The sequence below is a fragment of the Pelophylax lessonae genome (genome assembly GCF_965119305.1).
Source record: "Pelophylax lessonae genome assembly, chromosome: 7".
NCBI classification, from domain to species: Eukaryota; Metazoa; Chordata; class Amphibia; order Anura; family Ranidae; genus Pelophylax; species Pelophylax lessonae.
Genome location: NC_138774.1, coordinates 145,299,732 through 146,453,164, shown reverse-complemented (window position 1 = coordinate 146,453,164; position 1,153,433 = coordinate 145,299,732). Strand labels below are relative to the sequence as shown.

The window sequence follows — 1,153,433 nt, the reverse complement described above, 5'->3', positions numbered from 1 at the left end:
TGAAAAACAATGGCATGAATTTTAAGGGGTATCCCACTCCAAAATGTAAAAAAAACAGCATGGAGCTCCCCAAAATCCATACCAGACCCATAGGTCTGGTATAGATTTTGAGGGAAACCTCCACACCAAAATTTAAAAAAATAAATATGCTTGGGGCCCCCCCCAAAAATCCACACAGACCCTTACCTGAGCATGCAAGAGGAAGGATGAGTAAGCGCCCCCCCTCCTGAACTATACCAGGCCTCATGCCCTCAACAAGGGGGGTTGCTTTGGGCAGGGGGGCTCTGCCCCCCAACCCTAATAGCACCTTGTCCCCATGTTGACAAGGACAAGGACCTCTTCCCCATAACCCTGGTGGTGGTTGTGGGGGACTGCAAGAAGGGGGCTTAGTGGAATCTGGAAAATAAAGTACTGCATTATGTTCCAAAGACCTTTGATCTTTCACTCCTTAATCAGTGTTTTTTCAGGGTGTGGCACACATCTCTCTTCTATGCACTCTTCTGTGTGCCATTTGGGACCTTAATCTGATTCTCTCAGCTCTGCAGAAGGCCTCTTTGAACCTTTTAGGGATATTCTCTGTCTGACCCTACTTGCAAAATTAATCTCTGTGTTGGGAGCCTTGTTCTGTAAGGAGCCATTCAAAGGCCAGCCATACACGGAGCAAAATTTGCTCAATTCCCCCATCAACACGGTGTTGATGTGGAAATCCCTCATGCCAGGGGCCACTGCCTTCTTCTGGTGGAGGGTTGGCAGGGGAAGCAGTCCCTGCCAGGAGAATGCCCCAGCATTGTCAGGCATGCATACAAGCAAGTGGGGGCCATACAAACTACTGAGTACCAATTTGAGTTGCAATGAAATTTCAGCAAAATGGACTAGCCTGCAGCATTATTTTTTCACTTTGATTTTTGGGGTGTCTTTGATTTCAGCCCTCTGTAGGTTGATTATTTTCATTTCCATCAAATGGTGAGGCATACTTTCATTCCTAACACATTACCCAGTCCATATTGTATTGATATCTAGCATGATATTTTTCCTTATTGAGATCTGATGTGTTTTCAAAGTGTTCCTTTAATTTTTTTGAACAGTGTAAAAAATATATACTGTATATACCCAAGCTAATTTGGTTTCCCCTTTTAAAAAAATCAGCTATATTCATTTTAGCTATATAACAGATATGATTGCGACAAGATGCTTCATTTTTTATTTTTTTTCCCCAGTGATGCCTAATATTTTTCACTGACTTCGGCCCCGTTCACACTTGTGCGACCTAAAAGTCACCCGATTTTGCTGTGATATTTTGCCGCGATTTTGACTGGGCTTGAAGCAATGCTTGTGTAATATTGAGGTCTATGGACCTCAAAACGCATCAAAGTTGGACCAAAGTAGTGCAGGGTCTACTTTGAAGTCGTTGCGACTTAAAGTCACACAGATATAAACGGTACTCATTGGAAATCATGGAGTATGACTTATCATGTGACTTTGAAGTCCCAAGTCACAGGACAAGTCACACAAGTGTGAAAGGGGCCTAAGGATAAGCAAGTTGAAACACCTGTATTACCAGAATATATCTGGTATGTAATATACCAGGGCTTTTTTTCAGCGGGAACGCAGGGGAGTGCAGTTCCTCCAACTCCTGCACTAAATGTTTGTAATAGCAAGGGATGTGCCAGCTAGTCTTCTGATGCTGGCTGCTGGGGGATCTATTGTTACTGATAGGGATTTGTTTTTGTGTCAGGGTCTATTGTTGCTGGTGGGTGATTTATTGTTGTTGAGGGAGGGGGTATTATGTTGCTGGTAGTGATCTACTATTGAGGGAAAGGTCTATTGTTGCTATATTCTTGAAAGTCTATGGATGCTGGCTGCCGAGAGATCTCTTGTTTCTTCTGGGGGGTCTTTTGTTGCTGGGGTGGATCGTGTGTTGCTGGGGGTGGTATTTTGTTGTGGAGTGTGCATTGTTGCTGTGTAGGAGGTCTATTGTTGTGTGGGGGATCTGTTGTTGCATGGGGGACCTATTATTGTTGGGGTAGGGTCCATTGTTGCTGGGGGAGTCTATTGTTGTGTGAGGGATCTATTGTTGCTGGGGGATATATTGTTGCTGGCTCCAGGGGATCTATTTTACTGCTTTTCTTGTTATTAGGCAAGAACAAATTCCATGAAAATCATTTAGCACCAATAAATGATACTTAGGGCAGTACTGGGAGGTAGGTAGGGGGTGGAACCAAGGGACGGTGCTTAGAGGTGGGTAGGGCGCAGAGACAAGAAGGGGGGGGGGGTTCCTGCACCTATTCTCTGAGAAAAAAAGCCCTGTAATATACCATATGTGTATTTTGTGTATTTATCAGAATTCCCCATGCATGGCCATGATTGTTTATGAGATAGAATATGTCTGTGTACCTCAAAAGCCAATTAGAAAGGGTACCTACAGCTCTTCAGTACTTCCAAACAATTGACACAAGGAGCCGAGTTATGCCTTCCAAAAAAAAAGAAATATATCTCCTGTCAAAAGAGAGAAATGGTTTCACATTAAAATGATTAATGTTCTCAGAGTATGGGAACAGCAGGAGATAAATTGATGATGTATAGCACATCTGAATTTATACAAGACTGAATGGTTCCCCAATAGTATAAGAAAAGGGCTGTTGGTGGGGTTTGGGCGATTATATGTAATTACAATCTTAATTAAAGTAGCAATTACTTTTTTCCTTCGTCAAAAAGTATTAGCTTTCCAGTGTTCTAAAACAGTCAATTAGAATTGACTAGAAAATACTGTATGTTTTTGTGGAAAGAATTAACACAATGTGATGTCTATTTTTAAAAGCAGAAGCATTCAATGAATGAGAAATGCCATACAGCAAGCAATATTTGTTTTTTTCACTAATATTTATCACTAATGAAGGTATCTTTTTATGGTCGAGTTATCATAAGCACATGTTCTGGCACTACATAAACCATTACTGATTCTTACTGGCTGTGAGCACTTTCTGGTCAAATCTGCTTTTAATCACAGTAGGATAGCTGGCATGGGGGACAAAAGGTTAAATGTTCTTTTGGGTCTCTTTTATTTTTAGTAATCTCTTAGCCTACAGCATTTTTTTGATATATACCTTTAATTTCCTCTTTAGCTAGAAAAATATCCAGAAAAATAAATGTTAATGCTAATAAACATTCTGATATTTTTTCTAGTTCTATTTCCATACGAAAATCGTAAGCAAACATTTTCCAGCATTTTATATTTCCCAGTGTATTACTTCTCAGCTCAATTTATCACATATTTGTGAACTCAATTCCTTACTGTGCCATCAGACTGTGCAGCGTCATCATAAAGTGTTGCAAACTCTTGATAAATACAGCTCCCTTCTCTACATAAATTATGACATGAGGAACATCATAAAGCCCAGGAAGAACTCTCACAAGATTCACATAAAATGTGCTATATTCAGTTTACATAAAACTTATGATGTAGAGATGTTTTATATGCAATAACACGATCAGAAAGTTCCTTTGTATGACACATGACAGATCGAAGTTTTGGAGTTTACCTTTTGTTGTCTTCCAATTGACCAACATTGTATTAAACTCTTGGGCCCCTTTCAGATGGGTATTCCAATCAGGTCCACTTTTCAGTTTTTTCAGGCAGACCTAAATGGAAAGTCCATTAATCCCTTGTGTCTGTTTACACCCGCATACCTCCAGGTCTGATCACGCCCACTAAAAAAATAAAAACAGGAGAGGACACTATCATCTTCCATTTAGAAGCAAATTAGCCAGGTGTAAATGGACAGCGGAGTCCGTTTACTTCCAGATGCAGAGCTTTGCCCGTGTCCGCTCTCCAGATACCGAGCGAACATGGATGTGTCATCCGATCACTCTGTGCCTCTCAGTAGGGGATCAGCTCACAGATCCCCTGCTAATCTCAACGGAATCCACTCCGTGTGAAAGGGGCTTTATAATCCTAAGGAACTAAACAAAAATGGTTTTGTTGTGTAGAGGTATTGGCCAAATGATCTGACGAACAGTAATGTTCAACTTGAAAGTTATTGTATGAATGCAAAATGAACGCCAAAAATTCTAAAGTCTCTCACCAGGACTGGAAGTAAAGGAAAATACAAAAGCATGAGTTTTCGCTGGAAAAAGAATAGAATAGAAATCTTCCAGCAGATATAGGAAGATGTATCTTACTTGGAGAGATTTTCTGTGACTTTCTAGTTGTCTCTGGGACAGGAAGAAGGCAATTCTGCACAATAGGGAATAGATGACAATAAAAACTTAAAAAAAAATCATAGATAATGTTACAAAGTTTTTGTATAGTTCAAGAGACAAATATGCCATTATTACATGCTGTAACCATAAAGTCATGCATTGCATCACCTGTATACAAGGCACACTTCAACTGGGCCATTCACAGGCTGACCATGGTGTGAGTGGGGGCCCATGTTCCTGGACAAAGGTCAGGCTTTCCCAACACTGACATGAATTGCTTTGAATACAAGAAAAAAACAGGGTGATGAATTTTGATTTTCTAAGGGTTACTGAAATTCTCACTGGGTACACTAGCTCAATTTCAGTAGAACTCCACAAAACATAGACCACTTTTGGGAAAAAGGAAAAAGTGCCCAGAGTTGAGAATCTACAAGCATACAATACAATGTGTTCAAATAAATAATTGTGCACGTGGAATTTTCCAGTATGGCCACAGTGGCAACTGGGTGTTTTTGCGCATCCACAGCTGCAAAATTTAGAAATCCTGGGCCTGGGGACATCCCCTTGTATATAATGAGTGGGGTACAATGAGGAGGGTTGCTGTAGGCACTGACAGTGTAACATAGAGGAGAATATGGATGCTTCCGTGGGGCAGAGACCTAGGTCCATTTGATGGTTTTAGTCAGCATGCACTTCTGCTGCCAGAACTCTAACACCTTGCTGGATGCTTGTATGAAAGTAATTGCATTTTATCACATTGAACCATTCTATGGGAATTTACCGGTGCAGGGGGCTTGGTGTTTATTGTTGTAGTCAGCATTGGATATCATTGTTTCCCTGTCTTGCTCCCTTGCAGCTGTATGACCCCAGTATTGACTGTGGTTTTGGGTCCTCTCCTTGTTTCTCTGTGTACTACCTGAGTTGGCCCGAGGGAAGATGGATCTGCAGGTTTAGTCTTATTTTTTTGCCTTTTTCCTAGATTCTTTGTGTACTATTGCATGTAATAACTCTACTGATACTGTGGGGCTACACTATCCATTTATATACTAATTCAGTTATCATCTATATGATCTTTTAATAGGTAATTATAAATATATGTTATGGCCTTTCACTGGACAGGGATATTTATTGGCCTTTCCCTGGATATGGGTATTTATTTGCCTTCCCCTTTTGCAGCTTAGTTGACTTGAGTGCCCCCATGCCTGAAACCCCCCCCCCCCCCCCCCGCCTCCTGCTTTTGGACCCTCTGAGCGGATGGTTGGTGAGCTAAATTGTCTCTTAGGCCGTAATCATGGAACAGTTGTTATTTCGGTATCTTTATGACATTATTAAATGTGCTTTGTATTGTTTACAGTATTCAAGGTTCTTCCCCATTCCTCCTGAAGAGGAGGGGTGATCCCATTGAACTCATCAAGGTCAATTTTTTTTTCTATTTGGATAACCCCAATGCATTATCTTATCTCTAAATCTGGATACACACTTTGCAACTTTTGTTGTTTGATTTCCTTTAGATTTACCTTCAACTATGTAGTGCAAGGGCCTGCCTGATTGCATACAAATTAAAAGTGTTTAGGTCTGACCTCATATTATATCATTTTGGTAAATCTAAAGGAAAAAATCTAAAGAAACTTGTATAGTGTGTATCCAGCTTTAGTCAGCATATGGTTAAGCAGCTGCCATTTTGGTATACACCTATACTGTATATGTTGTACTTAATTGGATTGGGATACTCTAGTAGACATAACAAGTGGGAGGAATGTCAAATATCTCTTCACCTGGCAGGTTGTTTATTATTATTTTAATTGCATTTATGTTTTTATTCTTGTAATACTTTTGTAATAAACCATTACCTTTCAGACTGTTGTGTTATGCCTGAGTACCTTGAAAATCCATTTCTAGAAAATTTTCCATACTCACAATCCAATGTGAGCACCAAACAAACATCCACGTTTTCAAGGCAATTGAACAATAAAATTGATTTGTAACAGTATAAAACCAACACGTTTTACATTCCCCAAAATGCATTGGCTTTAAATTTGTAATAAATATTTTTTATCATTAAATTACCTTTTACTTTTGGATGTTTGTTTAGTGCTCTCATTGGATTGTATGTATATGAATAGCTTTGAATTACTCCTTTTGCTAGTTAACTTTAATGCCAAAAAGTCCACAAGCAATCTCCCCTGCAAACATATATAGGACAGATTTATTGATCAGTGCACAGGGGGAAGGAGCACGATGGTTATTATATAGTGTTGAGCGAACACGGACTGTATTATTCGTGTTCGTACCGAATAATTGGATTTTTTGTACCCGAACACGGACACGGACACTTTACTGTATGTTCGGGTAAAAATCCGTGTTCGGTCGTTTTTTTTTTCCGGGTTTTGCATGCTTTGGCGCTCTTTTCATGGCGGGCTTTCAACAGCCAATCAACAATCGTTTAACTGGTGTGCCTTAAGCCATCCCAGCCATGCCTGCAAATGTCTCAGTAGCTGTGATTGGCCGTCTGAAGCATGTGACCAAGTCTTTATAAGTTCCAGGCAGCCGCAGCGTCTTCATTCTGCTGCTTAGATCAGGGACAGAGCACACATCAATGTGCTGGCTGCTGATTAGGGAAAGACAGGCAGGAAAAAACCATTTGTGTCCGGATAGAATTGAGGGACAGGTCGGAGTGTTTAGGCAGGGCGAGTTGTAGGCATTTTAGGGATAGAGTCTGCTGAATTATAGGGTCAGTGTGTTCTACAAACTACAATCGATATTGCTGTGTGGGGGGTGGGGTGACTCTGCACTCAATCCTGATCTACGATCTCTTCTCAATCCTGTTAGAGAGAGGCTGCTGCTGCTGAATTTTAGGGAAACTGTGTTCTACAAACTACAATCGATATTGCTGTGTGGTGTGGGATAGGAGATAGGCAGGTGTCAGTGATCCACATCCATTTTTCTGTGTGTGAGCTGCAGTGAACACAATCTTTTTGGGCTGCAGTGAACACAATCTTTTTGGGGTGCAGTGAACAACGTCCTTTCTCTAGCGCTCATCGACAGACGTAGTCCTCGGTGATACACCACCTTCGGGTTATGTTACCTCCGCAGGAGCAGGACTAGACAGGAAATTAAAAAGCTCTGGCCACACCCTAGGGGCAGTCCCAGAGGGTATATCCTCTCTCTCTCTGCCTCAGCAAATCAGTTATTTTCTGTCTAGTTAGGAGTAAGGACCTAGATACCTTGCTGGGATCTTAGGTCCTGGCAAGAATTTTTTTCTAAAAGGATTTTTGGACAGCTTTTTTTCTCCAGTGTTCCTGTGAGATCTTCAAGCAAGAAAGCTGAACTGGGCGACGGGCTGGATGTTGAGATCCGGTGGTCACCCCAGTTCAGCCTACGAGCGCGTGCAGGCCATAGCTCCGCGCTGGGTCGGCCGCGACAAAGTCCCATTAAAAGGACTGAACCCGCGAGTTAAACGTCTCGCTGAAACGCCAAAGACCATGAGTCACGGCGTCCGTATCGGTCGACAGCCCTCCCGCCCCGGTGGAGAGGGGTACTGTCAGGAGTTGGTGCCCGCCTGGTTCCGGTATGGTGAGTAGTATGTTCCCCCTTTTTCCCTGACGGGTTTTGTGGTGAACGCGGGCCCCTCTCTGTATGGTAAGAAAGAGTTTCTTTCTATCCTATAACATGTCACAAATCCTCCTACTTTGAGTGTGATTTTATGTGTACAAAAAGCCAGGAGGCTTGGTTTGGGAGCTAACAATCTATTGTATACATGTTTTTTAAAAATGTAATCTGTGGCATTCTGGGAATCTTATGGGTTAAGTATAAGCTACCTACCAGTCAGAAGCCATGGACATGTAGACTGCCTTCCAAGTCAGATCTCCAGCTAATAGCAGGCCTCCCGAATGGCCATGCGGTCCGCCAGGGCCGGTACCGCCAACCACGCCATATCCCCATGCAGAGAGAGTGTTGTGTGCCTGCAGCACACCGCTAGTCAGCACAGGCCGCCGCCATTTTTTTTTGCTGGATCGCACGAGCCGCCATTTTGGCGTAGCCTCGTGTCTCCAGCATGGGGGCGGCCATGTTTTAGGTGATTCTACACCTCGTGGAGCTTGGGGGAGGCGCCGGAAGGCGTGCAGAGGGGCGGAGCCGCCTCCTTTCTTCCTGGGCAGCCAGCCAAAAGACTTCCTGTTTGTCTAAGACAGCGCTGTAAGCTGTTGCAGTTCAACTCTGAACATCAAGTGGTGAGCCTGGGGGTCTATCTCTCTCTCTCTCGATCGATAGGGATCCCTAGCAGGTAACACTAAGGGGTTTTTTTTTGTGGCGCTGAGGGTCAAAAAAAAAAAAAAAAAAAGTTTTTTCTTTACTTTGAATTATATCATCCAGGAAGTAACTGGAGTTATTATGGACCCTGCCACACATATTCCCCCACCTGTTTCCCTCGAGGGGGCCTCGGGACCCGCCGGTGTACAGAGTATAGAGTCATTTACAGCAATGTTGGAGTCTATGGTGGCTCGGGTGGAGGCGGCCTGTCAGGGACGGGGGTCAAGGAAGCGACCCCCGCCTACCCCTATACTATCTGACACCTCTGACTCTGATTCAGAGATGGTCACTGCAGTTGCAGGTTCCTCTGCAAGGGCTGTTATCCCAGGTAAAGCCCCCTCAGACAGTGAGGAGGACGCTTCTTCTCCTGCTATAATTCAGGAAGAAGCATTGGTGGACGCACTAGTTGTGGCAGTGCAAGAAACCTTAAAACTTGAGGCTTTACCGGCAGAGGCAACTGAAACAGAGAGGCCTTTTGGGACTAATAAGCCCATCAAGACGGCGAAGGCTTTTCCTGTACCTAAATGTTTTGGAAATCAGATTAAAGGAGAATGGGAACATTCTAAACGTACCTTTACTATTTCCAAGCGTATTGCTAGACGCTATCCGTTTGAGGAATCCATCATTAAGAAATGGACGGTACCACCAGTCGTGGATCCGCCTATTTCCAGGCTGAATAAAGCCACGGTTATTCCAGTGGAGGACACTTCGTCCTTTAAGGATCCGGTGGATCGAAAGATAGAAGCGGAGTCCCGCACTATCTTTTCTCTGATAGGGTCAGCATTTAGACCAGTAATTGTTATTGGTCTAGTTTCCCAGACACTTACAGAATGGGCGAAAATGGTACGCCAAGATCTTAGGGGAAAAGATATTCCCCAGGAGACATCTGATTTGATAGAACAGATCATACAAGGGCTACGGTTTATCTGTGACGCAGCCTTGGACACTTCTCCCTTGTTAGGGCATGCATCTAAGTTAGCAGTGATCCTCAGACGTGTGCTGTGGTTAAAATGCTGGTCAGCTGACCTAGGTTCCAAAAAGACTTTGACCAATCTCCCTTTCCAGGGGAATCGTCTATTTGGAGCCAACCTAGATGAAATCATTAAGGATGCCACCGGGGGCAAGAGTACTTTTTTGCCACAGGCTGCAAAAGCTAAGGAACCTCGCAACAAGCGAGGACCTTTCTTTACCGCCCATAAAGGGCGCCCGGCTGGTACTTCCGGGAAAGGCAAGACTCCTCCAGGAGGGTTCAAGAAGGGCTGGTCGGACAAGCAGAGGACCAACCCAGCCAAACCCGAAGTAAAGGAGTACACAGCCTGAAGGTGCGCCCCCACCCAATTTCAGGGTGGGGGGACGTTTTCACCGGTATTCAGGACATTAGATCGAGCATCAACCACTACTACCGGTGCGATTCTTCCCTTCCAACATTTAAGTACAGGAAGCGGTAGTTACCGTTCCCTGTATAGATCTTTTCCTTTACCTTTTCCTAAGATTAGTCCCGATACCTCACAGGAATCGGATCTGATTGACCAGATAGGCCAAGTAGCCTCTAGTCGGGTGACTTCGGTCCCTGAGGTTCAACCAGAAAAGATCACCTTTCCTGATAACTATCAGGTATCTGATAAATGTGTGGGAACAGAAAACGACCAGACTTTCTCGGATGGTCGGGGCCAGATAGCTCTAGGGACGCCTGGTTCAGATCCAATCAGCGCCAGTGGTCCTAGAAATTCTAGGCTGGCCTCTTCAAGCCGGCCTGGCCGACTTGGACATGTTAGTCGCAGACGTTCCGTGGGAACTTCGTCTCAGGGAGTGTCTGTAGTCTCAAGGACCTATTTACCTTCGTGCTTTACAGTCGCTGGTTTTAATGGCCTGGCCATTGAGACCCAAGTACTGAAGGACAGAGGTTTGTCTACTTCAGTCATTCCTACCCTTATTAAAGCAAGGAAAGCGACTTCCAGCAAAGTCTATTATCACACATGGAAGACTTATATTGCGTGGTGCGAATCTTTAGGATTTCCTCCACGTACCTATTCGGTGTCTCGAATATTGGCCTTTTTGCAACAAGGGGTTGAGCAGAAGCTAGCCTTGAGCACCATCAAGGGTCAAGTTTCAGCATTAGCAATCTTCTTTCAGAAACCTTTAGCTACCAAATCCTTGGTGCGGAATTTCATCCAGGGGGTGCGGCACCTGGCTCCTCCAGTCCGCGCGCCCTTACCGCCCTGGGATCTTAATTTGGTTTTGTCGGTTCTACAGAAACCTCCCTTTGAAAACATCAGGGAGATTCCCTTGCTTACTTTATCCCAGAAGGTGGTCTTCTTGGTGGCTATTACTTCTGCTCGCAGGGTGTCAGAACTGGCTGCATTATCATGCCAGTCCCCATACCTAGTGATTCATAGGGATAAGGTAGTACTTCATCCTAAGCCATCTTTTCTTCCTAAGGTGGTTTCAGATTTTCATCTGAATGAAGATATTGTACTACCTTCCTTGTGTCCTCAGCCCAAGCATCATCGGGAACATGCGTTGCATTCCTTGGATGTGGTTCGGGCAATCAGGGTATACCTGAAAGCTACGGAATCATTCCGTAAGACGGATTCACTTTTTGTGATCACGGATGGCCCCAGAAAGGGTTTGCCTGCATCTGCCGCGACCATTGCCAAATGGATTAGACAAACGGTGGTACAGGCTTATTCTATTAAGGGTCAGAGTCCTCCGTTCCCTGTTAGGGCGCACTCCACTCGAGCGCTCAGTACTTCCTGGGCCTTTCGCCATCAGGCGTCAGTGGTCCAGGTATGTAAGGCGGCCACTTGGTCGTCGGTACATACCTTTACTAAATTCTATAAAATTGATGTGACGGCATCGGCGGATGCCTCATTTGGCCGCAAGGTTTTGCAGGCCGCAATTTGAGGAGACCGGTGGTCTACCTCGAGGGTTTTTTTCTGTTTGAAAATTTTTTTGTTGAGTCTCATCATTAAGGATGAGCATTGTAAACTTCTAGTTGGCACCGGTTGGGCCTTCTAGATTGGGATTTGATTTCCATTTTCCCACCCCTCAGTTGTGATACTGCTCTGGGACGTCCCGAAGGTGGTGTATCACCGAGGACTACGTCTGTCGATGAGCGCTAGAGAAAAATGGATTTTTGTAAAATCTTACCGTAAAATCCTTTTCTCTTAGCTCATCGACAGACGTAGTCCCCGCCCCTCTGTTTTGGAGTTGGGTTGGGTTAAATTCTCTAAGCACTGCTTTTTCACATAACTGATTTGCTGAGGCAGAGAGAGAGAGGATATACCCTCTGGGACTGCCCCTAGGGTGTGGCCAGAGCTTTTTAATTTCCTGTCTAGTCCTGCTCCTGCGGAGGTAACATAACCCGAAGGTGGTGTATCACCGAGGACTACGTCTGTCGATGAGCTAAGAGAAAAGGATTTTACGGTAAGATTTTACAAAAATCCATTTTTTTGGGGTGCAGTGAACAAAATCTTTTTGGGGTGCAGTGAACAAAATCCTTTTTGGGGTGCAGTGAACAACATCCTTTTTGGGGTGCAGTGAACACAATCTTTTTGGGGTGCTGTGAACAAAATCCTTTGTGGGGTGCAGTGAACACAATCTTTGTGGGGTGCAGTGAACACAATCTTTTTGGGGTGCAGTGAACAAAATCATTTTGGGGTGCAGTGAACAACATCATTTTTGGGGTGCAGTGAACAAAATCCTTTTTGGGGTGCAGTGAACACAATCTTTTTGGGGTGCAGTGAACAAAATCCTTTGTGGGGTGCAGTGAACACAATCTTTGTGGGGTACAGTGAACAGAATCTTTGTGGGGTGCAGTGAACACAATCTTTGGGGGGTACAGTGAACACAATCTTTTTGGGGTGCAGTGAACAAAATCCTTTGTGGGGTGCAGTGAACACAATCTTTGGGGGTACAGTGAACACAATCTTTTTGGGGTGCAGTGAACAAAATCCTTTGTGGGGTGCAGTGAACACAATCTTTGTGGGGTGCAGTGAACACAATCTTTTTGGGGTGCAGTGAACAACATCCTTTTTGGGGTGCAGTGAACAACATCCTTTTTGGGGTGCAGTGAACAAAATCCTTTTTGGGTGCAGTGAACACAATCTTTTTGGGGTGCAGTGAACAACATCCTTTTTGGGGTGCAGTGAACAAAATCCTTTTTGGGGTGCAGTGAACACAATCTTTTTGGGGTGCAGTGAACAAAATCCTTTGTGGGGTGCAGTGAACACAATCTTTGTGGGGTACAGTGAACAGAATCTTTGTGGGGTGCAGTGAACACAATCTTTGGGGGGTACAGTGAACACAATCTTTTTGGGGTGCAGTGAACAAAATCCTTTGTGGGGTGCAGTGAACACAATCTTTGGGGGGTACAGTGAACACAATCTTTTTGGGGTGCAGTGAACAAAATCCTTTGTGGGGTGCAGTGAACACAATCTTTGTGGGGTGCAGTGAACACAATCGTTTTGGGGTGCAGTGAACAAAATCCTTTTTGGGGTGCAGTGAACAACATCCTTTTCGGGGTGCAGTGAACACAATCTTTTTGGGGTGCAGTGAACAAAATCCTTTGTGGGGTGCAGTGAACACAATCTTTGTGGGGTACAGGGAACAGAATCTTTGTGGGGTGCAGTGAACACAATCTTTGGGGGGTACAGTGAACACAATCTTTTTGGGGTGCAGTGAAGAAAATCCTTTTAGGGTGCAGTGAACACAATCTTTGTGGGGTGCAGTGAACAAAATCCTTTTTGAGGTGCAGTGAACACAATCTTTGTGGGGTGCAGTGAACACAATCTTTGTGGGGTACAGTGAACACAATCTCATACTTCTGAAGATTTGAGGGTGCTGCCTGTTCCATACTCCTCCTCCTACTGCTCAACCATCCTTTTAGGGGTACAAACAATAGTAATTGGGGCCTAGTGTGGTGGTGTACGTGTGAGATACATACACTTTCTTTTTGATCATATTTTCTATTCCGCTATTCAATTAAATCCTTTGGGGATCAATTAAATTGCGTGATAGTCTGTGTCGGTACGTGTGAGATCCACCTTTCCAAGTTTTTGGGGTTCATCTCATACTTCTGAAGATTTGAGGGTGCTGCCTGTTCCATACTCCTCCTCCTACTGCTCAACCATCCTTTTAGGGGTACAAACAATAGTAATTGGGGCCTAGTATGGTGGTGTACGTGTGAGATACATTCACTTTCTTTTTGATCATATTTTCTATTCCGCTATTCAATTAAATCCTTTGGGGATCAATTAAATTGCGTGATAGTCTGTGTCGGTACGTGTGAGATCCACCTTTCCAAGTTTTTGGGGTTCATCTCATACTTCTGAAGATTTGAGGGTGCTGCCTGTTCCATACTCCTCCTCCTACTGCTCAACCATCCTTTTAGGGGTACAAACAATAGTAATTGGGGCCTAGTGTGGTGGTGTACGTGTGAGATACATACACTTTCTTTTTGATCATATTTTCTATTCCGCTATTCAATTAAAACCTTTGGGGATCAATTAAATTGCGTGATAGTCTGTGTCGGTACGTGTGAGATCCACCTTTCCAAGTTTTTGGGGTTCATCTCATACTTCTGAAGATTTGAGGGTGCTGCCTGTTCCATACTCCTCCTCCTACTGCTCAACCATCCTTTTAGGGGTACAAACAATAGTAATTGGGGCCTAGTGTGGTGGTGTACGTGTGAGATACATACACTTTCTTTTTGATCATATTTTCTATTCCGCTATTCAATTAAAACCTTTGGGGATCAATTAAATTGCGTGATAGTCTGTGTCGGTACGTGTGAGATCCACCTTTCCAAGTTTTTGGGGTTCATCTCATACTTCTGAAGATTTGAGGGTGCTGCCTGTTCCATACTCCTCCTCCTACTGCTCAACCATCCTTTTAGGGGTACAAACAATAGTAATTGGGGCCTAGTGTGGTGGTGTACGTGTGAGATACATACACTTTCTTTTTGATCATATTTTCTATTCCGCTATTCAATTAAAACCTTTGGGGATCAATTAAATTGCGTGATAGTCTGTGTCGGTACGTGTGAGATCCACCTTTCCAAGTTTTTGGGGTTCATCTCATACTTCTGAAGATTTGAGGGTGCTGCCTGTTCCATACTCCTCCTCCTACTGCTCAACCATCCTTTTAGGGGTAGAAACAATAGTAATTGGGGCCTAGTGTGGTTTTGTATGTGCGAGATACATACACTTTTTTGGATCATATTTCCTATTCTGCTATTCAATAAAAACCTTTCTAGGGCAAGATCTTAAATTACAGAAATATGAGGAGACCGTCAAATAAGGGCCGTGGCCTGGGTCGTGGTGCTGCTGGTAGAGCTCCTGTTGCAAGGAGAGGACGTGGTCGATCTGTGACAGCTACACGCACAAGTGAAACACCTTCCTCAAGTGTGAGTAGGCGACAGAACCTGCATCAGTATTTGGTAGGGCATCATACGCCCCTAGAAGTGATGAGGCCAGAACAAGTGGAGGCGATAGTAGATTGGTTTGCTGCTGACAGTGCCTCCAGTTCCTTCACATTGTCTCCCACCCAGTCTACTGCAGAAAGGTCACAGTTGGCACCTGCAGCCGATGTCCAACCGTCTTTCACCTCACCCCCTTGCAAATCAGGCAAGCAGTCTGAGCCCCAAGCCATACAGCAGTCTCTTCTTCTTTTTGATGACTCTGTCAGCAGGGTTTCCCAGGGCCATCCACCTAGCCCTGCCCCAGAAGTGGAAGAGATTGAGTGCAGCGATGCCCAACCACTTATTTCTCAAGATGAGTACATGCAAGGATCATCGCAGCACGTCTCCGATGATGACGAAACGCAGGTGCCAACTGCTGCGGCGTTCAGCATTGTGGAGACCGACAAGGAGGGCAGGGGTGAAGACTGGGTGGAAGATGATGTGGAGGACGATGAGGTCCTCGACCCCACATGGAATGAACTTCATGCAGGTGACCTGAGTAGTTTGGAGGAAGAGGCGGTGGTCGCACAGAGCCACCAGCACAGCAGAAGAGGGAGCAGGGTGCAGAAGCGGAGCGGCCGTGCCCTAGACACTACGCCCGCTACTGCCCAACGCAGCAAGGGAACAAGCGCACCAAAGTCAGCTCAAAGGAGTTCTCTAGCGTGGAAGTTCTTTAGAAAATGTGCTGATGACAGGACACGAGTGGTTTGCACCCTGTGCAATCAGAGCTTGAAGCGAGGCATAAACCTTCTCAACCTGAGCACAACCTGCATGATCAGGCATCTAAGTGCAAAGCACGAGCTGCAGTGGAGTACACACCTTCAAAACCAAGAAATGTCTCTGGCTCATCCTGCTTCCTCTTCTGCTGCAGTCTCGGCCGCTCCAGCCACATCTGTAGTGATACCGGCACCTGCCACCCCGCAAACAGACGATCTGTCAGCAACACCACCACCTGGGTCACCAACAACCATCTCCACAATGTCCCGTGGAAGCGTTCAGCTTTCCATCTCCCAAACACTTGAGAGGAAGAGGAAGTACCCCCCCTACCCACCCGCGATCCCTGGCCCTGAATGCCAGCATTTCAAAATTATTGGCCTTTGAAATGCTGTCATTCCGTCTGGTGGAGACGCACAGTTTTAAAAACCTTATGTCGGTGGCTGTCCCACAGTACGTCGTGCCCAGCCGCCACTACTTTTCCAGGCAAGCCATCCCTTCCCTGCACAACCAAGTGGGGGAAAAAATCAGGTGTGCACTGCGCAACTCCATCTGTGCCAAGGTCCACCTAACTACCGATACGTGGACCAGTAAGCACGGTCAGGGGCGTTATATCTCCCTAACGGCACACTGGGTAAATGCAGTGGCGGATGGGCCTGAGCCGGATAGCAATTTGGCGCATGTCCTTCCACCACCGAGGATTGCAGGGCGCTTCAGTTTGCCTCCTGTTCCTAACTCCTCCTACTCCGCTTCCTCATCCTCTACCACCTCCTCACCCGGACAGCGTAACACCTTCACCTCCAACTTCAGCACGGCCAGGGGTAAACGACAGCAGGCAGTTTTACAACTTGCCTGTTTGGGGGACAAACCACACACCGCGCAGGAGTTGTGGAGGAGCATGGAACAGCAGACAAATGAGTGGTTGCTGCCAGCGAGCCTCAAGCCCGGCCTGGGCGAAATCTCATAGCAGCTCTGGGCCTAGCCGGTTTGACGCACATCCCTTGCCTGGCGCATGTGCTGAATTTGGTGGTGCAGAGGTTCCTTAAAAACTACCCCGATATGTCAGAGCTGCTGCAGAAAGTGCGGGCCGTTTGTGCGCACTTTCGGCGTTCTCACCCTGCTGCTGCTCGCCTGGCAGCGCTGCAGCGTAACTTCGGCCTTCCCGCTCACCGCCTCATATGTGACGTGCCCACAAGGTGAAACTCCACCTTGCACATGCTGGAAAGACTGTGCGAGCAGCAGCAGGCCATAGTGGAGTTTCAGCTGCAGCACGCACGCGTGAGTCGCTCTGCGGAACAGCACCACTTCACCACCAATAACTGGGCCTCCATGCGAGACCTGTGTGCCTTGTTGCGCTGTTTTGAGTACTCCACCAACATGGCCAGTGGCAATGACGCCGTTCTCAGCTTAACTATCCCACTTCTATGCCTCCTTGAAAAAACAATTCGGGCGATGATGGAAGAGGATGTGGCACAGGATGAGGAGGAGGAGGAGGAGGATGAAGAGGTAACATTTCCAAGGCTTTCAGGGCAGTCATTCGCAAGGGGCTCAGAGGGTGGGTTCCTGCACACACAAACGCCAGGGACACAATTGTCCAGCAGGGGCACAGTTCTGGAGGATGAGGAGGATGAGGAGCTGGAGGAGGAGATGGAACCATGTTCACAGCAGGGTGGCACCCAGGCCAGCTCATGGCCATCACTGGTGTGTGGCTGGGGGGATACAGAGGACACGGACGATACACCTCCCACAGAGGACAGCCTTTCGTTGCCTCTGGGCAGCCTGGCACACATGAGCGATTACATGCTGCAGTGTCTCCACAACGACCGCCGAGTTGCCCACATTCTAACTTGTGCTGATTACTGGGTGGCCACGCTGCTGGATCCCCGTTACAAGGACAACGTACCGTCCTTAATTCACTCACTGGAGCGCGATTGCAAGATGCGCGAGTACAAGCGCACGCTGGTAGACGCCATGCTGCTGGCATTCCCATCTGACAGCGGGGCCGCAGTGGAAGCACAAGGCAGAGGAGGAGGAGGTCGCCAACGCAACCAGGGCACCGCCAGCACCTCAGAAGGCAGGGTTAGCATGGCCGAAATGTGGAAAAGCTTTGTCAGCACGCCACAACAAACAGCAGCACCAGCAGCTCAGATGGAACGTCTTAGCAGGAGGCAGCATTTTACCAACATGGTGGAGCAGTATGTGTGCACACGCCTACATGTAGTGAATGAGGGGTCTGCCCCCTTCAACTTCTGGGTCTCCAAATTGGGCACATGGCCTGAGCTTGCCCTTTACACCTTGGAGGTGCTGGCATGCCCTGCAGCCAGTGTATTATCTGAACGGGTATTTAGCACGGCTGGGGGCGTTATAACAGACAAGCGCAGCCGCCTGTCCAGAGACAATGTGGACAAGCTCACGTTCATTAAAATGAACCAGGCATGGATCCCACGGGACTTTTCCGTACCTTATGCAGAATAGCAATGGATACCGACCTTACCCACCCATTGTTCCATTTTTGCTCTTTCTCACTCTTTTGGGGTGTACCCTCATTTAAAATTTGTGAAAAGAAGCAGTGTTGGCTACCTCGTCCTCCTCCTCAGGGCCAGATTAACGTAGGGGCTATTGGAGCTGCAGCTCCAGGCCCCTACCTTTTATATAGGCCCCGGGTTGGCCATATTCACTGTTACCGCTCTTCTGTCACTTGTAAACACAGAAGTCTGGCTTCTATGCTCGCTTCCCCAGGCAGCACCCTCAGAACCTCCCCACACAGCGCGAAGGCCGGACAAGGAGGGACAGTTGCCGATGCATGGATGTGTTTATGGGCTTCAGAGACAGCATCCCATGTTGAATTAGGCATGCATGGCTGCACCCTTCCTCCTCTGGGTGCATGGCAAGGCACGGCCCTTAAGGCCCTTCAAAATCCTCAGCACCAAGCCCATGATGCTCTTAATCCGGCCCTGGTCCTCCTCCACCGCCGCTTCCACCTACACCGCCCATAGGTGTGCGCAGCCTATTGCATTAAGGTGTGCACCCCAAAGTTGAAATACACATGCATGTGTTTGCCAGCAGGGAGAGTAATGTATCGGGGCCATGTACCTGTAGGCAAAGAGAAATAGAGCAGAGCAGGTCCGAGGGAGATCTTTCCCATCTCCTCACTGGCAATGCTATGTGCCCTAGGTGATTAGGGTGTGCCCAGGCACACCCGGCACACCCTGTGCGCATGCCTATGTCACGGCCACATCCACCACCACCTCAACCTCCCTCCTACTCCATATGGGCCTCGTCCTTCAGAGATGAAGAAGAACATTGTTTTATTTTTCTGTTTTTTTTTGTTTTTTTAAGTTATTTCCCTATCCACATTTGTTTGCAGAGCACTTGCCATGCTCTTAATTACGTTTTGCTGCCATTTGCAGCACTCTAGCCCTTTCCTTTGGTGTTTTAGAGCCATTTTAGTGCCTTAAAGTTCGGGTCCCCATTGACTTCAATGGGGTTCGGTGTCCGGGAAAAGTTCGGTAAAAGTCCGGGACACGGACCCGGACTTTTTTTTAAAGTTCGGCCGAACCCGTCGAACACGGACATCTAGGTGTCCGCTCAACCCTATTATTATATGATCAGTTAGATACATCATTCTACACTTTGATATGAGAAGGCCACCTCATCAAGTTTGTAGATCATTTTACAGGCTGAAAAGTGGTTAAATCAGGATGCAAAGTTTTGACTGTGTTTGTATAAAATAGGATTGTGTTTAAATGACTGACAACCATTTTCTCATATGCACAGTTCCTTGTTTACGGAATAGCCATTTTTTAATCATGGAAATCCCCAAAGCAAAATTTTAATTGCTATGTTGATCTTATTTTAAAGGAAAAAGCGTAAAATTAATACTGCTATCGAAGAGATCATGTTCATTAAATTCTGATTTACTGTGCGCCCACCCAAAAATAGAACTGTAGTCAAAACACCTAAAATCTATGTTTTTCTGTTTTTCTGCCTTGCTCTGTTTCACACCCTATTTGGCAATTCACTTGCAGCTTTGGCACATTTTTAATATGAATACTCTGATGCGCCACTCACCATCTGTCTGTAAAAGAGCAGAAAAAAAGTCTTTGTTGTCATAATTATCAATATGAATTATACATGCAGCAGGCAAGATTCTGTACCACTCCGGCAATGAAGCATCTCAGCCGAGTCTGCAGTTCAAACTAATGCTTACTGATCATCTTAATGTGCTGGGTTCATGAGCACAAACTACCATGTAAAATATGTGAATGAGGCCCTGTAATCACCCATTAATGTAAAATAACTCACAGAAGTGAATTGTAGAAGTCTTTTGTCAAAAGTGTTATCTGCATTGTTTGTCCCCCCATCCCATAATTCAGGCGAGAGCTTGACTGTCATAGCATTTTACCTGAATATGAATCTATTGTTCACAATTAAACAAGAGTTTCACTCAACATTTTATGTGGGGGGGGGGGGGGGCTGGTGAGATCATTCCTCTGGGGGTCTGTTATCTGGTGTCCTGTATGGTGTTGCCCCTACCTCTTTTGCCTGAATTGCCCAATTTTCTTCCCAGGCATGAATTCTGCAAATACTACTAAAAGAAAACACATAGGCTGGGTACAAACATTTGCAGTATATTACATCACAGGTTAGCACATGTTATGTAGTATGGTAATGTGTGTGTTGATAAGGCAGCTCTTTTTTTTTTTTTTTTAAACAGATTTTGTTTTTTGATATTTTTATAACAGATTTAAAAAATTAAGAAAGACAAACATAAAATAACATTAAAGAAGAACTGCAGTCTACTCACATAATTTGTAATAAAAACATATATATAAGCTTCCCTCCAACCACTTTGCATATTATTTTATATGTACTGTGATTCTGTACTTGCCACGTATGCTGCAGAAATCTCCGTCCACTAAGTCTGCCTGCAGCCATTTTAACTGTGGGCAGCTGAAGCTGCTGCCAGTTTGCTTCCTGGATTTACATAGACACACATGCACACAGACACCCACACCACTTCTTGCCTGTGTATTTCTCCTTTCTTAAAGAATACTTATGGATCTCTGCAGTCTCCTGTTATCCTTGTCCCTAGAACGCCTGAAGGTGCTCCTTGAATGACTAAGAACTTACGTCCAGTCTGTTTTTACAGTATTGTACATGTCTTTTCAATAAAGAAATGCTATTTTTTGTATGTTATCCTGAGTGTCAACCATCCCTTCTCTGGTACGCTGAAGGTGTCTGCAGCCTCGAAGTCTGAACAGTGGGCCGAGCTGTTATGTGGGAAGGTTGTAGCGCCTAAACACCTGTCGCTCCTTGGATTTTGGATCCCTTTATGTGGCTAGGCTGTGAAAAAGTCCCATGCACGTGGTATCGCCATACTCTGTAAGAGTAGCAAAATGTGTTATGGGGTGTGATTCTAAGTATACTTATGATGTCTATTAAAAGTATCTTATTAATCAATACTTTTGTTTAAAAAAAAAAAAAGAATAATTACATTTTAATTTTCTTAACTACATTTTCCAAAAAACATGTGGTAAAAAATGACATTTTCAAATGTCTCACTATGCCTTGAGTGTTTGCTTTCCAAAATGGGGTTATTTTGTGAAATATTATAAGTAGTCAGAAAATTAGATGAACAGTTTATGCTCCTTGAATTGTGGGCCCTTCTATGTCTCCCAGCTGTGAAAAAGCCGCATTTGTGATTTCCTCATACTTGGCAGGCATAGCAAAATGTGTTTTGGGGTGTAACTGTAGGTATGCCTATGCTGTATGTGAGAAATAACCTAATAAAATTACATCTTTGTGAAAAAAAAAACACATTTTATTTAATTTCTTTATTTTCTTCAAATTTTATTAAGAAACATTTTTTTATTTGCAAAACTTCGTAACAGAAACTAAGAAAAACATTTTTTTTTCCACATTTTCAGTCCCTTTTTATTTATATAGCAAAAAATAAACACAGTGGTGATAAATACCACCAAAAAAAAGCTCTACCTGTCTCTACCTGTGATTTGAGCCATACAAATACATGGCTCAAATCGCACCCCAGAGACACCATGTAATTCGCACGGTATTGTGCTGTGTGAATTACATGCGGTGTCCCGCACCACATTAGTGTGAACCCAGGCTAATTATCATTCAAAGTGTGAAGGAGCTAGAATCTGAAAAATGGCCTGTACAGGAAGAAAGTGAAACAGACCTGCCCCAAAGTGGCTAATACATAACTTCTTTAAGGTTGTCTCATTGGTCTCTTGGTCTCTGTTCTATGAGCTAAAAACTATTTTTTTGGCTTGGATAGCATGGTGATGGGCTAAAAACCTGTCAGTTTAGGTGCAGAAGGTGGAAGGATGCAAAGCCAAGCTAGTCTGCAAATATCAAAATTTTGCCCTGGATTTTTGTAGCTTTAAAGGTTTAATTAGTTTAGAAGTTTACTTCTAGGGAAAAAAAAGCACCAAGGTCTTACTTTCTATGTTAAGCACACCATCTGCAATGGCAACTAAAGAAAGTAGATAGCATTAGTAGGGAAATTTTAAGTGGATATTCTCCGTGACACCTTTTATTGGATGTTAGATTTTTACAACACCTGCTATCTGTTAGGAGGGCAAGCTTAGTTATCACAGAGGAGCCTTTGTTATTACAATTTGAGGGAACTCAATAAGATGGCTATTTGGAGCTGTTTTATACATAACATGTTCTGTCCCAACAATGTGTTGTTTTCAGTTGCTGTATTTTACTGTGTCAGGTTATGATTTTTCTGATGTATGCTGACATTTGGTTGTGGTTTAGGCCCATAACAACTTGTTTACTTTTGTGATTTGGTGTCCCTCTCTGTCCTTCCCTCCTGTTTAGTACTAATTAGTTCTATCCTAGCTAGACCCCCTCTGTTCCGTTAGTCAGTGCTTGTTTTTTGCAGAAACAGGGCTTTGGGAAAGTCATTGTCTTCTTACACTGGAAAAACATTCTCTTAACTGCAGTTAGTTAAAGAAAATTGTGTCAGATTTAACTTCCATTTCTTCCTGAGGAGTTAAGCTGCTTGTAGATGGTGCAAAGTAAGCAGGTGGCCATACTGTTCAGTCAGACTGCGCCTATGTAGGTATGTCCACGCAAGCAGTATTAAACACAATGGCATTTTTGGAAGATGGCCCATGACGCTGGATTTTGTTTAAGAGAAAGTGTGACCATGTTACCCCTCTCTGATTCTCCCTATAATTTTTCTATGATGAAAGTGAGAGAGAAATAAGCTAAATGGTCGCTATATATTTGAAGGATTGCACTTAGATGCTTGTGATATAACAGATCCTATTTTCCCTACCTATGGTTCACACTAGCCCACCTAAGATTGTAATTTAACCAGTTGCCAGCTGCCCGCCGCAGTTATACTGCGGCAGGCAGCTGCTCCTGCACAAACCAACATAGGTATACATTGGTCGCGCGCCTGCAGCTAGGGGGCGAGTGCCCCCCGCCGGCAGCACGCTCCCGCCCTCGCTCGACAGTGGGGACGCCGATGCACGGGGCAGGCGGCTCCAATTGCTGCCTGACACCCACGATCACTCCCCGCTGAGAGAGAAGAACGATCAGCTGTTGTAAACACAGCTGACTGTTCTTCTTCCTGGAATGATCACAGAGCTCCTGTGACCCTTCTATATAGGAAGACAGGTCTCTGTGATCATTTCACAAGCCACGCCCCTCTCACAGTTAGAAACATGCCCCTAGGTACACATTTAACCCCTTGATCACCCACAGTTTTAACCCCTTCCCTGCCAGTGTAATTATTACAGTAACAGTGCATATTTTTAGCAATGAGTACTGTAGTAATGTCACTGGTCCCCCCAAAAGTGTCAAAAAATGTCAGTCAGGGGTCCGATCTGTCTGCCGCAATGTCACAGTCCCGCAAAAAAAATCGCAGATCGCTGCCATTGTTAGTAAAAAAAAAAACAATAAAAAGGACATAAATCTTTCCTGTAGTTAGTAGACGCGATAACTTTTGCGCAAACCAATCAAAATCGCTTATTGAGATTTTTTTTACCAAAAATATGTAGCAGAAAACAAATTGGCCTAAAATGTTAAAAAATGTTGATTTTTAAGTTTTTTTTTTTTTTTGGGAATGTTATATAGCAGAATGTAAAATATATTGTTTTTTTTTTTTTTTTCAGAATTGTATCTCTTTTTTTATTTATAGCACAAAAAATAAAAATCACATGGGTGATCAAATACCACCAAAAGAAATCTCTATTTGTGGGAAAAAAAGGACATAAATTTTATTTAGGTACAGCGTGGCACGACCACACAATTGTCCGTTAAATAACGCAGTGCCGAATCGTAAAATATTGCCTGGTCATTAAGGGGGCAAATCCTTCCGGTCCAGAAGTGGTTAAAAGGTGACATTTCTTGGGTTGCGTAGAGAATGGCTAATTTCTGAAATATTGAGCAAAAGTGATATTGCAATTAAAAAAAAAGAAAAAACTTTTCAACTTCATCCAAAACTATTTCAGAAAATAAAACAAGAAATTTTGGTTGATGTAGGCATTGGCACACCTTTTCTTTAGTTTTCATACATTAACCTCATCACAAAATGTTTTTAATAAAACATGGTAAAATTCAATGGCTGCGTGCAATATGATACTCCATATCAACTAATGAGATTTTAGTTTACTGAAGTCAAATGAGCAAAATGATGAGTCCTAGCGACTTCTACAGCCTTGGTAAATAAACCTGTATGCCTCCGATGATATGTTCACTTACCTTACCTGTTAAAATAACCTTTGAAACAATAAAATATTGGGTATTTATAAATTTAGCATATATATTTGCATATTAAGACTGCACAGCAGGTGTATACCATAACAAGATTCACCTGTTAGCGCCAACCAGCAGTGATTCATTATTTAATCCGCTTTCTTCTGTTGTAACCAGTGTTCCTTATGCACGATTAGCAACACAACAAAAGCGCCACCGCCGAAGCTTAACATAGACAGCAGGTCAGTATTTTTATTACAGTTGCGTGGGGTTTAATTGATGTGATGACTGTAATAAGTCACTGAGTCAATGAGGACTAATACACCACTATTTGTTATAATTTATTATTATAAATTGTATTTACAGAATAGAATTAGGCCTAGGCTCAGTAATATTATCAGCAATTGTTCTTCAGAAAGTGCTCCAAACTTATTTTTAATTTCATTGCTAATTTAGAATATTACTTTCATGACCTTGTCATAATTAACAGTGGCTATTTCAAGCTAATGAGCTATTACCTGCAAATGTGTGTAATTCTTCTGTCAGTCTGGCACCTTGACTAATTAACATCTCCAATCAGTTGGAAAGACCTTTATCTCTAACCCCGGGTAGCTGTGCACTTAATTTGTACATGTGCAGTGAGCCCATTTACTTTTAGCTTCAAGAGTCATGCTATGTTTTGAAAGCATAACAAAATATAGACCGAAAGCACAAATATATCACAAATTGTAATTTTTGAGCATAGGAAAAAAATAGCACTAAGGGGCTGTGAAGGCAAACAAGGCTGTACACTTTGCAAGTGAATTTCCCCTTAGCTTAGGGAACTAGGTGAAGCTTTGCTGAAATCTATCATCCAATCATATGCATTTAAAAAATACTTTTTTTTTTTTTTTTAATTCCTTGCACGTAATGGGATATTCTTTAAAATGTGAATTTCAACCAAATTCAAAAAGCAAATGGAGATTTCCTTTAAAAAATGAAAATAGACTTTCAAAGTGAACAGCCAATTTGCTGCAGTAAATCGACCACTAAATGTCAGGAATGTAGCTAGATTCTCCTTGACTGTGATACAATACAGGAATATGGATCACCCTACATTTCTTAGTTAAAAAGACTGCTTTATACTGTACAGGGCCACCTCATACTACATTACAAACTTGGTGAAAAAAAGGTTTCTTTAGCGAATGAATGCACATGGTTATAGCTTTAATTAGTACAATAGAAAAAGAAGGTGAAGTCTTTTTGAATTAGAGGGCACAGAAGGACCCCCTCCTTCCAAAGCCATCTAGCTATGCATTCTATTTGTTTTAGGAATTCACACAATATGTTTCAGGATCAAACCCTTTTTTAAGGTAGCATTGTAGAAGGCAATAAATAAATATGTAGAACATTCTCTTCTTAACCGCTTCTGGACTGAAAGGTTTTACCCCCCTTAATGACCAGGCCATTTCTTGCGATCCCGCACTGCATTACTTTAACTGACAATTGCGCACTCGTGCGACGCTGTACACAAATACAATTGATGTCCTTTTTTTCCCACAAAAAGAGCTTTCTGTTGGTGGTATTTAATCACCTCTGCGAATTTTTTTTTTTTTTTGCGCTATAAACAAAAAAAGAGCGACAAATTAAAAAAAAAACGAAATATTTTACTTTCTGCTATCTAACATTCCGAATAAAAAAAAAAAATGAAAATCAGATTTTTTCACCCTTTTAGGCCAATTTGTATTCTGCTACATATTTTTGGTAAAAAAAAATCCCAATAAGCGTATTTTGATTGGTTTGCACAAAAGTTATCTCATCTATAAACTAGGGTAAAGATTTGTCATTTTTATTTATTTGTTTTTTTTTTTTACAAGTAATGGCAGCGATCTGCGATTTTTAGCAGGACTATGACATTGCGGTGGACAGATCGGACACCTAACTGACATTTTTGACACTTTTAGGGGGACCAGTGACATTACTACAGTAATCAGTGCTGATAATATGCACTGTTACTGTACTAATGACACTGGCAGGGAAGGGGTTAACACCAGGGGCGATTAAAGGGTTAAAAGTGTCCCTAGGGGGTGCTTTATAACTGTGGGGGGGGCCTGCTGTATGAACACAGAGACCTGTATTCCTAAATAAGAGGATCACAGGATCCCTGTCTTCACAACTGACAGAACAGCGGTCTGCCATGGTTATAATGGCAGACTGCCGTTCTGTCTCCGCGGGGACCGATCGTGGGTACACCAGCGTCAATCACCACCGCTGGACACACTGATTGGCTCCCCCTGTGACCAACGGTGCCCCTACTAGCGGTCCCGCTAAGGGACGTACGTGTACGTCGTTTCACGGGACAGAGCCGATCTGCCGCAAAAAATCTACGGCGGCTGGTGGGCAAGTTGTTAAATACCACCAACAGTTGAATTACATAACCAATATTATGCTATAAGGGTGATGTCACATGGGCAATTTTGTGCCAGCAATAACTGTATTTTTTTTTCTTTAATTCCTTTATTATCAAGCACATTAAAGTATCACCTGTGAGGTAGCACCTGTCAAACTCTGAACCCCGAGTTAAATATGCTCTGGCTGCAGCATCTTTACAGCTCCTTCCAGCTGTATGGGAACAGATTGGGGGGGGGAGGGGGGAGTGGATTAACCCTATAGTACTACATTTCCCAGCTGTCAGTGGGCCTGCCGATATTACTGTGCTGTGCCACATTGTTATTCAGTGCTCATTCTATTCCTTGTCCCCCTGTCAGTCTAAAGTCCGTGGGCATCAAGTTTATCAGTGGGCGTCAATTTTTATCAGTGGGAGTTAATAGTGCTATTATGTGCCAGCACTGAATGTATTGGAATGTATTATGGTAGTCTGTTTTGGGAGTGAGCGGAGGAGGGTTTAACAGAGTCGAACCATGAAAGTGCCATTTAATGCTGCCATTAGATGGTAGACAGATAGCTACTAAATATGATTTTTTTGTACTTGGGTTTACTGCCACTTCTAATTTATTGCTGTGTCTCCAGGACAGGAAGTTTGGAAAATATTCCCAATGAGCTCATAAGGGTTTTAATCCTTCCCTACTCTAGAAAAACTAAAAAAAAATGTGGCTATATATATCACATTCATAATCACAGCCTTATCCATAATTTTTTATCCATCTTAAGGCTGGGTTCACACTGATGTGAATTGGATGTGGATTTCCATAAGTCCAATTCACATGACAAGAGACTCGGACCGGCTCTCAATGGAGCCGGCTCACACATCTCCAGAGTGACCACGGAGAGCATTGCACAAGGGCCCTGTGCCTCTTTAGCTCAGTTTCAGTTCCAAATTTAGGCAAAAATATGGGCCTGATTCCTCCCTGAAATGGAGAACAGGGGCGCATTAGACCCCTGCTGTGAGCAGTGTCCACATACAGTGTGTGAACCCAGCCTGAATGTAATATTTTGTGATCAGTCTATCATAAATGTCTTACGCCAATATGTTTCATAAGCTTTATACTCTAGATCAGAGGTATGCAAACTGTCGCCCTCCAGATGTTGCAGAACTACAAGTTCCATGAGGCACAGCAAGTCTCTGACAGCCACAAGCATGACACCCAGAGGCTGAGATTGTAGATTGCAACAGCTGGAGGGCCACAGTTTGCATATCCCTGCTCTAGATCAAATACACCATCCAACATGCTTATTTTTTTTCAATTCTTAACTGAGCATTTAATAGGGTTTCTACCACTTACATTAACACAATTAAAATGAAAAAGTTTACAAAGATTTTTTAGCTATATGATCAACTTAATGCTTCTATACCGGCCATATGCTTCATGGCTGTGTCAAGAGAAGCTGTGGGTATTAGATCTTTAGCCAAAGAATCATATTTTGTATTACATTTCAAGGATACAGCGATGATGTTGGGTGCATGCAGTAGACAGGGATACTGTGAGGATCTCTGATGCCTGGTAGACAATAACAGGTGGTGTACTGAAATGATGGCACACTTTGGCATAAGAATGAAAATATTTTCACTGATGCAACCCCTGTCCCTATGCAAAAGAATCTGAATATTTGATTGTGAAAGAATTCTGAATCTTGGGTGGATATGTTTAGAGGAATAATCTTTTAAAATGCAGAAATGAAAGTCCCATATTTCACAATGAAGATATCTGAAAGCAGGTGCTTTTCAGTTATAGAAAGAATCTGTTTTAGGTATTAGAATGACTCATTAGCAATCACCAAAAATATTGCACATATTCTAATACACAATTAAAATGGCTGCGCTAATTTGAATTTATTTTAGTAAGCAACAGGAAGAAAGAAAGCTGGAGAAACACCTGGGACTGTGTGAGTTCTCGGCAGACATCCCTTTAGCACTGTGGTCTATCTCAGGTTGAAAATCTATAGCTGAACACGTAGCAGCTGTCAGACTGCAGATTTAGCAGCAGGGAGTTTGTATCTCCACAGGAACCAGTCTGTCTTCAGCCATTTAGGATCACAATATTGTGAATGGTATACAGATTTCCTTTAATGCATATAATGGCATTTAATACCTGAATTTAATGGCGGTGAAGATAAATACAACAGGGCTAAAGACCTCACCTTTTCAGAATGAATTGTTATCCCATAGATGAGCTATAATATCTAATTGGTAGGTGAGCCAATGGCAGATAATGTAGATTAAATTGAGTTTTTAATACTTCAGGGAAACAGCGTGATAAATGCTCCATTCAGTACAGATGTTCAGTAGTTACTGGTGCACTTCTAGAATAAATAGAACAGTAGTGTTTCGACAGAATAAACAACCAAGTGAAAGATGTCTTTAACATTTGTATCAAGCAGTACTGTGTTTAATGAAGAAAGCTGTATGTCCTTGGTGTTGACTTTATACTGCCTCCATTTTGTTGCAGTTTAGAGAAATGTATTCCACATGAAAGAAACATGAGACAGAAATTGCCCTTTTTGATGACTGCATGGATTGGTAACACTGAAAGGGGCTAATAACAGAAATAGACTAGATGGAGTGCAAACATTACGTTAAATGTTGTGAACAGCCATCGTTCAATGGGATTTTACCTTGGGCCCAAAAGTACTAAGCAAGAGTTTCCTCTCGGATTCCTTCTTCTTGTATACATTGTGGTGTTGAGCATTTGTGAAAAGCCAGCCAGAGTGTTAAATTCAAATACAACATTAATGTTTCTTCCAGTATAGACCCTAGATTGTTTACTCCTTGTACTTCAACCTCCACTTTACTGGTGTCCAGGTTACCTTACATCTTGCCACCCAAAGGAGTTTGACTAGTCATACTGGGGTTGATTTACTAAAGTTGGAGAGTGCAAAATCTGGTGCATGGTAGCCAATTAGCTTCAGCTTGCTCAATAAAGCTTTAAAAAAAAAAAAAAAGCTGATTGGTTTCTATGCACAGCTGCACCAGATTTTGGACTCTTCAGTTTTAGTAAATCGACCCCCTATACAGTATGTCCAAACCTTTTTAAGGTGGCTCTTTGATACTTTGTACTGGCACTACTTTCAGGTTCTATAAGATGGTCTGATTTTGATTCTAATCTATTTCCTCCTGTGATATAATTTACAGTATTTCCACTGCTTGAATTTAACTGCAGGGCAATATCCATGATTGACAGCCAATCTTTTCTTGGAGTGCATGCCAGGGTAAAATTAAAAATAAAAAAAACTTATGCAGTAGATCTCTGCAAACATGCACATATTTTCCTGTTTTATACTGTGTCTTTAAAAACCCTGCAAATACAAAAAGATCCCTGTTAATATGCTAGAAATGCACCCAGCTCCTATTTTTTTTGCTGTGGGCTGTAAACCTGAGACAAATCTCAAGGAATGGTGTCAGTCCTGACAAATTGTCTTTTGCCAAACGACACAACACCTCCCCCTCCCCTTATCTCCACAACATAGTAATTAATTGCTAAGTTGTAGTTCAAGATAAGAACTGGAACTGCTTGAGAGAAACACAGGAAGTGTGCTCAGGACAGCTCTGGATTTGTGATAAGACCAATGGGTATTTCTTCATGCAGTACAGGACACAGGATCTATTCATCAATACAGTACAGGACACAGGATCTATTCATCAATACAGTACAGGACACAGGATCTATTCATCAATACAGTACAGGACACAGGATCTATTCATCAATACAGTACAGGACACAGGATCTTTAGTCATCTTTAGCTATAAGCATTAGGTTATATGCAGCTACCTTCAAGTGATTAGACACTAGCAAAAAGAGAAAGCTGCAGGGACATCCTAGTTAATCTAGCTATCCTCAAGTGTTTGCTAGTTAGGTGATGGACCTCTTCTCCCTACTGAGAGAAGATTACTTTCCTATAGAGATTTATTTCTTAAGGATAATTCTCACATCAAGAATTTTGTCTGCCCTGTAGCCACTGCAACTTCTGATTCAGTTAATTTCTAAGCTAAGGCAAGGAGAAACCGGACCCCTTGGATAAAGATGCAGGGCTGGCTTGTTATGTTTCTTTGATTACTGGATTCTGCATGGACACTCATCTTGGAATGTGGTGCATTATGCTGAGTTAGCCACAGGGTGCTGTACAAGTAAAGGAATGTGGTCTGACTGCAGCAGAGTCCTATCTCTGAATCCACATATGGGGTATGGCCATCATGGAAGGCAAAGTCACAATGAGGTCTTATGTCTGTATCATGTTAAGAGGAAGAAGACATCTGCCAAAGTGAGTATATGGATTTAAATCAGACCCTCAGTGCTGGCATGTTGGTACATTGGTGTGAATGGAGCTTAAACTGCAACTCTTTAAACAGTGTTAAAATCCTAAAGCATTTAAAAAGTACAATATTGATAATAAAACACTGCACACACTGAAGAATAATCACCCAATTTACTGAAATGAATAAATATGCAGCGGCTGCCACATTTAAATGATACATGTACCAATCAACAAAGAATAGAAAATACAAATAAAGAGATAAATACATTTTTACAACAGGTGGCACAACAATCATGCCCCCCTCAGAATACAATTATAACTGCATATTCGACAAATGCAACATCAACCTTGTGTAAAACAAATGTTTGAAAAGAAAGTCCCCATAATATTAGAAGTCCACAAATTAGTGTCTCCCAATGTCCATGAGTCTTCAGGAATAGTTCACAATATCCCATGAAACTTCCAATAATCACACCATGTGCACCACCCCCCACAGCTCACAGACTCACCAGAATAGTTTGCTTGTCTTCCCTACTGTTCATCAGAAAAGCAGTTTTAGAGGTATCCCTTTTGTTGTTTCCCAGATGTACCACCACTTCAATACTTCTTCCCTAGTAATCCTTCCCTATCAGGGTTTCATTAGGAATAAAAACTAGAAAGAACTCCAATAGCGTGATATTGTATAATCACTTAAAAAAAAAAAAAAAATAAACAAAATAAAAAAATAAAGAAAAATGACACTCACAAAAGCAAGTTAAAATCCAAGCCTATCAAAAAGCTCATATACCCTCGACCATCAGAATCGTCAGTACCAGTATAGACCCATGGAATCAGCGTCTTACACAGTCTTCGATTGTGTCACTTCCGGATTGGCGCCTGATGTCACTTCTGATTGTCGTGCAGCCACAACCGAATGTGTTTTGTCCTTCCGACTTCATCAAAAGAGATGGCTGCATGGCAACCCACAATTTAAGTCCATTTATGTCCGCTCATTGGAAAGATTTAACCCCCCCCCCCTTAATTTCGGTTGCCGTGTCGACACGCCGCTGATGCATTTCATCTTTCTGACATCATGAAAGGGGATGACAGAACAACGCACCCCTCCTTTGCTGGCAGCAATGTTCTTATTTTTAACTGCCATACATAGACCATAGACAAATACTGGGGTATTTTTCTACTTTGGGTTGGTGGTGAACAGCGGCAGTGAAGGTAGAAAATTAGATGCTCATATATTAACAATATAACCAATATCTATCCCAATCTACTTCCTTCAAAAATTCTATATTACAGTAAATAAGTTCAAAATCGATTTCCATTCTTCCCAAAAGGACACAAAACAGGTTTAACCATCAAGGATTAGGGACCCCTCCAGGAGGACTAAATAGATTTATATGTTGGACACGTTGACTCCAAAGGGATTCAATTGACATTAACAATTTTATTAGCGATTACTAGGTTCATGATGGTTTATAGTATAATTGGTGTGCATTTTTATGATTAGCCCTGTTTTGTGTCCCTTTGTGAAGAATGGAAAACAGTTTTGAGCTTATTTACTATGTATATTTACTTTTTAATAAAGTGGTTATACAGTATCATGCTATTGGAGTGCTTTTAATTTTTGATTCCCCAGACACAGAGGAGGAGAAGTCAAGATCATCTGCAGGGGACCCCAGAAGAGCTGGTTTTGGGTCACTCTGTGCAATTCAGTTACATATAGCAGGTAAGTATAACATGTTATGTTACAAAAATCGACTTTACAACCTCTTTAACTTGTTTTTACATTTTCAAACGTTCTGCGTGGAATCAATCAGGTAACTTATTGCCTCCTTCCAGGGGATTATCTGGCTTCAGTCGAGATCTGGAATGCTCTGGACATTTTCTTTTTTGCCCCCTCAGCAATACTATCTGTGTTTTGCACTAAGCTATCAGCATTGCGAATTTGTCCTGTCCATGGCCTCCTGGGGTTTGACCAAGGTTCTTGCCCCATTTTTGGCTCTGTTCCCAGGGAATACCTGTTGCATGTTACCTGAACAATCTCCTGTTATAGAATCAGTCTTCTCTATCTGCTTAGGCTGGATCCTCAATCTGCAGAAGTCGTCACTGTAACTGACTCACTCTTTAGAGTACCTGGGCCTGACATTGGATATGGCCTTGTCCAGGATTTTCCTGCTCAGGGAAAAACTCCTGCCCCTTGATTTTTCTGCCCGAGGACTTTCACACCCAGGTCCTTTCCTCAGTTTCTGCCCACTAACTAGAAATCTTAAACGCCATTTCTGTGAAGGGGACTTGGTCATTGAAAGGAGACTGACTTCCTATCAACATCATGGAACTTGGCGTGATTCCGTTTTCCCATCACCTGACAAAAATCTAGGGAAACAATGCCACAGCCAAGGCCTTCATCAACCATCAAGATGGAACCAGAAGTCGTGAAAGGGAAGTGAACTTGATCTTCTCTTGGGCAGAACTTCATGCTGTTACTCTATCTGCTGTCTGCATCCAAGGTGAGGAAATATGGCAGGCAGATTAAGGTGGATTTGACTCCCCATTTGGAGGTGCTCCAAACCTTATGCCATAGAAGGGGGGCTCTGGACATGGATCTTCTGGTGTCAAGATTCCAAAACAAACTGGAAATGTTTGTCATCAGCTTCAAGGACTCTCTGGACTCTATGGTTTGACCTGATATGTGCATTTCCATCCCTCCACCTTCTCCCTCATCTGCACTACAAGATCAAAATGAGAAATTTTAGTGATTGAACTTTGACATAAATGAAAACATATTTCCACTTTTGCAGTCAAAATTGAGAAAACCTCACTATGTGTATGTTATATGTTTCCAATCACATGGCATGTTAGAGTGAGCCTGTTCCAAGTCTGTGCTTATTAACATACAATGCAAGAAGCCAACCTTCTACACATTGAACCCTTTGTTAGGACAGACAGTGTTCAAATCTAGTTACAATTGAAAATGGAGATCAGCCTGTACATTACAGACATGGTTAATTATGGCAAACAGCTGCCCAGCCCCCTCATAAGCAAATGCAAGTAATAGGTCTGCAATAGAGCACTTAAAAAGGTAGGCTGCAATTTTTAAATATTTTTTAAGCTATGCTGTGTGAATGGGGATGTGTAGCAAATAGATAGCAGTAGATGTTATACCACTTTGGCTGCAAACTAGAAAATGCACCTCAACTCCCCTCTACAAAACATCACAATGAATGGGCTAATAATTGTCCTATAGTTAAATTCAAAATCTGCTCAACAAATATTTATAAGTAAAGAAAACAGTTTTAAAACACATCTAGCAATCTAGAGCTAGAATTGTACTCTCTGAGACTCGCATTTTTTCAATTTATGTTATCCATCAGATAATATCCTTACAATTGTAGAACATGCCATATGTTTTAAAGACCTGGTACATCTAGGTCAAACCTTTATCTGATGAATGTAGGATTTTTATAATCATCTTCACTATGAGCATAAACTCTCTGTAATAAAATATACATTCTTCATTTATTTTGCATGCCAATGCATTTGTAAATTAATTCCGTCTAAATGCAGATGATTTGCATGTGGATTTCAGCTAGCTACTGGCCATGGAAATTGGAGAATTGAAGAATTATGATTACTCAAGCTGAACCATAGTCCGTAAACAAACTGACACTTGCCCAAGGAAACGGAAGGAGAATATTGCTTTGAAAAGGTGAATATTTTTATTCAGAAACCCATGCTTTTGAACACGCTCTTGAGAGTTGATCTTTCTTTTATGCCTTTAATTTTACTAAACACATGCAGATCAACAGCTACTCTGAATTGTTTGTAGCTCTCAAAGCAAAAGTGTTGCTTTCATGCATTTTTATATAATTCTAGACTGTGCTATTAGTTCATTTTTTAATTTAATTTTTTACCAGAATGCAGTGTATACAGGCCTTTAATGTATTTCTGAGTGTAGTTATGAAGAAACATTTTAGGGATTATAGAGATGTCAATGTTCAGTCTATAAAACAAGATTAGATTCTAGTCAAAGGCAGTGCCTTGTAGGAGAAACATAAAATGAGATTCTCACTTCATTTCTTGCCCCCCAGCAGCAAATGTCCTTGTGGATCCTAAAAAAAAAAGTGCAAAATTGCTGATGCTGTATCACCACATACTTTTTAGTTTCTACACAGTCAGATAAAGCAAAGACTAAAATGGGCAAGACTGAGGGTGAGGAATGGATGACATTTAAAAATTGCAGTCATCTTTCTTATCTTCTTGAAGTAAAGTGAACATTTTATTTACATGCTATTGAGGCTGCCATGTTTTGCACTGCATCAGTATTTATCCTGTGAATTTTCCAGGAATAAAGTCAGTCATCTTGTAATGGTATACTCACCTTTGTAGTCCCTCTATGACAATTTTTCAGTATTAAGTTATCCTGACAATATTCCAGATTGCCAATTGTATTTGGTATTGTGAATTATTATTTACACTGACATGCCTATCTATATGTTAAGAGCACTGTTTCCCTACTCTAGTGCTCAAGAACCACCAATGGGGTTGACCATATTTCTGTGAAGAGATCTGGACAACATAACTTGCTAGTGATCACTGATGTCTGCTTTGGCAAATACCTTGTGAGTAGGGATGAGCTTTGGACCAAAGCTGCATTGTTTTGCACTTTGTCTGTTTGGAATTCGGTGAACGAAATAAGGTAGTCTGTCTTTGATATGAACCTAACTCCAACAAGAAAGGTGATATTTAACAGCAGTATTTCCATTGCCATATTTGATCAATTATATCAGCCACCATATCCATCTCTTTATTAACAATTCAGATGCATGTTGTCAGCTAGCATTAAAGCAGTCAACAGGTGGCAGTGTGAGTTTAAATGTGGTAAACCAACAGGGCAGGTGCAGCATATGGATCTAGAATGGTGCTCCCCAGGGATGAAGTGCGCTGTTCAGTTACCTCGCGCCTGAAAGATGTCTTGGCTTTTCTACGTGTAGAGAATAGAAGCAGTAACTATTTGTCTATCCTGAAAAGTTATTTTTTTGTGAGATAACTCCAGTATACTTTTTCAACCCGGAAGTCAAATGAATGGACTATACTCCAGATACAAAAACCTTTTTGATCAGCAGCCTTGCACTCAAGGGAGGGGCTCAAGGGGCTCCTTCAGAAAAAAAAAGTGTATTCCCGCACCTCGTCTTGAGTAGGGCTCCTGGGCCTACTTTATAAACTGGAGCCTTCATCATAGAAGAGACCACCATGTAGGTGGGACTAAGGGTCCATATTTTGGAATGGGCAAAAAACCTGCAACTCAGTTTATAGTCTATTGTAAAGTAAAAAATGCACTACCAGAAGCGGTTCACTGGGTGCATAGAGTCTATATAAATGTGCCATATCCTAATATCTAAACTGGAAATTGGATAAAGAAACACACGGACTTTGTAGGCACAAAATATCATAAAAATATATATGTTTATTTGTTATACATTAAAATAAAAGGAACCTGGATCACAACTATAAATCCATGATATGCAAGATGTTATATAATATGTAGAATACACAACAAGGGCATAGTATGTAATACATAGATAAATACACAGCTAGAAATAGATAGAAATAGCTATAACTATCTAGCTCTAGCTGTGTGTTTACATCTATGTATTACATACTATGCCCTTGTTGTGTATTCTACCTATTCCATAACCTCTGGCATCTCATGGATTTGCAGTTGTGATCTATGTTCCCTTTCTTTTAATGTATAACAAATAAACATACATATTTTTATGATATTTTTGTGCCTACAAAATCCATGTGGTTCTTCAATCCAATTTTCAGTTGATCCAATTTTCAGTTTATAGTCTGGCATACAATATACAGAACAAAGAGAATCTTCTCTGTCCTATGCTGGAACAGACAGGAAAAGTACTGGGCATGTAAGGGATTGGTAGGACTTTTTCTCTGAGGTTTCTGATCCTTTCAGTTGAGGGATCAGTCCTGTGGTTGATTGTCTTAGAGGAGAAGTGGGGAAATTACTTTATTATTGGCCCAGGTAAACAAAATGAGAATTTTTAGGGGCACAGGGAACTTGGTTGAGTATAATGCTAAATAAGCTGTGAATACCTTTATATGGCATTGCAATGAATGAGTTACTATGAGCTAGGGATCAACCAATTATTGGCAAAGCCGATATATCGAGGGCCGATATGCACTTTCCCCGATATATCCAAGGTAGCCGATATTACCGATGTTTTAGAAAGTGTTTGTACCGGAGTAATGCCTGCAGCTAGAGACATCACCACGGTACCAGCGTCCATAGCCGATGGTTGGCTGTCTTGTAATGACAACCGATGCGGCTGAGAAGACGTCCCTCCTCCCGCTGCCTTCAGCGGCTCGCCCCCCGGGTCTCCCCTCCCACCTGCATGGCTGCCGAAGACCCTATCAAAGCCGCATTCGGCTCTGATCGGGTCTCCATGCAAAAACCCGGAAGTGATGTCATGACATTACTTCCGGGTACTGCCGCCAGATTCAAAGAAATGACAGCATTCAAAACAGCAAAACTTGGCGTTTTGAATGCTTTTAAGTGCAGAGGAGGGGTTTGGGGTCTTTTATACCCCCAGATCCCTCCACAAGAGTACCTGTCAAGTAAAAAAATTTAAATGTACGAAAATATCGGTATCAGCAATGAAAAAACTATATCGGTCAATCCCTACTATGAGCAACACAATAGCAAGTAGTACACTAAATATGACTATTTTACTTCGTGATGCAAGCTGGGAACCCTGAAGAGTCGCTTTTGCAGAGTTCACCCAAAATTTTTTCAATGACAGAGATCCCTTTTACTTTTCAGCTTGAGGCTGGGGAGCAAACAAAGGGTAAATATTTTTGACATTATTTCAGGAGCCCAACCTAGTGCAGCATTTTACCCATTGGGATGATTTGATCTCAATCTTTGTCTTAAAGTGGAGCTAAACCTTTACAGCCAAGGAAGCTGCCATCAGTTTGATTTGCAGTTTTCATGGTGCTGCACATGTGATCAGTTATGCCACCAGCTGTTTGATGACTTTACAATTTGGTTGAGAGCACGAGTAACTGTTACAGTTATCGTTCATTGCATGCCATGTATGTAACTGTTTTAGGAAACCCAATGAGTTTAGTTTCGATTTAAAATCATAATAAGCCCTACATTTTTTTTTTTGGGCAACTTCAGCTGCTGATCTAAACACTTAGTATGCATCTTCTTTCTGTGTTAAGGGATAAGTTCACCTTTGGGAACATGTTACATGCTCCACCTCTTTTTAGGGGGGGACATGTAATATGTTCCTACTCCTGCAGATACTCCCCAATCCACTTTTGGCTTCTAGCGACAGTCTCCTGGGGACCTTCTTCCCAAACTCACTGTCACAATTTAAGAAAAAAAAAAACACTGGCTGCCTCATTCATTCACAGAAGTCTGTAAATGGGAACTATATGGGCACTATAACTTCTCAATAAACTACAAGGGCACTGTTGAGCCCTCTAGGCATGGTCTCTGCCTGTCAGAGTGTAACTGCTAAGGTTGGGCAAATAGTTCAGCCGAGCATGAGTTTGGGCCGAACATTGGCTGTTCGCCCCGTTCGTGGAACACCCGAATTTGCAGGGTCTTCAGTGGGTGGTCACTTCTCCGAACCCCCTACAATGCACTGCGCACTGCACCCTAATAGGGCAAGGCTTTGCCCAATCAGGGAGCAGTAAAAGCTGGTTGTTATTTAGTGGGGCCAAGTAGCCGGCTGCGGCATCCTTTGCAACCAATGAGTCATCAGTTGTCAACTGGCTTCACCGCCGAATAAAAAAAAAAAAACCTTTGCTGGTAAAAGGTCTGGTATGGACTTTAAGGGTAACCCTCGCCAAAATAAAAAATACACCCTCAACAATTAGGGGTGGGACCCGCCGCAAAGCCTCTTGCCCCCCTTGGTTGTGGGGTCCTGCAGGCAGAAGGCTTATTGAAATCTGAAAGCCCCCTTTAGGAAGGGGGCCCCCCAGATCCCAGCCCCCCCATATTCCAGCCCCTCCCCTTTATGAATGAGTATGGGGTACATGGTACCCCTACCCTATCACCAAAAAAGTGTCAAAAGTAAAAAAAAACAGACAGTTGTAGACAATTCCTTTATTAGAAAAGAAAAAAAAGTGTAATTCGATGTAAATCCATCATTAATGACACCCGCGCACTGCTGAAACACGGAAAAAAAATGCTCTGCATTCATTGATGGCTGCCTCCTCCACCATTTGACAGTTCTTATATAGGTAAGGGCAAGGCCACTTGGCAACGTCACCTGGTGGCACCGCACCCTCATGACTTTACTAATCTAGCATGCACCAGTCCATAACGTCACAAGGGGCGGGCGGTGCCACCCGGTGAAGTCGCCAGGTGGCCCCACCCTTACCTATATAAGAATTGTCATACAGTGGAGGAGGCATTCAGCGATCAGCTGTCAATAAGAGCGGAGCGTTTTTTTTTTTTTTTTGGGCTCCAGCGATGCGGGGCTTCCTCGTTTACAATGGATTTACATCAGGGGACAGTTTTTTTTTTTATAAAGGAATTGTCAAAAACTGTCTCTGTGTTATTATTACTTTTTGAAATTTTTTGGTGAATGGGTAGGGGTACTATGTACCCCATTACTCATTCACATGAGGGGGCAGGATCTGGTGCCCCCTTTCTTAAAGGCGGCATCCAGATTCTGATAAGTCCCCTGCCCACCGATCCCCCACAACGATTTTGTGATGAGGTTTTTTTTTTCTTTAGAAATTTAATTTTTGCTGAAGCATGTTCTATACATGCTACAGATGTACCACTTTACATGCAGACTAAGGGGACCCCCCCAGGCACTATATTTAGAGGAATGTTTTATTTTTTTTGTTGCACTTCAAGAATCATTAAAATCACTGCTCTTTCAAAAACTATCTTTAAAAAAAAAAAAAGAAAAGTCCATTGATACATGTTCCCCAGGGCAGTGCCCGGACCTTCATACCCCTTTTATGGACAATTACTTGCAGATAAGCCTTCAAAATGGGCACTTTTGATTTCTCATGTTCGGCTCCTATAGACTTCAATAGAGTTTTCAGTGTGGGGCAGAACCCCCAAACAGGGGGGTGTTTGGCCCATCTTTATTAACTGCCTGCTTGTATGAGGTACAAGCAGACACCTTACACAGACGAAATGAAAATATAGGAACCCAATTGGTTCTAAACCCACGCAAATCAATAACCAAAAAACAAATAAACTACAATAAAGAGCTGTATGTTGTAAAGTTTAAAGAAAACACATAAGAAAAAGAAAAAAAACAAAGGAACTACGCTCTTACATCATAAAATACATATCATCATAGTGAATAAACAATAGTCAAATGATTAAATGCATCTTCATTTAAAAGATTGAAAATACATAAAAATACAAAAAAAGCCCATATATAATCCCACACGTGAATAACGTCCTCAGTGAGTATAGGAAAGGTTCCTCTCCACCAACATGCAGACGCACTATACACTCACTATGTCTGACGTCCCCTGAGGACGTCAGACATAGACTGACAAAACGGCATTGGGTGGTGCTTGAGATAAGTCAATTCCAGTCAGCTGGAATGCAGGTGAAGTGCAAACCAGCGATTCCTGTACAATACATACTGATCCCTGTCTTCTTTGACGTAAGTGCAGTAAAACCTTCTTTTCTAAATAAATGATTTGAAATACTGCTATTTATATACATATTGAATGGTTGACAGCAGCAGTTTGAATTCATTCCTCTGACCTCATGTATTTCATCTTGGATTTTCCCATATGTGCAATTTGACTCCCTGTAATAGGGGTCAATTAAGTCTGGTGAGTGTATAGTGCGTCTGCATACTTGTGGAGAGGAACTTTTCCTATACCCACTGAGGACGTTATTCATGTGTGGGATTATATATAGACTTTACAATTTATATTAATTTTCTATCATTTAAATGAAGATGTATTTTTTTATTTGTCTATTCACTATTGTTTATTCACTACGGTGATATGTATTTTATGATGTAAGAGCGTGGTTCCTTTGTTTCTTTTCACCTTACACAGACTGTCTGCAGGAGCCCTGCATGGCAACCCTGATCTGCTGATCGTGGGTACAATGCTTTCTGTGCTCTTAGAAAAAAAAATCCTTTTTTTTTTCTTTTAACTTGCAAAAAGATGTGCATTTATTTATTTTTTTTATATTTTTTTCACAAAGGTGAACTTTTTACTTTAAGCCTCGCTTTTCCTCTAGTTTCATTCGATCACACTTTTCAGTTTTAGTGTGGCTCAGTACCCTTCTATCGTCCTATGGGCTACACTATTGCAAGTGTTTCCGTTATTGGAACCATATGTCAACATGGACGAAAAAGAGGAACTGCAGTCTGCTCACATAATTTGTAATAAAAACATCTTTGCCATTCTAAAGCTTCCCTCCAATCACTTTGCATATTGCTTTATATATACTGTGATCCTGTACTTGCCAAATATGCTGCAGAAATCTCCCTCCACTAAGTCTGGATGCAGCCATTTTACCTGTGGGCAGCTGTAGCTGCTGCCTGTTCACTTCCTGGATTTACACAGACACACACACATATACAGACAGACCGACACACTCACGCCACTGCTTGCCTGCACATTCCTCTTCTATGGATGAATACACATGGATCTCTGCAGTCTCCTGTTATCTCCACCCTTATCCAGCCCCCTCCAGCTCTGCGTTGGCTTTCCTATGACTCACCCCTCCTTCCTTGCTAGCAAACTCTCACGAGAGTTAGAGAGAGCTGTGCATGCTGACATTAGTCTAGGTTTTTACCAGACAAGAAAGAGGAATTGAGCTGTATAAGGTATTTACTGGCAGAAAAAAAAAAAATTTACTATCCAAAGTTAAAACAACAAGGGCAGAAGATTTAATAGATGCAAACATGAAAAAATGACTGAAGAGCCGCTTTAATGAAGGGGTGCACAATGAATGATGTAACATGTTATGTCAGAAGGTTCTTTCTAATTACATGTAGAGAGTGCACTCCCTGACCACAAGTAAATGTAAGCTACAAAGAGGAAGATGGAGAATCTAGCTGTGAACAAATATCAATGTGAGTCTTTCTGCTCTTTTTGGGAAGGAATGCTTTATTGCCCTTTGCTACATTAATCTATAGCAATGTGTTCTAGTTGAAAATTATGAAGCTTTTAAAATAAAGTGAGGGACAATCCAAATTGTTATCATTATCACCAGAACAGAAGCAGAGAGGATATCTTACAATGGGGATATTTGTTCCCATCTGTTCCAGTGACAGCTGTCAGAGGTGGGATTTCATTTCATTTGCCCCTTACTTTTTGTCTCCAAGGAAAGGATGTAAGGGGAAATCACCCTGTTGGGGACATTCTAATGTCTCCAACACTACCTAAAACTTGAAAAAAAAAAAAGTTTTCTGCTGAGGTTACACTTTATACGAAAATGATAACTTTACAGGAGAGCCTGTACAGTGACAATAGTACTGTGCATAAGACACTGCTACTTTTTATTTGTGTATGTTCACCTAAAATGAATGATATGTTTGAAAGCAAAATTACTTATTTTTTATACATTTCTTTTTTTGCATGCAACAGCTTTATTTACAGATTTTTAGTGATACAAACAATAGCCTATGAGCCACTGCACATGTTTTCACCTTGTATCTTGTTGCAGAATCATTAATTTTTTAAGCTAATTTAACAAATGGCTATTTAAAGTGTTGAGTACTTAATGGGATTATTGTCTGGACGAACTTATACTGCAGTCTATTTTTAATGTGCTGTCATCAAAGTAATAGACATCGGGTTGACAGCAGTCTCTCAGCTGTACTATTTCTTGTAATCGTGACAGTTATTAGTTTGCATGATGTCAGAATTATTAACATGTCAAGATAAAGTAGTTGGAATGTGCTGTGCATATCAGCCTTTTTTTTTATAAAAAGTAAAATAATGGCTGGGAACTATGATTAAACAATTATCAAGGAGTCACCTCATTAGGTGCTTACTCTTAAAGAAAGTTAACTGTTCTCACAAAAAGGAGTCAGTCCCTTTTGCAGAATTTTTTGCTTGCTTTATTTCCCAGGTGCTAATTATTCCGTCTGCTCCTTTCTTAAGTGTAATTACCCCGTGGGGCCACTTTAATTTCAGAACACATTGCTTGCCTAAAACATTTCATAAATGGAGACACAGATATACAAAATGGAAGCAGGCTGACTGTGCTACTTTGTCAGGCGTTGCTCAGCTACGGAACAGTGGTGCCCCGGAAATGTATCCAAAGCTGCCAGTTTCAGAGCATAATGTTCAGGGCAATTAGAAGGCAGATGTTGCCAGACTCCCTAAATGACAGAATTTTATGCCAGGGAACTAAAGATGTGCTATTTTGTTGATGTACTGATATTGTTCTGAATGCATCATGCAAGCAGAAAATGTGTGGACTCTGAAGCAGACTTATCTGCTCTATAAGCATCTTTCCAGCTCTGTTCGCTAACTGTCGAAACTTTTTTCTTTGTATTACAAATGTTTTGTCAGACTATGGAATGTAAAAAAAAACTAGAAAATAATGCTAAATAATGATAAAATTTGATTTTTTTTTTTCGATTTTGGGCAGAATTTTAGTGTATCAAACAGAGCAGATTTTACTTCAACCCTTAATGCCTGGAAGATGTTGCAATGGCTTTAAAGACTGTTCTCCTTATATCCCAGTAATTGAGCTGGTGCCCTCAGTTTGGTGGGGTTTGAGGCTAGAATCAATGTTTATTTTTAGCTCAGAAATGCAATCTGGTATTACAGAGAGTTCTACAACACAGTGGTAAAATGTCACTTAAGTATTTTTTTAGATTCTTCTAAGCTCTGGCAGACATCTTGGAAATTGGCAATACTCATGCTTCATTGTGAATAGTGCCCCCACACTTTGTACACTACAACATACTGCAGTGCACATACCGATGATGTGAAAATAAATAAATAATAATTATGTGAAGTAAGATTCAAAACATACAGATCAATATGTGCAAATGAAGCAAAAATTGTGCAAACATAAAGTGACATAAACCATAATAATGATCATAAAAGTGCATATAAGTATTAAATAATGATTGAATGCATATAGTCCATCCAGTTTAAAGGGGTGAATATATACAATGTTGTCTGCAGGAAAGGCCACCAAAAGTGCAAGGTGCAGAATCCCCTTTGAATAAAATATAATGTTCTCTGGTGGTGAACATGGTGGTGGCAGCATCATGGTTTGGTTTGGGCCTGCTTTTCTTCAGCAGGGACAGGGAAGATGGTTAAAATTGATGGGAAGATGGATGGAGCCAAATACAGGACCATTCTGAAAGAAAACCTGATGGAGTCTGCAAAAGACCTGAGACTGGGACGGAGATTTGTCTTCCAACAAGACAATGATCCAAAACATAAAGCAAAATCTACAATGGAATGGTTCACAAATAAACATATCCAGGTGTTAGAATGGCCAAGTCAAAGTCCAGACCTGAATCCAATCGAAAATCTGTGGAAGGAACTGAAAACTGCTGTTCACAAACTCTCTCCATCCAACCTCACTGAGCTCGAGCTGTTTTGCAAAGAGGAATGGGCAAAAATTTCAGGCTCTCGATGTGCAAAACTGATAGAGACATACCCCAAGTGACTTACAGCTGTAATCGCAGCAAAAGGTGGCGCTACAAAGTATTAACCACTTTAATACAGGGCACTTACCTCTCTTCCCGCCCAGGCCAATTTTCCCCTTTTAGCGCTGTTGCATTTTGAATGACAATTGCGCGGTCATGCAACACTGTACTTACACCAAATTTATATCATTTTCCCCCCACAAATAGAGCTTTCTTTTGGTGGTATTTGATCACCTGTGCGATTTTTACTTTTTGCTAAACAAATAAAAAAAGATAGAAAAGTTTGAAAAAAAAAAAAAAAGTTTTTTTGTTTAGGTTATACAATTTTGTAAATAAATAAGTTTTTTCCTGCACTGATGAGCACTGATGAGACTGCACTGACAGGCACTGATGAGGAGGCAATGATGGGGTGGCACTGATGGGGTGGCACTGATGGGGTGGCACTGATAGGCGGCACTGATAGACGGCACTGATAGGCGGCACTGATAGGCACTGATATGTGGCACTGATAGGTAGCACTGATATGCAGCATTGGTGGGCACTGATAGGCGGCACTGATAGGCAGCATTGATGGGCACTGATAGGCGGCACTGATGGGCACTGATAGGTGGCACTAATGGGCACTGATAGGCAGCACTGGTGGGCACTGATGGGCACTGATGGGCAGCACTGATCGCCACTGACGGGCGGCACTGATGGGCACTAATGGGCACTGATAGGCGGCACTGGTGGGCAATAATGGGCACTGGTGGGCGACACTAAAGGATGGCAATGATGGGCACTTGTGGGCAGCACTGATAGGGAGGACACTGGTGGACATCACTGATGGGGAGGGCAATGGGGGGCTCCCTGAGCCCTGATTGCCATCCCTGGTGGCCATAGTGGGCATCCCTGGGGTCATAGTGGGCATCCCTGGGGTCATAGTGGGCATCCCTGGTGGTTCTAGTGGCACCCCCCCCCCCGAGGGTCTGCACTGGTAATCAATGATCTGATTACCAGTGACGACCCCCCCCCCCCCTGTCAGGGGAGCCGCCGATCGGCGCTCCTTTACTCGTGCCTGTCAGGCACGAACTAAGGAAAGCCGATCAACGGCTGTTCCTGTTTTACTATGTGACCAGCCGTGATTTGACACAGCTGATCACATGGTAAAGAGCCTCCGTCAGAGGCTCTTTACCGAGATCGGAGGTGCAGGGTGTCAGACTGACACCTCGCATCACCGATTGCCGCTCTGCGCGCCCCGGGGGGGCACCCAGAGCGGTGTTATCCTGCCGCCGTCATATGACGTCCGGTCAGGATAACTCAACCACATTCCCGCCGTCATTTTGTAATAGGGCGGGCGGGAAGTGGTTAACTTAAGGGGGCTGAATAATTTTGCACGCCCAATTTTTCCGTTTTTTATTTGTTAAAAAAGTTTGAAATATCCAATACATTTCGTTCCACTTCATGATTGTGTCCCACTTGTTGTTGATTCTTCACAAAAAAATACAGTTTTATATCTTTATGTTTGAAGCCTGAAATGTGGCAGAAGGTCGCAAAGTTCAAGGGGGCCAAATATTTTCGCAAGGCACTGTACACACAGCTGAGCTGAATTCTGAGGCCATGTGGGTGTCTAATTATGGGGACCCCCCTTGAAAGTTATTTATTGCAGCAACACCGTAGCATGACACCCCAGATGATATCTTGTGAGATGGAATGCGTTGTATCAGCTACAGGTGTTGCGTCCACTACTTACAAGCGCTTTTTTTCTCATCGATACTGTAAGTGTTCCTACTTTTAAAAAAAAAGGTTCCTTCCTTTATTGGTACACACTATGTGAGCTTTCTATTTTATTGAGCTCTTGTGGAGGATATCTTGGCCATGGTCTTAAGCAGTTACCCAGTGATCTTTCCATATGGATGTTGTGAGGCTTTTGGAGGTAATCCCTGAGTACTGAAGGCATTCCAGCATCAGCAATACAGTGACAACTATTTCTCCTCAAATGCATGAGTGACCTAAAGAGTGTATACTCTATTGGGTCCTATCCATCTGGTAAGCCCCCTACTTACCTCGTTTACCAGTGGTGGTCACATATACCAGAGATCATTATATTTTATTCAAAGGAGATTCTGCACCTTGCACTTTTGGTGGACTTTCCTACAGACAACATTGTATATGTAGCACTACTCCCATGGGAGCTGCTGGTTATGGATTCCCCTGGGTTACCCATAGCAGCAACTTGACAATATAGCATATTCTAAGTGCTTGGCTCAGTCAGAAAACAGTCCAGGGGTTTGGGTTTTTGTTGATTTATTTGAGAACTGGGATATGGGATGATTCATCCCTTCATTTATCTTTTCATGGTATACATAGTAGGCATCAGAGAAAAAAGATAATATGCTATAGAGGATCTTCTGTAAAATAATGACTTACCCATAGTTTAAACATAAAGAATACAATAACAATATTCTAATTCTTCCCTATAAGAGTGCCCCTATATATAATATACAATGATTAACTCAGTTGCTCATTTCTAAATAATAGATAAAGGTGTAATTGGTGTTACTTTTTAATTGCACTGAGAAGGGAAAAATGTATTAATTAGTAGAGCATTTTATTAAGTCTGCCAATCTGAAATATCAGCACAGAAAACTTCCAGAGAAAAAAAATTATTGTCAGTTGAAAAATAATTAGCATTCTTTATCAGAGCCTGTCCCTACTACTGTCTCCAGACCAGCACTATGCATGTGCTGGGGATTATGCTGGATGTGCAATGCCATATTCAATCAGTTATTACCACTACATTTTCAATTCAAGTTTTAGTTGGAGATTAGTGCTAGTTTTATGTAAAGTAATAAAACACCATAGGAAGCTAAGAACAGTGTTCCCAGGATGCTCGCTTCCTGCAGTGCTGACAATCCCTTCTTTTGTTGCTGCAAAATGCATTCTGATTACTTCTGACAAGCAATGGGGTTAGAGTTTTGCATAAATAAAATAAAATACATATCATTTTATATATTATTTATTTTTATTTTTTATTTTGTGGGGGTTAGCTTATGTGGGGATCGCTTTCACTGGGAAAAGGCAGTCCAAAGGATAGGTATTTTCTCAAAAAGTCTGACTTGTAGCCACTTGTATTTAAAGGTTGCATAGAAACAAACAAAACAGAAAGTAAATCTTTGCCATCCAGGCACCAACTAAACATTGCAGGTTCCTACCTCACAGGAGAAGGACTTCTCCCAGTCACCAACAAAACAAACATTATGCAATTTTTTTTTTCCTTTCTCTTGAAAAGCAATCTCCATATTCACAGCCATCAGGTTTTGGCTTCCATGAGCAAACTCTTGCTCCAGTTCTTCTATATTTATACAACCTGCTGCTGGTCACAGGTGGAAAGAAAAATCAGGGTCGAAACTCACACAGCCAAGGTGGCCTGGAAAACCTGGACTGGATTCTACCTTAGTTTCCCACATATGAAAGTATGCGAGGTGATCCCCTTGCCTTTCATAATGTTACATATCCCTCCCCAATATGTCAACAAGCTCGTCCACCCGAGGCATCAGGTAAGCATAGGATTTGGACACAGTGTTTAATTTTCTGAAATCATTACAAAATCTTATGGTTCCATCTGGCTTTGGGACCAACACTATTAGATGTGACCAATCACTGTGGGACTCTATCACTCCTACCTCTAATGTGTTCTTTATTTTGTTTGCAACTTTTCAGTACAGGTAGGTGAGACAAATTCTCTATTCTTTCTCACAAACTCTTTAACGTCATTCTGTTGGGCTACTGACAAGGTTTCAGTTATAGACACCTCAGGTGTCATGGGAGCTGGTACTGCAAGCAAAGTCTCTCTCCTTTCAAGGTTTTAAGAGATTAACATGATAGACTTGCTCTGGTTTCCTTCTCCATGATTGATGGACTTTATAGTTTACTTCCCCTACTCTTTCTATAATTTCAAAGGGACCTTGCCACTTTGCTAGGAGCTTACTCTCAACTGCGGGTAATAGTACCAGCACTCTATCTCCAGGGTTTAAGGTTTCAATTTTGGCACCCCAATTATAAACCCTTTTCTGGGCCTCCTGGGCTTGCTCCATATGTTGCCGTAGAAGCGGCATGACAGCCACGACCCTATCATTCATCTGCAGGACATGCTCAATGACACTTCTAGGGCTTGGTCTCTCCCTCCCACTTTTCTTTTGCGACATCTAGCAATCCCCCTGGGATATCCACCGTAGAGTAGTTTGAAACGTGAATACCAGGCAAACAATATTTTTTCCACATAGGGACATGAGTCACTGTGCCCACCCAATTTTGATACTCGCTATCCGAACAGCCACTAAGTTTGAGCCCAATGAAACTATCATTGTGCATCTAGAAGCAGCTCTACTCAGCCGAGGCAGCCCTGTATGATCACATCAGGGTATACTGCCCTGAATTGCCATTATTCACCACCTGCTTTCCACATGATCTATCTAGTCTGTTGGTGTTATCAGCGTGTGCATGGGGCCCATGGGGACTGTGTGTAGTGTGACAACGTTGTCCGCTTGTTTTTATTGAGGATACTGGGGGGTTTATATCATAATTTTGTATCTCTGATTGGTAGCAAATTTTCATTAAAGATATTTGTATTAGATTCCATTGTTGGTCCTCCGTTTACAACTACTTTCTCAGGGTGAGCTTGTCCCCCTGAGTTTTCTTCTTCCTGTCTAGGTGTTTACCAGTTGTTGAGTTACCCCCTCCATTTTGGATGAATCGGTGCTATTACTTTTTCCATTACCTTCCTCACAGTCTCATTGTGGGTTTAGGCCGCAGTGGTTTTATCCATTTTTTTTAAGTAACCTTTATTTGCCTAGAGTATCTCTCTTATAGCAAACATGGCAAGTTTTGAGCGTCTTGTTAAATCTCTTCACAAGACCATCAGTTTAAAAGTGGTAGACAGAGGTATGGAGATGGGATGTTTTGAACCACTTACACAATTCTTTAGTGACTCTGGACATAAATCGTGTGCCCTGATCTGTTAATAGTCCTTTATGCTCATGCAACTAATTACCTGGACAAGCTCTTTGGCAATTGGCAATAGCCTTAGCCGAATTATTACGCACGTGAATGGCTTCAGGATACTGTGTGGCATAGTTCAATATCACCAGTATGTGCTGGTAACCCCAGGCAGACTTTACCACTGGTCCCACCAGATCCATGCCTGTTCTTTCAAAGGGCACTTTAATTATTGGTAAAGGTATCAGTGGACTATGAAAATGGGGTTATGGTTCACAATACTGACACCCTGGGCATGACTCACAATTTTCTTTGACATCTGCATGTAAACCAGGCCAAACAGAATCTCTAGGTTATTCTCTCCTTAGTTTCCTTTATACCCAGGCGTCCACCCATTATATGACCATGGGCTAAATCTAAAGCCATCAGGTGATATGGTTTGGGGACCACTAGCTGTTCCATCACCTCCTCCCTTTGCTTTACTACTTGATACAGTAAGTTATTTTTAGGGAAAGGACATCAGGTTTAACAGTTCCCCTATTAATTAATTTAGTGTTTTCTCTAGCTCTCTCTATTAAGTGTGGAGTCTCTCAGTTGTTCCGTACAAAAATTCTCTTTTCCTGATTTCTAAGTCAGGCACCACATTCTGTCCACTCATTATTAGAGTCAGAGATAATTTCTTGTTCAGTATTCCCAAGTTCCGAGAATACTCATTACAGAGAAAGGAAAGGATCTAATCCTTCCTTGGACACAGCAACAGTTTTCCCTTCAACTTTGCAATCAAAATGGTCAGGACTGAGTTCAGGTGTTTTCCCATCATGGGAAGCTCTGTCCTACTCACTCCTTTTATTTTCCCACAAAACGCCAAAAATGTGTAAAATCTCACCCTACTATAGCTTCATGAAGCAGTAAATGTACCACTCCCACTGAATGTGTCACACAACCCCAAATAGTGCTAGGGTGTAACTTTGCAGGGTTAAAAAAATTCCCTTTGACTAATGTCACACCACCACCAGAGTCTAGTAGAGTAGTGATTGGCTTTCCATCAACTTAAACCACACATATGTTTTTCCATGCATTCCTGACATGATGCAGTACATGCCGCCAGTGTAAAAAGACCAGAGTGATGGGAAGAGAAGAGTATGGAGAAGGAAAGGAACTGCTCATGATCCAATGCATACCACCTCATCAGTGAAGCATGGTGGTGGTAGTGTCATTGTGTGGGTATGTATGGCTGCCAATGGAACTGGTTCTTTTGTATTTATTGATGATGTGACTGCTGACAAAAGCAGCAGGATGAATTATGAAGTGTTTCGGGTAATATTATCTGCTCCTATTCAGCCAAATGCTTCAGAACTCATTGGATGGCGCTTCACAGTGCAGATGGACAATGACCCGAAGCATACTGCGAAAACTACCAAAGAGTTTTTTAAGGGAAAGAAGTGGAATGTTATGCAATGACCAAGTCAATCACCTGACCTGAATCCGATTGAGCATGCATTTCACTTGCTGAAGACAAAACTGAAGGGAAAATGCCCCAAGAACAAGCAGGAACTGAAGAGTAGAGGCCTGGCAGAGCATCACCAGGGATGAAACCCAACGTCTGGTGATGTCTTTGCATTCCAGACTTCAGGCTGCAATTGATTGCAAAGGATTTGCAACCAAGTATTAAAAAGTGAAAGTTTGATTTATGATTGTTAATCTGTCCCATTACTTTTGGTCCCTTAAAAAGTGGGAGGCACATATACAAACTGTTGTAATTCCTACACCGTTCACCTTATTTGGATGTAAATACCCTCAAATTAAAGGAGAAAGTCTGCAGTTAAAGCACATCTTGTTTGTTTAATTTCAAATCCATTGTGGTGGTGTACAGAGCCAAAAAGATTAGAATTATGTCGATGTCCCAATATTTATGGACCTGACTGTACCGCTTGAACTCTGACTGTAATACTCCCAGGAAGTTGCTACATCAGTAGCTAGGAGTTCAGCATTTGAGAGGTCACTACTGTGACCTCTCACTTAACAATGTCCTGGCAACATTCCAGTCAGGCTTCATGAGGTAAGTAAATGACCGACATCTATAGCAAGGGAAATATTCAACTCCAGTCAGAGCTGCACAGTTTGTTTTTATGTACAATGCCACTTTCACTTTGTAAAGGTGAACTAAGGCTGGCCATAGACGATTCGAACCGTGTATAGGCAAGCTAAATGTAAGCTTAGCTACTACCAAGTTGAGTACAACCAGCCTGCTGGATTTACTTGTGATTATCGCCAGTGACTGCTATAGCCGCTAGCTATAATCACTATTTTCTCCTCCCCCCCCCCCTCCGCCCAGGAGAACACAATGTCTCGGCAGGAGGGATTCCCCATGTGTGTTTATGGGGGAACCGTGAAAATTTCCTGCGGTTGCAGGAAATAAATTTGCACAGTTCCAGGCTTGCCTAAACCTTTAGGGCCCTTTCACACGGGCTTTCCGATCAGGATCGGATCGGATCGGATGAAAACGGACAGGCAGTCCCATTGAAGAGAGCGGGGATCTGATGGGTCTGTCTCTGCAAAGTAAGCAGAGATGGACCTGTCTTTCGCCTGCTCAGCGGGAATCAGCGGATCAATCCCCGCTGAGCAAAACGGAGTCCGCTGGGCAGAAAGCCAGTGTGAAAGGCCCCCTAAGCAGCAACTACTTCATATCCATTTACATTTAAAACTAGATCACTTTAGAACTGGAAAATCTATTTATTTGTAGTGTACCACTCTGTAAATAAATGTTGCAGCTTTCACTATTTGAGAAAAAAACAATCTGCATTCCGATTGGTTGAATTCAGCAATACAGACATTGTAGTTCCCTTGCACTATACTAATTAAGGTTTAATATTTATGGGTCTACTTACACTTGCATGGTCTTGTAAACAGAAAATCAGTTAAACAATTGCATATTTAGTTGAGTCTCCAGTTCCTAGGTCATGTCTATGAGAAGGTAAAAAAGTTTCAGTGAAAGTGGTAAATATCCAGACAGCATGCTGCCCCAGCAATATGTGAATTGTTTTATGTTTTCCAGCAACACAAAAATATGCAGGCCAGCCTACGATGTGATTTATATCCACCAGAGCACTAAACAGATTCATAGAAACCTGGAACTAATCCATACCTATCACTTTTTATGTCTTCATGGGCCAAGAACAGGTGAATTACTTTTATTAAGTTTCATGAAATATATGAAATATAGTAAATAACTAGCGTCTGGCCACTGCTATATTCGGAGTGATGTTACATTTGTGTCAATCATTTTTACTGGGTGCTTTGGACTGTTAACTGTTTCTCGGTGTACACGCAAGCTGAAAGCTGACATATGTAATGTGCATCCCCATTCTGCATAGTAAAATATAAGACCATTTCTCACCCCTGAATCAACCCCATTATACAAACATTTCCTGTGTCCAAATGGCTTCACCAACAGCCTGAGCTGTACAATGTACTAGAAAATAGCAGCGAGAAGTGCTTGTATATTTATTTATTTGAAATACTTTGTAGAATTTATGAGCACTAGTAAAAATACGTGGGTTACTTTTTCATCTTATTAAAAAAAGGGAGTGTGTTGTTTGAAGTGAAGAGAATTTAAAGTAAACCTGTTATTAGAGAAATATGGGGTCTGATGTTGCCAACCGCCTTCTCAAAATGCTAGTAGTCTGGCTGTTACCCTAATACAGTAGTCTTAAAGAAAAAGTTCACCTTCTAACAAAAGATAATAAGTGCACATTTTTTTGCAGGTAAGAAAAATGTGCATTTTCTATTTTTCGATTTAGGAACCTGGAAAGCATTGCAGCAGCGATCAGCAAATCGCTGATGCCATGCAGGTCTCCTACAGACTGTCAGTGTAAGCTGCCTGCCCATACATCGCACGGGCAGGCAGTTTTACACTGACAGAAAGAATCAATGAACTACCGAGCCATGGTAGTTCATTGAGAGCCAACTACAACTACAAGCCAACAGAAGCAGAGGCTGTCGGTAGTTGTAATCCATTCATTGATGGGACTCCGCACGGCCAAATTTTCTTTTGATTATGGCAGCGAGCAAGGGGAAAAGATCGGGGGGGAGGCGGGGGCGGATGGTTGTTACATTTGTAACATTCGTGTAATAAAGAATCTCTTTTAATCCATGTCTGTGTACTGGTAATCATTCTGTGAGGAGGTTCAATAAACTTTTAGGGTGCTTATAAATTGGATAAAAAATCCCTCTACATGTATGTAGCGTGATGAGGGAATGAACAGACGTAACAATGCAGTTTTTCCAATAGATAGTGAGCAGAAGTTCACCACATGTGACAAATCCAGAAGATTACTGGGTGAAAAGGGTATCTCTGGACTCAAACCAGCCGTTATCCCTTTCAGAAGAACACAAGCACACCAAAGGTGTGTGTCCTAATCCCTCTGAATTCAACACTCATCATCACTCAGAGAAAACAGCGTATCCTCATATAGTGTCTCCCCTCGCTCAATCATTGGATCAGTTCTCCGTTAAAGCGGAGTTCCACCCTAGTTATACATTTTTTTATAAAAATACCCCCGGGACAGTCAGGGCTAGCACATTCCACAATGGATAGCCTCTGATCTGTCCCGGGTTGCACTTACCTTTCAGGAGAAATACTTACCTTGAAATTGTCTTCTCCAGCGCTGCCATCTCGGGTGTGGGCAGCTTGAAGCCAGCTCGATCCTCTTCCGCGTCCTCTTCGGTCCTCTTCCTCCTTCTTCGGTCCCACGATGCACTGCACCGGCCCCGACGTCACTTCCGGGTCGCGCGCGTCATCCCTCCACAGCTTCTGGGCATGCCCAGAAGCTGTTTAGAAGGGAATGACGCGCGCGCCCCGGAACTGACGTCGGGGCCGGTGCAGGCGCAATGATTCCTGGGAGCGATGACGTTCAGCTCCCAGGAATCATTGCAAAAGCCAGGAAGTGACGAATCGCCGTGGCCGCCGAGGGGAGGAAGAAGGAAGTAAGGTAAGTATATTTTCTCTAAAAGGTAAGTGAAAAAAAAAAATAAATTGCGATTATCCATTTGTTTTTCAGGTGACCGGGAGCGAGAAGATGGAGGTAAGTATAAATTTCGGGTGGAACTCCGCTTTAAGGAAATGACAGCTCTTTTGGTACTGCGGTCAAAATAAAGCACAATACCATAGTGTACTACTGTATAGCATTTATTCAACCAATTTGTGCCCCGTTTCCGCGTAAAAAAAAAAAAATGTTCCAGCTAGTGAAATTAGTGGTGAATTATATTTCCATTTTGCTTGTCTATAAATCATATCCCAAACTTTAAAAAATGTTCTGATCATTCGCTGTGTATTTTCATCAAACAGTCTATATTTTTGTGGTATGCAAATATTCTTATCTAATTGTATTCCGCCTAATGTGTTTTCTATCCTCACCCAATTTTTATCACTCTTCATATTAGACCATTCTATTATTCGTGTTAAAACTATAGCATTATAGTATATTTTTATATCTGGTGCTGATAATCCACCCTGTGCTTTCCCTTTATTCAACACCGAGAACTGTATTCTTAGCTTCCTATTTTGCCAGATATACTTGGATAACATTATCTTTATTATTTAAAAAAAAATTGTGGTAAAGCAATTGGTAACATCTGAAACGTGTACAGTATTTTTGGGAGTATTACCATCTTTATAATATTTATACGTCCCACCCACGACAGTGGTCTTGTTGCTATTTTTTTAATTTCTATTTTTATTCCATTTAACAATGGTATGTAATTTACATGGTATAGATTCTCAAGGTTTGATGGTAATTTTATGCCAAGGTATTTTAGTTCTTTTCCTCCCCGTGTAAAGGAGAATTCCCCCTGTTACGTTAGCTCTCCCTCTTTACTAATGTTCAAGATTACTGATTATACGGGGTTGATCTTTAAGTTTGACAGTTCTCCGTATTTTTTTTTCTTTTATTAGGTTTGGGAGCATGATTCTGGGGTTAGATATGTAAAACAAGAGGTTGTCTGTGTATGCCGTAACGTTATGTTCTTTATCCCCTATCATCACCCCTCCTATGTCCATGCTATTTCATATGGCGGCCAAAAAAGGTTCCAGCGACAATACGTATAATAACGGTGACAATGGACATCCCTGCCTTGTTCAGTTGAACATTTCGAAGGGTGATAATAGATTCCTGTTTTTACCTTCACTGATGCTGTGGGGTGGTGATAAAAGGATTTAATCCACTGGGCCATTATGGGACCTATTCCCACTTCTTCAACTGTGTCCATCATACATTGCTAATCGACTCTGTCAAAAGCCTTTTTGGCATCAATTGACTGGAATATAGTTGGGGATCCAGTGCCTTTTATCCTATGTAATAATTGTACTGTTCTTATGCCATTGTCCTTGCCTTCCCTGCCTAACTTTTTTTCCCAGCCCAACTTTTTAGTCTTGTGGCAAGTACTTTTGCATATAATTTTGTTTCAGCATTTAATAGAGCGGTTGCGTCCTTCCCTTTTTTAGGTATGATTGTATTATGTGCCTGCAGTGATTCTTTCCTCATCTCCTCCCCCTCTCCTAGTTTTGTTCATATTCGTACAGATTTTTGATATTCCCTGTTCCCCAAATTTTTTATAATATCGAATCTTGAATCCATCTGGTCCTGGACTCTTCCCTGCTGCTGTACTCTTTATTGCTTCCCTTATCTCTTCTTGTGTTATTGGCTCCTCAAACTCATGCAGTTTTACTGCTGCTATTTTAGGTAATTTCGCCTCCCTTAGATATTCATGAATTTTTTGTTTCCTTTTTAATTCTGTCTTGTCATTCCTTTTGCCTCACTGAGTATAGAGTGCTATGGTAACTATGGAAAACTCCAGCGATATCTGATGTTGTGTATACTATTTCCCCTTTACAATTTTTCATTTTCTCTATATAATTTGTTGATTTTTTTTTATTTTTCTGTAAACTTGAAATATAGTGGATTAAACATTTTTCACATTTTTCCTATTAGGTCCTCTCCATGCGTCGATTCTGGTAGGCCACGTAGTCTCAGATTTTTCCTTCTGTTCCGATTTTCTTGATCTTCCAGTTTATATGCCAAGTTCCTTTGTTCATTTTTAAGAGTTTCCATTTCTCTCTTAAATTCATTTATTGTTTGCGATTGGCCATCTAATCTCTTTTTTGTTTCTTCTATTCTTGACAAAATGTGCCCTAAATCATTATGTATTGTTGCCATCTTCGTTTTTAACAAGTTTTCTAATGCTGCAAACATAACCGCCATTTCTAACTTTCTTGGCAGTTGGGCCTTCATATTTTGATCTTCCGTCTGTCCCATCTCAGAGTCACTTTCCAAATCCTGCTCCATTCTTGACTGACAAAGCGAGCTTATACTTGTTGTTGTTCTGTTTTGTTTATCCTTTGCCTCTGCCAATTTCTTGCAGTTTCCTTCTTGTTTTTCTACTGTCTGTTTCTCTGTACCTCCTTCTTGGGACATATACTTTTTGGTTGTTCCTGGACTTGAACTTATTTTAGGTGACTTTGCGACCGCCCCTCCTCTTGCTGCTTTCCCCTTCATAATGATGCTTTTCTCCTTCTATTCTTTAAGGATTTGCACTTTTTCCTTGTTTACAGCCCCTTGTAGAATTTCCCCTTACATCACTGCACTTGTACTATGTACACCTAGTGCCCGACTGGCCTGCTCTTGGATGTCTTTATCCACAGCCATATGCAAGGTATTCGTAGCAAAGGGCTGTCTGTCTCTGGTATTTAGGTAGCTCAAAAAAAAAATAAAAAAACACTGCTTCCAGATTAACAATTGTTAGTATATGTGAGGTCTGCCACAAAACATCTGCACAGTCCTAGCCCAGAATATGCCTATGCACCATTTTGTGCCAAATTATCACAGCAGGCAACAGTAACAGAGCCACAAAATTATCAATAAGTAGTTCAAATCACCACTTCAGGCCTGGGGATTACTGCTGCTCCATGTGGGATCTGCTACAATACTTCTGGATGAGCGGGGGCTGCCGCTGTTTTTATTCAGGCGGACTTCAGATGGGCATCAGGAGTGTTCTTATATTCTTCTTTTAGATGTGGATTTATTTTCCTTATTTTTGTTCTTCCTGTCTATTTGCTATATTTCATTTGTCATGTCTGGCTTCTCAGCATTTCCGCCAAGTCCCAGCCTGACTGCCCGTGTCAGGCTCAGGCTTCTGACCAGTCTCTGTATCTCCAGCATCCCTCTCTCCCGAGATTGATTGAGCCCTGTCGCATGTTTCCAGTCTCCCTTGGGATTTTCCGTGTCCCAGCCAAATCCTGCAAGCCTTCTGGTCCCGTCCACCACCACTCCTCTCATCCAACAGGTCTCCGCAGCTCCCCACTCTGGGACCCCACATGAGGCGTCCTCTCCAGCCGCAGCTTGTCAACAGAAGGCGAAATGATGAGGGGATGGGGGTGTATGGGGGAAGTTTTGCGGAGTTTTACAACTTCACAAGGGCACACTCGGGGCACACAGAGGGTGAGACTGGTATCATTAAGATAAAGGGACGTGAGCCCGAGCGTGTCCAGTGCAGCGTCCCAGAGAGACGCACTCTGACATGTCGAAAGGGAGCAACAAATGTAGCGTTGAGCGGAAGGATAGACAACCTCCCAAGGGGGAGGCAGAATAAATTGGGTTTTAAATTTAAATTTGAATAGAAAAGGAAAGTAATATGGGCTGCTGAAATTGTAATTACTAATACAAGATGTCAATCTGCATTTTATTGTTGCGAATCAAATTAATAATGCTTATGAATTAATGTTTAATGTGTACAAAAGAAAGTTTCTGTATGATGATTGTCCTCGGATGGAATAGTGCAGACTTTATCTATGTAATATAGGCGATGAAACTGCGGTGCAGATCGTGGAGGTCTGTCTACCCATTAAGTTTAGCCATGACTTTCTCAGAAGATAAGGGGTTAAGGTGAATAGAGGGTGTTCTGTGAAAATACAAGTACGCCGCGCTGGGTGGCCCCACGTTCAGATGAAGTGGTAATGACGAAACGCATCAGGGCGGGACCACACGGCAAACAGTAATGTCGGTACGCCTCTCGGAGCTAGCTGAGAGAGTGGAACCCAGCCGGGAACGTTTGAAACGGGACGGCACGGTGAGCCAGTGATCCATCCAGGGGCAATCTGACAGTTTTGTGACACCTATATGCTATTTTTTATTGGATAACTGTGAGTGTGATTTTAGGGGGGGTTAGTTGGATAAATAAATGCTATACAGTGGTACACTATGGTATTGTGCTTTATTTTGACTGGAGTACTGTAAGACCTGTCATTTCCTTAACGGAGCACTGATCCAACGTGTGAGCGAGGGGAGACACTATATGAGGATGCGTTGTTTTCTATGCGTGACAGTGAGTGTTCAGAGGTGGTGGGACACACACCTGTGGTGTGCTTGTGCTCTTCTGGAGTGGATCATGGCTGGTTTGAGCCCAGGGATACTCTTTTCACCCAGTAATCTTCTGGATTTGTCACATGTGGTGGACTTTTGCTCACTAGCTATTGGAAAGATTTTTTATGCATTGCTGCGTCTGATCATTCCCTCATCTGGCTACATACATGTAGAGGAGTTTTTTATCCAATTTATGAATATTTTAGTAACCTGTCAATAAGAGCGCTGCTTGTGTGCGTATGTACTTGATTGTATATTATCTCATTACCTTTGAGTTGAGTATAGCAGCAGCCACTTCAGCTTTCGAGCTGAATATTCATTCATATATAATTTTTAATTGTACAGTTATCCAGTAGCGCTTTGTAGGGCGGGGAATTTTTTTGTGTTTATTTAGACTTTTCAAGTCCTAGCTGTCTTTTCTTTTGTATTTGTTCTCACCTTGGACGTGGTGTTGACTTTTTCAGCTGAGACTTTGCTTCCCTTCTTTCCTTACATTTGTAACATGTTACACCCTGTAAACCTTACAAATAGGCAACTGGCATTTTCAAAAGGAGAGACCAGCAGTTTGCTAGTGAAGTAATTCCCCATATATTACTTTATGTGCTGTCATTATAGATGCAACCATATACAAATGTACTGTCTAAGGCAACGTTTCTTATCTCCAGTCCTCAAGTAGGGATGGGCTCTGTGTTGGAGTCGAACATCAGCTGTTCGTGTTTATGCTGAGCACACTATCAAATGGGGTGCTCGGCAAGAAGTTCGCCCGCTGATGAGCACCCCATAATGCACTGCGATGTTGCAGTGCATTGATTGCTGATGATTGGCCAAAGCATGCACCTGACCTGTATGCTTTGGTCAATCACAGCACAATGTACTGTGAGAGCCATGATTGGCCAAAGGCAGAGTGCTTTTGGCCAATCATGGCTCAGGGGCTAAGTCCATGCCCCACGCCTGCCTACATGGCAGCTGTGTATAGTGTGTGACAATAATAATTAGGCAGGTAGTTAGTGGATAGTGAGTTCAGTATGTTTAGTACAGTCAGTGTAGTGTACATGCATAATCCACTCGGTGCACCCCAAATGTTGTGTCCCTGTCACTTACAGTTCGGGAGCAGTGCCATGTCAAGCTAACCAATATTTCCCATAGACACCAATGTTATAGACAGGGAGTCGTGCCATGTCACATGTATGCCAATAAGCACTGAAAGCTGAAAATTGGTCTGGGCAGGAAGGGGGTGAAAGTGCCCTGTATTTAAGTGGTTAAGGGAAAACCTATGACCGAATTTAAAAAAAAAAAAACATTGTGGGGTCCCCCTCTGAAAGCTATACCATGCCCTTTGGGTCTGGTATAGATTTTAAGGGGAACTTAATGCCAAAATTTAAAAAACAAAATGGCATGCCCCCCGTAAATCAATATCCATATTTTTTTTCTATTTAATAAAGGACTTGCCAAAAATAGTTTGCTGTGGTTTTTACCTTTTTACACTTTTTGGCTGAATGGGTAGGGGGTATGATGTATCCGATAACCATTCACATGGGGGGGGCGGGATCCAGATTCCAATAAGCCCCCCACCCACAGACCCCGACAACCACAGCCCACGGTTGCCGGGAAGAGGCTCTTATTCCTATCAACATGGGGACAAGGTGCTCTGGGGTGGGGGGGCATTGCCCCAAAGCACCCACCCCCTCATGTTGAGTGCATGTGGCCTGGTATGGTTCAAGAGGGGGGTGCTCACTTCCCACCCTCTCCTGACCTACCAAGCTGCATGCTCAGATAAGGGACCGATATGGATTCTGGTGGGGGGGCATACCGTTTTTTTTTTTTTTTTACATTTTGCCATGGGGTTCTCTCTTAAAGACAATACCAGACCCAAAGGACAATACGCCAGTTTTTTATTTTTTTTATTCGTATTGCCGGGAGCCGACAATACATTACAGCCACGAGCAAGTTTAAATTACATTTTTTCTTTTAGAAATGTTAGTATTGCTGCAGCAGGCTCCATACATTGTACAGATGCACCACTTTACAGGCACATTAAGGGGACCCCCAGGAATTTTTCATTTTTATTGTTTCACTTTAAGCATCATTAAAATCACTGCTCCTTTGAAAGTGATTGTTTTAAAAAACATCTTTTGCATGGATACATGTCTCCCAGGGCAGTACCCAGGTCCCTATACACTCTTAATGAGTATAACTTGCAAAGAAGCCTTTAAATTGAGGGCTTTTGATGTTTCATGTTCAAGTCCTATAGACTTTAAGTTCACATGTTTGCTAGAACTTTTTCCCTGTTTGAGATGTTCTGGTGCAAACCGAACAGGGGGGTGTTCGGCCCATCCCTATCCTCAAGTATCCCCAACAGGTCATGTTTTCAGGCTTTCCATTATTTTTGCACAGGTGATTTGATCAGTTTCACTGCCTTAGTAATTACCACAGTTGTTTCAGGAAATCCTGAAAATATGACCTGTTGGGGGTACTTGAGAAACATTGGTCTAAGGCACAGTATACATATTTATAGTGAACACTTGGGATTAATGGCAGACAGACTTGGTGAACTTGATTGAAACTCAGGGCAAATGTCTCAAGTGTTAGTTTCCCAACTGAGAATTAACACCATTTGTGATATTATGAGACTGAATGTGCAGGTATACTGTGGTGGTGACATTACAAACAGCATATGTTGTACTTTCTTTTTAGAAAAATAATCACAGGAGAAGAGAGTTGATTAGGTTTGCTCAATAACAGTTTAGCAGTTGTAATGCTCCAATTTGCAATTGCATTGGAATGTGTGGAATGCAGCAAAAGCCACTGGCATAGTGTAAAATTACATAATATAATTACAGATCTGGCACTATGTTCCTCTATCGTCAATGGTATTGATTCCCCTTGAATGTTGGCTGGCAAGCCAGAGCTCTCTCAGCAGCTGCACTGCTTATGTGCCAATGATGGTAACTTAGAAAAGTGACATCTGGATTTCTGGTGTGTTCAGTATTTGCAGAGCTGGCAGAAAATACAATCTTTATTTTGCAAGGGAGCAAAACAGACATTTTTTGAAAGTTATTGACTTGCCATTGTTTGAGAATGAAATTACAGTAGAATCATTAAAGATTGCGGTTGGAGCCAATTCCTTCATAGAAAGGTTTTCATGTTGTCTCTTGCTAGAATGTACAATAAAAACGCAAAGATATACAATATGTACCTTTGCTTCGTTTACCCAGGGGCTGAGGTTGTAAGGTGCTGTGTGTGTGGATGTTATAACTAACTGGGTTTGGTACTATAGAGGGTGTGTGTATGTATGTGTTTTTAACCACTTTACCACCGGAGGATTTTGCTGTCTTACGTCCAGGCCACTTTTTGCATTTCGGCGCTGTGCGACTTTAACTGACAATTGCGCGGTCGTGCGACGCTGTACCCAAACAAAATTTACGTCCTTTTTTTCCCACAAACAGAGCTTTCTTTTGGTGGTATTTGATCACCTGTGTGATTTTGACTTTTTGCGCTATAAACAAAAAAAGAGCGTTTATTTTGAAAAAATAACTATTTTTAACATTTTATATGAAATTCCCCCCCAAAAAAATGTAAAAATCAAAATTTTTTTTAAATTTTTGTCCAATTTGTTTTCTGCTACCTATGTTTGGTAAAAAAATTCACAATAAGCGTATTTTGATTGGTTTGCGCAAAAGTTATTGCGTTTACTAACTAAGGGAAAGATTTCTGTCATTTTTGGTGTTTTTTTTTTAACGCGTAATGGCAGCGATCTGCGATTTTTTTTGCGGGACTGCGACATTGCGGCGGACAGATCGGACCCTTGACTGACATTTTTGACACTTTTGGGGGTACCAGTGACATTTCTATAGTAATCAGTGCTATAAATATGCACTGTTACTGTAAAAATTACACTGGCAGGGAAGGGGTTAATTTTATTCGAGAGGGAGGGGTTAATGTATGCCTGGTGCTTACTGACGTGTGGGGGGAGGTGACTGAGTGACACAAGGACAGATCGCATGTTCAGCTATGCTGAACACTGCAATCTGTCACTCCTTGTCACTTAGGAGATCCGCCCGCTCTGTTTACACAAGCGAGCGGATCTCCAAACTCGATTCCCCGATGATCGGGGAAGAGCAGCGGCGATCGCCGCCGCTCCTCCCCTGGCCCGACTCCCGCTGTGACTGAGCGAGCGCCGCCTACAGGGGGAGGAGTCCAGCGACGTAGGTCTACGTCGCTGGATGGAATCAAGCCACTTTGCCGCAGTATGGTCAACGTGACCGGTCGGCAAGTGAATAGCCAAATTAGATTTTGTTGGTAATGTAATTGAAGCATGCAAGGTAAAGTCAAATCCATTTAAAAATGTAAACCTTTAAAAATATTCAGGGAGAACACCAAAACTGGTTCACTTTTAATTTGCTCTAGATATTAGGGAATCTAGTACTAACAAATAACTATTTGTTTTTATAAGTAATTTATTAATATGCTTGTGATGCAAAAGAACTATTCCTAATCATACCCACTGCAGTAGCCTTGTGTTCTTTTACATACAGAATATTTATGTAAGGAAAAAAAGATCAATGCTAAAATGAAGATACATGCCTGTCATCAAGTGAGTCTTATGAGCACAGGGACCACCAAAGCTTTTCCTGGACAGCCAAGTCTGCCAAAACAGGAGCACCCTGAGCCTATGATCTGCTGTGGAAATTTATTTCTGAGAGAAAATATTAGTTTTTTTAATTTCTATATATGTTTTGGTCTTGGCCTTTATGGCTACTTCTTTTTAGCCTAACATGAAAACTGATCATTTGGCAATTTTGGCGAGCCAGCTTTGAGTCATGAATGATGTTTCACAACCTAACAAAATTATAAAAGAAAACTGTTATCATTTTGCAATCTCTAAGTTGCATGAACAACATATAAGATCAGCCTAAAGTCAGAATATACTAAGCTTTCTCTATTTGATTCAGCGGATGCCTTCAACAAAGACGTATTTCCCACACGTTAAATACATCGATTACTTTGAGGAATTTAATGGAAGAAACTTGTGTTATTTTAGATAGTCTAAAATCATAAAATATTAGTTTGGTATAATTATCTTTAATTGTCCTTTCATAGTACCTTTTAGTACTCCTCAAACATAAATAAATGATACTATTCAAAATGATTTCAGTATGATAAAAGTGGAAGAATGTAGCTTTCTGTAGGTTATAACTGATCATGGTGTAAGATCTGTGTCCCAGATATTAAAGGCTAAGGCAGCCCATAGATTTATATATTTTTTTCAACTAGCGTGCTGAACCCAACAAAAATCTGACTTGAGTCCCCCTTCACACACTTAATGTGAATAGAAGAATCCTCCCCACTGAGTCTTTTTATTCTCACAGTGGACAGACTTCCCCGCTGTCAGAATACACTGAATAATTTTGCAGGCTATAGCCTGCAGTGCTGATCAAGTGGGGAAAATCCAAAAAGGTGGTTGTACAGAAGTGAAGCAGCTGAATTTTGATCCATGCATGGCCGGCTTTAATATACCTTTCTCACCCATAGTTAGTGTGGAACATGAAACATTGTCACAGTCTGCAGCCCCCCAACTTACTGAATTGGGGGCTTTATTCCTGAAGACTCCTGTAATATGTTTTATTTAGGATAGCTCCTCAAGCACAGCTGCATTCATAGAGCTTGGTGAACCGAGAGACTACAGGTCTCATCTGCCATAGCTGCAGAGGGACTTGTAGAGCTCAGTGGAGTACAACATCACACTTGTAGTTCATTGATACTTCCTCTAGCACCATAACTAAAGGTCTGTACCTCTGTACAGACTTGCAACTGGAGGAATAGTCTGCAGGATCCTATGTCACCAATCATGGTTGCAGTGCTTTGAAGGTTCTAATGCAAGAAACCAATAAATGAACATATTGTTTTAGTCATTGCGAGTGCACTTATTCATTGTTTGTATAAGGGGAACTATGGCTTATTCCCGGCTAATTCCACTTTGTGAAAAAAAAAAAAAATATATAGCATGTACAATTACTACACAAGCCATATTGTAATTTACTGCTATTAAAAAAAGTTCCTTTTTAATCAGTTCTGGATCGGAAGGATTTGCCCCCTTAATGACCAGGCCATTTTTTGAGATTCAGCACTGGGTTACTTTAATGGAAAATTGCGCGGTCATGTGACACTGTATCAAAATAAAATTGATGTCCTTTTTATCCCACAAATAGAGCTTATAGAGCTTTCTTTTGGTGGTATTTGATCACCTGTGTGTTTTTTTTTTTTGTGCTATAAATAAAAAAAGATCGAAAATTCTGAAAAAAAAAAAAACTATATTTTTCACATTCTGCTATATAACATTCCTAAATAAAATAAATGTAAAAATCTAATTTTTTCATCTTTTTAGGCCAATTTGTATTCTGCTTCATATTTTTGGTAAACAAAATTGCAATAAGCGTATTTTGATTGGTTTCCGCAAAAGTTACTGCGTCTACAAACTAGGGGCAAAGATTTATGTCATTTTTATTATTTTTATTTTTTACTAGTAATGGCAGTGATCTGCAATTTTTAGCAGGACTGCGACATTGCGACAGACAGATCAGACCCCTAACTGACATTTTTTAAACTTTTGGGGGGACCAGTGACATTACTAAAGTAATCAGTGCTAAGAATATGCACTATTACTGTAAAAATTACACTGGCAGGGAAGGGGGTAACCTAGTGGGTGATCAAAGGGTTAAATGTAAGCCTAGGGGAGTGCTTACTAACTGTAAGAGGGGGCTTAGACCATAGACACCTGTGATCCTATATAGAAGGATCACAGGTGCTCTGTGATCATTTCAGAGAGAAGAATGGTCGGCTGTGTTTACAACAGCTGACCGTTCTTCTCTCACCAGCCCCGTGCATCGGCATCACTGCTGCCTAGTGGGGGCGGGAGCGCACTGCCGGTGGCGCGCGCTCGCCCCCTCCTAGCACTATGCGCACGACCGACGTAGTACTACGTTGGTTCACGCAGCTGAGCCAGCCTGCCCCAGTATAACTATGGCAGGTGGTTGGCAAGTGGTTAATCTCTAGCACTGTAATTTCTTTAAAATTAAATATAATATGGCAACATGGATGCATTCTGTACAGTGCTATGCAGTGGTATAGAAGGCTCCCAGAAATGTAATTTCCTACTTTGTGTGATTGGGTCATTTTGGGCCAGTTATTTCCCAAAAGTTAAAAGCTTCCAAAGGGATGCACACATGGCAGCTTTTCTCATTAGAACAGGAGAGTGCATCAGCTGTATACAACAAGTTATTTAGGTAAGGCCTCATGCACACTGGACGTTATCAAAGAGTCAGTAGAAAGCTGTAGCTATAGAAGTTTTTCAGCTTTTTTGCAGTAGCGTTTTTTAGCTGTAGCAATTTTTAGCAAAACTTTACTCCCACTAAAGCTTATGGCTCAAAAAACATTGATAAACGCAGAATAGCCGAGTTTTTCTGTATTTTTCAGCGTTTTATGCTTTTATCAGAGTTAGAGGGGTTTTACAGCTGAAAAAAAACACCTCTTAAACCCCACTAGTTCTGGGGGGTTTTTCCAGCCAGAAAATGTCTCTGCCAAAAACTGCTGATAACAGCCTATGAGTGCATGGAAACATACGATAGCATGTTGGGGAGTTTACTGGCTGCTGAAAAAAAACGTCTGATGCCAAAAACAGCAGCTGTAAAGCGTCCAGTGTGCACAAGGCCTAAAAGTAAGATGTTCTATATTTAGCTAGATGATGCTTTTTTTTTTTAAACACATCAAAGAATAATTTTCATTTGGCCTCCATTTATACCGTTGCAGCTTTGAAATTGCACTATTTTAGGGGGATTTCAAAGCTGCTCATCAGTGCGATTTGCACTGCGGTGTATATGAATAGTTTCATTGTCATGGCGATATGAATGGTTCTATTGCCGGCAATGGGGTGCGACTTGTCATGCGATTTGGAACTGTCAAATTGCATGGCAAGCAGCACTGGTTTGAATGGGGGCTTAGAGCTGTTACTTACTAGATATGTACATAAAAAAAACTGTTTTATTTTTATTCATGAGTCCAATTAATAATGACAAATATATCCATGTATTTTGATGTACAGATTATATAAACCAAGGCTAGCAATAAAACAGAAGGTATGAATCTGTGTTTGCACCATCTACTCTAGTCCTCTGTGACACTCCAGTGCAGCTAACACTACCTACAGATTAGCACATTCTCTGTGAGACATATGCTGTTTATATTCAGAGATTCTCTCAGTATGGCGAATGCAACATGTTGCATTATTACTTGCAAACATTTTTATATAAATGTTTTTAACTGTTTATTTTGTGCATTTTAGCCAATATATTTATACCATTGTTTAGGCTTGATCCACTCGCTGGCTAGTATACAGTTTTTGGGCATTTGGCCAAGGCACCCCATGAAGAAACCTGGAGGCTTCCTGGTTGAAAAAGGCTGTTTTAGTGAACCAAACTGGTCTAAACTAACTATTTCCTTCACTAATACATGCAGTGCCTGTCAGCGATGTGTACATTTTATGTAGCCCTAGCTACAGTGCTGTGTTCTGGTAATGGGATTGGGGCTTACTGTATCATTCCCTAAACAAAATCAAATCAGACTGAGAGCTGATCAGCCATTCATAGGAGACTTTTCTGAAAAAAATAAAAAGGCTTCCTCTTATTGACTGAAGAGGTGCATGTGACGTCATACACCCGCCTCTCCACTAACAGCAGCCTGTTTTTTCACTTTGTATATGAGAGTACCCATTTTGCTGCTGGAATTATTATTAAACTTTTAGCAAAACGATATCACACTATCGAGCTCTCTTTTTCCATGATCCTTCCATCCATACACCCCTGATTGGCCATATCCGATCTACCCACGAGGCTCCGGATACTACAACATTAACACAGGACCCCACTACCGGACCCCACTTAGGAGACTCCGGACCCCATATCACATCTCCCCCAAGAAGGGAACTACTACACAGAGCCAGGATTAAACAAGACACCTCTTCAGTACCCGCTCTATACCCCTGTGTGGGGTGGGTACATCTGGTGAGTAGGTCTTTCTACCAGGGGCCACCTTACCACTCGCCAGTCACCCACCTTGGGGGTCACCGTAAGATATCCTGTTCACCTAACTTTTTGGTTATTACCACTACTTTATGGACTCATCTTCATTATATGGACTGATTTAATATCACTTTTTTTGCACGTTGCACAAATAGTTTTCCCGCACCTTTTTATCCGCCCGTCAATTTATTAACTTTTTGGCACATTCATTCATCCACCTTGATAGATTCATTGATTTGATATCACCTTTTGTCGCACTTTATACCAATTGTTCTTTTGCACACCCATCCTGTGCATAAAAGTTTCTCGCACATTTATCTCTTTCCTTGCACATTTTTCACTATTTATTTATTATTTAATTTATCCATCACTATTTATATTATCACTTGTGGATCTAACATTTTTTAGAAGTTTTACCTACTCATTTGGTATTGTCATATATTTATATTTATTATTGGTATATATATAAGCAGATTTACTGTTGTATTTTGCAATTTTATTACGCCCTCTGGTGGTTGTTTCTCTTACATACCTTTAAAACATTTTCGGATTATTTTACATCCCTTACATTACCATACGTTTGATCTTTTTACTCAGGTATTGATTTTTATTTCCTCAATCATATTTATGTTTTAACACTTTATATTCAAACATCTTATATTCATCTGCACTTTACAAATTAAGCAGCGCCATCACCTTCCATTTTATTGACCAGGCATACATTAACCCCTCCCTCTCCAATAAAATTAACCCCTTCCCTGCCAGTGTCATTTTTACAGTAACAGTGCATATTTATAGCACTGATTACTGTAGTAATGTCACTGGTACCCCCAAAAGTGTCAAAAATGTCAGTCAAGGGTCCGATCTGTCCGCCGCAATGTCGCAGTCCCGCAAAAAAAGTTGCAGATCGCCGCCATTACTCGTTAAAAAAAAAAACACCAAAAATGACAGAAATCTTTCCCTTAGTTAGTAAACGTAATAACTTTTGCGCAAACCAATCAAAATACGCTTATTGTGATTTTTTTTACCAAACATAGGTAGCAGAAAACAAATTGGCCAACAATTTAAAAAAATTTTGATTTTTACATTTTTTATGTGGGAATTTCATATAAAAAAAATGTGAAAAATATTATTTTTTCAAAATGTACGCTCTTTTTTTGCTTATAGTGCAAAAAGTAAAAATCGCACAGGTGATCAAATACCACCAAAAGAAAGCTCTGTTTGTGGGAAAAAAGGACGTAAATTTCGTTTGGGTACGGTGTCGCACGACCACGCAATTGTCCGTTAAAGTCGCACAGTGCCGAATCGCAAAAAGTGGCCTGGACATAAGACAGCAAAATCCTCCGGTGGTAAAGTGGTTAGTGAATCCCAGGTGCACATGCTTCTGCAAACTCTTCCACTAGCTCTATGGCCTGTTTCACACAGGCTTAAGCTTGCATGAGAGTAGTGTGAACAAAGTGTGACAAAGCATTTGGAGCGCTTTCAGCAAGCTTTATTGAAGCATTTAACCACTTGCATACTGGGCACTTTTACCCACTTCCTGCCCAGCCCAATTTTCAGCTTTCAGCGCTGTCACACTTCGAATGACAATTGCGTGGTCATGCAACACTGTACTCATATGAAATTGTTTTAATTTTTTTCACACAAACTGAGCTTTCTTTTAGTGGTATTAAGCCACTTAAGGACCACCCGCCCCAGATATACTGCGGCAGGCAGCCCCTCCTGCACGAACCGACGTAGCCCGTCGGTCGCGTGTCTGCTGCTAGGGGGCAAGTGTGCCGGCGGCGGCATGCTCCTGCCCTCACTCGGCAGCGGGTACTCCGATGCACGGGCCCGGCGGCTTCGATTGCGCTGGCCACTCGTGATCGCTCCCCACTGAGAGAGAAGGATGGTCAGCTGTTGTAAACACAGCTGATCATTCTTCTCTCTGTAATGATCACAGAGCTCATGTGATCCTTCTATAGGTTTCTGTGATCATTTCAAAAGCCCATTCCCCCCACAGTTAGAAACACTACCCTAAGCTTCCATTTAACCCCTTGATCACCCACTGTGTTAACTTCTTTCCTGCCAGTGTCATTAGTACAGTAACAGTGCATATTTTTAGCACTGATTACTGTAGTAATGTCACTGGTCCCCCCAAAAGTTTCAAAAATGTCAGTTAGGGGTCTGATCTGTTCACAACAAAGTCGCAGACCCGCTAAAAATCGCAGATTGCCGCCATTACTAGTAAAAAAAAAAAAATGACATAAATCTTTCCCCTAGTTTGTAGACGCAATAACTTTTGTGCAAACCAATCAAAATACGCTTATTGCGATTTTTTTTTTTTTTTTTTTTACCAAAAATATGTAGCAGAAAACAAATTGGCCTAAAATAGGAATGTTATATAGCAGAATGTGAAAAAATATTGTTTTTTTTTTTTTTCAGAATTGTCGCTCTTTTTTTGTTTATAGCGCAAAAAATAAAAACCGCAGATGTGATCAAATACCACCAAAAGAAATCTCTATTTGTGGGAAAAAAAAGGACATCAATTTTATTTGTGCACAGCGTCGCACGACTGCGCAATTTTCCCTTAAATTAACGCAGTGCCGAATCTCAAAAATGGCCTGGTCATTAAGGGGGCAAATCCTTCCGGTCCAGAACTGGTTAGTCACCACTGGGTTTTTTTAGTTTTTGCTAAATAAATGAAAAAAGACCAAACATTTTGGAAAAAAAAACCTTTTCATAGTTTAAGATGTTGCAAACAGGTTTTCTCCTTCGCTGATGTGCGCTGATAGGCACTGATAGGCTGCACCAGTGGGCACTGATGAGGCTGCACTGATAGGTGGTACTGATGAGCACTGTTGGGACTGAAATAAAAAGGGACTGGGGGAAAGGGCCCCAAAAGAGAAAGCGGGTATAAAATAGGACCACAAGATTAAACTCAATGAAAAAATATATACCTTATTGGGATTACAACATTTGAAAATAGTAAGCATAAGCAAAATAAACACCTTCACCCACTACTAAAAGAAACGTTAAAACAAATTATAAAGTCTGGACTCAGCCAAGATAATGGGGCACTTGAGCTTCCAATCCACCAGCAACATCCCATAGCTCCACAATGGAGCATATAAGGAATAAACAATGACCATGAAATCAAGGAGCGCTAATCAGTGGAGAATGATCTGTGTTCAACATTTACAAACTGGAGTTGAATAGTACTTTAAAGGTTATAACAAAGCTTGCTGAAAGCTATGCAAATGATTGGTCAAAACTTGCTATGTACACTGCTCTTATACAGTCTGAGTTCCATGTGAAACAAGCCTAAAGCTGAATACACACTATCCAACTTTTGTTGGTAGATTTCCTTCAGATTTACCTTTTCTATGTAGTGCAAGGGCCTGCCAGATTGCATACAAATTAAAAGTGTTTAGGTTTGACCTCATATTATATGGTTTTGGTAAGTCTAAAGGAAAAAGTCTTCAGAAAATCTTATAGTGTGTATGGCCCATAAGTCTTTACTGAGGTAGAGCTTTCAGTAACTGAGCTGGAAGTAGTGCCAATGGACTAAGAGCGTGGCAATCCCTGCACATGAGTTCCAGTGCCATGCAAAATTCAAAAGTGACAGGTGTTGTGGGAGAGAAGAACCCTTGCATGCTGTGACCATACCCGTTTTGGGATTTGGAGGGTTTGATTGGCACCATGTTACATACTAAATATGGGTTTCACATGTAACATGTGCTAAAAGGTTGAGGTAGCCTTTACAGCTATTCCTTGAGATTGGAGTTTGACGGATGAGGAATGGGACATTGTTCAATATAGACATGGCGAGCCAGTCACCTTCACTGTATAATCACCACTAGTTTTTTTGGAAGTTAAGGCTACAGTCCAGATAAATGCAATGGACCATAAAGTATTACCTCCTTTATAACTTTACATTGGTTTATCGTTGAAGAGAGATTATCTTTTTAAAAAGTAAGATTATTTTTAATTGTATTTAGATCTTCAAAATTTCAGTGCACTTCACGTTGTTCATATTTATTATAATGGCCACAAACTCTGCACATTCCCGAGAGTCACCAGAATGACTTTACTTTCAAGCAGCATATGCAGCCCCCTTAATCAGTGAAAGGTTAAGATCAAACAATCAAATGGCATGATGTTTTCTACTAAGCTCATCAGCAGATGCAAAAGATCCACTAGTTGCATCTCATGAATGTCTAGCAGCTGCAAGTATCTTCTAATTTGTTTGATTTTCTATACTTAATGTGCAATAAAGAATATTAACCCTGATATTGCTTAGTTTGGAGGTCACATTGATTTAATTAAAAAAGTCATTATAAAATATTATTTTCACACATTTACAAACTAATTTCTGTAAATTACTTCAGGTAGTTTTCTTTTCTAAATTACTTTAAAGCACTGTTACAAATGTGATCTGATAAGGATGGACAAAAAGGAAAAATGTGTGAAATGTAGACACCTGGATTGTCGCAGGCAGGGGAGGGCTGGCAGCCTTAGGCCTGGGGGGCAAGTCCAGTCAAGTGGCCCATTGAACCACCAAATCAGCTCACCATCCATGTCCGCCTGGTTTTAAAATGGATATTGATTTTATATAGTAAGACAATTATGATACAATGTGGTAACATAATTTAATTTTAATAGCAACAAAGGTGGTTTAAGTCCCCATTCACACTAGCGCGACTTGTCAGGCGACTTGGTCACCTGACAAGTCGTGGTGGGTCGTCTGCCATAGATTAGCACAGGACCCGTTCTAATAGGAGCGACACTAGTCGCTCCGACTTAGAAAAAGGGTCCTGTACTACTTTGGGGCGACCTGGAGGCGACTTGCATTGACTTCAATTATATGAAGTCCGTGCATGTCGTGCCGAGTTCACAGGTCGCCCCGGCAAGTCGTGTCGCCCCTGTGTGAATGGGCTCTTACAAAAAATAAAATCTACAGTTTTAACAAATGAAAGTAATGTATGTACACAATACATTTAAAGAATATGTGATACATTTAGGAATAATCGATAAACCTTCACACTTAACTTTTTCAGAAAATAGAAAAGCCTTTTGGTGGCATTTGATTACCTCTGCGGTTTTTATGTTTTGCGTTATAAACAAAAAAAGACCGACAATTTTGAAAACAAAAATTAATATTTTTTACTTTCTGCTATAAAATATTCCCAATAAAAAAATGTAAAAAATAAAAAAACGTTGATCAATTTTGGCCAATATGTATTCTACTACATATTTTTGGTAAAAAAATCCTAATAATTGTATATTGATTGATTTGTGCAAAATGTATCACGTCTACAAACTTTGGGATACATTTATTTATATACTTTTTTAAATTGTTATTACTAGTAATGGCGGCGATCAGTGATTTTTAGCGGGACTGAGACATTGCGGCAGACAAATCTGACACTAAGTGGCACTTTTTAGGGACCAGTGACACCATCACAGTGATCAGTGCTAAAACAAATGTACTGTTACTGTATAAATGGCACTGGCAGAGAAGGGGTTAACACCAGGGGTGATCAAGGGGTTAAGTGTGCTCCTAGGGAATGCCTTCTAACTGTATGGGGAGTGGATGTACTAGAAGAAAAGAGAAATCTATGTTTCAGCTTAGCTGAAACACAAGATCTCCATCTTCTTTTGTGACAGAACAGCCGTCTGCCTTGTTTAGAAAAGCAGACCGCCGTTTTGTCATTCTCCTGCATGATCGCAGGTGGCCAGCGGCCATCGGACCTGCTGATTGGCTCCCGCAGTGTCTAATCATAGGGGGAGCGGCGCCCCAGCGGCACGCGTGTGCCCCCAAGAACCCATGCACAAAATCACCTACCAGTACGTGATTTTGCGCAGCTGGGCCCCCCGGCTACAGTATATATGCGGTGGGTGGTCTGAAAGTGGTTCATTTGGGAGAGTGGGACCTGTAGTCCTTCACTAGTTGGGAGATCAGGCGTGTGTGACACATGCTGTTCTCTGAGAGGCTCATGCTGGGACCTGTAGTCCTTCACTTTTGGGGGGTTACATCCCCAAAAGCAAAGGACTACAAGTCCTAGCTTGAACCCTGGCTGAGATCTAATCATGTGACCTCCTCCTCTGCTGCCAGCTCATGATCCCATGACACAAGGGGGAGCCCTATAGGACCTCAGGGACCCAATAACTTTAACTGGACTGTATACACTCTGTATATTGATGTCTAGTTGCTCCTGGCACTATATACCTGTCTAGTGCCAAGAGCAGCTAGACATCAATATACAGGTATGGGACAGGTATATAGAGCCAGGAGCAGCTAGACATCAATATACAGGTATGGGACAGGTATATAGTGCCAGGAGCAGCTAGACATCAATATACAGGTATGGGACAGGTATATAGTGCCAAGGGGTAGCTAAGTGCAGGGAAATATTGCAATGCTCCACATGACACATTTGTTGTCACTCACTGTTCTGCTCCCGACCACCTCACCTCAGGCAGCAGGTTGACTCTGGAGAGCAGTGCCAGGACAAGGTCATCCAATGCCCAGGGAAAAAATGGGAAACTGCACCCCCCGTCTATCACCCCCCACCAGCCCCTGCTCCCTGTTGGATGGAGAAGTGGGTGGGGCCGATATGGTGCCATGCACCAAAATGTTTGTATTGTTTGTGACATGCAACTAAATAGTACCAATATTTGAGGCACACTACTGCAAACCAAAACGTTTAAAATTGATGCACCAGTATGGGACTAATATTGACAAATTGTCCCTGGGTTGGTGGGTCACTAAGACCCCGTTCACACTGGGGCGACGCTACTTGCCGGGGCGACCTCACAGGTTCGGCCGGCCCGGACTTCATAACATTGAAGTCAATGCAGGTCGCTCCAGGTCGCCCCAATGAAGCTCCGGACCCTTTTTCTAAGTCGGAGCGACTTGTGTCGCTCCTATTAGAACGGGTCCGCAGCTTCCCTATGGGAGGCGACCTATGGCGACCTGACAGGTCACCCCAGTGTGAACGGGCTCTAAAAGGAAAAAAAGTTGTATGCATTAGCGGTGTCACTGAAATTAAAAAAATGTACCCCAGTCGGTGGTGTGACCGGAATGAAAAAATGTCAGTGGTGAACACCACCACAAAGCTCTACCCCCCTATCCCCCAGTATAAAGCTTTTCACTTAACCCCTCAAACCCCCCTCCCCATACCCAGTCCTCTGTATAGGAGGCACACTGTCACTTGCAAACACAGAAACCGGCAGAGGAAATCTGATTCTTTTTTTAGAATAAATGACTGCAGTGAGAACAGTGGCAGTGCTGGAGGTGGTGGTATTGTGTACCACCCCGCTGCAGACAAAAAAACAAAACCCTGTTGACAGGAGTGACACTGCAGTCACTCTTTTAAATTGTTATGTATACAGAGATTCTGTATATAGATCACCTCACTAATATAAGGGATCTGTGAGGTATCAGTGTGGGAACTAAGTGTATGTTCCCACAGAAACAAAATCCTGAATTCATGTATAAACAGGTTTCTTTTGGTGGGCAGTGCTGCCACTGAATGCAAATAATGTAGATTAATGTGGCCAACCTATAACTGCCCTGCGTGTGACTGTTACATGGTAGTACGTAACTATCGGGTTAAACAGCTCTGAAAAGCAATTGAAGCATGGTTCACTTTTCAGAGGAGTAACAGTCACTTCCACACATGTGAATGAGCCCTTTAAAGTAAAATATCCCATTTGGTCTTTATGATTGAAAAATGCCATGGTGTCTAGGTGAGGACTGGAATGTTTAGGAGAGGACCTTCTCTCTTTTCATTGAAAGTCTTCATAGTGTATGCATTACTTCAGTCCATCAGTCAAGTCCACATAAGAAGGCCAATCAAAAGATCACCAAACAGACTAAGTCCTTAGCATTTAAAAAGTATTGCAAGAATAAGGTACCTAAGTAAAAGCCAAATTATTAAATGGTAGGTGCTTATTATGAACAAAAGCATGGAGCACCAGCCCAGGTTTTAGGAGGTGATCCTTCTCCTCCAACTTGCATTAACAGAAGCCAACCAAACAAATGCAGGGAAGTAAAGGTTTAAGCTCCCCATCTGATAACAGAACCTTTACTGCACACTCAGACTCAGCCTTATTTATTGCCAGGGAACAATATAACTCAGCAACTGGAGATAAGTTAAAGAAGCAGTGCAGGGACAGCTCAAGATAGCAGAGCTCCTCCGTCTGCCTGTAACATCGGAGATCGAGATATCTGTGTCAGCCTGGCAGTAAGCAAGACGGAGCCTAATGTACAGTGAGCTTATCATGTGAGGCAATTTAATCCTTTACTTCCCTGCATTTGTTTGTGGCTACACGGCTGGTGTAGAAGAGCTGCTCCAGCTCCAAGTGCGACCCTGCATCAACACAGAGCCCCCCCCCCCCCCCGCCCAGAACGGGTGATCCTTCAGCCCATACCTTGTACCTGCCATGCTGGAGAAGTGCTTTTGATGTTGGATCTGCTGTTTCACTTGTGGATTCCTACAGGCAAAAATTTTGACAGTTCCTCTTCTCTTCTGCAGTGGCCTGCACAGTGGGAGACGGAGGGAGGAAGTGGGTGGAGCCAGTAATAGGCACGGGGATCCTTCTCCGCTCTGCATGCTGGGTCCCTTCTCGGCCTCGTTTTCCTCCTCGGGACCGTGACGTCACTGGTTGCTAGACGCCAAGCGGCTGGCTATTCTAGCAACCAGTCTAGCTCAGACTATAGCGGCCGGGCAGAGGAACAAATGGGTCTCGGGGGCCGGCGCCGGCCAGTCACCATGTAAGTGACACTTACTAAATAAACTGAGCTGATGCTGCAGTGGCCTTTTCTGGGGGGATCAGACCGGCCTGGGGGGAAATTGCCCCCCCTCCCCCCGGCCCAGTCCGCCCCTGGTCGCAGGTATTGTTGAGGAATTAACACTAACAAGCTGTGGCAAGTTCAATCAAATAACTTTGTGTATTACCAGTGGACATCTATTTGTCTTGGGGATTTAGGGCAAGCACTGGAGCAGCACACAGTGGCTGGTAATAGAATCCAAACAGGGCTTGGATGCAGGATCAGTTTTATTACATTTATCAAGAATACTTACCTTTATCCTCTCCACAAGCAGGTGGTACCCACTCCAGCCCCACAAACTGGGTGGGTCCTCAATGTGCTCACGTACAATGCTGGACCGCTGATCCTGCATTGTAAGTGAAAATTTCAACAAAGGGACAGGCTTGTAAGTGGTAAAGAGGAGCAGCTTGACAGGTCTAGTCATTTGGATGAGGTAAAGCATGCAGAATGATAGCCAGGAGTCTGCAATTGTAACCCCGAGTCATTTTAAATGTGATTTGACTCATTTTTTTTTTTTCTTTAGAAATGTCCCTTTTGCTGTAGCATCCCTAATGCATGCTACAGATGTGCCATTTTACAGGCAGACTCAGGGAACCCCCCCCCCCCCCCAGGCACTTTATTTAAAGGGGATTTTCTCTTTTTTTTTTTTCAGCTGTCAGCGGGGAAACCCATTGACAGCTGATGACTCATTGGTTAAGGATGCCACGGCCAGCTTTCCGGCCCCACTCCTTAACAACCAGCTTATACTGTGTCCTGATTGGGCAAAGCTTTGCCCAATCAGGTCGCAGCATTGCAGGGTGTTCGTTGGGGCAAATTCAGGTGTTTGCCGAACAGGCAAAAATTCGGCCAAACTCATGCTTGGGCTGAACCGTTCGCCCATCCGTACTTAACTAGGGAATAGTTGGTTGTTATGGAGCCAGCACCCGTCAGGGAAGTCTACAGTACTTACAGTGTAACTGGATGCTATTTCAGTTCTGTATAACTCTGCCATCCAGGAAAGCTGGGCAGCCAGAAATATCAGTTGTCAGAACTACAGTGCATGTTTATCTACCTGCCCTGAAACAAAGGAAAAATCCCCTCTTTGCTGTTACCTCCTGAGCCCCTCTGCTGAACTGATGAGGCCCAGGGAAGTTTACCTTACTTGCTGCTTGCAATACTGGGAGCTGCAGCCGCTAGAATTAAAGCTGCCTTCATCCAAGTCCCCTGTTTTGCCTAGGCCCCCTGTTGGACAGATGGGGCTCTGTGTACAAAGGCCGGTTGTATCCCCTTGTTGGTGGCCCTGCAAACACCTATTATATTTTCCAGCAAAGTACATACAACAGTAAATAACTGTACAACAGTAAATAAATATATGTGTGGCATTTTTTCCTTTAAAACATCACAGTATAATCTGCAAAAGAACAGATTAACTCTTTTTAAAACCAAAATGGTTGTTATTATATGTAGGAATATTCAATTCATAGGTTCAAATTGAAACGGTAGTCTTTTTTTTGCACATTCATGCAATTAGTTATTATTGTGTCTAGAGAAAAGTGACCAGATAAAGCATTCAATAATGATCCATATGTTCCAGCGATAGCAACTGTGACCGGCAATGCCAGGAAGTCTGCAACTAATGAGACTTTTATCAGCTAAATGCAATCAAGGAGGATTGCTGCAACATGGAATCTCTTCACTAATATGTTTAAAGCAATTAGGTTATTGACTACAGTAAATAGCATCTGGCAAAAGATGAGCTGCTGGGTCATGTCTAGCAAGGTGGTTTTCACGACTAATAGATGAGTAAATAAATTATAAATGTATTTCTGTAGAAGATTTGTACATAACTGATAACACTAAGATATTAAATTAGAGAACAACAAAGTATGTAAACATAGGCTGCATGTTATGGTTGGAATGTATGTGAATCAGGCCTAAGGCTTTGTCCAGTTTTAAAAACTCCCAATAACAATGAAGCGGTAAATTTTATCTTACTGTAACTGGGCCCATGACTTAACAACTTTTTTTCCAAAAAGGAAAAAAAAAAAAGGAAAAAGGGTGAGTGTAATTAACTAGTGGCTTACTCTATTCCTGGAAAATTTTAAAACAACATCCTAAGGTACTGTATATGTGCAGCTATTGCATAACAATTTGTATTATATAAATGATAGGTTAAAAGGGTAAAACAAATCAGGAGAGACTGAAGGAAATTATATACAGTCCTAAAGTGATTATAAAATCTCATTAAAAAAACAAAAAACAAACATGCTATACTTACCTCCTCTGTGCAGTGGTTTTGCATAGAGCAGCCTGGATCCCCCTCTTCTCGGGTCCCTCGCTCCTGCTCCTGGCCCATCCCTCCTATCAAGTGCCCCCATAGAAAGCAGCTTACCAGGGGGCACCTTTGCTGAGCTGCAGCTCCATGTATCTATTCAGACACAGAGCTGCCATTCGAGCCCCCCCCCCTTTCCTGATTGGCTCACTGACTTTGATTGACAGCTGCGGGAGCCAGTGGCGCTGCAACTCTATCTCAGCCAATCAGGAGAGAGAGTCCCAGGCCGAGGGATTTATGGATATCGCTGGACAGAGAGGGGGCACAGGAATTATTTGGGGGTGCTGGGGAGGCTGCTACACCCAGAAGGCTTTTTATTCTAATGCATACAATACATTAAGATTAAAAAAACCTTCCTGACTTTACAACTCCGTTAAGGAAAATGAGAATGGGGGAAAATATGAAGCTAAGGTCAAGAACACAGGGAAAGTACCGCAAACTAGCAGGAGAAAAGTTTAAAACTAGCCTTAGAAAGTTGATCCCTTATACATGTCACACAAAAGAATAAGTGTTATTGTATGCATATACAGGCAGTCCCCCAGGTTACAAACAAAAAAGGGTCTGTAGTAGAGATGGGCTCAGTGTGTTCGAGTTTGCACCTGTCCGATCCCACCAGGAAGTCGACACTGCACTTGGCTAATCACAGGCAGTAAGACATTTCCTAGTCTGCAACTGTACAGATCAGGAAATATCTCACTGCCTGTAATTAGTGGACTACAGTGTGGGCCTCTTGGCAGGATCAGGCACATGCAAACTCGAACACCCTTGAGCCCATCTTTAGTCTGTAGGTTTGTTCTTAACTTGAATTTGTTTGTAAGTCAGAATAGGTACATTTTTTTAAGTGTAGCTCCAGCCCAAAAAATATTTTTTACATTTTTTAGATAGCATAGGGAAGGGTTAACACCACTGTATCATTTTTTTTTGCTGTCTGTACCCCTGTTCAGAAGATTTCCCCTCCACTTTCTGTCCCTATGACAATTGGATTTTGAAAATTTGGGGTTTTTGAGGAAGCAAAGACCTTTTTACCATGATAACGCTTACAGGCGTAAATTTCCATTCCTAGGGGTAGATTACCTCCCATTTCCTGTTGTCTTCCTCTGGGTTCTGAGTAACAGGAGCAACACTATCAATGGTGCAGCAGTTCTTGGTTATATTATTTTTAACATTTACATAGAAGCACATTAGTACTTTACACTATAACCTTAGAAAGTATTATCTTACAGAAAGAGTAGCTGATGCTTGAAACCAACTTCCAGTCAAAGTAGAGAGTCAGTCAACAGTAAGTAAGCTTGAACATTCTCGGGACTAACATAGATACTATATATTCTCAGACAAAAGGGTTAAATAATGGGGGAAAACTCGATGGTCTTTTTCTGCTGTCAATCTTCTTTTCTAGAAAAATATTTTCCATAGTTGGTTAGAAGTAGCTTCTGCTTTTTTTTTTTTTTTTTTTGGATCATTTATTAATAGTTGTAACTGTTTTGAAAAATGTGGCTTTGAAATAACAACTTTTAAGTCCTCAGACTAATGTGGGTTTGTTGCCTTAGAAACCATGAACCACAGTGTTGGTAATATGTTAAAATTAGATTTGCAGATGCGAGTCTAAACTTCCTCGTCTCAGAGTTCCAGATGGTGGCTGCCCAGGGATGGTGCAGTCCATGAGAAGCTGGTGTGAACACATGTTCTTTTTTTTCCTAATGATAGGACAATAATTTATAGTGCTAATATGAATCACAAATATTGCAAATAATTTATAATATTCTAGGAATAATATATTTTACTCATAATGATCTCTAGATTAGCTGAAATGCAATAAGGGCCAAAGTCAAGACTGTTTGAGGTACCACAGCTTTTTCCTGGCAGTATGCATTGGGGCTGGCTATAAATGTGGGAACCCCATAACCAAATTATTTTAGGAGTTCCCAATATTTCTTATTGGGCACATTCCAGCCACTGATCCTTAGGCCATTCTAAAGCAAACACCATTGCAATATAATGTTTATAGCAAATTGCTCAACGTTTATTTTTCCTTTTATTTTTTTATTTAATTAGTTTTAGAGCCCATTCACATTAGCGCGACTTGTCAGGCGACTTGTCAGCCTGACAAGTCGCGCTCGGTCGCGGTCCATTGATTAGCACAGGACCCGTTCTAATAGGAGCGACACAAGTCACTCCGACTTAGAAAAAGGGTCCTGTACTACTTTGGGGCGACCACGGAGCGACTTGCATAGACTTCCATTATGTGAAGTCTCTGCAAGTCGCGCCGAAGTCACGGTGCACAGCAGTGCACGCGACTTCACAGGTCGCCCCCCAAAGTCATGTCGCTCTAGTCTGAATAGGCTCTTAGAGAACGTCACTGCTGCCTCAACAAATCCTAATGCAGCAAGACTGTAATGGGCCTCCTATTCTGAAGGCTTTGCTTAAAAAGCACTAGGTGAGTTGAGAATGAGGCTGCAAAGATCAAAGCTAAACAATCAGTGTAGTAAACACCCCACTATGTAGCAAAAGGGATGCAGCTATCTGATGCGTCCTAACTACCACCCTAACAAACAATTGGCCAGTGGGCAAATCTGAATAATAAAGTCTGCTGGCAGTGGGGCATTCCCACTGTAATGGTGGAACGCTGAACCTACCAAGGAAGGTATTGTTATCAGTTATCCACAGAGCAAAGGTATTCTCAAATAAAGATCCACCAGCAGCTGTAGTGGCCCTGCAAGTTCAGACAATCTTCATGATATACAAGGATAGCCAAAGGCAACTCCCTAATCTTATGTCTAGCAGATGTCCTCTTTGGATAGTTACTCCTGAAGAGGTGATGGAGGCAGATAATAAAAGACATCTCCCCAGGATGTATGGAGCACAGTCAGTGGAGGCATACAGCAAGGTGTTTCTGCTCAGGAACCACGTGGGAAACCTCTCCTCTGACTCTACAGGCTGCCTCCTCTCGCTGGTGGTCTCTTGATCCAACTGCCCACCTCACCAATGCTCTTGTTCACAGGAATGTTCTCTCTTGTTCTCCCTGCTTCCCTTTAGCCTGCCCTGCCCTTCTCTCTTTGCCCACAGGCTTCCATCAGCACAAATCCCCTCCGTAGTTCTCTTTACCTAAGCCAATGCCCCTGGCTATCTTTCTGAGCTGCCTTGCTGCCCAGTCTGCCTGTCGCTCTTCTTGGGTGGGTAGAGCTAAACGTTATTCCTCTCTCTCTTCTATTATGATGTCAATGAAAGTGTGGAGAGGCAAATTATGGCAGTGAGAATGCCTGGGCTGTGCAGCTCTTGCTATTTACAGGGGCCATCAACTAGGGCTACAGTTGCATGTGATAAACTTCCTTTATTTACATTTAAGCATTTGTTATTCCATTTTCCCTTTGCATATATTTAAATAACTGAGTAACTGTATTTAAAAGGGTTCTCTTGGCTGTGGGTCTTGCTGGCAGACTTAGAAAAATTATTAGTTGTCATTTGGCACTAACCCATCCAGCAGCCATATATTGGTCAATGAGGCCACCTATTGGGTATAAGATATGATGTATAATGGGTCATGGGGGTGAGTAAAACTACAGCCTCCTGGCTTAAGATTCTCTTATTTCTTAAAGTTTTTTTTTATGGCAGCCCTGGGTGGTAGTTGTGCTGCAGGTGCTAGAAATTAGTACTGAGGTGTAAAATCTTCTGAAACTGTATGTACCATCAGGATTAGATCTATATAACAACATACACATATCCATCAGATCTTATTTCTATTAAAATCAGACATGCAAATATGATAATGTGAAGTTTAGGTGATATGTATAGGTGTCATTGAGCATATTTTAATATTTTTGGATATTTGTGTTATTTTAATGAAATGTAAACCACAGACACCTCTTTTTGGAAATATTTTCATAACATTGTCAACAGGTGCATATTAATACATCTGGTAACAGCAATTACTTGAAATGCGGTTGTTTGATGACTCTTTTTAAAGCACTTGTCATTTTCACTTGAAAGTTGTACCAGTGACCTCTAATGTATGAATAGTTATATGGCAGCATAATGTGAACTAAAATACTTAAAGTGGCACTTCTCTGATAAATGGCTGATCTGATGCATATTTCTATCTCTAAAAAGAGATGGATGTTTCAAAGAAGCAGAATATTGTTTTGTTATGTTTTAGCTACTAACAAAGATTATCAAAACTTGATTATCTGCAGCTAGGGAAAAGGCATATTACACAGGGCAATCGTTCTATTACAATTCACAAATCATTCTTTATGGCTTCCTTTCCTTGACTAATCTGCAGAAAGATGCACTCACTCCTACTTGTAACATCAAACTAATTTCACATTCTGTCAGACCAGCGGATTCTGTTAAAGCTGCATTTCATATACACTTGCCTATTTGAAAATGTACAAGGAACTGTAAAGAACATTGGAACATCTAACTACACAATTTTTCACCAATATACACTGCTCAAAAAAGTGAAAGGAGCACTTTTTAATCAAAGTATAGCACCGAGCCAATTAAACTCCTGGGATATTGATCTGATCAGTTAAGTAGCAGAGGGGGTTGTTAATCAGTTTCAGCTGCTTTGGTGTTAATGAAATTAGGAACAGATGCACTAGATTGGCAACAATGAGAGGACCTCCAAAACAGAATGGTTTTACAGGTGAAGGCCACTGACTTTTTTCCCTACTCATCCTTACTGATTGTTTTTCACTAGTTTTGCATTTGGCTAGGGTTATTGTCACTACTGGTAACATGAAGCGATACCTGGATCCTATATAGGTTGCATAGGCATTCCAACTCCTCCAGGATGGTATATCAATACGTGCTATTGCCAGAATGTTTGTTGTGTCTCCCAGCACAGTCTCAAGAGTATGGAGGAGATTCCAGGAGACAGGCAGTTACTTTAGGAGAACTGGACAGGGTCAAAGAAGGTATTTAACCCATCAGCAGGACCGGTATCTGCTCCTTTGTGCAAGGAGAAACAGGATGAGCACTGCCAGAGCCCTACAAAATGACCTCCAGCAGGTCACTGACCAAACAATCAATAACAGACTTAATGAGGGTGGCCTGAGGGCCCAACATCCTCTAGTGGGCCCTGTGTTCAGTGCCTAGCACTGTGGGGCTTGATTGGCATGTGCCATTGAACACCAGAATTGGCAGGTCCATCACTGGCACCCTGTGCTTTTCACAGAGATGAGAGTAGGTTCACCCTGAGCCCATGTGACAGATGTGAAAGGGTCTGGAGAAGCCGTGGAGAACCATTATGCTGCCTGTAATATTGCTCAGCATGACCAGCTTGGTGGTGGGTCAGTAATTGTCTGGGGAGGCATATCTATGGAGGGACGCACAGACCTCTACAGGCTGGACAATGGCACCCTGACTGCCATTAGGTATTGGGATGAAATCTTTTGACCCATGTTCAGTCCCTATGCTGCTGCAGTGGGTCCTGGGTTCCTTCTGGTGCACGACAATGCCCGGTCTCATGTGGGGAGAGTATGCAGCCAGTTTCTGGAGGATGAAGGAATTGATAACATTGAATGGCTCCCACACTCGCCTGACCTAAATCCAATAGAAAACCTCTGGGACATTGTGTTTTGGTGCATCTGACACCACCAAGTTGCACCTCAGTCTGTTCAGGAGCTCAGTGATGCCCTGATCTAGATCTGGGAGGAAATACCCCAGGACACCATCTATCATCTCAAAAGGAGCATGCACCGATGTTGTCAGGCATGCATACAAGCATGTGGGGGCCATACTAAGTACCATACAAACTACTAAGTACCATTTTGAGTTGCTGTAATTACATTTCAGCAAAATTAACTAGCCTGTTGCATAATTTTTTCACTTTGATTTTCAGGGTGTCTTTAAATTCAGCACTCTGTTGGGTGATAATGTTTATTTGCATCAAACAATGTGGCATCCTTTCGTTCCTAACACATTACCCAATCCATATCAGTATAGATATCCAGCATGATATTTTTCCCCATTGAGAACTGATGTGTTTTCAAAATGTTCCTTTAATTTTTTCGAGCAGTGTATTTCTTTCTGTAAGGAATGAGAAAATCAAAAATGCTGACTCCTGCTAAAAAATGTTTGATTGCACCATTCATTTTTTACTTCCCTTAACCTGTATTTTATCTGGTTTGAAGGCAGGCATTAATAATATCATTTGATGTACAAATTGAGCCACCAGAGTCCTAAAGTGGCATCCCAGCATAGGTCATTCTTATCCTTGAGGTAACAAATTAACACATCTTTAGAGAACCAGACAAGGTTAAAACGAGGTGGTTCAAACATGCACCCAAAGCATAGCTCCCATCTGTCCCGGATTTTTAGGGATTGTCCCTGATTTGGAACAAAGTCCCTCTTGCCTCCTCATTGGTCCCTCATTTGGGTCTGATCTATATATTTGTCTATAAAATGCCCAATTTATCTTTCAAAAACTGTACCTAACCTTTCATCCAATTTCTAAATTGCTGCATTTGTAAATTTCAAAAGCCAGTATAAAGGAACAGTAGTGGTAAAAAAAAATAAAAACACTTGTGGGATTAATTAATAATTTATTTTGTATAACTTTCCTTTTAAGGGGGTGTGACGCACGTTATATCCTATGCCTACATACTTTTGCTAATAGGTGTCCCTTGTTCCCATCTCAAAAAGTTTGGGGATATGCTTAAAGTCTTACAAGTAAACCAGCATACCCTAGTTCAGCAAAAAAGGTGACATATTAAACCGCCAGCATGTTTTTAGGTTCTATTAGGCCCCTTTCACACATACGGTCCGTTCAGTTCAGTCACGTCAAAATGTATCAGTTTTTCATCCATTTTTCATCCGTTTTTCATCCGTTTTTCATCAGTTGTCATCCGTTTTTTGTCAGTTGTTATCCGTTTTTCATCTGTTTTTCATCAGTTGTTATCTGTTTTTCATCAGTTGTTATCTGTTTTTCATCCTTTGTCATCCGTTTTTCATCCGTTGCCATCTGTTTTTCATCCGTTGTCATCTGTTTTTCGTCCGATCCGTTTTTTTGACGGATGAAAAATAGGGCATTCATACGTTCAAAAAAACAGACATTGAAGGAAGCGGATGAAAACAGATGTTAACTGATGATCATCCGTTTTTACATAGAGATACATTGATGTCCATTTTTCATCCGTCAACGGATGGATGAAAAACGGACAAACGGAAAGCATGTGTGAAAGGGGCCTTTACGAATTTGGAACAAGTAACAAAACTCCCTGCAGCCTTGTCTAAGCTGTTTTATTGTTCTCAGCTAATGAAGGCCTAAGATTCTGTGCAGTGTTCTCACATAGCAAACACAATGATGTAATCTCACTGGGGCCCTCAGTAGATTTTATACATCTCCTAATATACTGTAGCTTCACAGATGAATATGTACTGGAAAACATCAATGACAGCAAAATAGATTTTAATATTAGCTCAAATAACATATAGTGTACATCCTCTAGGAAAGATTGACTCTATAGTGCTCACATGAACTGTACATGTGGGAGATGCATCTCTTCTTCCCATATGTAGTGGGATGATTCCTAAATAACCGGTGTAATAATTATACAGTTAAAAGTATAAATGTTTATTTGTAGTCACTAAAATGTTGTTTGATCCTTTTAATATATGTATTTAACTCCAGCTACTTTGCATTATATCAGAATCAAAGTGTCCTTTGAGAATTAATCCGTTGTTGTGTAATTCATCTGTCAAACATTCAAAATAAGATTTAGGCATCAAAAGTCATTGCCATAGTCAGCAGTTGTGATCTTATCAGTTGGGATTTCACAAGAAATGGCACTGACTGACAGAGCAAAGGAACGGCTTGTAAGAAAAGGGACTTATGTGTCTGGAACTTGCGGCTTTAGGCAGGCAAGGTGACCCCATCTAAAGTCATTTTGTTATCAAATGCTTTAACTGTTATGTTGCCAGAACAGTTTTTTTTTTTTTTTTTTTTTGTGAATAGGCTTTGAATGCTTTCATTCATTTCTATAAAGTTTTGGTCACCAGTTGGAACAAAGCACACACGTGCACTTTGAGGCTGCTCTTAGCATTGGACTATGTTTCACTCTTTAGCTCTGCTGCTGGAATATTGCTAAAGCATTTAAAGGTGAACCGATAAAGCAATAATAATAATAAAAAAATGTTCCCATTGTGTTTTAAGGCCTCCTCTTCCTTTGTTTACCCTGCTGCCCTAGACATTAGATGACAAGTGCCTTATAGTAAATATAAACCAAGTCCTTGCCTATTATATGTAAAACCATAGGTCTCCTAGTTTTTCAAATACCAAAAGTTAAACATTTAAAGTAAAAAACTACAATAAAAAAATCTTTGCTGGTCACTTAAAGTGGAGCTAAACCCTCCTATCCTTTTCAGCCAAGGAAGCTGCCATTTTAGCTCCTGTTTTCTCTGCAACTGCCATAGTGGTGAAGATGTGGTCAGTTATAAGATCAGCCATTTTATTGTTTGACGGTTTGTGAGTGCACAAGCATATATGACAGTTGGCAATCCAAGCGTTATCGGGAATGTAACTTTTTTTTTTATATATATATTAAATCGATGGGTTTAGTTCGGTTTTAAATGAAACCTGTTGGGAGGATGTTTGGTTGCTGACCGAACATTTTAGAAATACTACTTCTCTGGTTGTCATGCAAACAGGTAATCAGGGGCTCTCACTTTTCAGATCGGCATACTTGTTCCAAGTTAGTGTCTCAAGGTATTTAGGAAGTAGAGCCAGGCAGCTAGCTTTTTAGGTTGAAGATCAGCAATTGAAGCACACATTTCTACAAGTACAGGTTTCCTGGAAACCTAAACGTGTAGGCAAATTAATAAGAGATTACATCAGCAGCAATAAGTACCAGCATAAGTCCTTGTCCCATAGCTGGTGAAGAAGAAAAACACACCTCAGAACTCAGAGCCTTCTGCAGTTTCCAGACTGATGGGGAAAATGTGATATGCTAACGTTCCTCCCTTCCATGCATTGTCATTTGTGGGGCTATTCACCAAGGGTGCCACTTTCTAGGATAAAAATACAGCCCTTATGATCCTTTATTATTAATGACATTGGCCTAAAGTCATATTTTAATGTGTCAGGCTGATCAGCCAGGCAGCAACCAACCATTCATATGCAAACATAAACCTTAAAGTGCAATTTTGTTTCGATGTCAGGGGCTCTGAAGGTAAGCAGGAGAAACTATCTGGCAAGATAATTTATTCGAACATACTCGTTGCTGCCGAGTTTCTTTTTAGTTTATTTAGCCACAGTTTTACTTTAAAGTGAACCAGCCAATCTGTTCAGTAATCAGCAAGAGAAAATGGAGTTGTAGAATACATAGGGCTTTGGTCTCCATGTCTGAGCACTGATTGGCCCCTCATTATTTCATGGAGTTATATGCTCCCTCATATCCTTAAACTGAACAGAGAAACAGGAATGGAAAAACTGGCTGAATTTTGGTCAGCCTCTGACCGGCTTAAAGCGGAGTTCCACCCTGAAAATTTTTTTTTTATAAAAATACTCCCGGGACAGTCAAGGCTAGAGCATTTAAGCAACGATAGCCTCTGAACTGTCCCCTGTTTCACTTACCTTTTAGAAGAAATACTTACCTTGAAAATGTCTTGTCCAGCGCTGCCATCTCAGGTGTGGGCAGCTGAAGCCAGAGCGTCCTCTTCGGTGACGTCGGAGTCCCAGAATGCCCTGCACCGGCCCTGTTTGTCACTTCCGGTGAAGGCGCGTCACCCCTGCACAGCTTCTGGGCACAGAAGGCAGATTCTGCCGCAGAGGATTCTGGGAGTGGGTATAAGTTTGAAAGGAGCGCATGACACAGCGTCTTTGGCAGGAAGCAGAGTCCCAGGAGGGAGAGTACGACTGTCTCTCCTCCTGTCAGAAGGATCGGGTGTCTCGGGTGGTTTGCCTGAGAATCCAGAGAGAGAGAGAGAGAGCTGAGCCGAGCTGCAGAGAGGATCCGGTAAGCCGAGGAACAGCGGAGAAAGAGGGGTTCAGTTCCAGGAAAACATTCCAAGTTTATGAGTACTGTGAACTACCCCTGGGGGTCTGCCCAGATTAAAGGGGACCACTCCGGTGAAGGTCCCTGGGATCCAGGAGCTAGCTAGCGGTAGAGGGGGTGCCTAGTGAGAGGACCCTGAAGTGTCAGAGGGGGTGCCTAGTGAAAGGACCCTGAAGTGTCAGAGGGGGTAACAATGGCAGACCCATATCAGGCTCAATGCCTGGAACTATTGCTACATATACTTACCCGTCTGGCAGATAATGTGTTTGCGAATTTCTAGATTACCCTGCTGAGCACTGTGGTTTCTCCTACCAGCTGCTGTGTCACTACAGAATAAAGTAGTGCCATTGTGGCCAGAAGAAGGCATCATAAAACCTAGCTGGGGACATGTTATTCAACACATCTGGAAGTGTCGAACAGCAGCAGTGCTTGGAGAAAGATATAGCACAGCACCTCTTTTACAGGGTGCTTCTGTTTTACTTTTTTGTTGGTGACAGAATAATTTTAATGCTTAGCTCACTATGGAGCATGCATATGTGCATCCAATACAAATTTGCTACATCTAATGCAATTCTGTGGGTGCCATAATAAAGCTCCCAAATGTTATTTGTTTTTGACTCAAATCTATCTGTCCTCTTTCCATTGCTATTGCCCCTTTTTTTGGATTTGTTGCATAGAAATGCTTTGTAAAGACTTGTATACTGCCAAATGTATTATATAGTTCTTGATTTTAGAGACCACCCTGACGATTTTTGTGTTGCATATATTCAAACACAAGTAATGAAGTTGCCCATACAGACAATAGAATTTGGTCAGTTTGGCTGTTAGGAAATAACAATAAAGCCTTTTGTTTAAAAATGTTGGTGCTAGAAAATGTCTCTCTTTTTATTACTTTTTGAGCAGCGCTCAGAGGCTTAGAAAACGAAGCCGAAACAGACTGCACTGTGCAGCACCAACTAATAACGCACTGAATATGACAGATATCCTATAAGATAGTTCTGTAATGTTCGAATACCATAATTAATGTAGATATATTAAACGACCACATTAATTCCTCACGGTTGCTTTCTTAATAAAGGCATGTTATCAAAAGGTGCTAATCATTCAGCAGCTACTACGCGTGTAATGTCAAGTTTGTAAACTGTTAAGGACGTAAAATGTGTTGTAAAAATATCAAATCACTGTGTATGTATATTTAATTATCAATCTAAATTAGTGGTATTAACGATGGTGATCTCTCCTGTGCCTTCTCTCTGGGGTCCTTGCCTCCAAAGTACGACAGCAGTCATAATTGTTTAGACATATGCTGGAGAGCTCTAATTAGAAACACAAGAAAAATGGAGGCTTGATAAACGTTCTGGTTGCCAGTGGCATTTATCATATTTCTTCCTCCTTCCTCCATTTAATTCCTGAGTACTGACACGTGCAAGACAAGTCATATCAGCGAGCACCCTGTAGTGTACTTTGCTGCTAATGAAAATGATGAATAGATTTTGAGATTATTGTGGCCGGGAGATGTGTTTGCTGCCGCTCACAGCTACACAAATGCACATCAATCTGACCTCAATCACCTCTGTAATTTTAGGCAATTTGCAGCAAAATGGTGCTGCTAAAAATAAACATGCGAATTGGGTATTTATGCCGCTTAAGTGTTTAATGCTGATCTCTTTCCTTGCTTGAGAGCGGTTCCATGTTACAGCTCTGATTCTTGGATTTCTTTACTGTACCAATTTGCAGTTAATTGGATACATGGAGGCTCTGTGCAGTATCTGATTTTGCAGAGGATTTCTTCACTGTTTTAGCACTATGCATTGCAGGCGTATAGATCATTGCGGGCATAAATGACTTGAAAGATCATACAGCCTCAACACAATTATTGGTCAGTGATCTCAAACATGGGGGAGGAAAAGGTTAATTCAAAAGGGTATATAGAATACTTCCAAAAAAAAAAAAAGGGTTTAGCAAACTATATTTTATTTTTTGCTTGCTTCTATCAGGTTGATATTTCAATTGAAATCTTTCAGGTTAGGTGCTACATTGGGAGGTTCTTCCCATTGCAGTCAGATTAACAGTTCTGCTGTTGATTAGAAATATTGTGTCTGTAGCATCCCTTTAGATGTGCTAGTATGTCACTCAGGCTACAAAGCTTAATGCAGTAAATAGACTAAAGTTTCCAGGGATATTATACATCATACAGCCGCGAGGTTCTGGCAGACCTCTGGGAGGGGCAGCAAGCCAAAAATGTGAGCAGAAGGATAAAGATTACAGGGAATGCGGTCTATAAAATTAAATATCATTGCCATGGTTTCATAAAATATGGAGTTATACATTAGTGAATAAGATTGCTATAAATTAGCACAGCAGTGCTCTTAACCATATGTCTGTCTGGGATCTGTGTAAAACCGGAGAAATACAAAGCTCTTATAGAATTTTACAAGGATGAGGTCTCTGCACCTGAACAGAGCACTGGTTCCAAAAATGTACAGTCTATTAAACTTGACTCCACATTACAAAGCAGGTAACACTGCTGAAGCTGAACTCCTGAAAAAGTAAACATTCTTTCCTGTAGTGGTGCTTCTCCTGCACTGCAAAGGCAAATGTTCATTTACAATCTATAGGACAGGGTAAATCAGTTTTACTTACACGATTCTCCACTTCTGCAGGCTCCTCTGTTCTGACTGTCAGACGCCCCTGAGGTCAATAAGACCCATGCAGGAACCACAGCCCTGCATTGGATGTGTGGACAACAATGAACAGTCAATTGCCAGAGCATAGGGGAGCAGAGGATTGGGTGTGTGAGTACTGCTTTTCCCACCATCCTAGACCTAATAATCCATTTAATCCTTTTTATATATGGGAGGATTGTTGCTTTACATTGAGTTGGGCTTTAACACATCAGGGCTTAATATCACAGGGTAACGTTAATGCCCAGGTGTGGCTATACAAACAAGATCACACAGTCTAATGGATCAACTATGCAAATATATGCACATAATATCAATTCAATGTGCAGAACAGCAAAACTTGTAAAGTGGGTGTAGATTTCATCAGAGCTAGGGGACTGCGGGAATTTCTACCTGCAATTAACCATTGCCAAAAATGTAGTCACTGCAATGTCTTATTTACACCTTCAGGCTCTCTGCATTGTTCCATGAGGCTTAGTCTTCAGAGCTAAGGAGTAAAGCCACTGGTATTCCACAATAATGTCTAGCATGATATTTGTAGTGCATATTGTTGATCCTCTGGGGATTGTATCCCCTCAACAAAGCTAGTGTACGTTAGGGCAAATGATGCAGATTGAAATGTGTGCTTCTGCTGGACAAAGAATATATCTATAGGAGATTCTTCACCCATGACTGTTAAAGTATAAGACTGGTACTGTTGTTTACAATATATGCTAATGTTCACATAGTTCGGTGACATTATCATCATTTTCTTGTGACCAGAAATAATCCAGGACTGTACTTGAAAAGGATCAGTCACTGACATTACAAATTAGATGTAACAAGCTATTTATTTCTGAGTAGTCTTCTAAGAAACTGCTGTGTATCTTGCTGCTCAAAGAACGCCCAGGACAGACCGGAAAATCTGACCGTTGTCCCACTTTAGAGCTCAAGCTAGGCTGGCGCCATGTTGGCTTTCTGGACACACAGAAAAAAAGTGTCACTAAAAACTTTTTTGAAATGTTGGAAACTATGCCTACTATAGGTTTTGAGAAGACTCTGTGCCTGTATCCATTCATTGCCACTTGGCCACATTACTTTTACAATCCATATATGTAGTGATATCAGCAGTGCTTTACACCATTACGTGTAAAACATGCATGCTATCTATGTATGCTTGTTATTTCTATTTTTATTGTTTACTGTACTATGGAATGTCTGCACTGAAGCAGCAAATCAGTTAGTAGCAGATAATTTAGGCTTTCTTTGAAGGTATTTTCTTTGAAGGTATTTTGTGTTTTAGAAAGGGTCAATTTGCTATTGCTATGGATAATGTTTAGTTTAATCCTGGAGCATACAGAAGCAGGGATGAGTTGCAGGCAACATCTGTCATTGCTATAAGCTCAAAACTTGATGAAATGTTATCAACTCTAACATAGGCTGGATTCATATGGGTGCTTAAGGCTTCTTTCACACGGTCCGCCTCCGCAGGCGGATCCGTGTTGCTCAGCGGGGATCGATCCGCGATCCCCGCTGAGCCGGGCGGATGACAGCTCCGTCTCCGCTTGCAGAGCGGAGAGGGAGGTGTCTCAGCACCCGCTGCCCTCTATGGGGGATCGGAGGAGAGCGGACCGCTTGTCTGCTCTCATCAGATCCGCTCCGCTCCGATTACTGAACGGATGGAAAAATAGGGTTTCCATCCGTCCAGATTTCAGCACAGGATCGGATGCGGATGGCAGCGGGTGTCAGCGGAGGTGACCTCCGCTGACACCCGCTGCCCCATAGAGCTGCATGGAGGATCCGATCAGATCCGCCTACAAAACTGACAGGCGGATCTGATCGGACCACCTGTGTGAAAGAGCCCTAAAGCATAAAAGCAAGTGTGGGGACCCTGCCCCATGCTGAAGTGTCCCCAATTAAATGTATGTTTCTGTTGAACCAGCTTAGATTCAAACCGTGTATGGACGGCCTTACCCATGCTGCTCTTGAAGGTCCTACTCAGGGCCATCTTACCGAATGGGCAGGCCAGGCTCTTGCCCGGGGGCCCCGCTTGCCTGGGGGGCCCCACCTGCCCAGCCTCAGCCAAGCATTAGTCCTGATTCCCGTGTGCATCCCGCTGCCAAACTTAACAGGTGGTAAGCACCTGTCCGCACTGTGCTGCTGTCAGGCCCCTTGGGCCGTGGAGGGGGAGCCCACAACTGCAGGAATGCCTGTCTGCCTCCACAGGAACAGGCACACACAGGACAGTCGAGTCCGACTCCTGTCTGGTTGTGTTTTCATCGGACCCAGCTGTCGAACTTGGAAGCTGTCATTAGCCTGGCACTGTTGTACCAATAAATATTGCCTTATCGATAATTAGCATTTTTATTCTCATGGGCGATTGTGTAGGTAGGGCCTCAGTGCACTGCATTGCCCGGGGGACTATAATACTCTTAAGATGCCACTGGTCCTACTACTACCAGAAAATATATCCTACTTTTGTACTTTTTGGGTACCTCTATCCCTTCTTTCCTAGAACTGAGTTTAGCATTAAACTATACAAATTCTGGACTGGAGCCCAACTTTTCTTCCCACAATACATCAAGAGTAAGATCCTGAAATGGAAAGTTTAGCCTGACACGCTACTTCTCCATCCCAAGATGAGGAAGTAGTGGTGTGAGTAATACACTGCTGTGGATTGACCATGGATATTTTTTTGATTTAATAAACTGCATCAGCCTAGACATTTGGGAGGTGATCATTAGAAGTCAAATCCTCCTGTCAAGTGTGTCCTGTAGCCATTAATGTAAATGAAACATAAATGATAAAAAACATGAGTGCAGCATTGTATGATATATGTCAATTAAGCTGACTGAAAATTAATTCATAAAAGGTCTAATTGCATGCTTACGTTTATTTACTACATTTGTTATTCTCTCTCATATCCTCATAATTTACAATAAATGTTTGCATACGGTAATGATTAAAAATGAATACATTTTTGTCATAATATAAACTAAATTAACAGGTATTTTTTGCACTTAATGACAAATATAAGAAAACACTTTCAATTGTATATTTAGCAGACCAAAGGGGGAAAAAAAGGGATATATTGAATTCTAAAGACAACAGTACTGCTAGAAAAGAAAAATATTAAACCCAAGATGGCTATGAATGTGGCCCAACAGAAAATCGATAACTTACTTAAAATGTTGATTTTGTGAGCAAGTATTTTTAAGGTTAAAGCACACGAAGGGTGAAATTAAATCCAAAATATCTGATGAGTACCTTGAGTATTCTATGAGAATTTCTTCTACATCCATCTAACTAGATATTGATGCATTTGACAAAAACCTTGTCAAATATTGCACTAGTTTTCTATTGGCCTTTTATTTTTAGAAAAAAAATTACTACAAAAAAAAAAAACAAAGTTTAATTACTCGGATAGTTACATTATTACATTATTATTATTAGACTTTTTCTGCTCATCAGCTATTCTTATTGTTAGTGTATATTATGTGTGACCCAAAACAATTCCTCCTCTTTTAATGTGGCCAACAAAGGTCAAAACGTTGGACACCCCTGTCCTAAAAAAAAAGTCTTTACTACTTTTTTGTTCCGTAAATGTCTTGGTGGGATTTCTTTTTACTTCTCTAACCTTTAATTTCCTGACTTCTCAAGAAATCCACATTTTAAAATCATACCCTTTCTTTCAATCACATGTTGATTTTATTATGTGCTGCTACAACCTCATTCTGTAAAAATAAACCTTTTTTTAATGTCGTACTTGTTAACAAACCAAATATTGCCCCAAGGAGTCTCCATAGATTTACTGTTTAGTATACTCGATTGTGCACTTGTGCTGTCTGAAGCTATGCTGACAGAATTATACTGCATTTATTGCAATGTGAGTCACTAGATCTTAAGGGAAGATACATTAGACTTTCAAAGCAGCAATTTAGCTAAAAATCAATGGTTGTTAACGTGACTGTGCTATTGTAGTTTAATGAATTTCCCTTTTGGGTGAGCGTGGATGGATGTGACGCTGTGATGCTGAATTTTGTTAGGATTTGCGTTTGCATTTGGTCCTCGGTTATTTCATTTCTTTGCTGGTTTTCCTTTTCATAAAAAGTTCTGTCAGTTGCATTTATAGAAAGAGTATGCTTTGCAAAACCAGGTAAATTTCCTTTACAAAATGCTCTGTGTTAAAAATGTATCCAAGATTTGTCTTTCTGAGAGTTGCCTTAGTGAACTAGAAAAAGCTAGACTAGGAACTGAGGCTCACACAAGCCTGAATTTTTACCTGGTTGGGTATATCCAGAAAATAGGTATGCTAGTAGGCAAGGCTTTTTTGTGCAAGTCAACCAGATGTAACCAATGAATTCTGGTATGAAAATTAAATCTCATTTTTTTTTTTCATAGAATGGTCACAATATATTTAGCATACAGGAAGAATGGGTCTCAAGTAGAGTTGAGCGGACACCTGGATGTCCGTGTTCGGCGGGTTCGGCCGAACTTGAAAAAAAAGTCCGGATCCGTGTCCCGGACTTTTTTCAAACTTTACCCGGACACCGAACCCCATTGAAGTCAATGGGAACCCGAACTTTCAGGCACTAAAATGGCTCTAAAAAAACAATGGAAAAGGCTAGAATGCTGCAAATGGCAGCAAAATGTAGTTAAGAGCATGGCAATTGCTCTTAAAAAAAAAAATTCCCCTTTAACTTTGTAATTTTTAAATAGCACATTAGAACAGCAATCTGTAGTAAAATATAGCTGAACGCTGCACACAACAGACTGATAAAAATATATTTTTTTCTCCCTCCTCCTCCTCCTCCTCAGTGGGCTCAAGTGAGGGCAAAAAGATTGTTCACTGCACTACCCCCCACACAGCAAAATCGATGTAGATCGCTAACGGACAATTGTTCTGTCCTGTGTCTCCTAATCTCTCCCTGCCTAATCTCTCCAGCCTGTCCCAAAAATGCTCAAATATCTTTCCCTGCCTACACTCCGACCTGTCCCTGCATTCTTTTCAGCACAATGTTGTTTTACCCTGTCTGTCCCTAATCAGCAGCAGCCAGCATCGTTCTGTGTGTTCTCTCCCTACACTACAGCAGACTTAAGGCCCGTACACACGTACCGATCGTCGGCATACAAACGTCGGTGGACGAAGGATCTGCCGATTGTACGCGTGTTAGTATGGTGCCTCCGACAGATGTCTGCGCACAATCCGCGGACAAAAGTCTTTCGTGCAAACATGAAAATATTTGTATGCCGACACCAGAACGGACGATTGTTCGCCTGTCAGTACACAATTCGGCCGACAGACCGCAGATTTGCAAGACTGGGCATGCTCAGAAAATAGAAAACACAGGGAAAGTTAACCATTACATGACATCACTTCTGCAGTCGGCGGACAAAATTCTTGTGCTGTCCTTGTGCTGTCTTTGCACTTTTCAGCAGACACCGACATCCCGGGGAGAAAAGAGGAACATTTGTAAGCCGACCATCGGTACGTGTGTACGGGGCTTTACGCACCGCACTGTGTCTCTCGAGCTTATAAAGACCTGGGTCACATGCTTCAGCTGGCCAATCACAGCTACTAATACATTAGTAGGCATGACTGTGATGGCGCACACCAGTTAAACGCTTGTTGATTGGCTGTTGAAAGCCCGCCATTAAAAGCGCGCCATTAAATACAAAACAGGAAATAAAATTACCGAACACGGATTTTAAACCCGAACATACAGTAAAGTTTTCGGGTCCGTGTCCGAATAATACAGTCCTTGTTCGCTCCCCACTAGTCTCAAGTGTCATAATTAGGAACTGTATTTATCTACTGCAACCAATGAGATAATCAATGGGTAAGGGGAAACAAATACACTTCTTACCATCTTGCTGTGATAAACGTGCTGGCATTGGTAAGTTTTTGCTAGTACTGTCCTGGGGAATTTGCAGAGTAGCTGGCCTTACTCCTCTAAGCCTGAAGTCCAAAATATTTAATAACATTTCCCTGTCCATTGTTCAGTAAATGATTGAAACAAATTAAAGGCACTAAGAAGGCAACATTGAGCAGCAACAGTCCCTCAGAGAGAGGACTGAAAGCACTTAACTCCAGAGTTGGACGAATGAGAGCTGCTGTCACTTTATCAGAAACTTACCTCATTAGTGATTGGCAAATACACAGAGATGGGGATAATATTCTTTAACATTGCTCTATGTTTTCTTAATTACAGGGGGTTAAATTATTAGTGTCTTTACAGCTTCACCATTGCTTTATTTATTACTAAAATGTATTTATCTTTATGGATGGCATTGGGTCAGCTCTTTGTGTCAGCACTGTTGTGAACATGAGGTCCCTACATCAGTGAATTCTAGAAGTTATAGTTCAACGATATTTAATGCCAACCCCCAGTGTGGAGTTTCATTTCAATTTTCTCCTGGCTAACCACATCAAATAACATTCTCAACAAAACCAGTTTTCTGTAAAACAGAGTACATATTTCAATGTCTACCCAGTCCTGATGATGGATTCTTTATTATTGTTAAAGAAATTGTTGTCAGGCCTCTTTGTATAAGGATTATAAATAAGATGCTGCGTGGCTGAAATGTAAAATGGTAACCAGAGATTGACGGAGTCAGGCAAAGCAAAGGCCAGATGAAAAATTGCTTGGGGGACAACACACAAGCCCCTCTAGGAAATTCTTTGCTTACCGCGCTTGTACAAGAAATCACTATTACTTTCTGAACCTTTTAATTGAGGTCAAGAGTATTGCTGACAATTGAAGAGTAGATATTTCCATTAACTGACATTTATTAGCTGACTTTTAATATATCATTCTGCTTACAAAGAACTGTGTACTACTTATATGGTTGCTTCACCCATTATGCTTTTCTCATATATGTTTGTGAAACAAAATATTTTTGATGTAAAAAAAAAAAAATCAGACCTGTCAGAATAAACACATGCGCATTCACCCATTATGCTTTTCTCATATGTGTTTGTGAAACAAAATATTTTTGAAGTAAAAAAAAAAAATCAGACCTGTCAGAATAAACACATGCGCACTGTTCCTGGTTTCCTGACAGCACTGCAAACAGGTGTACAATTTCAATATGTATGATCTGACAAAACATACACACATGGACAGAACATCAGACCAACACATGAGAGTCCAATTTAATTTATTGGTATTGTGCTAAAAGGCAGCCAATGTGTTTTGGGGGTCAAAAGGAACTCCCCTTTCATCAGGGCTTCAGTTAAAAGTAAGAACCTTGGCTGCTAAGCCACCATCTGGACTCCCTAGCACCGACATCTTATCCCAGGGACCCCACCCACTATGACGAGGAAAAGGAAAGGGGACCAGAGGCCGCAGAAACGAATTACTTTCTTCACACACGCACCTAGACAAGATGGCGCTGGCTCCTCTGCATCCACAAATTCCAGCACCCCTCAGCAGAGGCTCCATAACCCCAATTCATCCAAAATATATATTTTACCCAAAAGCCAGCACTTTCCACCTCACACTCCTACTTCTGAGAATCTGAAGAAGGCGCGATTTAGAATGGATGGATTGGATCCAGGAAATGAGGTGAGCCTGGGCCTAGACCTAGGGATTACACTAGGGAGCTCCCTGATTCAATTGATCTTTTTCCCACCACCAGCCAGTACTGGACACAACTTTAAAAGACATGTTAGTCTCTGAGGAATTCATTACATGCTGACATGCTGTCCTGTGTACATACATTTGGAGTAGAGCTTCAAGCAGTAACCTCAAGGGTGGATCATATTGAAACAAAGATGGGGGAGTTTGCTACCACTATTAACAATTTGATAGGAAATCAGAGGATGAGATGGAGGCAGTTAAAGCCAAGATTGCAGCTATTGAGGACCACTCTAGGAGGAACAATTTTAAAATCAGAAGAGTTCCTGAGTCAGTCCAGCAATCAGATCTACGTAAATATACTACCCAATTATTTATCTCCATTTTACCTGACCTCACAGAATTGGATATCATGGTGGACAGAATCCATCGTTTGTCTAAACCCTCATAACTTCCTGACAATGTGCCTAGGGACATTATATTAAGCCTGCATTTCTTTCATGTGAAGGAGCGTCTAATGTCTGCATCACGTAACATAGACCTCTTTTCTACATAATATAAAGATCTGCAATTCTTCGCTGATCTATCCCAATTCACCCTCAAAAGTGCAGGTAACTTAACACCATCTCTAAAGTGTTAAGGAACCACAAGATCTCCTACAAATGAGGGTTCCCGACCAAACCAATTATCACCAAGGAAGGTAAAGACCAAGATTCTCTTGCTAAAGGCCTAACCCTGCTTAAGTCATGGCACATAGTGCCAGAAGAACCACCACAGGCCTCCAAAACACGCAGTCCTGAGCACATTGAGGGGGACTGGAACCTGGTCACCTCCAAAAATGTTCGTAAGCATAAATTATCCAGCTAGCAGTCATACCTTTATGTTTAAGTTCAGTCCCTGCATTGGAGAAATTCCGCCAAGCTGAACTTTTTTTTCCTGAGTGGCATTGTACTACACCCAGGTCATAATGACCTATACCTGTTTTATATGGTGTTTTCTATACATTTTCTTTTCTTCTTTGTTTTGCAGTTTAACTAATGTTTGTTCTCACAGTCAGATCCACATCCACCTTTTTAACCAGATGAAACCTTCCCTGGACAACCTCGCCTACCCACGTCTGATTCTGGGACTCTATCTTCTCTGGAACGATACTGGCAAAATCACTGTTATATGTAAGTGCTACTCACACAAGCTACACACAGCAATTTTCCATTATCCTACATAAAGACAATAACCTTCCTGACTATTAACGCCAAGGGACTCAACCGTCCTGTGCAGGTCCCTGTGGCAAGAGGCAACACAAAATAATTGTTTTGAGAGTGCGTTTTGAACGCAGAGGAGGTCACAAAGCCATGCTTCAACCCTAAATTCCCACATATCTTCTTAGCCAACGCGAATGCCAAAAAGATAGGAGTAATGCCAGCCATAAGGGACACGGCTGCTTTTACATTACACAAAGAACTGGTAGATCCTCAAGGCCAATATCACATTTTTTTATGTGACATCAATTCTACCACCTACACAGTGGCCAATCTTTATGCGCCTAATGAGCACCAGTCCCGCTTTCTACAAAAAAATCAAACAGGTCCAGCAGGGCTATATATCACTATGTGGGGACATCAGTCTCCCTCCTGATCCTAAGATGGGCCCTATACTCTCTAGCAGACATCAACGATCACTACAACCCCGGCTACTCGTTTAGGATACTTGGAGATGCCTCAATGCCACGGAAAGAGACTACTCCTCCTTTTCCACGAGCCAGAAAATCAATACAAGACTTGATCTTTTACTCACAGATTGGTGGTTGTTACCCAAAATGAAATCCTCAATGATCAATACGATCATTTGGTCGGCTAATGCCTCAGTATCGCTTTTGGTAGATTACTCACCCAATGTCAATCCCACATATGTTTGGAGATCCAACCCTCAGCTATTCCAGGCAGATCCCTCCAAGTCTATGCTTACAAAAGAGTTGCTTGAATTTTTTGACCACAATGCAAATTCTGTCACTGACCCGTTTGTGACTTGGAACACTCATTAGGCGTTTACAGCTGTTTAATACAATATCTTACTACAAGGTGAATGAGACCAAAGTCGTATATTTTAGGATTGGGAATATCTAGCGAAACAAACAGGATATCCGTTGCAGATTCCCATACACTTGGAAAGGAAAAGGGTATCTCATATCTGGGCATTATCCTTACTAGAAAAATATCAGAACAAGTCAAGGAAAACTATACTCCTTTGCTGCAATCCTTCCACTCCAAACTGGACAACCTAGGAAAATGTGAGTTATCTTGGTTAGGTAGGCTGGCAGCCTAAAAGATGCAAGTACTTCTGCAGCTATTATACCTGTTTAGGACACTGCCGATCCCAGTACCCAAATCCTTTTTTACATATGTGCAATCCAATCTAAATAGTTTTTTTATGGCTGGGAAAGAAGGCACGCTGTGCTTTTAGCAGACTTGTCAAGCTAAGGAAAGCAGGAGGTATAGAGCACACTCACTTACGAGACTACCATACTGCCTCAATATTAGCACAGCTAAAGGAGTGGTTTGCTCCAAGCCCTAATACACTCTGGGCTGAATTTTGAACGACACCAGGTTAAGAGAGGCAACCTATAAACGTATAATCTTATCACCAGCCCTCTTCTCCCATATGCACATTCTAACATAGCTCCCACAATACAAGCATCTATAAAGGCATGGCGCAGCCACCGTAAAGCTTCACCCTCTGAACGTGCTTCAACTCCTTTGAAATTCCCAATTATAGCTATCTCACTCTTATTCCCAGATATCTCTCTTACTAATTGGTGATAGAACAGAGCTGTCATGTTAGAGGATCTACTTGTAGGCCCTGCACTTAAAAAATTTAGAATGCTCCAGTTTGAATATTCTATTCCTCATGGAGAATATTATAAGTACATCCAAATTTTCCATCTGTTAAAGCACTCTAACAATTTGAGTACCCACCTACCCTGGCAAATTATTATCTATCTTAAAATACGAAGACCAAAGGTACTTCATTAATATATAAATACCTACAGAATAAACAGGAATTCAGCAAATAAGCCCATATAAAGGCCTGAGAGAGGGACCTTGAACGAGAATACTCAGAGGAACAATGGCAAAAAGCTTTAAGCACAACGTACGCATCTACCAAGAGTGCCAATTTATGGGAGCTGTCTCAAAAGATTATGTTACGCTGGTATCTCACCCCATATCGCCTACCTAAATTTGCTTCTTGGGTATCCCCTGAATTTTGGAGGAATTGTGGAGGTCCAGGAAATTGATGCACCTTATGTGGCCCTGTGGGAATATTACCAAATATTGGTCTCTTATCTTCAATCTTATTGAGCAAGTTTTAGGGATTCATATCATACAATCTCCTGGTATGGCATTGTTATCACTAGACATAGACACTATATCTCCAGCTCTGAGGACAGTGACCTCCCATATCTTACTAGCAGCCCTACTTAGCTGGGTCCAGCACTGGAAAGATAAAGCAACCCCTGAATTGAAAGAAACCCTACAAATAATAAACACACACAATACATATGAGATACTTTTCACATATAGTACAGGAAGCCATCCGAATGTTAAGAATTTTCATCTTTGGCAGAGGTGGTATTCACAATTCCCCAACCCTTAACCTACAGTATCTCACAAAAGTGAGTACACCCCTAACATTTTTGTACACTACCACTGAAAAGTTTGGGGTCACCCAGACAATTTAATGTTTTCCATGAAAACTCAAACTTTTATTAGTCAAATGAGTTGTAAAATGAATAGAAAATATAGGAAAGACATTGACGAGGTTAGAAATAATGATTTTTATTTGAAATAATAATTCTGTCCTTCAAACTTTGCTTTCATCAATGAATTCTCTGTTTGCAGCATCTACAGCCTTGCAGACCTTTGGCATTCTAGCTGTCAATTTGCTGAGGTAATCTGAAGAAATTTCACCCCACGCTTCCTGATGCACCTCCCACAAGGTGGATTGGCTTGATGGGCACTTCTTACATACCATACGGTTAAGCTGCTCCCACAACAGCTCAAAAGGGTTGAGATCTGTTGACCACGCTGGCCACTCCATTACAGACAGAATACCAGCTGACTGCTTCTTCCCTAAATAGTTCTTGCATAGTTTGGAGGTGTGCTTTGGGTCATTGTCCTGTTGTAGGAGGAAATTGGCTCGAATCAAGCGCTGTCCACAGGGTATTGCAAAATGGAGTGATAGCTTTCCTTATTTAAAATCCCTTTGACCTTGTACAAATCTCCCACTTCACCAGCACCAAAGCAGCCCCAGACCATCACATTACCTCCACCATGCTTGACAGATGGCGTCAGGCACTCCTCAAGCATCCATCACTTGTTCTGTGTCTCACAAATGTGTGATCCAAACACCTCAAACTTAGATTCGTCTGCCCATAACACTTTTTTCCAATCTTCTTCTGTCCAATGTCTGTGTTCTTTTGCCCAACTTAATCTTTTGCTTTTCTTGGCCAGTCTCAGATATGGCTTTTTCTTTGCCACTCTGCCTAGAAGGCCAGCATCCCGAAGTCGCCTCTTCACTGTGGATGTTAAAACTGGCGTTTTGCGGGTACTATTTAATGAAACTGCCATTTGAAGACCTGTGAGGCGTCTATTTCTCTAACTAGAGACTCTAATGTACGTGTCCTTTTGCCTAGTTGTGCACTGGGGCCTCCCACATCTCTTTCAATTCTGGTTAGAGCCCGTTTGTGCTGTTCTCTGAAGGGAGTAGTACACACCGTTGTAGGAAATCTTCAGTGTCTTGGCAATTTCTCGCATCGAATAACCTTCATTTTTCAGAAAAAGAATAGACTGTCGAGTTTCAGAAGAAAGTTCTCTTTTTCTGTCCATTTTGAGAGTATAATCGAACCCACAAATGCTGATGCTCCAGATACTCAACTAGTGCAAAGGAAGGCCAGCTTCTCTAATCAGCACAACAGTTTTCAGCTGGGCTAACATAATTTCACAAGGGTTTTGTAATCATCAATTAGCCTTTTGACACGATTAGCTAACACAATGTACAGTTAGAACACAGAAGTGATGGTTGCTGGAAATGGGCCTCTGTACTCCTATGTAGTTATTCCATTAAAAATCAGCCGTTTCCAGCTACAATAGTCATTTACCACATTAACAATGTCTAGACTGTATTTCTGATGATTTTAATGTTCTCTTCATTGAAAAAAACAGTGCTTTTCCTTTAAAAATAAGGACATTTCCAAGTGACCCCAAACTTTTTAATGGTAGTGTAAATATTTTTATATATCTTTTCATGTGACAACACTGAAGAAATTACACTTTGCTACAATGTACAGTAATGAGTGTACAGCTTGAATCACAGTGTAAATTTGCTGTCCCCTCAAAATAACTCAACACAGCCATTAATGTCTAAACCGCTGGCAACAAAAGTGATTACAACCCTATATGAAAATGTCCAAATTGGCCTATCTAGCCATTTTCTCTCCCCGGTGTCATGTGACTTGTTAGTGTTACAAGGTCTCAGGTGTGAATGGAGAGCAGGTGTGTTAAATTTGTTCTTATCGCTCTCACTCTCTCATACTGGTCACTGGAAGTTCAACATTGCACCTCATGGCAAAGAACTCTCTGAGGATCTGAAAAAAAGAAGTGTTGCTCTACATAAAGATGGCCTAGGCTATAGGAAGATTGCCAAGACCCTGAAACTGAGCTTCAGCATGGTGGCCAAGACCATACAGCGGTTTAACAGGACAGGTTCCATTCAGAAAAGGCCTCACATTGGTCAACCAAAGAAGTTGAGTGAACGTGCCCAGCGTCATATCCATTGTCTTTTGGAAATAGACGTATGAGTGCTGCCAGCATTGCAAAAGAGGTTTAAGAGGTGGGGGGTCACTCTGTCATTGCTCAGACCATATGCCGCACACTGCATCAAATTGGTTTGCATAGCTGTTGTCCTAGAAGGAAGCCTCTTCTAAAGATGATGCACAAGAAAGCCTGCAAGCAGTTTGCTGAAGACAAGCAGACTAAGGACATGGATTATTGGAACCATGACCTGTGGTCTGATGAGACCAAGATGAACATATTTGGTTCAGATGGTGTCAAGCTAGGGTGACGGCAACCAAGTGAGGAGTACAAAGACAAGTGTGTCTTGCCCACAGTCAAGCATGGTGGTGGGAGTGTCATGGTCTGGGGCTGCATGAGTGCTACCGGCACCAGGGAGCTACAGTTCATTGAGGGAACCATGAATGCCAACATGTACTGTGACATACTGAAGCAGAACATGATTCCCTCCCTTTGGATACTGGGCCGCAGGGCAGTATTCCAACATAACAACCGCAAACACACCTCCAAGATGACCACTGCTTTGCGAAAGAAGCTGAGGGTAAAGGTGATGGATTGGCCATGCATGTCTCCAGACCTAAACCATTCTGTGGGGCATCCTCAAACAGAAGGGGGAGGAGCGCAAGGTCTCTAACATCCACCAGCTCTGTGATGTCATCATGGAGGAGTGAAAGAGGACTCCAGTGGCAACCTGTGAAGCTCTGGTGAACTCCATGCCCAAGAGGGTTAAGGCAGTGCTGGAAAATATTGGTGGCCACGCACAATATCGACACGTTGGGCTTTTCCACTTAGGGGTGTACTCACTTTTGTTGCCAGCATTTTAGACATTATTGGCTGTGTTTAGTAATTTTGAAGGGGACAGCTAATTTACACTGTTATACAAGCTGCGCACCCTCTGCTTTACATTGTAGCAAAGTGTAATTTCTTTAGTGTTGTCACATGAAAAGATAGAATAAAATATTTACAAAAATGTGAGGGGTGTATGAGGGGTGTATGATTTCCATTTTGGTAGATGCAAGTTATCATCATGCCATGGTTACAGAGGTGATATCCCCATGGCCACCCACCCAGTGAAACCATTACAAAGAGAGATGACCCTTTAAAACCAGAGAAAATAATTATATGCGCAGCCCATTGGAGTCAGCTTCTAGCTGTAGAGTGTCTGTGCTGGTCCCAGGAGTTAGCTGGACTACTGCAAAATATATGATGAAAAAAGGATGTTACTGACTGCCAAGAGCAACACACACTTGCAGACTTTTTAAAAAATATATAGAACTAAGAACTCAACCCGAAGTGGATTTCTATTAGTATGTATAATACTAAATATTTAGCTACTGTTTAGGTTCAGGGCCCTCTACCCCCAGCAGTGCTGTGCTGCTGATAAAGCACAATGAACCTACAATGAACCTACAAGCAGCAGATGATAGCCTTGAACAGTTTGATCAAGTGCCACTTTGTAACTTTCAACAAGCGTGGCATTATTAACTTTGCATACATGACTTCATTCATGCCATTACATCAGCCACTGTTTATGGCGACCGTAAGGCCTCATGCACACTGCTGCTGTTAAACTCATGCTTTTGTAAGTTTGGGTGTTTTTTTTCTTAACAGCCCTTAAACTCCACTGTATGTTATCCTGTGTGTATATGCACACATGGATGTTTTCAGCAGTTTATCAGCAGGGGCGTTTATGGGCTGTTGTATGAACGCCCTAAAACCACATTCAAGAGCAGTTTTGCCCACAAAAAAACGCAAATCTCTCAAACTCTAGACACAATTGGCACCCTTGTGTTTACTTATTTCAATTGCCAAAATAATTTAAAATTCTGGCCAATGAAAAACTCCCAAACTTTAATAAACTCTGATAAACTCACCTAGACTGTTTTGAAAAAAATGCAGCTTAGGTAAATTTATAAGCTGATTTTCAACTGTCAGGGTAAACAGCAAGAAACCAGTGTGCATGAAGCCTTAAATTATGTTTCTGATACAAAACATGACATAGTTGATAACAAAGGAATGAGGTTTTCTAAATGTTTATTTTTATTAATGCAATGCTACAAAAAGTATTAAACATAATTAAAAACAGAATAGGTTTACTAATGATTGGAAAGTATTAAAAAAAAAATATAAAAAAGAGCACATTTAACTAAATAAAAGGTTTCCCTAAGTGTGAAGTTGCTTTAGGCCCCTTTCACACTTGTGTGACATAAAAGCCACGCGATTTTATCGTTATTTTTCCCCGATTTTGACTGGACTTGAAGCAATGCCTATGTCTTTGGACATCAAAATGCATTAAAATCGACCCAAAGTAGTGCAGGGACTACCTTGAAGTCATACAGATATGAATGGTACTTATTGGAAATCATGGAGTATGACTTGTCATGCGACTTTGCAGTCCCAAATCCCAGGTCGAGTCGCACAATTGTGAAAGAGGCCTAAATTAGTATTTTGTGAAGATCAATAGGGCATTTCTGCACATAAACAGACTAGTCTAAATACACTGTAAAAATGACATTGTTACAATATAAGCTTGCAAACACTGCCTGCCTGCCTCATTTAGGGCTCTTTCACACGGTCCGCCTCCATAGGCAGATCCGTGCTGCTCAGCGGGGATAGATCCGCGATCCCCGCTGAGCCGGCGGATGACAGCTCCGTCCCCGCTTGCAGTGCAGAGAGGGAGGTGTCAGAGCCCCTGCTGCTCTTTATGGGGAATCGGATGAGAGCGGACCGCCTGTCCGCTCTCATCCGATCCCATCCCCAGGAAGGATGGAAAATAGGGTTTCCATCCGTCCGGATTTCACGGACAGGATCGGATGCGGATGGCAGCGGGTGTCAGCAGACATGTAACCGCTGACATCCGCTGCTCCATAGGGCTGAATGGGGCATCCGATCAGATCCGCCTAAAAAACTGACAGGTGGATCTGATCGGACTGCCCGTGTGAAAGAGCCCTTACACAGAAAATGCTATCTGAGCTGCTTATCACATAGTGTGACCTGGCTGTCAAACTGACAGCTGGTCCCAGTGATTTTACCAGAGCATCTGCATTGAGGCAGGAAGACTTGGGCAACAGTGGAATGGATAGGCAATGTCTGCCATAGTTATAACAAATCAGTAAAATTATGGAAGGCAAGCTATCGATATATAAAAGCCAGACTACTAACATCTTCCAGTGAAAGTGGCCAATTGTAGCGTAAATGTTTTTTTTTTCCAACAATTGGTTTTATTTAAAAGAAAACTATCCCAACAAAAAAATTGCATTTCACCCCACACTTATAAAAGAGTCATCGTCACTAGCAAAACTACCCATCCTATAGATCTATAGCTTTATAAAATATACTATATTAGCACCATAAATTTCCTAACTTGAGGTGGACAAGGATGTTAGGAATTATCATTCTTCTGCTGAACAAAAGGGCAGCATATTTTGGTTTTACACTCGGTTACAAACCTCTTTTAATCTTCCTAAGCTCCTGACTTTTCTAAATGGGAACAGGAGCTCAACTAAACATTTTAGATCTCAGGTTGGTTGTCTGCCATTAAATAATTTTATAGAACTACCCATTGTCTATCCCACAAGGAAAATGCTTTACAAATCTTATATAGGTGGCACCTTAACCTTTATAAATTGTCAAACATCTAACCTCATCTCTGGCAACTTGCTGGCAGAATTGCAGACAGGTTGGCAATTTGCTCCATATTTTATGTAAATTTAAATCACTCACCAGCTTTCGAAATTCTGTGTTTTCCCTAATATCCCGAGTTATGGGAATCCTTACTTCCCCCCCTCTTTCCAACTGGCATTATTGGGCATAGCTATAGATAAATTCCCTGTTCAGTACCATACTGTAATCTCACATATCCTAATAACAGCACCGTTTATGATCACTAGTAAATGGAGAGAAACGTTAGCTCCCACCTTATCAGAGATAATTCATAGTGTTCATCTACAGTGTTCTTATAATTGTTTCTTATCCTTTTCTCAAAATGGTAGTCCTCATTTCTGATTGGAATGGAAACCCTGGTTGCAACTATTTATACTTGAAAATGTACATTAGGCTTGAGCATTGTTTTAACCTAAATGTTTTGAAGATTATTTCACTTACTGGCTGAACTTTATGTTGACTGGGGAAGTGTGACATAAATAGTTTAGTGGTGATATACATGTGTTTTCTCTTTTGCTTTTGTCGTATATGCTTTCGTTTCATACTAGTGTATTTCATACCTAAATTAACTAGGGATCTATACTACAACCTTGTTGATCCCATTTGCTGAATGTATACTTGTGAAATTTCCTTATTACATTGGTTTCTTTTTGTCAACATACTACAATTTATAAGATCTCATTTTGACCATGGTGTATAGTATTTGATGGTAAGTAGCTGTAACAATGCATTGGTATTTTATTTCTTCTTTCCTTTGTAAAATTTGCATTTATTTCAATAAAAATAGTTGAATGGAAATAATATGCTATATTAGATTTGATTTGCCTCTAGTCTCAGCAAGTAAATGGGATGTTTTCTTTAAAGCTGACCTCTTAGTTAGGCTCCATTCACACTTGTGCAACTTTTAAATTGGTGAGATTTCAATTGCGACTTTGCCGTGCAACTTGACAGGATTTTGATGCGACTTTAGAAGAGTGTGACTTGTGCAAATATGAAAAAATGTGTTTTATTTAATTTTCTAATGAATTCCAAATTTTCAGAACGATCGGAATTTGAATTGGTTGAAATTTTGTATGAATTATAGCTGGTTGTTAAGGAGCAGGCCGGGAAGCCAGCCGCCGCATCCTTAACAACCGATAACTCCTCCAGTGAGTTTCCTTACTGACAGCTGAATGTAAAAGAAAAAAGAATGCCGGCAATTTCAAAAAATGAAAAAAAAAAAAAAAATGGCGCCGAAAGGAAAAAAGAAAAAACAGCGTGGTGTCCCCCCCCCCAAAATCCATACCAGACCCTTATCCAGACATGCAGCTCCGCAGGTCAGGAAAGGGAGGGACAAGCGAGTGCCCCCCCCCCTCCTGAACCATACCAGGCCACATGCCTTCAACATAGGGGGCACTTCGGGACCCACCCCAAAGCGCCTTGTCCCCATGTTGATGGGGACAAGGGCCTCTTCCCCATAACCCTGAGCGGTGGTTGTGGGGGTCAGCCGGCTTATCAGAATATGTCAGATGGCAGAGCAGGCAGTCTGTGGGAGCGATTGTCAGGTCCAGAGGTTTTTTTTTTTCAGTGCGGCGGGTGGCATGATTGATCTACTTTAGGGGATATTGTTTTTTGTATTTTGTAATGAAGGAATTGGCACAGTCTTTATTAACTTTTTACACATTTTTGGTGAATGGGTAGGGTTACTATGTAGAGCCCCCGCTGCCCTAAAACACCCCTCCATGTTAAGGGCATGCAGCCTAGTATGGTTCAAGAGGGGGGGTGCTTGCCCCCCCTTTCCTGGCCTGCCAGTCGGAGTGCCCGGATAAGGGTCTGGTATGGATTTTTTTTAGTGGGGGGCACGCCGGTTTTATTTTTTAAATTTTGGCACAGGGTTCCCCTTAAAATCCATACCAGACCCAAAGGGCCTGATATGCATTGGATGGGACCCTACGCCTTTTGTTTTTTCCATATTCTTATTGCCAGGATTTTTTTTTTTTTTACATTTAGAGTTCAGTGGGGAAACTCACTAACAGCTGATGAGTAATCGGTTGTTAAGGAGACGGCAGCTGGCTTCCCGGCCCACTCCTTAACAACCAGCTTTTTATTACACAGAATTCAAATCGGTTGATCAATTTTCAACTGATTCGAATTCTGATCGTTCTGAAAATGTGGCATTCATTAGATACTAAAAAACCTACCTTCATGCAACTATTGAGGTCTTTGGACCTCAAGCCACATGAAAGTCAGACCAAAGTAGTGCAGGAAATACTTTATAGTTGCTGCAATTTGAAGTTGCACAGATATGAATAGTACTCATAGGGAAACATGGGGTGCGACTTGTCATGCAACTTTGGGGTCCAAAGGTGTATGACAAGTTGCACAAGTGTGAATACAGCCTTAGTTGCAAAAACATGGTTAACATTTTCTTACTTGTCCAGAGATGTATCTTTCAGTACACAGACACCTCTGAGAGACAGCATAGCCAGGTCAGAAGCCTCGGCCTTCTCTATGCACACCAAGGAAGTCATTATCACACCAGGGAGGTCATCCGTTTTCTCCCTCAGTTTTTGACTCATGTTCGTGAACCCCCATTTTGTTAAATTGTGCATGCTGAAGAATACAGCAGGGCTTGATTGTCTCACTTCCGTATCTCCCTCTTTAATCTGAGCATTGCAATGCACAGTATTACATTAAGCTAAATAAATGATTGATATAGGTACTAGTATTGAAAAATACAAAATAATTTCTATATGCCAGCAGAGGTGAGGTGGTAAACAGCATAGAAAATTAGATTCTTTGGAGCACATTAGCTAGGATCTGCCTAATGAGCCAAACATATACTAGGAAAGTGCAGAGTTGGAGCATCATGTAAGTGCTGCATAGGGGCATATCTATCTATCTATCTATCTATCTATCTATCTATCTATCTATCTATCTATCTATCTATCTATCTATCTATCTATCTATCTATCTATCTATCTATCTATCTATCTATCTATCTATCTACACACTATATGTGTACAGTATATATATGTAGCAGGTTTTTCAGGCATTGGGCCTGATGTGGGTCTGTCATGGTTACCGGTGACACCTTCAGCCCATTTAAGCAGAATACCCAAGTGTGAGATTCGAGACAATGACCATTCTGGCATCTTTGGTTTGTTTTGTTTATTTAATATTGGGGATGCGAGAAGGGAATGAGTGGGATACTGCTCTGGCTCAACTAGGTACAAATGGGACACTTTGTGGAAAAATGCCTTTCAGCGCTGTCTTGACGCCGGCTGGATGCCGACCAATGCTTGCTGGCGCTTGAAAAACACTGACTTGCTGAACTGTACTTGAACTTGACTTCTGACACTCTGATCAGCTCAGAAGTCCTGGACTGTACTTTAGGCTTGACTTTTGACACTCTGGGTAGCTCAAAAGTCCTGCATACAGCTCCCTCCAGTCCTTCCTGACTGAGGTAGCTCCTGTAACTGCTTGTGCTGCTGCAACTCTCAACACTGTACACTGCACGCTGTACACTTTTATGCTTCAGGGCCCAACCGCTGGTGCCCCCTTTGCACTTCAGGGTCCTCTCACTAGGCACCCCCTCTACACTTCAGGGTCCTCTTACTAGGCACCCTCTCTGCACTTCAGGGTCCACACACTGGCACCCTCTCTGCACTTCAGGGTCCACACACTGGCACCCTCTCTGCTTCTCTTCAGGGTCAACACTGGCATCCCCTTTACTTTTACTCCTGCACCGGATAGCTAGCTCCTGGATCCCCACGAACTTCTCCGGAGTGGTCCCCTCTCTCTAGGCAGACCCCGAGGGGGCAGTTTGCAGTACTCACGAACTGGGAATGCTTTCCTGAAACTGGACCCCTCTCAACTCGGCTGGTCCTCGATAAAAGCCTAGGTGCACCATTGGCTGGGTTTCCTCCACTGCCCAATGAGAACCCTCACAGTGGGGAGACTCCCCAGTCTCAACGGCTACACCTGGGAGACATGACAGCCCAGCTGAAAATCATGGCCCTGCTGTTAAGCAGCCAGGGCCCACTATACTTTACCTAGCACCTACTTTGTAGGGTGCTACATATACAATATAACGGAAAATTCCTATCATACTTACCGTAATTTTCCTTTCCTGGTGGTCTCCATGGCAGCCTACGTGTGGGTTAACCCCGCCTCCTCTCCAATGGTATAGGACCCCCCTCTATAAATTTCAGCTTGCAGGCACAGCCAGTGTTCCATATCTTAGCCGAATCCAAGACCAGAGGGTGGGACCTCCGGCTGCCATGGAGACCACCAGGAAAGGAAAATTACGGTAAGTATGATAGGAATTTTTCGTTTTCCTGGCAGTCTCCATGGCAGCCTATGTGTGGGAAATAACTAGCCCAAACCACACAGGTGGGAATGTTTCAAATCAAATTTTACTTCAAATTATTAGCAGACAAAACAGTCAAGCCAAAACTAACTGAAGATAAGGAGGCTGGCTCCACACAATAATGTGTCATAAACGTATTTACAGAAGACCAGGAAGCTGCTCTGCAGACTACTTCTGGTGCAACATGATGTGAAGCCGCCCAGGACGTTGAGATGCTTCTCGTTGAGTGGGCTGTCACCGCCTCCGGAGGAGCCAAACCCTCTACACAGTAAGCTCGCTGAATGGCAGACACAATCCAGGCTGCAATGGACCTTGACAAGGCCCGTTTTCCTCTGTTTTTGCGTGAGAAAAGGACGAAGAGATTATCCGATTGTCTAAAAGAAGACGTTGACTGAAGATATTCCATAAGAGTCTTCCCTACATCCAAGGGATGAGGTTCATTATCCTCTGAAGATCGAAAGGTAGGAAGCACAATCTCCTGGTTTTCATGAAAAACCGATGATACCTTCGGATTAGAATTGAGCATCGGGATTAGGACTACTCGGTCCGGAAAGAACGTGAGGAAAGGTTCTTTATGACCAAGGGAACTCATCTCAGAAACTCTTTTAGCTGAAGTGATTGCCACTAGAAAGGCTGTTTTAATGGTAAGTTCTCTAATGGAGTCCGAAAAGCTAGTTCTTGAAAGGACGTTAAGAACAAGAGGAAGGTCCCATTTCGGGAACCTTGGCTTCCTCTGAGGTCTGAGTCTGACCGCACCTTTGAAGAATTGTTGTATGAGTATATGCTTGGCCCAGGAGAACCCTGAGAATACCGATAAGGCTGATATTTGCACCCTGAGAGTCCCAACTGATAGAGATTTATCCAGACCTGCTTGAAGGAACTTCAGGACTTCTTGAACTCCGAAATTCAAGGAAGGGTTTCCCTCCGGGTATGTGAATTCCAAGAATCTAGACCAGACTCTGCAGTAAACTCTGTTTGTGCTGGGTCTTCTGGAGTTCATTAAGGTAGGGATTGCCCCAGGAGGGCATCCAAGTGACTCCAACCTCTCCCTCTCAAGAACCAGACCATTAACCTGAGCAAAGCGGGGCAGGGGTGTAATGTTGTTCTCTGCGAGAGAAGGTCTGGTTTGAGGGGCAGGGGAATCGGGCTCCGATAACTGAGTTGTAGGAGAAGTGGGAACCAGGGCCTGTTTGGCCAATGAGGGGCTACCATGACAATCTCCACATCTTCTGCTTGGAGTCTCTGAAGAAATCTGAGGATGATGGGAAATGGGGGAAAGGCATATGCCCTGCTGAATTCCCAACTGTCGGTAAGAGCATCCGTTCCGCAGGCTTGGTGACACTTGCTGCGTGTGAAGTACCGGTCCAGCTTGTGATTGCATGGAGATGCAAACAGGTCTACTTTGGGTGAGACGCCTAGAGACAGAATCCACTTGAATGAGTCGATGTGGAGAGACCACTCGTTGTGATTCAACTGGACTCTGGAAAGGAAATCTGCCTGGACATTCTGTGGCCCCGGAATGTAGGCCGCCGAGATGTTGGACAGATGGGCTTGGGCCCATGTCATGATTGGGTCTACCTCCTGAAGAAGGGAGAGACTCCTGGTACCGCCCTGTCTTTTTACATAAGCCACTGCCGTGGTGTTGTCCATTCGAAGAAGTACGGATTTGCCTTCTATTAGATGGTGGAAAGCTTGAAGAGCTAGAAAAGCCGCACGAAGCTCCAGGACGTTGGAAACCAGGGAGTGGGCTTGTGAAGGCCATTTCCCTTGAGCCACCTCTGCCATGCAATGGGCTCCCCAGCCAGAGTTGCTGGCGTCGGTTGTAATGATGACCCAAGTGATGGAACTAGAGAATGGCAATTGAGCAGGTTCTTGCGTTGGAGCCACCATAATAAGCTGCTCCTCATGCTGTGGGAAATAAAGATACGCTGCTCGCGTTCTTTCGGATTCCACTGCCGAAGGAAGCCCCTTTGGAAGGGCCACATTCGCCACAGTGCCCACTTGACCATAGGGGCCGTCGAAACCATAGTGCCGATGATCTTGAGACACTGGGATGCCGTCAGAAAAGAGGAGGAGAGGGCTGGAAAGATCCTCTCCCGAACCACCGGAATTTTCTCTAGCGGCAGAGAAAGTGTATTCTGAACGGTGTTGAATTGAGCCCCTAGATAGACCAGATGTTGAGAGGGCTCCAGATGACTTTTTTGAAGATTCAACAACCATCCGAACTCCATGAGAGTTGTAGTGACCAGGTCCCTGTGGGACAAAAGTTGATCCCTGTCTTGTGACAACAGTAGAAGATCGTCTAGGTAGTGATGTAGATGTACACCCTTTGCTCTGATTAGAGCTACCACAGCTAGAAGGACCTTGGAAAACACCCTTGGGGATGTGGACAGGCCAAAAGGAAGGCAGATGAACTGGAAGTGTCGATGTTCTACCGCGAAACGGAGGTACTTGTGGAAGTTTACTGCTATAGGCACATGGAAATACGCGTCTTTGAGATCTATTGACACTAGCCAATCTCCTGGAAGCACTGCTTTCTGGATGGTAGATAAGGTCTCCATTTTGAACTTTTCGTTCTTGATGAACCTGTTGAGATAGGTGAGATCTATCACAGGGCGCCAAGATCCATTCTTCTTCTGTACTAGAAAGAGGGGCGAATATACGCCTTGGAATCTTTCTTGCACGGGCACCGGAACTATTGCGCCCTGAGCTACCAAAGTGCTTACATAGTCGAGCAAAACACTTCTTTTCTCGTCCTGAGAAGGCAAGCGAGTGGGAATAAATCTGGACACGGGATCTGTTGAGAAAGTCCATGTGTGTCCTGTGAACACTGTCCTGATGGTCCAGAAGTCTGAGATTGAGGCCGCCCAGACACGCTGAAAGCGGAGCAGGCGTGCCCCCACCTGGCATGTCTGAACGGGCCCAATCTCAAAAGGACTTTGAGGTTTCTTGTCCGGAAGGTGCCGAGCCTCTGACCGGCTTACGAGAGGATGCTTGGCTGCTTTTCCAATTTCTCCTGTAATCTCGCCCAGGCCTATATGAGCGGGCATCCTTTGAACGCTCTGCAAACTGCTTTCTTGGTTGCTGCTTCTTAGGGCCAAAGAGGCGCCTATCTTGGGGAAGGAGACCTGACTTTCCACCCGTCACTTTAGTAATTGCATTATCCAATTTGTTCCCAAATAAAGAGGATCCTTCAAAAGGGATTTTGCACCAAGCCTGTTTAGAGGCTGGGTCTGCCAGCCAGGGACGCAACCACAGGGCCCGTTTGGCTGTGACAGAAGCCAACATGGATCTGGATAAGAGACGTAACACATCAATGGAAGCTTCTCCAAGAAACACAGAAGCTAACTTAAATTCCTGAACAGGAGAATTTTCTACTGTATCTTCAGACACACTCCTTAATTTTAGTTCAACATCAGAAACCCAGGTTTCCATGGCCTTAGACATGGCTGCTAGGGCTAGCACAGGTTTACAAGCCGCACCGGCTGTGATATAAATCCTTTTTAAATCCAGGTCCATTTTCCTATCCAGAGGGTCTTTAAAGGACACCGCATCATCCAGCGGGAGTGTAACATGTTTCGCCAATCTGGAAACTGCAGCATCAACTAGAGGAGCTGATTCCAGGTGACCGACCTCTTCTGGTTTAAAGGGATACAATTTTGACAACTTGGAGGATAAGGAGGTCTTGCTATCCCCTTTACTCCACTCTTCTAAGATGACATCCTTCAATTCTGAAAGGAGCGGAAAGTTCAGCCGCTCTTTCCCCAAGTGTTTGAAAAACCTTCTCTGTTTCACTTGTGGGATACTGGGATCTTCCCATTTCAGAGCCTCTTTGACTGCTCTTATGAGAGGTGCAACAAGGGCAAAATCAAAACCCCCAACTGCACCTTCCTCTTCTTCCGAATCGCTCTCTGAGGATTTCCCGGAAGTGAAGCTTGGCTGAGAGGGACCTTGCTCTTCAGGAGCATCAGCAGGAGAGCTGGGAGTAGTAGGCCCAAGTGTGGGACTAGCATTCCACTCTTTCATGGATTGCTGGACAAGCCGTTTCACCAGGGATTCCAATCTCTGATCTTCAGCCTCTCTTTCACCAGATGCACGAGCGAAACAAGGCTCGCAAAGGGACTTGTCCTCCGGGACATGCGCTCCACAACCCCAACAGGCTCTCTGGGCCGTTTGGCTACTGTGGCGGTGTGTGCAGTGTCTGGAGGAGGAATTTGAGCGTCTCCTTTCATGCCTGCTCCCTGATGGAGACTCATGGCGTCTTGACCTTGAAGATGATTCTCTTTGTGGCCTGACAGGGTCTCTTTCTTGACCAGACCTGGAGGAGCTGGGAGAAAGAGAAATCCAGGGAGACACAGGATTTAGCCATGAATCATGAGCCAGCATCCCTCCCTTCAAATCCCTCTAAAATGTACCAGCACTCACCTGTTGTGAGAGGGCTGGCCACAAGAGGGCGGTGAAGCAGGATCCATGTTTCAGGCAAAACCACAAACTCACTAGGAAGTAGAGCATACAGCAGATAACTACAAGGAAATAAGGAACATTCAGGTGTATCCTAATATGCATCCAACCGCTCCCCCCCCCCCTGCACACCGCCAAAAGGTAGGCAGCGTCCGGTCCCCACATACCTGGTATTCACACGGACAAGGTACCGGGAAGACGTCGCTATGCCCACAGTGCATTTCCAATTGCCCTGGAGCTGACAGGCGTTTAAATTTTCGCGCCAGGATGACGTCAGTGACGGCCGGCCGCGATCGCAAGTGCGCATGCGCGGACCAGGCCTCGCTTCCGATCGCGGCGAAGTGCGCATGCGCAGGCAGCGAGCGGAGCTCCATTACCACACAGCGCATGCGTCCGCCGGACTGAGCGGAGGGGAGCAGGAAGGAGATGGCTGGAACGCAGGGAGCGTTCCAGCCGCCATTGGGCCACCAGGGATAGCAAAGAAAGGTAGTTTGAGACAAACAAACATCACAAAAACACTGCCATGGAGAAGACAATCTTCAGACCCTGTCAGGATATCCGTCGGCCATCCGAAGCACCGCACAGTTATCAGCCAAAGGGGATTTTTGAAATGTCACTCACCCGCCCATGGCTGGGCCCTGGACATAGACACCGACTTTTCATTCTGAGGTAAGCCGACCAAATTCCAACAGGAAATAATCCAAATAGTTGGTCCTTGGAGGAGGACAAAAAAGGAACACTGGCTGTGCCTGCAAGCTGAAATTTATAGAGGGGGGTCCTATACCATTGGAGAGGAGGCGGGGTTAACCCACACGTAGGCTGCCATGGAGACTGCCAGGAAATATATATATATATATATATATATATATATATATATATGCACTTTTCTCTTTTGTAAAGCCCTAATCCTCCTCTATTTTCATATTTTCACATTTTATTTTCTAACCTAGATTATTTTGCTTTAATTCACAGTGGGCAAAGACTTTCTATGGACAGCTCATGCACAGTGTGCATAACGCTGGTAATTGGGTTATGCTCCTTTTAATCTCAGCAAATCTATATTTGTTTATGTGAAAATATTCCCATGTCAAAACTGCACAAAACAAAGACCCCATTCAGACAGACTACTTTGTTTGCTCAGCTGTGATAATTAAGTATTCTGTTTGAACAAACAATTCACATTTCAGGATGAATGCTTTACATATTTTCTGATCTACAAAAATAGATATTAAGTTTTCTTTGTATATAGTTTATCTCCTAAATGTGCATGAATCCATATGGCAGTACTTTAGTGACTGCCACAATAAGAATTGGCTAAATATTTGAAATCATATAGTGGAAGTAAATCTGTGGCTGCAAGACATGTAAGCTAATGTACAAGTGCAAGACCAAGTATTTGACTGTTTTATACTCTTTACATAGTTCAGCAATATACCCAGGTTCGTTTTCTGTCCTTTTCTAGGTGCAGTTTAATGACTTCATTTAGATCCTGCCTTAGGTAAATGGAGTAAACTACATTATTAAAATGAACCTAGGTGTGCTGTTAAAACCTAACTCAGGCCAAATCATTATTACATGTAGCACTACTCCGCAGGGAGCTGCTGAGTGTGGGTCCCCCTGGTTTACCTCTAGCAACAGTAGTACCTTTAAGCATATTTCAAAGTGTGTTTACCTCAGACAAAGACCAGTCCAGTTTCTTTGATTTTTAGGTTTTGATTAAGAACTTGGGTAGGAGAAGGAATGAGTGGGATACTCCAACCAAACTGAACTATGCACAATATGCAGGGACGATGCAAAAAGTGCTGTCTGGTTAACGCTGATTGAGCTGGTCACGGCTAGGCTGCTTACTTTACTTTGCCTTTTGACTGTGAAATAGGATGATAAGCTTCCTTAGGAAATCTGTTTCCTGAGGCAAGCTGTATCCTGCCATGCTGAACACTTCAGGGCCCTTCCTGGTGCCCCTTTTACTCCCTAATCTTCAGGGCTTGAACACTGGCACCCCCTTTACTGTATCAGTCTGGGGAAACTGGCTACTTGATCCCCTTGACCTCTCTGGAGTGGCCCCCTCTCTTAGGCAGACCCCTGGGCAGATCTTGAGTACTCACGATACTGTTTTTCCAGAAGAACTCTGCCCAGCAACTCGGTCAGCACGCAGACTGAATTCTCTGCAGCCCAGCTCAAACCCTGGTCCCTAGGCCGACTGCCTGGACCACCTTCCTCAGCAACAGGAGGAGAGGCAGCCATCAACCTCCTCTTGGGACCTGGCTTCCCGCCAAAGGCACTCTGCCTCAGGTGCTCTCCACTTTTATTTCCAATCCCATCGTGAACCTCTCCAGGTGCCAACCCACTGGGACAGTTACAACAACCTGTGTATCATTGGCCAGGTTTCCCCACTGTCCAACAGGCCTCCCTATTGGACGCAGTGGGGACACTCCCTCAGACCAGATGAATACACACTGAGCAGATCTAACTAAAGATCAAAAGAGGGGGGTTTGGTGCAAACCAAAAACCGCGCAAGTGGTTCAACCGTGTATATATGTATAAATGTAAATATATTATCAATAAATACAAATTATATGTGAATATAAATATTAATAATTAATAAATATTAATTATTTACAGGAATTGCTTCCTTGTAGTGAGCGGCAACAAAAAAGCAAGGTGCTGAACAATTGTTTAAAAGAATGGGTAGTGTCGCGCTCAAACATAAAGTGCTTGTGCATGAAGGGACAGTACATGCGCATAAGACGCAACTGTAAGAAAGAAGAAGACTACTTGACCCAATCAAATCTGTTAACATCTAGGTTTGTTGAAAAAGGGTACAAATTGGAAGAAGTTTTGAAAACAAGAGAACTTGTGCGACAAATGCCGAGGAAAGATCTGCTGAAAACGAAAAAGAAGAATAAGAACAGCAATGGAGAAACAGCGTTCCTAACCAACTTTAATAGGGATTATAAAAAAGTTGAAGCCATTATGAGAAAACATTGGCCAATTTTGAAAAAAGATAAGACCCTGAACAAAATATTACCGGAAAAACCAATTTTCATTTATCGAAAAGCCCCTAATCTTAGACACAGCATTGCTCCAAATATACCAGACCCGCCCACCAATAAACCAACTTTCTTAGATGTAAATGGTTTTTTTCGTTGTGGGAGGTGCAATGCGTGCAAGAAAACAAAGAAAAATCCAAGGAAAACCACCACCTTCCAATCTAATGTTACCGGTCAGCAATTCAATATCAAAAAATTCATTTCATGTAGGTCCACCCACGTTACATACCTGATAACTTGTCCTTGTGGCCTCCAGTATATTGGAAGGACCACAAGACAATTATCGGTGCGTATTAACGAACACGTTAAAAACGTGAGGAAGGGATTTCCAAAACATAGCCTCTCCAATCATTTCCGCTTGTACCACAATAAGGATCCTTCAAAAATGACTTTTTGTGGTATTGATAGAGTAATAAACCATTGGAGAGGAGGAAACATGACTCAAAAAATATCCATTAATGAAACCCAATGGATATATAAAATGAACACATTGCAACCTTTAGGTATGAACATTGAGATAGATTTGAATTGCTTTATATCCAACTTTTAATAATAATTTTAATCTTTAATTTTTATAAAATTTTAATCTTTTTAACCAAAATTAAAATTAATTTTAACTTGTCTCTAATAATAACAAAATTGAGGTAGTATATGAAAATTTATGATATAAACTCAATTAATTTGCAAAATGTTGTTTAATTTATTTAGTACTGAAATGGTTAATGAATTCACTAGGTTATGCATTTGTATCAATACCGCTATTGATGGAATTTCAATAATGTAACGTGAGGCATTCCACCACAAACCCAGTAAGCACAGTTGCGGTCCAAGGTTTTAAACTAAGCAATTTTGCTTTGGGTATATATTAAAAAGAAATAAATTGCGGCGTCATTGCTGTAATACTATGATATTATCCTTTTTGTTCTAAACAGGCTCCCTTAATGATTCTGATCCGAGTCATGCGGGCGGGGTTACAAATTAAGGAGTTTCTGATTGGATGCCAAGCGGTGTATTCTCAATAAATATGAGAAGTAAACATACGGTCACATGATCCCCTGATGACGTCAGGTCGTACTGACGAAACGTACGTCGGGAAGGGAAACGTGAGACCGTAGCCATTTCCGGGTTAGAGGAGCGCTGTGCGATCGGCAGTGCTCACAACCCTCGCTGGATGTTTTTATGAGAAAGGCGATTGTTTTATGGTGATTCGAGTAAGTGCAATACTTTTTAAATAAAGCGATATGTTTAGATGTACTGCACCATGAGAGTCTCCTTTTTGTCCCACCCATGTTTTCCACCTGATCCGAGCTACACTATAAGGGCTTGATGCTGGATTACCCACTGTGTAACAGAGGAGCTGAGGATCGTGTGTACTGAGTGGAGATATTGCCTATGTGACCCCCTATAATTAAGGGGTCATATATTTCCGGTAAGGAGTACCTTACTAGATCACTGGGTGAAGTGTGGAGGTGAAGGTTAATCTGCACTAACATCAAGTCTCTGCTAATTTGTGTGACACCAAAGAGATGTGGACTGTTTGATGCTGCATATGGACTGTTTGCACTTTACAATATTGAGCACAGATTGATTGATTTTTTAGATTGTCACCTATCATGTATTTTTAATTTTTGAATTAAGGTTTAAATATCTGCACAAGCACTTTATGTTTGAGCGCGACACTACCCATTCTTTTAAACAACTAAAGATCAAGCTCCTCTGATAAGCAGATGAAGCAATTATGTTTTTTCCTGCTGCTTCCCTGTTAAGCAGAAAATGCCAAACTATATCTTCTATCTAGCACCTGACTCGGAGGGTGCTACATACATTTTTTGTAATATTTTTTGAAAAATGGGGATGATAGTGTTTGTGACAATTTTATTTCTGCCTGTGACACCATTGGGGAGAGATTCCCTCACCTTCTGGTCCAGGTTCCTGGGGCACCAGTAGAAGAGGGAAAGGCACGGTCATCAATTAGAACATTGTCAGATGTTTTTACTAGGGCTGCACAGATTGAGTTTTTTAAAATATCTGTATATATATATATAGTAATGATTTTTGGCTACTCCTGTATTTGTTTGAACAGCATGCTGTGCTTCCTAATTAATTCCATCACTACCTTTATTCTTGGTCACATAATTATTCTGGTTGAAAAAATTCCATCCACTTCAAACAAAAAAAAAACACACGAAAACCTCCATATACATTATCCTATACCCAAAGTTGACCAGAAACTACCCTAACTATGGCAGGCATCTGCTGAAACATTTTTCACTGCCAGCAGTTAAAGCAGAGTTCCACCCTAAAATGAAAGTTCCGTCCATCTTCTTGCTCCGGGTCACCTGAAAAACAAATGGATAATCGCAATTTTTTTTTTTTTACTTACCTTGTTTAGAAGATAATATACTTACCTTACTTCCTCTTCCTCCCCTCGGCGGCCGCGGCGAGTCATCACTTCCTGGCTTGCAATGATTCCTGGGAGCTGAACGTCATCGCTCCCAGGAATCAATGCGCCTGCACCGGCCCCGACATCAGTTCGGGTGCAGGCGCCGTCATACCTTGCTAAACAGCTTCTGGGCATGCCCAGAAGCTGTGCAGGGATGACGCTGCAGCCCCGGAAGTGACGGCGGGGCCGGCGCAGTGCATCGTGGGACCGAAGAGGACGCAGAAGAGGATCACGCTGGCTTCAAGCTGCCCACACCTGAGATGGCAGTGCTGGAGAAGACATTTTCAAGGTAAGTATTTCTTCTAAAAGGTAAGTGCAACCCAGGACAGTTCAGAGGCTATCCATTGTGGAATGCACTAGCCCTGACTGTCCCGGGGGTATTTTTATGTATTTTTTTTGGTTTTAGGTGGAACTCCGCTTTAAGCTTTGTTTTTTGTGATCCCCCTGTATGAAGCAGCCACATTGACTCTGTGTGTGCAAACGGCCTGCCCGTGTCCGGTCAACTGTTGATGTAATTGGCTGCTAAGGACCATTCGGGCGCAAGCATAGCTTTCTGGCTTGCCTCTCTGGTGCTTTCTGGGACACACTGCTTGCCTGTTTCGTTCTGTGTAGTCATGGAAGCCACATGCGTGTGTGTGAGAGAAGAGAGAGGGAGAAGGCTGGTCAGCAGGCTGCGCATGAGCTCCTGGGAGCTCTCAAGGTACAAAACTATGTTTATTTGTGATGGCAGTAATTTACTACAATTGCAAATTAATATTACTAATTTTAGGCATGGTGTTTTTACCACAGTTTGGACTTTATATTTGAATTGATTAATAATGTAGCAGGATTCCCAGCCGTTTTGCTGGATATGGGTCCGCCAGGGTTACCGCTAGCAACACTAGCACAATTAGGCATATTCTCCAAGTGTGAGCACTGAGACAAAAATCAGTCCAGTATCTTTGGGTTTTTTGGTTTATTGAGAACTTGGATGGGAGAAGGGATGAGTGGGATACTCTTCTGGCTCAACTATGCACAATATTAGGGCGACAACTGAAAAAATGCCTTCTGACGCTGACTTGATGCTGTCTGAATGCCAGTCAATGCCGGTTGGCGCTAATGAACACTGACTTGCGGTCTGTTAGCACTGAACTGACTCCTGTCACTTTCCTGTGGCACACAGTGCTTGTAGAAGCTTCCTTAACACTTTCCTTTGAGGTAGCTGCTTGTACATCTGCTGCAACGCTTAACACTTCAGGGCAGTTTACAGTACTCACGACACTGCTTTCCTGGAAACTCCTGCCCCAGCAGCTCCACTCGGTCCACTGCACACTGGCTCCCTCTCTGCAGATCAGCTCAGCCTTCTGTCCTCTAGGCCGACTGCCAAGGACACTTTTCCTGATGCTGACAGGAGGAGAGAAAGCCATCACCCTCCTCCTGGGACTCTGCTTCCCGCCAAAGACACCCTTTCATGTGCTCCCCTCAGACTTATATCCCTTCCCAGGATGCACTGTGGCAGATTCTGCCCTCTGGGGGAGATACAAGGCCTGGTGTGCTATTGGCCAGGTTTCCTCCACTGTCCAATAGGAGCCCTCATTGGATACAGTGGGGATACTCCCCAAGCTCAACAGTCACACCTAGAAACACATGACAGCCTAGCCTTATGGTTTTCCTAGGACCTACCTAGGAGGGTGCTACATCAATAATAAATTGAATGCATATATAGATTTTCATAAATGGTTTGTATTACTTTATAAATGCTGTTTCACATTATTATACATGTGGTATTGTTGGCTCTGTGAGTACTATAGCACTGCACTTCCGTTCACTTTGTATACCTCATTCACATTTCCCCCGCTGTGGTACCCACAGTTATCATGTGGGTTACCCGCAGTTTCAATTATGTCCTGCATTTTTGGTGTGTTTTCTGAAAACGCGAAAAAAGTGGGACGTAATAGAACTCTGTGTGTGTGCGCGTGTGCATGTATATACTGTATGTGTATATGATGTACTATATATATATATATATATATACACACATACATACACTATACTGTCAAAAGTATTATAATCTCCCAAAGGTGTTCTATCGGTTGAGGTGAGGACTCGGTGTAGGCCAGTCCTGATAGTGCCACCCTGGAAGACTTGGATTGCCTGTGCAACCTCTTTAGGGTCGAGGTATTGCCTAATGCTACCAGTAGTGACACTGACCCTAGCCAAATGCAAAACTAGTGTAAATTAGTCAGGAAAGAGGAGTAGGGAAAAAAAAAATGTCAGTGGCCTCCACCTGTAATACATTCCTGTTTTGGAGGTCATCTCATTGTTGCTCATCGAGTGCAGCTGTTGTTAGTTTCATTAGCACCAAAGCATCTGAAACTGATTAACCCCCCTTAACCACTTTAAGACCGGAAAAAGATTTTGCTGCTTAATGGCCCTATTTTGCGATTCGGCACTGCGTTACTTTAACGGACAATTGCACGGTCGTGCACCGCTGACCCAAACAAAATTGACGTCCTTTTTTTCCCACAAATAGAGCTTTCTTTTGGTGGTATTTGATCACATGTGCGATTTTTATTTTTTGCGCTATAAACAAAAAAAGAGCGACAATTTTGAAAAAAAAAAAACACAATATTTTTCACATTCTTTTATATAAAAATTCTCAAAAAAAAAAAGTGAAGATCCAATTTTTAAAAATTTTAGGCCAATTTGTTTTCTGCTACATATTTTTGGTAAAAATCACAATAAGCATATTTTGATTGGTTTGCGCAAAAGTTATCGTGTTTACTAAGGGAAAGATTTATGTAATTTTTATTGTTTTCTTTTTTTTTTTTTAATAGTAATGGGGCGATCTGCGATTTTTTGCAGCGGACAGATCGCACCCCTAACTGACATTTTTGACACTTTTGGGGGTACCAGTGACATTACTATAATAATCAGTGCTAAAAATATGCACTGTTACTGTAAAAATGACACTGGCAGGGAAGGGGTTAACATTATTGGTGATCAAGGGGTTAAATGAGACCCTATGGGCGTGATTCTAACTGTCTGGGGGGCGTGGCTTGTGAAGTCATCACAGAGACATGGGATCCTATATAGCAGGATCACCTGACATGTGTGATCACTTCAGGGAGAAGGACGGACGGCTGTGTTTACATCAGCCTTCCGTCCTTCTCTGTCAGCAGCGGGAGATCGCGAGTGGCCGGCGGCCATCGGAGCCGCCTTGCACCCGCACTGGCTTCCCTGCTGACGAGCGGGGGCGGGAGCGCGCCGCCGGCTGCACGCGCTCACCCCCTTGCGCCTCCTAGGAAGGGAGAGCCGACCTGCCGCAGTACATCTACGGCGGCTGGTCGGCAAGTGGTTAACTGACCATATCAATATCCCAGGAGTTTAATTAATTTGTAGAATAAAAAGTGTTCCTTTAATTTTATTGAGCAGCGTATGTATCTACATACTGCACCTACTCTGTTTTTTAGGGCTCCTTAAGGATAGTGTCGAGGACTAAGTCCTTTGAGAAGCAATCCATGATCAGATCACTTTTTAGAGGCATTTGACAGGCAGTGCAGTTCCTCCAAACGTAAATCGCCCCTTTGTCCTCTGTGATGATTTTAACCACTTCTGGACCAGAAGATTTCCCCCCTTAATGACCAGGCCATATTTTGCGATTCTGCACTGCGTTACTTTAAGGGACAATTACGCGGTCATGCGACATTGTACCAAAAAAAAATTGATGTCCTTTTTTTCCCACAAATAGAGCTTTCTTTTGGTGGTATTTGATCGCCTGTGCAATTTTTATTTTTGCGCTATAAACAAAGAAAGAGCAACAATTCTGAAAAAAAAAAACAATGCTTTTCACTTTCTGCTATATAACAGTCTTAAAAAAAAAAAAAAACATTTAATATCAAAATGTTTTAACATTTTAGGCCAATTTGTTTTCTGCTACATATTTTTGGTAAAAAAAAATCACAATAAGCGTATTTTGATTGGCTTGTGGAAAAGTTATTCTGTCTACTAACTACTGAAAGAATTATGTCATTTTTATTGTTTTTTTTTTCTCTACTAGTAATGGCGGCGATCTGAGATTTTTAGCAGGACTGTGACATTGCGGCAGACAGATCAGACCCCTGACATTTTTTTACACTTTTGGAGGGACCAATGACATTACTACAGTAATCAGTGCTAAAAATATGCATTGTTACTGTAATAATGACACTGGCAGGGAAGGGGTTAACATTGTGGGTGATCAAGGGGTTAAATGTGAGCCTAGGGGAGTGATTCTAACTGTGGGGGGGGCGTGGCTTGTGAAATGATCATAGAGACCTGTGATCCTATAAATGCAGCCTCCTAAAAAAAAAAAAACTTACATTAGGTGTAGTGTGTCTGTCATAATTCACTGTCCTTTTATTTCTGGTAAAAAAATGTCTAGTCTTTCCACGATGTGCACCATATCTTTGACATATTTCACTAGAATTTTTATTTCTGGATCAAAAATATTTAATGCAGCCCACTAAATGGCCTTCATGAGGTGCAGTGTGTCTGCAATATTTTGTGTCCACTGTAATCTTTATTTTCGTTTTTTTTTAAACCTGCCCTGACTCTCCCTGTTATATTACTGCCCAATCATACTGCTTACATTCTATACTCTCTAGCCATTGTGCTATATGTTAAATTGTCTGTAAATAGGGCTCTGTAATTGTTATTTCTTTGTGACAATTATCTGTGGAATGTGGGGTTGTGGTTTTCATGAACATGTAGCTGCTACATGTGATACACCTAGATGACATCACTGCCACATAAAGAATATTTCCCAAGTGCATCTCACAACCAGCTGATTCTGGATTCAAATTTTCTCACCTTGAACTGAGGAATTGGCAATTTAAAGCCATTTGTGTTATTTGGTGAAATAAGAGATTTGATGTTTTATTAACGCAGACGACTCATGCCTATCCTTTGAACAACCCCATCGAGCGCCTCTGCCAAGCAAACTACCTACGGGCCCTTTTTTGTGCTGACTCTTTCTACTACTCCGTTCACCAATCAAATCCCCTATCTGAAAACCCCCTAAGAGCACCCAGAAGGCATAGAGAGCGACCATACTGACCCTGCCTGGAAAAAGGTTTTCTCCACCCGCGCACTAAAAAACGGTGGGTGTTCCCCCATAGTTGAGTGACCGCAGCCTCAACAGTTATACAGTAAGTCCAATTTGACCTTTATTCCTTTTTTTTGTGGAAGCACTGCTATTTTTTTTTTAAATTAATCTACTACACTATAAGGGCTCTCCTGGCACCCTCTCTTTTCTTTTATTGGTGGAAAATCTAAGCTTTACCAGAAACCCCTGGCCAGCTTCTCAGGATCCATTGGACCACACTCCAGACCTTACATACTGCGATGTAAGTGGATTTTGTGGTTATATCTATTAAAACAATATTTTATTGCTGACTCCTTTCTGCACTCGGTTTCATTACATGTGCTAGTTAGATCATCTGCCAGGTTTCTCACCATGATGCGAATGTGATGTGATGCATGTGCTCTCACTTGCAACATCCCTTCATTCATTGTTCATTGTTCATTCTATGTTTCTGGCGATTCAGTGAGGACGTTGTGCTCTTTTTGGACTTGTATATATGCATACTTTTTTTTTTTACTTTTTTTAAGTTTTTAGTCTACCTATATGTATTTATACAGTTTTTTTTTTTTTTTTTTTTTAATATTACCAATATTTTTTTGCACATGACATTATCACTCTAATGGTCCTGATTATATGAGCTTATAAGAATGTATCCTTTCTAGCGATACAGTACAGTTTATATACTGGTTCTTTGTTTTGTTTTTTTGTTTTTTTAAACTAAAAAGAGATATCTTACCAAGTCAATGAATAGGGGTGCTGATGCTTTTTGTATGCAGAAATATAATGTACTAAACATACAAAAATTGCATTATGCCAGAATATGCTATAGTTGATACTGTCCCCGAAAAATCACACTGTTCTGTAACCTTGCATTTACCTTAAAGGGATCTCTGAGGCACATTATTTGAAGAATTTATGTTTTTCCAGGTTCCCCTTGAAGTTGTATAAAATGGAGGGCTCTCTCTGCTGAACAATATTTAATAATGTATTTTTTTGTATTGGAATATATCCCCCCTCCTCTCTGTGAGAAGCTCTCCCCATGCCCTTTGTTTGTCATTGGCTTAAATATGAGCCTCAAAAAAAAAAAAAAAAAAATATATATATATATATATATATATATATATATATACATATATATATATAAAACTTTCAAGATACTCTTCCAATTGATTTTGATGGGATTCACATTAAAGAGTAACTACACTTTCGTAGAAAAAATGATCAGAAACAAAAACAATTATATAGCATATACATATAGCCATGTTAAAAATTATCTTTCCTTTTCAATCTGCAACTACTTTATTTTTCTGCACAATTCAATGAAACATGGCAACCTGGAGAAATTGTGTACACTGCTGGTATACAAAACAGGCACAGAAATGTAATTTGCTGCCTGTGTGATTTGGCTCACTATTTTTTCTAGAAATCTACACTAACGTACAGTACATGTCAAAATTTTGGAACTCCCTGCAATATGAATTTCAGCTTTGGCGAGATCATCCAAGGATTTTAAATACATGTAAAAGAGATGAAGACCCTACAGTTTTACTTCATTAGAAGACAGCGTGCACCAGCTGAATAAAATTGAACCAGTCCACCAAATACAATATCACCAAAAGTCTTTGGGACTTTAAATATGCCTTCAATAATGAAAAACTGAACTATCCCAATAACCAATTAAAATCTATACAGTTTTATTACAAAAAGATTTTTTTATCAAAATTGCATTGTCTATATACATACAAAAAACAGAAGTATGCAACAATTACATTAAAGGTTGCAATCTACTTGTTTTGTGATATACCCCGCTTCTTCTAGACTGTTCAGGCCTCAGAAACATATCTATTTTTTTTGTAAACAGACTGAAAAACAAATAAAAAATGTAATGCTACAAGGATCAACTGTATATTGTCAAACCATATACAATAACATTTTGCTACATATTTAATATTGTACATGAATTTAACTTGACACCACCTAAGAGGAAAAAAAACATATATATAAAACATAAAAAATAATTAACACAATCCCACATTCTTACCACTCCCTGGATGTGGATGTACTCCAAAAAAGGGGATGGGCACATCCAATAAATCTCCCTGACCCGTAGGATGATCCAAAAGGGCACTACACAAACCAAGAAAGCAAGGACCAAATTAGCATGCAAATAATTATAAATGGAAGTCTGCTTAACGCAAGAGGCAAGACTGCAAGAGGCAACAAACTCCAAACAGGAAAATTGACAACCAGCTGTAGAAAAAACAAAAACTTTATCATTTACCCCAGTGGTTCACTCCAAATCTCCACAGGGACATGCAAATATTTCAAAAGCATTTCTCGAAATGCCTAGGAAGAAACCAATGAACCAGTCTCTCCCATTCAGAATCAGTATCTAAAGGACATAATTAAACAAACACAGAGCACACTTCAGAATCAGAGGCAAGTTCATGTATCACTAATGGGAAGTAGTAGGACAGCAGCTCCTTGGTTTCTTTACTATTTCTGTTTGGCTTAGTGAATTAAAAATGGATTTAGAAGAAATTTCTAAAACGTGTTTTTCTTCTTGTGAAATTTACCCTATTAAAGCATAGTGAATATAATTCCTGTTAATGTTCCTGAAATAAATGAAAATAATAATAGTTTCCATGTATTTCTATTCAGCAAGCAAGACATAACTCTTACATCTCAGTTGGCCAGAACAAAACAGAAAAAACATGCAATAAATTAGTCACACAACATATACAAGAACAAGTAAAAGTGATGCTCCCCGTGTGGCACTAATGTGGATCAATAATTGCATGGCCCAGTGTAGATGTAGTATGAAAGGACCTCATGGAAAATTGCCTGTCCCTTCGCTTGCACTTGGCCAGACAGAGATCAATTGAACAGTGTGTGTAGTTCTTTTATTGTGACCCCTTTACTTTTAGCCTGCTGCTGCCTTAGGGAACAGTAGGTCTTATAGATGTTATTCATGTTCTTTCTGCTTCACTTTTCAACAGAGGAACATTAACGCTCACAAAGGTTATCTTTCCTCCACTCGATGCCCAGCGTGATGTGTTAAGTAAAGGGATGATGCTGTCATTGCTGATAGCCTGCATTTACAATATTCCTTTTACATATCAGTATAAATTGTCCACTTTCATTATAGTCAACTGTGATGCATACGCCCACAAAGTGTTGGATCACACAGTGACAGGACGCTTGGAGCTTTTTAATGCGTTTTTTTTTTTATTTTCTATGAAGGTTATTGATCTTATATAATCAATCATTGAAGCATTCAGCAAATAAAAAATATATTAGGACACAGTAAATGTAACTTCATTCCTTGAGACTATTTTGCAAAGATTTGTTTCAATTTCCTCATTTAGTGTAAATTTGAAATGCTTGCCAATATAATTGCTTTTTATTACTACAATTAAGTGCAAATGTATTTATTGATTTTTTTTTACCTATACCTAGGTTATTGATGGATATTATTTTGCTTTATGGAATGGTTTGTCTATCTTTGGCATTGATATATAAATATTTGACTTCCAGCTTGCTTACTAGTGCAGTTTTGTGTGTGTCATTGAAATTAAGGGCCTTACTTTTCTGCCACAGTAGTCTTTTTTTTTTTTTTTTTTAAACAAAAATTTACATGCATCTACTGAATTTCCTAGTGGGGCACATTAGAAAAGCCAATCACATTGTTTCCTTTCTTAGCAAATAAAAGGATAAAATTCTTTTGGGGAGTCATACAGGAGTCACCACTCCAAGCTTCCAAAGCTGCAAAACCGAGCAAGCCCCAGTCTTATGAGCCCATCCACACTGTGGAGGTGCGGTGACAGGAAAGGAGAGACCGCACATTGATGATGTCACTAAGCTCAGTAGATTTAATTTATCCAACACAGTACATTCTGCCTGTGGACTGTCCCTCTCTGACATGTTTTACCCTTGCAGACTTTGTCATAGAGCTGGGGAAAGTCTGAGGATAGAGTGCCTAAATGTCATGATCAATTCAATATTAAGGCGAGATAATCAGGCAAGCTAAACCAAATGTCTAGCTACATTTGTATTTTTGTTTGTATGTTGGAAAGGAAAGATGGCCTTGGACTCAATTACACAATGTTCTTGTTGTCCTACATACATACTGTTTCCTGCATGATATACTGCACATACAGTGGGTACGGAAAGTATTCAGACCCCCTTAAATTTTTCACTCTTTGTTATATTGCAGCCATTTGCTAAAATCATTTAAGTTCATTCTTCTTCCTCATGAATGTACACATAGCACCCCATACTGACAGAAAAACACAGAATTGTTGACATTGTTGCAGATTTATTAAAAAAGAAAAACTGAAATATCACATGGTCCTAAGTATTCAGACCCTTTGCTCAGTATTTAGTAGAAGCCCCCTTTTGATCTAATACAGCCAGGAGTCTTTTTGGGAAAGATGCAACAAGTCTTTCACACCTGGATTTGGGGATCCTCTGCCATTCCTCCTTGCAGATCCTCTCCAGTTCTGTCAGGTTGGATGGTAAATGTTGATGGACAGCCATTTTTAGGTCTCTCCAGAGATGCTCAATTGGGTTTAAGTCAGGGCTCTGGCTGGGCCATTCAAGAACAGTCACGGAGTTGTTGTGAAGCCTCTCCTTCGTTATTTTAGCTGTGTGCTTAGGGTCATTGTCTTGTTGGAAGGTAAACCTTCGGCCCAGTCTGAGGTCCAGAGCACTCTGGAGAAGGTTTTTGTCCAGGATATCCCTGTATTTGGCCGCATTCATCTTTCCCTCGATTGCAACCAGTCGTCCTGTCCCTGCAGCTGAAAAACACCCCCACAGCATGATGCTGCCACCACCATGCTTCACTGTTGGGACTGTATTGGACAGGTGATGAGCAGTGTCTGGTTTTCTCCACACATACCGCTTAGAATTAAGGCCAAAAAGTTCTATTTTGGTCTCATCAGACCAGAGAATCTTATTTCTCACCATCTTGGAGTCCTTCAGGTGTTTTTTAGCAAACTCCATGCGGGCTTTCATGTGTCTTACACTGAGGAGAGGCTTCCGTCGGGCCACTCTGCCATAAAGCCCGACTGGTGGAGGGCTGCAGTGATGGTTGACTTTCTACAACTTTCTCCCATCTCCTGACTGCATCTCTGGAGCTCAGCCACAGTGATCTTTGGGTTCTTCTTTACCTCTCTCACCAAGGCTCTTCTCCCCCGATAGCTCAGTTTGGCCAGACGGCCAGCTCTAGGAAGGGTTCTGCTCATCCCAAATGTCTTCCATTTGAGGATTATGGAGGCCACTGTGCTCTTAGGAACCTTAAGTGCAGCAGAAATCTTTTTGTAACCTTGGCCAGATCTGTGCCTTGCCACAATTCTGTCTCTGAGCTCTTCAGGCAGTTCCTTTGACCTCATGATTCTCATTTGCTCTGACATGTATTGTGATCTGGAAGGTCTTATATAGACAGGTGTGTGGCTTTCCTAATCAAGTCCAATCAGTATAATCAAACACAGCTGGACTCAAATGAAGGTGTAGAACCATCTCAAGGATGATCAGAAGAAAAGGAATGCACCTGAGTTAATTATATGAGTGTCACAGAAAAGGGTCTGAATACTTAGGACCATGTGATATTTCAGTTTTTCTTTTTTAATAAATCTGCAACAATGTCAACAATTCTGTGTTTTTCTGTCAGTATGGGGTGCTATGTGTACATTCATGAGGAAGAAGAATGAACCTAAATGATTTTAGAAAATGGCTGCAATATAACAAAGAGTGAAAAATTTAAGGGGGTCTGAATACTTTCCGTACCCACTGTATATACTGTAACATTTAGTTTGACAGTTCAACTATCTAATTCCAAAGGAATTATCAAAGTACATGATCTCTTGCAAATCACCTAAGAATATGCAAATGGAACATTTATATACAGTGGGTACGGAAAGTATTCAGACCCCCTTAAATTTTTCACTCTTTGTTATATTGCAGCCATTTGCTAAAATCATTTAGGTTCATTCTTCTTCCTCATGAATGTACACATAGCACCCCATACTGACAGAAAAACACTGAATTGTTGACATTGTTGCAGATTTATTAAAAAAGAAAAACTGAAATATCACATGGTCCTAAGTATTCAGACCCTTTGCTCAGTATTTAGTAGAAGCCCCCTTTTGATCTAATACAGTCAGGAGTCTTTTTGGGAAAGATGCAACAAGTCTTTCACACCTGGATTTGGGGATCCTCTGCAATTCCTCCTTGCAGATCCTCTCGAGTTCTGTCAGGTTGGATGGTAAACGTTGGTGGACAGCCATTTTTAGGTCTCTCCAGAGATGCTCAATTGGGTTTAAGTCAGGGCTCTGGCTGGGCCATTCAAGAACAGTCACAGAGTTGTTGTGAAGCCACTCCTTCGTTATTTTTGCTGTGTGCTTAGGGTCATTGTCTTGTTGGAAGGTAAACCTTCGGCCCAGTCTGAGGTCCAGAGCACTCTGGAGAAGGTTTTTGTCCAGGATATCCCTGTACTTGGCCGCATTCATCTTTCCCTCAATTGCAACCAGTCGTCCTGTCCCTGCAGCTGAAAAACACCCCCACAGCATGATGCTGCCACCACCATGCTTCACTGTTGGGACTGTATTGGACAGGTGATGAGCAGTGCCTGGTTTTCTCCACACATACCGCTTAGAATTAAGGCCAAAAAGTTCTATTTTGGTCTCATCAGACCAGAGAATCTTATTTCTCACCATCTTGGAGTCCTTCAGGTGTTTTTTAGCAAACTCCATGCGGGCTTTCATGTGTCTTACACTGAGGAGAGGCTTCCGTCGGGCCACTCTGCCATAAAGCCCCGACTGGTGGAGGGCTGCAGTGATCATTGACTTTCTACAACTTTCTCCCATCTCCTGACTGCATCTCTGGAGCTCAGCCACAGTGATCTTTGGGTTCTTCTTTACCTCTCTCACCAAGGCTCTTCTCCCCCGATAGCTCAGTTTGGCCGGACAGCCAGCTCTAGGAAGGGTTCGGGTCGTCCCAAACGTCTTCCATTTGAGGATTATGGAGGCCACTGTGCTCTTAGGAACCTTAAGTGCAGCAGAAATCTTTTTGTAACCTTGGCCAGATCTGTGCCTTGCCACAATTCTGTCTCTGAGCTCTTCAGGCAGTTCCTTTGACCTCATGATTCTCATTTGCTCTGACATGCATTGTGATCTGGAAGGTCTTATATAGACAGGTGTGTGGCTTTCCTAATCAAGTCCAATCAGTATAATCAAACACAGCTGGACTCAAATGAAGGTGTAGAACCATCTCAAGGATGATCAGAAGAAATGGAAAGCACCTGAGTTAAATATATGAGTGTCACAGCAAAGGGTCTGAATACTTAGGACCATGTGATATTTCAGTTTTTCTTTTTTAATAAATCTGCAACAATGTCAACAATTCTGTGTTTTTCCGTCAATATGGGGAGCTGTGTGTACATTCATGAGGAAGAAGAATGAACCTAAATGATTTTAGCAAATGGCTGCAATATAACAAAGAGTGAAAAATTTAAGGGGGTCTGAATACTTTCCGTACCCACTGTAGACCACATCTGAACATCCACAGTGTATGCAACCAGATCTGTTTCTTTGTAAACAAACTTAGGGACAAGATGCTGCCCTTGATCAAAGTCTATACCTCATATCCGTATCTCCATGCAGAATCGGCAGCTACCTGACCGCAATCTGTTTGGTATTAAACTTCAGACCACAACAAGTGGGCCTATGTTTTTTTAGGGGAGCATCTCTGACCATTATTCTTAGCTCTCCTCACGACATAGTGGTCAAAACTTCTGTCCCATCCCCTAGATTGATCTAGTATGGAGTAATAAAACCTCATTCTGATTAATTGTCTTTTAGGTATTGTCTTGATTACATGATGGCAGTTGTGTTTCTGGAGGTTGGCTTGCAATAAGCCTGTATCCTAATATTCCCATTACTTTTGGAACTGCATAGGGTTATACCCAAATAAATATTGCAGGTGTTAACTTTGTTAGATGTAAATCTAAGAGTATAGCCTCTGCGTTGCATGAATGGCTTAATTAAAATATACTGAGCCAGGTGACGTCGTCAGTGTATGAATTCTCTTTTCCTGTCAATGTCAATCCAGTTGATGACCCTATCATCAACATTTCCAATAGATGGTAACCTTTATACTTACAGTTTTTTTCAAGTAATCTTGGTTTTAATTTAGTATTTAAAAACTTTTGTTTATTATTTGGGCAACGTGATCTTGATTTTTAGATCTTTTTGAGGGGAAGTGATACTCTGAGTGCCGGATCACACTTGTGTGATGCGGGAACGCTGCAAATATGCAGCGTGTTCCCGCATCGCATCCACACATCTGGCAGTTCACACTGCCATATGCGATACGCAGGGGGTGTCAATTAAAAGTTAATGACACCCCCAGTTGCGATCACATATCGCAGTGCGATCTGCAAGTTCGCACAGAATCAGATCGCACAAGTGTGAACCACTGTGCGATCCGATTCTGATGCGGCTCAAAAAAAGCCTCATGTGCGAGTTTGCTGCGGATGCGCTGCGAATTCAGCCATACAAAGCGCTCCGAATTACATGCGATCTCGCAAACCGCACAAGTGTGAACCGGCACTGACTGTGTCTTTTTAAGAGGGACCATATTGCACTGAAATGTGGTTCACTTGGTGATCACACTCAGGTACATGACAGTCACACAAAATGTTTCAGGTGAGGAAATAAGGACATTTTTGATCTCTTTCAGATAACTATAGTTTTTTTACTTTTATGTTGGCTCTCTGGCTTTAATGCCAGTATAAATCATGGCCATATGTATCCAGAGCAAAAATGTCAGACTAAAGAATAAGTACATTCCTGTAGAAAGTTCACTTTACCGCCGCCAAGCTCTTTCGAATAGGGACGAGTAAATCTGCCTGTGTTCGATTCACGGAGGGTTCATTGAATCCTGCTTGAAATCTTCAAATTTCCCTTGCAGTCTACAGTCACAAATCTTAAAGCTAAGTTCTGGCCATTTTTCAAGGCTAATAGGCAATTTATTGTCAAAAAATGTGATGGCTCTGTCATAGGGCTCAAAAATTTACAAAAAAAAAAAACAGTAAAAATGTAAAAATTACTGAAGAGCAAGGAAAGGGACTTTTTTTAAAATTTGACTTTAACCATTTCAATACTGGGAGCTTTTACCCCCTTCCTGCACAAGTCCGATTTCAGCTTTTAGCCATGTAGCTCTGTACACATATAACATTTTTACTTTTTTTTTTTTTCAAATAAATAGAGCTTTGTTTTGGTGGTATTTAATCACCACTGGGCTTTTTATTTTTTGCTAAAAAAACAAAAAATACGACAAATTTTGAAAAGAAAAAGCCCAAAAACCATTTTTTTTTAAATTTCTGTTATAAAATAAAGTAATTTTTCTCTCTCACTGATGTTCGCTGATGAGGCTGCACTCAGAAGGGTGGCACTAATAATCAGGGAACCAATGATCAGGCCCCAAATATCTGTGTGCTTGTCCCCTGTCATACTTGCTGGTTACCAGCTCTCCTTTCCTCATGCTGTGACAGCATGTGATGAAAGTACTGCTGATAACCGGTGTTCCGTGAGAATTACCTACCCGTGAGAAAAACCTACCCTCGTCACTTCCGGTTGCACGGCACTGTATGTCATTCGGCGTTTACATTAAAACAGCTGTGCTGCAATACGAGTGATCTCCTCTGCTATCCCTGTCACTTCCCTCATCTCGGCTAGTAAATATAAAAGCAGCGGCGGGTGTATGAGAACATAAATCACGGAGCCGAGACCCGCTTTTATATTTACTAGCCAAGATCAGGGGAGTGACAGGGACAGGAGCGGAGATGACTTATATTGCAGCACACTTGTTTTAATGTAAGCGTGGCGTGGGTAGGTTTTTTTCACGGACACCGTGATAATTTCCTACTAGTGCGCATGCGCACTAGTCAGGTCCTCAGCTCTTTCATTAGGTATCCGGGGCTGTGAGCATGCGCACTACTGCGCTGCTCAGCTGTTCCTGGCCGGAAGTGACGAGGGTAGGTTTTTCTCACGGGGTAGGTAATTCTCACGTTACACCGGCAAGTCTGTTTATATTGTGATTAGCTGTGATTGGACACAGCTGATCACATAGTAAAGGGCTGCTGTGATTGACTGTTTACCGCAAACACAGAGGGTAATGGATGCGCACCCCGGGGGGGGGGGCGCCGTTACAGGAGGACATCTATGGACACCCTCCCCAGAACAACAGAGCTGCGCTGAAGCCATATTTCAGCTATAGCGCGGTAACAAAGTCGTTAAGTGCAGCATGGGTAAAAAATTTTGATAGACGTTTTAAAGCTGCATTGGATGTACAATATGATTTTTAAGACTGCTGTCAGTGACATCATTTTGTGGCATCACATATATTGGATTGGATTTTTACCCAGCAGTAATACGCCTGAATTGTCAGGTGAACTAGTTTTACAAAAGATCTAAAGGTGATAAGAAAGTACTTTTAAAAAAGTACATATTGGCCAGTGGCAAAGCAGTTTAGTAGTATAGTTTGTGAGCTTTTGTTTTCACAGTACCACAAAGCAATACCTTAACCACTTAAGCCCTGGAGGATTTGGCTGTTAAAGACCAGGGGTTTTTTTGCGATTTTTTACTGCGTGACTTTAACGGACAATTGCGCGGTTGTGCGACGCTGTACCAAAACGAATTTGACGTCCTTTTTTTCCCACAAACAGAGCTTTCTTTTGGTGGTATTTGATCACCTGTGCGATTTTTTGATCATGCGCTATAAACAAAAAAAGAGCATCAATTTTGCAAAAATAACAATATTTCTCTGTCGCTCATTGACAGACGTAGTCCTCCTTGATTAATATCAACTCGGGTTATACTGCCCTCTACAGGAGTAGGACTAGACAGGAAAGATAACGTTCTGGCCACACCCTAGGGGCAGTCCCAGAGGGTATATCCTCTCACTTCCAGCTACAGCAAATCAGTTTTTTTCTGTCTAGTTAGGAGTAAGGACCTTGCTAGGATCTTCGGTCCTGGCAGGATTTTTTTAGAAATACTTTTTTTAGACAGCTTTTTTTCTCCAGTGTTCTTGTGAGATCTTCAAGCAAGTACGCTGAAACTGGGCGACGGGCTGGATGTTGAGATCCAGTGGTCACCCCAGTTCAGCCTACGAGCGCGTGCAGGCCATAGCTCCGCGCTGGGTCGGCCGCGACATAGTCCCACTGGACGGGGACTGACCCTGCGAGTTAAACGTCTCGCCTGGACGCCAATGACCAACAGAGTCACGGCGTCCGTATTGGGCGACAGCCCCCCCACCCCGGTGGAGAGGGGTTCTGTCAGGAGTTGGCGCCCGCCTGGTTCCGGTATGGTGAGTAGAATGTTCCCCCTCTCCCCCTGTCGGGTTTGTTGGTGGACGCGGGCCCCTCTCTGGGATGGTCGGACACTCAGTTTCTGGGTCTCCCCTCTATCCTATACAGGTCACAGATCCCCCAATTTGAGTGTGATTTTTGTGAATAGAAACCAGGAGGCTTGGTTTGGGAGCTGACTATCTAAAGTCACTATATGACTGTAAGGGTGACTGAAGTCAGTGGCAGACTACTATTGAGGTATAGAGGTATCCTACCTGTCTAGTGTGTACACAGGCCGATGCCTATGCCTGAGTTACTGCATCCGCAGGTCGCCATCCCTCCAGAGAGCCGGTCACTTCCACAGGCCGCACAGCCTCCCGCAGGCCGAGGACACCTCCCGCAGGCCGAGGCACTTCCGCAGGCCGCACAGGCCGAATGCACACATCCCGCAGGCCGCTGCTAACTTGCAAGCCGCCGCTATCCTACACAGGCCGCCGCCATTTTCCTGCAGATCGCACGAGGCCGCCATATTGGCGTAGCCTCGTGTCTCCAGCATGGGGGCGGCCATGTTTGAGGTGACCAAACACCTCGTGGAGTAATTGGGAGGCGCCGGAAGGCGTGTAAAGGGGCGGAGCCGCCTCCTTGGCCCAGGGAAAGCAAGCCAAAGACTTCCTGTCTGTAACAGACAGTGCTGGAAGCAGGTTGATAAGAAACTTCTGTGCATCAGGTGAGCCTTGGGGTCTCTCTCTCTCTCTCTCTTTCTGAGGGGTTCAAGCAGGTAGACTGAGGGGCGCTACTGCGCTGGGGGACTAAGTTAAAAAAAAAAAAGATGTTTTTTTCTTGCAATTAATTTTTTTGTGTTTGCTGGAAAGTGTCTTGTTACATGAACCCTGCCACACATGTATCCCCACCTGATCCCCTCAGGGTGGCCGCAGGACCCTCCAGTACCCCACTTGTGATGATGCATTATCAGCAGTTTTGGAGTCTTTGGTATCCCGGGTTGAGGTAGCCTGTCAGGGACGGGGGTCAAGAAGAGCGACTCCCGCCTACCCCTATGTCATCTGATACCTCAGATACAGATTCTGAGCTGGTCATTGCAGTCCCTTTTCTGGGGTTGTTGTCTCAGGTACGATCTCCTCAGACAGTAAGGAGGACGCTTCTGCCTCCGCCATAGCACAAGAAGCGTTGGTGGAAGCACTAGTTGTGTCTGTCCGGGAAACCCTAAATCTTGAGGTTACACCGGTAGAGGTAGCTGAGACTCATATTCCTTTTTTGGTACTAGCAAGCCTACCAAAATGGTGAAGGGTTTCCCTTGCCCAAATAGGGTCGTCTGTAAATGAGCCCTGCTATTTCCAAACGCATGGCTAGGCGCTATCATTTTGAGGAATCCCTCATTATAAAGATGGAGGGTACCACCAATAGTGGACTCACCGATTTCCAGACTAAATAAAGCCACTGTTATCCCGTTGGATTGACAGAATGGGCCCCACCCATCTCTAGGGTGGGGGGACGTCTTCACCGGTTTCCGGATCCAGGGCTTTCCAGAATCCCGGATAAAGGGGTTCGCAAGGTCATATGGTCGGGATACAAGATCGAGTTTCGATCACTTCCACCGGGGTCGCTTAAAAGCTTTGCGGGGGACAGCTTGATACAACAAGCAGTGGTAGTTCCCATTCCTTGGAGGAGCTCTAGTCGAACTTGTTCACAATGCCCAGGAAAAAGGGCTAGGTGCGTCCAATTCTGGTCTTGGAAGAGATGGAGTCCATCCATACAGTGGTGGCCTCCCTGCATCAGGGGGATTTCCTGGCGTCCATAGACATTTAGGATGCCTATCCTTATATCCCCATCTTCGCAGGACATCAGCGTTTTCGTTGCTTTTCCCAAAGATCATCCCTGGTTCCCACCAGGAGACTGAACTATCTGGGCCTAATTTTGGATACATCCTTGGCAAGAGTGTTTCTCCATGCGGAGAAACTCCAGAAGATTCAGTCAATGATTCGGATGTTGCTGTCCGTCAACTGGCTGGGATTGATGGTCGCCTCCTTAGAGGCAGTACCGTTTGCCCAGTCTCATACCCGAATTCTCCAAAGAGGAGATTCTTCTCATATGGAATCGGAATCCCGATTCCCTGGACAATCGGATCCGATTGAGTGAGCAGACCAGGGAGGCTCTGGTCTGGTGGCTTCGGTCTCCGATGCTCAGCCAGGGGAAGTCATTTCTTCTGATAAATTCCAGGTTACCAATAAATGTGTTGGAACTGAGAGCGATCAGTCTTTGTCTGATTTACTGGACCGAGCAGCTCCAGGGCAGCCCAGTTCGGATCCAAACGGACCTATTCGGACTTAGGTCGATCACCAAGGGGCACCAAGAGTGCCCTGGCGGCCATAGAAGTGGCCAACATTCTTATTGGGGGAACAGTTGTTGCAGTTCTCTCCGCGATATTTATCACGGGGGTGGACAGGCAGATTATTTCAGCCGTCAAGATTCTGGATCAAGAGGAATAGTCTCTTCATCCAGAGGTATTTCACCAGCTGTCCCTTCATTGGGGCACCCCGGATATGGATCTGTTGGTAGGTTGGCTCAACAGGGCTCGCACCCGCCATCCTCTAGCGGACGCAGCAGACGCGCTGAACGGCTTGTAAAGGCAGTATCAGCTACTATATGTCTTCCCCCCTCTCAAATTGCTGCTGAGATTTCTCCGCAGGATAGAGGTGGAGGGAACTCCAGTTATCCTGGAAATTCCGAGCTGGCCTCGTCAAGCCGGGTACGTCGACTTGGACAGGCTAGTCGCAGACGCTCCTTGGAGACTTCCTCTCAGGGAGGATCTGCGGTCTCAAGGACCGATCTTCCATCGTGCTTTACAGTCGCTGGTTTTAATGGCCTGGCTATTGAGACCCAGGTACTGAAGGACAGAGGGTTGTCAGCTTCAGTTATTCCTACTCTAATTAAAGCAAGGAAAGCGACTTCCAGCAAAGTCTATTATCGCACATGGAAGACTTATATCGCGTGGTGTGAATCTTTGGAATTTCCCCCACGTACCTATTCGGTGACCCGAATCTTGGCTTTTCTGCAAAAGGGGGTTGAGCAGAAACTATCCTTGAGCACTATCAAGGGTCAGGTTTCAGCATTAGCAATCTTCTTTCAGAAGCCTTGGGCTACTCATTCCTTGGTGTCCAGGGGGTGCGGCACTTGGCTCCGCCAGTGCGCGCGCCCTTACCGCCCTGGGATCTTAATTTGGTGTTTGACGGTTCTTCAGAAACCTCCCTTTGAAAATATCAGGGAGATTCCCTTGCTTACATTATCCCAGAAGGTGGCCTTCTTGGTGGCTATCACTTCTGCACGCAGGGTGTCAGAACTGGCTGCATTATCATGCCATTCCCCATATCTAGTGGTTCATAGGGATAAGGTAGTTCTTCATCCGAAGCCATCCTTTCTTCCTAAGGTGGTTTCAGATTTTCATCTGAATGAAGATATTGTGCTACCTTCCTTGTGTCCTAAGCCCAATCATCCTCAGGAATATGCGCTGCATTCCTTGGATGTGGTTCGGGCAATCAGGGTATACCTGAAGACTACAGAATCGTTCCGTAAGACGGATTAACTTTTTGTGATCACGGATGGCCCCAGAAAGGGGTTGCCTGCATCTGCCGCGACTATCTCCAAATGGATTAGACAGGCGGTGGTACAGGCTTATTCTATTAAGGGTCGGAATCCTCCGTTCCCTGTTAAGGCGCACTCCACTCGAGCGCTCAGTACTTCCTGGGCCTACCGCCATCAGGCGTCAGTGGTCCAGGTGTGCAAGGCGACTACCTGGTCATCGGTTCATACCTTTACAAAATTTTATAAAGTTGATGTGATGGCATCGGCGGATGCCTCATTTGGTCGCAAGGTTTTGCAGGCCGCAATTTGAGGAGACCGGTGGTCTACCTCGAGGGTTTTTTTCCGTTGGAATTTCAGTTGAGTCTCATTGTGTGATTGATGAGCCTTTAAAACTTCTAGTTGGCACCGGTTGGGCCTTCTAGATTGGAGTTTGATTTCCAATTTCCCACCCCTCATTTGTGGCACTGCTTTGGGACGTCCCGAGTTGATATTAATCAAGGAGGACTACGTCTGTCAATGAGCGACAGAGAAAAATGGATTTTTGTAAAATCTTACCGTAAAATCCTTTTCTCTTAAGCTCATTGACAGACGTAGTCCCCGCCCCTCTGTTTTTGAGTTGGGTTGGGTTAAATTCTCTAAACACTGCTTTGTGACATAACTGATTTGCTGTAGCAGGAAGTGAGAGGATATACCCTCTGGGACTGCCCCTAGGGTGTGGCCAGAACGTTTTCTTTCCTGTCTAGTCCTACTCCTGTAGAGGGCAGTATAACCCGAGTTGATATTAATCAAGGAGGACTACGTCTGTCAATGAGCTTAAGAGAAAAGCATTTTACGGTAAGATTTTGCAAAAATCCATTTTTTTCACATTTTTTATATGAAATTCCCCCCCAAAAAAATGTAAAAATCAAAATTTTTTAACATTTTCGGCCAATTTGTTTTATGCTACATATGTTTGGTAAAAAAAATTGCAAAAAGCGTATTTTGATTGGTTTGCGCAAAAGTTATCGCGTTTACTAACAAAGGGAAAGATTTTTGTCATTTTTGGTGTTTTTTTTTAACGCGTAATGGCGGCGATCTGCGATTTTTTTTTTTGGTACTGCGACATTGCGGCGGACAGATCGGACCCTTGACTGACATTTTTGACACTTTTGGGGTTACCAGTGACATTACTGCAGTAATCAGTGCTATACATATGCACTGTTACTGCAAAAATGACACTGGCAGGGAAGGGGTTAACTGTATTGGAGAGGGAGGGGTTAAGTGTGTCCTAGGGGCATGATTCTAACTGTATAGGGACATGGCTATTGGTGTAAAAACAAAGATCAACGGTCCTACATAGTAGAACCATCTGATCTTCATTTTTACACCAGGGAGAATGACGGGCGGCTTGTTTACATAAGCCGCTCCGCCTTTCTCCCTTCACCGGAGCGATCGTAGTGTGACATCGGGTCCGCCGGTCACACGCACTGACTTGTCAGTGAACTATTCCATTGTAGATTTTGCTTTATGTTTTGGATCATTGTCTTGTTGGAAGACAAATCTCCGTCCCAGTCTCAGGTCTTTTGCAGACTCCATCAGGTTTTCTTCCAGAATGGTCCTGTATTTGGCTCCATCCATCTTCCTATCAATTTTAACCATCTTCCCTGTCCCTGCTGAAGAAAAGCAGGCCCAAACCATGATGCTGCCCCCACCATGTTTGACAGTGGGGATGGTGTGTTCAGGGTGATGAGCTGTGTTACTTTTACGCCAAACATAACGTTTTGCATTGTTGCCAAAAACTTTGATTTTGGTTTCATCTGACCAGAGCACCTTCTTCCACATGTTTGTTGTGTCTCCCAGGTGGCTTGTGGCAAAATTGAAATGACACTTTTTATGGATATCTTTAAGAAATGGCTTTCTTCTTGCCACTCTTCCATAAAGGCAAGATTTGTGCAGTATACGACTGATTGTTGTCCTATGGACAGAGTCTCCCACCTCAGCTGTAGATCTCTGCAGTTCATCCAGAGTGATCATGGGCCTCTTGGCTGCATCTCTGATCAGTCTTCTCCTTCCATCTCCTTCCATTTCAATATTATCACTTGCACAACGCTCCTTGGGATGTTTAAAGCTTGGGAAATCTTTCTGTATCCAAATCCAGCTTTAAACTTCTCCACAACAGTATCTCAGACCTGCCTGGTGTGTTCCTTGTTCTTCATGATGCTCTCTGCGCTTTAAACGGACCTCTGAGACTATCACAGTGCAGGTGCATTTATACGGAGACTTGATTGCACACAGGTGGATTCTATTTATCGTCATTTAGGTCAACATTGGATCATTCAGAGATCCTCACTGAACTTCTGGAGAGAGTTTGCTGCACTGAAAGTAAAGGGGTTGAATAATTTTGCACGCCCAATTTTTCAGTTTTTTATTTGTTAACATTAGTTTGAAATATCCAATAAATTTCGTTCCACTTCATGATTGTGTCCTACTTGTTGTTGATTCTTCACAAAAAATTACAGTTTTATATCTTTATGTTTGAAGCCTGAAATGTGGCAAAAGGTCAAAAAGTTCAAGGGGGCCGAGTACTTTCGCAAGGCACTGTATGAAGGAGTTGGACTGCCTGTCAGTGGTGGCTGGTGCTCAAAATTTTGGGGGGGGGGGGCGTGACCAGTGGTTTTGCACAGACCAGTCCCGATCCTCCTCTTCTTGGGTCCTCCACCAGCGCTCCTCGCCCCTCCCTCCTGCCGAGTGCCCCTCAGAGCAAGCCACTGCTGTGTATGTCCATTCAGACATGAAGCCATGGCTCGACCCCTACCATCCTCATTGGCTCACTGCCTTTGACAGCAACTCGAGCCAATGGCGCCCCCTGTGTGTCTCAGCCAATCAGGAGGGAGAGTCCCAGACAGCCAAGTCTCTCAAGCAACATGGTTGGATCAAGACAGTGCTTAGGTAAGTATTAGGGGGCTGAGGGGGGCTGCTGCTCACAGAAGGTTTTTTATCGTAATGCGTAGAATGCATTAACTACTTAAGCCCCGGAAGATTTTACCCCCTTCCTGACCAGGGCCTATTTTGCGATTCGGCACTGTGTGAATTTAACGGAAAATTGCGCGGTCGTTCGATGCTGTACCCAAATGAAATTGACGTCCTTTTTTTCCCACAAACAGAGCTTTCTTTTGGTGTTATTTGATCACCTGTGCGATTTTTTGATCATGCGCTATAAACAAAAAAAGAGCGACAATTTTGCAAAAATAACAATATTTTTCATATTTTTTCACATGAAATTCCCCTCCAAAAAAAATTTTAGGCCAATTTGTTTTCTGCTACATATGTTTGGTAAAAAAAATCAATAAGCGTAATTTTATTGGTTTGCGCAAAAGTTATTGCATTTACTAACTAAGGGAAAGATTTTTGTCATTTTTATTTTTTATTTTTAACGAGTAATGGCGGCGATCTACGATTTTTTTTGCGGGACTGTGACATTGCAGCGCACAGATCGGACCCTTGACTGACATTTTTGACACTTTTGGGGGTTCCAGTGACATTACTACAGTAATCAGTGCTATACATATGCACTGTTACTGTAAAAATTACACTGGCAGGGAAGGGGTTAACTTTATTGGAGAAGGAGGGGTTAAGTGTGTCCCTAGGGGCATGCTTCTAACTGTAAAGGGGCATGGCTTTTCATGTAACAGCAGAGATCTATGGTCCTAAATATCAGGACTGTATGATCTGTGCTGTTACATAAGGCAGAATGACAGACGGCTTTGTTTACATTAGCCGCCTGCCTTTCTCCCTCTGTAACCGATGATCGCGAGTGACCATCGGACATCGGGTCTGCCGGTCACACGCGCGGGTATCCCAGTGAGCGAGCAGGGGCGCGCTCGCCCCCTGTTGGCTCGGAAGCGAGTCACGTACCGGTACGTCACTTTGCCTGCACGGGGCTGACCGATGCAGTATATGTACTTGCGGCAGTCGGCAAACGGTTAAGATAAAAAAAACCTTCTGCCTTATAACCACTTTAAGGGTGCAGAGCAATTACATCTCTACAAGTGCTACTAATGTACACTTTTCTTCCTGCTCTTCTGAAACTCCTGCCATAGCCCAGACAACTGACTATGAAGAGTCAGCCATATCTGGAGCAGAAAAAAAAATGGTGGGTTGGAGTCGGACCACAGCTATGGGCAAGGGCAGGCTGCAGCAAAAAGTAGAATCCTATGGTCATAGGTTGCCTACCCTTCCTAAAATCTTCCTTCAGCCCTGATTCACACCAGTGCAGCTTTGAAATCCCGTTACTTCAACGTGATTTCAAAGCCACAGATCAGTGCAATTGGTACTTCTGATTTCACTGTGGCTTGCGACTCCATTTAACAAAAGTCAATGCAAGTTGCAATGAAATCAGAAAAAGTACTGCAGGAACCTTTTCCAGAGTCGCAGCGATTTGAATGGTTGCATTGCCGGCAACGGAGTGCAACTTGTCATGTGATTTTGAACTGTCAAATCGCATGACAAATCGCACCATTTTGAGCCAGGGCTTAGTGGGCAAACAGTCGAGGCAGTCTGAAGGTTATACCATGCACAACCTTTTTTTTCTTTACACATTGAATACATATGTGCTAGATTTTAATACCTGTTTCTGTTGTCAAAGGATGCAGTGAAATGCTGCAAACAAGGCAGCTTTGAAGAGACCGTCTGCAACAACTTCCTGATGTACTCTGATCACCAAAAGTCAGAATATAAAATTATAAAGGGAAAATAACCTATTTAATAGAAAAAGAGTAGCTAAGATGTGGAACTACCTATCAATCAGTTGGTGTGAACAGATAATGGTAATTAAAGTTATCTATATCTATTCACACTGGTAGGGCAAATTAAAAAATTGACACCAACACTGCAATTTAACCACTTAAGCCCCGGAGTATTTGGCTGCTCAAACACCAGGGCCTGTTTTGCGATTCAGCACTGCGTGACTTTAACAGACAATTGCGCGGTCGTGCGGCACTGTACCCAAATGAAATTGACGTCCTTTTTTTCCCACAAACAGAGCTTTCTTTTGGTGATATTTGATCACCTGTGCGATTTTTACTTTTTGCGCTATAAACAAAAAAAGAGCGACAATTTTGAAAAAATAATAATATTTTTCAAATTTTTTTTATATGAAATTCCCCCCCAAAAAAATGTAAAAATCAAAATTTTTCTGTTTCAAGTATTTTATTGAATAAAAATCAAAATTTTTTAACATTTTAGGCCAATTTGTTTTCTGCTACAAATGTTTGGTAAATAAAAATCGCAATAAGCGTATTTTGATTGGGTTGCGCAAAAGTTATTGCGTTTACTAAGGGAAAGATTTATGTCATTTTTATTTTTTTTTTTTTAACTAGTAATGGCGGCGATCTGCGATTTTTTTGTGGGACTGCGACATTGCGGCAGACAGATCGGACCCCTGACTAACATTTTTGACACTTTTGGGGGTACCAGTGACATTACTACAGTAATCAGTGCTATACATATGCACTGTTACTGTAAAAATGACACTTGCAGGGAAGGGGTTAACTTTATTAGTGATCAAGGGGTTAAATGTGTCCCTAGGGGCGTGATTCTAACTGTAAAGGGGCGTGGCTCTGTAACCACAGAGACATACGAACCTACATAGCAGGATCGTGTAGTCTCTGCAGTTAGATCAGGGATAATGACAGACGGCTTTGTTTACATTAGCCACCTGCCTTTCTCCCTCTCCACGAGGAGATCGCGGGTGACCGGCAGACATCAGAGCCGCCGGTCACTCGTGCGGACATGTCAGGGAACGAGCGAGGGCGGGAGCGCGCCTCCGGCGGCGCGTGCTCGCCCCCTAGAGGCTCGTAGGCGAGCGACGTAGCCCTACGTCGCTTTGCCTGTACGGGGCTGACTGCTGCAGTAAATGGTCGTGCGGTGGTCGGCAAGCGGTTAGCAAACTGCACATAGGGGTTGATTTACTAAAACAGGAGTGTGCAAAATCTGGTAAGTTGCACATGGTAGCTATTCAGTTTCAAAAGCCTGGTACACATGATTAGATTATCAGACAGATAATCATTCGTTTATTTTTGCCTGCTAGTCTCATATCAAAAATTAGGGCGATACTCAACTTATAAAAATTCTTATGGGACATAATGCAACTTCGGAAGTGATGTAATGTGTTGAATCGCTTTGTAATGTATTCGTTCGTTTTTGCAAAATTACATGGAAATCGGACTTTGTGTTCACTGGTAAAAATGTTCAAGCCTGCACCTTCAGATTTTGTCATCTGAAAAGTTGTAATCTGCTGTCCAGAGCTGACTAACGATCAGATAATCGATCGATTGTTTGTGGTACAAAATGTTGTTTCTGACCTTGGCGTGTGTATGGGCCTTAACTTCAGCTTGTTCAATTGGGCTTTGACAAAAAACATGGAAGCTGATTGGTTTCTGTGGAGAGCTGCACCAGCTTTTGCACTCAACTGTTTTTGTAAATCAACCCCATAGTTTGTTGTGGTAGATTTAAAGCCAACCACTAAAATCTTATAATTTCATGAAAATAACAACTGGTGATACAGATTTAATGGGCTTTGTTTGCGTAATGGAGTCATAAAGTTCCTCCCCTTGTCTCCCACAAAATCTCTTGCCTATAAATCAACCTGTTGTATGTACTCCCAAAGAAAACTATAGGCTGTTGCACATTGCCCAGGCATATTCCACTGTGGTCACCACTTAAAGAAAAAAAGGCCTGTGAAAAAACGATAAGGCCTGTGAAAAAACAATAGCAACCAGCAACAATTAGGAAATATGCCCTATGAAAAAATACATGTCAGCATGGCTGCTAGGATTTCCTCTGGAGGAGATAAAGAGGGAAAATAGGGAAAAAGTGCCATGTTAATCCCTGAAAGGGAAGGCTTGTTTTGACCACTATAATTTTCAAGTCACACACCAAAAGGTGAGAACGCAAACCTGCATGAAGAGTGTACACAGGGTTGAGGAAGAAATGCTTGTGCCATGGTTCACCATGTTTTTGCAATATTGCATTGAATTTTGGATCTCAAGAACATTTATTTTCCAGGATTGTGGACAATATTTATATTTATAATAGTTTTAATCTATTGGTGGAGGAAACACATGAGGAGATTTATGAAGAAAATTGGATATTTAAAGAGTGGCACATTGGGTGTGGATTATATGTATCAGCACACATTTAAAAGACAGATGATATTGATTTATTAGTGATCGGCAAGTAGCACTGCAATGGTTTATAGGATGAGTGTGGGAAGTACATTATACACTGTGTTTGCTGGCTACTTCAATAAATTAGGATTGGAGGTGTTTGCAGTGCATGAGATTTATACATATTTTTTCACTAACAGCATATAAACACAGTAATGGCTTAGTGCAGACTGCCACTATCATATCTGGCTGTGTGCTTCTGTGGTGTGTAGTGTAATGCAACCCCCGTAAGAGCTGCTGTAAATTCTCCTGTTTTTTTTTTCTGAAATCGGTGCAGAGGCAGCCAAGCACACAGTGAAAATCTATTAATTTTAGCTCAATCAGTCTACGGAAGGGCACTTAACTCCTTTAAATCTCTTTAGGCAGTCTCCATGCAGGAACAAGTGTAACAGTGAGAACTGGGTTCCTTCGTTTTAGATGCTATCCCAGACAAATATCCTACTGGCTACTCCTTCCAAAAGATACAGGGTTCATATCAGTACTCACAATGTCACAGGATCACTGGAAGCCTCCTTCCAGTATTCAACGGACAATTTCAGTGAGCTCTCCAGACCAGATGAGGGTTCTCTTGACTAGTTTCAAAAGTGGATTATTGGTAAAAGGCCCCCCAGGTGTGCCTCAGCTGGGAACTCAATGTAAAATAGCTGGACTCAGCATACTGCTGCAGGTGGGGGTAGTCATCTCCACCTACCAGCACCCTCTGCTCTAAATCTTAGACTATTTATTTGCCTCTCCAGCCACCTTCTGGGCACACCTCCCCAGAGATTGGCTGGAGTAAAATATATATTCAGGCTGCTTATTTGCCTTGCTCAACCCTCTGTGTTCCAGAAGTCTCTGGAAGGCCTGAGAGAGCACTCAAACCTACAGCCTGTGAGGTCCCAAATAGCCAAAAGCAATTAACCTAGCATCCTAACCAGGAGGGTGCTACAGTAGCATACAGCATAGGTATTTAGGAATGTATGGGCGATCGCATATCACAATACAAGCCTCTGTGTCCCCCATGATTGATTTCCTTTGTGCTAACTACAATGGATAGGGCTTCAGTTAGCATGCCGAGTGCATTTATCATGTCGAGTCTTCATCAATATATTCTTCCACTTAGGGCTTTAGCACTAAAGTAGGCCATAAATTATGCAATTTTATTTCCTTCCATCATGAGTAGAAGGAAAGAAAATTGCTTGATTCCCCCAAAAACTCAGTCAGTGTTGATGGGGGAATCTCTCCCGCAGTGCTGTTGTGTTCTGCCAGCAGGGAGCCTTCCCTGCAGGCAGAACATAATGATTATTGTTGCTGGTTTATAGCTGTGGCAAACTGGCAATAATCGTTTGGGAAATACCCATCAGAATGGTTGCACACATGTCAGATAATGGATCAACTTGTGTACAACCAGTGTGCCCATGCATGTATTAAAATTTATCAAGTCCCTGATGAACTGGACACATTTCAATCCATTTATTGCTAGCTTAAGACATCTTGCAGACAGTATGGCTTACTGCCTTCTGAAAAGCACTTTGCAGTAGATTGCTTTTCATAGAGGTATAGCATCCACTGACAGGCATTCAGGAGGTGCTACTGCTGTGTCCTGAATGCCTGCTTTTTTTTTTTTTTTAGATTGTTAAATGACAATTTTACAATGCGGGACTACGCTGCAACTTCGCAGTTGTAGTTTGACCCCATTGAACACAATGGGTGAGTTTGGCAGGAGGTGTCGCCTGTAAAACTCTGCAACTGCAGGTAAAAATACTGCATTTGTCTATTATAGCCACCTAGAATAGAATATATGTAAGAGATTACCTATGCCTTCCTTTACCTCTCATAGTAGACAAGGATTTAATTTTAGGTTCTGAAAATCACACTCAATAAAATTACTTGTTAATTGCATTCCTGCCCAATCAACTAAAGCATTGTAATATTACTTCGTCGTGAAGCCTGTATCCACCCAAAGGGGTAAATGAGTATCTGAGACCCAGCCATAGGAGTCCAGTTATATTTACAATATAGCATATTTAGGTAAATGGGGATTATCATCCCTGCTGCTGTTCTATGATGCCACAAAAAAACCGACCCCCCCCCCCAAAAAAAAAATCCACAAAAATATATTATTAAAGTAAATATATGCACAGATAAATCACAGTTGCAGTTTTGTTTCCTTGAAACCTGAATTATGCATGGGGTTGGGTCCTAATTTGGACCATATCTAAGCCTTTCTAAATTTTTCAACACACAGGAACCTTTGAAATAGTTTTCTGGTCTCAGAAAACCCTTGCTAAAATTTACTATATCTACAACTCATGATACATTAGTGTAATGGGCAGTGAGAAGAATGCTCTTTACAATTGTGGGCATTGGAAAGAATTACCTTACAGATATCTATAAATAACATTGGTGTCAGTGGAAACTTACCTGAGAGGCAGAAATTGCTCAGTACTCAAAGAACCTATATCAACCTCTAAATCCTGGTTGAGAAACCCTGCCATATCTTGTCAAATTTATTTGTACATCCCTTGGATTTATAGGAGGCTTTTTAGAGATGCACAGATTATTTTAATAAAATTAAGAAAAAACAGTTGGCAGATCTTATGTCTAACATTTGCCTTATGCATTTTGTAATGTAAACCCAAACCCTAATGTTAAAATCTGTAAACTTCTGTTAAAAATAATTAGCACATTTCTTGTAGTCTAAAGTCAATAACCTTCTTGAATGTGACTTTTGTATTTTAAGTTCAAAAACTATAAAAAGGTGACAGCCAAGCTGTCTTCTAATCTAAGGATTCAACAAAACTGCAAGTTTTTCACTCCAGTGTGTTCATGGGTGTCCTGTTCAGAGGCCTAACATATGGCATGCTTTTGCATCATTTATGTTATATCTTGCCTGAGCCTGTATCGCTCTTATCCTTGCTTAAGTTCCTGCTTGTTTAGGTCAAAGCTTTAAGAGGACTTTCATGTCATTTTTCAGTGAGTGCTCCCTCTACTCCGTTTTGACCTATTTCATACCAAGGCAGATGTCATTGACATTTTACCTTCTGAATTTCACAGTAGACACAGATGTTACTTTGGTTATGTGTCACAAGGCAGCGCATACACATAGATATTAACTCATTACTTGAAAGTAAAGAGAAGACACCAGCACTCTGCTCTGCGCTTGCTAGATCCAGGGGAAAGATCTCATACGATCCTTATTGAATGGAGTATGCTGGATTAATATGGACTTTAAATCAGCAGCTCATGAACCAAAAAAATATGTATATACAAATGAAAAAAAAAACATCATAAATTAATCAGTTATGTATACAATGCATATATATATATATATATATATATATATATGTGTATATATATATATATATATATATATATATATATATATATATATATATATATATATACACAATGATAGTGGTATCAATACTAGTAAATGAGTCTACTGCCAACACAGCTGGCTGGGGAGAGGCTGCCTCAGGCTGATGAAGGAGGCGAGGTTTGGCCCCCGAAACGCGTTCTGATTGGCGAACGCTTCCTGACCGTGGCTTGCTTGGACTCCTGCCCCTGCTTCACTGTGCTTCTGTCAGTGGCACTGGTGTGGACTGGAATTGGAATGGATGACTTTTTCATGGAGCTTGTTTTAATGCTTAATACCAATGATGTATTTGAGTGCATAGGCTTTGTATTTTAACTTTTTCTACTAAAAAAAAAACCTGCTACACTATTGGCACCTCTCTCCCTATCCCTTTTCTTTATTACTCTAAAGTCAGTATTTACTGACATGCTTTTTATAGGCTTTATACAACTCTGTTTTATGTAAGTGGTATTAGTTTGATTTGCATGAGATCCATTGGCATCACAGCATGGAGGCTTCACTTGGTGCTTTGTTTTTGCTTAATCAGTTTATTTGGGTCTTCTATACAGGTATAATGACCCACTCTTTTATCAGCTTGAATGGATCAATATGTATAATAGTGAAATGTGAGAGTAGTGAAAGTAAAACATTTTCACACTTGCCTGTTCCACACTCCAGTGTCAGGTCTTCTCCTTTGTATGAGGCTGTTGATGTACAGCTATCAGCAACCACTGGTACCTACACCAATGCAGAACCTGGCTCTGTCTTAAAGGCATGGGGCATGTGTTGCTCTGCATTCTAGCAATGCATCTCCATGCTGGCTGCTGAGCCTCCCATGTTTACTAGTAACTAGTGTGTCTCTAGTGATTCCTTGTGACCTCTGTGTTCAGTGTCCCCAGTGTAACAGCAATCCTCTCCCGACTCCATGGAAATTGTATCCAAGCACCTGCGTGGTTCCCTGTTGCATCAGTCAGCAAGCTGTTACCAATATGTGTGTGCTTCTCTGGGCACTGCAGCCTGTATTCAGTTTCTCTTCACATGTACACTATATTACGAAAACTATTGGAACACCTGCCTTTACACGCACATGAACTTTAATGGCATCCTAGTCTTAGTACGTAGGATTCAATATTGAGTTGGCCCACCCTTTGCAGCTATAACAGCTTCAACTCTTCTGGGAAGGCTGTCCACAAGGTTTAGGTGTTTGTCTATGGGAATGTTTGACCATTCTTTCAGCAGCGCTTTTGTGAGGTCAGGCACTGATGTTGGACAGGAAGGCCTGGCTCGCAGTCTCCACTCTAATTCATCCCAAAGGTGTTCTATTGGGATGAAGTCAGGACTCTGTGCAGGCCAGTCAAATTCCTCCACCCCAAACTCGCTCATCCATGTTGTTCTGTCTCAGCATCGATTGTACCTGTGACCTCCTTGTAGACCCCCAGTCTGTAAGTGTGTGCAGCAGGTTGAATGATGGCTTTAACAGATAGTTTACTCAATGAATAAAGACTCCAGAGGTGTTCTCCAATGCTTCTTTATGCTTCAAGTTAGCAAAGGCATAAACATAGAGGCTTTTCCATAGTTACATTTCCAATGAAGCTACACAGCTTCCACACTCTGCAGTCTCCTCATAACAACTAAACAAAATGGCAGTTACAGCAGGAAGATGGAGGATGGGAGAAACCATCTAGCCAGAAACAGCAGGGGTGCAAGGAAGATACCAATAACATAGCATAACATAACATGTAATAACAACTGCTAGACAGTTAAAGCTGCGTGGCAGCACACATGTCTTTATGGACCTTGTTTGTGCACTGGTGTGCAGTCATGTTGGAACAGGAAGGAGCATGAAATTGTCCAAAATGTCTTGATATACTGAAGCCTTAAGATTTCTCTTCACTGGAATCAAGGGGCCAATCCCAACCCCTGAAAAACAATCCCACTCCATAATCCCCCCTCCACCGAATGATTTGGATCAGTGTACAAAGCAAGATCAAAAGGAGAAAAAAAAATTACAACACCCCATCCCTTCGTGCTCAGGAGGCGTTGCCACGAACATTTGAATGAAAGCAGCAATTCTAGTGCTAGACTTCCACCATAACTCTAAACAGGAAATCTATATAAAAAAAATTGTAAAGCGTCACCTATGGAGATTTTAGGTATCGTAGTTTGTCGCCATTCCACAAGCATGTACAATTTTAAAGATTGATGTGTTAGCTATCTATTTACTTGGTGTAACGTCTTTGTTTATATGCTACCAAAAAATTGGGTTATATATTGTGTTTTTTTGCTTTACAATTCATTAAAGTGTATTTTTTTTTTTGTTTTTAAATTGTGTTTGAAAAACTGCTGCGCAAATACCATGTGACATAAAAAGTTGCAATGATCGACATTTATTCTGTGGCAGAAAAGGCTTGGTCCTTTAGTGGTTAAGCTAAGGGCAACCCCTTAAAGTATAAAAAAATGGAAATACTGTTTTTATATATTTTGATAGAGTGGTAAGGAGGTAAAATAACTGTAAGGTTTTTTTTCTTGTCTGTGTCCCCATTAGGAACATTTTCTCTATTTGTCCTGATCGCCAGTGTCACTGGGAATAAAAGTGAGGGTAAATTCAAAATTTGGAGTTATCACCAAAACAGGAATAAATAGAAAATCTTTCAATAAAAACACTTGTTCCAGTGAATACTGTCAGAGAGCATTTTCCTCACAATGAAAAGATATATTTTCACTTCTTGTTGGGACTACAAGACAGGAAGTGAAGGAAAATATTCCTAATAACTGAGAAACACATGATTTTCGATTTACCTCTTCCCTTAAAGCGGAGTTCCGGGCACAGAAACCATTTTTCAATAAACATACCCCCGGGACAGTCAGGGCTAGCACATTCCACAATGGCTAGCCTCTGATCTGTCCCGGTTCGCACTTACCTGCAAGAAGAAATACTTACTTATAAAATTTCTTCCACAGCGTTTCCATCTCTCTTGTGGGCAGCTGAAGCCGGCGCGATCCTCTTCCGCGTCTTCTTCCGCGTCCTCTTCTCCCAGAATGCACCTGCACCGGCCCCTCTCGTCACTTCCGGTGCGGCGCCGCATTCCTCCACAGCTTCTGGGCATGCCCAGAAGCTGTTTAGCAGGGAATGCGGCGTCGCCCCGGAAGTGACGAGCGGGGCCGGTGCCGTCGCATTGATTCCTGGGAGCGATGACGTTCAGCTCCCAGGAATCATTGCAAGCCCGGAAGTGACGGCGGAGCCACGGCACAGAGGGAGGAAGTGAAGAATAGGTGAGTATCTTCGATCTTCAATTACAAGGTGAGTACAAAAAAAAAAAAAACCTAACTATCCAATTCTGTTTCAGGTGAAGGTGAACAAGCGGACGGGCACAAAAAAAAAAGATCAATTTTGTGCCCGGAACTCCGCTTTAATGAAATAAAGTTTTGGATTTAAATATACAGTACTTTAAAGTTAAAGATTCCTTGTAGAATAAGTAATTTGTAGCATATCATTCTGATGAGCTAGGAAAGGTGTACATTCATGCACTGGCTGAAGTAATATGCCAACATAAGTGACTACAAACATCAATGCAATATAGCACTCTGTGAGACACGCTAGCAGTTCCTGTTTATGGAGAGGATTCTCTAGTTATTGGATGTTGCACAACATTTAGGAAAATTAAGCAGACCACCATAATTCATATTTGGCAGGGGGGGTTATGCCAGGGCCAGATTACATAACAATGCACAACACAATTAAAGGTATATATTAGTCACTGCTGCTCTTGCATGTTCCTAGTTATGCCCTCTGATAACGTCACCTTTATGATATGATATTGTAAGAGAAGGCAGCATCCAAATTTTAAATAGCATTTATTTGTTACTAAGGATTTGTTACTAAGGTTTATTAAAGTGATTGTAAAAGAAAATATTATATTTAAAAAATAACAAACATGTTATACTTACCTGCTCTGTGCAATGGTTTTGCACAGAGCAGCCCCAATCCTTCTTTCTCAGTTCCCCCACCAGTGCTCTGGGCCCCTCCCTCTTGTCAAGTGCCTGCATAGCAAGCTGCTCGCTGTGGCGGCACTCGTGCATGCTCGCTCCATAAGACACAGCGCGTGGCTCAGCCCCTTCCCCCACTCCAACCTCTCCGGCTGTGGTTGACAGCAATGGGAGCCAATGGCTCCTGCTGCTGCTGCATTACAACCAATCAGGAGGGAGAGACCCGGTAGAGCCTCAGGTCTCGTGCACATTACTGGATGGAGATCAGGCTTAGGTAAGTATTAGACCTTCAGCCTTTACAACCACTTTAAGACTGTGCAAGCCTAAGGTATCCTTTGTATCAAAGTAGTAAATGTTTATATTTATTTTGCCGCTGTGTCTGCAACAATAACTCAAGAACAAAAAGTGTTAGATTTTATATTGCGTGAATCAGATTTTTCAAAAAAACAAAACAAATTATTCTCTATGATTATCCAGTAGTGATCTATCTATAGATAATATCATTAGTGAAAAACAACTTGTAAAATGGGTTGTTTTACTGTCTTTCACAGTACTAAATGATCAGAAACCTACACTTAACTTTTAATACAAATGATAATGAAGAGTTTGGTATCAGCAGTCATTCTGACTATCTTTCTGGAATTTTTCAAGCCCTGTTTTTGCTGTATTTATATTATGGAACTTCCAAATAGTTCTCATTTCACTCTCTTGTTGTGAGCTACCAAATGTTGCATTATTTTTAGGATTAACATATTTATAATTTGTTTGTAATATTCTATCATTGCAAAGGCTGTAAATCGTAAAGATATGCATGGTCTCATACAGGGGCTGCTAAGTGTACAAAATTAATTATAAAAATAAGTTTATATGATACTAGGTTTATCAGACTACATTTTATTTTTTATCAAGGTCTCTAAGAAAAACACAAATCATTGTCAGGCCTCCTCACCACATTTCAAATGCTCTCTGAAGAGCAATCCAAATGCTGACTGCTCTTAGAGCAAAGCACATTTAAACGAGTCCTTAATTTTTTTCAGAGAATTTCCTAGAATTTAAATGACATATATTCATCAGTTTCTTTCTCTGCAACCTCAGCTGCACTGGACAGTGAATGAATGGGAGGTGCTTGGAGGCTTTCTGTTCATTCACAAACAGGAGCATAGTAAACACAGTTTGCTCCTGTGTCCATTAATCACGGAAACATAGTAATTGGTACTAATCGCTCACTGTGTTCATTCAGGGAAGGAAGGGGCAGGTCAATAGGACATACAAACCCCCACAACACCCCCCCCCCTCACCAGCACCACTGCCACCACCCGCTCTCCATCCTGAAGCTTTACTTTTACATTCATACGGCCCAGTACAATGTTAGTGCCCCAAGAAAATCCTGAAGAAGTCCTGACTTCCTAATGTACAGAAAACAGGAACATCCTCTTATTCGATCTTGGTACCTTACCAGCCTATTTCTTTAACTACGAGTTACTATGCAGGGGGTAAGGGTCCCAATGCCCATGCATATGTGGACATTCAGACATGCAGTATTGAATAGGTATTTTATAGGACTGCAGTGGGGCTTTGCTTTCTATTAATAGAGAAGAAAAAAAGTATATGATCTTGTTTATATTCTTTAACCAGACCACAGGATTGCTTTACATTAAAATGTACCTCCCTCCTTCAGGTTTAAATATGTAGCAAGTCTTTCAAATTTTTACAGATTTAAATATGTAGCAAGTCTTTCAAAGTTTTACATTTATCTAAACTTATGGCACAGCACAATGTCTATCTTTGTGCATAGCATCTTCTAATAAGGTCATCTGCCTTTAGCAAATACCTTTCCCCTCTCCGGGGTAAATGTGTGCCTAGCTAAGATCATTTACTTGACCCCTGATAATGCCATTCCCACATTAGAGCATATCTCTACCCTTTACCATTTATCCTCTACATAAATCGTTTTACTGCTGCATAAAATAAATGGAGAAACAGCATGTGATGGGGAAAACTGATATCAGGCACTTTCCAAAGTGTCAAATGCTGAAGAGTCTTATGCTCTGAAATAAAGAAAAGTTGGTAGAAAGCATGGGCTATTAGAGAGGTGAGTATATTGCCTCTTCTATTGCAGGGGAGTGCTACTAGGATTTTGTGGAGACTATCTAGGTCTTTTAACCCTCACGATCCAAAGCAAACTTTCTGTGCCTTTGTGTGTCTAGGAGTAAATTTCAGTTCTTTTCCCTAACACCACACATCGTTTTAAAGAATCCTAATTCTGTTGTCAGCATGACATGGGGACAGTGATACTTTACACATTGTCTTTATTATCTCCTTAGGCAGCCCACTCAGCGTATTCTGTAGAGCTTTCTTTGGATTTAGTGGAGAGTCTGGCCCCATGATCTACTGGATGAGGGGAGAGAAATTTATCGAGGAACTGGAGAATCACATCAAAGAAGGTGTAATCAGGTACTTCAGTGAAATGTTCTACCAAGAAATGCTAATTTGTCCGAATGTCTGTCTTTAGTGCTAAGACAAAGATGTATTTATCAATGACTCACTTTTCAATGTGCACATGAATAGTAAATAAATGTTCATCCAAGCGAGAGTTAGTGTGATTTGCCCTAAATTCCAGCCAAATTGACGCTAGGTACAATACGATTATTGTGCACCAGGCAAATGCAGATGCTGACAGCCAGCTATTGAATCTCATTTATACAGTATTGGGAAGAATCTGATTTTGCCTGCATCAAAATATGCTGGCAATCTCCATGGTGTCTACAAGAGCCATTTTTTTCTGTTTTTTCACATGTTAAAATGCACATTTTAGACCTGAAGATTAATTACCCCACCTTCCCGTCCCAAAACGTCACATCTTTTCTGAAAGCAAAGACTCTGGAGAATACAATGATGTTGCAATTTTTTATGCCACACAATATTGGTGCACAGGTTTATCAAGCACTAATTTTCATGAATAAATATATTGTTATTTCAATGCACATAAATGCAATATTACACACTTTTTTGTCAAATTTAAAAGATGAGGAAGTACAGGTAAATAGATGCCTAAGATGCCCTGCCTTAAAATTGTGTACGACAATTGTGAAACTGCAACACATGTTGGTACCCAAAACTGTCCATAAGCTTCACTTTAAGGCCATGTTCACACTAACTTTGGCCGTGGGTCCGGTGCATCCCTGTTCTCTATTTCAGACACGAGTTAGGCCCAAATTTACGCCTGAATTCTTACCTGAAACGGACCAGAAGATGCACAGGACCCTTTACTAATGCAGACTGTGGCCGCCCTGGAGGTGTGTGAACAGGCTCAATTGATAGTCGGTTATACTCTCCTGTAATGCGAATTGGATGCAGGGAAACCTGCATCCAATTCCCATAAGTGTGAATACAGCCTAAAAGTCTTTACAGGTTATCAGTTTAGAGTTAACCATTAAGCCCTAGAATTATTGCTCTCACTCCGATAGCCACAGAAATATTTACATGTATTGCAATCTTCATTTTACAGTACACCCACCACTTGCACTTATGTTATTATGTGCATGTACATGAGACAGAGAACATAAGATTTCTTTCTGTGGTTTTTTTTTTCTCTTTTAGGTTAAAAAATAAATAAACTTTAAAAATAAAGTAACAGTTACAATTATTGCAATCACATGTGGGGACAATAGCCCCCTATCTGATAACATACTTTACTGAGACATCAGGGGTTTATGTGCTCCATTAGCTTCTTCCCTGGTCACAGCATCTGGGGAAAGTTACAGCCAAATCTGGAAGTGACTTTATACATTAGACTTCTGTGTTCATTCACTACAGGAGAGAACAGATGTTCCACCTACCGACACCTGCCATGCTGGTCCTGGGTTCAAAGGTTGGATAGTGAGCTGAGAATGCATGGCAGGGGCAGTTGGGCAGGGGAGCGGTATTTTCAGTAGGCAGTGAAAGTGATCAGGCAGCCTCCCTTTCTGATTCCATGTGAAGGTTTATTACCTGCTGAGGAAATTTAAACATAGTACTGACTGTTAGCTGGGAATGTGTTTAAAATCCCTATCTACCATTCATCATTTATAAATAGCACTGGTAGACAAAGTGGTTAAACTGTGGTTTTACATCAGAAGGCTTACATTTCTGCAACTTTGTTTAGGGCTGACCAGCCCAACAAAATCAACCCCAGAAGGGACATTCTGATGCTAAAAGAAGTCTCCAAGAACCCTATAATTTAATTGTGAGGTGTTCAGGTAACTTGTGTAACAGTTGGGATGCATGCATTTACAATCAGAAAGAGATTACACAAATTGAACCTGCATGATAGGGGTGTTAAGAAAAAAGCATTTGCGGTCTAAAAAGATTATAGCAAGATTACAATTTGCTACATTTAGGCAAAGCACAGCCCTTGTAGAACAATGTTCTGACTGATCAATCAAAGATGGAGTTGTTTGAGAACAGTAACAGTAGACCTGTTCTCCTGAAATACTGTTTTCAGTTTGCAGAAAAGAACTTCATAGCAATTGTAAGCATAGTGGTGGGAATGTTATGATTTGGGGCTGCTTTAGCACATGGGCAGCTCATAGTCATTGAGTCTGCACCTTGTGTAAGTGTACTTGATCATGTATTTGAGACACACTTTACCACAATCACGAATAGATTGAGTATGTACATTGGTGACAGATTGTTTGAACCTGTAAAGAGTTTGGGCCATTAAGACCATTGCAGTGTATTACTGTGCTTGCAATAATGAGTTAAAATAGACCATATTTGGAATGAGCAGCCATTACAAAAAAAAGACCCTTTTTTCATTCCATTTCATTTACAGTTTTTTGCATATACAATATACAGAGTACACTGTGCACTCAGATGAAGGAGAAAAATGGTCCACTGGACCACTAGTTCTCGACTACTAACAAAAGTAATTTGTTGAGTCCACTACGTTCCCCCTTAAAAAAAAAAAAAAAAAATTGCAGTGAGCTGCTATAGTGTTTCCGTTAGACGTGAAGAAAGGGTGGCAACTCTAATAGGAGTATACTTTTATAATGATTTGAATATACATAAAGTCAGAGGACAGAAATAGATTCACACATCGATGGAAATGTGACTTTGGAAATGTCACTGGTGAAACATTTCCGCTCTTCTTATAATGATCAAAGGAATAATGATTATTGTTTGAATTAGTTATTGGGGTTATACAGGAAACTTGTGAACCTTCCGTGAACAGATAGTTATTTAATAGAACTATTTCTTCACCTGCATGCTTTGATATCTCATCATTGCAATGTTTCTGGACTGTGCTTCAATGATCCTGCAAATAGTAATAATATACTCTGCATCTTTCCAATTAATTGAGAACTACGTGTACTGAAAATTGTATTTACACTAGAACATTACAAATGTAATATGCAAGTTAAATGAGAAATAAAGGTGATACATGTAAAATACAGCGAGGCTCATTTACAAAACATGGGAAAAACTGGAGCACTCTCCCATAGCAATCAATTTATTTATTCAGTTTAAGGGTGAAAATTATCAGTTGCTATACAATAGAAACATGTTATATAAAATAGACCCCTATCTATTAGGTCTTTGAAAACCTGGGACAGCAAGATAGATGAAAATGGTTTTGTAAAGGATCCCTTCACATCTGCCCATTACATTGTGGTGTGTTACTGCACAGGTTAACATGATTTGCGTTAAGGCAGCCTATTTATTTAGAATAGGCTGCTAATGCAGGGCAAAAAAAAAAAAAAAGATTTACACTTTTTTTTTTTTTATGCAGTGAACTGCAACACATGGTCAGGTAAATTCATAAAGGGTGAAGAATTCCATCAGGGCACAGCACCAAAGGGGTCAGTGGTTGGGCTCATGTACCCGTCATCAACATTTTTTTATTTTTTCAATCTGTCCGTGTGCGCAGTGAGGGAAGAATATCACTGCGCCAATCACGGGTGCATGGCCAAGGAGTTTTGTACTGCGGTGGGTGGAGCCTGATGGTGAACTGACAGACTAGTTTCCCATACAGTCTACTTTACTTTTGTATGACAGTGCATGGCGGGGGGTGGATCCATAGGCGCTATTCAGTCCAATATTATTATACAGGATTTATAGCGCCAGTACTTTGTGCAGCACTTTTACAATGTGGGGGGGAGGTGCAGTACAATTCTAATACAGTTCAATACAGAAGGGATAAGGTATTTGGGTAATGACATCACTTGTATCCCCATTTGCATTTAGGGTTCAGCCCAGGAATCTCCTGGCTGACAGCGAAATAGGCAGGGGATATGCACATTGTGCTGCACCGCAGTGAGGACGCTCAGGTAAAAAGGGCATTTTACCACTCTTAGATGTGTAAAGTGGGGGGGGGGGGGGCAAATGCAACTAAAAGACAGGAGGGGCATATTGAAGCACTTGGCTGCTCTTCTGTGGAACTGCTTTTGATGCATTCCCATTGATGTGGAAGGTACTTTTTTGGTACGCTTTTGAAAAACTGCACCAAAAAAGACACCTTCAATTGTAAGTCAATGAAGTATGCATGACTTTTCAAAGCTCAGCACACTTGCATTGTGAACAGTTACATAGTATTTAATGGGGAATAGTATTCATGTGCTTTTGTCACTCTGAAAAAGTGCTGTGGGCCTTAATGTTAAAAACAAGTATCTTTTCCAAATTACATTGAGAAAAGTTTTCATTTTTGTTTAAGCCTCCGTTTACACCAGTGTGACTTGTTATGCGATTTGACAGTTCCAAATCACATGACAAGTCACACCCTATTATCGGCAATGCTCTGTTCAAATAGGTGTAATTCTGACTTTGCAGTGCTGCGCTGATTTGAAAAAAGGTTCCTGGACAATTTTCTGCGACTTCAGGTGCGTCTTGCATAGACATCTGTGAATGAAGTCGCAAGCATGTCCCACTTGAAATCACACTGACCTGTGGCTTTGACAGGTCGCCTGGCATAGAGAAGCTGTGGACCCGTTCTAATAGGAGCGACACAAGTCGCTCCGACTTAGAAAAAGGGTCCGGAGCTTCTTTGGGGCGATCTGGAGCGACCTGCATTGACTTCAATGTTATGAAGTCCGTGCCGGCCGCTCCGAGGTCGCGGTGCGAGCAGCGCGCCGCGACCTGTGAGGTCGCCCCGGGAAGTCTGATCGCCCCAGTGTGAATGGGGCCTAAATACTACTAAAAGAAGGCTCTATTTTTTAAAAAAAAATTATAAAAATGTCAGTAGAGGAACAGTGTTGGATGACCGCGTAATTGTCATTCAAATTGTGACAGTGCTGAAAGCTGAAAATTGGCCTGAGCAGGAAGGGGGTAAAAGTGCCCAGTAGGCAAGTGGCTAAAAAAAACACGATGATCTCTTAGTGACTATTATAGTTCCTGTAGCTGTTTTTGGACTCGGGTGTCCCTCTGAAGCTTGTTTACATTATGTTTGTGCCTTATTTATCTCAACTGGATTTTGTGTCATGCTGCTGTATTTAGGGAGCACTGTATTTGCACTCTGCACATTCTCTTGGAAATTTGCAATAAAAAGTTATTAAACAAAAAAATATAAAAATATTTTTAATTATTCTCAATGGAAATAAAATCACAGGCATATCATTCTATCCAAACGTGGGGTCTTTTAATCTAAATATTATCCAAACTTGGAGACTGGATGTTCATTAAAAAACCTTATTAGCAAATGCAGCAGGATGCAGTATTTGCAAGTCTTCTAACACATTGAGGGAAAGCGCTCTTCCTCTTCACTTGCCCTTAACCTATACTCTCAGTTAGGAAGGGAGGTGACCAAAGGTCTATGAAGTTAGGGGGTGGTACTTTCAAATGAACACCACCAAAACAAAAGACAAATAAAAAGTAATTGATCACAGCATAACCAAATGAGAAACTGCAAATACAAACGGCATGCTTGTAAAAGAAAAATAACAACTTGAACCATTTATGACCAGAGCAATTGTGGGCTAGTCTTATGGATAAAGTGTGGCTGCTAGTCATCCATTAGTTCTAATACAAGGATGGTGTTGGTGTTTGGAAGTTCTCTTCTGGTTATGTTGTTTTCAACTAACCTTTTATAATTAAAATAATAATAAAGCTCCGCCCCATAATTTGTATGGAGAAATAAATATTTAGTCTCCACGGTTTCTAATTGAAGATATTTAAAGGCAAACATTCATGTGAGCAGGATCAATTCTGAGGAACAGGGCTTGTCCCTCAAAACATTTTAGCAGATTTGTACTTCATCCTGCTTCAGGGGCTGAAGGTCTTTTAAGGTCAAACATACAGTCTCTAGAAATGGGAAGAGATCCTGAGTTTGGATAAAATGATATTTCTGTGATTTTATTCCTTTTGTGAGTTTTATAATACAATTGTAATATTAAAAATTGGTGCCTGAAGATGTTGCACTAGCCAAATGTTCTCTCTCTTTTTTGTGATTTTTTTTTTTTTGTTCTGCTGTGTAAAATTGTCAGTTCTATAGAAATAACTGTAATAACAATGCCTGTAATAATAAATAACAATTGCTATTATGCTGTAGCTAGAAAATTATTATATATTTCAGGTTCATGTTATTTCTTCCAACTGTAACTCCATCAGCACTTGAAGAGGGCCTCTGGTTAAACTGCAGTCTTGTCATTCAGTACTTTCTAACTTATTTCTGCATTTAATACTTTCCTAAAGACTAGGTATGAGTGAAATTGGTAGATGTTGCTTTGTCATCATTTCTGACATTTTGCAAAAATGCATTATAGTTCATAGTAAGGCAAAAGGTGGAACTATACTCCTCTTCACTCCAGCACCACAGTGTCCCAGAGCTCCTTACCAGCCACTGACCGTTTTAGCTGGTCTGCTTCTGGGTGCTGATCTTCGGCAAGATGATGTCACTTCCACGCAAGTGCAAGAGTTAATTTATCTCAGCATTACTTGGTAATGATTAAGCACACAGTTGGTGTGTGAAAAGCGTCTACCTTGTCACGATTGTCACATTTGGATGTCCAGTCAATAAAACTGGATTTTGACCTCACCTGGAGTGCTGCCAATTTCTTTTTCTTTTATCAAGTTACCACGGAGGCGAGCCGGGGCAGGCACCAGTGTGTGTCATCAGGCAATTACACCACCTTGAGCAGTGAGTTCTTGTTTTTTGAATGCATTGAGTGGGTGGACAGGCAGGTAAAAAAACAAATGCTTTAGACAAACATAGTATTTGTCTTCTGCATTAAAAATCCTGCCTGTTTGGCACTTTTTCTTTGTTTCTAAGTTCCACTTTAAGGTGGTGTGCAAGGCTGCAATAGGCTTTAAATGCTTCCTGCAAGTTTGACTTTGTGTGATATATGTCAAATGAAAAGGAAAAAAAAAATCAGAATTAGTTGAAAAGTGCAAAAAACTTTCACTTTGAAGAGTTTTTGTTTACTTATTGTATGTATTATAATAATCCTGTTGTATCTCTGGGACAATACACATTCTTTTTCCCACACCTTTTTTTTTTTTTTTTGACCTAATGTGGAAAACAAGTCAAAAAACAAAATAAACCAAAACATGCAAAAAAAAAACCTCAAAGTAAAGGACATTGAATCCACGACTCTTAACTTTGTTTTCGATTATTTTTTTAATCACATTCTGTGTGAACATATGATTTGAAACAACTTACTGAATATTCACTTACCTCAAAGTGGACCTTCTATTAGAACTAAAAATACTCAGCAATACGAAAATTAGATTTTTACCTTACATGTAAAATTCATTTAGAGTACATTAGGGACATAGGATAGTAATTCAGGAACATAGGACTTTGATGCTGTTTTCAGGAGATTGAACACTGGCAACACAAAGCTACAAAGCTGTAAGGAAAGCCTAGTATAATCCCTTCCACTTCCATCAGGCAGTAGTTGAAGTGGATCATAAGAACAGAGGGGAGGGACCCATGTCAATTAATGTACTCCAAGAAAAGGGTTTTACAGTAAGTCAATCCTATTTTCTTAATTGTACATTGAAGAGACACAAGATGACATTTCAGGTACAGTGATGTCTAAAAACAGCCCATTTCAGGGGTGGGCCACAGAACAAACAACATGTTAACAGGCCCACAAGTAACAATAAGTTACTAAAAGTGGTGTTTAGCAGAGCTGCATGAAGAATCATATTCATGGCCAAAAATGTTGGCATCCCTTCCTTTCTGTCAGATAATGCTCCACTTTGCCCAGAAAATTGTTGTAATTACAACGGTTTAGGCATTCTCATGTTTATTTCTTTTGTTTGATTTGGTACGACACAAAAAAGTGGAGGAACAAAAAGCCAAATCTGACACATTCCACGGAAAACTCCAAAATTGGACTGCACAAACTTATTGGCACCATCTCAAAATTTTAAGAAATAAATGCATTCCAAGTTAGTGATGTTCCTGTAATTTGTAATTAAACTCACCTTTATCAAATAAAAGTCGCTGACAATATAGAAGTCACACCAGCAACCAGTTAAAATGGTGAAAAATGTACTTACATTTCTGTTGTGCGAAGCAAAGAGAAGGGAAAGAGCAGAAAAGAAGTGTCTGAGAATTTAAAAAAAAAGTTTTTGAAAAGCAGAGACAATGTCAAGCTTACAAGTCTATCTCCAGAGATCCTAATGTTCCTGTTTCCACCATGTGAAACATTGTCAAGAAGTTTACAGCCCATGGCACTTTATCAAATCTCCCTGGACATAGACTAAAGCGAAAAATTGATCAAAGAGTTTGCCAAAACATACCAGAGGAAGCCAAAATCCTTTTGAGAGAGTGTGCTATAGACAGATGAAACAAAATCCAATAATACGAAAAAGTAGACCACTCACCAACATGAAGATCAAAGGTAACTGTTATGATTAAGCAAATTTAATTTGTGAAACGCGTTAACTGTTCCTGTTAGTTCGTTCTTGATGCTTGTCATGTTTGGATTTGAACTTCACCAATAAAATCCATTGATCTTCATGTTGGAGTGCATTCTACTTTTTTGGATTTTTGGACATTGCTTGGGTTGCGGACCAGATGTGCACCCGATGTTTGAGGATTTCATTGCTCACACCTGAGCAGCTACAGCTCTTTATGTTCCCGTCTGTCTCCTTTAGATGAAACAAAATAACAGCTTTTTTGTAAAGCCCTTTATTTTACTGTTTTCAGAAAATGAAATGAGGCCTTTAAAAAAAAAAAAAAAAGAATACAGTCCCTACAGTCAAACAAGGTGGAGGTTCACGGTTGTTTTGGGGTTGCTTTGCTGCTTCAGGCACTGGGTGTCTTGACTTTGTTCATGTCATTATGAAATCTGAAAACTATCAAAGAATTCTGGGGTGCAATGTAAAGCCCAGTTTCATAAAGTTGGGTCTCCATCAGAGGTCGTGGGTCTTACAGCAGGACAATGACCCAAAGCACACGTCAAAAAGCACCCAAAAATGGTTTAAGACAAAGCGTAGGAGAGTACTGAACTGTCCAGCAAGGAGTCCAGATCTAAATCCCATAGAGCACCTGTGGAGAAATCTCAAAACAGCAGTTGGGAAAAAGGAACTCATCCAATCTGAGAGACCTGAAGCAGTAGAGATGTGTAAGAAACCCACTGACGGTTAAAGGAAGTGATTGATGTCAGTTATTTTTTCCAAGGGGTGTGCTACCAAATAATAAATTGAGGGTGCCAATAACTTTGTCCAGTCCATTTTTTGGAGTTTTGTGTGGAATGTGTCAGATTTGGCTTTTTGTTTCTTCACATTTTTGTGTCATACGAATACAAACAAAATAAACATGAGGATGCCTAAACATTTGTAATTGCAACAATTTTCTGGGTGAAGTGGTGTATTATCTGACAGAAATGCTGGGGTGCCAATATTTTTTCCCATGACTGTATGTCTAAAGCTGGCATCAAACAAAGCCTAAACATCCACTTGTTAAACCGTGTGAACAGAAGACCAGGTGTAGGACTTGCAGATGTGTAAAAAAAAAAAGATGCCTGATGCTGAAAAGTTCAAGAAGCATTAACTTACCTAGTAGAGTGCCCCCTGAAAGAAAAAGGTGAAACATTACCCTTTAATTTAAGTGGTTGAATGACAAGCAATGATGAGCAGTCCAATTAATCTGAAGTTAAAAGTAGGCAGTCCCCTTACAGGGACCCTTAGGAATGACAAAAGGGTGTCAGTCTGTCTAAAGAAAGCTGTAGCTGGGAGATGAACTTGAACAGCACACACTATGTCCAGACAGTGGAGGGAAATCTCCCTGTGATGTTGCAGAGTATGACGTAGAGATGAAGGTTAAGGTGGATGGAAGAAACCAACTTGAAAAGGGGTCTTGGCCTTCAAAACAGCCTTGCCTCTGAGAATCACATGAAATAATTATTTTCACAATAAGTTCACCATCACAGAAACTTGCCTCGTTGAAGTTATGGCAACCAGTAGAGAGGTCAGACTGAAGAAAAGACAGAAGTCGTTGTCCCATTGAGTACTTTCTGGGATGGAAATTCCGGTCATCACATCTTGAGAAAATGCTTTCCAGGTACAATAGTAGACTCTGTAAGAAGTCGACTTGCTGGCTTCCAGGAGCATAGGGATAATGCCCCATGAGATAGGCCAATATCCCTCAGGACCTGGACTTCTACAGCCAGGCCTGTAAAGCCTGTGACAAAGAAAAAGGGTAGTAAACTAAAGGGTCAATGGGATAGAGAATCCAGCTGAATTTAAAGATCATGTGTAGAGTCTGCCAAGGTCTGAGAACCAGGTCTGGCTGGCCCAGCTTAGTGCAATATCAATTAAGAAAAGGTATGAATTTTAGAGGAGGAAAGGAATAGAACAGGTTAAACTGATCACAAGGAGTCACCAGAGGATAGGGGACCCAGGACCTGGAGAAAAACTTGCTTAGTTTGTTGTTGATTCTGGATATCAGTAGATCTGTGTCTTGGGATATGCACAGCGGACAGGACTGAAACATGAAATTCCACGTAGGCCAGAATCTTGTTGCAATTGCTTAAGTTCTAAGACTGTTAGTTCTTCCCTGGTAGATATATAAGCCATTGACATGGCATTGTCCAAATAAATACTTGTTGGATGACCTTTCATTCGAGAGGAACAAGCGAATCTCTCTGACTTCCAGAATGTTAACTGAGAAATTAGCCATCTCCGCCAACCTAAACCCTTACACAGAGAAGATGTGCAGGACTCCTCCCCAGCCCAATAGGCTGGCATCCATCCATAAAACCTTCCAGTCCAGCTAGAGGAATGATTTACCCCACTCAAGGGCAGGACTTGCAAGCCACCTGGCCAGAGCAAGCCTGTTTTGGACATCAGGCATATACCATGGTCCAGAGACTGGGCCACCTTGTCCTATGCAGCCATAATGTTGAGTTTCAATAGTCTGGACTAAAATTTGACATAGGGAACTGCTTAGAAAGGGGCCATCATTAAGCCCAGAAGAAGGTGGCCTAGGTACTCCAGGTGATCAGTTCTAGCATTCTGCAGAATTTGAACACCTGGTGGAACATTGACTGATGGTATCTGTGCTGACTGCTCTCTCAGGGGATCATACAGGTATCCTAACATGGCAATGCCCCAAGAGCAAAGCAGAGCAAGTACAGGTGCTAGCACTTTGGTGAAAACCCAATAAACAGACCAAAGGAGAGGGCCACAAAATATTAATGTTGTGAGTCCACTGCAAAAAATAGGAAGCATTGATGTTCTGGAAGGATGGGAACATGCAAATAGGCATCTTTAAAGTTCATAAAGACCAGCACATCCCCCTGGACAGAGGGAAGCAATGCAGGATTTCTGTATCCTAAAGCAAGGTGTTAAGAACCCTCAGGTCCAAAATAAGATGAAGTCTTCCTTTCACTAAGGGAACTTTAAAAAGGTTTTAGTAGAAACCCTTGAACATTGACTTTGACCCCTTGAGAGAGGAGCTGCCCCAGAGCAGCATGGAGGTCCACTAATTGTTCAGAGGACGTTGGCAGGTTTGACATTATTTGGTGGTGCAGAGTTAGTGATTAAAATTTTACCTGGATCCCACATTCTGGACCCTAGCATCTGAAATGTCCTGTGGATCAGATGGCCACAAAGGCCAACAGACATCCCTCCATAAGTGGGATTGTCCTCTCATTGCAAGGATCAAGGATTTGGGGGTTCAGAATTGACAGCGGAATGGAGTCATGGAAGCCTAGGGGAAACCAAAAGTTCTCTTTCTAGCCTCAGAAGTAGAGGGTTTCCCCAAATGAGGCTCAGCAATTATTTGCTGGGAAAAAGGGGGATCTTTCCCCCCAATGACATATTTTATAACGTTTTTTAGGCATTCGCCAAAAAGGCATTCCTCATTAATGGGCATAAGCAAAAGGTGTTTTTTCCACTTATGTTCTGAAGACCAACACTTGAGCCAAACGGCCCTCCACCAGTGTTGGATTCATAAGGGGGAAAAGTGGCAACTGCCATGGGCCCCCAAACAAGAGGGGCCCCTCTCTATGAAAAAAAATGGTACATTGTATCAAATTTATTTTGCCAGCTCAAGCAAACCACACATTTAACACTGGCTGTGTGAGTGTGTGTTGTGTACACGCATGACCTCAGAAGGACACTGTCATGCATTTTAAAAATGTGTGACTGTCATTGAGAATGTAAACCAACTCTGTGTGTGAGGGGCCCCCAGAACCTGATGTGCCTTGGGCCCCCTAAGGTCTAAATCTGGGCCTACACTTAACGTGTACTGAAACTTGACTAATTCAGGATTTTAGGCCAATAATATCTGCCAAACCATCAGTACCGTGGTACAGTGATTGTGCCTCATCAGGAGCTCCAGTTGTTGGAAAACAGAGGAATCCTTGAGGATAGATGCAGAATCCCAAGATATATTGTATCCTTGGACCAGACAACTAGAGTCTGGCAAATGAACGTGACAGCAGTCCTCTACATGGACAGTCAAAGCCTTAATAAAATTAAAATGGCCAGATCCACTATGGGGATGGTCCCCTTTTTAAGGAACTCTTTCGCAATAAGATTAGGCCAATTGCTTTACAGAACTGGTTGCAAAAGTATAGAAATTTCACAAGAAAGGTTTTAACAGGGTGGAAACGTTTAAGATTATTCAGTCTGGTAACCTAAGGTATGGCCATCACAGGTTGATCCATGTCAAGGTAAAAATTGCATCCTTAAAAGTTTAGTTCACCTTTCATAACCCATTCCCATATTCAGGCTGTAACATGTTATGAAAGGACTGGCCCTAGCTCTCCCCGGTCCCCTGCTCTGACAACTAATGAAGATCTTCTCCCCCCGCTAGCTGTCAAATGTTTTTTAAAACTGCTGTCATCAACCAAAATGGTTGCAACCAGCTCTCCTGTTATAACCCCTTAGGTGGCTTGAGGAGCAGTTTTGGCACACCTTTGCAGTCTCTCCACATAAATAGAAAATATAAGGCACGTTCCAAGAGAAAATAAACTTTGCCCTCCTGGTGGGCATACAACCTAAGGAATCTTCAGGGACAGGTGTACTGCAGCCCTGGTCCTGTAAAGTACTCCGTGACTAACTCACACTTTACACCATAAGGCATCTTCAGGAGAGTCCAGTGCTCTAAGAATACATTACAGGCCACCCCTGTTACCTCCTCACAGCACAGCCTATGTACAATACATAGTCACCAAAATGTAAAAAAAAAGAAATAAATTAGGAACTTTTTTTTTGCTGTGCGTCTAGCAAGCCCTTATGGGCAGAGAATGTATACAGAACAAAATTATAAAACGTAACACTTGTTTTTGCCTCCATTTTTCATGAGCTGAACTCAAAGATCTAAGAAAACCGGGATTCATCCGTGAAGAGAACACCTCTCCAAAGTGCCAGACGCCATCAAATGTGAGCCTTTGCCCACTCAGGTCGGTTACGATGACAAACTGCAGTGAGGTCGAGACCCCGATGAGGACGACGAGCATGCAGATGAGCTTCCCTGAGATGGTTTCTGAAAGTTTGTGCAGAAAATCTTTATTTATGCAAACCGATTGTTGCAGCAGCTATCCGAGAGTCTGGTCTCAGATGATCTTGGAGGTGAAGATGCTAGATGTGACGGTCCTGGGCTGGTGTGATTCCACGTGGTCTGCGGTTGTGAGGTCGGTTGGATGTACTGCCAATTTCTCTGAAATGCCTTTGGAGACGGCTTATGGTAGAGAAATGAACATTTAATTTGTGCCAATTGCACGCTCCCTCAAAACTTGCAACATCTGTGGCATTGTGCTATGTGATAAAGCTGCACATTTTAGAGTGGCCTTTTATTGTGGCCAGCCTAAGGCACACCTGTGCAATAATCATGCTGTCCAATCAGCATCTTGATATGCCACACCTGTGAGGTGAATGGATTATCTCGGCAAAGGAGAAGTGCTCACTAACACAGATTTAGACAGATTTGTGAACAATATTTGAGAGAAATAGACCTTTTGTGTACTTAGAAAAAGTCTTAGATCTTTGAGTTCAGCTCATGAAAAATGGGGGGAAAAAAACAAAAATGTTGTGTTTATCATTTTGTTCAATGTACTTTAATCATGGACAGGGCATAGATTTAAAATGGAAGCGGTTCTACAGTAGTCATAGCATTACCCGTTCTCACACATTTGTGAACCATAAAGTCAGATTCTGGGCTATCACTAACTAATCTCAAAACTGCTCCCACCCTTCTTATAACACCTATACTAACTATCCTGTGGAAAAAAGATTTATATACTTACCTATTTACAGGTCACTCTGGTCTGGTCATGTGATCCTCTGTCAATGGTCAATGAGCAGTGACTGCAGGGGAGAGGAGAGAATGCTCTGACAATGGCTGGGAAAGCCAGGGAGCAGGTATGTCACCCATTGGCTCACATGTCCCATCTATTGTCAGTGCTCCCTCCTCTCCCCTGAAGCATCGCTGGCTGACACAGGGAACCATATCACAGGACTGGACCAGATTGGCCTGAAAATAGGTAAGTGCATTTCATATATAGCTTACTTCCACACGGTAGTTATTATAGGTGTTAGGAGGGAAGTAGGAGCAGTTTTAATGATTAGTTATGTATACTCCAGAATTCTACTTTAAGCTGGTTTCTAACAGTTGATAAGCACCAGGCCCACCCTCTAATAAGAAGTCTGAGCAAAGGAGCAAAAAAGGAAGGCTAATAGCAACAAAAATACACTTTTTCGGTTTGTGAATATATACTTGAACTTTTTTTTTTTTAAAGCAGAGTTTGTGCCATTTAAAGCATTTTCAAAGAAAATGTTCTAGTTATATGCCCAGGTCTCCTTTCTTTCATATGGCAGTCTTAGTAGATGCTATAATATTGTTACTGACAAGTGGGCCAATGCAGCCTCATAGCAAGTAGGCTGCCGCAGTAAAACACATATCCATTCAGAGTGCTGTATTATTGGAGAATAATCCATGCTAAGCTTTGTGAATGCACCCAGCAGCCAATGCTAGAGCTGTCACTCTCCTTGTAGTAGAACACACATACCTTCTTGTCACCACTCCAGTGTGAGTAGCTAGTTTGTAAAAAAGCCTCCTGGAGAGGCGGGGGTTAAGCACTCAAGGTGGGGCTAGCTTCCTACCGATGAGAACAGGAAGAAGGCGGGCCCAGCGTGATCTCTGAGTCCAGCCACACCCCCTCCCGCCTACTTAAACTGCAGGGCAAACCAAGGAGAATGCAGGTTCTGCCTCTATGATGTTCAACCAGTAGGTCTTCAATGAGAGCACCTGAAGCTGCAGGGGGAGGAGATTCATCCCCAATCTGTTCTCTTCATGTGTGCAGCACCCAGCCCCAGAGCATCACTGTGTTAAACAAATCATGCCTCTACCCAATGTGACAGAAATGTCATGTTGTGTGGGCACCTGCCGCACAATTCCTCCAAATGTGTGCAGAGTTCAGTTGTGCAGCCACAGGAAATGACAAACTGTCTGACCTGGCTGTCCTTGTGCAGCTCTGGTTTCTGAGAAGCAGCCAGGGAGATAGACATGTCGGGACAGCGTCTGAATTATCGTGACTGTTCTACCAAATTCGTGACATTTGACTATGTTGAGGAGCAGCCAATCCAGAAAGCGGCGAAATGATCCCCAGTGGCTCTGAAGCAGATTCTTGCTAGAATTGTTAAAAGGCAAATAAAAAAGTAAGGAGTAGTTTGTTTCTCTCAGAGGAGGTAAGACATACATTCTACTAGGACACTATCAAAAGACTATAGCATGATGGGAGTGGTTGGGGTTATACTGTGCGGTCCGTACTGCCTCGTTTGCCAGTGTCTAACCTCATCAAGGCAGCAGCGGAACTTTGTACCTGAATTACCATACTGTGTCACTTAATGTTTGATTAGGAAAATTAGAAATATACCTACGCTAAATAACCCAATTAATCAGCAATAAATTCTAAGTGTTTTTACACTTGACACAATCAGCTCAATAAAAATTGAAATATTCCCAAGTAAAGTACTTGTTAATATATTACTTGTAGTTAAGTTATTAGTTTCAACTGTCTTAGTGTTCTCTCTCCAAACTTATCAGGGAGTGCATATATAGAGAGGTAATAAGGAACAACACTGTCTTCAGAAGGGAAGAGCAGGGGAGTGTGCCTTGTTGTCTGAGGTTTTGGGGCCATGTATCTGTATATCACGGTTCCGTGTACATTGATCCAGTTGCAGGTTTTACCTTCTGTTCGAACTGCTCAGGTTCCCGCCAATCCACCCTGAACCTAGGTATTTTTAAACCTGGGCACCTGTGGCTTAGTATTTCGAACGTGTCTCCACACTGAAGCTGCACCCTCCTGTTTCTCTGGCATTTGTAGTTTCTGATCTGATTTGATCCTGTTTTCGTTCTCAGTCTTTCCCTCTGGCTGTGCAGTTATTTTCTCTTTGGTATCTGTCCATGGGTTCCTTCGTTTCCTGTTGCTGTGTCTCTCAGTATAGTGTCTGTGTGTATCAGTGTCCTTCCAGCGTGCATTTTGATTGCAATGCGCCTGCAAAGATGTGCTAGAGAGCCACAACCTTGGGGCTGCCACGCAGCACAACATCCACACCTCCAGTGGTGTGGTGAAGACCCGGTGGCTCCTTAAGCCTTGTACACACACACCGATTGTTGGGCGTGAGTTTTCAGCCAACGTCCGATCGGCTGATTGTCGGCTTGTTAGTATGATGCTTCTGTCAACCGACTGCGACTTTTCGGCCGAACAAAATCTGGTGTGCATGCTATAAAATTTTTGTTGGCCGTCAACAGAACGGCCGATTGTTCGTCAGTCAGTACAGATTTCGGCAGACAAAAATCAGATGAGCAAGACTGGGCATGCTCAGAGAAGAAAAAAACACACGGAAAGTAAACCAGCACATGACATCACTTCTGAAGTTGGTTGTTGTTGGCCGAAAAAATTTGTGTGCAGTCTAGAGCACATTTCAACCAACACAACAACACTGGACAAAAGACGGCCGATCGGTTGGCCAACAATCGTTGCGTGTGTACGAGGCATTAGACCCTACGACTCAGGGACACTGCTCCCGCAGCTGTGGGATCCGTTCCTAGGTACATCTGGTTAGTTGTACATTGATCCACTAGATCTTGAGTTACAGTCCCAGGTGGTCTTACCCTCTGATCGTGACACTGTATAGATATACACAAAGCAGGTAGACTTTTTCCCCAGTGTCCATTCTGTAGCTCTGAATGCCCAACCGTTGATGATGTATTTCTTTTAGCCCACTTTTTACCCTACCTAGTTAAGTGAAAGAGAAAAGTAGCTGCAGAAGCAAAAGTAAATGTTTAATGTACTGTATATGCTATTAGACCACTTTACAATATGGTATAAGCTGGCAATTCTTTTAAAAAAAAAAAAGACAAAAGCATCTTAGCAGGCTTGTGTGCCAACATCCTAAAATCCTGGCAAAGCAACTTTGTATGTTACAGTTTACAGTATGTACAAGCACCAGCAACATGAAAAGTGACTTCTCTACCCTCTCTTGATTCAGGTTACTCAGAGAGCATCTTGGCGAGAAAGAGGTAGAACTGGCACTAACATTTGATGCAGTACAAGAAGCAGATCTGGGTAATTACACTTGTCATGTAGAAAATCGAAATGGTCGCAGACATGCCAGCATCATCCTGAGGAAGAAAGGTAAATTCATAAAACGCATGTTGACTTTTGTTAGAAAAAATGTCCACATACTATGTGAATAGTTAGTTATGCATATGTTTAAGAAGGCAACAAGCAGAATATGTTATGTAGAAAATAGGGAGTCAACATCAGGCAGAAAAAAAAAAAAAAAAACCAATTTTGCTTTGACAACATTTTTTATCGTTTTTTTTCAGGGTTGAGCAATATGTTGTTAGTAAGTCTATATAAAACCTTTATTAGTCTTTCCATATAGAATAAAGCCAGAGAAAACCCGTCCAGGAATAAATTATGTGGTTAAAATGAACACATTTTGGTATAATGTAATCTCTATCTTCCAACAGATGAACAGCACTGTTGCCTAAAACAGTTCAATCATAGAATTCAGGAATGGTAATATCCAGGGACTGGGCAGATACAACAAATACACATTTGATAATTTAACAGACATATGGCAGGACATTCATTGTAGCATTGAAAGATTTACATTTACAAATTCTCCTAACGAGATTCCCTAGGATTCTGTTTTCCATGGAACATATAATTGGAAAACAGATAATATAGGCAGGATAAATCTTGCAATTGGTTTTTGAAAGATCTGCTTCAGGTCAACCCCCTAATCTATTGTGGACTTTGCAGTTTGCTTGAGGGATTATCTATTAAAAATGTCCTTTTCCAAAAACACTTTTCTGATTTATATATGGGCATTTCCCACTTGCCCTCCCTAGTTTTCAGGAGAAGGAGATTAAAATGATCCTGCACATGCAGGGCAAAGCAACAGGCCTACATTGTTGGCAGTCCCCTTTCCTGCTTATGCTAACACATACCCTTCCCTCTTATTTGATTTGACTGCCAGGAGTGAGCAAAAATTGGATTTTATATTCACTGTAAAATCCTTTTCGACTGAGGGCAACATAGTTGATGATAATTAAAGAATAATAATTACCAAAATGTTAAAACAGAACTCCAGGTAGAAACGTATTTGGGACTTTTGGTTGGAAAAAAGTTACCTATAATGCTGTTTATGCCACATCCGATGAAGTGTAACATGCTTCATTCACATAGAAGTCAGCTGGAAAATTTAATTAGCATTGTACCGTGTGCTAAAAGTGTATGGGCATAGATATGGAGGAGCTTTGGCACAACAATGTAGCCACTGCCTTTTCTCTCTGTAGAGTGTTCCTTTTATTAGTTAAAATAGCTTGAATATAGACTACATTATTTTTAAACATGATGAATAATGGAATGGTGTCTGCCCCTCTGTATACATGGGGATTTGTGTTAGATGTGAGTGGATCAGGGCTGAACTCACAATATATACGGGAGCTTTAAGCTATGTTTGTTTAGACTCCACTCTTATTTATTCTATATGCTGCTGGCTGTCTGTCGAGGGCAATGATGGCGAGCCTTGGCACCCCAGATGTTTTGGAACTACATTTCCCATGATGCTCATGCACTCTACAGTGTAGTTGAGCATCATGGGAAATGTAGTTCACAAACATCTGGGGTGCCAAGGTTCACCTGGCCTAGGGCATTCCAAACACCAGGCAAATAGGATGCCGGTTTTCTTCTATAGAGCACAGTGGAAACGCAGTGACACATCCATGGGCTGACTTTTTCTGCTCAGTGCTAAAGTGATACAAGTCAAATTTGGTTCCAGTAGGTCTACAGTAAAGTGATCCTTCCTAAAAGAATTAAGTCCATGATTGAAATATAGTGTAGGTAGACCCACTTCTGGTCCCAGGCTCCTACCTCTGACAGCAACACAAGGAAGCACTTGCCAGATAGTAGATTGTTGAAAAGATGCAGTGGCAGAGGTAAACTCTGACACACCTGACCACATCCAGTATTTTTGGGTTAAAAGGAGATCCCAAGTCAGTTTTGTATGATAACGGGACTCTTTACAGGACAATACTGATAACTCTGAATCCCTTTTGGCTAAATGATGGCCATAACAAGAATGTTGTCTTACAGTAAAGAAAATGAAATGGTTCAAACAGTGGTCTTTGTGATGCTGACAATTCTAGATTTAAATCCCATGGTTGGAGCAGGGCCAAACAGCAACAACTGCAACCCTTTGAATGAAAGAACAAATCATTAAATGAGAAGCAAGAGGATGTTGAAAAACTGGCTGGGTTTTAACAGCCAGGCATCAGTATGTAGAGTTCTGACTTTCCTCCGACTTTATAAGCGCCATGCTTTTTTTTTTCTGGTGACTGGTCTGGTGACATTTGCAAGTACAAAGGCCAGATGGAGCTTGGCATCTAGCTTTTCAGAGATTCTCAACAACAGCGGTCTTCCATCTTTCTCTCTGTACAGTCCCAGCAAAAAGAATAAAAAAATCTGTAGTGGTTTTTACTCACTTAACCCTTTATTGCCAAGTGTTGGCAGTGTATTCTAAAATAACATGTGCATTGCGTTAAGGCAACTCATTAACCACTTTACCACCGGAGGATTTTCCTGCTAAAAGACCAGGGGGTTTTTTGCGATTTTTTTACTGCGTGACTTTAACGGACAATTGCGCGGTCGTGCGACGCTGTACCTAAACGAATTTCACGTCCTTTTTTTCCCACAAACAGAGCTTTCTTTTGGTGGTATTTGATCACCTGTGCGATTTTTTGATCACGCGCTATAAACAAAAAAAGAGCGTAATTTTTGCAAAAACAACAATATTTTTCACTTTTTTTATATGAAATTCCCCCCCAAAAAAATGTAAAAATCAAAATTTTTTAACATTTTCGGCCAATTTTTTACGCTACCTATGTTTGGTAAAAAAAAATCGCAAAAAGCGTATTTTGATTGGTTTGCGCAAAAGTTATCGCGTTTACTAACAAAGGGAAAGATTTTTGTCATTTTTGGTGTTTTTTTTTAACGAGTAATGGCGGCGATCTGCGATTTTTTTTGCGGTACTGCGACATTGCGGCGGACAGATCGGACCCTTGACTGACATTTTTGACACTTTTGGGGGTACCAGTGACATTACTGCAGTAATCAGTGCTATATATATGCACTGTTACTGCAAAAATGACACTGGCAGGGAAGGGGTTAACAGTATTGGACAGGGAGGGGTTAAGTGTGTCCTAGGGGCGTGATTCTAACTGTGCAGGGACAGGTCTACTAGTGTAAAAACAAAGATCAACAGTTCTACATAGTAGAACTGTCTGATCTTCACTTTTACACAGGGAGAACTGACAGGCGGCTTGTTTACATAAGCCGCTCTGTCTTTCTCCCGCTGTACCGGCGATCGTATTGTGACCGGCGGACATCGGGTCCGCTAGTTACACTCCCGCACTCCTCCGTGAACGAGCCAAGGCGGGCGCGCGCCTCAGCGGGCGCGCGCCCGCCCGCTATTGGCTCTAGAAGGAGTGACAGGCGAGCGACGTAGACCTACGTCACTCTGCCTGGCCGGGGCCGACTGCCGCAGTAAATATACTGTGCGCAGTCGGCAACCGGTTAACAAATGCAGTAACACAACTCACTAGACCAGAAAAAGTGAACTGGCCCTAGCGTTGTTTGTATATTCCTTAATTTTTTATGTATAGAACCAGCTCACATCATAAAAGTTTAACTTTGTACAATAGAAGAGATCCATGCTGCACAAGAGTTACCATACAATATTTTACAAATCACGGTGTAGTTAATATGTTTATAAATATACACACTATATCAACCATTTAGGACAAACCTGTCATTCTACTAGTACAGCTTAATGAACTAAAGCTTAAAGTATATGTAGAGCTACAACTTTGCTTTAGTTTTGGATGGAATGTGGAAGAATAAGGAGACACCTGTTGCGTCATTATATGGCACAGGATACCCTATTGCTTTGAAGAGATCCGCTCTACCTTGCATCTGTGTTTGTACCTTTTGGTTGTACATACACACATTAAAGCGTAACTCCACTTTTGTTGAGAAAAAAAAAACATTCCCCTCTGGGTGATCTATGTACTAATATTACAAGGATTTTAACAAACTTTGTTGCAGATTTCTACCTTTTGTTATTTTGAAGAAATTGTTTGTTACACTGTGCTGAGTGGGTCAAATGGGAGTGTGGCAGCTGCAGGGCTCTAATGAGGAAATCTGCTGGGCCTACATCCCTTTAGACGTGTTCCTATTGGGAGTATGTCACCAAAAATTTAATTTTTATTGAAGGGAATGACAGAAATCTGACTTGTATCTTAAGCAGACTTCTGGGAAAATTGGTGAGCCAATCACATAAGCAGGAAATTAGGTTTCTGGGGTGTGGTCAGTACACATTCTGTGTACAGAACAGCTCCAGGTAGCCATATTGCATTGCAATTTTCAGAAAATTACAACAGCTGCAGATTGAAAAGGAAAGATACATTTTAATAACATTCAATTACAACATTTTTTATTTATTTATTTCAGGTTCTTATATAGTGCTGTCAATTTACACAGCACTTTACATATACATTGCACATTCACATCACTCCCTGCCCTCAAGGAGCTTACAATCTAAGGTCCCTAACTCACATTCATACATGCATAGTAGAGCCAATTTTATACAGGATCCAATTAACCTACCAGCATGTCTTTTGGAGTGTGGGAGGAAACCAGAGTACCCGGAGGAAACCCACGCAGGCACAGGGAGAACATGCAAACTCCAGGCAGGTAGTGTCGTGGTTGGGATTCGAACCAGCGACCCTCTTGCTGCTAGGTGAGAGGGGCTAACCACTAGAACCACCTTTTTCTAGTATACAATTTGGGATGTGCAGCCTCTCCAGCTTCAGTGTTGTTCTCCAATTTTTGAAAGTGCTAACCACTACACCACTGTGCTGCCCAATATAATTGTATACGCTATATTTTTCCCCCACAAGAGTGGAGTTACCCTTTAAAGCTAATTGGTCAGTGTGTAAAAACAGCAGTTTTCCCTTTTCAAGTTTCCTTTGAACCAGGAAGACCGCAAGTCATATTTACGTATTTTCATCCTAGTATTATCTCTCTAATAGCCAGATATGGGTATCTTACAGTATGTGCACAGGCACTAAAAAAATCCAATTTCATGTTTAACCACTTTACCGCTGATCACTGGAGCTCTACTGCGGCAAAGTGGCTTGATAACGTCTGGCGACGTAGGCCTACGTCGCCAGACATTCCCCTCTCTCGGCGGCGTGCCCGTGCCGCCGGAGGCTCGCTCCTGCTGTATTCAGTCACAGCGGGAGTCAGGCCAGGGGAGGAGCGGCGGTGATCACTGCCGCTCTTCCCCGATCGTCGGGGAATCGAGTGTGGAGATCCGCCCGCTTGTGTAAACAAAGCGTGCGGATCTCCTATGTGACAGGCAGGGTCAGATTGCAGGGTTCAGCATAGCTGAACCTGCGATCTGTCCCTGTGTCACTCAGTCCCCTCCCCCCACACACGTTAGTAAGCACCAGGCATACATTAACTCCTTGATCACCAATAAAAATTAACCCCTTCCCTGCCAGTGTCATTTTTACAGTAACAGTGCATATTTATAGCACTGATTACTGTAGTAATGTCACTGGTACCCCCAAAAGTGTCAAAAATGTCAGTCAAGGGTCCGATCTGTCTGCCGCAATGTCGCAGTCCCGCAAAAAAAAAAAAAAATCGCAGATCGCCGCCATTACTCGTTAAAAAAAAAAAACACCAAAAACTACAGAAATCTTTCCCTTAGTTAGTAAACGCAATAACTTTTGCGCAAACCAATCAAAATACGCTTATTGCGATTTTTTTTTTTACCAAAAATATGTAGCAGAAAACAAATTGGCCTCAAATGATAACAAAAATTTTGATTTTTACATTTTCTGGGGGGAATTTCATATAAAAAAATGTGAAAAATATTATTTTTTCAAAATTATCGCTCTTTTTTTGTTTATAGCGCAAAAAGTAAAAATCGCACTGGTGATCAAATACCACCAAAAGAAAGCTCTGTGGGAAAAAAAAGGACGTGAATTCCTTTTGGTATGCATGACCGCGCAATTGTCAGTTAAAGTCGCACAGTGCCGAATCACAAAAAGTGGCCAAGATGTAAGACAGCAAAATCCTCCGGGGGTAAAGTGGTTAAAAATGTAAAAAAAATACATTCATGCAGATGTATGTGGAGCATATTATTTAGCACCATGAACAACATTTACCCAGTTTAAAACAAACAGGGAAATGTATAACAAAGCTCCATGAATTATATAGCTACATAGCCAAAGTATACTATTTGTGAGCTCATTAAGTTCAAGTTATATATAGGTCTGCCCAGAGAGATACCCTGGTGTTCTCACCGCGTTACATAAAATCCAGAAGATCGTGCACAAAAAGAATGCTTCAACAAATAAAGCTGTCAGAATTCAAGGCACGTCATTTCCAAATGGCTTGTCAGATTAGATGTAATAACACCCTTGTTCTTGATTCAAAACATAATTAGCGACAGAGGCCGAAAAAAGAAAAGTACATTTACATGTACACCTGGCAAACAGCGACAAGCAGACAGCCCAGTAAGTATGTCTCCGAGACATTGCTGCTCGACAGCCAATATGATCAGAGAGAGATGCAAATTACTTCTTCCACCCTGTGTATTTGTAAGACATGTTTATGTAAGCACTGATTGGTACTTATGTTTCACTTAGTATAATATAGTTGACATAATGCAAATCGCATAATCATAGAATATAAAAATGTGAAAAACAGACTGACTGTCCTATTGCCAGGGAAATATAGGATATTTTATCTGTCAAACTGCCAAATGTATGTGTGGAATTATTAATAATCACAGCTCAGAAGTATTTAATAAAATGCAAAATTGGTGTTTGAACAAGCAGACAAAGACTTCGGACATGTCACCATCTCAGTGTACCCAAGACACCAGCAGAAACACAATCGCATACATAAAGTGGTTCAACTGAAAAAGGAAATGAATGATAAAATGGGCATGCAAATAAAACTAATAAATTATATATGGGAGAAATAGCGACACCTGCTGGCTACTATAATTACATTCAGATAAATACAACTTCAAAACTTCTCTTAAGACCCAGTTTGCTTTAATATTCTCATTTAAACCGGAAAGGAGAATCACAAAACTTACAGCCTAATGAGAAAGCAATGGTTTGAAGTACAAGGACTTTCATTGCTACATTTTAGATCAAAAATAAAATGTTAACTAGTGTTATTAGATATTAGTTATAAATAAAGATATCGGTGCTGAACAAAAACCTGCTGTAATAAGTTCATGGCTGTATGCCATACCTACACAAGTATGATTGTGCTTGGAGGTGGAAGGGTTAATGTGAGAAACAAGGAAAACAAATGGGTTCAAAGTAGGGATCCAGTTTGATTAGTGCAGTGATCTAAAAATAGATTTAGCTTAGTTTGTTCTCCAAACTCATCTCTAACCCAAACTCTTACTTTTCTTGTACTCCAAAGAGCTCATGAGCTGCAGTGCTAGGGAATGACTTAGCCCGCAGCTCATTGGAGAAACAAAATGCATGAGTTTGGGTTTGCGATGAGTTTGGAAGATGTCCAAGGTCATCTTGAGAAATTACATCTAATAAAGCCTTATCTGAAATTATATTGTGACTAAAGTGGTTCTAAAGGCAGAAGGTAAACATTCTTCTGGGTGTAGCTACCCCCCCACCACCACCATTATACTTATCTGAGCCTCATCATGATCCAGCAATGTACATGAAAGTAGCTCTCCTGGGTCTCTCTCTCCTCATTGGCTCACTGTTAATAGCGGGCAAGCTGCATTCCACATGTGAATGGACGATGTCCATTCATTTTATTATACAGGATTTATATAGCGCCAACAGTTTGCGCAGCACTTAAAATTAAGGCAGACGTTACAGTTGTAATACAACTTGGTACAAAAGGAATAAGAGGGCCCTGCTCGTTAGAGCTTACAATCTAAAAGGGAGGGTCAATTGCAACAAAAGGTAGTAACTGTGGAAGATGAGCTGATGGAGAATGTGAAACAATGTATTAGTTAGTATAAGCCGGATAGGCTTCTTTAAAGAATAGGCTTTTCAGGGATCATCTAAAGATGGATCGATAAGGGGACAGTCAGACAGATTGGGATGAGAGAGCTTGGTGGTGTCATTGGTTAAAAAGAGGCATATTCTAGAGATGTTGTGGAGGTTTAGGTGGCATGATTAGGATAGGGATTGGATGTGGGCCTGAAAGGACAGTGCAGTGTCCAGGGTGACCCCTAGCACCCTGGCATGTGTGGAAGGACTGATAGTAGTTCCATTGATATTGACAGAGAATTCAGGGGAAGGAAAACGTGGGGGAGGAAATATGAGCTCGGTTTTAGATAGATTCAGTTTCAGGAAGTGGTGTGACATCCAGGCAGATATGTCTGTTAGTAAATCAGTGATGCAGGAGGAGACTGATGGGGTGAGCTGAGGGGTAGAGAGGTAGATTTGGGTGTTATCGGCATAGAAAATGTAGTGGAAGCCATGGGAGGCTATTAGCTGACCCAGGGAGGAGGTGTAGATTGAGAATAGTAGGGGTCCAGGGATAGAACCTTAGGGGACCCCAACGATAAGAGGAGTTTCAGAGGAGTAAGTGGAGTTGTAAGTGACATTGAAGGTGCGGTGAGATAGGTAAGATTCGAACAGAGAGCGCAGTCATGGCAACCAAGCATATGGAGTTTTTTGAGAAGGAGGGGGTGGTCAACTGTATCAAAGGCAGCAGAGAGGTTCAAGAGTAAGAGTACGGAGAAGTGACTGTTGGTCTTAGCTGTTGATAAGCCATTTGTGAGTTTTAGGAGAAATGTTTCTGTCGAGTGCTGCTGGCGAAATCCAGACTGAAGGGAATCAAGAAGGTTATTCTCAATGAGGTGCTTGCTCAGTTGGTTGTAGACTAGACGTTCAAGGAGTTTAGAGGCAAAAGGGAGTAAGGAGATGGGTCTTAGGTTGTTAAGATTGGTGGGGTCTAGTGAGGCTTTCTTCGGTATGGGTGTGAATAGTGCATGTTTTAGAGGGTTGGGGAAGATAGCAGTGGAGAGGGAGACGTTGAAGATATGAGTTAAAGATTGTAGGATCGATCTAGAGGGGGACCATAATATTTGAGAAGGAACAGTGTCCTGGGGGAGGGGGGGAGTTAGGTGGGCGATAGAAAAAAAAATTAGAGACTTCCTCTATAGTAGTTTGGTTAAACAAGGGAAGTATTGATTGTGCAGGAGGACAGGGAGTGTAAGGTGATGGAGATATCTGTAGAGTAGCGATCTCGTCAAGAATTGTATAAATTTTAAAATGATTGGCAATCTCCTGGGCAGTGAGTAAGTTAGTGGGTGGAGGTAATGGAGGACAAAGTAGAGCGTTGAAGGTAGAAAAGAGTTGATGGGGACTGTGTGAGAGGGTGTTAATGAGAGTGATAAAATAGGTCTGTTTGGCAGTGTAAAGGCAGGAATTGTGTTTTTCAAGGGCAGCTTTATATTGGCTGAAATCTTGCTGTGACTTAGTCTTACGCCACAGACGCTCGAGACTATGCTTTTTAAAGGCTTCTGGTATTGTCTGTCTGCCGGGGTTGCAGCCGTCGGGGCCTGATTCTGTATGTAGTGAGGAGGGCCAAGGTATCCAGGGCAGATGACAGTGAACTGTTGTAGACAGAAGTGGCCAGGTTGGCGCAGGACAGGGATGAAACTGTGTTGAAGAGACAGTCTGTAGCAGAAAAAAGAAGGGAAGGGTTAAGATGGCAAAGGTTTCTATGGGTAACTTATGGGAGCATGGCTCAGGAGTGAGCCTGCTCGAGTGCCTCCATAGCAAGAGGCTTGCTATTGGGGGCACGTGACGGGGGAGGGGCCAGGATCGCCGGCGGGGTAACCAAAAATAAGAGGATTGTGTCCGATCTGTGCAAAACGATTGCACAAAGCTGGTAAGTATAATATAATGTAAATAAAAAAATTAAAAAAACACAACATGAGCCTTTAGCATTACTTTAATCTCATGTACTATATTGGAAAATCCCCTAACCACAGGTTGTTTCATTGATTCTTCAAATCATTTTATGGGAAAGGACAAAAACATGTGTCCAGTTTATTCTCAGCATAGAACTCACCAAATACTTTCACTTAGAGAAGCACAAGACTGGTATAAACACATTAGCTAAATGATATTTCTGTGAATTCATTTTTTTTTTTCTTTTTTAGAGTTAAGATACAACATCGAGCTTGCTGGAGGATTGGGTGCTATTTTTATCGTAATTGTTTTGCTGGTCATAATCTATAAATGCTACAATGTAGAATTAATGCTCTTCTACAGACAAAACTTTGGAAGTGATGAAGCTGCTGAAGGTAAGTGCTTTCCTTATATTTTGGCTATTTCTTTATAAACCACAACAAAGAGCTAAAATATAGAGAATGAAAGGAGAGTGTGCTTTTTTTTTTGTTGGACACAAAGTCTACTGCTGCTGCTGTATTGTTTGAATTAATTTTGCTGTATTCAAAAAGCACATTGATAATATCCATTTCTTAGTGCTGCAGTAGTGGGCTGGCTACTTTGGGCCAGAGTGATATTAGAGATGTAATCCCACTGTTGTGGAGTGATAAGGGTGATTGGCCTATTGGGATTTTGCCAGATATTACATATTCTAGGATGAGAATATATGTTGCATAATGTCCTCTATTGTAAAAGACTTCTACGATGGACAAACAGGAATAGTGAATAGATGTAATTGTAGCACAATTCCCAGCCGTTTTGCTGGATATGGGTCCCCCTGGGTCACCAGGTGCAACAAAAGTACCTTTGTGTATGTTTCTCCAAGTGTGAGCACTGAGACAATGACCAGTCCTGTATCTTTCAGTTTTTGTATTTATTTTGTAACTTGGATAGGAGAAGGGATGAGTGGGATACTCCTTTGGCTCAACTATGTACAACTTGGCGGAGACACTTGAAAAATGCTGATTGGCGCTGACTTGACGCTGGCAGGATGCCAGTTAATGCTGGTTAACTCTGGCCTGATGCCTGTTAATGCCGAACTGACTTGTGACTGCTTTACTGAATAAAGAAGTCCTCTCTAAGCTCCCCTAAGCACTCCTTGCTGAGGTAGCTATTTACATACACTGCTGCACTGCTGAACACTTCAGGGCCCACACCAGCACCTCCTTTTCTCTCACTTCTCTTCAGGGTTTAGACCCAGGCACCCCCTTTCTCTAAACCTCTCTACTGGTAGGTAGAGATGGCCTTGCGGTTCGCCCGGCAGTCGGTTCGTGGCAAACTTTTCTCGTTCGCTGTCCCCCGATCATGCGAACATATGGCGATGATCGCGGCCGCCATATTCTTTTACATTGTGAAGAACTTTGACCCATAACACATCCATCAGGTGGTACAGGACAGCCGAATGAGACATTTCAGCACATGGACATAACCCCTACCTTATAAATAGACCTGATCTGGCTGCCATTTTACATTCTGCCTTTTGTCAGTGTAGGGAGAGGTTTGCTGTGCGGAGCAGGGACAGATTGTCAGTGACACAAATCGCTTGGTAATAGGTCCACAAAAGTCCTTTTAATGACTGGTATAGGTGTACTGTCTAAGTGTCTATATTCTGTCTTTTGTCAGTGTAGGGAGAGGTTTGCTGTGGGGAGCAGGGACAGACTGTCAGTGCCGGTTCACACTGATGATGCGAATATATCTGCGTGTTCCTGCATCGCATCCGCAGCACAGGCAGTTCACACTGCCATATGCGATACGCTGGGGGTGTCAATTCATAGTTAAGGACCTCCCTAGCTCAGATCGCATATCGCAGTGCGATCTGACAGTTCACACAGAATCGGATCGCACTGGTGTGAACCACCATGCGATCTGATTCTGCTGCGGACCAAAAAAATGGTTCTGTGCATGTTCAATGTGATAGCGGTGCGAATTCAGCCATACAAACTGTATGGCTGAATTTGCACCGCACAGACATTGCATGTCATTTTAGGAGCAATGTGCTCCGAATTACATGTGATCTCTGTGATCGCATCGCATCAGTGTGAACCGGCGCACTGCTCCTAAATATACAAGTGATGTCTGTGCGGTGGAAATTCAGCCATACAGTTTGCATGGCTGAATTCGCACCGCAATCGCAGTTAACATGCACAGGACCCTTTTTTTGGTCCGCAGCAGAATCGGATTGCATGGTGGTTCACACCAGTGCGATCCGATTCTGTGCGAACTGCCAGATCGCACTGCGATATGCGATCTGAGTTGGGGGTTTTGTTAACTTTGAATGGACACCCCCAGCATATCGCATATGGCAGTGTGAACTGCCTGTGCTGGGGAAGCAATGCGGGAACACGCAGATATATCCGCAGTGTTCCCGCATCGCATCAGTGTGAACCAGCACTGAGTGACACAAATCGCTCGGTAATAGGTCCACAAAAGTCCTTTAAAGGACTGGTATAGGTGAACTATTGTTTGGTCTGCAGTATATAGGAGTGTAATACACTTATAATATACTTTCTAATATAGAAAGCATATTATAGTGTATTTGGGTGCTGCAGAAATGTTGCCTCTTTCGCTGCATTAACTCTGCTACACACAGTGACAAAAGTTACTAGAAAATATTTTTCATAACTGGTGATAAACCAGTGGCCCCCCAAAATGACAGATTGAAGCGGGGTGTTATATAACAATATACTTTCATAATAGTGTATTTGGGTACTGCAAAAATGTTGCCTCTTTTGCTGCGTTAACTCTGCTACACACAGTGACAAAAGTTACTGGGAAATTTTTTTTATAACTGGTGTGATAGACCAGTGGCCCCCCAAAATGACAGATTGAAGCTGGGTGTTATATACCTTCTTCCACATATACTGCGCTTCTCTAGAGACTTTTGTCACAGGGTCATTTAAAAAATGACAGGCAGAGGAAGAGGCCAGGCCCTTCCGCAGGGGTGGTAGTGGTAGGGCAGGACCACCAGGGAAGTTGCAGAAGGTGCGTTCGATTATGTCAAAGAATGCACCAGACTTGGTTGAGTGGCTCACTCAGCCTTCCTCTTCTGCACCCTCCTCATCCTCTCTATCTGCACCCTCTTCACTCTCTGATGTGTGCACCCCCAAAGACACCACCACCAACACCACCATATACCCTCCGCTTGAGTCACAGGAATTATTTTCCGATCCATCACAAGACATTTACGATGCGCAGCCATTCTTGGCATCGGATCTGGAAGAGGAGGTAGCAACAGCCACCACTCAGCACTCTGACGACAGTACCCAGGTCAGCCGAAGGAGGTTGGTCCCTGCTGTTGCTGCCTTCTCCAAGATCTCTAATGTTAGTGGTGGTGAAGGTGATGTCGATGATGCAGAGGCAAAATTTCTGAAGTACCCAAATACACTGTTTGTCATTCTTTGTAGTTGTAGTATCGCTGCAGAACCGCTCACCAGTCACAATGCTGCACAACACAAATCCACTATAATATGCTTTCTATATTCATCCAGCATTGCGACTTCCTCATCTTCCTGCTCCTCAACGGCTTGATCAATGACATGACGCAATGCACGCTCCAGAAATAAGGCGTAAGGTACGATGTCACTGATGGCGCCCTGACTACAACTGACCAGTTTGGTGATCTCATCAAATGGCCGCAGAAGTCTGCATGCGTCGCGCATGGGCAACCACTGGTGCGGTGAAAAAAACCCAAGCTCCCCAGAACCTGTCCTGCCGCAGAGTTCGTATAGGTAGTCATTAACTGCACGTTTCTGCTGGAGCAGCCTATCAAGCATATACAAGGTTGAGTTCCATTGCGTCGGGCAGTCACAAATAAGACGTCTGACAGGCAGGTTGTGCCTCCGCTGAATGTCAGCAAGGCGAGCCATGGCTGTGTAAGATCTTCTGAAATGGGCCGAGATTTTCCTGGGCTGCCGCAAGACGTCCTGGATCCCAGGGTATTTGACAACTAATCGCTGCATGACCAAGTTCAGGACGTGTGCCATGCATGGCACGTGGGTAATTTTGCCCTGTTTCAGCGCACTCAGCAGATTGGCACCGTTGTCGCACACCACTTTACCAACTGTCAAATTGAGCGGTGTTAGCCACTGATCTGCCTGTGAATGCAAAGCTGAAAGGAGTGCAGGACCAGTGTGGCTTTTGGCTTCCAGGCACAACAGACGCAGCACAGCATGGCAACGTCTCACCTGGCATGCCGAATAGGTTCTGGGGATCTTGGGCGGCGCAGCGGAAGAGACGGTAGCAGCGGAAACGGAGGAGTCAGCCAAGGAGGAGAGGGTGCGGATGGAGTAGGAGGAGGAGAAGAAGAGGCAGGCCTGCATGCAATCCGTGGCGGTAAAACCAAATCTACACAGGTGCCACGGGTTACATGCTTTACGGCCATCAGAAGGTTCACCCAGTGGGCAGTAAAAGTGATATACCTTACCTGCCCGTGTTTGCTAGACCACGTGTCTGTGATCAGATGTATCTTGGCACCGACACTGTGTGCCAGAGATACATTTACTTGCCACTGAACATGGCCATATAGCCCTGGGATGCTCTTCTGCGAGAAATATTTCCTTCCTGGGACCTTCCATAGTGGTGTTCCAATGGCCACAAATCTTCAAAAGGCTTCTGAGTCCACTAGTTTATATGGCAATAGTTGGCGGGCTATCAGTTCCGACAAGCCATCGGTCAACCGTTGGGCTGGAGGGTTATCCGGCGTCATCATTTTTTTACGCTCGAACATATGGGCCACAGAAGCCTGCCTTTTTTTAGAAAACCGTGAGGATGGAAGGTGGAGTGGAGGACAATTGTGAGGAGAGAGGAGAAGGAGAAGAGGATGGACAGTGAGAGCCTGGAGTGTTGCTTTGTGGGTTCTGACAGCGTTACTCCCACTGGGCTCGGTGATGGGAGTCCAGGTGCCTTCTTGCATGTCAGAAAGGACGTTCAGCGCAGCAGGGGGGGATCACGACTGATAAGCTCAATCGCCTAGCTCACGACAGTGTTGACTACCTCACATTTCGAAAAATGAATGAGGCATGGATCTCGGAGGAATTCAACACATGTGACCAGTAGACCATGTTTGATTCAAATTCCTCATGACAGGCCACAAATATCCACCACCACCCATAACAATTCATGGTCCCTGTCTTAGGTAAATACAGCGGCATAAAAGGCCTTTTATGTCCGTTGAAGGCCTAATTGCTAGTCTGTCCCAGCTCCACACAGCAACCTCTCCCTACACTGACAAAAGACTTCTGTGGACCTATTAGCTAGCGACTTGTGTCACTATACAGTCTGTCCCTGCTCCACACAGCAACCTCCAGCTACAGAATACAACGCCTGTGGGCTAATTTTTGGGGCCTATACTGGCCGACACTTACTTCTGTATCCTGTGAATGCCTAATGTACCTCCAGCCAAAAATACAAAGTTCTTTGCTGTCAGGTGAACGCCTGTTAGCTAATTTTTGGGGCCAATACTGGCCGACACTTCTTTATACAGTGAATTTCCCGGCATTGAAAATCAATGGGTCTGTAAACGTTCCGCTAAATTGTGGAACGGATGCGGACCCATTTTACAGACGTGGGAATGGACCCTATATGTATTTGACAGGGGTTAAAGTGATAGGGGTCCGCAGCGAACTTGCGGTTCGCGAACATTTGAGAAAGTTTGCGGGTCGCGTTCGCGAACCGCCCCATCCGATGTTCGTCCATTACTACTGGTTAGCTGGTTCCCAGATCCCTTTGACCTTCTGAAGTGGTCCCTAATGTGGTAACACAAAAAAATCTGGTGTGCAGGTTATAAAATTTTTGTTGGCCGTCAACATAACGGCCAATTTTCCGTCAGTCAGTACAGATTTCGGCAGACAAAAATCTGATGAGCAAGATTGGGCATGCTCAGAGAAGAAAAAACACACGGAAAGCAAACCAGCACATGACATCACTTCTGAAGTTGGTTTTTGTTGGCCGAGAAAATTTGTGCGCAGTCTAGAGCACATTTCAACCAACACAACAACACTGGACAAAAGACGGCCGATCGGTCGGCCGATAATCGTTGCGTGTGTACGAGGCATAACTTATGCCTAGATCTAAACATTTCATACCATACAGTGTTTGTTTAGCTCCCAGCCTTGGTTTTACCTTTATTCCCAACATAACCTCACCTCTACATAAAAACCTGTGTGGATTATGTTACAGAGGATAAGCACATCAGGGTTTCCTCAAATCAGAAAGCTGGGATGAATAAGGAAGAACAGGGTCTCCTTAGGAAGCAGAATAGTGCTTTCTGGAATTGGACAAGGCAGTGTACAGTATCGCAAGTGCTAAATTTGAGGAGATACATGAAGGTTGGAGAATTAGCCTATAAAAGTAAAATTGAAGAATAGAGAAATGGAAAACGGTGGCTGGAGGGGGCATACAGGACATTACAAACTATAGAGGGAACATTCAGATGGAAATACTCTAGTGCAGTGGTTCTCAACTCGGTGCCTTCGGAACCCACTAACAGGCCTGGTTTGCAAGATAACTGAAATACATCACAGGTGATATATTTTGGTGCTCTGTGAATCTGGCCTGTTAGTTGGTTCTGAGGACCAGAGTTGAGAAACACTGCTCTAGTGTTTCACTGGCTGAGGAACAGAATATGTTTTTCATGCTCTTTGGTGTTCTATTACCTCAGCATGATACTAAGAATCTGCTAGTTCCAGATAACTTCATACTCCAGGTACATTAATTTGAGGGGAGACAGGTACTTAATGCTATCAATATGAGGAAATCGGTGGGTCTGCATAGAGTCCTGGAGAGGGTTAAGGCCTGCGCAGATCAACTAGTAGGAGCTTTTACTAAGATCTTTATTCAATCATTTTTAACGACTGTTGTTCCATCCTGCAAAAAATCTGCAGTTAATATTCCAATCCCCAAAAAGTACATCACAGGCAGTTTGAAAGATTACTGGTCAATGGTGCTCACTGCAATGATAATTTAGTGCCTTGAGAAATTTGTCCTAAAATACATTAAAACAAGTTTATCAGGCAGTTCTAATCGCTATCAGTTTGCATATAAAATGAATAGGAGCACAGAAGATGATACACCATACTCCCCCTCCACCAAATAATTTGGACCAGAGCACAGAGCAAGGTCCATAAATACATGGATGAGCTGCCATGTTGACCCTCTTGTTTCAATATTTTGTGTATCTGGAAGTGGCAGAATCACAATAAAATGGTGGGAAAACACATAAAGTTTGGGTGCCATTCATTCTTGATGGCACCCCAAATGTGGTGCTATTTTGCCACTATTATTGCATAACAAAAATGAATAGAAATTGCAGCAAAATACACGCAAAAAAAGTTTTAAGCTTTCCATGCAGAAAGGTACAGGAACTTTTTTCTTATGCATAGGGGCAGCCTATTTATGTGACTAGACTGCCCTATGCTTGGCCCATGCAAACGTGGCAAAACTGCTGAAGAAAAAAAAAAAGCGTGTGGGAACGCACACACCCACTACATGAAGTGTGAATGGGCCTTAGAGTCACTGACCCCAGTACAAGTAAGCAGGTAAGGATTTCTGACCTTCTTGACATGCATACTCTTTCCAAGTTAGCCACTCAAAGAATTAAAGTAAGTGGATCAGTATAACTAGCCAGCCAAATATCTTTATTAGGAAGGAGGTCACCAGTGGCAGTCCATGTTGTTCTCACAGGTGCGTTTAAGAAATGCAAAGCTTGAATAATTCATTTGAATTGTTCTTTAATGAAGCAATGCAATACCCAAACACAAACATAATTCACCTTACTGATAGAAGAATGAAAACCTGATTGATGGTGAGTTGCTGCAAGTAACTACACTATAAACAATGCTGTTTGCCTTAGTAAATAATCCAGAATGTTTTTTTTTGATGTTTTCCACACTTCCTTGCCTTTCCTTGTCAGGGATTCTGTGTATGACTACTTATGTCAACATAGTTAACAATAAATATATCAGTCTATTTTTCCTTTAGCTAAAATCCTGCTGTGCAAGTCACAGATACTGCAGATGTTGATAAAGCAGTGTACCAATTATTCATGTCTGAAAATTGTCCTATTTGTCAAAACATTAGTATAGTCACTTGTGGGATGTCACTTTATAATTGGAAACCTGACAAGAAAAAACAACCATTGATGATATAAACAATGTCTAATTATTCCTGTACTTTTTAGTTTCATTTACTTCCCTACCATTTGTAGAAGTAATCTGTAGCTTAACTGTACTGGAACTGTGAGTATCAGTATAGTAGACATTAAAGCCCAACTCTAGACAAAATTTTTAATTTTGGACAAAGCAAAAATAAATTATATACTCTTATTGTTGCATGTGCTCCAAGGAGAGAGATTTCTCTTTACTAGCTGACATAACAGAAAGAAATAGGAATCCTGTCAATGTGGTTACAAACAACAGGAAAAAATGTTGTTAATCTGTGTAGCTGGGTGCGGCCACTGGCTCTGTGGGTTTTCACCCGACTGTCTCTCCCTCCCACCAAGTATCATAGCAGAGGTGTGTGCTGTGACAAGAGAAAGATGCAGCTACAGTCTCTGCATGAAATCCCCCCCCCCCACCCTTCTTCCCCCTATCAGCAGCAGGGGGACCCATTGGAAAGTATGTGGACTGGAGTGCAACTTCTTCTCCCCTCCCTCTGATGATGCAAGCAGGCAAAGAGAAATTGTATTTTTGCTCACCATAAAATCTATTCCTCCGAGTTCATCGATGGACACAGTGCCCCATAAATCATAACTACTGGGTTATATCGCCTCCTCCAGGAGTAGGACCAGGCAGAACAAAAACAACTTGGCTATGCCCATGGGACGTCCGCAGCTGGTTTATAAACCCTCTTTCTGCTCTAGGTATTCAGTTTAGTATCAAGCAGTATTAGAAGTATTAAACTCCTTAGAGGGGTGGGTGCTGTGTCCGTCCAACTCAGAGAAATGTATTTTACGGGAGTAAAAAAATAAATTTTCTCTTTCTTTCATCGATGGACACAGCGATCCATAAGACATAACTACTGGGACGTCCAAAAGCAGCGCCAAAGGGAAAATGAGGGGTGGGGAGAATAACCCAAGGCTAAACACAAGAGCCCTAACCAGGACACAGAAGTCCCATCTGAAAAATACCCCTCAAGAGGGAACAGCCCCTCTTAAACAGCAGCCTACAAAACCTTGCTGCCATAAGAAGCATTCGCAGTATCTACTTTATCAAATTTGGTGAAAGTATGTACCCATGACCAAATGGCCGCCTTACAAACTGGAGATATTGACGCTTGATGACGGAAGGCCCAGGAAGTACTAAGCGCCCAAGTAGAATGCGCCGTGACAGGAAAAGGAGGAACCTGACCTTTAATAGAATAGGGCTGAGCCACCATCTGATCCCTCTGGAGATGGTAGCCGAAGAAGCAGCCAGCCCTTTTCTTGGTCCTTGTGTAAACACAAAGAGTCTGACCTTTGAAAGGACTCTGTAGCTGCCAGATACACCCAAATCGCTCGAACCACATCCAAGGTATGCAAAGCAAATTCCTTGGGATGAGCCGGTTTGGGACACAATGCCCTCATTCAAATGGAAGTCAGAGACCACTTTGGGCAGGAATGACAGACAGGGACGAAGAAACACTATCTCTATGAAGCTCTAAATAGGAAGTACGACAGGATAATGTAGTTAACTTCAATACCCTATGGGCCAGGTAAAAGCCACCAAGAATGCCACCTTCTGGACAACGTAGGCAAGGGAATCTCCCAAATAGTCTCAAATGGAGGTTTCTGAAGAACCGAGAGTACTACGTTTAAATCCCATGTTGGCAAAACAGGTGGAGCCACATGTCGAACCCCCTGAATGAGGGTACGAACTAAACAGTGCGTGGCTATGGGTCGCTGAAGATTGCCAAAGCAGATACCTTGCCCTTGATAGTACTCAAGGCGAACTTCTGCTGAACGCTCCATTGAAGAAAGGCTAAGATCTGAGCCACAGAAAAGGAATCAGGGTGAGCGCCAGTCAACTCACACCAAGAAATGTACCCTTTCCACATACAATAGCTAAGCCATTAAAACCAGTGACTGTAAAGCAGGATGGTAGATCAGCCTTTGGGTGAGAGCAGACCTTCATGCTGAAGGGGTCTTGTCGGTGGGTTTGGAGAGGCTAGCTCTAGGCTTACCAGACCAAGGTGGTTGCTTGTAACCTCCTGGGGGAGACTTGAAAGATCTATTTCCCCTGTCTGCAGCCCCAGAAGCACAAAATAATTTTCTATGGGCTGAAAAGGAGGGCCCACATTTGTGACAAGGCTCCTTCGCTTTCCTAGACCATGGCGGGAAGATATCCCCCCCCCCGTAAGACCCTAAATTATGTCATCCAGAGTAGCCCCAAACACACATGCACCTTGAAAGGGCAGATCAATGAGAGCTTTATTAGAGGCTTGGTTTGCAGACCAATACTTAAGCCACAGCTACAATAGGGAGATGGGGTTCTGAGGGAACTGTCACCTCCATGAGGAGGGTCAGTGGGGGAGATGTGACCCTGAGATTCCATCAGGATAAAGGGAGATCCTGCAGCCACTTTAAAACGCCATGTAATTCATATATCTCCAGTAGAGGAAGAGGAGAATAAGAAGGAAGAGGAGTAGCCCCGGCATCTTTATGTGGCTCTGGCCATCTATGGCATCCCACCGTACTAAGGGAAAATGCCGCCGCGATGTTACAGACTACACAAACATGGCTGCCGGCCGGAGGCCAAACCGAGGGAAAGGATCGCCATGACATCATCAGGATTTTTAATCATGGCCACCGGCCGCTCTGGACGTCTAGTATTCGGTTGCAAGGATCCTTCCTGCGTCCACTGCTTCCTCTGCAAAAGGATCCCCTCAGGTACTGTCCCTTACCCTGCACCAGGCAGGGTATATAGTAAGGGGACCATACACTGGGACCCCCATCTGCACTATACCTCACATTGCATACAGCAGGACATGCACCTAGATGTCTCCGCTGCACCCTCTGCACTGGGACCCCTCCAGACTAAGGTTACTGCACCCCACACTAAAAAAAAAAATAATAAATCACTGTGCTTGATCAAAAAGAGTCGCTAGGTTGTAGTATATATTAGCAGCCAGCACATAAAGTTGTTGAACCCCAACTAAGCAAAAATGTAAACAATATTATTAAAGGGAAAAGGGAGGAAAACATGGGGTGGGGGGAAAGGGAAGGGAAGAAGGGAAGGGGGGAGGGAAGGGAAAAATGAAGGACAAAGGAAAGGTATTAGAGGATTGGTGGGACTTTGAATGAGACTCCTGCCTTGGGTCTCCATCCCTATGTCTACTATTACATGTAGAGCACATAGTGCTCAAAAAATGTTTGGGACTTTGTATGAGATGTGGCCACTGGGCACATGGTGTTATATATGATATTGCATATACCTGGGCTGGTAAGCACAAAACAAGTATAGAATCAATTAACATCATGTGTTTTTAATATTGTATAAATGGCAGTTGATAATAATATAAAAATACAGTACAATGAGGGTAAAAGGGGTATGTATATATAAGGTTTGGTAAAAAACTGTAACAACATAAATAAACATTCAAGGAGGTACTACAAAACATTCGTGTATGCCAGGTGAAACTTGTGGGTATATTGTTTGCCTCATAGGCTCGACGCGTTTCGTGAATTACATTTTTCACTTCCTCAGGAGCAGGCATGGTAATGGCATCTAAAAAGGTATATATATATACATATAAATGTGATATTACATTAAATAAAGGAATGTTTTGTAAAATTAGCGCAAGAAACTGAAGCTTACACATGAGTATGGAATGTCAGTCAGGTGATGAAATCGCCCGGAATTGAGTCCCCAAAGGGAACTGAGAAAGCGGCCTCCACAAACACAGCCAAGGCGCAAGATCCATGGTGTGGTAAAGGAATCAGGAAGAGGTATTGAAGGGCTCGATTTGGTAATAGCATGACACTGTACAAAGGGATATAAATATGCATATATGCATAAATCAAACCAGTGATCCATACATAAAATACATAAGCATAGAATGGTAAAGAAGGATGAGCCCAAACCATATGAAAAAAGAATCCAAGTCAGTATACCAAAGTGTGAGGTAGAAGTATGTGACTATATGGACATACCAAAGCAGAGAGAAAAAAAGGGGTGAGACATGCATGAAAAGTGTTTGAACTATAAAGACCAGTGACATCCCTAAAACATCAAAGAAAACAGTGCTAAAAAATGAAAAATAAAGTGAGAATCACAATTATTAGGGAAGGAGAGTCCCAAGGGTGAGGATATTGAAAAAATGTGACGAAAAGGAGGATGATAGTGAGGCTGGGACAATTAAATAAAGTGAGTCATGGAACCTACGCTGGGACCGGGCGGGAGGCAGCTCTCAGCGTCACAAAGCTGTTCAGTACGGAGGGAGTCCATCGGGCAAGCCGGTGTTGCCCAAGACGGTCTCCCTCAAATGAACGCTGATGGAGTCACGTGCAGGGACGCCAACAAGCGTGTGACGTAATACCCTGCACGGAGAGGTGTGACGCCGATGCGTCGCGGCCACGGCCGAAGATCCCGCCCCCACCTCGGTATCTGGCCGAAGGGGGGAGAGAAGGACGGACGCGGACGGGGCGCATCGCAGTTCCCAAAAGGGACCACACGGGAGACACACAACCCAATGACATGGGTGAAAAAAGTAAAACAATGAGAACCAGTATTAAATAAACATACAAAATCAATATACAATACCCAATGCATATGTAATTCGTATATATGGTGCCAATTTGGGATAATACATCATTATATTACAATGATAAAACCACTGGTTTCACATCTCCATCCCTGGATCAATATTATTAAAGGGAAAAGGGAGGAAAACATGGGGTGGGGGGAAAGGGAAGGGAAGAAGGGAAGGGGGGAGGGAAGGGAAAAATGAAGGACAAAGGAAAGGTATTAGAGGATTGGTGGGACTTTGAATGAGACTCCTGCCTTGGGTCTCCATCCCTATGTCTACTATTACATGTAGAGCACATAGTGCTCAAAAAATGTTTGGGACTTTGTATGAGATGTGGCCACTGGGCACATGGTGTTATATATGATATTGCATATACCTGGGCTGGTAAGCACAAAACAAGTATAGAATCAATTAACATCATGTGTTTTTAATATTGTATAAATGGCAGTTGATAATAATATAAAAATACAGTACAATGAGGGTAAAAGGGGTATGTATATATAAGGTTTGGTAAAAAACTGTAACAACATAAATAAACATTCAAGGAGGTACTACAAAACATTCGTGTATGCCAGGTGAAACTTGTGGGTATATTGTTTGCCTCATAGGCTCGACGCGTTTCGTGAATTACATTTTTCACTTCCTCAGGAGCAGGCATGGTAATGGCATCTAAAAAGGTATATATATATACATATAAATGTGATATTACATTAAATAAAGGAATGTTTTGTAAAATTAGCGCAAGAAACTGAAGCTTACACATGAGTATGGAATGTCAGTCAGGTGATGAAATCGCCCGGAATTGAGTCCCCAAAGGGAACTGAGAAAGCGGCCTCCACAAACACAGCCAAGGCGCAAGATCCATGGTGTGGTAAAGGAATCAGGAAGAGGTATTGAAGGGCTCGATTTGGTAATAGCATGACACTGTACAAAGGGATATAAATATGCATATATGCATAAATCAAACCAGTGATCCATACATAAAATACATAAGCATAGAATGGTAAAGAAGGATGAGCCCAAACCATATGAAAAAAGAATCCAAGTCAGTATACCAAAGTGTGAGGTAGAAGTATGTGACTATATGGACATACCAATGCAGAGAGAAAAAAAGGGGTGAGACATGCATGAAAAGTGTTTGAACTATAAAGACCAGTGACATCCCTAAAACATCAAAGAAAACAGTGCTAAAAAATGAAAAATAAAGTGAGAATCACAATTATTAGGGAAGGAGAGTCCCAAGGGTGAGGATATTGAAAAAATGTGACGAAAAGGAGGATGATAGTGAGGCTGGGACAATTAAATAAAGTGAGTCATGGAACCTACGCTGGGACCGGGCGGGAGGCAGCTCTCAGCGTCACAAAGCTGTTCAGTACGGAGGGAGTCCATCGGGCAAGCCGGTGTTGCCCAAGACGGTCTCCCTCAAATGAACGCTGATGGAGTCACGTGCAGGGACGCCAACAAGCGTGTGACGTAATACCCTGCACGGAGAGGTGTGACGCCGATGCGTCGCGGCCACGGCCGAAGATCCCGCCCCCACCTCGGTATCTGGCCGAAGGGGGGAGAAAAGGACGGACGCGGACGGGGCGCATCGCAGTTCCCAAAAGGGACCACACGGGAGACACACAACCCAATGACATGGGTGAAAAAAGTAAAACAATGAGAACCAGTATTAAATAAACATACAAAATCAATATACAATACCCAATGCATATGTAATTCGTATATATGGTGCCAATTTGGGATAATACATCATTATATTACAATGATAAAACCACTGGTTTCACATCTCCATCCCTGGATCAATATTATTAAAGGGAAAAGGGAGGAAAACATGGGGTGGGGGGAAAGGGAAGGGAAGAAGGGAAGGGGGGAGGGAAGGGAAAAATGAAGGACAAAGGAAAGGTATTAGAGGATTGGTGGGACTTTGAATGAGACTCCTGCCTTGGGTCTCCATCCCTATGTCTACTATTACATGTAGAGCACATAGTGCTCAAAAAATGTTTGGGACTTTGTATGAGATGTGGCCACTGGGCACATGGTGTTATATATGATATTGCATATACCTGGGCTGGTAAGCACAAAACAAGTATAGAATCAATTAACATCATGTGTTTTTAATATTGTATAAATGGCAGTTGATAATAATATAAAAATACAGTACAATGAGGGTAAAAGGGGTATGTATATATAAGGTTTGGTAAAAAACTGTAACAACATAAATAAACATTCAAGGAGGTACTACAAAACATTCGTGTATGCCAGGTGAAACTTGTGGGTATATTGTTTGCCTCATAGGCTCGACGCGTTTCGTGAATTACATTTTTCACTTCCTCAGGAGCAGGCATGGTAATGGCATCTAAAAAGGTATATATATATACATATAAATGTGATATTACATTAAATAAAGGAATGTTTTGTAAAATTAGCGCAAGAAACTGAAGCTTACACATGAGTATGGAATGTCAGTCAGGTGATGAAATCGCCCGGAATTGAGTCCCCAAAGGGAACTGAGAAAGCGGCCTCCACAAACACAGCCAAGGCGCAAGATCCATGGTGTGGTAAAGGAATCAGGAAGAGGTATTGAAGGGCTCGATTTGGTAATAGCATGACACTGTACAAAGGGATATAAATATGCATATATGCATAAATCAAACCAGTGATCCATACATAAAATACATAAGCATAGAATGGTAAAGAAGGATGAGCCCAAACCATATGAAAAAAGAATCCAAGTCAGTATACCAAAGTGTGAGGTAGAAGTATGTGACTATATGGACATACCAAAGCAGAGAGAAAAAAAGGGGTGAGACATGCATGAAAAGTGTTTGAACTATAAAGACCAGTGACATCCCTAAAACATCAAAGAAAACAGTGCTAAAAAATGAAAAATAAAGTGAGAATCACAATTATTAGGGAAGGAGAGTCCCAAGGGTGAGGATATTGAAAAAATGTGACGAAAAGGAGGATGATAGTGAGGCTGGGACAATTAAATAAAGTGAGTCATGGAACCTACGCTGGGACCGGGCGGGAGGCAGCTCTCAGCGTCACAAAGCTGTTCAGTACGGAGGGAGTCCATCGGGCAAGCCGGTGTTGCCCAAGACGGTCTCCCTCAAATGAACGCTGATGGAGTCACGTGCAGGGACGCCAACAAGCGTGTGACGTAATACCCTGCACGGAGAGGTGTGACGCCGATGCGTCGCGGCCACGGCCGAAGATCCCGCCCCCACCTCGGTATCTGGCCGAAGGGGGGAGAGAAGGACGGACGCGGACGGGGCGCATCGCAGTTCCCAAAAGGGACCACACGGGAGACACACAACCCAATGACATGGGTGAAAAAAGTAAAACAATGAGAACCAGTATTAAATAAACATACAAAATCAATATACAATACCCAATGCATATGTAATTCGTATATATGGTGCCAATTTGGGATAATACATCATTATATTACAATGATAAAACCACTGGTTTCACATCTCCATCCCTGGATCAATATTATTAAAGGGAAAAGGGAGGAAAACATGGGGTGGGGGGAAAGGGAAGGGAAGAAGGGAAGGGGGGAGGGAAGGGAAAAATGAAGGACAAAGGAAAGGTATTAGAGGATTGGTGGGACTTTGAATGAGACTCCTGCCTTGGGTCTCCATCCCTATGTCTACTATTGCATGTAGAGCACATAGTGCTCAAAAAATGTTTGGGACTTTGTATGAGATGTGGCCACTGGGCACATGGTGTTATATATGATATTGCATATACCTGGGCTGGTAAGCACAAAACAAGTATAGAATCAATTAACATCATGTGTTTTTAATATTGTATAAATGGCAGTTGATAATAATATAAAAATACAGTACAATGAGGGTAAAAGGGGTATGTATATATAAGGTTTGGTAAAAAACTGTAACAACATAAATAAACATTCAAGGAGGTACTACAAAACATTCGTGTATGCCAGGTGAAACTTGTGGGTATATTGTTTGCCTCATAGGCTCGACGCGTTTCGTGAATTACATTTTTCACTTCCTCAGGAGCAGGCATGGTAATGGCATCTAAAAAGGTATATATATATACATATAAATGTGATATTACATTAAATAAACATTCCTTTATTTTTTACCAAACCCTATATATACATACCCCTTTTACCCTCATTGTACTGTATTTTTATAATATTATCAACTGCCATTTATACAATATTAAAAACACATGATGTTAATTGATTCTATACTTGTTTTGTGCTTACCAGCCCAGGTATATGCAATATCATATATAACACCATGTGCCCAGTGGCCACATCTCATACAAAGTCCCAAACATTTTTTGAGCACTATGTGCTCTACATGTAATAGTAGACATAGGGATGGAGACCCAAGGCAGGAGTCTCATTCAAAGTCCCACCAATCCTCTAATACCTTTCCTTTGTCCTTCATTTTTCCCTTCCCTCCCCACTTCCCTTCTTCCCTTCCCTTTCCCCCCACCCCATGTTTTCCTCCCTTTTCCCTTTAATAATATTGATCCAGGGATGGAGATGTGAAACCAGTGGTTTTATCATTGTAATATAATGATGTATTATCCCAAATTGGCACCATATATACGAATTACATATGCATTGGGTATTGTATATTGATTTTGTATGTTTATTTAATACTGGTTCTCATTGTTTTACTTTTTTCACCCATGTCATTGGGTTGTGTGTCTCCCGTGTGGTCCCTTTTGGGAACTGCGATGCGCCCCGTCCGCGTCCGTCCTTCTCTCCCCCCTTCGGCCAGATACCGAGGTGGGGGCGGGATCTTCGGCCGTGGCCGCGACGCATCGGCGTCACACCTCTCCGTGCAGGGTATTACGTCACACGCTTGTTGGCGTCCCTGCACGTGACTCCATCAGCGTTCATTTGAGGGAGACCGTCTTGGGCAACACCGGCTTGCCCGATGGACTCCCTCCGTACTGAACAGCTTTGTGACGCTGAGAGCTGCCTCCCGCCCGGTCCCAGCGTAGGTTCCATGACTCACTTTATTTAATTGTCCCAGCCTCACTATCATCCTCCTTTTCGTCACATTTTTTCAATATCCTCACCCTTGGGACTCTCCTTCCCTAATAATTGTGATTCTCACTTTATTTTTCATTTTTTAGCACTGTTTTCTTTGATGTTTTAGGGATGTCACTGGTCTTTATAGTTCAAACACTTTTCATGCATGTCTCACCCCTTTTTTTCTCTCTGCCTTGGTATGTCCATATAGTCACATACTTCTACCTCACACTTTGGTATACTGACTTGGATTCTTTTTTCATATGGTTTGGGCTCATCCTTCTTTACCGTTCTATGCTTATGTATTTTATGTATGGATCACTGGTTTGATTTATGCATATATGCATATTTATATCCCTTTGTACAGTGTCATGCTATTACCAAATCGAGCCCTTCAATACCTCTTCCTGATTCCTTTACCACACCATGGATCTTGCGCCTTGGCTGTGTTTGTGGAGGCCGCTTTCTCAGTTCCCTTTGGGGACTCAATTCCGGGCGATTTCATCACCTGACTGACATTCCATACTCATGTGTAAGCTTCAGTTTCTTGCGCTAATTTTACAAAACATTCCTTTATTTAATGCAATATCACATTTATATGTATATATATATACCTTTTTAGATGCCATTACCATGCCTGCTCCTGAGGAAGTGAAAAATGTAATTCACGAAACGCGTCGAGCCTATGAGGCAAACAATATACCCACAAGTTTCACCTGGCATACACGAATGTTTTGTAGTACCTCCTTGAATGTTTATTTATGTTGTTACAGTTTTTTACCAAACCTTATATATACATACCCCTTTTACCCTCATTGTACTGTATTTTTATATTATTATCAACTGCCATTTATACAATATTAAAAACACATGATGTTAATTGATTCTATACTTGTTTTGTGCTTACCAGCCCAGGTATATGCAATATCATATATAACACCATGTGCCCAGTGGCCACATCTCATACAAAGTCCCAAACATTTTTTGAGCACTATGTGCTCTACATGTAATAGTAGACATAGGGATGGAGACCCAAGGCAGGAGTCTCATTCAAAGTCCCACCAATCCTCTAATACCTTTCCTTTGTCCTTCATTTTTCCCTTCCCTCCCCCCTTCCCTTCTTCCCTTCCCTTTCCCCCCACCCCATGTTTTCCTCCCTTTTCCCTTTAATAATATTGATCCAGGGATGGAGATGTGAAACCAGTGGTTTTATCATTGTAATATAATGATGTATTATCCCAAATTGGCACCATATATACGAATTACATATGCATTGGGTATTGTATATTGATTTTGTATGTTTATTTAATACTGGTTCTCATTGTTTTACTTTTTTCACCCATGTCATTGGGTTGTGTGTCTCCCGTGTGGTCCCTTTTGGGAACTGCGATGCGCCCCGTCCGCGTCCGTCCTTCTCTCCCCCCTTCGGCCAGATACCGAGGTGGGGGCGGGATCTTCGGCCGTTGCCGCGACGCATCGGCGTCACACCTCTCCGTGCAGGGTATTACGTCACACGCTTGTTGGCGTCCCTGCACGTGACTCCATCAGCGTTCATTTGAGGGAGACCGTCTTGGGCAACACCGGCTTGCCCGATGGACTCCCTCCGTACTGAACAGCTTTGTGACGCTGAGAGCTGCCTCCCGCCCGGTCCCAGCGTAGGTTCCATGACTCACTTTATTTAATTGTCCCAGCCTCACTATCATCCTCCTTTTCGTCACATTTTTTCAATATCCTCACCCTTGGGACTCTCCTTCCCTAATAATTGTGATTCTCACTTTATTTTTCATTTTTTAGCACTGTTTTCTTTGATGTTTTAGGGATGTCACTGGTCTTTATAGTTCAAACACTTTTCATGCATGTCTCACCCCTTTTTTTCTCTCTGCTTTGGTATGTCCATATAGTCACATACTTCTACCTCACACTTTGGTATACTGACTTGGATTCTTTTTTCATATGGTTTGGGCTCATCCTTCTTTACCATTCTATGCTTATGTATTTTATGTATGGATCACTGGTTTGATTTATGCATATATGCATATTTACATCCCTTTGTACAGTGTCATGCTATTACCAAATCGAGCCCTTCAATACCTCTTCCTGATTCCTTTACCACACCATGGATCTTGCGCCTTGGCTGTGTTTGTGGAGGCCGCTTTCTCAGTTCCCTTTGGGGACTCAATTCCGGGCGATTTCATCACCTGACTGACATTCCATACTCATGTGTAAGCTTCAGTTTCTTGCGCTAATTTTACAAAACATTCCTTTATTTAATGCAATATCACATTTATATGTATATATATATACCTTTTTAGATGCCATTACCATGCCTGCTCCTGAGGAAGTGAAAAATGTAATTCACGAAACGCGTCGAGCCTATGAGGCAAACAATATACCCACAAGTTTCACCTGGCATACACGAATGTTTTGTAGTACCTCCTTGAATGTTTATTTATGTTGTTACAGTTTTTTACCAAACCTTATATATACATACCCCTTTTACCCTCATTGTACTGTATTTTTATATTATTATCAACTGCCATTTATACAATATTAAAAACACATGATGTTAATTGATTCTATACTTGTTTTGTGCTTACCAGCCCAGGTATATGCAATATCATATATAACACCATGTGCCCAGTGGCCACATCTCATACAAAGTCCCAAACATTTTTTGAGCACTATGTGCTCTACATGTAATAGTAGACATAGGGATGGAGACCCAAGGCAGGAGTCTCATTCAAAGTCCCACCAATCCTCTAATACCTTTCCTTTGTCCTTCATTTTTCCCTTCCCTCCCCCCTTCCCTTCTTCCCTTCCCTTTCCCCCCACCCCATGTTTTCCTCCCTTTTCCCTTTAATAATATTGATCCAGGGATGGAGATGTGAAACCAGTGGTTTTATCATTGTAATATAATGATGTATTATCCCAAATTGGCACCATATATACGAATTACATATGCATTGGGTATTGTATATTGATTTTGTATGTTTATTTAATACTGGTTCTCATTGTTTTACTTTTTTCACCCATGTCATTGGGTTGTGTGTCTCCCGTGTGGTCCCTTTTGGGAACTGCGATGCGCCCCGTCCGCGTCCGTCCTTCTCTCCCCCCTTCGGCCAGATACCGAGGTGGGGGCGGGATCTTCGGCCGTTGCCGCGACGCATCGGCGTCACACCTCTCCGTGCAGGGTATTACGTCACACGCTTGTTGGCGTCCCTGCACGTGACTCCATCAGCGTTCATTTGAGGGAGACCGTCTTGGGCAACACCGGCTTGCCCGATGGACTCCCTCCGTACTGAACAGCTTTGTGACGCTGAGAGCTGCCTCCCGCCCGGTCCCAGCGTAGGTTCCATGACTCACTTTATTTAATTGTCCCAGCCTCACTATCATCCTCCTTTTCGTCACATTTTTTCAATATCCTCACCCTTGGGACTCTCCTTCCCTAATAATTGTGATTCTCACTTTATTTTTCATTTTTTAGCACTGTTTTCTTTGATGTTTTAGGGATGTCACTGGTCTTTATAGTTCAAACACTTTTCATGCATGTCTCACCCCTTTTTTTCTCTCTGCTTTGGTATGTCCATATAGTCACATACTTCTACCTCACACTTTGGTATACTGACTTGGATTCTTTTTTCATATGGTTTGGGCTCATCCTTCTTTACCATTCTATGCTTATGTATTTTATGTATGGATCACTGGTTTGATTTATGCATATATGCATATTTACATCCCTTTGTACAGTGTCATGCTATTACCAAATCGAGCCCTTCAATACCTCTTCCTGATTCCTTTACCACACCATGGATCTTGCGCCTTGGCTGTGTTTGTGGAGGCCGCTTTCTCAGTTCCCTTTGGGGACTCAATTCCGGGCGATTTCATCACCTGACTGACATTCCATACTCATGTGTAAGCTTCAGTTTCTTGCGCTAATTTTACAAAACATTCCTTTATTTAATGTAATATCACATTTATATGTATATATATATACCTTTTTAGATGCCATTACCATGCCTGCTCCTGAGGAAGTGAAAAATGTAATTCACGAAACGCGTCGAGCCTATGAGGCAAACAATATACCCACAAGTTTCACCTGGCATACACGAATGTTTTGTAGTACCTCCTTGAATGTTTATTTATGTTGTTACAGTTTTTTACCAAACCTTATATATACATACCCCTTTTACCCTCATTGTACTGTATTTTTATATTATTATCAACTGCCATTTATACAATATTAAAAACACATGATGTTAATTGATTCTATACTTGTTTTGTGCTTACCAGCCCAGGTATATGCAATATCATATATAACACCATGTGCCCAGTGGCCACATCTCATACAAAGTCCCAAACATTTTTTGAGCACTATGTGCTCTACATGTAATAGTAGACATAGGGATGGAGACCCAAGGCAGGAGTCTCATTCAAAGTCCCACCAATCCTCTAATACCTTTCCTTTGTCCTTCATTTTTCCCTTCCCTCCCCCCTTCCCTTCTTCCCTTCCCTTTCCCCCCACCCCATGTTTTCCTCCCTTTTCCCTTTAATAATATTGATCCAGGGATGGAGATGTGAAACCAGTGGTTTTATCATTGTAATATAATGATGTATTATCCCAAATTGGCACCATATATACGAATTACATATGCATTGGGTATTGTATATTGATTTTGTATGTTTATTTAATACTGGTTCTCATTGTTTTACTTTTTTCACCCATGTCATTGGGTTGTGTGTCTCCCGTGTGGTCCCTTTTGGGAACTGCGATGCGCCCCGTCCGCGTCCGTCCTTCTCTCCCCCCTTCGGCCAGATACCGAGGTGGGGGCGGGATCTTCGGCCGTGGCCGCGACGCATCGGCGTCACACCTCTCCGTGCAGGGTATTACGTCACACGCTTGTTGGCGTCCCTGCACGTGACTCCATCAGCGTTCATTTGAGGGAGACCGTCTTGGGCAACACCGGCTTGCCCGATGGACTCCCTCCGTACTGAACAGCTTTGTGACGCTGAGAGCTGCCTCCCGCCCGGTCCCAGCGTAGGTTCCATGACTCACTTTATTTAATTGTCCCAGCCTCACTATCATCCTCCTTTTCGTCACATTTTTTCAATATCCTCACCCTTGGGACTCTCCTTCCCTAATAATTGTGATTCTCACTTTATTTTTCATTTTTTAGCACTGTTTTCTTTGATGTTTTAGGGATGTCACTGGTCTTTATAGTTCAAACACTTTTCATGCATGTCTCACCCCTTTTTTTCTCTCTGCTTTGGTATGTCCATATAGTCACATACTTCTACCTCACACTTTGGTATACTGACTTGGATTCTTTTTTCATATGGTTTGGGCTCATCCTTCTTTACCATTCTATGCTTATGTATTTTATGTATGGATCACTGGTTTGATTTATGCATATATGCATATTTATATCCCTTTGTACAGTGTCATGCTATTACCAAATCGAGCCCTTCAATACCTCTTCCTGATTCCTTTACCACACCATGGATCTTGCGCCTTGGCTGTGTTTGTGGAGGCCGCTTTCTCAGTTCCCTTTGGGGACTCAATTCCGGGCGATTTCATCACCTGACTGACATTCCATACTCATGTGTAAGCTTCAGTTTCTTGCGCTAATTTTACAAAACATTCCTTTATTTAATGTAATATCACATTTATATGTATATATATATACCTTTTTAGATGCCATTACCATGCCTGCTCCTGAGGAAGTGAAAAATGTAATTCACGAAACGCGTCGAGCCTATGAGGCAAACAATATACCCACAAGTTTCACCTGGCATACACGAATGTTTTGTAGTACCTCCTTGAATGTTTATTTATGTTGTTACAGTTTTTTACCAAACCTTATATATACATACCCCTTTTACCCTCATTGTACTGTATTTTTATATTATTATCAACTGCCATTTATACAATATTAAAAACACATGATGTTAATTGATTCTATACTTGTTTTGTGCTTACCAGCCCAGGTATATGCAATATCATATATAACACCATGTGCCCAGTGGCCACATCTCATACAAAGTCCCAAACATTTTTTGAGCACTATGTGCTCTACATGAAATAGTAGACATAGGGATGGAGACCCAAGGCAGGAGTCTCATTCAAAGTCCCACCAATCCTCTAATACCTTTCCTTTGTCCTTCATTTTTCCCTTCCCTCCCCCCTTCCCTTCTTCCCTTCCCTTTCCCCCCACCCCATGTTTTCCTCCCTTTTCCCTTTAATAATATTGATCCAGGGATGGAGATGTGAAACCAGTGGTTTTATCATTGTAATATAATGATGTATTATCCCAAATTGGCACCATATATACGAATTACATATGCATTGGGTATTGTATATTGATTTTGTATGTTTATTTAATACTGGTTCTCATTGTTTTACTTTTTTCACCCATGTCATTGGGTTGTGTGTCTCCCGTGTGGTCCCTTTTGGGAACTGCGATGCGCCCCGTCCGCGTCCGTCCTTCTCTCCCCCCTTCGGCCAGATACCGAGGTGGGGGCGGGATCTTCGGCCGTGGCCGCGACGCATCGGCGTCACACCTCTCCGTGCAGGGTATTACGTCACACGCTTGTTGGCGTCCCTGCACGTGACTCCATCAGCGTTCATTTGAGGGAGACCGTCTTGGGCAACACCGGCTTGCCCGATGGACTCCCTCCGTACTGAACAGCTTTGTGACGCTGAGAGCTGCCTCCCGCCCGGTCCCAGCGTAGGTTCCATGACTCACTTTATTTAATTGTCCCAGCCTCACTATCATCCTCCTTTTCGTCACATTTTTTCAATATCCTCACCCTTGGGACTCTCCTTCCCTAATAATTGTGATTCTCACTTTATTTTTCATTTTTTAGCACTGTTTTCTTTGATGTTTTAGGGATGTCACTGGTCTTTATAGTTCAAACACTTTTCATGCATGTCTCACCCCTTTTTTTCTCTCTGCTTTGGTATGTCCATATAGTCACATACTTCTACCTCACACTTTGGTATACTGACTTGGATTCTTTTTTCATATGGTTTGGGCTCATCCTTCTTTACCATTCTATGCTTATGTATTTTATGTATGGATCACTGGTTTGATTTATGCATATATGCATATTTATATCCCTTTGTACAGTGTCATGCTATTACCAAATCGAGCCCTTCAATACCTCTTCCTGATTCCTTTACCACACCATGGATCTTGCGCCTTGGCTGTGTTTGTGGAGGCCGCTTTCTCAGTTCCCTTTGGGGACTCAATTCCGGGCGATTTCATCACCTGACTGACATTCCATACTCATGTGTAAGCTTCAGTTTCTTGCGCTAATTTTACAAAACATTCCTTTATTTAATGTAATATCACATTTATATGTATATATATATACCTTTTTAGATGCCATTACCATGCCTGCTCCTGAGGAAGTGAAAAATGTAATTCACGAAACGCGTCGAGCCTATGAGGCAAACAATATACCCACAAGTTTCACCTGGCATACACGAATGTTTTGTAGTACCTCCTTGAATGTTTATTTATGTTGTTACAGTTTTTTACCAAACCTTATATATACATACCCCTTTTACCCTCATTGTACTGTATTTTTATATTATTATCAACTGCCATTTATACAATATTAAAAACACATGATGTTAATTGATTCTATACTTGTTTTGTGCTTACCAGCCCAGGTATATGCAATATCATATATAACACCATGTGCCCAGTGGCCACATCTCATACAAAGTCCCAAACATTTTTTGAGCACTATGTGCTCTACATGTAAAAATGTAAACAAGGTGTGCAGCGCTTAATATCGACCTAACAAAAGATGTGTCAATGAGACCCCAAAGACCTTTAAAATAATAAACACAAGATGAAATGAACACCATTTAAAACATATAGTTAATTATATTAAGAAAGTCCATAAAAAGTCCATATACATCGATGAACCACTCAGGAGAAAAATCCCGTTCACCGTGTGCTGGTTGTAGCAACAAAGAAAGAAGAGAAATAGCTGCGCTTGGTCACTAGGAGGCAGCCAGTACATAGGTAAATCAGACCAAATACTAAAATAAAAAAATTGTGTACAGCGCCAAAACAATGTTTAAAACATGTAAATGGAAACTTAATAGAAAACAAAGTCCATAAAGTCCATAGATGAGTGCATGAAAGCCAGTTATTAGTGGAAAAAAGGAAGGAAATCCAGCACCAAAGAACTTCCTAACTAATAATTCTTGCAGAAACCACGTGCTCTAGTGGAGGTGTCTCCTTCCTGGAACTCTTGACCCCCAATTAACAGAGGTCAAACAGGCATAGACCAAACTGGAAGCTCAGGTTAGAACGATATCTCCAATGGTAACTGGCACCAGGTCAGACGCACTCGTTCCCAAGATAATGATGTATCCAAATAATTCCACTCCTTCTGAGTTCCTCCGCAAGGATAGTTGAGGATATACCTCTAAAAAACAAATGGAACTCGGATGGTGTAGTATGTTCAATTTATTAAAATCAACAATACATGATAAAAAACTCACATGTTGGTAGATGACCCAAACATTTTTTTTTGTTCTGCTAGTCCTACTCATGGAAGAGGCAATGTAACCCAGTAGTTATGATTTATGGGGCACTGTGCCCATCTATGAAAGAAAGAGAAACTAGGACATGTAGTTCTCTCATGTAAGCTACTCTTTGGAGTTAGTTTAGTGTGAGAGATAGTGAGAGGACTATACTGTGGTACCATCCCAGAGAGTGAGACAGAGTGAGAGAGACTGAGCTACTGGAAAGACAATGTTGAGGGATGGAACTACTGCCAGGATACAGACTTTGCCATACAGACCAGAGGCTCCTAGGCAAACCAAAGTGAGCTGACACCTAACCAGAGGGACCCACTACTACTGTGTAGGCGGGTTTGGTAAGTGGGAGGTGCAGCCATGACTTGTTGCTACCATTAGAGACTAAGTCCTTAGAAACTGGCTACACAGCTACTTTATAGCTCTATTGCTGCCTGCAGACCTTATTGACTGTCCTCAAGCGCACCAACAGTGTCATTGGGCCCAATATCTGCCAGCTGAAGTCAGGACTAAAGACTGCCTTTACAGTTGCTACCCATAGACCCTTGCCCCTTTTTTCAGTTAAGAGGTACCTCACAGTGGACGCTATACCATACCCTAGCCATTCTAAGATTGCATTCTAACCCAGTTGTAGGGTTAATATTCACATTGCAGTTAACATGTTTTACGCACTGTGCATTGCTGAATTTGCTGATTCAGGCGTTGGAGTCAGGCTCTATACCGATAAATGGAAATCAAGTTAATTTGGTAAAGCTATTACTCTGTCTAGCAGACTGTCCAAATGTACCTGTGTGTTCTGATTTACTGTATTTATTACCTGTCAGTTACTCTGACTCGCATCAATAAAGGTATCTATACTTGTGTCCTACACATGCTTGCAATGACTCATTCAACCAAGTGTGCCAGTGAGGATGAGGTTGTTCTTGGATTTGAGGCACAGAACAGAGAGCCCAAAATTACCAAGGGGCTCCTTTGTGGGTAGCACAACATGTGTATATTGTCAAAAGTATTGGGACCCTTGCCTTTACACGCACGTGAACTTAAAAAGTGTTTACTATTGATTTAGCCTACACCTTGCAGCTATAACAGCTTCAATGCTTCTATTAAGGCTGTCTACAGGGTTTAGGAGTGTGTCTATTGACATTTTTGACCATTCTTGCATTTGTGAGGTCAGGCATTGATGTTGGATGAGAAGGCCTGGATCACAGTCTCCACTCTGATTCATCCCAAAGGTGTTCTATCGGGTTAAGGTGATGGCCAGTCAAGTTCCTCTGCCCAAAAACCTTTAGGACCATAATTGTTTTATTTAATAAAATTAATTTATTTACAGCATTGCATGACCAAGTAATTGTCAAAGTGTTCACAGCACTGGACACTGAAAAATAGCTTGGTAATGAAGGGGCAGGCTGGCACTAAAATGGTTAAAAATCACCACAAGTGGGTGGCACAAAGCTAAAGGCTGCAATATACAGTTATCTTAGGATCGCCTTCAATAGTTCTACTTCCCTTAGTTAAACAGTTCTTTTTTTGTAAATAAAAATTGTATTTTCTCTGAAGTTTAGACAACTATACATTTTCCTACATCTTGAAACCCAATAAACACTAGATTAGAAACAAAATATGCTTGGTAGTACCCCAAGAGGCACCTCCCTATTGTACATACAAATGCAGTTTACCCATTGGGACTTTAGATGAAGTGCCACACAGCCAGTAATAAAAACATAGTATAGATTTATTAAGTATATGCCAGCAATTGAACTGGGAAAATGTGTCATAATGCCAAACAGTTGGCCCAAATATACAAACCCATTACATGGTTATATACATTAATCAAATAGTCCATGGTAAATGTGTCATATCATCTATGGTGACCCAATGCGTTTGATGAGTTCAGTTTTAATCTTCAGAGTTGATGCATAGACATAATCTATAAAATAAAATGGTTAAAAAATCTAACATAGTAACAAACATGGAAATGTATCAGGTACTGTAGATTGAAATGTGGGAATCAGACAGAGGGATCCATACTCACAAAGATGTAGAATGCTGCCTGCCAAAGTCAGTCAGTCTCCCGTGGCTGCCGGTGGGACTTTGGCATGCAGCATCCTGCATCTTTGTGAGTATGGATCCTTCAGTCTGATTCCCACATTTGTTGTAGAAGCATTTAATGTGTCACCTATTAAAAATGGGTTTATTTGATAAACAGTTGCACAAATGTTGCGCAACATAAAAAAAAATTGCAGCCACAAATTTTTATGCTACAGGACCTTTGCATTCATAAAACATTTAGTGTTCTGTGAGTTTTAAGCAATGTTATAGTTAAAAATTTAGATTTTAACATGTATGTGAAAAATTAAAAATTTGCTCCACAGGGGAAATGGTTAAGTATATAAAGCCCCGTGAGGAGTAACATCTTAAATAAAATTAAAAGCCTTTAAATATGATGAGAAGAAATTACAATAACGTATAATAACACAACATACAGTAGTTAAAATGATTTCTTATTTATATGTAAATCCCTTATGTATATTATTCTAATGACCTGTTATTTTTTTTTCATCCCATATTTTATTTCAAAGACAACAAAGAATATGATGCATATCTTTCATATACCAAAGTGGATCCAGACTCTTTAGATCATGAGAGCAAAGAGGAAGAACAGTTTGCACTAGAGATACTTCCAGATATCCTGGAAAAGCACTACGGATACAAAATCTTTGTTCCAGACAGAGATATGATCCCCAGTGGCAGTAAGTACAATTTAAACTACATAGGAGTTTGGGGATGATAAATGAACATATCTTAAATCAGTTGTATTTAGAGCTGTTATTTTTTATGCTGATCATGACCTGTGAACAGATCACTGTGTATAACTTAATGGGGTGCAGTCGTTCCTGCAACTGGGATTGGAAAAACAAACATACAAGAGAATCCTCTTACCTAACAGCAATGCATTCACATTATGTTCTGAATAGAGTAATGCAGCCTTTCTATTTCATTACATCCCTTTTGATTCTGTATTCTGCTGTTTAGGTCTCTAGTGGGCTTATTAGTATCACTAAGAAAGAAGAGGTTATTGACGCTAAACCAAGTGCTTCCCAAAAAAAAAAAAATACTTTTTATGCTTTAGTTAGCTCTCTTAACCATCTTATCCTGTAACCTCCAACCCCCCTTTATAATTTATGATTAAGCATATCAGATAGCACCAACAGCAGGTGGGGCTAACATCAGTAGATTTTATCCTGTCCTACGCAAACATATTACCAATTTTGTCCTCAATCACATACCAAAAAGTCTGGTTAAATACTCCAGTAAATTGCTTTTCCCCTACATGCCTCTATTGAGTATACTCAACAACCCTTCTTTCCCCCACACTATGATGACCCCAGTTGACTTTTATTGTAAACCAATGCAGGCTTTTGGAGATGTAAGATATAACCACCTTGAATTGTGCACTTCATTTCTGTTTTCTGCAATATTCTCACCATGTCCTTTTCTTTATGCATTATTGTTACATCCAAATCCGAAACTACAGTGAAACTTTGGTTTGCGAATAATGTGGCATACGAGCAACATTTGACAGCAAAAAATTGTAACTTGATATACTAGGGCGGTTTTTATAAACGAGCAGTAGAAGGATCACAGTTTTATTGTAAAAAAAAAAAAAATTGGAATGACACAATGTTAAAAATAATATCCCGCATTAAGAAATCTGGTGTATACAGAATGTAGCCAGAAGTCCAGGGGTGCTGGTGGCTCCCAGCACTTCCTGGAGAACTCTGAGACACTCCTAGCGGGGTGAGGCAGGCGTAATATGTTTTTGGAGTGACGTCAACAGTTCCCCAGTGTCTCCAGGTTCTCCAGGAAGTGCTGAGAGCCACCAGCGCACACAGACCTCGGGCCACATACTGTATACACCAGCGGATTTACACAGATGAGCACTGGACTCCTTAACACAGGATATTTTTTTTAACATTGTGAGTGTCATTCAAATTTTTTTACATTAAAACTGTGATCCTTCTACACTTAGAGGCACAAAAAACAAAAAGAGCAATGCCATCTAATTGTAGCAATATGCAGTGTTGGGGTAGTTACTCAAAAAATGTAACTAGTTACTAGTTACTTCTGTAAATTGTAATGAGATTACTTTACTAGTTACTGCATTTGAAAAGTAACTTCACTACTTATTACTTTTCAAGGAGGAGAGGAGAGATTGGCGCAATCAGATGATCAGAACTGTAAACAGTTTCTATGCATATAGCTAGGTATGGCAAGGTGGGCTTCAGTGTACAAAGTCCGGTGTGGCTTGCTGAACACTTCGATGGCTGCCTCCAGTAAAGGGTGAAGTAACCCTGTATGACCCAAAACAAGAAGAGAAAAGACCGGGCGCCGATCTAAGTGTAGCAATAAAAACTTTTAATAGCAATAGCAAGAGTACTACTCACAGGAGTATGTTAAAAACAGGCATCTCAATAGTGGGTGTGCAGAGTTCGTCCGGGGGGTCCTCCAAAAGTCCTGTTGGAACTGGTGCTGCGAGGGATATGCAGCGGCTTCCTGGTGCGGGACGCGCTGATCTCTCTGTGTTGATCCGGCAGCGTGGGTCCGTAGGATGGAGGGCCGTGGTGTCACTTCCTGGTCGACTCTGCGTGCTTGAACGGCGACGCGTTTGCGGAGCATGCGCTCCTTCTTCAGGCCGTGCAGGGGCCATATTGGATGTGGGCTTTTATGCCAGTAGTGTGGGGAGCTCGGGTACGGTGGCTCAATATGGCAAAAAGGTACTAGCACTGCAGGGGAGCGCCTCGGGGATGTGTGACAGGCAGGGAACAGTGTGGAGAAATCAGGATGAAGAAAAGTGTATGTAGCTTAAAACTTTGATTGGCAACATATGTTATGAAGTGTCCCGATAGTGTGTGGCATAAGTGTCGGTCTGTATTAGATTTGGGAAAGGGGATGCCAATTGCCGATGGGACTGGGGGTGATGGTGATGGTCAGGAATGCTTGTGGAAGTTAGAAATTTGGACTAAAAATAAATATAAATAATTAAAGGTTGGAACTTAAAAGATGAAGATAAATGGAAAATGAGATATAAAATGTTACAGGTGTGAGAGAATGTACGGACCTGTAAAGCCACATACACATGCACTAGCTGCATATATATGCGCATATATATGCGCATGCTCACATGTTTACGCGTAAAAGATGTATGTATGGAAAATGTATATATAAAAAAATGAGTATATAAAAAAAGAGTATATAAAAAAATCTCTACATATAAAAAAACTGTATATATAAAAAAATCTGTATATATAAAAAAATTCTGTATATATAAAAAAATCTGTATTTATAAAAAAATCCTGTATGTACTGAAAATTCCTATGTGGAATGTACATAAGGATATGAAAATGGTGTAAATGAAGAGTATGTATAAGAAATATATATATATATATATACATATATATATATATATATATATATACATACACACACATGTTTACAAAAATGGTGTAACATATACACATACATATCATATATTCTATAAGTAAATATGCGAGGTGTAAAGAGAGGGGGGGGGGGGTTTTGGGGGGGGGGGGGGGTTTATGAGAAGTGTGAGAAAGTGTTATGAGATTGTAATGCATTGGATGTGGGACGAAAAGGTGGTGACCATAGTTGTCGGGTGTGGTGGCAATTATTGTCGGGAACCATGACAGTAATTGAGGATATTGGCGAATTACCATGGTGAAGCATAGACAGCAAGGAGTTGGATGTTAAGGTATGGGAAGTGGTCACGTTCGAGCGGTAAACACTTGGGACGTCTCAGGTGGTATACATACATATATATATATGTGTACATGTATGTACACACATACATATACATATACATACAACCATATATATATATATATATATATATATATATATGTGTGTGTGTATTCTTAGCTCTAAAGACCTATATATGGGTACTTACTTTGGACGTTGCACTGGGAAGGGAGTTGTAGTCGGTGGAGATGGTTGGATGATGGGATGAGAGAAACCGCTGGAAGAAGAGATGATGAACCTGGGCAGAAAATATTCACATTAATATGAGAAGACCAATTGGGGGTAAATGCACTGTAGGGGGAGGGAGATGGGCTACTTATTACTTTACTTTCCTCTTTCTTAATTGACCGTGTAGAAGAAGATACATGACACTCTTTCTGCATAGAGTTTATTGTATAAACACAGGCTTTGGGAAACATGAGAACAAAACCTGAAAAAAACAGAATAAAACATAAAGTACAGCAAAAAGTCATAAACTTCATCCCTCTCTATTCTTCGAAATAACGATTGTATCGCACGGCTTGGGTAACGCAGGAAAGCGCATTCCTATAGCCTAGTAAAGTAGTGAAGTTACTTCCTATAGCCTAGTAAAGTAGTGAAGTTACCAATATTAGTATTGTAACTAGTTACTTTACTTAGTTACTAAAAAAAGTAATGTAGTTACTGTAATTAGTTACTTTGTAACTAGTGTTGAGCGAACACGGACTGTATTATTCGTGTTCGTACCGAATAATTGGATTTTTTGTACCCGAACACGGACACGGACACTTTACTGTATGTTCGGGTAAAAATCCGTGTTCGGTCGTTTTATTTCCGGGTTTTGCATGCTTTGGCGCTCTTTTCATGGCGGGCTTTCAACAGCCAATCAACAATCGTTTAACTGGTGTGCCTTAAGCCATCCCAGCCATGTCTGCAAATGTCTCAGTAGCTGTGATTGGCCGTCTGAAGCATGTGACCAAGTCTTTATAAGTTCGAGGCAGCCGCAGCGGCGTCATTATGCTGCTTAGATTCAGGGACAGAGCACACATCAACGTGCTGGCTGCTGATTAGGGAAAGATAGGCAGGAAAAAACCATTTGTGTCCGGATAGAATTGAGGGACAGGTCGGAGTGTTTAGGCAGGGCGAGTTGTAGGCATTTTAGGGATAGAGTCTGCTGAATTATAGGGTCAGTGTCTTCTACAAACTACAATCGATATTGCTGTGTGGGGGGTGGGGTCTGCACTCAATCCTGATCTACGATCTCTTCTCAATCCTGTTAGGGACAGAGTCTGCTGAATTTTAGGGAAACTGTGTTCTACAAACTACAATCGATATTGCTGTGTGGTGTGGGATTGGAGATAGGCAGGTGTCAGTGATCCACATCCATTTTTCTGTGTGTGAGCTGCAGTGAACACAATCTTTTTGGGCTGCAGTGAACACAATCTTTTTGGGCTGCAGTGAACACAATCTTTTTGGGCTGCAGTGAACACAATCTTTTTGGGCTGCAGTGAACACAATCTTTTTGGGCTGCAGTGAACACAATCTTTTTGGGGTGCAGTGAACAAAATCTTTTTGGGGTGCAGTGAACACAATCCTTTTTGGTGTGCAGTGAACACAATCTTTGTGGGGTGCAGTGAACAAAATCCTTTGTGGGGTGCAGTGAACACAATCTTTTTGGGGTGCAGTGAACAAAATCCTTTTTGGGGTGCAGTGAACAACATCCTTTTTGGGGTGCAGTGAACACAATCTTTTTGGGGTGCAGTGAACAAAATCCTTTGTGGGGTGCAGTGAACACAATCTTTTTGGGGTGCAGTGAACACAATCTTTTTGGGGTGGAGTGAACAACATCCTTTTTGGGGTGCAGTGAACAAAATCCTTTTTGGGGTGCAGTGAACAAAATCATTTTTGGGGTGCAGTGAACACAATCTTTTTGGGGTGCAGTGAACACAATCTTTGTGGGGTGCAGTGAACACAATCTTTTTGGGGTGCAGTGAACAACATCCTTTTTGGGGTGCAGTGAACAACATCCTTTTTGGGGTGCAGTGAACACAATCTTTTTGGGGTGCAGTGAACACAATCTTTGTGGGGTACAGTGAACAGAATCTTTGTGGGGTGCAGTGAACACAATCTTTGGGGGGTACAGTGAACACAATCTTTGTGAGGTGCAGTGAACACAATCTTTGTGGGGTGCAGTGAACACAATCATTGTGGGGTGCAGTGAACTCAATCTTTGTGGGGTACAGTGAACACAATCTCATACTTCTGAAGGTTTGAGGGTGCTGCCTGTTCCATACTCCCCCTACTCCTCATCTAGCCTTTTAGGGGTACAAACAATAGTAATTGGGGCCTAGTGTGGTTGTGTACGTGTGATATACATACACTTTTTTGGGATCATATTTTCTATTCCGCTATTTAATCAAAAACCTTTGGGGATCAGTTAAATTGGGGGATAGTCTGTGTTGGTACGTGTGAGAGAGATCCACCTTTCCAAGTTGTTGGGGTTCATCTCATACTTCTGAAGGTTTGAGGGTGCTGCCTGTTCCATACTCCCCCTACTCCTAGCCTTTTAGGGGTACAAACAATAGTAATTGGGGCCTAGTGTGGTTGTGTACGTGTGATATACATACACTTTTTTGGGATCATATTTTCTATTCCGCTATTTAATCAAAAACCTTTGGGGATCAGTTAAATTGGGGGATAGTCTGTGTTGGTACGTGTGAGAGAGATCCACCTTTCCAAGTTGTTGGGGTTCATCTCATACTTCTGAAGGTTTGAGGGTGCTGCCTGTTCCATACTCCCCCTACTCCTAGCCTTTTAGGGGTACAAACAATAGTAATTGGGGCCTAGTGTGGTTGTGTACGTGTGATATACATACACTTTTTTGGGATCATATTTTCTATTCCGCTATTTAATCAAAAACCTTTGGGGATCAGTTAAATTGGGGGATAGTCTGTGTTGGTACGTGTGAGAGAGATCCACCTTTCCAAGTTGTTGGGGTTCATCTCATACTTCTGAAGGTTTGAGGGTGCTGCCTGTTCCATACTCCCCCTACTCCTAGCCTTTTAGGGGTACAAACAATAGTAATTGGGGCCTAGTGTGGTTGTGTACGTGTGATATACATACACTTTTTTGGGATCATATTTTCTATTCCGCTATTTAATCAAAAACCTTTGGGGATCAGTTAAATTGGGGGATAGTCTGTGTTGGTACGTGTGAGAGAGATCCACCTTTCCAAGTTGTTGGGGTTCATCTCATACTTCTGAAGGTTTGAGGGTGCTGCCTGTTCCATACTCCCCCTACTCCTAGCCTTTTAGGGGTACAAACAATAGTAATTGGGGCCTAGTGTGGTTGTGTACGTGTGATATACATACACTTTTTTGGGATCATATTTTCTATTCCGCTATTTAATCAAAAACCTTTGGGGATCAGTTAAATTGGGGGATAGTCTGTGTTGGTACGTGTGAGAGAGATCCACCTTTCCAAGTTGTTGGGGTTCATCTCATACTTCTGAAGGTTTGAGGGTGCTGCCTGTTCCATACTCCCCCTACTCCTAGCCTTTTAGGGGTACAAACAATAGTAATTGGGGCCTAGTGTGGTTGTGTACGTGTGATATACATACACTTTTTTGGGATCATATTTTCTATTCCGCTATTTAATCAAAAACCTTTGGGGATCAGTTAAATTGGGGGATAGTCTGTGTTGGTACGTGTGAGAGAGATCCACCTTTCCAAGTTGTTGGGGTTCATCTCATACTTCTGAAGGTTTGAGGGTGCTGCCTGTTCCATACTCCCCCTACTCCTAGCCTTTTAGGGGTACAAACAATAGTAATTGGGGCCTAGTGTGGTTGTGTACGTGTGATATACATACACTTTTTTGGGATCATATTTTATATTCCGCTATTTAATCAAAAACCTTTGGGGATCAGTTAAATTGGGGGATAGTCTGTGTTGGTACGTGTGAGAGAGATCCACCTTTCCAAGTTGTTGGGGTTCATCTCATACTTCTGAAGGTTTGAGGGTGCTGCCTGTTCCATACTCCCCCTACTCCTAGCCTTTTAGGGGTACAAACAATAGTAATTGGGGCCTAGTGTGGTTGTGTACGTGTGATATACATACACTTTTTTGGGATCATATTTTCTATTCCGCTATTTAATCAAAAACCTTTGGGGATCAGTTAAATTGGGGGATAGTCTGTGTTGGTACGTGTGAGAGAGATCCACCTTTCCAAGTTGTTGGGGTTCATCTCATACTTCTGAAGGTTTGAGGGTGCTGCCTGTTCCATACTCCCCCTACTCCTCATCTAGCCTTTTAGGGGTACAAACAATAGTAATTGGGGCCTAGTGTGGTTGTGTACGTGCGAGATACATACACTTTTTTTGATCATATTTCCTATTCCGCTATTCAATAAAAACCTTTGAGGATCAATTGAATTGCGGGATAGTCTGTGTCGGTACGTGTGAGAGAGATCCACCTTTCCAAGTTGTTGGGGTTCATCTCATACTTCTGAAGATTTGAGGGTGCTGCATGTTCCATACTCCTCTTCCTCATCCTCCCTTTAGGGTAGGAAAAAATTTAATCGGGCCTAGTCTGTGTTTGTACGTGTGAGATACACAGTTTTTTATCCTATTCCGCTATTCAATACACACCCTTTTGGTGTAAAAAACATTAAATTGCGGCATAGTTTGCATATTTGACATTTGCATATATTGTGCCTTGTTGCGCTGTTTTGGGTACTCCACCAACATGGCCAGTGGCAATGACGCCATTCTCAGCTTAACTATCCCACTTCTATGCCTCCTTGAAAAAACAATTTGGGCGATGATGGAAGAGGATGTGGCACAGGATGAGGAGGAGGAGGAGGAGGAGGATGAAGAGGTAACATTTCAAAGGCTTTCAGGGCAGTCATTCGCAAGGGGCTCCGAGGGTGGGTTCCTGCACACACAAACGCCAGGGACACAATTGTCCAGCAGGGGCACAGTTCTGGAGGATGAGGAGGATGAGGAGGAGGAGGAGCTGGAGGAGGAGCTGGAGGAGGAGATGGAACCATGTTCACAGCAGGGTGGCACCCAGGCCAGCTCATGGCCATCACTGGTGCGTGGCTGGGGGGATACAGAGGACACGGACGATACACCTCCCACAGAGGACAGCCTTTCGTCGCCTCTGGGCAGCCTGGCACACATGAGCGATTACATGCTGCAGTGTCTCCACAACGACCGCCGAGTTGCCCACATTCTAACTTGTGCTGATTACTGGGTGGCCACGCTGCTGGATCCCCGTTACAAGGACAACGTACCGTCCTTAATTCACTCACTGGAGCGCGATCGCAAGATGCGCGAGTACAAGCGCACGCTGGTAGACGCCATGCTGCTGGCATTCCCATCTGACAGCGGGGCCACAGTGGAAGCACAAGGCAGAGGAGGAGGAGGAGGAGGTCGCCAACGCAACCAGGGCACCGCCAGCACCTCAGAAGGCAGGGTTAGCATGGCCGAAATGTGGAAAAGCTTTGTCAGCACGCCACAACAAACAGCAGCACCAGCAGCTCAGATGGAACGTCTTAGCAGGAGGCAGCATTTTACCAACATGGTGGAGCAGTATGTGTGCACACGCCTACATGTAGTGAATGACGGGTCTGCCCCCTTCAACTTCTGGGTCTCCAAATTGGGCACATGGCCTGAGCTTGCCCTTTACGCCTTGGAGGTGCTGGCGTGCCCTGCAGCCAGTGTATTATCTGAACGGGTATTTAGCACGGCTGGGGGCGTTATAACAGACAAGCGCAGCCGCCTGTCCAGAGACAATGTGGACAAGCTCACGTTCATTAAAATGAACCAGGCATGGATCCCACGGGACTTTTCCGTACCTTATGCAGAATAGCAATGGATACCGACCTTACCCACCCATTGTTCCATTTTTGCTCTTTCTCACTCTTTTGGGGTGTACCCTCATTTAAAATTTTTGAAAAGAAGCAGTGTTGGCTACCTCGTCCTCCTCCTCAGGGCCAGATTAATGTAGGGGCTATTGGAGCTGCAGCTCCAGGCCCCTACCTTTTATATAGGCCCCGGGTTGGCCATATTCACTGTTACCGCTCTTCTGTCACTTGTAAACACAGAAGTCTGGCTTCTATGCTCGCTTCCCCAGGCAGCACCCTCAGAACCTCCCCACACAGCGTGAAGGCCGGACAAGGAGGGACAGTTGGCGATGCATGGATGTGTTTATGGGCTTCAGAGACAGCATCCCATGTTGAATTAGGCATGCATGGCTGCACCCTTCCTCCTCTGGGTGCATGGCAAGGCACGGCCCTTAAGGCCCTTCAAAATCCTCAGCACCAAGCCCATGATGCTGTTAATCCGGCCCTGGTCCTCCTCCACCGCCGCTTCCACCTACACCGCCCATAGGTGTGCGCAGCCTATTGCATTAAGGTGTGCACCCCAAAGTTGAAATACACATGCATGTGTTTGCCAGCAGGGAGAGTAATGTATCGGGGCCATGTACCTGTAGGCAAGGAGAAATAGAGCAGAGCAGGTCCCAGGGAGATCTTTCCCATCTCCTCACTGGCAATGCTATGTGCCCTAGGTGATTAGGGTGTGCCCAGGCACACCCAGCACACCCTGTGCGCACGCCTATGTCACCGCCACATCCACCACCACCTCAACCTCCCTCCTACTCCATATGGGCCTCGTCCTTCAGAGATGAAGAAGAACATTGTTTTATTTTTCTGTTTTTTTTTTGTTGTTTTAAGTTATTTCCCTATCCACATTTGTTTGCAGAGCACTTGCCATGCTCTTAATTACGTTTTGCTGCCATTTGCAGCACTCTAGCCCTTTCCTTTGGTGTTTTAGAGCCATTTTAGTGCCTTAAAGTTCGGGTCCCCATTGACTTCAATGGGGTTCGGTGTCCGGGAAAAGTTCGGTAAAAGTCCGGGACACGGACCCGGACTTTTTTTTAAAGTTCGGCCGAACCCGTCGAACACGGACATCTAGGTGTTCGCTCAACCCTATTTGTAACTAGTTACCCCCAACACTGGCAATATGATTACACTTTATACTTTATTTTGTATTGCTGTAATCATTTTTGTATCAATAAATGGTTATGGAACGATTCATCTGAGTTTCCTCTATTTCTTATGGGGAAATTCGCTTTGATATACGAGTGCTTTGGATTACAAGCATGATTCTGGAAAACATTATGCTCACAATCCAAGGTTTTACTGTATGTGTAATTCAGCTTGAAACACAGATTTTCCTTTAACCTTCACCCCTTTTAAACACATATGCCTTTGCAATCCCTTGTCCAAAGGAGTCATTTCTTCAATTGGTAGTTCCACCTAGGAGGAATGCCAATCCTATATGATCTGGATGGCTACCGAATCACATCAATTGTCTCAGATCTGGAACACAATGGCACATGGATCACTAAACCTTTTTTTTTAATGAAGCTTACCACAAGATGTTACTTAGATGGTACATGCTCCATCAACATCCAGCTAAATTCAGGTGCTTTGGACCTTTCAGCGGGACAGTAAGATGGGGGAGACAGGGGGACACTAACACTGATCTAGTGGGACTGCCCATCAAACGATTCTGGACCAGAGTCTATTAACTGGTATACACTGTCCTGGGTAACAACATTCCCAAAAATGCACATGAAGCTCACCTTAATCCCCAACCAGTGGGCTGCACTGCCAATTTAGGCTTATTGCTTTTTCAAAATTGCCAAACTCTTGCATGCTGGTAGTAACCCCACAGTAGTGCAGGGCAAAAAAAAAATGACATGTTTTTTAGTCAGTGAAAAACTGCTTGCCTTTCTCCATGATAACATTACGAATTCCAGAAAGGCTTCAACTCCCTAGATAACACATTGGTTCCCTAGAAGCTTTCTACATTTCCCTATAGACTATCCAACCTCAAGCTAAACATAGGAATGTGTTTTTTATTTATTTTTTAGCATGGGGCAGCCATATGGGCCCATATCAATTTCCCTTCAACCCCTACCCTGTCCTTCTCCCTCTATAGACTCTCCTGTATTGACCTTTTATGCTCTATCAATATTTATTTTTTAGACTCTCTATTTTCCTTGATTTAACTCCTTGTTCTGACCCCTGCTGAGGCACAACCACATAACTACATCCCGGGCCTAGCTGGTCTTGCCTAGGGCACAAAATAGTCTATCAGCGGCCCTGACTACATCATCATAACCTTAAAAGCACCGTACAGTGTACTATGCATCCATCTTGACAATAAATGAGCCAGTGGATTGATTTTGATGCCTTTGCATGGTAATGCTTTCATGTGTCATACTATTTAATAAGAATCAGTGTCTTTGATTTTCTTTTTTTTTATTTTGTATAAAATTTAATAAAAAATACAATAAAAGGGTATTAGAGTCAGAAAAGATAACAAGCTGTGCAGGTCTGAGCTAGGTAATTATAGCAGAGGGTCAGAGCTGACTTTAGGAAATGAATGGTGGCTCTTGGTAGTCTGGGCATGTGAATGGTCACTTTATGGAGACATCAGGGGTCTATTAGACCCCCGATGTCTCTTCTGTCCTCCACTGCAGCTAAATTAAGCACAGATCAGGCACTACAGTGCTTCTCACTATGGTAAAAGTGATCAAGCAGCTAAAGAGCTGCTCAGATCACTTTTACTAAACAGCCAGCTTTAAAAACTTATAGCAATCTCATTAGCTTGTTTTAACCACTTCAAGTCCTGGACATTTTAAAATGTCTTAAAGACATGAAATAGTTGAAGGTTTTTTGACACTGCCAAATAAAAGATGGTACGCCAGTCCCTTATTACCTCCTCTCCATCTGTCAGTTTTATGAGCAAATCAGTACGTAACGCTAATACAGATGGGCAAGACAAGAGTCCCTCAAACCTCAAGAAAATGTTTACAGTAAGTACAAAAATTGTATTTTCTTTGTCATCAGTTGAGGGACACAGGAGCTATTCAATGTATGTGGAAATTGTAGTAGAAAATATTTTATTGAATGAATTCCTGAACAAGCCTAAATGAAAAAAGTAGAAACAAATATGTAATTTGCCACTAACAAGGTAAAGCACTAAGAATCTGGTGTTTCAGAGCAGGGTAGGTAGCACCACTAGGGGGAATATTGCTATCTGAAAAAATTATGAACCTCAAAAAGAATGTGAAGGACAACCAATCAACCACCGCAAAAAGCAGGTGGAACAAACTTAGACAATAGCTAAATTTGTCCAAAAACAAGAGTGTTTGGCAACAAAATTAGAAGCCTAGGATACCTAACCCTTTACCTCAGAGAAAAGAAGGTTGGACAAACAATGTATTTCTAGGCCAAAGACCAACTGACGGACAGCTAAAGAATACCAATAAACCTTGACTTCAGGGAATGAGAAATTCATAATATACAGTAACAGCCCTTGCAGCAGCAATATGGAGGGAAAGACCTTCCAATTCACACCTATAGATGTTACAGCGGTGTTATAGTCCTGGTATAAGTTGGCTGATTAATCATATATAGATATATATATATATATATATATATATATATATATATATACAATTAGTCTGATAAAGTGAAGACAGTGCATCTTCTAGTAAATAAGTTCCAAAAGGTGTAAATGGGATAGAATCCGCTGTACTCAAAATCAAAGACATTACCAATTTTCAGAGATGTTCTATTATTTTTTCAACAATGGGAAAGCTGTGAAGTTAAGGCACACTAGTGTGGTGGGCATATTAGTCATTGCTGTAACAGATTCTTGAAATTTACTTAAAGCTCAGTATGACCAGTTCCATATCAACCTAAAGGCTCTGGCGATGCTAATGACTCCTTCTTGCTTCCTGATTGGATACAGAACGAACATGATACAGGAATATATAAACTATGATACAGAAAATCCCAAAAATTTTGAAAAAACAAATGAGACAGATACCTAGATGCAGGGTATAAAGTAGAAGCTACAGGTTGAAGCCTAAGAATTCATACTGACACAAAGAAATTTCCAAGAGATCCACCAGAATGAGGAAACCACCTGCTGGTAAAAGTGGGGCTATATTTTAAATAGAAGTTTTATGGCTTTGAGATATGCGTTTCACATGAGAAGATAACATTCATTGCCTACAAGCTACTACAGCTGTACTGCCTGAAGATTGGGGTTCTTTTTCCTCATCAACATTGAAGCACATGCACAGTGTGACAACCAGTGGATCAGAAATGCCACCATCAAGTGCATGACAGAAGAGATGCCTTCCCTCAAAGGGTAAGTTTATAAGCCACCCTTTGAATGTATCCTTTGCATCTCAGGCACAAAGTACTATACACATATGAACACACCATTACTGCCATGCAAGAGGCAAACTTACATGCCTCTAAGAAGGCATTTCAACAGAAGCATAGTGGCTCAGACATTTGATCCACCTGTTCCAGAACACAAAGGTTTTGCTGTGTTGGAGGGGTCCTTATTAAAAAATATACTCCTTTGTGACACAGTTTCACAAATCAAAGTCACTGCCAACAGCGGACTGAAAGTAGTTCCAGACTAGGTAAACAGAGACATCAATAGGGAGTCAAACTGTATTAGTCAAATCCTAAAAGGAAACAAATAGTTCAAGTTTTCCTCAGCAGAGCCAGGGAATAAGCATCTAACCCCATTTAATACAAGGAAATAACTGAGGCATAACGGTTGGAGGCAGAGTTATATTGAGTATCTGGCTTAACAACTTGTTTTTTTTTGTGTCTCAACTTCCTGAAGGCAGCAGTATTGCCCATATGTTGACAAATTACTATTTCCCTGTGTCCCTCAATGGACAATAAAACGTTTTTTGTCCCTTCCTTTCCCAGCATCTCAGCAGCTGTAAATGAAACTCAATGCAAAAACACCCAATATTTTGTAAGCAAAGTTATACAGCACTAAAACAAATTAAATAAATACATAAAAGGCTGTTTATGTCAAAATTTTAAAAAATATGGAATTAACGGACCATTAGGGATGGCCTGAACACCCCCCTGTTCGGTTTGCACCAGAACATCTCAAACAGGGAAAAAGTTCTAGCGAACATGCGAACTCTATTAAAGTTTATGGGACTCGAACATGGAAAATAAAAAGTTTCTAATTTTAAAGGCTTATATGCAAGTTTTCCCATAAAAAGTGTGTAGGGACCCGGGTACAGACCTGACGGACATGTATCAATGCAACATTTTTTTTTTTAAAGGAGCAATGATTTTAAAGATGCTTAAAGTGAAACAATAAAAAAAGAAAAATTATTTGAACTATCATGCCTGTGGGGTCCCCTTATTGTGCCTGTAAAGTGGCGATGTATGGATCCTGCTGCAGCAATACTGACATTTCTAAAGGAAAAAATTTAATCCAAACTTGCTCGCGGCTGCAATGTATTGTTGGCTCCCGGGCAATACAGATTTAAAAAAATGAAAAAAAAAATGAAAAAAAAAAATTACAAAAGGCTTTACCTCTTAAGAGGCTACCCACCATATGCCCGATCTTCAGCTTTGACAGCTCTTATTTAGGCCATGGGCAAGCCCACCCACTTACGTCACCCGGAGGCACCGCCCCCTACTAACGTCACCGGGTGATATAGCCGAGTGGCCCCACCCCGTTGCCTATAAAAGAACTGTCAAAGCTGAAGATCGGACATACGGCAGGTAGCCTCTTAAGAGGCAAAGTGTTTTGTAATTTTTTACTATTTTTCATGTCCAGCAGGCATTGTGATTGACGATGGATTTACATCGTGGGACACTTTTTTTTTTTTTTTTAAGGTTCTTAAAGGTCAAAAACTGTGTTCTCTGGTTTTTACACTTTTCTGGTGAATGGGTACTATGTACTTGATAGCCATTCACATGGGGGGGGGCCCCTTGTTAAAGGGGGCTTCCAGATCCTGGCTAAGCCCCCACCCACAGACCCTCACAACTGCAGCCCAGGGTTGTTGGGAAGAGGTCCTTGTCCCCATCAACATGTTATGGTATGGTACAGGAGGGGACGCTCACTCATTCCCCCCTTTTCTTGCCTACCAGGCTGCATAGATTTTGGGGGGGGGGAACCCACGCCATTTTTTATTTTTTTATTCTGTCATAGGCTTTCCCTTAACCACTTAAATACAGGGCACTTTCACCCCTTCCTCCCCAGACCAATTTTCAGCTTTCAGTGCTCATTGGCATCTCTAGGAAATATTGGTCAGCTTGACATGGCACCTGCTCCCTGTTTTTAACATTGGCATCTATAGGAAATCTTGGTCTGCTTGACATGGCACTGCTCCCGAACCATAAGTGACAGGGACACAAAACATGGTGAACACTGAGAGGGGACCCAGGACTACAACATATCCATACATTTTAAAAGTGGAGTATGCCTGTACACAACACTGTCTGATCACACTATCCACTAACTACCTGCCAAATCTCCATTGTCACACACTATACATGGCTGCCGTGTAAGCAGCAGCCTTCAATATTGTGGGGCGTGGACTAAGCCCCTGAGCCAATCATGGCTCTGACAGTACATTGTGCTGTGATTGGCCAAAGCATACAGGTCAGGTGCATGCTTTGGCCAATCATCAGCAACCAATGCACTGCAACAGTGCAGTGCATTATGAGGCGCTCATCAGCAGGTGAACTTCCCGCCAAGCGCCCCATTTGTTTGTGTGTTCAGCGAATACACGAACAGCTGATGTTCTTGTGTTCAGCGAATACACAAACAGCTGATGTTCGACTCAAACACATAGCCCATCCCTAATGACAATCTTCACAAACTTTACAGAGTGAATTGTGCAAACAAAATATAGAGTGGAATTGACAAAAAAAAAGTGCACAATGCAAAGTCCAAAATACAAAATCCTATACTTCTCATCCAATGTATCCCAGCATTTGGTATAGCTTTATTTCAGTAGTTTTAGTGCCAATAAACTTTATTTACAATTATTGTGTTTTGTTAAAATAGGAGGAGAATAGCAGAGTAAACCACTGCCAAAAGTTTTCCTGGACTAAATAGGACATTGGTGCTAGTGACCTTTGTTCTCTTTAGCACTAGCCATTGTAACTCCTTGCTGTATTGTATTTAAAATTGCTACAAAAAATGGTAATTCAGATCACTTTGAAGTACAGGATATGAAGGGAAATTTCCCCAGCAGGAGACACAGCAAAAAGTAACTTGATAGAAATCCTCACATACACCATCTGAAACTAAACAAATTTGTATTTACATACACTAACTATATGCATGAACCAGCCTTCCTCAGGGATCATAACTGGGCAGCACTATAACAAATTTCAAAACTTGGAATGTCCCTTTAAAGACCGGGTAAAAGGAAATTGGTGCTTTATAATGTAAGAGATTAATCTCATTCATAACAGATTTTCTGAACTACTCAATTAGTTGTTCCCCCCGGAAACAGTATACTGATGGTCATGCACAGGAATCAGTCCTGTAGATGTGAAAAATCATATCCATTAGCTACTTTACATTACTCAAATTTTGATATTTTTCGCACAGTGTTACTTTAGGTTAGGCATTGAAAAAAAGTGTCCAAATAGAAAGCAATAACTATGATGGTAAAATTCTAGAGGGATATTTCTGCGCTAAAAAAGTGATAAAGATTAAAATAATGATATAAAATAAATGTAAAAGCAGCTAGCACAAAATCAACTAACAGTGATCCATAAACATAATAATCTTAAAAGCGCAGCGCTATAGGTGAATTGATCATTTTAAACTCTGAAAAACTTGTGAAAAGACAAATGAATAATCCACAAAGTAATATGAGGGTAGTGTCCAAGGTAAATGATAAATAAAGTCCCAAAAAAGATGGTGCAAGTATAAATAAATCCAAATGCAAGATATTGTGAATAACGCTCCTTCCAGAGACACCCAGGGAAAAGTGCAAGATGGGGACGCCTCCGTGCACAAGTATTATAAGCAGCTTACCAGAGCTCCATGGCTACTCAAATGAATGAGAAAGCCTCTCCCAGCAAGAAGATATATATCAATATATTCGGTGGATGTCAAACAAAGTAGATGGCACTTCTTAATCTCTCTTGATTACTCCGCTATGAGCAATAGATATATGGGGAAAAATGAAGACGGAGGAATATAGCGTAATCCCGTAAAACATGTATATCATATTTATTAAAAAAAACTACTCACAATATGAAGGCATAAGCAGGCATATGAAATAGACCGCTGTAGATCCAGTCGCGGCGTCCCGCGTGTATCCAAAACAGCATGGAACAGTAAAAAACAAGCCGGCTCCGTAAGGGGGCGTATGGACGTTACGTCTGGAGTCGCCAACGACGTCTTTTGATGTTGAAACATTGGCTACTCCAGATGTAACGTCCACACTCCCCCTTACGGAGCCGGCTTGTTTTTTACTGTTCCATGCTGTTTTGGATACACGCGGGACGCCGCGACTGGATCTACAGGGGTCTATTTCATATGCCTGCTTATGCTTTCATATTGTGAGTAGTTTTTTTTTAATAAATATGATATACATGTTTTACGGGATTACGCTATGGTCCTCTGTCTTCATTTTTCCCCATATATCTATTGCTCATAACTATGATGGTAGGCAACATTCGTTTGACCAATTGGAAAATGAAAGTGATTCCAAAGTCCAAATAGTTTTTTTTTTACCTTAATGCATTATTTCCATTAAAGTAAAAAACTCCCCACTACCTACCACCCTACCTTCCCATCCCTATAGACTTGCCTGACTCCTCTCACTGATCCAGCGCTGTTCCAGCTGCAGCACCACTCTCCTCTCTTTCTGGATTCATAGGAAACATAGGCGACTGCTGCTGCTGCTGCTTTCAGTCAAAACTTGTGAAAAGGTAGCAGGGGCGTGGCTTACTAGCACTGTCTGTCTGTGGATGCACACAGCCAGGATGAGGAGCATGCAAGCATGGGTGCTCCGATAGCACCCGGCTTGCCAAGGGGGAAATTGGAAGGAGGAGGAGCAGATGGCACTTGCAGGGGACCACCAAAGAACAGGTAAGGGACCACTCTGTGCAATCTTACTATACAGAACAGGTAAGTATAACTTCTTTTTTTTATATATTTTAAGACAAAAAAAATGCATTTTAGAATACTTTAAGTCTGTGAGGAGGAGGACACATATTAATTAATTCTTGTCCAATTCAGCCAAGTACATTGATGTGGTTTTTGTTTATGTGAGACTAATGTATTACTAAATGTTTCCCGGTATGCACTTTTATACAACAAAGGAAAAAATACATGATAAAGACGTTTCACCTCCATCTCTGCATATTCAGCAGAACAGTAACAGTGTTGTATTAAGTGGTATAATAATAGGCTGCCCTGGGCTCATGGCAAGAAGTGTGTTGTCTCAAATGTTAAGAACAATTCTATTGTGATAAAAATACTCTGAAAGAACACAGAATCCTTTTTATGCATCTTTAGAGACTATGAATATCTAATCAAATCTTTCCATCTCGTACAATGATGCCTTGGCGTACTGCTCTTGATTTCAAGCACTGAGTGAGATGTATCCATGTGGCAAATTGTCCTAGATATTTATAAATCTAAAATCTCTGTCAAGTACTACCTTTTGACATTTAGTTCTTCTATGCCTAGAGCACATTTTTGGAGCTTTAAAATTGTAAGGGGTTTATACACTACTACGTCAACTTGCAACAAAGATATAGTTCTGAGGGTTATAACTATTGAGAATAAGTGCACATTTGCACTAACCCACAACAATCAGGTAAACTGCTCAAGTCAAAAAATACTGGCAGCTGCAGGTTCAGTGGTGAGCGAGGCCAAGATAGATTCTCAGATAAACATTGCCATTAGCAACCATTCAGATGTATGCTTTGAATTTGAAACCTGTAGTAAAAAAAAGTACGGGATCTGACACATCCAGGTCTGAGGTACATGTGCCACCAGCACCTGTGGTGATCACACACTGCAGGAGCCCAGTGGTGGGTATCGATGTCCGCCGACACCCGCCCAATACACTGTATCTAGGCAGAACGGCAGTACACAGGCAGAAGGGAAGGTATCGATCCCGTGTTCTTACAAAGCAGGAACACTCATCTTTGCCTTCCCCTAGTCAAATCAGCTCCTACACAGTGAGTAAGCACAGGCTAGGCACACAGTTAACCCTTTGATCACCCCAAATGTAAACCCCTTCTCAGCCAGTGTCATTAGTACAGTGACAGTTCATATTTTTTAACACTGATTACTGTATTAGTGTCACTGGTCCCCAAAAAGTGTCAACAATATAAGTTAGGTGTCTAATTTGTCCGCCGCAATATCGTAGTCCCACTATAGGTCGCTGATAGCCGCCATTACTAGTAAAAAAAAAAAGTATTATAAAATGAAAATCTCAGTTTGTGAACTCTATAACTTTTGCACAAACTAATCAATATACACTTATTGTGATTTTTTTTTTAAACAAAAATATGTAGCAGAATACATATTGGCCTAAATTGATGAAAGAAATTTGATTTTTGTTTTACATTTTTTTTTTATTGGGAATGTTTTATAGTCGAAAGTAAACATTTTTTTTTTCAGAATTGTCAGTCTTTTTTTGTTTATATAGCAAAAAATAAAATCAAATACCACCAAAAAAAGCTCTATTTGTAAGGAATTTTTTTTGGGTGCAGTGTCGCACGACCATGCAATTGTCAGTTAAAGTAATGTAGTGCTGTATAAAAATGGTCTGGTCATAAAGGTGGTAAAGGGGGCGTGGCTTGGACATGGCCGTGTGAGGACCCATGTTGCATGGGCTCCTGGCTATCCCCTACTGGACCCAGATGACTTAGGTTTACTGCACCGGCATGCTATCAGCAAAAAGGCACAAGACATGCTCGTCCACCCAAACACCCAGGGGGAAATAAACCACTTTTTTCCTCATCTGCATCCTGGGTCCCCCAGCTCCAAGATGGCAGCTCCATGAGACCCTATTCAGATGGCCCAGAGTACTGGGAACCTGCCTATTTCTCCCAGCCCCTCCACCATGGCCGACAATATCCCGGAGACCCAAAACACCTTTCTTTATGGACTACACAGACGCCCCACAGAACTCTGGGACCGCTACCCTGGACTCGTGTTACATACATACATGTGCTGTGCTCCTACGGGCCCTCCCTACCAGGATGGAAATCGAGTCACTCATTCTTCAGCTGAAGGAGGTACACCATCCAGGCGGTGCGCACAGATGTTCAGTCTCTCTCAGATAGAGTGACCTCTGGTGAATCGTCCCTCTTAGCCTTAGAGCATCATGTATCAGCCCTTGAGAACTCTATGAACTCCTATATGGACACAGTCATCACCTTACAACTCCACATTGAGGACCAGAGTCGACACAATAATCTCGGACTCCAGGAATTGCCAGAAGCAACGAGAGGGGAACACCTTCAAGATAGTAAGAGATATTTTTTTAAAAAGTTATGGACTCACCCACTACCGCTCCCTTGGAAATGGACAGGGTGCATAGATCCCTAGGTCACCTTTCGCAAGAACACAGCTTCCTACACCCTGTGCACACTTGCAGACCTACCGGCTCTCTTTAGTTTTCTGGGGACAGATCCGATACAGATCCAAAACTGGCTCCTCAATCTCCCCCACCCATCAAGACACTCTGAAATGGGAAAAAAATGGGGCAACTGGTCAGCTCGTCCGCAGCAGTCCAGGAGGAGATCATGGACACCATCCGCGTCCCAATGTGCTATATATAGAATTCCTGGTGACTGTCCTTGGGCACATTACCTCCTATGCTTATTACTCATGCTCTGACAGGGCCTTCCTGTCATATGGATAATGTCTTTGAGAGGTCTTAGCGCCTCAATGTTTATTACCATGTGTATTTTGCTAGGCATATGCTCAAGTTGTCTGTTTAGATGTTCAGATGTTCATGTTGGGATTTCTTTTTTTCACTTTTTTCGCCCTTCTGGTGATTGATGGGTTGCCCTCATGCTGGCCTGTGTGCCAGGCTAGTGGCTTCTTCTACCCCCCCCATGGTGGGATTTGTCTGTCCTCTGTTTTTGCCCGATGGTGGGTTTCGGGGGGGGGGGCGCTGCGAATGGGGTGCATGGTACGGGCATGGGCGCATAGTCTGGGTGGCGTTGGTTGCGGGGGGGGGTGGCTAGCAGAGTGGGGCGTCTCCGCCTTTGCCTACTCTGGGGGTGGTGTCCACCCCGATTGTCGTCTGTGCCATCCCACTCCGGTGACATCCGGGCACTGCAGAAATTACGCTCCCATTTTGGAGTTATGGTGTAAAGTTGATGTTTCCTCTTCTGTTCAGAATTATTTGCTACCTACTGATTTTGTTATTGTATTCCCCAAGTTTGTTCAGAGCTAATTTTCTCTTCCCCATTCTAGAGCAAAATTTAAAAAAAAAAAAAAAAAAAAAAAAACTTTTTTTTTTTTAGTTTATACTATACTATAAAATGTTGCCAATAAGTAATGTTTCGTCATTAATTTGGGCCGACACTTTTTTACTGCTACATATCTTTGGTAAAAATAGAACAAATTAGTGTATATTATTTAGTCTGTGTAAGCTATGGTACCAATCATTGAAAATTGATCACACCTAATGTCACTTGATGTACTGACTACCTATTTAATTTCCTGAGGCCCTGAAATGTCAGGACAGTACAAATACACAACAAATTATCCTTTTTTTGGAAAGTAGACAAACCAAGGTATTTAGTAAGAGGCATGGTGAGTTTTTTAAGTTGTAATTTTTTTCCACAATTCTTGGGAAGAATTTTATATATTTTCTTTTATTACACAAAATTGTCATATTAAAAGGTTATTTCTCACACACAGCATATGCATACTTGCAATTACACCCCAAAATACAATCTGCTTCTCCTCCTGAGTATATCGATACCACATGTGTGAGACTTTTACACAGCCTGGCCACATACAGAGGCCCAACATCCAAGTAACACCTCTAGGCGTTATAGGAGCATCAATTACACATTGACCTCATTTTGGAAAGCAAACACCCCAACATATATTCTATGAGGCATTATGAGTCTTTTAAACATGTCATTTTTTTTTCCACAAGTTTTTGGAAAACGTGGAAAGAAATTTGTTTTACACAAAGTTGTCAATTTATACAATGTTTCTAACACATAGCATGTAAATAGCAGAAATGATACCCCAAAATACATTCTGCAACTCCTTCTGAGCATGGCGATATCAGGTGTGTGAGATTTTACACATCCTGGCCACATACAGAGGCCCAACATCCAAGTAGCACCTCCAGGCGTTCTAGAAGCATGAAATACACATCCAATTTCCTGACAACCTATTGCATTTTAGAAGGCCCTTCATATTTCTAATAAATAAACAAGTATTCCGCGCTGCTAACTTTGTCACAAATTCACAAATAAATAAATATATGCCACAAATGTGCAAATTATCACATGTGCAAATGAATAAATAGCAATAATCGCATACACAGCAATATATGTGAACAAAATTCAAAAAAAGTCCTTGTGCTGTAGTGAATTAAATGAATCTAGAATATATAATCAATAAATATATATATAAAGGTGTCCTTGAGTGCAAATAACAAAGATGCTGCTGTGCTCCACTTCCTTGAATAAAGTGCTGGTGCTCCCCCTTGTGGTTCCCTACTTACCACAAGTAGAAGAAAAACAGGCGGTTAATTATCATTATTCTGTGTGTCCAGTAATCCTTGTGGATGCAGTCTTTTAAATAGCATGTATTTGGTGAGATCCTTATAATGGGTGCCAATGTTTCCAGAGTGACCTCATAGAGACAAGATACCATCCATAGTGAAGTAATGAATTGAAAAAATATTCAATATATATTACCAAGGCAGGAAATTACTATAATGAGTGTAAATATAGATAGGAGGATAAACCAACACCCCAGTAAATTAAAATTTTGTGTCATAGATAAAGTTGAAAAACACTGGAGAGGCACCAATATGAAGAGATCCATCTCACAAAATGAAACTAGGTGGATACATAGACTTGGTAGTATGACACCCAGAGGATTAAACGTGGAGCTAGATATCAACTGTTTTATTAATGATTTTTAATATTTTATATTACACTTATTTATATATTTTAATATTTTTAATGAGTAATTTTTATAAGTTACATTGTACAATAATAATTTGCCTAGAGGTGCTGCCCATATTGAAGATTTATATATTTTTATCCTGCTATCTATATTTACACTCATTGTAGTAATTTCCTGTCTTGGTAATATATATTGAATATTTTTTGATTATATTTTTTGATTGAATTTTTGATTGTATGTCAATAGATGCAAGCCATTCCTCCCAAAATGAATATCACATGTTTCCATTAGAGTTCACTGTGCTTTGTCACACAGTGTACCATATTTACATTCAAGTTGTATTTTAAATTACAATAAATGTTATTAATTTTATATTCAGATATTCACAATGTCCGCATATATATGTGGGATAAAAGAAAAGGAATTGGCAGCACTCCAGGGTGAGACCTTGTCACGATTGTCATATTTGGATGTCCAGTCAATAAATCTGGATTTTGACTCAACCTGGAGTGCTGCCAATTCCTTTTCTTTTATCAAGTTTTCATGGAGACGAGCCGGGGCATGCACCTGTGTGAGTCATCAGGCAATTACACCACCTTGAGCAGTGAGTCCTTGTCTGTTCAATTGCAATACATATATATGTGGGATATTTGGTTTTAGATTTATCAGTAAAGAGCGGTGATTGCTGAGCAGTCCCGGCGTTGCATACAATACTATCAGGATGAGTGGGAGGAGTGCCCTGCACACATAAATAACCCATGGACGCTCAATACGCCAGCTACAGATGATGCCCAAGGAGGAGGGCGAAACGCATCTAGCGACTGGCTGAGCGTACCACGTCACGCATTACATAATTTCCGGCCGGTGGAGCGCATGCAGCGAGAGCAGCAAACCACCGGGCCGAGCACTGCTGTTACTTGATATATGTTTGTAAGTAGTTTTCTCTTCTTTCAAAAAACTGATTGTTTTAACGTATTTCACTATGGATGGTATCTTGTCTCTATGAGGGCACTCTGGAAACATTGGCACCCCTTATAAGGATTAGTGATGTCGCAAACCTAAAATTCGCTATTCGCGATCGGCGAACGCGAACATCGGCAAATGTTCGCGAACCGGGCGAACCGCCATAGAGTTCAATAGGCAGGCGAATTTTAAAACACACAGGGACTCTTTCTGGCCACAATAGTGATGAAAAAGTTGTTTCAAGGGGACTAACACCTGGACTGTGGCATGCCGGAGGGGGATCCATGGCAAAACTCCCATGGAAAATTACGTAGTTGACGCAGAGTCGGGTTTTGATCCATAAAGGGCATAAATCACCTAACATTCCTAAATTGTTTGGAATAACGTGCTTTAAAACATCCAGTGTGTGAATACGATCAGGTATGATGTTTTATCGGTCAAGTAGTGTAAGGGTTACGCCCGCTTCACAGTGACAGACCAAACTCTGACAGACCAAACTCCCCGTTTAACAGTCAGTCAGTCCATTTGCACAACCGCAAACTCCCCATTTGCACAAGGTTGGATACCAAGCTAGCCATGTCCCGTTCCTTGAAGGTCTCTTCCTCCACCCAGCCACGTACAACACCAAGGGTCCCCGAAAGGTGAGAACAAGCCCCCTGGGACGCCTGCTGTGGCTGGTATTCCACCTCCTCAAAGCCACCTTCCTCCTCTGACTTCTCTTCTTCAGACTCCTCTCTCTGCGTTGCCACAGGTCCAGCAATTGACAACGACAAGGCTGCTTCTGGTGGTGATGGGGACCACAACTCTTCCTCTTCATGCTCATCTACAGCCTGATCCAGTACTCTTCGCAGGGCACGCTCCAGAAAAAACGCATATGGGATGAGGTCGATGATGTTGCCTTGGGTTCGACTGACCACCAGGGTTGTCACCTCCGCAAAAGGACGCATGAGCCTACAGCCATTGTTCATGAGCATTCAGTAACGCGGCCAAAAAATACCCAGCTCCGCAGAAAGAATGAAAGAAAATGAATGTTTTTTCTATGAAAAATTATCCTGCGGATCGCTTTTGGTCTGTTCACAATGAAGCAACGACCTTATCATCTGGGGTGTGCCAACACACTCCTAGAGGTGATCGCTTCATTGTGATGCGCAAGCCCCTTCACCACGACAAGGTAACGATCACGAAGGGGAATTGACACATGTATGTGCCTTTTTTTTTGTTTTTTTGCAGCCACAGTGTAGCACCAGAGGCCAGAAAAATTAGGCATGTACACATGCATGTAAAAGTTGGTATTGTTGCAGCCGCTGCTGTAGCAGCGGCCTGAAAAATTGAGGTTTTCAAGGCAGAAAGTGCACTAAAACATTGCGGCTTGAACCGTAGTTGGTGGCGGAGACGTCACGTAAGTCATCCGGCATGCAGAGAATGATTAAATACAGCAGCGTGTGGACCATTTTTAGCCCAAGGCATCTCAGTCATCACCAGGCCTTTTTTAGTCAAATGCATCCCCCACTGTCAGTCCCTTCGGGATCCATGCCTCATTCATCTTAATAAACGTGAGGTAATCAAGACTTTTTTGACCTAGGCGACTTCTCTTCTCAGTGACAATACCTCCTGCTGCGCTGAAGGTCCTTTCTGACAGCACACTTGAAGCGGGGCAGGCCAGAAGTTCAATGGCAAATTGGGATAGCTCAGGCCACAGGTCAAGCCTGCACACCCAGGGGTTCATCGCTCCTCAGAGTGTCGATATCTGCAGTTAAGGAAAGGTAGTCTGCTACCTGTCGGTCGAGTCGTTCTCTGAGGGTGGACCCCGAAGGGCTGTGGCGATGCATAGGACTAAAAAAGCTCCGCATGTCCTCCATCAACAAGACGTCTGTAAAGCGTCCTGTCCTTGCCGGCGTGGTTGTGGTGGTAGGAGGAGGATTACTTTCACCTCTTCCCCTGTTGGATTCCCGTTGTGCTGTGACATCACCCTTATATGCTGTGCAAAGCATACTTTTCAACTTATTTTGTAGCTGCTGCATCCTTTGCGACTGCCGGTAATTGGGTAACATATCAGAGACTTTCTGCTTATACCGGGGGTCTAGTAGCGTGGCCACCCAGTACAGGTCGTTCTCCTTCAGCCTTTTTATACGAGGGTCCCTCAACAGGCATGACCGCATGAAAGACCCCATTTGCACAAGGTTGGATGCCGAGCTACTCATGTCCAATTCCTCGTCCTCACTGATGTCATTGAAGGTGTGTTCTTCCCCCCAGCCACGTACAACACCACGGGTACCAGATAGGTGACAACGAGCACCCTGGGATTCCTGCTGTGGTTGGTGTTCCTCCACCTCAAAGCCACATTCCTCCTCTGACTCCTCTTCCTCACACTCCTCTTCCAGTGTTGCCGCAGGTCCAGCAAGCGATGGTAAGGCTGTTTCTGGTGGTGGTGATGGTGACCACAACTCTTCCTCTTCCTCTTCACGCTCATCTATGGCCTGATCCAGCACTCTTCGCAGGGCACGCTCCAGGAAAAAAACATATGGGATGATGTCGCTGATGGTGCCTTCGGTGCGACTCACTAGGTTTGTCACCTCCTCAAAAGGACGCATGAGCCTACAGGCATTGCGCATAAGCGTCCAGTAACGTGGCAAAAAAATACCCAGCTCCGCAGAGGCTGTCCTAGCACCCCGGTCATACAAATACTCGTTGACCGCTTTTTCTTGTTGGAGCAGGCGGTCGAACATTAGCAGTGTTGAATTCCAACGTGTCGGGCTGTCGCAAATCAAGCGCCTCACTGGCATGTTGTTTTGCCGCTTAATATCTGCAAAGTGCGCCATGGCCGTGTAGGAACGCCTGAAATGGCCACACACCTCCCTGGCCTGCTTGAGGACGTCCTGTAAGCCTGGGTACTTCTGCACAAAGCGTTGCACAATCAGATTCAACACATGTGCCATGCACGGCACATGTGTCAACTTGCCCAAATTCAATGCCGCCAACAAATTGCTTCCGTTGTCACACACCACTTTGCCGATCTCCAGTTGGTGCGGGGTCAGCCACTGATCCACCTGTGCGTTCAGGGCGGACAGTAGTGCTGGTCCGGTGTGACTCTCTGCTTTCAGGCAAGTCAACCCCAAGACAGCGTGACACTGTCGTATCCGGCATGTGGAATAGCCCCTGGGGAGCTGGGGGGGTGCAGTTGGTGTGGAGCAAGACGCAACAGCAGAAGAGGACTCAGCCGAGGAGGTTAGCAAAGAGGATGGAGTAGGAGGAGTAGAGAAGATGGCAGCAGGCCTGCCTGCAAGTCGTGGCGGTGTCACCAACTCCTCTGCAGCAGAGCCACGCATTCCATGCTTGGCAGCCGCCAGCAGGTTTACCCAATGCGCAGTGTAAGTTATATACCTGCCCTGACCGTGCTTTGCAGACCAGCTATCAGTGGTCAGATGGACCCTTGCCCCAACACTGTGTGCCAGACGTGACATGATTTCCTTTTCCACAATAGAGTACAGGTTGGGGATTGCCTTTTGTGAAAAATAATTTCAGCTGGGTACCTTCCACTGCGGTGTCCCAATAGCGAAACAAATTTTTTGAAGGCCTCAGACTCCACCAGCTTGTATGGTAAAAGCTGGCGGGCTAAGAGTTCCGACAAGCCAGCTGTCAGACGCCGGGCAAGGGGGTGACTCTGTGAGATTGGCTTCTTACGCTCAAACATTTCCTTGACAGACACCTGACTGTGGGCAGGTGAGCAGGAACTGCTGAAGGTGAGAGGCGGAGGGGCGGGTTGTTGATAGGGGGCATGGAGGACAGCAGTGGTTGACGTGGCTGAAGATGCTGGACCAGGAGGAGAATGGTGGCTTTCAGTTTGTGTGCTGCTTTTACTCATGTGTTGATCCCATAGGCGTTTGTGATGTGAGATCATGTGCCTTCGCAAAGCAGTTGTACCTAGGTGGGTGTTGGACTTCCCACCACTCAGTTTCTTTTGGCACAGGTTACAAATGGCATCGCTGATATCAGAGGCAGACACACAAAAAAAATGCCACACTGCTGAGCTTTGCAAGGACGGCATTCTGGTGGTGGCAACAGCTTGCGTTGATTGGCGTGCTGTCTGGTTGACCCCGGGTGCCGAATCTACATGCTGTCTGACTGCGCCACTAGCTCCTTGCGATGACCTCCTCCCCCTGCTTCCAACTCGTCTCCTCCTCCTCTCTGTCTCCCCATCTGAAATTTCCCCCTCTTCTTCTGCTCTTCGAGCAGGCACCCAGGTGACATCCACAGACACATCGTCATCATCAGCCGCTTCACTTGACAACTCAGCAAAGGCAGCAGCAGCAGGTACAACATCATCATCATCATCATCACAATGTACGTCCATGTGTATAATGCTGCCTGACTGAGACATATCCCCGTTATCTACATCCTCTGGCACTAATAGTTGCGCATCACTTATTTCTTCCAACTGATGTGAAAATAACTCCTCTGACGGATCAAGTAAAGCGGCTGTGGGGCTAGTGTTGGTGGTGGTGCCGGCGGGCTGGCGAGTGGTAAATTGAGAGGTGCCCGAAGCTGAGCTGGAGGAGGATGGTGCATTAAGGTTCAGAGCGGAAGCTGTAGACGATTTGGTGTCCTGTGTAAGCCAGTCAACTATGTCCTCAGAATTTTTTGAGTTCAGGGTCTGTGGTGGCCTCTGAACACTGGGCATTATTCTAGGGCCTAAGGAAATCACAGCACCACGACCACGATGGCCCTTGCGGGGTGGCCTGCCTCTGCCTGTCATTTTTTTTTTTAATGTGTGTGTTGTACTAAGAGTGCAAGGTGCTGTGCCACCCTATAGGAGTGTTGGGCAGTGGGTACAGTACACTCTGTGGACCTGACAGTCACTGGCACCCAGGCAACTGCAATTATAAAAAAAATATATATTGTCTGCTTTCGGGTTATGCCCTTTGCTTTTGTAGTCTTATTAATTGCTCAAGCTGCTTTCCACTCATTATAAGACAGTATTATTTTGCTTAGGCTCCTTGGTTACCTGTTGAATAATTTGCGCTGTGGGGCTTCTTCCAGTTCCCTTGGTAACAGCTTCTGATCCCATTGGGGTTGCCTCGGGACTGGGCGAATCTCCCCCGAAGTTTTGGTTCTTTATCTAGGCCGGTTGCCTCCTCTTCCTTGGAGCCTTGGTACCTGTATTGCCTTGTTTTACTGAAGATGTAATTTTACCATGTAATGCTTTGTTAAGCGGTGCACAAAGTTTGTTACCCCCTTTACAAAAAGCGAAATGTTTCGTTTTGCAGTTGTTACTTGTATTGATATCTCTTAATAAAAATCTTTGAAAGAAAAAAAAAAATATATATATATATTTTTTTACTTTGCAAGCTGCTGTGCCACCTTATATATCAGTGGGTGGGTGGGCAGTGGCACAGTACACTCAGTACACTCTCTGTGGACCTGACAGTCACTCTGGCACCCAGGCAACTGCAATTATAAAAAAAATATTTATTTTTTTACTTTGCAAGCTGCTGTGCCACCTTATATATCAGTGGGTGGGTGGGCAGTGGCACAGTACACTCTCTGTGGACCTGACAGTCACTCTGGCACCCAGGCAACTGCAATTATAAAAAAAATATTTTTTTTTTTTTACTTTGCAAGCTGCTGTGCCACCTTATATATCAGTGGGTGGGTGGGCAGTGGCACAGTACACTCTCTGTGGATCTGACAGTCACTCTGGCACCCAGGCAACTGCAATTATAAAATAAATATTATTTTTTTTACTTTGCAAGCTGCTGTGCCACCTTATATATCAGTGGGTGGGTGGGCAGTGGCACAGTACACTCTCTGTGGACCTGACAGTCACTCTGGCAACCAGGCAACTGCAATTATAAAAAAAATATTTATTTTTTTACTTTGCAAGCTGCTGTGCCACCTTATATATCAGTGGGTGGGTGGGCAGTGGCACAGTACACTCTCTGTGGACCTGACAGTCACTCTGGCACCCAGGCAACTGCAATTATAAAAAAAATATTATTTTTTTTACTTTGCAAGCTGCTGTGCCACCTTATATATCAGTGGGTGGGTGGGCAGTGGCACAGTACACTCTCTGTGGACCTGACAGTCACTCTGGCACCCAGGCAACTGCAATTATAAAAAAAATATTTATTTTTTTACTTTGCAAGCTGCTGTGCCACCTTATATATCAGTGGTGGGTGGGCAGTGGCACAGTACACTCTCTGTGGACCTGACAGTCACTCTGGCACCCAGGCAACTGCAATTATAAAAAAAATATATTTTTTTTTACTTTGCAAGCTGCTGTGCCACCTTATATATCAGTGGTGGGTGGGCACACAGTGGCACTGCAGTGGGCACAGTACACTCTGTGGACCTGACAGTCACTGGCAGCCCAGGCAACTGCAATAATAAAAAATATTTTTTTTTTTCAATTTGCAACAAGATGCTGTGCCACCGTATATATATCAGTGGTGGGCAGTGCACTGCAGTGGGTACAGTGCACTCTGTGGACCTGACACAGCACTCACTGCAAGTATGACAGAGGAAAAAAAAAAATTTTTAAAATGCAAGGTACTGTGCCTGTGCCACCCAAAATGAGTGTGGTGTGCACACAGTACAGTCTGTGGTAGTAGGTCTGTGGCCTCTCACACACAGCGGGCAGGCAACTGCAGTGTACAATAGATATATATATATATATATATATATATATATGTGAAGAAAAAACTCAATTACCAGCCCTTAAAAGGGCTTTTGGGGACACTAGATGTATATATATATATATATATATATATATATATATAAAAAAATTACACAAATACCAGAGCTTTTTGGGGTGCTGTCAGGATGCTGTCCTTACAGCAGTAGTGGACCAAGAACACTGCAAGAGCAGAAAGACCAGGAACACTGACTAACTGTCCCTAGCTTAACAGCAGCAGCAGCAGCAGCTCTCCCTACTCTCACTAACACACACTGCTTCAGAATGATCTAAGATGGATGCTGCCCTTGCTTATTTATAGGAGGTGGGAGGGTGTGGGAGGGAGGTATGCTGATTGGCTGGAAATGTGCCTGCTGACTGTAAAGTTCAGGGTCAAAGTTTGCCTCAATGATGTATTATGGGGGGGTGGACCGAACATCGCATATGTTCGCCCGCAGCGGCGAACGCGAACATGCTAAGTTCGCCGGGAACTGTCCGCCGGCGAACAGTTCTGTACATCTCTAATAAGGATCTCTCCAAATACATGCTATTTAAAAGACTGCATCCACAAGGATTACTGGACACACTAAGATTGATAATCAACCGCCTGTTTTTCTTCTACTTGTGGTAAGTAGGGAACCACAAGGGGGAGCACCAGCACTTTATTCAAGGAAGTGGAGCACAGCAGCACCTTTGTTATTTGCACTCAAGGACACCTTTATATATTTATATATATATTTATTGATTATATATTCTAGATTCATTTAATTCACTACAGCACAAGGACTTTTTTTGAATTTTGTTCACATATATTGCTGTGTATGCGATTAATGCTATTTATTCATTTGCACGTGTGATAATTTGCACATTTGTGGGATATATTAATTTATTTGTGAATTTGTGACACAGTTAGCAGCGCTGAATACTTGTTTATTTATCACATTAAAGGCACTAGCACTTTATTTTTCGGCGGCAGCTACAATCTAATATAATATTATTGATTATTATTTATTCACCACAAGCGTGAGGACATTTACCCCTTTTATACCTTCATATTTCTAATGCACAGCATGCACATGCCAATTACCCCTAAAATACATTCTGCTGAGCAAATAGTAAACAAAAGAATACCTGTGGTTTTAGTAGTGCAGTCATCCACAGAAGAGAACATCCAGGTAGCAGGCAGGGATGTGGTCATTGACCGCAAAAGCAATCTCTCGGGCAGCAGGCAGTAATACTGTCCATAGGCAGCAGGCAGAGATACTGTCAGCACAGCCAAAGCATTGGTCCAGGTAGCAAGCAGAGATGTGGTCCATAAAGTCCTGGGTCATTACAGGCAGCAATATGGTCAGCACAGCCAAATTCCAGGCAGCAGGAAGGACCATCAAGCTTAGGGCCTCTGTTAGGAAAGAATGGGGACAGGGGTAGAGGCTACTCCCATCCAAATCTCTTTGAAGCCCCCCAGACTCCAGATCCTGTTCTGGGAACACAGAAAAGCAAAAAATGGTTTTCTCTTCTCAGAACACTATTCTGAAGCCCCTCACATATGCGAGACCCCTGTGTACTACAGTAGAAGGCCAAAAGATCAGTCCAAGTGGCAGGCAAAAAGCGTGGCTGATTAACAGGCCGAGGTCCGTGCACATGGAAGTCAGAAACTTGGTTTAAAACGTCAGGCAAAGGCATCATCGGTAAACAGGCTGAGGTCGGTGTACATGGAAGTCAGAAATGTGGTTTAAAACAGCAGGCAAATGCATCTTCGGTAAACAGGTCAGGATCAGTTAACATGGAAGGTAGAAACGTGGTAGCAGGCAAATGATCCGCACAGGTATTTGAAACTGGGAAATGACAGTCTGTTAAAAATAAGAAGAACTAATATCTTACAGATGTGTGATAAATTCTGAAGAATTCTCTGATGCATAGGCCAGGTTGGGAGGGACATTGGGGACAATGATAACTAGTGTTTGTTCTAACTCCTCCTCTGCTGCACACACATTTCTTTTGGCGTCTTCTTCCTGATTCTGTTGGGGGAATGTTATAGGAAAAATGTTGCTCCTGAAGTCGACTCAAACTATCTTAGCGAATGCTTCCTGGAGCGGGTCCCTTCTGGTAAATCAGGGCAGTGACAATATCTTCAATATATTTGAGGTAGGTGATGGGTTGGCTTTCTATTGACTTCTGATAGCAGACATATGAATTATACATGGCCATTTGAAAGAGATGAAATGCAACTTTTCTATACCCGTAATGGGACTTTTGGGTTGATAAATATGGTTGTAGCATTGTAGCATTGGTCATTTAAATCCACCCCCCATTAACTGATTATAATCGTTGTAAGATTCAGGCTTTACAATGGGGCCACATCTTCTGTGAATCTTTCTTGTCCCTCCACTTCCCGGCGAACACTTCCTCATTTTTGTAATAGTTGTCCACATATACTGTATATATATATTTTTTTTTTTTTTGAACAGGGGTCCCAGACAAATTTCCCACTGGTTCTGATATATGTTGGGCACTTAGGGGGGCTGGAGCTGGGAGTCTTTGCCTTCTTACACACAGATGGCATGCTCATATCCAGTGGCTCAAAGTTTGTTTAGTTTTATTCGTACCTGGCTCTTCTACTGGAAATAATGGGATTTTTGTACTTATAGTAAAATCCAATTCTCTGAGTTCATCGACGGACACAGCGCTCCATAATTCATAACTACTGGGTTATATTGCCGCCTCCAGGAGTAGGACTAAGCAGAACAAAAAACACCTGGCTACGTCCATGGGCTGTCCTTAGCTTGGTATATAACCCCTCTCTGCTCTAGGTAATTAGTTTAGTAGAAAGCAGTGTTAGAAGTTTCAGAATTCCATAGAGGATGGGTGCTGTGTCCGTCAAACTTGAGTTTACAGTAAGTACAAAAATCCCATTTTCTCTTTCGTTCATGGACTGACACTGTGCTCCATAAATCAAAACTACTGGGATGTCCAAAACCAGTGCCAAAATAAAAATGGGGGGTGGGAAAAATAACCCAAGGCTAAACATAAGTGCCCTTAACCAGGACACAGGAGCCCATCTGAAAAAATAAAAGATGAAAAAAAACACCCCTCAAGAGGGAACAGCCCCTCTTAAACAGCAGCCTGCAAAACTTTGCAGCCAAAAGAAGCATCTACAGATGCCAAAGTATCTACCTTATAGAATTTTGTGAAGGTATGCACCGACGACCAAATGGCTGCTTTGCAAACTTGCGATATTGATGCCTGATGACGGAAGGCCCAAAATGCACTCTGCATCTGAGTAGCATGTGCCGTGACAGAGAAAGGTGGAACCTGACCTTTAATGGAATAGGCCTGAGTCACTATCTGTCTGATCCAACTGGAGATGGTAGCCGAAGAAGCAGCCAGCCCTTTTCTTTATCCACCCGTAACCACATAAAGTGAGTCTGACCTCCGAATGGACTCAGTAGCTGCCAGATACATCCAAACCACTTCCAAGGTATGCAAAGCAAATTCCTTGGGATGAGCCGGCTTGGGACACAAGGAAGGCAACACAATGACCTCATTCAAATGGAGGTCAGACAACTTTGGGCAGGAATGATGGACAGGGACAAAGAACCACTTTATCTCTATGGACCACCAAATAGGGAAATTTCTGATAAGCTGTGGGCCGAGGTAATAGCCACCAAGAATGTCACCTTCTGGGATAATATAATATATTCTCTGAATATTCTCAAATGGAGGTTTCTGGAAAACCTAAAGCACTAAAATTTAAATTCTATGGCGGCAAAAGAGACAGTACAGGTGGAGCCACATGTCAAACCCCCTGAATGAGGGTACAAACTAAAGAGTGCGTGGCTAGGGGTCGCTGAAAGAAGATTGCAAAGGCAGACACCTGGCACTTGATGGTACTCAAGGCCAACTTCTCATCCATGCCCCGTTGAAGAAAGGTTAAGATCCAAGCCACAGAAAAAGATTGAGGATGAGCGCCAATCGACTCACACCAAGAAATGTACGCTTTCAGCGTACAATGATATATCTGGCTGGAAGACAACTTCCTCATATTCACCATAGTAAGGATTACTGATCCAGACAAACCTCTATCCCTCAGTACCTGGCTTTCAATAACTAAGCCATTAAAACCAGTGACTCTAAAGCAGGATGGTAGATTAGCCCTTGGGACAACTGGTCTTCTCTGAAAGGAAGCCCCCAAGGGACGTTTACGGCCACCAGGATGATTGGAAGATCCTCGCTCTTGATTCCTCCCAGGAACTGTGGAAGAAGCCTGAGCTGAGGATGATACTGGCCTTACTGTGGCCCTTGGAGGCCTGTGTCATCATCCAGAGGAACCTGTGATCTCGCCACGAACTTCGGTATCTTCCTGTGGAGCCAAACCTGCTAAAGGAGCTGCATGAAGGAATGTGCAAACAGAACTGTCTTGAAGGTGGACACCACCAGACTCAGAACGTCTATGCAAATCGGGAGGGAGAACTATCTGTGTGACCATGACTAGTAAATCAAAGCCTGTGGTTCCTGAAATTTTCACCCTGGTCAGAATTAAAATCAGACCAAGGTAATTCAATTCCCTAGACAGGGATAGTGGGGACCAGTGTTGGGGTAGTTACTCAAAAAAATTTAACGAGATTACTTTACTAGTTACTAGTTACTGCATTTGAAAAGTGACTTCACTACTTATTACTTTACATTCCTCTTTCTTAATTGACCGTGTAAAAGAAGATACATGACACTCTTTCTGCATAGAGTTTATTGTATAAACAAAGGCTTTGGGAAACATGAGAACAAAACCTGAAAAAACAGAATAAAACAAAGTGCAACAAAAACTTCATCTCTCTCTATTCTTCAAAATAACGATTGTATCACACGGCTTGGGTAACGCAGGAAAGCACGTACCTATAGCCTAGTAAAGTAGTGTAGTTACTTCCTATAGCCTAGTAAAGTAGTGTAGTTACCAATATTAGTATTGTAACTAGTTACATTACTTTGTTACCAAAAAAAGTAACGTAGTTACTATAATCAGTTACTTTGTAACTAGTTACCCCCAACACTGGTGGGGACCTTAGGTGTAGTTCGGACATTACCTGAACCTCTGCAGGAATTAAATCTGCACAAGGAGACTGAGGACCGAAAAAAACCTGAAAAGAGCACTTTGGCCCTTTCTGGCTACCCCCTATAAAAACATTTTGCAGATCTCCTTGACACTCACAAAAGAAGTCCAGGGTGCCAGGAACCAGCGAAGATGTCCTCCCACCCCAATAATGGGTGAGGGCAGACCTTCATGCTGAAGGGGTCTTGCCTGCTGGTCCAGAGAAGCTAGCTCTAGGTTTACCAGAATAAGGTTGCTTGGAACCTCCCAGGGAAGATTCAAAAGATCTATTTTCCTCATTCTCCATCCCAGAAGCACAAAATAATTTTCTATGGGCTGAGAAGGAGGGTCCCTGTCTGCGATGAGGGCAGATCAATGAGAGCTTTCTTAGAGGCTTGGTCTGTGGACCAGTTCTTAAGCCAAGGCACGCACCTAATCACCACTGCAGACAGAAAGTTTGGACAGCACAGGAGCTGTATCAAAAAGCTGCATCACAACTAAACTGCAGCCCATGGGCAAACTGATATGCTAAATAAACATAATCAGCGGGGACCTGCTCACTCCCCAGGCCCTGGCACAAAAGCTTGACCCATTCAGTTAAGGTCTGAGACACCAGGGCTGAGGCAAAGACTGACCGCGATGGTGAACCAGCTATAGTAAACATGCTGTGTGCCACAGCCTCTACTTTCCTGTCAGCTGGGTCCTTAAAGGACGGGGATTCTTCTACTGGGATCATGGTTGCTTTATTCAACCTGAAAACAGAAGGGTCCAAGACTGGTGAACTAGTCCACTTTTTTAAAAGCGACTGCTCAAAAGGGTAACGTACAGCAAAACGTTTGGGGGCCACAAAAGGTAACGACCGGAGGAGCCCCGAGAATTCAAACCCAGTATCATCATGGACACCATCCCTGTTCATATGTCCTGGGCACAGGAAGAGGAAACTGAGGGAAGAGGCGGAGCTGAGGAAGAGGAGGGGCTTCGGCATCCCCACAAGGCTTCAGTCGTCTCCATCGTCTTCCGGACTAAGGGAAAATGGCCCCCGTAACATCATGGGCTACACAAACATGGCCGTTAACCGGAGACCAGCCAAACTAAGGGTAAATGGCCACCATCAGCTACAGATGCTAAAGTATTCTGCCAGGATCTTCCCTGTGCCCTCTGAAATGGGATCCCCCCTGAAAGTAGGACACACGTTTATGGGAGACTTCACTGCACACTTTGCGCCAGTCTCTACACTGGGACCCCCCTGCACTATACCCACAGTGCAAACAGTAGGGCATGCACCTAGGGGTCTCCTACACTGGGACCCCTCCAGACTACCAGGGCAGGAGGCACACTATCCTAGAACCCTTACAGAGTGGGGATAGCGGGGGAGACCCCAGGGGTCTTCTCTGCTTGCTCTGACCTGGGAGCCCCACCAGTTTAAGTATGGGAGGAGGGAACTTGCAGGCAAGTCAGACCGTCCGTGTGGGTTACCCGCTTCCACCCTAAAAATATACCCAAAGGGGAGAGGGGTGGACTGTACTTACCCTTCCATGATGCGGTTAATGCTCAAGACAGAATCCTCACCGCTGAAGTAGGGGAGCTGTCCGTTAAGGGACCGCTGTCACTTAGACCCAAGCCGGGTCACATGTGACCCTGCGAGATGTTTAACTTGTGGGCCAGCCTTTGTCCGTGAGGCTACGTAGCGGCTGACCTAGTGCATCGCTTGCTGGGCTGGGGGGACCACTGAATCTAGATTATCCACCCCGTTGTCCAGCCCAGAAGTTGACTGTAGATCTCCTGAGAGAAAAAACAAAAAAGATGTAAGGAAGGAGAAAAAATTGCTAGGGCCAGAGATCCCAGCTGGGAGCCTAGGTCCTAACTCCTGACAAGACAGATTAAAACTGATTACCTAGAGCAGAGAGAGGGGTTATATTCCAAGCTGAGGACGGTCCATGGGCATAGCCAGGTGTTTTTTGTTCTGCCTAGTCCTACTCCTGAAGGAGGCAATATAACCCAGTAGTTATGATTTATGGAGCATTGTGTCCGTCGATGAATGAAAGAGAAACATGTAAGCTACTCTTTGGAGGCTATGTAGTCAGTTTAGTGTGAGCAGAGATAGTGAGAGGACTATACTGTGGTAACATCCCAGAAAGTGAGAGAGACTGAGCTACTGGAAAGACAATGTTGTTTGGGGAAACTAGAGAGTTCAGAGCTGGGACCTGAGGGATGGAACTACTGCCAGGATACAGACTTTGCCAGCTGGCCAGTAAAGTGGATAAGGGATTCATCCACACAAATGTTTTGGTCTGGGACATACTCTTTAGCTAATCGTTTGGAAAAAGAATTGTTTAAGGGGCGTATTTTATACAATTTATCGTGGTTGGGATTATTTCAGGGAGGGCACTGCGAGTTCTCATTAAAATGTAGGAAGTTCATAATCATGTCATAGCATGTCATGGATATGACAGCGGAATAAATCAGCATGTGGTGGATGGGGTGGGTAAACCAGTAGGCAAGCACTTAATTTTTCATTGTATGCCCCATATTAAATGTAAGGCCCAAAAACCATTTGAATTTGTCTAGTGTGAGACGACACCACTGGAACATATGGGCGTAGGACGAATTTGGGTTGGAGGCAATAAATTGCTCAGCAAAGAGGTTTGTTTGGTCCACCATATACTGCGGCAAATCTTGTGGGAAAAACAAATAAAAAGAATCTAATTGTGAAAAGTTTGTAGTGTTGGGCTGCACACCTGGCTGGGCTGGGGGGATTATAGCTTACCCTGAACTGGCAGGGCAACCATAAGGGGTTTGCCAAGGCATCGGGAAGGTAGCTTTGGGCCCGAATTCTTCTGGTTTGATGTGTTATTCCAGTGCTGGTACTGGGCTCCTCCTGGGGTCTAGCCCTGTTTGTGTTGGTGCCATTGGGGTGTATGGCGCTGCTGGTGGTAGGCAGGTTTTCTGATCTTTTTCTTCTTATCCTTTTAGGAGGGACTGTTTCCTTCTCAGTCCCCAATTCACTACTCTCTACTGGCTTGAATTTCAGACAAGAATCTGATGATGAGAGCTCCTCGCTGCTCTCATCATCTGACATATTAACCACTTCAGCCCCAGAAGATTTTACCCCCTTCCTGATCAGGCCACTTTTTTCAACTTGGAACTGCGTGACTTTAACTGACAATTGCGCAGTCATGCAATGCTGTAGCCAAATGAAGTTTATGTCCCACAAACAGAGCTTTCTTTTGGTGGTATTTGATCACCTGTGCGATTTTAATTTTTTGCGATATTAATAAAAAAAGCGCGAAAGTTTTGAGAAAACATGACATTTTCTACTTGTCTTTAAAAAAAAAAAAAAAATCTAATATATACAATGTTTGTCATATATTTAGGCCAAGATGTATTTGGCTACATGTCTTTGACATAAAAAATCTCAATAAGTGTATTTTTATTGATTTGTGTAAAAGTTATAACGTCTACAAACTATGGTGTAAATACTGGAATTTACGCAGCTTTTACTTTCTGACTGCCTATCTCATTTCTTGAAGTGCTAAAATGACAGGGCAGTCCAAAAGCCCCTTAAATTACCACTTTTTGTAAAGTAGGCATCCTAAGGAATGTCCTGAGAGGCATGTTGAGCTAATTGAATATTTAATTTTTTTTGTCAACAGTGTTTGAAAAATGACTAAACAAAAAATATATACATATATATTTTTTTTTTTTTTTACAAAAAGTTGTCATTGAAATGATATATTGCTCATGCATGCCATTGGTATAAGTGTAATCACACCCCAAAATACATTCTGCTGCTTCTCCTGAGTACAGGGTTACCACATGTGTGAGATTTGTTGGGATTCTAGCTGAGTACGGGACCCCGAAAACCAATCACCACCTTCAGAATTTCAAAGGGCGTAAATTGCTCATTGCACTTTCTCACTACCTATCATGGTTTCGGAGGCTCTGAAATTTCAAGATAGCACAAAACCCCCCCAAATGACCCCATTTTGCAAAGTAGACACTCCAAGCTATTTGCTGGGAGGCATGGTGAGTCCATGGAATATTTTACATTTTGCCACAAGTTTTGGGAAAATTACACTTTTTCTTTTTTTAAACACAAAGTTGTCACTAAAAGATAAATTGCTCACACATGTCATGGGTATATGTGGAATGACACCCCAAAATACATTCTGCTGCTTCTTCTGAGTACAGGGATACCACATGTGAGACTTTTAGGGAGCCTAGCTGTGTATGAGACCCCGAAAACCAATCACCGCCTTCAAGCTTTCTAAGCTTCCTAAATTGCACATTTTACTTCCTCACTGCCTATCACAGTTTTGGAGGCCCTGAAATTTCAAGATAGCACAACCCCCCCCCCCCCAAATGACCCCATTTTGAAAAGTAGACACTCCAAGCTATTTGCTGAGAGGCATGATGAGTCCATGGAATATTTTATATTTTGCAACAAGTTTTGGGTAAATTATTATTTTTTTAACACAAAGTTGTCACTAAATGATAAATTGCCCACACATGCCATGGTTATATGTGAAATGACACCCCAACATACATTCTGCTGCTTCTCCAGAGTATGGGGATACCCCATGTGTGAGACTTTTTGGCAGTCTAGCCGCGTACAGGACCCCAAAATACAATCACCGCCTTCAGGCTTTCCAAGGGCATAAATTGTTGATTTCACTCCTACCTACTTATCACAGTTTCGGAGGCCATGAAATGCCAAGACAGCACAAACCCCCCCCCCCTCCCAAATGACCCTTTTTCGGAAAGCAGACACCCTAATCTATTTGCGGAGAGGCATGTTGAATGTTTGTGCATCACACTTTTAGTCACATTTTGAAAAGAGGAAAAAAATGCATTTTCCTTTTTTTCTTAATTTTTCAAAATAATTGAGAGCTGCCAAAATACTCACCATGCATCTTAGCAAATACCCTGGGGTGTCTACTTTTTGAAAAGGGGTAACTTGGGGGGGGGGGGGTTGTGCTATCTTGGCATTTCATGGCCTTCAAAACTGATAGGTCGTGAGGAGTGAAATCAACAATTTACACCCTTAGAAAGCCTGAAGGCGGTGATTGGTTTTTGGGGTCCTGTATGTGGCTAGACTGCCAAAAAGTCTCACACATGGGATATCCCCATACTCAGGAGAAGCAGCAGAATGTATACTGGGTGTCATTTCAAATATATTAATGGCATGTGTGAGCAATATATCACTTAGCGACAACTTTGTGTAAAAAAATAAAAATAAAATAAATAATTTTCCCGAAACTTGTGGCAAAATATAAAATATTCCATGGACTCATCACTGCCTCTCAGCAAATAGCCTGGAGTGTCTACTTTGCAAAATTGGGTCATTTGGGGGGGGGGGGGGGGTTGTGTTTTCCTGAAATTTCAGAGCCTCTGAAACTGTGACAGGTAGTGAGGAAGTAAAATAAGCAATTTACGCCATTAGAAAACCTGAAGGTGGTGATTGGTTTCTAGGGTCCCGTACACAGCTAGGCTCCCAAAAAGTCTCACACATGGGGTATCCCAGTAATCAGGAGAATCAGAAGAATGTATTTTGGGGTGTCATTTCACATATACCCATGGCATGCATGAGCAATATATCATTTAATGACAACTTTGTGTAAAAAAAAAAATTGTCATCTTCCCAAAACTTAGGGCAAAATATAACATACTCCATGGACTCAGTATGCCTCTCAGCAAATAGCTTTAGGTTTCTACTTTCCAAAAAGGGGTCATTTGGGGGGTGTTTGAACTGTCCTGGCATTTTATGCTCAATGTTAGCCACACATCACCCACTCTTCTAACCACTTGAAAACCAAGCCTTTTCTGTGATTTTTTGTTTACATGAAAAAACATTTTTTTTTTTTACTAGAAAATTACTTCGATTGATGTGGATGAAGAAATTTCCGCCAGAAAATGTGTGGAATGCCCATCATTAGACCGCCCAAAACATCCACCCACTTCTCTAATGATGGGCATACATGATAAAAGCCATGTATTCCGGTTTTTCTTTTTCTTAACTGCGGTGGTGAAATCCCCTCCTACAGTGCTGCCATCATAGATTTCCATATATGCTGAGCACAAACGCTGTTTGTGTCAGTATATATATATATATATATATATATAAATCAGTGTGGCAGCTGATGGGTGTACCTGCAAGGCAAACTGGTTAATAGATGCAGAGACCAGGTTAGTCAGGAGAGGAGAGAAAATAAGTACAGGTGTCACATCTAAATCCATGCTTCCTACAGACACATCTTCTTTGGGGTGCTCTTTTGGTAGGGGTACTCGGTAGGACATGCGGAAAATGCCTCTCATGCAGCTGGCTCACTGCATCTGGTAGAGGAAGTTGGGCAGGAACACCTCCTGGATACAGGTAGGCACTGATGATCTCTTCCTGTAATTGTAGGAAGGATCCACTTTGTCCTAACGCTTTGTATAGCACAAAAGCGTTCAGCAAAGCCAATTGAAATAAACAGACACTTTTTTGTACCAGCGTCTGGCCTTATGGGCAACTAAGTACGGTGACAAAAGCTGGTCATTCAGGTCCACCCCTCCCATATTAAGGTTGTAGTCATGGACACAGAGGAGCTTCTCCAAAACACCAGTTGCTGTAGGAATTTGGATCGAAAACATTCCGTGTATCCCTCAACTTCACTGCAAGCAATTTGTCATTTTTCAAGCAGGCTCTCTCCCCCCGACTAAGTTGGAAATCTACAAGCCATTGGGGGAAGCCCCGGCGATTAGGTCGCACGGTGCCACATGCGCCAAATTGAAATTTGAGCAGGTGACTAAAAAGTGGCACGCTTGAATAAAAATTGTCCACGTACAAATGGTACCCCTTTCTGAATAAGGGTGACACCAAGTCCCACACAATTTTTCTGCTGCTCCCTATGTAGTCTGGGCAGTTGGGGGGCTCCACAGTGCTATCTTTACCCTCGTAAACACGAAAACAAACTGTATAGCCTATGGCCCTGTCACAGAGCTTATACAGCTTGACCCCGTATCTGGCACGCTTGCTGGGGATAAACTACTTGATAGCAAGGCGGCCAGAAAACAATCAGGGACTCATCAATGCAGACAACTTGTTGGGGGGCTGCAAACTGCTGATTGAAGTGGTTTACAAGGGGCCGAATTTTGTGGAGCCGGTCATATCCCGTGGATGACAGAGTTCATTGTCACTGAAGTGCATGAACCGCAGAATTTCTCATATCTCTCCCTGGCCATGGAAGCAGAGAACACGCGCATATGGTGAATTGGGTTAGTGGACCAATATAACCGCAACTCACTCTTTTTAGTTATGCCCATGTTGACGGCTAGGCCCAGAAAAGTTTCAACTCAGAAAACGTTATAGGTTTACAGCCAAATGGTCTGGCAAGGGACGAATTTGGATGTGTGGCGATGAATTGACCAGAATTTAAATTGCTTTGGTCCACAACAGATCTGTAAAGATCTTCCGTGAAAAACAGCTCGTAAAAATCAAGGGGAGTAAAATTGTCTGTTTCCACCTGAATTCCAAGTTGGGCAGTGAATAGGGGGGGGGAAGTACGGGCGCTGCAGAATCTGTGGGCTGCCAATCAGGATTTGCCAGCGCATCAGGGAGGACACTATGGGCTCTACTGGCCTGTCTTCGAATTCTCGGTGGCTGCGGGCCACTACTTGTGCTAGCCACCGCACCAGCTTGAACTGCACTTATGGGACTCGCCACATCACAAAGTGTTACTGCAGTGCTGGTTTGACTATAACCAGGGTGTACTAGGCTGCTGGTGCTTGCCAGTTCACCATAAGTTTGAGTGGCACTAATACCAACACTCTGCTCCATACGAGCACCCTGCGATCTCTGCACCTCAGCAACTCCAGAACGGGGTCAGGTACGCCTGCCCTTAGCAGGGACCCCTCCGTCATCTGAGCTATCTGTCAGGGAGCCACTGCTCTCTATAGGTTCATATACTGACCCTGATTCTGCCAGTGAGACGTTCCCATCACTCTCATCTGACATGGTCAGTATCCTGTAGGCCTCTTCACTAGTGTACCTACATTTGGACATTTTAGCCTCTAAATTTACAGGTACCTAGTGCGACTCACAGGTTAAAAAAAAGCACCTGGTTGTCGAGGACGATTTCAACAGCTACAAAAAAAAAACTGCTAGTGCTAGCAGAGATCCGGCCTGACTCTGGCTAAAGCTGCGGTTTTGTGTGTTGTGTTTTTGGAAGTGACAGTAATCTATTGATTACTGCACTTGCCTGGGTGGGGTGGGCTGGGTTGGTCAGAAGAGCTAAACGCAGGTGCTGGCAGGTGTCGTGACCGATCCTGCTAACGCTGCTTTTTGGAAACCCTAAACTATTGGGAACGCTAGTATATTTCTGATCTAATCAAAGATATTGATCCGTTCAGATACTATACTAGTAATGGAGTTGTTTGGTGTGTGTATGTGTGTGTTACTGGCAATCAAAGGGTTAACTAATATTTCTAACTATGCGGCGGGGATCTGCCCTGTCCTAGGTTGACGCTAAGTAATGTCACCTGTGACACTTATAGTGTACAGATCTTTTTTCTGATCACTATATTAAAGTGACACTGTCACAGGGCAATGAAGGGGTTAACTGGGGGTGATTAGGTGGTTAAATCTTTATTGGGGGGGTGGCGGGTACCCTAAACCTATTTGGGACAGAAACAAACTATTGCTAGCGCTAAATGAAGTCACAAGGCACACTATTACAGAAATCAGCAAAACCGATATATACTGTATATAGTGTGCAATGTGACAGTGGATGAAAGGGTTAACTGGGGGGTGATCGGGGGGGTTAAATGTGCCTAGCTAGGTGTTTGGAAGTGTGCTGTTGGGTGTACTTACAGTTGATGCTCTTTTCTCTCTGTAACGCTCCTGCGTTTTTGTTATAGGCTGGATTTACAGCTGCAAAATCTCCACTCAGTAGTCATGTGTTGAATACCAGATCCAACTCTCCAGGACTCATCACCGTGGGCCTGTCAGCTTCAACATACAGATATATACACACTCAATGAGATGTTCCTGGAGTGATAGGATGTATATGATAGTATGAAGGTGATGTGCTGAAGGGACAGGTGTGAACAGTGACAAGGATAGTAAGCACTTGATAGGTTTGTACAGGAGAGTTCAAGATGGTATTTAGGAATGCAGATAGGTTAGTATCGAGTATGCTAACAGGTGGTGAGGACAGCAGATGACAAATACAGGATAGACTAACCCAGTGCAAGGATAGATAGTAGTAGACAGGAGAGCTAGCAATCTATGCAGCAGTGCAGATGATAGATGGTAGTAGTCTCAAGAGCTAGCAATCTATGTAACAGTGCAGATGATAGGATAGTATGGATAGGTAGTAACAGTCCTTAATGCAATAGTTGTAGTGTAAGTTATGAAGGTTTCCCCTGCGGGGTACTTATCACTATAGTATAGTAGTAGAAGGGTCCGGTGATGAGGAAGTGATCCAGTAGCGAGATACAGGGATCAGTAGCGAGGTTCGGGTCTGAGGAAGTGATCCTGGTAGCGAGATACAGGGATCTGTAGCGAGGTTCCACAGCGAGACACGCTTGTAAGCATAGATGCAAGGCAGGTTGAACGAACATGTGAGTGAGAACGCCGGCGGTTGAAATAGCCGCTCTGCGGCGCTCAGTGATGACAGCATCGGTCTTAAAGGTGTATGCGCACCTACCAGAAGAGAATGGTGGGACGCATATACGGAATGGAAAGTGGAATAAGGGTACCAGAACATTACACTCTCATGCTGGAACCGAAAAGGACTCCAGGAGGAAAGAGAGCACCTTTTCCTGTGCCTGTGTTTACAAAACACAGGCACAGGTCGGTCTAGCACTGGTCAGAACCGATCACCAGGTCCAGGCCAAAAAGCCAAAAATCACTGATGATGATCGGTTATGAAACGAATCAGACTATTGTGGGGACTGGGGGTGCGCGAGAGCGAGCGCCGTACAGTTACGGGGATTGGCCTGTGAGCAGCTGCCTGCCGCAGTACATCTGCAGCGGGCGGTCGTCAACAGGTTAAGGATTGTATGTGCCTCCTTTTGGACATGGTGGTTGGTATTGATGGCCTATGTGACAGATCATTTATGGTGGTACTGATGGCCTTTGTGAAAGGTCACTGTTGGCAGTACTGATGGCCTTGGTGACAGGTCACTGATGGCAGTACTGATGGTCTGTGTGACAGGAAATGGATTGCGGTACTGATGGCCTGTGTGACAGGTTACTGATGTGAGACTGATGGCTGTACTGATGGCCTGTGTGAAAGGTCACTGCTGGGCTGTGTGACAGGTTCTCTTTATTGGGGGGGGGGCCGTGTGGTGTACGGTAACATATCAATAGATAAAATAGCTCACTCACTTATCCCTGCTCTCCTCCTCACACAATCGGTGTGTGAGGAGAAGCTGGGATCTTCTACTAAAGGCTCTTGTGTTGACACTTGTGACTGGCTGTGATTGGGTGGTAAACAGCCAATTTCATGACTGTTTACCATGATCTGGGATGGGCTGTGTCAGAGAGACAAACATCATCCCCGATTGCAGCGATGCGTGCCCCCGGGAGGGGGCGCTTTAGTGGCGCATCCTGCTGAACGTCATATGATGCCCAGTCAGGATAATTTAACCACTTTGCGGCCGTCATTTTGCTATATGATGGGTGTGAAGTGGTAAAAAAAAAAAAAAAACACACACATTCCCCTCTGGGTGATCTATGTATACTGTAGGGACTTTAACACATCTTGTTGTAGATTCCTAATGTTTGATATTCTGAAGAAATAGCTGTCTGTTTGTCTGTGCCCATGTGCATAGTGATTGCAAATTGGAGTGACTTTTTAATTATTGATTGCTTCTGCAATGTTCCATTGAGGAAAGTGTCAGGGTCTGAATCCCTTTAGTCGTGATTTCCCTTTGGGATTATCCCACCAAAAATGATTTTTTTGTTGCAGAGGATGCCCAAAATCTGACTTGTATCTTAGTGCAGACTTCTGGGAACATCAGTAAGCCAATCAAACAAACAGGAAATGTCAATTGTGGGGATGTTCCTTACACTGTGTACAGAACAGCTCCAGGTTGCCATATTACTTTGCATTTTACAGAAAGTGACAGAGCTGCAGATTGAAAATGAAACCTAATTTTTAATAACATTTAATTACAATAGGACTTGTGTAGCAATAGTACAGTAATATTCATTTTTTTAATTTACTATTTTTTCCCACTAAAGTGGAATTACCCTTTAAATAAAAAGAAAAACATGCATTTTTTATAAGAAAGCACGTGCAGTTATAAAACTTTAATGAGCCTGCACCCGGACTACACATAAAGTATTTACATTCTGAACAAGCAACAAAATCTCTTTTTTACAAGTCCTCATTTACCTCTGTAATTATAAACATTGTAGGGAATTTAAAGTAAAACTAAAGGCAAAACTTTTTGTCACCATAACTAGTGTATCAATTGAAAGATTTCCCCTCTACCACTGCTCTGGAGACAGCCCAAAATTTGACATTTTCATTTATTTTCACTTTTGATGATAAACAGCAAACAGGACAAATATAGAGGATAAATCTCCCTAATGGGTACACAAACAAAACCTGACAGGGTTTCTAATCTCCCTAAAGTGAAACCATAAAAATTAGAAAACAATAACAATGAAAAATTCCTTTAAATATAGTGCCTGGGGGTTCCCCTTAGTCTGCAAGTAAGGTGGCGCATCTGTACCCTGTATAGAACTTACTGCAGTAATATTGACATTTACAAAGCCAAAAAAATTACATTTCTATTCAAGATTTCTTTATTTTAAAAAACAACAGCTTGGGGAGCCAGCCTTTATGATGGATAAATTCTGGGTGTCTCTTTTGCAGACTTTGGATAGGAGTAACAGGTGTGGAAAATTTGGGCTTTGGGTTTTGGTGGTGCCTTCACACCATAATGCTATAGAGGTAGAGGTACTCTTGATGAAAGCAATATTGGCCTTGCTGTCAAAAATTGAAATCATAAGGCTCTTTACTGGTGTCCTCTGGTGGTGAACCCAGATCCTTCCCTCTTACCCACCCCATCCCTCCCCAAGCCCTTCTTTTATTTTTTTTTTCTTCTCGTTCCTTTTCCCCTCTGATTCAGCACAATGTTGAAAGTTTTATAGAATGATAGCTTTCAGGAGAGCTTTTCTTTTAGCATGAATTTGGTTTTGAATGGGCTCATCACAAGCTGGCGGCCTGGACCCCGGAGTGAGGGGGCGGGTAGTGGCAGCCCGCTTTCTCAAGTATGCGACGCTGGGGACTACCTGTTCACAGTATGTTCCCATTGGGGGGGACAGGTACTCCTCTTTTCACCTTCCCACTCCGTCTGGGTTCTAGGTCCGCTCTCGCCCAAGGTTTATTGAGATGCTGTTCTTACTGGTGTGCCTAGAATACTATTATGGTTGGGGGTTCCCTATGTCGGGGGCTCTCAACGTTCCTTTTTGCTCATTGTCAATTTGTCTGTATTTGCACGTTTGAAGCTGTTGTTTATGCTTCTGTTTATGTAACCACAACCTTAACCAATACTTTGTTATTACTGTATTATCTGAAAAACTTTCAATAAAAAATTTAAGTTAAAAAAAAAAATGGAAATCATATGCACCTGTCAAGCAGGTGCAGAAAAATTGGTCTTTGGGTGTTGGTGGTGGACAAGGAGGCAGAATAGGCCACTCTGGCATCTGCAGTGGACTGCACACTAGTCTCTGCTTTGATGATGGAGGATGAGGATGGTTTAGTAAGCCAGTCCACTACCTCCTCTTCATGTAGTGTCTGGATAGCATGGGCAACATCACTAAACCGAGGAACTGATTCCCTGCCTGAGGATGGACCACGTGCACCTTTGCCTGTGGACAGAGACACTGCTGGCCCCCTTCACAGTACGATGGGCACATCTGCCTCTCCTTGTTGGCCTCCCAGACATGATGAGGGGGGGCTTATCAAAAATGTAAGAAAGATGGGGAAATGTGTCTGTGGATTCACTTTAATCAATGGAAAGTGGTGTTTTGGTGCACTTTAACTTGAGTGCTTACTACAAAGACACACTCCACTGATGCACTACAGTATACTGCAGTAAAACTGCACTGACGCACTGCAATATACTGCAGCAAATGTGCACTAATGCACTGAAATACTGTATACTGTGGTAAACCTGCAATAATGCATTGAAATATACTGCAGGAAACCTGCTCTGACAGAATAAAATGAAACTAAAGTAAAAATAAATGGTCGCACTACACTATCACTCGATTCACTCTAAACTGATATTCTACACTCATAATAGAATCACATTAGTACATTATAGCACAATAAATCGCTAGTAGCACTGAACAGAGCCCTGTTCTATCTCTCTCAATGCCAATATCACACTGAAAATGGCCGCTATAGGAAAAATGGATTTTTGTAAAATCTTACCGTAAAATCCTTTTCTCTTAGCTCATTGACAGACGTAGTCCTCGGTGATACAGCACCTTCGGGTTATGTTGCCTCCACAGGAGCAGGACTAGACCGGAAATTAAAATGCTCTGGCCACACCCAAGGGGCAGTCCCAGAGGGTATATCCTCTCTCTCTCTGCCTCAGCAAATCAGTTATGTCAAAAAGCAGTCTTTAGAGATTTTAACCCAACCCAACTCCAAAACAGAGGGGCGGGGACTACGTCTGTCAATGAGCTAAGAGAAAAGGATTTTACGGTAAGATTTTACAAAAATCCATTTTTCTCTATCGCACATTGACAGACGTAGTCCTCGGTGATACAGCACCTTCGGGACGTCCCAGAGCAGTATCACAAATGAGGGGTGGGAAAATGGAAATCAAATCCCCATCTAGAAGGCCCAACCGGTGCCAACTAGAAGTTTACAATGCTCATCCTTAATGATGAGACTCAACAAAAAAGAAATTTTTCAAACAGAAAAAAACTCTCGAGGTAGACCACCGGTCTCCTCAAATTGCGGCCTGCAAAACCTTGCGGCCAAATGAGGCATCCGCCGATGCCGTCACATCAATTTTATAGAATTTTGTAAAGGTATGTACCGACGACCAGGTGGCCGCCTTACATACCTGGACCACTGACGCCTGATGGCGAAAGGCCCAGGAAGTACTGAGCGCTCGAGTGGAGTGCGCCCTAACAGGGAACGGAGGACTCTGACCCTTAATAGAATAAGCCTGTACCACCGTCTGCCTAATCCATTTGGCAATGGTCGCGGCAGATGCAGGCAAACCCTTTCTGGGGCCATCCGTGATCACAAAAAGTGAATCCGTCTTACGGAATGATTCCGTAGCTTTCAGGTATACTCTGATTGCCCGAACCACATCCAAGGAATGCAACGCATGTTCCCGATGATGCTTGGGCTGAGGACACAAGGAAGGTAGTACAATATCTTCATTCAGATGAAAATCTGAAACCACCTTAGGAAGAAAGGATGGCTTAGGATGAAGTACTACCTTATCCCTATGAATCACTAGGTATGGGGACTGGCATGATAATGCAGCCAGTTCTGACACCCTGCGAGCAGAAGTGATAGCCACCAAGAAGGCCACCTTCTGGGATAAAGTAAACAAGGGAATCTCCCTGATGTTTTCAAAGGGAGGTTTCTGTAGAACCGACAAAACTAAATTAAAATCCCAGGGCGGTAAGGGCGCGCGGACTGGTGGAGCCAGGTGCCGCACCCCCTGGATGAAATTCCGCACCAAGGACTTGGTAGCTAAAGGTTTCTGAAAGAAGATTGCTAATGCTGAAACTTGACCCTTGATGGTGCTCAAGGCTAGCTTCTGCTCAACCCCTTGTTGCAAAAAAGCCAATATTCGAGTCACCGAATAGGTACGTGGAGGAAATCCTAAAGATTCGCACCACGCAATATAAGTCTTCCAAGTGTGATAATAGACCTTGCTGGAAGTCGCTTTCCTTGCTTTAATAAGGGTAGGAATGACTGAAGCTGACAAACCTCTGTCCTTCAGTACTTGGGTCTCAATGGCCAGGCCATTAAAACCAGCGACTGTAAAGCACGATGGTAAATTGGTCCTTGAGACCACAGACACTCCCTGAGACGAAGTTCCCACGGAACGTCTGCGACTAGCCTGTCCAAGTCGGCCAGGCCGGCTTGACGAGGCCAGCCTAGAATTTCTAGGACCACTGGTGCTGACTGGATCTGAACCAGGCATCCCTAGAGCTATCTGGCCCCGACCATCCGAGAAAGTCTGGTCGTTTTCTGTTCCCACACATTTATCAGATACCTGATTGCTATCAGGAAGGGTGATCTTTTCTGGTTGAACCTCAGGGACCGAAGTCACCCGGCTAGAGGCTTCTTGGCCTGTCTGGTCAACCAGATCCGATTCCTGTGGGGAATTGAGACTAATCTTAGGAAAAGGTAAAGGAAAAGATCTATTCAGGGAACGGTGACTACCGCTCCCTGTAGTACTTAAATGTTGGAAGGGAAGAATCGCACCGGTAGTAGTAGTTGATGCTCGATCTAATGTCCTGAATACCGGTGAAAACGTCCCCCCACCCTCAAACCGGGTGGGGGCGCACCTTCAGGCTGTGTACTCCTTTGCTTCGGGTTTGGCTGAGTTGTTCCTCTGTTTGTCCGACCAGCCTTTCTTGAACCCTCCTGGAGGAGTCTTGCCTTTCCCGCTTGTTCCAGCAGGGCGTGCGAACCCTTTATGGGCGGTAAAGAAAGGTCCTCGCTTGTTGCGAGGTCCCTTAGCTTTAGCAGCCTGTGGCAAAAAAGTGCTCTTGCCCCCAGTGGCATCCTTAATGATTTCATCTAGGGTGGCCCCAAATAGACGATTCCCCTGAAAGGGGAGATTCGTCAAGGTCTTTTTGGAACCTAGGTCAGCTGACCAGCATTTTAACCACAGCACACGTCTGAGGATTACCGCTGACATAGATGCATGCCCTAATAGGGGAGTAGTGTCCAAGGCTGCGTCACAGATAAACTGTAGCCCTTGTATAATCTGTTCCATCAAATCAGATGTTTCCTGGGGAATATCTTTTCCCCTAAGGTCTTGGCGTACCAATCTCGCCCATTCCGTAAGTGTCTGGGAAACTAGACCAATAACAATTACTGGTCTAAATGCTGACCCTATCAGAGAGAAGATGGTGCGGGACTCTGCTTCCATCTTTCGATCCACCGGATCCTTAAAGGACGAAGTGTCCTCCACTGGGATAACCGTGGCTTTATTCAGCCTGGAAATAGGTGGATCCACCACTGGTGGTACCGTCCATTTCTTAATGATGGATTCCTCAAACGGATAGCGTCTAGCAATACGCTTGGAAATAGTAAAGGTACGTTTAGAATGCTCCCATTCTCCTTTAATCTTATTACCAAAACACTTGGGTACAGGAAAAACCTTCACCGTTTTGATGGGCTTGTTAGTACCAAAAGGAATCTCTGTATCAGTTGCTTCTGCCGGTAAAACCTCAAGTTTTAAGGTTTCCTGCACTGCCACAACTAGTGCGTCCACCAATGCTTCTTCCTGAATTATAGCGGGAGAAGAAACGTCCTCCTCACTGTCTGAGGGAGCTTTACCTGAGATAACAGCCCTTGCAGAGGGACCTGCAACTGCAGTGACCATCTCTGAATCTGAGTCAGAGGTGTCAGATAATATAGGGGTAGGCGGGGGTCGCTTCCTTGACCCTCGTCCCTGACAGGCCGCCTCCACCCGAGCCACCATAGACTCCAAAATTGCTGTAAATGCCTCTACACTCTGTGCACCGGAGGGTCCCGTGGCCCCCTTTGAGGGAAACAGGTGGGGGAATTTGTGTGGCAGGGTCCATGATTATTCCAGTAACTTCCCGGATAATATAATTCAAAAATAAAAAACTTTTTTTTTTTTTTTTTTTCACAGACCCCCAGCGCCACAAAAGCCCCTTAGTGTTACCTGCTAGCGATCCCTATCGATCGAGAGAGAGAGAGAGATAGACCCCCAGGCTCACCACTTGATGCTCAGAGTTTAACTGCAACAGGTTACAGCGCTGTCTTGACAAACAGGAAGTCTTTTGGCTGGCTGCCCAGGAAGAAAGGAGGAGGCTCCGCCCCTCTGCACGCCTTCCGGCGCCTCCCCTAGCTCCACGAGGTGTTTGGATCACCTCAAACATGGCCGCCCCCATGCTGGAGACACGAGGCTACGCCAAAATGGCGGCTCGTGCAATCCAGCAAAAAAAATGGCGGCGGCCTGTACCGAATAGCGGTGTGCTGCAGGGCACACAACACTATCTCTGCATGGGGATTTTTGGCGTGGTTGGCGGTACCGGCCCTGGCGGACCTCATGGCCGTTCGAAAGGCCTGCTATAGCTGGAGATTTGACTAGGAAGGCAGTCTACATGTCCGTGGCTTCTGACAGGTAGGTACCTTATTCTTATCACAGTAAGATTCCCAGACTGCCACTGATTACAATCTTTTAAACATGTATACAATTAGATTGTTAGCTCCCAAACCAAGCCTCCTGGCTTTTTGCACATAAAATCACACTCAAAGTAGGGGGATCTGTGCCATGTTATAGGATAGAGGGGGACTCTATCTTACCATACAGAGAGGGGCCCGCGTTCACCACAAGACCCATCAGGGGGAAAAGGGGGAACATACTACTCACCATACCGGAACCAGGTGGGCACCAACTCCTGACAGTACCCCTCTCCACCGGGGCGGGAGGGCTGTCGACCAATACGGACGCCGTGACTCATGGTCTTTGGCGTTTCAGCGAGACGTTTAACTCGCGGGGTCAGTCCCTTAATGGGACTTTGTCGCGGCCGACCCAGCGCGGAGCTATGGCCTGCACGCGCTCGTAGGCTGAACTGGGGTGACCACCGGATCTCAACATCCAGCCCGTCGCCCAGTTCAGCTTTCTTGCTTGAAGATCTCACAGGAACACTGGAGAAAAAAGCTGTCTAAAAAATCTTTTTAAGAAAAAAATCTTGCCAGGACCGAAGATCCCAGCAAGGTATCTAGGTCCTTACTCCTAACTAGACAGAAAATAACTGATTTGCTGAGGCAGAGAGAGAGAGGATATACCCTCTGGGACTGCCCCTAGGGTGTGGCCAGAGCATTTTAATTTCCTGTCTAGTCCTGCTCCTGTGGAGGCAACATAACCCGAAGGTGCTGTATCACCGAGGACTACGTCTGTCAATGAGCGATAGAGAAACATATTTTTATAGTGTGGGGTGGGACTAAGAGCAATGAACCATGATTGGATAGAGTCATCATCACAGTGTCCAATCATGGCTCTGACAGTGCTATGTGCCCTTATTGACTAAAGCTTTCATTGCTTCAGCCAATCAGGGCTTCCAATACACTGTGCGGTGCCCTGATAATTCGGATGCTTCATCTAACCGGCAAACAGGCAATGTTTGGCCCAAACTCAAGTTCAGGCCGAACCGTTCACCCAACTCTACTTTAGGTATACTTTAATTTTTCAAAATTCATCACAAAATGCATCACAGAGGGAGATATCTTAGCTATAGAAGACTAGAGGTTGACAGTCTGCCAGCCTGCTAAATTAAACACATAGCAGCTGTTTGTAAGCTGTTAGACACCCACTGAAACTAACTTTAGTCTTTGTTGTGATCTTTGAAAATGAAGTACTTCACAGTACAAGCAGGTAGAGAGTCACATTAGGGTGTCTGTAAAAAAGCTATTTTACTGCTTGTTAAAAAAGCAAAGCTAGGCCATGTTATAGCATCTTATATTTGCGAGTCCCAGCCCAATGCACTCTGAGTTTAGTAGTAGAGCATTTATTCTACATCTTTTCCCATTCCAAAAATATAGCAATTTAATTGATTAAGAATCAGAAGGTTTTTTGCATAGGGGATCTCCCAGTCTTTCCTACTATGTATGAAGAAAAATGGATATGTGGGGATGTTGAGGGGGTTCTCCTTTCTTTATAGATTTACTAAAGGCATGGAATATTCTGTGGAAAGCTCAAGAAAGTAAATTGAAAAGCTCATTATCTGCCTGTAACAGGGGGAACACAGGGTTCATACCGGGAATAAATCTATAAAAGATGGGATAAGATAGAACTTTATTTATTAACCAATTTCCTGAATGAAAAGGGTAAACCTATTTTAATTTGATACTCTTAAAGAACATTGGGAAATTACAAATGCTTTTGTTTTACTTATAGTGGACTATATAGGTACCGTTAAGGAGAAGCATTTCAACAGTCAGGCTATACTAGATTTTTGGCAGTAGAATTTTCCAGGGCAGTGGGAATTTGTTCTGGGAAAAAAATACATTTTTATTGACGATGGGCCAAAATATAGGCATAAATTTAGTGGTTCTGTTTTTTGGGCTAGGGTACTATGTTTACCCTGATAGAAGGTAATTGTACAAGTGTCATAATTATCGAATATACAGTACATTGTACTTCTATGTAAATTATATTGTATGAGTATTGAATGTGTGTTGATTTGACACAGTCTTAAAAAAAAAAAAAAAATATGCAAATAGTTTAATGTTTCTTGGACTGGGCACAAGGGTACTTTTCACATTTTGTCATAAAGTTAAAGTGGTAACCATTTACATAAAAGCTATACTGTTTAGGCTTATTGCTTAGCTTTTTATACTCAATTTGGCACTGGATGCTGTTATCTCCAGGACCACAGAAGGGAATTTTATACAGTATGATCACATATGCTGACTGGTGCGGCTGTTGCAAGTAGACTGGAGCTAAACTGGTAATACTGTACATTGATGTATTACTGAAAGTTATATTTGCTTGTTGGTAGTTACCTCATGTGTAACACATTGAAACTAATAGGACGCCAATGAGAACTGTAAGCAAACAGTCTTTTAAGGACCATTCACACTAGAATGTCGCACAGGAAACCCGTTGTTACCTTACCCACACTGCATTCAAATCGCACTGCTCTTGTGATCTGCAGTGGGTGTCAGTGCAACTTTAATGATACCCCAAATGCAGTGCATTTTCCCTCACTAAGTTGCATGATACAAATGTACCATGCAATCCAATTGCAGTGCGTTTCCAAAAGTAGTGCATGCTCTACTTTTGGTGCAATTCAGCAAAGTGAAATTTCAGCTCAGTCAAAATGAATGGGCTAAAATTGCCCGGCAAAGAATTGCATGTGAATCACACAGGAACACACAGCGGAATCCCGTGCGATGCACATGCAGCTCCTAGTGTGAATGGGACCTCAGTAGCAAAGTTCTATTCATCATCAGTGTTAAATGTTTATGTTACCCACAGTGACAGCTAACTAATGAAACATTAAGGGGTTTGAGAAAGGGTTTTTGAATATGTACACAATAAAATTCAACAGATAAGCTATTAAATGGTCAAAATACAGAATTGAGCATCATATTTGGTTACCTCTATTTTTATTAAATGTAGTTAGAGACATTTTAAAAAATTAAGTCTCGATCAAGTCTCGATCAATGTCAACAATAGGATACACGATACGTCAGCAGTAGGAGTTTCTTAAAATTGAAACACTAATGAAAGGTTATGGTTCATTTCCACATTAAAATATACTGTTTATAAAAAAATATATATCCTTTTTTAGAAGGCACTTAATAAATATCCCTTGGCTTGATCCATACCCATGTTACAAACACCTGTAATTTCTATCAAGATCAGAAAATTGATGTTTATGTTATAGAGCTCACATAGTGAGTTTCCTTTGAACATATTAATTTAAGGTATCTGTAGTGGTTGATTACATCAGCACATAGTAATTTAAAGTCTCTTTAGGGTTTGATTGGACAGTCCTTTCAAAGTTAAGTTCATGACTGTGTAATTGTAGGTTACAGCCACACAAGGGTGTGTGTTATTGTTCTGCTGCTGTAATTGGAGCCTCGATCAAGCACAGCATCACTTATACCTTTGTTACTTGGCACCAAACATGACAGCTTCGCTTAGCTGGCAGCGGAGGGAAAATATGCACGTCACAATATATCATTCATACCTTCTCCCAAGCCAAACTCATTAACATGAACACCACTCCAGGAGAATCTATTGCATGTAATTAGCAGAATTATCAAAACGCTACAATTGCGGGATCCAAACAGTGTGCCAAAAAACTTTGCAGTCTTCTGGAATGTCTGTGCTCATTTTACAAGCACAGAAAAAGGAAAAAATACAGTTTTTTTTCATCCACTCTACTGTCAGCTTGCTATGTATTGGGGTAAATATTAATGGCAATGACATACTTATCTATATGCCACCTTTAAACATTTAATTCTCTTTCTGGAGAGTAGTTATAAGAACAAATACAACATTTTTTAAATTGCAATAAAGAAGTCAGATAATATTGGCAGTACAGACACACAGGATGGGGAACCAAATGTTTTTTTTTTCAATTGCTTTAAAATCTTTGTTCCAATAGTTTATTGGAGGACATAGCATCGTACCTCTGGGTATACACTCTCCCTCTAGGAGGTTGGAAACTAGGCAACTCAAAAGGTACAGCTCCTGCTAGTGGCTAGACCACTGCACTCTGACAAAGTTCAAGAGCAGCAAGTGACCAAATGTAATATGGAAAACAAACTAAAGACTCATCTTACCTGCGGTAAGTATTGAGCAGTATCCCTCAATGAACTATTGGAGAAAAGGATTTTGCAGTAAGTCCAAAGATCAAATTTAGTCAAAGCATTCACTGGGGGAAAGAGCATAAGATCTCTGGAACTAAATAACTGCTGCCTGTAAAACCCATACATCTAAAATATAATCAGTATTGTATCAACCCCAGTAAAACCTTGGGAACCATTCCTGGACTACATGCTGTGGGTACTGCCTGTAATGTTCATGGAGGGCGCTATATCCTGCAGGGGGGCTCTCCCTTGCACTTGGTGCAATACGTTGAGTCAGCTGCAGGGTGCTTTATAGGTCCAAGGCCCTGGTCCATCCTTATGAAACCCAGTTCCTGAAGACCCCTTCAGGGGTATGCCCACCGTTACAGACAGAGCCTGAACTTTTGTTTGCAGTCCAGTGTCAAGGACAGGTAAGAAATTGTCACCCTGTATCTCTTGCCATTACTGTTAAAATAGGGCTATGTTTGGAATGTACTGTAATAACTTCACAGTGCAAACTTTTAAAACTTAAATATTTTTTCCACTTAGATTGCAGTCTCAGGGGGATAAACTAGTTTTACATCACACCATTAATCACACACGTTAACACCGTTTTCACCCTTGAGTCATTTTGAGGTACTCAGGTGCTTCTGCCTGCCTTTTCACCATAAGGATTAATTACAGGACAGTCTACACCTGAATAACTGCATACTCCTTTCGGACATGCTTACCCTATTTCACACCCCAGGGGAATAAATGGTGGAGGCAAGGTGAAATGGAGCCAATTCAAAATCATAGGTGAACATTTGCTTTTTCAAAGGCTAGCACAACACTCAACCTTATAGTAATGATGCATCCCTTGCATCGGAGCAGGACAGGGGTTTAATATTGATGTCTGCATCCAATTCTACCCCTATTTTAGGCACACAATGTTTCCTACTACAAAAAAAATCCCAGAATCATCTGTATATATGGCACAATTCCTTCGACAGATTACAGACTTAATACAGCCATCTGTGTCTGGGGTTCAGAAACTCCCCGCTTTTTCTCCTACTCCCTTTTCTCATCCTGAGTCAGATTCTGATAAGCCCGACAAAAAACAGATTGAAGAGGATATTGAGGCAATAATGTAGGAAACTGTGGAAGATTTCTCTTCACCAGACTGTTAAGTTGAAGAAGGAGCTTCATGCAACATACTTCGCAACAATTAAAAGCCATGCACCTTTGGGTACAAAGAAACTCACTAAATCTTGGGAAATATTCCCTGTTCATGAATAGATAAAATGTGCAGTCTATGATGATTGAAACCCTGCAGGTTTTTCACCCCCCCCCCCCCCCCCCGAAAGTCATTACAGATCTCTATTCAGTGGAAAAAGAATTTGCAAAGAAGCCATGAAACCAGCTCTACCTGCCATTTTAGTATGTCAAACTGCAGCTAGTTGGACTAAGACAATGAACAATCAGCATGACTGGATGTTTTTTAGGAACACACTGTTACAGAGCAATTACAGCAATTGCCTTTTTGTGTGGGTAACCTAGAACATGTTGTTATGAGCCAAATTTACAGAATGGTTCTAATATCTATTCACATGAGCAGAATGTTATGGCCTAAAGCTTGGACAGCTAAAGGGGCCTGCAAAAGGCACCTCACACATATATGCCCTTCCAAGGAATATGCCTGTCTAGTGAGGCACTTGGCCAATTTATTAGAGAGGTCAGAGATAGGAAAGAGGTTTTACTACCGCAAAGAAAGAGCCCTTAGCTCCTCAGAATGCAGAACACCATCCGTTCTACCCAGGCTTCAGTTTTAAAGCCCACGTTTTGCCCTTCCCTTGGCACAAAGCTTGGCCTACAAAAGCCACAAGCCCTTCCCTGAAAGTCCTCTTCATAAGAGTGGTGGGGGGGGGGGTGACTGTTACAGTTTTCCTCTCTGTGGGTTACAGACATCCGAGACTGTTGGGTTCAAATCAGTGGTTTCTAGAGGGTATAGTATAAAGTTCAAAATTCTGTCCCCCTCACTGCTTTCTTCTTTCAAATCAACCAAAGACTGCCCAAGGACAGTTAGATTTGGAACCAGGAAGTCATTGCCCCAGTACCTCCACATGACAGGTTCAAAGGTTTCTACTCAAGATTGTTCCTGGTACCAAGGCTCAAAATTTATTTGCCATATTTTGAACCTAAAACCTCTCAACAGATTCCTTCAGATTCCAAAATTGTGCATGGTATCTGCAAGGTCAGTACTTGCATCTATGAGACGGGAAATTTCTAGCATCAATGAATGTCCAAGATGTCGAATTGCCCACTTCGTGAGCGATTTCTGCAATTTACAGTGGAAGAAAATAACTTCCAGTTTGTTGCACTACTTGCATCTACCAGCCTTTCCTCTGCTCCTAGAGTGTTCACAAGGGTCTTAACACCTCTGCTGACCATAATCAGAACCCAGCAACCTCTATTCCTTCCTGCTGCTCAATCACTGGTTTTGACAGCATGGCTGTTAAAACACAAGTCCTAAAGGAAAGAGGGATTTCTGAGTCGGATTCCCATCTAGCTGAAAGCAAGAAAAGCCACTTTCAGGAAGAACATGATACCTGGAAACCTTATTTTATTTGGTGTGAATGTAGTGGATTCAGTCCCAGAGATTACTCTCTCTCACATTCTGGCCTTCCTGCAGTCCTAACTACATTGCGTTTGAAATACTGCAAGAGCACACCTTGGTCATCATGTTAGATACTGTATGCTCATTCATCGTTTTTATGATTGATCTGGAAATATAAGTTGTCTACTTCTCTGTTTTAAATCTATGTGAATACAAACTGGATGTATTACAACTATCATTTGGCCTTTTATGTATGTTCTATGTAAAATTAAATGTAAGCAAAGCTATGTGTGAGAGGTATATACGATTAATGGACATGGGTTGCATGGGGTCAAGCTTTATAAAAAGTGGTGATAAAGCAGGCAGTCCACAAACATTTACCCAGATACAACCCGTTTCCTCTCACTTCTGCTTTATATTGACTACAGGATATGGAGTATGGGTGGGTATTTTTAAACTTGTTTTCAAAGTGGGTATAGCATCTCAGACAATAAACTGTGTTATATTGTTTTGAAGTCTTCCTATCCTAGATGTCACAATCTCTTTAAACAACAGTTGCTCAGATCATATGGTATTAAAGCAAAAATATGGATTAAAAAAAAAAAACAAACAGCCAGTAATGAAATAACACTGTCCAATTGTTTTCTTGCAGCATATATGGAAGATCTGGCCCGATGTGTGGAACAGAGTAGAAGGTTAATTATCGTGCTAACGCCAGATTATGTCATCAGAAGAGGCTGGAGTATTTTTGTGCTGGACAGCAGACTCCATAACATGCTAACCAGTGGTGAAATCAAAGTAATAATAATAGAATGCACCAACCTGAGAGGAAAAGTGAACTATCAAGAGGTGGAATCCCTAAAACATGCCATCAAACATCAGTCGCTCATTAAGTGGGATGGTCCAAAATGCAGCAAACTCAATTCAAAATTTTGGAAGCGCTTAGTCTATGAAATGCCCACAAAAAAGAAAGAAGTGCTATCTAGGCAGCATGTCATGGATAGTGGGGAGCAAAGTCTTTTTGGAGACCTGCAAACTGTACCCTCCATTGCCATAACAGGGACATCAAGCACGCTGGCACCATCTCAAGAAATTACAGGTTACCATCATGCAGAGGCCATGCAAATGAGACATTTTTGTAGGGCTTATGAGAAACCAGCTCTGCCTTTGTCTGTAGCGCCTCTAGGCAATCACCATACATATTGCAACATACCATTAACGCTGCTCAATGGACAGATGAGCCACAACAGCATGGGCAAAGACCAGCTGGAGTACCACGGCAACAATACTCTGATACCAATCACTTCAAGAGAGCTTGGTATTTCCAGTGATATCTGGTAGTACAACATAAAACATAAACCAGTTTTTTTTTTTTTTTGCTGCTGTTCAAGCTCTCCGAAGTTTTAAAGAACCTTAAATTCATGCCACAGGAGTGCCAAAACATGCTTTTAAGCAGTGGCACATTTACTCAGTTTTCTACTGGAACAATTTGTTTACAACAACAAATATTGATATATCTACTTTTTCTTTTTTAGTTTCAACATAGTTATAAGAACTACAGTGTAAATGTTTTCTTGCTGTGTCGGGCAAAACAAAAACACATTATAAATATTTTAGATTAGACGTCACGATCTGACGGACTTAAATATAATATTCGAAGACATGAGTATTTCTATATATTTCAAAGAAAATTTCAGTACATTTGAAACAAATAAAAAAAAAAAAACTTAAATATAGTTACTTTTTAGACTTCTAATTATGCAATTCTCATAGCACATCCTGAAAGCATTTCTTATTTGTAAAAAAGGAATTGTGGTAAGGGTTGGTGGGCCCTATCTGAACCTGTCACATGACCATGATTTTCAGCCAATAAAAATGCACAACAAATTCTACATATTGGTGAAATCTTTCAGTGCTAGAGAAAAATATAGTGGTAAGTCTCTGGCAGTGAGAGGGATATTTTTGCACACCAGGCTGTTTTATGTCATTTAAGCACAACATTGTCATCATTGTATACATACTGGAAGCATGATTTTTTTTTTAAACTGTTTATTAACCAGTATGAATCACTGCTGAAAATAAACACATTTAGGAGGTGAAATTTAATAAGATTTCCTGGGCAAGAATTATAAATGGAACTACTATATATGTTGCTGGCTGATGCATCACTCAGATTTTTTATGCAAACTAAATTCAAAGCTAGAAATTCAGTTTGGAACTAAGTTAAAGCCCATCTCTAGCTCTTTTTAACCTAGGTTAGTGTGGGGATGGGTTCTGGCTTCTGTCAGGTAATATTACCATGGTGTATCCATGCAGGGGAGATATCCTCTTACTTCCTGTACTACTGACTCTGTTATATCCTGATACACAGGGTGTTACTAGGACAAGAAGTAATCACAAACATACTTGTGGGACAAAGACTGTGGTAAAAACCTAAAAAAGGTACTAACCAATATTTCACCATATAGCCTGTATCAGTGACAGAGAGACAATGTCTTCCACAGGGACTTACTGTATCAAATACTTAAAAAAAAAAAAAAAACTGGCTGTAGTGTTTCAGAAGGTACACTACGCTCAACTTTGCAATCTTGGTGCAAGTGATACCAATGATAGTGTGGCTATACAAAGGATAAGGCAATTTTACATCTTTATTTTACTGAACTTCACTGTGTTATTTATGAAAACATCACTTTCCCTGCCTGCAATAAATTGGGAGAGAAGAACAGTCTGCATTGTCCTTCAGCAAACTATAATATTCCTCCATTTTCCCTTCTCAATTTCCAGTGTAAATTTCAAAATGATTGTGTGTTGCCACATAGCAACTGCACAGATCCTCCATCAGACGTCTTAATAAATAAGGCCTGGTACACTGTAGAATGATTTTCCAATTTAAAAAAAAAAATAAAAATTAGCATCAGGCAAGACTATGTGCTATCATCCATACTCTCTCCTGCTGACTATTCAGCACAGTTTTCTCACATAAGTCCAATAAAAATTCACAATTCTAGACAATGATTTACTAGTGCAGATTTTTGCAATGCTATATTGATGCATGATGGACCATGAAATTATAGACATTAGCTGATGTACTGTATTTTCCAGATATGCATTTTGCTATAGCAGAGAAAAACAATATGAATTTACCTAATGTAAAGCTTTTATCTGAACTCCAGCTTTACATAGTTACATAGTTACACAGTTGTACAGGTGCCTTTGTCATACTGGAAGCTTATTAACTTCTCACAGTGTGCATTGGAAGTTACTACAAGTCAGAAAGTCAGTTGTTCCTTTTTTTCCAGCTGGAGGACATGCAGCATTATCTAGCCCTTACCCTCCCAGTCCAAACTGCCCTTCACCCTTGGTTTCATTTATTGTATTTAAGTTCTTGCAATCATGGAGGCTCAGCATCACATGTGGGCATTACCAGAGCTTCCTGTTTTCAGGAAGCTATGTATAGCACCCTACTGGCCCCTCGAACTAGAACGGTAATTTGTCTGCGCTGCACATGTATTGTAAACAGAAGGGTCTCATGCAGTAATATCATTAGAACTTTGATAAAGGGGGGAAAGAGGAACGAGGGAAGACAAAATTTAAACAGATTCAACTTTAGCTTCAACTTTGCTCATCTGCACAAGTCACACAAAAACATATGCAACATGGTAGCTACCATTTTTCAGAAGGAAGGCAGCAATGATATAACATGTATTTCTCTCTCTCTCTCTGATAGGTGTGTACCTAATGATATGAGTTTTCTAGTTTTTAACTTTACTAAATTATGGCATGACTTCAGAAGCACGCATGACAGTTCACTACAGGGCATGGACAATTGTGGAAAGATCAACCAGACCTTTCAATGTCTAACTCCGGACAAAGTTTTATTTTCTATTTTAGTTTTGGACATAGTGAGGAGTATTAGAATGTCTTTCATGTCATCATTGCTGTGTGAGGTCTTGTTGAGAGCAGTTTCCCTCACTTGCTATAACTGAATACAGCATTGTCACCAAAACAGAACGTTTGGGGAATATCTCCAGTTGCGGATTGTCACTTGCCACCACATGTGGATTTTCACAGCAGTGGGGCAGGCGGTGAGAGAGGTCATCTCTCTGCTCACCTGCTGTACCTCCCACAATGTAGTGTTAGGAGCCCAGGAGTGAGGGCGGAATAGCAGTGATGCGGGGTGGGTGGTGCAGTGCCCAGCTGCAAACGGTCTGCTGCCCAGGGGTTGGGGACCCCTGCTTTAGAGTACTAAGAGTCAAATGCTGGTCTAGAACCAGACTGGAAAAAGGTCAGGATTTGAGGGATAGAATACTCAAAAGTGTTGACGTGCCTGCTTTCCTAGAAGCCATAATAGGTCTTTCAAGTGTGATGGTAGATCAGTAGATAAATAGGGTACAAAGAATTGACCGCAAATGCCTTGGGGTCCCTGGATCTGATCACAAACCTGTTTCGTTTCATGTTAAATTTCGTAGGCACAATGTCTACATCTGGTGTGCCCTGGACCATATCTAAAATCAGTCCCAGGTACTCTAAGCTGGAAAAACTGGAGGACAGACTTCTTGAAGGTGGAAGACATAACTGTGGCTGAGGAGTCCTTTAGCAGCAGTTCATCTAGGTATCCCATGACATAAATGCCCTGAGATTTTACTAGGACTAAAAGTGAAAAGGACTCTTGGTGCAGAAGGAGCCTGAAAGAAAATGCAACAATCTGAAAGTGTTGGTTTCCCGCAGCAAGGCGTAGAAAGTGTTGGTGTGTGGGAATGTAAAAGCATCTAGGATGTCCACTAATGCCAAAAATTCCCCTGATCTGAGAGAAACATTCACATATCTTGCAGACTGAATGCACAATTTTGATCTGTTTAGGGATTTGAGGTCCAAAATGGGACAAATGCCTCCGTTTGGTTTTTGGACCGTGAATAGATTTGGAGTCAAACCTTTTGAAGTTTTCTTATGTAGGAATTAGGACTACCACTCCTTGTGCCTAAAATAGGTTTAGTGCAGACCACAAGTCTGCCTATTTTGAGATGAAGCTAGCAGATTGGAGAGTAGGTATTGTGGAGCAGGAAGGGACAGAAATCCTCTTTAGTAGCCCCTGGATATTACATATTGGAACCATGGGTTTAAGATAAAAAATGCGGGACCAGATAAGCCAGAACCCACCTAACTGAACTTTAAGGCTCAGCAATGGGAGAAAAGGGTATATTAAAAAGTATGAATTTTATTGTATGACATTTCTAAAAGCACAAACATAGTCTAAAATAGATTAATTGATAATTGTTTACATAGACTCTACTCAAGTACCGGAAGACCATAAAAAAAATGTCAAAAGGCATAACATCTTGTAAGGTTGCTTGCTTCCGGTAACCCAATCTGCCAAGTCAACTTTTGGTCAGTAATACAGCTTTTTCAGGACCCAATAGTGCAGAGTAGAGCAACAAATGTTGCAGTGGATCATGCAAGTACAGTCTGGGGGCGAGCACAGGGGCCCCAAGGCAAACGGAGGTGGCGGGGACTAGTCACAGGCAAAGAGACGAGACTTTATACTTAGATTATTGAGGGATGATCGCCAGACTTGGCTAAAGATGAAGAACTCACTGGATAGTATGCAAAGCGATGAGATCACATAAGGCCCTGTTCATCAGCTAAGGCATTCTAACAGTCAGATGTTAAGGGTCATATGTTCAATAACAGCAGTCCAAGATGATGGGCACATAAGGTATACATAAGCCCTCCTGTCAACTACAGCCACAAAATGCCACCTACCAGACTGTCCTTTCCTATTATCTTGCTGATGTGACTTTAGCCAAAACCCTGTTTCTTACAAGGGTTTTAAGATGTCTCTGTTCAAGACTGGTGCAAAGACCAACAGACATTCCCCCCACTCCAGAGTGATGGTGCCCATTCATTGTGAAGAGGGCTCCTGAGTAGGCTTTTAGAGTTTTAGTGTCCAAGGCTTGTGATAAAATGATGAATTTAAAGGGGGATGCCTGGAAGAAGCGAAATGACTCCTTTCAGTGTGAGTAGTAGGTTTGGGTTGTTTTTTTTGGGGGGGGGGGGGTAGAAGTACTTTTCGCCAGTAACTTTCTTGATAAATTTATCATGGGCTTCGCCAAACAGGCATTCACTATTGAAAGGCATGTGTAAAGGGTGCCTTTTATAAGCAGGCTCATCATACTAAACCTTTAACCACAACATTATGTGCATCTGCACAGAGAGCAGTGTCAACTTCAAGACCTGGGAAATTACATTCTCCTGGCATTAGCACAACATAGCAGTTCTGAAGACGTGAGCTGACATTGTTCTAGATTAGAGCATGGACTACCAATGTAAAATCATGTTAACTTTTATTTGTTCGGTCTATTTAGCTACAGTCTAGCAAATGTACATGGCTGTAATAGTCAGTTGCAAGGCAGGATCCACAAAAGCCAAGGTTGGTTTCTATAAGGTTTTAATGTGCCTGTCAACTGAAAACCTCAAAAGGAGGAAACATATTCAACAGGAACAGTAAAATGCTTGTTGAAAATTAGGATGGCAGGATTTGCTACTAGAATAGACTACTTTTTGATAAATTAATTTTCCATAGCATATAACTCAGCAAAGAGTTTTGGAGGGCTATAATACTGTGTGAGGATTTGGCCAATTCGTATGCAAAGCACAGTTGCATGTACACGTGTAGAGGAAAGGAATTTTTAGATTTCCCCAGATCTTTAGTGCCCACAAGAGTTTGTTTAGGCTGAGGAGATTCCAGTGCTGTTAGATAAAGGCTAGTACTCAAGAATACGAGCTTGCTGTAAAAAGAATGTGGTCTGAAGTCATAGCTTGTGTCCCATAATACACAGGTGTTTAAAATTCCTCTGCAGGATCCTCTTTTGCATTCACCTCACCCTCATCAATATCTTCCTCAAAGAAGTTAGGAGAATCAGAGGTCAAACTCCTGAATAGAGAGGCAGAAGAGCTTTTTTGGGCCTTAAAGTCCAAAGGGCACAAATAAACCAGTTAAAGTTGCAGTGAAATCTGCCTTAGTCAAATAGGCTGTGTGTTGCACACCTGCAAGGGATTTAGAATGGTGGGAAGAGATCTGTGTTAATATGGGACCTTGCTCAAGAGCAAGGGACCAGTTATGCTTTAAATGATTTTCTGGTTTTCCATCTACATAGCCCGAGTTCTATTGGGCCCTTTTTTCTCAGCTCCTCTGCACCTTGTCTTGATTGTCTTTGTGTGTCCAGGAAGGTAGCCCCTTTAACCCACACACTGACCGACATCCTGTGTCTCTGAGAAGCAGGTCGCGCAGACAGACACACTTTTGCCTGCTATTTCTGCTGAGATTGCAAGAAGCATGTCAGCCAGAAGACATTTGTAACTATGTCACTATCTAAGCATCAATGTTGCATTTGGAAACCCACCATATTCATAAAGATAAACATTCACTTCCACCAGTGTGGTAGAGACATTTACATATTAGAATAATACACCCCAAATGTAAACTAGGGCTCAGTCTATATTTACAGGAAAAGCTGGTTTTACTTTATCTAGCTGTGGATTCCCAAAGGGGACCAAGCTTCACCTGTCATAGTGAGCATACCCCTGAAGGAGCCTTCAGGGTCTGGGTGCATGGTCTGGCCACACAGTAAGTTTACTTGAAAATAATCCTTTCATATTTTGAGTGCTGCCTGCCTTCTGACCATTTCTTTACACAACTTCCTGGATTCCCTGCATGCTTCTCTGCTGTTTTCTTTCAATTTCTAAAGGACTATATATCCCATGACACTTTGCTATCTGCAAGCAGTGATCTTATACAAACTGCACATTCTGTAACTGCTCCTCTCAGCACCCCTGTAGTTCAGAAACAGGCTCTGTAAAATGTGTGACACAGCAGTGCCTACTCACAGGGCATAGTGATTATTTGTCACATAATTAAAGGAAGTGAATGTTTTGGGTTTTTCACAAAGTAAATTCACAAACTTCAGGATCATTCAGATTATTAGGAGTAGGCTAAAAATAATTTAAATACAATGTGTAAATGAATATATGAATTTAAACGTTGGCTATAGATACTTTTAAATAGTTTTGGGAAAGAATCATTTTCAGTTTATTTTACAAAAAACTTAGGATTTTATGAACAGGAACTTGCAGTACCCATAAATGTTCCCCGATGCCTGGATTGCAGCAGTGGCCAATATCTATGAATATACAGTGAATATAAATCTCTCTCTTTGGGCTTATCCTCAAGGTAAAAAGTATCAAAACCCTGGCCCATATCTGAGAATTGTGAACTTTGCTTGCATGCATACTTAGGAATCTTCCAGTACAACAGTGGAGCTAGGATTTGGATTGCTTAGTTCAGGTATAATTATAAAGCGGTTTCTGACCACTCCATGTAATAGCAAGAAAGGTTCCTGCCTTATGTGCTTACTTAACCTACTTAAATAGTATTGTGAGCAGCTATAGAAGATATCACCTTTACTGCAATATGCAGGTGATACCTGCTAGGCTAACCATGTTACAATTTAATTGTATGATCTCTGTTAGATTTACCAGCAACTATGTAGTACAAGGGTCTGGCTGATTGTTTACAGATTGATTGGATTGTTTAGGTAGGTCCTTGTATTACATAGTTTTGGATAATATATAGTTAATTGTACAGGGATTGTGTAGTGAGACTAACATGTGTGGTGAACCTTAAGGGGACATCACTGTAGGGTAATATGATGATGGATGTCATGCACTCTTCCTATAATGCCTTAACATCATACAGCAGAAGTTACAAAGTCAACACAGTTTAACTTTTGATACAAAAGCGTTATATCCCTATTCAGCACGGTTTATAGTGATCTGGGTATACTGTAGTCTCTTGTCATGTGATTTTCTAAGAACTACAAAGTTCTACTACTGGGAACATACCAGGCTGCATTTTTCATGCATTTGATTCAAGGCCATTCAGAAGAGGAGAGTTCCACCAACTAGGCTACTAAAGCTTGCAAAGAATCAAACTGCCCACAATTTGTGCCTTCAAGCGGCAATACACTTGCGGTCTGACTTCTACTTCCTCTTCATAATGTTATCATGCTTCTGAATGATGCATCTGCCAGCAGAAGTATAATAGTATCCCCTTTTTGAATAAGAGGACAAATCCTGCTCTTTTATATTTCTCCAAAAAATTATTATTCTGGAGTTGTTGGTGTTTAAAGTAAAACATATTACAACATACTATGGAAAATGCCAGCAATATGATTGGCAACAAAAGCAATAGCTGAGTCTTCAGGTGTGTTAATTTGAAAGTTTTACAATTGCATTGATAATCAAGCAGGGAGTGTCTCCATCCCTCTGCAGTTCAGGTAAAAGTTTATAGTATTTTGTTGAAGTGGGAATATGTGTGTATAGGTGATATACATATTATTCAATGTAAACTTGTACTTTTCATTATTTGCTGTCACATTGATGCCTGAGCTGAAACAAGAGTGACCCAAGAAATCAGTTTGCTAATAAAGGTGTCATATGAACTGAACAATCTTCAGGTTTTCACTTTGTGGAGGTTGACTACCTTGGGTGTGAATGCATTGGATGCAGCAAGATTAAGGTCCGTCATACACAAGTTGGGTAGATGATCACCCAGACATAAATCATAACACTTTGTACACGTGCACAAATTCAGGAATTTTAGTGGATTAGAGTCAGGTGTATGATTGAAAAAACAATGAGGGTGACCGCACCCAGATGGTAAGTAATAATAATCTAGTACTGCTGCTATCCTTTTGAGAAAATCTCAATCGAAAATTGATGCTATAAAGAGTGACAGCACTGTACACAAATATTCACACAATCTCTGCTTAAATTAACTTAGTGTCTATAAAACTGTTAAAAAAACTGTGAAATCCTTAAAAGAGATGTACAGCCAAAGCTTGTTTGACTGTACATCCCCTATGGATCACAGGAGTGCAGTTTGTTCTGCACTCCTGTTACCCGTTTTCAGCAGAGAGTCGCCTTAAGTCTGCTGATGTCACATAAGTCGGACCAGGCACGGCGTCATCATGACCACAAAGTCGGGAATCCACCAGGTACCTGGACCGACACCCGGCTCAGCCCCTCAGCGAGCCACTGATAGCCTGAGTCGGCAGCTCCCCACCCCTCCACAGCCCAGTGCTCCAGTGAGCAAGGAGGAGGAAGAGCAGAGAGCTGCTGTGAGAACCAAATGATCTGCAGCATTTGATCGCTCGGTTCTCAGTGTAGAGGCACCGGGGGGCAGATGCAGCATTGAACAAATACTGCATCCGCCTAGGTAAGTGGAATGGGGAAATTAACTGAATCCCATACATCTCTTTTAAAGTGCTAATGTTGTGAAAAAAACATAACCGTATTACAATAAAGTGCTAGTGATAAGAAAAATATAATTTGTTTCATAAAAACAATTGTGATCCAACAGATATACTATGTAACAACATCTTTCATAAAGGTGCTTCAGTGCTCAAAAATATTCCCAAATTCACTTTTGTGCAATACAGTAAATGTAAACCGTTCGTATTTACAGTCCAATATGTCATTTGTCAAAAAAAATTTCATATAAATCCAACTCCAATATGTGATCCAGATAAACAGCATGCAATAAAATTAAATTCCTCTTATCTTCATGTACTTTCACCACACCAAGTGAGTTGTCCACCACCACTTATGATCCAAATCACTCACCAGATATAATGGCTGGAACTATTATAAATCAGCAAACAAGCGCATGGGCATCCACAGAACTTTGTTCGGAGAGGGGGCATCATTTTAAGGTCAGTCATGCCCCACCCCTTTTCGATAATGTCATGACGGCAATGTCAGTCATCATGCGAGCCGCGGCTGGTGAGTATTTATTTTTAAAGGGGAAACGGCAGAAGAACTACTCTACACTTAATTTTTGTTTATTTTCTATATTAAAACCACGTACATACCTATCTCTATATCTTATATTTACTATCTTAAATGTATTCATAAATATCCATATCCATTCATATCCTTAAATGCAGTTGGTCATCTAAACCAAAAGGCATTCAGTTTAATCAGCGATATAACAAATATATGTATATAAATTAAAAAAAAAAACCTACCCTAATAAGGTGTAAAAATAAATTCTATAAAACGCCTCTACTCCAAGAGGATCTTGCATCTAAAAATTGTGATAAAACAATTAAGGTCTATATCTATGTTCATTCCACTAGGTTGTAAGCTCCCCATCTCATAAATCCATTTAGTTTCTTTGAGAGACTTCTTTCTGTATATCTGTAGCTCTCCAATGGGGGATAATTTTCTCAATATGCCACAACATTTACAAATATTTTGGATCCCTATTGTGTTTAGGTTTAAAATGTCTGGAAACACTATGAGTGTCCAGACCTTTCTTATGTCTGGAATCACTATGAGTGTCCAGACCTTTCTTATTATTTATATGCTCTCCTAGCCTGATACTAAAATGTTCTAGTTGTTCTCTTCATATACAGTATTGTCTGTGACATGGTTATTCCAAAAGGTACACAACATCAATGGAGTCACACGTGATACATGGTTTGATGTCCTATTTTTTTTTGGTGACTGTAGACTGAAAATTATCATTTTTTTCTCTTTTTTAGTAGTTTTACAAGCTTTACATCCATTACAACTATGGAATCCCTTCAACTCAAAAAACATTTTGGGGTTTGGGAGGGCTCACCACATTATGCACAATCTTATTTCTAAAAGATTTATTCTTTCCATAGATTAAACTCGATCGATCTGGCAGAATATTTTTGAGTAACACATATTTTATTAAAATAGGCCAGTATTTCTTTATTATTTTTTTGATTTGTTTAGACTCAATACTGTAATTAGTGATGAACCCACAAGATGCATCTTTCATTTATTATTCTCTAGCAGGGACAATCTTCCTTTTTCAAAAACATTTTCCTCTCTTTCTGCAAAAAGGATCTCTCATTAGCCTTTTGCAGAAACCTATTGATTAACATGTCTGTTTGGCCTTTAAAGTCAGAATCTCTCTCACAATTTCTCCTTATTCTCGTAAATTGACTCCTAGGTGTATTATATATCCATCTAGAATGATGACAGCTAGATGTAGGACTGTAGCTATTACAGTCGGTCTCTTTACCAGTTCTGGACCAGAAGGATTTGCCCCCTTAATGACCAGGCAATTTTTTGGGATTCGGCACTGCGTTAATTTAACCGAAAATTGCACGGTTGTGCTCGACAAATCAAGCTTTCTTTTGGTGGTATTTGATCACCTCTGCGATTTTTTATTTTTTGGGCTATAAACAAAAAAAGAGCGACAATTCTGAAAACAAAAAACAAAAAAAAAAAAACAATATTTTTCACATTCTGCTATAGAACATTTAAAAAAAAAACAAATAAAAAAATCTAATTTCTCCATCATTTTAGGCCAATTTGTATTCTGCTACATATTTTTGGTAATAAGTGTTTTTTGATTGGTTTGCGCAAAAATTATTGCGTCTACAAGCTAGGGGAAGATTTATGTCATTTTTATTATTATTATTTATTTTTTTCACTAGTAATGGCGGTGATCTGCGATTTTTAGTGGGACTGCAACATTGCGGCAGACAGATCCGACCCCTAACTGACATTTTTGACACTTTTGGGGGGAACAGTGACATTACTACAGTAATCAGTGCTAAAAATATTCACTGTTACTGTAATAATGACATTGGCAGGGAAGGGGTTAACACAGTGGGTGATCAAGGGGTTAAATGTGAGCCTAAGGGAGTGATTACTAACTGTAGGGGGTTGGGCTCTTGAAATGACCATAGAGACTGTTGCTTAAAATAAAGATGAGACACAGAATTTAGTGCGTCCGTCTGGACTTTTCTCATTTATGCACCTGGAACTATGTTGCAGCAAATAAAGTGAATGCAGAATATCAGTTCCCTAAACCAATTTCTAACAAAGAAAGTTTACATGGTGGGGCAATTGCTAGCACTCACAGGGTAAGAAGTCTGTTAAAATGGTCTTGTGAACTAGCTACAATAGAGGGGGGCAAAGTGGGACTTTGACAGTGCAGAATGATGGAGAAAAATCTGAATTCTCAAAAATTGTACATTGTATTACATATAGGAGGTGAGGACAAGACAGTACATCAATATAAAAAGATAAAATCAAAAAAATGCACTCGAAAATATCAACTCGATATATGTATATGTAATAAATTGTACAATTTTTGAGAATTCAGATTTTTCTCCATCATTCTGCACCGTCAAAGTCCCACTTTGCCCCCCTCTATTGTAGCTACTTTAAACAAAGGGATGCAGTGCTTTCTACTTCATCTCTAGCAATATTTCTTTAAAATGGTCTTGTGAACTACTACTGAAAAGAGCCAAGTATACCATTGGACTTCCTCTATCTGTTAATACTGCCAATGACCTACTCCTTCCACCCCTCCCTTTTTACAAAGCTGTTAGCCATTCAGTTTTTGAGGGCTACCATGAATCACTATAATGTCACAGAGAAACATGGCAGCCAAGGACCTGGCAGCGGTTGCTGAGAAGAGGATATCAGCAGGACTATGCTGGATCTGCTTCATGCCTGGGTATCTGAAATGTGCACAGCCAAGCATCAGGTTAAGCTGGACACACACTATACAATTTTCTAAATATTTTTTCCTTTAGCTTTACCAAAACCAAATAATAAAAGGTCAAACCTAAACACTTTAAATTTGTATGCAATCAGGCAGGCCCTTCCACTACATAGTTGAAGGTAAATCTAAAGGAAATCAAATACCAAAAATTGTATAGTGTTTATCCAGCTTAAGTGAGAACAAAAGCGAAACAAAAAAAAAAAAAAAAAGAGAGAGAGGGAAATCAGTCTTGTAAAACACCTTAACTTCAAAATCAAGATCATAAAAGCTCTAATTTATTAATATATATATATATATACAAATATATTATATATATATATACACAGTGCCTTGCGAAAGTATTCGGCCTCCTTGAACTTTGCGACCTTTTGCCACATTTCAGGCTTCAAACATAAAAATATAAAATTGTAATTTTTTGTGAAGAATCAACAACAAGTGGAACACAATCATGAAGTGGAACGAAATTTATTGAATATTTCAAACTTTCTTAACAAATAAAAAACTGAAAAATTATTCAGCCCCTTTACTTTCAGTGCAGCAAACTCTCTCCAGAAGTTCAGTGAGGATCTCTGAATGATCCAATGTTGACCTAAATGACTAATGATGATAAATAGAATCCACCTGTGTGTAATCAAGTCTCTGTATAAATGCACCTGCACTGTGATAGTCTCAGAGGTCCATTTAAAGCGCAGAGAGCATCATGAAGAACAAGGAACACACCAGGCAGGTCCGAGATAACTGTTGTGGAGAAGTTTAAAGCCGGATTTGGATACAAAAAGATTTCCCAAGCTTTAAACATCTCAAGGAGCACTGTGCAAGCGATAATATTGAAATGGAAGGAGTATCAGACCACTGCAAATCTACGAAGACCTGGCCGTCCCTCTAAACATTCAGCTCATACAAGGAGAAGACTGATCAGAGATGCAGCCAAGAGGCCCATGATCACTCTGGATGAACTGCAGAGATCTACAGCTGAGGTGGGAGACTCTGTCCATAGGACAACAATCAGTCATATACTGCACAAATCTGACCTTTATGGAAGAGTGGCAAGAAGAAAGCCATTTCTTAAAGATATCCATAAAAAGTGTAGCTTAAAGTTTGCCACAAGCCACCTGGGAGACACACCAAACATGTGGAAGAAGGTGCTCTGGTCAGATGAAACCAAAATCAAACTTTTTGGCAACAATGCAAAACGTTATGTTTGGCGTAAAAGCAACACAGCTCATTACCCTGAACACACCATCCCCACTGTCAAACATGGTGGTGGCAGCATCATGGTTTGGGCCTGCTTTTCTTCTGCAGGGACAGGGAAGATGGTTAAAATTGATGGGAAGATGGATGGAGCCAAATACAGAACGATTCTGGAAGAAAACTTGATGGAGTCTGCAAAAGACCTGAGACTGGGACGGAGATTTGTCTTCCAACAAGACAATGATCCAAAACATAAAGCAAAATCTACAATGGAATGGTTCACAAATAAACATATCCAGGTGTTAGAATGGCCAAGTCAAAGTCCAGACCTGAATCCAATCGAGAATCTGTGAAAAGAACTGAAAACTGCTGTTCACAAACGCTCTCCATCCAACCTCACTGAGCTCGAGCTGTTTTGCAAGGAGAAATGGGCAAAAAATTCCAGTTTCTCGATGTGCAAAACTGATAGAGACATACCCCAAGCGACTTACAGCTGTAATCGCAGCAAAAGGTGGCACTACAAAGTATTAACTTAACCACTTGCCGACCGCTGCAAGTACATATACTGCGGCGGTCAGCCCCTCACAGGCAAAGTGACGTACCGGTACGTCACTAGCCTGTGAGGCTCTGGGGAGCGAGCGCGCGCCGCCGGAGGCACGCTCCCGCGCGTCCACGGACCCCCCCGCGCGCATGTGAGCGGCGGACCCGATGTCCGCCGCTCACTCACGATCGTCCGTGACAGCGGGAGAAAGGCAGGCGGCTAGTGTAAACAAGCCGCCTGTCATTCTCCCCTGTGTAGGAACAGTGATCATTCTATGTAGGACCGTTGATCATTGTTCCTACACCTCAAGCCACAGTTAGAATCACACCTCTAGGGACACACACAGCCCCTCCCTCTCAAAAAAAAGTTAACCCCTTCACTACCAGTGTCATTTTACAGTAAAAGTGCATATGTATAGCACTGATTACTGTAGTAATGTCACTGGTAACCCCAAAAGTGTCAAAAATGTCAGTCAAGAGTCCAATCTGTCTGCCCCAATGTCGCAGTCCCGCAAAAAAAAAATCGCAGATCGCCGCCATTATGCGTTAAAAAAAAACAAAAATGACAAAAATCTTTCCCTTTGTTAGTAAACGCGATAACTTTTGCGCAAACCAATCAAAATACGCTTTTTGGGATTTTTTTTACCAAACATAGGTAGCATAAAACAAATTGGCCGAAAATGTTAAAAAATTTTGATTTTTACATTTTTTTTTTGGGAATTTCATATAAAAAAATGTGAAAAATATTGTTGTTTTTGCAAAATTGACGCTCTTTTTTTGTTTATAGCGCATGATCAAAAAATCGCACAGGTGATCAAATACCACCAAAAGAAAGCTCTGTTTGTGGGAAAAAAAGGACCTCAAATTCGTTTAGGTACAGCGTCGCACAACCGTGCAATTGTCCGTTAAAGTCACGCAGTGCCGGATAGCAAAATACCCCCTGGTCAGGAAGGGGGTAAAATCTTCCGGGGCTTAAGGGGGGCTGAATAATTTTGCACGCCCAATTTTTTAGTTTTTTATTTGTTAAAAAAGTTTGAAATATCCAATAAATTTCGTTCCACTTCATGATTGTGTCACGCTTGTTGTTGATTCTTCACAAAAAATTACATTTTATATCTTTATGTTTGAAGCGTGTAGCAAAAGGTTGCAAAGTTCAAGGGGGCCGAATACTTTCGCAAGGCACTATATATATATAGATCTCTCTCTCTCTATATATATATATATATATATATATATAGAGAGAGAGAGAGAAAGATACACAAAGTAAATATCAGTACCACTCCATACTTCTGTTCCACTGAGAAAAGTTATTTCATTTCATTGATGGCACCCTGTAAATTGGGGGGAGAATCCTGTGACTGATCAGACTAGTGAAGGTGGCAACATAATTTAACATTCCTGAATTCTTCTTGTGTCCTGTAATGTACTTCAAGGAAAGGATTTTACAGGCAAGAATTTTCTGCAACCAAAAAAACTTATATTGCAATTGAGGTGTGCAGTTTTTTGGCCATGTAACTTTCTGAATCTAAGTGAAACAACAGCAACTTACAGGATTAACTTCTCTAGCAGAGAGCCATGCAATTTCAGCTGGCACTAAGGAATAATCACAGCTACAGATGCTATGTCTTTTATCCCATAGGTCACCGCTTTAAATATATTGAATGACAAGACCAAATTTTAAAAAACCAACTAAATTTCAAGTACAGAATGTAGGGTTATTAATTTTCATAAACACATTTCCAATTTCTAAAGTGGCTCTAAAGGGGGGGGGGGGTGACATTCATAAGTCCTATGAGAAGGTATTTATGTACAGAACAATGAGGAACATTAAAAAATAGAATTGTATTTTAATGGAGACTGCACCAGTGTTCTAGTACCTTTGCAAATGCTTTGAAATGTCCAGGCACACCATTCTAAAATAAAAAAATGAAATGAATAGTTTTACATAACACAGCAGCATCCACACAGATACTGTAGGACACTCAACATTAGAAGTGATTTATTTTTAAAATGCAAATATGCCTTTGCTCACTGAAATGACTAGTATTCCAGCTTTTTTCTTCCTCAGTTTCTCTCCCTCACATAGCTAATATGACCCCCCTGCTGACAGTGAGGGGCTGGGGAAGGGGCAAATAAGGATGGTGTGCTGGTACCCAATCTCGTTATTAATCAAAATCATATAATATTATTGGTTGTTAGGGCGCTGATGGCTGGCCTACATGGCACCCAAGGTTGTAACGCTGCAAAAAAACATGTTTCCAAGTGTTTTCACTTCAGACAAGGACCAGTCCAGTCTCTTTGGTTTTTAGGTTTTACTAGGAACTTGGAAAGGAGAAGGGATGAGTGGGATACTCCAATTAAACTGAACTATGCACACAATATGCTGGGACGATATGGAAAATGCTGATTGACGCTGGTTAACGCCGACTGACGCTGGTCACGGCTAGGCCACTTACTTTGCTTTTGACTGTGTAAGAGTCCTTTTAGCTTCCTAAGGCACTCCTTTCCTGAGGTAACTGTCCTATAGAAGACTACACTGCTGAGCAACTTCAGGGCCCTTCCTGGTGCCCCCTTTACCCTCTAATCTTCAGGGCTTAACAACTTGGCACCCGCTTTACTGTATCACTCTGGGTTAGCTGACTTCTGGATCCCCTTGACCCCTCTGGAGTGGTTCCCCTCTCTTAGGCAGACCCCTGGGCAGATGCTTAAGTACTCACAATACTGTTTTTCCAGAAGTATTCTGCCCAGCAGCTCCACTTGGTCAGCACACACTGGATCCCTCTGCAGCACAGCTCAACCCCTGGTCCCTAGGCCAACTGCCTGGACCACCTTCCTCAGCAACAGGAGACGATACAGCCATCACCCTCCTCCTGAGACCTGGCTTCCCGCCCAAAGACACCCTGTCACATGCTCCCTCCGGATTTATTCCCAATCCCAGGATGCATTGCAGCAATGCCCACCCACTGGAACAGTACTAAACCCTGGTGTGCTATTGGCTATTTTTCCTCCACTGTCCAACAAGGTCCCTCATTGGATACAGTGGGGAGACTCCCCAGACTCAACAGGTCACACCTGGAAGCATGTGACAGGCTAACAGATCAGATAAGCAGAACAGGGTCACCTATATGCTTTGCCTAGCACCTACCTAGGAGGGTGCTACATGTGTAATAAGAAATAAGGAAGGCTTTAACCACCCACCAGCTTGCTGACAATTTTTGGCCAATTTAGTTAAATTTTCAGGCATTTTGCCAAGGCACCCCTGAAAAGTTTAGACGGCACCCTGGATGAAAAAGGCTGGTATATACTGTCAGGATAGCTCACAGGAAAGCAGGGGAGTAACATTTTTCATTACCATAGAATGAAAATGATACGGTAGACAACAAAGGGTCAATAATGTGTAGCGCACCCTGCAGAAGGATCCTCCACTCCTGCCCAACCAAGCACACCAAATCTTCACAAACACCCAGAGTCAGGGTGTTTTTGTTATTTATTAGAGGGTTAATAACTTGGATAGGAATGGGAGATTATGGGATGCCCACTTGACTTCAACAACTTCAGGGAGAACTTCCTATATACATCTATATAAAGTCTCTTCTCCTCCTTGCTCCTGTACACACCTGGTTACAGCACAGCTCTGCTGGTACACTCCTGGGGGAACTTGACAGTCACCTTGTCAGTAGGGATGATCGAACTTTTCAAAAGTTCAGTTCGACCAGAACTCCCGAACTTCCCGAAAGTTCGGCCCGGATTTTAGAGCCCCATTGAAATCAATGGGACCCGAACTTCGGTAATCAAAAAACACCATTTTGAAGCCCTAAAACCCAATAAATGCCCCTAAAAAGTGCCTAGGGCTCTGGGTCATGCCCCAGGGACTATTAATCACACAAAAAAAGTTCTTAAAAATTTTTGATAGAGAGCCAATTATTGAAAAAATTATTGAAAAAAAAAAAAGATTTCTTCTGATTAATGTCTGGGGGGTCTAAAAAGTGTACCTGTGAAGTTTCAGCTCTGTAGCATGTCCAGAACCAGCAAAAAAAAGTTTGTTTGTATTAGAATTGCAATAGAACAGAATAGTGGCTCCGCTATTTTCACACCTTGCCGGTTTTTTTGCAGGCGTTTTTTTGGGCATTTTTTGGGGGTCTTTGGAGGCAGGCATAACTTCTGTGTAGGGGTATATATACACACAAACATGTATATATATACATGTATATATATACATGAAGTACAGATGTTTTACAGATGTTTTGCCTGCCTCCAAAGACCCCCAAAAAATGCTCAAAAAAAACGCCTGCTGCAAAAACACACCTGGGCATTTTTGTAGCTGGCATTTTTTGGGCGTCTTTGGAGGCAGGCAAAACATCTGTACTTCTGTGTAGGGGTATATACACACACACACACATGTATGTATATATACACATATATAGGTGTGAAAGTAGCAGAAACCTATGCTTGCGCTAATGAAATAATTAACAGGCATATGTCTCCGCTCCTATCACACCTATATATGTGTATGTGTATAAATACATATAAGTGTGTGTGTATATATACCCCTATACAGAATTTCAGATGTTTTGCCTGCCTCCAAAGACCCCCAAAAAATGCCCAAAAAAAACGCCTGCTGCAAAAACACACCTGGGCATTTTTGTAGCTGGCATTTTTTGGGCGTCTTTGGAGGCAGGCAAAACATCTGTACTTCTGTGTAGGGGTATATATACACACACACACACACACATGTATGTATATATACACATACACATATATAGGTGTGAAAGTAGCAGAAACCTATGCTTGCGCTAATGAAATAATTAACAGGCATATTAACAGGCATATGTCTCCGCTCCTATCACACCTATATATGTGTATGTGTATAAATACATATAAGTGTGTGTGTATATATACCCCTATACAGAATTTCAGATGTTTTGCCTGCCTCCAAAGACCCCCAAAAAATGCTCAAAAAAAACGCCTGCTGCAAAAACACACCTGGGCATTTTTGTAGCTGGCATTTTTTGGGCGTCTTTGGAGGCAGGCAAAACATCTGTACTTCTGTGTAGGGGTATATATACACACACACACATGTATGTATATATACACATACACATATATAGGTGTGAAAGTAGCAGAAACCTATGCTTGCGCTAATGAAATAATTAACAGGCATATTAACAGGCATATGTCTCCGCTCCTATCACACCTATATATGTGTATGTGTATAAATACATATAAGTGTGTGTGTATATATACCCCTATACAGAATTTCAGATGTTTTGCCTGCCTCCAAAGACCCCCAAAAAATGCCCAAAAAAATGCCCGCGCCAAAAAAAAAACACCCAGGTGTGTTGTTGCAGGCGTTTTCTTTGGGCATTTTTTGGGGGTCTTTGGAGGCAGGCATAACAGCTGAACTTCTGTATAGGGGTATATTTACACACACACTTATATGTATTTATACACATACACATATATAGGTGTTATAGCAGAGAAGCCATATGGGTGTTAATTATTTCATAAGCTCAAGCATAGGTTTCTGCTACTTTCACACCTATATATGTGTATGTGTATATATACATACATACATACATACATGTGTGTGTGTGTGTATATATACCCCTACACAGAAGTACAGATGTTATGCCTGCCTCCAAAGATGCCCAAAAAATGCCCAAAAAAACGCCAGCTACAAAAACGCCCAGGTGTGTTTTTGCAGCAGGCGTTTTTTTTGGGCATTTTTTGGGGGTCTTTGGAGGCAGGCAAAACATCTGAAATTCTGTATAGGGGTATATATACACACACACTTATATGTATTTATACACATACACACATATAGGTGTTATAGGAGCGGAGACATATGCCTGTTAATTATTTCATTAGCGCAAGCATAGGTTTCTGCTCCTTTCACACCAATATATGTGTATGTGTATATATACATACATGTGTGTGTGTATATATACCCCTACAAAGAAGTTCAGATGTCATGCTTGACTCCAAACATGTCCTCAAAAAAGCCCTATAAACGCCTGCAACAAAAAGCTGGGTGACAGGGGAGAAGCCACTATCCGGTTCTATAAGTGTTCTAAGAGAAACGATCTTTTCTCTATGGCGGTCACCCTGACATGGAAGGGTTTTGTCACCCTGCCATAGAAGTCAGAGTCAGTTAACTCTACACTACACTACGGTCACCCTTACACTTAACACTTTCCCTACAGAAACTAGATTATTAAATCTAACTATAGTGGAAAATAGTACCCTAACTACACTAGATATCCCTTTCCTCACACTAATAATTGCTAAATGACACTTTGAAGCAGAAGTAATAGAACTGCTTCCACTCTCTTCCATAGCCCTGTATTAAAATGGTAGAGATTTGGCGGGGCTATCTTATATACTGGGGGGCGTATTCACTAATGATTGGCCTCTGGACCCCCTAGTCACTCCAATCACATTCCTAGCATTCTCCTGCCCCCTCAATTGGCTTTTACTGATGGTTCTGGTCCAATCATGGGCTTTCAAAGCCCAGTTCCTGTCCCATTGCATTTTGGTCGGTTCTGGTTGCCGAATTCCAAACTTTTTCAGCAAAAAGTTCGGAATTCGGCCGAACCTCGAACAGTCAATGTTTGGGGTCGAACTGACAGTCAACCCGAACCGTTCGATCATCCCTACTTGTCAGTTCAGGAATGGTCCATTAAAGGCAGAAACTCACAGTCCCTTAACAGTTGCACAAATGGAGTGACAGATTGCAACTTTCTCCTCCACTTCCTGTGTGGTCACTGATCCCAGCATGACCTCTTCAGGCCCTGCCAGCCCACCTGGCTGCAGCTGCCCTTTCACCAGCCCTCCTGGCTGCCTCTTTACACCAGTCTACCTGACTGACTCTTCACCAGCCCAAATGGCTGACTCTCAGTAAAGGACTGAAGACCTAAGCACACTGCTGTCTTTAACCTCCCTGGTGGTATTCCCAACTGTGGCTCGGGGTTAATATACAGTACCAAAAGGGGTAACCCCGAGCCACACTCGGGATTACCCCACAATCAAACTTACCTTCCACTGTGATCCCCTGCCATCCTCCCGCTGTGTGATCCGGCCAATGCTGGCACCTTCTTCCGGTTTCCTTCCCTGCGAGCGCAGCGCCATGATGCAGGAGGGGGGAACCGGCGGGAAATTTAAAAAAAAACAACATGATACAGTGTAATCTGTTAGGATTACAACTCTGTATCATGACAATTTACCACAGGTTTTCACTTAGTGTCTTTTCCAGTGCCCTGCCTGTACTTTGTGCCTGGAAAATTAAGAATGTCCATGGCTTCCAAAAATCGCTCTTTTAGTTCAAAAGTGCTTTTAGATGAACTGGAAAACAGCGACAATGAATCAGAATTGTTTTAAGAACTGAGCGATAGTGATTCATGGGAAAAGTCGTCCTCAGGTACTGAAAGTGATGACAGCGACGATTCTGCGACTGAGCTCAGCGATGTGAGAACTTGGTGCTCTATTGACTGCGGTACGGATCAGGCAGTGCCCCCAAGATTCTCATTTACTGGAGAACCTGGTATGAAAGTTGACGTTGACCATGACAATCCCCTGGCATACCTACAATTTTCTATGACCGATGAGGTTATTGAAAAAATAGTTACCGAGACAAACTGGTACAAAGAGCAACAATTGGCTGCGCATCTGAAGTTTGAAAGATGCAGAAAGTGGGAACCAGTGACCAAAGAGGACATTTGGAAATTTCTGGGCCTAATAATTCTTAAGGGAGTGGTGGGGAAAGCCCTGCAGAAGTGGTATTGGACAACCAATACATTACTTGCCACTCCATTCTTTGGCACGGTCATGTCAGAGTACAGATTCTCCCTCATAATGAAATATCTCCACTTCAAAAACAATGAAGAATTTGATGAAACTACTCATCCTGCACCAAAACTGAAGAAAATTTGGGAAGTATATCAAATGTTTCTACAGAATTCTCTTTCAAAAATACAGCAATTATGGAATGGCAATTGACGCCTATGGAACCATAAGGGCTAACCGGCGCAACATGCCGCCAATGTTTGGCAAAAAAAGAAGCTCAAGACCAGATAAATGTTTGCCTGGCAGAAAGGCAAAATGGTGGCACCGTGATAGTGGGACAAGAAAGATGTGTGCCTAATGAGTACAGTTCATAATACCTCCACTGTTATGGTACGCACGAAAGGTGGGAAAGATGTCATGAAGCCACAAGAAGTGATAGACTACAACAACACCATGGGAGGTGTCAACAGAGTCGACCAAGCAATGACATTCTACCCAGCAATGAGGAAACAGCAGAAGTACTATAAGAAGATCTTCAGTGACAAGCCTGTGATTCAGTCAGACTTAATTTGGAAAGTTGCAACGTATCTTTCTAAATCACCAAACACCATCAATGGCTAGGAATATATCTGGATGTCCTGCTCTTGGGGTTGTCAACCCAGAACGCCTGACTGGCTACATCCCACCAACTGAGAAAAAGTCAGCACCTACAAGGATGTGCCTGGTTTGTTGCTCGAAGAGAGATGACAGTGGAAGGAAAAAAAGAAAGGAAACCAGATTCTATTGTCCCGACTGTGACTTCAGACTTTGTGCAGTCCCATGTTTCAAAATCTTTTATACCCAAAATGTTTACTGAACCATTATTACAGTGACTAGTGATATCGCATTCCTTGTTTGTACACATTTCAGTGTTTTTGGTTTGAATATATTATTGAAAAAAGTTTTTTTCTTATTAGAATTTATGATTTTATGTTTCAAACTTTATCATACCCGGGATATCTTCTAGACTCTTGCTTGGATAGATTTAAGTGAATTACAGGCCTAAAATATAAAACAACAGATTTCCATGAAAAACAATGTACTGCTTTTAGATCAAAAATTCTGACATATTCAGACCGCCAGGGAGGTTAAGGGAGACTTGCTACATGTGGCAGTCTCCTTCATTTGTAGGCCCCCACAGTGTTGCACTATCTACTCTGTCCTCTCTTGCTCCCTTGCCTCCTCCCATTTTACTGGGGATTGGCAGAGGCCTCATAAATATGTATGGAAGCTCCTCTTAACCCCCACCCCCTAGTTCTAGAAGATTCTTCAACCTTCTAGACCAGGGAGAGGCACCAGAGAGCTACCATGGTGAGTCATCCAGCCCTGAACTTTAATGAACCCGGACTCAGTTTTCATGGCTCAGGCTTAGCCCTGAGCCAAACTATATTTTTCCTACACTAATTTCTAGCACACACTAGAGGGTGCTCTAGTATTCAGGCAGTATGGTAAAGAGCTCTTCAGGAAGGTGAGGAATCACATATTGCATACATAGCTAATCTCCTGACAGTTCTTGTGTGTGAAAAGCTCCATAAGTGTAATAAGGCACCATAAGGTTCCAAATAAGTATGTCAATAAACATATGTGTGCTTATTCATGCTATGACAGAACCACAGAGATGCATAGACTCATTTATGTAGCATATGTAGCCTGGTGTTTTACTGGCAGGAAAGGATAAGTTGCAGCCTCACTGTGCTGTTGTTGCTTTATGTGTGTATCCACAAAAGACTTCTACACAGAAACAGCCAGTGTTGTTTATGCCTCCACCATGGACAGATTGCTCCATTAATCCAGACTATATGGTTGTATCACTTTCTGTAGGAGTAGGACGTCCTCAGCAAGTATACAACCCCTCTCTCTGCTATAGGTATTTAGTTTAGTAGCAAGCAGTATTAGTAGTATCAAACTTCATAGAGGGGTGGGTGCTGTGTGTGTCACTGAACTCAGAGAAATGGATTTTACATTAATTACAAAAATCCTATTTTCTCTTTAGTTCATCAACAGACACAGCACTCTATTAATCCTGACTATAAGGACATCCAAAAGCAGTGCCGAAGCAAAATAAGCACTAAACACAAGAGCCCTAACCGGGTCACAGGAGCGCCATCTGAAATAAAAATTTATAGCGATACACCCCTCAAGAGGGAACAACCCCTCTTTTTTTTTTGAATCAATACATTTTTATTAGCATATAAAGGCAAATATACACAAAGTGTGAAACATCAGATAACAAATACAGTACAAATTACATTGATAGGAAAGCAAACAATAGTGATAGTCGGTGGACTTAATGGCTGGACTTGCCTGGGAGGGGGGGCCTCTCCTGCTTGCCCAAATACTTCATGCCTTACAAAAGGCCTTATACTTCATAACATTCATCACCAACATGCGTTCAAAGGCATAGTTATGCTTTACTATTTTTTCCACATCTGAAAGGTTTTGAGCTGGGGGGGGGGGGGGGGGGATTTCTAATTTCAGAGGACCAGTAAGCGGGCTGCAATTAGTATGTGAGATATGTTACAAGAATATAAATGTGTGTAATTCTCGCGCTGTCAGGTATAGGTATCTAAAAACCTCTAATGCCGCAGGTACTATTATTGTGAACCACACAATTCTGATAAATAAGGGGGGGAGGAGTACCGCGCTTTAAAGGTGCATCTGTGCTCTTGTAAATAAATATATAAAAATCATAAAAATATTTTGCTAATTTATGTAGAAAGTGTCTCATAATTAATATATAAATAAATAGATATGTGCTTATTATAAACAATTCATGTGTATCATACCTTCCTTGTGATAATGTGTAAAATCATAAACATATATATTCAATAAAACCAAATCTTATAAAATTCATACAAAAATTCATACAATAAGTGTTTAGTGCTAATAATATTCCAACTGTTCCTTTAAATCTCTGTATAAGTCCCCAAATGGTTCAATCCAATTTATATATATATATATATATATATATATATATATATATATATATATATATATATATATATATATATATATATATATATATAAAGTGCTCAAGTGTCCCAAAACAGTGTCGATAGTGCTCAAGAACAACTTTCTTCTAAATATGCATGCAGGTGCTCTTCAGTGCTGTGACCACTAGGTGTCCTATGCGCTCACCTCCATTTCTTTAATTTTAGGCCTTATATCTCAAATGTGTGTTTACTGCTCCTCTACGCCTCCAAGGTACATTAGATCAGTTAGATGTCTCCTTCTCCTTATAAATGGGATGGATGTAGCCAGATCTCTGAAAGGACCTCTTGATCTCCAAAAAATAGAACGGGCTCAAATGGTGAAGTACCGCCAGGTTTTTTATTAAAATAATAGAGTAACACTTACATGAAACTTTCTTTGTTAAAAGCATATAACAAATGCGGGTCCAAATGCCACTACGTCACTTCCGGTGCTTGATCCTACGCGTTACGCTGCGTCCTCACGCAGCTTCTTCCAGGGATCCCTGGAACTGCACTGCAGTTTCTTCATTAGGCGATTCCCATGGACTTCTTGGATAGAGGATGCCGATATCCCAGTAGCCCATGGGAATCGCCTTATGATGACATCTATGCCACATACACAGATCAAAATAAGGTATTTAGACAACCAGTTCTGGACCAGAAGGTTTTGCCCCCTTAATGACCAGGCCATTTTTTGCGATTTGGCACAGCGTTACTTTACCGGACAATTGCAGTCGTGCAATGCTGTACCTAAATAAAATTGATGTCCTTTTTTCCCCATTAATATAGCTTTCTTTTGGTGGTATTTGATCACCTGTGCGATTTTTTTTTTTTTTGCGCTATAAACTAATAAAAAAAAGTGACAATTCTGAAAAAAATATATATTTTCACTTTCTGCTATATAACATTACCAAAAAAATGTAAAAATCAATTTTTTTTCATCCTTGTAGGCCAATTTGTATTCTGCTACATATTTTTGGTAAAAAAAAATCCCAATAAGTGTATTTTGATTGGTTTGTGCAAAAGTTATTGCGTCTACAAACTAGGGGAGAGATTTATGTCAATTTTATTTATTTTTTACTAGTAATGGTGGCAATCTGCGAATTTAACAGGACTGCAACATTGCCATGGTGTAATGTTCTGGTACCTTTGGTACCCTAAATTACACTTTCCACAAGTGTATGCGCCCCACCATTTACTTTTGGAAAGGTGCGCATACACCTTTAAGACTGGAGCTGTCATCACCCAGCGCCAGACTAGATGGCTATTTAAAGCGCCGGTTCTCACTCACATGTGTTCGTTCAAACACCCTTACCTGGATGCTAACCTTGCTTGAAGCTTCCATGCTTGCAAGCTTACCTCGCTGACGGAACCTCGCCGCGCTGATCCCTGTATCCCGCTACTGGATCATCCACCTCTCCTGAACCACCCTTCGGCTGTATCGCTAATAGTGCTAAGTACCCCGCAGGGGAATTCTCTATAAACTTATACTAAGCTTACACTATCTAGCTCTGCATAGTAAAGACTGTTTATCACATCTGCATAACTAGATTGCTAGCTCTTGAGACTACTGCTACTTTTCTGCACTGGGTTGATCTCTTTTGTATGTCCACCTGCTATTCTGTCATCTGCTATCATACAACATTGCTAAACCTTCCTGCATCCATCTGCTACTGTCTCACCTTCAAGTGTCTATCACCTACCACCTCCACTCAACCTATCCCTCAACCTTCATCATTGTGTTACCACATACATAAAGTCATTCTAGGAACCAGCTTGCTAATTGTGTGTATTTACTGGCTGAAATAAGACCTTCCACACATGATGAGTCATAGAGGTTGGGAATGGTATCTCAGCATATCTCTTACATGACTGCTGACGTGGAACTATTTCTGCAGCTGAAAATCCACACCATATAAGAAACGCAGGAGCGTTACACATGGACAGATCGGACCCCTGACATTTTTGGAGGGACCAGTGACATTGCTACAGTAATCGGTTCTAAAAATATGCACTGTTACTGTAATAATGACATTGACAGGGAAGGGTTTAACATAGGGGTGATCAAAGGGTTATTTGTGAACCTAGGGGAGTGTTTACTAACTGTGGGGGGGGGGGGGCGGGGCATTTGTGAAATGATCACAGAGACCTGTGTTCCTATATAGGAGGATCACAGGCGCTCTGATAATTTCAGAGAGAATGGTCTGCTGTGTTTACAACAGCTGACTGGTGTTCTCTCCCAGCGGGGAGCGATCATGTGTGACCGGCGGCAATCAGAGCCTAGTGGGGGCGGGAACCCCCAGGAGCGACCCTCGGATCGCCATACATAGTGTATATGTGGCAGGCGGTCGGCAAGCGTTTTAAACAAAAAAAATATATATATATATATATATATATATATATATATATATATGTAGCACCCTCCTAGGTAGGTGCTAGGAAAAGCATATATGTGGCCCTGTCTGCTTATCAGGGGGGCCTGATTCAGTTATTGAGGCTGTCATGTGGTTTCCAGGCATGGTCCGTTGAGTCTGGGGAGTCTCCCCACTGTGTCCAATGAGGGCTCTTATTGGGCAGTGGAAGAAACCTGGCCAATAGCGCACCAGGGCTTATAGCTGTCTCAGTGGGCGGAGTTTACCGCAATGCACCCTGGGATCGGATTTAAGCCTGAGCAGAGCATGTAACAGGGGGTCTTTGGTGGGAAGCAGAGTCCCAGGAGGAGGCTGACGGCTGTCTCTCCTGTCAGAGCAGGAGAGGGTTTCCTGGGCAGTCAGCCTAGAGGACCGGAGGTTGAGGTGGGCTGCAGGAAGAGGATCCAGAGTGTTGCTGACCGAGTGGAACTGCTGGGCAGAAGTTTCCAGGAAAAACAGTGTTGTGAGTACTTGAAGCTGCCCAGGGGTCTGCCTAGGAGAGGGGGCCACTCCAGAAGGTCAAAGGGATCTGGGCGCCAGCTAACCAGTAGAGGAGGCTTAGAAAAAGGGGTGCCAGTGTCCTGAAGATAATTGAGACAAAGGGGGCGCCGGTGTGGGCCCTGAGGTGTTCAGCAGTGCAGCAGTATACAAGCAGCCTCAGCAAGAGTGCTTAAGGGAGCTCAAAGAGGACTTCTTTAGTTAGAAAGCAGTCACAAGTCAGTTCAGCGTTAACAGGCATCCGGCCAGTGTTAACCAGCATCAAGCCAGCATTGATAGGCATTCAGCCAGCGGCAAGTCAGCGCCAAATAGCACTTTTCAAGTGTCCCCGCCAAATTGTGCATAGTTCAGTTCAAGGAGTATCCCACTCATCCCTTCTCCTATCCAAGTTACAAAATAAATACAAAAACGCAAAGATACTGGACTGGTCATTGTCTCAGTGCTCACACTTGGAGAAACATGCTTAAATGTGCTGTTGTTGCTATCAGTAACCCAGGGGGACCCATATCCAGCAAAACAGCTGGGAATTGTGCTACATATACTGTATATATATGTATATATATATATATATATAAAAAATCTGTTTAGAAATGCACTGCAGGTGGCCATTTGGATAAAAGTACATATAAAAAATGGGTGGAACTCTGCTTTAATGTATTGCCACTGGTCACTGATGCATTAGTGACCAGCCAGTGGCAGTAAATAAACCCTTGTGTGCTGCATTAGTGGCGCCAGTGTCAACACTGGCACTGGTGCCACTAATGCAGCACAAAGGGGCTAATTAACTGTCACTGGTTGATCACTAATGCATCAGTGACCAGTGGTAATACATTAACTCCCTCATGCTGCATATTACAAATACCATTGGAAATTAACCTCCCCTCAGCCCCCCCCCCCCCCCCCATCCAAAGAGTTCATTTTTCCATCTGAAGATGGCAATCTGCTTACCTGTGCAATACACACTTGGTTCCTCCTCAGCTCCTCTAGGTTGCAGCCCTGGCAGCAGCACAATCTGCTCCTCTGAGACCTTTGCCATGCTGCCTCACATTGATGTCACGCCAAGCTGGCACTGCGAGGAGCCTGTCAGGGGGACTATCTCTGCTGACAGGGAAGTGAAGGGCTTGGCTGTTCTAGGCTTGTGCCGAATGCAGGAGCGTACTCAGCACATTTTTTGCAGCTATATAGCGGATGGAGTGTACAGTCACACACGCACACATGCAGTGTACTTTACCGACACTTCACCTGCACCCCCCCTTCCTCCAGTAAATGGTACCGCCGAGGGCATCTGCCCCTTTCCACCCACCCCTTGTACCGGCCCTGTAATATACTGCCAAATTGCTTCAAAATTTGGAAGGCTGGTGGTACGGAGGATTCTGGCTTAGTTAGGAAAAGTATGTAATCCATAAGTTTATTTTATGCACGGATCCTTGGAATGTAAACCCTGTAATGGTTGGGTGGGAGTGAATATTCTCTGCCAGTGGCTCTATCATTAAATTTAAAATGATGGGCGATAGCAGGCATCCCTGTCGAGTACTGTTGGTGATTACAAATGGTCTGGATAACAGGCCAGAGGAATTGACCCGGAGTCGATGGGGTAGTGTGCAGAGTGAGAATGGCAGATAAAATAGCACCCTGGAAACCAAATTTCTGTAAGACCATAAACATATACAACCAATTTACGCTATCGAACGCCTTCTCTGCATCAATGGACAACAGCAGAGAAGGCATTTGCATTATTCCTGCATGGTGTATAATGTTGCTGGTCGCTCCTGATGCCTGCCTTCTGGATACAAAACTTGTTTGCTCTTTCTTGATTAGAGAAGGGAGGACACACATCAAATGCTTAGCCAGTAGTTTTGCATATGATTTGATATCAGAATTTAAAAGCGATATTGGCGAAAGTTGGTAGGCATAACAGGGTCTTTAAAAGCCTTGGGTAAGGTGACCCCCTGGGCACTCAGCATCTCCAAAGAAAAGGAAGATTTCTGAATTGTGATTAGTGAAGACAGTGGAGAGATGATGTATGAGACTAGGGCCAAAGATCTTATAGTATTCGTTGGGGGGTCCATCAGAGACTAGGGATTTACCATTAGGTAAGTAACCAATTATTTTGGCTATTTCCAGGCCGTTTAGATCACGGAGCTGTTCCACCGAAAGTGAGGGTAGCTGAAGCGTGGCCAAAAAATACTGTATGTCGGAGGAAGTTGGCTGGGGTTGCTGGAATCCCTTACGAAGGTTGTATAACGCACTATAGTACTTGGCAAACTTGTCTGCTATCTCCTGTGGGTTAGTCATTTTGTGTTTAAGGGTAGGATGAATAAGGTGGGAGATTCTGGATTTCCTTGGGTAGTTCTCAAATCTGTTTGCCAGATATTTACCAGCTGTTCAGCATGACACATTTTAAGTGTTTGTTATATTGCTCGTTAAGAAGGAACCTCAATTCCCCTCTAAGCTTCAGAAGGAAGTTAGATATAGGTAGGGACAGGTTCGTTTTGTTGCTCGATTCTAAATTGTGGATCTCTGACAACAAGCCATTTAGTTTCACATTGTATTGTTTCTTTGCCACGGCCCCTTGCTGAATAGATATACCCCTAATAAAAGCCTTATGGGCATTCCATAAAATAAAAGGGTCAGACACTGGATTTACATTCTTGGCAAAAAATTCTCGCGGATGCTGAGAGATCGCCCCAGAGGTGGTATCCTCCTGTAGTATTTTGACGTTGCAACGCTAGAGCTGGGATCTACCGTGCCGTTCCTGCTGCTCAAAAAAAACTATTTCTACTATTATACACAGCCAATAAAAAAATGTAAAGAAAAATCAATGTTTTTAATCAATTTAGGCCAATATATATTCTGCTACATGTTTAAACAAAATCCCAATAAGTGTATATTGATTGGTTTACGCAAAAGTTATAGTGTCTACAAATGATGCAATATTTTTATGGAATTTTTTTTTTTTTTACTAGTAATGGTGGCTATCAGCAATTTTTAGTGGGACTGTGGCATTGTGGCAGAAAAATCGGACATCTGACACTTTTGACACTTTTTGGGGTGACATACAATACAGTGATCAGTCACTGCACTAATGACACTGGCAGGGAAGGGATTAACATCCAGAACGATCAAAGGGTTAAGTGTGACCCTATGGGGTGCTTACTAACTGTGGGAGTGCACTGATTGGGGGGGCAGAGATCCAAGTCCCTGCTTAGCAGGAACAGAAGATCTCCGTATTGTCCCCTTGCAGAACAGCGATCTGCCTGGTCAGCAGACATCGGGTCTGCCAGCCCCATTGATTGACATCCAATAGCGGCGCCACCTAGTGGCTATTGAACGAAACAATGTACAGATAAGTTGTTTCGCACAATAGCACCACATTGCCACAGTAAATACACGGCGGCTGGTCACCAATTGGTTACCTTTGGAAATTTGCTTAAAATTTCTCCATAGAAAACATAATTTAAGGGAATTAGGGACATAAACAGAGATCAAGGTGTATAGATTAGAATTAATACCACCTGTGAGAATGATGTAGCCTCTGTCTTCATCTGTCCTCATCCAGGAGTGGAGATTTGCCAATGGCGATGAGGACTCCCTTTTTCTTTTCCGAAACACTGGCCAGAAAGATGTGAGGGTAATCCCTGTGTGTGCATTTGTAGGTCGATTCCCTATGGAAATGCATTTCCTAAATGCAGACAATGTCGGCCTTGGCTCTGGAAGCTTCCTTCCATAGTGAGAAGTGCTTTGCAGGGTGGTTAAGGTCCTTAACGTTAAGGGAAACACATTTCAACAGGGGACATCTTGAAGAACCATTAATTGAGATATATTTGGGGAATTCAACTCCAAAAGGGGTGAAGGCAGACATGTCTGTTGTGTTAGGCATGAGTTGGCGATTGCCCCATTTTACAAGTCAGAGTGATCACATTTGTACTGTAGAACCAGAAAACAGAGGACAGCAACAAAGCTGTAAAACTTATTAAAACGGTCAAACAAACTTAACTTAAAGGGACCCGCAAGTGGGGTCGTATGCAGAGGATCTGTGCCAGCTGTAAAGAGGAGAACTTAAAGAAAGAAGAACAGAAGCATCTCTTCGGCCGGGGGGGCTTAGGGTACTGATTGAGCTGAATAAGGTCGAGAGCCTCTGGAGGTTGATTTCTTGGGAGAAGGTTTGTGCGAGATCACTTTCCATTCTGTTTCAAGAGGTTCAGGGTGTGTCTGGTGGGATCCTATCTGTGGAGAATCGAGAAGCACCCTTTATTGTCATAGGAGATGTAGGCCTTCATCTAGGTTGGTGACCGCTGACACCCCATTGTGTGTAATGGAGAGGGTGGCTGGGTACTTCCATTTGTGCAAGATCTTATAGTTATGCAACACTTTTTTGACTCTCGCCAGGTTCTTGCATTGCTGCAGAGTATGGTGGGAGAGGTCTGGGAGTAGGTGTATGGTGGAGTACCGCTCCAGAAGGTGTTCAGATTGGCGGAAGGCAGACAATTTTCTCTTTCGCTTAATAAAAATGTACCCTCAGCAGGACATTCCTGGGCACTTCTGCTGGGAGAAATGATGGCTTTGGCAGCCTGTGGATTCTGCCAATTGTGAGGTCAGGCCCTGACAGTGATGGAGCCAGCGTGGAGAAGAGATCCTGAGCATATTGTTGAAGTGGATCAGTGTTTACAGATTCAGGGACACCTCTGTTCTTAATGTTATTTCTCCTGGATCGGTCCATCAAATCTGCTACTTTAGCCTTCAACCATGCTATTTCTTCAGAGTGAGCGGCATGGGCATCGACCATAGTGTTAAAGGATGAAGTGTACTATCCCAGTGAGGATTCCACTCCACACAACCCTGTCTCCCATATCCTAAAAATCAGCTTTATGTTGATGGACACAGGATAGTATGTCAGACTGCAAAGAGGAGTGCAGGGACAGGAGCATCTCCTTTAGTGGGGTGTCTGAGACAGGTTGCCCTTGTGTAGGAAAAGGTTGCTCTAGGGTCTGTGCCTGAAGTGGGAGCTGAGGCTTGTGGTGGGTGTACAGCACTCATGTCCATGATGGCCCCCAGGATGGGCCTTTGTGGTCATTCCCTGTGTGGTTTGGACTTTACAGGGCTACAGGTAGATGGAGAGGAGCACCCTAAGGAACCCCTACTGCCTGGGAGATTCATCTGCTGAGGTTGCTGGGTGCTACCAGGTCCCTTTACAGGGATGGATGCAATTAACATGCTGTGGCTACGGCTCCTGCCCGCCACCATTTTGCTGTAGCCCGTGGTATAAGGGCTGAAAGAATCTGGCCAGTTTGCGGGGCATCGGCGGCTCTTTTCATCGGCGAGTCATCCTGCTTCTCTCCTGCTGCTGGATGTGTTGGTGGTCTCTGGGACTTAAGAAGGCTCTGATGTCAATGGATTATCCAGCAGCGTAGTGGAGCCTCTTCAAAGTGCGGCTATCAGCGATCGCGGTCGCCATGCCCCCTGGGACAACCCCTCTTAAACAGCAGCATGCAAAACCTTGCGGCCAAAAGAAGCAGATGCCAAAATATCTACTTTGTAGAATTTGGTGAAAGTATGCACTGACGACCAAGTGGTCACCTTGCAGACCTGAGATATGGACGCTTGATGACGGAAGGCCTGGGAAGTATTAAGCACCCGAGTAGAATGCACGTGACAGGGAAAAGAGGAACCCAACCTTTAATAGAATAGGACTGAGTCCCAATCTGTCTGATCCATCTAGAGATGATAGCCAAAGAAGCAGCCAGCCCTTTCCTAGGTCCTTGTGTAATCACAAAAAGCAAGTCTGACCCTTGAAAGGACTCCATGGCTGCCAGATACACCCGAATCCCTCAAACTACATCCGAGGTATGCAGAGAAAATTCCTCGGGATGAGCTGGCTTGGGACACAAAGAAGGCAACACAATGTCCTTATTAAAATGGAAGGAACAACCTTAGGTAGGAACGATGGACAGGGGTGAAGAACCACCTTATCTCTATGGACCACCAAATAAGAACTACGACAGGATAATGTCGACAACTCCAACACCTGGGCCCACTATGGTCTGATGTAATAGCCACCAAGAATGCCCCCTACTGAGACAACGTAGGCAAGAGAATATGATGAATATTCTCAAATAGAGAGAGAGCAGTTTCTCTGATCATCCTTTGGTCACTAGAAAACAAACCAGCATAAAACGCAGGTGGAAATGACATCACCAGATGGAAGAGACAGTCAGACAGGCAAGCAGGCTACACACTCAGAGCTACGGCTCCTTCTACGAGCCTACTTAAAGGCCAATAGAAGGAGCAGTACCTCTGAACGCATCGCCTGCCTGCCTGTCCGACTGTCTCTTCCTTCCGGTGACGTAATTTCCGCCTGCATTCCATGCTGGTTTGTTTCCTGGTAGCCATAGGACAATTAGAGGAGCTGCATCTGAGCACCGCAGCCCCATGGACAGTGTGATACTCCAGGGACAGATCAAAATGGCCTTCTACCCTCTCCCCACTTTGATGAGCCTGTTTCATGTTTACATACTGTAAGCGCATTTTAACCTGTGTGCAATAAATGCTTTTAACCTCTACACTTAGGTGGCACTTCCCTGTTCATTCCCTTCTTGACTTTTGTGTGCACCAACTCCTAAAGGAACGCTACCTAGAGTGCTCCAAAGCAAGGTTTTGGGCCCTAACAAGCTGGCGAGCAGAAGGTTTAGTACATATGGACTACTGACTGCTGACTGTTACTGCAATAACCACAGAGAGGTCCTTTACACCCCCTTAACCTTTACCTTGTGTAGGTTAAAGAAAGAGGTGGACTATTAGGTGTTCATTGTTTGCAACTTGCTAATCATTCCAGTTAATCACTACAATATCACCACAATATTAATGTTTAACGTTTGATCTTAAACTGCTGTGATATAATCTATGACGGTGAGCCCATTTCTGTATAGTCATTCTTTCCTGATATATACACCCTGGTATAATTTCTCCTTGCTCACCTGAATTACAATATACACTGTGTGCACAATTAGCCAAGTGAATATTTTGACTAAATCATTTTTATGCATATTGTCCAACACCAAGCTGTATAAACTTGAATGCTTATTGGATTTAAGCAAATCAAGTGATTTGTATTTGTGGAATGAAGGATATGGTAGCCTAAGGAGATCAACACCCTATATCAAGGTGTGCATAATTATTATGCAGCTTCTTTTACTTCGGCAAAATGGGCCAAAAAAAAAAAATAATTAACTGACTCTGAAAAGTCAAAAATTGTAAAAAGTCTTTCAGAAAGATGCAGCACTCATGAAATTGCTAAGATATTGGGGAGTGATCCCAGAACCATCAAATGTTTTGCTGCAAATAGTCAACAGGGTTGCAAGAAATGCACTGAAAAAGAAAACACAAATTAACTTCTCAAAAAAAGATTTGAGAAGAATCAAACGTGGAGCTACCAGGAACCCATTATCCTCTAGTGCAGTCATATTCCAGAACTGCAACCTACCTGGAGTGCCTAGAAGTACAAGGTGTTCAGTGTTCAGAGATATAGCCAAGGTAAGGAAGGCTGAAACCTGACCACCACTGAATAAGACAAGTCGAAATGTCAAGACTAGGCCAAGAAATACCGGATTTTTCAAAGGTTTTATGAACTGATGAGAGTGAATATTGATAGACCAGATGGATGGGCATGTGGCTGGATCAGTAATGGACACAGAGCTCCACTTCGACTCAGATGCCAGCAAGGTGCAGGTGGGGTACTGGTACGGGCTGGTATCATTAAAGATGAGCTAGTTGGACCTTTTCGGGTTGAAGATGAACTCAAAATCAACTCCAAAACCTACTGCCAGTTTTAGACACTTTCTTCAAGCAGTGGTACAGGAAAAAGTCTGCATCTTTCAAGAACACCATGATATTTATGCAGGACAATGCTCCATCGCAAACATTGAGGTACTCCACTGTGTGGCTGGCCAGCAAAGGCCTTAAAGATGAAAGAATGTCATAGCCCCATTCCTCACCTGACCTAAGCAGATTGTGAACTTGTGAGCCCTTCTTAAAACGGGAGATTTACAGTGAAAACAGTACACCTCTCTGAACAGTGTCTAGGAGGCTAAGGTTGCTGCTGCACAAAAAGTTGATCGTCAACAGATCAAGAAACTGACAGACTCCATGAATGGAAGGCTTATGACCGTTATTGAAATGAAGGGTGGCTATATTGGTCACTGATTTATTTTATTTTTTAATCCTAGAAATGTTTATTTGTAAATTTTGAGTTGTTTGTTAATTATTTTCACTAGAACATATGAAAATAGACAAGTGAGATGAGAAATTTTCATTTTTTATTTAGTTGAATATTAATTTTGCACACAAATAGTTGCCCAATTATTGTGCACACATAGATATTCTCTTAGGAAATCTCACATTTACTTTATTAAATATTCAGGTTTAAGGGATATATTAACATTTTAGATTGACCAAGAGTACTGTAGTTCAATAATTAAATTAATCCTCAAAAAGACAATTTGCCTAATAATTGTGCACAGTGTACTTGACAGAATTTTAAACGGGTCTGTGTCATTTTTTAGTGTTCATAATTTGTGGAACTGCTTTCCTCCCTCAGACCTCCTTGACAGCAAAGTTAAGCAACCTGATCTGTACATAAACAATGAGCTTAAAGTAATTGGAAAGGCACAGCTTTTATGTTTTTTAAAATAACAAACATGCCATACTTACGTGATCTGTGCAATGGTTTTGCACAGAGCAACCCCAATCCTTTTCTCAGGTCCCCGACTGGTGCTCCTGGTCCCTTCTACTTGCCAAGTGCCCCTATAGCAAGCCGCTTGCTCCTCCTGAGCCAGCACTGTGTGTCCATAAGAAACTGTTAGAAATTTGGGGAGCAGTTAGACTTCCATGGCAGCATGGTTCATATGGTGCTCAATATAAAGAATCTGCCAGAGCAGAACCAAAGCACTTTATTCCTGGCCAGGACATACAGTGCCTTGCGAAAGTATTAGGCCCCCTTGAACTTTTCGACCTTTTGCCACATTTCAGGCTTCAAACATAAAGATATAAAACTGTAATTTTTTGTGAAGAATCAACAACAAGTGGGACAGTATACGACTAGTTCAAGGGGGCTGAATACTTTTGCAAGGCACTGTAAATGTTTCAGGCAAATAGGCTGCTGCCAAACGCTTTGTTTTTCTGTCCATTTAGTTCTGAGAATTACACAGTATTTTAACACAAAGCAGCCTTGTCTGATAAGGGAAGGGACACCATTTTTGTTGGAATTCATTTTCAGTTATCCACCCCACCTGCACTCTGTGGATAGACCTTAAAAAAAAAAAAGAAGTAAAACACTGATAAGCTCATCTCTGTAACTCTGCTTTCTACTTTCATTAGCATGTTTTTTGCACTTCAGCAAAATTGATTGGCTACTAGTGCTGCTTCTCCCTTCACCAGACTAAATTCTGCAGTGGCTGCAAAAGGCAGATACCAAGTAAAAAGGTATGTACCTACACTACCTGCATGTAAAAAAAAAATGCATCATCATTATAGAACTTTATTAATTTCATTTCAATTTCATGTTTTTTGTTTCCACATGGTCTTTAGCTTTAATCGTAAAAATTAGTATTCGGTTTTTAAATGTAAAGGAAGCTTATTTAGGATTAGGAACAGGTTAAATGCTTGGATTTGGGAGGGTACATGCTAATGGCTTATATTAGGGTTTAGGATACATGTAAGGTATATATGGTAAGCAAGGCAAGCCATAGATGAATCGATTTTCTTTCCTTCCACCACAGGTGGAAGGATAGAAAATCACTTGATTCCTCCAGCAATACAGTCAGTAGGATGAGGGAATGCCTCTTGCATTGGTATTGTACTCTGTTGGTGGGGGAGGGGTCTTCCCGGCTGGCAGAATGCAATGAATACTGATAGCGGCGATTGCCACTGGCAGTAATCACATGTAGAAAAATCCAACAGGCTGGTTCTCCCCAAGTCAATGGATGTATGACAATCAGCCTGCCCATACATAAATCGAAATTCAGCCAGCCCCTGCTGAAATGGCTGGTTTTTGATCCATGTATGGCCGGCTTAAGTATTAGAGTGGTTCTTTTGTCTTGGGCTCTGGTGCCCCACCTATAGTAAAAGCTGCATGCAGCCCTTACATAATTGTTGTGGGGCCCTTGGAACCTAACAGTCATTAGCAGCATAAGTATTGATTTGTAAAGGAGTTGTAATGGCAGTGACAGTAGTGTAACTAGAACCTTCAGGGCTCCCAGTGCAAGAAACCACGAGGGGACCCCCTGACCCCTCCCTCTGATGTTTCACCTTTGACACAGAGAAAGGATATTGAGGACACAGCCCTCAATCTTCTTCTCTGTAGCCTCAGCTGCACTAAATATATGGACAGGAATAGCTTTTTACAGAGCTTCCCATTCGTTCACAAACTGAAGCACAGTAAACACATGTTTGTTATAAATGGACAGTCAATGATCGGCAAGGATCACTGACTTTGCCTTCAGAAAAGGAAGGGGCCTGCAAATTACACGTTTATTGGCCCCTTCTGGGCTCTCTATCCCAACAGATCTCTTGCAGCAGCTGCAAGCAGAGGGAGGGAGGGAACCAGGCAGAGCTGTGCACACTTGTATAAAGTACTCGAAACCCATACTTGAGTAAAAGTACAAGTGCTCGATCAAAAAGTGACTTGAGTAGAAGTGGAAGTGCTCTATCAAAAAGTGACTTGAGTAGAAGTACTAAAGTATTCAACATTTTTTGTACTTAAGTATTGCAAGTAGTTTTTTTTAAAATTTTGCTACTCAAGTACTGAAAGTAAAAGTACCAGTAGTTTTAAAAAAAAAAAATGCTACTCAAGTACTGAAAGTAAAAGTACAAGTACTGTGTTATGTAGTTATTAAAGAAAGAAGTCAAAAGTTTGAACATCATATTGTTTTTTATTATTTCAAATGATTAACCTCAAGGACAATCACAATTCCTTTGGCTGTAACTTTTTGTAAACAAAAACAGATAAAGTAGGTCCCTCCCTTCCCCCTTTAAACCATGCCTCCTTCTCTTCCCTGCATGTTTTTTTTTTTTACTCCACAGCTTATTCGTGTGCACAATCATATACAAACCAATGTGATATACAACAATATATTCCAATAATGAAATAAAGGAAGAGTGTATGAAATCAAAGTCAATAAAAAGTCCATATATATAATGCCATAATGCCAAAATACCATATATATGTGACAAAACAAGATGAATATATTTTCAAAGGTGCAGGAATCAAACAGGTGCTATTCCAAATAGGTGCAGACTCCCACCACCTTGTGGATTTCCCCCTTACCCGGCGGATGAAGGTAAGTGCAAAATAATATCCAAATAGAATCTTCCAGTGAGACAAAACTGCAAAACCTGTGCTCTCAACTTTCAGTGAAAAAAGCAAAATCAGCCTCTTACCAGAAAAAAAGGTCTATGCACGCTTGTGACTCTCCTTGGTTGGGGGAGGTTCTCTTTCCCCTTAACAGCAGATATGTAGACCATTTTATTTATACATACAGTAGCATTTATTTTCGTATGCGCTGATTTACACATGACATTATACACATTTTTTTGAACTTCATGAAACCTGCCATCTACTGTTCTGGCAGTAGTAATTTTTATAATTGTAACGAGTAACTATGCAGCACAAAAAAATATATAGGAGTAGAAGTATTGAAATCATCAAAAAAATGTAGTGAAGTAAAAGTGGAAGTAGGAGAAAAAAATTCTACTCCAGGAAAGTACAGATACCGCCTTTCAGTACTTAAGTACAGTAGTGAAGTAGTTCTACTTAGTTACTATACATCTCTGGAGCTGTGGGGGGCTGGGAAAATGTACAGGGATGCTGGAGAGCACACGGGGCATCAGAAAGAAGCTGGATAGGGGGGGAGCATCGGGGACGGCTGCATATAGTGAAACCAATCTCTGCCGCTTCACCCCCTCTCCCTCCCCCAGGCATTCAGCAGCTGCAGGAGGACAGTGGATAGATTAGTTTGTTTCTCTATATGCAGTCACACCCACCACTCCTATCCAAGTGTACAGGGGGGCCACACGGGCCTCCTGCAGCATAAGGTCGGGTCACAATTGCTACCCCTGCGACTCCTGTAGGTATGCCCCTGAGCAGTGAGCTTTAGCAGTTTTGTGTGACACATCCCCAGCCTTTGATAGTCTCCCTCAATGCGTCTCTAACCACATCTGTAGCATGTCCACAGCCTGAACACCTTCTGTAGGGTGTTAAGCGCCTGATACTCTTCTGATATAGGACATGTACTGTATGGTATATAAGGTCCCTTAGTAATCTCAGAGGCCACAATTGAGGCCCCCTGTACCCAGTAAATTGATCAGAGCTGGTCTAGGGTATTTTTTTTTCAACTTTAGGAAAGCAGAAACTTCATAGTTCTCAGTGATGAAAGTCTCAAACTAAAAATAACATTGCCGGCCTTCCATCACTGAGAACAATTGCATCAGTCTAGAACAAATGATTGGTTTCTGCAAGCTGCATGGTAGACATTCTTATCTTTCTTAAGCTATTTGGTGAGTCATTGCCAAATATGTTCCTATCAGGTGACAGAGCAACTGATACATGTTAGATTGTTCCACAGTAACAAAAAAAAGATAACAGGTAAGAAACATGCACCTTCAAACATAAATATTTCTCTCAAGTGTACGTTTAGACAACATTTTTTTCCTATTTGGATGTAGAAGGGGATAGAGTGGTAGAGGGCTATAACTTGACAGGTTTTCACTTAGTCCGTTGGAGAGGTTTCTCTTCACTTACTGTTATGTTGACCATGTTTAATACTTTTCTTTTTTAAGGTAGGAAAAGGCTAGAACCCTGAGGTTTAAAAAAATGTCTGCGTCTGTTCGGATTCTCCTTCACTTCCTGTCTGGTGTTTTAGGACAAGAAAAGAGTGAAAATCTTTTAGCCTGCATTCACAACTGAGCGGAGTATATTCTTGATTGTTAAGCTTTTGTTCAGCCATTTTTCAAGCGTTTTTGCATGTGTATCAAGATTCAGGTGTTTTGTTTCCTAGCCTGGGCATAGGGAGAAGAGCAGTTTTAGAGTAAAAGAGGAGTTCTTCAGCAACAAAAACATATGCAAAAACACACAAACACACGTGCTGTGCTTTTAAAGGCTCCCCCGTTGAAGTCTATGGGATCACAAATGACTCAATACACTTAAAAAAAGTTAATGTGCTTTGTGGAGCATATGGCATATAGAGCATAGGGTAACTGAACAACAAATGTGAACAAGGACTGTGACGGTATTCACCGTCACTGGAGGTGAGGAGCAGATACTTAATGGTTTGAATTGCTTCAGATGGGACAGTAATATTTGGCAACCATATCTTCATATAGAAATATGAAGATTTAATACCACCTTACACAGTGTATTCCATGTGCTTGTCTGTGAGAGAGGCACACAGACTGTCATTGGCAGACTTCCCTATTGTTTGTGAATTAGGAGGGAATGTGGATTGTGCCTGTCTCATTGTTAAATGTTAATGACCTCACATTGTTCTGTCTGCCTTAAGATAAGCTTATTATGGGATGCATATGTGTATGTGGATTGGCTGCAAAGGGGGAGGAGGGAATTGCCCCACAGTCTATATCTGTGTGTACACTGTATGAGAGTGTAAAAATCTTTTTTTATTGGATTGTGAATGTCAGGGCCTGTTTTCAACAAGGTCCACCTGGGCGGTAACCTTGTGGGGGAAAACTGTAAAAAAGTCTGTTTCTTGTTCAATAAAGTTGAGTTCTATTTCACCCTAAATCTAGAGTCCTGTCTCTCATTGGGGAAGCTGCTGCAGGGGATTGCTATGCTCTTCATACTCCCTTGGATAATCACTAAGCTCTTGTAAGAGCTTTTGTGTAAGAGCTTGTTCCTGCTTCACTCTCTGGGGAAAGAGAGGGTCATCCACGGGAACCTGGAGCCTTGTCGTAGGTCCAGGGTGGGTATGAGATGGTGAGACCCCAACCAAGCTGCGGCAGTTCGTAGGGTCTTACGTGGTTATGGTGTCTGGTGGAGTGCTTAGAGTCCTCGGGAAGCACTAGGAGAATCTGTCAACGGAGGTGCCCGGTTGGGGTGCCGGTTGATCTGTTACATTGGTGGCAAGTGATGGGATGGCATCCTAGTGTGATGAGAAGCAGCTCGGAGACAATGGTAATGTTATTGAGCGAGCTAACACCCGTGCCGCGTCGCCATGGAAGAGGAATTTGTAAGAAGGTTGCGAGAGATGCAGATACAGCACAGGGGACCAGTGTCATACCAGGTCCTGCTAGGATGGCATGATTCTGTGCGCTTGGATCTCTGGAAGAAAACGCTAGCCCATGAGCAGCGCCACCATGGAAAAATCCTCCCCTCCATCCAGAAAAGGTACTGGTCGCAGTATGGATTGCAGGAGCTATTTTTGGGAGATAAACCGCACAAGGAGAAGACAGCTGAGTTAAGCAGGCTGGTCTGGGCAGAGATGCGGTTGAAGAGAGCTATAGAGCCCTCCGGTGGCATGTATCCCAAACATGCTCTTGGATAGCAGATGACAGCCCAACGGAAGGCTTTGGCTACGTCGGCCAGGGACTGTTGTACGAGAAGCTGTCAGGGGACCCTCACTGGTAGTTAGAGGAAATTATGGATTACAGAGAAAGAATTCTGAACATCTCGGAAGTGCTCTGGGCACTCGAAGATGTGGAGTTTCTGGCTGTTCAGGAATGGGAGCTGGAGATTGCCTACAGACGGGCTGCTGGACTCTGCTCAGTGCCAGGGCTGGGCTTCCCTTGCCTGGGAATATCCAGAAGAACCAGCTTACAGTCCAGAAATCCTGACTGAAGAATTGACAATATGGCACAGCAGTAGTGTGCTTTGCTCACCTGCACCCACAGTCTTGGATGTGGATGTCTTATGGTGGATGCAGCAAGTGTTGACTCACCTGGACGAACCATTTTCTGCACGGGACGAGCTTGAATGGAGGAATGCATCAGTCCAGCCACTGGATAAAGGTATGGGAGAACATGAAGCCATCTTCATTCTACAACCACAGGGAGGCAGCAGCCCTGACCCCAACGGTGCAGATGGGACCACGGTCTCTGCACTAGACCTACAGGGATGCTGGATGGCTGGTCCAGATCCCCAACCTACCACGCAGGAATACCAGGAGGAGGAGGTAGGCGATCCCTCCTCTCTACAGCAGACCCCCAACCAGGTCCTGGGGGTAGTATTCACCAACCCCATACCAGCAGAAGAGCTGGCAACAGGGCAAAATGCTACCAACCTCTGCCCAGCACCCGCAAAAGCTACAGAATTCCAGGAAGCTGAGGAAATTGGCCCCTTGCTCTAGCAAGAGCTGATGAAATAAAGCTTCTACACTCAGCTGAAGCGCTGGCAGCCCGACAGAGTCAACAACCTCTGCCCCACACCTGTGGCAGTTCTGGAGGCCCAGGGTGAGAAGGGAGAGGAGGTTGCTGTCCTCTCTCCCCAACAGTCAGTTAGAGCGGAGGAAACTGTCTTCCCTCCCCAGCCAGGATCTGTGCATCTGGGAGAAAGGAACGGAGAAAGGTTGTCCCTACCGCTAGATGGGTGTAAGGAAGATGGAACAGCTGGCTCCCCTTTCCAGCAGCAGTTGGTGCCCCAGAATGATGACACCAACCCAGCAGAAGAGCTGGCAACAGAGCAGAGTGTGGTTGGCCTCTGCCCTCAACATACAAAAGATGGAGTTCCTGTGGTAGTGGATGGGACTTCAGTCTTCACGTTTATATCCCAGGGATGCTGGACAGTCCACCCAGATCCCCAACAGCCTGAGAAAGTGAGTGAATGTCAGGGCCTGTTTTCAACAAGGTCCACCTGGGCGGTAACCTTGTGGGGGAAAACTGTAAAAAAGTCTGTTTCTTGTTCAATAAAGTTGAGTTCTATTCCACCCTCAATCTAGAGTCCTGTCTCTCATTGGGGGAAGCTGCTACAAGGGATTGCTATGCTCTTTATACTCCCTTGGGTAATCACTAAGCTCTTGTAAGAGCTTGTGTAAAAGCTTGCTCCTGCTTCACTCTCTGGGGAAAGAGAGGGTCACCCACAGAAACCTGGAGCCTTGTCGTAGGTCCAGGGTGGGTAGGAGACAGCGAGACCCCAACCAAGCTGCGGTGGTTTGTGGGGTCTGACGTGGTTATGGTGTCTGGTGGAGTGCTTGGAGCCCTCGGGAAGCACTAGGAGCATCTGTCAATGGAGGTACCCAGTCCAGGGAGCCGGTTGATCGGTTACAAGGACAAATAAAAAGAATGGTATACTGCATGCTGAGTGTAGTTGGGTAAAGAGAAACAAGCTGAAAAAAGTGTGAATGGGGGCTAATATAGCCCCAGATAGCCGTAGAAAACAAAAGTTGAAATCCAAAACTAGAAAAATAAAATCTTAGGCTTGACATAGAAATGCAAGTTATTTCTTTTTGAACCCTGGTACTAATTTATATGGAATTATGTGTTTTACTACGGTTGGTGTTTATGGAAAAATATTCCCATGCAATTTTTTTATGAATTTTAAGAACATGACAAAATTATGACTGTAGAAATTTGTTTACATAATACATGAACATGCATAAGGTGGCCCTTTAAGAAAAAATACCCATTTCAAATTTTTCCCAGTACACACACTTACACAGTTGCTATTAAGAGGTTATGCTCTAGTCGCAAAATAAATAATGCTCTAAAACAAAGCACGTTAGGAATCAATGTAGCGTAGAATGAGGTGAAAACAGTGTAGACAGAATGAGAGACTTAGATGAGACTTGTTACATCTATACCAAGGCACAAAAAAAAAAAAGACTGCAAATGAGCAATATAGTTCCTCTTCAGACTCAAAATGCAAGTTTTCAATAGAGAAGCTAAAGAAAAAAAAAAAAAAATTTAATAAATTCTCTGACAAATAAAATATTAATTCTTTCCATTTCCATGCTGTCAGAGGGGATTGTAATACTGTGCCAAGTTATATATATGTCAGCATTGAAATGTTATCCATTCCCTCTGACAGTGGCAGCTTGTTCATGTTCAGTGTTTTCACAGGGGAGAAGGGATGGTGGGAAAAACTAGGTACTCTAAATCTACAGCATTCCTTTGAATAGATAACAAGTAATTATCAGTTTTGGTCTGCAGAGGGTGCTTTGTGGTTTGTGTTGCTGAACGTATTATGTGCCGACTAACTCTGTGCAAGAGACGCAAGTCAGTATATTTTGGCATACTTTATATAGGTAAAAAAGTTTACCTTTTACAGCAGCTTTTAAGATGTAAAATGTTAATAGTGCTCTACATCATGTGTATGTGGAGATGCATGCCCACTTCGTGTTTCATGTGTCCATTAAAAAGAAATAAAACCTCAGGCAACTGCTGTGCTTTGTTAGGAAAAAATCATTTAAAAATAAAAAAAAATGGTTAATTACTAGTCTAGTCATCAGTGGAAAATGACTACAACCAGAAAATAAATAAATGTATTTAAAACAAATTTCTTCAAGTAGAGTTTGCTAGACTAAAAAAATTAATTTAGTTTTGGATAGAGTAGAGCTGGAATAAAACCCCTCCCCTTTTTGCTGTCCTACCTGTGATGATTTAACTAAAGCACAACTGAAAGTAAGTGAAAATCTCCCTAAAGAGGTGAACTTGAAATTCCCCCTGAGTGTTTTTACCAGAAAAGGTGTCTCCACTTAAATAGTTCCCTTACCTTTTTGTTCTAGTGACAATTATATAACTCTATAATTCTATAATATAATACAATTCTGTATTACCTTTCATTTTCGGTTGTGGTGACAAAGGTAACAGCAATAAAAAAACAACAGGTTCTAACTCTTCCAAGCTCATATTCAAACTTATGTTAAAAAAAAAAAAAAAAAAGCTTAAACTGAAAAGAATTCAGTTTAGTGCAGCACCAAAATCCACATATGAACAATATATAATGTAAGTGTCCAACAATTAAAAATAATGGTTTCCAATTATTTCCAAGTAAATATCTGTGAAAAAAAAATAGGATTTTTGTACTCACCGTAAAATCCACTTCTCTGAGTTCATTGACAGACACAGCGCTCCATTAATTATGACTATAAACTTAGCTACCCCATGGGCCATCTTCAGCTGGTATATAACCCCCACTCTGCTATAGGTATTTAGTTTAGTAGCAAGCAGTATTAGAAGTATCAAAACTCCATAGAGGGATGGGTGCCATGTTTGTGGATTTACAGTGAGTACAAAAAATCCTATTTTCTCTTTTGTACATCGACGGACACAGCGCTCCATTAACAAGGACTATAGGTCCCCATAGATTTTGTTAATGGAGTGCTGGGTCTGTCGATGAACGAAAGAGAAAATAGGATTTTGGTTTAAAAGGAGTGCCAAAAGAAAAATGAGGGGTGGGGAAAGTAACCCAAGAGCCCTAACCGGGTCACAGGAGCTCAACCAGGACACAGGAGCACCATCTGAAAAACATTTAAAAGAAAAACACCCCTCAAGTGGGAACAGCAGCCCGCAAAACCTTAAGGCCAAAAGAAGCACCCGCAGATGCCAAAATATCTACTTTGTAGAATTTGTTGAAAGTATGCATCGACGACCAAGTGGTCACCTTTCAAACCTGATATTGACGCTTGATGAAGGAAGGCCCAGGAAGTACTAAGCACTGGAGTAAAATGCGCGTGACAGGGAAAGAATGAACCCGACCTTTAATAGAATAGAAAAAAACATTGATTTACTATTTACTATAATGCGAAAAAGTATGTATCAAATAAATGTGCATAAATGAAATAACCATAAATACTTAGTCAATAAATAAGTGCATGCATACATATATGCATGAATATAATAATCGATATTCAATAAAGTCCAATAATTAAAGTATATATCAAATAAATAAATAATAAATATCAAATAAATGTGCATATATGACCATAAACATAGTCAATAATTAAGTGCATATTAAATAGATAAATATAATAAATGATAATCAGTGAAGTCCAATAGATCCCAGATCCATGAAGAAAAGCAAAATGCTGGAGTAAATATCACCACACCGTGCTGTATACACCACCTATGAGATATTCTCCTTAGCAGAGGAATGGTAAAATTGAGCCTGTATTATCCAAGTCAGATGAACAGCCAAGGGACAGCCAGAAACAGATCTCCTCTCCACAAATGCTGAATACAGGGACTGATGTTATCCAAATAAACTTTGGGGACACCCAGGAGCCTGCCCTCAGTGACATATATACATTGCCACAATAAAAAGGAAATAAAAGAGCTCCATAGTTTATTTGGATAACATCAATGACATTCCCCTAACCTACTAAGAGAGCAGAATAAAAAATAAAAATAAGTATCAATTGGAGTGAAAAGGTTAGTAATAGTCTATTTAAAGTTGACCTCATTGGAAATGCCTAACCCATCTAGTGTGTAGCCAAATGTACAACAAGAAAACAGAACGTAAAACCACAGGTGAGAAAGTACTCAAAAAGAAAAAAAAAAAAACTCATAAGTGATTGTGCATAATGTGTAATTAGATCAAAAAAATGGCAAAACCCTAGAACTCACCACCAATGAACCCACATGGGATGAGCTGCCTTGGGACACAAGGAAGCCAACACAATGTCCTCATTCAAATAGAAGCTCGAGGCAACCTTAGGTAGGAACGATGGACAGGGACAAGGAACCACCTTTTTCCTATGGACCACCAAATAGGGACTACAACAGAATAATGCCGCCAGCTCTGACACCCTACGGGCCAATGTAATAACCACCAAAAATGCCACCTTCTGGGACAATGTAGGCAAAGGGAATCTCCTGAATATTCTCAAATGGCGGTTTCTGGAGAACCGAGAGCACTACGTTTAAATCCCACGGTGGCAAATAAAGACCATGCAGGCAGAACCACATGTCAAACTCCCTAAATGAAGGTGTGAACTAAAGAGCGCGTGGATAGGGGTCGCTGAAAGAAGATTGCTAAGGCAGACACCTGGCCCTTGATGGTACTCAAGGCCAACGAGGGCTTGGCAAGGAGGAGCGCCAATCGACTCACACCAAGAAATGTACACTTTCCACAAACAATGGTATATCTTGCTAGAAGTCCCCTACCTCACCTTCAACATAGTCAGGATCACTGATCCAGACAAACTCTATCCCTCAGTACCTGGCTTTCAACAGCTAAGCCCTCAAAACAAGCGACTGTAAAGCAGGATGGAAGCTCAGCCTTGGGATAACTGGTCCTCTTTGAGAGATAACCCCCGAGGGACCTTTATGGCCCTCCAAATGACCAGAAGACCTTTGATTCTTTGCAGGAACTACGGAAGAAGCTCGAGAAGAGGAAGGATTGGGCCCACAGGGGCACTAGGACGACTGCAGAGTCTACTAGAGGAACTTATGACCCTGCCACGAACCTCAGGATCTTGCTGTTGGACCGACCCTGCTGAAGGAACCGCATACAGGCCTGTTTGAATAGAAATGCCTTGAAGGTGGACATCACCTGGCCCAGAACCTGTATGCAAGTCAGGGGAGAAGACTGTCTGCGTGACAGCAGCCGGCGAATCACAGCCTGTAGATCGGGAAGTTTGACCAGAAGAAGGACCACCCTGGTCAACATTAAATCCAGATTCAGATCCAGGTGATTCAATTTCCTGTATGGGCATAGAGGGGACCTTGGGTCCTTTGCAGGAATTATATCTGCACAAGGAGAATCAGGACCTAAAAACCCAGAAACTGACAAACTCTGCCCACCTTTTTTGGTACCTCAAAAGGCTGGAAACAAGCGAAGATCTCCCCTTCAAGCTGAAGGGGTGTTGTCTGTGGGTCCAAAGAAGCCAGCTCTAGGCTTACTAGACCAAGGTTGAGTGGAACCTCCTGAGGAAGACTTGAAAGATCTTTTTCCCTTATCTGCAGTCCCAGAAGCACAAAATATTTTTTTATCGGCTGAGGGGGGCTCATGTTTGCAAGAAGGCTCCTTCCCTGTCTTAGACTGTAGCAGGAAGGTACTCTACCCCCCCCCCTCCCCATGAGACCCTTAATGATGTCATCCAGAGTAGCCCCAAACAGGTGAGGCCAGGACCAGTTGCAATGTCGAACCTGCCATAGTAAACATACTGCTTTGGTCAGGAACACTCAGCAACCAGACAGTCGCGCAGACGCGATCCTGGAGCTACCCAGCAGATTGTGCATAGGAGCATAGATGTGCACATGCGCAGGAATGTTCGCCAGAGATGCGCGCATGCATTAAGTGTTCTTGGTGCCATTTGCCACATAAAAGGATGACAGCTGCAATAGGGCAGCGCCGTCTGATCTGCAGCTTTTCACTGTATCCTGTTCCTGTCCTTGATCTCATTTTGACCCAGCTTTCTGACCATACTGATTCTCCCCAATCCTGACCTCGGCTTGCCTTTTGACTTTGATTTATGTGCATGTACCTGATTCTCTGTTGCCAAACCTATGCCTAAACTTTGATCATCCTTTTCTCGCTGTCTCTGATGTTTCAGATCTCCTGTGTATGACCTGGCTTGTTTGACATTGCACCCATCTCCACGGGTTCCAGCATCTTCAGTATACCTGCATCCCCAATGTGTCTCCATCCGCAGCAGACCAGCACCCTCTACCACTGCTGCCATCTGCTTCTCTTGTCTGCTGAAAAACAAAAAAGTTCGCAGGCACTCCTACCCCCCTGTGCTTGCGCACCTGCTGTTGCAAACCTCAGTGGTCCTTGAACCAGGGCGGTAGGAGAGGCCTTCCTCTGCTCATCAGGCTCTACCAGAAGGTACGTAACAGTATCAGACAACCATGACTGAGCCTGCCAGAGGACCCTCTCCCATGAATGAGATTTGTCAACTCCTCTGAGCCCTTACACAACCTGTCAAGTCCCTACAAGAAGGCTATATACAACTGGAGGAATGTGTGCAGTCCTTAGCTACCTCAACCAGTCCTTCAACAGCTCTGACTACAGTCCAGGCTGCTCCTCCACCTACAGTGATGTTGCCAGAAGAACCTTGGGTTCCCACAACCGAACGATCCTCAGAGGTTTGACGCAAGTCCAAGGCATTTCGTAATGCGGGCAAGTTATACTTTTTCCTCCAGCCACTGACCTTTTCTCTGGAATCCACCAAGGTGGGGTTCATTATCGCTCTTCTGCAGGGGTAACCCCAGCCCTGGCCCAACCAACTACTGGAGGAGAATAACACACAAATTAAGGAAATGTCATATTTCTTTGATGCAATGGAAGAACTGTACGATGACCCGTGGAGGGCTGATATGTGGCCGAGGACTTTGTAACAGACTTCAGACGCAGGAGTGTGGAAAAAGCACTGCGACATCAGTTCCGCCTTGGTCTTTTTGAAAGTCTCAAGGATGAACTCGACTGAGTTGGAGTACCCAGCACCTTGGAGGCTTTGATTACACTGGCAATTCAGATTGACGGCTCTGTGAGTGCAGGACAGAAAGGTCCATTCAATTGAACCGCCCTGTCTGGAAGATGCAGAGAGCCCCAATTCCGGCTTACCATACACCATCTTGTGCTGCCCCGACAAGTAAAAGCTTCGCCAACCTGGTATCCAACGAGGCCGAATCCATGCAGATCAGGCTAATACATCCTGCATTATCCCCTGAAGAACGCCTGCGCCGCAGGTAAACCTATGTGTATATATTACAGATAGCCTGGCATTGCGTGCATTCCTGTCTGGCAAAACTTCATAAGTGCCCAAGTATGCCTCCGACCCATTTGTCATCCTTGTCTGCTCAAGCGACTCATCTAGATCTTCTACTCTTATTTTAGCTTCCAAAAGGAACTGTGCTGGTCAACACCATTATTGATTCAGGAGCATGCAGTGCCTTTATAGACCTAACGTTTGCCACCCAGCAACACTTCCTGCCATGAGCAAATAGACACAAGGTCTGTCTGTATACTTGACCAATGGTTCCTGTATCAAATCAGGACTAGTCACTCTGGAGACATCACCCATACCCATACCTACTCCAACTCCGCATAAGGAACTCCTCAGCCTGAATGACATTTATTCTCCATTGTTCTCTGTCATCCTCAGCCTACCTTGGCTCCAAGCCCATAACCCCCAGATCGATTGGATTGCTGGAGAGATCAAGTTCCAGTCACAATACTGCCAAGAACACCATTTCCCTGAACCTGAGGAGTATACAATTTGGCAGCATTTGAGAAGGGGACGAGCGGAAGACAGCTTTTTGGCCACTACGAATGCCTGGTCATGCACTCGGTCTCTGCAATTCTCCAGCCACCTTCCAGCACTTTATCAATGATGTCTTTTGAGACTTTCTAGACATTTTTGTCATAGTATATCTGGATGACATTCTAATTTTTTCTGTGTCCCTTGACTTGCACCGTGGACATGTCAAGAGAACTGGAGAAATGCGAATTTGAGTGCTAAGTAGTGAATGGAGTACCCCTACTCATTCTCCAAAAAAGTGTAAAAAATAAATTAAAAAAAACACACGCAGCATGACAATTCCTTATTAAAAATTTGAAAACAACGTCCCCTGATAGTAGATCCATTGTCAATCACGACGCCCCCCAGACCCAAAAAAAAAATAAATAAATAAGCCGTCCGCAGCAAATTCTGCCCGCCGACTGCCGTGCCGTCTGACAAATGTTAAATAGGTAAGGGGCGGAGCTGTGTTGGTGATGTCACAGGGGGGCGGTGTCACCAGGTGACGTAGCCAGGTGGCTCCATCCCTTACCTTGTAAGAACTGTCAGACAGTGGAGCCGACAGACGGCAGGGAGCCTTCTTCACGGGCGGAGCTTTTTCTTTTTTTTTTGGGTCCATCGTAATTAATGATGCATCGATATCAGGGGACGTTATTTTTTATTTTTAATATAGGAATTGTCAAAAAATGTGTGTTTATTTCTTTTTGACACTTTATTATGGTGAATGAGTTGGGATATGGGCCTGGCATGAACTGGGGGGGGGCCCACCACGCCGTTTTTTTTGTATTGCCAGCAATTTTTTTTCAGCTGTTAGTGGGCTTCCTGATGACTTACCCATTGTTAAGGATGCTGCAGCCGACTTCTCGGCCTTCTCCTTGACAACCAGCTACTTACTGTCCCCTGATTGGGCAAAGCCTTGCACCTGAACTGCAGTCAGGTGCATTGCTTCAGCCAATCAGGGCTTAGAATGCAGTGCATTGTGGGGCTCTTGGCTGGCTAACATCCTGCCGAGCACCCTGCAAATTAGGGTGTTTGCTGAACACGCGAACGGGTAATGTTTGGTCTGAACTGCACACCCAACACTAGTATTTGGTACAGACTTTCCACACTGTGTTATTGTGTGAACAGGCACTCAGGTTTTTATTGCTGTGTGCCTCTAATAAATCATCCCTGGGACAGCACCCAGACAGAAGAGGAGGTTTAAATACCTTAAAATGTATAAACCTTGACATTCTTAAGGAACATATGGTGGGTAGGAAAGTGCGCTGATTCAATATAGGGTGTGCTGCTACCTTAGAGTGTATGTTGTAGAATATGTAAAGAAATCAGGTGCGCTGCCCTAGTGCATATGTGCAACATACAAAATGATGCAAACAAATAAACCAAAAATGCAATAATAATGCAAAAAAATGAAAACGTATGCAATTCGTGTAAAACAAAAAATGTCCAGAAGGTGACTAGTGATACACCAATGTGCAATAAACGTCCATGTTATAAGTCCATAAATAAAGTGCAAAAAATGGTGACATAAGCTTCCAGCTTGGGGAAAGGTGAACTGTGATTGGAAGGTGCAAAGTCCCACCACCAGCTTGGCCTCTTACCAGAAGTTAAACGTTAAGGGCATATATGAATATGACCGCTCCAAAGGTCATGCAGCCAGGTAGAAAAGTTCCCAGAAATACAGAAGGCACTCTGACACACTCGTGCTCCCTAGACTCTTACCGGACAAAAGCCAAACAAGAAGCCTGGTTCTATGGTGATGAGTGGTCCTGCCGGGGGTTACTGGACTCTAGGATGGCTGATGTAGTCCTTGTGTCCAAGAGGAACAGACCCAGTCAGAAAGCCTGACGAAAGAAGATCCTGCCAAAGGTGACTAGACTCTGATTGGCTGCTGTAACTCCTTAGTCTGGTTGACCTCAATAATAGGGGACACAACAGAGGGGACCGCAATAGTGCATTACCAACAGTAGATATTTATTAAAAACAAATGGTTGCACTTACAGTTGTGAAGACAATAATAGCGAGTTCCCTCACGGAGGAGCTGTATGGCGGGGTCCGCCTGCAGTGCGGACCGCTGCCTGGTCTAGATGTGATGACGCGGCGCCTCCTCTCTGACGCGTTTCTCCCGATAGGGCATCCACTTAGATAGGAGGTAGAGCCAGCGCCATCACTACCGCCATTATATATGCCCTGTAGCAAGTACTTCCGGGGTTCGGGACCCTCCCCTTCTTACCTGTAGACTGGCCACTTATCATACTCTTTAATAGCAATGTCCAAATCAACCAAAAGGGGATAAGGGGACTCTTGGGCATCGCCAAATATTGTTATGATGTGTGGTTACAGTCTGGAAGGTCGGGATGTCCACCGGAAGTACTTGCTTTGTTTACTTCCTGTCGTCTCATATCTATGATGCTGCTTCCTGTGCTGATGACAAGGGCATTTCCTGTGTAAACAGGAAATGATGCTGCTTCCTGTGCTGATGATAAGGGCATTTCCTGTGTAAACAGGAAATGATGCTGCTTCCTGTGCTGATGACAAGGGCATTTCCTGTGTAAGCAGAGTATGTATTCCTCTCCCCCACAGGCATAACAGCCAATAGGAAGAGGACGATCTCCACCTACTACTTAATATACAGAATATTGTTATGCCGCATATCCTCTCAAACATTCATAACATTGCAGCAAAATAGATAGGAGCCTTGAGGAACATTGAAAAACATTAAAACATACAAACTTTTAATTCCATTGAATTGACCGGGCTACTTAACCCTTTCTAGTGTATGATGGTGTATAATGCTTTTATAAAAAATCATAAAAAAGCTGTGGGGTAACTACTAAGCTTCCCACCAGCTTAGGTGTATTAAAACACGGAATTCTGAAAGAAAAATGGATAAAAATTCCTACCAAAAATGGAATTGGAATTAAAATAGTATACTCAAAAATAAATTAAAATTAAAAAGGAGGAAAAAGTTTTTTGATTTGAATTTCTTCAAAACTAGCTATTAGAATGTGGAAGAAGATCCTAGTCACAAATATTGTAGCTCCATGCAGAGACCCACACACTTCTAACTAATAGAGGAAACATGAAGGAAATGGGTCAAATTTCCAGTAAAGGGAGCATGGGACATAAATGTCAGCTGTTATTAATAAACGCATTTATGTCCCATTCAATGTTGTGTCCTAGGGGCTTGTAACTTCTGAGTTCATAGATCCAGAAGGTTTCCCTTCTGGAAATTGCTCTTTTCATATTACTACCCCGCCAGTGGGGTTGATACTTCTCGATTACAATAATCTTCAGTTTGTCCGGGCAAACTGAAGATTATTGTAATCGAGAAGTATCAACCCCACTGGCGGGGTAGTAATATGAAAAGAGCAATTTCCAGAAGGGAAACCTTCTGGATCTATGAACTCAGAAGTTACAAGCCCCTAGGACACAACATTGAATGGGACATAAATGCGTTTATTAATAACAGCTGACATTTATGTCCCATGCTCCCTTTACTGGAAATTTGACCCATTTCCTTCATGTTTCCTCTATTAGTTAGAAGTGTGTGGGTCTCTGCATGGAGCTACAATATTTGTGACTAGGATCTTCTTCCACATTCTAATAGCTAGTTTTGAAGAAATTCAAATCAAAAAACTTTTTCCTCCTTTTTAATTTTAATTTATTTTTGAGTATACTATTTTAATTCCAATTCCATTTTTGGTAGGAATTTTTATCCATTTTTCTTTCAGAATTCCGTGTTTTAATACACCTAAGCTGGTGGGAAGCTTAGTAGTTACCCCACAGCTTTTTTATGATTTTTTATAAAAGCATTATACACCATCATACACTAGAAAGGGTTAAGTAGCCCGGTCAATTCAATGGAATTAAAAGTTTGTATGTTTTAATGTTTTTCAATGTTCCTCAAGGCTCCTATCTATTTTGCTGCAATGTTATGAATGTTTGAGAGGATATGCGGCATAACAATATTCTGTATATTAAGTAGTAGGTGGAGATCGTCCTCTTCCTATTGGCTGTTATGCCTGTGGGGGAGAGGAATACATACTCTGCTTACACAGGAAATGCCCTTGTCATCAGCACAGGAAGCAGCATCATTTCCTGTTTACACAGGAAATGCCCTTATCATCAGCACAGGAAGCAGCATCATTTCCTGTTTACACAGGAAATGCCCTTGTCATCAGCACAGGAAGCAGCATCATAGATATGAGACGACAGGAAGTAAACAAAGCAAGTACTTCCGGTGGACATCCCGACCTTCCAGACTGTAACCACACATCATAACAATATTTGGCGATGCCCAAGAGTCCCCTTATCCCCTTTTGGTTGATTTGGACATTGCTATTAAAGAGTATGATAAGTGGCCAGTCTACAGGTAAGAAGGGGAGGGTCCCGAACCCCGGAAGTACTTGCTACAGGGCATATATAATGGCGGTAGTGATGGCGCTGGCTCTACCTCCTATCTAAGTGGATGCCCTATCGGGAGAAACGCGTCAGAGAGGAGGCGCCGCGTCATCACATCTAGACCAGGCAGCGGTCCGCACTGCAGGCGGACCCCGCCATACAGCTCCTCCGTGAGGGAACTCGCTATTATTGTCTTCACAACTGTAAGTGCAACCATTTGTTTTTAATAAATATCTACTGTTGGTAATGCACTATTGCGGTCCCCTCTGTTGTGTCCCCTATTATTGAGGTCAACCAGACTAAGGAGTTACAGCAGCCAATCAGAGTCTAGTCACCTTTGGCAGGATCTTCTTTCGTCAGGCTTTCTGACTGGGTCTGTTCCTCTTGGACACAAGGACTACATCAGCCATCCTAGAGTCCAGTAACCCCCGGCAGGACCACTCATCACCATAGAACCAGGCTTCTTGTTTGGCTTTTGTCCGGTAAGAGTCTAGGGAGCACGAGTGTGTCAGAGTGCCTTCTGTATTTCTGGGAACTTTTCTACCTGGCTGCATGACCTTTGGAGCGGTCATATTCATATATGCCCTTAACGTTTAACTTCTGGTAAGAGGCCAAGCTGGTGGTGGGACTTTGCACCTTCCAATCACAGTTCACCTTTCCCCAAGCTGGAAGCTTATGTCACCATTTTTTGCACTTTATTTATGGACTTATAACATGGACGTTTATTGCACATTGGTGTATCACTAGTCACCTTCTGGACATTTTTTGTTTTACACGAATTGCATACGTTTTCATTTTTTTGCATTATTATTGCATTTTTGGTTTATTTGTTTGCATCATTTTGTATGTTGCACATATGCACTAGGGCAGCGCACCTGATTTCTTTACATATTCTTAAGGAACATGTTTTGGTTACAATTGGAGGTTAAAACTGGTAAATGCACCTGGACACCCAGCTGAGAAATCAGTATCATGTAGAATGAGCAAAATAGAAAGAGTTGGCCACGCAACACTATTGTAGAGATGCTCAATCCTTTAATCCATATGTCTAACAGAGACAGCACAAGAAACACAGAATGTGCTGTAGCTATTGTTAATGTGTTTCACACATTAGTGCTTATTCACAACACCCTCATCTGACAACCTATTCTTGGGTTGGGTTGGTGAGAGTGGTCTTGCATCTATGGTGGTGAGGACCCCTTTTGACCATATATCAGAGTTTATTTAGAATTTATCTGTAATCTGTTATTGGTCATGAAGGACCAATAATATTCCTTGTGTACCTTAATCAGAACAACAGGAACCTATATTTTACCAGTTATGCGAGCAACTAAGATCTGTTTTTTGGATGCTAACCTGATGAGAGTGAACAGAGAGGTCAGTACTAATTTATATAGGAAGCCCCTTTCAGGTAACTCGCTGCTTCAGGCTCAGTTAGGCCACCCAAGATAAACAATTAAAGGAATTCCGATGGACCATTTCCTGCGAGTTAGGTGTATACTGTATGTAGCAGTGATCAACAAATTGAACAGGAAGCGTCTACACTGTATGGGTGTTTTTTGAATAGGGGTTATCCTAAATGGATGTTGGATACGGCCCTCCTTATTGCTAGAAGAAAACACCTTTTAAAGGGAAACAAGCAACATGATGATTTAAGTAGAGCATGTCTAATCCTGTCAATGCTACATAATGTAGAATTCAGTAAAGTATCATAAATAGATATTTGCCCATTCTGTGTAGTGATAACACTTGTGCATAAATGCTAAAAGGTAATATAGTACCCTTATAAGCACCTACTTTGGGCAGTAGTCTCTCTTAGGTAGAGGTTCGACTCAAGCATAATTTCAGGCCAAACATTTGCCTGTTCGGCCGCTCGCCGATCACCCGAATTTGCAGGGTGTTCATCCCAATGAATACCCTGCAATGTACTAAGCGCTGCACAGTGCATAATGTACCCTGACTGGGCAAAGCTTTTCCCAATTGGGGCACAGTGTAAGCTGGTTGTTAAGGAGCAGGGCCGGGAAGCTGGCCGCAGCGTTCTTAACAACCAATGAGTCATCAGCTAACAACGGGTTTCCCCACTGACAGCTGAATAAAAAAGTGCCGGTAAAAAAAAAAAAATAAATAAAGAAAGAAAAAACAGGCCAGTTCATACCACTCCCCCGCCCCAAAGCATCTTGTCCCCTTGTTGATAGGGACAAGGGCCTCTTCCCAACAACCCTGGGCTGTGGTTGTCAATGTCTGTGAGCTTATCAGAATCTGGAAGCCCCCTTTAGCAAAGGGGCCCCCAGATCCCCGCCCCCCCAAATGGTAACCCGATCCCTGCCCCCTTCTGAAATCATGTGACCTCAGAGGGGGGCAGTGCCACCGGGTGATGTAGCTAGGTGGCCCTGCCCCTTACCTATATAAGAAACATCAAGATGCAGAGCAGGCATATGGCGGGAGGCCTCCCAGGAGGCAGGAGCATTCTTTTTTCTATTTTCTGGGTCTGGAGGGTGGCATGACTGACAATGGATTTATATGGAGAGACACTATTTTATTATTTTTTTAAAAAAAGATTTGTCAAAAACTGTCTCTTGTGTTTATTACTTTTGTAAACTTTTTGGTGAATGGGTAGGGGTAAGATGTACCCAATACCCCTTCACACTCGGGGGGGGGGGGATCTGGGGGCCCCCTTTAAGGTGGCTTCCAGATTCCGATAAGCCCTCTGCTCACAGACCCGGACAACCACAGCCCAGGGTTGTCGGGAAGAGGCCCTTGTTCCCACCAACAGTGGGGGAGCGGAGGTGGGGGGGGAGAACCCCCTACCCCAAAGCACCCACCCCCATGTTAAGGGCCTGTGGCCTAGTATGGTTCAGGGGGGGCGCTCACTCGTCCCCACCTTAAGGCATCTATGAGATTATCTGTAATTTGACCAGGCACCTGTGACACTACACAGTCAGCTGACTTAGCGCAGGAGTGTATTGTACTTTTCTGTTGATATTAAAGTGACTGTAATCATAGGAGACCCATGAAGTCATCACACAGCAAGCCCTACAGAGACAGTGCTACACCAGCTTCAAACCCGCATTCCTAATGGCCTTAATTTTAAATGGGATGTTAGTCATTTCTACGAATGAACTGCAGGAGTTCTCCCTTTTTCATGAACTGGTGTTATATTCTATCTCAAGGGTTAATAATGGTAAAAGGTATAAAATCCATTGATCTATGAGATGAATTTAGTAATCCTAACTGAAAAACTATTTTGTTTTTTAATTGTATTGTGTAGCTTGTTATCGGATTTCTCCTAATTGATGTGCAATATCATTGTCAAGAGGGGATTGATGGTGTGTTCTCAGGTTAATCACCGAGCAGGTGCATAGTTTAGGTATTACACTTGCAATTTCTTGCTCATTCTGAAACAGGACTAACATCTCTCCCTCCACCTTTTCTTTTTAAAATATAGTAAGTTCCTTATTACAGGCTACTCTTGGAATTTTCAGATGTTGGCTCTCCTATTCCTCCACACCCTTAGCCCACTATTTGTTTGGGGCAAATTGAAGAGTGGGGAGTAGATTGAGATAGCCGTTTGATCTTCTTACGAGATTTAGAGACCTACAGTGCCTTGCGAAAGTATTCACCCCCCTTGAACCTTGTGACCTTTTGCCACATTTCAGGCTTCAAACAAAAAGATATAAAACTGTCATTTTTTGTGAAGAATCAACAACAAGTGGGACACAAACATGAAGTGGAACAAAATTTACTGGATATTTCAAACTTTGTTAACAAATAAAAAACTGAAAAATTGGGTGTGCAAAATTATTCAGCCCCTTTACTTTCAGTGCAGCAAACTCTCTCCAGAATTTCAGTGAGGATCTCTGAATGATCCAATGCTGACCTAAATGACTAATGATGATAAATAGAATCCACCTGTGTGTAATCAAGTCTCCGTATAAATGCACCTGCACTGTGATAGTCTCAGAGGTCCGTTTAAAGCGCAGAGAGCATCATGAAGAACAAGGAACACACCAGGCAGGTCCAAGATACAGGTCCAAGATACTATTGTGGAGAAGTTTAAAGCCTGATTTGGATTCAAAAAGATTTCCCAAGCTTTAAACATCCCAAGGAGCACTGTACAAGCGATAATATTGAAATGGAAGGAGTATCAGACCACTGCAAATCTACAAAGACCTGACCGTTCCTCTAAACTTTCAGCTCATACAAGGAGAAGACTGATCAGAGATGCAGCCAAGAGGCCCATGATCACTCTGGATGAACTGCAGAGATCTACAGCTGAGGTGGGAGACTCTGTCCATGGTACAACAATCAATCATATACTGCACAAATCTGGCCTTTGTGGAAGAGTGGCAGGAAGAAAGCCATTTCTTAAAGATATCCATAAATAGTGTTGTTTAAAGTTTGCCACAAGCCACCTGGGAGACACACCAAACATGTGGAAGAAGGTGCTCTGGTCAGATGAAACCAAAATCAAACTTTTTGGCAACAATACAAAATGTTATGTTTGGCGTAAAAGCAACACAGCTCATCACCCTGAACACACCATCCCCACTGTCAAACATGGTGGTGGCAGCATCATGGTTTGGGCCTGCTTTTCTTCAGCAGGGACAGGGAAGATGGTTAAAATTGATGGGAAGATGGATGGAGCCAAATACAGGACCATTCCGTAGGAAAACCTGATGGAGTCTGCAAAAGACCTGAGACTGGGACAGAGATTTGTCTTCCAACAAGACAATGATCCAAAACATAAAGCAAAATCTACAATGAAATGGTTCACAAATAAACATATCCAGGTGTTAGAATGGCCAAGTCAAAGTCCAGACCTGAATCCAATCGAGAATCTGTGGAAAGAACTGAAAACTGCTGTTCACAAACGCTCTCCATCCAACCTCACTGAGCTCGAGCTGTTTTGCAAGGAGGAATGGGCAAAAATTTCAGTCTCTCGATGTGCAAAACTGATAGAGACATACCCCAAGTGACTTACAGCTGTAATCGCAGCAAAAGGTGGCGCTATAAAGTATTAACTAAGGGGGCTGAATAATTTTGCACGCCCAATTTTTCAGTTTTTTATTTGTTAAAAAAGTTTGAAATATCCAATAAATTTCATTCCACTTCATGATTGTGTCCCACTAGTTGTTGATTCTTCACAAAAAATTACAGTTTTATATCTTTATGTTTGAAGCCTGAAATGTGGCAAAAGGTCGCAAAGTTCAAGGGGGCTGAATACTTTCGCAAGGCACTGTAAATATCAGCCCCTTCATACACGGCCCCTGTGACTTCCATATTTACCTGTCGGAGATTAGAATTTTTTTTTTTAGGATCTATTTACAATTTATATGTAATTACTAGAAGTAAACCTTTGCGTTGTTCTCATTCTTTTATGGTGACTATGTTTAACCACCCCCCTTCTTTATAGGAATTGTTGATGTTACAACATGTAGTCCTTTTTCTTCTTTTGAATGTGTACTGTACTTAGAACTTTCCCATTTTGCTTCCTTGATTTTTTAATAAAACGTTTATGCAACAAAAAAAGATATATGTGAAACGCATTGACAATAGTTGCCGCATACTCTAGGTTTCTTGTGCTGTCTCCATTTGACATATGGAATAAAGGATTAAACTGTTCTACAATAGTTGTGTGCGGCCAGTTCTTTCTAATTTGCTGTGGGACAAGCCAGGGTGAGCACCCACTAAGGAGATCGCAGGATGTGGGCAGTGGTCTCACCTGGAGTGGTGTAATTTCTTCTTTGGTCATGAAGAATGAGGAAGGGGGAGCTAGTTCTGCACTGTTGCAACTCTAACCTGCAGGACAGCATAGTTCCCCCCCACCAAAAACACACAAAGTGAAACACTTAAATCGAAGAAGAAAAAAACTCAGTTACCAATTCCACTTTAACTACTTGACCGCCGGAAGATTTACCCCAATTCATGACCAGGCCATATTTTGCTATGTAGCACTGCATTGTTTTAACTGACAATTGAGTGGTCATGCAGCGTTGTACCCAAAAAACAGTGTGTCCTTTTTTCCACTAAAAGATCTTTCTTTTGGTGGTATTTGATCACCACTGCTTTTTTACTATTTTTTGCGCTACAAACAAAAAAGACAGATAATTTTGAAAAAAAAAAACAAAAAACAAAAAAAAAAACAATAGGTTTAACTTTCTGCTGTAAAACATAGCCAATAAAAAAAAAAGGGAAAATTTTATTTCTTCATAAATTTAGGCCAATATGGGTTCTGCTACATATTTTTGGTATAAAATAAATCCCAATAAGCCAATAAAAAGTTATAGCATCTACAAACAATGGTTCACTTCTCGGCAGTTCTCAGGAAAATTATCTCCTCTAGCACCCTGTTTATGAAGCGGAGAACTTCACTTCTCACAGGGAGAACGGAGAAGTGTTTCCTCTCAAAATGGCCGAGATCTGTGTAAAAGTGAATGGGTTGCCTGTAATCTCGTGAGACTTAGCGAGATTATAGTATGAGAAAATCACTGGCGCCCATTTATTAAGCAGTGATAAATTATCACTGCTGAATACACATGCATTCTCAGAGGAGACCCCCACCTCATGTTAAAAAAATATTTAGTCCCCCTACACTATTTTATATATATATATATATATATATATATATATATATATATATATATATATATATATACACACACACACACTATATACAGTATCTCAAAAAAGTGAGTACACCCCTCACATTTTTGTAAATATATTATATCTTTTCCTGTGACAACACTGAAGAAATAAAACTTTGATACAATGTAAAGTAGTAAGTGTGCAGCTTGTATAAAAGTGTAAATTTGCTGTTCCCCTTAAAAATAACACAACACGCAGCCATTAATGTCTAAACAGCTGGCAAAAAAAGTGAGTACACCCCTAAGTGAAAATGTCCAAATTGAGCCCAATTAGCCATTTTCCCTCCCCAATGTCATGTGACTCGTTAGTGTTACAAGTTCTCAGTTGTGAATGGGGAGCAGGTGTATTAAATTTGGTGTTATCAGTCTCACTTTCTCATACTGGTCACCGGAAGTTCAACATGGGACCTCATGGCAAAGAACTCTCTGAGGATCTAAAAAAAAAAAAAAAAAAAAAAAAAAAGAATTGTTGCTCTACATAAAGATGGCCCTAGGCTATAAGAAGATTGCCAAGACCCTGAAACTGAGCTGTAGCGTGATGGCCAAGACCATACAGCGGGTTAACTGGACAGGTTCCGCTCAGAACAGACCTCACAATGATCGACCAAAGAAGTTGAGTACAAGTGCTCAGCGTCCTATGCAGAGGTTGTCCTTGGGAAAAGGACGTATGAGTGCTGCCAGCATTGCTGCAGAGGTTGAAGGGGAGGAGGGTCAGCCTGTCTGTGCTCAGACCATACGCCACACACTGTATCAAATTTGTCTGCATGTCTGTCATCCCTAAAGATGATGCACAAGAAAGCCCGCAAATAGTTTGCTGAACACAAGCAGACTAAGGACATGGATTACTGGAATCATGTCCTGTGGTCTGATGAGACCAAGATAAACTTATTTGGTTCAGATGGTGTCAAGCGTGTGTGGTGGCAACCAAGTGACAAAGACAAGTGTGTCTTGCCTACAGTCAAGCATGGTGGTGGGAGTGTCATGGTCTGGGGCTGCATGAGTGCTGCCGACACTTGGGAGCTGCAGTTCATTGAGGGAACCATGAATGCCAACATGTACTGTGACATACTGAAGCAGAGCATGATCCCCTCCCTTCGGAGACTAGGCCAACATGATAACGATGCAAAACCTACCTCCAAGACGACCACTGCCTTGCTAAAGAAGCTGAGGGTAAAAGTGATGGTCTGGCAAAGCATGTCTCCAGACAAACCCTATTGAGCATCTGTGGGGCATCCTCAAACGGAAGGCGGAGGAGCGCAAGGCCTCTAACATTCCCCAGCTCTGTGATGTCGTCATGGAGGAGTGGAAGAGGACTCCAGTGGCAACCTGTGAAGCTCTGGTGAACTCCATGCCCAGGAGGGTTAAAGCAGTGCTGGAAAATAATGGTGGCCACACAAAATTTTGACACTTTGGGCCCAATTTGTTCACTTAGGGGTGTAATCATTTTTGTTGCCAGTGGGCACAGTTAATGGCTGTGTGTTGAGGTATTTTGATGGGACAGCAAATTTATACTGTTATACAAGCTGTACACTCACTATTTTACATTGTAGCAAAGTGTAATTTCTTCAGTGTTGTCACATGAAAAGATATAATAAAATATTTACAAAAATGTGAGGGGTGTACTGGGCTGGTGAATCTGGGAGTTTGAATTCTGGCACAGATCACCAGTGAAGTGCAGAGATCACAGCTTCATAAACTGGCTATTTCTGTGTGAGTCAATGACAGATACTCCGTGTGGGGAGATGATTAGTGGAGAACATCGTCTCCCCCGATCATCTCTGTTTCATAAACCAATACTGATCCGAGATGAGCTGCGAACATCAGGATCGCTGCTCATTTCAGTTTTATAAATGGACACCATATACTGGAATTTTATTTATTTATTTTTATGCTAGTAATGGCGGCGATCAGCGGCTTATATCGGGACTATGATATTGCATGGGACAATTGGACACTGACATTTGACACTAATACAGTGATCAATGCTAAAAATATGCACCATCACTGTACTAATAGCACTGGCTAGAGAAGGGGTTAAACATGTTAGGGGTGATCAAAAGGTTAACTGTGCCTAGCTAGTGTTTTTGTGTACTGTGTTAGGTGCTTTAACTAAGGGAAGTGATGAATTTTATTCCCTGCTTTGCAGGGACACAAAATCATCACTTCCCCTCTGTCAAAATAAACTCTACCTTGCTTTCATACTGGGCACTTTCACCCCATTCCTGCCCAGGCCAATTTTCAGATTTCAGTGCTGTCGCGCTTTAAATGATGATTGCGTGGTCATGCAACACTACCTAAATGAAATTTTTATAACTTTTTCACACAAATAGAGCTTTCTTTTGGTGGTATTTAATCACCACTGGGTTTTTTATTTTCTGCGCTACAAATTAAAAAAGACTGTAAATTTGGAGAAAAAAAAAAGTGTTTCTTAGTTTGGTTATAACATTTAGCCAATAAGTAATTTTTCTTCATAAAATGTTGACCAAAATGTATACTGCTACATTTCTTTGGTAACAATAACCCAAATTAGTGTATATTATTTGGTCTGTGTGAAAGTTAGAGTCTACAAGCTATAGTACAATCATTGAAAATTGATCACACCTGATGTACTCAAGGCCTATCTCATTTCTTGTGTCAGGACAGTACAAATATTTCCCAAATGACCCCTTTTTGGAAAGTAGACAGTTCAAGGTATTTTTTAAGAGGCATGGCAAGTTTTGTGAAGTTGTAGTTTTTTTTCCCACAATTCTCTGGAAAATGAAATTATTTTTTTCCCACAAAAATGTCATATCATTTATTATTCTTATTTCTTACATATGACATAGGCAAACTTGCAACTACACCCCATAATTCATTCTGCTACTCGTTCTGAGTATGGCGATAACACTTGTGTGAGACTTTTTCACAGCCTAGCCCCGTAGAGAGGCCCGACATGCAGGGAGCACCGTCAGGCATTATCCATTTTAAGACCAGTCCTCTTTTTATGCTTTTTGTTTACAAGTAAAAATCTGTATGGGTACGTTGGCTCAGAGCAATGAAGCTCCCACCCTACTATTTATGTATTGTGGGCAGATGGGAAGAGATTAGTGGTTATGCTGTGTGTGTGTGTGTTTTTTCTCGCCGAGATTGCCCTACTTAACATCTTGCCAGAACTTTGTGTATCAGTCTTGGACCGAGAAAAATGGAACACCCTGAAACGGTGTCCTGAAATTTAAGTGTAAGTACTGTACAAATAATAAAAAAGTATTACAGATAGCACTAAGTTGCTTTTGTTGCAAGTGCATTAACACAAGTACAATTACTTCAAGCTTTCCTTTAGTGCTCATTAACACCAGATGTAGTTTAATGCATTTTAAGATGCAGAAGGAATGCATATGAAAGAAAAAATTCATGTTTTTTAATGATCCTAGTTTATGCTTCCATGTGCTTTCAAAAAAGTAGAGCGTGCTTCATTTTTTTGCATGTAATGCACATGAACATGTGAATGCAACTTTAAAAAAATCCTTAACAATGCCTAAAGAATGCACAGCAAAGGCAGCAAAAAGCACCACTAACATACTTTAAATGCATGTAAAACTGCACATGCAGAACTGAACACTGAGCCCTGGGATTGCAGTGTAAAGGAGTCCTAATATTTCCTTAATGGTGGCAGTATCATTCAGTCTCCATCCAATTTTCTGTACTTTTCTAGTTGCTTTGTCAGGAGTCACTGCACAATATTTGAAAAGAAGGTTTGGAAATAAAACAAAGAGTGAGATAAACTAAATAAATAAATAACAAACAAATGTACTTTCTACATCTTCATCCCACTGACTATAATGTAAGATGCAAGCAGGAAAAGGTTTTATTTTTACTTTTCAATTATGTAATTGTACAGGAAAATAAAAGGGGAGCTCCATGTTGCTGCAGTTTACTTTTTCTTTTTAGAAGGAAAATTAAAAATGGATCGACTACATTAGCCACCATTCTAAGCAAAAAGTATGTCTGATTTAATATTTTCATACGACCTTTAAGGGCTTATCTACAGATATTAATATTTTTCTTTTTCATATAAACCAACATGTCTTATAGAAATAAGACTGTTCCAGAGTAAAATAAAAGAAGGAGCAACATATCCACCAGCTGTCACTGCCTTCTAGATGTTGGCATTTATTAGGGAGGGATATGGCAAGTATTGCCTAATGCCGGACTGCTTATCCATCACAATTTTCAGTCTATCAATTCTGGTGTGCTTAATCAAATTGATTTTGGATTGTGTTCTGCTCACTGTGGCTTACCTGTTGCCAGCAAAGTAAGTTTTTTTTCTATGCAGCTTGGTGGTACGTTTCTCTGACTAAATAATATTGGCATAGTAGTCTGGGTGTGGCAGTTTTAAAAAAAAAAACTTCTCACCCTTGAATAAATATATTACACCAAAATTAAAAAAAACAAAAAAACAAAAAAACACTAAATGATCGCACCTGAAAACATAACCCTTAAAGGGATTGTAAAGGCAGAAGTTTTTTTAGTTTTTTTTAATCTGAATACATTGCATGCATTAGGATAAACCTTCTGTGTGCAGCAGCCCCCCTAACTGAGCCCATCTTTTTCCAGTGATGTTGCAGGAGTGTCTAAGCTGCCTGGGACTCCCCTCCTCATTGGCTGGAACAGCAGAGTAGCTCGATTGGCTCCTGCTGCTGTCACTCAGAGTCTGTCTGAATGGCCCCAGGAGCTGTGACTCGGCTTGGGTGCCCCCATAGCAAGCTGATTGCTGTGGGGGCACTCAACAGATGGGAGGGGCCAGAAGCACAGAAGAGGGATCCGAGAAGAGGAGGATCCGGGCCACTCTGTGCAAAACCAACTGCACAGAGTAGGTAAGAATAACATGTTTGTTATTTTAAAATAAAAAAAAAGACAAGACTTTACAATCACTTTAACCTAAAGGTGTCCCTAAACATTTAACCCTAAACTTTATCCAATTCTCTAAGCTTAGCTAGAGGAAAGGGGAAGGTTACCTTTGGGTTAAAAAAAAAAAAAAACCCTGTAAGGTCTTTAAATGAATAAAAAGGACAGTCCCCTTTAAAAAAAAAGATGCTACTCTCACATCTACAGTGGCCCTTGCTTACACCTCCCCTTAGTTACAGCCTCTGTCAAATATTTTGGCATTTTGTGGTGGTGCAAATGTACCCTAGCTGTGATTATATGAAACTTTTCCGCAATTCACTGCGAGCAGCAGCCCCATTGAAAGCAATGAGAGGCTGCCAGCTAAAACAGCTAATCGCAACCACTTACGTGTAATTGCTCAAGCTGCGATGAATGCGAGTGATCGACAGTCCAGGGTCGATCAACAGGTCGCATGTGATCGAAACATTAACAATTACACGCAAGTGGGCCTGATTAGCTTGAGATCTGGCAGCCTCCAATTGCTTTCAATTTGGCTGCTGGTCGAAGCTAATCATAGGAACCCCCCGTTGGAGTTCTCACATATGACCACAGTCAGGATGCATTCGCAAGTGTGAATGCATTCCTAAAGCTGAACTCCAGCCGAAAAATTACAGGAGAAAACAGTTAACCCATTTAAAGGAAAGATTCCATTTTAATCCAGATAGTACTTTTTTTCTGACTCTAGAAATGTGGACAGCATAAGGACCACAGCCAGGGTGCATTCGCAAGTGTGAATGCATTCCTAAAGCTGAACTCCAGCCAAAAAATTACAGGATAAAACAGTTAACTCATTTAAAGAAAAGATTCCATTTTAATCCAGATAGTACTTTTTTTCTGACTCTAGAAATGTGGACAGCATAAGGACCACAATAGGCAGCCCCGGTAGTAGTAAAATTAATTTTGTTATGCCTTTTTTCCACCATATTTATTCCTCTGATTTATCCCAAATAATTTTTATTTACCATCTCCATATATCATTATTGGGTTTCCCAACTCCTTGGGTCTATCCCATATCCCCTTTTAAATTTTACTACTACCGGGGCTGCCTATTGTGGTCCTTATGCTGTCCACTTGGGAACTGCGATGCGCTCCGGCCCCTCCCATTCACAATCCCTCCCCTGCCTCGACCTTGTGTGCGGGGGTTTCGGTGGCGACCGCAGCGCATCAGCGCCATGTCATTCCGTTCGTGTTCTCGACACGTGACATTCCATCGCATTCATTAGAGGGAGACCGTCCCGGCCAGCGGATGTCAGCCTGTACGGTCCCCCTTTCTTCGAATTAGCACCGTGACGCTGGGAGCCTCCTCTCCTAAGGCGTTGCTGAGATCACCTATGTAGGTCACTTTCTTTGTACTTATATACTCTCTATGCTCGGTATTTTAATAATTTTCTATGGTCATAGCACTTTACATGCTTCTTCTTTGTCACTATCTATTGGGGGTTGTTATTTCATTGACTTGATTTTTTTATGCACAGGCACATGACCACTATTGACAGTCCTGCCATGTCACTTGGGGGCGTTGTTTTATATTGATTTATTTTGTCTATTTTCTTTACAATTTCTCTACATTTCCCCCTACCTGGTCTACTCATGTACATGTACACATATGTTTGTTCCATTTCCCTACACCTTGGTCCTGGGTCCTATCTTATTCTTTTATATCACATATGGTTATTTTTTTAGATATCACCTCTGATATATATTACCTATATATCCTTATAGAATTTTACCTGCCCATCAACTGAACTTCTCAGACCCTTATGAAGACCTCTTAACCCCTACATGGTCCTCATGCTCTGGCCTCGGCATGGGTTTTGCCCCCTCAGTTCCCATCTGGACATACTGCTGGACAACTCTGCAGCCTCACTGACAGTCAACATTTTATTTTCAGTGTAAGTTCCCCTCTCTAGTTACCTTTTACCCCTTTTATTCGGATACAGTAATACTTATATACATATATCTTTCTTAGACATTGTGACCAAGCCTGCTCTTGATAAAGTGAATGTATTTCACAAAACGCGTTGAGCTTAAGAAGGCAATCTACAACTACAAGCTCTAACATATATTCCATCATCTGTTTCCAAACATTATGTACATCAATACGTATATATATATATATATATATATATATTATCAATTATGTCATTGTATCAATTAATATTTTTATGTACTAGAGTATTATTTTAATATTCTGATTATCATGTATTGTCTTATATACAATTTACCAATTTTTTATATGTGTTCTCTACTCAGATATACTGTTGTTACCCGCTACAGATCTGATAATAAATGCTTTTTACCATCATTATTATTGTTATATACTGGGCACACCTCATACAAAGTCCCAACTCTTTTGAACACCATGTGTTCTTATTAAAACATGTGACCAGTAAACCATGTTTCATTGAAATTCCTCATGACAGGCCACAAATATTTGCCAGACCGCCATCCACCCACAACAATTCCTGGTCCTTGTCTTCGCTAAATACAGCTGCATAAAAGGCATTTCATGTCCGTTGAATGGCTAATTTTTGGGGCCTATACAGGCCGACACGTACTTCTGTATCCAGTGAATGTCTAATGTACCTCCAGCCATCAAATACTACGTTCTTAGCTGTCAGTTAAACCCATGTGGGCTAATTTTTGGGGCCTATACAGGCCGACACTTACTTCTGTATCCTGTGAATGCCTAATGTACCTCTAGCCATCAAATACACTACTTTCTTTGCTGTCAGTTAAACCCATGTGAGCTAATTTTTGGGGCCTATACAGGCTGACACTTACTTCTGTTTACTGTGAATGCCTAATGTACCTCCAGCCATCAAATACTACGTTCTTTGCTGTCAGTTAAACCCATGTGGGCTAATTTTTGGGGCCTATAAAGACCGACACTTACTTCTGTATAATTGTGTGAATGCCTGATGTACCTCTAGCCATCAAATACTACGTTCTTTGCTGTCAGTTAAACCCATGTGAGCTAATTTTTGGTGCCTATACAGGCCGACACTTACTTCTGTATCCTGTGAATGCCTAACGTACCTCTAGCCATCAAATACTACGTTCTTTGCTGTCAGTTAAACCCATGTGAGCTAATTTTTGGGGCCTATACAGGACGACACTTACTTCTGTATCCTGTGAATGCCTAATGTACCTTCAGCCACAGAATACTATGTTCTTAGCTGTCAGTTAACCCATGTGGGCTAATTTTTGGGGCCTTTTATGGCCGACACTTACTTCTGTATCCTGTGAATGCCTAATGTACCTTCAGTCACAGAATACTATGTTCTTAGCTGTCAGTTAAATGCATGTGGGCTAATTTTTGGGGCCTATACTGGCCGACACTTATTTCTGTATCCTGTGGATGCCTAATGTACCTTCAGCCACAGAATACTACGAACTTAGCTGTCAGGTAAACCCATGTGGGCTAATTTTTGGGGCCTGGAATGGCCGACACTTACTTCTTTATCCTGTGAATGCCTCATTTTTCAGACTGGAATTGAAAATCAATGGGTCTGTAAAGGTTCCGCCAAATTGTGGAATGGATGCAGACCCATTTTACAGATGTGTGAATGGACCCTATATGTATTAGACATGTATTTACCGGCTGCTGTCAGTTCTGGCTGATTCATGAAAAAAATATATATATTTTTTGCTGTAAAAAAAAAAATAAAAACATTTAGGGCAACTTTTTTAATTGCAATACTTCTGTTATGACATTGTCCATGTGCTGAGACTATTTGTGCACAGCTAGTACATCTTTTGTGGGTGCAAATATGACCTAAAGGTTTTTAAAGTTCACCTCCCAATAAAGTCAATGGGGCCAGCCGCGAACTTGCGGTTTGCGGACTTTTGAGAAAATTTGCGGCTGATGTTCGCAAACCGCCCCGGCCGATGTTCATCCATCTCTATTAACAGGCAGTAGGCCAGCGTTAACAGGCGTTGACCGGCATCAAGTCAGCGCCAACAGGCATTTTTCAGTTGTCCCCAGCAAATTGTGCATAGTTGAGCCACAGGAGTATCCCACTCATCCCTTCTCCCATCCAAGTTCTCAATAAATATAAAAACCCAAAGATACTGAACTGGTCATTGTCTCAGTGCTCACACTTGGAGAACATGCTTAAATGTGCTGTTGCTGTTAGCGGTAACCCAGGTGGACCCACATCCAGCACAATGGCTGGGAAATCTGCTGCACTAGCTAAAGATTCTGGATACCTCAACTTCTAGTGTCCCCCCCCCCCCTACAAAGGAATCAGCCCACAACCTCTGTTTACCTTAAAGGGGAACACTCACTTAGGTTATACATTTTGTTCTTTCTTTACACCTGTGGCATCAGGGCTTAGAGGGAGCTAACTGACAAAAATTATTTTCTTCCCCCTCTTGTACCTGGGGTCATAGGCCTCCCTTGAGGTCTGTTTGGCTCTTATCGCCAGGTTCACTGTTATTGCCATTTCCTTATAGATCTCTCTAGTTCTGTTTCTTCTAAAGTTTCAATTTGGGGAAAACCCACATTCTACATTTTCTTACCTTGTTAACCCAATAATATCCAGTAAAGTAGTATCCATTTGCAATTTGTCATATTTCTTTGGTGTCTTTTGCATTGCATTCTCTCTTTGAATAATGTCAGAACCTAGAGTGTCAGAGGTGTCAGAAGGCTTGTAAGGTCAGGGCAACCTCTGGGGACAGTCATCTTCCAGCGGCCCCTAGGGGGGTGGTGCTTCACAGATATAGAGTCTGTCATTGCTAACTAGTTGTTTGGCAATCTGAAATACTAAGATTCACAGAACTGGAAGAAGAATGTAGCAAATTAATTCACAGGAAAGTCAGAAGTCCCTATCTGTATACAATTTCCAGGTCACAATAAATCACTGTTAGGTTTTACTTGCGTTCCTTGAACCTGCATCTACTCTCCTACGCCTAACCTATACCATAAACCTATTGCAGAGTCACACAAAGCAAAACATACCCTCATACACATTGCAGGGACCAGTGGCGGCTCCACTGGGGGGGCTTGGGGTGCAGTGCTCTGCGCCCCGAGCCCACCCTTTTTTTAAGTCTATTAGAGCCTCTGGCTCAAATCATGTGCTTAAAAAAAAAACCCATCGGAATCCATGCGTCCAGCACCCGGCATGTAGATTATGTAGATTAGGGAGCCGGACACTTGGATGGGGGGCGGTGCACCAGCTGCCACTGGCAGGGACCCTCTAGTTCCAAATATGATTTCCAGGTGCTCTCTGATCTACTGTTGCATCTTTTAGTGACCCTATGCAAATACTGACTTGGGAAAATGATATAAATATGGCTAGGACATTCAGGCTTTCTATGCTATGTACTATCCATGCTATTGCTCATCACCAGGGACGGCCTTTGGGGTGTGCGAGCTGTGTGGCCGCACAGGGCGCCATGGACAACAGGGGCATCGTCAGGGCCGGCGCTACCTATAGACAAGATAGGCACTCTAGTGGCGCTTGCTCTCCCTCTATGCATCCCTCTCTCCCCTCCAGCGTCCATCACTTGTGTAGTAGCATACCTTGAGTCCCAACAGTCCCAAGCCAGCGGGGCATACAGCCGCAATGAGAAAGTGTGTGAGTCCATGAGTGGAGCTGTCAAATTGAAACCCTGATGTTGGGAAGAGCGGGGCCGATATGTGAGGCTCCGCACCTTTGCTCCATGCATAGAGAAAATAGCCAGCATTTACACATTGGTGGGCGGGGAAGAAGGTGGCAGGGAGAGGGACCAATAGAGCAGTTAATCCTCATAGGTACCACCCCCCTACTCTGGCTCCAGCTTCCTGTCTCCATGCGGCTTCTACACTCCAAGGTAAGAAGGAACCTTGATTGTCGGCATAGTCTGAAACTGTCAGTGTCAGGAGAAGAGACACAGTCTGCCGCTGGTGCAGAGGAGAGAAACACAGAGCCAGTCCTCCTCCATCCCCCCCCCCTCCATCCCCCCAAACTCAGTGACAGATGCCCTTAATTTCTCTCTCTCAAAATTGGTTACAATGGAACTACACATCCCAGCATTTTATGCATCTGTCTTATTATACAGGAACTACAAGTCCCAGCATTTTATGTAACTGTCTTATTATACAGGAACAAGTCCAAGCATTCTAGTGTATCTGTCTTGTATACATAAAAGTACAAGTCCCAGCATTCTATGTATCACCTTATATACACGGAACTACATGTCCCAGCATTCTAGGCATCTGTCTTTTCATACAGGAACTGCAAGTCCCAGAATTCTAGTGTATCTGTCTCATAAAACATAAAAGTCTCAGCATTCTATGTATCACCTTGTATACACGGAACTACAAGTCCCAACATTCTATGCAAATCTAGGAATGCAGCCCCTGCTGCTCTTGCACCATGCTCGCAGCCCCTGCATCTCCTGCACCATGCCCGCAGTCCCTGCATCTCCTGTATCATGCCTGCAGCCCTTGCATCTCCTGTACCATGTTCGCAGCCCCTGCATCTCCTGTATCTCTCTCCTATTTGTTACAAATATTTTTTTCCTCTTCGTGTATGTTTAAGTGGCGAGGAGCAAGGGGTGAGGATGGGGGGGGAGGGTGCCGCAAGATTAGCTGGCACAGGGTGCCTGAACACCTAAGGCCAGCCCTACTTATTGTTTACATTAGTATGGATAGTTTCCACGAGAAGCAGTAATATTTTTCACAAGATTGAAAAAATGAGCTGAATGATTGCAAAAAAGACAATGCTAAACTTTTGTACTAAATACGTTTAAATGACCTTAATGAGCGGACTTACATAAAATGCTTGAATTCGTTTTTTACAACATAATGACATTCTAATGAATCAAATAAGTAAAAACATAGAAGTAAAAAAACTTTTTAAGCTGTTGAAACATTTTAAAGCCATTTTTGTACAAGTGCACAGCCATTTGAAAGACCTACTTTTGTGCTGAATGACTGCTGGGTGCTACAGTATTTCTACATCTGTATGTCATCTTGTAAGGATGAATACACTTTAATCCATCTTACTCAGAGATGCTTTCATTATTTTATTAAATCTTCAAATATGCTTCAGCGGCCTTCAGCGAACCAAAATTGTATACGGAAAGCAAACTTTTCCAGTTCGCACAAATACCAAGAGACACATTAAATTACTCATGCAAACAAAGCAAAGAAAAATTATCTGGCTGAACAGACATACATATTTCAAGCAAAGAACAATCAGTCTCTGCTGGATAAATCTCAGTGAAAAGAAGATAAAATAGTGCACAGTTGAATGTATCTGTGACTCATTATGTAAGGAAAGGGGAAAAAAGATGAATTCTGCATTTAGATTACTTTGGAGAGCCCCAAACAAATCTGTTAGACAGTTTTTTTATAAGGTTGTATATCATGCATGTGTAATGATATGAGGGATGTCCACTTCAAACATATTAAGAAGAAGCAAAATACAGTGATAAATAGTTTTAGCTTAATTACTAAAAGGTCTTTAAAGGGAGACCTAGACAGAAGTTTCCTTTTAGCATAGAGCATACAAAGAAAAGACAGGACATTTTAGCAGATTGCCAGTGAGAGTCAAGGGGGATAGAGAAATTGAATTAAGACTCAGTCTGTTTAGCTGTTCTTGCAGTAATCATTTATGACAATACAACGTATGAGTGTACTTTCCAGTGATTGCCAAAATCATTTTCACAACATGCCTTTTATGAATTGAGTTAACTTAGGGAGGAGCTATTGTTTTTAAACACTTGCACTTTATGTGAATGAAATATGGTCTTAAGTATATAGAGGCACACCGACATAGAAACAATGCAAGCTTTATACAAAAAAAAAAATAATAATAGTACATACATTCAATGTACAAATAGTTATTATCAGCAAAGGGCCAAGTGAGAGTCCTGGTGCACGTGTGTATGGTGTACAGGACGCCAAGGTTGGGTCCTGGACAGTCGCTATATACCTCCTATATTTGGGTTATGGTCCCTTTAAGGGAAGTTTGTAAATGTTCAGGGGGTCACCCAGGACGGTTGAGAAATTCCTGGGAATAGTAAAAATGAGGAGGACTGACTCGCAGTTCTCTCTGTATTGTAAAAAGAGATATTTGGGACCCGGTATTTGGGGGGCTCTGTAGTGATATTCGGGTGGGAAAGAGCCCCCACCCCTGACTAAAAGGGATTCCAGCGCACACAGGGTAAAGACCCATGAGAAGCAGACCTTAAGAGACAGGAAGCAGCAATAGGTGAGTGGTGAGGAGAAGTAGTTGGCGGTTGCACCTGTTTGGGAGAGCTGTAAGTTTGCTGGAGTCTGCCAAAAGCTACTTAGAGGTCTGTAAAGGACTGGTTCAAACCTTGGGGCGAAGACCCATCTACAAAACTGTATGTGCCTTTTCCTTACTTTGTTCCTTTGTGCTGAAGATAAGCAGACTTTATTTTGTGTTTGATTTGTGCGCTGCTGGAAGCCATGTTTGCTGAAATAAAGCCTTTTTGTTTAAAACGGTTGTGCACTCAATCCGGTAGAGCTAGAACCCCCAAACTTTACAATGGGTATATATCTTTACCTTCAGATCAATGTTGAAAGAAGGTTCAGTTGCAGGGGCCCCAAGGATAATCACAATGCGGCATCAGCCTTTGTTACAGAGACCTGAAGACAAGATCAGTGGTGACGGGGAGATCCTCCAACCAGTCTGCATTGCAGATTCTCACCAACAGAAACCCACGTGTGGCACTGGAACTCAGAGTCCGCCTATGTACTCTGTGCATTAGTCAATAGTCGTTTATAACCTGTCCTGAAACCAAACCTCTGAAGTGGCCGTCGGATGTCTGGCTCTAGCGCATGCTGTTGTTTGAGCCCTGAGCTAAACTAAGTACAGAATGTCAGACTGGAAGGGACAAGGTTAACTAAAATACCAGATGTCAAATATAAATGGCAATGTACATGTGAGATAATAATAATGGTTTAGCGATAAGTCTGTTACAAGGATTTCAATACACACTCAAGAAGCTAAGGGCAGCTGCAGTTAAAGGATAAGTTCACCTTAAATAACATGTTAAATGTTAAATCCATATTCAGGATGTAACATGTTATGAAGCGACCCTCAAGAAGAGCAAGTCTCAAAATGTGTCATCCATGTGGACATGATACAATTACTGTAAAAAATAATGCATGTCTCTTTGATCTGGGACTATTTAGAGTTTATTGTTGTATTATGCAGTTTTGCATGGATCTTTGATCCTATTTGGGATATGAGCTATACAAAATAATTATTGGCCTCCATTTCGGTTTTAACTACTTAAGCCCCGTAAGATTTTATCCCCTTCCTGACCAGGGCCTATTTTGCGATTTGGCACTGCGTGATTTTAACGGACAATTGTGCGGTCGTGCGACGCTGTACCTAAACGAAATTGACGTCCCTTTTTTCCCACAAACAGAGCTTTCTTTTGGTGGTATTTGATCACCTGTGCGATTTTTAATTTTTGCGCTATAAACAAAAAAAGAGCGTAAATTTTGAAAAAATAATATTTTTCACATTTTTTTATGTGAAATTCCCCAAAAAAAAAAAAGTAAAAATTAAAATTTTCTTACATTTTAGGCCAATTCGTTTTCTGCTTCATATGTTTGGTAAAAAAAAAATCGCAATAAGCGTATTTTGATTGGTTTGCACAAAAGTTATTGCGTTTACTAACTAAGGGAAAGATTTGTCATTTTTGGTGTTTTTTTTTAACGAGTAATGGCGGCGATCTGCGATTCTTTTTGCGGGACTGTGACATTGCAGCGGGCAGATCGGATCCTTGACTGACATTTTTGACACTTTTGGGGGTACCAGTGACATTACTACAGTAATCAGTGCTATACATATGCACTGTTACTGAAAAAATGACACTGGCAGGGAAGGGGTTAACTTTATTGGAGATGCAGGGGTTAAGTGTGTCCCTAGGGGCGTGCTTCTTACTGTAAAGGGGTGTGGCTTTTCACGTAACCACAGAGATACACGATCCTGCATTGCAGGACCGTATGATCTCTGCAGTTACACAAGGGAGAATGACAGACGGCTTTGTTTACATTAGCCGCCTGCCTTTCTCCCTCTGCAGCGGGAGATCGTGAGTGACCGGCGGACATCGGAGCCTCCGGTCACCCGCACAGACATGTTAGGGAACGAGCCGGGGCGCGCGCTCGCCCCCTAGAGGCTCTCAGGCGAGTGACGTAGTCCTACGTCACTTTGCCTGTACGGGGCTGACCGCCGCAGTAAATAGTCGTGCGGCGGTCGGCAAGTGGTTTATAATAAAATTTTGTATTCATTTTTTAACACCTTGCCACCCGGCCAATAGAAGCTTGATGGCCGGGCCAGCCTTTCGTCCTCCTGACTGGAGGTTATATGACATCCTCTCAGAAAGAGCCATGCAGCAGCGTGATCTGTCAGCGGCTGCATCCACTGGGATTTTTTTTTTCTAAATGTTCAGTCTTTTTTCATATAGCAAAAACTGAAAAGGCAATTGGTAAATAAATACCACAAAAAGAAAGTTCTATTGTGTGAACAAAATGATAAAAATTTAGTTTAGATACAGCATTGCATGACCACACAATTGTCAAAGTGTAACAGCGTGTTTTGGTGCCCTAAAAATCCCTGCCTCCCTCTAGATTCTTTTTTGTCTATTTGGGGATAGCATTTGGGGATGAGCACAGATATAGTCCCAAATCACACCTTGCCCTAGTTCGGACAGCAAAACGTGTTTTTTTCCAAACCAAAACACATCTCCAGACAGAGGCTACGCTAGACAATTTAATGGGGAGTGCTGATGCTGGAAGTACAAGGAGAGGTCCTAATACAGTAGGCTGCCTATGTGTGGGTGTTTCTTCATGGACCGTGGTTTACAGTGTCTGTGTGCCCCTGTATACTGGTGGCCAGTACCCTTTTTTACCAGGGGGCAGGATTCCTGTATACTGGAAGTTGGAATCCTAGCATACTGTTGGTTTGTGCCTCTTCAAACTAGTGATAATTTATTTCTTCAGCGATATTGCACGAATTTCATCAGTTTATGGTAAAACACATTTTTTTTGCATAAATTATTTCAACTAGTGCATGGTTGATCATTGATCACATGCATATAGTTTTATGTGTAACCACTTGTCATTTAGCACTGTGCACTTTTTTAAATTTATATATTTACTATATATTGTACACATGTATAATTCGTTTTGCACTTGTCACTTTAGGACACTTATTTATTTGTACAGTTGCGCTGATTTATATATCTTGGTTTAACTTTTGTTGGGGAAAAAAAACATTCCCCTCTGGGTGATCTCTGTACATTGCAAGGATTTTAACAAACTTTGTTGCAGATTCCTACCTTTTGTCATTCTGAAGAAATAACTGTTTGTTCCTCTGTGTTGAGTGGGTCTAATGGGAGTGGTTTCATAATTATCATTCAGCTGTGACAGCTGCAGGGCACTAATGAGGAAAGCTGCTGGGCCTGCATTCCTTTAGACGTGTTCCTATTGGGAGTATCTCACCAAAAATGACATTTTTGTTCCAGGAAATGTAAGAAATCAGTGCAGGGTTCAGGGGTATGCTACATACAGAGTTCAGGGGTATGCCACTTACATAGTTCAGGGTCCAGGGGAGAGTTACATATCTATAGGCCACCATAAACCAAAAATGACTCCCCCCTTAAAATCTCCCCCCTCTCCTAGTACAGAATTTTCCCACCCCCAAATCCCCATCCTTGACAGGACTGACAGGACAATCTTAATCCCCTGCAATCATGCCCCCCCCACCCCCTTCACCAGTACAAATGCCATCGTATAATTTTTTAATTCCCTCCTAAATGTCACCTCTCAACACAGACCTCGGATACAGTGGGGGTTGATGTGAGCGGAAGATGTTATTCCTGTCAGCCTCCTTGTGATTGTTGCAAAACCAAGGAGGAACCTAGAGGAAGCTTCCTCGGATCTGCCCCGCTTTACTTTTTTTGATGGTGGAGTCAGGTGAGCTTCTGCTGACAGGGCTCAGCATGGAGAAGGACAAGCTCCCTATCCACTACAGGAGCTGGCAGAGATTTTGGACGGCATGGGAGAAGGAGGAGAAGAAAGGAGTTGCAGTGCCCCTCTCAATGCACGCACCGGGCAGATGACCCCCCTGCTGCACACCCCCCCCCCCCCCAGTTTCAGCCCTGATTGCTGCAGCAGGTTCAGTAAATGGTAAAGATTTTCCACTTTACAGGCAGACTAGGGGGACCCCCCAGACACTATATTTAAAGGATTTTTTTTATTTTAATTTTTTATTTTGATGGTATCACTTTAAGCATCAGTAAATAACTGCTCATTTAGAAATTATGTTTTTTTTACAAACTTTTTTTTCATGAATACATGTCCCCTAGGGCAGTAACTGGACTCCCACAACCATTGTATGTTTAATTACTTGCACATAAGCCTTCAAAATGGGCACTTTTGATTTTTCCTGTTCGAATCCCAGAGACTTTAATGGGGTTTGTTATTTGGTTCTGAACTTTTGTGATGTTCGAAAATTCTCTTGCAAAACCAAACCAGGGGTCGATCGGCCTATGTCTACTCAGGAGAATTGTGTCCAATTAGCATCCCTAAGATAGCCACCAGGAATTCATTGCAGAGGAGAAGTCATTCATAGGATCGCTGTGTTTACTTCTGGCAGGTAATATGGGAGTGAGCTATCTGCATGTCGCCACCACACTCCCTGCTCTTCCACATGCTTGAATGATAATTCTGCTCATTAGGTGCAGCAGTAGTTGCTAGGGCACCACCCCCTTACAGGTGGATTTCTGTATCCACAGGCCAGGGCATATCTGCCTTTCTCCTCTGGCAGTGGGAACACAATGCAACCAGAGAATGCAGAGAAGGTGGTGAAGTAGATAAACAAGCCATCATCATGCTCCTTCCCCTTCCAGGTGCAGAGTAGTGCAATGTTATAAGCAGGTGCAAATGTGCCCTGTTCCTCCTTCTCACTCACAACTAATCCTTTTATTGATCTGCAAACTGGCATGGAGGTGTCACTGATGCTGCCCCAGAGAAACATAATGCTCTGTATTACCACATATAGCCTTATAGGCATCTCCAAAGCATGGTATTTAAATTATTTGTGTATTTTCAATGTTACCCACAGAATTTCATATTTTCATTTTATTTTTGCATTGATACATGTTCTCCCTGAAGGCCCAGTGCCCTATGCCTTTTGTTTGACAATTCCTTGTCTAGTTAGCTTTGAATTTGGCCAAAATATATTTTAAATGTTTAGCTCTCATTGGCTTCAGTAGGGTTCAGATTTACATTTAAACCTTGGAGCAGTTTGTCGTACTTCAAGCAAATCTAACTCAGGTACATTTGGTTTATCACTATTCAGGGGAAGAAATCTCATACATTCTGTAAAGCATGGTGGTGAAAATGTGTGAAGCATAGTGGTTTGGGGTTGCATCAGACCCTAAGAAGCTTGCAGTCATTGAGTGAACAGCCCATTTTTTTTTTTTTTTAACAATCATGGTCAAAGCACACACCAGCAAATCCACCAAGAAGTGGCTAAAAAAAGCAGAAATATGGCATTATATAATGGTCTAGTTAAAGCCAAATAAAATGTTGTGGTGGTATTTGAAAAGGCAGTTCAAAGAAGGAAACAAACATACTGAAAGAATCTTGCATTAATGAGTAGTCACTGATTTCTTTTGTTGAATAAATGATTGAAACTGCAAATTGTTCTTGTTTTTCAAGTATTTGGACTTTATCTTTTATACAGTATGTTTACCTTTTTAAATATGTTGAAAAAGTTAACAATTTCCATAGGGTGTACCTAATTTTTCACATGAGTATAGGTGCAGTATTGTCACTGTTTGGAAGCTGGTCCAGAGTAATGTAGCTGACAAAGAATGGAGAAACGTGGACAAGAAGTGGCCAAAAGAGGCGGGAGGAGCACTTGCTATGAAACCACCACAATTCCTTCACAAAAAAACACAATGCTCATGTAAAACACATATTATTTAATAAATGAAACAATATAAAAAAAAAAACACCCTAACTTTCTAAAAAGAATAATTAAAAGTCTCATAGCTCATACAGGAGCCCTCTGAAATGTAGATAGTTGTTGACATTGATGTATAAATCAAAAAGTGCATGCAAACAACATTTTTTCACAGTTGTAATGCAATAAATTAATTGAAATGAAAAAAAAAAACTCAAAATGGGTTTTGCAAGGGCAACTACTGTATCTTGAGAAAACCGTAGTTCTATATATTTAACACAAATGTATATAGAAGTAACACCAACAGTATTTGCAAGGATAAACAAACTGAAATGTTGATAATGTGTGCACTGATCAGCTATATACCAAATACAACTTTGAACATCCTAATCCTAACCAATATTGTATGTGACGGGAGTAACTTTGGGCAGGGGGCCTGTGGAACCTAGCCTACCTTAGAGAGGTCAGGAAACCCCTGTTTCAGCTCCCCAGGCCCCTCTTATGTCTAAGTCACCCTTCTTTTCATAGGGGCACAGGGTGACCAAGAAAGTGATGGACAATTACTTATTGAATGCTGAGATCGTGGTTTGGATTTTTTTTGTTTAATACGTTTTTATTGAAAAGATTTTTAAGGCATAACATGAAAAACACATTCCAGAAACATAACAAAGAGCAACCCCGTAAGAAGGGGCAGATGTGTAACACTGCAGAAAATATTAAAGACAAAAGGTGTGCAAACAATGATGGTGGGTAAAAAAGGACGACCAATGAGCAATAACACAAAGGTAGAAAACCCAAGTCAGACTTCTAATTCCCATAGCGACTTGCGCCCTAAAGGGGGATTGAATATAAAAGGAGCAAACAAGCCATGGTAAACCAATAAGCACATATTTCCCAGGTGTTACCAATAAAGAAGGAAATCAGAAAGAAAAGAGGGGAAGAAGCGAAGGGGAGGAATAAGCGAAGATGCAGGTTGAGGAAGAAAAAGAAGAGTTGAGAATGTGGGAGCAAGGGGGGAGGGGAAAAAAGTCCCATAGCGCAGCATCTGGGACAAGAACAGTACCTTTTCAAGAGCCATTAGATAAATAATCAGCTTAAGTCTGAGAATGGCTAAAGGACAGCCACCAGCTTGGGAAGACCGTCCCCTGTAGTCAAGGGTCATATCCTCTAGATGATATGTGCGATCAGTGGCTTAAAGCCACTGCACAATAGATGGGGCAGAAGTTTGTTTCCACAGTTTAGGTATCAATGCCTTAGCGGCATTAAGGAGATGTGGAGTCATTGACCTGCGATACCGGCCTGCTGGCTCCCTCGTGTCATGAAATAAAACCGTCCAAGGATCATCATTAATCGGATATCCCTGAATGGTTTCTATGTCCAATTCTCGTGCCAGAATGGACGAATAACTGGGCAGGTCCACCCAATGTGAGCATGTGTAGCTACAGCACCACAACCCCGCCAGCATGAAGTAGGCGACAAGGGAAACATCCGATGAAGTTTAGCAGGTGAGAGATGCCACCGGGTCAGGAGCTTATAATTTACTTCGGCAGTCTTGGAAGAGATGGCTGATAAGTGGGTAAGGGACAGTATTTTCTTCTTATGTTGATCTGTTAGAGGGGATTGTAAGTCCAATTCCCATTGCTGCAAAAAAGGAGGTAAGGTTGCAGAGTCCATGCAGAGGAGAGCTTTATAAAATTGAGACAATGAGCCCTTTGGCTGAGACGCAGAGGCAAGGACTTGTTCAACAGGATGCAGGTCAGCCATGAAACGAACAGGTTGAGGTAGCGAATGGATAAAACGTTTAAATTGGTTATATCTCCAAAGGTCCATGAAAGATGTGGTAGAAGATCGGGTAAAGGTAGCGAGAGGTAAGATTCCTTGTGCTCCAGACACATGGTGTAGTAAGGTGCCTGGTTGAGGCAGCCATGCATGAAGTGAGGTGTCTTGAAGGCCCGGGGGAAAATAGTCATGACCCATAAGTGGCATTAGAGGCAAGTTATAATGAAGATGGTGGGTTTTAAGAAATGCATCCCAGGAATTGTAGGACGGAATGCGTCAAGGGGGAGGTAGATGCAGCAAGGCGCCTGTATTTTGGCGGAATCCATAGTTGCGTATACAGGGACGTTTTTGCAAGGGAGTACTCCAATTGGACCCATAGTTTTGAGTATAAATGATGTTCCCAGTCCAGCATCCTAGAGAAAATAGAAGCCCGAAGATATTTTCCAAAGTCAGGGATAGATAATCCTCCATTTGTTTTGAGCCAAGAAAGGATGGACCGCGCTAACCTGGGTTTAGAGCGATTCCAAAAATACTTAGATATCAGAGAAGAGAGAACAGCAACAATTTTTTTTAGGAACATTAAATGGGATAATCTGGAACATAAATAAAGCCCTGGGCAGCACATTCATTTAAGCACATTTATTCTGCCTAACCAGGAGGTGGCCAGGTGAGTCCACCTATGTAGATCATGTCTAATGGAATTCAGAAGAGGGATATAATAGTACGGGGGAGGTCTGCCAAGTCAGCTGTGAGCAGGACGCCCAGGTATTTGATTGAATGGGGTTGCCAGGCGAACGGGAAAGCTGATCACAACTGCACCGCCAATGTAGGGGGAACTGAGACATTTAAAATTTCAGACTTAGATAAATTAATTTTGAACTTAGACAAGTCGCCATATTATTGAAACTTCCGCCAGGAGATTCGGAAGGGATACTGTAAGTGGCTGTTGGACATAAAACAGGACATCATCAGCATAAGCAGCATATTTGTGTTCAGTTGCCCCAACAGATATCCCGTGAATTGAGGGATTGGCTCGAATATGTGCTAAGAAAGGTTCTAGGGAGATTGCAAATAAGATGGGCGAGAGCAGGCATCCTTGTTGGGTGCCATTATACAAGGTAAAGAGGTCACTGAGGATCCCGTTAACTCAAATCTGTGCCGTGGGTGCTTGGTATAGAGCACCGATCATATTGAGCAATTTTGGGCCTAGACCTAAGATAAGGAGGGTGGACATCAGAAACTCCCAGTCCACCATATCATACGCTTTCTCAGAATCTGTAGACAAAATCAGGGTGGACTGGGAGGTCTTCCGTACATGGACTAACAAGGAGATGGTTGGGGTCACATTATCCCTAGCTTTCCCAGGCAGGGATAAATCATGTTTGGCTATTGTCAATGCAGGCCAAAAGAAAGGGCAATAATCTAGAGGCAAGTGGTCTTTCCCTTCTTTAGAGAGGATGGTGACATGAGTGTGAAGTGTCTCCGTGCGGAGCGTGCCCCCGTCAGAGAGGGTAGTCCCATATGCAGCAAGATGGGGGAGGAGGATGTCTGCATAGTGTTTATAGTAAGAAACCAAGAGACCCTCAGGTCCCGGTGCCTTGCCAGAGGCCATGGACTGCAGGGCACTTCGAAGCTCATCCACCGAAACATCAGATTTTAAGTCTTGCCGAGCCGCTTGAGGGAGCGGGGGCAGACGGGCCTGGTCCAGATATTCGGAAATGAGGGAGCGCCGGCGTTCAGGGTCTGTAACCAATTTAGGGGTTTTATAAAGAGTCTGGTAAAATGATTGGAATTCTGAAGTTATGGCCGATGAATCATGGGCTAGGTCACCAGAAGGTTGTTTAATTTTAGATATGAAGGAAGCATATTTTTGTTGTTTAAGGGAGCGAGCTAGTTGTCTATTTTACGGTAGGTGGCCTTGTGTTGGGCGTGGAGCAGGGCTTTGAGATCTTCCCTTTTCTGGGTTAACTGGAGATATGTGGACAGGGACAGTGAGGTTTTATGTTGCAGTTCAAGCTTCTGAATATCCAACACGAGCACGGATTGGAGACGGATTCTCTCCTTTTTCTTGTGGGATCCAAGTTCAATGAGCTTACCACGCACACAAGCTTTGTGAGCTTCCCAGCGAGTGGCGGGAGAAATACAGTCAGCAGTTTTGTCTGCTAAATAAGAGGAGAGCCACCAATCTGTTCCCTGTCTAGAACATCCGTAAGCAAGGAATCAGTAAGTTTCCAGTTGGATCGCTTTAGAGGGAGGGAAGGGATATGTAATGAGAGGCACACCGGGGAGTGATCCGAAAAAGAGGAGGGCTCAATGGAGGAATGTTCTAGAAGTTCCAAATGAAGGTGGTCTACAAGGATGAGGTCAAGCCTAGAATATATGTGATGGGTTTTGGAAAAGTAGGAAAAATCCTTCACAGATGGGTGCTGAATGCGCCAGGTGTCTATTAACTGCGTGTCATGAAGGCACTTTGTGCAGGTGTGTAAGGTGTTTGTGGGAGATGAAGGACTTGCCCGTGGAGATGTCAATATTAGGTTCCAGAGCTACATTAAAATTGCCTGCCAAAATTGCGAGGCCTGATGCGAATTCTTGGAATTTGGAGACGGTGCAGGAAAGGAAACCCACCTGGTTCTGGTTAGGAGCATAAACAGTTGCAAGGGAATAGAATGTGCTGCCCGAGGTGCCCTTTAAAAACAAAAAACGGAGTGCGCATGCGCGGCTGCTCCAACATGGCAGCTTAGCCAGGAGCTCCGCGCTTCTCCGGTCTCCAGGGGGCCCCGGCACGGGCATTAGAGCGCACCGCACCCCGCACCCGGCAGCATCAGCATCAGCTCACACCAGCGGCCCTCCTTCGGATGTCGGCGGGTCACCGGAGAGAGGTCTCCCGCCGTCTGCACTTCTCCTCCCCAGAGCAGGACACAGACAAAATGGCGACCGCGCCTTCCCTTCCCTCAGAGGAGCGCTGTACAAGGGAGGTAGGAGACACTCTACCTAGCCTTATGGACATTCCATCGGCCTCCCCAGACCCCTGGTCCTCCCCAGCAACCCCCGCTTACCTCCCTCAGCCCCCACTTGCCTCTCCAGCTTCCACTGCATCTCTCCTCAGCAGATCCATGGAGCAGGCCCCAGGGATCCAGGGGTTGCAATCACCTGAGGCCCTGGCTTCACACCACCTACTGGGCCTGCACTCTCCAGGACACTTCCCTGACCTATCAATTTTAATGGCCAAATTTTCAGAAATGCTAGCCACTGGGCTAGCCCATAATGCCTCACAGATTACAGGCTCCATTAAAGCGGAACTCCAGAACATTGGCACCCGGATTGAGGCGATCGAAAATACTATTGATCATACGGTTGCTAGAACCAATCAAAATACTGCTTGCATACAGACTTTACAGGATCAACTAGAAACAGCACTGAGTAAACTGGATGATCTTGAAAATCGAAGAAGACGCCTGAATTTTAGGATCAGGGGGATCCCTGAGACCATCACAGACATCCCAGACACAGTCAAAGCCTTTATTAAGGATCTTCTCCCGGACATCTCTGACCACCGCTTGGAATTAGATCGGGCACACAGAGCCCTCCAACCGCCCCGCAAAGATGGCCTCCCAAGGGACGTTATCGTCAAGACACATTTTTTTGGGGTTAAGGAGGAGCTCATGAAAAAGAGTAGGGGTAGAGAGGATCTCTCCATTCAGGGCCACAAGATCCAAATCTTTGCTGACCTCTCCCCCTTCACTATACAGCGCCGCAGAGCTTTGAAACCACTTACGCTGGCGTTACCGGGTAGAGCGCTGAAATATTGGTGGTCCTTCCCCTTCCGCTTGAATTTTCAATTCCAGAACAGGACTTATGGCTTCTCCAACTTCCAGGAGGGTGAGGGAATGCTCCTGCAACTTGGTATCGTAACCAGGGACCCCTCCCCTGTTCCGTCCACCTCCAGAAGGGATGCTTCCAAGCGACCTCCACCGATCAGCCCAGTACCCTCAGTCGGGAACAAGCAACAGACGAAATGCCACTGTGATGTCAAGCCTCCATGATGTTTTGGTTGATCCCTGGGAACCTTCTCTTATTTGCCATTGAAGTTCAACCTTCTTCGCCTGCAAGGGGTCTGCATGGATCCCCGCCTCCGTTTTTGGCAGCTTTCTGAACTGTTTCCCCCCCCCCCCCTTTTTTTCCTTTTTTTTTTTTTTTTCTGTTGTAGCTATTTTTCACTGGACATTTCCTTTTACACTTTTTTCAATGCTGACCATGTTTTTGAATTTACACTGGTCAGGTCTTCATTTAAATGCTGGGACTATAGAGCATTGTTAATTGTTTATTTAGTTGCTGTATGGTCTGAGGCTGCTTCCCCCCTCCCAGTTCATCCCCGTTTTGCCTATTTCATCCCTGCCTTCTTTCCTCCCTCCCCATCCCCACCCTTCCCCCCTACCCCTTAACCTGCCCCCTCTTCCCCTTCCCTTTTGTGCTCCCCCCCTTTTCCTTACCCCCTTTAGCGCCCATTGGTCGCTATTTTTCACTGGACATTTCCTTTTACACTTTTTTCAATGCTGTCCATGTTTTTGATTTTACACTGGTCAGGTCTTCATTTAAATGCTGGGACTATTGAGTATTGTTAACTGTTTATTTAGTTGCTGTATGGTCTGAGGCTGCTTCCCTCCTCCCGGTGCATCCCCGTCTTGCCTATTTCATCCCTGCCTTCTTTCCTCCCCCCCATCCCCCCCCCTCCCCCTTAACCTGCCCCCACTTCCCCTTCCCTTTTGTGCTCTTCCCTCCCCTTTTCCTAACCCCCCTAGCGCCCATTGGTCAGCTACCCACCACGTACGTCTAGGGGTGTACCTAGTCATTTACTTCAGTTTTTTTTTCAGGAATGCCGGGCTGGGGCCCTATGGCCGGAGAGGCCTTAATGCGCCTCCTCCTGTCGGACGTAAGATGATTTCATCTTGCATCCCTCAGGAATGCGCCCTGACTGGTTCAGGACGCGTTTGTTCACCAGATGGGGAACCGGGGGTTACGCCCACGGTCTCCCCATCATCCTGCAAGACCATGCTCTTGCAGTTCTCTCCTTTCTTTACTATCCTCTACTCCCTCTTTTTCTTCTTTTACTTGCCTTTTTTTCTTCTCTCCAGGTTCCTGCGATCCAACTGGTTCACTACTGTTTTTGCTCCGCCTGTTGACACTGTGACTAGACGCCCCCTGGGGAACCCCCGGGCCACCGACTTGCCGCTTGCACCAGCGTACTTCCTTCCCAAGCGACATGCAGCCTAATGTAAGTACGGTCTCCTCTCTACAGGTGGCATCACACAACACACAGGGCTTAAATTCTCCTGTTAAACGTAGAAAGGCATTTCAGCACTACCACTCACAAGGACTGGGGGTCCTCCTGCTTCAGGAGACTCACTTTCCGGCGTCCTATCAACCGACATATGTCCACCATAAATACCCCATGTTTTTTCTTGCCAATGCCCCCTCTAAACAGAAAGGGGTGGCCATATTTTTTGCAAAATCCCTCCCCTTCTTGCATCTACACACTGTTAGGGATCCCCAAGGTCGCTACATTCTGGTCAAAGGCCATCTACACGGGGTGTTGTACACGTTTATCTCCTATTATGCACCTAACAAAGGGCAGGCGAAATTCCTCTCTGAGATGCTTCTCCTCCTTTCTCCCCACTTCGAGGGTCGTGTTGTCATAGGGGGGGACTCTAACCTTGCCTTCGATTGCTCCCTAGACAAATCTGTATCCTTTTGCGGTAAGCTCCGTCGGCCCTCTAAACAGAGCCTTAGCGTAGCCAGATCGCTTCATGCCCTAGGCCTGATAGATATTTGGCGCGAATTGAACCCTTCTACCCGAGATTACACACATTTTTCGGCCCCCCATAATTCGCTGGCACGAATTGACCATATTTTCATCCCCACTACTGACGTTCCCTCTGCCCAGAAGTCTAAAATCAGAGACGTCCCTTGGTCGGACCATTCTATGGTCACTTTGCAGCTCTCCTGCTCCTTTCAGCACAGGGGCCCTGCCCCTTGGAGAATAAATGATTCCATTCTGAGCGATCCTGCTAGTTGCTCCATGATAGAATCTGCACTTCGTGACTACTTTGCTCTGAATGATCTCCCTGATACCTCTCCCTCCACCCTCTGGGGGGCCCACAAGGCAGTCCTGCGGGGCTACCTCATTCAACTGGGGGCAAAAGTTAAACGGGAAAGGCAAATTGACATTGCTCGCTTAGAGGATGAGTATACGCGCCTTCGTAGAGCTCACAAGCGCTTCCCCTCTTCTTCCTCCCTCGCGGAATTAGATGCAGTTAAACTTTCGCTTAACCTGGCCCTTACCTCCAGAGCCGAAAAAAGCCTGCGCTGGCAAGAGGCGCGTTCTTATGCATTCAGGGATAAACTGGGCACGAAATTAGCATCAAAACTCTCCCCAAAGTTTAGGGCGATCTCCCTGCCCAAAATCAAATCCCCCACTGGAGTTCTCACTAGCAATCCCAATTCCATCATGGAATCTTTTCACGCTTTCTATTCACAGCTTTATGCTGCACCTACGCCCCACACAAGGGATACCCCAGACTCTTTCCTGAACGACGTACCGCTCCCCCGTCTCACACCTTCGCACAGATCTCTTATGGAATCCCCTATAGGCGAACAGGAGGTGCTTGATGTCATCAAGTCTCTCCGCCCCAACTCCGCTCCGGGCCCCGACGGTTTTTCTAATACTTATTATAAAGCATGTCGATTTGTGGTGCCTCAGGTCAGGTATGGGATTTTAAGGGCAGGAGTAAAACGAGTAAACAGTAGTAGTACAATTTGTATAAAATTTATTCGCATGTATAATTATATACAGAGATTTGAGTGAATTAATGGGTAAAGTCCCATTGTGATAGTGAAGAGAAAAGAGTAGTAGGTGTGGTTACACGTGAAAATAGTGACTTTAGACAAGAAAGGTAAATGGTCCTGCTCTGCTGTTCCTCATATCAAAGAATGGGAAGATGGTTGCAGAGAGGGGCCTGATCGGTATTCCAACATGTTTCGGCCTAGTAGCGGCCTTTATCAAGGATGTTACCGATTCTAGGAATAAGTACAATGAATTGTCAGAAATAGTAGCATATATTTGCTCAAGTTTAAGTTATATATGAAGAAGTAGATAAACATACATATTTTTTGTCCACTTTCTGGAGTATTGCTTTCCCAGACTTTTTCCAGGAGCTGCAGGAACAATGCTGTATTGGGTGAGAAAAGTGCGGTATAGTTGTAGTTGGAGCCACAAGTAAAACAACCTGAAGAGTCGTTGGTGAAAAGTAGTATAAAAATATAATAATAATTACTTCTTGGGCCACGTGTTTTCTGGTCCAATGTAGTTCAATGTGGCTATAGTGTATACCTTTCCACATTGATGGAGATCATCTGTGGTGTTTGCACATTGATGGGAGTCATCTGAGGTGCAAGGTATATAAGAAAGATGCATAGTAAAGTAAAGGATGGTTTGAGGTAAAATTAAATAAACATCCTTGAATGCAGTACTGTAACCTTCAGTGCCCATGTTTTGAGTTGTAATTGTAACACTGACTGCTTTTTTTTTCCATCCTTATGGGCTCCTGTATTGCGGGCTGCCTTGTACTCCGCAGGCCCACTCCACTGGACCATAATATTCTATGTTTTCCGACCTTTCTTTGTTTTGGGGTCGTCTTTATTGCTGTATCATTTCTGATGTTGCATGTTTTTTGTTATTCTTTAATAAAAATTATTGAGAAATAAAAACAAAAAACGGCGATTAATATCAGAGTCTAGTTTAAAAGGGGATCCCTTGCGGAACCCTATGGCGACCCCTTTGGAGTGCCAAACAACCGAGAGGCTGTAATTCCACTCAAGGTATTTAAGAGAAAACAGCTTGAGGCGGTATGTGAGGGTGATGTGCGTCTCCTGTAAGAAGACCACATCACCATGAAGCCTGTCCAGATCCCTGTACAAGCAGTGACGTTTTGCAGGTGTATGGAGGCCGCGAACATTATAGGAGATACATTTTATAGTCGCCATATAGTCCGCAAGGGAGAGAAGATTATACAAAAATAGCTATTGCTGCGCCAGTGGTCAGGGGGAGGGGGAGGAGGAGGAGGGGGAGGAAGGGGAAACTGAAAGAGAAGAGAGGGAAGCAGAACAGACAAGAAGAGAAAAAAGACAGAGAACAAGTGAAGGTGTTGAACATGAGTAAGCAATACTGCACCGAATACGATACCACCCATGTACGGGGAGACGACCCCCCCTCCCGGGTGGCCCACCCGGCAAAACAAGCCCCCAGAACGGGCATCCAACCGGGGAGAGAGGTGGTCCCTGCCTGCAATAGGCGGGGAGGCTTCCAGCAAGGAAAATCTAATTTCCATGTAACCAAAGGGTAGGAGTGAAACCCCCCCGTGTAACCCAACATATAACAACATTGAACATTACCAGCACAGCAAAATAAACATAGAGGTTCTAGGTAAAAACCCCAAACATGAGTTAACTGTGAAGACATAGCTCAGTAGAAGTAGTAGAAAAACTTCACACGTGTAGAAGCATCGAGGAGACTGTCCAGAGTGCTTGACAGGAGCAAAGATAGGCACAACATTTCTGAAAACTGATCAGAAGTGGAGCTGACAAGATCCAGACGGAGGAGCAACAAAAATTTGAGAGTAAAAAAGAAAAGAGCAAAAACAGTAGGACTGCTAAAAAAAAAAAAAAAAAACTGAACGAACCGCTCACACGGGGAAAAGTGATCTTAGCGTGTTTCCAACGCAGACAGGGAAGAAACAGCCCCCAAAGCGATGCATCCAGGGATTCAGCTATTCTTGTGTGAAGAAGAGGGAGCGGGCGAGCAGGCCTTCTTGGAAGACTTCTGCCAGGGGGCTTCAACAGGGATGGACGGAGGAGCAATAGCATCTTCCTGCCAACCCGGTAGTTCAGGCTGCGAGATATTGAGATCCTCCGGGAAACGTAGAGTAGCTGTGCGGCCATCCCTGGAAGCAATCAAACATGCAGGGAAGCCCCAGCGGTAGGGGATAGAAGCTGATCGCAACTTTTCAGTGAGAGGCTTCAGGGCTCTGCATCTTTCCAAGGTTTCTCTGGCCAGGTCAGGGTATAACGAGAGAGTAGCACCATCGAAGTCCAAAGAAGCCGCCTCTCTTGCTCTGAGCATTATCAGCTCCTTCTCCGGGTAATGATGGACCCGACAAAAAAAAATACCTAGGCGAATCCACTGTAAGGTTGCGTGGGCAAAGGGCCCTGTGGACCCTATCAATCTTCAGGGGGTTATCAATGGGGTTCCCCAGGAGTTTATTAAATATACCATGTACCATTGGTAGCAAGTCGGAGTCCTTCGTGGCCTACTGGAGGCCGCGAATCTGGATATTGTTGCGCCTATTCCGGTTTTCCTGATCCTCGATCTGGTATAATTCCATCCTGTGAGCAAGGGCAAGCCTTTTAGTATGTTGTTGCAGTTCACGGATGGCGCTGGCGTGGGTGTCAAGCCGATGTTCGGAGTCTTCAACCCGGGTTAAAACGTGAGAGAGATCCGCTCGTACAGAAGATACTTCTTTTTTAATAGCCTTTTCCAGGCTATTAAGCATGGAGGAGAGTTTGGTCTTGGTGGGTAGGCCGCTCACCAGGGCTGTGGCCATAGATCTGCTGGGTAAGCCTTCGTCGGAGCCGCACGAGGAGGCCGGGGATCTGTGGCGCGCTGGAGAGCCAACGCTGGCCGGAGAGCGGCCTAGGCCGCCGGTATCAAGGGACTCTTCGGGCTCCACCAACAGAAAGCGCTTGATTGAGCCCAAGGAGGGTGGCTTTTGAGGTAGGGAATGCCCGGTACGTTTCCCCATGGTTAGCGAGTCGGTTCGGTGAAAGTAGAAGGGTGCTGGTAGGCGAATAATAGGGGATGACGGACGAGCTCCAGAAGAACACATCTTCACAGCAGCATGCAGAAACCACGCCATACAGCGTGGTTTGGATTACTTCAAATGGGACAGAAATATTAATGATCAATGTCCCATAACACATGGTTTTATGAAAGTGCTACTCTTTGGGAGGTGGTCTCCTGCTAAAATCTGTTTATTAAGGTGTTACCGTATGTGTTATTCTGTTAGGTATGCCTCTCCCATTGTTAATTGTGTTAATTAAGACCTATTGTCTGTGTGGCCACTATTTTGGAATGTACTTTGTTGTGACCTTGAGGCCAGGAAGTCTGACCTGGAGATGCAAAAAGAAACCTCCTAAAACTATAATAAAAGGACTTTAATGGTACTTTAAAAAGAAGCACACAAGGTGCAATATTTATTGTACAAAAATCAATTAAAATCCTAGTATGACAAACATGTATAGACAAAATATTGGATGTAATTCATCCCAGAAACATGTGAAAGACACCTAACCACTCTGCTGCAGACAGGTGGAGGTAATGGGAATCGCTGTGAAGTCGGCTTCAACGCAGTTGCATTTCTTGGGGCAAAAGACCGCTTCTTCAGAAAGACAGTAGACAGCAAAATAATATTGTTCTCCAAAGAGACATAACAAACATTTAGTATTATATACCAGGTTCTTCATACATTGTCTGTTGCTTACTGCCACTTACACCAGGATGAGGTCCCAAGCCCAACAAACCTTGGTAGTCCCCTAATACTGAGTAAAGTGTAAAAGTGTATCCAAGTGACAAAAGTGCATCAATCGTATAGGGGGTCAAACTAGGGAGAGAAGAGTCCACAAAAATGGCTAGCAGACTTCCAAAAAGCAACTCACAATAAACAGTTCCAGTTCTCATACAAGCTCTTTCCAGCTAGTCTTGAATGCTGCAGCTATAACATCTGGTTCCTATGTCCAGACTAGAGGAAACTACACTGACGGAAGCACTTAAGCGGGGTGCTGGATAGTTCCATCACACTGTACAATTGTTGTTACTCACTATACACCAAATATAACTGGGAACATATTTAGCCAATATAGCGCAAGCCTATAAAAACACAAAAGCAATACATGCTGACATTGCAAAAAAAAAAAAAATAATAGGAGTTCATACCCATATACAGTTCTGTAATATTATAGTAGGTTATTGACGGCATCCACAGAATGGCTTCATGTATATTATGGTATGAAACCACTTCATCAGAAGCAAATTTGCTAATGGCATTAAATGTTTTATAACTGTGGTGTGCAATTATGTGCATGTCAAAAGGATAAAAAATAGTTCCCAAAAACTGAGCTCAAAACAGGAAATGATCTCAGAACTAGAAATGACCTCAGAACAGAAAGTTTTTATGATACCCACACTGAAACAAAAAATGAAGGGAGCAAAACAGGAAGTGAGCTCAAGACAGCAAGAAAGGACATGATTATTCAAACACAAGAAAGGCAGAAATCAACATCTGAACTTGACTTAAAAACATGTCCACGTGCATCTTGTCCACAAGCAGAAAGGTCAGTATTTCAAAAGGATAGTTCTCTCCAACATATCATTTTAGTAACTCTGTTTTTGAAATGTGTTCACAATTTACATTCGATTTTTAAAAAAGAAAAACAAAAATTGCCCACTGGATACTTTACACATTAATACGGAGAATTATTTATTTAAAAGACCAATTTGAAAATAATGAAGGGGGTAAACAAGATAGACAAATTTAGCAATTTTTCCAAGATACTCCCCTTTCAAATTTATCCTGGGGCTAACATTTTCTATGAGCTGGTAAAGGAGGATATCACTTATATAAAATGCAGACCAAATATTATGGCAATATGACAAAGGTAGAAAAAGAGGCTCTAGATTCATTATCACAGGACAGTAGTGTAATTATCAATGAAGTGGATTAGGAAGGAAATATTTTGTGGCCAGTGGAAATGTATTGAAAGAAGCTTTACGGCAGTTGCAAATTACATAGCCTTACAAAATCCAGTCTTCGGATTCTTCCCAAATCTTAAAAAAATGTTTGGAAGATTTATTGATAGACATCAAAATGAATGAAATTATTGCAAAAAAAAAAAAAATAATTGAAGATGGTGTCTCCCACTCCATAGTGCTACTGCTGTTTTTTTTACATCTTACTCATGATTTGTAAAAATATCATGTTTGACCTAGAATTTGACAATTGCCATAGATGCATTCTCAGATAGTTTCATTATATTATGGGCAGGCACATAAGTAGTGTAGCACTGTCCCAGTAGGGCTTGCTGTGCAATGACCTGTTGGGCCTCCTCTGATTACCAGCACACAGTCACTTAGGGTACATTTCACACATTCAAACTTACTCCCAATGGCTCGTTGCTCAATAAATAGTCCAGGGGTGTTTAGTATTTATTGTGAAACTTGGATGGAAGAAGGGAATAGTGGGATACTCCAAGTGGACCTATGTAAATTGGATAAGGACAACTCTCACTTGGCCTCACCAAGTTGCTTGTGAAAGCAGTCACACTGCTTAAACCATACTGCCACATGTATGGAAAGGGTTAAGTCTCCTAGCTCTCTCTCTCTCTCTTTCTCTCTCCAGCAATAGACTTTGTGATCTACATTCTCTTCAGGGTACTCACTAGAATCCCCTTTACGGACACCGGCCCACTGACTCTTCTAGCTCCCGGGGTGGCCCCCCTCAGGTCAGGCCCCTTGACACTGATCTGTACTCACTGTATTGCATAATGAGATTCTTCAGTGTCTCCCCTCTCTGTCAGCTTCACAAGACCTCTGGGTTCAGTTCCACTGTAGCTCTCTAGGCCCTCAGGTTTACTACCTGAGACTGCACGGTACCTCTACAGAGGAGGCCGCCGTCACCTCCATCCGGGACTCTGCTATCCAGACGAAAGACCCGAGCACATGTGCTCCTGGCATTTATACAGTATCCCAGCATGCAACGAGGCACTTTTCTCGTTGCCAAATCACCAGGGCTGTATTAGATGCTTGTGCACTCATTTGTCAGGTTTTCTCCCACTGTCCAATAAGCCTTTAAACTGGACCAGTGTGAAACACTCTGCAGAAAGACTGAGTTGCACCTGAGCACATTGAGCAGACCTTACTAGCAGATCCTGCTCTCTTGTAAGCAGAGAACAATAGAGATTTTGCTGCAATCCCTTTGGTAAGCAGACAGGATTCAAAAACTATACTCGCTCTCTAGCACCTACTTAGGAGGGTGCAACAGTAGTGTTGGGCGAGCGGTTCGGACCAAGCATAAGTTCGGCCCGAACATCGCCGATTTAGCGATGACCCAAATTTGCGGGGCGTTTAGCAGAATGTTCACCAGCTGAGGAACCCACGTCGCACTGCGCGCTGCACAGTGCATTCTAATCCCTGAATGGGTAAAGCTTTGCCCAATCAGGACACAGTAAATACCTGGTTGTTAAGGAGCAGGCCGAGAAGCCAGACGCCGCATCCTTAACAATGAATGAGTCATCAGCTGTTTCTTCTGTCCTTTGTTACCCCCTGTTCCATTCTGTTCCAAGAGAAGCCAAGCTCATCCATTCAGTCATCTGTCAGATATGTGACAGAGGAACAGGATACTGGATACTAGGTGCAGGGTACTTGAATCAGGTCACAGGAAACCAGGCACAGGATCAGGCAGGGACATGGCTCACAGGTAGAACACTGAAGAACTGAGGAGGGGATTAAATTCCTTCCCATCAGCCAGTATCAGGTGGAGCCTAATTACAGGGATAAGCTGGCTGCTAAGAAACACCCGCTGGTGTCCACCAGAACTGCACCCTTCAGAAAAAGTGTGCCAGCAGGTGACCCAGGTCCTGACAGTTCCCTCACCTTGAGCAACAGCCTCTAGATGCTCCACCTTGACTTGCCCCTGGAAGTCCATGTGAGTGCAAGATAAGTTCAAAAAGGTTTCCCCACATTGGTGTCTGGGGACTCTCTTGATCTCTTCAGGCTAAAGTCTTTCAACCCGTTAGATGGCATGCCCCCTTTCCTGGGGTCTGGAAGCTGGTTGGGTTCCCCACCAGTCAGATCCCTGAAGAGCAGCAGCATTTGGAGCTTACAATCCCCTAACACAGCACATGCCCTAATGGTAGGATGCCAAAGGCCATCTGAAGATTCAACAATGGAATTCCTGGTCCATACATACATGCACCCTAATGCAAAGCTATCCCATCGCAGCTGGACCTTTCATATTTGGGTTGCCGGAAACTGCTTCACACTAGTAGCCACACAGGTCTACCCAAGCCATCAGTCACCCAATCTGGGTCCCCAAATGCACCTGGGATTGCAGAGGTCAGAGCAAGGCTCAGATTAAACTGTGTCATTCTTCAGATTACCTCTACTATTGTGGTTGAACTGGCAAACGCAAAGGATTAGTGAAGACATGCAGAGGATCAATGGAGTCAAACTGGATGTTAAGCAACGGATCAATAGCATCAAACTGGATATGTGTAGCAGGTCAAAGCTCAATAGAGTCAGACTGGGAGGTTGGAGCATGGGCTTGATGCATAGTGGTTTTAAGAAATGGTCGAGGACCCCACTTGGTTGACTAATACAGTCTGCCCCAAGGATAAGTAAAACGTCTTACACAGACTTGGGCAGATGTAATTGCAATAGGGGGGAGGCCAGATTAGTGAGAGTCCCAGATATTAAGGGGCAAATGGCGAGGCTGGGGATAAGTCAGGAGTAGACTGGCCCATAGTTGAGGCAGTGGGAGGCAAATCTAGAGCAGAAAGCTTGGTTGACATGGGGCAGACCGGAGTAACAAGCATGGTGGAAGGCTAGACTGGAACAACTGTGTGGAGGCAGACTGGACCAGATCAGCTGGCATGGTGGAGATAGACTGGACCTCATCAGCAGACGTGGAGATAGACTGTTCCTCATCTGCAGGCATAGAGGTGGACTGGACCCCATCAGCAGGTATGGAGGCAGGAATTAGCACAGGATGTGACTGAATGATGACTGACAGGAGTGGATAGTTGTAGAATTGTATGGGTTTAGAAAAACGATTATTGAAAAAATTATTGAAATAAAAATCTTTGGATTTAGTGTCTGGGGGGTCTAAAAAGTGTACCTGTGAAGTTTCAGCTCTGTAGCATGTCCAGAACCAGAAAAATAAATATAATTTTTCTAAGAATTTCAGTAGCGCAGGGATGGTTACCCTCCTTTCACACCTGGGCGTTTTTGCTTCAGGCAGTTATTGGGCGTTTTTTGGCCGTCTTTGGAGGCAGGCATGACATCTGAACTTCTGTATAGGGGTATATATATATATATATATATATATATATATATATATATATACACATACATATACAGACACTAAATCCAAAGAAATCTCATTTTTTTTAATAATTTTTTCAATAATTGGCTCTCTATCAAAAACGACAATTTTTAAGAACTTTTTTTTGTGCGATTAATAGTCCCTGGGGCATGACCCAGAACCCTAGGGACTTTTTAGGGGCATTTATTGGGTTTTAGGGCTTCAAAATGGTGTTTTTTGATTCTATATATATATATATATACACATATATTTATATTTATATATATATATATATATATATATATATATATATATATATATATCTCTATCAAAAACGACAATTTTTAAGAACTTTTTTTTTGTGTGATTAATAGTCCCTGGGGCATGATCCGGAACCCTAGGCACTTTTTAGGGGCATTTATTGGGTTTTAGGGCTTCAAAATGGTGTTTTTTGATTCCATATATATATATATATATATATATATATATATACACATATATTTATATATATATATATATATCTCTATCAAAAACGACAATTTTTAAGAACTTTTTTTTGTGTGATTAATAGTCCCTGGGGCATGACCCAGAACCCTAGGCACTTTTTAGGGGCATTTATTGGGTTCTAGGTCTTCAAAATGGTGTTTTTTGATTCTATATATATATATACATATACACACACACACACATATATATATATATATTTATATATATATATACCCCTATACAGAAGTTCAGATGTCATGCCTGCCTCCAAAGACGCCCAAAAAACGCCCAATAAATGCCTGAAACAAAAACGCCCAAATTCTGAGAAAAATTATCTTTTTTTTTCTGGTTCTGGACATGCTACAGAGCTGAAACTTCACAGGTACACTTTTAAGACCCCCAGACACTAAATCCAAAGAAATCTCTTTTTTTTTTTTCAATATTTTTTTTCAATAATTGGCTTTCTATCAAAAACGACAATTTTTAAGAACTTTTTTTTGTGTGATTAATAGTCCCTGGGGCATGACCTAGGCACCTTTTAGGGGCATTTATTGGGTTTTAGGGCTTCAAAATTGTGTTTTTTGATTCCAGAAGTTCGGGTCCCATTGATTTCAATAGGGTTCTGGAATCCAAACCGAACTTTCGGGAAATTCGGGTGTTCTGGTCGAACCAAACTTTTCAAAAGTTCGATCATCCCTATTTCGGCAAACATTATCTAAAGTCGGATCAGGGGCATCACTAGGCTTGTAAAAGAATTGGGGCACCTTTGGGCATCCCAAGCAGAAAAATAATGTGACACATACAGTGTGCCGTTGTAAACAGTGGGTGTTGCCAAATTGCATTAACAGTGGGAGGGGCTTAAAGGGGCATGGTTAATTGCTTCCGAACTACCCCACGTACATGCACTGCGGCAGGGCGGTCCTTCAGCGCAAAATCACATACCTGTATGTCCTCTTTATTTCCAGGTCTAGGGGCGCGCATGCCGGCAGACCCAATATTAACCGGCACCTGGCAATCATTCCAGAGAGAACCAGAATGGCGGTCTGCCTATGTAAACAAGGCAAATTGCCATTCAGTGAGAGAGGAAGATAGAGATCCTGAGTTTCTGCTAAGCAGGAACACAGATTTCTGTCTTCCCCCAGTCAAAGCACTCCCCACACAGTTAGCAAGCACTCCCAGGGAACACATTTAACACTTTGATCGCCCCTGATGTTAACTCCTTCCCTGCCAGTGTAATTAGTAATATGACAGTGCATGTTTTTTAGCACTGATCCCTGTATTAGTGTCACTGGTCCCCAAACATAGTGTCAAAAGTGTCACTTAGTCTCTGAGCTGTCCGCAATGTCACAGTGCCGCTATAAGTCGCTAAACAAAAATAAAAATTCCATAAAATATCCCATAGTTTGTAGACGCTATAACTTTTGGCTAACCAATCAATATACACTTATTGTTTTTTGTTTTTTTTAACCAAAAACATGTAACAGAATACATATTGGCCTAAATTGATGAAGAAATTTGATTTCTTACATTTTTTTATTGGATAAGTTTTAAAGCAGAATGTAAAAAAAAAATGTTTTTTTCTTCTAAATTGTCGCCCTTTTTTTGTTTATAGCGCAAAAAATAAAAACCGCAGAGGTGATCCAACACCGCCAAAAGAAAGCTCTATTTGTTCGGGGAAAAAAACACATTCATTTTAATTTTATTTGGCTACAGTGTTGTACGACCACGCAATAGAAAGTTAAAGTAACTGTATTGCAAAAAATGGCATGCTACCTTTCGTAGCTGAAGTGGTTAAATAAAACAAAAGCCTTCTTGTACCCATATAATATGCTTTGACTTCTGGGCCACAAGCAAGCAAAAGACTCACAGCAAAAGTTATCATATGTAATGGAAGAGTTTCAATTTTTAAAAATGAGTGTGCTGGGGCTTATACATGTCTAACACCTTGTCTGAGTATACCTTAAATAAGTGCTTTATTACAATAGTCAGGAACTGCTTAGTGGCCAGCAATAGTGTTGAGCGAACACGGACTGTATTATTCGTGTTCGTACCGAATAATTGGATTTTTTTTACCCGAACACGGACACGGACACTTTACTGTATGTTCGGGTAAAAATCCGTGTTCGGTCGTTTTATTTCCGGGTTTTGCATGCTTTGGCGCTCTTTTCATGGCGGGCTTTCAACAGCCAATCAACAATCGTTTAACTGGTGTGCCTTAAGCCATCCCAGCCATGCCTGCAAATGTCTTAGTAGCTGTGATTGGCCGTCTGAAGCATGTGACCAAGTCTTTATAAGTTCGAGGCAGCCGCCGCAGCAGCGTCATTCTGCTGCTTAGCTAAGGGACAGAGCACACATCAATGTGCTGGCTGCTGATTAGGGAAAGATAGGCAGGAAAAAACCATTTGTGTCCGGATAGAATTGAGGGACAGGTCGGAGTGTTTAGGCAGGGCGAGTTGTAGGCATTTTAGGGATAGAGTCTGCTGAATTATAGGGTCAGTGTCTTCTACAAACTACAATCGATATTGCTGTGTGGGGGGTGGGGTGAATCTGCACTCAATCCTGATCTACGATCTCTTCTCAATCCTGTTAGGGACAGAGTCTGCTGAATTTTAGGGAAACTGTGTTCTACAAACTACAATCGATATTGCTGTGTGGTGTGGGATTGGAGATAGGCAGGTGTCAGTGATCCACATCCATTTTTCTGTGTGTGAGCTGCAGTGAACACAATCTTTTTGGGCTGCAGTGAACACAATCTTTTTGGGCTGCAGTGAACACAATCTTTTTGGGCTGCAGTGAACACAATCTTTTTGGGCTGCAGTGAACACAATCTTTTTGGGCTGCAGTGAACACAATCTTTTTGGGGTGCAGTGAACAAAATCTTTTTGGGGTGCAGTGAACACAATCCTTTTTGGTGTGCAGTGAACACAATCTTTGTGGGGTGCAGTGAACAAAATCCTTTGTGGGGTGCAGTGAACACAATCTTTTTGGGGTGCAGTGAACAAAATCCTTTTTGGGGTGCAGTGAACAACATCCTTTTTGGGGTGCAGTGAACACAATCTTTTTGGGGTGCAGTGAACAAAATCCTTTGTGGGGTGCAGTGAACACAATCTTTTTGGGGTGCAGTGAACACAATCTTTTTGGGGTGGAGTGAACAACATCCTTTTTGGGGTGCAGTGAACAAAATCCTTTTTGGGGTGCAGTGAACAAAATCATTTTTGGGGTGCAGTGAACACAATCTTTTTGGGGTGCAGTGAACACAATCTTTGTGGGGTGCAGTGAACACAATCTTTTTGGGGTGGAGTGAACAACATCCTTTTTGGGGTGCAGTGAACAACATCCTTTTTGGGGTGCAGTGAACACAATCTTTTTGGGGTGCAGTGAACACAATCTTTGTGGGGTACAGTGAACAGAATCTTTGTGGGGTGCAGTGAACACAATCTTTGGGGGGTACAGTGAACACAATCTTTTTGGGGTGCAGTGAACACAATCTTTGTGGGGTGCAGTGAACACAATCTTTTTGGGGTGGAGTGAACAAAATCATTTTTGGGGTGCAGTGAACAACATCCTTTTTGGGGTGCAGTGATCAAAATCCTTTTTGGGGTGCAGTGAACACAATCTTTTTGGGGTGCAGTGAACAAAATCCTTTGTGGGGTGCAGTGAACAGAATCTTTGTGGGGTGCAGTGAACACAATCTTTGGGGGGGTACAGTGAACACAATCTTTTTGGGGTGCAGTGAACACAATCTTTGTGGGGTACAGTGAACAGAATCTTTGTGGGGTGCAGTGAACACAATCTTTGGGGGGTACAGTGAACACAATCTTTTTGGGGTGCAGTGAACACAATCTTTGGGGGGTACAGTGAACGCAATCTTTTTGGGGTGCAGTGAACACAATCTTTGTGGGGTGCAGTGAACACAATCTTTGGGGGGGTACAGTGAACACAATCTTTTTGGGGTGCAGTGAACAACATCCTTTTAGGGTGCAGTGAACACAATCTTTGTGGGGTGCAGTGAACAACATCCTTTTAGGGTGCAGTGAACACAATCTTTGTGGGGTACAGTGAACAGAATCTTTGTGGGGTGCAGTGAACACAATCTTTGGGGGGTACAGTGAACACAATCTTTGTGAGGTGCAGTGAACACAATCTTTGTGGGGTGCAGTGAACACAATCATTGTGGGGTGCAGTGAACTCAATCTTTGTGGGGTACAGTGAACACAATCTCATACTTCTGAAGATTTGAGGGTGCTGCCTGTTCCATACTCCCCCTACTCCTCATCTAGCCTTTTAGGGGTACAAACAATAGTAATTGGGGCCTAGTGTGGTTGTGTACGTGTGATATACATACACTTTTTTTGGATCATATTTTCTATTCCGCTATTTAATCAAAAACCTTTGGGGATCAGTTAAATTGGGGGATAGTCTGTGTTGGTACGTGTGAGAGAGATCCACCTTTCCAAGTTGTTGGGGTTCATCTCATACTTCTGAAGGTTTGAGGGTGCTGCCTGTTCCATACTCCCCCTACTCCTAGCCTTTTAGGGGTACAAACAATAGTAATTGGGGCCTAGTGTGGTTGTGTACGTGTGATATACATACACTTTTTTTGGATCATATTTTCTATTCCGCTATTTAATCAAAAACCTTTGGGGATCAGTTAAATTGGGGGATAGTCTGTGTTGGTACGTGTGAGAGAGATCCACCTTTCCAAGTTGTTGGGGTTCATCTCATACTTCTGAAGGTTTGAGGGTGCTGCCTGTTCCATACCCCCCCTACTCCTCATCTAGCCTTTTAGGGGTACAAACAATAGTAATTGGGGCCTAGTGTGGTTGTGTACGTGTGATATACATACACTTTTTTTGGATCATATTTTCTATTCCGCTATTTAATCAAAAACCTTTGGGGATCAGTTAAATTGGGGGATAGTCTGTGTTGGTACGTGTGAGAGAGATCCACCTTTCCAAGTTGTTGGGGTTCATCTCATACTTCTGAAGGTTTGAGGGTGCTGCCTGTTCCATACCCCCCCTACTCCTCATCTAGCCTTTTAGGGGTACAAACAATAGTAATTGGGGCCTAGTGTGGTTGTGTACGTGTGATATACATACACTTTTTTTGGATCATATTTTCTATTCCGCTATTTAATCAAAAACCTTTGGGGATCAGTTAAATTGGGGGATAGTCTGTGTTGGTACGTGTGAGAGAGATCCACCTTTCCAAGTTTTTGGGGTTCATCTCATACTTCTGAAGATTTGAGGGTGCTGCCTGTTCCATACCCCCCCTACTCCTCATCTAGCCTTTTAGGGGTACAAACAATAGTAATTGGGGCCTAGTGTGGTTGTGTACGTGTGATATACATACACTTTTTTTGGATCATATTTTCTATTCCGCTATTTAATCAAAAACCTTTGGGGATCAGTTAAATTGGGGGATAGTCTGTGTTGGTACATGTGAGAGAGATCCACCTTTCCAAGTTGTTGGGGTTCATCTCATACTTCTGAAGGTTTGAGGGTGCTGCCTGTTCCATACTCCCCCTACTCCTAGCCTTTTAGGGGTACAAACAATAGTAATTGGGGCCTAGTGTGGTTGTGTACGTGTGATATACATACACTTTTTTTGGATCATATTTTCTATTCCGCTATTTAATCAAAAACCTTTGGGGATCAGTTAAATTGGGGGATAGTCTGTGTTGGTACGTGTGAGAGAGATCCACCTTTCCAAGTTGTTGGGGTTCATCTCATACTTCTGAAGGTTTGAGGGTGCTGCCTGTTCCATACTCCCCCTACTCCTCATCTAGCCTTTTAGGGGTACAAACAATAGTAATTGGGGCCTAGTGTGGTTGTGTACGTGTGATATACATACACTTTTTTTGGATCATATTTTCTATTCCGCTATTTAATCAAAAACCTTTGGGGATCAGTTAAATTGGGGGATAGTCTGTGTTGGTACGTGTGAGAGAGATCCACCTTTCCAAGTTTTTGGGGTTCATCTCATACTTCTGAAGATTTGAGGGTGCTGCCTGTTCCATACCCCCCCTACTCCTCATCTAGCCTTTTAGGGGTACAAACAATAGTAATTGGGGCCTAGTGTGGTTGTGTACGTGTGATATACATACACTTTTTTTGGATCATATTTTCTATTCCGCTATTTAATCAAAAACCTTTGGGGATCAGTTAAATTGGGGGATAGTCTGTGTTGGTACGTGTGAGAGAGATCCACCTTTCCAAGTTGTTGGGGTTCATCTCATACTTCTGAAGGTTTGAGGGTGCTGCCTGTTCCATACTCCCCCTACTCCTCATCTAGCCTTTTAGGGGTACAAACAATAGTAATTGGGGCCTAGTGTGGTTGTGTACGTGTGATATACATACACTTTTTTTGGATCATATTTTCTATTCCGCTATTTAATCAAAAACCTTTGGGGATCAGTTAAATTGGGGGATAGTCTGTGTTGGTACGTGTGAGAGAGATCCACCTTTCCAAGTTGTTGGGGTTCATCTCATACTTCTGAAGGTTTGAGGGTGCTGCCTGTTCCATACTCCCCCTACTCCTAGCCTTTTAGGGGTACAAACAATAGTAATTGGGGCCTAGTGTGGTTGTGTACGTGTGATATACATACACTTTTTTTGGATCATATTTTCTATTCCGCTATTTAATCAAAAACCTTTGGGGATCAGTTAAATTGGGGGATAGTCTGTGTTGGTACGTGTGAGAGAGATCCACCTTTCCAAGTTGTTGGGGTTCATCTCATACTTCTGAAGGTTTGAGGGTGCTGCCTGTTCCATACTCCCCCTACTCCTCATCTAGCCTTTTAGGGGTACAAACAATAGTAATTGGGGCCTAGTGTGGTTGTGTACGTGTGATATACATACACTTTTTTTGGATCATATTTTCTATTCCGCTATTTAATCAAAAACCTTTGGGGATCAGTTAAATTGGGGGATAGTCTGTGTTGGTACGTGTGAGAGAGATCCACCTTTCCAAGTTGTTGGGGTTCATCTCATACTTCTGAAGGTTTGAGGGTGCTGCCTGTTCCATACTCCCCCTACTCCTAGCCTTTTAGGGGTACAAACAATAGTAATTGGGGCCTAGTGTGGTTGTGTACGTGTGATATACATACACTTTTTTTGGATCATATTTTCTATTCCGCTATTTAATCAAAAACCTTTGGGGATCAGTTAAATTGGGGGATAGTCTGTGTTGGTATGTGTGAGAGAGATCCACCTTTCCAAGTTGTTGGGGTTCATCTCATACTTCTGAAGGTTTGAGGGTGCTGCCTGTTCCATACCCCCCCTACTCCTCATCTAGCCTTTTAGGGGTACAAACAATAGTAATTGGGGCCTAGTGTGGTTGTGTACGTGTGATATACATACACTTTTTTTGGATCATATTTTCTATTCCGCTATTTAATCAAAAACCTTTGGGGATCAGTTAAATTGGGGGATAGTCTGTGTTGGTACGTGTGAGAGAGATCCACCTTTCCAAGTTGTTGGGGTTCATCTCATACTTCTGAAGGTTTGAGGGTGCTGCCTGTTCCATACTCCCCCTACTCCTCATCTAGCCTTTTAGGGGTACAAACAATAGTAATTGGGGCCTAGTGTGGTTGTGTACGTGTGATATACATACACTTTTTTTGGATCATATTTTCTATTCCGCTATTTAATCAAAAACCTTTGGGGATCAGTTAAATTGGGGGATAGTCTGTGTTGGTACGTGTGAGAGAGATCCACCTTTCCAAGTTGTTGGGGTTCATCTCATACTTCTGAAGGTTTGAGGGTGCTGCCTGTTCCATACTCCCCCTACTCCTAGCCTTTTAGGGGTACAAACAATAGTAATTGGGGCCTAGTGTGGTTGTGTACGTGTGATATACATACACTTTTTTTGGATCATATTTTCTATTCCGCTATTTAATCAAAAACCTTTGGGGATCAGTTAAATTGGGGGATAGTCTGTGTTGGTACGTGTGAGAGAGATCCACCTTTCCAAGTTGTTGGGGTTCATCTCATACTTCTGAAGGTTTGAGGGTGCTGCCTGTTCCATACTCCCCCTACTCCTCATCTAGCCTTTTAGGGGTACAAACAATAGTAATTGGGGCCTAGTGTGGTTGTGTACGTGTGATATACATACACTTTTTTTGGATCATATTTTCTATTCCGCTATTTAATCAAAAACCTTTGGGGATCAGTTAAATTGGGGGATAGTCTGTGTTGGTACGTGTGAGAGAGATCCACCTTTCCAAGTTGTTGGGGTTCATCTCATACTTCTGAAGGTTTGAGGGTGCTGCCTGTTCCATACTCCCCCTACTCCTAGCCTTTTAGGGGTACAAACAATAGTAATTGGGGCCTAGTGTGGTTGTGTACGTGTGATATACATACACTTTTTTTGGATCATATTTTCTATTCCGCTATTTAATCAAAAACCTTTGGGGATCAGTTAAATTGGGGGATAGTCTGTGTTGGTACGTGTGAGAGAGATCCACCTTTCCAAGTTGTTGGGGTTCATCTCATACTTCTGAAGGTTTGAGGGTGCTGCCTGTTCCATACCCCCCCTACTCCTCATCTAGCCTTTTAGGGGTACAAACAATAGTAATTGGGGCCTAGTGTGGTTGTGTACGTGTGATATACATACACTTTTTTTGGATCATATTTTCTATTCCGCTATTTAATCAAAAACCTTTGGGGATCAGTTAAATTGGGGGATAGTCTGTGTTGGTACGTGTGAGAGAGATCCACCTTTCCAAGTTGTTGGGGTTCATCTCATACTTCTGAAGGTTTGAGGGTGCTGCCTGTTCCATACTCCCCCTACTCCTCATCTAGCCTTTTAGGGGTACAAACAATAGTAATTGGGGCCCAGTGTGGTTGTGTACGTGTGATATACATACACTTTTTTTGGATCATATTTTCTATTCCGCTATTTAATCAAAAACCTTTGGGGATCAGTTAAATTGGGGGATAGTCTGTGTTGGTACGTGTGAGAGAGATCCACCTTTCCAAGTTGTTGGGGTTCATCTCATACTTCTGAAGGTTTGAGGGTGCTGCCTGTTCCATACTCCCCCTACTCCTCATCTAGCCTTTTAGGGGTACAAACAATAGTAATTGGGGCCTAGTGTGGTTGTGTACGTGTGATATACATACACTTTTTTTGGATCATATTTTCTATTCCGCTATTTAATCAAAAACCTTTGGGGATCAGTTAAATTGGGGGATAGTCTGTGTTGGTACGTGTGAGAGAGATCCACCTTTCCAAGTTGTTGGGGTTCATCTCATACTTCTGAAGGTTTGAGGGTGCTGCCTGTTCCATACTCCCCCTACTCCTAGCCTTTTAGGGGTACAAACAATAGTAATTGGGGCCTAGTGTGGTTGTGTACGTGTGATATACATACACTTTTTTTGGATCATATTTTCTATTCCGCTATTTAATCAAAAACCTTTGGGGATCAGTTAAATTGGGGGATAGTCTGTGTTGGTACGTGTGAGAGAGATCCACCTTTCCAAGTTTTTGGGGTTCATCTCATACTTCTGAAGATTTGAGGGTGCTGCATGTTCCATACTCCTCTTCCTCATCCTCCCTTTAGGGTAGGAAAAAATTTAATCGGGCCTAGTCTGTGTTTGTACGTGTGAGATACACAGTTTTTTATCCTATTCCGCTATTCAATACACACCCTTTTGGTGTAAAAAACATTAAATTGCGGCATAGTTTGCATATTTGACATTTGCATATATTGTGCCTTGTTGCGCTGTTTTGGGTACTCCACCAACATGGCCAGTGGCAATGACGCCATTCTCAGCTTAACTATCCCACTTCTATGCCTCCTTGAAAAAACAATTTGGGCGATGATGGAAGAGGATGTGGCACAGGATGAGGAGGAGGAGGAGGAGGAGGATGAAGAGGTAACATTTCAAAGGCTTTCAGGGCAGTCATTCGCAAGGGGCTCCGAGGGTGGGTTCCTGCACACACAAACGCCAGGGACACAATTGTCCAGCAGGGGCACAGTTCTGGAGGATGAGGAGGATGAGGAGGAGGAGGAGCTGGAGGAGGAGCTGGAGGAGGAGATGGAACCATGTTCACAGCAGGGTGGCACCCAGGCCAGCTCATGGCCATCACTGGTGCGTGGCTGGGGGGATACAGAGGACACGGACGATACACCTCCCACAGAGGACAGCCTTTCGTTGCCTCTGGGCAGCCTGGCACACATGAGCGATTACATGCTGCAGTGTCTCCACAACGACCGCCGAGTTGCCCACATTCTAACTTGTGCTGATTACTGGGTGGCCACGCTGCTGGATCCCCGTTACAAGGACAACGTACCGTCCTTAATTCACTCACTGGAGCGCGATCGCAAGATGCGCGAGTACAAGCGCACGCTGGTAGACGCCATGCTGCTGGCATTCCCATCTGACAGCGGGGCCACAGTGGAAGCACAAGGCAGAGGAGGAGGAGGAGGAGGTCGCCAACGCAACCAGGGCACCGCCAGCACCTCAGAAGGCAGGGTTAGCATGGCCGAAATGTGGAAAAGCTTTGTCAGCACGCCACAACAAACAGCAGCACCAGCAGCTCAGATGGAACGTCTTAGCAGGAGGCAGCATTTTACCAACATGGTGGAGCAGTATGTGTGCACACGCCTACATGTAGTGAATGACGGGTCTGCCCCCTTCAACTTCTGGGTCTCCAAATTGGGCACATGGCCTGAGCTTGCCCTTTACGCCTTGGAGGTGCTGGCGTGCCCTGCAGCCAGTGTATTATCTGAACGGGTATTTAGCACGGCTGGGGGCGTTATAACAGACAAGCGCAGCCGCCTGTCCAGAGACAATGTGGACAAGCTCACGTTCATTAAAATGAACCAGGCATGGATCCCACGGGACTTTTCCGTACCTTATGCAGAATAGCAATGGATACCGACCTTACCCACCCATTGTTCCATTTTTGCTCTTTCTCACTCTTTTGGGGTGTACCCTCATTTAAAATTTTTGAAAAGAAGCAGTGTTGGCTACCTCGTCCTCCTCCTCAGGGCCAGATTAATGTAGGGGCTATTGGAGCTGCAGCTCCAGGCCCCTACCTTTTATATAGGCCCCGGGTTGGCCATATTCACTGTTACCGCTCTTCTGTCACTTGTAAACACAGAAGTCTGGCTTCTATGCTCGCTTCCCCAGGCAGCACCCTCAGAACCTCCCCACACAGCGTGAAGGCCGGACAAGGAGGGACAGTTGGCGATGCATGGATGTGTTTATGGGCTTCAGAGACAGCATCCCATGTTGAATTAGGCATGCATGGCTGCACCCTTCCTCCTCTGGGTGCATGGCAAGGCACGGCCCTTAAGGCCCTTCAAAATCCTCAGCACCAAGCCCATGATGCTGTTAATCCGGCCCTGGTCCTCCTCCACCGCCGCTTCCACCTACACCGCCCATAGGTGTGCGCAGCCTATTGCATTAAGGTGTGCACCCCAAAGTTGAAATACACATGCATGTGTTTGCCAGCAGGGAGAGTAATGTATCGGGGCCATGTACCTGTAGGCAAGGAGAAATAGAGCAGAGCAGGTCCCAGGGAGATCTTTCCCATCTCCTCACTGGCAATGCTATGTGCCCTAGGTGATTAGGGTGTGCCCAGGCACACCCAGCACACCCTGTGCGCACGCCTATGTCACCGCCACATCCACCACCACCTCAACCTCCCTCCTACTCCATATGGGCCTCGTCCTTCAGAGATGAAGAAGAACATTGTTTTATTTTTCTGTTTTTTTTGTTGTTTTAAGTTATTTCCCTATCCACATTTGTTTGCAGAGCACTTGCCATGCTCTTAATTACGTTTTGCTGCCATTTGCAGCACTCTAGCCCTTTCCTTTGGTGTTTTAGAGCCATTTTAGTGCCTTAAAGTTCGGGTCCCCATTGACTTCAATGGGGTTCGGTGTCCGGGAAAAGTTCGGTAAAAGTCCGGGACACGGACCCGGACTTTTTTTTAAAGTTCGGCCGAACCCGTCGAACACGGACATCTAGGTGTCCGCTCAACCCTAGCCAGCAACTTTTGAGACATAAAAACACTTTGTAGTGAAGTTTGTGCAGCAGTCTGTTAAGCATGGTCCGATAATACATGATTCCTCTATCCACACAAACAAGGCAAATGGAGGAATGCTTCCACCAGAAACATTCGATTTTAAAAGTGGCATAGATACTATCAGAATACACTCATTAGCAGCTGCAGCCACTAATTAATTAAGCATTTTGCAATATATCAATCAAATCGTTGACTTCTGTATGATTAAGATGGCCATACACCAATTGAATTTTAGCTGGTCCATGCTGAACTGACTAAATTTCAATCAGGATTTGGGGTCAGGAATGCGTAACAGAGTGTGCAGGGGTCAGGAGTACTTAATGCACAAAATGCTTGGATCAGGTGACTATACTGTATAAATACTGTATAAAATGAAGGGTTCAGGAGTACATTCCTAGCATAAATCCCCCCCCCCCTTCCAAAATCCACCTCTTAGTACAAATCCCCCCAATCTCCCCTCCCAGCACTAATCCCCTATCCTGCAACACTACTAAGGGCTCTTTCACACGGGCGTTCCTTTTTTTTTGCCCGATCAGGTCCTTTTTTTTTTTTTTGTAACGGACACGGATGACACTTGTGTCATCCGGTCCGTATGTCCGTTTTTCATCCCATCCGTTTGCGGATGAAAAACTGACATAATGCATGTCTATGTAAATACGGATGTCTGCGGATGACACCACTGACATCCGTTTTTGCTTCAGTTCCGTTTTTTGAAAGGAAGAAAAAATAGGGTTCTCCTCCGTTCAAAAAAACTGAACTGAACTGAACTGAACTGAACTGACAAAAAACGGATGTCAGAGGATGATCATCCGATGACATCCGTATTTACATAGAGATACATTATGTCCGTTTTTCATCCGCAAACGGATGGGATGAAAAACGGACATACGGAACGCCCGTGTGAAAGAGCCCTAACTCCACACTAATGCCCTCAAATTCCCACTGATAGCACAAATCCTTTCCCCCGAAATCCCACCTTCCCAGCACAAAAAGTCTCCCCGCTCAAATATCACTTTCTAGCCCAAATAAGTTTTCCTTCAAAGCTCCTCTCTCCTAACAAAGATCCCTGCTCCCCTAATACTAAGCCTTTACCCCCAAATCCCCTCTCCTAGCACTATTCCTCACCCTAGCCCTCCCCAGCACAAAATATCTATTCCCAACACAAATCCTCTCCATCCCCAAATCCCACCTAGCACAAACTCTATCAAACTCCAAACATTTCTCCCAGCACAAATAGTTTCCCCAGCACAAATCCTTTACTGGTTTAATAGTTTTCATTAGAGGCAATTTGAGAGGGAGATTGCAGGCAGATTCCATTTGTTAATTTAAACAATGGAGGAAAATGTTTTGAGGCATTATCTGCACATATTTAAAAGTACCGTACGTTTTGTATGTCAGATTTTCAGAGGTGAGACCAGAAAGCACTGTTAGGCCACGTTACTTTAACCGGTTGACGACCAGCCACCGCAGATGTACTGTGGCAGGCTGGCTCGTACAGGCAAATTGCCGTACATGTACGACACTCGCTCTGTGGAGTCTAGGAGGTGAGCGTGCGCCGACGGGGGGCGTTCCCGCCCCGCTCGTCAGAGGGGAAGCCGGCGCATGTGTCAGGCAGCTCCGATTGCCGCCTGACACTAGAGGTGTCCCGAAAAGTTCCCGGCGAACTTCGCATGTTCGCGTTCGCCTCTGTGGGCGAACATATGCGATGTTTGGTCCGCCTCCTATACATCATCATTGAGGCAAACTTTGACCCTGAACCTCACAGTCAGCAGACACATTCCAACCAATCAGCATACCTCCCTCCCACACCCTCCCACCTCCTATAAATAAGCAAGGGCAGCATCCATCTTAGATCATTTCTGAAGCAGTGTGTTAGTGAGAGCAGGGAAAGTGCTGCTGCTGCTGTTAATAGCTAGGGACAGTTGTTAGTCAGTGCTCCCGGTCTTGTTAGTCAGTGTTCTAGATACACTTCTGCTGTAAGGACAGCACCCCAAAAAGCCCTTCTTAGGGCTGGTATTTGAGGTTTTTTTTTTTGGATATATATATATATATATATATATATATATACAGTATATCTAGTGTCCCCAAAAAGCCCTTTTTAGGGCTGGTATTTGTGTAATGTTTTTGATATATATATATATATATATATATATATATATATATATATATATATATATATATATATATATATCTATATATATATCTCTATTGTCCCCAAAAGCCCTTTTTAGGGCTGGTATTTGAGTATTTTTTTTCTATATATTTATAAGGCATTTTTGGAGGCAGGCATGACTTTTTTGGAATTAGTGTCAGGGGGGGGGGGGTCTAAAAAGTGTACCTGTGAAGTTTCAGCTCTGTAGCATGCCCAGAACCAGAAAAAAAAAGATCATATAGGTGTAAAAGGAGGGTTCCCACCATCCCTGCTCTACTGAAAAATTATCTTTTTTTCTGGTTCTGGACATGCTACAGAGCTGAAACTTCACAGGTACACTTTTTAGACACCCAGACACTAAATCACACAAAAAAAGTTCTTAAAAATTGTCATTTTGGATAGAGAGCCAATTATTGGAAAAATTCAAAAATTATTTGGATTTGTTGTCTGGGGGGGTCTAAAAAGTGTACCTGTGAGGTTTCAGCTCTGTAGCATGTCCAGAACCAGAAAAAAAAATTAGAATTAGGGTTAGGGCTAGGGTTAGGGTTAGGGCTAGGGTTATTTTTAGTGCTTAGGGTTAGAGAGTTAGGGTTAGAGGCGTAGGGGTAGGGTTACTAACTCTAACCCTAAGTATCTCACCATTACCCCCTAACCCTATCCCCTAACACTAAACCTAACCCTTAAAGACCAGTTCCTGTCCCATTTTGATGGGTTGTGGTCTGTTTGCGGATGTTTGCGGTGCGTTAAACGGGGAGTTTGGTCTGTCACTGTGAAGCGGGCGTAACCCTTACACTACCTGATCGATACAACATCATACCTGATCGTATACACACACGGGATGTTTTAAAGCACGTTATTCCAAACAATTTAGGAATGTTAGGTGATTTATGCCCTTTATGGATTAAAACCCGACTCTGCGTCAACTACGTAATTTTCCATGGCAGTTTTTCCATGGATCCCCCTCTGGCATGCCACAGTCCAGGCATTAGTCAACTTGAAAAAACTTTTTCATCACTATTGTGGCCAGAAAGAGTCCCTGTGGGTTTTAAAATTCGCCTGCCTATTGAAGTCTATGGCGGTTCGCAATGTTCGCCGGTTCGCGAACATTTGCCGATGTTCGCGTTCGCTGTTCGCGAACATTACATTTTATGTTCGCGACATCACTACCTGACACCCTCGATCTCTCCCCGCTGAGAGAAAAGGACGGTCGGCTGATGTAAACACAGCCGTCCGTCCTTCTCCCTACAATGACCATGTGATCCTGCTATATAAGATCGCATGTCTCTGTGATCATTTCACAAGCCCAACCCCCCCACAGTTAGAATCACTCCCCTAGGCTTACATTTAACCCCTTGATAACCAACAGTATTAACCCCTTCCCTGCCAATGGCATTATTACAGTAACAGTGCATATTTTTAGCACTGATTACTGTAGTAATGTCACCCCCAAAAGTGTCAAAAATGTCAGTTAGGGGTCCGATCTGTCCGTCGCAAAAATCGGAGATCGCCGCCATTAGTGGTAAAAAAAAAAACAATAGAAATTATATAAATCTTTCCCATAGTTAGTAAACGCAATAACTTTTGTGCAAACCAATCAAAATACGCTTATTGTGATTTTTTTTACCAAAAATATGTAGCAAAAAAAAACAAAATTGGCCTAAAATGTTAAAAAATTTTGATTTAAATTTTTTTTTTGAGAATGTCATGTCAATGAAAAATCTTTTTTTTTTTTCAAAGTTGTCGCTTTGTTTTTGTTTATAGCGCAAAAAATAAAAATCGCACAGGTGATCAAATTCCACCAAAAGAAAGCTCTGTTTGTGGGGAAAAATGTTGTTTGGGTACAGCATCGCACTACCGTGCAATTGTCCGTTAAAGTAACGCAGTGCCGAATCGCAAAATAGGGCCTGGTCAGGAAGGGGGTAAAATCTTCCGGGACTGAAGTGGTTAAAGAGTTTGTGTTGTAAATTTCACAACTGAGGAGTAACATGAGGAAATAAGTGTTGTCCGTTTTTAATGATGATGCACTACAATTTAACCAAAATAATCATGCTGTATTAAGCTTTATTTACTAAGCCCCCCTCCCAAAAAAAATAAACAATTGTTACCCTATAAATGAAGTGTGGGGTTCTGCTGCCCTCTACTGTCTGTATTTGTAAATGCCTGTAAACATATTTCATATTAACTTCCTGTCCCTGGGTTGTTTGGTTAAAAAAAACCCAGAAGGAGAAAGTGGAGAGAGAGAGAGGGAGTAAGTATCAGATACACATCCTGTCCAGAAGAGTTGCTGTAGTTGCATTTTCACCTAAGCCAGAAGGAACTATTATGCAAATGTTTCTATGCTCTTATAGTCTAACTGCAGCTGTGGTGTGTGTATCTTCATTAGGGCCAATCCTAGGGTAACAGACGCCTGGGTGGAGAAATATTTATGGCGTCCTCGCGTGGGCACGGTCATCTTACTAACTCCTCCCCTTTTCATAATGGGACCTGGAGGGGGGTCTCTCCAAGGAACACAGAGAGGGCCTCTGTTAGAGAGTCTGTTAGAAAGAGCCCCCACCAGGCCCCATTAGAGACTACAATGGGGTCGTATCTTGGGACCTGGAGGGGGAATCTCTCGAACAGAGGTCATCTCTGTGTAAATTTTAAAGTCTATGTTAGAAAGACCCCCCACCAGGCCCCATTAGAGACTACAACGGAATCTAATGGGACCTGGAGGGGGGTTTATCTTACAGAGGCCCGCTCTGTGCCTATTGGAGAGTCTCTGATAGAAAGAGTCCCCTCCAGCCCCCATGAGAGACTACATTAGAGTGTCACTGAACAATAGAAAAATAAACCATATTATATTAATAGCACTTTGATGCCCAGGCCCAAGACTAGAAGACTTCACTTACCTTAAAAAATGGGTACTGGGGCTGGCTGCTGGTCCTGGGGCCTGGCTTCTGGGGCTTTGCTGCTGGTCCTAAGGTCTGGCTGCTGGGGGTGGCCTGCTGGTCCTGGGGTCTGGCTGCTGGTCCTGATTCCCGGCTGATGGTCCTGGTTTTTGGGGCTGGGCCGCTGGTCCTGTATTCTGGCTGGCTCTGTGGTGCCGGGCTCTGTGGTACCGGTTTCTGTGGTGCTGGTTTCTGTGGTACTGGCTCTGTGGTGCCAGACTCTGTGGTGCTGGGCTCTGTGGTGCTGGCTCTGTGGGGCTGTCAATGTGAGAATGGCGCTTCTATTTCCTCTTTAGTCCCGGCTCACAGGCAGAGTGATATCAAATGCACTCCGCCTGTGAGAGGAGGAGCTGTCAGAGAAAGCAGGCGGCTGCAGTAGAGAGCAAAGCCACTGCTTCCTCTGTATGGCTCCTCCTCTCACAGGCGGAGTGCATTTAAAATCACTCCGCCTGTGAGCCGGGACTACAAAGGATGTAGCGTGGGATAGTGGGAAATGCTGTCAGTAATACTGGTGTCAGTGTGGGTATATAATTATATGCTAATCTCTGTGGTGCCGGTCTCTGTGATATGCTGGCTTCAATGGTATGCTGGTCTCTGTGGTGAGCCGGTCTCTGTGGTGCTGGGCTCTGTGGTGCTGGGCTCTGTGGTGCCGGTGGTGCTGGCTCTGTGGTGCTTGCTCTGTGGTGCTGGGCTCTTGTGTGATATCCTGGGGGGCTGCTTCTGTCCCTGTATGAACGGCGCATTTATTTGCTCTATAGTCCCGGCTCACAGGCGGAGTGATATCAAATGCACTCTGCCTGTGAGAGGAGGAGCCGTACATAGAAAGCAGGTGGCTGCAAGAGAGAGCAGAGCCGCTTCTTCCTCTGTACGGCTCCTCCTTTCCCAGGCAGAGTGCATTTGATATCACTCCGCCTGTGAGCCGGAACTACAAAGGATGTAGCAGCTCCATTCTCTCACTGCAGCCTCGCTGTGTGAGAGACTCCAGCGACTTGCGGGAGATCATTCAGCATAATGTGCGCCCCTCCCCCCCTCATGCGGCGCACCCCGCGCACCCACCCAGGATCGGCCCTGATCTTCATCCATGTGAAAGTATATTTCTGTTCTATTGTTATCTCACATGCACACATTTTGAGTCCTAAGCTACTAGAAAGGCCTTAAGAATTACTTGCCACAAGTTGCCCCACCAAACCCTTACCCTATCATTACTGCTTTAAGTAAATATAAAAAAAAAAATACAACCTATGAATGACACTTTCACCGATTTAGGATGTAGAGAGACTTCGAGCACAGCACTGGACAGGGGGAGTAGTCCGAGCAACCAATCACCAGCTTGTTAATAGAAAAAGTAAACTTTGGCAGCTCTCGCCCCGCCCCCACGTCATCTAGTCCTTTACAGATTCCAGCTGTATGCCTGGCCCTGCTAAAAGAATGGGTAGGAGAATCGGCTCCTGTTCAATCCTACCTGCACCCCCCCCCCCCCCATGTGGCTCAATACTCGCCCTTAGCTTATTTCTACTCGCCTAATGCGAGCAAGCAAGTGGAAATTTTGAGGGCTGCTGTTGTTGGTGTTACTTTTATATACATTTGGTTAAACATACAGAACCTGGGTTCTCCCCAGATACTTGCCCTTGCAGAATTCCCTTCGGGGATTACAAGCACAGTCAATTTATAATGGTATTAGAACTGTGAAAAAATACTCCTTTTTGTATGCACTTGTTGGTTTATATGCCAATTTCAATAGGTATTTACATTTCCGAGGGCTCCTAAACAAGTTACATGTTATTTTTAAGTGTTTTAGGGGTTAGGGTTTTTCATATTCTTGCGTTGATTAAATGATAAATGTTTTTACATGAACAGTGCAGCTGATTTTTTCTATGAGGGGATTGTGATGGTTTTATATTGTCTTTCCCTAGCCAGCATGCAAGATGGTGCGGTTCTAGTTTGGGTTAACTTTAAAGTGGGTGTAAACTCCCATACATGATATAATAGGGCTTACCTATAGATACTGTAAATATCTCCTAAGCGTGCACCGTTTAGGAGATATTTACTGTACATGCAGCCAGTGACATCACCGGCGCATGCACTCTGAAGGAATGGCCACTAAGGCAGTTCCTTCAGAGTCCTGTGCCATAAGCATTGGCTCCCAAGCTCATGTGCGGGAGTGATGTCTTCCCGGCTCTGGCTACTCACACAGCCCGAATCCGTAAACCTGGAAGGAAGACGGGTGAAGATGGAAGCCCTGTCAGCAGTGGCAGCTTGCCGCTGAAAGGGCTTTGTTCTAGGGTAAGTTTCACATTATGTACTATGCATGCTAGCACATTATAACTTTGCCTTGCTGGTTAAAAGAAATTGCCAGTGGTTTACTACCGCTTCAAGTTTGGATCTGCTACTATCAATAACCAGTGAACATATCTACCCATTTTCCTTCCAACTAGCAAGTCAGCACTACGCAGCTCAAGACCTTGAACCCTTGAAGAATATGGAAAGTTCCTGCTGTATCATGGGGGTTTTGATTTCCTAGATCAAACTTCTAGCTATGATATTGATAGCATGGTATAGAAGTAAGTAAATGAAAAATGTTTTGCATGCATACTGTAATGGTATTTCATGTAATTTTGGCAATATAAAATACAGAATCCCCCACAACACTTTCTGAGAACTACCTTTGTCCTTTGTAATAATGTTCATTATAAGATGAACTATAAATGGTGATGGGCACCAGTGTGAGCTTACCCTCATGGTTACTGCAAAGAGAAAGCAATGGCCATCATCCAATAAAGAGGCACCAAAGGTCTAAGACAATATTTAAATGTTCTGCTTCCTTGTATATCTATTCTTGACATACCACATGACAAGTGATACCATTTACTTGAGCCTCACTGATTTTCTCAAGATTTATAAGGTCATCAAAAGAAGAATTGAATATTCACTCTTCTGTGACAAACTGGGAGCCAGGAGGAGATACTAAAGAGTGGCACTACCTCTACTGCAAGTGAACATAAATTAGCAAGAAGCAGACACTATACTGTCATAAATATTCAGACAGGGACATCTCGGAGAGTAAACTAATTACTGCAGTGTGCTGGGAGCCACCTGACCAAGAAAACAACTGAACTGTGGAAGCATTAAGCAAATAAAAAAAGCATGTAAAAGCACTAGAGTGGTAGTAATGAGAAATTTTAATAACACATACACTGGAGCTGGAAACATTAAGTGACGAATATGTTTCTGGGTGAAGGACTGTTTTTCAACTCAACAAGAATGGGAACGCAGAATATTTGTCCTATAGATGCTCCTTTGTTTAGCAGAAGACAAAACGGTAAGAAAGGGAGAGAGGGTGAGAAAAAACACAGTGATCTGAATATTGTATTGTTTGTTAACCTGTTCACCACCAAGTCAAAAAAAGTAGAGACATTTAGTACAAAGACTTGACTGATTTATTTTAAAAACAGTTAAAATAGAATTTAAATTAGTGCACCCCTGAAATTCAGAACAATGTGCCTCTTTTTATATCAACTGTGTATAACTCTAATTGGGTAAAAAATGTATTCTAAAAATGTATACAGAAAGAAAAGCAGCAGTTGTAGTAAATCTGGTTGTCGCGTTTTACATCATTCATAGGTTATTGCTTTTTTTTTTTTTTTTACTACATTCATTTTTGGCAGTGTTCCTGGATTATTCAAACACTTGCAGCCCTATTCCATATGCTTTACCTGTTCTCAGTGACACTGAACTAAAATGCCTAAAATCAGAATGGTGACCAACACCAAAATATTGTGCCATTAACAATATGGCTTTCCCCATTATAAACAGATTCTTTCTTCCATTCCCCAAATAACAAATTAAATTTGACTGGTTAGTGCTCCTAATTCTCACTTTTTAGAGAATGCCTCTTATGTCAAGAAAAGACAACCTAGAAAAATGTAAGGGGGTCCTTCCAGCAACCAACAGTTTGGCCTAAAATGAACGCTTACTTGCAGTTAGCTGGTAATCAGAGTGAACAGTAAGATGTCCCACATTAAGCTAAAGGACATGTGTTGAAACACTGGAATGTTTTCTCTAAGAAACAGAAAATGTGCCCTCATCTGCTAAGTTGAATAACATTTTTTATCTATGGCACATATGTGACAAATTGTGCCCTAACCAGTCTTGTGCTGGAGTGCCCACACCAAAGACCGTTTAGACTTTATCTTGCCATATTCTCAATATTCTTGAATTAGTTTGCCCACTCTGTATTTTGGGATAACATTAGTAAAAATGGCTGCTAGAATGCACAGTTGGAACCAGCATTGGGTCTGCTTTATATTCAGAACTTTTTAACTAAAAATACCAGCAAACAGAAGACATGAGAGACATTTCATGTTTGTTGAGTACCAAAGGGCCTGTTGACTCTTTTGATCATATTTTTATCATGCATCTATTCCCTCTATAGTTCTCATGCTGTACTTGGCCATATACAGTATGTCTAGCAGTAGACAGACCATGGAAATAAAATTAGCAAAGTTGATGGCTTGCTACTGCCTCCAACACTACTGCCCTAAGCACTATGCCCACCCATGTCTTATGGTGAATACAGCACTGACCACACAGCATCAGATTTAGTAGATGTCAGAAAAAAAAAAAAAACAGACAATTGTTGAATGAAGGAAATTCAACTTCCTTGGTGGCAGGTATTCCAAATTTTGTTTACATAAATTATATTTTAGAATACATTAGTTCAAACCTTTGCTCAACTACAGGAACTTGTATGATATAATACCATGGTAATTATAAAATACTCCGTTTTTGTACCCCAAAGATATTCTTCAAATAAGAAATCTGAAATTGCTGCAGAATATGGTCTTTAGAAGACAATACAAGAGACATTTTGTTACTTCTTATCAAACTTAACAGTACTATAATATTCTTCCAAATGTTCAACTAATTGTCAAGAAGAATCCATTGTGAGTATATTCTTCAATAATAGCGTATTTATAGCCCTGTTTAAAAGGTTCCAAAAAAATAATGGCTTTTTTCCACTAAATACCTCCAGTAATTTACTGCAAATTACTGCTCATTTTTACTATTTAGAAAGGGGTTAAACTGCATGCAGTAACAATAAATTTAATTGTATAGGATGTGGAAAAAATGGTTTTCACCAGATGTAATCCAACATTTGTAATGAGTTTAGGCTAAGTAAAGTTTGGTACCATTCTTAAAATTTCAATGGTGCAAATTTTTAAATGTAAAAACACACATACACAGATCAGAAAGGATTATTACAAAGCACAGCCACATACATCATCCAATATTACAAGGAAAACGAGGAGATTGTCCACTTGTCTTTCCAAAAATGGCCTATTACTTTAGGCCACAGAAAAACGGCCACCGTTTGCCATATTAGGCTGCTATTATGGCTGCTGTAACACAATCAAATAGGAGACTACTAGAAAATGGCTGCCACAAAGTAATTACAATTACCCCGTATAAAGGACAAACTGTATGCCGCTCGCTATCCTCTGATGAAATCACGTGTGCGTGATGCAAAGCATAGGGCATGAGCTGAGCAGAGCGGAGGCATATCGGAAGTGATGCAATCATTTAAACCAACTGCTCGTGGAGTATATGCACAGTATACATTGTATAAAAGTGAGTAAAAAAGCGTTTTTTTTAACATATTCAACTTTTTAAAAAGATACTATACTATAAGTAGTCTCTTTTACATTCCCAACTAAAACAGACCACATCAGAAGGGCCGCCCAGGAGCACCAGATAGAAAATACCATTTACTATAGAGACCCACGAGCCTGGTAGATCATAGGAGGACCCCTAGAAGCAGAAGACATACCAAGAACCAGGAAAAGATACCAACACATGCTGTTACCTTACAGTAGTAAGGTAAGATGCTTAGATCCCTTTCACACTTGTGCGACTTGTCTTTGGGACTGCAAAGTCACATGACAAGTCGTACTCCATGATTTCCAATGAGTACTGTTCATATCTGTGCGACTTCAAAGTAGTCCCTGCACTACTTTGGTCCGACTTTGATGTGTTTTGAGGTCCATAGATCTCAAGGTTACACAGGCATTCCCTTAAGTCACATTGAAGTTGTGTCCAAGTCGCGCGACTTTCAGGTTGCACAAGTGTGAAAGGGGCCTAAGTGTGATGTTCTTAAATAAAAGTGCATCCCCTCACCATTAAAATATGTCTCTTCTTTCAAATGTTGGGACACCTATGTGCTCTTAAGGCCCGTTTCAAATTAGTGCTACCTAAAAGTTGTGCGATTTTGCCAATGGACCTCTATTCGCATCAAAATCAGACCAAAGTAGTGCAGGGACTACTTTGAAGTCACACAGATATGAACGGTATCCTTTGGAGAACTTGGAGTATGACTTGTGATGTGACTTTGCAGTCCCAAGTCGCGGGACAAGTCGCACAAGTGGGAAAGGGGCCTAAGTTGCATGGAGTTTAAAATGGGCTGATTACTATCATTTTTGTGACATTTTTTTTACGTGACTTATATATCAATTATTGTACACCGATAGAAGAATGACTGAGTGGCACTTTTTGAATTTTGTTAGCACTGATCAAACCATTTATTTAGATTTGTGGATTTACGTATAAGTAGCTATTTCATGTATTGGCACTAATTTTATGTATTGATCACATTGGTCTTATTCTTGCACCCTCCTAGGTAGGTACTAGAGAGAAAGTATAGTTTGAGCTCTGTCTGCTTACCAGAGGAGCTGCAGGTAAATCTATATTGTTCTTTGCCTACCAGAGAGCAGGATCTGTTAGGGAGGTCTGCTCATTGTGCTCACAGTGCAACTCATTCTGTCTAGAGAGTGTTTGACACTGGTCCAATAGGGAGGCATGTTGGACATTGGGAGGAAACCTGACGAATGGGTGCATGGGCTTTTGATACAGTCCTGATGATTGGCAGAAGGAAAGTTGCCTCCGTACATGTTGGGATACTGTATAAAAGCCAGGGGCACATGTGCTTGAGGTAGTTTGTTGGGGAGCGGAGTCCTGGAGGGAGGGGGTGGCTGCCTCCTCCTCTGTAGAGGTGCCATGCGGCCTCAGGGGGTCGTCCTGAGGCCCGGAAGAGTAGCGAAGAGGAGCTGAACCTAGAATTCCAGGGAAGCTGACAGAGGGGAGACACTGGAGGATCTGTCTCTGCAGTACAGTGAGTACAGAAACTCGTGTCAAGGGGCCCGACCTGAGGGGGGCCACCCCTGCTCCTAGGATAGTCAGTGGATGGGTGTCAGCTGAGAGGGGATGCTAAGTGAGAGTGTCCTGATAAGATATCAATCACCAAGTCATCTTGTCAGAGAGTAAAGAGAGCGAGAGACTTAACCCCATCTATACTTGTTGCAGTGTGGATTAATGGCCTGCCTGTTTCTGATCACTAAAGAAGTTCTGAACATTGAAGTCCTCATCTGTGTGAATAGTTCAGTTGGAGTATCCCATTATTTCCTTCTCCTATCCCATTTACAAAATAAATAACAAAAAAACCAACACTCCTAGACTGTTTATTTCTGTGAGGAGCCAAAAGGAGCAAGGAGGGATTCAGGAACTCTAATCTACTTATAGTCGTGGGTTGATAACCAGGGGAGCCCTCAGAGTTCATATCCAGCAGTCCCTGCGGGGGCAGTGCTACATTTATATTAACAGTGCAGCACCAACACTGTCCTATATAGATCCTCTTCTGTCTCCCACTCCAGCGCTGCCAGCTCCGCCTCTCCCTCCCTCTGGCCTGCACTGCAAGGGGAATGGTTCTAGCACATGTGCAAATAGTATAAAGTAAATGTCAGTGCTCTAAAAATAAAGAAAAAAAAAGTTATCTATACGTTGGAAGACAACGCTCACGAGTGATAAACACTTTAGGACTTTTGCACTGGGACACTATCTGTTTTTGGGGGAGAAAGAAGTTGGAAACGGCGCTCCCTAGAATATGTACAGCGAGTACAAAAGGTGAATGTATTGAGGAAAAAAGTGCCCAGTGCATAATAAATAAGATAGACTTAGTGCAGATAAAATGTGTATGAATGTTATTCCAGTGACAGAATATAAATAATTAATAGTAGATTAAAAAACAATGGGCGAGATATGAATAAATATTTAGAAGGTGGCAAGGTATGGTGTGATATCCCAATAAAAATATGAATGATCAATAAATAGTGGTAAAAAATGGTGAAGATAAAAAATGTGGCAAGGTATGGTGTGATATCCCAATAAATATGTGATATATGAATAATAATAAATAGTAGTAAAAATGGTGAAGATAATAGTGGGGCGGAACCTAACGTCAACGTCACTTCTGGTCCGCAGCTCGCCGAGTGTGGAACGCGGAAGCTTCTCCGGCGCTGTCTGCCTTGTCTGACACGATCTGCTGCACTCGCTGTTTTCAAGTGTGAGTTACTACTAACCTTTGAAACTCCTGTATTATATGCCACACTAAGAGTTTTTTTTCTCCCTCACACTTAGATGGGATCCATCGGTCCGTAAGGACTTTTTGGGGACAGGTCTGAGAGTTTTTATTACCCTATACAATATATGAACAGTATCTTGATGCGGGGTAAGTGCGACCTCTAGTGGTCATATTGGAGTTTTCCTATACATAAGGTACCCACTATTATCTTCACCATTTTTACTACTATTTATTATTATTCATATATCACATATTTATTGGGATATCACACCATACCTTGCCACATTTTTTATCTTCACCATTTTTTACCACTATTTATTGATCATTCATATATTTATTGAGATATCACACCATACCTTGCCACATTCTAAATATTTATTCATATCTCGCCCATTGTTTTTTAATCTACTATTAATTATTTATATCCTGTCACTGGAATAACATTCATACACATTTTATCTGCACTAAGTCTATCTTATTTATTTTGCACTGGGCACTTTTTCCTCAATACATTCACCTTTTGTACTCGCTGTACATATTCTAGGGAGCGCCGTTTCCAACTTCTTTCTCCCGCATATTACATTTAATCCCTAATTTATTAGGGGTTGGTTGGTGGCTGCAACCCAATTATTTTTATTTTTAGAGGCTCAGAAGTTCTTATCCATAGCGCTGGTCCCTCCCTTTCTTCACTACTATCTGTTTTTGTTATTTCAATTCTATTGTACATTTTGATTATGCTGCCATTATTTGATCACTGAGCGCTGCAATTGTTCTTTATTTCTAGCACATGTGCCCCTTACTTCTGCTGTCTGGGCCGCTGTGTGCCGCTTTCCCCCACAGCGATGGCGGCTTCCCTCCTCTCCCACCAGCAGCTGCTGCGGGCACACAGGGGGATGTCATTTACTCAAACCTTCCTTTCCTGAATAAACATAGTGAGTGATCAGTTCCAATCACTCCTGTGTCTATTTATCACTAAAGCATAATAAACGGTTTACTATGCTTCAGTATGTGAATGAGCAGGAAGGCTCAGAGCACTTCCTGTTCATTCATCTGTGCATCTGAGGCTGTAGAGAAAGAGACTGATAAATCTATGTCATCAGTCACTTTCGGCCAGGGGAGGGGGGCGCCCTGTCAGGTAGGCTTTATGGGGCCTCGTGATTGGTAGCAGTAGCCCTGAACACAGACCCTTCATGGATCAAGATGTCGCTCCAAACTGGATAAGAGAGCCAGGAGAAAACTGGTCAGAGAGGCTACCAAGAGGCCTACAGAAACTCTGAAGTTGCAGGAATTTATGACAGTTGTCTTTGTGTGCATGCGATAGTAATATCACAATTCTCCACAAATGTGGCTTGTATGTAAGGGTTGCAAGAAAAAAAAAAAAAGACACTTCTCAAGAAAGGCCACATGTAGTCACAACTGAGCTGTGCCAAAATGCACCTTGAGGATTCTGAGGCCACATGGAAAAAGATGTTATGGTCAGATGAGACTAAAATTTAATTATTTGGCCTCAACACCAAATGATATGTCTGGTGGAAATCCAATACAGTTCACTATCCAAATAACACCATTCCTACAGTAAAGGAAATTGAGGTGTTTCTCCACAGCAGGTACTGGAGCCTTATCAGGATAGAAGGAAAAATGAATGGGGCAAAATACCATCATTTTCTTGTGGAAAATCTTCTGTCCTCTGCCAGAAAGTTGTCAATGGAAGGACTGTTTGCCTTCAAACATGACAATAACCCAAAGTATACAGCAAAAATGACCACACAGTGGTTGAAGGAGAAAAAGGTGAATGTCCTTGCATGGCCTAGTCAGAGCCCAGACCTAAAACCCATTGAAAATCTGTGAAATGATTTGAAGACTGCAGTCCACCAATGGTCATCAGCAAATTTAACTGAACTTGAGCAGTTATGCAAATATTGCAAAGTCTAGATGTGCAAAGTTAGTAGAGATATATCTCAACAGACTTAAGGCTGTAATAAAAGCAAAAAGGTGCTGCAACAAAATACTGAGACAAGGAGGTGATTATATATATACAGTATATACAGTATATATACACACACACACACATACTGTATTTACATACACACTATATATACACAGTATCTCACAAAAGTGAGTACACCCCTCACATTTTTTTAAATATTTTATTATATCTTTTCATGTGACAACACTGAAGAAGTGACACTTTGCTACAATGTCAAGTAGTGAGTGTACAGCTTGTATAACAGTGTGAATTTGCTGTCCCCTCAAAATAACTCTACACAGCCATTAATGTCTAAACTGCTGGCAACAAAAGTAAGTACACTCCTAAGTGAAAATGTCCAAATTTGGCCTAATTAGCCATTTTCCTTCCCCGGTGTCATGTGACTCGTTAGTGTTACAAGGTCTCAGGTGTGAATGGGGATTAGGTGTGTTAAATTTGGTGTCATCACTCACTCTCTCATACTGGTCACTGGAAGTTCAACATGGCATCTCATGGCTAGAGATGGCCTTGAGGTTCGCCCGGCAGTCGGTTTGCGGCAAATTTTGCTTGTTCGCTACCCGCCAAATTTGCGAACACATGGCGTAGTTCGTGGCGGCCATATTAGTTTACATTGGGGAGAACTTTGACCCATGACACAGCCGTCAGGTGGAACGGGACAGCCAATTGAAACATTCCAGCACATGGACAGTCCCCCTACCCTATAAATAGACCTGACCTGGCGGCCATTTCACATTCCGCTTTCTGCCAGTGTAGGGAGAGGTCTGCTGTGCTCATGAGGGAGAGTTTGATAGACACATATAGCGCTGTGAAGATCCACAAAAGTCCTTTTCAGGGCTGGTACTTAGGTATAGGCCTTCTACAGTCTCTTTTCAGGTTAGGGAGAGGTATCCAGTCGGTGCTTTAGGGGCAGTTAGAGATCGGCTGCAGTCACACAAATCGCTATGTTAATGTCCACAAAAGTCCTTTTCAGGGCTGGTATATCGGTATAGTTCCAGTCTCTCTTCAGTATAGGGACAGGTTATTCAGTCTGTGCTGTAGGGGCAGTTAAGAGATCGTCATCTGCAGTGACACAAATCACTCTGTTAATGTCCACAAAAGTCATTTAAAGTGCTCCAATGTCGTTATAGGCTCTATTACAGTCTCTTTAGTATAGGGAGAGGTATCCAGTGGTTGCTGTAGGGGCAGTTAGAGATCGTCAGCAGTGACACAAATCGCTCTGTTAATGTCCACAAAAGTCATTTAAAGGGCTGCAAATTTTTTGGTATTGCTGTGCAGTGCACTAAAAAGGGGCGGGGGGGGGGGGGGTGGGGGGGTAATCCACGGTATAATATACTTTGTAGAAAACATATTATAGTGGATTAGTAGTATTAGTGTGCATTGTGACAGGTGTGGTAGCGAGACTGAGCGTTTCTGCAGCAACACTACACACAGTGACAAAAGCACTTATAATGTATTATAACTGGTGTGATAGACCTATTGTCCCCCTAATACCACATATTGAAGTGGGGTGTTATCTGAGTAAACTTTTTCAAGTGTATTTGTGTCATGCAACAATATTGCCTCGTTCGCTGAGTGAAGTCTGGTGCACACAGCGCCAAACTCACTGGCCAATTTTTTTGAACTGGTGTGATACACCAATTACCCTCCAATACCACATATTGAAGTGGGGTGTTATTTAACAGTATATTTTTCTAAGAGTGCAAAAATTTGGCCTCTTGCTGTGTAAACAGTGCTACACACAGTGACAACAGTTACTGGCCAATTATTTGTAGAACTGGTGGACTGACGGACCGGCAGATAGGGAGGAGAGGCAGGCAGAACTTGCATTGCACAAGAGGTACAAAGCAGACTGCAAATGTATCAGGAGTGAGCCATCAACCATGTGCAGTCACATCTGGCACTCCCAGGATGCCGACACATGGCTCCACAGTGTGGGCTTTTTTTAATGTGTCCGTTGCTGACACCAGTGTTGCCATCTGCAGCCTTTGCAGTCAACGCATAAGTCGCGGTAACTCCAACACTCACCTAGGGACAACCGCCTTAAGAAGGCACCTGAAATCCGCCATCACCAAGCCCAGTGGGAGCAACACCGTCAGAACCCACAAAGCCACACTCCATGCTCTCACCATCCAGCCTCTTCTCCTTCTCCGGTCTCCTCACAGTTGTCCAACACTCCACCTTCCACGATGCTGTCGTCACGTTGTTCTGGAAAAAGGCAGGATTCTGTGGCTCAAATGTTGGAGTGTAAAAAAAGGTGTCCCGACAGGTGTCCGACTACATCGGGTTAACGGCTGATGTGGATGCTCTGAGGAGTGATGAATCCCTGGACTACTGGGTGGGGCAGGCTTGACCTCTGGCCAGAGCTTGCACAATTTGCAATAGAACTGTTGGCTTGCCCCCCGTCCAGTGTCCTGTCCGAAAGGACGTTCAGCGCAGCAGGGGGGATCGTGACCGATAAGCGCACTCGCCTAGCTCATGACAGGGTAGACTACCTCATATTTATAAACATGAATGAGGCATGGATCTCTGAGGAACAACACATGTGACCACCAGTAGACCATGTTTCATTCAATTCCTCATCACAGGCCACAAATATCTGCCAGACCGCCATCAACCCAAAACAATTCCTGGTCCTTGTCTTCGCTAAATACAGCGGCATAAAAGGCATTTCATGTCCATTGAATGGTTAATTTGTGGGGCCTATACAGGCCGACACTTACTGTTCTGTGTACTGTGAATGCCTACTGTACCTCTAGCCATCATATACTACGTTCTTTGCTGTCAGTTCAAACCATGGGAGCTAATTTTTGCCGCCTACACAGGCCGACACTTACTGTTTTGTGTACTGTGAATGCCTACGGTACCTCTAGCCATCATATACTACGTTCTTTGCTGTCAGTTCAACCCATGTGAGCTAATTTTTGCAGCCTATACAGGCTGACACTTACTGTTCTGTGTACTGTGAATGCCTACTGTACCTCTAGCCATCATATACTACGTTCTTTGCTGTCAGTTCAACCCCATGTGAGCTAATTTTTGCAGCCTATACAGACCGCCACTTACTTCTGTATACTGTGAACGCCTACTGTACCTCTAGCCATCAAAAACGAAGTTCTTTGCTGTTAGTTCAAACCATGTGAGCTAATTTCTGGAGCCTATACAGGCTGACACTTACTTACAGTCAGGTCCATAAATATTGGGACATTGACACAATTCTAATCTTTTTGGCTCTATACACCACCACAATGGATTTGAAATGAAACAAACAAGATGTGCTTTAACTGCAGATTTTCAGCTTTAATTTGAGGGTATTTACACCCAAATCAGGTGAACGGTGTAGGAATTACAACAGTTTGTATATGTGCACTTTTTAAGGGACCAAAAGTAATGGGACAGATTAACCATCATAAATCAAGCTTTCACTTTTTAATACTTGGTTGCAAATCCTTTTCAGTCAATTACAGCCTGAAGTCTGGAAAGCATAGACATCACCAGACGCTGGGTTTCATCCCTGGTGATGCTCTGCCAGGCCTCTACTGCAACTGTCTTCAGTTCCTGCTTGTTCATGGGGCATTTTCCCTTCAGTTTTGTCTTCAGCAAGTGAAATGCATGCTCAATTGGATTCAGGTCAGGTGATTGACTTGGCCATTGCATAACATTCCACTTTTTTCCCTTAAAAAACTCTTTGGTTGCTTTCATAGTATGCTTCGGGTCATTGTCCATCTGCACTGTGAAGCACCATCCAATGAGTTCTGAAGAATTTGGCCTTCCTGTTTTTGAGGCTCACCAATAGTTTACATCTTGTGGTGAAACCTCTGTATTCACTCTGGTGAAGTCTTCTCTTGATTGTTGACTTTGACACACATACACCTACCTCCTGGAGAGTGTTCTTGATCTGGCTAACTGTTGTGAAGGGTGTTTTCTTCAACAGGGAAATAATTCTTCGGTCATCTACCACAGTTGTTTTCCGTGGTCTTCCGGGTCTTTTGGTGTTGCTGAGCTCACCGGTGCATTCTTTCTTTTTAAGGCTGTTCCAAACAGTTTATTTGGCCACACCTAATGTTTTTGCTATCTCTCTGATGGGTTTGTTTTGTTTTTTCAGCCTAATGATGGCTTGCTTCACTGATAGTGACAGCTCTTTGGATCTCATACTGAGAGTTGACAGCAACAGATTCCAAATGCAACTAGCACACTTGAAATGAACTCTGGACCTTTTCTCTGCTCCTTGTAAATGGGATAATGAGAGAATAACACACACCTGGCCATGGAACAGCTGAGCAGCCAATTGTCCCATTACTTTTGGTCCCTTTAAAAAGTGGGAGGCACATATACAAACTGTTGTAATTCCTACACCTTTCACCTGATTTGGATGTAAATACCCTCAAATTAAAGCTAAAAGTCTGCAGTTAAAGCACATGTTGTTTGTTTCATTTCAAATCCATTGTGGTGGTGTATAGAGTCAAAAAGATGAGAATTGTGTTGATGTCCCAATATTTATGAACCTGACGAAGTTCTTTGCTGTCAGTTCAAACCCTGTGAGCTATTTTTTGGAGCCTATACAGGCCGACACTTACTTATGTATCCTGTGAACGCCTGCTGTACCTGTAGCCATCAAAAACAAAGTTCTTACTTTTGTATCATGTGAATGCCTAATGTTCCTTCAGCCACAGAATACTACGTTCTTAGCTGTCAGGTAAACGCATGTGGGCTAATTTTTTGGGCCTGGAATGGCCGACACTTACTTCTTTATCCTGTGAATGCCTAATTTTTCAGACTGGAAATGAAAAACAATGGGTCTGTAAAGGTTCCGCCAAATTGTGGAATGGATGCGGACTCATTTTACAGATGTGTGAACGGACCCTATATGTATCAGACAATGTATTTACCGGCTGCTGTCAGTTCTGGCTGATTTATGGAAAAATATATATATATTTTTTGCTGTAAAAAAAAAATAAAAATTTAGGGCAACTTTTTCAATTGCAATACTTCTGTTATGACATTGTCCGTGTGCTGGGACTATTTGTGCACAGCTAGTACGTCTTTTGTGGCTGCAAATATGACCTAAAGGTTTTTAAAGTTCGCCTCCCATTAAAGTCAATGGGGCCCACTGCAAACTTGCGGTTCGCAGACTTTTGAGAAACTTTGCGGCTGGCGTTCGCGAACTGCCCGGCCGAAGTTCGTCCATCCCTACTCATAGCAAAGAACTCTGAGGGTCTGAAAAAAAGGAATTGTTGCTCTACATAAAGATGGCCTAGGCTATAAGAAAACTGCCAAGACCCTGAAACTGAGCTGCAGCACGGTGGCCAAGACCATACAGCTGTTTAACAGGACTGGTTCCACTCAGAACAGGCCGCCCCATGGTCGACCAAAGAAGTTGAGTGCACGTGGTCAGCGTCATATCCAGAGGTTGTCTTTGGCAAATAGACATATGAGTGCTGCCAGCATTGCTGCAAAGGTTGAAGGGGTGGGGGTGCAGCCTGTCAGTGCTAAGACCAAACGCTGCACATTGCATCAAATTGGTTTGCATGGCTGTCGTCCCAGAAGGAAGCCTCTTCTAAAGATGATGCATAAGAAAGCCTACAAACAGTTTGCTAAAGACAAGCAGACTAAGGACATGGATTATCAGAACCATGTATTGTGGTCTGATGAGACCAAGATAAACTTGTTTGGTTCAGATGGTGTCAAGCGTTTGTGGCAACAACCAGGTGAGGAGTACAAACACGTGTCTTGCCTACAGTCAAGCATGGTGGTGAGAGTGTCATGGTCTAGGGCTGCACGAGTGCTGCCAGCACTGGGGTGCTACAGTTCATTGAGGGAACCATGAATGTCAACATGTACTGTGACTTACTGAAGCAGAGCATGACCCCCCTTCCTTCGGAGACTTCGGAGACTTGGCCACAGGGCAGTATTTCAACATGTTAACGACCCCAAACACACCTCCAAGATGACCATTGCCTTGCTAAAGAAGCTAAGGGTAAAGGTGACGGACTGGCCAAGCATGTCTCCAGACCTAAACCCTGGGGCATTCTCATATGGAAGACTTTTAGTGGGACTGCGCCATTGTGGCGGACAGATCGGACACCTGACATTTTTGACACTTTTGGTGGGGCACCAGTGATATTACTACAGTAATCAGTGCTAAAAATATGCACTGTTACTTTACTAATGACACTGGCAGGGAAGGGGTTAACACCAGGGGCGATGAAAGAGTTAAATGTGTCCCTAGGGGGTGCTTTCTGTGTGGGGGATGGGCTTGCTGCATGAACACAGAGAGCTGTGTTCCTAAATAAGAGGAACACAGAATCCCTGTGCTCATAACTGAAAGAACAGCGGTCTGGCGTGTTTACAATGGCAGATCGTCGTTTTGTCTCCACGGGGAGCAATTACGGCTGCCGGACCCACTGATTGGCTCCCCTTGCAGCCAACCAGGCGTGTGTGCATGCCCCCCACTAACGATGTACAGACAGAGCTGACCTGCCGCAGTATATATAAATACTGCTGGCAGTCAGTAAGTGGTTAATGCTTCAAAAAAAACTATCGCTGAAGCATTGCCGAAGCATCACAGAAGCATCAAAAACATATCAAAAGAGCATGTTGAAGCCGGAGGCACGTTAATGTGTGTACAGTCGAAGCAAGTATAAATGAGCCCTAAGGGTTAATCACTTCTAAAGAAAAGCAGACCCAACAACTTCCTCATTAGAACACTTCAAGTGCATCAGCTGATTAAAAATGAAAAAGTCACTCCCATTCAGAATTACTCTGCACATTGACCTTATCAAACAGCTTTTTTTCTGAGCTGAAACAGGTAGGAATCTGCAACAAAGTTTTGCAAAATATTTGCATAGTATATAGATTGCCCAGAGGGGATTGTTTTTTTAAACAAAAAGTGGGATTACTCTAACTTTCATTTTTTTTAAGTGGCCCAAAAAATAAAAGAAACATTACTAACTGCACTTTGCAAATTGCTCTCTTCAGAATGTCAATTGCTTTGACAAGTCAGATGTGCTTCTAAAATAAAAAATAAAAAAAATAACTTTATACAGGCTCTTACTGTATACTTATGACCATTGTTATGACACATACTTTACAATATACTCTATTTATTAAATTGACAAATTAACCATATAAAAGGCATGCATTTAAATTAATGCCAAGGATGGAGATAGCAAAAAATAAATCAATAAAAAGGTATTCATACATTTTGCTTTTACTGTTCCAGAATTCAACAGCGTCATTTCCTTTCCTGACTTTCCCCAGCAAATAGCTCTGCATTACTGTTTTCTTAAAGAAAAACAGATTTGTTTCCTCAGTGTGTGTTTTCCGGGTTGTGCTGAATGTGAAGTTTCCTGTGTTTGTCATGAAGACTCACACTTCCAGCTTTGCAATGGGCTGACACACACTGACAAGCCTCCGACATGCCACCACAGTGCTTTCCCTGCTACAAAAGTTAAAGGGATAAAACTTTTTTGCCCTGTGAAGAGCAGAAGAGAGATGGCAAGAATGCTGACAACCAAGAGCCTGGACTATATTGACTTGGCCTCTTTAAGAGTAAGTTGATGATTGTTGCTATTTTTAGTTGGGCAGCCTTGCTGCATGGTCTAAGACTGCCAATTAAAGGACAGTTAATTTGGGGATGCACAAGATGCTAAAACATTTTGCAGAAACAGGGACGCACAAGGCATTCAGAGATTATCTACAAGGAAAGGGGTTAAACAGAAACTGATGCCTGTGGGAACTTTGAGTGTCACTAACTAGCTTGTGAAGTTCTTATCGCATTTGGGCAATAAAGAAAAGATTTCAGGCTTTTGCTTTTAAGATTGTTTTTAAGTGTTTCCTCTGTATGCATATGTCAAGCAGATTTTGGACTGGAATTTTAGTGTGAAGGCAGACAGCATGCTGAAAAAAATAGTGGCTAAATAACATGTCATTGCGGGAAACTGTATCCTGTACTTATAAGCTTGTTTAGTAACATTATCCAAAAAAAAAAAAAAAAAAAAAAAAAAATTGTCTTGTGTTGCAGTCCAATTTTATCCATCTTTTTAGCAAGATAAAGACAGGATGTCAGCCAAATGATATGTGCAGCACAGACTGTGATTATTTCTAGGATTATCATTAAGGCTGTGTAAAGCAGGGATACTAATCAGCAAGTATACACAGGGTCATTACACTCATGTATTTATTTTTTTATATCTTATTCTGTATGTCATCACTATCATACTATGTTTTCTCAGTTTTATAAAGAAATAGTGCCCTTGCAGATGGGAAAACAGCAGCATAAACTTATTTTGATGTTATTTGCATTACTAAAAACACAGAGCAGAAAAACACACACCCACACAAAGTCTTGGACCGCATTAGATGTGGTTTCGAGCACATCTCATGTCATTTAAAATAAACATTTGCTTAAAAATCATTGTGTAAATATGCAACAGTAATGAAAAGTAGGCACTCTGTGATGCCTCTGCATACCTCCCAAAGCCTTTGCGTACCTTGCACATTTTGATATGCAAATATGGACTTTAGGAAGCTCCCCATCCCCTCCTTATTCACACCTATCACTCTTAACTATTGGTACTTAAACCTCACGGTTTGTAACCAATAGTTGTGAACATGTGCCGCACTGGATTGAGGCTGTGGTCAAAATTCTTGTGTTTTAAGGGAAGTAGTTTATTAGTGCCAGGAACTCTAAAGAATAATTTTCTAAATAGGGGGTTATGTGTTTGCAGAACAGCCATCTCATAAAACAGAAAATGCTGCCATATTCTAACACTCATGTAGTTGGCAACAACAATTAAAAGTAGCAATACCGCAATACACCTCATAACAAACTAACAACACACAATTAATTGTGGCAATACATGGACACCCAGTAGAAATATACACAGGCATTTATGGCAATACACCAACAGTCAAATGTGGAAGAAAGACGTCTTGATGGCCGCACTCCAATGTATTCACCTTTTATCAATCCATGCAATGAAAGAAAACGGTAACCATACAGCAAAGAATGGTGAACCAACAGTAACAGCTAATGCATTTTACACCTGAGCTGGTGCCTAATCATAGCTGAAATACTGGACATGCACATAGATATGGATATATATATATATATATATATATATATATATATATATATATATATAGATATATATATATATATATATATATACATATACACACACAAACCTAAATAGAGGCTTGATCGCAATTAACCTAAAGATTAGAAACTCCCATGTGTAGTCAAAGCATGAACGGATGATCAGTCACCCAGTTGGGAGTTGTGATCACCTGTTCAGTTCCAAAAGGTGGAACCCTTCTAAATATGATAATCAATACATTTAAAAAAAAAAAAAAAAAATATTTGGTGACACTAATTGTAAATATGCAAACATATGTATCAAAAATGTTGTTGCACAAATTGCAAGCATGTGCAAGAATATATGCATATTTACAAAGATTTCAGTGGTTAACCCATGTCCACAGGTATAGACATAATGATGGTCAATCTATAGCCACAAAATAAAGATAAAAAATAAAAATAATAATAATGGAGATAAAAAATGGAAAAACCTCCAACCGAAAACCTTTGTGGTGTAAAATATATTGTGCTTGAACATTCATAAGTCCCACTTTAACTAAAGTGTAACCAAAAAAAAAAAACTTGAAACCTTGCCAATCAAAAAAGAAAAAGGAAAGGAAAGAAAAGAGGCAAGGAATTCAAGATATACATCAACCCCTACAGCACTAAATATGGGAACGTGTAAAATGCATATTATATGTAATCTCCACATCAAAGCACAAAAACGTGCATACATGAACCAAAAACGACATAATAAGTATGCCAATGTACATGTCCCTTTCTCATAAAAGTGGGAAACATCCCACTCAAAGTTGAGGCCCGCAAGTTCTCTTGAATTCTGGTCAAACATTCTACCACTGCTTCAGGGCACAGAGGGAAAAAGTCAGCACACCAAGGGGTAAAGCACCTTTTTTTTCCCTCCAACCATACATGTCACGCACCAGACTATGTAATCTTTACAGTTACTATACATATACATGATTGGGGATTGATAATATGATATTTGTTAACGTTTACCTTGCTTTAGACCTGAGAAGTATGTAGTAGTTTGTAATTACAATGTGTGTGTTTTGCTAGAATTGAACCACATCAGTTTGAGCATTTATATATTGCATCCTCCTAGATAGGTGCTAGAAGAAAGAATAGTTTTTGGATCTTTCTGTTACCAGGAAGAATGCCAGGTAAATTTATAGTGCGCTCTGCCTACCAGGGAGCAGGATCTATTGGTGGGGTCTGCTCATAGTGCTCAGGTGCACCTCAGCTTGTTTGAATGTTTCACACTGGTCCAATAGTGAGGCATATTGGACAGTGGAAGGGAACCGTTCCAAGTGAGGGCACAGGCATTGTTACAGCCCTGGGGATTGGCAGAGGAAAGTGCCTCGTTACATCCTGGGTGACTGTATAAATGCCAGGGGCACATGGGCTTGGGGTCTTTGGCTGGAGAGCACGGTCCCGGAGGAAGGGGCAGCTGCCCCTCCTCTATAGAAGCTACCATGTGGACTTGGATAGTCAACCTGAGGGTCTGAAAGGCAGATAGGAGCTGAATCCAGATGTCCTGCAGAGCTGACTTGAAGCGAGACACTGGAAAGGATCTGATTTTGCCTACAATAAATACAAATTTGTGTCATGGGGCCAATTCTGTGAGGGCCATGCCTTCAGCTAGAAGAGTCAGTGGGCAGGTGTCAGTCGAGGGGATGCTAGAGAGTGTCCTGAAGATAAATTAGTTGCAACGAGTCTGCTGCTAGAGAGAACAAGAGGACTTAATACTTCCATACCATTGGCAGTATGGTCAAAAACAGCGTGTCTGCTTCCACAAATAACCTGGTGAGGCCAAGTGAGAGTTGTCCTTAACTACTGTGAATAATTCAGTTGTAGTATCTCACTATTCCCTTCCCCTTTCCAAGTTCCACAATAAATGCAAAAACCAAATACCCTAGACTGTTTATTGAGTAATGAGTAGTGTTGAGCGAACACGGACTGTATTATTCGTGTTCGTACCGAATAATTGGATTTTTTTTACCCGAACACGGACACGGACACTTTACTGTATGTTCGGGTAAAAATCCGTGTTCGGTCGTTTTATTTCCGGGTTTTGCATGCTTTGGCGCTCTTTTCATGGCGGGCTTTCAACAGCCAATCAACAATCGTTTAACTGGTGTGCCTTAAGCCATCCCAGCCATGCCTGCAAATGTCTTAGTAGCTGTGATTGGCCGTCTGAAGCATGTGACCAAGTCTTTATAAGTTCGAGGCAGCCGCCGCAGCAGCGTCATTCTGCTGCTTAGCTAAGGGACAGAGCACACATCAATGTGCTGGCTGCTGATTAGGGAAAGATAGGCAGGAAAAAACCATTTGTGTCCGGATAGAATTGAGGGACAGGTCGGAGTGTTTAGGCAGGGCGAGTTGTAGGCATTTTAGGGATAGAGTCTGCTGAATTATAGGGTCAGTGTCTTCTACAAACTACAATCGATATTGCTGTGTGGGGGGTGGGGTGAATCTGCACTCAATCCTGATCTACGATCTCTTCTCAATCCTGTTAGGGACAGAGTCTGCTGAATTTTAGGGAAACTGTGTTCTACAAACTACAATCGATATTGCTGTGTGGTGTGGGATTGGAGATAGGCAGGTGTCAGTGATCCACATCCATTTTTCTGTGTGTGAGCTGCAGTGAACACAATCTTTTTGGGCTGCAGTGAACACAATCTTTTTGGGGTGCAGTGAACACAATCCTTTTTGGTGTGCAGTGAACACAATCTTTGTGGGGTGCAGTGAACAAAATCCTTTGTGGGGTGCAGTGAACACAATCTTTTTGGGGTGCAGTGAACAAAATCCTTTTTGGGGTGCAGTGAACAACATCCTTTTTGGGGTGCAGTGAACACAATCTTTTTGGGGTGCAGTGAACAAAATCCTTTGTGGGGTGCAGTGAACACAATCTTTTTGGGGTGCAGTGAACACAATCTTTTTGGGGTGGAGTGAACAACATCCTTTTTGGGGTGCAGTGAACAAAATCCTTTTTGGGGTGCAGTGAACAAAATCATTTTTGGGGTGCAGTGAACACAATCTTTTTGGGGTGCAGTGAACACAATCTTTGTGGGGTGCAGTGAACACAATCTTTTTGGGGTGGAGTGAACAACATCCTTTTTGGGGTGCAGTGAACAACATCCTTTTTGGGGTGCAGTGAACACAATCTTTTTGGGGTGCAGTGAACACAATCTTTGTGGGGTACAGTGAACAGAATCTTTGTGGGGTGCAGTGAACACAATCTTTGGGGGGTACAGTGAACACAATCTTTTTGGGGTGCAGTGAACACAATCTTTGTGGGGTGCAGTGAACACAATCTTTTTGGGGTGGAGTGAACAAAATCATTTTTGGGGTGCAGTGAACAACATCCTTTTTGGGGTGCAGTGATCAAAATCCTTTTTGGGGTGCAGTGAACACAATCTTTTTGGGGTGCAGTGAACAAAATCCTTTGTGGGGTGCAGTGAACAGAATCTTTGTGGGGTGCAGTGAACACAATCTTTGGGGGGGGTACAGTGAACACAATCTTTTTGGGGTGCAGTGAACACAATCTTTGTGGGGTACAGTGAACAGAATCTTTGTGGGGTGCAGTGAACACAATCTTTGGGGGGTACAGTGAACACAATCTTTTTGGGGTGCAGTGAACACAATCTTTGGGGGGTACAGTGAACACAATCTTTTTGGGGTGCAGTGAACACAATCTTTGTGGGGTGCAGTGAACACAATCTTTGGGGGGGTACAGTGAACACAATCTTTTTGGGGTGCAGTGAACAACATCCTTTTAGGGTGCAGTGAACACAATCTTTGTGGGGTGCAGTGAACAACATCCTTTTAGGGTGCAGTGAACACAATCTTTGTGGGGTACAGTGAACAGAATCTTTGTGGGGTGCAGTGAACACAATCTTTGGGGGGTACAGTGAACACAATCTTTGTGAGGTGCAGTGAACACAATCTTTGTGGGGTGCAGTGAACACAATCATTGTGGGGTGCAGTGAACTCAATCTTTGTGGGGTACAGTGAACACAATCTCATACTTCTGAAGATTTGAGGGTGCTGCCTGTTCCATACTCCCCCTACTCCTCATCTAGCCTTTTAGGGGTACAAACAATAGTAATTGGGGCCTAGTGTGGTTGTGTACGTGTGATATACATACACTTTTTTTGGATCATATTTTCTATTCCGCTATTTAATCAAAAACCTTTGGGGATCAGTTAAATTGGGGGATAGTCTGTGTTGGTACGTGTGAGAGAGATCCACCTTTCCAAGTTGTTGGGGTTCATCTCATACTTCTGAAGGTTTGAGGGTGCTGCCTGTTCCATACTCCCCCTACTCCTAGCCTTTTAGGGGTACAAACAATAGTAATTGGGGCCTAGTGTGGTTGTGTACGTGTGATATACATACACTTTTTTTGGATCATATTTTCTATTCCGCTATTTAATCAAAAACCTTTGGGGATCAGTTAAATTGGGGGATAGTCTGTGTTGGTACGTGTGAGAGAGATCCACCTTTCCAAGTTGTTGGGGTTCATCTCATACTTCTGAAGGTTTGAGGGTGCTGCCTGTTCCATACCCCCCCTACTCCTCATCTAGCCTTTTAGGGGTACAAACAATAGTAATTGGGGCCTAGTGTGGTTGTGTACGTGTGATATACATACACTTTTTTTGGATCATATTTTCTATTCCGCTATTTAATCAAAAACCTTTGGGGATCAGTTAAATTGGGGGATAGTCTGTGTTGGTACGTGTGAGAGAGATCCACCTTTCCAAGTTGTTGGGGTTCATCTCATACTTCTGAAGGTTTGAGGGTGCTGCCTGTTCCATACCCCCCCTACTCCTCATCTAGCCTTTTAGGGGTACAAACAATAGTAATTGGGGCCTAGTGTGGTTGTGTACGTGTGATATACATACACTTTTTTTGGATCATATTTTCTATTCCGCTATTTAATCAAAAACCTTTGGGGATCAGTTAAATTGGGGGATAGTCTGTGTTGGTACGTGTGAGAGAGATCCACCTTTCCAAGTTGTTGGGGTTCATCTCATACTTCTGAAGGTTTGAGGGTGCTGCCTGTTCCATACCCCCCCTACTCCTCATCTAGCCTTTTAGGGGTACAAACAATAGTAATTGGGGCCTAGTGTGGTTGTGTACGTGTGATATACATACACTTTTTTTGGATCATATTTTCTATTCCGCTATTTAATCAAAAACCTTTGGGGATCAGTTAAATTGGGGGATAGTCTGTGTTGGTACGTGTGAGAGAGATCCACCTTTCCAAGTTGTTGGGGTTCATCTCATACTTCTGAAGGTTTGAGGGTGCTGCCTGTTCCATACTCCCCCTACTCCTAGCCTTTTAGGGGTACAAACAATAGTAATTGGGGCCTAGTGTGGTTGTGTACGTGTGATATACATACACTTTTTTTGGATCATATTTTCTATTCCGCTATTTAATCAAAAACCTTTGGGGATCAGTTAAATTGGGGGATAGTCTGTGTTGGTACGTGTGAGAGAGATCCACCTTTCCAAGTTGTTGGGGTTCATCTCATACTTCTGAAGGTTTGAGGGTGCTGCCTGTTCCATACTCCCCCTACTCCTAGCCTTTTAGGGGTACAAACAATAGTAATTGGGGCCTAGTGTGGTTGTGTACGTGTGATATACATACACTTTTTTTGGATCATATTTTCTATTCCGCTATTTAATCAAAAACCTTTGGGGATCAGTTAAATTGGGGGATAGTCTGTGTTGGTACGTGTGAGAGAGATCCACCTTTCCAAGTTGTTGGGGTTCATCTCATACTTCTGAAGGTTTGAGGGTGCTGCCTGTTCCATACTCCCCCTACTCCTAGCCTTTTAGGGGTACAAACAATAGTAATTGGGGCCTAGTGTGGTTGTGTACGTGTGATATACATACACTTTTTTTGGATCATATTTTCTATTCCGCTATTTAATCAAAAACCTTTGGGGATCAGTTAAATTGGGGGATAGTCTGTGTTGGTACGTGTGAGAGAGATCCACCTTTCCAAGTTGTTGGGGTTCATCTCATACTTCTGAAGGTTTGAGGGTGCTGCCTGTTCCATACCCCCCCTACTCCTCATCTAGCCTTTTAGGGGTACAAACAATAGTAATTGGGGCCTAGTGTGGTTGTGTACGTGTGATATACATACACTTTTTTTGGATCATATTTTCTATTCCGCTATTTAATCAAAAACCTTTGGGGATCAGTTAAATTGGGGGATAGTCTGTGTTGGTACGTGTGAGAGAGATCCACCTTTCCAAGTTGTTGGGGTTCATCTCATACTTCTGAAGGTTTGAGGGTGCTGCCTGTTCCATACCCCCCCTACTCCTCATCTAGCCTTTTAGGGGTACAAACAATAGTAATTGGGGCCTAGTGTGGTTGTGTACGTGTGATATACATACACTTTTTTTGGATCATATTTTCTATTCCGCTATTTAATCAAAAACCTTTGGGGATCAGTTAAATTGGGGGATAGTCTGTGTTGGTACGTGTGAGAGAGATCCACCTTTCCAAGTTGTTGGGGTTCATCTCATACTTCTGAAGGTTTGAGGGTGCTGCCTGTTCCATACCCCCCCTACTCCTCATCTAGCCTTTTAGGGGTACAAACAATAGTAATTGGGGCCTAGTGTGGTTGTGTACGTGTGATATACATACACTTTTTTTGGATCATATTTTCTATTCCGCTATTTAATCAAAAACCTTTGGGGATCAGTTAAATTGGGGGATAGTCTGTGTTGGTACGTGTGAGAGAGATCCACCTTTCCAAGTTGTTGGGGTTCATCTCATACTTCTGAAGGTTTGAGGGTGCTGCCTGTTCCATACTCCCCCTACTCCTCATCTAGCCTTTTAGGGGTACAAACAATAGTAATTGGGGCCCAGTGTGGTTGTGTACGTGTGATATACATACACTTTTTTTGGATCATATTTTCTATTCCGCTATTTAATCAAAAACCTTTGGGGATCAGTTAAATTGGGGGATAGTCTGTGTTGGTACGTGTGAGAGAGATCCACCTTTCCAAGTTGTTGGGGTTCATCTCATACTTCTGAAGGTTTGAGGGTGCTGCCTGTTCCATACCCCCCCTACTCCTCATCTAGCCTTTTAGGGGTACAAACAATAGTAATTGGGGCCTAGTGTGGTTGTGTACGTGTGATATACATACACTTTTTTTGGATCATATTTTCTATTCCGCTATTTAATCAAAAACCTTTGGGGATCAGTTAAATTGGGGGATAGTCTGTGTTGGTACGTGTGAGAGAGATCCACCTTTCCAAGTTGTTGGGGTTCATCTCATACTTCTGAAGGTTTGAGGGTGCTGCCTGTTCCATACTCCCCCTACTCCTAGCCTTTTAGGGGTACAAACAATAGTAATTGGGGCCTAGTGTGGTTGTGTACGTGTGATATACATACACTTTTTTTGGATCATATTTTCTATTCCGCTATTTAATCAAAAACCTTTGGGGATCAGTTAAATTGGGGGATAGTCTGTGTTGGTACGTGTGAGAGAGATCCACCTTTCCAAGTTGTTGGGGTTCATCTCATACTTCTGAAGGTTTGAGGGTGCTGCCTGTTCCATACCCCCCCTACTCCTCATCTAGCCTTTTAGGGGTACAAACAATAGTAATTGGGGCCTAGTGTGGTTGTGTACGTGTGATATACATACACTTTTTTTGGATCATATTTTCTATTCCGCTATTTAATCAAAAACCTTTGGGGATCAGTTAAATTGGGGGATAGTCTGTGTTGGTACGTGTGAGAGAGATCCACCTTTCCAAGTTGTTGGGGTTCATCTCATACTTCTGAAGGTTTGAGGGTGCTGCCTGTTCCATACTCCCCCTACTCCTCATCTAGCCTTTTAGGGGTACAAACAATAGTAATTGGGGCCCAGTGTGGTTGTGTACGTGTGATATACATACACTTTTTTTGGATCATATTTTCTATTCCGCTATTTAATTTAACTGGGCCTCCATGCGAGACCTGTGTGCCTTGTTGCGCTGTTTTGAGTACTCCACCAACATGGCCAGTGGCAATGACGCCGTTCTCAGCTTAACTATCCCACTTCTATGCCTCCTTGAAAAAACAATTCGGGCGATGATGGAAGAGGATGTGGCACAGGATGAGGAGGAGGAGGAGGATGAAGAGGTAACATTTCCAAGGCTTTCAGGGCAGTCATTCGCAAGGGGCTCCGAGGGTGGGTTCCTGCACACGCAAACGCCAGGGACGCAATTGTCCAGCAGGGGCACAGTTCTGGAGGATGAGGAGGATGAGGAGGAGGAGGAGCTGGAGGAGGAGATGGAACCATGTTCACAGCAGGGTGGCACCCAGGCCAGCTCATGGCCATCACTGGTGCGTGGCTGGGGGGATACAGAGGACACGGACGATACACCTCCCACAGAGGACAGCCTTTCGTTGCCTCTGGGCAGCCTGGCACACATGAGCGATTACATGCTGCAGTGTCTCCACAACGACCGCCGAGTTGCCCACATTCTAACTTGTGCTGATTACTGGGTGGCCACGCTGCTGGATCCCCGTTACAAGGACAACGTACCGTCCTTAATTCACTCACTGGAGCGCGATCGCAAGATGCGCGAGTACAAGCGCACGCTGGTAGACGCCATGCTGCTGGCATTCCCATCTGACAGCGGGGCCACAGTGGAAGCACAAGGCAGAGGAGGAGGAGGAGGAGGTCGCCAACGCAACCAGGGCACCGCCAGCACCTCAGAAGGCAGGGTTAGCATGGCCGAAATGTGGAAAAGCTTTGTCAGCACGCCACAACAAACAGCAGCACCAGCAGCTCAGATGGAACGTCTTAGCAGGAGGCAGCATTTTACCAACATGGTGGAGCAGTATGTGTGCACACGCCTACATGTAGTGAATGACGGGTCTGCCCCCTTCAACTTCTGGGTCTCCAAATTGGGCACATGGCCTGAGCTTGCCCTTTACGCCTTGGAGGTGCTGGCGTGCCCTGCAGCCAGTGTATTATCTGAACGGGTATTTAGCACGGCTGGGGGCGTTATAACAGACAAGCGCAGCCGCCTGTCCAGAGACAATGTGGACAAGCTCACGTTCATTAAAATGAACCAGGCATGGATCCCACGGGACTTTTCCGTACCTTATGCAGAATAGCAATGGATACCGACCTTACCCACCCATTGTTCCATTTTTGCTCTTTCTCACTCTTTTGGGGTGTACCCTCATTTAAAATTTTTGAAAAGAAGCAGTGTTGGCTACCTCGTCCTCCTCCTCAGGGCCAGATTAATGTAGGGGCTATTGGAGCTGCAGCTCCAGGCCCCTACCTTTTATATAGGCCCCGGGTTGGCCATATTCACTGTTACCGCTCTTCTGTCACTTGTAAACACAGAAGTCTGGCTTCTATGCTCGCTTCCCCAGGCAGCACCCTCAGAACCTCCCCACACAGCGTGAAGGCCGGACAAGGAGGGACAGTTGGCGATGCATGGATGTGTTTATGGGCTTCAGAGACAGCATCCCATGTTGAATTAGGCATGCATGGCTGCACCCTTCCTCCTCTGGGTGCATGGCAAGGCACGGCCCTTAAGGCCCTTCAAAATCCTCAGCACCAAGCCCATGATGCTGTTAATCCGGCCCTGGTCCTCCTCCACCGCCGCTTCCACCTACACCGCCCATAGGTGTGCGCAGCCTATTGCATTAAGGTGTGCACCCCAAAGTTGAAATACACATGCATGTGTTTGCCAGCAGGGAGAGTAATGTATCGGGGCCATGTACCTGTAGGCAAGGAGAAATAGAGCAGAGCAGGTCCCAGGGAGATCTTTCCCATCTCCTCACTGGCAATGCTATGTGCCCTAGGTGATTAGGGTGTGCCCAGGCACACCCAGCACACCCTGTGCGCACGCCTATGTCACCGCCACATCCACCACCACCTCAACCTCCCTCCTACTCCATATGGGCCTCGTCCTTCAGAGATGAAGAAGAACATTGTTTTATTTTTCTGTTTTTTTTTTGTTGTTTTAAGTTATTTCCCTATCCACATTTGTTTGCAGAGCACTTGCCATGCTCTTAATTACGTTTTGCTGCCATTTGCAGCACTCTAGCCCTTTCCTTTGGTGTTTTAGAGCCATTTTAGTGCCTTAAAGTTCGGGTCCCCATTGACTTCAATGGGGTTCGGTGTCCGGGAAAAGTTCGGTAAAAGTCCGGGACACGGACCCGGACTTTTTTTTAAAGTTCGGCCGAACCCGTCGAACACGGACATCTAGGTGTCCGCTCAACCCTAGTAATGAGCAAAATGGGAGTAAGGAGGGATATGTGAATAATCCCCCAGCAACTGTCTGCAGGTAATCAGAGGGAGGCCTAAGATGTCAACACACAGCGAGCCCTATGGGGACAGTGGTACACATATATTACTTTGCCAATGAGAATTATAAATATTTGACATTCAAATAGTGTTTTCAGTCAGTTTCCGAATTGTAATTTTTGAATTTAGTAGGATGCTCAAGGCTAACCTTGATACACAAAAAAGGTAATATTTGTTGACCAATTGCAAAGAAATTAAATCATACCTGTGGATTTGATTAACCACTTGCCGACCGCCGCACGACTATCTACGGCGGCGGTCAGCCCCTCACAGGCAAAGTGACGTAGGGCTACGTCACTAGCTTGTGAGGGTCTAGGGAGCGAGCGTGCGCCGCCGGAGGCGCGCTCCCGCTCCCGCGTGGTCACGGACCCCCCCGCGCGTGTGACCGGCGGACCCGATGTCCGCCGGCCACTCTGCGATCGGCGGGGGAGAGGGAGAAAACAAGTGTAAACAAGTGTGTAAAACAAGCTGCCTGTCATTCTCCCCTCTGTATGAGAGATGATCATATGGATCTACTATGTAGATCCGTTGATCACTCTGCATACAGCTGAAGCCACAGCCAATCACAGTTAGAATCACGCCCCTAGGGACACACACAGCCCCTCCCTCTCAAATAAAGTTAACCCCTTCACTACCAGTGTATTTTTACAGTAACAGTGCATATATATAGCACTGATTACTGTAGAAATGTCACTGGTAACCCCAAAAGTGTCAAAAATGTCAGTCAAGGGTCCGATCTGTCCGCCGCAATGTCGCAGTACCACAAAAAAAAATCGCAGATCGCCGCCATTACGCGTTAAAAAAAAACAACAAAAATGACAAAAATCTTTCCCTTAGTTAGTAAACGCAATAACTTTTGCGCAAACCAATCAAAATACGCTTTTTGCGATTTTTTTTTTACCAAACATAGGTAGCATAAAACAAATTGGCCGAAAATTTTAAAAAATTTTGATTTTTACATTTTTTTGGGGGGGAATTTCATATAAAAAAAAGGGAAAATATTGCTATTTTTGCAAAATTTACGCTCTTTTTTTGTTTATAGCGCGCGATCAAAAAATCGCACAGGTGATCAAATACCGCCAAAAGAAAGTTCTGTTTGTGGGAAAAAAAGGACACCAAATTCGTTTAGGTACAGCGTCGCACGACCACGCAATTGTCCATTAAAGTCACGCAGTGCCGAATCGCAAAATACTCCCTGGTCAGGAAGGGGGTAAAATCTTCCGGGGCTTAAGTGGTTAAAAACGGTATACTATTTGTGTGGGGATATAATATTTGCATTCACCAGAACATGATTAGTTTACTTTTTTCTAGCACCCCTGTACTAGCCCCCTACCCCTGTAAAACCTATTGTCTTCTAAAATATAAATAGCCACTGGACTAAATGCTTGTGCTTTGGCCTACCCTTACCTGCTACCCTTCTTTACCTTAATGGCCAGTGGACACATTCATTATACTTTGTTGCCAACAAGTTGGCAAGTAGACCAAGAAAGGGTAAGCCACAATGAAACCATACAGGACTGATAACTTTTTACATTGTAAAGTGTCTGAAATCTTAATGATACAGGGATGTTCTAGAAATAAATACAATTATGGCCCTGCAGCTGGATTATTCTCTCCATCAGGCCTACTAAAGAGAGCACTTCTGGTATCTCAACTTCCCCAGCATCCTGGATTTAAGTAGGACAGAAGGCTGTACAATCTAAAACAAACAAGAATGGCTTTGGTTAACTTTCAGATGGATTATCTGGCGATAAGTTTACCATGTGGATTGAGTTTCTTAAATGATCAGTCAAATCACTTCAAGTGTGCTTTGTTTTCAAGGGAATTACTGTGGTCTGCCAAACAAACAATGTGACTCACTTGTGTATGTGAGCAATGCATACTGTACATCAGCTTTGCTTTTGAAATAACGCTATATAAAAAAAAAAAAAACATATCAGGGCAGGATATTGCAATACAAAATGGTGTCATCTATAGAAAAACAGACACATGCCTTTGACTATGAAAGCAGAATTCCCATCTAGTTATAGAGCCATATAATATTTTATAGATGGAAATAGTTGAACCAACTCATATTAGTTGTCACTCTTTCCTCCTTTACTTGCAGCTGCAAAGCTCTGTGCCCCCTTACTTTTGTAAAATGTGGCAATGTGTGTTAAATGTACAATAATATGTGTTACCACAATGCACCTGCTCTATGTGCGGTGCCATTCATTGTGAAAGGTGCCCTAATGTATTGTGCAGTAAAGCCCAATGAACCGCAGCCCACCACAACGCATATACTATACTATACCATCCTGGCAGACCCTGCAACTATTAGCAGTCATTCGCATGTAACTGTTCTTGCAGCTATTACCTGCAGATAATTGTTCCTTGATGCAGACAGTCTACGTCCAGGGCCAATCATGCACAGGTAATCACTGCATGAGCAGTTACATGCAAACGACCATGAATAGCTGAAGGCACTGCCAGGCCCCCATTGATTTCAATGGGCTTCCTGCCCACAATTAATCGAAGAGAACCCTGCTGAATCTCCTGCATGTAATTGCAAACAGCTCAATTTGCAAGTTAGAACTGGGCCTTATTGGAAAACCTTCTCTTTCTGAGAAATGCCAAGTCTGCAATTAATCATCCTTCTCATACTGACTTAAAGTATCAAACTCCGGGATCCACATGACCGCTAAGATGAGCATGAGAAAGAGGCAGCAAAGGCAACCTGGATATTTCTCTGATGACAAGTTTTATTTAGAGGAAATCTGTACGGAGTGAATTATGGAGGTTGTCACTGATGACATCCTCTTAAGAATACTATCTGCCACTAGTTTCAGTGTGTTGGTTTTTTTTTTTAACTTTTTTTCTTGTAGACATTTTAAAAGTTATATGGCAAAAGGGGAAAGAAGAAGAATAAATGTCACTGATAAAAGAAAGAAGGCACGTGGTAAAATAAACAATGTTGGGTATTCAGTTTCAAATGTTAAATACTAACGTGTGTAAATGCACATATTCACAAAAACATAGTATAGGAAGGTAGATTGCAATCTCAAACATACATGTAACAATATGGTGGGCAAGTGTGTTGAAAGTCTGGGAGCACATTTGTTTAGAGGGATTTAATGGCGTGTAGGATGTTTGAGCAACCGTACTACAGGGGAGTCACTGGAGATTGGGATAATGACAGTGTCTTTCAAAGGCAAAATAGGGTAGTCCCATGCATTGGAGGGGCTGAAGTGACAATCTAAGAGATGTCAGTCATGAGATGTAATTAGGGGTAAAGAGAGAAGAAAAAAATGAGGCAGAGGAGGACAGAGAAGGATGCGCTGGGTGGGAAGGCAGACAAGAGAAAGGGAAATACATTCTTCAACAAAGGCTGTAAGCCTGGTGTGGGGAAACCATGCTGTTCCAGTAGGGAACTGGCAGAAGGTGCAGGGCAGGATCTGCTTAGGTAGACAGCAGTTGTTTAAAGTCATCCATTCATGTATATTTTATGGAGTAATACCACGTATATCAGAATTGTGTGTGGGTGTTTTTCAATGAGCTGGTAAGACTCTCCATCATTCTAATATCCTCCACCAGTCTTAAACACTGTTGAATTGTTGGTGGTTGAGAGGTTTTCCACAAAGCCAGTATGAGCATGCTGTGTTGACCAGGTGGTGAATTAATGATTTTTTGTAGACAGCTGTCAGAATAGAGTTATGACGCAGGAGAATTTGGTGTTTTTTGGAATGGACGATCTGTTTGGGTGGTTTTGTGAATCCACATCCAGAAAGTATTAAGGAGCGGACTTGACCATATAATTTGTAACATACCACCTCTACCTTGTTCACACCTCTAGCATGTGGCTAGGTGGGCTGGATAAATGGAATGCAACAGGAGCTCAGTGCCAACGGTTCAAAATCTTATATCTAGATTCCTTGTAATTGTTACATAAAGAGAATCTGGATGACAACCCCTAGCACCTGTTCCCAGTGTGAGTATGGGTCTCCGAATCCACACTGTCTGTGTTTGGAGACCACCCTCACATCGATGTCAAATTGGGAGTAGTGGCTCTGTCCATGGAGCCACTGCATCCCAAGTGACATGAATGGGACTGCCTGCACGGGGAAGTATGCAACCCTTTTGCAGCCCATGCCCGTATGGGTAAGCACAGCCCCCACATGGGTGTATGCTTATGTATGCCCATGTGAACAAGACCTAACAGTAATGTACAGACATACATACATATAAACACATACACACGCAAACATACGTACATAAATATACGTATGCCAACGCATACATACACATATTGTATATACATATGTATGTACATACACACGCACACTAATACATAAAAAACTAACATACACACAAACACAAATACATTACATAAACACTCACATACATACAAACATAGACATTTGAAAAAACACAGCTTACTGTACCTGGATGTCCAAGGTTTGGTACTTGCACCACCGAGTAGGATGCTTGTTTACACAGCGCTGCATGGAAGCTATGCAGGGCAGGTCAGGACTCACAAAGCAGCTTTACCTATGTACAGCTCTGCCCATTACTTCTGGCTCCAGCTCTGCTGTCCAGTATTTAAAGACAGTTAGCTTTTGAGGCTCTACTAGAATACTACAAAAAATAGCGGCTGCCTTCCCCTGCCTGGCCGCACTTTTTAAGACTAGGCGGCGCTGCTGTGCTTCACCTTCTCCCTGCTGAAAGGAGTGGTGAGTGACGCTGCTGTCACATCTCCTGTCAGCCTATAGTGGCAGAGCCTAATGCAAGATCATGAGGTCCCTATGCATCTTAGGCCCATGGGCAGTGCCCAGGCGAGCCCATGTATTAAGACAGCTCTGACATTTAAAAACTGGGTTACCTGACACATAGGGTGCAATGTAGATATATATTCATTTTTATTTTTATTTACTGGTGCACTCTTACTACTACAAGGCAAAATACACACTACTCTACAAAAAGATGACATTAGTCTGCATTTCACATGACCTTACTGGCATCAGTTTTTATTGTGGTTTGAAAACTGGGCTGAAAAATCTCTGATGTCAGATTGAAAGTGAGAGCAATTGCAGAGTAAGATACTGAAAAGAGAATGCTCAGAGAAATTGTTAGAATGTAAAAGTGAAGTCTGATACACATGTAAAGTTTTTTGTTCGTTCAACCCAGTGAGCTGAATTAAAAAAACCTGACGGATCGCCATACTAACACACATGATATGAATGCGGCGATCTTCCTCACTGTGTCTTTGTGTTCTGACAGGGGGACTGCTTCCTCCCATCCCCATCAGAACACACTGATCACTGCTTGCAGCCATTTGCTGCGAATGCTAATCAGTTGTTGGTTTTCCAGCATGTCCCTTCAACAAAAGCCAGTGGTTAGACCAGCTTCTGACCGACATTTGGCCTGCGTGTACCTAGCCTTACTGAAGAGGATCACAGTAAAGTCTTATTTTACTTTCTCATGAAAGAGAAAGCAAAAAGTCTGTTTAAATATTAATAATTTCGAGACCATGTTTACTGTACTTTACATTGCAGATTATAAGATGTAATTTTATGTATCTGTCAATACTTAAATTTGTTTTATATGAATATACTGTATGTGCATGAATGACTGTGGAAGTATCTTTTCCTAACTTTACGTTTTCTATTTTAATTTTGAGGCTTATTTTTGTATACAGAATAATGCATAATAGGGAGAGACGTTTAGATGACCGACTTGCTCCATGCACTTACTTTGGCCTAATTATTTGCCACCCTACTGAAACTAGCCTTAGAGGGACCAGGGAAACCTTTGATTAAAAAGTTATAGTTGAAGCCCAAAGTCAGGACACTTTTTCCCAAAGTCTTTCAAGTTGCTGTGAATAAGTTGAAATTTCTACAAGTAGATGGTGAGCTTCCATTGGGGCCTGAAATTTAAATTGTTGTGCTTACACAAGAACAAGGACAGCTGAATATCTTCACCCACTCCCTCCTATGTTCTTGCATAAAGTTGGCCATGCACTATCCAACATAGCAGAAGGTAGATCAAAAGGAGATTGCACAGATTGTACAGTGTATGGCCACCATATAGGAAGCAGTAGGAAAGTAGGTGGAAATAAAAAAGGTGCTCAAGTAATGAGGGAGGTGTGGTCTAGAGAGGTAAAACATGCCTTATTCTGTGATTTAATAAGACAGTGTATCATGGGATATGAAGCTTCCTGGATGGTCACATGATGCTACAAGAAAGTAATAAATGCCATGGACAAGGTAAGTGAGAGATAAGCACATTGGGATGGCTTTGGCAGACAAGTGAAATTCTGCCTGAAAAGGTGAATTTAAGCATCCCATAGATTATGCAATTTGCTTTCCATCCACCACAGGCGAAAAGGAAGGAAAATTGCTTGATTCCCCCATCAACACAGTCAGTGTTGTTGGGGGAATTGCTCCCACAGCGCTATTGTGTTCTACAAATGGGGAGCCCTCCTGTTCGGCAGAACACAATGATTACTGCTAGCAGCTATAGCTGTTGGCAGTAATCAAATGTAAAAAATCTGGCCGGCTGTTTGCACCCAAGCCATACCTCCCAACTTTTTGAGATCAGAACAAGGGGCACCAATTGGCCAAAAGTATGTAGGCATAGGACAAACCCCCCTACCATGCCCCTCTAAAAAAAAGTTTAAACCCACAAGTGCTTTTTTTTTTTTTACCACTACTATTCCTTTATACTGACTTTTGAAATTTACAAATACAGCAATTTAGCATATGATGAAAGGTTGAGCACTGGTAAACACTTTTTGAAAGATTAAAAAGGGTATTTTATATACATGCAATATATAGATCATACCGAAATGATGGACAAATGAAAAGGGAGGCAGGAGGACCAAATCAGGGATAGTCCTTCGAAATCAGGGGCAGTTGAGAGCTATGCCAAATTCAATTGATGGACCAATTTAGGTACAACCAGCCTGCCCATAGATGGATCGAACTTAGGCTAGTCCCTGTTGAACTGGCCAGGATTTGATCCATCTATGGCCGGGTTAAGCCTTCAAGAAAAGACATGTCAGGACTTGTTTTGTACTGCCTCCGTATCCACAAAACTAAATAATACAGAAGCTGCCAGTAGCCAGGAACTTTTAATGTAGCAACAAAGATGTTGTTTCCACCAGTTTATTATTTGTTAATTTTGGAAACAGCACCACACACACAATTATTAATTATTGTGTAATAGTGTGTATCCAGGTGGATCTTAAATTGACCAGCTGTGCCTCCTTCAGTGCCATTAAAAAAATAAAATAAATATATGTATACACACACACATATATATATATATATATATATACATATATATATATATATATATACACATACACACACACACACAAACAGTTGTAAAAAGTATTAGGGTGCCTGCCTTTACACACACATGAACTTTAATGGCATCCCAGTCTTAGTCCATAGGTTCAATATTGAGTTTGCCCATTCTTTGCAGCTACAACAGGTTTAACTCTTCTGGGAAGGCCATCCACAAGGTTTAGGAGTGTGTCTATGGGAATGTTTGACCATTCTTCCAGAAGTGCATTTGTGAGGTCAGGCACTAATGTTGGAAGAGAAGGCCGGACTAGCAGTATCTGCTTTAATTCATTCCAAAGGTGTTCTATCAGGTTGAGGTGCAGGCCAGTCAAGTTCCTCCACCCCAGACTTGCTCATTCATGTCTTTATGGACCTTACTTTGTGCACTGGTGCGCAGTCATGATGGAACAGGAAGGGGCCAACCCCAACCTGTTCCCAAAAGTTGGGAGCATGAAATTGTCCAAAATGTCTTGGTATGCTGACGCCTTAAAGGTTTCCTTCACTGGAACTAAGAGACCAAGCCCAACCCCTGAAAACAACCCTACACCATAACCCCCGCCTCCAAATGGTTTGGAACAATGCATCCACAATATAGTGGATAAACAGTGCCTTGCAAAATATTCACCTCCCTTGGCATTTTTTGTGTTTTGTTGCCTCACAACCTGGAATTAACATTTAATTTACAGAACATGCCCACAACTTTGAAGATTTTTTCTTTTTATTGTGAAGCAAACAACAAATAGGACAAAATAACAGAAAAAGCCAGTGTGCATAACTATTCACCCCCTAAAGTCAATACTTTGTAGAGCCACCTTTTGCGGCAATCACAGCTCCAAATCACTTTGGATAAGTCTCTATGAGCTTGCCACAACTTACCACTGGGATTTTTTGCCCATTCCTCGTTGCAAAACTGCTCCAGCTCCTTCAAGTTGGATGGTTTGCGCTTGTGAACAGCAATCTTTAAGTCTGACCACAGATTTTCGATTGGATTGAGTTCTGGGCTTTGACTGAGCCATTCAACACATTTACATGTTTCCCCTTAAACCACTCAAGTGTTGCTTTAGCAGTGTGTTTGGGGTCATTGTCCTGCTGGAAGGTGAACCTCCATCCTAACCTCAAATCACGCACAGAGTGGTACAGGTTTTGCTCAAGAATATCCCTGTATTTAGCACCATCCATCTTTCCCTCAACTCTGACCAGTTTCCCAGTCCTGGCTGCCAGTGGCGGCTGGTGCTCAAAAATTTTTGGGGGGGGCGCAAACAGAAAAATGTAATAGGCATTGCTTTGCGGCAAAAAATGCTGTAAAAAATTGCGTGACTTTGAGGTCACAAAAGTGTGAAAGGGGCCTTCAGTAATTAAGGTATAGTGTGCCCCCTTTCAATGCAGAGAGACCAGCGTGCCCCCTTTCAATGCAGAGAGACCAGCATGCCCCCTTTCAATGCAGAGTGACCAGCGTGCCCCCTTTCAAAGCAGAGAGACCAGCGTGCCCCCTTTCAAAGCAGAGAGACCAGCGTGCCCCCTTTCAAAGCAGAGAGACCAGCGTACCCCCTTTCAAAGCAAAGAGACCAGCGTGCCCCCGTTCAAAGCAAAGAGACCAGCGTGCCCCCTTTCAATGCAGAGACCAGCGTGCCCCCTTTCAGTGCAGAGACCAGTGTGCCCCCTTTCAATGCACAGTGACCAGCGTGCCCCCTTTCAATGCACAGTGACCAGCGTGCCCCCTTCAAAACACTGACCAGCGTGCCCCCTTCAATGCAGAGACCAGCATACATGCCCCCTTCAGTGCAGAGACCAGCGTACATGCCCCCTTCAATGCAGTGACCAGCGTACATGCCTCCTTCAATGCAGAGACCAGCGCACATGCCCCCTTCAATGCAGTGACCAGCGTACATGCCCCCTTCAATGTAGTGACCAGCGTACATGCCCCCTTCAATGTAGTGACCAGCGTACATGCCCCCTTCAATGTAGTGGCCAGCGTACATGCCCCCTTCAATGTAGCGGCCAGCGTACAAGCCCCCTTCAATGTAGTGACCAGCATACAAGCCCCCTTCAATGTAGTGACCAGCATACATGCCCCCTTCAATGCAGAGACCAGCTTGCATGCCCCCTTCAATCCAGTGCACTTACCTGGATCATCATCAGCAGCAGCAGCAGCGGCGGCGGCGCGGCTTCTCCTCAGTCCCCTGGCACGTCTCCTCGGGTCCTCCCGCCTCCTCCTCAGCCAATGGCATGGGGCTTGCCTTGCGGCCAATCAGGAATCAGGTATTAGACCCGCTCCCTGATTGGCCGGGAGGAGGATCCGTGTGACAATAGTGAAATGTCATATTGTCTCACAATGGGTGGAGTCGGATCCACCCTTTGCATCGCCCTATTAGAGCCTCTGGCTCTAATCAGGTGATACAAAAAAAAACAAAAAGCCCCATTGAACTCCATGCGTCCGGTGCCCCCAACACACCGGCCGCCACTGCTGACTGCTGAAAAATGATGGTGTTCTTTGGGTGATGTGATGTGTTGGGTTTGCGACAGACATAGCATTTTCTTTGATGGCCAAAAAGTTAAATTTTAGTCTCATCAGACCAGAGCACCTTCCTCCATACATTTTTGGAGTCTCCCACATGCCCTTTCGCAAACTCAAAACATGCCGTTTTGTTTTTTGCTGAAAGTAATGGCTTTCTTCTGGCCACTCTGCCATAAAGCCCAACTCTATGGAGCGTACAGCTTATTTTCGTCCTATGTACAGATACTCCAGTCTCTGCTGTGGGACTCTGCCGCTCCTCCAGGGTTACCTTTTGGTCTCTGTGCTGCCTCTCTGAATAATGCCCTCCTTGCCCGGTCCGTGAGTTTTGGTGGGCGGCCGTCTCTTGGCAGGTTTGCTGTTGTGCCATGTTCTTTCCATTTGGTTATGATAGATTTTAAGGTGTTCCTGTGGATCATCAAATATTTGGATATTTTTTTATAACCTAACCCTGACTAGTACTTCTCAACAACATTGTCCCTTACTTGTTTGGAGAGTTCCTTGGCCTTTATGGCAGTGTTTGGTTAGTGGTGCATCTTGCTTAGGTGTTGCAGCCTCTGGGGCCTTTCAAAAAAGATGTGTATATGTAATGACACATCATGTGACACTTAAGACTACACACAGGTGGACATCATTTCACTAATTATGTGACTTCTGAAGGTAATTGGTTGCACCAGAGCTTTTTATGGGCTTCATAACAAAGGGGGTGAATACATACGCACATGCCAATTTTCTGTTTTTTATTTCTAAAAAATAGTTTTATGTATATATTTTTCTCATTTCACTTCACCAACTTAGACTATTGTGCTCTGATCCATCACCTAAAAAGTTTTTGGGTTTAGTATACCTTTACAGTAGAACTAAAGACAGCTTTTTTTCATATTGAATAGAGTGGGAGGATTATAACCTCTGTTTTTTTTTTTTTTTTGCGGATTTTGAGATTTACCCTCACTTCCTGTCCAATAACCAAAACAGGAAGTGAAAGCAACCCATCCAAACTAAGAGAATCCCTGATTGTCGCCAGGACTAGTGTACCATTGGAGCATTTCCCCTTTATTACTGTTTCTAGGGACAGCCCAAAATGTATGATTTTCCTTTACGCCCACTTGAGAACAGTAAATATGACAAATAGTGTGGGTGATACTCCCAAACAGGGGGCACAGACAGCATTAAAAAAACTGACAGATGTTCTAATCTCTCCACTCTATCCAAAACGTTTTACTTTTTTCACAAATTTTGATTAAAGAGTTTTGATGTTTGATACACACATGTGCAAAATTGCTAATGAATATTTGGGGCCTGTGGCTTCACCCTACTTCTGTCCCCACTCAAAGGATGAGCATAGACGGGCATTTTCCACCTAGTAGGAGTGTATGCATGTGAGGTTAAGGACCTTCAATGGTAAGCTCCTTCAGAGTAGTGATTGATGCAAATGTACACTATGCTGTGTATGTATTATGCCGTGTTGACATCACTATATACCTATAATAAATAAGTGCACAAACAACAAATCAAATATACAAAATATGAAAAAACACAAATACATAGAGCACTGAATAAACCAAACTATCAAAAATGTACCCTAATAAACATACACTCCCTAAAGTGTGTGCAATTGAAATTGAAAATTTTTTGCCAAATTTAATTAGGCCATGACCACTTCACTCATTCCAAAGAGTGTCAAATGTAGGCAGATTCTGGAGTCTATGTATATTGTGAAGTGACTCAATAAAATGCTGATACGATTGTTGGAGTTTTCAGTGCAGCAGAGGCAGCTCACTACAGGCAGTTATGAACTCACTGGGTTTCTGGCAGGATTGACGTATTTTTTCCACTTATTCGACAAACAAAACTTTTAATTGTATATTTAACAGGCCAAAAGGGTAAAAATCAGAGTTCTCTGTCAGAGCAAACAGGTCCTTTGTCCATTAAGTGTTTTACAAACAATTATGAACATTGTGCAAGAAAAAGGGGAGTACGATGGGAACTCGGAGTGGTGCCCATCAAAAGGGGCTCTATTAAGAACAAGTAGCGGTATATCTTAAGAAGTAACTTTATTAAAATATGGATTTAAAACAATATGTAAAAAATCACCACACCTTCACTGCAAATCAATAAAACAAGTATGACAAATACTTAAAACAAATGCCCAGGCTCACATGCACACTTCCTTTCACACCTTGTACTGGGCAGCAGGGGATGGTAGGGAACCATGGAGGTGATGAAAGACCCCCCTTCATCAGTAGCTATTACAGTTCAGTTTATGAAGCTGGTATACAGATGAGAGTACTGAAAACACTGGTAATCCACAGCTCAATGAGGCATGAAGTGTTCTCTCCACAGTAGTGGTGGGTATCCACAGCAGTGGTGTGGCGAGCATTTGTCATTTGTCCAGACTATAGTGGGATGTGAATATGTTTGAATATGTTAAAGAATATACAAGCTTCTGCAAAGAAATGTCTCTTTATTTCTACAGGACCCAGCAGGAATCTTTGAGTTAGTTGAAGTTGTTGGAAATGGAACATATGGACAAGTCTATAAGGTATGATTATTTTTGCTTTTTTTTCAGTTATAATAAACCATACAACTCATTTTCAATATAAGTGCAGCTGAAGAGCCAACACACAAATGTCATATTGGTTAGCACCGAGTGTGGTTCTTACTGGGAAGGGGAAGGAAATGCGCCAAACCCCCCTTAGTAAAGAATGACTTTCCATAAGACCAACGCTCTTTAGATATTACAGCACTAAAAATGACAGGTTACATCTTCAATCTATTGGAAAATGAAGGATATAAGTGATTAGGAAACCGGTGAGGATAAAAATGGAAGCTGCCACTGCCAACATGATTTTAAAGGTGCAGGCTTAGGGGATCTCATTTTGATCCTGGCTACTAAGTCATTAACTAGTGAGTTGTTTTGTGTTGGTTGTTTTGGGGTAGCCTTGGGGTTGATTTGGGGTATAAAATAGAGAGGATAAGGTGAGAAGTATGTTCGGATTAGTTGGATAATGAATAGATCAGTGTAAGAATATACTGGAATATGAAATGTCATGATAGATTTTGTGGATTTGATTTGCTTTGTTTACTGAATTATACTGTCTCACCTGAAAACTTTAATAAAAATGATTATTATTATATCAGTTGTCAGGCAAAGATGAGGAGGAATTCCCTGAAACAAGTCAAAAGTGGCACAACCCATATTTATATCCAAATGGGATACATCACTTGATGGGCACAAGTGAATGAGGATAGCTGTAGCTGCACGCAAAAGGGATGCGGGTGCTGGTTTTGTGTTACTAAATCATAAATTACAGAATTGTACTATTTCCTCTTAAAAAGTTGTAGTTTATAATGCAACTTTACTATGGTGTGCTGCACAGTACTGTAATTAGGTCAAGCTACATTTAGAAATCAACACTACAGGCAGCTTTAAGGGGCCCCCCACACGCAAGGCATTTAATTAAACGATTTGTGTATTTTCAAAGTTGTCCTGGACGACGCTTGAAAAAATAAAAAAAACTAACTTTTCATTGCATTGCTACATGTTTTCCATAGCAGTGTCCAGCGACCTATAACCTTTTTGAGACAATGCCTTGGGACCAACTTTCCAAGACTCTCTCACTAGCTGACTACACCCTCCAAATGTGTCCCTAAATAGTATAGAGGGCAGAGGCTCTCAGCACAGACTAGAAGAAAAAGGGGTGAAAGAAACCCTAAAAAGGGACTAACACCCCATTACACACAAAATTATACAAAATTATACAAAATTATACCAAGCAGCAGAGTAATAGCTTTTATGCATTTAAATAGTCTGACTGACCGATTACAAAATTAAAGACATGTGTAAAACTAATAGAGAAAACAATTAGCTATAAATATCAATATGAGCAATTTATAATATTCTCTAGGGGTATGTACCAACAAATCTGTCCAGGCTTTTTTTAAAATACCATTGTAGAATAAGGATTAATTCATCTCTATGACATAAAAAAGGCATGCAGGCATACGTGAGACAGGCTTTTAACAGATTTACTTTTCAGAAGGAATAAAGCATTGTTTCAATGAGCTATAAGGGTACTAACAAATTTGTTCATAGATGTATTACTTTCAGGACTTTTGGTCATCTGGCCAGCTCTATACTTTTACCCTGTATGCCTAGCAGTCTTTCTAAGGCTAAAAAAAAAAAATTGCAGCATTTCTTCTAAGCTAAAATATATTTTGAGGTTTGTAATTCTACAAATAAAGCTGTTTAAAGTTTAAATGCATGCTATAGAGCAGGGGTGTCAAACTCAATTTCATTGTAGGCTGCATCGGCAGTATGGTTGCCCTCAATGGATCGGTTGTATCTGTAAGACTATGTATCTACTTTTATTATTCAGGAGTGTGTTATGTACAAAGTGCAGAGTTCAGGAGTATGCTGCGTGCAGAGCTCAGGAGTATGTTGCGTGCAGAGCTCAGGAGTATGCTACGTGCCAGAGCTCAGGAGTATGCTACGTGCCAGAGCTCAGTAGTATGCTACGTGCCAGAGCTCAGTAGTATGCTACGTGCCAGAGTTCAGGAGTATGCTACGTGCCAGAGCTCCGGAGTATGGTACGTGCCAGAGCTCCGGAGTATGCTACGTGCCAGAGCTCAGGAGTATGCTACGTGCCAGAGCTCAGGAGTATGCTACGTGCCAGAGCTCAGGAGTATGCTACGTGCCAGAGCTCAGGAGTATGCTACGTGCCAGAGCTCAGGAGTATGCTACGTGCCAGATGGCCTTGCGGTTCGCCCGGCGGTCAGTTCGCTACCCGCCAAATTTTTGGACACATGGCGTTGTTCACGGCGGCCATATTTGTTTACGTTGGGGAGAACTTTGACCCATGACACATCCATCAGGTGGAACGGGACAGCCAATTGAAACATTCCAGCACATGGACAGTCCCCCTACCCTATAAATGGACCTGACCTGGCAGCCATTTCACATTCCGTTTTCTGCCAGTGTAGGGAGAGGTCTGCTGTGCTCGTCAGGGAGAGTTTGCTAGACACATATAACGCTGTGAAGATCCACAAAAGTCCTTTCCAGGGCTGGTATTTAGGTATAGGCCTTCTACAGTCTCTTTTCAGGTTAGGGACAGGTATCCTGTAGTTGCTTTAGGGGCAGTTAGAAATCGGCTGCAGTCAAAAATCGCTCTGTCAATGTCCACAAAAGTCCTTCTCAGGGCTGGTATTTCGGTATAGGTCTAACATCTTTTGAGCTTAGGGAGAGGTATCCTGTGGTTGCTGTAGGGGCAGTTAGAGATCGGCTGCAGTCACACAGAAATCGCTTTGTCAATGCCCACAAAAGTAATTTAAAATGCTCCAATGTCGTTTTAGGGTCTATTACAGTCTCTTTAACATTAGGGCCAGGTATCCTGTGGTTGCTTTAGGGGCAGTTAGAGATCGGCTGCAGTCGCACAGAAATCACTTTGTCAATGTCCACAAAAGTCATTTAAAATGCTCCAATGTCGTTTTAGGGTCTATTACAGTCTCTTTAAACATGAGGGTCAGGTATCCTGTGGTTGCTTTAGGGGCAGTTAGATATCGGCTGCAGTCGCACAGAAATCGTGTTGTCAATGTCCACAAAAGTCATGTATTATAACTGGTGTGATAGACCAATCCCCCCCCCCCCCCCCAATGCCACATATTGAAGTGGGGTGTTATCTGAGTATACTTTTACAAGTGTATTTGTGTCCTGCAACAATAGCCTCTTCTGCTGAGTTAAGTCTGATACACACAGTGCCAAACTCACTGGCCAATTTTTTGAACAACTGGTGTGATAAACCAGTGGCCCCCCAATAGCACATATTGAAGCGGGTGTTATTTAACAGTATACTTTTCTAAGATTGTATTTTAGTCCTGCAAAAATGTGGCCTCTTTTGCAGTGTTAACTGTGCTACACACATTGACAACAGATACTGACCAATTATTTGTAGAACTGGTGTGATAAACCTGTGGCCCCCAATACCACAGATTGAAGCGGGGTGTTATCTACACAGACACATGGTCTAGCAAACACGGGCAGGGAAGTTAAATCACTTTTACTGCCCACTGGGTGAACCTTCTGACGGCCGTTAAGCATGCAACCCGTGGCACCAATGTAGATTTAGTTGTACCGCCACGGATTGCAAGCAGGTCTGCCTCTTCTTCTCCTCATCCTCCATCCTCCCTCTCCTCCTCGGCTGACTCCTCCTCTTCCACTGCTACTGTCTCTTCTCCTGCACCGCCCAAGATCCCCAGAACCTATTCCATATGCCAGGTGAGACGTTGCTTGCCATGCTGTGCTGTGTCTGTTGTGCCTGGAAGCCAAGAGCCACACTGGTCCTGCACTCCTTTCAGCTTTGCGTTCACAGGCATATCAGTGGCTGACACCGCTGAATTTGTCAGTTGGTAAAGTGGTGTGCCACAACCGTGCCAATCTGCTGAGCGCACTGAAACAGGGCAAAATAACACACGTCCTGCACTTGGTGGTGCATCGATTCTTTGCCAAATACCCTGGGGTCCAGGACGTCTTGCGGCAGGCCAGGAAAATCTCGGGCCATCTCTGAAGATCTTACACAGCCATGGCTCGCCTTGCTGAGATTCAGCGGCGACACAACCTGCCCCTCAGGCATCTTATTTGTGACTGCCCGACGCGATGGAACTCACGTTTCATATGCTCGATAGGCCAGCAGAAACATGCAGTTAATGACAACCTGTTCGAACTCGAAGGCAGGACAGGTTCTGGGGAGCTTGGGTTTTTTTCACCTCGCCAGTGGCTGCTCATGCGGGACGCATGCAGACTTCTGCGGCCATTCGATGAGATCACCAAACTGGTCGGTCATGGCCTGTGCGCCATAAGTGACATCATACCTTACGCCTTCTTTCTGGAGCGTGCATTGCGTTGTGTCATTGATCAAGCCATCGAGGAGCAGGAAGATCAGGAAGTCGCAATGTTGAATGAATTCCCAGGGGGTGCTACTCCATCTGAGACAAATCAACAGCAGGAGTCTGAAGAGGAGTCAGAGGAGGAGGATGGTGCTGGGGAGGATGAGGAGGAGCAAGAAGAGCATGCTTTAAACCTTTCTAGAATCCCTTGTGTTATCCGTGGATGGGGGAGGAGAACGAGGACGACATTATCCTGGATGATTAGCTGGAAGCAGGCCACTATACCGCTTCCAGTTTAGTGGGAATGGAGGCCTACATGCTGCAGTGTTTTAAGGGGGACCCCTGTATAAAACGCATAAAGGCCAAGGACCAGTAGTGAGTGGCAATGTACTTAGACCCCCCAGTACAAACACAAAATGCCGGAAATGTTACCACAATCACAGAGGGCGGTCAGAATGCAGCACTTCCAGGCCTTGCTGCGGGAAAAGCTGCATTTTGCTTTTCCGTGCGCTGGCACAGGAATTTCCAGTCACAGAGAGAATGTTGCAGGTAGCAATCCAACAGGGCCTGCAAGAAGAGGGTGGTTGGAAGATGTCTTGGTCACTTCAGATATGAGATCCTTCTTTCAGCCGAACCATCGACAGCTGTACTCCGGATCCAGCATGAGGGAACGCCTAGACCGACAGATGTCCGACTACATCGGGTTAACGGCCGATGTGGACACTCTGAGGAGTGATGATCCCCTGGACTACTGGGTGGGCACGCTTGACCTCTGGCCAGAGCTTGCACAATTTGCAATGGAAATGTTGGCTTGCCCCCCATCCAGTGTCCTGTCCGAAAGGACGTTCAGCGCAGCAGGGGGGATCGTGACCGATAAGCGCACTCGCCTAGCTCATGACAGTGCAGACAACCTCACATTTATAAAAATGAATGAGGCATGGATCTCTGAGGAATTCAACACATGTGACCAGTAGACCAGGTTTCATCAAAATTCCTCCACCCACAATAATTCCTGGTCCTTGGCTTCGCTACATACAGCTGCATAAAAGGCATTTCATGTCCATTGAATGGCAAATTTTTAGGGCCTTTCAGGGCCGACAATTATTTTTTCTGTGAATGCCTAATGTACCTCCAGCCACCAAATACTAAGTTCTTTGCTGTCAGTTCAAACCATGTGAGCTAAATTTTGGAGCCTATACAGGCCGACACTTACGGTTCTGTGTACTGTGAATGCCTACCATACCTCTAGCCATCAAAAACTGTTTTTTGCTGTCAGTTCAAACCATGTGAGCTAATTTTTGGAGCCTGGCCGACACTTACTTCTGTATACTGTGTGAATGCCTAATGTACCTTCAGCCACAGAATACTATGTAGTTAGCTGTCAGGTAAACCCATGTGGGCTAATGTTTGGGGCCTGGAATGGGCGACACTTACTTCTGTATCCTGTGAATGCCTAATGTACCTTCAGCCACAGAATACTATGTACTTAGCTGTCAGGTAAACCCATGTGGGCTATTTTTTGGTGCCTATTATGGCCGACACTTACTTCTGTTACCTGTGAATGCCTAATGTACATTCAGCCACAGAATACTACGTTCTTAGCTGTCAGGTAAACGCATGTGGGTTAATTTTTGGGGCCTGGAATGGCCGACACTTACTTCTTTATCTTGTTAATGCCTAATTTTTCAGACTGGAAATGAAAAACAATGGGTCTGTAAAGGTTCCGCCAAATTGTGGAATGGATGCGGACCCATTTTACAGATGTGTGAATGGACCCTATATGTATTAGACAATGTATTTACCGGCTGCTGTCAGTTCTGGCTGATTTATGAAAAAAAATATATATTTTTTGCTGTAGAAAAAAAAATAAAAAAATTTAGGGCAACTTTTTCAATTGCAATACTTCTGTTATGACATTGTCCATGTGCTGGGGCTATTTGTGCACAGCTAGTATGTCTTTTGTGGCTGAAAATATGACCTAAAGGTTTTTAAAATTCGCCTCCCATTAAATTCAAAGGGGCCCCCTGCGAACTCGCGGTTCGTGGACGTTTGAGAAAATTTGCGGCTGGCGTTCGCGAACCGCCCCGGCCGATGTTCGTCCATCACTGTTCAGGAGTATGCTACGTGCCAGAGTTCAGGAGTATGCTACGAACAGGGTGCGGAATTTAAGGATGCACTATGTACATCTGTACATCTGGAAGCCACTGAAAGCAAAACTGTCCCTTGTAACACAAAAGGCTTCTGTGTTTACAAGTGACAGTGGTGAGTAGGAGTGCTAAACCTGGATGGGACCAGATTCGGCCTATGGGCCTTGTGTTTGACATCTATGCTATAGAGTAATTGTGCATAGGAGCACTAACAATTGTGTGTTTGTGTGTGTATAACACATCAAGAACCAAGTGCTGGGGAGGTGGACTTAGAATTTACTCTACAGTCCTATAATCTTATACTCCAATAAAAGATCAGTTGATGATAAAAAAAATGCTCCTAAACTACTAAATTCAAACTTTGATTGCTCTTCTCTGGCTATTTCCAACAGGTCTGGTCCCTAGTAGTGTCCGGTCTATGGTTGCTTCCTGTTCTTGGTTTAGGAAAACTTAATGTTAAAGTGTATATCAAGCCAAAAACATATTAAAGCAGGTTTAGAATTCCTGTCAAGTTTTTTTTTCTGCTATCTGGGGCTCCATTACAGATCATTCCCCTCACTTCCTGTCCTGCTGACAACACTTTGACAAACATGAAGTCAGGGAAAATCTGCAAGAGGGACACAGATGTAAATACTAATCTGACAAGGGTTATATTCTCCCCTACTTTACTAAAGTAAAATTGTTTTTATTTCTGTCCATGTTGTTGGAGAGTTCCCCTCACTTCATTTCTAGAATGAAACCATGGAAAGCAGCTAAACGAGACAGGAATTTGAAATCTTTCCCCACTACATCCTTAACATTTTGTCTGGACTTACACTTTAAGCCCCAGTTCATGCCTAAGCAAGCAGCTTGTTATACATTTTCAGAAGCATGGCTGTACTCGACAATAAGATTTCCATTTTATTTTATGGGGGCCATTCTCCTCAGAATGATGTGCTGTCATCTGTCTCACCAAAGAAGTACAGGTGCTTTTTTAGATGGGTGCAGAGGCACGCTCAGTATAAAGGTTCATCACACCTGCAGTTGTATTAGAAAATGTACAGCATTGAAGCACTTAGTTTACAGGTAGTAAGTAAAAGGTATCATGTTTTGGGCTAGGAAAAAATTAAAAGCAACTGATAAGTATATCAGGCATACAGTGTACACTAAAAAGTAAGGCCTCTTTCACACTGCCGCTCCGTATGTCCGCAAATCATCCTATTTTTTTTGCGGATGATTTACGGATATAATGTAAGTCTATGGCATTGCGGATGTCAGCGGAATACCATTGTAATGTTCTGGTACCTTTGGTACCCTAATTCCACTTTTCCTAAGTGTATGCGCCCCACCATTCTCTTTTGGTAAGGTGTGCATACACCTTTAAGACCGATGCTGTCATCACTGAGCGCCGCTGGAGCGGCTATTTCAACCTCCGGCGGTCTCACTCAGATGTTCGTTCCACGCCGCATAATCTGCCTTGAAGCTCTCATGCTTGCAAGCATACCTCGCTATCGGAACCACGCTGCTGATCCCTGTATCCAGTTATAGGATCATCCGCTCTTGCCGAACCTCTCCTCTACTACATTGCTACTAGTGATAAGTACCCCACAGGGGAAACCTCTATAACCTTCATACTAAAGCTTACACTATCTAGCTCTGCATACTAAGGACTATTACTACATCTGCATTAACTAAGATTGCTAGCTCTTGAGCCTAATACCATCTGCTCTTGCACTGGGTTGGTCTATCCTGTATGTTCACCAGCTACTCTATCATCTGCTACCATACATGATTGCTAAACCTATCTGCATCCCATCTGCTACTATCTTACTTTCAAGAACATTCCTTTCAAGTGTCTGTCATCTACCATCTCTACCCAACCTGTCTCTTCAGCCTATCATCACTATATTACTATACATATAAGTCACTCTAGGAACATCTTATTGAGTGTGTGTATTTACTTGCTGAATTGAGACTATCCACACATGATGAGTCTTGGGAGTTGGGATTGGTGTCTCAGCGTTTCTCTACATGACTACTAAAGTGGAATATTTCTGCAGCTGTAAATCCACATTATACATAAAACGCAGGAGCGTTACAGATTGAACGAACCTCAAATGGATTCAGCAGAAATAACCACTCAGGTGACACAATTAAAACAGCAAGTAACTGCGTTAATACACGCACTTGCTGAATTAAGAGAAGAAAATCAGGCTCTGACGCAGCAGGTAACCAGACTGACACAACTTACCACTGCTCAGTCCCCTGAACCCAAAATAAATCCTCCTTTGGTATTTACAGGCGATCGCAAAAAATTTCGCAAATTTAAAAACGCATGTGAGTTACTTTTCTTGCTAAAACCCCGTACCTACCTTACTGATCACATTAAGGTTTGTACTATTATTTCTTACCTAACAGGCGATCCTCGGGCCTGGGCAGACTCTCTTTTTGAGAAAAACGATCAGCTTCTCAAATCCTATGCCTTATTTCTAGCAGAACTTACTAGCCTATATGATGATCCCAATAGGCAGAGTACTGCCGATCTTCAATTAAGGTCCTTGAAACAAGGTAGGAGACCTGTGGAAGACTTTGTCGCAGAATTCAAGAGATGGACCCTTGATTCAGAATGGAATGATGCATCTCTGAAAACTCAATTTAGGCTTGGCCTATCAGAGGCTGTTAAAGACGAGCTCGCCCGAGCGGATCTGCCAAAAACCATGGATGCATTGATACAACTCAGTATCACCATAGATAGAAGACTACGAGAAAGAAAGGCTGAAAAAATGGCAATGCCATTATCCAGTTCTTCTCGGATTTCGGCCGATGACCCCACTCCTATGGAGGTAGGAACCATACGCCCACCTCTATCAACTATGGAAAGAGCCAGAAGACGATCTGGTAATCTCTGCTTGTACTGTGCATCCCCGGATCACAAGATAAACGTCTGTCCCCTAGTCTACAAAAAGAAGGGTGAGTGTTCACATGTCCTCCTAGGGGGATTGACAACTTCAATTACTAACCCTTACCTTTTTGTTTGCCTAACATTACAGTGGGACCAGAACAGGATTACTACCAAGGCCATGATTGACACAGGATCTTGTGGAAATTATATTGACATACGTTTTGCTGCTTTAAATAAAGTCCCTATTATTTCTAAACCTAAACCTGTCTCAGTGAGTCTTATTAACGGTGTTCCTTTATCCTCTGGTCCGATCACTGATCAGACACAGGCACTCCTAGTCACTACTAACGGGTCTCATATGGAGACCACTACCGTCGATCTAATACCTTCACCCCACTTTCCCATTGTTTTGGGACTTCCCTGGTTACACACACATCAACCAACCATAGATTGGAAGGAACGGACCCTGGCCTTCCTCTCTTGCTATTGCGAGGGTACGTGTAACCTCCCGTCTTCCAGGAAGATCCTGTCGGTGGTGACAGATGAGATTGCACCACTATGTTATCAGGATCTCTCTGAGGTCTTTCTTGAGAAAAATGCTCAAGCACTGCCTCCCCATCGAGACTATGATTGTAGTATTGATCTACTCCCAAATAGCAAATTGCCGTTCGGTCATGTTTATCCTCTTTCACAGGATGAACTTTCCCATCTCAAAGAATATTTGGATGAGAATTTGAAAAAAGGTTTTATTAGACCTTCCACTTCTTCCACAGCAGCAGGACTCTTTTTTGTCCGCAATAAGGACTCAAGTCTCAGGCCTATCATCGACTATAGGCAATTGAATGCTATTACAATAAAAGATCGCTATCCTCTACCGCTTATCCCTGAGCTCATTGAGCAGGTGCGTGGAGCTACCTATTTTTCAAAATTGGACCTGAAAGGGGCATACAATCTCATTCGAATCCGTGATGGACACGAGTGGAAGACTGCATTCAGAACCAGATACGGATTGTTCGAATATCTTGTAATGCCATTCGGGCTATGCAACGCCCCTGCAGCCTTTCAACGATTTATAAACGATATTTTCAGAGACTTACTAGATGTCTGTGTTGTGGTATATCTGGACGATATACTTATATATTCACGATCCTTGTCTGAACACATAAGACATGTAAGACTAGTATTATCGAGATTGCTTGCACACAACCTATACGTGAAACTGAAAAAATGCTTGTTTCATAAAGAAGAGGTACTGTTTCTAGGCTACATCATATCCAAAACAGGAATCAAGATGGACATGAGTAAGATATCCTGCATTCAGGATTGGCCTACACTAACCACCCGCAAGGCGCTACAGCGATTCCTTGGATTTTCTAACTTCTACGGGAAATTCATCAGGAACTTCTCTGCCATTGTGAGACCCCTCCCACAGCTCACTAGCATTAAGAGACCATTCAAATGGTCAGATGAAGCAAATAAAGCTTTTCACCTGTTAAAGACAAGGTTTACTTCTGCTCCCATACTACGCCATCCAGACCCATCCCTCCAATACATTCTGGAAGTAGATGCGTCAAACATGGCAGTAGGAGCAATACTCTCCCAACGACCAACTAACACTTCACCACTCCATCCAGTCGCCTTCTTTTCTAAATCCTTAAGCAGTCCAGAGGTAAATTACCCCGTGGGTGAAAAGGAACTGCTTGCTATAAAATTGGCTCTGGAGAATTGGCGACATCTACTCGAAGGCACCCGATTACCAATACTTATATACACGGACCATAAAAATCTTCAATATCTTCAGACTAACAAAACTCTCTCTCACCGACTGGTACGATGGGCACTATTCTTTCTAAGGTTTAACTTCCTAGTGACCTACACACCTGCAGATAAGAACAAAAAGGCGGATGCACTATCACGACTAACTGAAGAAAACTACTTTAAAATCCCTTCCGTTCCTATAATACCTCACAAGCGTATTATTGGAGTTGTCCGTTCTTTGAAGGAAGAGGTTTTGCATGGTATAAGTTTGGATTCACCCCCACCACAACTAAATACCGATGCAGAAGGCTTCCTCTACTACAACGACAAACTTTACATACCACCTACCATGCGCACCAAGATCTTGGAATTATCGCATGATGTGCCTATGGCAGGACATATGGGTATGACAAAGACTCTTAATCTGATTACCAGACAATTCTGGTGGCCTGACATGAAAACATCTATACAAAAATTCGTCTCTTCATGCAATGTCTGTGCCAGGTCCAAAATTGACACTACGGGACCATCCGGTCTACTATGCAGTCTACCAATACCCCAAACTCCATGGGAAGTTGTGTCCTTGGACTTTATAGTAGAACTACCTCCTTCCAAAGGATTTAATACCATCTTGGTGTCAGTGGACCATCTGACAAAGATGGCACATTTCATTGCTATTCGCAGACTACCTTCGTCCAAACAAACGGCAGAACTCCTGATGAAACATGTCTTTAAGTTACATGGTATCCCAAAAACTCTTCTGTCTGACCGTGGATCACAATTTATTTCCAAGTTCTGGCAAGAACTATGTCACATACTACGAATTGAGCGGAAGCTCACTTCTCCTTACCATCCGCAGACCAACGGACAGACTGAAAGAGTCAACCAATGCATCGAGCAATATTTACGTTGTTACACTTCTTACCAACAGGATGATTGGGTGGATCTTCTCCCTCTGGCAGAATTTGCCTACAACAATGCAACCCACAGTACGACCAAGCAGAGTCCGTTCTACTTGAACTGTGGGTTTCATCCCTCTATTCTTCCACCACGCATCCTTCCTTCAAATAACCCAGTAGCCTCAGACTATCTTACCCAAATAAAGGACTCTCTGGGTTTGCTTAATACTACCATTGCACACGCTCATAGTCAACAAAAGAAGTACTATGATCTTCGCAGAAGACCTTCTCCTCAGTATGCTATTGGGGACCTCGTTTGGCTCTCAACAAAAAATTTAAGACTGAAAATCCCTAGCAAAAAGCTTGGACCTCTCTTCTTGGGACCTTTCCCAATCAAGAAACTTATTGGAAAAGCTGCAGTACAGCTTACATTGCCAATAGACCTCAAAATACATCCCATTTTCCATGTGTCGCTATTGAAGCCCCATGTTCCTGACCAAGGAATAAGGCCTACTATCCCACTTCCTCCTCCTGTACAAGTTGAAGGTGGAGAAGAATATGAGATAAAAGAGATTCTGGATTCTCGTATCCACAGAAGAAAACTTCAATACTTAGTTCGATGGAAGAACTATGGGCCCCAAGACGACACCTGGCTAAACACCTCTGACATACATGCCCCTAGATTAATCCGCAACTTTCATGCGAAGTACCCAGACAAACCAGCTCCAGAGGCCTTCAGGAGCCGGCCTTAAGGGGGGGGGGTACTGTAATGTTCTGGTACCTTTGGTACCCTAATTCCACTTTTCCTAAGTGTATGCGCCCCGCCATTCTCTTTTGGTAAGGTGCGCATACACCTTTAAGACCGATGCTGTCATCACTGAGCGCCGCTGGAGCGGCTATTTCAACCTCCGGCGGTCTCACTCACATGTTCGTTCAACGCCGCATAATCTGCCTTGAAGCTCTCATGCTTGCAAGCATACCTCGCTATCGGAACCACGCTGCTGATCCCTGTATCCCGTTATCGGATCATCCGCTCTTGCCGAACCTCTCCTCTACTACATTGCTACTAGTGATAAGTACCCCACAGGGGAAACCTCTATAACCTTCATACTAAAGCTTACACTATCTAGCTCTGCATACTAAGGACTATTACTACATCTGCATTAACTAAGATTGCTAGCTCTTGAGCCTAATACCATCTGCTCTTGCACTGGGTTGGTCTATCCTGTATGTTCACCTGCTACTCTGTAAGTTTGTAAATATATAGGACAGTACAATATCATAAATATACAGGCAAATACTGGCGAACACAAGTGTACAGAAGGACACAAATACTCATAGGTTCTTGAAATTTGGTAACATCAACAATTGCAATAAATATATATAAAAATCTAAAGAAATAAGTAATCAAATTGCATAGTAAATACAGTAGAGCATAATATAAAAAAAGTACAAAATAAAGCGTAAAAAATATTGATAAAAATGAAAAATAGAGTATGAAGTAATATGCAATACTGACCTGTGATGGTGGATGCGTTTGGAAACAGACCTGGAACCATAAATCTGCTGCAAGTCTGATCCTTCAGTACTGTGGGTGATAAATAAGAGATTGGTGGGTAAAGGGGCAAAGATAGTTTTAGAGACAGTTTTAAGAATGGGGGTGGGAGGCAGGAGGTGAACCAGGACTATGTGTTTGAGTAGTGGGGTGATTTTTGAGGATTGAAAGGGTGTTTTAAGGGTTAACCATAATAGAGAGAGAGAGAGAGAGAGAGAGAGAGTGTTGGGCAGGTGTGTGGCACTATGATGAGGATGTAGGTTACTGGGGCACAAGAAGTGATGGGAGGGTGTTGCGAGAATGGAGCAACCTTGAGGAGTTGCTGGTTTGAAGGTGCAGCTGGAAGAGTGTGAGCTGCTGTATCTTAGTTGTTAAGTTATATTAAGGGTACCTAGGTAATGGAGAAGAGATGGTCAAGCCATGCATCAGTTGGAGGTGTGGTAGCAGTGTCTGGAGGGAGGAGGAAAACTTGAAAGGTGTAGATGAAAGAGTGCCTTGGATGTCTAAAGGGAGATGCTGGAGAAGAGAGGGTTGCTTTTTGGGACAGGATAATTCTTCTAAAACTCCTAAAGAAGCTAACACTCAAGTGTGAACCTAACCTAAATATTACATTATTGTCCAAAATGACACTGTTAAATGCCATACAGAAAGGCACCCAGGGAATATGATCAATATATGAACTTATGAAACCCAATTGATTGTAGTTATTCCATTGATTTAGGTGAAATTCACAAATGTAGTAAATAGCAAAACAAGTGCCATCACTCAAAAAAATTGGAAGTGTTAGCAGTGATTTTTGCGCCCTCCCCACAGCCTGCGCCCCCAGGCAGCATGCGGCTCCAATCCCAGAGCCCTGTGTCCATTCCAGGCGGAGTCAGTGCGGAGCTCTGTCTTTGTCCACACATGAGGCCAGTCAGTGGTCACATGACCGTGACATCATCAATCGGCTCCAGCGGCGGCAGGCTGGGGATGAGGATTACACTGAGGCTGTCAGAGGAGCCCATACCGCTGACCAGCACCTTCAACCTCCTTTCCACTCCCAGGACAAGCTGACCAGGGGACACCTCTCTCTCTCTCCCTGTCACCCCTCTCTCTCTCTCTCTCTCTCCCTGTCACCCCCTCTCTCCCTGTCACCCCCTCTCTCTATCTTTCCCTGTCACCCCCACTCTCATTCTCTCCCTGTCACCCCTCTCTCTCTCCCTGTCACCCCCCTCTTTCTCTCTCCCTGTCACCCCCCTCTTTCTCTCTCCCTGTCACCCCTCTCTCCCTGTAACCTCTCTCTTTCCCTGTCACCCCCCCTCTCTCTCTCTCTCCCTGCCACCCCCTCTCTCTCTCTCTCTCTCCCTGGTTCCCCCTCTCTCTCTCCCTGCCACACCCTCTCTCTCTCTCTTCCTGACACACCCTCTCTCTTTCTCTCCATGTCACCCCCTCTCTCTCTCTCTGTCACCCCCTCTCTCTCCCTCTGTCACCCCCCTCTCTCCCCGTGACCCCCCTCTCTCTCCCTGTCACCCCCTCTCTCTCCCTGTCACCCCCCCTCTGTCTCTCTGTCACTCTGTCTCTGACATCCCCTCTCTGTCACCCCTTCACCCTGTCTCTGTCACCCCCCCACTCTCTCTCTCCCCGTCACCCCCCTCTTTCTCTCTCCCTGTCACTTTCTCTCTGTCTGACACCCCCCTCTCTGTCTCTCAGTCAACCCCCCCTCTCTCTCTCCCTGCCACCCCCTCTCTTTTTCTCTCTCTCCATTTCACCCCCTCTCTCTCCCTGTCACCCCCTATCTCTCTCCCTGCCACCCCCTCTCTGTCTCTGTCATCCCCCTCTCTGTCACCCCCTCTGTCTCTTTGTCACCCCCCTCTCTGTCTCTCTGTCACCCCTCTGTCTCTCTCTGTCACCCCCCTCTCTGTCACCCCCTTCTCTGTCTCTGTCACCCCCTCTGTCTCCCTGTCACCCCCCTCTTTCTCTGTCACCCCCTCTCTCTTTCTCTCTCTGTCAACCCCTCCCTCTCTCGGTCTGTCACCTCCCCTCTCTTTCTTTGTCACCCCCTCTCTCTCTGTCACCCCCTCTCTCTCTCTCTGTCTGTCACCTCTCCTCTCTCTTTGTCACCCCCCCCCCTCTCTGTCTGTCACCCCCTCTCTCTCTGTCTGTGACCTCTCCTCTCTCTTTGTCACCCCCCTCTCTCTCTGTCTGCCACCCTCCTCTCTCTGTCTGTCACCCCCCTTCTCTCTCTCTGTCTCCCCCCCCTCTCTCTCTCTCTGTCAAACCCTCTCTCGGGGGGGGGGGCGGGTGATACAGCTCCTCGCCAAGGGCGCTGGAGACCCTAGGTACGCCTCTGACATTCTATAAATGTAGATGCTATGTAAAATTATTTTGTGTGCTTAACTGTGTAGTGAATGTATTCCACTCTCAGTTTTAAATAGGCCCCTAAGCAGAGGAAGCTACAAAGTCATTGCTGCTTACATCACAGAAATAAGTGTTGCATATCAATAACAATGAACCCACATAAGGGTTTTGAAAAATAGTTTGGGAATTTATTTTATAAGTACATTTTATGTGTGTGCAATCTGATCAATAGAAATTACATTGGAGAGATAGCAATATTACAAAGTGGTGTTTACAGTCTTTCTTGAAATTGTTATTATTGGTTTTAAACGTGAAACAAAGCAAACTACATTTTAGCAAATAGACCAGGTATGAGATATTTATATAAATATAACAACATCAAAGTAAATATCAAAACTTGCTAATAGGAAAGTTACAAAGCTACACCGATTTAAAAAAGACAGTAGGCAAAATACAAATTGCAATTATAAATGCGTACACAGACTACCAATATGCCAAAGTCTGCTTTTTCATTTTTGGATGTATCACTTGAAAAATAAAAAGCATTTGCATAATATTAAAGTAATTGTAAAGTCTCGTTTTAAAAAAAATAAAAATAAATAACAAACATGTTATGTTATACTTACCTCCTCTGTGCAGTTGATTTTGCACAGATCCTGTGCAAAACCAACTGCAGATCCTCCTCTTCTTGGGTCCCTCTTCTGTGCTCCTGGCCCCTCCCTCCTATTGAGTGCCCCCACAGCACACAGCTTGCTATGGGGGCACCGGAGCCGAGTCACAGGTCTATGTGTCCATACAGTCAGAGCCACACCCCAGCCCGCCCATTGGCTGACTGACTTTGACAGCAGCGGGAGCCAATCGCACTGCACTGCTGTCTCAGCAAATGAGGAGGGGAGGAGGAGTTCTGGGCAGCTAGGACACTCCTGCAACATCGCTGGATAAAGATGGGCTCAGGTAAGTTTTAAAGGGGCTGAGGGTGCTCCTGTACACAGAAGGTTTTTTTTTTATCTCAATAGATTGCATTAAGATAAAAAAACCTTTTGCCTTTACAATCCCTTTAAGGCCACTAACAAGAAATTAAGCCGCCTTCATGGTGTTTTAGGCAACAAAAATAGGATTTTTGACTTACCGTAAAATCCATTTCTCTGATGTTCATTGACGGACACAGCTCCTTATCTTCTTGAAAATTGGATTATACTTCCCCCTACAGGAGTATGACACTAGGCAGATGAAAACTTGGCTACGCCTATGGGGCAGTCCCAGGAAGTATACTCCCACTCTCTGCTATATGATTTTCCCTGACAAAGTTCCAGGGAACGAAGCCACCAAATCATGGACCCCCACGTACTCCAGCTCAACAAGATCACATTGTCTAGAGCAGTGTTTCCCAACTCCGGTCCTCAGGGCACACTAACAGGCCAGATTTTAAGTATTACCTTGGGGAGATGCAGACTAGTATACTGCAATCACTGAGCAGCAAATGATATCACCTGGGATGTATTTCAGTTTTCTTGCAAACCTGGCCTGTTAGTGTGCCCTGAGGACCAGAGTTGAAAAACACTGGTCTAGAGAATGAGGATTCTTGCTCCATTTCACCAGAATATTCTTTTGCAGAGATCTCATGTGGAACTGTGCAAATGGACCCGCCTCAAAAAGGTAGACACTATCAGGACCAGCATTGGCAGGCAAGTCTGAAGAGATGACCGTCTGCTGGACAGCAGAAGCTGAATTGCCTCCTGCAATTTCTGAAGGCTTTCCTGAGGAAGAAACACTGCGGCTGAGGCAGAGTCCAGCGTCAGACTAAGATAGTTCAGACTTGTAGAGGAAACCAGAGCAGACTTCTGAATATTCAGAATCCAACCAAAACTTCTTCAGAGTTTACAGAGTAATCTCCATGTTGTCCAACAGAGCACTCGAGGACTCAGCTCGCAAATGCAGATCGTCTAGATAACCCAGTACCACTGATGCAGCGATGCTGCTTTAGTTGCATCCTCCATCTTTAATGTTTCCCGCACTAATGCAATCAGCGCATCTACTAGCACCTTTTAATGTACGGTTAGAGGAGCAAAGGAATCATCCTCACTATCTGACCTGCGTGAACGCAGACCCCGAAGGATAACTCGTATCCGCAGATTCTGGATCTGATGAGACAGAGGAAATTTGTGAAGGGGGACGCTTTTTGCTATCCCGTTTGCCCAGGACCAAATCTACCTTGGACACCCAGGGCTCCAGGACCGCCGTCAGTGCAGTCAGTTGTTGGGACCCGGAGGGCCCAACAGCCTCTGAGAGGGGATCAGGTGGTGAAATATGCTCAAGGGACTCCATGAGTGGAGAGGGGAACCCACACAAAAAAGGTGTAGAACACTAAGGACACCCCACCGTGCTGTGGCACCACAAGGCCCAGCACAGAGCACTACCGCTGCAATAGAAGAGGGAGCGAAAACCCCACAAAAGGACTCACCACCATGGTCTGGTAATCACAGCACCAGACTAACTGCACACCCTGGGACGATCAGGAAGAGGAATGTCCAGGGATCAGCACTAGAGGCTGAGGCATCCATCACCGAATCAACGCCCATCCAGCTCCAAAAACATGGCCGCAGCTTCTTTCAATGGGAAGCCACAAGAAAATGACCACCAAGGCTACACAAACATGGCCACCAATCTGTAGCATAAAAAGATACAAGAAAATGGGGGCCACGTGAGGCACAACGCAGCCCCAGGGGGGACCCCAGAAGCCCAAAAAACGATTCCAAAAGCAAGGGGGGCCCGGCAAGTGCTCCCACCAGGCTCATCCCCCTCCTGTGAAACGATTGTTCAGTCACTGGCGGCATGCTCCCCCCCCATCCCCATCACCAGTGCAACACCCCAGGCTGACCTAAAAATGTATGTCCACCCCAAGGGGGGGGTGGGCAGATGGGGGGTAAAGGCCTGCAATATACCACCGAGATGGGGGGAATGCTGACTGGGAGGGAGGGGAGCCTGGGGGTCCGACCTCCTAAGGGAGGGGCCCACATCCAAAACCCTCCAGGGGTAGAGGGGGGACAGCTACTTACCACACCAGGAACAGGGAGGGCACCGCTGCAGACCATGGCTCCATTGTAATGTGGGTGCTGTCAGCCAGGAGGAAACACTGCGACTCAAGCCAAAGCCACTTTGTATGCGTCCTAGATGTTTAACTCACAGGCCAGCCCCTGTCCAGTGGGGCTATGTCACAGCCAACCTAGTGCAGAGCTGCACACGCTCACTGGTTGGACTGGGGGGACCCTAAGGATCTAGATTATCCAGATCGTAGCCCAGCCCAACACTTGATTGTAGATGTGTAGATTGTAGAACAAAATAATAAAAGAGGAAAACAATTCCATTTAAAAAGAAAAAATTGCCAGGACAAGAGATCCCAGCAAGGAACTAGGTCCTTACTCCTGAACAGCCAGAAAAAAATGGAATACCTATAGCAAAGAGTGGGAGTATACTCCTTGGTACTGCCCCATAGGCGTAGTCAAGTTTTTTGTCTGCCTAGTGGTCCTATTCATGTAGGGGGCAGTATAACCCAATGGTCAAGATGATAAGGAGCTGTGTCCATCAATGAATGAAAGAGAAATAAGCTGTACATATTATGCAGTTGTCTGTAGCAGTAAACCATGCACCATCAACAGGCTTGGCTTCTTTCCAGAGAAGCATTTTATTCTGAGCGAGGCTCTAGGTTGAAGCATGCATTTTGAATGCATTTATATACCAGGTCTAATCTTAAAGACGGTATAAATAGTAAATATAAATGCACTGTTCCATTATATACATACTGTATACACTATCCCTTTAAATTATATAGTACTCAATATTGTACATACAATGACACCATGCAGTGATATAAGTGCCCAAAATAAATATTGCAGTGAATATTTTGCATAAATCAAATCAATCCCAACATTTTCTATTGTGCAGCGTCCTGTATTTTTTTTATTATTTTATTTCACTCACTTATCACTATTTTTGTATCACATTTGTATTTGATTGATGTACACTGAGCGCAAGGTGTTTAGTTTGTATTTACCTATATAGTAAATATAACTACTAGGTTTACTGTATTATATGGACTTCCTATGTAACCTTCCTGGGACCTCCTCTCCCATCCCAGCCTTTAAAAAATTAACGAATATCTGTTGACCTTAAAAGTTAGCAGCAGACTGAATAACTCTAAGAATATTGCCAATATAATTATATATAATAGCTGTTCTTGTTTTATTTTTAATCAGCTAAGTAAAATGCACCTTGATGTAAAAGATGTGCTATTCATTACTTTGTACGAGCTATCAATGGCAATGAAAAGGAAAAGGTTTCACATGAAAGAAAAAATATTCAATAAAGAAATAAACAAAATAAAGAATCTTTCACCTATGATATGATAAAGTGTACTTTCTAGATATCAAAACTAATCAGATCAAAGGAGTTGTTTAGCTTCCTTTACAAGGCCAACCATGACAGAAGAAAACGACCTGGTAAAATGGATTGAGAAAAAAAAATGATAGAAGATACTTAAGTTAGACAAATGGAACTGTTAAGCTCCTCTGGGCATGAATGTAAGAAAAATGCATGTCAGATACCATTTTGTGCTGCTCCATAACCTCACTATAGTGACCAAAATTAGCTTTAAAAGGCAAATGCACTCTGCCTGTGGTTAAAGATCATTAATTACTGAGGGCGTATCTGACTTACGGCAGTCTTTCTTCGGAGCTCCAGACTGCACTGAAATTCTACATTATCCTGAATAGCCTAAAGGCTTGCTTATCCTGCCTGAAACTACAACGATCAGTGGATACAGACACCAGGAGGATGATCATGGTAAAGATAGGTCCCGGTCTTCACCAGACAACAGCTGAGAAGCTCTCTCGCTTTGCCCATTAGGCTGGCTAAAATGGCACCTGAACACACAGGAACCGCCACGCTCTCCTAGTGCAGACACTCAGCACTGTGCTGAAGGGGAGTCAGACTGGCTGGAGGCGACAGACCCAGCTGTTCCAGCAGCTTCCTCCTCTTGAGAACTGTTGACAGAAACCTCTTGAGTACAGGTAGGAGAACCAACCCTATCACAAATGATGGCGGTCATTAAGACCTGCCAGGCCTCGCTCACCACACAAATAGACATTTTGAGGGTGGACTTTGCTATCCTGAAAGATGATGTTCACAAAGTTCGTCACCACATAGCCAACGCAGAACAGCGCATTAGAGGTAGAGGATGATTTAAACCCACTTATGGGGACTGTTAGAGATGTGGCGGAGGCTAAGCTGGAAGATATTGAGGATCGACCCCATCAAAACAATCTCCCATTCTTGGGCTTTCCATAGGGTTCTGAGGACCAAAATCCTGAATAATTTCTAATGGGATGGCTGAAACAAACCTTTGGGGAAGATTCCTTTTCCCATTTGTTTGTAATGGAAAGAGCTCATCGAGTCCCACTAAGGGCCCCCCCCCCCTCGAGGACAACCATTGCTGGCTCGCTTCCTGTACTTCAGGGATAAAGAAATATTCCTTCAACAAGCTAGGAATATGCCAGAGTTGCTCTATAACAACTGGATTACTATCTTTCCTGATCTCTCAGCAGCAACACAGAAACAACGTGCATCATTTCAAAGTGTCAAACAACTGTCACAAGTTAGCCTGTAGATTTGTTTGTATATTCTTACCTCCTTTCTGCAGTGCTTCAACCTGTGGTGTTTGGCTTCTCTGTTCACCTTTGGGCGCTGGCTGCTCCACTGTGGGTTTATATCCTTTTCCTTTCTATTACTTCCTGGGTTACCTCCCAGTTTGCTTCCCTATATATACACACATGTTCAGTGGAGTGCTCCTTGCCTGAGCAACTTCACTGTTCTCTGAGCTCTTATCTGTATACCCCTAGGCTATTATATCTGATTTCCTGTGTACCGACCCCAGCTTTTTTTCTCCGTCTATGTTTGTTTGCTGCCTGTCCTGACCTTGGCTTGTCTCTTGGATATCCTTAAAGTCTGCCTTAAAGTCTGCTGCTTACTCTGCACACACCAGCGGTCTGGTTGCAGCCTGCTGCAAGTTCAGCCCCACCATCAGGGGCCCTGGTGAAGAAGCAGGGGCTTAGACTCCGCGCCCTAGGGAATTCTGAGCTGGGGATCTATAAGGGCTCACTATCTGATCTCTTAAATTGTAAAAAGTACAAATCTCTCTCCCTGCCTAACTGACTACAACATCTGAACAACGCAATCTACCATACAGTAGGATGTATTCTGCAAGGCTCAGAGTGGTGTATAAGGGCAAAGCACAGTTCTTCACTTTACCTAAAGAAGCTAAGATGGCTGGAATCTTTGGGATCACCTGATCACTGATTGACCTTTCCTATTCCCCATTACATTATCTAAGGGCAGTGGGCCCCTCTTCAGTTTTTATTGTTTACTGTTATAAGGAAATATTACCGTCATTATCAATTGAAATAGAACACATTGCCCAGCTGGCACATAAGGACATGAACTCTGTTGCGGTCCATTGCCTGTTCTGCAGCTCCTTGCACTTACACCCCACAAGGGTGGCATTGTTACATTGTTGTTTGGGGTGGAAGCCTGTAGTATGTTTGGGACCGAGGGCCGAGTGGGGGGTTTGGGGACATGTTTCTACGTTTTGGAACATTTCGTATTTGGTTATCTAATTTTGTTGTTTTAGTTTTGTTCTTCTTTTCTAGTCCACATCGAAAAGGTTTCCATGCTTTACAGAATGCTTTACAGAATGTTCATGCTTTCCACCGACATCACCACATACTGAGGACCGGGACATTGTTCTTTGTGCTTTCTGCAAGCCCTTTGCCATCATGGTCAATACTATTATTTCATTACTCAGTTTTATGGCACCCAAAATCCAAACCCTTAACCTTAACATACTCTCATGGAATGTGAGAGGTCTTAATTCTAAGATTAAAATGTGCCCTAGTTTTTAATTACATCCAAAAAAGCAAACCCCATATAATCTTCCTACAAGAAACCCACTTGGTTGGTTCTAAAAGTCTAGCCCTTAAATGGGCATTGATAAGTCAGGCTCTTTCACTCTATGTACTCTAATTATGCTTGAGAGGTCTCTGTTCTGGTGACCAAGTCCCTACACATGTGGTAGGTTCGTAGTGGTGGTTCTAATAATTGAAAACATGCCCCATACTGTTTTAGCAGTTTATATTTACCTTTTACAGTGGCTGTATGAGAGGTGCTGATGGCAAAGGTGCTTCAAGTAGCAGAGGGACCAATTATTTTGGCAGGGGACTTGAATGCAGTGTTTTCTCCTGATATAGACAGACTAAATGCTGCTTCTACGTCTAACACTCCTTTAGAGACATGTAGGACACATTATATCTTAGTTGAGGCCTGGAGATGGAAACACCCAGAAATCTGAGCAAATTCCTGTTTTTCCTCCACCTAAAATACTCTCTAGATACAGTATGTGTGTGTCTAATACTCTCCCTCATTTAGATACAGTATGTGCTTGGCTAGAGATGCTTGCCCCGGGTGGTGGAGGTTCAGTATCTCCCAAGGGCTATTTCGGACCACTCCCCTCTGTTACTAACTATGGCCTTGGGCCATAAAAAAAAAAACTGATCTTTAATTTCTGAAAAGGTACACTAAAATCAGCTTTAAATGCTATTCTCTGCTGCTTATAATAAGCCAGGAAGCAAAGACTCTTCCTTCTTACCCAGATTTTAAGTAATAGTAATTTTTTTGTGAAATTAAAGAAGGGATTATTTTCAGCACCAGGAGTCAGAAAAACCCTGCCTTTGGCCAATCATGGCTCTGACAGGACATTGTGCTGTGATTGGTCAAAGCATACAGGTCAGGTGCATGCTTTGGTCAATCTTTAGCAATCAATGCACTGCAACAGCACAGTGCATTATGGGGCGTTCTTCGGCGGGCGAACTTCCTGCTGAGCGCCCCATTTGTTTGTATATTCAGCAAACACATGAACATAGAGCCCATCCCTACTGTTCACCCCACATTGATACAACCATTCAATATGTGGAAAGTGTTCCTTTGAGAACTTAGGTGCATCAATCTATGTATTAGACTTTTGGAAAAGTATTTATGCTGCATTGTATCTAGGTTATAAGGAGTTGCCTTTTAGAGGAAGGTGATCAAATATTAGACAGTGATATAGTAGATTTTATTTTTTCGGCCCAGATCATTTTAATGTCTTTGCAGTGTTTATGATATAGTCAAATCTCAGCTCAGGCTATTCATAGAAGAGCCATGCACTGTTGAAAAGGTGTGAAAATAATTCACAGCACGAACAGAAGATGAATAACCAACAAGGATTGTGGGACTGGAAAATAGGAATAGCTATATGCGTAAACACAAGCACATGGTGTAATATTCGAAAAGGTCAGGCATACAGAACTATTGGAAAGTATTGCAATTTTCAAGCCTACTGCACACAATAAAAAAAGTTTCAATAAAGATGAGAGCACATTACAACTTATCTTATAATTCAGAGTCTGTTATTCTGTTTCACACTTGTCTTATAATTCAGTCAGATTTTGTTTCACACTTCACAGTGAGTGATATTAAGACTGAATTTATCAGTGGATAACACATGCTGTTAAATTATCTAGACCAAAAACATATATTTTCTTCTAATAACTGTAATAGTCTGTCAGCTTTCTAGTCTTCCATATTAAATGCTTTATGAGCTAGCAAAAAAGAGCTCAGCACCCGATGTCACAAAAAATGCTTGACTTAGTTCAGCAAATGGAATCTAGTCTAAGAAATTGGCCTGGTAACGATTGTACATAGAAGACTGTACATAGAAGGAAACCTAAACTATAACACTTTTTTGTGCTTTAGGTTGTGCTTAAAATACAAATCAGAAAACCGTGTCAGGTATGCAATACAGATTTGGGGGTTCCAATTGCATTGATTACCAGTTAGGACCATGGGTCCCAAAATCTGGAACCAGCAGACTTTTTGGATCTTTTCTTTGGTACTTGGCAGGAATTGTGATATGTGTGCACTATATTAGGTTGTGCCAATACAGATAGCTCTTTATACTGGAGGCCAAAGGCATAAGCACACCCTAATCACTCTGTGCGGTGGTGATTCCCCCTACTGCCCGGGCTTTCCCTTGTGTTGCACTCCCCTCCCCTCCACCACCACAGTGCTGCTTGCTTCCCTCCTTTCCTCTTCTCTCCCCCTGGCTGTTGCAGGGGATGTTTCAGGATGCAGAGTGGGGGAAGGAGCTAATCAATATGTAATTTACCAGCCCCTTCCTTTTCTAAATGAACACACTCACTGTGTTCATTCATAACTGAAGCAAAATAAACAATAAACTATGCTCACTATGCCCAAGTTTGTGAATGAACAGGAAGCCGCTTAGCACAGTGCATTCATTCACCGTCCAGGGCAGCTGAGGCTGCAGAGAAAGGCCCATTTAGTAGCCACCCCACGTACATTTACTAGGTACGTGATCTACTTCCGTGTCTCGGGTGCGCACTGCTGGTGACCCACTCCCACTGTGATTGGACACAGCGGGAGCCAATCAGCGGGTCTGGGGGACTCGATGTCCACTGGCACCTGCCAATTGTTTGAGAAAGAAGCAGAACAACAGTCTGCCTATGTATACAAGGCAGACTGCTGAACTGTCAGAGGGAAAGGTACTGATCCTTTGTTTCTGGATGCAGGAACAGTGATCTTTGCCTTCCTATAGTCAAAGCGCCTCCCCCACAATTAGTAAACACAACTTAGGCATACATTTAATTCTTCCATTGCCCATTCATTGTCAGTGAGGTTGGATGGAGAGCGTTTGTGAACAGTAGTTTTCAGTTCTTTCCACAGATTCTCGATTGGATTCAGGTCTGGACTTTATTTGGCCATTCTAACACCTGGATATGTTTATTTGTGAACCATTCCATTGTAGATTTTGCTTTATGTTTTGGATCATTGTCTTGTTGGAAGACAAATCTCCGTCCCAGTCTCAGGTCTTTTGCAGACTCCATCAGGTTTTCTTCCAGAATGGTCCTGTATTTGGCTCCATCCATCTTCCCATCAATTTTAACCATCTTCCCTTCCCTGCTGAAGAAAAGCAGGCCCAAACCATGATGCCGCCACCACCATGTTTGACAGTGGGGATGGTGTGTTCAGGGTGATGAGCTGTGTTGCTTTTATGCCAAACATAACGTTTTGCATTGTTGCCAAAAAGTTTGATTTTGGTTTCATCTGACCAGAGCACATTCTAACACATGTTTGGTGTGTCTCCCAGGTGGCTTGTGGCAAACTTTAAACAACACTTTTTATGGAGATCTTTAAGAAATGGCTTTCTTCTTGCCACTCTTCCATAAAGGCCAGATTTGTGCAGTATACGACTGATTGTTGTCCTATGGACAGAGTCTCCCACCTCAGCTGTAGATCTCTGCAGTTCATCCAGAGTGATCATGGGCCTCTTGGTTGCATCTCTGATCAGTCTTCTCCTTGTATGAGCTGAAAGTTTAAAGGGACGGCCAGGTCTTCGTAGAATTGCAGTGGTCTGATACTCCTTCCATTTCAATATTATCGCTTGCACAGTGCTCCTTGGGATGTTTAAAGCTTGGGAAATCTTTTTGTATCCAAATCCAGCTTTAAACTTCTCCACAACAGTATCTCGGACCTGCCTGGTGTGTTCCTTGTTCTTCATGATGCTCTCTGCGCTTTAAACGGACCACAGTGCAGGTGCATTTATACGGAGACTTGATTACACACAGGTGGATTCTATTTATCATCATTAGTCATTTAGGTCAACATTGGATCATTCAGAGATCCTCACTGAACTTCTGGAGAGAGTTTGCTGCACTGAAATGAAAGGGGCTGTATAATTTTGCACGCCCAATTTTTCAGTTTTTTATTTGTTAACAAAGTTTGAAATATCCAATAAATTTTGTTCCATTTCATGATTGTGTCCCACTTGTTGTTGATTCTTCACAAAAAATTACAGTTTTATATCTTTATGTTTAAGCCTGAAATGTGGCAAAAGATCGCAAAGTTCAAGGGGGGTGAATACTTTCGCAAGGCACTGTATGTAGCAGAATATATATTGGCCTAAATTTATGAAGAATTTTTTTTTTAACTTTTTTTTATTGAGTATTTTATAGCAGTAAGTAAAAAAATATATTTTTTGTTTTTCAAAATTGTCAGTCTTTTTTTGTTTATAGCACCAACAAATTAAAACAGCAGAGGTGATCAAATACTACCAAAAGAAAGCTATTTATTGTAAAAAAAGGAAAAAATATTTGGGTACAGTGCAATTTTCAGTGAAAGTAAAGGAGTGCTGTATCGCAAAAAAAATGGCCTGGTTTTGAAGGGGGGTAAACCTTCTGATACTGAAGTTGTGAGTGAATAAAGATCTACATTAATTTGTCTCATATCTGTCTGGAGTTCAACTTTAAGGAACAGCCAAACAACTTGAATTCTAAAAATGAAGTTATCAATGTCAGACACAGTGACAGGTTTATTTCTAGCCCACTTGCATAAAGAATTATTAATCCAAATAGCCATATGTCTTCACCTCTTCTCTTGGCTCCTCTCCTCTCCTAACATTCATTGCATGATAATATCTGCCTTTGCACAGATGTAACAGGCATGGAAAAAAAAATATTTATAGAAGCTTTCTTTATAGAATAATCAAATAATGAGGTCATTAAACAGAACTCTCATAGAACCGGACATCTAAATCTCCTCATCCAGAGTATTGAATTTTTTTCATGACCTCAATGGACTAAGGGCTCTGAATGGAATGGTAGGGTGGGAATAAAACGGAGTGTGATTTCTGAAATGTATGGGAAGAGACATCAAAGGAAAAACACAAGGTGCCTTAAATACTATTATCTGAAAATGCATTTGTGTGGATAGGTACACTACCCTTAATATTCCCTAACTTTTGACAGTGTGTGTTGCAGTTACAGGGAAAATCAGCAACCCTTGAAAAGCAAGTTGGGCTTTGTCAACTTACTTTTAAATATTTAATAGCCCCAACCACAGTAGAATATTAAGTTACCCAAGTTAACCTGTAATCACAAAAATAAGCAGGCTGGCATTGCTGACAGCTTTCTAATCACACCTATATCCTGGCTGTTTGCTGACCCTCTGGCTTTGTTACTTTGAATCACTGACCTGAAATAAGCAAACCATTCCTAAAAATTTGAATAAAATCCTAAAACCTTGCATACAATTTACAGGTAAACAGCTCAAACAACAAACAGGGGGGCAAGTATGTCAGTCAGGCATTTTCAGAGGTACAAATTGGTAGCCTTCATATTCCCTTTATTCTATTGACTAACTAACCTAATCTGCTAAAGCCAGCAATTTTAGATTCTCCACTGATGAAAATTGATGATAAAGTTATTCACAGATCTGAAAAAAATTGAATTTTTGTACTTAGCATACAATCCTATTCATGGAGTCTGTTAAGGTACACAGGAATTCGGGAACCCTCAGACTGTCTTGTTGTAACCCCACGTAAAACCATCATGCCTCAGTGAAAGTAGTTACAGAGCATGATGAAAAAAGAGAAGGGAGTGACCTGTGTTCCTCAAAGGACAAAAGGATTTGAAAGCAAGTACAAAAACCCTATGTTCTATATCACCCACTGAGGGGCACGGGAATGCTAGAATTTGTAGACTGCCGAGGTGTGCAAAAGCAGTCCAACAGAGGAATGGGCAGCATAGCTTCAAGGCTAACAGGCCCAATAAAGACAACAGAAAATTTGCTGCTTGCACCCCAAACAGCCTGACAGACCTAACATTTATAGCTGAAATCAGATGAGACATGAATACTCCAGATAAAACTTAAAAAAAAAGATAAATAAATAAAAAACAACAACCGGTATTAGCCTTGTAAGCTAGGACACATTGCAAGTTGCCAAAAAGAGAAAGATCTAGTAATGTGCTCCTCAACAGTAAAGGGTAGAACCCAATTCTTAAGACTATATGTTTTATGGTCTGCCTGAGATAGCTTGTGATGGTAGAAAGAAAAGCTGTGGTAACCATTTATCTTTCTGTAAAAGCACACGATTAGAAAAATACTCAGACCCACAGTCTGAACTTCTTCCAGAAAATGGAGAGACAGTTCCTTTAGGTGACAGAGCTGGACAGAGGGAGAGGAAAACAATGTCCTGGCTGAGGTTAAATACAGAAACCAACTTGAGAAAGAAGGAAATTGTGGACTTCATCCCAACTTGTCTTTATGCAAAGCCAGAAAAATGTCTTGCTGGATAAGGCAGTAGGTCCAAATGCTTGTCTCGTAGCAAAAGTTTACCTTGTGGGTGAGAAAACACCCAAAACATCACCTTGTGGGTGAGAAAACACCCAAAACATCACCTTGTGGGTGAGAAAACACCCAAAACATCACCTTGTGGATGAGACTAGAGTGTTCACATGGCGATTATGAATTATATTCAGATCACACTGAGTCACAGGGGAATGAACTGGAGATGTTAGATATGAGACTTCCTGTACAAAGTCTAATTAACCACTTGCCTACTGGGCATCCTTCCTATCCAGGCCAATTTTCAGCTTTCAGTTCTCTCACGCTTTGAATGACAATTGCGCGGTCATGCTACACTGTACCCATATGAAATTTTTATCATTTTTTTCACACAAATAGAGCTTTCTTTTGGTGGTATTTAATCACCTCTGGCTTTTTTATTTCTTACAAAAAAAAGAAAAAAAAGACAGAAAATTTTGAAAAAAAAAAAAAAAGTTTTTCTTATTTTCTGAGTAAATTTTGAAAATAAATAAAGGTTTCTCCTTCACTGATGTGCGCTGATGAGGCGGCACTGATGGGCACTGATAGGCTGCACTGATGGGCACTGATAAGGTGGTACTTATGGGCACTGATGAGGTGGCACTGATGAGGAGGTACTAATATGCCGCACTGATGAGCACTGATAGGTGGCACTGATGCGCACTGATAGGCGGCACTGATGAGAACTGATAGGTGGCACTGCTGGGCACTGAGAGGTGGCACTGAGAGGTGGCACTGCTGGGCACTGAGAGGTGGCACTGCTGGGCACTGAGAGGTGGCACTGCTGGGCACTGAGAGATGGCACTGATGGGCACTGATGGGTGACACTGATGGGTGGCACTGATGGATACTGACGGGTGGCACTGATCAGCACTGATGGGTAGCACCATCAGTGCCCACACTCAGTGCCCATAGTGCTACTAGTCAGTGCCCAGATGAGCAGGCACTGATGGGCACTGACTGTGGGCACTGATGGCGGGCACTGTGGGCAGTTGTGGCATTATTTCCCTTCTTCAGTAATCAGGGCACTGGTGATCAGTGCCCTGATTACATTGCTGTGTGTTCCCTTACCGGTGATCGGGCTCTGCTCCTTCCTCACACGCAGTCTCTGTGTGAGGAATAGAGCTGGCGATGAGAGATGATCTCATATGTTTATAGAGCGAGCAGAAACCTGGCCCTTGAAAGTGTCCAGAGCCAAACACCATTCCAGACCCAGCTGCAGCGAGGAGAGAATTCATCCCATGACACAGTTCATAGTTTACCAAGCACCTGCTCCCCCATGTCCAGCTACAAAGTGGCTACGCCAGGACAGAAGAGTGGCAACAGGAATTTTAGACCAGGACACAAGTTAAACTACCTTTCTATCCATGACCCCCCCTCCCCGTGTGCCCCCTTTCACTGTGCCACCCCCCTCACCCAGAGCACTGCAGGCTTCCCTGTCCTGTAAAACAATAACTAAAAAAAAAAAAATTATAATTAAACATTGTAATAAATAATATATAAATATATATATATATATATATATATATATATATATATATATATATATATATATATATATATTATCATTATTATACAGGATTTATATAGCGCCAACAGTTTGCGCAGCGCTTTACAATTTGAGGGAAGACAATACAGTTACAATACAATTCAAAACAGGAGGAACTAGAGGGCCTACATTCTACAAGAGCTTACAATCTAGAAGGGAGGGTCAAGTGAAACAAAAGGCAATAACCGTGGGGGGTGGGCTGATGGAGAAAATGGAGGTATATGTATATATATATATATATATATATATTTTTTTTTTTTAATGGAAAAAACAAAAAGGGCTAATTCACACGAGTTCTCTGTTATGTTTGTGTCCGCTAATAATGATCTTAGTGAGAATATTGTCTTGATATATTTGGGGGGGGGCAGGTAGGTTGTACAGGGCCCCGTGATTTCTAACAGCAGCCATGAAGGTGATATCTGGGCTTGCATAGACATTTGCTGTACACAGAGTGGATTTAGATAATTTATGTCTACTGAATAACATATTTAAAAGAACGTTTTTGGCCAAAGTTCAGCTTTATCGTGTGTACATGCCTTGATGTGTGTTAACATGCTTGTGTTAAAACACATACGTTTGAGTAATTTGTGCTGCATAAATGACCATTAGCAGTTTTAAGTCTCAAAGAATGATTGCCACATCCACAATGTTCTCTCATCATATTTAAATGTATATTTGTCCATACTATGTACTCGTATTTACTCAGAACCATCCCATTAAAAGTCAGAAGGCCTTTTATCTAGATTCCCCAATAAACCAATAATAACTCTCTCCTTTCTCCTCCAAGTGTCAGTTTCATTGCTCACAACACTAAAGATTTTTAGAAGCCCATGTCTCAACAATTGTTTATGTTATTTATTTTCATTAGTCCTCTTGGATTTTATAGTGGTGTTAAAGATTTCATGCTACTCTCAGAACATTTACCATGTAAGGGGTCATGTTCTAAATCACATTAGAAATCACAAGGCTAGATTAAACACTCTCTGCTCACAGTCTGCGGCGGAGCTCTGAAAGCTGTAATTGACTACAGCGCCTCAGGTTATTGTCTGATAGCTAAATTTAAAAACATTACTAAAAGCCTCAGTGAGATTGTAAAAAAAAAAAAAAATTGTGGCAGCGTGAAAAGCATTAGTTATAGTCAAAGTTTCGTTAAAAAGGGCTGCTCTGTTTTAGACTTGATAAAATGCAGTTACATAATAGCATTTTGTTAACCATTAAATTTAGAAAGGAAGTGCAGGAAAAAAGGAAATACACAAGGTTTTGGAATCAAAGTAACCCTTTTAAGATATTAGTGCAAATAAAGAACCCCTTTATGCACACAAAATTGGCCAGCAGGCAGGCATTTTGTTGCAGAGAAGACATACCATGTCTCTTCTGCCATAAAACACTTTTACCTGCCTGCTCATTTAAGCCTAGTACACACGCAACGATTATCGGCCGACCGATCGTCCGTCTTTTGTCCAGAGTTGTGTTTTGTTGGTTGGAATGTGCCTAGACTGCACACAAATTTTCGCCCCCGACAAAATTCTACTTCAGAAGTGATGTCATGTGTTGGTTTGCTTTCTTTGTGTTCTTTCTTCTCTGAGCATGCCTAGTCTTGCTCATTAGATTTTTCCCTGTCGAAATCTGTACTGACTGCATGAAAATCGGCCATGTTTTGATCGCGGACAAAAATTTTATAGCCTGCACACCAGATTTTTTTCGGCCGAAAAGTCGGAGTCGGTTGTCGGAAGCATCATACTAACAAGCCGAAAATCGGCAGATCGGTCGTCGGACGAAAATTCCCTGCCAATTTTCGACGCGTGTGTACGAGGCTTAAGAGTTTTAGAATATATAAAATTCTTAGCATGCCAAGGTGCCAAGTTGAAATAATCCTGTGGACATGCATGAGAGTTCGGTCATCTCAGCATGGTCAATCAAGATGACCAGGTGAAGTTGTTAGCGCCAGTGATGGAGTTTGTGGACATTTCATGGCTTGAGGAGAGGGATGTATTTGCTGCTTTAGGCTGGTTTCACACTTATGTAAATTAGTTGCAGGTTTCCCCACATCCAATTGGCCTGACAAGAGATTGCAAGAGCCAGTTCACACTTCTCCAGGGCGGCCACAGAAAGCATTGCACAGGGGTTCTGTGTGCCTTTGGCTCAGTTTCAGGTCCGAATTCAGGCAAAAAAATCGGACTGGATTCATCCCTGAAATGGAGAACAGGGATGCATCGGACCTTTGCTGTGAGCCCCATCTATATTAGATCTGAACCCAGCCTTAAATGCTGCACTACAACATGCCATTCTAAAAGTTTGATATGGTAGTAGAATCATTGTGTTGGCTTTATCTATTTGTATATTATGGGGTTGATTTACTAAAACTGGAAAGTGCAACATCTGGTGCAGCTCCGCAGAGAAACCAATCAGCTTCTAGGTTTTATTGTCAAAGCTTAATTGAACAAGCTGAAGTTAGAAACTGATTGGCTACCATGCAGAACTGCACCAGATTTTACACCCAACAGTTTTAGTAAATCAACTCCTCTGTTTTATCTGCCTTTATTAAAATGTATGTCCAGCCAATTTTTTTTGTTTTTGTAAGTTTTGCATTGAACTCCATTAGAAAGATTTCCCCTTACTTTACATCCTGTTGACAATGACAATCCAGACAGAAGAAAATTATTTTCTTACTGTCTGTGTCCTGTTGCAAATATTTCCCCACTTCACCTTTAGGCCTCATGTACACTAGACATTTAAAAAACCTCTTCTGGACGCTGAAACTTGACAGCTAGTGAATGAAGTTAAAAAACGTCTGTTTGACCACTTTTACATGCCATGATTCTTGACATTGATCAGCATTTTTGTTTAGAAACTTTTTTTATCGCTCTCCCTCTCTCTCTCACTGAAAATGGTCAGCAATGTTTTTCTATTACAAATGCCTATAAACATTTCTACCGCATTTACACATGCTTGCAAGCGGCTAGCAGAATTTGGCGTTTCAAATGCCTATAAACTTCCATCCTGAACGCATTTTTTAGCTTTCAAGAAAATGCCTCTAAACACAACTGCCTCTAATGGACTGTAAAAAACTCATGGACAAATAAGATAACATGGAGGAGAGTTCAGGAGCTGCTGAAAAAAAACGCCCAACTGCTCCTAAATGTCTGCTTATCAGCAGCAGTGTACATAAGCTCCATTCACACCCGAGCGTATCGGTTTTTTTTTTTGGGTGTTTTTTGCAGGTGTTTGGAGGCAGGCATTGGCATCTAAAAAAAATGCGTGCAATCTGCCAAAAAGAAGCTCATGTACTTTTTGAGCTTTAGGCGTTTTGCTTCAGGCAACAAAACGCTCAGATGGGAATATGAGCCATTGAAATGAAGAGGATTTTGCTTGTTGGGCATTTTGAGACTTCAGAGATGAGCGTTTTATGAACTGAAAAATGCTCAGGTGTAAACAGAGCCTAAGGCCCCTTTCACACATGCTGACCATTCAGATCCGCCTGTCAGTTTTTCAGGCGGATCTGAACAGATGCCCCATGCATCTCTATGGGGCAGCGGATATCAGCGAAGACACGTCCGCTGACATCCGATCCGATCCTGCCCGTCAAATCTGGATAGATGGAAACCCTATTTTCCATCCGTCTGGCGGATCGGATTGGGTGAGAAAGAACAGGCTGTCCGTTCTCATCCGATTCCCCCATACAGAACAACAGGGATCTGACACCTCCGTCTAAGCACCCAGAGCAGAGACGGAGCTGTCATCCGCCTGCTCAGTGGGGATCGACGGATCGATCCCCTGCTGAGCAGAACGGAATCCGCCAATGGAGCGGACAGGTATAAAAGGGGCCTAAGAGAAGCCGTAGTAAGAACAGAAAGTGAAAAAATCTCTAAAGGAGTTACGACTAGCAGTAAAATCTGACAGGAGTTCTAATTCATCCCCTCCACTTTATCCAAAACTGAAAAATAGTTCTGCCTGCACAGAACACCTGCCTGGTGTTAAAGTGGAATTACACTGCATCTGAGCACCACAAATAAAAAACACTATTTGATTAATTTTTTTATTATTCCAAGAAAACTCCCCAATCCATCAGTTTCTCCATAGTTTTGTTGAGAAAACCACTTTGAAAAACACCCTCTAGCATTTCTGACTGTGGCCATCTTGAGTAAAGGCAGATGATTCCTGTAGCATGTACGTCCTGGAATACATCTGCCCTAAGTTCAGACACACAGGCAGGAGGGTGTGCTTTTCTAGGGGAAACCCATCCTCCCCCCCCCCCCCCCCCGAAGACTCTTTGGATTAATGACATAATTTGCCTTGGCCAAAAAACAGGAAGTAACTGAAGCTATGTAAAAAAATATAGCACAAGTAAATATGATATACTTTCCTATATATTTACTAATGCTAGCAGCATAAGGATTAAAAATAGTCAATATTGATTGGGATTTCCATATTAACGTGCATCTATGGTCATTTCACACATTTACTTCTTGAATTCTGTTACACGTTTTCACTATGCCTTGTGAGTAGGCAATGTTGTATCACAGAATTCAAAGTCTGCCTTCTGAACTACTCAGGAGGATCTCTAGGTGGCAGTACTGGAACCACTGTTTGCAGGCAACAAGTTACCATGGGATTTGTAGTCCTTAGATATTGAAGTAAGCAGCCAAGTAGAGACTAAAAACATGCATGAAATCCAGGAAGTTGTGTAACAGGCAGGCAGAATTCATGAAAGGTGATTTTTCAAGTAAACTTTTACTGGATTGTCAAATAGAACTATTGTTTGTATTGCTGTTACAATGCTGATGTTAAAAATGAAAGTGGTACCACACCTGCATAGAATCCATTCACACCTATGCAGGTGCGACAGTGCGCATAGGTTTATGCACAATTTCACGTTTAGGGTTGATCAGTTCAATAGGCTACCATATATGTGAAAAGATTGCACAAAAAAACTCACCACACTGAAACTTGTTACCATGCGTTTTAAAATGCACACTTTTGCATAGCTACATGCTTTCATATTTAGTAAAAGGCAGGAAAAGGTCCACTTTAAAGTTACCATGTGCTTGTATTAAAATGTATTCTGTTCTCTTTGCATTGCTTCCTTGTAAAATAGCGGTTGTTCCTGCCAGTCCCCCTGCTTTCCTATTTCAAGTTGACCATGCCAGGGAATGGAAGCACATCTATCTCACTGCAAAAAACATATAGGGGGGCGCAACCACCTTGTGCATTACCATAGATAATTTTTAATCTTTCACATAGACAAATGGATACTCACATGCAAGTAAAAAAGATCAAGCAACATAGATCTGCTCCAGCTGGAACACAATGCAGTACGTCCTAAGAAAAATGGGTTGACATCTAATGCGTTTTGGAGGTCATGCTCCTTCCCCAGAGCCACCAAAATGTGTCACCTGTCAAACCCTTTGTTCCTAGGACGTACTGCATTGTGTTCCAACTGGAGCAGATCTGTGTTGATTGAGTTTTTTTTTTTTTTTTTACTTGCATGTGAGTATCTATTTGTCAATGTGAAAGAATAAAAATAATCTATGGTAATGCACGAGGTGGTTGTGCCCTCCTATATGATTTTTTGCAGTTTGGTTCTAAGGATTTCCTGGTTTTAGGAGGGCTGCACCCTTGATGGGCATTTTGGAAAGAAGTGAGATGGAATAAGATCCCTGGGTTTAGCGCTACAGTGTTTTTGGATGAACATCTACTTTATCTAACATCTATCTAGTGTAATCAGTTTATTCTTTGCATTCTACTTGGGAGCACAGCCTGCCTATAATCCAATATTCCTATAATCGTGCCTATAATCCAATGCTTAGATTTCTGCTGACATGCCCCCTGCACAGATCTTCAAAGTTAAGATCAGTATACTGCTGCTTCACTGCCCCCTGCCAGGGCCGGTTTTAGACAAAGTGTGGCCCTGGGCAAACCTAAAAGTGGGGCCCCAAATTTTTTTATATTCTTCCAAAAATATTGGCGCATTTAATCAATTTAGCCAAATAAAACATACAACTACATAAAAATATGCTTTAATTAAATAACATTAAATTAATTATAATCATAATCATTATAATCACATCAATTATAATATTCTATTATGTTTACTGCTCCTCACCCAGATCTATTATAAGTAGGCCTGGGTGAGGAGCAGCAGAGCCATATAAAGAACATACACAGCTCTGCACATAGCGCTACTCATTTACACTAAATAGAAAGCCCCAGGGCAACAAATATAGAATAAAAACTCTAATACTATCACCAATGACGGATTTTACTGTAAAAAAATTGCGTGACTTAACAAACAATCATTAGGTTGGTTCAAAAATGACCAGCATGTTCCCCATCAATGCACAGTGACCAGCATGTTCCCCATCAATGCACAGTGACCAGCATGTCCCCCATCAATGCACAGTGACCAGCATGTTCCCCATCAATGCACAGTGACCAGCATGTCCCCCATCAATGCACAGTGACCAGCATGTCCCCCATCAATGCACAGTGACCAGCATGTCCCCCATCAATGCACAGTGACCAGCATGTCCCCCATCAATGCACAGTGACCAGCATGTCCCCCATCAATGCACAGTGTCCAGAATTCCCCCATTCAATGCACAGTGTCCAGCATGTCCCCCATCAATGCACAGTGTCCAGCATGTCCCCCATCAATGTACAGTGACCAGCATGTCCCCCATCAATGCACAGTGACCAGCATGTCCCCCATCAATGCACAGTGACCAGCATGTCCCCATTCAATGCACAGTGACCAGCATGTCCCCCATCAATGCACAGTGACCAGCATGTCCCCCATCAATGCACAGTGACCAGCATGTCCCCCATCAATGCATAGTGACCAGCATGTCCCCCATCAATGCATAGTGACCAGCATGTCCCCCATCAATGCACAGTGACCAGCATGTCCCCCATCAATGCACAGTGACCAGCATGTCCCCCATCAATGCACAGTGTCCAGCATGTCCCCCATAAATGCACAGTGACCAGCATGTCCCCCATTAATGCACAGTGACCAGCATGTCCCCCATCAATGCACAGTGTCCAGCATGTCCCCCATCAATGCACAGTGACCAGCATGTCCCCCATCAATGCACAGTGTCCAGCATGTCCCCCATCAATGCACAGTGACCAGCATGTCCCCCATCAATGCACAGTGACCAGCATGTCCCCCATCAATGCACAGTGACCAGCATGTCCCCCATCAATGCACAGTGTCCAGCATGTCCCCCATCAATGCACAGTGACCAGCATGTCCCCCATCAATGCACAGTGACCAGCATGTCCCCCATCAATGCACAGTGACCAGCATGTCCCCCATCAATGCACAGTGTCCAGCATGTCCCCCATCAATGCACAGTGACCAGCATGTCCCCCATTCAATGCACAGTGACCAGCATGTCCCCCATCAATGCACAGTGACCAGCATGTCCCCCATCAATGCACAGTGACCAGCATGTCCCCCACCAATGCACAGTGTCCAGAATTCCCCCATTCAATGCACAGTGTCCAGCATGTCCCCCATCAATGCACAGTGTCCAGCATGTCCCCCATCAATGCACAGTGACCAGCATGTCCCCCATCAATGCACAGTGTCCAGAATGCCCCCATTCAATGCACAGTGTCCAGAATTCCCCCATTCAATACACAGTGTCCAGCATGTCCCCCATTAATGCACAGTGTCCAGAATGCCCCCATTCAATGCACAGTGTCCAGCATGTCCCCCATCAATGCACAGTGACCAGCATGTCCCCCACCAATGCACAGTGTCCAGAATGCCCCCATTCAATGCACAGTGACCAGCATGTCCCCCATCAATGCACAGTGACCAGCATGTCCCCCACCAATGCACAGTGTCCAGAATGCCCCCATCAATGCACAGTGACCAGCATGTCCCCCACCAATGCACAGTGTCCAGAATGCCCCCATTCAATGCACAGTGTCCAGCATGTCCCCCATCAATGCACAGTGACCAGCATGTCCCCCACCAATGCACAGTGTCCAGAATGCCCCCATCAATGCACAGTGACCAGCATGTCCCCCACCAATGCACAGTGTCCAGAATGCCCCCATTCAATGCACAGTGTCCAGCATGCCCCCCATCAATGCACAGTGACCAGCATGTCCCCCATCAATGCACAGTGTCCACCATGTCCCCCATCAATGCACAGTGACCTGACCAGCATGTTCCCATTCAATGCAAAGTGACCAGCACAGCATGTCCCCCATCAATGCACAGTGACCTGACCAGCATGTCCCGACTCCCTGGTGACCATGCTGCTCGGGAGTCGACTTCTTCCTCCTCCATGGCGTCGCGACTCGGTCGGACCGGTGTCCTCCGACCGGACACTGGACTATTCTTCCTCCATGCGCGCCGCCCACTGCCTCTTCTCTGATGGTGGGTGGGAAGGTGACGTCGGGACGGGGGGGGGGGGGGATAGGTAGTAGTGAATGATCAGGTCTGAAGGGGATCGCATATTGGGATGGGGGGATCACAGTGTTGTGTTGAATTTGGGGGAGATCATATATTGGTGGGGGGGCAGTGCTGAATCGTCAGCCCCGAGTGTCAGTGGTGAATTGTGTGTTGGGGAATGATAGCAGTATTGAATTTGGGGAAGATCACATTTTGTGGGGTGTAAGGGGGGGGGGGGTGACACAGCAGTGGTGAATTTGGTGGGGGATCACATATTAGGGTGGGGGTGTCAGTGGTGAATTGTGTGGTTTTGGGGGGGCTACACCACCATTGTATCATACCCCCCCGCACACAATTCACCACCGCTGATCTCCTCACAAAATTCACCACTGCTTTGTCATTCCCTCCGAATGACAAAGCAGTGGTGAATTTGGTGAGGAGATCAGCGGTGAATTGTGTGTGGGGGGTATGATACAATGGTGGTGATCGGTGAATTTGGTGGGGAGATCACATGTTGGGGTGAGGGGGGTGTCAGTGGTGAAAGGTGTGGGGTATGACACAGCAGTGGTGAATTTGGTGGGATTACATACTGGTGGGGGTGTCAGTGGTGGTAAGGGGGGGGGATGACACAGCAGTGGTGAATTTTGTGGGGAAATCACATATTGGTAGGGGGTTTGTGCCACAGACCCCTACCAATATGTGATTTCACCACTGCTGTGTCATCCCCCCTTACCACCACTGACACCCCCCCCCCAATATGTGATCTCCCCACCAAAGTCAGCACTGCTGTGTCACGCCCCCACCCCCGACACCACACAATTCACCACAGAGTCTAAAAACAGTCACAGAGTCTAAAAAAAAAAGCAATTCCAGAGAGAGAGAGGTTGGAATTGCTTTGACAAAATTTGTTTCCCACCATATAAAGGGCTGCTTCCAAAGCCTATAAATGTAGCACACTGACACCCCCTCCCCCCTCCCCTTGCTACTGTGCTTCAGAATCGGAACTTACACAGATAAGCACAGTAGCAGAGCAGTAGACTCTTATCTCCATTCTCCTGCACGAACTTCACAGAAGCACAGTAGCAGCCAGCAGAGCAGACTGTAAATCTCCACCTACCTGTCACAACCTGTGGGTGGCTGACGGCTGGGCTGGCTGAGAGATGACTTCCGCTCTCTTCTCTCTCTGCACTCTGGCTGCCCCCCGCGGCGGGAACGTGTGGCCCCGCCCCTCAGCTGAGCAAGAGTGTGTAGGCACCTCCAGGGACAGACTGCTGTGGGGCCCCCCCCTCAACCACGGGGCCTCGGGCAGTGCCGCCCGACTGCCCAATGATCAGTCTTCCCCTTGCCCGCCTGCATATAGTGTCACGCTGCCTCCGCTCCGCTGACAGGGGGCGGCTGGGGGCCCCTGGACACTCGGGGCCCTGGGCAGTTGCCCAGTTTGCCCCCCCCTAACGCCGGCCCTGCCCCCTGCTGATACACCCTCAAACTATAATACACTCATCCTAGCACCTACCTGGGAGGGTGCTACAAAACTAATTATCAATAAAGCCAATAAAAATATTTCACCCCAAGTCCCCACAACCCAAGCTGCTGTATTTATAACATTGCAAATATCTGAATTATATGTAAAAAAAACATTATATGCAACATATAGCACTGCTCAAAAATAAATATATGAAGAACAAATTCATACTAGAACAAAATCTATACAAATAAAAAGTGAATTAAATCAATACATTAGCTCATTAATAAATATATGAAAGAAATAAAATAATTATTGACAAAAAATACTGTGCAAATCAATACATCAATAGTCCATCCAACAAGCAATGCAATGAAAAAAACTATATACATTGTGCAGAATCAGTCCAAATGTATATAACAAATTATAGGTCATTATACTATGTAGTATTTAAAAAAACATCTTCCACAAGGTGAGAAATGTGATAGAAAAAAAAATCAGTGTAGTAATTTGCCTGTGTTTCGCTTCCCTCTTGATGCACTCTGGTGGTTTAACTCACTCACCAGATTTGTTGGTCAAACAGACAGGGTAACGTTGCTGAAAAACAAAGGAATCTCTTGGTTGCCAAGATCTTCATAACACTCATAAAAGAAGGTTCCATTCAACAAAAGGAAAGAAAACTCATATCATGAAACAACTGAAAGGTACTCAAAGGGCTGAGCACCTTTGGTTAATAAAGAATAAAGGAGTTGTTGCACCTCTATTGATTTGCCCAACTTTTTTCATAAACTATTTTAATTGTTGATATACTTTTTGAGTAGAGCTGTATGTTGCATATAAAGCTACCAATAAAGCAACCAATCACTAATAATGTGCTTCCTGGTCTTTGAACTGTGGTCTGGTAGCTTAGAAATGCCAATAATGGGGGCGTGGCCTGGCGCAGCATGTGAGAGGACGTGTGTGAGAGGAGCTCCGCCGGACCGATATCCTTTACCGCTAATCCTGCAGCCCTCCGGGCACGATAATCCTCCCTTCACCTTCCGCACACCCGCGGCACTGACCTCCGCATGTCTCCGCCGAAGAAAGGCTCTGAAGCTGCGGCAAAACTAGCTGCATTCCGGAGGCTGGAGAAGGAGGCCCCGATCCAAGATGGCGCCGGCCCGTCGCTTGTGGTGGAGGAGCCTGAGAGCCCTGCTACATCCAAGGTTTTGGAAGCGATTGCCACTTGCCAGACCATGCTGACAACTAAAATCGAGGAGGTGAAGGTAGATATATCTTTGATGCGTCAGGATATGCAGAAGCTAAGGGACAGAGTTGGTGAGGCTGAACACAGAATTAGCGAGGTGGAAGACTCCCTCCCCCCATTGCAAAGCTCCTCAGACAGGCTGCAGCAACAAGTACACCTTATCCTCCAAAAACAAGATGACATGGAGAATAGGCTGCGCCGCTGTAACCTGCGGTTCATTGGCCTCCCGGAGGGCTCTGAAGGTGCGGACCCCTCATCCTATTTGGAACAATTGCTCACTCAGACATATGGCAGAGAATCCTTTTCACCCACTTTTGTTGTGGAACGTGCACATCGCCTCTCGGGGCGTCCCCCCCCTCAGGGTGCATCCCCCCGCACATTCATCGCTAAATTCCTGAACTATCGGGACAGAGATGCCATATTACGCCTGGCCAGAGTTAAGGGGAACATTCCATTTGGAAATCACAAAATAGCGATTTTCCCCGACTTCTCTGCTGAGGTCCAGAGGCGCCGCAAGAGCTTTTTGGAGGTCAAACGCAGGCTGCGTATCAAGAATATCAAATACTCTATGTTGTATCCGGCCCGTCTTAGAGTGGAGGGTGAGGATCGAGCCCACTTCTTTGAGGATCCGGAAGCCGCCATCTCCTGGTTAGAAGGACTGGAAGCTAGAGCCTGACCACCTTGCCCTGGCGACCTCATGATACCTTCTCCCTGATTGCCTATGCCTTACGCTGCTGCAGAGGTGGAGGGGGTTTTGTAGATCCTGCGGAACTCAAGACTTTGCATCCCCCTTCCCCCCCCCTCCCCCCTCATTTCCCTGCACTACTGCTCCTGTGTTTGACCGGCGGAGCGCCCTAGCTCCACAGATGGAACTGATTTTTCTGTTCTCTTCCTATGGATTTCCACCTGCCCATAGGCTTTGCTACCCAGCGATACACCTGTTGGTTTTCGCCCCCTACACCCGCTAAGGCGTGTGTTTGTGCCCAACTCCCCTGTTGCCCCCTGCGACTTCTGTTGGACCTGGGCCCCCGGGCCCCCTTGCTTGTCCTAGTTGTATTTTGCTGTATTTTTGCTGACTATCCTGGGGGTCCCTGGCCTCCTGATCTTGCTCTTTACCAGTCGCATGTGGGCCTGTTCTGGTTGAGGCACTTGTTTGGGAACATGCCCGCACAAGTTGGGGTTGGTGCAGGGCAGGGAGGGGGGATTGGGGTATTACCATTGTTTACAGTTTATATTTGGTACAATCTCTATACTGTTTCTGTTCTATGCACATTGACCTCAAGTAATAACTATCTGCTCTTTTGCTGCCGTTTATTACTGCTAGTGTATGACCGTGGACTTGTTAGTTCTGTGGCCTTATTGCCTGAGATCCTGGGAGCCTCCGCTCCACGCTCCGTATTACCCCTGCCATGGCCGCATTGAAATTGTTGACGTGGAATGTCAGGGGTATGCGCGATAAGATTAAACGGACGGCTGTCTTTAATGTTTTACGCCGTGTACGGGCTGACATTATAGTACTGGTGGAGACACATTTGGAGGGCCGCGTACAACAGTCTCTCAAACGGCCCTGGGTTGGCTGGGTGCAGCACTCTGCATATAGCTCGCACTCCAGGGGTGTGGCGCTTCTGGTGGCCAAATCGGTACATTTCCAGCTCCTAGGATCTCAGGTTGACCCAGTGGGTAGATATGTCTTTCTCAAAACGTCAGTCTATGGGGAATTGATGCTGCTGATGGCTTTCTATGTGCCCCCCCCCTTACTCTGCTGTAATTATTATGGAGGGATTGGCGTTTATGGCACAATGCCCGGGGGCCCCGGTGATCTGGCTGGGCGACTTTAACAATGTGATGGACTCGGGTCTGGATAGATCCGGTGGCGCCTCCCAGGCGCCGCCGGGGTCGTCCCCGACCAGGTTCTCCCGATTGTTGGAGAGCTTTGGTTTGGCCGACTCTTGGCGCAGCAAATACCCCGTTCAGCGTGCGTACTCCTGTTTCTCGGCTGCACACCATTCTATGTCACGCATTGATCTGATATTGTTGTCTCGAACCCTGCTCCCCAGGTTACTGGCGGCAGGCTTCGCCCCACGGACTCTGTCTGATCACTGCCCTTATTGGATACTGTTGTCCTTGCCCTGCAATAGACCTCCCCCGGCCTGGCGCCTGAATCCCGCCTGGCTCCCCTTGGTGTCTGATGGGAACGACATTGAGGGGACCTGGACACAATTCTTTTCTGATAATGAGGGCACTGCCTCCCCGGCTGCAGTGTGGGAGGCATTTAAACTGTTCGCCAGATCCACTATGATTTCCAAAATCAAAGCTGTTAGAGCGCGGGCTGCTGAGGAGATCTCCAGGGCAACGACAAATCTAATTGAAGCTGAACAGGCCTTTATGGCGGACCCGACTCCGACACATGAATCCCAGTATAAATTGACCTCTAAAGTCCTTTCCCAACTTGAATATGAGAAGGCGAAATCTAAGATGTTTTTTCAGAAGCAGAATCTGTTTGCACATGGAGAGCGGGCGGGGAAACTCCTCGCATATTTAGTCCATTGTGAGGATAGGCCCCCGGTAGTTATTACTTTAAAGGATGACCTGGGTAATGAGATCACTGATCCTGCTGCGGTGACACGGTGTTTCCGATCATTTTTTAGTACACTTTACACCTCTAGGGTCCCCGCTGACTGCACTGACATGCATGACTTTCTGGACTCTATTGACTTTCCCACTTTGACACCCGACCAGTTGGCGACCCTCGAGGCACCCATTTCTGTGGAGGAGATTGCAGCAGCCGTGTCCAAGTTCCCTAGATCTAAGGCCCCCGGCCTAGACGGCCTCCCGATTGAATTCTTCTCCCAATACTCGGAACTCCTTTCTCCTAAATTATTGGCTTTGTTTCAATCTCTATTCAAAGATGCAGCCCTACCCCCTTCTATGCGGGAGGCGCTAATTGTGCTCATCCCCAAGCCGGGCAAGGACTTACACGCCCCAGAGTCTTACCGTCCCATCTCTTTGCTCCCAGTAGACACTAAAATCCTTGCGAAAATTTTATCCCTCCGTCTTAACAAGGTGATCCTTTCACTCATACACTCGGACCAGGCCGGGTTCATGCCTGGGAGGAACACCTCATTTAACCTTTGCCGGTTATTCATGAATCTCCAGGCACAACACGACGGAATGGGTGGCAGGGTGGTGGTCTCCTTGGACACGGCTAAAGCATTCGACTCGGTAGAGTGGCCATTTCTATGGACCTGCCTGGACCGATACGGCTTTGGACCTAATTTTATTAAGTGGGTCAAACTTCTATATAGCGCCCCGGTAGCTAGGGTCCTGGCAAACGGCTGGCAGTCGACCGCCTTCCCTTTATCCCGTGGCACTCGACAGGGGTGCCCCCTCTCCCCCCTGCTGTATGCCCTGGCCGCGGAACCCCTGGCGATGGCCATTAGAGCACATCCCGGGATTCGTGGCCTACGTAAGGGACCGCTGGAGGAGAAAATCAGCATGTATGCGGATGACACTTTGTTATATTTGGAAGACTCTCGAGAATCCCTGCTCACAGCCCTTTCTTTAATTGAACGGTACGGACGATTCTCCGGTTTTCAGATAAACTGGGATAAGTCACAAATTCTCCCGCTTGACGAGAGCCCGCAGGCGATCGCCCCCGCAAACCCGGCCCTACAATGTGTATCCCGCATTAAATACTTAGGGATTCAAGTGACAGCTAGCTCAGCAGATTATGTCCCGGATAACGTTCAACCCTTGTTCCCTCTGCTTAAGGCTAAAATTCAAGTATGGTCCAAATTACCTCTGGGAGTGATGGGTAGAGTCAATTTAATTAAAATGATTCTCCTTCCCAAAATTCTCTATGTTGTATGGCACTCTCCTATTTACCTGCCACTCAGGCTGTTTAAGCAGATGGAATCACTCCTCAAGACCTTTGTTTGGGGTGCTAACCGGCACAAGATCTCCTGGCGCAAACTCAAGAATCCTACAAATCTAGGGGGGTTGGCCCTGCCGGATTTTAATCTGTACTATCTGGCAGCTCAGTTGTCCCAGTTCTTTCACATAGATAAAACGGATAGAGAACGCTTCTTGACCCTGCTCTGCCCTGGGTGGGCTCATCCCCTCGGGGACCCCCTCCTAGTTATCCTTAGGGGCGTCAGGGGCTCGCCGGAGCCCCTGTGCCCCAGATCTCTTCTATACCACTATTGTCGGATCTGGGAGGTGGTAGCGTCCAGGCTTCGGTGCCCTCCATTCCACACATTCACCCCTCTGTGGCATAATAGTACATTGCGTGAGTTCCTCTCCATCCCTGACCTGTCGGTATGAAGTGGGAGGGGTATTCTTCTCCTTAGCCATATCTCCACGACCACTGGTCTACGGTCTTACGAGACCTTGCGAGACCAGTTTGCGCTCCAGGGCCCCATGCACTACAGATACTTACAGCTCTCCCATGCCTATAGATCTCAATTCCCTGACGGCCCTCCTGAGATAGAATCGGTTACCACCCTTGAGATTGTTAAAAGTACAGAACCCAGTCACCTCATTTCCATGTTCTACTCTGAACTTCACACACCTTCCTCGACCACTTTAGCTTTTGCACTTAAGACCCGTTGGGAGCGCAGTGTGGGGGCCATGGAGGATGAGGAATGGGAGGATGCCCTGGAGACGTGCCGCAGAGTGTCGCCAAAACTGTCGGATCGCCTAACCCAGACCTTTATAATACACCAGGCTTATCTCACCCCACTTAGACTGTCCAAATATCACCCTGACTTGGTCCCCTCTTGTCCTATGTGCGAAGACCCTGATGCTTCCTTCTTTCATCTATTGTGGAGCTGTCCCCAATTACAGACTCTATGGCAACAAGTAGTCATGTTTCTGCATGACAAGATGGGGTCTCCTCTACAACTCTCCCCTAAGGAGTGTCTCCTGGGGGTCTATCCGGATGGAGAGATGCCCAAATCCACTGTCATATTTCTTCAGGAAACTTTGTTTATAGCACGTAAATTGATAGCCAGGCGGTGGATGAGACCTACTCCTCCTACTCTAGGATTGTGGATTAAGGAAATTAATAGTGTCATCCCATTTCATAAGCTTTTATATAAACATAGGGGGTGCCCTCAGAAGTTCAACAAGATTTGGGACAAATGGGTGCAGTGCCCTGATACGGTTCAGTAGTGCAGTGGGTAACTACTTTATGCTGACCGCCCCTGTTAAACCAATATTGTCTGCTTGAGTGTTGGGCCGACAGAAAGTAACTGACTACTGCCTTATTTTTACTATGTCTGTTCTGTTTCTAAGTGTTAATCACTGTGTATATTTGTATTTTTGTACCCCTGTGTGTTATGAATCTGATCGCAGTTTCAATGCACGGTTTATTTTTGTATTGTACCAAAAGTTTAAATAAACCTCACTGTTTTTAAAAAAAAGAAATGCCAATAATGAAGGTTCTCCTATGTGCCAGACCCCCCCCCCCCCCCCATAAAATTCAGGGTTCCCAGCAGCCTTTTGCCAACGTGTGTAGAGACTTGGAGCAGATAGGGTCAGCTGATTGTGTATTTCTAGGAGAAGATAGGGTCAGCTGATTGTGTATTTCCAGGAAGAGAGAGTTGCCACGGTACATTGCTATGCAGTGCTATATACAGTACTGTACTACATTACCATGAATTGCAGTGTAGTGGGCTATATAGTGTGTAACCCTTCCCCCTTCACTGTGCTGTATTGTATTACATTACTGTGAATTGCATGTTGGTAAGGGATGAGCCTAAGGTTTGGTCTGGACACAAGAGTATTGGCTTGTCAGAAGTGGAAAGTCATGTATAACAGCAATATTACTACCACTATTAGACAAGACAGCTTGCCACCGTAAATGGTTATGGACTTGCCGGCAGGTACAGGAGCCACAAAGTCCTCTACAACCAGTGAGACCACCCGACCCATTCACTTACATGACAGGTAATGCCCTGTCTCGTAAGCAAAGAGGCCGGGATATTGTAAAAAAAAAAATAGTGTGGGGATTCTCCCCATAATTTATACACTGAGAAAAAATCTACACCAAACTGTAGATAGGAAGGTGGGAATCTGGAAGCCCTTCATGTGAATTAGTAATGGGTGTAGACTACCCCCTAACCATTCAGAAAAAGAAAAAGAAAAAAATCTACTGCCAATCAGGTTGTCCAGCAAAACTGATCCATGTCAGTCACAATGCTTGATGCTCACCAACCGGGCCAAAAGAAAAAACCTGCAGACACACATCTGGCCAATTGCTTCACTCCAGCCGAATGACAGGTCCAGCGGATGACATTAGTTATAAAACATTGGGAGGGGGTCTCCTAGGTGACATGGACCATGTATGGTCAATGATGTCACTGGGATCCTGTGATGTCATTTACCAAATATGGTCTTTTTTGTGTTCTATGTACCACTTACTTATTCATATAGGGCAGATGGTATCTGAGTGCACCTTCAAGGGGGCTTTCAGATTCCTTTAAAACCTCTACGACCACCAGGCCAGGGTTTGGGGGATGAGGCCCTTGTCCTTATTGGCAAGGAGAAAAGATGCTTTGCCAGGGGCGTTCCCCCTGACAAGGTATCCTCCACATGTTGAGGGCACTTGGCATGGGAAAGATCTTTAGTAATGTTTGTTGAACCTGCCCTCTACCGAACCCAGGTATGTTCAGATCATTACTAATTGTAGTGGTTCACAGTGCAAAGATCAAATAGTGTGTTCTCAAACTAACTGTTTTATAGGTGTCTGCAACAATTCCAGTTGCGTTTTTTTTTTTTTTTCCTTTTAATTAGGTTAAAAAAAAAAAAAAAGTAGAAGTTTAATGTTTTGGGCTGGAAATTGGGACTTAGGGTTTAGTGTATGAGGATTGTGCTTTTAGTGTTTTAGGTTTATAATGTTATATAATTTCGCTGTTTTTTTTTTTTTTTTTTTTAATCTTGGTGTCAGTACTGAGATCTTGTTCTTGATACAGGCAAAGCACCTTACTGCATACTAGTGCAGAACAATTTTGTGCACCAAATCACCACAAGATGATAGGTAGATGTCCTTCACACACAGCTGCAGGGAACAAGCAGGTTATGCATTAGCAGAATAAAGTTGAGTAGCTGGGCATGTCTGCCTTTTCTTTCTGACAGTGTGCATGTTATACAGCCATAGCATATAAGCCTTTCTCCTTCTCTCAGGTACAAAGAAGCAAATTTTCCCCAGCCCTCTTCTTCCTCCTCCTATACATAGCTAATTCTACTATTGCCCTGCAAACTGGCATAGAGGAGTCTGCTGAATTATTTGAAAACAGCACCAGTAAGCTGGCTGCAGGATGACGCATACATTTTATCTGATGTTGAGAACAGAGCACCAGGAACATAGTCGGAGGGATCTACAGGCTGGGAGCCGAAATTGCTATTGATGTTAATGCATTTCAAGCCTAACTGTTGTGATCAGTCACAACCAGCAGCTTGACTATATGATTTTAGATTACCTAGGGTCCAGAGCAAACAAACATTTGAACTGAGAGGCCCAGGAACTACTTGGTGTCCAGGCTAAACCACTGGTTGGAGGTAGCATTGTTTGCAATGGAGATGTTGGCTTGCCCTATGGGCATTGTGTTGTCAGAGAGCTCAATCCATGCAGCAGGTGGTTTTGTGACTTAGGGACAAATCTTCCTGTCCCCTGATACAGTTGACTGGCTTTCTTTCTTCACTTAAAGTGATTGTAAAATCTATTTGAAAAAACAAAAAACAAAAAAAACAAACATGTTATACTTACCTGCTCTGTGCAGTTGGTTTTGCACAGAGCAGCCCGGATCCTCCTCTTCCCGAATCCCTCTTCTGTGCTCCTGGCTCCTCCCTCCTGTTGAATGCCCCCACAGCAAGCAGCTTGCTCTGGAGGCACCAGAGCCAAGTCACAGCCCCCTGTGTCCATTCAGACTGGAAGCCATGACCGGCCCCACCCCCTCTCTCCTGATTGGCTGACTGACTTTGATTGACAGCAGCAGCAGCCAATCATGCCGCGTTGCTGTCTCAGTCAATGAGGAGGGGATTCCTGGGCAGCTGGGAAACTCCTTCAACATCGCTGGATGAAGTTGGGCTCAGGTAAGTATTAGGGGGGGCTACTGCACACAGAAGGTTGTTTTGATCTTCATGCATAGACTGCAATAAGATTAAAAAAAAAAAAACATTCTGCCTTTACAATCTCTTTAACCACTTGCCGACCGCCGCACAACTATATACTGCGGCGGTCAGCCCCGGCCAGGCAGAGTGACGTATCGGTACGTCACTAGCCTTCGCCGCTCTGGTGCGCGCGCGCGCGCACCCGCGGTCCCGCCGATGACTCGATTGGGTTCAGAACCGATCAGTCTTCAGGTCCAGGCCAATCATTTTTGGTCTGGACCTGTTGATCGGTCCTGCCCAATCAAATGTCACTCTAAGCCTGTGAAATGTAAACACAGGCTTAGAGGAGATGTGCCCTCCCCTCCCAACGGTCTTTTTGGATCCAGCGTGAGAGGAGAGCACATCTTACTGTGAGTATTGCCCCAAGCACACCCACACACAGGTAGATAGGCACATTTCACCCCCGATCGCCCCCCCGATTAAACCCTACAGTCCCTGACACAACACACACTGTATACAGCATATAGCATTTTCCTATATACCTGTATACGTGGGATTTGTGGTCAGGTGTAGCGCTTGCGACCCCCCCTTTTCCACTTAAATTACCCCCCACCCCCCCCTAATAAAGATTTAACCCACTGATCCCCCCTGCCCCCCCCCCTGATCACCGCTAGTTAACCCCTACACCCTCTGTCACATCAGCACTAATACAAACGCAATATACAGTGTTTTTGTATTTTTGTATTGGTGTCATTGTGATCAGAATTAGCGCAGGCGACTAAGTTTCTGTCCCAAGAAGGTTTAGGGTCCCCGCCACCCGCCCAATAAAGATTTAACCCCCTGATCACCCCTACACCCCCTGCCATAACACACACCGTATACAGTATATAGCATTTTGCTATATACCCGTATAAGTGTGATTTGTGGTCAGGTGTAGCGCTTGCGACCCCCCCTTTTCAACTTGAATTACCCGCCACCCCCCCTAATAAAGATTTAAGCCCCTGATCCCCCCCTGATCACCGCTATTTAACCCCTACACCCTCTGTCACATCAGCACTAATACAAACGTAATATACAGTGTTTTTGTATTTTTGTATTAGTGTGATTGTGATCAGAATTAGCGCAGGCGACTAAATTTCTGTCCCAAGGAGGTTTAGGGTCCCCGCCACCCGCCCAATAAAGATTTAACCCCCTGATCCTCCCCCCTGATCACTCCTACACCCCCTGCCACAACGCACACTGTATACAGTATATAGCATTTTCTATATACCCGTATAAGTGTGACTTGTGACCAGGTTTAGCGCTTGCCACCGTTCCTTTTATCCTTAGGATACCCGCCAGCCCCTTCCAATAAAGATTTAACCCCCTGATCCCCCCTGATCACATCCAGTTAACCCCTACACCCTCTGTCACATTAGCACTAATACACACATAATATACTGTTTTTACTGTATTTTGTATTAGTGTCATTGTGACTTGAGGTTGCGCTAGCGAGCTAGTTTCTTTCCCAAAGGAGGTTTAGGATCCCCGCCACCCCCCCCCCCCCAGATCCCCGGCGCATAGTTTAGAAATAACGCCTTGATTGCCACACACACACACACACGCAAGCAACGCACGCACATACACTTCCATTTCTACTATAGTGTTTGAACAGATCAATATCTGATCTGATCAGAGTTATACTAGCGCCCACATAGTTTAGGGTTCCCAAAATGCGGTGTTTTCACGGTCAGCACTGATTCCTGCCAGCACCTGCGTTTAACCCTTTCATCCAGGTAAGTGTAGTAATCAACAGATTACTGTCACTTACAAAAAAACACAAGACACAAAACCGCTGTGTTAGCAGAGTCAGGCCTGATCCCTGCTAGCATTAGCAGTTTTTTTGGTAGCGCTTAAAATAGTCTTCGACAACCAGGTGCTTTTATTACCTGTGAGTCGCATCACTGTACAGGTAAATTTAGTTACCAAAATGTCTAAACGTTCGTACAGTGATGAAGCTATTTATAGTATAATGACCATGTCAGGTGAGAGCGATGGGGAAGCCTCACCGGCAGAATCAGGGTCAGTATACGAACCAGATGACGGCAGCGGCTCCCTGACAGATAGCTCCGACGACAGATGGGTCCCTGTTAGATCCAGGCGTACCCGACCCCATTCTGGAGTTTTTGAGATGCAGGAATCGCAGGGTGCTCGTATGGAGCAGAGTGTGGTTACTAGTGCCGCTCATTTTTCTGGCGACCTGGCAAGCGCCAGCGGCCTAGTATACCCTGGACCTAGTACAACCAGCGCTGCAGTAACACCTGGTGACGTGGCGAGTCCCCTAAGTGCAGTTGAAGCTGGTGCGGTGGCTAGCACAAGTAGTGGCCCGCAGCCACCGCGTATTCGTAGACAGGCCCGTAGAGCCCATAGTGCCCTCCCTGATGCGCTGGCATTTCCTAATTGGCAACCCACTGATTCTACAGCGCCAGTACTTCCCCCATTCACCGCCCAACCTGGAATCCACGTGGAGACAGCTGGTTTTACGCCCCTGAACTTTTTTGAGCTGTTCTTCACGGAAGATCTTTTCAGATCTATTGTGGATCAATCAAATTTATATGCACAACAATTTAATCGCCGCCAACCCAAATTCGCCCCTTGCCAGACCATTCGGCTGGAATCCTATAACGGTTTCCGATTTTAAAATCTTTCTGGGCCTTTCCCTCCACATGGGCATAACTAAACAAAGTGAATTGCGGCTATATTGGTCCACTAGCCCAGCTCACCATATGCGCATGTACTCTGCCTCCATGTCCAGGGGGAGATACGAGCAAATTCTGCGATTTATGCATTTCAGCGACAATGAAATCTGTCGTCCTCGGGGAGACCCTGCATATGATCGGCTCCACAAAATTCGGCCCCTCATAGACCACTTCAATCGGTTTGCAGCCGTGTTTACCCCCGAACAAGTTGTCTGCGTTGACGAGTCCCTGATTAAATTTACTGGCCGTCTTGCTATGAAACAGTACCTCCCCAGCAAGCATGCCAAGTACGGGGTCAAGCTGTACAAGCTCTGTGACAGGGCCACAGGCTATACAGTTAGTTTCCGGGTCTATGAGGGAAAACATAGCTGTGTGGAGCCCCCGAACTGCCCAGACTACATAGTGAGCAGCGGTAAGATCGTTTGGGACTTGGTGTCACCCTTATCTGGAAAGGGGTACCATTTGTACGTGGACAACTTTTATACAAGCGTGCCACTATTTAGTCACCTGCTTGAATTACAAATTGGCGCATGTGGCACCGTGCGACCTAATCGCCGGGGCTTCCCCCAACGGCTTGTAAATTCCCGTCTTAGTTGGGGGGCGAGAGCCTGCTTGAAAACGGACAAATTGCTTGCGGTGAAGTGGAAGGATACACGGGATGTTTATGTTCTGTCCTCCCTTCACGCAGACACGACAGTCCAAATCCCTACGGCAACTGGCGTTATGGAGAAACCCCTCTGTGTCCACGAATATAACCTTAATATGGGAGGGGTGGACCTTAACGACCAGCTTTTGGCGCCGTATTTAGTTGCCCGTAAAGCCAGACGCTGGTACAAAAAAGTGTCTGTTTACCTTTTCCAATTGGCTATGCTGAACGCCTTTGTCCTATACAGGGCATCAGGACGAACTGGACCCTTCCGGGAATTCCAGGAAGCGGTCATCCTTGCCTACCTGTACCCAGGAGGCATGCCTGCCCAACTTCCCCTTCCAGATGCAGTGAGCCGGCTGCATGAGAGGGCGCGGATTTAGGCGTGACACCCGCTATTATTGTCCCAAATGTCCTGGCCAACCTGGTCTCTGCATCGGTGGAATGTTTTTAGCGTTACCATACACTAGTGGAGTATTAGTGTAGGGTACAGCACGACATAGTGTAGGGCACACAAACACAGGGTCTCGAAGGATGTTGGATGTCCATTGACATTTTGAGAGACCCAAGCTGGAAGAGAAGATCGCAGAAGATCGCAGTCCCAAATCAAGGAACAACAGTTAGAAAGAAAAATAAAAGGATCCAAAAACTGTTGTTGTGTCAGTAATTTTATATGTCCTTCTACTCCTTCCGACTGTACTTTTTTCAATGTCCTTTGTTTGTTTTTTCATTCTTTTGTGACCTGTTTCTCTTGCAGGTACTCGTCGTATAATCCTATTTTGGTATACGTGGATAGTGCCGTGTATACCCATCATTAAATTCAGTGGGTGGTTGTTTGGGCAGTTAATGATGAGAATCCAAAAACTGTTGTCAGTCATTTTATATGTCCTTCTACTCTTCCTAATGTGCTTTTTTTAATGTACTTTGTTTATTTTTTCATTCTTTTGTGACCTGTTTCTCTTGCAGGTACTCGTCGGCTACCATGCATTGATTTTATATATTCTGACACAAACAGTGTTTGCACTCAGCATATATGGATACCTTTGCTGATAGCAGCTGTGGTGATTTTCTGATTTCAGCACTGCAGTTAAATCCTATTTTGGTATACGTGGATAGTGCCGTGTATACCCATCATTAAATTCAGTGGGTGGTTGTTTGGCCGGTTAATGATGAGTAATACTACGCATTATTCCTGTGCTGATTTCTGATAGGTTCTCTTTTTTTCCATTCAGCCCACAGGCTGCATGAAAAAAAAAAAAACCTATATGCCAAACAAGGACCAGCAATGTACTGGTACGTTGCTGGACTTTGAGTGGTTATACCAGGATGATTCCTGCAGATTTAGGCATCATCTTGGTATCGTTTTTTACAGCCAGCGGTCGGCTTACATGTAAAAGCAATCCTAGCAGGTAATTGGCCGCTAGACTGCTTTTACATGCAGTGGGAGGGGCCTCCCCCCCCACCGCCGCCTTCCGCAGCCTTCTGTGGTTTTTCTCGGGCTCTCCTGTCCCACCGGTTAACCCGAGAGTGCAGCCGGTGGTTCAATTATCTAACCATAGAGCTAATTGGAGATGAGAATGGCTCCAATCATCTCTATGGCCTAAGATGCCGGAGGCTACGAGCATTTTATGACTTCTGTTTCGCCAGAAATAAACAGGGCCATTGGGAAATTGGGAAAGTATTTTATCACACCAATTTTGGCGTGGTCAGATGCGTTAAGGTCAGAGGAGAGATCTAGAGTATAAAAGACCCCAATTTTTTTAAAAAAGAGTACCTGTCACTACAGATTGCTATCATAGGGGATATTTAAATTCACTGTGATAACAATAAAAATGATTTAAAAAAAAAAAAATTAAAAGGAAAGGTGTCAAAATAACATAAAAAAGCAAAAGAAAAAAAAAAAATTGACCCCCCCCCCCCCCTTCCCCCCGTGCTTGCGCGCAATGGCGCACGCAAGCGTTGGTCTAGTGTCATATGTAAACCGCAATTGCAGCATGCATGTGAGGTATCGCCGCGATCGCTAGATCGAGTGCAGTAATTCTTGCAGTAGACCTCCTCTGTAAGTCTAAAGTGGTAACCTATAGAGACTTTTAAAGGTTTTTAAAAATGTACGTATGTTTTTGCCGCTGCGCAGGCATGTGCAATTTTTAAAGCATGTCATGTTAGGCGTCTATGAACTCGGCATAAGATCATCTTTTAAATTTTACCAAAAAAATTGGAATTATATAGTGTATTTGTGCAATAAATTAAAAAAAATGTATTTTTTCGCAAAAATTGCGTTTGGAAAATCTGTGCGCAAATACCGTGTGACAAAAAAATTTGCAACATCCACCATTTTATTCTATAGGGCCTCTGCTTTAAAGAAATATATAATGTTTGGGGGTTCAAAGTAATTTTCTAGTAAAAAAAAAAAATATTTTTTCATGTAAACAAAAAGGCACAGAAAAGGCTTGGTTTTCAAGTGGTTAGAAGATTGGGTGATGTGTGGCTAAGATTGAGCATAAAATGCCGGGACAGTTCAAACACCCCCCAAATGACCCCTTTTTGAAAAGTAGACACCCAAAGCTTTTTTCTGAGAGGCATGGTGAGTCCATGGAGTATTTTATATTTTGCCACAAGTTTCGGGAAAATTATTTATTTATTTTTTTTGGTTGTTTTTTTACAGAAAGTTGTCACTAAATGATATATTGCTCATGCATGCCATGGGAATATGTGAAATGACACCCCAAAATACATTCTTTTGCTTCTCCTGAGTACAGGGATACCACATGTGTGAGACTTTTTGGGAGCCTAGCTGTGTACGTGACCCCGACAACCAGTCCACATCTTCAGGTTTTCTAATGGCGTAAATTGCTGATTTTACCCCTGACTACCTGTTTCAGAGGCCCTGAAATTTCAAGATAGCACAAAACCCCCCCAAATGACCCCATTTTGCAAAGTAAACACTCCAAGCTACTCGCTGAGAAGCAGGGGGAGTCCATGGAATAGTTTATATTTTGCCACAAGTTTCGGGAAAAAACATTTATTTTATTTTTTTTTATTTTTTTACACAAAGTTGTCAGTAAATGATATATTGCTCACACAGGCCATGGGTATATGTGAAATGACACCCCAAAATACATTCTGCTGCTTCTCCTGAGTACAATGATACCCCATGTATGAGACTTTTTGCCAGTCTAGCCGCGTACAGGACCCGGAAAACCAATGCGCACCTTTTGGCTTTCTAAGGGCGTAAATTGTTGATCTCACTCCTTACTACCTATCACACTTTTGAAGTCCATAAAAAGCCAAGATGGCACAAAACCCCCCCAAATGACCCCATATTGCAAAGTAGACACTCCAATCTATTTGCTGAGAGGCATGGTGAGTATTTTGCAGCTCTCATTTTTTTTGGAAAATGAAGTAAAAACAGGAAAATGCATTCTTTTTCCTCTTTTTTCAATTTCCAAAACTTTGTGACAAAAAGTGAGATCTGCAAAACACTCAACATGCCTCTCTGCAAATAGCTCAGGGTGTCTACTTTCCGAAAAGGGGTGATTTGGGGGGGGGGGGGGGGGGGTTGTGCTGTCTTGGCATTTCATGGCCTCCAAAACTGTGATAGGTAGTCAGGAGTGAAATCAACAATTTACGCCCTTGGAAAGCCTGAAGGCGATGATTGGTTTTCGGGGTCCTGTACTCGGCTAGACTGCAAAAAAGTCTCACACATGGGGTATCCCTGTACTCAGGAGAAGCAGCAGAATGTATTTTGGGGTGTCAGTAGTTCACATATACCCATGGCATGTGTGAGCAATATATCATTTACTGACAACTTTGTGTAAAAAAAAAAAAAAAATATATATATTTCCCGGAACTTGTGGCAAAATATAAAATATTCCATGGACTCACCATGCCTCTCAACAAATAGCTCGGGGGGGCTACTTTCCAAAATGGGGTCATTTGGGGGGGTTTTGTGCTATCTTGGAATTTTAGGGCCTCCGAAACTGTGATAGGTAGTCAGGAGTGAAATCAACAATTTACGCTCTTGGAAAGCCTGAAAGCGGGGACTGGTTTTCGGGGACCTGTACTCGGCTAGACTGCAAAAAAGTCTCACACATGGGGTATCCCTGTACTCAGGAGAAGCAGCAGAATGTATTTTGGGGTGTCACTTCACATATACCCATGGCATGTATGAGCAATATATCATTTACTGACAACTTTGTGTAAAAAAAACAAAAAAAAAATAATAATAATATATTTCCTGGAACTTGTGGCAAAATATAAAATATTCCATGGACTCACCATGCCTCTCAGCAAATAGCTTGGGGTGTCTACTTTCCAAAATGGGGTCATTTGGGGGGTTTTGTGCTATCTTGGAATTTTAGGGCCTCCGAAACTGTGATAGGTAGTCAGGAGTGAAATCAACAATTTACGCCCTTGGAAAGCCTGAAAGCGGGGACTGGTTTTGGGGGACCTGTACTCGGCTAGACTGCAAAAAAGTCTCACACATGGGGTATCCCTGTACTCAGGAGAAGCAGCAGAATGTATTTTGGGGTGTCATAATACATATACCCATGGCATGTGTGAGCAATATTTCATTTTCTGACAACTTTGTGAAAAAAAAAAATATATATATATATATATATATATATATATATATATATATATATATTTCCCGAAACTTGTGGCAAAATATAAAATATTCCATGGACTCACCATGCCTCTCAGCAAATAGCTTGTGGTGTCTACTTTCCAAAATGGGGTCATTTATTTGGGGGGGGGGGGTTGTGCTGTCTTGGAATTTTAGGGCCTCTGAAACTGTGACAGGTAGTGCAGAGGTGACATGCACAATTTACGCCATTAGAAAACCTGAGAGTGTTGATTGGTTTTCGCGGTCCTGTACACAGCTAGGCTCCCAAAAAGTCTCACACATGGGGCATCCCCATACTCAGGAGAAGTGGCAGAATGTATTTTGGGGTGTCATTCCACATATACCCATGTCATGTGTGAGAAATTTATCTTTTAGTGACAACGTTGTGTAAAAAAATAAAATAAAAAAAAAATAGTAATTTTCCCAAAACTTGTGGTAAAATATAAAATATTCCATGGACTCACCATGCCTCTCAGAAAACAGCTTGGGGTGTCTACTTTCCAAAATGGGGTCATTTGGGGGGCTTTTCTGGTATCTTGACATTTCAGGGCCCCCTAAACCGTTATAGGTAGTGAGAAAATGCAATGAAAAATGTACGCCCTTTGAAATTCTGATGGTGGTGATTTGTTTTTGGGGACCCGTACACAGCTAGGCTCCCAAAAAGTCTCACATATGTGGTATCCCTGTACTCAGGAGAAGCAGCAGAATATATTTTGGGGTGTAATTACACATATACCCATGGCATGTGTGAGCAATATATCATTTCAATGACAACTTTGTGTAAGAAAAAAAAATATATTTTTTTTAGTCATTTTTCAAACACCTGTGACAAAAAAATGAAATATTCAATGAGCTCAACATGCCTCTCAGAACATTCCTTAGGATGTCTACTTTCCAAAAAGTGGTAGTTTGGGGGGGTTTTGTACTGCCCTGCCATTTTAGCACTTCATGAAATGAGATAGGCAGTCAGAAATTAAAGCTGCGTAAATTTCAGTATTTACACCATAGTTTGTAGACGCTATAACTTTTGCGCAAACCAATAAAAATACGCTCATTGAATTTTTTTTTGTCAAAGACATGTAGCTAAATATATTTTGGCCAAAAAAAAAAATACATAAATTGAGTATATTGGATATTTTTTAAAAGACAAAGTTGAAAATGTCATTTTTTTGCAAAATTTTCGCTCTTTTTTTATTAATATCGCAAAAAATAAAAAGCGCAGAGGTGATCAAATACCACCAAAAGAAAGCTCTGTTTATGGGAAAAAAAGGACGTAAATTTCGTTTGGGTACCACATTGCATGACCGCACAATTGTCAGTTAAATTCACGAAGTGCAGAGTCTTAAAATACCCCCTGGTCAGGAAGGGGGTAAAATCTTCCGGGGCTTAAGTGGTTAAGTTCCTGTTGGTCTGCTAACATAACCATCTCCTGCCACTTTTTAGGGGCTGCCACCATTACCAACTTATGTTGCCTCTACTGTCCTATTCCATGCTCCGGCACTGTAACTGTGCCTTGCATAATATCATAATTATCTGCAGCTGGACCTCAGCTACATATTGGTGATTTATTTTACAGGATTAATCCTGCATTACACCTCAAAGTTGTTGGCCTATTCCAGTGAGCATGTCATGCAATGTTTGCACAGCTGCAAAATTTGTAGCATTTGCTGCAGGGTAAATCAGGTTCGCTGACTCCAAGTTTGAGGACTATTACACTGGTCTGGAAATCCAAAATATTCATGATCTTCTCTGCCATAGCACACTGTTGATGTTCTAATCAAAACATGCCTGTACTCTCCATTTGAAACTGTGGCTTAGTAATACTGTTTACGTACTGCGCACAAAGTATATGCAATATCTATTGGCTTTTTTTCTGTGAAAGAGACTATTTTGATTTTTGGAAGCGGTCTCTCCAGTTGAAAATGTGGCCCAATAAAAGTTCCTAAAGGAGTATAGCCACAGTAAATGCTTTCGCTTTATAACCTCGTAATTGCAATAGCAATACAAACAATAGTTATTTTTGTTAAATCAGTATAAGTTTACTTGAAAGATCTCCTTTCTTATTGTGAGTGCCACCTATCTGCTGACCATCTCAATTCACAAATTCCTGGATTCTCTGCCAGCTCTACAGCTTCTCCTCTGTTTACTTTCTATTTCTATGCTCTACATATCCAATGGTATTTTGTGGCCTGCAATCAATGATTCCTGTACTGACTGTGCTCCTAAACCTCCTCCTCTCAGCACCTCTGCAGTTCAGAAGTCAAACTGAAATATGTGTCACAGCAGTGCCTTCTCACAGGGCATAGTGAATCCCTGTCACAAAATTCAAGGTGGTAAAGGTGTGGAGATCTAACAAACCTCATGATCATTCAGATTAATAAGAGTAGTCCAATAAAATAGAGCAGCGCAAAAAAACAATTTGGTGCTGGAATCTTCCAACAAGGAATCCTCAATAGGAAAGGAGCAAAGTTCAAATAATAAAAGTATGGATAAGAAACCCAATTGGTGTAATTCTGTGCAACAGATAACAGCCAGGTGTCAGATTCCGTGTATTACCTCCACTAGAGACTCTAATGGCCGCTCACCTTATGTATTTGACCCCTGAATGAACAGGATGGTCAGATCACACACTCCCCTATAGGGGTATAGAAACCATCATGCAGCTGATACAGGTCTGGAGTGATGATTCCTCCGTGGTAATATACAAAAGCAAAGGGAGATACATAGTGCTCTCTGCCAATAGCTTCATTATTTAAAATAGGTAAAAACCCTTACAAATCTGACACTTCACATAAGTTCATATGCAGAGCGCTCAATCAATACCGATAATTGTAGAAGATAGCCACGGGTGACAGCCAGGACATCATCAGTGGGGTGTGTGTGTATATATATATATATATATATATATATATATATATATATATATATATACACACACATACATAGACAGTATATAGGTTATTCTATATATGTATACACATATACATACTGTACACACACATACTATGTGGGCCAACTCAATATTAATCCCTATTGAATAAGACTAGGATGCTATTAAAGTTCATGTGTGTGTAAAGGCAGGCATCCCAATACCAATACTTTTGACAATAGAGTGAGTGTGTGTGTGTATACACACATATATATATATATACATACACACACACATATATACATATATACACAGTATCTCACGAGTACACCCCTCACATTTTTGTAAATATTTTATTATATCTTTTCTTGTGACAACACTGAAGAAAATACACTTTGCTACAATGTAAAGTAGTGAGTGTACAGCTTGTATAACAGTGTAAATTTGCTGTCCCCTCAAAATAACACACAGCCAATAATGTCTAAACCGCTGGCAACAAAAGTGAGTACACACCTAAGTGAAATATGTCCAAATTGGGCCCAAAGTGTCAAAATTTTGTGTGGCCACCATTCTTTTCCAGCATTGCCTTAGCCCTCTTGGGCATGGAGTTCACCAGAGCTTTACAGGTTGCCACTGAAATCCCCTTCCATTCCTCCATGATGACATTACGGAGCTGGTGGATGTTAGAGATCTTGCGCTCCTCCACCTTTCATTTGAGGATGCCCCTCAGATGCTCAACAAGGTTTAGGTATGGAGACATGCTTGGCCAGTCCATCACCCTTACCCTCATTTTCTTTAGCAAAGCATTGATCGTCTTGGAGGTGTGTTCGGGGTCATTATCATGTTGAAATATTGATCTGCAGTCCAGTCTCCTAGGGGAAGGGATATCATGCTCTGCTTCAGTATGTCACAGTACATGTTGGCATTCATAGTTCCTTCAATTAACTGTGGCTCCCCAGTGCCGGTAACACTCATGCAGCCCCAGAACATGACACTCCCACCCCAATACTTGACTGTAGGCAAGACACACTTGCCTTTGTACTCCTCACCTGGTTGCCGCCACAAACGCTTGACATCATCTGAACCGAATAAGTTTATCTTGGTCTCATCAGACCACAGGACATCTTTTCAGTAACCCATGTCCTTAGTTTGCTTGTCTTCAGCAAACTGTTTGAGGGCTTTCTTGTGCATCATCTTTAGAAGAGGCTTCCTTCTGGGATGACAGCAATGCAGACCAATAAAATGCAGTGTGCGGCGTATCGTCTGAGCACTGACAGGCTAACCCCCACCCCTTCAACCTCTGTAGCAATGCTGGCAGCACTCATATGTCTATTTCCCAAAGACAACCTCTGGATATGACGCTGAGTACGTGCACTCAACCTCTTTGGTCGACCATGGGGAGGCCTGTTCGGAGTTGAACCTGTCCTGTTAAACCGCTCTATGGTCTTGGCCATCATCCTGCAGCTCAGTTTCAGGGTCTTGCCATTCTTCTTATAGCTTAGGCCAGGGATTCCCAAACTACGGCCCTGCAGCTGTTGCAGAACTACGCATCATATAAGGCATTGTAAAACTAACATTCACATACATGACTAGGCATGATGGGAATTCCTGAACAACTGGAGGGCCATAGTTTGGAAATCTCTGGCCTAGGCCATCTTTATGTAGAGCAACAATTCTTTTTTTCAGATCCTCAGAGAGTTCTTTGCCATGAGGTGCCATGTTGAACTTCCAGCGACCAGCATGAGAGAGAGAGCGATAACACCAAATTTAACCTGCTCCCCATTCACAGCTGAGACCTAGTAACACTAATGAGTCACATGACACCAGGGAGGGAAAATGGATAATTGGGCCCAATTTAGGGGTGTACTCACTTTTGTTGCCAGCGATTTAGACATTAATGGCTGTGTGTTGAGTTATTTTGAGGGGACAGAACATTTACACTGGTATACAAGCTGTACACTCACTACTTTGTAGCAAAGTGTAATTTCTTCAGTGTTGTCACATGAAAAGATATAATAAAACATTTACAAAAATGTGAGGGGTGTACTCACTTTTGTGGGATACTGTATATATATATATATATATATATATATATATTTATGTAATTTTTTTTGATAGATAGATACACTAAATACTGTGCACGTTCCTTTTTCTGTGAAATGCATGCACTGTAATGATAATTTGTTAATGGAAAGCTGTGGACTGTCCTTTTCAAAATGTGGCCTACTTCAAGGGCTTTAAAATTTGTACAATATCTTTTCATCTTTTAAATACTTATGGGCATATAACACACACTTTTTTCCCTTGAAAATAGAGTGCAAACAATGCGTGCGTGATTGATGGCGATATTTTTTTTTTACCATCCGGGGGGGTGCAGGGATCAGGCAGTCCGCCCCGGGTTTTACACATTGGGGGGGGGGGGGGGGGTGTCAGGCTGACCGCCATGCATCTCCTGGCCCTGGAACAGCCTTGCCAGTGTACTCTAAAGTTAAGAAAAAATCGCTGCCAGCCCATTTTTATAGATCCTTACTACATTGTGTCAATGTCATTGAAAAATGGTGCCTGTCAATACCCTATTAGTGCCATTATTTCTGGCGGCTCTCCTCCTCCTCGGAGTGTAACTTTAGATTGGAGGAGGAGGAGGAGAGCAGTCACGTGACCAGCCATGAAAGAACGGAGCTAATGAGGTATTTTAAGGCATTCATTTTCAATGACATTACCACAATGTAGGAAGGATCAAAAGAGGCTTCCAGTGATTTTTTTTTTTAAGCTTTAGAGTATGCTGCCAGGGCTGTCCCAGGAGATTGGGGGTTTCATTAGGAAGTGCAGGTGGGCTGTGCAATGTATAGGGGGCTGTGTAATGTAAAGGGGGCTGTGCACTGTGCCGGGTGGAGGGGGCTGTACACTGCGCAGGGAGAGGGGCTATGTAATGTAAAGGGGGCTGTGTACAGTGCAGGGGGGCTGTGCAATGTATAGGGGGGCTGCGAAATGTGCAGGGAGTCTACGTAATGTGCAGGGGGGGCTGTGGAATGTGCAGGGGGGGGGCTGTGGAATGTGCAAGGGGGGCTGTGGGATTGGCTTTAATATTACAATATTTACCTTTTTCAGTGATATAAATATTAATCAAAAAAAAAAGTTCTGAGCTACCCTTATTTTGCTTCAAAGTTCCTTATTTAAAATTTAAGTTTTTTTCCTGAAATTTCCCTCTTACGATTAAGGTGCATGTTAAACGTCGATAAATAGGGTACATACAGTGTAATGTGGGATTTTTGGATGAAAGGCTTTATGCTGTGTAAAAATGTGGCCTACTCCTTGTGATTCTATGAAGTCTGTACAATATTTTCACTTTTTTTGTGAATCGCTCTGCTCCATAATCCAACTTACACCTTAAAGGCTTCTACAAACATGTATTTGAAAGGATTTTTTTGTTCTTTCATGTCGCCCTTAAAGTCGCATAAAAAGGAGGGCAATATTCTCACTATACAATATTATTGTTTTTTGCAATGCACATCCCATATGAGAGTGCCCAGCTCCCAATGCCCTTTGTTTTACAATCCCTTGCTTATTAGCTTTCAAAATTAGCCTTTTATTGGTTGAGCCAGATGGACTTGTGTCTTTTTTTTCAACCTGGCTAACTATGTAATTATGTAACTATGTAAAATGGCCAGAACAGTTTTTAAAGATTTGTCTCCCATAGATATCAATTGGGCATGGATTAATGTTTGCAATTTTCAAATGCATTTGACCAATGACCAACAAACCAAAACCAGGCCAATTCAATAAATCATAGTTATTGCATGTAGATATTAATCCTCAGTCTCCCGCCCAAACTGTGTGATTAACTCCGCGCTCTAGGTAGCACCAGCAGACTGCTGGTAAAAAAACTCTAAAACTAAAGCTGCCACTTAAACAAATATAAATACTTGATAACAATAAAAAAGGAATAATAGTAGCGCTAGAACAATCTAAAAAAGTTCCCGGAAGAGTTCCTACTATCACCCGTGGATGATCATCAAATTAACAGTGCGGTTGATAAACAGTCCTCACAGTCTTTTAGTTTTTTTTTTTTTTTTCATAGTTATTGCATGTTTTTTTTTTTTTTTTGTACAAAAGATCTGCCAACTCATGTTGTCAGTGTCTTATACAAAAAGAGGCACCGTGACAGCTGAAGTCTATTTTTTTTTTTTTTACATTGATCAGTTTCCAAATGGATAAAGTCCATGTTCCTAGGTGCCCTGTAAAACTTTGACGTTGGAAAGGTGAGAAGGGCATAATCACCCCACCCTCATAGTGTGCAGTCTCGTAGCACCGCAGCTAGCAAGAAGATGGCTATTTTGATGGCAAGTTCTTGGCACCAGCTTCCAGCACTTGCCCAAAGCAAGCACCAACAAGAGGAAAGCAGAGGGAGGTGAGGCTATCTCCCAACTTGCTCTGCAGGTGGGATGCCAGGCCCTAGGGGGGGGGAGACACAGCAAGTGTTACAGGGCATTTATGAAGATGGGACAAGTATTGCATATTGCATATACTTTATCCCATTTGTAGCAACCTCCCAGATATGCTGTTAGATTTGGTGAGGCAAATTTGGTTCGGTGACTTTCCTGTAATCAGCAGAGCAGCATGTGATTGCTTTGGACTGCTCTGGATTCTTCAGGCTGCAAGTTTAATTGCTTCCCCCTGTTTTCTGGAGATTTCCAGAACATAGAAGGTGCGAGTCAAATAGGCAGCCTGAATACTTATCCACCTCCGGCCAATCCATAGGAGGTGTGCCCAGGTGGTGGTTGGGAAGTGTATAAATAGTTTGGAGCCCCAGAGAGCAGGGTTATTTTCCCAGGAGAAGTTCGCAGTAAGGGCAGTCATCCTTTCCTGACTGGTCTGCTTTGGATTCTGCGTATCCCATTAAGGTCCCAGCTGTGCTTGGCTGTGGAGCCTATCCTGCTAAAAGTCCTTTGGGAGCCAAAAGAAGGTGCCACTGAGGATCTCATCTGGGAAGTTTACAAAAGAGTCTGCCTGCCTGTGTCCGAGGGAGACATCAAAGCCCTGGGATGGACAGATAGAGGACAGGGAGAAGGATCTCAGCGACTGAGGCTATTGTTAACCCCTACTACACTGTCTATTTTCTGTCCTACTGCTGAGGGGACTGTTCTGAGAAGCTGCTACCCAGGGGAGAGAGAGTGTCCTCACATTGCTGTTTTATTGTTCTGGAATATCCCACAGCTCCCTGAATCCCATCTAAGGTAGTATCTAATAAACTTTAAAAAAGGCAAACTCTAGAACCCCTAGAATGTTTTTTTGTAACCAGTGCAGTGAAATTTACTGTTTGCCAGGCTCCTGATTTACAATGGGAAAAGGCCTGGGACACAAATCAGAGGCTCTTGCATGGGTTACCGCTAGACATTGGGAACTGAATGTAAACAATTTTTTTTTTTTTTTATTGAATTGTCTATTTGTCAGGTATTTATTTAAATGTATACAAATCAAGACCCTAATATAGTATGTCCTTACCCATCACAGTACTGGACACTTTCACGCCCTTCCTGCCCAGGCCATTTTTAAGTTTTCAGCACGGTCACATTTTGACTGACAATTACTCATGCAACACTTTACCCAACTGAAATGATTAACATTATTTTGAGACAAAAAGAGCTTTCTTTGGTGGTATTTAATCACTACAAGGTTTTTTATTTTATGCTATATAAAAAAAAAATTAACAAAAATTTGCAAATAAATAATTTCTTCATAAATTTAGGCTAAATGTTTTCTGCTACACTCTATTGGCATAAAAACTCTCACACAGACTAAATAATATACTCTGGTTTGAGTTAGAGTCTCCAATCTATTATTCTCGATTTAGCAAGGCACTGTATATATACAGTGCAAACCAAAAGTTTGGACACACCTTCTCATTCAAAGAGTTTTCTTTATTTTCATGACTATGAAAATTGTAGAGTCACACTTAAAGAGGTAGTCACCTGAAATGGTTTTCATTTCACAGGTGTGCCCTGTCAGGTTTAATAAGTGTGATTTCTTGCCTTATAAATGGGTTTGGGACCATCACTTGTGTTGTGCAGAAGTCAGGTGGATACACAGCTGATAGCCCTACTGAATAGACTGTTAGAATTTGTATTATGGCAAGAAAAAACAACTAAGTACAGGAAAACGAGTGGCCATCATTACTTTAAGAAATAAAGGTCAGTCAGTGCGAAAAATTGGGAAAACTTTGAAAGTGTCCCCAAGTGCAGTCACAAAAACCATCAAGTGCTACAAAGAAACTGGCTCACAGTCACGTCTGCTGCGGAGGATAAGTTCATCCGAGTCACCAGCCTCAGAAATCGCAAGTTAACAGCAGCTCAGATTAGAGACAAGATCAATAGTAGGGATGATAGAACGGTTCGGGTCGGCTATTCTGTAGAGAGCTACACAATGGCACATTGATCCTTCCTTTAATTTCTGCTATATAAGTCCCAAATTATGCCTGCAAACAGTGCAGGTGCATCCTAAGAACAGCACTACTAAAGGGAAATATGCCAGTATGAGTGTGTTTTGGCCAGTCCCCGCAGGGAGGTTCATGGCAGCTACTGATTCCATACTGAAACCATAAACTAACACTAACATTTCTAGAATCTTAATCTTTCAGAGATTTCCCCCTTCTTTTTACTTTTGCTTCTTTAACTGACATCTGATTTTGTATTGTGTATTGACTGTACTGCCTGTTTGGATTGACATTTAATGTATGCAGAGTACTTTTTACAGTATATGCTTCAACTATTCATACATCAGTAACATACACTGTAATCTGAACTCTGAACGGACTGGTTACCTTGCAAATTATTTTGAGGGGATGTTAAGGGACCACATACAAGACTTTAGTAATGAAAACGGTATTATAAGCACCAGCGAGGGACCCTAGAAAAGGAGGATGGGGACTGCTCTGTGCAAAACCATTGCACAGAGCAGATAAGTATAACATGTTTGTTCTTTTAACAAAAGATACAGCAGCGAGAGCCATTGGCTCCTGCTGCTGTCAATCAATCACAGCAGTGTCAAGGGATTAGGGCAGAAGGGGAGCAAGCACGCACGATGCTTGCTATGGGGGTACTCGGCCGGGAGGGGGAGCACCAGCGGGGGACCCTAGGAAAGGAGGATGGGGACTGCCCTGTGCAAAACCATTGTACAGAGCAGATAAAGGAACAAACATGTTATACTTAACAAAAAAAAAACCTTAATATAATTTTAAGAAGCACAGTAACCACTGGGTCAACTTAAAAACTGGGGAACCAGAATTTTGATTAGAACCGCAATCATAGTCCACATCTTTCCTGAAAGGTTTCAATAGCATGAGAATTCCCTGAAAACACAACCTTCATGAACACATATGTTACGGGAAAATGACAATTTACCAGTAAGTTTTGGAAGAAAAAATACTGTTATGTAACATTTTGTACTTCTAGCAGGACATGGCTGACAGTGTTCTTTTTGGGCTGGTTCCAGACAATATAGAAGCAATTATTGTCAGTGCAGATCAATCCAACAGTATCTGCTCCCCCGCCCATTTCTTTTGTAACATTAAGTTTTTTACTTTTGTGAGAGGGATTTTGCAAAATGCATTGCAGGTAATTGCCAGGTAACTTTTATTCTGCCTAGAGAATTTCTTTAACATTTGTGCACACATGTTAATTTTTTGCTCTGACTTGCTGATATTCTGAAATAATTTGAAAGGTTTTGGTATTTAGGGGTTTAGAACTGAGCCTTATGAAGCAGTTTTCACTTACATTTACTGCTGCATTTGCTTTGCATTTCAGTAAACTCATATCCTACTCTGTCGTATCTAAAGTGCTTTTCTTCCCCCCACATATGCCAGTGTGATTGCAAGTCCGAAGCATCTCAACACACGCACATCAAATACTCTCCAATATCCCAAATTGATCCAAACTGTAAGACATTTTTTACCCAAAAGGCTCACTCATACCATGCCATACATGTTGTAATGCATTTTGCAAATGTTTAGTCATAAGAATTTTATTCCATCATTCATAACTGCACAATTCATAAGAAATCCATTCCAGTTTGCATTGCAGTTTGTTACATAGTTAGTCAGGTTGAAAAAAGACAAGTCCATCCGGTTCAACCATAAAAAAAAAAAAAAAAAACAGTATTGAAAACCCTACCATACAATCCAATATACACAATCCTATACCCGCTGTTAGAAAAAGGTCTTGCATGCTGTATCTCAGACCTATAGTTTGAAACTCAAGTCAATTTAAATGATCTTTTATAGACGTAATATCTGAAACTCCTGAAGACCTACGTCAATGCAATGCATGCATTCCCTGAATTCTCTGGAAAAACTGCAGAGTACCCTGATCCCAAATTCCATTTTGAATATATGTTTCTCTAAAACTTCCCATAGCCACTAAATGGTCTTTTTTTTTCTTCTAATAATTATTGCATAGACTGTGCATCTACAACGAGTAAGCATGTCTATACACTTACCAGGGTACTTCTGCCACTAGCACCATGTTGAGAGAAAATACAACACATATTGGCTGGGAAAGTGTATCAAGACCACTAGGCTAAGTGCAACTGCTTTTGTAGACTACTTGATATTAAAATACTTAACATCATAGTTTTCACCTAATCCTTTTGAGAGCAGAACAGGCCATGATACAGATGCCAATATGCAAAACACAAGTTACAACATGAATTTTCAATGCAGTCTTTTCTCTATCAAACTGAACATGTCTACAAGACTAGAGATTCAATCAAAACAAATGCTGAAAGTCAAAACTACCAATCAGAGGATTAATCCAAAATAATCAGAGGGAAGCTGATTGAAGTGCCGTTCTCATAATCATATGATTAAAGTGTAATTATTCTACAACAGAGATCTTTTTGCATGGTTACATCAGGACTACTTCTAAAGCAAGGGACATGTTTTTTGAAACTACAATATTATTCAAAATGATTAAAAACAAACCAAGAGGTGAACATGTGACAATGGGCATCCAAAATGTGTTAGGATACAATTATACAATGTTCTGCGGTTAGAATTCCAAGAGTTAAATTCCAAGAGTGTATTTTTTTTAACAGACTGGAGAATAAATGTTACATAGTTACATAGATTGTGAGGTTGAAAAATACATCAGTCCATCCAGTTCAACCTATGATGTGTGTGCGTGTGTGTTTGCTGTTAACTGTACTTTGTATAGCCCTTTATGTTTTGGTCTTTAAGGTGCCAATCCAATCGTTTTTTGAAACTATTGATGCTCCCTGCTGATACCACTGCCTGTGGAAATGAATTCCACATCCTTACTGCTCTGACAGTAAAGAACCCCTTACGTATTTTAAGGTTAAACCGTTTTTCCTCTAGTTTTAGTGAGTGGCTACGTGTCTTATTGTATTCCCTTTCTCTGAAATGTTTGTTCCTTATTATGGTCATTACCGATACAGTATTTGTACATTGATACCATATCCCCTCTCAAGCATCTCTTCTCCAGAGAGAACAAGTTCAATGCTTGTAGTCTTTCCTCATAGCGGAGATCCACCATTCCCCTAATTACTCTCTCCAGTTCCAGCACATCCTTTCTGAGGACCAGTGCCCAGAACTGGACGGCATACTCCAGGTGTGGCCGGACAAGAGTCTTGTAAAGTGGGAGAATAATCTCTTTTATTTCTGGAGAGAATCCCCTTTTTTTATACATGCCAGTATTCTGTTAGCTTTGCTTGCAGCAACTTGGCATTGCATGCCACTGCCAAGCCTGTTGTCCACTAGTACCCCCAGGTCCTTTTCCATCTTGGATTCACCCAGCGGTTCCCCCCCTAGCAAGTAGCTTTGGGTTCGTGTTTCTGATGCCCAAGTCACACATTTTTTCAACATTAAACCTCATCTGCCATGTAGTTGCCCACCCCATTATTTTGTCCAGGTCTGCTTATAAGGTTTCCGCATCCTGCATAGAAGATATTGGCCTGCTTAGTTTAGTATCATCATCCGCAAATACTGAGATTGTGCTAGATATCCCGTCCTCTAGATCGTTTATGAATAAATTAAACAGGATTGGTCCCAGGGCAGATCCTTGGGGGACCCCACTTTCCACACCCGCCCAATCCGAGTACTCCCCATTTATGTACCATCCTCTGGACTCTCCCCTGGAGCCAGTTCTCTATCCAGGTATGCACCCTATGGCCCATACCTACAGTATGCACCTTAGTTTGTATAGTAAGCGTTTGTGGAGAACTGTGTCAAATGCCTTTGCAAAGTCCAGGTACACCACATCCACAGGCCTTCCTTTATCTAGATGGCAACTCACTTCATCGTAGAAGGTTAATAGATTGGTCTGGCAAGAATTATTTTTCATGAATCCATGCTGATTACTACTACCAATACCGGTTTCATTACTAAAGCCTTGCATATAGTCCCTTAACATCCCCTCCAAAATTTTGCTTCCCTTTATTGTCCACTCACATTCTGGTGGCAGAGATGGTGACCTAGCTGTATTGCACAAGGGAAGAGTCAGGTCATCAACCTGGTAATGCTGTAATTTAGAACTCCAGTTTATATTTTTATGGGTAGAAAGGGAATTTCTTTGTTACTTCTGTAATACTTAAAAAAAAAAAAAAAAAAGTACATTCTCTCTTTACATTTGTTTGATTCTTACAAGTGCCAAATCCAAAAACCCAGACCAGATAAACCTGCATGGAACCCCCAAACAGCTCATTTATTTTATGAAACATACATTTGAAGTTACAACAGAGTAGGAGGTTTCTTACCCAACATTTGTTTGAATCTTAAAAGATTCCAAGTCCAAGGATCAAGACCTGATAGTAGATGTTTAAAAAGCCAAATAACACCTCACAGCTGGGTCCTATCCTTTGTTAAATACTGTAGACACTTTTGTGGTTCTAAAAATATTAGATTAAACATATAAATATAAAGATTACCCGTGACCCCCGCTATCAGTCTAAAATCGGCTCATCAGAAACTTCTTATGTGTAGGCACGACCAGGTCATGTGGAGTAGCGTGCCCACTTGATTGCCACATCTCCAGCATAGGCTGGTAGAGCTGCTAGAAAATTTAGCTATCAGATAAGGTTTGAAATACCACCTCTGGTGAAGTTTTTGGGCAGTTTCCCAGTAGTTTGCCCACCTGGTGTATTTTAAGTTGTTATGAATGGCTTTCACACTGATCTGCTGTGATTTTTATGTTTAAATCTCTCTCCCATTTATGCATTTGAGGAGGTTTAACGAAGTTTGTTTTCATCTGCAGTTGGTTATAAAAGACTAAGATACCTTTCGTGGTGTGGTGAGCCCTATTCCAGAAGTCCCATGCCATAGTTGACCCGGAGATCTGGGTAACATCTGTGGAGCGCAGTATATGTTGTACCCACATGTATGTAAACACCTTTGTTTGTGGCAGCTGGAATTTGGCCGAGAGAGCTCTGAAGGGGGCTAAACCCTTATGTGTGGTTATATCTGCTATTGTGGAGATGCCCCTCGCTGTCCACTCCCAAAGATTTACATCTTGAGTGAGAAACCTTAAAGATTCTAAAGGGACCTGGAGGACTATACAAGCAGCGGGGTCAAGAGGGTCAAGAGGTTTCGAAAGTAGGGTTTTCCAAGCCTCAATTGATGGGAATATGGTCAGGTGGGATAGAACGATGTGTTCCTTTAGATAGGGACAAATGAAGAGTAGATTCTTCAAAGTATTCAGGGAAATCTGAGAGAGTTCAAGGTCCGACCAATGTTTGGTGTGTGCCGGATGAAACCAGTATCTTAATTGGTCTAGAAGAGATGCCATGTAGTAGTCCTTGAGAATGGGCAGACCCATGCCTCCTACCTGTTTGGATTTCATTAAAAGTTTGCTATTTATCCTAGCTATTATCAAAGCTATTGATAAGGGATTGTAATTTTCAGAAGTAGGAGTTAGGAATGTGGATAGGTAAGGTTCTAAAAAAGTATAACATTTTTGGAAGCAGTAACATTTTTACAGCTGCTAGTCTGCCCGTCCATGAAATAATAAACCTCCGTAGTCTGGCAGTTTATAGTTGTATATCTTTCAGTAGGGGCCAGAAGTTGGTATTGAAAGTGTTAGAAATGTCTGGGGGGAGCTGAATGCCTAGATAGGTAATAGAGTCAGAGGCCCAAGTAAATGGGAAATTTTTGGTCAAGAGACATTTAGTGTCATCGTCAATCCCAATTCCCAGGATTTGGGATTTTAAAGCGTTTACTTTATAGTAGGATATAGCGTTAAATTTCTGTAGAACAGCTTGTGCAGCTGAGAGTGAGCAGATGGGATCAGTCATGGTAAGTATTACATTGTCTGCAAATATGTTATTTTATGATGTGTTCCTGAAGATGTGATTCCTTGTATGTTAGGATCTGATCTTACTTTGGCTGCTAATGGTTCCATAAGGAAATCAAAAATTAGGGGTGACAGTGGGCATCCCTGGCGTGTGCCATTTGTAATTTTAAAATGGGAAGAAAACATGCCCTCGCACAACACATGGGCAGAGGGAGAGGAGTAGAGAGCCAGTATGGCCGAGTGGATGGGGCCCTAAAAACCAAACTTCTGCAGCATGTGGTCATGTACACCCAATGCACCCTGTCAAAGGCCTTCTCTGCATCCAAAGTGAGAAGCAGAGCAGGCCTTCGCCGGGTCTTAGATAAGTGGATATGGTTGAGCATGCGTCTGGTAGCATCGGGAGCCTGACGACCCGATACAAAGCCCACCTGATCAGGATGGATCAAGGTGGGCAAAATCATGGATAGACTATTAGCTATCAGCTTAGCGTATAACTTAACATCAATGTTCAGTAGTGAGATGGGGCGAAAGTTTTGAGGTGAAGTGGGAGGTTTCCCTGGTTTGGGAAGAGTGCTTATGGTGGCTGTCAGCATTTCTTGGGGAAAGCTGCACCCTCGGTGGCTTCAGTAAAAACTGACAGTAGATGTGGGCCTAAGAGGAGGTGAAAGGTCTTATAATACTCTGCTGACTAGCAATCCAGTCCTGGGGCTTTGCCTTTAGGTAAGGACTTTATGAGTTTAATCAATTACAAAAATGTGAAAGCAATCAATTCCAATAATGTGAAGAATTCAGGAGGTCTACATTTTGGGAGCTCAGTTTAAGAAGGGACAGTGCATCAAGAAACTCATTCATTTTTGTTGGGATCCGGTTGGACTGTGGTCGAGTCGGACTTTAAGTTATATAGGGAGCTATAATATTTGCAAAAAGTTTTGGCGATGTCTCTGGGGTTGTAAACCTTATCACCAGTGACAGGGTCTACTATATGCGTGAGTCTTTGTTTAGCTAATTTTTCATTAAGTTGATTCGCAAGCAGTTTGCCAGCCTTATTACCATATCTGTAGGAATGAGCTTTTAGGGATCTGAGGTGGCGTTTGTGGTTCTCTATTAGTAACAGACGTAGATCATATCTGGCCTTTAATAACTCGTCCCTAAGCGAATTAGAGGGGGAGTGTTGGTGTTGACTTTCTAAATGCTGGATCTCAGCAAGGAGGTTGTTCATGCGTTGTGTTCTGTTTTCTCACCCTATTGCTGACCTGAATTAAAACGCCTCTGATGACCGCCTTGTGAGAATTCCAAAGAACAAAGGGATCCGACACTGAGGGGCATGGAGTGTGAAATATTCAGAGAAAACGAGGGTTCGAGAGTATTGAGATATTGTTATGCCATCTATTTGCCTGTGTTTCAGTGCGGATCTCTCCTACATGTAGGAAGATAGGGGCGTGTCAGACCATGTAATGTTATGTACTGTGGATTGAATTACCTTTTGAAGTAGGAACTTGTCCACTAAGAACAAGTCTAACCTTGAATAAGTCTGATGGACATGTGAGTAATGAGTAAAATCCCTCTCAGAGGCATGTTGGCATCTCCATACGTCAAGTAGGTTTTAGTCTGATAGGAATTTTTTGATAGTGGGTCTACGCTTCTTAGCTTTACAGGTAGCAGTACTATCTAACTCTAAATCATGGATCACATTAAAATCACTGCACATGACTGTATAGCCTTGACGCATGGAGATAACCTTTATCCATATCCCTTTCAGATAAGTGAGTTGGCGGACATTAGGTAAATAAACATTGATGAGGCTATACATGTTGTTGTGAGTTCACAAACCAGAACACCGCATCTACCCCCAGGGTCACAATATACGTCTATCTGCCAAAAGCATAACGATTCTCTTATAGCTATAGCCACTCCTCCCTTTTTTTTTAAAAGGGAATTTGCTATTCGTGAATGAAGGGGGGCTTTGAGAGCGAAAGTGTGTTTTAAATGTTTAGATTCATGCCAAACCATACTTCGTTTGGCCGGGCTGTTTAGGCCCTTCACATTCAAAGAAGAAATCATAAGGCCATGGTCTCTTATAGCAAAATATCGGAGTTCCCTGAGTAAGATCACTGTTTAGAAGTGGTAGTACCTTACAAAATGCAAAACAAGTTTTAAGGTGCAAAGCACCAGTTCCCTGCGCTCAGAGAGGTGTAGCTTCTAGTCCACCTCATTAAGGTCTTTCCACTGTTTCTGGAGCTGTGGATGCGACAACCCAGGAAAAAATGCTGCGGCCTTGCTGCCCTTTACACGACCAGGGAAGTCTGGAAATACTGTAAACAACAAACAAACACAGGGGCGCACAGGCCTAGTGCATTATCCTTTGGTTGGTTTATTAAAAATAAGAAGATTAAAAATACTCACAAACGAGTTTCTTGGTTAAAAGCATATCATGTAAGGAACGCAGTCCTCAGTAGTATGATCCGAGGGTCTGAGGAAGAGGCTAACCCTCGAAACGCGTTAGCCACTGCTAACTCAAGGGATAACTTACCCTCGGATCATACTACTGAGGACTGCGTTCCTTACATGATATGCTTTTAACCAAGAAACTCGTTTGTGAGTATTTTTAATCTTCTTATTTTTAATAAACCAACCAAAGGATAATGCACTAGGCCTGTGCGCCCCTGTGTTTGTTTGTTGTTTACAGTACCTTACAAAATGGATAGTCTTTTCCCTGTGGAAAAATCGTATGACAGTTCTTTATCAACCGGTTGGATAATGTAGAGGAGTTCAGGTACACTAGAGCAAGGAAGTTAGAAAAATTGTAACAGCAAAAACAGTCATCAACTTGAAATTTGTCACTGGATTAACAACGTGACAGAAAGTAAAAAATAAACAGGCGGACTTATGCCGCTCGGAAATGGGGGGTTTAGACAACAAAAGCATGGAGTCAGACTCAGAGGAAGGGCGGTTAGGTGGTTGTGGTTCCAAGAGTTTCCAGTCTCTTCGGTATTTCAGGCCCTCCTTCAAAGACGTTATGACATATGTGGAGTTATCCTTCGTGACTAGAAGTTTGGCTGGGTAAAGCCATCTGTAGAAAATGTGGTGATTATAGAGTGGTTTTGTGATGGACGCAAGTTGGCGTTTTTGGTGCATAGTAATGCAGATAGATCTGCATAGAAGGATAGTTCCAACATACTTTCCTGAGGAAAATCCTTGTTCCTGGCTACTGCCAGTAACTTTTCCTTGACATGGAAGAAATGTCTTCTGGCAATAGTGTCCCTGGGTACGTTCTCTGGGATATGTTGCGGTTTAGGTAGTCTGAGTATGCGGTCAATCGTTAATTCTTCTAACGGAGCTTCGGAAAGGGCTTCTTTCCAGATATTCACAAAGTATGGCTTTATATCCTGCTGTTTAACAGAATCCGGGATCCCTCTGATTTTTACATTATTTTGTCTGGATCTATCCTCAAGATCAGCCAATTTTGATTTGATCCAGTGGATTTCTTCATCTCTGTTGTTGTGAGAGTCCACCATTTTATTGAATGTGGACGCAAATTCCTCCATGTTGTCCTCTCTATGTGTGACCCTTTGAGATGCTTCAGCAATGTCAGATTTAAATTGGCGGGCCAAGGAGAGGATATCTGCATGTATTGTAGTTTGGAGGGACACTAACATGTCCTTCAGGGTGGTGTCAAGCACTGGTTGGTTTTGTGTAGGGAATTCCATTATGGAGTCTTGCAGCTCTCTTGTCAATTCAAGAGAAGTTGTGGTATCATCAGTGACCTTTGTAGTATCATCGTGCTGCAATTTTGGTTTAGATTTAGCAGGGCTCGAAGTCACTGAGGAGGAACTAGACTTATTGCCAGCAACAGTAGATGGTGACTGGTGATCTTGAGAGGAGCGGGATGAGGGAGAATGCCATGGTTGTGGAGAGCTATGAGAGGGGTTGTCTGAAGCACCCCCAGAATTTTGGTAGTTAAAATGCCGTGGGGTAGGAAAAAAGTCTTGTCAACTTTCCCGGTTTGTGGGATCCTTTTCTTTTTTCGGAAGCCATACGTTACAAGAAAAGTACACGAAAAAGGGAGGAAAAGAGGAATACTCTGATCCTGTGTGAGATATATAGATCCGGTGAGCTTTTCTGTAGTGGGGCTACATTACAGCATAGTAAATGCAAACTTCACACTAAAGAATCATATACACACAAAAAGACGTATATAAGTAGCGAAAGCTCAGTAGGTTTTTAGCATGGAATATCTCAAAACTCGTGGGTGTAGAAAAGTATGCTGCTGAGAGCAAAGTAGAAATGTTTAGGAAGGCTGGGTGCAATACTCTGAAGCCAATGTAAAAGTCAAGTTAAGGCTGTTGTTAATTGTCAACTATCAGAGGAGAACAGAGAGTCTGATAGCGATGTCCCGAACTATTCGCCGGCGAACAGTTTCCGGCGAACATCGCTTGTTCGCGTTAGCCTCGGCGGGCGAACATATGCGATGTTCGGTCCGCCCCCTATACATCATTATTGAGCAAACTTTGACCCTGTACCTCAGTCAGCAGACACATTCCAGTCAATCAGCATACCCTCGCTCCCAGACCCTCCCACATTCTATAAAAAAGCAAGGACATCATCCATCTTAGATTCATTCTGAAGCTGCAGAGTTAGTTAGAGCAGGGAGAGTGCTGCTGCTGACTTAATAGGGAAATCATTAGCTAGGCCAGTGTTCTGTGTCCACTCCTGCTGTAAGGACAGCATCCTGACAGCACCCCAAAAAGCCCTTTTTAGGGCTGGTATATCAGTCTTCATAAAATCATAAATACATAAAAGCATGAAATCACTCACATCAATAGGAGTCCATAAAGTCCATAGGTATAAAGTGCATAGAGCAATGAAAGTGCAAACATGAAGGATCACAGGTGCGACTTATGGGGACCACCCTTGCTTGCCACTACCACACAGTGCCGGGAGAAGTATCTGAAATTCAGACTCACTATAAATTTACCAGGAAATCTTCCAGAGGAGTCTTTGCAGCACAAATCAGAGATCTGGAGGAAACCTGATTTTACAATATGCTGTTGTTGGCTAGTCCATGAGAGTGGTTAGGCATAGGCATCTGGTGAGTCTGAATTTCAGATACTTCTCCCAGCACTGTGTGGTGGTGGCAAACAAGGGTGGTCCCCATAAGTTGCACCTGTGATCCGTCATGTTTGCACTTTCATTGCTCTATGCACTTTATACCAATGGACTTTATGGACTCCTATTGATGTGATTTCATGCTTTTATGTATTTATGATTTTATGCTTATATTTATCACATCTGATTCAAATATTTTGGTATATGTTATCATCCTATTTATTTGGTAAGAGGTTATCACCATCCCTTCGCTACTGAAATTTGAATGATAAAGCCAGTTCCTGTTTTTTCTGGATGAATTTTATTTTTTATTATATTTACTCATTTAAGTAGCAGCAATTTGTGTTATTTGTGTTATTCTGTCAGGTTTGTGTTACCTGTATTTCCTAAAGCCCAGTGGATTACAACATTGTCTATTAATTTAGTACAAGTAGTGATATTTATACATTAAATTTTTCCTCTAATATAATTGCAGTTGCCTGCCAGTGAGTGTCAGGCCCACAGACTGTACTGTGCCCACTGCAAATGGACTGTTTGCGGTTGTTTGCGGTGCGTTAAACTGGGAGTTTGGTCTGTCAGAGTTTGGTCTGTCACTGTGAAGCGGGCGTAACCCTTACACTACCTGATCAATACAACATCATACCTGATCGTATTTACACACTGGATGTTTTAAAGCACATTATTCCAAACAATTTAGGAATGTTAGGTGATTTATGCCCTTTATGGATTAAAACCCGACTCTGCGTCAACTACGTAATTTTCCATGGGAGTTTTGCCATGGATCCCCCTCCGGCACGCCACAGTCCAGATGTTAGTCCTTGAAACAACTTTTCCATCACTATTGTGGCCAGAAAGAGTCCCTGTGGGTTTTAAAATTCGCCTGCCTATTGAAGTCTATGGCGGTTCGCCCGTTCGCGAACATTTGCGGAAGTTAGCGTCGCTGTTCGCGAACATAAAATTTTATGTTCGCGACATCTCTTGATTCTGACCACAGTGGTTGTGGGAATTATGTGTGATTGCCACAAAAATGGTTGTATTTGAGTGTAAATGCAGTCCTCACATTGGAAGCAGTATGCCATAGGTAGTGATATGGCGCCTGAGTTGCAGGTAGGCCGTGGGTCTTGTGTGATGCCTTCCGGGTGTTAGGGATCAGGAGTATAGCAGCAGGGGGTGACCCTTCCAATACCCCGACTAGTGTGAAGTCGTTGGGGGTGGTCCTAATCCCAGGAGCAAAGTTTAGGGAGGTATGGAGCCGTGGATGCAGTACCAGGTGAGGGCAAGATAGCGGCCGGCGGCGGGGAGGAAGGAGGCTAGAACAATCTGCGGGCCCCGGTGTTGGTTCGTCTTATAAGGATAACAGGTGAGAGGACAGCGGGGAGTTCAATGATATGCACACTGTGGGTGCCTACCTTCCTCCCAGGGTCGAATGCACTGGGCCGCGGTAGATGCGAAGGCGGCGGGGGCCTGAGTAGGCCGCATGGTCTGCAGGCGGGCAATCCGGCTCTGTTGACAAAAAATATGAACTGATACTGCAGCCTTGTGATTTGCTCTCTCTGTCGGTGTGAATGTTACCGGTGTCTCGTCTTAGATTGCACAGATACAAGGAGATTTTCCTGCGGTGGCACCGGAGCTCTCGCTCTCTAAGCGTCCAGCGTGGCTGACCCCCGGACATGCCCCCCTTTTAAGTGTTTTTTATAGTTTATATTTCAGCCACCACGATTGGATTTCGTCAGACTAAGTAATACAAATAAAAGAGTAAGACAAAATTTAGTCTATGCTGTACATACAGAACGTGGCCCATATTTGCACAGCCACAAAAAAAGGGCAAGGCTATGAATCCTTGGTCACAATTAAACAAGCCACATAATATAATATCACCCAGTGAGGAATATTACATCACCTAGTGTTGGTGTCATGGTCTTACCTTCTTGCTGTTCTCCTTCGTTTGACATGTGCTGGCGGCCATCTTGGTTTCTGGGTTTCTTGTAGCCTCCCACCCTGCGGCTCCTCCTTCCCACTGGGAGGAGCTGGATGCCTAGCTCATATATATATATAGGAGGTCTGTGGCTTCAGTTCCTTGCTTGGTCCTCCTGTGTTCACATGCTTCTAAGACTGCTGCTGCTTCTGGTTCCTGATCCTGGCTTCGTCTGACTACCCTGCTGGTTCCTGATCCTGGCTTCGTCTGACTACCCTGCTGGTTCCTGATTCCGGCTTCGTCTGACTACCCTCCTGGTTCCTGACCTCTGGCTTCGCAAGGACTCTGCCTCGGTTTCGCCATCCGTTTGGACTTTTGCTTTACAGCTTGATTTTCAATAAAGCCTTCTTATTTTCACTTATCTGTTGTTGTACGTCTGGTTCATGGTTCCGTGACAGTTGGTTCATTATATCATCTAGCACTACATCATCACTTGGCTGCAAAGAATTACATCAGAGCACCATCAGCAACACCTTATATCAACCAGCAGTAGCACATTATAACACTTGGAAGGGTTATACAGTTGTGTTCAAAATTATTCAACCCCCACTGAAATTTATTGTTTTGGCAAGTTTGACATTGATTTTGATCATTCAGTCATCCTGCTTACAATTAAATCAAAAAGGCACGTGTAGGTCAGACAAATATAACATAACATTTATAATAAAATAACCACAAATGTCTTTTCTGTGCTCATATCATTATCAGTTTTATTCAACCCCCAAGTGACATTCAAACTTAGTACTTAGTACAACATCCTTTTACAGTTATAACAGCTTTTAAACGTGAAGCATAGCTTGACACAAGTGTCTTGCAGCGATCTACGGGTATCTTCGCCCATTCGTCATGGGCAAAAGCCTCCAGTTCAGTCAGATTCTTAGGCTTGTGCACTGCAACTGCTTTCTTTAAGTCCCACCAGAGGTTCTCAATCGGATTTAAGTCTGGTGACTGTGATGGCCACTCCAAAATGTTCCAGCCTTTAATCTGCAACCATGCTCTAGTGGACTTGGAGGTATGCTTGGGATCATTCTCCCGTTGAAAGGTCCAACGTCTCCCAAGCCTCAGGTTTGTGACGGACTGCATCACATTGTCATCCAATATCTCCTGGTACTGAAGAGAATTCATGGTACCTTGCACATGCTGAAGCTTCCCTGTACCTGCAGAAGCAAAACAGCCCCAAAGCATGATTGACCCCCCGCCATGCTTCACAGTAGGCAAGGTGTTCTTTTCTTCATAGGCCTTGTTCTTCCTCCTCCAAACATAGCGTTGATCCATGGGCCCAAACAGTTCTAATTTTGTTTCATCAGTCCACAGAACACTATCCCAAAACTTCTGTGCTTTGTCCACATGATTTTTGGCATACTGCAGTCGACTCTTCTTATTCTTTGGAGACAGCAAGGGGGTGCGCCTGGGAGTTCTGGCTTGGAGGCCTTCATTACGCAGTGTGCGCCGTATTGTCTGAGCAGAAACTTCAGTACCCACATCTGATAAATCTTTTCTCAGTTCCTCAGCAGTCACACGGGGACTTTTCTCCACTCTACGCTTCAGGTAGTGCACAGCGGTCGAAGTCAGCATCTTCTTTCTGCCACAACCAGGTAGCATTTCAACAGTGCCCTTTGGCTTGAATTTGCGAATGATGATTCCTATCCTATGGTGTCTCTTGGTATGTTTAACATCTTTGCAATCTTCTTATAGCCATTGCCCTTCCTGTGAAGAGTAATCAACCCTTCTCTTGTCTTCCTGGACCATTCTCTTGACTTCACCATGTTTGTAATCACACCAGTAAATGTCTAGAAGGAGCTGAGTATCACAGTCATTTTAAAGCTGCCTAATTGGTGCTTATTAGGCTTTATTGCTGCTCCCTGACATCCACAGGTGTTTTCAATACCTGATTGAAAACACTTCAATGAACCTCTGTTCTTCAGAGTGGTAGTCTTTAAGGGGTTCAATAATTGTGTCAATGAAGAATTCACAAAAGAAACATTTACTACTGTATTACAAAACCAAATGATGTCATTTTAGTTGCATATGGTTCTTTAAGAAGTCCTTGTAGGATTTCATTCTGAATACAATTACAAATGTACACTAAATTCCCTAAAACCCTTTACAGCATTGGGAGTTGAATAATTTTGGACACAACTGTATAACCCAGATTTGGCACATTAAATCCTCTTTTTGGCAAATAGTGCTTCAATCCACAGCAGGATGTAGTACTTTTTTTCCACGTTTAAGGCAAACCTGGTGGTCAAGAAGAACATACAGGCAGATATCGATAAAGTAGAACTCAGATGCTCATTCATACTAAATATTCTACCACTTATCCTGTCTGAGCTTTCCATGTTTACTTACAGTATAGGTTCTGACTTGCAATTGTGGATTTCTTCTACAAGTACTTTTTTCATACATTTCATGTATGTTATACTTCTACATTACAACAAAGACCAGGCTGTTTGATCAAACTCATATTACTGATGGGCCTTTCTTCTAAAAATGACATTTCCCTAGATGTCATAGCACCTTTTAGAGAGACCCATATGCATCAGTTGGCTAGACAAATTCATGTTCTTGATTTAAAGAGGAAGTAAAGTCCCCCAAATAAAAAAGAAAAATAGAAAAAAAAAGCCCTGTAAAGAGAAAGGCATAATGAGCTAGTATGCATTGCATACTAGCTCATTATGTAGTACTTACCTTAAAACGAAGCCCCCGCCGTGCCGCCACCTCAGCGACAGGACGGCGACATGTCCGGCCGTCCTGCTTCCGGGTTCGCGTCCTCCGGCCATCTGATTGGCCGGAGGCGCGATTACATCACTCCCGCGCCTGCGCGCGGGAGCCGCCGTTCACGGCACTGAGCTCTGAAGGAACGGCACGGGTGGCCGTTCCTTCAGAGCGACTGCGCCGATGACGTCATCGGCAGTATGCACTCTAAATATCTCCTAAACGGTGCAAGTTTGGGAGATATTTATAGCACCTATAGGTAAGCCTTAATATAGGCTTACCTATAGGTAAAAGTTTGTGAGGTGGGTTTACAACCTCTTTAAATGTAAATATTTTATTGATATATTTATTCATACTAAGAGATTCATCAAGGGAATGTTTCAATGGTGTTTTCTGCCGTGTTTAAAAAAATAAAACATTCCCCAGAGTATTTTAAACAAGTTCTTTAAACAGCGCTTTGCATCTGTGGATAATATCTGTGTATAATTGTGACTTGAGGGATATCATGAGAGCTTTTCTGACACTTTTATAGGTTGTAGAAAGAAGGATCTTCACTTATACATATTGTTGCAAAGACTGTGGTTGTGTAAAGGAATGATATCTCTGTATTGAAGGTTGCTCTGGCTGCCTCCACTTCTCATTTTTTCAGAAAAATATTGGCAAATTGAAATCTTTTCCTAAAATGTTGGGGGCCAATTCATATGACTTATATATAAATAATATAAAAAACTGGTTTAAAGTTATATGAAAGGGTTTTTGTTGATCTCCTTCTGAGGGCCTTTTCATGCGATTGTAAAAATATGTAAGCCTACAGGGAATTGCCCAGAGACATTCTGAAAACCATATCTGACTAGCAGATGACCACTTTGCCTCCTTTTATCTACGCTGATTTTGCTTTTCTGTCTGTTCCGCTTATTATGCAGTGTCTTCCCTTTGACTTCTTTTAGCAATAGCTTTAAAGAAAAATGAATATGAATCAGAAGTACGGGAAGGCTTTGAAGACCTACAAGGAGAGCTTTTGATTTTTTACTGAAAAACAATGACATTAAAATTAGAACACCAGCCAAATAGCAAAATACAGTTAAAATGCATATGAGCAGCCTTTTACCTGCCCAGAAAGGTGTAACTTTTTGTTCAACCTGCTTTGTGATTCACTCCCCCAGCACACTGTATATCCATAGGGCTGGCACCACAATTTGCTTTTAATGTGTCAGCTATCCATACCTAACCTTATTAGCTTATTGGACTATTAATGATCATGACCACACTGGTAAAGCTCTCTGTGTTCGCCTTTCATGTAAGCTGCATAAATGGCTCCCTTTCAACCCTAAGTTCCCCAATTATTGTTAAAGTACTGCATTGTGTCATGCAACTTGAGTCATTTCCAGTGCTGAACCTGATTTACTTTTTGCTGTACAGGGAATTATGTAAGACATTTAGTGATCTGGTTAATTATCTCTCCATATTTAAATTACATTAAGTGATTCCTGGATAATTTAGTAGGTGGACTCAAGGTTGTATTTTTGCATTTACTATTGGTTTTTGGCTGGAGATTCACTGTAATAATACCTTATGAGTCCCAATCTAGACATTGATTTAATGAAGGAACTGAGCAAATTCACTTTGCAAAGTGAAGTTTCACCACAGTCACTAAGCAAAGTCAAAATGTATTTTGCAAAGTGACCATGCTCAATTCCTATAGTAAACTAGGTTAATGGTGCCCATTATCTAACAAATATTAAAACATAAACCCCTTCATGACAGAGTGTAAAACAAATCCTAATGCCTGAAAAGAGTCTTGCAACTCCTGACTTTTTATAAAACTATTATCAAAGGAAAATCAGCACAATATAGTAAAAAAAAAAAAAAAAAACATTTTTAAAATGTAGCTTTAAATGTATTGCTTTTACCATAACCTACCACCAAAGAGTGACCCAATATATATTCTCCTGCTTCTGACAATTGCAGCAATGCCATATATGTGTATCATTTTTGTTGTTTGTACCCATTGTAGGCCCAAAAACAATAGTGCGTGTTTTGCTTTTCTTATTCTACCTAAAAAAAAAAAAAAAAACACACAAATTCTAAAATTTAAAAATGCCTTTTTAGCCATGACCTTTGACCCTAACTTTAAATCTGATACTTACCTAGATCAAATCCTTCTCTAGCTATTTTATTGTATTTGTTTATTTATCTTACACACACACTGCTTTGATTACAATTTCTCCTGTAAAGCCCCTTACACACAGGGCGGATCCATTTTTGACAGACTCCACTTGCTCAGCGGGGATTTCTCCGCTGATCCCTGGTGAGCAGGCTGATGACAGGTCCGTCTCCACTCACTGTGCAGAGATGGACCTGTCAGAGTCCCGCTCCCCTCTATGGGGAGATCGGATGAAAACAGACAGCCTGTCCATTTTCATCCGATCCCACCCACTAGACGGATGGCTAACATATCGCCATACGTCTGTTTTCAGCAGATCTTGTCAGATTGGATGCAAGGTGGGTGTCAGTGGACACATGTCTGCTGACATCCACCTCCCCATAGAGGAGAATAAATGGCCCGATCAGGTCCACCTGAAAAATCGGTCCGATCGTGTGAAAGGGGCCTAAAAAGGAGAAAAAGATACAAATGTATCTTTTTCTCTATTTTAGGGGGGAGAAAAAGAAACCGGGTACAGTAAATGATCACTATGATAGCCAATCAGAGGCTATAACAGCAAACAGGTAATTGTGAACCAGGCCCACTAGTTCCTTAATCATTAGTAGGTGACTTGGAGCTCTCTGTGAAAGCTCAGTCTCTGTGCTGGGCAACAATGCAGCACACTCTCAACACAAACAGTGGTGCATATATGTGGCTCCATGGAAGAAGACCCACTTTTGTGAGGCTGCATATATGGGTACACAGAGCAGGAAGAGGTTATGAACTACCACTTTACAAAGTAAATAAGATATAATTTTCTAACCTATGGGGCATACAGATTCTTAAATCAGTGAATATGAGATTCATTAAACATTCATTGAATTCTACTATGTACTAGGAAGATTCACCTGCAGTAAAATGTTTAGTGAATATCACACTTGGTGCTTATAGGCTTTCTATGCAAATCACAATTGACCAGAATATGGCAAACACAATTAGGTAAATTGATATTTTGGGGGAACTAGAGAAACATTTCCCTGAGAAGTATAACATTTTCCCAGTAGTCAGTGCTAGTAACAGCACAAGGTTGACACTCCGCAAACTTACCACATCAGCTAAGCTCAGCAAAAGGTAAGCGACAAGGTGGAGAGAGTACAGTATATGTGAAAAAATGTTATTATATGTGCAAAGAACAATCATGTAATACCAAGCAACAAAAAAGATAAGAGTCACAATGAGAAGACTCAAAGTAGGAGGAGGAGGAATTGGGGATATGGAGATTACATTTCAGTGTAAGAGCCCCTCTATCAAGTCAAATCCTACTTCTGAGGAACTTAAGGGATTTGTTTGGTGTGCTGCTATATATACACATTGTGACAGGAAGTCAGGTAAATCTGTGGGTGTTGTCACAGACGGTAGATACATTTCTGCCTTGTTTAGACAATTCACCAATTACTATCAGGTGTCGGCTGCAGAGGTAGCCAGAAAGGTTTAGGACGTTGGAAAGCTTCAGCTATTCAGAATGAGGCAATTAAGGCCTCTATAAGTTATCCAGAGGATGACTACTGATTGCTGCCTCCTGAGGCTTTTTGCGTTAAGGTGAGCTGAGAGAGACTTCTGAAGGTGAGGTGGTGTTGACTTTTTCTGTGTGAAAGGAAAACAAATGGACTATTGGTTTTCTGCTGTATGACCAGCAGTGTCTGCCCAGCAGTAGGTTGGGACAGACTCCACAGGTAGGTTCCTGTGTTGTGAAGGTAGACGCCCCAAGTGGCCAGGGTTTATTTTATGTTTGTTTGATTTATGCTGTTTGGATGCTTGCACTTGTTTCCAGCAAATTGGAAGAATAAACCATAGACCGTTGTTTTCAACCACTCCTCGGCTGTCTCTCTGTGTAGCGAACCCACCCAAGGGGTCACCCACACCCGATACCAAGCTAACAACATATATATAGAGAGAGAGAGAGAGAAAGATACACACACAGTGTATACACTATATTTTCAAAAGTATTGGGACTCCTGCCTTTGCACGCTCATTCATTTTAATGGCATCCCAGTCTTAGTCTATAAAGTTCAATATTGAGTTGGTCCACCCTTTGCAGCTGTAACAGCTTCACCTCTTCTGGGAAGGCTGTCCGCAAGGTTTAGGAGTGTATCTATGGGAATGTTTTACCATTCTTCCAGAAGAGCATTTGTGAGGTCAGGCACTGATATTCTTCGAGAAGGCCTGATTCGCAGTTTCTGCTCTAATTCATCCCAAAGGTGTTCTATCGGGTTGAGGTCAGGATTGTGCAGGCCAGTCAAGTTTATCCACCCCAAATTCACTCATCCATGTCTTTATGGAACTTGCTTTGTGCACAGGTCCAAATCATTTGGTAAAGGGGGGATTGTAGTGTGGGGTGTTTTTCAGGGGTTGGGGTTGGGCTTGGCCCCTTAGTTCCAGTGAAGGGAAAAGTTGTCAGCATACCAAGACATTTTGGACAATTTCACGCTCCCAACGTTGTGGTAACAGTCTGGGGATGGCCCCTTCCTGTTCCAACATGACTGTGCACCAGTGCAGAAAGCGAGGTCCATAAAGACATGGATGAGAGAGTTAAGGGTGGAGGAACTTGACTGGCCTGCACAGAGTCCTAACCTCAACCTGATAGAACACCTTTGGTATGAATAAGAGTAAAGCCTGCGGGCCAGGCCGTCTCATCCAACATCAGTGCCTGACATCACAAATGAACTTCTGGAAGAATGGTCAAACATTCCCAAAGACCTACTCCTAGACCTTGTGGACAGCTTTCCGAGAGGAGTTGAAGCGGTTATAGCTGCAAAGGGTGGGCCAACTCAGCATTGAACCGTACAGACTAAGACTGGGATGCCAACGTTCATGCGTGTGTAAAGGCAGGCATCCCAATACTTTCCAACACTTTGGACAATATAGTGCACATATATATATATATATATATATATATATATATATATATATATATATATATATATACTGTATATATACACACACACATACACACACACACACACACTGCTCAAAAAAAATGAAGGAACACATTGATAACATCAGATCTCAATAAGGAAAAATATCATGCTGGATATCATCCCTCCTTGTATCAACCTACAGAGGGCTGAATTTAAAGACACCCGAAAATCAAAGTGAAAAAATGATGCAGCAGGCTAGTCAATTTTGCCGAAATTTTGATGCAGCAAATGAAAATGGTTATTGGTAGATTGTTTGGCCCCCATATGCTTGTATGCATGCCTGACAATGTCAGGGCATGCTCCTAATGAAAAGTATGGTGTCCTCCCAGATCTGGACAAGGACATCACTGAGCTCCTGAACAGACTGAGGTGCAACCTGGCGGTGCAGGATTGACCGACACATAATGTCCCAGAGGTGTTCTATTGCATTTAGGTCAGGCAAACCTGAGGGCCATTCAATGGTATCAATTCCCTCATCCTATGGCTGCATACTCTCGCCACATGAGGCCAGGCATTATTGTGCGCCAGGAGGAACCCAGGACCCACTGCATCAGCATAAAGTCTGACAATGGATTTAAGGATTTCACCTCGATACCTAATAGCAGTCAGGGGGCCATTGTCTAGCCTGTAGAGGTTTGTGCGTCCCTTCATTGATATGCCTCCCCGGACCATCAATGGCCCACAGCAAAACCGGTCGTGCTTAACGATGCTTCAGGCAGCATAATGTTCTCCACGGCTTCTCCAGACCTTTCCTTGGTGCCGAGCAGTGAGCACAGGGCCCACTAGAGGTTGTCTGCCTTCAGGCCACCCTCATAAAGTCTGTTTCTGATTGTTTGGTCAGATATTCATACCAGTGGCCTGCTGGAGGTTATTTTGTAGGGCTCTGGCAGTGCTCACCCTGTTCCTCCTTGCACAAAGGAGAAGATACCGGTGCCGTTGATGAGTTAAGGGCCTTATATGAGCTCTCCTAGAGTAACTGACTGTCTCCTGGAATCTCCTCCATGTTCTTGAGACCATGCTGGGAGACACAGCAAACCTTCTGGCAATGGCACATATTGAAGTGCCATTCTGGAGGAGTTGGAATGCCTTTGTAACCTCTATAGGGTCTAGGTATCACCTCATGCAACAAGTAGTGACACTGACCCTAGCCAAATGCAAAACTAGTGAAAGACAGTAAGAAAAGAAAAGTAGGGGAAAATGTCAGTGGCCTTCACCTGTAAAACTATTTCTGTTTTGGAGGTTGTCTCATTGTTGCTCATCTAGTGCACCTGTTAATTTGATTAACACCAAAGTAGCTGAAACAGATTAACCACTTTACCACCGGAGGATTTTGCTGTCTTCCGTCCAGGCCACTTTTTGCGATTCGGCGCTGTGCGACTTCAACTGACAATTGCCCGGTCGTGCGACGCCGTACCCAAACGAAATTTACGTCCTTTTTTTCCCACAAACAGAGCTTTCTTTTGGTGGTATTTGATCACCTATGCGATTTTTACTTTTTGCGCTATAAACAAAAAAAGAGCGTTTATTTTGAAAAAATAACAATATTTTTAACATTTTTTTATATGAAATTCCCCCCAAAAAAGATGTAAAAAACAATTTTTTAAAAAAATTTTGGCCAATTTGTTTTCTGCTACCTATGTTTGGTAAAAAAAAAATCGCAATAAGCGTATTTTGATTGGTTTGCGCAAAAGTTATTGCGTTTACTAACAAAGGGAAAGATTTCTGTCATTTTTGGTGTTTTTTTTTTAACGCGTAATGGCGGCGATCTGCGATTTTTTTGTGGGACTGCAACATTGCGGCGGACAGATCGGACCCTTGACTGACATTTTTGACACTTTTGGGGGTACCAGTGACATTACTGCAGTAATCAGTGCTATATATATGCACTGTTACTGTAAAAATGACACTGGCAGGGAAGGGGTTCATTTTATTGGAGAGGGAGGGGTTAATGTATGCCTGGTGCTTACTGACGTGTAGGGGGGGAGGTGACTGAGTGAGTCATGGACAGATCGGATGTCCAGCTATGCTGAACAGTCCGATCTGTCACTATGGATATCCGCCCGCTTGTGTTTACACAGGCGGGCGGATCTCCACACTAGATCCCCGGCGATCGGGGCAGAGCCGCTGCTCCTCCCCTGGCCCGACTCCCGCTGTGAATGAAAACAGCGGGAGCGAGCCTCCGGTGGCGCGCAAGCGCCGCCCAGAAGGGGGAGTGTCTGTCGACGTTAATACTACGTCGTCAGACGATAACGAACCACTTTGCCGCAGTAGTATTACCGTACTCAGACGGCAAGTGGTTAACAACCCCCTCTGCTACTTACCTGACCTGATCAATATCCCAGGAGTTTAATTGACTTGATGCTATTCTCTGAATAAAAAGTGTTCCTTTAATTTTTTGGAGCAGTGTATATAGATATAGTCGGATCGTTTGTTGAGGAAACCACATTTCATGGCCACAGAATGCATTTATTTCATGATTTAATTTTCTCCAGGTATCTATCTGCTTGCATATAGCTTTGCTTAAATGGGTGTGCATATCGTTTTAAATATATTTACATATACGCTTCTTAGCTTCTTCTCACCAATAATCACTGCATAGCTGCTTACAGCTCTATTGCACTTTTGTCTTTTGGCATGAGCAACTTCTTAGTGCTTATTTTCAAATGTTAACTGTGCTTTTATTCTTTTACCCTTTAACATCTAAAGGAAAGAAAAGCACATGAAACCAAGGTATGCAGCACTACTGATCAAACATACTGTAGCTAATCTCACATTTGCAAACACCTGGTATATGCTGCCTGTTAAAATGAGGGAATGCAATGCTTGCTTTTATATACGTACTACTTCCCTGGCCTTTGATGTAAAATCTTAAAACTCCTCCAGTCAAACAAGAAAATTCTGTTCAGCTGATCTATTTGCAGTCTTATGGACAGCTCATGTGAGTACCAGTCTTGATATCAGCTGATGTAATCCATTGAACATCAGACTTTAGATTGTGAGAGGAAAGGCCTGCACTTGAGTCAGTAGGAGCTCTTTTGTTTTGCAGTGTGGTAAGTCACGCTAACAGGAAATACAGTAAAACCTTGGATTGCGAGCATAATTCGTTCCGGAAGCATGCTTGTAATCCAAAGCACTCTTATATCAAAGCGAATTTCCCCATAAGAAATAATGGAAACTCAGATGATTCGTTCCACAACCATTTATTCATAAATCCTTCAATTTATAGTCCATAAAAAAAGATTATAGCATTGCGATAGGTTATATAACCATAAAATGTCCATCCACAAATAGCCGCTTCCACAAGGGGATTGGAAGCAAAATCAAGCAGGAGATACAGGGTATCAAAGAGAAGAGAGGCGCCTCTAAGTGTAGCAATATGGTTCCATTTAATGAAGGTATGTATGTGTACAGGAGGCGAGATCACATATACCTAACCATGATTCTTTAGCTCCTTCCTAGTTCAGTTACCAGTGGGAACATGTTCAAAAGCATCTTGTATTGCTTTACTTAAGTGCAGTGTCAGAAAGTACACAAGTGGGGATTGCTGTTTGGCAAGGGTGTCTTCATGACAAGATTGGCCAAACAAGTACATATTTTTGCATAATGGGTATTCCTGTTCTTCCTATTGTACTCTCTTAATTTAAAACTAAAACTTAAAAAGGCAGTACAGGACATCTTCACAGGTGTTTAGACGTAGAAGACCCATATATGATTTACTTTTGCAGTACCTGCCAGGAACTGAAATATCAGTTTGTAAAGTGTAGAAAATTATCATTTATCAGATTGCCACATGTTGAGTTTCAAAATTCTCTATTATTAGACTCAAAAAGATTTGTTTGGCCAGGACTGTCCTTTTCCAGAATTGCTCATTGTGTACTTTTCTCCCAGTGTTGCTCAGTGAAATGTAAAGGGTTTTCTTTCTTGCTTACAATAGCAGAATATAAGGTACAGGCAGAACTATAGAATAGGAAGACCCAGATAGAATCACATTGATAAACCCATCAAGACTCACCCTGTATCCTACAGGGGGAAACCTGGTAATTAACTGCCAAGAGATGATGGATTTTCTGACACTGCTGTCACCACTGAGGTATAAATCATTCTTTATGGTCTCCAGTAGCGCAATCCCACAGAAGGTGATCATTACTCCAATTCAACATTCAGTTTTAGCACATTAGGCGCTTCTTGGTATTCAGTAAGAAATGTGGTTTTATTCTATAAAACAACATTTTTGGGGCATTTCAGTTAATAGGTCTTCAGATTTACACCAGTAACAGTGGTGACAAAACTTAGAGTGAACTGTCTATACAGCAGCAAAATTGGTAGTGAGGTACTAACCCAGCAGTAACAATATGAAAGTTAAATTTACAACAGGTTTTCTTCCTTACCCGTTTACATTTAAATAAAAAATAAGAATCAAGCAAGATATACTAAAAGAAAAATATGCAACAAATCAAAAGTGGACCCAGCAATCTTTCAGACAGTTGATATAATACATAACATTCTCTCTACTAGACAGAGTTCACAGTAATTATTATGGAATTCTATGCATACACACAATGTATTGTTGGATGGATAAAAAGCATAAATCCAGCTATACCCACTAACAATGTGCTTGAAGCTAACATATGACAGAATAGCAAATTCATTGCAAAAAAGAAGTTTGTTTGCTAAATAGAATGTGGTAATGGTCAAGGCAAGCGTCACATTATTTTTAAAAAAAAAAAGTGTTCTGAAGGATGCTAGTAAATACACAGTGCTGCAAAAATTAGTTACCATGCAAACTTCAAATATATAGGTAATCCCTACAGGTGTAAGTAAAGTAATAGGCCATCATCCTGCTTGTTCCTAGTATTTGTCTTAAAGCCCAACTCCAGCCCTTTTATTAAACACAGATGGGAAATGTTAGAACTTGTGTTTATTTATTGCCACCTTTGTCTCCATTGGAGAGATTTCCCCTCATTATGACAGTCACAGGGACAGAAGGGGATTGAAAATATCTCCAATTTGAACACAAAGAGAAACAAACATGTCATAATAGGGCAGCTGATCAAAGGCTGCAAGAATAACCTTACCTTTTTGGCTTTCATTGAAAGAGACAGTGCTACCGGCATGATCCACAGCTAGTTTCTTGAAAGCTGCACCAAGTTGACAGATACAAAAGGGGCTCTCTCTTTCGTTCATTGACGGACACAGCGACATATCTTTATTAGTCGATTGGGTTATGCTGTGCTTCCTAGGAGTAGGACACTAGGCGGAAATGGGTTTTTAAAGTTAACAGAACTTTTAGTTACGCCCATGGGGCAGTCCTGGGTGGTATACTCCCACTTTCTGCTCTAGAATTCAGTTTTTTTTCTGCCTAGTCAGGAGTAAGGACCTAGCTCCTTGCTGGGATCTCTGGTCCTGGCAGTTTTTCCTTTTAAACTGAATTTTGTATTTTATTTTCTGTTCCTGTAAGAACTAGAATCCATGTGGTTCCTTTGAGAACTACAATCAACTGCCAGACTGGGCTTTGGACTGGATATTCTAGATCCTTAAGTCCCCAGTTGTGGCCAGCGAGAGTGCTCAGGCCTCTGCTCCGCACCAGGTCAGCCGTGATATAGTCCCCCCGGATGGGGAATGGCCTGTGAGTGAAACACCTTGTGAGGATGCACACAATAGTCACAGCCTGAGTCGCGGCGTACCTCTAGCCTGCATCGCCCCCCAATCCAAGATGGGGAGGTGGTTTGCCCGGAGTGGTGCCCACCCAGTTCTATGGTGTGGTAGGAGCCCCCCCTCTCCCTTTGTGGTCCCTCGGAGTGGACATGGGCCCCTTCTTGGGATGGTCGGACCCCCATGTTCCCTTCCATTCCCCCCAGTCCCTCTAAAAGTCACGGTGGTCTTTTGGCCCCAACCTACTCCCACGCCCCCCCCTGGGTGAGGTAGGAGTTGGCATTGCCACTTGCTCCAGTAGGGGGGGCGGATGTGGTTGTTTCTGACCGGGCTGTACCGATTGCACACGGAAAATTTTGAGCAAATTCTCGGCCCCCTGGGGGTTAGTGACTGGGGCAGGGATGTTCATGGGGCTCCCTGCAGTTGTTATAGGCTGGGGGGGAGTGGATGTCTTATCATCTGCAGGTCTGCGCCTCACGTGGCTGGATTGGGCCGAAAATTTAGTCTGCCTGGGTACCTGATCAAGCTGACTGAGGCCTGACCAAGCTGAGCGGACGGTGCTGCCAACAGGCACTTCACGCAGCTAGATTGGGCCAAAAATTGAGGCTGCAGCTTTTGGGCCTACTCGCTGCTGATGGTGCTGACTGTCTGAGTAACTGACCAAGCTGTCTGAGCTTCTAACCGAGCTGTTCGAGGTGTGGATCAATCTAACAGAGCTGCCAGGGGACTCACGTCCAGATCGAGCCCTAAATTTAAGCTGCGGCTTTGCGGTCTACTAGTGGCTGTCTGTCCGAGCTGTTGGCCAAGTTGACCAAGCTGTTTACAGGCTGTTCGAGCTGCTGACCAGGGTGATAGAGCAACGGACAGGCGTCTGCCTCCACCATCCCCTCAGGGGGGTGGACATTTGGATTGCCTAGTGCCCCCTTGATGCGCGGGGGCGTCATGGGGGCTGCATGTTTTTGAGAAAAGTGAGGCAGCCATTGTGTAGGGGTTCTCTGCCTGCATGTCTGGGTCACAGTGGGCCAGCCTTCCCCTTTCTAGGGGGCTATGTTCTTTTATGTCCTTTATGGTGGGTGACCCTTAGGTCTAATAGGTGGTCCTGTTGTGGACCTTTAGCTGGCGTCTCCTTGCGGGACTGTGGTCGGTGACCTCCCCTGCTTGTTATGTTCTCAGAGTGAGCTTGGCATATAGTGACTCTACTGGGTCTGCGTCCATGCACTTCGGGTGCTCTATGGTGAGGACGATTCCTCTTTTTTACTGCAGCTGCCTTCTGCAGATTAATGGGGGTGCCATTAATTCCTAATAGTTCCCCGACACAGCTGACAAACACGCATGTGTTTACAGCCGGCAAAATGCAGGGTACCACAGTACCGTGTGGTTTGGTGCAGCGAGATTTTAGAAATTGTGTCTGCACTGTTTTTGCATGCACATGCAAGGGCGCTGTTGGATGGACTTATTGTATTGGTGCAGGAAACTTTAAACATGGGGGATGCAGCTGCTGCTGCGTCAGAGGCGCCAGTCCCCTCGGTGCCCGCAGATCTCCTAAAGCGGCAAAGGTATCCCCATTTCCCTCCTACTGTGACAAAATTGTCACGAGTCAGTGAAGTTGTTCTAAACGCAATATGGCGGTGTCTGAGCGTTTCGATAGACATTATCCCTTGAAGAGTATCTGTTGAGTACGTGGGCAGTCCCACCTGTGGTGGACTTTCAGGTTTCCAGGCTGAATAATTCTGTCCTATTTCCAGTGGAGGAGTCTCCGGTTTAAAAGATCCTTTCGACGGGAGAGCCAAGACTTTGTTCCATCACGTCTTCTGTGGCCGCTTTGGTCCTTCCGCCGGTGTTTAACAGTGCATGGTGTCCCGGATTTTCCCGAGCGGGCAACCTTTTGCACCAGGATCTGTAGGAGAAACAGATTCCTCCTGCTTTTGCGGAGCTGGTGGACTAGTTGGTTCAGGGGTTGCAGTTAGTCCGCGATGCCTCTCTGGATGTAGCTCCCTTAATTGCTTGGCTGTCTGTGACAGCAATGATCCTTGGTGCACTATATGGCTAAAATGCTGGTCTGCGGACCAGACTTTCCAGATGGCCTTATGTGATCTTCCCTTGGTGGGGAATCGCCTGTTCGGAGCCTCCCTGGAAGGATCTTCCCTGGAGGTTCCATGAGGGCCTGGTCTGGAATGCCGGCAGGGCCTTCCAGACCTGCAGACAAACACCCCTTCGCCCTGAAGGGGCTTTCCCATATCTGGGGTAGGGGAGGACATCTTCGCCTTTTCCTGGACCTGTGGATCTCCCTGATTCAAGACAAGTAGGTCCACAAGCTATTTCGGTCTGGCTACAAGATTGAGTTTTCGGTCTCCTCCTTCAGAAAGGTTCTTTCCTTCCAATCAGCCATTTTTACCAGACCGCCTGTGAGGTCTTTTCGTGACGTTGCAAGCCTTGCTACTACGAAGGGTGATTGTTCCGGTCTCAGTCTCAGAGGCTAAGCAGGGTCGGGACTGGTTAGTACTTGGATGGGAGACCGCCTGGGAATACCAGGTGCTGTAGACCTAAATAAAAGCGAGGTACGTCTAAATTTAGACCTCAAGCATTGAACCACCTTGTGCGGGTATAGATGTTTCAAATGGAGCCTATTCGTGTGATAGTGGCATCCCTACATCAGAAGGATCTTCTGGCCTCTATCGCTATTAATTCAAAAATAGAAAGGGTTTGGGACTTTATATGAGAGACATGACATTTAAAGTCCCGCCCTCCCCCCCTCTTTCTATCGCTATTAAGGACGCTTACCATCATATTCCGAGATATGTCAGTCTTCCGTGTTTCCTCCACTTGCCATGGGCGAGGAGCATTATCAAGAGGTCTCACCTCAACCCCTCGGGATTTTGGCTAGTGTTGGCCCTGGTGTTGGCATTGTTGTGCCAGCAGGGGATTGTGATACTTGAGTATCTGGATGATCTTCTTCTGCGAGCAGTCTCCGACTGCTCTGGAGAACCAGGTGATTACTGTGGGGACTCTGCAAGAGTTTGGTTGGAAATTAAATTTCCAGGTATTGGCTCCTGTTCTGTCCACCTAGTTGGACTATCTGGGTCTGCTCTGGAATCAGCCTCAGCCAGGGTGTACCTCCCATGGGACGAGTTCCAAACTCTGTCCACACGAGACATCTGCAAGGGAGATTGTCATATGGGGCAAGAATCCAAAGTGTCTAGATCCTGTTGAGCCGGGGTACGAGAGGGTCCCTGACATGGTGGCTTCGTTCTCCAGTGCTTCGACAGATCTTCCATCCCTTGTACGGGATGGTGGTCACCGCAGATGCCAGCCTGTGGGGTGGCATTTTTTTGGCACAGTTTGCGCTCAGGATGTCTGGACTCGGGAAGAATGCAGACTACTGATTGATATAGTGGTCACTTCTTCCAGAGGTGTTTCATCAGTTGTGTCTTTGGTGGGGTACTCCTGAGGTGGTCCTGTCGGTCTCTCGTTTTCAACAGGAAGGTGCTTGGGTTTGTGGCACAGTCTTGGGACCCCCTGGCCGACGTCACAGATGCACTGGTGGCTCTTTTGGGACCAGTATCGTCTGATATACATCTTTCCTCTTCTAGAACTTCTGCCAAAGACTCCTGTGTAGACTTGAGGCAGAAGGGACTACGGCCATCCTGGTGGCTCCAGACTGGCCTGGCCAGTTTTGGTACGCAGATCTGATACGGTTGGTCGCCGATGCTCCCTGGAGATTTCCTTTTACAAGAGATCTGTTGGCTCAAGGGCCAATCTTCCATCTTGCCCTTACGGTTACTAGCGCTTACAGCTTGGTTATCGGAAGCCAGGTGTTGAAGGCTAGAGGGTGGTCTGAATCTGTGATTCCCACGCTGCTGTAAGCTAGTAAATCTATATCTAGGTAGATTTACCATCGCATTTGAAGAGCGTACTTCACGGATGTGAATCTCTTGGGGTTCACCCCGGCTTCTTTTCAGTGACTCGGATTTTGGCCTTCCCCCAAAACGGTGTGGAGCAGTGTCTGGCCTTGGGTACCACTGAGGGCCAGGTTCTGCCTTGGCGGTTTATTTCATCATCCTTTGGCTACGTTTTTCTGTGGTTCGCGCCTTTGTTCAAGGGGTTCTCCACGTGGCTTCCCCAGTGTGTTTCCATTGCCCTCGTGTGATCTCTTGGTGCTGGTGGTTGTTCAGTAACTGCTGTTGGAAAATATTTACGAGATTCCTCTGCTTACATGTCCCAGATGGTGGTCTGCTGGGTGGATTTTTCTTCTGCACATAGGTTGTCAGGGCTGGCAACTTGTTTTGTCGTTCACCTTACTTGGTAGTTCACGGAAATAAAGTGGTGGCCCAGCCCTGCGAGTCGTTCCTTACAAAAGTTGTCTCTGGTTTTCATTTAAATAAGGCATGTGTTATCTTCCTTGTGTCCTAGTCTAAGCACTCTAAAGAGCTTGTCTTACACTCTTTAGATGTGGTTCGGGCAATCAGGGTGTACCTGGCGATGACCAAATCAGATGTTATGCAATGGCCAAGTCAATCACCGGAACTGAATCCGATTGAGCTTGCATTTCACTTGCTGAAGACAAAACTGAAGGGAAAATGCCCCAAGAACAAGCAGGAACTGAAGACAGTTGCAGTAGAGGCCTGGCAGAGCATCACCAAGGATGAAACCCAGCGTCTGGTGATGTCTATGCGTTCCAGACTTCAGGCTGTAATTGACTGCAAAGGATTTGCAACCAAGTATTAAAAAGTGAAAGTTTACTTTATGATTGTTAATCTGTGCCATTACTTTTGGTCCCTTAGAAAGTGGGAGGCACATATACAAACTGTTGTAATTCCTACACCATTCACCTGATTTGGATGTAAATACCCTCAAATTAAAGCTGAAAGTCTGCAGTTAAAGCATTGTTTCATTTCAGATCCATTGTGGTGGTGTATAGAGCCAAAAAGATTTGAATTGTGTCGATGTCCCAATATTTATGGACCTGACTGTATTAACAAGTGTGGGCAGTACAGGCAATGTAATGCACAACATGTTCAAATGACGAGTACATTTTGTTTTATAGTTAAATACAGCTATCACAGTAAATAGCAGAGAGCTTGTCTGTGCAAGCTTGAGGGATAATAAGTCAAATAGATAGTAGCTAAGGAAAACAAGTAAGTGTGAGCTGTATACGTGGTGACAGTGTATGTTGCTTTGTCAGATGAAGAAATGAATTACTAGCTCATTGACAATATATCGAATTTTGCTCAGTTTATACTGTAAACTTTAAAATACATGAGGTTTAAGAGTGCATTTAAGGATTTCAAGGGTTCAAAGTGTTCAACAGTATGTAAAAGGAATTATAGAGAATAGGAAAGACTCATGAAAAGAACCTGATGCCTGAGTGTGAGGGAGCAAGTAGCTTGAAGGGTTGAAGGTGGGCTTGTGTAAATGAAAGGATACATTTGGGAAGGCATCTATAAATTCATAAAGAAATGTATAGAAGCATCACACTGTAGAGGGGCTTGAGGGTTAGAATTCTAAATGTTGAAATGGGGTCAGTGGTGGAATAAACTAGGTGGAGTAGCACTTGAGGATTGAGAAGGGAGGTCTAGCAATTTTTTGAGTACATTGGTGTGGCACTAGTCTTTTTTTGTAGACCACAGACAAAAAAGTTACAATAGTCAAGTCAGGACATACACTGGTGTTTTGGTTGTTTCATGTGTAGGGAGGATAGAGCAGTAGAAGCTCCTGTCATGAGTTGCACTTAAGGAGGCAGCGTCAAGGTCAGAAGTCTAGGCTGGGGTTGATACCATAGAGGAGCAGCAGACATACCAGGTAATGACAATTAGAAGAGACGTGTCAGACAGAGCTGGGTCTGTAACAAGATCAGCAGCTTTCCAGGAACACAGAACACAGAAATCAGAGCTGTAAGTTGTGAATGCTAACAAAAAGGTCAGCACTATCCATTTAAAGGATAGGCTGTACTGCCAAACTAGGTGTTTAGCAAATAGTCCACTGTAGGAAGGAGAAAGAGGAGCAGAATAGCACAGTACAAAAGCAATCTGGTCACATATATTCTTATGTATACTATTTATTCCGGTACGAGAGATCACTGTTTCTGCACAGAAGTAAACAAGGTATAACAAGCAGAAAAGGGTCAGGGTCATATTTGCATGCCTCTGGTTGACCCTTGACCCTCAATATGAAGACAAATATACTTAATATATGGGAGGCTACACAATTAAAACTTAAATGGCATAGCCAAAACTTTGTGTTAGTTTTAATTGCAATAGGGAAGGATTGAGGCTCTACTCACAATTCACAGGTGTGATGCACTTTTTTTTTTTTTTTGCATTTTCCATTCCTAGCATGTAGGGCAAATCAAAAATTGCAATAGACTGCCTATAGAGAAACACACAAAAGAAGTACCCAACCTGTTTTAATAATTGCGCCGCACCAAAACACACATGCGTTAGCAAGATGCATGGGAGATACTTTGAGAATGAATGGCACTATTGCACATCTGCTAAAGAGCAGGGCATTTGTAGGCATTGCAAGAAAGTGTACGATTTTGCAAATGTTTCTGCAATGCATAGATGTAAACGAAGTCTAAAAACTCTGGTTTTTCTTTGCTGTCTGTAAACTATTTGGGAGCTTTCCCTCCACTACTTGTTCGGTACACACAAAGGGAAGATAAAAGAAATCTCCCTAAGTTGCTAAAACTTTAGGTTTTCCTTCATGTTGTCTCAGTGACATGGTCATAAAGAAGGGTTCATTTCTTCAACAGGGACAAAAATTGTTTTGCCTTTATATACATTAAAACTAAAGATTCTTGCATAAATATGGATTTTTTTTCTTTAAAGAAAATCTCTCCTCCTATAAACTAGTCTAAAAAGTCAGGAATGTAAGTAAAAGCAGCCGAGTATGTTCAGTCTGAATACCCAGAAAGCTATGTGGTCTTCATAAGAGGATTCTGAGCACTGACCCTAATGTGAGCATTGTAAACTGTGCTTACAGGTTCCAACCATGACACTGTCCTTTGAGCAGCACTTGCAACTGCAGCTCAAAGGAGATTCACATATGCTGAGTACTTCCCCTATCCTATGAAGGGCATGGCCTTAGTTCCACACTAGTGCCAGTGAGTGAGCGGGACAGGCTTTTCCTCACCTGTCCCTACAAATTATTCCAAATTAAAAAATTATAAAGCCTAGTTAAACCAAGTTATAGTATAGAGTTTAAGGACCTGAGGTCTGAGGGGCACAGGTGTTTATTGAGTGCAAACCTATGGCTAGCAGTGATGCTGATCCCATGCAACTGCTCACGCAAGTGGTTATATGTAATTGTTGTCAATGACTGAGCCTGGACACAGATGGTTTGCATCTAGGAGTACCAGCTCTGGCCACATACATGCTGGATGCTGCTAAGAGCCTAGTGTGTATGTATGCACTCATAGCATAGAATGACATAGCATAGCAGAGTACCATTTAGAAATGTCCCTAATTTTCAGAGCTGCATTTCCATTTGTAGCAAGTCCCTTTAATTGATCTACCAACAGGCAACGTACTTTAAGGTTTTTTTATGAAGTAGGTCACATCATTTTTTAATCAGTATTGCTTAATTAAATGTTGAATTATATTTCTAGTGCTCTTTGTTCTATAGATCTGGTGTTGTGAGTTTCATAACTGCATTTAGCAATGTAAAACATTCTTTGTCCATCTGCTAGTGTTTATATTCAGTTTGTGGTCAACAATTAAGCTGCTATGTATAAAAGTTCTCATGACTTGCCTTTAACCTCAGACCAGTATCAGTGAATATAAACAAGTGGTTGTTAGCTCTTTTATTGTGCAACAGGGAAACAGAGTTAATTGCCCCCCATACAATCTGCTGGAAAAGATTATACCCTTTCCCATTACTGTGGATCAGCTGAAAGAATATTTGAAATATATTTTAATATATTTAAAAAAAGAAAATGTAGTCATTAATACTTTTTGATACATGTGATCGAGATCAGCTTGATGTAAATAACCATATCAAAGTGTTTTAACATGTATTTTATAATGCTAAAATGCATTTTTGATTATATCTTTCATATGTGTGCCAACACATTTTTAAAAGCAGATCAACTGGAGTTTCTATGAAAAAAAAAAAGGGGGGGGATGCACGGCGACCATTGACAAGTATGGTCGCATCTTTATGAGGCTCCACTAGACAGCCGGGGACTCCAAAACTATCGGGCTCACCTGCCTTTCCACCAGCCATTCCACCTACACCCGACGTTCCTCCAGCTACCTGGCAATGACCCGCCACAGCTGATTAAACTGCCCCAATTTCTTCTATCACAAGGCCGCGGGCTCCAGCAAAATGGCGGCCACGCTGGCCAGCAGCAGAGGGGCGGAGGCCTGCATCCGAATCCATCCATAGATTCCATAGCCAGCTCCCACACAGATACAAGCAGCGGAAGGTCCTCAGGTGCCTCATCTCCCTCCACACACAGCTCAGCTAAAACTAAGCCCGGCAGGGACTCTCCAGCCAGAGGAACTACAGGTCCCAGCATGGAGGTAAGCCCAGCTCAGGCCTCTAATGCTACCCCCACACCTGAACCTTTCAATGCCTTTCCTACCACGGGGCAACCTGTTTTCGATGCAGTGCTGAAAGAAATGTTGCTTTCTCTGTGCTCATCCCTCAATGCAGACATGCTAGCTTGTGTGAACAGCTTTAAAGGGGAAGTGCAGCACACGGGGGAACGGGTGGACAGAGTGCAACACTCTACAAATTAAGTTACTGTCTCATTCAACAACAGGGTGGATGAACATACAGCCCACTCGGATGACATCAACGGTTTAAAAGATAAAGTGGCAGATCTGGAAGACAGGTCAAGGAGGAACAACATTAGGATTAGAGGGGTTTCAGAGTCTGTAGCATCTGACCAATTACTATTATACGTTTGCTCTTCATCACTCTTGTTCCATCCCTTGCACCCTCAGATCTCATCATTGACAGGATCCACAGGCTGACAAAACCTTCCTTTCTACCACCGGAAACACAGAGATGTCCTTCTCACAATTCACCCTCTCCATGTAAAGGAACAGATCCTATCTGCATCCCACCAAACTGGCTCTCTCCCTGCTGCATACTCCATGGTACACCTAATCCCAGACCTCTCACAGCATACACTTCAACGTCGCACAAAACCTAGCCACAATAACCAAGGCTCTCCGCAACCACAAGATCTCTCACAAATGGAGGTATCCTGTAACCCTCTAATACCCATAATGGGGTAAGCTCCCGGATCACTACAATGGAGTTAGGCATAAGGGCTCTCCGTCAATGGGATATCCTTCTGGACCCACCTCCATCAGATCATCACCTCGCAGCACCCAGCACTCTACAACCAGAAAAAGATCAACCACAAAAATTCCTCAATAAAGAGATTCTTCAGGAGGCTCTTGCGCCACATCGCTTACATCAGTTCAACATTCCCCAGCCCTAGACCGGCCCTCGTATTCCCTCTCTCATGGCCCCTCTGATCATTACCAGTTATGCAGTATGTTACTTCTGCACACAGTCCCTGTTGCGGGCCCCTTTTTAGGTTTTTTATTTTTTTTATTTCTTACTTTTTTCGTTAAGTCCATACCGATTCCCTGGCTCCACAGTACAGATCCAACTTCTCAAACACCTGCCCTAATGTCCGAGGTCTCTTCAGCATACCCACAACCTCCTGATTCATTCCCATCATGTCACTGAACTGGTCATCACTCAACGCCAAGGACCTAAACCACCCTGCCAAGAGGTTCTCCTTATGGAAAGAAGCTTTAAAAGCCAAAGCTGACATACTCTACGACCAAGAGACTCACTTAAAAAAAGATGCCACCCCAAGATGTCTACATATTGACTATCCAATCATTTACACCGCCAACACTCCAGAGAAGAAGAGGGGAGTACTCCTGGCAACTGGGAAATCCATGTCCTTCCTACCCAAAGAGCTGTTCCCGGACGACGATGGGCACTATATCATTCTCACTGGTGAGCTTAACTCAAGACAGTGCACAATTGTTTCTATCTATGCCCCCAATTACCCATTATTGCACTGTATTCTATGCCTTCAGTACAGGTTAATGCATCTGGCCTTCTCTCCAAACCCTTTACAATATTGAACGGGACTAGTCAGGAATGGCCACTGTCCCTGTCCATTTTCAATCTAACGATTGAAGCCCTGGCAGAAGTGATCCGCTCCCATCCAGGCATCACAGGATTCCAATTTCATAAAATAAGTCCACAAGGTAAAATGGGAATTTTGTACTTACCGTAAAATCCATTTCTCTGAGTGCATCGACAGACACAGCGCTCCATAAATAATAGCTACTGGGTTATATTGCCTCCTCCAGGAGTAAATGACTGGGCAGAACAAAAGACACCTGGCTACGCCCATGGGCTGTCCTCCGCTAGGTATATAGCCCCCCTCTCACGTCTCTAGGTAATCAGTTTAGTAGCAAGCAGTATTAGAAGTATCAGAACTCCATAGAGGGTGCTGTGTAAAACTCAGATAAATGGATTTTTTCCGGTGAGTACAAAAATCCCATTTTCTCTATCATTCATCTACACACACAGCGCTCCATAAATCATAACTATCGGGATGTCCACAAGCAGTGCCAAAACAGAAAATAAGGAGTGGGGAAAAAAACCCAAGGCTAAACATAAGAGCCCTTAACCAGGACACAGGAGCCTTAACCTGGTCACAGGTGCCCCGTATAAAAAATAAAAGTTTAAAGAAATACACCCCTGAAGAAGGAACAGCCCTCTTAAGCAGCCTGCAAAACTATGCAGCCAAAAGAAGCATCCGGAGATGCCAAAGTATCTACCTTATAGAATTTTGTGAAGGTATGCACGACAACCAAGTGGCCACCTTGCAAACTTGCGGTATTGATGCCTTATTACGGAAGGCCCAAAAAGCACTCTGAGCCCTGGTAGAATGCGCCATGACAGGGAAAGGTGGAACCTGACCTTTAATGGCATAGGCCTGATCCACCTGAAGCTGGTAGCCGAAAAAGCAGCCAGCCATTTGCTTGGTCCGTCCGTAACCAAAAAAAGCGAGTCTGACCTCCGAAAGGACTCAGTAGCTGTTCGATACACTTGAATCGCACGAACCACATCCAAGGTATGAAAGCAAATTCCTGGGGATTAGCCAGCTTGGGACACAAGAAAGGCAGCACAATGTCCTCATTCAAATGGAAGTCAGAGACAACTTTGGGCAGGAATGATGGACAGGGACGAAGAGCCACTTTATCCCTATGGACCACTAAATAGGGAATACAACAGGATAATGCCACCAATTCCGATACCCTGCGGGCCGAGGTAATAGCCACCAAGAACCAAGATTGTCACCTTCTGGGATAAGGTAGACAGGGTGATCTCCTGAATATTCTCAAATGGAGGTTTCTGGAGAACTAAAAGTACTAAATTGAAATCCCATGGCGGCAAATAAGACCGTACAGGTGGAGCCACATGTCGAACCCCCTCAATGAAGGTACGAAGTAAAGAGTGTGTGGCTAGGGGTCCTGAAAGAAGATTGCCAGGGCAGACACCTGGCCCTTGATGGTACTCAAGACCAACTTCTGATCAATGCCCTGCTGAAGAAAGGTTAACATTCGAGCCACAGAAAAGGATCGAGGATGAACGCCAATCGACTTACACCAAAAAATGTATGCTTTCCACGTACAATGGTATATCTTGCTGGAAAATTATTTCCTCTTCTTCACCATAGTAAGGATAACTGATCCAGACAGACCTCTATCCCTCCTGGCTTTCAATAGCTAAGCAATTAAAACCAGTGACTGTAAAGTGGGATGGTAGATCAGCCCTTGGGACAACTGGTCCGCTCTGAGAGCAAGCCCCCAAGGGACGTTTATGGCCACCAGACTGATTGGAAGATCCACGCCCTTGATTCCTTGCAGGAATTAAGGAAGCAGTCTGAGCTGAGGAGGATACTGTCCTTACTGTGGCCCTTGGATGCCTGCAGCGTCTGCCAGAGGAACCCGTGATCTCGCCAGGAACCTCTGTATCCTCCTGTGGAGCTTAACCTGCTAAAAGAGCTGCGTGTAGGACTGTGCAAACAGAACCCGTATGCAAATAGAGAGAACTATCTGTGTGACAGCAACTGGTGAATCACGGCCTGTTGTTCCTGAAATTTGTACAGAGGAAGGACCACCCTGGTCAAAATTGGAATCAGACCTAGGTATATCAATTCCCTGGATAGGAAAAGGGGGGACCTTAGGGAATTCGGACATCACCTGAATCTTTGCAGGAAATAAATCCGCACAAGGAGACTCAGGACCTAAAAAACCTAAAAAAGGATAAGCTTTGTCCCCCCTTTCTGGGTACCCCCAAAATAAACATTTTGTGGATCTCCTTAACGCTCATGAAGGAGGTCCACGAGGCCAGAAACCAGTGAATACGTCCCCCTCCCCAATAATGGGTGAGGGGAGACATTCATACTAAAGGGGTCTTGTTTTTGGGTCCGGAGAGACCAGCTCTAGGCTTACCAGATGAAGGATGCTTCAAACCTCCTGGGGAAGATGTGAAAGATCTATTTCCCTTATTCGTCTGCCCCAAAAGCACAAAACAATTTTCTATGTGCTGAGAGGGAGAGCCCCTGTCTACGATGAGGCGCCTTCCCTTTCCTAGACTATGGCAGGAAGGTACTCTTCCCCCCATGATTTACATAGTTAGTCAGGTTGAAAAAAGACACAAGTCCATCCGGTTCAACCCAAAAAAAATCAGTATTGAAAACTCAACCATACAATCCCATATACACAATCCTATACCTGCTGTTGATGCAGAGGAAGGTGAAAATAAACCCCAGCAAAGCATGATCCAATTTGCTACAGCAGGGGTAAAAATTCCTTCCTGATCCCCCAAGAGGCAATCGGATATTCCCTGGATCAACTTTACCTAAAAAAAAATGTTAGTACCCATTTAAATATATTATGTACACCTAGGAAAGAATCCAGGCCTTTTTTAAAGCAATTTAGTGAGCTAGCCAGAACCACCTCTGGAGGGAGTCTATTCCACATGTTCACAGCTCTTACGGTGAAGAAACCTTTCCGTATTTGGAGACGAAATCTGTTTTCCTCTAGACCTAAAGAGTGCCCACTTGTCCTCTGTGTTGACCTTAAAGTGAACAACTCAACACCAAGTTCACTATATGGACCCCTTATGTATTTATACATGTTGATCATATCCCCCCTTAATCTCCTCTTCTCAAGAGAGAATAAATTTAGTTCCTCTAATCTTTTCTCATAGCTGAGCTCCTTCATGCCTCTTATCAGTTTGGTTGCCCTTCTCTGCACTTTCTCCAATTCCCCAATATCCTTTTTAAGAACTGGTGCCCAAAACTGAACTGCATATTCCAGATGAGGTCTTACTAAAGATTTGTACAGGGGCAAAATTATATCTCTCTCTCTGGAGTCCATGCCTCTGTTAATACAAGAAAGGACTTTGCTTGCTTTGGATCGGGATGGATCTGGGGGTGTGATATTAAGCACCCCTAGATGGGCCGCATCCATGGCGGCATCAGGCTCAGAATCAGATGAGACAGACTGAGCAGGGAAAGGCGGGGGACGCTTCCTCCTGGGCCTTTGCCCACACGTCACTTCCACCTGGGACACTAAGGACTGGGAAGCTGGGGTGCGGAGGGACCTGCCACCTCCATGAGAGGGTCAGCGGGGGAGATGTGACTCTCTAGGCTCCATAAGGAAAGGAAGACTTTTCAGTACAAAAATGATCTTTTCCCACCACTGAAGGATCCCTCCAAGGCTCAGGGTACCTATCCAGAGAGAGAGAGATACCAGGGACCCCCAAGGACTCACCCTACTGATCGTAGGAGCACCCAGAATTCGGACCCAGCATCACCATGTACGCCATCCCTATTCATATTCCCAAGCACAGGATGAGGAAACTGAGGAGGAAGAGGAAGAGCTTTGGCATCCACACGAGGCTTTGGTCGTCTCCAGTGTCTTTCGGACTAAGGGAAAAAGGCCCCTGTGACATCATCGGGCTACACAAACATGGCCGCCAACTGGAGACCAGCCAGACTAAGGGAAAATAGCCCCCATGACATAATCAGGCTACACAAACCTGTTCGCCAACCAGAGACCAGCCAGACTAAGGTAAAATGGCCACAATCAGATGCAGCATGCTGCCAGGATCTTCCCTGTGCTCTCTGCAATGCTGCACCCTCTGCAAGGGGACCCCCTTCTCAAGGTAGGAGACACGTTAGGGGAGACTCCACTGCGCACTCTGCACCAGTCTCTGCACTGGGACCCCCCTGCACTATAGTCACACTGCATGCAGTGGGGCATGCAGCTAGAGGTCTCCTACACTGGGACCCCTCCAGACTACCAGGGCAGGATAGGCTATCCCAGGACCCTTACAGAGTGGGGATATCGGGGGGACCCCAGGGGTCTCTGCCCCATCCTCTGCCTTGGGACCCCCACCAGACTCCAGGTCCAGACAGGGGGGGAGGGAGTGGGGGAAGCCCAGCTCACTCAGGGATTTTTAAGAATGGGAGGAGAGAACCTGCAGACAGGTCCAATTGTCCCTGGAGGTTACCTGCGTCCACCCCAAAAAAATGCCAAAAGAGGAGAGGGGGGGGGGGTCTGTACTTAACTCTCCCATGGTGCGGGTAATGCTCAAGACATAATCCTCACCACCAAAGTAAGGGAGCTGTCGGCCAAGGAACCACTGACACCCAAGCCCGGTGGTATGGGACCCTGCAAGATTTTTAACTCGCGGGCCAGCCTCTGTCTGTGAGGCTATGTCGCGGCCAACCTAGCCCGTAGCTGGGGTCTGCACGCGATCACTGGCTGGGCTGGGGGACCACTGAATTTAGATTATCCAGCCCGTCGCCCAGCCCGGTAGTTGATTATAGATCTTCCAAGAGAAAAAAAACAAAAAAGATGTAAGGAAGGAGAAAAAAATTGCCAGGACCAGAGATCCAAGCTGGGAGCCTAGGTCCTTACGCCTTACTAGACAGATTAAAATCTGATTACCTAGAGCAGGGGGGGGGGGGGGTTATATACGAAGCCAAGGATGGCCAATGGGCATAGCCAGGTGTTTTTTTGTTCTGCCTAGTCCTACTCCTGGAGGCAATATAACATAGTAGTTATGATTTATGGAGGGCTTTGTCCGTTGATGAACAAAAGAGCAAAATTCTAAATGGGTTAAAGCCACCCTCTACTCTACTCTACTAAACAAAAGCATTTGTGTTTTTCATTGTTGCTGTTCCTTTCACTTCCTGTCTGGTAAAACGTTGGCAGTAGGATAGGAAGTGGGAGTAAATTTCTCTTAGCAAGGGATAGTGGTAAAAACCTGACAGGAGTTCTATTCCTTACCCACTCTATTTAAAGTTAGGAAAACAAGTTTTGGCTGGACATACATTTTTTAGAGAATCCTAGAATCCTATCTAATCTTAAAACAATTAAATCCCATGAAAGGCAGACAAAATCACACTTTCTTCCATTATAAAACCCCTCAATTCCCCAGATTCAAGTATACATTTTTAACAGAACCATGAAGGGGTTAACTAAAGAGGATTAACTAACGCTTCTGTTATTGATGGAGTGACTCTCTGACATGTTGGAAAATCTCTGTAGTCGATAGTCAATTATATCCACTTATCTATAGAAAGGGAATCATGGGAATTATTGATCAGTCTGTCTTCTTCAAATGTCTCACCTCTGGAACTTGCGGATTCTTGTTACAATGTGGCTTATGGAATGCCACAATTTTGTGTTTGAATCCCAACAGTATATAGATATGTGATAAGACTGAGAGTTGCTGCATGTCTGAAATGCTATGGGCTTTTACATGCTTCATATGCTTGTCATTGAAAACAAAGGTTATTGGTTATTATACATTACAATGTATGTTCAAGCTGGCAAAATGTGTCAAAGCAATCCCTATTTGCCCATCTGACCCTCACCTCACAATAGAAAAATGACAATTGCTTACATGTATAAATATTACCACTAACGTAAAAAGATAGATTCAAGGGGACTGCCCTGCACTATGCAACTTCAACTTCTGTGTTCAGATCCATAAAGCATATACAAAATAGGCACTGGAGCAATGAGGCTACATACAGCAATATTTAGATGGTATGTAAAGCCAAAAGTTTATTTTTTGGATGTAGTAGGAAATCGTTAAAACCTATGAGGTGTTTAATGCCATGTGTGTATGGCTAGGAAAAAAAATGCTGTATGCCCCATGGATACAGTAGAAAGCTAGAAAAAAATATCTACAAAATAAGTTGACAGTTTTCAGTATAACAAGTGTCACCATCAGAAGATTTCCACTTTATTCCAGTTCTGGTGACAACTTAAAATTTGAATTATTCCTAACTATCAAGCCTTATGACAATGGTCACCAGGACAAAGGAGGATTCTCCCCAGTAAGAACATAAACAATAAAAAGCTGTAAGGAGTTCTAAAGCCTAAAACATATTTTCATAAAAATGTTTGCTACAAAAAAACTTTGGAAATTGTAGGTTTTTTTTTGTGTGTTAAAGTTCACTAATGGCTCATCTAAACTAATAGATGGTCTCAACTGAACATGTAGCAATATATGAAAAACATGTGTTTACATCCATGAAGGAGTATACAGTGAGTATAGAAAAGAATCTTCCCCATTTAAAATAATCACATGTTGTTGCTTAAAGCCTGAAATGAAGGCAGACACAGATTTTGTTTTATTCAGCTGTATTTACTACAGTAGTGCAACTTACAACATCCAAGTAAAAGATAGGACACCAACATATCAGAAAAAAAAAATAAAATAAAAAATAGAATCACTGAGTGGGAAAAAGGATCACCTCCCTCCCTTATGTCAGTATTTTGTTGAGCCACCTTTTGCTTTACGTACAGCCTTTAGTCTGTTGGGATATGTCTCTATTAACTTTGCACATCTAGACTTTGCAATATTTCCCCACTCTTCTTTGCAAAACTGTTCAAGTTCAGCTAAATTTGATGGTGACCGTTTGTGCACTGCAGTCTTCAAGTCATTCCGCAATGGGGTTTAAGCCTTGAATGGGCCATGCAAAGACATTTAATTTTTCTTCTTCTACCGCTGTGTGGTCATTTTTGCTGTGTGCTTTCGGTCATTGTATTGTTGGAAGGTAAACCTTCTTCCCTTTGACAACTTTCTGGCAGAGGGCAGCAGATGTTCCGCAAGAATTTGATAATATTTTGCCCATCCATTTTCATTCTTTACTGAAAAGTGCTCAAGTACAATTTTAGTCCCCTCTAACCATAACCCGTTTTTCCATGTGGCCTTAGAATCTTCAGGGTGAGTTTAAGGTGGTCAGATGAGACTAAAATTGAATTATTTGGCCTCAACACCAAACAATATGTCTGGCAAAAATCCAATTAGTAACAGGAGGAAGTGTCAATGGAATACAAGTGTCGTGATCACCACAATCATGTTCCATTGAGAACTATGGGTTCATCTGCCACAGTGCCAGACAGGACTTACAGTTCATTCCTTTACAGACCTCTGAAAACATTTCAAAAGAAACAGCTGCTGAACCCCTGCATGCTGTCACATTAGTGGGGGGGGCAGTTTTGGGGGGTCCCAATTGCACCATGTTACACCCAAAATACGTGTGTAACATTTAACAAGGTACAAACGGTGGAGTTATCTTTTAAAACACAAACATGCTGATTTTATGTTAAGATGACATTTGTAATTTTGGGGTGTTTTATGGTACTACCAGTTCTTGTAGTTCTGGTGAAGTTTGGACACATAGCAGAACAGTCCTCCTATATAGGATCACAGGTCTCTGTGTTCATTTCACAAGTCCCTCCCCATACAGTTAGAAAACACTCCTCTAGGCTTGCACTTAACCCTTTGATCGCCACTGGGTTAAGCCCTTCCCTGCCAGTGTCATTATTAAAGTAATTGTTCATATTTTTAGCACTGATTACTGTAGTAATGTCACTGGTCCCCCCAAAAGTGTAAAAAATGTCAGTTAGGGGTCCAATCTGTCCGCATATTGTCACAGTCCCGCTAAAAATCGCAAATCGCCACCATTACTAGTAAAAAAATAAATAAAAATTACAAATCTTTCCCCTAGTTTGTAGACGCAATAACATTTGCGCAAACAAATCAAAATATGCTTATTGGGACTTTTTTTACCAAAAACATGTAGCAGAATACAAATTGGCCTAAAAGGATGAAAAATTTTGATTTTTTAATTTTTTTTTCTTTTGGGATTGTTATATGGCAGAAAGTGAAAAATATTGTTTATTTGCAGAATTGTCGCTTTTTTTTGTTTATCGGGCAAAAATAAAAGAAATCGCACAGGTGATCAAATACCCCCAAAAGAAAGCTCTATTTGTGGGAAAAAAAGGACAATTTTATTTAGGTGCGCAATTGTTCGTTAAATAACAGTGCCAAATCTCATAAATGGCCTAGTCATAAGAAGGAAAATTCTTCTGGTCCAGAAGTGGTTAATATGACATTTTTGTGAAAAAAATTATAATATATATATATTTTTTTTAATGTCTTCATTTTCCAAAGAATTGTGGAAAAAAATTATAACTTGAAAAAAGCCTCTTACTAAATATCTTGGACGGTCTACTTTCCAAAAAGAGGTCATTTGTACTGTGGTGGGTTGTTAGGGCCACATAAAATGAGATAGGCTGTCAGTACAATAGGAGTGATCAATTTTTAATGATTGGCACCATAGCTTGTAGATTAACTTTTACACAGACCACATAATATACACTAATTTGGATTATTTTTACCAAATTACTTATTTGCAAAATTTTATAACAAACAAAAGTGCATTTTCTTTCAAATTTTAAATTTCTTTTTTGTTTGGAACGCTAAAAATAAAAAACCCAGTGGTGATTAATACCACTAAAATGAATCTCTATTTGTGTAAAAAAATGATAAACATGTCATATGGGTACAGTGTTGCATGACTGAGTAATCACTCAAAGTGCAACAGCACTGAAAGCTGAAATTTGGACTGGGCAGGAAGGGGATGAAAGTGCCCAGTATTGAGGTAGTTTAAAAGCTAATGATTGTATCAACGCACATAATGTAAAACACAGGAAGGCTCAATAATAAAACCCCCATGGAATGATATATAAATATTTGAATTTTTAATGCATTTGAACATGCTTGGAAACGCAATGCATCTCCTCCCCAGTGATATTACTATGCTGAGGGTGCGCTAAACCGAGCTTTCCAGCCCTCGACCCCGGTGACAAACGGTCTTGGCCGACTCCAAATCTGACAGTGCTGTACATTGGGACTCCTCCAGCGTCCCCCCGCCATGCAGTGGTGACCATTGAATGGGGTTTTATCAGTGATGAGCCCTCCTGTATTTTACATTACATTTTACATTATTACCGTCTGCACTTACAGGCGATACTCTTTTTCCCCTTTTGTCTTCACATTTACAGTATAGATTTTGAAGTTGTTTTTTTTTGTTTTGTTTTTTTAAGGGGGGGGGGGTATGAGCATGTAGCTTCTTGCCTAGGGTACACAATAGTCAGTGGTGGGATTCAAAAATTTTAGTAACCAGTTCCGACTTTCCCAGCAGAATGACCAGCGTGCCCCCTTTCAAACCACAGTGACCAGCGTGCCCCCTTTCAATGCACAGTGACCAGCGTGCCCCCTTTCAATGCACAGTGACCACAGCATTGCCCCCAATCATTGCAGAGTGCCACAGCATTGCCCCCAATCATTGCAGAGTGCCAGCCACAGCATTGCCCCCAAACATTGCAGAGTGCCACAGCATTGCCCCCAAACATTGCAGAGTTCCACAGCATTGCCCCCAATCATTGCAGAGTGCCGGCCACAGCATTGCCTCCAATCATTGCAGAGTGCCGGCCACAGCATTGCCCCCAATGATTGCAGAGTGCCAGCCACAGCATTGCCCCCAATGATTGCAGAGTGCCAGCCACAGCATTGCCCCCAATGATTGCAGAGTGCCAGCCACACCATTGCCCCCAATGATTGCAGAGTGCCAGCCACACCATTGCCCCCAATGATTGCAGAGTGCCAGCCACAGCATTGCCCCCAATGATTGCAGAGTGCCAGCCACACCATTGCCCCCAATTATTGCAGAGTGCCAGCCACACATTGCCCCCAATGATTGCAGAGTGCCAGCCACACATTGCCCCCAATGATTGCAGAGTGCTAGCCACAGCATTGCCCCCAATGATTGCAGAGTGCCAGCCACAGCATTGCCCCCAATGATTGCAGAGTGCCAGCCACAGCATTAACCCCAATGATTGCAGAGTGCCAGCCACAGCATTGCCCCCAATGATTGCAGAGTGCCAGCCACACATTGCCCTCAATGATTGCAGAGTGCCAGCCACAGCATTGCCCTCAATGATTGCAGAGTGCCAGCCACACCATTGCCCCCAATGCCCAATGATTGCAGAGTGCCAGCCACACATTGCCCCCAATGATTGCAGAGTGCCAGCCACACATTGCCCCCAATGATTGCAGAGTGCCAGCCACACATTGCTCCCAATGATTGCAGAGTGCCAGCCACAACATTGCCCCCAATGATCGCAGAGTGCCAGCCACACATTGCCCCCAATGATTGCAGAGTGCCAGCCACAACATTGCCCCCAATGATCGCAGAGTGCCAGCCACACATTGCCCCCAATGATTGCAGATTGCCAGCCACACATTGCCCCCAATGATTGCAGAGTGCCAGCCACACATTGCTCCCAATGATTGCAGAGTGCCAGCCACACATTGCCCCCAATGATCGCAGAGTGCCAGCCACACATTGCCCCCAATGATTGCAGAGTGCCAGCCACAACATTGCCCCAAATGATCGCAGAGTGCCAGCCACACATTGCCCCCAATGATTGCAGAGTGCCAGCCACACATTGCCCCCAATGATTGCAGAGTGCCAGCCACACATTGCCCCCAATGATTGCAGAGTGCCAGCCACACATTGCCCCCAATGATTGCAGAGTGCCAGCCACACATTGACCCCAATGATTGCAGAGTGCCAGCCACACATTGCCCCCAATGATTTCAGAGTGCCAGCCACACATTGCCCCCAATGATTGCAGAGTGCCAGCCACACATTGACCCCAATGATTGCAGAGTGCCAGCCACACATTCCCCCCAATGATTGCAGAGTGCCAGCCACACATTGCCCTCAATGATTGCAGAGTGCCAGCGATCCCCCCGCACTTACCTCACGCAGCTTCTCTTCAGTCCCCGGCTCCCCGCGTCTCCGAGTCTTCAGTCCTCCCGCGGCGCCTCCTCCTCGTCCAATGGCACGGTGTTTGCCTTTCGGCCAATCAGGAAGCGGGAGGACCCGCTCCCTGATTGGCCAGGAGGAGGATCCGTGTGACAATAGCGAATTCTCATTCGCTATTGTCACAGAATGGGCGGGTCGGGGCGCGCTGCTCCCTCCCTGGCCGCCACGTCTGCGGCTGCGCGGTCCCTTTTCCCCCTGGATCCTGATATATATATATATATTTTTTTTTTTATTGGGTTTCATATCACACATTTATATACACTTTTTCTTTGTGTCATATTTTATTTTATGATATATTCGTATATACACTTTTTACTTCACTTACATTCATCTTTTTTCACAACGGTTGTTCATATATTTTTCACCAATTTTTTGACAGCCCATACACCAGTTCACTTCCATGATCGTTAACATGCAATATATATTTATATATATTTTTTCACATTATTGTTTTACAAACACATTTTTTCCAATATGCTTTCATCATCTCCCTTAGCACTACATATATATTTTTCCTCCTTTTTCACATTCATTTGTGTCTGAGATTATATATTTATGTTTTTTGGGAGATGTCACTATATATATTTTTACACAATTGTCATGGTTGTTTATTTTATTTGTGATTAAGAAATTTTTTTGGCACTGATTTAGAGTGTGTTTTGATGTGTTGTTCAATTTTGTCTTTGCTTAATTGGTTTGAGGCGAGAGATCTACAGGTGTAACATATTCACGTTAAGTCTTGGGTGTGTCCATCACCGAGACCCGTGTCTATTGACTTTTTCTGTTCATCTATAAGATCTTCTCACCAATCTCCAATTATTGGTTATGAGTAAGCGACCTACAGAGTTGTGAAACATGTCAACCGTGTCCATGTCTGTTCGATGCACCGTTGTCTTTTATGAATGGGAATAAACACTTCAAGTTCATTCATCTCTGAGTGCGGTCACTTTTTCTCTTTGGAAGTTTGATCACTGGACGGCGGATCCGACCAGCACCTGGATATCTGTGCCTCACCTGAGCGGCTTTCCCTGTGTTGCTTAGATGGCCCCTCTCCACAGTGACAAGCTGATGTAGTGTAGCTCCTACTCCCAGCTGAAGAGCTGGCAACAGGACAGAGCGCCAGTGGCCTCTCTCTAGCACCTACAGTGTCTCTACGACTTCAGGGAGCCACGGCAGCTGGCCTCTCTCCCCAACAGCAGACCGAGCCCACCCAGCTGGAGCACTGACAGCCAAACAGAGGGTTCATGACCTCTGTCCCACACCTACTGATAACAACCCTTCCCTGCGGCCAAGAATGGAAATCAGGTTGACCACCTATGTGGGTTTACTCTGCCTAACGTACACACCAGGTGGGAGGTATAGGACCTTGTTAGTCTACTTTTGATGGGGAAGAAATATGAGAGGCTTTTGGAGGGGACAAGGGGCATGCCTCCTACCCACTGACTATGGGCCCTGGATTTCAGAGGAACACTACTCTTTGTGGGGGGGGGGTGTGCTTAGGGGAATCCAGGACTGGTCTTGCTTCAGATTCCAGTCCACGTTTCCTCAAAACACACAGACTCTGGGAACTAGAGGACCTATATATATATATATTTGGGCCCAAACCAGCAATGACTGCTTCAGACAGAGACTCAGAGCAGATGGTATTATAATCAGCTCAAGCAACCTGGTCCTGGGGTCGCTCCTGCTATAGTCTGTTTATTAAGGTGTTATGTGTTTATTAAGTGTGTGTCTTCCATTGTGTGCTTCCCAAGTGTGCAGTTAATAGAGGCACCTATTGTTTCTGTCTGCTAGTATTGTTTCCACTTCACCTTGGTAACAAATTATTGTGGGATTTTATAGGTTTGTTGATTAACTTACTACTTAGATTACCTTTTAATTAGGATCACTGTCAATTGTTAGCTGTTAATTGGATTGGTGTTTGGTTTGCATTATCATGCTAATATACTCAAAAGGGGAGTGTCCTCCTATGGGGTACAAAATACGTGTGAGTTTCAATAAACAGTCATTTCCTTGGTTCTACCCCAACATCTTGTCTGTTTACGATGTTTGGGGTAAAAATGGCTGGTATTGGCTCTCAGTCTGCTTGGAACGGTTTTATAGGGCAGGAGGCATTGTTTGGCCAAAAGAAGAACCCAAGCAGGGTACCAAAGCGGGTCCATCACAGTTATCAATGCCTAATTTCCCTTTTGCCATAAATGCATAGTGATCAAAACCCAAGACATAAGCAAAAGAAGGCAAAGAGACCAAATTGGTACTCTTTCAGTTTTGGTTCAACAAAGGCCACATGAATGTTTTGAAAATCCAATGGGTAGGGCATTTACTTACAGGTTTACCATGTAAAACATTGCATTTGTCAAAGGTCCTATTTCCTTTTGGAGTGAGTATGTTTAGGGTAAAATGTAAAACTGTAAAAGCACACACACACACACACAAGGGGACAAACGCCTATCGCATTACCACCATAACCATTTATTAAAAATGCAACAAGATCATACTCACAAATGCAGATAAAATCAGGCTTATCAAAAACACAGCTAAAGCAAGCTGAAAGGGTATCTTTTTCCAATGCCAGACGGTGGAGAAGCTTACGTGTTTCGAGGGACAGGCCTCCTTCCCCAGAGCTAACTTAACCATGCAGTAAGCCACTATTTAGGTGTTCGCACATCCAAAACACACCCTACTAAACGAGCACTAGGGTGGGGTTACCCCTGAAAAGTGATAGCCCCCTTAATGGCCAATATTAAAAACAAACAAAAAAATGCAATGCACAATAATACAAAAAAGCAAAAAAGAAAGCCTTTCTGCCGATCCATCACTGCACTGACAAACCCATATGTATGTATACAATGCATGATCCTCTTATCACATCAATATATGTGGACATATGCACCAGCCCAAACCATTAGTACAAAAGCGGATATGTTACCAAACACTAAACACTGGCATCCCACAGACCGCATAATCCAGAAGCCAAAAATCCAGTTCCACAGTCTGGCATGAGCTGCTGGAACGCACACCCCACACTGTGGAACGCAAAGGCAGAAATGTGGCCTTTGGTCCTGCAGTCCTCTGGGACATGTGATGTGTCCCAGAAGGCTGTAGGCAAAGAGGTGTGAACTTCTGTTCGGATTGCCACAGTGATCCAGATAGACGTGGGAGTGTCAAAACCAGATGCCGCTCCCCCCCCCCCTAAGAAAACAAAAGGACCAATTAGAAAAAAGGAGGGTGGAGGCAAACAAGCAAAATTTCTCCTTTTGGGTGAAGTTCCACTTCCAAACCTTCAGTTATTGTAATTATAGGTCAATCAGACAATGTAGGCAGAGCATACTCAATAGCCAAAGTTGTAGTTGTATATCAATTTCTTGTTCATGCTATCACATCTCTGCCATAGTAGGAAGAAATTGGAAATGAATGATGAAAAATAAAGAGTAAGAGTTGATTTATAACTGATAATGTAGGCACGATTCAGAACATGCTCAAGTAGCAAAGTTGTAGTTCTACAGCAATTTTCCTTGATTATGCCATTGCATGGATTGTGGCAAGGAACCTGAAGCAAAGTTGACCATTTATGTGACTGGTTGGCTGCTGCACAACGAAAGAGTGCCTAATGTTTAGCCAAACCTTCAACAAGATTTTGAAAGCCTCCTCATTTAGGTGAAACTGTAAGCAGGCTCATTTGAAGTAACACTTGGAAATGTTTTTTTGAACCAGCAGACACAGGAAAGAGTTTCCAAAATGTATTTTTATATTCTAGCGCTGGTTTCCGCACTTGTAGGATGTACACTAACCAATTATATCCGGACCTTTCCTACTGAACTTTAGTTACAGTACTGCACTCGTCAAGCACGTATTAAATGGGGCACATGACATGTGATCTGTTGAGAGTATGTTATAATAAAATCACTTGTGGGGATGTCAAGTATTCAATATGATTTATGCTGCAGTGACATAATGACTATCAAGGTACAATTTCTGCATACTTTGAAGCTCTAAAAGATAAAAAATAATCTCGACACATAAAGAGACAACATCTGGCTCCCCTTGAGAGGAGATCTACACAATGTGCAACAGACCTAAAATGTTTAATAGTTCAGAATATTTTCGCTGTTTCCTTTTCGTTTGCTAGCATCAAACCATATTTGTATTCCGCCTTTTCCTTCCTGAGAGATTTTGTCCCACTTTGTTCTTTCTTAAAGAGTTATTATTCATAATAATACATTTTACAGTGTTTACCAGAGGCGTCATTCTTATTATTTGCTTCTCTGAAAAGTAAAAAAGTGTGTTGTTCAAAGGATTGATACCATTGTCAAGGAAGCACTTGGGAAATGTGAGCAGCTAGTGTTTGCATACATATAAAATGAACATAAAAAAAAATCTTTTTTTACAAAGCATGGTGCAAAGAGCAAACTTTGAACATTAAAGTAAAATCCAATTAGCTCCTATTAACTACACCATTCCTTACTAACTGCCCTGCATTTGTGAGGTTAGTCCCACAATATCTCAAGAATGGGGCTTAGCAAAAAAATATTGTTTACCAAGTCATAAAACAATTTGTTAAACAATGTGTGGTAAGATTAAATTATACGTTATTTTTACACTATTATGGGATGCAACATTACTGCTTTTTGTACTATACTATAAAAAAAAAAAGTATTTGATTTAAAAAATGATAATTGTTCAAAATACACAGTGATGTGGTAAGCTAAATTCTATTCAGTTAGATTTGAAATCTACCCTAACTTTCAGTACAAACCTGAATTTCATATAATACTGTTCATGTGGGGAAGTGACCTCCATGATTATGCCCAATCCAAGTAAAATGCATCAGAGGTGCATGGCTAATGTGCAGAGTCTGAGCAAAATGTAGAACCTCTGTACAAGATCACTACGGACATTACCAGAATGTGGCCTGAGCTTGGTATAGTGATGTCTTTGAGGAAGTGGATATATATGATATATATATTTTTACACACACATATACACGCACACACACAGTATCTCACAAAAGTGAGTACACCCTTCACATTGTTGTAAATATTTTTTTATATGTTTTCATGTGACAACACTGAAGAAATTACTCTGCTACAATGTAAAGTAGTGTACAGCTTGCATAACAGTGTAAATTTGCTGTTCCTTCAAAATAACTCACACAGCCATTAATGTCTAAACCGCTGGCAACAAAAATGCCGATTCCAAAAGACATCGATTGCATTTGTGGCTGAAATGACAGGTCAGAGTCCAGGATTACACCTAGCACCCTGGCATGAGGAAAGGGACTAATGGTTGTACTATTGATCTTGATGGAGAAGTCAGGGGAAGGGGTCACAAGCTGGAGGAATTATGAGCTCAGTTTTAGATTGAGTGTGAGGCAGGGATTTGATATCCATGCTGATATGTCAGTTAGTAATGCAGGAGGAGACTGAAGGAGTGAGGTGAGGAGTAGAAAGATAGATTTGTGTATCATGGTCATAGAAATGGAACTGGAAGCCATGGAAGTTTATCAAGTGATTAAGGGAGGAGGTGTAGATGGAGAAAAGAAGGGGTCCAAAGGACAGAACCTTGGGGGACCCCTACAGAAAGAGGAATTGGAGAGGAGGAGACAGTTATAGGGAACACTGAAGGATCACTGTGATAGGTAGGAGAAGATTAGGAGAGAGCAGAGTCTTGAGGGCCAAGAGAGGGGAGTTTTTATGAAAGTCAGATTGTAAGGGGTCAAGAAGGTTGTCAGTGATGTGGGAGCTCAGACGATTGTAGACAAAGCATTCTAAAATTTTTGATGCAAATGGGAGATGGGTCTTATGTTGTTCAGGCTGGTGGGATCGGTGATCAGCACGTGTTTTGGACGCGTGTTTTGGAGGGGAGGGGAGGGGAAGGTGCCAGTAGAGAGGGAGAGCTTTAAGATGTGAGTGAGGGAGCATAGGATATTAGAAGAGGGTGACTGTGGTAGCTGTGAGGGAATAGGGTCCAGCGGACATGTGGTAAGGCAGGCTTCTGAGAGAACGTTAGCAACCTCTTTGGTGATAAAGGCTAGCTGGTGAATGGAAAAGTTCCAGACAGTGGCTTTGAATTTAGAAGCTAGAAAAATGGTATTAACCATAACTTACATCAAATGATTCAGATAATGGTTAAAAAAAAAAAAATAGCCATATCACAGAGAAGAGCATTCATTAGCAGGAAATATTGGTGATGTACTCGCAGGGGCCTTTACTCACTACTGAAAATTAACTGGGTCTATCTTCCTGTGTCATGATTAGGGTTTTAATATAGCTCAGAAAATCCCATTTATGGCAAGGCCTCATTCAATAAATGCGGGAGATATATGAAAAGCAACACTTTGGCATTAAGGGAAAGCCATCTATTCATTAAATAGCTATTTAACACACAAATTACAAAAGGATATATCCTGCCCTTTTCCTGTTTAAAATATGTTAACTATTAAATAAATTGCTTTTAATTCATCATTTTTCACCCATAATCACGGATGGAAACATAAACCAATTGTTTAAATTACTTTTAAATTGAACAAAGCCTATTCAGTTTGAAAATTTGCAGCTTGTTTGTTCCATAGCTGAGATCTGAAAGCTGCCATTAAAGTGTAGGAATGGCTGCAGCTATTCTTTTGATCATTTGTTATAAATAAAGGTTTTAATCAAACTTTGTTTTATCATTTGCACAGGGACGGCATGTTAAAACAGGACAGCTTGCGGCAATTAAAGTTATGAATGTCACAGAGGTAAGGGATCCATTTTCTTACATATGATATAAAAGTGTCACTTTCCAAATAATGATTTGTCATGGAATGTTTCTTAAATCTAAAATCTGCGGCATACAAAATGTAAATGCTGATATAAAATAAAAACGTGTATAAGTATAGAGGAGTGATCTGTGTTACTAGACAGTTATTCAGTAAATCGAGATGGGCAAACTTTTCGGGCCAGGCCCTTTGGGTCTGATATGGAATTTAAAGGGAACCCCACACCAACATTTTTTAAAAATATGGTGTGGAGTCCCCCCCCCAAATCAATACCAAACCCTTATCTCAGCATGCAGCCTGGCAGGCCAGGAAAGGGGGGGGGGGGATTAGCGAGCACCCCGCCTGCTTAACCATACCAGGCCACATGCCCTCAACATGGGGGGGAGGTGATTTGGCGCAGGGGGGGGGCTGTTGATGGGGACAAGGGCCCCTTCCCCACAACCCTGGAATGTGGTTGTGGGGGTCAGCTGCCAGGGGGGGGCTTATCGGAATCTGGAAGCCCCCTTTAAAAAGGGCCCCCCAGATCCCAGCCCAGCCCAATGTAAATGAGTACGGGGTACATTGGTACGCCTACTCATTCACCAAAAAAGTGTCAAAAAGAAATAAACACACACAGTTTTTGACAATTCCTTTAAAAAAATAAAAAACAATGTTCCTGATGTAGATCCTTCGTCAATCACGATGCCCCACCGCACCAGGAGACTGCCTGCTCTGCCGCCTGACCGTTCTTAAATAGTAAGGGGTGAGGTCACCTGGCAACGTCACTCTGTGGTACCGCCCCCATGTTACGCCACCGACCCAGCATGCACTGGTTGGTGACGTCACGGGGGGGAGGGGGCCACTAAGTCACTTTGCCAGGTGTTACTCCGCTTACCTATTTAGGAAATGTCAGACAGTGGAGCAGGCAGTATGAGCTTTTTTTTTTTTCTTTATTTGGATCCGGTGGTATGGTGGGCATCGTGATTGATGATAGATCTACACCAGGGGACATTGTTTTCATTTTATTTTTAATAAAGGAATTGTCGAACACTGTTTATTTTTCTTTGACACTTTTTTTGGCGAAGGAGTGAATCCATAACAGGCCCTTTGGACCCCCATGCCTTTTTTTTCACATTTCGCTATTGCCGGCAAGGTTTCCCTTTTTTTTTTTTCCCAAGAAAGCTTGCATCCGGAAAAATCTATTTAAATGTAATTTTCTATATATATATATATATATATATATATATATATATATATATATATATATATATATATATATATATATATATATTGTGAGGGATTAGCTCGGTGGTAGGCGTAGATGACTCCTTGGGGAGTGCGTTTTCACAGAGAAATAGCCCAAAAGTGCTTGCAAACAACAGGTTTATGGTTAATTCTTCCAATTTCTTCAAACAAGTGCATGCAGCAAAACAACAAAATAAAATAAAACACAAAATAAATCCTGGCCGCTGTGGGCGTCTACCTTCTCACAGCTGGAACCTACCTAAGAAGTCTTCCCAACCTACTGTTGGGCAGACACTGCTGATCTTACAGCAGACACTCAAATGTCCATTTGTTTGCTTTTCACATATAAACATTGTCCATTGAACATGTCCCTTTGTTTTCTTTCACACAGAAGCACTTCGTCTTCTCACCTTTGAGACGTCTTCACTCGTTTTTACCCTCCTGAGCGCACACCGCTTCAGGAGGTCTTCCCCATGCTCACTCAGCTTTCAGGGGGCACACAGGACTGTCCTCTACCCACATGGCGTCAGGATGCAGCCGTTTGTCTGCCTTCCTCTCCCAGCCCACACGGCGACAGGAGGCAGCACTCAATAGATTTTCTCTGGACAAATTATAGAGGCCTTGATCTCCTCATTCTGAACAGCTGAATGGTTTTCAACTTCCTGCTGCCTTTGGCAGCCGACACCCTATAATAATTAGTGAACTTTTCAAAGCAGGTGGGAATGTGTCTCCTCTCAGTGACTACATTCCCAGATTTACCTGACTTCCTGTCACATACCCCCCCCCCCCTCTTGTTTCAACCCTAGGGTTGGGACACATATTTCCAGGCACGCATGTGTCAGGCACTGCTGACTCACTGATAAGCCTCCTATTATCCTCAAGCTTCCGGATGAAACTGTTTTGTCATCTTCATTGACAGATTTCTCATAAATGCCACACAGTTTGTCTCTCATCTCATATACACATTCTTCAACTGCATTTTTGGCATCATTTTGCTCCTTCTCGTTTCTGTCATCTTCATTGACAGCTTTCTCATAAATGTCAGACAGCTTGTCCCTCATAACCGTCTGTCCAATCCACCATGGAGGACCGTGATCCATAGGCAACTCAATTGGGCTAGTCTTAATGTCTTCAACATTCTTAAGACGCCTCTCTCTGCAATCCATAAATGTTTTCCACAAAACTTTGAGAACCTTTGCTTCACTAAGCTTTGTTCCAAGTAGGGACTCTTGACATCCCTCTGTGACTTGAGTTGCCTCTCCATACAGCTGTACACAATCATTGACTTTTTGTTGTAAAAGGGAATGATCTTCCTTCTTGAGCTTTGCTTGCTCTAAGATGCTGTGCAGAGGATTTTCCAATTGAGACAACAGGCTGTCACACATTTCTTCAAAGTGACCCCTGTTCCTTTTCCCAGAGATATCAATATCATTCACCAAACATTTCATATTCATAGGCAGATCTGAAGCATTTGCACTCATCAACTTCTTAAACTTTTCGCCCTCCTGAGCGAGTCGCAGTAAAGGCCTACTATTTGATTTGATATTGAGTTTATATTTCTTGCCAAACTCTTCACAGAAGAAGCCAACCAGAACATCATCAACTTTCCTTCCACCAACATAGGGGTCAAAGGCAACAACACAGTTGAACCCAGCGATCTGGGTGGTATCCATTATAGACCTCCTCTCTGCATCAGTGAAGAAGCATGGAACTGCAACACATTCTTTTACAGGTTTCTTCAATGCCCTTTCTGCTGAACTATTTGACCGCTCAAGGTCACCTAGTTCTTTTTCTCTATCTGAATTCCACATGGAATGCATCTCAAGATCACGATCAAACTTCTGCCACCCGTCTTTCACCAGTTCCATTTTGGAAACACTCCCTGAAAGGCACTTATTCATTTGCTTCACGTTTTCACCAACAGCCTTAGTTTTCCCCACTAGGTGGCGTTTGCTTTTTTCTCCCAGATTTATATCACTTGCTTTAGTTTTCTCCGCTTTAGTTTTCTCCACTAGGTTTTCAGCCTGAACTGAGAAAACATCACATTTCTTACACAGCTCCTTTGTTTGCTGAAGTTTTTGAAGGAACGGTTTATTCCACAGGGGTGATTCAAGCCACATGTCATCACATTTCTGAGGCTCACTCAGGACAGACCCCAAAACTCTGATCCTTTTAAAAACTGCATCAGGCACACTATCCCCTCTTTGGGACAGATCCTCTGTTGCCTGTAATTCCTCTTCCAGTTCCTGCAACGGAATCTTCATCTCTTCTACTTGCTGTTCTAAGGCTCGTTTAGACTTTTCTAGCTCCTGAACGCTTTTCACAACATCATCCTTGGAGCTGACCAAACCTTCCATTTCTGTACGCAGCTGTTGGTTAACTCTCTCTAGTTCAACCTTACACTCTAGAGCTTCCTCCAAAGAGCGAGCCAAGAACAGGGCTTTGCTCTCGTTATCACGCACCTCCGTTTCTGCACGGGCGCGTTCTTCTGCATATTTTGCAGACACAGTCTTCTCTTCACCAAGCATCTGATCAAACTTCTTTTTCACATCTTCAACACACTGTAATGAACCAACGCTTTCTTCCATGCGTTTTTTCATATCCGCTATGTGAGCTTGCAATGTTGCGACTTGCTCTGATAGGTTTTTCTTTTCTTCCGCCTCCTCTTTTAATTGTTCCAGGAAGCCATTTTTCTCATCTTCCATTTGTTTGAGCTTTGTGCTAAAACTCAGCCTTTGACACCTCTCTTCCTGTAAGAGTTCCTGCGTGTCTTGCAGCTGCGATTCCAAGATAGAAAAATCTTCCGCAATTTCTCTAGATTTGCTGTCTGCTTGAGAAAGCCGATTTGTGACACTGTCCAACTCAACCTGCAATCGGTTTGCCTTCTCTAACAGCTTAGCACACAATCGGTCACCTTCTGACACCTTGACTTGCGATTCCAGAAGCCGTGCCTCTACTTTTTCCCTCTTATGTTCACAATCTCCTTTTCCCTGCATAAGAGCCTTCACCTCATTGGCTAGTTTCTGGGAATGAGACTGTAATTCTGCCACACAGGCTTCTTTCTCCTTTAACTGCTGCTGGAAACGTTGGGCTTCACCTTTCCAACTTTCACAGTCTGCACGTAATTCATCTACCACATTGCTCAAAGTGGTGAGCTCATACACAGTACTCAGTAATTTAGCCTCTCTTTCACTTTTCTCGTTGTCGCTGAGAGACAATGTCGTTTTCAGAGCGACATTCTGTTCCTGCGACTCCTGCAGGTCTATTTTTGTAACTTCCAAACACTGAAGACTTTTTTCCAGCTGATTACGCAACTCCAACATTTCACACATACTTTGCTTCTGCAAAGTCTGAATTTCAATTTCCTTTTCCATGAGGATGGTATCTTTCTCCTTTATAGTGTCTTGACATTTTTGCAACTCGACCAAAAGAAGAGCAGTGGTTTCTTCCCACTGTGACACATGAGACTTGAGTAGTTCATTCGTTTCCTGCAAGTTTCTATGCTCCATCTTAAGCAATTCCACGGCTTGTTCCTTTTCTTCCATTTTCCGTTGCAAGGCATCCAACTCAGCCCTGCACACATACTCGGTTTCTTCCAAACCGATGGCCTCCATTGGCTGCTGGCGTCTCTGTTTCCAGCCTGCCATGCTCTCTTGGTGATCCTTTTGTTGAGCTGCAAAGCTCCGTTGTTTCAGCATCTCCCCCATTTTGGGTTTACTTTTCATCTGAGCACACTGCGTCTCCATAGCAGTTTCATCAGTGTTGCTAGGGACAACACCCTTCCTCTTTAGTAGACTCTCTTTAGGCATGGATGGGGCTGGTTCAGACGGTAGCATCCCCTCCATCCATAGAATCCGGTCTCTCATTTCATCTATCTTTGCATTTTTCAGGCGTTTGGATCGCCCCATCTTCAATAACTCCACAAATTTTTCACAGTCCAGCAAAAAAAATTTCAGACCACTGTCTCTTTAACACATGTAGTTTTTCTCTCTCTTGCAAGATCTCTTTTCCTGCGCACACAGTTTGTGCAGTCACTTGCACCAGACACAACAAAGTTCATCAAAAAATTTTGAGACCCCTGTCTCTTTAAAACACGTTTTTTTTTTTTTTTTCTTTCAGGATCTTCTCTCCTGCACACATAGATTGTGCAATCTCATGCACCAGACAAAGTTCATCAAACATTTGCACTTCCTTGCAGGGATCTTCGCTTCTGCCCACTGCATACCTCCACCATATGTGAGGGATTAGCTCGGTGGTAGGCGTAGATGACTCCTTGGGGAGTGCGTTTTCACAGAGAAATAGCCCAAAAGTGCTTGCAAACAACAGGTTTATGGTTAATTCTTCCAATTTCTTCAAACAAGTGCATGCAGCAAAACAACAAAATAAAATAAAACACAAAATAAATCCTGGCCGCTGTGGGCGTCTACCTTCTCACAGCTGGAACCTACCTAAGAAGTCTTCCCAACCTACTGTTGGGCAGACACTGCTGATCTTACAGCAGACACTCAAATGTCCATTTGTTTGCTTTTCACATATAAACATTGTCCATTGAACATGTCCCTTTGTTTTCTTTCACACAGAAACACTTCGTCTTCTCACCTTTGAGACGTCTTCACTCGTTTTTACCCTCCTGAGCGCACACCGCTTCAGGAGGTCTTCCCCATGCTCACTCAGCTTTCAGGGGGCACACAGGACTGTCCTCTACCCACATGGCGTCAGGATGCAGCCGTTTGTCTGCCTTCCTCTCCCAGCCCACACGGCGACAGGAGGCAGCACTCAATAGATTTTCTCTGGACAAATTATAGAGGCCTTGATCTCCTCATTCTGAACAGCTGAATGGTTTTCAACTTCCTGCTGCCTTTGGCAGCCGACACCCTATAATAATTAGTGAACTTTTCAAAGCAGGTGGGAATGTGTCTCCTCTCAGTGACTACATTCCCAGATTTACCTGACTTCCTGTCACAATATATATATATATATATATATATATATTTATTTATTTATATTAGTTTTGCTGCAGCAGGTTCTATACATGGTACAGATGCGTCACTTTACAGGCAGACTAAGGGGACACCCTAGGTACTATATTTAAAGGAATTTTTAAGGTTTCATTTTAAGCATCATTAAAATAAATGCTCCATTAAAAACAATCTTTAAAAAAAAAAATTGCATTGTTAAATATCCCCCAGGGCAATACCGAGCCACTATATCTCTTTTATGGTCAATAACTTGCATATAGCCTTTAAAATGGGGACTTTTGCTTTTTCAAGTTCGGGTACGATAGACTTTTATAGGGTTTCGCGTTTCAGGTCCAAAGTGTTTCCATGTTCAGGAGTTCTGGTGCGAACAGAACCAGGGGGTGTTCGGCTCATCACTAGTAAATAGGATTTTTTTTTTTTTTTCTTTTTAAACGGTTATTGAAGGCAAAGGAAACATGGTAACATGGTACAACAATATGCATTGAAAATAGAAGGTACACGTCTAGATAAAACAAGGCACATTGTGATTTAATACTGCTGTATATAACATACAAATAACATGTAACAAATGCAATACATATATGGGATCGACCCGACGTACCGTCTGGGATGCAATGAGGATACACTCAAACTGAAGGTGTGGCACGAGGCCACGCTGTGTGGATGGACCCCCACACAGAAGGGGTCTCAACCAAAACCAAGGTATAGCTCTCAAGTGGGTACGCCAGGGGCCGAGTGGAGTAAATAGGATTTTATCACATTGACTTTATGCCTATTGACGTTGCAGGACTTGTCCTAATCCATATTTCTCAAAGAATCTGTTCATAGCACAGAAAAGACTTCATTTAACAAAGTATTCACAGGTCTCATTCCGTCACATGTCCCAGATATAAGGGGATTATTCTGCATCTTGGGATAGGATAATGATGTGCATGGTTCCACCCACTATCTAGAGTTGAGGAATATAAACAGTTCTTTGTGTATAGTTGGTAATTTGGGCAAAATTAAATGACTTGCAGGTTCCACCCACTAGCAGCCAACTATACACCTAGAATCAGGCCCGGACTGGCCATAGGGCAGACCGGGCATATTCCTGGTGGGCCACGGCACCCTAGCAGTGGAAGCAAGAAGAGGAGGGAAGAGAGCTGGTCCCCGGGACATAGAGCAGCCGAGCGGAAGTGCCTGCATGATGCATGGAACAGGTGTTGTGCCGAAATTGGTTTCCCCAAGGAAACCTGTTTCCCCTTGCTTTCAGCTGTGATCAGAACTCCGCCTCTCCAGCCTGATGCAGTTGGGGAAACCGATTTCGGCACAACACCGGCCAGGCGGGTAAGATGGAAGCCCTGTATGTACTGTAAGTCCGGGCTTGCCGCAATTTCCCCTCCCTCCTCCTGGACCGTCTGAGATCTTTTGTGGGAGGACAGGCAGCAGCGCCGCTCTCCTCAAGGTGAGACCAGTAAGGCTGGCCATACACTATACAATTCTTATTCCATTTCCTTTAGATTTACCTTAAACTATGTAGTGCAAGGGCCTGCCTGACTGCATACAAATGCCTGCTCAGCCTAAAATGCCCATGCCTATTTTTTGTCCCAGTACGGGCCTGCCTAGAATCAATGTGTATATAGTACATACACAGCCTTTTAAGCTTCAGGCTTTTTGTCCATCTTGTGGTATATACGGTGTACATCTTGTGGCATGTATACGTTCCTAGATCAAAAGGGGGCTTCTACTAAATACTGAGCAAAGGGTCTGAATACTTAGGACCATGTGATATTTCAGTTTTTCTTTTTTAATAAATCTGCAACAATGTCAACAATTCTGTGTTTTTCCGTCAATATGGGGAGCTGTGTGTACATTCATGAGGAAGAAGAATGAACTTAAATGATTTTAGCAAATGGCTGCAATATAACAAAGAGTGAAAAATTTAAGGGGGTCTGAATACTTTCCGTACCCACTGTACTACCTGTACCTCGAGCCACACCAGAGAGGCAGCGAGAGATTAGGGATGTTAACAAGTGGCTGAGGAGCTGGTGTAGTAAGGAGGATTTTGGGTTCCTGGAGAATTGGGCCAACTTCTCAGTCGGCTACCGGCTGTTTAGTAGGGACGGATTGCACCTAAATGGGGAGGGTGAAACCATACTGGGTGTGAAGATGGCCAACAATTTAGAGGGGCTTTTAAACTAGGTGATGGGGGGGAGGGTACAGATTTAGAATTAGCCAGCGGGGAGCAAGGTTCAGTGGGCACAAATGGGGACATTAGCTGTAGGGCAATCAGAGTTCCTAAATCCAAGGTGGGTATTGGGAAAGATCACAAGAGCAGACTAAAAAACACATCAAACCAGGATATAGTATGCATCCGGTCAAAATTACAAGGGTTGTATACCAATGCTAGATGCCTGGCCAAAAAGCTGGAGCTGCTGATGTATGAGGAGGACTTAGATTTTGTGGGGATTACAGAGACTTGGTTTGACAGCTCTCATGATTGGCTGGCGACCATTCAGGGGTATTCCCTTTATCGCAGAGATAGAGCAGGTAAAAATGGGGAGGGGTATGTCTGTATATTAAGAATAATGTACAGGTAAATATGAGGGATGATATTAATAATGGAGCTATGGATGAGGCAGAATCTTTATGGGTAGAACTTCAAAGGGAAGGCACTATGGGGAAAGTAATATTGGGCGTATGCTATAGGCCCCCCAACCAGAGGGAGGAGGGGGAGGTGGACCTCCTATAACAGATTGGATTGGCAGCAAGGATGGGAAATGTCATTATAATGGGAGACTTTAATTATCCAGATATAGACTGGGCGGAAGGAACCATGCATTCGTCCAAGGCTCGGCAGTTCCTAAATGTTTTGCAGGACAATTTTATGGGTCAGATGGTGAATGCACCAACAAGAAACAATGCCGTACTTGACCTACTGATTACCAACAATACAGACCTGCTTACAGATATAGAAATACGGGGCAACTTAGGAAACAGTGACCATAGGTCAATTCGTTTCAGTATTAATCATGGCAATAGGAAACACAAGGGTAATGGACACTGAATTTCAAAAGAGCCAATTTCCCAAAACTGTGCTATTTGCTAGAAAATATCAAATAGGATAGAACCCTGGGAACAAAGAACACGGAGGAAAAATGGGAGTTCTTCAAGAGCATACTAAACAAAGGGATTGGCCAGTGCATTCCAAAGGGAAATACATTTAAAAGAGCAAAAATAAACCCTGGGTGGATAAACTCCAACATAAAAATGCATATTAATACTAAAGAAAAGGCCTTCAAAAAATACAAGGCGGAGGGGTCACTGGCAGCATTCAAGCATTACAAAGAGTGTAATAAGAAATGTAAAGGCGAAATCAAGGCAGCAAAAATAGAACACGAGAGACATATAGCAGAAGAGAGTAAAAAAAAAACCAAGAAATTCTTTAAGTATATAAATAGTAAGAAAGCAAGGCCAGAACACATTGGCCCCATAAAAGACAACAAAGGAAATCTGCCCACAGAGGACACAGAGAAGGCGGTAGTGTTAAATAATTTCTTCTCTTCAGTCTTCACAAAATAATTGGGGGCTACACTAACCCAGCTTGTAATGCTAAACTAAATAATATACCTCACAAAGTATACCCATGGCTAACAGAAGATAGACTTAGAATGAAACTAGAGAAATCTAACATAAATAAATCACCGGGACCGGATGGGTTGCACCCAAGGGTTCTTAAAGAGCTCAGCCAGGTGATAGCCAAACCATTATTCATGATCTTTAAGGATAGTTTACAGACGGGTATGGTGCCAGCTGATTGGAAAAAAAGCCAATGTGGTACCAATATTTAAAAAATGGCCTTGGGTGATGTGCTAGTTTTCAAGGTTTAAATCACTCTATACCAGCAGAAAACACTGGTGATAGTACTGATGATTTCAGCCAGGAGTTACTGGAAACTAGTGATACAGCCGATGTAGAAGAGACACAGCAAGCCAAATTATCTGGTTAAGAGTGTCCAAATCTCTGCCTACTATTATAGAAACAAGTATATAGGGCAAATTATGATGATATTATATATTTCTCCCCTTTCTGAACGTTTTTCCAAAAATTATTTGTTCAGCAAATCATAGAAAACATTTATTTTGCACATAATTTTAGGATGGGTTTCCAATTATAGGTGACAGATAACTTCCTGTAACACACTGCTGCACCTGCCACAGCCTGCCATTTTCCTGCGCACAAAAGTCATTGTCACTTTTTGTTGTGCTGGACACAACCAGCCTATTAATTTATATGTGATAAGTTAAGAAAATGTCTAGCAAAAACAGTTTATATATTGTTATCTTACAATTAAAACACAAATAGCAGCTGCAAATCCCCTGGCAAAATATCATGTAAGTTTTGGGGAAGTTGAGCAGTAATACTTTGGGGATTTTCCAGCAAAGATGAAAGTCAGAAACATGTCACAAAGCTAATAGAGAACTTGATTTAAGCAGGCACCTAGTGGGTGCAGTATGGGACAGAGTTTTTGTTTGTAATCTCCTAGACCTTGAAAACAGAGCAGGGATCAGTGTCTTAAGTGTGATGGGACTCTATACAAAAACTATTTAGGGACCCAGTGTTGTAAAATCTCCATTTCAAAAGGTAGCTTTTTTTTCTTATGATACAGAATACAAATTCCTTTTATAGCAATCCAATGAATGGTCTCAACCTATATATGCTATATAATCATTTTTTCAAAATGTACTTGCCAATGACCTGACCACCTCAATAAATCACTCTGTAGCCAGACAGCTGTGGGCCCCCTGTGCTTATGGGCCTCATAATGGCCATAAAGCTGCTATGTCTAAAGTTACACCCTTGAGAGAGGGGCTGCAAAAAATGGATTTTTGTAAAATCTTACCGTAAAATCCTTTTCTCTTAGCTCATCGACAGACGTAGTCCTCGGTGATACACCACCTTCGGGTTATGTTACCTCCGCAGGAGCAGGACTAGACAGGAAATTAAAAAGCTCTGGCCACACCCTAGGGGCAGTCCCAGAGGGTATATCCTCTCTCTCTCTGCCTCAGCAAATCAGTTATGTGAAAAAGCAGTGCTTAGAGAATTTAACCCAACCCAACTCCAAAACAGAGGGGCGGGGACTACGTCTGTCGATGAGCTAAGAGAAAAGGATTTTACGGTAAGATTTTACAAAAATCCATTTTTCTCTTGGGCTCATCGACAGACGTAGTCCTCGGTGATACACCACCTTCGGGACGTCCCAGAGCAGTATCACAACTGAGGGGTGGGAAAATGGAAATCAAATCCCAATCTAGAAGGCCCAACCGGTGCCAACTAGAAGTTTACAATGCTCATCCTTAATGATGAGACTCAACCAAAAAAAAAAGAGAAAACAAATTTTTTTTTTTTTTTTTTCAAACAGAAAAAAACCCTCGAGGTAGACCACCGGTCTCCTCAAATTGCGGCCTGCAAAACCTTGCGGCCAAATGAGGCATCCGCCGATGCCGTCACATCAATTTTATAGAATTTTGTAAAGGTATGTACCGACGACCAGGTGGCCGCCTTACATACCTGGACCACTGACGCCTGATGGCGAAAGGCCCAGGAAGTACTGAGAGCTCGAGTGGAGTGCGCCCTAACAGGGAACGGAGGACTCTGACCCTTAATAGAATAAGCCTGTACCACCGTCTGTCTAATCCATTTGGCAATGGTCGCGGCAGATGCAGGCAACCCCTTTCTGGGGCCATCCGTGATCACAAAAAGTGAATCCGTCTTACGGAATGATTCCGTAGCTTTCAGGTATACTCTGATTGCCCGAACCACATCTAAGGAATGCAACGCATGTTCCCGATGATGATTGGGCTGAGGACACAAGGAAGGTAGTACAATATCTTCATTCAGATGAAAATCTGAAACCACCTTGGGAAGAAAAGATGGCTTAGGATGAAGTACTACCTTATCCCTATGAATCACTAGGTATGGTGACTGGCATGATAATGCAGCCAGTTCTGACACCCTGCGAGCAGAAGTAATAGCCACCAAGAAGGCCACCTTCTGGGATAAAGTAAGCAAGGGAATCTCCCTGATGTTTTCAAAGGGAGGTTTCTGTAGAACCGACAAAACCAAATTCAGATCCCAGGGCGGTAAGGGCGCGCGGACTGGAGGAGCCAGGTGCCGCACCCCCTGGATGAAATTCCGCACCAAGGATTTGGTAGCTAAAGGCTTCTGAAAGAAGATTGCTAATGCTGAAACTTGACCCTTGATGGTGCTCAAGGCTAGCTTCTGCTCAACCCCTTGTTGCAAAAAGGCCAATATTCGAGTCACCGAATAGGTACGTGGAGGAAATCCTAAAGATTCGCACCACGCAATATAAGTCTTCCATGTGTGATAATAGACTTTGCTGGAAGTCGCTTTCCTTGCTTTAATAAGGGTAGGAATGACTGAAGTAGACAAACCTCTGTCCTTCAGTACTTGGGTCTCAATGGCCAGGCCATTAAAACCAGCGACTGTAAAGCACGAAGGTAAATTGGTCCTTGAGACCACAGACACTCCCTGAGACGAAGTTCCCACGGAACGTCTGCGACTAACATGTCCAAGTCGGCCAGGCCGGCTTGAGGAGGCCAGCCTAGAATTTCTAGGACCACTGGCGCTGATTGGATCTGAACCAGGCGTCCCTAGAGCTATCTGGCCCCGACCATCCGAGAAAGTCTGGTCGTTTTCTGTTCCCACACATTTATCAGATACCTGATAGTTATCAGGAAAGGTGATCTTTTCTGGTTGAACCTCAGGGACCGAAGTCACCCGACTAGAGGCTACTTGGCCTATCTGGTCAACCAGATCCGATTCCTGTGAGGTATCGGGACTAATCTTAGGAAAAGGTAAAGGAAAAGATCTTTTCAGGGAACGGTAACTACCGCTTCCTGTGGTACTTAAATGTTGGAAGGGAAGAATCGCACCGGTAGTAGTGGTTGATGCTCGATCTAATGTCCTGAATACCGGTGAAAACGTCCCCCCACCCTGAAACCGGGTGGGGGCGCACCTTCAGGCTGTGTACTCCTTAGCTTCGGGTTTGGCTGGGTTGGTCCCCTTCTTGAACCCTCCTGGAGGAGTCTTGCCTTTCCCGCTAGTACCAGCCGGGCGCCCTTTATGGGCGGTAAAGAAAGGTCCTCGCTTGTTGCGAGGTCCCTTAGCTTTTGCAGCCTGTGGCAAAAAAGTGCTCTTGCCCCCAGTGGCATCCTTAATGATTTCATCTAGGTTGGCTCCAAATAGACGATTCCCCTGAAAGGGGAGATTGGTCAAGGTCTTTTTGGAACCTAGGTCAGCTGACCAGCATTTTAACCACAGCACACGTCTGAGGATCACTGCTAACTTAGATGCATGCCCTAATAGGGGAGTAGTGTCCAAGGCTGCGTCACAGATAAACCGTAGCCCTTGTATGATCTGTTCCATCAAATCAGATGTCTCCTGGGGAATATCCTTTCCCCTAAGATCTTGGCGTACCATTTTCGCCCATTCCGTAAGTGTCTGGGAAACTAGACCAATAACGATTACTGGTCTAAATGCTGACCCTATCAGAGAAAAGATAGTGCGGGACTCTGCTTCTATCTTTCGATCCACCGGATCCTTAAAGGACGAAGTGTCCTCCACTGGAATAACCGTGGCTTTATTCAGCCTGGAAATAGGCGGATCCACGACTGGTGGTACCGTCCATTTCTTAATGATGGATTCCTCAAACGGATAGCGTCTAGCAATACGCTTGGAAATAGTAAAGGTACGTTTAGAATGCTCCCATTCTCCTTTAATCTGATTACCAAAACATTTAGGTACAGGAAAAGCCTTCACCGTCTTGATGGGCTTATTAGTCCCAAAAGGCCTCTCTGTTTCAGTTGCCTCTGCCGGTAAAGCCTCAAGTTTTAAGGTTTCTTGCACTGCCACAACTAGTGCGTCCACCAATGCTTCTTCCTGAATTATAGCAAGAGAAGAAGCGTTCTCCTCACTGTCTGAGGGGGCTTTACCTGGGATAACAGCCCTTGCAGAGGAACCTGCAACTGCCGTGACCATCTCTGAATCTGAGTCAGAGGTGTCAGATGGTATAGGGGTAGGCGGGGGTCGCTTCTTTGACCCCCGTCCCTGACAGGCCGCCTCCACCCGAGCCACCATAGACTCCAAAATTGCTGTAAATGACTCTATACTCTGTGCACCGGCGGGTCCCGAGGCCCCCTCGAGGGAAACAGGTGGGGGAATATGTGTGGCAGGGTCCATAATAACTCCAGTTACTTCCTGGATAATATAATTCAAAAGTAAAGAAAAAAACTTTTTTTTTTTTTTTTTTCTGACCCCCAGCGCCACAAAAAAGCCCCTTAGTGTTACCTGCTTAGGGATCCCTATCGATCGAGAGAGAGAGAGATAGACCCCCAGGCTCACCACTTGATGCTCAGAGTTAAACTGCAACAGCTTACAGCGCTGTCTTGACAAACAGGAAGTCTTTTGGCTGGCTGCCCAGGAAGAAAGGAGGCGGCTCCGCCCCTCTGCACGCCTTCCGGCGCCTCCCCCAAGCTCCACGAGGTGTAGGATCACCTCAAACATGGCCGCCCCCATGCTGGAGACACGAGGCTACGCCAAAATGGCGGCTCGTGCGATCCAGCAAAAAAAATGGCGGCGGCCTAAACTGAATAGCGGTGTGCTGCAGGGCACACAACACTCTCTCTGCATGGGGATATGGCGTGGTTGGCGGTACCGGCCCTGGCGGACCGCGTGGCCGTTCGGGAGGCCTGCTAATAGCTGGAGATCTGATTTGGAAGGCAGTCTACATGTCCGTGGCTTCTGACTGGTAGGTAGCTTATACTTAACCCATAAGATTCCCAGAATGCCACAGATTACATCTTTAAAACATGTATACAATAGATTGTTAGCTCCCAAGCCAAGCCTCCTGGCTTTTGCACACATAAATCACACTCAAAGTAGGAGGATTTGTGACATGTTATAGGATAGAAAGGACTCTTTCTTACCATACAGAGAGGGGCCCGCGTTCACCACAAAACCCGTCAGGGAAAAAGGGGGAACATACTACTCACCATACCGGAACCAGGCGGGCACCAACTCCTGACAGTACCCCTCTCCACCGGGGCGGGAGGGCTGTCGACCGATACGGACGCCGTGACTCATGGTCTTTGGCGTTTCGGCGAGACGTTTAACTCGCGTGGACAGTCCTTTAATGGGACTTTGTCGCGGCCGACCCAGCGCGGAGCTATGGCCTGCACGCGCTCGTAGGCTGAACTGGGGTGACCACCGGATCTCAACATCCAGCCCGTCGCCCAGTTCAGCTTTCTTGCTTGAAGATCTCACAGGAACACTGGAGAAAAAAAGCTGTCTAAAAAAATCCTTTAAGAAAAATTTCTTGCCAGGACCTAAGATCCCAGCAAGGTGTCTAGGTCCTTACTCCTAACTAGACAGAAAATAACTGATTTGCTGAGGCAGAGAGAGAGAGGATATACCCTCTGGGACTGCCCCTAGGGTGTGGCCAGAGCTTTTTAATTTCCTGTCTAGTCCTGCTCCTGCGGAGGTAACATAACCCGAAGGTGGTGTATCACCGAGGACTACGTCTGTCGATGAGCGCTAGAGAAATCTGTATTACTGTATCATTTCCACAGTTTTCACCCTAACAAAACACAGATGTGGTCATAATGGGGTACAATATATTCTTAATGGCTTGCCATTTTGTGTCATGCATAGTATTTAAAGGGCTTTATTAAGGATAAAAATACTCCCATCCTAGCCCATGTGTGTAGTAACTTGAGAGTTACCCTATGCTTCCCATCATGTATAAAGTTTTTGGAAGACTAAATAAAACACTGACAATTATTTCCAAAAATGTGTTTAAGTGCTATATGTCAAATGAAGGTTAAGCTGCAGACAAAAATGTGACATGGTGGATCTAGGTCCTAGCAAAGCAATTAAAATGTGTGTTAAAAAAAAATTGAAAAAAGGCCCAGTACATGTCTGCAACACATAGAAATTTCACTGTTTATTTATTTATTTATAAACAATGAAGATACAGAAAAAATGCCAGTTAAAGCTGAAGTTTAGACAAAAGATACATTTTGCTGCCATCAATGGTAATAAAGGATTTCCCATGTCCAATCGTTTGGAATCCCCTGTGCTGTGATGACAGGTTCTCTTGCTGCTGCTTAATTTCTGGTGCTAAAAGAGTTAAAGGCAAAGGTCACCTTTTGCACTACATTGCATCCATATTACATCCAATTATTCCGCCCTGACAAAGTGAGGCTCTTAAGCCTCGTACACACGCAACGAATTACTGCCGAGCGGTCGTCCGTCTTTTGTCCAGAGTGCGTGTCTGTTGGTTGGAATGTGCTCTAGACTGCACACAAATTTTCCCGCATGACAGAATTCTACTTCAGAAGTGATGTCATGTGTTGGATTGCTTTCTATGTGTTCTTTCATCTCTGAGCATGCCTAGTCTTGCTCATAAGATTTTTCCCCATCGAAATCTGTACTAATGAGACGAAAATCGGACGTGTTTTGAGGGTCGACAATAATTATGTAGCCTGCACACCAGGATTTTTTCGTCCGAAAAGTCGGAGTCGGTTGTCGGAAGCACCATACTAACAAGCCGAAAGTCGGCAGATTGGTCGTCGGACGAAATTTCCCCGGGCCGAATTTCTACTCGTGTGTACTGGGCTTTATCCCCCATAGCAACTGTCTGTCATGGCAGCTGCTGGTCTCATTCCAGCATCCCAGTTTTAGCTAATCTGCACTCTCCCTGTCTGACTGTCCACTTGCATATTGATTGATGTAGCTAGCCTCTGGCAGGAGTCAAAACCGGTTATAAAGCCTGCCAAGCCCTAAAGCTGGATACACACTATACAACTTTTGTTGTTAGATTTCCTTTAGATTTACCTTAAAGTATGTAGTGCAAGGGCCTGCCTGATTGCATACAAATTGAAAGTGTTTAGGTTTGACCTCATAATATATGGTTTTGGTAAATCTATAGGAAAAAATCAAAATACAATTGTATAGTGTGTATGGCCCATTAGTGTCATGCTTGTGATAGTGTTTGCAACACATGCTTCAAGCCTTCTATTTACCTGACTTGTTCGCCTGCCTTGACCTTTACCTTCACCCGATCCCCACCCTGCCAGCAAGTTTGGATTTCCTTGTTTTTTTTTTTTTTACCAGGGATTGGACTTTGGAATACTCTCTGAACTCTGCTTGCCTTTTGACCACGGATTAGACCCTGACTACTTTCTTAACATTGCCTGCCCTGAACTCAGACTGCCTTTAGACCACTCTGCCTGTTTGCCAACTGCAAGTACCCGTTTGCTGTGCTTAGTTCCTGCTTGCCCTGGAGTGGTGGCTAGACACTATAGTTTTGTGTAGAAGACCTGAGGGCAACCCAAATACCAGTTGGCCTGCTTGCCTTATGGGAAAGAGTTGCTATAGGTGAAGAACACAGAGCCAGCTATAGTGCCTGACCATCTACCCTTAAGGGTAGGAGTACAATTATTTTGTGAGGTGGTACAGAGCTCTGCCCTCATAGCTGTGTAATGTATTCACAGAAATATGTGAATGAATGAACTACAAGTTGCATCTGCCACCACAGCAGATGGAGTTGTAGTTCTCATTGGACTACAAATACGGTAATCGGTACACTCGTAGTCCATTATCACTTCCTCCAGCTCTTAAACTGAAAGCTCAAACAGAGGTACGGACAGAGAGCTGGAGGCCGACCTCGCTCTCACAATCCACTAATCATGGGTGCAATACTTTGCAGGCTCTTGTATAAAAAAAAAAAAAAATAATAATAATAAAAAAATAATACATTTATATATTTTTCTGCAAAATATTTGCATTTTTTTTTTTTTTTTTGTGAACTTAGCCTTTAACATCTCAGAGTCTTCTGTGAGCTGCAGTGAAAAGATCCAACAGCAGACCACCCACTCCTCTCTCCTTTGAGAAAGGCCTATTTATTGTTTACACTGCATGTAACATGGTCTGTGAATGGCAGAGAGTTGGATGAATGACAAGTTTCTCTCACCCATTCACAGATCATGGTACATGCAGTGTATTCTATAACACAAATTTATCAATGGAGGAAGGAGGGGGCAGACCACTGTGTGGATCTTTATGGCTGCAGCTTACAGAATACTTTGAGCTATTTACTCCCTCACTGTGAGACTTTCAACAGCAGGAAGAGGACAGGACATCACTGCACAGAAGATTTCTACAGTATTCAGCTGCCTGACAGACACGTGCGCACCTCATTTCAGGTAAGTGATGTGACTGCAGCTATATGAGCAAAAAACTTTTTTTAACTAAACTTAACTAATTTAACTTTAGTCTGCTAGAAATGTAGTGTGCTTCTAAGCAGTTTGGGTTGACAACATAGTGCAATGAAATTCAACCAGCATTGTTAGCCTTGCCTTCTGGACAACATTACTCTGCCTGTCCCCCGTTTCTGCTCCACCTCCGTGTGCATGCATGTATTCTTTTCAAACAAAACAATGCTTCTGCTTTGACTCCTAAAAGCTTGCCCAGACACTGTGTAGGAAAAGGCTTGTTGGGAGATGTGGTTCTGGGGGTCAGGTGTACATCAATAAGAATTTAATTTAACTGCCCCTGCAAGAATTTTAAAAGCCTGGTAAAATGCCCCAATAAGTAATTAGAAACAGTCTCACTATGAGACCTTGGCAAAAAAAAATGAATGCAAGATATGCTCTAAAGTGGTAGAAGGAGGTTTAGAAATAAATTTGGGTAATGCCTATTTGGTCTATTTATAATGAAAAATGTGATTTACACCATGCATTTTAAAGTAGCAGTGATTAATTCTTCACCAGAGGTGGCTCACATCCTATGCTTTATACAGTATCTCACAAAAGTGAGTACACCCCTCACATTTTTGTAAATATTTTATTCTATCTTTTCATGTGACAACACTGAAGAAATGACACTTTGCTACAACGTAAAGTAGTGAGTGTACAGCTTGTATAACAGTGTATATTTGCTGTCCCCTCAGAATAACTCAACACACAGTTATTAATTATCAAACCGCTGGCAACAAAAGTGAGTACACCCCTAAGTGAAAATGTCCAAATTGGGGCCCAATTAGCCATTTCCTCCCCTGGTCATGTGACTCGTTACTGTTACAAGGTTTCAAGTGTGAATGGGAAGCAGGTGTATTAAATTTGGTGGTATCGCTCTCACTCTCTCATACCAGTCACTGGAAGTTCAACATGGCACCTCATGTCAAAGAACTCTCTAAGGGTTACATAGTTACATAGTGAGGTTGAAAAAATACATCAGTCCATCCAGTTCAACCTATGATGTGTGTGTGTGTTTGCTGTTAACCGTACATTGTATACCCCTCTATGTTGTGGTCTTCAAGGTGCCCATCTAATAGTTTTTTGAAACTATCAATGCTCTCTGCTGATACGACTGTTTGTGGAAGAGAATTCCACATCCTTACTGCTCTCACAGTGAAGAACCCCCTGCGTATTTTAAGGTTAAACCGCCTTTCCTCTAGTTTTAGTGAGTGGCCACGTGTCTTATTGTATTTCCTTTCTCTGAATAGGTTTTTCCATATGCTAGGGTTGCCAGTAGAGGTGTACCGAACTGTTCGCCGGCGGACAGTTCCCGGCGAACTTAGCATGTTCGCGTTCGCCGCTGCGGGCGAACATATGCGATGTTCGGTCCGCCCCCTATAATACATCTTTGACTTGACCCTGAACTTCACAGTCAGCAGGCACATTTCCAGCCAATCAGCATACCTCCCTCCCACACCCTCCCACCTCCTATAAATAAGCAAGGGCAGCATCCATCTTAGATCATTCTGAAGCAGTGTGCGTTAGTGAGAGCAGGGAGAGCTGCTGCTGCTGTTAAGCTAGGGACAGTTGTTAGTCAGTGTTCCTGGTCTTGCTAGTCAATGTTCTTGGTCCACTACTGCTGTAAGGACAGCATCCTGACAGCACCCCAAAAAGCCGTTCTAAGGGCTGGTATTTGTGTAATTTTATATATATATATATCTAGTGTCCCCAAAAGCCCTTTTAAGGGCTGGTAATTGAGGATTTTTTTATTTATTTATATATATATATATATATATATATATATATATATATATATATAGTGTCCCCAAAAGCCCTTTTAAGGGCTGGTAATTGAGTTTTTTCTTTATATATATATATATCTATTGTACACTGCAGTTGCCTGCCCGCTGTGTGTGAGAGGCCACAGACCCACCACAGACTGTACTGTGTGCACACCACACTAATTTCGGGTGGCACAGGCACAGTACCTTGCATTTTAAAAAATATTTTTTTTTTCCTCTGTCATAATTGCAGTGAGTGCTGTGTCAGGTCCACAGAGTGCACTGTACCCACTGCAGTGCACTGCCCACCACTGATATATATACGGTGGCACAGCATCTTGTTGCAAATTGAAAAAAAAAATATTTTTTATTATTGCAGTTGTCTGGGTGCCAGTGACTGTCAGGTCCACAGAGTGTACTGTGTCCACTGCAGTGCCACTGCCCACCCACCACTGATATATTCGGTGGCAGGCATGACTTTTTTTGGATTAGTGTCTGGGGGGGGGTCTAAAAAGCGTACCTGTGAAGTTTCAGCTCTGTAGCATGTCCAGAACCAGAAAAAAAGATCATATAGGTGTAAAAGGGGTTCCCACCATCCCTGCTCTACTGAAAAATTATCTTTTTTTTCTGGTTCTGGACATGCTACAGAGCTGAAACTTCACAGGTACACTTTTTAGACCCCCTAAACACTAAATCACACAAAAAAAGTTCTTAAAAATTGTCATTTTTGATAGAGAGCCAATTATTGGAAAAATTAAAAAAAAAAACTTAAAAATAAAAAACATTTCTTTGGATTTATTGTCTGGGGGGTCTAAAAAGTGTACCTGTGAAGTTTCAGCTCTGTAGCATGTCCAGAACCAGAAAAAAATAGAATTAGGGTTAAGGCTAGGGTTAGGGTTAGGGTTAGGGTTAGGGTCAGGGCTAAGGTTAGGGTTATTTTTAGTGCTTAGGGTTAGAGGGTTAGAGTTAGAGGGGTAGGGCTACTAACTCTAACCCCAAATATCTCACCGTAACCCTAACCCTAGCCCCTAACACTAAACCTAACCCTAACCCTCTAACCATAACCCTAACCCTCTAACCTTAACCCTAACCCTCTAAGCCTAGCCATAAAAATAACCCTAACCCTAAACCTAACCCTAGCCCTAACCCTAGCCCTAACCCTAACCCTAGCTCTAACCCTAATTCGTAAATTTTTTCTGGTTCCGGACATGCTACATAGCTGAAACTTCACAGGTACACTTTTTAGACCCTCCAGATGCTAAATCCAAAGATTTTTTTTATTTTTATTTTTTTTTTTTAATTTTTCCAATCATTGGCTCTCTATCAAAAAGGACAATTTTTAATAACTTTTTTTGTGTGATTTAGTGTCTGGGGGGGGGGGGGGGGGGTCTAAAAAGTGTACCTGTGAAGTTTCAGCTCTGTAGCATGTCCAGAACCAGAAAAAAAATAGAATTAGGGTTAGGGTTAGGGTTAGGGCTAGGGTTAGGGTCAGGGCTAAGGTTAGGGTTATTTTTAGTGCTTAGGGTTAGAGGGTTAGAGTTAGAGGGGTAGGGGTAGGGCTACTAACTCTAACCCTAAGTATCTCACCGTAACCCTAGCCCCCAACACTAAACCTAACCCTAACCCTCTAACCATAACCCTAACCCTCTAACCTTAACCCTAACCCTCTAAGCCTAGCCATAAAAATAACCCTAACCCTAGCCCTAACCCTAATTCGTAATTTATTCTGGTTCCGGACATGCTACAGAGCTGAAACTTCACAGGTACACTTTTCAGACCCCCCAGATGCTAAATCCAAAGAAGAGGCGTAGGGGTAGGGTTACTAACTCTAACCCTAAGTATCTCACCGTAACCCTAACCCTAGCCCCTAACACTAAACCTAACCCTAACCCTTAAAGCCCAGTTCCTGTCCCATTTTGGTCGGTTCTGGTCTGTTTGCGGTTGTTTGCGGTGCGTTAAACGGGGAGTTTGGTCTGTCACTGTGAAGCGGGCGTAACCCTTACACTACCTGATCGATACAACATCATACCTGATCGTATACACACACTGGATGTTTTAAAGCACGTTATTAAAAACAATTTAGGAATTTTAGGTGATTTATGCCCTTTATGGAATAAAACCCTACTCTGCGTCAACTACGTAATTTTCCATGGGAGTTTTGCCATGGATCCCCCTCCGGCATGCCACAGTCCAGGTGTTTGTCCCCTTGAAACAACTTTTCCATTACTATTGTGGCCAGAAAGAGTCCCTGTGGGTTTTAAAATTCGCCTGCCTATTAAAGTCTACGGCGGTTCGCAATGTTCGGCGGTTCGCGATTTTATTTTCGCGACATCACTAGTTGCCAGTACAATATTTGAACATTGATATCATATCCCCCCTCAATCGTATCTTCTCCAGAGAGAATAAGTTCAGTGCTTGTAGTCTTTCCTCATAGCTGATGTCCTCCATTCCCCTAATTATTTTTGTTGCCCTCCTCTGGACTTTCTCCAGTTCCAGCACATCCTTCTTGAGGACCGGTGCCCAGAACTGGACAGCATACTCCAGATGTGGCCGGACCAGAGTCTTGTAAAGTGGGAGAATAATCTCTTTATTTCTGGAGTGAATCCCCTTTTTTATACATCCCAGTATTCTGTTGGCTTTGCTTGCAGCGGCTTGGCATTGCATGCCACTGCCAAGCCTGTTGTCTACCAGTACCCCCAGGTCCTTTTCCATCCTAGACTCACCCAGAGGTTCCCCCCCTAGTGAGTAGATTGCTTTATGGTTTCTGGCACCCAGGTGCATTACTTTACATGTTTCAACATTAAACCTCATCTGCCATGTAGTTGCCCACCCCATAATTTTGTTCAGGTCCGCTTGTAAGGTTTCCACATCCTTCCCAGAAGATATTTGCCTGCTTAGTTTAGTATCATCCGCAAATACTGAGATTTTACTCGATATCCCCTTCTCTAGATCATTTATGAATAAATGAAACAGGATTGGCCCCAGGACGGAACCCTGGGGGACCCCGCTTTCCACACTTGCCCAATCTGAGTACTCCCCATTAATCACCACTAGAGTTGAGCGGACACCTGGATGTCCGTGTTCGGCGGGTTCGGTCGAACTTTAAAAAAAAGTCCGGGTCCGTGTCCCGGACTTTTGCCGAACTTTTCCCGGACACTGAACCTCATTGAAGTCAATGGGGACCCGAACTTTCAGGCAGTAAAATGGCTCTAAAACACCAATGGAAAAGGCTAGAGTGCTGCAAATGGCAGCAAAACGTTGTTAAGAGCATGGCAAGTGCTCTGCAAACAAATGTGGATAGGGAAATAACTTAAAACAAAAAAAAAAACAGAAAAATAAAACAATGTTCTTCATCTCTGAAGGACGAGGCCCATATGGAGTAGGAGGGAGGTTGAGGTGGTGGTGGATGTGGCGGTCTCATAGGCGTGCGCACAGGGTGTGCTGGATGTGCCTGGGCACACCCTAATCACCTAGGGCACATAGCATTATCGCTCTGTTTGCCAGTGAGGAGATGGGAAAGATCTCCCTCGGACCTGCTCTGCTCTATTTCTCTTTGCCAGCAGGGAGAGTAATGTATCGGGGCCATGTACATGTAGGCAAACACATGCATGTGTATTTAAACTTTGGGGTGCACACCCTAATGCAATAGGCTGCGCACACCTATGGGCGGTGTAAGTGGAAGCCGCGGTGGAGGAGGACCAGGGCCGGATTAAGAGCATCATGGGCTTGGTGCTGAGGATTTTGAAGGGCCTTAAGGGCCGTGCCTTGAGGAGGAAGGGTGCACCCAGAGGAGGAAAGGTGCAGCCATGCATGCCTAATTCAACATGGGATGCTGTCTCTGAAGCCCATAAAAACATCCATGCATCGGCAACTGTCCCTCCTTGTCCGGCCTTCGTGCTGTGTGGGGAGGTTCTGAGGGAGCTGCCTGGGGAAGCGAGCATAGAAGCCAGACTTCTGTGTTTACAAGTGACAGAAGAGTGGTCACAGTGAATATGGCCAACCCGGGGGCCTATATAAAGGTAGGGGCCTGGAGCTGCAGCTCCAATAGCCCCTACGTTAATCTGGCCCCGAGGAGGACGAGGTAGCCAACACTGCTTCTTTTCACAAATTTTAAATGAGGGTACACCCCAAAAGAGTGAGAAAGAGCAAAAATGGAACAATGGCTGGGTAAGGTCGGTATCCATCGCTATTCTGCACAAGGTACGGAAAAGTCCCGTGGGATCCATGCCTGGTTCATTTTAATGAACGTGAGCTTGTCCACATTGTCTCTGGACAGGCGGCTGCGCTTGTCTGTGATAACGCCCCCAGCCGTGCTAAATACCCGTTCAGATAATACACTGGCTGCAGGGCACGCCAGCACCTCCAAGGCGTAAAGGGCAAGCTCAGGCCATGTGCCCAACTTGGAGACCCAGAAGTTGAAGGGGGCAGACCCCTCATTCAGTACGTCTAGGCGTGTGCACACATACAGCTCCACCATGTTGGTGAAATGCTGCCTCCTGCTAAGACGTTCCATATGAGCTGCTGGTGCTGCTGTTTGTTGTGGCGTGCTGACAAAGCTTTTCCACATTTCGGCCATGCTAACCCTGCCTTCTGAGGTGCTGGCGGTGCCCTGGTTGCGTTGGCGACGTCTTCCTCCTCCTCCTCCTCCTCTGCCTTGTTCTTCCACTGTGGCCCCGCTGTCAGGTGGGAATGCCAGCAGCATCGCGTCTACCAGCGTGCGCTTGTACTCGCGCATCTTGCGATCGCGCTCCAGTGAGTGAATTAAGGACGGTACTTTGTCCTTGTAACGGGGATCCAGCAGCGTGGCCACCCAGTAATCAGCACAAGTTAAAATGTGGGCAACTCGGCGGTCTTTGTGGAGACACTGCAGCATGTAATCGCTCATGTGTGCCAGGCTGCCCAGAGGCAACGAAAGGCTGGGAGGTGTATCGTCCGTGCCCTCTGTATCCCCCCAGCCACGCACCAGTGATGGCCATGAGCTGGCCTGGGTGCCACCCTGCTGTGAGCATGGTTCCATCTCCTCCTCCAGCTCCTCCTCCTCATCCTCCAGAACTGTGCCCCTGCTGGACAATTGTGTCCCTGGCATTTGTGTGTGCAGGAACCCACCCTCGGAGCCCCTTGCGAATGACTGCCCTGAAAGCCTTGGAAATGTTACCTCTTCATCTTCCTCCTCCTCCTCCTCATCCTGTGCCACATCTTCTTCCATCATCGCCCAAATCGTTTTTTCAAGGAGGCATAGAAGTGGGATAGTTAAGCTGAGAACGACGTCATCGGCACTGGCCATGTTGGTGGAGTACTCAAAACAGCGCAACAAGGCACACAGGTCTCGCATGGAGGCCCAGTTATTGGTGGTGAAGTGGTGCTGTTCCGCAGAGCGACTCACGCGTGCGTGCTGCAGCTGAAACTCCACTATGGCCTGCTGCTGCTCGCACAGTCTTTCCAGCATGTGCAAGGTAGAGTTCCACCTTGTGGGCACGTCACCTATGAGGCGGTGAGCGGGAAGGCCGAAGTTACGCTGCAGTGCTGACAGGCGAGCAGCAGCAGGGTGAGAACGCTGAAAGTGCGCACAGACGGCCCGCACTTTCTGCAGCAGCTCTGACATATCGGGGTAGTTTTTAAGGAACCTCTGCACCACCAAATTCAGCACATGCGCCAGGCAAGGGATGTGCGTCAAACCGGCTAGGCCCAGAGCTGCTATGAGATTTCGCCCGTTATCGCACACCACCAGGCCGGGCTTGAGGCTCGCTGGCAGCAACCACTCATTTGACTGCTGTTCCATGCTCCTCCACAACTCCTGCGCGGTGTGTGGTTTGTCCCCCAAACAGGCAAAACTGCCTGCTGTCGTTTACCCCTGGCCGTGCTGAAGTTGGTGGTGAAGGTGTTACGTTGTCTGGGTGAGGAGGCGGTAGAGGATGAGGAAGCGGAGTAGGAGGAGTTAGGAACAGGAGGCAAACTGAAGTGCCCTGCAATCCTCGGTGGTGGAAGGACATGCGCCAAATTGCTATCCGCCTCAGGCCCATCCGCCACTGCATTTACCCAGTGTGCCGTTAGGGAGATATAACGCCCCTGACCGTGCTTACTGGTCCACGTATCGGTAGTTAGGTGGACCTTGCCACAGATGGCGTTGCGCAGTGCACACCTGATTTTTTCCCCCACTTGGTTGTGCAGGGAAGGGATGGCTTGCCTGGAAAAGTAGTGGCGGCTGGGCACGACGTACTGTGGGACAGCCACCGACATAAGGTTTTTAAAACTGTGCGTCTCCACCAGACGGAATGACAGTATTTCAAAGGCCAAGAATTTTGAAATGCTGGCATTCATGCTGGCATTCAGGGCCAGGGATCACGGGTGGGTAGGGGGGTACTTCCTCTTCCTCTCAAGTGTTTGGGAGATGGAAAGCTGAACGCTTCCACGGGACATTGTGGAGATGGTTGGTGACCCAGGTGGTGGTGTTGCTGACAGATCCTCTGTTTGCGGGGTGGCAGGTGCCGGTATCACTACAGATGTGGCTGGAGCGGCCGAGACTGCAGCAGAAGAGGAAGCAGGATGAGCCAGAGACGTTTCTTGGTTTTGAAGGTGTCTACTCCACTGCAGCTCGTGCTTTGCACTTAGATGCCTGATCATGCAGGTTGTGCTCAGGTTGAGAAGGTTTATGCCTCGCTTCAGGCTCTGATTTCACAGGGTGCAAACCACTCGTGTCCGGTCATCAGCACATTTTCTAAAGAACTTCCACGCTGGAGAACTCCTTTGAGCTGACTTTGGTGCGCTCGTTCCCTTGCTGCGTTGGGCAGTAGCAGGCATAGTGTCTAGGGCACGGGCGCTCCGCTTCTGCACCCTGCTGCCTCTTCTGCTGTGCTGGTAGCTCTGTGCGACCACCGCCTCTTCCTCCAAACTACTCAGGTCACCTGCATGACGTTCATTCCATGTGGGGTCGAGGACCTCATCGTCCTCCACATCATCTTCCACCCAGTCTTCACCCCTGCCCTCCTTGTCGGTCTCCACAATGCTGAACGCCGCAGCAGTTGGCACCTGCGTTTCGTCATCATCGGAGACGTGCTGCGATGATCCTTGCATGTACTCATCTTGAGAAATAAGTGGTTGGGCATCGCTGCACTCAATCTCTTCCACTTCTGGGGCAGGGCTAGGTGGATGGCCCTGGGAAACCCTGCTGACAGAGTCATCAAAAAGAAGAAGAGACTGCTGTATGGCTTGGGGCTCAGACTGCTTGCCTGATTTGCAAGGGGGTGAGGTGAAAGACGGTTGGACATCGGCTGCAGGTGCCAACTCTGACCTTCTGCAGTAGACTGGGTGGGAGACAATGTGAAGGAACTGGAGGCACTGTCAGCAGCAAACCAATCTACTATCGCGTCTCTGTGTTCTGGCCTCATCACTTCTAGAGGCGTATGATGCCATACCAAATACTGATGCAGGTTCTGTCGCCTACTAACACTTGAGGAAGGTGTTTCACTTGTGCGTGTACCTGGCACAGATCGACCATGTCCTCTCCTTGCAACAGGAGCTCTACCAGCAGCACCACGACCCAGGCCACGGCCCCTATTTGACAGTCTCCTCATATTTCTGTAATTTAAGATCTTGCCCTAGAAAGGTGTTTATTGAATAGCGGAACAAAACAACAACAGTATCGCACGGGTGTATCTCACAGTCAAATATGCAAACTATGCCGCAATTTAATGTTTTTTACCCCAAAAGGGTGTATATTGAATAGCGGAATAGGATAAAAAACTGTGTCTCTCACACGTACAAACACAGACTAAGCCCCGATTAAAATTTTTTGTACCCTAAAGGGAGGATGAGGAAGAGGAGTAGGAGGAGTTGGGAACAGGAGGCAAACTGAAGCGCCCTGCAATCCTTGGCGGGGGAAGGAGATGCGCCAAACAAATTTAAAAGGTGTATCTCACACGTACCGATACAGACTATGCCGTAATTTAATTTTTTTACACTCCAAAAGGGTGTATATTGAATAGCTGAATAGGATAAAATTTATAATACGGTGTATTTCACACGTACAAACACAAACTAGGCCCCGATTACAATTTTTTGTACCCTAAAGGCAGGATGAGGAAGAGGAGTAGGAGGAGTTGGGAACAGGAGGCAAACTGAAGCGCCCTGCAATCCTTGGCGGTAGAAGGAGATGCGCCAAACAAATTTAAAAAGGTGTATCTCACATGTACCGATACAGACTATCCCGCAATTTAATTATTTACACTCAAACAGGGTGTATATTGAATAGCGGAATAGGACAAATTTTACAAAACGGTGTATCTCACACGTACAAACACAATCTAGGCCCCGATTACAATTTTTTGTACCCTAAAGGCAGGATGAGTAGGAGGAGTTCGGATCAGGCAGGAGGCAGACTGAAGCACCCTCAAATCCTCGGCAGTATGAGATGCGCCCCAAAAATTGGAAAGGTGTATCTCACACGTACCGACACAGACTATCCCGCATTTTAATTGTTTATACCCAAAGGTTTTGATTAAATAGCGGAATAGAAAATATGATCAAAAAAAGTGTATGTATCTCACACGTACAGAACCACACTAGGCCCCAATTACTATTGTTTGTACCCCTAAAGGCAGGATGAGGAGTAGGAGGAGTTTGGAACAGGCAGCACCCTCAAATCTTCAGAAGTATGAGATGAACCCCAAAAACTTGGAAAGGTGGATCTCACATGTACCAACACAGACTATCCCGCAATTTAACTGATCCCCAAAGGTTTTTATTGAATAGCGGAATAGAAAATATGATCAAAAAAAGTGTATGTATCTCACACGTACAGAACCACACTAGGCCCCAATTACTATTGTTTGTACTCCTAAAAAGCTGGATGAGGAGTAGGAGGAGTTTGGAACAGGCAGCACCCTCAAATCTTCAGAAGTATGAGATGAACCCCAAAAACCCCAAATATCATTCAGCTCTGCTGCAGGCCACAATTTAATTTTTTTTAACCCAAGGCTGTATATTGAATAGTGGAATAGAAAAAAAGTGTATGATTTTTGAAACCACTAAATAATAGCACATGTGAACTGAACACAGCAGTGTATGATCAGTCATCACAGCACAGCTGAAGGAAAAATGCTGCACACAGTGACTGATAGAAAAATACTTTTCTCCCTCCTCCTCAGTGGGCAAAAAAGATTGTGTTCACTGCACCCCAAAAAGATTGTGTTCACTGCACCCCAAAAAGATTGTGTTCACTGCACCCTAAAAAGATTGTGTTTACTGCAGCCCACACACAGCAAAATGGATGTGGACCACTGACACCTGCCTATCTCCTATCCCACCCCACACAGCAATATCGATTGTAGTTTGTAGAACACACTGTCTGACCCTAAAAATCAACAGACTCTCTCCCTAAAAGGATTGATAAGATCGTAGATCGGGTGACTGCAAACCCCACCCCACACAGCAATATCGATTGTAGTTTGTAGAACACACTGTCTGACCCTAAAAATCAGCAGACTCTCTCCCTAAAAGGATTGATAAGATCGTAGATCGGGTGACTGCAAACCCCACACAGCGATATCGATTGTAGTTTGTAGAACACACTATCTGACCCTAAAAATCAGCAGACTCTCTCCCTAAAAGGATTGATAAGATCGTAGATCGGGTGACTGCAAACCCCACCCCACACAGCAATATCGATTGTAGTTTGTAGAACACACTGTCTGACCCTAAAAATCAGCAGACTCTCTCCCTAAAAGGATTGATAAGATCGTAGATCGGGCGACTGCAAACCCCACCCCACACAGCAATATCGATTGTAGTTTGTAGAACACACTGTCTGACCCTAAAAATCAGCAGCAGCCTCGCCCTAAAATGCCTACAACTCGCCCTGCCTAACACACTCCGACCTGTCCCTCAATTCTATCCGGACACAAATGTTTTTTTTTTTTCCTGTCTGTCCCTAATCAGCAGCCAGCACATTGATGTGTGCTCTGTCCCTGAACTAAACAGCAGAATGACGCCGCAGCGGCGCTGCCTCGAACTTATAAAGACTTGGTCACATGCTTCAGATGGCCAATCACAGCTACTAATACATTTGTAGGCATGGCTGGGATGGCTTAGGCACACCAGTTAAACGCTTGTTGATTGGCTGTTGAAAGCCCGCCATGAAAAGCGCGCCAATGCATGCAAAACCCGGAAATAAAACGACCGAACGCGGATTTTTACCCGAATATACAGTAAAGTTTTCGGGTCCGTGTTCGGGTAACAAAAATCCAATTATTCGGTACGAACACAAATAATACAGTCCGTGTTCGTTCAACCCTAATCACCACCCTTTGCAACCTCCCCTGGAGCCAGTTCTCTATCCAGGTACTCACCTTATGGTCCATACCTACCTTCCTTAGTTTGAACAGTAAGCGTTTGTGGGGAACGGTGTCAAAGGCCTTTGCAAAGTCAAGGTACACTACATCCACAGGCTTACCTTTATCTAGGTGGCAGCTCACTTCATCATAGAAGGTTAATAGATTGGTTTGGCAAGAACGATTTTTCATGAATCTATGCTGATTACTACTAACAATACCATTTTCATTACTAAAGTCTTGTATGTGGTCCCTTAACATCCCCTCCAAAATCTTGCAGACTACTGATGTTAGGCTGACCGGCCTATAGTTACCCGGGATATATCTCGGCCCTTTTTTAAATATTGGTACCACGTTGGCTTTTTTCCAATCAGCTTGTACCACACCAGTCTGTAAACTATCCTTAAAGATCAAAAATAATGGTCTGGCAAACACCTGGCTGAGCTCTTTAAGAACCCTCGGGTGCAAGCCATCCGGTCCCGGTGATTTATTTATGTTAAGTTTCTCTTGTTTAGTTCTAAGTCTATCTTCTGTTAGCCATGGCGGTATTTCTTGAGGTATGTTGTTTAGTTTGGCCTTACAAGCTGGGTTAGTGTAGCCCCCCAATTCTTTTGTGAAGACTGAAGAGAAGAAATTATTTAACACTACCGCCTTTTCCCTGTCCTCTCTGGCCAAAACTCCCTTATCGTCTTTTATGGGGCCAATGTGTTCTGGCCTCGCTTTCTTACTGTTTATATACTTAAAGAATTTCTTGGGGTTCTTTTTACTCTCTTCCGCTATATGTCTCTTGTGTTCTGTTTTAGCCGCCCTGATTTCGTCTTTACATTTCTTATTGCACTCTTTGTAATGCTTGAATGCTGCCAATGACCCCTCAGTCTTGTATTTTTTAAAGGCCTTTCCTTTAGCATTAATATGCATTTTTATGTTGGAGTTTAGCCACCCAGGGTTTAGTTTTGCTCTTTTAAATTTATTTCCCTTTGGAATGCACTGGTCAATCCCTCTGTTAAGTATACTTTTGAAGCACTCCCATTTTTCCTCCGTGTTCTTTGTTCCCAGGGTTCTATCCCATTTGATATTTTCTTGCAGAGAGCGCAGTTTTGGGAAATTGGCCGTTTTGAAATTCAGTGTCCTTATATTGCCCTTGTGTTTACTATTACTATAATTAATACTGAAACAAATTGACCTATGGTCACTGTTTCCTAAGTTGTCCCGTATTTCTATATCCGTGAGCAGGTCTGTATTGTTGGTAATCAGTAGGTCAAGTACCGCATTGTTTCTTGTCGGTGCATTCACCATCTGACCCATGAAATCGTCCTGCAAAACATTTAGGAACTGCCGAGCCTTGGCTGAATGCGCGGTTCCTTCTACCCAATCTATATCTGGATAATTAAAGCCCCCCATTATAATGACATTTCCCATCCTTGCTGCCAATCCTATCTGTAAAAGGAGGTCCGCCTCCCCCTCCTCCCTCTGGTTGGGGGGCCTATAGCATATGCCCAATATTACCTTCCCCACAGTGCCTTCCCTTTGAAGTTCTACCCATAGGGATTCTGCCTCGTCCATAGCTCCATTATTAATATCATCCCTCATATTTACCTGTATACTGTTCTTAATATACAGACATACCCCTCCCCCTTTTTTACTTTCTCTATCTCTGCGATAAAGGGAATACCCCTGAATGGTCGCAATCCAGTCATGAGAGCTGTCAAACCAAGTCTAAGTTATACCCACAAAATCTAAGTCCTCCTCAAACATCAGCAGCTTCAGCTCTCCCATCTTGTTAGCCAGGCTTCTGGCATTGGTATACAAGCCTCGTAATTTTGACCGGTTACATATATCCTCATTTGATGTTTTTAGGCTGCTTTCTTGATTTTTCCCCATACCCCCCCCCTGGGTTTAGGAGCTCCGAACACCCTACCGCTAATGTCAAGGGTCTGAAGAAAAGAATTGTTGCTCTACATAAATATGGCCTAGGCTATAAGAAGACTGCCAAGACCCTGAAACTGAGCTGCAGCACGTTGGCCAAGACCATACAGCGGTTTAACAGGACAGATTCCACTCAGAACAGGCCTTGCCATGGTTGACCAAAGAAGTTGAGTGCACATGCTCAGCGTCATATACAGAGGTTGTCTTTGGGAAATAGACGTATGAGTGCTGCCAGCATTGCTGCAGAGGTTGAAGGGGTGGGGTGGGGGGGGTCAGCCTGTCAGAGCTCAGACCATAAGCCGCACACTGCATCAAATATGTCTGCATGGCTGTCGTCCCAGAAGGAAGCCTCTTTTAAAGATAATGCACAAGAAAGCCCGCAGTTTGCTGAAGACAAGAAGACTAAGTACATGGATTACTGGAACCATGTCCTGTGGTCTGGTGAGACCAAGATGAACCTTTTTGGTTCAGATAGCGCCAAGCGTGTGTGGCGGCAACCAGGCGAGGTGTACAAAGACAAGTGTGTCTTGCCTACAGTCAAGCATGGTGGTGGGAATGTCATGGACTGGGGCTGCACGAGTGCTGCCAGCACTGGGGAGCTACAGTTCATTGAGGGAACCATGAATGCCAACATGTACTGTGATATACTGAAGCAGAGCATGATCCCCTCCCTTCGGAGACTGGGTGGCAGTGCAGTATTCCTACATGATAATGACCCAAAACACACCTCCAAGACGACCACTGCCTTGCTAAAGAAGCTGAGGGTAAAGTTGATGAACTAGCCAAGCATGTCTCCAGACCTAAAACCTATTGAGCATCTGTGGGGCATCCTCAAACGGAAGGTGAAGGAGCCCAAGACCTTTACCATCCACCAGCTCCGTGATGTCACCACGGAGGAGTGGAAGAGGACTCCAGTGGCAACCTGTGAAGCTCTGGTGATCTCGAAGCCCAAGCAAGTTAAGTCAGTGCTGGGAAATAATGTTGGCCACACAAAATATTGACACTTTGGGTCCAATTTGGACATTTTCACTTAGGGATGTATTCACTTTTGTTGCCAGCGGTTTAGACATTAATGTGTTGTGTGTTGACAATTAGTGTGACAATTAGTGTGTTGAGTTATTTTGAGGGGACAGCAAATTTACACTGTTATACAAGCTGTACACTCACTACTTAACACTGAAGAAATTACACTTTGCTACAATGTAGTCATATGAAAAGATAAAATAAATAATTTACAAAAATGAGAGGGGTTTACTCACTTTTGTGAGATACTGTATATAAACCCCCAAGCTTGAGAAAAGGAGTTAACTATTGAATATAATAGAAGGGGTCAGATATGAAGTTATCCTAAAACAATTAAAATTGATAAATCAGTTCTCATATCTTTATTATGGCAAAATTCAGCGTTCATAGAGCTGCCCAGGAAAGGGTAGAATTTACAGCTTCTTTGTGCTGTCAGCAGTAAAGCAAGATTTTTTTTTTTAAACTGGATCACAATAAGTACAATGGCAATGTTAAAACGTATCATAAAACAATTCCTTGTATATGGTGGTTACCTTACACTGAGATGCTTAATAATTACTCTGATAGGGAACACCCTAATGATTCATATGGGGACAGTCTACAACCAAAAAACAAGTGAGTTTGGTTGGAAGTCATGTTATCCAGCTGTATTTATGCTCAATGAGGTCATCGGGAAATGAATTACATAATATTCACTACGGATTTATACGTTTGACTTTTGCTTATTTGCAGTATAAGTACATCTGAGTTGTTTTGCACCATAAATTACACTAGGGCATGCGAGAATCTCAGTTATTATTTAGGCTGTACCCTCAATGGACTGCATGAGAGATAATTAGAGAAATGCTTACTCAAACTGGTGTAAGGTCAGCGAACAATAAAAACTGAAATGGCACGGTTTGCAAACATAAGATGATGCTGTTTGTTCAGATGTTCATCTGAGGCACATTAACAAAAACAGCTTTTTATTGAAGCTTAAAAGCAGCTGTAGTAGTTACTGGACCTTACAAAATGAAATAATTAAGTGTGTCCATCTGTGGTGTGGTATAGATTTTGAAAGCAGTCGCCAGGAAACTGTAGGCATGGAAAAATATTTCCTTGGTTTGTTCTGACCTGTTACCTAGCACCCTGTTGATGCACCCAGATTTATAAATTGATGAGAATCTTCAACTGTGTTGTTAAACTCTGTGGTAGATACTCATTGTTTTATGAGTAAGCCATTAAGGACATGTACCAGTCATACAACATTAAAAAGCAACTATTCTCTCCAACATGGAATACAAATTCTGATACCCTTTCAGCCTTTCTACTTGCTGGTGCATTATATTAGCTCACCATCACCACTCTATATGGTCATAATGCAGCCTTATCCATATTAAATCTTGAGTTGTGGCCAGATTCAGTGCAATTAAGTTGCAAGTAAGCAGTTACCAGTTATTTACAAAATTAAAGTTGCAGTGAGTCAGAGACGTTTTCTTTCTAAAGTGCTCCTCTGGTGGACCCTAGAGGATCAGGTAAATATACTGGCTCTGCATCAGAATAGTTTCAGATAGAGCTATTGAAGAGTGTAGCGCACGCCACGTAGGAGTCGCAGAGGAAATGGCATCCCTCACCCTGCACAGCCAAGAGTCAGAAAACAGTCCAGTATTTTGTTTTGTATTATATTGAGGGGATAAAACTTAAAATATAAAAGTACAAGCGAATTAGCGAGGACTACCTTGCAAATATAAGTTATTTACTTCTAAAAGGTTACAGCATGAAATGATTGTAACCTAAAAGATGGTTTACTTCCTGAAATCCATCTACAGTCAGGAGGGTGTGCTTAGCTGAGAAAGCCCTTCCTCCCATCATCCAGATGAAAGAAAAAAAAATGCTACTCAAAACTCACCATTGAGGCCTAGGCCAGAAGCTGGGAAGCAACTGAAGAAATGTAAAAAAAAAAAGTTTAACACAAGCAAATATAATATACCTTCCTAATGCATGCAGCATAAGGAATAAAAATATTTATTATTGAATGAGAACATTTAGTTTAAGAGTTTGTTGCATGAAATCAATTGTATCACTACCATAAAAACTAATCAATTTATAAATGGTGCCCCCAGTATGGAAAACACATTCATGATTGTTTCTTCTACTCCTTCCTAATATTAATAGTAAAGGAAAGGGGAAAAAAAAAAAAAGATTGGGATAGGTAGTTCCAGAGGATAGGAGAGAGAAATCATCAAGTCAAGTATGGGCGGAGGTGGCAAGGGACAGTTTGGTGATATTTTAGGGTGAGGTTGGTGATGTAGCTCAGAGCAGAGTTGTTATTACTATTGTACAATGTTGTATTTTGAATGTTATTCAAAGGGCAAATAGAAGCTAGCTGGGGGATTGACAGAGAGAGGCAGTGGACTTACCTCTAACAGTGTACCATGGAAGTCAATACATAAACTATTTTTGTTATACACTGCACCCACTGGAAAATGATTTTGCGGCTTCAAATACTGTTTGTAAGTTGATAATACTCAGGAATACATTTATGCATGTGAAATTTCACAGCCTTTGATACATATAACATTGTTCACTATTCAGGACTATATTATTTGGTCAATGGCATTACCCAGAATCCCTGGCACTGTTTACATTCCAAGAAAAAAAAGAAGCTATGCTACTACCTCCCACAGAGTGTAAATCTCTGGAACCAATGCTCAGACTGTAGGTTTCTAAAGCCTCACCTACGTACCGTCCACTAGGAAAGCCGGCACAATGATATGGATCAGCAAATAACTCCTCGCCGAACATCCAAATTTGTGGGGTGCTCGGTGGGATGTTCACCGCCGAGCACCCCACAATGCACTGAGAGCTGCACAGTGCATTCTAAGCCCTGATTGGCTCAAGCAATGCAGCTGAAACCAGGGCACAGATAAGAGCTGGCTGTTGAGGAGTGGACAAGAAAGACAGCCGTCCTGTCCTTAACAATGGATGAGTCATCAGCTGTCAGCAGACTTCCCTGCTGACAGCTGAATAAAAAAAGAAAAAATATTGCCGGCAGTAAAAATCCATACCATACCCTTATCCGAGCATGCAGCCTTGCAGGCAAGGAAAGGGGTGGGCGAGTGTGCCCCCCTTCCCCTTTCTGATACATACGAGGCCACATGCCCTCTACATGTGGGGGTTGCTTTGCCCCCCACCCCAAAGCACCTTGTCCACATGTTGATAGGGGCAAGGGCCTCTTCCTCACAACCCTGGGCGGTGGTTGTGGGTGTCTGCGCGCAGGGGGCTTATCAGTATCTGAAAGCCCCCTTTAATAAGGGGCACCCAGATCCTGCCCCCCCCCCCCCCAATGTAAATGAGTATAGGGGAAAATTGTACCCCTAATCATTCACCAAAAAAAAGTTAAAAAATATGTAAAAGAAAATGTTAAAAAAAAGAGCTGCTATCCAAGCGCCAGGCCGGGTGTGAGACTGCAACTGCGGGAGGCAGGGAGAGTGGGTTGAAGCTGGAAGCCCACATGGAGGGATGCTTGTGGCAGCGCAAATGCTCTCAAAGAGACTGTAAAATGACCGAGATTTTTCATATGGACTGAGATGTATTCTGCTATCAGAAAGTGGAGAGCAGGAGGCAAAGGTCTCAGGATGCATGAATGCAGCCACTGCCTAATAGTAAGGAGTCCAGGTGTGGACAGTCAAGATGGCGTCAAGGGTCCAAGGGAGGACGAAAGAGGTGCCAGGGGCCGGGTGGTGGTGCACGCTATGTGGAAGAATGTTTGACTGTGCATTTGAAAGTGGGACATTTATACTATAGTGTTTGCACGCATACTGTGGGGATCGTAGTCAGCCATGCCGAGACCGGCAGTGGGGCTAGTGCCGGAGCCAGTATGGAAGATGAGAATTGCACGTGTGTGGCAAGGAAGAGGAGTATCGACCGTGCAGTCGTTAGCAGGATGCTGCTCTTACTGAGCAAGAAGGGACTTCGCTTTAGTCAGGAAAAGCGCAGTGGAGACCCTAGTGCAATTGAGGTGGGCAGGTGTATATCTAGCAAGTGATAAACTCCGTTTTTCAGCTACTTCCCAAGTGTTGGCAGCGTAGCAGCATGGCAGGGGAAGAGTTACAGTACCGCGCAGGAAAGTGCGCCACAAGCAGGACTGCCCAGAGGGAGGAGTAACCACCCAGTATGGCGAATGGGTGGAGACTGCAGGAACATCCGGCCAATCAGGAGTGGCCCAGAGGACGCTATTAACATCCCCTCCCCCAGGCGCGGCCGTGCGGGAGACACATGTAGGAGAAGGAGGCATGTCGTTCACCAGAGGAGCGAAGAGTGTTCCCGCTATGGCTTCCACCATGGCCGGAAACCCTGCGGAGCAGAGCCGAGAGCAGATCTACCCGCCCGATCCCCCGTTTGTTTGGGATACTGGTATCCGGATGGTGCCAGATGGTGGACTCATGTTGTGCACCGGAGGAGGTCGGGAGTCCCTTGGAGTGGTATGTCCCCAGTGTGCCACTGTAACTCTGAGGGTGCAGCCCTGGGTTCAATGTGGGCAATGTGGTGATTTGCTGCTCAGGGCAGAGAAGAGCGAGGGCCATCCCAAGAAGCTTATAGTTATGTGGGAGACAGGCCTCACCCAAGAGGTGAGGAGGAACGAGTCAAAGTTCCTCTGCAGAGCAGGAAGAGGCATCTTCAGGCTGATGATGCAGATGGAGGCCTTGTCTGTAGTTGGTAGGCTTACAGTCTGCTGGAAGGGAGTTCGGTCGCAGAGCTCCATAGGGAGGGGATCCATGTCTACCCAAACAGTAGGGATCTGGGCAGAAGTACCGTCGGTCAGGGCCCTAACGGAATCCACCCCTATAAGCATTCCCCAGCCTGTTCAGACAGAAGTTGCCCAGGTGTCTTCCAACGCCAAGAAAACAAAAAGAGGACCAATGCGCTACCTGAGGTGTAAGACAGTACGTAATGGCCAATATCATCCAAAAGTAGAAAAATAAATAGAAATGGAAACAGAATAGAATATAGCAGAAAAAGCAGCCAATTCTATTCGGTGTCTCCACCGTGTGTATAAAGTGCAAATGATCAAAGAAAATCGGCGCTAATTCATATATGTGAAAAACATCCAACGAATATGTGTATGTTGTGAATACAATTAATAAATAATGAAACTCCAAACAAATGTGCATAAAAGAAATATAGTATGTCTCTAATGATAATGATACTACTCAATCCGGTGCTCTAAAAAGGTAGGTGCAAAAATTTATTCACTGAAATCCAATGTATTAAAAAAAAACAATATCAAATGTCTATAATACGTAATTCTTCAAATAAAAATGGGATTCCAACGTGGTATATTATTCAGCAAGTGTCAAGTGTAACCTCTTATCCACCAAACAACAATGTGTGCAATGGCCGCTTACCTTATGCACACTCAAATGAGCGTGTTCGAAGGCTCCTCATAATGTAGTACAGATTCCTTATACCGCAAAATGAATGCTGGGATCGTCAATAATGGTACACCTTCTTCTAGACTAAATTCGTAATCCTCTGGTGTGTAAATTTATCTCATAGGGGTCAACAAAAACAGGCCATCATGGTGCAGTAAATTCCAGGTGTAGGTTTATTAAATAAAAAGTAGAACACTTACAAGAAGTTAACAGGACAACCGCTGACCGCTACAGCTGTAAAAAAACAAAACTTACGGTTACGGCCGTAAACCGGAAGTGACGTCTCCCGGCTCCTCCCTAATGGAATCCGCCCCTATAAGCATTCCCCAGCCTGTTCAGACAGAAGTTTCCCAGGTGTCTTCTTCCAACGCCAGTAGTGAGGGTGAGAAGTGCCCTGTCAGATTGGATTCCCCATCCTTCTACTTGAAAAAACATGGCTCCTTGGAAGAAGGTATGGATGACTGGGGATCCATGGAGGAGACCGAGTGGGAATGGGGATCAGAGACTGGAAGCAGCTCCCCAGGTCCCGAAGTTGTTGTACCCCTAGACCGGGAGGCTCAGGAGGCTATTGAAAGAGGGGAACATTGCTAGGGCCAGGGACCAAAGCATGGCCTATGAGGAGATTATTCAAAAAAAGTGCACACCCCATTTTCTCCACCAGGGAGAGGTAACCGGAGAACCCTTTCCAGGTTATCCAGGATGCCGCGGTGGATGCAAAAGAAGCTGGCATTGGAGTACGGCTATGACTACCTTTATGCTCCCAGGGAAGTCATGCTCCTAGTGGAAAAGTTCAGAGACTGGTGGTGCGATTAACTTATTTGGGACTATCTTTTTGTCCCAAAGCCATACCAGGACTCTCTGGAGGAAGGGTTAAAGGAGAAATTTGCTAAAGTTAAAGCTCACTGGTACTGGTACTACGGACGCTCCATTTACATAGATAGAGTGGAAGTCTGTCGCCCGGACGGGTCAAGACATGCTTGGTCCATCTGGGTCAGAAATGAACAAGGGGAGTATGTCCAAGTGCCTCACCCGAAGTATTAAATCTGAGTTTGTCAAGAGTTCTTTGAAAGCAAGGAGGAGTTGAGGAGCAGCGAAAAAGAAAAAAAATTTGTGTGGCCAGCTGGCTACCACTACTGACCAAGGAAATTTTTTGAGATGATATGATGCTGAATCCAAGTTGAAAAGTATTAGGAGTTCAACCAGACCCCTTGGGCAATCGGGCCAGGGTCCTTTTTGCAAAGTCAAGTGCTGTGATGTCACGCCTTTGGGACCATTGGGTCCGGGGCTTTTGGGAAGTTATTTGTGTGCTAGGTCTTTTGGGCCATCGGGCCGGGGCCTTCTGTGGATTACAAATGGCTGTGTGGGACTTCATCCACAGTCTGTACAGATGAAGATGTTGTTACAAGTTACAAAGTTTGGGAGTATCCAAGAACTTCGGTGTGGGGTGCTCTGCTGGACCCCTGTGATGTTTCCCTGACTCAGCAGGACTGTAGGTCATGAGAGACTGTGACCTGCCCTGTTTCCTCACTGAAGTGCTCAAAGGGACAGCAGAGGTTGCTGTGTTTCACTTAAACAAAGAGGACTCTGTCTAGACAGCTAGTGTTAGGGAACAAGTCCTTCCAAGTTAATGTCATGACACTGGTTGGCAGAGGCAGTCAGGGAGGGAGTGGAAAGGTCGCCCTTGTATTTTTGAAGGAGGGTCTTTCCATTCAACTGTTCAGCTAGTTAGATATGTGATGTGATGAGATTGACTAACTTTTGCTTCCTTTCTCTATACAGGTGGGACCACCTTAGAGTTAGACAGTCAGGATTTTATAATATATTTTCTTTGTTGTTCCCCACCAAGTGAGTTTATTTGGTGGGGGGGGGGGGGTGCATCAGTTCTCATGCACCTTAAACTGTGTATCATATATGTACAGCAGATTCTTAAGATATATTTTTGCACGCGAATTTATTTGTAAATTAGTTATTCACTTTTCCCCATTTCCAGGTTTGTGGGATACTCCTGATTTTTTGGCAGAGTTTTGGTAGGAGGTGGCTGCCTCAGAGTCAGAGGGACCTGACTAATTTGGTGTGGGGTGAGTGTAGCACCCTACAGGTAGGTGCTAGGTAAATGCATAGTGAGCCTTGTCTGCCTAACAGCAGGGCCATGTTTCTTTTTAGAAATAAAAAATATGTAGTGCTAAATCATAATATAAAAAGATCTAAAAATAGTCCATATAAAGTCCATATATAAGTATCCAGATATCCTGGTGAAGAAATGCACAGCACCCCACACTGTATGACAAGTGAAGGAGATCCGCCACCAAAGAGTGCCAAAATACTCTTACCAGATGAAAATGGTAAACAGGCATTCAGATTGTAACATGGCAAGCTGCATAACACTGTCCTAGGATCCTCATCACAATCCACTTCCCAGGGAGATTCTCATAGATACATTGCCAATAACTCATCAAGTCGGGAACAGCTCATAAAGGAAAAACGATAACCCTCTTAGTGTAGTATGTAACCATTAAGCTTTAATTAATATGCATACGAATACAACTCACATGGTTTTGGGGAAATCTGAGCATGAAAAACGCCAACCGGCGTGGTTCCGGATCCAACCGATAAGATGGCCGCATCTGTCCTCTACTACGCATGCGCGTCCAGTCGGGAGCGTCCCAACGCGTTTCGTCATAAGCAAATGACGTCTTCAGGGGCGTGGCCTTGTGGCCGACAGGCGCCTTATTTATACCAAGAGGACACAGCGGATTGGCCAAAACAAACCCGGAACTGAGAGCCGCAACCAAATGCGCTCCACCGGCCGGAAGAAAACAAAGCATTGCCTATCTGACCGGTAATGTTCATGTCACACAACGCAGACATGAATACAAACCTCGGTCAGCAGTTGACTCAACAACCAGGCAGCGTAACCTTATAAAGTGCTACCATATAGAAAAAAACATTAAATGATTGAAAATACATAAATGTAAACATAAGAACACCAGAATGCGCAGTATACTACAACAGCGCCATCTTGCGTTTGGAAACAGGAACCACGTCATTAATAATCGGTATAAACCAAAAAATTAAAAAACCTTTTTCACAAAAATCTAACAGTATTAAAACAATACACACACAAATATATAACATACAAAATTTAAAATAGAGGATCATATGAAATATATATCATACGCTGGTAAGTTATAAAAACCAATTAAAAGATTTTTATAAAAATATTTTTAAAAATATTTGAAGACTTTCCAGAGAGAGAGAGGAATGGCAACTAGGAATTGGCTATAAACGCATTTATGTCCCACTCTACGTTCAACCCATGTGGTGTATAAGACTTTAACTTGTAAATCCAGGCTGTTTCCAGCCTGGACACACCCCTAGTAAGATTATTGCCTCTCCAATTACCTACATATTAGTCAATCCCTAAAAAGAGGGTCCCTGCAGGATTCCTATGATGATGGGTGTCATAATGACGGGAGACACTGTGTTTAGGAAAACCACTCAAGATGTTAGTGATGTGCTCATTCAACCGTACCCTCAACATCCTCGTGGTGCGACCCACGTACTCCAGCCCACATGGGCACTTAATAAGGTACACAATGTACCTGGAGGTACAAGTGATGAAGGGTTTGATTTTATGAGTACACTTAGTTACCCCAGTCATAAATTCTTCACTCTTTTTTCTGCCAACCACATTAAGTTTACAGACCCTGCAGGACCTACACGGGAAAAATCCGCTCATATCTTGGAAAAATGAAACCCGCTTAGGGGGGTTCCGAATATTTGGTGCCCCCTGTAGCCTTAAAGGGGGAACTCCCCTAAAGATCACAGGTGGCATTTCCGGAAGAACCGGGCCTTGAACCCCATCATTCTTCAACACATGCCAATGTCTGCGCAGAATGTTTTTCACCGAAAAATGTTGTGTAGAATAGGTGGAAAAAAATGTAAATTGAAAAGATTTATCCTTTGATCTCACCTTGGGTACCAGCAAATCCTCTCTATTTTGTGAGCTCGCACGCGATAAAGCTGTTTCTAAATCCGATTAATTATATCCCTTCTCAAGGAATTTCAATTTCAAAGAAGAGGCTTCTTTAAGAAAATCGTCTTTTCTAGAACAGTTTCGCCTCAATCTCAAGAACTGACTGACAGGAACGGATCTCAGCCAAGATGGATGATGACAGCTGGTGATGTCAATAAATCCGTTCCTGTCAGTAGTCTTGAAAAAGGTTGAGGTGATTATTTGCCCCTCAACCACTTTGATGTTGAGATCGAGAAAATGAATCTCTTCCCTGCTACACTCAAAGGTGAGCACAATACCTTTGTTATTTGTATTCAAAGAGGCCATGAATGACTCCAGGGACGATTGATCACCATCCCAGAGGAGGAGGATGTCGTCAATGTACCTGCGCCAGAGCACAAGCTCCGGCCCAGGTACACCATCGACAACATCCTCCTCCCACTTGGCCAAAAAAAAGGTTGGCCATACTGGGCGCAAATTTTGCGCCCATTGCCACTCCTCGATTCTGACGATAATATGTCTTGTCAAACCAAAAATAGTTATGACCCATTGCAAATTCTAGGAGGGCCATTAGAAAATCTCGTTGTATGCCATACCTTATATCTTGTTTCAAATAATGTTCCACTGCGTCTTTCCCATCTTGGTGCGATATAATCGTATACAACTAGGAGACGTCCGCAGTGGCCAAGATATATGATTCTTTCCACCTAATATTTTTTAATTCGTTGATAACCTGCATGGAATCCCTCAGGAAAGAAGGGGTTCTGGCAACCAAGGGTTGTAGAAAATTGTCTATATACTTACCCACCCGGGAGGTAACGGAATCAATACCGCTAATAATTGGCCTCCCGGGTGGGTTTATCGGGTCTTTGTGGACCTTGGGCAAATTGGACGCCTGGACGCGCATGCGTAGTAGAGGGCAGACGCGGCCATCTTGTCGGTTGGATCCGGAACCACGCCGGTTGGCGTTTTTCATGCTCAGATTTCCCCAAAACCATGTGAGTTGTATTCTTATGCATATTAATTAAAGCTTAATGGTTACATACTACACTATGAGGGTTATCGTTTTTCCTTTATGAGCGGTTCCCGACTTGATGAGTTATTGGCAATGTATCTATGAGAATCTCCCTGGGAAGTGGATTGTGATGAGGATCCTAGGACAGTGTTATGCAGCTTGCCATGTTACAATCTGAATGCCTGTTTACCATTTTCATCTGGTAAGAGTATTTTGGCACTCTTTGGTGGCGGATCTCCTTCACTTGTCATACAGTGTGGGGTGCTGTGCATTTCTTCACCGGGATATCTGGATACTTATATATGGACTTTATATGGACTATTTTTAGATCTATCTATATATCTATATCTATAGAATCTATATTATGATTTAGCGCTACATATTTTTTATTTCTATCTTGTCCACATATTTTCAGTATATGATTAGTGTAGCTGCTGTTTGATGTATTTAAATTTACATTTTTACATATACTTAGCGCAGCTACCCACATATTTATTTCCATGTTTCTTTTTGCTAGGTAGGCTGTCATGGTTTCCAAGTGTGTCTCCTGAGAGGGGAGTCCAACCAATTGCTCTGTTAGAGGCTTCTGATAGGGCAGTGGAGGAGACCAAATCAGGGGACACATCCAAGCCTGTAACTACCACAGAAGGCAGAATATGCTAAGTTTGGGGGAAGCGCGTGACACAGTGTCTTTGGCGAGAGCAGAGTCCCAGGATGGAGAGTGCGGCTGTCTCTCCTCCTGTCTGAGGGAAGAGGATGTCTCAGGGTGTCGCCTGAGAATCCAGAGAGTGCTGAGTTGAGCTGAGGGGATCTGGTGTGCCGAGAACCTGTGGAGACTGAGAGGGGTCCATTCCCAGGAAAGCCTACACAGGTCGTGAGTACTGCGGATTGCCCCTGGGGGTCTACCAGAGTCAGAGGGGACCACTCCGGAAGAGGTTCTGGGATCCAGTGCCAGCTAGCTGAAAGGGGGTACCTAGGTTGAGGACCCTGAAGTTACAGAGGGGGGTGCCTAGACAGTGAACCCCGAAGAGTTCAAGGCTAAAGGGGGCACCTACTGAAGAGTTCAAGGCTAAAGGGGCACCTACTAATGGTCCCTGAATTGTACAGTGTGTGCCAGTTGGAATGTACAGTTTGACAGGATTCTACAACATACTACCTTAATCCAAAGCAAGGCAGGAGGGAAGTATTCAGTGACTTGTTGCAGTATAACAGTGTCCTTGGTTTTACAATTTCACAGTCCTGGATCTTCTAGACTACAAGTCGAGGATTCAGCACTTCTCTTAAGTTACAGAGTGTTTCTCAGAGATAGTGAGCGTTGGTGGGCGCCGGCTGGCGTCAAGGAAGCGCAACAGGCATTTTTCAGGAACAAAGTCCCATGTGTATATATATTTGAAGCCTAAAGGAACATCCCACTCTTTCCCTTCTCCCACAGCTCACATGGGCTGGAAAGGTAACCGGTAACAATGGCAGACCCACATCAGGCCATGGGCCTGGAAAACCTTCTACAAAAATAAAACATTTTGACAATTCCTTTATTAAAAAAAAAAAAAAAAGTCCCCTGATGTAGATCCATCATCAATCACGACACCCGCTGCACCGCAATACTAGAAAAAAAAAGAAAGAAAAATCTCCGCCCACGGCGCAGGCTACCTCGGTCTGCCTGCTCCATCGTGTGACAGTTCTTAAATAGGTAAGCAGCAGGGCCACCTGGTGACAACACGCTGTCTCACTGCTCTTTGTGACATCACTGACCAGTGCATGCTGAGGCCTGGGTCTGGTTTGGACTCTTTATTTTGCCGTTGGGTTCTGCTTAAAACATATACCATACCCAAAGGGCCTGATATAGATTGGAAGGACCCCACGCAGTTTTTTTTTTTTTCCACATTTTTGTATTCCCGGCAATAGGGTTTTTTTTTTTTTAAGAAAGCTTGCACCTGGGAAAAATCCATTTAAATGTATTTTTTATCTTTATATAATAAATGTCAGTTTTGTTGCAGCATGTTCTATACAGTACATGGTACAGATGCCCCATTTTAAAAGCAGACTAAGGGGACCCCCCATTCACTTAATTTAAAGAAGTTTTTATGTTTTATGGTTTCACTTTAGGTATCATTATCACTGTTCCTTAAAAAAAAAAAAAAATTGCATTGATACATGTCCGCAGGGCAGTACCCCATACCCTCTTTTGAGCCAATAACTTGCGGTTTGCGGTTTGGGCCTGAACATTTTTGAAGTTCGGGGGCTATTCAGCCCATCACTAGTGTGTTCAATGAATATCCCATCCCTGGGATCCCCACCACTGTACCTTGCAACCCACCCTTTCTCAGGGAAACCTGTCTATATATGAATGGGGATAATAGGCATTTGCCCATATTCAGACTCCTAAAATGGATTTGTGCATCAGTGGGGGAAAAAGCAGGGACTTAAACCAAGGCAGCCCCGGGATATTTGCCTTCCCAAGTGAATGAGTACAGATACAGTACATAATACCTTAGGTTACGCATTTACTAAAAAAAAATGTATATAGTAAATAAACACCTTCACTGTGAAAAAAAATCCCTTATTGAAAAAAATTAATGAACAGATAAACAGTGTTCCCTTGATTTAATTCCAATATCAAATCATGTTTTCCAGCAATGCAGATCCACATCAAATCACAATGAGCACTGCCCAATTATGTTGATACTCCCCCACAACAACAGTGGTGGTCACTGTCCGGCTGCTACTCTCATCACCAATGACAGATCCCAGCGCTGCTGACATTTAACATATTTGGTCAATGGTTTCCCATCTGTTTGTGTTTGCAATCAAAAGCTGGTAGGGATCTCTCGTTTAGAGGCGGTAGTGATGCCACTACTAAATGACAGCCGCTGTTTGTAAACACAAAATGTTACCTAAAGGTATACATTCTACGGCATCTGCAACTTCATGTGCAAGTTTATTGCACATGAAGAGTGTGACTTCTGTTTATTACCCATTTCCTTATATTGTTAGTTGTCTTCATGCTATATTTTACTTTTTACCCATTAGCACTCTTTATATATTGTTCATTGACTTACGTTAGCTGCAAGGCAGGCCTATTTTCCACCAAAAAATTTACTTCTCCACTTCAAATAGGTTTTGGATTGCATATTGCACAACATTTAGGATTTATTATACGTTTTGCTTAGTTCCCAGTTCCCATGTACACGCAAATGAAATATTGACAAATAATCCACTAAGGTGTAGATGGATAAAGGACATTGGTATCTGTGAAATGTTACCAAATCTAAGAGTATTTATTTTGAAAACTTTTGTGATTGAAAATGAACCATGATGGTCCACCCTCTTTCATGAAGGTAAAGTCTGTTACTTCTGCTGACAATCTCTTGACAACATTTTTATGAGATGCGTAGTGGGTGGTAAAGAAGGTTTAGCACAAAAAGGAGCAAACACTCACTCAAACATACTAGGTTAGCTTTGGAAATTTAAAAAAATGAAAGGCTGTCATGAATGGTTCAGCAGGGACTAGTCGAGATTCGAGCCATCTATGGGCAGACTGATTGAACCAAAGTGGATCCATCAATCTACTTGGGTACAACCAGCATGTTGGATTTTTACACATGATTATTGCCAGTGGCTATGGCCACTAACAATAATCACTGTGTTCTCCCCAGGAGAAAATAATAGCTGCATAGGAGGAATTCCCCCATCAACACAGTAAGTGTTGATGGGGGAAATCAAGCGATTTTCTTTTCTGCAAAAATTGGTTCATCTATGGCCTGCTAAAAAGAATCATGGCAAGTTAAAATACTCAAAGAAGCATTTACTGCCACAGTGATCCAAACCTCACCTCAGACATCCCCACGGGTGCCATTGATGATCTGTTTCACCACTCTGCCTACTCCCCTAGTCTTGCCACCTTGGACTACAATGTGAGTTAAGATAGAAAAAAAAAAATAAAACATGTCTAGTATGCATTTTGGGACAGGCAAAGATGTAATTAAAAATTTAATTTGATCCCTGCTCAGAAAAAAATAAACATTGCAAAACTTTTGGAGTGTAAAAATGCATGGATCTTCAAAGGATTTATGTAGAAAAGAACTCCCATCCCTATATTGTGAGGCTGAGAATTGTGCAAGTCATCTTGCAGAAATGTGGAAGTAGACGGGTTCACGAAAAAATGGTTTATACATTGATCTTGTAATAGATAAATACTGTTGGGAGAATAAACATATTGGGTTAGAGTGCTTAAAAGAAGCCATTTAGGTCAATGATGAATTTCAGACCATGTTAGAAGAAGGGAAAATATTGATGTTTGAGGAACTAAACATAAAGAAGTCGTGATATGACATGGGTAGAGAACAGTTTGTGAGATTAGAAACAAAGCAGAGGAAGCAAAGATGATTTCACAAGAGTGCCCATGCTCATGAGTGGGAAAATTTACCAACTGAAAGGTGACAAACAGGTTAAAAGAAAAAAGATCTAACTTATGGACAGAGTGAAGCTTTATTGGGAAATACTGCATTTGTGATTGCTACAATAATATAGTGGGCAATACACTTGAATGTTCTAACTGGATCTAGAATAGCCTGATTTTCTAACTAAATCAAAAAATAGGCTGATCGCATAGGCAGCACAGTTTACACCCATGCTGTACTGTCACTTTTACAGCGTCAGTCCAACTCTGCAGATTATTAACAATAATTTGTTTTTATTACCTTTAATACACAAACCTAGAAGTACATGTGTGTCTTTAATAAGAACTCCCCCTCTCCCTAACCCTGCTTACCTAATCTACACGTAAACCCTCCACAGCAGCTGCTTACATACTTAAATGGGAAAGTCATGGGCTGCTCCTCTTTATCAATGGCCATGCCTGCATACTTTCATGGTACTGCAGGTATGAATTGTACAAGGCATGGCTGTGATACCGAGGCAAGTATGTAGCTGGGGTGGGGCTAAGTGTAGATTAGTTCAGGAGCTCTAAAAGGAGGGTATGTTAGCACAACAGTAAAGGTACACCTACAGTGCCTTGCGAAAGTATTCGGCCCCCTTGAACTTTTCAACCTTTTGCCACATTTCAGGCTTCAAACATAAAGATATAAAACTGTAATTTTTTGTGAAGAATCAACAACTAGTGGGACACAATCATGAAGTGGAACGAAATTTATTGGATATTTCAAACTTTGTTAACAAATAAAAGACTGAAAAATTGGGCGTGCAAAATTATTCAGCCCCTTTACTTTCAGTGCAGCAAACTCTCTCCAGAGGTTCGGTGAGGATCTCTGAATGATCCAATGTTGACCTAAATTACTAATGATGATAAATAGAATCCACCTGTGTGTGACCTAAATTACTAATGATGATAAATAGAATCCACCTGTGTGTAATCAAGTCTCAGTATAAATGCACCTCCACTGTGATAGTCTCAGAGGTCAGTTTAAAGCGCAGAGAGCATCATGAAGAACAAGGAACACACCAGGCAGGTCCGAGATACTGTTGTGGAGAAGTTTAAAGCCGGATTTGGATACAAAAAGATTTCCCAAGCTTTAAACATCCCAAGGAGCACTGTGCAAGCGATAATATTGAAATGGAAGTGGTATCAGACCACTGCAAATCTACGAAGACCTGGCCGTCCCTCTAAACTTTCAGCTCATACAAGGAGAAGACTGATCAGAGATGCAGCCAAGAGGCCCATAATCACTCTGGATGAACTGCAGAGATCTACAGCTGAGGTGGGAGACTCTGTCCATAGGAGAACAATCAGTCGTATACTGCACAAATCTGGCCTTTATTGAAGAGTGGCAAGAAGTAAGCGATTTCTTAAAAGATATCCATAAAAAGTGTAGTTTAAAGTTTGCCACAAGCCACCTGGGAGACACACCAAACATGTGGAAGAAGGTAAACTGGTCAGATGAAACCAAAATCAAACTTTTTAGCAACAATGCAAAAGGTTATGTTTGGCGTAAAAGCAACACAGCTCATCACCCTGAACACACCATCCCCACTGTCAAACATGGTGGTTGCAGCATCATGGTTTGGGCCTGTTTTTCTTCAGCAGGGACAGGGAATATGGTTAAAATTGATGGGAAGATGGATGGAGCCAAATACAGGACCATTCTGGAAGAAAACCTGATGGGAGTCTGCAAAAGACCTGAGACTGGGACGGAGATTTGTCTTCCAACAAGACAATGATGCAAAACATAAATCAAAATCTACAATGGAATGGTTCACAAATAAACATATTCAGGTGTTAGAATGGCCAAGTCAAAGTCCAGACCTGAATCCAATCGAGAATCTGTGGAAAGAACTGAAAACTGCTGTTCACAAACGCTCTCCATCCAACCTCACTGAGCTTGAGCTGTTTTGCAAGGAGGAATGGGCAAAAACTTGTCTCTCGATGTGCAAAACTGATAGAGACATACCCCAAGCGACTTACAGCTGTAATCGCAGCAAAAGGTGGCGCTACAAAGTATTAACTTAAGGGGGCTGAATAATTTTGCATGCCCAATTTTTCAGTTTTTTATTTGTTAAAAAAGTTTGAAATATCCAATAAGTTTCGTTCCACTTCGTGATTGTGTCCCACTAGTTGTTGATTCTTCACAAAAAATTACAGTTTTATATCTTCATGTTTGAAGCCTGAAATGTGGCAAAAGGTTGAAAAGTTCAAGGGGGCCGAATACTTTTGCAAGGCACTGTATTTGTTAAAGCATCAATAAGCATTACTGGCATACTGTTGAATGTATAAAATGTTTAGGATTTTATCAGAATATACAACATTTAAAATGATGATGTTATAAACTATACAAACACTGCTGTTCAAAAATTTCCATGGAAGGAAATAAAAAAAGGAAAAAATTATTCCCTGTTTTTGCCACTTGTGACCATTGTAGTTAATACATATCACAATATCTGGACCAAACTTGTACAAACACACCTATGAAGCTCTTTTATGTTTTTTTGTATACTGCCTTAAGAACTCTGGTCCAAACAAGAACTATGGCTTCTAATGGCAGAACCTGGGCCAGATTGGAGCCTACAGGCACACAACACCTGGCAGCCAAAGAATCACTTTGTGGTTGGTTTGCAAAAACTGGTGCAGAGAAACCAAACATTTTCAAGGTTTATGTCAAAGTTAAATTGAACAAGCAGAGTTAGAAGCTTAGCAAATAAGCTACCATGCACTATAATAAGATACCATGCACCAGGTTTTGCACTCTAATTTTAGTAAACCAACCCCTTTTTTAAAGCCCAGCCAAACTCACTTTAATTTATATGAGTAATACAGTCAGTATGTATATACATTATTAAATGTGTTCTTTTTTTTACATTTTTAAAACAAGTGCTGGAGCAAGGGTTAAACATGTGTATGCATACAAGTGTACAACTCTGGACTCATAAATCTGTGTTCAGAGTTGTACACCCGAATGCATATGCATGTTTATGCAGGTACTTCCGTATACATGTGTATAGCTGTGTACAGCCATTGACCTCTATAGGTGGTTGTGCCAAGAATTTGTGGGATTCCTCGTGTGGAGATTTGCCAGATAATACTGGATACAGCCATTTGTATGAGCCCCAAGGCATGGTTGAGCTCTCAGGAGTTCTAAAGTTTCTAACTATTATTAGCCAGTTATATTTTTATGAATTTAGAAACATGGCCAGTCTTTTTTTAACCGTTTCCTGTCCACCCTGGAATCCTTTTAGCTGAGCTTGTATGTCAAGGGAGGGGGGCAGTGCAAGAATGTCTGCCTAATCATGTTACCACTGTGATTGGCTGTGGGGAGTGTTGATGATAAAGTCCACCCTCTTTGCCTCCAGCACATGTGTGTTACGTGGGCAACAAGAGGTTACGCAATCTATTGAATTGACTAGAACTAGCTAAGTATATTCCACATTTTCACAGCTGACTGATCACCAGAACAATTAGATGGGTCTTAATCTTTTGTTTTCCTACTCTCTCCAAATCTTTTGCAATTACAAACACTTTATCTGAACCCTAAATTACCAAAAAACAAAGCTATCATATTACTAATGCATTGTTGCTTTTTTGCCTTTAAATAATTTTGCCCCTTCCTCCCTCCATAGCTAGGAGATGCTCTGTAAATCTAGTCCCACCCTCTTTTCAGCGTGTCTAGTTTCTGTTCTGAACACATGTAATTGCTGGAGCTAGTCATACCAAGTTTTTTCTACCTATCCTGTGTTCATCTGTGAAGATCTGCACAAGTTTTGGATTAACGCTTTCTACGATCTGCAAGATGTCATTTGGGTCGAGTCACTATCTACTAATTCTACTGGGACTTTAAGTTACAGCTATCTTGCCAAAACTGAATCAGTTATAGCAATCACAGTTGCAGTGCTTGGATTAGAGAAGCAGAACAAAAGGTTTTGGTTATAGCTACACTATAATGCACATTGATAACATTGGTTACAACAAGTTCACCTTTTTTTTAACCACTTGCCGACCAGCTGCTGTAGTTTTACTGCAGCAGGTCGGCTCTATTATGTGAAATTATGTACCTGTACGTCGCTTCATGTAATAGTGGGGGTGCGCGCACCGCCGGAGGCACGCATACACACCGATTTTTCAGAGGGGGAGCCAATCAGCAGGTTGCATCCCGCGGCCACCTGCGATCGCTTCCCATGGAGACAGAACGGCGGTCTGCCTATGTAAACAAGGCAGACTGCTGTTCTGTCAGAGATGAACACAGGGATCCTGGGTTCCTCCTATTTTCTTTCTGTGTTCAGCCAGTGAGTCGATCCCTCATACAGTTAGAAAGCAATCCCTAGGAGCACACTTAACCCTTTGATCACCACTGGTGTTAACCCCTTCCCTGCCAGTGTCATTAGTACAGTAACAGTGCATATTTATAACACTGATTACTGTAGTAATGTCACTAGTCCCTTCAAAAGTGTCAGTCAGATGTCCGATCTGTCCTCCGCAATGTGGCAGTCACGCTAAAAATCGCTGATCGCCATTACTATAAAAAATAAATAAATAACATAAATCTATTGTGATTTTTTTTTACCAAAAATATGTGACCGAATACATATTGGCCTAAACTTGTGAAAAAAAAATAGATTTTTTATTTTTTTTATTGGGAATGTTTTATAGCAGAAAGTCAAAAATACAGTTTTTTTTTCAGAACTGTCCCTTTTTTTTGTTTATAGCGCAAAAAATAAAAATGCAAAAGGTAATCAAATACCACCAAAAGAAAGCTCTATTTGTGGGGAAAAAAAGGACATCAATTTTATCTGGGTACAGCATCGCACGTCTGCGCAATTGTCAGTTAAAGTAAAGCAGTGCCTTGTCACAAAAAAAGGCCTGGTCATTAAGAGGGTAAAACCTTCCGGTCCTGAAGTGGTTAGAAGGAAAGATTCCACTAAGGGTTGTGAAAGTTGTTGTGAAAGTTGTTGTAAATATTATTATTTTTTTTTTTAAACAACAAAATATGCCTATACTTACCTGCTCTGTGCAATTGTTTTGCAACCCCGATCCTCCTCTTCTGGGGTCCCCCGCCAGCACCATGGCCCCTCCTCTTCATCGGGTACCCCAACGGAAAACTGCTTTCCATAGGGGCACCTGTGCGGGCTCGCTCTAGAGTCCCACTGCTGTGTCCATTGACACAGACAGCGGGACTCGGCCCTGCCACCTAGCCCCCTTAGTCACAGCTTTTAATTGACAGCTGCGATCAATCTGTCCAAAAAGGAGTGCAACAGTGGCTGCAGCCGCTGTACTCTTGCACATCACTGGATCAGATCGGGCTCAGGTAAGAAAATAAAGGGGGGGGGGAGCTGCAGCACCGAAGGTTTTTTTTACCTTGATGCATAGAATGCATTAAGGTGAAAAACCTTAAAGGTTTTACAACCACTTTAAGCATCCAAAAAAGAGTTGAGTACAGTAGAAACATAGCAATCACTTACTGTATATCAATTACTGCATTTCACATGTAGATATGGTACACTCTCACTGCAGGGTTTTGACACATTTATGTAAGAGCTGGGAATAATGGAAATATTTAAAATGTATTTGAAATCTTAATGGGATTTTTGACTTACCGTAAAATCAATTTCTCTGATGTTCATTGACGGACACAGCTCCTTATCTTCTTGACAGTTGGGTTATACTGCCACCTACAGGAGTAGGACACTAGGCAGGAAAAAGCTTGACTATGTCTATGGGGCAGTCCCAGGGGGTATACTCCCACTCTCAGCTATAGGCACTTAGTTTTATTACAAGCAATGTCAGAAGAAAGCCAACTCCACAGAGGGGCAGGGTTTTGACACATTTATGTAAGAGCTGGGAATAATGGAAATATTTAAAATGTATTTGAAATCTTAATGGGATTTTTGACTTACCGTAAAATCAATTTCTCTGATGTTCATTGACGGACACAGCTCCTTATCTTCTTGACAGTTGGGTTATACTGCCACCTACAGGAGTAGGACACTAGGCAGGAAAAAGCTTGACTATGTCTATGGGGCAGTCCCAGGGGGTATACTCCCACTCTCAGCTATAGGCACTTAGTTTTATTACAAGCAATGTCAGAAGAAAGCCAACTCCACAGAGGGGTGGGTGCTGTGTCCGTCAATGAACATCAGATATGGGTGAGGGCACCCCTTCATGCAGAGGAAGGCTTGTCCGCAGGTCTGGAAGAGCTCGCTCAGAGCTGCTTCAACTTACCAAACCAGGTCCTTCTGGGACCTCTGGTGGAGGCTCTGAAGGGGTTAGATCCCTTGTCTTGAGACCCAGAGGGATGAAAAGGCCTCTTCAGAGCCGAGAAGAATGGCCCCTGTCTATGCCAGGGCTCATTGCCCTTGGAAGCTGGCAGAAGAAGAGTACTCTTCCCCCCTGTGAGGCCCTTAATGGCATCATCAAAGGAAGCTCCAAACAAGCGATCCCCCACAAATGGGAGATCAAATAAGGCCTTCTTAGAAGTCTGATCAGCAAAACCAGTATTTAAGCCAGATAATATGACGAAGGACCACTGCTGAGATAGACAGTCTTGAAATCAAAGAAGCTGATTCCAGGTAGCCCCTGGACCAATTCACCCGCCAGCTCCACAAAGGCAGGGGGAAGAGGTACTCCCTCCAGGCCCTGGCGTAAAAGTTTAGCCCACTCGGTCAGAATTTGCGACACCAGGGCAATAGTAAATACCGACCTAAGAGCCGAACCAGCCATAGTGAACATATGGCGGGCCAGAGCCTCTGACCTATCGTCCAGGTCTTTAAAGGTCAGGGACTCCTCAACTGGAATCAAGGTGGCTTTATTAAACCTGGAAACCGGAAAGTCCACTACAGGTGGGACCGTCCACTTTTTAAGCAGGGAATCCTCATAAGGATACCACATCGCAAAATGCTTAGGGACCGCAAAAGTGCATTTTGGACAACCTCACTGTTTAGTGACAATATTATCAAAGTAAGCGGGAGAGGGGAAACACCCTCGCTGCCTTGGAGGGCCTTTGGGTACCAAAAGGAAAGGGACCAGCGCCTCCGACGCAGCATCAGCCGCATCCTCCATTTTTATAGTTTCAAGCACTGACACAATCAGCGCATCCACCAGGGCCTTTTCATGATTGGCTAGAGGAGCAGAGGAATCATCCTCACTATCTGAGCATGCAGGGTGCATGGACGCAGACACAGAAGGGTAACTCGCATCCGCGATGGCAAATCAGATTTAGGATCTGATGAGACAGATGAAGCAGGGGAAGGTGGGGGATGCTTTTTGCTAGCCCGTTTTCCCAGGACCAAATCCACCTTGGACACTAAGGACTCCAGGCATGCTGTCAGTGCAGTCAGGGATTGTTGGGACCCAGAGAGCCCGGCAGCCTCTGAGAGGGGATCAGCTGGAAAAATGTGCTCCAGGGACTGTCAGAGAAGAGGGGGACCCACACAAAAAAAGTGTACCACTGCTAGGGACACTTCCACCATTCTGGCGGCACCACAGAGTTCAGCACAGAGCACTACCACTGCTATTACAGAGAGAGGGAGAGAAAAAACCCCACAAAAAGACTCACCACCACTGATCAGGTACTTACAGCACCAGGCAAACTGCACACCATGCGGCGATCAGGAAGGGAAAGATCCAGGAGTCTGTTCTAGGGGATGAGGAGGGGCTCCCACCGCTAAAATCACCGCCCATAAAGCTTCAAAAACATAGCCGCCACTATTTTCAATGGGTAAACCACAAGAAAATGCCCCTCGGAGCACAGAACACAATACCAGTAGGAAGTTGGGCCCTGGCAGGAGCCCCCACCCAAAGGTCGATTGTCCAGTCGGCGGTGGCACACCCCCCCCCCCCCACCCCCATTGCCAGTTTGACACCCCAGACCGACCTAAAAGATTTGGCCACCCCATTGGGAGGGAGGGTTTGGGCATATTGGAGGTAACAAATACAAGGAGGACCACGAGAAGGGGGGGGGGCGCTGCATAGGAAGGAGTAGAACCTGGGGGCCGACCATCCCAGGGAGGGGCCCACGTCCCCCTAAAAAATCTCCAGGGTTAGAGGGGGGACAGCAACTCACCATACCAGGAACAGGGTGTGCACCGCTCCTGACAGACCCCATCAGAATGGGGGGGGGGCTGTCAGCCAGGAGGAACACTGCGACTCAGGCTGTGGCCAGGTCATATGTGCCCTCGTGAGACGTTTAACTTGCAGGCCAGCCTTTGTCCAGTGGGGCTATGTCGCGGCCAACCTAGTGCGGAGATGAGGTCTGTGTGCGCTCACTGGCCAGACTGAGGGCACCCTCTGGATCTAAATTATTCAGTCTGTCGCGCAGTCTGGCAGTTGATAGTAGATTCTCACAGGAACAAAATAACAAAGATAGGAAAAAAAATTCAATTTAAAGGAAAAAATTGCCAGGACCAGAGATCCCAGCAAGGAACTAAGTCCTTACCCCTGACTAGGCAGGAACAAAAACTTAGTGCCTATAGCTGAGAGTATACCCCTTGGGACTGCCCCATAGGCGTAGTCAAGCTTTTTCCTGCCTAGTGTCCTACTCCTGGTCAAGAAGGTAAAGTGGGGTACACACTAGTAGAAAATCTGCCAAAAATTTCAGTCTGAGGTAAAATCATACGATTTTCGGCTAGTGTGTACACAACTTTCAGCAGCCGATGCCGACATTTTCAACAAAAAAAAAACGGAGGGACAAACAACAAAATTTTTATCGTCCGTCCCCAGACGACCAATTTTCGTTTAATGTGTATGCAGTATGTCCGTGAAAAATCAGATACGAAAGACCGCGCACGATCTGGAGTTGCTGATGACCCGGAAGTCTAGTAACAAGTGTCCCAAAAAAAAAAAATTGGAGGAGAAATTTTGTGAACATTATGCACTGTCAACTAAAAACCGTTATGACCGCTAAGCATGAGAGAAAAATCGGAGGATATTTCGTCCGATTTTCGTCAAGTGTGTACGAGCCTTTAGGAGCTGTGTCCGTCAATGAAAAAATAAATTAACATTTTTTTTTCCAGTTGCTTACAGCAAATTCCAGCATTCCTGACAAGAACATTGTTAAGCAATGCAGGCATCAGGTACTCAGGACTGAGAAAGAACGGGTTATCAAACTTGTCACACTATAGTTACAGAGGCCTAGATTAGTGTCTCCCTTGAGGCATTAGTCTGATGTATTATACAGCTTGTCCTGCAAATCCTACACTTGCTTTCCATGTAATGGGACTTGTACTGATTATGCCTAAAATAACACCATGTTGCACTGTTACAAGGGACTAGTTAGAATAGTGAGATGACATGTGTTTTAAGTTTGAGATTTCCATGGCAGAATTCTTAGCAGCAATGCTTTCTATATCATGGTAAGATACACAGTGAATTTCCCTTTGCTTTAGCTGACTGCAGGATGCTCCCAGTCACTGCGGGGTCAGCTGGACTTCATTCAGGAAATGCTGCTGTATCATCTTACAGGGCGGGTAGGGAATACAGATCTTAAAACAAGCAATGGCTTAGATTACCTTTCACTGCTTATACAGCAGTACTTCATATCCTGTTATCTGTCAGCATCAAGAGTTCCTCTTTATAGGAACAAGCTTTCTGACTCAAAACTATTTTTTTTTCTTAGCTTACAACTGGAAGCTATCTCCGATTTTAGTTTTACCATGTAAAATAGAAGCAGCTATGAACTTATTACATGTTAAGATAGCACATTTTATGAACTAAATATGAACTGATGTAAGACAACTAAAATGAGCCATTTAAAAAAAAAATCATGAACAAAGATGCACATAAATCTGATGGCTATGTATACACTACTGGGTAGTGGACAGGGCTGTGTCATCATTGTGTACAGCGCATGCGGTGCACAAGGGTCCCAAGGAGCATTCACTGACTGCACACATTGGTGATTCAGATAAGTAGGAGCTGCAGTCTATGGCACAAGGCACCCCTTCCCCCTCAATCCTTGACCCCCCTTCCCAGCCGCCAGCATCCTAGCAACCAATGACACACCAAATCCTAGTCCAGTGCTTGTACTTAGCAGTCAGAAAAAGCTAGTCTGGAGTCTGCCTCCACCCAGACCTGCTCTGCCCCCCCCCCCCCTTCTGCCATGCTGCAATGAAGAGTCTTCACCTTTTCCAGAAAAATTGCCATTGCAGTTAAGCGGTCCCTATAGATATTACAAAACTCTGCAGCTTTGTGAAATGTTCATTAATGATATTGTTATACCTGTAGACCTTTAGGGCCCCCCAGAAGCCTGGCAGAAAAACTCAGTTAGCAATCCCCAAAACCTGTCAGCATGATTGGTTGGAGGTCGATAGCACTTTAGTGGCAGCATGCGGGTGTTCTGTGGCATTATCACAGTGCCACAGTTTCTCTTCTTCCATGCAGCCACAAGAGTGCCACAGTCCCTCACTACTACCACTACAGCCTGACTGGGAAGTGCGCTTGTACACATCTATTCCATACGACCTCATGCAGTAAACTGTGCTGTGTACTCCTTATTCCACATTGCCTCATTCTTTACTATGCAAGTCATCTCAGGCCCTCTTTACCAGGGCTGGCCCAAGACATTGTGCTGCCTGGGTCCAAGAATTAATTGCTGCCCCACCCCCTCAGCCCCCCCCCCAAGAAAAAAAATCACACCCACCAAAAGGCCCCTACATCCATTATTTTATATTATAATTAAAACCTTAAAACCAAAACTAAATGTATAAGGAAGTCAGATTTACATGCAACAGCACCTATATGCAATTTTTTTAGGGGCTGAATTGTGGGGGAGGTTAAGGGGCTGCTTTGTGGGGGTATAGGGATAAAAAAACAAAAAAAAAAAAACAGTAATAAACTTTAATAAATATAAAAGTTTGAAATTATTATATATACCGTTTTCTTCCATACATCACCACCTTCTGTCACTCCTGTGTCTGCGGTGGCCACTTCCCTAGAAGATCCAGCCTGCCCTGCATAACATGGAGTACACTGATGGCTGACATCATTGCGCACACCACAATCACGTGAGGGATGTTCCCTGGAGGAGACGCTCCACCTCCTCATATGCATCAGTTTGCACTATGTGCGGCAGTATGAGAAGGGGAAATGCTGCCCGTAACGCACTGCAAATTGACGACACACAGAACTGCTGGGAAAAAAAAAATCTTGGCCATCATTTTGCTGCCCCTGTCAAAGTTCTGCCTGGGTCCAATGGACCCATAGTAGGGCCGGCCTTGCTCTTTACCACAGCTCTTCAATCCATGTTCAATATTCAACCCAATGGAAATAAAGCCCAATTTTTGATGTGCAACGCTTTTATATTTCTCCAGGGAGGGAGCTCAACCTATGATCTTGCACATAGGCCCACTGCATTTATAAAATGTCAATGGTAAAAAAAACTATTTACTGTTGGCAAAGGAGAGCTAACTAGATGGATTACTTTGTAATTAGGGATTGCACTGAGCATGAAGGGATCTTTACATTGTTAGTAATATGACTGCTATTCAGAGCATCTGTTAAAGAGGAAGTAAACCTTCCTCTGCAACTTGTACCTATAGGTAAGCCTATGATAAGGCTTACATATAGGTACTGTAAATATCTCCTAAACATGTACCGATTAGGAGATATTTACTTTGCATGCAGCCAGTGACATCACTGGCACATGCGCTCTGAAGGAACGGCCGCTCGTGCCGTTCCTTCAGAGCCCCGTGCCGTGACCGTCGGCTTCTGCAGGCATGCGCGGGAGTGACGTCACTGTGGCTCCAGCCAATCAGATGGCCGGATGCCGCAAACTGGAAGAAGGGCGACCAAACATGTCACCCGTGAGACAGGTGAGCGGTTCGCACTGCAAGGCTTCGTTCTAAGGTAAGTATTTCATAATGAGCTAGTATGCGATGCATACTAGCTCATTATGTGTTTGTCTTTCAGGTGTTCGTTTTCTTTTTTTTTTTACATTTCTGAGGTTTACAACCTCTTTAAGTTGATGCCATTGTCCATATCCCTAGAGTTTTTCAGGACAGGAAACCATCACAGCTACGTACAAATGAGCATTATTGTAGAGCAAGGTAAAAGGTCATCAAGCTGTGCAATGACCTTACATGCCCTTGTTACATTCACATCAGAAATATTTAGCCACAAAACCTTATCACATTAGTAGCTTTATCCCCGACTCTGAGAAATATCTTCCAAGTATCTGCTAAGGTATGCCAGAATAATACTAGTAGCCATCTGATCATTGTATACTGTATAAACTGTGGTTACCTATAAATTGTCCCATGTGTCAAGTACTCAGTATATATAAAGACCTACATTAAACACATGTATTTGACGGGTTATCATTTTTGCCACAATGTGAAGAAAATAGTATCACAACTGTGGCATGTGTACAACTGCAACCAGCCGCAGTGCTATTTTAAGTTGGGCAGTCGGGGATGGTAAAACCATATCTCCTACTTTTTCTTGCACCTCAATCGCAAGTGTAAAGGAGCCCCAAAGCTGCAATGAGTTTGAAAAATGCCCTGGACAAAATGCACAGATAAGAACAGTGTCAATGACTATAACAGCGCAGATCTCATTGTATAAATTTGTGTAAATTTTCACATGCTGTTAAAGCAAATCTGTCCTGAGATGAACATTGAGGCTACCATTGCCACTCATCTAGAAAATGCTAGTTCACCAGATGTTGTATCATTTCTCTAATTTGGATAATTGATCAAAAAAAGTATGCAGATAGAGACTTCCGATTTTTCTCCAGCTTTCTTCAATTAAAAATGTATTTTAAGTCAGTGATTACAAGCATCGGGTCACTATACCAGCCAGGCAACAACCATTTCCAGATGGGGGGCAGTTATGCCAGCACCACTTTTTCTTATGACAGGTTTTCATTAACTGCACCACAAATGCCCAAGCGTGAGCAGGATCTAATACTGTCAAAAGGCAGAAAATGTCACTGTTTTCAGACATATTAGTTTTACCTATGTGACATTTACAAATTAACTGTGCAATAGCATTTTAAATGTTCATTTATCTTTATATCATAGTATCCAATTCCAAGCTATATATTTTTCGTCTATGTTATTAAAAAATAAAAACGCGGAGCAAAAAGTGAGCCCGTATTATTCCCAGCAAGAATTGTGAAACATAATGAAAATAAACATTTGCAGAGCTATGTAGTTACACTTCTTGTTTCTTGTTCCTAAAAAAAACATCAACGATAGATTTTATAAGAATAGAAAACTTCTATTGAAAGCTTCAAAGAATTTAAGGATCATTTCACCCAAAAGTGACAGCTTACTTATCGGTGGAACCTGGTGGACTGAATTGCCATCTAGCTTTTTATACTGTATGTCTTGTCAAAGCAAGATCCTTCTTCCAGCACTCCTGACTGTTCCAGTCCACCTAGGAAAATGGGATTTTTTGTACATACCGTAAAATCCATTTCTCAGAGTTCGACTTTCGTTTATCGACAGACACAGCGCTCATTAAATCATAACTACTGGGATGTACAAAAGCAGTATCAAAAAGAAAATGAAAAACACCCCTGAAGAGGGAACAGCCCCTCTTAAACAGCTGCCTGCAAAACTTTGCGGCCAAAATAAGCATCCGCAGATGCCAAAGTATCTACTTTATAGAATGTTGTGAAGATATGTATGGACGACCAAGTGGCCACCTTGCAAACTTGCGATATTGATGCCTGATGAAGGAAGGCCCAAGAAGCACTCAACGCCCGGGTAGAATGTGCTGTGACAGAGAAAGGTGGAACCTGACCTTTAATGGAATAGGCATGAGTCACCGTCTGTCTGATCCATCTGGAGATGGTAGCCGAAGAAGCAGCCAGTTCTTTTCTTGGTCCGTCCATAAGCACAAAAAGCGGGTCTGACCTCCGAAAAGGACTCAGTAGCTGCCAGATATACCCGAATCGCACGAACCACATCCAAGGTATGCAAAGCAAATTCCTTGGGATGAGCCGGCTTGGGACACAAGGAAGGCAACACAATGTCCTCATTCAAATGGAAGTCAGACAACTTTTGGAAGGAATGATGGACAGGGACAAAGAACCACTTAATCCCTATGGACCCACTAAATAGGGAACGGGACAGGATAATGCCACCAATTCTGATATCCTACAGGCCAAGGTAATAGCTACCAAGAATGTCACCTTTTGGGATAAGGTAGGCAAGAGAATCTCCCGAATAATCTCAAATCCAAAGAGGGGGGAAGGGCGGGACTTTAAATGAGGCGCACGGTGGGATTGGCCGTGCGTCTCCATCCCTAAATTCAATAGCAAAAAAGAAAAAAGTCGGGACTTTAAATGAGAAACATGGCAGTGACAAGGCTTGCACGGTTGAAGAATCACATTTAATGTTGTTGTAAAAAGTACAGACATGGATTACATGATACAACATGATGCATGATGTCAAAGAAACCTAAAAGGCAGTGAAAAGTAGTAAATTCCCAAGACAGCTTCAGACAAACCAACATGACAAAAGGTTTATGCCTTCCCCTCCATTACCAGTTCCCACCGGGATTACCATGTAAGTGTTTGGCCCCCCCGGGGGGGGGGGGGGACTATCCTCCCCCCCCCCTTCCCCTTCCAGCTTCCGCCAACCACCATTTCATACAATGTTTTTATACGCATTTGTTGTTATAGATTTGGGTTCCTGAAGTTTGTCCAGAGGAAGGACCACACTGGTCAGAATTAGCATTAGACCTAGGTAAATCCATTCCCTGGACAGGGATAGGGGGGACCCTAGGTAGTTTGGATATCACCTGAACCTTTGCAGGAATTAAATCCGCACAAGGAGACTCAGGACCTAAAAAACCTAAAAAGGACAAGCCATGTCCCCCTTTCTGGGTACCCCCAAAAGAATAATTTAGTGGATCCCTTGGACGCTCATGAAGGAGGTCCACTAGGGAGGAAACCAGCGAAGAGGTCCCCCCACCCCAATATTGGGTGAGAGCAGACCTTCATGCAGAAGGGGTCTTGTCTGCGGGGCCAGAAAAGCTAGCTCTAGGCTTACCAGACCAAGTATGCTTGGAACCTCCTGGGGAAGATTTGAAAGATCTATTTCCCTTATTATCTGTCCCAGAAGCACAAAATCATTTTCTATGTGCCGAGAAGGAGGGCCCCGTCTGCTATGAGGCTCCCTTCTTTCCTAGACTATAGCAGGAAGGTACTCTTTTCCCCCATGATACCCTTTAATTATGTCATCCAGGGTAGCCCCAAACAGGCAATCGCCTTGAAAGAGCAGATCAATGAGAGCTTTCTTAGTGGCTTGGTCTGCGGACCAACTCTCAAGCCACAGCACGTGCCTAATCACCACAGCTGAAACAGAAAGTTTGGACAGCACAGGAGCTGTATCCAAAGCTGCAACACAAACTGCAGCCCGTGGACCAACTGGTCCGCTAAATCAACATAAGCAGTGGGGACCTGCTCACCCCCCAGGCACTGGTGCCAAAGCTTGGCCCATTCAGTTAGGGTCTGAGACACCAGGGCTGAGGCCAAGACTGGCCGCAATGTCGATCCAGCGATAGTAAACATGATGCGGGCCACAGCCTCTGCTTTCCTGTCAGCCGCGTCCTTAAAGGATTCCTCTGCTGGTATCATGGTAGCTTTGTTCAACCTAGAAACAGGAGGGTACATCACTGGTGGACTAGTCCACTTTTTTAAATGTGACTCCTCAAAAGAGTAACGTACAGCAAAACGTTTGGGGACCACAAAGGGTAATTTTGGTTGTTCCCTTTCTTTACAGAAAAAACTGTCAAAATAAGGCACATAAGGAAACACCTTTGGAATGCAAGGTGACTTATGCGTACCGAATGCAACAGCCACGTCCGTGGGTACATCAGCAACATCGTCCATTTTTAAAGTCTCACGCACTGCAGTGATAAGTTCATCTACTAGCGCTTTTTAATTCACTGCTGCAACCATGGAGGAATCATCCTCATTATCTAATGGATCTGGGGTGTGACAATAAGCTCCCCTGGACGGGCCGCGGCCACGGCGACATCAGGCTCAGAATCAGATGAATCAGAATCAGATGAGACAGACTGAGCAGGGAAAGGAAGGGGATGCTTCCTCCTTGGCTTTTGCCCACATGCCAATTCCACCCAGGACACCAAGGACTGCAGGAGCACCGTCAGTGCAACCATGGGAAGGGGTTTCGAGGGACCTGCCACCTCCATAAGGGGAGAAGGAGAAAAGTTTGGGACTTTATAAGAGGGTCAATGGGGGAGATGTGACCATCTAGGCTCCATAAAGGAAAACGAAGACCCTTGCAGTACAAAAAACGATCTTTTGGCAAAACTAAGGGATCTCCCCAAGGCTCAGGGTACCTATCAGCAGAGAGAAAGATAACAGGGACCCCAAAGGACTCACCTTATTTATCGGGGGAGCATCGAGAATTTGGACCCAGCATCACCATGGATGCCATCCCTGTTCATATGTCCCAGGCACGGGAAGAGGAAACTGAGGAAGAGGAGGAGCTTCGGCATCACCACAAGCTTCGGTCATCTCCAGCTTCTCCTGGACTAAGGGGAAAATGGCCCCCTTGACATCGGGCTAAGAAAAAATGGCCGCGCTCACCTACATCATGCTGGCAGGATCTTCCCTGTGCCCTCTGCAACGCTGCACCCTCTGCAAGGGGACCCCCTCCTGAAAGGTAGGACATATGTTATGGGAGACTCCGCTGCACACTCTGCACTGGTCTCTGCACTGGTACCCCCCTGCACTATACCCACACTGCAAACAGTGGGGCATGCACCTAGGGGTATCCTACACTGGGACCCCTCCAGACTACCAGGGCAGGACACACTATCCCAGGGCCCTTACAGAGTGGGGATAGTGGGGGAGACCCCAGGAGTCTCCGCTGCATCCTCTGTCCTGGGACCCCCCACTGGACTCCAGGCCCAGATAGGAAGGGAGTGGGGGAAGCCCAGCTCACTCAGGGATTTTTAAGGATGAGAGGAGGGAACCTGCAGGCAGGTCCAACTGTTGCTGGAGGTTACCTGTGTCCACCCCAAAGAAAACGCCAAAACGCTAGAGGGGGGGACTGTACTTACCCTTCCATGGTGTCGGTAACGCTCCAGACAGAATCCTCACCACTGAAGTAGGAGAGCTGTCAGCCAAGGGACTACTGTGACTCAGACCCAAGCCCGGTCGTATGCAACCCTGCGAGATGTTTTACTCGCGGGCAAGCCTCTGTCAATGAGGCTATGTCACAGTCGACCTAGCGCAAAGCTGAGGTCTGCATGCACTTGCTGGCTGGGCAGACCACTGGATCTACATTATCCAGCCCGCCGCCCACCCGCAGTTGATTGTAGATCTCCCGAGAGAAAAAAACAAAAAATATGCAAGGACGATGAACAAAAAAGAGAAATTATAGTTTTCCAACCTACTTTTTTGGGGGGAATGGGACTCTCATTATGGTCACACCAGGTAAGGGCAGATGTCTCACCAATATAGTTTCAATTATCAGGTGGTTTACTTACAAAGCACGTAACAAAAACTAATATTCAACTGGGTGGGCTGATGCTTTAAATGCACTTTAAAATGCTTGTTCTGGATGTTAAATGGATTTTGTCAAGAACCACTAGAACTGCACTGGCATATATAGCAAATTTGTGATTTTTTTTTGTTTTTTTTTTCCAGGAGGAAGAGGAAGAAATTAAACTTGAAATAAATATGCTGAAGAAGTACTCACATCACAGAAACATTGCTACATACTATGGAGCGTTTGTCAGGAAAGGCTTTGCAGGCCAGGATGACCAACTCTGGGTAATTGAAAATGTTAACACCTACATAGCATTATTAATGAAAGTGGATAATTAATGGAATTTAGTTTAGGTCCACATATATAGGGGCTGCGCTTGAGGCGTTTTGCAGTGCATTTTACGTTTTTAAGCCTTTGTTTTTTTTATGCCTTTTTGCATGCAGTTTTAATTCATTTTGGGGTTTTTTCTCTTTAAACACACTGTAAACACACTGTATATAGCTGGTTGCCAAGGCACAGGCCAGGAACCCGGCCACCATGTCCTTAACAACCGATAAGTCATCAACTGCGGGGTTCCCCACTGACTAATGTAAAAAAATTGCCAGCAAGAAAAAAAAATGTGGAAAAAAAAATGTGAAAAAAAAAATGGCGCGGGGTTCCCCTCAGGTGCATACGAGGCCAGCGTTGATGGAAGACTGTTTATTTTTAGCTGGCAGCGACATTGCACAAAGGAGATATCACTGGAAAGAGAAGAGGAAGAAGTGACAGCGGTGGAAGAAGAGACAGCGGAGGGAGAAGACACCGCCGAAGATAGAAGAGCGAGAAATAAAACACCGGAAGGAGAAGACCGGAGGAAGAAGGCACGATTTTTAATAAAGTACTTGTCAAAAACTGTCTCTTGTGTTTGTAACACTACAATTTTTTTTGGTGAATGGGTAGGGGTACAATGTACCCCATGCTCATTCACATAACGGGGGAAGAATCTGGGAATCCCCTTGTTAAAGGGGGCTTCCAGATTCTGATAAACCCCCTGCAGGCTGACCCACACAACCACCGCCGAGGGTTGTCGGGCAGAGGCTCTTGTCCCCAAGCACCCCCTCCTCCCATGTGGCCTCGTATGGTTTAGGAGGGGGAGCACTCTCTTGTCTCCCCCCTTCCTGACCTCCTGGGCTGCATGCTCGGATAACGGTTTGATATGGATTTTGGAGGGGACCCCATGCCATATTTTAAAATTTTGGCTTGGGTGTGTCACGTCTTTTTTCCAAGATTTTCTTTTGCCGGCAATTCTTTTTTATTTTTACATTCAGCTGTCTGCGGGGAAGCCCGCTGACAGCTGATGACTCATCAGTTAGTAAGAACGTGGTAACCGGCTTCCCAGCCCGCTCCTTAGCAACCAAATATATTCATTGTTTAAAGGGGAAAAACAAAAACTGAAAAACACACCAAAAATCACATTAAAAACACAAACTTGTGTTTCTGGTGTGATTCCATTGAATTCTATTACACACAAAAAGTGTGAAATAAGTCCGCGACCTTTTTCAAAAACTCCCCGGTGGCAAAACGCATAGATGTGAACGTGTGCCACAGAAAACCACGTTAAATGGACTGTAGTGCATTTCTGCAAACTGCACAACGCACTAACGCATAGGTGTGAACGAAGGGTAACTTGGTGGATCCATGTACATTATCCCATTCCATGAATTTCATTCCATGTTTTTTTTTATTTGATGCCCCCATTACATTTGTATACTAAATAAGACCACTGTATAACACATAAAAGCACCTGAGGGAAACTAGATGGTGTTTTGTTGAGAAAAATGGATTTTTGTAAGATCTTACCGTAAAATCCTTTTCTCTTAGCTCATTGACAGACGTAGTCCTCTTGATTAATATCAAATTGGGTTATGCTGCCCTCTACAGGAGTAGGACTAGGCAGAAAGAAAACGTTCTGGCCACACCTTAGGGGCAGTCCCAGAGGGTATATCCTCTTCCTGTCTGCTACAGGAAATCAGTTATGTCACAAAGCAGTGTCAGAGACTTTAACCCAACCCAACTCAAAAGTAGAGGGGCGGGTACTACGTCTGTCAATGAGCTAAGAGAAAAGGATTTTACGGTAAGATCTTACAAAAATCCATTTTTCTCTGTCGCTCATTGACAGACGTAGTCCTCTTGATTAATATCAAATTGGGACGTCCCAAAGCAGTGCCACAAATGAGGGGTGGGAACAGAATCAAAGGGAAGTTTCTGAAGAACCGACAGCACCAATTTAAGATCCCAGGGTGGTAAAGGTGCGCGCACTGGCGGAGCCTAGGTGTCGCACCCCCTGGATGAAATTCCGCCCCAAGGAATGAGTAGCCAAAAGCTTCTGAAAGAAGATTGCTAATGCTGAAACCTGACCCTTGATAGCACTCAAGGCCAGCTTCTGCTCAACCCCCTGTTGCAGAAAGGCCAATATTCGGCCCACCGAATAACAACGTGGAGGGAACCCAAGGGATTCACACCACGCAATCTAAGACTTCCATGTGCGATGATAAATCTTTCTGGAAGTCGCTTTTCTTGCTTTAACTAGAGTAGGAATAACTGAAGCTGACAATCCCTTGTCCTTCAGCACCTGGGTCTCAATAGCCAGGCCGTTAAAGCCAGCGATCGTAAAGCAGGATGGAAGATCGGTCCCTGCGACAGCAGATCCTCCCTGAGAGGAAGTCGCCAAGGAACGTCTGCGACCAGCCTGACCAGGCCCGACTAGGCCAGTCCTGAGCTACCAGGATAACTGGGATTCCCTCCACCTCTATCCTGCGAAGAAGCTTCGGCAGCAACTTGAGAAGAGGGAAGGCATACAGTAGCTGATACTGCCCCCACGGGGCGATCAGCGTGTCTGCGGCTTCTGCTAGAGGATCGCGGGAGCGAGCCACAACCCTCCGCACTTTCCTGTTGAGCCAAGATGCCAACAGATCCCATTCGGGGTGCCCCAACGGAGGCACAGTTGGTGGAATACCTCTGGATGAACGGATCATTCCCCTTGATCCAGAATCTGACGGCTGAGATAATCTGCCTGCCAATTTACCCCCGGAATGAATACCGCCGAGAGAGCTGGAACAATCGTTCCGCCCAACAAAGAATGCTGGCCACTTCTATGACCACCAGGACACTCCTGGTGCCCCCTTGATGATTGACATAAGCCACTGCTGTGGCATAGTCCGACTGGATCCGAACCGGGCTGCCCTGGAGCTGCTCGGTCCAGTGAATCAGACAAAGTCTGATCGCCCTCAGTTCCAATCCATTTATCGGTAACCTGGACTCTTCCAGGGACCAAAGCCCCTGAGCGGATAATTTGCCGAGAATTCCTCCCCACCCAGATAGACTAGCATCCGTGGTGACAATCGTCCAATCTATTGGAAGACATAACCTCCCCTGCTGAGCATCAGAGACCGAAGCCACCTGGTCCGTTCGCTCAGTCGGATCCGATTGTCCATGGAATCTGGATTCCGATTCCATTTGGGAAGAATTTCTTTTTGAAGGATTCGGGTATGGGACTGGGCAAATGATACTGCTTCGAAGGAAGCCACCATCAAACCCAGGACTCTCATGCAAGTCTGAAGGGAAGACCAGTTGTCAGATAGTACAACTGAATCATTGATTGAATCTTCTGGAGTTTCTTCACAGGGAGAAACACTTTTGCCCTGGATGTGTCTAAAAATTAGACCCAGATATTCCAGCCTCCTGGTGGGAACCAGAGAAAACTTCTGTAAGTTCACCAGCCACCCAAACTCTTGCAAAGAGGTTATGGTGATCTCTAAGTTAGCAACAGAGTCTGTGGAGACTCTGCACGGAGCAGAAGATCGTCTAGGTAACCTAGAATCGATATGTCTCGTTGCCGCAACAGCGCCAACACTGGAGCCAACACCTCTGTGAAGACCCGAGGAGCCGAGGCGAGACCAAAGGGTAACGCCACAAACTGATAATGGTTCTCTTACGAAAAAACGCAGGCAACGCTGATGTCCTGTGAAAATAGGAATGTGAAGATAGGCATCCTAGATGTCTATGGATGCCAGAAAATCCCCCTGATGCAGGGAGGCCGCTACTGTGCGAATGGACTCCATCCTGAATTTTTGTACCTTGACAAAAAAATTGAGTGCTCTTAAGTCCAGAATTGGACGCACCTTGCCCTCTTTTCTGGTATAGTGAAAAGGTTCGAATAAAACCCTTGAAAACGCTCTGTCCAAGGAACGTGGACCACCACTCCTTGTTGCATTAAATCCGTGACCGTCCCCCGCAAAGCTTCTAGACGATCCGGGGATAGTCGGATCTTGGAGGGGAAGAATCGCACCGGTGGGAATGATTGAAACTTGATCTTGTAACCTGACCTTCTGACTTCGCGAACCCAATTGTCCGGGATTCTGGAAAGCCATGGCTCCGGACACCGGCGAAGACATCCCCCCACCCCAAGTATGGGTGGGGGGCGCACTTTCAGGTTTTAAATAGTCTTATCTTCAGGTTTGGAAGAGCTGAAATCTTGTTTGCCCGACCAGCGCCCCCTGAAAACCTCCTGAAGGAGTTTTGGAGGGCTTTAGCTTTATCGCCCGTCTCAGCGGAGCGAAAAAAATCTTTTATGAGCGGAAAAGGAAGGCCCCCATCTCTGACGAGGTCCCTTACCCTTAGTGCTCTGTGGCAAAAAAGTACTCTTGCCTCCAGTGAGATTCTTGATAATCTCATCTAAGGTGGCCCCAAATAGGCGATCCCCCTGAAAAGGGAGATTAGCCAAAGTTTCCTTGGAACCTTGGTCCGCCGACCAACACCCTAGCCACAGTACACGTCTGAGGACGGCTGCTGAAATTGATGCCCGCCCCAACAATGGAGTGGCGTCCAGAGTAGCTTCACAGACAAACTGTAGCCCTTGTATCATCTGCTCCAGCAGGTCTGATACTGCCGGGGGGATGCTTCTCCCCTCTAAGTCCCGGCGTAACAACTTGGTCCATTCTGTCAATGTTTGTAAAACCAAACCAATTGCAATCACTGGTCTAAAAAAGCCGACCCAATCAAGGAAAAGATGGCGCGAGACACAGCTTATACCTTACGATCCACCGAATCCCTAAAGGACGGAGCGTCCTCCAATGGGATAACCGTGGCTTTATTTAATCTGGAAATTGGTAAATCCACCACAGGTGGCACTTTCCATTTCTTGAGGAGGAATTCCTCAAACGGATAACGCCTAATAATGCGTTTGGAAAAAACCAGGGGTTCGTTTTGGATGACCCCATTCTTCTTTAATGCTATTACCAATACATTTGGGCAAAAGAAAACACTTTCGCCATTTTGGTCCGTTTATTAGTACCAAAAGGGATCTCAGTCTCACAATTAGTGCGTTCACCAACGCCTCTTCTTGGGCTATGGCGGATGCCAAAACGCCCTCCTCACTGTCTGAGGATACAGTACCTGAGACACTAGCCCCAGATGAGGGACCTGCACTTGCAGTGACAGGTTCAGAATAAATTTAGGGGTAGGCGGGGGTCGCTTCCTTGCGCCCCATCCCTGACAGGCCACTTCCACCCGGGATATAAAAAGACTCCACAACCGCTGATAATGCATCAATAGTAAGTGGGAAACTGGAGGGACCTGCAGCCACTCGAGGGGATCAGGTGGAGATAGATGTGTGGCAGGGTCCATGTTAATCCAGGACACTTTGCCAGTGAAAAATTTGAAAAAATAAAAAATACCTTTCCTTTTTTTTTTTTTTTATCTGTAATCCCCCAGCGCAATAGCGCCCCTCAGCGTACCTGCTTTGGACCCCCACAGAGAGAGAGAGAGACCCCAAGGGCTCACCACCTGATGCAGAGAAGCTTTTATCAAACTGCTGTCAGCGTTGTCCTATGCAGACTGGGAAGTCCTGAACTCGCTTTCCAGGGTAAAAGGAAGTGGCTCCGCCCCCTGTGCACGCCTTCCGGCGCTCCCAGCTACTCCCCGAGGTCGGCTGGGCACATCAAACATGGCCGCCCCCATGCAGGAGACATCAGGCTACGAAAAAATGGCGGCCTGCGTGACCTGCGGGCGGCCTGTGTAGACAATGCAGACGTGCGGTCTACAAAAAAATGGCGGCGGACTGCCCATCTAGCGTGGCTCCTCCAGTACAGCGGCCTGTGAACGGCTCTGAAAAGGCTGGCGGCGGCTTGTCGGCCTGCGGGAGCATGGCGATAGCCCTCAGTATAAGGTAGGTGCTTGCTTACCTCCTTTGCCCTGGATATCTTTCTATTTTACTATAGTAAATCGAACCAGGCTTCCTCGGTCAAATCTGCTGGAGAAAACCAAGGCTAACTGGAGTGTTAGCTCCCAAACCAAGCCTGCTGGAGTGTCATCTCCCAAACCAAGGCTGCTAGAGTATCAGCTCTCAAACCAAGGCTGCTAGAGTATTGGCTCCCAAACCAAGGCTGCTAGAGTGTTAGCTCCCAAACCAAGCCTGCTGGAGCAAACCAGATCACACTATCACAGGGAGATATGTGAACATGTCATAGGCTAGAGGGGGAACCTTAATGTCAGAAAAGGATCCGACCATACACAGAGGGGCCCGTATCCCAAAAACCCCACAGGGGGGAAGGGGGAACATTTACTCACCATACCAGAACTGACTGGCCCCCTCTCTTCACAGTACCCTCTCCACCGAGGTGGGTGGCTGTCGACCAATACGGACGCCGTGACTCTGCTGGTTCTTGGTGTCCAAGGGAGACGTTTAACTCGCAGGGTCAGTCCCCGTCCATGGGACTATGTCGCGGCCGACCCAGTGCGGAGCTATGGTCTGCACGCGCTCGTAGGCTGAACCGGGGGGACCACTGGATCTCAACATCCAGCCCGTCGCCCGGCTCCAGCATACTTACTTGAACGTGTCGCGGCCGACCCAGCGCGGAGCTATGGTCTGCGCGCGCTCGTAGGCCGGCTGGGGTGACCACTGGATCTCAACATCTAGCCCGTCGCCCAGATCCGGCGTGATTTGCTTGAAGATCTCACAGGAAAACTGGAGAAAAAGCTACCTAAAAAAATTTTTTTCTAAAAAATCTTGCCAGGACCAAAGATCCCAGCAAGGAACTTGGGTCCTTACTCCTGACTAGACAAAAAAAAACTGATTTCCTGTAGCAGACAGGAAGAGGATATACCCTCTGGGACTGCCCCTAAGGTGTGGCCAGAACGTTTTCTTTCTGCCTAGTCCTACTCCTGTAGAGGGCAGCATAACCCAATTTGATATTAATCAAGAGGACTACGTCTGTCAATGAGCGACAGAGAAATAATATTTTTTAGAATCTACCAAAACTGAGAAATCAGTTCTGGGCAGACTAAGCATTTTAAATGTATTTATACTTTTGCAGCCAAATTGGGATACAATCTACTTTAAAAATATTGTTACTTACATTTTTGCTTGCTCTTTTTTTGAAAAAGCCAAACCTGAATTTTTTTTCCTGCTATGTAATGTTAAAGTAAAACTGAATTCTGGATAGTGTAGGGAAGGTCTTTTTGCCATCTGTGACCCACTGACATGACTTCACTTCCCTTTTGTCAGAACAGGAGGTGAGGAAATCCCTGGTAGTCACCAAGGTTATAGAGTTGGTGTCCCAGTAGGAAGATTTTTGCCCCATTTCTGTTCTCGTGACCACTCACAATGTGAGATTTATTCACCAAGTCACAAAAAAAATAGTGATAGTGAAACTCCTTAATAGGTACGCAGACAGCAATGCAAATTTGACGGGTGTTGTAATCCCTCTCTCCACTCTAAAACTAAAAAAGTTTTTCCGTCAGTTATACCTTAAGAAGGAGGCTTAGGAGTTTTTGTTAACCATAATTAACCCCGTCTACTGCTCTGCCACATCTCCTTCTTAAGCCCCATACACGCGATCAGAATATCGTACAACAATTACCGTTTTTGCCGCAATCGTACGATAATCTGATTGTTTAGTCCAAAATTTTCTAAAGGGACAAACAGGGATACATTTTTTGGATGATACTAGATTGTACAATTTTCATTTAATTAGTACACTTTCTGTCCAAAAATACAATACAAATACGTTACATCACTTCCAAATTTTTATTCTGTCGTGCAAGAATTTTCATACTTTAGTAACCTATTCGTTTTCAAATATGGAGACTAGCATGCAAAAAAAAATTGTGTTCTGCATTGTATGTTAATAACAGAAGCTTAGTTTTTTTCCTATTTTGTTCCCCTCTACTTTTCTTTTTAAATTGTTCAGAATAGCTTGCAGTCTGCTCAATGACCTGCTCCAAAAAACTAGAAAGGTAAGAAATATATATTAAAAAAACCCACAAATGTAAACTGGGCTATTCTCAGTTTTAACTGAAAAAGGTGAAAATACATTTAACGTCATAATGCATCACGTACAGCCTGTTGCAAAAAGTTTTTTTTTAGTTAGTGAACAGGTTGAAGAAAGAAAACCCAGCTAGGATACAGATACAATGGGAATCCATAACCACAGCACAATACCAATATCTACGAACACAGGTTTATTTTTTCCTCTCTCCTAATTTGCTGAGCTACTTTCAAGAGTGCAGCCTTCTTGTAAAAGGTCAAACACCCATAGTGCTATTTGGAAGTAATAACTTTGTTTCAGGTCATGTTGCCTAAATGGAATAGCAAGACCTACAGTTCATGTTTACGAAGAATCCAACTTTCTAAGCGTTTTCCTTGAGCTTTATAAAACAAACTACAATGATGAAGTCACCCTAGTAGGTAAATTTTTCTGTGGGCATTGCTGCTGGATAAAATGTATTGTTTCTTACAGCTGGTAATGGAATACTGTGGAGCAGGATCTGTTACAGACTTGGTGAAAAAGACAAAAGGGAACTGCTTTAAAGAAGACTGGATTGCATACATTTGCAGAGAAGTTCTAAGGGTGAGCTCCTACATTTTAATGTAAAAGACTAAATAAATAATTGATATATAATTAGGCAAAGGTGTTTACCTTTATTTATCTATGCTTATGAAACAAAGAAAAGTGGCGGCAGAAAAAGAACGAGTAGTCCATCAAATCTGCCCATTTTTTTTTTTTTATTAACTTTATTGTCCGAGTATATATCTAGGTTTTTCCCAAGCATGTTTGAAGGCATTTACTGTTGACTGTCTTACTACCTCTGCTGGTAGTTTTTTCCAAGCATCAGCTAACCTTTCAGTAAAATACTGTAATACTTTCTAAGATTAGTTTTGAACTTTCCTCCAGTTACATCATGTCCCCGTGTTCTTGATTTAGGTTTCATATTGAAAAAAGTGCCCTCCTGAACCTTATTCACCCTCTTGATGTATTTAAAGGATTCAATCACTTCTCCCCATTCCCTTCTTTTGTCCATATATTCCAACCATCCATCTATTGTTTTACTGGGGTAACACTCATGTATCTATTCACTGGATTCAGGCCCTGCACTATTCATTCTTCATTAGCTTAATAGCCACCAATACCAATGATGGGGCACTATTACTCCTACTAATATCAATTATGATGCACTATTTCTTCCACTTATGCCAACAATGGGGCATCATTGATCCCACGGATGCCAAGGATGGGGCATCATTCATCCCACTGATGCCAATTTTGGGGCATCATTCATCCCACTAATACCAATGATGGGGTATATATCATCCCACGGATACCAACGATGGGGCATCATTCATCCCACTGATACAAAGGATGGGGCATCATTCATCCCACTGATACCAATGATGGGGCAACATTCATCCCAGTGATACCAATGATGGGGCAACATTCAACCTACTGATACCAATGATGGGGCATCATTCATCCCACTGATAGGGCATCATTCATCCCACTGATACTAATGATGGGGTACTACTGAGCTCACTGATACCAACGATGGGGCAATATTCCTTCCACTGACACCAGCAATGCAGCACTATTTCTACCACTGATACCAAAGATGGGGCATCATTCCTCCTACTGATAGCAATGATGAGGCACTTTTGAACCCACTAATACCAATGATGAGGCATTGTTCTTCCTCTTACTGACCACAGAAAGAAACGTTATGTAATTTTTTTTACTCCTACTGACCACCAAGCCTGAGGCAATGTTTACCCCTGCTGACGCTTCTACTCCCACTGGCCAGTCCTATCCTCCTCAAGTCTGAACAACAGTAAACCAGCTGTTTAGAATGTTTGGAGACCCCTGGCTTAAAGTAACAGTCTAAGATAATAACTGCCACATCTGGGTATGTGGGAGCATATAAATTATTCAGCTGTGACAGATACCTTACTTATAATTCAATTGCTGGGCCCAAGCACTGTCCCAACACTAGGGGAATGCCATCTCAGGTCACTGACAAAGCCAATTTCAGGGGTTGCCAGCTAGACAAGTTATACCCAGTTTTTGTAAATCATCAGTATCCCCTCTGCCAGCTTAAATTATATTATACAAACGGAGGAAACAATAGCACTTGAAGCCTGAAATGTATGACAAATTCAAAATGCTTTGGTATATATGAATTCATTTTTTCTCTTCTGATTTCCGCAAACATTTTGTTTCCTCTTTGGGAACAGATAGACCCGTCTTTCCTTCCTTGGCGGTTGACTGAAATTGAGGACTTTTTAATATATTTATGTTAACTTTTGTAGGAGGGGATCACCATCCTGGTCGGGACTCTCTTCCCGTTTTCCCCATTATTTCCCTGACCTCGGGACCTTCCCACTAGTCATGCCTTCTATCCTCCCTGGCTCTGGTTTTTCTTTCCTTGCTTACTTGTTCTTCATATCATATCTCCTCTTCTTTTCCCAATGGGATGTATCCATTCTACGATTATTGCAGTTCGACTAGGGCCTTATGTCTGCCAGGTTTGAACCTATTCTTTGGCATACTGGTTTATATACTTATCATACTGTATATACTTTATGGTCTTTGTCACATTTGTTTGATTTACCATATAATACTTCTGGTTCTATGTATAAGGACGAATGCTTCAACCTGGTTGGATCCCGATCTTATTCATCTACAAATGTTTATCTCATTGCCTCATTTCTGTGCCATTTTGATTTACTGAAACCTTCATAAAAACATATTTGACCATAAAACATATACATGTTAATACTTATGTTTAAAAAGAAATTGAATTGAACGTATATTAAAATAGTAGAGATCTTTGCTGATTTTAAAGTGGGTCTAGATCAGCAACTGCTGCAATCTCATCATGTGACTTGCTACAAAGTTGCAGTGTTGCAATCTGATGGTTATGATAAAGAAGAATAAAGAAAATGTTTCCTCCTAAGTCTAGCAGACTGATGACACCTCAATCTAGGCAAAATCACTTGAACGAAGCTTAAGAAATACTTTTGAATGATGAAATTTCAGTTGTAAATGAATCTAGCTCTGAGCTGTTTTATCTGCTAACAGAATACACTCCTACCACAACTGTGAGTTATATACTGCTTTATGCAGTTTCCCATTTTCTGGAGAGTAAATGCTAAATCAGTTCTCTTTGCAGGGTCTGGCTCACCTGCATGCTCACCATGTAATCCATCGAGATATCAAAGGTCAAAATGTTCTTCTTACAGAAAATGCAGAAGTGAAGCTTGGTAAGTTTAAATTGAGCAAATACACATACGGGAAGACCAGAGACGATTATTTCATTAAAACGAAATATAATTTTCCCTTTGGATTATTTTTATGAAAGCTACAGTTAAGTGAAAAATATTTCAACATGCAGGCACATTAGCGCAATAAATAAATTTGCCTTACTTGCTTAACGTAGGTTTTTGATTGGGTCCTTCTCAGAAGCAAAAACATGCCTAACTAAATTGTATGTATTGTAAATACAATTAAATTAACTCCACACATACAGCTTAATGCATATTTAAAAAAAAAAAAAATACTAACAGTATATGACAGCTGTGTTAACTGCAAAAAGATTGGTATCTCTGTCCATCCAATCTGGAAATTTTCACAGACCCGGCAGTCTATGCATTCAGGCTGACTTCCTTACTCTTCTATGTGGCAGTTAAACGGACTTTCGCTGAAAAAAAAAGGTCCGACAGAATAATTATCTGCAAAGAGACTGTAAACAGTTACTCTCCTGGTTCCTGTGCCACCGAACACGGTTCAAGGTGAATTATTGAGCATTATCAATGACACAGGTTTAGGTAGGACCTCTCTGAGATACAAACAAAATCCCACTCATCCAGACTAAGGGCCTTCAAATGAATGGGCTGAAATCGCACAATAAAGTTGTAATTTAATGTGAATCACACAGGAATGATTCATGTGAACTGGCCCTGAGTCTTGGAGCCTAGTGTCAAAAAGGTTCTGGCACTCGGCTTCACTAACTTGCCTGGCAGTGAGTCAATAGCGTGGACACCTGGAGCAATTGCCCTGCATCTAGTGAGTTGTCCAAATGCCACGAGTTTCCCCTCTGTAGCAGCCAGTATCTCTCTGATTTCAGAGTCTAATAGGATACTGTATGTGCGAGGAGGGACTTTGGGAGGGGAGAGAACTTGTGCTTAAAGAGGGATTGGATATAAAACCCCCAGCACAAGTCCTCTCCCCTCCCAAAGTACCCCCCTAGTACATACAATATTCTCTTACACCCCCCCAAATCATTACAACTTACCCCCTTCCCAGTGTTTCCTCCCCTGCAAGTCTCGTGTTGTATATTCACCGCCCTCCCCCTCCTGGTGCCCTGCAGGTGGCTGCTTAAGCTGTCTATTGTTTGCACCAGGCCCTGCTCCAAGTGGTGCCTATACCCTCCCAGTTTGAGTACAGTGGATTAGAAAAAAGTGAATACCAAATCAGATTCATATATTTACATTAGCTACTTTTAAATACGTTTCACTAGTTTAATTAAACACACACTGGGAATAAGAGGTACAACCCTGGTGATGTACTGACTAAGGCTGCCCTATTCTACAGAAAAATATGAACATTCAATAATTATATACTATGCAAAACAGATTGAAACAAGATTAAAATGTCTGCAGTGATATCTTCATAAATCGGTGTGCAGATTCAAATGACTATTTTCTCTAATAAAATGCTAAAGAGAACCCAAAAAAAAACATTTTCCTTAGCTCTGCCAATATGTGGCTCATGCAGAGAACAGTCATATACACAGCACTGAGGAAACTACAAGAAAACACTGCGGGCAGGAACTAGGTACAGCGTAAGACAAAAATAGAGGATGAGTGATTATTTTTGAAGAAATTGAAAGCATAATCTACGGGAAGCCCTTTTGTAAGAGTGCTTAAAAAAATGTAAGTGATGTTAATTGCAATGCTTTCAAAATCCCTGGCAAAAACCATATGACTTCTAAGCTTCTTAGTCTAAAGAAAACTATACTGTAAGAAAATAGCAGGTATAAAATACTAAATACCAAATTAAATAAGCACTTTAATATATTCTAAAACAGACTGAATATTTGTTAGCAACCAATGAAATAATATTTGGCTTAGTTAAGCTAGCTTTAAGTTTGTTTCTTTGGAACTCTTGCTAAGTAAACAGACAATCATTTTTGGGTTATTACTCCTGTAGGCATTGTAAAAACAATTTATTACTATACAATTTTGTAGATTTATGTGAGTAAAGTATAGCAATGTTTCTTTCATCTGCTCTTCAGTCCCCATCTTCCGCAACCTTAACTACGAAGTACACTCCCGTAAACACAAAACAGCTTTTTTGAATCGTTTGCGAAATATAGGTTAAACACTTCAGCCCCAGAAGGTTTAACCCCCCCACACCTATGATCAGGCCATTTTTGCAATATGGCACTGCATTACTTTAACTGACAATTGCATGGTCATGCAACCCTATACACAAACAAAATTGATGTCATCTTTTCCCCCCAACAAATAGAGATTTCTCCTCTGCTTTTTTTTTTGCTCTATAAACAAAAAAAGACTGACAATTTTTTACTTTCTGCTATAAAACATCCGATTAAAAAAAAGGAAAATTTATTTATCAGTTTAGACCAATATGTATTCTGCTACATATTTTTGGTAAAACAAAATCACAATAAGCGTTCAGTCACTTTTTTTTTTTAAACGGACACGGATGCACTTTTGTAGGGTCCGTTCCGTATGTCTGTTTTTGATCCATCCATTTGCGAATGAAAAACGGACATAATGTATGTCTATGGGATTGCGGACGTTAGCGGATGACATCCACTGACATCTGATTTTGCGTTCGTTCCTTTTTTAAACTGAAGAAAAATAGGGTTCTCTTCCGGAACTGAACGGAATGGATGCAAAACGGATGTCAGCGGATGGTCCTCCGCTAACGTCTGCAATCCCATAGACATACACTATGTCCGTTTTTCATCCGCAAACGGATGGGAGGGAAAACGGACATACAGACGCCCGCGTGAAAGGACCCTACGGGATATTTACTGGATTTTTTTTTTTTTTTTTTTACTAGTAATGGCAGCAATCAGATTTTTAGCAGAACTGCGACATTACGGTGGACAAATCTGACACTAATTGACATTTTTTGGGGACCAGTGACACCAATACAGTGATCAGTGCTAAAAAAAAATGTACTGTCACTTTATTAACTGGCAGAAAAGGGGTTATCAGGGGGCAATCAAAGGGTTAAATGTGCTCATAGGGAATGCTTTCTAACTGGGGGGGGGTTGTGCTTCGGCTGTGAGAAGACCAGGATCCATGTTCCTACTTAGCAGAAACACAGGATCTCTGCAGAACGACAATGCCTTTGTTAAAAATATTGCAGTGTATCAGTCCAAAAGTTGGCCATGGATGGACTGAATCTTGACTGGTTCAGCAGCCGTGATTCGAGTCATGTATGGGCAGACTGTTTGTACTTCAGTGCATTCATCATTTGACTTCATTACAATCAGCCTGTCAGATTTTTGACATGCGATTACTGCCAGAGGCTATATCTGCTAGCAGTAATCATTGTATTCTTTTGGTGGGGAAGACTCCCTGTCATCCCAATCCCCCCCACCACTAGCAGGACATAACAGTGCCCAATTCACCCATTGACACGGACTGTGTTGATGTGGGAATCAAGTGATTTTCTTTCCTGTAACCTGTGGTAGCAGGAAGGAAAATCAAATGATCCATTACCTGCCTTAGATGTGGTGGGTGCATTTGTTTACTTTTTCAAACTGTATTCCCTTTGATTTTAGCTGGTGATCCTGCCAAATTAACTATTTTCTGTCCTAAAGTGTCAATGCTCGTTCACTGAAGTGGAGATGGAGCAGCATTATCACTCCAAGACAAGGAAGCACATTAGGACTACAAACAACCTCCCTCTCATTCACAATATAGTGGGGAGGTAATCTGAAGTTCAGAGAACAGGGAATAATGTACCTCAGCAGAATGCATCACAGGCAGTGAGCACAGAAATGTATTAACTCAAAAGATTTCTGGCAGGATCAACAGGTTTTTTTGCACTTACTGAAAAACAATAACAAAACGTTTTCAAGTGTATATTTACCAGACCAAGAGGGAGAAAATGAGAGAAGTTCATTGTTAGGGTTTACATACACTATGCTTTAAGGGTAAAGAACACCCACCCTTCTTACACTGCTGATTCTAAAAGGAATTATTGTCCTTATTAGGTCTCATGCACACTTGACCTAAATAATGCTGCTTTTACAGTTTGAGGTTTTTTTTTTTTTCCTGCCTCTAAACTCCCCTTCACGTTAACATATGTGTCCATGCACACATGGGAGTTTAGAGGCAGTGGCGTTTAGAGGCAGAAAAAAAAAAAAAACATCTCTTCTTGTGCATTCAGGAGAGGAGCTTTTGAGTAAAAAATGCTCAAGAGTGTTAAGGCACATTCCGAATGACCAGAGTTTTGTTCAATAGAATTCAATAATGCCGGACACATGATTGTGCATAAAAATGCAAGAATGTGCATGCAAAAATGCATTTACCGCGTTTTTGTTGCTGCTAAACTCCTGTAGGAGAAAAAAGCGTCAATAGAATACAATGTGTATGAAGTCTTAAGGTCTATGTGCTAAAACAACAAGTTCCTGCAACGTAGCTATAAAGCGGTTTTGTTTTTTCAATAATGCAATAAAAGCAGATTTAGCAGGCTTCTCAGAGGGTTTTCTGCATAATACTACAGCCTTTTTTAGATGATTCTCTGCTCCAAAATGCCTCGTTCTTTAGCACAAATCAGATATTACACCAGTTAGACGCCTTTCTTTTAGCTGCTGTGAAATAATTTTTCTATATTGGTCATGGTGTATAATTTGAAAGATAGAAGCTAAACTGGTCATTAAAGCCCTGTATGGCTGTATTCTGTCTGAAGGCAAGTTTTGGATTTCTATGGTCTACAGTCAGACACCACACTAAGCACACATCCAGAACTGCTCTCTGAAGACTACCAATTTTTACAAAGAATAATGCTGCTTGCCTCTGTAATCGAGAGCAACAGAGAACTCTTCCTATACACACCAGGCTGCTGTACAAACCATAGTCAAATGTTTGCACAACAAAATTCTGAAGGCTGGCCATGGAGAAATCTATTTTTTTCATTCAATCAGCAGGTTAAATGAAAAAAACTGACCCGATTTCCCTATCCCCACATTGGAGGTGAATGTAAACTGACAGCGGGGGAACTTTGGTAGATCGACTTCTGTCCAACCACAGTAGCCATACAAGGATCAAAAATTCAGCTGGTCCCTATTGAACTGGCTAGATTTTGATGTATGTATGGTCAGCTTAAAATTTAAAGTTAAGGTAAAGTAAAAAAAAAAAAAAAAACTGCATTTTTTGTACGTTGGCATTCGATACAGATGTGACAGAATTCCCCAAATGATTTACATCTATGGGCCCAATGAAAAAAAAAAAAAAAAAGTTTGCAGTGGACAAATTGCAGAAAGGTTCATCCATGTGTCTGCTAAAGTGTATTGCAGTTCTGATTTCTGTTGTGTACAAAAGAATAAGAAAATTAAACAGTAATTAATCTAAGTAACATTTCTAAATAAATGGATTTTTGTAAGATCTTACCGTAAAATCCTTTTCTCTTAAGCTCATTGACAGACGTAGTCTTCTTGATTCTCAAGAGCTGGGTTATGTTGTCTCCGCAGGAGTAGGACTAGGCAGAAAGACAAAACGTTCTGGCTCCACCTTAGGGGCAGTCCCTGAGGGTATATCCTCCCTCTCTCTGCTACAGGGAATCAGTTCTGTTCTAAAGCAGTAACAGAGAATTTAACCCAACCCAACTCAATGATAGAGGGGCGGGTACTACGTCTGTCAATGAGCTTAAGAGAAAAGGATTTTACGGTAAGATCTTACAAAAATCCATTTTTCTCTATCGCTCATTGACAGACGTAGTCTTCTTGATTCTCAAGAGCTGGGACATCCAGAAGCAGTGCCACAAATGAGGGGTGGGATTGACAAAAATCAAATCCAATCTAGAAGGCCCAACCGGAGCCAACCAGAAGTATCAAAGGACTCATCGAGTAAACCGATGAGACCTACCCCACAAATCCTCGAGGTAGACCAACAGTCTCCTCAAACAGTGGCCTGCAGGAACCTTGCGGCCAGAAGAGGCATCTGACGATGCCATCACATAAACCTTATACAATATTGTAAAGGTATGAACCGACGACTAAACAGTCGCCTTGAAAAACCTGAACCACTGACGCCTGATGGCGGAAGGTCCAGGAAACTCTAAGCGCCCGAGTAGAATGCGCCTTAACAGGGAACGGGGGATCCCGACCCTTAGATAAAATAAGCCTATACCACCGTCTGTCTGATCCATCTAAAGATGGTCGCAGCAGAACAGGCAACCCCTTCTTAGGGCCATCCGTGATCACAAACAGTGAATTCGTTACAAATTGAATCCATAGTATTCAAATATATCCTGATCGCCCGAACTACATCCAAGGAATGCCATGCAAATTCTCGAGGATGATTGGGCTAAGGACATAGGAAGGACAATACACTGTCCTCATTCAATGAAACTTTGAAACCACCTTAGGAAGGAAGGATGGATTCGGATGAAGAACAACCTTATCCCTATGAACCACCAGATCTGGGGAACAACAGGATAATGCAGCCAGTTCTGACACCCTGCGTGCAGAAGTGATAGCCACCAAGAAGACCACCTTCTGGGATAAAGTAAGCAAGGGAATCTCCCTGATATTTTCAAAGGGAGGTGTCTGAAGAACCGACAGCACCAAATTAAGATCCCAGGATGGTAACGGCGCGTGCACTGGCGGAGCCAGGTGTCGCACCCCCTGGATGAAATTCCGCACCAAGGAATGAGTAGCCAAAGGCTTCTGAAAGAAGATAGCAAATGCTGAAACCAGACCCTTGATAACACTCAAGGCCAGCTTCTGCTCAACTCCCTGTTGCAGAAAGCCAATATTCGGGCTACTGAATAAAGATGTAGATGGAACCCAAGGGATTCACACCACACAATATAAGACTTCCATGTACGATGATAATCTTTCTGGAAGTCGCTTTCCTTGTTTTAACTAGAGTAGGAATAACTGAAGCTGACAATCCCTTGTCCTTCAGCACCTGGGTCTCAATAACCAGGCCGTTTAAAACCAGTGATCGTAAAGCAGGATGGAAGATCGGCCCCTGAGACAGTAGATCCTCCCTGAGAGGAAGTCTCCACGGGACGTCCGCCACCAGTCTGACCAAGTCGGCGTATCAAGCTCGACGAGGCCAGTCCGGAGCTGCCAGGATTACTGGAATTCCTTCCTCCTCTATCCTGCGAAGAAGTCTTGGCAGTAACCCAAGAGGAGGGAAGGCATACATTAGCTGGTATTGCCCCCACGGGGTGACCAGTGCGTCTGCGGTCTCTGCTAGAGGATCGCGGGAGCGAGCCACGAATCTCTGTACTTTTCTGTTGAATCGTGAAGCCAACAGATCCACATCCGGGGTGCCCCAACGTAGGCACAACTGATGGAAAACTTCTGGATGGAGGGACCATTCCCCCTGATCCGGAGTCTGACGGCTGAGATAATCTGCCTGCCAATTTTCCACCCCCGGAATGAAACACCGCAGAGATAGCTGGAACAAATCGTTCCGCCCAGCGAAGAATGCAAGCCACTTCTTTGGCCGCTCGGACACTCTTGGTGCCCCCCTGGTGATTGACATAAGCCACGGCCGTGGCGTTGTCCAACTGGATCCGAACCGGGCTGCCCTGGAGCTGCTCGGTCCAGTGAATCAGACAAAGTCTGATCGCTCTCAGTTCCAATACATTATCGGTAACCTGGATTCTTCCAGGGACCAAAGTCCCTGGACAGATAACTGACCGAGAATTCCTCCCCATCCGGATAGACTGGCATCCGTGGTCACTATCATCCAATATATTGGCCGAAATTACTTTCCCTGGCTGAGCATCGGAGACCGAAGCCACCAGACCAGAGACTCTCTGGTCTGTTTGCTCAATTGGATCCGATAGTCCAGGGACTCCGGATTCCGATTCCATCTGAGAAGAATCTCTTGCTGAAGAATTCGGGTATGGGACTGGGCAAATGGGACTGCTTCGAAGGAAGCCACCATCAACCCCAGAACCCTCATGCAAGTCCGAAGAGAAGACCAGCTGTTGGATAGTAACAACTGGACTGCAGATTGAATCTTCCGGAGTTTCCCTACCGGAAGGAAAACTCTTGTCCTGACTGTGTCTAGAATTAGACCCAGATATTCGAGCCTCTGGGTGGGAACCAGAAAAGACTTTTGCTGGTTCACCAGCCACCCGAATTCCTGTAAAGAAATTATAGTTATTTCTATGTTTTGTAGCAGGGTCTGAGGAGACTCTGCATGAAGCAGGAGATCGTCTAGGTAACCTAGAATCGATATGCCTCTTTGGCGCAGTAGTGCCAACATTGGGGCCAACACCTTCGTGAAGACCCGAGGAGCCGCGGCGAAACCGAAAGGTAACGCCACAAACTATAGTGGTTCTCTTCTACGGAAAAGCGTAGAAACCGCTGATGTCCGAAAATGGGAATGTGAAGATAGGCGTCCTTGATGTCTATGGACGCTAGGACATCCCCTGGATGCAGGAAGGCTGCTATTGTGCGAATGGATTCCATCTTGAATTTCCTTATGTTGAGAAAGGAATTGAGTGCCCTTAAGTCCAGAATTGGACGCACTTTGCCCTCTTTCCTGAGTATTGTAAATAGGTTTGAATAAAACCCTAGAAAAAACGTTCTGTCCAAGGAACGTGGACTACCACTCCTTGTTGTAGTAAATCCGTGACTGCTCTCCGCAGATCTTCTAAACGATCCGGGGATAGTCGAATATTGGAAGGGAAGAATCGCGCCGGTGGGAGAGATCGAAACTCGATCTTGTACCCTGACCTTATGACTTTGCAAACCCACTAGTCCGGGATTCTGGAAAGCCATGGATCCGGGAACCGGCGAAGATGTCCCCCCACCCCAGTTATGGGTGGGGGCGCACCTTCAGGCTTTAGACGATTTATCTTCAGGTCTGGAGGGGGCGGGCTTTTGCTTGCCCGACCAACGTCCCCTGAAGCCTCCTGAAGGAGCTTTGGAGGACTTAATTTTTTCACCCGCGGGACGAAAAAACTTTTTGTGAGCAGAGAAAGAAGGCCCTCGTCTTTGACGAGTTCCTTTACCTTTAACATTTTGCGGTAAAAAGGTGCTCTTTCCCCCCGTGAGATCCTTAATGATCTCATCTAAGTTGGCTCCAAAAAGACACTCTCCTAAAAAGGGGATACTAGCCAATGCTTTTTTGGAACCTTGGTCGGCTAACCAACCTTTTAGCCACAGTGTACGCCTGAGAACCACTGCTGAGACTGATGCTCGCGCCAATAATGGAGTGGCGTCTAACGCCGCATCACACACAAACTGTAACCCCTGTATCATTTGTTCCAACAAATCTGATACCGCCTGAGGGACCTCTTCTAAGTCCCGGCGTAACCACTTGGTCCATTTCAGTTACAGTCTGCGAAACCAGACCAATAGCAATTATTGGTCTGAAAGCTGATCCAATCAAGGTAAACATGGTGCGAGACATAGCTTCTATCTTGCGATCCACTGGATCTTTAAAAGACGGAGCGTCTTCTAGAGGAATAACCGTGGCTTTATTCAATCTAGCAATTGGTGAATCCACCACAGGTGGTTCTGTCCATTTTTTAATGAGAGTTTCCTCAAACGGATAACGCCTGTTAATGCGTTTAGAAATAGTAAAAGTGCGTTTTGGCAGACGCCATTCTTCTTCGATTGGATTGCCAAAACATTTGGGCAATGGAAAAACCTTCGCCACTTTGATGCGTTTTTTAGTCCCAAAAGGGATTTCAGTTTCAGCTATTTCCGACGGAATACCCTGTAATCTTAAGGTTTCTTGAACAGATACAATGAGTGCGTTTACCAACGCTTCCTCTCTGGCTATGGCTGATGCCGAAACATCCTCCTCACTGTCTGAAGAGACAGCACCCGAGACACCAATCCCAGATGAAGTACCTGCAACTGCAGAAATAGGCTCAGAGTCTGAATCCGAGGTTTCAGATAATAAGGGGTTAGGCGGGGGTCGCTTTCTTGCGCCCTGTCCCTGACAAGCCACTTCCACCCGGGACACAAAAGTTTCCATAATAGCTGACAAAGATTCAATTGTCAGTGGGGTGCTGGAGGATCCTGCAGACCCCTCGAGGGGATCCGGAGGAGATACATGAGTGGCAGGATCCATGTTAATCCAGGACACCTTTGCCAGAAAAAACAAAAAAACTTTTTTTTTTTTTTTTTTTTATGTGTCTCCCCCTAGCGCAATAGCGCCCCTCAGAGTACCTGCTTCTCGATCCCCACAGAGAGAGAGAGGGACCCCCAAGGCTCACCAACCGATGCAGTGAAGTTTCCAACCAACTGCAGTCAGCGTCTGTCTTTTACAGACTGGAAGGAGCTGTTGCTTTTTCCCGGGTAGAAGGACGTGGCTCCGCCCCCTGTGTACGCCTTCCGGCGTTCCCAGCTCTCCACGAGGTAGCTGGGCTCATGAAACATGGCCGCCCCCATACAAGAGACATAAGACTCCAAAAACATGGTGGCCGGCGTGACCTGAGGACATACATGCACTTGGTCTACGGCAAAATGGCGGCGGACCGCCGAAATCGTTTTCCCAGCACATCCACCTGCATCTCTGCTAAGTGGCGATATATTGATCTACAGGAGATACACTACAAATAAGGTAGGATTATACCTCCTATGTCTGCTGTAATATTACAGTCTGCTGGGTAGAGTGTTAGCTCTCAAACCAAGTCCACTTCCCACAAACACATACTGTATTTACAAGGGGGACTTCTTAGTGTCAGATATATACTGACCATGTATGGAGGGGCCCATAATTCATACTGCCTCATAACGAGGAAAGAAAAAAGGGAACGTTTACTCACCATACCAAACCGACAGGCACCCTCTCTTCACAATATCCTCTCCACCGGGGTGGGGGGTTGTGGACCACTCCGGACGCCTCGACTCTCTGGTTCCTGGCGTCCAAGCGAGACTTTTAACTCGCAAGGTCAGTCCCTCCACTGGGACTCCGTCGCGGCCGACCCAGCGCGGAGCTCTGGTCTGCACGCGCTCGTAGGCAGAAACCGGGGTGACCACTGGATCTCAACATCCAGCCCGTCGCCCGGCCCCGCATACTTACTTGAATGTGTCGCGGCCGACCAAGCGCAATGCAATGGTCTGCGCGCGCTCGTAGGCCAGCTGGGGTGACCACAAGTGTCGCCCAGTCCGGCGTTTTTGCTTGAAGATCTCACAGGAAAAAAACACTGGAGAAAAACTACCTAAAAAATGTCTTTTCTAAAGAAAAAAATCTTGCCAGGACCAAAAGATCCCAGCAAGGAACTTAGGTCCTTACTCCTGACTAGACAGAAAAAAACTGATTCCCTGTAGCAGAGAGAGGGAGGATATACCCTCAGGGACTGCCCCTAAGGTGGAGCCAGAACGTTTTGTCTTTCTGCCTAGTCCTACTCCTGCGGAGACAACATAACCCAGCTCTTGAGAATCAAGAAGACTACGTCTGTCAATGAGCGATAGAGAAAGAAGGGTTTACAGAACCAACCAGTGGTTCATAATCTGTAATGTGTGAATGAGGTTGTTCTGTGCTTTTACAAGACTCATGTGTTGTGGTGATATCAGTGGAGCATATGAGTAGTATTGTATAGCCTTAGACATTGTGAATCCCCTCTTTACCAGGCATTAGAGATAATAGTTCAGGTCAGGGGTATTGTTGCATTTATTGTTTTTGTGCCAGTGTTGCAAACTGGAGTTTAAGGCTCCATTCACACCTGGGCGTTTTTGAGCGTTTTTCAGCTCCAAAAACGCAAAAAAAAAAAAACGATCCAAAACGCCCAACAAGTAAAACCCCATTCATTTAAATGGCCCCTGTTCACATCTAAGCATTTTAACGCCTGAAGCAAAACGCCTGTAGCTGAAAAAAATACATGAGCTTCTTTTTGGGATGATTACCAGCGTTTTTGATAGATGTCAATGCCTGCCTCCAAAAACGCCTGAAAATCGCGGTAAAAATCGCAGTAAAAACGCGCAAAAACGCTACGTTCAAGTGTGAATGCAGCCTTACAGCCAAAGCATTCTACCAGGCAGTTATTGGGATGTTGGGAGGAAAAGGGTATCCCCAGACTTGTATAAAGTACTCGAAATTTCTACTTGAGTAAAAGTACAAGTGCTCGATCAAAAAGTGACTTGAGTAGAAGTGGAAGTGCTCACAGAAAAAGTTACTTAAGTAGAAGTACTAAAGTATTCAACATTTTTTTTACTTAAGTATTGCAAGTAGTTTTTTCAAAAAATTTGCTACTTAAGTACTAAAAGTAAAAAGTACCAGTAGTTTTGAAAAAAAAATTCTACTCAAGTACTGAAAGTAGAAGTACAAGTACTGTGTTATGTAGTTATTAAAGAAAGAAGTCAAAAGTTTGAACATCATATTGTTTTTTATTATTTCAAATGATTTATTCAAATGATTAACCTGTGTTTGTTAGTAGTTTCTTGATGCACTTTAAGCGCTGTAGCACCATTTATTTGTTTGTTTCATATTTTCTTTTTATCGGAAAGATTTGGTATAGCAGCTTTTATTATACACAGCCTTTATTTTCCTATGCGCTGATTTACAAATGACATTATACACATTTTTTTGAGCTTTATGCAACCTGCCATCTACTGTTCTGGCAGTGGTAATTTTTTTAAAAGTAACGAGTAACTAAGCAGCACAAAAAAAAAATACTTGAGTAGAAGTATCGAAATCATCGAAAAAATGTAGTGAAGTAAAAGTAGAAGTAGGAGAAAAAAATTCTACTCTAGGAAAGTACAGATACCGCATTTCGGTACTTAAGTACAGTACTTAAGTAGTTCTACTTCGTTACTATACATCTCTGGGTATCCCATTGCAGATTCACCTCCACTCGTTTTCTCCTCCAGAAGCATTCTGTTTATGTCCTTTCTCCCATAGACCAGCAATGCCTGCCTAATTGTCTCTATTGATGTGTATGCTTCTGTGAAACATGCAATATGAGATTGAATATCATGATTATAGATAATGCTTTAGTACAATTTGCAAATTATAATGTCTCTCTTTACTATTTTACTGAATATGCAAGATGGTGCTGTCCAGCCAGATGGGGGGGGGGGGGGGGGGGCTATAGTTACATAGTCAGGTTGAAAAAAAAGACACTCTAGCTCAACCAACAGGAAAAACATAAATAAATAGAAAATCTCCATACTGAATCCTTTACCCAATCCTATACCCACAGTTGAGGGCAAAAACCCCTGTATACGTATGGTTCAGTTCGCTCCAGCAGGGGAAAAAAATTCCTTACCGGTCCCACAGAAGGTAAGGGGATATATTCTGGATCAACAATCTTTGCTGTTCTTACCTATAAATGTTAATATCTAGTTATGCTTTGTGCATTTAGAAATGTATGTGTTTTTTTTTTTAAACAATCTACTGAGTTGGCCAGAAATAGTTTCTGAGGGAGTCTATTGCACAATTTTACTGCTCTTACTGTATAGAATCCTTTCTATATGTGGGAGGGTACATTTTTTTTTTACTCAAGGCATAAATGCCCCATTTTCCTTTGTAATGGCCTTAAAGTAATGCTATACTAAGTTCACTATGGACCACTTATGTATTTATACATGCTAATCATATCTCCCTTATTCAACTCTGCTTTGGAAAAAAATAATCTCAGTTGTGCTAACCTTCCTTAAAGCGGAACTCCTCCATGCCGCTTATCCATTTAGTTACCATTCTTTGTGCTTTCTGCAGTTCTCCGTTATCCTTATTGTGAACTGGTGCCCAAAACTGAACTGCATATTCCAGCTGAGCTCTTACTTTGTACAGTGGCAAAATTATGTTTCTCTCTCTGGAGCCTACACCCCCTTAATACCAAAACGTTTTTGCCAGCTTTAGAAACTGCAGCTTGGCATTGCATGTGTAGCACCCTCCTAGTATGGGTGCTAGGTGTAAATAGTTAGATTAGTGTTGTTTGCCCCTCCGCCTAATGGTGGAGCCAGAGGCAAATCTATCCTCAGCATTGAGGAAATTGCTGCAATAAGTTAGGACTGCTCCTGGTGTCCTGGTGCTGTTAAGTTTGCCTCTGCTTTCCTTATAGAAACGAGTAGAGCTTTCTGGTACATGGATGGGAGCTAGGCAAATAGGCAGCATAAATATATATATATATGCAGTCTTGGCCAATTACAGGGGAGGTGCCCCTGAGCATGCTGGGATGGGCCTATTTATTCAGGCAACAGATGGGCTCTAGGTCCCTTCTAGATAGTGGATTGCACCAGCCAGGGGTGAGATAGGCTTGCCATCCCTAGCGCTTGCTGCCAGACGGCCTCAGGTGGGTGACCAAAGGTCCTGAAGCTGAAATGGAACAGTAGCCCTGGTACTTCTAAAGAGCTGACTGAAGGAGAGCCGTTCCTGATGGTATCTGTTAAAGACTTCTGTGAGTACAGACTAAAGATCTAGGGGCCTGGTTTTTACCCCTTTGTGCTAAGACAGTCAGCCAAGGGTCCAATTAAAGAGATCACTGAATAGTGATCTGAAGAGCTTTGTCTATCTGTTCTTCACTACAAGTGACTTTGCTTATACTCTATTTCTACACTGCTACACACGAGAATTCTGCCATCTGCTCCTAGCAAGGGACTTCACCTACTGCTCAATTTTAGGTCAGCTAGAGTCCTCAAGTTGTGCATAGTTTTGTTCTGGAGTATCCCACTGCAAATTCTCTATCCAAGTTCCTCTAAAACAAAATTACAAAACTACCCTAGACTGGTCTTTGACTCCATCGAGCAAAGGTGTGTATACTTAACTGCGGAAAAAACCTTGTTCCTGGCTGCTAGTGCAGAAGGACTATCTGGGTCATACTCAAGCGGCTCCTATAGGAATAGCACTACACATGCTAATATTAAGACTATGATCTACCAGAACACCCAGATCCTTCTCCACGATTGGCTCCCCTAGCTGCACTCCTCCTAGAATGTATGATGCATGCGTGACTTTAGTCCCAAAGTGTATAACTTTACATTCATTAATATTAAACCTAATTTGCCACACAGTTGCCGAATTAAACAGTGCGTCAAGGTCTATTGGAAAGTTAGAGACATCCTGTAAGGACAGTAAGGACAGTATTTCACTGAATAGCTTAGTGGCATCTGCAAATGTAGAAATTGTGTTTTAATCTCAAATTCTACAACATTTATAAATCTGTAAAAAGTAAGGATAACAACACTGAACCTTGGGGTATACCATTATTAACCCTAGACCCATTCAGAGTATGAATCATTAACCACTACTCTCTGAATATGGTCTTTTAACCAGTTGTCTATCCATTTTTCCTAAGCCTATAGATTTTAATCACACATTAGCTGCGTGTTGAAAACTGTGTCAAAGGCATTTGCAAAGTCCAAGTGTACTATATCCACAGCCACTGCTTTTTCTACATTTTTGCTTTTTTCCTAACAAGAAAGTAGTGATTGCTTCTAACCCAGGGAACACACGATAAGAAAATTGGAAGTAAAATTTCATTCGACGAACAATCTGCCAATTTTTGGCTTGTTAGTATAGTGCTTTTGACAGCCGATTACATATGTTTCGACAAAAACTGGATGTGCAGGCTATAAAATTTTTATCATACGTGAAAAAAAAATCGTAAGAGCAAGAATACGCATGCTCAGAAAGGAGAGAATACATACAAAACGATTCAACACATTAACCACTTTAGCCCCGGAGGATTTTGCTGCTTAATGACCAGGCCCTATTTTGCAATTCGGCACTGCGTTACTTTAACGGACAATTGCGCGTACGTGCAACGCTGTACCCAAATAAAATTGACGTCCTTTTTTTCCCACAAATAGAGCTTTTTTTTGGTGGTATTTGATCACCTGTGCAATTTTTTTTTTGTTGCCCTATAAACAAAAAATGAGCGACAATTTGGACAAAAAATAAAAAATAAATTTTCACATTCTGCTATATAACATTCCCAAAAAAAAAAAAAGTAAAAATCAAATTTTTTTTTAACTTTTTAGGCCAATTTGTTTTCTGCTACATATTTTTGGTAAAAAAAAAAAAAAAAAAAAAATCGCAATAAGCGTATTTTGATTGGTTTGCGCAAAAGTTATTGCGTCTACTAACTACGGGAAAGATTTGTCATTTTTATTGTTTTTTTTTTTTTTTACCAGTAATGGCGGTGATCTGCGATTTTTTGCAGGACTGCGACATTGCAGCGGACAGATCGGACCCATAACTGACATTTTTGACACTTTTGGGGGGACCAGTGACATTACTACAGTAATCAGTGCTAAAAATATGCACTGTTACTGTAATAATGCCATTGGCAGGGAAGAGGTTAATACTATTAGTGATCAAGGGGTTAAATGTAAGCCTAGGGGAGTGATTCTAACTGTGGAGGGGTGTGGCTTGTGAGATCATTACAGAGACATGTGATCCTTTATAGCAGGATCACATAGCCTCTGTGATCACTTCAGGGAGAAGGACAGACGGCTGTGTTTACATCAGCCGTCTGTCCTTCTCTTTCAACGGGGGGGAGTTTGCGAGTGGCCGGCGGCCTGTTACACGCTCTGTTACATGCACTGGCTCCCCAGCTAACGAGCTGGGGTGGGAGCGCGGCGCGCGCTCGCCCCCTAGAGTCTCCTGAGCGAGTGACGTAGTACTATGTCGGTTTGCCCAAAAGCGTCCGCTTACCGCACTAAATCTGCAGTGGGCGGTCGTCAAGTGGTTAAATTATATCACTTCTGAAGTTGAATTTTGTCATACGAGAATTTTCATATAAAAATATCCTCTTCACATTCGACTTGAGACTAGCATGCAACAAAAAACGGACGAAAATTTGTCCGATAATCTGATTGTGTGTATGAGGCTTAAAGTGAGTTCAACCCTAAGACAGACTGACTATGAAGATACTTCATAACATTGCTCCATATACATTTTCCTAATAAATTATCTCTGAGTAAAAGCAAACCGATAAATACTGTGTATTTTTGTTGAAAAGGAAAAGCAAAGAAATGTCTGTATTTATTGTAAAAAAAATAAAATAACGATATATAGAAAATGAGGAACAGTAAAAAGAAATATAAACACACAAAAACTAGTTAGGTTTTGTGGTTTGCATTTATCCGAAATGCTTACTTTTATTTACACATATGATGTACAAAAGTAGTAGAAAATTTTGGGTGGTTCATATATAACCTGCAGTTAAATACTAGTAGAGACTCAATATTTTCTAGTGTACTTTAATACATATTTCTGGTAGGAGAGTTAGAAAGGTCATAAAATCAATGCACAGATTCTCAGTTAAAAGAAACAGGATGTTGCATGGTTTCTGTCCGCCACACCCTAGCAATAAAATTAACCCCAGCGTATTTCACACACAGGATGTTTTTAGCACCTATAACTTAACAGCTATCAGCTGCTATAAAAACGTAGATAAAAATGTAAAAAAAAAAAAAAAAGTACTGATGTTTGTCACATTAACTGGTTTTCTTGCAAAGGTATCTCCGATTCCATAGTCTTTGTTCACATGCAAATAAATAATAATTACAGTTTCACTTAGGGTTTTAATGACTAAGTGATATGTAGTTAATTTACACAGGGCTGTGTAATCTGCATTTTTCTAACTGTTGAAGAGCTTCTCAAATAACTTTGCATTCTTGTTAAACCCCAATTAGCAATGTAAAGCTATAACTCCTAAACATTCAGAATTTTGTCGCAAACTTGATAACTTTGATATTTGAAAACAATTGGGGTTTTAAGAAACATTGACAGCTGTAAAATATGGACATATTAGGGCTGATAGGACAAAGCTTGGATGCATCAAAACTTGTAAAACTGGGCATGTTATATTACAAGGTGGTTAAAGTGGTAGGAGATTGGGAAAATAGGTACATAATATGGATAACTGGGAAGTAGGTATAGGGCATTTAACTTGCATTCAGGTTAGGATTGCAATTAGAACCATAACAGTCGAATTGCTTCTGCAAAACACTATACTAGCATGTGCTTTTAATAAACTCTACATTCTTGAGTATATCAACTAGCAACCATACCGAAAGCAACTTTTACAGCAATTATGTTAGATGGGCATACTATGACAACATCAAGAATGTCTTGGCACAAATAATGGCTAGGGTCATACTACTTATTCCCAGGGTTTTTTTTTCTCAGAAAACAGGTACAGGAACTCAATCATGACACACCCTCCACACTGCATCAAATGGTGGGAGTGGTAAAATAATAGTGGGAGGGTCTTAAATGGGCATTAATTACCAGGAGTGCATTACATACAGAGTGCACAGTTTGGGGGGGGGGGCTACAAATAGAGTGCAGAGTTTGGGGGTGCTTTTGGACATAGTGCAGAGTTCAGGGGTGCACTGCATACATAGTACAGAGTTCAGCTTCTTCCACAGCTGCTTACCTCTGCATCCTCTGTCCACATCTTACTTTCACCCCTCTTCAGCTCTCACTTCTGCATGCAACCCCCCCCCCCCCCACCTCCAATGCCCCCATCTTCTCCCCACCTCCTTTAAAGCTCCACCATCTTCCATGTCTTGCTTTTGTTGCTGAATTAGGCAGAAGCACCCAGTCCGCTCTAGTACTTCCGCACACACTGTAGTTGGCACTGTAGTTGTGAGACACTCAGGAGATCAAATCTATGGGAGCCATTGGAAGACAAGCTGCCATTTGTAAACACAGAAGCCAGACTGAGGGTGGTGAGCAGTAAGCAGAGGGCCTGAGTCAAAGGTGGTGGAGTTCCACCATTTCCAGCTGAAAAAAAGCCCTGCTTATTCCTACACTTGCTAAATGTCTAGTCTAGTTTAGCTTTGTGTGGTTCATCAAAGCTAAATGCATTTATTCCACTGGCCACCAATTTAGGGTGGCATGTTTTCCAATGGTCACTACAGAAACCGGACACCTCTACCAATGGTCACAATTCTAAAGGGACTTGTCTGACAATGTAAGGCGGCACTATCCTGACCATTTTGCACAGAGCATACCCTCAGCCTTACTTCTGACTGATGCGCTCCGAGTTCAGCTGTACATTGTGACCTGCTGACAAGAAATACTTATTACACAGCTTAATTGTGTGTATATTAGGAAAAGTTGGACAAGAGTCAAGATCTCCTTAACAGCATACTTGTTCCAAGTCAGTGTGGCAACTAGCATCTTCAGAGGTGGTTAACATTGAGAGCCACTATATGTCTGGAATTACAGGTTTACCTAACTGCTTGCCGACCAGCCGCCGTACTTCTACTGCAGCAGGTCAGCTAGCTCTGTCCCACAAAACTACGTACCTGTACTTCATTTAACGGGACCGCTATTGGGGGCACATGCTCGCAGATTGGCCAGAGAGAGAGCCAATCAGTGGGTCTGGAGGCTGCGATGTCCGCCAGGCACCCGCAATTGTTCCCCATGGAGACAGAACAGCGGTCTGCCGTTGTAAACACGGCAGACTGTTGTTCTGTCAGCAAAGAACACAAGGATCCTGTGTTCCTCCTATTTAGGAACACAGGTCTCTGTGTTCATTTAGCAAGCCCATCCCCCACACAGTTCGAAAGCACCCCCCTAGGGACACATTTTAACATTTGATTGCCCCTGGTATTAGCCGTGCATATTTTTAGCACTAATTACTGTACTATTATCACTGGTCCCCCCAAAAGTGTCAAAAATGTCAGTTAGGTGTCCGAACCGTTCCCCGAAATATCACAGTCCCGCTAAAAATCGCTGATCGCTGCCATTACTAGTAAAAAAATAAATAAATAAAAATGGCAAATCTTTCCCCTAGTTTTTAGACGAGATACCTTTTGCGCAAACCAATCAATATACACGTATTGGGATTTTTTTTTTTCAAAAATATGTAGCAGAATACATATTGGCCTAAAATGATGGAAAAAAATCAGATTTAAAAAAAAAAATTATTGGGAATTTTTATAGCAGAAAGTAAAAAATATTGTTTTGTTTTCAGAATGGTCGCTCCTTTTTTTGTTTATAGCGCAAAAAATAAAAATCGCACAGGTGATCAAATACCACCAAAAGAAAGCTCTATTTATGGGAAAAAAAGAACATCAATTTTATTTGGGTACAGCGTCGCACCACCACGCAATTGTCAGTTAAAGTAACACAGTGCCATATTGCAAAAAATGGCCAGGTCATTAAGAGGGTAAAACCTTCCTGTCTAGAAGTGATTAAAGGAATTGTAAAGATAATTTTTTTTCAATAATAAATAAGTTATACTTACCTATGTGCAAAAGAATTGCACAGAGCGAGCGTGGCTCCCATCCTCTTCTAGGGTCTTCCTGCTGGAGCTCCTGGCTTCTCCTCTTCTTGGTGTGCCACCATAGGAAGCTGCTTCCTATTGTGGTAGATCTGGGAGCTCAATCCCAAGCCATACTGCCCGCGTCCATAGACACAGACAGCACAGCTCGGCCCCCATGCCCTCATCACAGAATTTGACTGACAGCATCAGGAGCCAATGACTCCTGTTGCCTCCGCAATCCTATGAGAGCAGGGAGAACGGCTACAGATAAGCATAGTGCTGGATCAAGTGAGGGCTCAGGTAATAAAGGGGGGTGAGGGGCAATAATCTTACCTAAACATTTTTTACCTTAATGCATTTCTTCCATTAATGTAAAACATGTTAAGGCTTTTAATATCAGTTTAACTTTCCGACTGAATACAAATATGTAGATCAGTCTACCTTTACTTGGATTTTGCTCAGTACATGCTTGCCAGGCAGTTAAAATGTGCAGAAGCCCCCTATATATATATATATATATATATCAAGATGTTTTTTCGTTCCATATGGTAGTCAATGGTAACAGCTAATGTAATTCTTCCACAACAGATCTTTTTTAAACACAAAGGGCTGATTTACCCAGGGGAAAAAGACCAGTTTGTTACCCTTAGTAAAAAAAAACGACTTTTGTAATTTCTCAACCTGTACTCCCACAAAAATATGAAATCTAGGTGGTGGTTCAGGGTAACATTTTCTTTACTCTGTTTTAGTTACAACTAGTTTATTAACATACTCTTGTAGTAAAGGGTTCTATACCATCAGAGCAGTAAGGATGTGGAAATCTCTTCCACAAGCAGTGGTGTCAGCGGGGAGCATCGATAGTTTCAAAAAGTATTAGATTGGATCCTTAACAACCACAACGTACAGGAGTATACCATGTACTATTGACAAACACTTATACACACACTAATCATAGGTTGAACTGCATGGACTGGTGTCTTTTTTCAACCTCACTAACTAACTATGTAACTATGCAGTAGCACAGGAATCTGGACTTCATTTTACCCTTTGTCTTTTAATAGCACATTCTATTTAGGCAGCTTATTCATATGCAATTATTTCTGGTTGTTTATCTGTTGCAGGTAAACCATGGTAAAGCAAAAGCAGCATGAAAAATGTGTATAAGTACATAATTGATGGTTGCTAGAGAAAATGTGACAATTTTTAATTTTCCTCACCACAAAGATTCTATTTTAGAATTTGTTACCCCCCACACAACAATTACGCTGTGCTGTTGTCTATCATTCACTAAACTTTTCCATTCTTTTAACTGTGCTTGTACATTAAAGTAAAAAAAAGGCCTTTGTTCAGTCCAGAAAAAAAAGGTTTTTCCAAATTTTTTGGTTGATGTCTTGTACAGTTTGTCCAGCTTTTACAATACTATCATCAAAGCTCTACTTTGGAAAATGTTCTGAATTACGGCACTCTGATGCTGAACCTTCTGGTCCCAACCCCAACTCCAGCAGCTGCAGAATCGCATGCAACTGCTGTTGCCTGCACTTTCCTTTTTCCTGCCCATTCAAGGAGTACTTTTGGTATGTGAATAAATTCACAAGACACAAAGGGGCTCACATGAATGTCCAGCAGAGGGGGAAGGACAGACAGAGATGCTGTGTTTGAGAAGACAATATCTCACCTGTCAGAGCTTTAGGAGTGTAGTGATACACTGTAGTTGTACTCCTGGAGCTCAATAAAAAACTATCAAATTTAAATTGAAGAGATAAGTCCATGAGGTGGCATGCACCTTGTTGGACTTAACTCATTGTATGCCAGCACATTACAGATTGGCTGAATTCAGAGTTTAGCTTTCAGATATGGTAAGAGTGCAAAGAGTTAGAATTGGTCAGCTTTAGCATCTTAAAAGACAAACAGGCCTAATCTGATAGGGTGTGGATTCTATGGCTTAAATCTGAAGTTACCTTTTTAGTAGGTTAGTCCTGAGGGATCTGGATAGGTCTGGATTGACAGGAGACAGCTTGGCCTCTACTGTTTTGATTAGATAGTGTTCTATTTAGCGCCAGTGTCAAGATCTCTACTGTGATATTGTCACTAGTCCAATGTTTGTTCTTCTATACACTATATTACCAAAAAAATTGGGATGCCTGCCTTTACACGCACATGAACTTTAATGACATCCCAATCTTAGTCCCTAGGGTTCAATATGGAGTTGGCCCACCCTTTGCAGCTATAACAGCTTCAACTTTTCTGGGAAGGCGGTCCCTAAAGTTTAGGAGTGTGTCTTTGGGAAGGTTTGACTAATCTTCAAGAAGGGCATTTTTGAGGTCAGGCACTGATGTTGGACAAGAAGGCCTCGCTCGCAATCTCTGCTCCAATTCATCCCAAAGGTGTTCTATTGGGTTGAGGCCAGGAATCTGTGCAGGCCAATCAAGTTTCTCAGCCATGTCTTTATGGACCTTGCTTTTTGCACTGGTCCAAATCATTTAGTGGAGGGGGAGGGGGGGTTATGGTGTGGGTTTATTTTCAGGGTTTGGGCTTGGCCCCTTAGTTCCAGTAAAGGGAATTCTTAAGGCTTCAACATACCAAGACATTTTGGACAATTTCATGCTCCCAACTTTGTGGAACCATTTGGAGATGGCCCTTTCCGGTTCCAACATGATTGCACACCAGTGCACAAAGCAAGGTCTATAAAGACATGGATAAGGCAGTGTGGGGTGGAGGAAAGTGACTGGCCTGCACAGAGTCCTGACCTCAACCCCATGGAACACCTTCGGGATAAATAAAGCAGAAACTACGAGCCAGGCCTTTTCTCCAAAATCAGTGCCTGACCGCACAACTGCACTTATGGGAGAATGGTCAAACAATCCCATAGACACACACCTAAACCTTGTGGGCAGCCTTCCCAGAAGAGTTGAAGCTGTTATAGCTGCAAAGGATAGGCCAACTCAAAATTGAACCCTAAGGACTAAGACTGGGATGCCATTAAAATTCGTGTGTAAAGACAGGCGTCCCAATACTTTTGGTAATATAGTGTATATAGCCATATGAAAACTTAAACACACCCATAAGAAATGTTGCCTTGTTTAACATACAGGTCCCTCTCAAAAAATTAGCATATTGTGATAAAGTTCATTATTTTCTGTAATGTACTGATAAACATTAGATTTTCATATATTTTAGATTCATTACACACAACTGAAGTACTGCAAGCCTTTTATTGTTTTAATATTGATGATTTTGGCATACAGCTCATGAAAAACCAAAATTCCTATCTCAAAAAATTAGCATATTTCATCCGACCAATAAAAAAAAAGTGTTTTTAATACAAAAAAAGTCAACCTTCAAATAATTATGTTCAGTTATGCACTCAATACTTGGTCGAGAATCCTTTTGCAGAAATGACTGCTTCAATGCGGCGTGGCATGTAGGCAATCAGCCTGTGGCACTGCTGAGGTGTTATGGAGGCCCAGGATGCTTCGATAGCGGCCTTGAGCTCATCCAGAGTGTTGGGTCTTGCGTCTCTCAACTTTCTCTTCACAACATCCCACAGATTCTCTATGGGGTTCAGGTCAGGAGAGTTGGCAGGCCAATTGAGCACGGTAATACCATGGTCAGTAAACCATTTACCAGTGGTTTTGGAACTGTGAGCAGGTGCCAGGTCGTGCTGAAGCATGAAATGCTCCAAAATCTCCTGATAGCTAGCTGCATTGACCCTGCCCTTGATAAAACACAGTGGACCAACACAAGCAGCTGACATGGCACCCCAGACCATCACTGACTGTGGGTACTTGACACTGGACTTCAGGCATTTTGGCATTTCCCTCTCCCCAGTCTTCCTCCAGACTCTGGCACCTTGATTTCCGAATGACACGCAAAATTTGCTTTCATCCGAAAAAGTACTTTGGACCACTGAGCAACAGTCCAGTGCTGCTTCTCTGTAGCCCAGGTCAGGCGCTTCTGCCGCTGTTTCTGGTTCAAAAGTGGCTTGACCTGGGGAATGCGGCACCTGTAGCCCATTTCCTGCACACGCCTGTACACGGTGGCTCTAGATGTTTCTACTCCAGACCCAGTCCACTGCTTCCGCAGGTCCCCCAAGGTCTGGAATCGGTCCTTCTCCACAATCTTCCTCAGGGTCCGGTCACCTCTTCTCGTTGTGCAGCGTTTTCTGCCACACTTTTTCCATCCCACAGACTTTCCACTGAGGTGCCTTGATACAGCACTCTGGGAACAGACTATTCGTTCAGAAATTTCTTTCTGTGTCTTACCCTCTTGCTTGAGGGTGTCAATGATGGCCTTCTGGACAGCAGTCAGGTCGGCAGTCTTACCCATGATTGCGGTTTTGAGTAATGAACCAGGCTGGGAGTTTTTAAAAGCCTCAGGATTCTTTTGCAGGTGTTTAGAGTTAATTCGTTGATTCAGATGATTAGGTTAATAGCTCGTTTAGAGAACCTTTTCATGATATGCTAATTTTTTGAGATAGGAATTTTGGTGTTTCATGAGCTGTATGCCAAAATCATCAATATTAAAACAATAAAAGGCTTGCACTACTTCAGTTGTGTGTAATGAATCTAAAATATATGAAAGTCTAATGTTTATCAGTACATTACAGAAAATAATGAACTTTATCACAATATGCTAATTTTTTGAGAGGGACCTGTACTTGAACAGGTAAACATTAGATCTTGATAAAAGGAATGCCTACAGATAAAGGTGACATGCTTGAATGACACATAGAATTGACTTGGTATATTTATTTTCTTGATTATACCATGACTGCTGAGGTTCATTTGCCTAGGAGGAACCAACTGTTAAATTCTGACACCCTAAAACCTTGCCCTCCTCGTAAAAGAAACCACATTTAAACCATTACATTGTAAAAAGGACAAGGCCAAAGCTTTATTTAATTTTCCAACACAGAACATGTAAACCATTTAACCAGTGCCAGTTACCGTTGTTCTGTGAGCACGCTTAAACATTAACTAGTCAAATTCCAAAGGGGCCTATCCTTACCATAAGTTCTGGACAGACAGAATAATTCCAAATACCAATCAAGGCCATAGCCCAGTACAGCAGCTTTGAATGCTAACAAGGTCAAAAGACTACTGCTAAAGCTGTGACAGACCATTTAAACAGGTAGGAGAGCAAGCAGCTCTTACAGCCACTGTTCTTCAAAAGGCCCCCAATTCACCTCAGGCAGAACTTTTAACTGAGCTCAGGCCCAGCCCCATCACCCCGTGATGTTCAGCCAATCGTATTTTACCAATATGCATGCTGCATGTTACCATGTTTCATTACTTCCTGTCCTGGTGACAACTGACAAATTAGGAGGAGTTTCTTCCATAGCAGACACAGCCCACAATAAAAACTGAGGCACTAGTCCTTGTACTACAACCATACATGCAAAGCTTCTAACACCACACACAGAGATGGCACGAGAAGGACAAACAGAGCAAAAGTCACGTGTCCCTTGCTCCTCCACACCAGTGATTGAGAGCAACTCTGTTCTGCCTCATTCTGCCTGTGTGCGGCGCTCAGAATGAGTCATGTACAGTTGTAGTATACAGCTTAAGTGTGCAGGTGGGTCCTAAATGACTCCACGGCTCACAGGGGCAAAGGGGGAACATATAAAACAGGGAGTTCAGTGGGGGATAATGTCAAAGTAAATGAAAAGGAGAATTTTCTTATTTAAAGGGGTTGTAAAGGTTCAGATTTTTTTAAATAAAAATAACAAACATGTTATACTTACCTGCTCTGTGCAAGGGTTTTGCACAGAGCAACCCCAAACCTCTTCTGGGGCACTCTGTTGGCACTCCTTCCCTTCATCAGGTGCCCCTACTGAGAGCCGCTTTCCATGGGGGCACCTGTGAGGGCTCCCGAGTCCCACTGCTGCGTCCATTCACACAGACAGCGGAACTCGGCCAGGCACCCCGCTCCCATGTCACTGGATTTTATTGACCGCAGCGGGAGCCATGATCGGCATGATCGTCCTCATTGTAAGTCTAATTATATGCGCTATATAGAATAAAGTTGTGATATACTGCACTATGAGAGACATTTGCTTTTACTTTCCCATATGAATTAGATCAATGATTGGTCCTTTTGATATTGGTGGTTGCTGCTATTGAACTCTGCACCTGGTATCCAGGACCAAGAAAGTGATATCCATTGTTCGCTTTGTATGACTATATATTATATATATATATATATATATATATATATATATATATATATATACACACACACACACACAATTGCAGCGCTGTTGATAAAAGTCTTAGCTGGGTAGTACTCACACCCTAATTCAAGGGAAGTCCGCACATAGTCCAAGATACATACGACTGACCAAATAGAGAGTCCACAGAAATAATTCCAGTGTCAACATGTGAATAAAAAAACAACAAAATCCACAATAGTGTGATAATGCGATGAGCAGATATAATAAACAGGGGAACAGGTCACACCAGTGATGGAAGTCCTAGAGTAATACCACGTGCATAGCTCCTTCTTCCCCACATGTAGTGCAGACTGACCAGATTAAAATCCAAAAAGGCATATCCAGTATATCATAATCCCCGTCATCATGGCTCCATCTCAGACACTCCACACGAATATTCACACGTGTATTCAATAGAGGAGACACCAGTATTAACATAAAAGCAAATCCCATTTATTGGTTAAAAAAAATACAAAAACATGGTAACTCACATGCAAACATCACAGCGGCACAACCAGGAATAGCCACCACACCCTGTCACATGCTTTGTATGACTGCCTATAATGGGGGGTCATCCAGTTCTGGTGAGTAGGATTATCTACTCACTTATGGTGGGGATTATAAGAGGATTCACAATTATAAGAATCACATTTGTTTGGAGATACTTGGTGGCTGTACAGTATCTGTGGACATTGCACTTTTATGGGTTTGTACTTTAAATTTTATAGTTTTTTTATAGTTAATTTAAAGTGACACTACACTTGTATAAGCACTTTTTGGCACTTGCATATATATTTTGGGAGCGCGGTCTTTATAGTTGTTTTCAATATTTATAGGCTAAGACTAGCCATACAACGGGCTGCTCCATATTTAGGACAGCAAGTTTTATACAGTTTGCGCAAGTTGGGGAATTATCACAAATTGTTTACATACATTTAAACTGGCTGATATTTAAATCCTTTTATACTTTATCCACAATTTTAAAAAGTTTAGACTTCAAACAAACTGAAAGCCTAAAATACTGTAACAATGTATCTATATCATTAAATGCAATTACATGCTGTATTGGTTATGTAGGAATTGATTGTTGAATGTGCTTCATACTGCCTTTGTTTGTTTTAGTTGATTTTGGAGTGAGTGCCCAGCTGGACAGAACTATAGGAAGAAGAAACACATTTATTGGAACCCCGTACTGGATGGCACCCGAGGTCATAGCATGTGATGAGAATCCAGACTCAACATATGACTATCGAGTGAGTTTTTTTTTTTTTTTTCATTAAGCAAGTTCTACAAAGGAAGCACATGGGCCTCATGTAAAAAAATGTGTCATTAGTCATCTTCTGATAAACACGGGGCTCACCAGACTTTCCTAAGGGAAGTATGCTGACTGTGTAAAAATCACTTCCTAATAGGTTGCTGGGGACGAGTTGTTGTTGAAATGCTTCCTATACCCCCAGGGAGTTGGGATTTCCAGCTGTAAATACAGAAGAGTATTGTGCTGCTTTTTGTCACATTCTTTTGCACTAAAATTTTAGTAATGTGTAAGCCACCCTTGCACTACAGCCATGGGATGGGGTTCACTTATGTGAAAAAAAATGTTATCAAAATTATTATTGCAGCTGACTATGCATCACTGTAAAGACTTGCCTCCTGAAAATAAGTGACGCTCAGTATATACTGTATGTATAAAACACAAATGTATGAGTTCACCAACACAGCAAAGCAAAAGAAAGTATAGTGGGATCAACTCAAAGTACACAAATTTCAAAGATTTAAAGAAGAACTCTAGTTTCCCCAGGATAAAAACTATGCAATACCCTGTATTTTTTTTTATTTTTTTTTTAATCTACATCAACTTTGTGCTGCATAATTCCCTGTCGATACAGTAGAAAATGTATTTGCAAAAAAAAAAAAAATGTACATAAATAATATTTTTCCAGTCTTTTGAAGTGTAAGAAGACTGGGGGGTTGAATAACAAACTGGAGAGTGCAACATTTGGTGCAGCTCTGTATAGAAACTGCTTCAAGGTTTTTTTTTTCTATCAAAGCTTAACTGACCAAGCTAACCTTAGAAGATGATTGGCTACCATGTACAGCTGTACTAGATTTTGCAGTCACCAGTTTTAGTAAATCAACCCCAATAACTTTTCCTCAGCCTTTTGCAGTAAAAATTGTGAACAGCACGAGGAAGCAGCAAGGGCATTATTATCCAGCGCAAAATAGGAGGGGGAAACAGAGGAACATATACCAAGTGCATAATAATCAGCAATATTATAGGGCTGTGGCAGCACAATGTGACAGTAAAGAACTTGTATTAGGTCCGTTTGAGTATATGCATTGACAATCAGAAGCTTTTCCCAAACATCAAAAAAGCTTTAGGGTGGCCTGTTTCACTATTACTATCCCAGCAAGAAAAACCAAAGTCCCATCAGGTAAGCAAGGTTTTCTGTATGTATATTGTTTTACAATTTCAATGTGTTTTGAAGTAGAACATAAGCATGCTTGTGTGTCCTTCCCTCATCTGCCCCACGCCACCATGTTAAAAAAAAAAAAAAAAGAAGAAAAGTGTGCGCACATGCGTAGCCAGTTTCTTCCCGACATTTGGGAGGGAATGGAGGAAGACAGTACAAGCGCTTTACAAGCACAGAAACTGCCACTGCCATTTTCCCACTTTTAAACCAAAGACATCCTTTAGTGTGTGATTATATGAATATTCTAACCTAGGTTATGTTTTTCTGATTCCACAGAGTGATCTTTGGTCTTTGGGAATTACAGCCATTGAGATGGCAGAAGGGTCACCACGTAAGTGAAAAGAAAAAAACTTCACAATTTTTTTGTTTACATACATACATTTTAAATAGGGTTGAGCGGACACCTAGATGTCCGTGTTCGACGGGTTCGGCCGAACTTTAAAAAAAAGTCCGGGTCCGTGTCCCGGACTTTTACCGAACTTTTCCCGGACACCGAACCCCATTGAAGTCAATGGGGACCCGAACTTTAAGGCACTAAAATGGCTCTAAAACACCAAAGGAAAGGGCTAGAGTGCTGCAAATGGCAGCAAAACGTAATTAAGAGCATGGCAAGTGCTCTGCAAACGAATGTGGATAGGGAAATAACTTAAAACAACAAAAAAAAACAGAAAAATAAAACAATGTTCTTCTTCATCTCTGAAGGACGAGGCCCATATGGAGTAGGAGGGAGGTTGAGGTGGTGGTGGATGTGGCGGTGACATAGGCATGCGCACAGGGTGTGCCGTGTGTGCCTGGGCACACCCTAATCACCTAGGGCACATAGCATTGCCAGTGAGGAGATGGGAAAGATCTCCCTCGGACCTGCTCTGCTCTATTTCTCTTTGCCTACAGGTACATGGCCCCGATACATTACTCTCCCTGCTGGCAAACGCATGCATGTGTATTTCAACTTTGGGGTGCACACCTTAATGCAATAGGCTGCGCACACCTATGGGTGGTGTAGGTGGAAGCGGCGGTGGAGGAGGACCAGGGCCGAATTAAGAGCATCATGGGCTTGGTGCTGAGGATTTTGAAGGGCCTTAAGGGCCGTGCCTTGCCATGCACCCAGAGTAGGAAGGGTGCAGCCATGCATGCCTAATTCAACATGGGATGCTGTCTCTGAAGCCCATAAACACATCCATGCATCGGCAACTGTCCCTCCTTGTCCGGCCTTCGCGCTGTGTGGGGAGGTTCTGAGGGTGCTGCCTGGGGAAGCGAGCATAGAAGCCAGACTTCTGTGTTTACAAGTGACAGAAGAGCGGTAACAGTGAATATGGCCAACCCGGGGCCTATATAAAAGGTAGGGGCCTGGAGCTGCAGCTCCAATAGCCCCTACGTTAATCTGGCCCTGAGGAGGAGGACGAGGTAGCCAACACTGCTTCTTTTCACAAATTTTAAATGAGGGTACACCCCAAAAGAGTGAGAAAGAGCAAAAATGGAACAATGGGTGGGTAAGGTCGGTATCCATTGCTATTCTGCACAAGGTACGGAAAAGTCCCGTGGGATCCATGCCTGGTTCATTTTAATGAACGTGAGCTTGTCCACATTGTCTCTGGACAGGCGGCTGCGCTTGTCTGTTATAACGCCCCCAGCCGTGCTAAATACCCGTTCAGATAATACACTGGCTGCAGGGCACGCCAGCACCTCCAAGGCGTAAAGGGCAAGCTCAGGCCATGTGCCCAATTTGGAGACCCAGAAGTTGAAGGGGGCAGACCCCTCATTCACTACATGTAGGCGTGTGCACACATACTGCTCCACCATGTTGGTAAAATGCTGCCTCCTGCTAAGACGTTCCATCTGAGCTGCTGGTGCTGCTGTTTGTTGTGGCGTGCTGACAAAGCTTTTCCACATTTCGGCCATGCTAACCCTGCCTTCTGAGGTGCTGGCGGTGCCCTGGTTGCGTTGGCGACCTCCTCCTCCTCCTCCTCTGCCTTGTGCTTCCACTGTGGCCCCGCTGTCAGATGGGAATGCCAGCAGCATGGCGTCTACCAGCGTGCGCTTGTACTCGCGCATCTTGCGATCGCGCTCCAGTGAGTGAATTAAGGACGGTACGTTGTCCTTGTAACAGGGATCCAGCAGCGTGGCCACCCAGTAATCAGCACAAGTTAGAATGTGGGCAACTCGGCGGTCGTTGTGGAGACACTGCAGCATGTAATCGCTCATGTGTGCCAGGCTGCCCAGAGGCAACGAAAGGCTGTCCTCTGTGGGAGGTGTATCGTCCGTGTCCTCTGTATCCCCCCAGCCACGCACCAGTGATGGCCATGAGCTGGCCTGGGTGCCACCCTGCTGTGAACATGGTTCCATCTCCTCCTCCAGCTCCTCCTCCTCCTCATCCTCCTCATCCTCCAGAACTGTGCCCCTGCTGGACAATTGTGTCCCTGGCGTTTGTGTGTGCAGGAACCCACCCTCGGAGCCCCTTGCGAATGACTGCCCTGAAAGCCTTGGAAATGTTACCTCTTCATCCTCCTCCTCCTCCTCATCCTGTGCCACATCCTCTTCCATCATCGCCCGAATAGTTTTTTCAAGGAGGCATAGAAGTGGGATAGTTAAGCTGAGAACGGCGTCATTGCCACTGGCCATGTTGGTGGAGTACTCAAAACAGCGCAACAAGGCACACAGGTCTCGCATGGAGGCCCAGTTATTGGTGGTGAAGTGGTGCTGTTCCGCAGAGCGACTCACGCGTGCGTGCTGCAGCTGAAACTCCACTATGGCCTGCTGCTGCTCGCACAGTCTTTCCAGCATGTGCAAGGTGGAGTTCCACCTTGTGGGCACGTCACATATGAGGCGGTGAGCGGGAAGGCCGAAGTTACGCTGCAGCGCTGCCAGGCGAGCAGCAGCAGGGTGAGAACGCCGAAAGTGCGCACAAACGGCCCGCACTTTCTGCAGCAGCTCTGACATATCGGGGTAGTTTTTAAGGAACCTCTGCACCACCAAATTCAGCACATGCGCCAGGCAAGGGATGTGCGTCAAACCGGCTAGGCCCAGAGCTGCTATGAGATTTCTCCCGTTATCGCACACCACCAGGCCGGGCTTGAGGCTCGCTGGCAGCAACCACTCATTTGTCTGCTGTTCCATGCTCCTCCACAACTCCTGCGCGGTGTGTGGTTTGTCCCCCAAACAGGCAAGTTGTAAAACTGCCTGCTGTCGTTTACCCCTGGCCGTGCTGAAGTTGGTGGTGAAGGTGTTACGCTGTCCGGATGAGGAGGCGGTAGAGGATGAGGAAGCGGAGTAGGAGGAGTTAGGAACAGGAGGCAAACTGAAGCGCCCTGCAATCCTCGGTGGTGGAAGGACATGCGCCAAATTGCTATCCGCCTCAGGCCCATCCGCCACTGCATTTACCCAGTGTGCCATTAGGGAGATATAACGCCCCTGACCGTGCTTACTGGTCCACGTATCGGTAGTTAGGTGGACCTTGGCACAGATGGCGTTGCGCAGTGCACACCTGATTTTTTCCCCCACTTGGTTGTGCAGGGAAGGGATGGCTTGCCTGGAAAAGTAGTGGCGGCTGGGCACGACGTACTGTGGGACAGCCACCGACATAAGGTTTTTAAAACTGTGCATCTCCACCAGACGGAATTACAGCATTTCAAAGGCCAATAATTTTGAAATGCTGGCATTCAGGGCCAGGGATCGCGGGTGGGTAGGGGGGTACTTCCTCTTCCTCTCAAGTGTTTGGGAGATGGAAAGCTGAACGCTTCCACAGGACATTGTGGAGATGGTTGTTGGTGACCCAGGTGGTGGTGTTGCTGACAGATCGTCTGTTTGCGGGGTGGCAGGTGCCGGTATCACTACAGATGTGGCTGGAGCGGCCGAGACTGCAGCAGAAGAGGAAGCAGGATGAGCCAGAGACGTTTCTTGGTTTTGAAGGTGTGTACTCCACTGCAGCTCGTGCTTTGCACTTAGATGCCTGATCATGCAGGTTGTGCTCAGGTTGAGAAGGTTTATGCCTCGCTTCAAGCTCTGATTGCACAGGGTGCAAACCACTCGTTTTCTGTCATCGGCACATTTTCTAAAGAACTTCCACGCTAGAGAACTCCTTTGAGCTGACTTTGGTGCGCTCGTTCCCTTGCTGCGTTGGGCAGTAGCGGGCGTAGTGTCTAGTGCACGGCCGCTCCGCTTCTGCACCCTGCTCCCTCTTCTGCTGTGCTGGTGGCTCTGTGCGACCACCGCCTCTTCCTCCAAACTACTCAGGTCACCTGCATGACGTTCATTCCATGTGGGGTCGAGGACCTCATCGTCCTCCACATCATCTTCCACCCAGTCTTCACCCCTGCCCTCCTTGTCGGTCTCCACAATGCTGAACGCCGCAGCAGTTGGCACCTGCGTTTCGTCATCATCGGAGACGTGCTGCGATGATCCTTGCATGTACTCATCTTGAGAAATAAGTGGTTGGGCATCGCTGCACTCAATCTCTTCCACTTCTGGGGCAGGGCTAGGTGGATGGCCCTGGGAAACCCTGCTGACAGAGTCATCAAAAAGAAGAAGAGACTGCTGTATGGCTTGGGGCTCAGACTGCTTGCCTGATTTGCAAGGGGGTGAGGTGAAAGACGGTTGGACATCGGCTGCAGGTGCCAACTGTGACCTTTCTGCAGTAGACTGGGTGGGAGACAATGTGAAGGAACTGGAGGCACTGTCAGCAGCAAACCAATCTACTATCGCCTCCACTTGTTCTGGCCTCATCACTTCTAGGGGCGTATGATGCCCTACCAAATACTGATGCAGGTTCTGTCGCCTACTCACACTTGAGGAAGGTGTTTCACTTGTGCGTGTAGCTGGCACAGATCGACCACGTCCTCTCCTTGCAACAGGAGCTCTACCAGCAGCACCACGACCCAGGCCACGGCCCTTATTTGACGGTCTCCTCATATTTCTGTAATTTAAGATCTTGCCCTAGAAAGGTTTTTATTGAATAGCGGAATAGGAAATATGATCCAAAAAAGTGTATGTATCTCGCACGTACAAAACCACACTAGGCCCCAATTACTATTGTTTCTACCCCTAAAAGGATGGATGAGGAGTAGGAGGAGTATGGAACAGACAGCACCCTCAAATCTTCAGAAGTATGAGATGAACCTCAAAAACTTGGAAAGGTGGATCTCACACGTACCGACACAGACTATCCCGCAATTCAATTGATCCTCAAAGGATATTATTGAATAGCGGAATAGGAAATATGATCAAAAAAAGTGTATGTATCTCGCACGTACACCACCACACTAGGCCCCAATTACTATTGTTTGTACCCCTAAAAGGATGGTTGAGCAGTAGGAGGAGGAGTATGGAACAGGCAGCACCCTCAAATCTTCAGAAGTATGAGATGAACCCCAAAAACTTGGAAAGGTGGATCTCACACGTACCGACACAGACTATCACGCAATTTAATTGATCCCCAAAGGTTTTAATTGAATAGCGGAATAGAAAATATGATCAAAAAGAAAGTGTATGTATCTCACACGTACACCACCACACTAGGCCCCAATTACTATTGTTTGTACCCCTAAAAGGATGGTTGAGGAGTAGGAGGAGGAGTATGGAACAGGCAGCACCCTCAAATCTTCAGAAGTATGAGATGAACCCCAAAAACTTGGAAAGGTGGATCTCACACGTACCGACACAGACTATCACGCAATTTAATTGATCCCCAAAGGTTTTAATTGAATAGCGGAATAGAAAATATGATCAAAAAGAAAGTGTATGTATCTCACACGTACACCACCACACTAGGCCCCAATTTCTATTGTTTGTACCCCTAAAAGGATGGTTGAGGAGTAGGAGGAGGAGTATGGAACAGGCAGCACCCTCAAATCTTCAGAAGTATGAGATGAACCTCAAAAACTTGGAAAGGTGGATCTCACACGTACCGACACAGACTATCCCGCAATTCAATTGATCCTCAAAGGTTATTATTGAATAGCGGAATAGGAAATATGATCAAAAAAAGTGTATGTATCTCGCACGTACACCACCACACTAGGCCCCAATTACTATTGTTTGTACCCCTAAAAGGATGGTTGAGCAGTAGGAGGAGGAGTATGGAACAGGCAGCACCCTCAAATCTTCAGAAGTATGAGATGAACCCCAAAAACTTGGAAAGGTGGATCTCACACGTACCGACACAGACTATCACGCAATTTAATTGATCCCCAAAGGTTTTAATTGAATAGCGGAATAGAAAATATGATCAAAAAGAAAGTGTATGTATCTCACACGTACACCACCACTCTAGGCCCCAATTACTATTGTTTGTACCCCTAAAAGGATGGTTGAGGAGTAGGAGGAGGAGTATGGAACAGGCAGCACCCTCAAATCTTCAGAAGTATGAGATGAACCCCAAAAACTTGGAAAGGTGGATCTCACACGTACCGACACAGACTATCACGCAATTTAATTGATCCCCAAAGGTTTTAATTGAATAGCGGAATAGAAAATATGATCAAAAAGAAAGTGTATGTATCTCACACGTACACCACCACACTAGGCCCCAATTACTATTGTTTGTACCCCTAAAAGGATGGTTGAGGAGTAGGAGGAGGAGTATGGAACAGGCAGCACCCTCAAATCTTCAGAAGTATGAGATGAACCCCAAAAACTTGGAAAGGTGGATCTCACACGTACCGACACAGACTATCACGCAATTTAATTGATCCCCAAAGGTTTTAATTGAATAGCGGAATAGAAAATATGATCAAAAAGAAAGTGTATGTATCTCACACGTACACCACCACACTAGGCCCCAATTACTATTGTTTGTACCCCTAAAAGGATGGTTGAGGAGTAGGAGGAGGAGTATGGAACAGGCAGCACCCTCAAATCTTCAGAAGTATGAGATGAACCCCAAAAACTTGGAAAGGTGGATCTCACACGTACCGACACAGACTATCACGCAATTTAATTGATCCCCAAAGGTTTTAATTGAATAGCGGAATAGAAAATATGATCAAAAAGAAAGTGTATGTATCTCACACGTACACCACCACACTAGGCCCCAATTACTATTGTTTGTACCCCTAAAAGGATGGTTGAGGAGTAGGAGGAGGAGTATGGAACAGGCAGCACCCTCAAATCTTCAGAAGTATGAGATGAACCCCAAAAACTTGGAAAGGTGGATCTCACACGTACCGACACAGACTATCACGCAATTTAATTGATCCCCAAAGGATTTAATTGAATAGCGGAATAGAAAATATGATCAAAAAGAAAGTGTATGTATCTCACACGTACACCACCACACTAGGCCCCAATTACTATTGTTTGTACCCCTAAAAGGATGGTTGAGCAGTAGGAGGAGGAGTATGGAACAGGCAGCACCCTCAAATCTTCAGAAGTATGAGATGAACCCCAAAAACTTGGAAAGGTGGATCTCACACGTACCGACACAGACTATCACGCAATTTAATTGATCCCCAAAGGTTTTAATTGAATAGCAGAATAGAAAATATGATCAAAAAGAAAGTGTATGTATCTCACACGTACACCACCACACTAGGCCCCAATTACTATTGTTTGTACCCCTAAAAGGATGGTTGAGCAGTAGGAGGAGGAGTATGGAACAGGCAGCACCCTCAAATCTTCAGAAGTATGAGATTGTGTTCAATGTACCCCACAAAGATTGTGTTCACTGCACCCCACAAAGATTGTGTTCACTGCACCTCAAAAAGGATTTTGTTCACTGCACCCCACAAAGATTGTGTTCACTGTACCCCCCAAATATTGTGTTCACTGCACCCCACAAAGGATTTTGTTCACTGCACCCCAAAAAGATTGTGTTCACTGTACCCCCCAAAGATTGTGTTCACTGCACCCCACAAAGGATTTTGTTCACTGCACCCCAAAAAGATTGTGTTCACTGTACCCCCCAAAGATTGTGTTCACTGCACCCCACAAAGATTGTGTTCACTGTACCCCCCAAATATTGTGTTCACTGCACCCCACAAAGGATTTTGTTCACTGCACCCCAAAAAGATTGTGTTCACTGTACCCCCCAAAGATTGTGTTCACTGCACCCCACAAAGATTCTGTTCACTGTACACCACAAAGATTGTGTTCACTGCACCCCACAAAGGATTTTGTTCACTGCACCCCAAAAAGATTGTGTTCACTGCACCCCAAAAAGGATGTTGTTCACTGCACCCCAAAAAGGATGTTGTTCACTGCACCCCAAAAAGGATTTTGTTCACTGCACCCCAAAAAGATTGTGTTCACTGCACCCCAAAAAGGATGTTGTTCACTGCACCCCAAAAAGGATTTTGTTCACTCCACCCCAAAAAGATTGTGTTCACTGCACCCCACAAAGATTGTGTTCACTGCACCCCAAAAAGGATTTTGTTCACTGCACCCCAAAAAGATTGTGTTCACTGCACCCCACAAAGATTGTGTTCACTGCACCCCAAAAAGGATGTTGTTCACTGCACCCCAAAAAGATTGTGTTCACTGCACCCCACAAAGATTGTGTTCACTGCACCCCATAAAGGATTTTGTTCACTGCACCCCAAAAAGATTGTGTTCACTGCACCCCAAAAAGGATGTTGTTCACTGCACCCCAAAAAGATTTTGTTCACTGCACCCCAAAAAGATTTTGTTCACTGCACCCCAAAAAGATTGTGTTCACTGCAGCCCAAAAAGATTGTGTTCACTGCAGCTCACACACAGAAAAATGGATGTGGATCACTGACACCTGCCTATCTCCTATCCCACACCACACAGCAATATCGATTGTAGTTTGTAGAACACAGTTTCCCTAAAATTCAGCAGCAGCCTCTCCCCAACAGGATTGAGAAGAGATCGTAGATCGGGACTAAGTGCAGACCCCACACAGCAATATCGATTGTAGTTTGTAGAACACTCTGACCCTAAAATTCAGCAGCAGCCTCTCCCTAACAGGATTGAGAAGAGATCGTAGATCAGGATTGAGTGCAGACCCCACCCCCCACACAGCAATATCGATTGTAGTTTGTAGAAGACACTGACCCTATAATTCAGCAGACTCTATCCCTAAAATGCCTACAACTCGCCCTGCCTAAACACTCCGACCTGTCCCTCAATTCTATCCAGACACAAATGGTTTTTTCCTGCCTGTCTTTCCCTAATCAGCAGCCAGCACGTTGATGTGTGCTCTGTCCCTGATCTAAGCAGCAGAATGAAGACGCTGCGGCTGCCTGGAACTTATAAAGACTTGGTCACATGCTTCAGACGGCCAATCACAGCTACTGAGACATTTGCAGGCATGGCTGGGATGGCTTAAGGCACACCAGTTAAACGATTGTTGATTGGCTGTTGAAAGCCCGCCATGAAAAGAGCGCCAAAGCATGCAAAACCCGGAAATAAAACGACCGAACACGGATTTTTACCCGAACATACAGTAAAGTGTCCGTGTCCGTGTTCGGGTACAAAAAATCCAATTATTCGGTACGAACACGAATAATACTGTCCGTGTTCGCTCAACACTAATTTTAAAGCATTTAATATTCTTAAAGAGTCTATCACTTTAACATCAGAAGTGCTTGGGCAAATCTTTAATAGCTTTCGGAATCCTTTTCTTAGCCTGCATGCCAAGACATGTTCAGACTATCTAGCATTTATCAATAGAGCCTTTAGATGAGTATACACCAATCTGGGAAGATGAATAGTCAAATTGACTTTTCTTTAAATATTTGCGGTTCTCCCTAGAAAAGAATAGCTTCCATGTTCCAAGTTGCTATACATTTGTCTTTCACATTTAGGCCTTATTCACTTGGGATTTTTTGCCAGCTGCAGTAAGAATCCAATATATCCCTGCAGCTGGATTCATAGGTGGATGCAGATAGTTGTGAATGCTCAGCCTGTACAAAGCAATGATATGCTGACAGCAGCCGCAGCAGTACATGGACATTCAGATGTGATCGTACATGGAGCAATTATCTAGTGATAAGTAAAAAATGGATTTTTGTAAAATCTTACCGTAAAATCCTTTTCTCTTAGCTCATTGACAGACGTAGTCCTCGGTGATACAGCACCTTCGGGTTATGTTGCCTCCACAGGAGTAGGACTAGACAGGAAATAAAATGCTCTGGCCACACCCTAGGGGCAGTCCCTGAGGGTATATCCTCTCTCTCTCTGCCTCAGCAAATCAGTTATGTCATAAAAGCAGTCTTTAGAGAATTTAACCCAACCCAACTCAAAAAAACAGAGGGGCGGGTACTACGTCTGTCAATGAGCTAAGAGAAAAGGATTTTACGGTAAGATTTTACAAAAATCCATTTTTCTCTATCGCTCATTGACAGACGTAGTCCTCGGTGATACAGCACCTTCGGGAAGTCCCAGAGCAGTATCACAAATGAGGGGTGGGAAAATGGAAATCAAATCCAAATCTAGAAGGCCCAACCGGTGCCAACTAGAAGTTTACAATGCTCATCCTTAATGATGAGACTCAACAAAAAAATTTTCAAACAGAAAAAAACCCTCGAGGTAGACCACCGGTCTCCTCAAATTGCGGCCTGCAAAACCTTGCGGCCAAATGAGGCATCCGCCGATGCCATCACATCAATTTTATAAAATTTTGTAAAGGTATGTACCGACGACCAGGTGGCCGCTTTACATACCTGGACCACTGACGCCTGATGGCGAAAGGCCCAGGAAGTACTGAGCGCTCGAGTGAAGTGCGCCCTAACAGGGAACGGAGGATTCCGACCCTTAATAGAATAAGCCTGTACCACCGTCTGGCTGATCCATGTAGATATGGTCGCGGCAGGCACAGGCAACCCCCTTCAAGGGCTATCCGTGATCACAAAAAGTGAGTCCGTCTTACGAAAACCACTTTAGGAAGGAAGGATGGATTCGGAAGAAGAACCACCTTATCCCTATGAACCACCAGATCTGGGGAACGACAGGATAATGCGGCCAGTTCTGACACCCTGCGTAGAGAAGTAATGGCCACCAAGAAGGCCACCTTCTGGGAATGTAAGCAAGGGAATCTCCCTAATATCTTCAAAGAGAAGTTTCTGAAGAACCGACCACACTAAATTAAGATACCAGGTGGTAAGGGTGCGCGCACTGGCGGAGCCAGATGTCGCACCCCCTGGATGAAATTCCGCACCAAGGAATGATTAGCCAAAGGTTTCTTGAAAGAAGATTGCTAACGCCGAAAACCTGACCCTTGATCGTGCTCAAGGATAGTTTCTGCTCAACCCCTTGTTGCAGACAGACCAAAATTCGGGTCACCGAATAGGTCTGTGGGGGAAATCCAATAGATTCACACCATGCAATATAAGACTTCCATGTGCTGGAAGTCGCTTTCCTTGCTTTAACTGGAGGTAGGAATAACTGAAGCTGACACTCCCTTGTCCTTCAGTACCTGGGTCTCAATGGCCAGGCCATTAAGCCAGCGACTGTAAAGCAAGATGGAAGATCGGTCCCTGAGACCGCAAATCCTCCCTGAGAGGAAGTCTCCAAGGAGCGTCCGCGACTAGCCTCGCCAAGTCGGCGTACCAAGCTTGACGAGGTCCATCCAGAATTTCCAGAATAACTGGAATTCCCTCCACCTCTATCCTGCGAAGAAGTTCCCGCAGCAACTTGAGAGGATGGAAGGCATGCCGTAGCTGATACTGCCCCCACGGGGCAATCAGCGTTTCTGCTGCGTCCGCTAGAGGATCGTGGCGCGAGCTACAAACCTCCGCACCTTCCTGTTAGGCCAAGGTGCCAACAGATCCACATCCGGGATGTCCCAATGAAGGGACAGCTAGGGAAAAAACCTCTGGATGAAGAGGCCATATGCGATTGGATCCGAATCGGACTGCTCTAGAGCTGCTCGATCCAGTAAATCAGACAAAATCTGATCGCTCTCATTTCCGATACCCTTATTGGTAATCTGGATACTATCGGAAGAAATGACTTCCCCTGGTTGAGCATCGGAGACTTCCTGGTCCGCTCGCTCAACCGGATCCGATTGTCCAGGGAATCGGAATTCTGATTCCATTAAAAAAGAATCTCCTTCAGGAGAATTCGGGTATGAGACTGGGTATACGGTACTGCCTCTAAGAAGGCCACCCTCAGTCCCAGCCAATTGACGGACAGCAACATCCGAATCGTTGACTGAACCTTCTGGAGTTTCCCAGCAAGGAGAAACTCTCTTGCCCAGGATGTATCCAACCTTAGGCCCAGATAGTTCAGTCTCCTGGTGGGAACCAGGGATGATCTTTGGGAAAGTGAAAAAAAACGCTGATGTCCTGCGATGATGGGGATATAAAGATAGGCATCCTATATGTCTATGGACGCCAGGAAATCTCTTTTATGCAGGGAGGCCACCACTGTACGGATGGACTCTATTTCTTCCCAAGTCCAGATTTGGACGCACCTTGCCCTCTTTCCTGGGCATTGTGAATAGGTTCGAATAGAACCCCTGAAACCGTTCAATGTTAGAAGGGCAGAATCGCACCGGTGGAAGTGATCGAAACTCGATCCTGTGTCCTCCAGAAACCGGTGAAGACATCCCCCCCCACCCCAGAGATGGGTAGGGGCGCATCAGGCTATATTCTTCAGGCTTGGCTGAGCCGGACTCTTTGTTTACCCGACCAGCGCCCTTAGAAACCCCTCTAAAGGGGCTTTGGAGGGTTTCGCCTTATCGCCCGCCCTTGCGGAACAAACAACTCTATATGAGCAGAAAAGGAAGGTCCTCGTTAGTTACGAGGTCTTTTTATCCTAACAGTCTGTGGCAAGACAGCAGGTGGTACCATCTATCCTATGAAGAGGAATTCCTCAAACGGATAGCACCTAGCCATGCGTTTGGAAATAACAGGGGTTCGTTTCAAAACGACCCCATTTGGGTAAAGGAAAATCCTTCGCCCTTTTGGTAGGCTAACAAGTACCAAAAAGGAATCTCAGTCTCAGCTACCTCTGCCGGTGTAACCTCAAGACTAAAGGTTTCCCGGAAGGACACAACTAGTGCATCCACCACTCTTGTGCTATGGCGGAGGCAGAAACGTGCTCCTCACTGCTGAGGAGATATTACCTGAGACAACAGCCCCCTAAGAGGGACCTGCAACTGCATTGACCAGTTCCGAATCCGTATCTGAAGTATCTGATAAACAATAGGGGTAGGCGGGGGTCGCTACTTGACCCCCGTCCCTGACAGGCCACCTCCGCCCGGGATACCAAAGACTCCAAAATTGCCGATAATGCATTAAAAACAAGTGGGGTACTGGAGGGTCCTGCGGCCACCTTGAGGGGATCAGGTGGGGATACCTATGCGGCAGGGTCAATGATTATACAAGACACTTGCCAGCGACAAAAAATGACAAAGTAAAAAAAAAAAAAAACTTTTTTTTTTTTTTTTTTTTGTGTCCCCCAGTCGCAACAGCGCCCCTCAGTGTTACCTGCCTTTTTGGACCCCACAGAGAGAGAGACAGACCCCAAGGCTCATCCCTGATGCACAGAAGTTTTCATCAGCTTGCTCAGTGCTTGTCTTGTTACAGACAGGAAGTCTTTGGCCCTATTTCCTGGGTAAAAGAGGCGGCTCCGCCCCTTAACACGCCTGCCGGCTCCTCCCCCTGGCTCCATGATGTTTTTGAGTCACCTCAAACATGGCCGCCCCCATGTTGGAGACACGAGGCTACACCAAAATGGCGGCCTCGTGCGATCTACCAGACAATGGCGGCGGCCTGCACAGAATAGCGGCATGTCTGCAGAAGGATCTCGGCCTCACAACCCTTCACCCTCATGGTGGTCAGCGTGGTCGGAGGTACCGGACCCTAGCGGGCCGTATGCGGTCCGCTGCTTAGCTGGAGGAATGATCTGGAATGCAGTATACATGTATAGACATCGCCCTGTGGCTACTGACAGGTAGGATACCTTATACTATCACAGTAAAGTTCTAGTACTGCCACTGACTACAATCATTTACACATCTTTACAATTAGATTGTCAGCTCCCAAACCAAGCCTCCTGGCTTCTTGTACACAAAAATCACACTCAATTAGGGGGATCTGTGACATGTTATAGGATAGAGGGGAACCCATCCTTACCATTACAGAGAGGGGCCCACGTTCACCACAAGACCCGTCAGGGGGAAAGGGGGAACATACTACTCACCATACCGGAACCAGGCGGGCGCCAACTCCTGACAGTACCCCTCTCCACCGAGGTAGGAGGGCTGTTGACCAATACGGGCGCCGTGACTCATGGTCTTTGGCGTTTCAGCGAGACGTTTAACTCGCAGGGTCAGTCCCCGTCCAGTGGGACTATGTCGCGGCCGACCCAGCGCGGAGCTATGGCCTGCACGCGCTCGTAGGCTGAACTGGGGTGACCACTGGATCTCAACATCCCGCCCGTCGCCCAGTTCAGCTTTCTTGCTTGAAGATCTCACAGGAACACTGGAGAAAAAAAGCTGTCTAAAAAATCTTTTCTAAGAAAAAAATCCTGCCAGGACCGAAGATCCCAGCAAGGTATCTAGGTCCTTACTCCTGACTAGACAGAAAAAAACTGATTTGCTGAGGCAGAGAGAGAGAGGATATACCCTCTGGGACTGCCCCTAGGGTGTGGCCAGAGCATTTTATTTCCTGTCTAGTCCTACTCCTGTGGAGGCAACATAACCCGAAGGTGCTGTATCACCGAGGACTACGTCTGTCAATGAGCGATAGAGAAATATATGCTTGCTGGTACTACGTTGGATTGCTGAGGGTTTGCAGTGGCCTTGCTAGCTTTTGGTGTTATACACGGTTTATGCATTGTCTTGCCTGATCCAACCTTTATCTAATGACCATAGCTTTTTAAACAAACTCCCAATCCCTACCATCGCCTCATGCCCCCATTGTCTTCTATTGTTTCTGGTTTGTTCACATAACCAGCAAAACAATAATTCGGAAAAAAAAAAAAGACAGAAGAGCACAAGTTAGAAGAAAGCTAGAAGAACAACAAAAACATTTCAGAGGGAAGTGAGGTAGAGATAAGCACATAAATTAAAAAAACCAAAAAAAAAAACAGCTTTAAACAATCCAAAACTAAGAAGGGAACTATAAAAAAATGAAGTGAAACAGTTTGAAACAGAAGAGAAAATAATTTACTGCCTAGACCCCACTGAAACAGATGTTATAAAATCATCATAAATGGCTTTATAAAAAAACAAAAACAGCTTAGCATGAATATGCAGAAAAAAATGATGCTAGCATTTGCAGAGTCCTGCAGCTACTACAGTACTTAAGGTTGCCAGCATGTATCTGTTCTACTTTTATCAGTCTGGGGAAAGTATTGTAGAAATGAACATAATACTCATACAAATAGAGGTAGATGAAACATTCAACCCTTGCTCCATGCACTTGGAACTTAGTTAGTGAGCAATTAGACCATACATATACATATACAGTACATCTTGATCAGACTACATGGTAAGGATTTTTTTGACAAACAAATCTCTGGCAATTTAGTAATGTATGTTTCAGCATTTAAATGACAAAAAGGGACAATCTAGCAAGCTGTCCTTAGAATGGTCCTTAGAGATAATTCCTAAATGTCAAAACATTTAATCCAAACATTTTCCATTTGAACAAAATCGTGACATTTCTAAAATGTCCTTCTGGGATAGCCAATGCTGTGCAAACCGTTGATGCAGGGAAGGGATTTAGGATTTAAAAATATGTTTTATGAGTAAATAGGAAATTCTAAACACTGTCACTAATAATATATATATATATATATATATTATATATATACACACACACACACACACACACACACACACACACACACACACACATATACACATACTGTGACAGGAAGTCAGGTAAATCTGGGAATGTAGTCACAGAGAGGAGACACATTCCCACCTGGTTTGGAAAGTTTGGAAAGGCAGCAGGAAGGTGTAAAGAAGTTGAAAGGCCTTCAGCTGTTCGGAATGAGGAAATGAAGGCCTCTATAATTTGTCCAGAGGAAGTCTATGGATTGCTGCCTCCTGTCGCCGTGTGGGCTGGGAGAGGAGGACAGACAGATGTGTGCCTCCCAACGCTGAGGAAGCCTGGGAGAAGGACTGCTGCCTCCTGTCGCCGTGTGGGCTGGGAGAGGAGGACAGACAGATGTGTGCCTCCCGACGCTGAGGAAGCCTGGGAGAAGGACTGCTGCCTCCTGTCGCCGTGTGGGCTGGGAGAGGAGGACAGACAGATGAGTGCCTCCCGACAAGCTGGTGAGCATGGGAGAAGACCCCCTGAAGTGATGTGCGCTAAGGAGGGTAAACAAGTGTGAAGACTACTCGAAGTGAGGTCTGGGATCATTTCTAGGTGAAAAGAAACCAATGGACATTTCCTGTGTGAAGGGGAAATCAAGTAAGACTGAAGACTTCTCAAAGGTGAGGACATGGACTGTTTTTCTATGTGGAGAGAAAACAAAGGGACATGTTCCATATGAAGAGGAAAAGGGACATGTTAAATGAACTGTTTGCTGTGTGAAGAGATTATAAATGAACTATTGATGGTCTGCTGTAGGATCAGCAAAGTCTGCCCAACAGTAGGTTGGGGACAGACTCTTAGGTAGGTCCCAGTGTGAGAAGGTAGCCGCCCACAGAGGCAAGGATTTATTTTGTCTTTTATTTTATTTTGCTGGTTTTGACGCTTGCAGTCTGGTGAAGAAAAATGCATTAATAAACCAAACTGTTGTTTGCAACCCCTTGTCGGTGTAAACGCACCCCCCAAGGGGTCATCCACGCCTACCACCGAGCTAATCCCTTACAATACATACACAAACAAACACATATATGAACATACATATATTTTACATTTTTTTTTTTTTTACTAAATTAGCGGGGTGTATTTGAAATAAATGTAATGAAGTTGATTTACTAAAGGCAAATATACTGTGCACTACAAGTGCAGTTGCATTAGATCTGAGGGAAATCTCTGCTGATTTATATCATGCAATCATGTTCAAGCAAAAATGTTTTTTTTTTTTTCCTTGCATGTTCCCTTTAGATCTACAGCAACTACACTTGTAGTGCACAGCATATTTGCCTTTAGTATATTGACCCCAATGTTTTTTGTTTAATTATATTTATTCTTTACACTCAATCAAGCTGTGCAACTATCTGCTTTTTTTTACTGCCCAAGTTTTTTCCTTAAAATGTCCTGTTCACCAAACCTGATATTTCGTGTATATATTGTAGTTGGAACCATCTATATTATGTCACCCCTGGCTTTATTGTTTAATATCCAGTTATCATGTTGCTCTTTTCTCTTTCTTTTCCTATTCCTACCCACTCTCCAGCAGCTACTGAAAACTGAAATATCAGTTTTGTGTGGACCAGCCTTTTAATCCCAGACTGCACATTCTCATTATGACTGCTACCTACTGCTATACTCCATGAAGGGCAAAGTAAAGCAATAGAGATCACATCCTCTCATTCTTCTAATTTTTATCCCAGGAGATGTCAGTAAATTATACCAATACTGCCCTTTCTATATGCCATTGGAGAAGGGCATGCAAGTGACTTGCATTACTGTATTCTGTTAGGTGTTGCAGAGGTGTTATTGTTTGGTCCTATTGCTAAAACTTCAAAAAATGTTTTTTACATTTGGGACTTACTGTATGCAGAGCTGGTAGATCAAGGAGGCATAGATGAGTTGGAGGAAGGACCAACTGTTTGGAAGTGCCACCAATGGCCCATGCCTGCAGTAGCAGGCTGCATCTTCTTCCATTGTTAGGATGCATCTCTTTCTTGTAAAAGCCTGCAGTATGATGAAGGAATTCACATTTTTGGTAAATCAGGGTTACAATAATAGATGCATTCATGTACATCAAATTTTATTACTAAAATACTAATCCAGTTCTCTGTTATAGAAGCCGTATTATATTCACCTCTCTGGTGATCTAAATCTTCTAGCTTCCTTTTGCTTCAACTGTGAAGCCTCCATCAGTCTTTTCAGCATCTAAACCTTACAGATATTTAAATGCCTATGCCTGTGTCCACCACCCTGCAGTTCCATCCCACTCAGGACCTTTACTTCACTACAGAATTCAGTAGTGGCACATGGGTAAGAAAATGAAGCCACAGCACACTCCCGGGGACTCAAGGATCAGATAGTCTTAGAAGTGTTAAATGCTAAAGAGACTGATAGAGGTTTTAGTGCTGAAAGGTAAAAGATACGGAGCATCAGAGAGGTGAGTGTAATTCTTTTATTGCAGAGACCGGTGTGTAGGATTTTGACAGAACCCCATTAAATGACCCCCCCCCCACAACCCTACCCTAGGTCTTACACTTCATAGGTGGGCACACAGCCAGCAGTACAAGAATGCCCCAAAGAATCTCCTTTTGCCCCCTATATAATGTGTCATAGTGGCAGATGCCCTCTTTGTAGAAATGAATGGAGATAACCCCACAAGTGTAGGAAGAGCTCACGCAGGAGATTAAAGTGGTTCTAAAGCCTGAAGGCTTTTTACCATAGCGCATTCTTTGCATTAGGGTAAAAAAGTGTTCAGTGTTCAGTTTGCAGCTCCCCCCCAACCTCCTACTAAATAATCACATGTGCCCCATCTCAATCCACCACTCTCTTGGCTCTCTCTCTCCTCATTGGCTCAGACACAGCAGCGGGAGCTATTGGCTCCTGCTGTTGTCACTCAAAACCAGTGAGGAGGGAGTGGGGGACAGAGCAGAGCCTAGAAGTATGACATGTTTGCTATTTAAAAAAAACAACAACATTTACAATCACTTTAATGTAGAATCATCTGTGCGGCTTACAGTAGTCTACAAAGCTAATATCTCAGAAGAGCAAATACAGGAGAATATAAGACTGGGATGGGGGGGGTCAGGGTCATTTAAAAACAACTACAGCTATCCATTAAGTTAGCATTACATCCATCTATATAGACATTAGTACATTTTGTTTAAAGACAGCAGACCCTTTTGTTATTTCACTAGCTTAGAGCTTGCATTTCCCGACCAGGTCAGCAGTTTTAACAGGATTTCAATTTAATTTATGTGCCAAGGTTCCAGGGATTATGGAACACATTTCTTCCAATTTGTGATATAATAACCATAATAGGGAAATATACTGCTGTACTCTCTGCATTTATACATTAGCAAGGGGCTTTTAGGCCCCTTTACCAGGTCACTGAGTGAATTGGGTTCCCAAAGGGGAGAGAAGCTATCCACTTGCTTAGGGGGAGTCGGATTTGCTGTAAATGTATCCACTCTTTTGTAATTACAGTAGAATATTTGAAAATGTGATTTTTTTTAAATTTATTATACATGTACACATGGAGTATAATTTTTTTTTGTTTTGCAGCTTTATGCGACATGCATCCTATGAGAGCTCTCTTCCTTATCCCTCGAAACCCACCTCCAAAGCTAAAATCAAGGAAATGGTATGTGCATTACATAAGACAAGTTTACCATGAGGTACCAAGAGGACTAGGCCACTAAAGAGTTAATATGCAGTAGGCCCCTGTCACTTATACTTTCTGTATATAATGCTCTGGATGAACGCATCAGACAACCCAAATCACGATAGGATAAAATGGTTTAATGTGCTTACTCAAAGGCTGATGTGTCCAACAGAAAAGATGAATTAATAATCACACAGATGGTTAGTTAAGAGCAATTTATTGCTTTCTGGGGCCTTCATTTTCTTCATGTCTGCTGCCATGTCGTAGGAATAGTCAGAATAATTGGATTTATTATAGGACACCTCAGCAGGGAATAGCACATGTTCTACTGGGAATTAAATACAACTAAAGACTGATACAGAAACTCCTGCACTAGAAGCATTCAAGTAATAAAATGAATGGCTGCATATTGAAAATTCTCATATAGTAGTTTCATTTTTTTCCAACACTACTAAAAAGGCTAAATAATTTTATGCAAGATAAATTGAATCCTGCATAGAAATCAGAAACATCCTTACCAAATAAATATCCAGACAATGCTTGAAAAAAAAATACAGCATACTCTCCAATTTTAAAATAAATTCTTCAAAATCCAAGGCATTACGTTTGTCAATCTCTGTCCAATAATTCTGTGATATACAACTTAAGTTCCCCTTTAAATGGGTCTCATCACATAAAATCTCAGTGGACCTGGATAAAGTATATTTTCCTCAATACGTCCTCAGACTACAGAGATTGATATATGCAAAACTAAAGAATTTTGATTGTGATGCCGTCACATGGTGCAGACATAACATTATTTTAATAAGGAATAGACAGCCCGGACTGCTCTATTTATTTCAACGTTTATCAAATCGATTTATCCTCCACCTACAGTATCCTAAAAAATGTGCTTAATAGTCACACTATTTGTCTAGGCAAACAGAAGGGCATGAGTGAGGAGCTCAGCCCTGGGTGGATCAAAAACTGTAGTAGATAGAGAGAAAAGCTGCTAGATGGCCATATACATTCATATTATAAAAAGGACACCTTCATCCCAATTGAATATGTAAATGTTTCAAAAACTCTCCATGAAGCAGATGCGAGATTTCCCAACTATAGTGGTGGAAGACGCCAATCCACCCCAGGTATAGTAGGCCATCGCATCCGCAACGTGGGGAGTCAGAGAAAAAACAGAAAAAGGGGGGGCCTAGGTGGGATTTTGATGGTGTTTTACACCGATTGTAAGAACAAGACAATGTGAATAAAAAGTTATTTTATTACATCAAAAAAAGACATTTAAAAGTGCAAAAGACAGAATGAGTACATTCCAACATATAAATGCATTATGACAGGTAGGACATGGAGAAGTACAGACTTTTAAAAAAAGAAAAACAGAACATCCGGTGATTGGTAGTATGAAAACTTCCATGTCCATCCACAACAATTTACATGTTTCGCGGTGTTAAGACCGCTTCTTCAGAAGTATTTTGTATAAGCAGGTACATATGCTATAAATCAATAGGCGGGATAAGTGCCTCTAATATACCCAGAAGGTCCTCTGCAGTCTAAAAATGACAACGGGGAAGATACCCCATATCAGTTTGACATGGTATAGTCCTCAGCATTGCACACCAAAATATGGTCCTTTGCAAGGGAACACAGGCAGCCAAAATGTGTGGTCAACAGGCTCTATGGTTTAAATTGTAAGACCCCTCGATTTGACCCATGACAGAGAGAGTCATCAAAAGGATCCCAATATAATGTACAGTATATCGGCTTGTATCCAGGTTATGAATATTAAAGACCAGGAAGCTGATGCCTGGACCGCACAACACAAATGGCCGACTGAGACACTATTTGTCTAGGCAAACAGAAGGGCATGAGTGAGGAGCTCAGCCCTGAGTGGATCAAAAATTGTAGTAGATATTTAGTTTCTGGGTCCCATGCTCTATCCTAGAGCTGCCCACTTAACCAGGATAGTTAATTTGTGCTTTGGGTCTATCTTCCTTCACCCCTGTATCCCATCCTTGGAAAGCCTCATTTTCCTCATGGTCTCAGATGCACTAGATTGATTTGGCATTAAAAGGTGAAGAGTGAGATGACATACATGCTTTAAATAGGTGATTGCCATCCCATACATTAGGTCAGGTGCCAGTACTATAAATCTATATATAAACACTGAACAAGGATACCACCATCCACCATATCTCCAAAAATAAGCTTTATTACAAAAAGTAACCAATTAGACAACTAATAGATTTACATCCACACCCAACCCTTTAAAATAAACAACGTTGTCAAGAAAATCCATAGCAGCGTATAAACTCCTATCACCTATTCAGGCTATTCAGTTAATAATGTAAACTAATATAAAGTAAATTGCTGCAAACAAAACATACATAACCAATATGTATAGGCATTGGCCATCAAAATGTTAATACAGCTTGTTTTTGGAGATATGGGAATAATGGTGTCCTTGTTCACCATTTTTCTTCTTTATGTTTATAGAACAGCAATGGTTATCTGTGGAACAAATAAAACATTTTACTGACCACATCTAGACCGTTGGGGAGCCATGTAAAATTCTGAGGCCTTTAACAGAATTCGAGAAATTATGTTGGGAAGAAATGCCAATGAGAGATGTGCTATCCATTAATCAGTCAGGAACCTCATCAATCCACCTGACTGTCCCCCTTTCCCGCAGCAATGATAAAAGACCTAGGGTTAAGATACTCCCTAAAACATATGGTGCATGTCCTATAATTCGCACACAAATCCTCCATTTCCAATAAGATGCAGGAGACAGGATACCAAATCCTGACTAGATGGTATAGAATACTCACTGTCACTGTTAAACAAAAATGATCAACTCCAAGTGCATGTTGGCACTGTAATGAATGTCCAGGCATCCTTTTTTGGGGGCTGCTGAAGCCTTTCTGGCTAAAGGTCACAGAACGCATTCCCAATATGGTGGATATATGCTTAGACATGCATCTAGCCCCATATCTTCTCCACCTCAGTAACTTCTCTGAAAATAACTAAAACCTTTATTGATAGATCTGTTAAAATACCACTAAGGCATGTGTACCAGCCATATGGAAGCAACCAAATGCACCTACTGTCACAGTGGTTTGACAGGATGAACAACACTAGGTTAATGGAGTGTTTGACCACCTTCCTACGGTAACAAAGTTTCACACTACGCTTACAAGTACTACTGTACTTGATATGTTCAGATCAGTTTTATTACCTTGCCACCAAATCTGCACTTACATTTTAAGGTGTTAGGGCTGACCAGGTCCCAGCTTTCCTAGCTCATCATCCCTTTCTTCCCCATCCCATTCAAACCATGACCACCACCCCACCCACCCATCTACCCAACCTATCTTTATCACACACTTTTTGCACATTTTCACACATCACACAAACTTTGCACTCTCCAGTGTTCGTAAATCAACCCCTAGGTATTCAAAAATTAAGGTGCTGTTCCTTTTATCCCAAATAAAAACCAGACCTGGGGAATCTCCTCAATTGTAGGTATTCAATGGCAAGCTACAGCAAAAAAGCACAAACTTTTAAAAACCTGGAGAAGGCCCTTGTAGCCTGAAACACTATGATGTAGCTTAGTGTGATATGCATTGATAGGTATTCTCATAAAAGTGCAGAAAAAAACAAGGATACATATAGAGAAATACATACTCATCAGCATATAACTAACAAGAAAGGTATATGTGGCAGGGGCAATTTACTACAAGTGCATAAAACAAATCACCCCAGAAATATCCAGCAACAAAGGGGACCAGATTAAAGCATGTGCTATCATAAAAAAATAGGTCTGACTTGCACAGTTCCTCAAGCGTATCACAGCAAAGGTGCCTCTGAAGTGTGTTTCTACTCTAAAGAATTAACAGGATCTGGGACATTTAAGGGTCTACCTTACAACATCCATATCACCGCTTTAAAAAAAATAATAATAAAAAGCACTAAAAAAAAAAAATAATAAAAAGCACTACAAATTTATAAAGCACAGTGGTGTGCACTAATACAAGGAATGAAGCGAAAACAAAGCTTGGTGAGTGCAATCATGTCACTTTTCAAAAGGTGTGTGACCGGCCTTTCTAATCATGGAGTTTTATATGCTCCACTAAGCAGAGAAAAATCTATAACATACCACAGGCTGTACAACATGGCCTGAATTTTATAAAATGAGCCATAAAATGCAGGTTGTTGTTTGCAGTAAGGCCATCTTTGCACACGTTAGATTCACAGGAGTTCTGTGCATCTGCGTGCAGGCAGTCCCACTCATGTCTGTTGGGGCACATCGGCTGCATGGGCACAGCCGCTTGTCCCAATTTGACACGTAACAGTTGTCAAATTGGGACCATTGGCTATATCCGTGCAGCCATTGCATCCCAAAAAACAGTGACCCTGGACAGGCGGTGAGGTAGAAGTGTGCTTTCTTCTCTCCTGCTATTTTAACACCATCATTTTTGCACTAAAGGGCAAAGTGTGTGCATTTGCAGTGCTTCCCTATTTGCTTGAATGGGTTATGTTAAGCATCAGAAGTGATAGTTTATGCCACAGGCACAAAGCAAAGCATTTCAACATGTGAACCACTCCATCTGCTGCTTTTGTATCTTAAGGGGGGCAATTGGGGGGGTGCTAAAAACACAGCTCGACCACAACTGCAAGTCTGAACAAACCCTAAATGTTTTTTTTAAATGGTCAGCACTTATCTAGTCCCACTTCCTGGGGGAGGGAGTTCCACATTTACCGTTCTAACAGTAAAGAACCCTTTCCGCAATCTAAAGTTAAACCTATTTTCTTCTAACCTTGAATCACAGCCATGTGTCTGCTTCAGGGACCTTTAAGTAAACAGTTTATTACAGTTACTGGAGTCAACTTTGATATATTTGTACGATGTAATCTTATTTCTTAGGCGCCTCTTCTCTAGAGTGAATAACTGTAAGCGATCCTCATTGCCAAGTTTCTCCATCCCCCTTAAAAGTTTTGTTGTCCTTTGCTGAACCCTTTCCAATTCAACAAGATCTTTTCTGAGGATTGGTGACCAAAACTGGAGTATATATTTAAGATTAGCTCATACCAGTGTTTTTAAAGGGGAAGGATTATTGATTTATTTCAGAAATGTATTCCCTTTTTAAGAGAGAAGTTTTTTTTTTTTTCTTCAAAATCATACTTACCTAGGTGGATGCAGCATCAGTCCCCCACCAGCTCTAAGACTGAGAACTGAGCTGATCTCTTGGTTCACAGAGCTCCCTGAACAGAGATGGTGACTGTCAGTCTCTGGCTCTCTGCTCTGCCCCCCCCCCCCCCCACTCCATGCTCACTGGAGCACTAGCCTGTGAAGGTGGCAGGAACAGAAGGCTCAGGCTTTCAGCGACTCACTCAAAAATCTATGACAGGGTAAATTACCCAACAGCTGGGTGCTGTACCCAATAATACTAAGGTTTAGGGTTGCCTGGCTTTTTAAAAAAATAAACAATCATACTCACAGTCAATCACTCTTTCTCTGCTCTGACCTTCCAGTGTTCACTGGAGTGCTGGGCTGTGTAAGGGACGGGAGTAGCTGGCTCAGACTCAGCAGCTCACTGAGGGGCTGGTCCAGGCATCTTGGTGGATCCCAACTTTAAAGTCAGGATCTTTCCTGAGCCTGGACCGGCTGAGTGAAGGCAGCCAACAGGGGGCTTTAGCCTGTGGTCGGCTGAAAACAGGTCACAGGAGTACAGAACAAACTGCACTCCTGTAAAACAAAGGAGAAGCTTTGGCTATGCTTCTTTAATATGCTAGCTACCTTTCTATTTTGGTGACCATTTTACTTTATTGCCTTGAATAAATCAACTAAAACTCATATGTAAATAAGAACAGGCCTTTTTTTGCGATTTTCTAGTAAATCCCAACACATCATGCTGGGCCTAGGCTATATGATTTTTTTGAGGGGGTAAAGGGGTTAAAGAGTGTGAAGGAGAGAAAGTAAATGGAATGGTTCTTGGGTAAAGCTGCACGGGTTAGGTTTCCAGTAAAGTGCAAGAGCAGCCTGTAAAAAAACATTTGACTATAGACATAGACTATAGACACAAGCCAATCTGTCTCCACTTGGTGATAGTATGGCAAAACATCCCTTTAAGTAAATTTGTAATTGTAGGTGTCCCCTGAGTTATCTCAAATTTTATCAGCTTTCCCACCTATTTTCTGTAAACTACAAAGGCCTATCCAATGAAATAATTACGTCCACACACACCTACACAGGTTGAACTGGATGGACTATTGTCTTTATTCAACCTCAACTACTATGTAACTATGCAACTATGTAATGGAGAGTAGGCATTTGTAATCCAAATCAGGAGAGCACCCTAGGGTGACAAAACTGCTCCTACATACAGTGCAGTGAGCTTGCGTGGTCACCTTGAGAGAGAAATTGTACTAACAGAATCTTACCCTTTAGTAGAATGTACCCTTTATTGGCCTATGGCAGTGGAGGTATACTAGGAAAAAAATGTATTTTTCAGTTACTCCTCTAAGGGTAAAGTGCTCCAAAGTGTGACATGGGTGTGGCTTTCCAAAAAAGTTTGCACTAAAACCAAGAGCCAGGCAATGTTCTCCCACCTGAGAGATTTTAATTTATGGACATCACATAATCCAACAATTATAAAATATTTTGCTCACATTAATTAGCTCCTTGCCTTTATGCACTTTCATGGTTTTATTTTCTTTTTCCTTCAGGTCAAAGAAATTTCTTAATTTTGTTGATAATTGTCTCATTAAAAATCACGCACATCGCCCAACAACAGAAACATTGCTAAAACATTCTTTTGTTCGCGATCTTCAAAATGAGCGGCAGATACGCATCATGCTGAAAGACCACCTTGACAGAACAAGAAAAAAGAGAGAAAAGGGTAGATGTTTTAAGATATGTTGTTATTTACTGAAGAAAAAAAAAAAAAGAATAATATGTTATTAACCTTTCAAGCGATTTACTGCAAAGCAGGGAATGCATGGGTAAGTATATAGAAATGTTGTGTGGTTTGTATAGTGTCTTCAGGAAAAGTGGGTGTGACTGATTCAGATTTTCATCTCATACTTTGTTTTCCCTTTGCCATATCCCTAACCTTTGATCTTTCCCATTTTCTGCCATTTATGTTCTGGCAACAAGGTACTCAACAGGGCACTATTACCCCACAATGCCATTACTGTCACCTCACATTGTATTCTATATTCCTGGCTAAGCCATATAAAAGTAAACTGGTACTGGGAAATGGTTTTCTTTGGTGTCAAGACTAAAATGTCTTAAAAAAACAAAAAATAGACAAACCAGTCTTAAAGTAAGTTTTAAGACGTTAAAAGCACCTTAATACTTTCCAGTATCACTGTGGGCGATTGCATTTTCCCTTCTCTTGCAGAGCTACACCCACAAGTAGAATCCTAATCAGCCAACACTTCCTGGTATGCTAAATGCCGGCATTTCACTGCTGCATGTTGTGGTTCCAGTCCCTCATGAGTGTGTTCCTACAGCTCCAAAGATTTTAAACAAAAGTTCAATAAAGCATTGGAAGAACATTTTTTCACAGAGAGGAATGTGACATTTTGGGGCCACATGCAGAGCCCATAAAATAAGTCAATAGTGAAGGCCACTAGTTTTTTGATGAAGGGGTTCCTATGCAGACACAAAATTCTCTTCTGACCAAATATTCTTCTCATGCTTTTTTGACAGTGCATTGGCGGCAATCATCGATTTTGGAACTTGTACCTCAATAGAAACATCTATTTACTGTATCTACCATTTTAGCACCCACTTTATCCAAAACTAAAAAAAAAAAAAAATTTTGCCTTTAAGTTTTACTTTTAAGTAGAGAGAAACGTGAACCCTTGTCAGGTTTTTTAAAGAAAAATTCCAAATTTCAGGCTGGCCCCAGAAAAGTAATAGAGTGGAAATCTTCCAATGGGGACACAAGTTCTGGTGACCTAAGGGTCACCCAGGTCCCTTCGTTTGCAGGGATTTCCTCCCACTTCCTGTTTTAGCTATGGGACAGGAAATTGAAAAATTTCCCAAATGGGACACAGGTGGCAAAAAAAAAAAAAAAAAAAAAAAAAGATCTGATATTACCCTCCCTTACCATATCCAAAATGAAAAAAGTTTTGCCTATAGTCGTACTTTATGTTTGTACACTATATGTAGTGTGCAGAAAAACTTCACGTTTGCTAATCTGAAGGGTAACACTGGTGACATAAGCCAGCCATAGACGGTTCCATTCTTGGCCAGTTCAGCATCAAACCCCCGCCCCCCCCCCCCCCCCCCATCCCAGGAGAACACAAAGCCTGTTGAACACACTGATTGTTGATTGGGAAATCATTCCGTGTATAACCGGCTATAGTAGCTGAATATGTAAAAACATATAAGCTAGGAGCGGACTTCGCTAACCAGGCTCCCAATAGAACTAAGGTATTACGAGAGAGAGAGATAAGGTTGTGCATTTTACCACGGCTTCTCCTCAATATATACTAAGATCTCCTAATCTTACATTTTGCTTGCATTATATTTCAGAAAATTGATCACTTGTTGGCAATGGTTCTCAACTGTGTCTTATAGAAGCTAATTTAAGAATCTGAATGACAGTGAATTAATTCAATTACCATTTTTTACATTTCACATAGAGACCACTCAGACTTCAAAAATACTATACCCACCTATGCTGCATCACTTTGTTTTTGCAGATGAAACCGGCTACGAATACAGTGGAAGTGAAGAGGAAGATGAGGAGATGAATGAAGAAGAAGGCGAGCCAAGGTAATTAAGCCACAAGTCCTATTTCACTGTATAAAGTGGAAACTCACAACCATAGGACAAAAGATTTCCACTAAACAGCAATACAAAAGATCATTTCAGATAAATCGCTAAGGACTTATCCAGCCTGCCAAGGATATAAACTATGGCACACAAGATAAAGGACTCTGCTACTGTACAAGCAGTATATTGCCTGTCAAAGTCAAAGGAGATTACAAAGTTACTTTAGAAGCTTGACTGGGCTCTTATCAGAGAATTTTAGAATACATAGTTACATATAGCAGTAAAACTACTTTCTATGCATAGCATGCTATCCTGCAACAGAATGTTCCAGAAAAAGATCAAGGAATATTATTTTCTTTTTAGACAAATATAGCCAACTAGTTTGTAGGCCATTTTTAAAATGGTTTTCATATCACTGCAGAAGATTTTCTATTTATGCCCAATGCGGACTGGCCAACTCCAGCTTTATAAAAGTAGATGTAATCGCTAAATTAAGGGAATTTAAATAGCTAAAGCAGCATGATAAAACATTTTTCATAATTTAATAACATACTAATTTCACTTATTTCATCCTTTGCTACATCTCAGTGCCTTTTTACAGTCCTTTCTACATGCATTACAGTGATAGCTGCAGGACATTTTTCTAATAGTGACAGTGGGTAGACCATGTCTGTGTAGTGCCTAAACAGCTACTTGTAGACTCCATTGGAAGTCAATGTGAAAGTGTGACAATGCAGGAGCACAACTGGGAGACAAGAGCATTGTCATGATTCAACCAGAATTGACTAAGGACCTTCATGCTGCAATCACCAGGTATTTTATTGTAAGCTGCAGATTTAAAATGATTGAAAACTTCAACATCAACATGAAAAAGCTTTTGAGATTTTAGCAATTGGGTTTACACAGGGCTTTTTTCTTTTTTTTTTGTCAGAGAATAGATGCAGGTACTCTTCCTACACCTCACCTCATTCTCGTCTCCACCTGCTATCCAACTCTGCGCACGTCCCTTGTCTTCACCCCCTATACAGCCCCCAATACCTCTGCATTTAGAAAGTACGGAACCAAGTATCATTTTGTGATACTAAGTAATTTATATGGAATTTGTTATGGATACCAAGAAAGGCAGTAAAAATGAATGCCCTGCAGCCAACAGAAACATTCAGCAAATGCAGTTGAGATAAATCCACAGTTTGACTGCACTCAAGTAGTTCCACCGCCTAGTGTCTGCTACTGCGGGCGACAACCTAGTGCCAGCTAGGGATGTAGAGAATTTTGCATTTTATAGGAGGCTCTATGGCAGCTGTTTGGGGGTGCTAAGATATGTTGAGGTGCTTGCCTGAATGCCCAAGAATTTCTGCCAGTACATACATTCGTACTGGAGGTGCTTGAACTGCATACCGCCACGCTCCGGCTGAAAAAAAGCACTAGATTTACATATATTTCTGAATGGTGCGTGTCACCTGCTCATACTTTATATGATAGCTATTAGCTATAGGCTATAAAAAAAAAAAAAATGTACACTTCTGGTTCACTTGGTCATCATTCAGGACAGCAGATAGTGACTCCGCCCACTTAACACAGGGAATAAAAATATCTATAATTATGAAAGACCTGAGTAGGCAAACCTCCCCAGTGCATTGCGTTTCCTCAAGCATACAGGGAACATCATAAGATTAGATTCTGATGATGTTGTTTTTCCTAGACTGCAGGGGTCTCCCTGGCTTTTCAACCCCACACCATGCAGGAACAGTGAGACTGGCAGGTTGGTAACAGGGTCCTGAAGTAGTGATAGGCATAACTTAACTCACCTTGATGTCACAATATTCAAACACTTTAAATTTGTATGCAATCAGGCAGGCCCTTGCACTACATAGTTGAAGTTAAATCTAAAGGAAATCTAACAACAAAAGTTGTATAGTGTGTATCCAGCTTAACACAGAACAGTTCTGACTTCACTGGTTGTATGTTATCTGGGTCATGTCTACCTGATTATTGTGTAGTGTTGACTAAACATAAGTCATCAGAACCCGTTCTGCTGTAAGGCTGTTGTAAGCTTCAGTATAAAAAAAAAACACAAGGGGGTGCCTGACTAAGTTCAGTATGAGAAAAGCTAAATGCATTTATTAACCACTTGCCGACCGCTCACATCACAGATCGCCGCCATTACTCGTTAAAAAAAAAAAAAAACACCAAAAATGACATAAATCTTTCCCGTAGTTAGTAAACACAATAACTTTTGCGCAAACCAATCAAAATACGCTTATTGCGATTTTTTTTACCAAACATATGTAGCAGAAAACAAATTGGCCAAAAATGTTAAAAAACAATTATTTTTACATTTTTTTGGGGGGGAATTTCATATAAAAAAATGTTAAAAATAGTTATTTTTTCAAAATATACGCTCTTTTTTTGTTTATAGCGCAAAACGTAAAAATCGTACAGGTGATCAAATAGCACCAAAAGAAAGCTCTGTTTGTGGGAAAAAAAAGGACGTAAATTTCGTTTGGGTACAGCGTCGCACGACCGCGCAATTGTCAGTTAAAGTCGCACAGCGCCGAATCGCAAAAAGTGGCCTGGACGGAAGACAGCAAAATCCTCCGGTGGTCAAGTGGTTAAAGCCAATAAGCAACCCACATGTAAAAAGGAACACACAGGCATATCACATGATCTCAGGCACGATGTTATGAGGGTCATGACCCTTGACGAGCCCTTTAGAGATGACCATAACATCGTGCCTGAGATGAAGTGATATTCCAGTTTGTTCCTTTTTACATGTGAGTTGCTTATTGGCTTTAGGTGCCGGTTCACATTTGTGCGATGCAGGACCACTGCGAATATACAGCGTGTTCCAGCATTGCATCCACACCCCTGGCAGTTCACACCGCCATATGTGATATGCTGGGGGTGTCAATTAAAAGTTAACAACACCCCCAGATCAGATCGCATATCGCAGTGCAATCTGAAAGTTCGCACAGAATCGGATCGCACTATTGTGAACCACCATTCGATCCGATTCTGCTGTGGACCAAAAAAAGGGTCTTGTGCATCTTTTAGGGCGATTGCGGTGCAAATTCAGCCATACAGACTGTATGGCTGAATTTTCACCGCACAGAGATCGCATGTAATTTTAGGAGCAGTGCGCTCCGAATTACATGCGATCTCTGTGATTGCACAAATGTGAACCGGCACTTATACATACATTTGGATTTTCTCAAACTGCACTTAGTCAGGCGCCCCCTTGTGTTTGATTTGGTATCGCTGTCTGATTGACAGAGTCAATTTAGTAATCACATCAGTCATTTTGATTTACAGAGAATAGCGCACACATGCAAAAGAAATGACTATCGCATATAAAGGCAAAAAATGAGGATTTGGTCCCCCCATATGGCCATATCGTGCTCAAGCCCACCACTACGTCAAAGTACCCCATTGTCAGTGAGTCCTACACTATCCATAAAAAGAAGGATAAATCCAACCTCTTACCATTGGAGATGCTTACTCCTTACTGGGAGAGATGTGCAACTGCATTATAAGGGACTCCTCCTATATCTGCTTGCTAGTGGACACTGATAGAGTACAGGTGTGGGAGGGTGGGGTGCTCAACCCCAGAAGTCTGGTCAGGACTGAATACATAATATCATATATCATATCTCGAATACATCAGTCATTTTGGTTTCGCACACGAGTTATTTTGCATTCACAAATCCTATGGCAACCTGTGGAATATGAAATGGTGAGGGGCACATGGGCAGTACAAAGTGAGGAATGACAATTAGGAAAGGAAAATAATTATATGCAATTGAGAAAAGAAAAGAAATACTTAACCTACAAAAAAGAAAAGCATGAACTTAGATTTTTAACAAATACGCCATTTAAATGTGCTTTTGTTTCCATACATGCAAATTCTGTACTGTGTTACAGATGTTCTGTATTAGTCATAGCCAAACAGTTGATTGCCAAAGGAGCTTTAGGTTAAAAAAATCTTTATGGGAATATTAAAACACCTGCTTATTTTTCCTTTTCCAGCACATCTGGTTTAGACAACGTACACTTTTACAAACACTAGATTCACTTGCTGCTTGTTTCTTCATTGCTGGGTTTTTACCATGTTAAGCTTGGCAATATGCAGCTTAAGTTTCCACTGATTTCTGCTGAATCGATCGAAATTCAAGCTGGTTTCCCTGTTGACACTGCCTTGACAAAATGTAATTAAAAATTGAAAATTGCCAGCCAAACAGGGACTGCATCCTATTTAATGCAGTCCCCATTTGGGTATTCAGACATCAGATCTTGCGGCTGTCTAAATACAATAGCTGGCAGGGAAGATACCTCTGTCCACAATGCTTACCCCGTGTGGGGAATCTAAATGGGTTTAGAATATGCTAGTGAATTGACTAAAGCTAGCTAAACACACAAAAGCTGCACTGCCAAGAATAAACCTTATGATTATTGTTTTTGTTTACAGCTTACCTTTAGATATATATATAAACTAAATCTGATATGTGATCTAGTTATTGGCATTACCAAAACATGAAAGTCTATTCAACCCAATCAATAAAATCTCATATCAATTTAAATCTGCTGCTTTTCTTAAAATACCTAGTTGTCCCCGCCATGAAGGTCCTTGTTTGAGGCACAATCTAATATTGGGTAACAACTGTCTTCCAAGGGTAGACTAGTGTTGTCACCCTGGGCTCAATTCACTACAGAATATCTCATGAGATAATTGAATCATGTGACAAATTTTCTCCAATTATCTCATGAGATGCTGAAAATGTCAATTCACTATCACCTCATGAGTTATTTACCTCACAAACCAAAATCATGAGGTAAATAACCCATAAAACAGTGTTAAAAACAATTCACTAAGGAAACAAATAAATGCATGAGTTAATTAAGTAGAGGTCCAGGTATGAGGTATTTATAATATAATGTAACATAAAAATCTAATAGCCAATTCAGAGGAGTCTCTACCTTCTTATTAGGTTTGGATAAAGTGGAGCTGAATTAGCAGCCCTGTCAGGTTTTTAGTGCTGTCTGTACCCCCGTTAGGAAGATTCACCCTCTAATTGTCCCGTTTACCATTATCATTGAAAGTGAAAGAAAATCCCAAATTTTGGGTTGTCCTCAGAAAAGTAAGAGGGGAAATTATCCAATGGGGACCTGGAGGGCCCCAAAGGATTCTTTTATTTGTATGGGGTTTCCTGTTTTGGCTATTGGACAGAAGTGAAGGCAAATCTCCCCAATGGCAAAATGGTCTTTTCCTGACAGACTCCAAGGCAGCTTACGTGTGGGTTAGTCCCGCCTCCTCCTACCTCATAGGACCCTACTCCCATGAATTTTTACTCCGTGCCAGAGGTCGTGTTCCTTTTTTGTCCTCCTCCTGAAAGGATTATGGTCAAATCTTACCTCATGAAGATTCCCGATTCAGGCCTGGCGGTCTGCACGTTGGATCGAGTGGTGTCCCCTTCATGTCCAGCACGCCCTAGCTATTAGCGGGGTAGGACAAGGGCGTGGAGTCAGTTGTCAGAAGAGTTTACAAACCTGGCCAATGGCAGGCAAAGCGACATTTAGCCAATAGTCCCAGCTATTAGCAGGAGGCCCATTAATACGCCTTATCGTGTGTGCAGCCGCGGTGTCCGTATGGTCCAAGGTCTGGTCGTGGAAGTGGTGATGTACTTTGCTTTACATTCTATGGCAGCAGTTTGTTTGTGTATATTCTCCTGTTGTTTGTTACTTATCTCTCCCTGGAGTCTAGTTTGGCTGTGGGATGCATGGGGTTCCATTCCACGTCCTTCCCCTCCGCTCCACTGCTTCCTGGTGTCTTCCAGGCTCGATCTGAATCGAGGCTTGGTTCGCACAGGTGGGGGGGCGGTGCCTTCCAGGCTCGATCTGAATCAAGGCTTGGTTCGCACAGGTGGGGGGGCTGTGCCTTCCAGGCTCGATCTGAATCAAGGATTGGTTCGCACAGGTGGGGGGGCGGTGCCTTCCAGGCTCGATCTGAATCGAGGCTTGGTTTGCACAGGTGGGGGGAGGGGGGCGGTGACATCATTCCAGTAGCAAATTCAAATAGCTGTCAGTTTCAGCTATCTGTGGGTTTGTTCAGCAGTGTTTCCAGCGGCGTCCCTGTGCTCTGCAGGAATCTTTTAAAGGTGAGAGATGGCTGTGATTATGCTGAATAGGCTTCCTGCCTGCTCTCTGCATGTCACTCATTCATGGATCTCTTGCAGTTTCCTAAAGTGATATGGATGTCTCACCGCCCCCTGGTGGCCAGCCCTTACATTACAGGTAAGATTGGTTTTATTCCTCTACCTGTAATGTTTGGGGGTTTTTTCTGCTGTTCTGTTGAGTCTTTGTTTTCTTTCCTAAAGCCCTTCTAGGTCTGAAAGACGTCACTTAGCCCGTGAAGATAAAGATCCTCCCAGGTCGCAAACGCGGCATTCATCATCAAGTTCCAGGCGCCATCGGTCGTCCTTTAGGCGACATGGTGAAGAGTCTGGAGCTACTTCAGGACACCACCACTCTAACAAAAGATCCTGCTGGGGATGTGGGGCACAGGTGCCTGATGAAAAGTCGCTCTGTGAGCCCTGTTTTGCACATGCTGCAAACGAAAGGGAAGACAGCAACCAGCATATGGAGTCGCTGGTCAGGAGAGTAGTTAAGGAGTCCTTAAAAACCCTGGATCCTGCTCGTGCTGGAACTTCCTCCCCCAGGATGGCGAGTACTCCGGCTGGTGAAAATATTCATATCCCTGGGCCTTCCCAGCACAGTCACTCCTCATCTGACTAATCTGAGGGTGAGCTTGAAGCAGACGACCCTGGTGCGGGTTTTGACTTTGCCATGGTTCCCTCCTTGGTTAAAGCTGTGAAGGAAGCCCTGAAGTGGGATGAGCCGGTAGAGTCACCCTCTAAACAGAAGAGGTATTTTAAGCACCTCAAGAAGGAACGCCCTTTCTTTCCCCTGTTAGGGGAGGTCGGCGAAATCATTACAGACGAATGGGGCTGCACAGAGAGAAAAAACTCTCTACTCTCCAAAGCGAACAAAATGTACCCGTTTAAAACGGAAGAGGTTAAACACCTGGAATCTGCACCTCTGGTGGATGCAGCACTGATGCGTCTGGTGTGTCATGTCACCCTTCCGCTTGAAGACACAGTCACCATTAAGGATGGCCTTGAGAGACGCATTGATTCAGACCTCAAGCGCATCTATGTGTCAGCAGCAATGGCATGCAAGCCAGCATTGGCTCTCGCAGCCCTGTCTAGAGCAATGGAGGTGTGGACAGACAGTGTGGACACAACACTCAGAAGCGTGTCGGAAGAAGTCGCAAGAGATTCGCCAATACATGAGCTGAGGCTGGCGGCGGCTTTTTTGGGGGAGGTCTCCCTAGACATGGTCTGCCTTGCGGCACGGGTAATGCTTTCATCGGTTACTGCAAAACGGGCTCTTTGGTTACGTCCTTGGTTGGCCGATCCTGCGTCAAAACAGGCCTGGTGCCGAATTCCATTTGAGGGGTCCTCCCTATTCGGCAACAAGTTAGAAAGCGCCATTTCCCGTGCCACAGGTGGTAAGTCGGGGTTCCTTCCCCAGGATAGACGGTTGCTGGACAAGAAGAGGTCTCAGCCCAGGCAAGGGGCTGATCGATCAAGGGATGCTCGCCTATAAAAGCCTGGCCGTCAATTCCGAAAGAACTGGAGAAGACCGCAGCCTTCAGGACAGAAAGCACCCAGAGGAGGGTCTTCTGGTGGTCGGGAGGCCACGAAGTCTTTTTGACGTTGTGCCTGCCCAGGCGGAGCAAGTCAGGGCTCGGCTACTACGCTTCCAACACGTCTGGGCAGCCTCGATAAACGACTTCTGGGTCGTCAAGACAGTATCAACAGGCCATTCCTGGAAATTCTGCAGTCCACCCAGACTGAGGTTCATTCCAACCTCATTGCCACAGTCAGAAGAGAAAAGACAAGGCCTTCTGTCTTACGTAGATCTGTTGGTGGCTCAAGGCGCAGTGGTTCCAGTTCCAACCAGCGAGAAGTTCCAGGGTCTATACTCCCCTCTCTTCTTGGTTCAGAAAAAGAGCGGTGCTTGGAGACCGGTCATAGACCTCACGCACCTGAACTCTTTTATCAAGAAGGAGAAATTCAAGATGGAGACGCTATTCACCATCTGTCAAGCAATACAACCGGCAGACTGGCTTGTGTCAATCGACCTCAAGGATGCCTATTTCCATGTGCCAGTGGCAGCAGATTACCAGAAGTTCCTATGATTCGCAGTAGATCAGAATCATCTACAGTTTGTCTGTCTCCCGTTTGGGCTTGCTACATCGCCGCGGATATTCTCAAAGGTCTTACTAGCAGTGGTGGCTTTGATCAGGACCAAAGGTGTCCGTCTACACCATTATCTGGACGACCTGCTCCTGCTGTCACAAGACTGAGAACAACTTCTGGTACACAGGTCTCAGGTAATAGCCACTCTTCGCGAGTTCGGCTGGTTACTGAACATGGAGAAGAGCCACCTGGAGCCTACCCAGTCGTTAATATTTCTGGGAGCTCAGTTCTACACAAGTTGAGGCACAATTTCTTTGCCCCTCGAGAAGATCCCGGTAGTGAGGGACAGGGTACGCCTAGCTATGACGGCCACTCACCTTCGAGCATCTCAGTGTCTAAGAGTGGTTGGGACCATGGTAGCCACGACTCCAATGGTGAAGTGGGCACAGTGGAAAATGCGGCCTTTCCAAGTGGGGTTTCTCCATCAGTGGCGTCCAGGAGATCAAAATCACCTCATTCGCATAACATCATCAATGAGGGAGAGCCTTCCATGGTGGCTGCAGAGCAAAAATCTCCTCAATTGCCATTCCATCATGCCCATCTCTTGGATCACAGTTACCACGGATGCCAGCAACACCGGATGGGGTGCCCTCTATCAGACAGAGATAGCCCAGGGCAGCTGGGATTTCCAAGCTCACAGGGTAGTGTCAAGTACTCTAGAATTGCGAGCCGCATTCTGCGTTCTGAAAGCATTCCGTCACCTAATAGAAGGGACTTCTGTGATCCTGAGGATGGACAATACGACCGCGGTCTCCTATGTGAAGCGACAAGGAGGCACTCCCAGTCGCTCCCTGTTGGAGGTAGATCCAATCTTATATTGGGCCCAGAAACACCTGGTCAACCTCACTGCAGTGTTTCTTCCGGGGGTACAGAATGTTCAAGCGGACTTCCTCTCAAGAGTCCTCTTGGACAACAACGAATGGAGCCTTCACAACCAATGTCTTCCAGTGGCTCACTTCTCTGGAATTTCAGCCGGAAGTGGATCTATTTGCATCTCCATGCAATCACAAGCTTCCGAATTATTATGTGAGGTTCCGTTGTCCCCAAGCCTTTGGGACGGATGCTCTGACAGACCATTGGAGATTCCACAGGGCATATGCCTTTCCCCCAGTTCCTGTCATTCTCCGGTTCCTGGCGAGACTCAGGATGGAAGATGTGGAAGTGCTAACAATAGCCCCATACTGGCCGAACAGGCCATGGTTTCCACTGCTGATGCTCCTCAGTTTTCGGGATCCAGTTCCTCTACCCATCAGGCCGGACCTTCTGTCCCAGGGAGCAATTCTACACCCATGCCCGGCTCATCTGCACCTGAAGGCATGGTTTTTGAGAGGGAAAGGCTGGAGGCGTTAGGTTGCCCGAGTGGGGCAATTTCTACTCTCTTAAGTGCCAGAAGAGCGGGCACTAACAAGGTCTACGGAAGGATCTGGTCCAAGTTCATGGATTTTGTTACCAAGAAAGGGGGGTCATGCAATGACCTGAATATCCAGCATATTCTTGGTTTCCTGCAGTCGGGACTGGACCTACCATTATCTGTTAGCTCACTATGTGTGCAAGTTTCTGCTATTTCGGCCTTCACAGGAACTTCTTGGGCGTCTCATCCCCTTGTTCGTCAATTCTTTCAGGGAGCTTCCAGACTCAGGCCACAGAGGAAGCCAAGGTTCCCTAAATGGGATCTTCCACTCGTCTTGAACTTCCTTTCTGACGTCAGAAGAAGTCACACGGAGCAACTCTCCATTAAAGATCTGTCTCTGATATCGGCCTTCTTGGTTGCCCTCACCTCGGCTAAAAGAGTCATCCGAGATTAGTTCTCTGGGTTGCAAAGAACCATTCCTGACCTTCTTCCCAGATCGTGTGGTTCTTATCCCCATGTTGGGATCACACCCCAAGGTGGTCTCTGTTTTCTACGAGAACCAGGAGATTGTCCTTCCAACATTCAAATCGTCAGATGATCCGGATACACATCCATTAGATGTGGGTGCAATTCTGAGACTGTACCTGGATGCAACAGCTTCCTTCAGGCGTTCAGATTATCTATTTGTTCTCCTTCACGGAAAGAACAAGGGCTTGCGGGCCTCTTCAAGATCCATAGCGGCATGGATTGTTCAGACCATCCAATGGGCATATAAGGCCAAGGGCTTGGCTCCTCCAGAAGCGGTGACCGCGCATTCGACAAGAGGGGTGTCCACGTCCTGGGCGGCTTCTTGTCATGTGGCCCCTGAAGTAATATGCAAGGCGGCATCATGGTCTTCCAGTAACACTTTCATGACTCATTATTGTATTGAGCCAGCTTCATTGTCTTCTGTTAACTTTGGTTTGCAAGTACTGTCTGTCTGTTGATGGTGCAAATTAAATTTCTTTTGGCCAGCAGTTTCCCACCCTTGTGTGTTTGGCTAGTTATTTCCCACACGTAAGCTGCCATGGAGTCTGTCAGGAAAACGGAAAATTGTTATCAAATACTTACCGTAATTTTCCTTTCCTGATGGACTCCATGGCAGCTGGAGTCCCCTCCCATCTGCTGGAGTAGGCTATTTATGGAACATGGCCTCTGGCACGGAGTAAAAATTTATGGGAGTAGGGTCCTATGAGGTAGGAGGAGGCGGGACTAACCCACACGTAAGCTGCCATGGAGTCCATCAGGAAAGGAAAATTACGGTAAGTATTTGATAACAATTTTCAGTTTTTTTAATGGTGGAAAAATGGTATTAATATTTGTCTGATTTTTTAAAACCTTTTATTCAATATTTGACATTTAAAAATATATTTTATACAGTATTGTATATTTTTTACTTAATTTAACTTGGTTGTTTTTGATATGCCATATGTGTCCTTTGAAAGTGGCTTCCCTTTGGTATTCTAGTCATCTTTTTATATTAATACATATGCTGCAGGGACCACACGGACTTGTGAGTCAGCATATTTCGGTTTAAACCATTTTACCTCTTTATTAGCACTAAAAAAAAAAAAAAAGTAGGGGTTCTAATCCTTCTCTACTGTATCTATCCCTTAAAAAAATACCACATGGTTTTATGAGTAAAAAACCTCAAATTTTGATGAAATAAGTTTATTTTAGTAGCTTCTTTGTGAATTGCAAAAAATGTGTGAAAAAAAATCTATGAGTTATCTCAGATTTTAGGAGTAAAAGAACTCATTGTGAATTGAGCCCACGGTTACTTACATGCCACTTTACGAAACCAGTCTAGAGTATCGATGTGCAGCTACCACTGAAGTGTGTGCTTGTAGACCTAAAGTGGCTGAAAGTGATAAAACAAAAAGAAAAAAATAGAAGTAAAAAAAATATCTGTTTATTGTGCACATGGCTACATTAAACTAAATGTAATTCAGTTATGTCTAAAAGAGGTTCCTGATCAGGTTTGACATTAGGGTCTCATGCAGGCTTGAGGCTTCACTGACAAAAGGAAAACCTTTCATTCACCAGATGAACACTTTCGCCTTCAAACCTCATTGTTCCTCTGACAACCTTTGTTTAGCACTGCAGAACAGAAAGTGGAGCCTGGCTATGCAATAGGCAGATTTAGCCAGGGCCGGGACAAAGAGTGGGCAGGAGGGGAGGTTTCCCTGGGCGCAATGGTTTATTGCAGGGATAGGAGGGTACCTTGACCCTAACCCTAAGGGAAGGGGGCGCATCTTGGCATCCTTGCCCTGGGTTCTGGATGACCTTGTCCCGGCACTGGATATAGCAGTCCTCATTGCCTTTCAGTACTCATTGACTGGGCTATAGAATGATCATGTGTATACCATCATGTGGGCATCTGGTCACAATCCTACCAAGAAAAGTCACTCTACATTCTAAAATCTGGGCTGTTTGCTGGAAAATTAATTTCACAACTTGCTTTTCTCCACATTTGAGAGTGTTGAAAATAAGTGTCTTTTGACATCTTCTGCTCTATATTTAACAACTTCCACATTTTGCTAAGCTTGCAAAGTTCTCATTTGTTGGGAGGTTAAATCTTTGTAAGACTACAAAGGGAAAAAAAAAAAACACAAACTAAAGTTCCATTATCTTTTTTAAGCTCCATTGTTAATCTTCCTGGCGAATCGACTCTCCGCCGTGAATTCTTGCGATTGCAACAGGAAAACAAGAACAGATCAGATCCTCAGAGACAGCAGCAATTACAGAAGCTAAAAGACCAGGAGAAATACAAAAAACAGCTCTTGGCCGAACGCCAGAAAAGGATCGAGCAACAGAAGGAGCAGCGGAAAAAGCTGGAGGATGTAGGCATTCAGGATCTTTGTACAGCATGCTCCCACCACTGAAATGTCACCTATGATGTACCAAGGGCCCATTCACACCTATGTGTACATGTTGCAGCATTGGGCTAACGTGCACACGCAGGTGTGAATGGGTCATACAGATTCCCTTAAAGCGATATTAAACTCCAATTCCAATAATTATATTGCAGCTTACCAATTAAATGTGAAAGCTGCATTCATTTTAATTTTTAGGCTTTCTTTCCTTTATTTTCACCTAGTGATCTAGCCATTAAGTCTTTTGTTTTTCAACAGAACAAACGTTCCTGTAAAGTATTTACAACTGAAAAGGGTGCTTACAATGATCAGGTTTTTTTTTTTTATTTATGCAAAACATTTATACAAAAAGGAAAAAAAAAAAAAACCTGTTTGTTATAACTGATTATAACGTGTGAGCTAGAGTTCAGCTTCAGCTTGTTAGTACATCTAAGCCTGTAGTACAACTAACACTCCCCTCCCCCCAGGCTGATAATGATGCTGTTCAAAGGTGTCCCTGTGATTCTTCATCCAGAGTGGGGGGCATACTAATACAGGAGGGGTGTTACTGGCCAGTCCACCAGGTGAAAACAGAGGGAAAAAGCCTAAAAAAAAAAGGAAAACCAATGCAGTCACCACATTTAATGATTGGTAAGCTGCAGTATATTATATTTTTATTTTTGGGTTTAATACTACTTTAAACACTAAAACAGTGCATAGATGTTAATGAACCACATGAGAAAACCTGGGATTTCTACTTAAAATGTATTTTCTTGCAGTTGTGTTATGCTGCAGGTAACCCGCACAATAATATATACTGTAGGTCCTATTAACACAATGATAGGGGGGCCGGGGCTTTTACATCTATTGCAGCTGTGGTATCCTGCAGACCAAAGTAACAATCATAGAAATATAATTACTCAATTTAGTCTATATGTACCTTGCATATTCACTAAAAAAACAACTTATAAAATATGTGTATAATTCTGTTATCCCATTTATTCATTATTTTTTAAACATCAGGCGATAATTTAGGTTTAAATGTTCAATTTCAACTTGCGCTCATAGATTGGGGCTGACTGTAATGCAGAGAAGAGTAAGTGAAAAATGTAAAGTCAGAGCTTAGCCAAAACAGCAGAAAACAGCAGCTAGCACTAAAAGATCAAAAAAATGGTATAATAAAAAAAAACAATGCTGCGCTCAAACACAGTACAGACAGTCCCCGGGTTACAAGCAAGATAGGGACTGTAGATTTGTTCTTAAGTCAAATTTGTTTGTAAGTCTGAACAGGTACATTTTTTAGGTTTAGCTCCAGCCAAAAAAATAAGTTTTAAGTTTTTTGGATAGCATAGGGAAGGGTTAACACCCCTGTACCATTTATTTTGCTGTCTGTACCCCTGTTCAGAAGATTTCACCTCACTTTCTGTCCCTATGACAACTTTATTTTAAAAATTTTGGGTTGTTGTGGAAACAAGGATTAGTGATAAAGCTTCAGCGGAGACACCTTTTTCCCATGAGAACTCTTACAGGAGTGAATTTCCCTTCCTAAGGGTAGATTTCTCCTCACTTCCTGTTGTCTTCCTCCGTTTGTAAGTAGGAGTCGTTTAAAAGTCAGATGTTTGTAACCCGGAGACTGCCTGTATATCTTACAACACATAAATATAACCAGTGAAGAATTCAAGTGAATAAATATTTACTGTCCTTTTAAATGACATGGGACAATAATGTGTGAATGGTATGAGTGCAATTCAAAAGCAAAACAAATAAATAAATGTCCCTTTAACCACTTTACCTCCAGTCACATTGCTTCTACTGCAGCAATAGGGCTCGTTCCCGCCCAGGGACGTAGACCTACGTCGCTGGACTCCTCCAGAGGCGCGCTCCCGCTGTTTTCAGTCACAGCGGGAGTCGGGCCAGGGGAGGAGCAGCGGCGATCGCCGCCGCTCTTCCCCGATCGTCGGGGAATTCGAGTGAGGAGATCCGCCCGCCTGTGTAAACAGAGCGGGCGGATCTCCTAAGTGACAGGGAGTGACAGATCGGAGTGTTCAGCATAGCTGAACATCCGATCTGTCCTTGTGTCACATAGTCACCTCCCCCTCCCACACGTCAGTAAGCACCAGGCATACATTAACCCCTCCCTCTCCAATAAAATTAACCCCTTCCCTGCCAGTGTCATTTTTACAGTAACAGTGCATATTTATAGCACTGATTACTGCAGTAATGTCACTGGTACCCCCAAAAGTGTCAAAAATGTCAGCAAAGGGTCCGATCTGTCCTCCGCAATGTCGCAGTCCCGCAAAAAAAATTGCAGATCGCCGCCATTACGCGTTAAAAAAAAAAAACACCAAAAATGACATAAATCTTTCCCGTAGTTAGTAAACGCAATAACTTTTGCGCAAACCAATCAAAATACCCTTATCGTGATTTTTTTACCAAACATAGGTAGCAGAAAACAAATTGGCCAAAAATTTAAAAAAAATTTGATTTTTACATTTTTTTGGGGGGGAATTTCATATAAAAAAAATGTTAAAAATATTATTTTTTCAAAATAAACGCTCTTTTTTTGTTTATAGCGCAAAAAGTAAAAAGCGCACAGGTGATCAAATACCACCAAAAAAATCTCTGTTTGTGGGAAAAAAAGGACGTAAATTTTGTTTGGGTACGGCGTCGCACGACCGCGCAATTGTCAGTTAAAGTCGCACAGCGCCGAATCGCAAAAAGTGGCCTGGACGTAAGACAGCAAAATCCTCCGGTGGTAAAGTGGTTAAATAACATGAAGCATTAGAGTAAGAAATATATAATTCAGTTCATCTATATATCAAGTCCATGAAAAAAAATATACGTAAATTTGAAACTTTTATAAAAATGTGGATGTGTCTCCTTTAAACATATAAATCTGGATGATTCTAGTCCACTTTTGCACTTCATCATAGTAATACCCCCCCACCAACACACCGCACTCACCAGAAGATGTGTCTGCCTAAATTATACACAGCATATAGGCATTTTAATTTTTTTCCCAAGAAAGATGAATCACGGCATCTTGTTCTTAGGAGCGGTCCCGTTAAGGATACTAACCCTCTGGTGATTGTATAAGTAAGACCATCACTTTCTGGGGTCAGCAGATATGTAATGCAGCTGTGTAAATTAATTGCTCACCACAGGAGCCAAAAATCCTGTGAATACTCCTGCAGCGATGGAAGGGCCGAAGGTGGTGCAGACCCGAATCAGGGATGCTAAAAGGGATCCTGGAAGGGTCTCTGACCAGCGTGAGGCACACATCGAGAAGGAGATGTCAGTAACAGGAGGGCCTCGGTAGGTTAGTAGTAACCTGCACCGCCATCAGCCTTTCCATTGCTGCAGGAGTATAGACAGGACGTGGAAACAGTGGTTCCTTTCTTTACACAATGGGCATGTTTCCATAAACTATCTTATAGGTTTTTATCTCCGATGGGTTAATAGTGGCTTTTAACCTATTGCACTTATCTAGTGCTTCCCTTTTTTCTTGGTGGTTCTATTGTACAGTTGGCTTACTCTTGGGACAGCTGCCACTACTGCTAAGGACTATCCTGATTACACTGAACTTCTATGGACTTTATTGCCGCACATGGACTTTGATATTTTCCCTTCTTTGCTCCAAACCATCTGCACTTTTGTCTATTTGAACATTTCTGGCTGCTGTGGTGAGCACTTTTTTTTTACACAGCTGAACTACATATCTGCTGACCTGGAAAGTGATGGCCCTACTGATACCATCACCAAAGGGTTACTATCCTTAAAGGGACCGCCTGCTAAGAACAAAAAACAGTGATCCATCCTTCTTGGGAGAATATCAAAATGCCTATATGCTGCCCATAATTTAAGCAGACACATCTTCTGGTGAGTGTGGTGTGTTGGTGGGGGTTATCATTGGAGAAGTGTAAAAGTGGACTAGAATTATCTAGCTATATGTTGAAAGGAGGCTCACCCACATTTTTTATAAGTTTCAAATTTACGTATATTTTTTTCCCTTACTGGTCAGGTGGTATATAGAAGAACTGACGCTAATGCTTCATGCTATTTCAAAGGGACAGATATTATTTGTTTTGCTTTTGAATTACAAATATACCATTCAAACATTATTGTCCCATGCATTTAAAGGGGCAGTAACCATTTATTCACTTGAATTCTTCACTAGTTATATTTATGTTTTGTAACATATTTTTTATTTATTGTGTTTGAGAGCAGCACTGCTTTTTCTGGAGAAGAAAAAGTGTCACTATATTAAATATGTAAGCCCCTCCCCCCCATTTTTTTTTTTTAATAAATAATCTAGACAGTCTCAGATTGCAGGCTCTAGGATGAAGGCGTCTACGTGAATTTACAGGCCTGAGATTCCACAAACATAGAACACTGCATAGAAAAATAAAAGACTTGCTTGCATTTTTAGAGGGTTTTTTTAGTATACATTTCCTAAAAGCTGAAAATTTCATATATGTTTTACGGACTTTAGTGGTGAGACTTTTGTGCTCGAGTTCCCACATACCTGCCTCATCAATTTACAATTTTTTTGTAAAACATGGAACATGCAGCTATGATAACTGCACAGAGAAGGGGGGCTGGAATAAAACCAGGATCTGTAGTGGCAATTGGAATTTCAGCTCATTTAATCAATAGATTAAGCCAGTGGGTGATCACGGGCTCCCACCAGACTGTTTTCTTTGAGAAAACAGTTTTATTATTAGGCTCCATTCACACTTGGACAACTCCAAAGTCATGCGACTTTGGAATGCAACTTTGGAATATCTTTGAAGGGGTGCGACTTGGATGCCACTTTGACTTTGACCCATGATAATGGACAGTTGTTGCACAACTGTCCAACGTATAACATTCAGGTGTGACTTTTGAGAACTTACATTGCAGTCTATGGCTAAAGTCGCTGCAACTTTAAGTTGCACATATTTGTCATTGAAAAATATGGGGTGTGGCATGTCATGTGACTTAGTGTCCAAAGTTACATAAGTCGCACAAGCATGAATGGAGCCTTAGGAATTATATCATTCAGAATGCAAAGAGCATAATATGACAGCTGATCTTGGAAATGTTACAGGTCAACATAATCTTGAGCAAGTTTAATGACTCTTAGACATTCGGATAGTTCTGGAGACCCATCTCTTACCATCACACTTCAGCTAAATATTACGCTGTATGCGATTGTAATGTTTTCTTTTTTTTTTTTTTTTTTTGAGCACAGCATCAGAAAAGAGAACTGGATTTGAGGAAAACCCAGGAATGTGAGCCAAAACTGCTGGAGTGGGAAGGACAAAAACGGGACGGAAGAAGGAAGGAGGGAAGGAAGCACACAGAGAATGAGAGATGTGTCCTGGTTGATGTACATGGTGCAGAAAGGAAACAGGTAACGCTACGCAGTAGATTATATAATGTTCAGTAGTAATTCTCTCCTAGATGACATTGTGGAATTTGTTTTACAACCTCAATTCTGGTAAAATAGAAGTGGAGGAGCTCTAGACCCTGCATTTTTACACATTGAAAACAGCTGTTAACTTGTCCTAACAGAAAGAGTGACACTAACTAAATAAAAAAATTATGGAAGTGGTAAACTTCTTTAAGGGGAAACTAGATTATATTGTGAATGAACATATATGAAGTAACTATTTAATGGGACTTTTTCATTTCACTAGCGTACTTCTGTGCCTAAAAGTAGAAATTAAGTTAAAAAATAAAAAATAAATAAAAATAAAACAAATAGCCCATTGAAAAATAGCATAACACCATTTTTTGCTGCAATATTCAGCTTCAAACCAGAGATGTCCCCTTTTCATCCACTAGATGTCTGATGGCCAGCATACGTTAGCGTTACTAAACCCACAACAGTAAAATTAGTGTGTAAATACAGTAAAGCATGCTTGTTATACTCACTGCGGAAGCTAAGGGGTTAATCCCCTGCATTGTGTAAAAAGGCTGTTTGATCCTGTCTGGTCCTCCCCTTCTCCCACTGTCCCAAATCCATCCCCTGATAGTACAGAGCCTTTCGAGTCACTCTGCACATGTTCAGTTTGATGTGTATTGCAAGAGAGGCCTTTTTTTCTTTGGGGGAGTGCATGTGATCAACACCGGCCAATCAGCACTGTCCGAACAGAGGGTCAGGGGTCCTGCAACCTCAAATGACAGTCAGAGAATGAAAACCCCTCCTACAAGCTTTAACCAGACACTGATAGAAGTCACAAGACTGCTATACAGTGCTGATGGGAAAATATATTTAGCAGTTTAGATTTACTAAAATGATTGCATTTCCATGTTCTGTGCACTGTGGGTGACCAGATATAGTGCATGCAGGGTCCTGGGTTTAGTAACTCAGGTTGTCCTGGACCTGCCCCAGCCTGTTACCAAATAGTAAAAGTTGAAGCTTTACAATGATGAGCTCATCTGTCACTCTGCTTTCTCTACTAATCAGCATGCTTCTTATCAACACAAACTCATTGGGGTTGATTTACTAAAATTAGAGACTGCAAAATATGATGCAGTTCCGCATAGAAACCAATCAGCAAACCAAGCAATCCGAATGCAGATTGCTCTTCAGAGGGCACCACTGGTACAAATGAGCCCTAAATTGAAAACCCAGCCGGGAGTCAGGGCACTATCAGATGAGCTTTTCATTTCCCAGTAGCATGTAGTGGCAAAATAGGGCAGTATAAAGTAACAGGGCAGGCAGCAGCACGTAGTGGAAGGGAAGTTAGTGGGCAGAATGTAGTAATACAGCAGTCAGTAAGCAGTATGTGGTGGTGGGACAATCAGTAAGCAGTATGTAGTGATACAGCAGTCAGTGAACAGTATGTAGAGGCAGGGTGGTCAGTGAGCAGTATGTAGAGGCAGGGTAGTCAGTGAGCAGTATGTAGAGGCAGGGTAGTCAGTGAGCAGTATGTAGAGGCAGGGTAGTCAGTGAGCAGTATGTAGATGCAGGGTGGTCAGTGAGCAGTATGTAGAGGCAGGGTGGTCTGTAAGCAGTATGTAGAGGCAGGGTGGTCTGTGAGCAGTATGTAATGGCCCCACCCAATATCTCCAGCTGTCAGAGGAGAAGCTGCTAAGTGCCCCCTGGTTTCTAGCTCCAGGATACTCTGCACGGGGTGGAGCTGCAAATCCATGAGAACTAGCAATATATACTCCATCAGAGACTAAGAGGAATGCTGCAACCATTAGCTTAAACTACAAAAGCAGTGTCGGCCAGCTGCTTATTCCATAGACGGATCAGCTACAGTTCCTAGCCCAATTTAAAAATAGCTCTTCCCACAGCCAGTGTCCATAAGTTCCGCCGGAAAAAAAGCCCTGCTGCTTACATTTAAAAATACAATTAAATGATGTATTGAGGATTAAAAAGCTGCAATAATGTATTAATGACTAAACACTAGTTATTATAACTACGTAGAGTTTACTATTTCATATACAAATCTCTCTCCATCTAGTGTTCATCTGTATATCCAACAATATAGTCCACATCACTGAATGACTAAAGTCAAACTTAAGATAAGCCTTCTAAAGGTTGTGCCGATTGTCAGGGTTCCAGGAAACCAGACCACACGAAGATGCAAGTAAAATAAAGCAGTTTATTAGGGCAACAACAATAAATGCACAGCAAGAGTGAGGAGCAAAATCTGGAGCAGCCGGGGTCAAGTTGAGAAGCAGATAGTCATCCAAGCCGGGATAGAGTCTAGAAGCATTTAGTCATCCAAGCCGTGGTCGAGTCCAGTAGCGGGTAGTCTGCCGATGAGGCGTCTAGAGCCAGGAAAGTCATCAGCCAAGCCAGGTCATGCACGGAGGAACACGGAGAACAGAAGACTGCTAGCAGTTATGCACCTTGGAGCACAAACACAAGGGCAAGGAGTGTAGGCGATATATATATAGTCAGATGTGCAACATCATCGTGACGCCCAAGCAGCAGGCAAGTGATGATGCAAACAGCTTATAAGAGACAGCAGTCTGCACATGTCCAACATGGCTGCCAACAGGAAGGCAAGGTAAGACCTTGACAGTACCCTCCCCCCAATGGCCCCTCCTCTGCGGAGCAAAAAACGGTTTCTGAGGAAAGAGATTGTGGAAAGCGCGGAGAAGGGCGGGAGCATGAATATCAATGGAGGGAACCCAGGAGCACTCCTCAGGACCATAACCCTTCCAGTGCACCAAGTATTGAACCTGACCTCAGACCAGATAATAATCCAAGATGTTGCTAGCCTCATACTCCTCCTGATTGCCCACAGGAATGGGACAAAGGTGAGGAAATGAAGTAGTATAGTGATTGCAAAGCAGTGACTTCAAAAGTGACACATGAAAGACATTGGAGATACGCATTCCAGGAGGAAGATCAAGGGCATAGGCCACCTAGTTCACCTTATGGAGGATGCAAAAAGGCCCAACAAAACTGGGTGCCAATTTAGAAGTGGGCACCCTGAGTTTGAGATTACAGGTCAACAACCACACCCTCTCCCCGACCTGGTAGGAAGGAGAAGATAAGACGTCTCCAGTCTGCCTGGAGCTTCTGACGCTGTGCAGAGACCCGTAAAGACTCTTGAATCTGAACCCAAGAGGAACGGAGGGCACGAAGATGGTCCTCCACAGCCGGGATGTCCTGTGGGGAGAATGACTCAGGCAACACAACGGGTTGGAACCCATAATTGGCTATGAATGGAGACATTCCGGAATACGAGTTAGAAGCAGAGTTTCTGGCAAACTCTGCCCAGGGTAGCAGATCAACCCAATTGTCCTAATGGTCAGAGAATGAGATATAGCAGTGAAGAAAATGCTCCAGAGCTTGGTTGGAACACTCAGCGACACCATTGGACTGCGGATAGTAGGCTGAGAAGAAGGAAAGTCGAATACCCAACTGGGAGCAAAAGGCGCGTCCAAGCAGAAAATCCCCATGGCAAACACTGAGGCAAGCTCCTGAGAGGTAGGCAGCCGCTTAAATGGAACCCAGTGGCACATTTTGGAGAACTGATTGACAACCATGAGGACAACCGTGTAACCTCGAGACACGGGAAGTTCCACAATAAAATCCATGGCCAGGTGAGACCAGGGATGCTCCCCATTTGAAATGTGATGCAGTAGGCCCGAGGGAAGGTGCCACGTAGATTTGTTCTGGGCACAGACCGAACAAGCAGCCACATAGGCAGCAACATCATTGCAGAGAGATGACCACCAGAACTGACGGGAAATAGCCCGGGACAACTGTTTTTTACCAGGATGACCGGCAGTCTTGGAAACGTGGTGCATGCGCAACAGTCTGATGCGCAACCCCTCATGTACAAAACATCTGCCAGCAGGTCTCTCTGTGGAAGCATCAGGTTGGGCAGCCAAGCTCTGTTCCCCAAGAGGAGAGGTTAAGTTGGTGCAGATGGCAGCCATGATATGATCTGAAGATATGATCAGTGTCTGCACAGAGTCCTCCCTGGACAACCCAGAATACTGATGAGACAAGGCATCAGCTTTAACATTCTTTGAGTCGGGCAAATAGGAGACCACATAGTTAAAATGCAACAAGAATAAGGCCCATCTGGCCTGACGGGGTGTGAGCCTCTTGGCCTCCGAGAGATACATCAGATTCTTATGATCGATGAGAATGAGAATGAGAATTGGAACCACAGCACAGAACCTTCAAGCAAGTGTCTCCACTCCTTGAGAGCCAGGATAATGGGCAAGAGCTCTCTGTCTCCAATCTTGTAATTGCATTTAGCTGGAGAAAGCTTCTTCGAGTAGAACCCACAAAGAAGTAAGGGTCCATCAGGTGTCCAACGCTGAGACAGGAGGGCGCCTACTCCCGTCTCAGACGGATCCACCTCTAGGACAAAGGGCAAACCAGGATTGGGATGAAACAGAATGGAGGCCAAAATGAAAGCAGACTTGAGGGCCTCGAAAGCTTGGATGGCAGCAGGTGTACAATTTGGGGGATCGCTGTCCTTTAGTCAGGTCTGAGAAAGGTTTGGCCCAAGAGAAGGAAAAGTTCCTGATAAATTTCCGATAGTAGTTGGCAAACCCAAGGAAAGGATGAATGGAACGAAGACCACTAGGGTAAAGCCATTGTAGAACAGCGAAAACCTTCTGAGGGTCCATGGAGAATCCTTCACCAGAACTGATGTAGCCCAAGAAGGAAACCTGAGACAGGTGGAATTCACATTTCCCAAGCTTACAGGAAAGCCCATTCTCACACAACTATTGCAGCACTCGTCTGACATCCAGGTAGGGTGATTCAATGGAGTCCGAGTAAATCAAGATGTCATCCAAATAGACTACCACGCATTGTTGCAACATTTCACGAAATACATCATTGATGAACTCCTTGAAGACAGCAGGCACATTGCACAAGCCAAAGGGCATCATAAATCGTAATGACCGGTTCTGGTATTAAACGCGGTCTTCCACCTATCGCCCTCTTTGATCTTCAGGAGGATATAGGCGGCCCTCAGGTCAAGCTTGGTAAAGACTGTTTCTCCCTTGAGGAGGTCGAACAATTCAGTAATCAATGGAATTGGGTATGCATTCTCGATCGTGATGCGATTGAGGCCCCTATTATCAATGCAAGGTCCCAACTCACCCCCCTTCTTTATGAAGAGCAAACCGTCACCCGCCGGGGAAGTGGACTTGTGAATGTGTCCCAGGGCAAGCGCATCCATCGCATACTCCTCCATGGCCTTATTCTCTGCAACCGAGAGAGGATAAACCCTGCCACGAGGGGGAATGGCACCAGGTTGCAAGTCGATAGCACAATCGTACGTAAAAATGAGGAGGAAGAGTACCAGTGTGCACCTTGTTAAATACATCTTGATACTCATGATATTCAGTGGACAACACTGAATCCGAGGAGGTACAAAGTATCTCAACAAGCCCATAGATACAAACAGCGCCACACTGTGGCGACCAAGAGAGGATCTCGACCGACTGCCAATCAAAGGTTGGATTGTGTTTCTGAAGCCAAGGGGACCCCAAAACAGCAGAGTAGTGTGGGGACGAAATAACCTGGAAACAGGTTGTCTCCCTGTGAACAGCCACTATCGCCATGTCAACTGGAACAGTCTCGTGGGTAACCTATATCGGTTATAGGGGTCTGTCATGAATCACCTCACACGGGGCTGCAAGAATATGGAATTTGCAGCAGCAAACATACTGTCAATAAAGTAACCGCCAGCACCAGAGTCTACCAACGCCTGAGTAACCACTGAACCTGCTGCCCAGGGGAGGACAACTGATTAGCGGTTTATCTTTATGGGAAACTGGGGACGAGAAAATTCCACCTAAAATCTGCCCTGGACAGGACCTTAGGTGCGAGCATTCGCGGACAGGTAGGACAAGATTTCAGGAAATGCCCACCAAGGCTGCAATACAGGCACCGGCCCTCCTTCCTTCTAAAGGCCCACTCAGCCTGGTATAGATGAGTGAACACCAGCTGCATGGGTTCACAGCCAGAAGCCACATCCCCAGGAGGCGTGGGAGGTGAGGGAGGAATGGGTGGGGGAAGAAAATGTAGGAGCCAGTCTGGTAGGAGGCCTCTGCAGGTGCTCTTTAAACGATGGTCTCTCCCTGAGCCTGGTATTGATCAAAATCAGCAAAGATATGAGAGCCTTGCTCATCAGGGAGATCCTAGGCCGCAATCTCATCCCTTAATGAATCGGAGAGAGCATGAGAGAAGACAGCCACCAGGGCCTCATTATTCCAGCCCACCTCTGCTGCCAGGGTACAAAATTCGATGGCATACTCGGCAACGGTTCGTTTACCCTGTTGAATGGACAGGAGGAGCTTAGCAGCAGAGGCAGAGCAGGCAGGTACATTGAATAACCTACGAAAGGAGGCAACAAAACTCAGGTAATCGAGTATCACAGGATTATCATTCTCCAATAAGGGATTCACCAAGGCCAAGGACTTGCCGGAGAGCAACGAGATTAGGTAGCCCACCTTGGACCTGTCAGAGGGAAGTGCCTGGGCAAACATCTCAAAATAAATGCCCACTTGGTTTAGGAAGCCACACACCGACTCCTTTCACCCCCATAGCACTGCGAGAGGGGGGGCTGAACCAGTCATCCCTCTGGTAACAGTGACTCCAGCTGCAGGAGCAGGAGTGGCAACAGGAGAAGAAGCAGCAGCAGCAGGAGGAACCACCAGGAGCAAGGTGTGCTGTGTGTTAAAGCAACATCTGCAATGCCTGAGCAAAGTGACCCAAAAGGTGATCTTGTTGATCGACTAGCATGGGGAGCGTAGGAGCACCTGCATCGTCAGGATTCATGGCCCTTGTGTACTGTCAGGGTGCCAGGAAACCAGACCACATAAAATTGCAAGAAAAATAAAGCAGTTTATTAGGGCAACAACAATAAATGCACAGCAAGAGTGAGGAGCGAAACCAGGAACAGCCGGGGTCAAGTCCAGAAGCGGGTAGTCATCCAAGCCGGGATCGAGTCTAGAAGTGGGTAGTCATTCAAGCCGTGGTCAAGTCCAGTAGCGGGTAGTCTGCCAATGCGGGGGTCATCTGCTGATGCGGCGTTGAGAGCAAGGAAAGTTGTCAGGCAAGCCAGGACATTCACGGAGGAACATAGAGAATAGAAGATTGCTAGCAGTGATGTACCTTGGAGCACAAACACATGGGCCAGGACTGCCAGCTATCAGGTGATACATATAGTCAGGTGTGCAACATCATCACTGAGCGATGCCCAGGCAGCAGGAAAGTGATGATGCAAACAGAGTTTATAAGAGACAGCAGTCTGCACATGTCCAAGATGGCTGCCAACAGGAAGGCAAGGTAAGACCTTGACACTGATAAAGTCAAACTCTTCAAAACCTGATGAAATGTGAATTAATTGCAGATATACAGTAGTAGTCACAACTGGATTGAAATGTTGAAGAGGTTTCATAGCTTACTAAGAAACTTGCTCAATTCCAGTACCTACCAGGCATTACGCTCATTATAAAACCCAAAAAAGGAGACAAAAAACTCAGAATGGGAGGGACACAAACAGGAACAAAAGAGGGAAAGGAGTGGTTTACCAAGTCATATAAATTCCAATGTGTTACATGCATTGGAACTGAATAAGTGGCTTGGATAATATCTGAATGTCTTCAACAATATCAAACAAGTTTTGCTGAATGTGATGAACTACTGCTTCAAGCTATACCATGACCTGAATAAATGGGAACATTTACAGACTATTGCAGAAATGTACTTTCTCTGATTGTTAAATTTTGTCTCAACCTTACCTTATAATAACATTTACCTGTACTACTATAGTTTGTGAATATAACACATCCTACAAGGAAAAAGGAAAAAATTACAGAGCAGAGTTTAGGGATAATTGTTCACTTAGGGATAATTGTTCACAATAACATAAGTAAAGTTCAGCAATTACAATATTTGCATAATCACATTTTAGTTAAATTTCTTAAGCAGCCAAATTATTGCTAGCTCAGATACTTGTATTAAAAATTGTATTCAAATTATTTAATTATTTTTTTTAGAGCACTATTTATTTTACAAGACATTTTTGTGCTAAGCCCTTCTATTCTTAAATAATACATTTGTTTTCACACTACTTATTAGTTTTTTCCTTATGCTTTAAACACAGTATTCATTTTTTACCCACAGAAATAAATAGTAGTTTTTCAGGGCCTGGATCTTACTGCAGAACAAACAGTTTTAAACAAACCTTGTATTCCATTTTTTTATCATTCCCACAACATTTGTACGTGTAATGGCATACCTTAGTAGGCATACAAGGGTGCCTTTTCACTGTGGGAGCCATGCATTCGCTTTACAACATTTCTTGTGCCCTGTAAAGTAGCACATGTGCCAATCGCCTTAATGAATTTCCCATACTTGAGGAAGTATTCCATAGGAAAGCAAGGGGACAGGTGTAAGTAAATGTATCAAAGATCAAAGTTGCCTATGTACAGCTTTGAATGCAGAAGGGTACCAAAAAGCCACTGCCAGAGAGAAGTCAGGACGCTGGATTAGTAAGCCCCCATTGGAGAAAACCTGACCTGCAGTCACACATTTTAGACTCTCTTGGAATTTTACCTTTGGGGAGCTTTGATGCTGAGCACTGTTCAATTTGTGTGAATATACCTGGGATTGTCAGAGGCAGTATTCCCCCTATGAATATATTTGTTTAAAATATGTTGTCTGTAGTTGGAACTTAAAACTGAATTCAAGACTGAGGACTGGGGTCTGAGTTTAAAAAAGCTGTACAAAAACCCAATTAGTTCATGAGCTGATAAAAAGCATGCTGATAGGAAGAGAGAGCGATAGAGGTGGGCTCATCATCATCATGCCAATTCTCCTTTTATGGTCCAGTCACAGGCTGGGGGTAGCTCCAGGATGACCAGGGCACAGAATTAAGTGGGTTAAATGATGCTGGCCATCAGACTGAGAATATTTATAAGCAGAAAAAAAAAAAATAAGCAGATAAAAAAAAAAGAAAGTACTGCAAGGGAAATTTCTGGATTGAAGCTAATTATTGCAGCAAAATCTAGTTTTGTTATTTTATCTTTTAATGGACTATACATTTTTATCTTGTTTTTGGCTGGAGTTCTGATTTAATGTGGGGAGTGTCACAATGACCTTCTTTCACAGTGCTCACTGTTACATGCCTAGCATCAATGCATTTATTTGCCCATAAGAAGCAACCAACTCCACACTGTAAGTGTGTGCTCTCTATACAATTACACATTATAGCACCTACATACTGTATACTGTCAATCACCCTTTGGGGCAGTGCACATTTGAAAACCCAGCTGGAAAAATTCAGACAAGTGGCTGTGCAATCTAGTTCATTCTCATTGGATCTGGGACAGGTAAACGCAACAAATAGAGGCAAATTTAAGCAGAGGAGAATGTTATTAGTTATCGTGGTTTAGTTTGTGGAAGGTTCGCCGAACCATACTGAAGTTCTGAATGGTAATGCAATATTAAAGTAATTCAGAGTAAAATCTTTCAAATCAGTTCTGGACAATTTCAAGGCTAATCTGCAAGGGATTGTCAAACAAATGGGGAAGGGGTGGGGGTTGGCTGGATATTGGCTCCACTAATGCAGAAAACAGGAATGTTGAATTACCTATAAATTCTAGTACCTGTACAGTATGGGACTTGTATTCATAGACCATGCAGGCTACCTTCAGATAATTGGACACTAGCAAAATACTTGTTGGGGGTCACCGCTAGAATTTACTCACATAACCTCACCAACTGTGTGAGATTACAGTTTTTCTAGCAAGCAAGAAAAATTATCATCAAGACACTGTATTCTGTCCTGTACTGCAAGGTAAGTAATTCACAGGCAAGTCAAAATTCCTATTATCCTAATTTTACAGTACAAGACACAGGAACATTCATAGACCATGGGAAAACAGAACAGTGGACAACAACGTAGTAAACTGAACAGCCAACAGGCCCACAAGAAAACAAGGATTACAGGACTTGAACAAAACACTCAAATAACTGCATGAAGCAACTTGTGGCTAAAGCGCACATTAGTGCCTGGACATTCACCTGATGGAACTTGGAGAACATATTAACAGAGGGCCAGGTGGCAGCTTTGCAAATCTGAGAAGCAGATGCTTAAAAAAAAAGCCAAAGGGACATCTTAGTGGAACGGGCTCTGATAGGGAAAGAAAGAACTCCTTCCCTTAATTTATAAGTCCTGGAGACAAGTTGTCTGATCCACCTGGCCATGGTGAAGTGGGAAGCAGGATGCACTTTGAGGGCCCATAAACAGAACAAAAAAGGGACTTAGTCCTGGGAACACAGGCTGTGGACCTCAGGTAGGGATAAGCTTGAGGTTTGGTCCAAACCTTGGCTGTCCAGGCATTCAAATACCCAAACGTTTACCTGTTTGGTGGTAGCCAAACCTCATGCATAATAGCAGTAGCATCACTACTAGTATTATGCATAACACCTTTCCGCTGTCAGTGGTGGGTAAGCATTTAAGTGCAGGCACCGCTGAGTCCCCAACAAGCAGCATTGCCACCAGGCCCTTCACATACATGATCAAGAATCCCCAGCCATGTAAATAAAGGGGCAGAGTGGTGGTGATGTCACTGACAAAATATGGCCATATTTGGTCAATGTCATCACCATACCACCACTCCCTTGTATATAAACCTCCCTTGTATATTGAGAGAGATTTCATTAGTGGTGGAAGTACAGCATGAGTGGATAGATTGACGGATGAAACTTCTTGTAATCGCTGCTAAATTTGCAACACTGGACTTTTATTTAAGTACTTGTCAGAAACGACCTACTCATTCACATTGGGGGGGGGGGATATCTGGAGTCTGGAGGCTCAAGTTCTGGTGTCTTCCAGATTCTGGATTGACATATTTCTGTCCAGTCCAAACTCACCCCCCCCTACAACCACCAGAGTTGTTAAGAGGCCCTTGTCATCAACATGGCACCCCTTCCCCCCCATATTCAGGGCATGCAGCTTGGTATGGATCGAGGGGGGCAGCACGGCTGTGCTCCTTTGCTGGTCTGCCAGTCTGCATGCTCGGGTTAGAAGACTGGTAACGATTTGTTGGGGAAGTGGGAACACTGTGCCTTCATTTTTTTTTGTTTGTTCTCCTTAAAATATGTAAAAAATCTAAATAGAACAGATGTATTGTCCATCAGGAGGGCAACATTACAAGTGAAGTTGTCAAACAGAATGTCTAACTGTAATCTGTGCAAAAGGGGCTCTCTAAAGAACAAAGCACCAGTTTAAGATCTTAAAGGCGACACAGGAGGACAAGTTTTGAGATTTATTGCGATTTTGAGCAACTCTCTGAATAAAAGTCTTCATTAGGATTGCAAGGCAAGTGAAGCATCAGGATTCTGGAATAAAATGGATAAAGCAGAAACCTGTCCCATAAGGGTACTCAGGGCCAGAACAGACAGAAGAGAGATCAAAATACGTAAAAGTACTCCCTGGGACTCTGCTTCCTATCCTCACACCAAGCAAAGTAATCCTTTCATGTGCAATGGTAAACTTGCCGCAGTTGGATTTCTTGCTCTAAGTAAGGTGGCAACAGCGGAGTCAGAAATACCTTTAATCCTTTAGGACTTGTGTTTCAACAGTTAAGCTATTAAAGTCAGCAACTGAAAAGCAGGATAGAATAGCTGACCTTGGGGCCACTAAGTCTGGTCTCTTTTGAAGAGGCCAATGATTATCTGCCAGAAGTCTGATTAGGTTTGTGCTTCTGACCCAACACTTTCTTCCCCCATCTTACCAAGCATTTGGGGGAAGGATCTTCATCAGATGAGAGATAAAAATAAAACTTGAATGGAGTTCAAGGATTCACCAGAGCATCTACTCTGAAGGCCAGAAGATCTCTGGTCTTGGCCACGAATTTGGTCAGCTGGTTCCGGATCCGGGAGGCTAGGATGTCCTCGTCTAGTTTTCCCCACCTTTGACCGATTTTGAAAGATTTCACAGTGCAGAGAAGACTCCCCCCAAGTCTGGGCCTTGACAACTTAGAAAGTCTGTCTGCCAATTGTCCTTGCCAGGAATGTGGATGGCTGAAAGAGCTGGAATGTAATAGGAGAGTAGCAAACTTGTTTCTTTTTGGGCAGCTTGACTTTTGGTGCCACCCTGATGGTTTATGTAGGTCACTGTTGTGGAATTACTGTGCTAAGAGTGTTGGAGATGAAGGCGTCATACAACCGTGGGTGATGATGTCATTTCAATGCGGCGAGACGTACACCGATGGGAACTTTCAGGGCGGCATTTTGCTTGCATTCCCTCATGTAATAGGGAGTGTAACTGCTTTTAACTTTGTCAATTATTTTAATAAGTGGAAATACGCTATTCGAATCTCTTTTGCCAGACTCTTTAAGTCTGCTTAAAATAGCAGTAAAAATCCTGCTTTATGGCATACTACTGGCGAACATAACCAGCAAGGAGGATTGCAAATTTCAGCATATCCAGGAGAATATCAAGCGCTTGTGACTCCTTTAATACAGGAGTCCACACCAGTCGGTGAGTGAGTGGTGCACGATTGACCATCACGTTCTGCATGTATGAAGATACAAGGATATGGTCTAACTTATGAATAACACGTTTTCCTTCTTTATGTATTATTTATTTCACATAATTCCACATAAATTGTATTGTATTGTAAATGTATTCATCATGAGTTCATAAGTGGTGATTAACTTTTATGTAACCAGGTAGCGCTCAAAATACCTTTTGTATTGCTGTGGAATTGTTTCACTGCACCTTGACTATGTGACCTTGTAGAATGGAGGCCAGTGTTGTTGAGTCTGCTGGCTGTTATTTACAGAATGTTGATGGGAGGTTTTAACTCCTGTAGGGACCTTGTCCCTTGTACCATCAAAAAGTGTAAACTTTGCTCCAACCTGTAGGGCTGGCATCTGTTGTAACCACCCTCCAGGATATGTGAAAGGATTGGAAATTCACCATGTTGGGGGGAAGCTTTGTTTGACTGGATAGAAATATGTCAATCCAAGGACTGTATTTTTCTGTTCCACGTCATTAGGAAGGTGGATTGAAGAGGACTTGTGTGAATCGAAGCAAAGAGATCTGCCTCAAAGGAGGCTACCAGCAAGCCTAGAACCCTCATGCAGAAGCGACATCTTTCTGCTATGGAAGGTCATTCTGGCTTGGACGGTGTCCAAAACTAAACCTAGGCACTCCAGATGGTATGAGAGCTGTGGAGTAGACATTGGAAAGTTAATCATCAAGGCAAAAGCTTGAAAGAACTGAATTGTCCTCTGAATGTTGGCAGAAAAGGTTGTGGCAGTAGAGTCCTTCAGCAAGAGGTTGTCCAGGTTAAGTGCCCGGGGTCTACAGAAGAGCCAGAAGTGAAACAAGCACTTTTGTGGACACTCAGGGGGCAGGGGAATGCCTAAATGATAGTGCTACAAATTGGAGTGTTGAACTCACAGCAAAGCTCAAATTGGTGTGAGGGGAAGATGGGGATGTGGAGATAAGCATCTGTTATGTCTGTTGATGCCATACATTTCCCTTGACTAAGAGACACATTGACAGATCTTGTTGATTCCATACTGAATTTAGTATGAAATGCATAGTAATTTTGTTTAAGTCCAGTATTCGGCAGGTGCCCCCATAAACTTTTGGGGCAGTGCCTAGGTTTCAGTAGAGGTCTTAAAAATCTTCATCTGAAAGAACTGGTACTACGACTCCTTGTGTCTGAAATTAGTGCTCATTAACTCTACTTTCATTTGGTCTGAAGTTTGCACATTGTAGGGTAAAAAGTAAGAATGGGGCATTCTATAATAAACCTTCTCTGGGCCCCTGTTTGTTAGCTTTTAAAAATAGTGGCCACTATATTTAAACACTTAAACAGCAGTAACTGGGAACTCTTCGGAGTCATTTCAGAATCTGCAGGGCAACGTAGAGGTCTTTTTTACAAATTGCTACTATGATGAGAACCAAGGAAGAGGGTCTGCTAGAACTAAGTTGGCTCAGGTGGATAGATCAAATAGTCTTAAGCTTGCCATACATTAATAATTTTTTCCTTCAACCAGCAAGTTGAACGAAAAAAATGATCCGATTCCCCCATCCACATAATAGAGGTGAATGTGGAAATCACTCTCGCTGAGCTATTGTGATCGATTGGCAGGGAGTTCTCCCCACCATCAGAACACATTGATCAGTGTTGCCAGGTATATGATCATTTTGGAAAAACACAACAGGCTGATCTGTAGATTAACTTCTGTACAACCAGCCTGCCCATACATGGATCAAAACTTGGCTGGTCCCTGTTTTAACAGCTGAATTTTGATCCATGTGTGGCTGCCTTTAAGCCCGCCATACATGAATGCAAATTCAGCCTGTTCAGCAGGGACCAAGTGAATTTCAGTCCATGTATGGGCAGGCTGGTTGTACACACGTCTATCCATCAACTTCTGTAAAACCAGCCTGTTAGAAAATTTTCTCTGGAGTATATTCTGACAATGGGGACATTTTCCTGCTGTCAGAATAGAGTAGATTCCCGCATCCACAATGAATGTGTGATCGGAGGAATCAAGTCTTTTTTTTTTTCATTCAAACCACTATGGTAGACCTTAGCTTATGTTCCCCTGAGACAGCAATTGCTGATCTTTCTCTGTGAGGGTGAAACTGAATAGTTTATTACGTAAGCAGACTTACACATGTACTGTGTCCACCTTCAGGTCCCATGGCAGCTGCATGGGCCACTATACGTGCAGTAAAATGTCCTTGAGTGCCACAATGATACAGCATGTACATTTATAGAATACAAAGATTACAAAATAGGTGTATTACCTAATGCCAGGTGAGGGAATCTTATCTAACTACAATGTTTTTTTTTCTAAGGAAGATATAACAGAGTGTGGTATGTGAAATTTAGGAATCCACACGTTTAGCATGTTTTAAAAGTACAGGGTTACAACCCCTTTAAAATTGGCACTAAAGAATAAGATTGTTTGTATTGTGTAAAGCCGCATAACTTAAAGTAATAGCAAAGGTTTCTTTGTGCTTAAAAACTTCTGTTCTATCTACCATTACACTTAAGTTGTAGTATTTTTTAATATACTTTAAGGAACAGTGCAACTAAAATCCTTTTTTAATGCAAGAGACATTTTTTTTGTGGATTTGAGAAACTGAATTGGTTAAACAAATTTATAGTCTACTCAATGTTATTCAGGTTACATCAATTAACAATAATAATTTAGTTTCCATGTAAATTTTAGTGTCTTGCTTGACTAATGTAGAGATACTTTAAATGTTTTAAAGTATTACAATGTCTTAATTCTAACTGCAGCATGAAGATCTATTACAGAAAACAGATGGAAGAAGCAACCCAACAGAAAAGTGTCTACATGGAATGGTAAGAAAGATGTTTGTGAATAACAGTCATACTCTGTGCTAGAGTACATAATTGTGTCTAAAGGCATGTTTTTGGTTAACACAGAGAAGGGCTTAAATATTGGTTGGTAATTGTTATTGTCTGTGTCTCTTATGGGGAGATTCACACTTCTTGTGTGTCCCAGGGTTAGGACTACTGTTACCAGGACTGAAAGTGAGGTAAAAGCCATTTTTTCACTGGAACAGGAATAGAGGGAAATCTTGCAATAGGAACACGTATGCTCAGCTCAGTTTACATTCTTTCACACTGCAAGTGTGCTGGTATGACTGCTCTCTTGCACATACATGTCAGTGATGTCATCCCACGCCATCCAATCAAAACAGCCAAGACTGGCACCTAGAAGAATCCCAGGAGAAGATGCTGGCTCCAGCGCAGGACCTTGTGGGCATTGGACCATTAAATTAAGGGTCATTATTTGTACCTTTATTTCCACCTTAACATTGACAGGAGTGTCTCCCTTTCAGTCGGCTTTGCTGAACTTCCAGGTTCAGTTCCTCTCTAGCTCTAAGGCCCTCAGGTCAACTACCTGAGGCCGCATAGCAACTTCTACAGAGGAGAAGGCAGCCACCCCCTCACTCCGGGACTCTGCTCTCCAGCTGAAAGACCCCGAGCACATGTGTCCTTGGCATTTATACAGTATCCCAGCATACAACGAGGCAACTTCCTCTGCCAATCACCAGGGCTGTACTAAATGTCTGTGCACTCATTTTCCAGGTTTCCTCCCACTGTCCAATATGTCGCCCTATTGGATCAGTATGAAACACTACTGATAAACTGAGCTACACCTGAGCACAATGAGCAGACCTCACTAGCAGATCCTGCTCTCCGGTAGGCAGAAAATAATATAGATTTACCTGGCAATCATTATGGTAAGCAGAAAGAATCCAAAACTATACTCTCTCTCTCTAGCACCTACCTAGGAGGGTGCTACACTAACATCAGCAGTATTAGTTGACACATCAGCAATCTTCTCATCTAAGATCTTGATTGAGAATGCATTTTAGCCAAGACCCCCATATTGAGCAGTTGGTAGTAACATGCTTCACACATGAGAAACACCAATCAAAGGATCAGAATATTAAAAATTAAACTCTAGACAAGATGTATATTTTTAGTATGGCATGATATGGTTAAAGGAAAGAAGCAACCTTCATTTTAATTGCCATTTGTGTATCATTAGAGATATTTTGCTTTGCTTGCTTTAATGGAGACATACAATTAAGTGACAGTTTATCTTTCCAAAATGAAGACATTGCTTTGACAATTGTCACTAGAACAAGTGCCCCCAGTGAAAAATATCTCTCCCCCCTTCTGCTTCAGTGGGAGCTGTGAAAATGTATATTTCCCATCACTTTGTGGCCTTTTGGCAATGGTCACCAGGACAAATAGTGGGGTGAATTACCCCAACAGTAAAAATCTTTATTTAATCTAAAATGGAAACAAGATTTTGGCTAAGTTTAGCACCCTCCTAGGTAGGTGCTAGAGTAGCTAGAACAGTTGTGGCTCCTCTACTTAACAGAGGAGCAGCTAGGTAAATTTATTTGGGTTGTCTACTTAACAGGAACTGTGATCGTTTAGTTCTGCCTCCTCAGGGTGTTCTGATGCTGCTCATGCTGTATGGAGTTTCCCTGTATCCAAGCAACCTGGGAAGGTTCTGGATTGTAGGCGGAAGCCATTCAGATTACCAGCATCGATATAGATGAAGCCCCAGCCAATTGGAAGGAGAGGTGCCCCTAGGCATGCTGGGTGCCTATATTTATGTTCAGGGTGCACCAGAACTCCTGTTTTTTTCCTGTAGAGGGGGTACATTGCCTCTGCCCAGCACAAGCTGCCATGCAGCCTCAGGTGTGCAACTTGAGGGCCTGAATGCTGAAACCCAGTGTTCTCTTGAAAGCTAACTGAGGAAGAATGTCCATGGATCCTGTCTGGTATCATGGAGGAAGGTGACTTGCAACCAGGGCCTTGTGAGTCTGGTCCCTTAAAGGGATCCTAGGGACTTGTGCTGCTGAATCCCCATTTGGGTACTAGAAGTAATCTGCTGGGTGTAAACTAAAGGGGACACCGACTGGTGTCCTGAAGAGCAGGGCCCACTCAATTTCTTCTCTTTGCAAGGGGCCTGGCGGGCCATAGGTGGTGCAAAATTAGCAGGATTCCCGCATCAACACAGTCAGTGCCGACAGGGGGATTCCTCCCATCTGCTCCCATAGGCGGGTGAGGGAAGCCATCCCTGCCAAGAGAAGACAGTGATTTTTTCTAGCGGCTATAGCAGCCGCTAGCAATAATCACAAGTTGGCTGGTTGTACCCAAGTTTTAATGAACAACTTGGTACTTTTAGCTTGCTCACACATGGTTTGAAACTTGGCTGATTCCTGTTGAACCAGCCGAGATTTGAACCATCTATGGCTGACCTAAAAAAGCTGTCCTCACCTGGATAGGCAAGTTTGGAGTATCCTACTATTCCCTTCCCCTATCCCAGTTCCAAAAAACTAAAATAAAACCGAAAAAAATAAAAAAAAAAAAATAAAACAACAACCCCTAGACTGGTCATTAGAGTAACGAGCAAAACATTGTGTGCACCTGACTGCAGGAAATACTGTGTGACTGGCTGCGGGGCTGACACTAGGAAAGAGCAGGACAAAATACCACTACAGAGGGTAACGCTACATAAAAGTATAAAACATTGTACAACACTGAGCACCTCACACCCCACTCACACAAGAGAACAGAAGGAATCAGCTCATTCCTAGACAAATTCTGCCCAAAAAAAGATATCACAGGATGCTACCGAACATCTAGAAAAACCAATTACTCCAACCGAATGGGAAATAGCAGTTAAACAGCTAAAACATTGTAAAAAGCCCGGGACCAGACGGACTCTCGGCCACCTACTATAAAAAACCTTCACAACTATATTAAATGTCCCCTTTCTAAAAGCCTTCAACCCTCTCTCCTCCTCTAACCCCCTTACACTTTGGATGCTTGAAGCACACATAACAGTTATTCCGAAAGCTGAAAAACACCACAAACAAACTACGAATTATAGGTCAATCTCGCTGCTTAATGTTGACATCAAAATATTCTCAAAAATCATAGCTACCAGATTATTACCACTTCTCACCTCCATTGTCTCCAATGACCAAGTAGGTTTCATACCAGGAAGAGAGGCCAGAGACAATACTGTAAAGGCTATAAATTTATACCACATAATGACCTCAACAATCCAAAAAGGCTTCTTCTTGTCTTTGGATGCGGAGAAGGCATTTTATAGGGTGTCATGGAACTACATGAAAGCAGTACTTCAAACCTTGGGCAATAGCCCTGACATGCTTGGTTTTATAATGTCACTATACGCAAACCCTTCTGCAAGGGTGCGAGTTACCGACACCCTGTCAAATTCCTTCCCCATCCGTAACGGGACTAGACAGGGTTGCCCTCTCTCTCCTATCCTCTTCATACTGACACTAGAACCATTTCTATGCAGTATTAGACTCAACTCAAATATACAAGGAATCCAAGTTGCTAACAGAGAACTCAAGCTAGCTGCTTTTGCGAATGATATATTATTATTCTTATCTAACCCACAAACCATGCTACCAAATTTACACTCTTCCACAGCTTATCCAACCTCAAGATCAATTTTTCTAAATATTTTGCTCTTAATATTTCACTCCCATTTCACCAGGTAAACCAATGCAAAGAAAACTTCCCTTTTCAATGGAAAACAGACTCAATCACATATCTAGGCATTCAACTTCCCACCAATCTATCAGAGCTCCATGAGATAAACTACAAAAACACACTACACAAAGTAACGTCCGATCTCAAAGGCTAGGACAAGCCCATTTTCTCCTGGTTTGAGAGGGTGGCGATCCTAAAAATGAATGTCTTACCGAGGTTGCTGTACATCATGCAGACAATACCAATCCAGCTCCCACGTACCTTTTTGAAAAATTCAAATCCATTTGCACCAAATTTCCTTGGAGTAGTCGCACACTGAGGATAAATTACAAACAACTTACATTACCAAAACATTTAGGAGAAATTGGACTACCAGACCTACTAAATTACTACAAAGCCATTCATCTTACCAGACCTACTAAATTATTACAAAGCCATTCATCTTACCAGAATAGTGGACTGGAATGTACATTACCCGTATAAAGATTGGATATCATTAGAAGCATCCTGCATGACCCTCCCCCTCCATTCACTACCATGGCTTCTAGGAAAAAATATCCCAGAAGCAATACACTCCCATCCGCTAATTGGACCAACCATACGTTGCTTTCGTAGGATTAGCATTCACACTTCTATCTCATCCACTCCAGGCCCACTTACCTCAATAAGACTGAACCAGGACTTCCCCCCAGGCATGCACCATCGCTTTCTGGATAAATACTGGTCAGACTATCAAAATACTGGCTTATCACTTCTTTGAAAAAGGTAAATACCCATCGGCTTCTCACCTAGCTACACGGATGAATAAACTGCCCAACCCCCCCTGGAAATACTTACTGCTTACACACCATCTCAAATCACTAGACAAAAATACATCCCGATCCAGAAAACTCACCCCTTTTGAGACGCTATGTACCCAAAGAACGCCTCAAACACACCTCATCTCCTACAATCACTCCCTTCTTTTTGCTGACCATTCCTCAAATGACAAAACAGCCTGCAAAAAGTGGGAAAAAGAGCTCTCCCTTTCCCTACCTCAGGAAGATTGAGAGCATATATACGCAAACATACACAAAAGGCTCGACCAATGTTTCCACTCAAGAAAATGGCTATAAAACTACATTCCCGCTGGTATCGCACTCCATCTCTTTTGCACAAATTCAAACCCACAATTCCAGACACATGTTGGAGATGTCAAACTGACCGGGGCACGTTACTTCACTTATGGTGGTCCTGCCCTCAGATCCAAACTTTCTGGAAAGAAGTACATAGAATAACGTCCCAGGTGACTGCCAGAAACTTAGAAATGACCCCTGCCCAATTTCTCCTGCATCACTCCTCAACACCCCATAAAACACACAAGTCTCTAGCTATGCGCATGATCAATGTAGCGAAGCAATGTATCCGGAGACACTGGAACTCTACAAACCCCCCCCCCCATCAAAGAATGGCTTACCAGAATAAACAAGATAACGGAAATGGAAGAGTTAATACACATTGTAAGAGACACCCCCTATTAAATTTAAAGCCAAATGGGCCTGTTTGATACATTTTAGATCTACATCAGAATACAACCATCTATACATTTCATATACCCCTCCTTGAAAATGTTAATGTAACACTTCGTAAAATCTCACACATCAGACGCTAAATCCGCCCACAAATCTCAACACTTTTGACACTAAAAATAAGTGAACTGTTTTGTACCAATTGTAATGAGATAACCCCTTACACTCAGAATGACATGATAACCTGCAGATGGGGGGGGGGGGAGAGTGAGAGATGGCCACTCCCTCCTCTCTTTCACCCCCCTCCCTTCCACCCCCCTTTTTCTTTTCTTCTTTCCCCTTTCTCTCTCCCCTCCTTCTTTAATCCCCTCACCTCACCATACTTTCTCCACCTCCCTTCCCTCTTACTTCGCTGAATTATCGACCCTTTCTTAGCTTCCCTCCATTTCAAACACTCCAACCTACGAAGTGAACAGATTGAATGCCAATCTTAACAGTCTAGTCCAGGGGTCTTCAAACTATGGCCCTCCAGTTGTTCAGGAACTACAATTCCCATCATGCCTAGTCTTCTCTGTGAATGTCATAGTTTTACAATGCCTCATGGGATGTGTAGTTCCGCAACAGCTGGAGGGCCATAGTTTGAGGATCCCTGGTCTAGTCCAATACATGCACTTTAAAACTGGTGCGCGCGAAATGAAACACTGAAAGTATTCTCAAGGTGTACTAGGGTAAACTCATTTAGACACACTCACCCAGTAGACACCACAAAATAATCTGAAACATAGACATAAGCCCAGGTCTATGACCAGCTTACACCCAAAGAATATGTTATATCACCAGAAAACCAGTCAAACTAAATACGTTAACGCTGGCTTAGGTCATTAATAACGACAGTAATAATATATGTTGTCTGCCTTAAGCCACCATTACAATACTAAATACTAACTGCATTCAATAAACAAATGACCAACTGCTCAGTACGCTGATATCTTCTTACCAGACAAAGAAAGAAGAGAAACGCGTTGCCCCCCTGCTGCGGACACAGTTTGCGCCCAAAAGGGTTGTTCGGAAGGGATGACCAACAGGGTTAACAAAATTTCCACATTTTGTTTTGTTCGTTTGAAATGTTTATGTACTTAAATTGTTATGACTTAAGGCCCGTACACACTTGACGGGAATCGGATGAAATATCCTCCGATTTTTCTCTCTCTTGCTCAGCGTTCATTACCGTTTTTAGTTGACAGTGCATATATGTTCATGAAATTTCTCGTCCAATTTTTTTTTTTTGGGACATTTGTTCCTAGACTTCCGGGTCGTCAGCAACTTCAGATCATGCGCGGTCTTTCGTATCCGATTTTTCACGGACGTACTGCATACACATTCAACGAAAATTGGTCGTCTGGGGACAGACGATAAAAATTTTGGGGTTTGTCCCTCCGTTTTTTTTCATTGAAAATGTCGGCATCGGCTGCTGAAAGTTGTGTACACACTAGCCGAATCGTACAATTTTACCTCGGACGGGAATTTTTCGGCAGATTTTCTACTAGTGTGTACCCCACTTAACAGTTGTTACAAATGTTATCAGTATCACCGAGATCATCACTATTTGTATAAGATGTTCACTTTACCTATTTATACCCTGATTTTCTATGCAAATAAATGAAAAACTTTTCTTGAAAACCAATATTTTTTGTAGTAGTAATAAGATAAGTACGGTAATATTGTCATGCCTTTTTTTTTTTTTTTTTTAGAAAACAGATTTGCAAAGCCAAAAAAAAATTCACCGTACACTGCCCAAAGATCAGACTCAGCTGTTATTTCTCCAGCATGATCATATGGGGAAACATGTAGAACCAACAAATCATACTGTCGATCATCCAAATGTGAAGCCCTTTAATGATGTAAGTTCCTGTTTTTTTTTTTTTAGAAATTTGTACTACCCGAACAATTATCATTTGCCATTCCAATTGCAGACATCTGTGCTACATGTGACATTTTTCCACCTCCATTCTATAATTTGGAACAATTTGCCCAGCTTATCAAGTTTTTTGAGTGACGAGGTTTAATTTTAAGAATTATAGATATTAAAAATATTAATTTCACCTTGCTCTGATCCTGCTCTTAAGAGCATAGGCTTGTTTTAAGCAGTTTCTATTATAGGATTCTATATAGTGTATTCTGTACAGTGCATCCCACCAATAAATTATATGGACAATGACACCTATAGACAAAGGGTGGTCTATAGCATGTGTCTAAAGGTGAAGTATAACATAGCAACATACCGACCCATCTATTTTAATGGAATCAAAAGGAACAACCCAAATATATATTTAAAAAAAAAAAAAATCAAACAAGACATACTGTGAAATAAAAAAAAAAATGAAATATTGATTTAGAAAAAGTATTTCAATGTACATTGGAATGGTTTACTACACAAAATCTACAGTAACTCACAAAAGTGAGTACACCCCTCACATTTTTGTAAATATTTTATTATATCTTTTCATATGACAACACTGAAGAAATGACATTTTGCTACAATGTAAAGTATTGAGTGTACAGCTTGTATAAGGAGGGTTTCGGGTTCCTGGAGAACTGGGCCGTCTTCTCAGTCGGTCACCGGCTCTTTGGTAGGGACGGATTGCACCTAAATGGGGTGGGTGCAGCCGTACTGGGTGCGAGGATGGCCAAAAAGTTAGAGGGGCTTTTAAACTAGGGAATGGGGGGGGGAGGGTACAGATGTAGAATTAGCCAGTGGAAAGCAAGTTTCAGAGGGCAGAAATGGGGGCATTAGCGGTAGGGTGTTCGGAGCTCCTATACCCAGGGTGGGTACGGGGAAAAATCAAGAGAGCAGCCTAAAAACATCAAAATTACGAGGCTTGTATACCAATGCCAGAAGCCTGGCCAACAAGATGGGAGAGCTGGAGCTGCTGATGTTTGAGGAGGACTTAGATTTTGTGGGGATAACTGAGACTTGGTTTGACAGCTCTCATGACTGGATGGCGACCATTCAGGGGTATTCCCTTTATCGCAGAGATAGAGAGGGTAAAAAAGGGGGAGGGGTATGTTTGTATATTAAGAACAGTATACAGGTAAATATGAGGGATGATATTAATAATGGAGCTATGGACGAAGCAGAATCCCTATGGGTAGAGCTTCAAAGGGAAGGCACGGTGGGGAAGGTAATATTGGGCGTATGCTATAGGCCCCCCAACCAGAGGGAGGAGGGGGAGGTGGACCTCATGTTACAGATAGGATTGGCAGCAAGGATGGGAAATGTCATTATAATGGGGGACTTTAATTATCCTGATATAGACTGGGCAGAAGGAACCGCGCATTCAGCCAAGGCTAGGCAGTTCCTAAATGTTTTGCAGGACAATTTCATGGGTCAGATGGTGAATGCACCGACAAGAAACAATGTGGTACTTGACCTACTGATTACCAACAATACAGACCTGCTCACGGATATAGAAATACGGGACAACTTAGGGAACAGTGACCATAGGTCAATTGGTTTCAGTATTAATTACAGTAATAGGAAACACAAGGGTAATATAAGGACACTGAATTTCAATAGAGCCAATTTCCCTAAACTGCGCTCGCTGCTAGAAAATATCAAATGGGATAGAACCCTGGGAACAAAGAACACGGAGGAAAAATGGGAGTGCTTCAAGAGCATACTTAACAAGGGGGTGGGCCAGTGCATTCCACAGGGAAATAAATTTAAAAGAGCAAAACTAAACCCTGGGTGGCTAAACTCCAACATAAAAATGTATATTAGAGCTAAAGAAAAGGCCTTCAAAAAATACAAGACTGAGGGGTCATTGGCAGCATTTAAGCACTACAAAGAGTGTAATAAGAAATGTAAAGATGAAATCAGGGCGGCTAAAATAGAACACGAGAGACATATAGCGGAGGAGAGTAAAAAGAACCCCAAGAAGTTCTTTAAGTATATAAACAGTAAGAAAGCGAGGCCAGAACACATTGGCCCCATAAAAGATGATAAAGGAAAAATGGCCACAGAGGACAGAGAAAAGGCGGAAGTGTTAAATAATTTCTTTTCTTCAGTCTTCACAAAGGAATCGGGGGGCTACACGAACCCAGCTTGTAAGGCCGAACTAAATAATACACCTCAGGAAGTGCCGCCATGGCTAACAGAGGATAGACTTAGAGCTAAACTAGAGAAACTTAACATAAATAAATCCCCGGGACCGGATGGCTTGCACCCAAGGGTTCTTAATGAGCTCAGCCAGGTGATTGCCAGACCATTATTCTTGATCTTTAAGGATAGTTTACAGACAGGTATGGTGCCAGCTGATTGGAAAAAAGCCAACGTGGTACCAATATTTAAAAAGGGGCCGAGATATATCCCGGGTAACTATAGGCCGGTCAGCCTAACATCAGTAGTCTGCAAAATTTTGGAGGGGATGATAAGGGACCACATACAAGACTTTAGTAATGAAAACTGTATTATAAGTAGTAATCAGCATGGATTCATGAAAAATCGTTCATGCCAAACCAATCTATTAACCTTCTACGATGAAGTGAGCTGCCACTTAGATAAAGGTAAGCCTGTGGATGTGGTGTATCTGGACTTTGCAAAGGCCTTTGACACTGTTCCCCACAAACGCTTACTGTACAAACTAAGGAAGGTAGGTATGGACCATAAGGTGAGTACCTGGATAGAGAACTGGCTCCAGGGGAGAGTCCAGAGGGTGGTGATTAATGGGGAGTACTCTGAGTGGGCGGGTGTGGAAAGTGGGGTCCCCCAGGGTTCTGTCCTGGGACCAATCCTGTTTAATTTATTCATAAATGATCTAGAGGAGGGGATATCTAGTACAATCTCAGTATTTGCAGATGATACTAAATTAGGCATGCCAATATCTTCTATGCAGGATGTGGAAATCTTGCAAGCAGACCTGAACAAAATAACGGGGTGGGCAACTACATGGCAGATGAGGTTTAATGTAGAAAAATGTAAAGTAATGCACTTGGGGGCCAGTAACCAGAAAGCAAGCTACTCACTAGGGGGGGAACCTCTGGGTGAGTCTAGGATGGAAAGGGACCTGGGGGCACTGGTAGACAACAGGCTTGGAAGTGGCATGCAATGCCAAGCCGCTGCAAGCAAAGCCAACAGAATACTGGGTTGTATAAAAAAGGGGATTCACTCCAGAAATAAAGAGATTATTCTTCCACTCTACAAAACTCTGGTCCGGCCACATCTGGAGTATGCTGTCCAGTTCTGGGCACCGGTCCTCAGGAAGGATGTGCTGGAACTGGAGAAAGTCCAGAGAAGGGCAACAAAAATAATTAGGGGAATGGAGGACATCAGCTATGAGGAAAGACTACAAGCACTGAACTTATTCTCTCTGGAGAAGAGACGATTGAGGGGGGATATGATATCAATGTACAAATACTGTACTGGCGACCCTAGCATAAGGAACAAACTATTCAGAGTAAGGGAATACAATAAGACACGTGGCCACTCACTAAAACTTGAGGAAAGGCGGTTTAACCTTAAAGTGCGTAAGGGGTTCTTCACTGTAAGAGTAGTAAGGATGTGGAATTCTCTTCCGCAAGCAGTCGTATCAGCGGGGAGCCTTGATAGTTTCAAAAAACTATTGGATGGACACCTTAAAGACCACAACATACAGGGGTATACAATGTACGGTTAGCAAACACACACACACATCATAGGTTGAACTGGATGGACTTGTGTCTTTTTTCAGCCTCACTAACTATGTAACTATGTAACATAACAGGTGGTAGGGGTGTCATGATCTGGGGCTTCATGAGTGCTGCCGGCACTGGGGAGCTACAGTTCTTTGAGTAAACCATGAATGCCAACATGTACTGTGACATACTGAAGCAGAGCATGATCCCCTTTTTTTGGAGACTGGGCCACAAGCCAGTATTCCAACATGATTATGACCCCCCAAAAACAGCTCCAAGACAACCACTGCCTTGCTAAAGAAGCTGAGGGTAAAGGTGATGGACTGGCCAAGCATGTCTCCAGACCTAAACCCTATTGAGCATCTGTGGGGCATCCTCAAACAGAAGGTGGAGAAGTGCAAGGTCTTTAACATCCACCAACTCCGTGATGTCATCATGGAGGAGTGGAAGAGGACTCCAGTGGTAACCTGTGAAGCTCTGGTGAACTCCATGCCCAAGAGGGTTAAGGCAGTGCTGGAAAATAATGGTGGCCACACAAAATATTGACACTTTGGTCCCAATTTGGACAATTTCACTTAGGGGTGTACTCACTTTTGTTGCCAGCGGTTTAGACATTGATGGCTGTGTGTTAACTTATTTTGAGGGGACAGCAAATTTACATTGTTTTACAAGCTGTACACTCACTACTTTACATTGTAACATAGTGTCATTTCTTTAGTGTTGTCACACGAAAAGATATAATGAAATATTTACAAAAATGTGAATGGTGTACTCACTTTTGTGAGATACCGTATGTGCCTTCATGCTGTCTTCATGTTACCATAGCTGCACAAGAGGTTTGGTTGTGGATAAATCAGACATGACATGTTCAGTTGTCAGGCAACATCTCACTACACCACTGTAATTGACAAATTATTCCACAACTGGATTCTTTTAGTCCTAAATTGTAAATAACTTCCTGCCTCTGTGAGGACCATACAAGAAATTGGTGATTGTTCCCAGGACAGGAAGGCATGGAAAGCAATAAAAACATTGTTGACTTTTCAAACCTCTTAGTGCCAGATCACACAGGAATGAGCTTAATGTTCCTGTGCGATTCAGTGTGATATATTTTCAGCCCATTCATTTGTAGGAGTTAAAATTGCACTCAATCACATCATAGTAGCGCATGCACTCTAAAAAAATACACTGCTCAATGGGGTTTCCTGTTTTCAATTTGTTTCATGCACCAAGGCTCTAAATGTGTCTGCCGTTCTGCTCAAGAACTATAGTCTTTCTTACAAGACATGCAGCTTTTGGAACACCCTCTCAACCAAAATAGCATGCAAAGTCAATCAACCTCCCACTCTCTGTAAAAACTAGGTGCTAATGGAAGTGATAGAAGTCACCAGGGGCAATCAAAGTGTGGTCGTTTTGCTTATCCTATGCCAGTTACTAAGACTCTATAGAGTAATCAGCTTAATTTCTTGATTCAATGCCAGTTGTCCATATACCTGGCCCATCAATTCATTCAGATGGCTAGAAATTTATCCTGCTTTATTTGTTTTATCAAGTACATAACTGTTATTTTACTCATATATGTCAGCTGCCGGTCTCCCTTTTACTGATAGCAATATGCTACCAGCTTTACTTTATTATACAGCCTTGTGCTATTTTTCATTTTATTGTTAAATTTGATGCTTTGTTGTGTGATTGCTCCTTACAATAATATTTACTCTCCCTCTCTTGGGCTTTTATAGCGCATTTTAGGGTATGAAAAATACTGGGACGTAGTTCTCAACTTTCGATATGTATTATATTTTTATTATTAGCAGTGCTCCCTTTGGAGGGGTCTTTGCGCCCCCAGTTAGCTACTCTCAGATCCCCATTAATATTATGTGGGTATCGGACAGTTGCCCTTTGGCCTCTGGTGGACCGCTTGTCGCTCCTTCGGTATGCCCTTCGCTCTCTATACCATATTGCAAATACATTTGCACTACGAGAGCTAGTTCTTTTTTTCTACTTCTTTTCCTGAGGTAGTTGTGGTCTCATTATAGCATTTTGCTCTTTTGCTGCAGCCAAAATCCATATTCTTTGTCTACAAGAGACTCATTGTACAGCTCAAGCCACCCCCAAATTCTTTAGTACCTCTTATCTACAAGTATTTACAGCCTCAGCAGCTACTAAACAAGCAGGGGTTCTTATAATTTTCCACCGTATAACCCCATTTGTACCAACATCTGACATTAAAGACCCCGAGGGTCGTTACCTACTGGACACATTTCAGATGTAGCGGTAACTATAGTATCATATTATGCTCCTAAAAGACACGCAACTTCTTTTTTTTTCCCCCATTTTTTTTTTCATGTCATTGATACCCATAAATTAGGTACCGTGATAGTATGTGGGGATTCAAAAAAGTCCTCTTTCCCTTTTTAGATAAATCCCCACCCTCTCCATCTTCGAGTGCTTCTAAACTTTAATTTCAACAACTTTTCTAAATATAACTTGTTTGACTACCGACGTGAGCTTAACCCAGCTCGCAGATGCTTTACCTTCTACTCTCATCCACAAATCTTTCTCTAGGATTGATCATATTTTCCTAAATATAGGTATGGCACCAGAAGTCCTTTCCTCGATCATTATACCCTTTACCTGGTCTGTCATAGTGCAGTCTGTACTACCATCTCCTCCCCTGTCCCAAAAGCACGAGATACATCCTGTTTAAACAATTCGATTTTAACTCCCTACAATTAGATTTTAAGCTCACTCTCAATGACTATCTCACTAAAAACACTCCTCCAGATATTTCTCCACTCACTCTTTGGGAAGCCCATAAACCTGTAATCTGGGGTGCCCTTATCCGACAGGCATCATTTCTCAAACGTGAGCGCAAACTCCTCCACCAAAAATTAGAAACTGATTTAATTCTTATAGCATTTCAAAACTCCCCCTCCACTAAAGCTAAAACTTGATAAGGCCCGTTTAGAATATGACTTGTTTCTTACTGACTCTGCAGATAAACTTTTACGCAAATCGCAACACTTTTATTATCTCAAGGCAAACAAACCTGATACCCTATTAGCTCGAACCTTGCGTTCACTGCATAAACCCACAACATTTGTGCGACTTAAGCTAAATCAAGATGAATATACAAGTAATCCTGCCAAATTTTTGCACACCTTTTCACTCAAATCTTGCTAAATTATACTCTTCAAACTATAATTTTGATTAAACAGCTGCTGATGCCCTTTTTTCCCATATGACACTTCCAACACTTTCCCATACTCGTTGTGAAGGACTTGAGTGCCACATTTCTGCAGGGAAAGTTAGTATGGCTTTCAAAGCTTTAAAACCTAGTAAGCATCCTGGCCCAGATGGGTTTTCAGCTTCTTCTTACAAGACATTTTCTGATATTTGAACTCCTATCCTGACTGAAGCCTTTAACTTGTTCCTGAAGGGACACTCATTTAGAATCTTTAATTGCTATAATCTCGGTTACCTATACCCAAATCCGATACATCCTCCTGGACAAATTATCGTATTATTTCGCTCCTTAATCTTGACATAAAACTTTTAGCTAAAATACCAGCCACTCGTTTAAATCAGAAGATAGGTGAACTTATTCATCATGATCAAGTTGGGTTTATCCCCCTATGCCAGGCAGGTGACAGTGTTCGCAGAGCTTTGTTACTTGCTCATGCAGCCAAATCTAGATGTTTACCAGCATGTTTTTTTTCCTCGAAATTAGAAAATCTTTTGACTATTAATGGGTGAGCAGTTCGGCCCGAGCAGGAGTTTGGTCCGAAAATTGGCTGTTCACCTGTTTGATGAACCCCCGAATTATCAGGGCGTTTGAAAGTTTGTTTGGCCAGCTGAATGACCACAATGCACTGCACTGCAGCACAGTGCATTGGAAGCCCTGATTGGGCAAAGCTTTCATTGCTTCAGCCAATCAGGGCACAGAGCACTGTCAGAGCCATGATTGGAGAAAGTAATGAAGACTCTATCCAATACTGGCTCATTGCTTTTAGTCACACCCCACACTGTAAAAGTATTCTTTCAATAGCGGCCATTTGTAGTGTGAGATATTGGTGTGGAGAGAGATAGAACAGGACTCTTTTCAGTGCTACTAGAGAGTTAGTGTGCTATTCTGATTCTATTGTCAGTGTACAATATCAGTTTAGTGTAAATCTAGTGATAGTTCAGTTGGTGTGAGCGTAGTGCGGCCATTCGTTTTTCAGTGTAACTTTAGCTTGAATCTAGTGATAGTTCAGTGAGTGTAGTGAGTGACCATTCATTTTTACTTTAGTGTCATTTTGTTTTGTCAGGGCAGGTTTACTGCATTATAGCTCAGCGTTTTAGTGCACGTTTAACTAAGTATATTTCTGCACGTTTAAGGCAGTACATTTCAGTGTGTTACATATCGTTGAATGCAGTATTTTTTTTCCATTAAACATGCACTATTTCAGTGTGTTACATGACGTTTAATACAGTATATTTCTGTGCGTTAGTGCATGTTTTACGCAGTACATTTCTGTGCATTCCTTCTATCCAAACTGCAGAAGAGACACCAGAATTTATCCAAAAAATCTCTAATCTTGTCCCCAGTGCACTACATTGTGGCCTCATCATACAGACTGGCACCCCAAGTCGTTGTTTACAAAATAAAGAAAGCTTGGCTTTATAAATACAAATATTTCTGCAGCAGATTCTATACAAAGTACAGATATGCCACTTTACAGGTAGACTAAGGGGACCCCCCAGGCACTATATTGAAATGAATTTTTCATTTCTATGGCTATTTCTCATTTTGATGCTTTCACTTTAAACATTAATAAATCCCTGCTTATTTAAAAATGACGTTTTTTTACAAACTTTTTTGATTGATACATGTCCTCCCGGGCCCCCATAACCATTGTATGCCTGATTACTTGTACATAGGCCTTCAAAATGGGCACTTTTGATCCTTCCAGTTCAGGTCTCTTAGACTTTAATAGAGTTCATTATTCGATTCTGAACTTTCATGAAATGGGGGAAATGGGGTTTGGACCCTATTTCTTGAAGTGGATTTCATCCCTATACGATATATGTTTTCAGTTTATCAAATATGCTGGCTTTAAAATCATACCTATTCCCTATTGGAAGTGGCACCCATCAAGGATGCCCTCTTTCCCCACTTCTTTTTGCTGTTCTCATCGAGCCGCTTGCCCAGTTAATTTGATCGGACCCAAACATTAAAAAGGTATTCTATTAGGCAGATATCATCATAAAGTCTGAATTTTTGCTGATGATATCTTACTCTTTGACCTCTCCTCATATCACAGAACCTAATCTCCTTTTCTATCTTCAACTCGGTTTCACACATTTTGGGGTTAAAGGTTAATTACCAAAAATCCACTGCACTCAACATCTTCCTATCTCCTGCTGAATTTCAACTTGCTAAAAACTCGCTCCCCTATTCATGTACACCACATCGACTCACATACTTAGGAATGTGACTTACTGCTAAATCAACAAATTTATATTCAGCTAACTTCCCTCTGTTACGGAAACAATTGTTAACACAATGGTCCTCTATCTCCTTATCCTTAATAGGCAAAATAATAATGTTTTAAGATGGCTATTTTAGCCACATTCTTATACCTTTTTAGAGTCCTGCCCATTTCAGTACCATCCCATTTCTTACGACTACTTCAGCGTAGAATTATCCCCTTTATCTCGGTCACAGCTAAACCCTGTACCTCTAAGTCCACTCTGTCTTCCACAACACTGTGGAGGGTTAGGTCTCCCCAATATTCATAGCTCACATTGCACCTTTACCTAAATAATATGCAGTAAAGGAAGTTCCGCTATGGGTAGCAATTGAGTCTGTCGACTGTGACCCTATCTCAGTGGCTAATATGTTACATCCAGTTGATTATACCTCTATCTGGGATAGATTCAAAACCACTCTCGGCCTTCAATCGCCCCATATACCACTTCTTTCTTTTATTAAAAACCCAATCAATGCTAAAATGGAAGCAATTTAGAGTGATTGGATCTACACATTTGAAAAACTTTGGTTACCTTGGGTTTAACATTGTTTACCTCCAGACTTTGATGACACTTAACTGCCATCGTAATAATATTTTATTCACCCTTTTAGCATCCTTCATTCAGTTAACGCTGCACTACCTTAATCAAATTTACCCTTTACTCCCACTGTTTATTTCCATTTTCTTAAAATTGTATTCTCTTACTCTTTTCATGACCCTTTCCCTTTTATCAGTTCTTATGTGATACTCACAGGGTTGTTCTCCAGACCCATTGAAACTTACTTTTGCTTTACTGATTTATTAATCGCTTTGTTTTTAAACTAGACAGAGTCAACAATCTACCTTTCTCTTTTCAATTATATGACATTTTTGGCATTTGACTTTGACAGTCTATTTGATGCTTATATAGTGCGATATAGCATCTGAATTTTTATTTGTCTCTTTCCCATTGAAGTAATTTGTTTGTTACCCTTTAAATATGCACCAAAATCCATGTAAAATTCATATTAGTCATTTTATTCAAAACAATAAATTAATTTGGCCATAAAAAATACAGCGCAACTGGATCTCATGGTACTGTAGTGCTATCCAATCTAGTGCAGGCAAGCACACTGCATTTGCAATCTATTGACACCAGAAGATCATATACTTAGTATGTTTGGATCAGGGAACACTCATGGAACTACTTTGTGGTTATATGTTTGAAAGCATCTCCCTCGGTAAGATTTCCAATCACTTCCTATATTGGCAGGAAGTGAGAGGATTTCTTTCAGTGGGAATACAGCCTTTTTTTAGTTTGTGTATTAGAATGTTTTGGGTTAATATGGCATGCATGTAATAATGATAGACTGCTTTTAGGTACTAGAGAAAAAAACCTTCTATGCTGATCCAAGCCATGTGAAATGGACCGGTTTTATACAACAAGCTCATGGCAGACTTGGATCTGGAAGCAGTTCTAGCCCCTGTACACCCGCATTGCCAAGAGCCATACTGGAGGTAAGGAACTTGTGTGTACTCATGTATCTGGACACTATATTGTAGTGTTTGTAACCTGCTAAAATTTTAATCTACACAGTAGATTTGATTTTTAACATGAAAATTGTGTATGGTTTACTACCTGGGATAGAACCGCACAGATCTGAACTTTTTTAGTGCCAAAATCTCACTAGTTGTGGATCTTAAATCAAGGCTGATGTTTTAGACAGCTAGTGGGTTATATACTGTATGTATATATATATATACTGTATGTTTAGTTTGCTATTGTGAGGAATACAAGAAATTCAGTATATTGTTAAATGCTATATATTGAGGGCTATGAAAGCATTTGCTTTATTTGTATTATGTGATCTGTGTTGCAGCACCAGAATATGTATAAACCGCTTCATGCACACTTTAATTTGACAAAGTACTGTGCAAAGGTTTTAGGCAGGTGTGAACAAATTCTGTAAATTGAGAATACTTCCAGAAACCGAAGTGCCAATAGTTTATTTTATAAATGAATACCATGGAAAGTAATTGAACAAAAAAGAGAAATCAAATCAATATTTGGTGTGACTATCCTTTGGCTTCACACCAGCCTCAATTCTAAAAGGGTACACACAAGTCTTATGCCCACAGTTTTTGAAGGAACTCGGCGGGTAAGTTGTTCCAAACATCTTGAAGAATTAACCACAGATCTTCTGTGGATATAGGCTGCCTCAGATACTTCAGTCTCTTCATGTAATCCCAGACACTGGATGCTGAGTGGGTGTACCTGGGGTGTACTCTTCTGATTTCCAAAGGAAGTAAGCATGATGTGTCCTTCATCTGCTGCATTACATTTCCTTGGCCAACCACTGCATCCGCGGTCCTCAACGTTGCCCAATGGTGTCCTCAATGCTGATAGGAAGGCATGTCATTGGCCCCAACATTTATTCTGCAGCAGGACAATGACCACAAACATACAGCTAATGTAATTAGGAACTATCTTCAGTTTAAAGAACAAGGGGTCCTGAAAGTGATGGTTTGGCCCCACCCTAAGGCTCCATTCACACAGTTGTTTAGCAGCAAATGATTTGCTGTGTTCAAACGCAGCTAAATGCCATCTCTGGATGCATCAACACTTTGTGCTATGGATGCATACAAACTACCTTATTAGCTGTGTCCGAAACGCTGCATAATCTTACTCTGGAAGCATTATGGCTGTGTCCAGGGTTGGTCAGAGGCTCTGTTCACATGTAACCACTGAGATGAGTATTTTCATTTGAACAGCAGCAGTGTTGACCATTGGTTTGTACAGTTCATAGCAACCAGCAAGAATTGACTGTGTTTTGCTAAAGGCCACCCCTGAACACTGCAAAACTTTCATGTAAATGTCATTTTTTTACTTTCAGTATTTAATTCACAAGTTTGTTTGTCAAGTAATAACCTTTATTGCTTAATTGCAGTGGAGAAAAATTAGGTTGACAAACAAATGGATAAAAAAGCTAAGTACAGTGGTTTGAAACTTTAAATGAGCATATAAACATAAAAATTGGCCACTCAAATGACTCTCAAATCAAAGAGGCACATTAAGAATCATTCCTCAAAAAAATGTCACTCCAATTTACAGTGCGAGTCCTAAGCCAGTGCTTGTCAGAAATAGGGAATCACTAATGCCTTAAGGTAAACTTCAGATTTCATAGCAGTGCTGTGGACTGTGGGGAAGACTTATCTATGACATCACATGCTATGGGAAGAGAGGTAGTCATAATGCCTTTCTGGGGTTCTGTCCTCTTTTATGGTTTAATAAAGAGGACAGAGCCCCGGGAAGGCATTGTCATACCCACTTCTCTTACCGAAGTGTGTGAGGTCACAGATGAGCCTTCTCTGCTATCAACAGTGCTGCTATAAGATCAGACCTGGAACGACCTGAAAAACTCAACCCACTCATAGTGACAACGCTTCCATTGCATCCGAGCAGGACCATATTTTAACCCCAGTCTTAAAATCTGATCCTTATTCTATTTTATGGCCTATGTGACAAAGGCAGATGTCTCTGCAACTATGTCAGACCTTCTCAGACAGTTAACAGACTTTATACTGCCATTTCCGTCTAGAGCTTAAAGCTGCCAGGCACTTGCTCCATCCCCACTTTCTCTTCCTGAGTCAGAAATGGATATACTTGCAAGTGGGGTGCAGCATGGTTCGACGGCAATAACATACACAATCCAAGTGTGATGAGAAAACTTGCACTGAAATAATGCCAGAACAGTTCACAAACCCAGTGGGAAGGATTGGGAGGGGCAGGATACAGCTTGGCCATCTTGTGCCCAAATGGGAGGATGTCCAGAGAAGTTGTGAACACTATGCTTTCCCTCCTCATCAGGAACCTTTCCCTGCCACTCGTTCTGTCCCTAATCTGCCCACTTACAAAATGCATGCCATGCCTGGGAACCAGGGCCTTAAATTGGCTCTGCCTGACCTAAGATAGCTGCTAAAGTCAGTCACATGGAGCAGCAGAATCAAATTGGATAGCTTCCTCAGTGACACAGGAAACCATAGAAGAACCATGTTCCTCTTGACTTCCTCTCCAACGGCAATGACACTGCAGATGAGTGCCAATGACACTGCAGATGAGTGCCACCTACAGTGGAGAAAGTAGACTGCACCTGCCTACACTCCCCCTTTAACATATGCTGTCCTTGGCATCACAACAACATGGAAACGATAACAGTGGTAAAAGCACAATCAAAGCAAGGTTAAGATAGAACGGTATAGAAGTGCAGACAACAGTCAAAATATCTTGCAGGAAGCTGCCCACAGACTATAAAAGGGCACCTGCTCTTTATTCTCTGTAGAGTCACTCAAAAAACCTTCATCTGAAGCTAGTGATTCAGGGGCCTCAGGACTAGGAGAGGCCAGAAACTCAACTACAAGGGGTAGCAGGTTGGTTCCAACCAGTCAGTTGGTGCTTCATTCTCTGGGGAAGGATCCTTGGCGTCAAACACTTCCCAGTAATCGGCAGGTTTCCTGGAATGGCCTCCACCCAGTACATAAGGTCTCAGCATATTTTGATAGTCACTTTTTTACAGGTTTAGGTCTCAAAATTGAAGTCTTCAAGACATCTTTCTATTAGGTACTAGAAAGTACTGGGGGCATTACTGAGACCGAAAAGGCATGCAATTATGTGGGGCATAATGAAGGCAGTCTTCTTTCTGTACTCCACCGGGACTTGCCAAAAGCCGCTGGCCAGATCCAAAGTGGAGAAGAACTTGGCTTGTCTAAGGGCCATTAGGGATTGACGAGTTGCACTACGACCCTTTCCCAATGGACTTTGGATAGGGTACACCCAGTGGTGGGATTCAGCCGGTTCTCACCGGTTCCACCGAACCTCTTACTAACATTTTACAAGTTCGTGGAACCGGTGGAAGCCGAGAGACGGCTCTTTAAATAGGCAGTTGCTAATTAAAGAGCCATCTCTGGGGGTGGACAGCAAAGCTTCCTGCTCACCTCCACACTGGCTGCTCCTTGTCTTGAGTCCCCCCCCCCTTCCTGCTCCACTAAGCACAGTCTCCGTCTCCTCCCCAGCCAGAGTCCCGACCTCACTCCCCCTCTCTCTCCCCCACAGTCGGCTCCCGTGCAAATGAACTGAATGAAGTGAAGCACACAGCCAGGTGCACTAGGAGAGCTGGAGGACACAGCAGTGTTGTCTGCAAGGCCAGCTGCCCTCCTCCCCCGTCATACACAGGTTGCCCTCCGAGTGATATGCTGATCGCCATGGCCCATCCGTGCTGCTGCTGATAGAAGCCCAGGTGACTGTGGGTGAGTGTCCTGCAGCTTGGGAAAGGTGAGTGAGATGACCCCATCCCCCACACACCATCCCATACCCCACACTATCTCCCCTGGAGACAGGGACCCCTTCTCCCCTGGAGACAGGGATCCCTTCTCCCCTGGAGACAGGGATCCCTTCTCCCCTGGGGACAGGGATCCCTTCTCCCTTGGAGACAGAGACCCCTTCTCACCTTAAGGCTTCTCCGTGGCTATCTCCCACCAGGAGCCCCTTCCCTACAGGGAGTCCCGGGGGCCCTACTGCTGCCCGACGGGGATGATGAGATCCCTGAGGTGGTGAAACTCACACAAATCAATTTTTTTTATCATTTTAGGCCAATTTGTTTTCTGCTAAATCTTTTTGGTTAAAAAAATCCCAATAAGCGTATTTTGATTGGTTTGCGCAAAATTATCACGTCTACAAACTAGGGGAAAGATTTATGTCATTTTTTTTTTTTTTTTTTACTAGTAATGGCGGCGATCTTCGATTTTTAGCGGGACTGCGACATTTCGGTGGACAGATCGGACACCTTCACTGAAAGTCAGAAATGGTTACTAAAATTTTTGAAACCCACCACTGGGTACACCCCACCGGCTACTCTCTTATTGTCACCGGATCCTTGTGGGGTTCTGCCACAACAGTGGTCCCCTGTAATTTCTAGTTGTCCCCAACAGAGAGTAATCACACAACCTCTTGCAGGGGTGCCAGAAGTAAATTTTGCTTGGGGGGGGGTGTATGAACCATTCCTACTTGCTACAGTTGCTTCTTGGTTGCCTTGTGTTGGGCCTCATAGGCCTGGAGAACTCTGAGCCACACAGCTTCCAGGCCACAGCCACTGACCTGCCAGACCAAATGTTCACATTTGGCCAACAGGCAGGTTAAGTCCAGAACTTTCAAGATGTTCATGCCCAGCATGACAAGCATTGCTGGGTTGACTGGACCACGGGTCACCACTACCCCTACCCACCCCACCACCTTGCCTTCAATTTGAATCCTTACCCAGATGATGCCTTTGACCAGGATGGGTAGATTATTGGCCGCTCTGAGGGATAGCCATCAGGGGGTTTAATTGTTCTCATGCTCCAAATCTCTGCACATAGAAATCATACGCCATGACCGTGACCTCTGACCCAGTGTCAATCAGGCATAGGACTTCTGTCCTGTTAACTATGGCGGCTACCATGGGCTCATGCGACCATGTCCTCTGATTTGCTGGGACTTTGGGTTGTCTGTCCTGGGGATCATCCCCCTGACCCAGAATTCAGTAGCTTAACAATGGCCTGGAGGGGTTTCTGAATCTAGACCACCCAAGGTTCTTGGTATGTATCCATAGCGGCCAAGAAGTCAGCATTTTCAGCCCTCCATGGGGTCCCTGCACAATGGGTTCTCACCCCTATGAGGTTGGTCAAGTCTTTCTTAGGAGGAGGCTACCTCTGTTTCAAGACGACCACATTCTGAGCTAGCTTAGCCAGCATGGGTTGCATATCGGACAGGGGTGAAGATGCCAGGGTATCCGCAGTCATCAGCGCCCTTGCAGTTAATTGAAAACTACAAGATATCAGCCACATTGACTGACGGTACTTGTAGAACTCTCATTCACAGATTGCAGCCTCGCCACTTTCAAAATATGACAGCAGGTGTGGGGGGCAGGTCTGGAGAATGTTACACCCAAATTATGGATGTAACCTGCTCTGAAAAGTGAACCTATCCTTTAAATTAGGCGGAGACCAGCTCATCTGTGTTTGGGTTGCCCCTCCTCATGGTTTCTCAGAAAGCAAGTAAAAAGAAATCCCACATAGTGTAATATTATAAAATCACCTTAATGTATAAGGAACAGTAATGCACTCACATATTAACAGTATTTAGCCAGGAACATACGCTGTCAGTTTCCCCAGAACAGCAGGGGCACTCTCTCCGCACTGATGATACAGCTGGCCTGTGCTGCATTTGGATAACCTCTTCTCTGTAAGCTGAGATTGCACACACTGTTAAGTACAAGCTTTATTTCTATTATTTATGCAATATGTGTTTTTATGGGTTTTTTAAGCTCTTTTTGTGCCATTCAATAAACCGTGTGATAATCATTAACACCAAGTTTCAGTGGACTAATATAGCCTACATGGTTCCACAATAGTGGACATCTCAAGAGCCAGTCCTCCAGAATATTAGTCATAAGCCCTTGAAGTGAGATAATTATTGTTTATGTCTTTTACACACTTTAAAGCTCCACCCCAACAGCATTTTGTCACTATGAAGACTTCATCAAGCGGGTGAGTCCCCAGTGTGTGTGAACCCCTCCTTTAAACAAACCAATCTACCCTTGGTTGCTGTTAACCCTCAGTGCACTAAGCAAACACATAACAAAACATATGACTACACCATTTGATTACCACAAGTTCCACAGCAAATTAAAAACAAATCACATTATTCTCACACCAATATATAAATGCATATAAATAAAGATATTAAAATGGATCAAGAGGATATGTAATGCTTACCCCCAAAAGGGGCCACTGGCAACAGACAGGTTTTCCCTAATATAAGCGGCTCTATCACGCAAAGAGCTTTTCTTGATTTTTCACAAGAATAAAGTGGTCTTGCGTCCAAGACCAGCCTTTCTACCCAATGTGATCTCATCCTTACACCTTAAAAAGCACATAATCCTTCCTTCCTTGTGCCCTGTTCCTAAGCATCCTAGAAAAAAAAATGCTCTCCATTGTCTGGACAGGGTTAGAGCAGTCAAGGTCTACCTGACAGCCATGACGTCAATTAAAAAAACAGACTTTGTATTGTCAACATAGTCTTGTAAAGGACACCCTGCTTCTAAGTCCATCAATGGTGGTAAGGTGGATAAGACAACTCATTATGAAGACTTATGTTCTCCAGGATAAGGTACCTCCAGTAACTCTATGTGCTCACGCCACAAGATTAGTTGGAGTTTCCTGGGCTTTCTGACATCAAGCTTCTGTTGCCCAGCTTTTTAAGGATGCCTTGTATGTCTATGCCTCTGCAAATGCAACCTTTGGATGCAAGATTCTTTCAGCGACACACTGAGCTGGGTCTTTTACCCTTGTTTGTTTTGTTTAGCCAGTTGGCGCTGTTCTATTTATCTTGTTGTTGCCCAACCCTCTGATTCATTGCTTGGAAACATCCCAGGGTCTAGGAATATCCATATTTTGCCCTGTACTGTACAATTAAGAGAAAATTAATTTTGACCCAATTATAAATCCCATATCTTGGAGGGCACTGGACACCCTTCCCTCTGTATCTGTGTTACTCTGCACTTCTTTAAAAAAAAAAGAAAAAAAATGGATTGGGGTAGAGTTATAGGGATATGCACAGCGGTCATGCCCAAAAATGTTGCCTGTGTCATATCGGCTGAAGGTAGTGGCCTATAACTGATGGTCTATAAATATCTAGCCTGTGTCCTGTACTGTACTCCAGGATGAGGAATTAATAGCAAAGTCAAAATTGTGGCCAATGATGCTGTGGCTCCCTTGGTAACCCGAAGACGGATTCTGGTAATCCCAGCATTGGTGCTGTGCAATATTGTGGTGGTCATTAAAAGGATGAATAATAAAATCTGTAATAAGTAGTTTTATGTCAAATACTGTATGTTAATATCTATACTTAAATATGTGAAGGACCAATAAATTCCTAAAACACTGCCATCTGTGAATGTAGAAGCATTGTTAGTACTTTCAAGCTAGTAATTGTATGTGCTTCCCTAGGAATAAAAGGTTATTAATATGAACAACACAACCTCTCTAGAGAGAAGCTCAGAATTGTCTGCTTGTTTAGAACCATCTCCTGTGATCCCGGGTTATTATTTCATCCATGTGCTTGTATTTGTTTTTCTCTTAATCAAAGAATGAAAATCTCCGCTCCAGTAGAGACAATCACTACAGCAGCTCCCTGTCTGACATGATCATAAGTCCTCTGACCCCAGGAAAAGATGATGTGTTCTGGGGTGCCCTGCAAGGCGAAGAGCAGCCACCTAAGGTAGAGAGAATTGCATTTATTGGAATTTGTGTTTGAAGTTATGTTAGTCACAGGTTCTGTGCTGATGTTGATCTGGTGATTGTTCAACCGAATAGTGTAAGGGCTTATACAACATTTTATTTATTTAGTTTAAAGAAGTGAAGGTATTATTTAATGATGCCATGAAAACACTTCGTAGGTCTTCTGTGGATTTTAGTTTTCATTTAGTTGCCCAGCTAAGAATGGTGCGGTGTCTAAATTAAAACTACTTTACATATGTATAATGTAAGACATGCATTTAAACACGTCAACTTTGAATATATTTGTGTTTACTTACTGTAAGTACAGACAAGACCATAATAATTCATTGTGAGTGCATTTGTAGCACATGGGAACCTATAAAAACAAAAAAGGTGTAGATGAAATGTAGCAATTCTGTGACAAATGTAACAATACCGGGAGTGAATGAGCCTCACTATCCAAGGAAGCCAGTAGTGGGGAAAAAAACAGAAGCTACCATTGCTGACTACCATTTGAAAATGTTAGTTGTCAGATTGCATCTGGCTTCAGTATTTTCTGACGCAGAACATGCATGTAGATTAAAAAGTCAGTGATATCAAAACTACTGATCGGTGTCTCAAATTACAGGTTTTTCTCTTAGGCTTAGGGATCTATGCACATTGGTATGGCACATAGATCTTCATTATGCCATGTGGGTTGCTTTAAGGCAGCCCAGACATTTTACATCAGCTGTTTAATGCACGTCCGTTGGCAAGCTGCGTTGGGGTGCTATTCAGAATGAATTGCACTGCATCACATCAATACAAGTAATGGTTTCTTATCTTTTGCTATAGCATTTGCTTAACCAATAATTATGTGTGACAAAGGATTTCCAAAGCACTATGGCTTAGCTAAAGAGATAATACTTCAGTATCAGCCTGCCTCGTTGCTGGCTTTGTCTAGTTTAAACTTTAGACCCATCAATTCCATATTACACGATTCATTAGCGTGACCCACTCAGCTATGTGCAACACTCACCCTGAGCAAATGGTCCTTGTAAACACTTAGGCAGATATATACAAAGCCATTACACATTCCCTTTAAAATGCAAGTCAGCGTATTCCCTATAATTGGCACAGAAGGCAGGGCTTAGCATCACCTTTCAAAAATATGGTCAAGTCTTTCTTGGTAACTGGATTTTCTTTTTACAGCATAATAGACATTTGCTTCAAAACTGGTGCACTTTAAAAACGTTATACAAAGTAACCTGTATTTAAATTTTTCTTTTAAAGGATGAATTGAATTGTATAAATTCATGTTCAGCGCATTATGATGGCACCCTGTACTTTAAGAAAGGCTATAGGTTTGGTTGCCAATATTCAGTTTGCAGAAGTTGGTCTATTTTTTTAGGCTGACTAAACATGGGAATAAATCTTTGTGGCAGTGTCTAAGTATCTCTTAAATGCAGTCAAGCATTGCAAATGAGGTTTTCAAATGTATTAGAACTTCAGAATTCAACAAATAAACAAGAGCCTTGGCTAGTAGAGGAAGTGGCTGCTTCATAAACACGATCTGCATATCCAAATTCCAAAGATATGAGGGATAGTGCTTCAAGGCTCTGAAGAAAGATAAATTAACCATAATCAAATGTGATGTTAACTCTATTTTAGCCAGAGATCATAAATCTGATGTTTATAATTCTGTAATAGAACTCATTCCTCTTGCCAGTTTGAAATTGCCAGCTAGAAGAGGGAGTATTAAGTTGTAGTTAAACTTTTCTAAACATTTAAAGTCTAACTCAAGGGTTTTTTTTTTTTTGTTACGTTTTAGACAAGATTGCCAAAGAGAGAGAACTTTGTAACTTTTTTTGGCCTTTTCAGGTGTGTTATTCAAAATGAATTGTTGGTAAGCAACTGCACTGTTTCCTGTGTTGTGGTAATGCCTGATACATGGAACAATTTACCACGTTACCAGTACCTCAATGAAATAGTGTAAATGGGACCTTCGTATGTGTCCCAAGGAGGGGACTTTTCCCTCCTTTTCTGCCCAGGTGACGGTCTTCAGTAAAGGAAGAGAAAATAAGCTGTTTCAAAGACTACAGGCAGCATTTGAAACCTGGCAGAAGTTCCAACCCTTTCCATTACTTCCAAAATTAAACATAAAAATTTTTGGCAGGAGTTTGGCTTAAAACAAACATACAATGAACTGAGCAAGGTAAGCAGCCCTCTGTTGTGGTAAAGCAACTAAGAACTGACCACTATGGTTGCACTGGATTCTTTAGCAAGCCTAAAACAAACTCATGAAGAGCAACATATGGGGGTTGATTTACTAAAACTGGAGTGTGCAAAATCTGATGCAGCTGTGCATGGTAGCCAATCAGCTTTAAACTGCAGCTTGTTCAATTAGGCTTTGACAATAAAACCAGGAAGCCGATTGGTTTATATGCAGAGCTGCACCAGATTTTGCACTCTCCAGTTTTAGTAAATCGCCCCATAGAAACTACTAGCATTAGAATTTTTCTGAAAATGCTAATTGTCTGGCCTGTTTGGCATAGTAGTCAATGCTCCAAAATAAGCATAAAGGACCAGAAAACATTAGAAGTCATTATCTGCATACTTCTTTTAGGTTAGTAATTCACAATATGAAGCGAGAGAGTGAGCATAATAGGCAGAGGAGCCATTTGACACAGACCTGCCACAAGCATGCATTAATGGTCAACTCTCAGAGACCCTAGAGGATCCTCCATAAAGCATAGGGGAATCTTCTGTGAAAGGGAAACCACAATGTCAAGCTCTTGGTTGAGCACCAGCTGTCCTAAACCTATTGAGAATAAGCATAATGCTTTAAAAGTTTTAGGCCCTAAACCCAAAACGAAGACATTTCATTTTATTCTGAATTATTTTAAATATATTTATTGAACATTATTTTTTTTTTCAATAGATCATAATGGTATGTTTCAATATACTCAAACAGATCTATTTTTTTTTTGTTTTTCAACACTGCAGTCTTTGAGTTTATATGCTTCAACAGGGGGTATTCCTCCATCCTTTTTGCTTGTGTGGATGGAGGAATCTTGTTTTTTTTTTTTTGTTTTGATTAGCTCGCTCATGATCATTGTATCCGCTCACAATCTACTAACAGTTCCAGGGCAGTCTGTAGTGGTCCTTTTAAAGAGCTTGACAACAACAGGCTGGAACATTGTCTTTTGCTTGAGTTCTCGTTAGCTTAGTTGGGCGTGGCCCCCTCCTTGTTCTTAACCAAGAAGAAATAAACAGGAAAGCAGGATTTCTGGGCCGAATTGCCAAAATTGCTGGAGCCCCAAAAACCTGCATACAGGATTCCCTCAGCTTTAAGGGTTCCCCCACTTTTTAAAGTGTGGGGGGGTGTCTGTTAGCCTTCGCAGACACTTGAACAGACAGCAATTCAGATGCCTAGAGTCCTACTCCTAATCCCCTCCTCACTTCATGGCTTCAAATTTTCTTATGCCACAATCCAGATTAGCAGACCTCTCTGTAGCCCTTTTAGGTCTTTTGGAACAAAGGATTATCACCCCAGTTCCAGTATTAGAAGGGTTTCAGAGATTCTATTCCAACCCTTTCAAGATTCCGAATTCAAAAGGGGGCATCCACCCTATGTTGGTTATCATGGCTCTGCATGTATTAATTTGGTCCCACAAATTCCATATGGAATCCACAAGGCCTTTCTTAGGCCCATAATCTGACTGAAACCATGTTCAAACATACCTACATTGGCTGACAGCGGTTATGATCTGGTTTACCTCTAACTTGATAGAAGCCAAAACATGTGAAGGCGTGAGGAGTGTTGGACATAGGAAATGCTAGGTTGTCCTGTCCTGGCATTTTTTTTGCACCTAGAATAACTAGCACTAGGATACAACAGTTGCCATTTTAAAGTCTAGTGCCTAAATACTCTTTTGGTCAGAGACCAAATAACACCCAGTGCCATTTGAGGGAATTCTAGGAAGTCTTGGCAGCAATTCTGCAAGTTCCATTAGAAGTCCTGGCACGGATTCTGAGAGAAGAGGTTCTGTGAGTACCATAATAACCACAACAGGCTACTATCAGCCCCAGCACTCCCATGTGGAAACAGAGTCAGTTGACTCTTTTACTGAAGAGTCTGAGGCAAGTGGTGGGACAACCAGTTTCTGCACTAAAACGCCCCAGCATCAGTGCCAGTTTATGAAATAATAGCCCCTAGCATCTGTGCCAGTTTTTGCAATAATAACCCCCAGCATTGGTGTCAGTAGCAGCAATGGGAACCCCCAACATTGGTGGCAGTTTCTGTAATAATAATCCCCAGCATTGGTGCTAGTTTCCGCAACAATAATCCCAAACACTGGTGCCAGTTTCCTTAATATTAATCCCCAGTGTGGCCTATATGGTTTTTAGGTCAGAAGATTGTGATGTTTGCGAATGTTGTATTTACCCTGCAACATGGTCAAGTTACATGAAGAATTAAAAAAAAAAAAAATCCCCACCATAGGTGTCAGTAGCAGCAATATTAACTCGCAGCAGTGGAGGCCAGTCGCATTAAGCTATTTAAACCCCTTCATTGGTATCCTCTAAAAGTGGAATTCAGCTTAAACCTAACTATCCTTAAAATGCCCTCTCTAACACCTATGCTGACTAAAATGTGAAAAAAAAAAGCCTGAAGTGGGGACATCACCCATAAACTGCCATAGCCCAGCCATGGCCGATGCTCCCTCCTCTCCACTGCATATGTCACTGGCTGACACGGGAGATCATATGACCAGACTGAATAGGCCTGAAAATAGGTTAGTCGGCATCAGTGTTAGGAAGGGGGAGGGAGTGTTTTTAAGGCTAGTTAGGTTTAAGCTGGAATTCCACTTTAATCTTTCTGCACTAATGGCCAGTGTAGCAATGCTATTTAGACATCTTTCCCCATTAGTGATCAGTGTTAATTTGCCCCTTTTTTTGTATTAGTTGCCTGTGTTAGTGGTAACTAACCCCTTTGGGCTGCATTACTGGACAATGGCAGTGTTTATGAATCCCTTCATGCTGCTGGGGTTAATTAACACTAACACTGGCCACTAATGCAATTTGAAGGGCTTAATTAACACTACCATTGATTATTAATGCTCAGTGACCACTGGCAGTACATTAACCCATTTATGCTGCATTTTTTTCCTCGTCTGCCTGCTGCTTTTATTATGTTATTATTCGGTTGCTCACTGGTCCACTTTCCCTCGCGGCGCTGCTCTCCTTTTCCCGGCCTCAAAATGACATATGTTAGAGAAGGGACTAGAAATCATAATTTCGGTGGTTCACTCCACCTGGCAGAGAGAGAAATGTGTGTTTTCTAAAGTAGTGCCAGCCGGGTGCAAGAGGAGCATACAGACCACTCCAGCACTCGGCACTCTCGCAGCTCAGTAAGAGCATTGTGTGTGCATGGTCTGTTCTGGGCAGCAGAGGTTAGCTGTGTACTGCTTTGCATCTTCCCCCGACAGCCACCCTCCCTCAGGCTGACTTTATTCAGCACTCTGCTGTGTCATATCAGCATTCCACCTGCGCCCCTTCCTTTACAGTGAATTGTTGTGCCCATGGCTTCTGTCCCTTTTCTTCCCCCAGCCCCTCCCCTCCTTCTTGTCCCGACCCTGGTCTGGGAACAGAGAATTTGTGATTTATCTTGCAGAAGGATAACTCTCTCTCCAGGATCAGACTCCGTTACTCCAAGGCACTAAAGCCCATAGTCAGCCTATCTACTACTAAATGTGGCTGCCTAACCTGGCTCTAGCCTATGTTGGTTATTGAGCCCTGAACTAAAGCTAGCTATAGAATCCCAGATCAGAAGGGACAGAGTTAACTAAAATAACAGGAGCTGCATCTAAACTCTATTGGAATAAAAAAAGTTCACGTACTAATATACTGGAGGGTGACCACGACACACACAGTAGCACAGACCTAGCTACAGTATCTGGCACTGTGCATTTGAGATAATAATAGGACTAAGATACTGTAGGTCTAATCACAAAGATTTAGATACACAATCAAGAAGCTATGGGCAGCAGCAGTTAAACTAATAAAACATAGGAATACTTGCCCAATAGTCTCCGCTTCTGGCGTGGGTGAAATACAGCAGCAACCGTCTATATAAGGTCATATGGCTTAGTTCACTGCGTCTACTTCCCGGAAACTCTCCTTTATTTAACCACTTCCATACATCGTCATTGAAAAATGATGGAGGCAGGAAGTGCTCCTCGATCCAGACCGATGTCATATGACGGCAGCCCGCTCTCGCCGCTACTGCGTGCCCCCGGGGGCGCACAGCATGGCGATTAGGGCTCGTCCCTCGGACTGAGCCCATCCCCGGTCAAGGTATACAGCCAATGAAATTGGCTTTTTACCACGTGACTGGCTGTAAATCACAGCCGGTCACAGAATGTCAACAGAGAACACAGTAACTAGCTGTCACCGTGTTCTCCTCCTCACACACAGATCCTGTGCGAGGAGGAGATTGTGCTAACAGCTAGTTACCGATTACAGTGCACCCCAAAACACACTGACTGCCCCCCCCCGTGTTCTCCTCCTCACACACTGATCCTGTGCGAGGAGGAGATCTTGCTAACAGCTAGTTACCGATTACAGTGCACCCCAAAACACACTGACTGCCCCCCCCTGATAAAGAGAACCTGTCACTAGCCCATCAAAGTACCTGTCACTACCCCATCAAAGTACCTGTCACCAGCCCATCAGAGTACCCGAGTACCTGTCACCAGCCCACCAGGTACTCTGATGACAGGTACACGGGTACTCTGATGGGCTAGTGACAAGTTCTTGGGTACTCTGATGACAGGTACTCAGGTACTTTGAATACCTGTCATCAGAGTACCCGAGTACCTGTCAGAGTACCCGAGTATCTGTCTCCAGCCCAGAGTGCCCGAGTACCTATCTGCACCCCAGATTACCCGAGTACCTGTCTCTAGCCCATCAGAATACCCAAGTACCTCTCTGAAGCTCATCAGAGTACCCGAGTAGCTTTCTGAAGCTGATCAGTGTACCTGACTGAGTACCTATCTGCAGCCCATGCCTCCTAGATTATGTGTTGGGGTGTTTGCTTTCCAAAATGGGGTCATTTTGTGGGGGTTTCCCTTGTCCTGGGGTTCCAGGGCCTTCAAAAGTGTGATTGGTTGTAATGAAATTATATGTGTAATTTATGCTCCTAGAACACCCGACGGTGTTCCTTGCATGTTGGGCCAAAGTCCCACACATGTGGTATTGCTATACTCAGGAGGAGTAGTAGAATGTATTTTGGGGTGTCATTTTTGCTATGTACATGCTATGTGTTAGAAATATCCTATAAATTGACAACTTTGTGTAAAAAAAAAAAAGCATTTTCATTTTCTTTCCACATTTTCCAAAAACTTGTGGAAAAAAATGACATGTTCAAAACACTCATTATGCCTCATAGAATATACATTGGGGTGTTTGCTTTCCAAAATGGGGTCATTTTGTGGGTAATTGCATTGTCCTGGTGTTCCATGGCCTTCAAAAGTGTGATAGATCGTTAGGAAATTATATGTGTAATTTATGCTCCTAGAACACCTGGCGGTACTCCCTGCATGTTGGGCCTCTGTATGTGGCCAGGCTGTGTAAAAGTCTCACGGATGTGGTATCGCCATACTCAGGAGGAGTAGCAGAATGTATTTTGGGGTGTAATTGCAAGTATGCATATACTGTGTGTGAGAAATTAACTTGTAATTATGACAATTTTGTGTAAAAAAAAAAAATATATATATTTCTTCAATTTCCCAAGAATTGTGGGAAAAAATTACAAAATCAAAAAACTCACCATGCCTCTTACTAAATACCCTGGAATGTCTACTTTCAAAAAGGGGGTCATTTGGGGGGTATTTGTACTGTCCTGACATTTCAGGGCCTCAAGAAATATGATAGGCCATCGGTACATCAGGTGTGATCAATTTTCAATGATTGGCACCATAGCTTGTAGACTCTATAACTTTCACACACACTAAATAATAACCACTAATTTGGGTAATTTTTACCTAAAGTAAAAAGAAGTATACATTTTGGCCCAAATTTATGAAAAAAAATTACTTATTTGCAAAAGTTTATAATGGAAACTAAAACAAAATGTGTTTTTTTTCTTCAAAATTTCACTCTTTTTTCACGTATATCGCAAAAAAAAAAAAAAACAGTGGTGATTAAATACTACCAAAAGAAAGCTCTATTTGCGTGAAAAAAAATGATAACAAATTTGATTGGGTACAGCGTTGCATGACTGAGTAATTATTATTCAAAGTGTGAGAGCGCCGAAAGCTTAAAATTGGTCTGGGCAGGAAGGGGGTGTAACTGCTCTGTATGGAAGTGGTTAACACCACAGTCCTCCAACCGGGGCTCTCACCCAGTTAGCAGGGGAAAAAAAAAAACCTGTCTGTAGCATAAGATCCCTACACAGGGGCTGTTTTTTTTTTTTCCCAGTGTCCAAATCCTCTATTAGGGGGCAGTATAAGCCAATCATCTCTAAATCCTGTGTCCCTCAAATTTAAAAGAAAAGGCTTTTATGGTGGGTTCTATTTTTTTAATGCAAGCAATGCAAGTACCTAGATTTGACTTGGCATCAGCTGAATACTATCCTTTTGGAACATAGTTGAACTGTGAGCAGAAGATGGAGTACAAGGAGCCAATCAGTTCTTGTGCTGACAGGAAGCATGGTAACAAGAGAAGAAAGCAAAGTCACAGATGAGCTTATCACTAAGCTGTTTATCCATTCACTATTCAGTCACAGGCTTGGGCAACCTGGTCTTAGAAGAAATGGGTTGAATGATGTTGGCCAATAGCCTAAGGACATCTAGGGAGGGATAAAAAAAAAAAAAAAATACTGTGGGGAGGAGCGTGGAAATTTTTGGATTGTAGATATATGTAAATGCATATTGCAGCAAAAGCTTTCTTTTTTTACATCGTTTCTTTTTTGGGCTATTCATATTTATCTTGCTTTTTGGCTGGAGTTCAGTTTTAACCATTTGTCTTTCAGAAGGTTTTATACCCTTCATAGCAAGGGCATTTTTTGCTATTCAACACTGTGCTATTTTACCTGGCGATTGCATGGTCATGCAACATTGTATACAAATTAAATTGAAATATTTTTTTTCACACAAATAGAGCTATCTTTTGGTGGTATTTAATCACCACTGAATTTTTTATTTTTTTGTTATATAAATGGGGAAAAAAAGACCAACAGATGTGGAAAAAAAACAATATTTTAAATTTTCTGTTATAAAACATATCCAATAAAAATAAAAATACATTTCTGCATACATTTAAGCCAAAATAAATTCTTCTATTTTGGTAAAGGAAAAAAAAAATCCCAATAAGTGTATAATAATTGATTTGTGCGAAAGTTAGTGTCTACAAACTATGGTGTAGACACTAGAATGTATGCAGCTATAGACTCTTTATTGTAATGGCAGTGATCGGTGACATATAGTGGGACTGTGATAATGTGATGGGAAATCTGGTGATAACAGCTGGTGACACTGATACAGTCATCAGTGAAAATACTGCTGGCGCTGACACTGGCTTGGAAGGGGGTAACATCTAAGGGCAATCAAGGGGTTAACGTTATGCCTAACAATGTGTTTGTTATGTGTGCTGCATTTATTTATTGATCTTGCTGTTTTTTCCCCCCTGCTTTGCAGGGAGAAAAAACACAAAACAACCAATAAAGTAATATACACCTACAGGGGCTACCAATTTCCATACAACATATATTTATTGGACACATATGATTGACAAAAAGTATTGGCAAGTTTGAGGAACCCCCCTTACAGAAAAAAACACCTTGGGTATACACCCCATCAATCTCGCCCCAACACTCCTTCTCTCCCACCCCACTTTGGTCACCTCAGAGCAATCCCACTCTGCCCAGAACCTCCCCCTATGACCTTCTACAATAGAAACCCGAGGCCCCCCACCTTAGTGGTTATATGGTCCAATAGGTGTCAGTGATCTATGTGATAATTTTGTGGTCATCTATGTGCTAATAATTTTGTGTAGACTGAGATCCAATGATCGTTGTAATGTCTGCCTGCTAGTTCGCTTTATGAAGCTACCTGTGGAATTAAATGTATTCAATTTGCTCTGTTGTATAGATCAGTGGTTATACTGACAGAAAAGAGCATTGGTAAGGCTACATTGTAGCAGCAGGATGCCCCAGATGTCATATCGGCACGACTATAGACTAGTGTAGGTGATAAGCAGGAAATTAATGCATGAACATATAACAAAGCATGTTACAGTCAAAAGGGGGGGGGGGGGGGTAAGATTGTGTGTGTGTCCACAGACGCCCTTATATTGCTGAGAAACTGGTCATGACATGCTGGTCTTTGATTTGATAGAAACTGAACTCACATGCAGCGCCTGTTGACTCCCATCAGGTTCAGTTTGCTATGCACTGAAAGCTGGTGTCTACGTGACACTTAGCAGCTGATCAACCTCTGCTGGGAGATGGTTCTGGTGAGAGATCTATAATTAACTGACCATTTGCATGTGTGTGTCTTAAGTGATTCAAAGTAGATATTTTGACAATTCAAGTAACTGGTGATAAAGATATTAGCTGCAGATATTTTCTCCCACAGAAAGTTATGGGCCATACACACTATAAGATTTTCTGAAGACTTTTTCCTTTAGATTTACCAAAACCATATAATACGAGGTCAAACCTAAACACTTTCAATTTGTATGCAATGGCAGGCCCTTGCACTACACAGAAAAGGTAAATCTGAAGGAAATCTAACCACAAAAGTTGGATAGTTTGTATCCAGCTTTAGTCAACATACCATGTTAGGCTGGTAATCCGAATTAGTATACCTCTCAATCTGCTCCTATGCCATCATGCCTTTTGGGTCCAGATTGCTATGCTGGCGATATATGGATTATATTACTGTTTCAACTGTTCAGAGACTGCCTCATATTATCTTTCATACCCTATATGCCTAGACTTGGCCAATACAAAAACTGTGTTCCGTTTAATGTATTTATAGAGGTAAGATTGAGTCAAGGACACACATACACATGCAGATAGCTGGCCGATTTTAATCTCTCACAAGCAACATCCGCCTACTTGAGGTCAATAAGCTGCTGAATGTTTCTCACAGCACAAGTGATGCTTGCATTGCAGGCTGGACCCAAAGGGATGGATTAGGAGCTGATTGAGAGGTATACTAATTCGGATTACCAGACTAACATGGTATGTTGACTAACTTTCAGTGGGAGAAAATCTCTAGCTAATATCTTTATCACCAGTTACTTGAATTGTCAAGATATCTACTTTGAATCATTTATGACACACAGATGCAGATGGTCGTTTGAATATAGATCTCTCACCAGCACCATCTCCACGCAGAGGTCGATCAGCTGGTAAGTGTCATGTAGACACCAGCTTTCAATGCATAGCAAACTGCACCTGATGGGAGTCAACAGGAGTCGTATGCGAGTTCAGTTTCTATTAAACCAAAGACCAGCATGTCATGACAGGTTTCTCAGCATTATAAGGGCGTCTGTGGGGACACATACAATTCCCCCCCTTTTTGACTGCAACCTGCTTTGTTATATGTTCATGCATTCTATTCCTGCTCATTACCTACATTGGTCTATAGTTGTGACTTCATCACATCTGGTGCATGCCGCCAGGGCTGCTGTTAGAAATCACGGGGCCCCGTACAGCCAACCTGGCAGACCCCCCCCCCCCCCCCCCTGAATATTTTAAGCCAATATTTTCACAAAAAATACACTAAAACCATTATTAGCAGATGCAAACATAACAGAGAACCTGTGTGAATTAGCCAATTTGCCCTTTTTAATTGTTAAAAAAAAAATTATATATTTTATTTTAAATGTTGAAAATGTTTACAATTATTTTAGTTTACATTTTTTAAATTATTTATTACAATGTTTATTATTTTTTTTACAATTTGTTATCTATTTACAGGGCAGGGAAGCCTGCAGCACTGGGGGAGGGAAGGGGGGGGGGTGCAGTGAGAGGGAGGATCAGAAGCAGGCAGAACAGGGAGGAGGATCTGCGTCAAAGAGGCAATTACAGGAACGATGCTCTGTGTCTCTCCCTGCAGCAGCTAATAAGCTGGCAGGAGTTGGAAAAACTGGCTTTCAGCTGCTGTAGAGAGCTGCACAGGACTTCTTTCTGTACTTGCCTGCCTGTCCAACCACACCGATTCCCTGTGCTGTTTGGGCCCCCCTGTGTGCTCGGGTCCCCTACAGAGGAGGACTGGTGGTCCCCCCCCCCCCCCCATCAGCGGCCCTGCATGCTGCTGCTACAATGTAGCTTTACCAGTGCTCTTTTCTGTCAGTATAAACATTGATATATGCAACAGAGCAAATTAGATACATTTATTTTCACCGGCAGCTTTATAAAGATAACTAGCAGGCAGACATTACAACGAGATAAAAAGTATATACACGGTGGCGCAAGCAGATGGCATTAACACTAAATGGTAGTCCGTGGGGTAGCCATGTAGTCTGCCCTAATAGTCTTTGATGTGGAAAGAGAAACAGTTTATGAACTCAGGGCCAGCCTAGTGGGGAGCGGAAGCCATCTCCAGACAAGCAAGACACAAAGAGAGAAAACAGGCGTCTCTGAGTAAAGACTGTAACATTTAATGAGCAAGGTACATTAAAAACTTACATCAGAGTAAGTAAATGTGGGTGGATGGATCCTCCGGCATCCATGTTCGGGCTGGGGCCACCGCTGATGGTCAGTAATCCTCTCTGTCCTTCCGGTTCCTGTCCCACAGAAACGGGGTGGTGTGTCTGAAGTGTGTCCCATCCACCCACATTTACTTACTCTGATGTAAGTTTTTAATGTACCTTGCTAATTAAATGTTACAGTCTTTACTCAGAGACATTACAACGATCATAGGGTCTCATTCTACTGACCACTAGTCATTGGTGTGCGCAGCCTATTCCATTAGGGTGTGCACCCCAGAGCACACGCATGTGTAGCACCCTACAGGTAGGTGCTAGGTAAATATATAGTGGGCCTTGTCTGCTTAACAGAAGGGCTGTGATTTATTTAGTAGGGTGTCAGGGCTTCCAGATGTACTTGCTGAGGGGAGAAGTATCCCCACTGGCTCCTGTGAGAGACTTCTCATAGGGCAGTGTGGAAAGCCCAATCAGGGGACACATCCAGGCTTGTAACTACCCCAGTAGGGCAGATTATGCTGCAAAGAATTCTGGGAGTGGGTATAAGTTTGGGGGAAGTGCGTGACAGGATGTCTTTTGCGGGAGCAGAGTCCCAGGAGGGAGAGTATGGCTGTCTCTCCTCCTGTCTGAGGAAGCAGATGTCTCAGGGTTTCGCCTGAGAATCTAGAGAGTGTTGAGCTGAGCTGAGGGGATCCGGTGTGCCGAGAGCCTGCGCAGCAAGAGAGGGTTCCAGTCCCAGGAAAGCCTACACAGGTCGTGATTGCCCCTGGGGGTCTGCCAGAGTCAGAGGGGACCACTCCGGAAGAAGTTCTGGGATCCAGTGCAAGCTAGCTGAGAGAGGGGTACATAGTCAGTGAACCCCGAAAAGCTCAAGGTTAAAGGGGGCACCTGCATATGGGCCCTGAATTGAACAGAGTGTGACAGATGAGAGTTGCAGCTTTACATACATGTACAGTGTACTACCTCAAGCAAGTGCAAGGCGGGAGGGGAGTATTCAGTAACTTTGCAGTGCGCCAATGTCAGTAATTCTACAATTCACAATCTTGGGTCTTCTGGACTTATTGTCGAGGATCCAGCACCTCTATCAAGCTACAGTGTGTTCTCAGTGTTAGGGAGCATTGGCTGGCGTCGGCTGGCATCAAGGAAGCGCCAACGGGCATTTTTATAGGATTAAGTCCCAAGTGTAATTAGTTAGGCCTAAAGGAGTATCCCACTCATTCCCTTCTCCCATCCCCTTTTCTACAATAAAAACCACAAAACCAAGATGCCGGAGTCATCCATGTCTCAGTTCTCACATCCATGTCGCAGCTCACATGGGCTGGAGAGGTAACCGGTAAAAATGGCAGACCCACATCAGGCCACAGGCCTGGAAAACCTGCTACACATGTATATCAGCAGAGCAGTGGACGGTGTCAATAGGGAAGTGGACAGGGTCAATAGTTTATTTTTCACAATATTTTTAATTCTTTTTTTTTACAATTTTTTCGGAGACCTGTTATGGGGCTTTGGTGAAATATCAAGGGTCTAAACAGACCTCTGATGTCTCACTTTTAAGACTAAAAAAGTAAATAAGGACAGAGATTCCCCAGTCCCTTTCTCTGCAGCCTGCAGTAAACATATTTTACTATGCTTCAGTTAAGAATGAAGACAGGAGCGATTGGTACAGATCACTCACTGTTAATTCAGAAAAGGAAGAGACCAGTTAATTAAATATTTACCTGCCTCTTTCCTGCTCCTGAGATGAGAGAAGCAGGCAGCACTGTCGGGGGGGGAGACAGGCAGCAGGGGGGAATTGGTGCTGCACGGGATGATTAGGGTGTGTGTGTGTGCACGCCTATGCTACTAGTGATGGGCTCAGGTGTGTTTTGATCAAGCCCACCAGGAAGCCCTCACTGCACTCTGCCAATCATGGGCAGTAAGGCATTTCCCAACCAGCAGCTGCACATACATACGCTGCCTATGATTGGTGGTGTGCAGTGCCGGCTTCCTGGTGGGCTCGATTCGAACACACCCGAGCCCATCGCTACTAACTTTCACAAATTTCCACAGATCCTTGACAGCCCATCCACAGATCATTGACATCTATTGGACCATCTAACCCATGCATGTCCAACCCGCGGCCCGGGGGCCGCATGCGGCCCAGAACCGCAGGCAAAGCGGCCCACTGCCCCATGACAAATTTTTTTTTTTTTTTTGCTGGGGAGGAAGGAAGTCGAGTCGGGGGCACGGCCACACACAGAGGCTGCCATGGAGGGGATCATCCACTAGTTGTGGTAAATAAGTGCTGGGGGGGGGGGCTTTAGCACGGGAAGGGCAAAGCAGCGTTTTATTACCTTAACTATAGTATATATTTTATATGCGGCCCGGGAAAATTTCTCTACACCCAATGTGGCCCAGAGAAGCCAAAAGGTTGGACACCCATGATCTAACCATTGAGGGAGGGCTCAGGTTTTTACTGTAGTGGGTCATAGGTGGGAGGCTCTGGGCAGAGTGGAATTGCTCTGAGCCAAAGAGGGGAGGGGGGGGGGGTGTCGGGTGAGGTTGATGGTGTGTTCCCCGGGTGTTTTTTCTGTGGAGGAGGAGTTCTTCACCCTTGCCAATTTTTTTTTTGTCAATCATGTATCCAATAAATATATTTTGTATTGAAATTGGTAGCCCTTGTGGGAGTATATTCCTTTGGTGGTTGTTTTTTTGGAAATACCTCCTCTCACTGTATAGGGTATGGGCACCTCTCCATAACATTTCCAAGATTCATAGATTTGTTTTTTTTTTTTTTTTTTTGTCACCAGGGAGAAGAAACAGCCAGACCCCTGTTACTATGCACACAGAGTTCTGTGTGTTTGTGAACTGTACCTGCCGCCTGTTCGCAGTATATTTACTGTGAGCACAGGACATTTTGAAAACTTTCCTAAACTCTCCTGGCAGCAGCAGTTTGGCAGAAAAAAAGCTTGACACATGTCAAAGTGTGTAACATGTTAAGCGTGTTTAGGGGTGTTTACAAGCTTCAAGCACTTGGGTGGTAATTAATTTCATCGGCCAGAATAATTTTTCTGGCCATTGAAATAAATTAATGTTCAAGCGCTAAATGCGTCTAGCGTTAACACTACCAAAACACCACTGCTCCTGGACTCACTGGCAACATTTTTTTTCTCTGCCTCTAAAAGCACCTGCCACTAAATGCTGTTAACGTCTGTGTGCATGGACACATAGGCTAACATGCAAGGAAGTTTAGAGGCAGGAAAAAAAAAAAAGCCAGACGCCCCAAGGAGCAACTTCAAAAACATCCAGTGTGCATGAGGCCTTACACTGGCACTCACCATCCTTCCTAACCAATATCAGTCTCTTTGCCCTCTGCTAGTGGGAGAGATTAAGTTTTAGTGACTCTAAAAAAGCCTGTTTAAACTTGCATGGCAAACTATCTAGATTTCTTGATAGATTAAAAAAGCTTTTAGTGTCATTTCTCCACTCGCTTGTGGTTCAACTGACCATTTAAAAGCATAAGATAGTAATTTGGTTAATCTATGATGACTGACAATGTCTTTCTATTTCAGGTTCCAGAGAGAACCACTTCCAAGTTTTACATGGACTCCCGAGGCCACCAAAGAAGCCCATCTGGGTAATTGACAGTACCAGATCACAATTACACTTCTGAGTTGGATCACAAATGTTACCAGAGAGACAATTCTGGAAACATAATTACTAGCTTCAGCTTATATAGCTTGCTTAGCTATATAATTGGATCATTTGAAAGTGTTCTTAAGATAAAAAAAGAATTCTGCATTTCATTTTATTGTATTCTAAGAAATACAAAAGTATAATTAAGCTATATAATAGGAAATGTTAGAGATGGTTTTCACAATAAAAAGAATTCTGAAGTCATTATAACCCCACATGTACACTACAATACTGTAAATATCTTCTAGGATCCAAAAGCTCTGATTCATACACAGATATTATGTGATGTAGTAATGTAATAAACCAATATTTTTACACAAATGATGACCAAATATTAAAGTATATCTCTAGGCAAAACTTTCTATTTAATTTTGTTGTGAGGGGTTAGTTTTTAAACATTGTGTTTCCCCTTTAGGGAGTTCATCCCCTTTTTTTTTTTTTTTTTTCTCATAACTGTTGTCACCAAGACAGAAAGGGGAGGGGAAATACCAAATTTTAAAATTGTCTCCAGAATAAATGTAAGGGGATATCTTTCACTGGGGACACCTGTCTATTTTGATCCTTCCCTAGTCTGCTAAAAACTAAAAGTACATACTCTTTAGGCCCCTTTCACACAGGCGGACTGTTCAGATCTGCCTGTCAGTTTTTTTGGCGGATCTGACCGTTCCCCCAATGCATTCCTATGGGGCATCGGATGTCAGCGGAGACATGTCCGCTGACATCCGATCCATCAAATCTGGATGGATGGAAACCCTATTTTCCATCTGTCCAGCGGATCGGATGAGAACGGACCGACGGTCCCCCATAGAGATGCATGGGGACCTGACAGCTGTGTCTCAGCACACAGCGCGGAGATACAGCTGTCATCCTCCTGCTCAGCGGTCGATCCCCGGAAAAAACAGAATCCGTCCAACGGACAGTGTGTGTGAAAGGAGCCTTAGGCTGTTGAGAAAGCTGCCTTTAATTATCAGAATATTCAGCATAGTTTAACGGCTGCCTACAAAGAATTAAGTCTCAGCCATGACTATTTGTACTGAACCATTGTGGCTGCAAACATCTGACAACATTTCCATACAGTACCCACAATCCCCCAGTATTATAAACATATAAAAAGGATGATGGGGCACTCAGCCCCAAAAGCCCATTGATCCTTTATTAGCTATATCTTCACCACAAATAGATACAATCAGGATATTTACATGCACTAGAAGCTTAACATAAGCAGTTGTGAAATATTCATAAATTTTATTATTACATACAGGATTTATATAGTGCCAAAAGTTTGCACAGTGCTTTAAAACATAAGGGCAGAGACAGTTCAGTTACAATACAATATAGGAGGAATTAGAGGGCACTGCTCATTAGAACTTACAATCAAAAAGGGAGGGTCAAGTGATACAAAAAGGTACTAACTGTGGGTGATAACTGATGGAGAAAAACAAAATAGTTATTAGGTGGGGGCAGGATAGGCTTCTCTGAAGAAATGGGTTTTCAGGTATCATCTTAAAGCAGGACAGAGAAGGAGACAGTCTGACAGATATGGGTAGGAAATTCCATAAGATGCTAAAGGCTCAGGAAAAGTCCTGGAGGCGAGTATGAGGTAGTGACAAGGGAGCTAGAGAGCAGGAGGTCTTGGCAGGAACAAAGAGAATGATTTGGTAGCTTTTTTTAAACTGAGTTAGTGTTGTAGTTGGGGGCCGAGTTATGGATGGCTTTTCGAAGTTCTTCGTATATATTGAATTTCATTTGTTGGGTGAACGGAAGCCAGTGGAGGGATTGGCAGAGAGGAATAGCAGACACTGAATGGTTGGTAACGTAGATTAGTCTAACCACAGCATTCATGATGGACTGAAGAGGGGATAGCCTAGGTAGAGGTAAACCAATGAGGAAAGAGTTTCAGTAGCCGAGGCAGGAGATGACCAAGGAGTTAATTAGAAGCATTGTGATGTCTTTGGTTTGGATAGGGTGTATTTTGGAGAGGTTGTGTAGGTTGGCGCAGAAAGCTTTGGACAGTGATTGGATGTGGGGCCGAAAAGATAGTTCAGAGTTCAGGACACCAACTAGTACCTTAGCATGCGAGGACAAGTTGATAGTTATGAGCTCGGTTTTGGATAGATTGGGTTTGAGGAAGTGGTGTGACATCCAGGATGATATATCGGTTAGTAAATTAGTAAAGCATGTGAAGGCTGATGGAGTGAGCATTGGGTAGAGAGATAGATTTGGGTGTCATCAGTGTAGAAATGGTATTGGAAGCCAATTACCTGACCCAGGGAGGAGGTGTACATCGAGAACAGGAGAGGTCCAAGAACAGAACCTTTGGGAACCCTGGCGGGGAAAGGAAGAGGATAGAAGAAAGAAAATTGTAATTGATGCTGAAGGTGCAGTGGGATAAGTAGCATGAGAACCAGTGAAGAGTACAGTTTTTTGAGGAAGAGGGGGTGGTCCACTGTGTCAAAAGCAGCAGAGAGGTCCAGGAGTAGGAGTACAGAATAGTGTCCATTGGTTTTGGCCATTAATAGATCCGTTATGAGTTTTAGGAGAGCAGTTTCTGTGGAGTGTTGAGAGCAAAATGCAGGCTGAAGGTGATTAAGAATGTTATTTTTAGTGAGATGGTTGCTCAGTCAGTTGCAGACTAGATACTTAAGGAATTTGGAGGAAAAGGGGAGCAAGGAGATGGGGTGTAGGTTGTTAGGATTGGTGAGGTCTAGTGAGGGCATTTTAAGTATGGGGGTGAGTAGTGCATGTTTTAGAGAGTTGAGAGAGATTGAAGATGTGAGTTAGAGATTGTGGGATAGAGCCAGAGGGTAATCGTAGCATTTGCGAGGGAACAGGGTCCTGGGGGGTTAGGTGGGTGTTAGAAAAAAGTTTAGCACCCTCGTCTATAGTAGGGGGGTTAAATGAGGCAAGTAATGATTGTACTTGTGAACATGGAGTGATAAGTGGGGGAGATATCTGTACAGCAGAGATCTCATCACAAGTTATATCAATCTTATTTTTTCATGGGCAGTGAGTGAGGTAGTGAGTGGAGGACGAAGTAGAGAGTTGAAGGTGGAGAAGAGTTGACAGGGACTGAGTTGACAGAGACTGGATGAGAAGGTGTTATGGAGAGTGATAAAATAGGTCTGCTTGGCAGCGTGGAGGCAGGAATGGTATTTTTGAAGGCAGGGCCGGAGTGGGACTCATTTTCAGCCCTGGAGTTTCATGACTTAGACCGGCCCACTTTAGTTCATGAATGACTATATTAAAATAATGTAATTAAAACCTCAGAATATAAGTTTGCAAAGGTGCACCGTTCTCTATTCTCTACAGCCTTGTAATTCATTGTATTTTTCAAAAAATATTTACAATTCAGTGCAAATTCAGTAGCCTAATGCCCCGTACACACGTGCAGATTATCTGCAGACTTTTGTCTGCAGACTTACCTTTTCTATGTAGTGCAAGGGCCTGCCGGATTGCATACAAATTGAAAGTGTTTAGGTTTGACCTCATATATGGTTTTGGTAAGTCTGCAGATAATCTGCACGTGTGTACGGGGCATAAGGCCTCTTTCACACGGCCGCTCCGTTTTTTTTGTCCGCTGTGGCACTTTTTTTTTTTTTTTTCGGACACGGATGACACTTGTGTCATCCGGTCCGTATGTCTGCATATCATCCTATCCGTTTGCGGATGATATACGGACATAATGCATGTCTATGGGGTACAGGGGGAGATGGTTAGAGGCTGTGGACATGGTACAGGGAGAGATGGTTAGAGGCTGTGAGCATGGTACAGGGAGAGATGGTTAGAGGCTGTGGGCACGGTACAAGGGGAGATGGTTAGAGGCTGTGGGCATGGTACAGGGGAGATGGTTAGAGGCTGTGGGCATGGTACAAGGGGAGATGGTCAAAGGCTGTGGGCATGGTACAAGGGGAGATGGTCAGAGGCTGCGGGCACGGTACAGGGAGAGATGGTCAGAGGTACAAGGGGAGATGGTTAGAGGCTGTGGGCATGGTACAAGGGGAGATGGTTAGAGGCTGTGGGCATGGTACAAGGGGAGATGGTCAGAGGCTGTGGGCATGGTACAGGGAGAGATGGTTAGAGGCTGTGGGCATGGTACAGGGAGAGATGGTCAGAGGCTGTGGGCATGGTACAGGGAGAGATGGTTAGAGGCTGTGGGCATGGTACAGGGAGAGATGGTTAGAGGCTGTGGGCATGGTACAGGGAGAGATGGTCAGAGGCTGTGGGCATGGTACAGGGAGAGATGGTCAGAGGCTGTGGGCATGGTACAGGGAGAGATGGTCAGAGGCTGTGGGCATGGTACAGGGAGAGATGGTCAGAGGCTGTGGGCATGGTACAAGGGGAGATTGTTAGAGGCTGTGGGCATGGTACAGGGAGAGATGGTCAGAGGCTGTGGGCATGGTACAGGGAGAGATGGTCAGAGGCTGTGGGCACGGTACAAGGGGAGATGGTTAGAGGCTGTGGGCATGGTACAGGGAGAGATGGTCAGAGGATGTGGGCATGGTACAGGGAGAGATGGTCAGAGGCTGTGGGCATGGTACAAGGAGAGATGGTCAGAGGCTGTGGGCATGGTACAAGGAGAGATGGTCAGAGGCTGTGGGCATGGTACAAGGGGAGATGGTCAGAGGCTGTGGGCACGGTACAAGGGGAGATGGTCAGAGGCTGTGGGCATGGTACAGGGAGAGATGGTCAGAGGCTGTGGGCATGGTACAAGGAGAGATGGTCAGAGGCTGTGGGCATGGTACAGGGAGAGATGGTCAGAGGCTGTGGGCATGGTACAGGGAGAGATGGTCAGAGGCTGTGAAGGGGTCTTACCTGGCCGTGATGAGAGGCGAGCGCCACTGCTGGGCCACTGCAGTTTTTTTCTTTCGATTTAAAAATGGCGCCCCCCCCCCCCCGGCGTCATTAGGTCACTGCTGGCAGAGGAGGCGGGACAGATTACTTAGCTGAGACAGGAGGCGGGCGGAGGCGGGACGAAGTGCTTAGCTGGGAGGAGGTGGGAGGGAGAGAAGACATCCTCGGGTCTGAGAGGAGGCGGGGCTGAGGCAGGACAAACTGCTTAGCTGGGAGGAGGCGGGACGGAGGTCGAGCATAATTGTAATAATGCAGAGCTTGCTGATTACATTTTTTCTCTACCTCCGTCCCGTCTCCTCCCAGCTAAGCAGTTTGTCCTGCCTCAGCCCCGCCTCCTCTCAGACCCGAGGATGTATTCTATCCGTGCTGCCTCCTCTCTGCTAAGCAACCAGTCCTGCCTCCTCTCTGTCAGCTGTGTTCTAAATTTTAGAACACGGGTGTCACCGGCCCTCAACCCGACCAGCCCACCGGGAATTCTCCCGGTTCTCCCGATTGGCCAATCCGGGCCTGTTTGAAGGGCAGATGTGTATTAGTTGAAATCTTTCTGAGACTAAAGGCCCGTACACACGTGCAGATTGTCGGCCGAAAAGATTCGGCCGACGACCGATTGGCCGATTTTCGGCTTGTTAGTATGATGCTTCCGACAGCCGACGGCGCACTTTCGGCCGAAAAGAATCTGTCGTGCAAGCATTAAAATTTTTGTATGCCGACACCAGAGCGGCCGATTGTTCGCCAGTCAATACAGAATTCAGCCGACAGACAGCAGATTTGCAAGACTGGGCATGCTCAGAAAAGAAAAAACACAGGGAAAGTTAACCATCACATGACATCACTTCTGCAGTCGGCGGACAAAATTCTTGTGCAGTCTTTTGCACTTTTCAACAGACACGACAGCCCGGGGACAAAAGACGGCCGATCGTTCGGCCGACGATCTGCACGTGTGTACGGGGCATTATGCTGGCCATACACTATATAAAAAATCAGCCGAAATTCGGTCGTTTGGACAGTTTGTTCATTTTCCAGCCAGGGCACAAATCGATAATCGGTGGTGACGTTTTTGAGCTTGGAGTTTGGAAATTTTCTGCCGAACTAACTTGAAATTGAAAGGTTAATGCGTTTCTCGTCCAAACTGTTTGCACTGGGTATTTGAGAATAAATGAACAAAAAACTGATTCATTTATGTCCATTGAACGATTTATTGGTCATTACATGATGGCACAATCGTTTACTCTCACAGTCAAGTGTTCGTTTTTCGAGAATGAGTTTGAACGATTTTTCGTATAGTGTATGGCCAGCATAAGTCTTATGCCACAAGTGCTGCTACATGTTTTTAGACCTCTGGTGTCATCTGTTTGCCAAGGTTGTAGGGGGTCGCTGGGCCTTATTCTGTGTGTAGTGAAGGGGGCAAGCATGTCTAGGATGGAGAAGAGGTGGCTAAGTTAGGGCCAAACAGGGGTGAGATTTGGTGGTCAGAATTTGTCAGTGGAAGAGTAGAGAAGAGAAGGGTTATGGTGGCTACAGAGGTTTCTGTGGGTGAGTGTTAGGCGTTTGTAGGGAGAGAAGCTAAAAGGGTGGTGATCAGAGAGAGGGAAATGATTGTTGGTGAGGTTGCACAGAGTGCATAGGCAGGAGAAAACAAGGTTAAGGGTCAGACTGTCAGACTGAGTATGAGATGTTGAAGTCGCTAAGCATGATCGTGGGAATTTCAGAAGAGAGAAAACAGGGCAGCCACACATAAGCAAAAAAAAAAAAATAGGCTCAATTCACAAAGCTCCAAAAGTAGAACTAAACCCACTGGCTTAACAGTTTCCTTAAACGGGCCAAGTGACGTGTTAAGGCAGCTGTTGAAATCAACAGGCTTCCAACACACCAGATGTCCCAAAGATCTGACACATTACAAAATGTTTGCCTCAACACACTATAGGGCACTATCTGGCATTGTAACACATGTCATGTGCGTTACCATAATGTGGTGGGGTGTTATTTAAAATGAAAATGAATCTTACATTGAAGACCTGCCTGTTAATAACTCAGCTGCCAGTGTGCTTATGTGTGTGCTCTATGAAAGAGGAATGAAGAAATGAGAAGAGAGGAGGAGGGGGAAAGGCTGTGAAGAAGGCGCACATTTTTTTATCTGCATTTATTATTTTTTTTTGTAAAAGGTTAACTTTAAGTCCTTGATCCACTATAAGCATACTGTAAAAATCCTGGAAGTCAGAAGTCCCTAACTGTGTACTTTTTTTAGGCCAGCGACTCAAAGTTTTTAAGGTAAAGGGTCACCCACACAACTAGCAGAGTTCAACATTTGTACTCTTTGTATTTCTCCTATGGTTGTTTCTGTCCAAAAAGTTTTTTTTTCCCCAGTTTTAATAGAGAAGGGAAGGTTTTTTTTGCCATCTCTGACACACTGAAGTTTTATTTCATATCTATTACTTATCATAAATGAGGAAAATAATGGCTGGTAGCATTCCATCAATAATTAAATCTAAACTCTACACCAGATCAAGGGTTTACATGACGGGTCTCCAATACAGTGCACAACCACATCAATTGTCAGACATTTTCTGAAAAATACTTGGAATAAAAGCAAAATTTTCCAGGTATATGTGTTGTGTGAATCTAATATTGTTCAGTGTCCAGTACAGCTTCATGATGTAAACATGGTTAAGGTATAACTAAAGGTGAAATTTTTTGTAAGTTTTGGGTGGAGACAGATTAGAATATCTGTCAGATTTTTTTGTGGTCTGTGCCCCTGTTAGTCCTAGTTACTGTTAACACTAAGAGTGAAAGTAAATCTCAAGTTTTGTGTTGTCTCCAGAACAGGAAAATAGGTAAAATCCTCCAATGGGGTTTTGTAAGCTTAGTGATAACCAATAATTACCAATTTAAAGGGATTTCCTCTCGCTTCCTGTTTTGTCTAGAAGACAGGAAGTGAAGGGAAATCTTTCTAATAGGGACATAGATGGCAAAAAAAAACTGACAGCGGTTATAACTTTCTCTTACCCTATACAAAATGTAAAAAAATAAATTTGCCTTTTAGTTCTACTTAAGTATCTCAAGAAATGTTACAGATACTCTCCAAATGGTCCTAAGCAAAGAAGCAAATACCAGATTCTTTTAATAAAACCGTTTTTTTTTTTTTTTAGCATAGTATTCCCACAATGCAATGCTTAAAATCATTACAAGTTACATGCATACAAGTAATGTGACAAAAAAAACCCCCTCCAAACCCTTAGCTTTTTATCAGTGTGGGGCTGGGAAGTGAACAGAGAAGTCTAATCAAGAACCACCAGACCATTTTTCCTCCAGTTAACACACACTATCCCCACTGGCCTTGCTACAGGATTGTATCAGTGAACAGTAGAAAGACCTGCCTGCTATGTCCCAACTGTTGTAGTGACCATACATTCCTCTGGGGTAAATAAGGTAACTGATTAATTTTAAAGCCAGCTTTGATTAGCAAAACTGTACATATTTGACTGCTAATCACTAACCTTATATGTTTTTTCACCAGTGGCTTCCTGCAACAATCCAAAGACCAGTCTGAAAGCTCAAGATTTGACAATGAAACTGGAAATGCTAGCCAGAGCAGCAGATTGAAACCAGGTGATTGCTTCATCTGTACACATATGCATTAATTAAAGGAGATGTATAGTCAGAGGAAATTAGTGCTTTTGCTTATAAGGAAATATGCCAAGTTTAAGCAGGGTGCTGTATTATGACTATTCTGTGATTTTGTACCCTTGTATGAACTGGTGAAATAGATTTTTCTGCATGAACATGTTCCTAATTCAACGGGCCTATTTTTCCAGGGGTGATGGGATTGCTTGATTTTTGTAAAAACTGGATAGGACAAGTAAGCAGAGAAATGGACTTATTTCTGTTCTATTAAAAAAAAGAAAAAATGACAGCCCCATTCATTGGTCATCAGTGCAGTACAAGTCTGACTGCTGAAGAAATAAGGGGATAAACAGACAGACACGCTCTGCCCTGTTCAGCGGAGAATCTGTGAGCAGGTGTTCTACCAAATTGCAGCAGATTTTGTGACATCAATATTAATCCAGTTTTTGTTCTCATTTTAACAGTGGACTGTGGTTGATCTGTGATGGTTCCATGGCAGCAATAATTATCTGTATATATCAGGCTACCTCCGATCCATCACATTTAGGTCTAGAACAGGGGTGCTCAACCTGTGGCCCTCTGAGCCCTCTGATGTGGCCCTCGACCTCAAATGGAATTCAGGACTCTTAGTGCCGGTTCACACTGTTCCAACTTGGCAGGCGACTTGGCCGCCTGACAAGTCGTGCTCCATTCTGTGCAATTGGAACCGTTCTAATAGGAGCGACTCAAGTCGCTCCGACTTAGAAAAAGGTTCCTGCACTACTTTTGGGCGAATTCGGAGCGACTTGCATTGACTTCCATTATGTGAAGTCGGTGCAAGCTGCGCCGAAGTCGCGGTGCACGGCGACTTTATTAAGTCGCCCCGAAGTCGTGTCGCCATAGTGTGAACCGACACTTACTGACAGTGCACCACACCTGCAGGATATAATTGAAGTCTATTGCAAAGCACATTGACATTTATTAAACTAGTGCAGCCCAATAACTGTCTGGAATTGTTTCTTACTGTGGTTTGCTTGTTGTTTTATAATTCAAATAATATATACCTGCACACCATTTAACTTTTAATGTACATGACAACATTTTATATTTCTACTGCTCCAGGTCCAGCCATTGCTAGTTTTTTTTAAATGTTTCATAGAGCTATAGTGTGCATGAATTTGTTTTGGGTCTGACCTAAGCCGGATACACACAGGTCGAATGTCGGGAGACATTTGCCAATTCAAATTGCCATTATTCGGCTCATGTGTATGTTGGTTTGTCCGACAGAAGGCGGCTTCTGTCAGATGTGCATGCTGGAAAACTAGCAGCCGACTGACTCCCAATCAGAACTCTCAGCCAATGGCAGAGAGCACTGATTGGAGTGTTCTGGAGGGGGGTGTCCCCCTGTCAGAACACAATAGCTCAGCGGGGGAGATCGCTATACTAACTTTGCATAGTTCGTATAGCGGCTCTGACTGGAGCTGACAGTTTTTATTTTTTCTTTTAACCCACTGGGTTGAACGGAAAAAAAAATGAATAGTGTGTACCACTACCAGGCTTTACATATGGCCTGTTTGGAAAGCCTGTTTTAGACATACATTTCAAACTGTGTTTTTAATGCAATCAGTGTGTTTTGCCCAGTCTGTTTTTGGAGTTTTAAGCCCCGTACACACGTACCGATGGTCGGCTTACAAATGTTCCTCTTTTCTCCCCGGGATGTCGGTGTCTGCTGAAAAGTGCAAAGACAGCACAAGGACAGCACAAGAATTTTGTCCGCCGACTGCAGAAGTGATGTCATGTAATGGTTAACTTTCCCTGTGTTTTCTATTTTCTGAGCATGCCCAGTCTTGCAAATCTGCGGTCTGTTGGCCGAATTGTGTACTGACAGGCGAACAATCGTCCGTTCTGGTGTCGGCATACAAATATTTTCATGTTTGCACGAAAGACTTTTGTCCGCGGATTGTGCGCAGACATCTGTCGGAGGCACCATACTAACACGCGTACAATCGGCAGATCCTTCGTCCACCGACGTTTGTATGCCGACGATCGGTACGTGTGTACGGGCCTTAAGTGTAGGGAAGGTTTGATCTGCATTCCTTCTTGTGCAAAACACATTCAATTGCTATTTTGCATCATTTTAAATTTGTTTATTAATCTCTATGGAAGATGAGCTTTGGAGGTTACTGGTTGTGGGACTAAGTTTTTAACTAGTTGAATATAGATTTGCACATATTCCTTTGTTTCCAAAGATGTACATTTCTTCATCACATTTTCAGTTTGAATTGCCCAGGTCTTTGAAAAATTAGCTTTAATCAAGAATTCATCAGTATGAAGCTTTAGGAATTGGTTCACTCTATTTGGCTATGGTAAAGCATGTTATGTGTGTCGGGACACAAAGGTTTCAATTATTTTAAATGGTACCCCAGGGCACTACAGCAATGCACCTGTACTGCCATACATTGCATTTTTAAAAAAGGGCTTTGCCTGTGATGGTGTGCATTGGCAGCTTGTTCAAAATAAATGGGGCTGCCCTAATGCAGTGCACGTTAACATCCAGGCATTACCACAATAGAACAGTGTGAATCTGACCCAAGATCTCAATGGACGGTGCTCTCCAAGCTAATTTTGATTGGAAGCCAAATGTGCAAAAAAGGAGAAAAAATGGACATGTGGTGCACTGCATTAGAAAAAATGCTACAATGCATGGTAGCTCATCAGAGCTGCATTACTTTAGTGTATTGGGTTTCCAGTCAAAATAATTGGCACCGCAACTTGCTATTTAACATAATACCCACATTACTGCAATACACTGCATCTCAAAAGTGTTTTTTGGCTTTCAGAATTTTGATTGGACAGGTTTTCCACATGTGAACATATTTCAGTAACCACAACTTTTATTTTAGTTACTTTGTCTCCTTTTTTGTGTGTATAGGAGTTACTTGACTGGACACTGGGGGTGAATGACAGATTAGACATTGAAGTTTACCCTGAGTGATTTAATTTAAAAGTGACAATACATTTAAATCACAAGTCTTATATTGTAATTAAAAGTGACATTGCTTCAGTGACTGCCATTCAAATGGAGTGATGCAAGACAGATGCAGTAATGGTTTAATGCAGTTGGCTACCACTGCCCCTAAATCAGACAGTGTGTCAAATACCTTTAAATTCAAAGTGTTTAAATTGGGAATAAAGTACTAGAGTAAAAGAAATGTAGTAAGCAGATAATTCTGACTAATGTGAATAATATGCCACTATATTTAAAAAGCAGCTCCAGGCAACTAGCAAAACAATTCAAAAAACTGTTAATGCATTCCACTAAACTAGAATGTCCTTAAAGGGTAACTCCATTTTCATGAAAATGGCTAATAAAAAATGTATACTGTATAGCATACCCTATACCAGTGGTTTTCAACTCCTGTCTTCAGGACCCACTAACAGGCCAGGTTTGCAAGATAACTGCAATATATTACAGGGGATATCATTTGCTGCTCAGTGATTGCAGCATTTAGTCTGCATCTCTCCAAGGTAATACTCAAAAGCTGGCCTGTTAATTGGTCCCGAGGACAGGAGTTGAGAACCACTGCCCTATGCAATTGCTACACACAGGATATTCTAATTGAATGTTATGAAAAATGATCTTTACATTTGAATCTGCAGCTGCTGTAATTACCTGTAAAATTCAATGCATTATGGCACTGAACAAAAAAGGAGTATTTAGCGCTCACCAACACAGAAAAATACACCAAGGCTAAATATGTTGGAATACAATGTCACAGTTTAATGTGATAAAACGATTAAAACATGTCCACAGAAGCTCCGATGGGAAGATGGCAAAAAGAAACAACCCCATCCGCAGGTCACCATAAGAAACATGGACAATGGAACAATACCTGCAGGGGTGGCTGGTGCTGTTGCTGATGTATCCAGGAAAGCCAATGGTAAGGGGCTGTCTGTGATGTAGGTGTGGGATAACACCAGGGAGTGCATCACAGAGGAGAGGAGGAGGGTGCATTCCACGGAATCCGCTCGAGCTGGATGTGGTGACACCGCTGTGCCTACAGGAGGATCAGCCACACACACAGGGCTGTGTCCTGAGCCGTGCCAGCTGATGACGTCACCGGATGTCAGACCGGGAACACAGCAACAGATTGCAGATGGTGATAACAGCAAGGGTCCACACACGGAGTATCAGTGAGACAATGGGGGAAAGATTATAAACGCCAAATTTGAGATGACATGTTTCGGGGAATCGCCCCTTCCTCAGATCCAAAAATGGTGTGCAGTAAGGGAAAATTTATAGGAATAGGGGGGAAAAGGGGGAGGAGGAAACACCAATAACAGCACTGGCTCCCCCTGCTGGAATAAAACTGCTGGCAGCAAACACATGAATAAATAAAAATGAAATAAAGTAAAATAAAAAAACACAGGAAAATGAACGCATGAAAAACTTAGTAGAAAATGTAAATGTAAAAAAAATGTACATGGCAAAAAAAAAAAGAAAGGAACGCAACACACTACTAGAGTGTGAATTGTGCGGGAAATGTGTATGAAAGTGTATATGTATCAAAAAATAAAAAGAATAAAAAACAAAAAAATGATGACTAAAGGGCTAGCTTCTACATCACAGAGTGTATTTCTAAATCTTCATTCAACCCATAGGGAGAGAGCGAATGGAGTCTGTATATCCAAAAGCTTTCCCTCTTGCATAACAGGGAAAACTGCTCATTGTCTGTCAGAGTACCCTTGGGTATGGATTCAATGGCAAAAACTGTCAGGTCCTGTAGGTTCCCATTGTGGTGGGTGGAGAAGTGGCGGGGGACGCTATGGGGAACCTTTCCATTGATGGTGGAGACCCCTTGTGCAATTGCCCTGTGATGTTCGCCAATCCGTGTACGAGGATGGCGAATGGTGCAGCCCACGTACAATAGGTTGCACGGACAACGCAGGACGTATATGACAAATTGTGTGGAGCATGTGATAAATGGTTTAATAGAAAATCAATTACCAGAGGAGTCACAGAAGGAACTTTGACCATGGGGAATGAACCAACAGGTCATGCAATTCCTCTTTTTACATTGAAAGACACCTACCCTATTATCAAAATATGACCTGATGTCCATGACCCTCTCGCATGTGGGCTTGGTGAGTTTGCTTGGGGCAATGCGATTCTTAAGGGTGCATGCCCTTCTATGGACTACCTGGGGGGCTGCAGGTAGATGGGGCCCCAATCTAGGATCAGAACACAGGATGGGCCAGTGTTTCTTAATAATGCGGGTGATCTTATTGAAGTTATTATTAAAACTAGTAACAAACCTGGCCTTGGGCACAACAGGATGTTGGGGAGAGCTGTTCTCAGTATCGTGAGTTGGAGACATGTCCATATCCATACAGGAATTGTATGCTGATAATTTATTTATTTATTTATTTCAGGTTCTTATATAGCGCTGTCAATTTACGCAGTGCTTTACATATACATTGCACATTCACATCAGTCCCTGCCCTCAAGGAGCTTACAATCTAAGGTCCCTAACTCAAATTCATACATACATAGTAGGGCCAATTTTATACAGGATCCAATTAACCTACCAGCAAGATCCTCTGGATAACCCTTCTCACGAAACTTGGCCAGCATGGATTGTGCCTGGGCAACATAGTCGTCCTTGCGGGTGCAGTTCCTGCGGAGTCTCAGGAATTGCCCCTTGGGGATGTTTTTCTTCCAAGAGGGGTGGTGGCAACTCCCAAAATGTAAGTAGGAGTTGCCAGCCACCGGCTTGGAATGGTTAAGAGAGACTATGAAGCCATCGCCATGTGTAAACTCCAAATCCAAGAACACCAAGTGGACCGGGTCAATGACATGTGTGAAAGTCAAGCCCAGGTCATTGGCGTTACAGTGGGAGACGAATGCCTGAAAGGTGTCAATGTCACTGTCTCAGATGACAAGCATGTCATCAATGTACCTCCCATAGTAAATGATGTGTTGTAAGAAGGGATTGTTTTGCCAGATATTAAATTCCTCCCAAAAACCCATGGTGAGGTTAACGTAACAGGGTGCAAAACTAGCTCCCATAGCCGTGCCCTTAATCATTCCAATCATTCCCAATGCAATATGGCAACCTGGAGGCCTTCTATAGAAGCTTAACCAGAAATGTAATTTCCTGCTTGTATGATTGGCTCATTGATTTTCCCAGAAAACACAAGATATCATCAAGATACAAGTCAAATTTGAGGTATCCTCTGCATTAAAAATTATATTTTTGGTGATATACTCCCTAAGAGTTAATTGCCTCTAAAGGGATGCAGTCACTGCATTTTTCGTCATTAGAACTTTAATGCATCAACTGATTATATTGGACCTAGACACTCCCATTGCATTACAACACAAGGAGGCAAGCACAGTATCCTTGTAAAGAAAGTGCTGTATGTTCCAGAACTAGAAGGCAGCCTTCTATCAGTGAAAAGTCTTGCAAACAACCGTCTCACAGTTAAGTTCCAGGGTGATGAATGCACAATTCACAATAATAAGCGATGCCTCGCAAAAGGAAAACTGGATGGTCACTTATACAGGCTCATCACCACAGGACAATATAGTCTCTATTGACCTACACAGCAAATGTATTCATTTATGGCACAGGCTGCTGGGGCACAGAAGTCCGGAAGCTATACAGGACAATATAAAAAGATGCTTATTAGATTTGATAATAGAGCCTTGCAAAGTGCTCATGTATAGAAGCAAAAGCCACACAGGCCTGTCAAAGAAAAACTACCCATACCCTGCAGCTCATACACAGTGACTTAGGCGGTCCAAAGAAAACTCCCACGTGAGGTAGGAACAGATATCTACAGACTTTCATTGATGACTATTCCAGGTGCACAAATGCTTATCTGATGAAACACAAGAATGAAACGTCAGAGAAACTTCGAGAGAGGGACATGTCTAGCAACAAATTCCAATAGAAACCAGGAAATAAAATGCACCAAAAATGGGGGAGAATACATCAGCAAAGAAGTGGCCTCATACCTGAAGAGACAAGGAATACTACACCAGGCAACCACATCATACACTCCTGAATAAAACGGTGTAACAGAAAGAAGAAATGGCCAGGTGCATGTTGTCGGATGTCAAGCTACCTCACAAGTACTGGGGAGAAGCAGTCATGACTGCAGCCTACCTACAGAACACACTATATTTAAGAGCTGTTAAAAGTACTCTATTTGAAATGTGGCATGGATCAAAGCCTAGCATTGGGCACATCAGAGTGTTTGGATGTAAAGCATATGCCAAATGAGAAGCAATCCAAACTGGAGAACAGAGCCATAGAGGGTAGTCTAGTAGGCTACAGTGAGAAAACTAAGGGTTACAGAATCCTACACCCCAAAGACTGACAAAGTGACAATAAGCCATTGTGTTTATTTTGATGAGAGCCCATCACCAGAAACACTGATCCCTGAAAGCCGTGAAGTGAATATGCCTATACACTGTCAAAACACACAACGTACTTGAACCAACATCCTGGGAAGACCAAAACAGATTTAAAGTCACTTCAGGAAAATAAAACCTGGGCACTCACTGAGCTCCCTCCTAGCCGCAAAACTATAGGAAGTAAGTGGACTTTCAAATTAAAGCCAGACGCAGAAGGAAATATCCACAAATACAAAACCAGACTAGTTGCTAAGGGTTACTCCCAGAAATTCGGTGAAGATTACAATGAAACATTTGCTTCTGTCATAAAACACTCCACAATCAGAGCGCTTCTTAGCGTTGCAGCCGTGCAGCCGGGAAGGGCATGCAAGTGAAACACCTAGACGTTAAAACTGCTTTTCTATATGGAGACTTTTCTTTTTTTTTTTATCAGGTAAAATGTATTAAACGTTAGCATAACATAGAAGGCTAATTTATGAAATTATGCATATTGCAGGGGAATTGGCCATAAGGTTGAGAACATCTTGGGTGGGGTGCTTTTGTAACTAAACAGACCACTAAGGAACCCATTAAGGCTTCCCAGCGTAGCAAGGGGTATTGTAATTGTGCATCCATTACAAAGTGTTCTGTAATTTGTTTCTTAATCAAATAATTTAAAGCAAATAAGTTAAGCCAGAAGTCGTTCAGTTTTTATGGGATGCCCAGAAAAGTTGTTTGGAGCTTAGCAATTATCCACACCACCAGAGGGAAGTGATCTAAAATTCCCCTAGGTGCATGAAAGAATTTAGATATCAATGGGGCACAAGCTAAATTGCCCAAGCATAGATCATTCCTATCTATGGACATAAAGGACCTAGAGAAGCAGGAAAACTCAAACTCATAGGGATATCTATTTCAATCCGCCCAACCTCACTGAGAAATCTAGATAGGGTGGTTCCTCTATATGTGTAGTGTCTCACAGCCTTAAAGAGACAGTATGCCCAAAAATAATTTCTGGAGAACTGTGTCCATGACTGCGAAGATGAGTGGTGTTGCCCATAGCAACAGAGTCAAGGTCAGTCGTGAGACCTGTGGTGCATGGTGGAGTGTTCCTGGTAGTTGGTGGGCTCAAGAGGAACGGGTACAGCCAATTGGAGAGTGCGGTCACCCACGGAAACAAGGGGACAAGAGTTCCTGGTGACATTGACAATATTGGGGTGTGTAATACAATGTGAAATGTTACTATTGAGGGTAAACAAAAGGATGTGGTGTTTTTCTCAGATGGCTTGGTTGACAAGGGTAACCACATAGATATTGTCACGTACCTGAAGGAGCCTGTCATTTAGTGGGAGACCTCTTGCATCAACCCCAGCTCAAGGGTCGCTGGTGTTGTGATGGTGGCCGCGAGAGCACAGTGAGGTAGGAGAGCCTGTAAGATCTTCCATTGGTCACAGAGGTGTGTAGCAGGTGCATCACCAGATCTGTACCGGATAGCTGAAGCAGCAGGAACAGCAAACCCAAGCTGGGTAAGGATGTAGCAGCAGGGAGCTGCAGGAGAAACAGTCAGAGCTAATGTGAACTTTTACTTTGTTTTCAATAAAAGTTTACAGAAAAAGCCCTAAAACTGACTTTTTGGAGTCGAGTAAACTCTGGCGCTACCAATGAGCTATAATACCCCAAATCACACAGTATACAAGTAAGTATGTGTGTTCAACAGTGAAGGAACACATATCTGCCTATTGTAACTACTGTATACCAGATGCAAATTCTTTGAAATCAATAAACTGTGAGGGATTAGCTCGGTGGTAGGCGTGGATGACCCCTTTGGGGGTGCGTTTTCACAGAGAGATAGCCGATTAGAGGTTGAAAACAAGACTGATTTATTCATGCAATTTACTTAACACAATTGCAAGCATCAAAACAGCCAAAATAAAATAAAAGACAAAATAAATCCTTGCCTCTGTGGGCGGCTACCTTCTCACGCTGGAACCTACCTAAGAAGTCTTTCCAACCTACTGTTGGGCCGACACTGCTGATCTTACAGCAGACACTCAAATGTCCATTTGTTTGCTTTTCACACAGCACAAACATTGTCCATTGAACATGTCCCTTTGTTTTCTTTCACACAGCACATGTTCATTTATAACAGGATCCTTTACTCTTCAGATTCTTCACATTGAACACAGTTCATTTAACATGTCCCTTTACTCTTCACACTCTTCACATGGAACACTTTGTCTTCTCACCTTTGAGACGTCTTCACTCGTGGTTACCCTCCTTAGCTTCACAACGCTTTAGGGGGTCTTCTCCCATGCTCACCAGCTTGTCGGGAGGCACACATCCGACTGTCCCCCTCTCCCAGCCCACACGGCGACAGGCGGCAGCAGTCCTTCTCCCATGCCCACACGGCGTCGGGAGGTACACGTATGTCTGTCCTCCTCTCCCAGCCTACACGGCGACAGGAGGCAGCACTCAATAGATTTTTCTCTGGACAAATTATAGAGTCCCTGATCTCCTCATTCTGAACAGCTGAATGGTTTTCAACTTCCTGCTGGCTCTCTCTGCAGCCAACACCCTATAGTATCAGTGAACTTTCAAAGCAGGTGGGAATGTGTCTCCTCTCAGTGACTACATTCCCAGATTTACCTGACTTCCTGTCACATACCCCCCCCTCTTGTTTCAACCCTAGGGTTGGGACACATATTTCCAGGCACGCATGTGTCAGGCACTGCTGACTCACTGATAAGCCTCCTATTATCCTCAAGCTTCCGGATGAAACTGTTTTGTCATCTTCATTGACAGATTTCTCATAAATGCCACACAGTTTGTCTCTCATCTCATATACACATTCTTCAACTGCATTTTTGGCATCATTTTGCTCCTTCTCGTTTCTGTCATCTTCATTGACAGCTTTCTCATAAATGTCAGACAGCTTGTCCCTCATAACCGTCTGTCCAATCCACCATGGAGGACCGTGATCCATAGGCAACTCAATTGGGCTAGTCTTAATGTCTTCAACATTCTTAAGACGCCTCTCTCTGCAATCCATAAATGTTTTCCACAAAACTTTGAGAACCTTTGCTTCACTAAGCTTTGTTCCAAGTAGGGACTCTTGACATCCCTCTGTGACTTGAGTTGCCTCTCCATACATCTGTACACAATCATTGACTTTTTGTTGTAAAAGGGAATGATCTTCCTTCTTGAGCTTTGCTTGCTCTAAGATGCTGTGCAGAGGATTTTCCAATTGAGACAACAGGCTGTCACACATTTCTTCAAAGTGACCCCTGTTCCTTTTCCCAGAGATATCAATATCATTCACCAAACATTTCATATTCATAGGCAGATCGGAAGCATTTGCACTCATCAACTTCTTAAACTTTTCGCCCTCCTGAGCGAGTCGCAGTAAAGGCCTACTATTTGATTTGATATTCAGTTTATATTTCTTGCCAAACTCTTCACAGAAGTAGCCAACCAGAACATCATCAACTTTCCTTCCACCAACATAGGGGTTAAAGGCAACAACACAGTTGAACCCAGCGATCTGGGTGGTATCCATTATAGACCTCCTCTCTGCATCAGTGAAGAAGCATGGAACTGCAACACATTCTTTTACAGGTTTCTTCAATGCACTTCCTGCTGAACTATTTGACCGCTCAAGGTCACCTAGTTCCTTTTCTCTATCTGAATTCCACATGGAATGTATCTCAAGATCACGATCAAACTTCTGCCACCCGTCTTTCACCAGTTCCATTTTGGAAACACTCCCTGAAAGGCACTTATTCATTTGCTTCACGTTTTCACCAACAGCCTTAGTTTTCTCCACTAGGTTTTCAGCCTGAACTGAGAAATCACCACATTTCTTACTCAGCTCCTTTGTTTGCTGAAGTTCTAATGATGCATTTTCCAATGCTTGAAGTTTTTGAAGGAACGGTTTATTCCAAAGGGGTGATTCAAGCCACATGTCATCACATTTCTGAGGCTCACTCAGGACAGACCCCAAAACACTGATCCTTTTAAAAACTGCATCAGGCACACTATCCCCTCTTTGGGACAGATCCTCTGTTGCCTGGAATTCCTCTTCCAGTTCCTGCAACGGAATCTTCATCTCTTCTACTTGCTGTTCTAAGGCTCGCTTAGACTTTTCTAGCTCCTGAACTCTTTTCACAACATCATCCTTGGAGCTGACCAATTCTTCCATTTCTGTACGCAGCTGTTCTTCTGCATATTTTGCAGACACAGTCTTCTCTTCACCAAGCATCTGATCAAACTTCTTTTTCACATCTTCAACACACTGTAATGAACCAACGCTTTCTTCCATGCGTTTTTTCATATCCGCTATCTGAGCTTGCAATGTTGCGACTTGCTCTGATAGGTTTTTCTTTGCTTCCGCCTCCTCTTTTAATTGTTCCAGGAAGCCATTTTTCTCATCTTCCATTTGTTTGAGCTTTGTGCTAAAACTCAGCCTTTGACACCTCTCTTCCTGTAAGAGTTCCTGCGTGTCTTGCAGCTGCGATTCCAAGATAGAAAAATCTTCCGCAATTTCTCTAGATTTGCTGTCTGCTTGAGAAAGCTGATTTGTAACATTGTCCAACTCAACCTGCAGTCGGTTTGCCTTCTCTAACAGCTTAGCACACAATCGGTCACCTTCTGACACCTTGACTTGCGATTCCAGAAGCCGTGCCTCTACTTTTTCCCTCTTATGTTCACAATCTCCTTTTCCCTGCATAAGAGCCTTCACCTCATTGGCTAGTTTCTGGGAATAAGAATGTAATTCTGCCACACAGGCTTCTTTCTCCTTTAACTGCTGCTGGAAACGTTGGGCTTCACCTTTCCAACTTTCACAGTCTGCACGTAATTCATCTACCACATTGCTCAAAGTGGTGAGCTCATACACAGTACTCAGTAATTTAGCCTCTCTTTCACTTTTCTCGTTGTCGCTGAGAGACAATGTCGTTTTCAGAGCGACATTCTGTTCCTGCGACTCCTGCAGGTCTATTTTTGTAACTTCCAAACACTGAAGACTTTTTTCCAGCTGATTACGCAACTCCAACATTTCACACATACTTTGCTTCTGCAAAGTCTGAATTTCAATTTCCTTTTCCATGAGGATGGTATCTTTCTCCTTTATAGTGTCTTGACATTTTTGCAACTCGACCAAAAGAAGAGCAGTGGATTCTTCCCACTGTAACACATGAGACTTGAGTAGTTCATTCATTTCCTGCAAGTTTCTATGCTCCATTTTAAGCAATTCCAAGGCTTGTTCCTTTTCTTCCATTTTCCGTTGCAAGGCATCCAACTCAGCCCTGCACACATACTCGGTTTCTTCCAAACCGATGGCCTCCATTGGCTGCTGGCGTCTCTGTTTCCAGCCTGCCATGCTCTCTTGATGAGCCTTTTGTTGAGCTGCAAAGCTCCGCTGAAAATCCGCATTTGCCTGCTGTTGAGCTGCATTTGCTTGCTGTTGAGCTGCATTTGATATAATCAGTTGTTTCAACATCTCCTCCATTTTGAGCTTACTTTTCATCTGAGCACACTGCGTCTCCATAGCAGTTTCATCAGTGTTGCTAGGGACAACAACCTTCCTCTTTAGTAGACTCTCTTTAGGCATGGATGGGGCTGGTTCAGACGGTAACATCCCCTCCATCCATAGAATCCGGTCTCTCATTTCATCTATCTTTGCATTTTTCAGGCGTTTGGATCGCCCCATCTTCAATAACTCCACAAATTTTTCACAGTCCAGCAAAAAATTTTCAGACCACTGTCTCTTTAACACATGTAGTTTTTCTCTCTCTTGCAAGATCTCTTTTCCTGCGCACACAGTTTGTGCAGTCACTTGCACCAGACACAACAAAGTTCATCAAATAATTTTGAGACCGCTGTCTCTTTAAAACACTTTTTTTTTTTTTTTCTGTCAGGATCTTCTCTCCTGCACACATAGATTGTGCAATCTCATGCACCAGATAAAGTTCATCAAACATTTGCACTTCCTTGCAGGGATCTCTGCTTATGCCCACTGCATACCTCCACCATATGTGAGGGATTAGCTCGGTGGTAGGCGTGGATGACCCCTTTGGGGGTGCGTTTTCACAGAGAGATAGCCGATTAGAGGTTGAAAACAAGACTGATTTATTCATGCAATTTACTTAACACAATTGCAAGCATCAAAACAGCCAAAATAAAATAAAAGACAAAATAAATCCTTGCCTCTGTGGGCGGCTACCTTCTCACGCTGGAACCTACCTAAGAAGTCTTTCCAACCTACTGTTGGGCCGACACTGCTGATCTTACAGCAGACACTCAAATGTCCATTTGTTTGCTTTTCACACAGCACAAACATTGTCCATTGAACATGTCCCTTTGTTTTCTTTCACACAGCACATGTTCATTTATAACAGGATCCTTTACTCTTCAGATTCTTCACATTGAACACAGTTCATTTAACATGTCCCTTTACTCTTCACACTCTTCACATGGAACACTTTGTCTTCTCACCTTTGAGACGTCTTCACTCGTGGTTACCCTCCTTAGCTTCACAACGCTTTAGGGGGTCTTCTCCCATGCTCACCAGCTTGTCGGGAGGCACACATCCGACTGTCCCCCTCTCCCAGCCCACACGGCGACAGGCGGCAGCAGTCCTTCTCCCATGCCCACACGGCGTCGGGAGGTACACGTATGTCTGTCCTCCTCTCCCAGCCTACACGGCGACAGGAGGCAGCACTCAATAGATTTTTCTCTGGACAAATTATAGAGTCCCTGATCTCCTCATTCTGAACAGCTGAATGGTTTTCAACTTCCTGCTGGCTCTCTCTGCAGCCAACACCCTATAGTATCAGTGAACTTTCAAAGCAGGTGGGAATGTGTCTCCTCTCAGTGACTACATTCCCAGATTTACCTGACTTCCTGTCACAAAACCTATATATCAAAATGTTACACCTCATAAAAACGAGGAGGGGTACACTGACCATGACTGTATGGTTAGCAGTAATTCACAGGACTTGCCGCTATGGCTAACAGAGGGTGAAATCAGGGAAAGGCTGGATAAAATTAACACAAATAAATCATCAGGCCGGATGGCGTACATCCGAGAGTACTCAAAAAAATGAGTAAAACTATATCTAAACCACTGTTCCTGATATTTGCTGACAGTATTATGACAGGAAATGTACCAGGTGATTGGAGGAAAGCTAACATGATACCGATATTCAAAAAAGTTCAGAGGCATGTCCCGGGAAATTATAGGCCGGTCAGCCTGACATCGATAGTATGTAAACTTCTGGAGGGGATGATAAGGGTCTATATCGTAGAGTTTGCTAAAGACAACAACATCATCAGCAGTAATCAGTACGGGTTTACGAATGGGCGTTCTTGTCAAACCAATCTGTTAACATTCCATGAGGAGGTGAGCTGTGAGCTAGATAGGGGGAGACCAGTGGATGTGGTGTACCTGGATTTCGCTAGGGCATTTGATACAGTTCCCCACAAGCGCTTAATTTATAAAATAAGGTCTTAAGGTCTGCAGGCATCAACCACAAGGTTTGCTTTGGATACGGAACTGGCTAAAAGGGCGTGTCCAAAGGGCGGTAATAAATAGCGCATACTCAGACTGGTCTGGGGTGGTAAGTGGGGTCCCCCAAGGCTCAGTCCTGGGACCAACCTTGTTTAATTTATTCATAAACAGCATTGAGGATGTGATCATTAGTTCTATATCAGTTTTTGCAGATGACACAAAGTTGGGCAGGGCAATAACTACACAGCATGAGGCAGATATCTTACAGAATGACCTGAACAAAATAACACAGTGGGCAACGACATGGCAAATGAGGTTTAATGTGGAGAAGTGTAAGGGTTTTGACTAAAAACATAAAAGCACAATACACTTTGGGGGGGGGGGGAACCTTTGGGGGAATCAAAAATGGAGAAAGATCTGGGAGTCTTAGTAGAGGATAGACTAGGCAATAGCATGCAATGCCAAGCGGCAGCTGCCAAAGCCGGCAGAATATTAGCATGCATAAAGAAGAGGATGTTTTCCAGAGATAAAACTATAATTCTACCACTTTATAAAACTCTGGTCCGACCGCATCTGGAGTATTCTGTCCAGTTCTGGTCGCCAGTCCTCAGGAGGGATGTGTTGGAGCTGGAGAGAGTCCAGAGAAGGGCAACTAAACTAATTAGGGGATTGGAGAACCTTAGTTATGAAGAGCGTCTACAATCGCTTAATTTATTCTCCCTGGAGAAGAGACGCCTGAGAGGGGACATGATAGCAATTTACAAATACCTCAATGGTGATCTCAGCATAGAAAAAAAGCTATTCAGTCGCAAGGATTGCATGAGGACGCGAGGACATACAATGCCATTAGAGGAGAAGCGTTTTAACCTCCGGCAACGTGGGGGGTTCTTTACTGTTAGGGCTACAAGATTGAGGAATTCTCTACCACAAGAGGTAGTTTCTGCGGGAAGTATGGCTACTTTCAAAAGACTCTTGGACATACATCTCAAGGATCAGAACATTAAGGGGTATGAGAGATGATTAGAGTCATACACACCTACACAGGTTGAACTGGATGGACTATTGTCTTCATTCAACCTCAACTACTATGTAACTATGTAAGGCTCACACCCCCCCTAAGAAAAAAAATAATCTAGGACTCTGTTTCAGAATGTATTTGAAATAAAAATTTTAATAATATTATTAATAAAATATAGAATACATCAGTTTCAAAGACTAAAAATAAAGGACACCAGTGTACGTATCTGCATTTTTAAAAAAAAGTACAGAAGTATGAGTATATGATAAATATGATGAAAGGAATCTTAAGATCAGTGGAGTTCTTGGAAGGGTAAAAACCAAAGAAAATAGGCTGCCCAGAAGTACACAACGTATTCAAGTGTAGAATGTTGCATGGGCACCTTTACGCTTGTGTTTCTTTAGATAAAAGATCTAAGAAGCAGATTATTGCTCTTTTAAGCATGAGCCACAATTGGATTAATTTTAACTTTGTTTCTGTTCTTTAGAATACTTAAAAGATGCAATTTAGCACAAAGTAATGTACTGTACATTGCTAGCAAATGGAGAAGGTTTAAAAATAATTGATGCTTGCAAATCGATAGAACTTGCTCCATACCATTGCTGCCTTTGCAAGGAGATAAACAGATTTACAGTGGAAAAAGTGCTGAATTGGAGAGGCTTCCAGGGGATTTCTGCTAAGTCCCACAACTCGTACATTTTAACTTGCTCATTGTCTTTATATAAACATAATTCTTTCTTATTATTAAAGTTACATTGCTAGCATTTCAGTAAAGTGCTCTCCAACTCACACTTGTCCCACTGGCATGCACTGCTGGAAATTATTTATCCACTGGGATTTCTGCTCTTAAGCCTGCTACTTTCATAAACGATATTACAGTAAAGTTGCAGGAAAACTTTAACTCTATGTTGTACTTGCATACAGTATACTAAAGAATGTAGTGATATATAGGATCATTTAGCTTGCTGCTGTATATTAGAATTTAGCAATGTTAAGCAACTGTATAGTCTTTGTTTTGGCTGATGACTATTTTATTATGATTTGTCCATGTTTATGTGCCCGTTTATAATGAGAAAAAAAGGGTTCCCGATCTCTTAAACATGTCAAGTCCAGTCCATTTTATGTTTCAAATGTATCTATAGTTCCAGTTGTGAAATGCCTCTTATACTAATGATTACTGTAACCTTTCCAGAAAATTGTATAGCATTAAAGAAGAACTCTGGGATGCCAGCAAAAATCAATACTAGCACAGCTACCTATATAAGGCAATAAACAGTTAGGTTTATAAATATATTACTTACATTTTAGGAGAAAAGGATAATACAATATTCATGACGTAATTACTGTAATTCAAAAAAATGCCAGCTTCTACCAACTCTAGGAGGAGTTGGAAATCCATGGATTGCATCAGATCCTGCCCTTTCACACTACTGTGTTTAGAAACTACAGTTCCCATCATGCCAAGGTAAACTGTAGTGAATGGGGGTGGGTACAATGAAACCATGTGACTGTGAGGTAGGGCACGCTTACACTGAGCCTAGTGCTCATTTACATAGCCTGCATATTACAGGGATGTGGAGCTGAGAGAGTGAAGGAGACTCCCGGGCTTTCCCGCCTCCCATGACCTCATAGGAGGCAGGACAGACCAGGAGTCCCCGTGCTGTCATTCCAATGAGGTTGCATAAGTGGGCGGTTAAGACCGGGATTCTCAGACTCCCAGGTCTGCCCACTACAGCAAGAGGGGACAAAATTGTGTCACCACTCACTGTGAAGAACTACAGAAGGGCAGGGACAAGACCGGTGGCTGGGGGAATACATTTCATAGCAGCCACCAGTCTTGCAAAACTGATATCATAGGCAAGGAAGCCTATTTAAATTATGCCCATCCATTGTCTCTGAAAATATGGACTGGGAAAACAAATGGACAGCATGCTATCTACAGGTATAGAATAACAAGCAATTACACAAAAAATAAAGTTTTTTTCCCAGAGAATCAACAAAACAATTGGAAGGAGTTGGGAATGGTGGCATTGGTGGAGTAAACATTTAAATAATAAAGAAAATCAGTGGTATGGATTTAAAATTATGGAGGAGACCGGATGCATGTGTGTTGTACAGGACACTTTAGTTCAGCATTAACATTTTTAAAATGAAAAAATGTCTAAATGTTTTAGATAAGGGGTACAAAATTTACACAACAATTTTCAATAATCAAATTAGGACACTTGGCTCTGAACTTGTTCGCACAATACATAGGTTGAGGTTAAGATGTTAGGACCAATCAATGTATCATAGACTGTTCATAGATTTGCTAAAAATTAAAACACAGCAGTACTGTCAGTCAGCAATCTCCCTTCTACAGCCAAAATTCAAATACTTCATCCTAGCAGCTGAAAAACTGTTTTCTTATTTTGGCAACTATTGCTGGGCATCCACATAAAATTCTGGTTCAGTTTACCAAAGGCCATTTTGTTCAGGTACGTATCATCAGAATTTATGGGTAACTAACCTCTCATAAATGATGTCTGGGTGGGAAGGGACAATCATGGTAATTGGGATGGCAACAGCCCTGTAGATTGTAGTGTATCGGCCTGAACTATGAAATACACCTGAAAGCACGAATAATATATCCTTCCAATTGTCATTGTATTTCAACAGTTCTGCAAGTTTAAAAGAGGTTGATTGCCAGACTTGATAATGTATGTTGCTGACGTGTTCTAAGCAGAAGAAATTAATGTATATGCTGTGTTGTTGTAGGGTCACCCAGAGATAACTATGCTGTACAGAATTATCCCCAGCAGTTAGCAAAAGCTGAAAGTGAAGTGCATCGGGACTCCCGTAAGATTTCGGTAAGCTAAATTAAAAAAAAGCTTGGGATATTTTGGTTTAGTATTTTAATTCATCAAAATGTCCATATTTTTAAAAAGTATTTTTAAAAAAATGGCGTGTCAGTCCAAGAAACTTTGTTTGGTCACCTGCCACATTCTTTTATAATTTGGGGATTTCAACAGAGACTGCTATACTTTACATTACTATGCACGTTCCTATACTTTGCACTGTGACTTTAATTATTACAGCAGTGGCAGATAACCAATCAATTCTGTACACGGATAAGTAATGACAGAGTGACAGGGCAGTTAACTACAGTAGTACAAAGAAAATGTCTCAGCACCCAGTTCTGCTACTTAGCAAAGGATTGTAATATATGATGATTATAGTAAGTATTTGCTATGGACAGCTGAAAAACTCTTATAGGTCTTTACAAAACATTACAAAGAGAAAAAGTTTATTTTCTTTGTGGGTATGGCAGTGCCTCTGTGTAAATTATTGTAAAAAGGACACCGGGTTTGCATGTATGCAGAGTGCAGAGTGCATGATTTTAGATTATGGATTGTGTTTCGATTATGACCAGAGAACTGTTTTTACAGTTTTCTCCAAATTTTTGTATTCCTGGATTAGGCTCCGTAGTTTACAGATTTCAAGGTGCTTTGGGAGGGAGGAGGTCTCCAATCCTTTGTCGAAATCTTGTTAAAGAACAGCAGGTGTGTGTCCAGGTGCACACAACCCTTTTAATGAAGGCTTTGGCATAGCTCAGTGCTCCAGCAAAGAGGAAGGTGTGCTCCCATTTGAGGACAGAAGTGTTACCCTGTCTGGAGACAAAAGTGCTCTACTGAAGATACAGTACTCCATGTTGGGGAGATTCCATGCCCATTGGACTAAGAGTTGGAAGAACTGAGAGAGTTTGGGAGAATGAGAGAGCTGAGGCAACTAGGAGAGAGTCTAAGGGACTGGGGGAATCTAAGTCTCAGAAGAGTGAGAAAGCCCAGAATGTCAGGAGAACCCCTATCTAAATGACAGGGAATGGGCCTGTACAGCAAAATACTGTAAGCAGGGCTGAGTGAGCCAAGAGAGCTGAGCAATTTAGTCAGAGGGACTCGTAAGAGGAGAAGTGGTGCTGCTGAAGCGAAGCCCAGGTGGCTTAGCACTTTTTCCTGTTTTGCTGATAAGGTTTTCTGAAGTTGCATGGGAGAAATTCTAATGTGAAAGACTGTTTTCTTTAAGATTGTTCAACAAAAGTGGGCTGCTATCTCCTTAAACTGTAGTTTGCACTGACATGATTCACTACAAAACACATCTACCACAGGAGCTCAATCACCCTATACCACAGTAAGGTTTTGGATAGGACAGCTGCAAACCTTTCATAGGTCCTTACAGAACATTACAAAGAGAAAAAGCTAAATTGCTGAGAAATCCAAAGACTCATTGTGGAGCTTGACCTTTCCAAGCGGAGACATTACCAAATGACCCTGAATGTGTAAGAAACTGGCATGTGATGAGCTTCCTAGTGGTTTTGGGTTGACTCTGCTTAACTCTGAAAATTTGGTTGAATCCAATGTGTCCATAAGTTGTTTATTCATTTCCCAGTGCAAGATCAACAGGCTGGTTATCTTATACTGGACTCTCCACAGTAGTTATGATCACTTTGTTATGATTACAGCAGAATATAGTAGTTTGTCCCCATCTCCTCTTTACCTCCCTTTACTTTAATTAGTATGTTGACTGAAATGACTACAGTGGACAAAATGGTAGAAGATATACATTCCACAGTTCTTGGCACTGGCTATAGCAACTATTTTAACAACCAATGATAATCTCCAATAAACTGACCATTGAATCTTTATTATTGACTGGAACTTAATTTCAAAAGAAGCCTTCAAGTATTTTCTACCTGTACTTTTTTCTTTCTATTTTAGAGCCCCAACCTTGTAGGAAAAGCAAAAGACAATAGCAGATCTTACTTGAAAGCCTCATATTATTCTTCATCCAGTGATGAGGTTGGCAGCAGCAGCGATGATGACATGCAGAAAAAAAGGTGAGCCTTTCATTAAAAGCAAATGTATAGCTTTTAAGAATACATAATTACTTTGATGGAATAAATATGTTTCTGAACTGGTCACTATGCTTTAGAAGACAAAAAAGCATATTCTTGCTTTGAGGTGGACAAACTTGCTCATGTATAAAGCCTAGTACACACAATGAGATTATCAGACAAATGATCGTCTTTTTTTTTTGCATGCTAGTCTCCATATCGAAAATGAAGAGGTTAATAAAGTACGAAAATTCTCATATGACATATGAATAAAAATTCAGAAGTGATGTAATGTATTGTATTTGTATCTAGTATTGTACGAGAAAAAAATTTGTGTTTGTCCCTTCAGATAATTTCAGATGAAAGCTGTGTACTTACGATCAGAATATTGTACAATCACTTAGAAAGCGGTATTTTTTTGTACCATTTTCTGATAGTGTGTACGGACCTTAAGGGTGCATGTGAGCAACCAAACAGTGTTGGGAACTTTTTTGACATATTTATCCCAACTATTTGGCAATTCACACACTCATCCATATAACTTGAACAATTATTGCATGCCCCAGACTTCATGGCCCCATGTTAATTAAATTGGGAACTTAGAACAGGGTGCATGCACAAACTTTCAAACCTTCCATCTTGTTCTTAGACAATCAACATCTGTCTTGAATAGGTTAACCATTTCAGTACCAAAGCTTGGATACATATATGTTTATTTCTTTATTTTTTATTGTGAAATTTTTTTAGTAAAAAAAAAAAAGGAATAGAGAAAATGCATTCTCCTATAATTCTCTGCCTTATGCTGCATTGATGCATTTTGCACACCCCAATATGTTCACCCCCAAATAGAATCAGAGTGTGCTGATTATCACATTAATGTGACTTTTATGCAATGTAACAAAATGATAAAGCTCAAAGTGAATGTAAGTATCTAACTTTAAGAGAGGTTTATTCTCTCCTTCGCTACATTGCTAAACCTGCAGGGGGAGAAATGAGTTGCGTAAATTAGCGTAACATTAAGATAAGATCAAGTCGTGTTGGCAAGGGCAAAAATTAGCACAACGTCAGCTGCTGGGCTTAGCGCTTGACACCAGATGTTATTGACAACTGGAGATCTAGTGCTACTGCTGCACGGGGCCCGAAGGAGTCACTAATACCAGCGATATTTTTAAAAAGGGTACTGGTAGAAAATGGGTTGAGTAGACTGAGTTACCTTATCTTTAAAAGCTAGGGTATGTTGTAACACTCATTAGCACTGAGGAAGCTATTTGGATGTGTAGCTTAGTGTCTTCTCCATTACAAATAAAGTCCAGTTGAATATATTGATCTACTGCTAGATAAATGGAATACAGGCTTACTGTAACAGGATTTTAAAAAATGCTACCACCCTGCAAGCATCTGCAAGTGGACACTAAACAGATTCCCACAAAAGCTTCTTGCTAGCATGTTTATCTATACAAGAGAAAAATGTGCCTCGCTTGCTCACAGGGATATTGGTGGAATACTGGTACTCCGTATTGCCTTAAACCTGGTACACACTAATAGTTTCTAAACTGAAATCGTCTGACATTAGTACAGGGATCTCCCATGTTGAGCTGTGGTGTTCTGACAGGGGTTGCCCCCCCCTGGGATGGCCATTGGCTGGGAGCACTGATCGGGAGACGGTCAGGTTCTGTCGGACCTACTGTAATACACACGATCCAAATGTCAGCTGGTTTTTGTTCAACCGGCCAATGTTTCCCAACATTCGGCCTATGTTTCTATTGCTTTACAAAGTTATTAAGTCTTATTGCTAACAAATCTAAGTCATATGCGAGCCTGAAGTAGTATTAAACCCAGAAACATTTATTATATTGCAGCTTACTAATTCTTAGATGTGATGGCTTTATTAGTCTTTTTTTTTAGGCTCTTTCTTTTATTTTCATCTGGTGTTTCAGCCAGTAAGTCAGTTTTTCAACAGAACAAACTCTGCTGCAAGTATATCAATTAAGATTATTGAGACAAACCATTTACCATTGACAGGAGTGCTTACAATGATCAGCTTTTTTGTTCATGTAAAACCTTTATCTCAAAAGGAAAACATAGGCTGTAACTGCAGTGTGAGCTGGAGTTCAGCTTCAAGTTGTTAGTGGTTCTAAATTTGCTAGGAAATCTAACACTTCCTTACCCCCCACAATGCAGCTGTTCAAAGCTGTCACTGTGCTCCTTCATCCACAGTGGAGGAAACTCTAAGACAGGCCATAGATTATGCATTTTTCCTTTTTTTAAATCAGCAGGTTAAACGGGGAAAAAAATTGCAAAGCTATTTTATTCTGACAGTGGAGAGAGTTCCCTGCCCCCAGAATACAATGATCAGCGTTGCCGGCTATTGCCGACGGCACTGATCGATTGAAAAAAACTGACATGCTGGATCAAGAGATTGACTTCTGTACAGTCAGCCTGCTGTAGATGGACTGAAATTCAGTCGTCCCTGTTGAACTGGCCAAATTTCGATCCGTCTATGGCTGACCCAATACAAAAGATGTCCAGATAACAATGTAAAAACAGAGAGGAAAAAGTCTAAAAAAATAAAACTGATGCAGCCACTACATCTAATGATTGGTAAGCTGCAATATACACTGCCTGGACAAAAAAAAAAAAAAATTGCCACCTGGAATTACCTAAGCAACTAACTAAACTAAGCATGCAGTAACTGTCCTATTGGATAGTTACTGTACAGTGATTTGCGAAAGTATTCGGCCCCTTTGAACTTTTAGACCTTTTGCCACATTTCAGGCTTCAAACGTAAAGATATAAAGCTGTAATTTTTTTGTGAAGAATAAACAACAAGTGGGACACAATCATGAAGTGGAACGAAATTTATTGGATATTTCAAACTTTTTTAACAAATAAAAAACTGAAAAATTGAGCGTGCAAAATTATTCAGCCCCCTTAAGTTAATACTTTGTGGCGCCACCTTTTGCTGCGATTACAGCTGTAAGTTGCTTGGGGTATGTCTGTATCATTTTTGCACATCGAGAGACTGAAATTTTTGCCCATTCCTCCTTGCAAAACAGCTCGAGCTCAGTGAGGTTGGATGGAGAGCGTTTGTGAACAGCAGTTTTCAGTTCTTTCCACAGATTCTCGATTGGATTCAGGTCTGAACTTTGACTTGGCCATTCTAACACCTGGATATGTTTATTTGTGAACCATTCCATTGTAGATTTTGCTTTATGTTTTGGATCATTGTCTTGTTGGAAGACAAATCTCCGTCCCAGTCTCAGGTCTTTTGCAGACTCCATCCGGTTTTCTTCCAGAATGGTCCTGTATTTGGCTCCATCCATCTTCCCATCAATTTTAACCATCTTCCCTGTCCCTGCTGAAGAAAAGCAGGCCCAAACCATGATGCTGCCACCACCATGTTTGACAGTGGGGATGGTGTGTTCAGGGTGATGAGCTGTGTTGCTTTTACCCCAAACATAACATTTTGCATTAAACAATAAGGAGTGATAAATATGTAAAGATACCAATCTCATAAATACACTCACCCTGCGCTTAAACAAATAAGATGGCACAAGAATAAAATCAATAATATAGACTTGACGTCAAAGCAGCTGCTATAAAGGTAATGATCAACAACAAAAAGTGTCCGATAATATTAAATGGAAAAGTAATATATTCAAACACTAGCAGCGCTATACAAACGGACTGAAGAATATATTCAAAAGTCCTTCAAATTTCAGATGGGTATTTCCAGGTCCTGTGGTAGGTCGGTTAAACACAATCCTTTATAACAGGAAGGGTGTGAGGGGTCCTGACCGTAGCACCAGATTTCCACCACCACTTTGTGCACCCCCCCTATTCTTAAAACTCACCAGATGATAGTGAATCAAGATCCTTCAAAATATTCCACCACTGGGCTACAGCATTGGACACTGGACCCAATTTTCCTCTATTATCCACACAATCTCCTCCATTTCCAACAGACCATGTAAGTGAACAGAGTGGGGCAACAATAGTGTAATTCCGCCAATGACGTTTATTAAAACACAGCAAACAACACAATGTAGCCCCTCTCCCCTCAGGATGTCTACTTACAGGAGGAAGCATATAGTGAAGGCATTGAGTGGAAGTATAAGATCCGCTGGATCACTCTGTACCAAAACTTATGGGATCTGGAAAGAGCTCCGGCGTCTGTGTAGGTGTCCTATGCGACCGTGCACATCGGCTCTGACGCGTTTCGTCCTCCGACTTCAACAGAGAGCCCGTGTGCGCGGCGCGGTCGTAGGCTATTTATAATGGCGCCGGCACATGCGCACTCGCGCCAAATCCAGCGTCACCCGGAAGTGAAGATACAATGCGTATTTCCGGTAGTGACCACTTCCGGCGTGCATATTCGCTCCGCCCAGCGTCACGGCGCGGGACTCGCGGTATGCCGGAAGTGCGTCATTGATGTAAACATCCGGTCGGCTTCGATGACAGTACTACAGGAAGAGATCTCCCTGCGCTGATAAATCATGTCTCACATCGCATAGGCACGATGCTTACCACATCTCCACATGCGGGAGTTGTCATCTAGCCGCATCCTTAAGCCAAATCACAGGAACTCCAGAATCTTTAGCCTAAGATACTATTTTTTAAAACATGAATGCATAAATAAATTTCACTGAATGCCATTCACCTAACATAAAATATATGTCATCATTAAAAGCAAACATATGCAGCTCATTAACAATCTCATGAAAATGAGTCAATAGTAAAAAATAAAATAGATAAGGTAAAATTCACATTCCTAATACAAGAAATGTAAAATCTCCAACTAATAGGGCTAAATGACACAATTGTCACATTTATCTAAAAAATAAAATAAATCAGAATTAAAAATTAAATGCGGATATAACATAACAAACCAAGAGTGAGGCTCCTAATTCTATGGTGATCTCATACACTGCCAGCAATAGAAGGTAGTTAACAAAGCACTAGTAAGGTGTTAGTTAATATAAATATACAAAAAGAGACCTTACGTTAACCCATGTCATGTGTTTCCACTGTTCCAAATAGATGGATATGTTGTCCCCAAACATCAATAGTTGCTAATAAAGCAGTTGATGTCTAGGTCAACATTGAGTCCCTTAGGGTGCAGAGAGTCAGTCTGGTAGATCCGATTTGTCTCGCGTTTCGATATTTCACGGACCATGTTGGATCCCCTCCACACTGGATCCACTTTCTCCACACCCCAAAACTTTAGCATGGTTGGATCCTTATTATGCACATTACGAAAGTGTAAAGATAGATTATGATCTTTGAAGCCATTTTTTATATTAGCAATGTGCTCCGATATTCTAACCGATAATGCACGTTTTGTCCTTCCGATGTACAGTAAGTTGCATGGGCATTGTATGCAGTACACAACGTGTGTACTGCTGCAGGTAATTAAATCTTTGATTACAAAGGTAAGTCCATTTGATGGAGAAGAGAAACTTGTAAAGTTTCTTAGATGGGTATTAACCTGTTTGCAGGACTTGCACCTCCTGCATGCAAAGAAGCCTGTAGAGTTGTCCCAGAACATCTTCGGTCTTACGGGGGGGTCCAAAACTTTTTTGACCACCTCGTCACCGAACGTCGGTCCCCTTTTGTATATGAAGGTTGGGCGCTCAGGAAGGAATTCTCTCAAGACTTTGTCCATACAAAGAACGGGCCAGTGTCTGTTCACAATTTCTTCTACCTCTCTGTATTGGGCACTATACTGTGAGATGAAGCTCCATTCATGTGTTTGCGTTCTTACTTTCACGGAGTCTCTCAAACACTCATCTTGGGACAGAGTGCCTATTTCCCTAATAGTGTTATCAAGTTTGGTCTCTTGATAGCCTTTTTCCACAAACCTCTGTTTGAGAACTAGTGACTGTGTCCTATAATCCTCATCAAGAGTACAATTCCTTCTGACCCGAAGGAACTGTCCCCTGGGGATATTAGATAACCATTGTTGGTGATGTCCACTCTGGACGGGGAGATACCCATTTCGGTCGGTGGGCTTGAAGTAAACTTGAGTCTTCAGCCCACCTTCCAAGATGGATATCTCCACATCCAGAAAGTGGATCCTCTCTCGGCTCCAATTAAAGTCCAATTTTATGTTGTTCCGGTTATCATTCAATTTGTCACAGAACGACTGTAGGGAGGACTCCGAACCGGCCCACAAGAAGAACAGATCATCAATGTATCTGCGATATAGAATAAGCTTTTCATGCTGGGCTGCATAGATAAACCTATCTTCCCACTCTCCCATGAAGATGTTGGCCAAACTCGGAGCAAATTTGGCCCCCATGGCAACCCCTCTCTGCTGCTGGTAAAACACTTGATCGAACCAAAAGTAATTTCGAGCTAGACAAAAGTCTAGTACATCCCTCAAAAAACGCTTTTGGATATCTGGGATGTCTTCCCGTTTGCTAAATGCCCAGTTAAATGCCAGTAAAGCATCGTCATGTTGTATGATTGTATATAAGGAGGAGACATCTCCAGTGACCAAGAAGATGTCTTGATTAGTTGGTAACTGCACCTCTCTTAATGCCAACAAAAAAGCTTTGGTATCCCGCAAGTAGGATCTGAGTTGGAGTACACTAGTTTGTAAGAAGGAGTCAAGGTACTCTCCAAGCCTAGCTGTGACCGACTGAATTCCATTCACAATCGGTCTCGCTGGAGGGTTAACCTGGTCCTTATGGACTTTGGGCAGCGTGTAAATAGTTGGAATGCGGCTAAAGCTGGGTACTAGGTATTGTTTCTCCTTCTTAGTTAGAATATGATTTTCATAACCACTTCTCACCAGTGTCCCCAACTCGCGTCTATATTGTACAGTAGGATCGGTTGGTCCTTGTCAGATAACATTGTGGAAAGTTGGGGGAGGTAGTACTCTTTCTTAAGTAATACCACCCCCCCTCCCTTATCTGCCGGCCGTACAATGACGTCTTTCTTTTTTCAAGGGCCTCCAACCCCTCTTGGATGTGCCTTGGATTCACACCCTTCTTATTGGGTAATTCCCTCAGATCCTTAATTACGAGGTTTTTAAATACCTCTATATGTTGGTTGGATGACTGTTGGGGGTTGAAAAGCGATTTGTTCTTGAGGCCACTATCAGTACCCACTGTATAGTTGGCCAAACCTGCTTTGGGGGCTCCTATCACTCTTGCGGGGTTCAAATAATATTTTTTAAGATTAATCTTCCTTACGAACTTGTGCAAGTCTATATAAACTATTTATTAACGGGCCTTTGCTTAGCACACTTCAGACCAGCGTGTAGAATGTTAATTTCTTTATCGGTTAGGGACACTTCCGCCAAATTATAAATTCCGTCTAATCGCTGTCCAATCTTCTTTTTTTGTTCCCTGCGTCCTGCTCTACATCCTCTCGCGGACGGTCTCTTATAGGTAGCTGGAGATCCGATTGTGGCCTCCAATGAGGGTTGTACATTCCCTGTGATTGTGGAGGGCCCCAATATTGGGATTTCCCCCGCCAGGTTTTGCCGCCCCTTCTCCCGCCCCTGCCTCTTCCCCCTCTCCACGGAAAAGGGCGGGGAGGGTTTGGGGGGGGAGGATTGTACTCACTATATTGGGTTAGAGGATCATATCGATTTTGAGTGGGGACCCTATAGGGAGAGTCCCATCTCATATTAGACTGATGCCCGGATCTTTCACTGGGGTCTGATCGCTGATTCCAATTTCCAACCACAGCTCCTCTATTGTTAATATTATTAGGATTTTTTGGGCGCACATCCTGTGAGCCAGGAGCAGGCCTGGACATCACTCTAGGGGTACTAGAGTGATGCATTGTTGCCAAAAAGTTTGATTTTGGTTTCATCTGACCAGAGCACCTTCTTCCACATGTTTGATGTGTCTCCCAGGTGGCTTGTGGCAAACTTTAAACGACAAATTTTATGGATATCTTTAAGAAATGAATTTCTTCTTGCCACTCTTCCATAAAGACCAGATTTGTGCAGTATACGACTGATTGTTGTCCTATGGACAGAGTCTCCCACCTCAGCTGTAGATCTCTGCAGTTCATCCAGAGTGATCATGGGCCTCTTGGCTGCATCTTTGATCAGTCTTCTCCTTGTATGAGCTGAAAGTTTAGAGGGACGGCCAGGTCTTCGTAGAGTTGCAGTGGTCTGATACTCCTTCCGTTTCAATATTATCGCTTGCACAGTGCTCCTTGGGATGTTTAAAGCTTGGGAAATCTTTTTGTATCCAAATCCAGCTTTAAACTTCTCCACGACAGTATCTCAGACCTGCCTGGTGTGTTCCTTGTTCTTCATGATGCTCTCTGCGCTTTAAACTGACCTCTGAGACTATCACAGTGCAGGTGCATTTATACGGAGACTTGATTACACACAGGTGGATTCTATTTATCATCATTAGTCATTTAGGTCAACATTGGATCATTCAGAGATCTTCACTGAACTTCTGGAGACAGTTTGCTGCACGGAAAGTAAAGGGGCTGAATAATTTTGCACGCCCAATTTTTCAGTTTTTTATTTGTTAAAGTTTGAAATATCCAATAAATTTAATTCCACTTCATGATTGTGTCCCACTTGTTGTTGATTCTTCACAAAAAAATTACAGTTTTATATCTTTATGTTTGAAACCTGAAATGTGGCAAAAGGTCGCAAAGTTCAAGGGGGCTGAATACTTTCGCCAAGGCACTGTATGTGCCAAAAGAATGAGGTCAGCTGACTACCTGAACTACTACTGGATGACCAGGTTATTCCATCAATGGATTTTTTTCTTCCCTGATGGCACGGGCATATTCCAAGATGACAATGCCCAGGATTCATCAGGCTCAAATTGTGAAAAAGTGGTTCAGGGAGCATGAGACCTCATTTTCACACATGGATTGGCCACCACAGAGTCCAGAACTTAACCCCATTGAGAATCTTTGGGATGTGCTGGAGAGGGCTTTGCGCAGTGGACCAACTCTCCCATCATCAATACAAGATCTTGGTGAAAAATGAATGCAATGCTGGACGGAAATAAATCATGTGACATTGCAGAAGCTTTTCGAAACAATGGCACAGCGAATGCGTGCCGTAATCAAAACGAACTAAATATTAGAGTGTGTGACCTTTTTTTTGGGTGGCAACTTTTTTTTTTTTTGGCCAGGCAGTGCATTACATCTTTGTTTTTTGGTTTAACACCATTTTTAATTAAATCCCTTTGCTAGGTATTAGTTAAACTCTGGCTGAAGCATCAACAATTAAGGAACTCTATATTAACATACTATAAAATAACCATTTGCTAAAGACATTATGCAGTTAACTTTGTTAACTTTAATGTACACATTTCAGTCACTTGCCTGAAACTGGTGCATTTTTAATGTGTATTTTCATTTTTCTGTAGTCTAGCTTAGAAAAATCAATCTTCAAAAAAGTATACAGTGGAGAATTGATACCCCCTAGTGGCATAAAAATGGTAAATGCATACCTTCATAGATAGAATATTTACCTGCAGTACCTACCAGTATGTCAAATTCCTGAAACGTTAACCATTTACTTCATGTATAATTGTAAAGTTCTTATCACGCACAGTTACTCTGTGGAATAAAGTAATTTTAAAAGTTACAGTTCATAAACACTTTTTTCATCTTAATAACTACGGTAACCCAGTTTGCAGCTGTCATCAACAACAAGCAATATTCTCAGAGAGACATGGTATTAATTATCTTGCAGATGAAACTGGTTTTATTTCCCAACACATCGCAGTAGGAATATTTGTAAAGCTTTCAAAATGTATGTTATGATACATCTCATCTGTTGGTTAAATGGCTTCTGTTTCCAGGCAACCAGTGAGCAATGGTATAGCGAATTTCTTAAGGACAAGAGTTCCAGATGGAATCGCAGAGAAACCCCAAAGCAACATGCAAAGAGACAAGGTACTGTGATCTTACATGGAAGATCATCTTTAACCTTTTTCTTACCTACTAAAGCAGCAGGTTTGTTTGTTAGTGTTGAAAAATGAGTAAAAGGGACTTTAAATGATATCCTTTTTCTCCAAAAATAATCCATATGCATCCACTACTCACTGGTCCAGTAATCCATTTTTTTTATTAAATATTATATTATATATTAATATATAATTAATTATATTATATTAATTATATATTATATTATTATTATATATTATTATATTATATATTTATATTAATTAATATAATTATAATTATATTAATAATTTTATTATATTATATATATTACTGTTTTTCTGCCTTCTTGTCCTCCGTGAGCTCCCAAATCTCTCCTTTTGCCCTTACTTTTGTTTGGAACAAGCACTGCACGTCAGTTGCAGTGATGTGACATATAACATACAGTAGTCCCTAGTTCATTATGGGAGAAAGCAAGAGCGGTGGACTGCATTTCTCCATACAGTGGGACTATAGAGAATGAGCATAGCCACCCTCTATCAGGGATTGTGACCACAGCAGAAAAAAAAGGAGATTTAAAGAAGCTGAAAGCAATAGAAGGTATCTTGTGTATTAGGAATACATACTTGAATAGATTTTCTTTTCTTTAAAACCACAGTTTGTCACTTTAAAGGAAGCCTTCCCTGAGAGAGGCTGCAATTACTGACTTCTCATTTGGAAAGTCCTAGCTCCTTGACTTTCATGCTGACTTTCAGTTTAATGATTGGTCCCTAATAAAGAAGTGTTTTGATATAGACTCTTAACTTCAGTCTTGCTTTCTTGATAGGTATCTTCCAGATCAATGATTTAAAGAGTATTAAAATCCAGTGTGTTAACATACTGTACAAGCCAAGCAACTAGCATTTTCAGAAGGAAAGGCCCACTATGGCAGCACACAATTCTCCCAAATGTTTCTTTGTAAACATGCTTGGCAATATCAAATTACTTTTTTTTATATTAATGGCTATATAAGCAGGTGCCTGAAATTGGGGTTCAGAGCACATTTTTCTCATAAGTGCACTCAACATACACAAACACCCAGCAAAACTTAAAAAGTAATTCCACTTTATTGGGGGAAAACATTGCACAAAAAATTGAATAAATAAAGTTACCTTTCCTTTTCAATGTGTAGCCCAGTCAATTTCCTGTAAAACCCAATGCAATATGGCAAGCTGACAAACCTTCTTTATAGATGATGTACAGGACTTCCCCAGAAATTTAATTTCCTGCTTGCGTGATTAGGTCACTGATTTTCCCAGAAGTCTGCACAAAGATACAAGTCAGACTTGGGCATCTTCCTCAACAGATTTAATTTTTGGTGAGCTACTAACAAAGGGTTAATTTTACTGGGATACAGATCCTGCAACTGTCCACATTAGAATCCTGCAAGTGCATCAGCTGATTGATAACGAATAAGTCACTCCCATTAAAATTTGCTCTGCACATTGACATCAATAAATAGAACATACAGCTTTTTCTTCAGAGCAGAAACAGGTAGGAATCTGCAGCAAAGTTTGTTAAAATCCCTGTAATGGACATTGGCCACCCATAAGGAAATGTTTTATTTTTCAGAAAAAGTGAATTTATTCTTTAAAATTATTGTAAAGTCATTTTTTTTTTTAAATAACGATGATATACATACCTGCTCTGTGCAATTCCATTACACAGAGTGACCCCGATCCTCCTCTTCTCGAGTACCCTACTGGCACACTCCTGGCTCCTCTTCTCAGTGTGCCACCATAGGAAGCCACTTCCTATGGGGGCACACCTGTGGGCTTGAACCTGAAGCCATGCTGCCTGCACCCATAGATACAGACAGCATGTCTTGGGCCCACTCCCTCGTAACAGGATTTGACTAACAGCAGCTGAAACCAATGGCTCTCGCTGCCTCAGCAAAGCCTGTGAAATCCGGAAGAGCTTCTACAAACAGCATAGTGCTGGATCGAGTGAGGGGGTCAGGTAAGTATGAGGGGTGGTGATGCTGTTAGCTAAACATTTTTTTCCTTAATGCAGGGAATGCATTAAAGTGATACTAAAGTCTTGTTTTTTTTTTTTTGCTTAAAAATAACAAACATGTTATACTTACTTGTTCTGTGTAATGTTATTGCACATAGCAGCGCAGATCCTCCTCTTCTTGGGTCCCTCGCAGTTGCTCCTGGCATCTTTCTCCTGTCAAGTGCCACCACACAAGCTGCTTGCTATGGGGGCATCTGAGCCGAGCTGCTGCTTGTGTGTCCATTCATACACGGAGCCATGGCTCAGCCCTGTCCCCTCTATCTCCTCATTGGCTCACTGACTTTGACAGCAGCGGGAGCCAATTGCACCAGCTGTTTGTCTCAGCCAATCAGGAGGGAGAGTCCTGGACCGCCAAGTCACCCGTGCAACATCGCTGGATCGAGATGGGACTCAGGTTAGTCTTAGGGGGGCTGAAAGGGGCTGCTGCAGGATGAAGGTTTTTTATCCTAATGCATAGAATGCATTAGGATAAAAAAAGAAAACTTCTGCCTTAACAACCACTTTAATGTAAAAAAAAGTTTAGGCTTTAGAATTACTTTAAGATAAAGTGGTTAAAAAAATAAGCATTGACTCCTGTCTCCATTTATTTGTACTGTGCACAAAGGTATCATTCTGGGGAGGGAAAGGGCAGGCAAAGAATGAATGAGGATTGAGGAACCCAATCAGACAGCTTTTTTTTTTTTTAATAGGTTCGGTCAGAAATGGCAACTTATGTATTTCATAAGTGCCAGGTGTCCTCTAAGTGTCCTCTAAAAAGTCTTTTTAGATTGTAAGCTCTAACGAGCAGGGCCCTCTGATTCCTTTTGTTCCAAATTGTAGTGTAACTGTAATGTCTGCCCTCATTTTGTTAAGCGCTGCGCAAACTGTTGGCGCTATATAAATCCTGTATAATAATAATAATAATAATAATAATAAGTGACAATGGTTACTGAAGGAGATTTTCACTAAAAAGGTCTCTATTCTAAAATACCACAGGCCGTTATAAAATTTAAGTTTGGAAATGCTGTTTCACATAAATCCCTGAAACAACGTGTCTATTTCACTTACTATATTTGTTGTGTAACTGTAGGTTGCTAAAACTAATTAATCAGTAATGTGCACCAGGCTGGCCACGTTCATTGACATGTGTTTCATAAAAATGGTCTGTGTTGCCTGGCATCAGCCAGTTTGAACAAAAGCCTGAATTTGATAAGTAGCTTTGTGTGGTGCCCACTGCCGACAACATAGCTACAGGAAAACGAGTAGCTTAGGAGTCACAACAGACACTCCTAAGCTAAAGATACTTGCGATTTGATCACATGGCTAAATATGGAGTCAAATAAAAATCATATTAGAATTTTATAGAATGGCTGAGGCATAAGTATGACCACTACTTTTGAAAATCATTTCAAGGCCTAAAAAAGTTAATAAAAAAAAGGCAGCACAGGTTCTGTACTGCTTGAATTAAAAAAAAAAAAATATGTATATATATATATATATATATATATATATATACATACATACACTGCTCAAAAAAATTATCAGGAAAACTTTGAAAATACATCAGATCTTAATGGTTAAAAATATCATGCTGGGTATCTATAATGATGTTGACTGAGTCATGTGTTAGGAACGAAAGGATGCCTCATCGTTTGGTGAAAATGAAAATTATAAACCTACAGAGGGCTGAATTCATAAACACCCTGGAAATAAAAGTGAAACAAATGACGCAGCAGGCTAGTCAATTTTGCTGAAATTTCATTGCAGCAACTCAGAATGTTACTCAGTGGTTTGTGTTGCCCCTATGTGCTTGTATGCATGCCTGACAACATCGGGGCATGCTTCTAATGAGACGACGGATGGTGTCCTGGGGTATATCCTCCCAGATCTGGACCAGGGCATCACTGACCTCCTGAACAGACTGAGGTGCAACCTGGTGGCGTCAGGTGGACCAAAACATAATGTCCCAGAGTGTTCTATTGAATTTAGGTCAGGCGAGTGTAGGGGCCATTTAATGGTATCAATTTCTTCATCCTCCAGGAACTTACTGCATACTCTCACCACATGAGGCCCAGCATTATCGTGCATCAGGATGAACCCAGGACCCACTGCACCAGCGTAGGGTCTGACAATGGGTCCAATTATTTCATCCTGATAACTAATGGCAGTCAGGGTGCCATTGTCTAGCCTGTAGAGATCTGTGTGTCCCTCCATGGATATGCCTCCCCAGACCATCATTTACCCACCACCAAACTGGTCATGCTAAACAATGTTACAGGCAGCATAATGTTCTCCACGGCTTCTCTGGACCCTTTCATGTCTGTCACATGTGCTCAAGATAAACCTGCTCTCAGCTGTGAAAAGCGCAGGGTGCCAGTGGCGGACCTGCCAGTTCTGGTGTTCAATGGCAAATACCAATCGAGCTCCATGGTTCCGGGCAGTGATCACAGGGCCCATTAGAGGACATCGGGGCCTCAGGCCACCCTTTTGAAGTCTGTTTCTGATTGTTTGATCAGAGATATTCACACCAGTGGCCTGCTGGAGGTCGATTTGTATTGCTCTGGCAGTGCTCATCCTGTTCCTCCTTGGAGCAGATACTGGTCCTGCTGATGAGTTAATAACCTTCTACGGCCCTGTCCAGTCCTCCTAGAGTAACTGCCTGTCTCCTGGAATCTCCTCCATTCCTCCATGATTTTGAGACTATGCTGGGAGACACAGCAAACCTTCTAGCAATGGCACGTATTGATGTGTCATCCTGGAGGAGTTGGACTGCCTGTGCAACCTCTATAGGGTCAAGGTATTGCCTCATGCTACCAGTAGTGACACTGACCCTAGCCAAATGCAAAACTAGAGAAAAACAGCCAGAAAAAACAAGTAGGGAAAAATGTCATTGGCCTCCACCTGTAAAACCATTCCTGTTTTGGACGATATCTCATTTTTGCCCATCTAGTGCACCTGTTGTTAGTTTAATTAACACCAAAGCAGCTGAAACTGATTAACAACCCATTCTGCTACATAACTGACCAGATCAATATCCCAGGGGTTTATTTAACTTGATGCTATACTCTCATTAAAAAGTGTTCCTTTAATTTTTTTGTGCAGTGTATAAGCTGCTAATAAAAATGAATTAAAACATTGTAACAGTTATATACAGTAATGACAAATATGCAGCTACTTTATTCACTTTCAGATTTTTGCCAATTTTTGTTTATTATTGTACTCTGAAATATAAAACTACATAAAATGAGTTACTTCTCATGCTTTTCAAGGTTTTATTAACTTTATTTCATGTTGCATGCATTATGTAAACTTCTTCAAGTCTCTTGTCCAGTGGCATCTAAAAATCAGTTTTACTGGCATGACCACAGCTGAACCTGTCAGTATTCTGTGCCATGGCACAGCTGTTTGCAGTCCATTTCGGGAGTATGCAGGAAAGGGTGAGTAAGCATGGTCAATCTAGAAAGGGAAATGCTTCAGGATGACCAGGAATGATGTAAATGAAAGCAGGAAATATATAAAAAGGAACAAATTTCTTGACAGGAACATGAGTAACAACATGTTTGGATTAATCACTCTCCCTCTCAATCTGTATATTGCATATAAGTTACTGTACATGCAGGGGGTTCATCAATAAACATCTTCCCCTGTAACTGAGAGCTCTCTCACTGTCAGCCTATAAAAAATACAAGCGTGGTTTTTATTATATCAGCGTCCAAAATAAAAGCCTTATGTCCGTAAAAATATATAAAAACTATTTATGTATGCAAATTAGTCATTTCCTTTCATTTTCACTGACACTGCTAAATGTAGGTGTTTGGGTCTAGAAATACTTTAAAGGGTAACTCCACTTTTGTGAGGAAAAAAATAACAAATAAAGAAAAAATATTATAGGATATACAATTGCGACACAAGTCATATTGTAATTGACTATTATTAAAATTACCTTATCTGTTCAATCTGCAGCTCTGTCATTTTCTGTAAAATGCAATGCATTATGGCAAAGTGGAGGTGTTCTGTAAAGAACACAACCCCCCCAGAAACATTTCATGCTTGTATCATTGACTCACTGATTTTCCTGGAAGTCTGCACCAAGATACAACTCAGATTTCAGGCATCCCCTGCAACAAAATTTTAATTTTTGGTGAGAAACTCCCAATAGGAAATCACATCTGAAGGGATGCAGGCCCAGCAGCTTTCCTCATTAATGCCCTGCAGGTGCCGCAGCTGATTGGTAGGTGCAACTTAGTGGTGTAGGGTGGACCGAAACATAATATTCCAGAGGTCTCCTATTGGATTTAGGTCAGACGAGCTGACAATGAGTCCAAGGATTTCATCCCGATACCTAATAGCAGTCAGGGTGTCATTGTCTTGCCTGTAGAAATCTGTGTGTCCCTCCATGGATATGCATCTCCAGACCATCACTGACCCACCACTAAACTAGTCATGCTGAATGATGTTACAGGCAGCATAACGTTCTCCATGGCTTCTCCAGACCCTTTCATGTCTGTCACTTGTGCTCAGGGTGAACCTGCTCTCATAATCTGTAAAAGCACAGGGCACCAGTGCAGACCTACCGATTCTGGTGTTCAATGGCAAATGCCAATCAAGCTCCATGGTGCCGAGCAGTGAGCACAGGGCCCACTAGAGGACGTTGGGCTCTCAGGACACCCTTATGAAGTCTGTTTCTCATTGTTTGGTCAGAGACATTTACACCAGTGGTCCTCAACTCCGGTCCTCTAGGCCCACTAACAGGCCATTTTTTAAGTATTACCTTGGGGAGATGCAGACTAGAATATTGCAATCACTGAGCAGCAAATGAGATCACCTGTGATGTAATTTAGTTATCTTGCAAACCTGGCCTGTTAGTGGGCCCCGAGGGCCAGGGTTGAGGAGAGGACCACTGATTTACACCAGTGGCCTGCTGGAGGTCATTTTGTAGTGCTCTGGCAGGGCTTATCCTTTTTCTCCTTGCACAAAGGAGCAGATAGGGGTCCTGCTGATGGGTTAGGGACCTTCTACGACCCTGTCCAACTCTCCTAGAGTACTTGCCTGTCTCCTGGAATTCCCTCCATGCTCTTGAGACTGTGCTGGGAGACACAGCAAACCTTCTGGCAATGGCATGTGTTGATGTGCCATCCTGGGAGTTTGACTACCTGTGCAACCTCTATAGGGTCCAGGTATCACCTCATGCTACCAGTGGTGACACTGACCCTAGCCAAATGCAAAACTAGTGAAAAACAGTCAGAAAAGAGGAGTAGGGAAAAAAATGTCAATGGCCTCCACCTGTAAAACCATTCCTGTTTTGGAGGTTGTCTTGATGTTGCCCATCTAGTGCACCTGTTCTTAACTTCATGAAAACCAAAGCAGCTGAAACTGATTAACAACCCGCTCTGCTACTTAACTGACCAGACCAATATCCCAGGAGTTTAGATGACTTGATACTATACTCTGATTAAAAATTGTTCCTTTGATTAGTTTTTTAAACGGTATGTATGTATGTGTGTGTATGTATGTGTGTGTGTGTATATATATATATATATATATATATACATATAGATTTCTGTGATTTCCCATTTAGCACTTTATTTTGGGGTGATTGTGCTGTTTTTTTTAATTTTCTTGTTTAGTGTTATTTCACAGTATAGTGACAGCCGCTGCACTTAGTCATTTTTGTTAGTTTTTCGTGGCCTAGATTTAATTGTTTTTTTAATGATCTCCATGATGCTACCTACTCATCTCTCTCTCTCTTCTCTTTCTCTTTCTCTTTCTCTTTCTCTTCTCTCTCTCTTCTCTTTCTCTTCTCTCTCTCCTGTGTGTGTGTGTATGTGTGTGTGTATATATATATATATATATATATACAGTATAGAGGAGGCCACATCCTGTATGTATATATATATATATATATATATATATATATATCTGTGTGGCCTCCTCTATTCTGCACTCTATATATATTTTTATACACACAGGATTTGGCCTCCTCTATACTGCACTCATAGTTATATATATATATATATATATATATATATATATATATATATATATATATATATATATATACGCAGGACGCAGCCTCCTCTATACTGCACTCATTTACATATATTCATATACACTATGTATATATATATATATATATATATATATATACATATACATATACACACACACACACACACACACACACACAGGATGTGGCCTCCTCTATACTGCACTCACAGTCATATATACATATATATATATACGCAGGACGCTGCCTCCTCTATACTGCACTTATATATACACACAGGATGTGGCCTCCTCTATACTGCACTCTATATATATATATATAGATATATATATCTATATATATATATATATATATAGATAGATAGATAGATAGATAGATATATCTGTGCCACCTTATTAGGGCCCATCAGTGCCACCTCATCAGCGCACATTAATGAAGGAGAACAATTACCTGTTTGCAAATTTTTATAACAAACTAAAAAAAAATGTGTTTTTTTTTGTTTTTGTTTTTTTACTTTTTTCTGACTTTTTTTGTTTGTTCAGCAAAAAAATAAAAAAAAATAAAAACCCCAGTAGTGATTAAATACCACCAAAAGAAAGCTCTATTTGTGTGAAAAAAATGTCATATGGGTACAGTGTAGCATGACCGTGCAATTGTCATTCAAAGTGCTGAAAGCTGAGAATTGGCCTGGGCAGGAAAGGGGTTTAAGTGCCCGCTAGGCAAGTGGTTAACACCTGCAGTGTGTCAGAGCTATGCTATTCTCTACAAAATGGGTTGATTTAAATAGTTTAGCAATTGCTTTATTTTGTTGTCAATATACTCCAACAATGAAGGAACTTCAGTCAAATCTTTATTTGTTAGTTTTGCCTAAAGTAGGCAAAGGTTGAGACCATTTTCAGGTTTAAAATGCTGTCTATGCCCCCTTAGCAGGGGCGTACCAAGGGGCAGGCAAGACTGGCGCCCGCCATGGGCGCGGGCTTGGGGGGGGGGGATGTACTCATTTTTGTGAGATAGTGTATATGCATTGGTCTGGTTTGTCGGTAAAAGCCCCAGGTATTGCAAATCTGGATCTTAAAACACACTTTCACAAATGAGGGCCAAATGCTTTACAGTTACTTTTTGCTGTAAAAAGAATGTAGTACTTTTAACACTTGCCAGGTAAAAAAGAACCATCTTGTATCAATGAGACATCTTTAAAACATAAAATTCAAGAATATTTTAAATTCTGATTACAGAACCTTAGGTTAAAAAGATATTGATCTAGCTCTTAAAATAGATGACACTTCTATTCAGGTTACATACAGTAAAGATTGCAGCCTCAGTCAGCTTGGACCGTGCTCAGCTATAATGTACCATACATTTTAATGTGATAGTGGATATTTAATGACAAGACTAGACTGACCAGTAACCTCGTCTGTTCTACTTTAATTCTCCTTCTACTCGCCTATTTGTTTAGGGCAAACTTTTTATATATGAAAATTGGCTATAAGGAGTTGTGAGAGTAAGGTATAGTGAGTAGAACACTAAGGGATCTATTTATAATAGTTTTCACCAATGTTTTACACAACTTTCACCCAAGATTCACACTTTTTTTTCCAAACAGAATCAATTCGAAAAATGTAAATGTGTAAATCTTCTGTGAAAGTTGTGTAGAACCATTTAAATAGACCCCAAGGGTCTATTTAAGAGGTTGGTCAGAGTTCTGTCTTTTGCTCTCATTTACACTTGGCAGCATTTTAAAGGAAATCTGTTGAGAGACAATTTGAAAACTTTTATATTTTTATAAATATACACTGCCTGCCTTCTCATGAATGCATATGTTCCTTGAAGTACTTTGAGTCCTACTTTCCCCATTTTACATTCAGGTATACAGTTTATAACATACAATCAGGGATGCATTAAAGTTTGGCTGGCCTAACTAAAATCACTCACAATACAGTCTCATAGTAAAACTATTTCCCCTATTCAGTAAAGCTGTATAAAGTGCAGGAACTTATGGCATCTAGTTGAATTTCAGATTACTACTTCCACAAGACAAGCCTAAATCTTTGAGGAAAAAAAATATTTTTGTAGGTGCATTTGAGTGAATTGTCTTAAGCATTTGAATTGAGTGAAACCTGGAAGTGCTCTTGTCAGATACTTTTCCAACTGAGTTTTATTTTGCTATAATGTAAAACCATACCCACATATTCTTAGCACCTGTTTGCTAGAGCCTTAAAGTGGTTGTAAACCCTTCGATATACCCAGGTAAATAACTGGCCTTTGGCGATTCACAGAGCATAAACAAATCCCCCTACATAATTTGCACTGGTTTGTTTATCTGCAGTCTTCTCTTCTCTACATCTGTTTAAAGTCCATAATGTAAAAAGCTTGTCTGAGCTTTCAGAAAAAAGGGGCAGGGATATGAAGTCACACTCTGCAGAGCTGATTGGAGAGAGCTCTGAGAGCTGATTGGAGGGAAGAGACACAGGAACAGAACCAAGGCTGTCAATTAGCTGCAGACCCCCCCCCCCCCCCTCTCCGTCACCTTTTTTCCCCCCGGTGTCAGGATAACATGCCAGAATTGACATGCTAATAGCAAAGGAATTATGCTGCAGACAGAAATAACACTTAGTGCCCTTAATTGAGACAAGTACACACTATAGAGAGATATACTTTGTTCATATTTCATGTCTGAGGTTTACAACCACTTTAAGTTCCTGTCCCTTATGTATGCATGTTGCTGTGACAAAAATTAGGTTTGTTTGTGTCCACACTGAGTGGAACACTGCAACAAAGGCAGAAGCAGGGACTCTATAGTATCCCAGACTTCCTATCCACATTATAATGGCTAGCGAACGTGGACATTTGAGATGCATTTGCTGTGTATCTCCAATGCCTTTACATTGTTTTATATTGAACAGTAAAAGCAGAGGTAGCGTACACCAGCCTCAAATCAGTATGTCTTCTCTGTAGTTGGCCAGAGTCCATGTTTTAGGGAGACAATCAATATCTGTAAAGAACTAGATGGAATATGATTTTATTAGGATTGCTTCTGTGGTCACCTGTAGCTGTATTTTGGGAAGTGCTGTGTTTAGATGCTGGCTTCCTATGAGGACAGCATGGGTGTAATCTGTGGGTGTACATGGCAAATCTGCTAAAATGGACCCAAGCCTGTGGGAACCAAGGGAATTGCATGGTAAGTATGTAGCTGTCACTTCCTAATCGCATTCACAAAAGCCAGATCACAGCTGGTACATGAATAAGGGTGATATGACTGAAGGTAAATTTGTATTTTTCAGCTAAATAACATTTTGTGCTGTTGTAAGAAAGTTTGATTGCAAGACATACATGATGTCTTTGAACTTGGTGCAGTTCCCTTTAAACAATCATTTGTGTTTTATATTTTCATAGCATATCTCAACTGGTGCTTCTAAGATAGCTAGCTTACATATCCTTATGTGCTCAAACTTAACTTTAAATTTGCATCTTGCATATGAATTTCTAGTTTCCACCTGTTGATTAATATATGTCAAAATCCTATTTTGTTCCATCGTTTGAAAATCACTTTAAGCTGTGCTGAAAGATCTTATTAATACTACATTATGCTCAGAGGACTGTATGTGCTAAAATCTCATTCCCATTTTGTTCAAGATATTATCTTCTTCAATAGGCTTAAACAATTGCATCTAAGTGACCCACATTACATATGAATTAATTCTGTAATTTAAAAGGCCACTATTTCCTCTCCCTTCCTGCTGATAAGAGAATGATATAAAGGAAATTTTCTGGAATTGCTTGTAGTGTTTTACCCTTGGGTGCTTTTTCTTTAAATGAGCAACTACCATCAGACTTTAATATTGTACAGTTTAAAACCTCAACTGATGGTATTCTTGTAACAAAAAGATTTATAGGGAGGGCCTTGCCTACCAATGCATGTGCGAAAGAAAAACAGCAAGGACATTTGCCTGGGGCCCAAGTTTTCTGGAGTCAGCAAGACACAAATATTAATGTTTGTCATCATGGTGTCTGCAGCTTGTCTGTGATGTTTGATGATATTGATATATTGGTTGTCTTTACTCTGACTAAAATATAGCCAAGTGTGACACTGAGATATGCTTAACAGCACAACCAAATGTGGGCAGGAATTGTTTGTTCTGAATAAAATGCATTCATGTCACATGTATTTCTAATTTTAAAAAGCCCATCCAAGCTCCAGCTCATGCTGCTGCTCAGAGTTCAGAAGGAAACCTTGGCAGTGCTTTCTTTACTGGAGCTTCAAACTTAACCCTGGTAACTGTTTTTGTCTAAATCTTTCACTGCTAGCTAGTTGATAATTCCATTTCTACCCTTAAGGTTTTATTTTGTTCATGATTGTGCTTCCCTTGCATATAAAAATGTACTATTAAAATACTAGACCACAGACAATATGAGCTAAAGTGGATCTGAAGTGGAAACATGATTATTTGCCATCTCATAGGGAACGTCTAGAAAGCAGAAGCCTGAAGGACTTACCCTTTTGTTTCAAATTCTTACCGAAAATAGTACTGTGCTTACTGTATCTAGGCAATTTTGTATCTACATCATCATTGCGGTATATCTGCATTTTGTATGTAAAGCCCTACTGCTTGAGACTGTTAGTCTAGAAGATTTAGAGATATGGTGATCTCACTACTGTGCAGATCAGTTTCAAATATACTGCAGGCAATGCCAATGAATAGTTCTTTATCCTCTAATTGTTCAGCTCCTCTTTAAATCTGTCTTTGGTATTGATTCAAATTTTTTCATCAACAATTAAAATGATCTTGGACACTTTTATCCATTTTTGTTCTGGAGTTCCTTTCTATATTTCTATGGTTTGAACTACTGTTGGGTGCCCATCGAGGGAAGCCTTGCTGAGTGGGAGTCACCTAATTTAGAGCAATTGAGCTTGTTTTTTCTTCATCTGACTGCACTTGCAAGTGTAAAAGTTCCCAGCTCCTCTCAGTATGTTATGGAGATCTAAATGGGGCTGGAATCATTCTATTATGGTACACAAATATCTCTTCTGCTAGTACACTTCCTATGCCATGATGTATGTTCCCTCTTCCACACTGCCTCATTCCATATGCCATGCTGTACCTTCCCTATTCCACGCCTTCTCATTTCATATGCCATGCTGTACAATTCCTGTGGCACACTGCTTCATTCCATATGCCTTGCTGTACATTCCCTATTCTACACTGCCGCACCCCCTATTCTAATTTAACAGACCCAGCAACTTTAGTTTGTTTTTAGGTGTACCAAGACTTGGGAGTCAGAGGTTTGGACAGGGTCATTATTTCAGTGCTTGCCATGGGAGCTATTTACTATATATGCCCCTGAATGGGGCTACTCGCTTGTGATAAAGCATCCTTAAAAATGATCCAGGCCTCAAACAGCAACTGCCATTTTATTCTTTTCATTCAACTGCATTATAATACATTCAAAGTGTTACTAAACTTAGGACCTTGCATTCACTATACCTGGTCTCCCACAGTACACCGAACATGGGATTGCAATTATTTTAGTAAAAATAAACTGCTAAATACATTTTTCTTATCAGCAGTATATAGCAGTCTTGTGACTTCTATCAGTGTTCAGCCAAGCACTGGTTAAAGCTTGTAGGAGGAGTTTTTTTACAGTCCTATGAGTCTGCAGGACCCCTGACCCTCTGGCAGTGCTGATTGGCTCCATGCTGATCACATGCACTCTCCCAAGAAAAAAACAAAACCTCTCTAGCAATACACACCAAACTGAGCAATGTGCAGCCTGACTCCATAGACTCTGTGTTATCAGGAAATTATCAGGGGACAGTGGAAGTAGGGGAGGATCAAAGAAGCCTGGATCAAACAGCCTTTTTACTCAATGTGGAGGATTAACCCCTTAGGTTCCACAGTAAGTATAACAAGCATGCTTTACTGCATATACAGATTTATTTTACTGTTGTGGGTTTAGTTACACTTTAACTACAATGAAAAAGTAGGACTATTTTTCTGCAGTTGGGCTGCAGTGTAATTCTGTGGTCACATTTCCCAACAAAGCTTCCTAACAATGGCTGGCTCTGTCAGCCTTTGGCAGACTGATATGCCCTCTGCCTCTCACTCTCTTTAGTGGACCTGTCTCTGCCTCTCAGTAAATTGGCACAAAGGAGGAAAAGTGATAAGGTCTGTGGCTACTCCTTAGTCTTGACTGCCCGTGATCTTCACTACAGTAAATACTGTAAAAATAGGACTAGCTTAGTGTTGTGAAAAACTGGAGGCTATTCGCCACATCCCAAAACAGCAAGTGAACCAAAAGGAGAGGGTCCCAGGGGGACTTTAAAGGTAATAGTCAACCAGATACAAACAGCGCAGAGAAGTGAAAAATATCTAAAATTAACAAGTTTTATTCAAAACATAGTAAAATGATGAAACCTAACACCAAATATATAGTTAAGAGCAAAGGTATGACATACAAAAAACCAACTATAGTAAATACTGTGACTGATTGCTGCAGATGGTATTCTTTTATTATCCCTACCTGCACCGACTGGCAGATTAATAATGTTTATGTTCTCTCAAAAGGGGTCTATTATAGCTCCTGCAGGAATTTATTGCTGTATTGAATTCCATTTTTGTTGCTTGGGGATTTATTGTTGCTGCTGGGGTATTTATTGATTAATACTTCCTCTACCAATACTACACTGGATTTTTCCATATTTTGACCTGAAGTATTCAGTTGACCAATTTACCTTCTGAATCATATCTTGATCCGAAAACAATCCATATATATATATATATATATATATATATATATATATATATATTCCTATATGCCTCACCTTGGGAGTAGCCTAAAATCTATCCCCTGAGGCAGTGGCGTAGCGTGGGGGGTGCGGCCGGTGCGGGTTGCACCGGGCGCAATATCTAGAGGGGCGCAGAAAAGTCCTCACTCCCGCCATCCCGACTCCAGAGTGTGCCCTGTTGTGCTCTCCATAATGTAAGCTAGTGCTGTCCGTCTGAGCTTCCCTGCCTGTCTGGGCTTAGCCGAAGCCCTCTGTGATTGGCTGCACTCTGTCATGTGCTGCTGCTGTGGGGGGGTGGGCGGAGCTGGCTGTGATCGTGGTTGGTGCAGCCTCTTGCTCCCCCCTCGCTCTCCAGGACTCACTGCTGGCTGGGCGGGCTTCAGGCTCCAAATCCAAAGAAAAGAAGAGCCCAGGTTAGTGGTGGCTGTAAACTGTCATGCTGGAGTCAGGCTGGATGGAGAGGAGCAGGCTCAGCAATGACTGGGACATTTAATTAAAAAGAGGAGGGGGGGGAGAGACATGTCTGCCCACAATCCTATTTTAGTGGCTGGTCACTGGGCATACTCTTTTTTTCACTTCTGCAGACTGCTGTTTACTAAATTTCTCAGTCCATATAATCAGGAATCTATGTCTGCAGAACATGTTACACTCAGAGACAGCCAGATTGAGAGCATTTACTGGGAGCACTTTCAGAGGCAGTCAGGAATGGCCTCCCCCATAATTCTCTCAGGACAGGTTTTCTGCATGTTTCTGACTAGAAGAGACTGCTGTCACTTTATACTGCTAAAGAGAACCTGTCATGTAATGTATTTTTTTCACACTGATTGCAGCATTCTAAGTATTGTGTCATTGTAACACATCCAGATATTTATTGCATCTCACAGAGATCACAGGACCCCCCTGACATTGCATTTATCTGATTTTCTCTCCAGAAAGGACAGAGCCACCTTTGTTCAAGCATCATCCAGGGTCACAATCTATTTCCCGGACAGATATTCCAGCTCAGAGATGACACAATCATGTAATTCCTGGTGCCTGTGCCGTTCTTTGCTGTGTTCACAAATGTATGACACAGATCATCCCCTGCTGCAGCCTCTCACCTTGTGACTTACTAGCTGATGTTACACAGCTTTCCATGTCATGTCACAGCTGTTCACAAAGGACAAACAATGCATTCATGTCCAACCTTTAGTTCCCTTGAAGAAGGAATAGGAGGAGAACCAGCGACCAGCCAAGAGCAGGGTGGGCTTCCAATGGTACATCTGAATATACCCCTTGTCTGCTAGAGGACACTGGGAACTTCTAGATCAGAGGTTGGCAACCCTCAGCATGCGTGCCAGAAATGGCCCCCAGGATATATTTTTGTGGGCATGCAAGGAATCCCTGGGACAAACTCCCACGCTGCAGCAAAGCTGACCTGCACAAGTGGGAGCACAGCTGGGATCACCTCATTGCCCTCCTTCCTCTGTTCCCGCCCACCTCACTGGCTTGCATAAGCCAAAATTGAAGCAGCAGATAACCAGATCTAGGGGGTGGTGTGCCATGCCGCAACCCTGCATGAATGCTGGATAAGCTCCTCTCCACATCCTCAGACTACACTCAGGCTTGCCATGGCACATCCAGCTTAGTGGGTCTTCCCCTCCAAACAGCCAATCTGTTTCTTTTCCCACAGGTGCAGCAATTGGGGCTGATCTGAGGTGTGAAGGTGCAGGAATTGGGGCTGATCTGAGGTGTGAAGGTGCAGGAATTGGGGCAATCTCAGGTGTGAAGGTGCCGGAATGGGGGTGATCATAGGGGTGAAGGTGCAGGAAAGGGGGTGATCATAGGGGTGAAGGTGCAGGAATGGGGGTGATCATAGGGGTGAAGGTGCAGGAATTGGGGTGGTCTGAGGTGTGAAGATGCAGGAATTGGGGTGATCTGACGTGTGAAGGTGCAGGAATTGGGGTGGTCTGAGGTGTGAAGATGTAGGAATTGGGGCGATCTCAGGTGTGAAGGTGCAGGAATGGGCGTGATCTGAGGTGTGAAGGTACAAGAATTGGGACTGATTGGAAGTGTAAAGATGCAGGAATCGGGATGTTCTGAGGGCTGTTGCGCAGGATTTGGGCTGATTTGAGGAGTAAAGGTGCAGAAGTTAGAGCTGATCTGAGGTCTGATGGTAAAGAGATCTAGATTGATCCAAGGTGGGAAGGTGCAGGATTTGTGGTGATCTGAGATGGGAAGATGCAGGTTTTGGGGTGATGTGTGCAAGGCCCAGGGGACTTCCACTCTGTGTTTCACGTCTCCTGCCACCATCTTCCTGCACCTCCTGGGACACACACCATCCCCCTGGGCTGACAATGTAGGTAGCTACTATGTGCACTACTCTCCATAAAATAAAACAACAAATGAAAATAAATTTGAGTACACTGATATTACTTTAATTACATCAGTATTTTCTTAATATACAATACATGTGCTTAGGTAAGGGGTTTAATACTGTTCTAGTGGAAAAGACCCAGGTACTGCTAAAATTCCACGGGTTAGGGGGCGCAAATTACTTGCTTTGCACCGGGTGCTGACAACCCACGCTACGCCACTGCCCTGAGGAAACCGTTCTGGTGAAACATGTCAGGATTGCTACTCCTTGACATTATCGCAAATATATATATATTCATTTTTTTCAATAATGTATACAGCAAACAATAATTGGTTTTAATTATGTTGTACGTCTATTATTTTTTGGTTAATTATTTTTTTAACTATTGAAATAAAACCTGTATGTTTTAAATAATGCTCTGATGTTCAATTTACTGGCACCTTAAAAATCCCTGTTTTTTCTTCCCCATTGGGGTTTAATTTTCTGGGGTATATATTGATGTTGCTGGAGACTTTATTGTTGCTGGTGGGAATTCCATTTTTAAAAGCGGAGGGGGGGGGGGTTGAGTTCCTGCACCTATTGTCTGAGGTTAAATAAAAAAGCACTGTAAGTGGTCAAAATGACCTGTTGGCATGGGCATAGACCGCAGCACTGGATCACAAGAGTGACCCATGGAAGGAGAAGTGGGTACCTGCACCTATTCTCTGAAGAAAAAAAATATTGCAAGTGGTCCAGTTGGCCTGGGCACAAATTGCAGTGCTGGATCACTAGTCTCCAATGCTGTTAGAGGCACCAGTGGGGGATATATGGCAATAGATGTAGGTAAGTAAAGGTTTTTTTTTTTTTTCTTTTTTGGTACAGGAGTAAAAAGGGAGCATTTGAGAGGGTGGTTTACGATTGCCTACAGATGGGCTTTACTTTAAAAGCCTAATGTTTGCAGAAAATGGTTTTACATTGTAGCTATTAAAAAGCTACTTTCTGATACAACAAATTGTCTTCAGCTCTGACATTTGTCTTTGCCAGAGCTAACATTCCTTTTAGTAAAATGACAGATTTATCTTGCTGTGTAGATGGATCCGGGTTAGTGTATATTTCAATCTGCTGCATTATGTGTTAACAGGCAGCTGAACAGCAAAGTGGCAGCAGCAGCAGCAATCAAGGACTCTGGAGCGCCTGCAATCAAAATTATCTGCTGCCAGATCTTTTACAACTGAGCCATCCTTCAGAGACTTCAGTGAATCAGCACAAAAGTCCTCAAAAAAGTCACAGACCTGTGAACAAATCTTTAAATGATCAGGTGAAATCATTGTTTTATGTCTTGTTCTGCTTGTTCACCCAAACAAGAGTGAGAGAGAAAGATAACTTGTCTTTCGCTTGTTGTAGGTCACCTTTTGCACTTTGATATAATGTTTTTCTCATAGACGTTTTTGTGAAGTAAATACTGTCATAACATTCAGTTCTTCTCTGTTCTCCCCTGTGCTGTCAGTTTGAGTGTACCATTAAACTGCTGACAATGTTGAATTTTCATGAGCAAAATACAATTGCATATAATAAAAAACCTCACCAACTTTACCTCTACCTTTTTTTGATTTTCCAACTTCATGGCCATGCAGAAATTCAGCTATGTAAGGGGAATTTATTGCCTATCTGGTTCCTGAATACCTGTTTGGAATCTAGAAGTATACATTGTTAACATTGTCAGTTGATCTGTCTTTTCTTTTTTTTTTTGCTACCATGTAGTGTTTTTATACAGTCTTTTGTCGACAGTAAACAGATCCTGTGTTTAATCAATTAGTAGTTTTTTTTTTCCAAAAAGAGTTTTTAATCCCATTCTGTTTTAAATAACCTAACTGGTTAACATTACAGATGGTTAACATTAGGATTTAAAAGAAATGTGGTTTTAGACATAAAGGTAATGTGGTTCTGAACATACTTTTAATCCCCATCATAGCAAAGAAAGTATCTATATTAATAGCTTGTTAAAGGGTGGTTGTTTACAGGCTCCATAGCTAAAGTTGCAATTTACAGACTTAAAGTGTCGTTAAACCTAGATACACATTCTTTAATATGATGTAGTGTATGTTATGAATAAATCAAAGTTAATATATTGGTGAATTAGAAGATCTGTAACTATGTTTTTAGGCAGTTTTACAGTCAGTCACATGATCCTTTTGCAGTTCTTCATTAAGTTTATGCACAAAATGTGGACAGCTATGTGATTGAGTGAAAAAAGAAAAACCTAATCTAAATGTAAATAGCATTATATAAATTGAACCATATGAAAGCAATGCTTGCTTTCATGTATGGACATTTATTATTGTATGTATATAAGGAAAAATTTGTAATGTCCCAGCTACCCCCAGGTGATACTCCTAAGGTCATGCAGGGTGGCTTCAAGAACGTGATTGACAGTGGAACATTTCCCCATTGCTCCAATTTTATCATTGCAGTCTATGAGAGCATGAAGGTGAAGTTCTGGCAGTCAAATGATTAAATAAAAACTGATCTAAATGTAAATATTATGGGAAGCAAACCCAATAAAGAAATGTTTAGATTTGGATTGGAGCGGTTTTTATTTAAGAACATGATCGCTAAAGCTCTACCCACATATTCACATACTCCGCACTGATTGACAGCAGAGCATTTCCACATTGCTCTGCTGTTTATCATTGCCATCTATGTGGGCGGAGTTCTCATGATTGATTAAAAATGTATTAAAAATTGCTCCAAAAGTAAAAAACATGATGTGAAACAAAGCACATGAAAGTAAGCATTGCTTTTCTGGGTTTTCTTCACATAATTTTTACATTTAGACCATGGGTGTCCAAACTTTTGGCTTCTTTGGGCCACATTGAGTGTAGAGAAATTTTCTCGGACCGCATATAAAATATATACTATAGTTAAGGTATATAAGTAGTAAAACGCCGTCACAACCTACCCCCCCCCCCCCCGCACTAATTTAACACAACTAGAGGATGATTAAATGAAATGGAATCAGTATACAGAGGTTTACTTCTTCTGAGAGATATTAAAGGAACACTCTAACCACCATGACCACTTCAGTGAATTGAAGTGGTCATGGTGGTAGGAGTAAGAAACACAGCACATGCTAGGATAGTTACAGTTATGTGCTGGGGGCTAGTTGCACACCTAGCACATATGACTTAGGCAGCCAGAAAATGTCATGTCCTTATTCATACATGTATGAACAAGGACATGACATATTATGACAAAACACATCTAGTTATTAAAAAACATATTGCAACAATTTACATACGCTAATGCACATACCTTTTATACTTATTTTGCAGACTGCTGGTGGGTACTGCTGGTGGGTACTGCTGGTGCGGTTACTGCTGGCAGTTACTGCTGGCGAGTACTGCTGGCAGTTACTGCTGGCGGTTACTGCTGATGGCTAGGGCTGGCGGTTACTGCTGGTGGGTACTGCTGGTGGGTAGTGCTGGCGGTTACTGCTGGCGGGTACTGCTGGCGGTTACTGCTGGTGGGTAATGCTGGCGGTTACTGTTGGCGATTACTGCTGGCGGGTAATGCTGGCAGGTAGTGCTGGCCGGTAATGTTGGCTGGTACTGCTGGTGGGTAATGCTGGTGGTTACTGCTGGCGAGTAATGCTGGTGGGTAATTCTGGTGGTTACTGCTGGCGAGTAATGCTGGTGGGTAATGCTGGTAGTTACTGCTGGCGGGTAATGCTGGAATGCTGGTGGGTAAGGCTGGCACTGCTGGCATGGCAGGTAATGCTGTTCATGTGGGTACTGCTAGTTATGATGCCAGGTACTGCTGGAGGAAGTAGCGGCTGCAGTAGAGCAGAGCCGCTGCTTCCTGTATGGCTCCTGTCACTGGCGGAGTGCATATCATATCACTCCGCCTGTGACAGAGCCAAAACTATACGGGAAGCATCGGCTCTGTCACTGACTGCAGACATCCTAAGTCTCCCACAGCAGCCGGGAGATCGCACAGCAACGGCACTTGCAGATGTTCGTGAGCCGCCAGATGTGGGCCACAGGCAGATTATTGAGGAGGAAAAAAATGAATTCAAAGCAAGGGCAGAGTGACAACACACAAGAGTGAAGATTGCTTACAACAGTGTTGCCATTCTAAAAAGGAAACTGCCAGATCACCTGGTAATTGCAATCACAACATAGCTTTTTAAAAAAAAATAAACAGCACATGTAATCAGATATAATACTCTTACATCTTTAAATAGAATTTTAAATTTGGGTTTAATGTCACTTTAACTGGATGACTTCTAAGAAGTGATTCTGTTGTACAGTTTAATCCACAGACATTGAACCAGAAATAGAAGTATGGGAATGCTCACCTAGATGGCTGCAGCACAGATCCCAGCTGCAGCTGTTCCCTGCTGCCTCTAAGACTGAGAATTGAGCAATCAAACACTGCTGATCACTCAGCACTCAGCCTGCAAAGAACTGGTGACCGAGCCGGCACAGAGAGGCTGTGCTAGCTGCCAGTCCAGGATTCTGGGTGGATCCCAAACATATGGCGGGGATCTTTTCAGAGCCTGGACCATCTCTGTGACGTCATCTGACATCAGGCTTTAGCCCGCTGTCGGCTGAAAACAGGTCACAGGAGTGAAGAACTGACTGCACACCTGTGACCCAAACAAGAAGTATGGCCAAAAAATCTTTGGCCATTCTCCTCTTTAAAGAGCGGACGGCCACTTATGTGATGTTTACTTAGCTAACCCACTGTGCTCTATGAATCGTTTTTCAAAAGTTAAATTGACTGAAAACCATTAAAGTTTCTCAATAAATTGAACTTGTTACTCACTATAATGCTTAAACTGACAGAACCAACAAGTGGCTAACAGGTATTTTTTCTTCCATTCTATTACCCCACACCATCCAGAGCCATGCCAAATCAGTTATACAGTTAACAACCTTATTAGTCAGTGCCTGCATGAACCCCTCATATAACTTTACCAGACTTTGTACATGCCTATTAAGGAATTGTTGTTGCACTGTATGGGTGGTTTGTCTCTACAGCAAGAGGTACAGAGAATTTAAGGCAGCTTTGAAAGGGGATTGGGAAAAGGGAAAGACAAAGCCTAGATGTTAAGGTACCTGATCTCAGGTATTTACAAGTGCTGTCTAGGCTTTGTAGTATGATCACAGGTGCTTTTAATGTTGCACCTATTGACAATTTACAGTTGCATAGATTTGATTATGTATTATAACAATTCTGCTTTTGTTATTATCTAGTGGTAAGTTTTCTCTCCTCCTTTTCAGACACCAAATGGTGAAAGTCCAAAAACAAAAACTAGCTCATCTTCCACTACTTCATTCAGTCCATTTATTGATCCCAGACTTCTGCAGTTTTCACCTCCAACAAGCCCAACTGTCTCCCGTGAGTACATGTTAAAGCATATAAATGTAAATGACAAACATAGACTTTTAAGAATTTTTAATTTGTGTGTTAAGCTGTGACTACTGTTATACTCATAGCTAACCTTTGCTATTTGAAAGGTGTATGTGTGTGGGGTGGTATTGTCATCATGGTTGATTTTAGGTTAGGAAGCTTTCTCTGTGTGAGTTTCTCATTATTAGAGCTTGGGCAAATGCAGTGAACTTTCAGGTACATCCAGCCTGTGTTTGAAATGTTTCTCATTTCCATCTGAGTGCCTTAAAGAGGAAGTAAACCCTCCTCTGTAACTTGTACCTATAGGTAAGCCCAGAGGCGGACTGGGCCGGGAGGCAGGGAGGCGATTGCCCTCCAGGCCGCTCTGATGCTTCCTAAAAAGGCCACTCGCTCCGCACCGATTCCACCCCTGCAGACAGGCATGACACCCGCCGGCCGCCGCTACATTGTGTTATACTTGCGGAGCATCACTGCTCTGCTGCAGCTCTGCAAGTATACTATAATGTAGCGGTGGCTGGCGGGTGTCATGCCTGTCTGCAGGGGTGGAATCGGTGCGGAGCGAGTGGCCTTTTTGACTGGTGAGTCCAGTCACTTCCCTGTCAGGCGGAGTGATCTCCACCCGACAGATGCTTTCTAGTCCCGGCCGAGTGTGATGTCATCTAGAGGCCAGGAGGCGGGAAGAAAGGACGGAGGAGAGTGCTTCTGCAAGGAACTGCGAGGAGCCAGCCCAGTGAAGCCCTGTGGAATAGTGAGTTTTCAGAGGCTGCTCAGGCTGATAATACACCTTACATAAGGCAATGTTATGTCAGTGTTGTAGATGTGTGAAATGGCTCAAGTAATTAACTCATTGAGGCGAGGAGTTAATTTACAATGCTGTTTGTAAAATGCAGCATGGAGGGGGTTAATGTACTGCCACTGGCCACTAATGCATTAGTGACCAGTGACAGTTAATTAACCCCTTTGTGCTGCATTAGTGACAGTTGCACCAGTGTCAGTGTTAATTAACCCCTGTATTGTGCAGCATGAGATGGTTAATAAACACTGACACTGGTACAACTAATGCAGCACAAAGGGGTTAATGACTGCCACTAGTCACTAATGCATCAGTGTCTAGTGGTGTATTTTATTTTTGTGCTACCCTAGGCAAGATTTAAATCGGGCACCCCCATCTACATTTATCCCACCCCAGCCACAGTATACTGTTCTTGTCTCAGGGTCTGACGAGGAAGCCACAGCTGTTCACAATGAATGGCTGCGGCTTCCTTATCAGACCCTGGGACATGAGGGCAGAGGATGGGGGTCAGTGGGACATAGGACGGGGTCAGCAGGGCAGAGAATGTGGCGGCAATGGTAAGCACTGATCAGGAGCAATGATTAAGCTGGATTGATATGCAGCACTAGTAGGTGGCAATGATGGACACTGATAGGTGGCACTGATCAAGCTGCACTGATGAGGCTGAGCTTATATGCACTGGTGAGGCTGCATTGATGGGCAATGATCAGGCTGCACTGATGAGGCTGCACTGATGGACACTGGTGGTGCTGCGTTGATGGGGACTGATGAGGCTGCATGGATGGAAACTGATGAGGCTGCACTGGTGGACACTGATGAGGCTGAAAAAGTGAAAAAATGTGGCGCTCAACAGCTTGATAAAACACAAAATAAATTATTCCAATGTGCAAACATTCGTGCAAAAAAACAGTTTCTAGTGTCCAAAAAAAAAAAGGGTTAAGCAAACAGCCAATGATGGAAACACAGACTTGATAGGAGTGAATCTCAAAAAAGCCTCCACCTCCACACGATTACCCAGTGAAATGTATAGGTACCGCTTACCAGAACCACTGGACCCCTTAGTTATAGGGGGTCAAACACGCTTATTGATCCACATCAGATCCGACCTTGCACATCCCCCTCTCACACAGGCGACAGTGTGTAGCCAAATCGATGGAGCATTAAAGAACCAATTCATAGATGGAGAGAAATGACAAACAGGCTCTCATGGTGCAGTATTACTCATCAAAGGATCATTTTCAGTTTGCTGGGGATAGGAGACCCCGCTCCACGCCTGCGTTCCTTAGACCCGGAAGTTTACGGTCTCACGTTCCCAATCTAAGGGTCTAAGGAACGCAGGCGTGGAGCGGCGGCTCCTATCTCGCCTGTGTGAGAGGGGGATGTGCAAGGTCGGATCTGATGTGGATCAATAAGCATGTTTGACCCCCTATAACTAAGGGGTCCAGTGGTTCTGGTAAGCGGTACCTATACATTTCACTGGGTGATCGTGTGGAGGTGGAGGCTTTTTTGAGATTCACTCCTATCAAGTCTGTGTTTCCATCATTGGCTGTTTGCTTAGCCCTTTTTTTTTTTGGACACTAGAAACAGTTTTTTTGCACGAATGTTTGCACATTGGAATAATTTACTTTGTGTTTTATCAAACTGTTGAGCGCCACATTTTTTCACTTTTTCATTTGTCACGTTATTCACGTTGATTTTGCAGCTCGCAGAGTGGAAGCAATTTCACCCTAAACACATTTATAGATATGAGTAGTGTTTATTTATTTATACATCACATTCATTTTGCGCAGTTTTTGTTGGGTTCACCAATAATCTTCTTTCACTGATGAGGCTGAGCTGATGGACACTGATCAGGTTGCATTGATGGGCACTGGTGAGGCTGCATTGATGGGTACTGATCAAGCTGCATTGATGGGAACTGATAAGGCTGCACTGGTGAGGCTGCATTTATGGGCACTGGAGAGGCTGCATTGATGGACACTGGTGAGGCTGCATTGATGGGCACTGGTGAGGCTGAATTGATGGGCACTGGTCAGGTTGCATTGATGGGCACTGATCAGGCTGCATTGATGGGCACTGGTCAGGTTGCATTGATGGGCACTGGTCAGGTTGCATTGATGGGCAATGATCAGGATGCCTTGATGGGCACAGGTGAGGCTGCATTAATGGGCACTGATGAGGCTGGACTGATGGGCACTGGTGAGGCTGCATTAATGGGCACTGATGAGGCTGGACTGATGGGCACTGGTGAGGCTGCATTAATGGGCACTGATGAGGCTGGACTGATGGGCACTGGTGAGGCTGCATTGATGCATTATTTTTGTTAAACCTCCTTTGTTGCTATTAACATTAAATTATGTTACCACATTGTATCATATTTGTCTTGCTTTATAACATCAATATCCGTTATAAACCAGGTGGGCATAGATGGTGAGCTCGGTGGTTCAATGGGCCACTTGACTGGACTTGCCCCCCAGGCCCAAGGCTGCCAGTCCTCCCCTGGGTAAGCCTATGATAAGGCTTACCTATAGGTACTGTAAATATCTCCTAAACATGTACCGTTTAGGAGATATTTACCTTACATGCAGCCAGTGACGTCACTGGCGCATGCGCTCTGAAGGAACGGCCGCTCGTGCCGTTCCTTCAGTGCTCCGCGCCGTGACCGTCGGCTCCCACGGGCATGCGCGGGTGTGACGTCACCGCGGCTCCGGCCAATCAGATGGCTGGATGCCGCGATCCCAGAAGAAGGGTGACTGGACATGTCGCCCGTCATACAGGTAAGCGGACGGCACGGCGGGGACTCGTTCTAAGGTAAGTATTTCATAATGAGCTAGTATGTGATGCATACTAGCTCATTATGTGTTTCTCTTGCAGGTTGCAAAAAGAAAAAAACATTTTTTTGGGGGGTTTACAACCTCTTAATAGGTGCAGTTTACTTTTTAAGCTGGTTGTAGTAGATGAAAGCAAAACAACTGTGTGCTAAATTATTCTGCTCACCTGTGCTGCTAAGCTATGCTTGTAAGATGCCAAGTGTACTACCACTATTGACTGCCAACTGACAGCTGACACCTGCCAATCAACACTTAGCAAGCACACATTGCTTGCTAATTTCTCTTCTAACTAAACCTTACAGCTGAGCTTCAGGAATTTAGCCACTTTGGAAAATGTTCTGGGTCACTAAGGATTGAGTCCAACAAGGTGCATGCCACCTCATAGACTTAGAGCTTTAATTTATCATTTTAATTTTTAAGGTGTGCGTGGAGCATAGCTATTGCTATACTTCTGATGCTCCTACACTTTACCTTTTGGTCTTGGCTCCAGCAGTTGCAGAACTGCATGCAGCCACTCCACCCACTCCTCCCTTCCTCTTACCCAATCAAAGAGCACTTTGTGTTATGTAAACTCATTCACAAAATACAAAGGCTTCTGTGAACGGGCAGCAGAAGAGAGGGGCGGGCAGAGATGCTGTGTGTGAGAAGACAATGTCTCTCCTGTCAGAGCTTCGGGAGTGTAGTGATGACTGTACTCTCAGAACTGTCAGATAAGTCCATAAAACAGTCATATAAGTGCACAAGGTTCAATGCACCTCATTGGACTGAACTCAAAATATACTAGCACATTTTACAGATTGGCTGAACTCCTGGAGTTTGGCTTGAAAGCTGAACTCTTAGCATGGACAAATATATTCCAAAATGTATCCCTCACCTTTGGTATGATGAAATCCTCCAGGTTTTCTTATTAAACTTGCTTCAGTATGCAGTAAACTTCAGGAGAAGTGTGTTTCCTTTAGATTGTGGCAGAGTTCCCATTACCTGTACATGTGACCAGTCCCATAAGTTAGCTTTGTATGGCTGTGCATTTGGTCAACTACACTCCTGCTTGCTATATACTCGAAGCTAGCATACCTGGCTTCTAGATGATAGACAACTTCCAGGAAAAAGGACTGCAGAACCTCCAGCCTGAACATCCACTCACTCATGGATAGTATGCAGAAAGTTCTGGAGTTGCAGCCAGTCTGGGTAGAGTTATTTAGTGTTTCCAGGAATGTGAAAGCTGGTATAAGAAGAGTGTGTCCAAGTCTGTATCTGTCTCTTATCTCATTAGCAAGACTTCAGGTTGTTTAGTATTACTTCACCCCTCATCTTTACCCAAAACCTGCTCTGCTATGTTAGCCCCTACCCCACCAGTGTGTCAGTGAAGCATACAGTTATGCTGCCAGCAAATTTGGCCTAGTGAAGCCTGCACACCCACTCATTTTCATGAGCCTGTGTAGTCTGCACATAAAAAGGGATATGGGGAAAAAAAGTTCTGATAGGTGCCCTAGTTACCTGGATTAATGTAGGAAGCCCTATCGATCCCACCTTCTGGCTGTTATGGGTAAAGTATTTTTTAGCCCCTTAGTATCTATGATGATGTCACAGGGGCCAAGAGGATAAATTACTCAGAACAGGGACAAGTAACAAAAACAAACAAAAAAAAATAAGCTGTCAATGGGCTTCCCGCCTGCACAAAAAAAAAAAAAAAAAAGCTGGTAAACAAAGGCACCCCAAAGCACCTTGTCCCCATGTTGATGGGGACAAGGGCCTCATCTGTTTGGTTTTGGGGGATGTGGGCGGGGGGCTTATCAGAATCTGGAAGCCCCCTTTAGCAAGGGGGACCCCTCCTATGTAAATGAGTATCGGGTACATAGTACCCCTACCCACCCACCAAAAAGTGTACAAAAAACAATAAAAACAGGAGAAAAGTTTTTGACAAAATCCTTTATTAAAAAATAAAAAAAATAGTGTCTCTCAATGTAAATCCATAATCAATCATGCCCCCCGACCCAAAAAATAAAAAAACAATGATCCTCCTTCTGGGATGGCCGCCCGCCGATTGCCTCCTCTGCGCTTTGACAAATCTTATATAAGTAAGGGCAGGGTCATCTGACAACATCCCCTGGTGGCCCCGCCCCCCTTGTAACATCATGGACCGCTGCATGCTGGCCTGGTGACGTCACAATGGGGTGGACCCACCAGGTGATGCTGGCAGGAGGCCCCGCCCCTACCTATATAAGAACTGTGAAAGGGCAGAGGAGACATTCAGTGGCCAGCCATCCCAGAAGGGAGATCGTTGTTTTTTAGTTTTATTTTTTGGGTTCGGCAGGTGGTGTGATTGACAATGGATTTACATTGAGGGACACTATTTTTTATTTTTTTTTAATAAAGGATTTGTCAAAAACATGTCTCACGTTTTTATTTTTCTGTACGCTTTTTTTTGGTGAATGGATAGGGCTACTATGTACCCGATACTCATTCACATGGGGGGGGCAGGAACTTCCACGGTTGTGGGGACGAGGCCCTTCAACATCAACATGGGGACAAGGTGCTTTGGGGTGGGGGGGGCAGAGCACCCATCCCCCAATGTTGAGGGCATGTGGCCTGGTATGGTCCAGGAGGGAGGGCACTCGCTCAATCCCCCCCTTTTCCTGACATGCCACGCTGCATGCTCAGGTAAGGGCCTGGAATGGATTTTGGGGGGTACCCCATGCTGTTTTCTTCTTTATTTTTTCAATAGCCGGATGCCAGCAATTGTAACCGCGAGTCAATTTAAATTGGATTTGACTCATTTTCTTTTCTTTGGAAATGTCAATTTTGTTGCAGTATGTTCTATATATGCTACAGATGCGCCACTTTACAGGCAGACTAAGGGGACCCCCCAGGCACTATATTTAAAATAATTTTTCATTTTTATTGTTGCACTTTAAGCATCATTAAAATCATTGCTCCTGAAAAAACAATTGTTTTTGAAAAAATGTTTTGTATTGATACATGTCCCCCCAGGGCAGTATCCAGCCCCCATACCCCTTTTATGGCCAATTACTTCCATATGAGCCTTCAAAATGGGCACTTTTGATTTGTCCTATTCGGCTCCCATAGACTTCAATGGGGTTCGCTGTTTGGGTTAGAACATTTCCCCGGTTCAGGAGTTCTGTTGTGAGCCCAACAGGGGGGTGTTTGGCCCATGTCTACCGTTTAAACATTTTTCAGTACTTTTTAAGTGCTTTAAGGAAAGAGGAGCAGCAGTTGCTAAGAATCATTACAAGACACTGTAGCTTAAACATCAAGTTGCAGCTTCTACTTTTGCTTCTGTTCTTGACTGTGAGACTGTATAGCTTAGGGCTAGTTTAGCATACAAGCCAAAAACTATGCTGTATCCCCAATTACCTTGCAAAACGTTTATGCAAATAGGTCACACGAAAAGTGAAAGAAAAAATTTAAAGGAGTAGTCTTATCTTGCAGAAATATTTTTTTATTTTATTTTAAATGCAAACATTTGCAAACATTTCGGTGTCTTTTGTTATGCAGATTACTAACCTTCAAATAAAAGTATTAATACACTATGGTCTATTACGAGCAGCCCCCTTGTAATACATTCTTGTCTTTTTTATTTATTTATTTAGCTAGCAGTATAAAAGTGGAGCCTTTCCGCAGAGAAAATGCAAGGAAAGGATCAGTTGTCAATGTTAATCCAACAAATATTCGTCCTCAGAGTGACAGTCCTGAGATTCGCAAGTATAAGAAGAAATTTAATTCTGAGATCCTTTGTGCTGCTCTCTGGGGTGAGTTTTGCTAGGTTACATGCAGTCCTACCTATGCTTTTTTCTTTTCTCCAGCCATTTCCATTAGAGCTCACTAAACCTATATTGTAAAATATAACCTATACCTATAACCTCATTGTACAATATTTATTGAGGGATGTTTTATATACAGGTGGCTTGGCCCTCAGTTGTAACTCTGGGTTACAGCATCTATTTTAAGAACACTTTTTAACATCTTTGTTCTGTACTATATAAGTCTTAATTCAAACCTTCCTTATCCTGTAGGGACAAAGTACCATTTCTCAGTTACAAACCTTCAGCCAAAGCTCAGGGTTTGACCTAATGCCAAATTCATGGATCAGGCAGGAAAGTGGCTTCACATATGGCAACATGTAATTGCCCTCAGAAGATTCTAATCAATAAGGCTACCTTTGCCATGTTACAGAACTATGTGAAAATCTTACATTGCTGTATGTAACACTTTTCCTATGTTTTAATGTGCCAGGTGTTAACCTTCTGGTTGGAACTGAACATGGTCTATGGCTGCTGGATAGAAGTGGGCAAGGCAGAGTTTATTCACTTATTAGCAGAAGACGATTTTACCAAATGGATGTACTGGAAGGACTAAATATCCTGATTACTATTTCAGGTCAGATACAATTTTGGATGTTTAAATTGTTGCTTAATTTAAACATTTGTGACATAGCCACATAAGGCAAATCGAATTGACACATGGAGCTGTGAAGTATTAGTGTTTTGAGAAACTTATACATATACACTATATTATCAAAAGTATTGGGACACCTGCCTTTACACGCACATCAACTTTAAAGACATACAGTATGTAAATGTATTGTTGCCTTCTAAAAAATCTGTTAATATTCTGTTTCCTTTGTGCCATTTTAGTCATCTTCGTTATGGACTGTGATTATGCTGACCCATATCTGAAGCCAAAATACTCTAAATAGGAAAAAAAAACAGACACATATCCTGACTCCAAGATCAATAAAACAGCAAATATACAACAGGAGCATCGGGTGTTTCTTAATTACAAACAAAAGCAAATTTTATTTTCCAAAACACACAATTGTATAAAAAAATAGAATAATCCTTCCCCTAGGGAAATTAACTTTAACCTACCCAACACATTTTAAAAGCAATTACAAAAAACTGAAAAAAAAAAAAAAAAAAGCGGGGTAGTTTTAAAATCCCAATCCATGAGAGACAATAATCCAATCAGCTATTATCCTTTGTCAGGGATAGGCTCAAATGTATCAGTGTATTTCAATCTATATACATACAGTATATAGCTGAAGTCCATCCCAGCAGTGTAAAGATTTTTCATAAATGCACTAGACCGCTGAATAACTATATATGTCATTTAGACTCTGAAAAGCAACCTGAAAATTGTTTATAGCACCTTAGTCATCGGTATGCCTTGAAATTATGATTATACCCACACATCTATATTTTTAACAGCTCTGCATAAAAATTAAGCAGGTCTCCACCAGATTTATATCTAAACTAGGCCAAGTTCTCTTAGTCATAGAGGGCTTTTTGAAGTGCCAAAAATCAGATTTACTAAAATCTAGTTTCACTGTAAGAGAAAGATGGCAACACAGAAGACTGTAAATCACATAGTATGATACCAGGTCCCCCAAGCCCATCCCTCATAACTGTTCTCAAATGAATCCAATTGTAAGGCAAAAAAGCCCTGTTAAAAAAGGAGTTGGATCATATTGGATATATTGTATGGCCATCTGCAGAGTAAGAAACATTTTCAATACAGTCCTTGGGTACACTCAAGAAAAGATATCTCTTGAGAATATATAATCATTTGTTGCAACTAAAATAGAATAGTCATATAAACACTTGGTGCCAATCAATATGGAGGTTATCTGTTATTCCTTAAAGTGATGGTTACAAGGAGCCATACAATGCATAGATTGCAGAGTCCCCATCCATTATATTTTGAGTTGATTAATTCACATAGTCACAAAAGTGCACATCATTAAGGCTTGGAAATGATCCATAATATTGACAGACCTTGAATAGATGTAACATGATTTATAGTTTACGGAATCAATTGGCCCAAACTCTAGTTTAAAGCATTTCACTGTAGGAAAAGTCTATCCAGAGCAATAAAGGCATCCCACTTGGGAGATGCCCATCCAGGACAGTAAAGCCAATCAATAGTGGCACATGGCTATAGAAGAGGATAGTATCATTATCCTGGAACACGTTTCGTCATCACCTACAGCAACTTTCTTAAATAAGCTGGTTGTCCTTGTGTTTGGGGCTGTGAAATTGGTAAAAAATATACTCAGAATGGTGCCAACACCCTGACAAAACCAGCATAAGTGACCTCATAATGCAGTCGGCAAAATAAAGATTCTATTTTTGATACAATTATATTGGATTAAAAAAAATGTTTTTTCTTATTTTGAGATAATGACTGTATTTTCAGTTTGGTTTGCATTTAAGAAACACCCAAAGGTCCTGTTGTATATTTGCTATTCATTATTATGATCCCACTCTCTGTGTTCATGAAGATCTTTTTATTGTGCAATACTAGTGCACTTTCTCCTTGTTCTTGTGCTTTTATTGCTGTGGCATCTGTTCCAGTCAATGGCTCAGTCAGACAGCTGACAATGGGGATTTATAACACAAACCCCAGTGTACTGTGCACATGACCCTTAGACACGAGCTGCTCGCCATACCAGTTAGCTTCTTTCGTATCTTCATGCATTGGCCCTGTAATATCCTTTTCCAATTGTGTCAATATTCTTTTACAGTAAGTGCCAACTCAAACTTAGATATTTCTGTATTTTTTTCCACTGAAGGCAAAAAAAACAAGCTCAGGGTTTATTACTTGTCCTGGCTGAGAAATAAAATTCTGCGCAATGATCCCGATGTGGAGAAGAAGCAAGGATGGGTCTCTGTAGGAGATTTGGAAGGCTGTGTACACTACAAAGTTGGTAAGTAAACATTCTGTTCTATTCAGTTCAAAAAAATGTAGTATATGCAGTTAGGAGAGGCCAGCTAAAAATGTTGTCAAGGTTTCTAAATGCTTCCAGATCACAGTGTGGATCATGGTGGACTGACAATCAATGTTGCATAAATCCCAAGCGGGAGCTTTACATTAAGGTTGTCAAAAACTTTTTATGTTCCCTAAATAAAGAAATGTACTTGGGTAATAAGTCTGGAAGCACAGATCTTGGTAGTCCAGAGACTTACAGTTTGATAGCTTTCTGTGATGATCCTCTGCTTTTTAAATTTTCATAGTCCACTTTTCCATAACTGGTCATTGTGTACAAAAAACTAGACCAACCTGGACCACTTTCTTTTCTTTAGAAACTTTCAGCTGAATTCTAATTAGGCACATGAAACCTGAATTGAATCTAAAATGAGATGGAATAAAAAATAAACCACATAATGGCATTTTGCTATAGTTCCAAAGCAGATGTTCACCTCGTAACACAATAAAGAAAAAAACCTGGTCATTTGCATTTGGTCTATAGAACTGTTTCAACGTGTAGGTGTTCCCAATATTTTAATCCAGCTAATTCCAAGAAATGCCTAATTATAATATAAATACTATGTGGGCTTCAGCCCAATTGTAATTTGCTGCACTCAATTAGTGTGATAAAGCACTTCAGTTACTGATAATGATCCTGCATGTCACTTAATAAGCCGAAATAAACTTTTACTTTGTGTGAATAAAAGGAAATTATATAGTAGGTTATTTTCTTATATTATTGTTAAAAGAGTTGAAAGAATGATTTACAGTTTATTTGAGGTGACACAAGACGGGAAATTTGCCGCCTATTGAGCAATGTAGCTGCCTGCGTCAACCAAACAGATCAATGGCATACATAGTTACTTGTTACAAGCCATTGGGGTGATATTGCTCTAACTCAGCCTTTTTCAGCTTTTTTCAACCAGGGTGCCTTCAGGTGCCTTAGCAAGATGCCTAAAAATTACCCAACAATTCTGTACACCTAGCAGGTGAATCAAGTCTGCCTTTTAGTTACAGAGTCACAGGCTTTCATTAAATACCTTTATAACCTTCCAGCTGCCAATGTCCTAGCATCCTATGATTAGTGATGTCGCGAACATAAAATTCGCTGTTCGCGAACGGCGAACGCGAACATCGGCACACGGCGAACATTGCGAACCGCCATAGACTTTAATAGGCAGGCGAATTTTAAAACCCACAGGGACTCTTTCTGGCCACAATAGTAATGGAAAAGTTGTTTCAAGGGGACAAACACCTGGACTGTGGCATGCCGGAGAGGGATCACACAAAAAAAGTTCTTAAAAATTGTAATTTTTTGATAGAGAGCCAATTATTGGAAAAATTAAAAAAAATAAAAATAAAAAAAATCTTTGGATTTAGCATCTGGGGGGTCTAAAAAGTATACCTGTGAAGTTTCAGCTCTGTAGCATGTCCGGAACCAGAAAAAATTACGAATTAGGGCTAGGGCTAGGGTTAGGGTTAGGGCTAGGGTTAGGGTTAGGGCTAGGGTTAGGGTTAGGGTTAGGGTTAGGGTTAGGGTTATTTTTATGGCTAGGCTTAAAAATACCCTTAAAATTACCCCTCTAACTCTAACCCTAAGCACTAAAAATAACCCTAACCTTAGCCCTAACCCTAACCCTAACCCTAACCCTAACCCTAGCCCTAACCCTGATTCTATTTTTTTTCCTGGTTCTGGACATGCTACAGAGCTGAAACTTCACAGGTACACTTTTTAGACCCCCCAGACAATAAATCCAAAGAAATTTTTTTTTTTAAGTTTTTTTTTTTTTTTTTTTTTTTTTAAGTTTTCCAATAATTGGCTCTCTATCAAAAATGACAATTTTTAAGAACTTTTTTTGTGTGATTTAGTGTCTAGGGGGTCTAAAAAGTGTACTTGTGAAGTTTCAGCTCTGTAGCATGTCCAGAACCAGAAAAAAAGATTATTTTTCAGTAGAGCAGGGATGGTGGGAACCCCTTTTACACCTATATGATCTTTTTTTTCTGGTTCTGGACATGCTACATATATATATATATATATATATATATATATATATATATATATTAAAAAATACTCAAATACCAGCCCTCAAAGGGGCTTTTGGGGACAATATATATATATATATATATATATATATATATATATATCACAGAACAAAATAAATTACACAAATACCAGCCCTCAAAAGGGCTTTTGGGGACAATAGATATATATATATATATATATATATATATATATATATATATATCCAAAAAAACCCTCAAATACCAGCCCTAGGAAGGGCTTTTTGGGGTGCTGTCCTTACAGCAGGAGTGTACCAAGAACACTGGCTAACAAGACCGGGAACTGTCCCCAGCTATAACAGCAGCAGCAGCACCAGCACTTTCCCTGCTCTCAGTAACACAGAAATGATCTAAGATGGATGCTGCCCTTGCTTATTTATAGGAGGTGGGAGGGTGTGGGAGGGAGGTATGCTGATTGGCCTGGAATGTGTCTGCTGACTGTGATGTTCAGGGTCAAAGTTTGCCTCAATGATGATGTATAGGAGGCGGACCGAACATCGCATATGTTCGCCCGCAGCGGCGAACGCGAACGTTCGAAGTTCGCTGGCGAACCGTTCGGTACATCTCTACCTATGATGTCATCAGTTGATTAGGAGGATGTCGGGTGCCTGCAGAGCATCCTTGTTTTCCCCTCCCCTATTCCTCTCCATCAGCACTGGGTCCACATTAACTGAGTGAACGGGGGGGGGGGGGGCTGAGGGAGAAGAGGAATGCTGGAATATTAGTTTATAATACCAGTTTGCAAAGACTTCCACTTTGACACAAACTAGAGTATTGATAAGTCATCTTTAATTGATTTATTGGTTGCATTGTTTCATTGTTGCCAAAAGCCTTCCCACTGGACAAATAAAACTAAATAGCAATGAGAACATTTTTTTTTTCTTTGACAATCCTTTCCAACTGTCATTAAGGTACATACCCTAAAGGTCTACAGTCATAATTCAGACCTACTACTTATGCATTTTAATTTTAACCTCTCTTTAATCTTGCATAGACCTCTCTAATGAAGTGTCTCTTTTCATTCACAATACGTTTCTTGTCTGAATTATACTCGTCCATTGACCTAACTTTGTTGGGTCATCTCTATGCCATACCACTACTATACCAGACAATATAAAGAACCAATCAGTTTAATAATTTGTTTTTGATCTTTCACATACCTTTAAGGGTACTGTTCACCCTTGCATTTTTACATTCAAGATAGTTAGCAACCACGTTTAACAAATTATTTTATCCCCTTATTCAATGCTGTTACACTACACTGCACACAAAATTAGAGGAACACTTTTTAGTCAGAATATAGCATCAAGTCAGTTAAACTCCTGGGAGATTGATCTGGTCAATTAAGTAGCAGAGGGGGTTGTTAATCAATTTCAGCTGTTTTGGTTCTAATGAAAGTAACAACAGGGGCACTAGATGGGCAACAATGAGACGACCTCTAAAACAGAATGGTTTTACAGGTGGGGGCCACTGACATTTTTTTCCCTACTCATCTTTTCTGACTGTTTTTCTCTAGTTTTGCATTCAGCTAGGGTCACTACTGGTAGCATGAGGCGATACCTGGACCCTGTAGAGGTTGCACAGGCATTCCAACTCCTGCAGGATGGCACATCAATACGTGCCATTGCCAGAAGATTTGCTGTGCCTCCCACCACAGTCTCAAGAGCATGGAGGAGATTCCAGGAGACAGGCAGTTACCCTAGGAGAGCTGGACAGGGAATAGAAGGGCCTTAACCCATCACCAGGACCTGTTTCTGCTCCTTTGTGCAAGGAGGAACAGGATGAGCACTGCCAGAGCCCTACAAAATTACCCCCAGCAGGCCACTGGTGTGAATGTCTCTGACCAAACAATCAGAAACAGTCTTCATGAGGGTGGCCAGGGGCCCAATGTCCTCTAGTGGGCCCTGTGCTCACTGCCCTTCACTGTGGAGCTTGATTAGCATTTGCCAATGAACACCCTGTGTTTTTTACAGATGAGAGCAGGTTCAGCCAGAGCACATGTAACAGACGTCAAAGGGTCTGGAGAAGCAGTGGAGAATGTTATGCTGCCTGTAACAGCATGACCGGTTTGGTGGTGGGTCAGTGATGATCTGGGGAGACATATCCATGGAGGTACACAAAGACCTCTACAGGCTACACCATGACACCCTGACTGCCATTAGGTATTGGGATGAAATCCTTTGACCCATTGCGAGACCCTACACTGGCAATACCCAGCCTCATGTGGCGAGAGTGTGCAGTCAGTTCCCAGAGGATGAAGGAATTGATACCATTAAATGGCCCCACGCTCGTCTGACCTAAATCCTATAGAACACCACTGGGACATTATGTTTCGGTCAATCTGACGCCACCAGGTTACACTTCAGTCTGTCCAGGAGCTCAGTGATGCCCTGCTCCAGATCTAGGAGGAAATATCCCAGGACACCATCCATTGTCTCAAAAGGAGCATGCCCCAATGTTGTGAGGCATGCATATAAGCATATGGGGGCCTCCAAACTACTGAGTGCCATTCTGAGTTGCTGCAATGAAATTTCAGCAAAATGGACTATGCATCATTTTTTCACTTTGATTTTAAGGGTGTCTTTAAATTCAGCCCTCTGTAGGTTGATCATTTTCTTTTTGATCAAACAATGTTGCATCCTTTCATTCCTAACACATTACCCAGTCCATATCAGTATAGATATCCAGCATGATATTTTCCCCATCGAGATCTGATGTGTTTTCAATGTGTTCCTTTAATTTTTTTGAGCAGTGTATAATGCTTTAATAACCCTCCTAGTGGTATTCCTGAGTGTGGCTCGGGGTCAACTTCAAATACTAAAAGCGGTAACCCCAAGCCACACTCGGGATTACCCCACAATGTTCCTCACCTTTCCTGCGCTCCCCCGCCGTCCTCCCCGGCATCCTGACAGTCTCTGCCCGCTCTGTACATGGCCTATTGCCAGAACTTGCCTTCCGGTTTTCTCCTGCAAGCGTTGCGATGCAGGGGGGCGGAACCGGCGGCAAATTCAAAAGTGTAAAAACGCAAATGACATGATACAAAGCTGTGATCCTAACAGATCACACTGTATCATGCCATTCCAGCACAGAATTGCACCTGGTGACTTTTCCAGTGCCCTGCCTGTGCTTTTCCATTGCTCTGTGCCTGGAAAATTTTGAATGACCATGGAGTCCAAAAAGCATTCTTTTTGCGCAAAAGCGCTTTTAGATGAACTGGAAAACAGTGACAGCGAAAAAGAGTTGCTTGATGAACTGAACGATAGCGGTTCGTGGGAAAATTCCTCATCAGGTACGGAAAGTGACGACAGCGACAAATCTGATGTCTCTTTCTGGCACATAGCTTGTGGAATTTGGGAAGTATATCGAATGATTCTTCCAAATTTCCAGCGGAGCTATGTGCCAGAAAGAGACCTCAGAATTGTCGCTGTCATCACTTTCGGTACCTGATGGCGAATTTCCCCACGAATCGCTATCGCTTAGTTCTTCAAGTAACTCAGTTTCGCTGTCGCTGTTTTCCAGTTCGTTTAAAAGCGCTTTTGCGTAAAAAAAAAAATGTCTTTGGACGCTATGATCGTTCTCAATTTTCCAGGCACAAAGAACTGAAAAATCACAGGCAGGGCACTGGAAAAGTCACCAGATGCAATCCTGTGGTGAAATGGCATGATACAGTGTAATCCATTAGGATCCCAACTTTGTATCATGTAATTTAGTGTACTTACATTTTTTAAATTGCCGCCAGTTGCAACCCCCTGTGTCGCAATGCTCGCAGGGAAGGGAAGCAGGAGGCCAGGTGCCGGCATCGGCCGAGCACACAGCGGGAGGACGGCGGGGGATCACAGGGGAAGGTGAGTTTTAAAATGCAAAACAACAGATTTCCATGCAAAAGAATGTAACGCTTTAAGCACAGAAATCTGTATATAATCAGACCGCCAGGGAGGTTAAACATGACTGTAGTTCTACTACACAGGATAAGTTTGTTGCACAGGTGATACACTCCTTTTAAAATGGCCAGTGTCACCAACTTTTTGCCATATTCAAGACTGATTATTCTTTGAATGTACTGTATGTGGCATATAGGTAGTATGGTAGGAAGATGATTCATTTTGATTTATTCAAGATTTTAAATATCGAATGGTTCCTTCCCAGATCTTGCCAGAAGGTACCCCAAGAAATCATGGCAGCAGGTTTCATTACCACCATAGTTGGCTCCCCAGATGGCCAGAGCATTTCCTAAATAGGCTTAACAGGGATTTGGCAAAATATTCCTGCAGCCTGTCTGCAATGGGGTAGCTGGAAGGGATGACCTTACAGCAATCAATTGAATGGTTAAAAAGTGCTACAATGTTTCCTACATAGCAACTAATCAGATTTCAAACAGAATAGAACATTATTCTTAGTGAAAGTGCAGGGTAAGGTACTGCATTGACTCAGCAACACTGTTGTAATAAATGGAAAATATGGTTTATGCACACGTTGAAAATATAATCATGTAAGTTAACACATAAGGATATTGGATTACCTGGTGCGTACTTTCACTCCAGTGGATCCTGGTACAACTTCCATACTGAGTGTAACATGGGACTAGAGCATTGCCCACATGAGGAGTATTTGTACATTTTTTATGTGAGTGCAGTGACTGCTGATGGTGCTACAATGATGCATTCAGGGACATGTCTCCAGAGCTTCTGAAAGCAAATATCATATAGGATATCCATAACCCCCCAGCAGGCAGATCTACATTTTCTATAACTAGTAACATAGCTTTCAAGGTCTTCATTGTAAGCAGGTACATGGTATTTAACATCATGTAATTTTCTTATGCATACTGATGGTTATTTCTTAAATCATTGACTATAGAAAGTTCATTTAATTAATAGGTTTTCTTGATTTGTCTGTTTAACTTTACTGGCAGAGATAAAGTAATTCTATGCTACACATCTTAGTGCAAATTTTTTATGTACCGTTAACAACAATATTTTTTGTTTCATCGTAGTTAAATATGAAAGAATAAAATTCCTTGTTATTGCTCTGAAGAACTCTGTAGAAGTATATGCATGGGCGCCAAAGCCATACCACAAATTTATGGCTTTTAAGGTGAGTTATCCATCATTTCTGTAAAAAATGTGCCAGTTGTGCACTGAACAGTGATGGTCCAAATACCGTTAAATTGTGCCTTCCAAAATATACATCCATTCTCTTCCTTTCTCCTAAAAGGATTTCTAATTTATCATAAATGATTGTACCTGTTTAACATATGGTATATCATTTCTGGTCTATAACAAACTTACTATCATATTTATTTTGTAGCTCTTATCAGATGCCATTCTTGTGAAATAACAATGTGAAGCAAACACAGTTATTTCATATTTAGCCATTCCATTTTTACATTTGCTTTGACCTTTTTCATTTTTAAATATGATTTAACCTTTATTAATGCATTACTCTATACAACATATTTCAATCGCAAGGGGCACTACAAAACAACTACTTATATCTGCAATAGTTAAAGTGTACCTAAAACTTTTTTTTCCATTTTAAATAGAGTTGGGAATGAAACTTCTGTCAGTTTTTTGCTACCTTTGTCCCAATTGAGAGATTTACCTTCACTTCATGTCCTGTAGACTCAACAGGAAGTAGGAGGAAATCTCTCCAAAGTGAGGTAAATCTCCCCTTAGACAGTTGTCATTAAAGTAATTTTTGTAATCATTGAGTTCCAAGGCTGACAACATATGTTACGTAGTTACATAGTAGTTGAGGTTGAATAAAGACAACAGTCCATCCAGTTCAACCTGTGTTGGTATGTGTGGACGCAATCATCTCACATACCCCTGAATGTTATGATCCTTGAGATTTATGTCCAAGAGTTTTTAAAAGTAGCCATACTCCCTGCAGTTACTACCACTTGTGGTAGAGAATTCCACAATCTTGTAGCCCTTACTGTAAAAAAACCCCTGCGTAGCCTGAGGTTAAATCTCTTCTCCTCTAATCGTATTGTATGGCCACGTGTCCTCATGCATTCGTTACGACTGAATAGTTTTTTTTCTATGCTGAGATCACCATTGAGGTACTTGTATATCGCTATCATGTCCCCTCTCAGGTGTCTCCTTTCCAGGGAGAATAAATCAAGTGCTTGTAAGCGCTCTTCATAATTAAGGTCTTCCAATCCTCTGATCAGTTTAGTTGCTCTCCTCTGGACTCTCTCCAGTTCCAACACATCCCTTCTGAGGATTGACGACCAGAACTGAACAGAATACTCCAGATGTGGTCGGACCAGAGTTTTATAAAGGTAGCTTTATCTCTGGAATATATCCCCTTCCTTATGTAAGCTAATATTCTGCCGTCTTTGGCAGCTGCAGCTTGACATTGCATGCTATTACTAAGTCTATCTTCCACTAAGACTCCCAGATCTTTCTCCATTTTTAATTCCCCCAGGGGTCCCCCCCAAAGTGTATTAGGCGTTTATGTTTTTAGTCCCCAAGTGCAATACCTTACACTTCTCCACATTAAACCTCATTTGCCATGTAGTTGCCCACTCTGTTATTTTGTTCAGGTCATTCTGTAAGATTTCTGCCTCACGATGTGAAGTTATTGCCCTACTTTTGTGTCATCTGCAAAAACTGATATCGAGCTACTGATCCCGTCCTCAATGCTATTTATGAATAGATTGAACAAAATTGTTCCCAGGCTGAGCCTTGGGGGACCCCACTTACCACCCCATACCAGTCTGAGTATGCATTATTTATTACCACCCTTTGGACACACCCCTTTAACCAGTTTTGTATCCAAGAGCAAACCTTGTGGTCGATGCCTGCAGACCTTATTTTATAAATTAAGCATTTGTGGGGAAGTGTATCAAACGCCTTAGCAAAATCCAGGTACACCACATCCACTGGTCTCCCCCTATCTAGCTAACAGCTCATTTCCTCGTAGAATGTTAACAGATTGGTTTGACAAAAACGCCCTTTTGTAAACCCGTGCTGATTACTACTGATGATGTTGTTGTCTTTAGCAAATTCTTGGATATAGTTCCTTATCATCCCCTCCAGATGTTTACATACTATTAACGTCAGGCTGACCGGCCTATAATTTTCCAGTACATGCCTCTGCCCTTTTTTGAATATTGGTATCACGTTAGCTTTCCTCCAGTCACCTTGTACATTTCCTGTCAAAATACTATCTGCAGAGATCAGGAACAGTGGTCTTGATATAACCTTACTGAGTTCTTTGAGTACCCTCATATGTACACCCTCCGGGTCTGGTGATTTACTTGTGTTAATTTTATCCAGGCTTTCCCTGATTTCACCCTCTGTTAGCCATAGCGGCATGTCCTGTGAATTACTGCTAACCGTACAGTCATGATCAGTGTACCCCTCCTTTTCTTGTGTAAAGACTGAGGAGAAGAAATCATTTAGCACAGTTGCCTTTTCAGTGCCCTCTGTACCCATCCTCCCATCATCGTTAATTATGTGTGCAACATGCTCTGACCTTGTTTTTTTGCTGTTGATATATTTAATAATTTTTTAGGGTTCTTTTTACTTTCCTCTGCTATTTGTCTCTCAAAGTTGATTTTAGCCATTTTGATTTCGTATTTGCATTTCTTATTTGATTCCTTGTATTGCTGGAAAGTCAATAATGTGCTCTCCGATTTTATATTTCTTTAATGCCATTTTTTTTCACTAATACGTTTTTTTACATTACGGTTAATCCAGCCAGGTTTGGCTCTTCTAAATGTATTTCCCATAGGAATGCACTGTGTGATGCTATTGTTTAATATGTTCCTTAATCATTCCCATTTTTCCTCCGTGGTCAGTGTTCCTAGTGTTTGGTCCAAGTTTATTTCCTCTATCATGGAGCACAGTTTTGGGAAGTTTGCCCTTCTGAAGTTTAGGGTTCTTATGTTCCCCTCTTGCCTTGCTATATTGTTATTTACGCTAAATGTGATCATCCTGTGATCGCTAGAACCCAAGTTGCCCTTGACTCCTACATCTGAGATTAGATCTGGGTCATTAGTAATTAATAGATCCAGCACTGCATTCATTCTAGTAGGAGAAACCACCAACTGAGACATGTAGTTTTCCTGTAAGGTTTTCCTGAAGAGACCGACCTTTAGTGAGTGTGCAGTCCCCTCTTCCCAGTCAATGTCGGGAAAGTTGAAGTCCCCTAATATGATGACTGATCCCATCCTTGCCACCTTACCCACCATTGATAAAAATTCCAGCTCTACCTCCTCCCTCACCGGTAATTATATCTCCGCAACTGCATGGATGGGGTCAATCTAGAAAGTTTAGTAGAATTACCCTAATCTATGATTCAAGAAAAGCCTATATACCATTTTCAAAGTAATACATTTCCATATTTCCCAGTGGAGATAAATCCCATTTTTATTTGCCAATCTATAGAAATTCTGGCCATGAAATACTGGGGAATCATGGGTATTTGCGAGGCACAATATTGTTAATAATTGAAAGTTCACACTGTGTTTTTCATGAGGGGGAGAAGGTACCCATTTTTATTTTTTATTAAAGGAACAGTTACCCTGGAAGATACTAATTGATTAGTTTTTTTTTCTCCTAACTCTCAAAAACATATAGGGGAAAGTCATTAACAATAAACATGAAATATGTTTAAATTCTTGTTTGATAACATCTATTTAAGAATAAACTGCTACTAATTAACCAATTGCTCATCTCCCCATGCTATCAATAAAGGTTATATAAAGCTGTTGTTTCTGTGTAGCTGGGTTTCCAGAAACCTTATATTGTCTTTCACGGGTGTCTGTTACAGTTAAAGTGGTTGTATACTCAGTAAAAAAAAAAAACCTGCAGGACAAAGGCATAATGAGCTAGTATGCATCGCATACTAGCTCATTATGAAATAATTACATTAAAACGAAGCCCCGCTAAGGGCGCTGTCATGTTGCCTTGGCGCCTCGTCCTGGTTCTGCCACTCCAGGGCTGTGAGTGGCGCATGTGCGCGGGAGTTTCACTTTCCGGCAAGGACCGGCAAGGAGCTCTGAAGGTCCGCCGGACCTTCAGAGCGCATGCGCCTCTGGAGTCAGCGGCTGCATGCATGGCGAATATCTCCTAAACTGTGCAAGTTTAGGAGATATTAATTGTACCTACAGGTAAAAGTCAAATAGCGGAGTATACTACCGCTTTAACTGTCTATAATGTCAGTCGGGTAATGATAACTACTTTAAAACCCAAATCTTCATACTCGGCTATGATATTTTATAATATCAAGAACCGGTTGTGACTAGGTTTATAATTTAGTTCATATCTGATTGACTTTCTTGCACCTAAAGCAGTATTAAACCCAAAAGCAAACCTTTATTTTTATATTGAAGCATACTAATTCTTAGATGTGATGGTGGTATTTGTTTCCTTTTTTTTAGGCTTTCTTTCTTCTATTTTCATCTGGTGAACTAACCAGTAAGTCTATTTTTCACATCTGAGCATTCTGTTACCTGAAGCAAAATGCCTGTCGCTCTTAAAAGTACATGAGCTTTTTGGCAGATTGGAGGCAGATTGGGCCCTATAGACTTCAATGGGAATGTCTGAAAATTTGCAACATGAGTTTATTATGGGCATTTTGTCCTGCATTTTCTGCTCAAACAGCAGAAACTTCTAAACTTCTAAATCACTTCTAAAACACTTCTCAAACACTTCTGAAACGGTTAAAAAACTCTTAAGAAAAAGAAAAAACCCTAGAAGTCGCTCTACTCAGGTGTGAATGCTGCCTATCTGATTATAAAGTGTGAGCTGGAATTTGGCTTCAATCTGTTAAGCTTTTTTCACACGGGCGTTCCGTATGTCCGTATATCATCCCATCCGTTTGCGGATGATATACGGACATAATACATGTCAATGGGATTGCGGATGTCATCGGATGACCATCCGCTGACATCCGATTTGCGTCCTTTCAGTTCTGTTACGTTTTTTGGAACGGAACAGAACCCTATTTTTCTTCCATTTAAAAACGGAAAGGACGCAAAATCGGATGTCAGCGGTGTCATCCGCTGACATCTGCAATCCCATAGACATACATTATGTCCGTATATCATCCGCAAACGGATGGGATGATATGCGGACATACGGACCGGATGACACAAGTGTCACCCGTGTCCGTAAAAAAAAAAAAAGTGCTGGAGCAGATCAAAATGCGGTCCGCTCCGTGTAAAAGGACCCTTAAGCCCCGTACACACGCACCGATTGTCGGCCGAACGATCGGCCGTCTTTTGTCCAGTGCTGTCGTGTTGGTTGAAAAGTGCTCAAGACTGCACACGAATTTTGTCGGCCAACAACAACCAACTTCAGAAGTGATGTCATGTGATGGTTAACTTTCCGTGTGTTTTTTCTTCTCTGAGCATGCCCAGTCTTGCTCATCTGGCTTTTGTCGGCCGAAATCTGTACTGACTGACGAACAATCGGCCGTTCTTTGTTGGCCATCAAAAATTTTATAACCTGCACACCAGATTTTGTTCGGCCGAAAAGTCGCAGTCGGTTGTCGGAAGCATCATACTAACAAGCCGACAATCGGCCGATCGGACGTTGGCCGAATATTTACGGCCGACAATCGGTACATGTGTACGGGCCTTAAGTCTTTGTAAATCTGTTAATACATTTAACACTTCTCTACTGACCAGACTGACAAAGGTGCTGTCTGCTGTGCCCCCTGTGCTCAGTCCTCCTTGTGTCTCATTAATACAGGAGGTGTGTTACTGATTAGATCACCAATTGGAAGCAGAGGGGGAAAAGCCAAAGAAAAGAAAAATTATGCAGTCACCATATTTTATGATTGGTAAGCTGCAATATTAAACATTTTTGGTTTTGGGTTTAATACCGTTTAAATATGATGGTATCTTTTTCATATATTGGGAAAATGTCTACAATTAAAATTCAGCACCTCATTAAAGACATTTGCTGAGAAAAAGGCAAAATGTGGCTTTCTTTCCTGTTCCCGTTACCCTCTGTTCACCTGTTATAGTTTTGATGGGTTTATATGGTGCATTGTGCTTGTCAATTTCTAAGCCTGCTTAAAAACTACTTCTGATTACTTCTAAGTGTCTGGAGGCAAGCAATAATCCAAATTACGGTCCTGTGCTTTTTCCTGCTACCTGGTATAGTTTGGTCTTCATAAACAATTGTAGAGTAAGCGTGACTCATACTGTGAATAAAAATGAAAACTTTTAGAAAAAGAAAGGGCAGAACGCCACTGCAGAAACGGGTTAATAAAATGTAACTGTCATCTTTTAAACAGTTTTATTGTTAAAGTCTTAATAATTAGGTTATTCGCACTGTGAGGGATATTTTTGTGCTTTCCATGTTTTAAATATTTATATACAGTATGTATATTTATAATGTATTTTAGTTATATTTAATTTTTTCTTCCCTTTTAGTATTTCTGTTATGGGGTATTCAGCCCAAATATCCGCTTTATCAATTAAGAGCAAGGGGTAGGATCTAACTGGTTGAAAACCCCCATAATTTCATGCATCTCATTGTTTGGGCAACTAGAGAGTACCGTATTCTTCAGCACCATTACTAAAATGGTGCTTGTTTTTGTGGGCCTCTTTAATTTAAAACATTGGTCAAATATATGAGCTGCCATTGTTTTCATCTTCTTGGGAATACCAACTTTATGCCTGATGTGCCAAGCTGACACTGTCTTGGGAAGGGGGATTGTTTAAAAAAAAAAAAAAAACTCTGGGGGGGGGTTGGGAAGGCAAACCAAATATGGCTTGCACACTAGTCTACTTATTGACTGATGCTGTAGTTTTACTTTTTGCTTTCCTAAAGTCATAGCTTTCCTAAACACATGCCCAAACTCCGAAAACGCTGTGCAATATATAAAATTGTAGAAGAGTTTAACTTCTATTTCTGAATACATTTAATGTAGTTGCCCCTTATGAATTCAAATTGGTGAAATTATATGAATCAAGAAGAAGGGTTGTTGAAGACTGACTGTCTGATGTCATCTTACTAAAGGTGTCACAGGGTCAGAGTCAGCTGCCACATCTCCAGCTCTTAAAGATACAGCACTGGATCAGATGAATATGCCCTAACACTGCCTAGACTGGGGATTCACTATATTTTAATAATGTTGAAATGTAGAACCTTAAAGACAAGCATTTGCCAAAACGTTTGTTTATCCAAAAGATTTAATTTTTTAAAGGTAGTAAATATTAAAGCTTGTTAGGTTTGTATTGCTTTTATGTGCCTTTTGGGGATTTATTCATTCACTTATTGTCAGGATAGGAAGTGCTGAGAAATCCAAAGAGACAAACAAAGCAAATTTTAGTAGAGTAAGAAAGTATTAAAATATCTGACAATGTTTTTTTGCTGACTGTGTTTTCCTGTTCAGGTAGCAACCATACCCCTCCACTTCTAGTACAAGGTTCAAAGGGACAGAAAGTGAGGGAAAATAACCCCTATGGGATTAGAGATTAAAATAAAGGGTTAACAGTTTTAGGTTAGTTTTAAATGGTGGAGAGGGATTAGAACCCTGTCACTTTTTATGGCTGTCTCTGCCCCATTAGGGAGATTCACTATCTCCATCTGTCATGTTTATCATTATCAACGAAAGTAAAAGGAAATCCATCAATTTGGGTTGTCCCCAGATCAGGAATAGAGGGGATATTTTCCAATGGGGACTTGTTCTAGTGACCCTAGTGACAACCAGGGATTTCCTCACTTTAGAGGCATTTTCTCTAACTTCCTGTTTTGGCTCTGGGACAGGAAGTGAAGGACAATCTGCCCTATGGGACACATAGGACACAGATGGCTAAAATAAATTTAATAGGGGATATAATTCTCCTTAAGTGCCGGTTCACACTTCCGCGTGTGCGGCGATCGCATGTAATATCGGAGAGCACTGCTCCTTCATTACATGCGATCGGATGTGCAGTGCGAATTCAGCCATACACTTTGTATGGCTAAATTCGCACTGCAGCCGCACCAAACACGCACATGAGGCATTTTTTCAGCCGCATCAGGATCGGATCGCACAGTGGTTCACACTTGTGCTATCCGATCCTGTGCGAACTGTCAGATCGCACTGCGATATGCGATCAAACTGGGGGTGTCGTTAACATTTCATTGACACCCCCAGCGTATCGTATATGGCAGTGTGAACTGCCAGATGTGTGTTTGCGATGCGGGAACAGGCTGCGAATTCGCAGCCTTCCCGCATCGCACAAGTGTGACCCAGCACTTACTCTTTCCAAAATGGGGAAAAAAAGTTTTGCCTTAAGTTCTACTTGAAATTTCTAGAGATTACCCTAACTGATAACTTTAAGTAATCGCCCTACATAGACGCTGCTGTGAATTATGCCCAATAAGATCTTTACTTCCTTACTTTCATAGGTAGCCCTAAACAAACTTCTATAGGTGCGTTGGGAGGCCGTCTTTTTTTCATGCTTTACTGTTATGGGAATTGCTCTGTACAGAATTTTAAAGGATTACAGCAGGTGGTAAAAGCAATACAGAGTAATACTTGCATGCAGTTTCCAACAATCTGGGATATTTAAATTAAATGTTTCCTTAAGAAAGCAGACTGTATTTTAAAGGTATTTTTGTACTGTGCATGTCTACCTTTCTTCCTTCTGAGGTCTGTCAGAATGTGCACATCCCAGGCTAATGGACACATTTCCTACAACTATATCACTTTAGTATGATCAATAATTGTATTGCTATTTATTATACAGGCTGTGCTGCTTACTTTTTGTCAAACCGTTAAGGATGCACAAAAGTAAGAATTTCATTGTATTCAGTTCTTCTACTTTGCACCTAGGATGACTTGAACTTTGTATACCAAAAAATGTTAACAAGTAATGTAATGCTTGAATAAAATGCAGAAAATTGTGTTGAACTTGTAGTGTTTAAAAGAAATCTCATGATCATTAAAAAAAAAAAAAAAAAAAGGTTAACAAGCAATGCAATGCTTGTATAAAATGCAGAAAATGGTGTTGACTCTGTAGTGTTTCAAAGAAATCTCTGTCTGAGCTCTGTCACATGGCCTCAGGTCCTGTTACAGGATTCCTTCCCCACCCAGCACTTTTTCATCATTTAATAAATTAAATGGACTTTTCAAATGTATTTTTGTAGTCCCAAAGCACATGAAACACATACTACATATATAAAAAGACACAGCAGTGGTAAGGCCATATTTATTTATAAATTAAAGTGGTTGCAAAGTCTAGTTTTTTTTAAAATAACAAACATGTTATTCTTACCTCCTCTGTGCAGTTGGTTTTGCACTGGGATGCCTGAATCCTCCTCTTCTTGGGTCCCTCTTCGCTGCTCCTGGCCCCTGCCTCCTGTCAAGTGCCCCCCTAGCAAGCAGTTTTCTATGGGGGTACCCGAGCCGAGCTGCAGATCCCTGTATCTATTCAGACACAGTGCTTCAGTTGAGCCCCACCCCCTCTCTCTCCTGATTGGCTAACTGACTTTGATGGACAGCAGTGGGAGCCAATAGCCTCGTTGATGTGTCTCAGCCAATCAGGAGGGAGAGTCCAGGACAACCCAGGGAACTGTGGACATCGTTGGATTGAGATGGGGCTCATGTAAGTATTAGAGGGGCTGAGGGGGGCTGCTACACACAGAATCTTAATCTTGTATCATAATGCACAGAATTATTAAGATTAAAACAAAAAAAACTTCTGTCTCTACAACTCCTTTAACTCTGGACGTATTGCTGTATTGTGGTGTACTGGCAGAAGCAGTTTTATAACAAGCACTCATCCTACTTTGTAACATTTCATAATTGTTTTGCCTTTTTTACAGGCATTTTCATCTCTGCATCAGAAACCATTATTTGTTGATCTTACCGTTGAAAATGGACAGAGACTGAAGGTTATCTATGGATCTTCGGTGGGATTTCATGCTATTGATGTTGACTCTGGCACAGTATACGATCTGTACTTACCCACTCATGTAAGTGCTACTTAATAAGAGTTAGTGTGTGTTTTATCATCTTTTTATCAAAAGTCAGTGAAATACATCTGTTTTTTTCTTCAGGGAAACAAAAAAAAAGGTACACGATTATAAAACACAATCTACAAAAGCAATTATAAAAAAAAGGTTGTTTATAGTTAGTGATTTGAAATTTTGTATACATGCAAACTAGCGCATTATACTTTACATGTTATCCAATGAAGCCATCAAACAGAGACAATGAATTAAATTCAACAAGGGACAATTATTTTCACAATTACTGGCTGCCACTGTCCAGATCTTCTCCAAACTGGTCTCTTTTTTCAACACTGTGAGATGTTCTGAATTTATTTCAGCTAATTAATTACTGGTCTTTGAGAGTTCAGACTAACAACTTGCAAAAACAATGGATGATATGTCTTTGGTATTTACAAACTGTAAAAGTTTATACACATATTTAATGGTACTAAATCAAAACCAATTAGACTTGCTGAATATTCTTTCCAAATTGCTTAAGTGCAACTGATGGGAACATTTCTGGCATTTACCCTTAAAGTGTATCTAAAGGCAAAACTTTTTTGTGTGTAGATTTTTCTTCACTTCCTGTCCTGGAACAACAGGATCTTGAAAAAAAAAAAAAAAAATTGAATCCCCTCTTCAATTGTTATCAGATCAGATTTCCCCTTACCTCCTTGTTCTGGTTACAACTAAAATTCTGGATTTTCTGACAGTGAAACAAAAACTGGATAGATCTCCCAATGGAGATGCAGATGGGGAAAGAAAAAAAACAGGAAGAGGTTCTAATTCCACTGCTTCTCCATCCAAAACTAAAAGAAACCATTTTGGTTTAAGATCTGTAAAGCTGGATTGCAGGCAAAATGCTAAATATATAAATAGGGGAAAAAAACTGAGAGCTCTTGGCACAGGATTTGTATTTTTGTCTATCCAGTCCTTAGATTTATACAGCCCTGAGAGACAGTTTTACTAGTTTGATAACCTGATTTTTCATCATTGCAGTTCAAGAAGAACTCCAGGATGCTGAATAAAAGCTAAAATAAGTACATTGACCTATGTAAACCAATAAAGTTTCAGTAGTTTATTTATAAACCTCACCATTTAGTAAAAAATATGAATTCAATATTTGTGATGTCATCAGTCCATTTAAAAAAATAGCAGCTTCTGGCATCTGAAGGAGGAGGTATAAGTGAAGGTGTAAACATTTCACATCCTGCATTCTCACTCTACAGCTATGAGAAACTACAGTTCCCATCATGCATAGCTGTAGAATGGGATGGAAGGGAATCAAGTGAATGGGCATAAAAGTGTGCAGGTACACTAAGCATTTAATTTTCCTAAATGAGCTCTTTTATTCACCCACATAGTGCTCACCCACATCGCAGGCATGGGTTGCTGAGAAAGGGAAGGAAACTCCTGGCCTTTCAGTCAATATATGAGGTCATGTGAGGTGGGACAGACCAGGAGTATTCCAGTTGTCATTCTAAAGACGCTGCATCAGTAGGCGATTTAGGCTTGGTGTCTCAGACTCTTATATCATCATTTTTTCTTAATTGTCATTGAGAGATTGCAATATACACAGAGATGCTACTCCCTTTTTCACGGCTTGAACTGCATTGCCAGCAAATGCCTATAAGCAGCTGCATGGCTTTTAATATCCTCTTAGCTTACTGCAAGAATATGAGGATTGTAGTTGGTCCCCTGGACTTCCCCTGGGCTCTATTCTCCTGCATAGATTAACTTGTAAATGATTTGGCTCTGCTGCGAATGCAAAGCTGCAAAAAAAAAAAAAACCTAGCTGTTTGATAGTCGTCCTGATCCTCTGTCTTTACATGCTGCAAGCAAGATCCAGCAACTTGACAAGGGTGGATATTGCAATCCACTCTCCCCTTAACACCACACTGTTTACTCCACGCTGTGCTCTGTATTTTACATGCCATTCATTGTTCATGCCTGTGGTGTCCACTGGAGTGTTCTCTGCATAGGAAGAGAAACCGGCCATAGCTTTGACAGGTCACATGACTAGACTTTCCTACTTCCTGCACTTTTGTTATTATTTAAACACTTGCCGACTGCCACACGACTATTTACGTCGGCAGTCAGCCCCTCACAGGCAGAGTGACGTAGATCTACGTCGCTAGCCTGTGAGGGTCTAGGGAGCGAGCATGCACCCCCGGAGACGCGCTCCCACACCCGCATGGTCACGGACCCCCCCGCGCGTGTGAACGGCGGACCCGATGTCCGCCGGTCACTCGGCGATTGTCGGTGCAGAGGGAGAAAGGCAGGCGGCTGATGTAAACAAGCCGCCTGTCATTCTCCCCTTTGTAGAAACAGTGATCATACGGTTCTACTATGTAGAACCGTTGATCATTGTTCCTACACCTCAAGCCACAGCCAATCACAGTTAGAATCACGCCCCTAGGGACACACACAACCCCTCCCTCTCAAAAAAATGTAACCCCTTCACTATTTTTACAGTAACAGTGCATATGTATAGCACTGATTACTGTAGAAATGTCACTGGTAACCCCAAAAGTGTCAAAAATGTCAGTCAAGGGTCCGATCTGTCCGCCGCAATGTCGCAGTACCGCAAAAAAATTGCAGATCGCCGCCATTACGCTTTAAAAAAAAACAACAAAAATGACAAAAACCTTTCCCTTTGTTAGTAAACGCGATAACTTTTGCGCAAACCAATCAAAATACGCTTTTTGTGATTTTTTTTTACCAAACATATGTAGCATAAAACAAATTGGCCAAAAATGTTAAAAAATTTTGATTTTTACATTTTTTTGGGGGGGAATTTCATATAAAAAAATTTGAAAAATATTGTTATTTTTGCAAAATTTACGGTCTTTTTTTGTTTATAGCGCATGATCAAAAAATCGCACAGGTGATCAAATACCACCAAAAGAAAGCTCTGTTTGTGGGAAAAAAAAGGACGTCAAATTCGTTTAGGTACAGCGTTGCACGACCGCGCAATTGTCCATTAAAATCACACAGTGCCGAATTGCAAAATAGTCCCTGGTCAGGAAGGGGGTAAAATCTTCCGGGGCTTAAGTGGTTAAAAAAAAGCAAAACATACCACTTTTATAAAGAAGTGTAATAGCTGCTGTATGCTTCATAAATACACTCATAGAGCATAGTGCTACAGCAGATTCGTTTGTACTCTTGCTTCTGGTAATAAAGTAATTTTTGAAAAACTCGCTGACAGGCAGGGTTTTTATAACAGAAGAGACCCTAGAGCAAGAATATGCAAACTGTGGCCCTCCAGCTGCTGCAGAACTACAAGTCACATGAGGCATAGCAAGACTGACAGCCACAAACATGACACCCAGAGGCAGAGGCATGATGGGACTTGTAGTTTTGCAACAGCTGAAGGGCCACAGTTTGCATATCCCTGCCCTAGAGGTCTCTTCTGTCATAAATCTCTCCCCTGCTTGTCAGAGAGTGATGTGATATGAGCCACACATGCACAGCTCAGATCACATTTACGGCCCGCTCTGTTTGCTGCTGTGATGGGACTCCCATGTGTGGTAGTGACGTTGCCCTGGCACAGCCAATCAAGAAGCCGAAGATCGCAAACCTGGAAGAAAGACCAGACAAAGATGGGAGCTGCCAGGGACAAGGGAGAGTGGTGAGAGTGCACGCTGTAGGGCTGCATTTGTAGCGAAGTCTGTCATAATGTACAAGTATGCAGTGCATACTTGTACATTATGGCTTAAATGGCTTAAACCTGCCAGGGGACCCATTTATTAAAAAAAAACATTATAGAATTTACTAGCACTTTAAAGCCCAACTTCAGAAATTGTTTTAAAAAGTCAGCCCCCTGCTGCAGTGCGCGCCCACCCCAGATACTCTAAATGCCTTTCAGGAGAAAAGTGGCATCAAAAACACTCCTAAAAGCTATGTTTTTGCAAGGGCGTTTAGGCGCTTTTAGGGTCATCAAGCAGTTGGGCGTTCATTGATTTCTTTGGTCAGAATATTAATTCATTATGGCCATTGAAATGAATGAACACTAAAAGTGCTTGATGCGCCTAGTGTTAACACGTGTTTAGGCTCGCTGGGCAAAATGCTTCTCTCCTACATGGGCTGGGTCTGGGAGGGCATTTAGAGGCAGAAAAAGCCAAAAGCCCCTTAAAGTGGAGTTTGAGGCCCAATGTGCATGAAACTTCACCCTGTATTGTGTAGTCAGGAGGCTTTATTAATAAATGTGTGTAAAGCTTCTGTTATGTCTTTAAATAGAGTATATCTGGAAAAGGGAATATTTGTACTTCAAAACTACTGCTCACTCACCAAGGAATTCACTGGAACATTTTTCATGGTCCTTGTATCTGGTGATAAGCTAGATCTGTCACCTAATATTTTTTTCATAAAATAATTTGGAACATCTGAGCACAGCATTTTGACATATTCCCATTGGTAGTAATAAAGGGTTCAGTGCAGATTTAGACTGCTTTTGATGGTTTACTTATGTTATGTCCTGAAACTGAAAGTACAAATGCATCGGTGACCTACTTTAATTCTCCAAATATATTTTAAAAAGTGCTATGAACATGAGACAGAGTCTGGCTTGTTGCTATAGGCAACACAGGCTGCTGATCTGTCAGATACATTTGCTCTTAAAATGTAACCTGGAATGTAACACTTTTTTTCCTGTGCGTTCTATAGAGTAGATGAGTTAGATTATCGGTCAGGTGTTTATTGCTGCCTGAAGTTTCATTGGAGAAATGTGTATAAGGTTTATTACTTTCACGCTATTCATAAACATGTGTTCGAAGTACAGTGAATGTGACAAGATACAGTGTGTGTGTGTATATATATATATGTATATATATATATATATATATATATATATAACATTCCAACTCTTCACAATGCTGCTGAAAACAACATATTGGCTAGAGTTGTGTTTTAAGCCCCAGTGTGACTGTTAAAATTCAAGTAGCTTTCGATTTAATCCACAAATGAACTTTTGTGACAATTATATCCATGTGTGTTAATTAAACTATAGATATACAAACATTTACTTCATTAAAGATTTTACTAGGATTTCAATGTATTTTACAGCCAGCAGTGAACACTGCAAAGCAATTTGTTCTTCAGATACAAATGTCTGGCATATAATTGATTTACGTGGTTAATATTTTAAGAACTTCATGAAATTTACATTCTTATTACTACATCATTCCTTTATTGGCAATAAAGGATTTATGATCTACATTCACTTTATTTATTTATGTAGTAGATTTTTAATTTATTGCTATAATTAAAAATCCATATATTTTTAAATTAGTACCAGTTGCTAAGATAACTGAATACAATATGGGCAATTTAAAATTAGTTCATGGTATAAAAATACATAAGCAATCCACGGAGCTCTAATTTTCTCCCTAGTGCTTTTGACCCAAACCTCCTAGAAATATAATCATGAAAGTAGGTCCATTATATTTATCTACTCACCCCCTTTTTTTTTTTCTCTTCCCTTTCTTCCTTTCTCCCATTCATAACTTAATAGCTGCATTTTGCTCCACCTCTTCATCTTTCGAGTGCTGCTTACTTTCTTATCCTCATATTAACATTAGCCGCTTCTTCAAAATGCTTTTATATGTGTATTGTGTTTTAGTTCACCCTGCCACTCTTTTAGTTGGTTCTTACTGACATTACTGTGACTTTGCAACGTTATGTCAATTGTTTATATCTTTTTGTGTAAACTTAATAAACATAATGAACAAAAAAAATATATTAGCATAAGTTACCTTCAGTGAAAACTGCATGTAGGCAGTTGGAGGCTGCAATACATCCTCTAACCTGAAGATGACACTGTGCTGTTTGTTCAGGCTGGCAGTAGCCCATTAAAGACTATTATCCGCTGCTTAGGTTCCACATAGAAATCTTGGGGAAGATTACATATCTTATTGGCCACTGACCTGCAACTAATGGCACTTTTCCACTGCAAGTACCGGCTCGGCTCTACTCGGCCCTGCTTGGCCCTGTTTGGTTTTCCACTGCATGGTACCGCATGGTACAGTGTTGGAATGGTTCTGTATGGTTTGGTATGGTTTGCTTTTCCACTAAAGTAGTATTAAAGTAAGTGGGTGGGATAACAATGATTCTCTGACCAATCAGTGGCTAGTAGTGACAAACAGTCAAGGCTGCATGCAAAGGATTGTGGGATATGGTACCGGTACGGCCCTGTTGGAACCACAACTGAGGTGGTACTGTTTAAGCGAGCCGTACCGTTCGGTTCCATGTAGTGGAAAAGCGTCGCCGTACCGTACCGTACCGTACTGAAATGTTCCTACACCGTACCATGTGGTACCAGCAGTGGAAAAGCACAAAAGTGAGCCGAACCGTTCGGTTCCATGCAGTGGAAAAGCGCCAATACAGTATGTGTTGCTATTGCTGTAAATTGCTATATTTCTTTGAACAGTCAATTTCTACATAATAGACAGTTTAAGTATCCATGTGTGTTTACTCTTTTCACTGATTGGTCCTTCCTCTCACATTGGGCTTTATGTCATTGTGTCACCAATAGAGCGGTACATGCTTGTGTGTTTGGTGACAGGGTCACCTAAGAGGCTGGTATGTAAGACCATGCCCCTTGTCTCTACACAGGTACCCGGCAGGATGGGGCTGCTAAGTGGAGTAGGTGGGTTACGTGCTGAGGGTAATGATAAGCGAGTAGTGTACAGTAGTGAGTGGTACACGGTCTCATCCTCCGACTCTTCTCCATTGCCTCCCAGCCCATGTCCTCCCTGTCCCTGCTCCTCTGTGAGCTGGCCCCACCCCTCCTTCTTTGACTCCTCACCTCTCTCTCCAAGTTAGTCCTCACTGCTCTCTCCTCACCTCCCCCTTTTCTATTTGCCCCCAGACCTGTCCTCAGTCATGGCGTTGGCCCCGCAGGGGGTACACGCTCTCCAGCTGGAACGGATCCAGGTGTTGGAGATCCTTCAACAGGGAAGCAAGTGAGACCATGTGTAGTAGGCAGGTGTGAAGAAATGCTGTAAAGTATGAATGTTTCAAACATATATTTTTAGAAAAATCTAAATCAAATCAATATTTGGTGTGACTACCCTTTGGCTACAAACCAACCTCAGTTCCTAAGTACACCTGCACACCGTTTTTAAAGGACCTCGACAGGTAGGTTTTTTCAAACATCTTGGAGATCTTTTGTGCTGCCTAAAGTACTTCTGCCCCTTCAATGTGTGTGTGTGTATATATATATATATATATATATATATATATATATATATATATATATATATATATATATATATGGCACTTCCACACTTATTTATTCTTAAAAACAGCGAAACTATAATCATTCAAATCCACTCACTTCAGTAAGGTTTCTCTTGTGAAACAAGGTCCTCTTCCAGTATGTACCCAGAAAGTAGTGATGGTTGAATCTGCCCAGGCTTAATTAGCTCAGGTTCAGCTACTCCTATTGGAAACTCATTGGGAGGAATCCAATAAAGCTGCTGCACCATTTTTCTGGCGCTTATCCCTCTTGTTAATGTATTATGCCAAATTCATGAAGCATTTGCAACACTTTTGGTTCTGACAGCGTCTCGTGCACCAGATTCATATAGTCTTAAAATGTGTCACTTTTACACTGTGAGGCAATGAATGTGCCAAATTCAAAATAAAATATTGACACTTCGTATTTTATGAAAGTGGAGTTATTAAGACCAACTCTCCTTTGTCGTACAGAGAAAGAAACTGGCTTAGACAAATTTTAAAAAGTGTCTCACGTGCATTCTAAAAGTGGCGCAACACGCACCAAGTTCAAGTACAAATTTTAGACAGGTACATGAATTTTGTGCATTCTACACCACTTTTATCCTTTAAAATAGACACCTTTGCAGAATCTGTCTGTGCCACTCTTCATGAATTCCAGGTGAATTCTGGGCCAAACCACAGCTACATGTCTGAATGAATACACGGTGCTGCAGCTCAGCTCAGGTGCCCCCACAGCAAGCTTCTTGCTGTGGGGGCACTCAACAGGAGGGAGGGGCCACTGAAGAGGGACCCGAGAAGAGGGGGATCCCAGCTGCCCAGTGCAAAATTACCGCACAGAGGTAAGTATAACATTTTTAATATTTTTTCTAAAACAAGACTTTACAATCACTTTAAGCAAATCGTTTGAACCAGCTTGGCTTAAACAAACTATTTAAAGTCACAAGAAACCTGGCGTTAGTCTTTAAAGTCTAACTAAACTCAGGACCCTAAATTCACTATAACTGGTCTCCCACAGTACACAGAACATGGAAATGCAATTATTTTTTGTAAATATAAACTACCGCACATCATCATTTCCGACTTTGTGTCAGGGACTACATGCCCCCTGACTTCAGCCTAGATTTCATTGTATAAAGGAGTTTTTGGGCAGGAGAAGAGCAGGTATTGGCAAGAAATATCAGTATTGCAATAATATTGTGACAGACATATAGGGTTAGTATTAGAGTGTCTGAGCTGCACAGCAAGCTGCTTAAAGCAATAATTCCACTTTAAGATTGGGAAGAAGAACGGACTGTGGTGCTTAAATATCCAGCAGACTTTGTAAAATCTAAACAAATGCTGCTTGCTGCACCAAGAAAGAAAGCTGTGACTAACAATGATTCTAAAAACTCTAGTGTCTGACAGCTCTTGTCTGGGGACATTACATGGGTCAGCATCAACTGCAACCTTTCCAAACCCTAAATGATACACTTCCCAATCTGTGATATCTTTGCATGCACATAGATTTATATGTCTAATTTGTCTCCACAGGGAGTCTTTCTTAGTGTGGCTCCCAAGGATCTCAGTCGTAGTCATTTTTTGACATGTAAGCTTCCCTAACCTCATCCAAATACCCCTTATCCAAACAAAGATATGTGATATTTTTATTTTGTAAAAATTGTACATTGGACTCTTATGTGAATTATGGTTTAATAATACAGCCAATTAAAATAATTTTTCTTCTACAAAAAGTCTCCTACTATGTAACCTTTTTTATTATGGCAATTTGTTACCAGAGTAATTTTCCACCAAAGCTAAATATTTCTTAATTGTTGTTAAAGATTTGTCAAGTGTAGGCGTATGGTTTAAAACATTTAACATTTTTTAATTTTAAGATGTTTTTAGGAATGGGTCCAAATCTGAATCTAGATATTCAGAAGCAGTCAGCTTCCATCTCTCCTGTAAAACTCTGTCCCGATACTTGATCTCATTTGAGTCTTTAATGGAATTACTTTACAGGGTTATATTGTTCTCATATCTGATTATAATCAAGCAACAAGAATAGACTAAAAACAAACAAAAATGGAATGCCTTTTAATATGCTGCAAAAAATACATTAAATCTGACGTTCACCCCACAGTACATCCCCTCTAACTCTAGATGCTGCAAGTTCTAAGGGTTATATCATAAAAAACTCAATAAACGTATATGTAAAGAGAAAAGGATTGTCTCCAGGTATGCTATGTATATATTTACAAATAACATGTTATATACAGTATCTCACAAAAGTATGTACACCCCTCACATTTTTGTAAATATTTTATTATATCTTTTCATGTGACAACACTAAAGAAATGACACATTGCTGCAATGTAAAGTAGTGAGTGTACAGCTTGTATAACAGTGTAAATTTGCTGTCCCCTCAAAAGAACTCACCCATTAATGTCTAAACCGCTGGCAACAAAAATGAGTACACCCCTAAGTAAAAGTGTCAAAATTGGGCCCAATTAGCCATTTTCCCTCCCTGGTGTCATGTGACTCGTTAGTGTTACAAGGTCTCAGGTGTGAATGGGGAGCAGGTGTGTTAAATTTGGTGTTATCGCTCTCACTCTCTCATACTGGTCACTGGAAGTTCAACATGGCACCTCATGGCAAAGAACTCTCTGAGGATCCGAAAAAAATTATTGTTGCTCTACATAAAGATGGCCTAAGCTATAAGAAGTTTGCCAAGACCCTGAAACTGAGCTGCAGCATGGTGGCCAAGACCAAACAGCAGTTAAACAGGACAGATTCCACTCAGAACAGGCCTCACCATGGTCGACCAAAGAAGTTGAGTGCACGTGCTCAGCGTCATATCCAGGGGGTTGTCTTTGGGAAATAGACATATGAGTGCTGCCAGCATTGCTGCAGAGGTTGAAGGGGTAGGGGGCCAGCCTGTCAGTGCTCAGACCCTACGCCGCACACTGCATCAAATTGGTCTGCATGGCTGTCATTCCAGAAGGATCCTCTTCTAAAGATGATGCGCAAGAAAGCCCGTAAACTGAAGACAAGCAGACAGGAACCGTGTCCTGTGGTCTGATGGGACCAAGATAAACTTATTTGGTTCAGATGTGTCAAGCATGTGTGACGGCAACCAGGTGAAGAGTACAAAGACAAGTGTGTCTTGCCTACAGACAAGCATGGTGGCGGGAGTGTTATGGTCTGGGGCTGCATGAGTGCTGCCGGCACTGGGGAGCTACAGTTCAATAATGAGGTTAACCATGAATGCCAACATGTACTGTGACATACTGAAGCAGAGCATGATCCCCTCCCTTCAGAGACTGGGCCACAGGGCAGTAATCCAACATGATAACAACCCCAAACATACCTCAAAGACGACCACTGCCTTGCTGAGGGTAAAGGTGATGAACTGGCCAAGCATGTCTCCAGACCTAAACCCTATTGAGCATCTGTGGGGCATCCTCAAATGGAAGGTGGAGGAGCGCAAGGTGTATCTAACATCCACCAGCCCAGTGATGTCATCATGGATGAGTGAAAGAGGACTCCAGTGGCAACCTGTGAAGCTCTAGTGAACTCCATGCCCAAGAGGGTTAAGGCAGTTCTGGAAAATAATGGTAGCCACACAAAATATTGACACTTTTTGGGACCCAATTTGCACATTTTGACTTAGGGGTGTACTCACTTTTGTTGCCAGTGGTTTAGACATTAATGGCTGTGTGTTGAGTTATTTTGAGGGGACAGCAAATTTTCACTGTTATACAAGCTGTACACTCACTACTTTACATTGAAGCAATGTGTCATTTCTTCAGTGTTGTCACATGAATAGATATTCTAAAATATTTTCAAAAATGTGAGGGGTTTACTCACTTTTGTGAGATACTGTACATACTAGTAAGATTAGCTATATTAAAATGATAAACAGACTAAAAAACCAAACCGAGATGTGTTAATTGCCATAATTCATTAACATAAATCATATATATATATATATATATATATATATATATATATATATATATATATATATATATATATTTCACTCTACACAAAACAAATGCTTTAGTGGCTTTTTGAGTATGTACACTCTGTTATATACCATGGAATGAGAGTTGTACATAGTCTAAGTTTATTGACACTTAGAAGATTGCATCAACATGCAAACCTAAAAAAAAATAATTCTCAAACCTGAACTCATTCTCCCTCTTCTCAACTTAAGTTCCCAATAGAATGTATATACTTTCTGTACCCTAATTTGCATTAATGGTTGCTTTAGAGAAACCACAAAAGTGGAGTTTGAATTAAAAGTTTAACTTTGTCCAAAGTGAAAATTATTATGGATTTTAAGAGCATCTGTTAAAACATCAGTAAAGAAAAGGGCAAGGATTTCTATAATCTCTAAAAGTACAACTAAAGGCTTCTGTATGACAAGTTAAAAAAGTACCAAAGCCAGTCACTATGTGATGCAGAAAACTCAGAGTAAACCAAAAGCTTATTTAATCTTTCCTGAGTCAAATCTTACATTATGTGTGTCTTACACACCCTCTCCAGACACTGCAGCTCAAAGATGGAGTTTCAACAACAGGGACACTGCTGTCAATCCATAATGCAGTGGGCAGGACTATGTGTGGCCAGGTTCTGATCGACAAGCCACAGACCTATGGATCAGCATTGACAGCCCCTGGAGCTTTTATTCATCACACTAGTGCAAGCAGGCAGTCTACATGAGAATCACAACTTTGAGTGCAAAATCACTTATGATTAAGTGCTGCATCACCTAGATATTGTTTTTTATATGAAGGCCACTTGTTTACTTTCATGCAGACTATGCACTAGAACACAAGGTCTGCATATTATTTTGCAACCCTCCTTTGAAAAATTGCAGTAAAACAAAACATAATACTGGAAGAAATTACATTATCCCCAGCTTTTGCTCCACCTTTCCCACTTATCTTTCCCAGAAGAGCCAAGTAAATGTAAATATTGTTAGTGAGCATTCGAAATAAAGTATTGTTGAATACATTTCTGATAAACTAACAATGCCACCATTACCTGGATTTCCTATAATGTTTAACGCTAGCAATAATTTGTACATTTACTGATTTTTTTTTTTTTTTTTTTCTCCTTGACCCAGGTTGTAAAAATAGAGCATCCAATAACGACAGACATAATTCACAAAGAAATTATGTCCTTAATTTAAGGCTCCCCTAGGAGATTTCCACTCAATTCTTTTTTCTGATTCATCTAAAAATAAACATCTCTCCTCCCTGTTCATTGTCAAGGATCTAAAATAGTGTAAATCCTGATAGCTCGGTTGCTTATCTATCAGATTTTTCTTAAACTAAGGGATCATTTGATATTAGAAGTCTTTGCAGAATCTTTAATTCTGCATCACCCTATCCTGCAGAGCAGATCGTCCTCGGAAAGAAAGACTGCTTGATTTTCTGTTCCGTTGCATTGGGTTTTTTTTTTTTTTTAGCCTTCTGCATATATCTTTCTTTTGTTTCATCTGCTCATGAAAACACCAAGGCAACACATTAAGATTTCTTTACAGCTCTGGATACCGGTGTTGGTGTTGCGGATAGTGGTGGCAGAGAGATGGACCACAGAATTTGGCCTCACCTTATTGTCTCTGGCAAGTACATTTACTCTTTACCACCTGTTACTCCCAGCTAAAACTTTGCAATGCTTTACTTGTTAACACAGATTATAGCTATGACTGGAGAAAGGAATATGTGTATGTACTGCATATTTGTGCATTTGTTTTTGTGTGAACATTTCACACTGATCGTTATTTCTGGCTTTGAATATTATGCAGAAGATTCTGTACTGTGGGTTAATAGAATGTATTAGTTGTTGGGACATACTGGGTGGTTCCACAAGACCATATATATTGAGATCTCTCAACAAAATTGACAAGCTGGGGTTGATTTACTAAAACTTGCAAGTGCAACATCTGGAGCAGCTCTGCATGGAAACCAATCACTTCCAAGTTCTTCAGTGTAAGCTGAAGTTAGAAGCTGATTGGCTACCATGCAAAGCTGCATCAGATGTTGCACTCTCCAGTTTTAGTATATTGACCCCACTGTGTCTGGGGCTTTTTTATTTTGCTACACAATCTCCCCAAAATGGCCAATATTACATTAAGTGCGATCCTTAGATGCTTGTGTAGTGAAATCATTATTTTCTTTGGAGAGAAGACAATGGTTACTGAATTGTCAGATTTATTTTAGACAATCAGTGTTACAACATGCCTATGCAATGCTTTGTAATTAATTAATTTATTAACCAATGCATAAACGTATTACTTAGATCTGCGTTTCTCAACCTGGGGTGTCACAGTACCCTGCGGTGCCATCTGAGTTCCATCGGGGTGTCACAAGCACGGGACCCAGTTTGCATTGGATCAGTACCATGTGTTGCCATGGTATAGGTGGGCCAGCCACCAACACCACCAGCAACAAATGGCTCTTTGATAGGGAGGGGTCTGTGTGATTCGAGTGCTCTGTGATGAGGGGGCCGGTGTGAAAGGCACAATTTTGATGTGGGAACAGTGTGATTGGAGGGCTCTGTGATGGGAGAACTTTGTACTGATGGGCAAACTCGCGTGTGATATACTCATGTATAGGGGTCTTTGATGAAGAGGGGTGATTCTGGTCTGATGAGGCTCTATCATTGTATGAGGGGGACAGCTCTGTGATATGATAGGGGGCCACTGATTTAAAGTGGTGACTCTGATGTGAATTGGGAACTCTGACATGATGAGGGACCTCTGATGTGAAAGGAGGACTCTGATATGATTGGGTGACCTCTAATTTGCTGGGGGGACTTCTGATTTGAAGAGAGGCTTCCAATGAAAATGAAATCTCAACAAGCGGTTGTATGCATTGTCCCAGACTTAAAGTGGATGTAAGCCCTCACATAGGCTCAGTGAAGTGAACAGCCTCAGATGATACACACAGATGAGACAAATCTCCCTACATAAGTTTTACATGTATATCTGCTGTCTTCCGCTTTCTAAATTATTTAGAAAGTGCACATTGTGTTACAAATTTTTCTTCCTGTTTCAGCAGTGGGAGAGGAGTCTAGGTATACACTGTGTGAGAGCTGATTGGAGGAAAGGCACACAACCCCCCCCCCCCCTCCACATAGGCAGAGGAATGAGGAAACTTACAGAGCTGTTCTGTGAATAGACCTATTCCCTGCTTATCTATCTCTAAGCTCCCTCCCCAACACAAAGTTTCAGCTGCTTTTATCTCCTGTGTCGGAGAACTTGTCGGAAGTTATCATGCTGATAACAGAGGAACAGAGCAGCAGAAAGATACGGGACTTGGGCTTTGGAGAGGGATAAGTAAACACTACAGATAAACATGCCCAGTTCAACATTTATTAATGGAGTATACATCTACTTTAGGTTTCCCATTAATAAGTAACATTTAAGTTTTTTTTACATTTTAGACTGGGGAGATTTTGCATACCTATAAAGAGTGCTACTACTGAAAAAAGGTTGAGAAAGGCTGACATAGACTTATATTATCTAAGATTGTGTTGCTTTACATTTTGTTGGCAAGCCTTTGATTTCATTAACAAGTAAGCAGTGGAAGCTGGAAAGGTAAAGATGTGTAAATATGTTCTGCATTGACCATGTTTTTATCTAATTTTTTTTTTTTTTTTTTTACACACTTAGTACAGAATAGCTGTAGCAAAATATACAAAGTAAATACAAAACAGAAAAAGGAAGAGCATGCTGAATGTCACCAAGCTATATTTTAAAGCGTACGGTATGTGTAGCTAAGGCCCCTTTCACACTTATAAGACCAAAGCCGTGCGATTTTTGCTGCAATTTTTTTTCCCTGATTTTGACAAGATTTTGTCACGATTTTGACTGGACATGAATCAATGCCTATGTCTATGGACCTCAAAACGGATTAAAATCAGCCCAAAGTAGTGCAGGGACTTTGAAGTTGTTGGGACTTAACGTCATACAGATATGAACGGTACTCATTGGAAACCATAGAGAATGACTTGTCATGCGACTTTGCAGTCTTAAGTCGCAGGATAAGTCGAACAAGTGTGAAAGGGGCCTAAGTGTTTCTTTTTATCTTTGAACAGAGTAGGGAATGGTTAAAACCCTTATCAGATTGTATATATTTTGCTGTGTCCATTAGGGGAGATTTCTCTTTACTTTTTGTACCATCGACATAACAAAAAGTGAAAGAAAATAACTCTAAAGTGAAGAGAAATCCTCTCTTGGGCAGTTTTTGTCAGAACAGGCATCTTAATTGGAAGATTTGTTTGGATTTTACATCACCTTCTGTCCCTATGAAACTGTTCACCAGTACAAATACCCTAAGCGGTGGGTTCTAAATCACATTGAATGAGCCTTGTTAATATCAAAATACATTCAGCAACCTTTAATTTTTTCATACATCCAAGTAATTGTAACAGAGAAGCCATCTATGGTTTTGCATTTTCTATGTGTGTTACCCAGCACATGGTTAACTTACTTCGATAGCCAGTACAATTTCTGCTTGTTTTACCAAACAAGAGCATACCTTGTCAATGAGATATCTATTGTCTATGAGGCTATCTATTGGTTTAAATACAAACATGGTACACAAGTGAATAGTTAGACCCTTTTTAATACTGAACTACTACATTCTTAAGAAGGGTCGTAAATGCTAGCTTTGCTTACCTTAACTTGACACCCCATTGCATTCTTAGTATTGAGAACTAGAGCCATGTTCTATCCTGCCCGAGAAAAAGAACTCTACTGAATGAATGGTGATATAGTGGTTTCTGTAGTTTCTCCATTTTATTTTATAGCTACTTTGAATATTTAATGTCATTCATATCATCATTTTAACTTATGTATGTAATGTGCTTGAAACCTTTGACACTTTGAAGCATCCAGTGTTTCCTACAGCCATAAATTGTACAGTACATGGCTCCGGGGGAAGTTTTGGAATAGAATTACAACTGAAGTTTCTAGCCGGTGTGAAAGGTGTTTAATAAACGGGATGTTGGAAGTGTTTAACCTTGGGCAGCAGTACCCAACATCATGGATGCAGGGAAATACTATATATATTACACTAAGTAAAGGGAAATGATAAGTATGGTAAAATGGAGTAAAGCGAACAGAGATAAATTGCTAAAGTAAAGAAAAGTGCATTCCAAAATTTGAAGAAATAGGAAAAAGGCATGATAAATAAAGAAAACATTTATGCTGAAGTGAGGTGCTCACAGTGCATTTGTGTTGTCTCTATCAATAAAAAACATAATTAACATTTGGACCGTAAATATAACATGCACAATAAATATGATTTATTCAAAAGTGATCAAAAGTTAATTTTCAAAACCAACTACTAGCATACCATACACATCTGATAACAGTGTACCTTCCATTATGTTGTTTTTTACATGATCACATGGAGAAGTTATCTTTTACAGTAGGAGTATTCATTTACATTAATGAGTCAATTACAAGCAAAGAGAGTGTTACAGTGCTATTGAGAAACTGTGAAAACGTCTTTCCTAAGGAAACTCTACTAACTTCTGACTTGTAAATATATTGCTACTTCTTGCTTGGTTTTGTGGGTGCCCTATTTCCATGCAAATGTATCCTCATGCAGGCAATAATGGACAGACAAGAAGATGAACGTGGGTCTATGGGGCACCGTCAGAAAATTCCACTTGACCATTTGTCATAGGGAAAACAATTTAGGGCTTTATTCTAAGATATGGTGTCAGAACTATGTATTCACTCCTTCTTGTATCCTCAATTTCCTAAACATGAAGACATGAGTGCTAAAGAAATGTTTCACCAAAAACATTGTAAATCAGAATATGAAGGTGCCTCTAAGCATTCTCTGATGACCATACATTTCACACTCTGGTTTAGGGTCTGAGCTTTTGAGTATAATTATAACATATGATATTACTGTATGCATCTATGTTACATGAATCTGAAACTATCTTCTGGTCCTTGAATGGCTGGCATTAAGAATTTAATTATAACCACAAGATGTAATTGTTAAGGGTTTTCTGTTTCTGAGAAAATATCCAATCAACCCAACAATTTCCTTGCAAATAAGCAATGACAAAAAATGTTTTAAAGATAAGTTATTTTCAGTACACTAAAGGTTAGGACCCAACCTCTACTTCCAGATATTTACATGCATTTTCAAGGAACCTTTGCAAAATTATGCTTAGTAATTTATTTGCAAGGTCTAATAAACAATGCAATGTGGTTATTGTAATTTTTGTTTATTTTAGACAGAAACTGATGAAACAATACTGTCATTTTAGATCCAGGGAAACATTCACCCACATGCCATCATCATCCTTCCCAATACCAATGGCATGGAACTTCTGCTGAGCTATGAAGATGAAGGGGTTTACATTGATACATATGGACATTTTACAAAAGAAAATGTACTACAATGGGGAGAAATGCCAGCATCTGTTGGTGAGTTCCTATGGGGAATGGTGTTGCACTTGTAAGGTATTCTAATGCATATTTAATTTTCACTTTTACTTTTATGTGTAGCCATAAATGTAGAATAAGGTAAGGAGCATACATAATCTGAGTAGACAGACAGATTTATACTATATTGCCAAAAGTATTAAGACGCCTGCCTTTACACGCACATAACTTTAATGGCATCCCGGTCTTAGTCCATAGGGTTCAATATTGAGTTAGCCCACCCTTGCAGCTATAACAGCTTCAACTCTTCAGGGAAGGCTCTCCACAAGGTTTAGGAGTGTGTCTATAGGAATGTTTGAGCAGAAGCGCATTTGTGAGGTCAGACACTGATGTTGGAGGAGAAGGCCTGACTCACAGTCTCCGCTCTAATTCATCCCAAAGGTGTTCTATCAGGTTGGGGTCAGGACTCTGTGCAGGCTAATCAAGTTCCTCTACCCCAAACTCACTCAACCATGTCTTTATGGACCTTGTTTGTGCACTGGTCTAAATCATTTGCATGTAAAGGCAGGCGTTCATGTGCGTGTAAAGGCAGGCGCCCCAATACTTTTGGTAATATAGTGTATATATAAGTAAACCCCTGGGGTGTGCCATCAACTGTCTCAGATTCTTTAGTTCCACACTGTGTAGTAAATGGAATCTGAATTAAGAGCTGCGTTAGACACTGACTCTGACAACAAGGGTATTAGAAACAATCTTCCCAGCTCAGTACAGACATATCCAGGTTATTGGAACACATGGCATGCACATTGTTTCTGGTCAGTGTTACAGAATATCTTCCCTTTTGTTTGTTTTAGAAGATTTTTTGAAATCTGATTCTCTTGGTAGCTGTTGGTTATTGTTATTTTGGCACTTTGAAAATGTAATTACTTATGCACGTCAACACATTTTGTATGTTTCAAAACATGGGATTACTGATATGGAATGGTCACCAGACGCATCCCAAAGTACAATATGGATGCTTAGATTTTCTGTTCTACATTTTTCTTCAGTAGCTCAGCAATGTAAATCCGAGAGCACAACACGTCTTAGAATCCTGATCATTACATTTAAACGAATATTTTATTATAAATACATGACACTAAGTTACTGAAACCAATTTCAAATATAATCATGACTGGTTGAAGTTCCATTTTCATGAAACGCACTGTATGTCTTTGGCACAGTTTGAAAAGTTTGCATCTGTGCAAAAAAGTTTTAAAAGCCTGAAAGTATAAGGCCAATTTGCTGACTCTCCTAGACTCCTTTCTTCCTGGCAGCAGAGTTTTGGCAGAAAAAACACTTGACATTTTTAATGCATTTAGGTGCGCTTGGGCGTTAATTGATTTCATTTGTCAGAATAATAATTTACTCTGGCCATTGAAATTAACACCAAGTGCTAAAAGCACCTAGCGTTTAGGCGGGTCAAAATTTTCTTCTGCCAAAATGCTGCTGCTTCTGGGCGTTATGCTCTGGAGCAATTGCACTTTGCAAAGTGAAGTCTATTTGCCTTTAGTAAATCAACCCCATAGGCTAACATACAGGGGCATTCAGAGGCAGGAAAAAAACACCAAACGCCCCTAGGAGCAGCAGAAAAACATCCAGTGTCCATGGGACCTAAAAAATATTTGTTGATTCCACCAGAAATCAAGTGAATTCTCAAATTCTTGTAGTGAACTTACAACACTGGGGTACATTTACTAAAGCAAAAAAAAATGTCCTTTTTGCAAGGTCATTTGCACCAAAGCTTAGTAAATTATGTGAAGCTTCACTTTGCAGAAAATACCCAATCACATGCAGGAAAAAACAGCATTTATGCTTGCACATGATTGGATAATGGAAGTCAGCAGAGCTTCTCAATTACTGAGCCCTGGAGCAAAAGTCCCTGCCAAGCGCAACAGCACTATTTGCCTTTAGTAAGTCAGTCAAGCACACTGCCTCTGCTCCATCAAAATCTGTCCCTTTCCTTATCTACATAGCGTAAGAAGGTTGTGTTTTTTAGTCTAGCGCGGGGTACCCAGGCAGGGAGATCCTAAGGATTTTAGTGCAGCAGAGGCAGATTGTCAGCCCAATACAGGAAGTTATGAGCTCCTTTGATTTCTGACCAGATCAACAAGTGTATTTGCAGCATTTTTAGAGAGATAAAACATTGGTAAATGTACATGTGTTGAAAAAATGTAATTTTTTTTTATATTTTGCCTTTTAACTGCAAAAAAATAAAAGCGTAAGTAAAAATAAAAGAGGCCATAAATTTTTCAAATGCATCAAAATAGGGGCAAATCGGAGAATTCTAAGGCAGTTTGCCTGCTTAACACTTTCCATGATTGCAAACAAAACTAAAATACATTATATAAATATTGTAAATAATCTGCTGTTAAGCACTTGATTCAATGGTTCACACTTTCTTACCCTGAGATGCTAAATCTAGAGCATGAATAACTTGTGAAGTAGCTCATCCATCATGTGACTTCTTCTGATTAGGTATTACAGGCAACTTGTCGAGTTTTCAGGAGTAATCAGTACAGGAGAGGGAGGGCACCTTGTTTTTTTTTCATGACATGCTTGGTTCAATCTAGCTACCCAAAAGTAAGAAAGAAAAGTAAAAAGAGAGAAAGTGGAAGCAGTTTATGGCAAGTTATGATCTAAATCCTATTCTTTCAAAAACTGTTATCAATGCCATTTTAGAAGGATGGTTAGGATGAGATTTAAAAATATAGGTTAGGTCAAAACTTCTTTTAAAATATTTATAACTGTTCATCTTTTGAATTCAAACTTTGTTCATGTTTTATAACTCCTATACAAAAATCAGCAGGACTGAAGAAAACAAGCTACCAAACTAAAAATCCATGATGATGGCTTCTGATGCCTAACAGCCAGAAATGTTTCAGTTTAATTAGTTCCCACAGGCCATCCTATGACCTTCACAACTCTTGAGAGAGGGCAGCAAATGAATAGTCAGACATGGCTCTTAAAAATTTGACCACCATTATGATTCTATTTACACAAATGTTGGCCCTTTTAACTAGACAATGCTCGTTAACAACTGTGTTGCTTAATTGACCTTCCAAAACACATATTTTGCTCTAAAGTGGTTGTAAATATTATATATCTGATGCCTGAGCAAAGACAGATTATAGTTTGTTTCACTGCCCTCCCAGTTGTGACCCAATGCCTTTTCAGCCCTCAAATCTGTAATGTTATCACAGAAAATGTGCTCTTGATGAGGGGGAATAGGGGAAGCTTGGCTGCTAAGAAAACGACTCAAATTTCTTAAAGTAGATCTAAAGCCATATTTTCGTTCTTTTTGGATAGAGTGCAGGAAGGGTAAAGCCACGGTTTTTGCCATGTGCTTTCTTAGGGAATCTTCTCTTCACTTCCTGTCCTGTAAGAGTGAGAGGAAATGAGAGGATATCTATCCAATATGATGGAAATCCCCCTGTGTTCAGTTGTCATCGGAACATGTGCCCCCATTGGAAGATTCTTCTCTTTATTTTTGTTCTATTGACAGTTCAAAATGTTGCATTTCCCCATCACTTTTGTTTCTAGTGACTAATCAGGACAATTAGAGAGAGTGAATCTCTTTAATAGGGACACTGAGAGCAATGAAAACCTGACAGTAGATCTGACCCCTTACAGCTCTATCCAAATCTTAAAAAAAAAAAAAAAAGTTTTGCCTTTAGTAATTATTTTTTAGTGCTTTTTTTTTTTTTTCCATTAAAGTGTTTTTATTAGGTTTAAAAGGAACATTACATTTTATGACATAGTATAACAAAGAAAGGGTATACAAATTGCAACACGGATATGTACAGCATGTAAAATTGTCATACAATTATACCATTAAGAGTCTTGGGCAGACCTTTCAGGATGTATTGTGTCACCTATTGCAGTATACGTCCGCCAGCATGGGTGCACATAAAGATTTGGTTGTGGGCATCAATAGGGAGAGAGGGGGGAGGGAAGGAGGGGGGGAAGAAGTAGGAAAAGAGAGGAATGAGAGAAATGGGGAGGAAGGAAGAACGGGGAGGGAAGGCAGGAGATACATAGGAAGGGGGGGAAGAGAGTGAGGGAGGGGAGGGAGGGGGAAGAGATGAGGGGGGGGTAGAAGAAAGAGGGGGGAGAGGAAGGGGGGATAGAGAGAATTGGAAGAAGGGGGAAGGAAGTAAGGGGAGGGGAGGGTAGGGGGCCGGAAGGGAAGGGTTGGGAGGGAGCGTAATAAGGAAGAGGAGAGAGGGGGAAGGGGGGAGGGAGAAGGAGGGGACAGGAGAAGGAGGAGTGATGAAGAAAGAAGGGAGGGGGGAGAGGGGGGAAGGGTAGGGGGGGAGCGGCGGTGGGAGTCGAGGGGGGAAGGGATGGAGGAAACGTAATAAGAAGGGGAAGAAGAGAGAGGGAAAAAGGGGGGGGGAGGAGGGGGTGAAGGAAGGGGGGGAGGGGGGAAGGGATGTGGAGGCCACAGGGTTGGAAGACAGGGGAAAGGGGGGGGGGATTTTTTAGTGCTTTTGATGTAAATTGAATTGCTCCACAGGGCCTGTAGCTACAAAGGCCACTGAGCTCATGTATTGTTTGTTTAGAAAATGCCATTATAAGCGTGTCTAAAACCTGGCCACAGGGTCAGTTGAAAGGTAAAACCGCTTTATAAAAAGAGATGACTATAATATGAAAAAAAAAAAAATATATATATTTTACCATGGTCATAAAGACATTTTATTTTCTTTGTTCTTCATGATGCCATTATTACCTTGTGTTATTTGTATATTCCTTGTAACTTTTGCTTTTACTACTTTTACTTTACTTAACTGTCATTTGAAAGTTTTCTTTTTTTACAGCAAATGTTGTTCAATTGTGGCAAGTATGAATGCATAGTCTAAGAAGGAAGAATTCTCTGTTTTTTACTACTTTACTACACTTTTAAGCTGTCATCATTATTTAGTAACTATCATTAAAGTGGAACATTTCCTAAAACAACTTGATAAAAAAGAATGTTCTTTAGCAAGGAACATACATTCCACATTAATAATTATGCTACCAAAATTAGTGTGTGCTGAAAAATTGCCTGCTGCATTGCTCCTGTTTCTTTTTGCCAAAGGCTGCCATTTTGCCAAAGCCCAAAACCCGTAAGCAACAGTAGATTAGCCTCTAGTGGCTCTACTTTTTGGCAGTGTTAAGAATAGACAACTACTGAGGCTTTGCAGGGCAGGATGAAACCATGCATTACTGGATTTTAAACCGTTTAGGCAGTTATTTTTACTTACTTTTAGCTTATGTTTTACATAGCTATACTTACAAAAGGGACCAGCCTCAAGTGATCTAGCAGGACTTATTTTTCTGACTAAAGTTCCAATTTAAATTATATTTAGTCAAAATATATATATATATTTTTTTTTTTTTTCAGATAGTGTGTAAGTGTTAGTACCGCATCAGGATTTTGTTTGTAATCTCTCCAAACAGAGGGGAAATTTTCCTTTTAAGATAGGTGTGTCCCCCAAGTGAGAAAAAAATCCCCTTTTAGACAGTTGTCCATAGATTGTGTCCCCCCTGGAAGATTTCCCCTCAAACCCTGTTCTGGGACAACTGTAAAATATTGCATCTCCTATCACATTTTGTCCTGGTTACAGTGTTCACCTAGATAGATAGGGTGAATCCCCACAGTGAGCACAAAAACAGTATTAAAACCTGATAGATTCTAGTACTTTATACTATCCAAAACAAAGTTGAGTAGAGATACTCTTTAACAAACAAGATGCCTATACTCTGTGCAGTGCAATGATGCTTTTAGCCTAAACACAGTCAGCAGCATCTTCTGCAATTGTAGGAAGAAATGTAGACTTTGATGGAAAGAGTTAAGAGCTGATACTTTCTTTAACCCAAAACAGGCGTTAAAAATCAGGCTTTTACATTTTTTTTACTACCATAACGTATACTCTACCATATTTTGCCTGTAAGGACATGGCGGGCTAGCATTTCTGAGGGTGTAGCCCTCTGGCAATAGTGGAGCAATGCCAACAGCGGGGCACCAGTCACTATTTTATAGGTGCCTATTTGACACTTTCACAGCCTTTACTGTGAAGATGCTATTCCATATATAAAGGTTACATCTAAAGAGTGCCCTCTTGTCCTTTGTGATGACCTTAAAGGGAATAACTCCACACCACGTTCACAATATAAAACTGCAGCTTGGCATTGATTGGGAATATTAAGTAGTATATATGATCAAGCAGAAAACCCAGATTCTTTTCCACCATTGACTCCCCCCAGTTGTACTCCTAGAATGTATAATGCATGCATGCTTTTTGCCCCCAAGTGCATACCTTTGTTTACTGGCATTAAGTCTCATTTGCCACATAGTTGCCCAAATAAACAGTGTATTGAGGTCAGCTTGTAAGTTGGGGACATCCTGAAAGGATGGTATTCTGCTACACAGCTTGGTGTCATCTGTAAATGCAGAAATGGTACTTTTAAACCCAAACTCTATATCATTTATGAATAGGTTAAAAAGTAAGTAAAGTCCCAACACTAAACCACGAGGTACACCTAGTGCCAGGACAAGATTATCCAGTGCCCAGGGCAAAGATGCCAAATTACACTCCCCCCCCCCTATTATGTGCAAGTTTATCAGGAGGAGGGGGAGAAAAAGCACAGCCGGCACCTTCTCCTGTCTCTCTTCTCCTCTCCTTGCTGCTTCAAGCGCTGGGCTGACAAAAGAAGTGATGTGGCTGTCATAACTCCTGTCAGCCTTACAGAAGAAGGAACTTGTGGTGCCCCCATCCCTACAATACACTCTGCACCTAGGGCAGCTGCCCCTTCTGTACCATCCCTTGTCCTGGCCCAGGGTTGACGACTAGTAACTATAGACCATTCAGAATATAATAAATCTTAGTATACTATTTCCAGAGCCACTTTTTTGTCTATGTTTTTGCGTACTTCTTTATAATGAGAAATCTGGTTTGTCTGACAACTACAGTCTTTCATAAATCCTTGCTGTGTATTTCTCTTGCTCGGCCACTGTACACATACAGCCAGACGGAACAAGTGTTGTTCTTGGAGAATGTATGGGTACCTCCTGCCAGAAGCATAATTAAGGATTCAGGGCCACTGTGATTGGATCTAAACTGACCCATCTACACATCCGACAGACTTTGTTACTGCAAGACACCAGTCACAGCCACCATTTTTAGACAACTGCACACCTGGAACCCCAGGTACTCTTTTGTTCTTTCTTTCTTTCACCTCCTGTACTTCCTGGTCAGTTAACTTGGTATTCCTGGTTGAAGACATATACCAGAAGGCTAGGTTTGCTTGGCTCATAGGAACTGGGATAGCTATAGGTGACATTCTACACTAAGCTATATTCCCTCACCACTCATATAGAGGCGATCATTATAGTACATTAGTGTTGACACAATTGGTTGATTTGTGTGATACACAAAATACAATGTCCAGTACAGTCCAAACCCCAAAAAAAGTCTTGCACATGTAGTATCCCCATACTCGGAAGGAGTAGTAGAATGTGTTTTGGGTTGTAATCTAAGTATGCTCATGCTATGTGCAAGAAATAGCTTATTACATTTACACTTTTGTGTAAAAAAAAAATAAATACATTTTCTTTCATTTTCTTTCCTGCATTTTCCAAAAACTTGTGGCAAAAATTCCAGATGTCTCACTATGCCTTTCAGAAAACACCTTGGAGTGCTTAATTACAAAATTGAGTCCTTTTGTGGGTATTTTCACTCCAGGGTGCTCCAGGATCTCCAAAAATGTGATAGGTAGTCAGGAAATGATATGGGTAATTTTTTGCTCCCCTGTACGCCTGAGGGTGCTCTTTGGATTTTGGGCCCCTCTATGCATCCAGGCTGTGAAAAGGTCTCACATATGTGGTATCCTCATAATCAGGAGGCATAGCAGAATGTGTTTTGGGGTGTAGATGTATGTATGCTTATGCTGTGTCTGAGAAAAAGCTTGTTCAAATAATTTCTGTAAAAAAATAAAACAAAGCTGTTATTTTGCACATCAGATGTAGAATATAAAGCCTTGTGCACAGTGGAGGTATTTTTTTTTTTCCTTCCCCAAGTGCCTTACTCTTGGGGGGAACAAGCAGCAATAAAATCATGCCTAAAGGTACATTTTGTAAATGCTTTTATGCACATTTAGCAATTGAGCATTCATTCATTACAATGGCCAGAATCTAGCATATGGAATGAATGAACGCCCAAGCGATTGACACAAATAAAAGCACCTAAATACAATTACAAAATTTGGCTTTAGGTGTCCAGGATAGGGAAAACAATCTCCAGTGTGCATGAGGCCTTTGTTGAAAAAACAATAGCAAAGTTGTTTTTATATACTGTGAACTTTAAGTATGCATTATACCCATCTATGCAGCAGGTGGCGCTGTAGTACTATAGTGCAATGTACATGCTTATCTATGGTATGATGTAATCAGAGGAAGCATCAAATTTCTCTGTATATGTTCTTGTATACTACTGCTTCCTGTTCCATGTAGAAATATGTTCAGTTCCTGTCTCCATGATGTGAAGACATGAATTGCTATCATCCATGCAAGTAAAGCTGTTTGCTGTATTCATGAAGCTTCAAGCGCATCATTTCAATACTCTGCCAACAGCCTTGACTTCTCCATCTGCAGAAAATAACAGCTTGAATATTTAAGATAGGTGTGGCCAACAGGATATTTCCTTGAGGTATAGGAGGTCCATTCTGTCCACATTTACAGCACATTCCACAGTAATATTACAAATTTAGTATACTGTATGCGAATAAGAGAGAACATTTTTTGGGGGGTTTTCCCCATCACATATGCAGAAAATATTTATTAATTTACCCAGCAAGTTTTTCAGAGTATTACTGCACTGTTACCTGATAAAAAGGATATGTGTGTGCAGCCAATTCATTAGACAGAACATAAAAGGAGTATAGTACAAGCTTCCTAGAGGAATGGAAAAAGCTATTTATAAAGTCAATATTTGAGTTCTCCCTTTGAGATGATGCATAATGTTAATCAATATCTTAATCGCTTTCAACCTTCTGGCTGTGGCTGTGGCTATTTTTCCAGTAGATGACTAGTCACGGGCACTGTTGGAGTATAGGTCTGCTGTAAGGTTGTATACATAGAATATTATTGGAGGTTACAACCATCTGTAATCTCTTATGGACTGTAAGACCTTTCATTTAGCTGAATCAATTTGCAGGAAACAGATTAGTGGATTAGAAAGACAGGCTTAGCTTTCGATTTCCATTTAAACCCACCTGTTTTTACAAGCAGCATAAAACCTTGATCCTCGTGTATTTTTGTCAATGAACATAATCCATACACTCTATTGATGTTTGTTATTGCACCTATTATGGTATCACTTTTATCAAGTCCTAAAAAGGTTTTTCAGGTTGAAACAATTTTGCACCATATAAAAATATCTAAACTTTTAACTTTGATACACTGTTTATCTTTGTTAGTTATTTCTGTCTGTAGACCGTTCTGAAGGTTCAAAGATGAGCTGCCTTTTCTTCTAGAGCGACATGAAAACCAATATCCACACAAATGCAAGTGTATTTTCCCTGTTATAGGCACAAAAATGACAACGATGTATATAGGTGTATCCAAATAAGTGCTTTTACAATCCTTAAAAGTGCCTAAATCATAAATCCTACTGTGTGAAAGAAAAATTATTACTAAATTGATATTGTAAAAACATTTTTTTGCTTATCTGAGTGTGTAATAAAAAGTGTTCTGGTACTTTCATAAATACCCACATATAAGTGTGTCAAACTGATTCAACAAACATATAACAAATGTACCAAAAAGATGTTACAATTTTTGTAAAGAAATACCCGCAAGTGCATAAATCAATCATTAGTGTTCATAATCCATTGAAACAATCCCATTTCAATGTTTTTATTAAAGGTTTCCTCACAACAAGAGTCAAGAGATCTCAACTTTAGTTTTGAATAGTACACAATATCCACGAGATGGATTACATATCAAGTAAAGATAGGAGGTTATTTGATATAACTACTCAAGTAAAGAGCAAAAGACATATAACAGCAGTCTTCACTTTGGTAAAGGGTTAATCCCTGTGAAACCACTTTCTTCAACACACATCTAAGACATATAGCCACAAATTGCAACTTGTTTTTCAATCGACTGCAGTATAACTTTTTAGTTTGCAAAAAAAAAAACTGTAGAACATAAACATCGCTGTGTATCTTTCTATTTTCTGTTTTCCCTTTTTCCTATTAGTAGTAACATTGTGATTTGGTGGAAGTCGGAGTGCCTCCTCCGCATTGGGAGGTGCAAATCCCCTCAACAATGTAGAAAAGGATGCAATATCCTCTTAACATGCAGAGGTATGCAGTACGAATCACTTCTATTCCATAGGCAGAACAATAAATAAATAAATTAATTAAATTTAAAAAAATAAATAAAAAGGAGAAGAAAAGTAGAAAAAGAAGAGAGAAAAGGAGAAAAAAAAGGGGGGGGGAGGACTCTATGCCCTGGTTCATATCCACCACGAGGGGCTCAAATCAGGTATGGTCCGGGGGTCATGGGTCAAGTATTTAATCCACGGGCTCCATACCTTTTCCAACACCTGTATTTTATCCTGTAAGGTAGCTATTAACTGTTTGTTTATCATAATCCAGGAAAGTTTGTGCTTAAGCTGATCAAATGGTATGATAGCCGATTTCCAATTTCTGGCTATAGTAATTTTAGCAGAAAAAAATATAAAAGTGAGGAGTCGTCTCTGGTTATTCGAGGCTTCTTCCACTTTACATCCCAGTAATGCGTGCTTTGGGATTTGGTGAAATTAATTTGTGTAAGAGTAAAATTATAAACTCTGATCCAAAACTGCCTTACTTTGGGACATTGCCACCATATTTGGTACACTGTCCCTTCCTGACCACAGCCCCAAAGCACTTAGACAAAACTCCCAGGACATAAGTAGCCAATCTGACCAGCACCAAATACCATCTCAGCAGTACTTTGTAGTTTGCTTCAATAATGTAAGTGTTGATGAGTGACCTCGAAGCAGTCTGTGCAACTGAGTGCCAATCTTCAAGTTCAAGGCTTTCCTGGATGTCCTGTTCCCATTTGGCCATGTAACCCAACTTTGCCGAGGTGTATGTTAGAATAATGTATATTTCAGATATATGCCCACATATTTTATTATACTTTAGACATAAATGTTCCATAAGGGATTTAGTTTCAAGATCACATTTGTGAGATAAAGTATGCAGGTAATGTTTTATTTGATTGTATCGAAAATGTTCAGAATCCATCATTTGGTGCTTTTTCTATCAAGGTTTGTTTAGATAGCATTCCCTTATGATCACATAGGTCTGCTATGCGCATAAAGCCTTAGTTGGACCACCATTCGAACGCAAGAGGAGTGAGGCCCTGGGTGAAGTCCCTATTTCGTAAGAAAGGAGCTTTTGGGTTATGGGGTGATTTAAAGTTATGAGGCTTGGATAATCTGCCCCAAATACTAGGCAAAAATGAAAAGGAAGGGCACAAAATCGGAGGCCGATCTATCATTGGCAACCACATAACATGGGAAATCTGCTACTGTTGACAGGAGTATGATTCCACTGTCATTCATAGTGGGTGGGTTTGTTGGGAATGGAATTTAGTAAGTTGAGCTAGCTGTGCTGCATAGTAGTATTTCAGAAGATCAGAAACTCCCAGTCCTCCCTTCTGGTTGGGGGGTAAACATTGTGCATTTGTTTAGCCTAGGCATCTTGTCCCCCCAAATGAACTAAAGAAGCTTCTTTTGAAATACAATCAGATCAGACCAAGGCCACCGATATAATACTAAAAAATTATAAAAGTCTTGGAAGGATATTCATTTTTATAGAACGTAGTCTGCTGAACCATGACGGAGGGTGTAATTGCCATCAGCTATGTCAGCCATTAGGTGTTTATACTGTGCAGTATCGGTGGATACCTAGGTATGGGAGTGACTCTGATTCCCAACGAAACTTATAGGATCGTTCAAGAGCTGTTTTTGTGCTATCCTCTAAGGAAATATTTAGTGCCTGTGATTTGTCATGATTAATTGTATGGCCTGAGATTCTTGAAAAAGGCAGGAGTATAGAATAAAAGTTAAATTGGGTGGGTATGGGAGACAAGATGACCATCAAGATGTCATCTGCAAATAGTGCGCATTTGTGCTCCCTATCCCCGCAGTCTATCCCCTTTACATCTGAACAGTTTTGAATTTTAATGGCAAGTGGCTCTAGTGCCAAAACGAACAGCAAAGGGGATAGAAGGCATCCCTGCTGAGTCCCCCTTTGTATTGGGAAAGAATGTGTAGAGTATCCCTTTAGCATTAGAGATGCAGTAGGCATGCTATATAATGCCTGAAGTATAGTCAAGAATTTCTGACCAAAACCCAATTTAGGACAAAACATGAAATAGATAATCCCAGGACAGGAAATCAAGGGCCTTATGTATATCCAAGGACAGCAACATCCCTCGTCGGGGCCCTCTGCCATCTCAATCAGAATAAATGGCAAAAATTATATCTATGATTCTCCTGGTTTGGACCGATGCCTAGCGATTAGGGACAAAACCCACCTGGTCTGGGTGGATATATTGCGCAAGGAAGGAGTTCAGTCTGGAAGCAAGTATCTTTGTCATTATTTATAAGTCCACATTTATTAAGGAGATTGGTCGGTAATTGGAATAATCGCCATGATCCTTTTCTGGTTTCGGTATGACATGTACTGTATATATGGCGCGTTCTCATGTTCTGGAATGCAATTAGCCCACCTAATGTAATTTAAGTAGGAGCATAAGTGGGGAATCAGAATCTCCTGCTATTTCCTATAGTAATGACCAGAGAAGCCGCCCGGGCCTGGGGTTTTAGAAGGATGCAAGGTCTTTATTGCCATACTAATTTCTGACTCAGAAAATTCCTTTTCTGAGTTCCACATGGGATTGTTTAAGCTGTGGTAGAGGAACATCATGAAAAAAAATCATCTACTCTATCTTGTAGAAACCGATCCGGTTTATTATACAGCTTAGAGTAAAAATTATGAAATTCCTGTAGGCTCAATTTGAGATTTTGGGTCGGGTGTCCATTAGGTAATCTCAGTTTAGGTAAAGTAGGTGTATATACCCAGGTTCCGGTTTTCTAGCTAACATTGTGGTAGGTTTATCGCCCATAGTGAAATATCTATGTCCTGATCAACTGATGCGTTTTCAGCCTGGATAGTAAGACTCAGATTCAAAGCTAACCTAGCCGTGTGAATTTTATGTCTAAGATCTACCTGTGGGGTCACCCACTGTTCATTCACAAGGCCTTCAAATTCAGCCTCTTGCTGTTTAATTATGGTTTCCCAAGTGCGTTTGGTCCTAGCCTCTAGCTGAATAAGTTTGTCCCGAATGGTGGCCTTGTGGGCCACTCAGTTTTTTGCGGGGGATGTGTCCGATGAGGAATTTTCCTGAAAAAACCCTCCCAATTCTAAATTTCAGCGCATGTGATGGGATCATTTAATAAGGAGACATTAAGGCGCCATGGAGAGGGGTGTGATTTCCTCCATAGTTCAGTCAACGATAGCTTGACGGGAGAATGATCCGACCAGGGGACTGGCAAGATTTTTACAGATGTAACATATGATAGTAATGAAGTATGTACAAAAATATGATCTATGCGTGAGTATGTATTATGTACCTGTGATAAATGGGTATAGTCTCTAGTGGAGGGGTTGTCCTCTCACTAAGCATCAACCAAATCGTAATGATGCAGCAGACGTGCCACTTTATTGCTGTTTTTGGGTATATTTTTGAGAACTGCCCTATAAGGATCAGACTTATCCAGAATCCGATCTAATGGGATGTTACTGTCTCCACCCATAATCACCTGTCCCTCTATCTTGGGCAGTAATGTCACCAGCATGTTGCCAAAAAATTCCACATCTCTTGAATTTGGGGCATAGTAAGAAATGAGCGATATCAGTTGGTTGTGAATACGACCCACTGGCATCACATATCTGCCATTCTTGTCTCTAACTATGGTGATGGGGTAAAAGGGGTCTTCTTTGAAAAACATACTGCCACTTCCTGCTTTTTCTCCATGCTGAATGACAAGTAAAACTGCAGATATCTAGCACAAATGTATCTAGGGGCTGAAGTTTTGGAAAAATGAGTTTCCTGTAGCAACAGGATATCAATAGGAGAATTAAATCCATGCATGTTATGAGTAACTATGGAGTATTTTGTAGAATAAATCTAAGCCACCGTAGTAAGGCAGAGCACACTCAACTTGATACATGCATACATTAAGGAAAGTCTTAGAAATACTGGTCCTCATTATCCCCCAGATCAGATCGACGAGGCCAGACCGCAGAGCCAAAGTCCAGTGTAGGAGTTGGACAGAAAGAAAGGAGAGAAAGTGGATAGGTAAAATTCTTGATGGATTTGAACAGTCAGCTGAAGATAATGCAGTACAAAGTAGAGGGTGAAGAAAACTACCAACTCACAACGGTTAGCTTGACACAGGTGGTCGAAAAGGTACTATAATGGCAAAACCATTATCGTCAACAGGATGATTCCAGCTGGAGGATCAGGTGATTGGGGATGATCTTCTAGCTGAAGATGGTCATTGCTCTTACCAGAGTGGCGACAGGGGGTTGTCCGAGGTTCGTGGGGGTATGATGCCCAACAGCAGATCTTCTCCATCATGAAAAGTAGAAAAGGAGTATGATTTTGTTTTATATGTGAACGACAATTTGAATGGGAAAGCCTTCTATATTTTATCTGTCGGTTCATTAGTTGCTGCAATAAAGGATTAATATTTCTCAGTTTCTGTACTGTGGATGGAGCAAGATCCATGAAAAGCTGAATGGGTGCTCCAAACAGGGACAGATCCTATCTGTTTATAGCTGCCATTATCAATTTTTCCTTCGTTCTATAGTAGTGTGGTTTAACTATTACATCCCGTGGCAGACTATCAGATCGGGGGGCAGTTGGGGAGCAATGAATTCCATCCACTTCCTTCTGGTGTGGGGCTATATCTGGAATCAGATCTTTCATTAATTCCTGGATGGCCCCTTCCAAATCAGTGTGGGTTGCAGGGAGCCCTTCAATGTGGACATTATAGTGCTGCGACCTGTTCTCCAGATCCTCAATTTTAGTGTAGGCCTTCACTAATCTATCCTGAAGCTCCGAGATCATGGCGGAGTTCTGTTAACCCTTGCCACCGTGTTATTGACTTTGGATTTGATTATATTAAATCTTTCTCCAATACTCTGGATATCCCACTTAAGGTTGGTTGTAATGATGGTGCATGCTTTAGAGAGCTCCTGTTGAAGCAAAGCGGAGAAACTGTGTCCCCTGCATAAGGAGCCGGTTGTGTGGTAGGCAGTGAGATAGGTAGGTCCAGGTCAGGGTTAGGTTGGCTGAACATCAGGTCAGTCATTTCTGCTATATTCCTGTCCATGGAAGACACAGGGGGATTTGCAGGTCCCTGGGTGCCCATGGGAGTTCCAGTGGAATGAGGTAACGAAAAGGACTCACCCTGCTGATCAGTGTCCTACTCTCTTGATGACTGAGAGGAGAAGGGGTCCTGTGCTGCCTCAGGCTGCTGCTTGTGTTCAGCAAAGGATGTCTGGGACTGAGATTAACCCAGGCTGCCTCGTGGTTTCTAATCTCACCAGCGCCATCTTGGCGGAATGTGTCTGCTTGGCACACCATTCTGCCTCAATTCCCCTGCTTATACTGCTGTTTTGTGGGCTGTCCTGACGTCCGATGCTGCATCACACTACACAGATGTCTGGCAGGCTGGATGCGGGTGTCCGATCACGGTCCTGTAGCTGCTTATAGCTGAATAAGGCTGGCCTGCACGGAGCTCGCTCAGAGCATGTTCAGTCTCGAGTCTGCACTCACGCGCTCTTCATTGAAATAATATGCATAAAGTGTCCAAAAAAATGAATGTTAAAAAATTGTGTGTTCCTCTTGTCTTCTTATATTAATGCCACATCAAGAAAAAGAGATCCACCACCTCTTATAGTGAATTCACTCACCAGACGGAATGGCTGGTAATGTGATAAACCAGTATGCAAGCATTTTCCTTTGTGGAAAGTGACAGTCTGCAGCCCTCTTGATCATTCTTTAAAAACTCTCCTTTCTCACTCTCAATGGATATCCCAGGCAAGGAGGAAATCAGTGAAAGAGAAAAGAACTTGGCATAGCATAAGATGCTTTAAAAATATACCCACTTTATTAAAACAGTTTAACACTCACATTTGAAAGTGGCTCCACTGACATGAGTATAAACAACACTTGATCATATGTGGGCTGGCGCCAACTACTCAGCTGCTATGAGCTGACCCGACTCAATGTGATCGCTGTCTCTCCAGCTCATACCCGACGTAAGTTTCGTCATTGTACATCTTTACAGAGACACTTTTAAATGCCTGGGATATCCATTGAGAGTGAGAAAAGAGAGTTTTTTATTTTTATTTTCCCATTCATTTGGCACTATTTTTGGACACTTTATTCACATTATTTCAATGGATTATGAACACTACTGATTGATGAATGCACTTGTGGGTATTTCTTTGAAACATTGTAACATCTTTTTGTTACATTTTGTTATATTTTTGTTAAATCAGTTTGACACACTTATATGTGAGTATTTATGAAAGCACTAAAACACTTTTTATCACACAGATAAGCAAAAAATATTTTTTACAATATCAACTTAGTAATGGTTTTTCTTTCACACAGTAGGAATTATGATTTAAGCACTTTTAAGGATTGTAAAATAAATGATTTGGATACACCTATACAAGACTTTTTTTCAGCAGGAACACGGGGGAACGCAGTTCTGGCACCTCCAGCACTGAATGTATGTAATAGCAAGGGGTGTGCTGGAGGGTCTATTGATGCTGGCTGCTGGGGATCTATTGTCACTGGTGGGGATCTGTTTTTGTGTGAGGGTCTATTGTTGATGGTGGGAATCTATTGTTGCTGGGGAGTTTTATGTAGCTAGTAGGGATCTACTATCGAGGGAAAGGTCTATTATTGCTGGCTCCTGGAGGGTCTATTGATGTTGTCTACAGGGAAATCTGTTGTTGCTGCTGGGGTTCTAATGTTGCTGGGGTAGTATTTTGTTGCGGGTGGTCCATTGTTGCTGTGTGTGTTTCTACTGTTGTGTGGGGGATCTATTGTTGCTTAGGGGGACCTATTGTTGTTGGGATGGTGTCCATTGTTGCTGGGGGAGCCTATTGTTGTGTGAGAGTTCTATTGTTGCTTGTCCCAGGGGATCTATTTTACTGCTTTTCTTGTTGTTAGACAAGAACAAATTCCATACAAATTATTTAGCACCACAAAATGATTCTGGGGCAATACTGGGAGGTGGGTAAGGGTGGAACAGAGAAACGGTGCTTGGAGGTGGGTAGGGCAGAGAGACAAGGGGGGACTCAGAAGGGGGGGAGTCCCTGCACCTATTGTCTGAGAAAAAAAGCCCTTCACCTATATACAGCGCTGTCATGTTTTGCCTATATTTGTGATTGAGACATTCTCAATAAGATAGCAGCAGTATCAGGCAAAGAGCAATTATCATCTAGGCGCGGTCATTTGTTATACATTTTATTTTCCCTGTTAGTTCCGAGTGTTTCTAAATTCTTAGAGAAAATTAAAGTTATTGCAGTACAGTGTTGGCGATAGAGTCCTCTACTTTCCTCAGGCAGTGTGCTAATGTTGCTACATGCATGTAAGGTACCATTTTTTAAAAAAATGTATTATAGTGGCACAGTGGTTGCAATCAGTATATGCCTTACTGATTCCTAAAACCTATTTTTGTAAGCTTTGGCAGACTTTTAGAATATTTTTTAATGTTAAGCAGACCATTTTAAGCTACACGCTGTTAAGAAAAACTAAAATGGATGAAAATATCAGCTGTAAGCAACTGATCCACTGGCCCAAAAGTGGGTACCCAGAGATCCAGTATAAACAAGGCATCAGGTGCATGTCTGTGGATGTCATACTGACTTCATACGCCTCATTACTTTCGGCGTGCTGTGCACTTTTGGCCACGTATTCTGATACATTATGAAGCTTGTACACTCCTCCTCTATGCTTGACCCTGCATCACAGGTCTTGTTTTCTTTATACATAGTGGATTTCAGACTGATTGCTTTCTTGTTACTGTGTTAGTGTTTTGGAAAAAATATATTACAGCTTTTAACTTTCATGCAAATTTAATCTGACAAGCTTAATCTTAGCGTTAACACAAACTGTATCCTTTTTTCCCAGCTTATCTACAGTCTAATCAAATAATGGGATGGGGAGAGAAGGCAATTGAGCTGCGATCTGGAGATACGGGGAATTTAGAAGGGGTTTTCATGCACAAGAAGGCACAGAAGTTAAAATTCTTGTGCGAAAGAAACGACAAGGTAGAGTATTTGTAACGTGAATTATATAAATATGATCATGACTGAAATAGGTATGTATTTATTGTGATTTGTAAGGTGATCATTTATTTTTAGTATAACTATAAATGTGAATGAGTGTACTTTTATTAAATGGTGTGCTTGTTTTAGTACTTTGTATCTGCGGTCCCACATGTTACTTATTTTGCTGTCTATAGACCTTTAAAGTGTTAGGTCAGTATAGATCATATTAATGAAACCCTAAGCCCTCCTATCCTTTAACGCTAAGGAAGCTGTCATATTAGTCTCTCTTTGATCTGCAGTTGCCATAATACTGCACATGTTATCAGTTATGATACCAGCCATTTCATAGCTTGACAGTTGGGCTGAGAGACAAGCAACTGCAACAGTTATTATTCACAATATGCCTTGAATGGGAAACCATTAAATTGACAGGTTTAGTTGCACAGTACATAGGGGTTTTTTTAGTTGTCACATGTTTTAAAGCGTATTTGGTTTCTTAGTTTAAAGAGAATCTGTTCTTTCAGAAAAAATGTTTACCATCCTGCCACTGATACTCACTGTCACCTACACCAAACTTGCTTGCTGCTCCTCTCATTGTTGCTCCAGCTGTCACAGGGTTAATTGCCTTCTGTCCTCCCCCAGTGTTCAGGCCTGAGGATTAACCACTTTAGGCCAAGTATAGTATGCCCTGACAGACAGAGCAGCAGGGTATTGCAACAAAGGGGAATTTCAGTGTGGTGTGGAAAGGTGGTGAAAGTTACAGAATCTCCTTAACAAGGAACTGAATTTTGCTCCAAAACAGACAACAGGGAAAAAAATGGTCACCAGTATAGCTTGTGGTCTCATTGCAGCTGATCTTTTCCAAATTGCCGATTTGCCATAACTTGTTGTGCACTCCGTCTGTGTGGGGACGAACGTATTGGTAAAGTCAAAGCTTTGCTTTCTCAGAGCCCCCAAACCTACAAATGAGTAAGACACCAAGTAAATATACCAAATCTCCTAAGAATAGCAGGCAAAGGCAGCAGTGCCTTAGATCTCACACTGCAGAATTCCCACTATGAAGCCGTAGGCACATGCAAGGAAAAGCACAGCTATTTTTTAGGAGGGATTGCAGACAAAAGGTTTTTTTTTTTCAGGCTACTTCTTAGACACTGTATAACAAGGCAAACCTTCGCCTTCTGAGTTCAGTTACACTTTAAAGCAGAACTCCAGGCAAATCTATCCCAGTGATAGGCAGGGCTGTATGTAGACGTTGCTTTTAGCTCACTTGAATAAGTACACTCCTCTGTACATGCTCTGCCCCTTGTGTCTAACTAATGTTGGAAACAGCATGAAGTTTTTTTTATGCACAGAGCTACTTTTTAGATGTTTTAACTGCCAGACAAGAGATAGGAGAGATGGTTTTGTGTTTCCGGAAAGAGCCTTCTGACACTCTAAACATAGTCTGTTCCTCCTGTCACCAACAAGTGCCATTATGCAAAAGAAAGCCATGTTTTTTTTACCCCAGATATATATTGTTGTCAGGGTTACCTGATCCGAGGCCAAGGTGCTGAGAGGACTCCCCTTGCGGCTCAGTGCGGCACACCCCTGGGGATGGAACAGAGGGTGTGGCGCCCCAAGTGGCACGGGTTACCATCTGCAGGCAGGTATATAGAACCAGGAGCAATCCGAGAGTGAACTGGAACAGACTGGAACCACAGCAGGGTAGGAGTCTTCAAGGGCTTTGGAGCAGGCGGGCTACCTTGTGCCAAGGAATAGTCTCTGGTAGCGGAGACAGGAACTGTCTGAGGTCTGGGACTGGAGCAGGCAGCGAGAACCGTGGTCCAAGCCGAGGTCATGCACAGGAGACAACCAGAGTAGCCAAGGTCTTGAAGCAAGCTGGGGTCATACACGGTAGGTAACAGAAGCACGGGCAGTGGAAGAAGCCAAGGGTCAAACCAGGAGCAGGAGATCAAATGGAATCGGGAACAAGCGGAGGTCACAACAGGAAGTCCAAACAGGAAGCACAGGAAGCTGAGAGATGATCCCTGCAATGAGTCTGATCTTATGGCCACCTTTTATAGGCCAGCAAAGGGCAGTGTCAATTGAGGCAGGAGCGACCATTGCTATTACTGGCAATTTTGCCATTTCCCTGACAATTGTACTTCACTCTTATAACTACTGGCATCCTCTGTGCACATTACAACATGCCCCTCCCCCACTTTACAAGTTTTGTTCTTAGTGCTAACCTTTCTGATGCTTATAGAACAAAAATGGCAGATAAAGTTCTGCTTTCAAAGTCTCCTGTCCTCCCCAGCCTGTGTTAAGTTCATTGAATGAATAGCAGCAGATGAATAATGATATCCCTGTGGTCTTCCCTTTTTGTACACTTGCCTCCCAGAAGCAGTAGAGCCCTGACTGTCTACTCTAGAAGGATAAACATGCCTTCTTCTAGGGCCTCGTTCACACAGTGCGCAGAAACATGCATTTTTCTGCACATGTCCCTACAAGGGTGCATGGAAAGCAATGACTTTTCTTTGTGCCCTGTTCACACCACAACACTAGTGCCTTTTGTGTATTTTTTTCTGTGCATAAATATGCACCATGTACGCATATTTCTGCATAAAAAAAACAAAAATGCACACAACACCATCATTGTGGTGTAAACAGAGCACACAAAAAACACTTGTTTTCTTTGTGTTCTTGCAGAGAGGTACATTTCTACACATGGTAGGAACCAAAATATTAAAAATAATAAATGCAAGTTAAATCTGCTACAAGGCCTCAATGCTGCTTCACAAGAGTTTTCAGGGAGCCAATATCAGGAATAAGTATAATTATATTCTAATAAATACCTAGAGTAACTGGGTTAAAAATTATGTTTCTATAAATGTATGCCTGGAGTTTTCCTTTATTGTCCTTTGCAGGTCAAAGCATACAAGGCACACACCTGAACATAATAATGCAGTTTAGCCATGATAACTTGTGGGGGTATTTGGTTAGGTGTATGCACAAGAATTAACACAATGTGGCTATGATTATTCCTTTTTGCCAGGTATGGCTAATGCTCTGCTAATGTAAATTGTTTACAATATAAAAGCATTCCCGGCTTCTTGCCGGCTTTTAAATGAGCCTTATTTTTTCGGATTTTTGTACGTTACTACATCACTGCCGGATAAACTGAGAGCTGTGTTAGTGCCAGCTTGAATTTTCTATACTGTTACATTTTTTTAAGCATTGTGGTTTCATAACCCATAATTGGGCATACTGAATGAATGACTTGCTTAGCATTTTCCTTACGCCTTAGGAATTGTAGGCAGAATTTGGCTAACTAATATGATAAGCTGATGCCCCTGTCACTAAATTAAGTCTACTGTCATTTGGTAAGTGTCCCATCTCTGGCCCCAGAGAACAGCCACATGAGACAGAGCAATGACTAATAAAGTGGACATTAAAGACAGAAGCTTGACTGACCCTGTCTTATTGTCCTGATTGCTGCCACACATATCATCTCTCAAATACTGAGGCATTCATCTGTGATGCTCTGAAATGTAAAATAAAGTGCCATAACATACAGGAAGCATTTTAGAAGTACTGTATCTTGATCAGAACAATCATGGAAATAAAATATAGAAATACAGTATATTCACTATAGTTTACAACTTAAATATAGCTAGCACTGTATATTTAGTGGTTTATCACAGAATGTTTTTTTTTTTTTAACTAGTAAGTTTTAATCTATGCGCTGTAGTTATATTTCACATGGCTTTATGCCATATTAAGAAAGCCTAACAAAGGACAGGTAATCATAATTCAACTTTCAATAATCAAAATGGATACAACATAAATATAGCTTTCACTGTAATGTAGGGCTTTTTCCAAATTATCATTGGTGCATTTACACTGCTTTATACCTAGAAGAATGAATACACTATAAATAAATTTACACTGTGCTTCGTATATTTAATTATACAATATGCAAACCCAAGTAAGAAATGTTCTACCATTTAGAGTTCTCAAATGTATATATAAGTTATACTTTTAGATGGTATAGTCCAGTGATGGCGAACCTTGGCACTCCAGATGTTTTGGAACTACATTTCCAATGATGCTCATGCACTCTGCAGTGTAGCAGAGCACCATGGGAAATGAAGTTAGGGAACACCTGGGGTGCCAAGGTTCGCCATCACCGGTATATTCTGTGGAGTTTTTTTTTTTTTTTTTTAAAGACAAACCAACATCCTCCTTACTTTAAATCAAGAAAAAACAGCAGTGCTATCCTAATATTGAATAAATAAAGTGCTCAAAGTGTCAAAGACAACCTAATGTGTGTGTCCAAAAAAATCTCTAAAAAGTGCACTGTGTATACATACAGTATCTCACAAAAGTGAGTACACCCCTCACATTTTTGTAAATATTTTATTATATATTTTCATGTGACAACACTGAAGAAATTACACTTTGCTACAATGTAAAGTAGTGAGTGTACAGCTTGTATAACAGTGTAAATTTGCTGTCCCCTCAAAATAACTCAACACACAGCCAATAATATCTAAACCGCTGGCAACAAATGTGAGTACATCCAAATTGGGTTCAAAGTGACAATATTTTTTGTGGCCACTATTATTTCCCAGCACTGCCTTAACCCTCTTGGGCATGGAGTTTACCAGGGCTTCACAGGTTGCCACTGGAGTCCTTTTCAACTCCTCCATGATGACATTGTGGAGCTGGTGGATGTTAGAGACATTGCGCTCCTCCACCTTCCATTTGAGGATGCCTCACAAATGCTCAATAGAGTTTAGGTCTGGAGACTTGCTTGGCTAGTCCATCACCTTTACCCTCCGCTTCTTTAGCAAGGCAGTGGTTGTCTTGGAGGTGTGTTTGGGGTCATTATCATGTTGGAATACTTCCCTGCGGCTCAGTCTCCGAAGGGAGGGGATCTTGCTCTGCTTCAGTATGTCTCAGTACATGTTGGCATTCATGGTTCCCTCCATGAACCATAGCTCACCAGTGCCGGCAGCACTCATGCAGCTCCAGACCATGACACTCCCACCACCATGCATGACTGTAGGCCAGACACACTTGTCTTTGTACTCTTAACCTGGTTTCCGCTACACATGCTTGACACCATCTGAACCACATAGGTTTATCTTGGTCTCATCAGACCACAGGACATGGTTCTAGTAATCCATGTCTTTAGTCTGCTTGTCTTCAGCAAACTGTTTGCGGGCTTTCTTGTGCATTATCTTTAGAAGAGTCTTCCTTCTGGGGCGAAAGCCATGCAGGCCAATTTGATGCAGTGTGCAGCGTATGGTCTGAGCACTGACAGGCTGACCCCCCACCCCCCCACCCCTTTAACCTCTGCAGCAATGCTGGCAGCAATTATACCTCTATTTCCCAAAGACAACCTCTGGATATGACTCTGAGCACGAGCACTCAACTTCTTTGGTCAACCATGGCGAGGCCTGTTTTGAGTGGAACCTGTCCTGTTTAATCACTATATGGTCTTAACCACCATGCTGCAGCTCAGTTTCAGGGTCTAGGCAATCTTCTTATAGCCTAGGCCATCTTTATGTAGAGCAACAATTCTTTTTTTTCAGATCCTCAGAGAGTTCTTTGCCATGAGATGCCATGTTGAACTTCCAGTGACCAGTATGAGAGAGTGATAGCGATAACACCAAATTTAACACATTTGCTCCCCTTTCACACCTGAGACCTTGTACCACTAACGAGTCACATGACACAGGGGAGGGAAAATGGCTAATTGGGCCCAATATGGACATTTTGACTTAGGGATGTACTCACTTTTGTTGCCAGAAGTTTAGACATTAATGGCTGTGTGTTGAGTTATTTTGAGGGGACAGCAAATTTACACTGTTAGGCTGCATTCACATGTCAGCTTATAATCGCGGGCAGAACCGCCGCGGTTCCGCCCGCGATTCTGAGATTTATTGCAAATCGCGGGACGCCTAGCGTTGCCCGTTGATTTGCAATAGCCCCCCAAACGCCAAGCGATGTTGCCGCGATTTACGCCCGCCGAATCGCGGCAACATCGCGCAAACAAAATCGCGGGACGCAATACGCTCCAAAAAAGTACAAGAGCTTCTTTGGAGCGTATTGCTTCCCGCGATTTTGTTTGCGCGATGTTGCCGCGATTCGGCGGGCGTAAATCGCGGCAACATCGCTCGGCGTTTGGGGGGCTATTGCAAATCAACGGGCAACGCTAGGCGTCCCGCGATTTGCAATAAATCTCCGAATCGCGGGCGGAACCGCGGCGGTTCTGCCCGAGATTATAAGCTGACATGTGAATGCAGCCTTATACAAGCTGTACACTCACTACTTTACATTGTAGCAAAGTGTAATTTCTTCAGTGTTGTCACATGAAAAGATATAATAAAATATTTACAAAAATTTGAGGGGTGTACTCACATTTGTGAGATACTGTAAATACCTAATAATAATTTACGTATATAAATATCAAATATTTCAAGTCACATTGCAGCAAAGTGCTTCAAAACTTTGTGTAAGTGTGCCATACAATAGTGTAAAGTTTAATAAACAGCTCCAAAAAGTCCTTAGAAATGCTCCATCCAAAAATCCATGTCATATCATTCCACTGTTCCACCCCTTGAAGTGCTTTGCTTTTTGGAGTATCCTCTTAGGTAGAGTCCACTCTCCAGAAGCAGTTGACACCTTCATTATAATAAGGTCAGTATGTGCTTTTGTTATGTCAAAATCACTTTCTCCAAACCTCTGAATAATTATACCTTTATCTTATATTAGCTCAGACAGAGGGACCTAAATCTGAAAAAAACTATATAATTGTCCAACAAATATTATTAAAAGCACTGTACTGGATTGTGATTTGAACATTTGATGTGTTTGAGTTATATACTGTATATACATGACTATTAGGTATTTATGTATGCACAGTGCACTTTGGGAGAGTGTTGTGTTTTATGGGGGTTTTTTTTTGGACAAACACACACATTAGGTTATGTCTTTGCCACTTTGAGCACTTTATTGATGCAACATTAGATTAGAGCTGCTATTTTTTTCCTTGATGCAGTCACTGCAGTGCAATATCAGGGGTGCTCATAGAGCAACAACTAGGCAGTCAACATATACACATGCATTTTTTTCTTGAGCGCAGGTAGCATTCGAATATTTATGATTATTCCCTTTTGTCCAATATTGCCAAACATGATGATATAAGAGTCCATCATAGCATAAAGTAGAGAAACATTATAATAGAAGGAAAAATACCACCAGAGCACAGTCTCTAGATTCCCAACTCTACCAATGTAGAGGGACAGAAGGCATTGTCACTAACTTGTTTGATTTGTTGTCAGACGTGTCCCTTTCCTTTAGAGCAGTGGTCTTCAAACTGCAGCTCGGGACTGGATGTGGCCTTTTGCTTGCCCTTGTCCAACCCTTTGGGGCACTTTTCCTTCCACTGATACAAGACATTATTCCTCTGACTGACACTAACAATGGGGCATACGCCCTGCTACTGATAGCAACAATGAGGCCTTATTTCTTCTATTGATGCCAATGATGGGGCACTATTCCTCCCACTGACACCAATGATGGGGCACTATTGCTCCCACTGACGCCAACAATGGGGCACTATTCCTTCCACTGACACTAATGATGAGGCACTATTTCTCCCATTGACAACAGCGATGGGGCACTATTCCTCCCCCTAATACAAAAGATGCTTTGTTTACTCCCACTGATGCCAGGACAATTTCTACTCCCAACAGCAATGGTCCCACTCAAAGTCTGGGGGACAGTTAACTGGCCCTTTTTTAGAAAGTTTGTAGACCCCTACCTTTATGGGATGAGACAAGTGCCAGTGCAGTCTTTTGATTTAGCATTAAATGTCACATTTCTGAAACAGGATAGGAGGACAGGATGATGAATTTTGCTAAGCTATGTTGCTAAACTACTGGAATTTAAAAATAAAATATTGGTCTTGTGTGGACTATGTTGTTACCCTCTAGAATTCTAATTGTGGTATGTTATTTCCTTTCTAGGTATTTTTTGCTTCAATGCAGTCTGGTGGCAGCAGTCAAATTTACTTCATGACTCTTGGACAAAATGCCTTGTTCAGCTGGTAACCAAAAATAAGAATCTAGAAAACTGAACAGTAATGGAGGCCATTTAATACTGCTTCATTGATATGCACTATAGTCCAACAAATCACTATTTGTGCTGGATCCTGGTTGTTGCAGGTGTTTATTTTGGGTGTAGTTTACATCTGTAAATCGCATGTAGCATTCCTGGGTTTCAAGTTATGTCTTCTGTATGAAATTTGCATTTTGTACGTGTCTATTACAGATAAGTTGGTCTCGCAGTAATTGCTGACCTGTTTGATATGTCAGAGGATGCGGGGAGTTGGATAGAATAATTTAGGTGCCTGTTCTAATAACTACAGGGACTTCACTTGAGTCACGAAAGACAATCTAAATACATACATATATATTAAATATTTCAAAAACAATTGATTAAGTTATACTGGTACCTAATCTTGACTAGTTTTTAGATTTCAAATTTGCCAAGCTCATATAGCTAAATATATTTAAAGCATATCTACAGTATTTTCAACCCTCTACTGATGTCAAGGTCTCCTAGTGATACTCTGGGTGGTTCAGTACAATCTATCCACTAGCTTCATATATTTCTCAGGGACTGCACTGGTAGCACATTTTCTTCTGCATTCTTCATGTATTGCAAGCTACATGAAAATTCAACAGTAAGAAAAAACCCTCTCAAAATGTTTGAGTAGAAACTTGAATGCAGAAAGGAACTGAAGTCCCCAAGAGATACTGGAAGAATTAACTTGTTGGGATCATTTGGAACTTTAAAGTGGTTGTAAACCTTTGACATGAAATATCAACAGAGCATATCTATCTATAGTGTGTACTTTTCTTAATTCAGAGCACTAAGTGTAATTTCTGTCTGCTACCTTGTTCCTCTGCTTTCTGCATAAGTCAGTTCTGACACTTAGCGGTAAAAAGGTGACAGGGAAAGGAGCTCCAGCACACAGTCTGTGATTGACATCCTCAACTCTCTTCCTGTGTGCTGTGTAAAGGGGTGACCCTACCCACCAAGCAGCTCTCACTAAACTCTGCAAAGTATAACTCCAGCTCCCCGCCCCTTCTTTCTGAATGCTTAGGCATGCTGTATAAAGTCTGGACTTTGAATGGTTGTAGAGAAAAAAAGACTACCGTTAAACAGGTACAACGTACAGTATGTAGGAGAATTTGTTTTGTCTCTGTGCATTACCTGAGGCCAGTCACTTCACTGTGCATATGTAAGGGTTTACAAACTCTTTAATGAAACATAGTGCAGTGTTCAAATTAGTTACCCATATCAGCCATTCAGTAAGGGTATTTATTCCTAAAGTGTTCATAATTGACAAGAAGATGTGTTCTTATAAATCATGTATATGCACTGTTTTGTTGAAGAATCCTAATGATTTTTGGATAAGTATCAGTTTCTGTTTATTTGCACTTTTGCCTCTGCATTAGACATCATGCCGCTAGCACTGTATATAAAACTTACTTGAAGGACAGGAACTTCTATTAAAATGTAGAAATCCCATACACTGCAATGTAAAATATGTCTGTAATCTAGTTTGACTGACATTTTAGCTATAAGTTGTATGCATTAAAAGTTAATCAATTTAATTTAAATAGGCAAAGTTATAGTGAAACTGCAGAGTCATTTCTAATAAATTTAAGTACAACTTGAGATAGTCATTTCAGATAAAAGGAACTATTCTCCGAATAATACATGTTAGGCATTCTGTAAAAATTTGGTTACAAAAAATCTAAAGTTAAAAGTATTTAAGTATGTCAGCTTTAGGAGCCAGAATTGGGGTTACATTTAGTTTTATATTTTATTATATTCTATGAGATTTATTCATGAGACAGATATGTGCCATGACACGTAAGCCAATCTGTGTTATAAATCTTGCCTCAGGACTTTTTTTATTACATGAATTGTAAACTTTTGATGAGCCGTTAACATGGTCTAATGCTAATACTGTATTACTCCACAAGAACATTAACTGGAAATGCTAAAACTAACGCGAATGTAGGTTAGTCTATCTAAAATACTGCCCTGTTTTTTCATTCCTGTCCTATGTAGCATTTAAAACTTGTCTAGGTTGTCTGAGAGCACCTTTTAAAATACACTATATTACCAAAAATATTTGGTAATATACTGAACGCCTGCCTTAGCACGCACTTGAACTTTAATGGCATCCCAGCGAGTTTGAGGTTGAGGAACTTGACTGGCCTGCACAGAGTCCTGACCTCAACCCGATAAAACACCTTTAGGATGAATTAGAGCACAGACTGTGAGCCAGGCCTTCTCATCCACATCAGTGCCTGACCTCACAAATTCTGGAAGAATGGTTAAACATACCCATAGACACACTGCTAAATCTTTTGGACAGCCTTCCCAGAAGAGTTGAAGCTGTTATAGCTGCAAAGGGTGAATCAACTCAATATTGAACCCTACAGACTAAGGCTGGCCATACACCATACAATTTTCTTATTCAATTTCCATTAGATTTACCTTCAACTATGTAGTGCAAGGGCCTGCCTGATTGCATACAAATTGAAAGTGTTCAGGTTTGAACTTATATTATATGGTTTTGGTAAATCTAAAGGAAAGTTGAACAAGAAAATTGTATAGTGTATGGCCAGCCTAAGACTGGGATGCTATTAAAGTTCATGTGCATGTAAAGGTAGGCGTGCAAATATTTTTTGTAATATAGCGTATCTGTGAACAGGACACTTATAACAACTGGCCCGATTCCAAGTGACCAATTTCATGTAAATTGGCTAGTGGAGAATGTTGCTGATTGGTTGCCATCGACCAGTATCTTATAAACTTTTTGCAAAGCCACATGTTTAACAAGCAGCAGTGGTTTTACATATAGCAGGTTCTAAAAGGGAAAAAAAGGGGGCAAAAGGCATTTTTACCTAAAAAAAAAAGGAGATATGGGTTTGCCCTTGCCAAAGTAATTCAGCTGAAAGCATGATGGGCTAATAAACAGTTTACAATCGAAAGAAAGGTTGCACACTTGTTTCTTTCCATGGGTAAGTGAAGGTTGCAAAAAGAGGAATGCTATTTATAGGTATAGTTCCTGATATACCATTCAAATTGTAATATACCTGTATAATGAAATAATATGAAAAAATGCTAGAGCAGTTATGTGTCAATCTGAAGATGTGTAATGTGATCAAAGTAGATCAGCATAACCTTGATTGGCATGGTTGTGATGTCCAGTTCTCCGATGTTCACTGTTGATGGGGCAAAGATTAACTAGAGTTGTATCACCAACTGTCACTGTGGAAGGTTGGTCCAACATACAGACAGTGTAGAGTGAACAGAAATTGCTTGTTCTTGGAATCTTAATTGATGACAGGCGCCTAAGATGATTCCACCTCAAATTCTTGGGTATAAACCTGGTTTCCAGTTTTTAGGACACAACCCACTTGAGGGGGCTACTCAAGAACAAAACTAGAAAAAAACTGAATTTCTCCTGTTACTGAAGCAAATAGAGAAAGTGTGGACATAGATAAAAAAAGTAGGTTTACTGCTTATCTTGAGCAAGAGAAAAAGAGAAAGAGAAGAAAGAGAAAAAGAACAAAAAAAAAAATTAGAAGCTACAGGAAATTTCTTCTACACTACTGAAATGCATTTAGTTCATGTACGGTTAAGTGTAGTCATTTGGCATATTACTAAAGAGGTAGTGTACTGCAATTTGTAAATTTTTCCTTGTACGTCACTTTTAGGCATATGCCTGACAATCATTTTCTGCTAAACTGATCTTTGAAAGTGTTGGACAGCAGTGAGGTCTTTTGAGCATTGTGTTCTCTGGATCAGTACATACAGTCATGTAATAAATTAAGTACCCTGCATATAATTTACATTTTTAACATATCTGAACAGGCAAACGTTAGATATTTATTCAAATAGTGCCTACAGAAAGAGGTAATGTGCTTTATTACCAACAGAAGAAAATTTGGCTTTTTTAATCATTTATTCAACCAAAATATCAAGCGTAATGGTGTACTGTGGAAAAAGTAAATTGGTATGTTTGTTGGGGGTGTTTAATGACGAAGAATGGTTAAGACATGTAACAATCTTTTTGCAAAAAACACTTTTCTCTTTCGTTCGAATGACACATTGCTCCAGAAATTATAACTTCTGGGTTATATTGCCTCCTCCATGAGTAGGACTAGGCAGAACAAAAATCACCTGGCTACGCCCATGGGCCATCCTCAGCTGGTATATAACCAGGGGCATACCGAGGGGTTGGCCAGATTGGCGCCCGCCAGGAGCGCAGGCCGAGGGGGGGCGCAAAAAAATTGGCAGTGTTAGCAGTGATTTTTGCACCCTCCGTTCAGCCTGCACCCCCGGCGCCCCCAGGCAGCGTGCGGCTCCAATCCTGGAGCCCTGTGTCCACTCCAGGCGGCGGCAGTGTGGGCTCCTCAGAGCTCTGTTCACCCACACATGCGGTCGGTCAGCAGTCACATGACCGTGACATCATCAATTGGCTCCAACTCAGTGGCAGGCTGGGGATGGGGACTGCACTGTGACTGTCAGAGGAGCTCATACCGCCGATCAGCACATTGAGACTCCTTCAACCTCCTCTTGACTCCCAGGCAAAGCTAACTGGTGGACCCCCTCTCTCTCTCTCTGTCGCCCCCTCTCTCTGCCACCCTCTCTCTCTCTCTCTCTCCGTCACCCCCCCCCCCTCTCTCTCTATCACCCCCTCTTACTCTCTGTCACCTCCCTCTCTCTGTCTCCCCCTCTCTCTCTCTGCCACCCCTTTCTCTCTCTCTCTCTCTCTCACTGCCACCCCCTCTCTCTCTCTGCCACCTCTCTCTCTCTCTCTGCCACCCCTCTCTTTCTCTGTCACCCCCCTCTCTCTCTCCCACTGTCAATACCCCTCTCTCTCTCTCCGTCACCCCCCCTTCTCTCTCTGTCACCCCTCTCTCATTCTGTCACCCCCTCTCTCTGTCACCCCCTCTCTCTGTCACCCCCCTCTCCCTCTCTCTGTCACCCCCTCTCTCTCTGTCACCCCCTCTCTTTATCTCTTTCTCTCTTTCTCTCTCTGTCATCCCCCTCTCTCTCTGTCACCCCTCCTCTCTCTCTGTCACCTCTCTCTCTCTCTCTCTCTGTCACCCCCTCTCTCTCTTCCACCCCCTCTCTTTCCCTCTTCCACCCCCCTCTCTCTCTCTCTCTCTCTCTCTCTGCCACCCCCTCTCTCTCTCTCTCTCTGTCATCCCCCCCTCTCTCTCTCTCTCTGTCACCCCTCTCTCTTTGTCACCCCTTTCTCTCTCTGCCACCCCCTCTCTCTCTCTCTCTGCCACCCCCTCTCTCTCTCCCTCTCTGCCACCCCCTCTCTCTGTCACCCCTCTCTCTGTCACCTCTCTCTCTCTCTGTCACCTCTCTCTCTCTGTCACCCCCTCTCTCTCTTCCACCCCCTCTCTTTCCCTCTTCCACCCCTCTCTCTCTCTCTCTGCCACCCCCTCTCTCTCTCTCTCTCTCTCTCACTGTCACCCCCCTCTCTCTGTCACCCCCTCTCTCTCTCTGTCACCCCATCTCTCTCGCTGTAAACCCCATCTTTCTCGCTGTCACCCCTCTCTCTCGCTGTCACCTCCTCTCTCTCGCTGTCACCCTCCCTCTCTGTCTCTGTCACCCCCCTCTCTCTCTCTCTGTAACCCCCCTCTCTTTCTCTCTCTCTCTCTGTCACCCCCCTCTCTCTCTCTGCCACCCCCCTCTCTCTCTCTCTCTCTGCCATCCCCTCTCTCTCTCTCTCTCTGCTGTCTCCCTCTCTCTCTCTGTCTCTTCCACCCCTCTCTTTCTCTGTCACCCCCTCTCTCTCTCTCCCACTGTCACTGCCCCTCTCTCTCTCTTTGTCACCCCCTCTCTCTCTCTCTCTCCATCATCCCCCCTTCTCTCTCTGTCACCTTCTCTCATTCTGTCACCCCCTCTCTCTCTTTGTCACCCCCCTCCCTCTCTCTGTCACCCCCTCTCTCTCTGTCACCCCCTCTCTTTCTGTCACCCCCTCTCTTTCTGTCTCTGTCACCCCCTCTCTTTCTCTCTCTCTCTGTCACCCCCCTCTTTCTCTGTCACCCCTCCTCTCTCTCTGTCACCCCTCTCTCTCTGACACCTCTCTCTCTCTGTCACCTCTCTCTCTTCCACCCCCTCTCTCTCTTCCACCCCCTCTCTTTCCCTCTTCCACCCCCCTCTCTCTCTTCTCTGCCACCCCCCTCTTTCTCTCTCTCTGTCACCCCCCTCTCTCTCTCTCTCTGTCACCCCCCCTCTCTTCGTCACCCCTCTCTCTCTCTGCCACCCCCTCTCTCTCTCTCCCTCTCTCTGTCACCCCCTCTGTCTCTCTCTCTCGGTCACCCCCCTCTCTCTGTCACCCCCTCTCTCTCTCTTGTCACCCCCTCTCTCTCTCTCTGCCACCCCCTCTCTCTCTCTCTCCCTCTCTCTGTCACCCCCTCTGTCTCTCTCTCTGTCAACCCCCTCTCTCTGTCACCCCCTCTCTCTCTCTGTCACCCCATCTCTCTCGCTGTAAACCCCATCTCTCTCGCTGTCACCCCCTCTCTCTCACTGTCACCCTCCCTCTCTGTCTCTGTCACCCCCTCTCTCTCTCTCTCTCTCTGTAACCCCCCTCTCTTTCTCTCTCTCTGTCAACCCCCTCTCTCTCTCTCTCGGTCCCCTTCCTCTGTGTCACCCCCTCTCTCTCTGTCACTTCCTCTCTCTCTCTCTGTCACCCCCCTCTCTCTCTCTCTGTCACCCCCTCTATCTCTCTCTGTCACCCCCTCTCTCTGTCACCCCATCTCTTTCTCTCTCTCACCCCCTCAGTCTCTCTCTCTCTCTCTCTGCCACCCCCCTCTCTCTATCCATCACCCTCTCTCTCTCTCTCTCTCTCTCTCACCCCCTCTCTCTCTCTCTCTGTCAAACCCCCCTCTCTCTCTCTATAAAACCTCTCCTCTCTCTCTCTCCCTTTCAGGGGGGGGGTGCCAATACAGCTCCTCGCCAATGGCGCTGGAGGCCCTAGGTACGCCTAACCCCTCTCTCTGCTCTAAGTAATCAGTTTTAATCTGTCTAGTTAGGAGTATAGACCTAGGCTCCCGGCTAGGATCTCTGGTCCTAGCAATATTTTCTCCTTCCTTACATTTTTTTTTTGTTTTTTTCTCTCGGAAGATCTACAATCAACTGCCGGGCTGGGCGACGGGCTGGATAATCTAGACCCAGCGGTCTCCCCAGCCCAGCCAGTGAGCGCATGCAGACCGCAGCTACGTGCTAGGTCAGCCACGACATAGCTTCACTGACAGAGGCTGGTCCGCGAGTTAAACATCTCGCAGGGCTGCATAAGACCAAGCGTGGGTCTGAGTCGCAGCGGTTACTTGGCCGACAGTTCCCCTACTTTGTTGGCGAGGATTCTGTCTGGAGCGTTACCCACACCATGGAAGGGAAAAAACTGTTTCGCCTCCACCCTTTTGGTGTTTTTTTAGGGAGGACATGGGTAACCTAGGAGGACGGTCGGAGCTGCCTGCAAGTTCCATCCTCCTATCTTTAAATCCCTCAGTGAGCTGGGCTTCCCCCACTCCCTTTCCCCCCGTCTGGACCTGGAGTCTGGTGGGGGTCCGAGGGCAGTGGATGCAGCAGATACCCTTAAGGTCTCTCCACTATCCCCACTCTGTAAGGGTCCTGGGATAGTGTACATCCTGCCCTGTTAGTTTGGAGGGGTACCAGTGTAGGAGAACCCTAGGTGCATGCCCTACTGTTTTGCAGTGTAGGTATAGTGCAGGGGGATCCCAGTGCAGAGTGCGCAGCAGAGTCTCCCCAGAGGGGAGTGCAGAGGGTGCAGCATTGCAGAGGGCACAGGGAAGATCCTGGCAGCATGCTTCAGCATCTGTAGCTGATGGCTGTTACTTCTTAGTCTAGCTGGTCTCCAGCTGGCAGCCATGTTTGTGTAGCTTGATGATGGTACGGGGGCCATTTTCCCTTAGCCTGGGAGACGCCGGAGACAACCAAAGCCTCGTGGGAAGCTCCTCTTCTTCCTCCTCAGTTTCCTCTTCCTGTGCCCAGGACATTTGAACGGGGAGGGCCTCCATGGTAATGCTGGGTCTGAATTCTCGGCGCTCCTCCGATCAGTAGAGTGAGTCCTTGGGGGTCCCTGTTATCTCTCACTCTGTTGATAGGGACCCTGAGCCTTGGGGGGATTCTTTAGTGGTGCCAAAATATTGTTTTTGTACTGCAAGGTCTTCCTTTCCTTATGGAGCTTTAGGGTCACATCTCCCCCACTGACCTCCCTCATGGAGGTGGCAGGTCCCTCGGAACCCCAGATTCCCATGGTTGCACTGACAGTGGTCCTGCAGTCCTTAGTGTCCTGGATGGAAGTGGCTTGTGGGCAAAGGCCCAGGAGGAAGCGTCCCCCTACTTTTCCTGCTCAGTTTGTCTCCTCTGATTCTGAGCCTGATCCATCCAATAGGGAGAATGATTCCTTCATGGTCGCAGCAGCGAATTAAAGACTAGACGCACTTATCACTGCAGTGCGTGAGACTTTAAAAATGGGGGATGCGGCTGATGTAGTCATGGACATGGCTGTGTCATTCAGTACACATAAGTCCTTATGTGCCTTATTTTGACAGGTTCCTGTAGGGAATGGGAACACCAAAATTTCCCTTTTGTGGTCCCCAAAGTTTTGCTGTAAGTTACCCTTTTGAGGAGTCACTTTTGAAAAAGTGGACTAGTCCACCAGTGGTGGACCCTCCATTTTCCAAATTGAACAAAGCTACCATTATCCCAGTATAGGAATCCCCTTCCTTTAGGGACTGGCTGACAGAAAAGCGGAGGCTGTGGCACGTAGCATGTGTACTATAGTTAATTCGACATTGCGGCCAGTCCTTGCCTCAGCTCTGGTGTCTCAGACCCTAACTGAATGGGCCAAACTTTTGCGTCAGGGCCTGGGGGATGAGCAGGTCCCTGTTGCTTATGTTGATTTAGGCGGACCAGTTGGTCCATGGGCTGCAGTTTATTTGTGATGCAGCTTTGGATACAGCTCCTGTGCTGTCCAAACTTTCTGTTTTAATGGTGGTGATTAGGCGTGTGCTGTGGCTTAAGAATTGGTCAGCAAACCAAGCCGCTAAGAAAGCTCTCATTGACCTGCCCCCCAGAAGAGGAAGATTGGGGCCGCTCTGTGCAATGGTTTTCCAGGCAAGTATAACATCACATTTACTTTCACTTTAAATACGACTGGATCCACCTGCATACTCCCCAAGTTGGATCTAACAATTAGCACCTAAACAAAAATATTGGTCTTCAACATCATCGATTTGGCGTGGTAGTAAATGTAGGTATGTATTTACTTTTTCCATGTAATATTTCTGAATTTTGTTTATTTAGAACATGAAAACGAATAAATCATATCAATTTTATGTGCTATTTGTTTAGGTATAACACAGTTATCTGTAGACACTATTTTAATCAAGATCTAATATCTGCCTGTCAAATATGTTGAAAAAGTTAGCCAGTTCTATGGACTGTAGGTTGTAATGCACATACACCTAACATTTTGCTGGCACTAAATATACACTGTAATTAGGAAATAGTATGTGTGATTGTAAGCTAACTCGAAAGTTGTATTACAAGGGATGACATTAGCCAGGAAAAACTTTGAGGTATTAGATTTGTAGAAGGTTGGGAATATGTTAAAATACAAGATTGTAAAGTAGGTTGGGAATATGTTAAAATATAAGATTGTAAAGTAGACAAGTGAAGCAAAGTGGGGTTATGCATGAAGAAAAAAACTGAAATGTATACGGTATTGTTTTAAAGACTTGTGGAAAGTTGAATGGACAGTTTTTGAGATTATTAGTGTCAGCAAAATGCCAGGATTGATTACAGAATATTTCGGAGCCCTCTTGTTTTGACTACCATACTACCTTTACATGTACTGTATATGAAATATAGGAGAGCGAAACACACAACCATGACGATCTGTTGTTTCAGGCTGGGTTCATTGGCATGACAGAAGATTGTGACTGGATCTCAATGGAGCCAGTTCACACATGTCTGTGGCTGCTGCAGAGTAAATTGCACAAGATTCCTCTGTGTCTTTGGCTCATTTCGGGTCCAAATTCAGGCAAAAATGTGAGTGTGATTTCTCCCTGAAATGGAAAACAGGGACGCACTGGACCCCTCCAGTCAGCTGCGTCTGAATAAGGTGTGCACCCAGCCTCATATTATATGGCCTGGACCAATAATGTAGGTCCAGAATGCCAGTGTGAAGTCAGAACTCTTAATGTGCATATTTTGGTATTTTTTTTTTTTATATAATGAAGCTATGGGGTTAGCTTGACAGCTAGGCAACTAGTATTTTTAGAAGGGGAGGTCACTAATTCCAGCCTCCATATTCCTCAAGACAGGTTTCATGTCTCATAACTCAACAAATTATTTGGGGATTTGAGTTGGTAAGCAATGTGTTGATGACAGAAAATGAGGACCATAGTCCTCCTATTGGAGTACAGTAGTAATGTACTGTAATAGATGGCAATCAATCAACTTTTGGGCTAATGTACATTGGCATTTTAGATATCAAAAATAATGTCAGTTATGATGGCTTAAAAGCGAATTAAAAATTGACTTTAAACCAGCTTTAACTGGCTTCAAATCTCTGTGTACAGAAGCCCATAATCAGTCTAGTACAATTAGACATCTGGTTAGCTGCTACAGATGACAGCATATAATTGATTTACTTACCATGTTATTTATTGAGCAACCCATTTGCAACTATTTATTTTAAAGTAGATCTAAACCCATTCTCATTTGAGGTTTAACATGTTAATGTGCTTTCAAAAGTTGTTCATTTTTTTCGTAGCTTTTGGTTAAAAAAATAAAAATAAAATAAAACAGATAATCCTGCACTATTAACCTATCACAAGCACCCCTGGTGGAGATGCAAGGTGGCTTTGCTGACACATATTGCCCAGCCATGTTCCACTGCTGTCATTTTTAGAAAGCAAGATGTGCAGTCAGTGGTGCGTATAGACAGGAATTTGCTGAAAGTGGAAGAAGATCAGAGGTGTTGAGATGCAAATAAGGATGAAAAAAGATAAAAACCGTATTGTTTTTTTAAAAATTGGCAATAGTTTATGATACAGTGTTTTATCAAACTAAATTTGACCTTTTTAGGGTTTAGATCTACTTTTAAATTCAAACTGGTTCTAAACTGCATTATGACAATAGTATTTTCCTTTTTGTGTTATCTGTTGATAAATGGTTTATGGCTATATTTGTGAACTGTGCAAAAAGTTCTTGACGTTTTGAAGCAAAACACAGCTTGCGTGGTTCTTTAAACCAACACATTGTAATAACGCTTCTGTAACATTTTAATAAAATGAAACTGTGAGAAAACCCCAAAGTATTTTGTACACAAATGACGTGCAATACTCAAAACCCCATGTCTTTTATATAATTATATATTTAAATGCAGCATATGTTCTTAATGCTTACTAACGCTATGACATGATTTGTCAATTAATAATAAAAAGTTATTGCCAAAGGCACATCTGCTTTGTGTGTTATTTTTCTCCATCAGTGGCAAGAATCCACATGGGCACAGCTTGACCATCAAAAGAAGAATATTTAGATTCTGTCATTCTGTTTGATTACAGCAGATGCAACTTAATTGGCAATGAAGCCTCACAAGACGCTGCTGTATGCTCATCTCTTGAAATGTGAAATATTGGAAATGGCTGCAGTGTTTGTTATCGTGGTAAAATACACATTACATTACCTCGAGGGAAAGTAAATTAAATATGCCTTACACAGCGATGGCATAAAGACATTGACGGATATTTTTATGCATTGGCCATTTCTGTTCTAGACAAGTGTTATTTATGTGACTTTTTTATACAATTTGTGAAATATTTTTGATTCATTTTAGCAGCTCTGAACTTTGTGTGTTTCTGGGCTCTGTACAATAATTGGGGTCAGGACCGCTATAACACATATTTACCTTTCACCATATAGTATGCAGTTTCCCAATGCCTGGCCTTTTTTCAGTTTTCCTAAACATCCTGGAGCAGTAGCCAGTTGAGGGATAAAGCAGAAGGGGTAGAAATCAACATTGCCTCACAATGGTCAGACTGCTGGAACACTTAGCAGGCATTACCATATGTAACACCAGTTCCTGTTACAGCTGCATACTGATAAGTGTGTGAACGCCCAACACCAATTACATTACCCATTGAGGGCCATCCACATACTGATAAGTGTGTGAACGCCCAACACCAATTACATTACCCATTGAGGGCCATCCACATACTGATAAGTGTGTGAACGCCCAACACCAATTACATTACCCATTGAGGGCCATCCACATACTGATAAGTGTGTGAACGCCCAACACCAATTACATTACCCATTGAGGGCCATCCACATACTGATAAGTGTGTGAACGCCCAACACCAATTACATTACCCATTGAGGGCCATCCACATACTGATAAGTGTGTGAACGCCCAACACCAATTACATTACCCATTGAGGGCCATCCATGTGATGGGTGTCAATATTAATTACATAAACGAAGGTGTGAAAACTGGCTCCACTTGGAGAATTCCCTCAAAGGACTTCCTTACTACTCAAAATAATAAATCTATATTCCATGCACCTTATTCCACTACACAATAAATGACACACATATTCAGACTAAGAGCAGGGGTCTTCAAATAGCCATTCAAATGGCAACTCTAAAATTTTAAACTCAGCTGTCTGGATCACTACACATTTCAGATTTGCCTTAGGCTTCAGGTACACATACAGTGGTGATCGAAAGTTTGGGCACCCAGGTAAAAATTTGTATTAATGTGCATAAAGAAGCCAAGGAAAGATGGAAAATCTCCAAAAGGCATCAAATTACAGATTAGACATTCGTTATAATATGTCAACAAAAGTTAGATTTTATTTCCATCATTTACACTTTCAAAATAACAGAAAACAAAAAAATTACGTCTGCAAAAGTTTGGGCACCCTGCAGAGTTAATATCTTGTACTGCCCCCTTTGGCAAGTATCACAGCTTGTAAACACTTTTTGTAGCCAGCCAAGAGTCTTTCAATTCTTGTTTGAGGTATCTTTGCCCATTCTTCCTTACAAAAGTCTTCCAGTTCTTTGAGATTTCTGGGCTGTCTTTCACGCACTGCTCTTTTAAGGTCTATCCATAGATTTTCAACTATGTTGAGGTCAGGAGATTGTGAAGGCCATGGCAAAACCTTCAGTTTACGGCTCTTGATGCAATCCGCCGTGGATTTCAAGGTGTGTTTAGGATCATTATCCATTTGTACAAGCCATTCTCTCTTTAACTTTAGCTTTTTCACAGATGGCATCAAGTTACCATCCAAAATTTGCTGAAATATTATTGAATCCATTTTTCCTTCTACTCGTGAGATGTTCCCTGTGCCACTGGCTGCAATACAACCCCAAAGCATGATTGATCCACCCCCATGCTTAACAGTTGGACAGAGGCTCTTTTCATTAAATTCTGTGCCCCATCTTCTCCAAACGTGCCTTTGCTCATTCTGGCCAAAAAGTTAAATTTTAACCTCATTGGTCCACAGAACTTGTTTCCAAAATGCATCAGGCTTGTCTATATGTTCATTTGCAAAGTTCAAACGCTGATTTTTGTGGTGAGGAGGTAGAAGAGGTTTTCTTTTGATGACTCTTCCATGAAGACCATAGTTGTACAAGTATCTCTTTATAGTGGAATAGTGTACCACAACTCCAGTGTCTGCCAGATCTTTCTGTAGGGATTGTGCAGTCCAACATGGGTTTTGAATTGTTTTTCTCACAATCCTGCGAGCTGTTATTTCTGATATTTTTCTTGGTCTTCCAGATCATGGTTTAACTTCCACTGTTCCTGATGACTGCCATTTCTTAATTAAATTCCGAACAGAAGATATTGACATCTGAAAACGCTTTGCTATCTTCTTATAGCCTTCTCCAGCTTTGTGAGCATCAACTAGTTTTAGTTTCAGTTTTCTAGACAACTGCTTAGAAGATCCCATGGTGCTGATTGTTGGGGCAAGGTCAGATGAGTCTGGGCATTTAAAACCTTTGAGATTGACATCACCTGGTCTTCCCAGACGATGATTGAGAACAATCCATGACACTGGCTGGTCTCAGCCTTGCAAAGGGGGCAGTGCATGCTATAAATTCTGCAGGGTGCCATTTTTTTTGTTTTCTGTAATTTTGAAAGTGTCAATGGTGGAAATAAAATCTAACTTTTGTTGACATATTATAAGAATGTCTAATCTGTAATTTGATGCCTTTTGGAGATTTTTTTCCATCTTTCCTTGGCTTCTTTATGCACATTAATACAAATTTTGACCTGGGGTGCCCAAACTTTCGTTTACCACTGTAGCCTATTATGATCGCCGGGCCACCGAAAAATGCAAGTTGTGGCAAAATGTCCCTATCCTGAACGCGATTCATCTGCGTTCAGGAGAGGGAGGTTGAACCTCCCTAAACCGCAGCAGCTCCTAAATGATCTGAAAAGCCTATATGTACATTAACACACATTGAGGCTTTTATGGAGTTTAGGAGCTTTGACAAGAAAATGCCTTACTGTCCCTGCCATTATATTCAGCTGTCAAATGTAAAGGAAGATTATCTCTAAATTGGTCCACCATCAGCTTGCCTAGGACCAAGGACTGTCTTCCCACCCAAGCATTACATTGCTAGGCAAATCACCAGTAAGGACATGGTGGGAGTCATATGTACCTCCCCTTTACCAGAAACTACAATGAGTAGCGGTACCCCCCCCCCCCCCCCCCCCCGCAGAGGCCACTGATTTTAACTGATTCACCCCCAAACAGTACAAAAGCCAGCATCCACCCAAGCAACATCTAGGGGTTATTGTTTTGTAAATTTTATCTGGTTTAAACTTGTAACAGGAGAGGGGTGGGTGCATGGGATATTCCAAAACCGTTAGTACTTAGTAGTTAGAGAACAGTCTTTTCCTTAAGTATCTGTGGACGTTGGATAGTCTGACACCTCAGACCTGGGGTTCGTTAGGCAAGACTCTTTGGCATCTGGATACCTTGCACCACTGCACAGCAATTGGTACCTGGTGCAATCTCAGGAACACTGAACAGTACCAGTACTCTTCTCTAAGCTCACAGTTCAGGACACTACTGGGGATGGGGGAGTTCCCAGTATCTGAGATCCTATGGAAGCTATTTCAATCCAAGAAACTTCTGGTACTTTTATCCCAAAAGCACACAGTCATCAGGAATCCATTCAGGGTCATTGTTCACAAGTACCCAGGATGGTTGCCACCTTCCAGCCTCCTCCAGACACAGTTGAGTGAGTGAGACAGTCCTTCCCTAGACCAGATTACCTTGGTGAAGTCCTACGCTCAGTTCTAGATCACTTCCAGGTCCCAGCTCTTCCACCACTGATACCTCACAAAACAGCGACACAGTCCATAGGCAACAAATTGGGGAAAAAAGGGGGGTTCCAGACCTACCGGGCCGGTAGAGCTGTAACAGGGGGGATTTAAATGTGCCTCTAGAACAAATGTGTGTAAATGCAAAAAAAGGGGAGGAAAACAAAATGTAATTTATATAAAAAAACATATATTAGAACATTTTTTTATTAAATATACAACATATAAAATACATACAGTGCGTCAAAGGATATATTAAATGAGTAGCATTACATATGTCAAAAACATGACCAGAAATTGCATTTTGATTATCCCAAAAGGGCATCAAATGAGAATATCCGTTGCTGGAACTACGCGTTTCGCAATGGATGCTTCATCAGGGTCCAGCAATTTGTTTAAACAAGTTCATATTAGACAAATATAAACGATCTAAGGATGGACAATACAATAATTAGGAACATGAAAAAAAAGTATATCAGACAAAAAATAAAGCATAAAGTACATAATTTTTTATAATAATATACAATTATAATATCCTTGTATTTAAAATATTAATTCATTTTACATATCTTTATTATATCTAGGAATATATTTTCTATCACTAGTTTAAAAACATTTGTGATTCAATTATATTAGAGAAGAGCATATCCAGTTATTATTCATAGGGAAACATGGTATATCAATGTATGTTCCATAGAATGATACATTTGTATAGGACCAGTATTGCTCATCTTAGTTTAAAAAAGTAATTAGTTACAGTTACAAATTACTTCTCCCAAAAAGTAATTGAGTTACTGACTCAGTTACCACATTGAAAAAGTAATTAGTTACTCAGCAAAGTAACTGTGACTTTTTTCGTCGCCATTGTCGCTGACAGCTGGTGTGGCACTGCACTGGCGGCTGACCTGAGCTGAGTCTGACTGTGGTATTTTATGTTTTTTTGGTACCTGCTGCTGCCTGGACTGGCTGGCTGCTGCTGGTGGTGGGTGGCTGCCTGGCTGGTGGTGGCGTGGCACACTGGTGGTGACGTGGCACACTGGTGAAATTGCCGCTCACCTCCAAATCACTCTTAATGAGTGTTTGTACCAATAGGTAACAGGTCTCCAATGTAGAGGTAATGGTCCGTGGTGGTCTCTTTAAGGCAAGCTCTTAGATCCTTTTCGGTAGCGAGCATCAAACATCAGAGGGAAAATATCCTAGGTAAGGTTTGAAACTCTTATTGGTACAAACACTCATTAAGAGTGATTTGGAGGTGAGCGGCCATTTCACTCATTTATGGATACACGCTCACCATCACTGTGAAAGTAGTTTCCGCACCAACTGAATGACCAGAGTTTCCCGCACATCCGGCAACAATTTCAGACACCAGCACTTTTTCTTTAAATTTTTATCTTTCATATGAACTTATGAACTTTTTGGATTAATCTCTATCCTTATAAAGTGTTTTCTTTATATGCGAACTGTCACTTTTCTGCTTTATAGTGACTTTCCATTGATTATTATTTGTTGAATATTATTGTGGTTCACTCCTTTGCACCATTTGCACAGTGCACTTTACCACATCACTATATATTTATATATTCAATATTTATTTATTTGATATATTTATGATTGTCACTTCTAACTTATGCGTTTAATTCTTGCATTTATATTAATTTTATGCGATTGATCAAGCTGATCCCACCCCCCCCCCCCAAATGCAGGAGGTCGAGGTCCCCCCCCAGCCCATCAGTCAGACATAAAGTTGTGACCTCACTGACCTGTGAATGCTGCTGCTGGCGTCTGTCTTTGTTGTGGGAGGGATCGGCATCTGTGCTGTTACCATCTTGCTTGCAGTGAGTACGACGTTCCACCGCCACGCATGCCGCCCGCTCCCGCCGGATGTGACGTCATGCCACTCATAGCGGCTGACGTAGGAAAGTGCATCAGTGTATCCGATTGGTGCGCAGCGGGGGCCGGGGCTGCAGCGGCCCCAATGCTTCAAGCGGCCGGGCGGCCCCCAATTATTGCTTAAAGCGGCCCTGTAGAGGAGAGGGGGAATACAATTACATCTACTGCCATCTAGTGGCGGTAGATGTAATTGCGGTAACGCGGCCGAAAGTAGCGGCATCGGCGTTGCAGGAGAGGACGGGTAATCAAATAGATTACTCGTTACCCTGAAAAGTAACTGCGTTAAGTAACGCCGTTTACTTAAACGCAGTTACTACCATCACTGTATAGGACATACACTTATAGTGGGCCAAGGAAAAAAAAAGGGGGGGGGGGAATTGGCATGTGAGAGGTGAATCATCAGACAACCCAAACGGGGGGCATGTTGGAAGACCAGGCTGACCTTGAGGTGTGGAAAACCACCAAAAGGGAGCCTACCAATAGGGAGGGGGAGGAGATGAGAAAAGATTGGCGTACATATTTCCAGGCAAAAACCAGACAAGAAAGTGGAAATGCATGAAAATCCGCTAAGAATACAAAAACAGTTTTACCCTTGATTAATGGTCATGGTGAATGACATGGTATGTATACAGTATGTGCAGGTTAAAATAGAGGAAATAGCCATAGATCCTAAATAATTACAAGAAACAGAAAAATAAAAATGAGAGAACCAAAAAATAATATACAAAATCCATTGGAGATGATAGAAAAAATGTGTATGTGATTAATTGAGTATCCTCAAAGAAGGGGAGAGAAGCAAAAAGGGGGTAGCGGGGCTAGACCTATAAAGCCCAGATCCCCCAGAAAATATAATAGAAAGAACAAAATATCCAAAGCCTTGAATGAGGAACAAACCATCAGAGAAATTATCCAAAATCACCAACGATACAAAACTAAAGTGCCAATGTTACTTATTAAGAAAGAGAAAGTACCCGTGTGCCAAACACCGAAATATATTGTGAACCAGCTGTGTATAAATAAACATAAATGTAAATGTGAGCTCACCCCATGTACATAGCCATAAACAAGAGGAGGGAGTATTGTTATAGTATTGGTCATAAGGATAGACCTTCTCATGTAATTACACTGATATTGTATCAGTGGAGTGGATTTAAAAGCAAAATAGAACAAAAGGGGAAGTCAAATGGGGAAAGGGAGAGTGGAAAGGGCAAGATAAAGGAAAATGTATCACCTAAAGGTCAACTCCATGATGTGATTGTTCCGTGTATATCAAAGTTTAGGATCCAGCCTGCAATGACATCCACCAAATGGCGATAAATACAAGGCTATGGAAAAGTAATTGGATTCTATTGTATAGGGAATATCTAAAATCATGCTTACCCACTAAGAGACTGCTCCAAAAAAAAAAGTCTATTATTTAGACAATCAATCACGTCCTTACGGCGGAGTTGCTCCATAACCTGTACCCACCTCAGAGGTCTGGTATTTATATCCTGAAAGAAAATCTCCCCCCTCCACGTCTCCCGCCCCCCACATCAGCCTGCCAAATACGTCCGGTGCGGACGTGCTAGAGGATGTTCCCGCATTCAGGGGCAGACGTCACTTCCAGTCCTCAGGACCAGAAGTGACGATCTGTCAATGCCGGGTTACCATGGTGACGACATCCGGTGCTCGAAAGTGTCGGATGTATACAAACTGTGGCCGTAAAGAACAGCAAGTAAGTGCCGGGAAGTCCAGACAACCCCACAGCCACCACGCCAGCCCAAAACAGGATCCAGCCACAGAAAACAGAAAAAAGCAAAAAATAAATAAAATAAATGAAATTGACGAACAAAGAGGTGAAAGAATGCAAGACCGCACAATGTATGAACACAAAACAAAACTCCATATATGGCTACTGCAGTTATGTTTTATCAATAAATTGTCATTATATCCTTTAGGGGCAGTTTACTATGACCTTCCATTGGTACCACATTGTACATATATGCTTATATCACGGCTTCAAAATGCAGGACAATGGATTGCATGATGATCAGACCCACAAGGGGGAAAATATGTAATGGCATTCATTTGATATATCCTTTGACGCACTGTATGTATTTTATATGTTGTACATTAAATAAAAAAATGTTTCTAATATATTTTTTTTATATAAATAAGATTTTGTTTTCCTCCCCTTTTTTTGCATTTACACACATTTGTTCTAGAGGCACATTTAAATTCCCCCCTGTTACAGCTCTACCGGCCCGGTAGGTCTGGAACCCCCCTTTTTTTCCCAATTTGTTGCCAGATGGGGGAAGGTGCCATTATATCTTTTGATTTTTCTGAGGCCACGATCTTCCCCTCCACAACCAATACAGTCCATAAGCAACTCAAGGGGCAATAGCCCACTGAGCCAGGCAACTCTAATTACTGGGGAAAGACAATCTCTTCGTTGCTTCAGACTAATTATCAGCTTTTCAGTCACCATCTAGGCACACTTCCACAGGGATTTGCTAGGCCTTGATCAATATCCAGGGTGGTTATTTGAATCCCCCCCCTCCTCCCAAGCTGTAGAAACGTATTTTAAAGGCTGGAGGAAGCAATCCGTTTTCCAGCCTGTAAAATCCTGAACAGACCAGACCAAACAATTGCCACTCCCTTGATTACAGAAGGAGCCAAAAACTAAATGTACCCAGCAACCCACACTAGGAGGGTGCTAAGCATGTATTTCCTTAAATTCTAGCAGCTGAACAGCATCCTGGGGGAGCATGCTCTCAAGTTTCTTGTACACATGTACAAACCCGATTCCAAAAAAGTTGGGACACTGTACAAATTGTGAATAAAAACAGAATGCAATAATGTGGAAGTTTCAAATTTCAATATTTTATTCAGAATATAACATAGATGACATATCAAATGTTTAAACAGAGAAAATGTATAATTTTAAGGGAAAAATACGTTTATTTTTAATTTCATGGCATCAACACATCTCAAAAAAGTTGGGACAAGGCTACGTTTACCACTGTGTGGCACCCCCTCTTCTTTTTATAACAGTCTGCAAACGTCTGGGGACTGAGGAGACAAGTTGCTCAAGTTTAGGAATAGGAATGTTGTCCCATTCTTGTCTAATACAGGCTTCTAGTTGCTCAACTGCCTTAGGTCTTCTTTGTCGCATCTTCTTCTTTATAATGCGCCAAATGTTTTCTATGGGTGAAAGATCTGGACTGCAGGCTGGCCACTTCAGTACCCGGATCCTTGTTCTACACAGCCATGATGTTGTAATTGATGCAGTATTTGGTCTGGCATTGTCATGTTGGAAAATGCAAAAGCATATGTTGTTCTAGAACTTGGATATACCTTTCAGCATTGATGGTGCCTTTCCAGATGTATAAGCTGCCCATGCCACACACACTCATGCAACCCCATACCATCAGAGATGCAGTCTTCTGAACTGAGCGCTGATAACAACTTGGGTTGTCCTTGTCCTCTTTAGTCCGGATGACATGGCATCCCAGTTTTCCAAAAAGAACTTCAAATTTTGATTTGTCTGACCACAGGACAGTTTTCCACTTTGCCACAGTCCATTTTAAATGAGCCTTGGCCCAGAGAAAACGCCTGCGTTTCTGGATCATGTTTAGATATGGCTTCTTTTTTGGCCTATAGAGTTTTAGCCGGCAACGGCGAATGGCACGGTGGATTGTTTTCTGGAAGTATTCCTGAGCCCATGTTGTGATTTCCATTACAGTAGCATTCCTGTATGGGATGCTGTGCCGTCTAAGGGACCGAAGATCAGGGGCATCCAGTATGGTTTTCTGGCCTCTGTGGGATCTCTAAAGGAAGGTAGCAGCCCTTCCCCAATTACCATAGCGCAAAATCCCTAATTAAATATTCAAAATGCTGTATAGTTTTCTGAAAAACTTCAATGAGAAAATATACTGCGTGTTGGCCACCAGATGGAGCTGATGATACAAGAGTTAATCTATTTTAAAACATAATGTGATATTGCAGAATCTCCAGCAGTAGCAGGGATACAGACAAGAGGGAGAGACAGAGAACAACAGACTTGACCAGGTTTTTTTGCAGAATAGAGAAGACAAATCTTATAGTGGAGTGAATATGATCCTCATTCCTCATGCAATATAGCATTTATTGATTGTTTTTACAGATGTGAGTTTATTGTCACTTTAAGGTGAAATTTCCTTCAGGTTGCTTGAAGGTTTCTGACGTTCGTGCAACAACTATTTTATAAATAGACCCCAAAATCTCTGCTTATGCGGATGATTTACCACTGTTCATCAGCAAACCAAACATCACGACCCCAAACTTGATAGCTGAGTTTGGTACATATGGAGTATTAGCTAACTTCCATATTAACTATTGAAAGTCAGAAGTCCTAAACTTATCCAGAGTAACCCTACAGAGGATATTTTTGTCTTTAGGTTTGCCCTATCACATATTGGATATCTTTGGCATCCAGTTTCCTAATAATCTTTCCAAACTCTCTACCCTTAACTTTTCTTCACTCATATCTATCTTTCGATTAAAACTAGCTGGGTGACGAAAAAGGTTCTCCTGGATATGGAGATTTAATATAACCCTCTGTAAAGTGCATCCTTTAGACATGCGCAGTTTGCTTCGTTCCAAATTGGAATTCTGGAAAATGTTCCCTTATTTGGAAAATCAGATGTATCCAAATTTCCGAATACAACAGTAACGAATTTCAAGTAATCTGAATTAACCATTAACGAATTAAACACAATTTTTTCATTTCCATGTCTCTAGGCCCCCAATCCCTACCAGACCCTTATCCGAGCATGTAGGCCAGGAAAGGGGAGAGGGGACGAGCGAGCACCCCCCACTCCTGACCCATGGGAAGTCACTTGGGGGTCTTTTGGGGGTGGAGCCCCCCCCCCTCATGTTAATGAATATGGGATACAATGTACCCCTACTCATTAACCCATAAAAGTGTCAAAAGTAAATAAAACAAGGAGACAGTTGTTGATAGGTCCTTTATTAAAAAAAACAATGTCTCCTGAAGTAAATCCAGCGTCAATCATGATGAAGGATGCTGCCACTGACCTGAACAGAGCCAAACACGCTTGCCTTCCGGTATCTGATATGTCGGGTTCCCATCTAGGGTAAATAAACAAAGGGGCGGGGTCACCATTGACAGTGACAAATTACTTTATTTATCGTTGATAGGCACCCACTGACTGACAGCTCCTGTACCTAGTGCCGGTGGTAAATAAACAAAGGAGCGGGGGTCACACATCATGGGACTACCACGCCCATTTACCATAAGTGGGAACATGACATGTCCGACACCAGGAGGCAAGCAATGTGTGCCACCATTTTTGGGGGGGGGGGTCAGCACTATACCAACACTATACCACAAAACAGTGGTTTATTAGGAAGAGATCCACATTTCACCAAATACACTCTCCTGGAGTCCAGCTCACCTTCTTTGCATCAACACCACACTATAGCCCTGACCTGGCATATTTGTGAGGGGGTTTTTAGCTATTTTGGAATCCCCCACACACAACTGCGACCCATGTAGCTATACCCCTGCCCCCCTCCATCTTAATATTGACATGCCCTCCCCCACCATACTAGTAATTACATGCCTTCCCCCATCCTAGAAATGACATGCCACCCACCCCCCCCCCCCCACCACCATCCTAGTAATGATATTCCTGCCCTCCACCATCCTAGTAATGACATGCCCCCCCGATCCTAGTAAATAAATGCTCTCCCACCACCATCCTAGTAATGATATGCCCTCCCTTTCCCCATCCTAGTAATGGCATAACCTCCCTCCCCCATCCGAGTAATGGCATGACCTCCCTCCCCACATCCTAGTAATGCCATGACCTCCCTCCCTCATCCTAGTAATGACATTATCATAATTTTTTTTACATACAAAAATATGTCCCTCCCCCATTATATATTTTCTACAACTTGCACACCTTACAAATTTTTTTCTTGTAAAACAGAACCCCCTTCAACCATGTGCTGCCTGCCTGCTCTAATAATCCCATCCAGGATCAGAGTTCTCCAGCTGCACATGGGACCACAAGGCTCAGCTGTAGAGTCATGTGCAATTTGTAAAAGTTGCAAAGTAACAAAAAGAAAGTAGCCGAGGCTGGCTCCCTGCAGCATCCATCTGTTTTCCTTGTGTGCGTGTTTCCGCAGCCACGCAAGTGCCTACTCTGCTTCCATTCTGAGGCTTCGTGAAATGCCCAGCTGAGTGTGCGACAGACCGGGAACCCCCGCCCGTCTCCGCTATGGGTGACGTCAAAGTTGTAGCGAAGTTCAGAGGGAAGTTTTGCGGAGTGATGGGGAAGGGGAGAGGGTGCAGTAACTGCATGACTGAAAGAGAGCAGACATGAGTGACACTTTGGGATGGGCAGGGTCACAATTGTGACCCCTGATGCCACACCCATTGATCTGCCCAGCGTCCCTCTGCTAAGGGCACCTGTTGGCACATGCCTATAATGCCTAATGGAAAATCCAACCCTGCTGTTACCCCTTTACCTTATTTTATCATTCCCCTCTCCTTTGTTTCCACAAACACCCCCTGCCTTTATATGCAACCTCCAGTGGGGACTATAAATACCCCCTGTCTGACATACCCCTTCTCTCCTTCCGGCAGCTTCCTCCTTCTTGTTTATGCTAATCGTGCTTCCCTGCTCCGCTTCCTTTTTCACCTCAGTGCTGACCCCTACCTTACTTCTAAACTACCAACAGGTTTGCCTTTCCCCTTTTTACCTCCTTGTACTACCCTTCCCTTCTATTGCATCAGTCTCTTTTTTTTTTAATATCTATTTTTCTAATAGTTACCTATATAACAATATATAAAATAAGTAGTGCAGCGCTCATAAAATATATATAATAGTAGTGCAGTGTATTTACAGCTGGTCTGTCTCTACATTGAATGCTGATTTTTTTATAATTATCATGATGTAGGCACTTGCTTTTAAATTGTGTCACTGCCCTGATTGTTTATTATGTATGTATAGTGAGGCATTTCCGGGTTATGAAGCATTTACCGGTATTTCCGTTTTTTTATGCTCCGGTGTCCATGGCAATTGATTTTTCTGGGTGACATGGAGCGTGAATGGGCGGTCCTCGGGCAGAGGGAGAGGGGCCGGTGATGTCACCCGCCATCCATCGGCATCGGAGAGTGTCTCTATGCATCTCTGACATACTGATCTATTGCACTGTTTTACAGTGCTGTATGAGGTCATTTTATGCACATTTCTCAATAAAGTTAGTTTTAAGGATAAAGCACTAGGTCCGGACTTTCTTTCATGTTGGTCTGAGCGGAGTTCCTCGGATGGGAGTGTGCTTACCAATACTGAGTCTGGTATGGTCTGGAAAGTGCTCTGTTGAAGGATTTGCGGTCATTTGTGTTGGGTCCTTGGGACCAGAACTATGCTGACTTTGGAGACAGTATCCAGCACTATTAGCCCGTCTGGTGACACAGGGGCTAAAGTTGAGGTGAGGAGATAGTGTGACCGGGTGGAGGATTCACTAAGCGGAGCACATCTTTGTCTGTCTCGTGCATGACCACAATCAACTCACATTGGGACTTTTCAATTCAATGTATTTTATTAGTACTTATTTTGTTTCTTTTTTGAGCGCTGCACTACTTATTTTATATGTATGTTTATTGGAATTTTGATTTATTGACCCTTGGTGCTTAGCAGCTTTGAATTTTAGGGGTCAGGTGCACTGATTTATTTGTATTTCTGACCTATATAACAATGAATACTACCATAACGTTTATTGATTGAACCCAATGAATCACTGTTTCTTCCTTCCTTAAGATATTATTTAGGCAGTGCTCAGTAGATGTTATGGTTACTACTTTGCTACCACTTCTCATGTAACCACATTGTATTGTTACACCTACTGACAAAGAGTATTTTTATTCATTGCGCTCAATGATAGCCACTATACTTATATAGTGGCTGTAAATGAATTTATTATATAATTCTTTATATAAATAAAAAAAAATCATTAAACAATTGGAATTTTCTTCTCTTTTTTTATCGGTGACAATAGCCACCAGTACAGTAGCCATGAGTCTTCGCCTACTTGTGACACAAACAGCAATAAAAAAATTAACGGAGGATATAATCCTTCTGAAAAACTTAAAAAAACACAAAGTTTTGCAGTTTTGCTCAAAGACAATGGCTGGAGTACAGAACAGGTCCCATGAATGCATTTATTTGCCAGAGAATTCTGTAAATGTAACTGGAAATGATTGACATAGGCAAATGTAACAGAAAATCAAAATGTCATGTTATTCAAGCATCTATGAAAGCAAGAAAACAAAAAAACACACACATGGTAAATTTATGTATTGTCAAACACACCTTTGTGACATTTATTGTGATAAGTCTGAAAAAAATAAAGGTCTGCAATTTTACATAGACTTTATACAGTAACAGAGCATCTGATTGCCACTTCCAAGCACCCATTCTTGAAATATTGTAACATGCGTTACAAGGCACAAACCCAACACATCAGCATGTTTTGCACATAAATGGCTTCCTTCTTCAAAGAAAAATAAATACAAAACCAACGTCAATGTTTAATCATTTCAGAAAATTCAAATTTTACAAACTTTATTTTTCCACTATAAATCAACAAAGACTTTTAAATGTGTCTGAGCTCCACAACACAATGGTCTTAAATAGGGAACTGCAAAATTCATTCATAGTAACTGGTAACCACAGGACATTTTCATTTCAGTGCCGAATGCAAAATTCACCTTTTATGTTTTACATTTACACAATAAATACATTACTATTTCTCCAGTATGGATGTAGTTTGGAACTAGTGCTTATACGACCAAAGATGTATATTCTGAGAAATAAATACAAAATGAATGAATAAAGCATGTGTACTGAATAAACATTTTTGTTCTCTGGTGTTGCTTTTATTATGTAAATACCTTTAGGAAAATGTCACAGATATGGAAAATAATCCACTTAACATTTACATTCATTTTCTAAGTAGTGAATTTTTTTGATGCAAAACTGCAGTTCTGCCTTAAAAGCATTTTTTTTCTTAAAGGAGTTGTAAAGTCAGAAGGCTTTTTAAATTAATGCATTCTATGCATTAGGATAAAAAAACTTTTTGTGGCTGAAAAGGCACTTGGCCGAGTGGATTGGCAATTTCTTTGTTTATCTTTACAACAGATGAGTCTTGGCCCACACATGCTTTCGAAGATCATGGCCCTATATTCTTCCCCGTCGGCTAGAATTTGAATCAATGACTCGTTGTCCCCAGCGTTTTACATTCGGAATGGGATGCAGCAGGGGTGCCCCCTTTCTCTCCTTCTCTGTGTCCTTACAATATTACACTTAGCTATCGCCATACATACCAACCTATCTATCCAAGGAGTTCAGATGGGCCCCATACACTCCAAACTCTTCGCGGATGACATTCTATTTTTTGTTACCCAGCCACTCTCCTCGTTGCCCTCAATTGTGCGAGAATTCCAAGACTTCGGGAAGGTGAGTAACTTCAAAGTTAATCATAACAAGTCCGAGATTCTCAATATATAGCTGCCAGAGACGACTTTGCACCAACTTTCATCTTTATTCCCTTTTAAGACGGGATCTTCCTCTATTCACAACCTAGGGATTAACATACCATCCAATGCATCTCGACTCTTTGCTGAGAATTGTGAGCTCCTACTTCTCAGAACCCAATCAGACTTGACCACATATGCCACCAAGAGACTCTCATGGTTTGGGAGGATTAATACATTGAAAATGGATGTACTTCCCCGCTTTCTGTATTTATTCCAAACGATACCTGTGTTTATTCCTACATCCTACTTTAGGAAGCTCCGCCAGTTGTTCTCCAAATTTCTTTGCCCGTCCTAGGATCAGATATGCAACCCTCTCCCTTCCGAAGGCCCGAGGGGGTGCTGGAGTACCCGATGCCTCTTTATACCACAAGGCAGCGGTACTTACGCGCATTGTGGACTGGTTCCACCATCACTCATCTAAATTGTGGGTCCAGCTGGAATGCCACCTCAATTTAATAGACTTCTGTGCCCTGCCATGGACACCTAATGTTCACCGCAAGGTTACACCTCCCTCTTGTACTCTTACTTGTCAGACTCTTCAAATTTGGGACCGACTGACCACATCCGGCAACCTATCTAACTTGTAGGGCCTCATGACCCCCTTTTTTGGAACCCCGGCCTTCCCGCCAGCTTCTGGTGGGAAGAGGTTTGACTCATGGAGTAAAGACGATCACAGACGCCTTGCCCAAGTTCTCCGCGCTGATCCATCACTGATGAATGCGGTCCTATCTCTGGAATCTTTTCAACTTACGACGGGATGGTTACAGAGACAACACGGCCTTTCCTATCTCCGTACACTCACTGCCTTCTCTATCGGATATCTTGGCGGACCCTTCGAGTTTTGAGGACCTGCTTTTGCAAGCCGGTCTTCCTGAGCGGGTTGTCTCTAATCTGTACTCCCTGTTGCTTTGGGCTTTTTCCCCTGATCTGCCGCCCTACATGCGAGCATGGGAAATGCTTCATATTAACACATAAACTATCACTGGCCACCAAAACCCAGAAGAAGGGCTTTAAATTGTTGACCAAATGGTACAGATGCCCCTCCACCGTAAAATACATAGACCCTTCCTTATCAGACATTTGTTGGAGGTGTTCATCTGCTACAGGGACACTACTCTATATTTGGTGGGATTACCCCCCAGTTAGGAAAATGTGGGAGATGATTTTTACTCTGTACTGCAGGCTGATGTTGACCTCTTTTCAACCCACACCGAAAATGGCCCTATTGTCAATCATACCGGGGTCATTTTAATCCATTAAAAAAGACATCCTATGGCAATTCATGGCTACAATGGTAGTAATACCTAGACGTTGGAGAACATCAGATAAGCCTTCACTGGGAGACTGGGCCATTGAGGTGGACAAGATTGGAGACTTGGAACGTCTGTTGGCACAGGAGAAAGGGGAAACTGGACCAATTCTCCACCACATGGTCATCTTGGTTCATGTTCCGATTTTCAGCAGACTTCGTTCACTTGGCAAAGGGCGCAACAGATACTGGTACCCCTGTGCTATGATGGAGTGCGTACAACCTTCACAACACTTTCCCCCTCTCCCTATTTCCTTATTCCCTTTTCTCTCTCATTTATATTCTTCCCCTTATATTTCTGCCTTGAACTTTTCTGAGCTACCTTTACACCAAATTATGGCAAAATTCCATGTATATACCACTAATGACCTTAACAGATCATATCCTACTGTGAGAAGGAGGTTATTGATATAACTCACGATATCCTTTCCGATATGATGGGTCCATTTGCTTTTTGGTGGCCTATGAGATCTATATTCAGTATTTCAATGCGGAAACCTTTTGAGGTCTTTATTATTCTTTTACGTCCGAAAATCAGATTGTGAAAATGCCATAATGTTGTAACTATGCAAATTTTCTTATGATCCTTCTCTTTGTACCGTATTGTATAACTTCATATATAACTTTTTATATTGTTGTACATTATTTTTTCTATTTATCTTTTAATAAAATAAGATTGAACAAAAAACTTTTTGTGTAGCAGCCTCCCCAGAATCCCCTAATATTTACCTGAGTCCCTTCTCTCTCCAGCGATGTCCACGAGTCCCTTGGCCGACCAGGACTCTCTCTCCTGGTTGGCTGAGACACAGCTGCGGCTGTATTGGCTCCCGTGGCTGTCAATCAAAGTCAGGTAGCCAATCGGAAGAGAGAAGGGCAGGGCTGAATGGCAGCTCCATGTCTGAATGGACACATGGAGCTGCAGCTCGGCTCGGGTGCCCCTATAGCAAGCTGTTTGCTGTGGGGGCTGTCGATGGGAGGGAGGGTCCAGAGCAGCAACAAGGGACCCGAGAAGAGGAGGATCCAGGCTGCTCTGTGTAAAACCAACACAGAGGAGGTAAGTATAACATGTTTGTTATTAAAAAAAAAAAAAAAGAAAGAAAACGAGACTTTACAATCACTTTAAATGTTTGATTGTACCTTTCTAAAAATGGTTCAAAATTCACTTCCGGTGAACTTCACTAATGCAAGAGAGTTGTTATCGCTTTGTCTATACTGTTCAACAGAGATCTACCCTATTTGGTTGGCCAGTTGACAAGTCACAAGTCATTGCAGTGCCGTAGGTAAGATCTAATAAGAAGTTTTACCATGGTAATGTCTGTCATTTTCAATATTTTCTAATTTACAGCTTTCATTAAGAAAATGCCTGGTGGTCCTGCCATTAATATAAAAGAAGTGCGCTATCCTGTAAACAGTGTGATCAAAAATCACTGTTGTAAAAGAGATCTGTCACTAAAGACTCTGAAAAAACACACAGTGGTCTCTAGTGTGAAATTGTCCAACCATATGGATTCTGCATAATATAAGTCATATGCAATAAAGTGCAGTTCTAAGAAAACCCCTCCACATGAAGGGTTATTAAGCAGTACAGCCCTGTATTTTCATGTGTATATGAACTGAAGAGATAATTCTGCCAAATCCACAGGAGTACAACGAAAATCCCCCACAAGACTTCTCAACACAAGTGGGCATGAGTAGTTGAAACATCGATATGGTGTTAATAGGAGGTAATGCTCACTTATCAGCTAGCCGCGGGCAAGTGGCATAGTAATCCCGATTATCAATGTAGGAGACCGTTGCCTCTGTGCTCCTGCTCCTTGATCCAACTCCTGGGTTGAAACAGCTGATCTGGAAGGCGGAGGCGGTCAGCTTCTCAGGACGCAAATACAATCCTCCCCCTCTCACCGCTTCCAGCTGAAATGATCAGCTGTGACACTGACCGACTCAGACGAATGTTGAACGTGCAGGAGAAGGAGGAAAACTCACAAAGTGCATTATCATTATAAACTGGGTTTATTAAAAAGAAATACGTGTAAAAAATCCTTACAAAACGTTGTAAAAGGTAGATGACATGGCCGCCTGCAGTGCGGACCTTGTGAACGTGACAAATGCTGGCTACTCCGTCCGACGCGTTTTCCCCTCTGGCAGGCGTCAACTGGGAATGGAGTGTAGCCAGCTATTGTCACTGATTGCATTTAAATACTAAAGGAGGAGAATTTCCAGCTGGGATACAAAGAACCCACCAGGTGCAGGGGGGGCTCTACATGATTTGTGAAAGGAAGGTTGGATCACCCTTTCGGCTAGCTGATACTATGTTTCTAATCGTTATACACTTTGTATCAATTAAAGCTTTTGCCGTGACAAACTTTCATTAAAGTGAACAAAGAAAGTTACATTAATAAATAAACCTTTATGTCCTGAATGTGAGGATTTTGTAATAAATGTATGTAATTAAATATATTCTTAAAAGAATGATAAAGAGTTGATAAAAAAGATTAACGAAAAAGTGAAAAGGGGGAAAAAACCCTCATACCCCTTAATTCGTGGAAAATGCATCCTATAAATGTGTAATACATAAATAAGAAGGATAATTTGAAAATAAATTTCTGGTGAACATATAAATATATGTGCAAAGCAGATATTACAATGTAACGTTGAAAATTAAGTAAAAAATACTAAAATATTTGTTTTAAAAAAATGAATTTGTAAGTGACTTGTGTTGGAGATATTTTCACCTACAAACATAAATTAATAAACAGATTTGTGCAATGAAGCCTAAGAAGATGAATCACACGTAGGCGTATGAACACTTATACAAAGTGCTAACATCCGCACAAATATTCATATACATTTTGGATTTTAAATTCTGAATTCAATCTATGTCTATATTGCATGCAATAAGGTAGATTCTAAATATCCCACCGGGAATTCTGTACAAATGTCAGTTTCAAAACTGCACCTATATACATGATATGTTATAAAACAACAGTCTTTTCCCATACGTTTAAATACAGCCAAAATGGCTATATTACATATGGGAAATGTATTTACCCATGCTAAACCCAATGATATATTATACTATGAGTAAAGAAGTCTGTCCAAACTACATTTAAGTTTTAATATGGAAATATTTCCTAAAGATTTAAACATCTAGGAACCCTATAAATAGAGGGACCCTGTAGTTCTCGCCTATTTTATCTGAGATGAACTGTATATATATATCTCAATGTTTTGAGTACCAGAAAATTACTTTAACAGAGGTCCGGTACCAAAAACATTAACTGTTATTGATATGGGCATTGATGGTCCTGCCATTAAAGCAGATGTAAACCCATCCATTTAACAGTTTTAAAAAACAGTTACATTTCTAGAATGTGCCAGAAATCTAACACTCCCATTGGTTGTACTCTCAACCAAACTATCAAACCATCCAATGGCTAGTGTCAAAACTGATCACATGAGCATCATGGCAGGATTAGATTAAACAGAGGATGGTGTCAAGATGGCAGCTTCCTTAGCTGAAAACAATGGGAGGGTTTTCCACTTTAAGATGCTTCTTTTTATAGGGTGACAACATTCTGTCCCTGTCTCCCAGTTCTCCTGGGTTGTCACCCTGTCACATACTATCTCAGGGGAAATTACAAATAACCATGCTGATGCACCTTGCACAGGCATGTTCCACTGTAATTATTAGGAAACCCTCCCTGAGAATTGATGTCCAGCAGTTGCTGGCATACACTCATGTAGCAATATTGAGATGCAACAAAAAATGAAAAATAGATCTGAGTTAGTGTTAAAAATGGCAATGGGTTATTGTACACAATGTTTTAGCAGGCTAAACTAAGTTAGTTTTTACATGTAGCTAAAACTTCTCTAGACCACAATGTAAAATGTAAACTAAGGTAGGGAGGGCTTTCTTTAAAAGTATCCGCTACTATACATAGAAATACAGTATCTTGTGTGATGTAACAAGTCTGAAAGCACAAATGCCCTATACAGATTTAAAATACAAAAATGTAATCCCTTACTTTGTTTATGGTTCTCTGTGACATTCAGAAGATGCCATTACAGAAGAACAGGCCCCCACAGCCTTCTACTATAAATACAATTTTAAAAATCTGACTGCAGTATATAGACTCAACCTGTTCTTGAAAAGCCCCATCCCCTTTTCTTTACGATAAAAAAGGGCGCAATCTAAGTGTATCAAGAACAATGTCGTAAATACTTTTATTATAAGCACAGACAAATGGTCACTCACGAATATTTAATGTAAAAGCGCATGTAGTAGTATAGGTATGTAGTCTTCCCAGTCCTTAAACACAGCTGTCAGTGTGGAGGGAGTCGCTGCCAAGAGTCTGAGTCACTAGAGGTGGAGAGCAGTGATGGAGAACAGCGATAACAGTATGAGAAACTCAGGAAAATACATCACACACCATAGATAGAAAAGGGGGTCTGGTGATGTGTTTTGAAGCCTGCCGGCTTCTTTCTCAAGCCTACCCCTTCTCTGTTAGGCACACTGACCACAGTGGGATAACAGTGCTCAGCAATACAAAAACTTTCAAAAGCATACTAAAACAACACGAAATCAGAGTAGGAGTGTCAAGGACTGCAAAGGAACAAATGGGGTTTAGAAATCAATGGTAAAAAAAAAAATGGATATAAAAATTTAAAACAAGGGAAAGTGGCCATAAATACAAAAAAAAAATTAAAGTGGTTAAAAGAACTGTTAAAACTTTCAAGGGACACTTCAAACAAATAAGAACACAGAAATAAAATATATTTTATATATAACCTGGAAACATATAAATGAATGACTACTTGTGTGCAAGATATTATAATAAGTGACCACTAGAGGAAGCAGGAATTTAAACACATTATATTCAATTGTCTTAAACCGAATAAAAATAGGGATATAAAAAATGCATGTCTGTAACAAAAATGATGGGGTTCACTGCTATCAAGAAATGAAGGAATAAAAAATAATTCTAGAGATTTCTAGATTGACATTTCTGTTTTCCCTTGCTCAGTGAACCTGCAATGTTCTCCACACCTGGCACACATGGTTCTAATAGTGCATCCTACATAGAGAAGACCTTAGTGACATGTTAAGCAGTAGACAACATATTGAGAAAAACTATTATGGAACACCTTAATTAGAAAAGTTTTCCTGTTCCCTGTGAAGGTTTTTTGACCACGTTGGATGAATTTACAAGTTAAGTGCTTCTTTTTTCTACACCTTTCATGCTTGGAGCCTTAGGCTGGCCATACATGTTCAATTTTTCCTATTCAATTTCCTTTCGATTTACCTTCAGCTATGTAGTTCAAGGGTCTGTCTGATTGCATATACATTTTACGGTGTTTAGGTTTGTATTATATGGTTTCGGTAAATCTTAAGGAAAATTAAATAAAAAAATGATATAGTGTATGGCCAGCCTTTACAATAGCATACCTCCCAACTTTTTGAGATGGGCGCTTACTACTATACCTTTATACTGGCTTTTGAAATTTACAAATGCAGCAATTTAGAAATTGGATAAAAGGTTTAGCACTGTGAAATAGTTTTTGAAAGATAAAAAGTGCATTTTATATACAACTATATAGATCAGACCAAAATGAGGGACAAATGAGGAGGAAAGAGGAACAGAGAGACTTTGTTCCAAATCAGGGACAGTCCCTCGAAATCAGGGACAGTTGATAGCTATGCAACAGGCAAATTTGGGTTTAGGTGGAAGGCTCATTTTTAGGTGTGAATTGGCCAGTTTTTGGAAAATACATTTTCCATTTTACAGTATTGGTTGTGGAACTGAGTAAAGAATCTGACAACTTGATTTCTCTCTTTACCAATTTTCTCCTTCTTATGTGGTGGCTTGCATAATAAACTCACTGAACTCACTAGAATATCCTTTTAAATAAATGTATTTTCCAAAACTTGGCTTTGTATCATATGTCCTTCAAGCTACATTTGGCTCTCAGTCTGCAAAATTGGCTTCTAGGAACATTTTTATTCATTTTGGGTGGTGGCAACTATTAAAATGTAATCACGAGTTACCAGCACAGGGTTTTGAAGTTTTCTCTGGAGATAATCGTTTGTCCCTGGGAGCTTTACCTCTAAATCTTAAGATAACAAAGAATTGAGGTCACATATGTATGTAAAGTGAGGCCAACTGTACCGTTGTTACAATCCTCCACAAAATCAGCTACTAACAATGGGGACTTATTCCAGATGATCATGATGTCATCTATATACCAGCCATAATATATGATGTTCCAGACAAAGGGGTTATTGTTCCAAATATGTGATATTCCCAGAAACCCATTGTGAGGTTCGCATGACTGGGTGCAATATGGGCCCCCATGGCGGTTCTGGTCTTCTGTAGATAGTAACTGCCATTGAACTGAAAATAGTTATGTAGCAAGCAAAACTTAGTGCTGATCAAAAGGAAATCATCTGGTTTATAGTTAAAGTGATTGTAAAGTCTCATGTTTTTTTTTTTTTTAAAATAACAAAAATAAAATCACAACTTAGTGAACAAGCACGCTGTTGGTCGTGTGAAACGCATCTACCACTTCCATTCTGTTGTACCTTGTATCCAATTTTGTATAATAAACCCTTTTTTAATATCAAGTCATCGTCACTTTCTCTTCATGTGGCAAGAGAACGATAGAAAGGATTCTAGCCTGGAACATTCTTGCCTCTAGATTTAAAGACAAACTTGATGGGTTTGTCTCCGGATGCAGAGGTCCTCTGGTGGAAGCACCGAATGCTCTGGTAACTCCTTGCAATCTAGAACCACTACAACCTGATCTATATCTTTCCTCCAATTAAACAATTTCCTCCTCTACTCCAAAGGAATAACATCAGGAGCATTCCAGTGATCCTCATGTTACCAAACTGAGCCAAGTGGATGTAATATTCCTAACTGATCTAGCTTCTGGAAAACTTGTGGACTTTCCCAGATTTGGTTCTGCTGTTCTATGCACCAGAATAGGAAAACGGAACCCCTGATTGTGTAGCCTTAGTAACATCACTGCCTCAATGCTACCTTTCCAAGCTTTGGCAGGACTGACACACAGTCTTGTGAGGATCCAAGGCAGACTGTCCTTCCAACAGAGCCTCTCTGCCAGCCACACAGGGTTATCAAATCTTCTGCACAGCCTTGTAAAAAGCTGCTACATAGCTGTATGTTTGGGAGGGAATTTTAAAACTAGTTATTGAAATGTCTGTATGTTTTTAATGCATTTATGTCATTATGCATCCTATTCTTTGTTTTTAATTGTTCTTTCCGTAATCAGGCCAGAATTAGCATCTTGCCCAAAGTACCATCAAAAGGCAAATGTTAGCCCTTAGAATCCTATTCTAAAGACTGCAAGCCTCCAATTCATTGGTTTAGGCTTTTGTACAGGGTGCTTATCCTATAGGATTTACTGTACTTTTTATGACTCAAAGGGATTTGAATCTGGTTCTGTCAGCTCTTCAAAGACTGGCTTTTAAACTTATTAGAGATATTTCACTTTCCACTCTCATTCCTAAGGTTGTGTTCCTTGGTGCCATAAACTCAGCAAGGTGTGTGTCTGAGCCTTGTCCTGTAAGTAAGGGATATGGTGATGTTGAAGCCAACTCCTAAGGAGGTTTTGGCATTTCTGCCAAACCAGAAATTGTTCATCCATCTCTCTGTCTAGCAACACTACATCAGAATGAAATTTCTCTTAACTGCCTAGTGGGGGTCTACCTCACAGCCACTGTTTGTCATTCCTAATGATCCCTGTATGGAGGGTACCGGTTTTTCACGTCACCATTTTATGGTGGCTTATGGCGCTTTTCCACTGCATGGAACCGTACCCATTCGGCACACTTTTGTGCTTTTCCACTGCTGGTACCGCATGGTATAGGGTCGGAACGGTTCGGTACGGTACGGTATAGGTTTACTTTTCCACTGCATGGAACCGAATGGTACGGTACGGCTCTGAAAAAACAGTACCTACTCGATTGTGGTTCCAACAGGTACCAAACTGGTACCATATCCCACAATCCTTTGCATGCAGTCACTACTAGCCACTGATTGGTCAGAGAATCCCACCCACCCTGTTGTTATCCCACCCACTTAACTTTAGTACTACTTTAGTGGAAAAGCAAACCTATACCGTACCGTACCGAACCGTTCCGACACTATACCATGCGGTACCAGCAGTGGAAAAGCAAACCGGGCCAAGCAGGGCTGAGTAGAGCCGAGCCGGTACTAGCCGGTACTTGCAGTGGAAAAGTGCCCTTAGACAGCTCATCATACAAGCTCATGGTCTGCAGAACAAGGTTCCAACTTTTCCTATTAAAGAGCACTCTACTTAGTCTGTAAGTGCTTTTTGGGTTTTTATCTGGAATCAGACAACTGTTTTGCAGATTTTCAAGGCTGCCACCTGGTCTTCTTTTCACACATTCTCCAAGTTTTAAAAGCTGGATGCTCAGGCCTCATCTGATACCAGGTTTAGGTATAAGGTCCTTTAGGTAGAAAGAAAAAAGATATTTGCAAATTCTATAAAATGTTTCTTGGAGCCTATAAGGGACACTGGTTAACTCCTGTGTGTTTGGGATCTACTTCTAGTACTGCTTTTCTACAAAATTGAAGCATGCTGGGAGCGGGGGGGGGGGGGGGGGAATGGGGGGTGGGCTTTATCCTTAAATGGGTTTTTGTTTGCCAGTTTCCAAATTCTCCTATAGAGGGTAGTATAACTGAATCACGTGTCCCTTAAAGTGGATGTAAACCCCATTCATGAAATCTGACCTGGGCACATATATCTGTAGTGTTTACTTATCTCTCTCCAAAGCCCTAAGTCCTGCGTCTTTCTGCTGCTCCATTCCTCTGTTATCAGCATGATAACTTCTGACAAGCTCTCTGAAACACGAAATAAAAGCAGCTGGAAATTTGTGTCGGAGGAAGGGACTTAAAGCACAGCTCTGCAAAATTCCTTATTCCTCTGCCTATATGGAGGGGGGGGGGTGCCTTTCCTCCACTCAGCTCGCACACAGTGTATGCCTAGACTCCCCTCCCACTGCTGAAACAGGAAGAAAAATTTGTAACAGGACATGCACTTTCTAAAGAATATAGAAAGTTGAAGACAGCAGATATACATGTAAAACTTGTGTAGGGAGATTTGCCTCAAATCTGTGTATAATCTGAGGCTGTTCACTTCACTGGCTATATGTGAGGGTTTACATCCACTTTAATGAACTCCAAGGAAAGAATTTTATAGTATATATATATATACAACAATCCTATTATTTCCCCCCTTTAATTCTGTACGACAGATTTAAGAAGCAATGTTGTGCATTTTTTATGGATCATTTAGGAAAAAAACTGAATTAGCTAGGGTATCGACATGTAAAAACAAAGCTAGACGCCAACGCTATTTGTGCATTCCTGCGGTTTGTGCTAAGGAAATTTCATTTTAAGCAGAACAAGTACATTGCAATTTCATCAAGAGCCGGATATTCCATTGGATCTGACTCACTCTACGAGCTATGAACTCATTTATTCATCTGCCTTCAGAGAAATTATCTGTGATTCCCCTAAACCACTCAGTGGCTGTCATGCATTTCAAACAGACTGCAATCATACTTCTGGGTTAGATCACAGAATTCCCCTTTTTAAATGTTTACAAAGACACATCCTTCTTTTCTTTGGTGGCCAGAACAAGTTGTTTATTCATTTACAGCTTGTTTTATCACCTTGCTTACTACCAGCTACCAGGTCACTTAAAGTATCCCGTGAAAGGTACCTACAAAAAGAAGACTGAATTCTTTCTTTTATTTCTCTGGTTGGTGTTGAGTGTGGACTCTGTTATCTTCTAGTGTTACAATCTCTGGCAGATTCTTTATCTCTACTACACCCCTTGGTGTGACAGATGCCTGGAACCCTGCTGCCCCTATGTCACTAATGCATCTTGCAGTGATGTAAGGGTAGAAGATTTGTGTTGCAGGGAATGCAAGCAAGTAACCTTCTCATTGCTTTGTTCAGTTTAATCCTGTGCACACTGCAGAAAGATAATACAACAGAAACAAATGAAGAAGTTCCACAGCAGTTATCAGCTACAGTCCAGAGTAGTATGCATGACAGTTCAGAGGCTGGGTTTGACCTGCATTGTACTGTGCTACATTTCTTTGGACTCAGGATGTCCTGTTGGGGTGCTTTGGCTGCAGTTCAAATGCTGTCTTTTCTTGTCAAAAGCTACATTTTCCATTCAAATGCAGCTGCATGCATTCAAATGTAGGTAACTCCTGTTGCATCCCTTATTTAGCTGTGTGTAATTTTAACTTGCATTATTGATCTCTAAAGAATTATTTTAACTGCTTGCCAACCACCTTATTTAGAAGTACGGAGGCTAAGTGCATCTGATGCATGATGCAGCTCCATTTAGGGTAGGGGGCACACACACCGCCCCCGCTATGCTGTGATTAGTTACAGCACAAGCCGGTCAGCAGGGATGTGCTAGTTTTTTGTTTCCCTGCACAGCAGGGAATAAGACCGACCATACACGGTTCCAATCTCGGCCAGTACAGCAGGAATCAGCCAAGATTCGAACCATTTATGGGCAGGCTGAATGTACCAAGTTGATCAATTGATCATTCACTTTGGGTACAACCAGCTGCTGGATTCCTTTAAAATTATTGCTAGTGGCTGATATTGCCCCTATAATCCCAGTCTTCTCTCTGTGGGGATGGCTTCCCCTGCCTATCTCCTCCAACCCCCTCCCCTCGCCAGGAGCAAGCAATTGCTCAGCAGGAGGGATTCCCCTGTGAGCACTGACTGGGATGATAGGGGAATCGTGCAAATTGCGGGAAGGAAATTTGCACCATGTATGGCCTGCCTAAAAACCAGAAAATCTCTTAGTAAAATCAGCACACAGTAAATACCGCAAGCGTTGTTAGGCACACAGTTAACCCTTTGATTGCCCTTAGATGTTAACCCCTTACCAGCCAGTGTCATTAGTACAGTGTCAGTATATATTACTAGCACTGATCACTGTATTAGTTTCACTGGTGATGTCAGTGTCAGTCAGTGCCAGTCAGTTCCCGCAAAGTGTCAGATTGCCTGCCGTGCTATCACAATCCCGCTATAAGTCGCTGAACACTGCCATTTCTAGTATAAAACAAAAAATAAAAATCCAGTATATGTACCATCATAATTCAGCCTTTTTTAACCAGGGTGCCCAGAGGTTTGTTAAGGAATGCCTTGGAAAAATGCCTAAAAATGTATAAAAAATTGTATACAAGCCAGGAGGTGGATTACGACTGCCTTTTAGTTACACAAAGCCACAAGTTTTCATCATGCACCATTTCGAATTTCTAGACACTGGCATCCTAACAACCAATGATGACATCAGTTACATAGTTACATAGTTACATAGTAGGTGAGGTTGAATAAAGACATTAGTCCATCCAGTTCAACCTGTGTAGGTGTGTGTGGCTGTAATCATCTCACATACCCCTGAATGTTCTGATCCTTGAGATGTAAGTCTAAGAGTCTTTTGAAAGCCACCATATTACCTGCAGAAACCACCTCTTGTGGTAGAGAATTCCACAATCTTGTAGCCCTAACAGTAAAGAACCCCCCACGTTGCCTGAGGTTAAAACGCTTCTCCTCTAATCGCATTGTATGCCCTCGAGTCCTCATGCAATCCCTTCGAATGAACAGCTTTTTTTCTAAGCTGGGATCCCCATTAAGATATTTATAAATTGCTATCATGTCCCCCCTCAGACGTCTCTTCTCCAGGGAGAATAAATCGAGCGATTGTAGACGCTCTTCATAGTCAAGGTCCTCCAATCCCCTAATTAGTTTAGTTGCCCTTCTCTGGACTCTCTCCAGCTCCAACACATCCCTCCTGAGGACTGGCGACCAGAACTGGACAGAATACTCCAGATGCGGTCGGACCAGAGTTTTATAAAGTGGAAGGATTATAGTCTTATCTCTGGAATACATCCCTTTCTTTATGCATGCCAATATTCTGCTGGCTTTGGCAGCTGCTGCTTGACATTGCATGCTGTTGCCTAATCTATCATCAACCAAGACTCCCAGATCCTTCTCCATTTTTGATTCCCCCAAGGGTTCCCCTCCTAACGTGTATTGTGCTTTTATGTTTTTAGTCCCCAAGTGCAAAACCTTACACTTCTCCACGTTAAACCTCATTTGCCATGTCGTTGCCCACTCTGTAATTTTGTCCAGGTCATTCTGTAGGATATCTGCTTCATGCTGTGCAGTTATTGCTCTGGCCAATTTGTGTCATCTGCAAAAACTGATATCGAACTACTGATCCCGACCTCAATGTTGTTTATGAATAAATTGAACAAGGTTGGTCCCAGGACTGAGCCCTGGGGCACCCCGCTTACTACCTCAGACCAGTCTGAGTATGCGCTGTTTATTACCACTCTTTGGACACGCCCTTTAAGCCAATTCCGTATCCAAGAGCAAACCCTGCTGTCGATACCTGCAGATCTTATTTTATAAATTAAGCGCTTGTGGGGAACTGTATCAAACGCCTTAGCGAAATCCAAGTACACCACATCCACTGGTCTCCCCCTATCTAGCTCACAGCTCACCTCCTCGTAAAATGTTAATAGATTGGTTTGACAAGAACGCCCATTTGTAAACCCGTGCTGATTACTGCTGATGATGTTGTTGTCTTTAGCAAACTCTACGATATAGTCCCTTATCATCCCCTCCAGAAGTTTACATACTATTGATGTCAAACTGACAGGCCTATAATTTCCCGGGATATGCCTCTGGCCCTTTTTGAATATCGGAATCACGTTAGCTTTCTTCCAATCCCCTGGTACATCTCCTGTCCTAATACTGTCAGCAAAGATCAGGAACAGTGGTCTGGATATAACCTTACTGAGTTCCTTGAGTACTCTCGGATGTACGCCATCCGGGCCTGGTGATTTGTTTGTGTTGAGTTTATCCAGCCTTTCCCTGATTTCACCCTCTGTTAGCCATAGTGGCAAGTCCTGTGTATTACTACTAACCAAACAGTCATGGTCAGTGTACCCCTCCGTTTCCTGTGTAAAGACTGACGAGAAAAAAGCATTCAGCACGGTTGCTTTTTCAGTGTCCTCTGTAACCATCCTCCCATCATTGTTAATTATGTGTGCAATATGCTCTGCCCTAGTTTTTTTGCTGTTGATATATTTAAAGAATTTCTTTGGGTTTTTTTTACTATCCTCCACTATTTGTCTCTCAAAGTTGATTTTAGCCATCTTGATTTCTTGTTTACTTTTCTTATTTGCCTCCTTGTATTGCTCGAAAGCCGATACTGTGCCCTCTGATTTATACTTCTTGAAGGCCAATTTTTTTCCCCTAATAAGTTTTTTGACGCTACGGTTTAGCCAGCCAGGTTTGGCTTTGTCTCTTCTAAATTTATTTCCCATAGGAATGCACTGCAAGATGCCTTTGCCTAATATGTTCCTAAAGCATTCCCATTTTTCCTCTGTGGTCAGGGATCCCAGGGTTTGGTCCCAGTTTACCCTTTCCATCAATGAGTACAATTTTGGAAAGTTTGCCCTTCTGAAGTTTAGGGTTCTTATGTTCCCCACTTGCCTTGTTATATTGTTATTTATACTAAATGTGATCATCCTGTGATCGCTAGAGCCCAGATTGTCCTGGACTCCTACCTGCGAGATTAGGTCTGGGTCATTAGTGATCAATAGATCCAGGACTGCATTTTCTCTAGTCGGAGATTCCACCAACTGTGACATGTAATTATCCAGTAAGGTTTCCGTGAATAGGCGGGCCTTCTGTGAGTGTGCAGTCCCCTCGTCCCAGTCAATGTCGGGATAATTGAAGTCCCCCAATATGACGACTGATCCCAATTTTGCCACTTTACTCATTAGTGCTAAGAATTCCAGCTCTACCTCCTCCCCTTGGTTAGGTGGCCTATAGCAAACCCCCACAATTACTTTCCCCTTTTCTCCTTCCCTATGGAGTTCAACCCACACAGATTCTAAATCCATGCTCATCCCATCCGTAATGTCACTCCTTTCTATCACCTTTATATTGTTCTTGACATAGAGACATACCCCTCCCCCTCTTTTTCCTACCCTGTCCTTCCGGTACACCGAATACCCTTGGATATTGGCCAGCCAGTCATGTGAGGGGTCGAACCAAGTCTCTGTTATTCCCACAAGGTCTATGTCCTCCTCATGTACCAATATTTCCAACTCATCCATTTTATTAGCTAGGCTCCTGGCATTAGCATATACCCCTCTTAGTTTTACGGAAGTTAAGCGCAATTTCCGTTGATAAGGAGGATGTCTGTTGCCTCCACAGCATCCTTGTTTGACCCTCCTGTGCCCCTCTCCCTCAGCACTGGGGTAACATTAGCTGACGTATGGATAGTCAGTACCAGTCTGCAAAAGTATATTTGTTTTGGAAGAATAAATCACCTCTAACATTGGGTGTGCTACATATGTGGCTGTTGATGCATTATGTAAAACTATTAGAATAGTTTTTTAGAATGGGGTGCCTTGGGGCTGTCCAGTGGCGGCTGGTGCATTGGGGGCACAGGAGCGCCGCCCCTCCTATCCATGCATCCGGCCCCTTAATTTACATGCAGGGCGCTGGACGCATGGAGTTCAAAGGATGCCTTGAGATTGTCTATCATATTAAAGGGTGACTTGAGATTGTCTATCATATTAAAGGGTGACTTGAGATTGTCTACCATTTTAAAGGGTGTCTTGACTGAAAAAAGGTTGAGAAACACTGCCATAGTTTGTAGACACTAAAACTATCATGCAAACCAATTAATATACACTTATTGGAATTTATTTTACCAAAATAATATAACAGAATACATTTTGGTCTAAATTTTTTAAGAAATTTTATTTTTAAATTTTTTTTATTGGATATGTTTTATCGCAGAAAGTGAAAAATATTGTTTTTTTTTTCAAAATTTTCATTTTTTTTCATTTTATTAATAAAAAATAAAAAAATAAAAAGCCCAGCGTTGAATAAATACCACCAAACAAAAGCTCAAGTCTAACCATTTATTGTGAATACATGTCTTGTGAATAAATATACTTATATATTCGCTACTGTAGACTGTATTCACTAAGATCGGTATATGCTGTTAAAAAGAAATTAATAGATTAAAAATAACTCGTTATATTCGTTCAGAATGATATTCTCGAACGTGTAAAATGCACGACATATTAAATGGAGACACTGTTATATCAGAGCAGTATACATATTCTGACAATATGCTGCAACATTTTGAGCCCAGTAAGAGTTGAAGTCTAAGGATCTGTACCACTAAAATCCCTGTTTAATAAAGAGATAATTTTTTTTTTAAAGCGAAACAAAACCCTCCTAACTTTACAGTCAAGGAAGCTGTCATCTTAGGCTGTGTTTGATCTGCAGTTGAAATAGCGCTGCACATGTGAACAGTTTTGACACCAGCATTTGATAAACTCTGTAAACTTAATAGTTCTAATTGGTTGCTCTGGGTGGCTGCATTCATTTTTATTTTAACATTTTTAGTAAGAAAACACCTGAAAATATTGCCAGAAATGAAGTGTCTTTGTCACCAGATAAGCTGGTTCAACAACCCCCCCCCCCCCTCCCATGTAATGGAGATGATAAAAGAAAGACATACTGTAATTGAAGTCCAGCCTGGGAGACAGCCATTGCTCCCTCTGTAGATACAGTTGATTGAGTAAGCATAGCCACCCAGGGACCGAAATTGTGTTATTCACAGGATTACCAAGTGGAAATAAAGGGAATCATGGACTGACTTCAGCAGAACTAGTTCTTGTTGGTTTCTATGGATTACTGCATGGTGACTGCATTGGTGACTAAACATTTTTAGCAAGTAAAAAAATAAATCTTAGCAGAAATTATTCTAATTGTCCCATGTAACCAGATGAAATTGATACACAAGCAATGTTAGCTCACTTGTGTAAACTGCTAATCCCACTACCACCCATGTATTGGAAAGGAACAAAGGCAGACATGTTTGAAGTCCAGCCTGTGTAACCGGCATTGCTACCTCCATAGATACAGTTGAGTGAGTAAGCATAGCCTCCTTCGGACAAGAATTTAGCTATTTGCTGAACAACCAAGTGAAACTAAAGTGAAAAGGAACTGAAAAAAATAAAATAAAACAAATGCAGGTACCTCATCTAAAGACTGGTAAGCTGCTATATTTCATTTTTTTGTGTGTAGATTAACTTTATTATTTGCATTTAAAATAAGAACTTTTTACTGAATGATATGTGTGTTACTCCTGTACATAAAGCAAGACAACAATTAACAAATACCTTATCTAAACTGGGCCTGAAAACTAAATTGCTAAAATAAAATCTAAGTGGAATAGTTTTATCAATCAAAATATTGGTTGGTGCGGTGAGAAGCAAAAATGGATAGTGGACCTTCTGTGCTACCTGCACGCTGGAGAGGGTGTGAGCCCTAAAGAGAGCCAAGGAATAGAGTCGAATTGCACTCCATCAGATGTGCACCAGAGGGAATAATATTTTTTTTGGAGGTAGTACCAGGTGTCATTCTTGGGTACATCAGTGCAGATGGAAGCTGACCTGAAATTATAACCACAGCATAGTACAAAGTCAACAGGCAGATACAGAAGAAGAAACAAGCCAAAAGTCAGGGCTGGCAGCAAAGAAGCATAGTCAATATAAGTGAAATTTTGAGAGATTAGGGCAAGCAAGTAAAATAGCAACCTAATAAAAAACCCAGTTTTTACCCTGGTTTTTACTAGTCATCTTCCAGGACAACATTAAAAATATTTTAATAGACTCAGTGGGGACCACAGCCTGCAGGATTTTTCTCTCAAAGGCCTGATTGTGACATATCAAAAGGTCTAACTGGTAGTAACAAACAAACGTGGAAAAGCTTGACTGCACCTGCCCCCTATGCCGATGAAGCTGCCAAAACCCTTGTAGAAATGGGCTTTAATGGAGATAGGAGAAATCACTTGCATGATTCTGTGTGACTTCATATTGCCAAATTTAATCCTGCAATAGAGAACTTGCAGGCTTGCTTGCCCATATCTCTACCAGCAAATAGGACAAATAATGAATTTGTTTTTGTAAAGGAACTATTGGCTTCATTGTAATATAATAATAATAAACAATGTCGGGTGTCCAAAGAATGGATAGTCCTTTCTTTGCTATTTAAAAGATTAATATTAATATAAAATACATTTTAATATATTTTTTTTACCAAACATTCATAGATATCTATTTGCTCCACTGGGTAGATCATTAGTAAAAAGTATTGGATTAGTAACAGTGCTTTTGGGACATTTCCCTGCAGGAGAGTGTGGTTAACACAGGCATTTCTAAAAGATACTAAAGATTAGTAAATAATCTTAACCACTTGCCGACCGGTCACATTGACCGTACTGCAGCAAAGTGGCTCGATATCGTCCAGAGACGTAGACCTACGTCGCTGGACTCCTCCCCTTGTGGTCAGCAGGCGCGCGCCACTGTTTTCAGTCACAGCAGGAGTCGGGCCAGGGGAGGAGAGGCGGTGATCACCGCCGCTCTTCCCCGATCGTCGGGGATCGAGTGTGGAAATCCGTCCACTTGTGTAAACAAAGCTGGCGGATCTCCTAAGTGACATTCAGGGACAGATTGCAGAATTCAGCATAGCTGAACCTGCGATCTGTGCCTGTGTCACATAGTCCCCTCCCCCCACACACGTTAGTAAGCACCAGGCATACATTAACCCCTTGATCACCAATAAAAGTTAGCCCCTTACCTGCCAGTGTCATTTTTACAGTAACAGTGCATATTTATAGCACTGATTACTGTAGTAATGTCACTGGTACCCCCAAAAGTGTCAAAAATGTCAGTCAAGGTTTCGATCTGTCCGCCGCAATGTCGCAGTCCCGCAAAAAAAATCGCAGATCGCCGCCATTACTAGTTAAAAAAAAACAATTAAAATTACTTAAATTTCCCATAGTTAGTAGCAGCGATAACTTTTGGGCAAACCAATCAAAATACGCTTATTGCGATTTTTTTTACCAAAAATATGTAGCAGAAAACAAATTGGCCTAAAATGTTAAAAAATTTAGATTTTTACATTTTTTTTTGGGGGGGGGGGGGGAATTCATATATAAATATGTGAAAAATATTGTTATTTTTTCAAAATTGCTGCTATTTTTTTGTTTATAGCGCAAAAAGTAAAAATTGCACAGGTGGTCAAATATCACCAAAAGAAAGCTCTATTTGTGGGGGGGGGGGGAAGAACATATATTTTATTTGGGTACAGTGTCGCACGACCGCGCAATTGTCCGTTAAAATAATGCAATGCCGAATCGCAAAATATGGCCTGGTCAGGAATGGGGTAAAATCTTCCGGTCTTAAAGCGGTTAAAAATACGCTCATTGAGAATTTTTTTGTCAAAGACATGTAGCTAAATACATTTTGGCCTAAATATATGACAAAAATTGAATATATTGGATATTTTTTAACTGTCAAAGTAGAAAAATATTGTTATTTTTTCAAAATTTTCACATTTTTTTATTAATATCGCAAAAAATAAAAAGCGCAGAGGTGATCAAATACCACCAAAAGAAAGCTTTGTTTGTGGGGAAAAAAGGACGTAAATTTTGTTTGGGTACGGCGTTGCATGACCACGCAATTGTCAGTTAAATTCGCACAGTGCCGAATCGCAAAAAGTGGCCTGGACGTAAGACAGCAAAATCCTCCGGTGGTAAAGTGGTTATATAAGGGGATTAAGTGATAATGTTTCTTTTTTTTTTTTGGTTACAGCTGTGCAACATCCCTGTACACATGTTTTAGACATGAGGATGCTGTGAATGCTTTCATATAGGCCCTAAATAAAAGGTCAGACATCCCTCCTCTACAAAAAAAAGCCTTTCTAAGAGATGTTCTAGGTTTTTGCTTAATGCATAATTATTTCTGGTACAGTGGAAGGTTCTATTTACAACATACTGGTGTTACCATGGGTGCCATGTGTGCGTCAGGCTTGGCAACTGTATTCATGGTGGAATGGGAGGAAACGCACGTTTTTCTGAATTGGAGACCTGAACTACTTTTTTTACAAGAGGTTTAAAGACGATCTCTTTATGATATGGGTAGAAACTGGAGAGGGCTGTAGCACCCTCCTAGTTTAAGGTAGGCTGCTAGGCAACTTTTTAAATGAAAACTGTACAAACTACAAAAAAGTGTTTTTTTTTTTTTATTTTTCTATTGTTTTATGATTGTTTAGAAAGTAAAATCATTCTTTCCTGACAGACTCCATGGCAGCATATGTATGAATTAACCCTGCCTTCACTCCTCACCTATAGGACCCCACTCCCATAAATCTTTGCTCTGAGCCAGAGGCCATGTTCCTTTTTTGTCCTCCTCCTAAAGAGAATGGTTGAAGTCTTATCTTGGATGAAGTGTCCACGATCGATGCCTGGCAAGCTGTTCCCCGGAAGACATGTGGAGTTTCCAGCAGTCCCCAGATATTAACACGGTGGAGAAGGGCGATGGATTTGGTGCCATGTGGAGTCCCCAGCTATTAGCGGGGTGGAGAAGGGCGATGGATTCGGTGCCATGTGGAGTCTCCAGCAGTCCCTAGCTATTAGCGGGATGAAAAGGGCAGTGGATGCAGTGCCATGAAGAGCTTAAGCTTGGCCATTGGCAGGCAAAGTGGCAGTACCACTTAAGAGCCTTGCTAATAGCAGGTGCAGCAGAGTCTTCTGGATTCGGGTATGGTCGTGGGGGATGCCGTGTGCGATAATATATACTTTTATTTTGCATATTCCATGGCAGCAGTTGTGTGTGTTTGTCTGTTTTTCTTCCCTGGCTATAGTGTCTTCCAGCCTATGGTGGCTGTAGTGCATTTGCTTTCCAAGCCATTGTTCTCTCTTCAGGCCTGGCGTCCCCGGGTTACTCACGCCCAGGAACTCAGTACATGCACGATGTGGGCAGCTGTAGTGTCATTACAGTGGAGAAATTCAATCAGCAGTTAGTACTGTTGATATTGGGATTCCTCTGTGGGCAGCTTGCAGCAGTTTCCCTAAATGCTGTGTACAATCATTACAGGTATATGCTCCACAATAACACCCTTGTGTGCTGCCTGTTTGTGTGCTCCTGATGGTTCTATCACCAGTGCAGGTTGGCTGCCTGTGCTGTTTCCCCACTATGAAAGTATCACTGCCCCCCCTCCTTGTGGCCAGCCCCTTGTGTAACGGGGATGAGAGGGTGTGTTTAACTCTTTCCTTTTCTCGCTTGCCTGGGCACTCCTTTTGGGTTTTTATCCCTTTCATTTCTACCCTATTTTGTTTTCTTTTTAGAGTTTTAAGTCCTTCTAGGTTAGATTGACAATATATGGCAAAAGATGATAAAGACCTCATTAGGTCACTACATCAACATTCTTCTTCCAGATCTAGCCGCCATTGGTCACCGTCAAGGTCCAGCCTTCATAGCAGAAGCTCTGAATTCTTTTTTAGGCACCATTTCCACCGCCATGTCAGCCGCTCCAAGGAAGGAGCCAGCTGGGGATGCAGGACTTAGGTCCCAGAGGGCAAGTCTCTGTGTGAGCCATACTAAGCCCAGGCGATTGGAAAAGGGGATGGTAATTTCCAGAAAATTGAATTTCTGATGGTGCAAGCCACACGCAAAGTCCAAAAGCCGTTACGGCGTGGTCTCCTACTAGGGATGGCAAGGAAGCATTCTAACCAACCCATCCATCTATGAAGACCTCCGAAAGTGAGGAAGAGCGAGATGAGTCCCTTTGCCCTTGTGACTCTTTTGGTCAAAGTGTGAGGAGATATGACCGCACTCTGGTAGAAGTTTTTTCTTGAAATCAAAAGTGTTTCCTTTATTCTTCCAATAAAATCAAATCAAATGACAGACAGTGTACAAGCAGACAAAAAGGTTGACGCGTTTCACGACATTCCCAGTCGCTTACTGAGTGTGGTTATGAGTAAGCGACTGGGAATGTCGTGAAACGCGTCAACCTTTTTGTCTGCTTGTACACTGTCTGTCATTTGATTTGATTTTATTGGAAGAATAAAGGAAACACTTTTGATTTCAAGAAAAAACTTCTACCAGAGTGCAGTCATATCTCCTCACACTTTGCATGCTTCCGGACTACGGATCCGACCTGCACCAGGTTCCCAGACACACACCTGAGCGGCTACACCCTCCTGTTTTTCACTCTTTTGGTCAAGGCAACGAAGGGGGCATTTACACGAGTAAAAGCCTGTAGAGTCTCCTGCAAAGCAAGAGGAAGTTCTTTAGGCACCTCTAGAAAGAGCGTTCTAATTTTTAATAAGGGACATCGTTTTGGATGAGTGGAGCAAGGTCGCGAGATATACCTCCCTTCTGAGTAAGATGGCCAAGCTCTATCCATTCAGAGATAAAGATGTGAACCATCTAAAGGCTGCCTCTCTAGTTGTTGAGGCCTTGATGAGGCAAGCAATGATGTCGCTCTTCCTTGGAAGATGCAGTGAATGGCCTGAAAGTCGGCCTGCGCTCTTGCGAGAGATTTCAGGTAATGTACTCGCCTCTCTTTATGGTCATGAAAAGGAGCGGCTTGCGAAAGGCCGATTTTCAACCTCGCACACCTAAACCAATTTTCATCAAAAGGAGAAGTTCAAGATGGAAACATTGTCCCTGATTCAAAGGAGGTCCAGCCAGGTGACTGGCTCATTTCCAATAGACCTAAAGATGCTTACTTTCATGTGCCCATTGTAGAAGACTTCCGCAAGTTCCTTCGGTTTGCCGTAGGTCAAGACCATCCCCAGCTTGCTTGTCTATCACCTTGTGTGTTTTAAGGATCTTCTTGATTGTTAAGGAGCAAGGAGCATACACCCGCATAGTTACTTTGATGTTCTTCTCCTACTGTCCCAAGACAGAGGGCAGCTGCTCCTCAAATTTCAGCTGGTGGCTGATTCTGGAAAAGAGACATCTGGAGCCCACTCAGTCTCCTGTGTCCCTCGGGGCTTAGTTCAATATAATCAAGAGGACCATTGCTGTGTCTGAATCTCAATGTTCTGGAACACAATACTCTTGGCCCTCCCTTCTTCACACCTCCGTGCCTCTCAGTGTCTAAAATGATCAACACTATGGTGTCTTCGGATTCTCCTGGCTATCACGTTGGCATTAAAAAGCGTCAGAGATTGATTCACCGGTTATTGAGAACTTTCTTAACAATCTTCCAGTTCGAACGATGCTTTTACCTGTGCTTGACTCAATTCCTCAGGGTACATCAGTCTTTCATGGGAACCAAGAAATTGTTCTACCAATCTTTGGAGTACTAACTTGCATTCTTTAGATGTGGGAAAGGTCACGCTATGGCTTAGTTAGGTAAAGCCCATGTCTAGTAAACAGGGAATCATGGGTTTGACTCTAAGCAGTGCCTTCTGTTGGTTCTAGGAATCCTTCAAGTATTGTGAAATCATATCTATGGTACAAGCTATAGCTTCCTTCAGGTTTCAGAACGCCTGTTTATTCTTTTTGCCAGAAAGGACAAAGGAAAACATGTCTCATTCAGGACGATTTTGACATGGATTGTCTGGGCCATCCGACAGACTCACAGAGCCAAGGGCTTGACTTCTTTGGGGATGGGGACTGCTCACTCGACCAGGAGTGTATCTACATCCTGGGCCACTTTGCAGCATATGGTTCTCAATGTAATTGGCAGGGAGGCCTTGTGGTCCCCCATCAATACATTTATGGCTCATTATTGTGTAGAGCCGGCCTCTTTATCTTCTGTTTTGGTTTACAAATCCTGTCGGTTGACAGTGTCAATTAAACCCTTTTCAGCCCCCTTTCTTTCCTCTGGGAATTCATTTTTGGGCCACTTCATCTTGAGTCGCACCAAGATTTTGTCCAGATGCTGTGGGTGGATGTGTTCAGGAAGATCCAGAAGTAGAGTGTCCTACCTCCTAAGTTTTGCTGACACGGGATCCCCTATCTATAAATAGCTTGAAGCCTTTACCTCCTTTATTTCTGGTAAGAGTTCATTTTTACCACTGGGGTGCCACCTTTATCACCACACCACTGTGTGTTATTTGGATGTCACTTTTTGTTGACTGCACGGTAAGAGGCCACTCATATGACATAATTTTGCATGCTTTGACAGTGTAATGTTCTGGTACCTTTGGTACCCTAATTCCACTTTTCCTAAGTGTATGCGCCCCACCATTCTCTTTTGGTAAGGTGCGCATACACCTTTAAGACCGATGCTGTCATCACTGAGCGCCGCTGGAGCGGCTATTTCAACCTCCGGCGGTCTCACTCACATGTTCGTTCAACGCCGCATAATCTGCCTTGAAGCTCTCATGCTTGCAAGCATACCTCGCTATCGGAACCACGCTGCTGATCCCTGTATCCCGCTACCGGATCATCCGCTCTTGCCGGACCTCTCCTCTACTACATTGCTACTAGTGATAAGTACCCCACAGGGGAAACCTCTATAACCTTCATATTAAAGCTTACACCATCTAGCTCTGCATACTAAGGACTATTACTACATCTGCATTAACTAAGATTGCTAGCTCTTGAGCCTAATACCATCTGCTCTTGCACTGGGTTGGTCTATCCTGTATGTTCACCTGCTACTCTATCATCTGCTACCATACATGATTGCTAAACCTATCTGCATCCCATCTGCTACTATCTTACTTTCAAGAACATTCCTTTCAAGTGTCTGTCATCTACCATCTCTACCCAACCTGTCTCTTCAGCCTATCATCACTATATTACTATACATATAAGTCACTCTAGGAACATCTTATTGAGTGTGTGTATCTACTTGCTGAATTGAGACTATCCACACATGATGAGTCTTGGGAGTTGGGATTGGTGTCTCAGCGTTTCTCTACATGACTACTGAAGTGGAATATTTCTGCAGCTGTAAATCCACATTATACATAAAACGCAGGAGCGTTACAGACAGTGGACTATGACCTTTTAAAGACAATCACTACTTAAAGACATTTATGAAGTTTTTAATTTTGTTTATTTGCACGGAACATGATTTGCATGTATTACATTTGTTGGTACACTATTTGAAGTAGGAGTTCCCTCCCAGAGTCATGAGTAGGCTAGTTACGGAACTTGGCCTCTGGCTCAGAGCAAAGATTTATGGGAGTGGGGTCCTATAGGGGAGGAGTGGAGGAGGGTTTAACCCATATGTATGCTGCCATGGAGTTCATAAGGAAAGGAAAATTACTGGAAGTAGTTGATAGGAAATTGTCAGTTTTCATTAAAAGGCCTACTGTATATCCAAAATATAAAAATGACTCTAGTCCATACATGGTATATAAGAGCAAAAAATTATATAAAGCAGAATTTTAGTTTAAAAAAAAATGCTAGCAGGTAGGTTGTGTTTGGTGATGAGAACCAGTGGAAGAGTAGTAAATAAAACTGTTGCACACAGAATCTAGTGCAGCTCTGCATAATAACCAGTCAGCTTCGGTGCATATGGTCAGCCCCCTCCTCTTGTGGGATAGGTGGACTGCTTTTTTTATGTTGTAAATATATATATTTTGAGTGTTGTGTTTGTATCACCCTATAGATCTGAAGTTATATGATGTATTCATTCTACATTTGATGTTAAATAGATGAATATCACCAATATATGGCATTTTATTCTATGAAGAAATCTGACGTCCCAAAAAAGCGGCATAAGACCACAAAACACATAAACATTTTCTAGTGGATTTTTGCCATTATACCTTCTGATTTTTATATTGATATGTAATGTTTTTAAATGATGTCTTTGTAAATAAAAATGTTACTTTTTATATGTAGCACCCTACAGGTAGGTGCTAGGTAAATGTATAGTGGGCTTTTTCTGCCTAACAGCAGGGCCATGATTTCTTTTTAGTAGGGTGTCATGGTTTCCAGGTGTGTCTCCTGAAGGGGGAGTCTACCCACTGGCTCTGTGAGAGGCTTCTCATAGGGCAGTGGAGGAAACCCAATCAGGGACACATTCAGGCTTGTAACTACCCCAGAAGGCAGATTCTGCCGCAATGGATTCTGGGAGTGGGTATAAGTTTGAGGGAGAGCATGACTCATTGTCTTTGGCGGGAAGCAGACTCCCAGGAGGGAGAGGACAGCTGTCTCTCCTCCTGTCAGAGGAAGTGGATGTCTTGGGTGCTGCCTGAGAATCCAGAGAGTGCTGAGTTGAGTTGAGGGGGATCTAGTATGCCGAGAATCAGCGGAGAGCGATAGGGGTCCAGTCCCAGGAAAGCCTACACAGGTCATGAGTACTGAGGATTGCCCCTGGGGATCTGCCTAGAGTCAGTGGGGACCACTCTGGAGAAGGTTCTAGGATCCAAGTGTCAGCTAGCGGTAAAGGGGGTACCTAGTCAGAGGACCCTGAAGTGATAGAGGGGGTACCTAGGTTGAGGACCCTGATGCAGTTTGGGCCCTGAAGAGTTAATGCACAGTGTGAGTGCATCAGTTGAGAGTTGCAGCCATACAGGATTTCACAACAAGTTACCTCAAGCCAGAGCAAGGCAGGCGGGGTAGTCAGTGACTTTTGAGTGCAAGCAGTATCAGAAGTCCCTTATGCTACAGACCTGGATCCTCTAGACTTAAGTTGGAGTTCCAGCACAGCTTTCAGAGTTACAGTGGTTTCAAGTGTCAGTCAGCACTGGCTAGCGTCAGCTGGCGTCAAGACAGCGCTAAAGGGCATTTTTCTACAGTCCCAGAATTGTATATAGTCGAGCCAAAGGAGTATCCCACTCATTCCCTTCTCCCATTACCTAAACTACAATAATACAACCAAACAAAGATGCCAGAGTTGTAAATGTGTCAGTTCTTACACTCAGGGCCGCAGCTCACATGGGCTGGAGAGGTAACCGGTAACTATGGCAGACCCACATCAGGCCCCAGGCCTGGAAACCTTGCTACATATATTTAAAGTATTTATCATGGTCTCTAGTAAAATAGTGTTGGTCATCCTTAAACTCCCTGTTTGTATCTATATATTGAATGGTTACTATGCACAGACGCACCAGATTCTGTGTGCACCGGATTTAGTAAATCTCCACCTAAATGTCTCTTCTCAGTGTACAATGCCACATGAACTAAATGCTGGGACAAAGTGACTCCTGTGTGCAAGGGTAGGAGTTACTTCATCTCTCTGTAGCCAGACAATGAAGAAGAAAGAAGACTCCGGACCTCGAAGAAGCTGTAAGTAGGTGGCAATAACTAAACAATAAGGGATTAAGACCTGACATGGCACTGAAAGAGGGCATTGTGGGAAATAAGTTTGAAATAATGTGCAGATATGCTGTGCATGCTTGTACATTATAGGAAGAACTTCTGAGGGCCACAAATAGTAAACGTAAACTTTAGTAAGCTGAATACTACACCATTATTTTCCATGACTGCAAATGCAATCAGGCAATTTTAAGTAATCTCTAAAAGATTGATTCACCGGTTATTGAGAACTTTCTTAACAATCTTCCAGTTCGAACGATGCTTTTACCTGTGCTTGACTCAATTCCTCAGGGTACATCAGTCTTTCATGGGAACCAAGAAATTGTTCTACCAATCTTTGGAGTACTAACTTGCATTCTTTAGATGTGGGAAAGGTCACGCTATGGCTTAGTTAGGTAAAGCCCATGTCTAGTAAACAGGGAATCATGGGTTTGACTCTAAGCAGTGCCTTCTGTTGGTTCTAGGAATCCTTCAAGTATTGTGAAATCATATCTATGGTACAAGCTATAGCTTCCTTCAGGTTTCAGAACGCCTGTTTATTCTTTTTGCCAGAAAGGACAAAGGAAAACATGTCTCATTCAGGACGATTTTGACATGGATTGTCTGGGCCATCCGACAGACTCACAGAGCCAAGGGCTTGACTTCTTTGGGGATGGGGACTGCTCACTCGACCAGGAGTGTATCTACATCCTGGGCCACTTTGCAGCATATGGTTCTCAATGTAATTGGCAGGGAGGCCTTGTGGTCCCCCATCAATACATTTATGGCTCATTATTGTGTAGAGCCGGCCTCTTTATCTTCTGTTTTGGTTTACAAATCCTGTCGGTTGACAGTGTCAATTAAACCCTTTTCAGCCCCCTTTCTTTCCTCTGGGAATTCATTTTTGGGCCACTTCATCTTGAGTCGCACCAAGATTTTGTCCAGATGCTGTGGGTGGATGTGTTCAGGAAGATCCAGAAGTAGAGTGTCCTACCTCCTAAGTTTTGCTGACACGGGATCCCCTATCTATAAATAGCTTGAAGCCTTTACCTCCTTTATTTCTGGTAAGAGTTCATTTTTACCACTGGGGTGCCACCTTTATCACCACACCACTGTGTGTTATTTGGATGTCACTTTTTGTTGACTGCACGGTAAGAGGCCACTCATATGACATAATTTTGCATGCTTTGACAGTGTAATGTTCTGGTACCTTTGGTACCCTAATTCCACTTTTCCTAAGTGTATGCGCCCCACCATTCTCTTTTGGTAAGGTGCGCATACACCTTTAAGACCAATGCTGTCATCACTGAGCGCCGCTGGAGCGGCTATTTCAACCTCCGGCGGTCTCACTCACATGTTCGTTCAACGCCGCATAATCTGCCTTGAAGCTCTCATGCTTGCAAGCATACCTCGCTATCGGAACCACGCTGCTGATCCCTGTATCCCGCTACCGGATCATCCGCTCTTGCCGGACCTCTCCTCTACTACATTGCTACTAGTGATAAGTACCCCACAGGGGAAACCTCTATAACCTTCATATTAAAGCTTACACCATCTAGCTCTGCATACTAAGGACTATTACTACATCTGCATTAACTAAGATTGCTAGCTCTTGAGCCTAATACCATCTGCTCTTGCACTGGGTTGGTCTATCCTGTATGTTCACCTGCTACTCTATCATCTGCTACCATACATGATTGCTAAACCTATCTGCATCCCATCTGCTACTATCTTACTTTCAAGAACATTCCTTTCAAGTGTCTGTCATCTACCATCTCTACCCAACCTGTCTCTTCAGCCTATCATCACTATATTACTATACATATAAGTCACTCTAGGAACATCTTATTGAGTGTGTGTATCTACTTGCTGAATTGAGACTATCCACACATGATGAGTCTTGGGAGTTGGGATTGGTGTCTCAGCGTTTCTCTACATGACTACTGAAGTGGAATATTTCTGCAGCTGTAAATCCACATTATACATAAAACGCAGGAGCGTTACAGACAGTGGACTATGACCTTTTAAAGACAATCACTAGGGTGTCATGGTTTCCAGGTGTGTCTCCTGAAGGGGGAGTCTACCCACTGGCTCTGTGAGAGGCTTCTCATAGGGCAGTGGAGGAAACCCAATCAGGGACACATTCAGGCTTGTAACTACCCCAGAAGGCAGATTCTGCCGCAATGGATTCTGGGAGTGGGTATAAGTTTGAGGGAGAGCATGACTCATTGTCTTTGGCGGGAAGCAGACTCCCAGGAGGGAGAGGACAGCTGTCTCTCCTCCTGTCAGAGGAAGTGGATGTCTTGGGTGCTGCCTGAGAATCCAGAGAGTGCTGAGTTGAGTTGAGGGGGATCTAGTATGCCGAGAATCAGCGGAGAGCGATAGGGGTCCAGTCCCAGGAAAGCCTACACAGGTCATGAGTACTGAGGATTGCCCCTGGGGATCTGCCTAGAGTCAGTGGGGACCACTCTGGAGAAGGTTCTAGGATCCAAGTGTCAGCTAGCGGTAAAGGGGGTACCTAGTCAGAGGACCCTGAAGTGATAGAGGGGGTACCTAGGTTGAGGACCCTGATGCAGTTTGGGCCCTGAAGAGTTAATGCACAGTGTGAGTGCATCAGTTGAGAGTTGCAGCCATACAGGATTTCACAACAAGTTACCTCAAGCCAGAGCAAGGCAGGCGGGGTAGTCAGTGACTTTTGAGTGCAAGCAGTATCAGAAGTCCCTTATGCTACAGACCTGGATCCTCTAGACTTAAGTTGGAGTTCCAGCACAGCTTTCAGAGTTACAGTGGTTTCAAGTGTCAGTCAGCACTGGCTAGCGTCAGCTGGCGTCAAGACAGCGCTAAAGGGCATTTTTCTACAGTCCCAGAATTGTATATAGTCGAGCCAAAGGAGTATCCCACTCATTCCCTTCTCCCATTACCTAAACTACAATAATACAACCAAACAAAGATGCCAGAGTTGTAAATGTGTCAGTTCTTACACTCAGGGCCGCAGCTCACATGGGCTGGAGAGGTAACCGGTAACTATGGCAGACCCACATCAGGCCACAGGCCTGGAAACCTTGCTACATGAAGCCAGACAATGAAGAAGAAAGAAGACTCCGGACCTCGAAGAAGCTGTAAGTAGGTGGCAATAACTAAACAATAAGGGATTAAGACCTGACATGGCACTGAAAGAGGGCATTGTGGGAAATAAGTTTGAAATAATGTGCAGATATGCTGTGCATGCTTGTACATTATAGGAAGAACTTCTGAGGGCCACAAATAGTAAACGTAAACTTTAGTAAGCTGAATACTACACCATTATTTTCCATGACTGCAAATGCAATCAGGCAATTTTAAGTAATCTCTAAAAACAATGTGATCCTGTTGACACAGGGCCGGTGCTACCTATAGGTGACCGGCCACCTGCCCATTCTTGTATATACTGACACCATCTCCTTCTCTACGTTGCGTTCCGATCGCCACTTTCTGAGCCAGCTCGGTTGTCCGAGCTTAGCAAAGAATGGTGAGTACCCAGTGATCGTTGTCATGTGATAGGGGTCATGTGAGGGTGGCAGGACTGGCCTATTGGTGATCGTGGTTGGCGCATGCACAGTTGCTTGCTCCCAGAGTCCTGCCTCTCTGCCTGACAGGCGCTGTGTCCCCTCTGCTCCAGACCGGATCTCCTCATTGTGACAGTCTGGCAGAGCAGACAGGACACTGCTGTTCGGCATAACATAAAAAAAAAAAAAAAATGACATTCAGCTGGCTGCAGGGTTGTTGCCTGAAGACATTGGAATCTGGAAACATTGGAAACATTTTAGAGCTTCAGATACACTTGTAAAGTAAGGAGCTTCAGTGATATGCAACACTTCACTTAATGTAGAGGTCAGTGGGAAATCACAGTTCTATTCCACCAGGAATCTCTCTCTTGATGCATGTTATTATAGTTTTTTTCAGTACTTACCTTTTCTAAAGTCTCTGCTCACTGACTGACTGTCCTCACCACACACTGCTCACTGACTGACTGTAACGCTCCTGCGTTTTATGTATAATGTGGATTTACAGCTGCAGAAATATTCCACTTCAGTAGTCATGTAGAGAAACGCTGAGACACCAATCCCAACTCCCAAGACTCATCGTGTGTGGATAGTCTCAATTCAGCAAGTAGATACACACACTCAATAAGATGTTCCTAGAGTGACTTATATGTATAGTAATATAGTGATGATAGGCTGAAGAGACAGGTTGGGTAGAGATGGTAGATGACAGACACTTGAAAGGAATGTTCTTGAAAGTAAGATAGTAGCAGATGGGATGCAGATAGGTTTAGCAATCATGTATGGTAGCAGATGATAGAGTAGCAGGTGAACATACAGGATAGACCAACCCAGTGCGAGAGCAGATGGTATTACCCCAAGAGCTAGCAATCTTAGTTAATGCAGATGTAGTAATAGTCCTTAGTATGCAGAGCTAGATAGTGTAAGCTTTAGTATGAAGGTTATAGAGGTTTCCCCTGTGGGGTACTTATCACTAGTAGCAATGTAGTAGAGGAGAGGTTTCGGCAAGAGCGGATGATCCGGTAGCGGGATACAGGGATCAGCAGCGTGGTTCCGATAGCGAGGTATGCTTGCAAGCATGAGAGCTTCAAGGCAGATTATGCGGCGTTGAACGAACATGTGAGTGAGACCGCCGGAGGTTGAAATAGCCGCTCCAGCGGCGCTCAGTGATGACAGCATCGGTCTTAAAGGTGTATGCGCACCTTACCAAAAGAGAATGGTGGGGCGCATACACTTAGGAAAAGTGGAATTAGGGTACCAAAGGTACCAGAACATTACAGTACCCCCCCCTTAAGGCCGGCTCCTGAAGGCCTCTGGAGCTGGTTTGTCTGGGTACTTTGCATGAAAGTTGCGGATTAATCTAGGGGCATGTATGTCAGAGGTGTTTAGCCAGGTGTCGTCTTGGGGCCCATAGTTCTTCCATCGAACTAAGTATTGAAGTTTTCTTCTGTGGATACGAGAATCCAGAATCTCTTTTATCTCATATTCTTCTCCACCTTCAACTTGTACAGGAGGAGGAAGTGGGATAGTAGGCCTTATTCCTTGGTCAGGAACATGGGGCTTCAGTAGCGACACATGGAAAATGGGATGTATTTTGAGGTCTATTGGCAATGTAAGCTGTACTGCAGCTTTTCCAATAAGTTTCTTGATTGGGAAAGGTCCCAAGAAGAGAGGTCCAAGCTTTTTGCTAGGGATTTTCAGTCTTAAATTTTTTGTTGAGAGCCAAACGAGGTCCCCAATAGCATACTGAGGAGAAGGTCTTCTGCGAAGATCATAGTACTTCTTTTGTTGACTATGAGCGTGTGCAATGGTAGTATTAAGCAAACCCAGAGAGCCCTTTATTTGGGTAAGATAGTGGCTACTGGGTTATTTGAAGGAAGGATGCGTGGTGGAAGAATAGAGGGATGAAACCCATAGTTCAAGTAGAACGGACTCTGCTTGGTCGTACTGTGGGTTGCGTTGTTGTAGGCAAATTCTGCCAGAGGGAGAAGATCCACCCAATCATCCTGTTGGTAAGAAGTGTAACAACGAAAATATTGCTCAATGCATTGGTTGACTCTTTCAGTCTGTCCGTTGGTCTGCGGATGGTAAGGAGAAGCGAGCTTCCGCTCAATTCGTAGTATGTGACATAGTTCTTGCCAGAACTTGGAAATAAATTGTGATCCACGGTCAGACAGAAGAGTTTTTGGGATACCATGTAACTTAAAGACATGTTTCATCAGGAGTTCTGCCGTTTGTTTGGACGAAGGTAGTCTGCGAATAGCAATGAAATGTGCCATCTTTGTCAGATGGTCCACTGACACCAAGATGGTATTAAATCCTTTGGAAGGAGGTAGTTCTACTATAAAGTCCAAGGACACAACTTCCCATGGAGTTTGGGGTATTGGTAGACTGCATAGTAGACCGGATGGTCTCGTAGTGTCAATTTTGGACCTGGCACAGACATTGCATGAAGAGACGAATTTTTGTATAGATGTTTTCATGTCTGGCCACCAGAATTGTCTGGTAATCAGATTAAGAGTCTTTGTCATACCCATATGTCCTGCCATAGGCACATCATGCGATAATTCCAAGATCTTGGTGCGCATGGTAGGTGGTATGTAAAGTTTGTCGTTGTAGTAGAGGAAGCCTTCTGCATCGGTATTTAGTTGTGGTGGGGGTGAATCCAAACTTATACCATGCAAAACCTCTTCCTTCAAAGAACGGACAACTCCAATAATACGCTTGTGAGGTATTATAGGAACGGAAGTGATTTTGAAGTAGTTTTCTTCAGTTAGTCGTGATAGTGCATCCGCCTTTTTGTTCTTATCTGCAGGTGTGTAGGTCACTAGGAAGTTAAACCTTAGAAAGAATAGTGACCATCGTACCTGTCGGTGAGAGAGAGTTTTGTTAGTCTGAAGATATTGAAGATTTTTATGGTCCGTGTATATAAGTATTGGTAATCGGGTGCCTTCGAGTAGATGTCGCCAATTCTCCAGAGCCAATTTTATAGCAAGCAGTTCCTTTTCACCCACGGGGTAATTTACCTCTGGACTGCTTAAGGATTTAGAAAAGAAGGCGACTGGATGGAGTGGTGAAGTGTTATTTGGTCGTTGGGAGAGTATTGCTCCTACTGCCATGTTTGACGCATCTACTTCCAGAATGTATTGGAGGGATGGGTCTGGATTGCGTAGTATGGGAGCAGAAGTAAACCTTGTCTTTAACAGGTGAAAAGCTTTATTTGCTTCATCTGACCATTTGAATGGTCTCTTAATGCTAGTGAGCTGTGTGAGGGGTCTCACAATGGCAGAGAAGTTCCTGATGAATTTCCTGTAGAAATTAGAAAATCCAAGGAATCGCTGTAGCGCCTTGCGGGTGGTTGGTGTAGGCCAATCCTGAATGCAGGATATCTTACTCATGTCCATCTTGATTCCTGTTTTGGATATGATGTAGCCTAGAAACAGTACCTCTTCTTTATGAAACAAGCATTTTTTCAGTTTCACGTATAGGTTGTGTGCAAGCAATCTCGATAATACTAGTCTTACATGTCTTATGTGTTCAGGCAAGGATCGTGAATATATAAGTATATCCTCCAGATATACCACAACACAGACATCTAGTAAGTCTCTGAAAATATCGTTTATAAATCGTTGAAAGGCTGCAGGGGCGTTGCATAGCCCGAATGGCATTACAAGATATTCGAACAATCCGTATCTGGTTCTGAATGCAGTCTTCCACTCGTGTCCATCACGGATTCGAATGAGATTGTATGCCCCTTTCAGGTCCAATTTTGAAAAATAGGTAGCTCCACGCACCTGCTCAATGAGTTCAGGGATAAGCGGTAGAGGATAGCGATCTTTTATTGTAATAGCATTCAATTGCCTATAGTCGATGATAGGCCTGAGACTTGAGTCCTTATTGCGGACAAAAAAGAGTCCTGCTGCTGTGGAAGAAGTGGAAGGTCTAATAAAACCTTTTTTCAAATTCTCATCCAAATATTCTTTGAGATGGGAAAGTTCATCCTGTGAAAGAGGATAAACATGACCGAACGGCAATTTGCTATTTTGGAGTAGATCAATACTACAATCATAGTCTCGATGGGGAGGTAGTGCTTGAGCATTTTTCTCAAGAAAAACCTCAGAGAGATCCTGATAACATAGTGGTGCAATCTCATCTGTCACCACAGACAGGATCTTCCCGGAAGACGGGAGGTTACACGTACCCTCGCAATAGCAAGAGAGGAAGGCCAGGGTCCGTTCCTTCCAATCTATGGTTGGTTGATGTGTGTGTAACCAGGGAAGTCCCAAAACAATGGTAAAGTGGGGTGAAGGTATTAGATCGAAGGTAGTGGTCTCCATATGAGACCCATTAGTAGTGACTAGGAGTGCCTGTGTCTGATCAGTGATCGGACCAGAGGATAAAGGAACACCGTTAATAAGACTCACTGAGACAGGTTTAGGTTTAGAAATAATAGGGACTTTATTTAAAGCAGCAAAACGTATGTCAATATAATTTCCACAAGATCCTGTGTCAATCATGGCCTTAGTAGTAATCCTGTTCTGGTCCCACTGTAATGTTAAGCAAACAAAAAGGTAAGGGTTAGTAATTGAAGTTCTCAATCCCCCTAGGAGGACATGTGAACACTCACCCCTCTTTTTGTAGACTAGGGGACAGACGTTTATCTTGTGATCCGGGGATGCACAGTACAAGCAGAGATTACCAGATCGTCTTCTGGCTCTTTCCATAGTTGATAGAGGTGGGCGTATGGTTCCTACCTCCATAGGAGTGTGGTCATCGGCCGAAATCCGAGAAGAACTGGATAATGGCATTCCCATTTTTTCAGCCTTTCTTTCTCGTAGTCTTCTATCTATGGTGATACTGAGTTGTATCAATGCATCCAGGGTTTTTGGCAGATCCGCTCGGGCAAGCTCGTCTTTAACGGCCTCTGATAGGCCAAGCCTAAATTGAGTTTTCAGAGATGCATCATTCCATTCTGAATCAAGGGTCCATCTCTTGAATTCTGCGACAAAGTCTTCCACAGGTCTCCTACCTTGTTTCAAGGACCTTAATTGAAGATCGGCAGTACTCTGCCTATTGGGATCATCATATAGGCTAGTAAGTTCTGCTAGAAATAAGGTATAGGATTTGAGAAGCTGATCGTTTTTCTCAAAAAGAGAGTCTGCCCAGGCCCGAGGATCGCCTGTTAGGTAAGAAATAATAGTACAAACCTTAATGTGATCAGTAAGGTAGGTACGGGGTTTTAGCAAGAAAAGTAACTCACATGCGTTTTTAAATTCGCAAAATTTTTTGCGATCGCCTGTAAATACCAAAGGAGGATTTATTTTGGGTTCAGGGGACTGAGCAGTGGTAAGTTGTGTCAGTCTGGTTACCTGCTGCGTCAGAGCCTGATTTTCTTCTCTTAATTCAGCAAGTGCGTGTATTAACGCAGTTACTTGCTGTTTTAATTGTGTCACCTGAGTGGTTATTTCTGCTGAATCCATTTGAGGTTCGTTCAATCTGTAACGCTCCTGCGTTTTATGTATAATGTGGATTTACAGCTGCAGAAATATTCCACTTCAGTAGTCTTGTAGAGAAACGCTGAGATACCAATCCCAACTCCCAAGACTCATCATGTGTGGATAGTCTCAATTCAGCAAGTAGATACACACACTCAATAAGATGTTCCTAGAGTGACTTATATGTATAGTAATATAGTGATGATAGGCTGAAGAGACAGGTTGGGTAGAGATGGTAGATGACAGACACTTGAAAGGAATGTTCTTGAAAGTAAGATAGTAGCAGATGGGATGCAGATAGGTTTAGCAATCATGTATGGTAGCAGATGATAGAGTAGCAGGTGAACATACAGGATAGACCAACCCAGTGCAAGAGCAGATGGTATTAGGCTCAAGAGCTAGCAATCTTAGTTAATGCAGATGTAGTAATAGTCCTTAGTATGCAGAGCTAGATAGTGTAAGCTTTAGTATGAAGGTTATAGAGGTTTCCCCTGTGGGGTACTTATCACTAGTAGCAATGTAGTAGAGGAGAGGTTCGGCAAGAGCGGATGATCCGGTAGCGGGATACAGGGATCAGCAGCGTGGTTCCGATAGCGAGGTATGCTTGCAAGCATGAGAGCTTCAAGGCAGATTATGCGGCGTTGAACGAACATGTGAGTGAGACCGCCGAAGGTTGAAATAGCCGCTCCAGCGGCACTCAGAGATGACAGCATCGGTCTTAAAGGTGTATGCGCACCTTACCAAAAGAGAATGGTGGGGCGCATACACTTAGGAAAAGTGGAATTAGGGTACCAAAGGTACCAGAACATTACACTGACTGCCCTCACCACACACTGCTCACTGACTGGCTGTCATCACTGCACACTGACTGGCTTTCCTCAACGCACACTGCTCACTGACTGGCTGTCCTCACCGCACACTGCTCACTGACTGGCTGTCCTCAATGCACACTGCTCATTGACTGGCTGTCCTCACCACACACTGGATTTAGGGAGTGTTAAATGTCCATGGGTTAGGGGGCACAAATTACTTGTCTTGCCCCGGGGGCTGACAACCCACACTACGCCACTGTATATACTACCCTAGCCTGTCTATCTACTACCCTAGCCTGTCCATATACTATCCTAGCCTGTCTATATACTACCATAACCTGTCTATATACTACCCCAGCCTGTCCATATACTACCCTAGCCTGTCCATATACTACCCTAGCCTGTCCATATACTACCCTAGCCAGTTTATATACTATTGGCAATAATTTAGACTCACATGTATGCAAGCCAAAAAAAGATAAAATATAATTGACAATATATCAAGGGTGTTCTCAGGGTTGTTTTGACCACAAAAGCAGAATGTTCTTGTTGAATCACTTTCAAGGGCATTTGCTTAGATAGGCTTTTTTTAAATTAAGCTAAGTCTAGAGTTTTAATCATAAGATGGAATGCGAGGGAACAAAATGGAAGATAGATATTACTTCATATACTACCCTAGCCTGTCCATATACTACCCTAGCCTGTCCATTTACTACCCTAGCCGGTCTATATACTACCCTAGCCTGTCCATATACTACCCTAGCCTGTCCATATACTACCCTAGCCTGTCTATATACTACCCTAGCCTGTCCATATACTACCCTAGCCAGTCTATATACTACTCTAGCCTGTCAATATACTACCCCAGTCTGTTCATATACTACCCTAGTCGGTCTGTATACTACCCTAGCCTGTTCATATACTACCCTAGCCTGTCTATAAACTACCCTAGCCTTATTATATACTACCCTTGCTTGTCCATATACTACCCTAGCCTGTCTATATACTACCCTAGCCTGTCCATATACTACCCTAGCCAGTTTATATACTGTTGGCAATAATTCAGACTCGCATTGCCCTAGGCATCAAAGTTCCTTCAGATATCTGAGAGCACTCAATGACACACAGAGATGGCAGGTACGATGTCACAGAATGCTCAGTTTTATTCAAACAATGAAATTGTTTTTATAGAAGGAAAAACGGGGGAAGTCCCTTTTTCAGTATTATACATAAAATTATAAATAGTTTCAGTGGCTCTTCATCACGCGCTTCAAGTCATGTACTTGTATGCAAGCCAAAAAAAGATAAAATATAGTTGACACTATATCAAGGGTGTTCTCAGGGTTGTTTTGACCACAAAAGCAGAATATTCTTGTTGAATCACTTTCAAGGGCATTTGTTTAGATAGGCTTTTTTTAATTAGGCTAGAGTTTTAATCAGAAAATGGATGCGAGGGATAAAAAATGGAAGATAGATCCTTCGTATACTACCCTAGCCTGTCCATATACTACCCTAGCCTGTCCATTTACTACCCTAGCCAATCTATATACTACCCTAGCCTGTCCATATACTACCCTAGCCTGTCCATATACTACCCTAGCCTGTCCATATACTACCCTAGCCTGTCTATATACTACCCTAGCCTGTCCATATACTACCCTAACCTGTCTATATACTATCCTAGCCTGTCCATATACTACCCTAGCCAATCTATATACTACCCTAGCCTGTCTATATACTATCCCAGGCTGTCTATATACTACTCTAGCCTGTTCATATACCTGCGGACCACGGCTGGCATGAGGAAGCGAGCCAGTGCCGCCACTATTTGTCTTCAGGCTGGGTCCAGAGGTGCATGTGCAGGCCTGTGGACCAGGGCTGAAGAAATAGGTGGACAGGCACCATAAAAATCTCCACCTTTGCCACCTCCATGGGTTAGGGGGCACAAATTACTAGCCCCGGGGGATGAAAATCCACACTACGCCACTATATATACTACCATAGCCTGTCTATATACTACCCTAGCCTTTCTATATACTATCCTAGACTGTCCATATACTACTCGAGCCAATCTATATACTACCTTAATATAAATTTAAATAGTGCTAATCCCTTGTGCTAAAATATATGAATAAATAAATATAAAAAAAATAATAAATAAAAATAATAAATTAAAAAAAAAAATGTGTCAATTGGTCCTAAAGTGCTGCAACTTATATAAAAATGATTGCTAAATTAGTGTACATACCACCTCCACGCTAGTTGCCAAACCTCCTCCAATCCTTCGCCAAACAATCCGGTATGCCGTGTAGCCAAGCCCCAACGTTTCTTCACTTCCAACTTCTACTGAGGGGGTATATACTACCCTAGCCTGTCTATATACTACCCTAGCCTTTCTATATACTACCCTAGACTGTCCATATACTACCCTAGCCTGTCTATATACTACCCTAGCCTGTCTATATACTACCCTAGCCTTTCTATATACTACTACCTAGCAAAGGTGTGCTCACTCTCTCCCTGTTCCTCTCCTCCCCCACAGTCAGTGATGAGAGGTTGGGGGGGTGGGGTTCATGCATGAATGCCCCCATAGTGACCTGCTGCTATGGGGGGCACTCAGCAGGCGGGAGGAGCCAGGATAACCATGGAAAACCCAAGAAGAGGAGGATTGGGGCTGCTTTGTGCAAAATCATTGCTCAGAGCAGGCAAGTATAACATGCTTGTTATTATTTTAATTTACCTTTAGTATCACTTTAATGCAGGGAATACGTTAAGGTAAAACATGATTTAATTTTAAAACCTCTTTAATACTTATTACTGTAAATACCCACTTGAAGACTAAGCTTTTTCTGGCACTTTTCATTTAGAAGTTTAAGTCAGTATTTTTTGCAAGAAAATTACTTATAACCCCCAAATATTATATAAATTTTTTTTAGCAGAGACCCTAGGGAATAAAATGCAGTCATTGCAATTTTTTTATGTCACACAGTATTTGCACACCGGTTTTTCAAACTCAAGTTTTTTTTACCGTAATTTAAATTATTTGTAAAAAATACACCCTAATGAAATAAGGATGACAGGTCCTTTATATGTAGAGATTTGGGGTCAAAAAGACTCCATATCTCTCCTTTACCTTTAAAATGAAAAGATAAAAAAACATTTTTTCTTTTCGTACATCACGGGACACAGAGCCATAAATCATAACGTATGGGTTATATAGCAACCTTTAGGTGAAGGACACTGGCAACCAATCAGAATTGATACCCCCCTATATAACCCCTTCCACATGGAAAGTACCTCAGTTTTTTCGCCAGTGTCTAAAGTTGATGGTCACTGTGGAGAGTCTCTCCACATTTTTCTTATTTTCTCTTCAAAAGAAGACAGAAGATTATGCTATTTACCTCGATCAAAGATCATTGAATCTAAGGGGTTAAGCTATTAGATCCATCCTAAACAGTCAATGGACTAAAAAGATGGTACCTGAGCCTCGGGAAGCAGATACGAGGTTTTGCCTGTAATGCTGTCCTTTTTAGGCACTGGACCCTGGGATCCGTACCCTTGGAATACCAAACCCCAAAGTCAGGGTGCTCTACATGTCCAAGGCCGTGACCCCTCTTATATAGGGGACCCATTTCTTGAAGGTCGCCAAGACAAAGCTCTCCGTGATGAGTGAAGATTGGATTCCTGTTTCAAAACAGAATCCTGTGGCAGGACTAGTGAGTCCATTTTACATTTTTTACTTATTCAGCAAACCTTAAAGGTAAAAATTGCTGGCATAATTGCAAATTGTAAATAATTATGCACTGTTACTTTTTAAAAGATAACAGAGACCATGTGCCATATATATCCCTCAATGAGGTGGATATTATGCTTACAAGTTACATCTTGTTGAGGCTGTTATGGGATTGTTACAAAGCTTGATTTAAATCATTGTTTCTTTGCCTATTGTTTCACATTGTGTTTTACCCTGAGCTGATCACCTCAATAGTATCAGCTGTGAAAAACAAGATTCAGCCTAAGGTGCTCTCACCCCATACGTTTGTTGTGTTCGCCCTGGCGCATAAGCATTCACATGTTCGTCTCTGCCTTGATCGGGTGTCTATGGAGTAGGCCTATTTGCGCACGTGGGAATCCTCGCCTTTAGGTACAGGTGTACACCCAGTGGTGTATTTAGGTTTTGTGCTGCCCTAGGCCTGACTAAAATTGTGCAGCCCCTAATTTAAATATGACCCACCTCTTCCTGTTTATGACTCGACCTGTCATCTGTAAACCACAGACCACAACCAGTCTATCAGTGCCCATCAGTCCAGCCTCATCAGTTCCCATACGTTCAGCTTCATCAGTGCAGCTTCATTACTGCCCATCAGTGCAGCCTCATCAGTGCAGCATATCAGGGTGGCCTCATCAGTACAGCCTGATCAGTGGCCACCAGTGCAGCCTATCAGTGCCCATTGGTGCATCATATCAGTGCCGTCTCATCAGTGCAGCCTCATCAGTGGCCATCAGTGAAGATTATTAGTGCCCATCAGTACTGGCAGGTAGCAGTATGACCGCTTTATGGGGGTGCCAGAATGATTTGCCCCATAGGACTGGCAGTATACTAAAAGTGTAGCACAAGCTGGTGGGGACCCTTTTCGTGGTGGAGTCAGGAGGAGGCTGTTTTTTTTCCATGTGGGGTGCATCTTTTTTGCTGCCCCCTGCAAAGTGCTGCCCTAGGCCTGGGCCTTGTTGGCCTAGGCCAAGATACAGCACTGTGTACACCGCGTGGTGGACGCGTTCTAACACGATTGGCGTGCAAGTGGATGCCACGTATCACGCCGCACATGCATAAATGAATGCGTTCTGTAATGAACTGTCTACAACACACTAGCCTCTGTCATAGGCTGAAATGGACACACGCAGTGCTGTTTGGCCTAGAGTAGACTGAAGGGACCACCTGCCAGTAATTGAAATTCCAGTAAAAACTTGGCTGTGCCAGTAAATTTTGGGCGTTGTGTCAGTAAATTTCAATCTAGTAACTTGGCAACACTGGTAAGGAGTCTCAGTCCTAGGGGAGGGGTTTCGAGCTAAGGTGGGATGTAATTGGCCGGTCTTTCAGTAGGCGGTGCTCTCCCAAAGTTTGGTAGAGGATTTGGGGTTGTGATTGGTCGGTCGTCCTGTAGCTGGTGCTCTCCCAGGGTTTAGTACTGTTTGGCCCGGGCTTTTTCAAACCTGTCTCGATACGTCATCATCGGGCATGTACAGACAGGAGGAAAATTGTAGAACACCGGCCAGGCTCAGTGTTAGCGGGACATGTACGATCAGCTGGCCGAGTTAGATGAAGGGAGTCCCGGGCCGTCATGCTCCTCCAGTCCGGTGGCAGAGCAGGCCCCGTCCTCCTGGCTCCATCGTACCCGGCAGAGTGTACAGAGAAGCCCGAGCCTGAGGCTGGTGATCCGGGAGCCGCAGCCGGTGTGTGTGTTGGCTGTACAGCGCTATGTAGGTGAGATCGGCCGATGCCGCTATCACTACGATATCACGGTGTACGATGGGCTGCTCCAGGAGACGTGGCTCCTCTCCCCGGAGCTCGGACACCTCGTACACGGCAATCATCTCCGCTCCGGGTCCCGGGCCACCATCAGCCTGTGCTCGTACCGCTACATGGAGAAGAGGCCGGGCTCCGGCCTGGTGTGTATAGAGGAGGTGGAGATCGGGGAGGACATAGAGATCGAGGTGTCTGTGTGTGGGGAGATCGGACCCCTGTGTGGGGGAAGGAAGCACTATCTGCCTCTATGGAACAATGAGGACCCCTATGGGGACATATGGGACCGGGACAAGGACTGGGAACACCGGGGACCTGTGGACGGTAAGTGACAGATCATCTCCGATCAACACTCCAAGGCACACACACAGGCCGATCGTCCCTCATTGTGTGCGATCTGTGCTGGTGTCAGGCACGGTGTCACAGAGCTGAGTATGACAGGTGACATCTGCTGGTGTGTGCCTAGGACAGAGACAGGTGGCATCTTCTGGTGTGTGCCTAGGACAGAGACGGGTGACATCCGCTGGTGTGTGCCTAGGACAGACAGGTGACATCTGCTGGTGTGTGCCTAGGACAGAGACGGGTGACATCCGCTGGTGTGTGCCTAGGACAGAGACAGGTGACATCCGCTGGTGTGTGCCTAGGACAGAGACAGGTGACATCCGCTGGTGTGTGCCTAGGACAGAGACAGGTGACATCCGCTGGTGTGTGCCTAGGACAGAGACAGGTGACATCCGCTGGTGTGTGCCTAGGACAGAGACAGGTGACATCTGCTGGTGTGTGCCTAGGACAGAGACAGGTGACATCTGCTGGTGTGTGCCTAGGACAGAGACAGGTGACATCTGCTGGTGTGTGCCTAGGACAGAGACAGGTGACATCTGCTGGTGTGTGCCTAGGACAGAGACAGGTGACATCTGCTGGTGTGTGCCTAGGACAGAGACGGGTGACATCTGCTGGTGTGTGCCTAGGACAGAGACAGGTGACATCTGCTGGTGTGTGCCTAGGACAGAGACAGGTGACATCTGCTGGTGTGTGCCTAGGACAGAGACGGGTGACATCCGCTGGTGTGTGCCTAGGACAGACAGGTGACATCTGCTGGTGTGTGCCTAGGACAGAGACGGGTGACATCCGCTGGTGTGTGCCTAGGACAGAGACAGGTGACATCCGCTGGTGTGTGCCTAGGACAGAGACAGGTGACATCCGCTGGGGTGTGCCTAGGACAGAGACAGGTGACATCCGCTGGTGTGTGCCTAGGACAGATCGCTCTGCTCCCCCCCATCGCTTCTATTGGATACACTTTTGTCCAGAGTGGTGTCTGTTGGTTGGAATGTTCTCTAGACTGCACACGAATTTTCCCGCACGACAGAATTCTACTTCAGAAGTGATGTCATGTGTTTGATTGCTTTCTATGTGTTCTTTCATCTCTGAGCATGCCTAGTCTTGCTCATAAGATTTTTTCCCTATCGAAATCTGTACTAATGAGACGAAAATCAGACGTGTTTTGACGGTCGACAAAAATGATATAGCCTGCACACCAGGATTGTTTTGGCAGAAAAGTTGGAGTCGGTTGTCGGAAGCATCATACTAACAAGCCGAAAATCGGCAGATCGGTCGTCGGACGAAATTTCCTGGCCAAATTTCTACTCGTGTGTACGGGGATTTAGCCAGTCACTCCAGCCCTCTCCCCTTCCTGGCGATGAAGGAGGTCTGACAGCTTGCTCCACCTCGGTGTGCCGCTGAGAGCCTAAGCCAGTCACTCCAGCCCTCTCCTCTTCCTGGCGCTGAAGGAGGCCTGACAGCATGCTCCACCTCGGTGTGCCGCTGAGAGCCTAAGCCAGTCACTCTAGCCCTCTCCCCTTCCTGGCGATGAAGGAGGTCTGACAGCTTGCTCCACCTCGGTGTGCCGCTGAGAGCCTAAGCCAGTCACTCCAGCCCTCTCCTCTTCCTGGCGCTGAAGGAGGCCTGACAGCATGCTCCACCTCGGTGTGCCGCTGAGAGCCTAAGCCAGTCACTCTAGCCCTCTCCCCTTCCAGGCGCTGGAGGAGGTCTGACAGCTTGCTCCACCTCGGTGTGCCGCTGAGAGCCTAAGCTAGTCACTCCAGCCCTCTCCCCTTCCTGGCGCTGGAGGAGGTCTGACGGTTGCTCCACCTCGGTGTGCCGCTGAGAGCCTAAGCTAGTCACTCCAGCCCTCTCCCCCTTCCTGGCGCTGGAGGAAGCGAGTGGTGTCTGACAGTCACAGCTCCTTCATAGTGCTACCAAGAACTGAGCGATCAGCAGTCATGTGATAACTCCGTTGTTTGTGTTAGAGCTGGTGGGGGACAGCTGCAGCATCACTGCTCTCCATCCCACTGTTTTTAGCAGACAGAATCCAATGTCGGTAGGTGTCAACAGACATGTCCGTTGTCATTCTCCGCTCTGTAGAAAGCAATGGATGGTCCATTTGGGAATGAGCTTCAACAAGCTACACCAACCTACACCGATCTTCCAAATGTTGGCAGCCTTAAATCTTCTGGCTCATACATTATATCTTTATAGGGTTGGTCTGGGTTGTCTGACTATGAGTAGCTTTTCTTTTGCCAATTCGGCAATGCGTTACTTTAAGACAATTGAGCGGTCGTGCGATGCTGTACCTAAATAAAATTGATGTTCCCCCCACCCACCCCACAAATAGAGCTTTCTTTGGGTTGTTTTATTTTTTTCGCTATAAACAAAAAACGGCAACAAATCTGAAAAAAAAAAACTACACACACACACACACACACACACACACACCTGATCAGAATGATTGCATTGCAGGAGAACTGTAATAATATGAGTCTGCGGAGAGATGTCACCCTATAGAGTCTTACACGTAACAGATGCCCACCTTTTCACTAATCCCCAATCAGTGTCCTAAAAGCAGGTCATTAATGAATTAAGTACTCTTCTGAGAACGCCTTAAAAATGAAAGGGGATTTTTTTTTCCCTGCAGATTTCAGAGAGCTGTCTGGATTTACTTTTCAAACTGTTTTCTGGGTTTATACATTGGGGGAAGAAGAGCTCATTCAAAGGCTACAAACATTACAAAGTAACTTTTTCATGGCTACATTTTTGAGACACCGGTCCTTAAATACTGGAATGTCATTAAAAGACTATAATGTACCCAGTTACATCCCTTAATACTGACCTATTGTGCCCAATTAGAGGCTTGCAGTTTTGCCCAATGCCCATTTGTTATGTATTTTTATATGGGCATAGTTGAACTGGCACTGTAAGTAAAATTGGGGTGTGGGTGTAAGACACTTCACAAGTCATGTTTGGCACAGTACTTTTTTTTTCTCTCAATAGTGTTAACATAGTAATTTTAGAGTTATTTCATCCACTTTTTTTAAAATTCTGCAGCCTAATCGTATCATTCATATAATATACCATATGTATGTTGTTGTGTTTTGGGGGTATCTGCTGCCCGTTCCGTTGGGCAAAACTCATGTTGAAATATCTCCTAACTAAAGTAACCCTATTTTTATATTTACTTGAAGAAGTTTTTTTTTTTTTTTTTTATTTGTTACAAATAGAGCGCTTGTCTCTAAGCCTGTAGGCTTTATAAATCAGGTTTTCCCTTCCGTTTGTTAGGCTCGGTTTCCACTAGTGCGACTTGCGGTGCGACTTGACACATGTCAAGTCGCACAGCAAGTCAAAAGCCATTGTTTTCAATGGGGCCCGTTTCCACTGCCGCGGCTTCAGTTGCGGCGACTTCAAAAGTAGTTTGTGTACTACTTTTGAGCCGACTTCCCTCTATATATGAGGGACAAGTCTCACTAAAGCCGCAGTTTACTTTTGCTACGAAGTCGTGCTAGAAGTAGCACAACTTCGTAGCTGCACTAGTGGAAACCTAGCCTTATATTTTCAATATTGGCAATTGTCTGTATTAAATGATTAGATGTTTTGCTAGGTACTGCTTTGTTTATGAAACTTGTAGCAAAGCAGAGCACAATGTATATGTAAATAAAAACAGTTGTGTTTGCTTTTTACTGTGTCCATTGTTCTTGAAACAAACATATAAAACATATAAGGCGTCTGTTTTGTATTATTATATTGTGATAAAAAGATCAGCGATGTGTTACTCTAGGTGACTTGTTTGGTGGTCACAGATAAGAATAAGGCCTCTTACACCCGATACTCTTGTTTGATCATCTCCTTTTTTTTAGCCGTAAATTTCAGGCGTAGTTGTCTTATTGAAATGCGTGCATTTTTACGCATATGCAAATGTATTCTCTTGTTTTTGTAAAATATGCAAATTGGCATTTTTTTTAGATCAACGTTATGTTTGTGTGCGTTGCGTTCATTTGTTTGCAATTGCGCATATTTGCGCGCATTAGGCATAAATTACTGTTTCTATTTTGTTCTTACTGAAGAAAGCACAGCGCTCATTTACGCGCCTGTGTGCATATGCACATTACAATGAATGGGCTGTATTTTAGCTCAGAAAAAAAAAGCTGTACAGTAAACCTCCCTCCATTGCGGGGGTTACGTTCCGGACCCAGCCGCGAAAAGTGAAAATCCGCGAAATAGAAAAACCCTATTAAAATGCATTGTAGGCATGTTTGTTTTACTGTCACTGTACGTGTAAAAGCATTTTAAGGTCTTTAAACACACTTTTAAAACAATAGAAACTCATTTAAACACATAAAAGATACTGAGAGACATAGCAAGAGCTATGGAAAACACAAAAATATTTTATTTATAATGATTTATAGAGTAAAATAACATTACAAAAAAAAAACGCAATATACCGGGACCGCAAAAACGGAACCGCGATGGAGCGGGGGTTTACTGTACTGAGATTTTGTAACCGATTCCGGACCACCCACCGCATATATACTATGGCAGGCTGCCCTCCTGTGCGACCGGACGTAGGGCTACGTCAGTCGCGCGCCGCCAGCTAGGGGGGAGTATGCGTCACCGGCGGCGCGCTCCCGTCCCCACTCGGCCCCGATGCAGGGGGCAGGCGGCTCCGATTGCCGTCTGACACCCGCGATCGCTCCCTGCTCAGGGATAACGGTCAGCTGTTGTAAACACAGCCGACTGTTCTTCTCTCTGGAGTGATCACAGAGCCCCTGTGATACTTCTATATAGGATCACAGATCTCTATGGTCATTCCATAAGCCCCGCCCCATACAGTTAGAATCACTGCCCTAGGCTCACACTTAACCCATTGAACACCCACAGTGTTAACCCCTTCCCTGATAGTGTCATTATTACAGTAACTGTGCAGATTTTTAGCACTGATTAGTGTAGTTATGTCACTGGTCCCCCCAGAAGTGTCAAAAATGTCAGTTAAGGGTGTCCGATCTGTCCGCTGCAATTTCGCAGTCCCACAATTACTAGTTAAAAAAAAAAAAATTGCATAAATCTTTCCTGTAGTTAGTAGACGCGATAATTTTTTGCGCAAACCAATCAAAATACGCTTATTGCGATTTTTGGGAAAAAAATAAAAATTGTAGCAGAAAACAAACTGGCCTATATGTTAAAACATTTAGATTTTTTACTTTTTTTTTTTTTTTTTTTTGAATGTTCTATAGCAGAATGATAAGAGAGAAAAAAAATGTGTGTGTGTGTTTACATGTTTTTTTTTTCAGATTTGTCGCTCTTTATTTGTTTATAGCGAAAAAATTAAATGCAGAGGTGATCAAAAACCACCCAAAGAAAGCTCTATTTGTGGGGGAAGACATCAATTTTATTTGGTACAGCATCGCACGACCGCTCAATTGTCTGTTAACCACTTGCCGACCGCCGCAAGTACATATACTGCGGCGGTCAGCCCGGCCAGGCAAAGTGACGTGTATATATACGTCACTAGCCTGTGACCAGCTTGTGAGCCAATAGCTGAGGCGCGCGCCCCCCCCCCCCCCGGCTCGTTCACTGAGGAGTCCGTGCGTGTGACCGGCGGACCCCATGTCCGCCGGTCACACTGCGATCGTCGGTAGAGAGGGAGAAAGGCAGGCGGCTTATGTAAACAAGCCGCCTGTCATTCTCCCCTGTGTAAAAATGGAGATCAGACGGTTCTACTATGTAGGACCGTTGATCTGTTTTTACAGTAGTAGCCATGTCCCATCACAGTTAGAATCACGCCCCTAGGACACACTTAACCCCTCCCTCTCCAATACAGTTAACCCCTTCCCTGCCAGTGTCATTTTTACAGTAACAGTGCATATGTATAGCACTGATTACTGTAGTAATGTCACTGGTAACCCCAAAAGTGTAAAAAATGTCCGCCGCAATGTCGCAGTCCTGCAAAAAAAATCGCAGATCGCCGCTATTACTCGTTAAAAAAAACACCAAAAATGACAGAAATCTTTCCCTTTGTTAGTAAACGCGATAACTTTTGCGCAAACCAATCAAAATACGCTTTTTGCGATTTTTTTTTTTTTTTTTTTTTTTTACCAAACATATGTAGCATAAAACAAATTGGCCGAAAATGTTAAAAAAATTTGATTTTTACATTTTTTTTTTTTTTTGGGGAATTTCATATAACAAAATGTGAAAAATATTGTTGTTTTTGCAAAATTTATGCTCTTTTTTTTTTTTTGTTTATAATGCATGATCAAAAAATCGCACAGGTGATCAAATACCACCAAAAGAAAGCTCTGTTTGTGGGAAAAAAAGGACGTGAAATTCATTTAGGTACAGCATCGCACGACCGCGCAATTGTCCGTTAACCGGTTGCCGACCGCCGCACGACTATATACTGCGGCGGTCAGCCCCGGCCAGGCAGAGTGACGTATCGGTACGTCACTCGCCTGTCACTGACTTGCGAGCCTATAGCGAGCGGGCGCGCGCCCGCCGAGGCGCGCGCCCGCCGCGGCTCGTTCACAGGCAAGTCAGTGCGTGTGACCGGCGGACTCGATGTCCGCCGGCCACACTACGATCGCTCCTGTGAAGGGAGAAAGACAGAGCAGCTTGTGTAAACAAGCTGCCTGTCAGTTCTCCCTGTGTAAAAGTAAAGATCTGACCGTTCTACTATGTAGAACGGTTGATCTTTGCTTTTACACCAATAGCAATGTCCCTACACAGTAGAAAGCACGCCCCTAGGACACACTTAACCCCTCCCTTCCCAATAAAGTTAACCCCTTCCCTGCCAGTGTCATTTTTGCAGTAACAGTGCATATGTATAGCACTGATTACTGCAGTAATGTCACTGGTAACCCCAAAAGTGTCAAAAATGTCAGTCAAGGGTCCGATCTGTCCGCCGCAATGTCGCAGTACCGAAAAAAAAATCGCAGATCGCCGCCATTACGCGTTAAAAAAAAAAACACCAAAAATGACAAAAATCTTTCTCTTTGTTAGTAAACGCGATAACTTTTGCGCAAACCAATCAAAATACGCTTTTTGCGATTTTTTTTACCAAACATAGGTAGCATAAAACAAATTGGCCGAAAAATGTTAAAAAATTTTGATTTTTACTTTTTTTTTTGGGGAATTTCATATAAAAAAATGTGAAAAATATTGTTATTTTTGCAAAATTTACGCTCTTTTTTTGTTTATAGCGCGTGATCAAAAAATCGCACAGGTGATCAAATACCACCAAAAGAAAGCTCTGTTTGTGGGAAAAAAAGGACGCCAAATTCGTTTAGGTACAGCGTCTCACGACCGCGCAATTGTCCGTTAAAGTCACGCAGTAAAAAATCGCAAAAAAACCCCTGGTCCTTTAGCAGCCAAATCCTCCGGGGCTTAAGTGGTTAAAGTCACGCAGTAAAAAATCACAAAAAACCCCCTGGTCAGGAAGGGGGTAAAATCTTCCAGGGCTTAAGTGGTTAAAGTAACGCAGTGCCGAATTGCAAAAAATGGCCTCGTCATGAATGGGTAAAATCTTCCGGTCCAGAAGTGGTTAAGCTGCAGTGTGCAAGAGGTCTAAGATTGTGGTTCAGTTTGACTTCTCAGAAATGTTGGCAAGGCTCTTGGAAAATGCAGAACCATTTTTATATATAGAGGTTGTGCCGTTAACAGTCAACTTGTTCTTAGTTATTAGTGATGATCTACTACTGTATTGCAAATTACACAATTATTGAAGTATTATTATTTTTATTTTGAATTTGTGACCACTACAATGTAACTTCATGTGTAGATTGGAAAGGGACACTACATTTTCCCTAGTTCTCTGACTGTTATTTCCAGAGAATACGAATTAATAATTCCTCAAATGTTTGTTTGGATCCTAGGCATTTGACAGGATTTAAACTTTGTGAGGTTAAAATGCATGCAGCTTTGTGCATTGAGAGATATATATAATTTTTTTTTCTTTATCTTTTCAGTGACTAATGGTAGTGGCCACAGTAGGTTTTAAGTACCAAATGTAGAGGGTACAATTGTATCCTAATCCTCAGATGTTGTATTTAGGATTTTTTTTTTTCTTAACTCTATTCTAAATGACTTACCTCTTACGTGTTTTTAAATAATACGTTTTAGGTTTTGACACAAGGCAAAGACACATGATTGCATATGACATACCTGAAAGCTAATGTCTGGAATTACAGCTAATGTACAGATGAAATACACATAAGACCCCTTTCACGCTTGCAGACCGTTCAGATCTGTCAGTTCTTCAGGAGGATTCTGAACAGATGCTCCATGCATCTCTACGGGGCATTGGATGTCAGCGGAGACATGTCCGCTGACATTTGATCTGGAACCCTATTTTCCATCCGTCCAGCGGATCGGATGGGATCGAATGAGAACGGACAGGCGGTCTGTTCTCATCCGGTTCCCCCATAGAGAACAGTGGGGACCTGACAGCAGCTGCCGTCTGCCTGCTCAGCGGGGGATCGGCGGATCGATCCCACGCTCAGAAAAACAGTCCGCCGACGGACTCCAAGTGGGAAAGGGGCCTAAGGATATTTATTTTTTTCCTCCCAGCAGATTTGTATTTCTGTACATTCGGTCATGAGATTTACTCAGCTTTAGCCATCCAGTACAGCACTGTCTGGCAGGGTAATCGTTTTTTTTTTTTTTTTTTCTGCTGCCGATAAAGTGGAACTAAACCTTTTGATTGTAAGCTCCTTGAGGGCATGGAGTGATGGAAATGTACCATGTATATGTGTAAAGCGCTGCATAAATTGATGGCGCTATACAAGTACCTGAAATTATTAAAATAACTCAACTGTTTCTGAGCACCACAAAGTGAAAACGCTGTTAAGCTAAACTCCAGGCACAAACCTCTTTATTTAGATGTATAGTCTCCTCCATTAGCCACAGAGGATATACAGTGGCGAAAGGGATTAATTAAGGGATGGAGATAGAGAGAGATCTATCTTATCTATCTCAAATATTTATCTATCCCCTAATTATTCCATCAATAAATTCATATCATTCATATTATATATACATGTGCATATAACAATGATATGTTAAAAACGTATCCAATATTCCTTAAAGTTCTGAGTGTTTTAAATTGCAAAAAAAGTGTCTATAACGTTGTATAACTTCTTCTGTGAGTAATTTGTACAATACACCCGATGTGATCCTTTCACCAGATGGGGTGACTGGTCAGGTTCTAAACCAGCAAATACGCCTTACATAAAATTTACAGCAGGTTGGTTCCGATTTCCAAAAAGTAATCATTCCCGTCTAACCATACAGGCACTCCCATAAGGATAGGCTACGTGAGGAGTGAGGATATGTAGTAATTTGAAAGAAAGGAGAATCCATATAGTGGTAATTGCATAAAAAAAATTCCACTTGTTAAAACCTAAAAAGTTACACTCACAAGTGTCTACCCGACACTAGGGTTTTAAAAGCATTCCTCCTCCTCTCCTCCAGCCGTGTACTGAAGCCACGACTGAGACAGACCTGCACAGGGGGTGCTCGGCGTCCTGGCCCTGCCCTACTAGTTTTGTCACTTGACGTGACAAAATATTGACTTCATATTGAACCTTAAACCACTCAACAAAAATATAAGGTACAAAAGATTTCAGGATGGAATCCATCTACTCGGTCAGAGCAATCATGGCCACAGTAGATCTGGAAGATGCATATCTACATGTACTGATAAAAAAGAGCTATCAAGGATACCTTTGCGGTCCAGGGTCTGGCTACCACTCTGGCTACGTTTTTAACACACAGCTCTGCCTTTTGGCATCTGCTCCACGCCCAGGATCTTCTCAAAGATAATGGCAGAATCCTTAATAAAAAAATAAATAAAAAAACATAAGACGGCAAGGCATAGGAGTAGTGCCATATCTAGACAACCCACTTTTCTTTGCTAAATCAACAGACAGAGCATATCTTGCTTACAGGGCTTGGGGTGGATGGTGAACGAAGAAAAATCGCAGCTAACACCAAGCCAGAAAGTCATATACTTGGGCTATATAATAGATGCTGAAGTGACCAAGATTTTCCTGACCGAGGAAAAAGTCAACAAAATCAAGGAAGCGATAGTATCCCTGATAGAGACCAAATTCATGATCATCAGGCGGGGCATGGCAGTATTGGGCCTAATTACGTCCTAAATCCCTGACATCACCTGGGCTCAGCTCCACATGAGACCCTTACAAAATCACATTTTGGCCTTTGGGATGGCAGCCCATCATTCCTAGAGGCGGTTATCTCGGTTCCTTGGGCAATCAAAAGAACACTCCAGTGGTGGCTCAGGCCTCTTATCTCAAAGGGCGCAGATGGACATAGATTGATCTCATGCGGATCACTACGACCGCCAGCGGTCTGGGCTGGGGAGCACACATTGCGGACTGCTGTACACAAGGAAAATGGAACCCCCACTGGTCTCAAGTATGCTCAAACCTGAGGGAGTTAAAAGCCGTAGGGGAGGCGCTAAAATTGTTCCAACTGGTGATTCAGTGCAAAGACGTAGGGATTCAGTGGCATACCTGAGCAGACAAGGGGGGGGGGGGGCAAAATCTACCCGTCTAATGAGCCTGACAGAAACAACACTATCATGGGGCGAGAAAAACATCAGCTTCATCTCCGCTATCCATCTGAAGGGAACCAACAACACGCTGGCAGATTTCTTAAGCCGAAAAAAAGCATAAAACAGACTGGTCCCTAAATCAAGAAATCTTTTTGGGGGATCACCTGAGTCTGGGGAGTGCCTGAAGTGGATCTGTTTGCTAAAAACATAATTATGAAGCTCCCCAAAATTCCTCTCTAAACCCTACAGATTGGAACATCGGTGTAGATGCATTCAACCAAAGTTGGACTCCACATTTGTGTTATGCATTTCCCCCCAACTGCCCTAATAAAGGTTGTACAAAACGTCAAGGAAGGACTACAGTGATGCTTATTGCACTCCATTGGCTTTAGAGACCATGGTTCAGTCACATAGAAAATCTCAGCATTCGGTCTCCTCTAACACTTCCAGACATGCCGAACCTCCTGTCGCAAGAGCCAATCAACCACAAGGTCATGAAACTTTTTCAGCCTGGTTCCTAAAAGGGTGAGGTTACAGAACAAAGGTCTGCCAAACAGGATGATTGACACCATCTTAGCTAGCGTTGACTAGAGCCATCTACCAAAAAGTGTGGAAAATGTTTGTCTTTTGGTATGAAAACAAAGGAGACCCAGGAAAAGGAGCTATTCCAGCAATCTTAGATTTTTTTGTAGGAAGGAGCAGACAAAGGCATTTTCCATAACCCTTTTGAGGGTTCAGGTGGCAGCCCTATCTTCCCGCCTAGACATTAGGCTGGCAGAAGACACGCTCATAAGATTCCTTCTCTCATTGAAAAAAATCCACACCGATGAAGTTGAGCAGAACGCTGACATGGGACCTCTCCCACGGTACTTAAAGGATTCCTCTTTGCACCATTTGAACCTCTGGAGGGCTGTTTGGATAAATACCTTACACTAAAAACTAGGGATGCACCGAAATTTCGGCCACCGATATTTTCGCCGAAAATGAGACTATTCCATTTCCGCCGATAAGGGGTTAAATATGCTGAAAATGTATGGCCGCTGATCTGTGTAAAAAGCCATTCATTTCCCTCTCATTTGTGCTCTCCGCTACGATCCGATGCCGGGCGCTTCATTGTGATTTACAGCGGTTGCTAGACAGCCAGCCGATTGGCATCTAGCAAACAGTGACGTCCCGGGGGAGAGGGACCCAGAATGCACAGCGTAGGAGGATCTCCTCCTCCTCCGTGACGATCGCTGCATCACTCCACCCACCTCCTCCCTTCCCTTTTGTTCGCTGAGGAGGAAGGTAATGTCTGTGTGCTGTAAAAAAAAAAAAAAAAAACAGTTTCTCCCCTTTTCTCCTGCATCCCGTGTCGGAAGTCAGAACGGATTAAATTTATAATCGCAGTCTAGTGCTCAAACCCTTCTAATTGCAGCGCGCGAGGCAGTGAGTGTTAGTCAGTGAGTGTCAGTCAGTCAGTCAGTCAGTGAGTGTCAGTCAGTCAGTGAGTGAGTGTCAGTCAGTCAGTGAGTGTCAGTCAGTGAGTGTCAGTCAGTAATATTGATAGAAAGAACTTATTTAAAATCATTTGGGGGAAAAAAAGTCACTTTTCGGTTTTCGGCCAAGGGCATCCTGAAGTTTCGGTTTCTCCCCAAAATTTTCATTTTGGTGCATCCCTACTAAAAACAGTACTCCTGGTTGCGCTTGTGTCCCAAGAAGATTCAGGGAAATACAGGCTCTATCCATGATAGAACCTTGCTGCTTAATTCTGACATAAAATGTATTCTCACGCCAGACCCATCCTTCCTTCCAAAAGTCTCCAACTTTCCACAGAACTCGGGAGGTGATTATTCCTTCCCTTCCAAATTCAATGGATAGCAGGAGAAGTCACTTACAACAAGCTAGAGGTAAAGTCCTGATAGCTTACCTCGATAGAGAACTAAAGAGTGACGAAAAACCACCACCCTATTCATCCTCCCATGCAGGAGTCAACAAAGGAAAGCATGTCTCTAAGTACGATAGCCAGGCGAATAAAGCTTGCTATTCAGACAGCCTTCCAAGCACTAAACCTTGCCCTGCCGAGCGGAGTAACGACCCACTCGACCAGAGCTTGGGCATCAAGCGCAGAAAGAGAGCCAGAGCCGATCTGCAGGGCAGCGACATGGTTGAGCTTCTATACCTTTGCAGGGCATTACTGCATCGGCCAGCTGTCCAATCAGGACCAGATATTTGGTCACAAAGTGCTCCAGACTTTTCCCCTCCCTAGTAAGTATTGCTTGCTACATCTTCCCAGATGTTGCCCTGGAAGACAATAAGAGAAAACAGAGTTAGGTTTTCCAGGGCAGCACTTGTTCCCACCCTAAACGACAATAAAAAAACAGTGCAAATCCACTGCACAGAGGAGGGAAGAATAACCCGTTATTAAAAAAAAAAAAAAAGCCATGAGACTTTACAATCACTATATGCTTCCTTTTAGCTCACATGCAGATAGGACACTCTGCATGTCACTTAATAGTACATGAGCCCTGCAACACAACTAATTGTCTTCTTTTGCTGCTTCGCCCCCTTCCAGTCTAAACTTTGCTGTATGAGCAATGCAAACTGCTCATATTAGGTCAAATTAAGGTAATTTACTCCTTGCATATTAAAAAGGAAATGCATTTACTAATATAATGAATACAGAGATGCAAACGTGTATCTAATATCTGCATGGAGTTCAGCTTTAAAAAAAGCATAAACGTGAGCAGCACATTTTCCGTAACATTTTAGTTTCCTGTTTAACGGTTAATTGTTTTCTATACAATGTGACCAGTCAGTGATGCTCAGGTCCGTTTCATTGCTTGAGTCAATACATCAGTCTTTACTATAGGATGTGACTGGGGAGTCAGACCACAATCCTGTTCTTTTAAAGCAAGAATAACAGCACAGCGCTATGAAATAAGGCTTACTGCGACTTTGTTTTTTTATTTAAAAAAAAAAAAAAATTACAGTGGGCACATCATTTAATGTAACAGTGTCTTCACAACCACTTTAGCCTCAGTAATGTAGTAGTAGTAGTAATGTCACTGGTACCCCCAAAAGTGTCAAATGTCAGTTAGAGGTCTGATCTGTCTGCCGCAATGTCGCAGTCTCGCAGAAAATCGCAGATTGCCGCCATTACTAGTAAAAAAAATGACACAAATCTTTCCTGTAGTTAGTAAACGCAATAACTTTTGCGCAAACCAATCAAAAATACGCTTTTTTCTTTTCCCCAAACATATGTAGCAGAAATCAAATTGGCCTAAAATGTTCAAAAGTTTAGATTTTTACTTTTTTTTTTTTTTTTTTTTGAGGATTTCATATAGCAGAGTGTGAAAAATATTGTTTTTTTTTTTTTTTTTTTTTCAAAATAGTTTTTTTTTTTTTTTTTTGTTTATAGTGCAAAAAATAAGACGCACAGGTGATCAAATACCACCAAAAGAAAGCTCTATTTGTGGGAGAAAAAGGACGTCCATTTCGTTTGGGTACAGCTTCACATGACCAAGCAATTGTCCATTAACCACTTAAGCCCCGGAGGATTTGGCTGCTAAACGACCAGGGGGTATTTTGCGATTCGGCACTGCGTGACTTTAACGGACAATTGCGCGGTCGTGCGACGCTGTACCTAAACGAATTTGGCGTCCTTTTTTTCCCACAAACAGAGCTTTCTTTTGGCGGTATTTGATCACCTGTGCGATTTTTTGATCACGCGCTATAAACAAAAAAAGAGCGTCAATTTTGCAAAAATAGCAATATTTTTCCCTTTTTTTTATATGAAATTCCCCCCCCAAAAAAATGTAAAAATCAAAATTTTTTAACATTTTCGGCCAATTTGTTTTATGCTACCTATGTTTGGTAAAAAAAATCGCAAAAAGCGTATTTTGATTGGTTTGCGCAAAAGTTATTGCGTTTACTGACTAAGGGAAAGATTTTTGTCATTTTTGTTGGTTTTTTTTTTTTTTTTTAACGCGTAATGGAGGCGATCTGCGATTTTTTTTTTTTTTTTTTTTTTTTTTTTTTTTTTTTTTTTGCGGTACTGCGACATTGGGGCGGACAGATCGGACCCTTGACTGACATTTTTGACACTTTTGGGGTTACCAGTGACATTTCTACAGTAATCAGTGCTATATATATATGCACTGTTACTGTAAAAATACACTGGTAGTGAAGGGGTTAACTTTATTTGAGAGGGAGGGGCTGTGTGTGTCCCTAGGGGCGTGATTCTTACTGTGATTGGCTGTGGCTTCAGCTGTATGCAGAGTGATCAACGGATCTACATAGTAGATCCATATGATCAGCTCTCATACAGAGGGGAGAATGACAGGCAGCTTGTTTACACAAGCTGCCTGACTTTCTTCCTCTCCCCCGCCGATCGCAGAGTGGCCGGCGGACATCGGGTCCGCCGGTCACACGCGCGGGGGGGTCCGTGACCACGCGGGAGCGGGAGCGCGCCTCCGGCGGCGCGCGCTCGCTCCCTAGACCCTCACAAGCTAGTGACGTAGCCCTACGTCACTTTGCCTGTGAGGGGCTGACCGCCGATGTAGATCGGCGTGCGGCGGTCGGCAAGTGGTTAAAGTCACGCAGTGCCGAATCGCAAAATAGGGCCTGGTCATTGAGCAGCCAAATCCTCCGGTCTGAAAGTGGTTAAAATATGCTATTGCTGATTGTGTGCTTCTTAGGACAACTGTGCAAATGGAACTGTACAGCCGTCATTGGTACACGTAAAACCCAACCATCTTCAAAATTCATATCAAATGTAAAAGACCCATGCCCCCCCCCCCCTCACCTGTGTATAGGTATTAAGGACCAGTTCAAACCTGCGGATATTGCTGCCCTGAATGCCTGTGTTTGTGTGGTGGGTGGTGTTTCCCCCCCCCCCCCAAATGGACATTTTACCATGCCACAACCGCAAGCCAAATGTGTAGAATTGCACTATTCACTTGAAGGTGATAGGAAATACACTTACTGCCACAGCAATGTAGAGAGCTCTGAATGTCTTCATGTTCTTTTTTAGGTGGGCAGTAAAACTGTGGCTCAACCTGCTGTTTTTGCCCAAGTGAGCAAAGTCTTGAGGGTATGTGCGGTTCAACTGATGTGCAGATCTTAATGCGTTGCACTGTTGAATAAAAGTTATAAAAAGAAAATAAAAAAAAAAAGAATGAAGTATCACACAGCCATATAAAGTTAAATTGGCCACTCCTTGAGGGTACCAGGGTGTCGCTTCTACAGTCTATAACTTCTAAGAAAGGGGTTTCTTATGGCTGGCAGGGTGGTTTAAATCTCATAATTGAGAGAATAGAAATGCTAATCCTAGAACCACTCCATATTTGTATTTAGCCTTTACTTGGTCTTCAGATTTAAATGTTGAACAGCTACTTTCCGTTTTGCTGACGATCATAGTAGGTCAGCATTTATTTTCTAAAGTTAATATGTAATAGCGCTTATTTTTTTATTATTTCTATGTTGGCCAACTTTTTAATACGGTATGAGAATATGCGATTCGGCAAGGGGAAATTTTGTTTGAGAAGTAAAATTTACAGAGTTGATGTGTAAAGTATGATAGTTAATAATCAGATAAGTTGATGACTAAGATTTGTAGACCAACAAACCTCAAATAGCGCTCGGTAAATGAATAAATTGACATACAGCTTTTTTTTTTTTTCTTAAGATTTGTGAAACTATAAAAGGCCCAGGGTTTAGGAAACCGTATTTGAAATTTACATGGAATTGGAGAATTATTACATGTTAAATTCGGGAGCAGGTTTGTCCAGTCTTCCAAAAATCTGATCTTTTTAAGAAAGCCAGTGTTTTCTCAAAACGATCAGATATTTGGAAGACTGGACAACGAAATATAGGGGCTACAGGTAAAAATGTTGTGTTAGGTACATTAGTTATTTTATCTGGGTTGATTTAGCCACTCGTGAAAGTATACATCCATCCATCATCATCTTTGTAATGGATTTTGTGCCCTCGTTACATTTTATATTTAGTTGGTAATTTAAAGGGTAACTCCACTTTCGGTTGGGGAGGTAAAAAAATAGCAAATGAAGAAAAAGTAATCTAGCGTATACAATTGCAACTTGGATCCTATTGTTATTGAATGAATGGTTTTTAAAATTGACCTTTCTCTTTTGTTCATTGATGGACACAGCTCCTGGTGTTCATAACCATTGGGTTATACTGCCCGCCTACAGGAGTAGGACTCTAAGCAGAAAAAATTCTGGCTACACCCTTGGGCAGTCCCAGGGGGTATACTCCCTCTCTCTGCTATAGCCACGCAGTGTTTTTTTTTTTTTTTTTTTTTAATTCTGCTTAGACATGAGTAATTACCTAATTCTTTGGTACCGGCACAATTTTTTTTTTTTCCTCTTATTTTTTTTTTCCCTGTAAGATCTACAATCAACTGCCGCACTGGGGGATGGGCTGGATAACTAGATCCAGTGGTCATCCTATTCTTACCAGCGAGCGTGCGCAGACCTCGGCTCCATGCTAGGTTGGCCGTGACATAGCCCCACTAAACGGGGGCTGGCCTGCGAGTTAAACGCTTCATGAGGTTGCATACGACCGAGTCTCGGCCTGATTTGCAGCATTCCTCCTGGCCGACAGCCCTCCCATTTAGTTAGAGAGGGGTTTTGTCTGGAGCGGTGCTCATCTGGTTCGTGGTATGGTAGAGTAACTGTGACCCCCCCCCCCCACTCCCCCTGGAGGATTTTGGGGTGGATGTGGGCCTCCTTGGGACAGTCGGACCCCGGGTTCCACTCCTTCCTGCAGGCGCAATCCCTTTGCCGAGTCCCTCATCCTGCCCCCCCACCCCTTCTACATACACTGGGGGTGTTGGGGTGGTCTGGCCACTTTCCAGGCGTGGGGGTAAGGCGCTGTCCTGAAATGCTCCTGGAAAACAAGTTACCAGTAAGTCTAAGTTGAATTTTTTGTCAAAGGCTCGAAGCCTTGCAGGTCCTCTTCAGAAGGATCCAAACGAACCTGGTCTGGCAAGCCAAGATAGGGCTTCTCCAGACCCGCCAACAAAGCTCCTTCAGCATGAAGGTGCGCCCTCCCCCGTATCAGGGGTGGGGGGGGGGCGTAGTTTCTGGACCAGTGGATTTCTGTAGTGCAAGACAAGTGGGTCCACAAAGTCATTCGGTCCGGCTACAGGATCGAGTTTCACCCTTTTCCCACCAAGTTTTTTGCCTTTCGACTTGTGTCTGTCTCCAGACCGCTTACCTGGCCTGTTTGGGGCGGTGCAAGATCTGTTCCTTCAAGAAATGGTTGTCTTGGTTCTGATTTCGGAAACTTTTTCAGGGTTTTTACTCAAACCTGTTTACAGTCCCCAGGAAGGAAGGCAAAGTGCATCCAATTCTGGACCTCAAGGCGCTAAACTGCTTTGTGCGGGTACAGAAGTTCAGAATAGAAGCCCATGAAAACGATGGGGGCATCCCTGCGTCAGGGGGATTTCTTCGCCTCTATCAATATCAAGGATGCCTACCTTCACATTCCAATATGTGCCAGTCACCAGCGTTTTCTCTGCTTTGCTGTGGGAGAGGAGCATTATCAGTTTGTGGCGTTTAACCTTTGGTCTTGCATCTGCTCCTCGGGTCTTCACAAAAGTGTTAGCCCCGATGCTAGCTTTCCTACGCAAACGAGGGATCGCTGTATTTGGCTACTTGGACGATCTCCTTCTGCGAGTGGAGTTTCCCTTTTGCTCTGGTGGAAAACCTGGAGATGACAGTACAAACTGTGCGGGAGTTCGGCTGGATTCTGAATTTTCAGAAGTCTGCTCTGGTTTTGTCCACAACACAAAACTGGACTATCTGGGCTCCTTCCTCTGGACAAACTCCAGAAGTAGGCTGCAATTCGCCTCCTGCTGTCCAACAAATGGTTGTCCCTCTGGACTTGCATGCAGGTGCATGATGGTGTCTACCTTCGAGGTGGTTCCATTTGCACAGTTCCATATTAGGTCCCTGCAAAGGGAGGTTCTGACGAAATGGGACAAGACTCCAGTCTCTGGAATATCAGATCAGAGTCAGAACAAGGGAGTTCTTGATATGGTGGCTTCGTTCTCCGCCGATTCACCTGGAAAAATTCATCTTCTCCTTGTATTGGACAGTGGTCACCACGGATGCCATTCTGTCCGGCTGGGGAGGTGTCCTTGGCAACCATTCTGCTCAGGGGATCTGGACGCTGGAAAAGTCCAGAATACCTATCAATGCCTTGGAACTCCCAGCGATCAGACTGTGTCTGGAACATTAGATGGATCATCTTTAGGGTTGTCCAGTGCGCATTCAGTCGAAAAAGGCCATGGCTTATGTCAACCATCAAGGGGGAATAAGAAGTGTCCTAGCAGCTTTGGGGGTAGCAGGCATTCTAAGGTGAGCAGAACGATTTGTTCAAGCCCTCTCTGCTGGTCACATTCCTGGGGTGGAAAATTGGGATCTTTAATTTGGTGCATTCAGCTCTGCAGAAGCCTCCTTTTGAAAATATTTAGGAGATTCCCTTGCTTACATTGTCTCAGAAGGTGGCCTTTTTAGTGGCTATCACTTCTGCACACATGGTGTTGGAAATGGCGGCGTTATCCTGTCATTCACCTTACCTGGTGACAGGGATAAGGTGGTTCTTCGCCCCTGTCCATCGTTGGTTCCAAAGGTTGTCTCTGATTTTCATTTGAACGATTACATTGCATTGCCTTCCCTGTGTCCTAGGCCTAAACATCTGAAGGAATTGCCTTGGATGTGGTCCAAACAATTGGGGGGTACCTGGCAGCTACGGAGTCTTTTAGGAAGTCTAGACTCAGTATTTGTGCTCACAGATGGACCTCAAAGGGTTCTCTGCTTCCTCTGTGACCGTTTGCAGATGGATCAGCCAGATGGTGGTTCAGGCCTATTCCATCAGGGGTCAGGTTCTCCTTTTTTTTTTTCCCTGTCAAGGCACACTCTACTAGGGCGCATAGTGCCTCCTGGGCCTTCCGTCATCAGGTTTGCAAGGCGGCTACCTGGTCATTGGTGAACACAGTTTTTTACTTTCAATATTTTTATTGAATTTCGTATGAAGAAAAATTATTAATGAATAATGCCAGTGTTACACAACATATAAGTAGGGTATAGAACATAACTAAATGAAGTACAGTCAGGTACAAATTTTTATGCACGTTTGAATTAGGGGTCCACTTCATTTTTACATCTAAATGTGAGGGGTCATCTCCTGCCCCTGGATGGGAACAAACTGTATCCAGGGACAGAGGAGAAGATCCAGAAGATATGACCCAGAGTTCACCGTGAACGAAGGCATCCGGCAGTCAGACAAGTGTGGGAGATAGGAGCGTCTTGACATACTGTGCCCACAGTTTCCAAGTCAACTCAAAGAAGTGTTGCTTATTGTTCACAAGAAATTAGCCATCTTTTTTTTTTTTTTTTTTTTTTTTTATGGTGTTGGCATCTGCGCATGCTTCTTCTGGCTGCAAGATTTTACAGGCTGCTGTCTGAGGACCTGATCCTCTTTGAGGGTGTATTGTTTTTTTCAGATGGGCTCTGGTTGTTGAGCCCCTGTTACCTGGTTGGCTGTTAGCCTTGGGAATCTTTTGGTTGTTCCCACCCGTCAAGTTTAACACTGCTTTGGGACGTCCCAATGGTTATGAATACCAGAAGCTGTGCCTATCAATAAACAAAAGAGAAAATGGGGTTTTGTCTTACCGTAAAATTCATTTCTCTGATGTTCATTGACTGACATCTCTGTGGAGTTATTATTCTCCTGATACTGCTTGTTACAAAACTGAGTGGCTATAACAGCAGAAGGGGGGGGGGTCTTGCTCCTGTAGGGGGCTGTATAACCCAATGGTTGTGTACCAGGAGCTATGTCTGTCTATGAACATCAGGGAGATGGATTTTAGGGTAAGTCAAATCCCATTTTTACTTCTGTTTAGTATTAAAGGCAGGAATGGAGCTTTGCTCTTCAAAGGTTGCATGCAATGGTTTTCACTGTCAGGTATATAGAACTTGTAATGGACCTTGGGCTTTGCTTTAGGGCCAAAACTAATCGATCGGTAACTAATCGATTATGAAAATAGTTGTCAACTATTTTCATAATCGATTAGTTGGTCGGCCAATTAATTGGCCTGCATACAGAATGCATTATTTGTTTACATAGCAGGACATGCAGTGCAGCACATAAACAGCTCAGTAAATCATCCATTTAGGTCAGTAAGTGCCTGTGAATGTGTGAGGAGCAATGCCTCATGGGACATGTAGTCCTGGGCAAGAAGTGAGTGGTTGGTTCTAAAGGCAGTTTTTTTTTTTTTTAACCTTGCTATAGGGGAACTCCTATACTTTGCAGCTTGCTGTAGGGGCACTCTGAAGGTAGGAGGAGCCAGAATTGTCGATGAGGGACCCCAGAAGGGGAGCATCAGGGCTGCTCTGTGCAAACCCATTACACAGAGCAGGTAAGTATAACATGTTTGTTTAAAAAAAATAAATAAAAATAGACTTTGCAAGGAAGATCAGCATCTGAACCCAGAGAAGGTGGAGGCTGATAGACTGGAGGGAATACAAGGCATTACAGTTACATTTTAAAGTAAACTTTCACCAGTAATTGTGCATTATATTTAAAATGATCGTATTCATTAAAAAAAAGTCTCAGCGTTTATTACTTTATAAAAGATTTATCTCTCCCTTCCACCCCTCGTATAGCTTCATGTCTGGGCGGCACCATGTTGTAGTGGTTAGCACTTTCACCTAGCAGTACAAGGGTCGCTGGTTCGAATCCCAACCACGACACTACCTGCCTGGAGTTTGAATGTTCTCCCTGTTCCTGTGTGGGTTTTCTCCGGGTACTCAGGTTTCCTCCCACAATCCAAAGACATGCTGGTAGATGAAATCCTGTATTAATTGGCCTTTCTATGTGTATGTAAGAATGTGATTTAGGGACCTTTGTCCGTAAGCTCCTTGAGGGCAGGGACTGATGTGAATCTACAATATATTTAAAGTGCTGCGTAAATTGACAGCACTATACAAGTACCTGAAATAAAAATGTCTGACTCCTAGTTAAAATGCCGATAGAAAATCAATTTCACTGTTTCACAGAAAAAAATTAACATCTTATCTGCTTTTTCTATTTTAAAGGGCTACCTTTTTATTTATTTATTTTTCCTCATTATGACAGGTGATGCAAAACAAAGCATGCTGCTACTAAATGTCTTAGGCCTGGTTCACTGCTTTTTTCAGCCGCTGCATATTTGGAAAGGGTAAAGGACTTTTTTTAGTGCAAAACGGTGCTTCTTCTTTTTTTGGGTTCAATAGACTTCAATGGAGAAGCTGCAGAAAAGCATGTAGTGTGTTTTTGCCGCAGTTTGCGTTTTTTAATCCGGCCCACAACAAAATGGCCAAAAAAATGCAAAACGCAAAATCACATGTGCAAAAAGCACTGCAGAAACGGGAATAATAGCAGACTGCATAGATGTGAACCAAGCCTTATGCAGGCCATGCACATAATGATTTTCAGATGAGATTTTTGGACGAGAATATTCAAAGAAAAATCTTTGTACATTTGCTGAATGAAAGAATGACGTTTGAAAATTTCATTTGCTTTTAACATTCAGCTTTAAAATGAATATAATTTCTGAACAAAAACCACATACATGGTCTAAAAATTCCTTTGACCAAAAATTCCTTTGACCAAGATGTTTTCTATTCTGCTCCTTCGATTTTTCCGATCACTGTGATTAAAAACTAACATCGATTTGACCCCACTAACAATCAAAAAATTGAACGAATGTTAATTATTTATTTTTTTTTTTTAAGCTAGATCTTGTTTTTTTGTATGGCCAGCATAAGTGACAGCAGGCACAGGTCGCTTTTATCAAGCCACCTGCCTATGAAAAGGGAGTCGTACATAATATTTTACAGTTCTGTCTGAAAATCGACTAAAGTCTACTTTTTTATTTAAAAAAAAAAAAAATGATCTCGGAGTCTGATATTTGCCAGATTCAACCTGCTAATAGTATATGCAGTATATCTCTTCCATCTATTATTTTCAGACTGGATTAGAGATTTTGCTCTCTAACCATATAGTTAGTTATTTATAATTAAATATTTATCACTGCATATAGATTAAAAAAAAAAAAAAAAAAGCAATTTATTCTTAAAGTGGTTACCCGACTAATCAAAGTCTAAAGCCCCGTACACACGTAGCGAACGTCGGCCGAACGATTGGCCGTCTTTTGTCCAGGGCTGTCGTGTCTGCTGAAAACTGCAAAAGACTGCACATGAATTTTGTCGGCCAACAACAGCCGACTGCAGAAGTGATGTCATGTGATGGTTAACTTTCCTTGTCTTTTTTTCTTTTCTGAGCATGCCCAGTCTTGCTAATCGGCTGTTTGTCGGGCGAATTCTGTATTGATTGGCGAACAATCGGCCGTTCTGGTGTTGGCATACAAAAATTTTAATGCTTGCACGACAGATTCTGTTCAGCCAAAAATGTGCTGTCGGAAACATCATACTAACAAGCCGACAATTGGCCGATCGTTCGTCAGCCGAATATTTACGGCTGACAATCGGTACGTGTGTACGGGGCTATAGTCTGCCAACTAAACCATTCTTGAAAATGAATTGTTGGTTGCAGCCTTACTTTGCTTTGAGCATACATACTAAACTTCACACTTTTGTCCTTATTTCAAGTGACAATTCGATACTGACTAGAAAATGTAGGGAGAGCGCTGTCATGCTTTCTCTGTGTTGCTCCAGATCCCAACACTGACGTGAGGATTTTTCCAGTGGGGACGCAGACAGCAGTATGAACACTTTTACTAGATCCATTTTATTTCTAGTAGATGGTACATTGCAGTCATTGTAATATTTATTTTACAAGTCCTTTCGTGAGAGTACAAAGAGTTGTCCTCGTACTCCGTCAGGAAACTTGCATCTCAGAAGAGGTCAGCACTGGCAGTCTTCTGGTTTCTGTCAATTTTGTTTCATTCAAATGATAGGAACTTTCAGAAAGGAATACATTATATTACAATGAAAACCTGCTTAATAGAATTGTGTTGCAGTTTGAAGAGCACATCATCCGTCTAGAAATGTGGCTTCCCCCAGGGTTCTTGAGAAAATAACATTTTATTTTGGTTCAAAGCGTGAATTGTATTGACAACTTTTATTTGACAGCTTTTATTGTAAATTTTTTCCCATTTTTTTTTTGCAATATTTACAGCTTTGTAGAAGCTGATTAATTTTCTGTCTTGTAAGCAGAAAGCACTGCAGTACACTGAAAATAGCCCATTTCTTCCATTGACATGCTAGTGCACAATAATTAGTATATCTATTGTGTTGGGAAGGAACCATGTATTCTCTGTTATCAGTGTTTTGTGCATGCAGCCAGCACTCAGTGCATGGTGTACTATGTGATTTAAATTTGTATCAATCCATTGAAGCTGCAAATTGGCTTTCCGATGTACTACCTGCAACCATGGTTGTGGCCTTGTTGCTGTAGTCGCCTATGTGACATAGTAATTGGTTAATCTCGTTTCCATAATTGCGGTTCTTTCTGAAGAGCAATAGAGGAAATGTCATCTCCATGGCGAGAAGCTGCAGTAGTTATAGCCTTTGATTGTATGAACATAAGAGAAGATATCTGATGACTCAGAATGGTCAAGCTGACTCTCGTTTCATCTCCTTCACCTGAGACACATCCATTGCTTGGAGCTTGCTTGGCAATGTCCCATGACAACCCACATAGCAGTGCGGTTTTGTTGATGTAGCAGTTTTTCCAGGTCTTATGCCTGATGTGGGTCTGCCATTGTTACCGGTGACACCTCCAACACATTTGAGTTGTGACCCCAGGTGTGAGAACTGAGACAATGACCATCTTTGGTTTGTTTTGTTTTATTGTATTTAGGGGATGGGAGAAGGGAATGAGTCAGATACTCCTCTGGCTCAACTAGGTACACTTTGGGACACTTGAAGAGAAATGCCTGTTGGCGCTGTCTTGACGCCAGCTGAATGCCGACCAGCGCTTCCTGACACCTAAAGATACTGTAGTACTGAAACTGTGCTGGAACCTCGACTTTAACTCAGGAGATCCAGGACTGTAGAACACTTGACTCCCGACACTGCTTTAAGTCAAAAGTCACTGAACGGCTCCCTCCAGTCTTGCACTGGCTGAGTTAGCTCTGTGTAGATACTTGTGCTGCTGCAACTCTTAACCTTGTACTCTTCCCACTGTACACTGATTCTTCAGGGCCCAAACTACAGACGCCCCCTTTCACACTTCAGGGTCCTCTACCTAGGTACACTCTCTAATACTTCAGGGTCCTCTGACTAGGCATACCCTTTAACCGCTAGCTGACTCCTGGATCCCCAGAACCTTCTCCGGAGTGGTCCCCTCTGACACTAGGCAGACCCCTAGGGTCAGTCCACAGTACTCACGACCTTTGTAGGCTTTCCTGGAGCTGGACCCCTCTCTCTCCCCGATGGTTCTTGGCACACCGGATCCCCTCTGCAGCTCAGCTTCTTCGCACTCTTTGGATTTCCAGGCCGCCACCTGGGACACCCGCTTCCTCTGACAGAATGCAGAAATTGCATTTAAAACGGAGAAATCAAACCCTGTACTGGTCCTGAGTAGTTTTTTACCTAATCAAAGCTAACAAAGTGTTTTTTTACAGATTGCATCATACCAGACTTGCAACTAACAGTTCATAAAGGTGTACACAAGATGTGTCATGCCTCAGTGATGGGATCCAAATCTATTTATCAAACTAAAATCTATTTTATGACCTGAGCTTACTCGTCTAGGAAAATTCTAAAAGTACTGTATTTATCGGCGTATAATACGCACCTCAATTTTAGGAGAGAAATTTCATGAAAAAAGCTTAAATTTAAAATAAACCGCTTTGGACTCAGAACTTTTTTTTTTTTTTTTAAATCAAATGACGTCTCATCAGCGCAGTCCCCATGAATGCAGCCTCGCCAGCGCAGTCCCCATGAATGCAGCCTAGCCAGCGCAGTCCCCATGAATGCAGCCTAGCCAGCGCAGTCCCCATGAATGCAGCCTAGCCAGCGCAGTCCCCATGAATGCAGCCTAGCCAGCGCAGTCCCCATGAATGCAGCCTAGCCAGCGCAGTCCCCATGAATGCAGCCTAGCCAGCGATAATCTGCTTCTGTTTTACATTTGTCATCACATGTCATTGGACACGTGGTGAAAGGCTGCTGTAATTGGCCATTTATCATGGCCGGTGTTTGGATTCGTCCATGGAACACAGGCATCACAGATTCTTCCCGATGCATGCCTGGGTGGGCGTGCGAGAAGTGGGTTCCCATAAGGACATAGTTTGGTAAGCCGGCAGCAAGCGGTTAACAGAGCCGGTTAACAGAGCAACACTAAAAGACAGAGGGTGAACTAACCTAGTGCATTAGGCAGTATCGCTGTCCATGCACATTGGCGCTTTTAGATGCATATTTCAAGAACAGAGCTTGGAGGCAAAAAAAAAAAAAACATCACAAGTGCGTTTCTTGAAAGAAGTTTTCAGGCAGAAACGTGGTGGCACTTGGGAGCTTTTTCAATTGTACATTTTCTATAGTGAAAAATGAGCAGAGGGTAATGTGTTGGAAAAACGCTTGTAAAAGCAAATGCCCCTAAACTGTCCTAAACTCTTGTGCAATACGAACTACTATGATATAGATAGGCAATATTTTATTTTTATTTTTTTCTGCTCCTAGTGTGCATAGACCCTAAGTGTTAAAATAAGAGCAGCTCTAAAACAAAGACAAACCTAATAATGCTGGAGCACCTTCCTTTTTTTCTTCCTCTTTCTTCTTCTCCTCCCCTTTTTCTTTTTTTCCCTTTTTGTTTTAAGGCCTGTACAATTGGGCCGGATATTGACCAATATCAGCCAGTACAGTACAGCCCATGTGAACAGCTTTTTGTCTGACGGAAGCCAATCTCCAGACTGGTTCTGTTGAACAAGTGTGTTGCAAAACCAGAATCCGATCAGCGCTTGCAGCCAATGCCTTCTTCTCCTCCCCCCCCCCCCCGCCACTAAGTAAACAAATAGATAGGATCACCCCAATTAATGGAAAGTGACGTTGTCAGTTGGCGGGTCCCCAAACACCCTGCCCTCCCCTGCAGAGGTGACCCATGGTTGTAAGGACGCCAGCCCCTTAACAATCAATGATTTATCCCTGCAGCTGACAGCAGGGATGAGTCGCAGTAGTAAACGCATAAAAAAAAAAGTCACATGCACCAAGTTGCACTACAAAATCACACTGGGAAATTAAACAAAATAACATTGAACCAATATGAACCAGGCTCAAAGCATAATAAGGAAATGGGAAGCCAGGGAAGATTTTTATGTAAAATCGATAAAAAGAAGCATTTGCACTTTCAACCAGCATATGGCAATTTCTAATATGGTGTCTGTCTTGATTCTCAGGAGAGCTGTATTTACATCAACAATTGAGGGGATAGGAGGTGCTCTGGAGAACATACAAATAAAATAGCTCTTTAAGTAGTCTGCCCTACCCTTGATTGAAAAATGTTGTCTTTTATACTAATTGTCACATTTTCTTTCCTTCTTAGTGTCCAAAATATGTTCACTACTCAGATTGGAGCCAAGATGGAGGTCAAAAATGGCACTTCCTCCTCTGCTTGTACGAATCATGCATAAATCCAGACTTCGATATTTTGGGAAAGCCGACAAGAAGATTGAATATCCTTACCAGGTAAGAAAAAGATCCCTGTATTTTATTGCTTCTCAACTTCATTTTGAAAAAGGCAAAATAGATTTTAGTTCAATCAATCTTCAATCTTTTATGGATTTACAGAGGAAATGTATATGCTTTTTCTGCCACTTCAATTGCTTTGCAAAAAAAAATTCTATCTTTAGGAGCATTGTGGAACTCCAGGTAAATATATAATAAACACACTTGAAAGGGCTCTGTAATAAGAAAATATATACAAGAACAGTTTCAAACCACTTTAGTCATATCCACATCACACAAGTGATTGAGTTACAAGAAACTCATCTCCTATTGGATGGTTCTGCACGGTTTCAATGAGACAAAGCATTCCCTAAAGTGTAAAGGCAAAACTTTGAAAAAAAAATCAAAACTAAAAAAAGGCCGTGATTCCACTCAGGCTGTTGGTACTTTACATTCCTTACAGCTAGTAGTACATTTTCAAGTTGCTTTAAAAAAATGTAGCTGTAGTTGTGAAGTAGGAACGCAAAACAAAAATACGGAGGTCATCAATAAAAAAATCTTAGAAAACTCACAAGTGAGTGTGTGGTTGTAAATTTAGCCAGACGTTAACCTACAATGGGTGACTATTGTCCTACTAATCGCTTTATTCCATTAAGTTGGATGTTCAGCTATTTTATTTTGAAAGACCGCTTAGCATTAAGGCCCCATGCACACGGGACGTTTTTAACGCCACTGTAAGCAGCGTCAGGCGTTTTCTTTTTGCAGCCTAAAAACGCCCCTCCATGTTATTCTATGGCCTCATGCACACTCAGACGTTTTTGAGCTGTAAGTGGCTTAGGCGTTTTTAGGCTGCAACAAGAACCCACCACCTGCGCGTTCTGAGGACCAGCGTTACAGCGTTAAAAACGCCTGACGCTGCTAAAAGCTGAATAACTTTGCTATAACGTTGCTTAACGTGCGTTAAGCCACGTTATACGTTTTTTTTTCTTCCATTCAAAATCAATGGTTCCCTATGGGAGCCTATTGATTTGAATGGAGGTCGCACCGCAACACCGCAAGTCGGATCCGACTTGCGGGGTGACTTGCGCTGTGGGGATCTTGAGGGGGAACTCCACGCCAAAATGGGAAAAAAACGGCGTGGGGTCCCCCCCAAGGTTCCAAACCAGGCCCTTCGGGTCTGTTATGGAATTTGAGGGTAGCCCCATGCCGAAAAAACGGCGTGGGGTCCCCCCCAAAATCCATATCAGACCCTTATCCGAGCATGCAGCCCGGCAGGCCAGGAAAGGGGAGGGGACGAGCGAGCGGCCCCACCCCCCCTGGACCACACCAGGCCACATGCCCTCAACATGGGGGGGTGTTGGTGCTTTGGGGCAGGGGGAGCTCTGCACCCCCCACCTCAAAGCACCTTGCCCCCATGTTGATGAGGACAAGGGCCTCATCCCCACAACCCTGGCCGGTGGTTGTGGGGGTCTGCGGGCAGGGGGCTCATCAGAATCTGGAAGCCCCCTTTAACAAGGGGGCCCCCCAGATCCCGGACCCCCTCCCTATGTGAATGGGTATGGGGTACACTGTACCCCTACCCATTCACCCCATAAAAGGCAGTGTATGGAAATAACGACGAGACGTTTTGGAAAGTTTATTAAAAATCTTCATCCGACTCTTCTTGTCTTCTCCTCTCCGGGGTCTTCTCCGGGGTCTTCTGCTCTTTTGCTGTCCGCCCTTCTTGTCTTCTCCTCTCCGGGGTCTTCTCCGGGGTCTTCTGCTCTTTTGCTGTCCGCCCTTCTTGTCTTCTCCTCTCCGGGGTCTTCTCCTCTCCAGGGTCTTCTGCTCTTTTGCTGTCCGCCCTTCTTGTCTTCTCCTCTCCGGGGTCTTCTGCTCTTTTGCTGTCCCCCTCTTCTTGTGTTCTTCTCTCCGGGGTCTTCTGCTGTCCCCTCTTCTGCTGTCCTCTCTTCTTTTCTTCTCCGGTCTTCTGCTCTTTTGCTGTCGGCTGTCGGCTGTCTTCTTCCTCCGGTCCTCCTCCGACGACGTCTCCGCTGATTATGCCTATCTCCGGTCTCTTCAGCTTATTATATAGCCATTAGGGGCGTGGCCCCGATGACGTCATCTGGAGGCCCCGCCCCCTCATGTCACAGATGACGTCATATGTGACATGATGGGGCGGGGCCTCCAGATGACGTCATCGGGGCCACGCCCCTAATGGCTATATAATAAGCTGAAGAGACCGGAGATAGGCATAATCAGCGGAGACGTCGTCGGAGGAGGACCGGAGGAAGAAGACAGCCGACAGCCGACAGCAAAAGAGCAGAAGACCGGAGAAGAAAAGAAGAGAGGACAGCAGAAGAGGGGACAGCAGAAGACCCCGGAGAGAAGAACACAAGAAGAGGGGGACAGCAAAAGAACTGAAGACCCCGGAGAGGAGAAGACAAGAAGGGCGGACAGCAAAAGAGCAGAAGACCCCGGAGAAGACCCCGGAGAGGAGAAGACAAGAAGGGCGGACAGCAAAAGAGCAGAAGACCCCGGAGAAGACCCCGGAGAGGAGAAGACAAGAAGAGTCGGATGAAGATTTTTAATAAACTTTCCAAAACGTCTCTTGTCGTTATTTCCATACACTGCCTTTTATGGGGTGAATGGGTAGGGGTACATTGTACCCCATACCCATTCACATAGGGAGGGGGTCCGGGATCTGGGGGGCCCCCTTGTTAAAGGGGGCTTCCAGATTCCGATGAGCCCCCTGCCCGCAGACCCCCACAACCACCGGCCAGGGTTGTGGGGATGAGGCCCTTGTCCTCATCAACATGGGGGCAAGGTGCTTTGAGGTGGGGGTGCAGAGCTCCCCCTGCCCCAAAGCACCAACACCCCCCCATGTTGAGGGCATGTGGCCTGGTGTGGTCCAGGGGGGGTGGGGCCGCTCGCTCGTCCCCTCCCCTTTCCTGGCCTGCCGGGCTGCATGCTCGGATAAGGGTCTGGTATGGATTTTGGGGGGGACCCCACGCCGTTTTTTCGGCATGGGGCTACCCTCAAATTCCATAACAGACCCGAAGGGCCTGGTTTGGAACCCTGGGGGGGACCCCCACGCCGTCTTTTTCCCATTTTGGCGTGGAGTTCCCCCTCAAGATTCTCACAGCGCAAGTCGGATCCGACTTGCGGTGTTGCGGTGCGACCTCCATTCAAATCAATAGGCTCCCATAGGGAACCATTGATTTTGAATGGAAGAAAAAAAAACGCTGCTAAAAGCAACGTGGCAAAACGTGCAATAACGCCAATGGAAAAAGCTACTGAAAGCACGTTTTTACAGCTGCTTTTTCCGGCGTCAGAACTAACTTTGACGTACGTTTTTTCTAACGCCCCGTGTGCATGGGGCCTAACAGTTGCAGTACAAATGGATGAACAATTCCACAATTCAGATTAAAGAGCTCCTTCCTTTCGTCAGGCGTGGGGTGTTTTTTTTTTTTTTTATTTAATTCAGATCCTCAAGGAAGACACTGCAGTTTGACAGCCATACATTTTTCTAGTTTTGATAAGTAAGAGCAGCAATGACCTTTTGTAAAAAAAAAATAAAAATAAAAAAAATAAGACCATTTTATATTAAAACTTGCTGATCAAATTGCAGCCATAGGTGTTCTTGAGTTATGCTGATTATTCTTGATCTTCATTAAACCCACACCTACCAAAATAATTCAGTGGATCTTGCAGTGGACCTTTGTGTCACCAGTTGCTGACTTATTAAAGCAAAATATATTTAGGTAGTATATATATATATATATATATATATATATATATATATATATATATATATATATATATATATATATATATATATATATAATCTCTCAATAGTGTCTGGCTCTATAGGGGTTAGACCACCATTGGCCAAGGTCCTAGATTTTCAGTTAGTCTCAGCTTGGGGCCAGGTACGCTGTCTCCTCCCCCAAGTAACACCATGCGGAAGACTGCATGGTGCTACTGCAGCTCTGCTGGCTGAAGAACCTAATGGATAAGTGGTTAGATGTCTCATCATGCAGCCTGCAGTTGATTCCATGGCATTCTTAACAGACCATTGCTGTCTAATAAAAGGGCATGGCTTGTGATCCTGGCTCTATCCTAATTCATAATTCTTCTGCCCACTAGATCTCATACCATTGGCCTTGCGCTACTGTTAACAGCTTGGCTAAATCTATTACAAGGAGTCTTCTGTGCCCATAGGCACATGATCCTTTGGCTCAAATGCTAAGCAGTTGAGCTCCCATGCAAGTAAAGCCCTGAGGGTTACTGTTTTGAAGCTGAACACCTGTTTAGTACCTGCTTGAATAAGTGTGGAGTAAAGGCAATCAAAGTGGGAAAGCGTACTCTCATCCTGCCAGAGAAAGAAGGCTCCCAGCTCTACAAGGTTCCTTCCTCTCAGTCATCTAGTTCCAAATCTAAACCAGGAATATACTTTCATTAAGAAGACATGACTATAATCTCAGACATCTGGGTCTAGAGCAGGGATCCTCAAACTACGGCTTTCCAGCTGTTGCGGAACTACATATCCCATGAGGCATTGTAAAACTCTGATATTCATAGACATGACTATGCCTGATGGGAATTGTAGTTCCTGAACAACTGGAGGGCCATAGTTTGGGGATCCTTGGTCCAAAGTGTAATTTTTAGGGGCTACAAACTGGATGTTTGCACTTCTCCCTACTTTATGCTTTCAAGCTTGCCTCTTTTCCTACAAAGATGGGAAGGACTTATTGATGTTCAGCAACTCCTATCTCAATGGGTCATTACCTCTGTACCTAATGGGGAAGGCTTCTGCTCTAACTTCCCTCTTTACAGTCCCCAAACCAAATGAATTGGTCCAGCCCATTCTTGATCTAGGGACTCTTAACTTACTCCTATGGGTTCAAAACTTCTGCATGGAAACCACCAGGGATGCTTACAATGTACTTGTTTTTCAATTATATTAACAATTTGTTTCCCCTTCCCTTTGGCCTAACCACGGCCCCCTGGGTTTTCACCAAGGTGCTTACCCAGATCTTAGGTTTTCTCACTGCTCAAGGAATTCATGTTGTGGTTTATCTGGATTCTCTTGTTAAAGGATTAGTCCTCCCTTTCCCCTTCAGCCAACATGTAGTGGAAAGTGCGGACTCTGCAGAGCTTCAGTTGAATTCTCCGCATGTGAGAGTCCTCAGTGGAACCTTCTCACGGGTTAGAGTATCTAGGCCTGATAAACACAGACCTGGCCAAAATCTCTGGACAAACTTCAGTTTATTTTTTTGATTTCATGCCTGGGCTATATGGGCCCAGGCAAAACGCTTGATCCCTCATTGAAGATCCCTTTCACATGAGTGACTCGGGTGAAGCAGGATCTGCTTTCTCAGAGGGAGATCTTTCCGCTGATCCCAGCTGAGCAGGCAGATGACAAATCAGTGTGTGCTCTGGTATGCACAGCGGACAGATACTGCCTGCTTTTGTCTATGGGGCAATCGGATGGAAATGAACCACCTGTCTATCTCCATCCAATCTGCCAGAAGGGTGGGGAGTAGGTCCCTCCATCCGTCTGTTTTTGGCGAGGAGGATTGTGGGACCCCTTCTCCATTTTTCATTTCCAATAGGGAGGACCCACAGTGGAGGCTTACCCGGTCCTGGCAGGCATCGCAGAGTCTGTTGTTTTTCCTGGTGGGCAGTGTGGGGCTGGCGTCTCCCTTCCTTGCATGGCTGTCAGAGGGAGTGCAGATCTCTCTGATGGTCCCTTTTTTTTTTTTTTTAAGGGAACACCACTCTGTGAGGTGTATGCTGGTGGGACCCTTAGAGCAATGTTACTTTGCATTCAGGTCCATGTCTTCCCAAGACACTGATTCTGGGACTCGGTTAGGGCCTAGCTGTCCATTACCAATAGGGACTGCTCCACACAGACTCATAGAAGATGCTAATTTAAGCTCAACCACCTGTCTAACACACATTAATTGTGCTAAATATCTCACATATGGTCTGCTAAAGGGATGAGTTTACACTTGTAATAATGTGTGTTGTACTTCATGAGCATGATGCCGGCAAGTCTGCTGGAATAAGACCTCTGAGTGTCCAGGTGGCTAGCTAATTAGCTCAAGTTAAATAAATCACTGTCAGATATTAGTTGCTAGTGGGAAAGTAGTATATGGTTTGTGTTGGTTGTTCATTGGAAATGCTAATTATATTTCTGTATACAATTTCATCTGCATACGATAATGTTTTATTCTATGTGAGTTTGCTCAATAAACAGTTATAGATCTCATACAATCAAAGTTGTCGGCTAGTCATGTATGTTATGCAACTATAATATCTGATATCTATGTTCAAGACTTGAGGAAGTGGTATACTGATGGAAGCACAGTGTGGGTTGGTCCCCTCACACTCGGTGCATGGGACTTGGTTGTCGGAAGAAGCCTGTCTAGAGCTCAGGGCTAGTCAGTTGTCCATTTGAAGCTGGACCACTCGTTTGCAAGGATTCAGTTGGGCAGTGCCACTACCATGGCCCACATCAACCATCAAGGACAAACTGTATCCTCTTAGGCAGGTCTGCATGTTCGGCCCTGGTCGCCATTAATATCCAATGCTTGGAAATTCGGCAAATATCTGAATCTGGAGAAATGGGCGCTCCATTTGGAGGTGTTGCAATCCCTTTGCTACAGATGTGGGATCAAATGGCCCCGGCCTCAGCATGTTTATTCTGTGACCTGCTGAAGTAGCGAGTCTAAGCACTGCACCTGTGCCTCCTAGGTGCTTGAAAATACCTGGATTGGATGCAAAGGGGCGATATTTCCAGGGTGCATGTGGCTTAAGTGAGGCCTTTTTTTCACTCGCAGACAGTAAAATGCTACACAAAATTACCTCCTGTCTGCCATCTCCTGGGTGCCTTGTGCAGTGCCTTGTTGTTATGTGTTTTTTTTTTTTTTTTTTTATTTGAAGCATTCAGTTTTATATGAAGATCTGAATAAATGTTTGTGATTTGCTATTTACTAATGATGGTCCATGTATTTTATTTCTTCTCCCCACTGTTTCTAGGCCTATTTTGAAGTAGCTGATCACTCTGGTATGATGTCCATGGTGATGTGGAACTATTTGTGCCTGGAATGGTACAACACAATTCAGATTGGCAATGTAGTCTTACTCCAGCAGTATGCTTTGAAGAACAGCTACCCAAACAGGACACTCCCAACAAATGGGGATACGCAGGTGAAGAGACTGCCTAATCTTGGTAAAGTATTTCTGAGGTAATGTGATTTGCCTCAGTTGATTGTTTTATTTATTGCAGTATGGGTTTATACACTTGTCATTGTTCATGCACCACTGCCCCTTGCTATCCCCTGCACAAATTTAGTGTTTTATTGGTGGAAAATGTCCAACTTGTATGATATATTCTTACTATTAATTTTGAGTGGTATTTAATGGGTCATTTTATACAACATTGGTACAGTTTCCAATAGACGTTGGATTGAGCGCACTTTCAACACTGAGGAACACCCACGTGGCATCTAGGATTTTTAAAGCCCCCACCTGCATATGTTAAGTGGTTGTAAAAGGGTTAAAGCAATGATGTTTTTAGGCTTAATGCACACAGGACATTTTTACTGCCACCTTTAGGTGAGCCAGGCGTTTTTTTCCTTTTTTTGGTTTTTCTACTTTTAAACTCCCCTCTATGTTCTATGTGTCTATGCACACTGTGGCTTTTAAAATATTTTTGTGGCAGGAATTTAAAAAGAAATCCAGGACCAGTGCATCCAGGAGCAGCAGAGTTTGGGAAGAAACCACGCTTGATGCTTATAAACTCGTGTCAACGCTAGGCTCATTCATTTTTTTTTTTTTTTTTTCAGTGCCCAGAATCCATTGTTCTGGCCACTAAAAAAATTAACACCCCAGCGATTGACAAGTGTTTTACAAGCGCCAAGTATTTTTTCTGCAAAAAGCGCTGCTGCCGGGAGGAAGGCTTCTAGGAGGTTTTTTTTTTTTTTTTAATGTTTAAACTAATGGTTTATAGATCTTTGAAAGCCAAGTATGGGTTTAAATGTTTTTCCAGTATTATACTTGGGTGGATGCAACATCATCTGTCCCCCAGTGCCTCTACACTGAGGAAACCCGCAATCCAACATCGCCGATCCCTCTGTTATGACAGCTCCCTGAGCAGAGAGCTGCTGACTTTCAGTCAGCTTTCTGCACTGCCCCCTCTGTCATTGGAGGGCTGGGCTGTGGGGGGTGGGCAGCGGCCAACTCAGGCTCTCAGTTGCTCGCTAAGAGGCTGAGCCAGGTATCGGTCCAGGCTCCTGACGGATCCTGACTTCCATTGTCACGATGATGTGGTGCCTGGACTGACTTCTATGACATCAGCAGAGAGCAGATCTCAGTCTGCTCTCTGCCCAAAATGGGTCACAGGAGTGCAGAACAGACTGCACTCCTGTGATCCATAGGAGATTTACAGCCAAATGAACGTTGGCTGTACATCTCCTTTAACCGGGGATAAAGGGTGAGATAAATCAAACATGTGACGTTCTTAGTAAATGCATGTCTTTCAGCTTAGTAGGTCATTTCCTTTTTTTAAATTCGGCATCTTTATTTTTTAGCCCATATGTCTTCTAAAAATGACATCTGGTTTTTAAGACATTGTCACAGTTTTACTCTATTTGAGTCATCAGTTAAAAGAATGATGCACTCCTTTTTTTCTTACCCATGCAATGCAAATTTGGCAGCTGTTGCCCTACAGTTGTGTGTTGTTGTTGTTGTTACCTCGATTACAGTTCCATCTTAAGGTTAGTGGTGCAGGCAGGCCTGCAATCACTAGAGTGCAACTAACAGGGCTTGTCCACAAATCTGACTGATGACCAGATGCTAGAGGTGCACATTAAAGCTTCAGACAAACTGCTAAATACACAATTAAGTTTTTTTTTGTTTTTTTTGGGGGCTCCATTCACTTTTGTGTGACTTGTCATGCAACTTTGGACATCAAAGCAAGGTCCATAAAGTTCAGGTGCATATAAAGTCAGCCGTCCCAATACTTTTGGTAATCTAGTGCATTCTCGACCAGTATCTGTTAGTTCTCTGGACTGCTCAAGCTTGTCAGAGGGTGACCTTCCTTACTTCCTTCCTTTTTTTTTTTTTTTTTTTTTAATTGGCTTTTTAGACTCGAATGTGGGTTGGCTAATGGAAAGGGTCTGTGTGTGTGTGTGTATCCAATCAATGGACTGATCCCGGCATCAGTTAACAGTTTGTGAATTGTATAGCTGAAAGAAAAAAGGGAGTGGTGGCAGCCAAGGTCACTGTGGTTATGCCCTTCACATGACGGCATGGATGGGATGAGCTGAGACAAAAAAAAAAAATGGATGTCGAATACATCTTTTCATGGGCCCACAACTATTACAGGGCCTACATTCTGAACTAAAAAAAGGACCCAAAACTAACTGCTAATTGAACAAAAACAATGAACTATGTAAAATTGGCCAAATTAGGCTGCACACCACACGACAGATAAAGCAGATAAATCTATGGACGTCATCCCTACTCTTCTTTCACCACACGTCACACGAGCATGGCAGTGACAACAGAACAGGACACATTGGAAAGAATTGTATGAGCCCCTGATTTTGTACTGACTGCAGTACGCTGGAAGCACGTCAGTCTCATTCATGTCTTCTGTTCTCTCCCCAGCCACCCTTTCCTTTCATTTTCTCCATTTTTTTTTTTTATACATCATCTTGTCCCAGGGTGTCCAAATCAGATCCTTGCACACTGCTGTCAGGACACTTGCTTCTTCTCCCTGGCTGCACAGCGGAGAACACAGAGCGGATTCTTCCCATAACACCTACCACCTTCCGAACAGCTGCAGCAGCCCTCCCAAGTCCTGCGCACTGTGTTAAGAGGGGGAGAGGACTTGGAAGTGCTGCTGCAGCTGTTCTGATGGCTGGCAGTGTTGTCAGAAGAATCCGCTCTGTGTACAGTGTGGTACTAAGTGTTATTCCTCCTGACCATCCAGCTATGGTATTTCCACACTGCACACAGAGCTACCCCAAATTATCGCAGCAGGGTGGTCAAGAGAAGTGCACTCTGCCCCACACAGCATTCAGAGCAAGCTGGGAGGTGGGCATCCCTGAAATCCCGGGGAGCAGAGCCCAATCCAGTACCCCCCTAGATTCGGCCTTAACTTGAAACCAAAAATTAAAAAAAGAACCAAATGGAGTCATCTTGAAAAACAAATACGGCTATATCTCTTTGAACTGGCACTTTAAACTGTAAGGGTGTTTTTTTGGAGTATGAGAAAAATGGAGTGTGAGAGAACTGGTAGGAAGATGTAAAGTCACAAACACTCCAAAGGAATGGACTTTGTGTGTTTATTGTAAAGACAACATTTTTATAAGGTTTAAGTCACTATGTTGCCTTGAGAATGTGAGCCTATGAGGCCCCAAAATGTCGCTTTCTTATGCCTTATGTGATGCTGTCCTCAAAACATGTGAACCTCCAATAATTCGGGTGCTGGTAACTTTGTGTCTTGTGTTTTTTTTTTTTTCTCTCTTCGACTCCATATGGGCTTCCTTGAGTGAAAACTGGAGTACCTGAAAGAAAAACTCTTCAGAAAAGAATACAAACTCCATGCACTCAAGCTCTGTTAGAAACCATCTGGGTTCCCACCAGACTCGCTAGTGCCTAATCTCTGTGCCAGCTGCCTACTGCCTGAATTTCATTGTTTTTATGGAAGGAAAATTTGATAGCTAAAAAGAAAATTACCCTTATGCAGGTTTCATATACTGGTAATTCATGGGATGAAATCAAACCAATTAAAGTAGTGCTGTAATGAACCATTTCTAACCTCTATATTATAGTCAAGCAGTATTGTGCTTCGTGGCTCTTACATAAAGGTCAGTATAGCCATCCGTGGGGCCTGAATTTTGTGGTCTATGCTTACTGGTCATGCAGTGCTATAACTCCAGACTTTAACTCAGAGTAGGTTGGCATCCTGTGTTCTTGAACTATCTTGTTTTGACAAGTTGATAGGATTTGTTTCGGTTTCCCTGCATGAACTAAGCAAATTACTTGTCAGAGGCTGATGGATGAGTCAAGGGCCTTATTACTAGAAAGGGGCTGGCTGCAAACCACCAGGGTGAGACGCCTCACAATGCGGCTAATATGATCTATTGCTTAGAACTGGCTGAAGTCGTATTTTTCTGCAGTCGGAATGGGAATCTACAGAAGCCTTTTTTCATTGAATTATTTATTAATGAAAAACCAAATGTGTGCTTTGCAGATCAGATTTAATAAGCAAACTTGTCTTTTACTACTTTTGTTATTTCTTCCATATTTCATTGGTTGGTGTTATGTAATTGGGTCTCAGAGTGCATCTGCCTGTCTTTAGTCTCCCATTAGGTATTACTGTTACAGCAGATTTTTACAGAAGTACATATTAAATATTCTTTTATCTGTTAACTTTTCACAGTTACCCAAATATGTTTCACTCTTCAAAGGTAATAAACCTAACGATCAGATTTGTTCATTTGTGTCGTGCCTGTCTCGATGGAGATATGATTTGTGTTGTGTTGCTGAACAAAAGAACTTTATTGAAAATGTTACTACCAGGTTTCTGGAGTTTTTCTTATAAGCAAGGCTGTTTTGTACTAGTGGTAGTAGTGTAATATTGGTATTTAACAAAAAAATATATTGAAGTTTACCAATCCTTTTTAATGTGGCAGCTTAATTTGTTTTGTTTTTTTGTCGTGTGTTTGTTTTTTTCCCCATTTATACCTGGTGACACACTTCCGGTCTTAGGGTCCTTTCACACGGCCGCTCCGTGTGTCCGCAAATCATCCCATCCGTTTGCGGATGATTTGCGGACATAATGTAACTGAATGGCACTGCGAGTGTCAGCGGAATACCATCCGCTGACACCCGATTTTCCTCCTTTCAGTTCTGTTCCGTTTTTACGAATGGAACAGAACCCCATTTTTCCTTCCGTGTAAAAAACGGAAAGGAAGGAAAATCGGATGTCAGCGGTGTCATCCGCTGACATCCGCAGTGCCATATACTTACATTATGTCCGCATATCATCCGCAAACGGATGGGATGATATGCGGGCACACGGAGCGGATGACAGAAATGTCATCCGCTCCTTGAAAAAAAAAAAAAAAGTCCTGCAGCGGACCTTTCACACGGAGCGGCCGTGTGAAAGGACCCTTAAGCTGTGTGTCACCACTTATCGAACTTTGGTTGGCCCATGGAAACCTTTTCCATCAACTTCTGCAGCCAAACAGCTGCAGCCGCTGATCATTGTATTCTGACAGCAGTGGGTGCTGCTGTCAGAATACAGCGTGCTGGGGGGGGGGGGAAATCTGGTTTTTTTGTTTGTGGTTTCCCCCCCCCCTCCCCCAGCCACCCAGCTGAAGAAAGTGTATGGCCAGTTTTAGGGTGACTGCACTCTGCAGGAGCAATGGAGCCATCCTTGGACAGCATCATCGTGGGCCTGTGGAGGGGGCAGTGTTTGATGCACTAGCAGATTTAGATGGGCTTGATTTGAGTTAGCCATTTGAACGGAATGTTAAACCCCCTTCCTGCCAAGGCCTTTTTTCAGCTTCTGGCATGGTCATACTTGACAATTGCTTGGTCTTAAAACACTGTACCTAAATTAATTTTATTTTGAGACAAACCATATTATATGTATGTATATATTTATTATTTTATTGTTTTATTTTTTTGCAGTTTATTCACTACTGGGTTTAATTATTGCTCTATAAAGCTATGTAAAGGAAGAAACTAAAATTTTGGAAAATAAACCTTTCTCTTTCTTTCGTTGAAGGTCACAGCACCATATCTTCTTGACCCTTGGTTTATGCTGCCTCCTACAGGAGTAGGACGCCAGGCAGAAAAAAGTTTGACTATGTCTATAGGGCAGTCCCAGGAGGAATACCCCCACTTCAAACTATAGGTCTTCAGTTTTTCCTGCCTAGTCAGGAGTAAAAACTGAATGTTTTGTTTTTATTTTTATTTTCTGTTGCTGTTGCTGCGACAACTGCAATCAACTGCCGGACTAGGCGACGCACTGGATATCCTACATCCTTAATGCCTTCCTAGTCTGGCCAGCGAGTGCGACCAGACCATAGCTCCACACTAGGTTGGCCACGACATAGGCCCACTGGACGTGGGCTGGCCGTTTAGTTAAACGCCTCATGAGGACGCATAGCCCTTGTTATGACCTGTGTTGCAGCATGCCTCTGTCCCGAAGCACCCCCATTCCAAGATTGTGGGGTGGCCTGCCTGGAGTGGTGCCCACACAGTTCCGTGGTGTGATGAGTAGTGTCCCCCTCTCCCTTGATGGTCTTTCAGTGGGGATGTGGGCCCCTCACTGGGATGGTCGGACCCCCGGGTTCCCCTTTATCCCCCCAGCCCCTCTAAACTGTCACAGGGTTCTCCAGGCTGAATAAATCCACCTTAATTCCGGTGGAGGAGTCTCCGGTTTTTGAAAGATCCTTTTGACAGGAGAGCCAAGACTTTGGTCCGCCACATGTTGACTTTGGCCGGTTCGGTCCTTAGGTCGATGTTCACCATAGCATTGGTGTCCCTGACTGGCTTGAGTGGGCTAAGATTTTGCGCCAGGATCTGGAGTGGGAACAGCTTCCACCTGCCTTTGTGGAGCTGGTGGACTATTTGGTCCAGGGGTTACAGTTCGTCTGTAATGCCTCTTTGGATGCGGCTCCCTTGGTCTCTGGGCTGTCTGTGACAGCAATGATCTGGCTAATCTACTGGTCTGCGGACTAGACTTTTGAGAAAGCCTTATGTGATCTTCCCTTTGTGGGGAATATCCTGTTTGGAGCCTCCCTGGAAGGACCAACTCCGGAGGTTCCAGGAGGACCTGGTCTGGTATGCCGAGAGTGGGTCCTTCCAGAACTGCAGACAAGCCCTCTTCTGTCTGAAGGGGTGCCATCACCCGTATTTGGGGTGGGGGGAGGACGTCACCGCATCCTTCCGGACCCGTGGACCTCCCTGATTCAAGATAAGTGGGTCCATGAGCTGAATAAGTCTGGCTACAGTTTTCGGTTTTGTCCTCCAGAGAGGTTCTTTTCTTCCAACCTGCATTTATCCTCAGACCACCTGCGAGGTCTCTTTGGAGCAGTGAAAAACTTGACACTGCAAAGGGTGGTTGTTCCAGTGTCAGAATATGAACGATTGCTTCATGGGTTTTATTCAAACATTTGCAGCTCCCAGGAAGGAAAACGAGCTGCGTCCAATTTTGGACCTCAAACTCTGAACCGCTTTGTGCGGGTACAGATGTTTCGAATAGAGCCTGGCTATAATGAGTTTCACAGCCAGGAATATGTGGACCATAAGTGTGCGATAAACCTTCGGGTAATCATGGATACCTAAGTGGAGGATGGCCAGTGCATGGTCAGGTTGTTTGAGAATGCCTGAAATTGTAGCCATAGCAGTAACGATTTGTTTCCAGTAACTAGAGATACCCACACAAGACCAAAAAATTTGGTAAATATTGGCTGGTTGGCCACATCCTCGCCAACACAGGGGTGAGTAGGATGGAATGAATTTTGCTAGTATAACCGGGGTTTTGTACCACCTAGCAACTATTTTTTGGGCAAGGTCCCAGTGGTTCATGCAATGTGTTGCGGTAGTTACCGCTTGAAATGATTTGGACCATATCAGGGGAGAAAATTGTGTACCTAGGTCCTTTTCCCATTTGGTCATGGGTATGGTTTTGGAGAACGATAGCTTATCTCCTAACAAGTTGTAAATTGGGGAGATGCCTCTCAACTTATCGTCAGGAGTGGTGAGAAAAACCTGAAGATGGTCGTTCGTGTGGATAATTGGAGGAGGGTATTTAAGGAGAAACCTATGGATCTGCAAGCCATACATAGTGTTTCCCAAGCCATACATAGTGTTTCAGGATAGATGTCAGTTCCTGGAGATACTTGTGATGTATAGGAATGGGAATGGTCCTAAACGGGTAGAGTATTTTAGGCAGTTCCATCATTTTGAAGGAGGCTATTCTGCCCAGCCAGGACTGTTCTATTTTGGCCATACGAGATAGATTTTGGCGTATTTTGGCGATCAGAGGTTTGAAGTTAAAGTCTACGATTTTAGCTGTGTCAGCGGCATTTTTGATTCCTAGGTAAGGGATAGACTGGTCAGCCCAAGTATAGGGGAACTGCTGCTTCAAGTGGAGTTTAGTGTGGCTGTTAATCCCCAGGTCCAGTATCAAGGACTTGTGGAAGTTTACCTTATAGTAGGACAAAGAGCTGAATCGTGTAAGGATGTCGTGAATAATTGGGAGAGAGATCAGGGGCTTGTTTACTATTAATATAACATCGTCGGCAAATAGGTTGATTATGTGCGAGGTGCGGTTGACTGTCACTCCAGAGATGAGAGGGTTTGAGCGTACAGCCTCTACGAGGGGCTCCATCATTAGGTTGAATATGGCAGGTGACGGGCCAACCCTGACTCGTGCCGTTTTTAATCGGGAATTCCTTCAAAAGGAAACCAGACATGAACACCCTCGCAGAAGGTTTGGAGTAGAGGGCCAGGATAGCCGAAACTACGGGACCACAGAACCCAAATTTACTAAGCGTGGCTTTCATGTAACCCCAGTGAATCCTATCAAACGCCTTTTTGGTGTCGATACAGAGCAAGAGGGTTTGAGATTTTTGGACACGTACATGGTGAAGTTTGGCGTAAATTTTAATGTCAGTATTAAGGAGTGAGATTGGGCGAAAGTTGGGGGTAGAATCAGGGGGTTTACCAGGTTTGTGTAGTGTGACGATGTGGGCGTTTCCTGTGGAAAGTCTGCAGTTGCGACGGCCGATGTGAGGCAGGAGATTGGGCTGGAAAACTTTGTAGTACTCGTTCATCAGACCGTCTGGGCCCGGCGATTAATCCGACGGAAGGGAGCGAATGATATTTTGAATTTCGGTGGTGGTAATTTCACCGTTTAGAAAGGTCAGTTGGGCTTCTGACAGTTGGGGCAGATTGAGGGAATGCAGAAAATTGGTAATTGCGGGTTCTGTGGGTTGTGTATTAGGGTCATCGCGGAGATTGTATAAGGATCCATAATATTCTGCAAAAGTGTCCGCTATAGCTTGGGGATTTTCAATTTTGCATTTAGAGACGTGGTGGAAAAGGTGGGAAATGGTAGATTTAGTTCTGCGAATTTTAAGTCTTTGTGCTAGGAATTTACCGGCCTTATTGTGGTTGGCATAGTAGGTGAGTCTAAGGCGCCGCATATATATATAGATCGTGTTCCTGGCAAAAGAACTCCCGGAGCTGGCGACGCAGCTCAGAGAGTTGAGAGGCGAGGAGTGTGGACGGGTGAGTCCGATTCAGACCATCAATTTCTCTAATCGCTGCCAAAAGAGAATCAAGTTTAGCAGTTTGGGCTTTCCTTTCACGGGCTTTAGCTTGCACCAGCAGTCCCCGCATAAACGCCTTATGGGCGTTCCAATTAATAAAGGGATTAGTGTCATTCGGCTGATTACGTTTGAAGTACCCCTGCAGTTCTGCAGATAAGACTTTTCTACAGTCTACATCCTGTAGAACAGAGTTGTCACATCTCCACAGGCGAGTTTGACGCTGATGGACCTACCGCAAGCGAGAGTGTAATTGTTGCGTGGTCCGACCATAATATGTCATGGATCTCAGATTTTGTGACTCTCTAGAGCGACAATCTATCCACCAAGATATAGTCCATCCTAGAATAAGTATTATGTCTGGCTGAGTAGAAAGTGTAAGACCTTTCTTCTGCATGCTGACATCTCCACGCCACGCGTCATGCAGTCCCTCGGCCTGCAAGAGTCCACGGAGCGGCGTGGGCCCCTGCCTGCCAGGGGCAGATGAGTCCAGTGTGGGATCTAGGACAGTGTTCAGATCACCGCATACCACGACAGTTCCCTGTCTGCACCCTCGAGATCAATTTGAGGAGACGGGTCAAAAAATCTCGATTGGTGCAAGTTGGGAGCATAAGCATTCACAAAGGTAAAAAGAGCATTGTTTAATTTGCAAACTAGCACTATATACCGACCGTTAGGGTCCAGGATTGATTCAACCAGTTCGAAGGCTAAGTTACCACTAATGGCGAGGAGGACTCCCCCTTTCTTTTCTTCTCTGGATGCTAGAAAAATGTGGGGAAAGTCGCTGTGGGCGCAGAGTGGGGTTTTGTCCCTGTGAAAGTGGGTTTCCTGTGCCTCTATGACATCTGCACAGTGTTGCTTAGCTTCTTTCCAGAGCGAACGTCTCTTTGCGGGGTGGTTTAGGCCCCGCACATTGAGGGACATTACCGTGATAGACACGGGGACCTAGGTAGTCCAATCTTGATCCAACGTTGGAAGACAGTGGAAGATTCCAGGATGGGTCCAGGAGAAGGGAAGAGGTAAGCAGTGTCAAAGCGTTCAGTAGGGACTGCCAGGCCTGAACGAAGTGGTCGCAGTCCCAGGCAGGCCTGAGGTTCAAAGTTGCTGGGATGACTTCCAGATGAAGTTAAGTGTGAAGGCAAGCTTTGAAAACCTACCAACAGCAAGGTATGTTGAAGAACAAAACAAAAGAAAAAAATGATGGTAAAAAAGGTGGACCTACATAAGTCCATGCAGCGCATGCTGCCGATTCAAGCAGAGGACAGGTACGGTGGTGGGTACCTAAAGATGAGCCCAGGGAGGCTTGTGGTGACGTGGTTGCGAAAGACACCTAACATTAGTTTTCTTCTTGTGGTTATTCCGTCTAGGGCGGACTACTTGCCAGTCAGGTGTGAGATGCCGGAGGTCAGTAGCAGATTCTCGGTGACCAGGAAGTGGGGGATGAGCAGAGTCTTGGGGGACGATACCCCAGTCTCGCAGGAGTTTGATGCCATGGTCCACCGTTGTAATAAGATGCGAGGAACCATTGTATGTCATGCTCAATTTAGCCGGATATTTCCATTTGTATACCACGTTGTGGTTTCTGAGGGCTTTAGTGATCGTTGACATATCCCTCCGTTGCTGCAAGGTGTGTTTCGAATAATCCGGAAGGAGTTGTAGGGATTGCGCGTGAGTAGGGATATTGTCCTTGCGCCGGAAAGCTTCCAATATGCGCTCCTTGGCCTGGTAAAAGTGCACTCTTAGAATGACATCCCTCGGAACTTCCTGTGGCAGGAAGGAGGGCTTGGGAACTCGATGAACTCTGTCCACCGTCAGGTCTACAGAAGTAAATGAAGGAACCAGTTCTTTGAATAGCGACTGGACATAGTGGGGAAGCTGCTGTGGGGTGACAGTTTCAGGGACGCCCCTTATCTTGATATTGTTACGGCGTGACCTGTCCTCCAGGTCCGCCAATTTATTCTTGATCATAAGGAGGTCATCCTTGTGGGAGTTATGGGAGTCAACTAGCACATTATAAGATACCGCTACTTCTGACAGTTTGTAATGTTCTGGTACCTCTGGTACCCTTTATTTCATTCCCCATTCAGGTATGCTTCCACCATTCTCTTTTGGTAGGTGCGCATACACCTTTAAGACCGATGCTGTCATCACTGAGCGCCGCAGAGCGGCTATTTCAACCGCCGGCGTTCTCACTCACATGTTCGTTCAACCTGCCTTGAAGCTCATATGCTCATATGCTCACAAGCGTACCTCGCTGTCGGAACCTCGCTACTGATCCCTGTATCCCGCTACCGGATCACTCGCTCATACCGAACCTCTCTACTACTGCTTGCTATTAGTGATAAGTACCCCGCAGGGGAATCCTCCATAAACCTTCCTACTAAGCTTACACTATCTAGCTCTGCATATTAAGGACTGTTACTATCATCTGCACTGCTGTTTAGATTGCTAGCTCTTGAGCCTACTAACATCTATCCTTGCATTGGGTTAGTCTCTCCTGTATGTCATCTGCTATCCTACCACCTACTACCATACATGATTGCTAACCTATCTGCATCCTACCTGTTACCATCTATACTCTCATGAACATTTCTCTCAAGTGCTGTTCACCTATTGTCACTGTTCATACCGGTCTCTTAGCTCATCACCACTATACTGCTATATACATCTATCACTCCAGGAACATCTTATTGAGTGTGTATATTTGTATGCTGAATCAGACAGACCACAGTGATGAGTCTTGGGAGTTGGAATTGGTATTTCAGCGTATCTCTACATGGCTGCTGAGTGGAGTTTTTCTGCAGCTGCAAATCCATCTTGTTTCAGAAAACGCAGGAGCGTTACAGATTGAACGAACCTAAAATGGATTCAGCAGATTTATCCACTCAAGTGACACAATTAAAACAACAAGTGACTGTGTTAATACACGCTCTTACTGAATTAAAAGAAGACAATCAGGCTCTGAAGCAGCAGGTAACCCGTCTATCACAACTTGCCGCTGCTCAGCCCCCTGAACCCAAAATAAATCCTCCTCTAGTGTTTACAGGTGATCGCAAAATATTTCGTGAATTCAAAAATGCCTGTCAGTTACTTTTCTTGCTAAAACCTCGTACCTACCTTACTGATCATATCAAAGTCTGTACTATTATTTCATACCTAACGGGTGATCCACGGGCCTGGGCAGACTCTCTCTTTGAGAAAAATGATCAGCTTCTCAACTCCTATGCTTTATTCCTAGCGGAACTCGCTAGTCTATATGATGACCCCAATAGGCAGAGTACTGCCGATATTCAATTGAGGTCCTTGAAACAAGGTAGGAGACCTGTAGAAGACTTTGTAGCAGAGTTCAAAAGATGGACCCTTGATTCAGGGTGGAATGATACATCTCTGAGAACTCAATTTAGACTCGGCCTATCAGAAGCCGTTAAAGACGAGCTCGCCCGAGCGGATTTACCGGACACCCTGGATTCTTTGATACAACTCAGTATCAACATAGACAGGAGGCTGCGAGAAAGAAAGGCTGAAAAAATGGGAATGGCATTGTCCAGTCCTTCTCAGATTTCGGCCGTTGACCCTACTCCTATGGAGGTAGGAACCATAAGCCCACCTTTATCAACTACTGAAAGAGCCAGGAGACGATCCAGTAATCTTTGCTTGTACTGCGCATCCCCGGATCACATGATAAGCGTCTGTCCCCTTGTCCGCAAAAAAGAGGGTGAGTGTTCACATGTCCTCCTAGGGGGATTGACAACTTCATTTACTAACCCTTATCTTTTTGTTCGTTTGACATTGCAGTGGGACCAGACTAGGATTACCACTAAGGCCATGATCGACACAGGATCTTGCGGAAATTATATCGATATACGTTTTGCTACTTTAAATAAAGTACCTATTATTTCAAAACCTAAGCCTGTCTCTGTGAGTCTTATTAACGGTATTCCGTTATCTCCTGGCCCAATCACTAATCAGACACAAGCACTCCTAGTCACCACTAACGAGTCTCATACGGAGACCACTACCTTCGACCTATTATCTTCGCCCCACTTTCCCATTGTTTTGGGACTTCCCTGGTTACACACACATCAACCAACCATAGATTGGAAGAAACGGACCCTAACCTTCCTCTCTTACTATTGCGAGAGTACGTGTAACCTCCCGTCTTATGGAAAGATCCTGTCTGTGGTGTCAGATGAGATTGCACCACTATGCTATCAGGATCTGTCCGAAGTTTTTCTTGAGAAAAATGCTCAAGTACTGCCTCCCCATAGGGATTACGATTGCACTATTGATCTACTCCCAAATAGTAAACTGCCTTTTGGTCATGTTTATCCTCTTTCGCAGGATGAACTTTCCCATCTCAAGGAACACTTGGATGAGAATTTGACAAAAGGTTTTATTAGACCTTCCACTTCTACAGCTGCAGGACTTTTTTTTGTCCGCAATAAAGACTCAAGTCTCAGGCCTATTATCGACTATAGGCAATTGAACGCCATTACAGTAAAAGATCGCTATCCTTTGCCGCTTATCCCTGAACTCATTGAACAAGTGCGTGGAGCTACCTACTTTTCAAAATTGGACCTGAAAGGGGCATACAATCTAATCCGAATCCGTGATGGAGATGAGTGGAAGGCAGCATTCAGAACCAGATACGGATTGTTCGAATATCTTGTAATGCCATTTGGGCTATGTAACGCTCCCGCAGCTTTCCAACGATTCATAAACGATATCTTTAGAGACTTACTTGATGTCTGTGTTGTGGTATATCTGGACGATATACTTATTTATTCACGATCCTTGTCTGAACATATAAAACATGTAAGACTTGTGTTATCCAGATTACTCACACACAATCTATACGTGAAACTAAAAAAATGCTTATTTCACAAAGAAGAAGTATTATTCCTAGGATACATCATATCCAAAACAGGAATCAAGATGGATATGAGTAAGATATCCTGTATTCAGGATTGGCCTATACCAACCACCCGCAAAGCACTACAGCGATTCCTTGGATTTTCAAACTTCTATAGGAAGTTCATCAAGAATTTCTCTGCCATTGTGAGACCTCTCACACAACTCACAAGTATTAAGAAACCATTTAAATGGTCAGATGAAGCAAATGAAGCTTTTCGCTTGTTAAAAACAAACTTTACCTCTGCTCCCATTCTACGCCATCCAGACCCATCCCTCCAATACATTCTGGAAGTAGATGCGTCAAATATGGCAGTAGGAGCAGTACTCTCCCAACGACCAACGAATACTTCACCACTCCATCCAGTCGCCTTCTTCTCTAAATCTCTAAGCAGCCCAGAGGTGAATTACCCAGTGGGTGAAAAGGAACTGCTTGCTATAAAACTGGCTCTGGAGAATTGGCGACATCTACTTGAAGGCACCCGATTACCAATACTCATATATACAGATCATAAAAATCTTCAATATCTTCAGACTAACAAAACCCTCTCCCACCGGCAGGTACGATGGTCACTATTCTTCCTAAGATTTAACTTCCTAGTGACCTACACACCTGCAGACAAGAATAAAAAAGCGGATGCGCTATCACGGTTAACTGAAGATAATTGCTCCGAAATCCCTTCCGTTCCTATAATACCCTACAAGCGTATTATTGGGGTTGTCCGTTCCTTGAAGGAAGAGATTCTGCACAGTATAGGTTTGGATTCACCTCCACCACAACTAAGTGCTGATGCAGAAGGCTTCCTCTACTACAACGACAAACTCTACATACCCCCTACTATGCGCACCAAGATCTTGGAATTGTCACATGATGTGCCTATGGCAGGACATATGGATATGACAAAGACCCTTAATTTGCTTACCAGGCAGTTTTGGTGGCCTGATATGAAGACATCTATACAAAAATTTGTCTCTTCATGCAACGTCTGTGCCAGGTCCAAAATTGACACTACAAAACCATCCGGTCTACTATGCAGTCTACCAATACCCCAGACTCCATGGGAAGTTGTGTCCTTGGACTTTATAGTAGAACTACCACCTTCCAAAGGATTTAATACCATTTTAGTGTCAGTGGACCATCTGACAAAGATGGCACATTTCGTTGCTATTTGCAGACTACCTTCGTCCAAACAAACAGCGGAACTACTGATGAAACATGTCTTTAAGTTACATGGAATTCCAAAAACTCTTTTGTCTGACCGTGGATCACAATTCATCTCCAAGTTTTGGCAAGAACTATGTCACATACTACGAATTGAGCGAAAGCTAACTTCTCCCTACCATCCTCAGACCAACGGACAGACTGAAAGAGTCAACCAGTGCATCGAGCAATATTTACGTTGCTACACATCATACCTACAGGATGATTGGGTGGATCTCCTCCCTCTGGCAGAATTTGCCTACAACAACGCAACCCACAGTACGACCAAACAGAGTCCGTTCTACTTGAACTATGGGTTTCATCCCACTATTCTTCCACCACGCATCCTTCCATCAAGTAACCCAGTAGCCTCAGACTATCTTACCCAAATAAAAGACTCTCTGGGTTTACTTAATACTACCATCTCACACGCTCATAGTCAACAAAAAAAGTACTATGACCTTCGTAGAAGACCTTCTCCTCAGTATGCTATTGGGGACCTCGTTTGGCTATCAACAAAAAACTTAAGATTAAAGATCCCTAGCAAAAAGCTTGGGCCTCTATTCTTGGGACCCTTCCCAATCAGGAAACTTATTGGAAAAGCTGCAGTACAGCTCACATTACCAACAAACCTCAAGATACATCCCATCTTCCATGTGTCGCTACTGAAGCCCCATGTTCCTGACCAAGGAATAAGGCCTACCATCCCACCTCCACCTCCTGTACAAGTTGAAGGCGGAGAAGAATATGAGATAAAGTAGATTCTGGATTCTCGTATCCACAGAAGAAGACTCCAATATCTAGTACGATGGAAGAACTATGGGCCCCAAGACGACACCTGGCTGGATACCTCTGATATACATGCCCCTAGACTGATTCGCAATTTTCATGCGAAATACCCGGAAAAACCAGCTCTAGAGGCCTTCAGGAGCCGGCCTTAAGGGGGGGGTACTGTAATGTTCTGGTACCTCTGGTACCCTTTATTTCATTCCCCATTCATGTATGCGTCCCACCATTCTCTTTTGGTAGGTGCGCATACACCTTTTAAGACCGATGCTGTCATCACTGAGCGCCGCAGAGCGGCTATTTCAACCGCCGGCGTTCTCACTCACATGTTCGTTCAACCTGCCTTGAAGCTCATATGCTCACAAGCGTACCTCGCTGTCGGAACCTCGCTACTGATCCCTGTATCCCGCTACCGGATCACTCGCTCATACCGAACCTCTCTACTACTGCTTGCTATTAGTGATAAGTACCCCGCAGGGGAATCCTCCATAAACCTTCCTACTAAGCTTACACTATCTAGCTCTGCATATTAAGGACTGTTACTATCATCTGCACTGCTGTTTAGATTGCTAGCTCTTGAGCCTACTAACATCTATCCTTGCACTGGGTTAGTCTCTCCTGTATGTCATCTGCTATCCTACCACCTACTACCATACATGATTGCTAACCTATCTGCATCCTACCTGTTACCATCTATACTCTCATGAACATTTCTCTCAAGTGCTGTTCACCTATTGTCACTGTTCATACCTGTCTCTTAGCTCATCACCACTATACTGCTATATACATCTATCACTCCAGGAACATCTTATTGAGTGTGTATATTTTTATGCTGAATCAGACAGACCACAGTGATGAGTCTTGGGAGTTGGAATTGGTATTTCAACGTATCTCTACATGACTGCTGAGTGGAGTTTTTCTGCAGCTGCAAATCCATCTTGTTTCAGAAAATGCAGGAGCGTTACACAGTTTAGCCTCGGTGACATGTACCCTTTGTCCCAGTTCCTGCACTTCAGCCTTGCATTGGTGGATTGCAGTGAAGAGATTTGCATGTAAAGGGGCTTTTAGTGAGAGCATCATCTCTTTCATGGTAACGTCAGATGAGCTGGCCGGTGGTTGGGAATTGTGCTATGGGATCATTCTGTGTGTTGTAAGCAGGAGAGGGTACCTGAGAGTGGTGTGGAAGTCCAGACTCCATTACGTCCCTGTGGATGTCAGCATCCCTGCGGGGCTTGGATTTGAGCGGGCTCCTTGTAGAGGGGGTGCTGGCACCTGAATCTGTGGATGGAGAGGCAGAGCTGTGCAGGCCTGCAGCAGTGGCGTCCTTCTGATCCAGCTCCGGTGGTTGCGGGCCGTCATTCGGGCGGGCAGCGGGGAGGGCGGTCTCCCGCCGCCATTTTGTGGTAGTCCGGAGTGAGGCATCGCGGGGAAGTAAGCCGGTAATTTCTTTACCGGTAAGGCGTCCGGGGGTTTCCTGCGCATCTTTGGGGGGGTGGGGTGGGGTGCAGGGATGTTTCCTACATGCGGAGGTGATGGCAGAAGTCGCACAAAATTGGCAGGTGTCGGCGGATCGGTAAGATTCCCTGGGCTCAGAGCGGAGCTCGCTTACATCGCGGCCATCTTGGTGCGCGGTCGCCATGCCCCCCAATCTGAATTAGTTTTCTGAATTGATTAAAGGACACAACGAAGATCTGTAGATCTTGATTACTACCACCTGCAGAAGTAGGACACTAGGTAAAAACAAAGCCCCTGGTGGCCAACCCATGGTCTTCTAACACAGCCTCCTTTTTTTTTTTTGCCTAGCAACAAGCTGAATACCTATGGATCTTTGTAGTGTACTCGGCTAGCTATATGTGTTTTAGCTGCTGCTGAGGGCTGCAAGAATGCTTTTTGGGACTACCTCCATCCTGATCTGTTAATAATCATAGTAGGTTCTCTGATATCCCTGATGTGAGTTGGAGGATGTCTGGTCCTCCACTGAAGAGCTGTTAGAGAAGGGGCTATTATAGCAAGTAGAGGGTTGGCCATCAGCCAGGGCCACCCTCCAGCTGTGTTTTTGGGTCTGTGTTTAGCGTTCTGCTCATGTAGATGACGGTATAATCCAGCGGCCAAGGTCTACAGATCTTTGCTATGTCCATAAGTAAACTCGGGAGGGGATTTTGTCAAGTACAAAAATATAAATGTATTCATATATGTAGCAGAATCTTACTTTGCCAGATGTTTGTCTTTAAATTATTCTAATCATTGCACTGACTTGCACAATTCTAGCGTACTAAAAAAATAAATGTTTGCTTTCAAGTATTAGACCCCATTCACACTGCCGCGACCAGAAAGTCGCCTCATAAGGGGCGACTTGTTAGTGCGACTTTCAGCGCGACTTGTATGATAGACGACTTTGTACGACTTGGTATTTGGCCAATCAGAATATGATGGTTCTGGGTCATGCTCAATCACACAAAAAAAGTTCTCAAAAATTGTCGTTTTTGATAGAGAGCCAATTATTGAACAAATTATTGAAAAAAAAAAAAAAGATTTATTTGGATTAGTGTCTGGGGGGTCTAAAAAGTGTACCTGTGAAGTTTCAGCTCTGTAGCATGTCCAGAACCAGAAAAAAAGGTAATTTTTCTTAGAATTTTTAGTAGCGCATGGATGGGGCTCCGCTCCACCTGGGCGTTTTTGTTGTAGGCATTTATTGGGCATTTTTTGGGCGTCTTTGGGAGGCAGGCATGACATCTGAACTTCTGTGTAGGGGTATATATACACATACACACATATAGGTGTAATAGGAGCGGAGCCACATCCCTGCAAATAATTTCATTAGCGCATGGATGTGGCTCCGCTCCTATTACACCTGTATGTGTATATATGCATATATGTGTGTGTGTGTGTGTGTATATATATAATATATATAATATATATATATATATATATATATATATATATATATATATATATATATATATATATATATATATATATATATATATATATATATATATATATATATACACCCCTACACAGTAGTTCAGATGTCATGCTTGCCTCCAAAGAAGCCCAAAAAATGCCCATTAAGCGCCTGCAACAAAAACGCCCAGGTTGAGCGGAGCCCCATCCCTGCGCTGCTAAAAATTCTAAGAAAAATGATCTTTTTTTCTGGTTCAGGACCATTTTAATGGAAAGTCGGATCACAAGTCGCTTTTAATAAGATAAGGAGGCGACTCCCATTGAAGTCTATGGGACAAGTCGGATACAAGTCGCCTTAAAGTTGTACAGGACCCTTTTCTGAAGTCGGAGCGACTTCAGTAGTGCCAATTAAGACGGCACTCCTTGATTAACATTGCTTTTGTTATGTCAAGCAACTTGGGGTGACTTGAGGGCACACAAGTCGCCTCACAAGTCGCGGCAGTGTGAATGGACTCTTACATTTTTATTCACCATTTAGGTAAAAACAATTTTCTCTTACGTCCTCTGACAGTCGCCGCCCATCCGTTCAGCCTTCACTAGTGGGTAATGGCGCCCTCTGCAGGAGCAAGCTAGGCAGTTTAAAAGGTTAATAAAAAACTTTTTATACCTAAACACACCTCTAGGGGGCCATCCCTCAGCCATTATCCTGAACCAGATATCATTGTTCCTCAGTTTTATGCTGTCTAGCGTCAGGAGTAGGCTAGCTTTTCCTTGCTGGGACCTAGCATCTCGGTTTCTTTGTTTTTTTTCCCAAAATGTGTTTTTTCTCTTCTGAAAATAGCGTTTTATTTCTCTCACGATCACTAGTTAGTCAGGGATGTTTCCTGGAGGACTACAAGTGACAGCAGAGCTTGGTCTCGCACTGGATAATATAGATCTTTTTATGGAGGCCCAGCCTGCCAACGAGCGTCGCAGGTTACTGGTGCGCCCAGGCCTCGCAACGACAGTACCCCTCGGAATGGGGACGAGCCTGCGGAGATGCATCTTCGCCGGGGGTGTCAACTCCAAAACGCGAAGAGTTTCTAGCATCCCTCCTTGACTGACGGCACCCCCATTTAGGGTGGGACGTCTCCTGTATCAGAGTGGTGCCCGCTTTTCTAGACTGGTGAGTACTAATACCCCCTTGTCCCTGGGACTAGGACCTTAAGGGGTGTTTGTGGGCCCACTATTAGGGGATGGCAGGGCTGGTGGTCTCTGTGGTATCCCCCTTCTGGCGGGTTGGTATGTTTCCCTTATTCCCTGGCCCTGCTGAGGGTGCTGTGCGGGGTACTTGCTCTACCTGGGGGATGTGGGGGGGCTCCATAGCTTTAAGGGGTTATCCCTGGTGTCACCTGTGGAACGCTCTTCTCAAAAACGGCCTATGCCCTCCCAGTCCTCTGAATGAATTGGTTGCCACGGACATCCTCCCTCCCCCCGGAGGGGTCCCTGTCCTCAGTTTCCAAGGGGGAGGAGGAGCAATCTTACTCAGTGGCGCGCGAACAAGCTGCGATGAATGCCCTCATTAGCGCCATTAAGGAGGCTTTAAATCTTGACGATGAGCCCTCTCAGTCCAGTAAGCGGGCTGCTTTCAGGTTCTAAAGGGCCCAGAAGTCAGGTCATGTTTTTCCCTGCCCTGAGGAGTTTCACGAAATCGTAAACGACCAGTGGCGTCGCATTAAACGTATGCTGGTGGTGCCTAAGGGTTTTCACTACCGCTATCCCTTTTTGGAGGCGGAGGACAAACGTTGGACGGTGTCCCCCAAGGTGGGCCACACTGTTTCCAGGCTGAATAAATCCACCTTGATGCCGGTGGAGGACTCCCCGGTGTAAACGGATCCAGCTGATCGGCACGTGGAGGCGCTTTCCCGCCACATTTACTTGGTGGGGGGGGGGGGGGTTCCCTGCTAAAACCTGTGTTTGCCTCGGTGATGGCCTCTCAGGCTCTCACGGCATGGTCCAAGGTGTTTCGGAGCACCCTGGTGGCGGAGTCGGCCTCTCCAACTGCCCTTGACATGGTGGATTACCCAGACTGGGATGTACCTATGTGACGCGGCCTTGGACGAGGCTCTGTTAGTCGCTAGGTTGTCTGCGGTTGGGGTCGCGATCCGCCACATTATTTGGCTAAAAAGCTGGTCGGTTGACCACGCTTCCAAAAAGACGGTCTCTGATGTCCCTTATGTGGGGAGTTTCTTTTTGGGGACACTCTGGATGAGTTGATTAAGGAACTTATGGGGGGTAAGAGTACTCTTTTGCCCCAAGCCACTAAGGGTAAGTCCACCCACGCTAGGCGGGGGCCTTCCTTCAAAGCTCAGCGTGGGTCCTTTCGTGCCTTTGGGGCGCAGGATAAAGGAACATCTTTCAAGCCCTCTGGTGGTCACAAGAACCCGTGGACGGGTAAGCCGGTTCTGCGGCCCAGTCCACCTCTTCCTGAAGGGATGCCCTCACCCGTTTTAGGGGTGGGGGGGATGTCTGCGTTGCTTTCAGGAACCCTGGTTGTCCAGCATTCAGGACAGGTGGGAACACGAGCTGATTCGTTCAGGGTACAAGATCGAGTTTTGATCTCGCCCAGCAGACAGGTTCTTCCCATCAAATCTCCAGCTGACTCCCGATTGTTTAAGAGATCTCATGGGGGCGGTACAAGATCTGCTCGCCCAAGGAGTCATTGTGCCAGTGCCTGCACTGGACAGGTTTCACGGGTTTTATTCCAACCTGTTCACTGTGCCCAGAAAGGAGGGCAAGGTTCGTCCGATTCTGGATTTAAAGTCTCTGAACCGCTTTGTGCGGGTGCGGAAGTTCCGGATGGAATCCATCCGGTCAGTGGTGGCGTTATTGAGTCCAGGGGACTTCCTGGCCTCCATCGACCTTGAAGGGTGCATATCTGCACATCCCTATCTACGAGGGTCATCAGAGATATCTCCGTTTTGTGGTGGCAGGGGAGCACTACCAGTTTGTGGCGTTGCCTTTTGGTCTCGCTTCGACTCCCAGGGTATTCAACAAGGTTTTGGCTCTTGTGCTGGCTTTACTGCTTTTAAAGGGGATTGCGGTCCTTGGTTATCTGGACGACCTCCTGTTAAGGTCGAGCTTTTGTGCAATTTTGACGAGAGATCTGTCCGTGACAGTTCAGACGCTCCAGGAATTCGGGTGGACCATCAATTTTCAGAAGTCGGAGATGGTCCTGGACTTGGTTGAGGCCCAAGTTTTTCTTCCGGAGGACAAACTCCGGACTCTGCGGGACGAGATCAGGTCCCTCAGGGACAACGATCTCTCCTCCTTGCGGACTTGTATGCGGTCTCTAGGTCTGATGGTTTCGGCCTTCGAAGCCGTCCCCTTTGCTCAATTTCACACGAGGACTCTGCAAGCGGAGATCCTGGCCAGGTGGGACAGAACGCCTCAGTCTTTGGACAGGAGGATTTCTCTGAGCCACCAAGTGAGATCGGATCTTTTGTGGTGGCTCCGGTCTCCGACCCTGACACAAGGCCAGTCCTTCTGGCCTCTGCTGTGGACGGTGCTCACCGCGGATGCCAGCCTGTTGGGCTAGGGTTGAGTTCTGGGCACGCTTTGTGCCCTGGGAAGGTGGTTGCCAGAGGAGGCCTCCTTGCCGATAAATGTCTTGGAGCTCAGAGCAATCATGCTTTGTCTGCTTCGTTGGTCATCTCGGCTTCGGGGTTGTCCGGTTCGGGTACAAACGGACAACGCCACGGCGGTGGCTTATATCAATCACCGAGGGGGCACCAAGAGTGCCCGGGCGGCCAAGGAAGTGGCCGAGATCCTGTCTTGGGACAAAACGCAGGTTCCGGCAATTTCGGCTGTTCATATTCCGGGTGTGGAGAACTGGCAGGTGGACTATCTAAGTCGCCAGACCTTGAACCAGGGAGAATGGTCCCTGCATCCGGAGAGGTTTCACCTCCTGTGTGCCCGGTGGGGGACTCCGGACGTGGATCTGTTTGCATCCCGTCTCAACAAAAGGTGGGAAGGTTAGTGGCCAGAACCCGCGATCCTCTAGTGGACACCACAGATGCGTGCCTTGGCATCGGGTGATGTATGCCTTCCCTTCCTATTCAACTGTTGTCCAGGTTCCTCCGCAGGTTGGCGTCGGAACGAATACAGGTCATTCTGGTGGGCCCGGACTGGACCCGTCGGTCCTGGTATGCGGACATCATGCAGATGGTCGTCAAACCTCCCTGGCGGTTTCCGCAGAGACGATCTTCTGTCTTAAGGGCCGATCTTCCATCCTGCTTTACAGTCTCTGGCTTTGGCGGCGTGGCTGTTGAACGCCAGGTCTTGAGAGATAGGGGTCTTCCGAATGCGGTCATCCTGTTGTGCGTTTTACACGTTCGAGAATATTATTCTGAACGAGTATAACGAGTTCTTTTTGATTGATTAATTTCTTTTTAAAAGCATATACCAATCTTAGTGAAACAGTCTGCAGTAGGGAATATATAAGAATATTTATTCACAAGACATGTCTTCACAATAAATGATCAGACTTGAGTGACACAAAGAGATAACCTTACATAAAAGACAAACTTAAAACGATAAATGCAATGTGATATTTAGCTAGACGATGAAAGTAAAATAAAGCAAGATTACGTTTTTCCCAGATGTAGTAGCATAAACCATATTTAAGTGTGCTATATAATCAGACCACAATTTTCTGCGAATTGCGCAATCGATAGTCACTCCACTGCAGATGAAGGGAGAATAGGCTATTTAAAACGTGAGACTAATACGCGTTAAATCTGATATTAATAAAAATGTATAAAAATCGAAAAAATCCGCTCTTAAAGAAAAATCTACATATGGTTAATACGGCTAGGACTGTAATCTCGTTACCCTTAAATATGAAATATAAAACATGTAAGGAAGGAAATAAACAATATTAAGTAATATCAAATAACACAGCAAGGTATATTTACCATATTTAAAATGGCTGCTAGCTTAGAATGGTCGTTACCAGAGTCCTTAAGATGGCTGCCTTCCCAAGATGGTGGCCAGTTAGGGAGGAGTTTTGTTTGGCGTCCTTCAAAGTTTCAGATACATGATGGAGCAAGATAGAGTCTGTATAGATGAGTCTATGCATGGCTGTAGTAGCGTGTGTGTAGTGTGTGTGATGTATGTTGGGCAATGTCCTGTTTCTCACCTGGGCTTCCCTTTTTATATTGTATTGAACAAAAGGGCTGTAAAATTACCATAAGTCAAACCCAGAAGGAGTAACCTTATCCCCATTGGTTGGGATAACTTAACCATTAACTGACAAGGTCATTGGGCGACACCTCTACTGGTTAACCAATATATGGGATATTAAAACTGTATAGTTTCTCCATTTAAGACTATCATAAAAACAACATAATTTATCCACACTCTCATCCTCCATACATGTCCATCTAATATCCACCATGTATCTAAGTAAAGATTGGACCTGGTAACACCATTGAATTAAGAATATTACTAATACTATATATATTGATTGGAAATGATTGATTTACCCATATACTTTACATTTAGTAGCAGTAAGAATTATATAGATACATATATAGTTATATATATTGATACACAACAACTTGTATATGTAAACTTTTCTACACACGGTTTATTTCCGATCAAAATATTATCCATTAAGGGATTATTATGTTAACAACAATACATTCATGATTTGGGACTGGACATAAAATATGGGAGACTTTCTGACCATTTGACACTACTATATGATAGATATAATGTACTTCTCAATAGAAGATTGTCATAACATCATAAGTTCCACAACCCCCTTTTCTATATGATGGGACAAGGATGTTGTATAAGCTTATGATTATATGAAATTCATTTGAAGATGCAGTTCTCATCAGTCTAAGTGACAATGTTTGACACCATCTAGCTTTCAGTTGACAATAGTCTGTATGACACAATCTCTACCCCCCTGTTGGTGTGTAGGTAAATGAATTACAGACTCTAGTCTTTGTCCAGGCAGTTTTCAGTTTGTTTGTCTTCTCATGGTTGAAACAATAGTCTATCTACAGGTGAATGGGTGAGCACAGGTGTTATCCTGAATTTGAGTTTTGGCCATTGTGTGATAAAACGTCTCATGGCCAGAACATAATATTTTATGATCCCTCTGGTTTCTCTCTTTTCATGACCAGGGGAAAAAATGGCTTTTTATCCTTTGAGGTCCGTTGTATGTAAACCCCCCCCCCCCCCCCCCCCAAGGCCGTTCCACCTGGGATAAGCAATTTAGTTGCCTGCCTTTCCAGAGCATTATATTCAAGTTTACCAAACACAATTTCCTTTTGGGGGCAGATGACATAGCTTCTTATCTCAAAGTTCATGTAAATAAAACAATTTCAACAATGGACGCAATGTGTGCTTCAAACTGAAGGGGTTTTGACTCAATCGGTAACAAGGTCATTTGAGGCCTCAAAGTTCACAATTTTTGACCTGTAATAATAAAAATGTATTTCTATTTTGTACTGGAAGTCTAACAATCCCTACCTTGTTGAAGGCTCGTAAAGCTACTTCTAGAAAGATTTATCATCGCAACTGTAAGGCGTATATTGCCTGGTGCGAGTCGCGAGGGTTCCATCCCTGCTCCTTCTCGGTGGCGCTGACCATGATAAAGGGTCAGTTGCCTTAGCCGTCCTATTCCAGTGTCCCTTGGCGACTAATTCTTTGATTCGCACTTTCGTTCAAGAGGTGTGGCATCTGGCTCCCCCGAAGAAGGCTCCTTTGCCTCCCTGGGACCTGAATTTGGTGTTTTCCGTGTTATAACGGCCTCCCTTTGAGAACATCAGAGAGATTCCTCTCCCTGAGTTATGCCAGAAAGTGGCGTTTCTGGTAACTATCACGTCTGCTCGCAGAGTGTCTGAATTGGCGGCTCTGTCTTGCCGTTCGCCTTATCTGGTGATTCATAGGGATAAAGTGGTCTTGCGACCAAATCAGTCTTTTATACCCAAGGTGGTCTCTTCTTTCCACCTCAACCTTTTTGGATCTGGGGGTTATTGCCCTTCCGGTACTGCTTGCTACAAACTGAGGAACAGTGATAACTGGTTCAGGATAATGGCTGAGGGATGGCCCCCTAGAGGTGTGTCTAGGTATAAAAAGTTTATTATTAACCTTTTAAACTGCCTAGCTTGCTCCTGCAGAGGGCGCCATTACCCACTGGTGAAGGCTGAAAAGATGGGCGGCGACTGTCAGAGGACTGAGAGAAAATAATTTTACGGTAAGTTCTTAAAAAATTATATTTTTGATGTACATTTGGCGTTTTTTATTTTCTTGCTGTTTTATAATCTTTGAGAATTATTTGTCTTTTTTATAGACCAGTATTTGTGGTCAGTTTATAAAATGTGCTTAATGTTCTGACCTAAAGACTGATGTGATGAGCTTAGTTAGATATTTTAGCGTTTGTTTTCATTCAGGTCAGACCTATTAATTTTTGCTTTAAAGTAGTGAGTCTTTTTTTTTATTTATTTTTATTAATTTTTTTAATATACCAATTTATACAGCTGTGCTCATACGTTTACATACCCTGGCAGAATTTGATTTCTTGGCCATTTTTCAGAGAATATGAAGAACACAAACTTTTCTTTCACTCATGGTTAGTGTTTGACAGAAGCCATTTATTGTCAATCAACTGTGTTTACCCTTTTTTATTTTTTTTCAAATTATTCTGACAACAGAATTTTCTTTATTTTTGTTCGTTATTTTATTTTATTTTTTCTAAAACAACCTAAGATTGTTTTTAAGGAAGGTTGTAGGGTATAGGTTTAATATAAAGACAAATTGCGGCTGTTGAAATAAAATCAGAATACCATATGTGTGGTTTTGTGGACTTTAGCGTTTTTTTTTTCTCCCCCAGAAATAAGCTTGAATGCCAGAGACCCCATGTCTAAGATTTCTGTTCTTCGAAAAGAGGATGTAAAGCCTGAATGGAGACTGCCAGCAATAAAATTTCAGTTTGTCACAAGGTGGGGATTTAGGAATTACTTGATTTTCCTTGCACATGCATCTGTACTCCTGAATTACATATAAGAAACACATTTTTCTCTATCTTTCATCGACAGACGCAGCTCCATCTTCATTACTAGTAGGGTTATGCTCCTCCCATCAGTAATATGCATTAGGCAGTCAAAAAGCTTAACCACATGGGCTGTCCCTGCAGGCATAACCCCTCACACTCTAACAATCAGTTTGTTCTGCCTAGTGTTAGGAATAGGACCTAGCCCTGCTGGGACTTTGGGCTTTTCTGGAACAGGGAAAGTTGATGATATTCTTTTTTTTTTTTTTTTTTTTTTTTTTTTTCACACTAGTTAGTTCCTGAGGACCAAGATCTAGAGGAACTACAAGCAAACAGCCAGCTGTGGTTTTCGCACTGGATAATCTAGATCCTTAAAGCGGAGTTCCACCCTGAGACATTTTTTTTAAAATAAAAATACCCCCGGGACAGTCAGGGCTAGTGCATTCCACAATGGCTAGCCTCTGATCTGTCCCGGGTCGCACTTACCTGCAAGAAGAAATACTTACCTTGAAAATGTATTGTCCAGCGCTGCCATCTCAGGTGTGGGCAGCTTGAAGTCAGCGCGATCCTCTTCTGTGTCCTCTTCCGTCTTCTTCGGTCCCACAATGCACTGCAGCGGCCCCGCCGTCACTTCCTGTGCCGCAGCATCATCCCTGCACTGCTTCTGGGCATGCCCAGAAGCTGTTTAGCAAGGTATGACGGCGCCCGCACCGGAACTGACATCGGGGCCGGTGAAGGGGCATTGATTCCTGGGAGCGATGACGTTCAGCTCCCAGGAATCATTGCAAAGCCAGGAAGTGACGAATCGCCGTGGCCGCCGAGGGGGAGGAAGAGGAAGTAAGGTAAGTATTAAAAACAAAGGATTCCTGCGAGCTACCTGTCCCTGTTAGATTCTTAAAATGCCGCAAACACTTCACTTCTGATAAAAAGTGTAAAAATCTATAAAATTGTGTTGCGCAGAATAAAAATCTATATAATAAATGCTCTTAATAAATAATTGCATAAGCTGGTACAACCAATGATGTCCTTCCTCAAATAAGTCTGGTGTGCAAATAACAATCAATATCAAATGTAAAAAATATTGGTGAATAAAATTAATATAAAAATAGGATGCTCTCAATAAATCCTCTAAAAACTTTCATATAAGTGTAAAGTGCATATGCTGTGCAATATCCATCAATACATAAAACCACAGTGATAACCCAAAAATAAAAACCTTTGCAAACTAATCATATTATGACGTGCAAATATCCATAAATACAACCAATCTTTTATATATAGTGTCCAATAAACAATAAATAATTAAATATGGTAATATAGTGTCCAAAGTGAATCTGTGCAAATAACAGAAACTATGCTGTGCTCAAAACCACCAATAGGTGGCAGGTGCTCCCCAGACTTGTGAGTGACTGGGATGTCACTGATCCTAAAAACGCTGTGCACCCCCCTCGTGAGTGGGCGCTTACCTCAGAAAAGATTAAACCAGGCACGTCAATTGGGGCTCCTAATCAGGGATAACCCTTCCCAGTGATGCTATGGTCCATGGCTCTGAAGTCAGCCCTTATAACGAAGCTCAGGTGAGCTTCTTCATCCACATCCTCTTACTCCAGCACAGGGTGTCACCACATGATAGGCAAGAAATAAAATCTCCAATAGTGCTTATACCTTTAAGATAATTTATTTCAAACAAAAAGAACCAATGTAAACTCATATTTAACGGTGCAAACATGCACCTTTTGCAGGCAGTGTGCAATCAAACAATCCAAGCCGTGATGGCAAAGCAGGAGACGCTGTGGGCAGGGCCGGTACAAGGGGTGGGCGGGAGGAGCGGCTGCCCTGGGCGTCGTTAGCATGGGAGGTGGAGGGGGCGCTGCCAAGAGTGTTTCTGTGGCTATTAGTTGAGAGGAGAGAGCGGGATGTACTCTCTCTCTGTCTTCTCGCCAGGCTTCACACTGACTCCTATCACAGTAGCGGTCATCAGATCGGGACTTCGGCTCCTTCGGCTTTTCCTTCTCATCTTCATATGTCAGAGCGGAGGAGGAGCGGAGGAGGAGCCTAGGAGAAGACATTTCCTAAACCTTTGCACGGACAGCTGGGCTAGCGGAGAGATGCGGCTGCAGAAGCAGAAGGGGAAGAAGATTGCGGCTCAGGAATGACACTGGATGTCAGATCGGGACTATACAGAGTTTGTTACCCGCCCCCTTTCCACATTGTTTGCTGGGAGGAGAGGGGATAACAAACTCTGTATAGTCCCGATCTGACATCCAGTGTCATTCCTGAGCCGCAATCTTCTCCCCTTCTGCTTCTGCAGCCGTATCTCTCCGCTAGCCCAGCTGTCCGTGCAAAGGTTTAGGAAATGTCTTCTCCTCCGCTCCTCCTCCGCTCTGACATATGAAGATGAGAAGGAGCCAGTCAGAAGAGGAGGATCACAGATTGATGTGCCGCGCTGTATCTGAGGTCTGGAGGAAAGGGTGAACTGTCGGCACTGGGGGCACAAATCATATCCTGTCACCTCTCAAATTCCACCATCTCAGCACAACCCCCCCCCCCCTCCCATATTGATCCCACCTAGAAGTAATCATCTCCTCCCCACCCCTCCTACTACAAATTCTCTTACCCCCCCCCAGGACAATCCCCCAAAAAGTATTTGTACTAGGAGAGGTGGGGAGAAGATGATTACTTCTAGGTGGGATCGATATGGGGGGGGGGGGGATGTGCTGGGATGGGGAATTTGAGAGATGACAGGATAATATTTCTTCTAGCAGGGGAATTGGGGGGAGGGTGCTAGGAGGGGTGATTTGTGCTGGGGGGGGGGTGAGGATTGTCTTTGAAGAGATTATTGGGATGGGGGGATTTGTGCCAGAACAGGAAGTCTTGGGGCTGTTAAAAAGGGGTATTTGGGGGGGGGGGTTGTGCCAGTAGGAATGATGGGGGGATTTGTGCTAGGGGGAAATTAAGACTTGTTCTAGGAGGGGAACATTTGGGGGGGTACTAGGAGGGTGATTTAGGGGGATGGGGGGGAGGATTTGTGCCAGGAGGGGGGACTTGTGCGGTGGGGTTGGGGGAAGAGGATTTGTGCCAGGAGGGGGGATATGTACTGCTGGGATGGGGGGGGGGAGGATTTGTGCCAGGAGGGGGGATATGTGCTGCTGGGATGGGGGGGAGAGGATTTGTGCCAGGAGGGGGGATATGTGCTGCTGGGATGGGGGGGGAGAGGATTTGTGCCAGGAGGGGGGGATATGTGCTGCTGGGGTGGGGGGGGAGAGGATTTGTGCCAGGAGGGGGTATATGTGCTGGGTAGATGGGGGAAGAGGGTTTGTGCTAGGAGGGGGGATTTGTGCTGCTGGGATGGGGGGGAGGATTTGTGCCAGGAGGGGGGATTTTTGCTGTGGGGATGGAGGGAAGAGAATTTGTGCCAGGAGGGATATTTGTGCTGTGGGAAGGGGGGGGGAGAGGATTTGTGCCAGGAGGGGGTATTTTTGCTGTGGGGATGGAGGGAAGAGGATTTGTGCCAGGAGGGGGGATTTGTGCTGGGTGGATGGGGGGGATTTGGGCTAAGAGGGTATTTGGGGGGTTGGGCTAGAAGAGGTGATGGGGATTTGTGCCAGGATGGGGAGTTTTTGGGCTGTTAGAAATGGGAAAGGGGGGGATTTATGCTAGTAGGGATGATTGGGGGTATTTGTGCTAGAGGGGAAATTTGGGGGTAGGATTTGTGCTAGGAGGGGGAATTTGGTGGGATGTGCTAGGAGGAGGAATTTGGGGGGTTTGTGCTGGGGGGATGGGGGGAAGAGGATTTGTGCTAGGAGGGGGCATTCGTGCAAGAAGGGAAAACATTTTTTTTGGAGGGGGGGGGGGGGATTTGGGGGAGAGGATTTGTGCTAGTAGGAAAATTGATGGGTATTTGTGCTAGGAAGGGACATTTTGGGGAGGAGAAGATTTGTGCTGGGAGGGAGTATTTGGAGAGGGGAGAATTTGTGTTTTGGAGGGGAAATTTCAGGGGTGAGAATGTGTGCTAACAGTGCTTTTTTGAGGAGGGATAGTTGTGCTAGCAGGGAACATTTGGGAAGAGAGAGGCTTTGAGCTTAGAGAGGATGGGGGGAAAGATTTGTGCAGGGAGGGAGATTTCAGAAGGGAGAGATGTGTACTGGGAGGAGGGAGGATATTTGTTTGTGGAAATATTTGGCTTGGAAAGGGAATATCTGCTTAGGGCTAAGTGTGCCAATTAGTGCTCAATTCTCTTTTTTATATTGCTAAAACATTATGCTCCTACATCTTGTGGGGGGGGGGGGCGCAGTTTGGTGTCTTCGCCCTGGGCGCTGGATGGCCTTGTCCCGGCTCTGGCTGTGGGTGTGTATCCTCTCCTATACCGATGCAGCCAGACAGTCTCACACTCAGTAAAGCGCTCCGTCCGTCCTAGCCCTTCCCCTACGCGTGACGACACAGGGACCTCGTGTCTTCCTCAGGGGGATATGATTGGGCAAGACAGGAAGACACAAGGTCCCTGTGTCGTCACGCGTAGGGGAAGGGCTAGGACGGACGGAGCGCTTTACTGAGTGTGAGACTGTCTGGCTGCCTCGGTATAGGAGAGGATACACAGCCGCAGCGTCTCCTGCTTTGCCATCATGGCTTGGATTGTTTGATTGCACACTGCCTGCAAAAGGTGCATGTTTGCACCATTAAATGTGAGTTTACATCGGTTCTTTTTGTTTGAAATAAAGTATCTTAAAGGTATAAGCACTATTGGAGATTTTATTTCTTGCATATCATGTGGTGACACCCTGTGCTGGAGTAAGAGGATGTGGATGAAGCAGCTCACCTGAGCTACGTTATAAGGGCTGACTTCAGAGCCACGGACCATAGTATCACTGGGAAGGGCTATCCCTGTTTAGGAGCCCCAATTGATGTTCCTGGTTTAATCTTTTCTGAAGTGAGCGCCCACTCACGAGGGGGGTGCACAGCGTTTTTAGGATCGGTGACATCCCAGTCACTCACAAGTCTGGGGAGCACCTGCCACCTTTTGGTGGTTTTGAGCACAGCATAGTTTGTTATTTGCACAGATTCACTTTGGACTTGATTTTTTATTTTTATCTTTTGGACACTATATTACCATATTTAATTATTTTTTTATTGGACACTATATATAAGATTGGTTGTATTTATGGATATTTGCATGTCATAATAGGATTAATTTGCAAAGGTTTTTATTTTTGGTTTATCACTGTGGTTTTATGTATTGATGGATATTGCACAGCATATGCACTTTACACTTATATGAAAGTTTTTAGAGGATTTATTGAGAGCATCCTATTTATTATATTAATTTTATTCACCAATATTTTTAACATTTGATATTGTTATTTGCACACCAGACTTTTATTTGAGGAAGGACATCATTGGTTGTACCAGCTTATGCAATTATTTATTAAAAGCATTTATTATATAGATTTTTATTCTGCGCAACACAATTTTATAGAAGTAAGGTAAGTATATTTTCTTCTAAACCAGGTAAGTAAGAAAAAAAAAAAAATTGCGATTATCCATTTGTTTTTCAGGTGACCCGGAGTGAGAAGATGGAGGTAAGTTTTTAATTTTAGGGTGGAACTCCGCTTTAAGGTCTCTCGGCCTGGCCATCAAGCGAGAGCAGGTCATAGTACAGAACTAGGCCTCGCCTCGACGGTGCCCCGATAGATCGGGACGAGCCTACGAGTGGACCATCTTGCTGGGATGCATCGACCTGGAACACCCTGGGTCGCAGCTTCCCCTTGGCTGACAGCACCCCCATCCCGGGTGGGAGGTGATCTATCTCGAAGTGGCGCCCACCTGGTACCGTGGTATGGGAAGTAAATGTTGCCCCCCAAAACCCCTGGCGGTCTTGGGGTGGTCGTTGGCCCCTCCCTGGAATGGTTGGACCTTAGAGGCTCCCTCGGTTAGATGCCTATTGTTCTGGGACCCCTTTGGGGGGTCCTTGAGACCGCATGGCGCACCGTGGGAGCCACCATTTTGCTTTGGTTCATGATTTCTATGTTTCCATTAAAATTATTTTACAAGTCATGTGTCCACAGATAGCAGCCATCTTGGCCATGACGTATCCATTTAGGGTGTGCCTCTATCCTCAATTGACTAATTCATTTGGAAGGATTGGGAAACAGGGATTTCAGGCACAAGAGTTTTTAAAAAAATTATTCTTTTATTCAACAAAAAAATATTTTAAAATCATGGAAAAATACAGGCAAATAATTGTGTGTTGAGGACACAGTGAGACCAATAAATGGTCTATACTATACAATATCTCAGTGCATAGAACTTATAACAGTGATTTACATACAGTTCAAAGTACAAGATCATTGGTAATCATATAATTCTTGGAACCGTGTTACTCAGTATCAGAAGAGAACCGCCGGCGGACACCCAAGTAGTAAGGTGCCGGTCAGCGGGGTCAACTGAGAGTATAGATTAACATTCACCATGTAACATATGACCTTTGCTCAACATGTTTCGCTTTCTTAGACAAAAAGCTTCATCTGGAGCATATCATTTCTTTTGTCTGTACATATAGTAATCAGGCACATATCTCAATTTCCATAGGGAATTCTTTAACGAGGAGGACTGTGCGTTTTGGGAAGCTCAAACATAGGCAATATATAGTGACATAGTAATGAGGGTGAGGGTAATCACTCCATGTCTATTATCAAACTTGGAAAGGACGAGAGCTTAATGTAGGGAGCATGTCTCCTCTGCTTGTATATCGGCCCTTGCCACACTGTTCCCAGCTTCCGCACAGTCCTCACCGGATGGGGAACCTCCGCCATGATGGAATAATTTTTTTAAAAACTCTTGTGCCTGAAATCCCTGTTTCCCAATCCTTCCAAATAAATATGTTTCCATTAAGATTGCATGGGCAACCATTTTATATAATTCATTATTGAGAATTTATGACCGGCCATGTTTTTGAGGTCCATGGGCTGGACAGGTTTGCGGCATGGCTTTTTAAAGATAGAGGCAGAGTTTTCTCTTCCTCTTCCTGTTCTGTCGCTATCATACACTGATCGTCCTGGCAGCTTTTTGTGGTCTGGTAATGTTTTTCATGAGGTTTTTCCTCATCTGCTCTATTATATAATTATCAGGGATTGAGAGCTACAGTGTTGGCGGTTGGACCGCGTTTTTCGCGGTCTTAAAAGGACAGTACCCTAAAAATTCCTATAACAGAACTTGTAGTCCCGAGATAAAAATGTCACCTGCAGACCCCCTGGGAGCGATTGCGGGACCTTTCGGTTCCCAGTCTGAGCCAGATTGCAGTTTTTGTTTTTTTTTTGCAAAATTTGATGTCCAAGGTAGATTTTATCATTTCTGGTGCGGTCAGCCGCAAACGCCCTCCGCTTTCACCTCCATCAGCAGAGTTTTTGGACTCAGAGATTGATGTGGTTGCCACGGATGAAGTCCACCTTGAGGGGTCGGTGTCTTCGCATTCTGACGGTAAGGAGGTCCTGTCCTCATGAACCGCAGCGCGGGAATGCGCATTGGTGGAAGCTCTGATAGCATCTTTGCGGTAAAACTCTAAAAATGGCTAATGAACCCACAGCGTCAAGTGCGCAGGTGTCTTCGCTCCCACAAATCCCCTAAGTTGGGGAAAGTGTTTCCTTGCCCAGAATTTTTTCACTCCATTGTAGATGAATGGAGACGCATTAAGCACATGTTGGTGATGCCTAAGCGTTTTGCATGCCGTTACCCCTTTGCGGAGACGGTGTCCAATAGGTCGACTGTTCCACCAAAAGTAGATTCTCTGGTGACCAGGTTGAATAAGGCGACTCTGGTACCGGTGGAAGAATCGTCAACTTTTCTGGATCCCCTGGATAGACAGGTGGAATCGTCTGTTTCACAATTTATACGTGGTGGCAGGTCACAGGTTAACCACTTTACCACTAGAGGATTTTGCTGTCTTACGTCTGGGCCACTTTTTGCGATTCGGCACTGTGCGACTTTAACGGACAATTGCGCGGTCGTGCAACGCTGTACCCAAAGGAAATTTACGTCCTTTTTTCCCCACAAACAGAGCTTTCTTTTGGTGGTATTTGATCACCTGTGCGATTTTTACTTTTTGCGCTATAAACAAAAAAAGAGCGTTTATTTTGAAAAAATAACAATATTTTTCAAATTTTTTTTTTTTATATGAAATTCCCCCCCAAAAATGTAAAAATCAATTTTTTTTTAAATTTTTGGCCAATTTGTTTTATGCTACCTATGTTTGGTAAAAAAAAATCACAATAAGCGTATTTTGATTGGTTTGCGCAAAAGTTATTGCGTTTACTAACTAAGGGAAAGATTTCTGTCATTTTTGGTGTTTTTTTTTTAACGCGTAATGGCGGCGATCTGCGATTTTTTGCGGGACTGCGACATTGCGGCGGACAGATCGGACCCCTGACTGACATTTTTGACACTTTTGGGGGTACCAGTGACATTACTGCAGTAATCAGTGCTATATATATGCACTGTTACTGTAAAAATGACACTGGCAGGGAAGGGGTTAATTTTATTGGAGAGGAAGGGGTTAATGTATGCCTGGTGCTTACTGACGTGTGGGGGGGGGGGGGGTGACTGAGTGACACAAGGACAGATCGAGGGTTCAACTATGCTGAACCCTACAATCTGACCCTGCCTGTCACTTCAGAGATCTGCCCGCTTGTGTTTACACAGGCGGGCGGATCTCCACACTCGATTCCCCGACGATCGGGGAAGAGCAGCGGCGATCGCCGCTGCTCCTCCCCTGGCCCGACTCCCGCTGTGACTGAATACAGCGGGGGCGAGCCTCCGGCGGCATGCGCGCCGCCGAGAAAGGGGAGTGTCTGACGACGTAGGTCTACGTCGTCAGGCGATAACGAACCACTTTGCCGCAGTAGGCTCAACGTGAGCAGGCGGCAAGTGGTTAAAGACTACCTATGTGAATGTTCTGGTGCTGGAATTACTAGACCAGTTGGCTCAAGCTCTGGTATTCATGTGTGATACGTCCCTGAATTCAGCTCTGTTAGTGGCCAGGACGTCGGCAGTAGGGATTGCGATTAGGCGCTTGGCAACGCAGAAATGCTGGTCGGCTGACCAGGCCTCAAAAAAGGCTGTGGCTGATCTTCTGTTTTCAGGGGAGAGGCTGTTTGGATCCTCTCTGGATGAGTTTATCAAAGGTATCACAGGGCACTAATCTGCCCCAATCTTCAAAAAGTAAGGCGCCACGTCCTAGGCGGGGGACTTCCTTTAATGTTCATGACTGTTTGTTTTTTTTTTGTTTGTTTTTTTGTGCTTCCAGGTTGCAAGAGAAAGAAAGAAAGAAAAATCGTTTAGGTCTTCTGGGGGTCCCAAGAAGCCATGGTCTAGAAAGACTAAATCCGGAAAATCTGGGCCTGCCGACCAGTCCTTAGCTGCATGAAGGGGCTCCCTAACCCGGTTCTGGGGTGGGGGGACGTCTTTGTTTCTTTCAGGAACCCTGGACTTCCTTGATTGAGGACAAGTGGGTTCACGAACTGACCCGATCAGGGTACAAGATCGAATTCCAGTCTCGTCCGTTTGACAGGTTCTTCCCGTCCAATCTAAAATGATCCCCAGTCCGGTTACAGGATCTGCGTGGGGCGGTACAAGATTTCCTGTGACAAGGAGGGATTGTACTGGTTCCATCTCGGGAACGGTTTTAAGGGTTTTATTCAAACCTATTCACAGTGCCCAGACAGGAGGTGTGTCCCATTCTGGATCTCAAGGCTCTGAATCGCTTCTGGGGAGTACAAAGGTTTCGGATGGATTCCATCCGCACAGTAGTGGCGTCTCTTCATCAGGAAGAGTTTTTTCCTCCATAGATATCAAGGACGCATATCTACACATCCCTATTTACGCTGGAATCCGGCGGTTTCTTCTCTTTGCAGTAGCAGATGAACATTATCTATTTGTGGCATTACCCTTTTGGTCTTGCCTCCGCTCCCAGAGTGTTTACCAAGGTTCTAGCGCCGGTATTAGCATTGTTAGCCAGCGGGGGATTGCGGTAATAGGGTACCTGGACGATTTCCTGTTGAGAGCGGACTCTCACTCAGCCTTGTTGGGGGATTTGGAGATCACTGTCAAGACTGTCAAGACTCTACAAGTGTTCAGTTGGAACATCAACCTCATGAAATCCGTGCTGACTCCTGTCCTGAGACTGGACTACCCCCCTCCCCCCGGACAAGCTACAAAAGTTTCAGGGGGCGATTCGGTTGTTGCTTGACAACAATCTGTCCTCTCTGCGAGTTTGCATGTGGGCTTTGGGTCTGATTATCTCCACCCTTCGAGGCGGTCTCCTTTGCTCAGTTCCCCACAAGACCGTTGCAAAGGGAGATTCTGGTCAAGTGGAACAAGGATCCAAAGTCCTTGGATTCTATGATTCGGTTGAGCCACAACATGAAATCTGCTTTGTTGTAGTGGATTCAGTTTACAGCTCTGTGCCAGGGCAGGTCCTTCCTTCCGTTGTTTTGGACCGTAGTAACCACGGACGCCAGCCTGTCAGGCTGCGGTGGGGTGCTGGGGAAGTTCTGTGACCAGGGTACCCGGATGATGGAAGAGTCAAGGTTTAGAACATTTTTGGAGCTCAGAGCATTAAGGCTATGTCGACAACTCATCTGCAAGATTGTCCGGTTTGGATTCAATCAGACAATGCCACGGCTGTGACTTGCATCAATCACCAGGGGGGCACCAAGAGTGTCTTGGCAGCCAAGGAGGTGGCCGAGATTCTGACCTGGGTGAAAGCTTTTTTCCAGCGTTTATCTCCGGTGTGTTCGGTGTGGGGAATCCCAAGTTCGATCTGTTTTTGCTTCTTGCCTCAAAAAGAAGGTTCAGAGGTTCATAGCCAGGTCTCAAGATCCTCTGGCCGACGCCACAGACACACTGGTGGCTCCTTGGGGGTCAGTATCGGCTGATTTATGCATTTCCCCCATTTAAAATTCTGCTGGGGCTTCTACGCAGAATAGAAGTGGAATTCAATTCCGGTCATTCTGGTGACTCCAGACTGGTCTCCCCGTCTTGGTACGCAGACCCAGTAAGGCTGGTCCTTGGAGAATTCCTCTCAGGGAAGATCTGCTGTCTCAAGGCTCGATCTTCCATCCTGCTTTACAGTCGTTGGCTTTAATGGCTTGGCTGTTGAAAGCCAGGTGTTGCGGGATAGGGGCCTTTCTGACTCTGTGATTCCTATGCTCTTGAAGGCTAGGAAGTAGACTTCCAGGAAGATTTAGCATTGTACGTGGAAGTCATACATCTCATGGTGTGAATCACTGAAGGTGCATCTTCGCTTGTTTTTCTTTAGCTAGGATTTTGATCTTTCTGTACAAAGGAGTTGAACAGCGGTTGGCGTTGGGCACAATCAAGGCTAAGTCTCATCTTTGGCTATATAATTTCAATGCAAATTAGCTAAGCATGCATTGATTCCTACTTGCATCCAGGGAGTGCACCATATGGCTCCTCCGAGACAATCTCCGCTGGCTCCGTGGGATCTCAATCTGGTGTTATCCGTTCTTCAAAAGCCACCTTTAAAAAAAAAAAAAAAAAACATTTGGGAGATTTCTCTGCCTTTGTTGTTTAGAAGGTTGCCTTCTTAATGGCTATTACTTCTGCTCGCAGAGTATCTGCATGGCGGCGTTGTCCATCAGTTTTCTCCTTAAGGTGGTTTCTAATTTTCATTTGAATGAAGACATTGTGTTGCCTTCACTCTGCCTTAGGAATATGCTTTGCCTTCTTTGGATGTGGTTCGGGCGATCAAGGTTTATTTGGAGGCAACCAAATCTTTTCGAAAATCAGACGCTCTTTTTGTCCTTTCTGATGGACCTCATAAGGGATTGGCTGCGTCTGCTGAGACCATTTCCATGTGGATCAGGCAGAGGGTGGTAAAGTCTTATTCACTGAAGGGTCAGGTTCCTCCTTTCCCGGTTAAGGCACATTCAATGAGAGCGCTGAGTGCTGCAAGTGTGCAAGGTGGCAACTTGGTGCATACGTTTATACAAAATTCTATAATGTAGATATGTTGCTATCCACGGATGCTTCTTTTGACTGCAAGGTTTTGCAGGCTGCAGTTTGGAAGAGAACTTTTTTTTTTTTTTTTCTTTTGTTACTCTTTTGAGGATGTAATTTTGTTCTGGGAGAGCTCCGGTTGTTCCTGGTTGAGCTCCATGTGTGTTGTCTTCCCACCCCTTTCTAAATAAATATACTGCTTTGAGACATCCCTACTAATAATGAAGATGCAGCACCCGCCCCTCTACTTCTGAGTGTATGGGGTTTTTTGTCTTCTAAACACTGCTTGCAAGTAAACTGATTAATGATAGCAGAGTGTGAGGGGTATGCCTGAAGGGACAGCCCCCATAGGTGTGGTTATGCATTGATGGACACAGCTCCATATCTTCTTTGACCCTTGGGCTATGCTGCTCTCCATAGGGGTAGGATAAGGCAGAAAAGGAATTAACTACGCCTAAAGGGCAGTCCCAGGGGGTATACTCCAATTTCCTACTATAGGACTTCAGTTTTTTTTCTGCCTAGTCAGGAGTAAGGACCTGGTTACTTGCTGGGATCTCTGGTCCTTGCAAGAGAGAACTACAATCAACAGCCAGACTTGGCGACGCACTGGATATTCTAGATCTTTACGGTCTTCCCAGTCTGGCCAGCGAGCGTGACCCAAATTTAGCTCCGCGCTAGGTTGGCAGCGATGTCGCCCCAATGGACGGGGGATGGCCGGCGAGTTAGTCTTGCGAGGATGCATAGCCCTGGTCACGTCCTGCCTTGCAGCGTACTGCTGGCCCATAGCACCCCCATTCCAAGATTGGTTTCCTCGGTTTCAAGGTGCGGCTCAAGGCCCTGAACTGCTTTGTGTGGGTTCAGAAATTCCAGATGGAGTCCTTTCGCATGGTAGTGGCATCCCCTTCATCAAGTGGATTTTTTGGCCTCTATCGGTATCAAGAACGCTTACCTCCATATCCCCATATCTGTGGGCAAGGAGCACTATCTATTCGTGGCGTTACCCTCTGGTCTCGCCTCAGCTCCTCTAGTTTTTACAAAGGTGTTGGCCCCGATGTTGGCCTTGCTCAGGGAGAGGGGAATTGCGGTACCAGGGTACCTGAACGATCCTCTGCAAGCAGAGTCTCTGTCTGTCTTACAAGACAATTTGGACATCACTGTGCGAACTCTGCAAGAGTTCGGCTGGAAACTGAATTTTCAGAAATCAGCTCTGATTCCGTCCATCAGACTGGATTGCTTGGGCCTGACTCTGGATTCAGCCTTAGCCCGATGTTTCTTCCCGAGACGCAACTCCAGAAGTTGCAGGATGCGATTCGACTCTATTTATCCAACCGTCTGTCATCTCTCAGGACTTGCATTCATGTGCTGGGCTTGAAGGTCTCCACCTTCAAGGCGGTTTCATTTTGCTCAGTTCCATACCAGGCCTGTGCAAAAGGAGATTCTTGCCAAATGGGACAAGAATCCACAATCTTTGGACAATCTGATCTTGAGCCTGGGAACGAGGGGATCCTTGATATGGTGGCTTCGTTCCCCAGTGCTTCAACAGGGAAAGTCCTTTCTTCCCCCCCAGTACTGGACTGTGGTTTTAACAGATGCCAGTCTGGTCCTAAGGTCGTCTCGGATTTCCATTTAAATGAAGACATTGTGTTGCCCTAAGCTGAAACTTCCTAAAGAAATTGCTTTACAGTCCCTGGATGTGCTTCGGGCAATCAGGCAGGGTTTACCTGGCGGCCACTGAGTCATTCCGAAAATCTGAATCCTTTATTTGTCCGTTCGGATGGATCTCGTAAGGGGCAGGCCGCATCTGCGGCGACCATTTCCAGATTGATCAGGCAGACAGTGGTGCAAGCCTATTCTATTAAGGGGCAGGTTCCTCCTTTCTCTGTTAAGGCGCATTCTACGAGGGCGCTTAGTGCTTCTTGGGCCTTCCTTCATTGGGCGTCAGTGGTACAGGTTTGCAGGGCGGCCACCTGGTTGTCTGTGCACACATTCACAAAGTTTTACATAGTGGATGTACTAGCATCTGCCACAAAGATTTGGAGGCTGCGGTTGCAGAGGCTCTTGCCTCTTGAGGGTGTATTTTTTTTTCCTGGTAGGTGAGCTCCAGTTGTTCCTGGTTGAGCTCCTGGTTTACCTGGTTGACTAAGTTTAGCTCCTTTGGGAAATGTTTATTGCTGTGTTTTTTTTCCACCCTTCATGTTGACACTGCTTTGTGATGTCCCAATGGTCAAAGAAGATATGGAGCTGTGTCCGTCAATGAATGAAAGAGAACTGGATTTTTGTCTCACTGTGTAAAATCCTTTTCTCTGATGTTCATTGACGGATACAGCACCCACCCCTTTGTGAGTGGGTATGTATTCTTCTGACACTGCTTGTTACAAAACTGAAGTGGAGTATACCCCCCTGGGACTGCCCTATATGCGTAGTCAATTCCTTTTCCTCTTAGTCCTTCTCCTATGGAGAACAGCATAACCCAAGGGTCAAAGAACATATGGAGCTGTGTCCGTCAATGAACATCAGAGAAAAGGATTTTACGGTAAGTCAAAAATCCAGTTTTTAACATTTGTTTAGCTCATTACATGAAAGTAAGGTTATATAACTTGGATTCCAAATCTTCAGTTTTACTCAAATTAGTTGATGCCAAAAAGAATACACCCCACAATAAAAATTACTCCCATCTAGTATTCTGTATGACCTTAGTGATTTGTAAGGACAGCACCAAGTCTTCTAGGCATGGAATGAACAAGATGGAAGCACATTGCAACATCTATCTTTTTCCATTTTTCAAGAATTACCTCTTTTAGAGCCTGGGTGCTGGATGGAAAGTGATGCTCAACTTGTCTCTTCAGAATTCCCTATAGGAGTGTGATTGGGTTAAAATCAAGAGACATACTTAGCCACAGAATCCCTTTCACCCTGTTATTCAGAAATGCAACAGTGGGCTTTGATGTGTGTTTTGGATCATTGTCCTCTGGCTCTCATAGGCTTCAGAAAAGGGTGCCCTGCGCCCCGAGTCCACCCAGTTGTATGACAATAGCGAATGAATATTCGCTATTATCATACTGACTCTCCTCCCAGCCAATCAGAAAGCTGGTCGTGAGACCCCTTTCCTGATTGGCTAAAAAGAGATGTGATTATACTGGCCATTGGCCAGGAAGAGGGAGGGGACATACGGCCGAGGAGACACACAGCGGCGCTCGGGTAAGGAGCAGGTAAGGATGCTGGCTGTCCGGCATGGGCAGCCAGCCATCCATCCCAGGAGGGGGGAGGAAGGAGGGAGGGGGTGTAGAACAGATTGCAGGCCAGCCATCCGTCCGGGGGGGAGGAAAAAGGGGGGGGGGGGTTTGGCTTGCCACTGCCCCCCCAATTTTTTATTCACCAGACACCACTGGGGACGACCAAGGGCTCGGAGTGACTGTAGCATCTTCTCTTTCAATATGGAGCTGTACATTTGTGAATTCATGACATCATCAATAAAATGCAGATCCTGACACCAGCAGCGCTCATGCAGCCCCACAGAAGGACACTGCCAGCACCATGTTTTACTGTAAGCACCATGCGTTTTTCTTTGTATTCTTCTCCTTTTGCACCTCTCTAAAGTTTTGAAACAATCAGTTCCAAAAATATTTATCTTGATCTCACTCCAGAGTAGAGAGTCCCAGTAGTCCCCATTCTCAAAGTGGGCTTTGTGTATGGGCTTTAGGAGAGGCTTCCTTTGTGGACAACACCAATGCATGCCATTCCTCTGTGGTGTACGCTCTTCTGTGTCACGGGAAACAATCACCTGTTTGGCTTTCCATTTCTTTAGCTAACTGCAGTTAACATGCATGGCAACTTTCTTCACCCCTTCTCATCAGAACACGTTGAGGTGTTAACTTCTGTGGACAGCCTGGATGTCTCTATGAGATGGTTGCTGTTCCATCTTTGCTAAATGTTTGTATCGCTTTTGCTACGGTATTCTGACTGATAAGTAAAGCTTTGCTGATCTTTTTGTAGCCTTCACCTTTCTGGTGTAAAGAAATTTTCTTTCTCAGGCCTTTGTGACATTTCTCTTTCATATGGTGCCATTGCTGACAGCATGAAATGGAAAGGTGTTTTCTTCTAACATCTTTTTTTTTTTTTTTTTTTTTTTTTTTATAATCATCTGTCTGCTCGACACTTGTTTAAAGAGGTTGTAAACCCCAAAAAAATTTTTTTTTTCTTTTTGCAACCTGCAAGAGAAACACATAATGCATACTAGCTCATTATGAAATACTTACCTTAGAACGAGCCCCCGCCATGCCGTCCGCTTACCTGTATGATGGGCGACTTGTCCAGTCGCCCGTCTTCCGGGATTGCGGCATCCGGCCTCCTGATTGGCCGGAGCCGCGATGACATCACGCACTCGCGTGGGAGCCGACGGTCACGGCACGGAGCTCTGAAGGAACGGCACGAGCGGCCGTTCCTTCAGAGCGCATGCACCAGTGACGTCACTGGCTGCATGTAAGGTAAATATCTCCTAAACGGTACATGTTTAGGAGATATTTACAGTACCTATAGGTAAGCCTTATCATAGCTAAATAAATAATATTGCTGCGCCAAGTGAATAAATCAATCCTTAGAGATAAAAAATATATATAAATATATTTTGTGACCAAATCTTATCTAAATCAATCTAAATCAATCCATAAACTGTGATGCCAAGTGATGAGATCAAAACGTAAACCGTGATTATTATGATAATAATAATAGTCCCAATTCACAGTGAAAAAAAGTGACACAGTAGTAACTGAAACAATCTTCATCCGTGAACGTGATCAAAGGTGCTGCATGCTTCACTCCAAGTGCTCCTGGTGACTAGTGTAAGATTAGCAGCGCACCTTAGAGATAGACTCCTGAGAGTCAAATACACTCTGGGATAATAACAGTTGCCTGGTACGCCTTCCTATCACCGCCTTCAGATACTCTCTCCAGGTATATAAGGCATCCGGTGTGGAAATAAAAAGCGATCTAGTGCTCTCTGTTTTATAAGGCTATTTATTTATACATAAAATATTAAAATACACTTACAATTTCAAGCACTTAAAGTAGTGCGGACTTTCTGAGCATCAAAACACTGCCTGTAGCCTCCGGGAATCGACGTGATGACGTGCAGGCTCCTCCCCCGTTCGCGTTGCGTCATAGACTTCGTCAGCGGGGTGGAGCCAATCGTCTATGAGGATCCTATATACTGCTACTGCTGCCGTCGTCCCTCCCAACTCCTGGCGGGGAAACCGTGCCGCGCAGCGCCATTAGAGGGCTTTCCCAGTATTTGTTTCCGACATTGTAATCAAGCCCAGCTTGCATCTAAAGTGATCCCAAATCGGCCTACACAGACTGACCGATCCCCTAATCGTTCACCTATGATTAAGAAATTTCTTTCATTAGTAGCCTGCTCGCATCTTATTCCTGGAGGCTCCAGTGTACCAAATCTTCATTTTAATTCCACTGCCGTAAAATAATTTATTTTACGGCAGTGGAATTTATTAAAATGAAGATTTGGTACACTGCATAGATATAGACTGTGAAAATGGTAATGCCGAGCCTCCAGGAATAAGATGCGAGCAATGTCGGAAACGAATACTGGCAAAACCCTCTAATGGCGCTGCGAGTCACGGTTTCCCCGCCAGGAGTTGGTTGATTCTGAAAGAAAAAATGTTTTTCTGACATCTGTTGGGGTGGTACTCATTTATGCTGACTGAGGTGTGTGTGTGTGTGTGTGTGTGTGTGTGTGTGTGTATACAGGTGCATCTCATTAAAATTGGAATATCATCAGTTATTTTATCTCATTGATTCAATTCAAAAAGTGAAATTCCTTTTTTATATAGATGCGTTACACAGAGTGATATATTTCAAGCATTTCTTTCTTTTAATTTTGAGGATTATGGCTTACAGCTAGTGAAAATCCCAAATTTAGTATTTTACAAAATAAGAATATTACATAAGACCAATAAAAAAAAATAAATTTATAAAAAAAAAAAAAAGTATTTTACTACTTTTCAAAGTAAGGCAACATTTGTATGTCCATGTACATTATATAATATGCACTCAATACTTGGTCGGGCTCCTTTTTGCAATAATTACTTCATCAATGTAGCATGGCATGGAGGCGATCAGCCTGTGGCACTGCTGAGGTGTTATGGAAGCCCAGATTTCTTTGATGGTGACTTTCAGTTCATCTGCATTGTTGGATCTGGTGTCTCATCTTCCACTTGACAATACCCCAGAGATTCTCTATGGGGTTTAGGTCAGACAAGTTTGCTGGCCAATCAGGCACAGTAATACCATGATCCTTTAAACCAGGTATTGGTACTTTTGGCAGTGTCTGCAGGTGCAGGTCCTGCTGGAAAATGAAATACACATCTCAAAAAAGCTGGTAAGCAGAGGGAAGCATGAAGTGCTGTATAATTTCCTAGTAGAGGGCTGTGCTGACTTTAGACTTGATAAAACAGTATACCAAACACCATCAGATGTCATGGCTCCCCAAATCATCACTGACGTTTTCTATTACAATAGTTTTTTTGGCTCTGCTCTTGATGTGAGTTGTAGGACCAGTTATGGGAAATTCCCATGCCAAAAAAGTCCTTAGTGAGAACAGAGAATTCCATAACTGTACCACCCAAAGAGAGAGGCCTTTTTTTGTTGATCTAATATTTGCTCTGGATGTTAAATTATTTAAATAAATGTATTTACAAGCAAGAAGAGAGAAAGCTATTAACTAAAATATTTGGAGCTAGCCAATTTAAAATAAATAAAAAAAATATATGAACTGTATGTATGTATATATGTTTGTGTATGTATGTATGTATGTATAATATATATATATATATATTGTATACAAAAAATTTCTCCGGTAGTTGTATTTTTTATTTTATTTTTTTTTTTATATATATATAAAACTGCTACAGCTGGCAAGGTAGACAGACATTCGTTCTCATTCCATACTTGCAGACATCAGGCACTGTTTCACAATGTATAACTTAACCTGTGCTCATGCATGCTGAAGTATTTACATATTCTGAGCCAACAGTAAAAACATCTATCTATGTGCATTGTGCAGACATTCATTTGTTAAGCCCCGTACACACACGCAGATCGTCGTCATACAAATGTTCGTCTTTTCTCCCCGGGATGTCGGTGTCTGTTGAAAAGTGCAAAGACAGCACAAGGACAGCACTGTAATGGTTAACTTTCCCTGTGTTTTTTATTTTCTGAGCATGCCCAGTCTTGCAAATCTGCGGTCTGTCGGCTGATTTCTGTACTGACAGGCGAACAATCGTCCGTTCTGGTGTCTGCAGACAAAAATTTTCATGTTTGCAAGAAAGACTCTTGTCCGCGGATTGTGTGCAGACATCTGTCGGAGGCACCATACTAACACGCATACAATCGGCAGAGCTTTCGTCCGCCGACGTTTGTATGACGACGATCTGCGTGTGTGTACGGGGCTTTACTTTCTAATTTGTAGACTTTGGAGCTGTAATGTCATAGTAACTGTATTTATAGGTTTTTAAAAGTGTCCCTTTTTTTTCACCAGTTTGTTTTTTTACAATTTTAGATCAGAGCTGAATAATTTACCTCATAACCAAGTCTGTGATATGATTGGTCTTGTGACATATGTGGGAAGATGTGAACGAAAACGGATCCGAGGTAACAAAGCTATACTGTTTGAAACAAACGTATTCATATATGTAGCTATTAGCAATGTGGATGAATTCATATTCAAACTTCACAACATAGGCATTGGAATGTAGTTTTTGTTAAGGAATATTTAATTGTTGGGCATACAAGAACCATCTGCTGTAACCTTTTTTTTTTTTTTTGGGGGGGGTTGGGTTTCTTTCTTCAGATGACGGTGAAGATTTCTGGTTGTATCGTTGGGTCCATGTGATTGATGGGACTTCTGACCTGCCACTTCTACTTGAAATTTTTGCAACCTCACAACCAAACATATTTGAGAAAATTCATCCTAGTGAGTGTAAATACTGTAAACCAGAGCTAAATTACTTATTATGCCTAGGGACTTGGCATTTCTATAGCCAACAACCTGTTCAAAACTCATAATAATAATAATTGTTTTTCTGTTGCTGCTTTTTGTTGACTTGAAATTGCTTTGTTGATTTTAGTAGGCCATAATTTTAAAATCCTTAAAGCTGAGTTTTAGGAATTCAGCTCTTTTGTAAAATGGTGAAGGCACACTTAAGTCCAACAAGATACTGGTCACCTCCTGGACTTTTCTCTTATTTATATCTGACAGATTTATGCAACTCCTGGAAGACCACTCTCGCTGTAGTTCCAGAAGCCCGAATCTGGGCCTGGTTTCTGCATCTTCTATAGTAGTCAATTCAGCCTGCTCCTCACCACCTCCTTGCCCAATCACAGGTGCCTTTTGTATTTGTGTGAACTCTGCTGAATGGACAGCAGAGGGGAGGGGCGGGCGTTGTTTCTTTGTGTGCTTCTCCCATCTCACTGCTAGGTGCCAGCCTCTAGTAGAGCCATAAACCTGTCAGATGTGAATATTAGAGATCCGTCCAGGAGGTGACATGCACCTTGTTGGACTTCAGTTTTTTTTTTTTTTCATTGTTCTGCCTTGATAGGATATTTAATATCCTATCAGCTAAATTCTTATAAAATATCTGCATTCTTTGAGAATGGGGGGTCTAGCCCTGAAAGGTGACTGTTGAGATGTCACAATAGCAATGATGCATGTATTATAGGGTATTATTGGTTTGTAAGGGTACCCAATTATGTGGAATGACAGTTGCCCAATCAGATGATTTTCAGCCTAATCACCCAAGCACTGCAACGTTGTCTTTTAGAGCTTATTCATTATCGTGCCTAGATTTGTGCTTGATTGAGACAGAGCTCTATAAAACTCATCCAATACTTATCTGTAAAGGTAGTTTTTTTTTTTTTTTTTGCAACGTGATTATCAATATAATATGCACTGTAGCTATTTGTTGAAAGTCTTAACAAGCCTGTGTGTCCATGTACAGGCTTTAACAATTTAGGAGCTGCCGCATTTTAGTTGAGCTTCAACCTCCCTCTCCTGAACGTGAAAATATCATGTTCAGGATAGGAATGTTTTGACCCTGTAAAATCGCAATGTGGTTTTGCTGCGTTTTGCCTTTTCCGCAGCCATGGTAGATTTAAGATAGTATGCAAGAACCATAAGCCATGAATTACCTTAACCACTTAAGCCCCAGCCCTATTTCGGACACTTTTTGTTCACACGTTAAAACCAGTATTTTTTCCTAGAAAACTACTTAGAACCCCCAAACATTATATATATTATTTTAGCAAAGACTCTGGAGAATAAAATGTCGGTCATTGCAATAATTTTTGTCACGCGGTATTTGCGCAGCGGTCTTTAAAGCGCCATTTTTTTGGAAAAATTTTGAAAAATCACATTTCACTGCATTTAAAAAATACTAAACAATAAAGTTAGCCCATTTTTTTTGTATATTGTGAAAGAACATGTCACGCCGAGTAAATAGATACCCAACATGTTACGGTTTAAAATTGCGCCCCCCCGTGGGATGGCGACAAACTACGGTCAATAGAGATCTCAATCTGCGTCGCTTTAAATTTATTTAACGGTTACCAGTTTAGAGTTAGAGTGTAGCTCTTTTTTTAAAATTATTGCTCACGCTCTGGCGATCGCGGCGATACCTCACATGTGTGGTTTGAACAGCGATTTCATTTGAGGCTCGACTTGCGTATACGTTTTTTTTTGTGCGCGAGCTAACAGTGACGGGGCGGCTAAATTTTTTTTTTTTTCCCATTTATTTTATTTATTTTTTTAACTTTATTACAGTTTTAAAAAAAAAACAAAAATCTGATCACTTTTATTGCTGTCACAAGCAATGTAAACATCCCTTGTGACAGCAATATGTGTGACAGGTACACTTTATGGAGGGATCGACGGTCTAAAAGACCCTAGACCCCTCCACTACACTTCCCTGTATGCAAAACGCCAAAAACGGCGTTTTTGCATACAGCTGATTTTCAAATTTGCCGCCTTTTGCAGCACAGTAACCCGGAAGTGACGTCATGGACGCCGCCTCCGGGTTACGTCAACGGAGACCCGATCGATGCCGTTTCCGGCATTCATCGGGACTCCATCCAGCCGGCGGACGCGCCGGCTGGGTGCTCGGGGCTCCCGGTGGGATGGGAGCCCCGAGCAAAGCCACGGAAGGCGGAGGGAGGGGGGGGACGTCCCCTCCCGCACCCCCGGGTACCGATCGAGCGGCTCCCAAGCCGCATCGGTCGGTACCGACGGAAAGCCAACCGTCGGCTTCAAACCACGGTACCGGGATGGTGTCTCTAGCTAGAGGCATCATCCCGGTACACTACCGCAAAGTTTACCGACCTAGACCTACGTTAGTATGCGGTAAGTGGTTAAGCATGCTTGCCATAAACTGTAATTTCAAAAGTCTTCAAGGATTGCATTTATGTTCTCACCCATAGTTTGTCTTGGCGTTCGTGTTGGCTTCATGATTTGGCTTTCATGATTTCCAATTGGCTTTCATGATTGGAGTAAAAATCTATCTAGAGATAGTTTTCTATTTAGGATATATTAATAAATGTAGTTAAGCATGTAATGGAGGATAGTTATATAGCATGAGGCTGTATATTCTGCAATAGTTACATTTTCGGTACACTCATTCAGTGAATTCAAGCTAAGATAACATGCACTGTGCTGCTGCTTTCACACAATTTCACAGTAACCATGAGCTAAAACAAAGTTCAGGAATATTCCTTTATGTCCGTGTTTTGCAAATCTATGTACACTACAAACTGTATGATTAAATATGTTCTGAAGAAGTTATTCGAGTTCAGTGTTTGCCCTGGGAATTGCCAACATCCCTATGAGATATATCATGGAAGAAGTTCCCCTAAAGGGTGGGACTTTTACGGCAATAACCAGGACTTGAGTATGTTAAGTATAGAATTTATTAAACAAATGTAGTACAAAATATGTATAATACAGAACATGTGATAGACCAAAACAATAACAAAAAACAGCAAATGTGTCATAAAAACATGGCCATAAATACGTCTCTGATGCTGGAGGTGTCTGAGATGTCTGGACAGGACCAGACGCGTTTCGGTCAGTTTGCCTTTTTCAATAGTTCAACAAGAGAGGCCAGATCTCAGACTGGAAATGTAAAATGCAAAAATCACTACTTAGTAATGGTAATATAAGACAGTCATACAAAGGAAAGTATAATGTGTAAGTCACAAAGTATCTGTTTTGCCAAAAGACATGAGAAGTATGAATAAGCAGTATGCTGTGTAAATACATACCAGATGAGAGAGTCCTCTGTGAGACGAAGGAAGAAAGGCCATGTGGGGAATTAAAATCTTAACGGGTTGAAGAACCTCAGTTTCCAAACGCCGCTACTGGTATGCACCAAATTCTGGTTATCTGCTTTCGCAGATCTATAGATGTCTATAGGTTTTTGGTGTAGTGAACCCCCTTCCTAACCAGACCAATTTTCAGCTTTCAGTGCTCTCACATTTTGAATGACAATTACTCAGTTATGCAACTCTGTCCCCATATGAAATTTTCATCCTTTTTTTTACACAAACAGAGCTTTCTTTTGGTGGTATGTAATCATAATTGGGTTTTTTCTTTTTTGCGCTATAAATGAAAAAAGACCGAAAATTTTGTAAAAAAAATGCACTTTTCTTCGTTTTGGTTTTAAATTTTGCAAATTTAGTCATTTTTCTTCATAAATTTTGACTAAAATTTATACTGCTACATATCTTTAGTAAAAATAACCCAAATAAGTATACATTTTTTCGTCTTTGTGAAGGTTATAGAGTCTACAAGCTAAGGTGCCAATCATTGAAAATTGATCACACCTAAAGTACTGACGACCTATCTCATTTCTTGAGACCCTAACAATTCAGGACAGTACAAATACCCCCCAAATGACCCCTTTTTGGAAAGTAGACACTCCAAGGTATTTAGTAAAAGGCATGGTGAGTTTTTTGAAGTTGTAATTTTTTCCCACAATTCTTTGCAAAATGAAGATTTTTTTTAAATTATTTTTCACAAAATGGTCATATTACGAAGTTATTTCTTACACACTGTATAGGCATACTTGCAACTATACCCCAAAATACATTCTGCTACTCCTCCTGAGTATGGCGATACCACATGTGTGACACTTTTCCACAGCCTGACCACATACAGAGGCCCAACATCCAAGGAGCACTGTCAGGCGTTCTAGAAGCAAAATTGCACATATAATTTTCTGACGACCTATCACACTTTTGAAGGCCCTGGAGCACCAGGACAATGGAAACACCCACAAAATGACCCCATTTTGGAAAGAAAACACCCCAACACATGATCTAGGAGGCATAATGTGTCTTTTGAACATGTCATTTTTTTCCACAAGTTTTTGGAAAATGTGGAAAGAAAACCAAAACTTATTTTTTTTTTTTACACAAAGTTGTCCATTTATTAGACATTTCTAATACAATAGCATGTACATAGCAAAAATGACACCCCCCAAAATACATTCTTCAACTCCTCCTGAGTATGGCGATACCACATATGTGACACTTTTCCACAGCCTGGCCACATACAGAGGCCCAACATGCAGGGAGCACCGTCATTTCCTGACTTCCCATTACAATTTTGTGAGACACTGTAGGGCACTGATAAGCATTGTAGTGGCACTGATGTGGCATGGATGTGGCCCGGATAAGCACTGACGTGGCATGGATGTGGCACTGATGAGCACTGACGTGGCATGGATGTGGCACTGATGAGCACTGATGTGGAATGGATGTGGCACTGATGTGGCATGGATGTGGCACGGATAAGTACTGACGTGGCATGTATGTGGCACTGATGAGCACTGACGTGGGATGAATTTGGCACTGATGAGCACTGATGTGGCATGGATTAGCCCTGACGTGGCATTGATGTGGCACGGATGAGTACTGACGTGGCATGGATGAGGCACAGATGAGCACCCTGATGTGGCATGGATGTGACACAGATGAGCAGTGACATGGCATGGATGTGGCACGGATGAGCACTGACGTGGCATGGATGTGGCACGGATGAGCACTGACGTGGCATTGATGTGCACGGATGAGCACTGACGTGGCATTGATGTGCACGGATGAGCACTGACGTGGCATTGATGTGCACGGATGAGCACTGACGTGGCATGGATGTGGCATGGATGAGCACTGACGTGGCATGGATGTAGCACGGATGAGCACTGACGTGGCATTGATGTGGCACGGATGAGCATTGACGTGGCATGGGTGAGCACTGATGTGGCATTGATGTGGCACGGATGAGCACTGAAGTGGCACGGATGAGCACTGACGTGGCATGGATGTGGCATGGATGAGCACTGACGTGGCATTGATGTGGCACGGATGAGCACTGATGAGCACTGATGTGGCATGGATGAGCACTGACGTGGCATGGATGTGGCATGGATGAGCACTGACATGACACGGATGAGCACTGACGTGGCATGGATGTGGCACGGATGAGCACTGACGTGGCATGGATTTGGCACAGATGAGCACTGACGTGGCATGGATGTGCACTGATGTGGCATGGATGAGCACTGACATGGCATGGATGAGCACTGACGTGGCATTGATGTGGCACGGATGACCACTGACGTGGCACGGTTGAGCACTGAGGTGGCATGGATGTGGCACGAATGAGCACTGACGTGGTATGGATGAGCACAGATGTGGGATGATGAGCATGGATGAGCATGGATGTGGCATGGATGAGCACTGAGGTGGCATGAGCGGGCACAGATGTGGTATGGATGAGCATGGATGTGGCATGGATGAGCACTGAGACATCATGGGCGCGCACAGATGTGGCACGGATGGGCATGGATGAGCACTGAGGTGGTATGGGTGGGCATGGATGTGGCATTGATGAGCACTGAGGTGGCATGGGTGGGCACGGATGTGACACGGATGAGGCACGGATAATGCATGGATGAGACATGGATGGGGCACGGCTGAGGCACTGATAGGGCACGAATGAGGCACTGATGGGGTACTAATTGGGCACAGTTGAGGCAGAGGAGGCGTGCCACTGCATTTTCACTCCTCTCCTCGCACGCTGTACCGATTTGCTGTGTACAGCGTCCGAGGAGAGAAATGAACCTGACATGCGCCGGTTTGTTGCTACGTGTCACTCCGTCATTGGACGGAGCGATCACGTGGTAAAGGACGGCTCTCATTGGCCCTTTACCACGATCCGTGATGCGTCGGGTGCCTGGGACCCGGCGAGCACGGACACTCCCGTGTGCGCGCCCCAGGGGGCGCGCGGGAGCGCGATTCTGGGAGGCCGTTCAGGAACGGCCTCTCAGAACTAGACAACCACTTTGCGGCCGTATTTCTACAACGGCCGATCGGAAAGTGGTTAAAGAAATAATTAATTTAGAGATCAATTATATATATATATATATATATATATATATATATATATATATATATATATATATATATATATATATATATATATAATATATATATGTGTATGTATGTGTATATATATATATATTGTGATATGGGGGACAATCAGCTCAGCAGTAGATGCATTTCTTCAGTGATTCACTGCAGTCAGGTATACATTTTTAAGGGCATGGCAGCCCACTTTTATTAAAAGGCAAACGTAAACAATAAGGAAAGTCCATAACAGTTTCCCACGCAGGGGTTCTTCGCCAGTAAGTACAAAAAATACTAGCCCACCTGGCTCTCTCGCTCTCGTGCAGTCTTCCTCAGCACTTTATGCTGGTCCCCAGACCATGAACTCCTCAAAGCTAACCGCTTCACTGTGGCCTTGGTCCTCAGGCCGTCTCCTGTCTCACTCACGCACACACCTGTGCTCCGGCTGCCACCTGCAGCCACTGACTCCCGGAGAGTATCGGAGTCCTCCTGACTCCCCACGAACAGACCTCCTGTCTGCTGGCTGGAACAGTCTCCAACTGGGAGCCCTGATGTCTTCCTAAACCTTGATTATAAGGGCTGTGTGTACCTGAGCACACACCCTGCTTGTAATCAGCAAAACCTGGACACAGAGTTGGAGATTCCATCCCTCCCAAGACACTTTGAAATCTCCAAACTACAGAGCCCCTTTCAGGTAAACCAAAACCTGGAGAAAGCTGCAACAGCAGTTTTCTCCACTGCATAACTACACTCTGTGTCCTTTACATGACCCTTTTCACCATGACAGAGTCTCCACCTGTCACAATATATATATATATTCATATTCACCGTTTGCACATTATTGGCTAAATTTGCACAGCATAGCCACATATATATTTATATACCATTTATACTTTGATTTAAGCACATTATTGTGACGGTATCACTGTATCTCACTGCCTTGTAATTCCTTAATCCCCAATAGTTGAAGAATCCCTAATTCGCCAAATAAGAAATCGCTGGCATCGCTGAATAAATCCACACATGAGCCAAAGCTGAATACTGGAACGCTACTTTACTGGAAGCAACCACCGGCATTCAAAAACTACAATTTCTTTTATGCCCTGCTCCCATGCAAGGGAGACACCCACAACAAATACACATTAACCAATAACACAAAGGTTACAATCCACATAAAATCCCCCCCCCTCTGTCTGGGAGGTAATTATGGTACACAATGGTTAACATAATTATCACAGGCAGGGAAAAAATGCAGTTTTACCCGCATGCTGTAACTTTAAAACTTTACATCAAATCTTTATACAAATACATATTCACAATCCATCCATTCAGGGGGACAACATATTCAAAAATGGCACGAATCAGACCAGGGGTTCAAAAGTTAGTAAAAAAAAAAAGTCTCTTTGGCCTGGCTGTACACATGGCTTGTATGCCCAACACCAGTTCTACAGTCTTTTGTCCTGGAGACAATTGAGAAGTGATCCACTTATCTCCCAAGGACAGAGGCAAGACTCCATTAGCCACACTGTAGCAACAGACAGCAAAATACATGAAACTATATAAATATGCAGCTATTGCATGAAACAGGTACATTCAACATATCCCCAGATAGCTTAGATCTGAGCGCACATTATTGCTGAATGGCACTCAGATCACATACGTACAGATTCAACAGCAGGGGAAGAAAAAGTGTTTCAACATGGGACCATAATCACATGGTAAGAGGCTGGAAAGTAGTCCTCTCCAGGTACTCGTGGCAACTCAAAAGAGGGGAGTTTGTCACAGACATATAAACGAATACTCAATATAGTCTTTTAAGCAGGGAGAGGAAACATGCAAACAGACATAGAACATATCCTCTAAACTGAAGATGAGGGTTCAGTTATGCACTCAATACTTGGTTGGGAATCCTTTTGCAGAAATGACTGCTTCAATGTGGCGTGGCATGGGGGCAATCAGCCTGTGGCACTACTGAGGTGTTATGGAGGCCCAGGATGCTTCGATAGCGGCCTTGAGCTTATCCAGAGTGTTGGGTCTTGCGTCTCTCAACTTTCTCTTCACAACATCCCACAGATTCTCTATGGGGTTAAGGTCAGGAGAGTTGGCAGGCCAATTGAGCACAGTAATACCATGGTCAGTAAACCATTTACCAGTGGTTTTGGCACTGTGAGCAGGTGCCAGGTCGTGCTGAAAAATGAAATCTTCATCTCCATAAAGCTTTTCAGCAAATGGAAGCATGAAGTGCTCCAAAATCTCCTGATAGCTAGCTGCATTGACCCTGCCCTTGATAAAACACAGTGGACCAACACCAGCAGCTGACATGGCACCCCAGACCATCACTGACTGTGGGTACTTGACACTGGACTTCAGGCATTTTGGCATTTCCCTCTCCCCAGTCTTCCTCCAGACTCTGGCACCTTGATTTCCGAATGACATGCAAAATTTGCTTTCATCCGAAAAAAAGTACTTTGGACCACTGAGCAACAGTCCAGTGCTGCTTCTCTGTAGCCCAGGTCAGGCGCTTCTGCCGCTGTTTCTGGTTCAAAAGTGGCTTGACCTGGGGAATGCGGCACCTGTAGCCCATTTCCTGCACATGCCTGTACACGGTGGCTCTAGATGTTTCTACTCCAGACTCAGTCCACTGCTTCCGCAGGTCCCCCAAGGTCTGGAATCGGTCCTTCTCCACAATCTTCCTCAGGGTCCGGTCACCTCTTCTCGTTGTGCAGCGTTTTCTGCCACACTTTTTCCTTCCCACAGACTTCCCACTGAGGTGCCTTGATACAGCACTCTGGGAACTGCCTATTCGTTCAGAAATTTCTTTCTGTGTCTACCCTCTTGCTTGAGGGTGTCAATGATGGTCTTCTGGACAGCAGTCAGGTCGGCAGTCTTACCCATGATTGCGGTTTTGAGTAATGAACCAGGCTGGGAGTTTTTAAAAGCCTCAGGAATCTTTTGCAGGTGTTTAGAGTTAATAAGTTGATTCAGATGATTAGGTTAATAGCTCGTTTAGAGAACCTTTTCATGATATGCTATTTTTTTGAGATAGGAATTTTGGGTTTTCATGAGCTGTATGCCAAAATCATCAATATTAAAACAATAAAAGGCTTGCACTACTTCAGTTGTGTGTACTGATTGTATCCAAATTGAGCAATCAACTTGGGGTACATTCAGCCTTGCCCAATACTGTACATGATTCAATTCGAACCACCTATGGCTGGCTTCAGTCTAACTGATTTTTTATTTGCATGCTTGTTTAGGTAGTCTTGCAAGAGGATGATAGCCAGTGGCAGACCTTTTTTTATTTTTTTAAATTTTGGCCTTCTCTGGCATACATTCACTTTGCATTTAAAGATGCTACTAGTGCTTGCTTATGGAAGGAGTTTGAATAGGAACCATTTAAATCTAGTCATTTTAAGCTTTCATGATCTTATGTTTGTTTGATTTTTTTTTCGTAGTGACATATCTGGTGTGCACACAGATGCGTGTGGTGCATGAATTTCCGGAGGATACAATTTGCCAAGCTTACCTTACAACCTCCAATGAAAGTCAGGTGTTTATATCTAGTATGTAAACCAAAGCAATCATTTCAATTACTATGAGCTTGCTTTTCTCCAAAATGCTTTCCTGATGTTAAATCGCCTGTGGTGTTAATTGTTTTAAATGAGCCTAAGAATAGAGTGCATAAAAATGTTGAGAGAAGATTACTTTTATATAGCCAATGATACAGTGGCAGGTCTGTGCGACTAGCAGAGTGGAGGTGTGAATTTTTAACAGACTGAGGAAATTTTAACAAAATAGAGCAGTAGTATGTCGTTTTGTCTCCTCATATGAAGCATATTTGCTATTGTCTTTAAGATTTGTATAATATTCTAACCTGCTCTAAGAATTATGCCTGTTTAAACTAGAAGACTACCATGAAAGACCTGGGAATTGAGTAACACCGTTGATGCATGTATTGAGCATGGACAGAGGTCATGCTTTTAGGAAATGTCACAACTCCCTCAGTCAACTCCACTGTAGTGCATGTCTTAAAAATTGGAACTCTTGATGGAATTTGAAGATGACCAAAAAAAAAAAAAAAAAATTTTTAGTGTTGAGAGTTCTGTTAATTATTCCTTGGCTTTCCTTTTTAGCCATTTACAAACTACACAAGAAAATACACACTGTATTAGGAGCAGTAAAAGTGATAGTTGGCCAAATGTCATTTCTAAAATGTTAGAAATTATCAGTGTAATTTATTTTTTCAACCACCAATTCAACACGAAGAGACTTAAAGTGACTGCAAAGCTTTATTTTTTTTAAATATTAGAGGTCATACTTTTTGCTCTGTGCAATAGGTATGCACAGGGCAGCCCCGATCCTTCTCTTGTGGGGTCCTCCAATGGTGCATCAAGCGCTGCCTCTTCTCAGTGCGCCACCATAGGAGGGTGCTCCCTATAGTGACACACCAGGGGGCTTACTCCTGAGCCAGGCTCTGGGTGTCTGTAGCTGCACAGAGCACATCTCTGCCCTGCCCCTGCTCCCTCCTCACAGGGGATGATTGGCAGCAGGAGGAATCAATGACTCCCACTTCTTTCTCTAACTAAACGCAGCATAAAAGGGTACTGAGAAACACTAGTATACTTGCAATTCGCATGAGAAGAAGAAATTACACTTTGTATGTTCTCCGAACTTGTTTCCCCTCTTACTGTTCTGAGGACAACCTAAATTTTTTTTTTCACTTTCGATCATCTTAAAAATTAGTGACAAATAGAGAGGTTAAATGTCCCTAATGGGGCCACAGACCACAATTAAATCATAGTAGTTAGCAGCAGCTGTGCACAACTGTTAATCACTTGTAAACATGAAAAAATATAAAAACAGCGCTAGCATCAAATAAACATATGAAATATGCAAAAAAACTAATGTAATCCATATAAAGTTTTTTTAAACTCATTAGCAAAGAAATCTCTGGTTTCTCGTTTCAAATAATTGCTAAAAGCACTAAAAATTATGAAGTGCTAATGCATTGCCACCAGAAAACAGAGCGAGAATATATTAACCATTTCCTGCTGAGAAATCCTCAGCTGTCTGCGAATTCAACACTGGCAGGTAAGTAAGCACGACACTGCAGAGCAGAATGGTAAAGAAATCCAGCTATACCAAATAAGCACTTTTCCAGAAGATGTTCAGAAAATTATTACCATATGTGTCCTTAATACAGAAATAGTGAGGGTAATTGGTCGAGGAACTCACAAACGGCCAAACTGGGCCAGTTACGAAAAGAGTTGGAACATCTAAGAGGCTACTGGGGAGTCCTTGAAATGTTCCTTGTTACTTTTAAAGCGGTTGTAAACCCAGGAAAAAAAAAAAAAAAACCCTGCAAGACAAAGGCATAATGAGCTAGTATGCATCAGAACGAAGCCCCGTCACGGACCCCGGACACCGCTGCGGGCGCTGACATGATCCCACGGCGTTTCTTCCGGGTTCGGCGGCTCCGGCGCTGTGATTGGCCGGAGCCGCGATGACGTCACTCCCGCGCATGCGCGCGGGAGCCATTTTCCGGCAAGCTGGCGGCAAGGGAAGCTGAAGGTCCGCCGGACCTTCAGAGCGCATGCGCCGCTCGTGCGAGCGGCTGCATGCACTGCAAATATCTCCTAAACCGTGCCGGTTTAGGAGATATTAATTGTACCTACAGGTAAGCCTTATCATAGGCTTACCTGTAGTTAAAAGTTAAAAAAATTGTGATACTACCACTTTAACTAAGCCTGTCTGACTCCCAGACTGAAAAGCTGGGGTCCATTGATTCTGGTAAGGTGGGACACAAAAGGGGGTGTGTGTCGCATCACGGAATGAATTTATGTGGAGCACTTCAGCACTTTTAAGAAGATTGGAGCACAAGAGCACCTTATATTGATTCGTTTATTTTGACTTTTTTTTTTATATATTTTTTTTATATTTCATATATTTGATCCTAGTGCTGTTTGTTTATATTTTTTCACAATTAAAATAATACAGAACTAATTCCTCTCTACTCTATCCAAAACTAAGAAGAATGTCTTTAATATAAGTTAAGTGCTAGTAGTTCTGCCACATGACTGTATTGTGGCCTTGCGCAGTCATAAGGTCAGTTGCACCAAACAACAACAAAGTTCCAGCGCTGTCATCGCGGCAAACAAACTGTGGAAGATCCTAAACCAACCATCGGTACTGCTACCAATAGAATGCCGTTGTAAACCTGAAAATTGCCAAAAGCGAAAGAGGCAGCGCTATCCAGATGTTGGTATTATCAAGTACTGTAAAAGCAGCGCATGGATATGAAAACACATTTATTGACCAGAAGCAATAGTTAAAATGTGTAGGACACACTCAATAAAAGGAAATCAAACCAGTATAGTTCCAAGCCGATCATGAAGATGGTGGTGGGTGATGACCTTCGGGACCACTGGGTGAGGAGATCCGATCACTAGGGTGAATTGGAACAACATCCAGAGTGTAAATGCAAGCTGTGGAACACGAAAGCTGAGCCGGACCAGCTGGCACTCAGCGCGTGACATATATAGCAATGTGGAGCGAAAGTCTCAAACCTGGAAGCAGAACCAGCTTGGAACACATGGAGGCGAACGTTGCAATGACAACATGTTTTGCGTGCATGCGCATTGTCAAGTCACCGGAAACAGGAATATGGCAACGGAAGCATTTAAGGCAAGGGTGGGGAGGGAGTGTCCTTAACGATCATTGGCCCCTCACCATCCGCCTATATACACAAATATAGATGGACTAAAACAAGCATAAAATAAGGCATATTGAACCATGTTCAATATATTAAAAACGTATTTAAAAAAGTGATTGAAAATGTAACTGTCCGTATGCTCTGACACCGCAAGAAGTGGAAAACGTGATTGAACAGACCAATGGTAAAAATTTGTGGACAAAACCAAGAAAGGGGAGGGATATAAATAAAATAAATATGCACAAATAATAATTAGATGCCTAATCAAATAACCTTGTGACAAAAACTGAAAATTAAAAAGTAAAAACAAATTTAAAAATGAAAATAAAATAAAAAGAAAATACATTTAGATTAATGTATATATGTTTTACAACCATAATATATGATATTGATTATGTAAAATACAAAAAGAGACATTGATATGTACTGCATGTGAACAGTGAACCGCACAATGATCAATGTCACTGTTGGTAACCCAATTTGATCAAGGTCCTTTACCACAGCAAGGGACACTGATAAAAAAAAAAATAAAAGTGAAGCTTGACAATATGTACTTCCAGCTCCTTGTTGAGGCCACCCGGAGTCAATGACCCAAATTTACAAATCCAAAAAGTCTTTTATATAAGAGAGAGAACATTTTATTGTCGGTCAGTACCTTTTGGAAATGGCCTTGATTGCCATAATCTCCAGACCCCTTAGGTCCTTTTTATGTACTTTTAAAAAAGGGCAGGAAACACCGTGCTTATCGCAAACTTTACTAATCTGCGATGTTCACCAATCAGGGTCTGCATGGTTCCAATTGTGCGACCTACATACAATAGACCACATATACACTTCAACACATATATTACATACTCAGTTGAACATGTAATAAATTGTTTGATCTGAAATTCATTTCCTGCGATGTTTCGAATCCTAGCCCGCCCATGCATTATGAATTGGCATGTTAAGCAACCTTTTTTTACATTGGAAAACCCCTGTCCTATTAAAATAGGCTCTGATGTCTGATAGGGCTCTAAAAATGGCGGTTTTAAGTTTGCTCGGTGCAAGGATGTTCTCAGTGGTTCTCACCCTTCGAAATGTAACCTGCTGTGCTGAAGGTTGGGGCCAGTCTCTGATCTATTTTTAAGATGATAAAATGTTTGCGGATAATTTTAAAAACTGATTTGTACTGATCATTGTAAGTGGTAAGAAATCTAGCAGTATTGTTGCTGTTGCCCAATGCTATAGGTTTGTCGGAGCGGGTGAGAGTTCTATGTTGGTGATACCCTTTCTCAGAGACTTTTGGGTCATAAGGGCTCCTTGGGAAATGTGATCACCTTCCTTGGAGCAGTTCCTCCTTAACCTATTGAACTGGCCACTAGGGATATTGTTCTTCCATGTTGGATGGTGACAGCTGGAGTAATGAAGATAGGAGTTTCCCCCTGTGGGTTTGACGTGATTCCTAGTGATGATGGCATGATCATGATGAGATAAAACTAGGTCCAGGAAGACCAATTCCTTGGGGTCCAGAACATGGATGAAAGACAAATCCATGGTGGTGTTGCAGTGGGCCATGAAGGAGGAGAAGACATCAGGACCCCATCCCAAATCAATAGGACATCAGCAATATACCTGCCATAGAAAATTGGATGCCTGGCAAAAGGGTTGTTGGCCCAGACGTACTCCTCCTCCCAGTAGCCCATAGTTAAGTTGGTATAGCATGGGGTAAAATTAGCTCCCATCGCTGTGCCCTTGAGCTGGAGGTAGAACTGGTCCAAGAAAGTAAAATAGTTGTGGGTCAAACAAAATTTTCTTTTCTTTTTAATTTAAATGTTTTTATTTTCATTTTTGTCACAAGTTTATTTAATTAGGTATCTAACTATTTTTTTTTTATATTTGTGTGTGTGTGTGTGTGTGTGTGTGTGTGTGTGTGTGTATATATGTGTGTGTGTATGTATGTATGTATGTATGTATGTATGTATATATATATATATATATATATATATATATATATATATATATATATATATATATATATATATATATATATATATATATATATATATAAAATCTATCTATCTCCCTCCCCCCGTCCTGGGTTCTGTCCACTAATTTTTACCATTTGTCTGTCCAATCACGTATTCCACTTCTTATCGTGTTAGAGCATATGGACAGGTACATTTTAATCACTTTTTTTTTTTTTTTAAATACGCTTTTATTATATTTAATATGGTTCAATAGAATTCGATATGCCTTATATTATTGGCATCAGTAGCGCAATCACATTATGGTCATATAAACATATAGTATAACTTTTAAATACAATGGCCTATAAGCAATTAATTGCACATAGGAGAGTGGAGGAAACAATTTATCAAAAAAGTGTCAAAAGGGATCACCTTCTAAGCCTCAACCAGAGTGCTGGTCACCCCAAGGGAATTGGACACTCACCAGAGATATCTGCCCCCCCCCCCCCACTCTAATGAACAGAGCTTACTCACTTATTACAATGGCTCTTTATTCCGGGTCAGACATATCCTCTGCATCCAAATTGCATCCTTCCCAACAAGATACACATCCTCCTTCTCCTCAGTACCACACCGTCATCCACATGGGCATTTGTAAATAGAATAACAACCCCACTAGTGTGATACCGTTTATAAATAAAATCAGTCTTTATTTAGATTTTACAAAGTGTGCACTCACAAAACAAATGCTTGATTAAAGCCCATCAAGTCAAGTACATCAATCACATCAGGCTGGATGACTCCCGCAACCATCCCAGGTACTCACGACCTCTACATGCTGAAGGAGTAAACCACAGGGATGTCCGTTCGTCACCACAATGTACTTCTTGTTGCCATATGGTCAAACCCTGACATGTTTTGTAATTTCCTACTTTCTCAAAGGTTCCCTTGGGGTGACCAGCATTCTAGTGCAGGCTTAGGTGTTCCCATTTTATAGAACTGCACAAGTGGGACTTTTGGACTTTTTTCTCTCACCTTGAATTTGGAGTTGATCCAGATCTGGACTCTTCTTTGTGATGACACTTTTTTGAAAGATTGTTTCCTCCACATTACACTCTCCTGTGTGCAATTAATTGCTTATGGGCAATTGTATTTAAAAGTTATACTATATGTTTATATGACCATAATGTGATTGCGCTACTGATGCCAGTTTCTCTATTACGATTAGTTGGTGTTGCAATATTATTAGTTTTACTCTAAGTAGCAGCAATCCACCTTAAATTGGAAATTCAAGTGTGGTTATCCCAGATAGGTGGTCCGCTTTCTCTTTTGACCGCAGGGGACCATTACATGTCATTTTTTGTTTGGCACATTACATATGCCTTATATTATGCCTGTTTTAGTCAATGTATAGATGTGTATATAAGCGGGTGGTGAGGGGCTAATGATCCTTAAGGACACTGGAACCACTCCCCATCCTTGCTTTAAATGCTTCCGTTGCCATCTTCCTGTGACTTGACAAAGCGTATGCGCGCGAAACATGTTGTCACGGCAACGTTCTCCTCCATGCATTCAAAGCTGGTTCTACTCCTGGGTTAGAGACTTCTGCTCCGCTCTGCATTGCTATACATGTCACGCGCTGAGTGCCGGCTGGTCCGGCTCCGCTTTTGTGTTTCACAGCTTGCATTTACACTCTGGATGGTGTTCCAACTCACCCTAGTGATCGGATCTCCTCACCCAGTGGTCCCGAAGGTCATCACCCACCACCACCTATGTGATCCGCTTGGAACTATACTGGTTTGATTTCCTTTTATTGATTGTGTCCTACACGTTTTAACTATCAGTGGGCAAGAAAACAGCGCTCGCAAAAAAATCTATTTTGGTGATGTAACTATCAAAAATATGTGTTACCAGTGCTAATAGTAATTAAAGTGCAATAGTGCCAAATGCAACAATAATTTGTGCAAATGTATAGTGCGTTGACGCGTTTCACCCGCCTACAAGGGCGTTATCAAAGATAGGTCTTTAATAACGCCCTTGTAGACGGGTGAAACGCGTTAACACGCTTCCGGTCCCAGCAAACCAACAACGTCACTTCCTGGAGTCTGTGGAACGCACGCCGGCTGCGTTCCCGGAAGGATTGCGATTTTACCATCTCTCTCATACATGCGTGCTTTTTATCTTAATCTTGTAAGTATTCTATGAAGCAGATAATAAAATATACATATACGGGCCTCACTATGTCGGTCCATCTTTTCTTTTGAGCCGTCCAGAGGAAGGTGGTTTCACGGGGATTCTTTTGGAGGATTCTTATTCTGTGGTTCTACCATAAGGCTTATTTGACCTCCTATTAAGGTCTATCAGTCCTGCTGCCTGGAAGAAAGTTTTTTTTTATGGTGGTTCTTTGGAAGGAGTCCTGTCCTGGGGATTTACTATATGGCTCATTTGACCTTCCATGAAGGTCCATCAGTTCTGGTGAGTGGATTCCCAAAGGGACTTGAGCACCTTTGCACTATTTGGAGCACCATTTCACTTTGTCACCAGCACTTCAAGCACCATTTTTGCACTTTTATTGGACTGCACCTTGATACTTTATATTATAAATTTGTATAGCGTTATTAGACTTTTTACCAGTATTTGCACATGATATTCTAGTATTTTTGCAATTGTCTATTGATTTGCACAAATTATTGTTTTTTGCACTTTTATTGGACTGCACCTTGATACTTTATTTTACAAACCTGCACAACTCTATTTGATTTTTTATCAGTATTTGCACATGATACTTTAGTATTTTTGCAATTGCTTACTAATTTTCACAAATTATGGTTGCATTTGGCACTATTGCACGTTAATTATTATTAGCACTGGTAACACTTGATTTTTTGCGAGCGCTGTTTTCTTGGCCATTATCTCTCCTAAGTTTTACTCAGTGAACAGCAGCTGCGAAAAAAGTTATTTCTTTTAATTTTTTTTCCGAGCGTGGGTTTAAACTATTTACCATACATTCTAACTATTGCTGCTTGTCAATAAATGTGTTTTCATATCCATGGGCTGCTTTTACAGTACTTCATAATAACAACATCTGGACAATGAGATCAGTTGCACAATCGTAGCACCTCTAATAACTTTGAATGTGGCACAAGTAAATCGATTGATTGTACTGAACTGGAAAGACATTTGTGTAGCCCTAGCCCTATGGGAACCCTTGTTTCTCTTACGTCCTCCGACAGTCGCCGCCTCTTCATATTCGTCACATATGGGGTATTAGACTTTGCTCCGAAGGAGTAGCTAGGCAACAGAATATGTTAATAAAGCTTTTAACATATCCAACATATCCCACCCTCAAGGGGTGGTCCCCTCAGTCAATACCCTCCTACTTCCTGCAACCATATCTCAGTTTTAATGTCTAGCTTGTCAGGAGTGGCTGGCTCTCTCTGTGCTGGGACTTTATGTCCCAGACTCTTTCTTCTTTTTAATATTTTGTTTGAGTTTTTCTCTCTACCTTTACTTAGCTGTTGTTTTATCAGCGTTAGTTAGTTCTTCGGACGAAGAGGATCATGCGGACTGGGTCTCGGGCTGATCCCCCTGGTCGCAGGTCGTGGGTCAGTGGCTTCCCAGTCTGCCATCGAGCGTTCAGCCAGGTAACGCTCCTGGCATAGTGAACGACCCATCCCTGTTCGGTGCAGGGATGCTTGGTGAGGTGGCTACCTCACTGGACGCTGTGCGGTTTCTTAACCCACGTTCGGAGCGTCTTTTATGCGACTCTCCCTGCCTCATGTGTAGCGGCTTGTTCGCCTGTGCGGGTCCCCCACACCGTGGTGAGGTAAGTGTATTTATGTGGGGACCTGTCTGTCTGGAGAGGTGTCAGTCTGGGACTGTGTAACCTGTCTCTATGCACACTGTTTGTCTCCCTATCTCTCGGCTGCATGCTGTGGGCTGCAAGGGGGGGGGGGGAGTTGTGTGGCACTATGGGTGTCAGCATGATCAGTGTGGAAAGCTGTGTGCTGTGGGGCATGTTTTATGGCATGTTTGGGCACTTACAGCGATCGCTGCGGCGATCGGTTCTGTTTTTTTACATACAGACATGTGTGCATTACTGCACTGTGGAGCGACGGTTTCGGCGCCAAAAGACGCCATTTTGCCTGCCCTCGCTCCGGCCGCATGTTTTACATGCATGGCGGCCATTTTCTTGTAGCCTCCATAGGTTTACATAGAGCGCCCTAGCAGCATCACTTCCTCTTCCCAGGAACACCGATCGAGGCAGCAGCAGCGGCGAGGGTCTCCTCAGGTTTTATCCTTCTGTTTCTTGCTATCCATTGCCTGTGTTCAGTTTACATATCCCTGTGGGGGTCTCATTGTGCTTAGTGTGACGCGGTGGGCTGCGCTTGCCGCGCTTGCTGAAAGGGGCAGTTAACCCTTGGTTGTCTGGCATTACAGGGGCAATAGATTCTCAGGAGGGCAAATTTCCTACAGTATTGGTGGAAAGCCAGGGGACCGCTGCTTCCCCCCCAGGGGGGGATTTAGCCACTATTGTGGCTGGCCTTGCTGCTCAGGTGCAAATGCTGGTGGCTGCTCAATCTACCAAAAGGCCCAGAGTTGTGCTCTCCTCTGATTCTGAGGGTGAAGGTGATGGGGCTGTTCTAGCAGGGGCTTCCCTATCGGGGTCCCGCTCCTCTCTTGATCTAGTGGGGTCTGAGGTGGAGGCTGAAGTTGAGGGGGTTGATAATTCTCCCCCTGGCTCGCCTGAAGAGCTTGCAATCATGGATGAGTTGATTGCTTCTATTAAGCAAACGCTGCGTTTGCAGGACGAAGTGTGTCCCCCCGCTGCCTTGGCGGCTTATGGGACGCAGAGGAAACACAGGACGCCACAGGTTTTCCCCTGCAATGCTGATTTTCAGCGCGCTGTTAAGGATCAATGGCGCGATCTGAGCAAACCTTTTGCGGTACCAAGTAGATTCAAGCTGCGTTATCCTTTTTCACCTGCCACTGATGAAAGGTGGTGCGTGCCTCCACCAGTGGATCATGCGATTGCGGTTTTGAACAAGGCCACTGCGATTCCTGCAGAGGGTTCACCCATTTTCCGTGATGCCACAGATAGGAGACTGGAGTCTCTGGCCCGTCATACGTATTCTGTTACGGGTTCTATGCTTAAAGCTCTGTTTGCTTCTCTCATGGCGGCCCAGGCGATCGCAAGTTGGACGCAGATGCTTAGGCGCGTCTTGGTGGCCGACTCGGCCTCGCCGGCGACCCTGGATATGGTGGATCAGATCCACCAGGGTGTCATGTATCTGTGTGATGCGGACCTGGACCTGATTCCGTTGGCTGCACGGGTGCACAGTGTGGCGGTGTTGTCTCGCCGCCTGGTTTGGTTAAAATGTTGGTCGGTGGACCAATCTTCGCGTAAGACCTTAGCGAATCTGCCTTATGATGGGTCTCGCCTTTTTGGGGAGTCCCTGGATGTGTTGATTAAGGGAATCACCGGGGGTAAGAGCACTCTCTTGCCTCATTTCCCCAAGGCTAAGGGGGCTTCTGGGAAGAAGCATGCTAATTTTCGGCCCCCTCAGGGGTCCTTTCGTGCCTTTCGGCCGCACTACAAGGGCAAGCCGTTCAAAGGTCAAGGCTCTCAGAAGAAGCCCTGGTCTGGTAAGCAGAAGTCCGGCCAATCCGGACCTGCAGCCCATAACAGTTCGGCCTGAAGGGGCGCCCTCACCAAGTTTTGGGGTGGGGGGACGCTTGCTCGGTTTTCTTCAGCCCTGGTTGGCCCGTGTGCGGGACAGATGGGTTCAGGAAATCGTTCGGTCTGGTTACAAGATCGAGTTTCTCTCTCGGCCGGAGAGCAGATTTTTTCCTTCAAATCTTCAACTGTCTCCGGAGCGCCTGCGGGACCTACACCTGGCGGTGCAGGACCTGAGGGCTTAGGGAGTGGTGGTTCCGGTGCCTCATCGGGACAGATTTCGGGGGTTTTATTCAAACCTGTTCACCGTGCCCAGGAAGGAGGGCAAGGTTCGTCCGATTCTGGACTTGAAGGCTCTGAACTGCTCTGTGCGGGTTCGCAAGTTCCGCATGGAATCCCTGCGGTCGGTGGTGGCTGCCCTGGTTCCGGGGGAATTCATGGCCTCCATCGATTTGAGGGATGCGTATCTTCACATCCCCATCTTCGAGGGTCACCAGAGGTACCTTCGATTTGCCATTGCGGAGGATCACTACCAGTTCGTGGCGTTGCCTTTTGGCCTCGCCTCGGCTCCGCGGGTCTTCACCAAGGTGCTTGCACCGGTTCTGGCATTATTGAGGGCCCAGGGCATTTCTGTCCTGGGGTATCTGGACGACATTCTGGTTCGGTCTGCGACCAGCCAGGGTCTGGAGCAGGACCTGTCTGTCACGATGCAAACTCTGCAGGAGTTTGGTTGGACGATAAATTTTCCAAAGTCGGCACTGAGTCCGTCTGTTCGTCTTCCCTACCTGGGAATGATTTTGGACTCGGTGCAGGCGAAGGTCTTCCTGCCGGAAGACAAACTCAGAACTCTTCAGGAGGAAGTCAGGTCCCTCCGGGACGTTCCGCAATCGTCTCTACGGACGTGCATGAGATGTCTGGGATTGATGGTCTCGGCCTTCGAGGCGATTCCCTTCGCCCAGTTTCACACGCGGGGTCTCCAAGCGGAGATCCTGTCCAAGTGGGACGGGCGACCTCAATCCCTGGATCTTCAGATCTCGTTGAGTCATCGCACCAGAAAAGAACTTCTGTGGTGGCTCCAGTCCCCGATGGTGTCCGGGGGCAAGTCGTTTCGTCCTATCTCGTGGACGGTAATCACCACGGATGCCAGCCTGTCGGGCTGGGGTGGTGTTCTGGGCGTTCTGTCCGCCCAGGGAACTTGGTCGGAGGGGGAGTCCTCCCTTCCGATCAACATTCTGGAATTGCGTGCGATAAGTCTCTGTCTTCGTCGCTGGACGGACCGGCTGCAGGGCTGCCCGGTTCGGGTGCAGACGGACAATGCCACGGCGGTGGCCTACATCAACCACCAAGGGGGCACCAGGAGTGCCCGAGCGGCTCGGGAGGTGGCCGACATTCTGTCTTGGGCCGAGACTCATGTCCCGGCGATAACGGCGGTTCACATTCCGGGGGTGGAGAACTGGCAGGCGGACTATCTGAGTCGCCAGACCCTGGATCAGGGGGAATGGTCTCTCCACCCGGCTGTCTTCCAGATGTTGTGCGCGAAGTGGGGTCTTCCAGATGTGGACCTGTTCGCGTCACGTCTCAACAACAAGGTGAGGAGGTTCGTGGCACGGACGCGCGACCCTCGGGCAGACGCGTCGGACGCGTTAGTGGCCCCGTGGCATCAGTACAGACTGATGTATGCGTTTCCACCGATCCAGTTGCTGTCCAGGTTCCTTCGCAGGTTTCAATCGGAACGCAACACGGTGATTCTTGTGGCACCGGACTGGCCTCGCCGGTCCTGGTACGCAGACCTCGTGAATCTGGCGGTCGACGCCCCGTGGCGTCTGCCTCTTCGAGACGATCTACTGTCTCAAGGACCGATATACCATCCTGCTTTACAGTCGCTGGCTTTGACGGCCTGGCTGTTGAAACCGAGGTCCTGAAGGAGAGGGGTCTCTCTCCGGAGGTCGTTCATACTTTAATCAACGCGAGGAAGTCTTCCTCTGGGAAGGTTTACTACCGTACTTGGAAGGCCTATTTTGCCTGGTGTGAGTCCAGGGGGTTTTCACCCCGCACGTACTCGGTGTCCCGTGTGCTGTCTTTCCTTCAAGCGGGTGTTGATCAGCGCTTGGCGCTGGCTACGATAAAGGGTCAGGTGTCTGCTCTGGCCGTTCTGTTTCAACGTCCCGTGGCATCCAACCTTTTGGTTGGCACCTTTATTCAGGGTGTGCGGCATCTGGTTCCTCCTAGGAGGGATCCTCTGCCCCCTTGGGACTTGAATCTCGTGCTATCTGTGTTACAACGTGCTCCTTTTGAACAGATCAGGGAGATCTCGTTGTCTATGTTATCCAAAAAGGTCGCCTTTTTGGTGGCGATCACTTCGGCTCGCAGAGTGTCGGAACTGGCGGCTTTGTCCTGCAAGTCTCCGTACTTGGTTATTCATTTGGATAAGGTGGTCTTGCGACCTAATCCTTCCTTTCTTCCGAAACGTGTTTCGGAATTCCATCTTAATGAGGACATTGTCTTGCCTTCGTTGTGCACGAAGCCTAAACATCCACAGGAGGTGAGATTGCACTCTTTGGATGTTGTTCGGGCGATCAGGGTTTACCTTCGATCGACTGAGTCTTTTCGTAAAACGGACTCCTTGTTTGTTCTTCCAGAGGGTCCTCGGAAGGGCATGGCGGCTTCGGCCTCTACCATCGCTAAATGGATCAGACAGACCATTGAACAGGCCTATGCCTTGCAGGGGAAGGTTCCCCCTGTGCCTGTGAAGGCGCACTCTACTAGATCTCTGGTAACGTCTTGGGCCTGTCGTCATGGGGCTTCTGTAGCCCAGGTGTGTAAGGCGGCGACTTGGTCGACCGTGCACACTTTCACAAAATTCTACAAAGTAGATGTTCGGGCATCGGCGGATGCTTCCTTTGGCCGCAAGGTTCTTAGTGCGGCTGTTCCCTAGGGTCCCTTGTTGGGGACTCCTGGCTGTTGGGATAAGTTTTGTATCCCCTGGTTTTTGCCTTTTCCTGGGTTGTTGCTCCTGTTGAGCACTTGTTTTTTGCTGTTGCCCAGCTGGTTTCCTTCCTTTGGTAAGGTTCCTTTCTTGATGTGGAAACTGCGTTGCCTTTCGGCGCGGATGTGTTTCCCACCCCTCATGTTTGCACTGCTTTGGGACGTCCCCATATGTGACGAATATGAAGAGGCGGCGACTGTTGGAGGACGTAAGAGAAAACGGAATTTTTGTAAAATCTTACCTGTAAAATTCCTTTCTCTGAGTCCTCCGACAGTCGCCGCCCCCGCCCCTCTTTTGGGGTTTGGTTGTATACTCTACTGCTATTCCACTAAAACTGAGATATGGTTGCAGGAAGTAGGAGGGTATTGACTGAGGGGACCACCCCTTGAGGGTGGGATATGTTGGATATGTTAAAAGCTTTATTAACATATTCTGTTGCCTAGCTACTCCTTCGGAGCAAAGTCTAATACCCCATATGTGACGAATATGAAGAGGCGGCGACTGTCGGAGGACTCAGAGAAAGGAATTTTACAGGTAAGATTTTACAAAAATTCCGTTTTCTGCTGTAGACCAGAAGATGGACTAATCATCTCTCAGAATTTAGTGATGTATATGGTGTGTTATCCTGATGTCACAGTGTGTTATCCGAATGATTACACAAGTTTGCAGTGATTATGATGCGTTCTCTTTCAGATTATCATAAAGGTCAGCCCTATACAAGTGATGACAAAGTAAAAGATTTTATTAAATGGATGAAAACTCAGCATGAAGCTGATGTCAAAAGAAAAATCACCATTGGGGGATATCATCCATACCCACAGACACCAGCAACATTTGCTAAGTATTGTAGTGATAATAAAGGTTTGTTTTCAAACTGCACATTTTAACTACCTTTTCTCACTTTAGATAGTCATCCTTTTACATAATTTGTAAGGTTTAGTTCACACAGGTGATAAATTTAAAAAATGGATGGTTCAACTGCTTTATCGCACCCCTGACTGCCAAATTTTTTATTTTTTTTGATACTTTCATGTACCTGTACGTCGGCTTGAAGAAGTGGTTGTACCGATTTTGTTAGAGCCGGCAGTCGGCTTTCTGGTGATGACGACAACCAATGCGGCGCAGCAGCTGCCCAGCTGTTATCACAGGGAGGGGTCAGAGTCCCACACGAAGCCGGATTCAGCTTCAATCGTGTTTCCGATAAAGTAACCTGGAAGCGACTTCACTTCGATTTACTCAGCTGTTAATGGCACTGATTTTAAAAAAAAAAGTGACCATATTCAGAAATGTCAACTTTGGCGTTTTTTAATCTTTTAAGTAAAAAGAAGGGTTTTGGGGTCTTTTAGACCCCAGATCCCTCCATAAAGAGTACCTGTCACTGCCTATTACTGTCACACAAGGGATGTTTACATTCCTTGTGACAGTAATAAGTGATCTTATTTTATTTGTTTTTAAAGGAACAGTAAAGAAATATAGAAAATTAAAATGGGGGGGGGGGGGGGGATGTTTTTAAAGTGTGCTCGCGGACCAAAGAAAACGCATACGTAAGTCACACCTGCAAATGTAAACTATATTCAAATCACATATGTGAGGTATCGCAGTAATCCTAGCAAAAGACCTAAGATTTAAGTGCCATAGTTTGTCGCCATTCAACCAGTGTGCGCAATTTTAGAGACCAATATATTTATTTTGTTCATTGACGGAAACTGCTTCTGATCTTCATAACCATCGGTTATACTGCCCCCTACAGGAGTTGGACACTAGACAGAATCTGGCTACGCCTATGAGCAGTCCCGAGAGGTATACTCCCTCTCCCTGCTATATAGGTACCCAGTTTTTTTTCCTGCCAAGTCAGGAGTAAGGACCTAGTTCTTTGCTGGTATCTCTGGTCCTGGCAATTTTTTTCGTAGATAGGAATTTTCTCTCCTGGCTTTTTTCCTGTGAGATCTACAATCAACTGCCGGACTGGGTGACGGGCACGATAATCGAAATCTGCACTAGGTCGGCAGCAACATAGCCCCGCTGGACAGGGGCTGGCCTGCGAGTTAAACGCCTTGTGAGGTTTCATACGACCGGGTCTCGGCCCGTGGCGCAGCGTTCCTCCTGGTCGACAGCCCCACATTTCGATGGAGAGGAGTTCTGTCTGGAGCTGTGCCCACCCGGTTCCTGGTATGGTGAGCAGCTGTCCCCCCTTTCCCCCTGGAGGGGTTTGGGGTGGACATGGGCCCATCCTTGGAACAGTTGGACCCCCAGGTTCCCCTCCTTCCCGTCATTCCCCCCCCCCTTTTATCTTTCAACCATCCTACCCTTACCACCCCCCCCCCCTCCAGTTATGCTGGGGCTGTTTGGGTGGTCTGGTCCACCTCCTGGGGTGGGGGCATGGCTCTATACTGCCGGTGGGGGCTGAGGAGGTGCACCGCTGGCGACTGGACGATCAGCTTGGGGGGGTTGTACCTGGTGGGGGTTCCTGCAAGGGCCCCCCATCCTGCCTTGGTATGTCCTTCAGGCCTAGGGATCCCTCTTGGGTCCCTGGAAGCCTCGTAGTGCTGCCATTTTGTTGCAGCCTGTGTTTCTATGCACGGCGGCCATTTTTTATTGGTTTGCCATTGAAAAAAAGTGGCAGCCATGACAGTGAAGCCTTGTGGGTGGCAATTTTGGTGGTGGGAGCTCTTCCTCGTTCCCTGGTTCTAACTCCTGGATCCTTTTCACTTCCTGATCGCTGTACGTGGAGTGCAGCTTATCCTGGTGGTTGCAGGTGCCAGTTTCTGCTGGGGTTCTCTCCCTTTCTGCGGATTGCTTGGTGCTTTGTGCCTGGTGACCGGATGGTGCTGCCATTGTGGTTGGGGTTTGTCCCTTGCAGTGTTTTTACACCTTTTTTGTGAGTTCCCCTGGTGACTCATGGAGTCTTTGGAGCACATCTCCCCACCTGATCCCCTCTCTGAGGCTGCAACCATTCATTGATGCACTGACGGCCGTCCTGGAGTCTTTTGTGTCCTTAGTGGAGGTGGCTTTTGGGTGACAGGCTAGCAAAAAAAGCCCCCTGCCTCATCTGTCTCATGAGATCCTGAATCTGATTTGGCTGCCACTGACGTGGGTCACCCTGCTGGGTCTGCAACCACGCGCCCAGAATCCTCTGATAGTGAGGATGATTTCTCCCACATCTGCGACCACACCCGAAAAGGCGCTGGTGGACGCACTGATTGTATCTGTGCGTGAGACATTGAAGGTGGAGGACGCAGCTGCGACGGAGGTGCAGGTTCCCTTTTTGGGACTTAAAAGCCCTCCAGAGCGGCAAAGAGGTTTCCTTTCCCGGCTTATTTAGACAAAATTGCTGCTAAAGAGTCAAGGAAGATCTACTATTGTAGGTGGAAGACGTACATTGGGTGGTGTGAGACTCTTGAAGTTCATCCTTTTTCCTTCTCGGTGGCTCGGATCTTCAACGGGGTTTTAACAGAAATTGGCCAGGAGTACCATCAAGGGCCAGGTGTCGGCTTTGGTCTTCTTCCAACACCCCTTGGCTTCACACTCCCTGCTGCGCACCTTTTCTTCAGTGTGTCTAACATTTGGTTCCTCCAGTGCAGTCTCCGTTGCCGCCTTGGGGCCTCAATTTAGTGCTTTCGGTAATCTAGAAGCCTCCTTTTTGAGAATCTTCGGGAGATTCCTTTGCTTACACTGTCTCAGAAGGTGGCTTTTTTGTGGCTATCACCTCTGCATGCAGGTTATCGGAACTGGCGTTATCCTGTTGTTCACCTTACCTGGTGATTCAGAGATAAGGTGGATATTCGCCCCTTGTCCATCGTTCTACCAAAGGTTGTCTCTGATTTTCATTTGAATGAAGACATTGCATTGCCTTCCCTGTGTCCCAGGCCTAAGCAGCCTTGGATGTGGTCCGGGCAATTGGGGTGTACCTGGCAGCTACAGAGTCAGACTCACTATTTGTGCTCACGGATGGGTCTCGGAAAAGTTTGTCCACTTTCTCTGCGACCATTTCCAGATGGATCAGACAGACAATGATTCAGACCTAGATGTTGGTGTGAAGGCGCCTGGTTCCTGGTAAAACTACACTTAAAAATGACCTGCTGCCCCTTTTAAGTGGGCAACAACACAGTGGGCGCTGCTGCTTGTGTATTTATTTGGTAATAATAATGTAGTGTGTAACGTGACAATGTGCAGAAAGTGCTAGGATATCTAAAAGATAAAAGTGTAGTGCATATATCTAAAAATATGCTTGTATACGGATGCATGCCATATACATCAAGCCAAAAGGTGATTGCACACAAATACTTGATATAACTGAATATAATAGAATACAAATCTAAAGTGCATCAAGTGATTCAAAATGTGAAATAAGTGCGTGCAATTGTTAATACACCTGAATAAATAAATCAATATAAAATACAAATAGAAGTTGCATTGAATATTCCCATAGTGAATGAGTCCGTGCAGAAATGACAACTATAAATGTGCCCTCTGTGAGATATCCACCTCGTGAGTGGTGATAAATATATGTGCTCACCAAATGGAAGCAGGTCACTCAGACCTATCGTGCTTGATAATTAATCCCGAACACACAGGATAGACAATTCTCTCCTCCTAAGATAGGACCTCAGGATCCCTCATATGGTAGGTATAAGTGGGAGACAAGAATCCAAATCTAGTGTAAAATTGCCTTTTATTGAAAAAATAAGGGTGGTCTGAGCATCGCCCGGAAACTTTTTAGCCAGTGACATCACTTCCTCTAGCGATGGAACGCATGCCGGCCGCTGCCACGCTACCCATTACCAGGGAGATTTCTCTGCTTTACGGGAACGTGTACACTACAGCTTTGGCTATTCTTCCAGTGCCAGGATGGCACTGTAATATGTAAGCACCCACTTTTTATTCCATGATTTTTCATTAAAAGGCAATAAGAGATGAGAGGGGTGGTCTTGGTCTTCCAGAAAAAAAAAAAAATTCCAGATGGGGATCATCTGCATTGCTGCAGAAAGAAGGAAATTTAATCGACTCCCCTGAACCCGGGAGCATACACAAGAGTGCAATCTCTGGAGAAGGTGTCAAGGATTTATTATATAATTTATTATAAATGGGGAAAAAACTTGAGACAAAAAGGGTCGTATTCCACTACATTCCCACCAGATATGGATGTAGGTGCCCTCAGCAGTATCCCATCTCCAACAGGTGGGTGGTATCGCCAGGAAGAAATATCATGTAGGGGGTGGAGATCTCTGTACCATCTGGGTAGGAGTTTTAAATTATTTTCCTTTGCATAACGGATATAAATTTGTGGGTAAAATGGAAAGAAGTCTGGCAGTCGGTAATTGAGTTCTTTGCCCAGATCCGCGGACCACCGTCTGGTGTATGTAGCTAGAGGAGTGTGTAATAAAGCGTGCAAGATTTTTTATAAATTGAGGAGATGCCTGGATGTTCCAGAGAGAGAGCATAACTTTTCATTTTCAGTTAAAGGTCTATGAATTTGGGTAGAGGTAAATAAGTTGGTACAAAAAGAGGACAAATGAAGCAAAGTAAGCCAATCACCCCACCCACAGGGACAACATGCCCCCCATTATGAGGGTGTATGAAAGTGTGTGCCACAGGCATAGTATGGGGAAAAGGGACCCACTGAGGGCGAACCCATACCCTGTGGGAAGGAAGAAAGGATTGTCCAACAAGGAGATAAGGGGAAATGGATCAGAGGACAATAGGTACCAGTCCCTCTTATACCATAAAATGTAATGCAGCGTGGGTTAGAAGGGAAACCGAGGTAGGTTTGTTGAAATCTCGTTTGTGACCCCAAGGAAGAGCTCTGAGATCTATAGGGGAAAGGTCCTGTTCAGCCATAGAAGAAGCCTATTGAAAGGGATGGGGAAACCATTCCAGCGTATGCGCCAACACAGCTGCTTTGTGATCGTATTCATAATCCGGTAACCCCACACCCCCTTGAAGTTTAGGAAGAGTAAGTTGTTTTTCATAAGCAGGATAAGCCCGGTTCCATACGAAGCCTATCGATAAGTAGCGTAAAGAGACGTAAAATTGTTTGGGGACAGCAATGGGAACCGTCTGGAATAGGTAAAGTACTTTAGGGAGGGTGTCCTTCTTTAAAGTATTTTTGCGGCCAAACCATGGCAGTGGGGATGAACTCCAGAAGTCCCAAGTCCTTCTGAATGCGGGTTAACATGGGCGCATGGTTTAAAGCATAGAGATCAAAAAAGATTGGAAGGAATGGTAATGCCTAGATAGGACTGCATTGGAAGGAAAAATCAGGGCGTAAATGAGTAAGTGGTAAGTATATAATAGGGCTTCAGTTTTTAAATATTTAATTTAAAATTGCCGAATACACAAAACCTATGGAATTCATGTAGTAACGAGGGTAAAGTAGTATGGGGGTATGTACGTATGTATGTATATATGTGTGTGTGTGCATATATATATATATATATATATATATATATATATATAATATACATACTTACATACATACATGTGGATGGATATATATATACACATGCAGATCGTCCCCATAAAGGGAAAGTTTGCTTGCAATTTAGGGAGGGAGTTTGTATACCAACAATGGAGTCATTCTGTCTCCTAGAGCAAGCCAAATGTTCCATAACCAAAACTAAAAGTAAGGGAGTCAATGGGCAGCCCTGTTCTGTCCCATTGGAAATAGAAAATGCTTCAGAAGATGAACCATTAACCAGTACAGATGCTGAGGGCCGAGAATAAAGTGACATGACCTTGGTGATGTCTGTCCAATGCCAAGCTGTTCCAGGGATAGACGAAGGAACTGCCAGTTCACCCGGTGAAATGCTTTTTCAGTGTCAAGCAAGAGAAGGCAGGCTTTCAGTTTGTTTTTAAATCTAAGAGAGAAGATGGCTAGTTTTTGTGGTATTGTCTCTGGCCTCCTGTCCAGAGACCAAGCCTACCTGGTCCTTGTGTATAATTGCAGGTAGGTGGGGAGATAGGCGAATGGCCAAGACTTTAGCAAAGAGTTTTATGTCCAAATTGAGGAAGGTGATAACTGCTACATTGGTAGGATGGAGATATTAGCGGATAGTAGGTCTTTGGGAAGTGGGAGTCATTGACCGAATTGAAAGCTGATGTCTGTAAGGGAGCAAGAAGTGGAGCACTGGTCTTATAGAATCTAGGTGTGAAGCCATCTGAGCCAGAACATTTACCCAATTCCAAATCTTTGATGGCGCCTAGAACCTCTGGTTCAGAGAGGGGGTTATCTAGGTCTAACATGTCTTGTGTCTCAATAGTTGGTAACGCGGTTTCCGATTTAGGTCACCATGTGCGATGGTGGGGACAGAGTCTGTGGCGCTGTGGGGGGTGAGGGTAAGGTATACACTGCTCAAAAAAATGAAGGGAACACTTTTTTTTTAATCATAGTATAGCATCAAGTTAATTAAACTCATGGGATATTGATCTGGTCAGTAAAGTAGCAGAGGGGGTTGTTAATCAGTTTCAGCTGCTTTGGTGTTAATGAATTTAATAGGAGCACTAGATAGGCAACAATGAGATGACCCCCCCCCCCCATTGGCATTTGACGTTGAACAACACAATTGGCAGGTCCAGATGAGAGCAGGTTCACCCTGAGAACATGGGCCAGGCGTGAAAGAGCCTGGAGAAGCCTTGGAGAATGTTATGCTGCCTGTAACACCATTCAGCATGACCAGTTTGGTGGTGGGTCTGGGGAGGCATATCCATGGAGGGGGACACAGACCTCTACAATTGCACGCTGACTGAAATTAGGTATCAGGATGAAATCCTTGGACTCATTGTCAGACTCTACGCTGGTGCCGTGGGTCCTGGGTTTCTCCTGGTGCACGACAATGCCCGGCCTTATGTGGCGAGAGTATGCAGTCAGTTACTGGAGGATGAAAGAATTGATACCATTGAATGACCCCCCACGCTTGCCTTTTCTAAATCCAATATAACACTTTTGGGACATTGTTTCAGTCCATCTGATGCCACCAGGTTGCCCTGGTCCAGATCTGGGAGGAAATACCCCAGGACACCATCCATCCTTTCATTAGGAGCATGCCCTGACAACAAGCATGTGGGGGGCAATACAAACTACTGAGTACCATTTTTTGTTGAGTTGCTGCAATAAAAAATTTCAGGAAAATGCACTGCTGCATTTTTTTCACTTTGATTTTTGGGGTGTCTTTGAATTCAGCCCTCTGTAGGTTGTTAATTTTCCTTTCCTTCAAAAGGATGTGGAATTCTTTCGCTCCTAACACATTACCCAGTCCATGTCAGTATACATATCCAGCATTTTTTCCCCCATTGAGATCTAATGTGTTTTCAATAGGGATGCACCGAATATTCGGCGGCCGAACATTATTCGGCCGAAAATAGAGAAAATAGCACTTTCGGTGTTCGGCCGAATAAGTCAAAAGGCCGAATAATTTTGAGCCGAACAATGTCAGCTTCCGCCCTGACCGCTCACCTTCCTCATTGCGGCTCGCGGCTCCCTTCTCACACGCCGCCGGTGTCCTGTCCGGCCGCGAGTAGGGGGTGTGACGTCACGCGCGCGTCCCGCCCCCTGCTCCTGACTGCGGCTCCTTCACACTAGGTCCACGCCCCGCCCCCCTGTTCTGTAATGATCCTCTGCTATGATCTCTGTAATGATCCTCTGCTATGATCTCTGTAATGATCCTCTGCTATGATCTCTGAAATGATCCTATGTAGTGATCCTCTTCTATGATCTCTGTAATGATCCTCTGTAATGATCTGCTATGGTCCTCTATTATGATCTATGTAATTGTCCTCTGCTATGATCCTCTGCAGTGACCTTCTGCTATGATCTCTGTAATAATCCTCTGCTATTATCTCTGTAGTGATCCTCTGTAGTGATCTGCTGTGGTTCTCTATTATGATCTATGTAAATGTCCTCTGCAGTAACCCTCTGCTATAATGTATGTAATGATCCTCTGTAGCTTCCGCCCTGACCGCTCACCTTCCTCATTGCGGCTCGCGGCTCCCTTCTCACACGCTGCCGGTGTCCTGTCCGGCTGCGAGTAGGGGGTGTGACGTCAAGCGCGCGTCCCGCCCCCTGCTCCTGACTGCGGCTCCTTCACACTAGGTCCACGCCCCGCCCCCCTGTTCGCGGCAAAATAAATGGAAAAAATGTGAAACACCACGTTCGGTATTCGGCCTTCGGCCAAGCATTTCATTATTATTCGGCTTCGGCCAAGAATTTCATTTCGGTGCATCCCTAGTTTTCAAAGTGTTCCTTCAATTTTTTGGAGCAGTGTATAATTGGGAATAGTACTGCTGTAGGGCTGCTGAGATGCCTTGAGTTTTACAAATTTGCTTGTTCTGAGGGTCATGGATGGGGCTGTGGGGTGGGCGTAGGTGAAGGACCCTTGCTAGGTGCTGGCCACATTTATTGGCTAGAGAAAAGTAATGATTGCGGGCCTTGTCCCGAGCTATAAGGGAGTGTGACTCAAGAAATTGAAGTAGGTAACATCTTGCTTTAGATAGATATACATGAGTAGACGGATTTAAACTTTGTTTGAGTGGTTTCAAGAGCGGCTATGGTAGAAAGTAAATTAATCATTTCCAGGGTATGCGTTTTCTTTAGGCAGGCGTATCACACATTTCGACGCCTCCGATTGGGCCAATGTCATCAGACCGATGATCCAGCACAAAGTTCTTAATGGCTTATTTGACGTCAGAGATGTAGGTAGAGCCCTTGAGTAAGTTATCGTTCAATCGCCAGAAGAAGCCCTTACGGGGTGTGGGCAATCGAGCAAAACTTATGTTTACCAGAGCATGATCCAACCATAATAGATTATGTAATGAGGATTGAATAGGTAGAGTGTGAAAGTTTGATGTTTGTTAGGATGGAGTGTGGAACAGAGGACTTACCAGACGATGTGTCTGCGGATGGGGCCAAGGCAAAGCACCGCCCAAGATTAAACAGGGGCCACCAAAAAATGTCAATCTGTCAAGGACTGTAGATAAGAATCTGCCTTGGACCCGATTAGGGCCATAAACATTCGCTGCTGTAAAAATGGAGGCTTTGGATTTTAATTTTAAAAAAGTGAAACGGCCAGAGGGATCAATCAATGTATCCAGGACCTGTGGGTCAAAAGATTTGTGAAATACTACAGACAACCCACTGGTCTTAGCCTGTGGGTTTGTACTAGGATACCAGGAACAGTAGTGACTACGGATAGCAGGGACATTGTCACTGCAGTAATGGGTTTCCTGTAAGATCAAAATTTTAGTCTGCTGTTTATGGAAGTGATTCAGTATCCGACAAGGGGGGAGAGAGAGCAGTGCCAATCTCAGTGCAGCAAGTATATAAAGGCAATTTATTGTAATATAAACACTCACAATGTAGTGTGATGTAAGCATGGAATGCATGGGGCAGGCTGTGGTGGTGGAGTCCTGGTGGCAAACAGATGTCCTGTGTCTCCCAGCGTTCTGGCCGTGCCGGTGGAGTCCGGAGCTCCAGGTGTGGGAAGGAGAATAGGAAGCGATGTCGTCTCCGGTGGTCTTGAGTGGCAGCGATGGGTGTTCTGGCGCGCATTCTGAGCATGCATGCTCCTTCATCAGGACCCCCGGGTGACCATTGCAGTTGTGGTTATATGGATACAGCGAAGCAGGTGGGTTGGGAAGGGAACATGCTAATCCCGCCCACCTCTTACTAAGCAAAAAAGCCACATCGTGCTGTCAAGAATGGTCCCGGGGATGGACACATAATAAAAATGGATAACCTAAAATAATTTTTGAACTAACCGCATTGGTAAAGATATAGGTCAGAACGGCCAGAACGCTTGACCTGCAGACAAGTCCTCGGCTGCATGAAGGGGCATCCTCACCCAAGTGTGGGGTGGGGGGAACTTCTTCAATTCTTTCAGGAACCCTGGACCTCCTTGATTCTGGACAAATGGGTTCACAAACTGATCCAATTAGGATACAAGAACGAATTCCGGTCTCGTCCGTTGGATGCCAAGAACCTGTCCTATCTTCAATTATCCCCAGTCCAGTTAAGGGACTTGCGAGGGGCGGTACACAACTTGCTGTCGCAAGGAGTGATTGTGTCCCACTCAGCAACGTGTTCAGGGGTTTTTTTTTTTTTCAAACCCATTTGCCATGCCCAGAAAAGAAGGCAAGGTGCGTCCCATCTTGGATCTCAAGGTCCTGAACCGCTTTGTACGGGTTTGGAGGTTTCGGATAGAGTCCATCTGCATCAGGCCGATTTCTTAGCCTCCATAGATATCAAGGTCGCATATCTACACATCCCTATCTACGCTGGACACCAGCAGTTTCTTCGCTTTGCAGTAGCTGAGGAGCATTATCAATTTGTGTCATTACCCTTTAGTCTTGCCTCCGTTTCCAGAGTGTTTACCAAGGTACTAGGACCGGTATTAGCACTGCTGCGCCGATAGGGGGGTTGCGGTACTGGGGTACCTGGACGATCTCCAGTTGAGAGCGGACTCTCAGCTTTGTTGGGGGATCTGACGATTACGGTTGGAACATCAATTTCAAGAAATCCACATTGACTCCAGTTCTGAGACTGGATTATCTGGGCTTGACTCTGGATTCAGCCTTGGCGAGGGTTTTTCTTCCTCCGGACAAGCTGCAAAAGTTGCGGGGGGCGATTCAGTTGTTGGACAACAATCTGTCCTCTCTACGAGTTTGCATGCGCACCTTGGGTCTGATGGTATAGACCTTTGAGGCGGTTCCATTGCAAAGGGCCTTTGCAAAGGGAGATTCTTGTAAAATGGAACAAGGATCCAAAGTCCTTGGATTCTGTGATTCGATTGAGCCACAACACAATCTGCTCTGTTGTGGTGAATTCAGTCTCCAGCACTGTGCCAGGGCAAGTCCTTCTGTTGTTTTGGACAGTGGTAACCACGGACGTCAGCTTGTCGGCCTGGGGCGGGGTGCTGGGGAAGCTCTGTGCCCACTGCCCAGGGTACCTGGACAATGGAAGAGTCAAACTTCTAATAAATGTTTTGAAGCTCAGAGCAATAAAGCTTTGTGTCATTGGACGACTCGCTTGCAAGGTTTTCTGGTTTGGATTCAATCCAGTGTTTAATTTTGGCAGCAAATTTCAATTTAGATTTAGTCTTAGTCTTAGGACTAAAATGCCATTTTAGTTTTAGTCCCATTTTAGTCTTCTGCAAGTGTTTTTAGTTTTAGTCGTATTTAGTCGACTAAAACATCTTACATTTTAGTCGACTAAAACATCTTACATTTTAGCCGACTAAAACTTGTTTTAGTCATCTAAATGGTCAGGTCAGAGAGGAGGCCTGTAATGCTGCTGCCTGCAGTCAGTGCAGTGAGTGCACACAGTGCTGCTCAGAGTGCTGGATGGGGGTCTCAGGTTTACAGGTGGTCTCTGGTTTGACTCTGAACTGAAGTTGTTGAACAGGATGTGCTGGGGAGGGCCTCATATGCACGCACACAGTCCTGGATGGATGGCGGAATCGGATGCCAGTGGTGACTGGTCTGAGGGGACTCAGGGAGGCAGTAATAGCTGGCTTGGCTGTTAACTCACAGTGAGTGTTCTGCTCTGGATGTGGTGGTGGCCTGGTGCCAGTGCCGTGTGATGAGTCGGGCCTGGCTGTAGTGCTGCAGTGCTCTGGTGAGGTCAGGTGACTGGTCTTGAGTCCACTCTCTTGTAGCAGTCCACTCCTCACATCGGACGTCACGCGGCACGCCACGGCAGACGCCACACAGGCGAAACTCAGTGAAAACCGGAAGTTGGGTAAACATCCCTGTCTCTCATTCACCTTTAGCTTTCGTTCGTTAACGAAAACGGATTTGATTTTCGTCATAGTTGTCGTCATTTGACGAAAATGTGCTATACTTTGCGTCTCGTTTTCGTCAGTTGAAAAATGCCGGTGACTAAAACGTTTTAGTTGACTAAATTAACACTGCTGTAAACTCCATTGGCTGTAATGTCATTGCACATATTACCTGAATATATTACCAACATTAAATATTAGGGAAAATTATAAGAAAAGCCTTTTTCTTAATTGTTTAGTTTTCAGCAGCTTAGTAGATGCTCCTTACTTATGCATATGCATTGGTGCAATACATGTTTAAACTTTAATGTGCTATTATTACAGGCTCTGGATGTAATTGTGTTGCCGATATAGAATTTGCCAGCAGGGGAGTGTTAATTTTGATGATGTCAATTTACTTAGTTTTAGTTATAGTCTTATGACTAAAATGCCATTTTAGTTTTAGTCGTATTTTAGTCATCTGAATTGTTTTAGTCGTATTTTAGTCAACTAAAATTGTGTTAATTTAGTAGACAAAAACGTTTTAGTCGATGAAATTAACACTGATTCAATCAGACAGCGCCACAATGTGGTTTACACCAATCACCAGGGGGGCACCAAGAGTGTCTTGGCCAAGGAGGTGGGCGAGATTCTGGCCTGGACGGAAAGCTTTGTTCCAGCCCTCTCTGCTGTACACATTCCAGGTGTGGAAAACTGGCAGTCGTCAGGCGTTGGATCAAGGGGAGTGTTCGGTGGGGTACTCCCGAGGTTGATCGGTTTGCCTCTTGCCTCAAGAATAGGCAGAAATTCATAGCCAGGGCTTGAGATCCTCTGTCCAACGCCACAGACGCACAGGTGGCTCCTTGGGGTCTGTATTGGCTGATTTATGCATTTTCCCACATTGAAACTCTTGCCGAGGTAGGATAGAGGTGGAAAACATTCTGGTCATTCTGGTGGCTCCAGACTGGCCTCGTCTGTCTTGGTACCACAGACCTTATAAGGCTGATCACTGATACCCCTTGGAGACTTCCTCTCGGGAAGATCTGCTGTCTCAAGGTCCGATCTTCCATCCTGCTTTACAGTGGCTGGCTTTAACGACATGGCTGTTGAAATCCAGGTTTAAAGAGAGAGGGGTCTTTCTGACTCTGTGATTCCTACACTTTTGAAGGCTAAGAAGCCAACTTCTAGGAAGATCTACCATCGTATGTGGAAATCATACATTTCATGGTGTGAATCGCTGAAGGTGCACCCTCGCTTGTTTTAGATCGCTAGGGTGCAGGTGTAACGGAACTGCAACCCACACTGTATTTGTGGACTTCCGTCAGTATATGGCTTCCTCCCAGTCGTGAACATAGATATCAGATTTTCCCAGCCGCCCCCATACAAAGCAAGCCGACAACTTAGCTTATATACGTTTTGGAACCTTCCTCTCCTATATTGAACAGTTTCACCCTCCATTTATACACACATGAGCACATCCCCCTCCTGATCAAATTACCCCATCAGGTCAGGAGTTGCCTGATTACATTATATGCAGATGAAAATGTATACAGAAATAGAATTAACCTGAACTAAGTATCTAGCCATCTGGACAGAATACACATCCTATCTCATTACACAAAGGGAGAGCCTGTCTCTGACATTGAAGTTCAATACACATTAGCATAAGTGTAAACCCTGACCCCATTTGAAGCAATCCATACCATTACGTATCTGTCTTTTACTCCCATTGATGGTGAGTACCGTCACAGCAGGGCTTTGGCCTTTTTGCAGAAAGGGGTTGAACAGCGGTTGGCTTTGGATACTATCCAAGGCCAAGTTTCGGCTTTGCCTATATATTTTCAACGCCCGTTAGCCACGCATGTCCTAATCTGGCCTTTTATCCAGGGAGTGCACCATATGGCTCCTCCAAGGCGATTCCGTTACCTCAGTGGGATCTAAATTTGGTGTTCTCTGTTCAAAAGCCTCCTTTTCATAAAATTTGGGAGATTTCGCTACTTTATTTGTCTCAGAAGGATGCCTTCGCGGTGGCGATCACTTCTGAATTGATAGCTTTGTCTTGCTGCTCACCTTATCTGGTGGTACACAAGGATAAGGTGGTACTTCAACCTAATCAGTCGTTCCTTCCTAAGGTGGTTTCTGATTTTCATCTGAGTGAAGACATTGTGTTACCTTCACTTTGCCCTAAACCTCAGCATCCTAAGGAGTATTCCTTACATTCTTTGGATGTGGTTAGGGCGGTCAGGGTTTATTTAGAGACCACTAAGTCCTTTAGAAGATCAGACCCTCTTTTTGTTCTTACTGATGGACCTCCTAAGGGTTTGGCGGCATCTGCTGCGACCATTTCCAGATGGATTAGGCAGACGGTGGTACAGGCCTATTCACTGAGGGGTCAGGTTCCTCCTTTCCCAGTGAAGGCTCATTCTACAAGATCGCTGAGTGCCTCCTGGGCTTTTCGCCATCAGGCGTTGGTGCTACAAGTTTGCAAGGTGGCAACTTGATCGTCTGTTCATACATTTACAAAATTCTACAAGGTAGATGCGTTGGCATCCGCGGATGCTTCTTTTGGCCACAAGGTTTTGCAGGCTGCAGTTTAAAAAAGAACTCGGTTTAGTTTCTCTTTTGAGGGTTCAATTTTTTCCTGGGGAGCTCCAGTTGTTGCTGGTTGAGCTCCATTTTACCTGGTTGGTTAAGTTTAGCCATTGGGGACTTAAATTTTTGTTTCTGCATTGTTTCCCACCCCTCATTATACTGCTTTGGGACATCCCTATGAGTCATGATGATATGGAGCTGCGTCTGTAGATGAAAGAGAAAACTGGATTTTTTTAAGAACTTACCATAAAATTCTTTTCTCTTAAGTTCATTGACAGACGCAGCACCCGCCCCTCCTACTTCTGAGGTATGGGTTTTTTTTGTCTTCTTAACACTGCTCGCAACTAAACTGTTTGATAGCAGAGTCTGAGAATTTATGCCTGCAGGGAAAGCCCCCATAGGCATGGTTACGTTTTTTACCTGCCTAGTGCCTATTCCTGAAAGGAGGAGCATAACCCTATGAGTCATGTAGATAAGGAGCTGCATCTGTCGAACTTCAGAGAAAAGGATTTTATGGTATGTTCTTCCATCCATTTTTTTGGGGGTTCTAAGTAATTTTCTAGCAAAAAATTAAAAAATACTAATTTTAAATTGTAAACCACATGTTCAAAATACACTTGGTCTTTAAGTGGTTAAAATAATTGATAATGCAGTATTGCATAAAGCAACAAAGTTTACTGAGTGATCTAAGCATTAGCATGCCATGCTTGCAATATGAGATAAACAAAAACCATACCTAACTCCTCCGCTTAAGGTGAGCACTGCTGTATCAATTTTTATGTTTTATTTTTCCAGAGGAAACCAGAAATGTATATAGGTACTAGTTTTGGGGTAGAAGGGGATTCAGAAAGTGAGAGGGAGTGACAGAGGTAAGGGGGAAAAAAAATAAGCTGACCGTAAAAGGCTACGGTGGCAGCCAGAAAGGATGTTGCACAAGGCATGACAAATGTAACTCTGCATGTTAGGTTTGACAGATGGCACAAACCCCATTGAAACACCCCCCACTTAAGTCAATGAGATCCACCCAATTTGCTTTAAAGACCAGGGTAAAGTCTGCAGACCATGTCAAAGAATCCTAAATTATATTAAATGTATTGGAGATCACGCAAAGAGGATTTTCTCTTTCGTTCATTGAAGGACACAGCGACATATCTTCATTAGTCAAATGGGTTATGCTGTGCTTCCTAGGAGTGGGACACTAGGCGGAAAAGGGTTAACAAAGTTAACAGAGCTTTTAGCTATGCCCATGGGGCCGTCCCAGGTGGTATACTCCCACTTCGTGCTCTTAAGATTCAGGTTTTTTTTTTCCTGCTTAGTTAGGAGTAAGGACCCAGCTCCCTGCTGGGATCTCCGGTCCTGGCATTTTTTGTCATTTTTCTCATTTTGTTATTTTTGAGTTTTTTTAATTGTTCCTTTTGAGAACTAAAATCAACTGTCGGACTGGGCGACGCATTGGATATTCCAGATCCTGATGGTCACCCCACTCCGACCAGCGAGCGTGTGCAGACCTCTAGCGCCACCCTAGGTCGGCTGCGACATGCTTTCACCGGAGGGACTGGCTTGCGAGTGAGACACCTCGCACGGACACACATGACCTGGTCGCGGCTGGAGTCACAGCTTTCCTCGGGCCAGCAGTACCCCTTGTTCCAAGATGAGGTGACCTGCCTGGAGGGAATCCCACAGAGTCTTCAAAGATATGGTGTGTAACTCCCCTTTTTCTCCGTCGGGAAATTAGGGGCTGGTGCGGGTCCTCCTGGGGTCGGTGGTCTTAACGATGAGCTGCCCTCCCCTAGTGTTTTAACTACCCTAATGGGGTTCTTTCCATCCCTTCCCACCCCCCCACCTCTTTTCCCCCTCACATTTTCCCCCACCCCCCCCCTTCTTTTTGTGATGGGGTGCTGTGGGTGCTCTATGGCTAGTCACCGTGGGGTTTGTGGGGCCGGGAGTGCTTCGGGTTCTGGCACTATAGGCAGTGCATATTCCAGGGGTGGAAAATCGGAAGATGGACTATCTGTCGTCAGGCTCTGTGTTCGGGAGAATGGTCTCTTCACTCTGAAGTTTTTCATCAGCTGTGCCTTCGGTGGGGGGACACCAGATGTGAACCTGTTGGCCTCTCGTCTCAACTGGAAGGTTCCGAGGCTCATTGCGGGGTTTCAGTATCCTCTGGTGGATGCCGTGGATGCTCTGGTGGCTCCTTGGGGCCAGTATCGTCTGATTTATGCTTTTCCTCCAATACAGCTTCTGCCGAGACTTCTGCACAGAATCGAGGCAGAAGGGATTCCAGTGATTCTGGTGGCATGGTGCTGTTACGCGGACCTGGTAAGGTTGGTAGCTGACGCCCCATGGCTGCTTCCTCTGAGTCCGATCTTCCATCCTGCTTTACGATTGCTGGCTTTAACGGCTTGGCTATTGAGAGCAGGTTCTAAATGATAGGGGTTTGCCAGAATTTGTGATTCCTACCTTATTAAGGGCCAAGAAGTCTACCTCTCTGAGAATTTACCATCAAGTTTGTAAAGTGTATATTTCTTGGTATGAGTCTCGGAATTTCTCCCTGATCCTTCTTCTCGTATTCTGTCTTCTGGAGTTTATACAAAAAGGTGTTGATCAACGTTTGGCCTTCCAAGGACTGCTGGCAATGAATTCCTTGGTTTGCACATTCGTGCGGGGAGTTAGTCATTTAGCTCCCCCGGTGCAGTCCCTAGTGCCTCCGTGGGATCTGAACCTGGTACAGTCGGTCCTTTAAAACAGTGGTCCTTAACTCCGGTCCTCAGGGCCCACTAACAGACCAGATTTTAAGTATTACCTTGGGGAGATGCAGACTAGAGTACTGCAATCACTGAGCAGCAAAGGATATCACCTGGGATGTATTTCAGTTATCTTGCAAACCTGGCCTGTTAGTGGGCCCTGTAGGCCAGGGTTGAGGACCACTGCTTTAAAAGACCGCCGTTTGAGAATATTAGTGAAATTCCTTTACTTACCTTGTTGCAGAAAGGGGCCTTCTTGGTGGCAATTACTTCTGCATGTAAGGTTTCCGAGTTGGCTGCGTTGTCCTGTCGGTCGCCCTATTTGGTGGTTCATCGGGACAAGGTGGTGCTTCGCCCCTGTCAGTCGTTCCTTCCTTAGGCCGTGTCAGGTTTGAATGAGGAATTTGTGTTGCCTTCGTTATGTCCTAAACCTAAGTACCCCAAGGAGGTTGCTTTGCATTCGCTTGAAGTGGTTCGGGCCATCAGAGTGTACTTGATGGCTACTGAGTCAGTTTGGAAGTCAGATTCCTTGTTTGTTCTGACGGAGGGTCCTCGTAAAGGTCAGACTGCGTCTGCTGCGACCATTTCCAGATGGATCAGGCAGATAGTGGTGCAGGCCTATTCTATTAAGGGTCAGGTTCTTCCTTTCCCTGTTGAGGCTCGTTCTACGAGGGCACTCAGTGCCTCCTGGTCCTTCTGTCATCAGGCGTCAGTGGTTCAGGTTTGCAAAGCGGCCACCTTGGTGTCTGTACACACATTCACTAAGTTTTACAAAGTGGATATTTTTGCATCTGCGGATGCTGGTTTTGCAGGCAGCAGTGGCAGAGACTTCTGCCTCTTGAGGGTGTTTCTTTTCTGGTATGTGAGCTCCTGTTTTTCCTAGTTGAGCTCTTTGTTTACCTGACTGGCTATGTTTAGCCTGTTGGGATTTGTTCTTGCTGTGTTCTTTTACGACCCCTCATGCTATTACTGCTTTTGGACGACCCATTCCACTAATGAAGATATGTCACTGTGTCCGTCCAATGAACGAAAGAGAAAACTGTATTGCCTTACCGTAAAATCCTTTTCTCTGATGTTCATTGACGGACACAGCACCCACCCCTCTGTGGAGTTTGGGTTATGTGTTCTGAAACTGCTTGTTACAAAACTGAATCTTAGAGCAGGAAGTGGGAGTATACCCCTTGGGAATGCCCCATTGGTGTAGCTAAAATTTCTGTTAACTTTAACCCTTTTCCGCCTAGTGTCCTACTCCTAGGAAGCACAGCATAACCCATTCGACTAATGAAGATATGTATGATGCATAAAAAAAAAAACTGCTCAAATTTTAAACTTTGAAGCCCAGTTCCTCTTTTGAGCACTGCCATCTTGTCTGTTCCTCAGCAAGGAGCTTGTGAAGCCAGGTTTCAATCAGTTGGCAAATCAGACCCCTCTGCTTGTGTCTCTGCAGGGCAGTAGACATACATCAGCAACTAGGTGATGCGGCTAGAGATGAGGGCTTAGCTGACTATTAACAAAACATGTTTGAAACCACTGAAGGGGCAAGTTATGACAGTATCACGGTTTATACATAATTGGAAAAAGGTTCACTTTAAAGTTAAAATTTTATTTAAGAAGTGCATGGAATTGCTATTTATTATCACACCAACCAGTGCAGTAAGATACATTATATTGGTCCCTAGTGATAAGTGTAATAAAGGTTACTCTGCTTTTCAATCATTTAAGATTTTAAATAACTGTAGCCTAGTAACGTATCACCTCTTGCACTGTTCCCCACATGAACTAAAAGCTTAATTTCAGTGCTAGATATGCATGTTTTTTTAGATTTTTACTCAAATCTCTATGAAAGATGAGGCCTCCCAAGATCATATTTAGCTAACTTTAGTGACCTATTCAAAAAGACAGACAGCTGTTGTTGACTTGTTGAGATTTTTTGCAAAGCATTGTGGCTCTCCTTATGCTTGCATAAATTAATAATGATAATACAGAGTATTTAACACTGGCAAATCAGTCAGGGTTCTAAAGTATTTGTCTCTTACAACTTGAATATGCAGAACTAAAACTTTTCTGCCACTTTGTTGCACATGGTTGAATATGCATATTCAAGAAATCTCAATGACAATCTAAATAATATAAGAAAACCTTGGATTGAGAGTACCGGTAACTTGGTTTGAGAGAGTTTTGCAAGACTAGCAAAATTGTTTTATAAACTTTGATAAACAAATGATGTCTTGATATACAAGTAGCGTCATGTGAAAACAGTATAAAAGAGAGGTGCCTCTAAGTTTAGCAATATGGTTACATTTAATAAAGGTACAACATTTAGCAACTCGCATAGTTGATAATTAGAAAAGACCATCTATATGCAGGCATCTGGGGTAAAGCTGTCCACATAGACTATCCTACGCACTGCCATTTACGTCCTCTACCGCACTGCACTGCACAAGCACTTCAAGCATCGCTTTCAGATCCCTGTACTGCAGGGTAGTCTTCCTGGTCACGACTGCAGAGTGACATCGGTGAGAGCCCGCCGTGCGGAGGATAGTCTGTGACTGCTTTGCCCCGGATGCCTGCATTCTTAGATGTGCCTCTTTTTAATAATTAATGCTAAATGTTGTACCTTCATTAAATGTAACTATTTTGCTACAATTGTGGAGGCTGCCATTTGTGGATGGTCATTTTATGGTTACACAACCACACAATCGCATTGCTATAATCCCTTTTATATGGGCTATAAACTAAAGGATTTAAGATTAGATTGTTGTAGAATGAATCATCTGAGTTTCCATTATTTCTTATGGAGGATATTCCCTTTGATAGAGTGCTTTGGATTACAAGCATGTTTCCGGAACAAATTCTGCTCGCGGTCCAAGGTTTTACTGTATGTTTAATTTTGCTTTCTAACTTTCTGTAATTGCTTTCCTAACTTAACCGTGTACTCCTCTTTGGTACAATTTGCATACAATACCGATAACCTGTTTTTTTCATTTTTTTTTTTTTGTGTGGAATGTTAGTCTGAATTATTAATTTCTGTTTTTGATTTCTACTCTTCTTTGTATTGTATTTGGACATTTCTTCTCTACCTGTATATCTTTTCTTTGTCAATAATAAAACCATGTATTTGACAGTTAAATTTCTTTTAATCTAGTAGAAATAATGTTATCGACAATTGATGAACTTAAGGCACATATTGATCGACTTCATTACAGAGAACACAGGCGTGTTGCTATTCAGGGTATAATTTCTGCTTGCAGATTTGTTGAGAATGAGGAACTGGAAACCTCAGAAGCACAAACGGTATGGGTCTCTCCTTCCCAGTCTTCCTAAGATATATTTTTTATTCATGTTATTTTTTTTTATTTTTTTTTTTCATTTGTAAACTTTTGTATGTCTTTTGAATGTCACAGCAAACTAAATGCATAACGCTTTTAAAAAGCCCTTTCCTTTCAGATTTCTGGCCATCCAAATTACGCTTTTTAGTTTTAGAACAACCAGTCTACCTAGATAGCTCAGCAGTTCACTGATTGATTATAAATATTGAAGTTGCTCTTTTAAGCAGTTTAACTGCATTTTTACTGTCCTCCCATCTACTACCTCTTAAGCTGCAAAGGCATGGAGGTGGATATGCACGTCGACTTGCTGTGCATTACTGTACGGCAAATATTGATTCCCTGTCATGTTTTGGCAGGCAGTCTGGCCTGCTGCAAAATGATGGGAGGATAATTTTGCCACACCCCAATGAAAAGTAACTGAATGGGGCAACGCTGCAACAGAGTTGGTGTAGGTTTTTTTAGGGCTAAAAAGGTGGCGAGGAGGTGACCTAACGCTTCCTCGCCATCTGTCAAATGCCTTCTAAAGAGCGGTCCAGCTATAGATAGATAGATCTATAATATGGCTAAATGAAGTTTAGTTTGCTAAAGTTGGAATAATAAAGTTTTTGAATAATAAATATAGATAGATACATATTTATCTATATTTATTTCTCTTGCCTCTGCTCTTTTGTTATCCTTTGTTGCATCTCCATGCTGCTGATCTCTTGTAGCCTAGTTGAAGCCACTGTCTACATGCATGCAGTCCAATAACTGTAGAATTACATTTCTTATGGCATGTTTTTAGATAGGGACAACAGTCCAACATGTGTGCGCAATGTGCTTTGGCAAAGTCACTTGTCGCCATTGGGTCAAAATAGAGGTGCACAATTGGGACACAGGAATAAAGGGTTTTCCTGCTATTCTAGGAAGTGATTGAGCAGGAGGGAGCTTTAAAGCAGGATCACCGGGTTGTATTTTAACCACATAAGGACCAAGCCTATTTTTGGCACATTTTTCTACAAGTTAAAATCAGTATTTTTTGCTAGATAAATTAGTATTTTTAGCAAACACTCTGGAGAATAAAATTGCGGTCGTATACTCTCCGCTTGAGTCCCTGTAATTACGTTACGATGCACAGCCATTCTTGGCATCGGATCAGGAAGAGGATACCCAGATCAGCCCAATGAGGTTGGTCCCCACTGTTGCTGCCTACTCCGAGATCTCTAATGTTAGTGGTGGGGAAGGTGATGTCGATGATGACGTGTCTATGGACGTCACGTGGGTGCCCACAAGAGAGGAAGAGGGGAGTTCAGAGGGAGAGATGGACCGGCAGATAGGGAGGAGAAGCAGGCCAAACTTTTCACAGGAGGGACAAACCAGACTGCTAATGTATCAGGAGCGAGCCATCAACCATGTACGGTCACATCTGGCGCTCCCAGGACGCCGGCACATGGCTCCGCAGTGTGGGCTTTTTTAACGTGTCCGCTGCTGACAATAGTGTTGCCATCTGCAGCCTTTGCAGTCAACGCATAAGTCGTGGTAAGCTCCAAGACTCACCTATGGACGACCGCCTTAAGAAGGCACCTGGACTCCCATCACCGAGCCCAGAGGGAGCAACGCCATCATAACCCACAAAGCCACACTCCAGGCTCTCACCGTACAGCCTCCTCTCCTCTCTCCTCACAATTGTCCTCCACTCCACCTTCCATAATGCCGTCCTCACGTTTTTCTGGAAAAAGGCACGCTTACGTGGCCCAAATGTTCGAGCGTAAAAAAATGATGACGCCGGATAACCCTGTTGCCCAACGGTTGACCGCTGGCTTGTCGGAACTGATAGCCTGCCAACTACTGCTATAATAACTGGTGGACTCAGAGGCCTTTGGAAAATTTGTGGCCATTGGAACACCACAATGGAAGGTCCCAAGAAGGAAATATTTCTCGCAGAAGGGCATCTCAGAGCTATATGGCCATGTTCAGCGGCAAGTGAATGTATCTCTGGCACACAGTGTCGGTGTGAAGATACATCTGACCACAGACACGTGGTCTAGCAAACACGGGCAGGGAAGGTATATAAATTTTACTGCCCGCTGGGTGAACCTTCTGACGGCCATCAAGCACGTAACCCATGGCACCCGTGTAGATTTGGTTTTACCGCCACGGATTGCATGCAGGCCTGCCTCTTCTTCTCCTCCTACTCCATCCTCCCTCTCCTCGGCTGACTCCTCCTTTTTCCGCTGCTACCGTCTTTTCCGCTGCCCCGCCCAAGATCCCCAGAACCCGACGCGATGGAACTCAACCTTGTATATGCTTGATAGGCTGCTCCAGCAGAAACGTGCAGTTAACGACTACCTGTACGAATTCTGCGGCAGGACAGTTTCTGGGAGCTTGGTGTTTTTTCACCGCGACAGTGGCTGCTCATGCGCTACGCATTCAGACTTCTGCGGCCATTTGATGAGATCACCAAACTGGTCAGTCGCAGTCAGGGCGCCATCAGTGACCTCGTACCTTACGCCTTCTTTCTGGAGCGTGCATTGTGTCATGTCATTGATCAAGTCGTGCAGGAGCAGGAAGATGAGGAAGTCGCAATGCTGGATGAATTCCCAGGGGGGGGCTACTCCATCTGAGACAAGTCAACCGGAGTCTGAAGAGAAGTCAGAGGAGGATGATGGATGAGGAGGAGCAAGAAGAGCATGCTTTAAACCTTTCTGTGATGCCTGGTGTTGTCCGCGTATGGGGGGAGGAGAATGAGGACGACATTATCCTGGATGATGAGCAGGAGCCAGGCCACTACACCTCTTCCAGTTTAGTGCAAATGGGGGGCCTTCATGCTGTTTTAAGGGGGACCCCCCCGTATATAAAGCATAAAGGGCAAGGACCCGTACTGGGTGGCAACATACTTGGACCCCCGGTACAAACAAAAAATGGCGGAAACTTTACCACCATCACAGAGGGCTGTCAGAATGCAGCACTTCCAGGCCTTGCCTCTAGAAATGCGGCTTTCTGCTATTGCGTGCACTGGTAGAGTAATTTCCACTCGCAGAGAAACAGTTGCGGGTACCAATCCAACAGCGCCTGCAAGAAGAGGGCGGTTTGAAGATGTGTTGGTCCCTTCTGATATGCGATCATTGTTTCAGCCGACCCATCGACAGCTGTCCTCCGGATCCAGCATCAGGGAACGCCTAGACCGACAGGTGTCAGACTATATTGGGGTAATGGCCGATGTGGACGCTCTGAGAAGTGATGAACCTCTGGACTACTGGGTGGGCAGGCTTGACCTTTGGCCAGAGCTTGCAGAATTTGCAATGGAACTGTTGGCTTGCCCCAGTGTCCTGTCCGAAAGGAGGTTCAGCGCAGCAGGGGGGATCGTGATCAATAAACGCACTCGCCTAGCTCACAACAGTGTTGACTACCTCGCATTTATAAAAATGAATGAGGCATGGATCTCGGTGGAATTCAACACGTGTGACCAGTAGACCATGTTTGATTCAAATTCCTCATGACAGGCCACAAATATCTGCCACCACCCATAACAATTCATGGTCCCTGTCTTAGGTAAATACAGCGGCAATAAAGGCCTTTTATGTCCATTGAATGCCTAATTTTTGAGGCCTGTAATGGCCGACACTTATTTATCCTGTGAATGCCTAATGTACCTCCAGCTACAGAAGACAAAGGTGTTTTGCTGTCAGGTGAACGCCTGTGGGCTAATTTTTGGGGCCTGTATTGGCCGACACTTCTGTATCCTGTGAATGCCTAACTTTTCAGACTGGAATTGAAAATCAATGGGTCTGTAAAGGTTCCGCTAAATTGTGGAATGGATGCGGACCCATTTTACAGACGTGTGAATGGACCCTATATGTATTTGACATGTATTTACCGGCTGCTGTCAGTTTTGGCTGATTTAGGCTGAGCTTTTACACTAAAACCGAGCAATATTACAAAAAACAAAATACACTTTATAATTTATAAAAAAAAAAATCATCTCCTGCACCCCCTTCATAGCCTGGCGTTGCCTCTCCTCCATGGCCTTCATGGGCTCCTGAATTGACAAAATTTTAATTGAAATTTAAAAAAAGAAAAAAGGTTGTCGATTGCAGAATCGCTTAATACTTCTGGTATGTCGGTGTCCATAAACAGAAAATTAGTAGCGCAAAAAATCACTGTTAAATGACTCAGGGTGTCATATCTGTAAGCATACTAACAAAGATATTGCTGGATAAGCACTCAAAAAAGAAGAAAGAAGAAGTACAAAGTCCTTAAAAAGTCCATAAAATCCAGGGGTACGTGAAGTTGCTACTGAATCACCATCCACCACCAAGTGTCTCACCGAGCGGTTTAGTAAAAATGGCAACTCACCAGAAACAAATGCTCAGGTGTTCTCACACAAGAGCAAATTGAGCAGGATTCATATGTTGATGTAAAGAATACACATATGGGAAACCAGAGCTTGTTCACCTCTGCTGCATAGAGATCACCTTCACACACTCCCCTCGGATTAGTGGTATCATAAAAAGGAAAATGGCTCCAAATAGTGAAGTACCATCAACATAAATGCTTTATTAAAAGAAAAGGTTGTACTCACATGATAAAGGAACAGGCAATAAGTCCCACATATACAGCCAAAGAGGGAACCTCACTCGTGCAGTCCGCCGGGCTAACTCCACGCCAGCCCAGTAACTTCCGGGTAGGTCCTCCGCCGTGTCACGTGATGTCGGGTGCGTCGTCTGGTCACGCCCCGACTGGTTTCGTCATGTCCGACTTCAACTGGAGGCGTGACTCAGACAACAACATCCGGCATCTAAATAACCCTGCTGAAACGCTCTGCGACCAATCGGCACCGAGGTAAGCCAACCGGAAGGCAACAAGCACCTCCAGCAGCGGAAGTTCCGACACCAACATCCACATTGAATAATCCTTGCATAGAGGATTATTGCCGAGACCCAATTGGCACTGAAAACAATACCAAAAGTGTCACACAGGACAATCACAGTAACCTTGGTCTCATACTAGAGCGGAGAAATAGCGATAATAAATAAATGAATAAATAATTATCATCCTCCCGGAGATTTAACCCCGTGCCGATATGACTCTGCAGAGCATTGCCAATAACAATCTGCACAGACGACGCATCCGACATCACGTGACACGGCGGAGGACCTACCCGGAAGTTACTGGGCTGGCGTGGAGTTAGCCCGGCGATCTGCACGAGTGAGGTTCCCTCTTTGGCCGTATATGTGGGACTTATTGCCTGTTCCTTTATCATGTGAGTGCAACTTATTCTTTTAATAAAGCATTTATGTTGATGGTACTTCACTATTTGGAGCCATTTTCCTTTTTATGATACCACTAATCCGAGGGGAGTGTGTGAAGGTGATCTCTATGCAGCAGAGGTGAACAAGCTCTGGTTTCCCATATGTGTATTCTTTACATCAACATATGAATCCTGCTCAATTTGCTCTTGTGTGAGAACACCTGAGCATTTGTTTCTGGTGAGTTGTCATTTTTACTAAAGCTCTCGGTGTGACACTTGGTGGTGGATGGTGATTCAGTAGCAACTTCACGTACCCCTGGATTTTATGGACTTTTTAAGGACATTGTACTTCTTCTTTCTTCTTTTTTGAGTGCTTATCCAGCAATATCTTTGTTAGTATGCTTACAGATATGACACTCTGAGTCATTTAACAGTGATTTTTTGCGCTACTAATTTTCTGTTTATGTATTTTCAAATATTTTCCACTATTTGTTGAAGTAGCAGCAGTTCATGCATATTCTAGCAGTCATTGACTGACTCCTCCAAAAAGCGCAAAGATATTCTGCTTGACAGTGGTTGTCCAGGTATATATATTTCATTATGTCAGTGTCCATGTTGTGGGACTATGTGTGCACAGCTAGTAAGTTTTTGTGGCTGCAAATATGACCTGGAGGTTTTTCATGTTCGCCTGCCATTAAAATGAATGGGACCCGCCGCGAACCTGTGGTTCACGAACATTTGAGCAAGTTTGCGCGAACCGTCCCGTCAAATGTTCGTCCATCACTACTGGCAAGGTTTTCCATTGTCTTGACACCTTTCATGATATCGTGAATGACCAATGGCTGCGCATTAACCACATGCTAGTGGTGCCAAAAGACTTTAAACAACTGTATCCTTTTGCTGATACGGTTTCCAACTGTTGGACGGTGCCACCTAAAAGTGGATCACCCTGTTTCCAGGTTGAATAAATCTACTATTGTGCCTGTGGACGGTTCCCCGGTGTTTACGGTACTGTTTTGAAACCGGTCTTTGCGTCTGTTTTGGTTTCACAGACAGTTACGGAATGGATTAGGGGCTTGAAGGGGTCCTTGGACCCTGAAAAAGTTTGTCCGGAACAGCTGGAACTTTTGGACCAGGTGGCCCAGGCCCTGGTGTTCCTGTGTGATGCGTCCATGGATGCGGCTCCCCTGGTGGCCAGGGTCTCGGCTGTGGGGATTGCCTTACAACGCATGGTTTGGCTGAAGAGCTGGTCGGCTGACCAAGCTTCCAAAAAAGCCCTGACAGATCTCACTTTTCTGCGAGAACGTTTGATCAACTCATCCAAGGAGTCCCCAAAGGTCTGACGGGCGGGAAGAGTACTCTTCTTCCTCAGTCCTCCAAGGGTAACACACCCTGGACTAAGCGGGGTCCTTCTGCTAACTGCTCAGACGTTTTTTTCATGAATCGGGCGCAAGAAAAGGGTAAGCCGTTTAGAGCTTCTTGAGGGGCTAAAACGCATTGGAGCAAGCCCAAAGCTAGTCATTCCGGTACTGCGGACAAGTCTCCCTTCAGCATGAAGGGGCACCCTCACCCGTCTCAGTGGTGGGGGGAACATATGCGCTTCTTCCAGGAACCCTGGACTCCTTCAATCAGGACAATTGGGTTCGCGAGCTGGTTTGTTACAGGCATAAGATTGAATTTTTGTCCCGGCCGGGGGGGACAGGTTTTTTCAGTCAAATCTTTACCGGTCTCCGGAGCATTTGAAGGATCTTTGGGAAGCTGTGCAGAATCTCCTGGCTCAAGGGGTGATCATGCCGGTTCCACCACAAGAATGCTCTCGGGGTTTCTATTCAAACCTGTTCATGGTGCCCAGAAAGGAGGGCAAGGTGCGTCCCATCCTGGATCTCAAGGCTCTGAACCACTTTGTGCTGGTGCTGAAGTTTCGAATGGAGTCCATTCGGTCAGTGGTGGCATTGAACCAAGGGGATTTTCTGGTCTCCATTGATCTCAAGGATGCGTATCTCCAAGTCCCCATATTCGAGGGACATCAAAGATATCTCTGCTTTGCGATGGCAGAGGAGCATTTTAAATTTGTGGCGTTACCCTTTGGTCTTGCCTCTGCTCCCAGAGTCTTTACCAAGGTATCTCGATTGTGGGATATCTGGATGATTTTCTGTTGATCTCCTATTCGGATCTGTTGGGCAACATCTCTATTAGTGTTCAGACTCTTCAGGTAGTCGGGTGGACAATCAATTTTCAGAAATCTGCTCTGAAGCCATCCGTACGGGTCACTTATCTGGGGCTGACTCTGGACTCTACTCTGGCGAGGGTATTTGTTCCCTTAGACAAGCTTCAAAAGCTGCAAGGGGTGGTCAAGTTGCTGATGGAAACTGATCAGACTTCCTTGCGGTCTTGCATGAGGACCCTGGGCCTGATGGTGTCGACCTTCGAAGCAGTCCCATTTGCTCAGTCTCACTCGAGACCTTTGCAGAAGGAGATTCTGGCAAAGTGGAACAGGGATCCTCGGTCATTGAACCAGAAGATTAGTTTGTGCCATCTCACAAAGTCAGCTTTGTTCTGGTGGATCCAGTCACCTGTTCTGTGCCAGGGCAAGTCATTCCTACCGTTCTGGATGGTGGTGACCATGGGCGCCAGCCTGTTGGGCTGGGTTAGAGTGCTGGGCAAACTTTGTGCTCAGTAGACTTGGGCAGCAGAGGAGTCCTCCATGCCGATCAATATTCTGGAGCTGAGGGTGATCAGGCTCTGCCTGCTCCATTGGACGAGTCGGTACTCCGGTTCGGATACATTTGGACAACGCTACAGCTGTGGCTTACATCAATCATCAAGGGGGCACCAAAAGTGCCCTGGCATTCCAAGGAGGTGGCAGAGATTCTGGTTTGGGTGGAAGCCAATGTTCCGGCTCTCTTCGCAGTCCACATTTGGGGGGTGGATAATTGGCAAGTGGATTACCTGAGTCGTCGGGTATTGGTTCAAGAGGAATGGTCCCTTCATCCTGAAGGGTTTCACCTCCTGTGTGCCCGGTGGGGGACTCCGGAGGTGGATCTGTTTGTGTCTCGGCTCGACAGGAAAGTTCAGCGCTTTGTGGCCAGGTGTCGGGATCTTCTGGCCGGGGCCACAGACTCTCTGGTGACTCCTTGGAGCCAATATCGCCTGCTTTATGCCTTCCCTCCGCTCATACTCCTGCCTAGGTTTCTTCGCCTGGTGGCGATGGAAGGCATTCTGGTCATTCTGGTGGCACCAGACTGGCCTCAGCTGTCTGGGTATGCAGAACTGGTAAAACTGGTCATGGATCCTCCATGCCGACTTCCTCTACGGGAAGATCTGTGGTCTCAAGGACCGATCTTCCATCCTGCTTTAGGTTTGCTGGCTTTAACGGCCTGGCTGTATAAAGCAATGTGTTGAGAGACGGAGGTCTTTGACTCAGTGATTCCTACCCTTTTGAAGGCCAGGAAATCGACATCTAGTAAGGTTTATCATTGTAAGTGGAAATCGAACATTTTATGGTGTGAATCGCTGCAGCTGCACCCTTGCTTGTTTTGTATAGCTAGGGTTTTGGCCTTTTTACAAAAAGGGGTTGAGCAGCACTTGGCGTTGGGCACTATCAAGGGTCAGGTGTCTTCCTTGGCCATTTACTTCCAACATCCGTTGGCTACTAATAGCTTGATTCGCACTTTTATTCAAGGAGTGCATCATCTGGCTCCACCGAGGAGATCCCGTTACCTCAGTGGGATCTCAATCTGATGTTGTCTGTTCTTCAAAAAGCCTCCCTTTGAGAATATTAGGGAGATTTCTCTGCTTTTCCTTGTCGCAGAAGGTTGCCTTCTTGGTGGCTATTACTTCTGCTCGCAGAGTATCTGAGTTGGCGGCGCTGTCCTGTTGTTCGCCTTATTTCAGGGATAAAGTGGTTGCCTTCCTTATGTCCTAAGCCTAAGCATCCCAAGGAAATTGCCTTGCATTCCTTGGATGTGGTCCAGACGATAAGAGTTTCTCTGACGGTTAATGAGTCCTTTCGAAAATCGGACTTGTTCTTATGGACGGTCCTCGTAAAGGTTTGGCTGCGTCTGCTGCGACCATTTCGAGATGGATCAAGCAGACGATTGTTCAGGCTTATTCCCTCAACGGTCAGGTTCTTCCTTTCCCTGTGAAGGCGCATTCTTCTAGAGCGCTGAGTGCCTCTTGGGCTTTTTGCCATCAAGCCTCTGGTCTACAAGTTTGTAAGGCAGCGACTTGGTCGTCTGTGCATACTTTTACTAAGTTCTACAAGGTAGATTTGTTAGCATCTTTGGATGCCTCTTTTGGCCGCAAAGTTTTGCAGATTGCTGTTTTGTAAGAGAATGTTTTTGTTTCTCTTAGGGGGTCTTTTTCCTGGGTGAGCTCCTGTTTAGTTGAGCTTCATGTTACCCAGTTGGCTAAGTTTAGCCTTTTTTAGCATTTACGTTACTTTCCGGTTGCGTTCTTTCCACCCCCCATGCCTACACTGCTTTGGGACGTCTCATTCAGCTGATGAAGATGAGGCTGCATCTGTCGATGGACGATAGCGAAGATGAGATTTGTGTAAGATATTACCGTAAAATCTTTTTCTCTGAAGTTCATTGACAGATGCAGCACCCACCCTTCTAATTAGATGTTTTTTTTTTCTTCACTGCTTGCAACTAAACTGGTTTATTGAGCTGAGTGTGGGTGGGTTATGCCTGCGGGGACAGCCCCGTGGGCATGTACATGTAAATTCTTTTTACTGCCTAGACTACTCCTGCAGGGGGCAGCATAACCCATTCAGCTGATGAAGATGAGGCTGCGTCTGTCGATGGACTTCAGAGAAAAAGATTTTACAGTAAAATCTTACAAAACCTTATTTTTTCCTGCAAAATACATGCATTTATTTTTTTTCCCCCTTTTTAAATGTGCACTTAGCCTTTGATTGGGTTTATATACAAAACCTGCTTGAACTTTCTTTTCTTGTTCATTTTGTTTTTCTAGGAGGAAGCGCGGGCTTCTTTTGTGTCTGTGGCATGTCATGGAAACACTGAATTGGACTCTGTGGAACAATCCCCCAGCAGTGGACAGAACAAGCATCAGACTGTATTGGCCACTTCCCATAGTAATATGGAAGAGGTTGTCCCTCACTGTGAAACCAGTAATGTGATTGTAGTAAAGAGAAGGAAGAAACATGCAGTAGAAGATATGTGAGTAGATAATGTTTCATTAACTTTTTATTTCATTTTATGGCATTTATTTTAGGGATCGACCGATTATCGGCAACTTTTCCCGATATATTGGTATCGGCCCCGGAACTGGCCGATATTACCGGTATTTTCGTGACATCATTCTGCTGCCTTAGGCCGTCTCCCTCGCCTTGGACAGCCTCGTCTGGAGTCGGGACTAGTCTCGCGGGAGTGTATCACAGCCATACACCCACCCACAGCAGCCCGGTGCCAGCCACCCACAGGCCCTGTACCAGCCAGCCACAGGGAGCCAGCCACCCACCCACCACAGGCCTGCCAGACAGCCAGCCACCCACCACAGGGTGCCAGACAGCCAGCCATCCACAGGCCCTGTACCAGCGAACCAGCCAGCCACAGGGTGCCAGCCAGCCACCCACCCACCACAGGGTGCCAGACAGCCAGCCATCCACAGGCCCTGTACCAGCCAGCCATCCACAGGCCCTGTACCAGCCAGCCATCCACAGGCCCTTTACCAGCCATCCAGCCACAGGGTGCAAGCCACCCACCACAGGCCTGCCAGACAGCCAGCCACCCACCACAGGGTGCCAGACAGACAGCCACCCACCACATGGTGCCAGACAGCCAGCCACCCACAGGCCCTGTACCAGCCAGCCACCCACAGGCACTGTACCAGCGAACCAGCCAGCCGCCCCCAGGCCTGGTGCCAGCCACCCACCACAGGGTGCCAGTCACCCACCACAGGGTGCCAGCCAGCCACCCACCCACCACAGCAAGCCAGCCATTAAACATTAAAACAAAATTAAAATGTTCAGTACCAGATTTGTTTCAAACATTTTCTTTATTTTTCAAAACTTTAAATGTACAAACTATCGGGCAATACCGATACGTTGTGACCAAAATATCAGTATCAGCTCTGAAAAAGCCATATTTCCCTAATTAATTAATTTGCTTTTTAATTTTAGCTTTGTTTTTTTTCAGATATATTTAAGCATGTTCACCTTTAAAAAAGCGGGCTTGTTTATAAAGCAGCTTTATAACTGAACGATGAACATGCTGCTAACTTTCAAACAAGATATCCTCTTGCACATTTTAGAATGCAACCACTTACTTCCAGAAGTCCCATTTACGGAAGTGAGTGTTGGTGGAGAGGTTTGTGCCACTTGCTTAAGCAAAGTGAACAATGGCACAAATTCCCACAGACCTATTGCAAAATCTTTTTTGCAAGCCTTTTAAGAATATTGGAGGCTGCTATCTAAAGCCTCAGAGAAGGCACGTCTATGGTATATTAGGGGGTTTTAGAATGGGAAGTCCAACATGTAGGTGTGATGGTTCGATATTCACAAACCTAGCCATATGGTACAAATATGGCTTAGATTCCAGAATATAAACGGCCATCAAGCATAGATTGATTGATTTGATTTATTTATTTTTTGGTGCTTTTACTTTTTTTTTTTTCTTTTTAACCATAATTTGTATTTTTATCTGGCAAACAAAAGTAAATTCTTGAAAAGGAATAGCTCATAAATATGACCTTGTATTACCATTCCTTTCCGTTTTTAGTAGTTAGGTTTTTAATTGGCACAGACTAAAACCTTGATTAGTACACTAAAAAGTAGGTTCTGCTTTGAAGTAGATTAAAGCAGCCTTACATGAACTTAAGCTGTTTTCCTTGCAAAGCTCTATAAATTTCCACATTTCTGAAAGGCTGCCCTATACACATTTCTTTAATCAATATCAAAGATAATTATTTTTCAATACTGCATGCATGTTCATACTAAAATGTCAACCTGTGTGATCAAGAAAATTCTGGAGTTGCATACACAGGAAAATGGCCTGGGTGAGATTCTAAATGTCCTATTAACATTTCATTGGGTGTGTTTGTTTGGTTTTTCTTGCTCCACCAAAATATTAGTCTGCTCCAGTTTTCATACATAATACCCAGGGCCTCTAATGGTAGAGGAAAGTAAAAAGTCTTTTAGAATTTAGCCACTAACAGTTTTCGGTTCATTACAGAATAAATTATTCTGGCTAATGAAACAAATTAATGTCCATGCCTCTGACGCCTGTAAATTGCGCCTAAAAGGATTAGACCCTTTCAAGCGTCTGCCAAAAAGCTGCTACCAGTAGGAAAATGCTTCAAAACGTCCTTTGTGCATTAGACCTAAAGGTTAAGTTCACCTTTCGTAACATGTTGCATGTTACACCCATATTCAGAGTGTAACTTGTTGCAGCATCCTCGCACCCCCCCCCCCCCATCCCCAGTTCTCCCTGCACTTACTCTCACAATTTAATAAAACTCGGCTATGTGGGGGCTCCACCCACCTGGCCGGGCCATTCATTTACAGAGTTCTGTGCACTGTTGAGTGCTCTAGGTAGCTCATTCATGCTTCCTGTCAGTGTGTAACTGCCTGTTCGTATGAGGTATGAGCATACAGCTTTCACTGACAGTCTGAAGGAGACCTGCAATTTACTAGGGATCTATTGATTGCGGGTACAGTGCTTTGCAGGCTCCAAGAAAAAAAAAAAAACCTTTTTCTCTTACGTTCTCCAACAGTCGCCGCCCATCCATTTAGCCTTCACTATTCGGTAATAGGGCCCTCTGCAGGAGCAAGCTAGGCAGTTCAACAGGTTAATAAAAAAACGTTTTATGCCTAGACACACCTCTAGGGGGCAATCCGTCAGCCATTATCCTGAACCAGATATCACTGTTCCTCAGGTAAAGGCCCATTCTACTGGAGCCGTCAGTACCTCTTGGGCTTTTCGCCATCAGGCTTCTGTGGCTCAGGTGTGCAAGGCGGCAACATGGTCGCCTGTGCACACTTTCACAAAGTTCTACAGAATTGATGTACTGGCATCCTCGGATTCTTCCTTTGGCCGCAAGGTTTTGAGTGTGGCGGTTGTTTGAAGAGGCGTATTTTATTCTGGCTCTTCCTTGGGGTGTTTTTTTGTTCTGGGTTTGCTCCTGGTTTGGGCTTGTTGCCCTGTGGGCTCAGGTTGTTTTTCTAGCCCGGTTGTTTTCGTTACCTTTTTAGGTTGGTTGCGTCTTCCCACCCCTCATACCTGCACTGCTTTGGGACATCCCAATAGTGAAGGCTAAATGGATGGGCGGCGACTGTCAGAGGACGTAAGAGAAAATAGAATTTTTAAAAGGAACTTACCGTAAAATTATTTTTTCAGAGTCCTCTGACAGTCGCCGCCCCCGCCCCTCTGGTTTTTGGATCTGGGGGTTATTACCTTCCGGTACTGCTTGAGAGATGGCCCCTAGAGGTGTTTCTAGGTAGAAAAAGTTTTTTATTAACCTGTTAAACTGCCTAGCTTGCTCCTGCAGAGGGCGCCATTACCCAATAGTGAAGGCTAAATTGATGGGCGGCGACTGTCAGAGGACTCAGAGAAAATAATTTTACGGTAGGTTCTTACAAAAATTATATATTTTTTTTTTTCTTGCAAAAAAATGTGCATTTATTTTATTACAAAGGTGAACTGGTCCTTTAATGTAACTTTAGAACCTATTTAAAGTGTTACTGAACCCAGAACCCTGCATTCACTATATCTGGTCTCCCACAGTACACAGAATATGGAAGTGCAATCCTTTTAGTAACTATAAACTGCAAAATACCATTTCTCTATCGTCCATTGACAGATGCAGCCTCATCTTCATGAGCTGTGTGGTTATGCTGCCACCTGCAGGAGTAGTCTAGACAGTACGTTAGTACAAAGTTTTTACATTTACATACACTCCCACGGGGCTTTCTCTCCAGACATAACCCTCACAGAAACAGTCCAGCACATAAGTTGGTTTCTGCATAGAGAAGGAGTAGGACCTAGGTTTCCTGCTGGGACTCCGGTCTCCGTTTTTTGTATTCTTTTCAGAATATTTTATTTTACTTCTCTTTACCTACATGCTAGCTAGTGTTCAGGGAAGAATTTCCTGGTGATCTACAAGCAACGAGGCCGGCTGGGGCTTCGCACTTGTAATCTAGATCCTTATGGTCCCCCTAGCCTGGCCTACGAGCCTGAGCAGGTTATAGTCCCACACTAGGCCTAGCCACGACGGTGTCCCTTTTCCGGATAGGGACGAGCCTGCGTGCGGTTGCCTCGCCGGGACACAACCAGGAATGCCCTGAGTCGCAGCGTACCCCTCGACTGGTAGCACCCCCACTTCGGGTGGGAGGCAATCTGCCCGGATCCGAGCCCACCCAGTCCATGGTATGGTGCGCAAATGTGCCCCCCTTGCCCCTGCTGGCCTTGGGAGGGGGGGGATGTGGGCCCTCTCCTGGGAATAATGGGATTTGTACCTCCTGAAAGATCCCCCTGGCCTGCCCAGTGCCCAGTTTGTGTCTTACTTCCCCCTTTTCCCTGTTCCTGTGGGGGGCTATGTGCCTGGGGCGCCTGGCGCCCCAGGGGGGTGGCATAGTACCTTGGGCTTGCCTGTTCTTGTTGTAGATCCTGAGGCCTTCATAGTGTCGGTCCCTGACAAACTTCAGAAGCTGCAAAATGCAGTCAGGTTGCTGATAGCGACCGATCAGTCGTCCTTGCGGACTTAAATGAGGGCCCTGGGTCTGATGGTTTCGACCTTTGAAGCAGTGCCGTTTACTCAGTCTCACTCGAGACCTTTGCAAAAGGAGATTCTGGCGAAATGGAACAGTGATCCTCGTTCATTGGACCAGAAGATTCGGTTGAGCCATCTTACAAAGTTGGCTCTTTCTTGGTGGCTCCAGTCACCTGCCCTGTGCCAGGGGCAAGTCTTTCCTGCCGGTGTTTTGAACAGTGGTCACCACAGACGCCAGCCTGTCAGGCTGGGGTGGAGTGCTGGGGAAGCTCTGTGCCCAGGAGATTTGGGCGATGGAAGAGCCTACCATGCCAATCAATATTCTGGAGCTGAGAGCGATCAAGCTCTGCCTGCTTCACTGGATGGGTCGGCTACGTGGCTATCAGCTAGAGTCAGACAATGCCACGGCCGTGGCTTACATCAATCATCAAGGGGGCACTAAGTGTGTCCTGGTGGCCGAGATTCTGTTTTGGGCGAACAAAATGTACCGGCTCTTTACCTGAGTCGTCAGATGTTGGATCAAGGGGAATGGTCCCTTCATCCAGAGGTGTTTCATCTCCTGTGTGCCCGGTGGGGGACTCCGGAGGTGGATCTGCTTTGTGTCTTTCCTCAATAGGAAAGTTCAGCAGTTTGTGGCCAGGTCTCGGGATTCTCTGGCCGACACCACAGATGCTCTGGTGGCTCCTTGGAGCCACTATCGCTTGATTTATGCCTTCCCCTCCGCTCGTACTCCCTGTCAAGGTTACTTCGCCAGGTGGCGATGGAAGGCATTCCGGTCGTTCTGGTGGCACCGGACTGGCCTCTGCGGTCTTGGTGCGGAGACCTGGTAAAAATGGTCCTGGACCCTCCGTGGAGACTTTCTCTGCGGGAAGATCTGCTGTCTCAAGGTCCGATCTTCCATCCTGCTTTACAGTCGCTGGCTTTAACGGCTTGACTGTTGAAAGCAAGGTGTTGAGGGATAGAGGTCTGTCTGACTCGGTGATTCCTACCCTTTTTGAAGGCCAGGAAGTGGACTTCCAGGAAGATCTATCATCGCATGTGGAAATCGTACATTTCATGGTGTGAATCGCTGCAGCTGCACCCTTGCTTGTTTCTTATAGCTAGGGTTTTGGCCTTTTTACAAAAAGGGGTTGAGCAGCGTTTGGCGTTGGGTACTATCGAGGGCCAAATGTCGGCCTTGGCTGTTTACTTCCAACATTGTTTGGCCACTAATAGTTTGATTCGCACTTTCATCCAGGGGGTGCGTCATCTGGCAGAGGGTTGTTCAGGCTTATTCACTCAAGAGTCAGGTTCCTCCTTTCCCTGTGAAGGCTCATTCTACTAGAGCGCTGAGTGCCTCTTGGGCTTTTCGCCATCAGGCCTCGGTTGTACAGGTTTGTAAGGCAGTGACTTGGTCGTCTGTACACATCTTTACCAAATTTTACAAGGTTGATTTGTTGGCTTCTTCGGATGCCTCTCTTGGCCACAAGGTTTTGCAGGCTGCTGTTTCATAAGAGACGTTTTTTTCTCTTATTCTGTTTGGGGTCTTTTACCTGGGTGAGCTCATGTTGTTTTGGTTGAGCTTCATGTTACCCAGTTGGCTAGGTTTAGCCGTTGGAGTTTACGTTACTTTCTGGTTGCGTTTTTCCCACCCCTCATGCCTATACTACTTTGGGACATCCCACACAGCTCATAAAGATGAGACTGTGTCTGTCAATGGACGATTGAGGAAATACAGTTTTTGTAAGATCTTACCATAAAATCTTTTTCTCTGAAGTCCATTGACAGATGCAGCACCTGCACCTCTGAGGGGGTTGGTTTTTCTGTCTTCACTACTTGCAACTAAACTGATGGGCTGTTTCTGTGAGGGTTATGTCTGGAGTGACAGGCCCGTGGGCATGTATTTGTAAAAACTTTGTATGAATGTACTGCCTAGACTACTCCTGCAGGTGGCATCGTAACCACACGGCTCATGAAGACGAGGCTGCGTCTGTCAATGGACATCAGAGAAAAAGATTTTACGGTAAGATCTTAAAAAAAACTTTTTTTTTTTTTTTCATCAGCAGTATATAGCAGTCTTGTGGCTTCTGTCCATGTCTGGTTAAAGCTTGAAGGAGGAGTTTTCATACTGCATTGGCAGGATGCAGGACCCCCTGAACCTCTGGCTGAACGGTGCTGATTGACCCTGTGCTGATCACATGCACTCTCCAAAGAAAAAAGGACTACAATACATGCCAAACTGGCCAAACTGAGCATGTGCAGCCTAACTCCAGTAACTGTCCTATCCGGACATGTTATTGGGACAGATAAAGTAGAGGAGGATCTGTGCATACAGGATCAAACAAAACAGCCTTTTGATACAATGCAGAGGATTAACCCCTTAGGTTCCACAGTAAGTATAACAAGCATGCTTTACTGCATAGACAGACTGATTTTTACGGTTGTGGGTTTAGTAACACTTTAACGTATAGCTCCACTTTTGCTTAGGAAATGAATCCTCTCTTGATCAGTTGCAAACCAAAAAGGATCATAAATGTCAATACAGATTTGTATATGCTGCCAGTAGTATTAAATCTAATATGTGCTGAGTGGTAGGGTCTTCTGCTATAGTCACATGATCAGTACCAGTGTTCTAAAGGCATCATGCACACAGGACATAAACTTTTATAGCCGTTTGATTATACAGTAATCCCCCGCTCCATCGCGGTTCAGTTTTTGCGGTCCCGGTAATTCGCGTTTTTTTTTTGGAATGTTATTTTACTATATAAATCATTAAAAATGAAATATTTTTGTGTTTTTCATAGCTCTTGCTCTGTCTCTTAGTATCTTTTATGTGTTTAAATGAGTTTCTATTGTTTTAAAAGTGTGTTAAAAGACCTTAAAATGCTTTTACACGTACTGTGACAGTAAAAACATGCCTACAATGCATTTTAATAGGGTTTTTCTATTTCACGGAATTTCACTTTTCGCGGCTGGGTCCGGAACGTAACCCCCGCAATGGAGGGGGGTTTACTGTATATATTTTTTTAAACGCCCCATGTTCATTTATGTGTCCATGCACACATAGACAATTACAGATTTATTAGAAGTGGAGCATTCAGATGCTTACAAAATAATGTGCTCATTCAGGAGAGGAACATTTGAATAGAAAAAAACGCTTGGCGCACCTAAATGATCATCCATTTCAATAGCCAGAATAAATTAATACAATGAAAAATGGATTGAATGAATATCCAAACACTTGACGCACTTAAATGCATTTGCAAAACTTGCCTTTAGGCATGCTTTTAAAGCTGGAGGGAGAAAAGGCGTTTTATAGGAGCTGGGCTAAAAGGGAATTGCTTGGAACGGTGATGAGCCACTCCAGTCAAAAGGAAATTACATCTCTGTAGGTGACCTGTACAACACATGGACAAAGAATATAATCGTGCTGAGTAGGCCTGTTTATGATTTTTCCAGGTCTAGAAAATCATAGCTGGCTGCATATTGAACTAGAAAAATGGAAAGAAAGGAAACTTCATCCAAAACTTTTTCTAGTCTTGGAGTGGGGAAGTGTTAGGGCAACCCCTTTTTTTTTTTTGTCTCTGTTGTGGACCATTGTCCTCAAAGGGAGGAGGAATACAAGGTTTTAAGATTGTCACCAAAATGTGAGGTGAATGGAAATATTTTAAAAGCCACATTTTGTTCTGATGGCAACTGTTATGTGAGATTTTCACTCAGTTTGGGGGAAACTTTCCAGTAAAACTACACCAGTAAAAAGCTAAAAGATTTTGCTTTAAACCTTTCTAAAATGGAAAAAAAAGTTTTTAGAGTTGTACTTTTTAAAATCCAATTAAATTTTCACTTTAAAGATGAATATAATTTATGGACCAGTAAAATATTAAGTGTTCAAAGTTTTACCATTGCTTTTGTTTTGTAAAGGAACCATAGAGGCAGTTGCAAAGTTTGTTTCCTTGTAGCAGGCTACAGAGGACAACTTTTTTTTTTTTTTGCATGAAGCCACAGTCTGACATGCCACCTGGTTAGTCAGAAATACAGCATTTCCACACAAAAAAAAAATCTATATTTTTTATCTTGTGCCTGCTATAGGAACACCTACAGTACTGCTGCCTCTAGAATTTCCCTAGCTTCCCGAAGAAACATTTTTTGTCTGCCGTTACTTTGTAATAATACTACCTTACTAAGTCATGAACTGAGAACATCCACCCAACCAGTAAAATTGAAGCTTGTGATCTTGTAGTATTGTCAAGGTTGTCAACTCAAAATGCAAAAACAATTGAATCCGGATGATAATAGGACAACTAACCTAGAGGGAGAGGTTCGCAGGGTTCACCCAGCTCTATGACTTGAAAGCAAATGATCTATAAACCTGTAATGAGCTTTAAATCACTGGACAGCTTCTCTTCATTTGTGACATACATTAAAATGAACGTGTTCTGATATAGAAAACCTATAACATTTTATTATTTCTCTTTCAGCTCTAGGATTGCATTAACAGGTAGTCATATTGTGCAATACTCCACCCATGATGTGGATACCAGCGTACAGGAATCCTTGTTTTCTGAAGGTAATTTCTCATCATTTTATTGCTCACCCTAGGACTGTGAAGACTAGTGAGCAGGATTTCATTTTTATAGTGTTGTATTGGATATTCAATTAGTTTATAATGTGATGTGCAATTGTTACCTTTTTTATATTGCAGAATAGTTTTATCAGTGGTTAGGCAGTTAATTAATGGCTTAAAAAAGCCACAGTTATCTTGTAACTGTGTTTTATAGCTCCATGCAATGCATTTTAGGGTAACAGACTGTATCTTTTTGCCGTATGTTGGTTTCTTGTGTCAAAGTAGCATCAGGTAGTTATAAAGCTATAGCACACTACCTCTGTGTGCTCCATCTGTCGCTGCCACCATCCTGCATCCTGTTTCTTTGGGGTCCTACTATTATACCTTTTCTGTCCTTGGATGGCCCTTGATGTGTAACGTGCATATAGGGCTTGTATGATCCCTGGCTGTACTTTTGTCTTTCTGTGACACTCTTGAGGGGAAAAGTCTTTAGTTCGTTGGCGGGCACAGCTCCTGATTCTTAACCATTAGGTTATGATGCCCCCTTAAGGAGTAGGACACTAGGCAGGAAAAAGCTAGACTACGCCTATGGGCAGTCCCAGGGGGTACACACCCACTCTCAGCTATAGGCACTCAGTTTATTTTCTGCCTAGTCAGGAGTATGGACCTAGTTCCTTGCTGGCATCTCTGGTCCTGGCAATTTTTTCATTTTCAAATGGAATTGTTTTCCTTTTTTCGTTTCTGTGAGAACTACAATCCAAGTGGCCACTGAGCATGTGCAGACTGCAGCTCCGCACTAGAACGGCTGCGACATAGCCCCACTGGTGGATGGGGGCTGGCCTGCAAGTTAAACGTCTCGCGAGGGCGCATATGAGCTGGCTTCAGCCTGAGTCGTAGCGTTTCCTCCTGGCCAACAGCAGCCACATTATGATAGAGCTGTGTCCTGCCTGAAGCAATGCCCACCCTGTTTCTGGTGTGATAATTGGCTTTCCCCCCACTACCCCTGGTGGGTTTTGGGGTGGATGTGGGCCCTTCCCTGGGATGGTCGGGCCCCTGGGTTCCCCTCCCTTCCCCCCCGGCCCCTCTAAAATTTTGGCCACTGTGGGTCTTTACAGCTTCCCCCTGCCTTTGGGGAGCTGGTGGATCAATTGGTCCAAGGGGCTACAGTTTGTGACCTTGCTGAAAACCTCTTTAGGTTGGGACTATAATGGCAACTATCTAAGCAATTATTAATACAAGTAAGGCCAAAAAGGTCTATTCTTAAAACTTATCTGTATTTTATTGTACAAAACACCATAAAATCTTCAAATATGCAAAAAATGTATCAGAAAGATAACATCACATTCATTCATTTGCGAGAACCGATATGGAATTGTCCGCGGTACATGCTGGGTTGCAGCTAGTGGTATATTATTCCAACGCGTTTCAAGATTATTATAAATATATATTCATCAGGGATTGCAATACCACTCTGAAAAGTACAACAAGCAATAAGCTACATCTTTCCAAATATAATATCAAAAACAAGCAAAAAACAAAAACGGCAAGAAAATCGCCACATTGAAAATATATAATATATATGCACATACAAAAGTGTGTACGGAGTCCCCCGTCCCAACCATACCTGCAGCTCCCACATTGGGCAAGCACTCGATCCATCACCACAAGATTAATGCGAGAGCCTAGCGAAAAAATAGGCCACCTCATGGGGTAGATATCTATATAGAAAAAAATGATTTATATATATATATATATATATATATATATATATATATATATATATATACATATCTCTATATATGCTTGCCTCTCCTTCCCAGTAGATAATTGGTGTCATATAATATAGCCACGGATACATACCTTTTTTTTTTTTATTTTTTTTTTGTGGAAAGGCTAATGAAAAGTTCAGTCAATCCAAAAGATTCTTAGGCAGATGGTCATAGGCCTGAATATTCTCCTATTGGCACCCTTAAAGAAAGGGAGAGAGCGGAGAGAGCCGATTGATTACCACTGCACTCTTCATATTCAAACAATATCAGAAAGGACAGGGAGTTATCTGTTCCTTTTAGGAGGAAGGGAGGCTTAAACTCACCACAATCATCACGGGGGAGATTCCCCTGAAAAGGTTTGTAGGTTCGGGTGTCCCACATATAAAATATGAGGCAGAGATACGCTTCTGGGGGATGTAATCCTATCCCCATGGCTCCCAGCGTCTCTCTAAATACACTGCACATGCACCGGTGTACTGTGGGTGTGATTGCATCATCGCCGGCTTCTATGTGGAAAACAATATAAAACAGTTTGTCTGTGATGCCTCTTTGGATGCAGCTCCTTGATTTCCAGACTGTCCGTCTCAGCAGTGGTCCATCGGCATATTATCCGTCTGAAATGCTGGTATGCTGGATTAGACTTCTAAGAAGGCCTTATCTGATCTCCCATTTGTGGGGGATGGCCTGTTTAGAACTTCCTTGGATGACATCCTTAAGGTCCTCACGTGGGGGGAGAGTACTCTTCTTTTGCAGGCTTCCAAGGGCAATGAGCCCTGTCGTAGATGGGGGCCATTCTTCTCGGCTCAAAAGTGGCCTTTTCGTCCCTCTGGGTCTCAAGACAAGGGATCAAAGCCCTTCAGAGCCTCCACCTGAGGTCCCAGGAGGACCTGGTCTGGCAAGCCACCAGCGAGTTCTTACAGACCTGAGGACAAGGCTTCCTCCGCATGAAGGGGGCACCCTCACCTGTATCTGGGGTAGGGGACTTCCCTGGTACAGGACAAGTGGGTCCACAAAGGTTTTTTTTACTCAAACCTCCAATTCCGGAGTTCAAGGCGCTAAGTTGCTTTGTGTGAGTATATAAGTGATGTAGGGATGTCACATAGTAGTGACATCCCTACATCAAGGGAGTTTCTTCTCGCTTCTATCGACATCAGGGACGCCTACCTGCACATTCTAATTTGTGCTTGTCGCCAGTGCTTCCTCCGTTTTTGCTGTGGACAAGGAGCATTATCAGTTTGTGGCACTGACCTTTGGTCTCTCCTCCGGGTCTTCACAGGAGTGTTGGCCCCAATGCTGGCATTTGTTTCAGTGGGGGATTGCAGTACTCGGGTACCTGGACGATCTTCTGCAAGTGGAGTCTCTGACTGCTCTGATTTACTACTGGAGATTGCTCTGCCAACTCTGAGGGAGTTCAGTGGGATCCTGAACATTCAGGAGTCTGCTTTGGTTCTGTTCACAAAAAATGGTCTATCTGGGTCTGACGCTAGACTCTGCCTCAGCCAGAGTGTTTCTTCTTTGGGAAAAACTCCAGACATTGCAGGAGGCAATTCAGCTTCTGCAAACAGACCGCCTCGAGGGTGAACACCATTAGGCCCAGCCCATTTTTCTCTTTTGTTCACTGACCGACACACAGCTTCAAGTCTTCAGCCCATTGGGCTTATGCTCTCGCTCTCTAGGAGTAGGACTAGGAGGAAACCTTTTTCTTTATTTTTTTTTATTTTTTTTTTCCTGTGAGAACTACAATTAACAGCCGGACTGGGTGGAGCACTGGATATTCTAGATCTTTACAGTCTTCCCAGTCTGGCCTGCAAGCGCGACCCAACTACTAGCGATGCGTTAAGTTGGCCATGACAGTCCCACTGGACGGCGACTGACCGCCGTGTGAAACATCTCACGAGGTCGCATAGCACTGGTCACGACAGCAGTCATGACCAGAGTCGCAGCGTACCTCAGGCAACCCCCATTCCAAGATGGTGCGGTTGACTGCTGGAAGTGGCACCCGCCTGGTGATCGTGGTATGGTGAGTAGTGTCCCCGCTCATTTCCTGCGGAATTGTTAGGATGGTCACAGGCCCCCGTCGGGATGGTAGCCCCCCCTTGTGCTTCCCCCTCCTCCTTGTGGGGTTTCCTCTTGAATTTGGATGCCTTCACCTCCCCCCCCCCCCCCAGGTGGTCCTCTCCTGGGGTCTGTAAATTTTGTTCCGTGGGGTACAGGATCCCATGCAGCACCACGTAGCCTCTGTGATTCCCGATTCGACAGCCATGTTGCTGTAGTTCAGCGGCCATGTTTTTGGTTTCCCCATAGACTTGCATTGGCGGCCATTTTCCTGTAGTCGTAGACGGTGCACAGGCTGTGGGGGCCTTTAGTGTCAGGTCAGCATTTCCTCTTCCCTTTTCCAGCAGTGTGGCAGATCGTTTTGCCGCTTTCCAGATCAGGTGGGGCTTCTCTGGGGGTACATTATCCTTCCTTGCTGTAAACAGTGCCCCGGGTGCGCTGCTTCTTGTAGTGCCACAGTGGTGCACAGGGGGGAGCGGCCTCCTGTTTTAAAAAAAAATAATTTTCTTTGCTGAGCAGTGGTTTCATTTAACCCTTTATGGTCATGAAGCCTGGGGAACTTGTTTCACCACCTGATCCACTCCTGAAAGCTGTGGGACCCTCTGGATGTCAGTCTGCCCTGGCACCCATAACAGCAGCCCTGAAGTCACTAGTAGCCAAAGTAGATGTGGCCCTGGAAAGGAGACCTGGTAAGAAGCGTACCCCCCCTTCACCTGTATCCTCTGCTTCCTCACATTCTGAGGTGGATTCGGCTGCCGCGTCCACGCACGCTGAGTGCTTGAATAGTGAGGATGAGTCGTCCTCTGCAGCCGCGCATAAAAAAAGCACTGGTGGAGGGCCCTGATTGTATCTATGTGGGAAACGTAAAAGTTGGGGGACTCAGCTACTGCTGAGTTGGTGCCGCCGGTGCGGTTTGGCACCCGCAAATCTTCTAAGGTGAATAAGGTTTTTCCCTTTCCTGCCTATTTTGACGAGATTGTCACTAGTCAGTGGGGTTCCCCGAAAAGCATGGTTGGAATACCAAAGCGTTTTGCTAGAAGATATCCTTTTGAGGAGTCTCTTCTGAAGAAACTGACAGTTCCACCTTCGGTGGACTCTCAGGTTTCCAGGCTGAATAAGTCCACTCTTTTGCCGGTGGAAGATTCCCCGTCTTTTAAGGAATCCGTGGACAAAAGAGCAGAGGCTGTGGTCTGGTACCTTTTCACTGTGACTGGTTCAATTTTAAGACTGGTATTTGAGATCACCTTGGTATACCAGACTTTAACGGAATGGGCTAAGATTTTATGCCAGAATCTCGAGGGGAGTCCACATTCTTCTGAGCTGGCCGATCAGTTGATCCAAGGGTTACAGTATATTTGTATTGCATCCCTGGATGTGGCCCCCCTGGCCGGCAGGGTTTCTGTGACAGTGGTGATCCTTTGCCGCATGATATGGTTGAAGTACTAGTCAGCTGACCAGGCTTCTATAAAGGTACTAACTGATCTTCCCTTTGTAGCTGACCGTTTGTTCTGTGCCTTTATGGAAGAGATCATTAAAGGCCTTACGGGAGGCAAGAGTACTTTGCTTCCACAGGCTGCTAAGGGCAAGGAACCTCGCCGTAAGAGGGGTCCCTTCTCGGCTCACAAGCGGCCCTTTCGTCCATCTGGATTGCAGGAAAAGGGCTCGAGATCCACCCGTAACTTTGTGGGAGGCTCTAAGAGACCCTGGAATGGTAAGTCCAAACCGGGCGCGTCTGGTTCTGCAGACAAGCCTTCCCCAGCCCGAAGGGGCGTCCTCACCCACATCTAGGGTGGGGGACGTCTTTGTCTTTTTTGTGGACCTTACTCATTCAGGGCAAATGGGTCCACGAACTGATTCGGTTTGATTACAAGATCGAGTTTCGGTCCCTGCCTCCGGCAAGGTCCTTTCCTTCCAACTTTATGCCTGTCTTCAGAGCAGCTACAGGGCCTCTTAGAAGCAGTACAGGACCTGTAAGCACAAGGAGTTATTGTGCCAGTTCCAGAGTCTAAACGTTTCCAAGGTTTTTATTCAAATCTGTTTACATTTCCCAGGAACGAAGGCAAGGTTCATCTGATCTTGGATCTCAAGGCTCTGAACCACTTTGTGCGGATTCAGACATTTTGGATGGAGTCCATCCCCACAGTAGTAGCTTTCCTTCATCAAGGAGATCTGATGGCTTCTATAGATCTCATGGACGCTTACCTTCATATTCCAATATATGTTGGGCATCAGCGTTATCTTCGTTTTGAAAAGGAAGTGATCACAATAGTGATAACTATAGCGCTTGCAGTGTCCCCTAGTGGGAAAAATAACTTACAATAGTGCTAAACTTATATATATATATATATATATATATATATATATATATATATATATATATGATGCTCTCAAATAAATACACTAATAAATAGGTAGTAGATAAATAAGCAGATAAATGAATAAACCACTTATAAATATTGTCCTTCACAGTGTGCAGTGATAAAAAAACTTTCAATGTGCCAAAAAAATAAATAAAAAAAAAAAAAAAAATATCTTCGTTTTGCTGTGGGCAAGGAGTACTTTAAATTCTTGGCATTACCCTTTGGTCTCGCTTCAGCTCCTTGAGTGTTCACAAAGGTTTTGGCCCCAGTGTCGGCCTTGTTACGGCAGAAGGGGATCGCGATACTGGGTTACCTGGACAATCCGCTTCTTTGTGCAGAGTCATCTTCGGCTCTAGAAGCTGACTTGGAGGTAATGGTCCGAACTCTGCAGGAGTTCCAGTGAACACAGAATTTTCAGAAATCGTCACGGACTCCGTCTACAAAGCTGGACTACTTGGATCTAAAGCTGGATTACGCATCAGCCCGGGTGTTTCTTCCTCAGACAAAACTACTGAAGCTACAGGAGGCTGTTTGGCTCCTGTTGTCTGACCATCGATCGTCGGGTTGGCAGCACTGCCTCTGTTGCTGAACCTTCTCACTGTGGGCTGCAGTGTCTGGGAGGGGAAGCATGAGACACTCAAAGGAGGATTTGGCTCAGTCGGGGATGTGGGATCACATAACTACATTCAATCATTGTTTAGACTGTCATACGGGAGCCTTAAGGTGTACTTTAAACCTTTACTTTACACAGCATGAACCAGAGGAGGGGACTTGAGTCACATGACTTGACTTAAGTCACCAGTTTGAGAACTTGAGACTTTCTTGACTAAAATTAATAAAAGACTCGACTTGACTTTGACTTGGTATTCATGACTTGGGACTTGACTTTGACTTGAGACATATGACTTGAAATGACTTTACTTTTTTAAGTTATTAAATATTTGCGTTTTCTGAAGATGTGTTAAAGCAAAATGAATGTGCCAGTTAGGTTTCTGACACCACAGACACTTAAAACACCTCAGTGTGTTCTGATTTTTAGGACAGCGGCTGTTTAACAATGGAAATATTTAACATGTTTTTAGTGACTGTGGTGTTGAAACATGACCGGACAAAGGAGTTTGAGCTGTTTGGGCATTCAAAGTGTTTCTGTAATATGCCAAGAAAAAAGCACTAAGCAGTTTTGTTAATGTTGAAAACAAAACCTTTCCTGACCACTGACTTTTAACTGATTTAAAGGTGAAAATTGGGGTAGATCAGTATTTTGACTTGATTTGTGACTTGACCAAAATAAATGACTTGACTTGCTTGACTTCTAGCAGGGACTCGACTTGACTTGCTTGCTTTTCGCCACAGTAACTTGGGACTTGCTTGAGATTTGAAGGTTAAGGGCTCTTTCACACGGGCGTTCCGATCAGATCAGTCTTTTAGGCGGATCTGATCGGATGCCCCATTAAGCCCTATGGAGCAGCGGATGTCAGCGGGGACATGTCCGCTGACACCTGCTGCCATCCGCATCCGATCCTGTCCGTGAAATCCGGATGGATGGAAACCCTATTTTCCATCCGTCCTGGGGATCGGATGAGAGCAGACAGGCGGTCCGCTCTCATCCGATTCCCCATAGAAAGCAGCGGGGCTCTGACACCTCCCTCTCGGCACACAGTGCGGAGACGGAGCTTTCATCCGCCGGCTCAGCGGGGATCAGCGGATCGATCCCCGCTGAGCAGAGCAAGGTCCGCAACGGAATGCGGACCGTGTGAAAGGGGCCTAAGACTTGAGACTTGCTTGTGACTTGCACATGTGTGACTTACTCCCATGTCTGGCATGAACCCATTGAAATCCATTCTGACCAAGTTGTCAAAGTAGCTGGCTGTCCTGTGCCAGAATCTGCATCACTCGCCTGATTTCTACATTAAAAATACCTGTGTTGCACTGCAACACACAACACACCTGTGGTGTGCTTTCTCTGGAAAAATAGTGCTGGTGTGTTTTCTGGTCAAGTGTGGTGCATTGGCTACTTCTATAAATGAATTTATGGATGCTTCTTTTTTGTTTTTGCTACATGTTGATTTCATTGCTGATTTTTCCCCAAATAGCCAAGAATATTGCAGTGCATTCTCCTTTTTTTGCTAGGAGAGTCTGAGTGGCCAGAGACCATATAATGCTCTATTTAATTTGGCAAAAACCACACACAGCTGTAAAACACCATCTCATGTGGAACTGACTGTAGCCATATAATACCCATCCCATTGTTGGATTTTTTGAACGTATAAGCGACTGGGGGGACATGCTTTTACATAATGCCTTAAATACAAGTGCAAATACTTCCTTTTATGTTTATTGAAATAATGTACATGTATATTTCAACCTTTTTGTTTACACAGTAGATGAAGAAACCCAAAGCATTGTTGTGGAGAGTGAAAAAAGTGAGGGAACATGGTCTCTTGGAAGATCCTGGGAAAGTGCTCTGTGGTCTGAGGTCAAACATAACCTTACGGATCACTTACATTATAGCACAGTATTTCCAGAAAGCTTACCTCGAAAGTTTGACTACAACAACAAAGAGTTCCTCATGCAGCAGTATAATCTCCATCCAGCTAAACTTGTGAAGCCGATGTGTACCTCAAAACTAAAAATTGAAGATTTCCCAAGTGCTAGTGGGCCTGGCCATTATGAAGTCACCATACTGGGTAAAGTATAGACTCTAAAATAAGATTTTCTTACAAGTGTTCAGTGATTTTCGCGTTCTCTGCAAATAAACAGTTTAATCACTTTGATGGTTTGAGTAAACCTTTGGGTTTTTGGAGCCACTGACCCAGAACATATATGCAGTATAGCAAAGTCAGAACCTATTCTGTACACACTTGTTTTGGGTCAGTGACTCAGTATTGCACCCAATGGGTCAGCATGACAAGCCAGGCAGATAGTATTTGCAGAACGAGAAGTCTACGAATGCAGCTTCCATCTTTCTTTTTAGCAAAGGTTTCCTTTACAGTTTGTCATGAGAGAAGCACTGTGCGCTGCCATCACTGGCCGCCTCCTTCTAAAAGTACTCCATGTCTGTCTGTTTTTGACTTCAGTATGCTTTAGTCAGTCTTGGAATAAGGGTGTTCTAAGGAAGCATCAAAAGTGTCAAATTTGTTTATCTCTATACTCCTACTGGGACAACAACTTTGCATTGAAGCATCTGACAGCTAGAAAATTGGCATTTTTAAAATAGTTTAGTCTTGTCAGCCTCCAGTGATCCTCTCACAGCAGTGTCCCTTTTAAATCTTTATCGGTTTAAAAATGTGTAGTAAACTAAAACGAATCATCACAGTTAAATCAAATAAATCAACCAATTCATAAGGACTACACTGAATTATGGTTTTCCTAGTACAACACTATGGTTTACTTTGATTAAAGTGGTTGGTTATAAAGCCTACACATTTTTTTACCTTAATGCATTCCTTGCATGATGGTAAAAAATGTTTAGGTGTCAGCATCCCCCCTTTACTTACCTAAGCCCTCATTCGTTCCAGCACCGTGCAGGTCTGCAGCTCTTCCCTCCCCTCACTTCTGGGTCTCACTGGCTTTGCTTGGGCGGTGGGGGCTCCCACTGATGTCAATAAAAACTAGTGACGCGGGGGCGGGGCCGAGTCCCGCTGCCTGTCTCCATGGACGCAGCAGTGGGCCTCTAGTGCGAGCACCCCCATGGGATGCCGCTTCCCATTGGGGCACTTAACGAAGGGGAGGGGCCAGGAGCATCGGCAGGGAGACCCAAAAAGGGGAGATTCACGGCCGCTCTGCAATTCCATTGCACAGAGCAGCTATGTATAGACATGTTTTGGTTTGTTTGTGTGTTGTTTGTTGTTGTGTGTTTTTAATTTTACTTTTTACAAGCACTTTAACCACCTCCAGTCTGGGCCAATACGCATATTTCCTCTCATACGTGTAAAAATCAGCATTTTTCTTTTGTTCAACAGACCCAGCGATCCATGATTAATAACCACTGGGTTATATTGCCTCCAGGAGTAGGACTAGGCAGAACAAAAAACACCTGGCTATGCCCATGGGCTGCTCTTAGCTAGGTATATAACCCCCCCCCCTCTGCTCTAGCTAATCAGTTTTAATCTGTCTAAACGGGAGTAAGGACCTAGGCTTCCGGCTGGGATCTCTGGTTCTAGCAGTTTTTTTTCTCCTTCCTTAAATCTTTTTTTTTTTTCTCGGGTGATTTACAATCAACGGCTGGGCGATGGGCTGGATAATCTAGATCCAGTGGGCCCCCCAGCCCTGCAGACCGCAGCTACGCGCTAGGTCGGCCGCGATATAGCCTCACGGAGAGAGACTGGACTGTGAGTTCAACGTCTCGCATACAACCGGGCTTGGGTCTGAGTCGCAGCGGTCCCTTGGCCGACAGCTCCCCTACTTCGCTGGCGAGGATTCTGTCTGGAGCATTACTCGCACCAAGGAAGTGTAAGTATAGTCCCCCCTCTCCCCTTTTGGCGGTTTTATTGGGGTGGACGCGGGTAACCTCCAGAAATGGTCGGAACTGCCTGCAGGTCCCCTCTTCTCATCCTTAAAAAAAACCCTCAGTGAGCTGGGCTTCCCCCCACTCCCTTTTCCCCCCTGTCTGACCTGGAGTCTGGTGGGGGTCCCAGGGCAGAGGAGGCAGCGGAGACCCCTAGGGTCTTCCTCACTATCCCCACTCTGTAAGGGTCTTGGTATAGTGTGTCCTGCCCTGGTAGTCTGGAGAGGTTCCAGTGTAGTAAACCCCTAGGCGCACACATAGTGCGGGGGGGGATCTCTGTGCACAGTGCGCAGCGAAGTCTCCCTTAACGTGTGGCCTACCTTCAGGAGGGGGTCCCCTTGTAGAGTGTGCAGCGTTGCAGAGGGCACAGGGAAGATACTGGCAGTATGCTGTAGCTGATAGTGGCCATTTTCCATTAGTCTGGCTGGTCTCCAGCTGGTGGCCATGTTTGTGTAGCCTGATGTCACGGGGGCCATTTTCCCTTAGTCCAGGAGATGCTGGAGCCTCGTGGGGATGCAGAAGCTCCTCCTTCTCTTCCTCATTTTCCTCTTTCTGTGCCCAGGGCATAAGAACAGGGATTGGCGTCCATAGTAATGCTGGGTCTGAATTCTCGGCGCTCCTTCGATCGGTAGGTTGAGTCCTTGGGGGCGTCCCTGTTCTCTCTCTCTCTCTCTCTCTCTCTCTCTCTCTCCTGATAGGTACCCTGAGCTTTGATGAGATCCTTTAGTGGTGCCAAAAGATCGTTTTTGTACTGCAAGGTCTTCCTTACCTCATGAAGCCTCTTGGTAACATCTCCCCCACTGAACCCCTCATGGAGGTGGCAGGTCCCTCGGAACCCCAGCTTCCCATGGGTGCACTGACGGTGGTCCTGCAGTTCTTAGTGTCTCTGGTGGAAGTGGCGTGTGGGCGAAGGGCCAGGAGGAAGCGTCCAGCACCTTTCCCTGCTCAGTCTGTCTCATCTGATTCTGAGCTTGATGCCGCTGTGGACACGGCCTGTCCTGGGGGCTTAATATCACACCCCCATCCCATAGTAAGGATGATTCCTCCATGGTCACAGCAGCGAATAAAAAAGCGCTTGTAGACGCACTTATCACTGCAGTGCGTGCGACTTTAAAAATGGAGGATGCTGCTGATGTAGCCACGGACATGGCTGTGTCATTTGGTACGCATAAATCACCTCGCACTTCAAAGGTGTTTCTTTATGTGCCTTATTTTGACAGGTTTTCCCGTAGGCAATGGGAACAGCCAACATTTTCCATTGTGGCCCCCAAACTCCTACAGGAGTAGGACACTAGGCAGAAAAAGTCTGCCTACGCTTTTGGGCAGTCCCAGGGGGTATACACCCTTTATCTGCTATAGGTACTCGTTCCTTGCTGGGATCTCTGGTCCTGGCAATTTTTTTCCTTTTTTTAAATTGATTTTTTCCTATCTTTGTAGTTTTGCTCCTGTGAGAATCTACTATCAACTGCCGGACTGGGCAACAGGCTGGATAATCTAGATCGAGTGGTCAAGCAAGTAAGGCCAGCGAGCGCCCGCAGTCATCAGCTCTGCGCTAGGTTGGGCGTGACATAGCCCCACAGGACGGGGACTTGCCTGCGAGTTTAACTCCTCGCGAGGTCGCATACGACTGGGTCTCGACCCGAGTAGCAGCATTCCTGCTGGCCGACAGCCCCCCCATTCTGATGGCGAGGGGTTCTGTCTGGAGAGGAGCCCACCTGGTTCCTGGTATGGTGAGTAGCTGTCCCCCTCTCCCCCTGGAGGGTTGTGGGGTGGACGTGCCTTGGGAAGGTCGGACCCCTAAGATTCCTGGTTGCTCGTGCAGTGCAGATTCTCCTGGTGGCTGCGGTCCTGGTTTCTGCAGGGTGGCAAGTCTGGTGGGGTCCTCTCCCTCTATGCTCAGGATGGAGGTGGACTTTATGCAACAGGCTGGCATAAAAGCGCCCCCCGCCTTCCCCTGCCTCATCTGTCTTCTCAGATCCTGAATCTGATTCAACCGCTGCGGACATGGGTCCTCCTACTGGGTCTCTTGGAGATAGTGAGGATGATTCCTCTGCTTCTGCAACTGCGCACAAAAAGGCGCTGGTGGACACACTTATTTTATCTGTGCTTGAGACTTAAAGTTGGAGGACGCAGCTGTGGCTGCGACGAAGGTGCAGGTTCCCTTTTGCAATTGTGATTAGTATGGGCTGTTTACAGGTTCTGTTTATAAAGAAATCTGGGGTCTAATGGCTCTCTCCTCTGCTCTCCAAAGCATCTGATCAAACCAAGATATGTTTAAACAAGTTTACAAGTTGGTAATGGCTTGTAGACAAACGAGAAATTACAAAATCCTCATCCATTTCTGGTTTCTGACTTCCGAATGGGAGGAACAATGGCAGTTCCTTTCACTCTGTCTTAGGAACTCGATGAAACAAGAGGGCCCAGTGATGGAGGCAGGAGCCCTGCAGAGGGAAAGTATTGTACTTTTTGACCTGTGTGATTTATATTAACATAAAGGTGTTTGTGATAAAATGTATGTATCTCTTTAAGCAGAAATAGTATAGTGTTTCATATCCTATAGTATATGCAAGCAAGCTTTTATAGATATTTGTATGTATGTTTATTGGTGTACTCATTTGTCATATCTGTATCCAATTTCAAAACTGAAAGAGAGCAGGGATTCTCTTCTGTACAATGATAAATGGACATCTTTGTGCTGTCTTAACAGGTATAAATCATGATCTAGCAATAGACGTGTCTGTGCCTGTTTATAAGAACTTCAGGCTGTTTGGCCCAAATTGCCTTCCCAACCATATGCAGTGCCTTAATCTAGATTGGAATGCCGAAACCCAGGATCATCACTGGCTCGCTCTTAAAGGTATGGCTAGATGCTGTTTTTTTAATTGAAAAGAATGTAGAGTTGCTTCTATCATGCCTAAAATGTAATTTGAAGGTGGTCATTTGTTTGGTATAAGCATTGCCTTTTGTCTTTTTAAAATGAGCCCAAGGTGTGTTCAACTTCTTTTTATTGCTGTTTAACCACTTACAGACCACCCACCGTGTATGTTGATACTTTGGCAGATAGCTGCCATAACCCCAGTATTTCTCTTACATCCTCTGACAGACGCAGCTCTCAATGCTTCTTCACTTATTAGTAATGCGCCATCTACAGGAGTAGACTAGGCAGTGAAAAGTTTTCACAGTTTTCACTTGACACTCCTTTAGGGGCTGTCCCTCACGACGTTACCCCAGATACTCTGTGCGCTAAAATCAGTTTCTTGCTGCCTAGTGTAGGAGTAGGACCTAGGTTTCCCTGCTGGGACTTCGGTCTAAATTTTTATTTTCTTTTGAAAATGTTTATTTCTCTTTACTCATTATTGCTAGCTAGTGTCAGGGGGATCCTCCTGGTGAACTACAAGCAACAGCCGGGCTGGCGTTTCACACTGGATATTCTAGATCCTTATGGTCTCCCTGCCTGGCCTACGAGCGTGAGCAGGTTGTGGTCCGCCCAGGCCTTGCCACGACAGAGCCCTGGTGGATGGGGACGAGCCTGCGAACGGATGCTTCGCCGAGTCGCATCAACCTGGAATGCCCTGAGGTGCAGCGTACCCCTCTTGGCTGACGGCACCCCCACTTGGAGTGGGAGGCGAGCTGTTTTGGAGCAGAGCCCCACGGTCATGGTATGGTGAGTGATGCTACGTCCCCCATGTCCCTGGCACAGATGTTGGTGGGGGTGATGTGGGCCCATTCCTGGGGATTACGGGGCTGCGTCCCTCTGCAAGATCCCACAGGTCTGTCAGGCCAGGTACTACCCTCGCTGCTCCTGCTGGGGGGCGCTATGGAGGCATCTAACGCCTGGGGGGGTTGAAGATGCTACCTGGTCCTGGGGGGTCCCCTTAAGTGGATTCCCACGATGGCCTCTCTCCTGGATTGCCTGTGCATTTGGCGCCGTTTTCAGCCGCCATTTAGGGTGTGGGCATAGGCTGCATCGGCGTAAGGGTAGCGGCCATTTTCCCTTAGCCTGAGTGTTGGGCGCCATTTTAGGTGTGAGAATAGGTTGCGCTGTATGGGCAGTGGCCATTTCCCCTTTGCTTCCTATGTTTTTCTATTGGCACCATTTTGTTATAGTTTTTGAGCTTCACCAGGCGGGCTCGACCTCTCGTGATGTTTGGTCACTTCCTCCCAGAAGGTTCACATGCTGAAAGACTAACTGCAGAGCGGCTGGTTCTCAGGGTGCTGGTACAGTAAGTGGATTTTTAGTTCTTTGGGCATTCCTCGGACACACTTAGCTCCCGTCAGGACACTTTTTTTAGCATTAAAGGGGGACTCCGGCTTTAGCGCAATATAGCGGTGCAGACCGCGATCACTATTTAAAGGGGCAGTGTACTCATTTTTTTTCTCTGCTACCATTATAGAGTCCCAAGGTGAAAACTTCCCCTCTGAGTTTATTTGCGCATCCGAACCATCCAGATCACCCTCTCTGGTGTCTCTTTCTGCAGCCTTAGAAACTCTGGCATCCAAGGTGGATCTTGTGATGAAACTGGTTTCTACCAACAAATGGCTGATGCCCTCTGTCATCTGATTCAGAGCCTGATGTGGTTGCCACGGACAACACCCTCCCTGAGGGATCCCTGTCCTCGCAGTCAGATGGTGAGGAGGATGAGTCCTCCTCAGCTGCAGAGCGGGAACGCGCTCTGGTGGAAGCACTGCTTCGTTCAGTAAGGGAAACGTTGCACTTAGATGATGAGCCCTCACAATCAGGTAAACAGGTTGTCTTCGGCTCCCGCAAAGCCCGGAAGTCGGTTCAGGTTTTTCCTTGTCCCGAGGATTTTCGCGATATTGTGAATTAGCAATGGAGGCGCATTAAGCATGTGCTGGTGGTTCCCAAACGCTTTCAGCACCGTTACCCCTTTGCAGACTCCGTTTCCAATCGTTGGACAGTGTCACCTAAGGTGGATCACCCTGTTTCCCGGTTGAATAAATCTACTGTGGTACCTGTAGAAGACTTCCCGGTGTTTAAGGACCCGGTGGACAGGCGAATAGAATCCCTTTCCCGCCACCTGCACTTGTTGTCGGATTCGATTCTTAACGCCCTGGTTTCTCAGACGGTGATGGAATGGGTCAAGGTACTTGGGAGCAACTTGTCCATTGAGTCGGTTCCTCCAACTCTAATTGAGCTCACAGATCAGATGGCCCAGGCCATGGTGTACCTGTGTGATGCGGCCCTGGACATGGCTCCTCTGGCTACCAGGGTGTCTGCAGTGGGGATCGCCTTTACGCTACATGGTGTGGCTGAAGAGCTGGTGGTCGAACCAGGCTTCTAAGAAGGCCGTAACTGATCTCCCTTTTTAGGGGAACGTCTGGTTAGTGACTCCTTGGATGAGTTAACCAAGGGTCTAACGGGGGGTATGAGTGCTCTTCTCCCCCAATCCGCTAAGGGTAAGGCACCTGGCGGCAAGCGGGGGCCTTCCTTCAAGGCTCCATAGGGGGCTTTTTCGTGCCTCAGGGGCACAGGAAAAAGGCAAACTGTTCAGAGCCTCAGGAGGGAAGAAGGCGGCCTGGTCGGGTAAGCCCATGGCCGACCAGTCCGGTGAGGCGGCAAAATTCTCCTCCTGCATGAAGGGACGCCCTCACCCGGTTCAGGGATGGGGGGACGCCTGCGTTACTTTTGGGTACCCTGAAAGTCTCTGATCCAAGATAAGGGAGTTCACTAACTGATTCTTGCAGGGTACAAGATTGAATTTCGGTCTTGCCCAGCAGACAGGTTCTTTCGATCAAATCTCCCTCTGTCTCCGGATCGTTTGACAGATCTCAGGGAAGTGGCTTGAGCTGAGGCACATGTCCTGGCTCTCTCCGCAGTTCACATTCCAGGTGGGCAGAACTGGCAGGCGGGCTGAGTAGTCAGGCTCTGGATTAGGGGGAATGGTCCCTGCATCCAGAGGTTTTTCGCCTCCTGTGTGCCCAGTGGGCGACTCCGGAGGTGGACCTGTTGGCGTATCGTCTAAAAAAGAAGGTAGACTGGTTTGTGGCCAGGGCTCGAGATCCTCTGGCCGACGCCACAGACACGTTGGTGGTGCCAATATCGGCTGATTTATGCCTTCCCACTGATACAACTGCGGCTGCCTCTGCGAGAGGATCTGCTGTCTCAAGGGCCGATCTTCCATACTGCTTTACGGTCACTGGCTTTAATGGTGTGGCTGTTGAAGGCCAGGTGTTGAGGGACAGAGCTCTTTCTGATTCTGTAATTCCTACCCTGCTGAGAGTTAGGAAGATGACTTCCAGGAAGATTTTTCATCGTACTTGGAAGGTGTATATTGCCTGGTGTGAGTCGCAAAAAGTTGCATCCTCACTCCTCAGTAGCGAGGGTCTTAGCCTTCTTGCAGAAGGGAGTGCAGCAACGTTTGGCTTTGGGCACGATTTAAAGGTCAGCCATTTATTTCCAACGTCCCTTGGCGACTTATTCCTTGATTCGCACCTTTATTCAAGGGGTGCATCATTTGGCTGCGGAGGTCTCCTTTACCTCCATGGGATCTGAATTTGAATTTTTCTGTTCAACGGCCTCCCTTTGAGAATATCAGGGATATTTCTCTGTCTTTGTTGTCTCAGAAGGTTGCCTTTTTGGTGGCTATCACCTCTGCTCGCAGGGTGTCTGAGTTGGCGGCTCTGTCCTGCCGTTCACCTTATCTGGTCGTTCATAGGGATAAGGTTGTTCTGCGTCCTTAACAATCTTTCCTCCCTAAGGTGGTGTCAGCTTTCCACCTCAATGAAGATATTGTTTTGCCTTCGCTCTGTGCTAAGCCCAAGCATCCCAAGGAATTTGCCTTGCATTCACTGGATGTGGTTAGGGCGGTCAGGGTCTACCTGTCTGCCATGGAGTCCTTCCGAACATCTGATTCTCTGTTTGTCCTTCCTGAGGGACCTCGTAAGGGTTCGGCTGCGTCTGCTGCAACCATATCAAAGTGGATCAGACAGACTATTGTTCAGGCCTATTCGTTAAAGGGTCAGGTGCCTCCTTTCCCTGTGAGGGTGCATTCTACTAGAGCGCTGAGTGCCTCTTGGGCTTTTCACCATCAGGCATCTGTGGCTCAGGTGTGTAAAGCGGCGACCTGATCGTGGGTACTTTCACAAAATTCTACAAGATCGATTTGATGGCATCCTCGGATGCTTCCTTTGGCTGCAAGGTTTTGCAGGCTGCTGTTTGACGAAGAGACCATGGTTTGAAGGTTAAGTTTTGTTTTTTTGGGAAAAGCTCTTGTTGGTGTTTGAGCTTTTTGTTGCCCTGTTGGCTACGTTTTTAAACTTGGACTGGCGTTAAATTGATTGCGTTCTTCCCACCCCTCATGCCTACACTGCTTTGGGACGTCCCATAAGTGAAGAAGCATTTAGAGCTGCGCCTGTCAGAGGACGTAAGAGAAAAATCCTTTTTCTCTGAGTCCTCTGACAGACGCAGCTCTCGCCCCTCTATTTTGAGGTTGGTTGTGTCTTCTTTCACTGCTTGCTACCAAACTGATTTTGGAGCACAGTGTGTCTGGGGTAATGTCATGAGGGACAGCCCCTATAGGCGTGTCAAGTGAAAACTTTTCACTGCCTAGTCTACTCCTGTAGATGGCGCATTACCTATAAGTGAAGAAGCATTGAGAGCTGCATCTGTCAGAGGACTCAGAGAAAAGGATTTTCCAGTAAGTAAGTAAACGGTGGGCGGTCCGCTTTAACATAAGGGTGGTCCCAGCGGTGGATTTGCAGCGGGATCACCTTTATGGGCGGCGAGAGAGGTTCCCCCCACCCTTTCTTCTGCTTCCCAGTCGTTTTCCCCGCTTACCGGAGCTGTCGGTAGCAGGGAAAATGATCCGGTCCGCTTTCCTCTCAGGCAGGAAGTCGAGTGAGGGCAAGATGGCCCTCACTCAACTCTATGCCTTGGAGGACCGGAACGACGTTATATGTCCTAGCAACAGCTTTAAAGAGCATTTTTTTTTCCTTAGTGTAGATGTGAGATGTGAGATCTTTTTGACCCCCACATCTCACATTAGAGGTCCTGTCATGCTTATTTCTATTACAAGGGATGTTTACATTCCTTGTAATAGAAATAAAAGTGATCAAAACAATATTTTTTTTTTAAAGGACAGTGTAAAAATGAAAGATAAAATAAATTGGAAAATTAAATTAAAGCTCCCCGTTAGCTTGCGCACAGAAGCAAATGCATATGCAAGTTACACCCACATATGTAAACGGTGTTCAAACCACACATGTAAGGCATCGCTGTGACTGTTAGAGCAAGCACAATCATTTTAGCCCTAGACCTCCTCTGTAACTCTAAACTGGTAACCTGTAGACGTTTTAAAGTGTCGCCTATGGGGATTTTTAAGTACTAATGTTTGTCGCCATTCCACGAGCGTGCACATTTTTGAAGCATGACTTGTTGGGTATCTATTTACTTGTTGTAACATTATCTTTCACATTATAGAAAAAATTGGGCTAACTTTACTGTTTTCTTATTTTTTAATTCAAAAAAGTGTATTTTTCCAAACAAATTGCATTTGTAAGACCACTGCGCAAATACGGTGTGAAAAAAAATATTGCAACAATCTCCTTTTTTTATTTCCTAGGGTCGAAGTAATTTTCTAGCAAAAAAAATGATTTTCTCTATCGTCCATTGACAGACGCAGCTCCATATCTTCTTAGACCATTGGGTTATGCTCCTACCATCAGGAATAGGACACTAGGCAAGAAAAAGCTTTACCACAACCATGGGGCTGTCCCTGCAGGCATAACCCCACACACTCTGATACAGCTTCCAGTTTATTTCTGCCTAGTTTAGGAGTAGGACCTAGTTCTCTGCTGGGGCTTCGGTCTTGGCTATATAAAAGGGAAACATTTTGTTATTTGTAAATTAAATTTACTAGTTAAAGTTCCTGGAGAACTACAAGCAACAGCCGGCTGAGATTTCGGACTGGGTAATCTAGATCCTTAAGGTCTCCAAGCCTGGCCAGCGAGGTTGAGCAGGTTATAGTCCAGCATTAGGCCTCGCCACGACAGAGCCCCGATGGATGAGGACGAGCCTGCGAGTGGATCGTCAAAGCTGGGACGTGACGACCTGGAACGCCCTGAGTCGCAACGTACCCCCTGGCTGGCAGCACCCCCATCCCGGGTGGGAGGTGGTCTGTTCGGAGTGGCGCCCACCTGGTTCCGTGGTATGGTACAGTCTTCTGGCGGTCTCGGGGTGGACGTGGGCCCCCTCCTAGTAATGGTCGGACCCTCGGGAGATCCCTCGGTTCCTCTGGCCTCTCAGACACACCAGCCCCCCCCCCCCCCCTTAAGTTATTCCCCTCCTTTTCCCTGGTGGCTCTTACCTTAGGGGGTGGTAATATTATGGCTGCTCCTGAGCGGTTGGGTAAGGTTTTTGGGGTCCCCTGTAGGTTGTCCTCACTCGCTCTGCTATCAGATCGCATTTGATTGGGATTTGTGATACCGCTAGTGCGGTGGTTGGATCACGAATTGCAATCTTTTAAAGTGACACTGCATTATTTTTTATCAGTGAAAAATGGAGTCCCAGGACAATAACAGACAGACCCCCTCAGTACAGCTGTTGTGTTCAGTTATATTGATAGCCGCAAACGTCTGCTGCCTTCACCTCCATTGGTCGTATCCTCAAATTCTGAGGCAGATATGGCCACCACGGACGCCTCCCATCCTGATGGATCGGTGTCTTCACATTCTCATGGTGAAGAGGACCTTGGTGAAAGCACTCATAGTTTCTATGCGGGAAACTTTAAAAATGGCAGAAGAATCTACAGCGTCAGGTACGCAGGTGTCTTTTGGCTCCCGCAAAGCCCAGAAGTCAGGCAGGGTGTTTCCTTGTACGGAGCTTTTTGACGATACTGTAAATGAACAATGGCGGCGCCTCGAGCACATGCTAGTAGTGCCCAAACGCTTTATTTTTTTATTTTAATTTATTACGTTTTCAACAATATAAAAAATACGCCTCATACACAGAGACATAATATTATAACATTTTCCTTCCCCTCCCCTATTTTCCTTATTTACCCCTATCCTCCCTTCCCTCCCGGACCCTCCCCACTTCCTGTGTCCTCTCCTTCTCTTAACTTGGTATAGTCCCTTGTTGTCCTAAAGTCATTCCATTTTCCCTAATTATTCATTCCCTCCCCAGTCCCATCCTCTTCTCCACACCTTAAATATTCCATAGTTCTTATTAATTCTACCCTTTTAATCCATTCCCTCAGGGTCGGTGCTTCTTCCTTTTGCCAGTGTACCGGAATCAGGGCTTTTGCTACATTCATCAGATGAGGGATTGCTGACATTTTATACTCTTTAACTGAGCTCTTCGTACCATGAAATTGGCAAATCCATGGATCTTCCTGGACCTCTATATCTGTATTTTTTTTTAATTTGGGCTAAGACCTCTTTCCAGTACTTTTTTATTTTTGGCAGTCCCACCATATATGTGCCATTGTACCCATTTCCCTACAACCCCTCCAGCAGTATTTCGATTTCCCAGTCTTATACTTATGTGTTTTATCCGATGTATTATACCCCCTTGATATGCATTTGTAGTTAATTTCAACACTGTTAATATCTACTGCGGAGCTATGTATCAATTTCATACTTTTCCCTAAGTGAAAATTCTCTCCCTATGTACCCAATTCCTTTACCCATTTTTCTATGAATGGCGGCTCTGCTGGTTCCATCGCTTCCACTAATATTTTATATATATTTGAGATACTATTTTTCTGCTTCTTAGTGCTACATAATTGTTCAAAAGGGTGTAACTCATTATCCTCCCTCAGTGGTTGTGGCAGTGATGCCAAAAAGTGCTTCAACTGGCAGTACCGTCATTCATCTATTTTCCAATTTTTTTTCTTTAATTCTTCTAACGTGCGCATATTCCCCTTATCCAAAATATCTCACATCTCCCTCTCCCAACCAATTCCCGTGAATTTTCTCTTGACCCGGTGGAAAAAATCTTGTATCTTTCAGTGGAATCAAGGGTGAATTATATTTCCATTTTTCTCTTTTATAATTTAAATCCCATATTTTTAGTGCTAAATGTGATATTACGTGAGTATTTGTATTTTAACTTTCAATCATCCAAATGATTTTACCTAATTGTTCTTTACTTAAAGTGCATTCTATTTTCACCCAACTTTTATCACTTTCAATCTTTCCCCATTCCATAACCCATGCTAGAATTGTCACTTTGTAGTATTTTTTAAAGTCCGGAAACCGCTAGCCCTCCTTGTGTTTTTCCTTTAGATAATACTGCATATTTTATTCTCGGTTTTTCTTTTTTCCATATGAATCTTGATACCATAGTTTTTAAGGTCTTAAAGTATGGTTGAGGTATTCGTATTGGTAACATTTGATACTTATATGATATCTATGTATATCTATCTATATATTTATTATTCCTATGCACGAAAGAGATCGAGTTGCATATTTGTTTATTTCTGTTCTTATTTAATTTAATAGTGGGATATAATTTACTTTTATACAGTCTCTCGGGGTTCGATGTTAATTTTATTCCTAAGTATTTCAATTCCGACTCTCTTTCCAGGTAAAGGGGAATTCTCTTTTTAGATCTTCTTCTTCCTTTATATTTATATTGATATTTAAGATTTCTGATTTTGCTAAGTTGACTTTTAAATAAGATAGCTCCCCATATTCCTTCAGGATTTTCATCAGACTAGGCAGTGATATTCTAGGGTTGGACACGTAAAGCAATATGTCATCTGCAAAAGCAGCGACTTTATGCTCCACGCCACCAACCACTAATCCCCTCACATCGGGATTTCCCCTTATTGTTGCCAACAGGGGTTCCAGAGATAGAACAAATAGCGTCGGCAAGAGGGGGCACCCCTGCCTAGTCCCATTCAACATTTTAAATGGCTCAGATAAAGTCCCATTTATTTTTACTTTGGCGGAGGGATAGCTATATAGCATTCTTATCCAGGCCATCGTCCTCAACCTGATTCCTAATTCTTCCAGTGTTAGCATGAATTCCCAACTGACCCTGTCGAATGCTTTTTCAGCATCTATCGACAGGATCAGTCCAGAAGTTTCCCTCCAGGCCATCTGTTGCATTAGGAGGATTGTCCTAACCCCATTATCTCTTCCCTGTCTCCCGGGGATGAAGCCCACCTGATCAGATTGTACCCACTTCTTCATGAGCGACTTCATCCTCGTTGCCAGTATTTTTGTAAAAAGTTTTACATCTGCATTTAAGAGCGAGATGGATCTGTAGCTAGAGCATATTGTGCAGTGTTGCTCCTCTTTCAATATAACTGTTATTGAAGCCAAGAGTGCTTCTCTACTCATCTCCTACTGATGTCCCAGGCCGTTAATATAGTCCTTTAATTTAGGAATCAGTAGTTCTTTAAATCTCTTATAATAATTAGTTGTAAACCCATCTGGCCCTGGACTCTTACCTGATGCTGTAGTTTTTAAGGCTCTCTCTATCTTTTCCTCCGTAATTGGGGTTTCTAACTGTTCTAGTTTTTCTTTCTGGACTTTAGGCTGCCTTACTTCTTTTAGATACTTCTTAATTTTTTCCTCTCTATTTATCTCACTCTCCTGCCTCTCCTCTCTTTTAATATCATATAGGCTTCCATAATACTTTTGGAATTCTCTCGCTATTTCCGTCATTGAATGGAATAGTTCTCCATTTTTATTTCTTATCTTCTCTATATAATTTATTGATTTCTTTTTTTTTTTAAATACCCGCTAGGTTTTTCCCAATTTTATTGCTCCATTGGTATTTTTCTTTGGCTATCCTATTAAACTCCTCTCTCATTTCCTGACTTAGCAACTCTTTTAGATCATCTCTTTTTATTACTAATAGGTGATATATCTCAGTTTCCCGTGATCTTTTATGATTCTGTTCTAGTTCAAAGATCTTTTATTAACCTATCTTTATTTTTTATTCTCTCTTTTTTCCTTTGAACTCCTTTAGAGATTAATATTCCCCGGATGTATGCTTTATGAGTTTCCCAGAGAATATCTTTTGGGGTCTCCTCTTTCTCGTTTATCTGGAAATATAGTTCCTTTATTTCTTCTCTCCATTTTTTATTCCTTATTAACTCTTCATTTATTCTCCAGGGACCCATTTTAGGTTGTCTAGCTGATATTTTTAACCTCATTATGACTGGTGCATGATCTGACCAAGATTTAATCCCAATTCTAATTTCCAACACGACTCAATCATTCAATGCTCAATTCTTGAATACGTCCTATGAACAGGGGAGTGGTATGTATAGTCCCGTTCTTTTGGGTGCATTACCCTCCATGTATCAAACAATTGTGCTTGATGTAATTTCTTCTTGATCATCTTTTGATATGGCACTCCACTCCCCTGCACACGCGACGTACTATCCGTCTCTGGATCAAAATAGTAATTAAGATCCCCCGCAAGGATCACATAACTCTTTTTAAACTCAGTTAATTTCCCCAATATCTTCCCAAGGTATCTCGCTGGTTTATTATTTGGGCAGTACACATTTACCAATGTAACCTCCCTGTCACATAGGTTCCCCTTTAAAAAAAGGAATCTCCCCTCAGGGTCCGTCATCCTTTCCTCCAAGGTGAACCTTATCCCCCTTGCCAAGCCTATAGCTACTCCTTTTGATTTTTTCATTTGTTAATCTGCATAGAACCATGTGGGATGTTCTTTCGCATACAACCTTATATTCGATGAATGTGTAATCTGTGTCTCCTGGAGGAAGACTATATCTGCCCCTATATATTTCACTTCCCTTAAAATTTTGTGTCTTTTTTCCTGTGAATTCAAACCTCTGATATTGTATGTTACAAAGTTTAACCCTGTCATCTACTTTTATATTTTCCTCTATAGTTTTCCTTTCTTCTATTACCCACGAGAAACACCTTCTTCCTCTTCTTCTACCATTCATTTGAGGGATTCCTAAGGGATTGGGCAACCGGGTTTGAGACCACCCACTTTGAGCTAGGCGGACTAATACCAACAGTACTAATAGGGCCCGGGACGAATTCCCCTGGACTACTTTCCCCCTTCCCTCCCCCCTCTCTCCCCCATCTCTCCCCTCCCCCATCTCTCCCCTCCCCCTCTCCCCCTCCTCCCTCTCTCCCCTCCCCCTCCTCCCTCTCTCCCCTCCCCCCTCTCTCCCCTCCCCCCTCTCTCCCTTCTCTCCCCTCCCCACTCTCTCCCCTCCCCACTCTCTCCCCTCCCCTCTCTCCCCCTCCCCTCCTCCCTTCCCCCTCCCCTCCTCCCTTCCCTGCTCTCCAAAAAAGAGAGAGCCGTATACAAAACGGGTTTCTGGTACCTATCCCCATGGCACCAGCCTGTCTATATGCTACCTCCCTCCTCTACTCGACTTTACCCCCTGGGTTGAGCTCTGCCTCTGTTCACCCAGCTTCCCCGCCTCACTGTAACATGGAGTGGGATAGGAGCCTGCCCCAAGTTTCCTGGGTCCCATCCGGAATCCTATTTCACTCCTTCACCTCCAACCCCCCCGTCCAGTCCACAGTTTCAACTTCTTGGTTTTTACATTTTTTTTAATTTTAGCTGTTGTACTCTTCTTCGTCATTATTTGCCATTGGTCTTCGTCTTCTTCCTCCATTTCTATTTCCCCCGCATTTGTCCAACCAGGGATCTCCGGTGGGGGTATTTTTAGTCTCTTACAAAATTCTAATGTCTCTTCTGGGAATCTTAATCTTACTGTCATCCCCTCTCTTCGCACTCCCAGACATGCTGGAAATCCCCAGAAGTTCTGAATATTATGTTGTTTTAATACCTCGACCAATGGTTTAAGAGTCTGCAAACACTTGTAGCTCTACTCCTTCATATCTTAATGGGGGTCTACTTCTTAAATTTTCCCAAATCTGTGCTTTTACCTCGTACCTATGGAACCTTACTATGACATCCCTTACTATCTCACTTGGCAAGTTCTGTGGCTTTCTAATCCTATGTACTCTTTCAATTTCCAATTGTTCTGTTAAAGCTTTTCCTATGAGGGGGTTAAACACGGTTTCAATCATTTCTCCTAGTTTTTTATCTCTCCCCCCCCCCCCCCCTCAGGTAGCCCTCAAATTCTTACATTTTTTCTTCTGTTTCTATTTTCATGATCTTCCATCTTGAATAGCATATTTCTTTGTTCTATCTGTGTCCTCCTCATTTGAGCTTTCAATTCTTTAATCTCTTTCCCAAGTTTGTCTGTCTTCCCCTCTGTTTCTTCCACTCTTGTTAGGATTTGACCCAGATCTCCATGTAGAGATGCCATTTCGGTTTTTATGGTGAAACACTTGCAGCATTTGTTCAGGTATCTCTCCTGCCCTCTTAACCGGCATAGTATAATTACTATAGGGTAGATGCCTCTTTATTCACCATACATATGTGTTACACATAAAAACGGGGTAGATCGAAGTATATCTGTCCCCTCCAATCATATCCTGTTATTGTCCCAGAAGATGCATACTAGCTCATTATGTGTTTGTCTTTCAGGTGTTCATTTTTTTTTTTTTTTTTTTAATTTTCGGAGGTTTACAACCTCTTTAACCATTGGGACGTTCCAAAGCAATATTTGCATGTGGGGGGAGAAAACAACGCAGAGAAAGAACGTAATACCCCATAAAGTCCTTATATTATCAAAAATCACCACAGGGTGACACACATGTAGTCAGGAATTAGCTGCAAAGAGACAACAGAAGATCAGCAGCACTGGGATACTTCTTTCATCCTTTTCTGCATTTCATCATTTTCTGTATTTTATTTAAAATGTCACAAAGGGTTTATTTAGATGTGCAGTTGGGTGGTAAAAAATGTGCTGTAAAGACATGTTTTTGCCACCCACCAACAGCCACCCTTAAGCTACAATAGGCAGCAGATGAGGGTATTTTATATGCCGCAGTCACGATGCATTTGCATAAAAAGGAGTTTCTCCCATAACAGGTTTTTAATGTCATTCTTTCTGGCCAGCCCATAACCTTGACATAATGCGTTACATTGGACTTATTGACTGGCCACTCTGCTGTAAGTTAGAGTTAGGGGGCGCAAATTACTTGCCCTGACAACCCACGCTAAAAAAAAAAAAAAAAAACTGGCTCCTAACTTTTTTAGCTGGCTCCTAGATTCATAGCAAATTTGTCAAGCCCTGTTCTATGCCCCCTTTTGGGGGTCCTGGAGACCGCATGGCACATCGTGGGGGCCGCCATTTTTCTGTGGATCATGATTTTTATATTCCCATTAGATTATATGGGTAGCCATTTTCTATAATTCCCCATTGAGAATGCATGAGCGGCCATTTTCCTGAGGTCTATGGGCTGGACAGGCATGCAGCATGGTTTTTAAAATAGAGGCTGAGTTTTCTCTTTCTCTTCCTGTACAGTCAGTGTCAGTTTCGTTTTTTTTTGCACAGATCGTGCTGGAAGTCTCCTCTGTGGTCTGGTAACGTTTTTCCTGGGATTCCCTGTGGATTTTTCTTCATTCGCTTATCTTTCTATCTATCTATCCATTATCTTATAATAGCCAGGGATTGTGACCCCGCACTTATAGCGGTGGGACCGTGTTTTTGGCGGTCTTAGAGACACTGCCCACTTATTTTAAAAAGTGTAGCATGGAGTCCCAGGGTAATATTTCACCTGCAGACCCCCCTGGGAGCGATTGCGGGATCTTCTGGTTCTCAGTCTCAGCCAGAGATTGCAGTTTTTTTTTGCAAAATTTGATGTCTTAGGTAGATTTTGTCATTGCTAGTTCTGCCAGCAGCAAACGCCCACCGTCTTCACCTCCATCAGCAGGGTCTTCGGACTCTGAGCTAGACATGGCCGCCGCAGACCACCCTGAGGGGTCGGTGTCGTCGCATTCTGACCGTAAAGAGGACCTGTCCTCATCAGCCACCGTGCGGGAATGCGCTTTGATGGAAGCTCTGATAATTTGTGCAGGGAAACTTTAAAATTGGCTGATGAACCCACAGCGCCAGGTATGCAGGTGTCCTTTGGCTCCCACAAATCCTTTAAATCAGGCAAGGTGTTCCCTTGCCCAGAATTGTTTCATTCTATTGTGGATGAACAATGGTGGTGCATTACTCACATGTTAGTGGTGCCTAAGTGTTTTTCACGCCGTTACCCCTTTGCGGAGGCAGTGTTCGCTAGGTGGACTGTACCACCATAAGTGAATCCCCCCCCGGTGTCCAGGTTGAATAAAACGACTCTAGTACCGGTGGAAGAATCTTCTATTTTGCGGACCCCGTAGATAGACGGGTGGAATCCTTGTCCCATCATTTACACATGGTAGCAGGTCACAATATTAAAGACTACCTTTGTGAATGTTTTGGTAGCTCAGACTGCTACGGAATTGGTGAAGTTACTTAAAAGTGACTTGGAAGCTGAACGACTCCCCCCTGCGGTGTTGGAACTACTTGACCAGTTAGCTCAAGCCCCGGTGTTCATGTGTGATACGTCTCTGGATTCAGCCCTGTTGGTGGCCAGGGTGTCGGCAGTGGGAATTGCTATTAGGCGAATGGTGTGGCTAAAAAGCTGGTTGGCGGACCAGGCTTCTAAAAAGGCCCCCGGGTCGCAAGAAAAAGGTAAATCATTCAGGTCTTTTGAGGGTTCCAAGAAACCGTGGTCGGGAAAAGCAAAGAGCAGCCAATCTGGACCTGCAGACAAATTCTTGTCTGCATGAAGGGGCGCTCTCACCCGATTCTGGGGTGTGGGGGACGTCTTTGTTTCTTTCTGGAACCCTGGACCTCTTTGATTCAGGACGAATGGGTTCACAAACTGCTCCGATCTGGGTACAAGATCAAATACCGGTCTCGCCCATCATACAGGTGCTTCCCGTCCAATCTTCGACTATCCCCAGTCCGGTTAAGGGACTTGCGAGGGGCAGTACGCAATTTGCTGTCGCAAGGAGTGATTTTACTGGATCCTTTTCAGAAATGCTTTCAAGAGTTTTACTCAAACCTCTTCATTGTGCCCAGGAAGGAAGGCAAGGTGCGTCCCATCCTGGATCTCAAGGCCCTGAACCGCTTGTGTGGGTACAATAGTTTCATATAGAACAATCTGCACGGTAGTGGCATCACTACACCAGGGAGATTTCTTAGCCTCCATAGATATCAAGGATGAATATCTACACATCCCTATTTACGCTGGAAACCAGCATTTTTTGCTTTGCGGTCACAGAGGAGTATTATCAATTTGTGGCGTTACCCTTTGGTCTTGCCTCAGCTCCCAGAGTGTTTACCAAGGTCTTGGCACCGGTATTGGCATTGCTGCGCCAGTGGGGGATTGCTGTACTGGGGTACCTAGACGATCTCCTATTGAGAGCTGACTCTCCTTCAGTCTTGTTGGGGGATCTGACGGCCACTGTAGGATTTCGGTTGGAACATCAATTTCAAGAAATCCGCGCTGACATCTGTCTTGAGACTGGATTATCTAGGCTTGACTCTGGATTCAGCCTTGGCCAAGGTGTTTATTTCCCCGGACAAGCAAAATTTGCAGGAGGCGATTCGGTTGTTGGCGAACAATCTGTCCTCTCCGAGTTTGCGTGCGGGCCTTGGGTCTGATGGTATCAACCTTCAAGGCGGTTCAGTTTGCTCAGTTCCATACCAGACCTTTGCAAAGGGATATTCTTGTCAAATGGAACAAGGATCCAAAGTCCTTGGACTCTTTGATTCGGTTAAGCCACAACACAGTCTGCTCTGTTGTGGTGGATTCGGTCTCCAGTGCTATGCCAGGGCAAGTCCTTCCTCCCGTTGTTTTGGACGGTGGTGACCACAGACACCAGCCTCTCGGGGTGCTGGGGAAGCTCTGTGATCAGGGTACCTGGGTGATGGAAGAGTCGAAACTACTGATAAATGTGTTGGAGCTCAGAGCAATAAAGCTTTGTCTGAGCCATTGGACAACTCGCTTGCAAGATTGTCCAGTTCGGATTCAATCAGACAACGGCACGGCTGTGGCTTACATCAATCACCAGGGGGGGCACCAAGAGTGTCTTGGCGGCCAAGGAGGTGGCAGAGATTGCGGCCTGGGAGGAAAAATGTATTCCAGCCCTCTCTGCTGTACACATTCCAGGTGTGGAGAACTGGCAAGTGGATTATCGGAGTCAGGTGTTGGATCAAGGGGAGTGTTCCCTGCACCCGGAGGTGTTTCATCTCCTGTGTGTTCGGTGGGGGACTCCTGAGGTCGATCTGTTTGCTTCTCTCCTTAACAAAAAGGTTTAGAGATTTGTAGCCAGGTCTCGAGATCCTCTGGCCGATGCCACGGACGCTCTGGTGGCTCCTTGGGGTCAATATCGGCTAATTTTTGCCTTTTCTACCTTGAAACTCCTGTCTTGGGTCTTGGCCTTTCTGCAGAAAGGAGTTGATCAGTGGTTGGCTTTGGGCACTATCAAAGGCCAAGTGTCGGCTTTGGCTATATATTTCCAACGCACCGTTAGCTACGCGTGCTTTGATTCGTACTTTTATACAGGGAGTGCGCCATATGGCTCCTCCGAGAAGGTCCCCGCTACCTCAGTAGGACCTCAATCTGGTATTATCTGTTCTTCAAAAGCCTCCTTTTGTGAACATTCAGGAGATTTCTCTGCTCTCATCGCAGAAGGTTGCGTTCTTGGTGGCTATCACTTTCTGCTTGCAGATTATCTGAGACTGGCGGCGTTGTCCTGCTGCTCACCTTATCTGGTGATACACAGAGATAAAGTGGTACTTCGACCTGATCAGTCGTTTCTTCCTAAGGTTGTTTCTGATTTACATCTGAATGAAGACATTGTGTTGCCTTCACTCTCCCCTAAGCCCAAGCATTCTAAGGCAGGGTTTCCTAAACTACGGCCCTCCAGTTGTTCAGGAACTACAATTCCCATCATGCCTAGTCATGTATGTGAATGTCAGAGTTTTACAATGCCTCATGGGATGTGTAGTTCCGCAACAGCTGCAGGGCCGTAGTTAAGGAATTCGCGTTGCACTCTTTGGATGTGGTTCAGGCGATCAGGGTCTATCTGGGTACTACTGAGTCTTTTAGAAAATCAGACGCTCTTTTTATCCTTACCCAAGGATCATGTCAGGGATTTGCTGCGTCAGGTTCCTCCTTTCTCGATGAAGGCGCATTCTACGAGAGTGCCATCAGGCGTCAGTGCTGCAAATTTGCAAGGCGGCAACTTGGTCGTCTGTGCATACGTTTACAAAATTCTACAAAGTAGATGTGTTGGCATCTTTGGATGCTTACTTTGGCTGCAAGGTTTTGCAGGCTGCTGTTTAAAGAGAACTGTTTTTTTTTGTTTCTCTTTGAGGGTGTATTGTGTTTTTCAGGGTGAGCTCCAGTTGTTCCTGGTTGAGCTCCATGTTACCTGGTGTGCCAAGTTTAGCCTTTGGGGAGTTACATTTCTGTTTGCATTGTCTTCCAACCCCTCATGAATATACTGCTTTGGGACATCCCTATAGTCTCTGACAAGATGGAGCTGCATCTGTCGAACGATAAAGAAAACTGGATTTTTGTAAGCACTCACCCTAAAATCGTTTTCTCTGAAGTTCATTGACAGATGCAGCACCCGCCCCTCTACTTCTGAGTGAATGGGTTTTTTTTTTCTATTTTAAACACTGCTTGCAACTGATAGCAGGGTGTGTGGGGTTATACCTGCAGGGACAGCCCCCATTGGTGTGGTTAAGCTTTTTTCCTGCCTAGTGCCTATTCCTGATAGGAGGAGAATAACCCTATAGCCTAACTGGATGGATCTGCGTCTGTCGAACTTCAGAGAAAAGGATTTTACAGTAAGTTCTTAGAAAAATCCATTTTTTTTCTTTTTATGCACTCTAAGGTTCTCCTTTAATCCATTTTCAATTTCCAATAAACAGTAGCTGCAGTGACAAAAAAAAGCCTACTGCTAAAAAGCAAACCTGCATTGAAAAGTGTCCCCAATTACTCTAACATCCAAATTACTAAACATTGTTTGCGTTTGAGGCATTTTCAATTTATTTAATCATGTTTTACACATTTTTTTTTTGTTTTTCGTGTCGAATAGTTATGTATCTGAGTTGCATGGATTCCAAAACTGTACAGGGAGAAATGCAGTTTGCAAACTTATTATATTTGAATTTAGCATCATTTTTAAATATACTTCAATTCTTCCATACTGCTTTTGGAGGCGATGATGGGCTCTGGTTGCTTAAGGCCAGGCAGACGGTCTAAAACTGACCATTGGCATTAAATGTAGCAATAGGAAGCCAAATAGACCTCTCTAACCACAGAGTAATCTTGAATAGCAGTCAGATTAAACCAAAAAAAAAGTGTTCCTTGTTCCCATGTTTACCAGTGCAGTCATTACTCCGTTTGTATTAAAAATGAACATATAATTATCTTATGCCTATGAGTATCTTTTGGTGCCCTTTCGTTGTATTTGTTAATTAGTAGCCATACATGTTTTTTTTACAGAGGAACTTGTGAAGTATTCCAGTGCACAGGACTGTCTGCATACCATATGTATCCTGGACATCTGCCACCTGGGAGAAAAAAAAGTGGAAATTTTCCTAAACCGAATTTACTATCCTGTCAGAGGGGAGTTACCATAACTGTAACATTTTTGCTAAATTATTGTAATAAACTTCTGTTTCTTGTATTGTTTACATTTTTATATGAAGAAATGTATATTTTTTTTCAGATCTTCCCTGTTTTTCTAATCATGAGCCATTGTTGTTAGGGACAGCAGTGTTAGTTTCAGCATTAGCTAAATTCTCATGCAGTTTAAATGATTGGCACTGCTTATACAATTGTAATTTCTTCGTTTTAGGATGATTTTTCTTTTTAATAATAATAATTTCAATGGGAAAGTATAGTGTCTTTTCAATGAGCATATACTTGATTTATTACTGCAGTGTTTACCCTGAAAAAATTAATTAGAATTTTACATGATTGCAACTTCCATACCTTGTTACTGTACTAAATATAGAGATAATAGAGAGGCATAGATCGTCCACTAGAGGGGTAGCTCTAGATTTGACAGATCTTCCAACCCCTGTTTAACAGCTACTGAGAGAGGTCATGGGGTTCGTTTTCAATGGGTTGGCTTACTCTGAGACTTGCATTTTGAGGAGGTGCACTATAGAACAACCACTGTGCAGCAATGCAAAATGGGTAGCATAGTATGTAATGAGCAAGTATGGTTGCCTTGCGTACAAATAATTACAAGCTATACTTCGGGACCAAGTGTTTTAAATACATTAACCCAATTTGATAATATTGACATCCAAGGTGTTCATATTTATACAGTTTACATATTCAAAAATACATTGAAAGGACTATGCATTCCCTTTTTATTTAAATTTTTTTGCATTTTAAAATATTTATTGAAAGAACTGTTGTGTAAGGATGGTTATTCAGTGATAGCACATTCTTTTCTCTGATGACCAAAGTTGAAATTAAATATTTAAAATATTGCTGTTACAGTTAAACTATTTTTAACAGAAAATTTTTAAGTGTTTCTCTGAATTCTGCACCTTTTTACTTGTATGCGGCGCATACAAGAGCATTTTAATGTGTATATTCCTATTTAATAAGTTTTTTTTTTTTTTCTCAGCTTGCTTTTGAGTGTATTTATTTCCCTTATGGAAGGATGTATTTGGGACAGTTACTAATTGCCTATTCACTACAAAGTTGTGATGGTTTCTAGTTGCGCTTGGGTTAGAGGTGTGCCTCGGTCATTATTAAAATGCTCTACAACCTTTAGCCACCATTGAACACAACTGCAGGTTATACTACAGGTGAACAATACAGCCTACTCTAGGATTCACTCCTGCCTGTTGGACAATGAAGCATAACAGTATAGGGATGAGATTATTACTCTGCTCATGTCACCTTTAGTGTTAATGTACTGCAAAGTGGAAAGGAGTTGAGCCCTGATTTACTCCTAGTGCTCATCCTCCTCAAAGTCTGAGTGCTGTTATACAGTGGATTACAGGAGGTGGCTATATAGACAAGTGCATCTACTTTGCCATCTGTTTGTAAATTATATTTATATATATATATATATGCATAGAGTTTCCCTTTAAGTATGCTCATTGCAAACATTTTTGTTGGTTTTTACCTTTTTTAGTGAGACCAGTTATATCAATAGCTTCAAAGTTTAGTATATGTATACCCTCACAATCAGCTTGTCGATTTTTATTTTTTTTTCTCTTTTGGTCTGTTAACATAACAAAACACTTCCAATTGCATGCTTAAGTGCAAAAAACATTGTTAATCTTGTTTGGAAGTGTAGTGAAGAAACCGGACAGCTCTGAATTTGTCTCCCAAGGGCCCTCTTAGTGCCTATCTTAGACTGCAGATAAATTAGCCTTTATAGATATCTGGGAGTAGGAGTGGTTGAGTAGTTTGGCAATGAGCAGGGCTGACATCACTCCGACCAAAAAAAATTTGTGTTATTACAACAGGTCTTACAAATGCATTTTATGTGAGCTATTGTGTTCTGACAGGGGGGTGCCCCCCCTTCCTGTCAGAGCACTCTCAGCCATTGGCTGAGAGTGCTGAATGGCAGGCGGTCGGCAGACTTTTTTAGGTCGAGGCCTTTTGTCAGGTCAGACCGCCTGCCTTACACACAGGCCGAAAGCCGGCCGGTTTCCTTTAAACAGGTTGATGATGCCCGACATTTAGCCTGTGTGTACTAGACCTTAAGAGAGGGAGGTGAGATGCTTGAGCTGAATTCCATGCAGATATATACATACTAATCAATGTGACGTATTCATTAAATAGGTTTTAAATGCAACTAGTGTCAATACATGAATTTGACCTCATAGTATCAGCCTAATATTATTCACGCTGGAGCAGAACTCTGACTTGGAGAGGGATGTGTGTAAATCTCAGGACTAGCTGTTCTGAAATGCAAACCCTTTGGTGGGGAAAATGACTCCAATATGTATATCGACTGTATGTTTTAGCAATTTGAGACCAGTAAATCTGAATGCTATAAAAACCGCTAGTGTTTGCTACAATAATCATATTTTCTTTCCTTTTTGTTTTGTTCATTGTACATTTTAAATGTATTTCTGTTTTTAATTAAAAAAAAACATGAGGTCAAATGAATTTCTAAGTTACTATTTTCTTCTACATGAAAATCTTTTTTTTTTTTCTTTTTTGTAAATGCTAATTTACATGCGTGCGTGCGTGTGTGCGTGCGTGCGTGTGTGCGCGCGTGCTTGCGTATAGGTTTGCCTAAACTCCTGTGAAATGAGGTTTCCATTACTTTTTAATTTTTAAAGGAAGAAAAGAGCCCAAAGAAAGTGTTTAGCAATAAGAGCAATTGTAGGGAATCTAGCTATTACAACACTGTCCAGTAAACACTGTACCTATGATGTCACAATCCATTCTTCATGAATGAGTTTGAGTAAGCAGCTAAATTGGGGGGGGGGGGGGGTTCTAGATTACTGAAAATGCACCTTCGTGACTACAAGTCGTAGGTTTCTAGGTTAGTTTGTGTTTTGGAGGGCAAAGGAGAAGGGTAGGCTCCACAGGCTTTTGGGAAAATGCAAGGGTAAATGCAGCTCCTCAGCATTTACGTGTGTGTGCCCATGTGCAGCCATTTACTTGTATGGGTACCTGGGTCTTTGAAAACTTTACACTAGTGGACTTTGCAGCTTTTAAACATCCATGTGTATGAGGCCTTATACTGATCCTGGCTTCAGTAATTTTGGAGTCGCTGACCTGGAAGAAGTATGCAGATCAGGAAAGTTGGAGAAATGCCAGAAGTTCTTATTTGCACAATTGTTTGACATCAGTGATGTTCATAATGAAATGAAAAGGTCTACATGTCGCCTGGGCAAATAGCATTTTCTCTGGAAAGTTCAGCAGCGGAAGCTTTTTTTTTTTTTCCTTTTTTCATGACAGGTGTCATTTAACTTCAAGTTAAAACCACACAAGTGAGTCTTTGGCATTTTTTAAAGCCCAGCTCTGAGAAATTGTAAAATTGTTTTTGCCGTGTGCTTGTGGTAATTGTTTGGTGTAGGAAAGAGTGACAATCTTTTACTTGATTATTCGCTCTCCCATGCTCCAGCAGCAGATAGTCCCTGTTGTAATCGCTTCCAATGCAAGCTATGGATCTTGCATTGGTCTGATGGCATGAAGACTTTAGACTTCCGGAGCATGGGGGGAAAATGTTATGGGGACTGGTTGTGTGGAGTGTAAGTAAAACAGGTACACTAGGCCTAAACAAGATCTAGACATAGACCAGCATTATCCTTTGCAGTATGGGTGCAACTCTACTGCAAGGAATACATTTCAAGTTTTGCAGAGTTGGATGTAAACCCTCACATATACTTAGTGAACAGCCTCAGTTGATATAGAGATGACAGTTGATAGAGATGAAACAAATCTACCTACATGTTTTATTTGTATATCTGCTGTCCACAGCTCTCTACACTGTTTAGAAAGTGAACATAGTGTTTGAATTTTTTCTTCCTTCTCCAGCTCTGGGTGTGGAGTCCTGGCATACATGCAGAGGAAGAACCATGCAGAGCTGTGATGTGAATAGACCAGCTCCTTGCTAATCTACCCACCCGATACAAATTTCCAGCTGCTTTTATCTCCTGCCCCTCAAATTTCATGAATGGGGTTTACATCCACTTTAAGCAAATTCAGAGATATTGGATATGTTCTGCAATTAATCCCATGAGCGGTCTTCTAAAACTGCACTCCACTAACTTGTGACAATTGCACTGTGCTCCATGTGAGAAAAAAATTGGAGCAGCACTATGGAAATGTATATCATTAAAACAAGCCCTTATTGCACATGAAATTGTGAAACATTTT

At 43.0% G+C, this 1,153,433-nt stretch overlaps 3 protein-coding genes across 3 annotated transcripts in view; all 3 read left to right on the top strand.

Annotated features, from left to right (window-relative positions):
- The window catches only part of IL1RAPL2 (interleukin 1 receptor accessory protein like 2), a 1,216,730-nt gene extending 937,745 nt beyond the window's left edge, over window positions 1-278,985 (top strand). The window contains exons 7-11 of the mRNA XM_082264611.1: window positions 160,298-160,427; window positions 177,900-178,045; window positions 188,160-188,303; window positions 216,830-217,000; window positions 277,561-278,985. Of these exons, the coding sequence (XP_082120737.1) occupies window positions 160,298-160,427; window positions 177,900-178,045; window positions 188,160-188,303; window positions 216,830-217,000; window positions 277,561-278,249 (1,280 nt within the window). The 3' untranslated portion in view covers window positions 278,250-278,985. The remainder of the gene's footprint in view (window positions 1-160,297; window positions 160,428-177,899; window positions 178,046-188,159; window positions 188,304-216,829; window positions 217,001-277,560) is intronic.
- A 132,365-nt stretch (window positions 278,986-411,350) lies between these two features.
- On the top strand, window positions 411,351-900,906 carry NRK (Nik related kinase). The gene is made up of 32 exons (XM_082263406.1): window positions 411,351-411,563; window positions 435,760-435,825; window positions 557,471-557,527; window positions 623,623-623,748; window positions 632,242-632,352; window positions 634,946-635,036; window positions 662,519-662,649; window positions 664,144-664,198; window positions 683,142-683,220; window positions 689,965-690,137; window positions 691,954-692,026; window positions 704,376-704,577; window positions 709,823-709,984; window positions 725,362-725,427; window positions 732,404-732,553; window positions 743,201-743,338; window positions 751,002-751,133; window positions 767,380-767,444; window positions 775,869-775,960; window positions 794,639-794,730; window positions 796,636-796,754; window positions 806,552-806,645; window positions 824,935-825,111; window positions 829,079-829,196; window positions 836,444-836,602; window positions 837,087-837,230; window positions 839,425-839,559; window positions 846,655-846,755; window positions 856,445-856,594; window positions 874,136-874,295; window positions 892,555-892,694; window positions 900,713-900,906. Exons 1-32 carry the CDS (start codon window positions 411,507-411,509, stop codon window positions 900,794-900,796), a joined length of 3,699 nt encoding a protein of 1,232 aa, XP_082119532.1. The 5' UTR covers window positions 411,351-411,506; the 3' UTR covers window positions 900,797-900,906.
- Window positions 900,907-970,216: 69,310 nt separating this feature from the next.
- On the top strand, window positions 970,217-1,149,205 carry RADX (RPA1 related single stranded DNA binding protein, X-linked; the record flags this gene model as incomplete). The annotated part of the gene is made up of 14 exons (XM_082264176.1): window positions 970,217-970,828; window positions 997,959-998,101; window positions 1,005,107-1,005,299; window positions 1,032,117-1,032,225; window positions 1,051,855-1,051,946; window positions 1,052,146-1,052,268; window positions 1,062,209-1,062,316; window positions 1,076,771-1,076,938; window positions 1,097,308-1,097,456; window positions 1,107,699-1,107,904; window positions 1,116,911-1,116,999; window positions 1,125,562-1,125,867; window positions 1,130,395-1,130,544; window positions 1,149,069-1,149,205. Exons 1-14 carry the CDS (start codon window positions 970,276-970,278, stop codon window positions 1,149,203-1,149,205), a joined length of 2,526 nt encoding a protein of 841 aa, XP_082120302.1. The 5' UTR covers window positions 970,217-970,275.
- Between the last annotated feature and the right edge of the window lie 4,228 nt (window positions 1,149,206-1,153,433).

What these genes read in the sequence shown, in the direction of transcription:
- NRK (XM_082263406.1), top strand. Translation starts at nt 411,507, where the DNA reads ATGGCAAGAATGCTGACAACCAAGAGCCTGGACTATATTGACTTGGCC. An exon ending in ACTCAACATATGACTATCGA is followed by an intron (nt 662,650 to 664,143) that starts GTGAGTTTTTTT and finishes CTGATTCCACAG; the next exon opens with AGTGATCTTTGGTCTTTGGG. An exon ending in AAAAGTGTCTACATGGAATG is followed by an intron (nt 725,428 to 732,403) that starts GTAAGAAAGATG and finishes TTTTTTTTTTAG; the next exon opens with AAAACAGATTTGCAAAGCCA.